This window comes from Myxocyprinus asiaticus, chromosome 9, assembly GCF_019703515.2.
Source record: "Myxocyprinus asiaticus isolate MX2 ecotype Aquarium Trade chromosome 9, UBuf_Myxa_2, whole genome shotgun sequence".
Classification (NCBI taxonomy): Eukaryota; Metazoa; Chordata; class Actinopteri; order Cypriniformes; family Catostomidae; genus Myxocyprinus; species Myxocyprinus asiaticus.
This window is the reverse complement of record NC_059352.1, coordinates 25,519,320-26,425,362: the sequence shown is the minus strand read 5'-3', so window position 1 is coordinate 26,425,362 and position 906,043 is coordinate 25,519,320. Positions and strand designations below refer to the sequence as shown.

The 906,043-nt window shown below is 38.7% G+C and overlaps 12 protein-coding genes, 1 long non-coding RNA gene and 1 other non-coding gene across 63 annotated transcripts; 11 read left to right on the top strand and 3 right to left on the bottom strand.

Annotated features, from left to right (window-relative positions):
- The first annotated feature begins 68,161 nt into the window (after window positions 1–68,161).
- On the top strand, window positions 68,162–84,990 carry LOC127445621 (retinal rod rhodopsin-sensitive cGMP 3',5'-cyclic phosphodiesterase subunit delta). Of its 5 annotated transcripts, none has more exons than XM_051705803.1 (5): window positions 68,162–68,394; window positions 76,623–76,711; window positions 76,922–77,047; window positions 84,277–84,382; window positions 84,460–84,990. In XM_051705803.1, the coding sequence occupies exons 1-5, from the start codon at window positions 68,345–68,347 to the stop codon at window positions 84,539–84,541; spliced, it is 453 nt and encodes a 150-aa protein (XP_051561763.1). In that variant the 5' UTR covers window positions 68,162–68,344; the 3' UTR covers window positions 84,542–84,990. The 5 variants fall into 5 exon arrangements, with proteins under 5 accessions (XP_051561763.1, XP_051561767.1, XP_051561764.1 ...); XM_051705807.1 differs by lacking the exon at window positions 68,162–68,394 and adding an exon at window positions 68,403–69,261; XM_051705804.1 differs by lacking the exon at window positions 68,162–68,394 and adding an exon at window positions 69,283–71,847.
- Window positions 84,991–87,711: 2,721 nt separating this feature from the next.
- On the top strand, window positions 87,712–95,701 carry LOC127445619 (prohibitin-2-like). Its single transcript, XM_051705800.1, has 10 exons — window positions 87,712–87,809; window positions 88,512–88,641; window positions 90,405–90,489; window positions 91,329–91,408; window positions 93,807–93,991; window positions 94,130–94,259; window positions 94,340–94,443; window positions 94,654–94,731; window positions 95,003–95,079; window positions 95,246–95,701. Exons 1-10 carry the CDS (start codon window positions 87,789–87,791, stop codon window positions 95,265–95,267), a joined length of 912 nt encoding a protein of 303 aa, XP_051561760.1. The 5' UTR covers window positions 87,712–87,788; the 3' UTR covers window positions 95,268–95,701.
- A 49,592-nt stretch (window positions 95,702–145,293) lies between these two features.
- LOC127445623 (prothymosin alpha-A) lies at window positions 145,294–149,544 on the top strand. Its single transcript, XM_051705810.1, has 5 exons — window positions 145,294–145,460; window positions 147,652–147,720; window positions 147,804–147,894; window positions 148,041–148,120; window positions 148,901–149,544. Exons 1-5 carry the CDS (start codon window positions 145,416–145,418, stop codon window positions 148,937–148,939), a joined length of 324 nt encoding a protein of 107 aa, XP_051561770.1. The 5' UTR covers window positions 145,294–145,415; the 3' UTR covers window positions 148,940–149,544.
- Window positions 149,545–191,727: 42,183 nt separating this feature from the next.
- On the top strand, window positions 191,728–195,799 carry LOC127445622 (prothymosin alpha-A-like). 2 transcript variants are annotated; one of them, XM_051705808.1, is made up of 5 exons: window positions 191,728–192,052; window positions 194,606–194,674; window positions 194,769–194,856; window positions 195,048–195,136; window positions 195,228–195,799. In XM_051705808.1, the coding sequence occupies exons 1-5, from the start codon at window positions 191,825–191,827 to the stop codon at window positions 195,264–195,266; spliced, it is 513 nt and encodes a 170-aa protein (XP_051561768.1). In that variant the 5' UTR covers window positions 191,728–191,824; the 3' UTR covers window positions 195,267–195,799. The 2 variants fall into 2 exon arrangements, with proteins under 2 accessions (XP_051561768.1, XP_051561769.1); XM_051705809.1 differs by lacking the exon at window positions 191,728–192,052 and adding an exon at window positions 192,074–192,354.
- A 16,422-nt stretch (window positions 195,800–212,221) lies between these two features.
- LOC127445611 (disks large homolog 1) lies at window positions 212,222–446,336 on the top strand. Of its 24 annotated transcripts, none has more exons than XM_051705766.1 (27): window positions 212,222–212,764; window positions 212,889–213,020; window positions 216,590–216,765; window positions 292,484–292,651; window positions 354,313–354,411; window positions 354,883–354,936; window positions 362,787–362,837; window positions 364,015–364,139; window positions 372,271–372,440; window positions 372,922–373,058; window positions 373,346–373,490; window positions 377,141–377,267; window positions 383,077–383,233; window positions 383,372–383,474; window positions 408,941–409,055; window positions 413,858–414,034; window positions 424,825–424,891; window positions 425,350–425,366; window positions 430,590–430,689; window positions 431,605–431,629; window positions 434,078–434,119; window positions 439,488–439,538; window positions 439,671–439,772; window positions 439,892–440,064; window positions 440,221–440,330; window positions 440,719–440,810; window positions 444,574–446,336. In XM_051705766.1, the coding sequence occupies exons 1-27, from the start codon at window positions 212,746–212,748 to the stop codon at window positions 444,678–444,680; spliced, it is 2,841 nt and encodes a 946-aa protein (XP_051561726.1). In that variant the 5' UTR covers window positions 212,222–212,745; the 3' UTR covers window positions 444,681–446,336. The 24 variants fall into 24 exon arrangements, with proteins under 24 accessions (XP_051561726.1, XP_051561725.1, XP_051561724.1 ...); XM_051705765.1 differs by lacking the exon at window positions 354,313–354,411 and adding an exon at window positions 303,021–303,131 and having other exon boundaries at window positions 430,593–430,689; XM_051705764.1 differs by lacking the exon at window positions 354,313–354,411 and adding an exon at window positions 303,021–303,131.
- On the bottom strand, window positions 248,432–257,705 carry LOC127445624 (uncharacterized). The gene is made up of 6 exons (XR_007898023.1): window positions 257,570–257,705; window positions 254,355–254,489; window positions 249,895–249,990; window positions 249,760–249,825; window positions 248,805–249,184; window positions 248,432–248,674 (listed from the first exon to the last, which is right to left on the bottom strand). It is a non-coding gene; the product is annotated as an uncharacterized LOC127445624 (long non-coding RNA).
- Window positions 446,337–447,920: 1,584 nt separating the features above from the next.
- On the top strand, window positions 447,921–465,042 carry LOC127445615 (melanotransferrin-like). The gene is made up of 16 exons (XM_051705791.1): window positions 447,921–449,408; window positions 449,612–449,766; window positions 451,248–451,347; window positions 451,685–451,870; window positions 451,970–452,114; window positions 453,950–454,017; window positions 454,206–454,390; window positions 455,731–455,896; window positions 456,019–456,170; window positions 456,889–456,985; window positions 457,973–458,167; window positions 459,325–459,478; window positions 461,521–461,588; window positions 461,733–461,920; window positions 462,014–462,206; window positions 463,705–465,042. Exons 1-16 carry the CDS (start codon window positions 449,360–449,362, stop codon window positions 463,770–463,772), a joined length of 2,169 nt encoding a protein of 722 aa, XP_051561751.1. The 5' UTR covers window positions 447,921–449,359; the 3' UTR covers window positions 463,773–465,042.
- Window positions 465,043–468,682: 3,640 nt separating this feature from the next.
- Window positions 468,683–479,755, top strand: lrrc40 (leucine rich repeat containing 40). 3 transcript variants are annotated; one of them, XM_051705796.1, is made up of 15 exons: window positions 468,683–468,995; window positions 469,250–469,431; window positions 470,374–470,447; window positions 470,551–470,680; window positions 470,931–471,054; window positions 471,132–471,274; window positions 471,361–471,533; window positions 475,238–475,328; window positions 475,463–475,508; window positions 477,739–477,847; window positions 477,951–478,058; window positions 478,144–478,254; window positions 478,595–478,672; window positions 478,887–479,072; window positions 479,230–479,755. In XM_051705796.1, exons 1-15 carry the CDS (start codon window positions 468,851–468,853, stop codon window positions 479,333–479,335), a joined length of 1,806 nt encoding a protein of 601 aa, XP_051561756.1. In that variant the 5' UTR covers window positions 468,683–468,850; the 3' UTR covers window positions 479,336–479,755. The 3 variants fall into 3 exon arrangements, with proteins under 3 accessions (XP_051561756.1, XP_051561759.1, XP_051561758.1); XM_051705799.1 differs by having other exon boundaries at window positions 468,847–468,995; window positions 470,624–470,680; XM_051705798.1 differs by having other exon boundaries at window positions 468,858–468,995; window positions 469,219–469,431.
- A 114-nt stretch (window positions 479,756–479,869) lies between these two features.
- LOC127445609 (leucine-rich repeat-containing protein 7-like) lies at window positions 479,870–698,044 on the bottom strand. 15 transcript variants are annotated; one of them, XM_051705753.1, is made up of 29 exons: window positions 697,836–698,044; window positions 630,791–631,064; window positions 558,751–558,953; window positions 556,620–556,737; window positions 556,386–556,464; window positions 550,482–550,571; window positions 549,960–550,016; window positions 547,132–547,195; window positions 538,706–538,780; window positions 536,638–536,782; window positions 534,839–534,911; window positions 534,030–534,047; window positions 531,006–531,135; window positions 528,681–528,796; window positions 528,061–528,130; window positions 526,938–527,037; window positions 526,715–526,839; window positions 517,195–517,383; window positions 516,899–517,021; window positions 503,376–503,462; window positions 500,478–500,589; window positions 499,965–500,145; window positions 496,110–497,835; window positions 494,154–494,303; window positions 490,982–491,107; window positions 488,246–488,482; window positions 486,118–486,210; window positions 483,114–483,188; window positions 479,870–482,120 (listed from the first exon to the last, which is right to left on the bottom strand). In XM_051705753.1, the coding sequence occupies exons 3-29, from the start codon at window positions 558,937–558,939 to the stop codon at window positions 482,013–482,015; spliced, it is 4,656 nt and encodes a 1,551-aa protein (XP_051561713.1). In that variant the 5' UTR covers window positions 558,940–558,953; window positions 630,791–631,064; window positions 697,836–698,044; the 3' UTR covers window positions 479,870–482,012. The 15 variants fall into 15 exon arrangements, with proteins under 15 accessions (XP_051561713.1, XP_051561714.1, XP_051561708.1 ...); XM_051705754.1 differs by lacking the exon at window positions 697,836–698,044 and adding an exon at window positions 648,794–648,888; XM_051705748.1 differs by lacking the exons at window positions 630,791–631,064; window positions 697,836–698,044 and adding an exon at window positions 595,086–595,588.
- A 33,290-nt stretch (window positions 698,045–731,334) lies between these two features.
- Window positions 731,335–807,277, top strand: LOC127446326 (protein Shroom2-like). Of its 4 annotated transcripts, XM_051707144.1 has the most exons (12): window positions 731,335–732,304; window positions 761,610–761,758; window positions 780,353–780,454; window positions 780,844–780,861; window positions 781,255–781,374; window positions 781,565–784,100; window positions 784,476–784,558; window positions 794,246–794,827; window positions 795,913–796,491; window positions 797,237–797,417; window positions 798,186–798,458; window positions 805,564–807,277. In XM_051707144.1, the coding sequence occupies exons 1-12, from the start codon at window positions 732,092–732,094 to the stop codon at window positions 805,834–805,836; spliced, it is 5,109 nt and encodes a 1,702-aa protein (XP_051563104.1). In that variant the 5' UTR covers window positions 731,335–732,091; the 3' UTR covers window positions 805,837–807,277. The 4 variants fall into 4 exon arrangements, with proteins under 4 accessions (XP_051563104.1, XP_051563105.1, XP_051563106.1 ...); XM_051707145.1 differs by lacking the exon at window positions 780,844–780,861; XM_051707147.1 differs by lacking the exons at window positions 731,335–732,304; window positions 761,610–761,758 and adding an exon at window positions 778,117–778,399.
- Window positions 732,675–732,746, top strand: trnag-ucc (transfer RNA glycine (anticodon UCC)). The gene has a single exon. It is a non-coding gene; the product is annotated as a tRNA-Gly (tRNA).
- Window positions 807,278–808,791: 1,514 nt separating the features above from the next.
- cldn34a (claudin 34a) lies at window positions 808,792–815,768 on the top strand. Of its 2 annotated transcripts, none has more exons than XM_051707202.1 (2): window positions 808,792–808,879; window positions 811,153–815,768. In XM_051707202.1, the coding sequence occupies exon 2, from the start codon at window positions 811,251–811,253 to the stop codon at window positions 811,992–811,994; it is 744 nt and encodes a 247-aa protein (XP_051563162.1). In that variant the 5' UTR covers window positions 808,792–808,879; window positions 811,153–811,250; the 3' UTR covers window positions 811,995–815,768. The 2 variants fall into 2 exon arrangements, with proteins under 2 accessions (XP_051563162.1, XP_051563161.1); XM_051707201.1 differs by having other exon boundaries at window positions 808,803–808,879; window positions 811,243–815,768.
- Window positions 815,769–824,243: 8,475 nt separating this feature from the next.
- On the bottom strand, window positions 824,244–826,954 carry cldn33b (claudin 33b). The gene is made up of 2 exons (XM_051707208.1): window positions 825,845–826,954; window positions 824,244–825,730 (listed from the first exon to the last, which is right to left on the bottom strand). The coding sequence occupies exon 2, from the start codon at window positions 825,416–825,418 to the stop codon at window positions 824,750–824,752; it is 669 nt and encodes a 222-aa protein (XP_051563168.1). The 5' UTR covers window positions 825,419–825,730; window positions 825,845–826,954; the 3' UTR covers window positions 824,244–824,749.
- A 2,532-nt stretch (window positions 826,955–829,486) lies between these two features.
- Window positions 829,487–905,746, top strand: LOC127446329 (protein WWC3-like). Of its 2 annotated transcripts, none has more exons than XM_051707153.1 (23): window positions 829,487–829,899; window positions 872,140–872,249; window positions 875,031–875,234; window positions 876,592–876,668; window positions 877,938–878,017; window positions 886,290–886,419; window positions 887,039–887,170; window positions 887,313–887,386; window positions 888,849–889,097; window positions 891,814–891,903; window positions 893,960–894,504; window positions 894,613–894,733; window positions 897,339–897,416; window positions 897,502–897,588; window positions 897,692–897,887; window positions 898,613–898,789; window positions 901,040–901,140; window positions 901,268–901,415; window positions 901,603–901,767; window positions 902,029–902,121; window positions 904,032–904,268; window positions 904,604–904,731; window positions 904,859–905,746. In XM_051707153.1, exons 1-23 carry the CDS (start codon window positions 829,754–829,756, stop codon window positions 904,923–904,925), a joined length of 3,435 nt encoding a protein of 1,144 aa, XP_051563113.1. In that variant the 5' UTR covers window positions 829,487–829,753; the 3' UTR covers window positions 904,926–905,746. The 2 variants fall into 2 exon arrangements, with proteins under 2 accessions (XP_051563113.1, XP_051563112.1); XM_051707152.1 differs by having other exon boundaries at window positions 897,336–897,416.
- The last annotated feature ends 297 nt before the right edge of the window (window positions 905,747–906,043 follow it).

Here is a 906,043-nt window from a genome sequence, read left to right as displayed (position 1 = left end):
TCGTTCTTCTTAAAGTATGAGGTGAAAATACCACAAGGGTCCGTTAAGAACGAAACCGTTCTTGGGCTTAAAAATCTAGACCCTGCAGAACGAATATAACAGAACGCTTTGCCACGAGAGAGAGAGAGAGAGAGAGAGAGAGAGAAAGAGAGAGAGAGAGAGAGAGAGAGAAACTGCGAAACGTGGCGTAACGGTCAAAGACTTGTCTAGCGCATTTACATAAAATAACAATTGAAAAACAGCACAGAGGATTCACATTTTCTTTTATATATGTTTAGAAAGTGAAACAAGAAACCCCATAGAAATGCATAATTTAACGTTTTCTCTTTTTATTTTCTCCCCTTTTTCTCTCCAATTTGGAATGCTCAATTCCCATTGCGCTCTAAATCCTCGTGGTGGCGTAGTGACTCGCCTCAATCCGGGTGGCGGAGGACGAATCACGGTTGCCTCTGTGTCTGAGACATCATGTGGCTTGTTGAGCACGTTACCGGGGAGACATAGTGCCTGTGGAGACTTCAGGCTATTCTCCGGGGCATCCACACACAGCTCACCACCCGCCCCACTGAGAGCGAACCACATTATAGCGACCACGAGGAGGTTACCCCATGTGACTCTAACCTCCCTAGCAACCGGGCCAATTTGGTTGCTTAAGAGACCTGGCTAGAGTCACTCAGCACACCCTGGATTTGAACTCGTGACTCCAGTGGTAGTAGTCAGCGTCTTTACACGCTGAGCTACCCAGGCCCCAGTTTAATGTTTTTACAATATATAAAATGTTAGAAATCGAAGATTTTTTTTAAAGAATATTTCAACTCTTTAGGCCCGTACAATGCAAGTAAATGGTGACTAGACTTTCACTTTCAAAAGTGAAAGTGAAACTGGAGATTTATAGTAGAAAATGACTTAAATATTGATATGTTTCTCACCCACACCCATCATATCACTTTTGAAGATGTGGATTTAATCTCTGGAGTCATATGGATTACTTTCATTCTGCCTTTATGTGATTTTTGGAGCTTGAAAGTTCTGGTCATCATTCACTTGCATTGTAAGTACCTGCAGAGCTGAAATATTCTATACAAATCTTCATTTGTGTTCTGCAGAAGAAAGAAAGTCATTGGATTTGTTACAGCTTCTACAGTTTATTATTATCTTCTTATGTACTATTTTGAGTTTTTAGAAAACAACTTAAAATGAACATGTTTCAAAGTTAAGATAGAGAGGCACAGATCCAGATTTCCAAAAGCACTCATATGAGAAAGCTATGGAGAGGACACATATTTTTCTAAGTGATTAATAAAGATTAACTCTTAAAAACTTATATCTGTTTATGTGGGAATCTCCTAGAGAAAGGAACAGTTCTAAAAATGTAATATTTATGATCAATGAGAAATATGCCCTCTATTCAGTTCATAAAGAATGGTGATTAGATTAATCAAATATTTATCAAAGAGAATAAGAATAGATGTCTTCATTTATTCAAATGATCTTCCCTCAGTGAGAGGGAACAATACTCTGAGTATGATAAATATGACTGTTAAAAGTTTTTATACTCTGCTCTATTTTTGTCTACCAAAGGTCAATACCTCATATGATTACATTCCAGTTAAAATATTTTCAACTGACATAGCCTACAGTGTTACATGCACTGTATATCATGGTATACTGTTGAAAGAGTACTATATATTTAGAGAAGCCTTATGGGTTGGGTTAGCATTCTACCTTTGAATACAGCCTGACAGCTGTCTAAAAGCTATTCATTGTTTTCTGTCAACACAAGAGCCTCATCATTTATCCTATGCTAATAGGTGCAAGAGACCTACCTGTGTTTGCTGTCTGTGTTTGAGTAACCTGCTGATTATGACGACATTTGATGTCAGTGACAGATATGGTGCATGGCTTAGAGGAGTTTAGGTCCAAAGGAAGGGTTTCTAGGCCCTGGATGGGAATACTAATGTCACTCAATGACACTCCAGGCTTGCAAACAAACCATTTGGAGTCCAGATGAATGGAAAAAGTGACTGTCATCTGGTGACATCACAGCAAATTAGGCCTGGGTGTGTTGTGGAAAACAAAACAAAATTATTAATTTAATGATAGTGTTCTTGGAAGATAAAAAGTGGCAAGTGTGCACGGATGTGACTTTTGATGATCATATCAATGATTGACAAGCTGGACTAATATGAATTTTACAGTGTATGGTTCAGTGACAACTGTAATCTCTAAACTGTTTATAACTGTATACTTCAATCTGCTGTAGTTCTGCATGAATCTGAGAACAATATGCTGCTTTCAACTGTGTTGCATTTTAAGAGCAGAAAAAAATGATATGTTAATGATAATAAGTTAACTGTGTAGCTGAATTAAATTTTCTAAGGAATGCACTGATGCTAAATTGCACCCTATAGAATGAAAACTTCTCCCTCCACTTCCTGTGTTCTGACACTAAAAATACTTTGAAAAATAGAAGATTTTTTTTTGGTTTTCTGGTTTACATTATTTTCCTAGAGGATGTAAAGCAGTTCACCTATTTACCACCATTATGCTGTCGATTGACACTAAAAGATTGCAAAAGAGGATTTTTTTTAAATGAAGTGGAAGAATACTTTGATTAATAATCATTCCCTTTACTTGAGTAGCATAATATAACAGATAAAAGTACACTATTCATAGTCAATGAGCATGTTTACATGCACAATCTTACACAGATTATGCTTAGTAAGCCAACAATGAGAAGGTTTACATGCACACCAATATGCTGTTTACTCCCAAAAATCAGCATATTTAAAAACAATCTGACAAAGCAAGAAAACAGTGTTTACATAAGATTTGAAATAATCGCATTATTCTCTGCTTTTGACGTCAAACCATGAAGAGACATGTGCTCAACGCACGCGCACATTGAATAAACTGGTGAGAACACCGGTAAAGGTGTTTACATCCCACGCGAAATCGACATATTGGGCAAAAATCTACCTGTGTCGACCGATTTATTCTTATGCGATTTATGACCGTACACAGATAAAGGAACACTGTTTATTGCATTTACATGAACACATGCATTTTCAGCTTATTAAGCATAATCGGTGTAAGAACGTGCATGTAAACGTGCTCATTGTGTGAAGCATAAACCGATTAAGCATAAACCCACTGACACAGATAGATTTTTGCCCATGGACTGTGATGATGCATTTTCGCTTTATTTAGCAGCATAAATCAAGTTCATCAACTTTTTTATATTTTCAGTTCTAAAACTATTTTATGTACATTCATAACATTGTGCTTTGTTTTATATTAGTATGGAATTAGTTTAGAAATACTAGTTACTGCACCTGCGATGTGTTTTCTAATATAGCTGCTGAGGTTGTGACAGTGAATTGGCTTCTTACTTCTGACAGTGGTAATTCAGCACTCTATTTTTTCTCTTGTGGAAAGTTGTGGAAACATAATAGTGTATTTTTTCTTTTGCTGTTGGAGCAATCAGGTCAGCAAAAATAATATTTGCTGTGGTCTCCCATTCACCGGCATAGAAGTTTACCCTGTTGACTTCACATTGCAAACCAGGAAATGTGAAAAGTGTCCATTAGCCGATTTCACTCTGCATGTAACTTTTCCTGTCTGTTTACATTTTGATGTCAAAAGCAGAGCATAATCTGATAATTTCAAATCTAATATAAACACAGTTTTCTGGCACTGTTGTATTAAAAAAAAACAAAAAGGTAATAAACTGATTTTAGGTAGTTCTCTGCATATTGGTGTGCATGTAAACCAACACGTTTCTCAGAAAATGTATTCTGATGCTAAAAAATAACATTGAACAATAACATGGAATAACATTAAATTCTTGTGTAAATGTTACTGACAGGTCAATGAAGATCATTTCAAAACAGTAACTATCTACTGATAAACAGATGAGGAGACTAGAGTTATTACCAGTCCAGATGTATTTCAGGCAATGTCCATACTAATACGTTTTAGTTTGAAAACATTTTGGCCTTCCGTCCACACTGAGATGGCGTTTTTGTCCAGTGAAAACTGAGCTTTTCGAAAACGGTCTCCGAAGTGGATAAATTTGAAAGGGCTGTCTTCGTGTTGTAGTGTGGACAGGGAAAATGGAAATATTTGAAAATGATGGTGTATTTGTTGTCATGTGATGCAGTCATGTGATCCATTCAACCCAAAACAATCAAGATGACGGCCTATGCTGCAGTGGTGTTGTTGTGCATGCTATACACTTTGATAGCATTGTTAAAGATAGATGTTACTTTGAACATCCTCCACATTGAACATCCTTGCATTGCTTCAAAGGCAACGGGAAGTTTACTTGGAAATGCTGTCCAGTGGCAGAACACAAGGACAATTGCTTTGCAGACTGTACATGGAAATGACACAGGGCCGCGCTTTTTTTTTTCCATATGCACGGTAAGGGGATTTTTCAGACGTTTCAGTGGGGATGAGCAACTATTGAAAAATATGTGAAAACGGCAGTGTGGACGCTGTTTTCAAATGTACAGTACACGGATTAATTTGGACATAGCCTCAGTATACTGCAAGGATTTCTTAGACATCCTGCACTCATTAAACTGGAGGGCATGATCTATTATTGTCTGTTGTTACAATACTAAATCACAATAGACTGAAGTGTATGTGAAAACTGTTTAGTGCTGTTACATGTTAACTCTGACTGATCTCTGTCCAGTATCAGTCATGTAGTCTGGTCTATGTAATGTAAGACTGATTAATGATAATGGTAATTTATCGATTGCAAAAACAAACAGAGAAAACATGAACTCAATACAAATTGTCCCTCAGTCAAAATTTACGTACAGTAACTAGGCGAAAAGAGAAAGAGAGGCTCAGACTATCTATCACAGTACTGAATCCTGTCTGTCTACCAGACCAAAGTTTGAAAGCTAATTTCATTCACCATTGATGCTTTAAATTAATAGTTATGACAAGTGCAACAGCAGGTCTGCTTTTAGAGCTTGTTACTGTTGAAATATGAATTCAAGGATTCCACAAGATCCCATGCTGCCAGTATTCAACAGTATTTAAACATTAACAAACAGCAGAAGTTGAAGCCATTAATAGCACTCTTGGATACTGAAGCTCTTTTTAAATCTTAAACTACTAGAGAAATTAAGACAGAAGAACTCCACGTATGTATGGAGCAGAGACTCTTTTCTATCACAGTGAGGATGACACAATGAGCTTCTTCTACTGTCAGTCAGAACTGGCCCCAGGACCTCCACACCAGCACACTGACAGAGCCATAATTAGCTGTCTACTCTTGATAATACCTCACACCTCAGCGCATTCTGATGTTGTGTATATGTAAAGACAGTGAATTCGATCCCCACTATCATTTGCTTAAAGCCTCCACTTACACTATATTGCCAAAAGTATTCGCTCATCTGCCTTTAGACGCATATGAACTTAAGTGACATCCCATTCTTAATCCATAGGGTTTAATATGACGTCGGCCCACCCTTTGCAGCTATAACAGCTTCAACTCTTCTGGGAAGGCTTTCCACAAGGTTTAGGAGTGTGTTTATGGGAATTTTTGACCATTCTTCCAGAAGCGCATTTGTGAGGTCAGACACTGATGTTGGACGAGAAGGCCTGGCTCGCAGTCTTCACTCTAATTCATCCCAAACGTGCTCTATCGGGTTGAGGTCAGGACTCTGTGCAGGCCAGTCAAGTTCTTCCACACCAAACTCGCTCATCCATGTCTTTATGGACCTTGCTTTGTGCACTGGTGCGCAGTCATGTTGGAACAGGAAGGGGCCATTACCAAAATGTTCCCACAAGGTTGGGAGCATGGAATTGTCCAAAATCTCTTGGTATGCTGAAGCATTCAGAGTTCCTTTCACTGGAACTAAGGGGCCAAGCCCAGCTCCTGAAAAACAACCCCACACCATAATCCCCCCTCCACCAAACTTCACAGTTGGCACAATGCAGTCAGACAAGTACCGTTCTCCTGGCAACCGCCAAACCCAGACTCGTCCATCAGATTGCCAGATGGAGAAGCGTGATTTGTCACTCCAGAGAACGCATCTCTACTGCTCTAGAGTCCAGTGGCGGCGTGCTTTACACCACTGCATCCGACGCTTTGCATTGCACTTGGTGATGTATGGCTTGGATGCAGCTGCTCGGCCATGGAAACCCATTCCATGAAGCTCTCTACGCACTGTTCTTGAGCTAATCTGAAGGCCACATGAACTTTGGAGGTCTCTGCGCTCTATGCGCCTCAGCATCCGCTGACCCCGCTCTGTCATTTTACGTGGCCTACCACTTCGTGGCTGAGTTGCTGTCATTCCCAATCGCTTCCACTTTGTTATAATACCACTGACAGTTGACTGTGGAATATTTAGTAGCGAGGAAATTTCACGACTGGACTTGTTGCACAGGTGGCATCCTATCACAGTACCACGCTGGAATTCACTGAGCTCCTGAGAGTGGCCCATTCTTTCACAAATGTTTGTAGAAGCAGTCTGCATGCCTAGGTGCTTCATTTTATACACCTGTGGCCATGGAAGTGATTGGAACACCTGAATTAAATTATTTGGATGGGTGAATACTTTTGGCAATATAGTGTATATTCATGCATTTGGCAAAAGCTTTTGTACGTGTGCTCCTTAGGAATCAAACCCATGACCTTGACATTGCTAGTGCAATGCTCTTCCAGAGCTATAGCAACTTTGCTGACATCCACTTTTAATAAAACAATGTTAACAACTCTCGCTGTCTCCCTGAAGTTTTTTTTTCTTCAAATTCTTTTAACATCTATCTGCTCCATTTAATATGTTAAGTATGTAAATTGTAAAGTGTTTTTTTGTAATTTTCTGTGGGTAAATGACTGCTTTGCTTATTCTGAAAGCACCGTTCGTAAGACCAAATTAAAGTTGGAAAGGGAACAGTGGCTCTTGAGGAATTTAGAGCCTATGATCTCATTTCCTAGTGTATTTTTAAAGCCCAGATGATCCATCTCGGGTCCATAAATCTCTCTTGCATTGGAAAGAACCATGAAGCACCTTGTGAAAGCCTGAAGATGAGTTGACATGAGGAGTGCAGCACTGCTAATGAACTTTGAAATGGAAGTGAGCGGCAAGAGCTATCAATTATAATAACAGCCTCCTCCTCCTCCAGACAGAGCAGCATCCATCCCCATTATGGTCCAACACTCCCACCATGTTTAGCCTCATTAAGCAACTCCCCTCAATAAAAACGTGGGCCAAAGGCCTCATCACATGATTGTGCTGAACTCTGTTTGAAGTCAATAGATTCACATTTTGGAAAAGTCACACATATACACTAGCATACATTAAAAAAATCGTTCACCCTAAAATGAAAATCAATCAACTTTTTCTCTTCCTCATGTTATTCCAAACCTGAATGACTTTCTTCCTTCCATGGGACACATGAAGATGTTAGACAGTATGCTGGTCTCAATCACTATTCAACTAAAAGCTGCTTTGATATGATGTGTTTTGTGATATAAATAAAAATAAAAATATATTTTATTATGTTTTTTCCATACAATGAAAATAAATAGTGACTGAGCCTAACATTCTGTTACATATTACTAAAATGAATTACTATAGTAATAACAATAACATTGTGTAATTTCAAGCATCTCCACAAAATAGTCATACAGCATGTGCACATAGTGCATTCGTGACAACTCCTGGAAAGATTTAGCATGTTAATGTGGGTATGATATATTGACAGGATATGGGTCTTGGTGGACTCAACGCTGCTGCTAGCTAGTATGAAGACTGGCTACTGCTAGAACATACACAGACATACTGAGTTAGGCATGGGGACATGTTGCTGCACAATTAGAAATATACAAAACATGCTGCATAATTACAATCCCCCAACAAAGCAGGGAAGCTGCACAAACGCATAACACAAAACACAAAATGCAAAACACAACCCCCCAACCAAATAGATCTACTGCCAAGACCTGTGTACTGCTGCTGCACCGAAGAACCATGTGTACCAAGTGTATGCTAGCTAGGTGTAGGCCTTGGCCTGCTTGGCTGAATGGCATAACACTAATGAACTAAATCACTATGTGTGGCTGGGCCTGCTTGGCGGAATAGATTAAAGGCTAGTGACCTGACTCATAATGTGTACCTGGACCTGGAAAGTCCAGAGCTTATTTAATTAGTGACATAGCCTAGATATGTGTGAATTTATTTAAACTAAAGAACTAAGATAGTGATGTGTTTCAGTGCCTGATTTGGCTATGGCTTACCTTGATAAAGGCGCATTTCTATGTGTCATGGCTGAAATCAGACCTTACCGTGAAAGCTTTACTTTCTGCTACGTGCCTCAAATGAAGCTCTGAATATTAAAGATTTGATGTCACTAACCTGGTAAACTTGGGCAATTTCTGTGATTATTTCATGCTCAAAAGTACTCATTTTATCATCACGGAACCTTGTGCACAACTCGGCTTCCAAGCGGACTAATAAAACGTTCTGTGTGCATCTCCTCACGGAAGTTCCATCGAACCAGCCAATCAGATTTGTGCTGACTGTTGGAGAAAGCCTTTTTTTAGTTTTGTGTGCTATAAACATCAGATGATTAGTACACAGACTGTGGGTAAGCCGTCTGATGCTGAGACTAGGTAAAGAGAGTAGTTGATTTACTACCCGATTACACATCAAAGGACCTATACGATTATACCATATGAGCTGATTGGCTTGACATATCACATGTCAGCGAGCTCACTGGCGAACAGATAACAAGTTCAAAGAACCTATCAACTTGCGCCAATCAGACTTTTATGAATAAACTTTGTCATTTAATTAGTGTTACTCAGTACTTAATCATGTAAATGCACAGTGACACAGACACTGTAAAATAAAGTGTGACCGAAAGGCCTTTAATGTAAAACACACATTTGAAGAAAACACACATCAAACTGCATATTCAACAATGGATCTTGCTTCTACAATATCAGCATATCAACAGTGGGGGCAGAAATGAGGATTCAAGCAAAGCAATAAAGTCGAAGGCTACTGAGGTACAGAAGCACGGTCAGTGCTCCAAACTGATAACCGAAGGCTTCTTCGCTGTCCCTGAAAACACACAAGCCTTTACATGTTACTGTGATAGAGAGACAAAATTGGATAGGCAATTAGTCATGATTAGTCCAGAGCAACCAACAGTAAATTATGGGGTGACACATTTCTTGGCCTGCTCTGAGAGGTAAGAACATTTTGCAAGTAAATAGCAAGCAATATGTAACACTGTATTGAGAGTATGAATGCACAAGATATTACAGTGGATGCATTACATAAATATATTACAAATAGAACTGAATAATGCAAGATGAAGTATGAGGCAAGTTTATAAAATTACAAGTAAAGGGTGTTGGTGTGTTGCCAATTGTGGGATTAATTTCAGAGAGTTTGCTTTAGACTGGCTCCAGAGTTGTGACTACAAAGCAATGGCTAGGCCACAGGGACAAAGCTTTCTGCTTAACTCATGGTTCAGCAAATTTGTTACCGGTTTGTTTCAAAGTTCTGTCAAAAGTTGCTTTCTGTAAAAACTGTTTGTGTGGTTTTGCCTCTGATGAGGTATTTGCTTGCAAAGATGAGGTAATGTCAACATAAGCAGAGCTGTTTTTAGGAGAGGCAGACGAACAGGCCCATGGGAAACTTTGAGGACACGGAGACAAAAAATAGCCATTCTCTGGGGCCACACTTAGACTGAAGTGGCAGGACATGATCTTCTGATTTTATAAACATGAAATTAGCTGCTTTCTTAATCCAAATCTTTATCTCCACCATCTTCCAGTGAGATAATCCAAAATAAATTACTAATTAGAAAAGATTCAATTCCCTCAAAGTAGAGCCATCCCTTGAGGTATTTAGTCTCATTTTTAATTGGGCTTGGGTTATTATTTTTTCCTGTGCTTATACAAATAAGGATCAATCTGTACAATAGTAATAGAATATGTGTCTGAACTAACAATGGCTGTATCCCATAGTATACAAGAATATAGTTGTGCAATGGTTCTTTAATCATAAATTGGACAGTATCCACAGTTCCCTATCTGTCACTCACTCGATGTTGTTTTGATGTAGTGACACTAGGGGTCACTCATGGTAACCCCAAACACCTCTGATTTTGAAAAAAATGCCAATGGGAAGATTTTCTCTTCGGAGCCGAGCGGTTGCGTTCAGTGCACTGAATTCAGTCCCTCCAATATTCACCTCAAACTGCAGGATCTACGGCGCATTTCAGCGGCTTCTCCCCCTCTGCACCCATGGAGTGCAGAGAACGCCCCTGGGCACTTCGGCAGAACAACAACAAAAAAAAGAGTATATTCTAAAAGAGTATATTTCCTAACTAAAAGAGTGGCACTCACGGAATGACTTTTTAAAGATGCCCTTCTGTTTGTGTATTATTCCTGGTTGCGGTCGTTATCTCTCCGCTTCTGACGGCCATGATCGCTGTCTTGCATGTCTGGGCACTGCCCACGTGGAGACATCGTTCGTGGATGGGTCATTTCCTCATTGCGAGAACATGACTATGGCAACATTGCGGTCGCGGCTTTCCTTCGTAAGAGGGCAAGCCACCCCAGCGGCTCCCTGCCTCGGTCCTTCTACCTACGGGGCCGCGTCGGTTAGCACTAGGGGCGATTTGGGGACTTCAATGGGAGCACCTCCACTGGGTAACCCCCCCCCACGGACCTCCCATTCCTCAGCACGCTCGCTTGCCCCGATCGGGCTCTCGGATGAGACTTCCGGCTCATCTCAAGGTGAGTTCGACCTCTTATTCGGAGCCCGGGAAGACGATGAGCTCTCGATCGCAGCATCGGAGAGTGGGCTCATCCAGTCTGACGTGGAGGCTTCGGCTGGGCTACCTCCTTCGGGTATGGTTGCCCAGTCTCAGGCCGATGTGGAGCTGATGGACATGCTTTCCCGGATGGCCATGAGCGTCGGGCTAGAGTGGAACCCTCCACTCTCCCCTGAACCCTCGCGGCTCGATGATTTGTTCCTGGGCCCAGAGCACCGCTCACGGCCGTGCCCCGCCCTGGTCCCTTTCTTCCCGGAGGTGCATGAGGAGCTGACGAGATCGTGGGGGGCACCTTTTACTACCTGATCCCGGTCTTTCAGCTCCCCCGCTCTGACTACCCTCAATGGTGGGTCGGCCAGCGGGTATTCGGTGATCCCCCAAGTGCATAAGGTGCTCGTGGTGCACTTGTACCCACAGAGCGCCGCCACCTAGCACGGGTGCCAGAAGCTCCCGTCCAGGGCCTGTAGGTTTACGTTGTCTCTGAAGGCTAAGGCGTTTGGTGCCGCTGGACAAGCCACATCCGCCCTGCACACCATGGCTCTCCTGCAGGTACACCAAGCCAAGGCACTAAAAGAGCTGCATGAGGGTAGTTCTGACCCAGGATTGATGCAGGAACTGCGCTCGGCGACCGACCTCGCTCTCCGGGCGACAAAGGTCGTGGTGCGTTCTCTCGGGCAGGCGATGTCCACCCTGGTGGTCCAGGAGCGCCACCTTTGTCTCAACCTGGTCGAGATGAGAGAGGCTGACAAGGCGCGGTTCCTTGACGCCCCCATTTCCCAGGTTGGCCTGTTCTGTGACACCGTCGAGGACTTTACCCAGCAATTCTCTGCGGTGAATCAGCAGATGGAGGCTATTCAACATCCTGCCCTGGCGCGGCTCAAGACCCCACACACTGTCTGCTCATTGCCAAGGGCGTCCTCCTGCAGCAACAACACCGGCTCCGCTGCAGCCCGCACCCGCAGCCCGGCCCCGTCATGGAGCCCACCGCAGGAAGCAGACGCCGCCCGTCTCACGGCCGGCCGTGTTTTCAGCAGGTTTCAGCAGGTTTGGTGCTCCAGCGGCAGGCCCCCCGCCCCTGCATGCCCAGCTGTGGCACAAACATGCCCACACCGGGTTGGTTCCGACGGACTGCGGGGACGATACTCCTCCTCCCCCCTCCCCAGCCAATCTTATGGTGGGTATCAGGAGCAAGTTAAGTGCTTCGATGTCCCTGGACTTAGCACGGCCACGGGGGTCAAGCCCCCTTGATGTGGCGTCTCAGTCTCCTCCCCGCCGCGAGGCCCCATCCACCAGTATGTCCGACATGATTGTCCCCTTGGTCCCCCTCGCCCGGAGTTTGGATGCGTGGCTTGCACTCTCCAACCCGTCGCGATGGCTAACCCGGACTGTCTGACTCGGCTACGTGATTCAGTTCACTAGGCGCCCGCCCAGGTTCAGCGGCGTCCGCTTCACTTCGGTGAAGGGCGAGAATGCCGCTACCTTGCGTGCGGAGATCACTACCCTTCTACGGAAGGGTGTGATAGAGCCTCTTCCTCCGGCCGAGATGAAGAAGGGGTTTTACAGCCCCTACTTTATTGTACCGAAGAAAGGCAGTGGGTTTCAGCCAATCTTGGACCTGCGAGTACTGAACCGGGCTTTGCACAGACTCCTGTTCAAGATGCTGATGCAAAAATGCATTCTAGCGAGCATCCGGCATCAAGATTGGTTTGCGGCAGTAGACCTAAAGGACGCGTACTTCCACGTCTCGGTTTTACCTCGACACAGACCTTTCCTACGATTTGCTTTCGAGGGCCGGGCGCACCATACAAGGTCCTCCCCTTCGGCCTGTCCTTGTCACCTCGCGTCTTCACGAAGGTTGCAGAGGCAGCCCTTGCCCCGCTAAGGGAAGTGGGCATCCGCATCCTCAACTATCTCGATGACTGGCTAATCCTAGCTCACTTTTGCGATGTGTTGTGTGCGCACAGGGACCTGGTGCTCACGCACCTCAGCCGGCTGGGGCTTTGGATCAACTGGGAAAAGAGCAAGCTCTCCCCGGTTCAGAGCATCTCTTTTCATGGCTTGGAATTGGACTTAATCTCGATGACGGCGTGCCTCACGAACGAGCGTGCACAGTCGGTGCTGAACTGTTTGAAGGCGTTCAGATGGAGGCCACACCGCTCAGGTTGATGCATATGAGACCGCTTCAGCACTGGCTTCAGACTCGAGTCCCGAGATGGGCATGGCGCCGTGGGACACATTGCTAGGTCGTCACGCCGATCTGTCACCACCTCTTCAGCCCTTGGACCGACCTAGCATTTCTACGGGCAGCGGTTCCCCTAGACCAGGTCTCCAGGCATGTCATGGTTATGACGGATGCCTCCAAGATGGGCTAGGGCGCCGTATGCAACAGGCACGCAGCCGCCGGCTCTTGTACTGGCCCACAGCTGTGTTGGCACATCAACTGCCTCGAGTTGTTGGCAGTACTGCTCGCCCTGCGGAGGTTCCGGCTGTTGATCCAGGGCAAGCATGTGTTGGTCCGGACGGACAACACGGCGATGGTAGCATACATCAACCGCCAAGGCGGCCTATACTCCCGTTGCATGTCACAACTCGCCCGCCATCTCATCCTCTGGAATCAGCAGCGCATCAAGTCGCTGCGAGCCACTCACATTCTGGGGACCTCAAAACCACAGTGGATGCACTGTCACGACAGGTTATGCTTAGGGGAAAGTGGAGACTCCACCCCCAGGTGATTTGGAGTCGATTCGGTCGAGCACAGGTAGACCTGTTTGCTTCCCGGGAATCCTCCCACTGCCTGCTTTGGTACGCCCTGACCGAGGCACCCCTCAGTATAGACGCACTGGCACACAGCTGGCCCCCAGGACTACGCAAATATGTGTTTCCCCCAGTGAGCCTACTTGCACAGACCCTGTGCAGGGTCAGGGAGTACGAGGAGCAGATCGTCCTAGTAGCACCCTACTGGGCCACCAAGACGTGGTTCTTGGACCTCACGCTCCTCGTGACAGCGAAGGACCTTCTTTCTCAGGGACGGGGCACCATCTGGCACCCGCGACCAGACCTCTGGAATCTCCACATCTGGCCCTTGGATGGGATGCGGAAGACCTAAGTTGCCTACCACCTGCAGTGGTAGACATGATCACTCAGGCTAGGGCTCCCTCTATGAGGCGCCTGTATGCCTTGAAGTGGCATCTGTTTGCTAAGTGGTGATCTTCCAGACGCAAAGACCCCCAGAGATGCGCAGTCAGATTGGTGCTTTCCTTCCTGCAGGAGAGGCTGGAGGGGCGGCTGTCCCCCTCCACCTTGAAGGTGTATGTAGCCATCCTTTCGGCACATCATGATGCAGTAGATGGCAAGTATTTGGGGAAGCACGACTTGATCATCAGGTTCCTGAGAGGCACTAGGAGGTTGAATCCCCCCAGACCACACCTCATCCCCTCGTGGGACCTCTCTGTAGTCCTTCGGGTATACGGGGAGCTCCCTTCGTGCCCCTGGAGTCAGTTGAGCTTAAGGCACTCTTTTTGAAGACTGCCCTCCTGACTGCGCTCACTTCCATCAAGAGGGTTGGGGACCTGCAGGCGTTCTCTGTCAGCAAAATGTGCCTGGATTTCAGTCCAGGCTACTCTCATGTGATCCTGAGACCCTGACCGGGCTATGTACACAAGGTTCCCACGACCCCGTTTAGGGATCAGGTGGTGAACCTGCAAGCGCTGCCCCGGGAGGAGGCAGACCCAGCCTTGGCTTTGCTGTGTCCGGTGCGTGCTTTACACATCTATTTGGATTGCACGCAGAGCTTTAGAAGTTCCGAGCAGCTCTTTGTCTGCTTTGGCGGACAGCGGAAAGGGAGTGCTGTCTCCAAACAGAGGATCGTCCATTGGGTCATTGACACCATCGTGATGGCATATCACGCTCAGGATGTGCCGCCCCCTGTGGGGCTACGAGCCCACTCTACTAGGAGTGTGGTGGCCACCTGGGCCCTGACCAATGGCGCCTCTTTGGCATACATCTGGGCTGGGCAACACCCAACACCTTTGCGAAGTTCTACAATCTCCTGGTTGAGCCGGTCTCGTCCCGTATATTGTCAGGTACGAGCAGGTGAGTTCCGGGACAGCTGGCCGGGTGTACCACTTGCGCATAGTGCCTTGCCCCTCCCCTGAGGTGAAGACATGCGCTTTTGACTCCCAGTCGTGTTCACAAGTTGTGATCCCTGGATGACTTTCCTCCTTAGCCCTGTGGCAGACAAGTTTGTGGAGAAACTGGCTGCCAACCCAGTACATGTGCTAACTAAGCCCTGTACTGAGGTAGGTGCTCCACATGTGCTGGTTCCCCATAAGTGACCCCATGTGATATATCTTCCGCTAAATCATTTCCCTGTCGGTAAACTGTGTCTTCCTTGGGCAGAGGTTCCTCTGCACCCAATCACTGTGTTTGTAGAGCTCCTCCCCCTTTGGGTAGGACCTACCATGGGACTTCTCCACATGACATACCTCCGACAAGACTCAGTAAGACCATGTGATGTATTTCCACTCGAAATGCCCCCCCCTCGGTTTCCGTGGTGTCTTCCCATTGGGAGTGACACCCCCCCCCCCGATGTAGACACTTATGGCCCCCATCCGGTAAACACAATTCCACTCTTTTTGGGGAGAAAAAAAGGAAAAGAGGCTACGGCTGGGCTAGCCTGTCCCTATTTGTTGGGCAAGTTGACTTGTTCCCAAAGGACTGTTCGATGCTCATAAGAGCGCTGGGGGAGGTAACGTGATGGCCTGGTGCGCTGGCTACTAGGCACAAAGCGGTCTGCCCGTCTCGCACCTCCAGTCCACGTAACATAATTCAGCTTATTGTTGTGTTTCGTATCGGGACCACTAGTGTCACTACATCGACACAATGTCGAGTGAGTGACAGATAGGGAACGTCCTGGTTACTTTCGTAACCTCCGTTCCCTGATGGAGAGAACGAGACATTGTGTCCCTCTTGCCACAATAATGAACTACTCGCTGAAATGGCCGGGACCTTGTCTCGGCTCCTCAGCACAAAACCTGAATGAGTGGTTGCGAGCCAGCTCCTTTTATACCCGTATGTTCGGGGGAGTGGCATGCAAATTCCACTTGCCAATTCCCATTGGCCTTTTTTTCAAAATCAGAGGTGTTTGGGGCTCCCAAGAGTGACCCCTAGTGTCACTACATCGACACAATGTCTCGTTCCCTCCATCAGGGAACGGAGGTTATGAAAGTAACCAGGACGTTTTCCTGACTTATCACTGGATGGCGCCATGATGATTCTAATTGCTGCTGGACTGTTTTCTGGTTCTGGTCTCCATAAGAGGCTACCAATATGAGCATTGGAGAACAACAACAATTTTAAGTGTTAGCTGGAATAAAAATGAGTTCGGCTCAACTTGTGCAGTTGCTGGTTGTCATAACAACTCGCAGTACTTAATGATATCAACATAACTAACCTTGGTTCATAGCTTCACATCATCCACCCACTCCTTAAACTTTGATGAGCGAGGCACTGTCAAAAAAACGGGCATCGCGACATTCTGAAGTATCATCAATATGGAGACACATGCTCCATTTCTTTCTTTTTTCTTTTTTTTTTTTTTTTACAAATATAATATACTAAACATCACATTATCTACAAAGAACAGACTGTTACAGAAAATGTTATGAATCATGGAACACTTCCACACTCAGGAAAAAGGTGGACAGTTAGGTGGAGAGCACCATTTCATACATGTGCACAGACATTGAAGTGTACAATATTGACATATGACAGCATCTGAAATGTAAACTCTGTTACAATTTTAGAGACATACAAATGTTTACAAATCATTTGAAGTTAAAAATTTCAGAAGTTTCAGAACAATTACAACAGTATACACACACTGTGATGAGGAGGAGGGCGGGGCCAGGCCATGAGGACACACGCTGACCCTGAATTGGGCTAATCAGCCGGGAGGGGGATAGACTAGCCGGAGGCACAGTTCGAGAGAGAGAGATGCACACAGCCACGTTGCATGTGTTTAAGAGTTTGTTTATGTTTGTTTTATGTTGAATTTTATCATTAAACTTTATGCTGACTGTTAAAAAAAAAGTGTTTGTTTATGTTTTATTTGTGTTTATTATTGCAAGTTGCCCGGCCCTGAAGCAGCAATGCATCCCCACACCAACACACTACCAACACCATGCTTGACCGTAGGTATGATGTTCTTTTTGTGGAATTCTGTGTTTGATTTACACCGGATGTAACGGGACCCCTTCCACTTTCGACTCATCAGTCCACAGAACATTCTCCCATATGGTTTGAGAATCATCAAGGCGTGTTTTGGCAAAATTCAGACAAGCCTTAATGTTCTTCTGGGCTAGCAGTGGTTTTCGCCTCACCACTCTTCCATGGATGGCACTTTTAGCCAGTGTCTTTCTGATAGTGGAGTCATGAACAGTGACCTTAATTGATGCGAGAGAGGCATGCAGTTCCTTGGATGTTGTCCTTTGCTTTTTTGTGACTTCCTGGATGAGTCGTCGCTGTGCTCTTGGAGAAATTTTGGAAGGCTGGCCACTTTGGAAGGTTCACTACTGTGCAAATTTTCTCCATTTGGAGATAATGGCTCTCACCGTGGTTCTTTGAAATCCCAGAGCCTTTGAAATAGCTTTGTAACCATTCCCAGACTGATGTATTTCAATCACCTTTGTCCGCATAATTTCTGGAATTTCTTTCAACTTTGGCATAGTGTGTTACAGGGTTAGACCTTTTAGCCAACTTCATTCTGCTGAAAAAGTTCTATTTAGATGTTGATTTGATTGAACAGGGCTGACAGTAATCAGGCCTGGGTGTGTCTAGTCCAGCTGAACCCCATTATGAATGCAGTTTCATAGATTTTTGGATTTAGTAACTAAGGGGGCAAATAATTTTTCAAACAGTCCCAGTTGGTATTGGATAACTTTTTTGCTTCAGTAAATAACACTATCATTTAAAAACTGTATTTTGTGTTTATGCAGATTGCCTTTGTTTTATGTTAGATTTTGTTTGAATTTTATTTTTAACAATTCAGTATGAGATATAAACAAAACAGAAGAAATCAGGATCAAATACTTTTTCACAGCACTGTAGGAGAACATTTAGCTTGCTTTTAGCTTCACGATGTGTGTAATGCAAACATTTTGCAAAAATGTTGCCACTGTCACGTCATTTTCATGAGGTCAGTGAATACTCTCATCTGTCATTCATTGGATCATTCTGTCTTAAATTACACTAAACTCATATCTCCTTTTTTTCCTGTCTCCATTTAAACTGAAATTAGAATAGTTTACTCATGATGTGCAAATGATGTGAATCAATTCCACAATGACCTCTCCTGTTAGGTGGATCAAGCCATGTAAAATGAACACACACAAAGCTGTTCTTGGACAGCCGTATGCTGTCCATGTAAATCAAGATAAGATATGCTTAAATCAAGTGTTAATCCATCAGTTTTAATTTTATAGTGCTTTGATACAGGCCCTTCAGATTACAGATGTATGTTACACAACCACACCATAGACTTGGGGCAGTAAATAATGAGGGAATGTTCTCATTAGAGCAGAGGTACAGGAGGTTAGAAGGCGGCTCAAATAAATTCCCTACAACTGACACAACAGTGAAAGACAATCTTTTTATGCACGTAAATGGTCTGACTGTTTCTGTGACAATGCCTTGCCCATCATTTTCAAGGTTTTGGCATTCCCAAGTGTATTGCATCCTTCTCTCTGTGATGCAGTGCAAAGGCATGTAATACCCTTAATGAGAAAACTGAGTCTGTTGTGTTGATCAGACCCTAAACACTTAACAATTGGAGTTACATTATTTTCTCCTGCAAGATTAACTGTCTGTGGTCTGCATTGACAAAGATGGCACAATGGGTGGCTAACTATAAAGCTTTTCACAAATCAATTATCAATATCTAAGTAAACAAATCAATAATATTGATTAAAAAAAATAAGGCAAATAAATCATTAGTGTTTAATAACTAATGTGATTTAGATGGACTTATGTGATAACATAGCAATGAATCTCTTCGGCTACATTCACACATTCCCTCACATTTGATAAAGATCTGTTTTTTGGATGTGTGCACTGGACATTTTCAGTTCCGTTCTAGGCCACTTTCTTATGTTGAAATACATTGGTTGTGTATCTGATTTTTTTTTCAATGTGATTTCAGTCAGGTAGGAATTCAGGCTGTCAGACTCAGAAGGGTTTTCTTCTTCTTTGCCCTCAAAAAGATCTTGCTTTCTTCAGTTGGAGGTATGACACACTTGCCCATTAAAAATGGTGTTAGGTGTGACACACATACCAACTCACCGCAACTCTCTCTCTCTAATTCCCTGTCATGTGGAGCTCGCTGAAATAACAACAAGAGTACCGCATTGACATAATCAATTGTAAAAGAGTGATTTAGGAAGCGATTCATGAAGTAACATGCCTTATGAATTTGTGATTGTGTATTTATCCCCTCAAGGCTTGCTGTAGAACATTTATGTTCATATGCAGCTTTCAGTGAGTAAAGAAATTACGTTAATAAAAACAGCCTGTGCAACAGCTTTCTGATTTTATTCGTCATTTTTGTAGGGAAATACGCAGGGGAAAAAACACTTGGTTAAAGAATTGCTATGGATTACAAGCAGCATTTGTGATAATATGCAGCTGCAATAGCAGATGAAAACATTTTGATCAGCTTGATGTCTTGTTAGTTCTTCAGTAAAAGAAGAAGTTCTTTGGTCAATTGAGGAGAACACAAGAGCCTGTCCCGGCAACAGAGCGATTTATTTATTTTTAATGTCATATTGGATCCTTTTTCCATTGCTTGAACCATTAACTCAGCAGGGAGTACATATGGTAAAGTGATTAACCACCACTAACAGACGCTAATGTGCAATTAATGTCTCCCTCCGCCTGGCCGGTGATTATATTAATGAAGCTCATACCTGAAAATCACTAGAAAAATCGGCTAGTGTGATGCCGGCTTTACCTGTGTTTTTTTTTTTTTTTTTTTTTCACTTTTTCCCTTTTTGGGCCTAGTTCCTTGGATTTTTGCCTGGAATGTTTTGTTTGTCTTAAGTTTTTGGATTTTGCTCTCTCTTTGAACTCTGATTTAAGGATTTGCCCTCTGGTCTTTGTTTTATGTGCCACTGTTTTTGTGACGTTTGGACTATTTCATTAAATAACCAATTATCTTGCATCTTGAGACTCTCTCTCTGCAAATGAGTTGACACTGCCTTGATAGCTCAGTGGTTAAATGCTGGGCCTCACACTGGAGACCACGATTCTATTCTCAGCCTAGCCTGAGCCTGAAAGTAAGACTAAATCCTAAAACTAAGAGTAAAATTATGGACCCAGCAGAGACCCCTACACCACTAGCTGAGACTTAATCCATTTCTGAACTTGACCACATCATGGCTTTGTCGGCATCTCCACGAACCCAGCAGTCCCATCTCTGGCAGAAGATAACTCTGTCTTCATACCCACCTTGCTTAATTCTGAGCCATGGCTGCCAGCTCCCCAGAAATATGCTGGGTACTCCTTACCCAGTGTATTTAACTTTTGAACTTCAGTCTTCCATGTCTCCATTGACCATTCAAAGGTTGCTTTTGTTATGACCCTACTAACAGGGAAGGCCCTTGTTTGGGCTACCTGAAATTTCAGAAAAAGGCCTGTCACGTTTTTCAGAAGTAAGAATTACATTAATTCCCAAGTCGCCAGATGCTGCTGTGTTCCTGCCCATTTCCATCTCATAGGGAGTTAATTCACACTTCTTGCAGGTATTCTAGGACTCAGCAGCAGCCGGCAACTTTATTGACAAATATTCACCTCAAGGTTCCCCTCGTTTCTCTTACTACACCCCTTACTATTACTGCTTTGGAGGGGCAACCATTGGGCAATGGCAACATTGAACAACTAACACTCTACGTCTTCACATCAGAGACCACCAGGAGGTGTCTTTTCTTCTTATAGAGGCTCCGGATTTCCCTGTGGTTCTGGGATCCCCCTGGTTAAACAAGCACAATCCCCACATTGTTTGGACCACTAGCTCCATACTAGAATGGGGTCCCACCTGTCAGATTTCTTGTTTCTTCTTGAGTCTCCAGAATTATCCCAAGTTTCTCCAGAGTACCTGGATCTAAAGGAAGTTTTCGGCAAGAGCCGTGAAACCACTTTGCCTCCTCACTGGCCATATGACTGCACTATATACTTGCAATACAATTGGACCAGCCCTCCTCAGGGAAGGATTGCCTTCTCCTTAACTGCTGTTATTAATGCTTACATCCAGGATGCCTTTGCCTCTGGGTTGATTTGACCATCCACTTCTCCAGCAGGGGCAGGGTTCTTTTTTGTTAGAAAGAAGGATGGTGATCTACATCCTTGCATTGACTACAGAAGTCTCAACAAAATTAAAGTCCAGAATTGTTACCCTCATTCTCTGATGGCGTCCACCTTCAAATTGTTAGAGGCTGTTACCATTTTCACCAAATTGGATTTGTGTAACACCTACCACTTGGTCAAGATCAGTGAGGGTGACAAATGGAAGGTCGCATTTATACCCCTATAAAAATACTTGTTCATGCCTTTTGGCCTCACAAATGCTCTGGCAGTGTTCCAAGCTCTCATCAATGATGTCCTCAGAGATGTGTTAAATCGGTTTGTCTACATCTACTTCGACAACATTCTTATTTTCTCCAAGTCTCTCCATAAACACATTCATCATGTGTCCCTAGTTCTCCAGTGGCTCCTTCAGAATCACTTGCTTACTAAACCAGAGAAGTGTGAGTTCCACTTGTCCCAGGTGACCTTCCTTAGGGGTTATTGCTGGGTTATTTGGGCCGGCCTGCTGCTGTGCAATTACCGGCCCATCCTACAGGCTATATAGGCAGCTGCCCTGAGCTCCAACATGGCCACGCAGAACCAGTAACAGAGCACCAATTCAATAAACATAGTAAGATCAAAACAACACAATGGCTTTTATTTTGAAATCGCTTATACAGTTGCACGTTTTCCATATACTTATGTTATCTCTGTAACTCACATGGACTTCATTATTTGACATACAAATCACAACAATGGTGACAACCAAAAACAACATATTAAGTATAAGATGAGCTCTGAATAATCACAAAATGACAAATAACTGCAAGTTACAGCAAATACAATAACAGAAGCATAAATAAAATCAAACATTAAAGCAATGAGCAGTACATAGTAATTTGCATAATCTATTCATACCACAAAGCATCACTGTGAGCTGAAGTGCGGCTTGATGAATAATGCTCAAACATGATAAAAATGCAGAACATAAGTCATAAAAAATATTACTTTGTGGCTATTTGGGTCTTTGAGGCTTACTTTGTTTAGAGGGTAGGAGAAACAGCACTTGTCAAAGCACAGGGCTTTTCACTTTTCTCAAGAATAATCTGGGGAAGGAATTAAAACATTATAGATATATAGATGCAACAAACTCACACAGAGTGAAAATATGAGCAATTAATCTGCAAAATATCTGCAAAGATCTACACTTTAAGAGGTGTGTGTATTATTATTATTATTATTTACATATATCTATATTTGTTTATATTTATATATGTACATGTTCTGACCAACTTTGTTTTCACAGATTTTTTTTTAAAATAAACATTTACACAGTTATGTAAAATTAAATGAAATTTTAAGCATTGTCATCGGTGTCCTGCTGTGTGACACTTTCATCATCTAACCATTTTAAACAACATTTTATGATCTAGTATAGCTACACTATATTGCCAAAAGTATTCGCTCACCCATCCAAATAACTGAATTCAGGTGTTCCAATCACTTCCATGGCCACAGGTGTATAAAATGAAGCACCTAGGCATGCAGACTGCTTCTACAAACATTTGTGAAAGAATGGGCCGCTCTCAGGAGCTCAGTGAATTCCAGCGTGGTACTGTGATAGGATGCCACCTGTGCAACAAGTCCAGTCGTGAAATTTCCTCGCTACTAAATATTCCACAGTCAACTGTCAGTGGTATTTTAACAAAGTGGAAGCGATTGGGAATGACAGCAACTCAGCCACGAAGTGGTAGGCCACGTAAAATGACAGAGCGGGGTCAGCGGATGCTGAGGCGCATAGTGCGCAGAGGTCGCCAACTTTCTGCAGAGTCAATCGCTACAGACCTCCAAAGTTCATGTGGCCTTCAGATTAGCTCAAGAACAGTGCGTAGAGAGCTTCATGGAATGGGTTTCCATGGCCGAGCAGCTGCATCCAAGCCATACATCACCAAGTGCAATGCAAAGCATCGGATGCAGTGGTGTAAAGCACGCCGCCACTGGACTCTAGAGCAGTGGAGACGCATTCTCTGGAGTGACGAATCACGCTTCTCCATCTGGCAATCTGATGGACGAGTCTTGGTTTGGCAGTTGCCAGGAGAGCGGTACTTGTCTGACTGCATTGTGCCAACTGTTAAGTTTGGTGGAGGGGGGATTATGGTGTGGGGTTGTTTTTCAGGAGCTGGGCTTGGCCCCTTAGTTCCAGTGAAAGGAACTCTGAATGCTTCAGCATACCAAGAGATTTTGGACAATTCCATGCTCCCAACTTTGTGGGAACAGTTTGGGGATGGCCCCTTCCTGTTCCAACATGACTGCGCACCAGTGCACAAAGCAAGGTCCATAAAGACATGGATGAGCGAGTTTGGTGTGGAAGAACTTGACTGGCCTGCACAGAGTCCTGACCTCAATCTGATAAAGCACCTTTGGGATGAATTAGAGTGAAGACTGCGAGCCAGGCCTTCTCATCCAACATCAGTGTCTGACCTCACAAATGCGCTTCTGGAAGAATGGTCAAAAATTCCCATAAACACATTCCTAAACCTTGTGGAAAGCCTTCCCAGAAGAGTTGAAGCTGTTATAGCTGCAAAGGGTGGGCCGACGTCATATTAAACCCTATGGATTAAGAATGGGATGTCACTTAAGTTCATATGCATCTAAAGGCAGATGAGCGAATGCTTTTGGCAATATAGTGTATATATACCTATACATGTATAATATATTATTATTATACTTATATTAACTAAGAAAATAATATATTTGCACTTCTAGAAAAAAGTTGAAAGGTAATTAAGATCTTTAAAAACTTTGAAGAAATGCTGACTTGTCAAAGCACCTAAAATACACACTTTCCCTTGTACTTTCATGTACATTTTAACCTAACATCTGTGTGTTGGGGAAAAACTTTTTCATACATGTTATTTGTCTGAGCTATAAAGTGCTTATTTTTAGTGCTTTCTCTCAAAAATTCACTCATCACATTTACAGTGGTTTTATATGTTTTAAAGTTTTGACCATTTCTGCACTGGTGGGGCCTGTTGTCTTGACTAGCAGTCAATAGAAATTTCACTTTTTCAACACAAAAATTTGAAATTGATCCAGAAGCGTGCTGAGTGACTCCAGCCAGGTCTCCTAAGCAACCAAATTGGCCCGGTTGCTAGGGAGGGTAGAGTCACATGGGGTAACCTCCTCGTGGTCGCTATAATGTGGTTCGTTCTCAGTGGGACGCGTGGTGAGTTGAGCGTGGATGCCGCGGTGGATGGCATGAAGCCTCCACACGCGCTATGTCTCCGTGGCAATGTGCTCAACAAGCCACTTGATAAGATGCGCGGGTTGACTGTCTCAGACGGAGGCAGCTGGGATTCGTCCTCCGCCACCCGGATTGAGGCGAATCACTACGCGACCTTGAGGACTTAATAGCGCATTGGGAATTGGGCATTCCAAATTGGGTGAAAAAGGGGGAAAAAAATACAAAAAATTAAAAAAAATAAATTGATCCAGAAAATGAAATCAATGAGGTGGTGTGTTATGGTGTGGTGTGTTTCGGGCCGGGTTTGGTGGGCCGCTCTGGCCAGAAAGTGCAGGGCCACTTTTTAGTCCCAGACCGCCCCTGACCTCTCTGAACCCTCCACTTGGACTGCTTTGAAGTATCAAATGGAGGGGCTTACATTGTGATGTAGAATAAGCATGGAGATTGAGCTAATTGCATTTTCATTGCCTTTACATTATTCCCTACTTAGATTGAGTGTGTTCATGTTGATTTAGAAGATCTATGGCCAAATATTGGGGACTGGATTTTGGAATCTGAACTTTGTATTTTGAACAGATTTTTTTTTTTTATGGTTTTGTTTTAAGTTTTTCCAAAATGAAAGTTTGGGTGGGACATGTTAATAGGCTAATTTCTGTTTTTTAAATAGCCAATAGCCTCTAGTTTACATCACAGCCATGAACATGAATTGCTACTTGCTATACCTAATCAGAATCAGGTGGTATTTTGAATTCATGGCATCTTTAAATTATATCACACTCCTAAAATCTAAAATCTGTAAGTCTGTTGAGGTTGTGTTGTGACATTTTACAGAAAATGAATAAAACTTGTTATGTTGCCTAAATGTATATTGTTAATTTTCTAACTAGTTCAATCCTATGGCATTATTTCAATGCACCCTCTACTGTATAGTTGTGCTCAAAATGAGAAGGCAACATCAATCATAAAGTAATCATAAAGTAATTTAGCTTCTCTGACCTCATTAGACTGATTCAGCTTTAGCTGTAGAACAGCTAAATGGTTCATACGAGAGATGTCAACTCACGTATCAATCTGACTCCATCAAGTCCGGGTTCAACCACTGATACACAATTCTGACCTCTCTAGTGCCACCAAGCAGTTAGAGCAGACAAATGCCCACTGGCATGGCACTGAAATGGAAAACTGAAATGACTGTGGCTATTGCTAATTCTCTTCATGGTGCACCAACATTAACTAAAAGAACAATGACCAGTCTGAAAGAAAGTACCTCTTAAGGTCCATTGATGAGACCATTTAACATCATGTCTCATTCACTGTTGTCTTAGCTATTATAGAAAAAGACATACAGTAAAATAAATGATATACACAGAGATATATGTTGTATATCCTTAAAGACCCAAATTAAATCAAAAGTTTTACAGATTTTAGTTTATGTATGTTTTCTTTAAGGTCATCTGTGACAGAGTGGACCGTCCCTGTTAGCTAATCAGCGCTGGCATTCATACACACACACACACCAAACACTCCATTCATTCCCCTATCTCTATCCGCTTTCAGAAATGCGGGTGCACATGCTGATCCTGAGCGCATGGACATTTTCCCTCACCCGAACATTTTCCCCTCTGTCTTCATACATCCCCAGTCATACACACACGATGTTGATTGTTTGTTTGTACTTACCTGTTTTGTGTTAGTGTTTGTTTGTACTTACCTGTTGCGTGTTAGTGTAGGTGGAGTCGGTCTTTTGGATGGCGGAGGCTGCATCGGCAGCTAGCCCGAGTGCTTGCCAGTGGCTGACATTTATGACATCAGACCCAAGTCACATCGACGCAATGCTACCGAAACCATGTTTGTGTTCTATAGGGGAGAACAGTGATACTTACCTGTTATATAAGAGGTAATTAACATTAATTATGTTAATTGTTATGTGTAATGTCTTTGAAATGGTTACATTTATGTCTTTTATGTTGGACTGTGTTGTATATATGTATATAGAATGTATTTGTGGTACATGGATATTATATATATCCTTACCGCTGAGTGGTAGACTCCAAAGGGGAGGAGACGTGGGCTATAAAAAGGAGCCCAGAACACCACTTTGAGGTATCATGGTAGGCCTGAGGAGTGAGCGTGCAGTAGTGGTGCCGTGAACAAATGTAATTTGGTTTCTTTGGATTTATATTATTATATACTTGCCACCTGTACATGCTTTGCACTTCACTGAATCTTTGTCAAGCAATGCACCAGTAAATAACAACACCTTGCACCAGAGTGCTTTTGCGAGTTGGGCCATAATTTTTTATACAAGAGCACATACATTTTTCACATCCAACAGTGGAATTTTATTCCTACTGCTTCACATTTATTGTCAGAAGTGGGATGGCCACTCGCAAAAAGGTGCAAAAAGCGCGGAGAACCAGATTGGGACTGCGTTCCCAAATGAAGTTAAGTGCCAAGGAGGACGTTATCTGTGGAGACGTCAACTTCAGAGGAGGAGGCGATGGCAGAGTTTCCTTCTTGTTAGCCCAGATCTCGCCAGCCCAGACCAGTCTCTTCTGCCGTGAATATAACACCTACAGAAGGACTGGCTGGCCTGATGCGTGAGTTCCTCGACGCACAACAGCAGAGGGAAGAGAGACATCTGCTGGAGCTCCAGGGACTCTGGGAGGCAATTTCTATTGCTAACAGGATGTATGGAAGCGTATCTGGCAATGGATGAGCAAAAAGTTGAGGTGTGAGTTGAGGACCTAAAAGAAACGCTCTTGGAGAAACTCAACATCTCACCAGAAACATATCGCCAGCGATTCCAGGCGTCTACAGTGCCGACTGAAAAATCACAGACGGAGATTTATCACCGACTGCGCAACCTCTGGAACAGTCGTCAAAGGAGGAAATCGAAGAGGCTATTATCCTGGAGCAGTTGCTATGTGTGCTACCCTACAACAGCCATGCATGGGTAAAGGAGCACAAGCCCACCATTGGACTGGCAGCAGCTAAGCTGGCACAGCAGTACGCTAACACACACCATGGTGGTCAACACTCTCAACCTTACCGAGATAAAGTACAATTCACACCACACAAACTAGCAGATGATGTAGCTGAACTTGACAAAAACCAAAGAACTGATTTGTTATCATTTTCAGCAGCCGGGGCACAAAGCAACAGTTTGTTCTGTGTGTAAATCTAAGCTGACGGGGTTCTGTTATGTACCCAGAGAGAAGGACAATTGTACTGATGTCGTAGCCGAACCCCAAACCATGATAAATGTGACTGTTGATGGACAATGTTTGAATGCTGTGTTGGACACTGGAAGTTCTATTTCACTGTTGAAATCATGCTTTGTGACAAATGTGTGTTACGGTGTCATCACTGCCATTCAGTGTGTGCATGGAGATGTGAGATGTTATCCCCAGAGATGTTAAGTGAATGTGTGTGTAAAAGAACAGACATATCTGTTAAGTGTTGCCGTTGTTGATAATTTGCCTGCCAACATGATTTTGGGAAAGGACTTGCCAGTACTCTATGAACTGATTCAATCCACCATGGACTCTCACACACATACCAACAATGTAAATGTTGTTCTGTCATGCCCTGTTGTCACACGGGCCCAAGCTAAGGCAGGTCTGCAGCCACTGCCAGACTTGCACTATAGTCTGTTGCAGGGCAGGACCAAAGGCCCAAGAAAAACATGCCGACAACGGTGAGCAGCAAAAGACCTGGGTGCACCAGTCCCTGAGGCTTCTACGGAAGGTCTCAAGGTTAGTGACTGGCGGGTCCCAGATGACACTGGTAAATTGCAAAAAGAAGATCCATCTTTAAAACCTTAGTTTGAGAAAGCTGAGAGTGGGAGTTTGTTGAATGTGAATGATGAATGTTATGTTGTTGAGAATGGTGCATTGTATTTTCAGACTAATGAGATGAACCATTGGAATGTCCCTACTTTGACACGTTGACGTGTTCTTGTTATGCAGCTTGTTCACACTGTTCCCTGGGCTGGTCACCTGGCCCAACACAAGATTTACACCCACATCAGTTCACGCTTTTACTGGCCCAACATGTACACTGACATTCACACAAACTGCACTACCTGTCCCATTTGTCAGAAGACCAGTGCTGTGTGCCAGCAGGGCACCCTTGCATCCACTGCCTGTCATTTCTGAACCCTTCCGGCGCATTGCCATGGACATTGTGGGGCCACTGGAGAGGAGCAATCCTTGTGATCTGTGACTATGCCACTAGATACCCTGAGGCATTCTGCCTATGAACCATCACAACATCCAAGGTCATCCATGCGCTCATCCAGATATTCTCCTGGGTAGGCATCCATGATGAAATACTCATCGACCAGGGAACATCAGCTGGGTATCACCGCCATCAAGACCAACCCCTATCACCCACAGACAGATGGCCTGCTATAGCGGTTTAACCAAACCCTCAAGAACATTGTCACGATCATGACATCATCGCCCCAGGTTCTGTCTTGTGTTTCGTGTCTTGTCTTTGAGTTGAGCGCATGGGTCCGGGTGTGAGTTACCACCATGCGCTCTTCGGTGATGTCAGAGTCCTGTCATTCTGTCAGGTTGGGTTTTTATCTGACTGGACCATGACATCATCATCCCATTTCTTGTGTTTAGTGTACGTTGTTTGTGTGAGCGTACGGGTCCGGTTGTGAGTTACAGCCGTGCTCTCTTCATTTGGTCTTGTGTCATGTCTGGAGTATGGTGTCGGGATCCTGACTTCCTGTATGGTTAGGTTTCGATCTGTGTTGGGATCTGGACACCCCTGCTCCATGTTCTGTTTGTTTTGGTCAAATCGTGTTTATGTTTCTCCCTCATGTGTTCCAGGGGCCACTGGCATGTGGAATCAGCACTTCCATGGGAACCCTGATTGTTTCCATGGGAAAGCTGATCATGTCAACTTTCAGCTGGCAAGGGGCACCTATCCCTTGTCTGTTCTTGCCTATTTTAATCCCCTTGTGTGTCATGTTCATTGCTGGATTGTTGAATGTGTTTTAGTGAATGTAATAGTGTTTAGTGTTGGTGTGTGTAAGCAACTAACCTCGCTCTCTCTGCCTAGTTGGTCCTGTCTCGTGTATCTATTTGGCTGAGTGTGGTTACCTTCCAGCTTGCTGTACACTTGTTCTCTGCACTCACAAATCTTCAACAGAGGATTCCTCATCTCTACCCGTGTGTCGGGAAAGTTACTGCCTTCATCGGAGGATTCCTCGTCTCTGCCCGCGTGTTGGGAAAGTGATTGCATTCCAATCTGCTGTACGCTTGTTCTCTGTGCTCACAAAGCTTCAACAGAGGATTCCTCATAACTGTAGTTGGTTCCGGGATCTCCAGTCTTCACCAGCACAGTTAACATTATCATTTATTGTAAATAAATCATTCTGAAATGTTCCTCTGCTCTTGGGTCTCTGTCTCGCTCTCGCACTGTGACAAACATGCTTCGGAAGTTCACTGCAGACACGGGATGAGATTTTGACAAGTGGCTACCATTCGTGTTCTACCGAGAAGTGCCACAAGCATCGACCAGGTTCTCTCCTTTCGAGCACCTTTATGGTTGGCAAGTATAAGGACCTCTAGATCTGCTGAGGAAAGGCTGGGAGGCTCCTGTGTCCAGACCAACAGAGAAGAGCATCATCAGGTATGTCCTGGAAATGAGAGACATACTCAAGTGGTACTGGGAAGAAGCCAAAGCCAACCTGTTACAAGCCCAGCAGACACAGTAAAGGTGGTACGAACAACACGCCAGACTATGACAGTATCAGCCAGGACAGAAGGTGTTGCTGCTACTACCCACGTCATCAAACAAGCTGTTGTAAAAGTGGCAGGGATCTTATACCATCACCTGCATGATGTGACCAGTAACTTTGGAAATTCACCACCCTGACAAAGGCAAAGATCGGCAAACATACCATGACAACCTGTTGAAAGATTGGATGGAGTCATCAGGTAAGGGAGCAGAAACATCTCTCCCGGTCAGGAAAGTGGAAGTGGAGGATGAGGAACCTGAGGAAAGAGTACAACGACAGCCATCTACGGTTTATCTAGACAGGCTAAAAGATCCCTAGAAGGCTGAGTTGCAACAGTTATTTGCCCATTTCCAAGCTCTGTTCCATCATAGGCCTGGACGGACAGACCTACTCCACCATACCATCCACCTCACCGACCCAACACCATCCCGTCAGCAACCTTAGCGGGTGCCTGAATGGCTGCTGGCTCCCCTGAAAGAGGAAACTGTGACTATGCTACAGCTGGGAGTGATTGAACCCTCGATGAGCAAGTAGAGCAGTCCCATCGCCAATGTGACAGAGGACAATGCAGCCGGGACAGCACCTACACTCCTGCTCCCTTATAGTTCTCTACGTGACATCTTCACACACTCTTACAGTTCTTTAGCTTTTTCCCTCAGGTGCACACTTGGGATTACGCTACCACTAACCTCATACACGCATACAATCTCATTGTACATCACTTATCTCCCTAATCACCCTCACAATAACCACATGTACACACCAGATAAGTTTAATTAATACATCTTTATTACTTATCTGTATATTTGTTGTTTGTGTTTGTGTTGTGGATTGTGCGCCATATCATGTCTTCCATCATTCTTGTGCAGAAAGCCTCTACCATCACCCCTCATCACAGTCATCGTCCCCAAGAAAGACAACACCTTACGTGTCTTCATTAACTTCCGAATGCTCAATGCCCAGTCGAAGTTTGATGCCTACCCGATGCCCAGGTTCGACGCCCTGCTGGAATAAACCTGTAAATAAACAGCACCTTGCACCAGAGTGCTATTGCGAGTTGGACCATAATTATTTTTTACAAGAGCACAAACATTTTTCATGTCTCACAGTGGATTTTAATTCCAACTGCTTCACATCATCTATTTGCAAGTTTATGCTTAAACGTTGACAAAATTACCTTTTAGCATATACAAATTGTCTCCATAATCTGTTTTGGTGTTGTATTTTCTGGATCATTGTCCATTTAAATGGAATCTAGGTTTAATAATTTATCATTGTCTCTATGCATTTTCTAGATTATTCACAAATAACATTCAGTCTGTTGTGCATGAGACATCTTTACATTTCTCAACAGCCAAAAAGTATATACTCTCTGCTGCTACAGAGCATCAGATTTGAGGCGCACATCATATGACTCTCCGTCAAATCTAATTGCATGCGTTCAGCTCTCACAGAAGGAGTCTAAAATGCCAGAATGCATTTATGCATCCAAGAAGAGTCTATTATGAATATCCAAATGAAATTTGAGAGGTTTTGAAACAATAAATCTTGAGGCAGCAAAGACAGGCTAATGCAAGCACAGAAGACTCTCTTCTCAACTTGTGCAAGCAGTCTTTTATCTCTGTCTCTTTTAAAGAGATCTTTTAGTTTTTATACTAATGTGTACACACAATGAGCAATACATAGTCAAGTATCCTGACTTAATACGAAGATGCTTGAATGAACCCTCTCACAAGTGTACATAAATAACTTAATGTGCTCTAAATGCCTCATGAATTTTTAATATAGAAATAATTGTATCATTAGAGGTTGTATCCAGATGTATTTTTGGTTGGTTCTGTTCTCCGAGACTGTACTGTATGTGAACTTTGAGTGTTGTAATTCATCAAAAAGCAATAAGCCGTAATATGAAAACAGAGAGAGTTAGTTATAAACCTACTGTCAATATAACCTTCTCTAAAGACTTAAAATTATATTGGGAGAAGCAGGCTCATGATCATTGTGCATAATAAAATCCAATTCAATTCAATTGGGAGATCAAATTACAGTATGTATACAAAACAATAATCACATCAAAATGTGCAACATTTAATTGCCGTAAAATGTCATAATAGAACCGATAAATCTGAAATAATCATATTGGCAACTATGTTGCGTGTTATTTATTTGCCCATGTAATGGGATTTAGTAATTGTTTTCCATCTTTACCGGTCTCTAAGTTGAAGTATCCCATTTACATTTATATTGCCTCTTATAGTAAAACTGCTTGGCAGGGTCAGTGATTGCTTTACTGGATTGTGGTGCTATTGCACTTCTCAACTCTCATCCATTCACACTGGTTAAAACTCATGGCCTATAGAAGAGGGAGAAACAGTTACCTAGGCTAAAATTGGACAAATGTACATATCTTGACTGAGGTATTTTGTTGTTTTGGTTGATACAACAGTATGTGACTGTGGAGAGCGGGGCAGGCCGTGCGGAGCGAGGCTGGGTTGGACACCTGCAGCGGATTATCTCGCCCAGCTGTGGGTGATTGCAGCCTTAATGAGCGAGAGATAAAGCCGCGACAGGAGCGGCAGTCGGGGAGAGACTCCAGGAAAGAGAGAGACCAATGAAGCTGTGTGTTCATGTGGAACTGAAAAGCACCCTATTAATGTGTGTTTATGTGGAGCTGAAAACCTCCCTGTTAGTGTGTTCATGCTGCGGAAAAGCAGTGGTATTGAATGTCTTTGTTACACTGAAATGTGCTGACAATAAAGTGTCTTATTTTGGATGTTTGAACGGCTCTATAAATTTTGCATGAATATCGATACCTCCCAGCTGACGAGCCAGGTTTTCTCTGAAATCTATCTGGGTTAAGTTCACCAGTCTACGCTCATCCCCTGGTGCCACATGAATGTGTTGCCATTCCTTAAACAATATGAAAATATTGACGACAAATGTCTATGAAGTGGAAAAAAAGAGTCTTGCACCACATCTGAGTTTTTTGTAGGATGTCGTAAGATTTTATCATTTGGTCTGACCTATCAAAACCGCCCATGTTTTTGTTATAATCGCTGATGACAGTGGGCTGGAGGGCTACTTCTTTTGTCCAGTCGCCATCATTTTTTACAAACCTAGTAATTTCGGTTGAGCCATTCAAATTGTGGAAACTGGAGAGGCATGTAACTGTGCATGTGTCCTTCCACTGAATTACAAGTATATTCCCCTCAATCCTACACCACCTCATATCCCCACAAGCTGTCTTGCGTTCCCATCTTTTGATGTCTGTTCTGCAGGAAACAGTTTACGATTCACCCTGCATGTCCCACAGGCATCAGTTCCCACTTCTAAAAACTTAACCATAAGAGCTGGGGACGTGTAAAAGTTGTCAAACCAAATATTGTGGCCCTGGTCTTTGAATGGCTGCAGTAATGATTCAACTACTTTGGTGGCCAAGTCAGTGACATGCCCATCATGACTACCTGTGTAAACATTACAGTTGAGAATATACCCCGAGTCTGATGTTGCAATTACCCATCATTTAAAACCCCACCGAGTAGGCTTGCCCTTCATGTATTGTTTAAATCCTGACCAAGCTTTAGACTTGACCATACGTTCATCTATTGCAAGATTTTGGTTAGGATGAAAGAGCTGCTGGCATTTTTGTTTGAGGTGGTCCATAAGATAACGCAACTTTAAGGCGATCCTGATTATCCTCTGTGGTAGGGTCTACAACATGTAGAGCTGCTAAAAGAGCCTTGTAGCGGTCACGTGACATAAATCCCCTCGCCTACGAGCCCTGAAGTGACTTGGTTCCCCAGTAATGATGGGAATCAGGGAGAATTGAAAACCCCATTGTGGCAGCGGGGGCATGGTCGAGCATCCATCCGGAGAGAGAGAAAGCGGTAAGGGCACTTGCACCTGAGCTAGATTATGTGTAACAGCTTTGGGCACAGCTAAAATGGTGAGGGTGAAGTGTGTCCATGGGGATATTCACAACTACCCTGTGGTGACCCTTGTTATTAAATTTCGGGGAAAAAACATAGAGTGGAGGCCGCGGTTAATTCCCACCTCACCCATCCGCTGATTTTGGGGACTAATCGGCTTGAATTTAGAAATGTATTAAAGGGAATATGTGCGGATGGATCCTGCACTAAAGCAATGAGATGTGAGATGTGCAATGCTCTGCCAGGGGAGGCAGAGCCAGGGCCATCTTCGTCTGCTCCACGTCAGGATGACATGAGGGGGGGAGAGGCTGCATTCCCCGAAGGGGATTTCCCTTTGGAGCAGTCATGAGACGAAACCCTCAAGCACACCTTTGACCAAGTGAGAGTGATCGATGGTCAATAACTCCAGCCGGATGTCACCCTTTCATATCCTTATTTTGCAATTATAAATGAGTGGTTGTATAGAGTGACGCAGGACGCTCAAACAAAGGAAGATACAACCCAGCTCTTAATACCACGGAGCCGTCGGGAAATGGTGTTCCAAGCGGGTCATCTAGGGGAAAGAAAAACACTGAATCGCTTAATAGCCTGTTTTTATTGGCAGGGCATTGGCAGCGATGTCCGCAGGTGGTGTGCGGCATGCTGCGAATGCCAGCTGGTGAATCCACTGGCCACCACAAAAGCGTCATTGCGCCCTCTTCCGCTGATCAAGGTCCCCTTCGAGAGAATTGGAATGGACCTCGTCGGGCCATTAGAGCAGTCAGCACGTGGACATCGCTTTGTATTGGTCCTAGTGGACTATGCAGCGCAATATCCGGAAGCAGTGCCTCTGCGCAACATCTCAGCACGCAGTGTTGCAGAGGCACTCTTCAAAATAGTCTCCCAGGTGGGAATTCCGAAAGAAATCCTCACTGATCAGGGCACAATCTTTATGTCACTAACACTACGTGAGCTTTACGAATTATTGGGAATTAAATAAATCCGCACCAGCTTTTACCATCCACAAACAGGTGGCCTGGTGGAGCGATTTAATAAAACCCTTAAAAATATGATTCGTAAGTTTGTGCACGAGGATGCTAGAAACTGGGACAAATGGCTCGATCCCCTGTTATTCGCAGTACGAGAGGTCCCGCAAGCCTCCACGGGATTTTCCCCATTTGAGCTGCTATATGGGCAGTGCCCGCGCTGCGTGCTTGATGTTATGCGCGAAGCTTGGGAGGAGGGACCTTCAAACAGTAAGAATGAAATTCAATACGTTCTTGATCTTAGAGCAAAACACATTTTGGGGCAACTAACACAGGAGAATTTGCTCCAAGCTCAAGAACGACAAAGCTGACTGTATGACAGGGGAACTCGGCTAAGGGAATTTACACTGGGAGATAAGGTACTCGTATTACTTCCCACATCGAGCTCCAAATTACTCGCCAAGTGGCAAGGACCCTTTGAGGTCACACGACGAGTGGGGAATCTCGATTATGAGGTAAAGCGAACTGATAGAGGGGTGCACGTCAAATACATCACCTCAACCTCCTAAAATTGTGGAGGGAGGCGGTCCCTGTGACACTGGCAATGGTAGTCCCGGAGAGGGCGGAGCTCGGGCCAGAGGTGAATACAAAACACAATCATTTCACCCCGGTCACTTGCGGAGACCACCTCTCACCGTATCAAATCGCAGAGGTTGCCAAGTTGCAAAAGGAGTTTGCAGACGTGTTTTCCCCTCTACCGGGTCGAACGAACCTCATACAGCACCACATCGAGACCGAGCCGGGGGTGGTGGTACATAGCCATCCCTACCGATTGCCCGAGTGCAAAAATAAAATTGTCCAGGAAGAATCAGATGCAATACTCAATATGGGGGTAATAGAGGAATCCCACTGCGATTGGTTCAGCCCGGTCGTTCTAGTTCCTAAGATTGACGGGTCAGTACGGTTCTGTGTGGATTATAGAAAAGTCAATGCGGTGTCTTAATTTGATGCATACCCAATGCCTCGCGTTGATGAGTTGCTCGATCGGTTGGGCAGTGCTCGATTTTATTAGACATTGGATTTGACAAAGGGTTATTGGCAGATCCCCTTGACACCAATTTCCCGTGAAAAAACAGCCTTCTCCACGCCATTTGGAATTCACCAATTTGTGATGCTTCCGTTCGGTTTGTTTGGAGCCCCGGCTATGTTTCAGCGTCTCATGGACCGAATCCTCAGACCACATTCGGCTTACACTGCTGCCTACTTAGATGACATCATCATTTATAGCAATGATTGGCAGCGGCACATGCAGCATCTGAGGGCGGTTCTGAGATCGCTGAGATGAGCGGGACTCACAGCAAACCCCAAGAAGTGCGTGATTGGGTGGGTGGAGGTACGGTATCTGGGGTTCCACTTGAGCCATGGGCAAGTGCGTCCCCAAATTGACAAGACTGTGGCGATTGTGACCCTACTGAGGCCCAAGACCAAAAAAGGGGGTGAGACAGTTCCTGGGGCTGGCTGGCTATTATAGGAGATTCGTGCCTAATTATTCAGATGTCACCAGCCCGCTGACTGATCTCACTAAAAAGGGATCTCCAGACCCAGTCCAATGGACGGAGCAGTGTCAACACGCGTTTACGCAAGTTAAAGCCGCACTTTGTGGGGGCCGCTTTTACATTCACCTGATTTCTCTCTCCCTTTTGTCTTGCAGACGGACGCTTCAGACAGAGGGCTGGGGACCGTACTCTTGCAGGTGGTGGAGGGGGAGGAGCGCCCAGTGCTGTACATTAGCCGCAAGCTCTCGCTGAGGGAGACTAAGTACAGCACCATAGAGAAGGAGTGTCTCGCCATCAAGTGGGCGGTCCTCACTCTCTGGTACTACCTGTTTGGTCGGGCCTTCACCCTCTGCTTGGATCACGCCCCACTCCAATGGCTCCACCGCATGAAGGATGCCAATGCGTGGATCACCCGTTGGTATCTGGCTCTTCAGCCATTTAAGCTCAAGGTTGTCCACAGACCGGGAGCGCAGATGGCTGTCGCCGACTTCCTTTCCAAAAATGGGAGGGGAGTGGTAGACAGGCCGGATATCTCCCCGGCCTGAGTCGGGCGGTGGGGATATGTGGCAACAGGGGCGTGGTCCAACGTCCGTCTGGAGAGAGAGAAAGCAGTAAGGGCGCTTGCACCTGAGCTAGATTATGTGTAACACCTGTCTCTAATTCCAGTGAGCATGGGGAGAGCGGCATATAAGCAGCCACACCACCAGCAGTGAGGGTGAGAGAGTCTGGTACAAAGAAGCCACAGTTTTAAGAAGCTGTTACGTTTAACCTGTTATGTTTATGAAGCTGATGTATTTAAGTAACTACGTATTTATGAAGCTGATATGTTAAATGTCTACGTGCCTGTGAAGCTGATGAGTTTGTGGAGTTGTAAAGCACTGAAGTGGCCTATTAAAAGTCCTACCTGAGCCAGGAAAAACTTGCTTCCCTGTGTTCTCCTTCCCGCCTGTTGTGAAGCTGTTTTACACCCATGTAAATGAGCAACCCAAGAAATCTGTAAAATTCATCGGGGGTCACCTCCATCCAAGCTCCTTGGTAGCTGGAATATGATGGATAGTTTAGGACGAGCTCCCACCCCTGACGGTTTGTAAAGTTGCATATCTCAGCAACTACAGCCTGAGTGAAAAACAGCATGAAAAAGTCAATTTCTCACAACATCATATTGGAGGTTGACCGCACAGCCTTACGCACGCTACCTAAGTCAATACCGAATGGATGGCTAGGCTTAAATGGGAGAGGTTGTGGTGCCTGTGAATTGATGTCAGAGTTCGAGGGATAAGAAACAGAGTCAGGGAAGCGTTTACGCTTTCTAGTTGACTTGGGACCTGTGCGAGAATGGCTAGCCATACCCAAAATAATAAGAGTAACAGTGTTAGTGTTACTGTGAGTATCAGTCACATGAGAAATAGAAACAAACATTACATACACATTCATATATACCCAGTTGATGGTCTTGGCTGGGGATCAGGTTCCATCTCATTCTCCATCTCCTTGTGGTCCGGGTCTTCCTGCAGTAATTCCTGGTCCAGCAGATCTTCCTCCTGTGTGCTCATGCCCTCATGAGCCATGTCCTCCTCTGCTATGAACCTAAGCTCATCAGCAGCCAGCTGCCTCCTCCTCTTGAGGGTGCTGAGCAGGGAGTCATAGTCTCTATCCATCTCTACAACAGAAAAAAAGTACACAATTGGTAGCCAGCAGTGTGTTCTTCACAAATCCATACATTGAATAGTCACCAAAGGCTTGCAGACTAACCAGAATGTCCAACTGCAGACAGCCCTCTCACACTTTCCTTGTGAACAGGAAGCTACACAAAATCTAAAATCATGTGTGTGTGATGGATGGGTAAGGCTATCTGCTAAATTACAGAAAGATATCTAACATTTTTTTATTACATGGGAAAATCAACAAGCTAGCTAACTTATCTAACTGGCAGGCCAGTTTCCAGGCAGGTCTGAACAGCATCTGCTCTCTGCCTCACATTACTTCAGGCGGATTTTTCACAAGCGAAAAAATTGGCAAAAAAAGTTATTGATGTTTAGTTAAAAATGTACATAGTATTGCTAGCTTATGTTTATTTAGCAAGTTTCACAAAACTGCCAAAAAAAAAAAAAAAAAATTACATAAAAAGAAGAGGCTCGCCGATGACAGTCATGTAAATTTTTCCAGAAAAAACTAGCTAGCGCAAATAAATGCTTCGTAACTAAAAAGGTTTGACTATCTTCCACAAGCGACAAAATTGGCCAAAAAAGTTATTGATATTTAGCTAAAAAAAGTACATAATATTGCTAGCTAATGTTTATTTAGCAAGTTTCACAGAAATTTGCTTAAAAATAGAGGCTAGCTGCCTGTCCGATGAACGCCGACGGTCATGTCATCTTTTTCCAGAAATAACTAGCGTTACTCCTACAAATAAATGCTTCATAACTAAAACATTTTGACTATCAATAGACAATATTGACAACACATGTTAAATAACTTGTCTTACCTCGAAAGATCGCCTCAGTTTTCAATTTAAAGCAGTAAGTCCAACACTGGAGGTAATCTCCCGGGATATACTCTCTGGCTCCGCCCAGGCAAATGGAGGATGACGATGTTGACGATACATTTATTATTCATGCCCAGTAACCCCTTAACCAATCATATGTGCTTTTAGCTTATATTGTCATGAGTATCTGGCAGTTTTCAGAAATAAAATCGGTGATTGGACGGCGAAAATTCTGAGACAGGAACCATGGGAATAATTGTTCCCAAATTTGAACGCTCCGGCTGATAAGGGTTAATTATGCAATAATTATAACAGATATATATTTTTGTGAATAAATGCAGTATAATATAAATGCATATTCTCTGGGAGCCGGGCTAAATGAATAATCACTGTTACTGCATTACTGGCATGGGCCAGACCCTCAGTCACCCCTCAGGTGGCATACATGTTACTTGCACCTTACTGTAAAAGGAAAATAGAACATTGATTAATATAATAAGAATAAATTAGGATGATAAAAGATTACATATAACTTGTAAGAGTAAAAGGGAATTGGATATTTACCCCTTCAGTACCTTTACTTACTCCTGACACTTGTGGTTTCCAGCATGTGAGCTTGATCATAACCCCTTCTCTTCTGTATTGCCAATCATGTCTGACATTGGTTTCATGATGCCCTGCATGTGCAAGACAGCCATAACACTGTGCTACATTCACATTATCACAACTGTGGGGAGATGGTCTTTTAAAACTCCTGTTAAACCATTCAAGAAATGAGGGTACATGAGCTGCAAAAAGTCTGCCATTGTGACTGAAGTGCTTTCAAATACAAGACAAGAAGGTTTTGTTAATTGAATTTAGTTTAAATCAGAAGGTAGTTTAAAATGTCACTGAAATGTTGAACGTGAGGGCAAAAATTTAGGTCAAAGTGAACAGTAGTTACAATAGACTGAATTAAGGACCATTTTGAAAGTAACCACCCACTGTTCTGAAATGTTAAGCAGATAAGGGACTTAATCTCCATTTGAATGTGGCCCTTTTGCTCTTTCATCACACCACCTAATAACTCACTATCATCTGCAAAATAATGCCATAAAACGTGTTCATGGAAAACCTGGCATGTCAGCGGAAAATTAAAGCGGGAGTAAAATAAATACACTTGCACAGGTGGGCTGTCAGAGCACTGTGTAGCTTTAGTGGTGTAAAATGAATGACCTCCTTCACCCTGCCCAGAATATTTCATCTCAAAGTGCAGCAAGGATGTTCATGGATTATTGTATCTGACAACAGTAGGCTCAAAATAGCACAGCATAAGACACAAGCAAACAAATGTGACCTTCATAGGAACTCATTTCATAGTTTGATTGAAAATTATGTTTCAATATTCACTTGTTTCATTTCTTTGTGAACACAGGGATTATGAATAAGAGTGTGTAGCCTATGTTCTACAAGAGTATGTATTAAATGTAAGCATAAAAAAAAGAAATATATAAAAAGTAGATCAATGAGACAAAAGGAGATGGTTAGCCTCAGTCACCATTCACTTTCATCATATGGAAAAATAGGTGCAATAAAAGAGAATGGTGACTGAGGCAAACAATTTTGCCTAACTTCTCCTTTTGTGTTTCACAGCAACATAATCCCATAAGAAATCGACATACTGCTACCGAATCCTTCATGTACCCTGAAATCAATCCCATTCTGCCAAATTACAGACAAGCACAATCCTCCATCAAACATTTTTTGTATCAATTCGGACATGATCACCTTTCCCTTTGGTGCTACTGGTTCCAGTGGAAACCAGGAAGTAATCACATTCACATAAACAATGGTGAGTGCGATTCGGAGGTTGCATTTTTGCAAAATTACAGTTTTACTTAACTGATTATTAGGTTTAGGTTTGGTGTGGAAGGGTTTAATAACATATGTATTCTTGTTGACTGTACATCATTAACAACTAAAAACACAACTTGCTTTTAGCACCACCATGTGGAAATTTCACCAGGAAAATAGTCGACAACACTTCCAGCTTCGGCCAGTGGGGCAGTGGTTTGAATTTCGGTAAGCGCAGACTGATTTCAGCTGTAAAACAATCGACCTCTGCTGTGATTAGGAAGAAATTTGGAAAGGTTTGGAATGACATGGGTTGTACTGGTTTGGAACGGATAAGTAAGTTATAACAGTGTTCATTTTTAAGCTAACTGTACCTTTAAATTAATATGTGTTGTTAGTATGTAAAAAGGGACATCAGCAGAACAGAGACTGGGAAGGTGGGCCAGGGGTTAGAGAGCTCCAGGGGGTCTTCTTTCCTCCTCTGTTAGTTCACTGTGACTTCAACGTTCTCATTATGACTTATTACGAATTATACTCATCATAGATGGATTGCAAACAAGGCACCTTGTCTACATTTCAGTGTTGATTGCTAAACTTGACATGACAGATAATGTCTCACCTTTGGTTTTGAACTATATTGATGAAAAAATGACAAATATGTGGTTAGCACCCTGGTAGTGAATACCTTTGGCCTGTCCTAACACATTACCTGCCATTACTGGCAGAGTTCTGGTATGTTGCATCATGACAAAGGTACAGCAATTAATAGATCTGCTGAGCCAAGAATGGACTGGTATGGTCATGCAGAACAGTACTATTGAAAGAGTGATGGGGATTTTAAAGAACTGCCTGAGGGATAGACAGGGTCACACTCTCCATTTTCTTTCGCCAAGGTGGATATGTGCGCAAAGATTATCTGTCTGTAATGCTGCCTTTTCTATTTAAGTGCCTTTGCTCATAAATGAAAAGGAGAAAATACAAAGTATGAAGGTGATAAGTTAATCTGCAAAACTGCTAAAGCTAAAAACAATATTACTAAATTAGTTTCAGTCTGATTAAAACATTCAGTGGTGTACAGTATGTTGCATGCAATTCTGTTAAACGTTTAAATTAACAAAAACGTTATTCTCGTCTATGGGGACCTTTGAATTCCATTCCAAAAGGAGGGTGAATATGTCTTTATGGTTAACTGTCACTCATGCTGACATATGGAAAAGAACAGAAGAGTCTGCATAGGTGAATTAATCATTTTTGGATGCTTCATCACCATCACAGGTGAGAGAATTGATCATTTTTAATATAAATTCATGTTCCTATACAAGCCAAGAAACATTTGTCAGGAGATGTCTCAGACTAGTCAAAAGAGGAAATGTAATGAAAGGCCTGTCTCCAACAGCTATGATTTCAACATCATAATGTTTTTTTAAAGACATGATGGTACATAAATAATATTTTAAACAATTCTTCATTAGTACATCTAGACTCTTTTTAAATTTTCTTGTGCATATTCATTTGAATTATCTTACAGTCTAAACTATCTATTGCTTTACAGCCTTATGAGTGAAAGAGGGAAGTCCCAGCAGCTCTGAGCGGCATAAGATTTGACCAGATGTTGACCTTGTGAAAATTCACCCTAAGTACAAAATTCATTTGGGATGAGACTTTTACCAAACTAGGCTATTTTTAATCTTGCATGAGTTCTGTACCTGATGGAGAGTGAAGATACAATGCAAACTGCATTGCATAAACTGTTGTGTAACGCCTTGAAAAATTTAACTCATTGTGATCCTTTTTAAGGGGCAAAGAGCTCTTCTCCTTCTGCTGGTTTATAACTGCCTTCTGAAAAATATATGTCACGTTAATCTCTCTTAAGTTCCCATTACATATAACCAGACTTTTGGCAAGCATGCTGAAAAACCTTACAAAGAAGATTAAAGTCTCTGATACACTCATGGAGTAGTTCTTCTTTGTTGTCCACACAGATCTAGAAAGTAGATTGAAACATCTGAGTAACGGTATACTTATTGTGAACATTTGGACTCCGGCCATGCCACTGATGCCAGCTAGGTGTTTAATGGACAATTTAAATATGAGACGCACACTGTCCTGTCAACTGACTACATTTAAAACATTAACCAGTGTGACATTAAAATGTGTTATCATTTACTACATGCCTCATTCTATGAATAGAATTCACATGAGATCAGTAAAAGAAGCTGTTTCATTGAGATGATTTAAAGTAATGTATATGCTGTAGACTAGAAAGTGTGTAATTTTACTTTCTAAATTCATGACACTAATGCTAACACTAACATGCTATACATGGCCATTATATGCACCAGTTACCATCTGTCATTGTTTTTTATAGACTTTTGTAGGCTTCATCTAAAAAATAAAATCACATTTCATGTTTTTAGAAAATGTCTTTATGCGAACGATCATACAGATATAGTTAAGTTTGCACCAGCTGAGCAACTCTGCAGTCCTGTAGGTTCATGTTGACTGATCTTGACTGAGTGAAGAAATCAACAAGAAAAAGATGTTGTCATCTACAATGTATAGGTGGAGCACTGGGTCACACCCACCAACAATGTGGACCAGTCACAGTAAGAAGGTGTTTAACAGCCAGAAAAAAAATTATTTTGAAAGTCTGCCCTGGCAAGTTGTTTTTCGAACCACCGCAACAAACTCAAAAACACCTTAGCTGCGTGACAGAGTATGTACTGTATTTGATGAAGGATACAAATATTCTTGTTCAAATAATGCCCATTCACTCGATTTTCAATATGCTGTTTCACTCATGTGCCGCCTGCAGCTGAAAGCCATTCACACATCTGCCCAAAGTGAGATATGCCTCTTATCATAATTTTTTTGTCTGTATTCTGCCCATTAACACTCTTGTATACACCCATCTTTGCAGTAGTATCAATGTCATCTTAAATTACAATAACTGAGTGTAACCAGTGCATATTAAGTCCACGTGTATAGTGTTAGCGCATTAGCACCATGAATGCAGAATGTTAACATGGCAAATCACACATTATGTACTGCATATACACTACTGGTCAAAAGTTTTGAAATACTTGACTGAAATGTTTCTCATGATCTTAAAAATCTTTTGATCTGAAGGCATATGCTTAAATGTTTGAAATTAGTTTTGTAGACAAAAAATATATAAGTGCCACCATATTAATTTATTTCATTATAAAACTAAAATGTAATAATAAAAAAAAAATAATAAAAAAAAAGTTTTTGAAATTGATGACTTGGACCAAATAATAAAGAAAAGCAGACAATAAGTGCTCAACATAGATGGGAACTCCTTCAATATTGTTTAAAAAGCATCCCAGGGTGATACGGAATGAGAAAATAAGAAAATGTCAAGAGTACATTTCTGCAAATTCTAGGCAAAGGGTGACTACTTTGAAGATGCTAAAATATAACACAGTTTTGATTTATTTTGGATCTTGTTTAGTCACAACATAATTCCCATAGTTCAGTTTATGTTATTCCATAGTTTTGATGACTTTACTATTATTCTAAAATGTGAAAAAAAATTATAATAAAGAATGAGTGTTTCAAAACTTTTGACCGGTAGTGTATATTACTTTAAATCATCTTTGAGTGGTTAAAACAGCTTCTTTTACTGATCTGGCAGTGAATTCTCATCATAGAATGAAACATATAGTCATTGATAACACATTTTAATGCTGTACGTTTTACATGTAGTCTTGTGTCCTCATATTGAAATGCTCCTCTAAATGCCTCCCCAGCAACATGGCTGGTGTCTAAATGTTCGCAAACAGTATACTACTGCTCAGCTTTTACAAACTTCTTATTGGCTATAAGCGAAGAACGAAAAAGAACCTCGCCATAAGTATACCGGGTCTTTAGGTATGCAGGTGAGTATTCTGAATAGATTTCAGACATTCTTCATCAGATAATGTGGGTATTGTCCTGACTCGAATATATGCAAAATAACAACAACTGTGAAAGTAATTTAATCTGGTTTTGTTAAACAAGCACCATTTTAGTACAAGGAACAAATTTCTTGGTGTATATAGCACATGTACCATTTTTTCTTTATCTATCTCCTTAGCTCCCATGGGTTTATGAGACAGAACAGTGTCCAGTGGATGCACACTTCAGAATCTTGCCGGAAATAGTAGGTCATCCGGGTATTTCTCGCTTACTGTTTTATGAATACTAAAGATTTGGACATACTACTCCATTGTTATTGTAGGGAAGTATGCATATTTGGTTGCAGCACTTCTTTTTGCCCATATTTGTTTGGAAATTATGTCACTCCTATTTTTTCTTCTATTTTGCTAGAAGTATAATAGTTGGACCACTGTAGCATACAATATTTCAATGCAAAAACCTTGGTCTTATTCAATAAGCACTTGTAATTTAGCTTAACCAGTCCCTAAACACGCTGAAATAGTCCTGGGCAGTATTTAAATTTAGTCAATGTCAATCTTTTCAGCTTAAATACAGCTTCTTTCCATGCAAACAAGTCTTATTTTAGAATGTGCCTTATTCACAAATTTCATCACTATTTGCCTGCTGCAATTAAGGTTATTACCACTCAAGAAAAGCAGGCTGTAAACACATTTTTATTTAAAAGAGATGTTTTTGTACATTTTCTAGAAATCATGGTAACAGTTATTCATCAAATGATGATCAAATGATGAAGAAGAGCGTGATAACCGTGCAAATACCCAGATGTGCAGTGTAGACAAATGCACTTCGTCATTTTAAGGAGCTGATTTAGGAGTCTGGATCAGTGGTGGAGCAATGCTACAGTCACAGTAAAGTATGCCAGTTTGCAATAGTCTGCTGCATCCTCCACAACCTTGCACTCAGAACCACCTTGTAAGATTTTGTGCCATGCAAATTGTATTCAGCACCGATTTCTTGAGTATGTTTGCGCCATTATCTGACTTGCAGTGAATCGGGTTTTACAACAACGCACAGGGTAAGACAAGGCCCCCTCTCCCCACACCTAATGAGTATGACAAACCAGAGAGGACCGGCCCCCCTTGTCACAGGGACTGAGATTTTTCAGCTCACACAAACAAGGGATTGGCACCTGTTGCAACTGTCTCCATGGATACATATAATGCACCCTCAAAAGTCACAGACAGAGAAAACACTAATGCTAGAAATTATTCACATCTGCACCTAATCATTTGCCTTTGCAGCTCCATGGAAACAAAGCACTGAAACTTATCAGATCTGTTATGACTGAGAATGGCTTAAGCTGTCAGATCAATCGCACAGTGAGTGAGATTATTTTGTCATTTAATACAAGATCAAGGCAAAATGCTTGTGTGTTACTTGATCAGCAGGCTTTTATCAAGCAGACAGGGGAAAGAGAAAAAAGGATGCAAAATGTTGTATCATCTGGCATCCAGGCAGGAGACTACTGCAGCTGCAAGGCATTTAGCTGGAAAACATCTCACAGGTATTGTAATGTGTATAGACACAGGAACATTTACACCACTATGCAGTGTAAAGTGTATTGCCTCAGTATTAAAACATTGCACAGCAGCCTCCATGTCTGGTTGCTGACTGAAAAGAACTAGTTGCTCTCCTTCCATGCTGCTCTACGTATAAAAAAGTTAATGTAGCTACAATGCATACAAGAGTAAAAAAAAAAGACTATCTATAAACTCAACAAGAAAGTAAATGTAAAAGCAAATCAGGGATAAATATTATGAACTATTTCATTTTAAATTCTGATAACACAGCAAACATAAATGTAGCAGGGTAATTGCGCAGTTCGGTAAACAGTAGTGTGAAAATTTTAAAAGTTTTAATAAATAGGCAATTTATTTTCTATCATGGTGTGTAATTCACATTAAACGAAATAGACCATTGGCTTTCTGATACACTCAATGCACTCTTTATCAAGTTCCCAAAATTAATTTTGTATATCAACAGCAAATTGAAAGTAATTTAATTATTGCATTTTTCACACAACAATATTGTGTTTAGGCCAAAGAAGCAAAAAATTAGTTTCATTTAATATTACGAGGTGTGGACAACTGATAAGGAAATTAAATTGTCCACCACATAGTTTCAGAATTTTTTTTTTTTTTTATCAGCTAGGATTAATTTACCTGGATGAAATAGACTGGTCCAAGACAGCACATACAAAAAAATCAAAAACGCAAAAATAAAAAAGTCACAAAAGAGCTACCAATCATAAGCATGGATGGATAACAGGGCTAATGGGCCCCTGGGTGGCATGGCACCTGGATACAAGCCACTGCAGATGTAAAACTGATATAAATAGACAGCTCTTGAATGTTAGCTAGTGATTATTGTGATAATGTGAAGTAGCTACATAAAGAAATAAGAAATGTTATCTGTTTCTGGCCACTATCAGTATCTGAGCACCTTATTGCAGCTTTGATGTTGTATAGAAGTCACAGAACAATGTTGAAGCAATGTATTCCACACATGGTGTGTTCATTTTTGCTATTCACACTTAATTCACATATTTTCAATGCAATTTCTTAATATCTGGATATTAGATCTCACAAACGAGACAAGAGAAGGCCACCAGAAGAGACTAGTGCCCCAGGAACTCATGGGACCATGAATCTGTCCTAGATTTGGTACCGTCCCTTTGTCTGATCTTTCCAATTGCACCTAGAAAACAAGTCCTGTTCATGGCAGACTCATTACACTGTGAACTCTGCAACAGCAGGTCGAAATTTCTGCTGCTGAAATCATTCTGTGCTTACCAAAATTCGAACAATTGCCTCCCAGTGGCCGAAGCTGGAAGTGTTCTTGAGATGAAATCTCCAGAATGTGGCATCAAAACCAAGTTGTATTTTAAGTTGTAATTGAAGTAATACAGTCAACAATGTTGGGTGTAATTGGATTACAAAGTAATTATTTACTGTATTCTAATTACTTTTAGGCACAAAAAGTAGTGTAATGAATTGCATTTAAAGTTTTTTAAATCAGATTACCGTTACTAACTTTCAACGGAGGTAATTACTTTTAAGTACATTATTTGGTTTACAAATATGGACCCACTTCATATTAGGTGGCCTTAATTACTATATACTTAACCATTTGATACAATGTACTTATTATGTACATACATGTTGTTGCATTGTAAATAAATGTAAGTACCTGCATTTAATTACATTTGTAGTTACTCTGTTAACTTTAGCCCTAACACAACCCTTCCCCCAAAACCTAACTCTAACCCCTAATCCTAACCCTAACCCTACCGTTATCCCTAAACCTACCCGTACTTCAACCTCAGTAGCTGCAAATGTGGATATTTTGCAGAACAACATGTAGTTACATAGAAAATACACAGTCTTGTATGTATTTAATGTTAGTACATAGTAGTTCAGGCCACCTAATATAAAGTGTGACCACAAATATTTCTAAAAATATATTATTTATGTGTAATACAATTAAAGTGTGAATTCATATGTTCATACTGTATATACGTCTGTTTGCTGTTTGTGTTTCTGTGACAGCTAAAGAGTGTGCGACAAATGAATAAGGAGAAAATAGACATTATTTTGAATTTGTTGAGTGGAATAAAAAAAAAAAAAAAAAATTAAGACAAGTGTTTTAGAAAGTAACTTAAAAGTAAAGTAATTAGTAATGTGGTTTCTTTTTCAATAAATTAATCAGTGAAGTAATCTGATTATAATTATTGAGAAGTAGTTAGTCATTTGTAGTGGGTTCCTTTTTTTTAGTAATTTACCCAACACTTACAGTCAAAATTAATGCATATTTTATTAAAGGAGTGGTTCACCCAAAAATTAAAATTCTCTTATTATTTACTCACCCTCATGCCATGCCAGATGTGTTTTAGAAAAATATTTCAGCTCTGTATGTACTTACAATGCAAGTGAATGGTGATCAGACCTTTGTAGCTCCAAAAATCACATAAAGGAAACATAAAAGTAATCCATGACTCCAGTGGTTAAATCCATATCTTCAGAAGTGATATGATAGCTGTAGGTGAGAAACAGATAAAAATTTAAATCCTTTTTTACTCTGAATCTCCACTTTCACCTTCACTTTTACATCTGAAAGCCACATCTGAAAGTGAAATTAAAAGTGGAGATTTAGAATACAAAAACGATTAAAATTTCTCACCCACAGCTATCATATCACTTCCGAAGATATGGATTTAATCACTAGAGTCATGTTGATTTCCTTTATGTGATTTTTGGAGCTGCAAAGGTCTGATCACCATTCACTTGCATTGCAAATCTTAATTTGTGTTCAGCAGAAGAAAGAAAGTCGTGCATATCTGGGATGGCATGAGGGTGAGTAAATGATGAGAGAATTTTCATTTTTGTGTGAACTCTCCCTTTAACCCTAGTCCCTGACCCAAACCCAAACAGTCAGTGAAGTTAAAATGTAATTTTAGAGTGAAAATGCTACATACGAATCGCCTTACAGAGTTTGCTTATGCAAACAATCAATAGCGCCATATGGCAAGGTGAACACTTTTGAATTGACTGAAAAATGTCTGATGGGAATGGCACTTGTCGGTAATATGGCAGAATGGGGTCGATTTCAGGGTACATGAATATTCTAAAGCAGCATGTCGATTTCCCATGTGATCATGTTTATATAGCTTGTCTTGTCTTTAATACTTGCTGATTCTTTCAATTGAACCTGCTCAATACACTTGCAATTCCCTCAGTTTTTAGTTAAGCAAGAGTGAGTCACTGCTCCCTGCTCTAATCTCTCCTAAGTCTGATAGAGATGGACTGATTTTACAGCATTAAAAACTTTACAGTCTCTCAGGGAACTTTTGGGTGATTATTCTAGACTAAAATTGATGCTTGTTCCACTACATGAGCAGAGGAGAATAAACATGATTGTTTTCTAAAATTACATTAGCATTTTTTTCTGCTTCCCATTTTGCCGCACTCACATTTTTGATGGAGATTACACAGGACTCGAGCTGTAGATCAGTGTAAGGAATGATGAAGTGATCCATTATATTCGGCATTCATTTATTTCATCTGGATCACAGCTTGTGCTCTTGATATTTAAAGACAGGTGGATGTACTTGAGGTTCAAGCAATTTTCCAAAGTGACTGATACGGACTGTAATTATTTTTCATCTCAGGACTGGATCACCACTCTAACAGATTACACAACAGAATAAACAGCACAACTTAAACAACAGTTTGTTTAAACAAAGGTCACTTTAATTTCATGCAATCTGTTCAGTAACAATAATTTGCCTCTGTTGCGGTAAAATAATAGTTTCTCGTAATTTGTTATTGTGAAAAAAATTATTTTTTTGTTATTTCCTTGTCTTTGTTGCTTTTTATCGACAGTCTCAAGAAAAAATCCCTTAGAGATGCGCTCTATGCATACAGATGCAGAGCAAAGACAAGTAAACCTGATAAACTTACAAACCTCCCATAATGTGTGTATGGTCTCATAATATCATGGGAGGTAATGATAACTGACTGTTTGAAGCGAATGAGCACTTCTTCCATTAATGTTCCATTATAGTAAATTACACATACTTCAAGTGGATTGCACCTCTATCAAACTAAGGGTGGCTGGCTTGGGCAAAGATGAATGAGAATGTAACATAATTTAATAAATGACTCCTAAAGCAAGCCACTGCAATGACAATGAGTGATGTACAAAGGCGTTCATGGTTAGGATTTGCTTCACATTAACAAGGCTTTTTAGTTTCTTTATGAAAACAGGCCAACAACAAAACTTTGGAAATAGCTATTTATTTCCTTTTATTTTTATTTATTTTGTGTATTTCACACCACAAAATGACGGCTCTTCCAATGGAAGTGTTTCTGGTATTTTCTGGTATTTGTTTAAACAGGATGTCATGAAAAAGTGATGGTTGAAGCCCTCATGTTTTGCATGTTTGATGGGTTTCCTCTTGAGAGAATGTTTCACTGAAAAAATGTGCACTGTGTCACAATCAAATAAATTCCATTTACCTCTGCATTAGAAATCTTGCTATGAAAATTGATCTCCATATATGGGTGATTCTTCATTTAGTGGCATTTTTTGCCTACTTGAAATCTTTTAAAATGAAACTTCATCATATGTTTGTTAAAACATTTGTCACATGTCCTGGAATGAGGATCACGGCCTGCATCAACCTTCAAGTGGATTTTGGTTATGGTGTGGATTTTTGATTTTGTTTGAGATGGTGCTATTTTTCAGTTTTTGGCAAAAAATGTGGATAAGCCTCGGTATTGCTAACACAACAAGTTAGCTAGCAGTCAGTTAGAATTTTGAAAAAATAAAAATAAACTGATAGCTTTTAATTAAAATTCTCAAATACCCATAGATAGATTTGGTAGAATGACACCTCCATAAGCATACTCAGATCATGAATTAAATTAAATTTTATGATCTTTAAACGGTCACTCTGCTGGTCTGGCAAAGATATGCCTGCCTATCTCTTCTTATCTCTCACTTTTTGGGAAAAACTCTGTTTTCTAAAATGCTTGGCATGATGGAAATTACAGCAGTATTAGAGACAGTGGTTCTTTGATATTAAATTACAAATTCCATGCATAAATACGAAATTTGTTTGATATATACCAGTGCGAGGCAGAATTTTCATGTTATATACATAATGTGAAAGAGTGGGAAATGAAAAGTCTGGGTGGGGGAGCAGTCCAAAATAAGGAATTGCTTGGAAATTTATTATTTTAACACTCTCAAAAATTAGAGAACAGTAAATAAAGAGACACTAAAAAGCTAAAAATAAATAGATAAAAATAAATTAATAATCTAGCTTTTAAAACTGTTGACCAGGTAAACATGGTACTTTTGCTGGGTAAATATTATGTTCACACATGTAATTGGTAATTTTTTTTATTTGTGATTGTGTGAAAACATTTCAGAGTTCCAAGTATTTTAAGAAAAAAAATGCAGTTTTGTGTCTTCATATGCAGAGGCGGATCTAGAAAATGTTTATGGGGTGACAAGGGTGTGGCATGCAGACTATGAGGGGTGGCAACATCAAAGCAAGTGCCCATGTGTAGTTCTATGGATTAAGGGACCAAGCTTCATTGCAACAAGTACTAGTTCATTAATTGGAGTCACTATCAAATTACAAATGTCCATGAATTTGTGATACAACTGTATTTCCACAGGAACCACATAGTAACCATTTTGCTACTGATTTGCCAACATAAAATTATATATATATATATATATATATACATTTATTTATTTATTTTTTTTCATTTTTTTTTTTTATTTTTTTTGCAGAATACAAAATAAGTAACAAAACGTATATCCCTCCAGAGCACCAAGGCATTGTCTATTAAACACATCAACAAATTCTAAATGTTCCTCAGCCTGACATTTAGAACCAGCAATCTGGACTAAATGTCATCAGCTTATGCAGGACACATTTTTTATTAATCATTTTAGTATGGCACTTCCAAAAATATTTATTGATTACAAGGACCAAACACTATGAAATGAGGAGTTCATATCATAGAGCATATTTATCCTTTCTTTTGAAAACTCTAGTATTAGTGTGACTGTGATGAATGAAAAATCATTAAAACATACTAACTTCCTCTTCATCCTCCTCCCATTACTGATGAGGAGGACATGGATAATAATTTTCATAGAGGCTACTCACTGACCTTTATCAAAGCTTCTGCTGAGTGTCTGAAGACCTACGTGAGATAAAACAGCTCTCTAAGCTATTGACTTTGCTGACCTTTTTAAATACAGCATGTATGAAAACTCTCTCGTACTCATTTTTAAATGGCCTATTCATCCATTTTTGACAATAGTTTCAACTAGGAAATGCTCTTGTTCTTGTGCATGATTAGGTCCTTAAAATAACCTCAAATTAACCCAGATGTGAGGTGTTCGAGCAGTCAGTGGTCTGTGTACCTAGGCTGTCAGATTAATGTTCAGAGCCATACCTCTCATTCACGGCTGATAAATTACCATGGCTGTGTTTGAAATATAAAGGCATCAAAAGCAATCTGGGCAATTAAATTGCTAGGCTTAGATGTGAAACCCACACAACACACACAAACAAAGATGTCTGAATGGTGATGATGTTATCCAGAGCAATATCTGTATTTCACAGTGGCACCATGCATCTGTTTCTGTTATTTCCCGCCTGGAGCGAATAGAGCACTGGCAGCTGGCAGGAATGTTAACGTACAGCAAGCATTAGGTGGATTTTGCCGATCAAGTATTTTGACAAGATTTTTTCCCAACCAGCCCTTCCACAGCAACTGTGGTAAGAACACACAGCCATAAAAATAACCTACTTTGAGGCTTTGCATTACTTTACAGATTTATATTTAAATGCAAGATGTTATTTTCAACACTGTATATATGACAATTTGCAATAATGGTTTCCTCATGTGAAAATTATATAATGTAATAATAAAATTATGAATGATGTGCGACAATCAAAATTCTATTTATATTAAACTCATATTCTCTTATACACAATTACTGATGCTGCATAAATGTGTATTTCTAATGTCTCGCAGGACTCTAGAGAATTTTCTATCAACTAACATCAACAGATGTGTATGTTTAATATGGATCACTGTGTTCTTTGTTTGTTATGGATCACTGTGTATTTTTTTTTATTATTTTATTTCTTTATTTTTTTTTGCAATCAACTTTGAAGAACAAAAAACAGTAATACTTCACAATAAAGTTGTATTCGTTAACGTCTCCGGTTACACATGTAACCTCGGTTCCGTGAGATGAAGGGAACGAGACATTGCGGTAAATGCTTTGGGGAATTCCTTCTCCTACAACCAAATTAAAGCCCTTGTATAATAACGGCAATCTAATGCTTGGCAATGGTGTTAGAGCCCCTTCCCTTTAGGCGCGCAGTTGGCCTATATAAGCGGGTGCTCAATCACCATTTCCTCAGAATTTTCTGTCTGAAGGACAAGAGTGCATCGCTCATAGCTCGAAACTCTGGAGTAGTAGTGCAGCCAGCTTTCGCAATGCCTCGTTCCCTTCATCTCAAGGAACCGAGGTTACATGTGTAACCGCAGACCTTCCCTTTCGATTACGGTTCACTCGACATTGCGGTAAACGCTTTGGGGAACGGAGTCCCATCACGCCGCACTACATGACATCACTCATACCCCAAGAGATGCACCAGGACATAAACACTTGTAAAAGAATATGTATATCAGGTCACGGGCCCGCCGAGCAGTGACTTATTATAACATATTTCAAGTGTATAGAATAATGAATAACCCACATGGTGAACACCAGATGGGAAGTTAATCTTAGGCTGCTATATATATATATATATGTCATATAATACACACAGTATAAATGTAACTCCTTCATAACCAGAGCTTGGGAAGTAAGTAATTTGGTTAACAGCCTACACAGGTGGTTGTATTAAAATTATAACAGGTAACCTGCCCATAATAAAGGAGCTTGGACTTAGAATAGTATGCTCTCTAGACAGAGAGGACCAACGAAGAGATGGATGCCACATCTAGAGTATAAAACCTCATGAACGTGTTTTGCGAAGACCATCTTGTGTGTTTTGTGAAGACGGCAAATCAATGCCAGTAATCTACGGCCATTATTGAAGCTCAAACACGTGATAGATTAAAGCCATGCGAGGAAAAATGAAGAACTCTTGCACATTATTTACACTCATGCGCGGTAGTTCATTGCAGCGCCAGGAAACGGGAAGAACCGTTTTAAACCCTTGCATGCACAAAATCTCCTGCGCATGCAATACAAGCTCTCGCACGCGAAGAAACCCCTTCCGCACGAGCCAGCTCGTTGTTCTAACTTTGCTCGCGCATACACCTTTTAATTTGTCAGTCATGGGGCGGGCTCTTGCTGTTTTGTGTGTAACCTCAAATATAATTGGTTATTCCCTTTTCCCGGAAGTCAGTTGTGATTGGCTCCCGTTTATTACGGAGAACCATAACAAACTCACACGTTCTTCAATAGAGACATTGCTTCATCAAGGGACCCTCTGCATGTGAGTCATTATTACTTTATTTGTTTGCTTATTGATCATATAATAACAGGGCTGATTTAATGTTATATAAAGTATGTAAGTACTGTGTCTTTGCCAGACACTTTAAAAACAGGAAGTTTACTAGCTATTTGTTGCATTCTTTAATGTTACTATAGAACTTTAAAAACTGCTATTTATATATATATAATATAATGTACAGTCTGACTTTTGTCATTGCAGTTGTAAGACACTTTATAATTAATTGAAAGGTTGTGACACCTGAAAAATAAATCATAGCCTTTGTAACAGGAGGTTGCACCATGTCTGCATCTACACTGGTGACTTTAACCACTGATTTCAAAGTTGCTGTAAGGGGACCATCTTTAATTTGCATAATATATGTCAATTTAGATTAAAAAATAATTAAATAAAAAATAAAGTAAATTACCTGTACAAATAAATAAGCATGCAATATAAGAGAAAGCATGTTTTGTTATCAGCCTAGATATTGCAGTCTTGTCAATATGAGTTGTTGAATGTGTTTTATTATGCTTTCTATCCCCTATAAAAGTGTTCCTACCAACACATCACCCACAACTATGCTTTTAGGCCTACATTGTGCCTAAACTGTAATTAATAGCTGTAGTTTAATGCACTAGGGACAAATTAGCCTTCTTCACATGATACTTTTCAGAGATTACTCTTTTTAGATCATTGATGTCAAACAAATGTAGATATATGATTTAGCTCTAAATGTGAGGGAACATAAACCACCCCAGAAAATGAATTTGTTGTTTTTTAACACATTTCCCAAGACCCAAAATATTCAATTCAATATTCACATTATTTCAAATATTGTTTTTATTTTTAATCTTACAGTTTCTCCCATGAAAATAACATGTAAAAGATATGAACATTTATTTCAAGGTCAGTGGCCTTCTCACAGTATGCCATGATGCTAGAAAAATGGTGAACTAATGCGAGAGCTTTTATTCATAGTCACTTAACCTGAGTAACTGCAGATCTCTCTCGAATATTTTTGCAAGATATTTGGTCCACTTACAGTCCCTCCTTCAGCCTCTCAAATATCTGTTGCCCCCATAGGAAACAAAAAACATTTAAGGGTTAAGATCACTATGTGATCACTTATTACTTTGTAATGTGTGTTGCTTGTTTTAGTTATATTTTGTTCTTTATTCTGCTACGCATTCTGAAGCGTCATCTTTTGGAGCAACTTCGCTATGAGAGAGCACTTTTGAGAACTCCACTTGACCTGGATTAAATGGATTTTGGGTCGCCAGCAGTTGTATCTCTTGACCAGCTCTCACTGAACCTGCCCTTCATCTGTAGAAACAACTCAAAACTGTTTAAAAATCTGAAGCCCTTGTGACCTTATACTACACATAAAGCAATAAAGCAATATTATTGTGGTAAATGATAATTATGACCAGTGTTGGGTAACGTTACTTATAAAAGTAACTCGTTAGAATATTGCGTTACTTTTTTTATAAAAAGTAACTTAATTAATTACAAAATTATTTTTTATGGAAAGTAAAGCGTTACTTTACGTTTGCGTTATTTTTTTCTCACAGCCATTTTCACTTCTGCTATGCTATGCATTCCATACAATTAAGCCATGCATTCCATACAAGAGACATTACAGGTCATGCTAGCTACAGTACAACACTCATGTCAAAACAACATAGTAAACAAACAGATATTTAGAAAGTAGGACTTCACATCATATTTATAATAAAGAATCAGTAACATGAATATGCATGATTAGTTTTTCCTTCAACATGGCAGCCAGTATGAATTATGAGGAATAACCACTGTCTTACCTAAAGCAGCAAAGTCCAACACTTGTACCTGCATCATATATGTCATCATGTGTGGTGCCCATCGACAATGCCAGAGTCAACTTAAGATGTTTTTCAAAAGTCAGTATAAAATTCTGTGGGGAATGGCAGTCTAACATGTTCAAGGAATAAGTCTGATGAATAAATGAATATTTTTCACTTAAGTCTTCTCAGTGCACGCTTGTTTTGAGTTGATCCACGGTGCTTACAGACGCCACAACTTCAAAGGCGCATGTTGATACAACCTGAATGGAATTGTTTTTAATGCTACGAAAATGTCATAAAAATGGTTTGTTTCATGAATCAAACTACTTGTTTATTATAAAACAAAAATGTAGAATGTTTTTAGAAACTAAGACATTTTCTCTGCATACACAATCGGTGTAGAACGTTGCTTGGAGTAACTGATCCAGACTCAGCTTTTCTCATCCCATTCTCCAAGTTACAGGGAGCTCTAACACGGAGCAGTTCGGCTGCATAAGTCAGTGAATTGAGTGATTATATCACCCTGTGTATCATGTTGTGGCCAGTGGGAGACTAGTCTTATAATCCCCCTGCCTAAACGCGTTTTCTGATTTTTTTAATGCAGTGTGTATTAACACATGATTCAACTGCGTTTCACCCAACCGAATGTTGACCTTATATTATTCTAAAACACGAAATGCGCATGCACGTTAGCGAGTTGATTGATAGGCGATGTCTGTAACTAAGAGGTGATTGGCTCTTTTACCTGCAAGGTGGGACTTCCTTTCTACATCCATTGGCTGTTGGGTGCTAGAGCTTCTTGGTTGGGCATTCCAATTTCTCCCATTCATTTAAATAGAAGTGACACATCTCCTCATCTGCTAAATAGTAACAACATCTCCTCCCCAAAGTTTGCACACTTTTACTCTAAATTTCTCACAATACAGGGACAGTAGAGGTGTACAAAAGCAACGTGTTACTTTATTTAAAAAGTAACTCAGATATTATGGTCTAAAATAAAAAAATATTGCATTACTTTACTCATTACACAAAAAAGTAATCTGATTACGTAACGCACGTTACTTTTATCGCGTTACCCCAACACTGATTATGACATTCCAATGTGATACAGAAGTGCAGTGTTTAATTCAATGACATGCCACTTACACGATATACTTATCAATCTGAGATATTGAACTAGAGTCATTAGCTAGAACACTGTGTAAAAGGGAAACAACATGCCTAGCAGGATCCCACAACTTGGCCTAACATGCATGAAAAGAGAAACCATTATTAGGCCCAACATAGAAAACTAAGTGGCAAGTACACAGCATGTACAGTATATGGTATAAAATGGTGAGAGAAATTAATAGTTGGCTAATTGAAATACAGTATATGCCTAAGACAAACATGAGCCAAGATACAGTACATGTAACAAGGTTATTTATGACAGGATCAAGCAGATGACCATACAAAACTAATAATATTAAACTAAAATATTGAATAAACAGCAGCCTATGTTCTCTGCACATACCTCCCCTGTTGATCAGCCATCTTGCTGAATTGACTGTCTCAATTTGCCACTTATTACTGGAGTCTTATTACTGGAGTAATACAGTTTATAGAAGATAAATTGTTCTATGTAGTTCTATCTAATATCACAAGAATGCAACAGCTAGCAAGTGAACTGTAGTAAACTTACTGTTTTAAAAGTGTTTGGCAAAGATAAAAATTATACTGTATGAAATCAGTCCTGTTAAATTAAATATATGGTAAATATACATACAGTATATAACATATAAAGTAATAATGACTTGCAAGCGGATGGTCCCTTGATGAAGCTATGTCTCTCACGAAGAACAGGTGAATTTGTTATTGTTCTTCATAATAAAAGGGAGCCAATCACAACTGACTTCTGGGAAAAGGGAATAACCAATGATATTTGAGGTTGCACAAAAAACTGCAAGAGCCTTCCCCACAACTGACAAAACTAAAAGGTGTTTGCGCGAGCAAAGTTAGAAGAATGTATTGCATGTGCAGGAGATTTCGTGCACACAAGGGTTTAAAATGAGCGTGTGGGTTCTTCCCGTTTCCTTGCGATTCAATGAACTACCGCACATGAGTGTCAATAATGCACGTGAGGGTTTAAAATGTGCATGCGAGTTCTTCATTTTTCCTTGTGTGTCTTTAATCTATCGCGCGTGCGAGCGTCAATAATATGCGCGGATTATTGGCATTGATTTGCCGTCATATTTATTACCGACTGAGCCAATTCTGTCTCGTTTGCTGTGCTCCGTTCAGGGGCCACAGGTGTAGGTTCGAAATCTCTGGCTGGGGATGCCAAATCGTGCCCTGCGCTTGAAAGAGGAGGTCCCTCCTCAGCGGTATTTCCCATGGAGGGCCGTCCAATATCTCCATCATTTCCGGAAACCAGGACTGGTTGGGCCACTTCGGCGTGACCAACATAACCATTTCCTTGTCCTCTTAGACTTTGCAGATGTCAGAGTGAAGGAGATTTACTGGGGGAAACGAGTATTTACGCTTTGCTGGCCACTTGTGGGTCAAGGCGTCCACCTCCAGTGAGTACCATGGAGTACCAAAGAGGGCAGTAGCAGTCTTCGCAGAGGCAAATAGGTCGACTTCCGCTTTGCCGAATACTTCCCAAATCCTCAGAACTGTCTGAGGATGAAGTCTCTATTCCCCCGCCATCGGCCCCTGGCACAACAGTATGTCCACTCTGTAGTTCAAGCGGCCTGGGACATATGCTGCTATCAGTGAAAGGAGATGGCACTCGCTCCACATGAGGAGGTGTTGCACCAGGCTCATCAATGGTAGAGATTGAGTTCCGCCCCGCCACTACTGACATATTGTCCGACCAGATCAGAAAGTGATTATTCGCTATGTTGGAATAAAAAGCCTTCACGGCTAAGAAGACAGCCAGAAGTTCCAGGCAGTTGATGTGCCATGCCGTTTCGCACTTGTCCTGATGCCGAAAGCCGGGCGTCCGTCAAACAGCGCACCCAAACCAGTGTTGGACACATCTGTGGTCATCACTTTTCTCCTGAAAACCTGACCCAGCATAATACCCTTCTGATATCCATGGTGCTAGAGCAGCCAGATAGCGGCGAGTCACAGTGATGCACATGTGCCATTGGCGCCAGGTGTGCCATGGTATGTGATGTTTCAGCCAGCACTGTAGAGGTCTCATGTGTAAAAGACCTAACAGTATGATGGCGGATGCTGCCATCATAAAACCCAGCATTCTCTGAAATGACTTCAGTCACTTTCCCCAGTTTGAACTGAGACAGACACTGATGAATGGTCCGATGCGCTCGCTCGTGAGGTGAGCGCGCATGCTCACGGAGTCAAGTCGAATCCCCAAAAAAGAGATTTGTTGGCTGGGAGAAAGTGTGCAGTTGACATTGAGATCTAGGCTGTTCAAATAGTGAAGTATCAAGTCTCTGTGCTCGCATAGTAGAGCCTCTGATCGGGCTAGTAATAGCCAATCATCAAGGTAATTCAGAATGCGCACGCCGCTCATCTTCAATTTGGCGAGCCCGCATTGACACGTGCTGCCGCAATGAGCGCTTTTTTCTTTTGTTTTTGAAAGCATTATTTATTGTTACACAACACACAGAAGCAACATTTGTCTGGGGAGGGGGTTTCCTTCGGCGTGGGGTTCGTGCTGAGGCGTGCGACGATGGTGGCTTTTTCCGTGCCACACATCTCCGTGAGCGTTAACCAGATGTGCCAGTCCAGAACCACCAAATTACTCATCGCTTTCCCGATGGCCTGCATGGTCATTTTTGTAGCTTGCAGCACCAAGTCTGTGGTGGTGCGGAGCTCCTTAAACACTTCAGGATTCATGCCTTTCTCATCTATATCCTTGAGAAGCTTGGCCTGGAATACTTGAAGCACTGCCATGCTATGGATTGCTGAGCCAGCCTGGCCCGCCGCCGTATAAGCTCTTCCAGCCAGTGCGAACACCAGTCGACACAGCTTGGAAGGGTGGGCGGGGCGGGGCTTCCATCCCATAGCAGTGGTCGGACAGAGATGGGCTGCAACTGCCTCTTCAATAGGGGGAAGCTTCAGATATCCCTTTTCCTCTGCATGGTCCACCTTCGTGAGCACTGCAGCTCCTCCGACTGGATGCAAAATGAATAGGGCATGCGCCATGTCTTTGTGAGTTCTGCATGGACTTCCGGAAAGAATGGTGCAGTTTTCCAGGCCTCAGTCTACTGGCGACGGCCAGCCTGGAGGAACCACTCGTCCAGGCGAGACTTAACTGGCCTCCTCTGGAGGGGACCACTCGAGACTAAGCTCCTCAACTGCCCATGTGGGGACACGAAAGAAGCTCCCTGTCATTGGCCTGTGCACGTTCATCACCCTCGCTAGGGCAAGGGGTGGCAACATCCTCCATGGACCACTCGCCCACGTCTGATGCTGCGATGTACATGGCATCATCTCCGCCGTCAGAACCGCTGAATGTGACAAGGCCGTGTTCTCCAACAGAAGGCCGTAGTTCGTCACGTGCATACTGGTTCATAAAGTTCATATAGTACAAGACTACCACTTTGTATACATTGCTAGCAAGTTTTAGTAATCTTTTCTTTCTTTTCTGTCAAAGAAAAGACAAATATAATTTCAATTTCTTTTCATCACTGATGTATCTGTAAAATGACATGACTGTGTCAGCTGACTATCAAAAAGAAAACACACAAAATTATTTACTGCCATCAAGTTGTCCCTCATTGTGTTTTTTACCCAGTAGAATCTTAACACAATCTTTTCTTCAAGAATCCAAACGCTGCTCTTTTCCATACAAAAACAGTTCATTTTGAGCACTACTGTCAAGGTCCAAAGAAAAATATTAATATAACATAAATGTAATCCATATAACACAAAGCTGTTGCATGGCACCAGAAAGCTTTGAATAAAGTGCACAGGTCATATGAACTACTGTTATGATGTCTTTATACTGAACCTTTAATAGTGTTTTATAGTATTTATCCTTTATGAAGTTTGACAGCTCCTGCTCACTATAAACTGTTATTCTATGCAATAGAGCTGCTTAAAATATCTATTTTTATGTTACAGTAACAGCATGTAGGTTTTGAACAACGTAAGGGTGAGTATATGAGTGAGTAAAAGTAAATTTTCCATTTTTAGGTGAATTACTCCTTTAACTGGTGGCTCATCCTCAAAATAAAATGGTCTCTTATAAAAGAAGACTCTTAAGAGACAAAATTCAGAACGAATGAAAGACATAAAGAAATTATTTAGAAAATCTTAAATTGATTTTAAATTATTACCTAATAATATTTGCATTAAAAATATATGACACTGTCCTTGCCACAACCTAAAAACTAAACTGAAGCCTCAAGGAACAGGTCTTAACCATGTTCTATTTCTAATCTGAGGGTGGTAACGCTCTACTTGGTGTTATAGATCATTTTTTAAGACAATGTTGAGTGAATTTTCTAAAAAGCTACTTTAGAAACTTGCCAGATAACCACATTCATTCAATTCCTTTACAATATACACACATTCGCTCTTTGTCTTAAACCTGGTATTCTGAAAACGGCTCCGTTAATGTTTTCACATTCACAATTATGAATGACATACGAATCACATACTGTACGTGATATATTTTTAATACAAAATGGCAAATTTTGCCAAATGGTGAATAGATTGCGCCCTTGGAAATTACTGTTGGTCTGTGCAACATTTCAATCATAAAATAGTGGGCAAATATTGCATGTCTGGCCATATCTGATTATTATGTAGGCTATATTGTGGTTACGGCGCTGGTCAGACGAATGCTTTTGGGCCCCCTCGGTTGCGTCACGTCATAAATGTAGGCTACCGTTTTTAGGTTGCTGTGTCAAGTTAAATTAAGTTTGAAACTTAGAAAAACATGTCTTGAGATCCCTGCGTTCGGATTTGTGCTCCATCGATCTGTGTTTGAATGCAAGAATGTGTTCTCATCTTGTGTTGTCTGCCCATGCTTGAATTGCTTAGATATAAGGAATAGTCTTTATTACGTTCCGGGGACATAATTAATTGAGATAATTTTTTTCAACACGTTATTTTTGGTATTAATCGCACCGAATCAATGTGTTGAATCGACAGCCCTAGTTAAAAGACAATAATTAGAAGCTTATAATTTTAGAAAAGCACTTACAATAATTAGTTTGTTAAAACTTGTGTATTATTATAAAATTGCTTAAATCGTCGTTTTTATGGTCATTTTAGTGTTTTAGGGTTTATGGCGTTATGTTATCAGGACAACAAAGTTGTAAAATTGGATATAACTTTACACAGAAAAGGTCAGTAAGTGATTTTATCACACTAAAATCATGTAAACAAGCATATTGTTTACGTCTTGTGGCTATACTTTTGAAACAGTATTGTAAGGGATTGGCCCCATTCACTTCCATTGTAAATTGCTCACTGTAACCCAGATTTTTGCTTTTTTTGAAGAAAAGGAGGGACGAGTCAAAATGTTTTGTTCTTGTAATCAACATTATGCCACAAATGCTGTCAATTGAGCTTAACTTGTTAACCCAGAATATTCCTTTAATCTTGGTTAAAGTTTATTTTAACATATACAATAGATTGTAAGCATGAAAAGTTTTATATTTTAACATTTAGTTAATACAGTAAAAAAAACATTTGTTCACTGTAACAGGGTTCACACGGTCATGCAAAACTTGGATATTAAGGAATTTTTATAAAAATAAACCTTTTAAAACTAGAATTATTATACGGTCATGGAAAACCCGGATATATCAGGGAATTTTAAAATAAGGACTTCCAGGCCTGGAAATTAGGTAAATCTTAATTATTGTTTTTTTTGGAAAAGTCATAATTTCTATAGTGAATATACATTTTTCAAAGTTATGCTATGCTTGAAACATTTCATTGTCTAGAAATTGCAGTCTATTTTTTATTTTTTTTTAATCCTTATTCAGTAAAACATAAGACTGGAAAAATCATGGAAAAGTCATGGAAAAACCATGGAAATTCATTGGTCAAAAGATGTCGGAACCCTCTTGTTAGTTTATGATACCTAATGCATTTACTAATGTTAATAAATATTGTAAAGTATTATCCATTAAACATAGCCTAATTACTGCTCATATACCAAGTGCACTGAAACATCTCTAATTTCTGACATTTAGTACTTAAAAAGTTTGAGAATCTACAGTATGACCAGATTTATGACACCAGTCTGGTTGAGAACTTAATGAAAGTGTAATGCTTACTGAACAGAGAATTAAGAATTTCTTTCCACGGGCAGAATCAGAACTAATATACCAGCTAATGGAATCTGATGAGCTGCTGAAAACAAGAAAATAATTATAACTGTAACTCAGGATGGGATTTGAACAGGGAAAGGGGATAGAAATAGTTCTGTTGAAAAATGGATGTGCCTGATTTGATGAAGAAGACTTCCGTTCTGATTATTAACTGTTAACTGTCTGACAAAAGGTGGTTTTATTGATGTTATTAGAATCACAATGGACACATTCAAGTGTAAATTGGTAAATAGCATTTAGAAGTTTTTAAGTCAGATGCATATGCTGTATGTCTGAAGCAATATTATATAAAGATATAGCAAACTTGCCTTGCAAGCATTTCTTGATGAAGTAGAGTTGCACATCACCATTAATACTGTATAATAAAAGGTCAAATTTAGTATTATTCTAAATTTTGAGGGCAGTGTCTTAACCCACTGATCCTAACAATGCACTTAGTCTAATATGCTGATTGTCTCTTTGCTGCTTGAAGTTGCCAGGCTATCAGCATTCAGATTAGAAACTGAAATATTCTATAGGGAGATGTCCAGAAGCTTTAAAAGGTTCTCGGTTTCAAAATCTATTTGGACATCAATCTGTCTTCTCTTTTAGACTATACATGCAATGCCATATGATTGGTCTTTTACTGCTTGATAACTCCAGGTAACGAGCTGTCTAAAAGAAAAGTCACAGTCTGCTAATCTTCCAGCTGCAACACTCTGTTTTAATGAGCTTTACCTAATTTCTTGCTTTTTTATGTGCTCGCCTATTTAGCCACTGTGAGCCCTTTTCACACACTCTATTTCCTGTTCAGCTCCATTTCCAGACAACATTAGAGCTAAATCTGGTATCATTTCTTCTTGGAAGAGAGAGGTTTAATGATAAAGGATAATTTGGTGATAAGTGGCCTAAATTGATGTAATAAGTTGTGTGGTGAAAATACATGTGAGAGAAACTTAGAATTGTTAGTTTGCCTTAGACCTGACACCTGGACCTTTTGTTCATAGTTTTGCTTCTAACAGTCACAATAATGGACTCACACTGGCCATGAGCTGAAGAGAGAGCTGGGAGCTTTTATTCATTTGATTCCGCTGTAGAAGTCCCATTTACAGCATGAATAGTCTTTATATTCCATTCACTCCATTGGGGTGAGGAGCAAAAAGGCACACATGTAGCCAAGAGTGCTAAGTGCAAACAACTGGATGATTTGTTCTTAAAACGTCCATATTTGAGATTATTTTTAATTCTGAAAGCTAGTCATATTAGTCAACGTTTAGTGTTTTAACAGTTGTATGTTACATTTAATAATAATTTATGTATAATTCCTCCAGATAATTGCTAGATCTCGAATCAGTGCAAAATGAAATATTCCTAATGTAAAATTGTCTTCAACCTTGCCTGCTATTTTAAAATACCAGAAAGCAATTATATTTTTTATTTGATATATTAAAGAGATTATCACATTGTACTATGAGGTGCAAAATATTGCTGTTCATCAGGAAATGGTAATGCGATTTTTGTCTGCTTTTATGTTCTTTTTCTTAGAAATGATTTAAACAGCTGCAGCCCTGACATAATAAAACAGCATTACATGCGGAAGGCTGGCTACAGTGCTGTCTTTTATGTAATGGCCTGACCGCTCTGAGCTGCAACTGTAACAACCACAGAGACAACTGTCAGTTCAAAGAATTAGAACGTACAACTTTAAAGCAAAACATGTTGTATTCATGTACAAAAGCATATTCACCAGAGAGCATTGTTTAAAAATAGATCAGTTATTCAGCGTAAATTAATAATTAAAAAAATGGCCTGCAAATTTTTTTATAAGGATATGAATAGTTAGTGAGAGAGCTCAGCTGATGGGGTGAGAAGAGGCTTATGTGCCCCTCCAATGCCTTTTCACATGGGCCACTGCTAAAAAACAGTGAATGTAAACTCAGGGAATGAAATCCATGAAACTATATTTCAAGTTGCCAGGTGGAAAGGTGATAGCAATTTATGAAATATATTGTATGGTGCTTTGCAGACCACTGCAGAGACATAAGATTTACTGTTAATATAAGGGCTCTCTCCTACCAGTTTCTCATCCCTTCACTCTTGTTTGTGATATCTCTGAAATAGCAGAGCTGTATTTGTTGAAGAATGATAAAACATTTCTGTTGTCTGTGTAATTTAGGTTGTAGAATCATGCCACACTGCCAGTGTTGAGAGTTTTTGAGGTAATGGTGTGTAAAAATGAAAGAGGTGATGAAGTGTCCGTGAAAGATTTATGCTTCCAATTTCTTTGCTTCCAAATTTCTGCTACTTAATTACTTCATTTCTGATTAAATGTTAAGCATAAACTATTATTATGTATGAGTATATGGGCAAAATCATTTATTTCTGAGGTAGAAATGCATGCAATGGGAGGAAAGGGGAGGAGCAATTACAATAATACAAGCCTTGATTAGCTCTGAAAGAAGAGGATATTATTTCTTCTGCTTGTAGCATAGCACCGCTCCATGGTAATAGTGTGCCATTACAGGTCGTCTTTGCATAAAAGACAAGTACAGTACATTTCAAAAGTCAATTATGTCTGTTTAATAATAAAACGTAAAAAAAATAATTAACTCAATTATAAATTGAATGTATGAAATAACAGAAAATCGTACAGATTACTCTTAAAGGGATAGTTCACCCAAAATGAAAATTCTCTCATCATTTACTCACCCTCATGCCGTCCCAGATGTGTATGACTGTCTTTTGTTGAACACAAACAGTGGCCTGAACTTTGAAGCTCAAAAAAGCATATAAAGGCAGAATGAATGGACTCAAGTGGTTAAATTAATGTCTTCAGTAGCGATATGATGGGTGTGTGAGAGAAACAGATATATTTTTGAGCACTTTTTTGGTAAAAATTCTTCTCCTTGCCCAGTAAGTAGCGATATACACAAAGAATACGAATCGCTAAAAAAATAAAAAATAAAAAAATAAAAAATAAAGAAGAAGAAGAATGTGAAAGTGAAAGTGGAGATTTGTAGTAAAAAAAAAGGACTTAAATATTATAAAATCTGTTTCTCACCCACATCTGTCACATTGTTTCTGAAGATGGGTTTATGGATTTTACCTTTATGCTGTCTTTATGCGCTTTTTTGGAGCTTTAAAGTTTTGGTTACTATTCACTTGCCTACATGGACCTACAGGGCTGAAATATTTTTCTAAAAATCTTTGTGTTCTGCAGAAGAAAGAAAGTCAAACATGTCTGGGATGGCATGAGGGTGAGTAAATGATTAGAGAATTTTCATTTTTGGTTGAAATATCCCTTTAATGAAAATGACGTGCTTGTATTGTGGAGCAGAGCAGAGTATAGTAGCCAGCTTCATTTTTTTTTTTTTTTTTTTTTTCTCATTTTAAAGAAGAGCATTTTGAGATGTGTTTATAAATTGCACAAATGTAGCCATCATTTTTCCTTGTGCTGGTTTCTGCTTAGCCAGAGGACATCTTTTAGATATATAATTTGCAGGCACTGAGCTTTCATAACAATAAACTGCTTTTACAGATCAACTGTGTCATGTGAACGGAAAAGTGTAAAAGGGATTTGCAAATCTGAAGACTCTTTCAAATGCTGCTGGTATGGCACAGCTTGGCTCTGGTTGACATAATGACCATGAGTTACAAAAAGGTTTAGATTATTTGGTGAAAAGAGAATTCATGTGAAATCTATCCTCAGATATAGATCACATACAATCACCAATATTATAGGCTATGTTTCACTCATAGCCTAATTTACATGTTGGTTAACTTTGGTAAAAGCCTATTAAAATAAAACATTTTTATGTCCCTATGCAGGCTCTGTGAAGAAGACATAACTGTTTCGTGGTTTACATAATTTGAACATGATGAGAGCCTTATTTTTCCACAAGAAAAAAAAACTATGTAGAAACAACTTTTTGTCTCTCCTGCGCTTCCGTTCTGTTGCCTACGAAGGACGTTTGAGGGGTTGCCATCGGTGACGCGTCCCTACGCAACTGCATCACCGCCCTGGTCCTCGTTTCTCTACAGTGATTGGTGCATTTAATCCAGGCCTTCGGAGACTCGCAAAATGATTGGGTGAATCAACTTTCAATCTCCCACAAAAATCTATTTACAGTAGGTTGTGAGCGGATCAAGTGTGTCCCTTCAGATTAAAGCTGGATCTCTAACTAAAAGCTTTATTGGGCTGGATTTTGTGTAATTAACGCACTATTTTGTCCGATATTTTTAATTATTCGTTGCCCAAACGATTTAAGTAGTCTTTTTCATCTGCTGAAGCTGAAGATTCGGGGGGAAAGATGTCTTCGGACGAAGACAGAGCGAAGGAGATTCTGAAGGGGTTTAAACTGTATCCTTAAGTGATGCTGGGACAGATTAGCCTGCTAGCTCAAAACTCAAACTCATACAACTTTATATCCTAACTAGCTTTTACATTTATATTCTGGTCTATATTAGGCAATGGATTTAACCGTTATGAAGCCTGGATGCTAATACTAAAGACATTGGTTACAGAGTTAACAGGACAGAGGGAGGTGAAACTGTTACATTTTTCTCTGTGATATTATATTATGCTTTCTTAGTTATGATTTTGTAATACTTGCCTGATATCAGTTTCAACCAATCATCTATGAACCCAAATGGCTTTTATTGTATTTTAACGGCTATGCACAGTATTTGCATCATTGGTGTCAGGCTGTCAGCTAATAGCAAATTTCGGATGTATCTTGTTTTAACACTTAAACATCCACAGAAGTGTTAAAACTGTTTGTGAGCAATGTATTTGATATGAAATGTTTGAATAGGTGTATTTGTGTAATGTGTTATACTGCCCTAATCCAGATTACTTACTCTGTTATTCCATAATTTATAGATATACAGTAGATATGCTTTTTTTACTCGTGTGCATACGTTTTTGTATGTTTTTTTGGAGTAACTGGCATATGAATAGTAATTACTGGCACAGTTACATATAAAGCAGTTAAACAGTGAAAGTAATTTCAAAGCAATCTGATGGTGCTTATTTAATAATGGATGATTTCTGTAAAAATTTCCTAGTCAAGTTTTACTTATAATTGAGCATGTCAATATAAGTAACTATCTGTAGGGTGCCGTAGTTTGTTTTAAAGCTGAAAGTTCTGTTCATTTTCACATGGGCCTCAGAAAACCTCGACACTGTGACAGGCACCTGATTCTTGGGATCAGGTGCATTAGCCAGGTGAAATCTCCTCACACAGTTTGTGTCTGTCATCAAGATTACATAACATTGGCTTGTGTTTCTATAATAGGCTCTGTAAATCTGACGAGAATAATCGCAATAGCACCGGAGTGTTTCATATGGGGTGAAAGTGGTTTGAGAAACGGACCGTTCTGAAACATTGGGCCTGACCTGTCAATCTTGGTGTACCCTGTTCTAATATTTCTTTAAGAAGACATAGGTTTACCCTCTGTGACCTGTTCTGGAAAAGCAAGCGTGCGACTTACTGGCTGGTAATTCTTAAATCCTTGATTTGAAAGGACAGGGATTTGCTGCCTTATGCTCCTCACATCCCAAACTGTATGGGGCAAAGCTTTGGAAAATAATAAGTAAGGGATAATGTACAGCCATCCGGTTATTATCGCAAAATAAACCCTGACAGGGTGATATTTTTGCAATAACCAGCTGACTGTACATTATCCTGCTTATTACACAGCTACTAACCAATTAAATAAATGGACATAAAATTCTGACTTGCATTGAAATTAGACGTCTACCGAGAGTGGATTTTGCCGATACCGATAACTTAGGTGGTGGAAAAGGCAGATAACCGATTAATCGGCCGATATTTTTTAAAATAGATTAATAGAATGTTACATTATTTTCTTAGTTGGCACAGACATAGAGGCCAGAGTCCAAGATGAATAAAATCCCAGATGTAGTTTATTTTTCAACCAAAACCAACGAATAATAATCAGAAAAAAAAAAAAAAGAAGAAGACTGGATGCATAACATGGGCTTTTATCACTAAACAAGCCTGAAACACACCAGGGACTGTTATTTTGAAATGACGTAGACTTGGCTCTGTTACAGTGCTCTATATTTAATATTTAACATATTAAGCTTTTTTATAGCCTATATATTATTATTATTATTATTCACAATATGAAGTTAGAGACACAATGTATGTGCTGATGAGGGACTTTCTATATAGTCGCATTTTTCTTTGCATGCCCTTGCTTCAATTAAAAAATACATATTTTCAGAGGAACACTGAGGAATAAAAAAACTATTGGCACCTATTAATCAGTAAAGCTGATATATCGGTCTACCTGTAGTTGAAATTGTAATTATGTGAGAAAGAAATAGCCGAACAACTGAATTACACCTCCGGTTTGCATCAGAGTTCTGCTGGTGTTTATTCTGTAAAAAAAAATGACCGTCTAACTGCTCATTATCCAGCTTATTACATGTCTACTTGCCAAATAAATGAATAAATGGACATTAAACATTGATTTGAGTTGAAGTAATTTTGTTTGCTTACTTGTAGAGATCACATAGTGATCCGAGAAGTAGGAAATATGACACGTAATACTCAGATGATCATCTGATATGGCTTAGGGTGCTTTCACACTTGGTTCAATTGCTTGGACCGAACCCAAGTTCGTTTCCTCCCCCTCCGCTGCCCGCGGTCCGATTATGCCATCAATGCGCGTACAAGCGGCAGCTGTTTACCACTGTAACTAGGTAACAACTCGAGAAGACGTCACTGTGTTAAGTGAAGTATTAAAGTTTGTCTCCCGCACATGCATTGAATGTGCAATGATGTGATGAATATTAGCGTTTGTCTGCCGTGAGCCCGTGGATGCATTAGGTGAAGAATGTGAGCTGCTCTCTGAAGGCAGTGTATTTGGACACAAGCAGGTATTAGAAATGCATTATGCCATAATAATTGCGATCGCGAGCCTGGAAAGATGCGAATTATACGTTATCACAAGCGGTTCAATTCTGCGATTTGGTACAATTGCGTTTATATTAGCAGTGAACCATACCAGAGTTTATATGAACCGTACCCCAGACAACCTTTTCAAGCAGACCCAGGTGCAGTTCCCGAGTTCGGAAAACAGCGCTCACGTTATCCAAACAAACCGAACTTTGACGTCATTTGACCCCGGGTGCACACCAAAAGTGCTAGTGTGAAAGCACCCTTAATCCCCGGATGTGCGGTTGTTTATTCAGAAATATCAGACCACTAGATAATAAGAATGGAGTATTCCAGAGACCCGTGTAACAATGGACAAAAACTAATGTCAAATCTATAAGGGAAAGACTTGGCTTTGAGTTTATGGATAAGAAATTAAGACATTCTTTATGCAGATTGCTGAAAATTGTAAACTAAGTAGAACTTGGTAAATATTGCTGTTGTTCCCAGTTGGACATGGGCTGATATGCCATAGGAATCACTATCTATTTACCTTCAATTTAGAATAATTAACCTTTTTTTTTTTTCAAACATTTGTCATTAGTGCATGCAGTTCATGCTCACGATACCTAGTTTTTTAAATAGACACAACATTTAAAAAATGTTATAATTTTTTACCATCAGCTTGCTGTGAAATTACATGAACAGGCTGTATTGCAGCAGAGTATAGTTACGTAACATAGACTGATTTTCAAAGACTGTCCCAAAGTTTCCTGCTATTTTATCTCTAGGCCTCATCATATCTGCCTTGTGTGGTTTGTACCCAAGTGTGCTCCAGGTGTGACTAAGGTGTGCAAAGCACCATCCCCTTGAGTGGCTACAAAATACAATGACATGAAACATAAGTAAACACAGATCTCATAGTGTTTGCCGGATTCTGTGTTAGAAGTTCTAAAGCAAAATATTTTACTGGTTCATTTACTGTTTGACTTATTATGTTGCAGTGAAAGCTATCCATGCAGTGGCAGTTTTAAAAAAGGAATAAACAGTGCACATAGAATTCTGAGGGAGTGTGGATTTTGTCTATTGCTTTTATGTTCCTGTCCCAGGAACATGGTCCTGCGCCCTAGTTTTTTTTTTTTTTTTTTTTTTTTTTTTGGTAAAGAGTCAGCATGAAGACTAATCCTATTTTAAGGGAGATTCACAGCTACAATTTTATAATAAAGCAGCAAAAATTGATTTGTTTTAATGCACTGATCCCTAATGCTTTTGACACCTTCACCATAGCTTTTTTGAACCAATAACAACAGACTGTAAATGGCAACAATGTGCAACAATGGATGACTTTTTCATAATGATTTTGGCTTCCATGAAAGCAGTGGCACTGCAGGGACTAATTACCTCGACTGTGACAGTGTTTGTGATTAAAAGTGTCTCTCCCCTGCAACTCTCTCGGATTTTCACTGATGTGTTCAGCAGGTGTGATCCTACAGACATCTGTCACCACTAATCTTAAATGCAGTCGCCTGGTCTGTCAGTTGCTGAGCCTAGCACTTAAATCAATAGTTACTCTTTTAAAGCATCCTCATTTGTCTAAAATTCAGTTGTTTGTGTGTAAAATTCAGAGTGAAATATATTGTGACAAATAAAATAAAAATAAAAAACAGGGCAGAAAATTAGTGGAATTGCTGGAATACAAGTCGGAATATTCCTCTTGCCAGGATGAACTGATTATTTCATGTATGCACTAGGTCCAGGAGCTTTCATAAGCCTTCAGTTTGCCTTTAGATAATTGTGATTGTGAAAGTGCTCAATTTATAGATAATTAGTTGTTTTTGTAGTGGACACATCCTTCATTAAGAGGTGGTATTAATTCAGTCAAATTACAACCTCTTGGTTGAATTGAGTTTAGTTCAGCTCTTCTGCAAAAAGGCTAATTTACAGTATACTTAATGTGTGAAAAGAGTTTTTGTTCTGCTAAGGTGTTAGTCTTGTGATATGTCTCCTGTTCGCACACATCCCTGAAATTCTTGACCAAGGAGAACTCGGCTAGTCAAAGAGCATTGATGATTGGTAGTTTTTGGGCCTTATGATCTTTATTTACACTGACGGCAAAAAGTTTGGAATAATGTACAGATTTTGCTCTTATGGAAAGAAATTGGTACTTTTATTCACCAAAGTGGCATTCAGCTGATTACAATGAATAGTCGGGACATTAATAACATGAAAAATTACTATTACAATTTGAAAAAAATGTCCAGAACTTCTTAAATTACTTCAAAAAATCCTTCACGTGCAGCAATGACAGCTTTGCAGATCCTTGGCATACTAGCTGTCAGTTTGTCCAGATACTCAGGTGACATTTCACCCCACACTTCCTGTAGCACTTGCCATAGATATGGTTTTGTCGTGCACTTCTCATGCACCTTACAGAGCTGATCCCACAAATGCTCAATGGGGTTAAGATCCATAACACTCTTTTCCAATTATCTGTTGTCCAATAACTGTTTCTTTGCCCACTCTAACCTTTTCTTTTTGTTTTTCTGTTTCAAAAGTGGCTTTTTCTTTGCAATTCTTCCCATAAGGCCTGCACCCCTGAGTCTTCTCTTTACTGTTGTACATGAAACTGGTGTTGAGTGGGTAGAATTCAATGAAGCTGTCAGCTGAGGACATGTGAGGCGTCTATTTCAAAAACTAGAGACTCGGATGTACTTATCCTCTTGTTTAGTTGTACATCTGGCCTTCCTCATCTCTTTCTGTCCTTGTTAGAGCCAGTTGTCCTTTGTCTTTGAAGACTGTAGTGTACACATTTGTATGAAGTCTTCAGTTTTTTGGTAATTTCAAGCAATGTATAGCCTTCATTCCTCAAAACAATGATTGACTGATGAGTTTCTAGAGAAAGCTGTTTCTTTTTTGCCATTTTTGACCTAATATTGACCTTAAGACATGCCAGTCTATTGCATACTGTGGCAACTCAAAAACAAACACAAAGACAATGCTGAGCTTCATTTAACGAACCAAATAGCTTTCAGCTGTGTTTAATATAATGGCAAGTGATTTTCTAGTACCAAATTAGCAATTTATGATTACTCAAGGATAAGGTGTTGGAGTGATGGCTGCTGAAAATGGGGCCTGTCTAGATTTGATCAAAAATGACTTTTTTCAAATAGTGATGGTGCTGTATTTTACATCAGTAATGTCTTGACTATACTTTGTGATCAGCTGAATGCCACTTTGGTGAATTAAAGTACCAATTTCCTTCCGAAACTGCAAAATCTGTACATTATTCCAAACTTTTGGCTGGCAGTGTATGTAACCTCAACAAACTAATTTAAAAACAACATCGCATGTAGCATAAATGGAGGCTTCTGTCGCTTAGGAGAAAAAAGTTTGGCATCCTCCACTGTATAATTTTACTTCAAGGAAAATACAGTGCTGTGAAAAAGTATTTGATTTATCCTGTTTTTGTATATATCTCATACTAAATTGTTTTTAAAAATGTAAACAAAATCTAACATAAAAGAAAGGCAATATGAGTAAACACAAAATACAGTTTTTAAATGATAATGTTATTTATTGAAGCAAAAAGTTATCCAATACCAACTGGGCCTGTGTGAAAAAGTATTTGACCCCTTTGTTACTAAATCTATGAAACTGCATTCATAATGGGGTTCAGCTGGACTAGACACACCCAGGCCTGATTACTGCCAGACCTGTTCAATCAAATCAACACCTAAATAGAACATTTTCAGCAGCATGAAGTTGGCTAAAAGGTCTCACCCAGTAGCACACTATGCCAAGGTCGAAAGAAATTCCAGAAATGATGAGGAAAAAGGTGATTGAAATACATCAGTCTGGGAAGGGTTACAAAGCTATTTCAAAGGCTCTGGGACTCGAAAAGAACCACAGTGAGAGCCATTATCCCCAAATGGAGAAAACTTGGCACAGTAGTGAACCTTCCCAGAAGTGGTCGACCTTCCAAAATTCCTCCAAGAGCACAGCGACGACTCATCCAGGAAGTCACAAAAAAGCCAAGGAAAACATCCAAGGAACTGCAGGCCTCTCACATCAATAAAGGTCACTGTTCATGTCTGCACTATCAGAAAGACAGTGGACAAAAATGCCATCCATGAATAACTTTTTTGCTTCAATAAAAAATACATATATATTTGAAAACTGTATTTTGTGTTTACTCAGGTTGCCTTTGTTTTATGTTTTATCTCGTTTGAAGATCTAAAACAATTTAGTATGAAAAATACACAAAAATAGAAGAAAACAGCACTGTATATTAGCTCAGGTTTAGCTCTGGGCTGGACTGAGGATTAATACCTTTCGTGATTCGTTTCAAGTATTTTTATGCCACAAAATAGGTCTACTGTATATAAAATCTAGTCACCATATAAACTAGATTTAAACTGTAATTATTATATAATACAAATATAATGTGTTACCAAGATTATACACATATTTGAATGAATTATTTTTATGGTGAGCCCATCCATTCCAACAGGTAGAACTAAAGGATTTGCAAGTGGTAAGGAGCATTTAAGTGTTGCTATTAATGCTTGAGAGATAGATTAGGATTAGTGATACATGTAACACACTTGTGCGGTCTTTACTGAGGTCTCAGGGGGTTGGTAACTAGGGCCTGTGCTGTGCACTTGTAATGACACATGTAGCCTCATGTGAGTGTGCTCTAGCAGCCTGAAAGGCTCATACAGGTGGTCTGAAGATGAAGAGGTCAGTTGTCAGAGTACAGTGCATTGTCACAAACCATTGCCCAGCTGACAAATCAGGCTGTTTTTCACACCTCAAGTGTGGCCTTTTTCAGTTAGCTCTCAACATACTTGATTCCAATTTTATTGTATTTACCTGACTTTTTTTCTGGAAAATGCATTATTGCTCCTGAATATAGAGGACATTAAGCCTAATGAGCCTAATACTAAACTCTAATCCTATTGATCTAATTGATTTTTAGGTATGGACCTTTAAAGGAATATTCTAGGTTCAATACAAGTTAAGCTCAATTGACAGCATTTGTGGCATAATATTGATTACCACTTACAATGGAAGTGAATGAGGGCCAATCTGTAATCATTAAAATACTCACTATTTCAAAAGAATAGCCACAAGATGTAAACAGTATGTGTGTTAGTATGATTTTAGTTTGATAAAATCACTTACTAACCTTTTCTGTGTCAAGTTATAGCCAATATTACAACTTCATTGCCATGATGATCTAATTTCAACAAACCCTAAAACGACTGTAAAAATGATGATTTAAACAACTTTACAGCTCAAACAATACATGCATTTTAACAGAAAAATAATATGTGCTTTTATGAAATTATAAGCTTCACATTTCTGCCTTTTAACCCTTACAAAAATTGGCACCATTCACTTCCATTGTAAGTGCCTCACTGTAAACTCGATTTTTGCTTTCTAAAAAAAAAAAAAAAAAATCTAAATAATTTTTTGTGGTAATCTACATTATGCTACACATGCTGTCGATTGATGCTTAACTTGTATTAAACCCGGAATTTTCCTTTAAGTCATATGCCCCATTGAGATATATGTGAGATGCACCCCATTACCTTTTCCTGTTTTCTACAACAATAGCCCTGAAGTCAGTAAAGTTTTTTGTTGTCATTCTGTTCAGTATATCTTAACTTGTCTTTAGAAACTGGATGAACCTTCGAGATGCAGAGACAGGGAAGGTTCTCTGGCAGGGAACTGAAGACCTCTCCCTTCCTGGAGTAGAACATGAAGGTTTGTTTCTCAGCATTACCTTGCATCAAAGATTTAAAACATTGACTGGATGAGCTAATACAGTTCTTCTCTAATGTCCAATACTTAACTGCCCTTTGCAGTGATGTCAGTGTGATGTCAGTGAGGTCAAGACTGGATCGCTTTCACATATGTTTGTGCAATGTGCTATGTCTGGTAACTAACAGATTCATGTTTTTTGTGAATTTTCAGCACGGGTTCCTAAGAAGATCCTGAAAAGTAAAGCTGTCTCCAGAGAGCTGAATTTCTCTTCAGTAGAAAAACTGGAAAAATTCCGACTGGAGCAAAAAGTTTACTTTAAAGGCCAGTGCCTAGAAGGTTGTTCTGATTCTTTTTTACACATTACTGAAAAAATAAGAGGTCCCATTTTAAAGACTTTTTTTTATTGAAATATCTACAAAAAAGACAAGCTTGTTCTTTAGCAAGGAACTACAAAAATGCCATTATTCCAGAAATACTGTTTACATTATTCCAGGATATCCATTATTTAATTTATATCATGTTAAAATGAAGGGGGTGACATTGTTCCCCTCAATACAAAAAACGTTCATTACACCATCATTAGGCTGCCTGTATTGCATTTAGTACAACCCCAATTCCGAAAAAGTTGGGACAATATGAAAAATGCTAACAAAAACTAAAAGGAGTGATTTGTAAATTATATTCACCCTTTGCTATATTGAAAGCACTACAACTACACGTTATATTATGTTTTTCCTTGTGAATTTCCTTGTTTTTTGAAAATGTACATTTTGATGAAATCAACACTTAAAGGAATAGTTCACCCAAAAATGAAAATTCTTTCATCATTTACACTCATGCTGTCCCAGATATTTATGACTGTCTTTCTTCAGCAGAACACAAATGAAGATTTTTAGAAGAATATCTCAGCTCCGTAGGTCCATAAAATTCAAGTGAATGGTGGCCAAATATTTGAAGCTTCAAAAAGCATATATGGCCATCATAAAAGTAATCCATATGACTCCAGTGGATTAATTAATGTCTTCTGAATTGAAAAACTAGGTGTGTGTAAGAAATAGATCAATATTTAAAACTTTTTTTTATTGAAAAGATATGCTTCCTTGTCGACAAGGGTTCAAACTGCCACTCGTGCGATGTAAGCACGTAAGCCTCCTTGCATAGCTATTCATACATACACTATATTGCCAAAAGTATTCGCTCACCTATCCAAATAATTGAATTCAGGTGTTCCAATCACTTCCATGGCCACAGGTGTATAAAATGAAGCACCTAGGCATGCAGACTGCTTCTACAAACATTTGTGAAAGAATGGGCCGCTCTCAGGAGCTCAGTGAATTCCAGCGTGGTGCTGTGATAGGATGCCACCTGTGCAATAAGTCCAGTCGTGAAATTTCCTCGCTACTAAATATTCCACAGTCAACTGTCAGTGGTATTATAACAAAGTGGAAGCGATTGGGAATGACAGCAACTCAGCCACGAAGTGGTAGGCCACGTAAAATGACAGAGCGGGGTCAGCGGATGCTGAGGCGCATAGTGCGCAGAGGTCGCCAACTTTCTGCAGAGTCAATCGCTACAGACCTCCAAAGTTCATGTGGCCTTCAGATTAGCTCAAGAACAGTGCATAGAGAGCTTCATGGAATGGGTTTCCATGGCCGAGCAGCTGCATCCAAGCCATACATCACCAAGTGCAATGCAAAGCATCGGATGCAGTGGTGTAAAGCACGCCGCCACTGGACTCTAGAGCAGTGGAGACGCGTTCTCTGGAGTGACAAATCACGCTTCTCCATCTGGCAATCTGATGGACGAGTCTTGGTTTGGCGGTTGCCAGGAGAACGGTACTTGTCTGACTGCATTGTGCCAACTGTGAAGTTTGGTGGAGGGGGGATTATGGTGTGGGGTTGTTTTTCAGGAGCTGGGCTTGGCCCCTTAGTTCCAGTGAAAGGAACTCTGAATTCTTCAGCATACCAAGAGATTTTGGACAATTCCATGCTCCCAACTTTGTGGGAACAGTTTGGGGATGGCCCCTTCCTGTTCCAACATGACTGCGCACCAGTGCACAAAGCAAGGTCCATAAAGACATGGATGAGCGAGTTTGGTCTGGAAGAACTTGACTGGCCTGCACAGAGTCCTGACCTCAACCCGATAGAGCACCTTTGGGATGAATTAGAGTGAAGACTGTGAGCCAGGCCTTCTCGTCCAACATCAGTGTCTGACCTCACAAATGCGCTTCTGGAAGAATGGTCAAAAATTCCCATAAACACACTCCTAAACCTTGTGGAAAGCCTTCCCAGAAGAGTTGAAGCTGTTATAGCTGCAAAGGGTGGGCCAACGTCATATTAAACCCTATGGATTAAGAATGGGATGTCACTTATGTTCATATGCGTCTAAAGGCAGATGAGTGAATACTTTTGGCAATATAGTGTAGATACCTTATTAGCAGCTGTTCCTATAGACCACAATACTGTTTTCACACAAAAGCAGTTTATGCACAGGTCTGAGCAAGGAGCTCAGTCTGAGGGATCTTCTCCATTCACTGGCATTCACCCTCACTCGAACTGCTCTCCATTTTGACCATTCCAAAATGGCAACACAGTTGACGTATCCAAACCAGTTGAATGAGGCATCTATGTACCGTATGAATGTCTATGCTCCTCTGTTGTAAATAACACTGCACTTCAGTATTTTTTCGTATTTCACACATCAGTTCTCGTGTGAACTTGCCAAATGCGTAACCTCGACCCTTGAGAATGTTTAGTAAAAAAAAGTTTTAAGTATTCCTAATTTCTAAAGAAAAATTAGAAATTTTAAAACTTTTTAAAAAAATTAGAAACTTTTTTGCCATTTTTTACCTAATATTGACCGTTAAGACCTTAATCTATTCCTTACTCACACCTAGCATTTCACTTCAGAAGATATTTATTAATACACTGGAGCCGTATGGAATATTTTCATGATGGCTATATATGCTTTTTGGAGCTTCAAAATTTGGCGCCCATTCACTTACATTTTATAGACCTACAGAGCTGAAATATTCTTCCCAAAAATCTCTGTTTGTGTTCAGCAGAAGAAAGACAGTCATTCACATCTGTGATGGCATTAGGGGGAGAAAATGATGAGAGAATTTGGGGGCCTGGGTAGCTCAGCAAGTAAAGTCGCTGACTACAACACCTGGAGTCGCAAGTTCGAATCCAGGGTGTGCTGAGTGACTCCAGTCATGCTTCCTAAGCAACCAATTGGCCCAGTTGCTAGGGTGGGTAGAGTCACGTTGGGTTAACCTCCTCGAGGTCACCATAGTGTGGTTCTCGCTCTCAGTGGGGCGCATGGTGAGTTGTGCCTTGATGCCGCATAGAATAGCGTGAAGCCTCCACACACGCTAGGTCTCCGTGGTAATGCACTCAACAAGTCACGTGATAAGATGTGTGAACTGACGGTCTCAGATGTGGAGGCAACCTAGATTCGTCCTCTGCCACCCAGATTGAGGCAAGTCACTATGCCACCACAAGGACTTAGAGTGCATTGGGAATTGGGCATTCCAAATTGGAGAGAAAGGGGGAGAAATTAAAAAAATAATAATGATGAGAGAATTTTCATTTTTGGGTGAACTATCCCTTTAATATTAACATTACATGCTAATTTTACCTATTGAGGCTTGACATGAAAACATACCTAAACTGTTACCTACATACCTACTGTTCTAAAATTTTTATTATTATTATAAACACTGCTAAAATATGAATAAAGGCCAAAACATGATTAAAAATAAAAGGCATTGCTTAATATTTCCCTAAATGTACTGCTCGGCATCTTGTAGAGAAAGAGTTCTTTTAGAGTTCAATTAGTCACAATATTTCATTCAAAATAGTCTTTGTGACATTGTATGACATTTTTGAGTAGTGATATTCTTTCCTAAGGATCCTGAATAATTATGTACTTTAGCATATTCTAAACCTAAACAGTTGTCATTTAATATCATTCCAGAGCAGTGTTTCTCACCACCATTATGATAACAGCTGTTAAAATTGCTTACATTTCCTTATGCTAGCCTTTACTTGTCAGTAAATTAATTTACATTTTCCAATAAATAGAAATGTGAAAATATTTTTCCTTATGCATTTTGACTAATAAGAATGTGTACACTAGGGCTGCACAATTAATCGAAAAACTAATCGCGATTACGATTGCCACGATTATGTAATCATGAAAATTGACGATTACAGCGTTCAATTTAAATCTGCTCCTGTTGCATCAATGGTTTTTATTTACAACGTGTTTTTGCAGCGGTTGAGTATTCTAACCAATAACTAACATGTCCGTTGAGCAATAAAATGGCAATGGCCAATCAGAGCCGCTTAGATTAGTCCTCCGTCCTATCTGTAATGACAACTGATCCTAATGCGCATGTTTTAAACCGTCTGAATGCCCAGATGCTTGCTTTATGTTCTAGCTCTGTTCGTGTGGCACATGAAAATTAATACTGAAGAAACATCTCCTAACACTTGAAAAGAAGCTGTAGAACAAGAGCGAAAAGCACTTTAGAATTATTTTGGATTCATTGCATATTGCACAGCTCGCTTTGAACGTAGATGTTAAATACACTGCAATTGAGCAACATGACAAAACTAAAACGATCACGTTCTAATCAAGGCACAGACGCAGTGTAAATAATTGATTTATTATGCTGATTAGACAGCTTTGTTTTTAATGAGCGCATTCGTGAGAGTGCGGAACATTGTGCGGAGCATCACTGAGCTCGAGTCGAAGTGCAGGTCTCAAACAGTGTAAACCTGCAGTGAGTGACAGCAGTCATTTTAATGTAAGAGTTTGTCGCGTTGCTCGATTTCTGTGTACAGTTTATTAAAAATGTAATAACAGTTTTGTTTTGTCATGTTAATGAGTAGGCCAATGTGAATTTGATTTGTACAAAATAGCAGTGAAGTAATTCAGCTTAACTGTTCTAAGCTTGTTTTGGATGCGTAGCCAACATAAAGAATATGGCATGAATAGCATATTTCAGGAATCACCGTCATTGTTATCGCGTCTGCTCTAAGACCCATTTGCCACGCAGCTGGTATTGGTAGATTTAACATTTTCACGAATCGCACAAACTCTGATCGTAAATTACTGTTTTTAATTTCCAAAGTACAACCACTGAGACCAAAAATGATCTAACAATGATCTTACATGAACAAGATCACCATTGATGATCTAACGGGTGTTACGGCTTGTGGTAGTGATGAAAGGAGAGGCGATGGATCTATTTGCAAGCTTTTTAATGAAGACGATATAAGACAATACAGAGTGCCATAAACCAAAACAACAAACTAACACAAGCATAACATGGACGAGAACTGACAAACATTGAACAAAACTGGAGGGTATATATACACACACACAAGAACTAATGAGGGGATTGAAGACAGAGGATGATGTGGAACAGATGGAGGTGATGAGGGCAGTGCACTGTGGGAAATGGAGTCCAGGGTAAACATGAGTGAGACAGAATGTGACATATATCCCCCCCCCCCCCTTACAAGGCGACTCCTGGCTCCTTAAGATGGAGGGGCAGGAGGAAACAGGTGACCAAAAGACAGGGGTGGAGTCTGGAGGTTTGGGGGGTGGCCTCAGGGCTGGGACAGAGTCAGGAGGCCTGGGGGGAGCCACGGAGCAGGGACAGGAGGCCTGGGAGAATGAGTCATAAGAGACGGAGCCAAGGAAGGTGGAGCCATGGAAAGCTCGAGGAACAGAGTCAAAGGAGGCGGAGCCTTAGAAGGCAGAGCCATGGAAGACTCTGGGGGTGGAGCCGTGGAAGGCGGAGCTGTGGAGGGCGGAGCTGTGAGAGGCTCGGGGGCGGAACTGGGGATCCTAGTGCCCGGAGCATAGCCGAAGGCTCGAAGGACCAGGGCGGAGCTGGGGGATCGGAGGACTGAGGCAGGGCTGGAGGGAAGGAGGTCCCTGGTGAAGCCGAAGGCGGAGCCAGGTGACCGACTGACCAAGGCGGAGCTGAAGGTACGAGGGACCCCGGTGATGCAGATAGGCTGACGGCCCACAGTGGAGACAAGGAGACGCAGAGCAGAGGTGATGAAGAGGGATCGGAGGGCCAAGGCGGAGTCAAAGGGTAGACAGATCCCCTAGTCTGTGGGATCACCGGGGCTGATGGTAGAGCCGGTGACTTGAGGGGAACCGGCTGATCAGAGGAGGGAGGAGTAGCCAAGGAAGGTGTCGAGGGAGGAGCCATGGGAGGCATCGAGGGGTTGAAAGGAGCCTGCGGAGGCAGGGCCGAGGAATTTGATGGCCTTGGCAGAAGAGGAGGGAGTGGGAGGATGGGCAGGAACAGCAGAGACAAGGAGACTTGGAAACTGGATGGGATCAGTGGCGACTGGAGACTCAGCTCACCCACAGTGGCGGGAGTATGGGCTGGGCTCCACTCAATGCCCTCAATCTCAACTAATATGCCCTCTGGGACGGACGTTGGTGCCAGCTCTCGCACCTGGTCAGACTCCGCGATGGGCTCGGTCTCTGAGTCTGCAGTGGGTTCTGGCTTTTGGTCCGTTGGGGGCAAGGCTGATGGTTGGGTGGGCTCTAGGTCTGGAGTGGGGCTGGTGTTGTCCTCAGCAGGGCAGACGGTGAAAGGTGAGTCACAGCTTACCAGCACCCACTCCACATATTCTGCGAAGTTCCCTCGAGGACCCTCCCAGACAACTTGGCCTTAGTCACGAAGTTGAGTCTGACATAGTAGAAAGTGCATAGGCAATCGTCTGGGTAGTGGGTTAGGTGGGTTAATGAGGGGATTGAAGACAGGTGAGGATGATGTGGAACAGATGGAGGTGATGAGGGCAGTGCACTGTGGGAAATGGAGCCCAGAGGGAAACTTCAAAATAAGAGTCCAGGGTAAACATGCGGGAGACAGAACGTGACAACGGGATGAATGGTCCCCTGTCTCGCCACCAAAGGGCTTACTGCACACAGTAACTTGGTCGATTTAAATCGGCTGTTAATAAGTTTGAATATTGAATATGTCATATTATTTACTGTACGTGGACTAATAATTTAAGCAGTAATTTAGCAATAATTTAATTTATTCTATACCATAGATATCAATTTAAAATAATTTGTATTTGCCTTACCTCAACAAACATTATTACAATTTAAAATACAATACAATATAATGCTTAAAAGATGCTTAAATGAAACTGGAGCGCAGCTCATATCCACCATTGAAATCTGCTACTCTGAAGAACCACACGGTTGCTTAATTTGTGACGTCACGGTAATTTAATATTTTAATCAACATTAATAATCACGATTACAATATCAAGGGCAATAATCGACAATTATGATTTTTGCTATAATCTTGCAGCCCTAGTGTACACAACCACTACTGTTTTGAGACAGGGTAAACAAAATATCTTGGGGAAAATAAATTGAAGAGATTTTGTCAAAGCTTGTTTGTGAAAGAGTTTTCCTCTTGTTAGATTACTGCGTTTGAAGTGCGTAAGGCCCTTTCACAACAAGAAGTGACTATTCACAGCAACTGTGCTTACACACGCACTTTTGTCTTTTTTCAGAGTGGTTCTTTGAGTTTGGCTTTGTGATTCCAAATTCTACAAATACATGGCAGTCTTTGATAGAAGCAGCACCAGAGTCACAGATGATGCCTGCAAATGTCTTAACGTAAGAAGTTAACCAATTTCCTCTTTTAATACATTTTATGAATTATACAATGTTTGACGAAATTTACTCTCTTGCAGTGGTAATGTTGTTATAGAGACTAAGTTTTTTGATGATGACCTTCATGTCAGCACATCCCGGGTACGACTCTTCTATGTCTGAGGCATGGAATCCTTAATTGTTTTTTACTGTCACTCCGGAGAATGCCCCAGTCACTACAGGTTTTACTTGCCACAGGAGACACTCAACATACTGTGTATTTCTGAGGCACTGTGACAACAGCATTAAAAGGAACATTTCAATGAAACCTCGAGAAAATTTCAAGACAAGCGATCACACCAGTTTTATTGCAGATAAAGACTTGTCCATAAGAACTATGATGCTCATGACAACCTGGTTGTGTAAATTTCTGTTATATATTTTTCTTTTCTCCTTTTAATCATGCAATGTACACTGCTTCTTTATCTGCTGTTTTTAAAAGGTTTCTCCCAGTCTGTGAGGTTAATCATGGTCTCATTTTATTTTATTTTTTATTTTTTTTAGCCATAACTGTAAGATAGGCTGTGTTTAAAATACATGATGTATTTACAGATTAAAATATTGGTATTAATGAGTGCTTTACCTTTCATTTGAGTCTAGTATGTACTATGTGGTTGTTAGTAGAAGGCGTTATATGGCATCTTTGACTTGACACTTAAAATAAGTGGAATATAAAACCACTTCAGATCAAAAAGTCAGATAAGAAAATCTCTGTTTAGCTCTAAATATTTAAGTAGATGCAAGGTTCTTAAAGTCATGTGATCAGTCCCTTAAAGACCCTGTGAAATCAAAATTCATAATTAAAAAGGTTTTGCTGCTTTTAGTCCATATCTATTAGTTTTAAGTTCATCTATAAGCTAATGTACTCTTGAACATTGACAAATGTATTTTTTAGAAGATGTAAGCATTTAAAATCTGCAATCTCACTTTTCCGGCTAAAAAGACTTCCATGGAACATCCACGACATCAAATAGAGGTTGAGAAACCTTGTCCAATCAAATGCTTTCTAGAACAAGAATGCACCCTCCCCCTAAAACTGTTCAGCTCTTCTGGCTGTATTCTAACTGGCGCTGATCATGCCTTCACAGGGCACTTCGAAGGAAGCACAATCTATGCTGGAGGGTCGTTCCAAACAGAATTTTCAATAAGAATCGCTTAAAAAAAGAGTTCTGATTGACCGTTATCACCTTTCAGCCATCTGAAGTTCTCACAGTGGAGGGTAATTGTCTTCAAAAGGAATAGGGCATATGGATTATCACTTCTGAATGGAATAAATAAAGCTGGAGCAGGACGTGAATGATGAAAGTTTGGTTTCTGCCTGCTGCTGCCTGTCCGTCAGAAAGCTGGTAATCCACTGACAGATAGACGTGGGAATAGAGAGTTGGTGTAATTTAGTCTGGAGTATAGCTGGGATGATGGTGTTGAAAGCCGAACTGAAGTCCACAAAAAGGATCCTTGCATATGTCCCTGGTCTGTCCAGATGAAGGTCAGAGTGTGGGGTGTGAGATTGGGCTTTTCAAATCTACAGTAGAACACATTCAGGTTGTCAGCCAGTTGTTGGTCCACCACAGGGTTGGGGGTAGGAGTCCTGTAATTCGTAAGTTGTTTCATGCCACTCCACACTAATGCAGGGTCGTTAGCTGAAAACTTGACCAGCATGCCTGCTCGTCTCCCTCGCCTGTGTCTCTTGAACAGCAAATCTGCATCTCCGACTAAAATGTCCAACAAAGCATCCGAATATTCAAAAACCGGGAAAAGATTGTCTGGAATATGCTGCCGAATGTTCAGCAGTTCGTCCCTGGTAAAACTGACTGGAAAAAGATTACTAAACATAGGACAAACAAACAAAAACAACAAAAGAATAGGAGTGCTCCACACCGAGGCGGCCAACCGTGGAGCCATCATGATGAATAATCATGATGTATAATATAAGCTCGACCACGATCACGTTCCCACTTAGCCAGATGGGATTCAGTAGAAGGCTTTCGGGAGCGCACATAAACGTCACATCCTTTGGATTTTCCTGGCAAAACCGACCCACTCCCTTCGCATGAAAATCAGTCTACAGGCTTTAATAGACAACCTAGGAAGTCTGGGAAGGGCTCATTTTTTAAGTTGCATTTCAAGCCGTTCACACATTGGCAAAAAAATAAAATAAAAAAAGGTGAATATTACAAGAAAATTGTTTCATTCTGCACCTTTAAAATGAAGACTCCTGTCATATCAGTAACCTTATAAAAGCTGTTTTATTCTACATGGAGAGGATCCACACATGGGGGCTGCCATTTTAGAATCACATGACCAGCCGAATACTACTTGCTTAATCTCAGTAACCGTCCTGTTACTTGACACTTTCACTCATTGATTAAAGTAATCATGGCTGACTGTGAATACTACATTTCTGCAATGGCATCTGAAACTGAAAACTATTGATCTTAAATTATGCTGCATCTAAGCCGCTAGGTGTCAGTGTAAGTCCAAGATGACACAAAGACAAACGTTACTAAGAGCACCTTTATTGCACCCTATTCAGAGACTTGTTATGATGCGTTTCCGCCTTCTTTAACAATGTAAATGTAGCAAACTTTTTTATATTTCCAATTTAACAAATATTTAGTGTTGATTTATAACATTGTACTTTGTATTATATTACCCCGTTTAAAAAAAACTGTTACCACAGGCTTCTAACACACTGCTGAGTGCGTGACAGAAAATTTGGCCTGCTTCTCTCTTCTTACTGCAAAGCTGTGAAAGCATAATCATTGATTTTTTATTTTTCTGTTGGAGCAAAGGGGTAAGCAAAAATTACATTTGCTGTGATCCCCCATTAACAACATTTAGGTTTAACCAACTATGACGATGTCCGCTTCGCGGCACGCGTACGTGTGAAAAGAGTCCATTGGCTATTTTTTTAAATGAGAGGAGACGTTCGACATGTCCCGTCCCCTCTTCATGTTTCAGTAGGAATGTCTAAACACCAAATTGAACTGGGCTCGTCAAGGCACTTCACATGACTTGAAAGTTATGCAAATCTTAAACCATCAACAGCTCATTTTAGAATAGCTATGTTTAAAAAGACCACATATCATTATCCAGTTAAAATATCTTAGTAGGTGATCTTTATGGTTGTCATATGGTTGAAGTTAGGAATATTGTTAAACAATTCATTATTATTGTGAAACAATTCGATTTTATTGCCTTTATCAATGTACAATCATTTAAAATTATTTATTTTAACTGTTATTTTATAAAATATGTCGTTTAGTATGTAATAGCTAATAACGTCCAAAAATGGCAATACTACAGTACCCACAATTCCTTTCTGCCGGAACGGAAGTTGTCCTGTCGACCTTGGGTAGCTCCTGCAAGCATGGCGAATAAAGAGCCTAACGTGAGTACATTTTGTAATGTCACTTAGAAATTAATAGTGATATTCACTTTTTGTAAATGATCACAGTATTTAATATAAAGGGCAACTGTGCACACATTGTTTAGCTTGGGAATGGTCACTTGATAAGTGTTACATGTCCATGACTACTGTAAGCCTGTTCTCCACACATAAATTAAAGCACGTCTTGAAAATTAAACTGTGCTATCTGGACACTAAAATGTACGCAGTCTGATTAAGTAGGAAGTTTATACATTAACAGACTAATTAAAAATAGAATGATCTATTTAATTGACTAACTACACTGAAATGCCGACTGATCTTAAAATGTTGGACCTTTGACGTTTAATCTCACCTGTAACAAATTGTTGTAGGGCTGAAGTCATTTTTAGTCGATTCACAATTGACCAAGTATGCGTGGTTGTCTAATTTTTAAGCCAAAGTAGCTCTCTTCCACAGTGTTGCAACAGAATAAACTCATTTATAAATTCATTTCCCTAAATTAAAAATACTAGACAATTCAGTTGGACAATTCTAGGCATATGATGAATTATACCCTTAAATTGTCAAAGAATGGCGCTAACGTCTAATTTAACCCTTAGACCTTGCTTGTGATAACTTCTTCCTTCTTAATGTACAGTGATATTGTAACATTTTCATAAGCAATTTACACTAAAGGGATGAATATATTATGTGCCCTCGCAGAGGTTCCTGCAGCACCTGAGAGATCTCGCCGGACGCATGTCCTCTGGCTCAAGGGGTGCTGGAATCGGACTGAAGTTATTAATTGGAGCTGGTGCTCTCTCTTATGGAGTCAAAGAAGCCACATACACGGGTACATCCAGTCTCAGAAGCATTTTCTTACCTTATCAGAAAATCATTGTCTGCTTAGTTGTTTAACTGTCAAAATGTGACAGATTACTATAGTCTCACTCATGGTGGGGGCAATATTATTTAGGTTATAAGCTTATTTATAGTCCATAAGCCAACTACAAAAATATATATATATTTTTAAGAATACTATAAGAGCATTTAAGTGTATTAGATGTCAAAGAATTACAGTATTCATGAAACTACGATTCAAGAGGCAAGGGCAACACTTAATTGAGCATAGAAATCTGTACTTTTGTGACATTGTTAACATCCTGCCTTTTCAGCACCAACCAAAGGTGCTGTAACCCTATTGTATTTGTACTGATTTTCTTATTATTATTCTTATTTTTTTTCTTTCCTAAAAGTATCTGGGCATCAGAAACCGTAAGGCCCAGTGATCTCAAACTTGGTGGGATGGTCCCAAATCCCAGCCACTTCTCAGGCAAGCGAAATAACACAGTATTCTAGTTGGCGATATAAGAAGCATATTTACGTTTTTGCTCAACTCTGTAACCGTAAGTGCTAGAATCAAAACTCTTCTTTCCTCTGAATCCTTTGGTCGAGCCAAACAAAACGTATATCTCCGGTTTCATTTATGCCATTTAAAATTTTCTGGAAAACCTATATTTTCGAAATCCTCAGAGGCCTTTTGTCCGATTCGTACAAAATTTGGCATGGATCATCTAGAAACCTTTTCCGTTTTCGATTTTTGATTCGTCATTTAATTTTGTTCACAGATAAAAGACGCATTTTAGAGTGTGGCCTTTTTTGACTAAAAGGCCTATACCTCCTCAACGTGAAGTCCAGTTTGCTTGAAACTTGGTACGCGTTAACAACAGGGCATTCTGAGCATTTACACACAATTTTGCTGAATTCTGACAATAGCTGGCCCTATAACTAAAAAAATAACGAAATAAAACACATGGAGCTCTGCAACCGTTTGATCGAGGAAGTTGAAATTTGGTGTGGTGCTTCTTTGGTACAAGTGCTTCTTTGGTACAAGTGCTAAAATATTAAGTGAACAAATCAACAACATGGTGGCAAACAGTCAATCAAATTTCAGCTGTCAATAATTTAAATTGAAAATGGCCGATCATCATGAAGTGTAATACACATTTTCAGGATGTCATAAGGAGTCAGTGCATCAAATGTTTTGAAAATTGGCCTCAAGATGGCACTATAATGACCGAATATATGTTTTAACTTTCGCTTGGGTGGCTGCCGAAAAGTTTTCAGTGCAGGTAAAATCCTGGCAATGTCCAAACCTCACAAAACTTGGGACATATAGGCACCAGGACAGTCTGATAACACATGCCAAATTTCATCAATTTACAGTGCTAGGGGATGCTATAACATAAGACAATCCTTCAAACTGTTTCAACAAATCTATTCAAATCAATTGAAAGCATTCAAAGGATCTGTTGTTTTCAAACTTGGCAATTTAGACCAAGTTTAGCCCATTTTTTTCAATCCTGTTTGGACGGCGATAATTGTCGGCAGAGTGCAGATTTAGGGCTGCTCAAGAAATTCTGATCATTATTCCCTTTATGTCTGCATACATTATAACAGGATTAATTAGCCAGATTTCCACTTTTTAAATTACGAAAATTACCAGATTAAGTTTTAATCTGTCCATTGTGTATCAAAATCCAAACATTTGCTTAAAGTTAAGATTAAAATAAAAGCATTGGTAATGTCATCAGTCTTGTCTGGTCTTGTCTTTAGTGGAGGGTGGTCAGCGAGCAATTATCTTTAACAGAATCGGAGGAATGCAGATGGACACCGTCCTTTCTGAGGGTCTCCACTTCAGGTAATGACTTTTTGAAAAGCTAATTTGTGCTGTATATAACCAAACCCCATGTGTTATCTTACTGTAACTAAAGCCCTGTTCACACCACCAGCGACATTATCGCTGGATGTTGCTAGTTTCTGTACTGTGAAGTTGCTAGTGGGCATTCTGCTGTCGCCCTAATGTTATTGATGGACTGCACAACTGGCCATCGCTTTAGAAAATCGGATCACAGATGAGATGTACTGCTGGTGAAACTAACATATCATTCTGATTTGTCAAGGAATCAGTTCTCTTGCCTCTAAAAATGAACATTCTACAGAAGAGAGTGTTTTATATATTCTGAAGCATGTTGCTTCATATTATTAACAAGATGAACAATCTATCAATGTATGAATTAAACTCACTCAAAATGCCAGCAGTTTCTGACATGGTTTCCACACATCATTGTTTTATTTTATCCATGTGTGTGGTTACAGACAAATGATACTGAACAGTGAAATCCTTCACAACATTATATCTTTTTCTGTCTTGCCTGCACTCGACACCACTATGTCATAGGAGACAGATGACATGAGCTCCACTGTCTTCTCTCACATAGGTAGTTGCTCGTCATTTGCACTTTTCTCAACTTTGTCGTTTCGCTCACCACGCCCACATCTTGTCATCAGCTGTTACTGTCGCGCATGTTACCGGAATTTGCTCTGCTTTCATTGAAAATTTATGACATCATGTTTCTTTATTGTGTTGTGTCATTGGCGTTGTGAACGGGGCTTAAGAAGGAAAGTTTTAACCAACTGTATAATATGCTGTGTATCTGCAAAATCAGTTATTAATAGTAAGCTCATTTGCTTTCATAGGATACCATGGTTTCAGTATCCAATCATATATGATATCAGAGCCAAACCAAGGAAAATAGCATCTTTAACAGGAAGTAAAGGTACATTTTGTACTTGTTTAAATTGTTCATACTTGTTATTTTGATGTTCATTCTTTGTTAATACAGCTAGGTATGCACCGATATGAAAATTTTTGGCCGATACTGATATTTTGCCACTTAAATTATTTTCTCATCAGACCACTGTTTTGCTCAGAAATTATGTTTGAAAAATGTTCAAAGAGGTACAAAAGGTTTTTATTGTTCTAAAAATAAACTATTTTCATTGAACATGGATTGGATCTGTTGAACACATGACAGGGCAAATTTGTAAAGAGAACCAGCCACAATGAAAGCTAAATAGAAGATAAAAAAGATGATATATACACTGGTGGCAAAAAGTTTGAAATAATGTACAGATTTTGCAGTTTCGGAAGGAAATTGGTACTTCAATTCACCAAAGTGGCATTCAACCGATCACAAAGTATAGTAAGGACATTACTAATGTAAAAAAACAACACATCACTATTTGAAAAAAGTCATTTTTGATTAAATCTAGACAGGCCCCATTTCCAGCAGCCATCACTCCACCTTATCCTTGAGTAATCAAGCTAAATTGCTAATTTGGTACTAGAAAATCACTTGCCATTATATCAAACACAGTTGAAAGCTATTTGGTTTGTTAAATGAAGCTTAACATTGTCTTTGTGTTTGTTTTTGAGTTGTCACAGTATGCAATAGACTGGCATGTCTTAAGGTCAATATTAGGTCAAAAATGGCAAAAAATAAACAGCTTTCTCTAGAAACTTGTCAGTCAATCATTGTTTTGAGGAATGAAGGCTATACAATGCTTGAAATTACCAAAAAACTGAAGATTTCATACAAAGGTGTGCACTACAGTCTTCAAAGACAAAGGACAACTGGCTCTAACAAGGACAGAAAGAGATGTGGAAGGCCCAGATGTACAACTAAACAAGAGGATAAGTACATCAGAGTCTCTAGTTTGAGAAATAGATGCCTCGCATGTCCTCAGCTGACAGCTTCATTGAATTATACCCGCTCAACACCAGTTTCATGTACAACAGTAAAGAGAAGACTCAGGGGTGCAGGCCTTATGGGAAGAATTGCAAAGAAAAAGACACCTTTTGAAACAGAAAAACAAAACAAAAAAGGTTAGAGTGGGCAAAGAAACACAGACATTGGACAACAGATAATTGGAAAAGAGTGTTATGGATCTTAACCCCATTGAGCATTTGTGGGATCAGCTTGACTTTAAGGTGCGTGAGAAGTGCCCAACAAGACAGCCACATCTATGGCAAGTGCTACAGGAAGTTTGGGGTGAAATGTCACCTGAGTATCTGGACAAACTGACAACTAGAATGCCAAGGATCTGCAAAGCTGTCATTGCTGCATGTGGAGGATTTTTTGATGAGAACTCTTTGAAGTAGTTTAAAAATGTTTTCAAATTGTAATAGTAATTTTTCACGCTATTAATGTCCTGACTATACATTGTTATCAGTTGAATGCCACTTTGGTGAATAAAAGTACCAATTTCTTTCCATAAGAGCAAAATCTGTACATTATTCCAAACTTTTGGCTGCCAGTGTGTCTGTGTGTGTGTGTGTGTGTGTGTGTGTGTGTGTGTGTGTGTGTGTGTGTGTGTGTGTGTGTGTGTGTGTGTGTGCGTGTATGTGTGTGTGTATATATATATATATATATATATATATATCATAGCATGATGATTTATGTGAAAAAATATTTTTTGTACTTCTAAAACATTTTTCACTTCTGTTTTCAAAGTAACAGAACTCACATCTGACATGTTTGTATTGTATATAATAGGCTAGGTAATGCAAGATTATTTATAAAGCACATTTCATACACAATGGCAATTCAAAGTGCTTTACATAAAAATAATATAAGCAATTAAAAACAATCAAATAAATGTTAAAAATTATTAAAATGAATAAAACAGAAAAGGAACACAAAGGAACAAATAAAGTGATGCAGTGCAATCATTAAGTACAGCACGGTGTTCAGTCAGTAAATGCACAGCTAACACTCCTCTTCTGGAAGATGGTTCCAGCTGCGGGTGGCATAATAGCTAAACGCAGTCTCGCCTTGTTTTGAGTGGACCCTTGGTATTTCTAACTGACTTGATCCTAATGATCTGAGAGGTCTGTTAGGTTTATATTCAACAAGCATATCTGCAATGTATTTAGGTCCTAGGCCATTGAGTGATTTATAAACGAGAAATAGTACTTTAAAATCAATTCTAAATGTAACTGGAAGCCAGTGTAAAGACATGAGGACTGAAGTAATATGCTCAGATTTATTGGTTTGGATAAGAATCCTGGCAGCAGCATTCTGAATGAGCTGCAGGTGTCTAATGGTCTTTTTTGGAAGGTCGTTTAGAAGTCCATTGCAGTAATCCTTTTGATTCTTGTTATGGTGTGATCAGACCTGCAGATGGTGAACATCGGTTTGCGTGTGCTGTCACGACCTGTGGCCTCCAACCTTCCCAACTTATACCAGCAACTGGGGAAGGACTATGATGAGCGTGTGCTGCCATCCATTGTAAATGAAGTTCTGAAGAGTGTGGTAGCCAAGTTCAATGCCTCTCAACTAATTACACAAAGAGCACAGGTTAGTGTTCTCTAGGTTCTAGTTTATGAACCTAATTGATGTGATGTGTTTTGTGAGTATGTTTTGTGAATATGTAGATCTTTGTACAGTCTACATTTTGATTGTTCCTAATCTTTCTTCACTACTAATTGAGTGTAGGTGTCATTACTGATCCGGCGAGAGCTTTATGAGCGTGCTAAGGACTTCAACATTATTCTTGACGATGTGGCTATCACAGAGCTGAGCTTCAGCAAGGAGTACACAGCAGCTGTGGAAGCCAAACAAGTTGGTAAGTCAAATTCAGTTATTGTGAGCTGTTCCACAATGTGTGCACAGTTACTGTAATGAAGAGTGTGCGTGGTCTTCCAGCCCAGCAGGAGGCGCAAAGAGCTCAGTTCTTTGTGGAGAAAGCAAAACAAGAACAAAGGCAGAAGATTATTCAAGCTGAAGGTGAAGCCCAGGCAGCCAAAATGGTATGAGAAGCTTCTCCTAAATGTATTAATTTGCCAACCACTGATCCAAATATCATGTGCATATGAATAATAAATGTATCTGTTGAGAAAATTATTTTTTATACGGTAGCTGCCCACAATAACCTACATATCTCAAAAAAGCACTCATTACCCTGTATCTCTGTTTAAGTTATAGATGTATTTTGATATGTGGTCTGATCTGATTCACAGTTAGGGGAGGCCGTCACGAAGAACCCTGGATATCTTAAACTCAGAAGAATCAGAGCAGCGCAAAACATTGCCAAAACGGTATGAAGTTATTATTCACCTCTGCTCCATTCCAGTTCTTTGCATTTTTTGTGGCAGTTTATTCATGGTTTTTAATGGGTTTTCCTGCTGTAGACAGTACCCTTTGGAAAAAAAAGATGTGTATTTCAACAGTGTAAATATTTGATGTTCACTAGTAGTTCTGCCAAGGTTCAGATGGTCTTTGATTGCTTTTGGCGTAACTTTTGTGCAAGTGGATTTATGGAAAAGCAGAATGTTTGGATGCCCTGACCAGATGAAGGTTGTTTTTCAGGTGGCAGCTTCACAGAATAAAGTGTACCTGAGTGCAGATAGTTTGGTCCTGAATCTACAGGATGATGCTTTTAACAAGTAAGAGCTCAGTTTTTCAGTTTGGTTATATGCCATCCACATACAGTCTTCCTGGGGAAAAAACAAATCTTTCTTACAAACACATTTTCTACTTGTTTAAAAAAATTGTATTAGGAAACAAAATGATTGATGTTCTTAATAAAATTCTAAACTGTTTGCATTACAGATTGTCACTCGGAAAGAAGTAACCCACTCAGAATGCACTTTCATTCCAAATGTCAGGTTGTATTGCCAGTAACCGTATGTTTCCTAAAGATGGCTGTTTGTGTCACATGATTTTCTGATTGGGTCACAAATGGATTTGTCTGTCCAGCGAACACTCGTTAAATATCTAATGGTGTAGTCCTTGTGATTCAGATAATTTTGACTCCACAAATGACTGATTATCAAGACAATGCAGTTAAATGAAGGCAACTATGTACTGTACCAGATTATTTTCATACATTTTGTGTGTAACAGGAGACCTTTATCTTTGACTCATACATTAAATGAGCTCAAGATTAGCTGAAACAATAAATCCATCCATTCTTTGGGAAATTATTAATATTTTTCTTGAAATATAATGACTCATGAAGTTGTATATGTGACAAATAACAGCTAAATAAAAAACTTGGTCAAAACATTTGAAATTCATGTTGTTGTTTTGTTTAGGAAGAGTTCCATTATTAGTCCCATTATAAGTTATTAGGTTAGCTAATTATATAGACTTTGTAATCTTATATTATAATCTTAAAGTTTGCAGTGAAATATTTCTCTATAAAATGTTTTGCAAACATTTATCTACTGCCTTTATTTCACAGCAGTTTAGCCCCAAGTGTAGGTCTTTACTGCCTAAAATAGCAGTTAATTTTTTAGTTATGATGTATTTTGATACCTGAATTGGACTGCACTATAAAAGTATCACCCCGTAACTTGGTTCTGTTTACTCTAGCATTCTAATAATCCAGCTTCTCGTACCTTTCTGAGTACAGCCCTCTACTTGCCCTCTGAACTCTCTTCCCTCCCCCAAAACTCAAGCGAGAAAGAGTGTAGCATGTCTGGCTCTCCTATTGGCTCCTTTATGTTTGCATTCTTTGAAAAGCACCAGTGAGTGAAAACGCTGAGCATTCTGTCAGACTGCCTAGCCAAACACATTTGTAAAAAAAAATTTGAGAATAAGGAATTAATTTGTGTTTTATCTTCCTTTTAAAAAATTGTATACTGTGTATATACTTTATGTATGTCCCTTTCTCTTGCTCTTTGTCTCACTGACAGTTTGTATATTCTAATGAAATTTGATTATGAAATGTAATATGTTGATATATATATACACACAAATATATATACACATACACAAATATATATACACAGATATACACTACCGGTCAAAAGTTTTGAAACACTTGACTGAAATGTTTCCCATGATCTTTGGATCTGAAGGCATATGCTTAAATGTTTGAAATAAGTTTTGTAGACAAAAATATAATTGTGCCACCATAGTAATTTATTTCATTATAAAACTTTGAAATTGATGACTTGGACCAAATAATAAAGAAAAGCAGCCAATAAGTGCCCAACATAGATGGGAACTCCTTCAATATTGTTTAAAAAGCAACCCAGGGTGATACTTCAAGAAGTTGGTTGAGAAAATGTCAAGAGTACATGTCTGCAAATTCTAAGCAAAGGGTGACTACACTGAAGATGCTAAAATATAACAGAGTTTTTATTTGTTTTGGATTTTGTTTAGTCACAACATAATTCCCTTAGTTCCATTTATGTTATTCCATATTTTTGATGACTTTACTATTATTCTAAACAAATTATAATAAAGAATGAGTAAGTGTTTCAAAACTTTTGACCGGTAGAGTGAGTGTGTGTGTTTAAAAGCTCACCCAAAAAAAAAAAAAAAAATATCTGTGATCATTTCCCACTGTCATGTTGTTCCAAATCCATATTACTTCCTTTCTACAATGGAACAGAAAATACATGTTTGGCAGTATGTTAGTCTTAGTCACCATTCACTTTCATTTAATATGTTTTCCATAGAATGAAAGTGTATGGTGAAATTTCCCTACCATCTCCTTTTGTGTTCCAAGGAAGAAATAAAGTTAAATGGGTTTGAAGCAACATTAGGGTGAGTAAATTATGCCAGAATTGTCATTCTGAGTGAAGTATTGCTTTAACCTGGCCTCAGTGTAAGATTTTAGCATGTAAATATGATAAGCAGATAAAAGCTGAAAAGTCGCTGACTATGTGCATGTTTCCATGGATCATCAGAGGTTGTGATAAAGCTCTTATATGACTCTGTGCTGTCTCAGTAATTAGATCAAAATAAGCCCTTTGTGCACATCTGGGGATGGAGCTGTGCTCTGGTGTTTACAGATAAACCCTACAAAAATTGTGTTTACATTATTATTTAGCATTGCTGAATGCTGTTTTACTTTCTACACTGTTGTGGGATGATTTCATCTTTTGATGCTTAACACTGGAGGGTTTTCATGTCAGAACAACACAAGGGTGCATAAATGATGGCATAATTGTAATTTTGGGGGGAGCTATTCCTTTAATAAAATTCAATCAAAATCAGAAGAATCAAACTCTCATTAGTATCACACTTTCAAAAGAGCCCCACTAGGTGGAACTCAATACCCAATAGCGCCTTACATGGCCTCTGAGAGCTAGTGTCTAGAAATAGTACTACAAATGTTTGAGCTTTGGTTCAAGTCAAGTCTGCTCCTATATTTGTTTGCTTACACAAAGTCATAGCACACATCTGGGTTAATAGTGGGGCACGTGTGTTGCCTCGGGTTTTAAAGCAGCCATTCATCCTTAATGGGCCCCCATACAACGTCTCTCTGTAGTGAAAAGCTGCATTGAAAGAGAAGGGGTTTACACAACATGCTTATTCATGAAGGTGGGCGGTAGGTTGGCCGTCTGTGAGCGTACGCTTGAGAAAGAATCACACGGCTCTCCCTAAAGCTCCGTTCATAGAAGTCTTAAAACACCCATGTGTATAAACAGAATACTTTTGAATCCTCAAACTGTTTTTTTGGGGTGATAACAATTGCTGTTAACCAGTTTTGGTTAAAATACTCAAAGTAATCCATTCCAAATTCCAAATTACTTTAACATTCTAATGAGAATACTGATTACTTCTTTGGGAAAGTAATCACTATAATAGTTACTTCCGCTCAACAAATTCAAAATAATGTCTGTTTCCTCCTTGTTCATTGTTGCACACAAGTCAAATATTTTGCACTTAGAGTTAGGAAGGATGCAATGTTTTTGGAATTTGTCATTTTATTTGTTTATTTATTGAGCTTTGTTGGCTATGTTACACTCCATTGGGCAAGAACAGTGAAACACCTGCCTGGACAAGCTGAATGTTAATTGGGGGAATGTGCTGGCTGCTGTGGTGCATTTTTTAACACTGCTTGCTGGCACCCTCCCTTTTCCTACCAACACACTGCAAAAAAAAGAAAAAAAAAGAAGGCAAGCCCATTGCTCAGTTGGTGTGTCTCCATGGCAACATTGACCTCATGCTGTGACAGGCAATCTGGGACGGTTGCTATGGTATTTCTCCGTGACATCAAACCTGAGCTTCAGTTGCCATGGCACCACACCTACTGGCTCAGCAGCTATTACTGTGTGGTATCTAGAGCCAACAGGCACAGAGTTACAATGTCCCATTTTCATTTTTGATACCCATTCCTTTGTTCCAGAGCTGTTTTATGCCCTGCTTATGGAATACGTAATTTTCATAAGGTTCCAACTGATAGAGCAGGCTTATCTGTCATCTTTTTATTGTAAAACATGGTAGTCTTTAAACAATTTTTCTTAAATATTCCTATTGTGTGAGGAAAGCTATTTTTCTCCTTAAGAAAAATCATTGTAATGATTAGATCTATTATATGAGCTCAATGTCTTAAGGCATGGTTTTCTAGGACAAATTAAAATTATGAACCATAAATTTAATCTAGAGATGGCACTCTGCATCAGCTGATCCCCATATCCTGCAGAGAATTTCAATGAAGACAAATCAAAACAGTTATTTCATTCTGAAAAAAAAAAAAAAAAAAAAAGATTTTCAGTATATGAACACAATGTATATATACATATATACAGTTGTGGCCAAAAATATTGGCACCTTTGGTAAATATGAGCATAGAAGGCTGTGAAAAAAATCTACATTGTTTCTCCTTTTGATCTTTTATTTAAAAAAAATAAAAATAATAATAATCACAAAAATCTAATCTTAAATTGAAGTAAAACAATTGAAACAGGAAATATCTCATAATTAAATAAAAAAGATTTCTCCAAAGCTTATTGGCCATAATTATTGGCACCCTTTCATTCAATACTTTTTGCAACCTCCCTTTGCCAAGATAACAGCTCTGGGTCTTCTTTTATAATGCCTAATGAGGTTGGAGAACACCTGGCAAGGGATCTGAGACCATTCCTCCACACAGAATCTCTACAGATCCTTCAAATTCCGAGGTCTATGTTGGTGGACTCTCCTCTTCAGTTCACCCCACAAATTTTCTATGGGGTTCAGGTCAGGGGACTGGGATGGCCACGGCAGAACCTTCATTTTGTGGTCAGTGAACCATTTTTTTGTTGGTTTTGATGTTTGTTTTGGATTATTGTTTTGCTGGAAGATCCAACCAGGGCCCATTGTAAGCTTTCTGGCAGAGGCAGCCAGGTTTAGATTTTTTATTTGATAGAGTCCGTGATGCCATTTTTCCGAACAAGATGTCCAGGACCTCTGGCAGAAATACAGCCCCACAACATTAAAGATCCAGCACCACATTTAACTGTGGGCATTGGGTGGTACTTCATCTCTGTGTTCACCAAACCCATCTCTGGTGTTTGCTGCCAAAAAGCTTCTTTTTTGTTTCATCTGACCATAGAAACCGGCCGCATTTGAAGTTACAGTAGTGTCTGGCAAACTGAAAATGCTTGTGTTTGTTGTTGGATGAGAGCAGAGGCTTTTTTTCTTGAAACCCACCCAAACAAATTGTGGTGATGTAGGTGATGTCTGATTTTTTATTTATTTTTTTGCTTTCTGACCCCAAGACCCTACTAATTTCTGCAATTGTCCAGCTGTGATCCTTGGAGATTCTTTGGCCACTTGAACCACCTCCTCACTGTGCGTGGAGACAATATAGATACACTTCCTTTTCCAGGCCGATTCTTAACATCTCCAGTTGATTGGAACTTGTTAATTAGTGCCCTGATGTTGGAAATGGGTATTTTCATAGCCACTTCCCATTTTGTGAAGCTCAACAACCTTTTGCCGCACATCAGAACTACAGGTGCATCTCAATAAATTAGAATGTCGTGGAAAAGTTCATTTATTTCAGTAATTCAACTCAAATTGTGAAACTCGTGTATTAAATAAATTCAATGCACACAGACTGAAGTAGTTTAAGTCTTTGGTTCTTTTAATTGTGATGATTTTGGCTCACATTTAACAAAAACCCACCAATTCACTATCTCAAAAAATTAGAATATGGTGACATGCCAATCAGCTAATCAACTCAAAACACCTGCAAAGGTTTCCTGAGCCTTCAAAATGGTCTCTCAGTTTGGTTCACTAGGCTACACAATCATGGGGAAGACTGCTGATCTGACAGTTGTCCAGAAGACAATCATTGACACCCTTCACAAGGAGGGTAAGCCACAAACATTCATTGCCAAAGAAGCTGGCTGTGCACAGAGTGCTGTATCCAAGCATGTAAACAGAAAGTTGAGTGGAAGGAAAAAGTGTGGAAGAAAAAGATGCACAACCAACCGAGAGAACCGCAGCCTTATGAGGATTGTCAAGCAAAATCTATTCAAGAATTTGGGTGAACTTCACAAGGAATGGACTGAGGCTGGGGTCAAGGCATCAACCACACACAGACATGTCAAGGAATTTGGCTACAGTTGTCGTATTCCTCTTGTTAAGCCACTCCTGAACCACAGACAACGTCAGAGGCGTCTTACCTGGGCTAAGGAGAAGAAAAACTGGACTGTTGCCCAGTGGTCCAAAGTCCTCTTTTCAGATGAGAGCAAGTTTTGTATTTCATTTGGAAACCAAGGTCCTAGAGTCTGGAGGAAGGGTGGAGAAGCTCATAGCCCAAGTTGCTTGAAGTCCAGTGTTAAGTTTCCACAGTCTGTGATGATTTGGGGTGCAGTGTCATCTGCTGGTGTTGGTCCATTGTGTTTTTTGAAAACCAAAGTCACTGCACCTGTTTACCAAGAAATTTTGGAGCACTTCATGCTTCCTTCTGCTGACCAGCTTTTTAAAGATGCTGATTTCATTTTCCAGCAGGATTTGGCACCTGCCCACACTGCCAAAAGCACCAAAAGTTGGTTAAATGACCATGGTGTTGGTGTGCTTGACTGGCCAGCAAACTCACCAGACCTGAACCCCATAGAGAATCTATGGGGTATTGTCAAGAGGAAAATGAGAAACAAGAGACCAAAAAATGCAGATGAGCTGAAGGCCACTGTCAAAGAAACCTGGGCTTCCATACCACCTCGGCAGTGCCACAAACTGATCACCTCCATGCCACGCCGAATTGAGGCAGTAATTAAAGCAAAAGGAGCCCCTACCAAGTATTGAGTACATATACAGTAAATTAACATAGTTTCCAGAAGGCCAACAATTCACTAAAAATGTTTTTTTTATTGGTCTTATGATGTATTCTAATTTTTTGAGATAGTGAATTGGTGGGTTTTTGTTAAATGTGAGCCAAAATCATCACAATTAAAAGAACCAAAGACTTAAACTACTTCAGTCTGTGTGCATTGAATTTATTTAATACACGAGTTTCACAATTTGAGTTGATTTACTGAAATAAATGAACTTTTCCACGACATTCTAATTTATTGAGATGCACCTGTATATTCTTTAGTGTAACCCACTGTGATTGATGATTAAGGGAATTTTGCCTGTGTGTTACCTCATATTTATACCCGTGTGAAACAGGAAGCCATGGTTGAACAATTTCATGTTCCTAGTCACCCAGGTGCACTAAAAAATTTAAAATATGAATGGGAATATACTTCAGATATATTTTACTCATAAGAATTTCTAGGGGTGCCAAAAATTGAAAAATATTTATTTAATAATGAGGTATTTCCCCTATTTCAATTGTTTTATTTCAAAATTCAAAAGATTAGATTTTTGTGAATTTTTTTGAATGAAAGATCAAAAGGATAAACAGTGCAGATTTTTTTTCACAGACGTTTTTGCTCATATTTACCAAGTGTGCCAATATTTTTGGCCACCACTGTATGTACTGTATGTATGTGTGTGTATATATATATATATATATATATATATATATATATATATATATATATATATATATATAATATATTGGATTGTATTGTGTGCATACATGATTGTGCTTTCTTTTGTACTGACTGCAGTTGCACCTTGCCTCAAATTAAATTATGAGAAGCTTGTAAATTTGTAAATCAGAATTGGAATTTAATGACTGCTGAATTTGAAGTGCACATATATATGCTTCCTGTTTCTCTGGGGCAGATCAAGGGTGCCGCCCATGCTTGTTCTGTGTCTTGTGGCTCATTAAAGGTGTGTGAGGGTCCCTCATGGCAGAGGTGTTGGGCCCTGCAGAGGCCCCTCACCCATCTTCATTATGGGTGATAAATGTAAACAAGGGCCCCATAACAGCTCCGCCCAGCCCCTTTCTCCCCTCTCTTTCTCTTTTCTTTCCCTCTTTCTACCCTTCCCCCCTTCACTCTCATTTTTGTTCCTCCTGTGTTCCTCGCTGTGTTTATTCACCACTTAACCCCATTCTCTAATACAGTTGAGATTTACTTGTATTTATTGTTTCAGAGGTACTCTAGGCCTGCTCTGTCTGTCACAGCCGTCATTTTTAAGCCAGAATTCAGAGATTCAATGGAAAGCATGTCTGTAAAGTGAGCCATGGAGCCATGGGGTGTGTGAGAGTGCATCAAAAGTCAGCCAGGAGTGCTACGCAACAAAATTGAACCAAGCAAATCCTGAATTAACCTTCCCTCTCTCCTTCTTTGTAGTGACATTGGGAAGTTGTGTACTAGTTTAACATACAGTATATCATGTTTAAGACAGGACTCTGAAACTTTGCCCTTCAGTGAAGTTAATAATGAACACTGTTGGTGGGGTGACCAGATGACAATAAAAAATAAAAATCACGTGAGACATATTGCTATTTGATTAACTTCACCTTTAATGTGTGATGCTATTAACATAAAACCATCCTCTATTTTGGCTTCAAGCAGGTGAGGACACTTTTTTTCGTGGTGGGAGGGGGCAGGCGTGAGAGTAGTTGCAGTGAGTTGCACTGAGAAAATTACACTATTTAAATCAAATTGCGTGAATGAGCGATTCTTGTTACTCTACTGTTTTCTCATGACAGAAAAAGCACGAAGCGCAGCCATGTCAATTTAAAATGCTTATTTATATCAATCAAACTAAGACTTATTATCGGGACAAAAGGATCCCGATTGTAGCTATGTCGGGACGTGGCTTGAAAAACCGGGACTGTGCTGGTGTAGTGCCAAAATTTGACTCATTGCCAGATTCATACTCCCCGCTACCTGATTGGTCCTTATCCCTAAAGCCCATCCCTAACCCTAACCATAGTAGGGAGCAGGGCCGTTTCTAGGCATAGGCTGGGGGGGCGCCAAAGAGGAGGCTGCCGCAACGCACCCCAAACGGCCCCCCCCACCCCCACCCCCCCTACACACAGGGGCAGCAATAGGGATCTTGCCTAGGGCACCAGAATGGTCTGAAATGACCCTGGTAGGGAGTCATTAGTCCCAATCCCTAAAGCCCACCCCTACACCCACCCCAAAACATTAGGATACTAGGGAGTCAAATTGGCATGACACCGGTTTTATGGGGCCATCATCCTAACTGTTGGGCCCAAACTGGTCCAGAACTAAAGGAAAGAAAACACAACTTGAAGAGGAGAGAAAAAAGAAACCAAGCTTCCGATTTTTTTCATATTCAATGTAATTTTGTTGACCATGGCTCTGTTCCAATACTTAGTATTGGAACATCCTACATAGAAAGGTGTCCTAACTGACATGGAACATCATAAGTGACATGGACATGTCTTTACTCACAAAGCAGACGGGAGACTAAACTCACACTTGATTTAAGTACAGTTTGACTAAGTCTCTTTTAAGGCAAGTCAGGTTACTCAGAGGCCATGTTCGAAACGCATCCAGCCAGCTATTTTCTGTCTCTCTTTTGTGTTCAAGTGGGATACAAGTACAGTTCCTAACTACTTCAGTGGGGAAAGACTGAAATCTACAAAATGGTTGGTCAAGATTACAATGAAATAACATTTCAATGAGGCAATAAAATCTGACAACAGTGGTGTCATGAATTGTGCTGTTTTATCATTTCAAAAAATGATCGTTTATCATGCATTTTTTAAAAAAATTTTACATTTTTTTTTAGACCACATTAGCTAATGTGTGTTTTGGAGTAAACTAACAGGCGATGTCGCAATCAAATAGGTAAAGCAGGACTTCCAGTCCATTACAAACGCTACATTCAGTGTTACGATTTCTCCCATTCGTAACAGTTACCTTCTCATCCTGTACTGTCTCTGGTTTGCTTTTAGCATGTTGCTAATCTAACGATACAAAAGTGGCCTACTACTAAGCTAAAGTTAAGCAAACTAAGCTTAGAATGCAATTCCCTAATAAGCCCTAAAAATACATAGAACACTCAAATATTCAGAGAAATAATTTTTAATTAGATTATACCTCATTTTGTATTTTATATTTATAATACACATTTCTCTTCACTTCCTCTGCCATCGTGGATTTATTTTTATTTATTTATTTCAGAACAGAGCCCAGTTTCATTGCTAGTTCCTAGACAGTGCTCTTTCTGACACTCTTGTGGGGAAATATTAAATGGTAGAGACTAGGTTTCCCATTTTGCCACAAGTTTGTTTACCCCTCCTAGTAGCAAGTGAGAAATGATTGCAGGATGATTTGCAGGAAGCTAAATAAAGACTTATTAAGACATGTATAGTACTAAATCCCCATTCATTCTCTGCATACTATAAACATGACTTGCACATTTAATTTGGCTCAAAACACCACCCCTTGTACACAAAAACTCCTCCATCTGTCTTGAGTTTGGCTGCTATTTCAAAGTGGCTTCACCTATACATGGTAGCTTTTTGATGTATTAGTTCAGGAGAGTTTCCTGTTTTCATGTGGTCTGTCTTCCTGTGGTGAGGGTGAGGAAGTATGCCTCAGGTGACCTGCTGTACGAGCCAGGCCTTGTCGCTCCCCCCACCCCCCATTTCACCCTGATGGTCTCCTTCATTGTTACCAAAGCAGGATTTTTTTTTTTTTTTTTCCAAAAGGAGGATTTTTAGAAGCATTGTTGGACCACCAAAATAAAAGACCATAAGCTTTGCAACTGGCACTTATTGACAGCTCTCCCTGACAGTGATCCATTTTAGGACACTATATGGCCCTGCAGTGGCAAAGCACAGTATTTTATATTAAAAAAAATAATAATACATACATACATACATATATATATATATATATATATATATATATATATATATATATATATATATATATATATATATATATATGCATTATGAAGCATTAATATGCAGTTATAAAAAGAGTCAAATAGTGAGTAATTTTATCCCATAACACTTATTGAACATAGTTACCTACAGTATGAAAATGTACCTTATTGTAAAGTGGACACATCTGAAGCATTTATTAAGGAGTTTTTGCTTTAGGTAACTAAGACTAGGTAAAACCATTCTTTTGACATCAACCTGACAATGAGAGTGACAATGTATGTGAAGACATTATAGTAATTAATATAAACACAAAACGGACTGTAGGAAAATGACATAATCCCTCCATTTAATCTCATTATAATAGTCTATTTTTGCTACATTGTGACAAAAAGAATGAATTTGGGAAATTTTATGTTTTTGATTAAAATAAGTATGAATATTACTTATAAACATCCCTTTAATATTTATTAAGCATTTATACCATGCAAATGCTAGATATTTGGCAAGTATGAATGATGATTGCCATTTTTATGCATGCTGCTATAACTGTATATACAGTAAAGGGTTTATTATGCTATTTTAATTACTTATTACTCATTAATGAACCCCTTTATAAACCCTTACATGGAGGACATAATTGTGAAGAGTTATAATCAAAATCAGGTCTCTTTGACTCTGATCTGTCCTGTAACAGACGAGTTTGGCTTAACTATGCTCAGATTCAGAGCATTTTATAATGCACTTTTTTCTCAGTTTCATTGCTGACGTATTGCGTTTTGCCTTTGTTGGGCACTATACGTAGGCACCAGATATTTCTCCCTCTTAGACTTTTATGTAAGGTATTGTGAATAAAGCTCTGATATATCGCCATTTTTAAATATGTGGTTATTGTATGAATCATTGTCCATTCTGATCAAGCAGACATGCTTTAAATAAATGTTCACCAACATGTGAGTTGGGTGGAGTGCTTTCATTGTTTCATTTGTTCTTTGTTGTTCAGTTACTATATAAATATTCTCCAGTGTTTAGAAACTTGAGTTGTGGTCAGGACATGTCTGTTTTGCTGGGTACTGGTCTGTGTGGATTTTCCCATGAGTATTGATTCAGTTTAGACACACAGCAGTGTGGTCATTAATCATGCTGTCTGTAGGAGGTGCCACTCTCCCTTAGCACTGGCCCTACAGTTATCAGCAGAGCTTACTCACTCAGCCTCTCACTCTATCTCACCACTGGCATTTCTCTATCACACTTTTGATCCTTATTCCCAGTTTCAGCACTCTAATGGATGAAATATGCCTATTATAGTTCAAGATGTCAGAATACAAAAAAAGCAACAGTATTTATCTATTATACAGACATTTCAATGATGTCAGTCTTTTTAATAACATGCAAGAAGTAAAAATGGAGCAGCATAATTATATTAATATTAATTAAAAAGAAAATGAAAATGGCAAGAGATCATATGAATTCTTTTTATAGAAGATTTGGTGCTGTTATTGATACTTTGTCATATGAGCAAACTAATTCAGACTGCATCTGTGGGAAGTTCTGTAGATGTTTGTATATTTGACGAAGCTCTTGACTGAAGAGTGAGACAATTCACAGCAGAACATGATCAAGTGTAGCGCTTTTCCACCACCAGGCCAAACGGTTCTAGTTGCGGGATCGTGCCATGGCACTGTCATGGTTACTTTTCCAACTGTTTTGCTGCTAAATCAGGTATAGAATGGAATAGTTTTTATTGTACCGTATCGAATCATGTTCACGTGGAAATGCTTATGGAACCATTACTCATCGTGCTCAGAACCATTCGGCTCAATGGTGGAAACAGAGAGTTGACTCTCTCTGGAAAATGCCACAAGATCATTGAGTAATTTCTGAATTTCTAAAAGACTTGTTAGCACTTCAGGCAGAGTTTAGATGGTCTAACATCTCTCCTTCTTTGGAGCCAAATTTCTTTCTTTGTCTTCAGTGCTCATCTATTCCCTGTTATATGTCTCCAAAATGCTTAGTAGTAGCATTTTCCCCATTAAAGCAAAACCAATGATACATTCATTGGCTGAATATTATGCAGATCAGAGTGTAATCTGCCACTGTATGTTTCTTCTAAAGCCTTAATACCTAGAAATATGTCAGTGCATCAAAAAACTCCATGTATCTATCAAAGAGTGAAACTCACAGGAAAAAACACTCATTATTCAAGAGTTGCCTCTTTGTGACACGTTTGAACAAACAATAACAGACTGTTTCATTTTGCGAGTAAATTTTTTTCTGTGGTACCCCAGCTATCAGTGAAATCATTCTTTGGGCTTTGGGTAAATATTCTCATTCCTCCCCCTCTCTGTTCTGCATTGGTATCTCCCACTCACATTGCAAAAGACTTGAAATTTTGCACACTGCAACCTTTCTGACAGAGAACATGAATATTTATTCATTGTTTGCATTCGTCCTCTCTACCGCCTCCTCTCTTGCTCCTTCCTCACTCTCCCCCTCTGTCAAACTTCCCATTTTCTGTGATTTCTCTTTCATCTTCCTCTCCATTGTTGTCTTGCCTTCTCATTTTTCTGGGTTTATATCTGTATCAACACATATGGAACAGGCAAGTATGATATCAGTCCCTCCATCAATATGGAAATTTGATTTCACCATACTGCCTGCAAAAGCAAAACACAGTAGCTACATATTTTGTCAAAATTGAGCTATGACCGAAATCAGGTCTATTAGGCTTTGATCTGTCTAGCCTGGTCTCATAGAATCATTACTAACATTTTTGCAAAATGATTTTTAATTGGCTCCTTGTAAGTATTGTGGCACTTTCTTAGTGAAATGAACACTAAATGCACTACAACAACAATTACTTTTATTCCCTTTCACACAAATCATGAGTAAAATGGAAGATTATCAGTTCATATACACTTACTTTTTGTCCTGTTCCTTGCTGTGATGGAGAGCCTGTGAGTTGGTCTCCATCACAGGATTTTAATGTGTCCAAGGACTTCTTTATTATTTTACTCACCATTTTTCAGTATTTATTGAGGTTTTATTGTGCAAATGTTTTATCCTACTATTTATTGTTTTTTTTTTTACTCTCATTTACGGTATCTCTGGTTCTTATGTGTTTATTCAATGATATTGTATTTAAGAATGGGGAGGTGAAGGTTAATTTGATTTAAAATAATGGTATGGTCAAATTAGTAAAGGCGGGAAAATTCTCTATTTCAGCCAGCCGCCACTAGGGGGAAGAGATGGACAACGAGTGTTTGGAGCACATGGACAAGGAGCACATGGACAAGGTTGCTAGCCCTGCTTTAGTGCAATATACTGTGGCCTACACTGTTGAGGGAGGGGAGTTGGTACTGCTTATTACCTAAAATAGGTGTAGTTTTTTGTAACCTTGGTTTATGTTTGCCTTTAAATACTATTTATTTGCTAATTTTGCACTCCTACAAAATAAACATCTTTTTGGAACGCCATTCCTTCTCGCTGGTGTGATTCTCCTTGTGACTGGGGGGAATACAGTTACTTCATTTTTGTATTCTGAATATGTAAAGTTCTTACATGTATTCCGTTACAGCCGTTACATGGTTACACAAGTCCAGAAGAGCACACGAGTTAAAGGTGGCATAGAAGCACCACAAAATGACTTGGTTGCTTCAGCAATTGAGTTTTTCATGTCACATCTGCTTTTTATGACAATACCAGGTGGGTTTATGTTTAGGGTACACTGCAAAAAATGATTTTCAAGACAAGTATTTTTGTCTTGTTTTCCTGTAAAATTATCTAAACATTCTTAAAACGTGATTTATTTACTTGTCAACAAAATGGGATAAGATATTAAGTCTTGTTTTAAGATAAATCTGACCAAATTTGTGAACTTCAGACTTAAAACAAGAAAAAAATCTGCCAATGGGGTAAGCAAAATAAACTTGTTTTCCCTTTGAATTAAGTTTATTTTGCTTACCCCATTGGTAGATTTTTTTCTTGTTTTAAGTCTAAAGTTCACACATTGTTTCAGATTTATCTTAAAACAAGACTTAATATCTTGTCCCATTTTGCTTGACAAGTAAATTAATCACATTTTAAGAATGTTTAGATAATTTTACAGGAAAACAAGACAAAAATACTTGTCTTGAAAATCATTTTTTGCAGTGTATACCTATAGTTTTGAAGGAAGGCACAGATTTGTCTTTAAAGGGGGCATTCCTTCAGTTTTAAGTTTTGCATACCTGTCAATGAATTCCTGCAGGGGAATTTCCACATGCTCTGTGCTTCACCTCTGTTAACTGAGAAAGTGGGGCATGGCAGACAGGCGTCTGTAGCCATAACAAAGTCTTAGTCAGAACAAAAGAATTTTAATGGGGCAATATGAGTTTGGATAGGCCTGGGTTATATATTGGAAGAGATTCCTCAGTGGAAGGAATAGTGCCCCTTGCACAACAAACCCCATGTTTATAAGGGCCTGCTTATCACAAGCTATTGTGCAAAAGGGAAACCTAATCATTTTTTGGCCCAGTACATTCTCTCAGCCATGAAATCAGACATCAGAAGACTACAAAGGACAGTTAGGACTGCTGAGAGGATTATTGGTTGCCCCCATCCCCCCCACCCCCTTCAAGAACTATACACTTCCAGAGTGAGGAATAAGGCTGGAAAAATCACTCTGGTCCCTACTCACCCTGCCCATTACCTTTTTGAACTGTTGCCTTCTGGCTGACGCTTCAGAGCTCTGAGCACCAGAACCGTCAGGCACAGGAACAGTTTTTTCCCTCAGGCTATCCATCTCATGAACATTTAAATTGCCCCATTAAGCAATAACTATCTGCAATACACAGTTTAGTCTTTTTTATATATATCCAACACATCCAACCTCTTCTGCCATTTCATTCCTCTGAGAAAAAAACAAAAACAAAAAAAAACTATTTGCACTGTACATAACAGATTTGTATTTGAACTGTACATAACCGATAACAGATTGTATTAGATGCACTACTACAGATTGCACTACCTATGTGTATGTATGTATATATGTGTGTGTCTGTATGTATGTGAATAATTATTTATTTTTTATTATTATCTATGTCTTGTTGCTGTTTTTGTATTGTTTTTGTATTGTTGTACACTGGAAGCTCCTGTCACCAAGACAAATTCCTTGTATGTGTAAGCATACTTGGCAATAAAGCTGATAATGATTCTGATTCTGATTCTGATCATTACGTTAAGGCCAAAATATACTTCATATGAAAATACATACAGATTCATACAAAATCTGGTCAAAAAGAGAGAAGGGTATAGCTGCAGACATTGCTCCAAAAAGGGGCATGAGCTCCAAATCGCTATTGAAAATATAAGGAGCCCCTAACCTACCCCTTTCCCTAACCTTAACCGTGAGTGAAAGTGACGCCCCCTTTTGGAGTTGGCGCAACCCACTTTTGGAGTAACCCCACCTTCTTTTGTAGATTCCACCCCCATTTGGAGGTCTCTGGCCTGCAGCTATACCTACTTGGAAAAATACGGTGTTTTTGCATTCGTTTCGGTGGTTCGTAACAGCTCGCCTGGGTGAACTTTTAGGAAAACTTCTAACTGACTGCTCAACACCTTACTGCCATTGGTCCGTGTCATCGGCAGGTGTGACCTGGAGCTCCCACCTACTTTGATGCCGACAGCTCACTCTGTTTATGTAATTCAGTCAGTCAAAATCAGTCAACAAGAACACACCGGCATGTAGAGTTATTAGCGAGCTGGTGCACATTTACCTACGTACATCTGTACAATCGCTCATGTAGAGACATTTTCTGAGACCATGTCATAAATTTGTTTTGTTTTGTTTAATTAGTCCACAAAAGGAATCAAATCTACTCAAATACTCATTCACTCATGTCCCATCTGCAGTGAAAGCCATTTACACATCTGCCCAAATGTGTTCTTTTGTCTTTATTCTGCACATTAACACATACAGTACACTGATCTTTGCAGCAGTATCAGTGTCATCATAAATTACAATAACAGACTGTAATCAGTACATATTATGGCCGTGTATAGCATGTTCAAAATGTAAACAAGACAAATTAACATTTTCTACTGGATATACAGGATATTACTTTAAATCATCATTGAGTGGTTAAATCAGCTTCTTTTACTCATAGAATGAGGCATAAAGTCATTGATAACACATTTTAATGTCACATTAGTTATGGTTTTACTGAGCCTCCTCATATTTAAATGCTCCACTAAATGCCTCCCACAGCGGTGTGGCTGGTGTCTGAATGTTCGGGAACAGTCTACCATTGCTCGGCTGTTTAGAATGTCTTTGTACACCTGAACGAAGAACAAATAAGAACTTCTCCGGTAGTATATTTAGGAATTTAGTAGCCTGCTGGTGCCCTCAGGCAAACTGTATGCTTGAAATAAAGGCTTCCTGCTAATGTAGCTTATGTTGATGTATTGCTGTTCTAATGAATGGAGAGTGTAGGTTTCAGTGGCAAGGGTTTCTATGCTGTTTTAGGGGGAACATTTCAAGCTTTTCATTGTAATTTCAATAGACTTGACAACTTAAATATATTGTCATTCATTTATTTCATGATGTATGTTATTTTGACATTTCAAGTCAAGATCCTATAGAGGTAATTATTAGGGTGGAAATTGGATTTTAGGTTAAGAATGAATGTTGATCACATTTCTGCACTCTTTAGTAACTCTCTTTCTGCTCTACGGTATTATCTGTCATTTTTTCACCAGCTGTATAAAATATCTTCCTGCATTCAAGGGCCCCTATCATTCAGGTTTGTAATGATCTCGTGATTAGATTATTGCAACTCATTCCTCACCGGTCTGTTGTCATTACATCCAAAATTGTGTTGCCCAATTTTAGTTAAACTGGCTTCTCATAGATCCCAACAAATAAGATTCAGAACACTTTTGTACTTTGTGGCCCACAGTTATATCGATGGTCTGGGTACCTGCTACAAACAAGACATGATCCAACCATACACCAGAAAATCTGCATTCAGCAGCTACTCAAGTCGTGAACTTCTCCCCTCTATCCTCCAAAACTTCTCTATCCTTGCCTCCCGAATGATGTAGTAACTTTCCAAACAGTAAGACTGCATACTTAAGACACACCTTTTTAAATTAATTCTTGATTTAATGACAAAATTTGACAAAGCTAAGAAAAGGACTAATATTCAAATCTGACCACACCTACTAACCAAACCTAGCATTTATCCTATCCTTTTAAAAACTTCTTATATACTATGTTCCCACTGACACTTCATGATTTTGACTCAGTAATTGAGTAAATTTTACTATCTGGTGGCATTGCTGTCATCATATAATATGCATAACATAACCTTGGTATACATCCTTTTTGTAGTTAAGCATCCAATACAAGGAATGTTAATGTTATTATTATCCTAGAAAATCATATAATCATGACTAATTTTTCTAAGCTTAAATATAGAAAAGGATAGGGCAGGTGAATGTTTTCAAACAAGGCTTCAGACTGGTCAGACAGTACTGAAAGTCATGGTGGTGTCATCTTAAAAAAAAAAAAAAAATAAAATAAAATAAAAAAATCACATAACTTAAACTGCTCTTTTGAATTATTATTTTCTTTTAGAACGTACCTAATATAATTATAGAAACACCGAGGGGCAGATTCACTAAACAGTTGCGGCAATTTTGCACGTGGAATTTCAGCGCAAAAACCTGCATCTTCACTAACCACCCGCAATCTATTTTAGCAGGCGCAATCAGCACTGAAATTGTGCTGCGTCTTGAGTATTTAAATTAAGTCATTGTCATTCCTTTCTGCGCAAACTCGCCTCCTTTCTGTGTAAATTAGGCTCATTGTAGATTGCACTTCATTCCCAAAAATTGTGGTAAAGCAAATTTAGTTTAAAAGAGAATAAGAGATGTTTGTGTATATTTAATTTCGATAATATCAGTAGTAATTCATCAAATAATGATCAAATGATGGAGAAGAGCATTATAACCTGTCATAAATCCAGATGTGCAATGTAGTCAAGTGCACTTTCGGCATGATAAATAGATGATACAGGTGTCTGGATCACAGTAGTGCAAGTGATGCTATACAGTCCTGGTGTAGTTCCGAATTTTGACTCCCTAGTATCCTTATGTTTAGGGGTAGGTGTAGAGTTGGGCTTTAGGGATAAGAGCCAATCAGGTAGCGGGGAGTCAGAATCTGGCAGGCAGTCAGATTTAGGCACAACGCCCGGCAGGGTGTGTCAAATGACAGCAGTCTGTGGCATCCTTTTTCCAACATTCTGTGATGCTTAGCATGTAATGTGGCCTTCACTACCGTTATCAAGTTAAAACAGTTGTTGTTGCGGCATATGTCCATTAATTATTTCGTTGCGCTGTTGGAATTTCTAGGAGAGGGTGTCTGATTTCATGATGACATACATCAGTCACTGGGTCAGTGTGTTACTGAATGATAATAAACTGCAAAAACGTCATACAGACAAAGAAAGTGTAAACTAAACTGATGCAGGCAAAAAATTTAATCAAAGCACAAATGCAACATTTTGAGCAAAATTATCCATTATTATGTTCAGCTTCAGATGTGTGTGTTTGTCATCTTGTCACTCTGCATGTTGATATCAGACAGACACACTGAGGAAGAGCCGTGAAGTTCTCGTGCTTGGGTATGTAAACGCTTTTTCAAATTGTCCGATCGGATGGTTATTTCCTTTTAAATCCGCGCGTAAGTTTAAACTTTTGTTTGGTGCAGTGGTATATTGAGAAGTGGCACTTCGCTGCCATACAGGACGCATCATTCAGGACGGCGTTTACACTTCAAATTCGATGTGGTTTTTGACTACCTCTGTATGTAATTTTTTTGTGATCCAATCACAAAACATTTTTGCACCCCGTTTACAGCTATATTTAGTACTGACCATATGTGACTGGATCATTGTGAATGGTATAGAACAACTTCCGGCAGAAGTCGCACCCACATCTGTTTTCCCAGTAAGACCCCCAGGAAAAAGGTGGATAGTGCTCAGAATCAGCCCGCAAGATCAGAATTGCACGTGCAAATTGCATTCAGTAGCGATCTTGTGGCGTGTTTGTGCCATTGCCTGATCTGCATACTTCCTGTAGTGAATCGAGCGCTAAACGAGCACAGACAGCGCTGCCAAAAAATGACGCGTTTGCCGGCCACAATTAATTCTTAGTAAATTCCCCCCTGAGTGTGTGCCCACCCATTCATACCCACCCCTATCAGTGTGCCAAATTTCATAATTTTCCTATGGATAGTTTAAAAGGCTGCCTGAGACTCCCTCTGAAGAGGAAGAAGAAAACTAAGGAATAAAATAAGTGCTGTATTTAAATAACTGAAAGTTATGAAAGGTTTTATTCTAACTGTGCAGTAGTGCTTAGATTTTCAGGCATGCATGACACAAAGGCCAATAAAGTGATGATTGTGGTTACTAACAAAATATCTTACTATGTCATAGACAGATAAATAAATAAATAAATAAATATAGTGATCTTTATGGACAAGATAACCCACGTGTACTGTTTTCTCAGGAACAAAAGATGATTTGATGTATTCAGATGTTTGGTGTCAGTCAGATCCATTATCTATAAGCTATTGAATACATGAAGTGTTACTGTCACAGCTTTTTCTTGTATAAACTATTCTTTTCCTCTTTTTGAACTGGTGCTTATCTTTCAGCTCTTCTGTGCTTATGCAGCCAAAAGAACTCAGCAAACAGACAAGCATTCCAGGAGAATGTGTTAATGTTTTTCAGAGCATGAGAGAGTCAAGAATGAGTAGGCCTTCTGTCTCTGGGCAGTTTTACTTCTATTGTAGATTAAAATCTGAGCATAAACTGGAGTAATAATAAAACCCTCAGCCTTCTCTACTCTTCCATATGTCTGCATTTTGCACATCATTAATAATACTTAGCAGATGGAGAAAATGGGTGTGCTGTGATGATGGGGATCTGTAATATGAACCCTATTAAATCCTCAGGTGTATGGGAGAGAGTAAATAAATGGAAAAACGAGGCAAAAATAAAGTGCAGCTAGAGACAGCAAAGCAGGAGGAGGGTCAATAAGCATGATTTTATCATTAGTAGTTTTTATCGTTGTTTTGTTGTGGTTATTCATGGGTTGATCATCTATCAGTTTCCATTATTTTTAAGGCAATGAGGTGTAAAGTTCCATTGTGCCATCTGTCATGTTATATTCTGTTAGGGTGAAATTGGGGTATGTTAAACTTGAGGCTGCTTGTTAAAGCTTAGATTGAGATGAAAAGATGGAGGCAAACAGCAAAACTTAGGTTAGGGATGACTGGAATGGAAATAACTACCATACCTTTTATATTCAAAATGTATCAGTACAACAGCTTCACAACTAGATAAGCATTCTGTCCATGTTGTGTTCAATACAAGATAAGCTCAATTGACAGCATTTGTGGCATAATATTGATTACCACACACACACACACACACACAAAAATGTCAACCCATCCCTAGGTTACAGTGAGGCAATTAGAATGGGGCCAATTTTGGACAGTTTAAGGTCAGAAATGTGAAACTTGTTTTTTGTTGTTGTTGTTGTTGTTTTAAAAAAAAGCACTTACATGTACTGTATTACTTTAGCTGTTACAGTGTGCTGTTTAAATCATAGTTTTTGTGGCGGACTACTAAATTACTAGGATTACAGGGTTTACAGTGTTACGTTGCCATGGCAACAAAGTTGTAAAATTGAATATAACTTTACACAGAGAAGGTTAATAAGCAATTTAATCCCACTAAAATTATGTTAACATGCATATTCTTAATGTCTTGTGGCTATTTCCTTTGAAACAGTGAGTATTTTAATGTTTATGGACTGGCCCCATTTACTTTCATTGTAAGTGCCTTTAACCCCTGAAAATGGTATCAGTATGTTAAACAACTGTAATCATTTGGCAGGAGAGGGTATGACCATTCAGTAACTAATATCCTCAGGTAATCTTTAGATATTTATGATCACTGTGTTTGTATACTCTATTTGATGGCTTATCTGTAAATCATAATCTGTCACCTTATTAAGGAGTCCTGTGTCTGTCAGTATTACAGAAACAAAATTACACTCTTACACCCGCTTTACCTCTCAATATCGATATTAAAGTTGCACTCAGTAACTTTTCTCTTTGTGTCATCTTTGACTTACACTGATACCTAGCGGCTTGGATGCAGCATTATCTAAAATCAATAGTTTTCAGTTTCAGGCTGGTTTCAGATGCCATTGTAGAAATTTAGTATTCACAGTCAGCCATGATTCATTTAATCCATGAGTGAAAGTGTCAAATAACAGGACGGTTACTGAGATAAAGCATATGATTCTAACATGGCAGCCCCAATGTTCGGACCCTCTCCATATTGAATAAAGCAGCTTTTATAAGGTTACCGATATGACTGAAGTCTTCATCTCATGTGAGTGGTCATGATTTCCTACATATACTGCAAAATTACAATCATATCTTTAGGAGTTAAACGTTTTTATTGAAGAAAAATTCCTGCGTGCACCATAAAAACCCCATTAGTTCTTTGAGGGTTTCTCATAATTTTAGCCATTAATAGGTTTCGGAAGAGTACTTTCGACAGTCCTTTATAGCTAATAACTTGCTTTTTGTAGTGGGTATATAACATGAATTTAGAATTCATTGTGAAATTTTACTTAACCATGAAAGAGCAAAACTTACACTTGGGATCTCACAGACCTCAAACTTCCTATTTTGTACTTTGTGGGCAATATGAATGTGAAAGCAGAAATATCTTCCTTTGTGAAACAAGTGACACACCATATAACCTCTAAAATGATCAAGGGTCTATGATAGGGAGACAGAAATGAAAGTAAAGAGAGTAAACAGAGAAGGGCTTAGAATGGATAGGATTTCATGAGATCACCTAACAAAGCAGTGAAGAGTCAGGAGTGATAAATTCCATGTAAAGTGTCATACTTTTTTCTGTGTCTCCCACTTAATAAGGATAGCATAGCAGGATTTATGTCATCATATTTCCCCCACTACAAACTTAAATGTCATAAAAAAAAAACTTACTTCATGAATCAGACACAGAGATCTATCAATTGCAATGGATACTTACAGCCAGAGTTTTTCATGTTTAAAGAAAATCCCTGCATCTGCAGACATAATCAGTAATAATAACAGCAAGTTTTGATAAATAGTTTGTGCAATATTTGAGTTTAATTATGTGTGTGCAAGTAATTTGGCACAACGTAAGAGTAAAATACTGCTGATCCAGTAAATTTCAGTGTATGAATATTCTAGCCTCAACAAAGGCATGTCAATTAAGCCAAATTAAAAGGGCATTATACAAGAGAACACATCTTCTTCAATGCATTTCTCTACAGTAAACATCACATAGTCATCAACTTTGAACTTAAAAGATGTCTAATGCATGTACAAATGTTTTGGCCTCAACTCAAGGAGCACCACTTTGAAGTACACTGTAAAAAGTGAAGCTATCCAGTTTTTAATAGCCCTTTGAATAGTTTGGGGTCTCAAGGCCAAACTCCATAGTGCCACCATCAGCCCAAAAATGCAGTTTACTGTTGCATATAACTTTTGAACTGTTTTGCATTCAAAGAAATTTCTTGCTTTCTCTGATTACTTTCCTATGGTGATTGTATTGTTCCTCTTACATAAACTGTGGCCGTAATATTGGATAGTGAGGTTAACTGTTTTTTTAGCTACTCATCCTACAAAATAAAATTCTCAGATGATCTTCAGACCGAGCCGCACATAAATGACTGAACAGAATTTTTATATGAAGTTGACTGTAGCGACCACTGTGCTTGGCTCTGCTGAATCTTAGCTTGGTATGTCCCTTTGGTAGCTGGTAACCTTTTGGCAGTGTGGTGAAGTGGATAGTGCGCAAAATGTGGAACAGAAAGGTACAGGTTTGATCCTGCCCTGGGGTGACTTGTGAAGTAGTGTGGCCTTGATTTGCATATCATATTCAGTCTATGTGTTCTTTGTGTTGTGCTTAGTGTGGTGCAATGGATGCCGTTTTGGTGCTTGGTCCCATAGTTGCTGCTTGCAGCTAAATGTTTTACTTGAATTTAAATGTTAAGATGTGTAGCATATTTTTTAGATTACCAAACAGAAACTGTTTTTCACAGTGTACTCTGAAAGACATGACATGAGTCACTGACACCTGTAACAAAAACAATATCTGACACCCACACCCAGAAACACCTATTTGTGGCTTTTACAATGAAAATAATTTCAAGTCTTTACAAGTAAGGAGGACTGAATTAAACATACAGTACAGCTGAAGTTTCTGTTTCACAGCAGTTAGTTCCTCACTCATTCTGGGCTTTATGCTTTATTACAGTGTAATTTTTTTTTTGTGGTGGAGGAGCTACTGGTAATGCAACAGAGCCTGTGTTGGTCCTCCCTTTCACACAAAGGCCTGTTGGAGTGGCAGATCACTTCTTCCTACAGCTCTCTTAGCTTGCCATTTTCCTCAAACAAGACCATGTATGGTCAGGGACCTAATCGAGTGGATAGGAGGAGGGACAGCTGGAAGCAGTCAAGGACCCAGTGGTAAAATTATCTTGAGAACAAGTATTTATTTTCAGTACCAGCATAATCAGAGCTGAAAAAGAATGAAAAACAGTGAGAGTAACAGAGAGTAGACTTTCAAAAAGAACTAGTGGGTCAATGACACTACAAACACCACCAGACTGTTTTTCTGTAATGGCCACTTTATGAGGATGAGAGACTGAAAATTGTGATTTGGCTTAGTCGTTAACATCTATTCAGCAAAGGACAGTGGACGGAATTTAGAAGAATTTTGTACCACAGATGAATTGAACAAACTTATGCTATTTGTTCTTTGATTTTTATTTTTATTATTATTATTATTTTAAATGGAAACGGGTAGCCAGACTTTCAATATACAATCACTCATTTCAAGACAATGAACATTTTTTTTTTCTTAGAGAAAAACCCCCACACACAAACAAAGTACATTTCTTCTCAAATTACTTGCAAGGACATGTATAACAGTGACTCAAATTCCTTTTTTTAAATCGCTTGTCCAGAAGAGCTATTTGGTTTTAACTGTTAATTTCTCCTGAGGTCCTGCTCTCTGTAGTATGTGGCTAGTTATTATTAATCGAGTATGAATACGCTAAAAATAAACACAGAAATGACTAGATATGATTTATAATGTGTTTTAGTGACATAGCCTATATCAATGTAGCAACATCATTTCCTTTAGTTATTTTAAGAAGTACTGGGCCCAGTTGAAAGAAATCCCTTAAGTTAAAAATAAACCCCTAGTTACAATTGTAAGGCTATTATTGTTAGCCCTTTTTTCAGGTAGTAATATGGTTATTATTGTCCTGAACCCTGGGTACACTGCATCCAGGATTACCAAGAAAACGCCATTCACAATTTGGCACCTACACCGCAAGCGACGCGACGCGACACGACAAAGAAGGCTCTCATAATCAATGCAACTGCTACACTAGGAGTGTACAAGGTGATTGGCACGCGCGCTTAACTTGAGCCCACAGTTCAGTTGTGTTCTGGACCCGCGTGATGTGTTGCGCGTTTGCAACGTTGACAACACAAAACATCGTGCGGTAGATTTTATTTGGAGCGTTGTGTTTTGTCGCTTCGCGTAGCGCGTTTGCAGTGGAGATGATACCGATTCATGTCTGAAGTCCGTTCCGCGTTTTCTCTTTCACTCGTTGACTCATTGCAGTGGCGCAGTACTGTATCATGTTTCCGTCCTCGCCTCCTCATCTTGCCGCCATTTCACATTATCGAGACTCATAATACTTTCACTTACCGTGTCATGGTGGAACAGTCTAGCTGCAATAATGTGTGTTTATGCGCTGCCATAGGTTACCTCATGCATATGTCGATTTTGCCTTTACATTGCCTTCAGATTACCCTCTTTACAGTTGGTACTCTTTAGTAATTTTTATTTATTTGTATTTTTTATTAGGAATAATCTCAGTGTATGGATCATAAAGAAAACACAAAGGTCACAGAAGCAAGCCATTTACATTTTTGCTGCAGTTGTTGTACAGAAATGAATCTTTCCCATCTTTTACATGATTTAACATATTTCCACCAAAACATCACAGTTGGGCTACAGTAGCCTATAAATTACTGTACTATGATATTTTGGTGGAAACAGTATGGTTACCATAGTGACCGTTTTTGTAAGGGATTAACTGGTGTTGCCAGTGATCTTAGCTTTAGATAATTGTCTAGGCATGTCTGCACAATTTCATAGTTTTCATAAAATAAATAATTTTGATATAATCTCTTGTATCTTTCTATATATGTTACCATCATTTAGAATTTTTGCACACTTCGCTCGGAATTTTAGTTCCAAAAATCTACAGTAATGTAGCCTAGGCTACAATGCATAACTCTGCAAAACATTTCAGTAACTAATTTCACTCACAAAAGTTTCAGTAATTTTGATCAAGCATCGGAAAGCATATACATTTAAAGGAATGTTCTGGGTTCAATACAAGTTAAGTTCAACCGACAGTATTTGTGGCATAATGTTGATTGCCATAAAAATAAGTTTCAACTCGTCCCTCCTTTTCTTAAAAAAAAAAAGCAAAAATCGAGGTTCCAGGGAGTAATAACGGAAGTGAATGGGGAGGGTTTAAACAGAGAAATGTGAAGCTTATAATTTTATATAATCACTTATATTAATTCTTCTGTTAAAACTCATGTATTATTTGAGCTGTAAAGTTGTTTAAATCATATTTTTTACAGTGGTTTTAGGGTTTGTTGACATTGCATCGTCATGGTAATGCAGTTGTAAAAGTGGTTATAATTTTACACAGAAAAGGACAGTGAGTGATTTTATCACACTAAAATCATGTTTACACACATATTGTTTACGTCTTGTGGCTATACTTTTAAAACTGAGTATTTTAATGTTCAAAAATTGGCCCCATTCACTTCCATTTTAAGTGCCTTACTGGAACCCAGATTTTTGCTTTAAAGAAAAGGAGGGACAAGTTTAGTTTTTTTGTCAACAGGGTTCATAATGAAGTTTTGCTGACTCATTTGACATGTTTACAAAAATACAATACTAAAGAAATTCATGAGTTGATGAAAAGTTCACAATTTATGTACTATACGTAATATAATTGGAGCTTTCTTTAGTCCCTCTAGAGGTCATGAAGGCATACTGGAGTCAACTCTACTGCAAGTACCATAGAAATTTGTATTTTCTAAGAATACATCTTCATGGAATATATTTGGCATATTGATACACTATAAATAATATCTGGACGTCTTTTGGTGCTTCTTTAAGTTTTTGGAGCATTGCATTGTTTGTAGTTGTTGGTATATTGTGGTAAAAAATGTTCTAGAGCCTACATGGTGTTTAACCTGAGGTCTGCTGACCCCAGGGGGTCCATAACAGTACTGCAAGGGGGGTCATTTTCTTTTTCATTAAATAACAATCTGTTAAAGAATTCTATAATATAAAACTTTTAATGTTAACAATCAAAGTTGAAGTGTTTCTAAGAAAGTCTAGCTTTATTTATATTTGAGACATATGAACTTTAATTGTGCTTTTATGTTTTATTTATTTATTTATTTATTTTTCACACAATCACAATCACAAATGCACTTTACTAAATTTTTGGGATATAATTGGATTTTTTTAGGCCATCAAGAAAACCCGAAAACAGTTTAGAAAAGTGTCCACAAGATGGCAGCAAGTAACTTTGGTTTGATTAAAGTCCTCTTGGAGATGCAGTCTAGGAAAGGGAATGTTTATAAAAATTTTAAAAAATATGTAGAGAAGTTATTGATATAGCTGTGATATAGAATTTAGCCTTTAATTTTACACTTAAATGGAGCTTGCCTAATAATGTACACTGTTTATCTGCACCAAAATTATTGCATAATTACACATACCTATTATTTCTGCAGGAAACTATTTAGACAAATCAGACGGGTCCAGCCATTGCTTTCCCATCTGTATGTTTGGCTATTTGCTCACTGGCACATGTCCACAAGATTTTGTTGATTAGCTGAAAGTGTTATTGAATACTGAATCTCTGTGAAACACTTCTCTGTGTGTTAAGCAAAGGTATTCTCCATGTTATGAACAATGTTGTTTTACAAGTTTCAGTTATATAGAGCCTAAATGTTACATGACATTTTATAGGACTGAATGAATAAGTAAACCTTTCAGTATTTATGAAAGTGAATATGGCACTGCTGTGAACACCATGTGGTCTATGAATTATTAATAGAGTTTTGATGTTCCGTGCATGTTGGTGTGGCTATCCTTATGAGGACTTTCCATAGACATAATGATTTTTATACTGTACAAATTATAGATTATATCCCTTAACCCTACCCCTAAACCTAACCCTCACAAAAAACTTTCTGCATTTTTACATTTTCAATAAAACATCGTTTAGTATGTTTTTTAAGCGATTTGATTTATGGGGACACTAGAAATGTCCTCATAAACCACATTTATAGCATAATACACTTGTAATTACCAGTTTGTAACCTAAAAAAAAGTTACACACGCACACACACACACACTTAATCTATGAACACAAATATGGTATTGAATCTGAGAATGACATGGTTCTTAAGTTTCAGAGAGAATATTAATGCTTTAATGTACATTAATTCATATTAAAGCACACTTCATTAAAAAATAATAAACACTGCCAGTGTTACACATTGTAAATTAACTCTCAGAAGTTGGCTGAACTCCATTAGTGTTAACCACATCAACAGAGCTGAAAACCACTGTGGATGTCCTTAGAGGGGAGACTTCCTCCTCTAGCTCAATCACAACCCTATAAATGGAGTGGGTGGGGTGGAGGAGGTTAATGGATCTTGAAATTGCCAACACACATTGCCATTTCCACATCCTCTGTATGAACACATTACTCCATCTTGTATCAGATTTTATGGCAACACAGAACATAAAGCAGAATGGAGGCCATTACTGGTCTCACCACTAGATGATGTCAGTACACTTAAAATAGGTGGCTGCTATGGTTTCTGTGTGCCACTATCCTAGTGTCTCCCTCTACCTTTGTTGTCTGTGTTTCTGCAAGTAGCCAGAAAGTCTCACCACAGACAGGTCACCCTACCCTATTCCTATACATAACTCAGGCAAACATGAAATACTGGAGCACCTCAAGCACAGAGTGTCTGGCTTTAGTTTTTTTTTTTTTTAGTTTTTTTTTTTTTTTGGTTCAAGTAAAGGTCACTAAGTAATGAAAGCTTTTGATACTTCAGTGGATGTAATTTCTGGTGTAGATTCTAAAAATAAAAATGTGCTCAATCATTGGGCAGGACAGCATCTGGCCCAATCACTGTAGCAACAATTCACAGACTTTATTCTCCATGAGAGCTTTCTAACTGGGACAAGGAAAATCAATTATCTAATCCTACATGGTAGTATGTTTGGGAACTGGAAATTCAAAAAGAAATACCCCAAAAACATAATTTCACTACAACTATCCTTAAGAAACGGATTATTTCATTCCACTCCCACCACATACTTTTTGTGTTTTTCTGAGAATAGAGGTACTACAGCTGTGCGAGTGTTACCTGGTGAGCACAATCTACCAACTTTAACTGGGATTTACTGGTTAAAATAGAGTGTAATGCTGCTGCTGGGTCAACATGCTTCTGCTCCACTTGTGTTTGTCTTTGAGGAAGTGAGTTGTTTTTGTAAGTCCTCTCTGGGACTGGGTTACCTTTAGAGGCTGTGATCAACAGTTGATTATGTAAACCATGAAAGTAACAGGCATCCAGAAAAATCAACAGATTTGGTCTAGGTCAGTGCAACACCAATAAAACTTTCAAAGGAATAGATCACCCAAACATGAAAAATCTGCCATAATTTACTCACCCTTATGTAGTTCCCAGATGGCTTTCTTTTGTTTAATATGGAACACAAAAGGAGATGTTTTAATGGATATCGTGGTCCGTCTTTTTAATAAAATGGCAGTTGATAGTGCCTCACTTTAAAGCTTAAAAACATCACAAGTTCTCTCGCGAACATGGGATCCATTGTGAACAAACTTCTCTCATAGTGCTTATGAACGTGCAACAGATGTGTTTCACTGATTTTCAGTGAAAAATTAAAGTTGTTTTCTAACTAAAACTGTACAATTGTACACTGAAAAAAACACATTTTGTGGTAAAGTAAATATAGCAGAAAAGATTAAGTACTTTCTACACTGCATACGTAAGTTTAAGCACAAACTTGAAAATATTAAAGGAATAGTTCACCCAAAAATGAAAATTTGCCGCTAATTTACTCACCCTCAGGCCATCCAAGATGTATCTGAGTTTCTTTCTTCATCAAAACAGAATTTAAGATGTTAGGATTTCATTTCATGTCTCCTCCTCTAAACAATGCAAGTGAATGTCCTCCATTTTTTGACGGTCCAAAATGCATATTTTTAGGGTGCATCAAAAGGGAGGATGAGTAAGGAAGCACATCATTGTTTACATGGTTTTTTTATTTTTATTATATTGTTTTGAAATTGTTTTGGACTGTTTTGGTTTGTGAATGGCACAAGTTTCTCTTGTAAACAATGACGCGCTTCCTGACTCCTCCTCCACGTGACACGTGACCTTACCAACGAGCTTACATCATCCTTCTCATGAGCGCAGTCACAGAGATGTACGGAAGCGAAAATTTGTAGTTAAAAAGTATGTAAGTATTGTTTTGTTTCTAAAAATAATCAATCGTTTGCATTCAGAAGAACTTTATTTGTCAACTTTAGTCGTGTGGATTATTTTGATGCACCCTAAATATGAATTTTGGACCGTCAAAAAATGGAGGACATTCACTTGCATTGTTTAGAGGAGGAGGCCTGAAATGAAATCCTTAAAGTCTTAAATTCTGTTTTGATGAAGAAAGAAACTCAGATACATCTTGGATGGCCTGAGGGTGAGTAAATTAGCAGCAAATGTTCATTTTTGGGTGAACTATTCCTTTAAATAAATTCTACATTTGTACTTCAAGTATGTAAAAATGAATGCTTTACCTTATAAGTAAATATTATGATGGTTTATCTTTACAATGCGTCATAATGTATCAATGCTAAAGTAGAAAACCATGTCATATTTATTAACTATTTGAGTAAATTTCACTGGTAAATTAAATAAGTACATTTTACTTCACTTTTCTAAGCTGGTGTTTCCAGCATGCACTGGATTTGAATAATTAATGAGCTTGCATGGTTTTACTGTTAACAAGTTTATTTACACCATTTTTTATTGGATTTTTATTGATTTTGTTGCTTTGTTTGTTAACTTCTTGTTTTGTGAAGTCTGAAGTAAATTTTCTACTCAAAATTAACCGTTTATTTAAAAAAAAAAATTTATCTGTTGATTGTTACCATCACTGTGTTTTGTGCACCAAGTGTTGAGGTTTGCTTACACAGCTGTATTTTTTTATTTCTATTGTCAGTAATGCAAGGTGAAGTTGTCTAAAAGCATCAGCATGACATCATAAAATTTTACTACATAGCATACAATTAGCTTCTCTGTGGAAGGCTTCCATAAGTCATGTGGTACATGATTAAGCAAATGTTTATAAGGGAAGTTTAGATTGTGGAATTTCATGTAAAATGTTATTCAAAAACTATATATAAATACAATGTACATCAGATCTGTAAGTAAAAGATATCATATTACCTGAAATGTTTAAGTTAAATTTACTTACTTTAATCAATATTATGTCATGAAATTAAGTAGATTTTACAACATTTTCTACCATTAAAATGTACTTAGAAAAACTGTGTGCAAAAACTTACAAAATAAAAATGGAGTAAATCTTACTAGTCATTTTTGTTCAGGATATGCATTCAGGAGACTCGTAATATGATGCACGATCCACATGGGCTACTTACGTTTGGTTCCTTTTTTAAGCTTTAAAGTAGGCACTATCCACTTCCATTGTATTGATAAGACAGAACGAGATATTCATTGAAACATTTCCTTTTGTGTTCAACATTAGACAGAAAATAACATATAACATTAATAAAATAACAATAAAATATCATTAACACTGTAAAAAGAGGCTACATGCAGTTGTTAAGGTGCAATTTCTACTTGATTTGACTTTATTACATTTGTTGGTTTATCCTAATTTATTTAGATTGATATATTTAGTCTTTAGTCTTATAACAGTATAGTTTTAACTTAACCCTTTCATACGTACTGTCACATATGTGATGGTTAATAACTGGGCCCCGCTGAGTAGCGTCACATATATGTGTTTCTGCAACAGCCAGTTACGTTACAAGCAGCCAGATTCAAATCGGCTTTCGTGCCGACACAGGCTGCACTGGTCAAGCATCTGTAATTTATATTCGCTCAAATAGTTACTCATACAGTCTTTTAAACTATAGAATAAGTTTATTTTATGTACATATATCCAACTCGTCACTAAAGTACCACGATAAAAAGTTTCTTCCTCCAATGCGGGCTGCCATTTTTTTACATTAGTAGTGGTTGTCATTCGTCAGACAAACAGCTACTCAAAAACTTTTCAACCACATTCTATGTTTATTTTATGTAACAAACAGCCTAATTGTCATCAAAGTACCACGATAACAGTTCACAGTTTATATATGCACAGTCATCACATCTAAACGTGCAATCTTCCCATGCACGCAGCTACGTCTACTTATTAGGATCACTGTCCACAACTGAATCAAGTTCAGCCAAAGAGCTATTTTTTTGAGTGCACAGTGCAAGCATTCTCTGAGCATCCCAAGAATTAACACAGCCAAATGCACACCCTTTACCATCTTTGCTCTCATAATTGAACACATTCTCAAATAAATTATCATTATACATATGTAATAATTCTCATAATTCCTTAATTATTTTCAATTGGGATGAAAAAGTTACAAGAGGTAACAGCTAAAACAAAAACAAAAATTAATAACCAAAACTAGAATATGTTAATCAGATTTTGAATGTTGTTTTTGAGGGAGTTGCTACAATATCTGTCAAATGAGAGTTTTTCAGTGTATCTGATTGTTTGACACTTGATTGACTTATCTTTGAGGTCCCACTTTATATTAGGTGTCTTTAACTACTATGTACTAACATTAAAACACATACAATACAATGCACATATTGTGTAACTGTTTTCTGCAAAATTCTCACAAGATTCACATTTGCTGCTTCTGAGGTTGAGGTATGGGTAGGATTAGGGTTAGGGTAAGGGTTGGTGTAGGGTTAGGTTTGGGATTGGGGGTAAGGTTAACAGTGTAACTACAGATGTGATTAAATGCAGGTACTTTGTATGTACAATGCAACAACATGTATTTACAGTACATTATTTAAGTACATTATATCAAAGCTTATGTACATAGTAGTTAAAGACACCTAATATAAAGTGAGTCCATATTTTACATTACCATTGATTTTATAGAAGTGTTTTAGTAGAAGTGTATTTTGTATTTGTAAAGTTTGTTTATTTTGATGGAAGTTTGTCCATGGTTCTTAGAAAATATACTTTTTCCTCTCTCAAATGTGGCTGGTAGGTCAGATCCACAAAGGGCAACTCGGTTTCCCTTCAAATGGGCAAATACTATAACACAGGAACAATGTTCTAGTCATGTACCAGAGAGGAGGAAGTGAAGCAAACAAAGCACCTTTATCTGTTCCAAATGAGCAGCCCTCCCACTGAAACTTGCTCTAAGCTCACTGTGGTGCCTTACATCATCTGTGTGTGATGATGTCATATTAGATGCATGACCTCAGGCTAAAATGAATGGCCTTTAAATCCACAGACACTTATTCAGTCACATATTAATTGAAAAATTGTCACAATAATTTGGGAAGACTGCAGACATTTTTTATTGTTAAATCTTATCAAGTCACAATTTAAAGGAACAGATCTTGATTTTACATGCAAAATGTTCTTTAGAAGTAGTCAACCATAAATAAAAAATAAATCTGTCATAATTTAGTCACCTTTATTTTGTTCCAAACCTGTATAGCTTTCTGTCGTATGAATTTCACAAAAGTAGTTGCTTTAATCAATATCTCAGTCGATCTTTTCAATAAAATGGCAGTTGAAAATGGTTCACTTTAAAGCGTCAAAAAGGACCCAAAAGAACCTTTAACACAAAATCATAAAAGTAGACCATATTACTTATATGCATTATATTTCATGTCTTCTGAATGCAGGTTTTGGTGAGAAAAACTGAAATAAGTACTCTCTTTTTTGGGGGTTGTTTCCCAGCAAAATCTGCCATATGTCTTCAGAAGACTTGTAATGACACATGAATTGCATGGGCAAATTTAATGATACTTGTGGTTCCTTTTTGAAGCTTGAAAGTAAATCACTTTCCACTACCATTTTATCGAAAAGATGGACCAGAATGATATTCAATAAAATACCTACTTTTGTGTTACGCAGAGGAAAAAGTCATATGGGATTGTAACGCCCATATGAGGTAATCTGAAAATAACAATAACAGTTATAGTAGCCTGTGCAGTAAGGTAAATACTAGTGAAACATTTATTATGTTTATTATTTATTATTTAATAATATGTTCTATCTGTTGTAGTGTGACAGCTCTGACCTCAAGTGCCCTCATTTGCTGCACTAAGAATAAAAGCATGTAGTGGGGTCTAAGCCTAGTTGGTGTGTGATTTAAGGACACTGCATGAGTTTGACACAACCTTGTCAGTGTGGCTGCGAATGTACTGATTTAGAGGCTCCGTTGTCAGGCTGGAAATAAACTCTGACCCTCTTGTTGTGTGGCTGACAGCCGCTATAGTGTTTCTACATAGAGATCTCCAGCATTTTTACCTCTTATGCTTCTGTAGGTAGGGTTAGTCAGTTGATATGCTGGAGCATCAGGCAATGTGTTGTAGAGGAAGAGGATAATTTGCACTAGATATTTCTCTGTCATTCCACTTTTCTTGTCAGAAGTGTCCTTGGCGAATTCTGTCTTGCTTGAAATATGCCCAGGGGCCCGCAGGCTTTGTTAGGAAGCTACAGCTGCTGATTTTGATAAGCTGTAATCCAATCCACAGGCCTTAGCACTCCTACAAGGCCAGGTGGAAACCCCAACACCGCAGATATTCCTAGGCAGAGAACTGCCCTGTTATAATAGCACTGATGAGATAATGGAGGATACATTTAGAGCTGGATGAATTGGTGGGTGTGAGCGGAAGTGGGAGACAAAAAAATAAAAGGAGATTTTTAGGAACATTTAAAGAAGACGTGTCTTTTGCCATGCCAGAGGTGGTATGATAACCTAAATACCACCTTATACTGCATAGTGTTTTTTACATGAGTAATAACCAAGCTCAAAATAGATGGTTTCACTTAGTTATCTTTAGATACTACTTACACAGCCTAGTGGCCTTTAATAACAAAATATCAACTGATCACTATGGTCAATTACAGCTGGGAGAGTTTGCTGTTCTACACTGACACTATTGTGATGCAACTGTTTGCACTGGTTAATTTGGCAGCAGTCAGCATCATTTCCCCAATGACCAATGACAGTGCCCAAGTACTGTCATTCTCCTAGGTTTTATTACACCATGATTAGTGCTAAAAAAATGGAAGAGTATCATGTAATATGCCCTAGTGTCTCAGAAAATCCAATGTATTACGTTTATATTAATGGTTGGTGTGTACAGGCAGATGAGGGATTAACTGGATTTAAATTCATATTAAATACAGAGTGACTACGTATTTGCACTACTGCTTTTTGTTGACATCTTCATCTATGTGCAAATAGCCACTGCCAATTAAATAATGATGAAAACATTTAAAAATGTTATTTCCAGACCTGGAAAAGTCTATAAATTAATAAAATCTTGATTTCATCGATGCTGCTCTAAAACTTGCTTGCAAGCTACACTGAAAAAAATGTAAACCTAAAAAATGTGCTTCATGTGGTAACATTTAAATTAATTGGTTTTTATTCAAAATATTGGTTTTTATTCAAAATATTAAGTCAAAAATAGTAATTTAACATCACTAAATCAACCATAATACATTAGGTTAAACCAACAAAACTAATTTTAAAGGTAAGGTCAGGTAGAAATAGCTCCTTAAGACAATTGTAGGTTTTTTTTCTGGCTGACTAGCCACATGCCGTGCAGTCTGCTATTTGCTCACACTCCTCTCAGGGTCAGAAGAGCACAGCCCTGTTAGTATTACTTCACATAACTGCTGGCTTGACTGCTTGGACACACTGTGACACATGTAGTCTAGTGTAAACATGTGGTTTATCCCCACTAGGGAATGCTTGCTCGCCAAGCAAGTGCGTGCAAGTGATGGAGCTAAAGATAAAATGCACAGAAGTGAGTTACCAAATCTTAAATGCATTTAAGAAAACTTACTTAATGTTAATGTTAAATTATGAGAATTTAAATGATTTTTTGTGCATGTTTTACTCGCTATTTGTTTGTTACTGAGTGAAATAAAAAGGCACTTAACGGGTGATGAAACACAAAAAACACATTTTATCTGAAATGTATGTTTTATCCAAGATGGTAGAAAAACATGGTATGAATTATTCTTATTTAGAAAACAAAAACTATTGACTTCCAGGTTTAAATTTTTACAGACTTCCAGAATCAATAATTAGTCAAGGTTCCTGGATATGTAGACATTTCTGTATTTTACAACTATATACAGTATCAGCAGTGATTAGTAACTTGCATAATTATTTGTCATGAGGCATGGTCTAATCATTTGAGAGCTGCTTTTGTCCACAAATTTAGAAGCATGGATTACAACTGAATTTGCATAGTTTACAAATACGAAGGGAGTTGCAAGTTTTTTCCAATGGGTGTAGAATATGCGAGGAACGTGTACCCCTCACTTTTAATTAAACCGAAGTTCATTCCCCTCACTTTTTCATGGGGCAAATTTGTTTATGTTGTGTGCTTCGCACAGCAAATGTATATACACAGGGGCGCAGATTCCAGGGGGGATGGGGGGGATAATAAAAACAAGCAAGTACAACCCCCCCAATATTTATACCATGATCAATGGAAACATGTAAATTCTTCTTACTGTAAGCCCCCCCCCCCCCCATGTTCCAGCCAAATCTACGCCCTTGTGTATACAGTATGTGTAAATGCAAACATTAGTCACTATTAGTCATAACTCACTAGTCAATATTTTAAGAGACGATAGCTGCTCTACCATGTACTACATGAGCTCCTCATCTAGCATCATTTCCATGGCGACCATGTCACACACCCGAGCTGAATCTCAGCATGGTAAAATACTCTCCATTCATGTTATTACTGTTTTTACAAGCAATGTACAATAAGTTGCCATTTGGCATCTGTTGATGTTTTTGATGATCTGTGATCTTATTATGGCATTATTGCTCTGAATGCGAAAGAAGCTTTCTTTTACGAGCGCATTCGGCACTTGCGTTTACATTAATTAATTTGTGCTTTTCATCCAACACTGGATCATAGTGGACGACACAGCTGTGCCAGAGCATACCAGTTAATTTGCCCACTTTGACAAATGTGTGAGTCGCTCACGGCAATAATGTCAGGTACAAGGAAAAAGGCATGAAAAATGTAATTTCTTTTTAAAAAAATTTTTTATCCTCTTTTCTCCCAATTTGAAATGCCCGATTCCCACTACTTAATAGGTCCTCGTGGTGGCGTAGTTACTCACCTCAATCCGGGTGGTGGAGGACAAGTCTCAGTTGCTTCCGAGACAGTCAATCTGCGCATCTTGTCACGTGGCTCGCTGTGCATGACACCGCGGAGACTCCCAGCATGTGGACGCGCCCCACTGAGAGCGAGAACCACTAATCGCGACCACGAGGAGGTTACCCCATGTGACTCTACCCTCCCTAGCAACCAGGCCAATTTGGTTGCTTAGGAGACCTGGCTTGAGTCACTCAGCACACCCTGGATTCGAACTCGCAACTCCAGGGGTGGCAGTCAGCGTCAATACTCGCTAAGCTACCCAGGCCCCAAAAATTTAATTTCTTAATGCTTTCAAGTCTCCAATAAATGATCATTACATTAGTACTGATTCTTGGGCTGCAACCTGGTCTCATAGTGAAAACGTTTTTGCAAAACTTGTTATACTGTATATGTCTCCAGGTACAATTCCTTGCAGTTTCCAGGTGAAATGAACACTAGAGGCGTGTGTTTTATTCACTTCCACTCAAATCATGACTTCAGTGGCTGATTATGACTTTATAAACACTTATTTTGCTCTCTATTACTCAGACCCTGCTATGTTATAATATCAAGACACTTTTACTCTAACGCATCTTTTGAAAAATTATAAATTTTAACACTTGTATTACAGACCCACCTACAGTTCATATATATACTTATTCCAATATGATTAGCTTGCGCGGTAGTGCACCTCATAGAGTGTTGGATTTTGGATTCGCAGGACTGCGGTTCAAAACCAGACAAAGCTGACACGTGACGCCATATAAGAGACACAGAAGTGACACGAATTGATGTGATTGCTTCAGAAAATGTGCTTTTCATTTCGCTTCTGCATTTTAAAACACTTTTGGTTAAGGTTAAGTGTTGGTTAAGGGTAAGGATGTCTGTTTTGTTAAACTCTCATTTCTCTGACACTACTGGTTAAGTTTAGGATAAAGATTTAGGTTAGAGAGGTAAGTTTTATTAAAACCTCAGTCTAAAATTCACCTTGAAAACCTCATCCGATTACAACCTCATTTCGCTCGATTTTGGCGCCCACTGCTGGACATTTCATTTGAAAAGTGCAGCCAAAAGTTATGAAGCACGTAATTTCAGTTTTACAAAAACGTTGCAATGCTCACGTAAATGTCATGAGATCAGGCTGGATTCTTTGCTGTTGGAGTTTGACTGAGAAGTACTGTAAATTAAAATTTGCCATATAATGCCAAATGAATAAATGAAAATTTAATTTATGTATTATTGCTTGGTTTGAGATGGCTTAAATAATCTAAAGTTATCCAGCCAAAGAGCGATTTATTTTCTCTAGCTATCTGCTGTCAGCCTGACAGAGGCAAAATGTAGTAACTATGCCAACACTGAAAAATGGCTTCAAAAGACATTCAAAATTTTCACTATCAAATTGTCACACTTCATTTTCTCTGAATCTTTGGATAGTAAAAATCACTGTGAAAAGTGATAACCTTCAGTTGTTACCTTAAGGAGACATTTCTACTTGATCTAACCCCTAAAGCTGGCTTTTTGTGGTGTAACCCAATGTAGTTAAATTAATTCAGTTATGTTAAATAATATATACTTTTTACTTCAATCAAACCAGTTACTAGTCATTTAGATGTTGCCACATGCAGAACATTTTAGGTTAACCTTTGTTTTCTTTCTAAAAATCCTAAAGAGACCCAATTGCAGTCATAACTTAATTTTAACAAAATGTGTTGTACTGTGTTTTGCCTTTGAAGGACAGTATACTTGTTTAACAATATTTTTGTTTTATTTATTAATATATTACTGTATATAACAATGTTATATAATATAATAATATCCACAGTTAATGTGATCAACTACACCTGTTGTTACTCTGCTAATACACCTGTGTGAACTTGATCAAAGTGGCCCTAATTAATACTGGAACCCAGTGATTTTTTTGAGGAGCACTACTATGAATAAAAAACATTTCATATCCCCAAGGAGGATATAAATTTGATGGAGTGCCATATTTTCATTCTGTTTCACGTCCACAGTGTGGAGCTCGAGGCAATGTAATGATGGAAGGATAAAGCTGCCTGTGTCACAGGAGTTACAGGAAAGTCTGGAGAGTCATTTGTGTGGGCTGGTTTGTGGGTTTGAGTGAGGATAACTCTGGCTTGTTGCTGGCTCTCTCAGAGAGCCTGACTGTTGTGAGAAGAGTGAAAGGTATGGAAGTAAATAAAGAGGTTTTTGGGAATCATGGATCTGTATAGCCTTGAAGGCAGATGGGTCTCTTAATATTTGTGCTTATGAATATTGGGATTTGATGACAGAGGAAAAGAAAATCTAATTTACAAAATCTTGGTTTACAAAGACTTCCAGTGATTGTGACAGGTGATTATTTTCTGAGTTGCCATACATTCGTTTCCTAATATACTTTATATTCCAAAGGAAGATTGTGGCTCAAGAAGAATGTGCCATTCTAATTGTTACACAGTTTCTTAAATCAAGTGATATTAGTGTGAACAAACACTTCCACATATTTTATATTGAGAATATGAATACCATAAGTAAACTTAGATGTAGACAATGATACTACAGCTATGTCTAATCTTGAATGAGCACATCATTTATACACGAATTTTCAGACCTATAGGTTAAACTACTTATGCTTCACCCTGCAAGGAGAACCAGAACTTGTTCTATAAAATAATATTTTGCTAAATTATCATTTTTGGAAATGGAGGGGTAAAGACATTTTTGAGTAACTGTTCATTTAGTATTTATTAGTATCTGAGTCGTAAGTTATAACTTCGCACAGAATAAGGTTAAAGTTGTTTCAGTAAATTATATCAAATCAGATTCCATTCTGTTGTTAATTTCAGTCTTCACCATTAACAGTTCACAAACATTTATCATAGTAATTAAAATAAAGTTGAAATAGTATTTACAAAATGGTTTTACAACAATAGTTTTCTTCGGATTAAAGTGCCATAAATGCTACAAATACATTTATTGTCTTTAAAACCACAGATATGCTATACATTACACCAGGTACAAATAATTTAATTGGTTGCAGTCATATGAATATAATATCTCCTGTGATATTTTTTCAATGCCAGTGAATTAGTCATTAAAAGTCAATTGAAATAATACAATAATGAACAATAATACATGTTTTGCACAGTTATGTTTAGATAAAATGACTGCAGTGAAAGTCTTCACTTACCTTTGAGAACAGTCTAAAATTGTTGCAGTGGGATTCCAGTTCTTGACTTGTACACTGACAACTCTTCTTGTAAAGCCAGAATGTGAGATTTCATCAGTGAGGTCTGCAGCTTTATAGGTCTTGACTGCACATCAGTGCCACCTAGGCTTTAACACAAGTAGATCTGGTTGGTCCTTGCTGTGTAGGAGGGGCTTGGTATGTGATGGACCAAGTGAAAATTAATTCTTTCAGCTGCGCACAGATTCATGTTTTTACATGCTCATATTAAATCATTTAAAAGCTTGTAGTGCTTAATCTAGATTAATGACATTGTTTGATTTATGATGTGTCTAATCTTTTGAGAAACAGTTTTCATGTACATAAGCAGTAACAATGTATTAAAGATGTGGGTGTCTGTGTTGTTGGAACTGTAACACAAGCACTAAAGCTGCAGAAAGCCCAGCAAGTCAAGTATGAATGGCTTCAAACAATCACAGAACCATTTTTCATGTTGAAGTACAACAGTCAGATGACAGGCTGTAATATAACAGACCATATGCTTCGAGTGAAATCAGTGTAGAAGATACAAGCTATTCTCCAATCAGATTGCCAGTCTGCAGTACTTAGGTAAGGAAAGTCTGCCAGCAAATGACATGCTTACTGTTGCTATTTTGCAGTCATGCAAAGCGTCATAAAGGAAGGAAGGCTGACAACATTGACAACATCTCCCAAAAACACAGCGATTTAACTTTCATCTTTTTTACTGCTCTCAGATTGTAACCCATAACCTGCCGAGTTGAGATAATAATGCTTTAACCTTTTGCCTTGAAAAGCAAGTTAAGAATAAAAGTTAAAATATATCCATTTCTTTTACATTCACATCAAAGATTATTTTAAGAACACATCATTAGTTTAAGAATAATTCAAATTGTCAACATACAAAAGGAAGGTATTACCATGAATAAACTGTTGGAATAAGCTTTTAACACATTAAACACACAGACACACTGCAGCGTTGGTGGTCAAAGGGTCGCATGCTTCATGCATCAGTAGCGTTGATTGCTCCTCATCGACTGCCGTTTCCAGGACAGTATGCCTAATTTGTGCCTTCTTGGGGCGGAGTTGCCAGAAGACTGGGAGCAGAATTGTGTCATTTCTTTCTTTTTCTCAGTTGAAACTGCTTCTTGTCACCTTCTCATTAACAGCCACTCTCCACTACCACTAGCTTCAGAAAAGAAATGTTTAAATTTACACAGGGAAATATATGTTTTTTTTTTTTTTTTTTTTTTTATAAAATGCTGTGGCTAACATTGGATCTGCATGTTTTGGTTCCCAAAAGTAATAGGTCCACAAGGTCTTGTTTTGTGTGTGTGTGTGTGTGTGTGTGTGTGTGAGAGAGAGAGAGAGAGAGAGAGAGAGAGAGAGAGAGAGAGAGAGACACCTAGAGTGTGGGCTGCTCTGAATTAAGGCGCTGGCCCCACGGTTTATCCCAGCTGTGGGAAAACTGTGGGACCAGCTGCTGCAGGAGGAGTGAAGGCTATATTTAAATAAAAATGAAAAATGAGCAAGTCTCTGCAGTCCTGCCCTGCAGGAATGTGGAGGACAAGAAACAAGGAATAAAAAAAAAAGAAGTGTAACACTTAACAATAAGGTTCCTTTTGTTAAAATGATCTAACATTGAACTGTACTTTTACAGCATTTATTAATTTTGGTTAATATTAATTTCAACATATACTAATACATTTTTAAAATCAAAAGTAGTATATGTTAACATTAGTTAATGCACAGTGAACTAACATTAACTAACAATGAACAATTGTATTTTTATTAACTAGCATTAACAAAGATTTCAAAAATGCTGTAAACTGTAAAAAATATTGTTCATTGTTAGTTAACGATATCTAATGCATTAACTAATGTTAACAAATGAAACCTTATTGTAAAGTGTTAAAAAAATAAAATAAATCCTAGATGAAAGCTCTTTGCAGTCCGCAAGGGTTTGGTGAAGCACTTTTTGCCACATTTTACTAAACTTGAATATTTCAACATGTATGGAAATATTTTTTGCAGTACGGTAACTCTTGCAAACAAACCACACATTGTGAATGCACTATATTCTTGACCACAGTGTAATGTTAAACCTGACCAACACCTTTTTGCGGATGTCTTTCTTTTTTTTCCTTTTGTGTCTCTGAACAACAACGTTGAAATGTATAGATGGACAGTATTTTTTAAGCACAGTTGAGTTAGATTCATTAGACAGGTGACTTTCAGTTCAAAGGAATGTTTCGGGTTCAGCACCAGTGAAGCGCAATCGAAAGCATGTGGCATAATGTAAATTATCACATTAAAAAATTATTTTGACTTGTTTCTCATTTAATCGAAAATAAATAAATAAATCACAGTTACAGTGAGTCACTTAAAATGGAAGTGAATGGGGCCAGTCCATAAATATTTAAATAAACACTTTCAAATGTAAAGCCACAAGACATAAACTTTAACCATGTTAATATGATTTCAGTGTGATAAAATTGCTCACCTATCACTCACCTACAGTTGTCTCTCAATATTACAAATTTGTTGTCAAGATGACAATTTAACGCCAGTAAACCCTGTAATCCTATTAAGAGATTTCATTTAATCACACTAAAATAATGTTAACATGTATAACATTTAACTCTTGTGGCTAAAAAAACATTGAACACTGAAACGTGTATTTTAACATTTATTGACTGGCCCCATTCACTTCCATTGCAAGTGCTTTACAGTAACCACGATTTTTTATTTTATTTTATTTTATAAACCAGTAACAAATCTAAATTATTTCTGTGGTAATCAACATTATGCCACAAATGCTGTCAGTTGAGCCAGAGATTATTTAGCAGAGATGGGCCACTTCTATTAAAATGAATGGGAGAAACTGGAACGCTCAGCCAAGGAGCTCTGAGCGTCAACGGTCAACGAATGTAGATAGGAAGTCCCGACTTACAGTTAAAGGAGCCAATCACCTTTTAGATGCAGACATCATCTGTCAATCAACTCGCTAACACGCATGCGCATTAGCTATACAAGCCGGGAAAATTGTGTTTTTTTATGTAATATGAGGTCACAATTTAATCACAATTTATGATTCCATTATCCACCTTTTTCCTGACTTCTCCATGGGTGGCGTCATTACAGTGAGACTTCCTCTGAGATGCTCCACACTTCTGCTTAGTTGTTGTTATCAGCTAGACTAAGTGGTGACTATGAGCAGTGGAGGCTCTGGATGAATATGCGCTGTAATAGGGTGTTATAACAACTACAGTTGGCTTAAAAACTACTGTAAAATGAATGTCACAACAATAAGCCCCCACAAAAGCTGCCAATGCTGAAACATTTCGAGTCAAACCAGATGTGATAAGCAGAGGTTGCATTAAACTAATTCTCTGTTACTTGCCTATTTTTTAAAACATTGACAGATAATTCCAAATGATGTCCATCATTTTGGAAGATAACAAACATGAAAAACATTTAAACCAATCTCCTTGTTGTTTTTTTTTTTGTTTTTTTATTAATCATTTTTACGAGGTTCATATCTCATGTCGCGCTGTGAGTGTAAGTGAATGAGGTAGAGACAGAATTGTTGTTGGCAGAGTGCGTGAGAAGGCGGCACTTGTTAATGCAGAAATAATGCCATAAATCAGAAGATTTTTAAATGGAACCAATGATGACCATACACCCTCTTTTCACGGACACTTTTTCAAACATTAATAAAGCATCTGGTCGGATTTCTAGATTCCCTAAATGTTCAGATTTGGCTGTTTTCATATTGAAGTGCACAACATGAAACGCAATGAAATCTAGCACATCATATTCGTGGATTCTCTCTCTCTCTCTCTTGACCAACCATTTTTGAGATTTTGGTCTTTCTCCATTCAAGCAGATCGGAGCTGCACTGGCATGACTGGAAATAGCCTCCCGAGAGCATTCCAAAAATGGTTGACAGTGGACTGACTTGCTAGAGAGACTTTGATTGAGCTTAACTTGAACTGAACTTGGAACATTCCCAACACTGGTTTTTTAATATTGAATTATTGAATACAGTAATTAAAAGATTACTAGATATACAGTTGTACTCAAAAGTTTTCATACCCTTGGAGAATTGGTAATATATGTACCATTTTTAAAGAAAAAAACAGGCAAAACACATTTCTTTTATTTCTTATGGGATTCATATTCAGCTGTAGGTTATAACAGAATGGCACAATCATAAAACAAAACATGGCAACAAAGAAAAAAATGAAATTTTTGCATAAAAACGTCTGCATACCCTTAGTTCTTAATACTGTGTATTGCCCCCTTTAGCATCAATGACAGCGTGCAGTCTTTTGTAATAGTTGTTTATGAGGCCCCAAATTCTTGCAGGTGGTATAGCTGCCCATTCGTCTTAGCAAAATGCCTCCAGGTCATGCAAAGTCTTTGGCCGTCTTGCATGAACCGCATGTTTGAGATCTCCCCAGAGTGGCTCGATGATATTAAGGTCAGGAGACTGTGATGGCCACTCTAGAACCTTCACCTTTTTCTGCTGTAACCACTGGAGGGTGAACTTGGCCTTGTGCTTAGGGTCATTGTCATGCTGGAAAGTCCAAGAGCGTCCCATGCGCAGCTTTCGTGCAGAAGAATGCAAATTGTCTGCCAGTATTTTCTGATAACATGCTGCATTCACCTTGCCATCAATTTTCACAAGATTCCCCATGCCTTTAGAGCTCACACACCCCCAAAACATCAGTGAGCCACCACCATGCTTCACAGTGGGGATGATATTCTTTTCACTATAGGCCATGTTGTATGGTTGTGACCATAAAGCTCTATTTTGATCTCGTCACTCCAAATTACAGTGTGCCGGAAGCTGTGAGGCGTGTCAAGGTGTTGTCGGGCATATTGTAACCGGGTTTTTTTGTGGCATTGGCACAGTAAAGGCTTCTTTCTGGCAACTCAACCATGCAGCTCATTTTTGTTCAAATATCGTCGTATTGTGCTCCTTGAAACAACCACACCGTCTTTTTCCAGAGCAGCCTGTATTTCTCCTGAGGTTACCTGTGGGTTTTTCTTTGTTTCCCGAACAATTCTTCTGGCAGTTGTGGCTGAAATCTTTCTTGGTCTACCTGACCTTGGCTTGGTATCAAGAGATCCCCGAATTTTCCACTTTTTAATAAGTGATTGAACAGTACTGTCTGGCATTTTCAAGGCTTTGGATATCTTTTTATATCCTTTTCCATCTTTATAAAGTTCCATTACCTTGTTACGCAGGTCTTTTGATAGTTCTTTTCTGCTCCCCATGGCTCAGTATCTAGCCTGCTCAGTGCATCCACATGAGAGCTAACAAACTCATTGACTATTTATACACAGACACTAATTGCAATTTAAAAAGCCACAGGTGTGGGAAATTAACCTTTAATTGCCATTTAAACCTGTGTGTGTCACCTTGTGTGTCTGTAACAAGGCCAAACATTCAAGGGTATGTAAACTTTGATCAGGGCCATTTGGGTGATTTCTGTTATCATTATGATTTAAAAAGGAGCCAACAACTATGTGATAATAAATGGCTTCATATGATCACTATCCTTAAATAAAAGACAGTTTTTTTGCATGATCAGTCATATTTTCAAAATCAATGCCAAAATTTCACAATTTCTGCCAGGGTATGCAAACTTTTGAGCACAACTGTAACCTTTTATATATAACTTTAGTTTCAAATATTTTATCAATTAGCTGTACTTCAGGGCAAGTAAGAAAATATGATCTAGTCCATGGCAGGAAGATATAGAACTAACAGAGTTACTCTCCCACATAGTCTGTGCTGCCAGATGACCTAAACAGCCGGGTTTAATAATCGGAGGTTGTCTATGATTTAGTCAGAGGGCCATTGTAGACTCTTAATAGCAATAAGATTTTGTAAGTAATCAGGGCCATCTAAGACCAGAGCAAGTAGGGCTCTGGGCCCCTGGGACTGTGCAAGATCATGTGACTCACCATACCAGACGGCAGCAAAGCAGGGGGATTTCCAGATTGGTTATTATTGTTGCAGACAGGAAAAGACTCCATTTAGATGCCAGAGATCACTGCGAAAGCCCTCTCACAGTTTGTCTTATGAGTTTTAAAGCAGAGGTAAAGGAGAATGATCTCAGAGCTGCTTGAGAGAAATGGGGGGTCCACTGCTCTAAGCATTTTTTGACAGATACAAATGCAACAAAATGCACTGTATTTCAACAGTAGTAAATACATTGTAAATAGTGGTAATCTGCAATTGTTACAATAGGAGCAATTTCTACATGATCTAACCCTTAAAATTTGTTTTGTTGGTGCAATCTAATGGATTCAGGTGAATTCAGTGATTTTAAATAATATTTTTGACTTGAACCAAACCAGTTCATTTATATGTTTCCATATGAAGATCATTTTTCTATGTTAGATGGGACATTTTTAACCTAACCAAAGAATTACAACTTATTCTAATCTTTAATGATTGATTTCTTTTATTATGTCTGCAGAAAAAGTAAATTAAAGCATTTACTGGTTGGTGGATTTCCTTATTGTTTTCCCACTGTTTTTCCTAAATACTGCAGGAAATAAAACTTGCTTGAGTGCGTAGCCAAAGAAGTTTAAATATGTACCATAAACAGTGTTGGGTTTAATTCAATTACAAAGTATTTAGTTACTTTAATTAATATTTAGTCCAAAAGTTGTGTAATGCATTACATTTAAAATTCTTGTAATCAGATTACTGTTTCTGACTTTCAATTAATTTAATTACTTTTAAGTACATTATAAGGTTATGCTTATTTCTAATATTTATGTAAAATATATTAATTATGGCCCCATAATGATTTATTGTGAAGGAGAAATGTGAGGTGCTGTGTGTATGACTTGTGTGTTACAATGGACAAGGAGGAAATATAGACATTAGTTTGAATTTGTTGAGCGGGAAAGTGTTTTAGAAAGTAAGTCGCAAGTAATGTAATTAGTCATTTGATTACTTTTTCAATGAAATATTTAGAAAAGTAATCTTATTACAATTTAGAGAATTAATTAGTCATTTGCAGTAGATTACTATTTTAAAGTAATTTACCCAACACTGACCAGGGGGAAGAGCTTACACACTAAAATCTTTCTCACACTAAAATACTAAGTTGTACTGTAAAGTTCAAGAACTATGACTTTGAAAAAGACAGCAAGGACAAATAAACTGGTTGAACAAGAGTATTTTTACTATGTCCTTCAATATGAAAAATATGCAATTTAATGAGTTGTACTGCACAGTAAAAGAACTACACATTATAAACAGACAGCAAGGACAAATAAACACTAGGCTGAACAAGTGTTTTTCTACTATGATCTTTAACATGAAAACATGCCATTAAAAAAAAAAGTAGCTTTTACATTTCTTTCTAATGAGTAGTAAATTAAACACTGATCATAGCATCACAGGCAAGCCTGTAATATGTTTATCTATTACTGTGTTCCTAAAAACACAAGTAATTACACTTTCAAAAAATTCTAGCAACTGAAATTGAAGTCGGACCTGGGCTAATATTTGACTCTAAAACCTTATTTATTTTTAAACGCTTTTTGAATAGTCATCAATTGCTAATTTTGCATATAACTCTCTCTCTCTCTCTCTCTCTCTCTCTCTCTCTATATACTGTATATATGCATACAACAAAATTAAATAAATACAGTAAGTTGATCTGGGAGATAATTTGTTTGTATAATATGAGTATGATAGTACAAACATTACACTGGTAAATATATTTTTGGCCATTATTTGTACATTTGTGCAAAAGACATTAAAGTGCATGTGTCTCAGTGCATTAAGTGTGGAAGAGACATCCCAGCATCTCAGATTACCTAGAACTGATCGACTGATGTTATTTGACACCATAAAACAATCATTCCTTTGATAATTTATGTGGCACTCTGAATATCTAACATTTGTGTTTGCTGTATGCTAATGCATGAGACAAGTGATGGTGGCACAAGTATAAGCAGCAATTATTATAAAGGTTGAAAGTTTAATTCTAAGCAGCAATGACCCAGGAACTGGAGAGTCTGAGATCACAATCCAGCTCCATCACCATTTTGCCCTTGAGCAAAGCACTTAACTCCAGTTTGCTCCAGGGGCCGTATATGCAATTAGTGTAGCTACTGTAAATGGCTTTGGATGAAAAGTGTCTGCTAAAATAACAGATGTTCAGGATCCAGGGTACTGATAAGAATAGAATGACAGTTAAATTATATCATACAGCAAGAATTGTGACCTAAAGTCCTGTTACATTGCCAAAATGTTGATTAAATTATCATTAAAATAAAATTATTAATTAAGAAAAAGACTAAAGAAATAATTAGTAATTTACAGTGGATTACTATTTTAAAGTAATTTACCCAACACTGACCATAACATAAGACAAGGGGGAGAGCTACTATATAAATACTACTATCCATAAAACCCAATCCTGAACATGTATTTGCTTACTCCTTTAATCTGTCCTTGTTGTGGGAGGGGAGAAATGAAAGAGAAAAGATAATCCAGTTCCATGTTTTCTACAGCACCTTTAAGGCGGTACCTCGGTTGATTGACACTTACAGCATCCAACCAGCGTTCGCAAAGCGTCAATTCTGTGTTTGTTCGGCCCAATCAACCAATGAGGAGACTTTAAGACGCCATACGGTATTTCAGTCGGCCATGTTGGTGAGGTACGGAAATTTCCATTATTACTTTTTCCCCCCGACGCTGCGTGCTTTTTTTAAATGCATGAAATATGAAAAATAAAAAAAAACATCCTAATAAGGGTCATAAAAACGCTTCGTTGTATGGTTAAGTGCTTTGCTCGGTATTCATCACTAGCTCCCCAAATCATCCGTGTCTGTCATAATTGTTACTGTAATGAGAAAACAAGATCTCGGGTAGGCATCCTAAGAAACCACGATTGTGATTTAGTTTTGCTAGAAAATACTAGACCTGACTGCATAGTATATTGTGTCATTCTCTCGAAGAATACGTCTAAATCGCTGATCGAATAAATCACTCTTGATGCTGTGTTTTACCTACCCTGTCGAAATATCGGTGAAGGGGAGGGGTTTAAGAACTGTCAATCAAATGTTGAGCAGGTTTCTCCAGTGGGGCGTCCACTAACTGCCGCAATATTATATTCATTGAACATGTGACTTTTCGTTTATCAGATAGAGCAAAAGTTGACTTCATCAGTTTGCTGCCTGGATAGTTTACAAAATAGGACAAACCTTTAAAAAAAAATGCCATATAAAATTGTTATACATTTGTTTGATAATGTAAGCTACACGTGTAATAACGTAGTCATTGCATATGTAATAACATGTAAATGTCTCCATATGAAGAAACAAAATAATTAGAACAGAATACATTAATATGCATTGAAATATGCATTAAAGCTGCTTTCTTAGTCGGTCGGCCCTCTGTGAGTAGGCTACAATGAAACGTTTGAGACTATATGGGCAATTACAGCTTTTTTCATAGTGAGGATCCCATATAGGACATCCATCAAAGTAAGGTTGGCCAGTAAAGTATGGATCGACAGTTATTCCACACATAAATGACTCAAGAGGTTGGTTTGGAGGCGGGGTTTGACTTTGTAGAAATACTGTCTATTGTTTAATATGGGCAAATCAAAGGAACGGGGTATTTTCCACACTGACCAATCATGAAAAAGCGCCCGCCTCTGAGCTCCGCCCAGTGCTCTATATTACAGCGCTGCCGCCGTGAGAGCGCGCTACAGAGGCTTAATAGTCTTTTTTTATTATTCACATCTCGGTTTCCTCTTTATATAATTTTGTTCCGAGACCCCATTATATTCTTAACACTTAGACAGAAATGGCTGACACAAAAGTCGATACCAGCTCGGAAGTCTCCGCCAAGGTAATGCAACTACTCATTTATACACTTACAGCTGCGGGATTTCTATTCATTTGAATAAATAAGCTTGATATTTGAGTTCTGGTAAGGAAATCAGGTTAGCCTACTGCATTAATCGCCGCTGTTGGAATACTGTTTGCAAATGTTGTCGGTGTTTTGACCGCTCGCTGTCACTTTGAAGACTTCTTGTGGATGAGAAAATGTTAGGTGCTCTGAAGTTAAGGTTTGTTACTGATACATTTGCAACTGCTTTTTTTTTTTTTTTTTTTTTTTTTTTTTTTTCTGATTCTGCGCGGGTTCTTTGTTTATACAGGCGGTTTTCGGTTCCTCTTTGAAAGTATGGTGAGAGAGATGGACGCGGAGATAATCATAAGCATTATGATCTTCCGTCTGCTTATATGGTTTGTTGCGTGAGTTTCGTTATTACTCCGTAAGCTCAATTATTCAAGCTGCCTCGTAGAGTCCGCCAGACGCGGTGATTCGTCAGCCCGCAGCCCGATCTGTCACACAAGTAACTGCAGCACTCACGATAAATAAATATAATAAACCACGTTTCCCCCGATGTTTGAAAGGTTATGGCTACTTTGTGTTTGCTCAGTGTTTTCTGTTGGCTAATTTGTCTAGTGTGAAAATACACAGAATTTAATCTTGCTAATACCTTGTGGTCACCCTGCCTCAGATTTACGGTCTAGTTAACGGGAGTGCACGGAGGCAAAGGACGCACTGCCTTTGAAGTTCTGTCAAGTGCGCGGTACAGTTCACTTTTTAGTAGTGAAATTGAAAGGTCATTTTACATTATCGATTAAACTACTTAAGCCATTTGCGTTTTAGGGCTATAGTCTACCTGGCCGACACTTTATAAGCTACTGAGGAGGCGACAGGACGGTGATACGTTTTCGTTTAGAGTCCATAGAAAGTATTTTGTGCTACACGCAGAGACTATTTGGGGAATGTAGTAGAGGGAATCGATATATGGATGTGTATCATGTACTGATGCCAATTTGTGCGCAAACTAAACCCGCGAAACCTTGATACCCTCCTGCGGATACACCTCGCGCCGCTCTTCGCAGTCTGACGGAATGAGTTCTCATTGTAGCGCGCGGCCAGCGCAGGATGTGAGCGCGAGACCTAAGTTACAGTGTGTCAATATCGGCGAACATTTCCCAGCAGATTTATTAAACGCGTGGTTTCAATCTGCGAAATCGCTTGAATCGCATATTAGTTGTGGGCAAACTACATCTTTGACCGGTTTGTCCTTTGTTAGGCTTTATTGCAGCACTCTGTTCAAAAGACTGTCTTTACAAGCTCGCGTCTCTGATTAAGTTTGCCTATGAAATAACGGAGATGGATTCAGCTTCAGGCTAAAATGTTACTGCCAATGCTATTTAATTGATCAATATATAGGTCATTTTTATCCTGTAGACGGTGGGATCTCTCTCCCGACAGAGCAAATGTTCATTATTCTTGCATGGCTCACTGACGCTCAGTGTTGGTACAAAGCTTTGGCATGTAATAGTGACGGGGTGATAAGGCGTTGCTGGCGTGATGTAGACGATAACCTGCTTAAAGCCTATGGATAAGGGAAGCGTATCGGTTGATACTTTGAGCGAGAGCAAATCTGCATTTTAAACGCCTTAATGTGAAATGACTCGATAGTTAAAATGTTATATGGGTTTCTCTTAAAAATAATGATGATTCTCGAGGGAACAATGTAGCGCTCGATAAACCAAATTCTTAAAACAGTGCATAAATGCTTAGCGCTATTGTTCCCCCTCTCTCGCTCTCTAGGGTTTATCTCGGCTGCCTCTCTTTGGTTGAATTCGTCTGAGTGCTCTTATTAAACTGTTAAACTGAGTTAAACTGTTCTCTATTTGTGACCTGGGAGTTGTAGTTTTTAAGCGGGCGTGTCTTTACCAAACGCAGTGATGTGGATGAAATACTGAACTACACAGCTCATTGGCGGTAACGCTGTCGTATCAAATTACAACACCTCAATATGGTCTGTAAACCAGGCGGGGATGGAAGAGACAGACATCCAATGAATATAGAGCATGGAAGTGTCGTGTTTCAAATATGAAATGAAATCACGTTCCACGAATAAGAGAGTATGTGAATTCAGCATTGGTCTACTTGTTTAATTTTCCTGTCAGATAAGTAACTAAAGCAATTACAGAGACATTTTTTCCTTCATTAGGACCTTAAAGAAAAGAAACAGGTTGAGGAGGCAGAAAATGGAAAAGATGCCCCAGCTAATGGAAATACGGTGAGTTTCCACAACTTTGTTTGTTTTGTTGCTCTCAGTTGGTTCGAAATGATCTTGAACCATAACCTATAACTTTTGTTTAGGAAAATGAGGAAAATGGTGATCAAGAAAATGAAGTAGATGAGGAAGAAGAGGATGTGGGTGAGGAAGAGGATGAGGAAGATGATGGAGAAGGTAAGGCCTTCAGTATGTGCTGGAAGAAGTTGTGTAGGTTTACAAATTAGATCAGAGATCCAGTGGTCAGGATGGTGGAAAAAGTCCTGCCACAGCTCCACCTATGTCCACAAAGATGTGTGACTATAGAGTTAACTATATTACAGGTGATGATGATGATGAAGATGATGAGGCTGAAGGAGGCACAGGCAAAAGAGCGGCTGAGGATGATGATGATGATGATGAGGTAAGTTTATACGTTATGTCACTGAAGTCCTCAGATAAAAATCAGAAAAATGTCTTAAAGGGATAGTTCACCCAGATAGGAAAATTCTCTCATAATTTCATCACCCTCATGCCATCCCAGATATGTATGACTTTCTTTTTTCTGCAAAACACAAACGAAGATTTTTAGATAAAAATCTCTGTAAAGCTCTGTTGGTTCTTACAATGCAAGTGAATGGTGACCAGACGTTTGAAGCTCCAAAAATCACATTAAGACTGCATAAAAGTAATCCATATGACTCCAGTGTTTAAATCCATATCTTCAGAAGTGTTATGATAAGTGTGGGTAAGAAACAAATCAGTATTTAATATTTTTACCATAAATCTCCACTTTCACTTTCAAAATGTGAAATAATGTGAAAGTGGAGATTTATGGTAAAAAAGGACTTAAATATTGATTTGTTTCTTACCCACACTTATCAAATCGCTTCTGAAGATATGGATTTAAACACTGGAGTCATATGGATTACTTTTATGCAGTCTTAATGTGATTTTTGGAGCTTCAAAGGTCTGGTCACCATTTACTTGCATTGTAAGGACCAACAAAGCTTTACAGAGATTTTCATCTAAAAACCTTCGTTTGAGTTCAGCAGAAGCAAAAAAGTCATACATTTCTGGGATGGCATGAGGGTGAGGAAATGATTAGAGAATTTACCTTTTTGGGTGAACTATCCTTTTAAGCAGTTTACAAGTCTGACCTTGTAATCACCCTGTGTTTTAACTCCGTTGGCTGCATTTTCAGGATGATGTTGAAACTAAGAAACAGAAGACTGATGTGTAAGAAGCTACTCTGCTGGAAATCTTCTCATCCCTCCTTTCCTCAGCTTGTCCACTGGGGGAGGAAAAAACATGGTCATTATCAAGTAGTCCAGCATCCGTGTACACACACCTAACTGCAGATTTTGTAGAAACAACCAAGACTTCAAAGCTCTACCTTCTTACAAAATACTTTGAAAGGAAAAATTTGTTTGTATTTTTATTTACATTTTATATTTTTGTACATATTGTTAGGAGGTCAGCCATTTTTGACCGTGATCTCTGGTTACCAAACGGTGCTTTGAAGTTGATGCTTCTCTATGAAATAGATTTTACTTGTGGTTTGACCATGTCATGTTATCTCAAAAGAAACTTGTAAAAAAAGAAAAAAAAAAAAAAAAAAGAAAAGAAAAAATTACGGAAAACCATACAAAAAAACTCTAATTCAAAGCATTCCAGTAACTTTGTGTATGTAAATCAGTTGTATCATACGTAGTTGGATTGTATGAGAGGGCAAGGCCAAAAGAAAAGAATTTTCTTTCTTGTCTATTAAATTGTTATCTATTTGTGGCCTGTTTGATGTATGTGTGAAATTTGTTGTGTGCCAATAAACCGAAATTTATTATGTGAGTTCTAAACATTTTTTTTTTCATATATATATATATATATATATATATATATATATATATATATATATATATATATTATTTTTTAATTATTATTATTTTATTTGTTTTTCATTTCATGAGTTTTTAATGTTGGAGCTGTATGGTAATAATAATGATTGAACCAGCATTACTTTTAGATGCAGTTCATGTTTTCATCAGCCTGTCAAAAGTAAATGTACATCAATGTAAATTATTCAGGCCTTTAAGACTCCAAGATCTGGTATAAATTATATTGTGTTAAATTAAATTGAGTGTGTCTTTCTTCCATTTATATTCATATTTCTTTAGGACAAAAGGCTCTCATCAGTTGGTCTTGTGGATTTTTTACTGTATATTCAAGTTGTATAAATTCTTAGACTGAACCATGACAATTGATGACTTGGTGGCAGTGGAGGTCAAAATGCCACTACCACCTTTTCAACATATTTCATGAAGAAGGCAAATTTGAAAGACAAATTGTAAGTTAGTGCCCAGTATGTACCATTTATGATGAATGTTTTGTAGTAGAGATCAATGTTGCACTCACAAAACAATCCAGCCAGAAATAAAATGATGAGCTTGAGAGATACTGACCTTTTAAGTTTAAATACTGGATGCTACTGACTAATCAAAACAAGCAAGTACAACCCCCTATTGTCATTAGAGACATATTTTTGTAGATTACAAAAGTTATTTGTATTTGATATATTGCATTTATTTAGCTGTTATAAGCCTGACAAAAATACACATATCATATATTGGAAAAGATGCCCAAAAGCTATGATGGAGCTAGAAATGGAAATGGAAATGGAAACAGTAAAAGTGTTTCCATTTTGGAGGTTTGCCTCTTTCAACTATCAGAAAGAGGCACTAAACTGACAGTTGATATTGCACATATGCTGCCAGGTCTTTGAGGCAGAGGTAGAACAGACAAGTATGAGCAAAGGAGAATACTATAAATGCAGAATTTAAATGTGTACTGCTTCATAGACATACTTATAAACAAAAGAATGGCCATTCAGCCCCTGGTCTAATCTAAGGCTGAAAAACTTGCTTCCCAAACTACTTGAAAACAAATCAGATTCAAGGAACAGACAATATATCAAAATCAGAGAGGAAGCAGTAAGTGGAAGTGTCAGTGGCAGGGGGACACAGATTGGGACATGTTTTAGGGATGCCAGGGGGTTCCATGCATGCATGATAGCATGCCAGGGGATTCAGTTGCAGACAGACAGGGCCCGGGCTCACCAAGCTTTCAGCTATGAGATCACATATAAAAAAAGAAGATGATCAGAGCTGAGGTGAGGTGAGTAAGTTGAAGAGGTGACTGTCTAAAGGGGTGGAATTAGTGTATCAGGGAACATGTGAAATGAAATCCTCTAGGGAGATGGAGAAAATTGTCAGAGCTCTAAAAATGTCCAGATTATTGTTTTTCTACTAAACTATATGATACATTTCCAACAAACATTAACCTGCATAGGTGGGCAATATAGGTCAATATTTAATGATTCTATGTTGCAAGAAAGACATCATGATGCAATTTAGCAGGATAAAAGATGATGCTTGCCAAGTGAAAATACAAAAGGTACAAATGACAAATAGAAAATAAAATGTGTGTATATATATATATATATATATATATATATATATATATATATATATATATATATATATATATACTATCTGGGATCTTTGAGAAAAATAAGAGGAGAAAATAGACAAACTGAGGAATACACCTAGTTAAACCAAATAATCATGAATTGAATTATTCAAACAATAATGAAATGGGAGTCTAGAAGGCAGTATCATGGGATAAATGGGTGGACTTTTTTAAAGTGGCAGCAGTTACCCAAGTAATCCAGACAATGCTGTTTTCCTAATTGTAAATGATGTAGTGACTTCCTTCTACCTTATGTCTGCAAATGTCAGCAATTTGTATTTTTAAAATGTTGTTTGATTTTGTCTGTTACTTTTTATGTTTATAAGGATCCTAACAAATGTCTTCCCTGCTGGAAAAAGAAAGTTTAAACCAGCCTAAACTGATCTGCTGGTTTTAGCTGGTTGCCCAGCCAAGGAAGGCTGGTCATTTGGCTGGTTTTAGAGGGGGTTTGAACACTTTTTAGCTGGTCAGGCTGGGAGGCCAGCTGGCCTCCCAGCTTAAACCAGCTTGGCCAGCCTGGGAGGCCAGTATGACCAGCCTGACCAACTAAGGCCAGTTAAGACCAGCCTGACCAGCTAAAAAAAAAAGTGTTCAAAACCAGCCGGACCAGACCAGCCTGACCAGCTAAAACATTTTCAGCAAGGCTGTTCAAGCATATTACCAGTACATAACTTTTAAATGATCTAGGGTTATTTATTTTTTAATAAGAAACAAGCCCTTAAAGATGAATGGCCTATTTAATAAAACACAAGCAAACATATTTCAATGTAATTGTTTGTTAAACCATTCTTAAAGGAATAGTTCACCCAAAACTGAAAATTCTATCATCATTTACTCACCCTCATGCCATCCCAGATGTGTATAACCTTTTTTCTCATGCTAAACACACACACACACAAAGATTTTTAGAAGAATATCTGTAGGTTCATACAATGCAAATGAATGTTTACCAAAACTCCAAAGGCCCCAAAAAGGAGATAAATGCAGCATAAAAATAATCCATATGACTCCAGTGGTTTAATCAATGTCTTCTGAAATGATCCAGTTGGTTTTGGATGAGAACAGACCAAAATAAAACTCCTTTTTCACTGTACATCTTGACAGCAGTCTTCTTCATGTTTTCAAGCTCGATTACACTTCCTAAAGTACCATCTAGCATCCTGCGCATGCTTCAAGCGCTAGGAAGTGTAATCGAGCTTGAAATCATGATTGTGCCTAGAGATTGCAATGGCAAGATTTACAGTGAAAAAGGAGTTATTCGTCACCATTCACTTGCATTGTATGGACCTACAGAAGAAAGTCATACACATCTGGGCTTAAACACCAAACCCCATTCTCTGAACCAAATGCTCAGTGGCCTAAACCCATTTTTCGAATCAATCACTCTTTTTGCCAAAATTCTAAACACATTCTCACTCACTAAAACACATTTCGCACTGTGATCCACTTGTGTTGCAAAACGGTAAACACAACTACAACACAGTTGTCATCGTTTACACACAATGACTCAAAATTGTTCTCACTTGTTTCTAATGATGTGAAAACATGATGCTGAGGCAGAATGAATCTCTCATTGACTTTGATTTTGCAGTTGCACAACATTTTTGAGTCTACTCTAATGTGTTTTTCATTTAGAGTGTTCTTTGTTCTTTGGGGTTTTGCAGTTGGACTACTGTATTTTTACAGTATGCAAGTGCTGAATATACAGACAATTACTTGCAGTACTTACAGTATACAATATATTCACTGTACTACTAAGTTATGATTACTATACTTTTTTTGACAGTAATTGCAAAATGTGCTTACAGTTTTTCTGAATTGCTAAAACACTAAAACCCCATTCTCTGAGCCAAACGGTCAATTGCCTGAACCCATTTGTCGAATCAAACACTCTTTTGGGAAAACCTTAAACCATATTGGCCTACTTAGACACAATTTGCAGAACTCATAAACACTTTTTCTTAAACTCTAAGAACATTCTCATACTTTAAAGCTAATTTTGCATGGAGATGCATTTGTGATGCAAAATGATAAACACAGGCTGTAAAAGTTAAACACAATTTCAACACAGTTGTCATCATTTTAACACAATGACTCAAAATTGTTAGCACTTGTTTCTAATGATGAAACCAACTAGTGAATGGCATTTACTGTAAGCCAGTGCAAGTGACAAGGGCCAGTTGAATGTTGATACCAACAACGGATGGCAACTATCAACGAGGCAGAGGTGAAAGTGTTTGCGTCAGAGGTGACGGACGGGGAGGAAGGGTACATGTAAGAGGTGGTGGACGAGGTGGAAGAGGACAAGGAGTTCCAAGAGCACCAATTTCTGATGAAATTCGTGCCAAATTCATTGATCATGTCATTGTTCATGGGATGACGACGAGAGAAGCTGGACAACAGGTTCAACCAAACCTGAGCAGGTTCTCCATGTCCACCATAGTGAGGACTTTCAGACAACATAACAGGTACAATACAGTAACTGGGTTCTTGGTCCTTGAATATTTACTGTATGCAAACATTTCAGTACAGTACATCACTTTTACAATAGTAAAGCGACTGGAGAACAACCCGTATCATCTATGTATTGAAGCCAATTCCATTACTGTACTATCTTCACAGTACTGTATGTGTATGTAATTGAAGTAATTGCTTTTTGTAGAACTGCAAGACTGCCTCGAGGAGGTGGCAGACGTTCCATGTTTATGTTACAGCAGGAGGCTCACATTGTTGAAATGGTCATTCAAAATAATGCCATCCGCCTTAGAGAAATACGAGACCAAGTAATCGAAGATGATACCAATTTTGAAGGTATCAACAGTGTGAGCCTCTCCACTACTGATCGTATCTTGCAGAGGAACAGGGTACACATGAAATAAGTGTACCAGGTACCCTTTGAGCGCAACTCTGAAAGATGGAAAGAGCTACACTTTCTGTATGTGCAAGTAAGTGTACATTCCAACTGAGTTTTGGTCCTTAAAGTACCTTACTTCATACAGTATTGTAAAACTGTCAAATGTCTGCACTATACTGTAGTATTGTAAAGCAGGGCTGCATAAAGATACAAAGAACAGAAGAGGTCTGTCATTCTGTAGCACTCATACTGTTACTGTAAACCTATAAAACCTTTTGTATATATTTTACCTACAGAGCATATTTGACCTGGATTCAATGGAAAGTCCCCATGAGTATATTTATATTGATGAGGCTGGATTCAATCTGAGGAAAAGGAGAAGGCGCGGAAGGAACATAATTGTCCAGCGGGCCATTGTGGAAGTCCCTGGTCAGCGTGGAGGCAATGTGACCACCGCCATGCCACCTTGGGGCTTTATAACACTCAACACCTCCTCACATTCCTGGGTGGTCTTCAGGATCTCCTGTTTGACCGTAAGCTCCAGGATCATGGCCAGGCAGAACATCCAGTGTATGTGGTTGTTTAGGACAATGTGAGCGTTCACCGTGGTGCCAATTGAAATTCAATCGAAGAGTTCTTCTCAAAATGGAGATGGAATGTCTATGACCGGAACCCCTACACCAGGGAAAATATTCAGCAGGCCATGGAAATGGCCTGTGGTGATATAGGTGTGGAGTCCTGTCATGGTTGGATTCGGCACACCAGAGGATTCTTCCCCCATTGCCTGGGATGGGAGAATGTGGCAAGTGACGTTGACAAAGTCTTCTGGCCAGACCCAGCACAGAGGCGAGATGTTGAGGCACAGAAAATCCCAAATTTTGTTACACAGTATGTGTACTGCAATGCACTGCACTGCATTGTAGTTTGCTTTTCATTTTTCTTTTTCCTTAGGCCTTTTGCAGTACTGAAGTTTTTTTTTATGCGTACTATATTCTGAATGTGTACTACTGTAGTTGCCACTTGCTGTACACAATGCTGTAAATATTTATTGTGAAAACAATAAAATGTGTCTTTGTTGCAATTGGTCTCTCATATTTGTTTTTTTGCACTTGGCAATGGGGAATGCAAAACACAAAAGACCTTATGCACAATAAATCATTATTTCTGTACCTATATGTCCTGAACAGAGTTTTAAATTTTTTTGGTGTAGTGTCTAATGGTTGCTCAGTAGTGTTAACATTTTGACTGGCTGTGTTTATGATCCGAGAGCATTTTTTGGTTTTGGCTGAAGTTAAAATGGTTATGAGGCGACTGTTTGATTTAGCCAGAAGTGTCAGGGGTTTTGTGAATGTAGTTTGAAGATTTGGTTTTGTGTTTACAGTTGTGAGAAAATGGGTAAACGTTTCAAGTAATGTGTCTTAGCAATAGTGAAAAACTGTAATATATACAAAAAAAAAAAAAAAAATGTCTGTAACTACATGCCCTGGACCATTTTTTGATGTAGTGTCTAATAAATGCTCTGTAGTGTTTATATATTGACTTGCTGTGTGTATGATCTGAAAGGATTTTTGATTTTGAGCACAGACGAAATGGTTTTGAGGTGATTGTTTGATTTTGGCAGAAGAGTCAGGGGTTTTGTGAATGTAGTTTGAAGATTTGGTTTTGTGTTTAAAGTTGTGAGAAAATGGGTGAAGGTTTCAAGAAACATGTTTTAGCAATTCAGAAAACTGTAAGTAAACTGTCACATTTAATGGAATATGACAGCTTATGTAAGAATGGGTTTATTAATTATTTACACAAATTCGTTCTTGTGTTTCATGGTTAAGGTGCAAAGTAGGGAAGATTTTGTTTTTTCATGTATTAGTTATGCTGCTATACTGAAATATTTCATCTACTGTATGTAATCCCCACTGGATGCCTTGATGTACATGGTTGCAAACTTTCTTGTTTTACTTTTTGCAAATCTTTGTTTTTAAGTGTCCACTGAGATACATTTCTTTGCATATATTGTACTATGTGTGCATGTATGCACCCAGGGCACTTAAACTAACTCTTTTGAAGTGCTAGTCCAGTGCAATAAGTGCCAGTATGCATTTTACAAATAAGCTTGGAATGACCAGGTAAAGGTATAACCATCAAACAGCCATTGCACAAACATCTAAACCATGAATAGCAAACGTGTTTATGTAAATGTGTGTGTGATGTTCGTGTGTGTGTGTTTGTGTGTAGGCACACATTAGGAGCACATTGATTTTGCATGCAGGTCATCGTTGAGTGTGTTCAGTAGGGTACTGAGATCAATAGCGTTCAAAAAGGCTAAATAAATTTGACAATTTTCATACTGTTTGCAATACACAAGCAGATACCAAGGGGTTTAAACAAGGTAACAAAATTATTATGTATAGCATAAAAGCATCTGACTGGTAATAAAATTAATAATATTTGCATTGTAGCAATGCATTGTTGTGTGTTTAAGTGAATGAAAGAAATCAATCTAGGTTTGCTTTCCAAAGGTCATTGTGGTGCTAGGTCTTGGCTTAACATCATAATTCATTTGAATTTTCTGGTTTCAGTTTGATTCACTGAAGTGAGTACATGTTCTGCCATTAATCACAGTTATCAGAGGTTTGCTTATATCCAAAAAGGGTTCAGGTTACAATGAACTGACATTTAAAAAATACTGTGACCACTTTGGACTTCTAATCCAATCCAGTAAATTTGTTCTGCAAAAAGTAAATGGTGTCAATTTTAGGACAATTAAGATTTTTTGCATTGTGACATTATTTTTATCACAATGAAGAACATTTCCCCCAAACTCTCATTACTGTAATATTCATTACAGTAATTGTCTGGACATTTAATTGTAATTTCCATTATTCTCAATGGTGATGCAACTGAAATGCAGCTATTCTTTAATGTAGGCTATTACAAATACAAAATAAAAAATGTTTTCAGGGAGATTGTCATGTGCTTAACTTGCATGAATACAATGAAAACAAATCTTAATGGTTCTTAAAGTAGGCTTTCTTTTCTTTTAAGCAAAATATAATTTATTTCTCAATTTTGGAGTGAAATATGACCTGGACATGTTCTTGACAAATTTCATAAGACTCACCCTTACACATAAATGTCTTGGTACAGTAATTTGCTTTAATTCCAGCCATGTTTACAGTAACAAACATGCATTTACAACTAAACCTTTTCCCTTGTTCATGTCAGACTATTTACATATTTAAATGCAATATTCTAACACAACTTGCATATCTTCTCAATAAAGAGATATTGATAGTCCTTCTGATACTTGGTGATCTGAAAATCCAGAATCCTTTATTCCAGTAGAGCTCATGACGAGGACACAGCTACCTCAATTCAGGTGCTGCTCTAAATCTCCTTATGTCTCATTATACTCCGGTTCATAGAATGCATCATCACAAGCCAAGCATAGGCATCCAGGGAATTCATAATATTGGCATGGTAATCCATGGTAGAAGAATAGTATAATGAATGTGAAACACCACTGCTGTAGTGTGTTATATCCAGCTCTGAGTCTTTCTCTCTGTGTGCATTTCTCCATCCAGTTAGTGAACTGGCTGCTCATGGATGAACAGAGCATGAATCACAATAGTCTGAGGATGGTGGTGGGAACTAGTCTGTAGTCTCTCATGCCACCTTGTGGTGTTTTCAACAACCTGATTCTATTAGCCAGTTTTGCAAATGCATGTATGCAGACCAATATAAATGTAATTGAGTTTTCATATAGCAATTAATGTAACAATTATAAATGCATGCCGTTGTAAGCCTTGATCACTTCGTTTTGAAATCACTGTCTAGACTTGATTAAAAGCACAATTTAAACTTCCATCACACATAATCTGAGCATTAAATCATTCTTGAGAATGTTAAATTGCATAGTTCTTCACTAACATGACTCCTTATAATTGTTTTATCAGACACTTAACAGAAACGTACACCTGTTGTGTGGGTTTAAGATACTTTACGCAATTAAATATAATTACATTTCCTTCCTTTATCGTAACAAGGCAGCTGGTAGTAATAATGAGCCTGTTGTAAAAAAAAAACATTAGCTAGGCAGAAAAAGGCAAAAGACAAGTTGCCATTAATTTCATTAAAATATGTAATTTCTTTGGAAGCACTTATCTAGTCACTCTGAGTATGATATATAAGTTAAATATATACAAACAAACTGTCTGGTTGCCTCACATTCTACTCCAGTGACTATTATTCTCAGGGTGGAATTATTTTTCAATTGAAAGCCAATTGAAGTCTTGACTGTAAAAAGCTATTGAACATTTTCACTGTTGTTGCAGGAAAACAATACAGTGCATTGATCATACATTGATATTTTAATGTCATTTACACACTAAGATCCATTTAACATACTATATGGGTAAGTTACCACAATGGGAACCTCATTTTTATGGATACAGGTTTGAGAAGAATACATTTGTTTGAAGATTGAAATCATTTCTAAAGTAAAAAATACATCTTCCACAACATCACAATATCGATGTGGAAAAATACCAAACCATTGTTTTGGCCAACAGAAACTGTAATTAATGAATTGTATAAAATTACAACAAATAAAAGACAACTTGCCCCAACATCAATATGACAACTTGCTGCAAACTGACATTCCATAGGCTGAGAACACAATTTTATTCCTTCACATTTGATGCTTACAGTTTTTCCCAATTGTTTACACACTAAAATTGGAACTTGAAATGCAATCACCGAAACCTGAAACCCATGTACCAAATCCCTAAACCAAGTCTGCCAAACTGCAAGCACAATTCCTGCTATACACTCAATTCTATATCGAACTTTTTGCAAAACACTACTCACAGTTCTCTACATTAGGCACAACATTCAAAATTAAAATCTCTTTAGTCCCTTTGGAAAGCAACACCAATCACAATGCCAAGCTCTATACACCAATTGGCAACACCCACTCCTCACAGGTGTAAACACTAGTTGCTGGATTGTTCACTTAGAAATCAGAGCTTTAGCATTATAAAAGGCCACAGATGAGCTCTCCTGTTTTGAAGGAAAATGGAAGTCAATGGTGAAGCAAGAGCTAGAGGTGAAGGAGTGAGAGGAGGAAGAGAAGGATGAGGAAGGATAGTTGTCTCAGATGAAATCAGGGCCACATTGGTTGGCCATATGCTCAACCATTGATTGAGAATGAGGGAGGCTGGGCAGAGAGTTCAGCCCAACCTGAGCCACTACATGGTTGCCTCTATCATCTGTACATTCAGAAATTAGAAAGTGTAGATGGTAGGTAACTTACCCAATGCTCTATGTATGTATACTGCAGTCTGACATATCAGTAGGCCTATTTTACTCCGTGATTGTTGGCCAATGTTACAGTAATGTCAATTTGTATTGAAAGAAAAGAGATTTTATTTTAGCTTGCTGTAACAAATCATATCATATTTGTGGATCTTCTGCAGAACTGAGAGATGGCCAGACGATGGTGGAAGACACTGGCTGTTCACACCAGAACAGGAGCTCGCTACTGTGAACATGGTGGTGGCAAACGATACCATTAGACTAAGAGAAATCCAGAAATGAATTATTGCAGACAACACAATATTCAATAACATTCACCAGGTGGGCTTGTCTACATTGGACCGTTTATTACAGTGCAACCGAATCCAGATGAAACCGGTCTACAGGGTGCCATTTGAGCGAAGTCGGGGAGGGTTAAAGAACAGTGCTATGAATGTGCAAGTGATCAGCACTGTATAGACCCATTACAGTACTGTAATCCAGTGTATTGTGCCTCACCATATTGACTGCTCTAGGCCTATTTCATATTGTCTTGTCTGTTTCAGAGAGTCTTGAAGCTAGATACTGCTGAAATTCATCATGTTTATATTTACATTGAGTCTGGCTTCAACCTAGCCAAAAGAAGGGGACGGTGACGGAACATTATTGGCCACCGTGCCATTGTGAAATTTCCTCCATGCTGTCCAGGGACAATCGCCATGTGCACAGCCGCTAGCCAGCAAGGCCCTCACCATGCCAACACTGGTCCCTACAACACCGCCCTTCTCGTCACATTCCTGGACACACTACATGGCATCCTCATTCCAGCTGAGCAGAGGGGTGGACCACAGCAGCCCAGGTATGTTGTCATCTGGGACAACTTGAGTTTCAACCAGGCTGAGTTTTTCGGCATGGCGATGGAAGGTGTGTGACTGCCATCCCCTTGCACGCATGCCTCTTCTTCAGGCAATGGAAGATGCGTGTGAGGATGATATGGGGGCTTTCGGTGGCTGGATCCTTCATACCAGAAGATGCAATTACTGTTTCGCCAGGGAAATTGGGAGATACTTTATTATTAAAGTGTTTACAGGAAAAAAATAAATTATTGAACCGACATGAGTTTCTCACAATTAGAGCCTATCATCTCCATCTAGAGGTCTTTCCATACTACTACACAACTGAAATCAATGTGACTGATTTTGAGACTGCAAAAATTGCTGAATTTATCTTGAGGGTAATCTAAAAGCTACGAGTGTAGTCTTAAAAAAAAAAAAAAAAAGTGGATTTTCTTTTTTTTCTCTATATTTCATCCTAGTCCCAAATGTTGCCACAGCACAATTTGGCATTTCAGAGTAAAACCTCTACAAAGAAACATTTTTCATGTAGACATAACTTCTTGGCACTAAAATAAGAGAATGGCAGCTAGTAAACTGGAAGTTACCTCAATATGAGGGCATAATTACAGATAATGGATATGGTGTAATTTTTATTTGACAAGGACAGTACTCATAATCAACAGAAATTACTGTAAATGAGCCAGAGTTAGCCGTATAGGCTAATTTTTATCTGTTGTCCTTTGGCCAGTTCTTAAAGGCAACCTAAAATAATTATCACAGATAATACATACAAACTAATACCCAAACTAGTCAATGCACACCCACCAATTAAACAATGCAACACTGTCATGAATAAGTAGCAACACTACATGCATTAAAAAAAAAAAAAATGACAAAGATCAATGATGAGCAGACAGAACAAACAACAGGAAGGTAGCAGAAAAGGTCAGTAGGCAGCTAGCATTCTAATGTTCACATATTTGATTAACAAGCCACAGCTTCAGCTGTTCAGTGAAAGAGCGGTTAGTATTCTTTTCTCTAATATGCATTGGTATTAACAACATCTAAAGAATGGAATTTCTGATCTAAAACTTTGAGTATGTTTATACAAAATTTCAAGTGGCTTCATTGTCGATTTGTTGGCCTGTGCCCAGATTGTCAGACAATATGTGGAATGACCATGGTGTTCATATATCATAGATGATTGCTCGGGGATTTTCTGATAAATCTAAAATTACTTCAATTAAACCTAACTCATTGGCATATATATATGCAAAAAAAAAAAAAAGAGTTTTAAAGGAAAGATTAGAATCAATCCAGACACCCAGATACTTAAACTCAGTCACAACCTGCAACTTTTGCCCAGATATCATATCTGGCTCTGGAGTAGTGCATGGCCATTTTGAAAACAAAAAAAAACAAAACAAAAACATACCAACCATTTTGGTTAGATTTAGCTTGAGACATGATTGATTTAGCCATGTTGTAATATGGCTCATTGCACTAATAAGTTTAGAAGCAACTTGCTCCTTGCACAACTTGCAGCCGTGTGCATAGATTACTGTATCATCTGCATTTAACTGGATCTCTTCATCAGGACAAACAGAAGGCAGATCAATAATGTAAAAACTAAATAAAAGTGGTCAGAGTATAGATCCTTGTGGGACCTAGGGGTTTTAAGAACAGTGGATTTATGATTATGAACCTTCACATATTGTGTTCTTCCATTTAAATATGATTCTATCCATTTAAGTGAATTGGCTGAAAAATTAAAGGAAAATAGTTTATTAATAAGTATTCTATGGTTTACTGTGTTGAAAGAATTTCTGAGGTCAAGAAAAACGGCCTTTACAGTAACATCCTTATCCATCATTGATTTAATCTTATCCAAAAAACAAAAACAAAAACAAACAAAAACAAACAGGTAGCAGTCTCTGTGGAGTGGTGAGCTCTAAATCCAAACTGCATGGGATGCAAGGTAAAATAACTGTTATTAAATAAGAAACTATTCACTATGACACCCACTGCCTGATACAACAGGCAGAATACTAATAGGCTGATAGTTACTGATAAGCTGGGGGTCACCTGCCTTATAGACTGGCGATACAATAGCAGTTTTCCATGTATTTGGAAAAACCCCTAGAGAGATTGAGAGGTTAATGATATTTGTGATGGGTGAAGCCAAGGACTCTTTCAAAGTCTTAAGCACTATGGAGTCCATACCATAGCAATCTTTGGCTTTGGAGGTATTAAGGGAGTTAAATATCCTTATTACATAAAGCTCAGAGATATTACTTAGTACTAGTGGATGCCTCCAAACCCCTGTTCATTCTCTGTCATTTATAGCCGTAAAACTCTGCAATCTCAGCAACTGAGTCAATAAAGTATCTGTTATAGGCTTCAGCAATTTCTGCTGGATCTTGCGATGTGCTATCATTCAGTTTGAACTGTAACTGTTGATGATCCATTATAATTGACACCAATTAGCTTCTTAATATGCTCCCAAATTTGTTTAGTGTTACCTCTAGCCTTTGCTTTGGCCTTTCTCTGTGTTCAACCAATGGTAGAGAGTTCCTTTGATGTTTTTTTCCTGGGAAATTCTTTATAAAATTTTGGGCTATCCTCTGAATTTTGCTCATAAATATATTGCTGTCTTCCTCTACATCCATCCCAAATATTAATTCATTCCAATTTGATTGGTTTATTGCTGTTTGGAAATTCCCAAGTTTACTTATAGGAATTTTAAGGTACTCAGAGGGTTTATTAATTATCTTAAATCATTTATTTGAGAGCTTTCTGGTTAATAATATCAAATTATGGTCAGATAATCCAGTGAAAAGGTTGTATGTTTTCTCAACTCTTTCTGGCCTATTGCTAAAAATTAAATCAATCTGTGTTTGAGAGGATGCTGTTCCCTATCTGTCACTCACTAGATGTTGTGTCGATGTAGTGACACTAGGGGTCACTCTTGGGAGCCAGAGACACCTCTGGTCTTTGATAAAAGGCCAATGAAAATTGGCGAGTGGTATTTGCATGCCACTCCCCCGGACATACGGGTATAAAAGGAGCTGGTATGCAACCACTCATTCAGATTTTCTCTTCGGAGCCGAACGGTCATGCTCACTGAGCTGAATTCCCACGACTGTTCATTCACCTCTGCTGGATCTGACAGTGCATTGCAGCGGCTTCTCCCTCCTCTGCACTGGTGCAGTGCAGAGAATGCCCCTGGGTGCTTCGGCAGAAATAAGAGTATATTTCTCTAAAAGAGTATATTTCTCTAAAAGAGCGGCACACACGGAACGTCTTTTTAAAGACGCATTTTTTTAAAGATGCTTTTCCAATTGTGTGTTATTCCTGGTTGCGCTCTTTATCTCTCGCCTTCTGAAGGTCACGATCACTGTCTTTCGTGTCTGGGCACTGCTCACACGGAGATAGCGTTCGTGGATGGTCATGTTCTCATTGCGAGGACATGTCCATGGCAACGATGCGGCCGCGGATCGCCTTCGTAAGAAAGCAAGCCACCCCAGAGGCTCCCCGCTTCAGTCCTTTTACCCACGGGTATGAGGCCAGCGCGGCTATCACTGGGGGCGGTTTGGGGACCCCAGTGGGACCGCCTCTGCCGGGTATCCCCCTGCGGACCTCCCATTCCCCAACACACTCGTCTGCCCTGATCGGGCTTCCGGATGAGTCCGGCCGGCTCGTCTCACGGCGAGTTCGACCTCGTATTTGGAGTCCACTAAAGTGATGAGCTCTCGAGTGCAGCATCGGAGAGCGGGCTCATCCAGTCGGACGCGGAAGCCTCAGCTGGGCTCCTCCCTTCGGGGACGATTGCCCAGTCACAGGCTGACGTGGAGATGACGACATGCTTTCCCGGGCAGCTGTGAGCGGCGGCTAGAGTGGAACCCACTGCTCTTCCCTGAACCCTCACGGCTCGATGATTGGTTCCTGAAAAGCCACGCCCCTCCCCCGTTCCTTTCTTCCCAGAAGTGCATGAAGAGCTGACAAGGTCGTGGGAGGCATTTTTTACTGCCCGGTCTCGATCTTTTCAGCTTCCCTGCCCTCACAAACCCCCGGTGGATAAAGGCACTTGCGGTGCACCTATGCCCACAGAGCGCCGCCACCTGGCACGAGTGCCCAAAGCCCCTGTCCAAGGCCTGTTGGTTTACGTCGTCCCTGACGGCCAAGGCCTACGGTGCCGCTGGACAAGCCGCCTCCTCCCTGCACGCCATGGCTCTTCTGCAAGTCCGCCAAGGCACTAAAGGAACTGCACGAGGGTAGTTCTGACCCGGAATTGATGCAGGAACTGCGCTCGGCGATCGACCTCGCTCTCCGAGCAATGGAGGTCACGGCGCTGTCTCTCGAGTGGACGATGTCCATATTAGTGGTCCAGGAGCACCACCTTTGGCTCAACCTGGTCGAGATGGGTGAGGCCGACAGGACACGATTCCTTGCTGCCCCCATCTCCCAGGCTGACCTATTCGGCGACACCCTCAAGGACTTTGCCCAGCAGTTCTCGATGGTGGAGCAGTAGAAGGAGTCTATCCGGCATATCCTGCCCCGACACGGCTCAAGATCCCGCACCCCATCTACTCGTCGCCAAGGGCGTCCCCTTGCGGTGACTGCACTGGCTCCGCCGCAGCCCGCCCTTTCGGCCCGGCCCCGGCGTGGAGCCCACCGCAGGAAGCAGACGCCACCCATTGGTGCATTGGCACATCAACTGCCTTGAGTTGTTGGCAATTCTGCTCACCCTGCGGAGGTTTCGGCCGTTGATTCAGGGCAAGCACATGTTAGTTCAGACAGACAACATGGCAACGGTAGCATATGTCAACGGTCTGCGCTCTCGTTGTATGTCACAATTCGCCCGCCGTCTCCTCCTCTGGAGTCAGCAGCACTTCAAGTCGCTGCGAGCCACTCACATCCCGGGCAACCTCAACACTACAGCGGACGTGCTGTCACGACAGGATACCCTCAGGGGAGAGTGGAGACTCCACCCTCAGGTGGTCCAGCTGATTTGGAGTCGATTCGGACAGGCACAGGTGCACCTGTTTGCCTCCCAAGAATCCTCCCCACTGCCCGCTCTGGTACGCCCTGACCGAGGCCCCCCTTGGCATAAATGCGCTGGCACACAGCTGGCTCCCTGGCATGTGCAAATATGTGTTTCCCCCAGTGAGCCTACTTGCACAGACCCTGTGCAAGGTCAGGGATGATGAGGAGCAGGTCATCCTGGTAGCACCCTACTGGCCCACCCAGACGTGGTTCTCGGACCTCACTCTTCTCATGACTGCCCCAGTCTCCATGTTTGTAGTAACACCTCCCCCATTGGGTAGGATCTACCTTGAAGACTCTCCACATGGTTGGAAAGACCATGTGATGTATTTTTCCACTTAACCCCCCCCTTTGGGCGAGGTGTCTTTCCCTTGGGAGGGACACCCCCCGACTAGACCTGGCGGCCCAGTCGGATAATCCCCCTTCTTTTTTAGGGAGTGGAAAAAAAGAAGGGGAAAAGAGGCCATGACTGGGTTAGCCTGTCTCTATCTTTTGGGTAGTCGACTTGTCCCCAAAGGGCCATTCAACACTCATAACTATGTTGAGGGAGGTTACGTGTCGACCTGGTGTGCTGGCTATGAGGCACACAGTAGTCTGCCGACCACACACCGCCAGTTCTCGTAACACAGTTCAGCCAATTGTGGCATTTCGTATAGGGACCCCTAGTGTCACTACATCGACACAATGTCGAGTGAGTGACAAATAGGGAACGTCATGGTTACTTGTGTAACCTCTGTTCCCTGATGGAGGGAACGAGATGTTGTGTCCATCCTGCCACAACGCTGAACTACCCACTGAAATGGCCGGACCTTATATGGGCTCCTCAGCATAAAACCTGAAAGAGTGGTTGCATACCAGCTCCTTTTATACCCGTATGTCCGGGGGAGTGGCATGCAAATACCACTCGCCAATTTTCATTGGCCTTTTATCAAAGACCAGAGGTGTCTTGGGCTCCCAAGAGTGACCCCTAGTGTCACTACATTGACGTCTCATTCTCTCCATCAGGGAATGGAGGTTACACAAGTAACCATGACGTTATACTAGCAGGTCATTTAATTAGTTGTGTTATATCCACATTATCTGTAATTTATTATTTGTAATATAAAATTTATTTGTCTTGTCTTCCCAATTTATGGTGAGGTCTCCCAAAAGTATAATTTCTTTTGTAAAAATCACATTCTTTATGTAGCTTTTTAAATTCATCATAAAAACTATTGTTAGAAGAAGGCAGGCTGTATAGCACAACAAGAACAAATGACATGTGAGATGAGAGTGTAGTGCGTAGTCCAATACACTCCAAGTCAACAGTAGACAATTGAATCTGGCTGCATTGAATATGATCTTTCATGTAGACCATTACTCCACCACCTCTTCCCTCAGATCTGTCCCGTCTAAATAAGTTATATCCAGGTACATCTAATGCCGCAGATTGTGAGTTTTTATGTAACCATGATTCTGAAAGACACAAAAAATCTAAATTGGAGTCAAATTAGAGATTGTTAACTTGTTCAGTTTTAGAAATTATACTTTTAATATTCCAATGCCCCCCTAAGAGTCCCATGGGTTTTGCTTGGGGATCCCAGATAACTCTAGAATGATTTACAGTTTTAAAAAACTTCAGTCTGCGATGTTTTTTAAAGACCGGGTTTACGGGTACAACCACACAGTCAGGAGTGTCTCCACTGACCCTTAGTATGTTTGCTGAATATATTTTTTATTACAGGTGTGAGCTCTGTGTTATAGATGAACAGTTATTAGTTTCATGTTCTGTGTTTATTAAAGAGTACTCTCTCTTTGCCGGGTTTAACACAGTTGATGGCAGAGATTTACTTAGCCGGGGCAATGCCGTAGGCATGATGATCCTCTGTGCACCTGGCATCATTGGTAAACCAGCACTTCAAGGACAGATATCCAAATCCTAAGGCACTGCCATGTGCGCTGAGTTCCACAGCAGACACCCATGGCTCTTCCCGTTCACTGTAACCGTAATAATCATATGAGCTGTATTAAAGTATTGGAATGTCCCAGTTTCAGCATACATTGCCATGAATATCCATATAGCCATCCGACCATCAAATTTCAACAGTGAGGTGGTTCACAGTGAAATCTGAAAACTATCCAGGAACAAAGTCCTATGCTGTCTGATAAATTACAGCAGGTAAAGAGATTTCCTGTGCAGAACAGATGAAGTTGTGCTATATGCACTAACACGTGAATTCCAATCCTACACTTTTAGGGATGATGTGCAGAAAGCAATAGAGTTAAAGTAGATTTACAATGGCAGTAAATTGAATGGTGAAAAAGAAATGTTAAATGTACACTCACTGAGCAGTTTCTTAGGAATACTATGGTCTTAATAAAGTGCCCAACAAGGTCTTCTGCTGTTGTAGCCCATCCGCCTAAAGTTTCGACGTGTTGTGCATTCTGAGATGCTATTCTGCTCACTACAATTGTACAGAGCAGTTATCTGAGTTACCGTAGCCTTTCTGTCAGCTCGAGCCAGTCTGGCCATTCTCCGTCTTACAATGTAAGGTAGTGTAGACTTATTGTTTGACCTATTGTTTCACCTTAAACAAACAAAGAATTAAAGCTGAAACCAAATGATCTGTCCTCATTCAGTTTTTGACAATAATGAAAAACACATAACAGGTGCAGACATGATACCTGCTTTTATGTGACAGTTTGTCAGTGGTGCTGATCTGGAGCTAAACGGTTGCATCCCAGCTTTCTCACTAATGAGATCTGCTCTGAGCAATGCACTGCCTGTAGATGGGACTACTGCTTAAGAAAATGAAACAGTTTCTTAACATGCACTGAAGTTACAGGGTTAGACATTCTTGGGTCACCAGTGAAGCGTTCACATATTCCCAACATCAGACATGCCATAATAAATACAAATAATAAATAATAAATAAATCATTTTGAAATGGCCATTCTGTCCTCAAAAACAAGTCTGTGTTTGTTCATAAAATGAACAGACAAAAACAACTAAATTAATTAATTAATTATGACAAGGAACAAAAATTCTACTGATGATATTGCCGATTATTGCTTGAAAGAGAAAAATTTTACACATTTTCAAGTGAAAATGACAACATATGACAATTTATGCAGGACATGAAGAGTCAATAACATACTGTAAAGCAATTGTTTGTAGAAGCCACAGTAGATAGGAAGCTGAAGTTTCATGTAATGGTAATTAATTGCAGGACACTTTGACTGGGCACAGACTTGACACTATTGTAGTTGTTAACAATTTGCCAGTGCAAAGTGATGAGAAATGAGATGACAATAATCTCTTGGCAGTCTTTGACTGGGGTCATTAGTGCTATGTGATTAATTGCTTCTCGGATGCCAAGAATCATTTGAGGCTGTCTGCAATTCAATGATGCAGTCACAGTTTTTCTTAAATATTGTAATTGCTTACTATTCTTAATAACACAGCTCCACTCCACTTGGTTATCTGGTTGTTACATGAAAAAAAGTGCAGTTTTCTTTAACAATAAAGGTATGAGGCATCCACCTGCAATTGGTTATTGAATCCATAATAAGAACACTAACACAGCATAATATTTCGTCTGTAAGGGCTGGTTTTACAGTTAGGATATAATCTGGCAATGATCGTAGCAGGGAGGAGTCTTCCTCTTTGATCAAGCATAACTTTGAGGCTGCATACATAAAACTTGCCATGGCAAACAAGCAAATAACTGCACAGGTAAGTGCAGTGACTTAACATGACTCTTTGTGGGGATCGAACCAGCAACATTCTGATTACATGTCAGGATTGTATGTGTTTTTGTTCATGTCTTTCAATTTAAATTAGTTCCATGCCATGTTTGTTCCTGTTTCCTAGTCATGTGATCTTGTCATGTGTTTCCCATGTTCTTGTGTCTTGTCCCCATTGGTTCATTGTTTCATTAGGTTGTTAGCAGTCTTGTTATCTTGTATAGAGTCCTAAGTGTTCATTGGTTATCATTGTCATGTGTTCTCCCAAGTCCTAGTATTTAACCCTCATGTTTGCCATTGTTGAGTATTGGATTGGTCAAGTCAAGTCATTATGGTTTTTAGATTTCACTTATGTTAATAAACTGCACTTGGGATCATCGCACTTCGTCATCATCTCTGTGTCCAAACCTGTGCTTTAAGCAAAGCAAACCATTATTAGACAATGCATGAAATGTGTGAATTGTGTATGACTCTGTTTTCAGGAAGGGCTGTATGTGTTCAGTGCAGGCTTCACTATGAAGTATTAAAAGTATTCAGTTCAGGTTACAGGCATGCATTGTGTGTCAAGGCTCTTCAATTGTATGCATTCAAAGAAAGCTGAGGGTATGCACAACTGTAATTATACATGGTAAAATACATACCAAAATGGTAGGTGGATGGCTGGGTGTATTCATTTAGGGAAAGGCTAAATCAAAAAAAAATAATTTCTTTAAACCATTAAGGAATTGTAAGGGAATTCTACATGCATATTATGCTAGGTGAACTTGGTTTTTGAAGTACTAATTATTTGCCTTGTATGTATAATAGCATGATAATTATAAAGTCTGCTTCATTTGGCATATAGGCTGTGGGAATCCGACTCTGGGATACAATCAGAATTTACATAGTACGAATACATTTATAAGGCATAGCCTGACACTACAACAAGACCAGGCTTGTCTGGGTGGGTGATGTGTCTGTCAAAATTGTGGAAATGCTCCTCAGACATTGTATTCAGTTGGTTTTCCATACACATGTACATATGTTTGGTAATGAATCTGTGAAGATTGTCTGATCGTACTGTAATTTATGACATACTTAATTATTTTTGTTTCTGAAACATTTGCTCTGAGAAAAAAATTTATTCCGACTATTATGGGTGTTTAAAAATAAAATAAAAAAAATCATTGTTTTCTGTGTATGGTAAAATAATTATATTTTGCTGTTTAAGTATATACTAATATATATATATATATATATATATATATATATATATATATATATATATATATATACTTACTGAGCACTTTATTAGGAACACATGTACTTATTCATGCGAGTATCTAATCAGCCAATCGTGTGGCAGCAGTGCAATGCATAAAATCACGCAAATACAGGTCAGGAGCTTCAATTAATGTTTACATCAACCATCAGAATGCAAGCAGGTATAGCTGCAGATTGGAGACCTCCAAATGGGGGCGGGATCTCAAAAAGAGGGTGGGGTTACTCCAATGTTGAACGTGCCACAAATCTCGTCATCAGCAGAGTGACGAGTGAAAATCAGCAAAGCCTGATTTTTCTAACCACACATTATAGAACACACAGAATGCGCATGCGCCTGGAATTATTTGCACTAATTAGTGGGTCCACAAGGTTACATTTTGAGCTGTTGCTGTCACAGAGAAGCACTAGAAGATGTTATTGCCGCTAAACATCAGGAGATGAAGGTAAAGACAACCACAGTGTATGTGCAAGTCAAGAGCACCTGTGTGAGGAAGTCTGGATATATCTTCATTTGTATAACTTGAGTCTGAAGGAATATAAAGACATCTTTATGGATCTAAACTCCTGAAGAGAAAGTCCAGTGTCTCATAGCCAGCCAACCAACTGCCTGTGTATGTGCGCAGAGTTACAAGGAGTATACTGTACTTTGACATGCTTGCGTTCGACTGTATGCAAACGCTGAGCGATCGTCTTCAAAATGGAAGTATACCTAGGGCTTTAGGTTAGGGATTCGCTAGTCTCGCGTAGCCAGACCTATGACTTTATGTGCCAGAGAAACAAGGGCACAGCCATCTTGATAATGTTGTCCTTGAATTTTCAGTCTAATGTTTTCTATATATTTTCTATATAGATATCTATGGTGCTAGCGGAAGTGGATTTTCAGGTTAGAGTTGCCAAAAGTTATCATGAGTATTTTGAAGTGATCAGGGGATGTCATGACAACTGGAAGCAGAGGGGGGAGATTTTAAAACAAGAGTACACAAGATCTTACCTCCATGCTGTGGATGTACAAATATTTCTCTGTGCTCATGAAAATCCAAGAGACAACACAAAGTCATTAAAAATATCCCTGTTCGACACCTCTGACCATCTTCTGACGTCATTCACCCATCGTTATAGCAGTTTTTTTTTTTTTTTGAGTGTTAAACCAGGATGGGGGAAGGGTGCCACTATATTTATACACACACACACATGCACACATACAAACACATATACATGTGAAAGTGTACATTTTATATTATATTTCCATTTACAACCATTTTAATCACATTTAAGCTTTTGAAAAATGTGGGGTGAGACATACATTTTAAAAAGTACAAATGTAATTTCCTTTAATGTTAAGAACTAGTATGTAAAATAATACGAGCTGTCACTGTTTGAAATTAGACAGGAAAAGCCATCTATCTGACATGTCAAGTATCAAATCACAATCAGTTCTGTCATTGTGGGGTGTTTAGGGTTAGGGTTATCAGAGATGTGTCATACCATAATAAAAGACCGACATGGGGGAAAAAATCAGCAGACTGACTGCCCACACCAAGGACCAAATGAGCCAATGACGCCTCTGTAACATCCAGTCAATAAAATCGGACAAATGTGTGAAGCGGCGCCCAACTCGCAGCTGCACAAATGTCCTGGACTGAAATGCCCCTAAACAGCACCCACGAGGTAGTCATGCCTCTGGTAGAATGAGCTCTCAAGCCCTTCGGGGATTGCAACCTCAGACTATAATAACTTAATATAATAGCCTCCACTACCCAGTGAGACAGGCGTTGTTGTGATATGGGTCTGCCCTTATGAGAATCAGCCCACAAAATAAAAAGCGTATTACTCCTCCTTAACCCTTTCGCATGTACGATCAAACTGGTGTGATCACGCTATACTGGGCTCAGATGCGTACGATCAAACCAGTGTGATCTGCATTCGTGCTGCTGTTTACCAGCAAAAGAGGGACTTAAGTGGTTGTCATAATGAATCAGCTGCTCAAAAAGCCTTTTCAACATCACAATATCTTTATTTTTACATGTTACAAACATTCAAGCAATCACTAAATAAAAGTTTAAAGGCGTTACCATCGGAGCACACTGTTTTGATGCACCCATATTTTCTGCTCAAACAGCATTTTCAACATCACAATATCTTTATTTTTATATGTTACAAACATTCAAACAATCACTAAATAAAAGTTTAAAGCCGTTACCATCGGAGCACACTGTTTTGATGCACCCATGTTTTCTGACGTCAAACAAAGAATATACAAACTAGTCACTCCACTCGAACTTTCTCCCATTCTGTCCATCACTCATTCTAACCACTTCCGGTGCTGGGAAAGTGGAAGGGCTATGTTTTTAGAACCTTCTATTCTTCTATCGCAAACTCATAGTCCCATGTTTCATTGCATGTAAACAATTTCAGTGCATGTAAACAGCAAGCACATTCGAGATCGCATCTTATCTATCATAATCATTATAAACATCTAAACAGCACGCATTAAAGAACTTCTGCTGAGGGGGTCTGTCAGTACGGGAGAAACTCACGTGCAAAAAGGTTAATGCCTTCTTGCCACGTACAAATGTAGAGTAAGAACTGGACATGGACAATTAAGTCGCTCGTCCTCTGATGAGGAAAAGGTGGCGGGTGAAAAGCCAGCAAGTCACCGGCTTAAAGCTAAGTGTGGAGTCGCTCACCTTAGGCACAAAGGCTGGATTCTTCTTAAGAGTCACTCTTGACAAATCCACAGCTAACAGCATACAAGACTGATGAACGGACAAAGCATGGATTTCACTAACTTGTTGTCAGAGCCAATAACAAAGCTGCCTTTAGCAAAAGGAGCTTCAATTCTATACTTTCAACTGGCTCAAAGGGAGGCTAAGAAAGTGCATTCAGGACCACAGACAGATCCTGTGATGGAACTAGCAGTTTTGACACCCTGTTCAAACACTGAGTGCCCCTCATAAACCTGCACACAAGCAGGTGTTGACCCATTTTATTCAAGTCATTTTCCACATGACAGGCTGATATGGCAGCGAGATAAACCTTGACAGTAGAAAAGGCTCTGCCTATATCCAAAAGTTCCAAAAGAAAACATAAAACGTCAGCCACCGAAAATAAAAGTGGAACAATGTGTCTGTGCACAAACCACTGCTCAAGCACACTTCATTTCCAAATGTACGTGGAGCAGGTTGAAGCAGCCCTCGCACTCTGAATCATTTCAGTCATCATCGGGGGTTAACCTGTGACACTTAAATTTAGCCTCTCATGATCCAAGCCCAAAGAGCTACTTGCTACTTGTGACAGCAAGTCCCTGCCCAGCAGGAGGGGCCATGGCTGGCTGCACAAGAGTTGTATTATCTCAGTCAGCCACAGTTTCTCTGACCAGTTCGGGGTGATCAGTTTCCTATTCTCTATTCTCTTACTCTTCTTAGAGTTGGAATGATTAAATTTAGTAGGGAAATGCATAAAGTAGCTCATTTGGCCAAGGATATGCTAGAGCATACACACCCATAGGAGCACCATCTCTCGCCAAAGAGAAAAACAGAGGGCAATGAGTGTTTTGGTGCGATTCAAAGAGATCTACAGCAGCTTGTCCATATCTCTCCCACAGCTGACACCACCTAAGGGTGAAGTCTCCACTCTTCGTAAAGAGGATTCCCCCTGGACAGGAGATCCGTCCCTGTATTCATCGCTCCCGGAACGTCCGTCGCCTGTAATGAGAGAAAGCACACACCGCTCCAATCACACAACATTTGTGACAAGCTGTGAAGCCGATGTGAATGCGTGCTCCCTTGTCTGTTCATGTATATCACTGAAGTCATGGTATCCTTGAAGGTACTGTACAAATCGCTTCAATGCTAGAAACACTGTCAGTAACTCCAGAAAGTTTATGTGCGCATTTTGTAGTGACGTGGGCCAAACCCCATTCACTATGCTGCCTTTGCATACTACGCCCCAACCTGTGAGTGACGCGTCTGTTGTCACCACTTTCCTCAGAGAGACTGCCCCCAAAGTGGCTCCCCCATGGAGGAAAGTGGGGATTCTCCAGTGATGGAGAGCGTGCATCACTCTCACTCTGCGGTTCACATGAAGCCAGTGAAACAAGCAATGCACTGTTATCCAGTGCTGAAACTCTCTCATTCGCAATAGTTCCAATGGAATGACTGACACCATCGAGGCCATTCGACCCAATAGGCGTAGACACTTTTTAAAATGACTTTTTAAGACAAACAACTGCAAATCAATCCGATGCGTTCTTCTGACAGAAACGCTCGATACAGATCGGAGTTCAATATGAGACCCAGATATACTATTTCCCATGAAGGCCCCAGACAGCTCTTTGTCTCATTTATTTTGAAGCCTAAGCTCTCCAAATGAAAAACCAGTGCTCTCATATCTATCTCAGTTTGCTGCATTGACGCAGCATAGAGGAGTAGATAACCCAGATAATCAGACACTGAGACCCATTAATCTCAGCGGCGTTAGCGCTGCTTCCACCCACATGCTGAAAACTCTCGGTTCTAATGAAAGTCCGAACGGACCATCAAATCATGGTAATCCTCCTCCTCCTCTTCCCTGTCCCTCGCCAAAGGGGCAGAGTCAAAGAGGGAAGAAAGATCGTGGGAGATTTCATCCATTAGATCGCCCCAGCTGTGCTGTTCCTGCAGCTGGGGCGGGGTGTGTTTCTCCGTTTGCAATGGAGAAAAAGAGGGATCTCCATTATTCAATGCTGCTCCTTCCCTTCACTCCACCACTCGGTGAGTTTACAGTTGCCATGACAGAAACTTGAGCTTAAGAACACAGAGCCAGTTCAACAATTGCCATTCGATTCTATATTAATCCCCGGATCTCTCCTTAATATGACAAGACCAGCCGATCTGCCACACTACCACAATATGCAGGAGAGTACAGAAAAATATAAACCCAGCTTGACCCACTGGTATATGCCACCTGGAGAAACAATATCAACACACCAGAAAAGTATATTCACTTTGACAAAAAAGAACCACGCTCTGTGACGTACCTGAATGGCTTGTCTAATGAACTGTTTAGCAACCACTTCTTGTGAGTCATACTGAGGATGGCTGCCAATATAATCATAATGGGGAAGAGAACGAAAATGAAGAAGGAACCTGTGGCAGTGTCTTATATAGGAAAGTGGGGCTCCCTTATCACTGCTGTGATTGGTCTGTCAGCTGAATCCCGTTCGGAGTGGGTCCAGCAGGGCTGGTTACAGTGGTGCCGTGACCCGGATGGGAGTGAGGTTTAGGGGGGTGAGTGAACAGTAGACAACTGGTAAGTAGCTGTGCAGAGTGTAAACTTCACTCACCTGGCCTCAAGTGGCGCACTAGCTATTGACGCTAGAGGCTGTAGCCTTTAGCCTCCTCGTTAGCGCGTGTGCCTCCGAATCCCGTTCAGAGCGGGTCGAGCAGGACTGCTTACATTTACTTTCTGTTTTGTTTTGGATTTATTGTTTCTCATTTTGGACTTACAATAAAACTGCACTTGGGTTCATCACATCATCATTGTCTTGTCCTGCTTCTATGAAACCTGAGCTGTGACTGGAGCGGTGATGACAGGAAGTGTCGTTGGTTCAGGAAGTGAGATGGAAGATGGTGGAGAGGGAACTTTAAATGATGTAGGATGAAAGATAGTAGGAAAGGAAAAAGGAAGAAATCTCATGGACATAGTTGCAGCATGAATAGAGGCAGGAAAAGAGCAAATTGGCAAGTAATAAAATGGAGGGGGAATTTGAATTGCCAGGCTCCCGCAATCCTTTGAAACTTACTGATGCATTGAAGGCTAAGCTGGGCACTACTGATCATGCAAAACTATTATGCGATGGAAGTCTGTAAGTTATTTATTAGGCTTATGTGGACCTGAAGAAGACCATCCTGCAGCGGTTTGGCCGCAGTCCGGAGCAGCATCGCCAGCTCTTCCGGTTGATGAAGTTGGAGACGAACGGCCACCCGTTTGCCTTCACCCAACGGCTCCGAGACGCCTGCCGGAGATGGCTGCTGGCGGGGGATCGCGACATCGAGGGAATAATCAACCAGGTGGTATTGGAGCAGCTCGTCCATCGGATACCATGAGGAACGGCAGAATGGGTCCAGTGTCGCTCTCTCCCCAGAGCCCGTTCCTGCCCTGCGGAGGTGAAAAGTCCCACCACCGAAGCCAGTTCCCCGCGCGTGGGGTGTTGCATCACCCACAGCAGCGGCAGTGCCACACCGCTCTCCCACTCAGGTGGAAGTGTCCGCCGATGCAGGTATGTTCGTGGCGCCTGGGCCGGTCTGCTGGAGTTGCGGGGATCCGGGACACTTCCGGGATCAATGCCCTGTGATGGAGCTGGGAACGGTGGTCTGGAAATGGCTGGATCCCCGACACTCCGCAGGCTGCTCCCGATCGGGCTGGAGTGTACCGGATACCGGTAAGTGTCAAGGGGGGTACTCACCAAGCATTGGTGGACACGGGTTGTAATCAAACCACTATCCACCAACGCTTGGTTCAACGCGAGGCTTTGGGCACAGCTAAAACGGTGAGGGTGAAGTGTATGCATGGGGATATTCACAACTACCCTGTGGTGACCCTTGTTATTAAATTTTGGGGAATAAAACATAGAGTGGAGGCCACGGTTAGTTCCTGCCTCACCCATCCGCTGATTTTGGGGACTAATTGGCCTGAATTTAGAAATGTATTAAAGGGAATATGCGCGAATGGGTCCTGCACTAAAGCAATGAGATGTGAGATGTGAGATGTGCAATGCTTTGGCAGGGGAGGCGGAGCCAGGGCCATCTTCATCTGCTCCACATCAGGATGACGTGAGTGGGGAGAGCCTGCAGCCCCTCCCATCCTCGGGGGATTTCCTGAAGGAGATTTCCCTTTGGAGCAGTCGCGAGACTAAACCCTCAAACACGCCTCTGACCAAGTGAGAATGATCAATGGTTAACAACTCCAGCCGGGTGTTGCCCTTTCATATCCTTATTTTGCAATTATAAACAAGCGGTTGTATAGAGTGACACAGGATGCTCAAACAAAGGAAGATACAACACAGCTCTTAATACCACAGAGCCGTCAGGAAATGGTGTTCCAGGCGGCTCATTATAATCCCATGGCGGGTCATCTAGGGGAAAGAAAAACACTGAACCGCCTAATAGCCCGTTTTTATTGGCCGGGCATTGGCGGCGATATCCACAGGTGGTGTGCGGCATGCCACGAATGCCAGCTGGTGAATCCACCGGCCACCCCAAAAGCACCATTGCGCTCTCTTCCGCTGATCAAGGTCCCCTTTGAGAGATTTGGAATGGACCTCGTCAGGCCATTAGAGCGGTCAGCACATGGACATCGCTTTGTATTGGTCCTAGTGGATTCTGCAACGCGATATCCAGAAGCAGTGCCTCTGCGCAACATCTCAGCATGCAGTGTTGTGGAGGCATTCTTCAAAATAATCTCCCGGGTGGGGATTCCGAAAGAAATCCTCACCAATCAGGGCATAACCTTCATGTCACGAATACTATGCAAGCTTTACAAATTATTGGGCATTAAATCAATCTGCACCAGCGTTTGCCATCCACAAACAGATGGCCTGGTGGAGCGATTTAATAAAACCCTTAAAAATATGATTTGTAAGTTTGTGCATTAGGATGCTAGAAATTGGGACAAATGGCTCGATCCCCTGTTAATTGCAGTACGAGAGGTCCCGCAAGCCTCCATGGGATTTTCCCCATTCGAGCTACTATATGGGCAGTGCCCGTGTGGCGTGCTTGATGTTATGCACGAAGCTTGGGAGGAGGGACCTTCAAACAGTAAGAATTAAATTCAATACGTTCTTGATCTTCAAGCAAAACTCCACACTTTGGGGCAACTAACACAGGAGAATTTGCTCCAAGCTCAAGAACAACAGAGCCGACTGTACGACAGGGGAACTCAGCTGCGGGAATTTGCACCGGGAGATAAGGTACTCGTATTACTTCCCACATCAAGCTCCAAATTTCTCGCTAGGTGGCAAGGACCCTTTGAGGTTACATGACGAGTGGGGGATCTCGATTATGAGGTAAAGCGAACCGATAGAGGGGGCGCACGTCAAATATATCACCTCAACCTCCTGAAATTGTGGAGGGAGGCGGTCCCTGTGATGCTGGCTATGGTAGTCCCGGAGAGAGCGGAGCTCGGGCCAGAGGTGAATACAAAACCCAATCATTTCACCCCAGTCACTTGCGGAGACCACCTCTCACCGTATCAACTCGCAGAAGTTGCCAAGTTGCAAAAGGAGTTTGCAGATGTGTTTTCCCCTCTACCAGGTCGTACGAACCTCATACAGCACCACATCGAGACCAAGCTGGGGGTGGTGGTATGTAGCCATCCCTACCGATTGCCCGAGCACAAAAAGCACAAAAAAATTGTCCGGGAAGAATTGGATGCAATGCTTGATATGGGGTTAATAGAGGAATCCCACAGCGATTGGTCCAGCCCTGTTGTTCTAGTTCCTAAGAGCGATGGGTCTGTACGGTTCTGTGTGGATTATAGAAAAGTCAACGTGGTGTCTAAATTTGATGTATACCCATGCCTCGCATTAATGAGTTGCTCGATCGGTTGGGCACTGCTTGATTTTATTCGACACTGGATTTGACAAAGGGTTATTGGCATATCCTCTTGACACCAATTTCCTGTGAAAAAACAACCTTCTCCACGCCGTTTGGATTACACCAATTTGTGACGCTTCTGTTCGGTTTGTTTGGAGCCCCAGCTATGTTTCAGCGTCTCATGGACCAAATTCTCAGACCGCATTTGGCTGATGCCGCTGCCTACTTAGATGACATCATCATTTACAGCAATGATTGGCAGCGGCACATGTAGCATCTGAGGGCGGTTCTGAGATCGATGAGACGAGCGTTACTCACAGAAAACCCCAAGAAGTGCACGATTGGGTGGGTGGAGGTATGGTATCTGGGGTTCCACTTGGGGCACAGGCAAGTGCGTCTCCAATTTGACAAGACTGCAGCGATTGCGACCTGCCCGAGGCCCAAGACCGAAAAGGGGGTGAGACAGTTCCTGGGGCTGGCTGGCTATTATAGGAGTTTTGTGCCTAATTATTCGGATGTCACCAGCCCGCTGACTGATCTCACTAAAAAGGGAGTTCCAGACCCGGTCCAGTGGACAGAGCTGTGTCAACAGGCGTTCATGCAGGTTAAAGCCCCACTTTGCAGGGGGCCGCTTTTACATTCACCCAATTTCTCTCTCCCTTTTAACTTGCAGACGGACGCTTCAGACAGAGGGCTGGGAGCCGCACTCCCGCAGGTGGTGGAGGGGGAGGAGCGCCCGGTGCTGTACATTAGCCGCAAGCTCTCGCTGAGGGAGACTAAGTACAGCACTGTAGAGAAGGATTGTCTCGCCATCAAGTGGGCAGTCCTCACTCTCCGGTACTACCTGTTGGGGCGGGCCTTCACCCTCTGCTCAGATCACACCCCACTCCAATGGCTCCACCGCATGAAGGATACCAATGCGCGGATCACCCATTGGTATCTGGCTCTTCAGCCATGTAATTTCAAGGTGGTCCACAGACCGGGAGTGCAGATGGCTGTCGCCGACTTCCTTTCCAGAAATTGGGGGGGAGTGGTAGACAGGCCGGATGTCTCCCCGGCCTGAGTTGGGTGGTGGGGATATGTGGCAGCAGGGGCGTGGTCGAGCGTCCGTCCGGAGAGAAAGCGGAAAGAGCCTGGCGCTTGCACCTGAGCTAGATTATGTGTAACACCTGTCTCTAATTCCAGTGAGCATGGGGAGAGTGGCATATAAGCAGTCACACCACCAGCAGAGAGTGAGAAAGTCTGGCACAAGGAAGGCCACGGTGCTCCTGAAGCTGCTACATTTAATCTGTTATGTTTGTGAAGCTAATGTGTTTAAGTTACTAGTGCCTGTGAAGCTAATGAGTTTAAGTCTACGTGCCTGTGAAGCTGACGAGTTTGTGAAGTTGTAAAGCATTGAAGTGGCCAATTAAAAGTCCTACCTGAGCCTGGAAAAACCTGCTTCCCTGTGTTCTCCTTCCCTTCTGTTTGTGAGCTGTTAAACTATAAATTATCAAGCTTATCTAGAAAGTATTCATTGTATTTCAAACAATTTGTGTGTATATATAAATAATGCAGGTGCGAAAAACATCATATAAATAAAATAGCCTGCTCCTCTCTCGCTGCTAGTGTGCTAGTGATTGCCCCTCTGCGTGATTTTGAAAATTGTATGACGTAGTATAAGAAATATATAAGATTCCACATAATTTCATGATCAGTAATAAAATAAGCAAATTTGAGACATTAATGTTCACACAGCCATTGACCAGGAAAATATAAAATGACACTCCATGTCAAAAAGGTTGCTGACCCCTGATTTAGAGTGATGGATGGATTTATGAGTCACAGTATATGGTCAAAGAATATGAACCACCATCATTTAGGTGTTATCAATGTGAAACGCATGGGTATGTAGTAGCAATTTGCACAGGCAAACAACGATGTGGAAAATGTGGAGAGGAACATCAGTATGGAGCATGCAAACAGGGGGCTAAAATAAAATATTGCAATATGGGTGACCATAGTGCTGCTTACTGAGGATGTGCTACAGGAAAAGAGCAAAAAAAAAAAGTTAAGAATATTAAAATCTATTTGTATAACCCATGTAATAAACTCAGAAGAGAGACACTAGGATATATTGGGAGTCCAAATGGTAATAAAATACTATAATAGTGATTTTAACGCCCTTAATAACCTATTGGGGATTCACTGATATTAATGGTAATATAATTGAGGACTTGATGAATGAACTTGGATTAGTATTTCTTAATAATGGCAGCAGTACTACAGTAGATGTAATATGAGGAAAAGAATCTGTGTTTGACCTTACTTTATCATCTGAAGATTTGACAAGATAGAGTACATGGAGTGTCATGAATCAATTCAACTTAGGTAGTGATCATTATCCTATTTAATGCACAATTGGTTGAAGAAGAGTACATACCTAGGTGGAAGTTGAGAAATGCAGATTGGGATAAATTTAACATAATGTGCAGTAGATTAATTGAATTATCTGGATTAGATGGTGAAGTAGAGGAATGAAACTCAAGTATAGGTAATATAATACATAATACGGTGGTTATTGGGAAAGTGACAAAAGTTAGTAAATTAAAAGCAGTTCCAGAAGTTACAGTCAGGAAAACTATAAGAATTGCCAAGCAAAATTACTGGAGATAATTTTGCAATAATATTGGATGAAAACTCAGATTTCAGATATACTGCATGGGGTATGATAAGGGTGATAAGAGGAATTAGAAAGTAATATGCCTGTTCTTAATAATGGAGAGGAGGTGGGAGTTTCAAATAAAGAAAAAGCAGATATGTTGGATAAAGTTTTTGTTAAGATGCATAGTAATAACCTAATAACCAATGGTTAAGGACAAAAAATTGTTATTTCAGGAAACACAGTGCAAGCACTGTTTTAGTGTCCCAAAGGGGCAGCTGCATCCATGCATGACACCATCTTCCAGACAGAAATAAAGCAAGTTGAGGAGTGGTGTATGAGATGGGAATTCCGGCTATCAAAAGTCCCAAGTAATATGCTTCTCAAAAATTGAAACATATTCCAGTCAAATAAATCTAAAACTTTATGACCATCCACTTGAGCAGGTTTCTGTGATCAAGTTCTTGGGAGTGTGGCTGGATGAAAAATTTACATTTGGTATTCATAAAGGGAAATTCTGACTAAATGTAAGAACGCCCTGAATGTCATGAGATGCCTGGCAGCATGTGATTGGGGTGCTAGCCGCAACTCACTTAGAAACATTTATTGTGCCCTTACTAGTTCTGCAATAGATTATGGTTGCATGGTGTAAAGAGGAGGCGAGAAGCAGTTTTCCTGGTTCAGGTAAGGGTTTATTTTCTCTCTCTCTGCAGCACAAATTACAGTCTCCCAGTCTTTGCGTTACGCACAAAGTTAATCATCAATCACACACCGCTTCACAAAAATAAACTCTCATCATTTGTAATAAAAAACTCTTTGCTTCTTGCTCGGGTCTGTCGTGCCCAGGCTCTCTCTCTGTCTCCTATTTGCGGTGTGTCTCCATTTATGCCGCTCTCCCCGTGCTCACTGAAATTAGAGACAGGTGTTATACATAATTTAGCTCAGGTGTAAGTGCCCTTACCGCTTTTTCTCTCTCCGGAGAGATGCTTGACCACGCCCCCGCTGCCACACATGGCTTACGGTTCAGCATGTGAGTCACTTCTTAAGAAAATTTAGGTAGACACAGGCACTCAGAATATTTTGTAGACCTTTCAAAACATCCCCACTAACAGTTTTGTAAGTGGAGATGGATGAATTGCAGCTAAAAGGGAGATATCAACAGCTGTCCATGGTGTATTGGGTATCATTAAAAGGACACAATAATTTACACCCTACCAAGTCTGTACTCGCTGAGTGATGGGAGCATACTCAAGGCAACTGCTGAAGTTATATGGGACTGGACCATTGGAACTATAGTTAAACTGTTCCATTGCCAACTGTTACACCATGGATGTTTCTAATAGATACAGTCGGCAACCAGTCATTCTCTGGGGCATGGTTTATTGTGGGGGAAAGCAGAGTCCTGTTACCATAGTTACTCATTCATTCCTATGAGAAAAACAGGGAGAAATATCCAATAGTTTTGGCTATTTTAACAACGAAAAACATGATGAAAAGCTGTTGTGTGGTTTGTTAAACTATAGACAAAGCCCCCCAAAAAATGGAACTGATTTTTTTATGCATTCCAACCGACACAAATAGAAGCCAAAAGCTTGATACGTGGTTCCCTATCAATTCAGTTCACTCGACATTGCATTTGAATGCTATGGGGAAAATCCCTTTTCCATGACCTAGTCGAAGCCCTTGTATCATTACGCCAATCTTGTGATTGGCAATGATGTTTGAGTTCCGCCCTTTAGGCGCGCATTTGCCCTATATAAGCAGGCGCTCAAACATAATTTCTTCAGAATTTCTTCCTTCAAGACTGACATCGTCTCATCTTGACTACGACGGATCATCTCATCTTGATCAGCCCGCTCTTTGCCGTCAATGTACACCCTTTAGCAGACGAGATTCCCTGCAGACGCATCAGGATGTTCTTTGCCTGAGTCCAGTGCATGCAGTGAAGATTCACCTGCTCTCTCTAGAGTTCCGGCGAAGAGGTCTCTCCGCCTCGCCACCGAATCAGGTTCTTCACTCAGCGCTTCCCGCTTCCCGCAGCATCCAGGCAGGAGTTGTATCCTTTCAAGATACATAATATAATTCCGCCCAAGTGAAACACACATAAAAGAGCTGCTTGTGTGTACGTGTCTTTTTAAATATGTCATATTGCAAGTGTTCCTGTGAGCAACACATCGCTCCGTCAGATCAACATGAGAGCTGCGTTCGCTGCCTGGGCTGCACCCACGCCGAATCAGCTCTCATGGGGACAGACTGCCCTCACTGTGAGGACATGAGTCTCAAGACACTCCACTCTAGGGTCGCCCTCATTTTGAGGGACGATTCTGCCTCTCGTGCCCTCCCGACCACCTCCTCTGTGTTAAGTTTTGAGGGACCAAATGAGGAAACACAGCGGGGCCATGAGATAGAGATGGAAGAACCCAAGGAGGATCTCGTGTCAGCGCAAGCCCCACAAGCCCCTCGATCTTCCCACGCAGTGTCTTCATCAGTGCAGTACACATGTGACGATTTCCGGCCCTCTAAGAATGAGCATGGTGTTGTCGTATTCAGCGGGTCTGACGATGATAATGATGCTGTGTCCCTCACAGCATCGGAGAATGGTCCATGGAGGATGTTGCAGCCCCTCCCCCCAGCAAGGGTGAGGAGTGCGCACTGGCAATTGATAGGAGTTACTCCACGTCATTGCATGGGAGGTCGAGGAGCTCTGCCTTGAGTGGTCACCTCCTGTCGAGCCGGAAAATTCTCATCTGAATGAATGATTCCTGCACACTTTCTGCCGTCAAAAGACTATGGTCCAGAAAGCAGTGGCATTCTTCCCTGAGGTTCACATGGCACCTACTGAGACCTGGCGTGCACCCTACTCTGCCAGATCGGAGGGGCTGCCGTCCTTAGGCATATTTTAGCATCTTTGTACTGTGACACAAATAGTGCTGTCATTCCCCAGCAGGAAGAATCCCCCTGGAAGTATAGCGTTTATAGAAATCTAGAGCTTCTGTCTTTTTCTATTATGTTTCGACTCGCACTTCCCTGCTATTCTCGCCGGGAATGATTCAGTTTTTATTGCAACACTTCCTTGCATTGCATGAATAGCGTACATACCTCATAGCAGCTGTTGAACACACACTGAAGGCTGAAAAAGCTCTTTCTTCCTCCCCAACCAAACTCACTCACCATGATAACCGCAGGTAATTGGTGTCTATTGTTAGCTCGCTTGAGCCTTTACACTATTAGCGCTGTGCACGGATGCGTGATGCACTCTGTGCCCATTATTCGCGTGTTTCGCTATTGTGTGGTGTGCTTCCGGGCATCTCAGCGAAAAATCAACCCACACTCCACACAAAATGCTCCCGTCTTATAAACGGCAGTTCCCCTCAACACTTGTGAAACTCGGCGCCCACCCGTGCATTACGCAGTTGCGTGGCACGTTACAGAGCATTCCTCAGTGTGTTAAAAAAACGGTAGTGTGCGGTTATACATTCCGGTTCACGATGCGGCCGCCTTGCCTCAACAGCGTTCTATCCTCCCCATTACAGTGCAGGACACGCCCATTCTGTGCTAGAGGTAGTAAATATCCTTGTGAGAGACACAATAGGGGTTGTTGCCCATACGGTGCACAGAGAGAATGTCACAGCTGCTATTTTCTCATCAAAACACAGAAAGAAGGTGGCCTCCGGCCTATCTGCATCTGTGACATTTGAATTGAGCCCAGTTTGGGTTCTGTTCATAATGATCACATACAAACAATTCTCTCTCTTATGTTTGCACGCTCATGAACCATACCTTAGTGTACTTATTAACTAGGGCTAAGGCCATTCTTGAGAATTTGCCTTGCTTCCCCATTTCACACACTGTGCACAACCGCTTCCCAATGGTGAGCGGCACGCTAACACAATTAGTGTCAAATATAAAGTGCCCACTATCCCATTACGTGAATGTGTGGCAGGTGCTTACGGGCATGTCAGATTGGGTGCTAAAAATGATCGAACCTGGGTATTCGATCCAATTCACACACAGACAGCCTCGCTTCAACAGCATTTTGTCCGTGACGGTTCCGTCATGGGACATGCCTGTATTACGTGCAGAAATTCACAATCTGGCAAAAGATGTGGCAGAGATCGTTCTGAGCTGCCACGCCCGCAAAGGGTTTTACAGCTGCTACCTTTTCTTTCTGAATAAAGGCTGTGGGCTTCGGCCAATTTTAGATCTGAGACACTTGAACAGCGTGCTTACAAAACGGCCATTAAATGTTCACTCAGAAACAGATCTTATCGCACATCTGCCCACAGGACTGGTTTGTGTCAATAGATCTAAAGGACGCATACTTTTATATCCGAATTGAACTGCATCACAGGCTGTTCTTGAGATTCGCATTCAAAGGGATGACATAGGTATCAATTCAAAGTCCTTCCCTTCGGATTGTCTCGCATGTTCACGAAAAGTGTTGATGTGGCGCTCGCCCATTTGAAGATGAACGGTGTGCTCATTCTGAATTACCTGGATGATTGGCTATTACTGGCCCGATCAGAGGCTCTGCTATGCGAGCACAGGGACTAGATACTTCACCATTTGAACAGCCTGGGTCTCAAAGTCAACTGGGCAAAAAGCACACTTTCTCCCAGCCAACACATCTCCTTTTTTGGGGTTCAACTTGACTACATGAGCATGCTTGTGCACCTCATGAGCAAGCGCATCCAGACCATTCACTGTCTGTCTTAGTTCAAACTGGGGAAAGCATTTCCACTGAAGTCTTTTCAGAAAATTCTGGGTTTTATGGCGGCAGCATCCGCCGTCATACCATTAGGTCTTTTACACAATGAGACCTCTCCAGTGCTGGCTCACCCCTGGCGTCGGGGGTGCATGCACGTCACCATGACTCGCCGCTGCCTGGCTGCTCTAGCACCATAGACAGCTCCAAACCTTTATCAGCAGCGTGTGATGCTGGGTCAGGTCTTCAGATGAAAAGTGGTGGCCACGGATGCGTCCAACACGGGACGGGGCGCGCTGTGCGATAGACGCCCGGCTTTTGGCACTTGGACAGGTGCGAAACGGCCGTGGCACATCAACTGCTTGGAAATGCTAGCCGTCTTCTTTGCGGTGAAAGGTTTCCATTCTGACATAGTGAATCATCATGTTCTGATTCGGTCAGACTATATGTCAGCGGTAGCGTACATAAATTGCCAGGGCAGCACACGATCGCTACCAATAACGAGCCTGGTGCAACGCCTCCTCATGTGGAGTGTGCGCCATCTCCTCTCCCTGCGTGCAACATATGTTCCGGGCCGTCTGATCTGCGGAGCGGATATGCTATTGCACCAGGGATCAATGGCAGAGGAATGGAGACTTCATCCTCAGACGGTTCAAAGGATTTGGGAAATGTTTGGCAAAGCGGAAGTTGACCTATGTGCCTCTGCAGAGACAGCCCACTGCCCTCTTTGGTACTCCATGTCCCAAGCCCTGCTGGGAGTGGACGCCTTGGCCCACAAGTGGCCGACAAAATGCAAATGGCCGCTGGTCGTTGCCCCCGGTATGTCTCCCCCACTCTGTCATCAGCAAAGTCTGAGAGGACAAGGAAATGGTTCTGTTGGTTGTGCCAAAATGGCCCAACCAGCCATGGTTTCAGGAAATGATGGAGATTAGGCAGCTCTCCATGGGAAATACCACTGAGGAGGGATCTATTCTCTCAAGTGCAGGGCACGATTTGGCATCCCCAGCCGGAGCTGAGGAACCTACATGTATGTCCCCAGAATGGAGCACAGTGCAGGAGCTGGAACTGGCTCAGTCTATAAGGAACACCAGTTTGCAAGCTAGAGTGGTGTCTACGAGACTCCTCTATGCACTAAAATGGCATGCGTTTGCGGGCTGGTGCTCTTCATGCAACAAAGACCCAGTGAATTGCTCCATAAAGGAGATTGTAACAAGGTTAAAATGGGAAAGGAGGAGGCGGGAACCAGCTGAACAGTCAAAGTAATATTTAATAAAACAAAAAGACACAAAACACAAACACACACATGGCAGCAGCATGTGGCTCTCTCTCGAACTGACGCATCCCGCTGCACTCATCCCTCTCCTCGGCTAATTAGCCCGATTGGGGGCCAGGCGCGTGTAGTCACGGCCCGGCCCCGCCCTCCTCCTTGTCACACTCTTCCCTTCTTTGCCTCAGGCCATGATGTGCACCCCCCTTTCCAGGGGTGGTGGGGGGACTGCCCTTCCGGCACCAAAGTAATATTTAATAAAACATAAAGCCACAAAACACAAACGCACACACGGCAGCAGCATGTGGCTCTCTCTCTTTCTCTAGCTGCCTCATCCTGCTGCACTTATCCCTCTCCTCGGCTGATTAGCCAGATTGGGGGCCGGGTGTGCGTAGTCATGGCCTGGCCCCGCTCTCCTCCTCATCACAGAGATCCTTACATTCCTTCAAGTGCGGTTGGATGCAGGTCTTACTCCGTCAATGCTTAAGGTCTATGTAGTGATCATATCGGCATTTCACGCCCCAGAGGCTGGTTTCTCTATAGGCAGATATAATCTGATCATAAAGTTCCTTAGGGGAGTGTGGCACTTGAACCCCCCTCGCCCTGCTATGGTTCCAACATGGGACTTAAATCTGGTGCTGAAGGCACTCATGAGCCCCCCGTTCAAACCATTAGAATCTGTTGAGTTGTGTGTGCTCTCTTTAAAGACTGCACTGCTGTTGGCTCTGGCCTCAGTAAAATGGGTTGGTGATATACAGATGCTGTTGGTTAACAGTTCATGTCTGGAATTTGGTCTGGGGCTTTCAAAAGCCACCATCAAACCCAAAAAAGGCTATGTGCCTAAGGTGTTTTCCACACCCCTCAGGGCTCAGATAGTGCACCTACAAGCTTTCTCTTCTCCACCGTTGAATTCGGATGAGGAGCAGTTAGCGCATTTATTATGCCCTGTGTGGGCACTGCACACGTATGTGGAGTGCAATCGCCAGTTTAGACTGTCAGATCAGCTCTTTGTTTGATTTGGAGGATGCACAAAAGGCATATCTGTCTCCAAACAAAGGCTTTCTCACTGGATCGTTGATGCAATCGCCCTTGCTAATGAGTCACAGGGCATTAGATGCCCTATTGGCATAAAGACGCATTCAGCTAGAGGCATGGCTTCCTCATGGGCATGGACAAATTTGTATATCCCTACAGGATATATGCTTTGCAGCAGGATGGTCTTCGCAGAACACGTTCGTGAGGTTTTATAACCTAGACGTGGAGTCCATCGCTTCACGAGTCCTCTCTGTCTAGAGAGCTACTATTCCTTCACCCAGCGGGTGAGCCCGAGCTCCTTCTTCGGGTGGGCTGCCTGTTATAATTTTAATACAGCCACCTGGGTAGGCCGCTATCCAGTTTATGCCCACTAGAAGTCACAAGCACTTTCAATAGAATAAAACCTCCTTCCCTGCCTCTGGTTATGAAGGGGTTAAATATTCTGTGTGTATTATATGACTCATTTAGGTCCTCAGATTAAGCTTAACTTTCCATCTTGTTTTCACCATGTGAGGTTATTCATTTTCATACACACTTGAAGACATATAAATCACCGCCCGAAGAGCCGTGACTCTCATATACACATTCTTATAAGTGTTTCTACCCTGGTACATCTAGGGTATGATGCTACGTAGTGCGCTGTGATGGGACTCCATTCCCCATAGCGTTCAAATGCAATGTCGAGTGAACTGAATCGATAAGGAACATCTCTGGTTACTCACATAATCTCGGGTCCCTGAAATGAAGGGAACGAGACATTGCAAAACTTGGACGCACCAATACATCAGAGTTTTAAGAAACGAGCAATGCGTTCTTGTCCCTGAGTCAGAAATTCTGAAGAAATGATGTTTGAGCGCCTGCTCATATAGGGAAAATGCGCACCTAAAGGGGCAGAGCTCAAACATCATTGCCAATCACAAGATTGGCATTATGATACAAGGGCTTCAGCTGTCATGGTGCTAGGGAAACAGGACCCAAATGCAGAGGAAAAACAGTCAGTGAGTCTTTATTAAATCAAAACACAAAAGGCGCTCCAGTGCCTGCTCAGTCAAGCTCAATAAGGAAAACCGCTAAGCGGGCAAGGGATGAGAGTTCGTGAGATGGGTGTGTGTGTTTCAAGCCCACGCGAGTGATTCTCCCAACATACAGACAGGTGCAACACTGGCAAAGGCGACGGCGATCTGCAAGGTGAGCAACACGCAGTGCATCCACATTGATAAATAACAGAAACACTGTTAATACGCACACGACAGCAAGCACGAACAGTAACAGTCACAATGACAGTAGACAATGATCCGACATCGGACATGACACATGCAGGGATTTAAATAAGAGAAACAAATTTACAAAGAAACAAAGGTGATGCTCGCAGCTGAAGGTTGTAATAATCTGCGTTCCCATGGAAACAATCAGAGTTCCAATGGAAACACTGATTCAGCATGCCAGCGACCCCTGAAATGCATAAGGGCAAGGTACCATGACCGTGACATCACCGGAGGGCACACGACGGCAATAACCCACCACCAGACCCGTGCGCCCACACAAAACACGAACACGAAACACAAGACAGACAGGGGACGATGATGTCATGGTCCTCGTCAGACAAAACCCAACCTGACCGGTTGACAGAACCATGACATCACCAGAGAGTGCACGGCGGTGACACGCGCACGGTGGTCCAAACAACCTAAACCTGACAAGGTGACCAGACCGTGACATTCAACTAGATCATGGAAAAGGGATTTTCCCCATAATGTTCAAATGCAATGTCTCGTTCCCTTCATCTCAGGGAACCGAGGTTACATGAGTTACCGAGACATTTTGTGTGTTTGAGAAACATCAGAGCGGATTCAAGACTAAATCAATCATTAAATCATCATAACAGCATTTCTAAAATTATGGAAAATTAACTATTATCAGAAGAGTATAGTGTTCATCAGTACATAAAATAAAAATATAGCCACATGATAGACATCTTCACATATGGATCAAAGGATTCAGATTCAGGGAAAAAAGAAGCAACCGTGTTTGTACCTAAATATCAGGTATTCATCAAAAAGATGACATCAGACAATTTATCTGTATTCATGGTGGAACTAGCTGCAATTCTTCTCGCTCTCCAGTGGATGGAGGAAATAAATGTTGAGAAAGAAGTCATTGGTACAGATTCTCTGGCAGCCCTGAAAAGCTTGCAATCTGGGCATTCTGACAGTGGACAAGATTTGAAATCTTGCAAGTTTTGAACAGGCTACATAACAAAGGAATTTTCATCACCTTTCTTTGGGTTCCACTTCCAGCACACATAGGAGTGGAAGGTAATGAGCCGTGTTGGGTAAGGTACATAAAAATAGTAATCCACTGCAAATGACTAATTATTTCTGTAAAATTGTAATCATATCTTCACTAATTACTTAATTGAAAAAGTAATCCCATTACTAATTACTTTACTTTTAAGTTGCTTTCTAAAACATTTTTCTGCTCAACAATTTCAAAAGAATGACTCGTTACGGTACCATAATTCATGTATTCTACATATATAACATTTTAAAAATAAGCATAACTCTATAATATTCTTAAAAGTAATAAATTCATTGAAAGTCAGTAACTGTAATCTGATTACAAGAATTTAAAATGGAATGCATTACACTACTTTCTTTACCAAAAAGAAACTGGATTACAGTAACTAATTACTTTGTAATTGCATTACACCCAACACTGGTAATGAGATGATGAAATGCATTAATGTAGAGCTCACCATTCACATAAGTAAATCAGAAGCCAAGACTTATTATCCTAAAGCTGCAAATATTGTCTGGCAGAAGCTTTGGGAGAGGCATCTCTACAAGATACAGATAAATGTAGGCAGAGGAGGAGGAGGAATGATATAATTATTGAGAAGAAGGGAAGAATCAATGATAACTAAAATATGTATAGTTCATCCAAGGCTGAATGCAAACGTACAAAAAATAATGAGCATCCTACAGGGCTATGCAGTAATTATAATGTATTAGAAACAGCTGAACACATCATTCTACGTTGCAAAGCATACACCAATGAAAGACAAGTATTGGAGTCTATGTTACAAAAAAAAGGAATCAATACAACGATACAAAAATCTTCTAGATAATAAAAGCAATAGAGAATACCAATGAGAGAAGCTGTTTTTTTTTTTTTTTTTTAACAAAAACAATATTGTCTTCTCCCATCGCTATTCCACACTCCAGTTCAGGTGGTGGCGGTAATGCACCAAAATCTGGTTTGCCAACCGCCAATGAGCACAAAAGAAGAAGTAGTTGCTCTTGTCCCTTTTGGAACACTGACTGCAGTGGTGTTTTAGAGCTCCTTGGTAACTATACCCTTCTCTCAGAATGGGGAAAAAGTGTGATCTCAGTGATTTCGAACGTGGCATGATTGTTGGTGCAAGACGGGCTGGTTTGAGTATTTCTGTAACTGCTGATCTCCTGGGATTTTCACGCACAACAGTCTCAAGAGTTTACTCAACATCCAGTGAGCCGCAGTTCTGCGGACGTAAACGCCTTGATGAGAGAGGTCAACAGAGAATGGCCAGACTGGTTCGAGCAGACAGAAAGGCTACGGTAACTCCGAATACCCACTCTGTACAACTGCAGTGAGCAGAACAGCATCTCATAATGCACAGCAGTTGTGGGCAAACAACCGATTTGCCCTTTGTTAAGCTTTATTGCAGCGCTCCATTCAAAGGTCGGTCTTAACAAGCTCGCGTCTCTGATGAAGTTTGCATATGAAATAACGGAGATGGATTCAGGCTACAGGGGTGTCCAGACTTTTTCTACTGGGGGTCAGATGCAAAAATAAATATTGTGTCGTGGGCCGCACCATTGTAAAAGTCTAAATGCCCCTTTTGCAGCATCTTTATATGGTACGCTTAATATTATGTAAGTTTTAATCACATTGTGTTAATAAATGATATTTCTCTCACCAAGAACGCTTGTAATGGAACAGTGATGCAGGGTCACAAATTAAGGGGGCTCGGGACAAAAATGCCCCCAAATGTGACAACAAAAAAAAAAAAAAAAAATGCCCTAAAAATCTAAATGTGGGGCAAACAATGCCCTTTCTGTTTTTTTATTTTATTATTATTTATTTATTTTATACAATCTGATAGTTCTTAAAATTCTACTTTAAGAGTAGCATTACACTATCACATAAAATATGTTTTGAATGAATGAATCACAGTACATTTTTAAATGTTTAGAAAAAGTGCCCTCATAAACATAAAAACTCCTGAATGTTATATCCATAGGGCAATTATTGGCCCCTTTATGGAAAATTAAATTTTTGACCATGTAGTAATGTAACAAATGTTATACTGTGTAACAGCTTGTTACTTTCAATGCCCTTGAATTTTGCATTTTTATTTTTTGAAATCCATTGAGGATCACTGCAAAGCACAAGTAGTTTTGAGTGTGAAGCATAACAATAATCAGAATATGTTACATTTTACTCTCAAATGGTGCTGAGAAGTCAGTGAATAATCTTTCTTGCTCAGTGTTAATACAAAGCATTGGCATGTAAAGCCCTGGGTATACTTCCAGTCTGACGCTAACACTCAGTGTCTGCCTACAGTCGAACGCAAGCTTGTCAAAGTATACTCCATATAACTGTGCACGCATACACAGGCGGTTGGTACATGCGCTACGACTGCTATGAGACACCAGGCTTTCACTTCAGGAGTTTAGACCCATAAAGATGTCTTTATATTCCTTCAGACTTAAGTTATACAAATGCAGATGTTTCCAGACGTCACACATGCTCTCTTGACTTGCACATCCACTGTTGATGTTTTAACCTTCATCTCCTGATATTTAGCAGCGATTAAATCTTTTAGCACTTCTTCGTGATAGCAACGGCTAAAATGTGAGTGTTGCCACCTTGTGGACCCACTAATTAGTACAAATAACTCCAGGCGCATGCACATTCAAAGATGCGTGGTTAGAAATATTGGGCTGCGCGTGTTCATTGCTCACGCACTATGCTGATGACGAGATTTGCGTTGCGCATCCTGTCTGAGCAAAGCATACTTTGGGTTTAATGGTGACAGTGTGAGAGGGCATTGCAGGCATGATGTAGATGCTAACCCACTTAAAGGCTATGGATTATGACCTACATTTATTAATACAAGCAAGCTGCTGAATGGAAGCATATCGGTTGATATTTTGGGCGAGGACAGATATGCATATTAAACACCATCGTATTAGATGACTAGATAGTTAAAATGTTATATGGGTTTCTCTTATAAAAAATGATGATTCTTGAGGGATCAGTATAGCACTCATTAAAGGTAATTTTTTCATCATTAAAAAAGTTTTATTCCTAAAGAAATTAATAGTCATTTAAAAATATATGTATAAAATCATGAGCAATCACATGAGATGAAGACTCATCATATCAATAACCTTATAAAAGCTGTTTTATTCTACATGGAGAGGGTCTCCTCATGGGGGCTGCCATGTTAGAATCACATGAGTAGCCAAATACTACTGGCTTAATCTCAGTAACCACCTTTATATTGGACACTTTCACTCTTGGATTAAATTAATCATGGCTGACTGTGTATAGTGATTTCTACAATGGCATCTGTAACTTAAAACTATTGATTTTGAAGAATAATGCTGCATCCACATCACTAGGTGTCACTGTTGGTCCAAGATGACATAAACGCAAAAGTTACTGAGTGCACCTTTAAACCAAATTCTTAAAAATGGGCATACATGCTTAGCGCTATAGTTCCCCCTCGCTTTCTCCCTATGGTTTATCTGGGTTGCCTCTCTTTGGTTTATATAGTCTGAGCTGAGTTAAAATATACTGTAATTGTGATCTGGAAGTTGTAGTTTTGATGTGGATGATATACTGAACTACACAGCTCATTGGTGTTAATGCTGTCGTATCAAATTACAACACCTCAATATGGTCTGTAAACCAGGCGGGGATGGAAGAGACAGACATCCAATGAATATAGAGCATGGAAGTGTCGTGTTTCAAATATGAAATGAAGTCACGTTGCACAAATAAGAGAGTATGTGAATTCAGCATTGGTCTACTTGTTTAATTTTCCTGTCAGATAAGTAACTAAAGCAATTACAGAGACATATTTTTTTTAACTTCATTAGGACCTTAAAGAAAAGAAACAGGTTGAGGAGACCGAAAATGGAAAGGATGCGACAGCTAATGGAAATGCAGTGAGTTTCCACAACTTTGTTTCTTTTGTTGCTCTCAATGGTTTCGGAATGATCTTGAACTATATAACCCATAATTTGTATAACTTTTGTTTAGGAAAATGAAGAAAATGGTGATCAAGAAAATGAAGTAGATGAGAAAGAAGAGGATGTCGGTGAGGAAGAGGTTGAGGAAGATGATGAAGGTAAGGCCTTCAGTATGTGCTGGAAGAAGTGTGCAGGTTAACAAATTGGATCAGAGATCCAGTTGTCAGGATGCTGGATTTAAAACAGTACTCTAGCTGAAATGGTGGAAAAAGTCCTGCTGCAGCTCCACCTATGTGTTGACAGCTGAAGCACATAAAGATGTGTGACTATAGATTTAGCTATGTTACAGGTGGTGATGATGATGTTGAAGATGATGAGGCTGAGGGTGGCACAGGCAAAAGAGCGGCTGAGGAGGAGGATGATAATGATGATGATAAAGTAAGTTTATACAATGTTACCAAAGTCCTCGGATAAAAATCTGAAAAATGTAATCGCCCTGTGTTTTTAACTCCGTTGGCTGCATTTTCAGGATGATGTTGAAACTAAGAAGCAGAAGACCGAAGTGTAAGATGCTACTCTGCTGGAAATCCTCTCATCCCTCCTTTCCTCAGCTTGTCCTCTGGGGGAGGAAAAATGTAGTAATTATCAAGTCCAGCATCCGTGTACACACACCTAACTGCAGATTTTGTAGAAACAACCAAGACTTCAAAGCTCTACCTTCTTACAAAATACTTTGAAAGGAAAACATTTTTGTATTTTTATTTACATTTTTGTACATATTTTTAGGAGGTCAGCCATTTTTGTCCGTGATCTCTGGTTACCAAATGGTGCTTTGAGTTGTTGCTTCCCTATGAAATAGATTTTACTTGTGGTTTGAACATGTCATGTAATCTATAAAAAAACTTGTAAAAAAAAGAAGAAAAAAATGTGAAAAGAAAAATTACGGAAAACCATACAAAAAGAAAATAATTCAAAGCATTCCAGTAACTTTGTGTATGTACATCAGTTATATCAAATGTAGTAAATTGCTATCTATTTGTGGCCTGTTTGATGTATATGTGAAATTTGTTGTGCGACAATAAACAAGAATTTATTTTGTGAGTTCTTAATATTTATTTCCTTATTTTATTACTTAAATTCATGAGTTTTTAACATTGGAACTGTATGAGTAATAAGATTGATTGAACCAGCATTACATTTAGTTACAGTTCATGTTTTCATCAGCCTGTCAAAAGTAAATTATTCAGGCCTTTAAGACTCCAAGATCCTGGTATAAATTAGACTGTGTTAAATTAAATTGAGTGTGTCTTCCATTTATATAATTTCTTTAGGACAGACTGCTCTCATTAGCTGGTCTTGTGGATTTTTTTTTTAATTTAATTTTTTTTTTTTTTTTTACAGTATGTACTGTATTTACAAGTTGTATAAATTCTTAGATTCAGCCATGACAACTGATGACTTGGCGGTAGTGGTGATCAAAATGCCACTACAACCTTTTCAGCATATTTCATAAAGATGGCAAATTTTAAGACAAAATGTAAGCTATTGCTAATATTTTGTAGCAGAGATCAATGTTGCTACCACAAAACATCCAGTCGGAAATAAAATGATGAGCTTGAGAGATACTGACCTTTTAAGTTTAAATACTGGATGCTATTTTTAGCTTCTGGCTGAATATAGTCACTTTATTTGTACTATTTCAAGTGGTGATCTTATTGCATAATAATCAATGTAGTCCAAAGATGAACTGAATCTATTTGTGATTTAAGTTCAGATACCTTTTGTCTATATAGACATTTTCATAGATTACAAAGGTTATTTGTATTTGATATAGTGCATTTATTTAGCTGTTATAAGCCTGACAAAAATACACATATCACATATTGGAAAAGATGCCCAAAACCAAAAGCTATGACGGAGCTAGAAATGGAAACAGTAAAACATTTTTCCATTTTGGAGGTTTGCCTCTTTCAACTATCAGAAAGAGGCACTAAACTGACAGTTGATATTGCACATTTGCTGTCAGGTCTTTGAGGCAGAGGTAGAACAGACAAGTATGAGCAAAGGAGAATACTATAAATGCAGAATTTAAATGTGTACTGCTTCATAGTCATAGACATACTTATAAACAAGGGAATGGCCATTCAGCCCCTGATGTGGTCTAAGGCAGAAAAACTTGCTTCCCAACCTACCTGAAAACAAATCAGATTCAAGGGCCAGGCAGTATATCAAAATCAGAGCTCTAAAATTTGGAACCATTCCAGATTATTGTTTTTCTACTAATCTATATGATACATTTCCTACAAGCATCAACCTGCATAGGTGGGCAATATAGGTGGACACTCGATACTATGTGGTGAGAAAAACATCATGATGCAATTTAGCAGGATAAAAGATGATGCTTGCCACGTGAAAATACAAAAAGCACAAATGACAGATTGCTCAGAAAAAAAAAAGATTTTGGCATCTTTGAGAAAAGAAAGAGGAGAAAATAGACAAATTGATGAATACGCCTATTTAAAGGTGCACTCAGTTATTTCTTCCTCATTAAAAAGTTGTACTCCTTAAGAAATAAATTGTAATTTTGAAACATACATATATAAAATCATTTCCACTCATGCAGGATGAGGACTTCAGACATATCAATAACCTTATAAAAGCTGTTTCATTCTACATGGAGAGAGTCCCCTCATGGGGGCTGCCATGATAGGATCACATGACCAGCCAAATACTACTCACTTAATCTTAGTAACCACTCCGTTAATGGGCACTTTCACTCATGGATTAAACTAATCAAGGCTGACTGTGAATATTTAATTTCTAAAAAGGCATCAGTAACTAAAAATTATGAATGATGCTGCATTCCACACTGCTAGGTGTCAGTGTAAGTCCAAGATGGCATGCATAAAAATAATTACTTAGTGTACCTTTAAACCAAATAATTATGTTTATTCAAGCTAGAGCAAACTTCTACATGTAAATGAAATGACAGTCTAGAAGGCAGTATTATGGGATAAATGGCAACAGTTATCCAAGTTATACAGACCATCCTGATTTCCTAATTTTAAATGATGTAGTGACTTCCTTCTACCTTATGTCTAAATAAAACTGTAGGCAGTTTGTATTTTCTAAATGTTCTTTGATTTTTTTTTTTTTTTTTTTATTTTATTTTTTTTTTTACTTTTTCTGTTTGTAAGGATCCCAGTAAGTGTCCTGTTCAAGAATAATATTCTATACATAACTTTTGATCTTGGGTAAAAAAAAAAAAAAAAAATTCTAAGAAACAAGCCCTTAGGGCCTTTTTAACCCTTTAATGCATATCTTGGGCTTTTAGTGACCCAGGACCTCATTCCACCACTTGATCCTCATTCCACCCCCTCATCCTTTTTTCTAAAGAGCACCTATTATGGTTTTTAAACATGGCTAATTTTTGTTTTAAAGGTCTCATACAATAGATTTACATGCATCCAAGGTAAAAAATAAATAAATAAATAAATAAAAAAAACCGCTTTAATTTGCTCATAATTTAAATTGCAGCATTACCTTTTTTTTTTCCCCAGTGTCAAAAACGACTCGTTCAGTGATCCGTTCTAAAGGATTCATTCTAAACTCCTCCTTTCAGAGAGCCTACTCTGCTCTGATTGGTCAGATGTCCCAGTCTTTTGTGATTGGTCTACCGCTTAGTGTCATGTTTGAGGGCGGGTCAATGCTGTTCGCAAGCAGCCAGTGAAGACCAGAGGTGGTTTTTTTGTTACCAAATTAGTAGGTTAGTACAGGAAGTAAGTCTGGAATTACTAAGGACTCATTTCAGGTGTTCAGAATTGGTTCTTTCTTTTGGGAGTCAATAACTCCATTTGTCGTGCACTTTGAATTTTGAAACTTTGCAGACTTTTTACATTTACAAACAGCTATATAACACACTACATGAAAGGTAATATTTGAAAAACCATAATAGGTGCTCTTTAAAGTTAGGCCCACACCTCTTTCATATTCCTCAACCATTCTCTTCTGAATAGTGTATCAAAATAAATTGCAAAAAATACCTGTTTGTTTATTAAAGATCCCTATATATATATATATATATATATATATATATATATATATATATATATATACGCTTCAAAAATCATATTTTTTTATTCTTTTATATCTATATAAGTTTACTACCACAGGATTTATATTTCTTTGTTTATTACAAGACAAATGAGTACAAAATTCATACAAATGACTACTATATCACATTGATTTTCTGTGTGAAAATGGTGAATTATCAGTATTGCATGTGTGTGTACACATTTACATTTGTGTATTTGGCAGACACTTTTATCCAAAGTGACTTACAGTGCATTCAAGGTATACATTTATCAATTTGTGTTTCCTCAGAATCGAATCCATGATCTTGGCGTTTCTAACATCTTGCTGTACCAGCTGAGATGCAGGTACTGTAGTATGTACGCACACATACATGTTACTTGCTATTTCTTAATCAAGTTGCATTGATGTTTCAGTGATTGATTTGATTTACATTTGGCATTGCTATTTGATGAAGAAACAATGTGGAAGTAAACTATAGCAAGTGTAACACATGAACAGTATGATTTGGCTATTGTCATTTACTACTGAAATTATGTACAAGTTGTTCGTATATTTAGATTCAAAAATAGCCTAAAAATACACAGTATGTGTAGCTTTTGTGTTGCTTATATGTTATGTGTACTGGCTGGCTGTTATGGGTTTGACAGCCAGTTGCATCTCATGAAATTTCATTGTGGAAGTAATGAATACTGTTCTATATTTGTTGCATTATCTCACTGATATATGAAAATATTGTTGGAATTTTATTCTGTTTTTTTTTCTAATTGTCTTGAAAAGTTTTGAAAATTGTATACTCTCTGGGCATTTTGTAGATCCATTTATGATAGATATACGTGCCGGGTCGCTAAAGACCCGAGTATGCAATAATATTTGGTGAAACACCCATGCATTTAAGGGTTAATCCTGTAAAACACAAGCAAACACATTTCTGTGTAAATTGTTTGTTAAACCATTCTTAAGTAAACAGCCACATTTAATTGAATGCAACAACTTATGTAAGAATGGTTTTATGTATTATTTACACAGAAATTCATTGTGCTCGTGTTTCATGATTGAGGCACAAAGTGGTTATGGAAGATTTTGTGTTTTTTTGTGTATTAGTTATGCTGCTATACTGAAATATTACTCCTAGGTAATCATGTAAACATGGATGCAAACTTTCTTGTTTCCTTTTTTCAGTTCTTTGTTTTTGAGAGTCCATTATTAGGATACATTTCTTTGCATATACTGTACTACTGTACTATGTGTGTTGCAAGTATGCACCCAGAGTACTTAAACTGATCAGCTAGTCCAGTGCAATAAGTGCCAGAAGGTATTTCACAAATAAGCTTGGAATTACCAGGTAACGCTGTAACCATCAAACAGCCATTAAACAAACATCTAAACCATGAATAGCAAATGCATTTATGTATGTGTGTGTGTGTGTGTGTGTGTGTGTGTGTGTGTGTGTGTGTGTTTGTGTAGGCACACATTTGGAGCACATTGATTTTGCATGCAGGTCATCATCGAGTGTGTTCAGATCAATAGCATTCAAAAAGGCTAAATAAATTTTACCAATTTGCACACTGTATGCAATATGTATACACAAACAGATATTAAGGGTTTTTTAACAAGGAAACAAAATTATTATGTGTAGCATAAAAACATCTGACTGGTAATAAAATTAATAATATTTGCATTGTAGAATTACATTTTTGTGTGTTTAAGTTAATGAAAGTAAAAAACTATGTCTTGGCTTAACATCAAGTGAGAACATACAACTGCTATTAATCACAGTTATCAGAGGTTTAAGCCAAAGAGCCAAAAAGGGTTCAGGTTACAATGAACATTTAAAAAATATATATTGTGACCACTTTGGAAAGCAATGGACTTCTTTAATCCAGTCCAGTGATTTTGTTCCACAAAAAGTAAATGGTGTAAGTTTTAGGACAATTAAGATTTCTTTGCATTGTGACATTATTTTCATCACAATGAAGCACATTTCCCCCAAACTCTCATTACTGTAATTTTCATTACAGGAATCATCTGGATGTTTAATTGTAATTTCCATTATTCTCAATGGTTATACTCATTAGATAAGCATTACTGAAATGCAGTTATTCTTTATTGTGGGCTAGGCTATTACAAAATAAATAAATAAATAAAAATACTGTAATACAAATCTTTGGGAGATTGTCATATGCTTAACTGGCATGAATATAATGAAAACAAATCTTAATGGTTATAAAAGTAGACTTCATTTTCTTTTAAGCAAAATATAATTTATTTCTTTTGATTTTGGGGTGAAATATGACCTGGACATGTTCTTGACAAATTTCATAAGACTCACCCTTACACATAAATGTCTTGGTACAGTAATTTGCTTTAATTCCAGCCATGTTAACAGCAATGAACAAGTATTTACAACTAAACCTTTTCCCTTGTTCATGTCAGACTATTTACACATTTAAATGCAATATTCTAACACTACTCACATATCTTCTCAATAAAGAGATACTGAAAGTCCTTCTGATACTTGGTGATCTGAAAATCCAGTAGAGCTCATGACGAGGACACAGCTACCTCAATTCAGGTGCTGCTCTAAATCTCCTTATGTCTCATTATAGTCCGATTCATAGAATGCATCATCCCAAGGCCAAGCATAGGCATCCATGGAATTCATAATATTGGCAAGGTGCAAACTTGTATTAGTCAGTCATTTTCGCCTTGGCTTTCAGTAATCCATGGTAGAAGAATTGTATAATGAGTGTGAAACACCACTGCTGTAGTGTGTTTTATCCAGCTCTGAGTCTTTCTCTCTGTCTGAATTTCTCAGACCAGTTAGTGATCTGGCTGCTCGTGGATGAACAGAGCATGAATCACAATAGTCTGAGGATGGTGGTGGGAACTTGTCCATAGTCTCTTATGCCACCATGTAGTGTTTTATAACAACCTAGTTCTATATATTAGCCAGTTTTGCAACTACATGTATGCAGACCAAGTGTCATTGAGTTTTCATATAGCAATTAATGTATCAGTTATAAATGCATGCTGTTGTAATCCTTCATCACTTCATTTTGAAATCACTGTCTAGTCTTGATTAAAAGCACAAATTAAACTTCCATCACAAATGGTCTGAACATCAAATCATTCTTGAGAAGGTTCAATTACATAGCTATTCACTAACATGACTCCTTATAATTGTTTTATTAGAAACTTAACTGAAACTTACACCTATTGTTTACTTTAAAAAAGCTATTGAACATTTCCATTGTTGTTGCAGGAAAACAACACAGTTCGTTGATCACGTATTTAAATTGTATGACAATGTTTTTCACACACTATAAGACACATTTAACATACTATATGGGTAGGTTATCACAATGGGAACCTCCTGACCTCCTTTCTAAAGTTAAAAAAAATGCCATCTTCCACAACCTCACAATATCTTATATTAGATGTGGAAAAATATCAAACCATTGTTTTGGCCAATAGAATTTGTAATTAATGAATTGTATACAATTCTATAAGCTGAGAACAGAATTATATTATTTCACTTCTCAGGGAAGCATTTGATGCTTCATATAAAGGGTTTAAATTTTTCTTTAACCTACACACAAGCGTCTCACAATTAGAGCCTATCATCTCCATCTAGTGGTGTTTCCATATTGCTACACAACTGAAATCAATGTGAATGATTTTGAGTTTGCAATAATTGCTGATCAATTTATCATAAAAGTAATCTAAAAGCTATGAGTATGATAAAAATAATAATAATAATAATAAAATAAAAAGTGGATTTTTTTTATTATTCTTTAATTTATTTAATCCTAGCCCGAAAAGTTGCCGGCAAGGACAGCTTGGCATTTCAGAGTAAAACCTCTCTCTCTCTCTCTCTCTCTCTCTCTCTCTCTCTCTGTCTCTCTCTCTCTCTCTCTCTCTCTCTATATATATATATATATATATATATATATATTCACTTATACATATAACTTCTTGGCACTGAAATAAGAGAATGTGTGATAAACGTATGTGCTGTATTTAAGTATTCAGCAATAATAGACAAGAATATTCAATATATAGTCATCCAAACATTTCAACAGTGAAACTGAGTGGTGTTTTAATTCTTTCTGTCTGGTCTGAAGTGCATCATGAAAAAAAAATTATTACGAAAATCTGACCTGCTCATAATTCATAATAATTTGACTCCTATGACAGCACAGTTCTGACAACCTCTGAAGGTCAGGCACAGCAATAGCCTGGGCCCAGTTGTTCAGGAGTAATCTGATCGGATTTCGGCTATCGGATTGGATCAATTCTTGAAAATGGGTTGTTCAAAAGAAAAAAGGATTCTGAAATCAGATTAGATCACGTAATTCAGTCTTGGTTTTGATCTGGATCAAACCTTTAGTATGTGTTGTTTAAAAGTTTTTAGTAGGATTGGGATACCTTTGATCTAAAAAATATGGATTATCCTGATCCCAGCAGGAGGGTGGATTCAGGGTGGATTTTAGGAACAAAATGTAATAAGACTTTAAAATTGGTCAAATAATACAACATTTGTATAATTTAGTATATATACATTTATTTTTATTTTTCACTTGATTTGTTGAACCTTTACAGTGATAAAGTAAACATTAGGCTACCTATTAAGCCTTTCAGTACAGTAAAGCTAAAAAAAAAAAATTAAAAAAAAGATTTTGTCCCCATAAAATTATCCCCCAAACAGCTGTCAATATCAAGCAAAAATAATATATTTAATTTTAATTGTCATTTATCACTGTATATTAATTACAATGACACAATCATCAGAGATGAACAAGTCAAAAGTAGTTTCTAACAATTGCATCCCTTATTGCATGTCCTGTCAGTCCCTCATTCTGAGAGAACGTCAGAGGTTGTTCTGGGTCTTCAACTGGCTCAGGTGCATCATAAACGTCAACACAGAGAGGGACATTGCACCTGGTAGTGATGTTGTGCAGAACAATAGGGGCAATACTCTAACCCACAGCAAACCAAAGCCAGACTTGAAATCCACCTCCTAAAAGCAGGGCTTCAAAAAGCTGGTCTCTCCACAAATGATGAACTCTGAACGTTTTTATTTTGTTAACTATTGGACATTTAGCCTTTTTATGATTTAAAATGCATGTTCAAAATATCCACAGTGTATTTGTGAATAATGTATATTTGTTTGTTTTTATTTATTTGTTGTGGGTCAGATGAGGGGTCTGACTGTTTAAAAGAAATTGAAAATGGAAGGGGATGTTTGTATTGTTTTATTGTGCTGTTTTCTGTCTCTTCAAATAAAAACACTTAAAGTGACCCCACGCTGGCTATTATACCTGTTGTTGTTTACATAGCTAATAGCCTACATTGTGATATGTAGTCCCATTTATAGCACTGGTAATCCAGATTTGGTCATTTTGAAAAGTTTGTATCTGGATCAGGGTGATCCAATCCAATGTTGCTTTGAAAAAACAGCACAAAAGTAAGGTAATCCATCTGATCCTGGATAGCAAAACATGGGATTTCCAAATCCAGATCATTCTGATCCAGATTAAACTTTTTGAACAACTGGGCCCTGGTGAATCTGTTTGAGTTATTACACATTTTAAGCATTTAACACTGTAAAATGAAACAAAAACTTGGAATGTTTTGGAATAAACCTTACGTAAAGCTGTGATTTTCATTTTGGTCATTACCTAACACCGTAAGAGCGGGTTAATGTTTTGCTAACATTTTGACACTGGATATACACTTACTGAGCACTTTATTAGGAAGACCTGTACACCTACTTATTCATGTGATTATCTAATCAGTCAATTGTGTTGGCAGCAGTGCAATGCATAAAATCATGCAGATATGGATCAGGAGCTTCTGTTAATGTTCATATCAACCATCAGTATGGGGGAAAAAATGTGATCTCAGTGATTTCAACCATGGCATGATTGTTGGTGCCAGATGGGCTGGTTTGAATATTTCTGAAACTGCTGATCTCCTGGGATTTTCAAGCACAACAGTCTCTAGGAGTTTACTCAGCATGGTACCAAAAATAAAAACATTTAAAAATCCAGTGAGCGACTGTTCTGTGGATGGAAATGCCTTGTTGATGAGAGAGGTCAACAGAGAATGGCCAGACTAGTTCGAGCTGACAGAAAGGCTACAGTAACTCAGATAACCCTTCTGTACAATTGTAGCGAGCAGAATAGCATCTCAGAATGCACAACAAGTCAAACTTTGAGGACTACAACAGAAGACTACCATGTTGGGCACTTTATTAGGACCATAATGTTCCTAATAAAGTGCTCAGTGAGTGTATAGCTAAAGCCACTGGGTGTCAGTATATACACAGTTAACAAAATAAAGCCTAATTATTACATTTTCCTGTGTCATTCAGTGTCACAGAAGATTGACATGGTATTTAGCCCTATGAAGTCCAATTTAACAACAAAATGCTCAACAAGTTAAAACTGAAAGTAATTAATTTCTGAATGTCTGGACACATAACTCCTTCTTTAGCCTTACATATTCAGTTTCTCTTTTCTGAGAAAAAAAAAAAAAAGAAGCCTGACATGACAAATGACAGAAACTGTTCCAGTTGGACCTTTTCTGAAATTTCAATGATAGGTAGATATACAGTTCTACATCATCATAATACATCCCTTATTATTCAAGGAGAAAATTTAGAACCACATAGTGTCATGGAGATAGTCCGGTGAGTGAAGGTTTTTAGAACCCAGTTGCAGACTTCTTTTATTGAAAATAATCCAGAGCAAGAGGAACCACAAAAGAAAAGACTTAAACTCAACTCAGTACAATTAACAATGCAAGACAAAAGACAGGGAGAACACAAGGCCCTATATATGAATGAATGAATGAATGAATGAGAGAGAGAGAGAAAGAGACAGACACACACCCCCACACTAAATTACACAAAACAGAAACACCTGTAAACAACTGAACTGGAACATGACCCAAGACAATAACAGGTATATAAAATTTCAAAATAGAAGTCTTGCCCTCGAGCGACCCCTACTGGCCACTAGGGGAAGTTATACATGACAGAGTCCCACTTTCAATGGCCGGCTCCTGACACCCAACACAAAAATAAAACAAGAATGGGTCTAGCAGTTTGGGTGGTGGCTCTAGAAAGGGGGCAGTGTCTGGAGGCCAGGGAGGTGACTCCAGGAAAGGAGCGGGGTCCGGAGGCCTTGGAGGAGGCCTGGGCTGTGGAACAGGGCCTGAGGATGCAGAGGGGTGTGTTGGAATCTCAGGGGGCGGGGCTGCTGGCATCTCAGGAGGTGGAGCCACAGGAGGAGCAGTATGCGGCTCAGGAGGTGGGGACTCTGGGGGTGGAGCTGCAGGAGGCACAGGGAATGGAGTCGCAGGAGGCAGAGCCACAGGAGGCTCAGGGGGAGGAGCAGGCAGAGCCACAGTAGGCTAAGGGGGAGGAGCAGGCAGAGCCACAGTAGGCTAAGGGGGAGGAGCAGGCAGAGTTGCAGCATTGCCAGGAGACCGAGTGAGTTGGGGATGCAGGGGTCTCAGTGGTCAAGGTAGCTGGAGACATTGAGGGCTCAGTGGTCAAGGCCACAGGGCAGCCAAGGACTCAGGCAGTAAGGTAAGGACCACTGAAGCTGGGACCACCGATGAAGGGGGCTTTTTCCTCAGTCTCTTAGAGACTGCTGCCTCTGGTAAGAGAGAACAGGGTGTCTCTGGGGAAGTTGCTCCACCTCCCTGCTGGTCTGCCTGCAAGATGCTGGTAATAAACTCCCTCAGTGGCAGGGAATCACAATCCAGTGGCACCAACTCCCACCAAAGTGCCCTTTCCTGCATAATAGTCTGAGATGCCAACCTCCAAAATTCCAAGTTGTATTCCACTACCGACCTGGATCCCTGGCAGATTTGTTCTGCTGGGTTCATGGTAGGGTCTTGCATTCTGTCACGGAGATAGTCCGGCAAGTGAAGGTTTTTAGAACCCAGTTGCAGAGACTTCTTTATTGAAAATAATCCAGAGCAAGAGGAACCACAAAAGAAACAAGACTAAAACTCACCAAACTCAATACAATTAACAATGCAAGACAAAAGACAGGGAGAACACAAGGGATATATGTACACAGAACTAAATGACACAAAATAGAAACACCTGTAAACAATTAGGAAGGGTCAAAAATCAAAAGTTGCTAACCACACAATGAACTGCAAAACAGACTGAAAAGGGCCTAGCAAAAAGATATAACACTGAATTGCAAGACCCTTTTCAGTCTGTTTTGCAATTCAGTGAGTGGTTAGCAACTTTTGATTTTTGACTCACTCTTTTTGGCTCTACGCACCTGAAGCCAAATTATTTTGATTTGTCTGAGCGCAACAACTCCAAGTCCAAACAATTAGGAAGGGTAAATGAACTTAGACAAGGCAATAACAGGGAAATACAATTTCAAAATAGAGGTCCAGCCCTCTAGCGACCCCTACTGGCCACTAGGGGAAGTTATACGTGACACATAGCCTATCACACAGCTTTAACATCCGATGAAAATATCCCCCTGAGCTTCTGTTTCATGTACAGTTTGACCTCTTGTTTCACCTTTAACAAACCAATAACTAAAGCTGAAACCAAATGATCTGTCCTCATTCAGTTTTTGATAATAATAAAAACACATAACAGGTGCAGACATGATACCTGCTTTTATGGGACAGTTTGTCAGTGGTGCTGATCTGGAGCTTAACTGTTGCATCCCGGCTTTCTCACTAATGAGATCTGCTCTGAGCAATGCATTGTTTGTAGAGTGGGACTACTGCTTAAGAAAATGAAACAGTTTCTAAACATGCACTGAGGTTACTGGCCGATTATTCCTGGGTCACCATACGGTAAAGTACTCAAACTTTCCCAACTTCAGTAGGTATAAATGACCAATAAAAATAGCTAGCACATTCTGTCCTCAAAAAACTGTCCCAGTGTTTGCCTATAATATGAACACACAAAAATAACAAACTAACTAAATAAATAATGACAAGGGAAAAAGTGATAATATTGCTTGAAAAATACAAATTGTACACATTTTCAAGAAAGATATTACAACAAAGGGTAAGATGGGGCTAAAGGCCACCTGGGGTAAAAAGCTGTTTTGATTCTATTTTCTTTAAAAACACTAAACAGCAACAAAATGTGTTGCAGGATCTAAAAGCCCCATAGACACATTGTGTTTAAGTAGGGCGAATAGATTTGTTATGAAAAATGTTCAAAGTGGGCTCACATTGAATGATCAAATCACAATGAAGATTAATTTGTTTAGAGAATACTTGAGATGTTCTGAAATGCTAAATGTGATTGAAATTAATATGGTTAAACTTTTTCTGAAGTGGTTATTTTGAATAAGCATTATCTTAATTAGTTATTCCAAAAAAGCATCTTGCTGTTTCAAATGTATTTGCCTAAGTTGACAAATTTTATCCTATAGCTATTGTCCCTTTATTTACTCCTCAGACATTGTTTTCAGTTTGATTTCCATACACATACAGTATGTTGGATGAATTAATCTGTGAATATTGTCTGACATACAGTAGTTCTTTTGTGTCTGAAACATCTGCTCTTAAAAAATATATATTCAGACTATTATAGGCAATTAAAAAAAGACATAACTGTTTTCTGTGCATGGCAGGCTTCAACCCACCCATACTGTGGCAATGTAACAGAACCCTGTGACTTGACATCCAACCCCTCACAAGATTCAAATAACAAAAGGCATTTCAGAGATCAAAACAATGAACAAAAGCTTAGCCAGACTTTGTCTTTGCAAGTAACAGTGTGACTTTGATAGTACGCAACAACACAGAATACTATATGACAAGTTGCCTCAGATCTAAAAGATTAAAACCTATGTGGTAATCATTTGCACTATACTGAATAAATAAATAAATATCCATCCAGATTGTTAATCAGGGTTTTCAACCTAAGCAGACACAGGAACCCCCCTCTCAGGCAACCCAAGGACCCCCAAAATATATGGATATCCCTGAGAACATTTGATAATAAATTTAATTAAAAACATTAACTTATATTATAACATTATGTAATGCTCACTAGATCGTTTGTTAATGTTCATTTAAATAGTTATAAATATCATGAAAGTTTTTATAGAAGATTCTTTTTAATAAGCCCCTCTATCTTCTCCACAGACCATCTGCGCCTTCAAGGACCCCTGGTTGAAAAACCTCCTGAATGTGTGAGTGCATATGGGTCATTCCTGGTATTTGGTGCCTTTTGTGTCCCTAGTAAAGATCATGATCTTATTACCTCAAAATGTTGAACAATATCACTTTTAAAGCTCTCTTTGACACAAATAACACCATTTAAACTTTAAGCATATTAAGGTTGATTAAAAAACAATTTTAAACATTTTACAGCATTTCAAACTACCAAATATCACAATTTTTCCTACGTCCCCAGGTGTGTGTATTCCATTTTTATGATGAATACAAGACTTACTACGAGTGATTTTTTCCAAATTTTTCAAGTTGTTGGGTATATCAGTAACTCTTCTCTCTAATGTATAGATTTTTTTTTAATTATTAAATTTATTTTAACAATTATAATAAAGGTTTTTAGTGTGTCCCTGAAGTTATTGTCCACTCTGTTATTTTCGACTACTTTCTGTAGAAAGCTGGCAAAATGAAATGACATCATATCATAAAGCTGACAACTTCCTTGTATGAAAAACAACTTGGGAAGGTGAGTGAGATTCTCCATTTTTTTAATTGTGTATTTTTAATTATTTTATCTCTCCAATCTGATGTGGTCAACCTTACATCCACTCTGTTGAGTGAAATATGAAAAAAGTCAGTAGTAGTTTATATTTTTAAAATTAACATTTTAAAATCCATTAAATTCTTTAATTGATAAACTTCTATCTTAGCTTCTTTTTGCTCAGACATGGTGCAAATGCCGACTTTAGGTCAGAATGTCCACTCTGTTAGTGCCCACCCTGTTAAGTCAGAAGACCTAACAGAGTGGACAGTTAGAGTGTACATAGTGACAGTGAAAGTAATTTATGTTTAAAGTGGAAAAATAGTGTTCATGTTAACTTCATTAGTAATGTTTTACATATTGTCATGTCACCAAATCATTTTTTGGTTTCAGGTTTTGTCCACCATGTTATCATTGTGTCCACCCTGTTAAGCATTAGCTTATTTTTTTTATTTTTTTTTACAATAATGCATCGCAGACAAAGAAAGTACAATTCATACATAATATCAATTTTTTTATTTTTTTATAATTTATTAACTGATAAGCTTTTAAGAGGACAAAGGGACATGGTTTTCTAATATAATGTACACAATGCCCATACATCTAAATCATAAGTCTTTCAAATTATTGTTAATTTGCCTCTGGAGATTTTTAGTCCTTCGTTTCATTTATTTTGTTTAATAATGCTTAAATGTATTTACCTGAGCTTGACCAAAATCATTTTTCAAATGTTTTACATCTCCCTATCATGATTACACAAAAAGTGATTTCAAAAACTGTTTGATTTTGTAAATGTAATTATGTCCAAAAGGCACCGAATACAAGGAATGACCCATATAAGACATTTGTGACTCACTCAAAAAATAAAGCCATTACCCTTAATTTAATTTGATAAAGTTTTTACAAGCAATTTAATTTCTTTCATTCAAATTAAGTCACTTAATTTACCGACATAATTTAGTTGGATTAGATCAAATCAATGATCTATAGTAGTTTTAACTCAACTTTAGGTTCCTCAAACTATATTTATTAATGTTTAATTAATTTTATTATGTTGTTCCAACTTATTTTATTATATCATTGGTATATGCCAGGTGAGCAAGTGTAAGGACATTGATGCTGTTGCACTGTCATTTTGATATCAACTGCTTATAAAACTAAGTAGCATTTGAATCAAACATTACCTGAAAGTTATCGTCCATCCTCAACCTAAGGACAAGCACCAATCTTCACCGCAATGGTAACCCCCAAACTCTCACTCAGACACTCTTTTTTAATACCAATATAACAGAACGTTTAACGTTAAGAAATCTCCTCCTATTCTCATCTCATCTTGCTCAAAGATAACACTTAATTTTAACATTTGTTCACCCCATCCAGTCCCCTGCAAAGCAAGTTGGGAAATGGAAATCCCTTGCCCAGTTTCATCAATGCTACAAAAAGTATTCAGTAGTTCATATGTTAATGTAACCTTGTGTTGAAGTGGTAAGCGTCTCTGGCTTGCTGTCTGTATATTGGAGGGCTCGGAGCTCGAGACTTGACTCCCCCTCCAGACTTTACTTATTTAGATAAATAATGAATCTTGAGAATAGGTGCAGATGGGGTGGAGGTGGGATGTCAGGAGAGTTGTCACGGGAAGCAGGTAAGCAGCGGCTTATATACTCCTACTCATGGGCTGTGATTTGTCAGATTAAAATTAACATGCTCCTCCCGAACCTCTGTTAATTAACTCCATTTCATGTAGTCCAAACTACTACTTCTATTGAAGCATTTCTGTAAGTACATGTATATCATTCAAATATATATTTTTTATGAGTCCCTGAGTTATAATAGGTCAGTTGAAATGAGAAAGAAGCATTTCATGCTACATTTTTCCTGGGTGATATGATAGCAGCCTACTGGTAATCAGAAACAAAGCAGGATTTTGGTAATTCCATCTGGCCATTCAAGAGACGATAAGCCTAAATCACAGCCATTTCATCAGCAAAAAACAGGGTAATGGATTATGAGGATTGACCTGATGTTATAGACAAAAACTGTACCCTTCTTAACCAAAGCATCAGACAAATAGGGAATGTTTGTGTAGGCTACATGTATCAACAGAGAGAGAGAGAGAGAGAGAGAGAGAGAGAGAGAGAGAGAGGCTAACATAAATGTCTGTCTAAAAATAGCATGTTTTATTTAAAATAGGAATCCACAACAGAGCCTAGACAGTAGGCTACAGTAAATACTTCACAAAAGACAGATGTCCTTGTGTGAGCTACTGAAGTTATTCGTATTTTCCCTCCCAGCGTATCCCTAATTATTGCTTACAGTTAGTTTACTATTGAAACTCCTAAAACTGATATCAGAAAACAATTTTCTAAAGTCTCTATAGCTAAAACATGAACACTGCAGTTTGCAGTTTATCGCATTTCAGTGTTGATTCATAATTCAACATAACATCTGAATGCAAAGAAAAACAAAAGGCTTCTTTGTATACGTATATAACTTTATGCACATTAAGATCCCTTGGCATATAGAGTAAATCTAGTAATAAAGTTGTTTTTGACCGGCGGCTTTGATTTTCTCACAACAGCTGAGTGAAGAAACTTGAGCGCAGAGGGAAGGCAGCAGTAGATCAGTAGTTCATGTGATGTCTTTGCATCGTAAGGTCGCCATTTTGCAGGAAAGTTTGGGAATTTCGGAAACACTACAAGAAAGAGGAAGTGTTGCACTGAAGAAGTTTCGATTACGGACATGTACGGATCCAGGACGCCTGGAAGGAGTGACCTGGAGTATAGACTGAAACACCTCCGAGAGTGCACGAAGCGAACTTTAGATTGGACTTTCACGAGGATTATTATTGTTATTTCTACCACTTCCAGTGCGACAGTTCGAGAGCTTTCAGCATTTGTTATGCACACCGAGACTTGTTTTGGAATTACAAGATGTACTTCATTCATTCCTCTTCAGAAAGTTTATCAAAGTCTAAGGCTATATGAAAGAGGATACATCGAGTCCTGAGCATCTGACAGGATATGAGTGGTAACAGCAAGTGATTGTTTATAGTTTTGATTAAATTGGTTGATTCATTGACATCTCATTCACACAGATCAATCATTTGAGATCGTTTTGCGGCACATAAATTAAACTGAGCGGTTGAAAGAGAAATTAATCATTCATTCCAATGCTTTACACCAGTTGCCCCTTTAACCAGCGTGGAACTTTTTAAAATCTTTGAGTCTTGATCATGCCAGTGAGAAAGAAAGGTGAGATTATTATAATAATATTTAGCTGTTTAAGTGTGTGCGTGTATATATATGAATGACTGATGGTAAATTTGTATTGTTTTGTTTTGCCTGTGTTTCACTACAGTGTTTTTGTACTTTTCAGATGCGCACAGAGTGCTGCAACTTCTGGAAGAATACAGAGCTAAACTCAGTCAAACTGAGGACCGTCATCTCAGGCTCTCCATTGAGAGAGTCATCAACATATTTGAGAGTACACTCTTCCAGGCTCTAATAGGTAAGTTTAACCTGCACCATATAACAACAACAACCAATGTGTTCCAAAAGTACATTTCTAAATGTTTGTCGAACACTTGCTTTGTTGTTGGAGATGCTGGAACAGGTTTGACTTCACCATAACACGTTTTACAAGTTCAGCAGTGTATGACTAGTGTTGGCTTTTTTTATAATTACTATTTAACTCCGAATAAAGGTGTTTGCGTATGGAGTTAGAATTGTTTCTAATTCAGAGACAAATGGAAAGAGATTCACAAATAGAAACTTGGTTCACAAATAAATTGAATGAGATCCACAAATAAATGTAAGGAGTTTCACAAAAATGAAATTAATTCACAAATAAAAAGAATGAGATTTAAAAATGTGTGTTACGAGTTTCATAAAAATAAAGTGAATTCGCAAATAAATAAAATGAGATTTGCAAATAAAACAAATATTCACAAATATATTTTTTTACTCACAAACACAACTCTGTCCAGCATTTATTTGTGCATCGCTTGCTGTGCATTTGTGGATGGCAGCTAACATTTGTGAATTCTGAAACATTTCTTGCTTGAGAGCTGCGGCCCCCAATCCACAAATAGATGGACTCCACCCATCCTCTACTCAAGCCAATCAGATAACGGCCACATTACTCGCACTAATCGTAGCACGTTCTATCTTCAAACAGTCACGCTTCGTTTTACTGTCAGGTCGGGACCAGAGTCACTGAGGCACCATTTATAGTGCTTCAGTACATTTACCATGCTACGCTCAGAAGTTAAGTCCTCAACGCTTCCCTACCATTATTTTCATGATTTGGCGAACTCTCATCAGTTTGCTTGACCTGAACTATCAATATGATTACATGGGAAGTTGGTATGTTGTTTTCTGAGAGTTACAGTACCCTAGGATCAGACACATTATGCTGACTCACTGACCAGTGCCATCCAGTGTGTATACCCTTTTTTTGTTGCGCGCCCGGAAGCGTGTTACGTCAGAAACATGGGAGACCCGAGTACATATCCTGCATTGAAACCAGGAAGTAATAGCTTTCGCATAATCGGTGACGAACGCAATTTGGAGGTTTCTTTTTACCCTCTAACATTACATTTTTACTCCACTGATGTTTTATCAGTGGGATATGATGGGATATCAGTTTATTAAATATGCATTCCTCTTCACTGTATTACATCCTGTACGGCTGAAAACAACTCTCATCACAACTCGCTTTTGGTGCCCCTCCATGGACATTTTACATGGATTATGTAGCTCATATGTGCCCATATGCCCAACAACACTTACCGCTTTGGCCACTGGGGGCAGTGTTTCGAATTTCGGTAAGCGCAGACCGATTTTAGCTAAAGAAATATCAACCTACCGTTTTCGATTTCACTTTGAGATCAGTCTAGAACTCTCCAACAGGGAAGTGCTGTTTACAAGCATAAATCCATCTGAATGTATCACACTAAAAACATGTACAAGAGCTCCAAAATCTCCATGCAAGATGTAATTGTAACATTTTTTTACATGACTTTATCAGAATCTCAGCATCTCACCTCACTGAACACAAATCCTTTGTGTGTTTGCATTCATGCCAGTGTGTGGGTAGACATGGCGTGCAGTGCAACATACTGTATTTTTACAAAAATGTCAAGATAAATGCAAATAATTTGCATTTTCAAATGCAGTCTGTCTGTACTGCTGTGGTGAAGGACACATAATGATTGATTGATTAAATGACAGCACATAGAGGAGACAACATCTGTAGTGATCGCAAGACATCAAAATCAATAATCAACTTTGTTAGCATAATTTTGCTGCCTCTCTCCTATAGATGGACTCATAATTTTTGGTGGTAAGGCTTACAATATTGACTGGATCTGGTGAGGAACTTCACTGGCTGTCACTTACCATACAGTATGAGCTTTACACAACACTCAACATTGTTTGTTTTAAGATTTACTCTTTTCAATTTCATAACACTTCATCAAATTTAATTGAGTAATCTTTAATAAAATAAAATGAAAAAGCTAAACATTTTAAGTTTTATTAATTTAATATATTAAACATTAATTCGGTCTGATGGAATTTTGTTATGAAATTGAAATGCGTAAATCTAAACAACAGGCTGAAATAATTTAATATTTCTTAATTATAGATATCTTAATTAAAATATTGTACTCTTAGTTGATATTCAGGGATGCAAACTACTCACCTTTTGGCCTAAGTCTTATTTTTTAAGCTAATTTGCCCAATTGTTTGTTATAGTTTTCTGCATTTTACTTAAAGTACCAATTTCATGTCATTTTATAAGTATTAACTTCTTTAAACAAACAAACAAACTGAAAATATATCCCTCGAATACTTGGTATGACTTACCTTTTTCACCTCTCATGAGTTTGCATCCCAAGATATTTTATTTTATTATTGAAAAGCACAATTGGGGTGATTTATTTAGGAATGATTCTTGCAGATGATGTGCTTGTACAGTTGTACTTTATTTCAAGTGAAAATATCTTTAAAAACAAATACAAGTAGCTTTTATTATCTTTTGTTTTGCCTATTAATTAGACTTTTGTTGTTTATTATGATCTCAGGACAGTTATATCATGGTTCAGTGTTGCCCACAGGATTTTGTGAGACTGTGGTGGACGGACCTCTGACCCTCTAGGGGGGTCCGGGGGCATGCTCCGCCATAAGAAAATGTTGTACATTTTAAAGTTAAATGCATCAATCTGGTGCACTTTGAGAGCAAAATTAAGAGGCTAGGTCTATGAAAAACTTTGTGCTCTGGTAAACAATTTTGTGCTCAATTTTGTAGTAATTTAATTATAAACACATTGGTTGTGTAGGTGAATGGTGATGACATGGCAAGTAAACGAGACGGAGTTTATCGCAGTTCACAAATGGTCAAAACACAAAATCGACAAGCCATCAAAGAAATGAAGCAAAAGTGGTTACCTGTGTTGAACTTGCTCCTCAGATGCTGACTGGGAGTGAGAGATGCTTTGCCAAAGCAGCGGTACAAAACACAATGCTATGGATCTTTTATGTTATTATGAGAAGTGTACAAATATTTTCGGTTAATTATGAAACTGTGGCGGGCCGCCACAGTCTAGATAATTAATAGGAAACACTGCCTGACTTATTATGTGACTTGCCTCAGGCTACAAGACATATACAATTTTTTTTTTTTTTTTTTTTTGGGTGACAATTATTTGCCTTTGAACAGATCTTCAAATCATATATTAGACTGTAATTTTCTTAGGTTAAATATACATGATTAACACTTTTCGTTGGAAACATCTTTGAAACTCTTAACAGATTTTGGATCAGCTCTGCTTTCAAGTTTTAGGTAATATTATGCTTCTGCTTCTCAAAAGTCCAACTCAAAAATGTAATCACCCAATAAAATCCATCCTTCAGCACTTCATACTGGATTCCTCACATAATGTGGCTGGCATAACGTGGCAAAGCAAAACCTGTATTTTCAGAAAACTCTCTAGTTGTGTGTATTCGTTGGGGTTATAGCTGTATTTGTGGCTTGATAATCCTGTTTTTGATAATGCAACCAGATTATTCTTTCAGATATCCAGGAATTTTATGAAGTGAGCCTGCAGGATAATGAGGATAAGCCCAAAGAGCCTTCAAACCTCAAAACAGGACAACCCTTTCCTCCTGTTAATGAATGGAATCTCTCTGGCCCTCCAAGCACCACTGTACCATCAGAAACTGTGCTTAGCAGCCATTCTCCTGTTGAAGAGGTAAGTAGAATGTTGTTAATTTGATGTACAGTACATGTTGCTCAAAATAAAATTTGCTGTACCTAGTTCTTGATTTTTGTGGCCGATTTTCTGCATTCAGAGTAATTGTTTGCTTTTATAATATCATTGTTGATACAGCATCAAACTTAGTAAAAGGCATCCATACCATATTTTATAATATTGAAAAGAATATTTCTTAGAATGTACAGTTAATGAGCACTAGCTTGATGGTATGCATTATCACTGGATTACCCTGTAATTACACTGGAATACCCTGTATACTTGTGGAAGCAGTAGTGTTCCTTAAAAGACTTGGCTTATTATAGGACTTGGGTTGTGGTTGGTATCGGTTTTGTACAGTGCCGCTATATAAGGTAACATGCTTTTGAGTCATGTCTTAACGTCCATTTCAAATGTAAAAGTTTGGTGATGATTCAAAATGAGCTCTTGGGAAGTCTGTGTCTTCAGTCTGGCCTCATGAACATTATGTGACTGTGACAACATTTTTGCTAAATGATAATGCGTGTTTCATTACACGTTTTACTGCAGTTTCCTAGGGAAATGTCTAGCAGGGGGCGCAAGAAGCGAGTGAAATGGGGTCGTAATCAGACGAGGTTTTTCAGGTGAATATTATTCGGGGGTTTTAATGAGTAAAACGAGAGAGTTGAAAAAGAGTTGTTTGTAAAGTCATAATTAGCCATTGTAGTTGTAATTTGTGATACATTAAATAAAACGTACAGTTGTTGTAGCGCCTCTAGTGTTAATTTCACCAGGAAAAATTAACAGCAAAATTAGCAGCCAAACGTAGAATTTGGCACATAAATGTCAGTTTGCAAAAATGTTGTTATAAAAATGTTCATTCTATGAGACTAGTTTGGCTACTTCCCATTTTTACCACCTAAATTAAACATGCAATAAATTTTAATGCCCCAAAATGTGTTTTTGACATCTTATCCTTTTTGATCTCTGGCTAGAAAGATGCTACATTTGCAAAGAAGTAAGTGAAAGAATGCTATTTTGGCCTCAGTACTGTTAGGGTCTGGTTTAGGGTTTGGATTATGGTTAGTAGTATATTACTGTAATTACAACTCATTTTTATAATGTTTATGCATATATTGCACAGTGCGCATGCATTTAACTGTAGTTTGTAAATTCAAAAAGCAGAGTGATTTTAGCAGACGACAAAAAATTCAACCTCCTATCGCCTATTTGCCACAAAATCTGTCTGGATGATTCAGATCTGGTGAAACAACTCCAAAAAGGACTACTACTTTATTAAACTTGTTCTAAAAATTAAGAAAGACATGTGATGTACCTAAATTTAAGTGTGGAAAGTGGAGAGTGTAAGTGTTTAAATCATTGTCTGGACTGATTGCAGTTTAAATTCAGGAATCTGAAATGGTTAATGGGTGTTCTGTGACTAAGTGCTAAATGAATAAATGTAAGTGCTAGAGCATTTGGAGTTATCTTGTTATTCAATTATGTTAATTTCTCCTTTAAATTGGATATGGTTTGGTCATAAATTTTTTTAATCTAAATTGTTGCTCACATTCTAGAGAGTAAGTAGATTTTCTCTATTTTGGGAATGAAAGTATTCTACCACACTGTTGTGTTTTAACAATGCATGCATGGCAGTTTCTTTCCTGTGAGGTCCCAAATAGTTCAAATCATTTTATGTTTTACTGACATACATTCTGATATAGGCTACTCAGCATTGATATGCTCATTCAACTTCTTTTTCCAATAAATTCTGTCCCACAAATGTTAAGCCTTTTTGAACCTTCCAACTGATTCAGAGTGCATTTAAAGTAGTGGAAATGCCTAACATTCCTAGAAAAGTTTTGTTTGTTAATATTGTTTGTAATTACATGTAATAATCTACTCTCGTAACTGAGATTTGAAAACCATTTCTCCAAACAAAATTATTTAGGGTTGAGCGGCGCACAAACAAACTAATGCGGGGCTAGCTGTAACACACATGGTTTAATAATTTCCACACACACTGGTAAAACGAGACTTAATTTGTTTACTTTTTGCCATATCAACACGGTGTAGAGAAAAAAATATGGCAAAATAATAAAATAAAAAACTTTGGAAGATATGGCCAAAAGTTCATTTTAGCAGCAAAAGTAAAAAATCACACCACAGTTCATTTTCATCTATGTTTTTAGTGTTTATTTAAAAGGAGGCAAATTTGGTATAATTTTAATCTCCAATCTGTTAGCTAGCATCTTGCATAGTCTTTTAATTCTTAGCTAGCCAGCAGAAGTGACTAGCCAGGTTTAAATACCTGTTGTGCTGATGGGGCACGTTATAACGTGTTACAGTGTGCCCCAATTAGAAAAAACTATATGCAATTTCATGCAGTCAGATATGTTATTTACATTAAGTGTGTGTGTTGTGTCATCAATCCATGCATTATTTCGGCCAATGCTGTGGCTTTGTTGTGTATTCATTTTCGAGTGTCTAAATTATTGCTATATTATACAGTCTATAACTTTGTCATCAAAGTTAATAAATGGTTTTTATTGACAACATTTTAGTTTCTTCTAGTTATTTTAATAATCAGATACAGTTCTTAGAGGGGGATTTTAAGATGTCATTTGGTCATGTTACAATGTACCCCACCTATGGGCACGTTGTAACATTTCACTTTCCTTCTGTCCAGGTAGATGGCAAAAAAAGTATACACTGAAATTTTTTTTTGTGGGTTTAACTTAATTCAATTATGGACATTTGTTTCACACCATGAAAATTAGTTTCTTTGAAATGAAATTAAAATATAGGCTCTACTCAAATAGTTTGTGTAGCAAAAACCTAAATGAATTGAGTTAACTCAATGTAATTTGATCTGTTCAAATAAATAATCAAATAATACACACTGATTTTTCAGTAGTAACATACCCAACCTCGACCTAACCATTTGCTCCACTCTTCTCCATAATGATAATCCCCAAAAAAGTTCAACATGACAGAAATTCCTCTATATCCCAACATAATAGAACATTAAACACTAACAAGTCTCCTACTTGTTTCATTTTGCAAAGAAATGCATCAAAATTACACTTATTTACTCTCCCAATCCAGTCCCACGCAAAGCATGCTGGGAACAGGAAGTATCTTACCCAGATTCAGCAATACATTGATGCAACAAAAGTTATTCACATAGTCCCAACACAATTTGATTAAGTGAACATAGATGGAGTGTACACAATGAAATTAAGTTGAGACCAAATGCTAAATAATTGTGTTGCATTAGCTCATTTAAAATAAGTTAATTGAGCAAGCAGTAAAAATCATGCTGAGTGAACACCATCCATTAGAAGTCACTTTCCACTCTTAATTAATCTACAAACAAATAGAGAAAAACGAAAAGTTTATCCTATCACAATTTATTCCTCAATTCTTACAAGCAAAGTGTGACAACTGTTTCACAAATCGCATGCCCAAATCCGAAGCAGCGCGTGAGTCTGAGCTCCACCCTGTCAGGCCTTCAGAATTTCTTCAGAATCCCTCAACAGTACAAATGAATAGGCAACTAAAGTCAGATTGTCAGCTTCATCAGCCAATCAGATTGATTTATTTGTTCTTGGTGGGTGTGATCTTTAGGATATGTCCCGGTGGAGGCCTTCTAGCTTGCCTTGAGTGACGCAATTACGCTCTAAGTGATGTACGTAATTCAAGAGCGAAAAGCGTAAGATCAAGCTGTCTGACGAGTCGGCTGTCATCACTGCTGGTATTGCCGTTGAGAAAGAGATCCTTATGGATTTAAAAACACAAGATGTTCTGCATGATCATGCGATTGATTAATTAAACAGGAAAAGAGGACTGATTTTCACTTTACCAGTAAATTGGTAAGTGCTTTTTGTATTGTTATAGCAACATCAGGAGTTTTCTAAGTGTAAATTAGGCTGCTTGAGAATTCAACTTGGAAAGTTGGATTTTCCAACTTCCTACTAGGAAAAGTGCAATGGAATGCATCTTGAAGTCAGAATTACAACTTGTAGGCTCGTGCAGAAATTCTCAACTCCGATTTTGCCGAGATGCAGGGGCATGATGTCACACAAACATGTCGATAAAGATATACAAAGTAAGTGATAAACATTCACTTTATTAAAGGTGCAATATGTAACAATTTTCATGTAATATTTGCCTTTTTTTTTTTTTTTTGCCAATGTGTGAATGGCTTGTAACGCAACTTAAAAAATGAGCCCATCCCGGACTTGCCTATTAAAGCCTGTAGACTAATTTTCATGCGAAGAGAGCGGGTCGGTTTTGCCTGGAAAATCCAAAGGATGTGCGCACTCCCAAGAGCCTTGCCTCAGACAGTAATAGCTGCTCTTCTGCTATTCTACAGCGACAACAAACTGCAACACTAGGTAATGTTATCTTAGAGATGGAATCCAGCAAACGGCCGGCTCCCAGCACTACACCGACTCCTACACAAACTCAGAGTAAGCCAAAAAAAAAAAAAAAAAAAAAAATGTATTTACTGAATCCCGTCTGGATAAGCGGGAACGTGATCGTGGTCGAGCGAAAACTAGAGTGAACATCGGCAGGGCATTTGATTCCTGGAGGGACCTTCGTTCGGTTTTGGGAATCAAAACCGACCCTGAATTGGCATTCTTCTTATTGGACAGGTAAGCTTACATAACTGCAAAGTATGTGAAATATAGTGCCATAAGGATTGATCCGTGTAATTTTAGCTAAACTACAATAACACATTAAATAAATGCTAGACAGTGTTCAAGATAATGCAAAAAGACCCATTCATTAGTGTAACGTAACTTGGTTATACAGAAAATATATACATTCTATTATTATAAAACAATAGCGCATCGATATATCAAAATGACAGTTGTGATAAAATCACATCAATATGAATTGTGTCAACATATTTATAATGTACAGTCTATTTTATAAAAAGCTACTGTCGTCATCCACCAAATTTAGCTAACAGCTCTTGATAAAGCTGGCTAGCTAGCTATCGCCGACATAGGCTATCGTATAAATGCAGTCAATATATCATGCAAAGATAAGTGATTACTTCAACTGCAGTCTTGCATAGTCAGACCTGTATCCACACTTTGTTTTAGCCCTGTTCCAGCACTGGAGAATCAAATATAATATACAGTCTTAAAGTTTGTAATAAAACAATCATTACTGTGTCATTTTAATTATGCTACCTCATCTGTCAGCATGATGCCGGTGGATCATGTTCAGTCTCTTTGTACCTTACGTCATTGTTTTGGCTGATGCTCACTCGCTCGTGTCCCTATGGAGTGTGGAGCAACAGGTAGCTGGCTGCAGTTCACTTAATGGCCACAGGTGTCATTAATAACAAGGGTTTCTGAATCTTACATACTGCACCTTTAAGTAATATCGATAAATGAGCTCATTTCCACATTACATGATATTAAAGCTTGTTTAACAAACGCCTGCAGAAACAGGTGTATAAAACATTATAATCTCTTTTGATAATCGTACACCTGAAGCACAAATGCTAGCGCTGCAGCATTATTTATCAGTTGGGTTGCTAGGAGACATCTCTAATGAGAGTCAAACCCCTGCTAAGCAAACGGGAATGTTGCAGTTTTGTTTTCTTAAACGTCATCTTCTGAATATCGGGGAATGGAATGCATTTATGGTCGGAGATATCAAATAGGAATATCCCACATCCAACTTGAATGGAATGCAGCATAATCGTGTACCCTGACGAAACAAAATTTATTGCAAGCAATATTTAAATTGCAAATATTATTAGATAGATTTTTCTAGGTATTATAGACCTCCTTGGTAGATTCATATGAAAAATTATGATTTTTGAATGTCTGTTCGGGAGATGTTCATTTCACAAAACAGTCATGCTGCAGTTAAAATTAGGCTTGCTTGAGCATTAAGTGTCATTTCAAGTTCTGGCTTTCATGTGTCGACGTGTTTTTAAAATGGCAATTGGTATTATTAGTTAACTGCGACATGATGTATGATGCCCAGAAGCATAGGGTGTCTTATTCATTGTGAAACTGTGTTTTCTTAATGGTATTAATCACACTGAAGGCCTAAACTGTAAATGCACGGCCCGCCACTGTAATAGGACATATAACAGAATGGCGTATATAACAGAAAGGCGTATGTAACAGAATGGCCTATAACTATGTTCTCATCTCAAACATAAATGTATTAAGTTTATTTCAAGTCTACTGTTTAGTATTTTCAGTAGCTGCTTTCCCTTTTTTCAGCTGTATTCATGAAACAAGACCACTTATTTGTACCAGACATATGTAAAATTAATGTGAAAAAAATAAATAAAAATAAAATATTTTGAACCCCAAGTGCATTTACACAAACCTAAAAAAAAAAAAAAAAAAAAAAAAAAAAATGCTATTGTGCCCTGCTCTCCCCTATACTAAGTAATGGACTAAAATCCATGTTGTTTAAACCTTTTAAAATGTCAGCAATAGATTTGTTATATAAAGACATTGTCAGAGGAAAATATTTTATTTGTCTAGAATTTACCAATATTGTTAAGGAATTTAACAATTTTAAGGAATGCAATAGCCTTTGAATAAAACTGCTCAGGAAAACCTGTCATTCCTGTCATTGTACTGTTAAATAAACTTTTGCGCAATAGGCTATACGTATTCGCATAAGCCCCTTTGATAGGAATGATTTATTGTCTGTCAATTCTGCATGAAGTTATAGAGACAAGTGAAAGGATTAGATAGAGGATTTCACGGTGATACTTTATGATTATGTCTATTTCATTGTAGAAAATTCCACCAGTTTTACTGATATAATTGGTGTAGATCCAAGATATAAGAGGGCAGAGGCGTCAGAGCTCACGCTGTTGACTCTTCCGTTACCCACACATTGACGCGCGGCAGAGCACGCGCGTCCAGAGGTGATTGGGGGCACGAGGAGCACATTATATTGGTCAGTCTCCCCGCGGTGCTTCTATAAGCTCTTTACACGCGTCAATAGCAGTGCGGGCGCCCTCTTCCTCCTCAGCAAACCCCAACATACTGGTTCTTAACGAGGAGCACATTATATTGGTCAGTCTCCCCGCGGTGCTTCTATCAGCTCTTTACGCGCGTCAGAAGCAGTGCGGGCGTCTTCTTCCTCCTCAATATCCCCAACATACTGCTTCTTAACGGAAACCTTAGATGATGCTGCTGACTTCACTTCTTCGATGAGTATGTGGATGCGTACATTGTTTGCTCAACTGAGAGTAAGTTTATGTAGCGCGCTTAATGCTTGCACGCGCACATTTTAGTGACAGGATTACAGCAGCTGGAATGACATGCTGAAGTCGCGCGCTGGAGAATGGACTGTTTATGCATCGTTAGCACTAAGGTAAGAGAACATTTATATGCGTAAACGCTTTCAGTTGTGTTCGTTTTGAGTGTGTGTGTATGTGTATATATATATATATTAGTTCATTAGAATTATACGTTGTCTTTATATTAAAATGGACAGGTGTGCAACTCAGCCAGTCATCATTGGCATTACGCACCATACACTTATCTCATAAAGACTTTTACATGCAGTGTCTAATTGCTACAAATGAGCATTAAGCATTTACAAAGTTTGAGGTTTAGTCACGCATGATGAATATATGTTAAGCATAATTTTAGAACACATTGCTGAATGTTTTGTTCAAGTTAAGTAAAGATAATATGTGTTCTCGGCATATTAAAAAATAGCAAGAAACACCAGATGACTACTAACCCACTAACACATTAATGTTCACTTTAAAACCCTTGATAAGAAAAATGGTGCCCAATAATATGATATGAGCTGGAGTAAATGGTGATTACACTTTGCATTGCCTTGTGCTGTACTCACTGATTAGGCTGTTTTAGGCAGAATTTGTGAGAGAGGGAGTGAGAAATCAGCTTCATATTTTGTGTTTATAGTGTTTTTGGATTTTTGTTTTCGAGCATTATTTATAATTCAGGAGGTGCTTATTGGTTTCTTACAGTGTGGACTTTACTAAATGTGGATTGCTGTTATATTTCTCTCTGTTTCTGAAAACAAACAATATTGAAGGATAAGGGCTCCAGTCAAAGACAAATGTGCCTCACGTTATTGTAATATACTGTAAATAAATATATAACAGGGATGTTCTTAACTGAAAGTGATCAGGTAGTGTCTTTGAATTAGCGTAAAAGGTGTTTTAAGACATAGACATCTGAAAGGCCTAAAATACATTTGCATAATGAGATCATGATTTACTGGGTGTACAGCCACTTCAGTTTGTTTGAATGGTTACAGGTGTGTGTTTTAAGCACACACTTGCACCAAAAAGCCCTCTAGAATTCAACAGTTATCACAGGTAGTTTGCAAGTGAAAGCCATCTGTGACTTAAAGAGGACATTCTGTGAGCACAATGTCTGTACACCTACAGGCATGCACTTTAAATATGTAAAATTTACTTTGTGGTTATATAATATATGCTGTTTCAGAAATACTTTTTCTTCTTGAAGTGAGTTATATTTGTCTGGAGTAGCAAAAGCACAGCCATGGCCAGCTTTCCTCCCCTGAGGGCAAATCACCCAGGGTCTCTTTTAAAGTCTAGCGTGCTTGACCTTCCTCATACAGGAAAATGACCAGTAACAGATTTCCAGCACTTGTTCCAGACAAAATTATCTTTACCATGGGAATCCTGAAGAAGTATTAAAATTTGCCATTTGATAATTTTGCATCCTCTTGATCAAAGCCAGAGTTCATTTCTAGATAAATCATGACATTTAAAATCCAATGTTAAGTCTTGCACATGCATATTTTTGTGTTGTCAGTATGATTCCCGCATTCACTGGTTTGCCTTTACTGAGTGGTTTGCCCTTTTCAAGAGGCTCTTTTTGAAGAACATAATAAGCATTGTTTGCAGAGAGTGGCACACTGTCAGTTTTTGCAGATATGGGTCAGGAGCTTCAGTTAATGTTCACATCAACCATCAGAATGGGGAAAAATTAGATCTCACTGATTTCAACCGTGACATGATTGTTGGTGCCAGATGGGCTGGTTTGAGTATTTCTGTAACTGCTAATGTCCTGGGATTGTCACGCACAATAGTCTCAAGAGTTAACTCAGAATGGTGCTGAAAATAAAAAACATCCAGTGAGTGGCAGTTCTATGGACAGAAACGCCTTGTTGATGAGAGAGGTCAACAGAGATAAGCCAGACTGAGTGGGCTACAACAGCAGATGACCATGTTGGGTTTCACTTCTGTCAGCCAAGAACAGAAAGCTGAGGCTGCAGTGGGCACAGGCTCACCAAAACTGGAAAGTTGAAGACTGAAAAATGTAGCCTGGTCTGATGAATTTTGATTTCTGCTGAGGCACACAGATGGTACGGTCAGAATTTTGGTGCCAACAGCATAAATCCATGGACCCAACCTGCCTTGTGTCAACAGTCCAGTCTGGTGGTGGTGGTTTAATGGTGTGGGGAATGTTTTCTTGGCACACTTTGGGCCTGTTAATATACCAATCAATCATTGCTTGAATGCCACAGCCTATTTGAGTATTGTTGCTGACCATGTGCATCCCTTCATGGCCACAATTTCCCCATCTTCCAATGGCTACTTCCAGCATGAAAAATGCACCATGTCACTAAGCAAAAGTCATCTCAAACTGGTTTCATGAACATGACAACGAGTTCACTGTTCTTCAGTGGCCTTTCCGGTCACCAGATATGAATCCAATAGAACACCTTTGGGATGTGGTAGAATAGGAGATTACCAGCATGAATGTGCAGCTGACAAATCTACAGAAATTGCATGATGCAATCATGTCTACATGGACCAAAATCTCAAAGGAATGTTTCCAACATCTTGCGGAATCCATGCCACGAAGAATAGAGGTGTTTTGAGAGCAAAGGGAGGCCCTACCCAGTATTAGTATAGTGCTCCTAATAAAGTGCCCAGTGAGTGTATTTACATTTATGTATTTCTGTATAAATATGCTATTGCACATTTCGGCATAACACATCACATCAAACTTGCTAACTAAGTGCGTGCGCCCATGTTCTTTGGTAGTGTAGAATTTGTGTTCAAGACTTGTAAACAAAGACTGTAATGCAGTGACTCTTGTGCTGAGGTTATTTAGTAAAACAGTCGTCATTCAACGTGTACCGGTTCTGAGGTTCATATGTTTCCTGGTCCAACACTGGCTCAAGCACCTCTTTTATTTCAAAAGAGCAAGGAATAACATGTTGTCCATGATATGACCCCTTTATTGCATAGCTGAGTAATTCAGCCTGTTTTGACAAACTACTGCTTCTATTTTTAGCTAATGTGTTCACTGAACAAATTCCTGCACCACTTGTGGACCTGCACAAGTGTAATCATTATGAATAATTATCAGAGCTCACATTGCCCTTGGATTGAAAGCCTGTCTTGTAGATTTTGAGAGGTTCACTTTCAGTGGTCTGACTGGGCTTATTTGTGTTCTTTTGCTTGGCAGGTTCAGGATTTGCCAATGTAATCTAAATTTTCTGTGTGTTTTGCCACTACCATTAGAGCAAACACTTTTTTCTGCCTCTTAAGCACAAAGTTTAACTTTCTTATTTCATGATTTGATAAAGTAAGCAATATCACACATGCACGAGGGGCTGTTGTACTGAATATCAGCACAATGGCCTATGGCTGAATTACAGCTGTGCTAAAATGCAGCACAACTGCGAGCATAATATTTCTTTTATACAACAGCTGTAAAAACAAGACGTTATTAATATCACGTAACTTGCATTTCAGACAAATTTTGGCCAGTTACTTGTTTATTTTTGCTCCTTAAAATAGCTCCAAAGGAAGCAGGATCAATTGTTGGGTGTCAGCAAGCAACACAAAGACGGACAGCCTGTCTGAAGCGCCACGGAACACAGACAACTGGAGTGATATAAACATTTAAAGGTTTCAGTGCTGTTATAAGAATATCAGCACTCATCGAATGCCATCATTTAATTAGAAGACCAGAATGAACTGTTGTGTTATTATCTTTAGTATATGTTCATGATCTTTGTAGTCTTCTATTTACTGGGCAGTCCTTACAGTCACTCCAGGAAGAGAGCAGTTGTTCATAGCTTTTCTTAAATATATATTTTTATATGACACTTATTTAGAATAATTCAGTAGGACTTTTTGATGGATTCATATTAATGGATTTCTTGTACAAATGTATTTTAGATTTGTTAGATTTTATTCTTGTGCCTATAAGTTTTTTGAAGAGAGTATAGGTTTCAGCCGTAGCTTACCTTTTAAGCACTAAGTAGCTTACCATTTATCCCTTAATTGTCTTTGGAAAGACCTATTTTTGACTGTAAGGGAATTTGAGCTTTGTCTTGGTCAGTTAAAATACGCTTGAGTAGCGACAAGTTGTGGAAGTGTTAATGAGCAGTTGCTTTACTCAAGGTGATTGCGCAGTGTCATTTTGTGAAAACTGGAGTGGACAACCTGACTAAATGGAGGAATCAGATGAGGGACTCAATGTAAAGTATCTTGCTTTTTTAACTAATTGCTCATGAGGCATGCCATTTGTATTTGTTTGAACACATTTTCTTACTTTGAGTGCTATATATTCATGGCTAAAAACTGCATACAATTGTCTTAATTGTCATATGTCATAGAACACATTCTGATTTATAAATGGCGTATAAATATAATTTATATATGTACACACACACACACACACACACACACACACACACACACACACACACTATATATATATATTATAATGTGGTCTGTTAGGTAGCTCTTAATTTGCTAAGAATTGGGCTGAGTGACGTGAGGAAGAAGTGATATCGTTGCCTGTTCCAGTTTGGAGCTGTGTATGTCTTTGCCTTCTGAATGTAGGTCTCTTTAGAAGTATGATCAGATGTGCTCCATGAGTACTGCCTATCACAGCCTGTTTCTTTCAACATGAAAGACTTCCAGCTGAAAATATAGCACAGCTGTTCTTTTTACGTTATGCATTTCCGTTTTCATGGATTTGAGTCCTCAAACCAACAAGCCTTTTCTGAAGTGGGTTAATTGTTGAAGGTTATTATCATGGCTTAAGTGTTACTGGATTCTGTTTCACCAAGATGCGTGTGGGTGCTGTAATAGAATTATTGTTCATTAGTCAAGCCTATTTTTGTGTGTTCTGTCCTGAAGTATGATAATTTGTCAACATAACTGGTAATAATTATTTTGAGTAGTCAAATATTTTCCTCAACAAGTCTGACTTTTGTAAAACGTTGTTTCTGACTTAATTGATTGTATACTTCTCTGCCTTGTTGGGGCAAAGAAGTGTGGTTGAACTAACGTGCCACTATCCTGCAATATTATCCAGTGTGGCTGTTTCCACTGCTGTAGTGATGTCAGCATGGGTCACAGAGGTCAGGTTAGGTACGTGTGTCGGCATCTGGAGTTGCGTTGAGTGAAAGCACGTGGGAACCGGTGGGAGTTCAGCGATCACACTTCCACTGCTTAGTGAGTCATTGATTTCCCATTCACTTACACACATGCAGAATTACTTACTGTCCACATTCTAGTAAAACAACAGCTCACAAGAGAGTTAACGATGAATGGAGAGAACAGCAATTTCTCCATATTAATGAGAGGCCTATATATCGCCCTGGCTGATTAATCAGACAAGATTTGGCCAATAGATTATTGGCATCGGCCGATAACAGAAATGTCAGTTCCAGAATTTACCTACAACTTTATCAATGGATAATAAAAATGTTTTGTTAAAACTTTTATTGAATATTGAGTAAATATTGTGTAAAATACGTGTTTACTGCATGTCAGCATTTTTAGCACATTTTATTTTCTTCATTAAATAGTATATGAGCATTATATTGGCAGGTTTCCATATCGGTGTCTGCATTGGCTGTTGAAAAACCCAGAACAGTTAACCTCTAATCCATTTAGATTAACTGCTTTGAACACACACTATATTCTGTGTCCCCCTCTATTTTTCTCTCTCCATCTCTCTTTCTCTCTCTCTGTCTCTCTTTCGCATATATGCAGTGGAAAGCTTTCCAAGTAGGTGATGCGTATGGGGAGATCCAGTCTGGTGCAGTAAGATCCCCAGCTGTGATGTCTTGACTATCATGCTGTTGGTTGTCTGTTTGAATTTGGACAGTGGAAAGACTTGAATTTATTTGTTACTCTTTTTTTTTTTTTTGGAAGACTCTTTTAAAAGGCTCCACGTCCCTTCCACAAAAATAGTAGGTCTACAGTAGGGCTAACATGAACACTCATGTTTACTAGTCTACAGGAAAAGTAGTCAACAAGATGGTGTTTTTTTACCTTATGTAAATTACTCTGCATATGCTGTGCAGCATCAGCGGTGTTTGCTGTTCAACACTGTGTTGAGAGAGATTGGAGAGAATATTTTCACAGCTAAGATGATGCAGGTGAAAAACAGAAGTGTTCATATTTAGATTCATGCTGCTTGGGTTGTCAGAAACCCCCAAAAAGTCCCATTCGCTTCAGACTGATGTCACTGTTAATTTTGCTACAGTCATTTGAAAGTTCTTCTGCTGAAATTTGCCTTTGCTCACCGAAATTCAAACCACTGCCCCAAGTGACTGAAGCTGGAAGTGTAGTTGAATGTATGGGCACATGCAAGCTCTAGTTTCCTAGTGAAATACCCACAGAGTGGCACCAAAAGTGATTTTGTTTTTAGTTGTAAATGATAAAATATGGTCAACAGGAATGCATATTGTGTTAAACATACACCCAAACCCCAACCCTAAACCTAACTGTCAGTGGAGTAAAAATAAAACTTTAGTTTCCATGGGATCGGAACTCTGAGACTCAGTGTCTCTGAGACTGCTCGCAAAACGCAAATCGGTAGCACATTAAGGAAATTTAAACACATTTGATTTGATGTAAAGACGTTTGATGGGGAAGGCACTTGTTAGTAATTCGGCAGAATGCGGTCGCTGCCAGGGTAATGGAACATTCTGTAGCAACATGTCTAGTTCCCGTGTGATCATGTTGTTCTCTTACAGTTTCTGTCAGACTTTGGGTGATACTTGGTTAGTTTCATGGAAGTTTGCAAGAATTTTGGCTTGAATATGAATAATCTGAATTAACAGAGACGATCACAGCTGTCTGTGGCGCATGCAGCACGGGTCGCTTATACTGTGTATTATACTTATACTGTTATAACATGCCTTGTTTCGCAGACCACTCCGGTTCACTGTATTTTGACTGTTGAGTAATTCCAGATATATTTAGCTCTTACAGGTAATAATACAAAACAGATGTCTCGCAGCTACACTGGGACACAATTTGTAGACAGAGGACTTGTCCTCCTGCTGTCGCCATATTCAAAACAAGCTCAACTGCTGTCATGTGATCCAAAACTAGTCCACACATACCCAGCGCATTGACTTCTGGCAGAACTAGTCGTCTAGATGACTAATTTGTGCAACTCATAGATACAGATGATGAAACCTAACCCTCTGTCCATCACATTGATTGATTTTTTAAATTAAACTGGGCATTGAGGCAGCCGTGATTCTTCCTAAAGTACATCCAGGTGAAACTCATGATGGTTGGAGTACAGACTAGAAAAAGACTCCGAACTCTGCAGTCTTTGTTGTGCTGTATAGCCGAACTGTTACGTACAGGAGAGTCGAACTAGTAGAGTTGACGGGGCAGTACAAGCAATCTAATGAGACACCTGTGGTGGAGCTGGAGGCTGCCACCCACCCCTGAGTGTGACCCTTCTGGTCTGAGAGGAATAAATTACCTGTCAGTGTGTGAGTGTGTTGAGTAAGAATGTCAGCTTGTTTTATGCTGCTGGCCATTGTGCACTGCTTATTTTAAGCATCACCACAGTCCTTGAAGTCACTCTCAGCCAGGGGAACAAAATATCTTGAAATGCAGCTGGAAAGGTGTGCTGTACTGTGTCAACAATGAGTTGCATTACTGAATAGATGGGAATACATTACACAGTATGGCAAGTATAGATCATAGAAAATAGGGCTTTAGTTTTAGATGCATCTACTGAAGATCCTTTTTGCTCAACCAGGTCAGGCTAAACACATCCCTGTGGTGGTCACTAGTCCAGATGCTCAGGTTTCCTTTGAGTCAGTGAGTAAAGCACTCAGCCAAGTGAATCTGGCAGGAGGAGCATTATGTGCACTCCACACACTCCAACATTTAGAATAATCCAGATTCATCAACAGTAGAATGAGGACAATATCTAATTTATGTGTATATGCATCTTTTGCGAATCCGGCAAAAAGTTTGCATGAAAACATATTGCATGCAAATAAGTAAGAACACATGTACGCAGTTATTAATGAAGAAGAACCATTTTCTGTTTAAATGTAGTGTTGTAGTTTTACAATTGTGTAACAGTATAAGAATGGGCAAGGAGGAGGCAGGAACTGGCTGAACAGTAAACGAATGTTTAATGTAAAACTCAACTTAAAACAACAGAAAACATAGACAAACAGACACATATATGCAACGCGGCCGCGTGTGTCTCTCTCTCTCGAACCAGTGTCTCCGGCCACCCCTTATCTCACTCTCCCGCTGATCAGCTGATTCAGCACCGGCCGTGCTCCATCACGGCCTGGCCATGTCCTCCTCCTCGTCACAAACTGCTAAAGAGGTCACATGCCTAGACACATTCAAATCCCTCACCTGCCTGATGTTACGTTAAAGATGAGGAATTTGTTTATAATCAGCAAGGCTCATACACAGACCTAAATTAAGCAGACTGCTAATATTGCTTTGAGATTCAGAGTAGATTTAACTAAGTGACTGTTCTTATCAAATATGTATTAACGACAGTCAGACAGTCAGAGAAATCCTGCATTCAGGGAAAAGTGTGTACTAACTTTAACCTAAACAGCTAACTGCTTCTGCTGTGGCAAGTTTGAAAGTATGAGTGACTTAATCCAGATGTAACTAGAGCAGACAGAATAGTCTGAGCTCAAACATTTTCAGGACATCAGTACTATGGAACATTTTTAGAAATGCCTGGGAGGTCTGCCTCAAACCTCAAAATCTTGTATCAAAAGCCTACTGCTAAGCAAATAGAAATGTTAAGAGTAGCTTGTTTTGACTTATTGATTTGGTTTTATTTATTCTCCTCAAAAGGAGGTGCTTTTGGGACTCTAACTTTTAAAAATTCTTGTTTCCTTACTATTTGAGGTCATCTCCACACCACATTAAAAGGGGATTCCGTATTTATTTTAGTCAACTGAGGGAGGTTTATTTTAAAGAGTTTCCTGTGTCAGTTCTTTTGTAAGCTGTGATTATATGGCCATTACATTGTGGCTTCAGTGAAACTATGAATAATGTTCAACTGCATTTGTAACAGCTTTTTAGAATTCATGAATATGATCTTCTATATAATCTCAGTAATATGTAAGGGATAATGTACAGTCAACCTGTAGTTATCTCAGAAGAAACCCAGACAGAGTGATCAGGTCTTGTACTGTATTATCCTGAGGTAGCAATAATAACTGGCTGACTGAATATCATTCAACTTATTACATGGCTACTTGCTATCGCAAGCCGAATTGACTTTTATCCTGTGCAGGATATGAATCATCACTTGTTAAAATAGTCATTCTTGATATCAGGAATGGAATTACCACTAGTTAATGTGCTATTTTTTTATTTCAGTAATTACTTTTACACTTGTAAAAATTTTCATTCTTTATATAAAAAATGACATCACTCACATAAATAAATATTCTTGATATCAAAAATTTAATTTCAACTAATAAAAACTTGAATTCTTGATATCTGTAACTGCATTTTCACTAGTAGAATTTCAAAATGACCTGTCATCCACTTCTTCTCAAAATGCAATTACGGATATCTAAAATTAATTTCTTACTAATTGAAATTCTAATTTCACATATCAGTAATGCACTTCTTACTTGAAAAAAAGTATAATTTTTATATCAATAATTACATTGTTACAGTGTCAAAGGTCAAAGTGCAAATGTCCATTCCTGATATCAAGAACTGAATTGCAACTAGTAAAAATGCTCATTTTTGTTATCTATAAGTAATTTGTTTGTTTAATGTTAATATCTGATATCTGTAATGTGATTGTAGCTACTAAAAAAAACCTTTTTAGATATATTTAATTACTCTTCAATTTATTGATATCCAAAATTCATTTTAAGATATCTGAAATACCAAATCTAACATTTTTAAATACACTTACAGTGATCAAAAATTAGCATTTCACTAGTTATAAGAATGGACATTTGAACTAGTAACCATGCAATTATTGATATATAAAATTGACATTTTTACAGGCAAAGAAGTGATGTGCTGATATGTGAAATTTGAATTTCATCTAGTAAGAAATAAATTTTAGATATCTGTAATTGCGTTTTGAATAGGAGTGGATAACTGATCATTTTGAAATTCTACTAGTGAAAATGCAGTTACAGATATCAAGAATTAATAGTTAAAATAAAAATTTTGATATCAAGGATGTGTATTTCTGCGAATGATGACGCATTTTTTTATATCAAGAGTTTTTACTAATGCAAATATAATTACTGATATAAAAAATAGCTCTTTCACTAGTAGTAATTACATTCCTAATGTCAAGACATTTGCATTTAATTGAATTGTTGATATCAACAGTTCATATCCTGCGAATGATTAAAAGTCAGTTCGGCTTGCCACATGTGCCAAATAAATATTGACATGAAATATTGATTTGACATAAAAAAAAGTTTTATTTTTTATTTGTTTTTGGATTTTTTTTTATGCAGTGATCCGAGAGATGTGAAACTTACACATCTAAGTAAGAAATTGGTTGCCTGGGTCAGTGGTCAATTATACAGTAAAGTGGACACTATACAAATATTATGTGACTGCAGAATGCCACAATTGACCAAACAGAATCAAGTATTCCAGAGAAATGTTGATTTAACTTATCACTTAACTTTATTTAGTGCGAATAATTATATAAAAAATAACGCATTAAAAAATGTATACAATGAGGCTAATCATGCCTCCTGACCCATACGTACAGTAAATTCCATAATAAAAGTATACATTTTCCTACTATCAGACATGCTTTGAAATACATTTTAATTAAAGACACATCGGGCCCCATTTTAAGAGCGCTACATCTTAGGAGCAGCGCTATGTGATATGTCATGCGCAAAATCAGTGGGCATGGCCATATAGTTTGATATTGATATGCACTAAATCTAGGTGCGAGTGGGTTGGCAAAATCGGGCACGCAAAGCGCTAATTGGCTTGGTCGAGTGAGGCTCTTCCCCGGTTATTATATATCCTATTATATATTCCATTCCCTGTCAAGCAATGTCGATATAAACGAAGACAAACTATTCATATGAATTTGGTAGTGTAATAGGCTATATGCATTGCATTAGAAGAATTAATATATGGACAATTTTTGTCTGCCATCGTTCAGTGCTATGATGTTTAGGGGTGAAATACTACAGAGGATGTTTGTGTTACCTCCTGCCTCTAGGAATCTCCTGCTCTGTTACTGTATTGTCGGCTGCGCTGCTTTGGACAGCGATGCATGTGTTGTATGTGTTATACATTGGCCTCTCTGGGACTGTTTGCTCTCGTCCTGCTCGTCCATGTCTCACCTGCGGTCTTGACATTGTTATGGCCAGCTTGAAACCTGCTTTGCTGCTTTTCCATTGTTCATTATTTAATAGTGCAGATTTGTTATATGCTTCTCTGTTGAATGTTTTATGTTTAATTTCTTTACAGCATCCTTGAACTTTGTAAAGGTGCTATACAAAATAAACTTATTATTAATCATATTGATCTACAGACACAGGTTTAGTACATGGCTAGTAGTAAAAGTGATCAATATCTCTTTGATATGATGTGCTGGTGGAATCCCCAAACTGCAAATGCAGGAACTGAGTTTAGACTTTGCTGCGAGAATAGATGTGGTTTTCAGACATCTTCGTGCAATTACCTATTTCTCAGGAAAATAGCAAATTGCTCGTTGCGGCACTTCATTAACATATAATACAACCACAGTTTGTGTGCATTTGCCCACAGATAGCACGAGCACTCCCACCCATGCACACTTGCGTTTTGCTCTGGCACGAAAATTGTGCTTAGAATTAGTGCACTCACGAAAATTGGATAAGACACAGTGCATGGTCATAGCGCATAGCACTGTGCCTAGCGTGGTCATGAAAATAGAGCCCAAAGTATTTGAGGCAAAAGTTGTATTTGCTATCTTAACAGCTATAAAAATGAATTATGCCAGACATGTTTTCTATTTAACATAACAATTAAAAAATAGGGTGTAGAAGATGGATACATATGAGACAGTAATGCTGTGCACTTTTCAGAATACTTCAGATGTTCTGCCCTTTGAAGTGAGTAGGGCATAGTGATTCTAAATTTTCAATGGAATTAACCCCATGTGAACCTTTTCCAGGTTCTCTGTGAAATGAGTAGGAACACATATTTGGAGCAGATGTAGAGATTCTGAAGCACACATTCAATTCAGAATACTTTCAAAGTCATGAAACTTCACCCTTATAAACTCTTCATAACTGTGTGTGGAGTGAGTGTGTTTGCCAGGCTGTGAGGTGGCTCTCACTGCTGAGAGCTCAGTGCTGTGGGCCAGACTGCTGGAGCGGTGTCAGTGTGATTTTGCTCTGTGTGGGTGGCAGGAAGGGCTGGAGGTGATGTGAAGGAGCCATGAGTCAGCCTGAGCTCTCATAGGTCACCACCTGCAAGCTACACAATCCCTTCATATTTAGACAGATAGGGCTACACAAGATATTTAAGAGGAAATGGATGGATAATGGCTGTGGTATTATAGATTAAGAACAAAATCAATCCGTTCGATCCAGAATGTTGATGTTTGGCTCTTTCAGGTTACACTGAAGTGTGTTAGGCACCTTCTTTAGATATTCAATATTACTGACCTACCCCAAATCTTCCAGTTCATTTGCTCTAAGTTATTCTCATCTTTGATTGTCTGAATGTAATTTAACACTGCCCTCTACTGTTTTAATGGAACTTTAAAATATTTTGTGAGGAGGCAGAAACAAAGTGAACAAAATGTACAGCCATAAAACCTAAATCTACCTGATGTCACTGAGGGTGCTTTCACACTACAGCCTTTGCCGTGGACTCAAGTCAGTTTGACTGATTGGTTCATTTTGTTCATGTGAAAGGGGTTCCCTTTCGTAGGAACTCGAGCTGCGTGATTTGCATTGGGACATCCCTGAGTGTCACGTGATCTGAAACCCTTGTACAATCACGCCAATTTATTGGCTGGTGGTGCTAAAGTGACTCCCCTAAGGAGCTACATCATGGGCTTCATAAAAACACTCACTTTGGCACCATCGAGTCAGATTTTCTGTTTTTCAGTGCACAATTTTTTCTAAGCCTGTGTTTGTTCCAACAACTCACGTCGAAGCGAGGACTATTAATCCTCCCTTTTGAGTGGCAAACACATAAGGACGTCATTTATACAGCGTAGATTTCAGAGCAATTTTAATGTGTTTTTTTCTAAACATTACAAGGGTCCAACAAGGACAACTGCACTTTTCGAGGCTCATAATTTCTCACCACGAGGCGTAATCCCCACTTGTTCCAGTACCATGGCCTCCAGATTTTGAGCTCCATGTGCGGGAGCCATTTGGGATTTCGGCTTTGTGTCTGAGAAGTTTGGAATGCGAAAGTATGAGTCTCATCGGACATGCTCTGAGGCCTAGCTCGGCGGCCATTTTCTGACGTACGAAGCGTGCAAAAGAGTTACCATGCGCGTCTTGAGCCGTCGCCATTAAAAGATGCTGTATGAGAGATTTCGTCGTTGGAAGGTAAGGAACAAGTTTGCCCCTTTTACTCTATTGTCTATTTCTGTGTCGTTCTCTGAGAATGCACATGAATAAGGCAATGGAGGAGCGGCCTCGGCCTTTCTCTCTCTCCCCTCTCCGTTCAAAATGAACTGCTCGCGGTGGAGGGGATCATGCATGGGCCGGTGAGCCCGGCCACAAACAAGGGGGCTGGAATAAGAGAATATTCCCCAACGGAGTGATGGCGAACCAATGCATTGAGTGCTTCGTCTGTGCCATTATTCTTTCGGAATTCTATCAGGAGATGCAAGGTATTTTAACTCGTTTCTTTTATCTTTCACCCATTCGTGGACCACACGGGCGGTTTGGCAAGACTGCTAACTCTGCTCGATTTTTCGGTGGCGGCATGGATGTCGCTCTTTTCAATCAGCTGTTGGATCTACACACAATGGTTTTGCCATCCAACCAAGCGCATCGCGTTAAAGAATGATTTTGAGCTAATATCAGCTCCGTTTGGAATTTCCCTCGTGTTTCCCCCCGTGGCTTACGCTGGGGAACGAGTTGATCAAGGTGATGCTTTTGATCGCGAGGGTGTTTCGCACTATCCGGGTACTACATGTTGTTCCCCCATTATATGCTGAGATCGGTTTAGTCTAACCCATTTTTCAGTACACCAATTTAGCTCAGTTTCCCCCGTAATTTATGCTGGCGAATGAGCATTGAATATTTCCATCTTGAATTTGGCCTGTGCCTCAATGACCAAGAGTCTTGGGGCACACGAAATATAACACAATGTACAATATAAATAGGTCTAAACACGAGCCTATGGGCTTGCGGTGTAACGTAGGATGAGCCCCCATTCAGTGAATGAAATTGGACCAGATGAACGTATCCATTTCTCTCCTGTTTTGCCCTTCGGTCAGAATCGGAATTTGTACATGCCTCTAACGTCCGACAACCAGAATATGGTTCAGTTTTCCCCTGCAGCTTGCTGGGGAGCGATTTTTTTAAATGCTTCCCAAATTCAGCCTCTGTCTCCATGACCAAGGGTCTCGAGATGCATAACAGAGTTCAATGTTCATCGAGCACAAGTGTACACAAAACACACAGTTAACATAAACACCACACGTTGTCCCCCCATAAGAATGCCATTGTGGTGAGCCTGTTTGCTTTCAATTTCCCTCCATGTTCGCACATTCTTCCCCTTTCTATGCTAGGGAAGATGGTTTATCTGGCGTCCTCTGCTGTAAATACATTTAGAGTGACCGTTTTTTATAATTGCTGATCGAATTCAACCTCTGTCTCCATGACCGAATGTTTCGAGACATGCAAATCAGAATTCGATGTTCATCGGGGACAAGTGTACAAAAAAACACACAGTGAACATAAGCACCACACGTTGTCCCCCCATAAAGAATGCTGGGGCCATTGTGGTGAACCAGTTTTCTCAAATAAACATTCCCCCACAATCTTCATACACTTTTCCCTGTTCAAATACAAAGGAAAAGGTTTATTCTGTCAGCTTCCCTGCTGTAGATACATTTCAGGGTGCCCATCATTTATGCCTAAATACAATAAAGGCCAAAACATTATCAAGCCACAGTATTGGATGAGCGAAGGCTTCCCTCCGCTGTGCCTGTTGTTCTGGGGCATTCGCCAAAACCAACCGCACCATCTAGTGGTTTAAGGTCATGCTGCAGGCAAGAGCCATGCATTAATCCCTCTGTCTGCCTGTCTGTCTGCTTGGCAGCAGCTGTTGTGCATTTTGAACTGGGTACTTCGAACAATAAAGCATGGTTATGTAATTGAATTCAGGCGGGCTCTGCCGGTGTTCAATGAGGTTTTTTTCCGACAGACATTTCTGTTCGAGAAGCCCCGTTTTTGATTCGGGAATTTCACTCTCTCTTAGTAAAAGGGGGAATAGAGGAGATTCCCCCTTCTCAGAGAGAATGCGGCTTTTACAGCCATTATTTTCTGGTCCTGAAAAAAGATGGTGGCTTGCGTCCCATTCTGGATTTTGAGACGTTTGAATTTCGCTCTAATGAAATGTAAATTCAGAATGCTGACGCAGAAACAAATAATGTCACAAGTGCAGCCGGGGGACTGGTTTGTTAAAATAGATTTGAAGGACGTTTATTTCCATATTCAGATTACGCCGAAGCACAGGCGCTTTCTCAGATTCACTTTCGGGGGTAAGCGTATAAATTTTACGTTTACGTTCCATTCGGACTTGCACTGGCACCACGCAGTTTCACAAAATGCATGGATGCAGCTTTGACGCTCTTGAGGCTTCAAGGCATCCGCGTTTTGAATTATCTCAACAATTGGTTGGTGTTTGCCCACTCTAAGACTTTGGCTGCCCAACATCAAGATGTCATTCTCAGCCATTTGATTGCCAGGGCAACAGACTCTGTTTCTTGGGGTGGAGCTGGATTCGTGAGCGATGCAGGCGCGTCTGTCTCCAGTTCGCGTTCTGTCAGTTCGCCAGTGTCTAGCGATGTTCAGAGTGGGATGCGTTCTCCCTGCGAGAACATTTCACAGGCTTTTGGGGCTCATGATCACGGCTTCCACTGTCATTCAAGGGACTTCAACCACTGATGCATGTGTTCCGTCTCTTCAAAGTCACGCTTGGGTGCTACCAAACTCTGTTAACATGGAAACGGACCAGCCTTTTGATGTCGGGCGTTCCGTTGGGACAGGTGTGTCACCGCGAAGTTATAACGACAAACGTCTCCTCCACGGGTTGGGGTGCTGTATACGTGGGTCGTCCAGCCTATGGGGTTTGGATGGGCCAGCGGCAATATTGGCACCTAAACTGTCTGGAGAATTTCACAGTGCTGCTGGCGTTAAAGATTTTCCTCCCGGTGATTCAGAGCAGCCATGTCCTTATCCGGTCAGACAACAGGATGGTGGTGTCCTACATCAATCGCCAAGTAGGAGTGCATACTCATGCCATACTGAGACTGGCACATTGCATTCTTCTGTGGGCACGGGACAATGTGCTGTCTCTACGAGCCATGCATGTCCCAGGCCGGTTGAATTTGGGGGCGGATCTCCTGTCCAGACAGGGCATGATGCCCGGAGAGTGGACAGTACATCCTCAGATTATGGAACAAATCTGGAGAAGGTTCAGCAGAGTGAAAGTGAGACACATGTTGTCTCAGGCTCAGGGCAGCATTTGGCACCCCCGGTCAGACTTGTGGAAGTTATGGGTGTGGCACCTCAACGGGGCACTCTTTTGAATGATGGGTTATCATTTGAATGATTTTTTTGCAAGAGTGTTTTGGGGCCGGGGTTGCCCCGGCAATGCTCAAAGTCTATGTTGCCGCTATAGCGGTTGAGCATGCACTTATCAATGGAGTCTCTGTCGGTAGACATTCTCTCGTCTTTCGTTTTATCTGCGGGGTAGGCAGGCTTAGACCTTTTCGTCCTGTCCGCGTTCTCTTATGGGATTTATCTGTTGTTTTAGAGGTGCTCTCGGGCGCTCCTTTTGAGCCCTTGGCAGCAGTCGCTGATACGTTTCTGACTTTTAAAATGGCCCTGCTAGTAGCATTAGCATTGTTTAAAAGGGTGGGTGATTTGCATGCCCTGTTGATCAATCCCTTATGGATGGATTTTTTGCTAGGGTTTTTAAGAGTGGTGTTAAGACCGCGTTTGGGCCATTTGTCCAAGGTCGTTTCTACATTATTTTGCTCGCAGACTATTCATTTTCAGGCTTTCTATCTTCCCCCATTTGAGTCAGAGGAGCATGAAAGATTGCATATGCTTTGCCCAGTTCGGGTGCTGCGAGTTTATGTTGACCGTACTAGCAAGTGGTGTAAGTCAGAGCAGCTGTTTGTGTGCTCTGGTGGCCGCAACAGAGGTGTTTCGGTGTCCAGGCAAAGACTGTCTCATGTTTCTTGTGAATTGGTATGCAAGCAGTCCGGCCTAACTTATGGAAGGGAATTTTCTGCTCTGTGCATTTATTGCATTGACAAATATTTTTATAACACAGTGAAACTGGCATAGATAATTCAACTATAGAGGGAATTCATTAAGAATAAATTGCACCCGGTAAAAGCGCTGTGCTTTTGTGCTGGAATTTGCTTGTGCTGGCTGTGCTGGTTTAGCGACCGATTCACTAAAAAAAATATGCTTATCAGGCAACAGCACAAAGAAGGCCACAAAATCTGTGCTGAATGCAATTTGCACGCGCAGTTCAATTCTAAGTGCTACATAGCAGAGGATGCAGCAGACAACATCGATCTGGCTCACTCTTCCGGGACTGTACAGCATCAGTACTGTGAAAGACCTGCTGGCGGGTCCAGAGGGCAGTGCTATAACATGAAGTTTACGCTTAAGACCCTAAAGAGCCCAGATGCATAAATCAGGCATATGTGGTATCATTTGAAAGCTTAGAATCTGAAATTTTAATAGAACACAATCACTTTTGCAATTATGTTACATAAAATAACAAAATAAGGCCTGAAAACATCCGTGTTGCAAATAAGTGCCACCTAGAGGTTATGTGGTAGAAATATTATTATGAAAATGAAAGTATTTCACTTAGCAATAGATTCTCAGGAATTCGACTATAAATGGTAATACCATACCAGTTTATCGTTTTGCCCTTAAACCAAATACAAACGTATCTTATGTGCCGATCACTGCTGCTGTAAGCCCCAAGTAGCCACAAACTTTATATCTGCTCTTACCATAGGCAGTTTTCTGCTAAATTAGCCATTTATAACTTGTCTCTGTGCTGCACTTTGGGTGAATAATACAATGTAATTAGATGTCTCGAAAAAAGTATGCAGTCCAGCAGGAAAAAGCATGCTAAACAATTTTATAGGAAAAATATATTATCGACTATTGATGACAAAATGCTATATATAATCGCAAAGGTGAGAATCTCTGCTTAATGACACCTAGATTAAGCTTCTAGTCCATTCAGAGGCTGAGATATTCGATGAAATCACTATTGTTATTTTATTATTAAAATACATGATTTAAATACAGTACATGATTTAGAATTAAATACATGATTTATTAATGCACAATTGTATTGTTAAATACAATTACATTTTAAAATGTGAATTAAATAAACACATTTAAATGTGTCTATTTATTTTTCCATTTATAAATTGGTTTATTTATCCATGTTTTAATTTTTAAATTTTGGGGGGGATTTTCTCCCCTTTTCTCCCCAATTTGGCATGCCCAATTCCCAATGCGCTCTAAGTCCTCATGGTGGCATAGTGACTCGCCTCAATCCGGGTGGCGGAGGACAAATCTCAGTTGCTTCCGCGTCTGAGACAGTCAATCCACACATTTTATCACGTGGCTTGTTGAGCGCGTTACCGCGGAGACCTAGCGCATGTGGAGGCTTCACACTATTCTGCGGCATCCACGCACAACTCACCACGTGCCCCACCGAGAGCGAGAACGACATTATAGCGACCACGAGGAGGTTAACCCAACTCTACCCACCCTAGCAACCGGGCCAATTGGTTGCTATAGAAGCCTGACTGGAGTCACTCAGCATGCCCTGTATTGGAAATTGCGACTCCAGGTGTGGTAGTCAAAGTCTTTACTTGCTGAGCTGCCCAGGCCCCTACCAATGTTTTTTATTTTCAAAGAAATAGATTAATAATTTATTTCTTCATTGTTTTTTAATTGGCACTCTGTGGCTTCCATACTATTTCAGCACTGCTTGCGATTTCTTAAACTACGTTGTCATGATTAGTGAATAAGACATAGGTTTTAAAAAAAATAAATAAAAAAATACCACATGCAAAAGTGGCACAAGTGTTTAGTGAATTCTCTTCTTAGTGTTGGTTGGAAATTAGGCAGACAAGTTGCATTTTGTTCACTAAAGTTATCACATATCAAGCATATGTGAATTGTTTTCAAGTTATCAACTATCAACAGCTGAAGTAAGGTCAATACTCTTTTAGTAATTTGGCTTTTGTTTACTGTTCATTTAATTGTCAGCAGACATGCAGAAATGTGATTCAATCTAACTTTATAGGCATTGAAATACAGACCACAAATAAATTAGACCAAAAAATTACAAATCATTTTGTTTGATTTCAAACACTCTTTTCAGAAATTTACAATCACAATATCACATAAAAAGGATCCAACATTAACATAATATTGGTTGCAAACTACTTAATTATTACAGTTTGTCACCATGTATTTCTCTGTTGTTGAATAAACAATACACTGCAAAAATATGAATTTGCTCAGCATTGGGTATCCTGACATTTACAACATTGATCCTTGAGGCTATTAAAAATTGTGTCATGGGTTAATTGTTAAGTGATAATATTCCACATTGCATTTGTATGTGAGAGACACACTCCATGCCTTCAAAATGATTGTGCGCTTCACATTTTGGCCACCGAGAGGAGTCCCTTATCATCTTTCAGAAGTGCTGGAATTGAATCTCTCTGTGCATCGCAGGAAAGAGGGAGGCCTTTATGTCACTGATGCCTCCAGAGCTGTCACCATAGGTTACCAGGGCTATCCCAGAGAGCTCCTACATATCTGTGCAAGAGCAACTGTGACAGATTGCAGAGAGACGGCTGGACCATCCGTATGGAAGAGTCAGTCATGCAGTCAGTGCTATAATAAACACTATACCTTGCTGTGGGGTGGAAATCAAATAATAAAGAATTTGGACACCGAAAGTAGTAATAGTTGTAATAACCTTTATAATTTAGCCAAATACTCGCTGCACTGAATAATCTATGAGTTCTTGCTGTCAAAAATGGATCACTACTTTTCTTGCACTACGTGCATGTTGACCTAGAAATGCAAATTTTTGAGTGCTGTACCTAAATGACATGCGTTTCCAGTAATAGCTCTCTAGTAGGCCGTAAATGAACCTGTGGGGTATTTTTACTGTGAGGTATTGCCCGTACTGGATTGTTAGCAGGCTTTCATGTGCACTGTAAAATATTTCACGTAATATGTGCACGTAATTTTAACGGTAAAAGACTGTAAAAATGCTACAGTAAAAAAAAGTTCATTGGTAAATGGGCAGTTATACGGTAAAAAAATTATAATATATGTAAAAAGACAATACTTGTAATTTTACGGTAAATTATTGTTAAAATTACTGTTAAATAAACAATAATCGGGCGTTCCCAGAATTCCCCATCACATTTCATTATATTTTATGGGAATAGTTGTTTCTTCTTATTTTTAATATCTACATTGGGGTTTTCTGTGTTATATTAGATGTAGTTTAGTTAATGTTTACTGCATTATTTTATTTCACATGTGTTACCCTGATGGTGTTTAGTGTTTGTGTGAGTGACACTGAGCACTGTCTCAATATGTTTATTGGTCATCGCTCTTGGAAAGGCCACTACTGATGAACTTCATGTCATCATGTGCCTTTCTGTAAATACTAAGGTAACAATACATTATAAAGTAAAAAGCAGATTTTTACAGTTTCAGAAGGTTAAAGTATTAAGTTTACATCATTTAATAATATAAACGGTAACGCACTGTAAAATATACAGGCATTGAAATTAAATCCCGTAAAGCCTGAAGCGTGGTTACCGTATTTTCTTACAGTAAATTTCTGGCAACCACAGCTGCCAGTTTTTTACCTTAAATTTAACAGGATTTTTTTGTACAGTGTGGCTCAATAATCCTAAACAGCCTGATGAGCTGTCTGTCTCAATGATGTCCTGGTAAGAATGCATCCCTGCAGTCAGAGTGTCCAGTATCGCTGTGCTAGTGTCATCAGAGTACCTATTTTTAACAGACTCAACATTACATATTTTCCGGAATGTAAGTCATGTTTTTTTGTTGTCCTGAAAGGTCTTTTGATAGTCAAAAGCGACTTATGTTATTTATACATAAATGATTTCGGCGGTCAAACAAACAGCACACCAAAACACATATGCTTACAATCAGATGAATAACATTTGTCAGATAGAGATGGTAGCAGTGTTTTTAAGTAGACTATTCAGAGTATTTTGCCTGTTCAAAGTATTTTATGCAACCAGTTTAAATATTCTGTCCACCACAACATTATTGTGCTAGCAAACAGGACTACCAGTACTTTATAGATAGACCGCTATCACACACAATTACTCACATCCCCACAAACTGACGTTTCATCGCACCCCTAGTAAAAACATTCAGTTAGTGAACTGGACAATTAGTGTATAGCAAATTTCAGAAATATTCTTGATACACAGTTGTTAATGTTTACAAATGGTATACATCATACATATTGTTTCACTCACATAAATAAAACATAAACAAAATATGAAAAATTATTACTTAAAGAAGATGCTCTCAATTTAAACCAGCCCAAGTATGTGATAGATCTTAAAGTCTTTTGACATGTTGAGTGGCACAAGCGAAGTCAGTGGTGACTTGGTCCAAATGCCAGACACAGGTTTTTTTTTTTTTTTTTTACGGAAAGTGGTCCAATTTATTTAATTTTTTCTGACTGCAATGGAAACTGACTGACCAATGAGACACTAGCTTTTTGTAATCTTTCCAGAGTCGCTGCAGCTGCTCAGTCCAGCTCATTGGTGGCGCTCGTCAACTGGCAAACACCAGCATTGGACGTGCTGCTGATACACATCCCGAAAATTATATACAGTATATTTTTATACTTAAAAATAAATAGTTGCATTTCATGGACCCTTTGTACTGCAAACATAAACCCGGTCTGTAGATATGTGCATGTATTATGTTCATAAACATAAAGACTCTGGAGTGTATTCCTGCTTTACTCGTGCACAAAAACAGTAAATTCAATGCAAATATGCAGTAAATAAAAAATATAGAAGCTGTACACATTCTTTTTAGAATATTTGATAAAATATATGGTGTTTTGTCTTAATGTACATTATTTAATATGGATATCACTGTGCCTGTTATATGGCATTAAAAATAGCAGCGAGGTTCGACAATTCATTTGCTCTAAGCTCGTAGTAAAATATCTCATAAAAAGACTCTTTGCATGCAATATTTTTCTGTAGACAAACGAACTGCAGAACCACAATGCTATTTTTATTAAGTATAATAAGTATAATATAACTTAAGTATAAGTTAAGTATAATTAAGTATAATATAACAAAGTATTCCTGTGGTCTTTTCTAACCACAAGAAACCCTGAATTCAATACAATTATGCAATTATTCAAATAAAGAAAAGACCAGCCAGTGTTTTCTTTTATATTATTTGTAATATAATGCATCATATTTTATACTATGCCTGTTATTCTTAATGTACATTATTATTATCATTATTCTTCTGTATTTATATACGGGTATATTTCAAACGGACTCCTGAACCCAACTTTTATATTTAGAATGCATGGATTAATGCCTGGATAATATAACACAAGATACAGCGATATAAATACACATGCAAATATAAATAGGATGTAGATTTATGCAACAGAGCTCTTTACTCAGCATCTCACTCACAAAAAACAAACAAACCAAAAAAAAACAGATTATGTACTCGAAAATGCATCAACACCATAGAAAGAACAAAATGAAACTATTTAAAATTAGGTAAATAAATGCTTTAATAGCGTTCAATATATTAATCTCAGCTGAATGCTAGAAACTAGTATAAATATGTTTGTAGAACAGCAACAACGCTGCCTACTGTATAGGGGTAAGGTAATTTTTTTTTAAATTTTTTACAGTCTCGGTGTGAAAAGACGTTTCGTCGTAAGTTTGAATCGCAAAATCGTAATGGATTTTGTGTGAATAGGTCTTTATACATGGGTGTGTGTGTACAAGGTATGCTTGACCACACCCCGGCTGCCACAGTGTGACTTATCGTACTCTGTATCCATACAGGGATGTAACCCTCAACAACATGATTCTTGAGGTTTTAAAGGAAAAGTTCACTCAAAAATGAAAATTCAGTAATTATTTACTAAACCTCATGTTGTTCCAAACCCATATGGTGTTATTTTTTCAGTGGAACACAAAAGTAGATTCTATAAAATGACAGTTTATAGTGACCACAGCTGTCAAGTTCCAAAAAATGGCATAAAACCACTAATCTATATATATAACTGGATAGCTCATAGAGTTCTAAACTGCCAGCAGTAGTTGAAGCACCGGAAGTGCTCTGGTGGCCATCTTACTATTCCCTACCGACAGAGGGCATCGACCGCCAACGGACGAAACTCTCAAGATGACCCGATGTGCTGCATTTAACTGTGAAACAACGTTCACTAAAGGATGTGGCAAAAGTGCCCACAGGTTGTAATTTATACAGACTATGTACCTATTAAGCACAAATGAGTCATTATCCCCATTTAGAGTGGGCATAACGATCATAATCTTTAATAATCAACAGTAAAAATACAACATCAAAGTATATAAATTAACCCTTTTTTAAAGCAAATGTATCCAATAGCGATATCTGCAGATTGTTACAGGATGCAACATTTCTCTGCCTTCATAAAGTTTTAAAAAAGTTATAATCACTGAGATCAGTGATTGTTAATAAAAACGACTAGCTTTGTGTTAATATTGTAACTAGACAGTACCTCTTTAGAATAAACCAGAAGAACCAAATAAAAAAATGTAGTATAGTGTATATATACACACAAGTTCATATGCAGTATATAGTATATACATGAATTTACCTTTATTTAATGGAATTATCCCATGCATTTGCATTCATTTCTGGAATATGTACTTACTAGCTAGTGAGCATTTAATCATTGGCCAATCAATAAATCAATATTTCCACAATCCCCATATCTATTAAATCATAATCAGACAGAGGTGTATTGACATTTATGCACACTCAAGGAAATCATATATTATATATATATATATATATATATATATATATATATATATTTTCAATAACAAAAACTTCTAAGTACACACAAAAATGGACTATTAAACTGAACAATACAATAACAATTCGAAGATATGTGGGGACAAATCTGCTAATGGATTTAACAACAATGCCACAGCAAGGCAATTTATGTCAGCTTTCAAAAGAATGGTAGCTAGACATGCCATCGGAGCTAGTGGCAACTGTTCTCCACTGGTTAGCACAGTGGTACTGGAGGCAATATATTCTGATATGCTGGCATTCTGGCAAAATGACATTCAACCTGAAACAGAAGACACAGAGAAAAACATCACTATAAGTCTTCCCAGCTTGTCCATGTTCAAAGAGGCTGTGGTGGGGTACATAGCAGGCTTTGTAGTTAAAACAACTATGAAGAAGTTTCAGTGCACTACCTTATCAGCACTCAGTGTCGACAGCTCTTCCCAAGATGAACTTGGACACACACTGCTCGACATGAAGTCCCGAGGTGGACTTATCAGACTGTCAGACAGCGTCCTGAAAGTCTGCAAGACAGCTGAGAGATTTATTCAACAGCACACACTCACAAGGCCAATCTCCAGGGTCTCCACAAAGGTTCTGGAACTCCATGGTGGTTCTGCATTCAAGGAACTTGAGACACACATGTTCAACCTAGAACCATACAACAATCACATCTTCATACTCAAAATGCATTGCAGAAAGCTGCACTAACATCAGGCTCCACTTCATTGCCAAGGAAACATGTGCTGCATCACACTCCAGATGGCTTAGGAAAACTCTGGGCAAGCTTGTACTGCAAAACAATCAGTAAAATATAAAGATCAGTTCCTACTGCCAGTAACCCTCTCTGCAAGAGCCAAGCCCATCCCCTGAAATTAAATTTTGAAAATAATCAACTTTTTTTTTTTTATAACAATATGTAGCAAAGATAAAAAACAGATGAGAAGTGTATTATACATACATTAAAAGGGATAGTTCACCCAAAATGTAAATTCTGTCATCATTTACTCAACCTCATGTCCTTCCAAACCTGTATGGCTTTTTATGTGGCACACAAAAGATGATTTTAAAAATGTTTTTGTCCATATAATGAAAGTCGATGGTGACCAAAACAAGCTATTTTGCTCACCATTTACTTTCCTTGTATGGAATACAAAATACCTTCTTTTGGGTTCTGTAAAAGAAAATCACATGGATTTGGAAGGACATGAGGTTAAGTAAATGATGACAGAATTTACATTTTTGGGTCAACTTTTCTTATTAATAGTTAAAGTTGTCAGAAACACAGCAATTTTGTAAGACTATTGTTATACTGCATGTTGCAAAAGTATATACATTGCAAATAAAAGCAGATGTCTATTCTCTTACCTGTTAAAACAGCCCTTCAGTGAAGCCAGGCTGACAATTGTCTCCTCATACAGCTTTTTCCTCCTGCTGCAAACCAATTCCGGTTTTATCTAACATTCAATGGGATGATTATTGAAATCCAAGCTGCAAACTTACCTTGTTTAACTTCTACAATATCCATGTGCTCCTTGTGAATTCCAGTTGACCACTTTAGAAATTATGCCCGCGAGTTGGGCCGTGTTCAGGCCTGCACTGCAAAAAGTACAAATCACACACAGAGAATTAATGCAAGCCCACATTATATTAATCAGTTGTATCACCGGTGTTGATCTGCAAGTAGATATCCAACTTGACCAAAAAAGCTAACTGGGTGAGCTATGCTGTTATTCACTGTGGTTATTTTCCTAAGCTAATGTTAGCTACATAGCTAATATTCATTTAGCCTACTCATTTAACCACAATGAATGTTGAACATAAACAAAAGTTACAAAGTATAATTATGTATTCAGAATAAACACTTTAAAGCCTGCAAAACATATGTTTGAAAATGTCTACTGATATCTTGCCTCAGTTTCTTAAACTTATTTCTATTGAGGTAACACGTGCGCTGCTGAAGGTAATGCTGCTGCAATAAAGAGTAACATAACACGCTCACACTTAGAATAAGCAGGGGAAAAAAATGAGAGTCCAAATAAATAACTCATTACATGTATAGGAAGATTGCATTGTGATGCTGTATATGCAAAAAAAAAAAAAAAACATTTAAAAAAAAAGTGACTGGATGGGAAAAAATTACTCGCCAAAATCAGATGATTTCCCATTAAGACCCATGGGGAGTACAGCATGTTAGGGAATACAAAGATGGCGGCGCAGTAGCTTCACTGTTGTTACGTCATGAGCAATCCAGTTACATATATACAGTGGTGTGAAAAAGTGTTTGCCCCCTTCCTGATTTCTTATTTTTTTGCATGTTTGTCACACTTAAATGTTTCAGATCATCAAACAAGTTTAAATATTAGTCAAAGATAACACAAGTAAACACAAAATGCAGTTTTTAAATGAAGGTTGTTATTATTAAGGGAAAACAAAATCCAAACCTACATGGCCCTGTGTGAAAAAGTGTTTGCCCCACCTGTTAAAACATAACTTAACTGTGGTTCATCACACCCGAGTTCAATTTCTCTAGCCACACCCCGGCCTGATTACTGCCACACCTGTTCTCAAACAAGAAATCACTTAAATAGGACCTGCCTGACAAAGTGAAGTAGACCAAAAGATCTTCAAAAGCTAGACATCATGCCGAGATCCAAAGAAATTCAGGAACAAATGAGAAAGAAAGTAATTGAGATCTATCAATCTGGAAAAGGTTATAAAGCCATTTCTAAAGCTTTGGGACTCCAGAGAACCACAGTGAGAGCTATTATCCACAAATGGCGAAAACATGGAACAGTGGTAAACCTTCCCAGGAGTGGCCGGCCGACCAAAATTACCCCAAGAGCGCAGCGACGACTCATCCAAGAGGTTACAAAAGACCCCACAACAACATCCAAAGAACTGCAGGCCTCACTTGCCTCAGTTAAGGTCAGTGTTCATGACTCCACCATAAGAAAGAGACTGGGCAAAAATGGCCTGCATGGCAGAGTTCCAAGATGAAAACCACTGCTGAGCAAAAAGAACATTAAAGCTCGTCTCATTTTTGCCAGAAAACATCTTGATGATCCCCAAGACTTTTGGGAAAATACTCTGTGGACTGACGAGACAAAAGTTGAACTTTTTGGAAGGTGTGTGTTCCATACATCTGGCGTAAAAGTAACACCACATTTCAGAAAAAGAACATCATACCAACAGTAAAATATGGTGGTGGTAGTGTGATGGTCTGGGGCTGTTTTACTGCTTCAGGACCTGGAAGACTTGCTGTGATAAATGGAACCATGAATTCTGCTGTCTACCAAAAAATCCTGAAGGAGAATGTCCGGCCATCTGTTCGTGACCTCAAGCTGAAGCGAACTTGGGTTCTGCAGCAGGACAATGATCCAAAACACACCAGCAAGTCCACCTCTGAATGGCTGAAGAAAAACAAAATGGAGACTTTGGAGTGGCCTAGTCAAAGTCCTGACCTGAATCCTATTGAGATGCTGTGGCATGACCTTAAAAAGGCAGTTCATGCTCGAATACCCTCCAATGTGGCTGAATTACAACAATTCTGCAAAGATGAGTCGGCCAAAATTCCTCCACAGCGCTGTTAAAGACTCATTGCAAGTTATCGCAAACGCTTGATTGCAGTTGTTGCTGCTAAGGGTGGCCCAACCAGTTATTAGGTTTAGGGGGCAATCACTTTTTCACACAGGGCCATGTAGGTTTGGATTTTGTTTTCCCTTAATAATAACAACCTTCATTTAAAAACTGCATTTTGTGTTTACTTGTGTTATCTTTGACTAATATTTAAACTTGTTTGATGATCTGAAACATTTAAGTGTGACAAACATGCAAACAAATAAGAAATCAGGAAGGGGGCAAACACTTTTTCACACCACTGTAGATTAGTGCATAAAACACTAATAAAGCTCCATAAAAGTATCATAAATGTAGTTCATGCAACATTTGCATTATATTCTGAATCTTCTGAAGCCATACACATGAACATACTGCAAATTAAGGTGTTGTTCACTGATAATCTTCCCTTGCCATTAATGAGCGCATTTACATGAACACCAATACTCTGATAACTACCAAAAATCAGCTTATTCAAAAAATACGACAACACAAGAAAACATGAGAGTTAAGATCATCAGATTATTCTCTGCTTTTGATGTTAAAACGTTAACGGGTATGCGTACAACACTTGCATTAATTATAAATTATATATTTCAGAATAAAGACCATGTTTGTCAGTGTTCTAAAGTTTGAGGTCAGCTTTCTGCCCTTGAAAGTAATTTGTTGTTTTGAAGAGTTGTTTCATACACATCTAGCTGCTTGCCGAGCTGCATTTTTTTAATGTATTGACAGATGGTCCTTGAGGTTAATAATTTTGATATATACCATGGTACTGTATAGTTACCATATTCATGTACCATGGTTTTTTTCTGGCACTCTAAGGTACATAACTTCATGGTAGTGTCCAAATTACCATGACTTTACAGTGGTACTTTTTTTATCAACTATATTCATGTTCTTCCTCAGAGCTCTGCTTTGGTCAATGCTTTCTCTTAGTATTCACTCACTGACACAAACGTCTGACCACTGTGTGTCATCATAACACTTTAGTCCAGTTAGTGCACCATATTTCAGAGCAGACAAACCTTTCCAGAATATACGAGTACAAAGTTAACACAAAAAAGTTAATATTTAATTTGCAAGTGTGACTGTGACCACATCCATAAACTAAACCTAATGACATACATGATTAAAGGAATAATCCAGGTTAAAAAGCAGAAATGTGAAGATTATAATTTTATAAAAGCACTTGCATTAATTCTTCTGTTAAAATGTATGTATTATTTGAGCTGTAAAGTTGTTTAAATCGTAATTTTTACAGTTGTGTTAGGGTTTTTGGGTTTGTTGACGTTACATCGTCATGGAAAGGAAGCTGTAAAAGTGGCTATAACTTTACACAGAAAAGGTTAGTAAGCGATTTGATAACACTAAAATCATGTTAATACATATTGTTTACGTCTTGTGGCTATACTTTTGAAACGGTGAGTATTTTAACATTTACGGATTGGCCCCATTCACTTCCATTGTAAGTGCCTCACTGCAACCCAGATTTGTACTTCTTTTTTTTTTTTTTGGTAATCAACATTATACCACAAATGCTATTGATTGAGCTTAACTAGTACTGAACACGGAATATTCCTTTAAGTAATAACTCTCACCATACTAACTAATCATAATCTACTGTTACATCTAAACCCTGTTTTTCTAACAATGTACTCTTATTGGTTGTACAGTCTTATCGACACTTTTTGATGCAATAGTTGTGTCCATGTCTACTTGATTCATTATTGTCACATTACAGAATATAAACTGTCACTCTAGCATTTGTCAGCAAAAAAAATAAAAAATCTAAGAATTTTGAATTTAAATGTAAAATATTGCACATATATATATATATAAACGTTTTGGAACGTATCTCTACCACATTGCAACTATCAGAAATCAGCCCTGAAAAACCTAAAATATATTTAGTCTGTGATTGTATTAACATTCATCTTGGTTTCATTGCTTCATTTGTATAATTCCATTAGGGATTCCCGAAGGTCATGCAGAGTGGTTAAACAGAACAGTTGTGGTCATAGACTTATTAGAGACACTGTTAATAATGACATTGATTCTATGTTCAGGCTTGTAAGCTGTCAACATTAACTTCACCTTTAGATCATCTTTTTTAATATCCTGATGTATGGGACAATGTACTGTACTATATGGGATATTACCACACGTGTCATAACCTTGATAACTTTTGTGCAGTTTTATAACTTTTTCTCATAATGTCATCATTATGTACCTGCATTTTCTTTTTACGATAAAAATAAAAATAAAAAAGATTTTCTGCAATCCAAGAAGATGGCATAAAGTTCTCTAAAGACAAAAACAACAGAAATGAATGTAAATCTCACCTGGCCAATTAGAGATGATTTTCTCCCCGCTTGGATGTGGTTCTCTGCATACACCGTTTCAGTCTTCCATGTATCTGATTCTTTGATGGTATCATGGGAATTCAGCAGTCTGCGATCTAGATAGATTATCTACTTCTGCAAGGCAATAGTATGATTAGCATCAGCCTGCGTATGCAGTTTATTAGAGGAGAAGTCCTTATTGTTCTCATAGAATCTGCTGAGTGCACAGCAATACACAAACTTTGCTTGAAACATAGAGCCAAGTTTATGGATGGCATCTCTGGAAGATTCGTCCCTTTCTCCTTGAAACTTTCAGGCGGAGGGATTGATTTAGACATTAATAATCTGCTTCAGCTGTGGATGAATAATGTTTTGGGATCGAAACTCATCCAAAAGTCATCGTAAATATCACCAATGTCACTGTGGCAGGGTGGAGGGCAGGGCCGGGATGTGATTCTACACACCCGGCCCCTAATTGGGCTGATTAGCGCGAAAGGGATAAGGGCCGACTGGAGACGGCAGTGCAACAGAGAGGGAGTGTTGGACAGCTGTCCGTAACTCACTCTCTCTGTCGCACTGCCGTCTCCTGTGTAGAATCATGACCCGGCCCCACCCTCTGCCCTGCCACAGTCATGGTGTCAGATTAAATCATGTAGTTGAAAAAAGGATTGGATGATGGATGGGATTCTGTTCTTAATGTATACAAACCACGGAAATGTTTTTACCAAAGGCTATGTTACTTATCTTTCCAAGTTTTGACTGATACTAAGAAAGTGACCATCCTTTCTTCATGTGGGCTTTAATTTTGAGCAGTTCATCATTGCAATCATTGCAATATTAAGGTCTTTTGTGTGCTTCTCTGCACTAGTTTGTCAGTAAATTCTCAAGTATTGGATAGATATATTTCTAACCGAGTGTAAAACATCATTAAACAAGCATACGCTGTATATCTCTCAGTCATACAAAACAGTAGTGTAATCAATCCAGTATATGGTAAATGGCATAGAGGTGTAAAGCCATTATACCACAAAGTGATGTGGTTGCTTCAGCTATTGCGTTTTTCATCTCACATTTGCTTTTATGACACGATCGGTTTGGTGCAGGATTTTGGGTAGGGGCGTTGTTTTTTTTAAATGTAAAATTCCATTTAATGTACCACAGAGCATTAAATCTGATGTAACTTTTTCAGTGTTAAAATACTTTCTTTTATCCCAATATGCAGAGACAACTATAAGTAAGCCATTCATATATTCATTTTCTCGAAAACTGTAAACACTGTATCTCTGTGGTGCTATAAAAATTCCTGTTCGTTTTGAGCGACCCGCCCCAACGGAGTTATTCAACCAGTGGCATGAGTTGGGGGTCGGACTATCTGACTGTTTGAACACTGCAGATGAGAGGCGTATTCAGAAAGCTGTTTTGAAAACATTGTTTATTTTTGCAATTGCGTTTGGTGGTGCTAGTGTTGCAGAAATTACATACTTCAGCTTTAACCTTAAAAACACTTTTTGGGAAAACATTATCTTTTAAGCTTTTAGCACCCCTTAGTGGACATTTCAACTCAACTGCATCAATACGTGTAATTTCACGTAATTTCACTTTGCAAAAATGTTGCCGCAGTCAAGTCTTTTTCATGCGATCAGGCTAATTTCAACATTTCCAGTTTTCATATAAGGAATTCTGATGAATTACAAGTAGTGCTAAAAATAAGGAGGTTACAGTAATAATTGGACAAATGGAGCTGGTGAGTTGTGGGTATTGCTTAAAAACATATACAATATTAAAAAACAGAGCTGTAAGCTAGAACTGTATGTTTTTATACTAGTCATCCCTCTAAAAATGTGATTGTTCCATATTGTTATATAGAAAAAAGTATCATGCTGCTTTATGACAAAGATGGGTTGTTTGCCTCCAATAACCAAATAATGCAGCACAGTCTTGCTGCAGATGCAGATATTATTTTTTTTTACATTTATTATAGTGTGAATGTGAGTGTGTGTTTATGCTGTAGTACTCTGGGATGTGCATGCCTCCCTGCACACTGATGATATAACAGCTCAAATTATTTAGTGTGGCAGGGGTGCAGGAGAAAGGAGGGGCAGAGGAGAAATGATCATACTCTGATTTATTACAGCCCACTAATAAGCCTGTGCTTCATAATTTAGGAGGATCTCTAAAATGTTGCCGGAAATACCAAATTTTAGCTCTAAAAGAAAAGCATTGCTGTCAGATCACCAGGAATTCCTCTTTACCATTACTATTTGAATTTGTTGTTTTGTTGGAGAAGTAAGAAATCCCTTTGCGTCCAACCCTTGATTCACTTTAGTACAACCCTTGGATTTTTTGCAATAATTGTTTGCATTTCAAAAAAATAATTATTTATATTGTTGTTCATTAAAAATATCTAAACATTTTTAAAACTAACAAAATGTAGGTTTATGCTTAAAGCAAGAAAAAAATATATACTAATGGTGTGAGAAAAATGATTGGAGTTCAGGCATGAAACTACATGACGCAAGCTGATAGGTTCTTTGATCTTGTTTGTTAGCCAATCGGCTCACTAGGTGTAAGCTGATAGTTCTTTTGACATGTAATCAGGTATCCATTAAACTTGCGTACTCTCCTTGTCTAAAATATAAATTGCTCAGTTTTGTAAGTAAGCCGGTTTCACTGCAGCACACTGCAAGAGGTTTTTTCTAAAATCCTCCTCATTCCTAGCTCCACTTATCTAGATCTGCTACATGGGGATTGTATGTATGTCTAATTGTGCAGCAGCATGTCCACATGCTTAACACTGTATGTCTGTGTATGTTCTAGCAGTAGAAAGCCTTCGTACTTGCTCTGCAGCAGCAACAGAAAAATATACTGATTAAGAGATGTATTTTTTGAAAAGTTTGAAGTTTTTAACTTCATTGAGGTATTAATCAATTGGGATCAGATTTCATGACTGCATGTCAGAGGTCACTCTCAAATCAGCCATTTAATGCAATATTCTCCCTCCTCTGTTGTCCTTGTATTTTAAAATCTGTTTAAAAAGAATGCAGTCTTTGCATCCTTCTGAATGTTTCACCTCCAAACTGTCCCCTTTTGTTTTCACCCTTCTCTCCTGGTCCACGTGCTGCAACCTTCAGCTCAGAAACTCTTCAGTTTCTCTCTAGTGAACTACGTAATAAGCTCAACGCTGCTGCTCGCCCCTCCCCCTTCAGTCTGCTTACCTCTCCTCTCTCTCTGCACTGCTCTTCGTGTCTTGTTTGGATAGTTCCTGAGCGGGAGAGCATCCAAGCCTTTCCCTCTTTCCTCCGAGTAGAAGTAGCAGGGCAGTGGCTCCTCTGCAGCAGGTGGAAGTGCAGCAGTGCTGATGGATCGCATGTGGCGGCGGAGTAGAGAGTCCCTCGCATTGTGACACAAAACCCCGCTGCCCTCTAAACCTCCTCTTCCTCCTCCTGTTCCTCTTCTTCCCATTGCCTCACCTCCCGATCACAGCAGGCAGCATGGCTCCTCCAGAGCTCCTTGAAGTGCAGCTCTCTTTGGGAGCGCTTTAATTTGTCAGAGCGATTGAGTCAAGTCAAGCAAGAGAGAGGACGGAAAAACAGGGCAGTGAACTCGCTGGATGAAGGCATCAAGTCGCCGCTTCTGCTCCCCCATCATGGACTCAGCTGAGAAATGAGGGTGCATATCAAGAGCAGGCTGTGGGCATCGCTCGTGGAAGTGATTGGCCGGCACCTCAATCGCTGATGGTGCCCAGGGACAGAGAGAATGTCTCCCAGCATCAAAAACTTGGATTGCTTTTCCCCAATGTTGTGCCACTGTAAAGTAGCATGCACCAACAGCACCATCTCACTTATGTTTGGATGCAAGGTAGGGGATGCATTGTTTTTAATTAATATCAGGAAGGCTCTGATGCATGACTGAAATTCAGCAGTGTACTCTATAAACTCCACAAACTTAATTTGCTTAATAGGATAGTTGACCTACAAATGATAATTCTGTTATTTACTCACTCATATGTTGTTTGACTTTCTGAACTCAAAGGAGAGTTTTAGGTGGATGTTTAGCCTCCGTCACCATTTACTTTCATTGTAGGGAAAAAAGATGTGACATTCACAGATTAAAGATCCAATGGCAATATTCTTCATCCAGGAGCTCAGCCTGATGCTCTTCACATTTCTGACTGCCTATAATACACGAAACCTGCATGTGTGCCATCCTGCCATTAATTCCACAACTGTAGAACAAGACTCATATGCCTCTGAGGGAAATAAATCCCCATTCCTGCGGGACTTCTGGGCTTTTGTTCACAGTTTTGCTGAAAGGTTACAGACTGATATTAGCTTGAAGCAATATAAATGCAGCCCAATCGAATGTCTCCATCTGACAGAAGAAAGCTCCAGCGCTGGGCCAAGGATTCCTTTTTGTCCATTTTCAGCTTGTCTAGTTCTTTTAGTTACGTAACTGCCGGTCCTCTGGGTATCTTGCCCTGCATCCCAATTATATCTACTATGTGCGATTAGAATGTGGGGAAAAAGCTCGTGTTTTTCGTTATTTCATGACTGAATGGTTAGTTGTTTGCTCTATACATTTACTGAGCCTTGCAACTTGCTAAGAGCACAGAGGATTATGCCTTGTTGTTTTGTGCTTACGCTGACTGATTAGACCTTAAATGCTTCCTGTCATTATAGCTGAACTTTCTTCTGAGCTCCAAGGTCTCGGGGAAGCCCTCGTTATCTCTATATGACTGGCAATCCCCAGCAGTACAGAGGAAGCATAGGAATGGCCCCATGCCATTTATTTATAGCATAAACACAGCCACGAGCATGTTTAAATATGTTTGTCCATATATGCAAATTATCAAAATGACTTTTTTAAAATTGAATTTAATCATTGATTTGACTAGGAATGGGTATCGATGTAAATTTCATGATTTAATTCCGATTCACAAGCTCTTGATTAAATTCCAATACGATTTGATTTAATCTGATTAATTTGTATATATTTCAGTTGTAATGTCCATTTTGCTTGCATATGAAAGAAATTCTCCATCAGCTAATGCTGTTCATTTTACAGGTAACCTTCAAACTTGGTTGCCTACATTACGAAAATATGCATTTTAAAAATTAACAACAGGGCCCTAACTATGCAGCTCAGTTGCTATTTATGTAACAGATATAAAAATCAAAACAACAAAAACTGACCAACAGGACCAAAAGTAAACGTACTGAAACGGATTTCGGAATTGTTAAAAAAAGATAACGATTAATCGTAAAATCAGTATTTTTATGCTTTAGGGAGCCTTCACACTAGCACTTTTGTTGGGCACCAGGGTTCAAATGACGTCAATGAAGTTTGGTTTGTTTGGATGATGTGAACGCTGTTTTTTGAAAAGGTGATCTGGGGTACTCGTATCAAATTGTGGTAATCGCACCAAATTGCGGAAGTGAACCGCTAATAATTACATGTAATTTGCTTCTTTGCAGGCTCCCGATTGCAATTATAATGGCACGTATAATGCATGTCTCATACCTACTTGTGTCCGAATAAATCCCCTTCAGAGTGCAGCTCACATTCTTCACACCTCTTGCAACGCATCCGCGGGCTCGCAGCAGACAAACGCTAACATTCATCACATCATTGCACTTTCAATGCATCTTTGGCAGACAAACAGTGTCATTCTGAGCCTGTAAAGTTTTGGTGGTAAATCCAAAGAGATGGATACTTTAATAATACAGTGAAGCTGATGTCTTCTTGAGTTGTTACCTAGTTACAGTGGTAAACAGCTGCTGCTTGTATTCATGTTGATGACACAATCGGACCACTGTTCGGACCCAGGAGAGGTGGGAGGAAACTAACTAGGGTTCGGTCCAAGCAATCTAACCAAGTGTGAAATCACCCTAAAAAACTAAAGAATTTTGCAAAGTACCTCAAATGCAACCTTTTTTATAGGTAGTGCTTCTTTGTTTTACAAGAGAGTGAATTGCACGATAATAAGTAAACTAAGAGAGCTTGTAGTTGAGATGAAACATTTCAAGATTGAACAATTCTGCTGTTCACCTTTTGGGTAATTAATGCATAATATGTCCATGGACTTTTTAAGAACATCAAGATTTTTGGTAAAATGCATATGAATGTACAGTATAAGGGCAAGTGTGTGTACTTTAGCTGCTGTGACTGGTCTTTAATGTTTTTTTAAATATGTTTTGCTCTATTTTTAATAAACCTTTTGCCTTCAGTAATATTATAGTAATAGTATATTTTAAATTTTTGTCTGACAATTAAATTTTTAAATGGGCAAATTTTCCATGTATGGAGGATGAGTTTTTAAAAGCTGCATGTATAATAACGAAAGAATTGGCAAAATGCAGTTTAAAATAGTTGTCGATGGAGTATGGCATATCACAGCTAAGTACATGTCTACTTTCCTTATGTATTTGATGTCAGCTACCTCTAAAACCAATTCCATTACTCATTAATGTAGCAGAGTAAATTTCATTACAGGAGTAAATTGGTTTAGATGTGGTTTTTAGAATAAAGATTGACAGAACAAATCAATATCCTGCTGTGTTCAGTGATCTAGTTACACCATAAGAATTTCTGATCAGAATTAGCATAATATTGTAAACACAGGTCTTAGATTGGCTGAATAACTTTGCCAGCATAGTTTTTATCAACCCATATTGTTGAGCTGTGTTATGAAAACTGCACTGGATTACTGTACTGAAAACCAGTGAGTGATATCTGCTAAAGAGATTAAATTTACAGCAGGTCTGTGGGAAGGGGACTTAAATAATACAGCATCTCTTTCCAGGCTGTCACCCAGGTTTTTAAATGCTTTCTTAAAGTCAAGCATGTGAGTGAAGCCTGTTGAATACTCAAGATTCCAAACTGGTAATTATAGCTCACTGCACATACATCCTTCCTTAGATACTCCTTTGCTTTGTGGACCCTGTGCATTTGTCTTTGTCAGAAGGAAGCACCACCAGCATCTCTGATCCTGAGCTAAGCTCTACTCTGCATAGCATTGATTAAATCCTGCTGGGATGTGCCTGTCACTTTTTTTTTTTTGTCTGTGAAATGTTCCCTTTTTTCATGTGAAAGTATTTTATGTGAAAGTTTCAGTGTTATGTGTCCTTATTGGCCACTTTGTCCCCACAAGTGGCTCTGTAATTATTTTCTGGCAAGGGCTTTTTATACTCGGAGTCTTTATTGGCTTGATCTAAATTGGTTTGAATTGTAACGTAATGTTTTTTTTGTTTTTGTTTTATGGTATGTTCTTCACTAGGGCATAGTTTCTGCAGATTTATGTAGAAGTAAATAAAGATGACTTTATTTTCCCCAAACATACAGTGTAGCCAAAAAAACAGCAGTTCCTAAAATGAACATGTAACACGTTGTGTCTGTGTAGTAGAAAGGGCAGGTGAAGATCAGAACAGCCACTGGAGGGTTATTAGAATCAATAGACTGCAGCTTTCACCAATAAACCCAGATTGCTGTAGAAATACTGCATAAAGCCAATCCCATGCCTCACATGATGAGGGCTCCAATTTTCCTTAATGTTTTGAAATAAAAGAGTTCATTGTACTATGACAACATACTATAACTTTCAGAACTCAAAACTTTCAAAAACACAATCTATTGTAACTAAAGTATGTATTACAATAGTATGACATTGACACCGATTTTAGCACCAATTTTACTTTGGGCCTCGTCGGCGCTAGTCGGCACTAACTGGCACTAGCTGACGCTATTTGACACAAGTCTATAGATTTTGGGCCATTCGGAGTTGACAGATTTCACAGAAAATCACATAGTATATAATGGGTACTGACTCCAATTACTCTCCCTCCGTCTATGATTCCATCTTGTTGGAGGATATCAAACATGCTTGATATTTTCGAAGCATGTATGAAATCTCGTAGTGTATGATGCTCCACAAATCAAATCTGAAGTCCTATGGTGAATAACCAATGGAAATCGAGCGCTTGGGGCCATGAAGCTGAAGAAATGGAGATGGTGAACAAGCACTCAATGTGGAGCTTAACTTTTAATGCCACTTACTTCCAACTCGTGTTGCGGTCTCTGTCTTTCCACCCAAGAATGCAACAAAATGCTTTTGGCATTTGGATTTGGTGACTCGGAACAGCAGCAACCATAAAAGCAACGATCCTGTACATGTTTCTTTACATTGATCATGCTGTGCCTAGGACAGGAGGGCATGTCCCTGAGCCATGTGACTTTGTGATCAGATTGGATGGACTTGACAAGTTCCTCATTCGTACGGTGTGAAGGCCTGTTTTTAGTAGCCATATGAAAAGTTGGTAAGTGTATAATACCTAGTATTTTTAGATTCTGTTTTCTTATTTTAAAAGTAGCATAATGCAATTAAGCCTTTAAATGCAAAATCGTCTGGAATTTAGGAAATAATTCCTAAACAGTAAAAGTAAAAACAGTAGGAGTAAAATATGGGAAAGTCCACCAAACCCTTCGTTGTTCCTGGGTGCATGCAGCACCTGCTACCCTACATATCCTTCAGAAGAATCCCAATGTTAGAAAAGAGCGACTTAAGTTAATTAAGTTATTTATTTATATTTTCCTGAAAACAAACCAGCAGCCTTTGTGTGAGTGCATCAAAGCATAGGCATAAATTATGGCTGTTTATGGCAAAAAAAAAAAAAAAAGAAAAAAAAAAAAAAAATATATATATATATATATATATATATATATATATATATATATATATATATATATATATATATATATATAAAAATCAACATTACAAGTGGAAAAAATTTTATACAAAAAAGAATGAAATAGCTCCTTTCAATTTAACCTTTCTTACTTCAATTACTTATATTATCTGTTTTCTCTAAATTGAAAAACATGTTTGGTTAGTTGGCTGATGTTAGTTCTCGGTCTATGTGAAGTCTTCCTGACATTTAATTAGTCTTTAGTGTTTCATTGCTTGGAGTGAGATCAATGAAATGTAGCCCACCACTCATTCAGTCATTGCCTCTTAGTCTCGATCTGTTCAAGTTGTTCTTCTCATTTCAGTCCCCCTTTAATAAGCTTTGGAGCAGCTGCAGGTCTTTAGAGACACTGTAGGGTTCATTTCCATGCTTCTTATCACCATGATGGCAGCTACAGAGGTCAGCAGACGTGATGTAAGTTCAGCATGGATGTGTTATCTCATAGCAGTCACTTCTGTTTCAGGTCTAAGATTGTGAAGGAGGTGTGGCTGGTATGCTGTCAACAGCTTGTTTACCGCTGGCCTGCGGAGCTGTTTATTAGGGTTCTAATCTCAACCCCTTTCTCCTCACTTTCCCCACCTGTCGTGTTTGTCATCAACTGCTAGTGTGTGATTAAGTAAAAACTGCTGTGAAGACCAAAATGGAAAACATTGTGAAACTATGCTGTTCTGGACCGCTGTCATATACTAATAAACTACACATGTGTGACTATGATATAATAATGGATCTCCTAAAGATGGAGTGGCAGAAAGTAGGACTGGGTAAAAGTTTTTATTTTCCTAAGCATTGTGATCTTAATTTGAACGATCTCAATATTGATTCTTAAATCCCAAAGTTGATCTTTTACTTAATGTACAACCCTCTACAAAGTGAGTAAATACTTGCATATGCAACTAAAATGTATGTGATTAGTCACTAGCTGGTAAATGTTCAGATTTTACTCACCAATAGTTAAGTAGAACATTGGCAAAGAACACTGAGATCCTTTCACTGCCTGTTGAGAGTAATTTGTGTCCAAAGATGAGATCCATGCAATCCATTTGTTATAGAATAATGTCTCTTTTAATACTCTTTCTGTTCTTTACAGCCAGTTGTTGATCAAAAACGAAAAAATAAATATTTAATTCTAATCACACAAAGCACAAATAGGGTAAAGAAGCCATTTGATGACTCTCTTGATGTGCGCTCAACCAAAACACAGCAACTCACTGAACTACCGGTTTTCTTAAAGAGACATTAACAGTTTTTAGCACGTTTTCTGAGGGCTGAGTATTGATACAGATTTCCAGATTCGGTTCCTATTCTGATTCACAAGCTCTTGATTTGATTCCAATTTATATTTTATTCTATATCGATTCATATGGGTATATTTTAGTTATAATGACCTTTTTGTTTACATATGAAAGAAATTCTCTCTTTTACTCTTTTACATGCTAAAAACTGGTACTGTCTCTTAAAGAAAACCGACATTTCTATAAGGAGCATCTGTAAATAAGCGCATGTTAACAAGAGAGACTCGGATGGCTTTATCTCATCTGTGCTACGTGTGATTAGATTAAATGTTTATTTTTGTTTTGTTTTTGATCAACTGACTGTAAAGAACAGAAAAGGTATTAAAAGAGACATTATTCAATGACAAATGGGTTTTGTGGATCTCATCTTTGGATACACATTACACAGAACAACGCAGTGAAAGGATCTCACTGCTGAATACTCCACCACTATACTACACAGTTACTGGTGAGTGAAATGTAAAAAATTGTAGTCACATAGTGCGAAATTTGGTTGCAAATGCAAGTGATTCCTCTCATCATATAGGGCTGCGAGTAAATGATCGATTTTGGGATTTAAGAATCAAGATTGTTCAAATGAAGAACGCAATGCATCTGAAAATCAGTATTTTACCCACCCCTACGTTTTCTACAAATCAAAGTAAATAGTACAAATTATGCATGTACAAATATTGTTCTATAGATACATACACTGCGTGCCCAGTTATTATGAAAATTGTATTCCTCGGGATTAATTTTATTGTTGAACAAACACAATGCACTCAGTCAATCCAAAATGTTATTGAACCTCAAACCTGAATGTTCAGCAAAGGAAAAGTGAGTTTTGTCTTTCTCAGGGGAATATATTAGTGTGCACAATTATTAGGCAACTATTAGTGTGCACAATTATTAGGCAACTAAATTACATAAAGAATTTCTCCAAACTCAATTGTTTATTCTCAATTTTTAGAGTAGGTGCAACAAATAAGTAAAACAAAATGACTATTAAATAACATATTTGGCCTTTCAAAAATATTCAGTGACCAGTAGAGCCACCCTTCTTTTCAATAACTGCCATGAGCCTTCCATCCATGGAGTCTGTCAGTTTCTTGATCTGTTCACAATCAACTTTCACTGAAGCAGCAACCACAGCCTCCCAAATGTTGTTCAAAGAGGTGTATTGTCTTCCCTCACTGTAAATCTCACATTTGAGAAGGGCCCACAAGTTCTCAGTAAGATTTGAGTCAGGTGAGGAAGGGGGCCATGTCATTATTTGTGCATCTTTGAGGCCCTTGCTGGCTAGCCAACCAGTGGAGTACTTGGATGTATGTGATGGAGCATTGTCCTGCATAAAGATCATGGCCTTCCTGAATGCTGAGGATTTCTTCCTGTACCACTGCTTGAAGAAAATACTTTCCAGAAACTGGCAATAGGTTTGAGAGTTGTATGAGATTTTATTGGAGTTTTTAGATTTTTTCTTCCAGAATAGAAAGGACAGTAATAATTCCCCATTAAGATGATGGCACACAAGTGTGAACATTAGCCCATATTGTACTGTTAAAGACCATTCAGTTATCATACCTAGGAATACCACTCTTGATTCCAGCTACTGACTGTTGATTCTGCAGTAAAAGGGGACATACTGTGGTGTCAGCATTGCTCTACAGGGCGAATTACAAGATAAGGCTGGTCATGGTTTAAGTCTTTTGCAGTTAATTTACACCTTTTCTTCTCCATGCATTTTTTGCACCCCAGTTGACTATTCGCAACAAAATGTTTGATTGTCTGGTGGTCACGCCTCAAAAGTTTAGCTATTTCAAGAGTGTTGCATCCGTCTGAAAGGCATTTTACAATATTTGACTTTTCAGTGTCAGTAAAATGTCTTTTTTGGCCCATTTTACCTGAGGTAATGAAGCTGCCTAATAATTATGCACACCTTGATATAAGGTGTTAGTCACTTTCGCCACACCCTCCCTCATTACACAAATACATACCACCTGAAAATTATTGAATCCAATAAGCATTCAAGTTTATATGGTTTGAAGTTGGAAAATGTGCATGGAAATAATGATAAGATCAGAATACTCACTTGCCTAATAATTGGGCACGCAGTGTGTATGTGTGTGTATATATATATATATATATATATATATATATATATATATATATACACACACACACACACATACACACTACCGGTCAAATCTTTGAAACACTTGACTGAAATATTTCTCATGATCTTAAAATTCTTTTGATCTGAAGGCGTATGCTTAAATGTTTGAAATTATTTTTGTAGACAAAAATATAATTGTGCCACCATATTAATTTATTTCATTATAAAACTAAAATTAATAATAAAATAAAAAACCTGGACCAAATAATAAAGAAAAGCAGCCAATAAGTGCCCAACATAGATGGGAACTCCTTCAATACTGTTTTAAAAGCATCCCAGGGTGATACCTCAAGAAGTTGGTTGAGAAAATGTCAAGAGTACATGTTTGCAAATTCTAGGCAAAGGGTGATTACTTTGAAGATGCTAAAATATAACACATTTTTGATTTATTTTGGATTTTGTTTAGTCACAACATAATTCCCTTAGTTCCATTTATGTTATTCCATAGTTCTGATGACTTTACTATTATTCTAAAATTTGAAGAAAAATGTATATATATATATATATATATATATATATATATATATATATATATATATATATATAATAAAGAATAAGTGTTTCAAAATTTTTGACCGGTAGTGTGTGTGTGTGTGTATGTGTGTGTATATATATATATATATATATATATATATATATATATATATATATATATATATACTCACACACACTACCGGTCAAAAGTTTTGAAACACTTATTCTTTATTATATATATATATATATATATATATATATATATATATATATATATATATATACACACTGGCAGCCAAAAGTTTGGAATAATGAATGTTTCGGAAGGAAATTGGTACTTTAATTCACCAAAGTGGCATTCAACTGATCACAAAGTATAGTCAGGACATTACTGATATAAACTGCACCATCACTATTTGAAAAAAGCAATTTTTTTTTATCAAATCTAGACAGGCCCCATTTCCAGCAGACATCACTCCAACACCTTATCCTTGAGTAATGCTAAATTGCTAATTTGGCACTAGAAAATCACTTGCCCTTATATCAAACACAGCTGAAAGCTATTTGGTCCGTTAAGTGAAGCTTAACATTGTCTTTGTGTTTGTTTTTGAGTTGCCACAGTATGCAATAGACTGGCATGTCTTAAGGTCAATATTAAGTCAAAAATGGCAAAAAAGAAACAGTTTTCTCTAGAAACTCACCAGTCAATCATTGATTTGAGGAATGAAGGCTATACAATGCTTGAAATTGCATTGAGATTTCATACAAAGGTGTACACTACAGTCTTCAAAGACAAAGGACAACTGGCTCTAACAAGGACAGAAAATGATGTGGAAGGCCAGATGTACAACTAAACAAGATGATAAGTACACCAGAGTCTCTAGTCTGAGAAACAGACATCTCACATGTCCTCAGCTGACAGCTTCACTGAATTCATGTACAACAGTAAAGAGAAGACTCAGGGGTACAGGCCTTATGGGAAGAATTACAAAGATAAAGCCACTTTTGAAACAGAAAAACAAAAAGAAAAGGTTAGAGTGGGCAAAGAAACACAGACATTGGACAACAAATAATTGGAAAAGAGTGTTATGGATCTTAACCTCATTGAGCTTTGGTGGGATCAGCTAGACTGTAAGGTGCGTGAGAATTGCCCAACAAGACAGCCACATCTATGGCAAGTGCTACAGGAAGTGTGGGGTGAAATCTCACCTGAGTATCTGGACAAACTGACAGCTGGAATGCCAAGGATCTGCAAAGCTGTCATTGCTGCATGTCGAGGATTTTTTTGATGAAAATGTTTTGAAGTAGCTTAAGAAGTTCTGAAATTCTTTTTCAAATTGTAATAGTAATTTTTCATGTTATTAATGTCCTGACTATACACTGTGATCAGTTGAATGCCACTTTGGTGAATAAAAGTACCAATTTCTTTCCATAAGAGCAAAGTCTATACATTATTCCAAACGTTTGGCTGCCAGTGTATATATACACAGATAAGCCACAACATTAAAACCACCTGCCTAATATCGTGTAGGTCACCCTCGTGTCATCAAAACAGTTCTGACCCGTCGAGGCATGGACTCCATAAGACCTCTGAAGGTGTCCTGTGGTATCTGGCACCAAGACATCAGCAGCAGATCCTTTAAGATCTGTAAATTGCGAGGTGGGGCCTCCATGGATCGGACTTGTTGGTCCAGCACATCCCATAGATGCTCAATCGAACTGAGATCTAAGGAATTTGGAGGCCAAGTCAACACCTTGAACCCTTTGTCATGTTCCTCAAATCATTCCTGAATAATTTTTGTGGTGTGGCAGGGCGCATTATCCTGCTGAAAGAGGCCACTGCCATCAGGGAATACCGTTGCCATGAAGGAGTGTACGTAGTCTGCAACAATCTTTAGGAAGGTGGTATGTGTCAAAGTAACATCCACATGAATACCAGGACCCAAGATTTCCCAGCAGAACATTGCCCAGAGCATTATACTGCCTCCGCCGGCCTGCCTTCTTCCCATGGTGCATCCTGCTGCCATCTCTTCCCCAGGTAAACAATGCACACGCACCTGGTCGTCCACATGATCTAAAAGAAAATGTGATTCATCAGACCAGGCCACCTTCTTCCATTGCTCCATGGTCCAGTTCTGACGCTCACGTGCTCACCGCTTTTGGTGGTGGACAGGGGTCAGCATGGGCACTCTGACCGGTCTGCGGCTGCGCAGCCCCATACACATCAAGCTCCAATGCACTGTGTGTTCTGACACCTTTCTATGATGGCCAGCATCAAGTTTTTCAGCAATTTGTGCTACAGTAGCTCTTCTGTGGGATCGGACCAGATGGGCTTGCCTTCGCTCCCCACGCGCATCAATGTGCCTTGGGTGCCCATGACCCTGTTGCCGGATCACCGGTTGTCCTTTCTTGGACTTCTTTTGGTAGGTACTAACCACTGCATACCAGGAACACCCAGCAAGACCTGCCGTTTTGGAGATGCTCTGACCCAGACATCTAGCCATCACAATTTGGCCCTTGTCAAAGTCGCTCAGATCCTTACGCTTGCCCATTTTTCCTGCTTCTAAAACATGATATTCAAGAACTGACTGTTCACTTGCTGCCTAATATATTCCAGCCCTTGACAGGTGCCATTGTAATGAGATAATAAATGTTATTCACTTCACCTGTCAGTTGTTTTAATATTGTAGCTGATCTGTGTATGTATATACACTTACTGAGCACTTTTTTAGGAACACTATGGTTCTAATAAAGTGCCAGACGTGGTCTTCTGCTGTTGTAGCCCATCTGCCTCAAGGTTCGACGTGTTATACATTCTGAGATGCTATTCTGCTCACTACAATTGTACAGAGTAGGGTTGCGTGGTACACCGGTACTAAAGAAATATCGCGATACCAAAACATTTTAAATGGTACAATATTATCATTTTGTTAATTTCGGTACCATATTAAAGTATGCTGCCATTAGCAAAATGTAATGTAATGTGAGAGTTTTGAGATGAAATCAAAGACCATTTAATAATAAAAAAAAGCTTCTATATCGCCAAGTTTGATCATTAAACAGCAGAAGGATGTCATTTAAAGAAATAATATACAGTCACATGCACTGCGCACCAGAGTATGAATAAGAGGCACCTCTCTGCTGTGTCATCTCCTTCACACACACACACAGGCATGCACACGAACACACACACAAACGCAACACACACTATGAATGCTTGATTTCATGCAGTGTGTCCAATACTCTCCATCTGCAGAGCCACAGATCAGTGTGTTGAGTGTATAAATGGCTGTGAACTCTCAGATGAACTCTTTCCCCATTGTAGCTTGGAGCTTTCAGCTCGTGAGTCGCGGGAAGCTTGATGTAACAAACTCTTCACAAACAGGAAGAACTTCAAAGATCTTTCAATATAATGGTCCCGCTGAAATTAGAGCTCTATTCAACTGATTGCGTGAAATTGAAGACATTACGACAGAAAAATATTACTACTGTATAAAAGTGTCATATTCAAAGCAGTCGCAATAATATTCATAGCAACAATAATATAATATTAAATGGTTATGTTATTAGTATTATAATCTGTAAGCAGTATCACATAAGCAAGTGTACTGAATATCAGCATGTTGTGATTCAGACATGGCAGCCTTTTGCCTCAGGTAATCAGATTGTTTTCATTTAATGTTTTCATTAATACTGTAAAGCTCTGTTGTGAATCTTTTTTTGTTTTATTTTTTACCAAAACATAACCCCAGGAGATCAGCAGTTACAGAAATACTCAAACCAGCCCATCTGGTACCAACAATCATGCCACGGTTGAAATTACTGAGATCAAATATTTCCCCATTCTGATGGTTGATGTGAACATTAACTAAGGCTCCTGACTCGTATCTGCATGATTTTATGCATTGCACTGCTGCCACACGATTGGCTGATTAGATAATCGAATTAATAAGTAGGTGTACAGGTGTTCCTAATAAATTGCTCAGTGATTGTATATTAGGGATGTGAAAAAAAAAAAAGGAAGAAAAAATCATTACTCACGCAGTTTTCTGTGATTAATCGCGATTGATCATGGTACATCGTACATTAAAACAAACATTAAAATATAATCATAAATATTTACTTAATACATTGTCTCAAAGAACTTGCAAGAAATTGGTTAGTCATCATTTATTTTAGTTAAAGATTTAGTTTAGAGTTAAATTAGACAAATTTTTACAGGTCTAAATCTTTGATACAACTAAATGCCAAAAAACATGCCATTAAATCAGTGGACATGCTGTAACTAAAAGTTTGGAAAAATCTTCTGGTGTTTTCCAGTGGACTTTTTAAATAATCTGAATGTATTTATTTATTCGCATAGTATATAAAATATACAAGGAATTTACCATGGTGGAGATGGTGACAGTACAGACAGCAACAACAAGCATTCAAACACACAATCAGGGGATGTGGAGAAAACAAAGTCTGTAGAAAATATTTTTAAACAAACACAAAATAAATACTGGCTGATTGGCCAATATTAAAGTGAGCAGTGCTGTTATAATGTTCATATTTGTTTATTTAGAAAGTCATGAAGATTGAGGAAAAATGTCCAAAAAGTTAAATAAGAATACCAGTACTGTCTCTGTTAATGATAGATAAAGCCTGAAGGAAGAAACTGTGTTGGTGACGGTTAAACCTACTTTTCAGTGATCACATAAGAGCAATAAGGATCAAATGGGCATATTAAATTCATATCAAGATAAACTTACAGTAAGTGTACATTGCCAGTGCATTAATAGACACAATACATGCAGATACAAACCAAATTGAATGCTGAAGTTTAATTTAATTTAAATATCAAAACTATTATTATCTCTGGCTGCCGTTCAGCCTCTATCGTGCACAGGCCTCTCTTGCGCGGTTTTGATTTTGACACTGGTTTAAATGACAGTGAGCGTTTTCGGGTGATGTGAAGAGATATGGCAGCTTGCCCGTGTCTCTCCCACACTGGGCTCACTGCTTTCGGGTGAAGTCTTCATTCTCCTTACAGTAAATCCACTCCCGTGCTTATTATGCCTGAGGACATGTTTTGCGCATAATTAACAAGCACGCACCGCTCCACACAGTCAGTTTCTGTGCTAGGATCAGTAGTCGTAGAGTCGATCGTGTACCTCCTGGAAATGTATATATGCCAATTTCAGCCACAGGAAGTTGGGATAAACATTAGTATTTTTCAGGATGTGGGGAAAAAAATTATAAAAACACCCTGATACTGCATTATTGCGTAAAAATTCTACATTTAAAACAGTCAGCTATTAATCATAGAAATTATCATGTTCAATTTCCCAGCCCTAATCAAATCGAGAGCTTGTTAATCCGAATTGAATCAGGAAATCTGTATCAATACCCAGCTCTAGCAGAAAGTGAAATGAGACTTGAGATTTTATTGGAGTTTTTAGATTTTTTCTTCCAGAATAGAAAGGACAGTAATAATTCCCCATTAAGATGATGGCACACAAGTGTGAACATTAGCCCATATTGTACTGTTAAAGACCATTCAGTTATCATACCTAGGAATACCACTCTTGATTCCAGCTACTGACTGTTGATTCTACAGTAAAAGAGGACATACTGTGGTGTCAGCATTGCTCTACAGGGCAAATTACAAGATATGGCTGGTCATGTTACCTCAGCATGGTGACCACCATGAGGGTGGGGCAACCCTTATGTTCTAGACCCTTATGTAGAGGAAGTCTGATATTTCTAGGTCACTGATATGACTGTAATCAATCTTATGTGAGTGTACATCATTTTAAACCAATGATGTCAAAAGTACTTTGTAAATGTAAAAAATTGGTCAATAGTAGTATTTATTTCTCTAGTTGTAAAACTTGCTTAAAAATGATGTTTGAAGCTGCAGTGTCATTTCTGCACCACTAGCGGCTCCAAACAGAATTGCACCAAAAAGGATACCTTCTGCCTTCCTTGTTTGGACAAACAGGGAGTCCAGCCCCAAACTCACACCATTGGTTGAGCCACAATTTCTGTGTTGGGCAACTCAAACACAGCATGGTTAAAAGTGCCACAGAGCAATAGTGTTTATTCTTTTCGGGGGAAATCAACCTAAAGATGGCTTACTTAGTTGTTTCTGCACTCTGCACATTAAGCTGGGATAGGTGAAAGTATTTTGACATAAAAAAATTATGCAGCTTTAATTTGGACGAAACAGCTACCAAATGTTAATTCCCATATAAAACAGAGAGAGTACTGCCATTTATCTCAAATATTTGCTGTGTTCAGTGCAGTCAGATTTTTTTATTCAGATGTCCAGTCTGGATTAAGCAAGGTGATCCTTTTACATATTGAATTATATAACTGAGCACTTTACATTTAGTCAGTTAACCGTTAAGCTTCTTTTGTGCCTGACAGTTCCACATGCTCTCACATGAGAACTATTCATTAATTACACAGCTATTTATTACGTAAGGCATGTTAGAATTGATCACTCTACATCTTTGTTGATAAGCCATTAGAGCAGCAGAGGGAATCCTGCTCAAGTGTGTAAGACTTCTCTGTGGTTGCCCCGAGTGTGTATGATGTAACATAGCCACATGTGAGGAAAGAATAAGCAAAGAAGATGAGAGAGAGAAAAAGCTCTGCTTCATTTGTAAGAAATGTTTCTGACTATTTAAGGGGCCTTCACCTGGATTTTACTAAATATTAAGCATGCAAAATTACCTTGGAATAAATTTGGGCAACAGGATATGATGTCACGCTCCAGGGATTCTGTTATGAATAAATCATAAATAATATATTCAGAATGTTAAAATACACAAGTTTCCCACAGGTTCATGGAATTTTTAAAATTGTGTTTTCTAGACCTGAAAAAATAAATAAATATATAAAATAATGGACATTTCTGTAATGCATATACAGTTTTCTAGTTATGCTCTGCTTTAAAAAAAAATATTTGCCTAGATATTTCTCATGTGTAGAGCTTGTATAGAGAAAAAACTTATAGTGATATCCAATTTGTGAGCAAATTATTCTTTTGAGTCGTTTCTTTTCAAAGAATCAGTCAAACCATGTTCACATATCATTCTGAATGATTCATAAGCGAATCGGGCTGATTACCTAAAAGGCTTATTCAGTTATAACAAATTACTTTAATGGTCATGGAAATTAATTGGTCAAAAAGTAGGGGATGTGAATGTGCATTTGCATGCATGAATATAAGTGAATGTAATATTAATTCCTTACATTTATATAGCGCTTTTCCAGGCACTCAAATTGTTTTACATAGTATAGGGGGGCTCTCCTCAACCACCACCAGTGTTCAGCATCCACCTGGATGATGCGACAGCAGCCATAGTGCACCAAAACGCTCACCACACACCAGCTATTGATGGAGAGTAGAGTGATGTAGCCAATTCAGGGATGGGGTTTATTAGGAGGCCATGATAGATATGAGCCAATGGGTGGAATTTGGCCAGGACACCCCTACTCTTTACGAGAAGTGCCATTTTTAATGACCACAGAGAGTCAGGACCTCAGTTTAACGTCTCATCCGAAGGACGGTGTCTTTTTACAGTATAGTGTCCCTGTCACTATACTAGGGCATTAGGACCCACACAGACCACAGGGTGAGCACCCTCTGCTGGCCTCCCTAATGCCTCTTCCAGCAGCAACGTCCTGGTTACTTCTGTAACCTCCGTTCCCTGATGGAGGGAACAAGACGTTGTGTCGATGTAGTGACACTAGGGGTCACTCTTGGGAGCCCCAAACACCTCTGCTTTTTGAAAAAGGCCAATGGGAATTGGCGAGTGGAATTTGCATGCCACTCCCCCGGCCATACGGGTATAAAAGGAGCTGGCTTGCAACCACTCATTCAGGTTTTGTGCTGAGGAGCCAAGACAAGGTCCCGGCCATTTCAGCGGGTAGTTTAGTATTGTGGCAAGAGGAACTCTAAACTCATTCCCTCCATCAGGGAACGGAGGTTACAAAAGTAACCAGGACGTTCCCTATCTGTCACTTACTAGACGTTGTGTCGATGTAATGACACTAGGGGTCCCTATACAAAATGCCACAACTAGCTGAACTGTGTTTTGTGGACTGGCGGTGCGAGACGGGCAGACCATTGTGTGCCTCGTTGCCAGCGCACCAGGCCATCACGTAACCTCCCCCAACGCTCTTATGAGCATCGAATGGTCCTTCGGGAGCAAGTCGACTGCCCAACAAATAGGGACAGGCTAGCCCAACCGTGGCCTCGTTTCCTCTTTTTCTCTGCCCAAAAAAGAGTGGAATTTGTTAACCGACTGGGGGCCATAAGTTTCTACATCGGGGGGTGTCACTCCCAAGGGGAAGACACCACAGAGACCACACCCCTCCCAGAGAAGGGGGGTATTTGAGTGGAAATACGTCACATGGTCTTACCGCGTCTTGTCGGAAGTATGTCATGTGGAGTCCCATGGTAGGTCCTACCTGAGGGGGGAGGAGTTTCTAAAAACATGGTGACCGGGGGTAGAGGGGCCTCTGCCCAAGGAAGATGCAGTTTACCGACAGGGAAACGATTTAGCGGAAGATATCTCATGGGGTCACCTACGGGGAACGGGGGAGCACATGTGGAGCACCTACCCCAGTACAGGGCCTAATCAGCACATGTACTGGGACGGCAGCGAGTTTCTCCGCAAAGTGGTCTGCCACAGGGTAAAGGGGGGAAAGTCATCTAGGGACCACAGCTTGTTTACTTGACTGGGAGTCAAAAGCGCATGTCTTCACCTCAAGGGAGGGGAAAGGTGCTATGCGCAAGCGGTACACCCGGCCAGCTGTCCCGGAACTTACCTGCTCGTACCTGACAATACATGGGACGAGACCGGCTCAACCCAGAGATTGTAGAACCTCACAAATGTGTTGGGTGTTGCCCAGCCTGCTGTTCTGCAGATGTCTGCCAAAGAGGCGCCACTGGTCAGGGCCCAGGAGGCTGCCACACTCCTAGTAGAGTGGGCTCGTAACCCCATGGGGGGTGGCTTGTCCTGAGCGTGATATGCCATCATGATGGCGTCAACGACCCAGTGGGCGATCCTCTGTTTGGAGACAGTGCTTCCTTTCCGCTGTCCACCAAAGCAGACAAAGAGCTGCTCGGAGCTTCTAAAGCTCTGCGTGCGATCCAAATAGATGCGTAAAGCACGCACCAGACACAGCAATGCCAAGGCTGGGTCTGCCTCCTCCTGGGGCAGCGCATGCAGGTTCACCACCTGATCCCTAAAAGGGGTCGTGGGAACCTTGGGCACATAGCCCGGTCGGGATCTCAGGATCACGTGAGAGTAACCCGGACCGAACTCCAGGCATGATTCACTGACACAAAACACCTGCAGTTCCCCTACCCTCTTGATGGAAGTGAGCGCAGTCGGGAGGGCAGTCTTCAAAGAGAGTGCCTTAAGCTCAACTGACTCCAGGGGCTCAAAGGGAGCTCCCCGTAGACCCCAAAGGACTACAGGGGATGAGGCGAGGTCTTGGGGGATTCAACCACCTAGCACCTCTCAGGAACCTGATGATCAAGTTGTGCTTCCCCAAATACTTACCATCCACTGCATTGTGATGTGCCAAAATGGTGGCTACATACACCTTCAAGGTGGAGGGAGACAGCCGCCACTCCAACCTCTCCTGCAGCAAGGAAAGCACCGATCTGACTGCACATCTCTGGGGGTCTTTGCGTCGGGAAGAACACCACTTAGCGTACAGACTCCACTTCAAGGCATACAGGCGCCTTGTAGAGGGAGCCCTATCCTGAGTGATCATGTCTACCACCGCGGGTGGTAGGCCATTTAGATCTTCTGCATCCTGTCCAAGGGCCAGACATGGAGATTCCAGAGGTCTGATCCTGGGTGCCAGTTGGTGCCCCGTCCCTGAGAAAGAAGGTCCTTCCTCGGGGGAATTCGCCGGGGGGGGGCTGTTGCGAGGAGCGTGAGGTCCGAGAACCACGTCTGGGTGGGCCAGTAGGGTGCTACTAGGATGACCTGCTCCTCGTCCTCCCTGACCTTGCACAGGGTCTGTGCAAGTAGGCTCAGTGGGGGAAACGCATATTTGCGTAGTCCCGGGGCCAGCTGTGTACCAGTGCATCTATTCTGAGGGGTGCCTCGGTCAGGGCGTACCAAAGTGGGCAGAGGGCGGATTCCCGGGAAGCAAACAGGTCAACCTGTTCTCAACCGAATCAACTCCAAATCAGCTGGACCACCTGGGGGTGGAGTCTCCATTCTCCCCTGAGCATAACCTGTCATGACAGCGCATCCGCCGCAGTGTTGAGATCGCCCGGAATGTGAGTGGCTCGCAGAGACTTGAGGCGACAGCGGGCAAGTTGTGACATGCAACGGGAGCGTAGACCACCTTGACGGTTGATGTATGCTACCGTCGCCATGTTGTCCATCTGGACCAACACGTGCTTGTCCTGGATCAATGGCCGGAAACTCTGCAGGGCGAGCAGTACTGCCAACAACTCGAGGCAGTTGATGTGCCAATGCAGCCGCGAGCCAGTCCAGGAGTCCAGTCGGTCCCAAGGGCTAAAGAGGCAGCGACAGATCAGCGTGACGACCATGCAATGTGTCCTGCGGTGCCATGCCCATCTCGGGACTCGAGTCTGAAGCCAGTGCTGAAGCGGTCTCATATGCATCAATCTGAGCAGTGTGGCCACTGCTGAGGATGCCATATGCCCCAGGAGCCTCTGAAAAAGTTTCAGTGGAACTGCTGTCCTCCATCTGAAAGGCTTCAGACAGTTCAGCACCGACTGTGCACGCTCGTTCGTGAGGCGCGCCGTCATCGAGACTGAGTCCAACTCCAGGCTGAGAAAAGAGATGCTCTGAGCCGGGGCGAGCTTGCTCTTTTCACAGTTGACCCGAAAACCCCAGTCGGCTGAGGTGCATGAGCACCAGGTCCCTGTGCACACACAATACATCCCGAGAGTGAGTTAGGATTAGCCAGTCATTGAGATAGTTGAGGATGCGGATGCCCACTTCCCTTAGCGGGGCAAGGGCTGCCTCTGCGACCTTTGTGAAGACGTGAGGGGACAAGGACAGGCCGAAGGGCAGGACATTGTACTGGTACGCCTGGCCTTCGAAAGCAATCCGCAGGAAGTGTCTGCGTCGAGGTAAGACCAAGACGCTCGCTAGAATGCGTTTTTGCGTCAGCATCTTAAACGGGAGTCTGTGCAAAACCTGGTTCAGTACTCACAGGTCCAGGATTGGTCGCAACCCACCGCCTTTCTTCGATACGATGAAGTAGGGGCTGTAAAACCCCCTCTTCATCTCGGCCGGAGGGACAGGCTCTATCGCACCCTTCCGTAGAAGGGTAGCATTCTCCGCACGCAAGGTAGCGGTGTTCTCGCCCTTCACCAAGGTGAAGCGGATGCTGCTGAACCTGGGCGGGCACCTGACGAACTGAATCACTTAGCCGAGTCAGATGGTCCGGGTCAGCCATTGCGACGGGTTGGAAAGCGTGTGCCACGTGTCCAAACTCCGGGCGAGGGGGACCATGGGGACAATCACGTCGGACGTACCGGTGGGTGGGGCCTCGCGGCGGAGCCTGAGGCGCAACGTCGAGGGGGCTCAAGCCCCGTGGCCATGCTGAGTCCAGGGACATCGAAGCACTCACCTGGCTCCTGCCGTCCACCATAAGATTGGCTGAGTAGGAATACCGTCCCTGTAGTCCGTCGGAACCAACCCGGTGTGGGCATGTTTGTGCCACAACTGGGCACACAGGGGCAGGGGGTCCGCCGCTGGAGCACCAAACCTGCCGAAATGGGACGGTGGACAGCGGTCGTGACGATGGCTGTGCACACCGGATATGTGACCCAGGAAACAAGAAAACTGCTCTTTTGTCGAACTTTTGGGTATCGCAGCCTCTTGGGCATGCGGCAAAAAACTAAACAAAAGGCCCTCCACCGGGGGATGGAGTGGGCTGTCCACCAGCTCCAGAGAAGCTGGTCTTCTCGTCCCTGGGTTCTTGGTGGCCGGCCGTGAGACGGGTGGCGTCTGCTTCCTGCGGTGGGCTCCACGCCGGGGCCGGGCCATGGGGGCGGGCTGCGGCAGAGCCGGTGTTGTTGCTGCAGGAGGACGCCCTTGGTGACGAGCAGACGGGGTGCTGGGTCTTGAGCTGCGCCGGGGCAGGATGTGTTGTATAGCCTCCATCTGCTTCTTCACTGCTGAGAACTGCTGGGAAAAGTCCTCGACGGTGTCACCAAACAGGCCAACCTGGGAAATGAGGGCGTCAAGGAACGTGCCTTGTCAGCCTCTCTCATCTCGATCAGGTTGAGCCAAAGGTGGTGCTCCTGGGCAGCCAGGGTGGACATCGCCTGCCCGAGAGACCGCGCCGTGACCTTCGTCACCCGGAGAGCGAGGTCGGTCACCGAGCGCAGTTCCTGCATCAATCCTGGGTCAGAACTACCCTCGTGCAGCTCTTTTAGCGCCTTGGCTTGGTGTACCTGCAGGAGAGCCATGGCGTGCAGGGCGGAGGTGGCTTGTCAAGCGGCACCGTAGGACTTAGCCATCAGGGACGACGTAAACATACAGGCCCTGGATGGGAGCTTTGGGCGCCTGCGCCAGGTGGCAGCGCTCTGCGGGCACAAGTGCACCGTGAGCGCATTATCCGCCTGGGGGATCACCGCAATACCCCCTGGCTGCCCCACCATCGAGGATAGTGAGAGCAGGGGAGCTGAAAGACTGGGAACGGGTAGTAAAAGGTGCCCCCCACGATCTTGACAGCTCCACGTACACCTCCGGGAAGAAAGGGACCGGGGTGGGGTGTGGTCGTGAGTGGCACTCTGGGCCCAGGAACAATCATCGAGCCACGATGGTTCAGGGGAGAGTGGAGGGTTCCACTCTAGTCCGACGCTCGTGGTCGCCCGGGAAAGCATGTCCGTCAGCTCCACGTTGGCCTGAGACTGGGCCACCATACCCGAAGGAGGAAACCCAGCCGAAGCCTCCGCATCAGACTGGACGAGCCTGCTCTCCGATGCTGTGCTCAATAACTCATCGCCTCAGTGCTAACCGACATGGCCTCATACCCGTGGGTAGAAGGGCCGAGGCGGGGAGCCACTGGGGTGGCTTGCTTTCTTACGAAGGCAAGCCGCGACTGCAGCGTTGCCATGGTCATGTTCTCGCAATGAGGACAATACCCATCCATGAACGATGTCTCCGCGTAGGCAGCGCCCAGACACGTAAGACCGTCAGAAGCGGAGAGATAATGACCGCAACCAGGAATAACACACAAACGGAAAGGCATCTTTAAAAAGACGTTCCGTGTGTGCCGCTCTTTTAGAGTTGAAAATATATTCTTTTAGAATATAATCTTTTCTTTTGTTCTGCCTAAGCGCCCAGGGGCATTCTCTGCACTCCAGTGGTGCAGAGGGGGAGAAGCCGCTGAGGTGAACGGTAGAGAGTTTCAGTGCACTGAATGCAACCACTCGGCTCCGAAGAGAAAGTCTGAATAAGTGGTTGCAAGCCAGCTCCTTTTATACCCGTATGTCCGGGGGATTGGCATGCAAATTCCACTCGCCAATTCCCATTGGCCTTTTTTCAAAAAGCAGAGGTGTTTGGGACTCCCAAGAGTGACCCCTAGTGTCACTACATCGACACAACGTTGAGTGAGTGACAGATAGGGAACCATAGTATTCCTCAAGAGGTCTCCCATTCAGGTACTGGCCAGGCACCCTGCTTAGCTTTAGTGGGCAACTAGGCAAGAGCTGCAGGGTGATATGTCTGGGTGATATGATTGTAAAACAAAATCTAGTTTGACTGCATCTTTAGGCTTATTAACTCAGAAACAATCTTCATTATAATAATACATATTTTTGTCCTTCTCTCCTTTCATTTTGCTTTTTCATTACTCTGATTTTCTTTGTTGTGTGTAAACCACTGTCTTCATACAGCACAAACACTCTTTTGCTTTTCCTCTTGGCTTTTATTCCCATTTCGCCCAGTTTGAATAGTCATGGTGAAACAGAGCTTTCTGATGAAGGAACAGCTGCCTTCCTGCTAGTTAATTATAGTCATCTCAAGGGAGAGATGCCAAAAAACAGACAGCCATCTTCTTTTTGATGTGTAAAGAAAACAAAATTTGTGCTTTGTTTTTTTATGATTTGTGCATGTGCACTGATACCTTTCAACACTTTGTTTTGTCTCTTTTTGTTTTTAACCAGTGCTTAATCATGGAAGACTTAATATAATGTGTCATATAATTTAAAAGAAGCAAAATTAAAGGTGATATGTTTATGTGAAATACATTCTCCTATGCCAGTTTAATGTGCATTGATAACCACGTGGCTATTTAAAGCTTGCGTTTTGTTGATTGATTGGATTGCTGTCCGATTAAGTATACACATTGCATTTAAACTTGGCCACTAGATGTGTCACCACAAAACTGATATAAATCCAATCGCCATTCCTTCACAATGCAAATTTAATGAAGTTCACTTCAGTGATGATGCTAATGAAGAGCAGTGAAATTATAGTGCACTGTATGTGACACACAAAATAAAAAAATAAAAAAACAGTTTGGGAAGAGTAAAGCCCAAAGTATACCTCGGTCAGACCTGAACATTGGACATCTGCAGACAGAATGCGTACAGACACAAATTTCGTCATCAGCAGAGTTCTCAAGCGCTGAATACATGCATCCCGCTTTTCCTAACCATGCGTCTTTAAATGTGCAGTATGCACATGCGCCTGGAATTATGTTCACTAATTAGTGGGTCTACAAGGTGACAACACTCACATTTGAGCCATTGCTGTCATGAAGAAGCGCTAGAAGATGTAATCGGCACTAAACTACAGGAGATGAATGTGGAAAAAACAACAGTGGATGATGTGCACGTCAAGAACGCATGTGTGAGGAGGTCTGGAGATACCTGCATTTGTATTACTCGAGTCTGAAGGAATATAAAGACATCTTTATGTGCCTAAACTTCTGAGGAGAAATAGTCCAGTATCTCACAGCAGTCGTAGCACATGTCGTAGACCTTAGCTGTTCGTCCAACTAATGGAAGATGGGGTAGTGTCTGGTGACCTGTTTTTTTTTAAAGTAGCTTACTAAACTTTTCTGTGAGAAGTTATATCCAGCTTTACAACTTTGCCATGATGATGTAATGTCAACAAACCCTAAAATGACTGTAAAATGACAATTTAAACAACTTTACAGCTCAAATAATACATACGTTGTAACAGAAAAATATATGTAAGTGCTTTTGTAAAATTATATGTGTAACAATGACTCAGGTTGAGTGGGATCCATGTGCGGTTTATTTAATACAGCAGGTAAAGAGTACAGACAAGCATGGGTCGAATAACCAGGGCAATCAACAATATCAGAGGCAGAGCAGTAACATGGTGAAACAGGCAGCAAACATCAATAGAAATAGTCCAGGCAAATACAATGGTAGGCAGGCAGCAAACATACGTAAAGAGGTAATCCAAGGCAGAGTCATACATAGGTAGAATAACACAGGAAATAATAACGCTCAGAAATGTAGCCGAGGCAAACAAGACTTCGCAACGAGTGAACAAACACACAGGGCTTATATGGTCTGAGTGATGTGGAACAGGTATGCAGTAATCAGTCCAGGTATGCGGGTACTTGGGAAATGTAGTCCAATGTTAATACTCAGGTGAGGGAGACCTCCGGTGGCCGAGTAAGGAATCTTCACTGGCGTTCATGACAGAGCCCTCCCCCTGTGAGCGGCTCCTGACGCGTGAGCACATCCGATGTCGGGGTCTTCCTCGAGGTCGAGGGGCCGGTTTCTCCGGGTGAGTGCTATGAAATTTTGCGATGAGATTGGGGTCGAGGATATCATCCGCCTTGACCCAGGACCTCTCCTCTGGACCGTACCCCTCCCAATTTACCAGATATTGGATCTGGCTTCCCTGACGTCTGGAATCTAGCAGATCTCGCACAAGAAATGTTTGCGGTGGGGGGCCTGAGTCACCGCCTTCCTCTTCCACCCTCGGACCACCGGCAGGTTTCAGCACAGAGACATGGAAAGTGGGAGAAATACGATAATTAGCAGGTAACTGGAGGCGATATGATACAGGATTAATTTGTCTCAAAATTTTGAAGGGACCCACATACCTGGGACTGAGTTTCTTGCAAGTTAAGTATAGACGAAGGTCCTGGGTTGAAAGCCACACACACTGTCCTGGAGTGTAGTTGGGACTGGGATGATGATGGCAGTCAGCTTGCTCTTTTCCCCCGTTTATGGCAGGTTGTAGATGGACATGTGTTTGGTCCCAAACAGCCTCACTTCATCGAAACCAGTCGTTCTCAGCAGGCACTTCGGACGGTTCGCCAGACCATGGAAATAGAGGAGGTTGGAACCGCAAAACACACTGAAAGGGCATTCATTTAGTGCAGGGTTTGAGGATCGAGTTCTTCGCATACTCTGCCCAGGGAAGAAAGTCTCCTGGAGCGAATGAGATTGTTAATATGAATAGCGAGGTCAGTGAATTGGTCCAGGGTTCTGCCTTCATTACGGCAGGCCAGCTCTGATTGCACATCTGTGTTTAATCCTTGACGAAACAGCAGTTTTAATGTGTCTTCCACCCAAAAAGTTTGTGCAGCGAGAGTGCGAAAAGCCAGAGCGAATTCAGCTGCGGTATTACTTCCCTGACGAAGCGCAAGCTGCTTTTAAACCCTCCAAAAATTGGCCCCATTTACTTCCATTGTAAGTGCCTCACTGTAACCTCAATTGTTGCTTTTTTCAAAGAAAAGGAGGGAGGAGTCGAAATAATTTTTAGTGGTACTCAACATTATGCCACAAATGCTGTCAATTGAGCTTAACTTGTTAACTTTTTTTTTTTTTTTTTTTTTTTGCATGTTAATCACTTCTAGAAATTCCTTTTGGGTTGTTCAGACCATTTTATTTCGAGGAACTTGTAGAGACCCATTGTGCTTATTGTTCCTTTATTTTCTATATGCTTTTATATTTATTTATTCAGTGGCTGAATTGTGTCATGTGTGTTTGTGTTATCCGGGCAACAGAATTCAGGCTAACTCAGTTCTGGATTATCAGTAGCAAATCACTTTGAATGTTTAATTTTAGGTATTGCAGTGGGGACAGCTGTTGGGGGGGTTGTTAGAGAGACAAGAGGCAGAAATCATTTTAATTCTGCTCACGGCACACTGTCTGTTTAGATGTCAGCTCTTTATTTATCTCCCAGGTTGAGGTACGAGCCAAATTGGATCTGATGATCTCATGTCTTGTTCCTTTCTATCCTGTGAAGCACTGCAGGAAAAGGGCAGACTGGGAGAGGAAGTACAGTACACTGGGTGGCTTTTTAGGATGGCATAAGGGCTGGGCTGTAAATCAAAGACGAATCATCATTTCAATCAAGCGATTCAAAATCTTTCATGCAAGAATTTTAAATACAGTAAAAATCCAGTTTAAAATAAGGCATGTTTTCAGAATGTTTTTACTAAATGGACACAGGAAATAATGCATCATAATTAATATATGCATCAATATAACAATACATGGTAAAAAATTGCAATATTAACCCACATACATTTTTTTGTTAAACATTTTAATGCATAAAAATTGTCACATGGGGTTTCCGTGAACATATTGGAGCAATGATGTGATGAATCATTGAATCTGAATTTTTAATGAGTTTGAACTGATTTACAGAAATGAATGAAACTTACCAACTCTAATGCCATTTTTGCTACTAAGGTGTTGATCAGAGATGCTAATAAAACGTGAGACAAGGAAAGTGTTTAAAACTAGTCTGACACATTTTGATATCAGCACTCATTTTGTTTTCTTTTTTTTTTTTTTTAAATAGACCACTGAAATGAATCAGAATATTTTATTATATTTGACAAAGAAGCTCCTCCAGATAGAAATGTTGATAACTACAATGTAAACATCACTAGTAGGATAATTACAGTATATACAGTATAACTGGCTCAGTTAATAAAATCTTAGGATTCATTTTATTATTGTTCAGAGTTTATTGTCCAACAGAATGCTAAAGAAATGCTTACCTTTTGTCTGAATTGCCACACATCTGGGTTTACAGTAACACCTGCTCTCTGTGGTTCAGATGAGGTGAACGTGTCAGACTTCATTATCCCTCATCCCAAATTATGCTGAATATGCATTTATGATGCAAATGATGCTTAACTCTAAGTAATTCTCTACAATGTGATTACATAATTGCCAGATTATAATTACTTGATCTAATTTTAAATAACCTCAATCATTGTATACTTCAAAGAAATAGTCCACCCAAAAATTATTGTTCTGTCATTGTTTACTCATCCTTTATGGTGTCTCAAACTCATATGAATTTCTTCTGTGATCCCACGCGCACACACACACACACACACACACACACACACACACACAAATAGATGTATGATGCAAGTTAATGGGGTCCAAAACTTCCAAGCTCAATATTTATAGTGAAAAAGTAGTTACATTTTGGATCCCAATGACTTGCATTGTATGGACAAACAGACATAATATATCTTAGTTTGTGTTTTGTAAAAAAAAAAAAAGTCTTATTAGTTTGAAATGGCATACAGCATACAGCTATTCCTTTAAATTCCAGTCACATTTTACCCTCAAAATAAGGCAAGTTTAAGTGAAATACAGAAATGCTGTTCACATAACGGTTCAGTTGGTTTTTTTGAGGAACGACCCAAGATGCAGGATGGCAATGAAAAGGGGTTTTATTGAAACAAAAAACACAACTAAATATAAACAAAAACTCTCACGAGGGAGAAAATAATAACAGCAAGACAAAAATAGAACTGAAAACAAACCAACTGGGAAAGACAGGAACAACACGACTGGACTGGAAACAAAGACAACGTTATAGCAAGGAAGACAAAACATATATAAGTGAAAGGAAGATTGGATACAGGTGCTGCCAATAATCACGGGCAGCGGGAATCAGCGCTGCCAAGGCAACTGATCATCATCATCATTAATATTATATTTAGTGATGCACCGATGTATCAGCTGCCAATATTTATTGGCCAATTATTTACCATATTAAAATCCATCGGCATATCGGTTATAAGCATGAAAACGGCAATATGAAAAACCTGTGGTTTATTTATAATAAATTAGTAACAATTTGTAAGAACTGTGAATTCAAATGCACAATTCAGAAATAATAATATCCACAATATGTAGAAGGGTTGGCACTCCTGTTGTATTGTTTAATTTGTATTCCTTCTCATTCTCACATTAACGTGGAAAAAAATGCCATAAACGGACGTGACCATTGTGAAAGTGGCATTTAGGCCTACCTATAGGCTACATGATGAGAGAAACCATCCAAACTGCTTTGAAGCCAGCAGACTTTGACTTCTGAAACACTGGTATAACATCCATTAATGCTGCATGATTGATTGAATTAAGATCGAAATCACAATATGGCCTTGCACAATTACTAAACCTTAAAATGTTGCATTTTAAAATATAGTCTGCATTCAGCGCTTCAGTCTGTGCTGTGTGAGCAAGTGGCACCCTCTAGTGGTCTGAACAGCATTATCCATTATACCACTAAAATACAGAATATAAAAGGGAGTTTTGTTCCTTAGGTTAAAACTTTTTAGTTTTCCATGATGTGGTTGATGTTTCTGTGAAATTGTCCAACATATGCATAGGATGAATTTGTAATGTTCTATCTTATACAGTACATACATGTAAAATGTGAGTTCTGTTGTTTTGAACTGCAAAAACAGGAGTTTTTTCATATCAATTGTAATGTTATAATGTTTTGTATCTCTATCTTTTCATCTTTCATCATGGCTCTCTTTATATTTTTGGCCTGTCACATGTTCAACAGATCCAATACATGTTCAATGAAAATTATTTACTGTTAGAATAGTAAAAAAGCTTGTGTACATCTTTGTACATTTTTAAAGTATAACTCCTAAGTAAAATATTGAACTGATGACAAAATAAAGTAAGTGGAAAAATATCGGAATCAGTATCTGTATTGACCTATAGTTTTTTTTGTTAAAATCGGTATTTGTATCAGCCAAAAGTATTAATATTGGTGCATCCCTAATTATATAACAATAATATAATAGCTTGGTTGACTGGGCTCCAGTGGAGCAAAGTGGAGCAAAAAGAGAATTATTTAAATTTTTGTAAATATTTTAACATTTAGAATATTTAATGTCAATCCACCCCTGTGCAGTATTTGTTTACAAAGGGAAAAATAATTCAGTTCAAATAGTTACATGAGAATACAGTAAATTACTTCCTAATGTGTATGTGTATTGTATAAATGTATAAAATAGACAATTAAATTGTTAATCACAATTGTTTGACAATAAAAATGACACTTGAGTGAGTTTGTGGATTGTTTCGGCAGTGGTTGGCTAGGGCCAAGTTACAGAGCTCTCCAGAAGATATTCAAGGTGAAGCATGAATAATAAAGTACTGTGTTCGCTGAGCTCTAGGCCTGGGTATGTTTTCTGCCAGATAAACAGACAAGAGCTGACAGCTTAACAGCAGCATGGCTGGACTTGAGACAGAAAGGGCGTGAGGAGCAGAGGCTGGACCCTTCCACTCCTTGAAGAGTCCATACAGCATACATAACTCTGAATTTCTATCAACCGAGAACTTCTCAAGGTTCATTCTGCTCTAGGGCAGTGACATTGTATTTAGAGATGACATTGTCTGTGTAAAGGCTGCCTAAAATCAGTTTTTTACTGCTGTCAAGTTTTTCGAAACCTGTCCTCCTTGCATGAATAGCTGCGTGAGTGATCTCTCTGTATTTATTAGGTTTCACTGACGTTAGCCCAACATGGACGGACCAGCACAGAGTAAGATTGTTGAGCCAGCCGAGTAGCTCATTATCCTGGCAAGCTGGCCCCACAGTGGCAGCAGCTGTGAGCCTGGAGCAGAGGCATTGAAGCAGTCAGCAGTGTAATAACATATCCAGCACTTCTCCCCATTTGTCCCTTATTCTCCCAGCAGTGGCTTTGGGTTCACACTCACCTTTCAATTTGACTGGCTTGTGGCCCACTGAGAATCATTTGGAACTTTTAAGTGGTTCGGAACAAGGCAGTGGAATATCTGCATGGCATGTTGCCGTATTTCAGCTAAAAACTCATCTAAGCTTCCGGTATTGTGTGAACCTATTCCAAAGTATAAGTCAGGAGTAGTAGTAGCAAACTTCTTTTAATTGAAATGATTGATCACAATCATCAGTGGCCTGGCAATGTGATATATTGATATGTGGGTTTTGTTACAAAACTATTGTGACTGTTTGTTTTGTGTATTGCATTTTAAAAATGTGATTTAATAGTGTGACATAATGTAGCTTTGTGTGAGGAGCTGACAGAAATACGTTCATAGAAAATATTGCCTTCTATCATAGCTATCCTTGCATGATCACCATAAATTCCTGACTCAAATGTACTTTACGTGTCAGAGCCATGGCACAGAAGTAGAACGCTTGATCACAACATATAAAAGCTGTTGTGCTCATGTGGACCCAGTTTCGAATCTGGTCTTGGACATGTTCTGATCCCGTCTCCCCTCTCTCAGCTCCACATCTGCTTGTACTGTCCTGTAAATATAGGCTAAATAAATGGCATAAAAATCACTTTTCACTTTTAACTCATGTAGGGGTACTGGGATTCTGCATTGAAGCTTTCCAGATGAACAAATAAAGTAATCGCCCTTCAGTGTTCCCCCGGTGTTACTCAGAAGCAGAGATGTCACACTAAACAACACAAGACCCCAAATTAGAAGTTGTCCCACTCCCACTTTTTGATCATCTGCCTTCAATAAAGAGCCTGTTCCCTTTTTCTTCCCTCAAGACTTGCATTTGCTTACCCATGTTCTTGGAATGCCTTAGAGGCAGGCATGCGTATTGTGGTCAACAAGGCACTTGGACAAGATGGATATGTGTGGATAAAAGACACTGCTGAATAATTTGTGCTTCCTATTCTGAAAGAATAGAGTGTGTTTACATGCACAACAGTAAGCTGATAACTATTAAAAATCAGCTAAAGGTGCTAACGGCACCTTTCTAACAGACATCTGTAGAGCAGCAGGCTGGACAACACCCAATACCTTCGAGATTTTATAATCTCCGGGTTGAGCCAGTTTCGTCCCGTGTGTTGGTAGGTACAAACAGGTAAGGATGCGGGCAGCTGGCTGGGTGTACCGCTGGCACACAATCGCCTTTCCCCTTCCCCAGAGGAAGACATGCGCTCTTTCATCCACATGAGTTCTCGGGATCGGTGAACCCTGGATTCCTCCCTCAGCACCTGCGGCAAGCAAACTCGGCAGAGGAATTCGATGCCAGGCCCAGTACTTGTGTCAATATGCCCTGTTCAGGTCAGCCCCTGTACTGGGATAGGTACTCCATATGCATTGGTTCCCTGTCAGTAACCCCATATGACATAATCTTCCATGGTACGGTTTCCATGATGGTAGACCCATGTCTCCCCTTGGGCAGAGTCCTCTCTGCCATCGTTTGCCGTGTTTGTCAAGCTCCGTCCCCTCCGGGTAGGACCTACCATGGGGACATCCTCCACATGCCCATGTGATGCATTTCCACACAATTACCTCCCCTTCGGGCAGGGTGTGGTCTCCGCAGTGTCTTTTACCAAGGACACCTACCCCGACGCGAATATGTTTGGCCCCAGCTGGAATCAAGCAAATTCTTTCTCCGGGAGAAGAAAGAAGAGAAAAGGCCGAACCAGTTGGTGCGGCCTGTTCCCATTGTGGGCACATCTGCCCCCCCCCCCCTTTATGCTTTCGTGGGGTGAGGGTCCATACGATGTGCACGGGGTGTTGGGAAGGTTACGATGGGGCCGGTGCACTTGTTACTTGGCATACAGTGGCCTGTCTGCACCTGCACCGCCGAGCCACGTAACACAGTTCAGCTGGTTGTGGCGTTTCGTATAGGGACCCCTAGTGTCACTACATCGACACAACGTCGAGTGAGTGACAGATAGGGAATTTCTAGGTTACTGTTGTAACCCCCGTTCCCTGATGGAGGGAACGAGACATTGTGTCCCTCTTGCCACAACACTGAACTACCCGCTGTGATCGCCGGGACTCTGTCTCAGCTCCTCAGCATAAACCTGAATGAATGGTTGCACACCAGCTCCTTTTATACCCGTATGTCCGGGGGAGTGGCATACAAATTCCACTCACCAATTTTCATTGGCCTTTTCTCAAACATCATAGGTGTTTGGGGCTCCCAAGAGTGACCCCTAGTGTCACTACATCGACACAACGTCTCGTTCCCTCCATCAGGGAATGGGGGTTACAACAGTAACCTAGACGTTTTTTTCAGTGAAGTTACTGTTACAATCTTACTAATTTTCATGACTTCTGAGTATTTTATAACATTGCTGCAGTTTCGAGATTCCTAAATTGTGTCTCTAAATGTTTTTGCACAAGTTGTTGTCACTTTACATTGTCCTCTTAGCAGAAAAATGCCTGACGAAGGCCTAATGATATAAACGTTGCAAGTAAGTGTAAGCCAATAAAGTATTTTTGGAGCAATAAATCCATGCACGGACACTTGCCATTTTATCCTTTTAGCAGATTGTGATGAGGAGGAGGGCGTGGACGGGCCGTGATGGAGCACAGCCGGTGCTGAATCAGCTGATCAGCGGGAGAGCGAAATAAGAGCCAGTTCCCGTCTCCTCCGCCCTCGGATTTCGGCACCACTGTAACAGTCTAAGGATGGGCAAGGAGTAGGCGGGAACCGGCTGAACAGTAAACATAAACTTTAATGATATAAATTAACTTAAAACAACATAAAACAAAAGGACACAGACACACATGCAACGTGATCGTGTGCGTCTCTCTCTCTCCCGAATCAGTGTCTCTGGCCACCCCTTATCTCGCTCTCCCACTGATCAGCTGATTCAGTGCCGGCCGTGCTCCATCACGTGGCCATACCCTCGTCCTCGTCACACAGATGTTTAAACAGATCTAAAAAGCCACTATAGGTACAAGGTGGTTCCCCATTAATTTATGCTCATCTTAAGTTGTCTATAATGTACCAATTTCATAGCACAGTAATGTTTATTAATTTGTTTAGTGTGTAACCATCTCTCTGTTGTAACTTTACTTCCAAATAAACAATAAAACATTTATTATTGTAGTTGTTATATTGCATATTTCTGCGTATTATTTTCATTATTTTCAATAAAGTATTTCATCATTATTCAGTCCTTGTTTTGCATTTTTATATTATAGTCTTTTATTGTTTGCAGTGCATAGACATACTATTGTAGTATTACAGTTCACTAGCATTGTCCATTGAGGCTGTAGATTGTAATTTAAAAAAAGAGTGCCTTCAATAGGACTCATATCAGCCATTTCACAAGTTTCACCTCTTAACATGGTGTAATACAATACAAACATTAATGCCTAGTTTTGTTGTGAATAAAATGCTTTAATAATCATCAAACTTCTTCAAAGTAATATATCGGTTATATATTTTTTTTAAGTGAATTACATAATATCAACATGAAAATAGCTAGTCATGACTCCGCTCTGCAGGTGATCTCCCGAGTCCTCAAAAGCTCAAAACCATGAGATTCATTCGCCACAACTGACCTAAAGTATTCCTCTGCAATTAACTTGCAGTTTTATGTTTCAACCGCTAGAGGGCCAAAAGTTACATAGTGTAGCTTTAACCACTGGCATCATATGGATTACCTTTACTACGATTGTCTGTGCTTTTTGGAGCTTTAAAGTGCTGATCACCATCCACTTTCATTGTATCAACCTACAGAGCTGAGATATTCTTCCAAACATCTTTGTTTGTGTTCTGCTGAAGAAATAAAGTCATACACATCTGGGATGGCATGAGGGTAAATGGTGAGAAAATTTTTGGGTGAACTATCCCTTTAAGTCTGAATTTTTAACATCCAACACTCAAATTTAACTAGCATTAATTAAGCAAATAAAATTTTTAGATTCCTTTTTATACTATAGATAGAAAAAGCAATTATATTTTGTATGTTTGGTGTTTATTGAATTATATGCATTTCTCCCATCCTTGGTATTAGCCAAATTTACCTATAGTGCTGTGCTGATACAATGATTAATCATTGAATTGCGATTCTATTTCTCGCGGTATGCATCAATATTATTTTTAATGTGTATATTCATATGCTTTTTTACAGTTCAATTAACGAAGAAGTGTTTTGGTCTTTCAGCTTTCAGCATTTTGTGCCATGCTAAACCGAAGTGTAAAGATGGACTCTCTGAAAATAGGAGGTCTAGTGTGACCGGTTGTGTTTCTAGTTTTACAGTGACCACAGGTTGTCATTTATCTGTGGTTTTATGATTAATTTCTACCGCTCACTGACCATACAACCTCCAATCGCTTATGAAAAGTCCATGTGCAAATGTTTGACTCAGTGTAACTACGAGCAATATGTGTAATGTCTTGTCTTAGGAATAACTGTACACTCTCTCTTTCTCCTTCTTTTTAGAAATACAGATATCAGGATGAGGATACCACATCGCCTCCAGAACACAACTCTCCTCACATGCCCGGGGATATGCGTCCTCCTGAGCTGGTGCAGGTGTCAGAGAAGAACATCTCACAGATTGAGAATGTACATGGCTATGTCTCCCATTCACACATCTCTCCTATGAAGGTAAAATTTCTGGCTGTCTGATACATTTCTGTGCTGCATGGCATCTATTTTGTGCAACTGTGTACTCCGTAACCATGCATAAATGTTGTGTGTGAAAGAATCTCCATCAGTGTCCTGTTTACATGCACAAACATATTTACACACCCTACATTTCATTGACACACACTAAATTAGGGACACTTTAGTGGAAAAGACCAGATACGGCTAACTAAATGTAGAGCATCAAATCTACCATAATTATTTCAGTTCAGTGTTTTAGGTTGAAAGTTGTGTAGTTGGTGAAGATTGAAGTCTGTGCCACTTGAATATTTTCTTGGTCATAAATCTGCCCTATGCCACAGTAGGGATGTGCCAGGGTGTCGACTAATTGACTAGTCGTCCAACAACCAACTAGTCGATTAGTGGGTCGACTACAAACATTAATATTTTGAGTGGTGGTGGTTTTAAAGGGAGACGCATTTCTCAAATTAATTAAGAGACAACTTCTTGGAGAGTATTTTTTTGCATAATGATAACTGAATGGTAACAGTCAGCAAAACTCTCTGCAAGATTTCTTTATTGCTTTAGTGTTTAGTCTTTTTATGCACTGTTGTTACAGTAAAGCGCCTCATCAACAATACATTTCAATCAGAGCATGTGAGCGGAGCGATGATAATTCCACCTGAGCAGAGAGTGCCTTTTTGAAGATTCTACTCTGCTCGCTCAGGCTGCTCAGTGCCGCTCGCTCAACCCAGAATTCGCTTTGTGAAATACTGGTTTGGGAACCTGCGAAATAAGCAATAGGCCTGAGGGAGTTCAAACATTGTTTAGTGAAGTTGCAAACCTTATAGCCTACATAAATGCAAAGTATAAATCAAAGTTAAGAATAAGGAAATCAAAAGGGAGTGTGGAGAGACCGTAAGAATTACCAAATATTCCTTTTGGAATGCGTCACATTTCCAGAAAGCACAAGGTTGTGCTACACGAACATGGTAGTGCAGCAAAAAGGTGAGCTTGTAGGCTACACTACCATTCGATCTTAAATGAGTAGTTCCCTATCTGTCACTCACTCGACGTTGTGTCGATGTTGTGACACTAGGGGTCGCCCTTGGGAGCCCCAAACATCTCTGATCTTTGAGAAAAGGCCAATGGGAATTGGCGAGTGGAATTTGCATGCCACTCCCCCGGACATACGGGTGTAAAAGGAGCTGGCTCGCAGCCACTCATTCAGATTTTCTCTTCGGAGCCGAGCGGTTGTATTCAGTGAGCTGAATTACTCTGCCGATCCATTCACCTTGAAAGCTGTTGGATTTACAGCGCATTACAGTGGTTTCTCCCCCTCGTGAACCGGTGGTGTGTAGAGAACGCCCCTGGACGCTTCAGCAGTTAAAAGAATATATTCTTCTACTAAAAGAGTATATTTTTCCTTCTAAAAGAGTGACACTCACAGAGAGCGTCTTTTTAAAAATGCCTCTCTATTTGTGTTTAATTCCTGGTTGCGGTCGTTACCTCTCCGCTTCCAGCGGCCACGAACGCTGTCTTACGTGCTTGGGCACTGCACACGCGGAGACAGCGTTCGTGGATGGGTCATGTCCTCACTGCGAGAACATGACCATGGCAACATTGCGGTCGCGGCTTTCTTTCGTCAGAGGGAAAGCCACCCCAGCGGCTCCCCGCCTCGGTCCTTCTACCTACGGGTATGAGGCCTTGTCAGTTAGCACTGGGGGCAATTTGGGGATCCCAATGGGAGCCACTCTGCCGGGTAACCCCCCACGGACCTCCCATTCCCCTCAGGGCGAGTTTGCGGTCTCATGCGGGGCTTGAGAAAAGGATGAGCTGTCGATCGCAGCATCGGAGAGCAGGCTCGTCCAGTCTGATGCTGAGGACTCGGCTGGGCTCCCACCTTCGGGTGCCAAGTCGCAGGCCGACGCGGAGCTGGCCAGACCCGGTTCTCAGCTCTTCCGCTCTCACTACCCTCGATGGTGGGGCTGCCAGGGGGTACTCGGCAATTCCCCAGGTGGATAAGGCGGTTGCGGTGCACCTGTGCCCGCAAAATGCCGCCATCTGGCGGAACCACCCAAGACTCCCGTCCAGGGCCTGTAGGTTTACGTCATCTCTGGCAGCTAAGGCGTATGGTGCCACTGGACAGGCAGCCTCTGCCCTGCACGCCATGGCTCTCCTGCAAGTGCACCAAGCCAGGGCTTTGTGATGGCCACTCCAAAACCTTGACTTTGTTGTCCTAAAGCCATTTTGCCACAACTTTGGAGGTATACTTGGGGTCATTGTCCATTTGGAAGACCCATTTGCGACCGAGCTTTAACTTCCTGGCTAATGTCTTGAGATGTTGCTTCAATATATCCACATAATTTTCCTTCCTCCTAATGCCATCTATTTTGTGAAGTGCACCAGTCTCTCCTGCATGATCCTGCCACCCCCATGCTTCACGGGTGGGATGGTGTTCTTCGGCTTGCAAGCCTCACCCTTTTTCCTCCAAACATAACAATGGTCATTTTGGCCAAACAGTTAAATGTTTGTTTCATCAGACCAGAGGACATTTCTCCAAAAAATAAGATCTTTGTCCCCATGTGCACTTGCAAACTGTAGTGTGGCTTTTTTTGGCAGTTTTGGAGCAGTGGCTTCTTCCTTGCTGAGCAACGTTTCTGGTTATGTTGATATAGGACTAATTTTACTCACTTGTTTTACTCACTCATTTGCACTTTTCGCACCAAACTACGTTCATCACTAGGAGACAAAATGCGTCTCTTCCTGATAAGAATGATGGCTGCATGGTCCCATGGTGTTTATACTTGCATACTATTGTTTGTACAGATGAACATGGTACCTTCAGGTGTTTAGAAATTGCTCTTAAGGATGAAACAGACTTCTTTTGATTTCTTTTGATTTTCCTATGATGTCAAGCAAAGAGGCACTGAGTTTGAAGGTATTCCTTAAAATACATCCACAAGTACACCTCCAATTCAGTACACCTCCTATCAGAAACTAATTGGCTAATTGCCTAAAGGCTTGACATAATTTTCTGCAATTTTCCAAGCTGCTTAAAGGCACAGTTAACTTAGTGTATGTAAAAATTTGACCCACTGGAATTGTGATATAGTCAATTAAAAATGAAACAATCTGTCTGTAAACAATTGTTGGAAAAATTACTCATGTCATGCACAAAGTAGATGTCCTAAACGACTTGCCAAAACTATAGTTTGATAATATTAAATCTGTGGAGTGGTTAAAAATGAGTTTTAATGACTTCAACTTAAGTGTATGTAAACTTGAACTGACTTCAACTGTATAAAATTGTAGGGAATATTAATCAAGCAACAATACTGAAAAAGAGTAAAAAACATTCACTGCTCTTTTCTGGATAACTTAATAGCCCTTTAAAACTAAACACAAAATTAGAATGAGTAATTGCTCAGTTTACAGACCTAAAGTGTGGTAGCATTACAACAGTAACCTATTAATGTATCAAATCTACAGTAGGATAATAATCATTCCATGGTGACAACTGAAGAACAATTATGAATTTCACTTTTACCTGTATATCCTGGTACCAGTCCATGTTTTCATTATTGCCATAAATGAGTCGTACCAACTTTGAAGTTGAAAAGATTGTGTTTTTTTGGGTCGGTTGTGTCACTCAGGTCCAGTTTAATCTGAAAAGCGTGAATTTGCGCATATGCGAGTTTCTGCGCCACCGCACATATGTTTTATCACTTGTAGAGGCATGTTTGATGACTTGTTTAAAGTAAATAAAGGTAATTTAGAACTGAAAAAAAAATGTAAGGCATTATTTGAAGATGTTCAATGGCATGTTTGCTAACAGAAAAATATTTGACTGATTACAAATGATAACGAAGATCTGGTTGACCCGATTATCTAACAGACATTGCAAACCATTACAAAATAAACAATGAGATTTTATATAATAAAACACGACAATACAATCACATAATTTCAGATGTGTACATTACTAAGCATTTGATAATTTAATAAATGCCAGCCTATAGCCTAGCCTATATTTCACCCAGAGGGGCACCTCAGCCCATGTGGGCAAAGGGGCAGTTGCTCGGGCCAATGTAGCCACCCCCCTGTGTATGTGCCCAGAAACAAGTATACTACAGAGACCTTTAATGTCGGAGCAGGATTTGAGCTAACTTTATTTACCGGTGAGTGGTACTTGAGTGGAGCGTTTGCTTGGGCCGTGAGCGGTTTGGTGGAGTGCACGTGCATGGAGCAGGTAACTGAGCAGAGTGTCACACTGCTCCGCTTCGTTCACATGCTTTGATTTCAATCAACTGCTCTGAGTAATACTCATATTTGTGAGGTGCTGTGGAGACATCAAAATATTTTGCTGATTCTGTCTGACACTGCTCAAATAAATAGTTGCTGTAAAAAAGGTTTAAACTGCTTAATGTCGTGAAATATATGTGTACCCGCAATATTATCTAGCATTTCTGTGCTTTTGAATGTGCAGCAAGGATCACCCTGAAGCACTCTGGTTACGTTGAAGCGTGTCATTCTGCGTTCATGATGCGCATAAGCAATTTCATGCTGATATGTATTGGAGCCTTTCTTATTTCTTACTTTTCTTACTTTGATAGTTTTGTACAGTATGATGTTGTAATTATTTAGCCTATTTATTTGTTGAAAATCCATTTGTTACCATTTTAAAGTGCTGCGCTTAGCGCCCCTATATCCCTCTGAATGTGTGTGATCAGGGTCACGTGAACATAACGGAGCCTAATTATACATTATCCTTAACACTGACTTGTTGACTATTAATTTAAACAACCAATCGACTAGTTTATTATGAAAACTGGTAGATTTGCACATCCTTAATTGAGCAGACTTTACCTGCAATGCTGTTTGGAGCTATACATTTGAACTTGTGACAAAGTAATGTAACCTAGCTGCTTTGTTGTGTTAGTAAAGTTCAGCATGGTGTGCAATATATTATGTCCATTGCAGAGAAAATGGGTCACAAACAGCTCTTTAAAAATAATAGCTCTTTTCCAGACCCTACTTAGCTGCCTTAATTTCTATTGCTTACATTGGCAGCTGCCGTCTTTTGCATCCATTTGCGCTGTTTTTAAATAGTTTTTCCATGTAAACACGCATTTTTTAGATGGAAGTTGTCAAACGTTGCGCCACATCTCACTGTTTTTTCCAATTTTCGTGCAGGAATGCAGGATTTTTAAGACAGCATATAAAATTAAAAGAACTTTTAAAAGCATTCTAACAGAAATAGAGCCACAAAATGGCCTGATTTGCATGAAGTGCAAGGAAGACTCAACTTTTGACAATGGATTCCCTTACAAAAAATGTATTTAGCTGCAAACTTGCAGAAAATGTGCCGCTCATTATTTTCACATGCAAATGAGCTTTTGATTCGCAGCAGATGTTTTTCAGATGTTTGCAGCTCTTTGCTGGTAGTGGTGAACCTCCGGCAAACCTTTGGCAACAATGGACAATTTGCGGCAAATTTGCCATGAACTTTTGATTTTCAATTTGATGTTAGCATGTTGCTAAGCTAATGATGCAGTACTCTAATATTCACAAAAAGTACAAAGCAAAGTATACACAAATATTGGTTAAAATAGTCAGTTTCTGCATATACTACATATTCATGTAATGGCCTGTATTATGGCTGACAGCTCACTGTAGAAGGTCAGTATCAGTCAAGTGTGCAAAGATACCAAGCCCCAACATGGGCAACCAAGAATAAACAGCATTACTTATTAAAAAATGGACTTCTGCACTGTTAGCTTTGTTTACTTGCTCATCATTAAAGCATTAAAGTCAGTCCACAGAGGCCGTTCTGCTGTACACTCTGTTCTCTGCGGGAGTCAGACAGCGCTCTTTAAATATGGATGTAGAGTGAACCCGTTTGCAAGAGAAAGATTTGCTTGATTACGTATTCAGTATCTTACGTTAGTGGTCACACTAATTATTTCAGCTGTGAATGATTCTGTTTACTCGCCAAATGAGATACCTTTCAGGGTCAGTGAATATTTAGCATTTTTAAAAGGAGATTTATAATGAATAGGCCCACACAGCATCTTCAAATTTTTTCGCATTTTCTTTGCTGATTGTTGTAGAAAGTCTGTCGAACTTTGCCCTTTTGTGAAATAGATTTAAGTATGGTAAATGTGTTAAACAGAGCTGAAAGTACTACACCCTTATTGGATGAATCTCACGAAAACATGTGCAGGTCACATTTAAAAAGAAAATAAGGAATTATATTTTGATGAAAGAAAATGTAGCCTATTTTTCAGATTTTTATTTTTATTTTTTTATTTTGACAGTTGTGTTTTTATGACAATTAAGCAGAATCCCCGCATACACAAACATAGTTTATTTGTAATTCCTATTATTCTCAACGGTTATTTTCACTAAATTACGGTCATTACTTAGGGTCCCCAGCTCAAGTTTTTTAAATATAACTTTTATTTTAAATATTAGATGCAATAGATTAATAGGAATAATCCATTATTTTGTAAAGGAGGATCAAAATGACCATTTTTGCAAATGAATTAGAGCAAAGCCACAATAAAAAAAAAAAAAAAAAAGAAAGAAATATATTAATATCCTTAGTGAGGTGTTCGTTGACCTGTAATTTTGCTCCAAATCATAAGTGAAAATTTTCATTTGAACCCCCCTCTACAAAATAATGGAAAATATTGATTCATGGGATTTAAAATTTTGACTTTTATCCTCACTTATGTTTATCTTTCTTCAGTAAAAAAAATGATAACAAAATCTAAATTTCACCCAGGTAAGTTGCTGAAATGTGGTTGATTTTTACATGGAAAAACCCATTATTTATTCCTGGTCATAACCATTTACAGGTAAAGCATTACTATGATTACAATTTTTTTTTTTAAATCAGCGAGAATGAAACATTACAACAAAATTCTACCATGATGTATAAATACTTTACAATTCAAATAACATATATTTTTTTTTTTTTTTTTTTTTTTTTTTTTTGCATTACAGTAATGAAAAATTGATTGTTTTTAAAGGGGTGGTGTGCTTTATTGTTATGAAAATAATGTCACAATGCACAAAATCTTAATGGTCCTAAAAATAGGCTTCAAATAAAAATCCAAAATATTTATATGTAAAATATGTAAAGGTTTGTGCATAATGCGTGTTCCAGTTCTGCTGGAATCTCGTGAGGTTTTTTTTTTTTTTTTTTGCAATTTCTATGGGTGGAAATTCTGTCCAGGCCAAATCATAAATTAGCATTCTCATTTACTTTTCTTATACCCCCAAACTTTGAATATTCCTTATTATTTATAAAAATCAAATAATTTAAAATGAATGCCCTACAAACTGTGTGGCAGTTTTAACAGGCCATAATTCCAAGTGCAGAGAGAGAGAGCAGTGCTAATGTTGTGATGTGCTGTGCTGTGGTGGGCTGAGATCAGTGCAGCCCCATGCATCCCGACAGAACAACGCCTGACAAGCACTGCCTGTCATCTCCTATCAGCCTCAGCCGTGCAGAGCACGAGCTAGTGCGCTCTTTCCCTGCACACGCACACACACACACACACACACACACACACACACACACACACACACACACACACACACACACACACACGCACGCTCTGTCATCACTATGAGCCTGCATTCCTCCTAAATCAGTCCATGTGCTTTAGGCTGATGGTGCTCTCTGGCTGCTCGCTGCTCTCTCTCTCTCTCTCGCTTTCTGTCTGTCTCTCTCTGTCTCTCCCTCTCTCTCTCTCTCTCTCTCTCTCTCACACACACACACACACACACACACACACTCTCAGAGTCAAATTCAACAAAGCTTTATTTTATATGATTGGCAGCATTTACATTATTGCCAACATGTATACATTATGTACAGTACCAAAATAGACAACACAAAATAAATAGGTTGAAGTAATAAAAGAAATAAATGGAATGAAAGGTACAATAATCCTCCCTCACTCTCCAACTCTCCCTCACAATAATGTGAGCTAAAAGAAAGTGTGCTATGTAGTACTATATATATATATATATATAAAATTCAAATTAGGCTGACCATGTGATGATCTGTCATTTTCGTGACTGCAGCTGTCTTACTCCACCTTGTGGCTATTATTTGCAATGTAAATATTATTTCCAGTTCAAGTTAAATTTGGAGATTGGGTTTTTGATCCCTTTAAAAACAGTGCTGTCATGTTCCTAGCTGTGCTAGTGACACTGTGGGACCTATAAATGTAAATTATGTGATTATAGATCCAGGGGGGTGAATTTTTCCAAGACTCTCAGCCTTAATGCAGCACATTAAATAATTTTGTTCAGATTGATTCATTTTCCCCTGAATCAGATCTCGCTTTACACACTCTCTGCCCCAAACGATGATGACGTGCCTGCACTCTTTCTTCAGCACACGACACATGAACCACATGCCCCTGGTCAGGTTTCTATTTACAGAACGCTCTACTGGCAGTCAAGACACAGGGATGCTCTCATCCAGTGTAACGGGATTGTTTAACCTTTCGGTTCAGTGGCACACTGCCTGACATCTCCTCCTAAAGCAGATGCACTTTGTTTAATTTGATATTGATTCATAGTCATAGATGTTTTATTTCATGTTTAAGAATGTCACTCTTGTTTAAAGTTCTTTTCCTGATTATGGGATTGTGGAATGATTCCCTACATGCTTGGCTGGAATTTTCAGCACAGATGAAGATGACATCTTGAGCCTCCCCATGTCCCACAGTTGTAGCGTCCTCTGACTGGCCTGCATACCTGCAAAGTCCCACAACGATATTGATACTGAAGCACTGCAGTACTCCTTTGTGGTGTTTTTATTGGGATGAATAAATAGTCTGTTTGTCACCGCAGGTTCTACACTAAGAAAAAAGGTTTACATGATATTACATACTGTGCGACAGAAATACAGAGAGATAATATAATAATTAAGGCTGTTAGTTGACTCGAATAATCAAACACGATTAATAATTTGTTCCAGCAGTCCTCTAGTCTTTTAATTTAAGGGATAGTTCACCCAAAAATAAAAATTCTTTCATCAGTTACTTACCCTCATGCCATCCCAGAAGTGAGACTTTCTTTCTTCTGTGGAACACAAACTAAGAGTTTTAGAAAAATATCTCAGCTCTGTAGGTCCATTCAATGCAAGTGAAGGGTGGACAGAACTTTGAAGCTCCACAAACCACATAAAGGCAGCATAAAAGTAATCCATATGTCTCCAGTGGTTAAATCCATAACTTCAGAAATTATATGATTGGTGTGGGTGAGAAACAAATAAATATTTAAATACTTTTTTACTATAAATTCTCCTCCCTGCCCAGTACATGGCGATGTGCACAAAGAATGCAAATTGCCAAAAACAATGGAAGAAGAACTCTTCGGAGAGAAGAGCGCATAGGGCTGTTTGGAAATGGAGATTTCTAGTAAAAAAAGGGCTTAAATATTGATCTGTTTCTCACAAAAAGAAGTCATGAAAAGTTGTGGAAATTTTTATAATGAATAATGAATATCAGCTATGCTCAGCTCTAAACTATTTATATTCTATATTAAAAATATCAGCTAGAAATTGTTCTTTGTGAGTGCAATCCCTATAAAATGATTTATAAAAATCCTTATCCAGTAAAAACTGCAAAATCTTGGAAAGTTCATGGAAATTCATTGGTCAAAAATTGTGGGAATCGTTTAACTGTGTTAAATAAATGTAATCGCATTACAAATAAGTTGACATGTTAACTTTGGCAGCCCAAATAATAATAATTGTAATTATTTATCCACATAATTGTTATATATCAGCTAGGTGTTTTCACTGATCCCCACTGACTCTTTTAGAAATCAAACATTTAGGAATCAATAATGTCATGTTTTACCACCAAATATGATACATAGCTGATACATGTGAGCACATTGTGACCCATCTGTCTCTGAATGGCTCCATGCTCTAGCAATGATGCCATTGTATTGTTGTCTTACGCCACACAAATTATAAAGTGTGTGCTTTTGAGTGTCTGCAGTTTGATCATCATGATGATCTGTGGTTTTGAAAGAAGAAAGCTTTGTATGTGTTTTGCACATAATGAACGATCATCATTATGACAATATGAGTGATAAGAGTTCAGTCATTATGCTGAAGTCACCTCATGCTGCCCATTACTCTCACTCGTCTGTGGCTTTGCCAGCTGTTTGTTGCTGTGGTTTGTCAGTAGCTGCATGGGATTCAGTGAAGGCTACCATGCATTCCATCAAGATAAACACACTTCACTCTCACTCAAAAGCTGCTTGTGGGCAGAATGTTTGATATGTGTGTGTGTTTCTGTAAGTTTTTGTTTGGTACTCTTATTTATGACCTAAGCTGCGTGCCCTTCTTCAGGTAGAGTCTCTGGAGTGTGTTTTTGATGGGCCATCGACATTAGGAAATGAGGAGGTCCCAGCCCCTGCCTTCAGCACACTTTACTTGCACACTTGTGACGCAATGATGCAGGTAAACCTGTGCAATGCTCTGGTTTCCATTCACACATTTGTCATTATTATTTGCAAGCCAAACTGCATAGAGCTCTCCATGTGATTATTTAGAGAATCGTTTAGAACAGGGGTTTTCAAACTTTTTAAATCCAAGGACACCCAAATATGATGTTACCTTTGCAAGGGACCCCTTATGTAATTGGATTATATATTGTTTTTGTATAACAATAAATACATATGTGAAAATATTTACTTTGTATTACGTTGACCACATGTCTTTTTTCTACCCACTATTAGAGTAATGTCACATGGATAAAAAAAACCCTGAAGAAAATCATTTTCAATTCAATTTGTATTTGTAGTCTATTTGTAGTCCTTAGACAACAGAATGAAAGTAATAATGTCTACTTTGGTAAATGTTTACTTTTTTATTATTCTTTTTTTCTCTGAAACTTTCCACTGACCCTCTTAGCAACCACCCCCCCCCCCCCTGCGGACCACTGGGGGTCTCCAGACCCCAGTTTGAAAACCCCTGAATTAGAGAAAGCTGTGTTGTAGTTTGCTTTGTAAGCACTAGGAGGCAGAGATGTCACAGTGCAAAAAATGGCTTGTGGGTATAGTTTAGTTGTTTGAAAGATTTGACTACAGTATATGGTTAATTTTTTTCAAATTGTGCATTATGATTATGTCCATATGATTTAGTGTGCTGAAAAGTGATTTTTCATGTTTTCTTTTTTTTTTTCTTTTCAGTTTAAGATTTACTGTTTTCTGTGCTGTACAGTGTGTTGAAAGATTGAAGCTTAAAAAAAACAAACATTTTGGGTGAATTACACATATAAAGACTAAATAATTTGACATATTTGGCTCATGTGGGACAAATAAACCTTAACAGCAAAATAAAACCTTTCTTTTTTCTTTTTTCTTTTTTCTTTTTTTTTTCAGTGATTCTGTTTTTCTCACTGTTAAATTTATGTTGTCCATGTAAATCTTGCTATTCCAGTAGAAGTAACCATAATTGTTTGGGGGTTGTTTTGGAAATTTAATGCTCTCTGAAAACAATGAGCTTTCTCCAGTGTATTGGTTATGGAGGATAACATATGATCATTTAATTTGTCTGAAGTTTTTCCACAGTTACTCAAATAAACTGTGTACGGCAGTGAATAATTCAGTTTATATGCATTTGTTATATTAACAGAAAGTGTATTATATTAACAGAAGCTGTGCTACTCTTGCCTCTCTCTGTTCACACATTCAAAGAGCTGGTTTGTGTCCACTAAACAGAATGCCATATCGACTTTTAAAAGTGGGCATTTGGTGTTTACAAGGTTAGCAGGAACAAAAAATTTTCGGAGGTAGGTTGTAAAACAGACTCCCGTATTGTCCTTGTATAAAAGCCTGCAGAAAGATGGTACAGTTTGTACCTATAACTACTTATTTTTGAAGTTATGCTTTATTGAAATGACTTTCCTAAAAGACGACAATGTTATTCAACCTCGAATTACAACAAAGCTTGGACAGAACTAGACTTTGGAACAGATAAGGATTCTTTTTAATTTGACTTCTGAGACCGCCAATCCATGCATCTTATCACGTGGCTCGTTGTGCATGACACCGCAGAGACTCTCAGCAAGTGGAGGCTCATGCTACTCTCCTCAATCCACACACAACTTACCATGTACCCCACTGAGAGCGAGAACCACTAATCGCGACCACGAGGAGGTTACCCCATGTGACTCTACCCTCCCTAGCAACCGGGCCAATTTGGTTGCTTAGGAGACCTGGAGTCGCTGTAGTCACTTAGCACGCCCTGGATTTGAACTCGTGACTCCAGGGTCGGTAGTCAGCGTCAATCCTCGCTGAGCTACCCAGGCCCCCAGGATCCTTTTTAACGAAATATTTTTTTTTCAATACATGGCAAAACAATGGCATTTGATAGTGTTTCACTTTAAAGCTTAAAAAAGGACCCAAAAGTATCATTAAAGAAGTCCATATGGATTGTGTGTCATACAACAGGTCTTCTAAAGGACAATAGGTTTTTGATGAGAAACAACCCACAATTTAAGTCAATGTTCAGTGAAATCTTGATGTCCGCCAAAATCATATGCCTTCAGAAAACCAGAAATAGAATGCACAAGCTGCATTTGAGTGAACTTTTCCTTTAATATCCACTGTCCTATTCATTTGACAGTAGGTTTTGGTACATGTACATGTACTGCTAACTCAAGATGGCGCCGAGTATGGCTGCTGCGTTGCGAGCTCCAACACAACATAGTAATGTTTTGTTTGTTTTGTTCACAATTCTTATGTTTTTTGTCTTGGATGTTGTCTGCCTTATTGTCTACGACAGACAAACACTTTTGGACATTGGTTCAGCAATTTCACACCGTAAACCGGACTTCAAATTCCTCAATGCCGACCCGCTGTTTACAAACACGCAAGCGGAGCCCTTTGTCTGGGCTGCCCGTCCGCGGAAACGCAAAAGGAAAAGGGGAAACAGCCGGCGTTCTCATCAGAGTAAGACGCTGCGCAAATCGACCCCTGCTACCCACTATTCTACTGGCAAATGTTCAGTCTCTGGACAACAAGCTCTGCGAGCTGAAAGTGCGGATCTCTTTCCAACGAGAGACGAGGGACTGCTGCATTATCTGCCTTACGGAAACTTGGATGTCTGCGGAGATTCCAGACTCAGCCATTGAACACGCGGGGTTCTCCGTGCACCGAGCGGACAGAGCGAAAGACCTCTCAGGTAAAAGCAGAGGTGGTGGAGTATGTTTTATGATCAACAAATCCTGGTGTGATCAGAGGAACGTACATTCTGTCAGGTCTTTCTGCTCTCCTGATCTGGAATTTCTCATGCTTCTGTGTTGACCATTCTGGCTACCGAGGGAATTCACAGCGGTCATTATCACTGCTGTGTACATCCAGCCACAAGCCGACACAGACTGGGCACTCAAGGAACTGTATGGGAGTATAAGTGAGCAGGAAACCGCGCACCCTGAGGCCGCGTTCATTGTGATCGGGGACTTTAATAAAGCCAGTTTAAAATCAGTCGCACCAAAATACCACCAGCACATTAGTTTCAACACACGAGGGGACCGGGTTTTGGACCATTGCTACTCTCCGTTCCGGGATGGCTACAAATCCCTCCCCCGCCCACCATTTGGCAAATCGGACCACTCTTCCATTCTGCTTCTGCCCGCTTACAGGCAGAAACTGAAACAGGAAGCACCCACCCTCAGAACGATCCAGTGCTGGTCGGACCAATCAGACTCTACGCTACAAGAATGTTTTGATCATGTTCCGGTCCGCCTCTGATGACGACATCGAGCTTTACGCTGATAGCGTAATGTGTTTCATCAAAAAGTGCGTAGAGGACATGGTTCCGACCAGAACAATACGGATCTATCCGAATCAGAAACCATGGATAAATAGCGATGTTCGCGAGGCACTTAATGTGCGGACCTCCGCTTTTAATTCCGGGAACGTGGAGGAGCATAAACAAGCCAGTTATGCCCTCCGAAAAACGATCAGAACCGCAAAACGCCAGTACAGGAGCAAGATTGAAGGACAGTTTAACACGACCAACTCTAGAAGCATGTGGCAGGGAATTAACATCATCATGGACTTTAAAGGGAATAAAAACTCCACCATGAACACCGCTGCCTCTCTCCCGGATGAGCTAAATACTTTTTATGCTCGTTTTGAGGAAAATAACACTGCCCTCGCGGAAAGAGCTCTCGTGGCCGAAGCTACAGAGGTTAGTTCACTCTCCGTCTCTGTAGCGGATGTAACCCGATCCTTCTGACGGGTGAATATCCGCAAAGCCGTGGGCCCAGACGGCATTCCGGGCCGCGTCATCAGAGCGTGCGCGAACCAGCTGGCTGGTGTTTTTACGGACATTTTCAACCTTTCCCTCTCTTTGTCTGTAGTCCCCACATGCTTTAAAACATCCACCATTGTGCCTGTTCCAAAGCAATCAAAAATAACTTGCTTAAATGACTGGCATCCTGTTGCTCTGACCCCCATCATCAGCAAATGCTTTGAGAGACTAATCAGAGATTACATCTGATCTGTGCTGCCTCTCTCTCTTGACCCGTTGCAGTTTGCTTACCGCAACAACCGCTCCACTGATGATGCCATTGCATCTACAATACACACTGCTCTCTCCCACCTGGAAAAAAAGAACACTTATGTGAGAATGCTGTTTGTAGACTACAGCTCAGCATTCAACACCATAGTGCCCTCCAAGCTAGATGAGAAACTCCGGGCTCTGGGCTTAAACAGCTCGCTGTGCAGCTGGATCCTGGACTTCCTGTCAAGCAGACGCCAGGTGGTTAGAATAGGCAGCAACATCTCCTCATCACTAACCCTCAACACTGGAGCCGAGCCCCACAGGGCTGTGTTCTCAGCCCACTACTGTATTCCTTTTACACACATGACTGTGTGGCAATACATAGCTCCAATGCCATCATTAAGTTTGCTGATGAGACGACGGTGGTAGGTCTGATCACTGACAATGATGAAACAGCCTACAGAGAAGAGGTGCACACTCTGACACACTGGTGTCAGGAGCACAACCTCTCCCTCAACGCCAGTAAGACAAAGGAGCTTGTGGTGGACTTCAGAAGAAAAGACAGAGAACACGGTCCCATCACCATCAATGGAGCACCAGTGGAGAGAGTCAGCAGCTTCAAGTTCCTGGGTGTCCACATCACTGAGGAACTCACATGGTCCATCCACACTGAAGAAGTTGTGAAGAAGGCTCATCAGCACCTCTTCTTCCTGAGACGGCTGAGGAAGTTTGGAATGAACCGCCACATCCTCACACGGTTCTACACCTGCACTGTAGAGAGCATCCTGACTGGCTGCATCTCCGCCTGGTACGGCAATAGCACCGCCCACAACCGCAAAGCACTGCAAAGGGTGGTGCGAACTGCCAGACACATCATCGGAGGTGAGCTTCCCTCCCTCCAAGAAATATATACAAGGCGGTGTGTGAAAAAAGCTCGGAGGATCATCAGAGACTCCAGCCACCCGAGCCATGGGCTGTTCTCACTGCTACCATCAGGCAGGCGGTATCCTGCACCAGCCGATTCCATGACAGCTTCTTCCCCCAAGCAATCAGACTTCTGAACTCTTGATCTCCCACGATCAAAATACATCAGCACTGCACTTTATTACCCTTACTCTTATATCTCACACCGGACTGTCATAAATTATATTATTATTATATTATATTCTCTCTTAACAACTGACTATCAACCGACAGCCTGAATGTCAATACAGTACAATACTGTACATTCTATATTTACTACTATATATACTTTTTTATATATTTTTATTTTTCATTTTTATTGAATAATATGTATCTATATAGTGCGTGTTGTATACTGTACAGTGTATGTTATTATTTGTATATTGTTGAGTGTAATTATGTGTATATCAGACGTTTAAATTGTGCTGTGTTAATTTGATGTTATTGTAAATTGGTACTGTCTCATCACTGTCACAACTGCTATGTTGATCGGAACTGCACCCAAGAATTTCACACACCATTGCACTTGTGTATATGGCTGTGTGACAATAAAGTGATTTGATTTGATTTGATTTGATGTATTGGCTTTTTCAGTCCTTGTATAGACTATTTCAAAATTTCTTGACAAAAATCATTTGGAATAAGGCAGTTTGTCATCGAATTATTAAAATTGGTTAAAATGTATTTAGAAGTTTATTTTACAGCTATGCTGTTTTTACTTCTTGAGGTATTTTAATATTTTTAAAACTGTATGTTTATTTTTGGTGAAATGGTTGTTTTCACCCTCAAACTGGAATTGTTCTGGCCAGCTGTCTTCAAATAATATATTTCTAATGTATATACTAGTCAATAGAACAGTATTGTCCTCTGGAAATGTTTCCTTCTCCCTCTCATCAGAGAAAGAGACACACATGAGTGACTGTGACCTAGAAAATGTGGCAATTCTTTTGTTTTTCTTTTGATTATTTGATTTAGTTCATAATCTTTGCATCTTATCTGGTCTCTGGCGTTTCCATCTTTTTATATTGTTCATGTCTTCAGTGCCTGTCATCAGCAGTGGAGAGTAATGCGGTTGGAGCTAATGTGGCTGGAGCTGCAGGCCAGTAAGTGCATTAGATTTGTCCAGACGTATACAGTAATGGGAGCTGGTGGTGGAGGCATTTCTGCCTTACACTGCCTTGAATTCTAATAAGGTGCTTTTCTGACTCGGGTACAATCAGTAATTTGTCTTAGCCAGTAGTGTCTGTGGGGACAAGAGGATCTGTGGTGGGGGCACTAAGTGTACTGTGAGTGTAAAGACTTAAAATCCCATGTGTTAACATTTCCAAATAAAGGGACACATAACAACTGTTGACAAGGATACTTAATGGCTGAACTAAACTCTGATTTCCCTTGGTGTTCCTTAAAGGGTTAATATAATATTTCTCTCATCATTTTCTCCCCAAGGTTGACTTATTATTATTTTTCATAATTAATTTTTTCTTAACTGTTTTCCACTCTTTCCCTCTCTCTCTTTGACCCTTAAAATTTAGCAGGCTGTCTTTTGATACTGTACCTTAAGGCCTTTATGTAAATAGCCTCTTTCATGATTGGCTAACCTCTCACCATGTGAAATCAGTTACGTTATTATGTTTCGTGGGTTTCCATCTGGTCTAACGTAGCTGGTGAAGTCCCATCATTCAATAGCAACCCCTTCTGGAAAGTCAGCATTACATTGTGATGTCACAACTTTATTAATTTCAGAAAGAGACATTTGAGCTTCAATACATTTGAGCTGGGGATAGAGTTTTGAGTTCTGAAAGTAAGCGATTGTCTAATTGGCCAACATCAAACTTTTATTTCTAAGAATTAAGGGAAAATATAGCTGCAAGCAGCAGTTTTGGGGCAAAGCACACTAATGGCAAACATTTTGATTGAATACAGAATTCCAGTGATGATTTTAAGCAGATCGGTGTAAAATAAGAAATTTGTTTTATTACTTAGAATGTTATACAAATGCTTATAACTTTTGACCAATAGGTGGCGTTGTCATCAAATTGATGTGGTATTGTAAGGGCTTTGTCACGATGCCATACATGAAGTTTAATGTCAATTCACTAAAGCGTTTAAGAGATACATCCTCATCTTGCCATTAAATTCGTTGATGCGTTACACATTAATGGTTTGTTCTATCAAAAAAGCTTTTTCATAACTTTTTGTCATGAGTGTCTATAGATGATTCATGCTAAATTTCATGCAAATCAAAAAAGTAGTTTTTCAAGGAAATTCAAAATGGTGGACAAGAAGTATAAGCTTTATAAGTTCTAAGCATTTCTTTGTATCTTTTGACCAGTAGGCGGTGCTGTCCCCAAACATTCTGAGTGCCTACAGGACATGGCCCCAATGACACATACCAAATTTCATAATGTGTTTGTAAAACACAGTAATTTAAGACAAAATTCAAAATGGCCGATGTCCAATATGGCTGACATAGGAAAATTGGGTGTCATTCGATGGTATGCCCCAAGGAATCTAAAGAGACCAGTCTCTGTAGGCCAAACTATTCAGAAGTTATTCGCAAAAATAGCAATTTTTCATAGCATTTCACTGTGCAGGTACCCTCAGGTCATACTTGTGATTACATATGCCAAGTTTCGTGTCAATACGATAAAGCACTGCAAAGATAGAGCCTCACGCTCATTTTGACATGCTTGTGGTCAGATTCGTTGAAGCGTTATATGAGAATGGTATAGTCTATCATAATAAATCTCATAACATTTTCTCATGAGTGAAAATTCAAAATGGCAGAAAATCTAGTGGGCAGAACTGAAAAATGCAATATTTCGATGTGGGGGCATGAGGCAGGACCCAATGAATCAGAGGAAAAAGTATTTTATTTCTAGGACTTATGGTGCAAAGGTTACAGGTTGAAACATAAGTGAAATTTTGAACTCTTGGTGGCACTTGCGGGTTTGAGTGTGAGAACCCAAATTTGGGTCAGTTATATTTAAGAATGTCCTCTATCAGTGTGACAAATTCCATAACTTTTCTATGTACAGTTCTATGAGCTGTCATAGACTTTTGGCGTAATAATAATAATAACAAGAACACTTGACAGATACAAGATACCTTCTGTGCTTGGCCCCTAAAAAAATCATATGAAATTTCCCGTAGGGAAATTTTCGTAGGTACTGGTACAATATAGAATCTAATATGTATTGTTACATGAACCATATAATCTGATGGCATGTGACTGTACACAAAAACAGCAAATAAAAAATACGAACATAATGTTGATTTTATTAAACTTACCAGCAGACCCTTGAACCTATGCTGTCCTTTATCATCATTTTAGTTTTTAATTTTTGCTTCATTAACATGCGACATAGTACTTTTTGTTTACTGCTGCAGAATTAACCAAGGTATCTTACTAACCTCTTTAGTCCAAGTCATTGAAACCTCATCAGAGCTTTTGCAATTTGCCTTAGGGGTGAAGGAGGTGACCTCAGGAAGCCAAAGTGAATATTTGGAGTGTCTACCTGTCTTTACTCTAATGTAATCTGCCATTAGCATGCTAAAGCTGCCAAATCTTCAGCTGATATTTTGGGCTTGTAAAGGTGATATAAACTGATGAACCAATATATCTATGACAGTACACTGTCAATACCTGGAAGTTAGAGTTTACAGTTACAATTCTTACTAATTTGATTTGATAGGGGGCGTTTCAAGTGTGCTCGTATTTAGTATAACAGCACTGGGACATTTCACTACTTGTATTATTCATCTTGATTGTATTTGCATTGTACCAGACAGCCTGTCAGTCTGTGCGTTGCTTGGTGATACCAGAGGCTATTTAGCAGAGATGGGCAAAGTCTATTAAAATGAATGGTAGAAATTGGATTGCCCAACGGTCAACAGATATAGAAAGGAAGTCGCATGTTACAGGTAAAAAAGCAAAGCACCATTTAGTTACAGATATCACCTGTCAATCAACTCGAGAATGCGCATGCGTGTTAGCTATTCAAGCAAGGAAACTTTAAATTTTTTGGCATAATCTGAGGTAAAGAGGCACAATTTATGATTCCAGTATTGTCAGATTTTACTGCTGATTAGAAATATGTTTTTTGATCATAATCTTGACCAACCGTTTTGGAGATTTCTGTCTTTTCCCATTCAAGTATATAGGAGCTGCTCTTGTATGCCGCTTGTTTACATGGCCGAGAGCATTCCAAAGATGGCCGCCAATGGACTGACTGGCTAGAAAGACTTTGGTGATACGCAACAATTAATCTTGCTTTGAATGCTTTTGGAACTGTTTTTCATGGAGTTATATAACAGTTGTATAATTTCAAGCTATTTTATATATATATATATATATATATATATATATATATATATATATATATATATATATATATATATATAACAAAAAAAATTCTAAAGAATTTGTTACTAAAGTTAATTGTATCATTTATTTATTTATTTATTTATTTTTTTTAATTTTTTTTTTTTGTGGTGGGGCCAGTGAAAAATGTTGGCAGGGTAAGTAAAAATCTGAACTTCTGTACTACTGGTCCCACTGGGCCAGCAGAAAAAAAAAAAAAATCATGTTGTATAAAAGCAATATCACATGAGCAGTCATGTTGTACTAAACATCAGCATAGGCTGTGATTACCAGTAGACTCATACCTACAGCCGAACCATGCTGATATTTAGTTCAACAACACTCTTGCTATATTGTGATTTTGCTTAATTATAAATACAAAGTGCATACAAGATGTCACTAATTCTCACTTTACTGCATTCTAGCACTAAATAAACATCAGTCTTCCTCTTTGTAATGCATACAGAGACCTAAACATTTAGAAATCATAGTTATGCCTCCTGTAACACGTTGTTACATCCAATAAAGGATGTAGCTAGACTGATTCATTAAATGTATAACAGGATGACTGGATGTGGCTACATGGATCATAGCATGACACTCTTTTAAGCCACTCTGTCTCTAATGTGATGTGCTCTCAGCATTCCAGACCACCTCCCTGTCTCTGCTTGTACCGTGCCATGTTCCAGTCATTGGTCTACCTCAGTAGCGGTTCTTGCTTGTATGGCGCCCTGGGTGAAACCTATTTCAACACGCCCCCAAAGTTGTTGACTGGGGGGGGGGGGGGGTCTGTGTGGGTGCCTCGTGCAATCACCCCCCCCCAACAAGATGATGCCCTGGGCAACTGCCCATGTTGCCCATGCCTAAATCCGCCACTGGTCTGCCTTGAACCGTGTCCTCCCTGCCTGTGTGAAAGCCTCAGTTAGTCTGTCTGAGAGCAAAGAGAAGAGGACCACAGGGGAAGAAGAGGGGGGAGAGAGAGAGACAGCATTAGTGAAAAATGAGCTGTATCATTCCTGGAGAATCTAACAGATCACAGTTTAGAGTCATGTAGCTCTTTCCGTCCCCCTGTCCTAGCAGCCGGCATGCAGGTCCACATGTTCTCCCGTGAAACTCGAGTGGGGGCGAGCTCATAGACCCCTAATCTCACTATCCTATCCTGTGTGCACCGCATCATAGGATCACCTTGACGCAGCATCTAGGGGTGGGTGGGGAGTTTGGGTCAGAGCAGAGGAGTACTCTGCTGTATCTGGTGGTCTTTCAGACATTGAACATCACATTGTGCAGGGTAACACCTCGGGACTCTAAGGTGACATGCTGACCTCCATTTGGTATGCCAAAAAGATGGGACGGCGTCTGATTTGGAGCCTCAGGAGGACCAGGAGAATGCAGCTGCAGTTGCTGGTGGGTAATAGTTACTATTATTATATTCGTGAAGCAGGATTGTGGAATGCATGCCGAAAGGATATATGTGCTCCAGACAGAGTGACTTTGAGCGCTGCATGTAAATCACAGGACAGACCAGATGGACAAGAGGAGAGTAATAGCGCCTCCGCTGTAACAGCTTCCTTCCTTTTTGATATGCAGAAATACGTTTTATCTCCACTGGTTTTAAAGTGTGTACATTTATTGCGTTGTTAGTAGCAGTGGTTACTCTTTACAATGTAGTTTTAGTGTCAAATGCGAGTACACATGAATGTTTGGAATGAGCCCATTTTTTGCAGAGTAGCTACAGTGAGTGTCAAGTTGTTGCATGTATAATTTAAAACTTTCTTAAAAATTAAATTACATATTTTTATTTCCTTATTTTTGCCCCTCTTTTCCTAGAATCATTTTTGCTGTTATGGTAGCGAAGTTTATGAAATGTACTGATTGTTTGGTTTGCCTTGCAGTTATTGTTGGTTGCATTTGTGAGACTGAATGAACAAATTGCTCTTGTGTTAAAAAGAAAACAAAACATGATTTATGCAGTGATAGAACCACTATTTACTTTATAAGTATGGCAATTATATCTTGTGTTTTCTCTCACTATAGGTTTGGTCAGGATGTATAAGAATGTAGAATAAAAGTAGGAATGCATGTTTTGCTGTCAGTGGTTGAGGTGTGGATGTATTCCCATCCTGTTCTTGATAGAGACTAGAGGTTGACCGGGTTTTTTAATGGCCGATGCCAATATCCAGAGAGCAGGGTGGCCCATAGGCCAATATAATGCAGAAATATCACATATTTTAATATAATAGTATATTACATGTACATAAATTGGCCTATTTAAATAAAAAACATTTTTTTAAATTACTTGAATTTGGCATTATATTTGCTCAAACTTTCACATCAAACTTTTCCTTTGTAAAAATAAAAATCTTTCAGAATTAGATTGTGTTTTTGATGATAGATATAAGTTTTTCCTGTTTTCTGTTTATTCCCATTTTAGTAGTTGTTTGCACATAAAGAAATGGTAATACATTAGGAAGAAGGAAATAACAACAGTGCATGCAATAATCCAGCAACCATGGACAGTATGTGCACATTTGTAATCGCATTTCCTCACAAAAACAAAAAACAAAAACAAATTAAATGAATTGTACATAAAGTGCACAGTGAATATGACATTTACTTATAGTGCACAGTAAAAATAACATTTACTTGTAGCACACATGAAGTGCTTTTACTTTAAAAGTTGCTTTCGTGCAGATCAAGTGAAAGCAGCAATCCACTGACTGTGTCCAGTTTATACGGCCCGGATCACCTGCTTGGAGAGTCACTGACAGACCATTGTGCAACATTTGTAAGTCAAAGGGACACGGTTTTAATCCAGGCTATTGTGAAATGCGCTCCACAGGAAGAAATGTATTTGTGCAAATTTCAGGAGGTTTGTGAATTAATTCTGTTTAGACGAGCCATCGCGTCTTGAGAAACTAATCGGCCAATCAGGAATTAAAAAATTCAGAAAACTGGAGAATACATGGACGCCATGCGAGGTTCGGATGTGTAAATGGCGAGCTCTGAGCACTTTGCTAGTTTTAACACTATTATTGTCATAAACCAATGAGATTCGATACACTCTGTTCCTTAACTGTTCTAGGAAGACAATATGTCAAAGAATTAAAAATATTGGGCATTAAATCATTTGGCAATTTCCCAATGCACTCTAAGTCCTCGTGGTGGCGTAGTGACTCGCCTCAATCCTGGTGGTGGAGGACGAATCACAGTTGCCTCTGCATCTGAGACTGTCAATCCACGCATCTTATCATGTGGCTTGTTGAGCATGTTACTGCGGAGACCTAGCTCATATGGAGGCTCACGCTGTTCTCTGCAGCATCCATGCTCACCACACTCCCCACCGAGATTGAGAACCACATTATAATGGCCACAAGGAGGTTAACCCAACGTGACTACCCACCCTAGCAACCGGGCCAATTGGTTGCTTAGGAAGCCTGACTGGAGTCACTCAGCATGCCCTGGATTCGAACTTGCGACTCCAGGTGTGGTAGTCAGCATCTTTACTTGCTGAGCTACCCAGGCCCCCTTTCTAGCTTGTTTCTGAACAGCAATCTAAATTGAGCAATTCTGTGATTTGGCGACCAAATACAGCAATTTGGCTCCTTAATGTTTCAGTTTAGGAACCAATGGCTCTTAAGTCATTTTTTTGTCTGGAGCCCTGATTAGGCGTTTCATCAATATCATGTGGTCAGTGGCGAATGATCAGACTCTGATCGCTGCCATCTCACTTGATGCCGAAAATGCTTTTAATATGGTAGAATGGGATTATCTTTTTAAGATTTTGGAAATATACAGGTTCGGAAATACTTTTATTGGATGGATTAAGTTACTTTATAGACACCTGGTAGCGGAGGTACAAGCAAATGGATTAATTTCAGATTATTTTACTCTGGATAGTGGCACCCGGCAGGGTTGCCCTCTTTCCCAATTATTGTTCTGTCTTGCCCTGGAACCATTAACAGCTGCGATAAGAAAGGAAGATGATTTTCCAGGGGTGGTAGCGGGAGGTAGGGCGCATAAGCTTTTGCTTTACGCAGATGATATTTTATTATTTGTCTCTGACCCTACTAGATTTATGCCTTGTCTCCACAGAATTATTCATTCCTTTTCTAAGTTCTCGGGATACAGAGTTAACTGGTATAAATCCGAAGCTTTGGCTCTGACAGTGTACTGACTGGTAACGGCTTTTCAGTGGCCAAAACAGGGCACTGGGCAAATGTCAAGTCTGCATCTAGAGATGCAAGGGTGCGCCTTATGCAATTCAAGATTCACATCAATTTTATTAGACCCCCTCTAGATTCTATAGGTTTGGTCTTAAAGACACACCCACCTGCTGGCGATGTCAATCAGAAGATGGAGACACAACCCATGTCTTTTGGTGGTGTGTTAAGATCCAAGAACTTTGGTTGAAGGTCCAGAGTTTTATGTGTGATGTATTGGGCACTCAAATTTCATTTTGCCCCAAACTCTGTATTTAAGGCGATGGGGCGGTCATCAATATAGAGAATAAGCACATAAAAAACTGGGTCCTAACCAGCGTCATGATCACCAGACAAATAGATTTAAGGGGATGGAAGTTGGCTGGAGCGCCCCCATTTCAGGAGTGGTGCTTGGAGATGGGGAGTGTGGCTTTTGAAGAAGGGTTATCTAGAAGACTGGGGAATTTGGACATGTTTGTTGGGAAATGGGGCAAATATCTGCTGTTTTTGGATGGCTCTCAGGGAGGGGCAGTGGAGAGAGAGGTGTAGTGGTTAATGTGTGTGATTATTATATTTCTTTGTTTTGTTTTGTTTTTGTTTATTGTTTTTTTGTGTGTCTATAATCATGTGTGACCACTGGGGTGTTGTTGGGGTGGGGTGGGGGGTAATAGTGGGGGTTGAGTATTGATTCTGTTTGTATGTTTTGCTTTTCTTTGTTTAATATATGAATCAATAAAAAAAATGTTAATCACACACACACACACACACAAAAACTTTTCAAGGGTGTCAGCAGAATAAAACATTTTTCTTTAGATTAAATGAAATGGGTTTTGGAATAGATTTCCTTGTTTTAAAGAAATCTTTTTACCTTGTATTGTGCTGAGAATGAAACTGCTCTCATCAGGGAAGTTACAAACCATTTGTAAGAAAAAATATATCAAATATAAATTCAGAATACCAGCCGATTTATCAGTCCACTGATCAGTTTATTTTGACAAGCTTGTTTTAAACAATTAAACAAGAGTTAAAATTTAACTGTTTCATGAACATCTGGTCTGAAAGTGTGAGGATGTTTCTGTTTTGCATTGTTATAATTATTTTTTTTTTCATTACAGATGTTATGTAATTGGAAATTGTACATTTAATTTGAGATTTTGTTTTTTACAGTCTTCTCTCTGTAAATCCCCAAGCCCCTTGACAACAGTATACTCATGTTTTTTTCTTATCATTAGATGCTGTAATGCATTTTAGAAGTCTTTTAATGCTCCTACATTTTTATACCTTCATAGCATTTTCTCTTTTTGAGCATTCAAGGAAAAATTTACTGTGAAGATGATAATTGGACAATCATGCGGTGCCTGCTGACAGAAGATACGTCTGTTCAAATGTAGAGTGGCACCACATACCATTTTTATTGTTACCCCAAGTGCTTGACACTCCATCTCTGAAATAACTGCTCATCTCTTGCTGTGTTTACTGCCAGAATTCATCTGGCCTTGAGACTGGGAGCTTGAGGAAGTGGCAGGGGATGCTCTGAAGGCTTTTGTCCTTATATTGTGCTATCGATTGATTGCCCATAATGCTGTTGGTTGGGGAAAAAGATGAGGGAACGGCTCAAAGAGTGTGAGGTAGTAAACAAAAGAGACAGCTGCTTATTATAGTGGAGAGGCCCCTTTAAAATGAGTCTGAGTATTTCAACAAGCATGTCTGTGTTTGTGAGAGCAGGCGTTTGTGTGAGTGTGTGTAAGAGTGTATCTTTGTAGTAGAAATGGGTTTATGTTGACCTGAGTTTAAGAAATCCTTCCCTACACTAATTAAATGAATTAAATTTTACTTTTGGTAGGTTGTAGTAGGTTAATTGATTTATTTACCAAACCACACTAGCTTCCATATTACAGAACTACAGAAAAATGTGTAGTTGCTTTTTTATTACATCATCCATGTAACAACAATTTCATATGAGTTGTTTTCAGTAACTTTTGCACATACTTAAACAAACCTCTAGCCATAAATATTAAACAATGGCATTTGTGTTTCATAAATGATACGTCAAATTGTGCGACTTGTTGACAAGAGGTGTGCTGTTACTTTTGTAAGTGATCAATGTACTGTAGGATTTTTGCCTGGTGGACAATAAAACAGGCAAAAAATCTGATAGACTTGCATTGAAATGGAGACCCACGCAATATCTAGGGACAAGAATATTACAACCACCTAGCAACCACACAAAACACTTTAGCAACCACTGTACAACTCCCTAGTAAACACCTAGAATGTCCTGGCAACCACAAAGCTATGCATTAACAACCACTAACACCACTTAGCAACCACTTAGCAACTGCAAAGCAGCAACTTGGCAACAACTTAGCATAAATGTGGCTATGAAAATGGGGGGGAAAAAATCTAGTTAAAAATGACCATTTCTGTGAAGATGTGTATATAATGCTGTTGTCATTAATACAGTAAGAATATAAATTACACGTAGCCTAAAGAAGTTGTTAGTGGCAACAAAATGTTGATTGAGATCAAAAGTTGCAAGACATATCGGGCTCTATTTTCGTGAGTGCGCTACATCTTATCCAATTTTAGTGAGGGCGCTAATACTAAGTGCAATTTTTGTGCCAGCACAAAGCGCACATAGGTGTGGGTGGGTGTGTTTGCGCTATCTGTGGGTGTATGCGCGCAAACAGTGGGTGTATTGTATGTTCATGAAGTGGCCCAAAGCACAATTTGCTAAAATCAGTTCCTTTATTTGCAGTTTGGAGATTCCACAAGCAGGTGATAATAAAGTATATGTCCAAACTCTGAAAATATAGTGGAACATCAAATTATGTCCCTGTTGTTGCCATTTATGAAACAAACATTTATGCGGTTTGTGTTAGACTATCTATTGGTCATGGTTTATTTTTCAGTTATTATTATTTTGTTTATAGATAGAATAGATTTGTATAGCCAGGTAATACTCTTACAAGGAATTTGACTTGACAGTTGCAGACAAAGGACATACATTAAGACAAACTTGCTTATAAGTACAGACATGTAATACAATACAGTAAATACAAATATGTGCGAATAGATAAAGAGAGAAAAGCAGAGGTGTACAACAGTGAAGAACTTATATATAATATGTACTGTATGTATGTATGGACAGAGAGTGCAAATACAAATGTACAGATATACACTAAAAATGTCTCATGATATTAGGGAGAGCAGCACCACCTATGTTCTTATGTGTTCAGCAAAGATACAGCTCTAGGAAAAAACTGTTCTTGTGTCTTGTTGTTTTTGCTCTAATGGACCTGAATCTCCTTCCTGATGGAAGATGCTGGAAAATACAGTGGGTAGGATGTGAAGAGTCCTCTGTTAGTATTTTAATTGCTCGCATTCTGCATCGTGTATCATACAGATCTTGCATAGAAGGCAAACTACAGCCAAAGTTTTTTTCAGCTGTCCTGATGATGCACTGGAGATTCATCCTCTCACATGTGGTAATTGATCCAAACCACACAGAAATGGATGACGTGAGGACAGACTCTATGATGGCTGTATAGAATTGTGTCATCAGTGCTTGTGGGAGGTTGAACTTTCTTAGCTGCCGCAAGAAGTACATCCTTTGCTGTGCCTTCTTAGTAATGGAGGCAGTGTTATTGTCCCATTTTAGGTCATGGGAGATTATTGTCCTAAGAATTTAAAAGATTTTTTGACTACAACAGGTGATTTGTTGATGACTAGGTGGAATGAGGGTGGAGGTGATCTTCTAAAGTCTACAGTCATCTCCACTGTCTTTACAGTGTACAGCTCTAGGTTGTTAGCGCTGCTGAGAGTCAGTGAGTCAGAGGTATGTTTACCTAGTTTCACACACTGCTTCCTATTTGTCAGGAAGTCAGTGATCCAGAGACAGATGGAGTCTGGCACAGCCTGCTGGACCAACTTGGTTTGTAAAAGCTTGGGAATGACTGTATTAAAAGCAGAAATGAAGTCCACAAACAAAATCCTAACGTACAATCCAGTATTATCCTGATGCTGTAAGATGTAGCGCAGGCCCATGTTCACAGCATCCTCTGCGGATCTGTTGGCTCTGTAAGCAAACTGCAAGGGGTCTGTGATTATTTTAAGATATGTAAGCACAAGTCTCTCAATGGTCTTCATGACTACTGATGTCAAAGAAATTGGTCTATAGTCATTTGGGCATGAGATCCTTTGCTTTTTGGGTACTGGGACAGCTATTGAGTTTTTAAAACAGGGTGGAACTGAGCACAGGGCCAGAGACCGATTAAAGATGTCAGTGAAGAGAGGAGCTAGTTGGTTTGCACAGTGTAAGGGAGGCAGTAGAGACTGAATCAGGTCCAGGTGCCTTTTTAGTTTTTAGTTATATTTACAATTGTATTTATGATCTAATTTGTATTGGTATTTTTCCACCTGATGTCGTAGAGTGATTTTTAAGTCACTGCAGTAATGGCCGGTGCAAGATGTTGGAGAGAGTGAAAGGTTTGGATTTGGTATGATTTTCTTTTCCACTTTGTTATTTTGATTATATGCCCCTGTCAGGGTTGGGAGGGTTACTTTTGAAATGTATTCCACTACAGATTACAGAATACATGCTGTAAAATATCATTTGTAACGTATACCGTTAGATTACCCAAGATCAGTAACGTATTCTAAATACTTTGCACTGGTAGATTTTTTCACTTGTTTTGACTATAAAAACTCTGCTAGTACAGTAAGACAAAATACACATGTTATAAAATGCATTCTCTGAAAAACCTAAATATCTTATGCAGTGTTGTTTCTAAAACAAGATAAATAAAATGTATCTTGTTTTAATGATTTTTAGAAATTTTTACAGGAAAACAATAAAAAAATTATTATCAAGAATACATCTTACTAGAAATTAGGATCCAGCGTGAATTTTCTTGATAAAAAAATATGATTGTGCCTGGTAACATGTGCATGTAAAATGTCTAGAAATAGCATTTTAGCTTAGCGTAAAGCTGACAATTTACACAAGGTTTATTTCTATTTCTTCTGCTCCAAACTTACTTCATACTTAATTCTCTGTCAGCTCGTATGACTGTATCACATCATAAGAAAGTGTTTCACCACTGTTCAAATGCACTTTGGATCGCATCATTTATATGTATAAATGTTTTCCATCTGAAAGGAATAAATATTAAATGAAACATATGACAATAAAATGTAAAGTAATCTCTTCAGTAATCAAAATTATTTTTGAATGTAACTATTCTAAATACCAATGATTTAAATTGTAACTGTAGTGGAATACAGTTACTTATATTTTGTATTTTAAATACGTAATCCCGTTACATGTATTTCATTACTCCCCAACCCTGGCCCCTGTGTCAATAGGCCTGCCCCCCCAGTAGCCCCCTAAATTGGTGTAGAAGTATGTTAAGAGTGGTATTCTCATTTTCCAGTTCAGTTGCCCCACATCATAATAAATAGGCCAAACAAATTATATTTAAACAAAATATCAATGCATTATGAATACATAATAATATTTAGCAGGGTAAAGTTTAATTTAATTTAAATGTTTATTAAATATTCACTTATGGTTTGTAACAAGGTTCAATGAATGAGGAAGCGGGAGACGGCGATTCCAACTCGGGTATGTCACTCTTTATTCTCATCAACATAAATACGTTTACATCAGACATAACAGTGAAGCTTCAAAGGATAAAACAAATACGGCATTGGCCAACACACAAATAGCTTCAGGTGTCTCTCCCATTCACACGTGCACACACACAGCTTTGCGGCATCTTTTTCTCTCTCAAGCATTCTATGGACTGGGCACCTTTTTATTTCCACTATCTCTCAATGCGAACATAGAAACAGCAATTACCAGCAATTCATCTCAGGTGAAAAACTTTACCGCTTCCTCTCTCCCCAGACGAGCCCTCGGCCACACATAACTTTAATTGAATGAATGAATGAATGAATACTTGGACACCTCAGAAGTTTTAGTGCTGTGGGTTGAATTTTCAGACGGTCCCTTACAAGCACTAGTCAATGAAAGCCCATCAGAGCATTTTTAGACATAATTCTCCAGCTACAACAAGTGTTGATTGTTTGAGTTCAGTGTTTTATGCCTGTATGATATAGTCATATATTCTTTAACCTAATTGTGCTAATGATACCGTTGTAAAATTGTAAGCTCCAGAGAGTGCGGGTAGGTGAAACCGAATAAATGAATAATGAGCCAACAGCTTCTGGAGATAAGGTAGAAGTTCAGTGTTAGTTTAATATCTTTGGATGTAGAGATCACTCTTATTTGCCAAGCATTCATTATATATATATTAAAAAAAAACATTGTGTATCTGTCAGGTTTTCATTTCTGGAACATACAGTACATACTTATGTTATTTATAATGAAGTATTTTGTCCCACTGTCTTTAAATTTATGTTTTGCACTGAACAATGCAGAAACTAAGATAAATGTAGTGCAACAAATTTGGCAAAACAAACAATGAAATGACTCTAATGAAACAGCATGCTGGAACAGATGTGAAGAAACTGGTATGAAGAAACAGCAGCTAGCGTTATTCAGGGCCACACCGCACCTGCAATGGAAAATGTATTATAAATATGCTTAAAAACAAATTAGAACCCTTATAAACCACCCCACTAAAGTCCAAATAAATACCTTACCTTCAGTGAGAAAGGCTCCTACCATACACTAAGCTCACCACATCAATGCACTTCAACCTAATAATATATACAAATTAATATTGGTACTGTTGGGTACAGGCGCAAGAATAAAAAGCAAACATGCAACTCACCGGGAGAGAGAGAACAAAGTTGCACGGTTGTTTGCAAACAAAATGCAAGAGCAGCACTAAATAGTTTACAGGGAAGATAATACAACATCCTCTTTATAAACACCATTTATCAATCAAATACTAAAAAACCACAAGGGAGAGGCACATGTGTGCTCAATAATGGAGAATTGAGATTAATATTAGCAACAGTATTCTCTAATATGAGGCGCACACCAAGCGCGCTCAAAAAGGAATGCGCATAGACACAATCAGACATAATAATGATTAAAAAAAACACATTAAAGCCATCTTATTGGTCACGTATAATTACGATGCATGTAACTTTTTTAAACTCCTAGTAATTGAGATAGATACATACATTTAAAAACTTCTTACACTGGACCATTTAAAGTGAACTAGTGAATTTAAAATTGTGTTTAAAAATTCTTAAAAGAATCTTAAAGGAAATGGTGACCATTTACAAGACCTGTACATGCTGATTATAGCCTACCGCTTAAATTCTAATCTAAAATCTGTATGATGTAGCCTATTATTCATTTTACCCAAGAATTTTACTGCATTAGTCATTCTAAAGAACAGCATGGCAAAATGGCTTAAAGTTTGAAGATAAAACCAGAATGGTAGGGTTTATTGACTTAATGAAACATTTGTCATGAGCTTGTTTGTTTATATATTTTAAAATTAAAAATGTTAAATTTTTACTCAAAATCTTTGGTTGTCTTTTAAAGATTGTATGTCCACAAATACTAAAACAGCAAATTGTGTTTCATATGTGTACAGGGGACATTTAAGGTATAATACAGTTGCCCCCCCCCCACCCAAGCACATCCAGCTTGTGCTGGAAATTCCAAAATTTGCTTGGGGAAAAGCCCAGCAACCATTCAGTAAACAGAATTCAAAAATCTCCAATGTGGCAAGCATTACACCATGGTAAGCACAACACATTGCATGAATACAACATACAAAGCAACCACACACTACTGCACAAGTCACCAAAAAGTGACAGAAACAGAAAAGTTCCACAGGTGCTAAAGAGACTTACCAAGCTGAGAGACAGCATGTTTGAAAAAAAAAAGGTTCAAAATGGTGGAGAGCCGATATGGCTGATATCAAATACAACAGAAAGAAAGAACAGACCGGGGTAACACTTTATAATAATGGTCCGTCATTAATAGGTAACTATGCAGAAATTAATGCAGGACAAATGAGTAGTACTACATTAACACTTTAGTTACTACAATAAACTAATATGGAAACACAATTAAATAATCAGTAAGTAATAGCGAACAGATGACTGAGGTAGTTCACTGTTAGGTAATCAATAATTACTGAATTTGATTTTCCTCACTGAGAACTATGCGCCTCATGTATGTTCTTTGCTGGAATTAATTTATGAACATAACAGCTCTCTAAATCATGGCTACAGTTTCTGGTAGAATATCATAGTCATCTTACCTTACAGAAATATAGGGATGTATGTGCCCAACCTGTGTGTTCCTTAGGATATCACTTCTGTTCATTACAAATTATTAACTTCGGCAGGTTTGATATTGCTGGAGGTCTTTTTAAAATAATTTTGGTAACCCATAAGTAATGAGTCAAGTGTTACCACATAAACATTGTCATGTGTATTTTGTTGATTCATGTCTTTTATTTTGAAAAGTTTTGGTCCTGTTCCCTTGTCATTTGATTTCATGTTTTCCCTCCATGTTCATGTGTCATGTTTTCATTGGTTTATTGTTTAATTATCTCGTTACAGTTCTGTTTGTTCATTGGTTTATGTTCTCCCATGTCTTGTATTTAAGCCCTCATGTTCACCATTGTCTTTTGTCAAGTATTGAATATGATTGTAGATGTTTAAGTCATGCCACATTTATGTCAAGCCATGTTTAAGTCTAGTCAAGTCATGTTCATGTTTATGTTTAGTTTAGTTCACATGTAGTTAGGGTTTTGGATTTCACGTTTATTTAATAAATTGCACTTGGGTTCTCACGGCATCGTCATTGCCAGCACTGCCAGCATCGTTATAGAATACTTGACCGAAATATGAACCCAGCAGTTCGACTCATACGGCTACGTCAGGGGAATCGTCCCCGTAACTTTTAAACAAAAGCTAAAATCTAAATTCTGAACAGGCATTTCTGTGTGGCTCGGTCTGGAGATTATTTTGAGCCATTGTTTGGGAAAATCAGACCAGAAGTCTGAAGGGTGTGAAAACTTTAAACTGTAAACACCATAATCCAAGATAGTGGCCACTGTAATGGGCGGAGTTTTAATGTAAGGGGTCCATTTGAATCATCAGGAGGACAGTAATCAGACAAAAAATAATTATGTCTCTAGGACAAATGGTTCAAAAGATACGCCCAAAGAAAATTAAATTTTTGACATGGTGGTGGCGCTATAGAATATGTCCCAGAGACCTCAAATTTGGTGTGGGGGCTATTCATTCCCACCCCTATCAATGTGCCAGTGTTCATCATTTTCCAATGTAGTGTTCATAGGGCTGCCATAGACTCCCACTGGGGAATAATAATAAAAAATATAGTTGCAAACAACAATTACAGGGACAAGCACCAGCATAGAAACCACTGCACAACCCAAAGATCTCACAGAGCAAGCACAGATTCCATTGTCCCTGGATGGATTTGAACCCATGACTTTCGATTCCACAGTTCAGTGTGCAAGCCACTGCAGTACACAGCCACGAGATGAATCACAGCCGAGCACAGCTGTTGCCATGGTCAACTTTATATTCATGTAACTTTTCAACAAAGATGCAAATCAATATTTGATTTAGGAAAAGTCCAGCCTCCATTGAGTAAGCACAATACAAAAATCTCCAATACTACACACATTTCTAATGCAATGACTTGCTGAGGTAGGGATCAAACAGGGTACTTTCTATTTGACATTTCATGGCTCTAACCACTGCTCCACTCAGTTGCTAGGCTAACAGTCACCAAAAGGAACGTACTATGCTAAGATTTTTTTTTTACAGCCAAACACAACAGTCAGTATGATCGACTGTATTCATGTAACTTCTCAACAGAGATCAAATTCAGAATTTGATTGTGGAACAGCCCAGCAACCATTCATTAAGCTGATATAAAAATCACCAGAACTGTTTACAGAATGACTTGTAGAAGTGAAGATTCAAACCCACAACCTTCTGAACTATAAACCAATGCTTTAACACACTGAACTACACAGTTGACATGTCTACTTATTGGAAAAGAGTCTTCCTTAGGTTAAAGTCAGCAAAAAAGGGTAGGTTATCTTTTGAACTATAGGTGGTGCTGTCTCGAAACTTCTCAGTTATCCTCAGGACATTATCTTGATGATGCATACCAATTTTCGTAAAGATTTATCACTTTTTTATATATAAAATTCAATGTAGCGGAGAGACTATATGGCTGATATGGAAAATGCTAACTGATTAGCATGCTAGTTGATTAGCATGTTAAGCTAATGTTGCCTATGGATAGCATTGTGATCAAATAGCCTAACAAATGCGCTGGTTAGAATGCTAACTGATTAGCATGCAAGCTGATTAGCATGCTAATCTAATGTTGTCTACAGATAGCATTTTAATCAAATAGCCTTACAAATGCGTTGGCTAGCATGCTAACTAATTAAGTGCTTGGCCCCTAATAATAATAAGAAAACCAACAAAAACTATAGGTGCCACAGCATTGGCCCCTAATAAGCTAACAACAATATGTTCCATATATCAGAAAATAAATATATATGGTTAGTCAAAATTAATCATAGAATTATTATGTGTGACAAAACTTGTTTTGGAATAATTATTCCTCAATTGTGTTGAGATTACAATTCAGTAAAGTGAACTTTCTGTCATTCCATTTCAAATTCAAATTAAGCATCCTGTAGGGTGTGGCTAATTCAATTTAAGTCCTAAAACGTATTCATTGAAAGGGAGCCAATAATGGTGATGAAAAGTTTCCAAAATATGATTTGCCTTACTGCAGTGCAAACAAGTCAAGAGTGAGCAGTGTTAAAGTAAGTTTTGGATAAACTCATTCACTCAATAGTTTAATTGTCAGGCTCGGTCCAATTCTGTAATTTTGATAAAGGGGACTAATTGGATGGGTGAATAATCTGGTGTCATTAGTGCTAAACTTTGTAGAAATGGAACAGCACCCACAGCACTTTTGTGAAACTCCTCATGACAGTGACTTGTCAAGAGTTATTTAGCTCTGCACGAGTATAAACGGTGGTTTTAAGCTGACATGACATTGGGGTCTGGATTTTCAAGATGTCCATTGAATTGGTAAACCATGGTGAGGGATCCACAGCAACACTCCAAAATAAACACACAGTGTTTTTATGTAATTGCTGATGAATTATTGATACACCAACATTTAGAAGGTCAGATTTAAATGAGAATGCTGGGAAGCATGTCCTGAGGCATTGTCTCAAGGCAGTGATCTGTTCCAATGTAACGTGTAGTCTTTGGGATGCATGGACTTACAAGTTGAGCTGTTGTTTACATCTGCTGAATGCAAAGAAATTAGTATTTTAGTATTATTTTTTATTTTTTTACAATTTTTATAAATATATAAATATATTTTATTTATACATTTTTAGAAATAATTTTAGATGCAGATTTAGTGCCATTATTTTCTGTTACTAATGTCATGGTTTTGTTTGCATGGACTTAAAATAGAGCTGTTGTTGTGATCATAGATCTGCAGAATAAATGAATAATAATTTAAAATTTAGAATATAAAAGCATTTTTAAATATTTTTTTTTTTTATTATTTAAGTAACTGTTCAAAAAAATAATGCCCTGTGGTTTCATAAATTGTAATTTCTCCATTTTTGGTCGCCTGTTTAGTGCAGTTTTTTCCCATTGCCAAATAAAGCTGTCATGCTTTTGTTTGTTTTTCTCTTCCTCCTTGAAAATTGCCAGTAGCTCTGAAGCCTGTTGCCAGTATCTTCGATCAGATGCTGTGCAGTAATGTGCCCATCATATGTGGTTCTTTAATTTCTATTAAAGCACTGTGAATATAAGCTATTTAGGTGGAGGAGAAGGCAGGGCTCAGGCTCTGTGGGGTGGCTTGCTTTATTTGATGCGGATGCTGTTGCCATGGTTTTGGTCCTGGGGGAATAGAGGCACAAGCTGTGACAATGTCTGTTACCTCATTTGACACCTGTGGCACACCTTGGATAGTTTTTACCAGCACAGAGCTGCCGTCAATAGCTTTGACTGCAGAGCATTGCTGTGGTGGAGATCTGCAGGAATTCTAGTCTTTTTAACAAAGACGTGGTTATTTTTGAATTTGCTTTCTCTTTTTTTCTGCTTGTGAAGGCACAGCCTTTTGTCTCCCCCTCACTGAATCATATGTGTGTGGAAAGCGACCGCAGTGTGTGCAAACCGATCTGTGTCAGAAGGAGCATCCAGACAGCATGGAATCGGCTTCCTATGAATGTGTACTGCACGCTCTCTTCTTGGAATTTCCTTTACATCTGGATCTCACTGGATCTTGTACTCTCTCTCTCTCATGTTCAGAGCCGTGAGTATGTTTGCTAGCACAAAGTTTTATAATAATTAGGTAATCATATCTTTTCAAACAATGAAGCTTTTAGCCTAAAGTGCAAGAGGAGGAAAAATCAATAGCGTTGCTGAAATAGTTTTGTGGCGTGACTTGGCTGGCTCTAATAATCAGCCATAGAACTGGCGTCCTCTCGGCATGGCCATGCCTTGGAGGAAAAGGACCACAACAACATCAATCGTTTCTTTTTCGTCAGGGTACCACCCTGAATGCCGGCATCTATATTTAATCTGCAGTGGAAGGCTTTCTTTTGCTTTTAAGGAAGTGATGTGATTGATACCTGCTTGTGGATGATCTTGTAGCCCCAGTCCATTTAGATTAAGAATCCCTTGAGAACTGTGGGCTTTCGACTGCAACACTTGCCAGTTAATTGAACCCATTTCCTGCCTCTCCAGGCTCTTAGGTTCTCCCCCATGCACAGAGAGCTACCCACTCCTTCATTGATCCTCTCTCCAGTCTCTGCTCGTCTGGAGCCCAAGTCAGAGCCCAGAGAAGTGTGCTTTGCTCATAGGCAGCTCGATCACCTCCTCCCTTCTTACTGCCCACTCCACCTTCAAGCATGAGACTACTGCACACATGATCTTCAAGTTGGTGAGGACAGGAAGGTTGCGAGTCGGCCAATGGATGGATTTTGGGCTGTCGGCTTTAAATTTACACTTGCATTGTTCTGTCGTTACATTTGGGAGAGGATGCTGTAACCTTATCCAGGTGCTCCCTCACACAACTGCCACACTTCCACTTTTTCCGAACTGCCTCGGCACTGTTGCCACTCTCTCCTGGCCCCAAGGGCTGTGATGAACTACATCTTCGGTAACAACACACTGTACCCACGAGGTGGTCGGGCCAATGCCGGATCCGGCCATGCCGCACCAGGGTCCAAACAGAGGCAGTGGGCCAAGCATAGCTCCAGTGAAGAACTGCCTTCGTCTTCCTCTCGCTGGCAGCAGCTGGTGGCCTTTTTCACGCGACGCGGTGCCTTCAGCGACTGCATCACAGTAGGAGCGAGCCAGGTAACTCTTAGTCACAGTATACCTGCTGCATGGGATCAATTTACACTTCAGCAAAATGTGGGAAGTCCCCATTGTAAGCTAGCATGAACACATTTTACTGCATGTTTTAGTCATTCAGTAGAAAAGGTTTGATTTGGTTGGGTCTTCTAGACTGGAATGAAAAATGATGTGAGTGGTGTTTATGTGCTTAGATTGTTCTTTCGTGTTTGCATATTGTTGTTGGACAATTACATATTTTACATCAATTACATGAATCGATATTCAGATTTGGTGCATCCATCTTTCGGCATGACTTTGCTTTGTATAAACAAGTGCCAGTAAAAAGCCACTTATGGGAATTATGAATTACATTTGCTTCAAGTTACGGAATTGGCAGCATTTTTTCAAGCGTTCTGAGGTCCATTTAATTGAGAGTTACAATACATAATCGTACTGGACATTTTAAGTATCTGCTTCCCATTGGAAGAGGAAAGCACTCAGTAGGTGAATGATAGCCCTCTTGTATCTAGTCATATGAAGTGATCTGCCCCTCCTCTCTGGCCGTGAATGACCAGAGGAAGCATATCAAAAAGCATTTGGTCAGGTAGGCTGGTTCTGAACCCAAGGACAAACGGTCACTCATTGTGTTGGATGTCTAATGTCCCGAAATGAAAGCTGGACTAATAGACGCTCCAACAAAGGGCTTTATGGTCTGTTCTTTTATTCCTGCCATTGACTTTGTTACCACTTTGTGATAACTTCATTTATTTTTCATGAATGCTTTTAAAAGGCCAAACCAATAATTCTTGCCAAGGACACCTATACAATATAACACAACATGTGCTTTTATAAAGATACAGTGGGAGTAGAGGTGGAAACATTAAATGGATAATCCACTCCAAAATTAAATTTACTGATTTACCTGATGTGATTTAGCTCATGTTTTTCCAAATCTTTCTTCTATGAAACATGTGGGCAGAAAACATTTCTGTAGTTATGTGTTTGGTAAACTTTTCAGCTCCTGATTAGGGATTTGTGGATTGAATAACTGTGCAACAGTCCTTAACAGTAGTCCATGAACAGTACTGAACTGCTAACAAATGGATGCTACCAACATGGTTAGTTAATATATGCAAGTTATTGCAAATTTATAACAGTTTGACAAATTTGGGATTTTACATTGGGTATCAGTAAAACCACTTTAATCATCAGTAGACAAACAAATAATTTTATTTGAAACTAAATGACATTAATTCTTGCCACACTGATTCTGTTATACCTCCCTTACATACTTTACCATATGAAAAGCAACAAGCCACCATGCATTGAAGAGGTCAAAGGTTTTAAATGTTTAAAACGAGGTCAATGCAACTCTTAAATTTAAAGGCATTTTGATGATCACTGAAAGCCTTACAGAAACGTGCCCTTGCAGATACAGCTTGCTTTCTTAAAAGATGTTAAACACAGCCACAAGTTTGCAGTCAGTGATCCATCTGATATTTTTGATGCTGTTAGCATAATGTAATCATCAATATATATTCACTTCACTTAACATTGCATTTTAAGATTGTCACGTTAGAGGTGTAGCCTTTCGGTCTGTCTGGAAGTCTAGAACGTATCAATCTTTCTTAGTGTAAAAAAAATATAGCTTGTCATTTGCATGATGTGCGGTACCTTCAATCAATGTTAACCATATTTATAGGTTACAGCTGTATGTATCAAATGACAAGTACCTCATAAGATAAAAACAGACTTTTGGCTTAGCCTTGATCTCACAAAGGGAGGAGTATTATTGTTAAGACTCCAAGGTAATATGAAGCCATTGTCTGTAAGATTTACAGCCTATTTAAAGCCATGTATCACCTAATGAAAAAGTGCATACATGTAATTCTGTGGTTTGAATAAAAAATAATTCATGAGTATGAAACTCATCTTAAACTTGAGGAGGGAAATGTTTAAACGGGTAGACAGCTAAATAATTGAATAATTTTTTAGTCCTACTTTATATTATTTGTCTTAATTACTTTGTACTTTTTATAAATGAAGCATTTGATATGATGTACTTATTACGTAGATAAGTGATGTTCTGCTGCTACAAAGGTTAGGGGTTAAGAGTAAGGGTTATTGTTAGGGGGCCCTAAATAAACCGTGTAAGAGTATTGAGTATGCGAATATCACAAGACTTTTTGCAGTATATGTACACAAAAAATGCATTGAATGAAATACTTAATGAAAGTACATAGTAGTTAAAACAATGATTCACATCAAATTGAAAATTCTGTCATAATTTACTCACTCTCATGTCGTTTCAACCCATATGGCATTTCTTCATTATTTGGTACACAAAAACAGATGCTTTAATGAATTTCAAACAATGGCAGTGGATAGTGCCTCACTATAAAGCTTAAGAAAGGACCCAAAAGTATCATAAAAGTGGTCCATGTGCATCATATTCCAAGGCAAATGATAAGTTTTGGTGATAAACCACACAACATGTTTGTCATTTCTCAGCAGAAATCTTGACAATGGTTGCTCAGCTTAAGTTCTCACATAAACACAGAGTTTTCAGTTTTGGGTAAACTATTGCTTTTAAGACACCTAATAATAAGTGGGACCTTTTTTTTTTGTTTTGTTTTGTTTTTTTTTTGTTTGTTTCCACTCTAAAAAGCTTTCAGAGACAGGAAGAGTATGGTATCTGGTGGAAAATACTTTCCCTTATTTCCTGTGAAGCATGTGTTTTTGTTGCAATGCATCCAATTCTGGGCTGCCTAGTTATCATTAAATTCAAGTAAGGAAAGGATTTGAAGTACCATGGAAAATAAATTGTGATTGAGTAATGCCTCTGGCTCTTTAGCCTTTTTGTATCTAGTTTACAGGATGTCATCATGCTCTTTGTCTTGTGCATGTGTGTTTATGTGTACCATGTGCAGCACATCTGTAAGATTTGTCCCTGTTCTACAATACCAGTTTCTGTTGATCTATTTCTGGTAAAGGCATCGCTGCAATGATATGCCGTGCTCCATACATCCACCTACCAAGATGTCAGACAGTTCTCCCAAAGCATTTACTACTGCACCTCAGTGTGTGTGTGGCACAGGTGGAATTAGCTAGTGAATTAATTAATAATCACATTAGCAGTTAGATAGCCAGTCATGGGAACTCTTATTGTTGGCATGTTTATGAGTGATACTACCCTAATCAAAGACAAGTATAGTTGTATACCTCAAAAATACAGCTAAAATCCCAGCATAGTTTGTGAAATTGCTATTGTTAATTCAAGAAAGAACCAGTTTAAGATCTGTAGAGCTGCAGTCATCCTAAGAGTATGCATAGCCTTGCATCCTGCAAAAGGCAGGTTTCGCTGCAGCTTCCACTGTTGCCATGGCATTGCCATAGCAATTGTAAAGCAAGGACATTTCATCATGTGGCACCACTTGTTTATACATTTCTCATATCTGTTAAGCATAGAGCTTTCTATGACAGCGTCTCTTTCAACAGGGATGGTGTGTAGGTGGAACTTTAGCTCTTGGGTAAACAGCAGATGAACTAGTTATAGCTTCATCAGTCACCATTGTAATTGCCACCCAATCGCCCTCCGTGACCCTGCCCATTAACCCTATTACTTGAGCTGAGACAACAGAGAGGGACCCTCCTTCCTGGTGTAGTTTATAGCTTTAGCAATGTTGTAGATTAAAATTTCTTCTAAGGCTGACGAGTATCTTTAAACTGAAGAGATTGAGCACTCCTGTGTTCGTGATGGCCGGGGGAGGTGGAGGAGAGAGAGAGATCTGTGGGCTGTGTGTGTGTAGGAGACATTCTCCATAATGAATCATGGCAACAGGAATGAACATTTTGCTTCCTCATTTAAGACAATACAGATCCTGTTTCAGCACATCCTCTTGCTGTTGTTTGTATGGGAGAACACATTAGAGGTGTGTTTGCTGAGGGAAAAGTGAATTGAGTGCTCATTAATTGATAATTTGCCATTAATCTGATGCTTTAATCCACAAAAATGTGTTGTAGATCGTTTGCAGTGACAGATCCTCTCGACTGGATTGAGGTGAAGTGTGTTGTACAAGTGCATAAATGTGACTCTGGTTACTGGAACTTAAATACTGGGTCAGCACTACTCATATAGAAACCAGTGGAATGTAAGATTCAGAAACCCTTGTTATTAATGGCACCTGTGGCCGTTAAGTGAACTGCAACCAGCTACATGTTGCTCGTGCTCGTGCATCGTACACACACTCCATTGGGACGTGAGCGAGTGAGCATCGGCCAAAACAATGACTTAACGTACAAAGAGACTGAACGTGATTCACTGGCATCATGCTGACAGATGAGGTAGCATAATTAAAATTACACAGTTATGATTGTTTTACTTCAAACATTGAGACTAAACTAAAACTACTTATCAGCTAACATAGCATACTGATACACACATACAGCTACATACTACCGAACTATACCAGACAGTTTACTGTTGCACTGTACTGTTATGTTGCACTATTGAATGTTGTGTATGTCATATGTTGTACTACAATCAAGAAACCAGCGTATTTGCTTAAATTTATCCTGTATACCTGACATTTAGTATAAAGAGAAGATCGTGGAAATTATTTGAAAGTTACGAAGCAAGGTAGCTTGCAATTCGTCAATATAAGCAGGCAAGATCAAGTTAGCTAAAATTACACAGATCAATCCTTATGGCACTATATTTCACATGCTTTGCAGTTATGTAAGCTTACCTGTCCAATAAGAAGAATGCCAATTCAGGGTCGGCTTTGATCCCCAAAACCGAACGCAGGTCCCTCCAGGAATCAAATGCCCTGCCGATGTTCACTCTAGTTTTCGCTCGATCACGTTCCCGCTTAGCCAGATGGGATTCAGTAGATACTTTTTTTTTTTTTTTTTTTGGCTTACTCAGAGTTTGTTAAGGAGTCGGAGTTGTGCTGGGAGCCGGCCGTTTGCTGGATTCCATCTTTAAGATAACATTACCTAGTGTTGCAGTTTGTTGTAGCTGTTGAATAGTGGAAGAGAAGCACTGAGGCAAGGCTCACATCCTTTGGATTTTCCAGGCAAAACCGACCCACTCCCTTCACATGAAAATCAGGCTACAGGCTTTAAAAGGCAACCTAGGAAGTCCGGGAAAGTCTAATTTTTGAAGTTGCGTTACAAGCCGTTCACGCATTGGCAAAAAAAGGTGAATATTACATGAAAATTTTTACATGCTGCACCTTTAAGGAAAAAGTGTGAATTCCTGTGCCACTTGTGTCACCAAATGGAATTGCAAAGTGATGATTGTCACCAAATGGAATTGCATTTTTTCCAAACATGATTGTTGTTTGGAAAAAATTGTTTCCAAAACATATGGAATGATTGTTTCCAAACATATGGAAGTTTCCATATGATTGTTTCCAAAATGATTGATTCCAAACATATGGAAGCCCACAGAGACCATGCATTATTATACATTTTCTATCTTGTTTGTCTGACATCCTGACTTTTTTATGGCCTTTGTGGGCTTCTGTAAGTTTGGAAACTATAATAATTTTTTCTCTCCTTTCTTCTCCTTTTGGTGCCCCTAGTGATACAGAAACGACACACTTCATCTTTAACTTCATACGTACTATCACAAATTTGTGACTGTTAATATCTAGTCCCCCCCACCCCCACCCCCGCAGAGAAGTGTCACACATTTGGGTTTCTGCAACAGTCAGTTATGTTACAAGCTGCCAGATTAAAAATAGGCTTTCGTGCTGACACAGCTGCTCTGGACAAGCGCCTGTAATTCATATACGCACAAATATTGAATAATACAGCCTTTTCAAGCACAAGTTTATTTTATACACATACATCCAAAAGGTCACCAAAGTACTGTGATAAAAAGTTTACAGCTCATATATGCACAGTCATCACATCAAACGCGATCATCCAGGAAGCTGTTACTGCTTATTCTGTTTTTATTTTTTATATTTATTTTTTATTTTTTATACAAACAGCTACTCAAACAGTCTTTTCAAGCACAAATTACCACCAGTTTACCACGATAACAGTTTACAGCTTATAAAAGCATAGCCATCACATCTAAAAATGCGATCATCCCTGGCATGCTGACCTGTCTGTTTATTAGGTGGAATTGCTTGTCATTCACACAAACAGCTACTCTAACAGTCTTTTCAAGCACAAAAGTTTATTTTCTAAGCGAAGAGCAGGAGATCTTGCTGACGAGTCGACTGTCATTACTGCCGCTATTGCCATTGAGAAAGAGATCCTTATGGATTTAAAAACCAGAGATGTTCTGCATGACCGTGTGATTGCTAAATTTATTAAACAGGAAAAGAGGACTGATTTTCACTTCAAGCAATTTGGTAAGTGCTTTTTGTATTGTTATAGCAACATCAGGAGTTTTCTAAGTGTAAATTAGGCTGCTTGAGCATTTAGTGTCGTATCAAGTTTTGAAAATTAGTGCTGCGTTCCATTTAACTCGGAAAGTCGGATTTTACAACTTCCTACTAGGAAAAGTGCAATGGAATGCAAGTCAGAATTACAACTTGTAGGCTCATGCAGAAATTCTCAACTCCGATTTTGCCGAGATGCAGGGGCATGATGTCACACAAACATGTCGACTCTCAGGGAGACATACAAAGTAAGTGATAAACATTCATTTTATTAAGTAATATCGATAAATGAGTTAGTTTCCACATTACATGATATTAAAGCTTGTTTAACAAATGCCTGCAGAAACAGGTGTATAAAACATTATAATCTCTTTTGATAACCGTACACCAGGGTAGGGTTGCACCAGCTGTGTGTAAGGTCTCACGTAAGTTGGGACGTGAAGTTTACACTAAGAGCTTAGTAACTACTAGTTAGTTTGTAACCAGGTCAGTGCATAATTTGGTTGCACCACCTGTTCTTAAGGCAGGACTTAACTAGTAGGTCGTAAGCTCTCCATGAAGTAATGCATAGTCACATAATATGACGTTTACCTGTATTGATCCAATAAACAGCCTTCAAATTTGTACACAGAAGTGTTAAAAAGCCATGAATTTCAATTTGATTTTATTACAGTTGATGTTCAAACCTTGTTTGCTCACGTAACTGTCAGCTGTAATAAATTATATCCCCACTGAAATACGATACATAATAAAACAAGGTTTAATTAATGGTATATTTAGCCTATGTAAATAACAATATTTAATAACTGTATCTAAAACAAATAAGGAGCAATAAATAAATAAGTACTAATACAACAACAGACATTTATTCATTTTAATATCTATTTCGTATGTTGAAACTTTACACCGGGAGGCGTACACAGGAAAGTGCACCGTTAGATTGGGTTCATGCTGAAGAAGTACGTTTTTAACATAATGTTTTCTCCCATAAATTTAAACGCATGTTATGCAACATCATCATATATGTCAAAAAGACTAAAGCCTGTCAACCAAAACATGAGCTCATTGATGTCATTATATGAGTCCGCTTTTTAATTCCAACCATTACTCCTGGTCGGAGGCTTCCGTAAATATTTAGTTTATACGTAGGTTTAAGTCCTTCCTAAGTTTAATGGTGCAACGCTCAAATATTTAGTAGTGTGTAAATTGTGACTTAGTGCCCATTTACGCCACAACTAGGCTGAGTTGTAACTTATGTATAGCTGGTGCAACCGGCCCCAGAAGTGCTGCAGCATTGTTTATCATTTGGGTTGCTAGGAGACATCTCTAATGAGAGTCAAACCCCTGCTAAGCTAACGGGAGCGTTGCAGTTTTGTTTCCTTAAACGTCATCTTCCGAAAATCAGGGAATGGAATGCATTTATGGTCGGAGATATCAAGTACGAATATCCCTCATCCAACTTGAATGGAATGCAGCATAACCGTGTACCCTGACGAAACAAAATGTATTGCAAGCAATATTTAAATCGCAAATATTATTAGATAGATTTTTCCAGGTATTAAAAAATCTAACTAATTTTTTTAATGAGAAAGTCATGCAAAGTAACGTAACGCTTTACTTTCCATTTAATGTACCTTTTTAAATAACTTAGTTATGTTTTTAAGGGAGTAATGCAGTATTCAAATGAGTTACTTTTAAAAGTAACATTACACAACACTGCCCTTGAATGAGTCTGTGCCTCACATTGGCAACCCCAGTCAAAAAAGTCTGGACACACCACTGATCATAAATACCCAAAGGTTATCAAATACCCTCTCTTTCTTTCTGTCTTCTACTGTGTAAGCATTCAGTGCCCAGTGGTTTTTTAACATGTTAATTAGATTCAGAGAAGACAGAAGCAGGGCAGAGGGGAATGTGATGTCTATCAAGTTCTTGTATCAGTGAAAGAGCACACTAGCAATCTCTATAAACAGCAGTCTTCATTGATTAGCCTGTTCAGGGAGTAATGCAAGCTTGTAACATAAGCTGTTGGCCTAAGTCAAGCCTTTGGCTAAACCTGAACACTAGTAGTGCTGAATTGGATTTTACAACACAAGGATGCGCATTAGGCTTGTTATGGGTGCTACAGATCAGGGATATAAGGTTCTTGTCTACAATTTATATTAACGTCCAATCCCTGTGATCACTAGTGATTTAGATATGTAGCATGTATGCCCTTTTCAATGCAGTCATTGTTTCCAGTTGTGCATTTGGATTTCCTACAGAATTTAGCTAATCTTTAAAGCTAATGTGTGTCATATTTGTTGTTAAAATACTTTATCATATCCCGGTTTAAAAGAATAGTTCACCCAAAATTGAAAATTCTGTCCTATTTTACTCAACCTCAAACTAGTTCCAATGGCACACATTTTCATGTTTCATGTTTTTTTGAAAGAGGAGTGGAGTGTGGGAAACCTGTTTGGAAACAGTCATTATTTTTGCCATTTCACTAAACACTCTGGAACTGCAGGAAAAATTACACCCTGGCATGCTGATAACGCTGATTGGCTGATGGCACAACAAGAACGGGCACAGTCTAAGCCCTTCACTAGTGACTACAAGGGGTGTAACAGCTCACTCATCTCACGATTCAGGTCGGTTCATTTCACAATTCTTTAAACTAAGCCTGAATCAAGAAAAGTTAGATTGAAGTTTTATTATTATTACCTTATAGACATATGCAAAACAATTTGTTTCCTTAAAAATGTAGCTAAAAGTACTGTTCTTAAAAGTGCTACATGATCCATCAGGGATGTACTGGGACTGAAAACAGCCCAGAACAGGGCAATGGTGACACCAAATGGAAATATTAGCAAATAATTATTTTTACTGCAAATACAGAATTATGTTAGATACATATGCTGCTTACACACTGTCACTGATTACAAACATTTAAAATATTTTAAATTAAAATGGTATTTTTCTAAAATAGTATTTTCTCTGATTACATCTAAATATTCTTTTCAAAAATACATATTTAATGGAACTGCATGCTTATCCAGTTAAATAATAATAATTTACTGATGAAATCAAATTAGACTTGACATTTGACATTAGGATTATATTCCCCCATAGCATTATTATATATATAATATTCAGCAATATATATAGTAGATTAATATGGCACTATCATTAAACCAGTGGTGTAGTGTCTGAAGAGGTGGGCATACTGTGAATTCATTAAGAAGTTATTAAGAAATCTTCCTTTCATTAGGCTACTATGAAAATTGTTAATACTTTATAATTACTCTAATTAATAAAGTAATACATACTTAATAGGCAATAAACTGTTAAGCATTGTATAGCTAATGTGTAGCGAAGACACCGGGGCAGTTGTGTTAAGATCCATGTGCAGTATAATAAACTTATGAACAGTACAAAGTAGCAAATAAAAGGATAAATGACAAAAAAGGCAAGGGTCCGGTACACAGGAGACAGTCCAAGAAATGCAAACAAAGTAAATCCGAGAGACAGAGGGGTAATCCAATAAACAGGCAAAAAGTCAAAAAACTCACAAGCAGGCAGGGAAATACGATAAACAGGCAGGAGTCAAAAATACAGGAAGAACCGGAATGGTAATAACTCTCAGAATTGCAGACTAGGCAGAACAAGACTTCACACTGAATGCAGGTAAACAGAGAACTTAAATAGTCTAATATGAAACAGGTCAGTGAGTAATCGGTTTGAGTGGGGGATTATGGGAAATGTAGTTTGTGAAGGGAAAGCCAGAATTCCAGAGATGGAGACCTCTGGCGGCATTCTGGAGAGATAGCAGATGCTGCAGGTGTAACAATATGAGTGTAGTAATGTTCACGTTAACACGTTATCTAGAATTGCATAAGTTACATTTAAATGTATATATTTACGTTTAGCAGGGAAATCAATTTACAGCGCAAATTATGGATACTCCAGGGTGGTGCATTAGCATTAGATGCTGGAAATGTCCCACCCCGTATTGAAACAGAAAATATGATTGGTTAGCAAATATCCAATCACGTGTGAAATGAACGTTCTGACTGTCTGTCTTGCCAGTGATATCAGTTGCGCTCCCGCCTCCCGCTGCTCTTTGCACATTTAGAGAGAAGTTCTGTACACTGTTTAAAATAAAATAAAAAACACAATTCGCTCACCGGTGCTGTGGCATCACATTAGTAGATTAAAAGTTCCAAGTCAAAAGCCTACTCGTTGTTCTGGCGGGCATCCGTATCATCACTTAATTTAGGTGGGCATACGCAAAATCCTAAGAAAGTTAGGTGGGCATACGGCATATGCCAGCGTATGCCCTAGACTACACTACTGCATTAAACCTCTGTAAACTTAAATGATCTCTCGTGCTGTCAGAGCAGATAACTTTCGCGCTTCAGACGGACATTCGATCCCTCGCGCTGAAAATGCGTGTCTCTCTCCCGCTCCTGGTTTCACTTTTAGCCGAACTCATCGTACAACACTTGAGGCTGCTAGTGTGCAATCGTATTTTAGAGCACCTTGTGCCAATGAAACAATTTCCATTTGTTTGCCTGCCTAACGTAGGCGTAGGACGTTGCATGTATTGGATAGAAAAACGCTTAAATAATAATAAACAAAATGTGTTAAAAACCTCCACAATGCGCATAAGTCACATTTATGTACCATGATGCTCTGTGCTATGATAAGCCGTTACACATCTAAGGACTATCCTTAACTGTGATGTCACTGTCAAAGGCATGGCAACTTTTGAATGGCCTTCAATAGATAGACTTTTTGCCCTAACAATGGTGTAGTTATGGCATGTACCAGCAGGGGCTAACTGGCTCTGGTTAGCATGGCTCTTTGTTAGGACAAATAGGCATTCCTGCCCCAAACTTACGCCATTGGTTGAGCTAGGAGTTTATTTATCAGACTGCTTAATAGGGATGAGAATCATAAGGAATTGACATATTCTGGTTCCTTAAAAAGATTGTTCACCCAAAACCCCTCATCCCCTCATGCCATTCCAGATGTTTATGACTTTCTTTCTTAAGGAAACCCTGACAAGAGTATTTTAGTGCGGTGCTCTGTCAACATAGGTGGAAGAATGCTCGTTCAAGAACTGTTGACGGAACCGAAAGTTATGTAAATAATTTGGTTCTGTTTTTTGTTTTGTTTTTATTCATTTTTCTGGTTCTGAATAAGATTCTTGGTTCTCAAATCCCAACCCTACTATTCAAACAAACAAAGCAATTGAAAGCACCACTGTGTTTACACCCTTACGGATGTCAATCTAAATAGCTTATTTATAGTTGTCTCTGCACGTTAAGCGGAAAAGTAGTAAGAGAAAAAGTCCTTTAACGTGGAAAAAAAATCACACACTTCACCTTTAACTTGTTTAAATTGCCTTATGTATTAGTAGACCTTAGATAAATCACTTATGCCAGACTACATGGCACCAAACGTGAGGGGTGAATATATATCGATATGGATGGTTGATGTGTGAAATGTGCATTAGTGTGTGTATGGAGCCATCTGCTGTACAACAGGAGGTGTGTCTGTCTATTTTAAATGTGCATGAAACAATGAAAAACAGCAAAGTTAGTTCATTATCAGATGTATTGTCTACATTCTGTAAAAGATCAGATTACAGCTGTCTGGGGTAAGTTTACCTTGGGAGGCTTCATGCACAAGGTACTGTACAGCGTCTTCTTACCACAATAGTGGGACAATATAGCCCCTACCTGTTTTTTTTATTTTTGTATTTTTTATTTTGTGCTTTAGCAACTTAAGAAATGTTTCATTGTTTAATATGTTTCCCCTAATGATATACTGGAAATCAAATCTCCATATCTAAATATGTTACAGTTTAGGGTGTCTTAGCCCATCTTCTCCTATTGATTTTTTTTTTTTTTTTTTTTGAAAAAAATAATATATATGTAGTGTCCATTTTTTGGCTGTATAGATGTTTGAAATGCCTCAAGTACAAGCTTTCTCTCTCTCTCTCTCTCTCTCTTCCATCTTTTCTCCCTTTGTCCTTCTCTCACCCCCCCCCCCCCCCCCAGGCCCTTAAGAAACAGGACAGAGTACATTTAAGGGTGCAGTGAACAGGAAACAGTACATTCACAACTGGCCAATCCTAATGCAGAACTAGATTGTTTCTCATTCCTATTCACACACAGTTCAGCCCCTGAAGCATCTCTTTTATTTAACTGGACAAAATGGGAACACAAAATGTAGGATCACTGTATTAATGATAGTAGGATTAAATGTATAGTTAACCCAAAAATGAAAATTCTGTCATCATATACTCACCCTCATGTTGTTTTAAACCTATATGAATTTCTTTCTTCATGAAATACAAAAGGAGAAATTTTGAAAAATGTACTGGTCAAGCTCCTGTACTCATTTTTTAAAATTGCATTGGAAAACAAACAAGCAGTACATTCTTCAAAGTTTATCCTTTTGTGTTCCATGGAAAAAAGAAAGTAATATGGGTTTGGAACAACATGAGGGTGGGAAATAATCTAAGCGTAGAGTTTCTCTCTGGGTTTCATGCGTATCTTTAAATATTCTATAAGAAACAGGTTCATTAAACTATGACTGATAGTCTGTAATCAAACATATGCATATACATATGGTTGGCTGCACATTTGATTACTCGAGCAATTGAAAGATTACCCTTTTCTATTAACCACATATAACATACAGCATGTTTAAAAGGAAGTTTTGTTGAACACTTTGGGCTTAAATGAACGACCAGTGTCCAGCTGTCAGCACAGAGGGCCGGACACGTGCACGGTACCCTGATCCGCATGGTGCACCCCACCGGAGGCAGCTGCCCAGGCATTTTGCCGGTGGCGGCACGGGGCACCCACACAGACAAGTGGGCGCCATGAACTCCACCATCCATCTCATTTACAACCACCCCCCCCACCAACAACTTTTGTTAGCGGGATTCGCCCAGGGCACCATACACGCTAGAACTGCTACAGCACTGGACTGTGTGTAAAGGATCTTATGGTGCAGGTTCAAGTGGAGATTAGTTGTGTATAGTAGTTGTAAATTAATGTCAACACAAGGATCTGCTGCTAACCCGCATGTCCTCCACCATCATTTGCTCTGATATACAGTACAGGCCCATTCGCCTGCCCGTCTGCTAAGTATGTAATAGAGATTGAGTTTATCCGCTGTGATCCATCACTTTGTGACCCTTGTTAATGCTTTGAAAAATGACTCAGACTACAAAAAGCCCTGTGAATCATAAATGTAGAGTGCAAATCTGGTGTTGTCCGAGGAGTGAAGCACAGACTGTCCTGAGCAAGGATTGGATGCCAATGTTGAAATCAAGAATAGAGCGTTGATTATTCATGCCTGCAGAAGAGACTATGTGCTGTCATGTGCAGTGCCCAGTGGAGCTCATTAATTGGCGAGTGCTGGGGGATGAGTGCGAGTGAGGCAGAAAGAGAGAGAGAGAGAAAAAGTAAGAGAGATAGACAGTGAGAGGATTTTGGCAGAAGAGGGGAGCCAGGGGAAAATGACTGGATTTACGACCACGGCGTGTACTTTCTCCTTCCAGATTGCTCAGCAAAGTAAGTGCTAATCACTTCAAGCTGCATTCTCCAACTTTTCAGGCATCAGCCTGCTTGGAAAAGTAATGACCACCTACTGCTACAACCATGAATACTGCTGTGGTGCTTATGTGGACTGTCAAAATGGGGTTCCTGCGGTGGTCAACTGCAACCATTCCAAAATACACCAGAGGGTCGGACACGTGAATGATACCTTGACCCTCACGGCAAAGCAACTGCAACAACAACCACAATTCCATCACCATTTCCACCATCATTTGCAGCAGCAGCATCCGCACCAGCTGCACCAGCCTCACCTGTCTTCACCAACCTTGCTTAACCTCCAGCGGATTCCTCTGGGGTCCCACAGGCAGTACAGTTCCTGCACTCTCCCTGCCATCACCAAGAGCAGAGGCAAGTTCATCAACCTGAGGGACAGTGTCAAAAAGAGCCCCACCAAAAGCACAGCTAAAGTCAGAACCTCTTCCAGTGGCTTGGGGCTTGGCAATCCTTGGGACACGTTTTCATTGGATAAGGTATGTGTCCCGAGACCAAGTGTCATTGAGAGATGGCGGGGTAGTGCTCTGTGGTCGGTAGTTGGGGCTGGTCTTTGGAGGTATATGGCCCTCTGATTTTGTGATCATTTGAATTTGAGTGAACATTCCATGATGTTCATTAGAAGCAAGTATTATATTGTGTTGATGTGGTTGTTGCCATTATGTTTGCAATGACCTTGTGGACATGATATTATTGGAGTTGTAAGCAGAGGTGTAGTAGTGACTGAAGAGGTGGGCATATGTGATTTTATCGAGGATCCCTAAAAAACAGTATATCTCAAAAAATAATATATTTACACTTAAAATGTGTAAGAAAATGGTATTTTTCAATACATAAATAAATAATAATAACAAGTTATGGTCTGTTGTAATCAGTCTCATTTGAACTTACAAAATGTATGTCAGGGTAAGTGTACAGTACACTACTAAAGCTTGATATATAATATCTATTTAAATTCATAGGTTTTATTAACTGTTCTTTAAATTAACAGTAAAACAGGCTTTATAACCTTATAAAATAAAACAAAATAAACTGTACTGAGTGTAGTAATGTTCACGTTAACACATCTTATATTACTTATTATGTTATTAGGCTATTTGTTTTATTTGTGTACAAAAATGTTCTTGTCCTATTAAGAAATATAAATTAAGATGATTTGATATCACAAGGAAAAAACGGCACCACTGACAGCAGTAAAAGACAGAAAAAATGACATTTGATACAATTATGGGACAACTTGTCATCTGCAAAGAGCATAAAAAACTAGAACGGGTGCAGTGACACCCGAAGTTTAATAGCAAAAGTTTTTATTTAAATGCATTAATATTTTCACGTTTAGCAGCTAAGTAAATATACAACACAAAGTAATTAACGGAGACTACTGCACTGCAGGCACATCAGCATTTCACTGTAGATGCTAGAAATGTCCCGCCCCTTATTGAAACAGAAAATATGATTGGTTAAAAAATATCCAATCGTGTCTAAAATGAACGTTCTGATTGGTAGATCAGCTAAGCCGAAATGTCTTATTACGCCTGTGCCTTCAGTTGCGGTCCCGTCTCCCGCTGCTCCATGCAGAGAATCTCTGTACGCTTATTAAAATAATAATAACAATAATAATCACAATTCACTCAACGGTGCTGCGGCATCACCTCAGTATAATTAAAAGTTATGGGTCAAAGACTGTTCTGGCGGCCATACATATCATAACTATTTTAAGGTGGGTATACGCAAAATCCTTTGAAAGATAGGTGGGCATACAGTGTATGCCTGCATATGACCTAGACTACACTACTGTTTGTTAGTGATATCATGTAAATCAGATTCATTTGGTGTCAATATTCTTTGCAGTGAATTGACAGACATGGGTTAGTTGGTATTTTTCTTATCTTGAAAGTTTTTCTCGCAGTTTTAATAGTTGGATCAGGATCAGCATGAGCTGACTAAAATGTATTTCCAAAGTCATGATGACTAGAAATTTTAATAAGCTGAAAAACTTATGTCATTAAAAGGGAAGGTGATTTTGGTCAACTTATTGAAACATAGTAATGAACATATAATTATGGTTTTCTTTGTACACTTGCATGTGAAAGTGATGAAATCAGGACAGAAATATATTATTATTGTATAAGATTCCAATATTTAATATAGAAATAATAAGGGGGCCTGGGTAGCTTTGTGAGTATTGACGCTGACTACCACCCCTGGAGTCGCGAGTTCAAATCCAGGGCATGCTGAGGGACTCTAGCCAGGTCTCCTAAGCAACCAAATTGGCCCAGTTGCTAGGGAGGGTAGAGTCACATGGGGTAACCTCCTCGTGGTCACGATTAGGGGTTCTCGCTCTCAATGGGGCGCATAGTAAGTTGTGCGTGGATCGCGGAGAGTAGCATGAGTCTCCACATGCTGTGAGTCTCCACGGTGTCATGCACAGCGAGCCACGTGATAAGATGCATGGATTGACTGTCTCAGAAGTGGAGGCAACTGAGACTTGTCCTCCGCCACCCGGACTGAGATGAGTAACCACACCACCACGAGGACCTAGTAAGCAGTGGGAATTGGGCATTCCAAGTTGGGAGAAAAGGGGATTAAAAAATATAGAAATAATAATACTACATAGGATAATAGACCTTATTCACAGCCTCGTTTTCATTCCCTTCAAAAATCAAAGATGGCGCTGCTGTGAATAAAGTCTATAAATACAATAGTAATTGTAGTCAGTAGTGATATTTGCACCATGATGATTCTGATTGCCACTGGACTGTTTTCTGAATCCGGTCTCCATAATAAGTAATGTAAATATGACTTAAATGAGTGATCCAGACAGAGAACAACAACCATGTTAAGTGTTATGCTTTGCACACCACATGCCGAAGCAGAGCAGAAGCAGCGCATCGTTTTTTCGGCACCCATGTTAAATTTTTTTGGCAAATTTTCACATTGGAAGCAGAAACAGCATGGCGGTAACACCAGCATCATGTAAATACGATTTAACAACTTATCAATAGCTTATTCCTGATAACCATTTTATATATGTAAATCTGTATAGAGTGCAGAAGTTTCAGCAGCAGAAACGCTGCCGTTGTAAAAGCACAAGTGTTGCTTGCTGCTAAAGTTGTCCTGATGTTCTTCTTCAGTGATACTCACACGCTGCTTCAACGGGCTGTGTGCAACAGGCGTTAGTTGGAGTTACAATGAGTACAGACTCAACTTGTGCAGTTGTTGGCTGTCATAAGTCAAAATAGTTAATATCAACTTAACTAACCTTGGGCCATCGCTTCATGTCATCGACCCACTAGGGTGGGGCACTTTCAAATGACAGTCATCGTGACTCTGTAAAATATCAGCACTATGGAGCTACATGTTTTTTTTTTTTTTTTTTTTCTCATTCAGGATAAAAGTGGATAAGGTCATATAGTTTGAATCATGTATAATTTCTGGATCACTAAAAGGTTGACTTTATATTCCTGATGTCTCAAGTTGCTAATCATTTTCATGTATTGAATAAAAATTACTTTTGGACACATACATTTAGAAGCTTTCGAACAATTAAAGCATCAGTTTTTTTATTTTTTATTTGAAAGACAAGTACCTGGGAAAGATTAATGTCGAGCCCTGGCATGATTTAATTTGTTTAAGAAATAGAGCCTCTGTCTTTATTACGTTGTGTTAAAAGTTATACGTGTGGGTTGTTTTGGGTTGTTGTTCATTTGAGACACTGGTGGAAGCCTCTGGCTGAACTCTAAGCCAGTTGCTCTGATCAATGCTAATGATTGATTCTAATTTTAACTCGGATATCACAGGCCATGACTACTGTACCCCCGCCATAATAGCATTTAGTGTGAACAGATTCTTACATAAGTTACACTGGTCAGTTTAGCCAGGACAACATCCTTTCATGTGAAATGTTGTGGTTGAATGAGTGTTGTCTTTTGTGAATGTGGTGGTGTCACTCTAATATATATATAACCAACAGTATATCGTCTCAAGTCTCTGCCACAACCCTGTGTCTGTGGGTTAGTGAAACGGAAACTCTTTCTAATTAGTAGTTGCAGTGATGTGTCTGTTGACTGGGTGAACTGGACTGTTGTAACCTAATACCCATCTCCTCTGGCTGTGTTGTGGGGACTTAGACAAGCGGCTGTGGCCTTTGTTTGGGAATGCTGATACAGACTGCCTGTGCAGAGGGCCAGGTTCAGCGGATGTGTCCTCACTGACAGCATGGCAAGACTGAATCTAGCTCCTGTAGAGCTGTAATCTGCTGAGCTCCCAGAGATACTGCTTGCGTCATATCCTCTATCACAACAGTGTACATCATGAACACAGTATTTCAACTTCATTAAAAAATGCAACAACAACAACAACAAAAAAAACATGTAGGCTAATGAACTCTCATGTCATTCCAAACCTGTATGATTTTATGCGGAACACAAAAGGAGATGTTTTAAAGAATTTCCAGGTTCGTCCTTTCAATATAATGGTAATGGATGGTGCCTCACAATAAAGCTTAAAAAGTAATCTATAAAGGCAATCCATGTGACTTGTGCATCATATCCTATGCATATTCCAGTCTTCTGAAGGCATATGATACACTGAAAAAAAAAAAGAATTGTTGAGGAAACTTAAAAAATCAAGGCAACGTGATGCAGTAAGATTTTTTAGCTCTCTCAACAACTGTTTAATAATTATCCTCAGTAACATTGCTTTGTTTAGTCAATGTGAATTTGTTTGTTCACTAAATGCAAAGATTCTTGTTGAGAGAACTGCTAATTTCTTGTTCAGCCAACTATCAATTCGCAATATGAGGTCTTTCATTTTGTCACCATTTCAAATATTTTATATGAAGTTAATTGCAATCTTTGCCTCTGAAGAGTGGTATGTCTTGCAAGGCAAGAGAGTACGTACAGTTGTTGGACATGGACACACAATAGACATCAACCCTTAAGACACAAACCTCAATAACAGTGACAACCAAAATACCTTATTAAGTTAAAAGATGAGCTCCTAACATCAACACACAACAGTTAACAAACAGTGGCAACAAAAAACAACAATAACAGGAAAAGTTAATAAAAAGCAAATAATAAGCAGTATAACACTAATCGCATAATTTATTCATATTGCAATGCATGCTGGGAACTTGCAAATCAACAAAATTGCTTAACATGAAATTGTCAACTCTGTTAGGCTAGTTGCGACAACATTTGGGGGAACATTGTTTTAATTATGTTTCTATGTAGAAAAATGTAATTCACAATTTAGTAATTCACATTTAGTTGTAAGGCTTGCCGTATTTATCGATATTTATTGGGGGGAAAAAAATCGATATCGATGATAAACTTATGAGGAACGTTTGATATTTAGCCTGTTTCTTGTGATGTTTATTGCAGATTAGCAATCCAGTTTATGGTGCATTACTGCCACCTACTTAGCTGGAGTGTGGAGTGTCACAAAGTCTTTTAGTGGAGTCAAACGTCAGCTGAACATGATGAAATTGGCGAAATGTAATAAAAAATACTCATACACCTTATGTTGGATTAAATCCTAAACTGAGTATACTTTAAAAGGTAGTTTACCCTCTGGAGTTTACTTGTAAACAAACAAGTTATGTTTAATTCCTTCTTAAAGTGTAACAAACATGTGGAGTGCAATTCTTCCCCCATTGATGGTATGAAATGTACACTCACCAAGTACTTTATTAGGAACACTATGGTCCTAATAAAGTGCCCAACGTGGTCTTCTGCTGTTGTAGCCAATCCACCTTAAGGTTTGACGTGTTGTGCATTCTGAGATGCTATTCTGCTCACCACAATTGTACAAAGGAGTTATCTGAGTTACCGTAGCCTTTCTGTCAGCTCCAACCCGTCTGGCCAATCTCCGTTGACCTCTTTCATCAACAAGGCGTTTTCGTTCACAGAACTGCCGCTCACTGGATGTTTTTTGTTTTTGGCACCATTCTGAGTAAACTCTAGAGACCGTTGTGCATGAAAATCTCAGGAGATCAGCAGTTACAGAAATACTCAAACCAGCCTGCCTGGCACCAACTAGGGCTGCTCAGTTATGGCAAAAATCATAATCACGATTATTTTGGTCAATATTGAGATCACGATTATTTAACACAATTACTCATTGACTTTGGAAACATCATGTATTTATTGAACTTTTTTTTTAAACTTGTCTTTTTAACAATGGATTTCCTTGAAATATAAACTGCACTGAGTAGGGGAGGAGGCTATTGTCATTATTATTATTATTATTATTATTATTATTATTATTTTATTTTACGTATGGTAGTCAAATAAAGAAAAGCCTCCATCACCATCATTTACAGCAGGGGAGCTCACACTTCTATGGAATGAGATCTACTTTTTCATCATGTTATTGCAGCAAGATCTACCATGTACAATAAAGGCTATACATTATCACAATACCAAAATTTCAGTAGTCGGTAGTGAAATTTGACCATTCTCAATACCAGCTTCAGATCCTCAACAAATAATAACACTAAATAATTTTTTAATTATGAAAGAATGGTTTGAGGTTCTTAAGTAATTATTCAAGACTAGTAAACAGTCAGTAACAAAATAATAATAATAAAAAAACAGCAATGAATAGAAATAGATTAAAAATTATTGAACAAATTAAGAAAAGTCTGTGCTTTTTTTAACAGCTTTAAAAAGTTTTTAACAGCAGTATGCTATCAAGCATTCGAGTAAACATTCCGAATGAAATGCAACATAAAACTACTACCATTATTTACTGTATGATTATAATACATTAATACTAAAGTTACTCAGTCAAGAGCAGTGATTGGTTTTCTCATTTTCTTGTTATGGTTGTTTGATTGTTATCACACTAGACAGCAGCAGGTCTATTAGCTTACATATACATTTACAAGTCTGACATTTTAATACAAATCCGCTTTTCTCTGCTGTTTACATTCACTTTAGACATCACTCTCTGTGTTTACATGAATACCTCACCAAGATGGGCATTTTGGCGTAAGTTTGAAATGTGTTTGACTGTTCAGGTGCGCATTAGCGCGAGCATTCTCGGAACACATGCATTTTGCATTAGATATTATTTTGTAAAACAAGTAAAAAAAGACTAATCAAAAACGTATTTTGTTCCAGTGTATAATGGGCTAAGACTACACTCTCTCACCTTTATTTTCACTTTGATCCATCTTTAACTCACAAAAAACAAACTTTCTCTTCTTTTTTTTTTGTTTTTTTTTTGGGGGGGGGGGATTTTTCCCCTTTTTCTCCCAATTTGGCGTAGTGATTCGCCTCAGTCCGGGTGGCGGAGGACGAATCCCAGTTGCCTCCGCGTCTGAGACAGTCAACCCGCGCATCTTATCACGTGGCTTGTTGAGCGCGTTGCCACGGAGACATAGCGCGTGTGGAGGCTTCACGCCATCCACTGCGGCAACCACGCTCAATTCACCATGCGCCCCACCGAGAACAAACCGCATTATAGCGACCACGAGGAGGTTACCCCATGTGACTCTACCCTCCCTAGCAACCGGGCCAATTTGGTTGCTTAGGAGACCTGGCTGGAGTCACTCAGCACGCCCTGGGATTCGAACTAGCGAACAACAGGGGTGATAGCCAGCATATTTTACCACTGAGCTACCCAGGCCCCAAACTTTCTCTTCTTAACAGAGCTGCGTATCACCAATTTTCTGAACATGACACATATATTATGATTCACTACATCGCGAGCCATCACGTTATAATCTAGCTGCAGCAAATGCGTGCGAGTGATGAGCATCCCCGCGCCAGAGTGTGCATCACCCGGAGAAGATTCAATCTCTCCCTGGTCACTTCACGCTACTCATAGACGCAGCTCTGACCGCACCGAGAAATGCCAGTTTCTGTGTTTATTTTCATAACCCGCTTCCTTATTATTTGAACTTTAATAAAGGATGCTTTAAAGATATAATGCCAGGGTGTTTCACTGTGAAACAAAATGCGGCACAATAATCGTTTTATCTCGTTGTTTTCATAATCGTTGGAAGCCAAAATCATAATTGAAAATTAAATTCGATTAATCACCCAGCCCTAGCACCAACAATCATGCCACGGTCAAAATCACTGAGATCAAATTTTTTCCCCATTCTGATGGTTGATGTGAATATTTACTGAAGCTCCTGATCCATGATTGGCTGATTAGATAATCACATTAATAAGTAGGTGTACAGGTCTTCCTTATAAAGTGCTTGTATTGTGAGTGTATTGCGATAAATATCAATTTCGAATTAAAATATCGCAATATTGCCAGCCCTATTTAGTAGTATCTTTTACTCAAAAACATACACTGTAAAAAATGCAATTGCATCTATTATCCAGCTATTGGTAGCTGTGTATGTTTTAGTGAATTACAACCCGAAACATATGTAATGTTGTTGAATGCATGAAAGAAGCTTGTTCACATTGGCACACGAGAACTTGCATTGTTTTTAGTGCAAATTTCTCTCATAGCTTCAGAAAGAAAGTAATATGCGTTAAAGACAATGTGAAAGAATTTTCATTTTGGGGGAACTATTCCTTTAATTTCTGAATTCCTTATGAAGTCATACTGGCCACAATCCTAAAGCTAGTTCCGCCAATCTCAGAAGTTCCTGTTAGCATGTAAATGGGATATAAGCTTTTTGCTAGCTTGGTAATGTTAGCTAGATATCTAGCTAGCTACCAACCTAATGTAGTTAATACAGGAAGTTGTAGTGGTGTGGAGCATAAAACTAAGTAGTATTTTTTTATTTTTTTTCAATGTATTTTTTTATTTTTTAATGCTTCTGAGAACTGTTAGCAGCCCTACATACGTACTTCAGTTTGCTTAGCCATTGTTATAATGCAGGCTCGGTGTTCAGTTGGCATATGTACTCTTGGCTGGCACACATCTTCAGCCTGCAATGAAAATGACAAACTCACTGAACCTTAAAGAGCACTGATCGACATCTTGGCAGCTAATTTCATATTCAGAAGAAGAGCTAATCCTGCATGACCTCGCACCACAGGATGCTGATTACTGGACTGTTGTTTATAGTTTTAGCTCTGTCGAATCTTGAAATGCTGAGTGCAGTTTTTTCATGTTAACTTAAAGCCTTATGTCCTAAGAAAGATTGCATCCTTGTTCGTCCTTAAAGTGAGTCCAAATTAGCTTGCCTTGCAAACATCCTAACATTTACACTGATGGGGATTCTATCACACAGTTTCTCATTTATTTTTATAGTGAATGGTGTATTTTAAAACTTCTTTGCTAATACTTCATGCACTCAATATTCTTTGCGTATTTTGTTGTGATGTGTCTATTTTGACCCATCTGTTAATCTTTGAACTATTTTCCTATCACATGAAGAACTTGTTTATCATTTGGGTCCTTTCGTTATTGACTTTATTTTCTTTTTTAGTCACACCTTTTGTGGTCTAACTTTTATGCTGTAAAACATTATATTACTGTAGATCTGTTCCAAAACCTAGTCAAGTGCCTTGCTGCCTACTGCCTACATACTGTAGGCAGCTGCCTTATAAGGCAGTATGCTAAATGTAATAGAACATTATAAGTGAATGATTTGGACAGGAGACTTGACTAGACTCACAATTTTAAAGGTTTAACGCTGCATAAATACAAATGTATTTCAATTTGAATTTATACTAAGCCATTTTAATCAATACTTTATAGTATTGAATAATATATGTTTATTTATAATCCACATTTCTCTCGCTGCTTCTGCCATCTTGAATTTGTTTTCACTTAGATCGTCACAAGGCATTGTGGGATTGCCTTTGGCATGAAGCATACATGCAATGATGCCTTAAAATTCTGCCAAAACAAGGTTTCTTAGGAGAAAGCATACTAAAGTTACCTACCCTTTAAAACAACTTGGGGGGCATGCATGATGCCTTAAAATGCTACCTCTGTAGGCAGCTCACTATGTTTAAGAACAGCAATTAAGTGTTTGTAATTACCATTGCTAATAGCAAGTCTAAGAAATGGCATTAATTTAATGACATGAAGATTACAAAAGAGTTTTAGTTTACTCTTAATTTCAGTCATGTTATGATTTTTGTTTATTTTGTGTTATCATGACCACATCTTTCCTGTTATCCTAGTTTCCTTCCTCTCTATCTCTCTCTCTCTCTCTCTCTCTCTCTCTCTCTCTCTCAATTCAGTACTGCTGTGTTCCATCAGCTCTGACCTTTGACCTCCACTGTCATTGTTTAGCAGGCAGATGTCATTCCTTCCTCTGCTCCCATAATCCCTGTGATCCCTATCTCACCCATCCCAGCTGAGACCACTGCCATTCCTGCACCCACGTCACAGGTCCTTCTTTTTTTTATTTTTTTTATCTTCATGTTTTTACTCCACCCACCTCAGCAATGGTCCTCTTGAGTTAGAGAGATTGCCCAGAGAATACCATGTTACATCGCTGATGCGCACTTGTACCTCAAAAGCAATTGGGCAAGTGAAACGTGTGATTCATTTTTGCAGAAGGATTATGTCTATGCGGGTTTGTTATCCCTCTGTATTGCATATTCTGCAGTATGTCATGCTGTGTATGGACACAGTCTGTGCTGTTAATCTCTTGCAAATGCCAGTGTAATACTATATCAGCATGCCAAGAGTAAGTGATGCTTTTTATGGTATCTTTTCTGATTTTATTTTATTTTATTGGTAACTGTTCATTTTTGTATTTTAAACTACAATAGGTTAGGAACAAAAATTAATGTAGTCAGTTACTGTTTGCATCTTGATTCATATCAGCTGAAAGATTAATGCATGTTTCTTTTGCAGGCAAGCCCAGCACCGGTGGTGGTGAACACAGAAAGCCTTGACAGCTCACCATATGTAAGTCCATATTTAAGTGATATGTTTCTTTATGTACTGCACTTTCTGAAGAGTTTGATTATTACAGAATATTATTCATATAATATACAATATTAGGCGAGTTTTAAAGAAGATAATCTTAACATATAATGACTAGGACTAGGTGATATAGAAAAAATTTATTATAAATTATAATTAAATATTCAGTATACAGTATAACTTGAAAATGATGTATTTGCTATGAAATAGCTTAAAAGGGTATTTTAGTCAGAGGATCCATCACTTCAACCAAACAGCCATAAACAAAAATATCCAAAATAAAATACTGTAAAACACATTACAAATAAATTTAAAAATAATCAATGCATGCATGTTTTACTAAATGAACACAAGGGAGATTTATATTGAATAATTTTCATTGATATACTCCAATATAACCATACATAGTGAAACTGAATAAACAGCAATTTGTACCTACACATATTTTTTACTAAACATTTTAAATATTAATTTTTAGTGGACATTTTTGAGTGGACACAAACAAATTTTCAAATTCTATTCATAAAAACTAAGTTTGAACTGATTCACGGAATGAATCAAGCTTAACCTAAAACAGCATCTGTTTTAATGCTCTCATACTTGCGAGACAAGGGTCCTGGAATTACTCTAATGACTTTTTTGAGTTTTTAGGAAACTTAATGGCCAAATAAAAGTGCATTAAAATCATTGCAGTTTTCATGAAAACAATGTGAATATTCAAAATATTGCCCAGTCCTAATAATGTCACAAAGGCAGTTGTTTCCCTGCCAAACTGAAAACATAATCTTTGTTTTATTGAACTTGAAATGAGTATTGAGTTTTCTCAATACAGCATGCATTTGGATTTGTAATATACAGTACATTATACAATATGCATTTGTCAACATTGAGAAATATAGTTTGTATAGTCTTTACTCAGTGTTGTGAAGTTCATGGAGGTCTGGCCATTTTTGGATTTTGTGTCTTACATTTTGAAGCTCCTCAAGTTCCCCAGCAATGGTGACTTTAGGTGTTAAGGAGTTTCCGCATTCTGAAAGCTTTGAACTGTAGTTGACATTTATCAAGGTCCCATGATACTTTTTCAACCCATTCTTCTCTCAATCTTAGCAGCGTCTGGTAATCCTATACATCCAGTACCAGAAAGCAAGCTGAGCTCACTCCTGTCATCCTTTATCAAAGACTCGCTCCATCACTCTGAACACTAGCATTATCTGAACCAAATACAGTCATAGTCTTTAACAAAATTACCTTGAGGAACTCACTTTTCTTCTGAGTGACCTCATTAGCAATTCCACATAATCAGTGCTGAAGATTCTCTCATAATACATTTTTAGACACAGTTCTATTAAGATGCATGCTAACTACTGTACAGCAGAGACTTAATTAGACTAGCTGCCATACCAAGACCAAGTGCATTACCATACCAAGACCATTTTGCAGCTGTAGAACAATGATATTGGATGAATGACATTTTTCCTTTTATGAATTAAAAGCTGTTGTGTGCAGGGACTGAAAACATTCCAAGGAACATAAACAAAAAGTGAAAAGGAATGACATTTTTTGCAGATTGTTACCAAAGTCCCTTTAAATTGTTCCAGAGTGAAAATGTTGCTTTTAAATGTTGGTAACCGGTTAATAAATGGTTAATTTTGTTCCGAGAAGTCTAAATGGTATATTAAAGTAAATTTTCAGAATTATGCCACTTCCTGTTGCCCAAAAAATAAGGCTTCTCTCTTTTAAGTTGAACATGATAAGTGTGCACTTTGACTCTGAAGGAAATTGCTGTATCACACATTTCTTTGCCTTAAAGTGATAGTTCACCCAAAATTTTAAATTCTCTCATTATTTACTTAACCTCATGCCATTCCAGATGTGTGACTTTCTTTCTTCTGTTGAACACAAATTAAGAGTTTTAGAAGAATATCTCAGCTCTGTAGGTCCTCACAATGCAAGTGAATGGGTATTAAAATTTTGAAGCTCCAAAAGCACATAAAGGCAGCATAAAAGTAATCCATACGACTCTAGTGGTTAAATCCATATCTTCAGAAGCGATATGATAAGTGTTGGTGAGAAACAGATCAATATTTAACTCCTTTTTATACCATAAATCTGCATTTTCACTTTCAAAATGTGAAAGAATGTGAAAGCGAAAGTGGAAATTTATTGTAAAAAAGACTAAAATATTGATCTGTTTCTCACCCACACCTATATCGCTGCTGAAGATATGGATTTAATCACTGGAGTCTTATGGATTACTTTTACGTGGCTTTTATGTGATTTTTGGAGCTTCAACGGTCTGGTTACCATTTACTTGCATTGTAAGGACCAACAGAGCTGAAATATTCTTCTAAAAATCTTCGTTTGTGTTCTGCAGAAGAAAGAAAGTCATACAAATCTTGGACAGCATTAGGGTGAGTAAATGATGAGAGAATTTTCATTTGTAGATGTAGCCTTCTGTTACATGCTGAAGACTTTTTAGACAACTATATATAATTACTACGTATACATGCATGGTTAATCCAGATACAAGGAAATATTGAGGTAATAAGTACATTTCTTAGTTGTTTCCAAGTCATCAATTAATTATTGTTAGAAATGATGCATTGATACAGATTGGATTTTGCCGGGTTCTGACTGAGAAGCAGATCTGTAAATAAAACAGATAATTAAAATAAAATAAGAAATTATGATTAAGAGAAGGATAATTTGCAGTGTATTACCATAGGATCAAAAGTGTTTGATGTTGTTAGTGGTGGGCATTGAGTCTGCTAGCAATATGACTCCAAACAGAAAGTGTATTTATAGTGGTCTCCCCAGTACTATGCAAAGTCTAAATGGTATTTCTTTTTTTCGGTTGTCAAATGCTTTAGTTAGGGCTTTTGTTTGGGGGTTTTCTCTTAAGCAACATGCAATGTTAATGTTACTTTTTATGGACTGCTCAATGTCTATGTACCACTAGTCCTGCTTTGATTGTTCATTTATTTTAAATCTTATCTCTTGCATATAGTAGTAGCCTGATATTGATTGCTGTAAATGCCTGTATTGGCTCTGATCCCTATGGCCTGTTGTTTGTGGCCATACAGGTAGTGCATGAATAATTCAGCACAGGTTTCACAGCCCTGACTGTACATGCATCCCAAAAACAGAGAACTATACCTGATTTATTTATAGGCTTTTGTCAGTGTAATTACAACTTCTGAATTTTGATGATCTAGTCGATTTACTTCACTATGTAACATTGAAAGGCTTTTTGGGAAATGTTATACTTGTCAAAACTATACAAAATGAGGAAGGCATTTAAATGGCATTAGACTGTTGTGGTAGTATCGTGCTGGGAGCTGGTGACATACTTGGAGTATAATGCTGTACAGGGCAGTGTCAGTATTGACGTGGCTCTCTCACCCCCCTTTAAGCTCCACCATTTCTTTGTCACACAACACCACTGATGTCACAGACAGATGTTTTCTGTAACAGTTACAGAAATGAGAGTAGTGGTCTGGATTTTTATTTATCCCAGTGACTTGAGTCTTTTGCATCTGTTCACCATTTGTTCAGATTCGTTCATTGATTCGTTCATTGACCATCTCTGCAAATTACTCCTTTGCACCAGTAGATATTAAAAAAATTCCAGTGTTTACGTTTTTAATGAGTTATATCATTGAACCAAAAGCTCAGAGTCATTCACAACTGGAAGAAGTCTTTTATTAAAATTTGCTTGTCTACAATTCTTCTAATAGACTTCAGAGTGTTTAAGCATCTTAAGCATTTACCCACAAATGACAACAATGCATTTCTATCATATTGTGAACTGCTGAGCAAAATTTGATCAAGCTTTACAAAAAAGAGAACAATACTAGCCTAAAAAATAGTGAGTTTCAATAAAGTCAATGTGTAATTCTAATATGTATTCATCACTCACTTTTATTCTAAATTCATTCAGCCCCTTTTCTTATTGAACTGGATAAATGAACTAAACGACTGACATGCCTCCACTCGTTCAGCCAGTCAGCAGATCCTCGCTCATGCATGAGATGCCTGATTCACTCATTTTGTTCATGAATGAGATGTCTCGTCTCATTCAGACTCAAATGACTAGTGAAAGGGTGTATTCGTTCAGTGGGGCAAACCAATGATATGCTCCTTCACAGCCTGCACTGTAGTGCTATTGGCTCGTGCTATAGTCAATCTTTAAAATCAGGACAAAGCAACAAAAATTCAATTTGTATGTCTACAAATGTACTAAGACACTTTAAAAATAGTTTAAACATCATAACTGTTTTAGCCACAAATTTAATTTTTCTATATTTTGTCAAGTGCTGGGCTTCACTTTTACCAAGACATGGTAGTGAAGTGGCGTATTCATTCAGTGGTTCAAACCAATGAAATGCTCCTTTACAGCCCACACTTGAATGCTATTCGCTCATGCGATAGTCAGTCTTTACAGGAAAGAAAAGCCATCAAAGCAGTCTCACGCTTCAAACTAGAGCTCAATAGTTGCTTTCACACATACAGCCTTTTCCAGAAAATTAAATGCAATTTTCAGTTTAGAGGTCATGTGTGAACACGACCCATTCGAAAATACCAGTTAATTTAGTACTGGCTATTTCCCTGAATGAGAAGTTATAACATTACCTGAAAAGTTCCGTTTTGACGCTAAAAAAAAAGTCATAAAATTAACGGTTTGAGCATGTACAAGGTCAGGACGTGCTGATGTGAGACGAAGATGATTCAGTTACTCTGGAGTCAAATAATGTCATCAAATTGGACAGATAGTGAAATTTTTCCTTTTAGTTGGAGGATATACAAATATTTGAGATTTTAGAGCCACCTATAGAGCCACCTCAATGGCAGTGCTCCCATATATCCATGTTTGTTTACATCTGTCATGTGTCTCATAGAACGGGAACAGGTGTTTCCACTTGAGTTTCTGATCAGATCGACTTGACAGCAGGAGTGATCCTCAATCGCTTAGTGTGTGATGCCCAGTTTTTGTCTATAGACCATAGTCTGTAAGTGTGTGATACCTAGTATTTCTCGATTCTGTTCATATTTTCAAATTGGTGTAGTGCAATCCAGCCTAAAAGCATTTCTCTTCATCTGAGTGGTTGAAGAAATTTGTCGACTGATAAAAAAATAACTACATCTGAGAGTTTAATGGCATTCTGGAGCTGATGTGTGAATGGTCACAAAACAGGGAAAAGACTGAAACCATTGCATGTGAGAATAGCAGATGTAGTACATTTACCAGTAAAAGTAATCCAACAGTTTTACTGCAAATTACCAGGTTGCATGTGTGAAAGGGGCTATTGGCTTCGGAAAAAATAGACGTCAGTGAACGAGAAATATGAGTCAGTGTATGGAGGTGAACAAGAACGATTTTCTCACTTAAAAGATTAGTTCAAAAAGACTGATTCGTTCACGAATGAAACATCACTAAAAAAGAGAGAGAGAGAACATTTAATGATTAAGGTCTTTAAATGTGCCATTGAGAAGCTTAAAACAGAGCCCCTGAAATGACACAAACAAGTAAAGGCAAGCTGTTGCTGTGTTGATGCAGATTATTTTGGCCTCACTATGCAGGCCTGTTTTCAGTTTTCTCTGCTTATACATGAATAGGATGTCCTCTTATCAATGTGACATTATTTTCCTGGTGTCTTTTTTTTATTTTTTTATTTTAAAATTATTATAAAAAACTGGAGTGACAATAGTCATTAACTCATACATGGACCTCAGGTTGTTGATGTGATGATAAACTGACTACTGTAACTTTCTCCTGGCTGGTTTACCAACATCTACGTCTGTATGTAAATGACATAGCTTGACTTGCCTGAAACCTCAACATGTTACACATGTCCTATCTCTTCACTACCTGTCTGTACAGTTTGTAGTGTAGAATGTAGAATTAATTTAATGTGTCCTCAGTTTACCCTGCTGTGGATGGCCTTACCCCACCCCCGCATTACATTTAATCTAGTAAAGCTGCTACAATCAGCCACTTCTGGCTGCATAAAGGCTTTGTTTTTCCATGTGTCGTTATGTTGACCAAGAGTCTGTATGGATTAGGGATAGGCACAAGTACTCGAGTTCTCGGAAGTGATAGCAATGATCGATCATGAAAATGATAATTGATAATGTTTATGTGTGATGTGACTTTTTAATAAATTCAAAATTCAGTAACAACTATACACAAATGTGGCAAAGATTCATTTTAATTTTGAGATTGATTATGTCATGATTTTGGGCAGTACCTTGGGGTCTGAATCATCACTGCAACAAGCTCCAACACAGCGCACATGACAAAACTTAACTGTTATTCAATTTTTAATAAATTGTACACAGAAATCGAGCAACGAGATGAACTCTCCCATTACAATTACTGAAGCTGTCACTCATGCGCTGCAGGTTTATACTTTTTGAGCCCTGCATGTAAGTGCGAGCTCACTAAAGCTCCAAACAGAGTTCTGCACTCTCATGAATGCTCTCATTAAAAACGAATCTGTCTAATCAGCATAATAAATCAATTATTTACACCACATCCATGCCTTGATAGAATGGGAGCTCTTTAGTTTTGTTGCTTTGCTCATTTGCAGTGCATTTACCAGCTGCGTTGCAAGCAAGCGATGCAACATGCAGTGAATCCAAAATAGCTTCTTTTCGAGTGTCAGGTGATGTTTCTTCAGTATAAATTTTCGTGTGCCACCGCGAACAGAGGTGAAACATAAGACAAGCATCTGGTCATCAGTCTGTTTCAAACTTGCACATTAGGATCAGTTATTATTACTGATAGGACAGAGGACTAATTAAGCATCTCTGATTGGCAATTGCCGTTTCATTGCTCAACCAACATGTCTGTGATTGGTTAGAATACTCAACCGCTGCAAAAACAGGTTGTAAATAAAAACCACTGTAGAAGACTTAAATTAAAGGTTGTAATCGTCAGTTTTCATGATTACATTATCATGACAGCCGAAATTGTAATCGCGATTAGTTTTTCAATTAATTGTGCAGCCCTAGTGCATACTTGATCTATGTGCCCCCCCCCCCCCCCCGGCCCCGAGTGCTCGACGAGTACTTGATAATACTCTTCGAGTACTCGAGTAGACAAAATGACCAAAATGCCCATTCCTCGTATGGATGCATTCGATGCATGTACACTAGGATTTGTGATACTCTTTAGTACGGTCAACTCCAGGGGCATGCACAGACAACGTGCAGAGACTCATACAGGTAGGCAAGGCTGCTAAAACTGGGCTGCACATGGACAGTGCTAATAAAGTTTACATGTGTACTGTGCACAAGATGAAGAGGGATGCGTAAAACCAAATTATACTTCAGCTTTTAGGATATTTTATTTTATTTATTTATTTATTTATTACTTTTCTAGTCCTTTATTTGCATTGTAATTGATTTGAACAGGTCATTAAGGAGTGTTCTGGGTTCAGTAAAAGTTAAGCGCTGTTGACACCACTTGTTGCATAATGTTGATTGACACTAAAAATTATTTATACTTGTCCCTAAGTTTTAAAAATTGTGCTTACAATAATGATGGAAGTTTTTTGAGCCAGTGTTCTGTTTAAAAGTTTAAAAGGGAAAATATGAAGCTTGTATTTTTGTCATTTACATGAATTATTCAGTAAAAACCTGTTTGCTCCATGTAAACAATCGCTTAAAGAATATTGTGGTCTAAAAGAACAATATATTTAGCTTGTTTTGAGGAAAAACTAATGTGCATTATGTACATATTTTATGCCATGTACTGTATTATGTGTTCATGGCTATATATTTTGACGTTGTGCATATTATTTACATTAATTTTTGGTTAAATCTTTCAGGTGAATGGAACAGGAGCTGATTATGAATATGAAGAAATTACACTTGAACGGGTAAGATCAGTTTTAACAATGCAAAGAAATTTACAGGCTCTTAAAATGTCAGTATGGGTTTACAATATATTACACCAAGCATAGAAGTATGCATGTCATAAAATTTAAGGAAGGTGTCATTTTGATGGATTAAAACTGCATTATGAATTGTACAAGCACCGTGAAAAGAGATGTAAAATATTCAAGATGCAACTTAAGAGATGGGGATGTGTAATAGGCTGAAAAAGCTTTAAACTCTGTGGAACACCCAGGTCCTGTACTGCTTTTTATTAGGACTCTTAAAGCTTCTTGTCATGTGCTTGACTTTTAGCATTTAGTCACTACTCAATGTGCAAATAAAATTCCAAACAAAAACAGCTAAAAACACTTTTGGGTTGGGCCCATTATGTGTGGGACAGCAGAGATTCTTTAGCAGGTTTCCTGACACAGTGCTCAAAGTATCTAAGCTAGTTTTCTCAGTTTGTGCCTGTGGGTCTATTCCCTTATCAGACTCGACCTTATTCAGCTGTGCTCCAATGCATCCTCTGATCTGCATCAGTGAACACTAAACCATATGCTAGAACATTTTACATCTGAGTCTAAGATCTTTTCATGATGCAAACCCTAGTCTGACATGCATTAACATGCTGTTTATAATAATCAGTTTATAAGGTTTATGACTGATCGATATTGTTGCTCACATTTTCACTCATAAACATTTCTCTGTAACACTTTGCAATAAGGTTCTATACTTTAACATTAGTTAATGCATGAGGTATCATGAACTAACTATGATCAAGAATATTATTAATAATATTATTTACTGTAATATAATATAATATATATTTTATTATTAATCTTGGTTAATGGTCATTTATAAGTGTTCTGTTCTTCATTCATTGTTCGTTCATATTAGTTCATAAAGTATTAGCTAATGTACTAAAACTTGTACAACTTTTAATGTAAGAAAATATATTTATATTGGTATATGCCGATATTAAAATTAACCAAGATTATTAAATGCTGTAAAAGTATTATTCAGTGTTAGTTCATGTTAATTCACTAATTATTGTAAAGTGTAACACATTTTTCCTTTGATTTTGTTTTGGATTTAATAATGTCATTTTTCTTAAAAGTCTGTTGTTTCTTCAGCCTTTCCATTTTTCTTTTCTGACATGTTTTCCTTTTTCCTATTCAGGGGAACTCGGGCCTGGGTTTCAGTATTGCAGGCGGTACAGATAACCCCCACATCGGCGAGGACCCAAGCATTTTTATCACCAAGATTATTCCTGGAGGAGCTGCTGCACAGGACGGCAGACTCGGGTCAGTGAATATGTTGGCTCAGACGGAATCTGTGGACTTCTTCCACATTTTCTGCACTGATTTTAGAGGGAAATATGCTGAATTCTGTGGAATAGATTTACATTTGGTAAAATGTCTTAGATGGAGCTGAGAGTACAAGTAGTAGTAGCTGAAAGCATATTCACATCAGTGTCAGAAATTTACTTGTAAGGGGAAATATTTGCCCCTTGGTGTTGATTTTCAGTGGCTTTTTTACCCTAATGTGGACATATTTTTTGAAACACATCACCCTTACTAAAATTTATAAAGTTTTTCACTGCAGTAACTCTAGCTGGTATTATGACAGAGATTTTATAGATTCATATGTCTAACAGTTCACTTTAAGTTAAATGTAAATTATTGAACTATTGAATAGTAAGAATAAAATATAGCTGCAAGCAGTGATGAGGGACCCAAACACCATGGGTCCATTTCCACCTGGTGACTTTATGAAAACAATGCAAGGTGGACACATGCATTTGCCATTTGACATTATTCTAAACAATTTTTAAGTGATTTGGGTAAATATAAGAGGACTATTTTAAAGTCTGTTGTAAGAGCCACACTTCCTACTGCCAGGTGGTGGCACTATGACCGTGACCCAGTTTAGTCACATCCATATGATTAACCCCCAAGACTAAACATACACCTAAATTTTGATCTAAGTCACATTGCACACAGAAGAAATTCCCATTTTTCGCCATTAATGCCTCACCATAACAAAACCGTTCGATATATAAAAAATCTGTTCACAATTTAGCATCTTCAATATCTTGGCATAATGTTGTCTAAATGTGGTGACAATCTCATGAATCCCATGGGAGGAGTATTTAAAAGTTCAGAGACTGCAATTAAAAAAAAATCCAAAATGGCAGACTGTTGGGCAGAGCTAATAACTATAATTATGAAAGTTGTCTGGCTTGAAGAGAACTATATAGATACCAATTTTGGTGACTGTAGGTGAAAATGGGGGTGCTACAGAGGCCGTCTTACAGACCCATTTTAAAGGGGCCATTACAGAGCCCCCCCTACACACACACATGCCAATGCGTGAACTTTTGCCCAGCCCTAATGGTCAACGACTCTGATGTGTGTGCAAAATTTCATTTTAAGCATGCCAAGTGCCTCCAATAATCCAAATATAGGAAGAAATGAATAATCACAATTAATGCATTGCCATGACAACAGTATTTAAGATATCAAATATCCCATGACAATTTTAAATCAGCAGTGTCTTGACATTATTCTAAGGAATTCTGAAACAATTCATGTAAACATAAGAGGGCTATTTCAAAGTCTGTTAAAAGTGCCATACTTCCTGCTGCCAGTTGGTGGCACTATGACCGTGATACATAATAGCAGCATCCATGTGATCAACACCCATTAACAAACATACAGCTGAATTTTCATCAAAATCATACAATGCAAACAGAAGATATAATTCACTTCCTGTTTCCAATTTTTCACCATAAATGTATTGCTTTGCTATGGCGACACCATTCAAAATATCAAAAATCCGTTCACAATTTAGCATCTGCAGTGTCTTGGCATGAGGTTGCACAAATTTGGTGCCAGTCACATGAATCCCCTAGGAGGAGTATTTAAAAGTTCAGAGCCTGCGATTTTCAGAAAATCCAAAATGGCTGACTTTCTGTTGGGCGGAGCTAATGACTGTATGAAAGTTGTTTGGCTTGATGAGAACTATATATGCGATGACGGGCCCAAGCATTTGATATATAAAAAATCTGTTTGCAATTTAGCATCTTCAATGTCCTGGCATAATGTTGCCTAAATTTGTTGACAGTCACATGATTCCCCTAGGAGGATTATTCAAAAATTCAGGGCCTGCAATTTAACAAAAATGCACATTCAATCCATAATGGTTGGGCGGAGCTAATGACTGTAATTTTTAAAGTTGTCTGGCTTGATGAGAACAATATATGTAGCAAGTTTAGTGACTGTAGAAGAAACTGACCCCACCACTTTTGTCAAAAGGTGGCACTACAGAGCTCCCCAGCCACGCCCATGTGGAAACTTTTGCCCAGGCCTAATGGCAGACAACACTGATGTGTGTGCAAAATCTCATGAAAATTCAAGTATGCCATGTTCCTCAAAAACATGTTAATATACATAAAAAGGAAAAATGACATTTAATGCATTGCCAAATTATTTAACCCTCTGGGGTCTGAGGGTGTTTTGGGCCCTGGAGAAGTTTTGACATGTCTTGACATTTGTACTTTTTTCAGTTGCTTAAAACATATTAATGGCTAAAGTCTGATAACACTGTATTCAGCACAAACTGGGCTACAATAATATGTGAACAACATGTATGTACACGTTTGTATTTTTGAGAAAATAACGTTTATGCATGGTTTTTGATAAAACAAACATTTTAAGTCACTGAAATAAGGCCATATAACACATACTAAACATTCGTTCACAAGACTTTTGAGAACTGGATCTTGTAGCCTAGAGTTTTTGCTACAAAAATGATGTGAAAACCATCCTGATCACTCATTCATACAAAACAATAAAGTCATTTAACTTTTGTAAGACACTTTGAGTGTTAGAAAGGCCATATGTGAGGAGGTGTGGATGATTGATGTGATTCACACCTGAGGAGACAAAGACCCCTCCCCTGAGAGAGAATGAATGTGAGGAGACTTATTGATTGAATATATTGTTTGTTTATTCACAAAATCAAGTTTAAGTTAAAAGTAATCTGACTATACATTTTCTTTACATAAAGACTTTACTTAAAAACTTTAGACCTACACTACCATTTAAAAGTTTTAGATCTGTAAGATTTTTTAATGTTTTTAAAAGAAGTCTCTTCTACTCACCAAGGCTGCATTTATTTGATCCAAAATACAGCAAAAACAGTGATATTGTGAAATATTTATACAATTAAAAATAACTTTTCTATTTGAATATATTGTAAAATGCAATTTATTCCTGTGATCAAAGCTGAATTTTCAGCATCATTACTGCAGTCTTCAGTGTCACATGATCCTTCAGAAATGATTCTAATATGCTGATTTTCTAATATGGGCATATTTACAGCACATTTTACACATTTACACCCGAACAGATATTTGCAAGCACGAGCTTCGTTATGATAATGAGGCAGCATAAACACTAGTTAAAATATAATCTAAACATTCATATTATTTTTATATCATATTACATATCATATTTATATCATACAGCATACAATTTAAATATCTGCTTTAGCCAAAACAACATTTAAATGTAACTAAAACTTGCCTAATAGGATATATTTCAAATTTCAATACTCTGAATCCTGGCTGGCATGTCTGGAAATAGTCCAACTAGTAAAATATGTACATGCAAATATAAAATAGCATGTCAGCTAATGTAAGTAAAGACTTACTCATCCGAAATTGTATCCTCGGCTGGATCAAGTCGCTCTTCAAAATGCAAATGTTCCTCGTCGGATTCCCGCTGTTCTTCTGAGGAAAATGTGAACTCTTCGTCACTATCTTCCATCTTCCAAATGCACAGAAAAGTGAATGAACTTGATGTTTTTTTAAGGCATTGTTGGGGGCGTTTACAATTTTCTTTGATCGCCTCAGCACATTACCATATGAATAGCGCGCTCTGCTCGTGGGTGGGATCACATTAGGTATAATTAGCTGAGCCAGGATAAACTGTACATCGCTTTGTTTCATACAGATTACATTGCAGGAGAATATTTTTTTTTAATTTGAATTGTTTTATTTATAAGTAGACATTTTAAGCTTTCTTTAGACATATGTTTCATGTTTGTATGATAAATATTCATGGAGTTTCAGTTCATTTTTGTGACGTGTTTCAGAAAGATGTTCGCGGAAACAGAGACGGCTGAAAGCGCACCCTGTTTATTTTCTTTATTTTACAAAAGCACAAGGTTTTGTTGTTATTGTGAGTGTACGCAAATAATTTAGCATCGTCAATGTCTTGGCATGATGTCGCTGTAACATGAAATCCCTAGGAGGAGTATTTCAAATTCCAGAACATGCATTTTTCAAAAATCTTATGACTGTCACACGAAAGTTGTCCAGCTTGATCAGATCTATATGTGTACAAAGTTTGGTGATGGTAGCTCAAAAGGTATGTGCTACAGAGCCCCCTGAACATGTCCATCTTCTAGGTGGCACTACAGACTTTCAGTGCTTGGGCCCTAATAATAATTATCCTTAGAAGATCAATAGGGCCTCCACACTTTCAGTGCTTGGGCCCTAATAATAATCCTTAGGCCTTAGAATAGAATTTTGTCACATACATTAGGTAATCACTACAAACCAAAAAAGAGGAATTTATAACGGTGACATTTTTTTCCTCCACATTTTTGAATTTCAGTGTCATTTTTGTTATTTTTTTTTTGTGGCATTTCTGGTTAATTTTTTTTGGTGAATGACAGGTGTGCCAGTTCTGCAGAAATCTGCACAATTTTGTGAGTTCAGATCTTTTGTGGGCCTGCTAATACAGTTGTGCTCAAAAGTTTGCATACCCTTGGAGAATTGGTAATATATGTACCATTTTTAAAGAAAACATGAGTGAGCAGGCAAAACACATTTCTTTTATTTCTTATGGGATTCATATTCAACTGTAGGTTATAACAGAATGGCACAATCATAAAACAAAACATGGAAACAAAGAAAAAAATGAAATGGCCCCTGTTCAAAAGTCTGCATACCCTTAGTTCTTAATACTGTATATTGCCCCCTTTAGCATCAATGACAGCGTGCAGTCTTTTGTAATAGTTGTCTATGAGGCCCCAAATTCTTGCAGGTGGTATAGCTACCCATTCGTCTTGGCAAAATGCCTCCAGGTCATGCAAAGTCTTTGGTCATCTTGCATGAACCGCACATTTGAGATCTTCTCAGAGTGGCTCGATGATATTAAGGTCAGGAGACTGTGATGGCCACTCCAGAACCTTCACCTTTTTCTGCTGTAACCACTGGAGGGTCAACTTGGCCTTGTGCTTAGGGTCATTGTCGTGCTGGAAAGTCCAAGAGCGTCCCATGCGCAGCTTTCGTGCAGAAGAATGCAAATTGTCTGCCAGTATTTTCTGATAACATGCTACATTCATCTTGCTATCAATTTTCACAAGATTGCCCGTGCCTTTAGAGCTCACACATCCCCAGAACATTAGTGAGCCACCACCATGCTTCACAGTGGGGATGGTATTCTTTACACTATAGGCCTTGTTGACCCCTCTCCAAACATAGCACTTATGGTTGTGACCATAAAGCTCTATTTTGGTCTCGTCACTCCAAATTACAGTGTGCCAGAAGCTGTGAGGCGTGTCAAGGTGTTGTCGGGCATATTGTAACCAGGCTTATTTGTGGCATTGGCGCAGTAAAGGCTTCTTTCTGGCAACTCGACCATGCAGCTCATTTTTGTTCAAGTATCGTCGTATTGTGCTCCTTGAAACAACCACACCATCTTTTTCCAGAGCAGCCTGGATTTCTCCTGAGGTTACCTGTGGGTTTTTTTTTTTTTATCCCGAACAATTCTTCTGGCAGTTGTGGCTGAAATCTTTCTTGGTCTATCTGACCTTGGCTTGGTATCAAGAGATCCCCGAATTTTCCACTTCTTAATAAGTGATTGAACAGTACTAATTGGCATTTTCAAGGCTTTGGATATCTTTTTAAATCCTTTTCCATCTTTATAAAGTTCCATTACCTTGTTATGGAGGTCTTTTGACAGTTCTTTTCTGCTCCCCATGGCTCAGTATCTAGCCTGATCAGTGCATCCACGTGAGAGCTAACAAACTCATTGACTATTTATACACAGACACTAATTGCAATTTAAAAAGCCACAGGTGTGGGAAATTAACCTTTAATTGCCATTTAAACCTGTGTGTGTCACCTTGTGTGTCTGTAACAAGGCCAAACATTCAAGGGTATGTAAACTTTTGATCAGGGCCACTTGGGTGATTTCTGTTATCATTATGATTTAAAAAGGAGCCAAACAACTATGTGGTAATAAATGGCTTCATATGATCACTATCCTTAAATAAAAGACAGTTTTTTTGCATGATCAGTCATATTTTCAAAATCAATGCCAAAATTTCACAGTTTCTGCCAGGGTATGCAAACTTTTGAGCACAACTGTACACAATTAACACCAGCAGGGTCAGTTCAGTTTAATGTCTGTCTGAACTTTGAAACTTTCTTTTAAACAGTGCATTAATAGATGGCATCCCTGGCCAAGTGCTCAGGGCCTGCGCAGAACAACTGGCAGATGTCTTCACCAACATTTTCAACCTCTCCTTGGCCCAGGCCATTGTCCTCACCTGCTTCAAAACAGCCACCATTGTACCAGTACCAAAACATGCTGCTGCAGTGGCCCTCAATGACTTCCACCCCGTTGCTCTTACTCCTATCATCGCTAAGTGTTTTGAGAGGCTGGTCCTCTCCCACCTGAAAACATGCCTGCCCCCAACACTGGACCCATATCAGTTCGCCTACAAACCCAACAGGTCAACTGAGGATGCTATCGCCTCAGCTCTTCACTCCGCCCTGACTCACTTGGTCAAAAACAACACATGTCAGGATGCTATTCATTGATTTCAGTTCTGCCTTCAATATTGTGATCCCATCCAAGCTGATCTCCAAGTGCACTGATCTTGGCATCAGCCCCTCCCTCTGCAACTGGACCTTGGACTTTCTCACTAACAGACCACAGTCTGTTAGGATCAGCAACCACAACTCCTCCACCCTCACTTTGAACACTGGTGCACCACAGGGCTGTGTGCTGAGTCCAATCATCTACTCCCTCTTCACCCACGACTGCAAACCTGAGCATGGCTCCAACTCCATAATCAAGTTTGCAGATGACACCACGGTGGTAGGCCTGATCAGCGGCGATGATGAGACGGCCTACAGGGAAGAGGTACAGCACCTGGCAGTGTGGTGTGCCAACAACAATCTCACACTCAACACCCAGAAGATCAAGGAGCTGATTGTGGACTACCGGCGGACTAGGAAGGGCCACACATACACTCCCATATACACTGATGGGGACAAAGTGGAGCGTGTGACTAGCTTCATGTTCCTGGGTGTCCACATCTCTGAAGATCTTTCCTGGACCTACAACACCTCCACTCTGATCAAAAAGGCGCAACAGCGCCTTTCTTAGGAAGCTAAGGAAAGCTCACCTGTCCCCCCACATCCTGCTGAACTTTTACCACTGCCCTATTGAAAGTATACTAACAAACTGCATCACAGTGTGGTATGGCAACTGCACCGTCTCAGACCAGAAGGGCCTCCAGCGGGTGGTGAAAACTGCCCAATACATCACTGGTGTGTAGCTTCCCTCCATCAAAGATATTCACCCCAAACGCTGCCTAAGGAGGGTGAGAAGCATTATCAAAGACACCTCTCACCCCAACCATAGTCTGTTTACTCCACTCCCATCTGGGAGATGCTATAGGAGTCTTTGCTGTCGCACCAGCAGTCCCAGGAACAGTTTCTTTCCCTCAGTTGTTAGCCTACTGAACTCTAAACTCAGGCGCTGAACACTACATCCCACTCGGACTACATATTTTTTTGCACATTCCCTTGCACATTTCTTTGCACATAATTTCTACCTCTTGATGCCACTTGCACTGTTATGGTCACCGGCCATATATATATATATATATATTTACAAATTTATACTTCATTCTGCGCAATGCATCTTCAGTGTTAATATTTCTTCATTTGCACCTTGTACTGTATTCATAGACATTTGCATTGAGCTGGTCTCTGCTTCTCTACCTCATATCTTTGCACTCCATAAAAATCTTTATTGTATACACTATATATATATATATATATATATATATATAGCTATTTGCACTTCTAGTTAGATGCTAACTGCATTTCAGTGGCTCTGTACCTGTACTGTGCACAATGACAATAAAGTTGAATCTAATCTAAAAAATAAAATTTAAAAAAATGTAAATAAAAAAAAATAGATCATTTGTTTATGAATGAATTCAGTGTAGTTTTTGTACATTGTTGCAAATGGCTGTAAAGTACTATAGTCAGCAGTTTATCTTTCCTGTGATTTGCTCTGCTTTCTTTTGACTGTTTACTTTTCTCTTTGTCTCTCTGTACAGAGTTAATGACTGTATACTGCGGGTAAATGATGTAGACGTGAGAGACGTAACTCACAGTAATGCTGTAGAGGCACTGAAGGAGGCAGGCTGCATTGTCAGACTGTATGTCAGAAGAAGAAAAGCCGTCACAGAAAAAATAGTGGATGTTAAACTGGTAAAAGGTGCTAAAGGTAAAGCCACCTTTCATCTTATGACAGATAATGAAATAAAATAATTATTATATAGAGTATGTAATTATTATAATTCACATTAGGTAATGAACACTATTTAGCAAATTAACTTTGACAAAGTTGGAAGTTTGTTGACAGAATAAAGATTCAAAGTGCATTTAAAGGGGTCAGAATTGTCCTCCATTGGTTATTATAAGAGTTCGATATACTGTGAAAACATAGTGTAACTTTCAGATCTCATAGATTCTTCTCAAGTCCAAAAAGGCCATCTATCGAAACTAATCGGCAAAATGTTTGCTTGGCTTAATCTTTAAAAGCATTATAAGTGGACCTTAGGGAATAAAATTAAATAATAAAAAACACATTTTTATAAATGTTTAAGTTGTTCCAAGTACACCCTGAACTTAAAGAAACTGTTCTAGCGTTTGTCAGAGATGTTTGTGCTTATTCTGACCCCCCACCTCTGTTCCTGGTGTCTCAGGTCTAGGTTTCAGTATAGCCGGAGGTGTTGGAAACCAACATATTCCTGGGGACAACAGTATTTATATTACCAAAATCATTGAGGGAGGAACGGCCCATAAAGATGGAAGGCTACAGATTGGGGATAAACTTCTTGCTGTAAGTAATAATACTCTTTTTGTTTACTGAATTTACTAAATAACATTTAGTTATTTACATTTACCATTTATATTTGTAACAAGGAAGATGAATTACTACTGAGAGAGCACACCTTTATAATGGAGGTGCAACACTCATCTGTGTAACCATTTTAAATGCAGTTACTTCATTTGGTTTTTAGCTGTAAATATTCCCCTACGTAGTCTCGCCAGGATATATTATATGTCATTGTATTCATATTTTATATCTTATATATAGCATATTTCATTGTGGTTTCTTATGTCCAGGTGAATGCTGTTTGCCTTGAAGAGGTGACTCATGAAGATGCCGTGACTGCCTTGAAAAACACCCCTGATGTCGTCTATTTAAAAGTGGCGAAACCCACCAGTGTCTTTATGAATGATAGTTACGCTCCTCCCGATGTCACCAGCTGTAAGTGAGCTTATCCTGAAATATATTCTTGTAGCCTATACCATTTAACTCAGTTTATTTCTGTTAATTGCTCTCTACAATATTGTTTAACAAATAGCTCCAATAGGCCCTCATTAGTGACATGGAGATAGCACATAGCCAAATAGCACATTTACTCTATATACGTATGTATGCCTATTAAATTTAAATCAGTAAGGTGCCACTGGGAGTTTGAATGCTCCTTCTTTGAAAGTACATTTAAGGAGAAGACCTGCACAGGAAGCACTGAATTTTCTTACCTTAGAGATCTGAGATCTGAGAACAATTCACTCTTGCAGTATGTACTCTTCAGAACCCATCAATAATTTGAGTCTTTTTATAGACACTGATTCAAAGTAATGATGAGCAGGGCTTCACATTAACTTTTTGGCTCACCGGCCACTGTGGCTAGTGATGTTGCAAAGTCATTTTCAATAGTCAAAATCCCCCGCCCTGCAAAAAGTGGTGAAATTAACTGGAGACTGTAACTGCATGCATTTTTTTTATTTTATTTTTTTTTTTGACATTTTACTTGAACGCGAATGTTACGAGTTTAGCAGGACACAACAGGACATTGTCCTCTTAATTCTAAACTGTACCTGCCCTTATGAACATTTACCATTTTTCCTCTGCAGTAGCAATTGTAAAAATAAGGCCATAATCACAAGTAAGACCACGATTTGCTCTTTATTACTATAGCTAGGATAATGTAGATAGTCTTTTCAAAAAGAATAAACTATAGTATTTGCTATGAAAAAACTAATAGCCTAATTATATTTACAACTTTCACAGTTGTTATAAAAATGATGCCCTAATAGATTTGATATGAATCCATACTATTTCTGTCATAATACCATCTAGTGTTACTGCATTAAAAAACTTGATATATTTTAGTAAGGGGGATGATTTGTGTTCTAAAAAGCCTTGTGATTTATTTTAATGCATGGTGTTGTCTCCTCTTTACCTCATCAGTCCTGTTCATAATGTCGGGGCTGTCTATCAGTTTGAGAGGTTTGACTTCTTCCACAGCGCTTTGAAGTAGAACATTCTCTATAGAATTCAAATGAGTCACAATTTGTGGTCTCTGTCACGATATCGAGGGAAGCTCGGTTGATTCATGCAAGTTCTGCGCTGTGCTATACCAATACTCTGGCTCTATCTCTGGAGCACGCTGGTATGTGTACTGCTGTGGTTCATGTGGGAACACGCTTTATTCTTCCTATGCAGATGCGCATGTCAGATATGAGAAGCATAATTAGTACTTATAAAACGCTGAACACGAGACGAATAAAATGCAATTTTTATTCGGTGGTGGCCCAAGATTCATAGAATTTCCAATGCAGGAAAAACCCTGAAAACGTCACCTGCCAAAGTGGCTAGTATGAGTGATGGAGTAACTCACCACTGCCTTGTTTTGCCCGCATTTTGCGGATGGACGGGTGTTAATTTCAAGCCCTGGTAATGAGTTTAAAATTAAAAAAAATAAGCAGGACATGTTATTGATTCTTCCTGTTTGTTATAACCATAATTAAAGCATATTCCCTTGATTGGTGGTAGACCTTTTTTCCCTGACACCAAGTTAGAATAATCCCATTTTAGTCCTACATGGAGATGTAGATCTAATTACAGCTTGGATGAACAACTAACAGGATATTGTTTTAAGAAACTTTATTGTAATACTGACAATTTGACCTTTTTTCAAAGTTTGGGGGACATGTCCCTTCCATCCCCCCTGGGATCTATGCCACTGTTCTTACTTAAGCTGAAGTGAAATGCCAGAGTTAAAGTGAAAATTAGTTTGAAATGAAAATTATATCACTATTTAATCACCCTAATGTTGTTCCAAACCTGTATGACTTCCATGGAACACAAAAGGAGATCTTTAGAAGTCATATGGAACAACATTAGGGGGAGTAAATAATGACATTCAGGTTAACTAACCATTTAAGCTCAAAGCTGTACTGTAGTCCTGGTGTTCCATGCTCACTTATGGCTTAAAACCCACCTCAAAACAGCTATACACAGCACTTAGTACTGATGGGGGCAGAAAACCCTAAGGATCGGCACTAAAATTGTCTCTGCAAAGTGCAGAGTGATGACAGTCAATAATGTAGCACCTTGGTGATATTCCAGAGAACAGGCCAGATCCCCTTCAGCATTACCATATATCCTGAGAAAGTATGCTGTCATAAGAGCTTAAAGGCATGAAGGACAAAAGCACATTTAATCATGAAGTGCATCACGTGATCAGCCCCTCCATCCAGCAAATCCGACATCAGTATATGTAAAAACTAGTGTGTGTGTGTGCGTGCAGTGTTGCATAGGGAATTTTAAAGCCACGTACAGTAATAATACCTACACATGTACGCAACACAGTCACGGTCGCCCATGTGAGTACGCATGATGTGATATTTCTTGGAAGATGAAAACAGAACAATTAGTGATCCCATTTCATTATACCTGTTGGGCAGTCTGGCTTTGCATAGTGATTTGACACGTGAAGGAGTTTTTAATGAAAATTAAATAAACGGGGTTGTCGATGTCTGCAGTTATTAATTGCCCTGAGCGTACCCTTGACATTATTACAAATAACATCTGACACAGTGAAATAAGGACACATCATTTATAGTATGACATCAATGATAGACCTTTAAAGGAATAGTTAACTCAAAAATAAAAATTCTGTCATTATTTACTCACCCTCATGTAATTGTATATGCTAAAGAATCTTCCCACTCCTCTTTTCCATAAAATGACAGTTCATTGTGACCAGAGGTGTGAACAAGGCAGCTCCAACAAGGCCAACAAAAAAACATAGATGTAGTTTATGCGATGAATGTGCTATATTCCCTAAAGCCATACGATACCTTTGTGTGAGGAACAGACCAAAATGTCAAAATTCATTATTCAATATAAATCTTCACCTAATGTCTTCACCTTGCCGACTGTCTGAATTCTCACTGGCGTTAAGGTTATAGCAAAAAACATTTTGTGACATAATTACATTTTTATTTTTGAATAATTATGCCTATTTATTCCCTAATTGGCTGAATATATAAACTTTTTTCTGTATAACTTACTAAACATGAACATGAACTCTACCTATGCCCATTACATAGTTATCAGATAATTTCATTAAAGTAAATATTAACATGACAATTTGAATCTATTGTTTATATAAAATATAGACTACATTAGAACATTTAGGGAAATGATGTGTTCTTACACCATGGCACATGCTTTATAATGTCAAATGTATTCATTAAATATAGTGAAATAATTTTAATACAGATAATTTAATGTTTCTAGAAATGCCCAATATGATGTATGTTTAAAATGTTGTATGAAAAATGAAGTAATATATTATTAAAAACTAAAACCTAAAACTTATTTATTAATTTCTTTGAATTGGCATTCTTAATTTAGTTCTGAATGGAGTACAACCCTTTTGTGCATTTCCTGTTTACTTCCTACAGTAAGTTTTTTTTCAGCAAATTTGGTCTTTGTCATATTGACTTTGAATGTAATTCTTCACATTATTACATATGACTTGTGAAGTCATTTCTAAATTCTGGGTTGTGACATTTGCCAGATGAGTTTTCTGTGCTAAGCTTTGTGTGTTTCCCTTTCAGCTTATTCCCAGCACATGGAAAACCATATAAGCACCCAAAGTTATCTGAGTCAGCCATTAACCCCCACCACCCCATCACGCTACTCTCCTATCGCAAAAGGCATGCTGGGAGAGGATGAGATCACAAGGTGAGCCTCCCCATTTCTCTATCTTCACAGTGATGAAATCCTTTTGCAATGATTTCAGATGCCTTCTTGGTTCAGAGGCCGTCTGCAAGGTTCCCATTGTGCATTATGATTGGCCTTTACGTGGCACTTATGAAGTGATCCAAGTTGATATAGCTCATGACATTTCCTCTTGAACTGTTTCTATAGTGATTGTGGCCTCAATGACACAGTCTTATCAGAAGCTGTCCATTGCCCTCACTCACTCTTATTTCCTACACTCTTATCACTTGCTCAAATTGCACCCGTCATTTTCCACTCCTCTTCTCTGAGAACTGCTTTTCCTTTTCTGAGAGTTCTTTCTTCAGTATCACCCTACTGAAATTGGTAGATAAAGCTATTAAAGTTCCATTACATGTAGCCTAGTGTGAAGATAGCTTCATAATTTTGGTGTTGATACCTAGCACCTACAGTATGAGGTTCAAAAATTACAGTATATCTCTACCCAAGAGATAAGCTTCCCAAGGTTAACGCTTTTCCTAGTGCATATTTTATCTGTGCATAATGGTTCTGTCTGTTTCCTTCTGTCTATACTACAAAAACAGGAAACAGGTTTTCCTACTCAGCCAATGTCATGTTAAGTCTATGCAGATCATGGTTATATTACTGATATTCAATGTTTAATTTTAAGAACAGTTTGGTTTACTTTGGTATGAGAAGCAAAGTTGGGACAGTGTTGGGTTGCCACTTGATGTCCAATGTAAAATCTGGGACCTTAAGCAAAATCAGTTGAGAACCACTGGTTTAGGGCATTCACACACATGCAACATATGTAAGGTCACTAGCAGTATTTATCTGAGTTGTGTCTGATTCCTCCAGAGAGCCGTTTAAGATGCGGTTCATTTAAGGTAATGCCTCTGTTCTGTGGCCTGTTGATTCCTCATTCACCTGATTTGTTTGCTTATTTCATAAGAGCTGCCTAGCGAGCGGTATTATGAGAGTCGGACAGTGTAGATGGCCTTGGCCGGACCGACATACTGGGGACAAACACATACTGACTGCTGTGCTTTACCATATTTAATCCTCTTTAATCGGGGGTATTTATCTCCTATTGGAAAGGACACAAAATACGTCACGTTGATGCTAAAAACAAACAGCCTCTTTCATAACAAGCTAGCATAATGATATGACCAGCCAGTCTGTAAGGCCAACTTAAGCTGCACTCTCACTACAAGGCTGTCAAACTACCCGAACTGCTATACTGTTCACATTACACAACAAGGTTTCTTGTCATCTGTCCTCTTCTTGTCTTAGCAGCGCACATACTACACAACAGATCCCAGACGAGGTGCATAAATTACAAGATCTTTGACCAAGAGGCATCCTTGATGAACAGCGAAAAAAAAAGAATTTCTCACTTAATTTCACACGAGAAATTACAGTGATCACTGGATTTTTCCAGAGAGTTAGAGTTTTTTGTCTGAAAAACAAAAGAAGAGATGAAAAAAGAAAACATGTCAGACATAATGATTGGGAAGCTGTCTGTGTCTGTTTTTAAAAAAATAAAATAAAATAAAAAAATAGTTGGCGGTAAATAAAACAGCACAGTGTCAAAATAAAAGCCTCAGGTAAAGGTGTAGTATTGTATATGACAGAAATATATTACTTTTGTATAAAAAAAATGTTATCCTCAAAATAATAATGATAATTATGTATTTTATTATAATAATAAACTTGACCGTGTCTCATAGTAATAATTTAGTAATATGCAATATTCAACTGGGTTCCAAAAAATTATACTCAGTGAAGTAGTTTTTACACACCTTGTTCATTCACATAAATGTTTTAGTGAAGATATATGAAGGTACATAATGTTTTTTATTAAGCTACTATGTACATATAAAATATAAATATAAAAGTACATATTAATGAAAATTATTAAATTTCATTCTCCCTTGTGTTCATTATTTAGTGAAAAACTATTTAGTGAATGCCTTCATTATTTATATTCCTTCAAAATATTGCATTTACTTTGCTCTGATAAAAATAAATAAATAAATAAATAAATAAAATTGAGCCATTTCAGAGCTAAAACATAATTATCGAAAGATGTATCGAATGTCGTGAATAGGCTGAAAAATATCCTAGTAGTGAGTATTGAGGTGCGAGTGCTATGCCCCTTTTAATAAACACTGTACGCTGCAATTTAAAAATGTAGCATACATACTGTAATTAACATTCCCTTTTATGGCTTTGTCAGAAAGAATGAAAAATATAGGTATCCTCCTACAGTTTTATTTTTGACTGCCAAACAAATGCCCTTTTTTGCACCTCTGTACTTTAGAGCTATTTTGTTTTTCAACATGCATCCATTAAACTGATTTTGTTTGGATGGCAGTTTTCTCTGTAAAAAAAAAAAGAAAAGAAAAGAAAAAAAAAAGATTTCAAGTAACTCTCAAATCACTTATCTATGATAAACACTACATGTATTTGCTTGCTAAAAACAATTTAAAATAATAACAGGGAGACATAATTAGATGTCAATACAATCATCACCATTTTAAATCACAATGTAGGAAAATAATTAAAATCAGTTCATGTGTTGGGTCTAAATTACCTCTAATGCCAACAAAGCAAGTTATTGTTGCACATAAAACATGTTAATAACAATGCAAATTATCTAAAAACTCTTTAAAAAAGCAGAAAAAGACTGTCACATGGCATATAATGACCCCCCGCACACTAGAGGGGGTATAGAGAGTAGTTTAGAATTCAAAACAGTCAGCATGAAAACCGGATTGAATTTAGCAATCAGGAAGTAGTCACTGGTCCAAATCCAAGAGTGGACTGTCTAGTATACATGCATAATATCTTTGTTTGAAGTGAGTCGAATGCTTGATGAGAGTGCCAATATTTCTCATTCGCCATTGAATTTGTAAAGATAAACACAGATAGTGTGTGTGTGTGTGTGTGTGTGTGTGTGTGTGTGTGTGTGTGTGCACTATTATACCCACAATTCCCCCATTGGCCCTTATCAATCATGGCCTCCTAATAATCCCCAACCATGAATTGGCTCTGTCACTTTACTCCCTCCTCTTCACCAATAGCTAGTGTGTGGTGAGCATACTGGCACACTATGGCTGCCATCGCATCATCCAGGTGGATACTGCACACTGGTGGTGGTTGAGTAGAGACCACTGCTCCCTGTGTAAAGCCCTTTGTGTGTAGTGTCAGAAAAGCGCTATATAAATGTAAAATTAATTCATTAATTAATTCATTCATTTATTCAGATTATCATTATATTTCTGTAATGTATGTAATGTAAAATAAACATGTCATGTGGTTAAAAAGGATACTTGAGTAGTTGTTTCTGTAAAAAGTATAGCGAGTCTGTCTCCGTGTTGGCAGCTTGGCATGAAAGCAGATTTAAAATCTGGAAGCTTGTGATTTCGCTGTCAATTCCAAAGACACAAATACCTGACACTGCTGCCGGGCACTTAATTAACTGTCACAAATGAATATGTGATGCTACGTATGAAGCGGTTAACCCACCTAATGCACTGATATAGAGATAGCAAGCTAACGCTAAATACGTACATTCCATAATATAGATCGCTAACATTGCCTGTCTCACACAGCAGCCAAATATTATCAGTGATAGCTAATTTACAGGCTACATTATAGATACAAATAATCTAGAAAGTTGAAATCTGAAATTTAAAAATATGTTTCTTCAAATTAGAGATAGAACTCTTGAATGCCAATGTGATTTGTTTTGACAGAAGTCGCAAGACTATTCTCTCCCTAGCCAATCACACTGACACGGATGTAGCAAACACAGACAGAGGGAAAACAGTGCAGTAAAAGTACAATTACAGCACTTTAAATGTACTCAAATAAAAGTACAAATATACAATTACAATTTTAAGCTACTTAATAAAGTACAATTCGTTACTTTACACCCCTAAAAAGATGCAATGAAAGTGAATGGTGACTAAGACATACTGCATAACTTTTTTGTTCCATGGAAGAAAGAAAACCATACTGTACGGTATGGAAACATGAGGTTGAGTAGCTATAACATGACAGAATTGTCATTTTTAGGTGAACTATCCCTTTAAAATTTTAATTCTACTGGACAGTTATAAAAAATTACTTTCTTAATGAAATATGTTTGTAAATCTACTCTGTTGCTCTACTGAACCTTAAAAGTGTGTTAAGAGTTTAATGATGCATGCATCTTTAACAACAGTGTTGAGTGAAGGTTTGTTTTGAAAACTCTCAAATGCAACAGAGACAATACAGTACGTGGCTGTGCTGCCATCTACAGACCTCTAGACATGCTCTCACTTTTAATTCTGTTCTGCTTCACAAATCTGCTATTAGAGCCAAACATTTATTTAAATATAATTGGAACTAAAGCTGAAGAAGAAGAAAAAAAAACAATGAGGTGTTAGTTAAAATCTGATGCATCCGAGAAAATAAATTTAGTACGCTCCAAACAGATTTTTTTCTTTTATTAAATCTATATGTTTCTATCTGGCTGTATCTCTCCGTGTATGTGTCTGTCTGCCTATCTATCTAGCTATCATTTTATTTATTTTTATTTTTAAGTTTAAGTTAAGCCTGTGCTTACTTAATATTTAATTTTTTTCGTCCCCCACTTATGCCATTTGGAAGTTCAGAAGCAATACAAATTTAATTTCACCCTGTGCATCTTACCTTTTTTGCTTTTTTATTAAACACTAAAGTAGTGTATCCCCTCAGTGTAAGTCACTTCCTTAAAAAAAATAAAATAATTGGTAACACTTTACAATAAGGTTCCATTTGTTTACATTAGTTAACATGAACTATCAATGAACAATACTTTTACAGCATTTATGTTCATTTCAACATATACTAATACATTTTTCAAACATGAACTAACAATAAACAAATTTATTTTTATTAAAGGGATAGTTCACCTAAAAATCTTAATTCTCTCATAATTTACTCACCCTCATGTCATCACATTAATTTCTTCTGCGGAACGCAAAAGAGGATTTTTAGAAGAATATCTCAGCTCTGTAGGTCCAAGTGAATGTTGACCAGACATTTTAAGCTCCAAAAAGCACATGAAGTCATCATAAAAGTAATCCATACAACTCCATTGGTTAAATCCATATCTTCAGAAGCAATATGATAGGTGTGGGTGAGAAACAGATCAATATTTAAGTCCTTTTTAAACATATATTCTCCTCCCTGCCCAATAGGGGGCGATATGCACAAAGAACGTGAATCACCAAAAACAAAAGAAGAAGAACTCGTAGGGGAGAAGAGTGCTTAGGAAAATGAATGTGAAAGTGGAGATTTATTGTAAAAAAGGACTTAAATATTCTCACCCACACCTATCATATCACTTCTGAAGATATGTATTTAACCAGTGGAGTTGTATGGATTACTTTTATGATGACTTCATGTGCTTTTTGGAGCTTCAAATGTCTGGTCACCATTCACTTGCATTATATGGACCAATAGAGCTGAGATATTCTTCTAAAAACCTTTGTTTGTGTTCTGCAGAAGACAGAAAGTAATACACCTCTGTGATGGCATGAGGGTGAGTAAATGAGACTTTTCATTTCTGGGTGAACTATCCCTTTAACTAACATTAACAAAGATTAATAAATGCTGTAAACAATGTGTTGTTAATTGTTTGTTCATGATACCTTATGCATTAACTAATGTTAAAGAATGGGACCTTATTGTAAAATGTTACCAAATAATAAAATAAAATTACATGCTTTCCTGACTTGGTCATTCTGATAAATTGTTAAATGCTGGTTTTGGTTTTCAGAGAGCCTAGGAAGATTGTCTTGCATCGGGGCTCCACAGGATTGGGTTTCAACATTGTAGGAGGAGAGGATGGAGAGGGAATCTTCATCTCCTTCATCCTAGCTGGAGGGCCTGCAGATCTGTGTGGAGAACTGAGGAAAGGAGACCGTATCACTTCTGTAAGCACTTTTTGAACGTAACTATATACCATTTGATTCGTTAACCACTGTTTAATACTTTGGTCCATTGGCTCACGTGTGTTTTGCACATGTCAGTGTTTGTTCATGATTGATACTGATATTGTGTGTGTGTTGTAGGTAAATGGGGTGGACCTCCGCAGTGCGACTCATGAACAGGCGGCTGCTGCACTGAAGAATGCTGGGCAGACAGTCACCATTGTGGCTCAGTACAGACCTGAAGGTGGGTGCACAATTTCACTCTCAGAATTTTAAACAAATGACATCTTCAGCCCCATTCGCATAGTTTCTTAATCAGTATTTCCAGTAAAATTATGCAAGCATCCTTAAAACAAGATACTGTACATTTACTTGAGAAGCTAATTGTGTAAGATATTAATACTTTTGTAAGGTTTATGCTTAAAATAAGAAAAAACTATTTGCCAATTGGGTAAGAAAATGAAACTTGTTTTCCTTTAATATACTCCATTAGTAAATAAATTGTTCTTATTTTAAACATAAACATCCTCAAAATGTTGGTAGATTTCTCATTTTGTATCTTGTATGTCTCTTGTTTTAAGAATGTTTTCATATTTTTTACTGGCAAACAAGACACGAAATTGCTGTGTGTGGTGTTTGCTTTCATTCAGAACTGGACTTCTGGGTCTTCCTTTTCCCCTTTTTATTTCACTTGATTATACTGTATATGGATCTGTAGTTTATCATTATACTGTCAAGAAGACATATGCTATGTGTATCATAAATTGTAGACTTGTTTTAAGCCAAAACTTGTAATAACTTACTTTTATTCTAATTAATTTTCTCACTCTGCCTTTTATGAGTCTTCCTATCGTACATCTTACAGATTATTCATCAGATTGCTGTTTCTCTTGCCTGTTGAGGGACTCCCCTTTTGGAGCACATACCATGAAAATGGCATACCCTAACTAAAATGGTTGCAGTTTCAGCATCGTTTTGGCTACAGGCAAAATATAAGTAATAAAAGCAAGTTAGAAAACTCTATGTATATTGGAACTAAAGTGTTTAGTGCAGAATTTATTTTTATTATGTAAAAATACTAGGGCTGTCAGTCGATTAACATTTTTAATTGTGATTAATCATATTTTTTGTAGTAAATCGCAATTGATCTCAGATTTTGAAAATGATGAAATTTGACACCATATATGCTTATTTTCCTGTCAAAATGCATTTATTTCCATCTTAAGAAAGAAAACAACACAGTATGTAACAATATAATGCTTTATTAACATTTTCCAAACAAAGCCTTCCACAATATAAAGATAGAAATTCACTAAAATATCACCTATTCAAGTAACATTAAACATTTCCCAAATCTAATTGGGAGGTTGACTTATTGAAAGAATTAGTCCCCATAGATAGAGTAGTCATTAATATTTTCATTCATTTCAAACTTTAATTACATAAATTAACTTAAGCAAATGTAAACACACACACACAGCGGCCGCGTGTCTCTCTCTCTCTCTCTCTCTCTCTCTCCTGAACTGTCACCCCTGGCTCGTCTTTATCCCCTTCCCGGCTGAATAGGTGACTCAGTGCCGGCCTTGCACCCTCACGGCCCGGCCGCACCCTCCTCCTCTTCACACATAATTTGACATTTAAAATATGAATCTCATTATTATTTATGTGTTTGCAGCTGCTGTGTAAATGCATTTATTCCTGCTTTGTGAAAATACACCTAATTACGACTTCAGATGCAGCTTCTGTGCCACCTTTGCTGTGTAAAGATGGCCTTAGTCCCCATAGGTTTAGTATTCATTGCAATGGGCATTATCCTCCACAATATTAATCTGCCGACAGACTGTGACTATCCACTTTGTTACAGCTACTGTGAAGCTGCGTTCATGATTTGCATCAGAGCGTCAATGCCAGAGTCCAGCGCCGCTTTGAACACCACGAAAAAAGCAGAGTGATTGTTTAGACTTGCCGTGCTTCAGTGGTAGCTAAAATGCCTGAAAATACATGATTTCTGTCACAAGTCCCATCTGGGCTTGTTTTGTACATCAAATAATTGCGCTAAGAGGTGCTTTCTTCATCATTTTATCACTGACAGGGAAGCACTGTTGTGGTGTGTCACTGTAATGACTCTTGGCAGACACATTACAAAGGTTCCGCCCTCCCAACTAGTGTTTATGCTGGTTTATGCTTTATTAACGGTAAATGCGTTAATCGCGATTAAGAAAAATTAAGGCATTAAACTTTTTTAATTAACTGCATGGGATTAACACGTTAGTTCCGACTGCTCTAAAAAATACATATTAAAAATGTGCCTGAGCAACCCAGAAAAGCAATGGTCTCAAATCCACACGTCTTAATAAGTTTTGAGAATGATGGCACAAGACATGAGGCTCCTTCAAGCTTTTTTTTTTATGTTTAGGCATATTTCCAAAAATGATCACTTGGGGACTCCAAAAGGCCACTTGGTTAGCTATATTGAATAAAATACCTTCTTTTCTAAAATTCTGTAAAATTTGGAAGAGGCTCATTTTGTTCGTAGGTCTCTATGGTAATAGATCTTATACAGTTTTACAACAGAAGCACTGCTTGTGGTGTGTTATGTGTTGGAGAATGTTTATTCATGACTATACCATGGGGCTGTTGAATGCTTGATTCTGATTCGTTGACAAACTTTCTAGAGTGGGCCATTTTTTTTTCAGTAAACGCAAGGCAGTGATATAGTTTCAGGTTTTTGACCGCATTACGGTTCCATTTCACTTTGCCAAATTATTTCAGTTATTTCAAAGAGTTGTACAGGCTACCACAGTAAAATAACCAAATAAAACAAATACATTGGATAAGTAAACCAGACAAGAATGACAAACAATTTCTATAATGTTCTAAATGTATTTTAATATCTATGGAAAGCACCCTCGTGCTTTCTCTCTCTCTCTCTCTCTCTCTTTCTTTCACTCTCAACCCCACACATTCACACACATACATCCGCACACACACAGACACTCGCAGGCAACACACAGAGCCGTGATGTCAACGCAACCCCAAGATTTAATAACGCAGTTTAGTAACTTGCCCTTAATAGCGTAGAATGCTCTTCTAGATTTCTTTTTTAGTGCATTCACTGCCAGACCAAATCTCCAGAAGCTCTGATTTTTAAACCAAGATAGTCATAGTGTAGGGTGTGTTCTACCTTCCTGAGTGAAGGTATCTGGTTTCCTGGAAAATCATTATTTATTTATTTATTTTTTTTCCAAATTGACTGTCAGGGCCCAGTTCTGACAGTAGTTCTCCAGTAGGTCATTGTGCAGGCCATCTACATAGAGAAGAAATTTCACTTCCGAATAATTTAGAGTAAGACTGGGTGTTGCAGATTGTTCCAGTAGCAATGGAAACTCATTAATGTATAAGTTGAACAAAGTTTAACTTAAACTGCAGCCCTGTCTCACTCCACTCGCTTGAGTGAAGAATTCTGTTATTTTATTGCCAATCTTAACTATATTTCTGTTGTCCGTATACATAGATTTAATTGCGTCATACATTTTACCCCCTATGCTGAATTGTAGAATTTTATAATATAAAACCATTGTGCCAAATTGAATCAAATGCTTTTTTTAAATTTGACAAAACATGAATACATTTTGGCTTCGCTTTTTTGGTGAGCGTGCCGGATGACTAAATTGTGTAGTGTGTGAATGTGGTTGGTGGTGTGGTGATTTGGTGAATCCAGTCGGAATCTTACTCGAGACATTCTGAGTAATCAGGGTGTCGAGTATACAACAGAAAATCTCCTAATCGTTTGCCATGAAAAGTTTACTCCTTTGACGGATTGGTTTTTATAAGTGGCCCAATATTTCATAATGAAAGTGTGAATTTCCGCATTGCTAATGCATGTTTTTATTTGTACTTCTGTCACAAATTATCATATAACTGTCGCTGGAACATTCCAATCATAAAAAAGTGATCAAATATTGAAGCTGAACACTTAGACCTTTCAAATGATATATAGTTTGTCAACATTAAAAACATTTTGGATGGTACAGTAAATGTAAATGTCTCCCTGTTGCATTTCAACAGGTTTGATCTCCCCTTCCTTGGTTTCCCTATTTGCATACAGCTCTTTTAGCAGAGAGAAGCAAACTGTACTGTAAATCGCTAAGCTTTTAGCTGAAGAACTTGATTAGATGCAGCATGTTTTGAATACTTAGAATGTTTATTTGTTCATAACTGGGCACAGCAGAGAATTATTTTATGCTTGGCAGACTGTAATAATGAATAAAGTCAGTGATAGTGTAACTTTGGATTCGATAGAAAGCATGCCATTTGTGTTTGGTAGTCGATAAAGAAAACCAGGATAAAACCACTGTCATGAAGTAGACTTACATCTTCTTTGTGAATACTGGTAAAATGTGTCCTGTGATTAATCTTAGTCCTTAAAATTCAGCTATGCCATTCACTTGGTTTGGTGAAGCACTGTTCGAAACCCATTTCACTTTTATAATTTGACATACTTCCAATAAAGCAGGGTATTCAGTGAGGAAAAAATATAGCACTCGACTGGAATTAATCCATCGGTAATTCATCGGAATGTAAAATGTGGCCTCTGTATGACAGGTGGTTGGAGGGGAGAGGTTGAAAAATATGGGAGATTTGTGAATTCAGCCAAAAATACACGTCGTTTCAGCGGCTGAGTGACTTATTACTGTACGTTTTGATTTAAACATTCCAAAGACCATTTTATTTTTTTGGAATAACGTGCTCCGATGAATTGTGGAAATTAAGGGAATTTTAAAATCATGATTACTGGGTCTTGAGAAGTCAAGTCAAATCATAAAATCGTCTGTACTCCACATAATTTGTCAAGTTTCTAGTTAAAATATTTTATTAGCTAGGAATTGCTCTTTATGAGGACATATTTTAAAAATCTTTTTCCACTAATTATAAATAAGAAAAAGTGATTACTTGAGATGTGGAAAAGTCATGAAAATTCATTGGTCAAAAGGTGTGGGAACCTTGATAATAGCACCGCGAGCATAAAGAAAGTAAATAGGGTCAATTTTGATTTCTTGTCGGCTTTAAAAAGGTGGCATAATGTACATGAAAGTAATAATATGCCCAGTTTGCTGTGTGGTTGTGTGGTCGTGACTCAGAACAACTCAGCCTCTCCACCCCAGGGTTGCAAAATCCCTCCTGGCCAACCTTTCCTTCAGCTCAGTGGGCCTGGCTATGGTGTTTATTAGAATACCAATAGGGTAGGATGACCCTCATAGAGCTCTGGCTGAAGATAGTCAGAGCAGGTCTAAATTAAGCCTCTGAACAGCATGGTATGTGTGTGATCTGAGCTCCTCTCACACCCCTAACGAGCATATGCGTGTTTATGTAGCTTGCACTCTGTTTGGTGAAAGCTGTCGTCCTAGCATGGCTCCTGTGCCTGACTTCCTATACCTGTCACACGCCCCCATTCACGGCCAGCACAGAGCATTGACTTCAGAGGTGGGCAGAGATAGAAGAGAGCACTTCTACATCTGAGCTCTTTGTGTACACCAAAACTCTTTTACATCTTGCTCTATTTCCCTTTGATTATTATGGAATTTTTAATCATCATGTTTACTGTATGTAAATGGTTGAATTTCACGAAAATCTAGTCCACATCATAAATCACCCCAAATTCAAGAAAGAAAAATAAGAAACTAGATATGTAAAATTTGTCTCTACAAGGGTTCTCAACAGTGGTGGTACCGCCCACCAGGGGGTGTTCAAATGATGCTAGGGGGCGCTGAGAGCAAATTAGTAGAGGTGTTTATCCGTCATAATAATCAAATATATCGTCAAGGTCCTCTTTGCATTTATCTAGACTTGAAGTATATCAGTTGGTTCTCAATTATACGGGTTGGTACGCATTTGTACCGCGGGTTTAAGTAGGCAGAGAATCAACAGAGAATAGGTGCTGTCAGCACGTTAATTAGTGGCATGATCAGCATTCCCATGGAAACAATCAGTGTTCCCATGGAAACGCCGATCATGCATGCCGGCAGCACCTGAGACACATGAGGGAGAGAAAAACAAAAAAAAACAGAACAAACCGACGAATTCACCGGGACACCCTCCCCCCTCAGGTCCATAACCCTCCCAGTCAACCAGGTACTGGAACCCTCTGCCCCTCCGCCTGAAGTCAATAAACCTTTTGACCGTATACGCCGGAGAGCCCTCAACTAGACACGGTGGAGGCGGGACGGGTGCGGTGGGATGCAAATTGGAACAAAAACCGGTTTCATTTTAGAAACATTTAAAACAGGATGCATGCGTTTGAGGTAGGGAGGTAACTTTAGATAGACCGCCACCAGACTAATGACCTTAATGATGGGATTTGGCCCAATAAACTTGGGACCCAGCTTACATGAGGGGAGTCAGAGCAGAACCACACGTAAGCTGGGGGCTTAGACCGGTGCTGGTCCGCCAACCTCTTAAAACGAGCGCCAGTCCATATGAGGGCTTCTCTGGCGGCTTTCCAAGTGCGACAGCACCTTTGAATAAAGGCGATAGCGGATGGGACCTAAACATCGAGCTCTTGGGTGGGGAACAAAGGGGGCTGGTAACCGAGGCTACACTTGAAGGGTGATAACCCAATATCGACGACGACTGCAAAGAGTTGTGGGCATACTCAACCCAGACTAAATGATAGCTCCAAGAAGACAGATTACAGGAGGCCATACAGCGCAGGGTCTTCTCAAGTTCCTGATTAGCCCGCTCCACATGCCCATTTGTCTGGGGATGGAATCCAGGACCAACTCACAGTAGCCCCCAGCTGTCAGCAGAATTCTGCCCAAAAACATTACACAAATTGGAGGCCTCTGCCAGAAACCACATTGACTGGGAGACCATGAATGCGGAAGACATGGTTAATGACTGCCACCGTTGTCTCCCTCGCTGTGGGTAATTTGGGGAGGGGAATGAAGTGAGCCGCCTTCAAGAAATTGTCCACAACAGTCAAAACGACAGTGTTGCTATGGGAGGGGGGGGGAGACCGGTAACAAAATCCATGGCTATGTGAGACCAGGGTATCGAAGGGACTGACAGCGGTTGGAGGACCCAGGCCAGGGGTTGACTGGAGGATTTATTTGAAGCATAAATGAAGCAAGCGGCTATGAACCGGCGTACGTCCTGTGCTAGCGATGGCCACCATCTCTGTCTAATGAGCACCTAGGTGTGAGCCACCCCTGGATGACAAGCGACATTGGATGAATGGCCCCACTGTAGGACGTCCGTCCGAATTGTTTGTGGAACAAATAATAGACTTGCTGGGAATGTAGCAGGAGGAGCGGTGTTACGTAGCACAGCACAGACTTTGGCTTCCACATCCCAGGATACCATGCCCACTACCCGAGTGGCAGGTAGAATGGTATCCAGTGGGATGGTAGAGGTCTCGACTTCGAAACATCGAGATAACGAATCGGGTTTAATGTTCTTAGAGCCCGGACGATGCGAGAGAACAAAGTCGAACCTGGTGAAAAACAGTGCCCAGCGAGCCTGTCTAGAATTAAGGTGCTTAGCGCTACAGATGTACTCTAGGTTATTATGATCAGTCCAGACCATGAAGGGTACTCTCGAACCCTCTAACCAGTGACGCCACTTGCCCAAAACCAGCCGGACTGCCAGCAATTCTCTGTTACCAATGTCATAATTCCATTCAGCTGGAGTTAAGCAGTGTGAGAAAAAAAGTGCACAGATGCACCTTTCTGTCTGAGGAAGAACGCTGCAACAGAACCGCTCTGACCCCAACCTCAAACGCATCCACCTCCACCACAAACTGACATGAAGGGCCCGGAGTACTAAGAATAGGGGCAGTCTCCCGCAGAGACCAACAAAAGTCAGTACGGGTGGAGGTGAGATCCGTAAGAGGTGCAGCTGTAGTTACAAATAAACCTATGATAAAAATTTGCGAACCCCAGAAACCTCTGCATGACCTTGCGGGAATCTGAAGTTGGCCAATCGGAGATGGCTCTGGCCTTGGCAGGGTCCATGTGCACTCCCTCCGATGAAACGAAGAACCCCAGGAATGGAACTGACTGTGCATAAAAAGTGCTCTTTTCTGCTTTAATGTACAGCCGATTCTCTAGCAGTCACTAAAGCACCTTCCTGTCATGCTGGATATGGTCCTGGATATTCTGTGAGAAGATCAGAATACCATCTAGATAGACAAGCACAAAACGGTTGACCATGTCTCTGAGCATGTCATTCACAAGCCCTTGGAAGACGGCTGGGGCGTTGACCAATCCAAAGGCATAACCAAATATTCAAATTAAAAGCCGTCTTCCACTCATCCCCCTCCCTGATCCAGACAAGATGATAAGCATTGTGTAAGTTCAACTTTGTAAAGACTGATGCTCCCTACAAGAGTTTGAAAGCTGAAGACATCAACAGCAGAGGATAATGATTCTTCACCGTGATGTCGTTCAGCCCCCAATAATCTATGCAAGGTCTAAGTGAGCCGTCCTTCTCCATGAAGTAGAACCCCACCCCTGCCGGAGAAGTGGAATGGCGGATGAGACCGGCTGGCAGAGAATCATTGATGTACCTGTTCATGGCCTCCCTCTCAGGAGCAGAGAGCGATTCATCCTGAAACGAAACACAGAACTGGACAGGGGAGACAGCAGAGTTAAGACAGTGAGACAAACAGTACGAACTCTAAGCAAGAACAGTATTGGTTGACCAGTCTATGTGTGGGTTGTGCGTGACCAACCAAGGACGCCCCAACACTACCGGCACCAATGGAGATTGGATCAAGTAGAAGGATAACTGTTCCGAATGATTGCCGGAGACTAAAGTAACTGGCTTGGTGGAATGGGTGACGATGTCAGGAGCGTGCCGCTGATAGTATGGGCTGTGATAGGTTCGTCCAACTGGACCACCGGAACTTGCCACTTGGAAGCCAAGTTGATGTCCAGAAAGTTCCCTTTGGCTCCGGAATCCACCAATGCGGAAACAACATGACTGGTTGATCCATACTGCAGTTGGGCTGGGAGAAGAGTATGTAGTCCAGGGGTTTTGCTGAGGGGTGTTGCCCTCACCAGTAACCCCCTGCCTACTGACAAGCGGTGGCTTTTACTGGACAGGAGGAGACATGGCCAGGACGGGCAAAATATAAACAGAGTCCTTGTGTTAGGCGTCACTGCTTCTCTTCTGGAGAAAGCCAAGTCCTCCCGATCTGCATGGGCTCTGCCTCGGTCTGTGACACTTCCTGGGTGGGACCGGTATCAGGAGGCTGGCACAGTTGTTGGACGACAGAGGTGAACTCAGCGAGTTGCGACGCCATCATCTCCAGAGCCCGGTTAGAAGCGGAGATCCGATCCTGCTGACATCCCAGTAAAGCCCCCTGCTGAGAAAGGGTAGAGCGAAGAGTGGATTTCTCCACTGGGTCCATCCTGGCTAGATTGTTCTGTCAGCAAGCAAGAGACCCAAAAGCAGAGGAACAGTTCACAGGATTTATTGACAATAAATTAAAACACAACAGGGCTGGTGAAGTGAGGGGAACCCAGCACCGACTGCAGCAGGTAGGCAGTGTGTTTGTAGATGTGTGTGCGTCGTGGTCGTGTAGAGAGCAGATCCATGAGGAATCCTCTGTGAAGAGTGTGTTCATTAGCGTGTATGCATCGTGGCAATGTAAACAGCTGGTCCGTGAGGAATCCTCCATAAAGAGTGTGTTCATAGGCGTGTAAGTGTTGTGGTAGTAGGGAGCAGATCCGTGAGGAAACCTCCGTTGAAGAATGTGTCGGCAGAAGGACAAGCACAGCAGCAAACTGGAAGGTAACCGCACTCCAGACACACAGACAGAGATGGGCAACCAATACAGATACATGAGACAGGACCAACTGAGGGAGAGAGAGAGAGAGAGGTGAGTTACTTAAACTCACAACAACAATCTAGCAAAGATCATGACACAACGAAGGGTTTAAGTAAACAGAGAATCAATGGAGATCAGGTGCTGTCAGCACACTAATTAGTGGCATGATCAGCGTTCCCATGGAAACAATCGTTGTTCCCCTGGAAATGCCAATCATGCATGCCGGCAGCACCGGAGACACATGAGGGAGAGAAAAACAGAAGAAACCGGCGAATTCACCGGGACTGTGACAGCATGCTCTTAACAAAATAGCACTCCTGTCATCATCATCTTGTTACAGGTGTCAGTTTGCAAGACTCTGGGTAACAGTGGTGTTTTCAGATCAAATATAGATGTGAAGGGTTTTTATTATTTTATTTGAAGTATTTCAAAGCTGTTTATTTCCATACACTGAAAACCCATGTTGAACAATGGCTGTCACCTTCAGATGCAGTTGTGGTTGCTTTTAAAAAAATAAATTAGGTCGGTATTTTAACTCAAAGAACTCAGAGCAAAGAGAAAACAAATACTTAATTCGTACCTAGGGCACCAACTGAGCCAGGCCTGCCACTTTTGTTTCTTCAAAAAAATTAGGTGCATGATGTCCTGATCATCTCTGATCCTAGTCAGACACCTGATCAACATGCTCATCTGCTCAGTATTCAGTCAGCAAGCTGGAGATGAACCATAAGGTGTGCCCAGAAAGATGTGACCAGGGTTCTGGCTGCTCCCTATGGGGACAGTGTGCTAAGATTCGCTCGATCTCCCTCTGCTCTCCATAATTCATCCTTTGACCATGTGTAATAAAACATCAAATAGCAGATGCAGCACTCATTTTGACCAATGACTGTTGAAGAACTACTAAAGGGGGCCCTTGTCAACTCTCCAGGGCTTCTCCTACTGAACATGTCTGTGTTGCATGGATGGATGCACAATTGTCTACCTTTTTTGTCTTTGTTTTGATATTTTCTGTGGCTGTGCTTTAAATTGACAGTTTGTAAAACCCTCTCGCAAAGTTGCCTCTTTAAATTTATTTATGTTCCATTCTGTTGCACTTCATATAGCTGTTTTTGAATGCAAGGACGCATCTTAACCCTTGTGCGATCTTCCGGAAAAAAAATTATTTTGTCGTTTTTTCGAATTTGTTTTTTCACAAAATGTATGCCAACAGCATACATTTTGCCAAAGGTGTGTATTTTTTTGGGAATTTTAATATTTCAACCTCAGTTCCTATAATACACTGTGTATACAAAATAGATACACTCAGGACCTTAAGGACAAAAATGTTCCCATTGAAACCCATTAAAACTGCAATATTTGATCCCAGTGACATTAAAGCATAAAATCATGAATTCTATGATATTATACTTTCATTCCGAAGCCCTGGCTTCAAAATTAAACATTTTAATATTTTCCACCAGATGGCACCATTTTTCTCATGTTTAGCCTATGGAGCAAACACATGCTTTTTTCCTATTTTTTGTTTGCTGTATTATATAGCACTGCAGGCCAATTGAATAAATGATGCAGCTACAATTGTGTGGGTGTGTTGGTATTGATACCAGAGTGTGTTTTGTATGTGTGTATTGAAAAATTTGTGTGTGCGTGTGTAAAAATCAACAGTGGCATTATGTAAACAAACTGGCATTTAAAGGGTTAAAATCTTGAAAATGAATGAATATTTGGTAGTTATGATCAGGACTGATGTTGGTTGAAAAAATCTAAGTCAGTGAAAGTGGAAAATAATATTAATATATAATATTTTTATGGCAGTTTTTTGACGCAGACATTTTTGTCCTCTAAGGTACCGAGTGTGTTTTTTTTTTTTTTAATCTGACACTGCACAAAAAATAATAATGCATCAAAATCAGTGTTGTTGCTAACCATTGACATATCCCAGACTGTGATAATAAAAAAAAAAAAAAAAAAATCCCCTTAGCATTTAATATGGAAAATATATATATATATATATATTTTTAATAAAAAACAACAGTGGGATTATATAAACAAACTGGCATTTAAAGGGTTAAAGTCCTGAAATGAATGAATATTTGGTAGTTATGATCAGGATTGATGTTGGTTAAAAAATTAACTAATTGAAAGTGGAAAATATATAATAATATATATTATATAAAATTATTATGGCAGTTTTTTGACGCAGACATTTTTGTCTTCTAAGGACCCCTGAGTAACTTTTTTAAATTGACACACAAGGGTTAAGTAAATAGCCCTTAAAAACATGTCCAATTGGGGACAGGCGATCCCTGAAACCACCCTAATTATACAGAGCTATTTCAAGACCGATTAGTCCAGTCATTCCCAACCAGGGGAATATACAGTATGTGTACCACAGGGAGTATGTAAGAAGGTTCCAGGTTACTTGGAAAGATATTATATTTTTTATTTATTTATTTATTTATTTATTTTTTGTTAAAACCTATGAAACAGAAAAAAGAAATAAAGATTAAAAATATAGCTGCAAGTAACAATGATCGAGGCCAAGCCCTAAACACAATGCAAAGAGCTCCAGCACAACGGAGTCACATTTGTACCAGCTGAAGTGGGTATCAAACCAGGGTGCTCCTTGAAACAACCACACCGTCTTTTTCCAGAGCAGCCTGTATTTCTCCTGAGGTTACCTGTGGGTTTTTCCTTGTATCCCAAACAATTCTTCTGGCAGTTGTGGCTGAAATCTTTTTTGGTCTTCCTGACCTTGGCTTGGTATCAAGTGATTGAACAGTACTGACTGGCATTTTCAAGGCTTTGGATATCTTTTTATATCCTTCTCCATCTTTATAAAGTTCCATTACCTTGTTACGCAGGTCTTTTGACAATTCTTTTCTGCTCCCCATGGCTCAGTATATAGCCTGCTCAGTGCATCCACGTGAGAGCTAACAAACTCATTGACTATTTGTACACAGACACTAATTGCAATTTAAAAAGCCACAGGTGTGGGTAATTAACCTTTAATTGCCATTTAAACGTGTGTGTCACCTTGTGTGTCTGTAACAAGGCCAAACATTCAAGGGTATGTAAACTTTTGATCAGGGCCATTTGGGTGATTTCTGTTATCATTATGATATAAAAAGGAGCCAAACAACTATGTGATAATAAATGGCTTCATATGATCTCTATCCTTAAATAAAAGATGATCAGTCATATTTTCAAAATCAATGCCAAAATTTCACAATTTCTGCCAGGGTATGCAAACTTTTGAGCACAACTGTATTCTTGGTTGAGAGTATACAACTATTTCTAAGAAAATAGTTTTTTTAATTGTTTTTTATTTTATTGAAGCAAGAATTATGCAATAAAGTACAGTCTGTATTGTAGTAAGCTCAATATGAAGACTCAGAGATCAACTGAAGTACAAATTTTAAAAATGGACAAACTTTCCTGGATTCAAACTCACAACCTTTTGGACTGAATGTCAATGCATTAACCACTGGGCCATTATGTTGACACAGCTCAAAAGAGATATTCCAAGCTGAGAGCAGTGGGTTTTAAATAACAAATATATAATAAATACATTTAGAAATTAATCTCTGCCAATTTCAGAAGAAGTAGAATAAGGAAGCAAATTCAAAATTGCGGAGAGGTTACAGTATATGGCTGATGTTGGAAAAATTTATACTGTGTTGTTGAGCCTTATTGATGTGGCCGTGGGGGTACATAAGACAAAAAAGACTGGATAGCACTGAATTAGACAACTAGTTGTTCAGGCAGCCCACAAGCAAGTCGATTTTGCACATTTTTAAACTGGAGGTCATTTTAGGTATTTAACAGATGTTGTGGTGCAGTAATTTAACTGGGATGCAGTCACTCTTGAATCTCCATCTTGCAGCATGAGAAACAAATGCCACTAAATGTACTCTGATGGAGCTGTTTGGATTGGAAGTGAAGCCCCCCAGGGCCAGACTGCTTTGATCAGAGGGATTGAATGGCTCTAAGGATCTGTGCTGGAGCTTAAAGACATCAGTATCACACGCACACACACACACACACACACACACACACACACACATATACATACACACACACACACACACACACACACACACACACAAACAAAACAGCTGGGCTAAGCACAGTCCTGCTTCTGTGACGTGTCCTCTAGGTATTTACACCATTATAGAGAAATACACTAATTTCAATTACAAAGAAAATGCTTTTTTTCTTTTAATGGGACCAAACAGTCAATGAAGACCATGTTTCACTAGGATAGTTCCAATAATATATGTAATAGTGTGTGATCAAGCAATGCTTAGATTGCATGTATATACACCCAGCAGTACTGAGGTTTTTGCAGTGTCTGTGTCAAAATGAGTTAAGCTTTCTTTAATGCCTTAAGGAGATGACTAAAGTATTAGTCAATATTATGTATGAATTGAGAGTGCTTTAGCCGCATACATTTGAACCGCACGATGACTACAACTAACTGAGGCAGATTAACAAAGACTAAATCCCCTCTTGCACTTCATTAAAATTCATTTATTCAGTAGATAATGCCTGTCTGACTTTGATTTGATGACACATTTTTTTTTCTCCAATTTTTGTTTGTTTTGTTTGTGTTTCTTTTTCTTTTTCCATTTACAAAGCACTATTAAAAGAAATGTATCTGTGACAAAAACATATAGCAGTCATTTTGTCATATGTATTCATGCAGTGACAGTCAGAACACTGATATTTGGTGCTTTGGTGAATCGATGCCAGAGTTGTCAGTTCTTTTCTGATACCCTTAATTAGTGTTTCTTGCTAAGGGATACATCACTATTACCTTTGCTCATACTGACAGCTAGGGATTAAAATGAACCCTTAAAGCTTTCTGCGATAGTAGCGTCACCAAACAGAATAGCAAATAAAAAGAACTGCTTTTAAACAGATTCCATAAAAACCCCCCTCTCTTTCATTGGTTGTACAAACAGATAGTTCTGCCCCAATATATAATAATACATGGTTGCATTTGTATTGTAGGAACATTATTTTAATGCTCGCTGACAGTGTAAGAGACCAGCAGATCAAATGACATATAAACTGTCAACTAAAAACATCTGTTGCGACTCATCTTATGATTTTCACCTCAATGGAAAACCTAGCTGCACAAGTTTATATCGGACACATTTAGGATTTTCCAGAACTCATGTGGCAGCACATATGTAGAAAAACCTAAAATATGTGGAACACAATCATTCAGCATGATATCAGGTCGATGTGTCTTCATGTGTTTGTGGAAAAATGCAAAATACGGATTCATATTATTAATAGAAATATTTATAGTGGTTAGTCATGCACCAGTGAATGGCACATTGCCAAAGTGGCCAGAATGTACTTCTGTTTTTATTGAAATTGTTTTGTGATGTTATTTACATTATCTTATTTATTATTTACTTGGCTATTGTATAGGCCTATATACAACATTATTGTATGTATAGAAATCAGGAATGGGGGGGGGGGGGGGGTACTGTTTAATCCTCAGTGGAGTAAACATGTAATTTTAGAGCAAAACCTGACAACTATATAGAACATGCTATAAACCACTTAGCAACAAGCTAAAACCCATTTTAAACACCTTAGCAATAGTATAGCAATGCCCTGTAAACTACCCTCAACACCCTAGCATTGTGGTGGTGACTTTTACATAGGAAAGCACCACTTCTTCAGATAATATACAAAATGTAGTTTCTTCATGATGCTAAACTGTTAATATTTTTATTTGCTACCAACATTTTCCACTTCTCTACTTTCAGAGCAGAGTTTGAATTGAATAAGTTTAATGTTATTGCAACCTGACCCCATCTTACCCCAGCAGTGATTTGTAGTGCATATACACCATTGCTCTTTGTTGATTTAGCTCTGACCATTGTGCCATAATGCCATTTCTAAATATAACTGCTTCTGTTGATTATTCATCCAGCATTCATTCTTTGAAAACGTGACTCAAAACTTATTATTTCCTTCTGCCTCTTTCCTTTTCAAGCTTCTGAAAGACACTTAATTGTTTTCCTCTATTTGGCACCGAATTGATGACAAAAACGTTTGGAATGCGTGATAACGTGAAAAACTGGCAATGTTCTACAGCAGCGTATGCATCAATACTCACAATAAACTATTCCGAATTAAAAACCTACATAATCCTAGATACTAGAATTGTGTATTGTTACTAGTCGTTTCCTCTGCGTGGTCTACTTTTAGCAGCGAGGAGTCTTTAATCTTCATACGAATGTTCTTCAGCCTTCATTATGAATGACTTCATGTTTCTATCTAATTATAGTTTTTGCTGTTCATCACCAGAGGCCTGCACATCTATCAAGTGAAGATGAGAATGCAGAGAGAATGCATAACAGTGAGATAATTTGTTGTAGTTAATGTTTTACTTCATATACAGTATATAGATATACAGTATATATACCGGTGAGCCAAAATTTTATGACCACTCACAGGTGAAGCAAATACCGCTGATCATCTCCTAACAAGGCCACATGTTGTGACACATTCAGTGCATCGCACCCTGCTGCATATGGGGCTGCGTAGCCGCAGACCAGTCAGAGTGCCCATGATGACCCCATCCACCTTCGAAAGTGCCAACAATGGGCATGCAGTGTCGGAACTGGACCTTGGAGCAGTGGAAGAAGGTCGTCTGGTCCAATGAGTCCTGTTTTCTTTTTCATCACGTGGACGTCCATGTACATGTGCGCCATTAACCTGGGGAAGTGATGGCACCAGGATGCACTGTGTAAAGACGGCAAGCCGGTGGAGGGAGTGTGATGCTCTGGGCAATTTTCTGCTGGGAAACCCTGGGTCCGGCCATTCATGTGGATGTCAATTTGACACATCTAAATATCATTGCAGACCAGGTTCACCCTTTCATGGCAATGGTATTCCCTGATGGCATTGGCCTCTTTCAGCAGGATAATGCACCCTGCCACACTGCACACATTGTTTGGGAATGGTTTGAGAAACATGATGAAGAGTTCAAGGTGTTGCCCTGGCCTCCAAATTACCCAGATCTCAATCCGATTGAGCATCTGTGAGATGTGCTGGACCAACAAGTCCTGTCCACGGCGGCTTCACCTCGCAACTTACACGGCTTGAAGTATTTGCTGCTAATGTCTTGGTGCCAGATACCACAGGACACCTGCAGGGGTCTTATAGAGTCTGTGCCTTGGCGAGTTAAAATAATGCATTATTTGTTTACGTGCATTATTTGTACTATTCACAAGTATTTATATTAGTTTGTAGAACACCAGCTTAAACGGTAATGTCTCTTTAAGAATACCGTCAGTTTTGCGAGCGTCACAGTTTTCAGTTGAGTGCACATTAATGGGTGCACATTTTGTTGTTTTTGATCAACAAATGACTGTAATCAACATAAAGGATATTAAAAGAGACATTATTCAGTGACAAATGGATTGCGCGGATCTCGTCTTTGGCCACTGTACTACTCAATCACTGGTGAATCTGAACATTTACCTAATCACAGACATTTTTAGTCGCACAGCACAAAATTTGGTTGCATATGGTAGTGATTTACGCGCATTGTAGAGGGTTGCTGCTTAGAAGATCGGCCTTGGGGTTTAAGAATCAATATCGAGATTGTTCAAATAAAGATTGCGATGCATCAGAAAATCAATATTTTTTACACAGCCCTATTAGGCAGATTGTAAGTAACTAACAGCCCTCAGTCCCCATTCACTTCCATTGTGAGAAAGAGCAGGGTCAGCATTGTTCAAAAGTCCTCCTCCGGTGTTCCATGGAATAAAGTCATTCATAACAGGTTTGGAATAACATGAGAGTGAGTAAATTATGACAGAATTTTCTTTTTTGGCTGAGCTAACCCTTTAATAATGCATAGGCAGTGTATCTCCCACAATACAGTAACATCACTAGCTGAGCCAGAGTTTAGCATTGTACAGACTTTGACTTCAGTGTGTGTGTGTGTGTGTGTGTGTGTGTGTGTGTGTGTGTGTGAGTATTTTTGTTGCTTCTTTGACCTACTTAAATCCTTTCCCTAAATGAATTCTCTGGATTACAGACATATTCAGCCACCTGTGCATGTATTCGGGCTAAATCTGCTGTACCCCAGCAGAGCATGCATATAGAGCTCTCCTCAGAACCTGCATGATTTCATTGCACCTCAGTTGCTTATAACTATTATCACACACCCCAGTACTCTTCTGTTGTTGTTGCATTCTATTCATATTTACTTCATTTGCTTGGTAAAATGAAGGCTATGGCTTTGTTCAGAATAGCGTAGTACTCTTACTACTACTGCAGAATTTAGTAGATATACTTTGCGCAGTATGCACATGCATAGACTACCTGGATGACCTTTGACAAAATGAGTAGTACTGTTTACTGCATGGAATACTATATTTTTCTTTCTTGACACATTATTTGATCAGACTGCTAAATGTCAATTATTTGTTACATTGAATTGGATGCAAAATACCAAATTGGACTGGTTACAAAATGCCAATTAACCATTCGATTTCCAAGATGATAACTGGATACCACTCACTGAATTAAACATGCGACGTGATAAATAATGTATACTGTTAAACTTACTATTTTAATAAAATGTTCAGGCAGTATACAGTATACTGTGCAGTAAGTAGCAAGCTATTATTCCATTCCAAACATAGTCTTTTTTGTGCTGCAGAAGACAACATGGGTTAGGGCTGTGACTTAAACAGGGAGGAGAGAGAGAGAGTGAGAAAGGGGAGTGAGTGATGTAAGCACTCTTTAGTCCATTAGCATCTGTTGTGCTGTAGGTGCTCAGAGAGGCTTTGCGTGGAAGCATCCTACTGAGGCAACTCACACACACACACACACACACACACTGGTGCACAAGGAGAGCAGCTGTGTGTGATTTGGGAGCTGTCCTTCAGCACCACAACATAATTGAACTCCCACATGGAGAAGTAGAGACAGAGAAGGAGAAAGCCGCTCAGCAAACACTCATCCTCACTCTAGACTCCTGCACGACTCTGAGGAAAGAGTCTGTAAGTATGCAGATTCACTTACAGGTTATTTGAACGCTAATTTGTTGAAAGTGGTGTTAGTTTTGCTAGAGAATGGTGTTAAATTGCTCAATGGAAGGAGAATTAAAGTGTTGTTGTTGTGGTGCTTTTGAATGGTTTGTTTAGAGTGCATTTTTTGTATTATAATGTATTGGTTGTATTTTTCATGAGGACATTTTATATTGTTTTTAACTGAAGCTACCTGATCCTTTTCCTACAAAGTTTACTGTTGCTCGTGCTAATTTATGCACATATGTCAGGATCTGTCTATCCACACTCTGTTTTGTGCTTGTCAGGCTATAATGTGCATGTACGGCTTGTATCCTAACATGAATCTCTTATTTGCATGCTCTGAGGTCAAACAGAGGGAATAAGCAGGAGCATGAAATGGGTTAAATTACTGAATAATTCAGGAACATTTTCACTGTTTCTGTCTAGTGAGAGCAAAACCTCCTCATGCAGATTGAGTCCTGGGAATGGATGATGAGCAAGCCAAATCTATCTTATTAAATAAGATTTCTAAAACATGTCAGACTATATCTGTCCTCTTTACCACTTTACAGCTGGCACAGCTGTGCATATGTTGATACATCTGTCTACTCTTTAATGTGCGCTTGTGTGTATGCAGGTGTAACGCACACGTTAGACAGACCACGGTGAGTTAGGGGGCTCTTAGGTTCTCCTTATTATCTAGACCAGCGCTACTCAACACCATCTTTTGCGGCCTGCGTTCCTTCTGCCTCTTTCCTTTTCAAGCTTATGAAAGACACTTAATTGTTTTCCTCTATCTGGCACAGAATTGATGACGAAAACATTCGGAACGCCCGGGGGGGAGGTTCTTCTAACCCTAACCACTAATAGTTCTAAACATAAATAACTAATATTGGCATTATATTCATTCATTTTCTGTTATAGCATAATTTCATGTACAGCTGCTTTGAAACAATGCCTGTTTTGAAAAGCGCTATACATAAATAAATTTGACATGACAAAAATGTGCAAGAACATTATATCATTAAAAAAACTTCTCTCTCCACTTGGAAAAAAACAGGTGAACTTCTTCCACCACTGTCATCTGCAAATTTAACAAAGAAATGAAAAAGGCAAAGTAAGTTACATGGACATTAGATTAAACAATTAGATGAACAATTAAATAAATAATATTCTACTGTATAAAGGCCTTTAAATATCATGATGTGAGCGCGCGGCCGTGTCATGTGATGTTAAGTGCAACAGCAAAAATGCAAATAATTCCTTTTCAGTACATATAAATCTTCTTAAAAAATATGAAGTTACATGAGAAGCAAACATGCATTAGATTTTAAGACTTGTTTTGTATATTTTGTCATAAATCTTGTCAATGGAAGATAAAATAGCCTACACTTAATCCTCAGCAGTTTGGTTCTCAGATTAATGTATTTATTTTTACGGATGTTTAGGCTATATGCAAGATGATATGGAGTGATGGATAAATAATGGATAAATTCATTTCCATCTATTTGTTTTTTTACCCACTTATGTGAGGTCACGGGTACCTCGGGCCGAATTAAGGCAGGGAAACACTAACAGGTGGATTTAATTAACATGTAAGATGTAATTTTTCCATTAATATGTAAGATTTGCTGAAATGTTTTTTTTTTTTTTTTTATCTAACATTGTTCAGTACTGAAAACTGAGCCTTGATCTTTGCGTTTCTTCAGCACCAGACATTATGCAGATATTAAAGTAATTTATTCCAAATAATCAATGATTTCAACACATTCGAGGGTTTTTGAAGTCAGAAATGTATTGACAAAGATTACAAATTAAATAAAAATTCAAATAATTTTATAGGCTAACATTAGATTAATTTCATACCTCTGAAGTGTGCGGTTTATTTGAGACATCTGGGCGTCTCGTCATTAGTGGCCAATAAACAACAAAAACAGCAAAACTGTTTCAACAATCATGTTCTTTTCGATTATATGAGTAAAATATTTTTCTAATCAATACCATATTTATTTAATCTCACATCTAGGAGCAATTATTTATTGATGAAATCGACAAATGAATGTCAGTCAGCGAGTTACTCCACGGAAATATTTTAATTCAGCAGCGCTTGATTTATATAGAGCAAGGGTGATTTCCAATCTATGCCCTATTCACTCAGCTCTTGATCTGGGCACTCTGAAGGCAGCATGGCATTACTGTATGAATGTACTCTTTGCTAGCAATCTTGTGGAAAGGCCCTTTGTGAAAAAAATAATAAAAAAAATAATAATAATTAAAAAAAAAAAATATATATATATATATATATATATATACAGTTAATATATACAGTACTGTGCAAAAGTTTTAGGCACTTTCACAAAAACATTTGTCTTAAGATGGTTATTTATATCTTCAGCTTTAGTGTGTCAATAGGTAAAATACATTTTAGACTCCCAAACATTACTTTTGCAAATAGAAAATATTAGAGTAGAAGAACAGGGTGCCCTGCAAGAGATGGCATTGCCCCCACAGAGCCCCCCACTGAACATCGAGTCAGTCTGGGATTACATGAAGAGACAGAAGCAATTGAGACAGCCTAAATAGATAGAAGAACTGTGGAGAAATCTCCAAGAAGCTTGGTACATCCTTTCTGCCAACAACCAAGAAAAACTGTGTCCAGGTGACCTAGGAGAATTGGTGCTGTTTTAAAGGCAAAGGTGGTCACAACGAATATTGATTTAGCTTTTTTATGTTTACTGGACTTTGTATGATGTTAATTGATAAATGAAAACTATTTATGGCATTAGTTTTGAAGACATCCTCACTATGCAGCATTTTTCACAAGTGCCTAAAACATTTTGCACAGTACTGTGTGTGTGTGTATATATATATATATATATATATATATATATATATACAGGGTTGGGGAGTAACAGAATACATGTCACGGGATTACGGGTATTTAAAATACAAAATATAAGTAACTGTATTCCACTACAGTTACAATTTAAATCATTGGTAATTAGAATACAGTTACATTCAAAAAGAATTTTGATTACTGAAGAGATTACTTTGCATTTTATTGTCATTTGTTTCAATTAATATTTAGTCCTTTCAGATGGAAAAATGTATACATATAAATGATGTGATCCAAAGTGCATTTGAACAGCAGTGAAACACTTTCTTAAGATGTGTTACATTCATACGAGCAGACAGAGAAGTAAGTTTGAAGTAAGTTTGGAGCAGAAGAAATAGAAATAAACCTTGTGTAAATTGTCAGCTTTACGCTAAGCTAAAATGTTATTTCTAGACATTTTACATGCACGTGTTACCAGGCACGGTCATATTTTTTTATCAAGAAAATTCACATTGGATCATAATTTCTTTTTTTCTACTAAGACCTTTGATATTAGGGCAAAAATCGTATTCTTGATAATAATTTTTGTATTGTTTTCCTGTAAAAAAATATCTAAAAATCCATAAAACAAGATCAGTTAGATTTATCTTGTTTTAGAAACAACGCTGCATAAGATATTTAGGTTTTTCAGAGAATGTATTTTTAACATGTGTATTCTGTCTTACTGTACTGGCAGAGTTTTTAAAGTCAAAACAAGTGAAAAAATCTACCAGTGCTGAAGAAGTAATCCAAAGTATTTAGAATACGTTACTGACCTTGAGTAAAATAACGGAATATGTTACAAATTACATTTTACAGCATGTATTCTGTAATCTGTAGTGGAATACATTTCAAAAGTAACCCTCCCAACCCTGTATGTATATATATATATATATATATATATATATATATATTCTTTAATTGTGAATGAACCTTCGAGTTGCATCCTCTCCTCGCAGTGCGCAAAAAAGCATGTGGAAGACACCTGAATAAAGCGTGTGCGAACCAAATGTATGTATTAGACGCAGATATTACATATATATTATATGCTTTCCACATCTGTTCATTTTAATGTGTTCAATTCCAATATTCTGTGATACTTTTACTTTACACATGGCTGTACTGCACTAATGTCAGTCTTTGTTGTCTATCAACCTCTCTTAAAAATAATCAAATATTATGAAAAATAATAAAAAATGTGAACGAAACCACCCTGCAACGTTCTGGGAACGTTAGTTTATGATTAAAAAATAAAACCTAAAAATAACCATTAGAGAACGTTCTGTATAATTATTTTTAGGTTATCCCACAAAACCACCCTGCAACGTTCTGGGAACGGTAGTTTATGGTTATAAAATCAAGAACCTAAAAATAACATTTTTAGAATGTTAGGTATTGGTTCCCAAAAAAATAATCAAACGGGAACCATATGCTAATGTTAGGGTAACGTTTTTTGTTTGCAGGAGCATTGACACCTCGACTCAACTCATGTAAAATGCGCTTTACAATGACAAAAGGACATTATTGAAACTCAAATTTATTATTATTAGCTATTATTGTTGTCTTTTCTGATAAGTCATGCTCAGTTTAAATGCTGTAGAAAAATGATACAGTAGATCTGCTTTGTTCATATAATGCTTAAACATTCTGCTGAAGTCAGTAGATTTGACATGCAAATTTTAATAAAGGAGAAAGTAAAGACGAAATTTATACTCATGAATATTATTAGACTATTATTGTTGCCTTTTTGTATGAAGAGTCATGCTCGGCAGTTCACAAACTGAATGGAAATTATAGATCTGCTTTGTTCTTATAGTGCTTAAGTACTATAAAGTCTCTTGGCAGATTTCGGTCATGAATATTTCAAAATGATTCAATGACTCGCTCATGCCACATAAGGTGCTCATTTGTCGCCAACTGTGGCATCTCCAGAAGTGGTCACTAAACTAGTCAATTAATTAACTGAACAAATTTGTGAAACAGAAGCAAGCCACACCAAAATATCCTTTATTTTTGCAGCTAATTTTGCACAATTGTGCAGATAATTTGCTATACTTGAATCATTAAAATAGCTTAAGTTGGTGCTTTTAGCTTATTCTTTAAAAAAATAACCCCGGAAAACATACTCATGGATCAGTGATTTTCTCACCTTTTTTGCCCCTCATGAGTTTGCATCCCTGTGAGTTATAAACTTTATACAATGATGACAGTTATTCACACTGGGTTGGTAGCGTGGTGATTTGGCCTTAATACCTCGGGATGTGAATTAATTTTCAATAGTTTAACGATTGGAGTCAGCTTATACCGCGGTTACCACATGTAGTATGCAGAAAACAAGGAATCTAGTTGTAAAAATGGCATTAGCAATAAAATGCAGAATGTTGTGGAATATGACATATTTGTACAAAAATGAATGTTTGAATGAACAATTAATCAAATTAAAATTGTAATATGTCCTAGTGTGATAATTAAACAAAAAAAAATAAAATATCTGGTTTAATTGAATAAATAAATAATCTGCAAGTGATGCACGCTTCAAAATGAATGTGTAGAGCCGGCCACTCTTTTCATACACTGAAAACACCTCATCATCACCATCATTTAATAATTGTGTGTAAACTGACTGAGACCGAGAAAACTCTGTAGTGCACAGTACATACAGACTATGTATTTATTCAATTGAATTACAGCTTTACGGGGATTAATAATCACAATGTGCCATGCAGCAAACTGCTTATCTGGAGGTGAGAAACTAACGTCAAAAACAAACAGAAATGCCAAAATAAAAGCTTGATTTAAATGGACACGTGTTTTTGCTTAAATATTACACTTGTTGGGTGCATAAAATGTCCTGGAAATGTCCTGGAAAATTGTGCCTTGAAAAGAGTGGGAACTCTGTACGATACTTGACTTACAAAGAACCAATAGAAACACAGCATCTGATGACGCAGTCAATGCGCTAACTACGATGCAGTGGAAGAGAAGGAGCACAACTTGGAGTCTGTGTGTGAGTTGGTTTTTGTGGTTTACAAGGACATTTACAAGAGATAGATAGAGAAACTTTTAGCTAAAAATGTCTATACTAGTTTGTCTATGTGATATGCCAACACAAATATTGTGTTGTCTAGCGTTATCTTCAGATTATGATCATACTATCAAAATTACCTCGAGTTCAGGTTGTAGAATGGGCATTCCATGGCATCCTTATACCCAGCCATGACTTACTCAGTAAAAAAATATAGCTACAGCTTGTGTGGCACAGTTTTAATTTTGGCTTCTATACGGATGAGACGGCGTGTCGCAGACTGATAGCTATATCCCTTTCAATTCTGTCAATTATTGAATAAAGTCCTAAAAGATGTATATCGTACAGTCTGACATAGAAGACAGTTGATGTTGCATAGTCTCTCGTGGCATCTTTACTGGGGTCATATTGTACAGTCTGACATGCAGCAATTGTTAAGGACAGAACAATTTTTACTGTGTGAACCAGGCTTTACTTCACTGCAAAACGCTCTTTCTGTCTTCCTTTCTTAAAATCAAAGTCAATAAATCTTTATTGATGTGATTGATAACATTTACAAAATTGTATAAGCATGACTTAGAGTTCCTAAATAAACAGTAAAGAAAATATGCAATATAAAAAAAAATTAGAGGGCAAATAAAACAATGACACAAGGTTAAAAAAAGAGTTAAATTAAATGAATAAAAAGAGGATTTGAAATAAAATAAAATATTATTATAGTGAAGAATTTTCCAATAAAATATGGTATATACTGTATACACAAAATAAAGTCTCTCTCTGTTTCTCGCTTTCTCTTTCTCCTTCCCCATCTCCATCAGTGCTCCAAATCCATCCTGAGGCTGTATGTGTTTGAGGGTCATTTTCCTTTTAAGTTGTTTATCTCTTCTCAGCAGGCGAGCATGTGTGATGTTCTCTGTGTTTCCAACAGAGTACAGTCGATTTGAAGCCAAAATCCATGATCTACGGGAACAGATGATGAACAGCAGCATTAGTTCAAGTTCCGGCTCTTTGCGGACTAGTCAGAAGAGGACCCTGTATGTCAGGTAAGCCCCCCTTCTAACCACTGTTAGTTATATTTGATCTCCCACATGCTTATAGCCTTAACCCTCAGAGCTCAGCGCAGGACTGTGGCACTTGACACAGCATGCAGTTTTATGTTTTTATATTTCTAAGGCAATGAGTATTTTTAGAATCTTTGTTGCTATACAGTATTTAGAAACCCCTTGTGTAGAAAATGAGACTCTTTCTTTAGAAATACTTTTTTTGTCATCTCTAAATACAATTTTGTGTATGTACATACTTTATATTGTGTTCAAAAGTCTGAGACCACATTGAAAGCCTTTTTATTCATATATACCTTGAAATAAACTGAATATTTTAGGACTTTTATGGTGTAAAATGAAGAACATATATTTTATATTCATATATTCACTATGCACTATTTCTAGGGCACTAACCAAATGTAAACAAATTTGCACCATCCACCATGTTAACTACTTTGTATGAAAAATCATCAGATTTCCTTGCTTCCATTAAAGCATTCAAGATGCAGATCATGAAACTTTTGCAGATCATGTTATGATAACATAGATCATCAGGTTTTGTCCAGACTTTTCTCAAATTGTTATGCCAACAATTTGTAATGAAATAATGTTAACACTTTACAGTAAGGTTATATTTGTTAATATTAGTTAACTACATTAGTTAACATGAACTAACAATTAACAATAATTTTACAGCACTTATTAATCTTGGTTAATGCATGGTAACTTCAACATATAATGAAAAAGGAAGAAAAAAAGGTATGCACATCCAATCAGAGTTGGGCACAGGTGCAAGACACAATGCAATCAACAAAAACAACAACAACAACAAAAGGCAATTGTCCACGCACTGATTTATAATAAATCATTGTGTGAGGACACTTACCATTTTTTCTTTGTTAACTTCAACATATACTAATACATTTTTAAAAGTAAAGGAAGTGTAAGTTAATTAACATTAGTAAATGCATTATTAATTGACATGAACTAACAATGAACAATGGTATATTTATAAATAACATTAGTAAAGATCAATAAATGCTGTAATTGCTAATGTATATGTTTATTATTTGTTCATGATACCTAATGCATATATTAATGTTAACAAATGGAACCTTATTTTAAAGTGTTACCGAAATGATTTGTGTAAAATTAGAAAAATGTAAAATAGAAGCATTTTCACTTGTGGTAACTAATTTTAACTAATACAACTTTTTATTTTAAAAATGCATTAGTATATGTTGAAATGAACATTAACTAAGATTAATTAATTCAATAAAAGTATTGGTCATTGGTAGTTCATGTTAACTAATGTCGTTAGCCACTGTTAACAAATGAAACCTTATTGAAAAGTGGTACTGTATAATACCAGAGATATTATAGGATGAGATAGGTCACTCGTATACATTTAGATAAGAACTGAGCTGTGTTTTATTTATTCAGTGCTTCAATGATCAAAAAGGGATTTTGATCATTCTCAACATTTCTACATATTTTACAATCCAGCTCTGAACACATTCATTCTAAAGAGTGATCTTGTCATGACCTTCATTTATATTTGACCAGCCTTCTCCCTGTTTTTATTTATTTATGTCCATTGTTTTGCTGCCACTGATTGTATTACAGGCGGCCCCTCATATGAACATGTCATTCTCTGAAGTGTTTCTGTTGCTCTCAGAATATTCAGGCCAATGGTTACACAGTACATTGAACCACATTATCTCAGTCAGTAACACTCAGGGGAGACATGAAGGGCTCTTTATTGGTGTTTGCCATGTTTCAGAGCCATTGTCAATCTTTTCACCATGCTGTTTTCCAGTCGCCTCATTGCTCTGACAGTCTAGCATGTCGGTAAAGAGATAGATGTTTAGAATTGTTACATGAAACTACTGCTGAAACGTAGCTCACGTGTGGCCTTTGTTTGGCTTTTGTTCTTTAGCTCTCAGGTTGTTTAAAACAAGCGTGTTGTGTTTTAACAGAAATGGCTTTGACATTTTGGGGATTGCAAAGCCTCTGGGCTCTGGATTCTCAGTACTCACTGATGTTCAAGCTGATCTGATTTTTCAGCTGTGTAAGCTACATTGAGCTCAACTCATAATATTCTGCTAGCTGTAGTTAAACTTTTCACTCAAATTATTAGGCTGGGGATATAATTTATAATGGAAAACACTATTAAATTAAAATAAAAATGCAAAATAGAATACATTTTCACAAGTGGAAGCAGACAAATGGCTCTGTGTGCATTTTTATAAATATTAGTAAATTTGCTGACCATATGAAAATATGATTTAGAGATTTGTAATTTAAAGTGTTTAAACTGAGTTGAAGAACATAGTGCCTGACATAGAGCAGAACATTTTACCATGGTATGTGGATTAATGAATGACAAGGTAGTGCCAAAGGGCTTGAGGGACTTCCATAAACATCCTGTCTGTAAAGTGCATGTTGGAGTGAGGCAGTTTACTCAGGTTTGATGATTCATTTCAAACTTTTGCATTACTGGGTAAAGTCAAGAGTTTGTGGTTGTTTCTAAAACATTTATGATAAGATGTGCTATTGGGTGCTGTGTCGCCATAACTTGAGATAGATGTTTAAAATCATAGTAGTTCAAATAAGTGCAGTCATCTTTAGCTCATATTCCCTGCAGCAGGTCTGCAACCCCCTGCAATTTTGTGATACAAAGTCAAGGCTGACTACACCAGCACTATTTTCTTTTTCACTTTCCTGTTTCCTGGATTTAAAAAAACAATGTTTTATTTTCTAAGAAAGTATTGGTATTTTTCAAAATGCGTGAACCATTAGTCAGTTGCGTTGCATAGTATATACAATTAAAAATGCGAAATTGTTTGTCTGGCTGTCATATCACAAATACACTGTAATTTTGACCTCTTTGAAAGGGACACTTGTTTTATGAAATTATACTACATCAAAACCTTATATTTACACAGGTTGATCTTTTAATCTGCTGGTGCAGGCCCTTTACTATAGTCATTTAGATCTCTGCTTCAACTTGCCTATTTGACCTCTAAGCAGATTGTGACTGCACAGAAATCATCTGCATTACATTGCTGAAGAGTTAAATGAGAGTTCTGTGTGTGCTTTTGAGGGTTAAAAAGGGCATTAGTTTTTGTATGTTCCCTTAAAGCCCACATAAGCTCCTCAGATGCCCTGTCCAACTCCGGAAGTGCTTTATTATTGATGAGGACACAGAGATAAGCTAGTCAAGAGCGTGAGAGGCTAGTTACTTCAGCTCCAGTTCTCTTAAATATACATGCACACATGCACAGAACATCAGTGGCCTACTTAACATCCCAGGAAATCTGTCTGTGGGCAAATTAGTCCTACCACACTGGCTTTGTAATATTAAAAAGAAAAGAACTTGATGGTACAGAATGGTTTCAACATCTTTATGCTTGCTTAAAATTAATAGAATTGCTATATCTGTCTTTGATTTAACTGGGAAATATTCTACACCTTTCTAGCATTTTTTTTCCCTGAAGTTCACTTTTGATATTTAGAAAAGGTTCAGTTCCCCCAAAACAGTCATAATGTAGTTTTACATGCCCCATTTTCTGCCATTTCTCTGACCTTAAAGGAATAGTTCACCAAAATGTTTTAATTTGATTTCAATTTAAATTACTCAACCTCATGTAATTCAAATCTGTAAGACTGTCTTTCTTATGCGGAACATAAAAAAGAAACAAAATGCAGAAATATTCCAGTCTGTCTTTTCAATACAATGGCAGTTGATAGGGACTCACTTTAAAGGGATAGTTCACCCAAACTTTTAAATTCTTTCATCATTTATTCACCCTCATGGCAATCCAGATGTGAATGACTTTCTTTTTTCTACAGAACACAAACAAATAATTTCAGAAGAACATTTCAGCTCTGTAGGGCCATACAGTGCAAGTGAATGGTGACCAGACTTTTCAAGCTCCAAAAAATCACATTAAGGCAGCATAAAAGTAATCCATATGACTCCGGTGGTTAAATCTGTCTTCAGAAGTGATATGGTAGGTGTAGGTGAGAAACAGATTCATATTTAAGTCTTTTTTTACTGTAAATATCCACTTTCACTTTTAAAATGTGAAAGTGAAAGTGGATATTTATAGTAAAAAAAAAAAGGATTGAAATATTGATCCGTTTCTCACCCAAAGTGATTGCATCACTTCAGATGACATATTAAACCACTGGAGTCATATAGATTAATTATATGCTGCCTTTATGTGATTTTTAGAGCTTGAAAGGTCTGGTCACTATTCACTTGGGTGTGTAAATGAGAAGAGAATTTTCATTTTTGGGTGAATTATTTTAAAAGCTTCAAAGGCTTCCTTTAAAGCTTCAAAAAGGACCCAGAAGTATCATAAAAGTAACCCATGCATCATATTCCAAGTCTTCTGAAGGCATAACATCGAGCTTCTCTCGTATTCCTTTAAGAAATAAGAAGGCTGTTTATGCTACTGTACTTTTAAGACTTCTACATGTTAAACGACCTGTTATGATTGGTTTATTTCGATGTACCAATGTAGTTCACACTGTTGCCCCATTTACACCTGTTTTATACTTGGTCTTGGGTGATTCAATCACAAGTGGGCAATGCTAAATACATGTGTGAATTGGGTCCGATTATTCTAGCCACATTCAGAGTTAATCAAAAACACATGTGCCCACACCACAGAAGCGGATTCATTTGGACTTTGGAGGCTCTGGTATATTTTCTCTGAAAAAAATAATTCTCATATCATCCTTACTTAATCAAGTCACTCATGAGTCTGTCATCGCTTTCTTTCGTCCTCCAGAGCCCTGTTTGATTATGACATTACGAAAGACTCAGGCCTGCCCAGTCAGGGGCTGAACTTCCGCTTTGGCGACATCCTACACGTCCTGAACGCCTCAGATGAGGAGTGGTGGCAGGCACGGCATGTGACTCCAGATGGCGACATGGAGGAGATGGGCGTCATTCCCAGCAAAAAGAGGTAGAATGTGTCCCTATGCATTCAAAATCAAATCAATCAAATCTTTTTTTTTGAGCCTTCTTCACAATGGCCTCAGTGTGGACGGACCATGTGAGTTCCTCAGTGATGTGGACACCGAGGAACTTGAAGCTGCTGACTCTCTCCACCAGTGCTCCATTGATGGTGATGGGACTGTGTCTCATTCCATAGCACACTGTATGAAAATATAGCTCAGTTGACCCATGTTTTATAGTGTACTCAGTAATATTTTGTGTACATTATGCTGACACGTAGCAGCATAGATGCTGCATCACCCAAAAAAAAAATCTCTTTTTCCGATGCAATAGCAGAAATAAACTATTTGCACTCCGCCATGATTAAATAATTCTGCAAGTGAAAGCGTCCAATCACAAGGGATTATCGAGATAAAATGGATTATATTCAGCTGGTCATGTGATTCAACATGGTGGTGTTCATGAGTGTGCGCCCACCACAATGACTGACAAGACAGATATGATCTTGAAATTAGGGATTTTTGACTTCTAGCAGCTGAGGATTTGTTTTAAAATATCTTCAAATACTAAAAACTGTTTCTGAAGTATGCTTAAAGCTGCTTTAATTAATTATGCCTCAGCATCATGCCTGTAATACAATGGAGTGATGAACTACAGCCATTGTTTTTTGATTATGTCCTTTTTAGGCTTGTTCTCAAAACAAGCATCTCTAAAAACATCTCTATTATTAATGTTCATACTTAGGTTATTATTTGTGGCCTGTTGAGGAGATGTGACTATTATCTAAGCAATTCAGTTAAAAAAAATCACATAGACTTACATTGAAGGATGGACCCGAGCCATGTCTAGGGACCTGGGGCCGGATTAACGAAACATTCTTAAAAAGAAAATTAATCTTAACTACCATTTTATTCTTAATTTCTTACTAAAAAATGTAGAATATTTTGTATTCCCTAAAAAACATTAAGAACGTTCTTATCTTTTTCTTAAGATTGTTCTTAAGAAAAAAAAACTTAAGAAGAATTCAATTTCTGTTCTTAAATGTTCTTAAAAATAGTCATATTTAACATCTTAATGTTAGGATAACCTCACAGTTGTCTTAAATCCCAAAAGGTAAGATGTTTAATGAATTTACTGGGTTGTTTCAAATGTGACGTGTTCTTTCATGTTGAGTCAAATTCGCAATGGGCTGTTTATGTAGAAATGTGATTTTAGACCGAAACACGTTTTTGACTGTGTTTGACTGCATTTATTATTTTCAGCTTTCAAATTATGTAAATGTTATCACAAAATTTAAACAATAAGTTTTGTTTTGAAGCTTCTTAATGTAGTGACCAATCATGCTAGTCAGTTCAAATGGATGCGCTGCATAGAGCTCTTTCTCCATGGAAATATAAAAACTATATAATTAGAAAGCTGAGACTGTCCTCCAACACCCTTTCCCATTTTGGCCTCTTATTTTCTGACGTGATATATCAATTATCAAGCTTCACAAGGAGAACTTTTTTCCTTGCAGTAATTTTCTTAGTGAGAACCTCCAGCTCTTGTCTACTCATGTTTTTGTTTCTTTTCTATTTCTCCATGTAAAATGTAAGGAATAGTTCACCCAAAAGTGAAAATTCTCTTTTGATTTATTTGCCCTCATGCCATCCCAGTTGTGTATGACTTTCTTCTGCAGAACACAAACAAATATTTTTAGAAGAATATCTGAGCTCTGTAGGTTCATATAATGCAAGTGAATGGTGACCAAAACTTTGAAGCTCCAAAAAGCACAAAGGTATCTTAAAAATAATCCACATGACTCCAGTGGTTTAATCCATGTCTTCTAAAGCGATCCATTCTATTAAATCTTGACATCAGCAGTCTCTTTGGCGATCATGATTTTAAGCTTGATTACACTTACTAGCACTATCTAGCACTCTGCACATTGGTCAAGCACTAGGAAGTGTAATCAAGCACTTACTACTGCACTTAACCTGCACTTAATGTACAGACAAAAAGAAAACAAAATCCTTGTCTGTCTCTTTCTTCTGTGCTAGCATCTTTATTACTCCAGCCACTGTGAGAACTTGGCAGTCATATACTGCAGATAAACTTTGTATGACAAATTGCTTGCTATGTGTCTCATTTGCAAGTCGCATTGGATAAAAGCTAAATGACTAAATGTAAATGTAAAATCATGATCGTGCCTAGAGACTGCAGTGGCAAGATGTACAGTGAAAGAGGAGTCATATTTTGGTCTGTTCTCACCCAAAATCAATTAGATCACTTAAGAAGACATGGATTAAATCTCTAGAGTCTTATGGATTACTTCTATGCCTTTATGTGTTTTTTAGCGCTTCAAAGCTTTGGTCACCATTGACCTGCATTATATGGCCCTAATGTAGAGAGCTGAGATATCGCAGAAGAAAGAATGTCAGACACATCTGGGATGGTATGAGGGTGAGTAAATGAGAACATTTTTGTTTTTGGGTGAACTATTCCTTTAAAAGCCGTCAAATGGTTATCGGCAAGTACGTTTTCTTATGACGGTTAAACTCGTTAAACTAACACATCTCACGCACTCTACATAAAAAAATAAAATAAAATAAAAAAGATTGCGAGATGCTTGCTACTTAAAAAAAAAAAAAAAGCCTAATAGATAGATACATTCATTGTTCAATTTACCAGTTTGAAGTAATGAATTTGTTGTATTAGACAAGGCAACCTCATGAGCAGGCTAGTATGATTAGACAATGTCAAAGCATGCATTTTTCTTTTTAAGATGTTCTTAAGAGAATATTTGAGAACTTCTTAAGTATAAAAAAAAAAAATGCACTTTTTTTTTTCTTAAGAACATTTTCGTGAATCCTGCCCCTGAATATCACGTAGCATTTAGCAACACCTTATCAACCCAGAACAAAAATGTAAAAATCTCATTTGAAAAGCCAATTAAATTTTAAATACACACAAACAGTGCATTCGGAAGAATTCTAAATAATAAACTGTCTGCTCTTTTGTCTTTAATTTTTCATTTCCACCAATGTTGTGTCTGGTCTGTCGTGCAAGAGAGAATGTTACTCAATATTTTAGAATGTACAGTACCACATCACCTTCAACATGCTTATGCTAACTCAAAGAAAATCAGAGCAACTGGGTCTAGTTTTCAACCCTAGACTCCCTTTTCAGTGGCTTAGCTCTGGAATGTGAACACTATTGGAGCACTTCAGATGTTTGCTCTACTTTTGTCAAGATCACGAATTTCGTATCACCTGATATTACAAACTTTAATTAGAGCCTTATGCCAGTGCAAATGCTGTGAGATTTCCTCTCTCTTTCTTTCTCTCTATCTCTCCATCTTCACCAGACTGTACGCTGATTGAAAGTTGATAATTGAGTTCTCACCTCGTTCAGAAAATTTGCCTCTTTATCTCTCTCATCTCACTCCTGACACTTGTGAACTCATTGGACTTGACAAGGGACACATTACAAAGCTCTGTATTCTAAGAAACAAGTTGGAATGTCTATACAAGTCTCTGGAAATAGTTCTAAACAGATTGAAGTTTTTATGATGGCACATGACTTTTAAAAACATGTTTTGAGAGACCTCTGCATTCTGTTCCATTCTGTTCCTCATCTACATCTCCCTAAGAAACACGTCTAGTCGGTGGGAATGACCCTGAAGCAGCCTGGTCATACAGGGCTTCCTTTAGATAGAGTTGAAAATATGAAAATATGTAGTTTTGTACATCCATTTAATACAAATTTGAAATTCATCACCTTATGATTTTCTTACATTTGTAGGCTATATTAAGCCACAGCTTAAGTTAAATAAGAACATAAGCGGGATACTAGTGAGAGAGAATTTATTACAGCATAAATGCATAGGAGTAATCCGTAAAAACATAAAAAAAAAAATTTAAAAAAATGATGAAATGGGCATAAAGTTTACAATTGCCACATTTACATTTCTTTTATTAGTTTTACATTGACTTCAAAGGATAATTTACCCAAATGTGAAAATTCTGTCATCATTTACTCACCCTATTTGTTGCTTCAAATCCATTTGACTTTCTGGGCCCTATTTTAAGAGTGCAAGCATTATGCACAAGGCAGTGCCTTAAGTCATAAACGCAAAGTCAGTAGTTATGGCCATAACATTTTGGTATTTTCGTACAAGTGTGCACTATGTCTAAGCGCAACTGGGTTTGGCGAAATTCGCCCACACAACGTGCAAAAGGCGTGACCAAGTGCTATTTAATTCTGAGGTTCTTCTCCGGTTATTCAACATCTGTGTCCTATTTTATAGTCCTTTCCCTCAAGCACCAATGATTTAAACAAAGACAGCACATTAATAAGAATTTGGTAGTGTAAATGGACTGTATGCAATAAATTAGAAGAATTTAAAATTTCGTTCTTCTGTGCATTAACTGCGTCCTTGATGAATGTCAGGCATATTTATATGACAGCGACATACTCCTTTTATACGCATGGAAAATGTGATTCTCATCAGAATTTGGATGTGTATGTCATTAAATTAAGTAATTATTATTAATAATTTTAATCTAACGACACAAAAATCATGGCTAGTATAAACGGTGATTGTATCGGCACGCACTTCACTTCTACCGGTCAATTTTGATTTTGAAATTTGAAATTTGGAATTAAATTAATTTATTGGAACACAAAAAAAATTCAACCAAAAATATCTCTGAATAAGTGGTAAAATATATATATATTTGGGTACCACTTATTCAGAGATATTTTTGGTTAAATTTTTTTTTTAATTTTTTTAAATTTTGATGTTCTGTACTTTCAAAATTTGGACATGAACTTTATTACCACCTGCTGGTGAAATCTCCAAACTGCAAATGTAGGAACTGAATTTGGACTTTGCGCTGAGTTAAGAGGTGGTATTGAAATGTCTTAGCTCAACGACCAAATTCTTATGAAAATAGCAAACCACTTACAATACTCCCACAGTTTGCGCGCCTACACCCACAGTAACACTCCCACCCACACCCAGTCGAGCTTCACGCAGGCACGAAAATTGCACTTTGAATTAGTGCTCTCACGATCATAGCATGTTGCGCTTTGCGCACTCACAAAAATAGAGCCCTCCATCTTCAATATAACACAAAATTGTAGATGTTAGGTAGACTGTTAGTCTCAGTCATCATTCACTTTAATTTTAAGGAAAAAACATTATATGAAAGTGAATAGTGACTGAGGCTCACATTCTGCCTAACATCTAATTTTCTGTTTCACAGAAGAGAGAAAGTCATACCAGTTTGGAACAACAAGAGTGTGAGTAATGTTTTTTTTTTTGTTGAACTATCCCTTTAAGATACCAGCATATGGCCAAAAGTATGTGGACACCCCCTTCTAATTAAATAGTTTGGTTACTCCATTAATTCCAGTGAAAACAAATCATAATGCTACTCCATAAAATGGTTTTCTAGGGCATTGTGTGCTTCAAATTTTGAGGCTATTCTAGCATGACAATGCCCCTGTGCACAAAGAGAGGTCCATAAAGAAATAGTTTACTGCGTCTCGTGTGGAAGAACTTGACTGGCCTGCACAAAGCAAAGAACCTTAATACCATTGAACATATTTGGAGTGCATTGGAAGGTTGTGGATGTGGTGGTGTGGTTGAGTACCGGCATGTGAATGGAGAGCGAGATCGGGAGATGAGAACAGTAAGGATCATCACCTGTCACTGATTATCTCTAACAGCTGCTTGTCATTGCAGAGAAAGTTGGAGAGGGATTTAAGAGTGTGCCAGATACCAGAGAGGGAGAGAGAGTTGCACACACGCACACACCCCGAGAGCATGTTTATTAAAGTCCTCTGAAAAGCGAGTTTTGAGTTGGAAAAATAAAATTACCTTTTGAGTTGGATTTCACCGTCTCCCACTTCCTCCTTTCCCCTCTTTGTGAACTTGTTACACTGGTGCCAAAACCCGTGGCTTAAGGAGGAAGAACGTCGCCATGGATGTCTCACCACTGGAAGAAGTCTTCAAGAGCCTCACCAGCATCCACCAGTCACAGCATCAGGCCCTCCTCGAGCTGCGCACAGAGCAGGAGTAGCGGTTTATCACGCTTATACAGGCCCAAGCAGAAGATCGGCAGGTGCTCTGGAGCTTTCTACTCCAGGAAGGGGCTGCCGCCATGACCCCGGACCCCCATGTTCCTTTTGTCAATATGGTGTCCCAAGACGAACTGGAGGCCTTCTTGGAGCTCTTTGAGCAGACGGCGGGGGCATGCGTTTGGCCAAGCACCCAGTGGGTGGTCCGCTCATTACCACTGCTGTCCGGGGAGGCCCAACTCATGGCTCAGCAGTTACCAGCAGAGAACCTTTAGGTGTACACAGATCTAAAGAAAGCCATCCTGCAGCGGGTCGGCCGGACACCGGAGCAACAGTGCCAACGATTCCGATCATTGACACTTGGTGAGCACGGCCGCCCACTTGCCTTTGCCCAGCAGCTCTGGGACGCCTGTCAGAGGTGGTTGCTGGCTGAGCAACGCAACGTTGGGACTGTGATCAATCTGGTGGTACTGGAGCAGTTTATCACTTGGCTTCCAATAGGGACGTCAGAGTGGGTCCAGTGCCATCACCCAGTGTCACTCCAAACGGCCATCCAGCTGGCAGAGGATCATATGGCGGCATATTCGTGATTAAGTGAGCCCAGAGATCATTCTCTCTCTCTCTCTCACTGTCTCCCCTGTCACCCCTCCTTCTCTTCCCTCCCCTTCTTCTCATCCTGTTCCTTCCCCCAAACTGGTTCCCCGGCCCCGTGGACCATTCATCCCTCTGGCTTTCCCCAACCCTCTCCACTCTCCCCCACAGGCTGGTGAATCTGCTGCCCCGGGTGTGGGCGTGAAGTCTGGGTCGGAATGCTGGAGCTGTGGGGGTCCTGGGCATTTCCAGGACCGATGCCCCACAATGGAGGTGGAGACAATAGTCTGGGTCTCTGATGCGCCACAGGCCGCACCCGATCGAGCAGGAGCATACTGGATTCCTATGTGTATTAAGGGGGGTACATATCAAGCCTTGGTGGATCCAGGCTTGGTTCAATCCGAGGCTTTCAATACAAGCCAATGGGTGAAGGTGAAGGTAAGGTGTGTGCATGGGAATATTCAAAATTACCCTGTAGTGACAGTCACTATTCAATTTCAGGGACAAAAACATAGTGTCAAGGCCGCGGTTTATTCCCGCCTCACCCATCCACTAATCTTGGGAACGAATTGTCCGGCATTTACTACCTTATTAATGGGAAAGTGCGTGGATGGGTCCTGCAACAAAGCATATTGGTGTGTGTTATGTGACTCACTGGCTGGGGAGCCAGGGCCGTCTACATCAGCTCCATGTCAAAATAACGTACGGGAGGGGGAAGTCTCGGCTTCCCCAGCCCTTAGAGGATTCCCTGCTGGGGATTTCCCTCTAGAGCAGACACGAGATGAGACCCTTAGGCATGCCTTTGATCAAGTGAAAGTGATTGATGGTCAATGCCTCCAGCCAGACGTTGCACTCGCATATCTGTATTTTTCAATTATTAAGGATCGGTTGTATCGCAGGATGCTCAGACAAAGGAGGATACAACCCATTTGTTAGTACCGAAGAGCTGTCGAGAAATGTTATTCCAGACGGCTCATTATAATCCGATGGCGGGTTACTTGGGGCAGGAAAAAACACATTATCATCTGATGGCCCATTTCTATTGGCCGGGCATTCGCAGGGATGTTTGCACGTGGTGTGCAGCATGTCGTGAATGTCAGCTGGTGAATACAGCAGCCACCCCAAAAGCACCACTGTGCCCCCTTCCATTGATCGACGTTCCCTTCAAAAGAATTGGCATGGACCTTGTCGGGCCATTAGAATGGATGGCACATGGGCATCGCTTTGTGTTGGTCCTGGTGGATTACACAACCCGATATCCAGAAGCAGTGACTCTGCGCAACATCTCAGCAGGCAGTGTTGCGGAGGCACTCTTCAGAATCATCTCCTGAGTGGGGATTCCGAAAGAAATCCTCACTGATCAGGGCACTACAGTTATGTCACATACACTACGTGAGCTGTACGAATTATTGGGTATTAAATCGATTCGGACAAGCGTGTACCACCCACAATTCTATGGCTTGGTCGAATGGTTTAATCAAACCCTGAAAAACATGATTCGTAAGTTTGTGCACAAAGATGCTCGGAATTGAGATAAGTGGCATAAGCCTCGTGGGGTCTTAGACGTCGTGAGGGAAAATTGGGAGGAAGGACCTTCAAACAGCAAAAATGAAATTCAATACGTTCTTGACCTGAGAGCAAAGCTCCACACATTGGGCCAGCTATCACAAGAGAATTTGCTGCAGGCTCAAAACCGTAAGTACCAGCTGTATAACAGGGGAGCACGGCTATGGGAATTTACAGAGAATTTAAGGAGATAAAGTCCTTGTATTACTACCTACATCAAGCTCTAAATTGCTCGCAAAGTGTCAAGAGCCCTTTGAGGTCACATGGCGAGTCGGGGAAGTCGATTATGAGGTTATACGAACGGATGGGGCAGAGCACTGCAAATTTACCACCTCAGCCTCTTAAAACCATGGAGAGAGATGGTCCCCGTGTATTTTGTGACGGTGGTTCAGGAGAGGGAAGAGCTCAGGCCGGAAATGAACTTAAAAGCCAATTGAGGCACCCCGATCACTTTCAGAGACCACCTCTCACCGTCGCAAGGCACAGACGTGGCCTGGTTGCAATGAGAATTCTCAGACATGTTCTCGCCTCTTCCCGGTTGTATGAACCTCATAGAGCACCATATCGAAACAACCCCAGGGGAAGTGGTACACAGTTGCCCCTACCAATTACCCAAGCACAAAAAAAAAATGGTATAATTAAAGTACATGCTCGATATGGGGGTAATAGAAGAATCCCACATTGTCTGGGCCAGCCCGGTGGTGCTGGTTCCGAAGAGCGACGATTGGGACTGGTTCTGTGTGGATTATAGGAAAGTCAATGCGGTGTCTAAATTTGACACATATCCAATGCCTCGTTATGATGAACTGCTCGATCGGTTGGGTGCGGCTCTATTTTACTCGACACTGGATTTAACGAAAGGTTATTGGCAGATCCCCTTAATGCCAATGTCCTGTGAGAAAACTGCTTTTTCCACACCGTTTGGCTTACACCAATTTGTGACCCTTCCATTCAGTTTGTTTGGGGCCCCAGCTAAGTTTCAGCACCTTATGGACAGAGTCCTCCAACTGCACTTCGCATACACCGCTGCCTATCTGGATGACATCATTATATACAGTAATGATTGGCAGCGGCATATGCAGTATTTGCGGGCTGTTCTGAGGTTGTTGCGATGGGCAGGACTCACAGCAAACCCTAAGGAGTGTGCAATTGGACGGGTGGAAGAACGGTATCTGGGGTTCCACTTGGGCTATGGGCAGGTGCGTCCCCAAATTGATAAGACCGCAGCGATTACAGCCTGCCCGAGAGCTAAGATCAAAAAGGAGGTGAGACAGTTCCTGGGTCTGGCTGGCTACTATAGAAGGTTTGTGCCTAATTAATCAGACGTCACCAGCCCGCTGACTGATCTCACTAGAAAGGGAGCCCCAGACTCGGTCTAGTGGTCGGAGCCATGCCAACAGGCTTTTATGCAGGTGGAAGTTGCACTTTGTGGCGGGTCATTGTTACATTCTCCTGATTTCTCTCTCCCTTTTGTGTTGCGGTCCGACGCGTCGGACAGTGGGTTGGGAGCTGTGTTGTCCCAGCTGGTTGAAGGGGAGGAGCACCCGGTGCTGTACATCAGTCGGAAGCTCTCGGCAGGAGAGGCGAGGTACAGCACCATTGCGAAGGAGTCATCAAGTGGGCGGTACTCATCCTTCGCTGCTACCTCCTGGGATGGTCTTTCACCCTCTGTTTGGACCACACCCCGCTCCAGTGACTCCATCGCTTGAAGGATACCAATGCGCTGATCACCCGTTGGTATCTGTTTCTTCAGCTGTTTAAGTTCAATGTGGTCCACAGACCAGGGATACAGATGGCTGTTATGGACTTCCTCTCCAGAAATGGGAGGGGGGTACTGGGCAGGCTGGATGGGTCCCTGGCATGAGTCGGGCAATGGGGGTATGTGGAGGTGGGGAGAGCGAGATCGGAGATGAGAATGGTAAGGATCATCACCTGTTATTGATTATCTCTAACAGCTGCTTGTCATTGCAGAGAGAGTTGGAGAGGGATTTAAGAGTGAGCCAGATGGCAGAGAGGGAGAGAGAGCTGCACACGCACACACACCCCGAGAGCGTGTTTATTAAAGTCCTCTGAAAATCGAGTTTTGAGTTGGAAAAATAAAATTACCTTTTGAGTTGGATTTCGCCGCTTCCTCCATTCCCCTCCTTGTGAACTTGTTACACAGGCCAAATTTGAAAGCCATGCCACATCGCCTAACGTCAGTGTCTGATCCTCACTGATGCTCTTGTGTCTTAATGGGAGCAAATCCCTGCAGCCATGTTACTACATACACGAGAAGAGTGTAAGCTGTTATGGCAGAAAAGGGGGACTTGATTGATGTTTTTGAAAGTAAATGTTCATCAAGCACATATGGTGTCCACAAACATTTGACCACATCATGTAGCATGTCCAAAAAGACCTTTCTTGAAACATATATATTTATCCATACCCAAACAAAGGTTTTCCCAAAGTTTTTGGCTTAATTTGTCTTTCAACATAATTATTTTAGTTCCTACTTTTTCCTTACTGCAATAACACGCAGTGTGTTAGTGCTCAAAATGCTGTCCTTACAGTCTCTGTCTCCTTCCTCTTTAGGGTGGAGAGAAAAGAGCGGGCCAGGTTAAAGACGGTCAAATTCAACTCTAAATCTCGAGACAAAGTGGTAAGTGTTTGCTGCTCAAATATTTACCAAGTCTGGTATGACACATATATACTTTTAATGCTTTAAAGCAGCATCAATATATAAACTAATAAATTATAAACAGGCCTTTTGTGTAAAAATCTCTTTGGCTGGCTTGTATTTTTGAGTCATGCCGAAGACGTAACTACTTTAATAATTTGAAAGAGATCAGAAAGCATTATGAATAAGCCTTGTAGCCTATTTGGAACATTATTTTTGTTATTTTTAGATGAAGAGTGCTAACAATATGCATTAGAAACATTTTATTGCACCTTTCTCTTGTGTGACAATTCAAAAGCCAAAACTAACAGCTGGCAAGTGTAAACTCTAGTGAAGTTTATTTCCAATATAAAGTGATAAATCATTCTTCTCAAACAAGGTGCCTGTTTGAAAGTATCTATTTGGATAAACAATTAATATCTCTTTTTTAATTAATGTAGTGTGCCAATCCGAAAATGTAAGTCTCCCATGAGAACTTTCTTATAAACCCCATGACATTGCTTGAAGAGCTGTTTTCATACTTGTATTAACATATTTCCTACTGAAACAGGAAGTTGGGGTGGGACATATTGAAGGGATTGTTCCTTTTTTAAATAGCCAATAGAGCGCAACAGTGCTCGCCCAATTTTCAGTCGTGTCGGTTCCGTAAGTATTTTTCCCATTTATTTTTCCCTTCAAAAAAGAGTTCTTAACCATGAACCAAGCTAACCAGCTCCGAGGTGAATCAAAACATTAAACACTTTGATTTGAAGCAAAAACATATTTGAAAATCAGATAAAAAGACAAAGGTACAACACTGTGTGCTTACCATCTTTCATGAGGGCATGAACTTCAATCCCGTGAACCACTGCGAATGACGTAATTACATAAAAAACGATGGAAAATTATAAAGCTTTTGACTTTAAGTTGTTGATTATTTAGAAACAATATATTTTAAATTTATTGCAAAATAGTCCGATATATACTGATTAGTAGTTTGAGGGTGTAGAAAGACCGAGTCTAATGTGTCACTCAGAGTGCTTCATGGTAGTGAGTGGTCACTTCCAGGCTTTTTTCACGGGCTTGCTTGGTCACAATTCTCTGATTGGTGGATCTTTCACTGCTGTACCACGAGTAGTGTAATTGTTCACCAGAAATTCCACTGATAAACATGGTTCTTAAAAATGAAGTTGAAATAACGCTGACTGATGGCTTCAACGGAAGCATATACCATGGATTAACAACCTCGGAGCGCACAGTAGGTCTGTCTTTAGAGGTTTACAAGTTATTGTTAAAAATCAGTTCATCTATGGAAAAATTAATGGGATTTTTACTTCCTGAATCTGACTGTTGTGCTAGTGTAAAATAAGTCATCAATATTCCTGGAAAAGAAAGACTATAAATTTGAAATGAGTTTATCTGCTAAAACTTAATTTTGTCTAGCACACTAGCATATAGATGGCCTCAAAGCCAATATGCATGAGCTAAAAGCCACAAAACTCCAAAATGTATTACATGGGGTCTTTAACAGCATGTGATGGTGACACTTTAGTTTTTGCAGAAAAGTTCTGTTTAGCAAACATCCCTTGAACTAGATCAACTAGTATTCCTCTCTTGACTATCCTTGCATTTTCAGCTGAATTTACTAATGCAGCATGAGTGCATGAACGGTTGAGAGAACAAAAGGATATATATACGCTTTCCATTGATGTCAAACTGCTTTTCACCTGCATAATGGCTTATTGTTTCTGTACATTGCTCAGTAGTATTACTGTCCTTTATGTTTATTGTGCCTTTGTTTCTGTTTAAACCCTACTACTAGCTTTGATGAATGCCAGTCAGCGGAGCCAAAAGCTTCGAAATCACTAACTTTCTTCAACTCATTTCGGGGTCTGGTCTAATAGTTACATATCCTTAAAGGCATAGTTCACAAAATGAAAATTCGGTCGTTATTTACTCCAGTTACCCTTTACTTTCATTATATGAAAAAAGGGGTCAGGAAAAATATATATATACATATATATATATATATATATACAGTGCATCCGGAAAGTATTCACAGCGCTTCACGTTTTCCACATTTTGTTATGTTACAGCCTTATTCCAAAATGGATTAAATTCATTATTTTCCTCAAAATTCTACAAACAATACCCCATAATGACAACGTGAAAGAAATTTGTTTGAAATCTTTGAAAATTTATTAAAAATAAAAAAAAATAAAAAAATCACATGTACATAAGTATACAGAGCCTTTGCCAAGACACTCAAAATTGAGCTCAGGTGCATCCTGTTTCCACTGATCATCCTTGAGATGTTTCTACAACTTGATTGGAGTCCACCTGTGGTAAATTCAGCTGATTGGACATGATTTGGGAAGGCACACACCTGTCTATATAAGGTCCCACAGTTAACAGTGCATGTCAGAGCACAAACCAAGCCATGAAGTTCAAGGAATTGTCTGTAGACCTCCGAGACAGGATTGTATCGAGGCACAGATCTGGGGAAGGGTACAGAAAAATTTCTGCAGCATTGAAGGTCCCAATGAGCACAGTGGCCTCCATCATCCGTAAATGGAAGAAGTTTGGAACCACCAGGACTCTTCCTAGAGATGGCCGCCTGGCCAAACTGAGCGATCGGGGGAGAAGGGCCTTAGTCAGGGAGGTGACCAAGAACCCGATGGTCACTCTGACAGAGCTCCAGCATTTCTTTGTGGAGAGAGGAGAACCTTCCAGAAGAACAACCATCTCTGCAGCACTCCACCAATCAGGCCTGTATGGTAGAGTGGCCAGACGGAAGCCACTCCTCAGTAAATGGCACATGACAGCCTGCCTGGAGTTTGCCAAAAGGCACCTGAAGGACTCTCAGATCATGAGAAACAAAGATTGAAATCTTTGGCCTGAATGGCAAGCGTCATGTCTGGAGGAAACCAGGCACCGCTCATCACCTGGCCAATACCATCCCTACAGTGAAGCATGGTGGTGGCAGCATCATGCTGTGGGGATGTTTTTCAGCGGCAGGAACTGGGAAACTAGTCAGGATCGAGGGAAAGATGAATACAGCAATGTACAGAGACATCCTTGATGAAAACCTGCTCCAGAGCGCTCTGGACCTCAGACTGGGGCGAAGGTTCATCTTCCAACAGGACAACGACCCTAAGCACACAGCCAAGATAACAAAGGAGTGGCTCCAGGACAACTCTGTGAATGTCCTTGAGTGGCCCAGCAAGAGCCCAGACTTGAACCCAATTGAACATCTCCGGAGAGATCTGAAAATGGGTGTGCACCGATGCTCCCCATCCAACCTGATGGAGCTTGAGAGGTCCTGCAAAGAAGAATGGGAGAAACTGCCCAAAAATAGGTGTGCCGAGCTTGTAGCATCATACTCAAAAAGACTTGAGGCTGTAATTGGTGCCAAAGGTGCTTCAAGAAAGTATTGAGCAAAGGCTGTGAATACTTATGTACATGTGATTTTTTTCGTTTTTATTTTTAATAAATTTGCAAAGATTTCAAGCAAACTTCTTTCATGTTGTCATCACGTATTGTTTGTAGAATTTTGAGGAAAATAATTAATTTAATCCATTTTGGAATAAGGCTGTAACATAACAAAATGTGGAAAAAGTGAAGCGCTGTGAATACTTTCCGGATGCGCTGTATATATATATGCATTCAGAAAGCATTCAGTGCATTCAGAAAGTATTCAGACCCCTTCATTTTTATTTTCCACATTTTATGTTGCAGCCTTATGCTAAAATGCTTACAATTATTTTTTTCACATCAATCTACACTCCATACCCCATTATGAAAAACAACATTGCAAATTTATTAAAAAGAAAAATCGGAAATATCACACTGACATAAGTATTCAGACCCTTAACTCAGTACTTAGTTGAAGCACCTTTGGCAGCGATTACAGCCTTATGGCATTTTGGGTATGATGTGGCAAGCTTTGCACACCTGGATTTGGGGATTTTCTGTCATTCTTCTCTGCAGATCCTCTCGTGCTCTGTCAGGTTGGAAGGGGACTGTCGGTGGACAGCCATTTTCAGATCTCTCCAGAGATGTTCGATTGGGTTCAAGTCCGGGCTCTAGCTGGGCCACTCAAGGACATTCACAGAGTTGTCCCTAAGCCACACTTGCACTGTCTTGGCTGTGTGCTTTGGGTCATTGTCCTGTTGGAATGTGAACCTTCAGCCCAGTCTGAGGTCCTGAGTGCTCTGGACCAGGTTTTCATTAAGAATATCTCTGTATTTTGCTGCATTCAGCTTTCCTTCAACCCTGACCAGTACCCCGGTCCCTGCTGCTGAAAAACACCCCCACAGCATGAAGCTACCACCACCATGCATCACTGTTGGTAATGTATTGCGCAGGTGATGAGCGGTGCCTGGTTTCCTTCAGACATGATGCTTGGAATTGAGGCCAAACAGTTAAATATTCATTTCATCTCAGTCTGAGAGTCCTTTAGGTGCTTTTCTGCTTTCTTGCACTGAGGAAAGGCTTCCGTCTGGCCACTCTGCCATAAAGCCCAGATCGGTAGAGTGTTGCAGTGATAGTTGTCCTTCTGCAAGTTTCTCCCATCTCCACACATGATCCCTGGAGCTCAACCAGAGTGACCATCGGGTTCTTGGTCACCTCCCTTACCAAAGCCCTTCTCCCCCGATTGCTCAGTTTGGCTGGGCAGCTAGCTCTAGGAAGAGTCCTGGTTGTTCCAAACTTCTTCCATTTAAGAATTATGGAGGCCACTGTGCTCTTGGGAACCTTCAGTGCAGCCCAAAAGTTTAGTAGCCTTCCCCAGATTTGTGCCTCGACACAATCCTGTTTCTGAGCTCTGCAGGCAGTTCCTTTGACCTCATGGTTTGGTTTTTGCTCTGTTATGCATTTTCAGCTGTGAGACCTTATATAGACAGGTGTGTGCCTTTCCAAATCATGTCTAATCAATTGAATTTGCCACCGGTGGACTCAAATCAAAGCGTAGAAACATCTCAAAGATGATCCAGAGAAATGGGATACACCTAAGCTAAATTTCAAGTACATAGCAAAGGGTCTGAATACTTATGTCAGTGTGATATTTCAGTTTTTTCTTTTTAATAATTTGCAGTTATCAAAAATCTGGTTTTTGCCTTGACATTATGGGGTATGGAGTGTAGAGTAATGTGAAAAAATTATTTAAAGCATTTTAGCATAAGGCTGCAACATAACAAAATGTGAAAAATGTCTGAATAATTTCTGAATGCACTGTATATGTCTTTTTTTTTTTCTTTTCTTTTTTTTGGGTTGGGGGGGTATTTGTGTTCCACAGGGGGTTGTAATAACACAAGGATGAGTAAATACTGAAATAATTTTCATTTTGTGTGAACTATCCCTTTAAGTTTGTCCAGAATGTGCTATAAACCCACTTTCTTGTACTTCTTGGCCTTGGTTGTGGGAACTTCCTTTTTAAGTTTATTTGATGTACAATAATCCCTCATAATCTCTACTGTGTCTGTTGCCATCTCCAAACCAAGACGCATTTATTTAGATGTTACGACACTGTTTTGGTCATTTCAGCCTCATTGTAATCATTGGAAGGTGATGGCCACAGAGTCAGTGGCATGGACATCTGTTAAGTTGGGCATTTGTCCATACTTGAAGTAGACAACAAACACCATTCCATCTGTTCTTCCTTTTTGTTGTCCCCCCTTCCAACCCTCCCTGTCCTTCTCAGCAGTCACTCAATGACAAGCGTAAAAAGAACCTCTTTTCACGAAAATTCCCTTTCTACAAGAACAAGGACCCAAGCGAGCTGGAAACAAGTGATTTGGACCGTAAGTACACAGTAAAGCACTGGGCAATGCAGGACAGGGTAGCGCTACACGCAGGTGCACCAGCACACCGGTTGACAAAACCCCTGCTCATGCATCAACCCTAAACGCATTTCATGAAACCAAATTTAAGCAATTTAAGCAATTCTGAAAAGACCAGTTTAGACCAGCAAAAATGTCCATGCTGTTCCTGGCTGATTTATGCTGGTTTGGTGCCAGTCTAGCTTGTAGACTATCATGACCATGCAGTTTACCAGCAAAAATGCTGTACAACCAGCATAGTCTTTTAAAAGTTGAGCAATAAAGTCATGTACTGTAAAAAAGTCATTTTCTTACCCAGTATTTTGTCAAGAGACAAGATACATTTACTTTAGAAGCAAAAAGACATTATTTGGTCACAAACTTTAGTGAGGTTTATTAAAAGCAAGAAAAAATGGGGAAAGAAAAATAAAAATAATTTCTACCCCATAGCAAATTTGTTTTAAGCATATATCTCACTAAATAAAAAATAAATAACTAAGTAAATAAGCTAAGAGAAAACTTAGATTTCATTTATATCTAGTGTCATTTTGCTTCTTGTGTATTTTGTTTTAAGAATATTTCAATATTTTTACTGGAAAAAGCAAGACAAAAATAGTAACTTAGAAAACCATTTTTGCACACCAGCATCCAAAACACAACATACTTTGCAATACAGACTTTTTGACAAATGCTGAATTGTGTCATATAATTTTTTGGCAATATCTAGTGTGTTCATTGAAAAGACACCATGTCTTTGAAGATGCAGAATCTTTTGGATCTGGGTTTGCTGCGGGGCAGGGGTAATGTTCATCGGTAAGACTAGATATGTTGTTCCAGTAATCATTGTTATTTTTGTGGTTTTCTCCTGTTTCTTGCTCTCTGCTGACTGCTCCACAGGACCTGAGTGATGACAAAGGCTTGAGTAAGTCTTCAAAGGCTACAGCAGACCTACCCAGCCCCACCCAATGTCCCATCATTCCCCATAAAACTGTTTTTACAACCCCTTGCACGTTTAGCATTGATGTTCAGTTAGAATCTTCAGTTATTTCTGTGTTGTGACTGAAACCTGTGTTAGATGACTATACAGTAAAGCAAAAAGGGAGCAGATTAGCACTGTGTTCCATTTGTTGTTCAATATTCCCTAAACACAGTTTAAGAAGGTGCAAACCCATGGTTTACAATCTGCTTATCTTAGCGACATTTGCATTATAAAAGACATCTCATATAAATTCAAGTGGAAATGCTAAGAAAAGCATAGTCTCCACCTCAGACCTCAGAGAGCACGCCCACAGTCGGTGCACTAACCGTCTGATGCATATTGCACTCAAAACTGGAAAACACAAACTCAAGTTAGAGTCATGTTCACAAGATTATGGGTTAATATAACAAGCAGTTTTGTGGTTGAATTTATCACTGGATTTCCAAATTTGCCGGGTAAACCCAGACCTTTTGCAGTCAAAAGTTTGGCTACACAAGACTAAGACAATCTTCGCTATTATGCATAACTTGTCCCACACTGTTTGTGCCATGGACAAAATGCTGTGAATCATACATAAAATTGTGTTGCTTGATTAAGAGAGCCATTACATTTGTAAGCAGTCAAAATTATGCCTGCTGCACAATAAAATGGGCAAAAAATCCCATTGACTTACAGTGAAGGAGGGACTTGAGCCATATCTAGGGATCAGGATATCATAGAGAATTGACAGGTGGTTCTTTTGACTTGGGCCAGTAACCAACTACACAGCAATACCCTACCAACCACCCAGGACACGTACCAACGCATAAAAAACACTCAGAACACCTTAAAAACCATATAGCAATGCCTTTGAAGCCATCCACAACAACCTAGCATTGTGGTGGCAAGTTTTGCACCGGCAAGCACTTCTTGTTGCTGTTGCAATCCTACATTGGTAGGCGATTTGTATGGGTTTTTTTTTTTTTTTTTTGAGGTTAAACAAATTGAAGAAGTCTCCCACCACAAACATAAATAACAGAACATATATAATAGTCAGCATACTTTGAATGTGAGAGAAAGATATTTAAAAACTTCCATGACTCTGCTCTGAATGTTTAGTATTTTGTGTCCTTTCTCAGGCTGTTGAAATGAAACACTTTTAGGTGGTGGAGTGGAGTCCCTTTGTCCATGAATGTTCAAAGCACCTTGACAGTGTTAAGACAATCTTGAGGACTTTTTAACATTCTGTCAGAGGCTAGTAGACAATTTGAAACATTTCATATGCCAAGACCTCCAAAATCCCTTTTTTGAATATCAGACAACTTAAAGAAAATACAAATTGTCTCATCATTTACTCCCCCTTATGCCATCCCAGATGTGTCTGTCTTTCTTCTGCAGAACACAAACAAAGATTTTTAGAAGAATATCCCAGCTCTGTAGGTCCATACAATGCAAGTGAATGGTGACCAAAACTTTGAAGCTTTCTTTAAGGCAGCATTAAAGTAACCCAAATTACTCCATGTCTTAAGCGATTTAATTGATTTTGGGTGAGAATGGACCAAAATATAACTCCTTTTTCACTGTACATCTTGCTATTACAGTCTATAGGCACTATCATGATTTCAAGCTCAATTACACTTCCTAGTGCTTGACTTGTGTGATGAGTGATAGATGGGGCTAGGAAGTGTAACTGAGCTTGAAATCATGATCAACAAAATGACTGCAGATGTCAAGATTTATAGTGAAAAAGGAGTTATATTTTGGTTTGTTCTCACCCAAACCGATTGGATCGCTTCAGAAGACATTGATTAAAACACTGGATTACTTTTATGCTGCCTTTATGTGCTTTTTGGAGCTTCAAAGTTTTGGTCCCCATTCACTTGCATTTTATGGATCTACAGAGCTGGGATATTTTTCTAAAAATCTTCATTTGTGTTCTGCAGAAGAAAGTGGTATGAGGGGTAGTAAATTATGAGAGAATTTTCATTTTTAGGGGAATTATCCCTTTAATAGAGATTCAAAATGTTTATCAAAGCCCTGTGTCCTGCACAGGTTCTTAACACTGCCATCTGTTGGTGACTGCTTTTTGTTGCATCTGTCGTATTGCTATAATGTACATCAGTCAGGGAGGTAGATGGTGTTTCTAATCTGTTACAAATGAAAATGTGGCTGTGAGGGATAGAAGTAATGCATTTTGTTTTATGTACTTTTGTATATCTTGGTGTAAATTGTTCAGCTGAATTTTCAACATTTGTCTGTCCAAATTCCCTGATGACAAAAAAAAACAAAACAAAAAAAATTGTTGAACAGACTACTTCTGTAGCTCAGCCTTGTTTTCATTCTACCCTGACTAAGGTCTGTATGCTTGTGTTTTTGTCGGTGGTGTTTATTTTCCCCTTTTATTGGTTTCAGAGCATATCACTTCTAATGCCAGCGATAGTGAAAGTAGTTACTGTAAGTGTGTGTTCCTTTTTTTCATCATCCCATTCTTATTTTGTTTCATGCATCATTTTAAAGGGATAGTTCACCCGAAAATTAAAATTCTCTCATCATTTACTCACCCTGATGCAATCCCAGATGTGTATGACTTTCTTTCTTCTAAACACAAACAAAGATTTTTTTAGAAAAATATCTCAGCTCTGTTGGTCCATACAATGCAAGGGAATAGTGGCCAGAACTTTGAAGCTCCAAAAGCACATAAAGGCAGCATAAAAGTAATCCATATGACTCCAGTGGTTAAATCCATATCTTCAAAAGCATTATGAAAGGTGTAAGTGAGAAACAGATCAATATTTAAAGGAATGTTCTTAGGGGGCCTGGGTTGCTCAGTGGTAAAGACGCTTGCTACCACCCCTGGAGTTCACTAGTTCGAATCCTAGGGCGTGCTGAGTGACTCCAGCCAGGTCTCCTAAGCAACCAAATTGGCCCGGTTGCTAGGGAGGGTAGAGTCACACAAGGTAACCTCCTCGTGGTCGCTATAATGTGGTTCATTCTCGGTGGGGCGCGTGGTGAGTTGAGCATGGATGCCGCGGTGGATGGCGTGAAGCCTCCACACTCGCTATGTCTCTGTGGCAACACGCTCAACAAGCCATGTGATAAGATGCATGGGTTGACGTTCCCAGATGCAAAGGCAGCTGGGATTCGTCCTCCACCACCTGGACTGAGGTGACCACAAGGACTTAAAAAGCACATTGGGAATTGGGCATTCCAAATTGGGTAAAAAAAAAAAAAAAAAAGGAATGTTCTGGGTTCAATACAAGTTAAGCTCAACTGACAGAATTTGTGGCATAATGTTGATTACCACAAAAATTAATTTAGACTCGTCCCTCCTTTTCTTTAAAAAAAGCAAAAATCGAGGTTCTGGTGAGGCATTTTTTTTTTTACATTAAAATACTCACTTTTTACATAAAAGTATAGACACAAGACATAAACAATATGTGAGTAAACATGATTTTAGTGTGATAAAATCACTAACGAACCTTTTCTGAGTAAAGTCATAGCCAATTTTACAACTTTGTTTTCATGACAATGTAATGTCAACAGGCCCTAAAATGACAATTTAAACAACTTTACAGCTCAAAAAATACACAAGTTTTAACAGAAGAATGAATAAAAGTGTTTTTATAAAATTATAGGCTTCACATTTCTGTGTTTAAGCCCTCCAGAAATTGGCCCCATTCACTTCCATTGTAAGTGCCTCAAAGTAACCTCAATTTTTGCTTTATTTAAAGAAAAGGAGGGACAAGTCGAAATAAATTTTTGTGGTAATCAGCATTATCCAACAAATACTGTTAATTGAGATTAACTTGTATTGAACCCGGAACAGTCATTTTTTATTGTCAATCTCCACTTTCACTTTCACATTCTTCTTCTTTGTTTTTGGCGATTCGCATTCTTTGTGCATATCGACACCTACTGGGCAGGGAGGAGAATTTGTAGTCAAAAAAGGACTTACATATTGATCTGTTTCTCACATTTTTGGGTAAATTATCCCCAGTGTTGGGGAGTAACGGAATACATGTAACGGGAATACATATTTAAAATACAAAATATAAGTAACTGTATTCCGCTACAGTTACATTTTAAATCATTGGTAATTAAAATACTGTTACATTCAAAAAGTATTTTGATTACTGAAGAGATTAATTTGCATTTTATTGTCATTTGTTTCATTTAAATATTTAGTCCTTTCAGATGGAAAAATTTATACATACAGTTGTGCTCAAAAGTTTGCATACCCTGGCAGAAATTGTGAAATTTTGGCATTGATTTTGAAAATATGACTGATCATATTTTATTTAAGGATAGTGATCATATGAAGCCATTTATTATCAAAGACCTGCGTAAGAAGGTAACGGAAATTTATAAAGATTGAAAAGGATATAAAAAGATATCAAAGCCTTGAAAATGCCAGACAGTACTGTTCAATCACTTATTAAGAAGTAGAAAATCCGGTGATCTCTTGATACCAAGCCAAGGTCAGGTAGACCAAGAAAGATTTCAGCCACAACTGCCAGAAGAATTGTTCGGGATACAAAGAAAAACCCACAGGTAACCTCAGGAGAAATACAGGCTGCTCTGGAAAAAGACGGTGTGGTTGTTTCAAGGAGCACAATACGACGATACTTGAACAAAAATGAGCTGCATGGTCGAGTTGCCAGAAAGAAGCCTTTACTGCACCAATGCCACAAAAAAGCCCGGTTACAATATGCCCGACAACACCTTGACATGCCTCACAGTTCTGGCACACTGTAATTTGGAGTGACGAGACCAAAATAGAGCTTTATGGTCACAACCATAAGCACTATGTTTGGAGAGGGGTCAGCAAGACCTATAGTGAAAAGAATACCATCCCCACTGTGAAGCATGGTGGTGGCTCACTGATGTTTTGGGGGGGGTGTGAGCTCTAAAGGCACGGAGAATCTTGTGAAAATGTATGGCAAAATGAATGCAGCATGTTATCAGAAAATACTGGCAGACAATTTGCATTCTTCTGCACGAAATCTGCACATGGGACACTCTTGGACTTTCCAGCACGACAATGACCCTAAGCACAAGGCCAAGTTGACCCTCCAGTGGTTACAGCTGTAAAAGGTGAAGGTTCTGGAGTGGCCATTACAGTCTCCTGACCTTAATATAATCGAGCCACTCAAACGTGCGGTTCATGCAAGATGACCAAAGACTTTGCATGACCTGGAGGCATTTTTCCAAGATGAATGGTCAGCTATACCACCTGCAAGAATTTGGGGCCTCATAGACAACTATTACAAAAGACTGCACGCTGTCATTGATGCTAAAGGGGGCAATACACAGTATTAATAACTAAGGGTGTGCAGACTTTTGAACAGGGGTCATTTCATTTTTTTCTTTGTTGCCATGTTTTGTTTTATGATTGTGCCATTCTGTTATAATCTACAGTTGAATATGAATCTCTTAAGAAATAAAAGAAATGTGTTTTGCCTGCTCACTCATGTTTTCTTTAAAAATGGTACATATATTACCAATTCTCCAAGGGTATGCAAACTTTTGAGCACAACTGTATAAATGATGCGATCCAAAGTGCATTTGACAGCAGTGAAACATTTTCTTATGATGTGTTACATTCATACGAGCAGACAGAGAAGTAAGTTTGAAGTAAGTTTGGAGCAGAAGAAATAGAAATAAACCTTGTGTAAATTGTCAGCTTTACGCTAAGCTAAAATGCTATTTCTCGCCATTTTACATGCACGTTACCAGGCACGATCATTTTTTTTTTTTTTATCAAGAAAATACATGTTGGATAATAATTTCTTTTTTTCTAGTAAGACCTTTGATTTTAGGGCAAAAATCTTATTCTTGATTATAATTTTTTTTTATTGTTTTCCTGTAAAAATATCTAAAAATGCTTAAAACAAGATCAGTTTGATTTATCTTGTTTTAGAAACAACACTGCATAAGATATTTAGGGTTTTTGGAGAATGTATTTTTAACATGTGTATTTTTTCTTACTGTACTAGCAGATTTTTTATAGTCAAAACAAGTGAAAAAATCTACCAGTGCTGAAGAAGTAATCCAAAGTATTTAGAATACGTTACTGACCTTGAGTAATCTAACGGAATACGTTACAAATGACATTTTACAGCATGTATTCTGTAATCTGTAGTGGAATACATTTCAAAAGTAACCCTCCCAACCCTGACTATCCCTTTAAACTTCATGAGTTTGAATGTTTAAAGCCTTGTATTTTGTGTGATATGCACACACATTCACTATTCAAGTCCTATGTCAGAGTCAGGATTTTAAAGGAAAATCTTTTTTTAATTCCATATTTATAAAAAAAAAAAAAAAAAAAAAAAAAAAAAAAGTTTGAACATTAAAGGAGGAAGCAAACCATAAAAATACAAATAAAAACACACTGATCTTTTGCATCCATGTAAAATGGCACTGGAGAGAGAACAAGATTGGAACAGCTTCTTAAACCACTCACCTTTTTATATCTATGCTTCATTGTTCAGTGCATGGTTTGCCTTGCATGGGAGTTTCACATGATAAAACAAGTGCTGACTGTGTTATCTGTGCACCTTGCTTAGTGATCAGGCCATGGACACAACACTTTATGGCCTAGAATATTACCTTCAAATAACATTATACATTAGAACAACCTTGTGTCTTTCAGCAGTTTCATACATTAAATCATGGCCTGTTATCCACATTAAGTGGTTTAAAAACCTCTTGAACTTTTATCTAATCCTGTGTGCCTCCCAAACTATTTCATCTGAACACTAGTGAGTGAATATAAAATTACAGACTGTTTTCAACAATAGCATACACATTCAGTGCAGTCAGCTGCTTTCATTGGGTGGCTAAGTAATATATTCATGGAAAATTGAAAAAGTTGTATTAAAAATAAAAGGAAAACATCCAATTAGATTATAGATTAATTTTCTGTTCACAAGGCCATATTGCTAGTGAATTGTAATAAATGTTCAATATCCAGAAGTGCACATTTAAAAGCACAATGGGTTGTAAACAACATTTAAAGGAATATTCTGGGTTCAAAACAAGTTAAGCTCAATCGACAGCATTTGTGGCATAATGTTGATTAACACAAAAAATTATTTTGACTTGTCCCTCATTTTCTAAAAAGAAAAATAGCAAAAATCTAAGTTGTAGTTAGGCACTTACAATGGAAGTCAATGGGGCCAATTTTTGGAGGGTTTGAAGGCAGAAATGTGATGCTTATAATTTTATAAAAGCACTTACTTTAGTTCTTTGTTAAAACTCATGTATTATTTGAGATAAAGTTGTTTAAATAATTTTTTTTTTTTTTTTTTTTTTTTTTTTTAAGGGTTTAAGGCATCACAGCATTACGTCATCATGGCAACTAAGTTGTAAAATTAGATATCATTTTACACAGCAAAATTTTATCACACTAAAATCATGTTAACGTGCATATTGTTTACGTTTTGTGGATGTACTTTTAAAACAGTGAGTATTTTAACATTTACTGATTGGCCCCATTCACTTCCATTGTACTGTAAGTGCTTCACTGAAACCCAGATTTTTGCTTTTTGTAAAGAAATGGAGGGACAAGTCTAAATACATTTTTGTGGTAATAAATATTATGCTCAAACGCTGTCGATTTAGCTTAACTTGTATTGAACCTGGAATAATCCTTAAAGGTTGACTTCAGACAATTTGTAACACTAATGTATTGGGAGGTTTTTTTGGACTAACTTTAGCAGAGGCTTTTCAAGCTAGTTAAACTAACCTCTCCTAACTGTCTTCAACTATATAGTACATAAGGATTTTTTACTCATTTCAGTGTTTCTGTTTGTACTAGGTGGGCAGGAAGAATTTGTTCTGTCTTATGAGAATGTCACGCAACAGGAAGGTGTGTATCTTGCAGTTTCAAGCTTGCCTACTTTGTGGTAGATTGGTATTACTCTGATTGGGTGTGTTTAAATGATTATGCATGATTGACTGAATGTAAAACTCATTGTACGGTTATTATTACGGTTTACAGTGTGTTACAGTCGTCCAGTGATTATTCTTGGACCCATGAAAGACCGGATCAACGATGATCTGATCTCAGAATTTCCCGACAAGTTTGGATCGTGCGTTCCCCGTGAGTACTTCATTCACAGTTTCTGTTCACTGTTACATAATACAGTAATTATGAAGCACCGTTTCAAATATCGTCCTCTTTATTCACATAGTCTGAGTTTATTACTGTTCTTTTATCAGACACGACTAGACCAAAGCGAGACTATGAGGTCGATGGCAGAGACTACCATTTTGTTACATCACGGGAGCAAATGGAAAAAGACATTCAAGAACACAAGTTCATTGAGGCCGGCCAGTATAACAACCACCTTTACGGGACAAGTGTACAGTCAGTACGAGAGGTTGCAGAGAAGGTAAACAAGCTCAACATTGTTAGGAAGTAATAAAAGAGTTTATGGCAGTAATAAAAAAGGTATTTTCTTTGTGTAAATTGTTTCATGACCTTTAGATTTGCATCATGCACTATTTTTCTATTTTTTTATGTGACAATCTCTTTTCTCTCCTTTTAGGGCAAACACTGCATTCTGGATGTCTCGGGCAATGCTATCAAACGACTCCAGTTAGCACAGCTCTACCCAATTGCTGTGTTTGTGAAACCAAAATCAGTGGAGAATATTTTGTATGTCATTTTTTTGGTATATGATTACATATGTATGTACTATTGCAGCGGTTAATAAATGATTTACCTATTATTTACAAATTCACTTTTTCAAACCTGTTCTCTTATCAAATATGTCTGTTATTTCTTATACTTGTTACAATTTAATGAACCTTTTTCACATGAAGTTACTATTTTAGTAATTGTTATACCTTATTTAATATAACATTGGCATTTCTGTCAGAACCGTATGAACAGCCTGCAGTTCCCAGTTGAACCTCGATATGGAAAACCCTGTACTATTGTATCAGAGGCTCTTCAGACACAACAGAGGCTAAAGCATGAATATTCTTGACTGATTAGCTTTAAAGTGAAGGCACTAGTAATATGTCCCCTGTATCCTTTTCAGAGAGATGAACAAGAGGTTGTTGGAGGAGCAAGGGAGAAAGACATATGAGAGAGCCATGAAACTGGAACAGGAGTTCCTTGAGCACTTCACGGGTGAGAACACTAGAGTAAACTCATCCACATCCCAATCATCCGTGGCACTTCTACTTAGAATTATTATGATATAAAGACATCAATTATTCCTTTTTTTAATAGTTGTATAAGTTGATCATTTTGCAGAAACCATAAAATGGTGCATTTAATACATAATGAGCTAATGAGCTGTTCACACAGGAAGCATTGTTGTGTTCAAAAACAGCTGGACTAGAATAAAATGCAGCGGTTTTGAGACGCATTTTTCAAACCGACACGGTGTCTTAAAAACACTCATGGAGTGAGATGTGACACAACAGCCAAAGATGTTTGTCTGACGCATATGTAAATAGACTGACAATAAAAAAATGTGTGCAGATATAATTTGAGAACATGTCTGTGTGAACAGCCCCACATAATGTCTTTCTTTTGAGTCATCCTGTAATTTACGTGTATGCAAAATTTACATTTCTCAAAATAACTCCTTAACAAAGCTTATTGATGAAAATTGTGTTAAAAAGCTATCATTATTTGCAAAATACCACTGACATTTAAAATGATCCCTTCAGAAGGTTTTAGGGTTGAGGTTTTTAGAGGGGTCCTGTCATGCATTTTTTATTTCGCTTTATTTCCTTGATGTTCACTTATAATGTTAGTAAAGGTTTTTGCACAAAAAAAATATAGTAGTCATATTTTATAGTCATAATATAATAGTAAATTACCTTTTTCAACCCTGTCTCTGGCCCTTTCTCTGAAACACTCGGTTTTCTGTGCTGTCCCCTTTAAGACTTCAATATACATCGACACTGTGGGACTGTTTTTTCCAAGAATAAAAGAATGAAAACACGCAAGCAATTTGCAAAATCCCCTGAAAGCACTCAGTCCGGGCAATCATTAATTATTAATATGTCCCAATTTAGGGACCTGGGTAGCTCAGCAAGTAAAGACGCTGACTACCACACCTGGAGTTGCGAGTTCGAATCCAGGGCGTGCTGAATGACTCCAGTCAGGCTTTCTAAGCAACCAATTGGCCCTGTTGCTAGGGTGGGTAGAGTTACATTGGGTTAACCTCCTTGTGGTCACCATGATGTGGTTCTCGCTCTCGGTGGGGCACGTGGTGAGTTGTGCGTATATCCCATGGAGATAGCGTGACACGCCTCCACACGGGCTAGGTCTCCGTGGTAACGCGCTCAACAAGCCATGTGATAAGATGCGCGGATTGACTGTCTCAGATGCGGAGGCAACTGAGATTCGTCCTCCGCCACCCAGATTGAGGCGAGTTTCTATGCCACCACGAGGACTTAGAGCGAATTAGGCATTCCAGATTGGGGAGAAAAAGGGAGAAAATCCCCCCCCCCCCAAAAAAAAAATATGTCCCAATTTATGTGAAGCACGCAATCAAACTATAGTTGTTCTGACTGATAACAACTGAAAACTGAACAAAGTCGGCATTCTGTTTCTTCTGAATTCTTATATTATTATGCATACAAGATATGGTGATACAGTAATGCTATATAAAGCTGAGAACAGTGAAAATAGTCCAGACTAACACAAGCTGTGTATGTGAAGGGTTAATAAATCTGTATCCAGCTGTAATGGACTATCGACCCGGGTGTTCGCTTCCCATGTAATGGGGAATACGGGATGTTCGCCGGGTGGGAAGTCGCACCATAGATCATTTCATCGGTTGATCACGGGAAGTGATTGCACATGACTATTTTGCTGCTTAAATACGGGATAATGCACATCCCAACGCGTTCATTTTACCCAAAATACGGGACGTCTTGGCTAATACGAGACCAATGAGATGGCAGCCACTCACGTATACTACAACATATACGTTCTAATAACATAATAAAGTGATTTAATCTCACATCGATTTCATGAGCAATTATGTATTTTCTTGGTAAGTAACTGTGTAATAAGCACGATCCACTCCACACTGAAGTCCTGATCATGGTATATTTTGCGATAAAAATGTCTGACTATAAAATTCCTTACATATTAAAGAAACAGACAGAAACAGTAGTATTAAATTTGATACTCACTGACATTACTGTCTGTCCAATATAGTTGGCACTACTCCATCTTTCAAAATAAGTTTCTTTGCAAACTCTGAATCATAATAGTTCTCAAAAGAATCTTTAGAGAAATGTGCCAAACAAAATATAAAATTCCACAATGATGTGATCAGGAACTTTGTTCAAATAAACTTCAGCCACTCTTTCCTAATGTTGTCATCCTTTGGAAGGCTATGCAGTGATGCTAAATTTCCACAGCCAGGAATGGCACAACATTTTCGAATCTTCCCTGACATCGCATCTTTTTGTTAGTTAAATAGCAACTACAGCAATGGTCTTCTGTGTGTATAACAAAGGCTGAACCTGTCCAGCTCTCATCATTCACTCTGACTGTGCAACAGTTGGCAGATCAAAGAGGCGATGATGTAAAAGGAGGCGTTGATCTCTTGCTGTGGAGGCGGTCATGCATTAATGAAGTCCCCCAAGTGATGTAGGGAAGTCAGGGAAGTAGAGAACGAGCTATTATAGCAGCTTGGAGTCAATAAATGCTCTTCTTGGACTAGGGAAGTTTTGAGTTCTGAAACTTACTGTATGTTTTTATAGTACAATAAATAAAGTATTCCTCATGGCATGACCCCATTAATTAACTGAGACAAAAAGAAAGACACTAACATAAAAAAGTGTTTTATTTTTACTTTTATATGTTTCCAAAAGAGTATTTATGTTTTACTAACATGTTTAGATTCCCTCTGTCCTCCCTCAGCAAAGGCTTTTCCATTGTGTGATATGGGCACACATTCATGTAGAATTCAAAACCAATATCAGGATTCAGGATTTCACACACACACACACACACACACACAAATCAATTTAGTTCAATATAGTTCAATCAATGAATAGTTCAATTAGTTCCATTTGTTAACATCTGTTAAATACATTAGTTAACATGAACAAACAAAGAACAGTACTGTTAATTTTAACATATTAAAATTAAAAGTTCTATACGTTAATTTTATGAACTAACAATGAGCAATTGTACTTTTATAAACTAATATTAGCCAAGATAAATAAATGCTGTAAAAATATATTGTTCATTGTTAGTTCATGATACCTAATGCATTAACTATTGTTAACAAATGGAACCTTATTGTAAAATGTTACCTTAATTCCATTTAAATCAAGCCAAGCCAAGATTATCAAAACGCACTAAACTTCTTTTGTAACCATGTAAAACAGTAGGACATATCTTCTAAAACAGACAGAAGCTCATTGCAAATAACCTTTAGCTTCAGTAAAGTTTTCCTTCGTGTTTGTCAAAAAAATGTTTTAAAAAATTGTGTTGCAGGAACACTACTGAAATTTTAAGTACTGGCAACTGTTTTTAACATTAATAATATTTTATGAATATAACACATTGTGAATATGTTGATTATACAGTTATGTATATAGAGTGTTTACAATAAAAGCTATTTTTGGAGGAGTAACATTCACATTTTCATGCTCTAAGACATTTACAAACAACAAAGTATTCAAAATGTTTATGGTACAGTGATTTAAAGTTACTTCTATCAAGTATATTTCATTGTGATTTATAGGATTTGTTCAAAGTAAGTCTTATTGCTTTACATAAGTGATTGTTAGCAGATTTATAATGACCCATTACAGTACAAATCTGTGTATCAGAACATTGAGTGAGGAGTTACAGAATCTGATTACTCATGGACACTCATCTTAAAACATAACTTTCCCTCTCTTTCCTTCAGCCATTGTTGAAGGGGACACATTGGAAGAGATCTACAACCAGGTCAAACAAGTCATCGAGGAGCAGTCAGGGCCGTACATTTGGGTACCAGCCAAAGAGAAATTGTGAGAAGGCTCAAGACAAATAAACCTTACTCTACTTTAAACATTTTTTGTATTCTTTTTTTCTTTCTGTCTTCTTTTTTATACCAACCTGGCCTGCTGCTTGCATTGGCTCTCTGACCCCCAGGCATAAGAAATACATGTTTTCTTTGGACGGGATTGGGGTCACGGTGGACTTACAGCCACCTCACACTCTTTGAGACTGCTGTCTAGAACTCGCATCCCAGTCTCCGCATTTCATCCTCCAATGGGAGGATATATGCCTGACCAGCGACTTACTGGACAGATTTTACGGTACAGATTCCTTAATGTTTAAGGGAGGTGACTTTCTCGAAGGAAAACAATAAGTTAATGCATTAAATACATTTTGGTTGCTGTCGGTTTGTTTCTCCCCCCCATTTGAACAGAAGTCAACGCTTCATGTGTCTGTACACTTGGAAAAGACATGAAGCAACACTTTGCACGTTTTAGCATTATGAGCATGTTTTTGGCTGTTATTTTTCAGTTAACATATGTTCTCAAGTTTTTGTCACAGATTTGAGCTACGTGAACTACAGCCACCATATTACTTTTGCTTTCTCTTTTATCTTGTAAGATCAAGCAGCCCATTCATTTACGCAGCTGATCTGTTTAACCACAGGTACACAAAGAGGACAAAAACAGTTGGCACAAAGATTATTCTTTTTCTATATTAAATGTCTATTTGTCTTAAAGATCTGTGTACATTTTAATCAAGGTGCATACGAGAGTAGCTTTTAGTTGAGGTGACAAAAGGAACGGCTTACAATTACCGCTAACGATTATGATTAAAATCCAGGTGATGACATATTCTAACTTCAAGAAACCAATGCAAATAAGAGAGTATAAATTGTAATGTATATTCTTCAACCCTCAGTATACTGCCTATTTTGTTATAATAAAAGTCTATATTGAGCTTTAATTAAACTACACCTATGGGAACTATTTTCTTTATAATGTCAAACATACATGCATGTGAAAATGTGTGTATGTACATAAAAATAAATATAAATAGATATATATATTTTCCTTTAATTTACCACCATCTATTTTATTGTTTATGGTTTGTTGTTTTGCAAAGCACACCGAAACACAGGACTTCTGGACTGAATGATTGCATTCCATTGCATCTGGTCAAACGATGTGAAATCTTAAATTGGCAGTTTGTATTCTGTAACCCTCTCTCCTAATGTAGTTATATTTACTTTTCAATGTGACATGCATGATTTCTAAAAGCAATAGTCTTTAACACATTAAATATGAGTATAAAGCTGAGGAGAGGGCTTCTCTTTTGGTTCTCACCTGGGATTGTGAAAATGAAAGTTAGCATGAAATGTAAATGTTAGAGGCTCATAGACTCTTGCCTCCATGTATGTGAATTTGTTGATTGCCCATAGCTGAAGAGAGATTTGCTTTGCCACTCTCTAACACAAGCCTTTAACTCTCCACCAGGGGGCGCACTGACAGCATTCCCATTTTCATTTTTAAGTTATCGGAGATGATTGTTTTCTTAAAGATTGCTTCTCTAACATGTTACTGTTGCTTTCTAACTCATTTTTTGACTGGATTATATGAATAATCTGCCAATTTGATTCATTCCATTTGTCAAAGAGGAGAACAGCTAATTAAAATACTTTTTCTCATACACAGTGTTTATGAATGTATTCTTTTTTGTTTACAGAGTTATGAAGCCAAGGCAATTAATTTATTTTAATATTTTGTCTGCAATAAAAATTTTATTGACTCAAAGGCAAGACGTTATATAAGGAACATACGAATCAAAACATGTACCTTTTGAGCAGGTATGGGTTACTATATATATTTATTCTCTCGTTTCCTCTTATGCAATACAGTAGAACAGTTGGAGAGCAGTCAGGCAACTGTGAAAACTGCCAGTTAACAGACAGTAGATTGTGCTTTATTGTAGCTCATGATGCTGAACGGATAGTCTTAAACATCCTTCCTGTTGGTGGTACTGAGAATCTTGTCTCTGGCCATTCTTTAGGAATGTGACATTTTGATGATGAGTTTTCTTCAAGGCATTACCACATGAATAGATCCCGGGTTTGTCTCCTAACTCAGCAGCAGCTGCTGCTGCTGCACTTTAATGAGTTCACCTATAAATAAAAAATAAAAAAATGCTGCCAGCCTGCAGGGCCATTTCTTGCTGTAAGCGGTATAAGTGGCCGCTTAGGGCCCCCGAGCCACCAAGGGTCACAACGACCTTACTCACAAAGTAAGGTCGTTTATATATATATATATATACACACACACACACACACACACACACAGTTTTCCTGAGCAACCACTGGGTGGCGCCATAATGATTCTAATTGCCTGTTTTCTGTTGCTGGTCTCGAGACACAATGTAAAAACTACCGAAACAATAGCGAATCAGACGTAGAACAACAACCATTTTTCTTGTAGTAAAAATGTCTTTCACATTCAACTTGTGCAACTAATAGTTGCCATAACAACTCAAAGTAGTTAATGATATCAGTGTAATAACCTCAAAAAATTGCTTCATTGCATCTACACACTCAGGTGAGGCACTGTAAAAATAAAAATACAAAAAAACCGGTCATCTCGACTTTTTAAAGTATCGACACTATAGAGCCACATGTTTATTTGACATTTTTTGACAAATGTAATACCTTAAAACATTACATTACCTGCTAAGAAAATATGCCAATGCGAGTAAAAACACTAGAGACTGGAAATTGAAAACAGTCGAATCGTGGAATACATCCACGTTCAGGAAAAATGTGGATACTAAAAGCTGTGCATAAAGGACAAGGTATAAAATATACTTTTCATGCTGTGTATCAGGGGCAGTGGTGGCTCAGCAGTTAAGGCTCTGGGTTACTGACCAGAAAGTAAGGGGTTCAAGCCCCAGTACTGCCAAGATGCCACTGTTGGGCCCTTGAGCAAGGCCCTTGACCCTATCTGCTCCAGGGGCACCATATCATGGTTGACCCTGCACTCTGACCCCAGCTTAGCTGGGATACGTGAAAAAAAAAGAATTTCACTGTATATGTGCAAATGTATAATGTGTGATAAATAAATACAATTAATTATAATTATTATTATTAATTATTATAGGTATACTTTGGGTGTCCACGTTGCGGATCGCACACATTATGTGTGACGCAAACTGCGTCATCAGCACAGCTGCGTGGCTTGACCACGCGCCGCCTAGATTTTCTTGACCCGCAGTCCTCGGCTGTGCACGTCGCTGACGCATGCGTCTGCTATTGACTGTACTAAAAGAGTATCACTAAGAAGTTGTAGTGGAAATGCGTCAACGTGTTTGTATTCACTCGCAGAAGAGTATACTCACAAAGGCAACATGGTCGACCAGGCGCAAGCCAATTCTGAAAGCACAAAAACAAAGTATACCTGGGCCTTAAGACTCAGGCAGCTGTTATGGCCCAATTAGACAGTTATAGGGGGCCCCCTTGTTGCCTGAGAGGGAAGGGATAATGCAACTGCAATTCACAGGTGGGCTCCCATATGCTCAGAAACGGCCCTGCCTGCCTGTGCATTTACTGTAAGTGATGGCCCTGTATCTCATCAGCATATTTTATACCTGAAAACTAAATTAATTTAGTTAAATTTAAAGTAACTCACCATGTCCTTGGCAGTTTTTACAGTAGATAATATTAATCTGACTGCTGAGGCTGACTGCATTGAAGTCTTATACAGTATAAGGCCTAATATGGAGCGGTGTTGTATGAAGTCTCTGAATATCAATACTATTTGCCTTGAACAAAGCACTTAGTCTAAAATATTGTAGGGACACCTGGACAACTTGGCACCACCATCACCACACATACTGTACACGCATGAGTGTAACTGTGAATCAGATCTGAATTTTACAATAAGGTTCCATTTGTTAACATTAGTTAATAACATAGTAATCATGAACTAACAGTGAACAATACTTATAAGGCATTTAATAATCTTGGTTAATGTTCATTTCAACATACAGTATAGGAATACATTTTTAAAATCAAAACTTGTATTTGTTAACATTAGTAAATGCACTGTGAACTAACATGAACTAGCAATGAAAATAGTATTTTTATTGACTAACATTAACAAAGATTAATAAATTATGTCAAACATATATTGTTAATTGTTTATGATACCTAATGATTTAACCAATGTTAACGAATGGAACCTTATTGTAAAGTGTTACCAAAAATATTTTGTTCTCCTTTCTAATAAATATTTATGTCTGACCTACTGTGTTGCCAGTCCCTCTTGAAAAAAAAAGAAGCTATTTTAAAAGGTAAGATGTTTTTATTTTACCTAATGAATCCTTGGTTACTATCCTGCGGTCAGACCATGTTTTTTTCATTCTCTTCTGGAAAAGGTGGAGTTTCCAATTGCAAGAATGAAAGACCCCTCTGTTTGCACCTTGGACATCCGCCCTTCTCTTGGACGTGTCATGTTAAGTGTAGGCAAAAACCTCACGCCTGGTCACATTTGAGTCTATAAATCCCAAAATCGACCGTTCATCGAGGTCTTTCAAACTCTTTTTCTGGTAAGGTGCCAAAGAGCCTCTAGTCCAGTTATGTCGAAGGGCTGACTTGTATTTTGGACTCTCAAATATAAACCTACAAGTCTTGGACTACCACACACCTACGCACTCAGGAGTCAGAGATGGACACTTGGGCTTTTTTAACCATTCTGTTTGCCGTTACGCATTATGGTAAGAAACTTATCAAGTTAATGTGAACAAACAACATGAGTTTTTCCTCTGTGTTTTTATATTATGCTATCTAAGTGATCTTCGAGTTTAATATAGCCTATAAGCAACATTCCTGAGCACTTAGGGGAAAAAACCTAGTTTGAACTCGATCCACTGTATGTTAAAAATAAAATGCATGATGTTGTAAATGTTATATGGTGCAGTTTCAGGACAGAGTGCCATAAGGTGGTGCACTATTTCCCCCTCGGAGGAGTCCAAATGTAAATCCATGACTCAGGCCTTTACAAACGCCGCAATTCGACCAACACTGCGCTGTGTTCTGGCCTCATCTAAAGCCGAATGTGCTCAAAAACTCACCGTAAGTGTTGCATTCACGTTTGTCATGACATCTCTCTCACTCTATTTAATGAACATCAGAAAAGCACTCTTTAGGAGTACAACATTTTTGTTGCTAATTATTTTATTTTATTAGAAAAATATGTTAATGTTATTATTATCTATTTATTTATTGGTAGGCTATCACTTTACAATAAGGTTATATTTGTTAACAGTAGGCTACTTAATGCATTAGGTATCATGAAAAATTATCAGTAGGCTTATTTGTTTTAACTTTTAATTATTTATTTTTTTATATATGTTGAAATGAACATTTCCCAAGATTAATAAGTGCTGTATGCAGTATTCATTGTTAGTTCGTGTTAATGGAGGCATAGTTAAACAATGTTAACGAATACAACCTTATTGTAAGAACTGTACCATTAAACAGTATTTTACAAAGTAATTACAAAATAATTAGTTACTGTAATCTAATTTGTTAAAAAATAATGTAATGCATTACATTTTAAATTCTTGTAATCAAATTACATTTAAGTACATTATTTGCGCTAAAGTAATATGTAAGTTATACTAATTATGTATAATACATTTAAAATATTAATTAATATCTGTTAGCATTTCTGTGACAGCTGAAGCGTGTTTGACAATGAATGAGGAGGAACTATAGACATTTTGAATTTGAACGGAAAAACAAAAACTTTTCTAGGAAACGTGATTTAGAAAGTAACTCAAAATTAGTATAAGTACTTTTTAGATTAAGTAATCACTAAAGTAACCTGATTACATTTTTGGAAAAGTAATTAATAATTTGTAGTGGATTACTTATTTTGAGTAACACTCATTTTGTTATAACCTATTTTTATTTTAAATAATTGGGAATGCCCAATTCCCAATGCGCTCTAAGTCCTTGTGTTGGTGTAGTGACTCACCTCAATCCAGGTGGCGGAGGACGAATCTCAGTTGCCTCCACGTCTGAGACGTCAATCCGCGCATCTTATCACGTGGCTTGTTGAGCGCATTACCGCGGAGACATAGCGTGTGTGGATGCTTCACGTTATTCTCCGCGGCATCCACGCACAACTCAACACGCGCCCCACCGAGAGCGAACCACATTATAGCGACCACGAGGAGGTTACCCCATGTGACTCTACCCTCCCTAGCAACTGGGCCAATTTGGTTGCTTAGGAGACCTGGCTGGAATCACTCAGCACGCCCTGGATTTGAACTTGCAACTCCAGGTGTGGTAGTCAGCGTCTTTACTTGCTGAGCTACCCAGGCCCCCCTATAACCTATTTATTTTATAATAATTATTACGAATTAATATATTATTTTAAAACAATTGTTCTTCCCCAGAGAACTTCTTGTTTTAATGCTTAATGTTTAAGTTTAATAATGGTAAATCTGCTTATTTTATTTTTCATTAGGGTCATAATCATTTATTAACAAGGCACAAGCTTGTTGAAACATAACATTTCTTAATGTGATCAATATTCCCTTTTTCAGAAAAATGAAGTTGATGCTTTTTCAGCCAATGTTAAAGACATATATAACATTGCCAAGCAAGCTAGCTTCAAAATCGCAGCTGGGGAGTCTGCAGCAGATGGTATGCTCTTCTTTTCATTGTCCTATTCAATCTGCTATTGTTACTGCAGACACCAGATTATGCAAGTTGTACCTCTGAACTCTGTGGGACTGGAAAGATGGTGATTAAGGGCATAATTAAATGTCAAGAGTTCCATAAGGTTGATTATTAACAGGAAATGCCTGTATCTGTATTTGATTGTGTTTAATTTATACTATTATATGGTAGCATACAGTATATAAAAAAATAAAAATGTTGTGGACTTTTCCTTTTTTTTTTATCTGTTACAATTCAGAGTAAATCACTGTTTATATCAACTATAATCAAAGTCATTGAATTGTTCTTTTAATGGTCACAGGGAAGGGCATAACCTACTATGCTGTTGCTGTGGTTAAAAGGGCAAATTCAGCCATCAACATCAACAATCTAAAAGGAAAGAAGTCTTGTCACACTGGCAAGCACCACACATTTGGCTGGACCGTCCCTGTTGGGTATTTGATTGACAGTGGAAGGATGTCTGCTATGGGGTGTGACATCGCTCAAGGTACTCCATCGCTCTTGGTGAATCACATCTAGGAATGTGCGCCTGCTTGTTGCCTTTATCAGATAGAAAAGTGTCTTGTGACTTGTGCTGGCTTTATAGGGGTTGCTGACTTCTTTAACGCCAGCTGTGTCCCGGGGGCTAAAGATGACCCTGCGTCTCTGTGTCAGCTGTGTGCAGGAGAAGGAAATTTTAAGTGTGATGAAAACACCAATGAGAAATACTACTCATATGATGGAGCATTTAGGTACTGTATTAAAGGCATAGTTCACTCAAAAATAGAAAATCTCTCATTATTTACTCACCCTCATGCCATCCCAGATGTGTACTGGATGACTTTCTTTCTTCAGCAGAACACAAACGAAGATTTTTTAATTAATATTTCAGCTCTGTAGGTCCTAACAATGCAAGTGAATGGTGATCAGACCTTTGTAGCTCCAAAAATCAGATAAAGGCCACATAAAAGTAATCCATATGACTCCAGTTGTTAAATTCATATATTCAGAAGTGATATAATAGGTGTGGGTGAGAAACAAATCAATATTTAAGTCCTTTTTTATTTTTATTTTTTTCAGATGTAAAAGTGAAAGTGGAGATTTAGAGTGAAAGAATTACATAAATATTGATCTGTTTCTCACCCACACCTATTATATCGCTTCTGAATACATGGATTTATAGGAGCAACGAAGGTTTGATCACCATTCACTTGCATTGTAAAGACCTACAGAGTGGAGATATTATTCTAAAAAAATCTTCATTTGTGTTCTGCTGAAGAAAGAAAGTCATACACATCTGGGACGGCATGAGGGTGAGTAATTGATGAAAGAATTATCCCTTTCATAAAAGACTTCATGCTACAACAAAACATAACTTGAAGGGATAGTTCACCTAAAAATGAAAATTCTGTCATCATTTACTCACACACATTTAGTTCCAAACCTGTATGACTTCCGTAGAACAAAAAAGGAGAAATTCGGGAGAATGTCTGGTCACTCTTTTCAATGCATTTACAGGGACTGGAGCTTTAAGTTTCAAAAAGCCATATGAAGAATTTAGGTTGTTATCTCCTCTACATTATCACATGGAAAATCGGCAAGTAGCATCCGAAAGTTCATGTACCCTAAAATCAACCCTGTACTGCCAAATTACTGACAAGTGCCATCCCCCATCAGACATTTTTGCATCATTTCAACCATGATCCCTCTAGTATTACTGATGTGTTCTGCGAGTTGAGACAGAGGTTTTGGTGCCATTGAGACCAAGAAGTGTTTGCGTTCACATAAGCAATGGTGAGCGCAGTTGCATTTTTGCACTAAAATGACATTTTTACTCCACTGATGGTTAGGTTTAGGGTTGGGCTTTGGGGTAGGGGGTAGACTTAATAAAATATGCATTCCTGTAGATTGTATTACATATTTTACAACTAAAAATACAACTCGCTTTTGGCGCCACTAAGTGGACATTTCACCCGGAAACTGAGCTCACGTGAGCCCATACGTTCAACAACACTTCCAGCTTTGGCCACTGGGAGGCATTGATTAAAAATTTGGTAAGCATGACTTCAGCAGCTAAACTTTCGACCTACTGTCACCTAATTCACAGCAATTGAACAGTCTGCTCTCCTTGTCATGTTCATGAGACAAGCATTGTTCTTTTGAGTCAGATCTTTTCATTAAATCTTTTGATCCAGTTCACAAAACCAATCTGAATGATTCGTTCACAAATCAGACTCAAGTTGAATTCACTGATTCAATGATCTGGTCACAGCAGTTAACGGCTCTCTGGAGGGGAAGTTCATCAGTGAATACAACTTAAATTTAGTTATGTTCCTCACAAAAGCTATTGTATGGATCTGGAATACTTGGAATATATTGAGTCCTATGCAGCACTACAGTAGTCCTAGTTCCCTTTCATTATATGGAAAAGAGTGGCATGGATACTCTTGAAAAATTCAACTTTTATGTTTTACAGATGAAAGAAAGCCTTACGGGCTTGGAATGACATAATTTTATGGTTTCATTAAGTGATGCTGTATCTTGACAGTACTAATAGTAAAAAAACATTTTGTTTTGGGCTCCACAGGTGCATGGTTGAGGGTGCAGGGGATGTTGCCTTTGTGAAGCACACCACTGTAGGCGAGAACACTGATGGTAAATTTACAGTCAATAAAAAGGGTACACAGTGATTATACTGTTTCTAGGAACTGTGGCTCTAGCAAAGTTAAAAGGTTCCTCTTTTTATAAGTGGGGTAAGAGAGAGATTATAATGTGTACATGAAGTTGTACAGATCAGAAAATGAAGCTGTACAAATCAGAAATCTTTTAACTGTGTGATTCAGGTAAGGGAGACTCATGGACTGAAGGCCTACACTTAGACGACTATCAGCTCCTGTGTAGGGACGGCACCCGCAGTCCGGTCAATGATTATGAGAGATGCCATCTGGCTCGTGTGCCATCAAGAGGCATTGTTGTCCACAATGACATCAGCAGTTCAGTGGTGTACAACATGTTGCGTGAGGGACTGGTATGATCCTTCAAAAATGTTCACTAGATGAAATATTTTTTTTTTAATAGGCTGAAAAATCAACAGATTTAATATGTATTTTATTTTATTTTTGTCTTGTTTTGCACAGTAAAAAACAAGACAAATGTGCTTGAGAAGAAAAGGTGCATATATTCAGACTTGTTTTCAAACTTGAATTAAGTTATTTGATTAAGTATTTTGCTTATACCACATTAAGTGATGTTTATGCTTGCTATAAGATGCCTTAAAGGAATATTTCAGGTTCAATACAAGTTAAGTAATGTTTATTACCACAAAATAAGTAAATAAATCCACTTGTCCCTCCTTTTCTTTTTTTTCTTTTCTTTTTTTGTGGTAATTAATATTATGCCACAAATGCTGTTGATTGAGCTTAACTTGTATTGAACCCCGAATATTCCTTTAATATCCTACACAATTTTGCTTCTCAAATGAATTTATCTTGTTTAATGGGAAAGTTCATCCAAAAATTTGATGTTCTCATCATTTACTCACCCTCATGCCATCCCAGATGTGTATGATTTTCTTTCTTCTGCTGAACACAAGCGAAGATTTTAGAAGAATATTTTAGCTCTGTTGGTCCATACAATACAAGTGAATGGTGAAAAGAACTTTGAAGCTCAAAAAAGCACATAAAGGCATCATAAACGTAATCCGTACTCCAGTGTTTAAATCCATATCTCCAGAAGCGATATGATAGGTGTGGGTGAGAAGCAAATTAATATTTAAGTCCTTTTTTACTATAAATTCTCCTCCCTGCCAAGTAAGTGGCAATATACACATAGAATGTGAATCATCAAAAACAAAAGAAGAATGTGAAAGTGAAAGTGGAGATTTATAGTAAAGAAAGGACTTAAATATTGATCCATTTCTCACCCACACTTATCATATCGCTTCTGAAGATATGGATTAAACCACTGGAGTCTTATGGATTACTTTTATGCTGCCTTTATATGCTTTTTGGAGCTTCAAATTTCTGGCCACCATTCACTTGCATTGTAAGGACCAACAGAGCTGAGATATTTTTCTAAAAATCTTCATTTGTGTTCAGCAGAAGGAAGAAAGGCATACACATCTGGGATGGCATGAGGGTGAATAAATGATGAATGAATAAATGGTGAATATTTTGTTGAATTTTTTTTTTTTACTGGAAAACCAAAAAATTATCAAGAAAATAATTGTTCTGCAATGTTGGATACATTTGTCTTTTCTTTAGAAATTGGAAATGTATTAGGATTTGTCAATACAAACTCAAAAGCTATTTTTTACATTTGCAACTTAATTTAAACACTTTGTGTGTGTGTTTGTGTGTTTCTCCTTAGCAAAAGTCTGGGTTCTCCCTGTTCTCCTCAGCAGTCTTTGGTGGGACCGACCTGTTGTTCAGTGATGCTTCAACAACATTTATTTCAGCAGGAAATGAAAACTATATTGAGTGGATGGGCCAAAGATATTATGACATATTACGAGCTATGGACTGCTCAGAGTCTGGTATTAATCTTTGCCTTTTCACCAAACTATCAAAAAATGTTTTGCTATTTATTTTTTTGTTTTGTTTCTTTATATTGTGTTTAACATGTGTCTCTCACTGCAATGTTTATGTGTGTCTGTAGATGTTCCCTCTCATTTTACCTGGTGTGTCATGTCTAATGGAGAGCAGCAAAAATGTGCAGACATGGCTGTGGCATTCAAAAGCAAAAAATTAATTCCTGAAATTAAGTGTCACTATGGTAAATCTGTGGAGGATTGTATGCAGAAAATTCAGGTATGCTAATCAAGTGTGTAATTTTTCAATATTAAAATATTCTGTCCAATCCCAGTTTAATATGCATCAACTACTGTTTAAAGGCTCGGGTATATTTAGTTTTTCCACAATCTGGATCGCCTCGCATGCAGTCGAGTGCTCCGCCTTTCAAAGTACACTCTTTTGACCACGAGCGAATAAAAACGCGTAGGACATATGCGCACAATGACTGCTTTGTAATACTCTTTAGCACAGTCAAAGGCAGGTGCATGCACTGATGATGCGCACAGATGAGAACTGTTCACTTGTCGAGAAAATCTGGTCTGCATTCAGACAGTCCGCACAGACTGTGCTGATGATGATATTTGAGTCACGCATACTGTGTGCATTCCAATCAGCAACGCGAACAACTGAAGTATACTTTGGCCTTTAATTAGCTATTCAGAGGTTGATTTACCTGGAAATACTGTGGCTCTACCAAAAGCTCTCTTTGTTTGAACATCCCTATCTGCCCAACACAGCAACATTAGCTCAACCAATGGAGTGAGTTTGGGGCTGGACTACATCTGTTTGGTTGAGTAATTGAAGATGGGGGAGTGTTCAGGAAACCTGTTTGAAAAGAAATTTACACACTTCATCTATAAGTTCTTACTAAAACCTGCAACAATTTACATAAAAATAATTTGACTGAGGGTCCTGGGGAGACATACTGCACTGTACAATGTTGTGTTTCCTCCAGAACAAGGAAGCTGATGCCATCACTCTTGATGGAGGCTACATCTACACAGCAGGGAAGAGTTTTGGGCTGATACCTGCTGTTGGAGAGAGCTACACAGGTTAGAGTCATGCACCATCAATTTATACTTCTTTGACTTAATGTGCTTCCGGCCATTTTTATATGTAGTAATATTGTTTGTGTATAGCACTGTGTGATTCCCAGCCAGGGGTATGCGTACTCCGGGGGTTTCAGGAGGCACTTGGATAACTCCAATAGTCTGGAGACAAACTGCCCCACTAGTGTTGCTGCAGTGGTGTATGGGGTAAAAAAAATGTTTTTTTTGTGCGGACGACCCGGTTTCTAATCCGACTTTTGACCCAATTTTCCCCACCCTGTCTCCACTCTTAAAATTTGCTTTAATACTACTTATAATAATAATAATAAATAAAAAATAATATAAAAGTTGATTTCCTTGCAGTGATTTGTTCACGGTGAAAGTCGGGGAATTGATCCAGGTAAAATTAACCATGGTTTTACTGTAATAATATCGTAGTAACCATTGTGTTACTACAGTAATAAGGTGTTAATATAGTAACATGTTTAATTTTGTGGCTTACTATGATTTTACTACAAAATAACATGGTGATACAATGGTTAATGTAGAAAAACCATGGTTAATTTTTGTAAGGGAAGGTTAGGGTTAGATTTAGGGTTAGGGGTTGGTGTAGGGTGTCTGTGGGACTCTAATTAAACACATTAAACATGCTGCAGTGATGCCCCTATAAATAGAATCTATCACTATTTGCACTTAGTACAAATAGCCGCTGCCTATTATTAATTATAAACAGAATACATTTCTGGTTTGGTCTCAATGAAAGTGTACTTGAGCCGTATTGATGGGCCTGTGGGGGTACATACAACAACAACAAAAAGGCTGGGAAAACTGGTATATATAGTGCAAACACTTAAACACGTGTTCATTGGGTAACTTGTGTTGGGGGCAGATTTTCAGAAGCACCCCGTGAAACATTAGCGGTTTTATTCATAACTGGTGATTCAGTGTGATGACTTTTCACAAGCTACTGTGATTCTCTCTCTGTCTCAGGAGGCACTGATGGCAGCATTTATTATGCTGTAGCTGTGCTGAGGAAAAGCAACAGAGACATCCAGAGACTCAGTGACCTCAAGGGTAAGCGCTCTTGTCACACAGGTTATGGCAGGACAGCAGGCTGGAACATTCCCATGGGTGTGCTCACAGAAAAAGACATCATCAGACCACAGAAATGCCAACTGGCCCAAGGTAGGATAAGTACAGTAGTTAACTTATATATCATGATCAAATGTTTGCTAAAACTTTGTTCTGTAACAATAGATAGGGACAATAAATGTAGGGTACATGCATTTATTTATTTATTTAGAAAATTCACACATAAAGAAATGACTAGTACTTTTTAAAAAATATGTTTAAAAATGATGTACACTCACATGAGTCTCCAGTCATATCAGTGGCCTCAAAAAAATTAATAAAAAATACATGGAACAGGTCACCTCATGGGGGCCACCATGTTTGGATGATATAACCAGCCAAATACTAACAAAAATCCCTTTAAAGATAAAGTCTAACTTTTTTGGTTTTGAAATACATTCTCATATCTCAGCTTAATATGTAGAGACAACTGCTGTATAAGTAAGACATTTGCAGGTTAATTTTCTTGAAAACTGTATACACTTTGTTTCTGTGTCTCTATACAAATGGCTCTGTTTGTTTGAACGGCCCGTCCAGCCCAACACAACAACATTGACTCAACCAATGGCAATGGCGAGTTGGAGGCGGGAATATCTGTTGATAAATAAATCAAATCATAGCTAACTAAAAAAGAACATATTTATAATGGCATCGGTAACAAAACTTTTGCTTATGTGTGATTAGCCACTGTCATATTACAAAACATAACAAAAAAGTGCACCTTTCATTTTTGTATCAGAATTAAGAAATCAACAGTCCATGTTTATTTAATAATTAATATGCAAATACATGAATGACAGTTTCATCACATTTCTGCCCATTATATTACAAATATAACCAGTTGATGTGCATGCCCAGAACTGATGTCACTTTGCTTAAATTAGTTCACATATACTATATAGTCTAGTCAATAGTCAAGTGTTAATAATGTTGACATATTATAAAGATGTATAATTTGTCAACATTATGAACAATTTTGAACAGCACACTATATGGTAAATGTGAACTAATTTAAGCAAAGTAAAGTCAAACTCATGGGTGGGGTCAATGTGCATAAACTAGTGATCTGTTAAGTAGTATATAATGTAATGTTTATTGATGCTGTTAATAAAAATGATTATGAAGCCATCATATACTGAGATGAATGGCACATGTAATTACTGTATTGGAAGTGTGATCATTTTGTGAATCTGCCCTACATTTTCCCATAGCTGCTGGAGAGTTCTTTAATTCAGCCTGTGTTCCTGGAGCCAATCAGGATGGTATCCCCAGTAACCTGTGTGAGCAGTGCATTGGAGACTCTAGTGGTCAGAACAAGTGTGACAAGGGCAAGGATCTGTATGACGGTTACAATGGAGCGTTTAGGTAATACTCTGTACAAATTCCTCTGAATAGCTCTAAATCATTTGGTGCAAATTTGCCTTTTACAGATTGTTTTGACACAGCATGCCATATCAATCAGTTATTCATGAAATAACATAACATACAGTACAATCAGTGTTGGGTGTAATATATTTACTTTTTAGTAAAAAAAAAAAAAAAAAAGTAGTGTAATGCATTACATTTTAAATTATTGTAATCAGGTTACAGTTACTGACTTTCAATTAATTTAATTACTTTTAAGTACATTATAGGATTATGCTTACTTATTATATATTATTTATGAAGAATACATGAATTATGGCCCTGTAACGAATTATTGTGAAGGAGAAATGATCACTTGTGTGCAACAATGAACAAGAACGAAATATAGACATTATTTTGAATTTGTTGAGTGTTTTAGAAAATAACTTAATGTAAAGGAATTAGTTATGTGGTTATTTTTTCAATGAAGTAATTAGTAAAGTAATCTGATAAAAATGTGAAAACTTTGTAGTGGATTACTATTTTTATCCTCTTGAGACCCCTGTGTGAATGCTGTGTGCTTTTTCCATTCCCCTTTTTGATTTGTAACTAGTAGCCCCTAAGAAACCTTTCCTAAAAAAATATGTCCTCATACGTGGACAGTGGGACTAAGTTGTGAAAATTTCAATAATATCAAACTATAGAAAGTCTTTTTTTTTATATCAAATTGTTTATGTTTCCAGGAGTGTTGGTTATTCATGTTTTTGAGACATTACAGACATTAAATCAGAAATAGGCATAAATAATTCTGATTTAAAGTATTGGCCAGCATCATCCAATCACTGCCAGCCATTATATTACATTATAAATTCTGAATCTATGTACTGATTACCATTGTATCGTGTGTGCCAAACATGTTGAGTGGTCCAAACATCATCTGCTGCCTGAAACTGAACTTTTGATTGGAGGTTTGGATTGAATGCACTTAGCTGCATAGAGAGCTATAGATGCTCCCTTGCTCCCTATTTAGTGAATGACTTAACCTCTGGTTAAGTGGTCTGTCTGCACTGGTCTTAGAACAGTTTGAAATGCAACTTATTTTCATCCTAACTCCATATACAGCCTCTGAAAGCAACATTTTCCAGTTTTTGGATGAACCCATTGATTCTCAATGTGATAATGCATAGTAAATATAGGATATTTTAACTGAAATTGAGCATTCAATCTACGAATGTGGTCACTGTGTTTAACAGCGTGTCGTTTCGCGATAAATCGCTCAAATTTTTAAAATGGCATATCGTATGAAACTAGAGACTCTAATTTTTGACTCAAACACTTTCAGTGTAAACACTTAATGAGGTTTCTTACCAGATGTAGTTTTGCTGGTGTTTCTCCCAAACACGAACTCCTCTGTGATCGACGCCATATTGTTTCATCACATGACTCCGTGCTTCAAAAGTTTAACCCTTTACTGACAGCCAAGAGTCTCCTGAGATCCAACTGAGATCAGTTGGTTTAAATTTAATTTAATTATGCATTGTGTATAGCAAAGCCAAAACATAATGTCCACGCAGGTGGACAATATATACATACACAATATATACATACAGTATTCAACATATACACAGAATATACTGTACAATATACAATATAATATGAATACTTAATATAGTACACATGAATAAATATAACTGATAGAAATTTGTGGTAATAACTTAAAGCTGCTGTGTATAATTTCAAATAAAACTAATGGCTATTTTCAAATCTGGTTTCCCATCTTCCATTGTGTGGACAAACAATTAGTCTCACCTCAAACTCAAGACAATGTTGCTACAGTATGTCGTTCTGTTCAAACAAACAGTGTCCACAGTGTTTACACATTTCGGGTAAATCAACCTACCAATGACTTACTTATAGTTGTCTCTGAACATTATGATGGGAAAGAAGCCAGTATTTTAACACAAAAAATTACACAGCAGCTGTAGAAGGAATAGCATAAGAAGAATTAAATTATCCAATGTGTAGTACCTGAAAATCTTTATGGTCTCTGTTTATATTCCTAGGTGCCTCGTTGCAGGTCATGGTGATGTGGCCTTTGTCAAACATTCCACTGTTTTCCAGAACACAGATGGTAACACTCATTAGTTCTCACCTGGGTTGCTTTAAGTCATTTACATAAAAAAGACTCAGTCTTGTTTATTATGTATATTATATATTGCAAGCTGACTTTGTGTATGTTGAGGTCTCCAGTTCATATCAGAATTGTTAATTCCAGGAAACAATACAGAGCCTTGGGCGGTACACTTGGAATCCCGTGAATTTCAGCTGCTTTGCTCTCAGGAATCTCGTGCTGAAGTCACTCAGTATAGTAAGTGCAACCTGGCCCGTGTCCCCTCCCACGCTGTTATGGTACGACCCGATATCAACCACCACATCGTCTTTGGTCTTTTGGATAAAGCTCAGGTGGCAAACAAAACACCATTTGACTTTCCTCATTTTTCAGTGCAATATAAAGATGTTTTTTAATAACCTGCACTTTTTTTGGTATCTTTTTAGAAATTCTTTGGAGTTAATACTGTCTCAGGATTCAAGTTGTTTGACTCCAAAGCATATGAGGGATCAGACCTGATTTTCAAGGACTCTACCATCTCTTTGATTGGCGTGGGTGAGAAGAAGACTTACGAAGAGTGGCTTGGCCAAAGCTACCTGGATGCGTTGATAGCCATGGAGTGCTCAGCATCTTCAACAGGTACTGTCAATTAATACACTCACAGAGCACATTACTAGAAACACTATTATCCTAATAAAGTGTCAGATGTGGTCTTCTGCTGTTGTAGCCCATTGTCCTCAAGGCGCAACCTGTTGTGCCTTCTGAGATGCTGTTCTGCTCACTACAATTGTACAGAGTGGTTACCTGAGTTACCATAGCCCTGTCAGCTCAAACCAGTCTGGCCATTCTCCACTGACCTCTCTCATCAACGAGGCATTTCTATCTGCAGAACTGCCAATTATTGGATGTTTTTGTTTTTGGCCCCAAGAGATCAGCAGTTGCAGAAATACTCAAACCAGCCCATCTGGCACCAAAAATCATGCCGCGGTCGAAATCACTGAGATCACATTTTTTACCCATTCTGATGGTTGATGTGGACATTAACGCTACTGCCACGTGATTGGCTGATTAGATAATCACATTAATAAGTAGGTGTACAGGTGTTCCTAATAATGTGCTCAGTAAGTGTATATTGTCAAGCCATGTAATATACTGTACTTATTTAACAGCAACATTGGAGAACTTCACTGTTGGTACTAAAACATATATTTTAAAAGATGTTTCAGGGTTTCTTTGGCTGTTTGCCAAACTGTTGTATAAAAGCAACAGAACACTCAAGGCTGTGTTATCACAAATAGCATGAAGGCTGTGTGATATGCTGCACTCCCTCTTGTGTACTATTGCTTAACTCTTCCATGCTGTTGTGGGTCATTTTGACCTGGTTTAGATTTTAACACTGATTTTCTGCAACTATGTCAACATTTTAGCCTGAAACTCCATGACAACCTTCACAAATGTGAGCTAAAAACGGCAATGTAAAATACTTTCACTATCCCCATGTCAGTGCGTAATAGACATTTAGGTTAAAATGCTATTTTTATGAATGAGACATTAAAAAATTTACATTTTCAATGATATTACCAGAACGGAAGTGTTATTGAATGAAGTCTTATGAAAGATTTTTGGGGGTCAGTTTTCCTCATACACTCCATTTACCTGTCATCTCTCATGAAAACAAACAACTTATTTTTCCACATTGGATTAAAAGTGTGTTTTGCTGGCATTTTGGCTGAAATTTTACTAGCTGGCTAAATCAGCTCACTGGAAATATTGTCTCATTTGATTAAAACTGGACCTCTGATCTCTGAGAAAATGCACGCAATATCATGCATCCTTAAAATTCTCTCACAGATAAAGATAGAATATAATGTCTTTTTCAGGCACTGTCATTTGCAATGTACCTGCATATACTTAATCCTCAATTTTGCTATGGCCACATCTTAGTCTTGGAAAATTGTTTGACTCTTAAGCAGTGATTTGCCATGTAGGGTCAATGTGACCTAGTAATAGCTACATAGGGTTTTTAGTGATGACCTCACGGAAGGGCTAAATATATATTATTAATCATAATGTGTATTGTTTTGATTCTTTTAGAACACTCTCATCTTTGTGTGCATTGTTTTCTCTTCTCCTACAGTATTTTCTTCATCTTCACTATTGCTGATGATCATTGCGAGCTCCCTGGTGTCTCTGTTGGCTTTGTAGCAGGTCTGCCAGCCATAAATGGGGCCCTCTGTGATGTCATCTTTTCCTAACTCTGAGCATTATACCCATTCCAATATCTTCAGCATTTCTGTGACTTAAGTTAAAATCAAGCTGCAAATCCAAATCTACAATATGCTTGTACCATCTTCAATTGTGGAAATGCACAAAGCAACAAGTGTGGGCTAAATTCTTTTTTTTTTAACAAAAATCATAACAGCTTGTTATTTTGACTATCTGTATTATTTCAACGACAGTCTGATTGCTGTGGGCAATAGCCATATCAGTGCATATGCTCTGCCTGTTACATATTTATTGCACAATGTTTATTGCAGCTTTTAAAGGCTACATTTCATAATTTTATGAGCTACTTGAAGGCACAGGCCATATCAGTGAATATACTGTGTCTAGCACTTTTCTCTTTGGCATTTGCCATGTCATAGCATACAGTATGCACTTAAGTTGTACTTCTGAGTGGATTGGATTTAATTGATTGTTTTCCTCTTGTATTCTCCCCAGACTGAAAGCAGAAGGAAATATAATTTGTTTATAAAGTTGTTTACTGTTAATTTCTTTATTATTAGTAGTATTTCCTTTGCTTTTGTATCCATAAAAATTAACCGCTTATTTTGCTCATACTTTTAAAATAAAAAATAACTGTTCCCCAATCTGCTAAACAGTCACTGAGATGGAACAAGACCATGAATTGTGATGCACTCAGTAAAGCATTGCATTCATACCTGGTGGATTATACTGTACATCTGTCCATTGCCCGCACAGTTTGTTCTGTTGCAACATTGTCTATTACAAACCCTTTGTTTCTGCATTCAGTTAGTATTGTTGCAATGAATCACAGTGACTAAACAGTGTTCTCAATGTCATACCAGGGTCTTAACAAGGGCCTTTTGTCCAAAACCCAGCGGAGTTCAATGGTGTTCCAGCAGAGGAATTATACCTTGTTTAATTTCTCACTGGACTACTGCTATAGATTATTGATTTTTCCTTCAGCTTGCTTTGTTTTCACCGCAGTGTGCACTTTTTGTGTCTGTTTTATTACAGTATGACTGTTTTCTTTATAATTGTATGTGTTTCTATGAGATATTTATTTTTATATGTCATACAGATACCATATCAGTGTATATGTTCTGACACATTAATGTCCTTTATTAATACTTGCTTTTTTCTATTTGTTGCAATTTCTTCAAATAAATTATGGAAATGTAACAAATATTTAGTTGCCAGGCCTTCTATGGACTTCTATTCTTTTAAATAAACAAACATCATTAAATATGTTTAGTTTTTCAGTACTACTCTTTGGTCAAATAGGCAAAGTATCACAAATGTTCACTATTCGCTATTCGCTATTGACTGATGAGGATTCTGTTTAAATTGACAATTGTAATACAGAGATGTCCAACATTTTTATTTTAGACCAAATCCGACATTCTCCAGTTACTTTTGTTACAGGACATTACACCAAAACAAAAACACTTGATAATACTTTTTTTAACCATTAAATGCATTTCAGTACACACACATTTTAATCATTTATTTATGTCCACACAAAGGTAAATAGTGAAGGACACAAATATTAGAGGTACAAAATAGAATAGTCTATATTGGCAACCAATGGACCAGTTACATCAGATTTCCAGACTACACATCACAGCATAGCAATTCAATACAAGTAACAACATCTCCGCCATATATGACGACTACCAATGATAGCGGAGACAGCACAGTATTTGGCAAGCTTCTAAGCCTCTTTTTTTTTTGACATCCCCAGTAGTTGGATCCCTCTTACGACCAACTTAAGTGTTTGTCCTAAGCTGCCAAATATGAATACCATTAGTCTGCACCTATAACCCAGTTCTGAAATGATGTCCAAGAGATGCAGCCGACCTTTAAAACAAACACCTGTTTGGACTCTTCATTAAGCACTACAACATCAGGTATATTGGCATTGGAGTTATTTTTGTAAAGACAAAACATGGAAGAATTAACTCGAGAGTGCTTATACATTCTTACAGAACGGTCAGAAATCTAGGGGTAACCATCGATAATAAACTAAATTTCACTGATCACATCTCAAAGACCACAAGATCATGTAGATTTACACTCTTCAATATCAGGAAGCTAAGACCCTTCCTCTCTGAACATGCCACACAACTTCTTGTTCAGTCACATGTCATAACTAGACTGGACTACTGTAACGCTCTCATTGCAGGCCTCCCTGCATGTGCAGCTAGACCCCTGCAAATAATCCAGAATGCAACAGCACGCCTGGTCTTTAATCAACCAAAGAGAGCGCATGTTACACCACTCCTTGTCTCTCTCCACTGGCTGCCGGTTAATGCACGTATCAAATTCAAGGCCCTGATGCTGGCATACAGAACAGTCACTGGGTCTGCTCCAGCATACCTAAAATCATTTCTGCAGAGCTACGCGCCCACTAGAAGCCTGTGGTCGGCTAAGGAACGTCGCATTGTCGTACCAACACAAAGAGGCACCAAAACACTTTCCCAGACTTTCGGCTTCATCATACCACGTTGGTGGAATGACCTTCCCAACTCCATCCGTGAAGCTGACTCACTTTCTGTCTTCAAAAAACAATTAAAAACACATAATTTCCATGAGCACTTAACCAGTCACTAATAAAATAATTTTAATTTAACACTTTCTGTTTTGAATACTATTATGATGCTAGTGAAACTTTGTAATATGGCACTTTTTTGTACCACTGTCTCCTTAAGATGATTCACTTATGTTTTCCTCTTTTGTAAGTCGCTTTGGATAAAAGCGTCTGCCAAATGAATAAATGTAAATGTACAGAGGGTGGAAAATGTTTTATGTCTTTTACTATAAGGTCAAGTATCCTGTCATGACGTGATATGTACACTACTTTTAAGCATAACAGCCGTTCAAGATATGTGACAATGATTCAATAACCTGTTGTTTAGTGTGATGCAAACAATAAGGGACATGAATAGTGGGAAACCAGATAGAAAGATTTTGTCTTGTAGAGGACCTGTAGCCTGGCTTTAACTGTTAATATGATAATGCCCTTACTGAGTCCAGTGTTCTTAAGAAATGAATGAGAAACAGAATGGTCTGCTGAGGGATGGCTGCAAGTATTCCCTGAAGTTTTAATCCAGTGCAGTATTGCTGTTGATGGTGTTTGTGTAAATCCATGAGAGGCACCCTTGGGTGTCAACAGTTGACTTTGTCCATCATAGACAAATGTTGCCCTCACATAAATGCTTGGGTTAGTTATAAAATCCTCAAAGACTCTCACAGTCTCGGAGTCAGACCATGTCCACCCCAGAGACACACCAGCTCATACACAAAGATATTTTAGATCAGGACAATCTGACCATACCCCAAAGCCAGAGGAGTGGGTATCCAATTTAGCACTGGGCTTCGTTCTGAATCCCAGGAAGTGTGGCTCTGACTTTTGCAAATGTGTTGTAACATTTATTCAATGCATTAAGCATAAGCACAATGCTCACCAGATTCAAATACATCTCTCAAATAGATTTGCTTTTTAAAGGTTCAAACGATGTCAAAGGGTTGTTGTCATTTCCCTTTCTGGACTCATTAAAAGTAGAAGCTACACACGCACATTAAACCAGCTGTTGGAAATGTAAGACAGAGTTAAATATGTGCTCAGATTCAGCATGTGCTGTTGTTTGTCACCACAAATTATTCCAAACTACCAAAATTTTTTTCTCAAAGAATTTCAACCTTTTAATTGGATTTTTTTTTTTACTGTCTCCAAATAGTTACACCACCTAAACATGTTTTACTTTAAGCCCCAGAAAGAATATCAAAATGATAAGGCAACCTGTGAGTAACACAAGGCAATCCAGGCAATTCAGGCAATTACTGCAATTCACGGCAATAATGACAACCAGGGCCGTAGCAAGGAATTCTGGGCCCCTTTCATATTAAAAAATACAGTTTAAAATTTGTTGAAGGCTCCCCTGGATATGTGGGCCCCTACAATTGTTACAGTCTTTCACAACATTAGCTCTGGCCCTGATGACAATATGGACATTCACAAGGAAAAATATAAAATAAGGTCAAAAAGTGCATTTCTCCTTTGTTTCCAAGTCTTCACTGAATAATTATAAGATATGATACATTAATGTAATTAGACATTAGATATGATGCATATGCAATTCAAATGATCCGAACAGTTTATTTTTCAGCTAATTTTTGCTTGTTTTGGTGAGGCAAGTAGCATATTTTGGGCTTGTTTTTCCAGACCAGTCTGCTTGCTTCTCTTGCCAGATCTCTAGTAAACACCTCATTAATCCACATATTAAAATAGGGTGTATTTTATGACATTTTTATTGACATATTATTATTCCATCCCATCATTAAAGGGTCAAAACTCACCAAAATTCATTTTAAGGCAAGTCAGTCCACTCGGCAGCCATCTTTACAACCAAGGAGCTCTAAAAATGCCATTTGCAACACTCCCGATCAGACTGGGCAGCTATTTTCAATGTAAAAAAGCGGCATGAAAGTGCAGCTCTTATCTGCTTGAATGGGGAAAGACCGAAATCTCCAAAACTGCTGATCAAGATTACGACCAAAGAACATATTTCAAATAAGCAGTAAAAGCTGAAAACAATGCTATCATAAATTGTGCTTCTTTAGCTTATATCATGCAAAAAAAAATAAAATAAAATAAATAAATAAATAAATAAATAAATAAATAAATATTAAAAAATATATATATATATATATATATATATATATATATATATATATATATATATATATTTCAGACAGGTTCAGCTAATGCGCATGCGCGTTCTCGAGTTGATTGACAGCCTACCTCTGTATCTGTAAGGTGATTGGCTCTTTTACATGTAAGGCAGGACTTCTTTTGCTACATCATTTGACTGTTCCAATTTAGTCCGTCTCTGCTAGACTGTATCTGAACTCACTTCCCACTGGACTTTTATTTTAAAAACTGGAGAATATTTGAAAGTAACTGTAGTTTACTTCACAGCACCTCCACCGCGTTCGCGTTTACATGTGCTATAAACACATACTGTTACATCACGTTCATGTCTCGTTTTAAAAGAGGAGCACATGTGGACTCTAGAGCAGGATTCAGACAGGAGAAAGAGGAGAGTCCTGTGCCATATGGATTACTGAAAGCTGCTAGAAAGAGTGGGCAGCTCAATCTATCCGGGCGGGGTCTAACTGAAGGTAACATTACTGGAAAAACATTTTCAAACTCCAGTGCACCAGTCTTACACAAAATAGGCGCCAAAATACCATACTGCTGTTATTCTTAGGCTACTACAATAAAATTGTGGTGACAAATAACGGAAATATACCATATATAATTTTTGATTTTACAACAACTCTGGTAACGATTGTAACTATGATTACCTTGATGAATTTTTGAACTTGTTGGCGTCCTTAACAGGTTGTACGTTTAATTATGAGTTTGGGTTCAGTTCCTCAGAATGTATGGAGACTGAACTTAGACACACCTCAGGAAGCCCAGCAGAACTTGTCATTTGGAGCTGCAGATCGGTGGTGGGAGCAGACAGATTTGACCAAACTTCTTCTGTCCTCTAACAAACTCCAATGCCTATCCGAAGACATCAAACTGCTTTCTGCCCTGCTTGTCCTGGATGTAGGTTTGAAAATGCTTTTTAAAATGATAGTTTTCAAAAACGAAAATTCTCATTATTTACTCACCCTGATGCCATTTCAGATGTGTATGACTTTCTTTATTCTGCTGAACACAAAGAGATTTTTTGAAAAATATCTCGGCTCTGTAGGTCCATACAATGCAAGCAAATAGTGGCCAGAACTTTGAAGGTCCAAAAAGCATATAAAGGCAGCATAAAATTAATCCATACAACTCCAGGGGTTAAAACCATATCTTCAGAAGCAATATGAAAGGTGTGGGAGAGAAACAGATAAATATATAAGTGCTTTATTTTTACTATAAATTTTCCCTGTCCAGTAGGTAGTGATATCCATGAAGAATGCGAAATACCAATAACAAAAGAAGAATGTGAAACTGGAGATTTAGATTAAAAAAGGACTTACATTTTGATCTGTTTCTTCTGAAGATCGCTATCGCTGAAGATCATAATGCTTCTGAAGATGTGAATTACTTTTATGCTGCCTTTATGTGCTTTTCAAAACTTCAAAGTTCTGTCCACCATTTACTTGCATTGTGAGGACCAACAGAGCTGAGATATTCTTCTGTAAATCTTTGTTTGTGTTCATCAGAAGAAAGTCATACACATCAGGGATGGCATGAGGGTGAGTAATTCTTTTGGGTGAACTATTCCTTTAAATTACATTTCTTATGAAAATGTACAGTAGTGCTAGCGTAGTAACCCTAGTTTAATATGGTATTTGTGGTAAGACCAGAGTAACTACAGTTAGAGACATGGATGGTACCTAATTACCATGTTTAGATCTGTATTATATTATATTCATCTAAAAAATACCATAGTTACTATAGTTATTTTTACCATGGTAATAAATAGAGTATAAGAGTCTAAATTTAGCCATCAAAGATAAGCAGTTAATTTTGTTTTCTGCTGCCACCTTCTTCCAGATCCACAACAATCAACTAAACTCACTCCCAGAATCTATCGGAGAATTAGAGCAACTGCAGAAGCTTATATTGAGGTATTGATGGAGGCTACACTACACAATAATATACAGCATATCTCAATATTTTCAGTATAGAAATGGATCCTTGTATCATAATATGTATCATGGTCCCCTGCAGTCACAATAAACTGACAGAATTGCCTTCGGGTCTTTGGAGACTTAAAAACCTGCGATGTCTCCATCTGCAACAGAACCAGATTGAACGTATTTCACAGGATTTGGGAGAGCTGGTTCATTTAGATGACCTTGTAAGTGATCGTGATCTTTGTGTTCTTGACAAGTAACAACAATATGGCATATCACTTTCCAACAGCAACATAAAATATCTGCTTCCAAACTCTTCAGTTAGTGATATGTCTCCATCTACATCTGTGTCAAATAAACCACAGCCGTCTGATCATCTTTTCAAATGTTACATTGAATGATGTCATGTGGAATATCTGTACTTCAATGTTCCCATTATTTAGTTCAGTTCTTTCCTCTTCTTTCCTCCAAAAGGATCTCTCCAACAATCAATTAATGGATATTCCAGGAAGCCTGTCAAATTTGACCAATCTGGTTAAATTGAATTTGTCCTGCAACAAGCTCAAGAGTCTCCCTCCTGCCATCAGTCAAATGAAAAGTAAGTTTTTACAGTAACAGATTAGATGTGAATCATATTTAGTGTTTAACCAGTGAACCTTTTGTTTCCTCTATCAGACCTTAGATTGCTGGACTGCTCTCGAAATCAGATAGAAAGCATTCCTCCCGTTCTGGCTCAGATGGAGTCTCTTGAGCAGCTTTACCTAAGACACAACAAGTTACGCTTTCTACCAGAACTGCCTTGCTGCAAAACACTCAAGGTAATAAAAGATCACTGATATAGTAGAAAAAATTTAAATTCTCTCAAAAGCGAAAAGCTAACACAAGACTGTTGATATCATTAAAGGAACTTAATTGTGGGAACAACCAGATTGAGGTATTGGAGGCAGACCATTTGAAGCACTTAAATGCTCTGAGTTTCTTGGAACTCAGAGATAACAAGGTGAAGAGCCTTCCTGAAGAAATAACTCTATTGCAAGGCCTGGAGCGTCTGGATCTTACTAACAATGATCTCAGCAGGTGCTGGACATAATTATGTTGTTGTATGTGTAGTTTATTGCTTATTGTCAGTAGCTTTGAACTGTCAAATAAGAAGGTTAATCAATAAGATGGACGCTTGAACAGAGGACTGAACAATTCTGCTCATAAGTTTACTGGTACATACCACTTGCAGAATCTGCTATATGTTTTATAATATTTATTTATTTATGTATTTTAATGAGAGAGATAGCATTTTGTTTTTTATTTAACACTGCCCTGATTAACCTATTATGGGACATAAGTTCTTACATATCCAGGGGCTAATACACAACTATCACAAAAGATTTAAAAAAGATTTTAAACAGAGTTTTGGAATATATGTAAATACCTGTTAGGCATGATTTTTGTGATCACCCTTCCTAATTATGATCTCTTATTGACTTGGGGATTCTGTGAAAGGTCTGTAAACTTATGAGCACAACTGTACAGTTGAAGTCAGAAGTTTACCTTTACCTTAGCCAAATACATTTAAACTCAGTTTTTCACAATTCCTGACATTTAATCATAGAAATCATTCCCTGTCTTAGGTCAGTTAGGACCACTACTTTATTTTAAGAATGTGAAATGTCAGAATAATAGTAGAGAGAATTATTTATTTCAGCTTTTATTACTTTCATCACATTCCCAGTGGGTCAGAAGTTTACATACACTTTGTTAGTATTTGGTAGCATTGCCGTTAAATTGTTTAACTTGGGTCAAACGTTTTGGGTAGCCTTCCACAAGCTTCTCACAATAAATTGCTGGAAATTTGGCCCATTCCTCCAGACAGAACTGGTGTAACTGAGTCAGCTTTGTAGGCCTCCTAGCTCGCACACGCTTCTTCAGTTCTGCCCACATATTTTCTATTGGATTGAGATCAGGGCTTTGTGTTGGCCACTCCAATACCTTGACTTTGTTGTCTTTAAGCCATTTTGCCACAACTTTGGAGGTATGTTTGGGGTCATTGTCCATTTGGAAGACCCATTTGCGACCGAGCTTTAACTTTATGGCTGATGTCTTGAGATGCTGCTTCAATATATCCACATAATTTTCCTTCCTCATGATGCCATGTATTTTGGGAAGTGCACCAGTCCCTTCTGCTGCAAAGCACCCCCACAACTTGATGCTGCCACCTCCATGCTTCACGGTTGGGATGGTGTTCTTCGGCTTGCAAGCCTCACCCTTTCTCCTCCAAACATAATGATGTTCATTATGGCCAAAAAGTTCCATTTTTGTTTCATCAGACCAGAGGAAATTTCTCCGAAAAGTTAGATCTTTATCCCCATGTGCTCTTGCAAATTGTAGTCTGGCTTTTTTATGGCTGTTTTGGAGCATTGGCTTCTTCCTTGCAGCCTTTCAGGTTATGTCGAGATAGGACACATTTTACTGTGGATATACAGGTGCATCTCAATAAATTAGAATGTCGTGGAAAAGTTCATTTATTTCAGTAATTCAACTCAAATTGTGAAACCCGTGTATTAAATAAATTCAATGCACACAGACTGAAGTAGTTTAAGTCTTTGGTTCTTTTAATTGTGATGATTTTGGCTCACATTTAACAAAAACCCACCAATTCACTATCTCAAAAAATTAGAATATGGTGACAAGCCAATCAGCTAATCAACTCAAAACACCTGCAAAGGTTTCCTGAGCCTTCAAAATGGTCTCTCAGTTTGATTCACTAGGCTACACAATCATGGGGAAGACTGCTGATCTGACAGTTGTCCAGAAGACAATCATTGACACCCTTCACAAGGAAGGTAAGCCACAAACATTCATTGCCAAAGAAGCTGGCTGTTCACAGAGTGCTGTATCCAAGCTTGTTAACAGAAAGTTGAGTGGAAGGAAAAAGTGTGGAAGAAAAAGATGCACAACCAACCGAGAGAACCGCAGCCTTATGATTGTCAAGCAAAATCGATTCAAGAATTTGGGTGAACTTCACAAGGAATGGACTGAGGCTGGGGTCAAGGCATCAAGAGCCACCACACACAGACATGTCAAGGAATTTGACTACAGTTGTCGTATTCCTCTTGTTAAGCCACTCCTGAACCACAGACAACGTCAGAGGCGTCTTACCTGGGCTAAGGAGAAGAAGAACTGGACTGTTGCCCAGTGGTCCAAAGTCCTCTTTTCAGATGAGAGCAAGTTTTGTATTTCATTTGGAAACCAAGGTCCTAGAGTCTGGAGGAAGGGTGGAGAAGCTCATAGCCCAAGTTGCTTGAAGTCCAGTGTTACGTTTCCACAGTTTGTGATGATTTGGGGTGCAATGTCATCTGCTGGTGTTGGTCCATTGTGTTTTTTGAAAACCAAAGTCACTGCACCCGTTTACCAAGAAATTTTGGAGCACTTCATGCTTCCTTCTGCTGACCAGCTTTTTAAAGATGCTGATTTCATTTTCCAGCAGGATTTGGCACCTGCCCACACTGCCAAAAGCACCAAAAGTTGGTTAAATGACCATGGTGTTGGTGTGCTTGACTGGCCAGCAAACTCACCAGACCTGAACCCCATAGAGAATCTATGGGGTATTGTCAAGAGGAAAATGAGAAACAAGAGACCAAAAAATGCAGATGAGCTGAAGGCCACTGTCAAAGAAACCTGGGCTTCCATACCACCTCAGCAGTGCCACAAACTGATCACCTCCATGCCACGCCGAATTGAGGCAGTAATTAAAGCAAAAGGAGCCCCTACCAAGTATTGAGTACATATACAGTAAATGAACATACTTTCCAGAAGGCCAACAATTCACTAAAAATGTTTTTTTTATTGGTCTTATGATGTATTCTAATTTTTTGAGATAGTGAATTGGTGGGTTTTTGTTAAATGTGAGCCAAAATCATCACAATTAAAAGAACCAAAGACTTAAACTACTTCAGTCTGTGTGCATTGAATTTATTTAATACACGAGTTTCACAATTTGAGTTGAATTACTGAAATAAATGAACTTTTCCACGACATTCTAATTTATTGAGATGCACCTGTAGATACTTTTCTACCTGTTTCCTCCAGCATCTTCACAAGGTCCTTTACTGTTGTTCTGGGATTTATTTGCACTTTTCGTACCAAACTACATTCATCTCTAGGAGACAGAATGCGTCTCCTTTCTGAGCGGTATGATGGCTGCGTGGTCCCATGGTGTTTATACTTGTGTACTATTGTTTGTACAGATGAACGTGGTATCTTCAGGCATTTGGAAATTGCTTCCAAGGATGAACCAGACTTGTGCAGGTCCACAATTTTTTTTTCTGAGGTCTTGCCTGATTTCTTTTGATTTTCCCATGATGCCATGCAAAGAGGCACTGAGTTTGAAGGTAGGCCTTAAAATACATCCACAGGTACACCTCCTATCAGAAGCTAATTGTCTAAAGGCTTGACATAATTTTCTGGAATTTTCCAAGCTGCTTAAAGGCACAGTTAACTTAGTGTATGTAAACTTCTGACTAACTGGAATTGTGATGTAGTCAGTTAAAAGTGAAACAATCTGTCTGTAAACAATTGTTGGAAAAATAACTTGTCATGCATTTAGTAGATGTCCTAAACGACTTGCCAAAACTATAGTTTGCTAATATTAAATCAGTGGAGTGGTTAAAAAAAAAAAGAGTTTTAATGACTTCAACCTAAGTGAATGTAAACTTCTGAATTCAACTGTATATTAGAGGAAACAAGGAATTATAAATAAATTTCTCTCTCTCTTGTATGTGAAACAGCCTGCCATGTGGACTTGGCACATTACCCAAGCTTAAATCTTTGGCTTTGGAGGGAAATCCACTGAGGACAATCCGCAGGGACCTTCTGACTGTGAGTGCTCAACATATCACAGATGTAAAAGGGCTTTTTCAGCCTTCCTTTAGTCTTAGTTTTCTCAGATAAATCACTGCATAAGTGTGGAATGAAAAGGTGTTGAATTGCATAAGAAAGTCTTGTCTTCACAGAAAGGAACTGGTGAACTCCTAAAATATCTTAGAAGTCGAGTACAAGGTACGTCTATAATGATCAAGTAAAGATTTCTACAATATAGAGTTCAAGGAATGGTTTATCCAAAAATGAAAATTCTCATGCTGTCCCAGATATGTATGACTTTCTTTTTTCTGCAGAACACAAAGATTTTTAGAAGAATATCTCCGGTCTGTAGGTCCTCACAATGTTAGTGAATGGGTACCAAAACTTTGAAGCTCCAAAAGGACATAAAGGCAGCATAAAAGTAATCCATACGACTCCAGTGGTTAAATCCATATCTTAAGCAATATGATAGGTGTGGGTGAGAAACAGATCAATTTAAGTCCTTTTTCACTATAAATCTTCCATTGTTGTTTTTTTATTTTTTTTGTTTTTTAAATGAGGGATCATAAAAATTGCATTTTGTTTTTATGTAGCACTACCCTAAAGAAGCTATTTGACATAACAGATCCTCATATATATATTCCACAAGACAAAATAGTAACTGAATTTACACACATGTTCCTGTTCAGAAGTTTACATTCCCTTGGTTTTTAAGATGGTGTGCTGTAAGTAATAATTGTACATGAGTCCCTGCTTTGTTCTGAGCAGTGAACTACTGTACAGTTATTTGGTTTCTCAGCATCTTCTGCACATTTGAGTTCTTTCCAACAATGGCTATATGATGAGATCCAGCTTTTGACACTTGGGACAACTGAGGGACTCATACACAACTATTACAAAAAGTGCAAACAATTATTGATGCACAAGAAGGCAACACAAGAACAACCAAGGGGTGCAAACTTTTGAACAAGATTATTTGTGTAAATAAGAGTATATTTTGTGTTATGTAGCTAGGGCCGTAGCTAGTGGGGTGATAGGTAATAATGATTCTAGGGGCCCAAAGGTCCAGGGGGCCCCACAACTAATTTTAAACTGCATTTTTTAATGGGAAAGGGGCCCAAAGCAATATACAGTATACAGTCAGGGGGCCCAGATTACCTTGCTATGGCCCTGTATGTAGCTTTTGAAGGGCAGTACTACATCAACAAATATAATATTTTATCTTTTATAGGCTATTTGTATACATTCTGAAAGGGGTATGGAAACTTATAGAAACAAAAGGGGCAAGCAAACTTATTTTCTTAACTGTTTAGGCTATATAGTTTGTGGAAATGTATATTTTATTTTAGATTTAGTTTTTTCATGATTTAACCACATTTTAGCTTTTTTTAATGTACAAATTCCGTGTAGCCTATTATATACATATGATGTCATATTGCATGTGTAATTATGAAATGACTTCATGTCAGGTACACATTTTAACACAAAATTTACAACACTGTAACCTAAAATTCAAAATACATTCCCCACATCTCAACATTTAAGTGCTTGTACTATGTAAAAAGTGCAGTGTGTCTGTCTGAATGTGACATTGTCTGATTTACCTCCGTGCTCGTTGGGAAATGAACATTTAACAGTGACAGAAAAACACTCGAAGAAATGGATTGGCTTCTTTCAGCTCATTGTTGAAAACTCATTTTTATTGGTGCATTTCTACTTGCACTGACAGACAGGACGATAAAGAGCGTGCACCAAGCGCATGACGACATTGCCATGGTAACCAGATACAATTCAGCTGATTTGCTGAAAGACTAGAATGAAAGTATCCTCCTCAATGTGCAACACATCGAAATTGCTTCTATTCTCTGCAAACGATACCTAAGACAATAGCGAGAAGGAAAATTAGTATATTAAACGTAATTAGAAAAAAAATCAGTGAGCTTACCAGCTGAAACCTGGACATAATTACATTGTTTAGAGAATTGTCGGGACACACCGCTTAAAAACGGGATGTCTGGTCACCCTACTTAAACGCAACGAGAAAACAATCCCTCATACAACATTTAATGCCATGACATTATGAATTTAAGACTTGTTCCGATTTAAGACCTTTTTAAGGCCTTAATTTGCAGAAGGATGAATCAAGACCTTTTTAAGACCCGTGTTTCCTGCTGCCTTTATGTGCTTTATAGAGCTTCAAAATTTTGGTACCCATTCACTTGCATTGTGAGGACCTACAGAGCTGAGATAATCTTCATCTGTGTTCAACAGAAGAAAGAAAGCCATACATACCTGGGATGGCATGATGGTGAGTGAATGATGAGAGAATTTTCATTTTTGAGTGAATTATTCCTTTCTTTGTAGAAAGGGCAAATTATGTTCTCTTTTGTAACAGATTATTCTGGGTTTTATCATATTTGAAATATAGAACAACCTGATGGGAACTTGAAAGAAGAGCCAAAGACAGCAATGACTCTCCCAAGCCAGGCTAAGATAAATGTGCATGCAATCAAAACTCTGAAAACCCTGGACTACAGGTACATGTAACAAAAAAACAAATCCTCATTTATTACATTGAGAGATTGATTTTTAGGATGTAACAGTACAAATATGAGAGTATACATTTCTCATTTTCCTTAGCGAGAAACAAGAGGCATCTATTCCTGATGATGTGTTTGATGCAGTTGATGATAGTCCTGTGGTCAACGTGAACTTCAGCAAAAACCAACTGACAGCAGTTCCACCCAGGTACCCCAATAGCCTTTCCACACCAAATTAGTGTTTCAGAGAACACTTGTGATTGTTAGTTAAAATATTCTCTCATTTCCTTTAGAATTGTAGAGTTGAAGGACACTCTTGCAGACATTAATCTTGGGTTTAACAAGATAACAACTCTTCCACTGGACTTTTCTAAACTGCAGCAGCTGGTACAAATTGATCTCAGGTACTCTTAAAGATGTTTTATGCATCTTTTAAAGCTCCAGTTTCAAGACTTTCATCAAAGAAACAAAGTTCCACAAACTAGCACCTAACTGACACTGCTGTAGAAAGAGTGCTATGTTTTTAAAGGTGACATGGAGGAACAAAACAACAATAATTATCTTGTGGTTGATGAGTTGTAAGTTGATTGCGGAAAGCAACTCTGGTTTTTTGGTGTTTTGATAAATCTGTGGCTGTATAGAAAATGGTTACTTAATGATTATGGCTTAACTGAAAGATATCTCACAGTTCTGAGGTCACTTAAACGTGACATCTTAACATAATTATGTATATCTTTTCTTTAGAAACAATCTATTGATGGCACTGCCAGTGGATTTGGAAGCCCTAACCAAGCTGCGGAGTATTATTTTGTCTTTTAATAGGCAAGTTCTATCTTTGCCCCCCTCACCACATGTATAGGATGACTAAATTGCTTTATTGCCACCCAACATAGACAGAGCAACATACTAAATGAATGGTTTTAGTATTTTAACAATGATAACCAATTATGTTTGGATACTACGACATCTTAAGATTACATTGGGATTTTTGATGTTTGGTGTGGTCTGAATCTTTATTTACGTTTGTCGTTTTAAGGTTTAGGTCATTCCCAGATGTACTGTACAACATCCCATCACTCGAGACCATTTTAATTAGTAACAATCAAGTTGGAAGCATTGATCCTGTCCGACTAAAGATCCTAAATAGGCTGTCTACTCTGGATCTGTCTAACAATGATATTATGCAAGTGCCACCAGAACTTGGCAACTGCACCAGTTTGAGGTGAGGATGGTGTTTCCTTATTATTTCATCATACTATAATGGAAATTGTTGCTACTTGGCTTTGTTTACATGACATATTAAATGCCAGCGCAGGCTTGGTTTTAGGCTATTAGTTTAACAGTCTAAATATCTAGGATTTGTTTTTTCATGTCTTCAGGGCTTTAATGCTTGATGGGAATCCTTTTCGTAATCCAAGAACAGCTATCCTAGCTAAAGGAACAGATGCTCTCCTTGAGTATCTCAGAAGTCGTATTCCAACATAGTCTTCACTTTTAATGTTATTTCTTAATTCAGTCATTACATCACACAACGATCAATTCTTGTGCCCTTACACTTTGTACCAAATCAAATATTTCTAAAGAAGTGTGCTAAATCTCAGAAATACTCTAATTACGATGTGCACTTCAAACATACTGAACATTTAAAAACTAAAGACACATCTCCTGCCATCTGCATACCTGCCAGTGTACACTTAAGCACAACATTATACAGAATTTTGTAATGGCATCTTTTATAGAAAATTCTGTCTGCGTGCTTTTTGAAGTTAAGACATGGGCATAATTTATGTTCCTCAAGTTTTAAATCTGCATTTCATAGTTTCATATTTTTAAACATTGGTCTGTGTAAATGTTTTATATTATCCAGTATTGAATGCACTACCAATAAATTATGAATAAATATTACGATTTCTGGTCACACATTAGTAGTTTTTCATCTATAAAGGACCACAGTATTAACAGTTGTAACAATAGTGACATTTTTTTATTATCTGTACAATAAAGACTTTGATACATTATTCAAAACACTTCTTGAATACTGAAAAATTCTGTATTTCAAAGCCGAAAATGGCTCCAATATTTGCTGAACAGCATTGGACTTTCTTCTCCTTTTTATACATGATTTAGTAATTTTAAATTTTTCTAACTAAAATTTATTTTAAATATGTACATATAGCATCTGCAAAATGCATTCTAGACACATAATATATGTCATCAATTACATATTTGCGGTAATACTGAAAAAAAAATGGAAGGAGTAAACTTGCATGTGCAAATAAATTATGATAAATTGTCACTAATCCTTTTTAACTAAATTGAATAATTTATTCTAGATATAATTACTTTTTGCACAAAAATGAAACAGCATTCAAGTTCAGTAAGTCTTAATACTGCAGAAAGCTTTAAGTACATTCACAATCTATTGGAATAAATTATTTAAATGTCTCCATTCATATTTATTTACATCAATACTGCAATTAGACTGAATAGTACCATATATTACCTTTAGATTCAATAGGTCTTTAAACACATACAAAAATGACCATTTGTATATTCATATACATTTATGTTTATAACACAAATTCACAATTACTTGAGAAAGAATTGTACATATTGATTTCCTGTGTTTCTTTCCCTCACAATCTTAGCTCTCTGTCCATAAATTGTTTTTGTATTCTTTATAAAATTTAACAATTTGAGCATAGCTAATTTTATCAATATAATAGAAACCATTATCTGAAAACATTTAGTAAAAATAATCATTATCAAATGTTCTTTCACAATAGTACTTGAACAATTAATTGCATCACCCATAATAATCTTTAATGATCAACATCCTCTTTCTCTGAAGCTAAATATTGTGGCTGTTGTGTTTGGGTCTATGAGAGCGCATTTCATTTCAAACTTCATCTAAATGCTAAATTTTTAGCAACGTTTTACACATGCCCAGGTTTTGTTTAGGGATATTATGGTACTGATCATCATGTTGATGACTAATTAAAGAAAATAATAATAAAAATGCCTTAAGAAAGTTAAAGGAATGAATATGTAAAATTGTTTTGTCCAAAACACAGAGACCCCTATAATAAGCATCCTAATAAAACACGTTTAAAAGTGAAAGCATGCTCTAATTAGTAAAGCCTTAAATGTGTATCTTATCTAGTCAGCTTGATTGTGACAGGATTTCCCTTTATTCCATAATAAAAAAAATGATTGAAAAACCTTAAAGCAGCATAACGACAACAAAGATGTAGGCAACTGGATTTAAATAAGTCATTTTAACTTTGTAACTTTGTGTAGTTATCTGGGTTGCCATTAAACTGCCATATGTCAGAATGCCTTTTCTGGTAGCAGTCTAAGGTATGTGGGAATTCAAATAACATGGAAATGTACATTTCACATTACCTAGCATATGAATAATACCAACCTTGATCTGAGCTAGGACAAATTCATGAATACTATATATGCATTAACCAATATAGGGTGCTGCAGGAAAGCCCACAAAAAGGAATCAATATTGCTTTGGGGAGTTTTTTTTTTTTTTCTGATTTGATTTGTGCAAATACAGAATATAGAAACTTATCATTAATCAAGATTAAAAGAGGAGATTTGTTTTGTTTCTCATAAATTGCCATTTTCATGAGAAGGATAAAAGCTCTTCTAAATGTTATAAAAACTAGGTTAACATTAGAAAAATCATCAGTTTCTTTCGTTCACATTGTACGCTCTAATCGCATTGTAGTTGTAAATGTATATATTTACACAAGGCATTTACAAAGTTGAGGCAGTGTTATGGTGGGTAAATGTCTTTAAAAGCAGATGTGCTTTCATGCTCCAAGATTAAACTGAAAAGCTGCTAGGAAAAAAAAATATAGGTACAAAATAGTATGCCATATAAATAAGCAGGAAAAAAACGCACCCACTTACAGCCACAGGCTGAAATAAAGAAGAATATCAACAACATCAATGAAAGATTTGAACCAATGGTATGTTTGTGTATAATGTATAAGCCATATGTAACGTTATTAGATATGTCCTCTATACATTTGGCACTGGAATTTGCCATTGGTCCAGCAATTGGCAAAATTGTTCCTAGATAAAAAGATGATTTACAAGTTCCTGTATTTCATCCGGGTGAGAAGTCTTTAAGCTATAAAAATATTTATATTGTGCTCTCCCTTAAGATTACCAAGTCCACAGTTTTGGGGAAATTCTTCAGAAGAGACACTGCAGTTTCATGCTCCATGTGTAAGAAACTATGTCCATTGGCCTGCAATGCAAGAATGAAGCACATGGTAAACAAAGTGAACTGGGGGAAGGAAGGAAGGGGCAGGGAACAGGCACGACAGCACAGGAGGGCTGGGAACGGGCCTAACTCAAGGAGGATAAAGAGATATACACTGTGAGGGAGAGAAAAGAGAGAGATGCACACAGGTAGAGGAGGACATGCTGTAAAAGAACGAAGGTGGAAAGAAGCTGGTCTTTAGAGAGACTTCCTTAGTAAACTCTGAATCTGTGGAAAGAGAATGGCCTGCTTTCTGCAGACTATGGCCAGGCAAGAGAGGATTCTAGTGGCGTGGCATACACTGACAGCAACAAAAAAAAACAGACAGCCCAATAACTATTGGGGGCTTCCACAACATGCAAGGCATTTTGCATGGCTCAATAGACAGATAGTCACTGTCTAAATGGAAAGTTCTGTTAGGCATCTCTATATGTGCCAACAAGGAATTCTTCTATTCATTGATTCATACATCAATTCCCTATTACTATCGTGAGCTGATCAACCACTTGGGAGGTGAGGGTTTGAAATGGAACTAAATTACAGCAGTTTCTTTCAACAAGCAATTTGGTTTCGACCAGATTCAATCTGTCTTACAAAGTTAAAACTATTGAAAGTTTAGGTAGAAAAGCATATTCATTCTTATCAGTAATATAATATGTAATTCAATGTAAAATCCTTACAGTATAATTTCATGCCATTTCATTAATTTGATTATAATAATTATTATATAGGACCAATTCAAAAAGACATGTGGCAGCTTAAAATGGTACAACAATCTGAACTTTGAAATCAGAGAGGATCAGAAATTTTACAATTATGCATGTCAAAGTTGGACAAACATAACAAGTCCATGCTTACTTGTTTGAGACACATACACAGACTGGACACTAAATGACACATGCAAAGCCCTCCACTGGCAGTGTGGCGGAGGATGCATTGTCACAACTCGTGGGACAACGTGATGGAGAACAGTGTTACCTTCAGAATTTTGTCCCCTGGTTGGAGGACGTTGGCGGCAGGTCCATCAGGCTGTACCCTAGTAACAAAGATACCCTATAAGTCAAAAGTGATATGAGGTTAGGAACCACATGGTAACTATGGTTTAGAATCTTTGCCGTTACCTCTGGATTTTTCTTTCTTTCTCAATTTCCAAAAGTTCAAAGATAATTATATGAAGTAGATACTGGGTCTCATTCACTAATCATGATTCATCAATAAGTTTGTACTACAATTTATTCAAAATGTACCCAAAAAATTCAGAACCAACTGAAACCACTCGCAAAAATCCCATACTCATGATGTCCTTATAAACAAGGAATGAACACAAAATGAATGAAATTATACACGGTCTATTATATATAGTATTATTCAAAGCAGAAAAAAAGTGCAGTACAGCTCGAGCTGGGTTCTGGATCAGCCTGTGCACGCTCAGTAATGAGAGTGTACTGTTGACGTAGGTACTCAAAGCCATTGGATGTGCTTAGATGTAGCTGGTGGAATACTCCAATACAGCTCGGAAAAGGTTAGTCAGGTGGTTTTAGTATGTTGTGTACTGCACAACATCACAATGGCAAGGGGAGTTGCTTTACATTATGTACTGGCAGCTCTTTAAAAGGTGCCGGTACGGTGTCCTGTTCCTGAAATGATCAGGCTTCACTTCGAGCACTGACTTATCCTGCCAATACCACATGTATGGACATAGTATTTTGTCTTCGCTATACGCAACATGTGTTTTTAATTAATTTAAACTGACTGATCTCAGTTAAAAAGACTCTGGGCTGCAGTAAAGTGTTAAACTTTCAACGTTGATCACAGCGACGTTTGTCTTTGGGTGAAATGTCAACAAAACTATATCTGGAAAAAAACCTAATTCAATTTTTACACTGAAACCTGTTTGAGTCAAAAGATTTGAGACTGAAGAGTCTGTAGTTTCATCTGATATGCCATTTTTTAAATTTGAGCAATTTATCGCGAAACCCACGCTGCTAAACACAATGTACACTAATGTGTACTTTAGCGCATTTGTTCCTTAGAAATACAATATTTACTATGCATTATCACACAGAAAATCAATGGATTCATACAAAAGCTGAAAAATGTTGCTTTCAGAGGCTTTATATGGAGTAAGAACAGTTCGAAATACACCTTATTTTTATCCTGAGACCAGTGCAGACAGACAGCACACTGGAGGTTAAGTCATTCACTAAATAGGGAGCAAGGGAGCATCCTTTTGTTCTCTCTGCAGCTAAGTGCATTCACTCCTAAAATCCAACCAAAAGTTAGGTTTCAGGCTGCAGATGATGTTTGGAACACTCAACATGTTTGGCACACATGATACAATGACAATCAGTACATAGATTCAGAATTTATAATGTATAATTTTATTTTAACATGGTTGGCAGTGATTGGATGATGCTGGCCGTTACTTTAAATCAGAATTATTTATGCTAATTTCTGATGTAATGTCTGTAACGTCTCAACATGAATAACCAACATTCCTGGAAACATAATAAACAAAAAAATCTGACTTTCTATTGCTTGGTTCTATTTAAAATTTCACAACTTCTCTCAAGCTCTACACATATGTTGCCATACATTTTTAGGAAAACTATTTGCTCTAGAATTGATTTTAAACTATTATTATTATTAGGTGCTACTAGTTACAAATCAAAAAGGGAAGTGGAAAATGCACACAGCAGTCACACTCGGGTCTCAGGAGGTTATGGACCACACGCACAGTCTGAACCTGTGGGCGACGAGGCACAAATAAATGCTCCTGCACAAGCAGCACTCCAAGCACACCTTTAGTTAGTCCAACCTCTACAGTTGTACATATAAAATCATTCTTGATGGTAATGCTGTACTGTGCTGTTTTATAGTGATGTTTTATTTTTTTGCCTTTGGCAGCAGCTTTCTCTATACATTTGCAACTGTACATGTGCAGTGGTACAGAATGCCCTTATATGGAGATGGTTTGGGCATGTTTTATGCAAATTACAAACTATGGGCACGTGCTCCTCTATTTAAAATGGTCCGGATTCATTAATATTAGAACGAGGGTAAGAACAAATTTATGTGCGTACACACGTGGTGTTAATCGGGCAGAAATTTTCCATGAGCACTTTTCCTGTGCGTATAAGTACGCAAACTTATGCAATTGTTAGTGAATGAGACCCATTGTTCGTTCTACATTGCTAGAAAATATATCAAAAAGCTGAGGTTACTGATAAGTACTTGCTACAATTATTCTGTCATCAAAGGTGATGAAAGGTATTATAGGTTTTTAAATATACAGTAAATGCAAATAAGTGTAAATAACTGCAAAAACACTTTAAATGTATTTTATTTGGTCATTTATTTTTGAGTTAAAATATCGATTAGTGATGGCGGTGTTTCTGTACTTGTATTAAGGCAGAGATTATAAAGCATATAGAAATTAATTACATGTGGGACCCATCAGTATACGCCATGTTGCACACATATGCAGTCTGATTATTGGCGCCACATATTGAGAGTCCACCAAACTTTACATCATTTCTTGAAGGCTCACAGGGATTTGGAACATAACACAATCACTATTTTATGCTGTTTGAAAAACGTATGAAAAAAGAACTGCACACAAGTTCTAATCTGAATAAAATATGGAATTAATACATTCATAACTTAAACCTATTAACACATGAAACAGAAACATGTATTTTTTGCATGTACTGGATGAATATCAACAACATTTGGACACAAAACACTGAAATGAGACTACATTTAGTTTTAAACTGTTATCAAATGTTACCAAGACATGAAAAGGTTAAAAGGTAATGCAGTCAGCTGGTGTGCAAGATTGTGCATTACAGTAGCGCATGTTTCCATGGATACACTACAGAGAGACACACTTTAGTAAATGAAGAGAGATATCTTTTAATTTGTTCTATTTAAAGCATTATTATACATTTACACATTATAAATGAGAGAGAAATGGTCTTACCATGTCCGAGGGCTTGAAGGGGTTCCCCTGTCCACTGATTCCCCCTGTGATGCTGAAACCAAGACCAGGGTTCTTCTCAATTCTCACACAGAGCTATCAACAACCAGAAAACATAAGATTTAGAACTCATAACACCCTGAATATTTGAAAGAATTAGTACTTCAGTTTTCTTAACAGGGTTAACAAGAACAAAGATAAAACAATTATTACAGTGCTTGCAAAGCATCACTGTGTTGATATTCTTTAAATATTCTGGTTAAGATTTATTTTAAAGCCCTAAAGACTTGTCACGACAGTACAGGTTGAAAGTTCTGCTGCTGAAAAGTATCTGTGCTTACCAAAATTCAAACCATAGCTCCCAGTGGCTGAAGCTGGAAGTATTTTTGAACGAATGATCAAGTTCTTGGTGAAATGTCCCCAGAGTGGTTCCAAAAATGAGTCTGGTAGTCAGTATTTTCGATATTTTTATTTGTAAATGATTTGATACCGTCACAACAGGAATGCATATTTTATTCACCCTAATCCCTTAAACCTAACCCCAACCCTACTGTCAGTGGAGAAATGTAATTTTAGATCGAAAATGCAACCTCTAAATTGCCCTCACCATCATTTCTATGAATTTGGCCAACCTAGTCTCATAGAATGAATGTTACTATTACGTTTTGCTGCAGTTTCCTGGTGAAATGAACACAAGAGGCGCTACAACAGCTGTGCTTTTTATACACTTTCACACAAGTCACAGGTACTATGGCTGTTTATGACTTTATAAACACTTTTTTTTTTTCAATCTATTACTTACACCCAGAAGCTTACTCTTGTAGCTCACCTGATAGAGTGTTGGACTTTGGACTGAAAGACCGAGCCTCGAGCCCAGTCAAGGATGCTCGAAACAAAAGTTAAGCGAAAGTGCCATGAAGCAACACAAAATAGCATGGTTGCTTCAGTAAATGTTCTTTTCATGTCGGATTTGCTTTTAAAACACTATCAGTTAGGTTTAGGCTAAAGTTTTAGGTTAGGGAGGTAAGTTTTTCTCCTTAAAACCTTGTCTGATTATAACGTCATTTCACTTACTTTTGGCGCCCCTCGCTGGACATTTCACTTGGAAACTGCAGCAAAACGTGTAATGAAGCACATAATTTTGGTTTGAAAAAATGTTGACAGTGTCATGTACATTTTATGAGATCATGCTTGTCGATTTCAGGGTATATGAAAATACTGAAACAACATGGATTTCCCATGTGACAATGTTAAAACCTAAGTATTAAACTTCTACAATTCATTAAGCTCAAACTACTAGACTCCCTTAAAAATTTGTTTTGTAGATAGTTTCAGCCTTAAGTTTAAGAAATTTAGAACAAAAAGTTTAAAAATCTTCCAGTGACACATTGATAGAATGCTCAGCATTCAAAATGTGACAACTACATCATTGCAATATTTTCATACTGAATTGCGATTGGCCTTCTTTCATTCATCTGTTTTCATACTGAATTTTCTTCCTTATATATTTCACCATTTATAGACACCTATATGCTACACAGTGACTGTGGTGATCCTTGTGTGCAGCCAACAGAAAGCAAGACCCACGCACATGCTCAGACAATGGTGAAGTGCCTCTGATGCAGCCTTTTTATTTACACAGAACCAAAGTATAAAACCTAAGCTTAACTAAAACTTCAAGGGGTGCTAGGACCAAACACGTTATGGCATTAAAAAAGCTATACACATCACAACGAATGTTCTTTTTGTTGTGTCTAGCTTTTTTAATGCCAATTTGTTCGGTTTACAACCGTGTCTCAAGATACCTGCATTCTTGAGACACATTTGTAAATGTTGCAGTGCTCCTGTGTGAGATGATAAATAATCAGCAAGACATGGTGCAACTGTCAAAGAAGTCTGTCTAAAAGTGCAGATGGACAAATACCCATTCTGTGTGAATGGCCCCTAACACTATTCTTTAGCAACCTTGCAAGTATTGATATTTTCTTGAGGAAATGCAAATGTATTTAATATATCCATTTACATTTTTTTTATATTTACAGCTTGTCTTTGCATATACATAATGTACAATATGCATAAATTCTAACAATGTTTTGTCCATTGGGGTTCTATATTACTAGATTAATTGTACCTGCTCTGGGAAGCCATCCATACTCTTCTGGCCTTTAGTCTGGATAAAGCAGCGGGCACTCTGTGGCCGGGGGCTGGTGGTGGTAATGGGCATAGGCAGAGGTGACTGGTACTGCTGAATAGATACCTTGTTGATGGCCCCCTCATACTGCTGGTCACGGGCCGTCCGGTGGGGTGGGTTGGCTGAGGTCATCATCATAGTCTGTTGTTGATGGGGATTGTGATTGTGAACGCCAGGCTGTAGGCAAACACCAGACTAATGTTTAATGATATTGTAAAGTAGAGTTCATATAATTTACATTCAGAGCCAAGTAAGATTCTAGAAAGTGCTTCTGGATCAGTACATGAAAAACAACACCAGATGTATTAGCTACACAGGACACGAATGGCATTTTGTGTTTACTAATTGATGTATTAATTTAATTCTCACTACATATTTTCATAAAACTGTCATATGTCATGCTCATACTTTCAACAAAAGCAATATAAACTGTATTGCTTGACAACCTTAAGACGTTCACTGACAGACTGAGGTTGCTAAGGAGACAGGAACACAGCGTTGTGAAAATGAATCACGACAGCAGGTAGTAATTAACCATGGCATTTGAAAAAATTTACTTTGCAATCACGATACAACAGAGATGTCTCTCTCACAGAGATTAGGTTAAGCCAAAGGAAACTAAAGAGTAGAACATGACAGGGTTAAATATTGTAGACAAGTGGGTGTCTTTCTAAAACAAAAATGATTGTGGAAATAATAAAAGTATAATGAGATCTAGACAAATGCACTGAATCATTTCAGTCTGGCATGGCTTAAAAAAGAAGGAAAGTTTTACCATAATTGCTGACAATTTACTTTATTTAACCATGACCAGTTAGTGTCTTTTTACATTGTATTATTCAGGGTTGCTGCACAGTTTTTAAAATCAAATTTAAGACTTTTTGAGACCTTTTTAAAGACCTGAACAAATAAAATGAATAGCTTTGATCTGATAAATTTGATTAATAGCATGGAACTTTTAACTTTAAAGGCACTTTAACTTTGAAATACACCAAGAACTCTTATTTTGAAATGTTTGCGCTTCACTGCTTCCAGCTGCTCATTCAAACAGATAAGGGAAATAAAATGTGCACTCCTACAATAATCTACAATGTATTACAATATAAACAAAAGTAAACATTGTCATATTTCATCAAAACTATATCATCATCAACAACAGTTGATCTTTAGTGATAGCTTGTCATAAATGTCCGATATGGCTTAATGATTGTGAACTGCTCTTCAAAAGCAGGAAACACTCACAAACCCCCATGTGCTTGGACAAAATACAGTGCAGCGTTTTCACTTTAAAGGATGCAGCGCATGCATTTATTTAATTAAATAGTATTCTTTTTAAGTTTGTTAATCACATTTGGTCATATTATGATTCCTGTCTTTCTGCCCCCAAATTTAAGACCTCTATAAATTATAATTAAGACTTTTTATGACCTTAAATTTGAGAAAAATGAATTCAAGACATTTTAAGACTTTTTAAAGATCCGCGGGAACCCTGTTATTACTTCAGTTTCTTGGACGGGATGTGCTGTAAATGTAACATTTCTTGTACCTCCACAGCTAAAAATAAAGCACCATTTAGAGTGCAACTGTAGTTCCGGAAATAAAAATCTTATACTCCACTGAGAAATACATTTTTAACAATAATGTATAAAACTTTCGAGATTGTTTTTTTGTTTTTTTCTCCCAATTTGGAATGCCCAATTCCCACTTCTTAGTAGGTCCTCGTAGTGGTGCGGTTACTCACCTCAATCCAGGTGGTGGAGGACAAGTCTCAGTTGCCTCCACTTCTGAGACTGTCAATCCACGCATCTTATCACGTGCATGACACCGCGGAGACTCCACGTGAAGGCTCATGCTATCCTCTGCGATCCACGCGCCCCATTGAGAGCGAGAACCACTAATTGTGACCACGAGGAGGTTACCCCATGTGACTTTACCCTCCCTAGCAATCAGGCCAATTTGGTTGCTTAGGAGACCTGGCTGGAGTCACGCAGCACACCCTGGATTCAAACTCACGACTCCAGGGGCGGTAGTCAGCGTCAATACTCACTGAGCTACCCAGGCCCCCGAGCTTCAAGATTGTTAAGAGATGATGATATATGCTTCTGTAAAAGCAACAAATTAGTTGATTTCTGCTTTATAAAAAAAAATTAAAAAAATGTTGAATTGATTGTTGAATTCCCAGTTAAGAACTACACTACCCATAATCTTGAGGAGAGATCCACATATCAGAAAAGCCCCTGTCCTCCTTGCCCAGTAGGTGGCAATATGCACAAATAATGCGAATCACCAAAAACAAAAGAAGAAGAATGTGAAAGTGAATGTGGGCATTGATAGTAGAAAAAGGACTTCAATATTGATCTGTTTCTCACCCACACCTATCATATTGCTTCTGACTATATGGATTTAAACATTGAAGACTTATGGATTACTCTTATGGTGCCTTTATGTGCTTTTTGGACCTTCAAAATATTGGTACCCATTCACTTGCAATGTGAGGACCTACAGAGCTGAGAATTTCTTCTAAATTCTCTCTCTACACTCTCTAATTACTTATATATTTGTATGCATTTAGAATTTTTATTTGATTAGGTTCGCTATAACCAATCAGTGACCAATCAGTGTCATTGGAAAAATAAAATAAAAATAATCGCCGTTGTCAAAAAATCTACACTTTACCTTTTTCATGATGTTCATGTTCTCTGGTGGCACATCTCTTCGACCCAGTGAATACGGGGCCCACTGGCTAGTTGGGGAAACCACCTCTTGTCCATTATCTAAAATATTGCTCTGTTGTGTAGGTGTCTGTGAAGAATATAATGCTGTCAGCAACTTATGATGCAAGGAGTTTTCAGAACAGTGGTCTGAAAGGATAATGCTATGTGCTTGTTTTTTAAGACACTTTCTTGAAATTGTAATTATAAGCTGAATTTTTTAAGAGTATCCTTGCCATTCTTTTCCCTACAATGAAAATGAACAAGGACTCGAGCTGTCAAGCTTCAAAACAACAACAAAAAAGCACCATAAAGGTATCGTAAAAGTGGTCCATATGAATCGTGTGCTATATTCCAAGTCTTCAGAAATTATATGCAAGGAACAGATGTAAAAAGTGAGATGTTATTCACTGATAATCTTCCCCTCCAGTGAGCTGATAAATTGGGAACCGCTGCGACCGGATCATTTAGTGGGTTGAACTCCAGAATTGGATCAGTCCGATTTGTGAATAAACATTTAGATTGTGAACAGGATCAATCGATTCAATAAAAAGATTAAAATGAGCAGTTCATTAACAAATCAGATATCTTCTCTCATGAACATGGAAATAGGGAGCAAGCTTAGATGTGAAGATTTTCTGTGATAACGGCTAAGATTTTGGTTTGTTCCTCACACAATCGATATGACTTTAGTACAATTAGAATATAGCACACAAATCATATGGACCACTTTAATGGTAATTTTATGGTGCTTTGTCATTTGGGGCCTGACAGCCCCATTCCTCATTCACTTTCATTGAAATGTGATCAAGATATTCTTCAGTAATTCATCTTTTGTATTCCACGGAATTAAAAACAGGTTTGGAATGACATGAGTGTGAGTTTGTAACTAGCACTGGTTTCACCATACCTTTATAAATGTTTGACTGTGTATTACAGTACTTAAGAGAGAGGGAGAGATGCAACAAGAAGTCATTTCCAACTTGGTCTCATAGAATCATGTTACTACACCTAGATTTTTGCTAAATGATCTTAACGTGGCTCGTGGTACATATCGCAGCAGTTTCCTAGTGAAATAAACACTAGAGACGCTACAACAACGACCTTTATTCACGTTTACACAAATAACATGTAAAACTGCAGATTGTCAGTTCATAAACACTTTTTGCTCTGTTCCTCACACAATGCTACAGTATCTTATGACATTAAAACACTTTTACTATAGCAAATGATATGTAAGGCGATATATTTTAATGTTTGCATTACCTAACCAACTACACTTACAAGCTTATTCAAGTGTGGTCAAGTTAAACGGTAGCTCAACTGGTATAACGCTGCACTTGCAATGTGAAGGACAAGTCCAGAAGAGCACAAGAGTCAACACGTGAGTCAAAAGTATCATAAAAACACCACAGAATGACGTGGTTGCTTCAGCAATTGTGTTTATCATCTCACATGTGCTTTTATTACATTATCGGTTAGGTTTAAGTTTAGGGTGGGGAGGTAGGTTTTATTGTTTAAAACTTGATAGAAACTTAAAGGGATAGTTCACCCAAAAATGAAAATTCCATCATCATTTAATCACTCTCATGCCATCCCAGATGTGTATTACTTTCTTTCTTCTGTTGAACATAAACAATAATTTTTAGAAGAATATCTGAGCTCTGTAGGTCCTCACAATGCAAGTGAATGGGTACCAACATTTTGAAGCTCCAAAAAGCACATACAGGAAGTGAAAAAGTTATCAATAAGACTCCAGTGGTTAAATCCATGTCTTCAGAAGTGATATGATAGATATGATAGGCATGGGTGAGAAACATCAATATTCAAGTCTTTTTTTTTTTTTTTTTACAATAAATTCTCCTCCCTGCCCAGTAGGTGGCGATATGCACAAAAATGTGAATCACCAAAAACAAAAGAAGAAGAATGTGAAATTGAAAGTGACTTAAATATTGATTTGTTTCTCACCCACACCTATCATATCACTTCTAAAGTTATGGATTTAACCACTTGAGTCTTATGGATTTTTTTTATGCAGCTTTTATATGCTTTTTTGACCTTCAAAATTTTTATACCCATTCACTTGCATTGTGAGGACCTACAGAGCTGAGATATTCTTCTAAAAATCTTAATTTGTGTTCAGCAGAAGAAAGAAAGTCATACACATCTGGGATGGCATGAGGGTGGGTACATGATGAGAGAATTTTCATTTTGAGGTGAACTGTCCTTTTAAAACCTGACATTTAACTAGCTTTTAGAGCAACATAGTGAACATTTCAACTCAGAATGGCCATGATACGTGTGATGAACCACATAATTTCATTTGGCAAAAATGTCGTCACATTCACGTAATTTTCATGAGATCAGGCTTGTCATTTCATAATTCGTCAGCATCTTTGTTGTCTGTCACAAATTGCCTTGTTCTGTGAGTTGAGGACAGAGGACAACTTTAGTGCATAGACTAAACACAAAGACTGAGCACATGCAACAGGAAACACCTAAATATGTTTTACATTACAGTGAAAGACAGTGTCTAGTCTGGAACTCAGAACAAGTGAATGGTTAAATTTGTGTTGAACTGTGAAATGTGTTAGATGTCCTGCCTTCATGTGTATTAGCTATGAAGCCATCTACATGCTTGTATACTTCAAAAAATTGACAAAATTAACATTTGCCAGATATACGCATTTACAATTTATAGTCTTTCTCTTCATGGAAAATTTACCAAAAATACTGATGACTCATCCTGCACTACAAAGATTCTTGTCCAATCAAATGCTCTCTCAAATGAGAATGTCTCTCCCCCTAATATCACCTGGTTCATGGCTGTGACATAAAAAAGCATATAACTTCCTGTTTCAATAGGAAATATGTCAACACAGGATAGTAAACTGTGCTCGTCAAGCCATTTCATGGGGTCTTTAATTGCCTTCAAAAAGACTATTAAAATGTATATAAGCTGGTACCTACAAAAATGTGCCAAAATAATTATATTACCATTGTTTTAGAAGTTAAAGCAGAAACTATTCAAATGAGAGATCTAAAAAGAAGGTCTTCGAGAAGAGATCTTTAAAAATATGTTCTATAAATGTTACTACTTCATGCTGAAACTGGGGCTGAATTTTCTTGATACTCACATTTGGTAGAGGTAGCCACTGAGTTGTTTGGTTTTCATGCTTTGTGTTATTGTAAAAGTTTATTGTCATGCTTCTGCTGGCATGCGGTGCAGCATAGCCTCCAGAGTACAGCATGCCGAAGTTTACTGTGTTGTGCTTAAGGACAGTGCTCTGATTGGAGGGAAACAATCACATGACATGAGTGAATGGGTGTGAGAGTGCCACACAGAAAGGTCAAAGGCTGTGGCTGGGGGGTACACTGGACTGCACCACACACACCGCTGTAACAGAGTGAGTAAGCTTGACAAACAGAACAACATTACTGCTGATGTGACACATTAGTGATACACAGAGGTTGCATTTACATATTAGCATAAACAGAAGTAAGCAAAACTGAATACATTTAGTGAACAATGAAGAATGCTGTAGTAGTGTATTCCACAAACACAGAAACAAAGCCTCACCACCAAACTGCACGACATTCAAAGTTGCATGTACTTAACTGGGTGAATCTCATGAAGAAATATCCTGGTCATATTTCACCCCAAAATCAAAAGAAAGAAAAAAATAAATTATATTTTGCATAATGAAACCTATGAAATCCATTTTTATGACCATTAAGATTTCTTGCATTGTGACAATTAATTTCATGACAAGTAAGCACGCTTTTTTCCCCAAAAATTCTCATCAAATTCTAATTACTGTAATACGAATAAAAACCTAATTCTTAATTCTGTAGTACAGCAAATAAAATGTACCTGATTTGATTCCTGTAAAGATTTTCACAACATAAATTAAACTACTTAGAAATACTACCATAATGTATACTTGTACATTTTATAAATTATTTTCACAATTTCAATAATATATATTTTTTGCATTACAGAAATGAAGAATGAGATTGTATGGGGGTGTGCCTTATTTTCAAGAAAATAATGTCACAAAGCAAATAAATAAATAAAATAAATTAAATTAAATGAAGATTCATTTTCTTTATGCAAAAGAGAATTTACTTTTTTAATTTTTTATTTTGGGTGTGAAGTATGACCGAGACATTTCCTGACAGTTTACATGAGATTCAGCCAACTGTTCATCTGGCTATACACTAATTAGTGGCCTTCAGTTAAGCTGTGTCCCTAATATGTAAAACAAACACAATGAGTTGTAGTTATTTAAATAATACAGTAATAAAGTCCTTGTTATTATAAAATCATATAAAGCACTTATTACATGGCGGCCTGGAATACTCGATTCTGATAGGTTAATGGTGCCATCTAGCGGTCTGTTATTGCTCTGCAACAACCGCAGCTCCATGTACCACACCGCTCATCTGGGGTCTGCCAGCCTCACTCCTGCTTCACTTAGCACTCTGCGATCTCTACAAGTCAGCTAATAAAATAATTTAACCTCAAATCAATGTTTCATTCATTTCAATTTCAATGCTGAATAATGAGGAGTCAGACGGTCATTTTCACAAAATAAATATCAACAGAACTCCAACGAAAACTGGAGGTGGATTTTAGCAGTTCAGCCATTTCTTTCTTCTCAAATTACATAATTTTAACGCAAATCATTATTTTATTTCCATGTATTTATTTATTTGTTTAGTAGCCATGTATTAAATGGGATAATGAAAAGTCAGCAGGTTGTTATCGCACAATAAACCCCGACAGGGTGATCAGGACCCCGATGCGAAGCAATGGAAGACTGTACATTATCCCTTACATTATACAGTATTGCACTGAGGTAGCAACTCGTTACTGAGATCTCCACAATTATTACCAGTGATAAACATGAGGGTCATACATTTTATTTAATCTTTCAGAAACCTGGACACATTTTATGTCTAAACTAACAAAAACTTTTGTAGAAGCTCTATATCAAGTACTGTACAGTATATTCTTGTTATCATGATTTGTTATCATAAAATTGTTTCACTAGAAATATAACAATGTACAACGAAGCTTGCTTACTCACCCGGTCTAGCCTCTTTGCTTCTATGTGTCTAAGCAGTTGTTGTCTCCAATCTACTGGCATTTTGGAGCTTGGGTCCTCTTGTTTTTGAGGAACTGGTCTCAGCTTCATGTCAGCTTCAGGGCTCTTTTCAGTGCATGTACTAAGATTGTAATCTGAAGGCATTTTCTCCAGCAGTGCAGCCATGGTGGGCCGGGCAGAGACTGGTCTTGCCTGAGATGACCCATATGTCTCTGTGCTGTAGCTTCGTGCAGACAGGGGGCGCCGCTGCGTCAGACTCTTGGTAGGGTAACCCATGATAGTCTTTTTGGGCTCTTGATAAGATGAGTAATCTTCTTCATACCTACCATTTCTCTTGTGGAACTGTGTGTCAGCAATGGTTGACAGGCTGTTCTGTTGTTCCAGCATGCTCTTGATCTGTTGCGGCCTGTTGTAGTGCTCTGCCAGCTGGAGCTCCTGGTTCTCAGCTACTCTGCGGAATAACGCCATCTCTGTTGAACTTACCAGAGAATCAGCTCGCCGCAGGAAGCCTGGCCTGGACCGCTGGGGTTGGGCAGATAGCTGTGGATTCAGAGCATCATCAGTGACCATGGACTGAGAAAATGAAAACATCTGTTCCATCGGTGGATAGCCCCGGTAGCCTCTTGGGCTTACAAGCTCCTTTGGTAATGTCTTTCCAGGTTGGTTGACATATTCAGGGGTGTTGGGGAATGGCGGAGGAACCCTCCTCTCTGCTTTCATAACATCCATGGCTCCTTGTGGGTTGAAGCTATGATCGAAATGGTAAACTTTCTTTGGGATGGCAGGCTTCTGCTGCTGAGAGCTTTTATTCGAACCATAGCAATCCAGATCATCGTCCAGCATGGGAGCTGATTGGCTCCGGGACATGCTTTGTTCCATAGGTATAGGGAGGTCTGCTCTATCAACACTTCCTTGATTTTCTATGCTAGAACTGTAGCAGTCCAAGGGGATGCTATAAACCTTGTAGGACCCAGTATCAATTTCATCTATGCTCTGTGATTTCCTAAATTTTGCTTTGACCTCCTTCATCATTGGCGAAAGTCTCTCAGAACTCTTGCTAACAACCATAGTGCTCCCTTTGCTTGGTTCACCTTTGTTTGGTCCACCCTGAACATGTGAAAAAAGGTTGGGATGACCTCGTCCCATCCCTGAGGCCGTAGAGTCAAGAAACCCCCAGGCTCCTGTTGAGGGGAAAGTGCCAGGCAGTTCTCCTATCTCCTGTTCGAAGTCCTTGCGGTCAGGGTTGGGACTGTTTGCTGGAGTAATTTCCAACTTGGAAGGGAAAGCTGTCCTGTCCTCAAAGGGACTGGGAGTCCTCGTCCAGTTCTGCCAGGGGTTAGAGGAAGGAGGCACTTCAGTTTCAGGGGTGGTGCGAACTGTGTGGAAAGTGTGTTGTGTTTGGTCAAGCTCTAAGGGAACTCCCACGATGCGCTCTTGTCTCATGAGAGGCCGTCGCCCGTGTGCTGTTGAGGCGCTTCGGGGCTTGGAGCCCAGCATGGGGTTGCCAGCACTGCTGCTTGGTGTGTCAAGAGGTGTCTCCTCTGCGACAAAACCTGTGTTATCGTAGTGGGGGGCATCGTTCCAGCTGTCAAAGGTATCGCTGAGTGGTCGCCTCTCACCTCGCTGCTGTAGCGTGCTGGAAGGTGGTGTTTCCCTCTGGCTCAGAAGTGGCTTGGTTTCAATGGGCTTTGGAAAAGACTGAGCCAGCCTGTGGAGATATTCAGATAAAATACATCTGAGATTTTATCTGGGCACTACATGGAAATAATCATGAACATAGACTTTGATGTACAGGTGATATTTAATAATACATAGTTCATAAGCTTAATTTAATACCACAAGTCAGTTAAAATTTGCTTATGTGCTTGTTGCTTGCTTTTGAGCAGATGCTTTTCATCCAAATTGATTTACAGTATAATAACTGCTGGCATAGTGCCCCATGAGTAACCTGAAATTAGTACTTTGCTCAAGGGCACAAAGGTGATATTGCAGGTTTGGAATCTCAGTAACTCTCGGGTTCCTTATTTGTTCCTACTTGGGACTGAATCTGCAACATTTGTGTAAACATTTCAGATTTATTCGGCAATCTAGAAAAAAACTTATTATACTATGTTAAGCAATAATTAAGTACATCTACAAAGACCACCTTTTGCTCTCTGTATTATGTTTTATTTTAACTGATGCAGAAGCACACAAGTTTTGACTAATACAATGTTGGGGACCAAATGTGAAAAAACTGTGCTTCCAACTCTCTAAATATATGTCTTTTAATTTGTGTTTGAATTACATAGTGCTGAGAAGTAAGACAAGTAATATCACAGTGGTTGACTGAAATGGCATGCTCATCAAACAGATTTTCTATATTTATCCAATTTTGCCCAAATAATACTTCTGAAAGGTTTTCAAAACAGAAATCTCTCAAAGAGCTCTTCTGAAGAACAGGAATTATTTGAAGTTCTTGAGGAGTACTAATATAACAACTTTTCCTTAGAGCAATGTATTTGCACTTTATAAAGATGCACTTTATTGAATATGATAGCAAGAGTCATACTACTGTCCATGACTTTTAGTGAGAGAACCATAAAGATGTGAGCTACACAGAGACACACTTTAGCAGAAATAAGAGGCCAAGTATTGAGCTCTGATTGCTATCAATAAGGCCACTTGGAAACAGAATTTGGTATCACTTTACAATAAGGTTCCATTCATTAACATTAGTTAATGTATTAGGTATCATGAACAAACAATGAACAATATTTTTTTTTTTAACTGCATTTATTAACCTTAGTTAATGTTAGTTCAAACTGGCAATTGTTAGTTCATGTTAGCTTAAAGTGCATTAACTAATGTTAACTAATACTTACAATAAGGTTCCATTCGTTAGCATTAGTTAATGCATTAGGCCTCATGAACAAACAATTAACAATACATGTTTTACATCATTTATTCATCTTTGTTAATGTTAGTTAAAAAAAAAACTATTGTTCATTGTTAGTTCATAGTGTATTAACTAATGTTAACAAATACAATGTTTGATTTTAAAAATGTATTACTACTGTGAAATAAACATAAACTAAGATTAATAAAAGATTAATAAGTATTGTTTATTGTTAGTTCATGTTAACTAATGTTGTTAACAAATGTTAACAAATGGAACCTTATTGTAAAGTGTTACCATATATGTTGAAACTAACATTAACCAAGATTAGTAAATGCTGTAAAAGTATTGTTCATTGTAAGTTCATGTTAACTTATGTTGTTAAGTAATGTTAACAAATGGAACCTTATTGTAAAGTGTTACCCAGAATTATTTTCATGTTAATGACTACTTCTAGAAATGTAAACAAGCACCTTCAGTATAATAAAAAAACAAATAACAACAACATCACTGTCATAATGAGACACTTCTGCATGCCCATTCAAGGGGTTATGAACCAATTAAACTCTGGTTAGATCTAGAGCAGTCTTTACACTGCAATGGAAGCCAAGCCGCATTTAAAACAGCATATATTACAGGGTCCAAAAGTCTGAGGCTACATTTCAAATATGTGATTACCTTTTTCATTTAAACCTAAAATTAAACAAAGTTTTGTGACAAAATACAACAGTAAACATGACTTGTTATAATAATGAATTTGGACTATTGCCAGATATGTTAGTCAGATTATAGCAAAAACAAGCTTAATGGAACTCTGACACAACATCAGTTTTGGGCCAACCAAAAGTCAGAAAGCTGGACAACTAAACTTAATGGATCGACTGTTGTGTCATATGAGTGGACAGATGATCCATTAGTTGATATAAATAAATAGTGGCAGTGATTCAATTTTTGCCAACCTGTTGGTCCAGTGCATCTGTGGTGGGCCCTCTTTCCCAGAGGTTTGCAGGTTACTGACATTTCCTGGTGGGTTTGAGGAACCAGATGATCCCTGGGAAGGTGAGTAGTCGGAATAAGTGGCAGATGATCCACTGTTGTTCATACAATGCATTTTCTCTGGCTCAGACTCATCAGTGGATTCTAAATGCATTTAAAAATCAAGGTTAGTGAGGATTCACTGTGTAAAATCAGGTTAAATGCATGAACAACAGCATAAACCCCAGTTATTGTGGATTTTATCTTTATTTAGAAGAGAGAACAGCAAGAGAGAAAAAGGGATTTCTTGAAAAATAGAAAAATCCTTGAGGCATCTAACAGTTAAATGATCCCTAATGTCAGTTAAAATTCTAAGCTGATAGAGCTGATTAACATAAGAACAAACTCAAGCAAGAGATGATTAGAAGATACACCTAGAAAGATGAACTCTTGAGTTTAGCTTCTACTGCCTTTTTAGCTTCTACTTTCTCACTAACCTTTTTTTTCCTTGCCCAGCAACACAACCTTTGGCTTGTACATAGGGGGCTCTACCAAAGTTGGCCTCATGTCAGAAATGCGGATATCATTAGGGGAGCCTCCCATGGAATCCTGTAAAAAACAAGGATCAAATTCTCAGTAAATTAAAAACTATACAACAAGATTGAAAAACCAGGAACAAGCACATTGGGGTATGTGTTTTCCTGCAATCAAATTAAAATATTTTCATTTAAAAACCTAGTTTCGCAGGTCAAATCGAACTACACAAATTGTTAGTATTAAAACCAAGTGACATTTTAATCCAATTTAAGGTTACACTGTCAAAAATAAAAATAAATGTAAATTAAAAAAAATATATTTTCTTTAAAATGTCAAAATTGACAGTTATTTTGATAAGTGTTGATAACAAGTGCATACACTGTAGATGGATTATAAATCATTATATGATGTGTACAGTAAAATGCCTGTACAAAACCTGTGAAATGTAGCTAATATTTAGGTTTTGAAAGTTAAAGACTTTAATTTTGGGATGAGTCAGTCATCAGCATTTATTTCTGTATTTTTCAATCCCTTATTACATTACAGTGACAGTTATGGTTATAAAACGCAAACATTCACCCCAAATGACCTCCAGGTTCAACAAAACTAAAGCTGAGAAATGTATTAGAAGAAACAGAGTGTGAACTCACACCTCAACATCAAGTTGAGAGTCATCATTAGTAATATATAGACTGTTATGATTCACATGCCTTGTCCTGGCTTGTCTGGTCAAATACCACAGGAGCAAATCAGCAGCTTCCATCTCCCTCGCAACTGTCTATGGCAAAACTCACACCTCTCAGACCTTACTATACATCAGCGGGCTGGCTCACACAACCGACAGCAGAGCAAGAGAGGACTCACACATCAGACATAGTTCCTTTCCCCTTCTCTGCCTTCATCTTTTCTCTTATCCAGTATTTTTTCTTCATTGCACTCTCACAACAGGTCATAGAAACATTGTACTGCTTTCCTGTGGCTGTGTAAATTGATGTGGAAAACTGACGCAAAAGCTGATGTACGTGCCGTTACGCTGGAAACTGACAGACTGGGAGTTTCACCTCTTGGTGTTTGCAAATCTTTAATATTTTACTTTATTATGGGAAACAAACCCATACATGTTTTTAACAAATTTTCCGTCCAAGAGCGTAGCATCCATTATAACTTTATGACAAATTTCTAAGTTCTTCCCCCTTCCACTTTTTGGGACAAAATCATAATATTTTAAGAGTTTCATTCTATGGGGCCTGGGTAGCTCAGTGGTAAAGATGCTGGCTACCACTCCTGGAGTTCGCTAGTTCAAATCCCAGGGTGTGCTGAGTGACTCCAGCCAGGTCTCCTAAGCAACCAAATTGGCCCGGTTGCTAGGGAGGGTCGAGTCACATGGGGTAACCTCCTCGTGATCGCCATAATGTGGTTCGTTCTCAGTGGGGCACGTGGTGAGTTGAGCATGGATGCCGCAGTGGATGGCGTGAAGCCTCCACATGCGCTATGTCTCCATGGCAACACGCTCAACAAGCCACGTGATAAGATGCACGGGTTGATCTCAGATGCGGAGGCACCTGGGATTCATCCTCTGCCACCCGGACTGAGGTGAATCACTACACGACCATGAGGACTTAAAAAAAAAAAAAAAAAGAGTTTCATTTTGCTTGGGCACGGTGTGAAGAAATAATGGGGACAGCCACTTAAAATGACAACTTTAAGACAAAGCAGAAGTCCTAGGCCTTTGCAAACTGGTAGTGTCACCAGTGGATGAATGTGTAAGCGGTAATCCTAATTATCAACATCTGGTTTTCAGTAAATCAGATAGGAATACTGTGCAAATGTGATATGTGATATAATTAATATTCATCACATGATCACATTCACAACATAGAGCTTTGATCAACAGTATAAAACTAAAAGAATAAAAACTGTTGATCAAAGCTCTATGTTGTGCCCCCTTCCACTTTTCAAGTCGTCCTACACACCTGTTCACCCACAATGGGGGTTTCTGAAAAAATCCATTGTATTTGCTTTGAAGGCAGTTGAAATGAGCCACCCCATATGTTAAAGGAATAGTTCATCCAAAAAACAAAAAAAATTCTCTCATTATTCACTTACCCTGATGCCATCCCAGATGTCTATCTTTTTTAGCAGAACACAAAAGAAGATTTTTAGAAGAAGATAGAGCTCTGTCAGTTCCTTATAATGGAAGTACACAGGTGCCAGCCCTTTATTGGTCCAAATGTCATATTTAGGCAGTAAAAGTAATCCACATGACTCCAGTCGATCAATGAATAGCTTCTGAAGCAAATCGGTACGTTTGTGTAAAAAATAAACTATCATTAAAATATTATTAATTTTTAAAAAGCGCTTCCTGCCAGCAGCTGATGCGAAGCGTGATGTAAACGCGTCGGCGAGTTCACATGAGAATTCGGAAGCGGTGCTTATTTACAACAGAAGAACAAACGTCATGCGAGAGTTCAGCCATTTCAAACTGCTTCAGAGTCCTGTATGGAAGCGCCAATTTAAAGTTAAAAACATTTTAATTATCGACTTGTTTCTTACATAAACCTATCGATTCGCTTTAGAAGACATTCACTGATCAACTGGAGTCGCATGGATTACTTTTATGCTGCCTAAATGTGAATTTTGGACCGTCAAAGTGCTGGCACCCGTGTATTTCCATTATAAGGACCTGACAGGACTCTATATTCTTCTAAACATCTTCATTTGTGTTCTGCTGAAGAAAGACAGTCATACACATCTGGGATGGCATCAGGGTAAGTGAATAATGAGAGAATTTTCATTTTTGGGTGCACTATTACTTTAAGCGAATTTTCTGCTGTCTGGTCACTGACTCGGCCACTTACTATGAGGCAGAAACAGGAAGAAGTAGTTACGGCCAGGCTCGTATTCTCTGGCTGTTGCGGCTTGGGAACGACGCGATGTAAAGAAATCTAAGCAAAACAAACATACATACATATATACAAACAAACAAACAAAAATGGATTCTCATGGTCTAGAAAGAAAAGAATGTGTAAGAAACATGAGTTTTATGGCACTGGTACTCCCAAGGTCCCGATAACCCTGATAATAATAGTGTTTGTAGCTCCACATTTTGGCCAGGGGGGTCTCTGAGACCATGGGGGGAGGCAGTGTGAGGCCAAGCTGCGATGGCACAATACATCATGCACTTGTGTGCTATTCTCAGAGGTGGGTAGTAACGCACTTCATTTACTCCGTACTATATTTACTCTGTTACATTTACTAGAGTAACATTTTGGAAAAAATGTATTTTAGAGTAGGTTTAAAAGTGGGTACTTTTAAGGGGATGGAAGTCGGCTGGAGCACCCTCATTCCAGGAGTGGTGCTCAGAGGTGGGGAGGGTGGCGGCCTTTGAACTGGGGAAATTGGACTTGTTTGTGGGGAAATGGGGCGGATATCTGCCGTTTCTGGAGGGCTCTCGGGGAGGGGCAGTGGAGAGAGAGGTGTAGTTGTCAACGTGTGTGATTATTATTATTATTTTTTTTTTGTGTGTGTGTGTGTGTCTACAATCATGAATGGCCACTGGGATGCTGTTTGGGGCCAGGGTGGGGTTGGGGATTGGGAGGGGGTGGGGTAATAGTGGGGGTTAATTGTTGATTCTGTGTATATATGTTTTGTTTTTCTGTGTTTAATATGTGAATCAATAAAAAATTGTTAATCAGAAAAAAGTGGGTACTTTTTACTCTCACTCAAGTAAATTTCTAATGAAATTTTTTTTACTTTTACTTTGTTACAATGGGTGGCGTTCCTGTCGTTACATTACTGGGTTTAATTTTAGTTAATGTGTAATTTATTGAGAGATTATTGAATGGGACTTTTTATTGATTCACATATTAAACACAGAAAAACAAAACATATATACACAGAATCAACTATTACCCCTCCCCCTCCCAATCCCCAAACCCACGTGCTTCCTCTTTTTTACGACAGCAGAAGTTCACAGCTGTGCGTGCTGTCACAGACTGTCACTCAAGCCGAGTCCATCACTGCTGCAGCATCATGCTCTTCTGACTAAGTGAAACACTTTCTTTGCTCCACACAGTGAAAAAAGAATAGTTTCATCATACAGTGCCTTCATTTAACACCAAGACAAGCAGATATTTCAAGATTAAAATTGCAGCTCCAACTTAAGGCAGCACGCTGAGGTAAGTTGTGGCTCTAATGCTAACACAGGCTTTTCTGTCAATGTGATTGTCATTTTCAGGGTGATTCTATTACTGGGCTCTTATGACATCAGTTTTTAAGTGTATATTTTTAAATCAGTGCACTTTGTCCCATATGTCATGAGCAATATTTACGCATTTACCCCACGCCTTCACACTGGCAACTATCAAAGCTACTTGTATAAATCCATGTAAACATCTAAGTTAAGTGTAAATGCCTTTTGCTCTGCCGTTCGCGTGATTGACAACTGGAGCATGAACAGACAGCATTTCTGTGCATGCACAGCGAGGGGTGCAAGGCGCACACGTGAGAGATGGGCGGGTGCGAGGCGATCATTTGGTGAATAATATATGTTAATATAAAGAATAAACACATTTTATCTAATATACAAAATTTTATTTATTTGTTATACTTTAGTATCTTTAAACTCCAATACAAGCTGGGTAGCGTTTCTGGGTGCATAGCGCCCTCATCCGATCAAATTATCATAACTGATATGTTTTAACAGAATATTTAAATCATCCACAGAATTATCATTTCCACTGTGTGCAGTCTCCTGAGTTAAAATAATATCACCTCAGTGAATTATTTAGTAAATAAATAATTCTTTAGTTTAAAGGCAAATTCTGTATAAATATAAATATAGAGTTCATTTTAAAATGTATCTGTATGTTTTGCCTCTCTATATGTTATTATGTTATTTTAATCAAGTAATGATTTGTCAAAAAGTAACTTAATACATTCAGCATGAAATAAAACATTGCAGGAGTGAAGGAAGCAGTAAACTCCCAGCTCGTACGTCTTCCTCGCGGTGGATTATGGGCAATTAACTGTCGTCGAGTGTACATCAAACTAAATGGCGGACACCCAAAGTAGTGCACTATATAGTGGATAGGGGGTGGTTTCAGATACAGCGAGTGTTCTGCGACCATGGTTGGTGCCCTACGCAGGCTGCATACTCGTTTAGAGAGCAGTGGTACTGCTGTACAGAACTAATGATCTAAATTCTTTCGACAATGAAAACTGTAACTACACTGAAATAAGAATCCACGCAGGACTTTAAAAGCTATGAAATAGCAAAAGTAGGCATTAATAAAGCATGATCTTGCTTTGGTTTATATTTCAGCATTATATATAATGTCCCTGTGGTACATTTTCACGTTTTCACCTTAATAATTACTAGAAACGTTTCCAAACCTCTCTTCTTATTGACAAATTCATCCAGATCTGACAAGAGCCCTTAAAGGAATAGTTCACCCAAAAATGAAAATTCTCTCATCATTTACTCACCCTCATGCCATCACAGATGTGCATGACTTTCTTTCATCTGCTGAACACAAATGAAGATTTTTAGACTTTTGGTTCATACAATGCAAGTGAATGGGCGCCAATATTTTAAAGCTAAAGAAAATCACATAAGTCAGCATAAAAGTAATCCATAAGTCTCCAGTGGTTAAATCAAAATCTTCAGAAGCGATGTGATAGTTGTAGATGAGAAACAGATCACTTTCACATTCTTCTTCTTGTGTTTTTGGTGATTCACATTCTTCTCTGCATATCACCCCCAGCTGGGCAGGGAGAAGAATGACTAGCAAAAAATGACAAATACTGACCTGTTTCTCACCCACACCTATTATATCACTTCTGAAGACATGGATTTAACTACTGGAGTCTTATGGATTACTTAAATGCTGCCTTTATGTACTTTTTGGAGCATCAAAATTTTGGCACCCATTCACTTGCATTGTACTGACCTACAGAGCTGAAATATTCTTCTAAAAATCGTAATTTGTGTTCTGCAGAAGAAAGGGAGTCATACATATCTGGGATGGCATGAGGGTGAGTAAATGATAAGAGAATTTTTTTTTAATTTTGGAGTGAACTATCCCTTTAAAGTGATAGCTCAACCATAATTTAATATTCTGTCATTATTTCCCAACCCTCATGTTGTTCCAAGCCCGGGTGACTTTCTGTATTCTGTGTAACACAAAGGATGTTAGACAGAATGTTACAGGCTGACAGTCTCGGTCACCATTCACTTTCAAAATATAGAGGGAAAAAACATTCACTGAAAGTAAATAGTGACTCAGGCAAACATTCTGTCTAATATCTCCTTATTGTGTTGCATGGAAGAAAGTAAGTCATATGGGTTTGGAAAAACATGATGATGAATAATGACAGAATTTCCATTAATATAATAATAATAATTCTGTAATACATGTTAAATGTGTATTATGTAATGGAATATAGGGGAGTTAATGTCCATTATGTCATTTGTGAAAGTAACGATTTACTACTTGAGTACTCTTTTAATTGGATACTTTCTTACTCTTACTCAAGTAATTATTTATGTTAGTACTTTTACTTCTACTTGATTAATTATTTTTTCAAAGTAATTGTACTTTTACTTGAGTAGTTTTTGGCTATCCTACCCACCTCTGGCTATTCTACACAAAGAGCTACTGCAAGCATAGAAAAGCCTGGCATCGATGAATGGGTATGATCGTAGCTGTGTTTGCATTAGTCCTTGAAATTTATTGCAGTTTACTGAAACCAATGGACTACTTGCACTGAGTCTCATGATGTGCTTCCTCTTTGAAATAATGTCTCGATAGTTTACAGTTATATGTGTATACAATGTGCTGTAGTTGCCTAGATCTTGAAACTCCACTTAAAATTAGTTCCCTATCGGTCACTCACTCGAAGTTGATGTCGATGTAGTGACACTATGGGTCACTCTTGGGAGCCCGAGACACCTCTGGTCTTTGATAAAAGGCCAATGAAAATTGGCGAGTGGTATATGCATGCCACTCCGTCAGACATACGGGTATAAAAGGAGCTGGTATGCAACCACTCATTCAGATTTTCTCTTCGGAGCCAAACGGTCATGCTCATTGAGCTGAATACTACTATTCATTCACCTCTGCTGGATCTGACGGCGCATTTCAGCGGCTTCTCCCCCCTCTGCACTGGTGCACTGCAGAGAACACCCCTGGGCGCTTCGGCAGAAAAACTAGAGAGTATATTTTCTGAAAGAGCATTTTTCCCCTCTAAAAGAGTATATATTTCTCTAAAAGAGCGCACACACGGAACGTCTTTTTAAAGATGCGTCTTTTTAAAGATGCTTTTCCGATTGTGTGTTATTTCTGGTTGTGCTCGTTATCTCTCGCCTTCTAACGGTCACGATCACTGTCTTTCGTGTCTGGGCACTGCTCACGCGGAGACAGTGTTCGTGGATTGTCATGTTCTCAATGCGAGAATATGTCCATGGCAACGTTGCGGTCGCGGCTCGCCTTTGTAAGAAAGCGAGCCACCCCAGAGGCTCCCGCCTTGGTCCTTTTACCCACGGGTATGAGGCCAGCACGGCTAGCACTGGGGGCGATTTGGGAACCCCATTGGGACCGCCTCTGCCGGGTATCCCCCCGCGGACCTCCCATTCCCCAGCACGCTCGTCTGCCCCGATCGGGCTTCCGGGTGAGTCCGCCGGCTCGTCTCACAGCGAGTTCGACCTCTTATTCGGAGCCCGCGAAAGCATCGGAGAGCGGGCTCGTCCAGTCGGAAGCCTCAGCTGGGCTCCTCCCTTCGGGGTCGATTGCCCAGTCACAGGCTGACGCGGAGATGACGACATGCTTTCCCGGGCAGCCGCGAGCGTCGGTTAGAGTGGATTTCACTGCTCTTCCCTGAACCCTTGCGGCTCAGTGACTGGTTCCTGGGCTCGCGGCGCCGCTCAAAGCCACGCCACACCCCGCCCCCATTCCTTTCTTCTCGGAAGTGCATGAAGAACTGACAAGGTCGCTGGAGGCACTTTTTACTGCCCGGTCACGATCTTTTCAGCTTCCCCGCCCTCACTACCCTCGATGGTGGTGCAGCCAAGGGCTATTCGGCAATCCCCTGGTGGATAAAGGCGCTCGCGGTGCACCTATGCCCGCAGAGCGCCACCACCTGGCGCGGGTGCCCTAAGTCCCCATCCAAGGTCTGTAGGTTTATGTCATCTCTGACAGCCAAGGCCTACGGTGCCGATGGACAAGCCGCCTCCGCCCTGCACACCATGGCTCTCCTGCAAGTCCGCCAAGGCGTTAAAGGAACTGCACGAGGGTAGTTCCGCCCCGGGATTGATGCAGGAACTGCGCTCGGCGACCGACCTCGCTCTCCGAGCGACGGAGGTCACGGCGCGGTCTCTTGGGCGGACGATGGCCACACTAGTGGTCCAGGAGCACCACCTTTGGCTCAACCTGGTCGAGACGGGTGAGGCCGACAAGACACGATTCCTTGCTGCCCCCATTTCCCAGGTGGGCCTATTCGGTGACACCGTCGAGGACTTTGCCCAGCAGTTTTCGATGGTAGAGCAGTAGATGGATGCTAGCCGGCATATCCTGCCCCGGCGCGGCTCAAGATCCCGCACCCCATCTACTCATCGCCAAGGGCGTCCCCCTGCGGTGACTGCACCTTCGGCCCAGCCCTGGCATGGAGCCCACCGCAGGAAGCAGACGCCACCCATCTCGCGGCTGCCCAGAACCCGTGAAAGGCTTCAAAGCGTCCTTGAGATGGGTGACCCAGGGACAACGAAACCCGCTGCTCTGGAGCTGGTAAGCAGATCTCCATCTTTTTGTTACCTTTTGCATTTAATTGCGCTGCATACCCAAGTGGCTGCAGTACTCAAGAGCTCAGCAAGAGCGGTTTCCTTGTTCCCTGGGTTACGTATCCGGTGTGTACGGCCGTCATCACGACCACCGTCCACCACTCTATTTGGCAGGTTTGGCACTCTAGCGGCGGTCTCCCGCCCCTGAGCGCCCAGCTGTGGCACAAATCTGCCCCTGATGTGACAGTCTCCACGGGTCACGAGGACAGGCCTCTTCCTCCCCCGTCCCAGGCTGTTCCGGGGGTGGTCACAAGGAGCCAGGTAAGTGCTTCGATGTCCTTAGACTCAGCATGGCCACGACGTGGTGTGGCACCTCAAGCTCCGCCCCGCCGCGAGGCCCCAGCTGCCGGTACATCCGATGACGGTCCCCCTTTGGTCCCCCTTGCACGGAACTTGGACGCATGGCTTGTGCTTTCCAATCCGTCACGAGGGCTGGTCCGGACCATCCGACTCGGCTGCGTGATTCACTTCGCCGGGCATCCGTCCAGGTGCAGCGGTGTCCACTTCACCTTGGTGAAAGACGAAAACGCTGCTACCTTGCGCGGAGATCGCTACTCTCTTACGGAAGGGCGCGATAGAACCTGTCCCTCCAGCCAAGATGAAGAAGGGGTTTTTCAGCCCCTACTTCATTGTACTGAGAAAAGGCGGTGGGTTGAGGCCAATCTCGGACCTATGAGTTCTGAACTAGGCTTTACACAGACTCCCGTTCAAGATGCTGATGCAAAAACGCATTCTGGTGAGCGTCCGGCATCAAGATTGGTTCGTGGCGGTAGACCTGAAGGATGCGTACTTCCACGCCTCGATCCTTCCTCGACATAGACCCTTCCTGCGGTTCGCGTTCAAGGGTCAGGCATATCAGTACAAAGTCCTCCCTTTCGGCCTGTCCCTGTCTCCTCGCGTCTTTACGAAGGTCGCAGAGGCTGCCCTTGCCCTGTTAAGGGAGGTGGGCATTCGCGTTCTCAACTATCTCGACGACTGGCTAATCCTAGCTCACTCTCAAGACGTGTTGTGCGCACACAGGGACCTGGTGCTCTCACACCTCAGCCGACTAGGGCTTCGGGTCAACTGGAAAAAGAGCAAGCTCCTCCCAGTTCAGAGCATCTCTTTTCTCAGTTTGGAGTTGGACTCAGTCTCTTTGACGCGCTCCTTATGAACGAGCGCGCCCAGTCGGTGCTGGCCTCTGGACGGGTCCGCGACTGCATTGGCACATCAGCTGCTTCGAGTTGTTGGCAATTCTGCTCGCCCTGCGGAGGTTTCGGCCGTTGATCCAGGGCAAGCACGTGTTAGTTCAGACAGACAACGTGACAACAGTAGCATATGTCAACCGCCAAGGTGGTTTGCGCTCTCGTTGTATGTCACAACTCGCCCGCCGTCTCCTCCTCTGGAAATGCAGCACTTCAAGTCGCTGCAAGCCACTCACATCCCGGGCAACCTCAATACTACAGCGGACGTGCTGTCACAACAGGTTACCCTCAGGGGAGAGTGGAGACTCCACCTTCAGGTGGTCCATCTGATTTGGAGTCGATTCGACAGGCACAGGTGCACCTGTTCGCCTCCCAAGAATCCTCCCCTCTGCCCGCTCTGGTACACCCTGACCAAGGCCCCCCTCGGCATAGACGCGCTGGCACACAGCTGGCCCCCTGGCATTCACAAATATGCATTTCCCCCAGTGAGCCTGCTTGCACAGACCCTGTGCAAGGTCAGGGAGGATGAGGAGCAGGTCGTCCTTGTAGCACCCTACTGGCCCGCCCAGACGTGGTGCTCGGACCTCACGCTCCTCGCAACAGCTCCCCCCTGGCAAATTCCCCTGAGGAAGGACCTTCTTTCTCAGGGAAGGGGCACCATCTGGCACCCGCGCTCAGACCTCTGGAATCTCCATGTCTGGCCTCTGGATGGGACGCGGAAGACCTAAGCTGTCTCCCACCTGCGGTGATAGACACGATCACTCAGGCTAGGGCTCCCTCTACGAGGCGCCTGTATGCCTTGAAGTGGCGTCTATTCGCTAAGTGGTGTTCTTCCCGTCGGGAAGACCCCCAGAGATGCGCAGTCGGATCAGTGCTTTCCTTCCTGCAAGAGAGGTTGGAAGGGAGGCTGTCCCCTTCCACCTTGAAGGTGTATGTTGCTGCCATAGCAGCACACCACAACGCAGTCGACGGTAAGTCCTTAGGGAAGTATGACCTGATCATCAGGTTCCTAAGAGGCGCCAGGAGGCTGAATCCCTCCAGGCCTCACCTCGTTCCCTCATCGGACCTCTGTAGTTCTTCAGGGTCTACAGAGAGCCCCCTTTGAGCCTTTGCAGTCAGCCGAGCTTAAGGCACTCTCCTTGAAGACTGCCCTCCTGACTGCGCTCACTTCCATCAAGAGGGTAGGTGACCTGCAAGCGTTCTCTGTCAGCGAAATGTGCCTGGAGTTCGGTCCAGGTTACTCTCACGTGATCCTGAGACCCTGACCGGGCTATGTGCCCAAGGTTCCCACCACCCCTTTAGGGACTAGGTGGTGAACCTGCAAGTGCTGCCCCAGGAGGAGGCAGACCCAGCCCTGTCGTCGCTGTGTCCGGTGCGCGCTTTACGCATCTATTTGGATCGCACGCAGAGCATTAGAATCTCTGAGCAGCTCTTTGTCTGCTTTTGGTGCACAGCGGAAAGGAAGCACTGTCTCCAAGCAGAGGATCGCCCACTGGCTCATTGACGCCATAACTATGGCATATGTCGCCTAGGGCATGCCGTCCCCGGTAGGGCTACCAGCCCATTCTACCAGGGGTGTAATGGCTCCATGGGCCCTGGCCAGGGGTGCCTCTCTAACAGACATTTGCAGAGCAGCGGGCTGGGCAACACCCAACACCTGTGCAAGGTTCTACAACCTCCGGGTGGAACCGGTTTTGTCCCAGGTAGTGGCACGCAACACAAGCGGATAAGCCCGGGATAGCTGGCCGGGTGTATTGCTTGCACATAGCGCCTTCCACCTCCCTTGGAGCTGAAGACGTGCGCCATTAATTCCCAGTAGTGTTCACAGACTTTGTTCCCTGGTTGACTTCCTCCGAGCCCTGTGGCAGTCGAGTGTTTGGAGAGACTCGCTGCCAGCCCAGTACACGCGCTAAGAGCCCTGTTCTGGGGTAGGTGCTCCGCATGTGGCGGTTCCCTGTAAGGCTAACCTCATGCGATCTATATCTTGCGCTAGTTCGTTTCCCTGCTGGCAAACTGCGTCTTCCTTGGGCAGAGCCCCTCTGCCCCAGTCTCCATGTTTGTAGTAACTCCTCCCCCATTGGGCAGGATCTACCTTGAAGGCTCTCCACGTGGTTGGAAAGACCATGTGACATATTCTTCCACTTAAATATCCCCCCCTCTCTTTGGGCAAGATGTGGTCTCCGTGGTGTCTTCCCCTTGGGAGGGACACCCCCCCGACTAGACCTGGCGGCCCAGTTGGATAATCCCCATTCTTTTTTAGGGAGTGGAAAAAGAGAAGGGGAAAAGAGGCCACGACTGGGTTAAGCCTGTCTCTATCTTTGGGTAGTCGACTTGTCCCAAAAAAGGGCCGTTCCACACTCATAACTGTGTCGGGGGAGGTTATGTGTCGACCTGGTGTGCTGGCTATGAGGCACACAGCAAGTCTGCCCACCACACACCGCCAGTTCATGTAACACAGTTCAGCCTTGTGGTGTTTTGTATAGGGACCCCTAGTGTCACTACATCGACACCAACGTCGAGTGAGTGACAGATAGGGAACATGTCATGGTTACTGGTTTAACCTCCGTTCCCTGATGGAGGGAACGAGACGTTGGTCCCTCCTGCCACAATGCTGAACTACCCGCTGAAATGGCCGGACCTTATATCGGCTCCTCAGCATAAAACCTGAATGAGTGGTTGCATACCAGCTCCTTTTATACCTGTATGTCCAGGGGAGTGGCATGCAAATACCACTCACCAATTTTCACTGGCCTTCTATCAAAGACCAGAGGTGTCTCGGGCTCCCAAGAGTGACCCCTAGTGTCACTACATCGACACCAACATCTCGTTCCCTGAGTTACACCAGTAACCATGACGTATTTGGAAGAAGATTTTATCACATTTTCATCTTAAAAATTAAGTTGAATATCATCCCAAGCCGATCTGAGAAAGCAATGGTTGATATACACTCCAAGCATGTTTCATCATTTCTCCTCACACGGATATGTCTGTAGCAGACATTTATACACAGATCAGTTTGAACCGCAAATGACAGAAGGTTGAGGGAGACTATTAAAGGGTGTCAGTACCAGCGCTCTTTGAATGAAACAACTGCAATGCTCCATGTGTGAGGGAGAAGAGCATGAATTTTGTAAAAACAAATTATTAAAGGGGTCATGACATGATGAATAACATTTTCCTTGATCTTTTGACATGTAAGAGTTCATTGTACTTTAAAAACATACTGTAAGTTTGAGAACTAAAAACGTCCTCTTCAGTACAAAAGAGCATTTATTTAAACCAAGCTGCAAAAACGACTCATTTGGATTTACTTTGCGACGTCACACAGATGAATACATCAGCACATGTCTGCCTCTACAGCAAGACATCAATGCATACTTTTACATCATCGCACCCTTGGCCACCTACTGGCTTGCAGTCAGAAAGGTGAAGATGAGAGAACAAGACAGACCAGCCTACTATTCATCTACACCACAGGGGACTTAAACAGTACACCTTATTGTGCCCATCTGGACTATTTTAAACGTTTTTTTTACATAAACATGAAATAGACAAACTACTTCAACCATTATTATGCACCTTGCACCACTTTTAAAAGACTCAATGTCAAGTTTTAACACTTGAAAGGAGACCCCCATTCTGCGTCTAGCTGATTTTAGTATAAACCCATCCTGGACGTATTTTTGCACTCATCTGCACTATTTTGAATTGTTGTTCTATCTAAGTATGCACTAGATGGACATCTTTCACCATTTTTATGCAGTTTTGGTGATGTGTGTCGCATTTTAAGTTCTGTTCCTTCCACTGCTGCCAATGGCTGGGGATACCGCATCTTGTCCAGAGTAAACAGACAAAGGAATATGTGAGATGTCGTGCCTGTGAAGACCAGTGTCGCTGCTTTGGCTTCTGTTGAAGAATGCCATCATCAGGAAATAGCGAGTGAAATTAACAAAGTTCCTGTGCACATCAGTGCAGGATGATATGTGTGTGTCATGTTTCACCATGAATTGTATTATGTGTGTTCAGCGCATTTCAGTGTGGACTGAATTTGTGTTCGGCTCATTTCAGCGTGGATTGCTTGTGATTCAGTCACAATATGATTAAAGCTTTGCAAAGGAACTGTTATTGAAAGATGGGGCAGTTAAAACACTACTGGACCCGACTTCAAAACCGTAAGCAAGCAATTCCATTCATGAATGTTTCATATGTCTTGACTGTTTGATATTTATAGTTTATGGTGCTGCTGTGCTTGAGTGAACAGTTTGATACATTCGGATGCAATGTTTTGGGTGTACGTCCCTGAAATTTTCTTCTGACTGAGTTTCAAATATATATGGCTGTATTTGAGGGGCTGCACAATGTTAGCCATAACAGTGGCCGTTTACATTGAAGTTTAAAGGAGATGCTGAGGCCAAAACCCAGCATTTCAGACAAAGAGCCAGAGACAGTGTGGAAAATGAACATATATTACTAAATTATGACTGTTTTAGTGTAAAAAAAAAAAAAAAAAACCTTTACTAACATTAGAAGTGGACCTCAGGTAAAAAAATAAAAATAAAAATAATAAAAAAGAGTATGTCATGGCCCTTTTAAATGTATATTTTAAATCTCTATTTTGTGTCATTGTTTCAATGATAAGTACAGTATATCACTATATGTTGAAATAAAAATGGATAAGTAGAATAGCTGCCAAAGCCAATGAGTTATAACTTTTGAAATTGATTAAATATGTGTAGTTCATGTATTACATTTGACATTAAAACTGCTTCATTCTGTTCTGAGTGGTTTTTAAATCCTGGTCAGAGTAAGAGAATCTTTAAAGTATTTCTAAGTCAATCTATCTGGGACATTTAACCATTTGCATGGTGTATCATTCTCAATAGTTGTATGGTGAAATTTAGCGCTGAAGCTCAACAGGTATGAAATATCATCAATTAATGAAACACGTTAATGAGACGGCCAGACTGCTGCAGGTTATAAATGTTTGATTTCTTATTCAGGAGCTTAGTGTAACTATATTTGGAATGGAAAAAATATATTTTTATGCAAGTTTCAGCAAATTATACATTTGAGATCAGTCACGCTAATGCCAAAAACATGATTTAGGCTACTGTTTTAAAAAACTGACAGCCCTAAAAAGTAGAAATAATCTGCCTTCCCATGAATAAATCTCAGTTTGTAGGTGCGCTGAACACTGTAACCGGAAACACCTGAGCCGCATTACGTAGAACACGGAAGTATTTGTGCAAGTAGTCCATTAATTTCACTCTATCTTACCATAATTCAATTAATATATTCATATAGGAACCTTTAATAGATCCTCAGAGTATACTTGACATTTCAGAATGACCTTTCCTTCTGTTTACTAAAAGGTTTCTTGCTGTATTCAGAATATAAGGCTGAAATTAGCCTAAGTGGGAAAGTCTACTAATACATGACAATTTTAATAATGCTATAAAGGAATAGTACACCCAAAAATTAAAATTCTCTCATTATATATTCACCCTAATTTTATTCCAAACATGTAATTTCAATAATGTATTGGTCACTCTTTTCCATGCAATTTAAATGAATGGGGAGTAGAGCTTTCTAGCTTTCCAAAGTCATTGTAACTGCATGAAAAAGAGTGACCAGTAGGCATACAGTGATCAAAATTTCTCCTTTTCTGTCTACGAAAGAAAGAAAGTCATACGGGTTTGGAACAACATGAGTAAATATTGACAGAATTTTCATTTGTGGGTGAACTATTACTTTAAGTCACCCTAATTGTAAGAGTCACTCATTTACATATAACATTAAAGATCATCTCTGTAAACCCAACCATTCCACCACACAACACTTATTTCAAGGGATAAACACTGGCTAAATAATTATTGGGTATTTTAATATTGAGTTACCATAGAGGTAAACATGCTGCAAGGTTACTGTGACATTCATTACTGATTGCACCAGCTCTGCTCTAATATTCATAGGCAAAGCTAATGATTTCATCATTATCCTGTCCTAAACAACCACATTGCAGTTCTGGCTGTTAAGGAGGGGGATCGCTGGCTGTGAGAGATGAAACATTTCCACTGATCTTGTTTATTTTATCTCCCCAGGTCCAGCTAACATTTAACAAACGCTCGCACCACTACACAATACTCTCCATACATTCTAGAAATGCAACCATATCTACCCAGACAACAAGGATGCAAATAACAGACATTTAAAAACAAAGAGTTTGCAGCCTACATTTCATTACACCCACTCATATTAGTGAAATTACTCACTTCCTTAAAAGGAAAAAGCTATGCTATTTTCCAATGTAAGGCATTCATGATTTAAAAGAGACAAAATTAAACGAGAAAACTTGTCATACTTCCGAACTCTCAGTCAGATCCTCTTTGTCTTTGCGTTTTGGGATGTCAATGGCTGAGTTGAGGATGGCACCTTGTTCAGACATTGGTGGTTTAGAGAAGTCTTTAACCTCTCGCTCTGTGACCTGGAAAGAACATAGACTAAACTACAAGCATGTTGTGGTTTAATGAGGAATAAACTGTGATTACCAGGTGATGGATATAATATTTAAATTGCACTTCACTCTGCACCCAAATTACTGAGACACTGACGTATGAAGCCATGTAGGCTCTTTGATGAAATTAGATGAAGCATTACCTCCTTTGAAGCAATGGGCCACTTGGCCTCATACTTGTCTTGGCTGTGTAGCTCCATATTGGTCCCAGAGGAACATTTTTCAGTGTTGAGGGGATGAGTGGATTTACCCACCAGGTTCTGCACTGACTTCACCATGTTCTTCAGGTCCTCTGGGTAAGGGGTAGGATACCGCTTCAGATTAATCTCAACCTGCAGAGAAAGAGGAGAGGATTTAGTCCCTTAGGGCAGAGGTCCCCAAAAAGTGCTGTTTTTGGGGTTGAAACACCCCGTTTTCCACAGATTATTGGAGATTAGGGCTTCTTTAAATTTCCACCAGATCGTTGCATCAGCAAAAAAGGATTTTACATAAATGATGTTAATTCACGTGTCACCATCATTGTTATCGTGTCTGCTCTACACAATTGACCCGCAGCAGCTCTTGGTGTATATTAACTTTTTTACGAAGAAATCACATAAATTCTGATCGCAAATGGCTGTTTTTAATTTCCAAAGTGCTGTCGCTGTGACAGATATGAGGTCAAATATGATCTAACGATTATATGATCAAGACCACCATATACAATATAACGGGAGGAACAGATCCCATCTCCACCACCGTAGAACATGAACTACTGTTTGTGAAAGGATAAGTGAATAAAAATAATGTCATACAGTGAAAATTACATCTTTGCATTTACTTTGAATGCAGTAAATAATATTGTTCATTCGAAACAGCTGTTATTAAGTTTTGATATGGAATATGATCATATTGAAGTAAGCTTTAGAAGCATGTTAAATGTGAGGATGTGTATTCATCAACCTGTTACATGTCTGACATTATTATACAGGCTTCATACATAATCATACATATTTCAGAAAAGAACCCGCATACTTTCTTCACTGTAAACCATAGATATTCCTTTATAATAACTTTTATTAACATTCAAATACAATTTTACATTCTATTAAGCTTAAAAGTTTATTTAAACTGCAGCGTTGCTTATTTCCCCCATTGAAATCTGCTGCTCAAAAGAACCCGGAAATGGAGTTTCCTGCGGTGTGACAAGAGTAATTTCATCTATAGCCAATGTTAACATGAGTGTGAAACTAACTAACATAACATCATGACATCAGGTGCCCCATCTCAACGTTTCTCAACTTTAGTTTGGCAGCACAACAAATGAACAGAGCTGTGTACACTGCATGCGTTCCGGGCCATAGATTACACTGATTTTTCAGCGCTTTTCAGCGCTATATCCTTTAATGTTTTTCTTTAGCACTGAACACGCTTCATTAAAGCCCTTTCGTGCTCCGCACGCGTTGCCTCTCTCCCCCAGTGCCGCATAGTAGAGCTGCACACATGATTATTTTAACGACAGTAGACCGTAGAGGAGAAATACAGAGAGCAGCAATAGAGATGGATACCGGCATCTTTCCCTAAAACACACTGCACACTTTTGCTTCAACAAAAATGAAGCAAAGTTAAACAATCTTTATGGGTCTGACATAACTCTAAGCAAGGTTTGTGACAGGACAATTTATCATGGTTCCAGAGCATCCTTAGACTAGAAAAGATTTTTTCCCGTCTAAAATTTGCTTTATTAATCAACTCTCTCTCTCTCTCTATATATATATATACTGTATATACGGTGTTATATATATAGAGTTGTGCTCAAAAGTTTGCCTACCCTGGCAGAAACTGTGAAATTTTGTTTAAGGATAGTGATCATATGAAGCCATTTATTATCACATAGTTGTTTGGCTCCTTTTTAAATCATAATTATAACAGAAATCACCCAAATGGCCCTGATTAAAAGTTTAAATACCCTTGAATGTTTGGCCTTGTTACAGACACACGAGGTGACACACACAAGTTTAAATGGCAATTAAAGGTTAATTTCCCACACCTGTGGCTTTTTAAATTGCAATTAGTGTCTGTGTATAAATAGTCAATGAGTTTGTTAGCTCTCACGTGGATGCACTGAGCAGGGTAGATACTGAGCCATGGGGAGCAGAAAAGAACTGTCAAAAGACCTGCGTAACAAGGTAATGGAACTTTATAAAGATGGAAAAGGATATAAAAAGATATCCAAAGCCTTGAAAATGCCAGACAGTACTGTTCAATCACTTATTAAGAAGTGGAAAATTCAGGGATCTCTTGATACCAAGCCAAGGTCAGGTAGACCAAGAAAGATTTCAGCCACAACTGCCAGAAGAATTGTTTGGGATACAAAGAAAAACCCACAGGTAACCTCAGGAGAAATACAGGCTGCTCTGGAAAAAGACAGTGTGGTTGTTTAAAGGAGCACAATACGACAATACTTGAACAAAAATCAGCTGCATGGTCGAGTTTCCAGAAAGAAGCCTTTACTGCACCAATGCCACAAAAAAGCCTGGTTACAATATGCCCGACTTAACACGCCTCACAGCTTCTGGCACACTGTAATTTGGAGTGACGAGACCAAAATAGAGCTTTATGGTCACATCCATAAGCGCTTTGTTTGGAGAGGGGTCAACAAGGCCTATAGTTAAAAGAATACCATCCCCACTGTGAAGCATGGTGGTGGCTCACTGATGTTTTGGGGGTGTGTGAGCTCTAAAGGCATGGGGAATCTTGTGAAAATTGATGGCAAGATGAATGCAGCATGTTATCAGAAAATACTGGCAGACAATTTGCATTCTTCTGCACAAAAGCTGCGCATGGGACGCTCTTGGACTTTCCAGCACGACAATGACCCTAAGCACAAGGCCAAGTTGAGCCTCCAGTGGTTACAGCAGAAAAAGGTGAAGGTTCTGGAGTGGCCATCACAGTCTCCTGACCTTAATATCATCGAGCCACTCTGGGGAGATCTCAAACGTGCGGTTCATGCAAGACAACCAAAGACTTTGCATGACCTGGAGGCATTTTGCCAGGACGAATGGGCAGCTATACCACCTGCAAGAATTTGGGGCCTCATAGACAACTATTACAAAAGACTGTACGCTGTCATTGATGCTAAAGGGGGCAATACACAGTATTAAGATCTAAGGGTATGCAGACTTTTGAACAGGGGTCATTTCATTTTTTTCTTTGTTTCTTTGTTGTTTTGTTTTATGATTGTGCCATTCTGTTATAACCTACAGTTGAATATGAATTCCCATAAGAAATAAAAGAAATGTGTTTTGCCTGCTCACTCATGTTTTCTTTAAAAATGGTACATATATTACCAATTCTCCAAGGGTATGCAAACATTTGAGCACAACTATATATATATATATATATATACACACACACCAATCAGCCACAACATTAAAACCACCTGCTTAATATTGTGTAGGTCCACCTCGTGCGCCAAAACAACGCCAACCCGCATCTCAGAATAGCGTTCTGAGATGCTATTCTTCTCACCACAATTATACAGAGCGGTTATCTGAGTTACCATAGACTTTGTCAGTTCGAACCAGTCTGGCCATTCTCTGTTGACCTCTCTCATCAACAAGGCATTTCCGTCCACAGAACTGCCACTCACTGGATGTTTTTTTTATTTTTGGCACCATTCGGAGTAAATTCTAGCGACTGTTGTGTGTGAAAATCCCAGGAGATCAGCAGTTACAGAAATACTCAAACCAGCCCGTCTGGCATGCCACGGTCCAAATCACTATTTTTCCCCATTCTGACGGTTGATGTGAACATTATGAAGCTGCTAACCCGTATCTGCATGATTTTATGCACTGCACTGCTGCCACATGATTGGCTGATTAGATAATCGCATGGATGTTTGCTGGTGCCAGACGGGCTGGTTTGAGTATTGGGCTGGTTTGCGGGTTGGCACTGTTTTGGTGGCATGAGGGGGACCTGCACAATATTAGGCAGGTGGATTTAATGTTGTGGCTGATATATATATATATATATATATATATATATATATATATATATATATATATATATACATATATATATATATACACAGTAGCATGCAAAAGTTTGGGCACCCCTGATCAAAATTTCTGTTGCTGTGAATAGCTAAGCGAGCAAAAGATGGCCTGATTTCCAAAAGGCTTAAAGTTAAAGATGACACATTTCTTTAATATTTTAAGCAATTTTACTTTTTTATATTAATCTTTTACAGTTTCAAAAATAACAAAAAAGGAAAAAGGCCCGAAGCAAAAGTTTGGGCACCCCGCATGGTCAGTACTTAGTAACACCCCCTGGCAAGTATCACAGCTTGTAAAAGCTTTTTGTAGCCAGCTAAGTGACTTTCAATGTTTGGGGGGATTTTTGCCCATTCTTCCTTGCAAAAGGCTTTTAGTTCTGTGAGATTCTTGGGCCGTCTTGCATGCACTGCTCTTTTGAGGTCTATCCACAGATTTTCGATGATGTTTAAGTCAGGGGACTGTGAGGGCCATGGCAAAACCTTCAGCTTGCGCCTTTTGAGGTAGTCCATTGTGGATTTTGAGGTGTGTATAGGATCATTACCCTGTTGTAGAAGCAATCCTCTTTTCATCTTCAGCTTTTTTCACAGATGGTGTGATGTTTGCTTCCAGAATTTGCTGGTATTTAATTTAATCCATTCTTTCCTCTACCAGTGAAATGTTCCCCTGTGCCACTTGCATCAACACAAGCCCAAAGCATGATCGATCCACCCCCGTGCTTAACAGTTGGAGAGGTGTTCTTTTCATGAAATTCTGCACCCTTTTTTCTCCAAACATACCTTTGCTCATTGCGGCCAAAAAGTTATATTTTAACTTCATCAGTCCACAGGACTTGTTTCCAAAATGCATCAGGCTTGTTTAGATGTTCATTTGCAAACTTCTGATGCTGAAATTTGTGGTGAGGATGCAGGAAAGGTTTTCTTCTCATGACGCTTCCATGAATGTAATATTTGTGCAGGTGTCGCTGCACAGTAGAACAGTGCACCACTACTCCTGAGTCTGCTAAATCTTCCTAAAGGTCTTTTGCATTCAAACAGGGGTTTTGATGTGCCTTTCTAGCAATCCTACGAAGAGTTTTCTCTGAAAGTTTTCTTGGTCTTCCAGACCTCAACTTGAATTCCACCGTTCCTGTTAACTGCCATTTCTTAATTACATTATGAACTGAGGAAATGGCTACATGGAAATGCTTTGCTATCTTCTTATAGCCTTCTCCTGCTTTGTGGGCATTAATTATTGTAATTTTCAGAGTGCTAGGCAGCTGCTTAGAGGAGCCCATGGCAGCTGATTGTTGGGACAAGATTTGAGGAGTCAGAGTATGTATAAAGCTTTGAAATTTGCATCACCTGGCCTTTCCAAATGATGATTGTGAACAAGCCATAGCCCTAACAAGCTAATTAAGGTCTGAGACCTTGGTAAAAGTTATCTGAGAGCTCAAATCTCTTGGGGTGCCCAAACTTTTGCATGGTGCTCCTTTCCCTTTTTTCACTCTAAAATTGTACAAAATAAAAATAATACACTAATATTGCTTAAAATGTTGAAAAGAATGTTTCATCTTTAACTTTATGCCTTTTATAGATCAGTTCATCTTCTACTCACTTAACTATTCACAGCAACAGAAATTTTGACCAGGGGTGCCCAAACCTTTTCATGCCACTGTATAAACTCTGCAAAAAAAGAAAAGTCCTCTCACTTTCAACTGCTTTTATTTTCAGCAAACTTAACATGTGTAAATATTTGTATGAACATAAAAAGATTCAACAACTAAGACATAAACTGAACAAGTTTCACAGACATGTGACTAACAGAAATGGAATAATGTGTCCCTGAACAAAGGGGGGCTCAAAATCAAAAGTAACAGTCAGTATCTGGTGTGGCCACCAGCTGCTTTAAGTACTGCAGTGCATCTCCTCCTCATGGACTGCACCAGATTTGCCAGTTCTTGCTGTGAGGTGTTACCCCACTCTTCCACCAAGGGACTTGCAAGTTCCTGGACATTTCTGGGGGGAATGGCCCTAGCCCTCACCCTCCAATCCAACAGGTCCCAGACGTGTTCAATGGGATTGAGATCCGGGCACTTCGCTGGCCATGGCAGAACACTGACATTCCTGTCTTGCAAGAAATCACACACAGAACGAGCAGTATGGCTGGTGGCATTGTCATGCTGGAGGGTCATGTCAGGATGAGCCTGCAGAAAGGGTACCACATGAGGGAGGAGGATGTCTGTAACGCACAGCATTGAGATTGCCTGCAATGACAACAACTCAGTCCGAGGATGCTGTGGCACACCGCCCCAGACCATGATGGACCCTCCACCTCCAAATCGATCCCACTCCAGAGTACAGGTCTCGGTGTAACGCTCATTCCTTCCACGATAAACGCGAGTCCGACCATCACCCCTGGTGAGACAAAACCACGAATCGTCAGTGAAGAGCACTTTTTGCCAGTCCTGTCTGGTCCAGCGAAGGTGGGTTTGTGCCCATAGGTGACATTGTTGCCGGTGATGTCTGGTAAGGACCTGCCTTACAACAGGCCTACAAGCCCTCAGTCCAGCCTCTCTTAGCCTATTGCGGACAGTCTGAGCACTGATGGAGGTATTGTGCATTCCTGGTGTAACTCGGGCAGATGTTGTTGCCATCCCGTACCTGTCCCACAGGTATGATATTCGGATGTACCGATCCTGTGCAGGTGTTGTTACACGTGGTCTGCCACTGCGAGGACGATCAGCTGTCCTTCCTGTCTCCCTGTAGCACTGTCTTAGGCGTCTCACAGTACGGACATTGCAATTTATTGCCCTGGCCACATCTGCAGTCCTCATGCCTCCATGCAGCATGCCTAAGGCACATTCACGCAGATGAGCAGGGACCCTGGGCATCTTTCTTTTGGTGTTTTTCAGAGTCAGTAGAACTCTTTAGTGTCCTCAGTTTTTATAACTGTGACCTTAATTGCCTACAGTCTGTAAGCTGTTAGTGTCTTAATGACCGTTCCACAGGTGCATGTTCATTAATTGTTTATGGTTCATTGAACAAGCATGGAAAACATTGTTTAAACCCTTTACAATAAAGATCTGTAAAGTTATTTGGATTTTTACAAAATTATCTTTAAAATACAGTGTCCTGAAAAAGGGACATTTCTTTTTTTGCTGAGTTTATATACACTGAAACTTATTCCAAAAGTTTGGAATAATGTACAGATTTTGCTCTTATGGAAAGAAATTAGTACTTTTATTCACCAAAGTGGCATTCAACTGATCACAATGTATAGTCAGGACATTAATAATGTGAAAAATGACTATTATAATAAAAAACATTTTTTTTTTAATTTAAACTACTTCAAAGAGTTCTCATCAAAAAATCCTCCCCGTGCAGCAATGACAGCTTTGCAGATCCTTGGCATTCTAGCTGTCAGTTTGTCCAGATACTCATATGACATTTCACCCCACACTTCCTGTAGCACTTGCCATAGATGTGGCTGTCTTGTTGGGCACTTCTCATGCACCTTACAGTCTAGCTGATCCCACAAAATCTCAATGTGGTTAAGATCCATAACACTCTTTTCCAATTATCTGTTGTCCAATGTCTGTGTTTTTTTGCCCCCTTTAACCATTTCTTTTTGTTTTTCTGTTTCAAAAGTGGCTTTTTCTTTGCAATTCTTCCCATAAGGCCTGCACCCCTGAGTCTTCTCTTTACTGTTGTACATGAATTCAATGAAGCTGTCAGCTGAGGACATGTGAGGCGTCTATTTCTCAAACTAGAGACTCTGATGTACTTATCCTCTTGTTTAGTTGTACATCTGGGCTTCCATATCTCTTTCTGTCCTTGTTAGGGCCAGTTGTCCTTTGCCTTTGAAGACTGTAATGCACACCTTTGTATGAAATCTTCAGTTTTTTGTCAATTTCAAGCATTGTACATCCTTCATTCCTCAAAACAATTATTGTCTGACGAGTTTCTAGAGAAAGCTGTTTCTTTTTTGCCATTTTTGACCAAATATTGACCTGAAGACATGCCAGTTTATTGCATACTGTGGCAACTCAAAAACAAACACAAAGACAATGTTAAGCTTCATTTAACGAACCAAATAGCTTTCAACTGTGTTTGATATAATGGCAAGTGATTTTCTAGTGCCAAATTAGCAATTTAGCATGATTACTCAAGGAAAAGGTGTTGGAGTTATGGCTTCTGGGAATAGGGCCTGTCTAGATTTGATCAAAAATGACTTTTTTCAAAGAGTGATGGTGCTGTTTTTTACATCAGTAATGTCCTTACTATACTCTGTGATCAGTTGAATGCCACTTTGGTGAATTAAAGTACCAATGTCCTTCCGAAACAGTAAAATCTGTACATAATTTCAAACTTTTGGCCGCCAGTGTGTGTGTATATATATATATATATATATATATATATATATATATATATATATATATATATATATATATAGTATAGATATATGTATAGATAGATAGATAGATAGATATATAGTTGCGATTTCTCAGGGCCAGCAAAGCCTTCTCTGCTGGCGTAACATGCCTAATAAATTTTTTTACCCTTTCATTCTCCTTTCATTCACATTGACCTTTTTGCCTAAGTATTTTCAATTGCTTTCCACTCTTAATTCATAGGAAACGGATAACAAAAAACTAAAAGTTTATCCAATCAGAATTTATTCCTCAATGCTTACAAGCAAAGTGTGACAACTGTTTCACAAATCGCATGCTCCTTAGCTGAAGCAGTATGTGAGTCTGAGCTCCACCCAGTTAGGCCTTCAGAATTTCTGCAGAATCCCTCAACACTGCAGTGAATAGGCATCTAAAGTCAGATTGTCATATTCATCAGCCAATCAGATTGATTTATTTGTTCTTGGTGGGTGTGGTCTTTAGGATATGTCCCAGTCCAGACCTTCTAGCTGGCCTTGAGTGACGCAATCACGCTTTAAGTGATGTACGTAATTTGAAAGCGAAGAGCGCGAGATCTTGCTGACGAGTCGGCTGTCACTGACACATCACCATTGAGAAAGAGATCCTTATGGATTTAAAAACCTGAGATGTTCTGCATGATCGTGCGATTGATTAATTAAAACAGGAAAGGAGGACTGATTTTCACCTCAAGCAAATTGGTGAGTGCTTTTTGCATTGTTATAGCAACATCAAGTGTAAATTAGGCTGCTTGAGCATTCAGTGTCGGATCAAGTTTTGAAAAGTAACCGTGTACCCTGACGAAACAAAATTTATTGCAAGCAAAATTTAAATCGCAAATATTATTAGAGAGCTTTTTCTTTGTATTAGACCTCCTTGGTTCTGGCTTTCGTGCATGGACGTGTTTTTAAAATGTCAATTGGTATTATTAGTTGACTGCCATGTAATGTATGATAGGCATCCGGTGTCTTTTTCAATGTGAATCTGTGTTTTCTTAATGGCATGAATCGCACTGAAGGCCTAGACTTAAAATGCACGGGCCGCTGTATGGATGGATGGATGGATGGATAGATAGATAGATAGATAGATAGATAGATTTTTTTGTGACATGGATTCCACAAGATGTGGAAAAAATCCTAATTAAGCAAATGGAGCTCAAGTGGGGATATTAGTGTAGGTGTATATGTGTTTATGTGTATGAGTGTTGCATGCCCTGGGGACCTTCACTTTTCCTGAGTTGTCTTCCTCCTCCTTCTTATCCTCAAACTCAAATGCCACAGTCATCCTCTGCTGTCTCTGCTCCTCCCAGAGGGTGGGATTAAAGCTGTCGGTGTCAGATTGGTAATCTGCAGAATGGAAAGCATGCATCCATCCAAAATTTTAATCCACTGTAATGTAAAAAAGCAATCAAAGAAGAAAAGAGAAATGGTTGGTTTATTCTCACCCTCGTCATGTCTGGGCTGCTGAGGAAACATGTAGTTGGTAAGAACTCTCTGTTTTGTCTCAGGATGAGCCTCGGTTTGCAGGGGGATCAGGGCCTTGGACTGAAACAATAAATGGACTGTTACCAAATTTATCAATTTGCTGGACATAAGCACTGCACAGCAAAAAATATTTTTGGTTCTAAACATCCATAAAATAAGATACAATTACTTCAGAAGCTACATTTCACAAGATATTAAAGGAATATTCTGGGTTCAATATAAGTTAAGATCTATTAACAGCATTTGTGGCATAAAATTGATTACTACATAAATTAATTCTGACTTGCCCTTTTCTTTAAAAAAAGCACAAATATGGGTTCCAGTGAGGCACTTACAATGGAAGTGAATGGGGCGAGTCAATAAATGTTAAAATACTCATTGTATCTAAAGTATAGCCACAAAGTATTGCTTACTACCCCTTTCTTAGTTATAGCCAATTTTACCCTATCAAAACCCTAAAATGACTGTAAAATGACCGTTTAAACAAATTTACAGTTCAAATAATACATGAGTTTTAATTAAAGAATTAATGTAAGTGCTTTTATAAAATTATAAGCTTCACATTCTGCCTTTAAACCCTCCAAATATTGGCCCCATTTACTTTCAGTATAAGTGCCTCACTGTAACTTAGATTTTAGTCGTCAAAATTATTTTTTTTGTGGTAATCAATATTATGCCACAAATGCTGTTGATTGAGCTTGTACTGAATACAGAATATTCCTTTAAGGTTGGTTTTGAGAAAATACATCTTGAATTAAAGTGGCAAATGGGGTAAGAAAGCTATTTTTTAAGGTTTATGCTTAAAATGAGAAGAAACTATTTGCCAATGGGGTAAGAAATATAAACTTAATTCAAGATATATTCTCTGAAAACAAGTCTTAAATCTTACACAGTTTTGTTCAAGTAAACTTATCTTGCTTTAAGTATATTTAGGTATTTTTACCTAAAAAGTACAAAAGTACTGGTTAAGAAAATGATTGTTTGCAGTGCATGTATTATGACCACTTCATCACCACATTTGATAAACAGTTAAATAAAGATTATGGGCAAGACTGTATTCAAAGAGGAGTTCCAGATAACAACCTGATTGTCAGATAACCAGAGTGCAGCAAGATCTTTCAATTTAGTGAAAGTGAAGGGAAGATTTTTTAACCTAAAGAAGAAAAGAAACAATTAGTTCATAAGAGTTCAAAACGTCAAAACATGGATGAGAAAAAGCTAAACGAGACTGTTGGGGAGAGTTAATTTGCTGTAGTTAAAATGTTGTGAAGACCTGAGGTGATTCTGTCCACTTAAGATAGCCCATTAACTCAGGTACTCTAATGGCTACTGCATTTAGTCTTGTTTAAGTTTAATTGCTCTGCTTCCATGTAATCATAGTCAGAGCATCCAAACTGTCCACATAGCTCAGAAAGAGCTTCCTTAATTAGCCTGTAGGCAGGCCAGGTACTTTCTAATACCATACCCCATTACTGTGTCATTATGGAAAATAATAAACATGGCTTTACATAAACTGACTAGAACTGTTCATCAACCATATAAGAGGTACTTTTTTTTACAGGTTTGAGGAGAATTTTTTTCGTGTCTCATATTTTATTCATTAAACAATATTGAAGAGATCATGTATTGGTGCAATGAATTCCTGTTGATACATGCGTGCAGAGGGTGTAAAATGAAAGAACTACAGGAACATCAGGTGTTACCTATTGTCACTCAGATTAAGAACACGTAGCTTTGTCATCTGTCCAATTTCATCAGGCAGAAACTCCAGTTTATTGGAGCGCAAGGACATGACCGTGACATTTCTGCAGTTTCCAATCTGCAGCACAGGACAGGATATGATAGCTCTTATAAGGTGAAATTTTGTCAGCTTTTTTGTTGGATATCAGCATTCTCTCTCTCAGGTAAAATGACTCTTGTAATTTTTCAGTCAGCATTTGGTTTTACAGATTTTGACTGTGCTGTACTCTCAAACTGTGGTACATGGAGTGCTCCCAGTTGGTATGCAACATGAATCAAAATATTTAATATTGAAATTACTGAAGGTGCACTCAGTAATATTTGTATATACACTCACTGAGCACTTTATTAGGAACTCCTGTACACCTACATAATCATGTGATTATCTAATCAGCCAATCATATGGCAGCAGTGCAATGCATAAAATCATGCAGATACAGGTCAGGAGCTACAGTTAATGTTCACATCCACCATAAGAATGGGGAAAAAATGTGATATCAGTGATTTAGACCATGGCATGATTACTGGTGCCAGATCTCCTGGGATCTTCATGCACAACAGTCTCTAGAATTTACTCAGAATGGTGCCAAAAACAAAAAAACACCCAGTCAGCGGCAGTTTTGTGGATGGAAACGCGTTGTTGATGAGAGAGGTCAATGGAGAATGCCCAGACTGGTTTAAACTGACAGAAAGGCTATGGTTGCTCAGATAACCACTCTGTACAATTGTAATGAGCAGAAAAGCATCTCAGAATGCACAACACGTCGAACCTTGAGGCGGATGGGCTACAACAGCAGAAGACCACATCGGATTCCACTTCTGTTAGCCAAGAACAGAAAGCTGAGGCTGAAGTGGGCACAGGCTCAACAAAACTTGAACAGTTGAAAACTGGAAAAACGTAGCCTGGTCTAATGAATCTCAATTTCTGCTGAGGTGCACAGACGGTAGGGTCAGAATTTGGCACCAACAGCATAAATCAATGGACCCAACCTGCCTTGTATCAACAGTCCAGGCTTGTGGCGGTGTTGTAATGGTGTGGGGAATATTTTCTTGGCACACATTGGGCCTGTTAATATACCAATCAATCATCTTTTGAATGCCACAGCATATCTGAGTATTGTTGCTGCTGACCATGTGCACCCCTTCATGGCTACAATTTACCCATCTTCTAATGGCTACTTCCAGCATGATAATGTACCATGTCGCAAAGAAAAATTAGTCTCAAACTGGTTTCATGAGCGTGACTATGAGTTCACTGTTCTTCAGTGGCCTTCCCAGTCACCGGATATGAATACAATAGAACACCCTTGGGATGTGGTAGAATGGGAGATAACCAGCATGAATGTGCAGCTGACAAATCTGCAGAAATTGTGTGTTGCAATCATGCCAACATGGACCAGAATCTCAAAGGAATATTTCCAACATCTTGTGGAATCCATGCCACAAAACATTTAGGCTGTTTGAGAGCAAATGGAGGCCCTACCCAGTATTAGTATAATGTTCCTAATAAAGTGCTCAGTCAGTGTATATTGTGCTGACACCAAGCAGTGTAGATGAAGCATAAAGGAAAAAAAGAAGTTCTCAGTTACTGTACTGTTGCCATTGTAAAAATACGCTACTAGGAGTCAGCCATGATTTCTTTATTTTGTGAAATTGTTCAAATACAGAGGTCAATTGAGACATGCAAGTAATCAGACGATCAGACTTGTTTAGTCTAATTTGATCAGAGGTGTTACTTGGCATGCAAAGTTTGAGAACCATTGCTCTACTTCAGTGCATAGCACTAGTATATTTCCAAATTATTGGGAAGATAGTGATGAAACCACAGAAACCAGGCTTAAAATCTGCAGAAGAGTAATGGACGCCACTGTGCAGGCTTTGATTGAGAAGCTAACAGGGCCCTACTTGAAGAGTATAGACACTAGACAGCCAGTGAAGAACTTCAGTAATATTTATAAACACAATAAAGACATCCACATACTGTATCCTCTCAAGTCTGATTCAGTATATCCATCCTCTACATGCATCAATGATTAAGGGTTGTTGGCAAAGATTATATTTCTGATCCTTCCTGAAAAAAGTAATATTGCACCAATTTTGGCTAAAGATGGGCAATGTTGGTCTATTACTGTTGCAGGTATATCAGCTCGGCCAGTGTAGCCATAGTGGGTGACCAGCCAAAACCAGCATAGAGCAGTTAAACCAGCCAAACATATAGAGGATGTGTCTTTGATTTTAATTATTAGTTCCTCTAAATGAAACCGAGAGAGTAGGGCACTAATGCTCACCTCCCTGGGCAGCTCAGCCAAGAAGTTCTCATCGGCCGCAAATGTCCGAAGATTGTGCAGGTAGCCAATGGTGGAAGGCAGCGATTCCAATTCATTACAGCTACAGTCAAACTCCTCTAAAAGTGATAAACTGGCAGATGTGAGAAAAAGCAGGTGAGGAGTATGCAAGTACGCACGATCCCTATTAAAATCCTATGTTGAAAACAATTCATAACATAATAAGATACTTCATGTGCCACCTTTTTAAAAGTCAGTGAATAGACATAATTCCTTGAATTATAGGGCATAACCTGAATGTGTATATATATATATATATATATATATATATATATATATATATATATATATATATATATATATATTATTTTTAAACATATATACGACTTAAAAACTTGTTTATGCCCCATGAGTGTGAAACCTCCTGCTTTGAAATAAGTCTTAAAGGGATAGTTCACCCAAAAATGAAAATTATTTTATCATTCACTCACCAATCCTGTATGACTTTCTATCTTCTGTGGACCACAAAAAGAAATGTTTGGCAGAATGTTAGCCTCAGTCACCATTCACTTCCACTGCATCTTTATTTTCTATACAATTAAAGTGCATGGTGACTAAATCTAACATCTCCTTTCGTGTTCAAAGAAATAAATAAGGTCATGTGGGTTTGAAACAACGTGAGGGTGAGTAAATAATGACAGAATTTTTCTTTTTGCTTGAACTATCCCTTTAATATTACTCTCACATTCAAAAATCCAATTCAAATGTTTTCAATGTGTATGAATATCCAAGACTGACTGCAGTCAATATGAGCAGTATCAGTGTCTGGGGCTCAAATTCTTTTAACACAGGAAATAAATGAGTTTTGTTAATGGATAATATGGGAAATGTAAGTTACGTTGAATCATTATCTCCACTTAACAAAGGTATGAATTGAAGGGATGGTTCATCCAAAAATTATTATTAGTCATATCAGATAAAATTAAATGGTGGACACTATTATAACTTAGCAAGCAGGCAAATAGACCAGGGTAGTAACTGGTTTAGAGATTAGCATTGTTACCAGAATAAAAGTTGATTTTTTTCCATTGTCCTTCCTTCCTCGAAAATGAAACTGAAAGTACTGCAGTATCACATTCCATAATAAAATGCCTCATTAGAGTGGCTAATGCTATCTAACGAACTACCGCAATAAGAGAGCTACCATGCTTACTATCAGTCCAATAACATATCTTACCTGTCCAGCAAGAAAAACTCCATCTCTGGGTTGGTTTTAAATCCTTTAATATCTTGGGGTTGTCACCACGTCTGAAAAGCCAATACGATGTTGTTTTGTGTTTTATTATGGGCTCTGTTACTTTCCCTTTTGCTTGCAGACTCTTCTCGGTTCAAAATGTCTTTATTTTGAAAACGTTTGTTTCCCCAGAGGGTTGCCTTTTTGAATGATAAATGGTCAATGTCGCTCATTTGTTGTGGCTACAACAAGCTTTCAGCTTCAAACTACTACCACACCTATCAGCGCACATACACATGCTGTAGTAGCTGGATCTTATTTTAATTTTATTTACGGACATGGCGTAAACACGCACGGACAAATGATGAAAGTATGCAATTTCCCACCAAATCCATCCCGATAGCTCTAAAATATAAATAGTTGTTATAGGCTTACCATAGTGAATCGGGGTAAGGCAAAAACATGGTTTGGAAGATGGAATGTTTGTGTACTTGCTCATTAATTACATTCTTCATTTCTTACAAAAAAACTTACATAGTATAGCTTTTAGTCCTTTTTTAATATCAGTCTCTACTTTCACTTTCACATTCTTACACATTTTGAAAGTAAAAGTGGAAATTTCTGGTAAAAAGGACTTAAATATTGGATATGGATTTTACCACTGGAGAATTTTGGATTACTTTATGTGGTCTTATGTGATTTTTGGAGCTTCAAATGTCTGGTCACCATTCACTTGCATTGTATGGGCCTACAGAGCTGAAATATTCTTCTATAAATCTTCGTTTATGTTCAGCAGAAGAAAGAAAGCCATACACATCTGGGATGGCATGAGGGTGAGTAAATGATGAGAGAATTTTCATTGTTGGGTGAACTGTCCCTTTAACATAGGACATTTTAAAGGGATACATGATGAATTTAATAATTAAACTGCATTGCAATACAGTTTTGGTATTTCTAAAAATTCTCTTTGCCTACAAAATACTGGGCTTTTCAAGCAAATCTTTAGTTTTTTTTTTCCTCCCCAATTTGGAATGCCCAATTCCCAATGCGCTCTAATTCCTCGTGGTGGCGTAGTGACTCACCTCAATCCGGGTGGTGGAGGATGAATCTCAGTTGCCTCCGCGTCTGAGACCATAAATCCACGCATCTTATCACGTGGCTTGTTGAGCGTGTTACTGCTGAGACGTAGGGGTGGTGTGGAGGCTTCACGCTATTCTTCGTGGCATCCACGCACAACTCACCACGTGCCCCACCAAGAGCGAGAACCACATTATAGCAACCACGAGGAGTTTACCCCATGTGACTCTATCCTCCCTAGCAACCGAGCCAATTTGGTTGCTTAGGAGACCTGGCTGGAATCACTCAGCACGCCATGGATTTGAACTCACAACTCCAGGGGTGGTAGTCAGCGTCTTTACTTGCTGAGCTGCCCAGACCCCCTAAATCTTTAGTTAGTTTTAAAACATTTACAATGGTCTGGAATATGCCACAATGTTTATTGAGTCAAATTTAAACAATAGATTTTTTTTTAACCTTACATTCAATCATAATGCATATTTTTTCCCTTTTTCAAATTTTTTTTTTTAATTTGGCTTCATTTTGAAGGGCCCAATGTATATTTGTTATGCTAAATAAGGTCATTAGTAGAACATTTGTACTAGCACAGCGGTCCAGCTGGCCTTTCATGTGTAGGTGTCTCTTTAAGCAAGATATGGATGTAAGGTATGCCCTTGTCTAAATAAACATGCTGTGGCAGATGTGTGGGGAATACAAACACTCGCTGGTCTACTTACCCGATTTTGCCACGTGCACTGAAGTGCCCATTTAAGATGCATGTTTGATTAACACAACACACAGAACCGAGCAATGACAAACCAAGAAGAGAGATGCATGGATAATTGTATCACAGGAATGAGGTAGTGGTGACAGCTATGACAAATGAAAAAGGCAGTCTGAAGTGAATGTGACCTCTGAAATAACACATTCCGTTGAGAATGGTGTATGTACACCTAGTCCCTACATTCCACATCTAATATGCTAACAAGCAATAAATTATAGGTGGTTTTGTATCTGTATTAGGTTTCCAAATCAATTGCAAATTTTAATCCCAGCTCTTCCTATTTTCCTATCAGTACTGCACAAAAGATTTCCCTTAATTACAGTTAATACAGACACAAAGACTGTTAACATTGCTGAAAGTCACAGTGAAGTTCACAGTCAGCATTTTATCATGCTAGGGTGTGAAAAACTGCCAGAAATGACAGCAGCGGAGCTGCAGAATTTTTATTGTTGAGCCCCAGATGGGAATTCAGCAAGAAATCCAATACAAAGACTACAAGCTACAGTTCAGTGTCATAGAATGTCATCATACAAATTTGTTTAATAATTACAAAGGGTCACTACATTAAAGACTGAGCTGACTAGCCTGAGCATCAGAGGTGTATGATATGGCAAAAACTATACCAATATTCTATAAATGTGGCAAACACAGTGCATTAGAGGGATGTTCAGGGATTTTGATCTAAGAAGTGTGTAAGGTATATTGTCTGCCTTTTTCATTTTAGCTTTATACAACTTGATGAGTTGTATGTGAGCTACTAACCTTCCAATGGTGTTAGGCAGTGAGGTGAGCTGGTTGTCATCAACTTTCAATGTCGTCATCTTTTTCAACTTTCCTGTAAAGATGGTTTAACATTGTAAAAATTAGGGTTACCAGGGTTTTAGTTGGTACAAGGGACAAGACCCTTGTAAATTTTATGCCGGGTAAAAGAGGGAAACATTATGAATGGAACTTCCAATATCAATTCCATAGCATAAAGAATACTATAGCCTTAAATAAAGAATAGTTGTCTAATGAAGAGTTTGCAGCCCATGATAAATGAACTTAAATAACGCATTGAAAGCCAGATGTTCTTTACTAACGTATCAAATTACACAGGCAGCAAAGTACGCGCACTAACAGAAGACGTTTAATTGCTGGTAGCGAATATAATGTGAATGGTGGGTAACTGTAAGATGTCTCGGATTTGGAATGACACAAGAAATGCTGTTAGACACACAGACACGCACTTGAAAAACACACTATATTATATTTTTAAGAACAGATGACAGAAAAGCCATCTATGCGCATGTTTGACGTGCTGTTTGTTCGGAGTTGTGCAGTCTCGTGGAACACGCGTATTTAAAGGGTTCTCACTCTTTCTTTGTTTCAGTCTTCTGAATTTTTTTTGCAAGAATAGTATCGTCTATGAGAATGCTGCAAATGACCTCAGACCATCTCAACTCAGGAGGTGTTCTGAGTTCAGTTCACTTTATTTCCACAGAGCAGGGTCACTTTATATATAGCCTATACATCTGTGATTAAATCATAAAATAAAACTAAAACACATTCACCTCGTACCATGATTTATATTTCAGTGATTATTATCATCATTATAATTATTATGTTTACATTCATATTTTTTAGATCTTAATTTGTATTAGTAATTTTCCGCCTGTTGTCAGACGGATTCTTGCGTGACGGTAAATGGAAAGGTGGTTATATATGATTTATTTTTTTTGGACCACTTCGTTATTTTAATTGCTTTTTGTTTCGTTTGATGTGCAATTTGAATTAAGAAATGTCTTTGGTTTAAGTTTTACATTTTTTAGATAAATTAATTTAATTTTCAATGTAAAATCACTAAAGCAAGAATATTCACCGATCCCTCAGCCAGGGGGTTGATGATATAATTGGATATTGGGATTTAAAAAAAAAAAAATTATAAAAATATCGTGAACATATTTTTTGCTTATTGCCTAGCCCTAGGAGGGAACAAAACAAATTTATTCACACACATTCAAAGTCATTACCCTTCCAAAGCAGCTAAACTGGGTCCTGGGATGAAAGGTATTAAAACACCAACACTAAACCCACAACAACCCACAATAAGTGATGTATTTGCCCAGACAACAAAATACCCGACTGGTAGCCCATGATGGAGAGAATTAATGGATGAAGTAGGTTTCTTGCCAAAGAGATGCTGCCCTTCACCATAGTTGAAAAGCCATCTTTCAAAAAGTTGAACAACACACATTTTAATTGTTCTTAATTTTTTTCAGTCTCATTAGAATTTTTAGTTAAAATAAATAAAAAATAAAGTTAAAAGTTTGAAATCAAGCTGCCTTGCGTTATTGTGTAGACTATTGCTTATCGAAAATCACCCCATAGTACCACTTAGAGTCCAACCAGCGGTAATACCGGTGTTAGTCAGTTTGAACGTGAACACCGACCAGTGTGAAAATTATTATATCATGGCAAGTCTAGTAAAGATGCACCATACTCAGGTTATCTTACATATTCCAATGAATAAATCCAAAATATAACCCAAATATAAGGCAAAACAATCAGACAAACTTTACCTATTGAATCAGGCAACTGTTGTAGCATGTTGGAGGAGAGGAGCAGGTCCTCTAAAGACTCACAGCCAGAGATATCTGCATCTAGACTTTCAATCCTGTTCTTGGCCAAGTCTAGATATCGCAGCTGCCTCAATTTACCAACAGACTACAGTAGACGACAACAGATATGATTGAAGCAAATGCTATGTTATGCCCTTTATACAGTGGACCCAATATGTATTTGGACATTTTGGACACATAAGCCACATTAAAAACAAAATATCAAACTAAGTAGCATCTCCAAACAAATGATCATAGAGCTTTTCTCAGAACTAACTTCAATTTTCTCTGCCATCTTTTGCAATTACTTTCAACCAACTGGTTCAGACTTATATTTTTACTGGATGTACTGTAGTACAAGTGTCCTACCAGAGTAACAACAGGTGTAGTTCTTCGTAGTAACTATGGACAGGTTCCATTGTTTTACATTTGAACCCTATAGCAAGAAGGAAGGTTTTACTTAAAAGTATGTTTGTGTTATATTTCTTTAAAATCAATGCCACTTGGTTTGCTATTTTGTTGTTTGATGTGAAAACAAGCATACATTTTTAAGTGTATTTTAAAGGGGTCATGTCATGAGGAATCACATTTTCCCTGATATTTTGACATATAAGAGATCATTCTATTATAAAACATACTGTAAATTTCAGAACTCAAAACTTAATCCCCAATGCAATAAAAGCATTTATTGAAACTAAGCTGCAAAAATGCCTCGTTCTCTTCTTCTGCACCTTCCCTACATCACAGGGGGCCCATTAATTCATACTTACAATACTTTATGTCATCGCATCCTTGGCCCCGCCCACTAGGGCTCAGTTCAGAAACAGATAGAGAGCAGGTGGGACAGGCCTGTTGTGGCCTATTAATTATTCCTAAAAACCAAAGGGGACCCATCTGGATTATTTTGAATTATTTTTTTGGACCTGTATAAACATGCACTAGACAGATGTCTTTGACCATTGTCATGTATCTCAAGCTGCTTTTAAAAGACGCAGTTGCAAGTTACAACTCTAAAAAGGAGACCACTCTGTTTCATTCAGCTGCTGCATCTTGTTGTTTTGAGCACAACACGTCCTGGACACGTTCTCATGCCCATCTGCCGTACTTTTACTTGTTGGTGTATGTAAACATGCTCTAGATGGATGTTTTTGACAGTTTTGATGCGTTTCCGGCAATGTGCGCCTTAGTGCATGATGATATTGTACAGTATGTGTGTGCGCATCTTGTTCATCCTGCTTTGGACTATGCAAGTGTGTTTTTTTGTTTTTTGTTTTTTTGGCTCATATCAGCGTAGATTGCTTGTGGACCAGTCATAATATGATTCAAGCTTTGCAAAGGAACTGTTAATGAAGAATGGGGCAGTTAAAAGCACTATTGGACCTGATTGCAAAACCATGAGTAAACAGTTTCATCCATGAATATTTCATATGTTAAGACTGTTTGATAGTTAATGGTGCTGCTGTGCTTAAAGTACAGCTTAATATATTCGGATGCGATGTGTTGGATATGCGTTATGTGTATATTACTAAATTATGTTTTGGTGCAAAAAAACATGACTAACATTATCAGTTGACCTCAGGGAAGATAATAAAATTGTATATATATATATATATATAAAGAGTATGGCATGACCCCTTTAAGTGTCCAAATACTTTTTCTGACAGTATATACATTATTATATTTCAGCATCACACAATGTAATAACTTTATGTGGGACATAAAAAGAAAATCTGTAAAATCTTGTTAACTCCAAAATGTATATTATATGTAAATATATATATATATATATATATATATATATATATATATATATATATATATATATATATATATATATATATATTGCTGATCGGTGTATACATACTGTATTTACTTTAAACTGGTATTAGCCTATATATATGACCTCTATAGCATGCTGATATTAAGTAATTTTGTAAACAACTTGCTCAGCAATACATGTAATAGATAATCTGGAAATCTAATAGGCCTATACTTTTGAAATTTGAGAGTGGATGTATCCTGTACTTACCCCTGGTATGGTTTGTAATGAATTGTTGTCCAGCCACAGCTCTTTTAAACTATGGATCTGCTCCAGCACTTCTGGCTGTAACATTAAAGATTTTCATAATCAACAAAGGAGTAAATACAGTTTTAAATCATAATAGAAAACCAATATATAAATGTTAATTTAATCATCATGGTTGCAGTTATATTGGATTTTTTATACACTCAAAATGTTTCCTTTCATGAGTCATGCAATATTTCGGAGTTCCCTAGGCAGTAAACTGGTTGCTCTGTGAATTGACAATGTCTTTCGTATTCAAAATAATCAAAAGCCTCCAAAAATGGAAACTCAGATGGCTGGTGGAGTGGAGCAAATTCTCTTGTTCTAAGTATTTTGCATACTCTTTTTTCAATATAATCAGTAATCTTTTTAGGCTGAAATGAATAAATAATAGAAGCCTCTGGGGCCTAAATCAAGTTAGCAAATAAATGTTGTTATAAATGTATGTACTGAAAAGCGTCCATCAAATCCTTGCCTTATTTGCTTGTCTACATTCCCCAAGATTTAAATAGCAAAATCAAATAAAAAAATAAAGATCATCATGTCAAAAAGAAAATATTAGAGATTTATTTTCATTCCAGAAAACACCTCACTTAGTCTCAAACAAACCACTTCACTGCACACCCTTTGAGCAGCTTTAATTCAGTAAAAACATAATAAGGCAATGCAACCAATGAGCATTCTTCTAAAAGCAAAGCATTTTAAAAGTAGCTGAGTTTAATAAGACCCAAATACTGCAAATGTATAGCAGAGTTATATGTCAGTGGTTAATGGCTGCTCTATGCTTCTCCCTCCCTTTAAGCCCCAGCATCTGTGCCTTCATGATGACATCTATTAAGAAACTATTAGCAGCTCAGAGCACTACACCATTAGCCAACATCTGCCAACATCACAGTGAGGTTCACATACCCTGACAAATGCCTCGTGCCATCAGTGCCCGTCTCTCAACACACACTGTGTGAGAATGTGTGCTGTTAGAGAGAAATATCAGCCTAAAAGAATATGACACCAACAGAGCTATAATAAATGAAACTAATGATTGTTTTCGGGCTGTGCAACTGCTAAGCCATGATTACCTAACATGATGCAATGCATCAAAAATGCTGCCAAAGTGGATGAAGATTATTGTTTGATATTGTGCTGTTGTTTTTCTTTCTAAAGATTTATTTTTCCTTACATTCAGGATATTAAAGACTCCATGAAATCGCTTCACGTGCACAGTTGTCTGTCTTGTGCTGACGCATTTCCTTTTCATATAGCCAACAGCCTTTATTTACATCACAGCTATGAACCTACTTTCTAGTCAGTTGCAGGTGGCATAAGGGGGAGGGACATTCCCTTTCAAGAGAACATTTTATTTGACATAAATCAGTATTTTTGGTCTGTTTTCCCAGAATAGAAAGACTGTAAATTTAAAATGTCCATTATCAGCTAAATGTTAATTCTGTCCACTTTTAGAAATACACTAGCATGTAGATAGCTTTGAAGCTAACATACAGTAGTACATGGACTAAAAGCCTCAAAACTCCAATTTTGATTTCATGGGGTCTCTACGTGTTGACGAAAGGCTTTCAGCAAAAGGAGCAGTTTAAAAAGGCCATTTTAAGGGGCTGATGTATGCCAGTAATCAAAAGTGCTACTCAAGATGTCGCCTGATTGGGAGGTGAGATCAAACTAAAAGAGCAGTTGGGGCTGCCAACAGGAAAGGTCAAAAGTTATTTGAAAAGCCATACTGAAGTGGGACACTCAGATTGAAAGTCCAGACAGTGGAACCAGAAAGTGTTGATGGGTGATCTCTTATTACTTGAGGGCTTTGAGCAATAAAGCATGCTTACTGCAATCCCAAACCATCTGTTCCCTTTGGAAGCATAGATGCTGTGGCGAATTCTCAGGTCCAGCAAAGCCTTCTCTGCTGGCCTAACATGCCAAATAAATACATATTTTTCATCCTTTCATTCTCAATCACCTTTTAACCTATGTATTTTTAATTGCTTTACACTCTTAATTAATCTACAAACAAAGAGAGAAAAATGAAAAGTTTATCCAGTCAGAATTTATTCCTCGATGCTTACAAGCAAAGTGTGACAACTGTTTCACAAATCTCATGCCCGAAGCCGAGCTCATTAGCCGAAGCAGCGCGTGAGTTTGAGCTCCACGCCCTCAGGCCTTCAGAATTTCCACAGAATCCCTCAACAGTATAAGTGAATAGGCATCAAAAGTCATATTGTCAGATTCATCAGCCAATAAGATTGATTTATTTGTTCTTGGTGGGTGTGATCTTTAGGATATGTCCCAGTCGAGGCCTTCTAGTTGGCCTTGAGTGACGCAATCACGCTTTAAGTGATGTACGTAATTTGAAAGTGAAGAGCGCAAGATCGTCATCACTGCCGCTAATGCCACTGAGAAAGAGATCCTTATGGATTTAAAAACCACGAGATGTTCTGCATGACTGTGTGATTGCTTCATTTATTAAACAGGAAAGGAGGACTGAATTTCACTTCAAATAAATTGGTGCTTTTTGCATTGTTATAGCAACATCAGGAGTTTTCTAAGTGTAAATAAGGCTGCTTGAGCATTCAGTGTCGGATCAAGTTTTGAAAAGAAGTGCTGTGTTCCATTCAACTCGGAAAGTCGGATTTTACATCTTCCTACTAGGAAAAGTGCAATGGAATGCATCTTGAAGTCAGAATTACAATTTGTAGGCTCATGCAGAAATTCTCAACTCTGATTTCACCGAGATGCAGGGGCATGATGTCACACAAACATGTCAACACTCAGGGAGATATACAAAGTAAGTGATAAACATTCACTATATTAAGTAATATCGATAAATGAGTTTGTTTCCACATTACATGATATTAAATATTGTTTAACAAACACCTGCAGAAACAGGTGTATAAAACATTATAATCTCTTTTGATAATCGTACACCTGAAGCACAAATGCTAGCAGCATTGTTTATCAGTTGGGTTGCCAGGAGACATCTCTAATGAGAGTCAAACCCCTGCTAAGCTAACAGGAGCGCTGCAGTTCCGAATATCGGGGAATGGAATGCATTTATGGTCGGAGATATCAAGTAGGAATATCCCACATCCAACTTGAATGGAATGCAGCATAACCATGTACCCTGACTAAATGAAATTTATTGCAAGCAACATTTAAATCGCAAATATTATTAGATAGATTTTTCCAGGTATTATAAACCTGGAAAAATTTAAAAGTAAACTATTAAAAAGTAACGACATGCCATTTCCCATATTCTGTTTATGTTTCATGAGGAAATAAACGAAAACGTGACAAAAACATGTACACCGATCACCCGCAACATTAAAACCACCTGCCTAATATCGTGTAGGTCCCCCTCGTGCCGCCAAAACAGCTCTGACCTGTCAAGGCATGGACTCCACAAGCCCTCTGAAGATGTCCTGTGGTATCTGGCACCAAGACATTAGCAGCAGAACCTTTAAGTCCTGTAAGTTGCGAGGTGGTTCCTTCATGGATCGGACTTGTTGGTCCAGCAAATCCCATAGATGCCCAATCGGATTGAGATCTGGGGAATTTGGAGGCCAAGTCAACACCTTGAACTCTTTGTCATGTTCCTCAAACCATTCCTGAACAATTTTTGCAGTGTGGCAGGGCGCATTATCCAGCTGAAAGAGGCTACTGCCATCAAGGAATACTGTTGCCATGAAGGGGTGTACGTGGTCTGCAACAATCTTTAAGTAGGTGGTACATGTCAAAGTAACATCCACATGAATGCCAGGACCCAAGGTTTCCCAGCAGAACATTGCCCAGAGCATCACACTGTCTCTGCTGATCTGCCTTCTTCCCATAGTGCATCCTGCTGCCATCTCTTCCCCAGGTAAACGACGCACTCGGCTGTCCACATGATCTAAAAGAAAACGTGATTTATCAGACCAGTTCACCTTCTTCCATTGCTCCATGGTCCAGTTCTGATGCTCACGTGCCCATTGTAGGCGCTTTTGGCGGTGGACAGGGGTCAGCATGGGCACTCTGACCGGTCTGTGGCTATGCAGCCCCATACGCAGCAAGCTGCAATGCACTGTGTGTTCTGACACCTTTCTATCATGGCCAGCATTAATTTTTTCAGCAATTTGTGCTACAGCGCTCTTCTGTGGGATCAGACCAGACGGGCTAGCCTTCGCTCCCCACGCAAAATCAATGAGCCTTGGGCGCCCATGACCCTGTCGCCAGCTCACCGGTTGTCCTTCCTTGGACCACTTTTGGTAGGTACTAACCACTGCATACGGGGACACCCCACAAGACCTGCCGTTTTGGAGATGCTCTGACCTAGTATTCTAGCCATCACAATTTGGCCTTAGTCAAAGTTGTTCAGATCCTTATGCTTGCCCATTTTTCCTGCTTCCAACACATGAAATTCAAGAACTGACAGTTCACTTGCTGCCTAATAAATTATATCCCACCGCTTGACAGATGCCATTGTAATGAGATAATAAATGTTATTAACTTCACCTGTCAGTGGTTTTAATGTTGTGGCTGATCAGTGTACTGTTTGTTACTTGGGAGCAATCAATTTCTCTTTTTACTTCATGAAACGTAAACGGAATGTTGGACATAGCACATCGTTACTTACAGCACAGCGTTGCGGTTAAAACAAGCTCACACTCAATCTAACATGGTGCATAGATCTTGAAATCATTCACACAGAGTAACTCGAGATGGCTAAAAGCACTTGTTTGTGAGTGAAACGAATGTGCTTGTTATATTTTACGAATTGAGACTTTTCTAACGTTATGACTCTTGACTATTTGATCTGTATAATGTTACCTATTCCCATAATGATTGTTGTGATCACATTTCACTAGTTATATAGTGGAACTGACACAGATGAGTGCTGTAACAAGCATCTGTAAATGAGACGGTCATAAGCACGATGTGTGTACATACATAACACACAAACCACCACTGCACACAAAATATTACACCATGTATACAGAGATTAGGGTTTGTATTGTGTTTTTTGTTGTTTAATGTTCTTTACATGCTGTTTATCGCTTCATTTTTTGTTTATTGTACTATTACAGATGTTAGAAGTTAATTATTCTCTCTCTGTGAGTGAGTCATCAGTATTACTGTAAACACTTATAAAAATGGGCACCATATAATTTATGCAAGTGTAATGTCATTTATTTGTCATTCAAATCAGCATACATCTGTAATATAGGCACATTTCTGGTTCATTCCACATCCGCCAAACCTTAAATAGCAGCAAGTCCAAATTCCAAACCTTTAAATGACACATACAGTACTTTTTCAAATGAGAATCTTTTAATGAATTAGCTAGCAATTCCAGGTTAAAGGATTAAAAATTAAAACTTTTTTTTTTTTATATTGGTTATCGTTTCGGCCACAAGGAGCTGTGAATTATCGGTATCTGACCAGAAATTCCATATCAGTGCATCCTTAATTTCTATTTACTTAGGATTGAACTATGAAAAATGAACTGCATGACACACAACAGTAGAGCGGTTGTTGTTACTTGCTTATCCCACTTTGAAAGTCAATGCTCACTAATTTCTGCTTATCTTTAACAATTCATAAATTCTTTACTATTTTCTTGACATACTTGTAGAAATGCTGTTCATCTTTTTCAGAATTTTTGCTGCTTTTTCTTGAGCTGCAGGTGCTGCTGTGTGAGATGTCGTCTTATATTGTGATTAAAAGAGACTATTATGAAATTGCCCACATAACGCATGCTGGGCGCTCCTTACTCTTTCTGATACTCACTGTTAAAAAATGGTCAATGCAAAACCGACACAAACAAATTAATCAAGGAATCTGCCATCTTTCTGTTTGAAAAGTGTACACAGTAATCGCGGTGTCATGAAAATGTCAAGCTTGAGTGACAGTGCTTCCGCCTCGCTTGATATTGCGTAAAGAGAGTGTGCCTAACAAATGATACTGAGGAATGATATCATCATAAGAAAAGAGCAGAAAGACAGTACCGGCCAGCGCAACAACACGAAAGATTGGATTGAAGAAAGTGAATTTGCTCTTAGCAATTTTTCATTTACTCTTACTCAGGAAATTATTGCACATTTATAAAAATAACTCGCGACCATCGTTACAGAATACTTGGTACCACAATAATGACTGAATAATGAACCCAGCAGTTCGGCTCATACGCCTACGTCAGGGGAATCGTCTCCTGGAGGATTACGTAGAGGACTTTTGCGCTCTGGCCAGCCAGGTGGATTTTAATGAGGTCGCACTCAAAGACATTTTTTGCTTTGGTCTGAGTAAGCCGATCTCCTCCTTGATGCCTGGCGGTCGCAGTTCCCTCAGCCTGGCTCAATATATCGACCTCGCCCTACAGATCATTGGTTCCACGTTCACTGTGGGGGAGGCGGATGCCGAGCCAGGGTTCCACGTCATGGCCGCCGCCGAGCCAGGGTTCCACGTCATGGCTGCCGCCGAGCCAGGGTTCCACGTCATGGCTGCCAAGCCAGGGTTTCACGTCATGGCCGCCAAGCCAGTGTTTCACGTCATGGCCGCCAAACCAGAGTTCCTAGTCATGGTCGCTGAGCTAGCGCCATTTTTTGCACCATGCCACGTCGCAGCAACGCCTCAGCCTGCTCCATGCCACGTCACAGCAACACCTCAGCCTGCTCCATGCCACGTCACAGCAACGCCTCAGCCTGCACCATGCCACGTCACAGCCACACCTGAGCAGTTGGACCTGGAGATGATTCCCGCCCTTATACCCACCCTTAGTTCTCCTGAACAGGTAAGCGGAACTTTCGGCCCTCCGACCCCACCTGGACCCTCCGAGCCCTGGAATTCGCCTTGGCCCTCGACACTGCCTCAGCTCTGCGTTCCCTCGGCTCCACTGCGGTCCTTCAGCCTGTCGGCTTTGCCGGGGTCCCTCGTCCCTCCTTGGTCTTTCGGTCACCTGGCTCCGCTTTGGCTCTCCGATCCTCTGGCTGCGCCTCGTCCCTCTGATCTGTCAGCTCCACTGGGGACCTCCATCCCTATGGCTCCACCTTGGTCCTCAGTCCCACCGGCTCCACCTCATTCTTCCGATCCCCCAGCTCTGCCTTGCTCCTCCGAGCCTCCAGCACCGCCTTGGTCCTCCCTGCCATCGGCTCCACCCTGGCCCTTCGAGTTTTCAGCTACTCACCGGGCACCAAGTTCCATGGCTCTGCCCCTCGAGTCTCTCACGGCTCCACCCCCCACAGACTTTGCCCTGGTCACACATCCCACGCCTCAAGACAACCCCCCCCCCCCAGCTCCCTACAGAACTTTGAATTTATGTCATGTTTTACGTGTTTTGTTTATGTGTTGGGGCGTTGGGAGCCGCCCCTTAGTGGGGGGGATATGTCATGTGTATTTTGTTGATTCATGTCTTTTATTTTGAAAAGTTTAGTTCCTGTTCCCTTGTCATGTGATTTCATGTTTTCCCTCCATGTTCATGTGTCATGTTTTCATTGGTTTATTGTTTAATTAGCTTGTTATCAGTTTTGTTTGTTCATTGGTATATGTTCTGCCATGTCATGTATTTAGGCCCTCATGTTTACCATTGTCTTTTGTCAAGTATTGAATGAATGTGAATGTGTATATGCATAGTAATGTTGTTTATAGTCAAGTCATGTTTATAGTCAAGTTCATGTTTATGTTTTATGTTTCACGTTTGTAGTTAGGGTTACTGGTTATCACGTTTGTAAATAAACTGCACTTGGGTTCTCTCTACACTTCGTCATCATCATCATCATTGCCAGCAGCCAGCATCATTACATTAGTAGCTAAGCTAGCTACATTTTTGAGTAGCTTGCCCAACTCTGAATATCAGTATGTTTTTCCAGCCATTTTTAAGAATTTTCCTAAGCAGGAAATTAGCAATAATATGTTTCAAAACAACCAACAGCTTCTTTCAAAAATCATTATTGGAAGAAATCTAATATTAATGCCTTATTTGGAGTTCAACTGGCACAGTTCATCTACTGTAGATCCAGTAACTTGCCAGCTCACGGACCTGCTCATTGATCAAGACCCAAATAAATTATTGCAACTTCACCAGCATCAAGCAGTGAGAAGAACTGCTATAGACTGAGTGGGAGTTGTTTGGATATACATGATAAATTCCCTGCCATTGTATACTCCAGCTTGGGTGAGCCAATTAAATGCAGCTCAGCAGTGAACATTCTGTCATGGCAAGCACTGCATGTTTAAACCAACTCATGAATAATGGAACAGTGAATGATGCAACCAACGCAGTGCAGCACAGGGGATCTGTAGAGACTCTGGCTAGTGAGGCAATAGCTTCCCCTACTCCTCAATCCCCACTAAATCCAAAATCCATGCTGGAAATGAGGTAACAGCTGTCCCATTGACGAAAATGTCTTTCTTACCAGTTCAGAGAATTCATTGCTTCCCAAGTCTAACCGTTCCAGCTGTGACAGCCTGTGAATTGACCTGCAACGTGACATAATAGGAAATCAATCCTTTAATATCAGCTGTATCAGAACAAAAAGAAAGACTCAAAACTCTATATTCATGTCATTACTTTCCTAAAGGCAAAGACATCATGGATAAAGATTAATGAACCTGCATTTTTAATGTTATGGACTGGAAGCTATGGATTGTTAAAATCCATAACTTATGGTGTAAATTTTGAAGATTACAGTTTCAAATATTATGTCTACTTTGTGAAGACACAGGGGTGAAGTCACTAAACAGATGTACCAATTTTGCATGTAGTATTTTAAGCTGATGAGCGTTTGAGCAGTAGTGGAGTGATGCTGTACCGTCCCTATAAAATATGCCAGATTGTGGTTTGCTGCATCCTCCTGTTTTTAAGGTACCTAATTAGCACAATTTATTTAGTAAATCGGTTGCGTGCAAACAGATGAAACTAACTAACTATTTCATTCTTTGTGAATTACTCCCACAGTTTATTTGATTTGAATATTCGTGAAAATATTGCGCAAACACCTCTCTTCTAGTATGGAACATTCCTCCATGCTCTCTGGTTTTGATGGAAGTATGGGTGATATTATTGCCAGCAGATAAAAATAGTCTTGAACCAGGACATCTGAACAAGTCAGCAAGCATAAACCACCGTGTGCAATATGTGTCCCTCTCTAGAGAGGTCCAGAGGCCTTCTCCACAGCGACAAATGACATTAAAGGCTCACTACACTAACTCTCTCCCTTACACTAACTTATTTCTAATTCACATATCGAGGGATGAACAAAATAAAACCTACATGCCATTCCTCTACAGCAGGGGTGTCCAAACTTTTCAGGCAGGGGCCAAATGCAGAAAAAATAAGGTGCCGTGGGCCGCATCGCTATAATAATTTAGAAAATGGCTAGAAGCAACTAGATTGCCAATATGCATAATCTTTATATTGTATGCTTAATATTATGCAAGTTTTAATCATAATTTGTGCTCTATGGTATGCTTGTGTAGGCCCTACATGTAAATAAAGGATAGGGTATTTCACTCACAAAGAACTCTTATAATAGAACAGTGATGCGTCCTATACAAAATATTATACTCATTAATTCACATTTTATCTTTTTGACGTCCATTCAGTGGCACTGCAAAGAACATATATATCTGTTACAGAGTGTTGTAATCAGATTACATTTTATCACTTTATGAAGTGATGCAACAAATTAGTCTTTATTTTTCAAGGAATAACTCTTTATAGCTATACAATTATAACTTCTGTTCTGTTGTTACTTGCGTTACAAATACGATTTTAATTTGATCAAAATTATCACGCTTCATTTTATTTTGTAGATGTGCATTGTGAGCTGAGCGTGCGCATCAGGCACAGATGTGCAAGTGTTTTAAGCGCTCTCTTCTACAGTATGTCCTCACTCAAATGTCGCTGAGTGAGGATTTTTCTTGTTTCAATGAAATATCAGAACGAACCAATTAATTATTCTTCCCAGTGCTAAATTGGACTGGATGTCTGGACGGGTATGCTCAGTTCGCGCATCTCTGTGCACGCTCAATCAACTCAGTACAGCCGCTCACACAACAGCACCTCTACTCAGTTGAATGATGTGAAGTATTGGGACATTTTTACAAGAACAACAACATGAGTAAAGTATCTAACCTGATGTCAATCCTTTAATAAATGCATCATTCTTTCTGCAGGGCGCTTCATCCTTGGAAATAAGAAGTATTCCAAACTCTTGTTGAACTCTGCCTGTGGATAAAGCTGGTGACGACACAGAACGCACTAGCAGAGACGATGCGCTGTGAATAGCGGCGGCATGTGATAGCGACATCCAGTGCCCAGAATATGAATTTCATATAATTTCTCCTTAGCGGGCCTAATTCTGTTCTATTTCTAAAGTCTCTCGCGGGCCGCATCGGAGCAGTCGGAGGGCCGCAGATGGCCCACGGGCCAGACTTTGGACACCCCTGCTCTACAGGGAAGAATATATATAACTTTAAAATATTACATAATTAAATTTTCATATCTACACACAAAAATAAATAAATGACCATTAAAATGACACAATATGACAAAGTAAATACACAAAATATTTTGTTAGGATGTGCTAACAAAAAATACTACAATTAAAAAAAAAAAAAACAATAGCATAAAATGTTTTAGAACATTAAAAATTACAAATATTATATAAAAATTATATATTATATTATACAGGGTTGCATAAAATGTATGTGTACATACTGTATATGTATGTATGTGTGTTTATATATATATATATATATATATATATATATATATATATATATATATATATATATATATATATATAATCATATCATTTATTTATTTAGAAAGAGAATCAATCTGGTCTAATAACATACTCTTTATATAAAAACATTTTATAGAAGATTTGTTTTTTGTTTTTTAGCCAGTATGTTGAAATAAAATACAAATAAATGTAAATATCAGTAATACAATTCAGTAAGTTTTTGCAGGAATTCATTGTTTATAAGATGTTTTATTTTTTTTTTTAAACTAATGCAATTATTTGAAGTAAAATCATATTTAAACAGCAATATTGGCATATTTTCTCAACTGCTATGGTAGATGTATTGAAAAAAGCAGTCTAGGTAAATAGGCTCAAATATAATTTAATCGGAATGCTTTGTGGGAAAAAATACATGGTCTGAGATAACTACTAATGTATGAATCAAAGGGTTCCCTAAAACATTTTTCATAAGGAATGAGCAGAAAGTTACTCACTTTGGCATAGTTTTTAGGTGATTTTCACGAAGCTCCAGGATCCGTAATTTGGACAATCTGAAATACAAGTTGTAAATCATTTAAAAAAAACTATATATATATATATATATATATATATATATATATATATATATATATATATATATATATATATATATGTTAAAAACTTAAATAAATGCAACTAAATAAATATAACTTGCATTTAAATTAAATGATATGCAACAGCCCTTGACCAATCTCACAGCTACTATAATGAATCCCCTTTTCCCTATCCAAATGCAATAACCATTCATTAAGCACAGCATGAGGTGCAAGAACTCTTTAGGCAAATCACTGCTAGAAACAGTTCTTGCCTCTGTAACTATTTACTAATAGGGATACAACATAAGATAAAAAAATTAAAAAATAAAAAATGCTATAATGGCAACTGAAAAAACAAACAAAAAAAACAATATGAATCAAGATGGGTACTAGTGAGCCATTTTAGAACAGGAACAGAGAAGACTGAGACTACACTCTTACCTCCCAAAATTGGCAGGTAGGTATTCAAGGAAGGCGTCATTTAAGAAGAGCTGTGTCAAGTTGAGGAGCTGGGTGAAGCCGTCTGGGAGTCTGAGGAAACAGAGAGGTGATCAGACCATCTTAAAGGCCAGTGCCCTTAAGATTTGATAAGCGTTAAGTACTTCAGGAGCGGTGAGAGCCATCTGTAATCCCTCTACTTCACCTTCTTATGCCTTTGTTAGCATTCCAGTGAATGGAGTCACTTGAGGTCTGATTTAATCATAATATGAAGAAGAGATGAGCCTCTGTGACCTAAAATATTATAAACTATTATAAAATTGATATTTTAAGTAATTTTTAACTTTAAAAATTTAATTAGATCTTTTCATGTAATCATGGATTTTTACTTCTATTTTTGTTATTTGTATTATATTTAAGTTTTTAAATATTTTTACTTTATTTACTCTGACATGTTCACAAGTCCCTGAGGCAGAGTCCAAGTAAAGTCTCTAGTCTTTCAAGGCCTAGTCTAAGTCAAGTCTCAAGTCTTTGTTCACAAGTCCAAGTCAAGTCTTTTTTTTTTTTGTGGGGGGGGGGGGGGGGATAGTTCTTTATCTGCAGCTGGTTAGTTTAATAAAACCTGTATAAGGCTAATTCAATTTTGAAATATTAAACTGACTATTAAAGGGATCACCTAGAAATGCATCCTTAATCTTCCCTTGAGCAGAGTTTCATTATTTTTTAATGCATGATGTGTGCTTACAGTATGCAGTATTAATGCACAAATCTGCTTCATAATTCAAAACTACTTTTAATGATGGACTTTTTAAAGGGGAAAAAAAATTGACTACATTAGGCTGTCTTTAGAAGCATTCTCTTTTTATGGTAGGTTCCACCATGCATAGACACTATTCTTAGAGCAATTATTTTCAGCTCTATATACAAGATATTGAGCTATAATATACTTTAAATGCCAATGGTCAAAGGAGGTGTGAGCTGTGTGTTGTTTTTTCCACCTATTTATTTTCAGATCACTGTTCAAATCAATGACTTCAGTCCTCGATTCACCCAAGAAGGGGGATATGTAGTGAACAACAGACAAGACAGCATTCCAGGTGCCCCAGTTTATGGCAGGGCCCCTCTCTAACTGTCACGGTGAAGACAAGTTGATAATTTATGATTGGATCATGGTGGACCAACATAAACAAATGCCAAGCAGCCATCAGATAACGCTGCTCAGACAACTACCAGACAACTCTTACGGGGCAGGAAGGAAGGCCCCTGATCCACCTCCATATTGGAAGGGACCTCTCATTGGTCCACGGGTGGTTTCTTAACACCACCATATTTTGGACATCCCACTTCTTGACTTACATCCTAAAGTTTAAGCTATGATGGCCATAAAAATTCCTTAAGACCTCCAGAACACAATAATTGACAGAAGTTGACCTACAGGTGCATCTCAATAAATTAGAATGTCGTGGAAAAGTTCATTTATTTCAGTAATTCAACTCAAATTGTGAAACTCGTGTATTAAATAAATTCAGTGCACACAGACTGAAGTAGTTTAAGTCTTTGGTTCTTTTAATTGTGATGATTTTGGCTCACATTTAACAAAAACCCACCAATTCACTATCTCAAAAAATTAGAATACATCATAAGACCAATAAAAAAAAACATTTTTAGTGAATTGTTGGCCTTCTGGAAAGTATGTTCATTTACTGTATATGTACCCAATACTTGGTAGGGGCTCCTTTTGCTTTAATTACTGCCTCAATTCGGCGTGGCATGGAGGTGATCAGTTTGTGGCACTGCTGAGGTGGTATGGAAGCCCAGGTTTCTTTGACAGTGGCCTTCAGCTCATCTGCATTTTTTGGTCTCTTGTTTCTCATTTTCCTCTTGCCAATACCCCATAGATTCTCTGTGGGGTTCAGGTCTGGTGAGTTTGCTGGCCAGTCAAGCACACCAACACCATGGTCATTTAACCAACTTTTGGTGCTTTTGGCAGTGTGGGCAAGTGCCAAATCCTGCTAGAAAATGAAATCAGCATCTTTAAAAATCTGGTCAGCAGAAGGAAGCATGAAGTGCTCCAATATTTCTTGGTAAATGGGTGCAGTGACTTTGGTTTTCAAAAAACACAATGGACCAACACCAGCAGATGACATTGCACCCCAAATCATCACAGACTGTGGAAACTTAACACTGGACTTCAAGCAACTTGGGCTATGAGCTTCTCCACCCTTCCTCCAGACTCTAGGACCTTGGTTTCCAGATGAAATACAAAACTTGCTCTCATCTGAAAAGAGGACTTTGGACCACTGGGCAACAGTCCAGTTCTTCTTCTCCTTAGCCCAGGTAAGACGCCTCTGACGATGTCTGTGGTTCAGGAGTGGCTTAACAAGAGGAATACGACAACTGTAGCCAAATTCCTTGACACGTCTGTGTGTGGTGGCTCTTGATGCCTTGACCCCAGCCTCAGTCCATTCCTTGTGAAGTTCACCCAAATTCTTGAATCGATTTTGCTTGACAATCCTCATAAGGTTGCGGTTCTCTCGGTTAGTTGTGCATCTTTTTCTTCCACACTTTTTCCTTCCACTCAACTTTCTGTTAACATGCTTGGATACAGCACTCTGTGAACAGCCAGCTTCTTTGGCACTGAATGTTTGTGGCTTACCCTCCTTGTGAAGGGTGTCAGTGATTGTCTTCTGGACAACTGTCAGATCAGCAGTCTTCCCCATGATTGTGTAGCCTAGTGAACCAAACTGAGAGACCATTTTGAAGGCTCAGGAAACCTTTGCAGGTGTTTTGAGTAGATTAGCTGATTGGCATGTCACCATATTCTAATTTTTTGAGAGAGTGAATTGGTGGGTTTTTGTTAAATGTGAGCCAAAATCATCACAATTAAAAGAACCAAAGACTTAAACTACTTCAGTCTGTGTGCATTGAATTTATTTAATACACGAGTTTCACAATTTGAGTTGAATTACTGAAATAAATGAACTTTTCCACGACATTCTAATTTATTGAGATGCACCTGTATTAACATATAAATGAGTGTATGGATGATAGTTCAACCATATTTCTTACAATATTTGGACTCTATGCGTTCTGCATATCGCCAAGAATATTTTGGAAGTTGTTTTGGAAAGTGAACAATGCAAAGGTTAAACCTTAAATACACTGTTCTAACTGTACACTACAGACTATTCAAATGAGTTCCACACTGAGAAGGAAGAGTAGGCCAAACCATGTGTGCCACCTGATATTTCAACAGCCAATCAAAACACTGGAACAGAAAGGCGCCAAACGGTAATCTCCTCACCATCAGAAATCGATAAAAGTACCCTTCCAATGGACAAAGTTCTGACAGTACAACACTCTACATTCTGAGTCCCCAGTCCTGCGAGGAAGGACAGTTACAGTGGCAATTACAGAAATATCCAAGTTCATTGTCTCCGGCCTGAGTGGTTGGAGACACCAACAGATCGCTCCATGTTCTGTGTCTCCTGCAAGAGAGACAATAACAGACACAACCAGCAACAAGGTTAAGCTCTCTTGAGCAAACCTTGGCTTTAAGTTTCCTGCATTTGCGTGTTCCAGATAAAGGAACTTCTGAGCCAATATCAGGGCTTCATCTGTGTGTTCCAGTGTATCCAAACTTCTTTCCAGAGAACTTGGCATTAGTGTATATTACCAGCTTATGATTATCTAATGTTCTTTAGATTACATAACCTGATTATTCAATGGCTAGAAAATAATCTTGAGTTATTTGTTTAGTTAGGAATAAGGTCTTCACCTAATTACTTAACAGAGAAACAACAGTTTATCTTTCTATAAAATAGTAGCCATTAGGGGTGTAACGGTACACAGAAGTCACGGTTCGGTATGTACCTCGGTTTTGGGGTCACGGTTCGATACGAGTTCGGTACAACTGGAAAAAGCAACAAATCCCAAATGCTAGGTTTCTTTTCATTTATTTTCAACAGACAATTACAGTTTGTTCCACCTAGTGGCATTTAGTACCCCCTGAGGTACAGTACAGCCTCCTTTATTTTTTTTATTTCAACTACAGACAAGTACAATGCAAAAAGTACAAGGCAAATATAAGGCACTGTGGTACAGTTCAGAGTATGTGAAACAGAGAATAACAACAACAACTAAAACATAAAGTGAACATATATGTATAAAATAATAATAATAATAATAATAAAAGTATACTGGGATAAAAAAGTGCTATATAATATTAGGGCAGTTACATGAATTTGAAAAGCTTTAACATTTTTATTGTTTTTATAAGCTTTTTGTTTTGTGATCTCATGTTTGAAAGGGTTTCAAAGTATATTATGAGGTCAGTATCACAAAAGGTAATATATGGGGGTTTCTTTTGAGTTATTTTTGTCTTATGAATATAAAACTTTGCCAAAATAATTAAAAGATTAATAATGTAATTTTGTTTTACAGAAAAATGTGGGTTTTGAAAACAAAGTAAAATAAGGTTCTAAATTAAGAGTTTTGCTTAATTTTTTTGTCATATCTATTTTAAAGTCAGTCCAAAAAGAAACAGAAAAAGGGCAATAAAAAATAAATGTTCAATATCTTCAAATGATGTGTTACAAAAAGTACATTTATCACAAACAGTATGAATATAGTATCTACTAATGGCTGCATTTACAGGATAACATCTATGAATAATTTTGTAAATTATTTATTATACTTTATTAGAAATAACATATTTATATGGTAATGTCCAAATGCTGTGCCAAGATATACAATGACAGCCTCCTTTAGTGTACTAAGCACTAAACAGTAAACAGAATGCACTCTTGCATAGGCCATATTTTTTTGTAGGGTTGATAAAAAACAAAAGGTATTTGGTCACAATCAGCTACAAAACTGAAAAAGCATCTCTTGTGTTATAAAAGTACAAAATAAATAAAATAATGAAAAATAAAACTTTTGCATTAGGAGAAGCCATTTTTGTTTTGGGTTGGTGCATAGATGGTCTCTTCTTCTTGTGCTCTTTTTTCCTGTTGTGGCAGTTAGCGAACAGCGTTGCATTACTACGCGCGCCCCCTTCTGGATTGGAGTGTGGATCGCCTGTGACTGACTCCGATGTATTTCCTCTGACTGCATTGCACCGAACCGTGACATCAGTACCGTGATGTTTCGGGATGAATACATGTACCGTTACACCCCTAGTAGCCATACTCTACCATAGCAACATACAACTCAACCACTTGCATCTTTCCATCCTATGCACTTCAATTTCTTCTCTATTAATTTACTTAGCATATTAGTACCATTTTGTAGTTGTTGTTAGTCATTCTTGTTTATTTTTTTGTAAACAGATTTAACTTAGAACAACTGTGTCTTCCTTGTGTTGATAATACAGCAGGAGGTTGTAAAGATTAGGGAGAATTTCACAAAACCCTTCAGATTAGTCATATGAACAACTCCTTACAATTTACATGTTTCTAATTTACTGAATGGTCCATTTGGATCATAATACTGTTAAAGTAAAATTCCTTAGCTGGTGCCCAGATGTAAACAGAGGGAGGGGCCATCTGACATTCATAAACACACACACACATACACCTGAAGTGACGTGTTATCAAAATTCACTTCATACTTATGTGTCTTGTGTGAGGTCCACTACATAATTGGGTGGTCGTGTGGTTATCACAACAGAGGAATCCAGATGACAAATAATTGCTTCACAAATGGAAACAAAACTTTTGTGGAACAAAGTACAAAGGGAATAAAAACAGCACATCCATGCATGTAAAATAAACAATTTCCTATTTTTTGAATCGTAGAAGGAAATGGCAAATGTTGGAAATACATTCATGAAAATAATTTCCTACAATAATAAACACACAAGTTCTCAATCTTTCTGATTAAAAAAATGGGGGCAGCTCTACTTACTTGGCTATAGGATTTACACTGGCCTCCACAACTGATAGACATTTACAACATTTGATGTTGTCTGGAAACTCTTGAATCCCTGAAAAAATAAAAGCCAATTATCCCACATTGATACATTTTGTGCATAAAATATACAATCACATAAAATCAATAGCAATATACTCAGAGAAAAGCTGAAAGTAACTTTTAACACAAATACAGAAAAAAGTAAAGGATATAAACTGCAGAATGTACCATTTTTACTAATATCTAACTCTTTCAGGTTTACAAGGCTGGCGATGGTGGTTGGCAGGTTGGAGAGGTCATTGTCAGGCATACTCAGCTTCTTGAGTGCTTGACAGTTGAAGAGTTGCTGAGAAAAGTGAGAGAGAGACATATAAAGAGATCTGGTTGGAGGGTGCATCACAGTGCGATCGGTTTGGAGGGTATTTAAATTGTAAGTGGAGGCTCTGACTATATATCATATGAACATAACTGAACATCTGGTGTTATTTCAAGGAACACTGCCGTTCAAAATTCGAATAAACTTAATAAAATGGTGTTAGCACTGCTTTAAACCCTTCATTTTGAAGCCCTGCTTTTGACAGCTAGAATGGATTTACATAGAGACACTTCCACAGATTGACAAGCAGTTTTTAAGACAAGTTAAGTGCTTTTCATGTGCTGTATTTGTTCATTCAATGTTATTAACCTCCATAAAAATGGAAATAAAAATGAGTGTGTGTGCGTGTGTGTGTCTGTGTGTGTGTGTGTGTGTGTACATGTTTAACCTCCATTGTGAGGACCAAATGTCCTCACAAGGATAGTAAAACCTGAGATCACCTACATTGTGGGGACCAGCCAGCGGTCCCCACGAGGGAAATGGCTTAGTGAACATACTAAATTATGTTTTCTTTTGAAAATGTAATAATACAAAAAGGTTTCTGTTAGGGTTAGGCTTAGGGGTAGGGTTAGGGGAAGGAAATTATCGTTAGATACATATAAAATCCATAGAAGTCTATGGAAAGTCCCCATGATGATATAAAACAAAACGTGTGTGTGTGTGTGTGGGTGGTTTGCGTGGTTAATGAGGACTTTTTTTTAGGTTACAAACTGGTAATTACAAGGGTATTATGCTATTAATGTGGTTTATGAGGACATTTCTATTGTCCCCATAAATCAAATTGCTTAAAAAACATACTAAATGATGGTTTTTTTGTTTGTTTTTTTTTTAAATGTAAAAATGCAGAAAGTTTTTTGTGAGGGTTAGGTTTAGGGGTAGGGTTAGGCTTAGGGGATAGACTCTATAGTTCGTACAGTATACAAATCATTATGTCTATGGAGAGTCCTCATAATGATAGCTGCACCAACAAGTGTGTGTGTGTGTAAAAACATGGCAATTTTGCCAACACCACATTTTCTGTCTGACTGTGGTGACAATTCAATCGATGAACAATCAGTTTGAAACTATGCTGTATTCTCAAATTATTCAGTTATTGAAGTGAATGCTAGATTTGTCAAATAAATAAATAAATAAATAAATAAATAAATTAAATTAAAAAGAAATTATAGGTAAGAAACAGAGTAAAAATTGAGAAATATAAGAGGTTTTACGATGTAGGAGAAATATTTAAACATTTAATGATTTTGAAAAAAAGTTCTGTAGCCTATTTTGTCAGAGTCCTCAAAAATCTAAAAAACCTGACCACCCAGGAATAATTTATATATCAGGTTCAAGTATGAACAATATGAAAAAGATGAAACAAAAAAACCCAGAATTACTTTAACACAGGGTTTAGAATAACACTGGGTTAAAAATGTGAAAAGCCTAATTTGATAACATACCACTTTGACAAGGAAAAAGGAATGCAACCAATTAACATTGTGTTATACAGCGTGATATGGAGGTGGAGTTACCTTGGTACACAAGGAATAGATAAATCAGTATAAATGCTTAAGTCAGAATTCAAACAAACAGCCTTCTGTCATATATTCATGGATTACACCAGCCTGAATATGCACAAACACTACATGGTATACTATTCCAAACTAAATCTAGCAAGATACTAAAGCAATATCAATGTGTAAACGAATCCACACTAACATAACACAATGCTGCTGCATTTAGCAGCATCTGTCATTACACTGCTTTGCACATGCAGGGGGAGCTGTTCACGGTCCTGAAAAAACTCTAACCAAATCCCAAAATGGAAATAATCATAATATTACTAAACTTTGTTTATATAGCACATTTAGTCACTCATAGTGCTTAAATAAACAATCATCCATTTCATGAAACATTTGTCTAAATGTCCTGCTTTAGAAAATGTGAGGTGATGTATGTAATGTTCGGTAGATATCATGCAGGCGTACATTGACAACTTACCTTAGGCAGCTCCTCAATCTGGTTGGCATCCAGGTAAAGCTCTTCTAGTGTGCGCTCGAAGCTGAAGATCTCCTTAGGGACTTGCTGCAGGCTACAGTGGGAGTAATCCAGCACTGAGATGACCTCCTCCTCCCCCCGGAAGCATCGACAGGGCACCAGGCGGCCGATGATCTTCCTCTTGGTAGTCATCTCCAGACACTGCACTTCAGGAGGAAAGAGTAAAAGATCATGTTAGTTTATGACAGATATGCTTATACAGGGCTTACAATACAGAAATTCGCTCTAAGTCTCTAGCTCAGTGTTCCCTAAACCTGTTCTTGGAGGGCCCCCAAAAGTACGCATTTTGGATGTCACCCTTATCTGAAATACCCACTTCAGGTCTTCGAGTACTTTATTAACAAGTTGATGAGTTGAATCAGGTGGGTTTGATTATCTAATTGTCTGATATAATAACTATAGACCTTTTTCACAGTAGCGCCATATTTGATTTTTGATGGGAATGAAAATGAGGCTGTGAGGGGTAGACTTATAGTCTCTTTATTAACATGCACTGTATAAAGCCATATACTGTTAAGGTCTTAGATTATATCTCGTTTTTCACAACTCACGTGTTCTGGAGTTTCGTCAGTGGAACAATCAAAAACACTTGAAACAACAGTACAACCTATTGAAGAGACTGTAAGTATAGGCTATCGCTAACAGCCTCACTGTCATTCCAAGGTGGCGTTCAAGATGGCGTTACTGTGAATAAGGTGAAGGTGGTATAGTATAACTGCTAAGCATGGTGCAAGAAAATTGCATAAGTACCTCTACGTATTTATAATTGGCACCAATAGAAAATTGTCTGGAGCTTTGTGTTTCACTTAAGTTATTTCATATCCACGAATCTTACTATAGGCTTACTATATTCCCTGATACTGACAGATTTTTGTTTCATAAAAGACATCATAGTATACTTCTGTTGGGTCATTTTTTTTGGGGCTCTTTCCTTTAATTTGGAGGAAAATAAAGAAAGAGAAATTCTGAAAAGTGGGGGCCAAACTCAAACCTGCAACCCCATAATTATGTGTTGCAAGCACATCCACTGAACCACAGCTTTGAAAAATTTATGAGAAATGTTATTTAAAGACCACAGTTAATGTTTTCCTGAATCAATGATTTCCCCCAATAAAACTACATTTATAACAGCCAGACTTCCATAACAACTTCTCAGGTACTTCATAATGGAAAATCACAAACATAGCTTGTATTGCTTATCCTGCAGGAGGGGCTGCTGTACAGTAATTACACAAGGCACGAAAAAGATGCCAGACCATACCAGATCCCTCATAAAAAATTCACAACACTAAATTTACCACCTTGCCTTAATTTGAACTGCAGGACGAGCATCATAACCTGAGTGATGACATAACCTGTGCTCCACAACACAAAGATGATATAACATGAAGAGTTAATGCTTTACTTTAATGGTGTTAGAGAGCAGCAACCTGTGTCATAAATCAAAGCAGTTTATCTGATTTTCTTTATCATGAAAGCTCATTTAACACCCATGAGAGAAATCCTTCCAGGAGCCAATCACAAATATCAGTCAGAGAAAAAGGAAACAGTATAACACAAAATTGCTTATATCAATCAACTGTGACGAGATATGTCTCTACTGCCTCTGCCCTGACAAGGAGCCAAAAAGCGATGTGGCGGGCATTGTAATCTTCTCCAGGGATGGAAATGTGTTGTTAAAACAATGTTTGAGAGGGCATTAGAGAATAATGTCTGAATTGAAAGCTTTGCTTTGCTAATACGGAGTGCTTCTGTCTCTTACAAATGCAAATGTATCACTGATAATTAAAACATTTTTCACTCAACAAAGAAAAGCAGCAGCTCTGTATGAATGAGTACACACAGAGGATTTTGGAGATTCAAATTTCAGGCAGAGTTGGTGCCAAAGAATGGGAATTTTAGGATGCTGTTCCTTTTATGGACCCAGCAACCAAATATTAGCCTGGTGCATGGTTCCGCCAAGCTTCTGATATGAGAAATAGAGACTTTCTTCTACATGAATTTGTGAACATGTCATTTCCTCTCACTAATGATGTCCTCTTGAGATGTGTTGCAAGATACAAAAAGAATAGGCAAGAATGATGCAAGAGGGAATCAAAGCTATAAAACAAAAATGGTGATTCAGGTGATACAATACTATATGAGAAAATCAATCTACAGTTAAAAACAGACAAAAGGGGGATTCATTAAGAATGAACTGCACCCGCTGATAGCGCCTTTTATTTGTACATGCTGCCTGTGCTGTTTTAGTGCTAAGTTTACCAAAGGAATTTTGCAAATGAGGTTAAGGTTGCGGGTCGGTTTTGAGTGCTAGGTTGAGAAACAGACTGCCACAATCTAGCACATTTTGCAGGGACTTTACTGTAAAGCATCACTTCACCACATCTCTTTTAAAAGAAATTCCATTTACTGCCTACCTTCTGTAGGTGGTTACAGCACAACGGTAAATGGTAAATGCGTCTGGCAAACTTTTTTGAACAAAGTGCAATCTATAATCAAGGGCTGCAACTAACAATTATTTCGATAATCGATTAATCTAACAATTATTAGAACGATTATTCGACTATTCGGTGATTATTGCAACGGTTAATCATTAGCTTTTAACTGATTATTCAGCTTGTGCCCCGACTTAAAATGTTGTATTGTATTAAATGTACCAGCTCCTTTTATACCCATATGTCTGGTGGAGTGGCATGCAAATACCACTCGCCAATTTTCATTGGCCTTTTATCAAAGACCAGAGGTGTCTCAGGTTCCCAAGAGTGACCCCTAGTGTCACTACATCGACACCAACGTCTCATTCCCTCCATCAGGGAATGGAGGTTACACCAGTAATCATGACGTTAGAGACATTTGAGATGGCATAAGAGTGAACCCATGATAATAGAATTATAATTTCTGGGTGAACTATTCCTTTAAGAATGGCTTAATTTAAAAACGGCACAGTAATATGAGTTAAGTTCAATTGCTAAATAACATTCAGGTTTTTGCGCTGAAATACCATACACAGAAGTGGATTTTTAGTATCATCTCAACCTGCTTTATCTGCTCTCTCTGGTTCTCCACTCAGGCTCAAAATGTACCATCCTTTCTTCTGAAAGACAGCCACATGCAGAGAACTGTCAGCAACCATCCAAAAGAAGAAACAAAAACATGTTTCCAAGGGGATTGTGAGATAGCAAAACAATGGCTGCAGATAAGAGGTTTTCTTATAGGAGATCTGCTAGGGGAGAGAAAGATTGCTTCTGATAAGATCTGATAAGAACACAAGTCATGTTCACTCACCAAAAAATAAAAATGTCCCAGATAAGATAGCAGATTTTTCTCATCTGATTCATTGTACATGAACTAACCGTTTTACTCCAAAAGGTCATTCTTCAGTGTCCACTTTTTGGATCCTGAGGAAAGATAATGTCAAGGTACCAGGGCTGCCCATCAATACACCACAATAAAAAAGAGTTTAAATACATAAAGTATGAATTGAATACAAAATGTACTACAATATAACAAACCTGAAAACATACATATTAACTTTAAAGTTCTGAAAATCTCTCTGATGATATTTGTTCTTCCTGATTGGAAAAAGACTGCTTCACAACAAAAATATACTGTATAGTTTGCTAATTTGAATAACTGGCTGTTCAAAACATACTCATTATTCATGAACTTCAGAATTTATTATGTCAATGTCTTTTAAGCTTAGAAATGAGCATTTATTTTCATTATTAAAGTGTAAACGGGGGGGCCTGATGCTGACTACCACCCCTGGAGTCGCGAGTTCGAATCCAGGGTGTGCTGAGTAACTCCAGCCAGGTCTCCTAAGCAACTAAAATGGCCCAGTTGCTAGGGAGGGTAGAGTCACATGGGGTAACCTCCTTGTGGTTACGATTAGTGGTTCTCCCTCTCAGTGGGGCACGTGGTAAGTTCTGCGTGGATCGCGGAAAGTAGCATGAGCCTCCACATGCTGGGAGTCTCTGCGGTGTTATGCACAGCGAGCCACTTGATAAGATGCGTGGATTGACCGAGGCAGCAGAGACTTGTCCTCCACCACCTGTATTGAGGTGAGTAACTGCGCTACCACGAGGACCTACTAAGTAGTGGGAATTGGGCATTCCAAATTGGGAAGAAAAGGGGATAAAAATAAATAAATTAAAATGTGTGAACAGAGAACAAATGCTCTCTGGTCACATCATATGAGCATTTTGATGTTTAGCTCAAAATTTATAAAAACGTTGACTTTTCAGAATAATCTTATATGGTTATAATAAATAACTATACAAACAGTTTGCTACTATGTAAAATAAATCTTTGTTCATTTAAGCAATAAAGTCTTTTAAAGTTAGTAATACTTTATCATGTGTTTATTTGATTGTTTCTGCTCTAGTTTATTACATTTATTTTTCTTCATTGATTGCATTTGAAGCACCTTCCTCTCATTATTGCGATTACTGTATTTTTCCTCAGGAGGAAATGTTTGGTTGATTGCTGCATTACACAAATTAATTACTGTATTCATCCACTGTTTCATGTGTTTGCTAGTTTGCTGTGGATGCACAAGCCAAAAGTCGGGTAATGAGTGAACCCTGCATTCTAGTTGAGGAGAGACATGGAGAGCAGGATCTGTTTGACAAGCTATAAGAGAAAACAGCAAAATGTACCTCCTTTCCTCCTTACCAAGTAAGTTACATATACTACAATATACAACTGCTGCTGTCAACAGGGCTAAGAAACTAAATTTAGGGATGCACAGAAATTTCATCCACCGAAAATGTTCTATTTAGTTATTTTCGGTTTTCAGCCAAAAGAGATAAAAAGGCAGAAACTCTAGGCTGATAATTTGAACAGAAACTGTTATTTTCAAATCCGGTAACAGAAACAATCACAGGGAGGAAAAGCATGGTTTATTTTGCACATGTATGTCCACATCCCCAGAAGTGAAGTGATCGCTGTCTTGGTCATTAGCGCATTAACTAAAGGTGTTTTCCAGTGCTCCGGTACTGTTTGTCATGGTCATTGGTGTCAAGTTCAATATATGACATTAAATGCAGAAAGGCACCATTAAAGAAGTCCATATGACTCGTGCATTACATTCAAAGTCTCTTGAATCCATACAATAGTTTTGTGAATCGCAAAGGATGCATTTAATAAGTAAATACATTGTCTGCATGCGCAGAGTTTGTTGACACAAACTCATAGCATGCGCAAGCACGGCTTCTGAAGCACTACTGTTTTTAGTGGTGCTCAAAGTTCTTCCTGGAATTTTCTATCAAAATTAAAGGCAGAGGGTTTTAAAATTGAGAAATTATGACTGAAATAATATTATTGTATATAACCTTTTTATTATTATTATTATTAAATTACAATAATATTTAAATTGGCTGAGTAATGTGATATCCTGTCACAACTCAAATGAACACAAAGAGATCCACTAAAGAATCCATTCCACATTCCAGATTCACATACAATATGGGAAACAAAATATGCCAATAGAACTGGCTTCATGTTCACTAAAGATTTTCACTGGAATTATAGTTATTTTTGCTGCTGCATTCTCCAAACACATCTATGTAAGCATGCGCTAGACTGACATATTTGACTATTGCACCGTGTCTCGCTGGCTTTTCAGTGTCTCATGAAGAGATGCATTTTTTTATATGCTGTTTCAATTAAAAAGGAATTTCAGCCTTTAAAACGTATCTTGAGACACCCACGTTTTGTTTTATACATTGCACTGTGTCTGTTTTAGCCCAAGAATGCGATAGGTTTGACGGCTGTTAGTGCTTGGCAGTAGACTTGCCACAATATCATAATTTTCACACCAGTGCGGTGTTCACGTTCAAACCGACTAACACTAGTATTACCGGTATTATGGGGTAATTTTTGTTAAGCAATAGCCTACACAATAATGCAAGGCAGCTTGATTTAAAACTTTTAACTTTATTTTTTATTTATTGTAACAAAAAATGAAACTGAAAAAAAATGAAGTGCAATTAAAATGTGTGTTGTTCCAACTTTTTGTAAGATGGATTTTCAACAGTTGTGAAGGGCAACATCTCTTTGGCAACGAACCTACTTCATCCATGAATTCTCTCCATCATGGGCTACCGGTCTGGTATATCGTTGTCTGGGCAAATACATCACTTATTGTGGGTTGTTGTGGGTTTAATGTTGGTGTTTTATTACCTTTCATCCCAGGACCCAGTTTTGCTGCTTCGGAAGTGTAATGACTTTGAATGTGTGTGAATAAATTTGTTTTGTTCCCTCCTAGGGCTGGGCGATATACAAGAAATATGTACATGATATTTTTATAAAATAAAAAAATAAAAAAAATCACAATATCCCATTATATCATCAACCCCCCAGCCGAGGGATCGGTGAATATTCTTGCTTTAGTGATTTTGCATTGAAAATTAAATTCACTGATTTAAAAAAATGAAAAACTTAAACCAAAGACATTTCTAAATTCAAATTGCACTCCAAACGAAATGAAAAAGAATTAAAATAATGAAGTGGTCCAAAAAAAATAAATCATATATAACCACCTTTCCATTTACCGTCACGCAAGAATCCGTCTGACAACAGGCGGAAAATTACTAATACAAATTAAGATCTAAAAAATATGAATGTAAACATAATAATTATAATGATGATAATAATCACTGAAATATAAATCATGGTTCGAGGTGAATGTGTTTTAGTTTTATTTTATGATTTAATCACAGATGTATAGGCTATATATAAAGTGATCCTGCAGAGTTGTACTCACAACAAACTGCTCTGTGGAAATAAAGTGAACTGAACTCAGAGCACCTCCTGAGCTGAGATGGTCTGAGGTCATTTGCAGCATTCTCATAGACGATACTATTCTTGCAAAAACAAATCCGAGACATCTTACAGTTACCCACCATTCACATTATATTCGCTACCAGCAATTAAACGTCTTCTGTCAGTGCGCGTACTTTGCTGCCTGTGTAATTTGATACATTGGTAAAGAACATCTGGCTTTCAGTGCGTTATTTAGGTTCATTTATCATGGGTTGCACACTCTTCATTAGGCAACTATTCTTTATTTAATTCTATTCTATTCGTTAGGCTATTGTGTTGATATTGGAAGTATCATCCATAATGTTTCCCACTTTTACCCAGTATAAAATTTCACACCGGTGTTGTCCCTTGTACCAAGTAAAATCGGTAACAACGTACACTGTGGTAACCCTACTTGGCAGACATCCAAAATTGTGTGCATTTTTATCTTAAATATGACAAATATCTGAATTTTAATTTGACAGCCGTAACAACTGTTAGTTCTAGTTCTCTTATCTGAATGGACAAGCGGCGTTCCAAGAGTGCTTATATTTAGCACAACAGCACTTGTACACTTCACTGTTTGTATTACTACACGGCATTCCAGACAGGGTGTCAGTCTGCGTTTCTCTGTGATGCGCAACAGTTGATTCTGCTTTGAAGCTTCGTTTGGAACTATTAACTGCCCATATTGTCTCTAAAATGTAAGTTACTCAATTTTAACCTGTGGCCTCATGCCTATGGCTGAATCCCAGCTGTGTTGATATGTGTGATACTGCTTAATTTATTCACAAGTCATTGTGTTTTCAGAACTGTATTGTCTCATTTTTATTTGCCCATGGTGGTCCATGTGACATTCTGAAATTCAGCACTGTTCTCATCTCAAAAGACAATCAATGAAAAAAAATAACAAAAGACAACAAATGACGAAAATGGATCCATAAATGGAAATTCTGACATCCTTTACTTAACCTTATGTTGTTCCATACCTCTATGACGTTCTTTCTTCCGTGGAACACAAAATGGAGATGTTAGGCAGAATGTTAGCTTCAGCCATCATTCGCTTTCATTGCATCTTTTTTCCATATAATTAACTTGACTGGTGACTAAGGCTGTGAGTCCCTAACATTTTGTCTAACATCTCCATTGGTTTCCATTGAAGAAAGTCATACAGGTTTGGAACATCATGTGGGTGAGTAAATGATGACAGAATTTTATTTTTGGGTAAACTATGACTTTAATGTTCACACAAGATTGTTAAATTTTTAAATCCATTACAATGCAAACATTTGCATCCAATAGGAAATCCAGCAGTAGAGTACAAGTGTTGAGTGATTACAAAGAGTAGCCAGATCTGCCCAGGGTGCTATGGAAACTGCATGACGCAAGAGCTGCTTCTGCAAAGGTGAGAGGACACATTCACAAGTTCGCAGCTCTGATCCAGCAAAATGGTTTAATTCTTTTCTTCTAAAGTCTTTCAGTCCGCTCACATAGAGACATCTCCAATAATTCCCTGCCGCTCCCATTGAGGATAACTCTAATGATTTTGGTGAACCAAGGCTGCATTATATGACATCTACAGAGAGCAGAGGTGCCACAAGATGAAATTCTATCAAATGTATCCTACCAAAAAGACTTCAGTGTTTCCACCATTTTATAAAGGTAATTCATTTGACCAAAGCAAGGAGCATAAAGTGCTCCCCAAAAAAATTAAAACAGAACATTGTATTAAAAATGCATGTATATCTAACAACAATTTCCTCAGGGCCGCATGCAGCCAGCCTGACACATATTGTTCGTAATAGCTCTATCTTCTAAATCTACAGAAGCTGAAATATATTTAGTTACAGATACAGTATTACTCACATTCCTTTGACAGTCAGTATGATACATATATAAAGGTAAAAGTTATTAAAGACCTAATATTACTTGCATGCATAAGACAAATGTAGACAACTTGTAATCGCATTAATATATAAACAGTAATTAACATATTAAAAATACAGGCAAAAAAAAAAAAAAGCGAGCCACTTCAAAGCTAGAGTCAAAGAGAGCAAGGTTAACATTGCCGGTTATTATCAAGACAAAGACTTTCAACAGGGCTGCAGCCTAAGGAACAGCCTCACAGAAAACCTCAGGCTATGAAAATCTGTCTAAATACTTTGTCATGTAATTTCATTAGTATTCATAGGTAATGATACGTAAAGTAGTTCTAGCACACAAATTTGTTTTTACGTTTAGATATACACTGATTCATACAATGACAACGAATGCTCAGTGTGGAGGTGGGGGCGTGGTGAAGCATTCGTTTGGAGAGAGACAAAGTGGTAAGGGTGCACACACCTGAGCACAATATGTCTAACACCTGTTTCTGATTGCAATGAGCAATGGGGAGAGCGATATGAGGAACCACGCCAGAGACTGGGAAAGAGAGAGTCGCACCAAGCTGTCTGTGTGTTAAATGCTGGAAAGCTATTTTGAGTTATTAAAGACTGACCTTTTTGAGTTGAAGCCATGTTTCCCATTTCCTCCTTTACCCCACAAATGAACCCTGTTACACTCAGCTTGTAAAACATTAACAATTTTACATACGGTATGTGCATGTTCTATTAAAGATATCCAAATGTTTACAAAATGTTTTTTCAATATTAAAGTTAATATTTGGATTTTTATTTTTTATTATTATTATTTTTATGTTTAACGCAATCACATTTATTTAACATTGTTAACGTATAAACCTAATTTGACTGTGGTAAGTAAATTAAGTAAATAAATACATTTGTCATGAAAAAGGTCTTTCTCTGACAAAGTTTCTGCATAATTTACTGATACATGACAGTCGTGCTATGGGACTGAACTTGGCCATCTGCAGCAGTACCTTTGCAAAGGCAACTTCAGTTCAGAGCAGTCTTCAGAAGATTTTAGGTCAAAGATTTTCATGTAGATGTTGACATTGTTAATATTTCCATATCAATCCAAATGTACAAAGTATGTGAAGGCAACACTGTGTGTAGAGTACAAATACAGTAGGGATGACCCAATACTACAATACTATTCGGGTCAGATACCGCGCTCATGTACTTGTACTTGTAAAAATGCTCCAATACCAAAAACTGATACCATCTGACACTGACACTATCTGAATGTCATTCCGTAAACATTCAGCACACAAATTAAAATCACGTTATATCGTAGTGTGATTATTAAATTGCAAAAGTTACAATTTAATGAGATAAATATATAGTTTGCATGTGCTGCGCGCTTCAAAGTGAATGTTTGGACCCAGTGTTTTGCCGACACCAGCTGCTCATACCTTTCAGAGCTCTTTGGCTCATACACGGAAAACAGCACCATGAGCATCGCGCACTCTGTTTGTAGCAGATGACAGTGCACTAATTCACTTTGTAGCACAAGGCACATACACTACATTTAAAAAAATAAAAAAATTACGACAAATTTATTTTTATTTCTCTTGTAATTTGTAGCATTTTTTAAAACAATTGTTTGTCAATATTTCGCATTACGTAACATATGTCTTTTTTTTTTTTTTCAGCTTTTGATCTATACCAGTGCTGCTGTAGGTTCAGTTATTGTGGGTGATTCTGAGATTGACCTCCTGGCAGTCTTGCCTCAGGTCAGTTAGGCTCAAGGGGAAACAGGATTACATGAGCACATGTGTACATCAGGACAGATGACAATTTTAAATGAATCATGCCATCTTCACTTATCACACAAGATGTCTGGGTATGTTTGATTGTTTGTCCCTAAAAATAAAGGAAACACTTTACAATAAGGTTGTATATGCTTACATTAGTCAATACTTTAGGTTCCATAAACTAAAAATGAACAATATTTTTAACAGCATTTATTAATATTGGTAAATTTTAATTTATATAATGACATTGTTCATTGTTAGTTTATCTTAGTTCTTAATGCATTAACTAATTTTAAAGTATACAATTTTAAAATTGTAAACATGTATTTGTATGTTGAAATTAACATTAACCAAGTGCTGCAAAAGTACTGTTCATTCTTAGTTCATGTTAACTAATGTAGTTAACTAATGTTAACCAATACAACTTTTTGTAAACTGTTACCAAAAAAAATAAAAAAATAAAGTGTCTTAAGAAAGGAATTCAACTCTTTGGGTCCTATTTTAAGAGCGTTAGCGTTAAGCGTAGCGCTATGCAATAAGTCATATGCGCAAAATCAATGGGCATAGCAGTGAAGCTTTGGTATTTTTTTCTAAGTCTAGGTGTAAGTGAGTTGGGCAAAATTGTGTGTGCAATGTGCTGATGGGCTAGGTCAATTTTAATTTAATTCTGAGGTTTTAGTCTGTTCCCAGTCAAGCAGCAGCGATATAAACAAAGACAGCACATTCATTAGAAGTTGGTAGTGTAAATGGGCTGTATGCAATTGATTAGAGTATAGAAATATGGATTTACGTTCTTTTGTGCATTAACTGCGTCTTTTTTGTATATCAGGCATATTTCTATGAGAGTGACATGCTCCTTTTATATGCATGGAAAATGTGGTTCTTGTCTGGATTTGGATGTAGGCTCCGTTAAATTATAGAGAATGTAAATATTATTGATCATATTGATCAAGTGAAACACAAATCATGGATAGTATTAACAGTTATTGTATCTGCCTTCCAGGTTAGGCTGTGATTTTTTGCACGAACTTCACTTCTACCGGTCGATTTTGCTTTAAAAAATTTAAATCATTTATTGAAAAAAAAAAAAAAAAAAAAATCAACAAAAATATTTCTACATTCAAATTACACTTCAAACAAAACAGAAATATAATCAAAATAACTAAGTGGTCAAAAAATCCTATTTTAACATCCAAACATTTTACCCTCTCCATCTTCCACCGGCCTCATTTGCAGTGACTTAAAAGTCACTCTACGACAATAGGTGGAAAAAATATTAATACAAATTAGATAATAAATACAACTGTAAATATAAACAATAATAATAATAATAATAATAATAATAATAATAAAAATAATTGAAAAATAAACCATGACCTCTAAAAAGTTTAACACAAATTTTTGTTTCATAAAACGGCTACAACAATGATTTCCAGGGACATAATTTGATGTTCCACTATATTTATTAGTGGAATCTTCGTTTCGTGGATTATCGTTAAAAATCTCCAAACTGCAAATGCAGGAAATTATTTTAGGCTTTGTGCTGAAAACAGATGTGGTCCTAAAACCTGTAAGCGCAATGACCTATTTTTAAGGAAATTAGCAAATTCGCCACTTCATTAACATACAATACAACCACAGTTAGCATGCATACACCCACAGACGGCGCAAACACTCCCGACCATACCCACTTGAAACGCAATTTTTGTGGACGCTCTCACGAAAATTGGATAAGACATTGCGCACAGTCGTTGCATGTTGCACTGCGCCTAGTGCGGTCATGAAAATAGAGCCCTTTGCCTTAATTGCTACATATATGACGAGATGCAGTTTCATTGTGAATAATTTGTTAACCAGACTTTTCTGTATCTGATTTAATATTTCTTCCGATGCCTTAATTGTATGTAACCCACAGATTTAAATCTAATTTAGATTCAGGCAGCATATCCAGACTACATTTTAGTTTATGCTTGGATGATACAGCATTTCTTTTATAATGATCAAATTGAGTCTTATCGCTCATATTGCTTATTTGTATTACCGACGCTGCTGCCTTATTTGATTTAAACCAGTGGTTCACATAGGCGGGAAGGCGCCGGAGTTCACAAGGGAGGCGCGGAACCCTATATGCTTTGATGCACTCAAAGATATAAAAATTTGCTATTCCAGTATGACAGCATGTCAGTGTCCTCATCTAAGTCACTGTGATATAAGCAAAATCTCAACATTAACATTAACAAACTGTCTGAACACCTCGACACCTTGGCAACTGTTGCAAAACTTAATTAAATGCTACTCTACCAACCAGAGCATCTTTGCACAACTGCAGAAGGATGAAGCACACCAAGTGTTTGTAAGATTATTTTCATTGGATCTTAAAAATGCATGGGATTTCTGCAACTTCATAACCATGCACTGCAAAACCTCTTAAAACGGCATACCTTGTTGACATGTTAATGCTATATAATGAGACAATCAAGCAGCTGAAGGTCTGTGTCGATAATCACCAAAATTAAATGCCAGTAGATATGTGTGAACCACTTACAATTTTGTAGTATCGTTAGCAAAAATACCACACCATGGCAGGGAACGCGTGTTCCAAAAATCAGTATATTATTATATTATAATCAAAAATCGATCAATTTATATATAATATATAATAATTAATAAATATATGGGAGGGGGGGAGGCCTCAAGGAAAAAAGGTATGGAACCACTGATTTGAATGATCCTCTACTGCAGGGGTTGGCAACCTTTTTGACATGGCGTGCCATTTTTTATTTTCCTGGTCAAGGGCTGTGCCCTTACATTATGTCATTGTAATCATGTAATCACTAGCACGCAAGCAACAGTGAGAGAGGAGCAGGCTATTTTATTTATATGACGTTTTTCGCACCTGCATTCCAATGTACATCTTGATGTAATCCTTCCTGATGATCACGCCTTCATGGGTGATGTCAATACATCAGATGAATGGGAGTGTGACGAGACTCACGCTGCACGTGCAAGCCATTGGCGCATCACAAGCCGATCAACTATTTAGCCCTTTTCGGTGTATTACACCTGCAAAATCCTTAAACTTTATTTCCAGGTTTAATTTATTTTTTGAATAGAAGTGAAAAGATTTTTGAACCCCACGATGTGGGTTTAGGTTTTCTCTTTTAATCGTTTAATGTAATTTTGAGTGTGACCATGGTTTAGCTGGTTAGCTCTGCTCTAAATACTCTACATATGCCAATTGCTCATATTCAAACTCAAGTTTAGCTACTTGGCTCCTTCCTGCAATGGTGTATGCTTTCCCATTCGGATTCAAGGTTATCATGGCTCTTTAGAAACATGCAAAAACAGCTGCCTTACTCCTTAGGTTGTAATGACAACATGCTTGTTATGTCTCTGGTGCTGGTGCATGGGGTGTATGCTTCCCCCCAGTAGGTTCTTCAGTGTTTGTAATAGGAACATGCCACTCGTTTTACTTTTCTATCCAGGTAATGGCAACATGCGTGTTGCTTTAAGATAGTTTATGTCTCTGGTTGCTGCTGCATTGGGTGTATGCTTCCCCCAGTAGGTTCTCCAGTGTTTGTAAAAGAAACATGCTTTATTCATATCCGGGTATGGCAAGCTTCTTGCTTTAAATTCTTATCCGGGTAATAGCAACATGCTTGTTGCTTTTAAGCTTAGTGTTTCTGCTTACGGTGGCATGGGGTGTATGCTTCCCCTAACAGGTTATCTTCAGCTTTTCTAGCTTAATTTTGCCTTTGTCAAACATTTTTGACATACAGTATTAGCAGTCATTACCATGTCAATTAAATAAAAACTGAATTGAGTGAGATGCAATTAAACTAGAAAACTAGAAGTGCAGGAGCAAATGAGCAAATGTTACAGTTGTACCACCTAGGCTGTATAACTGTAATGTGGTATGTCATAAATATAACAGTAAATGAAAAAGCTCTATAATTTGAAAAATTATATTTTACATTCCATATAGTATATTGTATACTATTGTTACAACATACTGTACATACTCACAGATACAACACAGATATTTTTGTAACATTTCTGCCAATTCCGACCCAAAATCATGCAACACAAATAACCATATGTTGCTTTTGAATTAGATATAACTGTTTAAAATTATCTGTGATTTTATTTATAATGCATTTATAATAAAGATTGATTGACTGATTGATAGAAATCAATTTTACATACTAATTTAACTTGCTCAAAACAGGGTTTTCTTTGGGGTATTTTAGTCATATACTATATCTACAGTATGAGCTTTTCTCATAGTGCTTATGAACACACAACGGATGTCAAGATGTTTACTTTAGGGTTGTTTCTAACCAAAACAAATCAAATGTCTTCAGAAGATGCATGGAATTTGATGCATAAGCTGCATGAATTACTTTTATGATACCTTTTTTTTAAGCTTTAAAGTGAAGCACTGTCCACTGCCATTAAATTGAAAGACTGGATGTGATATTCTTAAAACATCTCTTTTTGTGTTCCTCATAAGAAAGAAAGTTATACAGTTCTGAAATTACAAGAGTGTGCATAAATTATTACTTTAAGTTATAACAGACTTACTGAGCATTACATTTAAACCTGCTCTTCCCATATCAAAATAGCAGGAAAAAGCAAAAGAGCTCTCATAATTTTTCTCTCAAAAACAGTATCCTGTAGAGACCTCAAGCAATGTCACAAACAATCATGTGTGAATCAGTAGATGATTCTCATGAGCCTTCTGTGTATGTAATAACACTTTAAGGAAAAAGCACAGCTTTGATCACAATTGAACGGAAATTAGTCTAAACAAAGCAAACAGATGAATGTTTCTAACCTCTCTGTGCCCAGTCAGAGTCATTCTGCTGGGCTGACCTCACAATTGTTGAACTACTACAAAAAAGGAGATGACTGTGTTTGACATCAGTGCTGTGATGGCCAGGCAACCTGTTTTCCCTCCATTTGTTTTCCCTCCTGTTTCTCCTTCTCAATGACCATGACTGCTCAAGAGCTGCCTCACTGCTGCCTCAGCATGAGGTACGGCTATTTGGCAGACACTGCAGATTTCTCCAATAATCAGAGGCAGAAGACATGCAGAAAAACAAATATGCCCCAAGGATTCTCAAAGCTACCCTTCCCAGAACCGTGCACTTAGTGAGCCATGGCTTTAAATTCAGCATCAATTAATGATCCGCTGGCAAGACATAATTTTTTTAGATTTTTTTTCCTACAAGGTAAAATCAATAATGGTAAAGCAAACTCTTTTAATTTAAACATACTCTTACATAGTAGATAAGTGCCACTGGGGATTGTATAGTGAATGATCTGTTAGCACAGCTTTTGTATTTACCAATATACAGTATGTACGCTCATTTAGAGATCTTTCATGTAATGTATTTTTTTGAAGACTCAGTTGATGATCCATGGCCCAGTTTCCATTTCATTAATGTGCAATCATTGAATGAATAGTTTACCCAAAAATAGAAATCATGTCATTATTTGCTCTCACATCTTTTCAGCTCTAAAAGGGACATAACGCCATAAAAGTATCATAAAAGTAGTCTGCATGACTAACGGCATGTATTCCAAGTCTTCTGAAATAATTCAATACCTTTGTTTGAAGAACAGACCAATATTTAAGATATTATTTAAGTTTTAAATCGTCCCCTCCAGTGAGCTGCTAACTACAGGTTTGGAACAACATGTGGGTGACTAAATAATTACAGAATTTTCATTTTTAGGTGAACTATTCCTTTAAGAGAATGAGGACATTGGGAAGAAGCAGAAAATAAAATATAGCAAGAAGGCAAGTTGGTATGTAAGGAGTCTTATTCTAACAAGCCCTTAAAATGCTGTTTTAGACACAACATGTCTTTGCCCCATAAAGTTAATACATAACTAATTTAAGGATTGTGTAGATACAATGACAGTGATATAAGAGCCAATCTTGCTGCCAAACACCAAGAGAATATGCTGTTTTCAAAGTTTAGGCTAAGCATTGCAGACATGGGTATTTTAGGTCACCTTGATGCAAGGGAGTCCTAGCTGCCTATGTGGATCTTGGGGCCTGGGGACAGTTGCGCTAATGGAGACAGATCCAGGACACAAAGCAGAAGAGAGAGAGCTTTTTTTAGCCAAGACAGAAAGGAAATAGAACAGGTAGCTCACTCTTGGAATCCTGCAACTTCACACTTGCCCTCAGAGTCTGAGAATGATGTCTGAATTATGTTCACGGAAACACTCACCCCAAAATGAATTTAATTAATTGAATTTTTTATGTCTCACTCCAAACCCATATGACTTTTTCTTCTATGAAACACAAACGTTTTTTAATTCTTGATAGAGCTTTTTGCCATATAATGAAAGTAAATAGTGACTCTGGGCTGTTCTTTCCACACACACACACAAAAGAAGTAAAACCATAGTAAGAGTAGTTGATACGAGCTGTGCACAAGTCACACAAGTTGTATCGATTACTTTTACTGTGGTTTTATGCTGTAGTTTTGTCTATTTTGGAGCTTGACAGCCTGGAGTCACTATTCACTTTCATTATATTTTGAAAAGTTATGTAAATACGTTAGAAAATTTCTCCTTTTGTGTTCCACAAAAGAAAGAAAGTCATACAGGGTTCTACAGAGCGAGCATTTCACTCACATTTGAGAGTAAAAATTACTGCAAAAGACATCTGACAAATCAACTTAAGAACTTATATAGTGCCATCAGAATAAATACTCTAATTCATTACATTATAACATAACATTATATAAAAAATACTTCTACCCAACTGTTTTCTCGCTCTAATATATCTGAGAAAGCGCTCGTGCAGGCGCGCTCTTTCTTTCTCCCTTTCTTTCTCACACGCACGCAGAGACCGAAAGAGAGTGAAGCAGCACAGGCAGACATACCATGTAAAGGTTGTTTAAGCAGAGTTTCTTGCTTGTTTTTATCTGTCAAAATGACAGACAGCATTTGAATTATCCATAAATGTTTTTAAATTCAGTAAATGACGGATGTCTTAAAAACCTGGCACTCACATGAGAGATGCTGAAAAAATAGCGATTACCGGCGTAACGATCAAAGACGATCGTCTAGCACGTTTACATAGAAAAACAATTACAAAATAGCATACACGAACGTAAAACCAGGCATCTTCAATGAAGAATGTGAGATAATTTAACTTTAATGTATAACATTAACAAGCATTGTTGCATTATATATTGCTTAAAAGAAAATTCTAAGTTAAAACTACAGTACATTTAAGTTGATTAATATACTGTATTTTCATATACACTCACTGAGCACTTTATTAAGAACACCTTCTTATCCATGCAATTATTTTATCAGCCAATTGTGTGGCAGCAAGGCAATGCAAAACTCAGGCAGATACGGGTCAGGAGCTTCAATGGGGAAAACATTTGATCTCAGTGAATTTCGACCGTGGCATGATTGTTGGTGCTAGACGGGCTGGTTTGAGTATTTCTGTAACTGCTGATCTCCTGGGATTTTCACGCACAACAGTCTCTAGAGTTTACTCAGAATTGTGCCAAAAACAAAAAACATCCAGTGAGCAGCAGTTCTGCGGACGGAAAGCCCTGTTGATGAGAGAGGTCAGCAAAGAATGGCCAGACTGGTTTGAGCTGACAGAAAGGCTACAGTAACTCAGATAACCACTCTGTACAATTGTAGTGAGCAGAATAACACCTCAGAATGTACAAAATGTCGAACCTTGAGGCGGATGGGCTTCAACAGCAGAAGACCACATTGGGTACTTTATTAGGACCATAGTGTTCCTAATAAAGTGCCAAGTGAGAGTATATTTCAATGTTTATGAACCACTAATATGTTCATGAAGGTGATCAGTCAGGACTGATGTTGTTAGAAACAATTTACTTGAAAAAGGTTTATCAGAGGTGTCTAATGTCCTTTGTCCTGCTTGTGCATATGTATGTTGTGTTGTGGCACAAACAGTCAAAAAAGATCACAGAGGGGCACGAGTGCTCCTAAACAAAAATGTTAGCATAGAGCCCTGTCACAGGATTTTGGAGTGATATTAGATTGAGTAAATAATGATAGGATTTTAATTTTTGGGTGAGCTATTTTAGCCTTTAACACCTAACAACTGTCAGCATAAACACTACAGTATGTACTCTAGTTAAACTATAATCACAGTTCATAAGAAAAAATCCAAATTAATAAATGTAAATGTTAACTATCAAGACAGAATCTTGTCATTTTTAAGAGAAAGTGTATTTAAAAACTACAGCTTCTAATACAATGAGCAGAAAATGTAGTGTGACATGCCATTGTGTGAAAGCATAAACAGAATTGGCAAAGGAAGCAGAAATAGCATATAGTTTCATTCAGCCAGTAGTAGTCACATCCATGTTAAACTACAATGGTCTTGATACGGGGAAGAATCTGACTGCCAGAGGCTCAGGCCTGATAAGCAAACAACATCAGTGCTGGTGGCTTACAACCATACTGTATCATCAACTCAGCACAGTAAATCTGTTTACAAGTACAGTAATCTCACCAGCATAATACAATGCTGTTTCTGGGGCGACCAGAGATATGGAAGTCATTTGCAGGCAGATAGAGGGAAGATTCAAAACAAAAACAGGTTCATAAATACCCCAGTAAAAAACTAATTAAATGGTAAGTCTATTGCAATGACTTTCTTGTGCATAGTTAATGGACCATGTGCACAGTGTATTCAGAGATTCCATGAACCCTCACTGCAAGCATGAATCAGGCTAGAGATAATGGAAAGCAGTAAAAATGTAAAATGCTTCTGCTGAAAAACATCCAAAATGCAGCACCTCCCACCATTTGTAAAATCACTAGTGCTGTCAGTTGACATTTTTTTTTTATCACGATTAATCTGAAAAAATCCATAGTTAATTGCGATAAATCTGACTTTTTATACTTCTTTTTTTTTTTTTTTTTGTCAAAATGCATTTGTTTCCATTTTAGGAAATAAAGCAAAACAATATGTAACAAAGTAATGCTTTGTTAACATTTTCCAAACAAAGCCACAGTATAAAGTTAGAAATGCACTAAGGGTGCTTTCACATTAGCGCTTTTGATGTGCACCCGGGGTCGAATGATGTCAGAGTTCGGTTTGTTTGGATAATGTGAATGCTGTTTTCCGAACTCGGTGCACACCCAGGAACCCCACCTGGGTCCACTTGAAAAGGTGGTCTGGGGTACGGTTCATGTGAACTCTGGTACGGTTCCCTGCTGATATGAACGCAATCGTATTAATCACGGAAGTGAACCGCTTGTGATGACTTATAATTCGCATCTTTGCAGGCTCGTGATCGCAATTATTATGGTATAATGCATTTCTCGCAGAAAGTCTCATACCAATGAGAACTGATAACTAAGTAGTGATAGAATAATTTCCCTTGCCCCATCCCACTGTTCAGTGCTCAGATTTTTCACTCGAACCGTCAGAACCTGCCGGAAGGCGATGACGGCAAGGGAGAGGAGCTTATCCCCTGGCAGGACAGGACCCAAACTGTGATGATGGGGTGAAGGGGGGTGAAAACAAACAGCGACATAACGAGAGATGAACAACAGCTGGAGCTTATGAAGCAGAGGCTGGATTATGATTGGATGAGATACCTAAATTGACTGAATGACATGGAGCTACTAGGAGTCTCCCTGCGAGAACTACTAATGTCTTGGAAAAGTTCATTTATTTCAGTAATTCAACTCAAATTGTGAAACTCGTGTATTAAATAAATTCAATGCACACAGACTGAAGTAGTTTAAGTCTTTGGTTCTTTTAATTGTGATGATTTTGGCTCACATTTAACAAAAACCCACCAATTCACTATCTCAAAAAATTAGAATACATCATAAGACCAATAAAAAAAACATTTTTAGTGAATTGTTGGCCTTCTGGAAAGTATGTTCATTTACTGTATATGTACTCAATACTTGGTAGGGGCTCCTTTTGCTTTAATTACTGCCTCAGTTTGGCGTGGCATGGAGGTGATCAGTTTGTGGCACTGCTGAGGTGGTATGGAAGCCCAGGTTTCTTTGACAGTGGCCTTCAGCTCATCTGCATTTTTTGGTCTCTTGTTTCTCATTTTCCTCTTGACAATACCCCACAGATTCTCTATGGGGTTCAGGTCTGGTGAGTTTGCTGGCCAGTCAAGCACACCAACACTATGGTCATTTAACCAACTTTTGGTGCTTTTGGCAGTGTGGGCAGGTGCCAAATCCTGCTGGAAAATGAAATCAGCATCTTTAAAAAGCTGGTCAGCAGAAGGAGGCATGAAGTGCTCCAAAATTTCTTGGTAAACGGGTGCAGTGACTTTGGTTTTCAAAAAACACAATGGACCAACACCAGCAGATGACATTGCACCCCAAATCATCACAGACTGTGGAAACTTAACACTGGACTTCAAGCAACTTGGGCTATGAGCTTCTCCACCCTTCCTCCAGACTCTAGGACCTTGGTTTCCAAATGAAATACAAAACTTGCTCTCATCTGAAAAGAGGACTTTGGACCACTGGGCATCAGTCCAGTTCTTCTTCTCCTTAGCCCAGGTAAGACGCCTCTGACGTTGTCTGTGGTTCAGGAGTGGCTTAACAAGAGGAATACGACAACTGTAGCCAAATTCCTTGACACGTCTGTGTGTGGTGGCTCTTGATGCCTTGACCCCAGCCTCAGTCCATTCCTTGTGAAGTTCACCCAAATTCTTGAATCGATTTTGCTTGACAATCCTCATAAGGCTGCGGTTCTCTCGGTTGGTTGTGCATCTTTTTCTTCCACACTTTTTCCTTCCACTCAACTTTCTGTTAACATGCTTGGATACAGCACTCTGTGAACAGCCAGCTTCTTTGGCAATGAATGTTTGTGGCTTACCTTCCTTGTGAAGGGTGTCAGTGATTGTCTTCTGGACAACTGTCAGATCAGCAGTCTTCCCCATGATTGTGTAGCCTAGTGAACCAAACTGAGAGACCATTTTGAAGGCTCAGGAAACCTTTGCAGGTGTTTTGAGTTGATTAGCTGATTGGCATGTCACCATATTCTAATTTTTTGAGAGAGTGAATTGGTGGGTTTTTGTTAAATGTGAGCCAAAATCATCACAATTAAAAGAACCAAAGACTTAAACTACTTCAGTCTGTGTGCATTGAATTTATTTAATACACGAGTTTCACAATTTGAGTTGAATTACTGAAATAAATGAACTTTTCCACGACATTCTAATTTATTGAAATGCACCTGTACATCTGTTTAAATGAGATATCTGCATATTTGCAGATAGTATATGATATTAGTTTTATTGATATTTGCCTTTTTATCATTAGACAAGTCAGTTAAAAGTTACAAGTTCAACTGTTGAGGAGAGAGAGGGAGAATGAAACAGACAAGCGCTTTAACATTATGAGCTGAAACATGTCTGTCGCGGCTCTGAGATGCAGACTGTTTAAATGAGACTGTGTTGCACACCAGTCTATTATTGCAGTAACACGATGCACATAACAACAAAATGAACTGTGACTGGTCGTTTACATGTCTCAGTCACTTCACATGCAAGCATGTGATTCTTGACGCCCTCAAGAATCACATCGGCCAAACTGGAAAATGTATCGGCCTCTGCGATATATCAGTCGACCACTACTGACTACATTAGGTTACACCAACGAAAGTAATTTTTAAGGGTCAGATCAGGAAGAAATAACTCTTTTAAGGAATAGTTCACCCAAAAATGAAAATTCTATCGTATTTTACTCACACTAATGTTGCTCCAAACTTTTATGACTTTCTTTCAAGTCACTGTTAACTTTCATAATATGGCAAAAAGTGATGTGTGATTAAAAAAAAAAAAAAATCCTTTTGTGTTCCATGCATGGAAGAAAGAAAGTCATTTGGGTTTGAAGCGACATTAGGGTGAGTAATTAATAACAGAATTAAAATTTTTGAGTGAACTATTGTTTACAATTGCACATTTTCACTTTTTATAGTGTAGAGCCTAGATTGGATGAGGCAAGTAATTTCCAAAATCTCTTGTGTGTGGAACTAGATATTTGTTAGTTACGATTCAATAATAATTTTCTCATTCGTTTCCAACAGTATGTCACTGATCTTACATCACCCTCATTTATAATTAAAAACGCTGGTCCCACTTTACATTAGGTGTCTTTAACTACTATGTACTAACAATAAAATACAATGTTGTGTAACTATATGTTGTTCTGCAAACTTCTCACAAGATTCACATTTGCTGCTACTGAGGTTGAGGTATGGGAAGATTTAGGAGTAGGGTAAGGGTTTAGATTAGGGTTAGGGTTAAGGATTTAGGATAAGGGTTGGGGTAGGGTTAGGTTTAGGATTAGGGGTTAAGGTTAGATGTAATTAAAGGCAGGTACTTTAAATGTAAGTACAAAGATACAACAAGAATGTATATAATAAGTACATCACATGCTTAAGTGCATAGTAGTTTAAAGACACCTAATATAAAGTGGGTCCAAAACTTCTGTGCAATTCACTATCATACTTCACAAGATACAATGGTCTGCCATACGTTTAGTTGTAAAAGCTGTTCTGCTGTTGTCTTTTGTTATTTTGTCTCTTTTATCTAGTGAATGATCATAGTAGCAGTAGCAGTGCATAGAACATGGGCTTGAAGACACAAAACTAATTTTAGTACATAAACATTCTCGTCTTCACATAACAAATTCAAATATATTGGGCAAGATCTTCAAATTTGAGAGAGCAAAAATGTTTAATCAATTTTGGTTTTTATGGAATTTTATATAGTCTATAGTCTAAAAAAATGGAATGTACTTATAGCCATGTATGGTTTTATGCTGCTTGTCCAAACAGTACCAGACCGCATGGGGTGATCAACAGAGCTTAAGAGAACCATTAACTGGGGGGCCTGGGTAGCTCAGTGAGTAAAGACGCTGACTATCACCCCTGGAGTTTGCGAGTTCGAATCCCAGGGTGTGCTGAGTGACTCCAGCCAGGTCTCCTAATCAACCAAATTGGCCCAGTTGCTAGGGAGGGTAGAGTCACATGGGGTAACCTCCTCGTGGTCGCTATAATGTGGTTCGCTCTTGGTGGAGCACGTGGTGAGTTGTGCGTGGATGCCGCAGTGGATGGCGTGAAGCCTCCACAGGCGCTATGTCTCCACGGAAACGCCCTCAACAAGCCACGTGATAAGATGCGCGGGTTGACGGTCTCAAACGCGGAGGCAACTGAGATTTGGGCATTCCAAATTGGGGAGAAAACGGGGAGAAAAAAATAAAAAAAACATTAACTTCCAAATGCACAGACTTACATTATAAAAAGATCATTAAGAAAAGATAAATAAATGTTAGTTCTAAATGGTTCTAAATGGCTTGTTTTCCCTTCCATTGTAGTTACTTTGTCCCTTTCTCCAAAACTCATTAAGTATAAAGAAAATCTAAGCCAATCACAACTGTGCATCAAACCACAATGCGAGCAGAGCATTGGCCAGTATTCAAACGCAGTCTAATTAGGATTCCACATCTGACGCAGTTAGCCGTAAGACTCCGACCCAAGTCACGGATTAAAGAATGATGCACTGCATGTGAAATTTCCATTTGTTGGGTCTTATACAAGAAAAAGTCATCCCTTCTGACTCTTTGCAGTAAACTGACTTGGACAATGCAGAGTCATATGGTCAAATTTGTTAATCATGGGAAAATGGAAATATCTTGTTCCTTGAAATACAGGCACCACACATACAGTGAGACATTCTTTACATAAACTCACACAAATAAAATCATAAAAAGACAGAAAACATTTGGCATGCTCTTACAACAAGCATCTGCCAAGACAGAGGAACTCAATTTTGGAAAGTTTAAATGGTTTAAATAAAAAGGAGTATGAATTCTGTGCCCCCTTTATGCCATTGAAGTCAATGGGAAACAGCAGCCCATGCATGGATTTATCACATCATATATTATTTCTTAGCCACATTTAATTCTGACCTACTTATTTCTGATTGCTTTAGTATTAGAGAGGAGAAAAATGTACCAAAGGCTACTTCAAATGGAGGCTCACTTACAAGCTGCTGTGATGAGATAATATTGTGTCACTGAATTACAGGCACACAATATTTCATATTAGTGACATACACAGTTTCTGATGCTATAAAAATGAGGGTTAAAATAATAAGTAGGGATGGAAAATTTGCACATTTAGCACAAGAAATATGATCAGGAGAGGATCAGCATTTATAAAGGAACACATTCCATTGTAACAAACACACAGAATATATGTACACAAATACTGTACAAAATCTACAATATACTGTATATTATTGATAAAATAAGTTTTTAATTTTAATGGAACAATCAGTAACTTGATTGTTGAAATTATGATGGCGAACAAATGGACTGACTCAATGCAAAAGTATTTGATAGTGATAATGTTTGCGATTATCAGTAAACTTTAAAAGAGCTTTTGTCAGGTAACCTTAAAATGTGCTTCATATGGTTACATCTATTTAAACATTTACTTAATTTAACTGATTTTATTCAAGTAAAAAACACTATTTATGACTGAATCAAGCTGACTACATTAGGTTACACCAATGAATGTAATTTTAAAGACCACGTGAAATCAAAATTATAGTTTTGCTGCTTTAAGTCCATATCTATTAGCTTTAGTGTAATCTACTGTACATGCTAGTGTACTTCTAAACATTGACAAAATTCGTTTTCAGAAGACATAAGCATTTAAAATTTGCAGTCTCTCTCTTCCAGCTAAAAAGACTCAGGAACAACTAAGACATCATATTAAGGGTGGAGAAACCTTGTCCAATCAAATGCTTTTTAGAACGAAAATGCACCCTCCCCTACATCTGATCAGCGCACATGGCTGCGTTCTAACCCACGTTGATAATGCCTTCGCAGAGCACTTTAAGGGGAGTACAATCCATGCTGTAGGGTCGTTCCAAACAGAATTGCCAATAAGAATCATTTAAAAAGTGAGTTGAGAAACTGCAGGTTCAATAAATAAACTTAAATTGGTTCAAAATGCAGCAGCTAGAGTGCTAGTGACTAGAACTTAAAATTATGATTATATCAGCCCCATTTTACTGTCACTACATTGGCTAGCTGTTGAATTTCACATTCATTTAAAAATTCTGTTGATTACTTACAAAACTTTAAATGGTCTAGCCAGTCCCGGTTCCATATCAAAATCTCTAAAGGTGCTTCAGAATTTGCTAGTAGTTAAAGTGAAGACACAATAAAGCACAAACGTTATACAATTGAGGGTGCGTTGATGTCTGTTTAAGGGTGATTAGCACCCCGGTAGAACCGGGCCTGGGTCTAGCTCCACAGTATTTAAGTGACCTTCTATCACGCTATAATCCATCACATTCAGTACGATCGCAAAATTCCGACCTTTTAATAATACCTAGAATATCAATATCCACAAAAGTATGTAGACCCTTTTCCTATTTGGCTCCTAAACTATGGAATAGACTTCCTAGCATTGTTCGGGACTCTCTCAGTTTGTGTCTATACTAAAGACATCTCTTCAGCCAGGCATCCAACTAAATGATTCTTCAACCTATAGTTATGCTGCATTAGTCAGGTCCGCCGGATCCAGAAACAGTTCACATATTTCTATAAGGTTACCAGAGTCTGCCAGATCCAGCTTCGGCCCTGCCTGATGTCCAATTCCCACTGCTATGTGTTGCTGAGTGATGACGACTAACTGCAGCCTGTGCCAGCCAGACATCCCTTCAGTCTACTACTTCACAGAGAATAAACTGCTGCCAACTCCGACTGAATCTTGGACTCAGGATGGACTTCACCGAAAATGAACTACCACAAGCATCCAGTCAGATTGTGATGCACCTCAGTGACCTCTGCCTGCATCATCTTGGTCATAGAATGGACTACACTCTCTTAAAAAGTAGTACATAGACAATAAATAAATTGCAAGCTAAAGCCTTCTTCAGCCAAATAACAAAAGACAATGCATCTGTGTGCACTTCCACAGTTAATTCAGGATGGACTTCAAAGACTTTGTCATTAATCTTACAGTTCTTACAAAATAAGTATGTTTAAACATTGGCCACCAACATTTACTCAGTTTACTAGTTTCACCCATCAGTTAGATGATCTTTCAGTTCTCAAGTCAGTGGAAAAGGAAAGGGATGTTGATCTACAAAAGTCAGAACGAAATGAACTAGCCAATACAGGTCCTGTCATACAAATTAATTGAAAATGAGTGTTCTCAGCAAAATCCACACCTCTTACCAAAAAGTTAAAAAAGCCCTCAGGGCACAGCCTTAGCACAAAGTCTGCTCAACGTCAGCCATCCATACATAAATACTAAAAGAATACCATCTTTGAATGCTTCCTTTATGAGCTCACATTCATGTAGCCCTCTGTCAAGCTGCCAAGAGCTAATGCACTGATCATAGTAAAGAGAATCAATCATCTTTATAGAAGTCAAACCTAATAATTGCAATAAAGTGACAACATCCTGCCAGTCCAAAAAGGTTTTGGGCAAAGGTAATAAATTTACTAATTTTCTTAAGGTTTTACGCACTTACATAATGCCTCTGATCTTTAGGGTTTCTAAGTGTCTATCTGCTGACTGTTTAGCAAGTACCTAACATGACATTATGATTCTGATGAGGCTCTATGGGCTTTTATTTCTGCACGAAAGACTGCTTGGGTTTCTCTAATCTCATTGAATGTTACCCTGCAGAATTGTAAAAAAAATTAAAATAAAAATTATAATAGAATTGCAAGATCAGCACTCTCCATCTGGTAAAGACCAGCTTAAACTGCACATGAGAGGCCAGTGCTACCATATACAACAGCTGAAAAAATGCTTTGGTAAAACATGACATGAATTCTAACCTTGTAAGGAAAAAAACCTTAATGCACACTATGATATGGGGTGGGCGAAATGACCAAAATCTTATATCATGATATGAGTAATTTTATATCATGATAGCAATATATATCGCGATATAATTATTTATTTTCTGGAAAACCAATAAAAATCGGTTAACATAATAAATAACCATATTGTAATGCCTATTTTTGGAAATAGTCAGTGAAATAAATACTTTTTAAATGAAAACTACTTCCTCTTACATAATTTTCTCTTCATTTAGAACTTGACAAAGTTAAAAAATAATATAAACACTCAGCTTTATATCAACCTTACCATAATACTCAATTTCACATTATGCCACATTTTAGTCTGATATGTTGTTGACCAGTTTTACTATAAACTTACCTCAAGAAACTGAAGATCTTTTCAAAGCAAAGTAACAAAGAAAATATTACATAATTTTAGTAGAATATACACAACGAAAATAACATTTAACACTATAAACAAAAAAATGAAAATAACACTATAAACACACACAAAAAAAGATGGAATTAATGTGGAGCGCATCTATTGGCTTTCATAATATTCTTTAGCGTTCTTAATTTTAAGGTGTTAAAACAGATTGTTTGTATTACCACAACTGATTATTATTGCGTGACATTTTGCAGATACAATTTTTCTAATCTGTGTCATCTTTTGTGAACCAGATGTCGCACCTGTTTTAATAACAAGCTCCCGTCATTTTCTTTTGATCACATCAGTAAAAATTCATCAAATGATGGAGACGTACAGATGTGCGGTGTAGTCAAGCGCACCTCGGCATGTTAAAGAGATGATCCAGGTGTCTGGATCACAGTGACGCTGTCCTGGCAGAGTGTGTCAGTCAGATCACAGTGGACTTCTGCATCCTCCGCTGTAGAGCTCTCGGAACCAGCCCGCAAAATCAGAATTGCAAAGAATCAGCCATGAGTTTGTGGGCGCGTTAGTGCCATTGCCTGATCTGCATAATTCCTATGGTGAATCTGGTGTTAAACCAGCGTGCGCAAATAACCAGCGAATTCATTCCCCACTTAAGCCTGCAGTTTCACATGAAGCGTGCCCACTGATAGATACGGTCACCCTGCGCACATGGATATTTGCATATCGTGATATACACAATATAGCAAAATCTCTGTTGATTGACACTTTATATCTTCGCCATTATATATATTGTCATATCACCTAGCCCTACTATGTTATTTAACATAAATGGTGAAATCAAATTTCAAATAAGGCAAGAAAGCTTCTAATTGTATGAATTATTCTAAACAAACTAATGTAGAAACTGGCTAGCAGAAGTTCTGGGGAGGAACTTAATCTCTCTTTGTACTGGCCCTGTGCTCTTTTAAGTCAAATGCTCTAAATCATCTCTGGTTGATTCAAATGTGACATGTATCTTAACATCATGCACACATGCTATAGTATCATGGCCTTATTTATTCCTATGTAATAAAATTAGAAATGTAATATGTTGTTATATTTAGATTATAGTAAACAGCATTATACATAACTAAATATATAAAGGAAAATATAATGCAATTGCAACATATTATTTTACATAAATAATTTACAAAAAACTTTTAGATAATTTATGCTACACTTTGAATACCGTGCTCTGAAAATGTCCTATCTAAATACTTTTAAAGCATTTTAAATAAATATATTTTAAATTATATATATACACAAATACTTTTATTGTATGTGTGCATTAAACATAGTCTATGTTCTGCAAAGCTTTAATGCACACTTCAATTGATTTGTATAATTAATACATGAGAAAAAATTATTGTGTCTTGCCCTTAGACATACCACTAATGTGAACTTTCTTTCTTGTCACTACCTTGCCTATAGGCCTACAAATGGCTTTTTACATATTGTATAAAACCTCAAACAAAACATGACAGATACAGAGAACTCACACTACGTGTTCAAATATTAAGCCTATTTAGCTAATTATATCCATTATCATAAATATGTACTACTAGTGAAATCATAAAGCTGTGACAGGTTAATTTGGGGAATAGAGTAAAGGAAATTATGGTTTGGGTTTTCTTAAGACATCAGATGCCTGAGTATGTGGAAACTACTTTTTTTTTTTTAAATGGACCTGTAAGGACTGGACGCATCTTATAAAACTACTTCCAGAGTAATGGTAGCCTAAGGCACTGAAAAACAGTCTTTATTGTAATAAATCTTACAGAAAACCGAACAGGACACATCTGTTAGCCAATGTAATGTACCTTAAAACATATTGAATGCAGAGGGCTGCACACCAGAAAGAACTCTGGGCCACATGTGAAAAAGCATTACTTGTGTTATACAAATAGCATACTTCTAAGGATAAAATCATTGAGACATCACACATGAGTGGCACGACATGTCATTCAAAACATAAAGTGTGAAATTCAGATTTAAGGGATTCAAGCAGCTTAAGACAAGCACTGTTGAAGATCCCATCCTACATGTAAACTAAGGTTGGGAATCAGCAGGGACCTGGTGATACAATATTATATCAATATCTGGGTCACGAAGACTCACGATAAAATAATATTGCAATTCTTCATTTTTAGTGTATAGTTATTCAAAACTGTGGTATATTACGGTATTTACTCACTCATTTCTCTTTCATCTGGACTTCGGTGCTTTGTGCAATTACTGTATATTAGGGCTGAAACGATTAGTCGACGTTATCGACAAAGTCGACAATAAAAAATTGTAGACAAACATTTTCGTTGTCGAATAGTCATTTGATCTCATTTAACGTAACATGAGATCACATTAAACTCTAAGGATGACGTGCGAGAGCAGCACTGCAGTTCGTGCCTGACTGAGGAGAGGAAGAATTACACAGCTCACAGTCCAGATGCACTCTAAACTTTCCAAACAGCTTCAGGTGATGCAGATGCAAAGTATGAGGGAATTATAATGCAAAAAGACAAAATAAGTAAATACAGAAGCACTCAATAAGTGGAGCTGGAGCTGCCGCTCTGCTGAAGCAAAACTTGCATGTCGAGCATCTTTAAAGGAAACACCCCGGCGTTACATCTTTAATGCAGTTATATTTAATGCGTTATAGCTTTATTAAAGTTCAAATAATACAGAAGCAGATCAAGTAAATAGCTAAAAACTCCGAAACGGGCATTTCTCTGTGCGGTCAGCGCCTCCTCTATGAATTGCGTGAAGTGTCCCGATCTAAGGGGGAGAGATTGAAACTGCACCCAGCTGAGGCACACTCTGTCGCGGGGATGCTCATCCTTCGAGCGTGCGCTTGCTGCAGCTAGATTATAACATGATGGCTCGTGACTTATTGAATCATAATAAATGTGTCACTGTGCATTTCTCGTGAAGAAAATTGGCAATACGCAGCTATATTAATAAGAGAGAGCTTGTTTTTTTGGGAGTTAAAGATGGATTGAAGTGAACAGAAAGTTGACAGAGGGTAGTCTTCGCCCCATTATACACTGCAACAAAATATGTTTTTGATATGCTTGTTTTCCAATATAAATAACTAAAACTCCTTAAAAACAACGTACATTTCCTTTAGCAGCTATACTGTAGAAGAAACAATTGTTATCTGAAAATTTTGAATATAATATTAAAAATACAAATATTTTAAAATATCTAAAAACCTTTAAAAAAGATGCATTCACCTGAGAAGCAGCATATAAGATATTTAGACTTGCTTTTAGAGAATAGATCTTGAATACAAGTATATTTTGTCTTTACTGCACTTGCAGAAGTATAACCAAGTGAAAAAATACACATATACAAAATACACTTATATTTAAGATACATTATCTGAAAGCAAGTCTAAATATCTTATATGTTGCTTCTCAAAAATGTATCTTGTTTTAAAGAATTTTAGACAATTTTAAATGGAAAACAAGACAAAAACCCTTGATAACAATACGATGCAGTAAATTTCTTTACTGAATTAAACTTAAAAAGTATTTTTTTCCCTTTAATTCAGTGAGTCATTTAGAGGTATTTTTAAAAGATGATTTTGTCCTCTTTATTGTTAGTAAGCACATTTAATACAACCATTTAAGTCGGGGCAAAAGCTGAATAATCGGTTAAGAGCTAATGATTAATCATTGCAATAATCGCCGAATCGTCAAATAATCATTCTAATAATCTTTAGATTAATCAATTATCAAAATAATCGTTAGTTGCAGCCCTACTGTATATTCATAGTTTGTTCTGAGTTTGGATTTTCATTTATTAGAAATAATTGAGGTGAGTGCCCCGTGAGAATATTGATACATATAGGGAGATAAAATAGCACAATACTATGTCAATCTCCTTTTTCCCAAAAATATTCTCACGAAAATTTATCTGAAATATCAATTGTTGGCGTGAGAATATCGATACAGTATTGTGAGGTAAAATATTTCAATACTTTCCAATACGTTTCCATTTTAAACTTCATTTATTAACATGCAGAATGAGTGCAATTGTGGGCTTTTAGCAAATGTCAATCAAAATAGCAACTGATGAGCTATATTCATATGGACCATGCTCAGCAGGTACAGTGTAAGGCCAATAAAGACACATAAAACCATCTGCAGTACAGGCTGATCCTATATTCTGCTGATTTGACTTTAGAAGATGCACATCTGAAAGGATCTTGCTTGCCATGCATCTTGCGGCGATTTAAAAAAAAAAAAAAAAATTATGCGCAGACAGTTGTTGGCATTTGGCAGCTGGACAGTATGTATAAGTGCCCTTGTTGACAGCCTCCATAGTCCCTTGCTCTCTCCAAGCTCCTGGAACAAATCCAGCAGGCCTTCCAACTCCCTCCCCTGCTTGAAGAGGGCTATTTATCTCTTTATAGCCGCAAGGCCTATCATGCAAACATCTCTCCACTGGCCATGCCACTCAGCTTTTGTTCAGCAGTCACATCTGCTATGGTCCTATTTCTCGGGCAGAATTAAACACTGCCAACCCTAATCTGCTTACACCTGTCCACAAACTTATCTGCAGTATACACACCTTCTCAGAATATGGTTAGCATGTAAAGAGCACATAGTGCTGCCTCACTAAGCAGACTGGGAAACTGAATTCACAGCAGCTACGGAAAGATATATCTGCCTGAATGTTCCAGGAATTTCAGGAAGCTGGTCAGAATATCATCGCCAAGTCAATCTACACTCAAACAGATGAATAACTCTCTTGTTTTGTGATGTTTTTATGCTAAAAATGTCAGACAATTGTGCAAATACCTCAGTGTGACCTAAATTATGAAACGTTATTATAAAGTTTTTCATTCTTTTTGGCAAAACTTCCAGTAGGGCTATACCTCAATAAACTTTTTTTTTTTTTTTTTTTGCCTTAGGCCTTTTGAGATATTCATAGAAAGGTTTCAGACTAAAAATTTAATAAAATTGTTGCCATTTACAAAATATATATACTGTATATATGTATGTCCGGAGGTATAATTATGTCAGAGGTCAGAGTTTAACAATCTGTTACAGTGATTATATGAACAAGAGCAAAGCAGTTCACTAATAAGTGAGAATAGATCAGTTTGCAATGCTGGCACCAGCACATGCAACATCACATATTTTCTCCTAGGTTTAACCACTTCACTGTTGGTAAGTACAATATGCAAGTGACACATACATTTTGTAAATTATGGCATTATGGAATTTAAGAATCTGCATCCAGTTGCAACAAACTCCTTAAAGGAATATTCCGGGTTCAATACAAGTTACAGTCGCCCTGAAGTGCCTTGACAAGCGTGGTTGGAGTTACTGTTTTAACGTATTTCCTACTGAAATAGGAAGTGGGGGTGGGACATGTCAAACTACTCGCCCCATTTTTAAAACTAGCCAATAGGTTTTGGTTTGTAGCCACACACTGACACACACCCCTTTCCATCATGCTGATCAAGCTAGAGCACTCTTACAGGGGAAACTTGAGAGAGGTAATCTCAATATCGGCCAGCTTTTCCAAATATTTCAAAACCGAACGATGATCTGTGTCAACATTACTACATAACCTGCCCACAAACGCATACAGTAAATCGCAGTCTTTGTTTACGACGAGGCGGGAGCCGCTGTGCAATACAGATGAATGAGAAACAAAGGAATAAAAGATAATTATCCATGTTTTGAATCACAATACACCAAGCATAATAATTAGACAAAACTTACTAGAACTGTACATCCCAGGAAACCTCCGGCTGCACAAAAATATATATATAAACTCCAGCCACTTGTCCTCGCATCTAGCTCCAGCGTTGGTGCGTCCTGTTCAGAAATGATCACTCCAGACACCCCTATGAATTATTTCCTTTATTGACAAGTACCTTCCACTGTGAGAGCTTCAGAGGAGAAAGGTGATAACCGACAGTCAGAACTCACTTTTTAAGCTATTCTTATCGGAAAATCTGTTTGGAATGACCCTATTTCATTGAATTTTGCTCCCTTCAAATTGCCCTGTGAAGGCTTGATCAGCATCAGTTAGAACACAGCCAGACGTTGTAAGGGGAGGGTGCGTTTTCATTCAAAAAAGCATTTGATTGGACAGAAAGTTTGATGAAAGTCTGAAGTGTAGAATGAGTCTAAAATGTTTGATCAGTATTGGTGGAAGAGAGAGACAGCAGATTTTAAATGATTGTACCTTATGAAAATGAATTTTGTCAACGTTTAGAAGTACACTAGCAAATAGATGACCTTAAAGGTAATAGATATAGATGAAAAGCTGTAAAACTTTCATTTTGATTTCACAGGATCTTTAAGCTCAAGTGACAGCTCTTGTGGCATAATATTGATTAAACCACGAAAATTAATTTTGACTTGCCCCTCCTTTTATTTAAAATAAGCAAAAATCTGGGTTACAGTAAAGCACTTACAATGGAAGTGAATGGGGCCAATCTGCAAACATTAAAATACTCACTATTTTGGGCCTGGGTAGCTCAACGAGTATTGACGCTGACTACCACCCCTGGAGTCGCGAGTTCAAATCCAGGGTGTGCTGAGTGACTCTAGCCAGGTCTCCTATGCAACCAAATTGGCCCGGTTGCTAGGGAGGGTAGAGTCACATGGGGTAACCTCCTCGTGGTCGTGATTAGAGGTTCTCGCTCTCAATGGGGCGCGTGGTAAATTGTGCGTGGATCGCAGAGAATAGCATGAGCCTTCACATGCGGAGTCTCTGCGGCGTCATGCACAATGAGCCACGTGATAAGCTGCGTGGATTGACTGTCTCAGAAGTGGAGGCAACTGAGACTTGTCCTCCGCCACCCGGATTGAGGTGAGTAACCACGCCACCACGAGAACCTACTAAGTAGTGGGAATTGGGCATTCCAAATTGGGAGAAAAGGGGATTAAACAAAATAAAATAAATACTATTTCAAAAGTATAGCCACAAGACATAAACAATATGCGTGTTAACCTGATTTTAGTGTGGTAAAATCGATTACTTATCTTTTCTGTGTAAAATTATAGCCAATTTTACAACTTCGTTGCCATGACAATGTAATATCAACAAACCTTAAAATGACTAAAAATTACGATTTAAACAACTTTACAGCTCAAATAATACACAAGTTTTAACAGAAGAATTAGTATAAGTGCTTTTATAAAATTATAAGCTTCACATTTTTGCCTTTAAACCCACCAAAATTTGACCCAATCACTTCTATTGTAAGTGCCTCACTGTAACCCAGATTTTTGCTTTTTTTTAAAGGAGGGACGAGTCAAAATTATTTTTTGTTGTAATCAACATTATGCTACAAATGCTGTCAAATGAGCTTAAAGGAATTGTTCACCCAAAAATGAAAGTTCTCTCATTATTCACTTACCCTGATGCCATCCCAGATGTTTATGACTGTCTTTCTTTAGCAGAACACAAATGAAGATTTTTAGAAGATAGAGCTCTGTCAGGTCCTTATAATAGAAGTACTCGGGTGCCAGCACTTTGACGGTCCAAAAGTCATATTTAGGCAGCATAAAAGTAATCCATGTGACTCCAGTCGATCAATGAATGTCTTATGATGCGAATCGATAAGTTTATGTAAGAAACAATTCGATAATTAAAACGTTTTTAACTTTAAATTGGCGCTTCCATACAGGGATCTGATGTGGTTTGAAATGGCCGAGCTCTCACGTGACGTTCGGTCTTCTGTTGTAAATAAGCACCGCTTCCATGAACTTGCTGATGCGCTTACGTCACGCTTTGCGTCAGCTGCTGGCAGGTTAATAACTTTTTAATTAGTGATTTTTTCTTTTTTTTTTACACAAACGTATCAATTTGCTTCGGAAGCTATTCATTGATCAACTGGAGTCGCTTGGATTACTTTTATGCTGTCTAAATGTGACTTTTGGACCGTCAAAGTGCTGGCACCCGTGTATTTCCATTATAAGGACCTGAGAGAGCTCTATCTTCTTCTAAAAATCTTCATTTGTGTTCTGCTGAAGAAAGACAGCCATACACCATCAGGGTAAGTGTATAATGAGAGAATTTTCATTTTTGGGTGAACTATGCCCTCAACATGTCCCTTAAGTTACATTTAACACCTGTGCAACTGGGTTCTAAAGTCCAAAGTATCTTTCTTGCCATGTTAGAGGGTAACTGTCCTATTGGCACAATTTAGCATAACTTTATATGTGCTGAATAAAGACATCTGGTAGAATGTAAAAAAAATTAATAAATAAATAAAATGATAATAATAATAACTCGAATAAATGTCAAGCTTTAAAAATCATTAGACTAAATGCCAGGCTGCATGTGGAGGCCTGATGAAAGGTTACTGGGAAACATATTAACGAGACTAACTCCAAATGTTCAAGCAAAGCAAATCTGCAATGCATCTCTATAGCTTTTAAAAGGCGATTTGCTGTACAACGGGTAAGCGTTTGATCTCGCGAATTTAAATATCATCATGCAATATTGCCATAAAATCAATTTGGCGAGATTACTTACACTGAAGCGTTGAGTAATTGTCCATCAGACTGTTTCTACAGATTGTTTCGTACTCCAGCAGTAATCCCAGGACCGAGCCTCTGGTGCTAAAACAGGAGTCTGAAGTGAAGCATCAGACGACGGTGCGGTCTGTTCTCCGCGCGCTATGACTCGAGTCCTCCAGCGTTTCCCTCACATCAATGCAGTACTGAACGGACATAATGCGCTGTGCACTGACAAACTGTTCTACCGATGCCCTACTGAGAAGATGCGAAAATGAACGATGTTCTAAGGCATTCGGGAATTTGTGTATTGAGCCATGTCCTCCCCTTTTCTGTGGAGGAATGGAAATTCAAGTTCATTGCAAACGGCTGAATCGCATCTGCTTTTCTCATTACGCACAATCGGTGAAACAAACTGACGTCTCAGTCATGACAAGTAATATGTCGTAACATGATATAGTCAAAATAGCTACGGCCTGGGCCTTTCCCCTCGTTTTCTATCCATCTTGTCCAGCATCTCTTTTGTTCAGTAAATCAAATCCAGCACGGTGAGAACGCGTTTAAGCGCGAGACAGTTCCTCAGTATCGCACGAGCGCAGCGCGACACAATCTGTCTCCGGTACCAGAGACCCGCATCATCGGAGGGAAGGAGAGGAGTGGTCTCAGTGAGAAAGAGAGCAAGGTGCAGAGGAGAGAGAGGAAAACCTGTATGACGTGATAAAACGCCGGCGCTCGCAAACGCCACTAATCCGCCTATCTGTCCTCCACACGTCTTTGAGCTGGAGACAAAAAGTAAAGTAGTAGATGGAAGAATGTTTGTCTACACCACCATTACAAAACTTGCCATAGTTAATACCACAGCAACAACAATAAAACCGTGGTAGCCTATTTCAGCCAAAAAATGATCCCTCTGTTGTTTGAGGGACACAGCTACTTTATTAAGATTTTACAATAAAACAATAACTGTAGTAACTATAGTATTCTGGGCAGAAAATATGCAGCCATGGCAAATTTAATAAAGGCAAAAACGTTATAGTGCACTTTCTTTTCTTTTTTCAGCCACCACTGTCATCAAAAATGACAGAATTATCCCTATTATTACAATTTTACTGGATAACAACTGTAGGAAACGGTTAACTGTGCAAACTATATAGTTACCATGGTAAATTTAATGGCAATTTTTAATGCTACTTGATCTAACCCTTAAAATGAGTTTTGTTGGGCCAACCATGTGTTCAGGTTGATTCAGTTATGTTACAGTAAATACAAATTTTGACTTGAATAAAACCAGTTGATTTAGATGTTGCCACATACATTTTTTTAAATTTTTTTTTTTTTTTTTTTTTTTTTTTAGTTTAGTCAACTTTCTACCAAGAGCAGGAGAATGGAACTTGGGTTTTTATTATCCTTTCTCTTGCAGAAAGAAACAAGACATCTTTTAAAATAAACCTCTTTATATTTTATTTTTTTTAACTGGGAGCATTTGCTCTCATAATGCAATTAGTGCAGCAGTTCTTTTAAGTAGGTTAAGTTTTGGGTTTATATACTGGCATAAAAAAAAAAGTTAAAATGTACATTTTTTAATGGAGGGTACAAAGTGACAAGCAGTCACTTTTTACCCTCCCCCCAATGGGGAACAGACACTGGAACTGCTTGTCACTTTGTACCCTCCAATAAAAAATTTACATTCTCTTTTTATATGCATAACTTTTTTTTAAATTTTTTTTATGCCAGTATATAAACCCAAATCTATTAAAAATTAAAAAGAGATTTCTGACTTTTCTTTTGACCGAAGCACCTCACACAACCAACATGTTTAGCTTTGCAATACGTTTTGGATACGTACACTGTAAAAAATGTCTGTAATTTTAACGGTAAAAGACTGTAATAATGCTACAGAAAAAAAAAAAAATGTTAACTGATTAACGAGTATTAACTGTAAAATATACAGTAATAATTTGTATTATATTTTACAAGACAATACAGTAGTTTTTACAATAAAATGGGGTTTTTTTAGATGTAAAAAGTATGATTTTCCTGTATAATTAATGGTAAAAAATTACATTGTTTAACAAGAGAGTACATGCACTTTTTACAGTAAATTATTGTTAAAATTACAGTAAAAGACAATAATTGTGCATTCCCACAATTCCCTGCATGACCCACCATATTTCATAATATTTTATGGGAATAGTTGTTTCACCTTATTTTTAATATCACTTATCTACATTGGGGTTTTCTGTGTTATATTAGATGTAGTTTAGTTAATGTTTACTGCATTATTTTATTTCACATGTGTTACCCTGATGGTGTTTAGTGTTTGTGTGAGTGACACTGAGCACTGTCTCAACATGTTTATTGGTCATCGCTCTTGAAAAGGCGACTACTGATGAACTTCATGTCATCATGTGCTCTTCTGTCATTTTTATGGTGATTAACAATACCTTATAAAGTAAAAAGCAGATTTTTACAGTTTCAGGAGGTTAAAATCAAGTTTATGATGTTTTTTTTTTTTTTTTTTACTGTAAATTTAACTTAATTAAATTTTTTTACAGTGCCAGCGTGGTCATGTAAATTACAAAAGTTTTAAACTGTAAAATTGACAGGTTGTTCTGTAAAGTTGTTTACATTTTTACTGTATTTTTTTACATAATTATTATGGAAACCACAGCTGCCAGTTTTTTTTTTTTTTTTTTGTTGTTGTTTTTTTGTTTTTTTGTTTGTAAAAACAACAGGATTTTGTTTTACAGTGTAATTATCCAGATAATTTAGCCAACTTGGCTTTGTTTGTTCATTAAACACTAAATGTCTCCTTCAGACAATACATTTTAGTCACAGCAACTACAGATAACTTGATCAGCAAACTCTTGTTAACAACACAAGAGACTTTGATAATTTCATCTTCTTCATCGTGCACAGTTTTAAATTAGTTCTTGGCCCTAAAGAAAAGAGCATCTTGCAAAGAAGAGTATGCCTTGCAACAAAATCAAATAATTTATATTATTTCTTTTTAACAAGATACACAGAGACTCTCAACACATAACACATAAACCTCAGTAATAGTAACAATCAACAAATGCATCATTACATAAAAGATTTCTAAATATCACCACAGAAAATAAAACTAACAGTGAGGACAAAAACAACAATGACTGCATTAAATTAAAACAGCAAACAATAGACCTAAAACAGTAATTTTATAATTTATTCATTGTTGCAGTGCAGGGAAGTCAATTGTTCTAAACAAATCTCAACATAAATTGGCTTGTTTTGATGACATTGTAATATTTGTTAGTCTAAATAGATGTGTAAACTTGCTGGTTGGACTAGCAGTTGTAAGTCAAAGTACCTAAATGTTTGATAATGCATTGAGCAAACAATTATTTATTGGATTTTTAAAAAGTGTCATACACTGTAAAAAGTGGTAACCTGCAATTTTTGTCTTAAGGAGCTATTTCTACCTGACCTAACCTTTGTTGGTTTAACCTAATGTATTAGATTTAAATGATTTATGTTAAATACTATTTTTGACTTGAATAAAACCACTTAATGTAGATGTTACCACATGAAGCACATTTTTAGGTTTACACTTTTTCCAGTGTAGACCTTATTCATAGTAGCGGCATCTTTGGTTTTGACAGGAATGAAAACTAGTCTGTGAGCGATAGATTTACTGTCTCTTAATGTATAAAGCTATCAAAAAGCTCCTAGAACACATAATTAACTAATTTTCCACAACTCATTTTGTCAGGAGTTTTTTGTATACTCACATTTCTTGGATAGAGATTTGTTTTAATGTTTCGTCAGCACAATGATCCAAAAACATTTTAAACAACTGTGCAACCAATTGAAGGGACTGTATGTCTATACCTCACAACAAAGATGGCACTGCTGTGAATGAGGTCTATTGTCATGATTTGAGAGTTTGTTTAAAATCCATCTAAGCATATCAACTGAAAAAAGACATGTAGACAGACATCCAAAGTCCTCTGTTGGTGAACTTGGTGACTGACCACCGCCCCTCTCCCACCCACCCCCTCAAGATTAGTCAATCTGCTCCATTGCTGAGTTTTGTCCCATTGACTGGAGGCAAGATGATTGAGGTGGTGACACAGGAAGTTGTTGGTCAATGATGGTTTAAATCAAGAATGCTCCTCAGTACCATGACCTTTCCACCAGGTACTACTTCCGAATGGTTTAGCACTGGTCTCTTGAGAAGGTGTTAAGGGGGGTACTGGGTTAAATTAATTTTTTTTATTATTAATTTTTTTTTACTATTACCATAAAGTCTGGTCCACTCAATTTATTCTGGCCAACAACTGCCTACTTAAAAAGGAGGAGACCATCTAACTGACATGTAAAGCAACCAGGGTGCGTTTCCCAAAAGCATTGTTAGCCAACTATGGTCGCAAGTTCCATCGTTAACAACATAGTTCCTGAAAGTGTAGTTCCAACAAACATTTGCAAACAGCATCACAAAGTTGTGTTGTTGGAACTACAGCTCTCCATCTGTAGTTAGAGGCATAGTTCCCTGTTAGTTTGCTGTGTGGGCATCTTTTGACTTCAACGAAGCTTCTAATCTTTCACTTCATATATATCTTTACTCTGTCAAGACTTTGACCATTTTTACATGCACTTCAGAAAACTGCTCCGGGGTTTTACAGAAAGTGGCATTCTGAAACATCACATAAACGCGAATGTAGCAATTTAAGGGATTAAAGTCTGTTCAAGACAAAATGCTTTTAACACACACGGTTTCTGTTGCAGAATGCAGTTTATGTGTCCATGTTAACGCATAAGTGAAGTTCTTATTGGTTTTTGAAGAGTGAGCATGTGCGTATATGCTCAACTGCATTGGGGAACCCCAAAGTCTGATGTAGAGCGAAGCCCCACTATCTCTATCTGTCATTGCAAAGTATCTGTTGCATTATACAGTGTACACCACTTTCATGTCTTCAGCAGCTTTCGCACATTAAACAGCTTTCTGAAGTATGTGTAAATGAGCTGTTATTACTTGATATCCGCAGAAGTTATTACTCCACCCTCTGCCTAACGTCATTAATGACAGCTCAATATTGTTGAACCAACGTGGTTCGAACATAGTTTCTACGGTTTCGAGAAACAGTCATGACAAGCTAGTTAATTTCTTCAATGATGCATCGTACAATGGTGGTTAAGCAGTGAGTTACGTCATTGTGCGGGAAACGCACCCCAGGGTGCCACTCTGTGAACATTTCACCTCAACAACACTTCCAGTTTCAGCGACTGGGTGGAGTGGTTTGAATTTCGGTAAGCACGGACCAAATTCAGCAGCAGAACTTTCGACCTCCTGTCGCTGAATTCACAGTGTTATCAGTCTGATCATTATCAAATGGCATAATTTCTTTAATCATGACTTATAAATACAGATAGGTATCAGTAATCTAATTGTAGTTGGCTCTTAGTGAACTGATAACAGTACGTATATTGGACACACTCCATGGAGAGTAACTTGCAAGATTTCAATAGTAACAAAATAATTTTTTTCTTTTTCTAAAATGACTTTTCAGTTGGGTTGCTCTCTCTATGTATTCAAGACATACATTTGAGTTTCCTATTATTATAACTGACAAGTACTCATATGATTATATTCTAAAAAGCTCCCAAATGGATTACACGGTCAGCTTCTTCTAAGAAAGAGGTATTAGGGTATATGTAATGTTCTTAAAAGGAGAAAAGTTCTGTACTTGTGTACTTATTTTGAAAGCAAGGGCAATGTCCTTGATATTTTTCTACAGGCCATGGCATTACAAATAAAACAAAACATTAATAAAATAAATACTTTCTAAGAAATGTTCAAGCAAATGTACAAGAAAGTAAGGGTTAGGCATTTGAATGATTGAACCATTTGAAGATAACATGTTTGTTGGACTGTATATTAGTAAGATCATGTTTACAGTTGAAAAATCAACATTTAATTATTTTTTCTTGTGTTTACAATATTTATTAGGTACAGGTCACATTTATAGACCCAAGGTATCTTGCTGCAATGACATGAACTCACAAAGAACATTAGGTATGCTTTACTGCTGTGCACCCAAACTATCTCATGAAAATTAAAAACATCAAAAAATAAAGTTGTGTTCAAAATAAAACAGAAAGAAAACACCTCATTTAGCTCCTTATCCAGTCTATGAATATGCTTCATGTATCTAAAACAGTTAACACTGCTATGCAAATGAAATACCTAACATAAACTTTTCTGATGCTCAGATGTAAATACTTTATATGCCTCTAAGTCAGGCTTAGGTTGTACAATGCTGACAACCACTGCAGCAACACTGGACTAATTTGCATTTTTGGATTTCATAAAAATCCCCACAGGGATACTTTGTGACTGCTTCATTAAGGATCTGTACAGCCCATCTCTATGTGCCGGGACACTTTAGTGCTGAGATCAGGATCTTGGCACAGCACCTCACTGAGACGCTTAATGTGTTTCAAATATGCTGCTAGAAAAGACTTCTCAGTTTCATATTGTTGTCAAATCAGCTAATTGAAGTGAACACTCTGAAGTGACAGTGAAATGTACCTGCTAGGCTGTTACTGAAACACATTACATGCCCAGAGATTTGTTTCTTCTGTCACTAACCAGGGTCTGATTCAACGTAATGTACAAGGCAGAGAATCTTTTGAATGCAGTAGAACAGAACAGATCAGAAAAATGACAACACAAATGTCATCAAACACAAGAAAAAATCAGAGGGCTTAACAAGGAAAAATATTTTGCTTTTACTTGTAGTTTTTCTCTTTCCAATGATCTTTCATTTTAAGCAAGTAGATTATTCTAGGGGTTGAAAAGAATGTAAACGTTATGTCAGAAGAGGTATTGAAAGAATTCAGACCTATAATAATTCATTGACTGTAAGGGAGTTGGACATAATTAGTCCCAACATGGCTATTACCACTGCATTCTCCACTTTTGGTATAAACTGTGCTCAGTCTCCTGTTCTTCTCATAATGAAGCATTTAGTGGTCATTAAGAAATTGGAATAGACTGCGACATACACAAAGCTAATTGTTTTCTGTTACTTGAGTCTTATGGGAAAAAAATCGCATCAGAGGAAAAAATTGCTTTTACGTTAAACAACCACATTTATTAGAGTAAATATTAGATAAAACATTTAGCTCCATTCCTCTAATCTGATTGGACAAGTGGCACTCTAAGAGTGCTGATATTTAGTATAACAGCCCTGGGATGCTGTTTATGTCATTTTGCTTGCCTGTGTTTGTGACGTTACAGACTATCAGTCTGTGCGATGCTTGGTAACATGCATGATCCTGCTTTTGCTTTGTTTGGAGCTATTGTTGTTAGTGGAGCAAATAGACAAATTAACTGGCCTTTTAGCATCTTAAATGCAAGTTACTTGATATCAACTTCTTTTTTTGGAATTGTTCCATAAAAGCAATATTATATTCACTAACGTGCTGTTGTATTGAATATCGGCACTGCTTCGATTGCCTTCAGCCAAACAATAGCCATACTAATGCTCAGTACAACAGCACTCTTGCTAATGTATGTTTCTCTAGTAAACTAAAGATTTTTTGCTGTTAATGTAAATTGCACCTTTGGAAAACTCCTTTCTCTGTGACTTTCCTCTCTCCCAGCATATCTTTTACAACATTTTCTGGACGTGCAGGTGTGTCTGGACTCTTCTTCTTCAACACACTGGGATGAAAATATTTTTGTTTGGGAAAAAAAAAAAAAAGGCCCCCTGAGGCACTTTACTGCTGCTCCAACGTGGCTGTCTTCATATTCCATCACTTCCTTCTGAAAATATCAGATGAAATAGATTGCTTGTAAGGAGACATTAGCCATTACAACTCAATTTCACCTTTCTTTGCTGTCAAATAACATCATAATACACAGGAAGAAACAGAGGGTGGGAGCAATTGAATCTGCAACCCATGTGAAAATAATAATCCTCTTTTATACCAAAAAGCTTTAGCTCCATCAATAACACAGAAGAAGAATTACAGTTGTCCCCATAAGTTTACATACCCTTTAAGAAGACAACATGTGATATTAAGAACCAAGGGTATGTAAATATTTGAACAGGATAATTTGTGTAAATTCAGTTATTATTTTTTCTTGTTGAATATACACTCATTGAGCACTTTATTAGGAAAACCTGTACACCTACTTATATATGCGATTATATAAACAGCCAATCGTGTGGCAGCAGGTCAATGCATAAAATCATGCAGATATGGGTCAGGAGCTTCAGTTAATGTTCACATCAACCATCAGAATAGGGAAAAATGTGATCTCAGTGATTTCGACTGTGGCATGATTGCTGGCGCCAGACAGTAACTGCTGATCTCCTGGGATTTGTTTTATTTATTTTATTGTTTTGAACTTTCTTTATTCCATGGAACACAAAAGGTACATTTTTCATCGTGGTCACTTTTCTTCATGCAATGTAAGTGCAAGGGGACTGGGGTTATCAAGCTGTAAATAAAAAATGCCAAAATGTGACATAAAAGTATGCTGTAAAAAGTGATAACCTGCAATTGTCACCTTAAAGAGTCATTTCTACCTGTTGCTGTTTTTTCTTTTTCTTTGTGTTTGTGTGTGTGTGTGTGTGTGTGTGTGGGGGGGGGGGGGGGGGGGGTGTGTGTAAACTAGTGGATTCAGAGATGTTAAATAATATTTTGGACTTAAATCAAACCAGTTAATTTAGATGTTACCGCATGAAGCACATTTTATTAGGCTAAAATTATTTTTAGAGTAGTCCATATGACAAATGTGCTATTTAGAAGATTATGATAGCTTTCTCTGACGATAAGATGGTAAATTTAAGATGTTATTCACTGAATATCTTGCCCTTAGTTCTAAAATCAAATAGGGTCAGCCCGGTCTCATGAACATTACATGGCTGTGGCAACATTTTTGCAAAACGAAATTACATGCTTCATTACATGTTTAGCTGCAGTTTCCTAGTGAAATGTCCAGTGAGGGGCGCCAAAAGCAAATGAAATGGTGTCATAATCAGACAAGGTTTTTAAGGTGAATATTAGATGGAGGTTTTAATGAGTAAAACGTACCTAAAACTTTAACCTGAACCTAACCAATAGTGTTTTAAAAAAAAGCAAATGATAAGTGAATAAAACAGACATCCTTACCCTAAACCAACACCTAAACCTAACCGATAGTGTTTTAAAATTAAATACGACATGAAAAGCAAATTTTTTGAAGCAACCATGTCATCTCATGTAGCTTCTATGAAACTTCTCACGTGTCAGCTTGCGTGCTTGACTGGTCTCGGGCCGCGGTCTCTGAGTCTAAAGTCCAACACTCTATGAGATGAACTTCTGCGCAAGCTAATCACATTGGATTAAGTGTGTAAATGTAGGTGGGTCTGTAATACTAGCATTAAAATGGTGTTTTTCAAATTTTGCGTTATAGAAAAGGTGTTTCGATATCATTACACAGCAGTGTGTGAGTAATAGTGCAAAAAATAAGTGTTTATAAAGTCATAATCAGCTGCTGTAGTCGTGATTTGTGTGAAAGTAAATAAAATGCACCTCTACTGTTAATTCATATAATTCAGCAGGTAAAAGTCGGCAAGTAAAATTTTGTTATAGTAACATTCATAAATGGTGGCAATGACATTTGGTCAAAAGACACCTGTGAACCATTGACGTTTGATGTCATTGATGTCAACCTGGCACAATGTGTCTGAAGCAACCAAATGTGATTTGAGAGCTGGTTAATATAGACAATTTTTATTATACTTTTATGGTGCTTTTTATTTTATTTTTATTTTTTCAGTGTTATATTTCTGATCTAGACATTTGTTGTATTTCTGACTAAGAGGCCATGCTGCTTTGCCCTAGGTGCAATGCTTTATTTCTGCTTTAGGAAAAGAGCAATACTTTTGCTCTAGCTGCAACACAATGCTTCTGCAACAGAAACAGCACTGTGGTGTCTTTTGTTCAAGGGGTGTTTTGTCTTTGTGCCCTGGGTGTAATGCAGTTTGTCTGCTTGAGGAATAATGCTTTATTTCTGCATTTAGAGTGTCACTCTTATTTTGATACCTGTAGTTTTGCTGTGAAAGCAGTACTAACATACTAGCTAGATAGCTGGCACAAATAGCTAAGGGTACAAATATAAACAAACATCCAGTTTTCCTGTTTGCAAGCAATATTTTCTTTTTGCAAAATTTTCTGAGAGAATTCCTAATTTATGAAACAGACCTGTGGACATCTTTGCCCTAATAAAGAAATGTGTGTGTATGTGTACCCTAAAATAGATCCTACCTCAACACCTAATTATGACATGCCAATTTTTCCTTTATGCAGGTGTAATAGTGCAGACTCAGATAGTTTCCAAAATACGCTTACAACCTAACACTCCATTGCATTGACTACTGCATGGCATCATGCATGAAACAACTATATATGTTATTTAATAAAGATGCAAAATTGTAAAGAAAAATAATGTTTGTGTCGAAGCACACTTTTGAAGCACAATTCAGCTCTCCATCTAAAGAAGGAATTTCAACCCTGCAACACTATTTGTACTTAGCTTCCCTGTGGGCTCTCTGTTGCCATAGCAACCTCATCCTTCTCTGCATTCTTTCTGGGTGAGAGCTAAGGAGACGGATAAAGTGCCTGAAGAGGAAGTGTAGGACATCAGGATTAGGAAATAGTTCCAGATCCTTAAAGAGAGCAAAATAATGACAAAAAGAGATGGCAAGTTTGCATCTTTTTCCTGGTCAACAAAGTATGCTAATCTTGTTTCTGTAGCTGACTAAAAATGGCTGAATTACAGTATAGACATGCTATGGTAAAATTTCAGCAACATTACTGCCTCACATGCAGCCTTATGTATGTATATACAGTGTGTAAATATATGCGAGCAGTATGACATTTCTAGGTTTGTGGAAAAGTAATTTAGGCTGCATCATCATAGTCCAGCTTTTCAAAGGGTGTATAATCTCACAAATAAATAGAAACTTTCAAATCCACATTGTGATTTTCCCCTCCAGGTAGGGCTTGTTTCAGAGCTAATGTTAACATACTAGTTGAAAATCCTATATAATCCTGAGGCCCACAGCAAGAATTACACAATAATACAATTCACCTTTACGAAACTACATTGGAAAACCACATGGAGCCAAATGGATTTGAATGCATACAAATGTTTTGTGTGTACTAATCTTCACTGTCTGAGGCAGACTGGTTAATCACTTGTCTGCCTGGCAGGGCAATTCTTATTTGGCATAGTCATGCTTTAAGTATTCCAAGTGCTGTCTCTGGGGTGCTCTAAGTCACTGTCTCCCTTCTCTTATGTTATTGTTTAATTATTAGACAGGATTCATTCCATTCAGGAAACAGTATTAGCCTCTGAAGAAAAACTGTCTATACTGTATTAAACTAACTATCCAATCTGATCATTCAGAGAAGAGAGCTATCAAAGAATTAAAAGTCAACCATGCACATTAAAGGAAACCCTACAATGTAAAGGGTAAAGCAAAAGGTGAAAACAGCTGATGTACATTAACCAAATATTCCCTGGATAATTCATTATGGTTGTAGTGTATAATGGCAGTTACTTGCCATTTAGCAAAGACATTTTATCCGAGGGAGTTTATGGCACTTTCCATGAATTGGGTACAAAATAGGGCTTGAAGTTGAAACTCTTAATTTAAATTTTTTTATCTTTTCAACAAATGGTCAGGGAAAGGAGGTGAACAATCTTCAGCAAATGTTCAGTGTCAACCTCAGGAGGTCATACTAAATATTATATGAGCTGATATTCTTTCTGTTCCTTTCGTATTAGGTTTGCTATTTTTGCAACCCTGTTACCAAAATTTAGGACATGTTTAAATGCTGCTTAAAACCTTTCTTTGTGTGATTTAAATGTTTTAAGGAAATAACCATTTAAATCTAGCACAAATAAAATAAATAAATAATAATAATAATAAAAAAATAAAATATTTCTCTCCATCCTTTCTTGGTAGGAGCAGAAAATATGGATAAAGATGATAAATAAATAAATAAATACAATAAAACACAACAGCTGCCTGTAGCTCAAGGCTTCAGTGGTGCTCTGTAGTTTTTTAATCACTCACTGAACCCCCATGGAATCTGATATGTTTTTATAGTTGCTTGCTTTGGTTCAGATTAATGGCAGAGTGGCAGAATTTTTCCTTTCTTGTAAAATTTAAACCAATAATACAGTTGAAGTCAGAAGTTTACATACACCTTAGCCAAATACATTTAAACTCAGTTTTTCACAATTTCTGACATTTAATCGTAGAAAACCTTCACTGTCTTAGGTCAGTTAGGATCACTATTTTATTTTAAGAATGTGAAATGTCAGAATAATAGTAGAGAGAATTATTTATTTCAGCTTTTATTTCTTTCATCACATTCCCAGTGGTTCAGAAATTTACATACAATTTGTAAGTATTTGATAGCATTGCCTTTAAATTGTTTAATTTGGGTGAAACTTTTTGGGTAGCCTTCCACAAGCTTCTCACAATAAGTTGCTAGACTTTTGGAAAAATCATGTTTGTAGGTCTCCTTGCTCGCACATGCTTTTCAGTTCTTCCCACAAATGTTCTATCGGATTGAGGTCAGGGATTTGTGATGGCCACTCAAATACCTTGACTTTGTTGTCCTTAAGCCATTTTTCCACAACTTTGAAGGTATGCTTGGGGTCATTGTCCATTTGGAAGACCCATTTGCAACTGAGCTTTAACTTCCTGGCTGATGTCTTGAGATGTTGCTTCAATATATCCACATAATTTTCCTTTTGATGGCATCTATTTTGTGAAGTGCACCAGTCCCTCCTGCAGCAAAGCCCCCCTCAACATGCTAATGCCACCCCAATGCTTCACTGTTGGGATGGTGTTCTTTGGCTTGCAAGCCTCACCCTTTTTCCTCCAAACATAACAATGGTATTATGGCCAAAAAGTTCCATTTTTGTTTCATCGGACCAAAGGAAATTTCTCCAAAAAGTAAGATCTTTGTCCCCATGTGCACTTGCAAACTAATGTGGCTTTTTGTGGTGGTTTTGGAGCATTGGCTTCTTCCTTGCTGAGCAGCCTTTCAGGTTGTGTCGATATAGGTCTCGTTTTATCAGTGGCGGGCCGTGCATTTTAAGTCTAGGCCTTCAGTGTGATTCATGCCATTAAGAAAACACTGTTTCACAATGAATAAGACATCCTATGCCTTTGGGCATCATACATTATTTCGCAGCTAACTAGTAAAACCAATTGACATTTTAACCCTCGGGGTCGACGGACAAGCCGGCGCGTCCTGCTGGATTTTTTCCTCATAACAGCGGAAATAACTTAAAATACTCTGTCATTTTTGGGCATACAGATAAGTGTAAGACATCATTAGAGACTATAAAGGGTCTACTTTTATTTGTGTACACTCACAATAACAAAACCTTGTGATTTTGTAAAATAAAGAAAATAAACAGGGTGCACTTTCAGCCGTCTCTGTCTCCGCAAGCATCTTTCTGAAACACGTCACAAAAATGAACTGAAACTCCGCGAATACTTATCAGACAAACATGAAACATATGTCTAAAGAAAGCTTAAAATGTCTACTTTTAAATGAAACAATTCAAATTTAAAACTTATTTTAAATTGTAAAAATATTTCACAATATCACTGTTTATGCTGTATTTTGGATCAAATAAATGCAGCCTTGGTGAGCAGAAGAGACTTCTTTTAAAAACATAAAAAAATCTTACCGATCTAAAACTCTTAAACGGTAGTGTAGGTCTAAAGTTTTTTGTAATTAACATTTTATTGATTCATGTGCATATGACTCAACACATATATAATGAATCAACATTTTACATTTAAACCCTACTAATACAATCCCACCCTGACCCCTAACGAACACCCCTGTTGTTCCACATAACATACACACAATCCAAAAAAATAAAATAAATATATACAAACATACATATACACATACATACACATATACATATACAGTGCATCCGGAAAGTATTCACAACGCTTCACTTTTTCCACATTTTGTTATGTTACAGCCTTACTCCAAAATTGATTAAATTCATTATTTTCCTCAAAATTCTACAAACAATACCCCATAATGACAACGTGAAAGAAGTTTGTTTGAAATCTTTGCAAATTTATTAAAAATAAAAAAAAAAAAAAAAAAAAAACACATGTACATAAGTATTCACAGCCTTTGCTCAATACTTTGTTGAAGCACCTTTGGCACCAATTACAGCCTCAAGTTTTTTTGAGTATGATGTTACAAGCTTGGCACACCTATTTTTGGGCAGTTTCTCCCATTCTTCTTTGCAGGACCTCTCAAGCTCCATCAGGTTGGATGGGGAGCATCGGTGCACAGCCATTTTCAGATCTCTCCAGAGATGTTCAATCGGGTTCAAGTCTGGGCTCTGGCTGGGCCACTCAAGGACATTCACAGAGTTGTCCCATAGCCACTCCTTTGTTATCTTGGTTGTGTGCTTAGGGTCGTTGTCCTGTTGGAAGATGAACCTTCGCCCCAGTATGAGGTCCAGAGTGCTCTGGAGCAGGTTTTCATCAAGGATGTCTCTGTACATTGCTGCATTCATCTTTCCCTCGATCCTGACTAGTCTCCCAGTTCCTGCCGCTGAAAAACATCCACACAGCATGATGCTGCCACCACCATGCTTCACTGCAGGGATGGTATTGGCCAGGTGATGAGCTTTGCCTGGTTTCCTCCATACATGACGCTTGCCATTCAGGCCAAAGAGTTCAATCTTTGTTTCATCAGACCAGAGAATTTTGTTTCTCATGGTCTGAGAGTCCTTCAGGTGCCTTTTGGCAAACTCCAGGTTGGACTGTCATGTGCCTTTTACGGAGGAGTGGCTTCCATCTGGCCACTCTACCATACAGGCCTGATTGGTGGAGTGCTGCAGAGATGGTTGTTCTTCTGGAAGGTTCTCCTCTCTCCACTGGAGAAACGCTGGAGCTCTGTCAGAGTGACCATCGGGTTCTTGATCACCTCCCTGACTAAGGCCCTTCTCCCCCAATCGCTCAGTTTGGCCAGGCGGCCAGCTCTAGGAAGAGCCCTGGTGGTTCCAAACTTCTTCCATTTACGGATGATGGAGGCCACTGTGCTCATTGGGACCTTCAATGCTGCAGAATTTTTTTTTGTACCCTTCCCTAGATCTGTGCCTCGATACAATCCTGTCTCAGAGGTCTACAGACAATTCCTTGGACTTCATGGCTTGGTTTGTGCTCTAACATGCACTGTTAACTGTGGGACCTTATATAGACAGGTGTGTGCCTTTCCAAATCATGTCCAATCAACTGAATTTACCACAGGTGGACTCCAATCAAGTGTAGAAACACCTCAAGGATGATCAGTGGAAACAGGATGCACCTGAGCTTAATTTTGAGTGTCATGGCAAAGGCTGTGAATACTTATGTACATGTGATTTTTTTCAGTTTTTATTTTTAATAAATTTGCAAAGATTTCAAACAAACTTCTTTCACATTGTCATTATGTGGTATTGTTTGTAGAATTTTGAGGAAAATAATGAATTTAATCCATTTTGGAATAAGGCTGTAATATAACAAAATGTGGAAAAATTGAAGCGCTGTGAATACTTTCCGGATGCACTGTACATACACACATACACACATATACACACACATATATACATATACATACATACACAGATGCACATACATACACTTACATAAAATAAAATATATTATATATATATATATATATATATATATATATATATATATATATATATATATAAAATAAAATATATTATATATATATATATATATATATATATATATATATATATATATATATATATATACAAATAAATAAAATAATAAACATACATGATTAAACTACACTCTCCACATCCCCTCCCCAAGATTCCCCCAAAAAAACTAAATATTTGCCCCATTTTTTAGTAAATAAGTCCCTCAACCCCAGCCTTCTACTTACCGCCTCTTCAAATGCAGCTACCCTCCCCATTTCCACACACCACTCCAAAAAAGAGGGTACTCCATTTGACTTCCAACCCCTTAAAATTACTTGCCTGCCAATCATGAGACTGGTCATAACCCAGTTTTTTATATGATTGTCCCCTAAATGCATGACCGCCCCATCACCCAAAATACAGAGTCTGGGACAAAGCAAAACCTGAGTGTTCAAAACGTCGCACAAATACCTCTGAACCCTCAACCAAAACTCCTGGATCTTAACACACCCCCAAAAGATATGGGTAGTGTCTCCAACTTCTGACTGGCATCGCCAGCAAGTGGGTGTGTCTTTAAGACCAAGCCTATATAATCTAGAGGGGGTCCAATAAAATCTATGTAAAATCTTAAATTGCATAAGGCGAACCCTTGCATCTCTAGATACAGACTTGACATTTTTAAGAATCTTAGTCCACACTCCATCCTCCAATACCAAATTCATATCTTTTTCCCATACTCTCTTGAGAGAAGTCAAGGCTCCATCCCCCAGACTCTGAATTATTAGGGAGTAATACACTGATGCTTCATGGCCTTTTCCAAAAGCAGCAATCACCTCTCCCAAAGCACCTGCCGATTTAGGGGGGTGCGTGCCACTCACAAAAATAGTGCAGAGTAGGTGGCGAAGCTGTAAATACTTATAAAACTGAGATCTGGGAATGCCAAAATGTTGAACCAAATTTTCAAAAGATCTCAATACTCCACCCTCATATAGGTCACCAAGTGCATTAACCCCCCTCACAATCCAATCTGACCAACAAAAAGGGGACTTCTTAATACATAGTTTAGGGTTCTGCCATAAGCTCGAGGTAACATTAAATAAATATCAGAATTAAACACTCTGGACACTTTTGTCCATATTGAGTGCAAATGCAAAATAACGGGATGCGACTTAACCTCTCCGGCTAGTTTAATCGAAAGGCTATGCAGTGGCGAGATAGGGGCAAGAACTTCCTATTCAATACAAAACCAGGGAGGGGCTCTCTCAGGTGGAAGTGACCAATGAGCCAAATGTCTAAGACCGAACGCATAATAATAAAACAAAATCTTGGGTAGGCCTAGCCCTCCTTTGTCAATTGGCCTATGTAACTTATTGAAATTTAACCTGGGGCGCTTACCATTCCAAATAAAGGACTTCGCTATGCTATCAAATTGCTTGAAATAAGAGAGGGGGACATCTACAGGGAGAGACTGAAGCAGGTAGTTGAATTTTGGAATACAATTCATTTTAATAACATTAACCTTCCCAATCATCGATAAATGTAATGAAGCCCACCTGCTGACATCGCTCGAAAACCTTTTTATTAAAGGGTCAAAATTAACTCTAACTAAATCAGACAAATTTGCTGGGAATAAAATCCCCAAATACTTAATGCCCTGTTTGGGCCACTGGAAGGCGCCCGGCTGGAAAGCCGTTTCTGGGCAGTATGCTGTCAGCGCCAAAGCTTCGGATTTAGACCAATTGACTTTGTATCCTGAGAACTTGGAAAAGGAATTAATAATTATGTGGCGGCAAGGCATAGATCTAGTAGGTTCAGAGACAAATAATAAAATATCATCTGCGTAAAGCAGAAGCTTATGCGCCGTACCTCTCGCTGTCACCCCTGGAAAATCATCCTCCTTTCTTATCGCAGCTGCTAATGGTTCCAGGGCAAGACAGAACAAAAACAGGGAAAGTGGGCAACCCTGTCGAGTGCCCCTATCCAGAGTAATACAATCAGAAATTAATCCATTTGTTTGTACCCCTGCTACAGGGTGTCTATAAAGTAACTTAATCCAACCAATAAATGTACTCCCGAACCCATACATTTCCAAAATCTTAAAAAGATAATCCCATTCTACCATATCAAATGCCTTTTCGGCGTCAAGTGAGATGGCAGCGACCGGAGATTGTTCATTCGCCACTGACCACATGATATTGATGAGACGCCTAATGTTATCAGAAGAGCTGCGGCCCTGAATAAACCCCACCTGATCTATATGTATAAGAGATGTCATAACCTTACTTAATCGGTTAGCCAAAATTTTTGACAATATTTTTACATCTAGTTGGATCAGGGAGATTGGACGGTAACTTTTACACTCGCTTGGATCTTTGTCCTTGTTAAGAATCAGACTGATCCGGGCTTGTGTCATGGTTGGAGGAAGTTTTCCCTTCTTTAATGATTCAGTATAAACTTCTAACAAAAGTGGGGCCAGTTCTGTAGCATAGGATCTAAAAAATTCTGCAGCAAAAATATCTGGCCCCGGAGCCTTGCCAGTAGGTAGGGACTTAATTACCTCGTTAAGCTCCTCCAAGGTTATCTCAGAATCAAGAGAGTTTTTTTGCTCAGTCGTCAGTTTAGGAAGATCTAATGGTTCCACAAAGTTTCTAATATCTTCATCAGTAAATGAAGACGTGGAACTATAAAGATCAATATAGAATTCTTTAAAAGCATTATTAATATCAATGGCCGAGGTAAATATTTCACCACCAGCAGATTTCACTGAGGGAATGATAGAAAGAGGCTTTATATATCTAGCCAAAAGCTTCCCTGCTTTGTCACCCGACTCAAAGTATGACTGTCTTGCCCTGAATAACCAAAACTCCACTTTCCGCGACAGAATAGTATTATATCTATATTTCAATCGGGTCAATTCTCTGAGGCCATCAGATGACATACGGCGCTTCAGCTCTGCCTCTGCACTTTTAATATTTCCTTCCAACTCCACAAGTTCTCGTGCATTGGATTTTTTGATGAATGAGGCATACTGTATGATCCGGCCCCTAAGAACCGCTTTAAGTGCCTCCCAAGCCACGCTCACAGAGGATATTGAGGACCAGTTGGTCTCCATATAAACATTGATTTCAGTCTTTAACATTTGTTGGAAATCAGGATTTTGTAAAAGGGATACATTAAGGCGCCAACTATATGATTTCTTTTTCTCTATATGTGGCATCACCTCTAAACTCACCAGGGCATGATCCGAGACTAAAATGTTTCCAATTGAGCAATCAACAACAGATGAAATGAGGGATTTGGATATAAAAAAAAAAATCTATTCTAGAATAAATCTTATGGACTGATGAAAAAAATGTATAGTCCCTACCGGATGGGTTCAAAAGTCTCCAAATATCCAAAAGACCAAGATTTTTACACATCCTGTGAAGCGTCAATGTTGCTCTAGGGGGTTTACACACTTTAGCTTCACTATGATCAAGGACTGAATCCATCAAAAGATTAAAGTCTCCTCCCAATATTATATCATGAGGGGTGCCAGCGGTTTGCAACATCCCTTCAAGATCTATAAAACAGCCCTGATCATCAACGTTAGGTGTGTAAATATTAGCCAAAATCAGACTTTGCCCTTGAATTTCAGCTAAAACAATAATTACTCTTCCTAATTTATCTTTAATCTGTTAGAGAAATTTGAATTGTAAATGTTTATTAATCAATATAATGACTCCCTTGCTCTTACTTGAGCCAACACTAAAGAAAATATGTCCACCCCATATCTTCCCAAATTTTTCAGCTTCCTGCGGGAAGAGATGTGTTTCTTGAAGAAACACTATATCATATTTCTTACGTTTAAGAAAAGTAATAACCTTCCTTCTTTTTATGGGGTGCCCCAACCCATTCACATTCCATGTGGAGAGAGACAACTTATTCATATTAACATTTGACATTTTGATATAATAAAAATAAAGAATTGTGTGTGAAAAACAAAATTATGAAGACCACATGTTTCCATTAGTGAAACAATCAACCCCCGAACATCCCCCCAAACAAAACAAACAGAAAAAAGAAAAACGTGCGCACTAACCCCGCGCACGACAGCGCCAACCGGCGACAATCCCTTTAAACTCAAAAGGTCCATGAACGCACACGAGTCCCCACGACAACTTTGCCATCGGATTGCTCAAATTTGCCTCACAAACTTGTGAGGCAAAATTACATAACAGAAAATACTTTGTGAAATAAACCCAGTTAATAGGAAGAATGAACACAAAAAATGTGTAGATTCATTCACAGAACTGTCTCAAAGGTGTGATCTTCCACAAAACAAATTCCAGCTGATATAAAACCGTTCAGATTCCTTGGACAGACAAATGAATGTTCCGTGAGCCGGCTGTTATATAGGTTCAGCGGATGACGTAATCATTCCAATGTCCTGTAAAAAAAAAAAAAAAAAAAACTCAAAACAAACTACAGCCAGCAGGAGGAATAAGCATGAAGAACGAACAGATTAATCCACAGCTGTTCCAAAGGAGTGTTATTCAACAGAACAAGCTCCAGCTGCTAGGCAGAACCAATACAAAAAGAAACAAAACCGGATCCCCGGATGGTCGAGTTGATTCACTCGGAGGCTGCATAAAAGTAAATACCATGACTTACACAATCCGTCAGCTTTATAAAAGACATCCTTTGTGTGAGCATGTAAATATTTTGCGGTCATCCATAGTGTCCACTCTCAAACTGGCCGGGAACTTCAATGCAAATGTAATCTTCCATCAATGCAAAAGTTTCTTTAAGGAAAAGTGTTATTCACAAAACAAGCTCCAGCCGCACGGCGGAGCCAACGCTAAAAACCCAAAATTTCACCCAGCTTCCTCAAGAGTTAGGTACAGCGAGTCAGGCCCACTCACATAAGAAACATCCAATGGTTTACTCAGTCATTGATTCTATAAAAGACATTGCCAGATTTGGACATGTGAATACTTTGCGACCGTTTTTCGTTTCTATTCTCAGTTTGGCAGGAAACATCAGAGCAAACGAGATCTTTTTCTGATGTAAGAGTTTCTTACATTCCTTGAACCGATCGCGTTTCTCTCTTGTCGAACTCGCAAAGTCTGGGAACAAGAAAACATTATGGTTCTTCCAAGAAAGCTTCCCTTTGCTCCTCGCCTGGCACAATACAAGATCTTTATCGGATGATCTCAGAAATCTGGCCAGAATCGATCTGGGCCTATCTCCCTCAGCAGATCTGTGAGCTGGCACTCTGTGAGCTCGCTCAATTTCCAGCTTGTGGCCTGATATGTCGAGCAGACTTGGGAAGAGCTCGTCCAGGAATTTCACCATATCTCTGCCCTCCTCATGCTCAGGAATTCCAACAATTCGTATGTTATTCCTGCGGTTTCTACTTTCAAGATCTTCAAGCTTTTCAAGGAGATGTTCCAAATCAACTTTGGTTGCGGGCGGATTAGCGGATCATTCACTCTCCGAAGATTCCAGAAAATCGATTTGTTTTTCAACATCAGACACTCTTGTACCCAACTCAGAGAATTGTATTTCCATCACCGTGATCGATCGACGTATTACAGGGAGATCCTCCAAGTCAGCAAGATTCTTCGTCAACATCATCGACATATTGGACAACTGACGCTGGATCTCCGCTCCCGCCGTGCCATCCAAATCGAGTCCCCGGTCTGTAGGCCTGTCGGGGCTTTCATCCTGAACAAGTAAGTGTCTATTAATATCTTCATAGCCAATGGATTTTGACTTCTTTGCCATGTTTTGCAACAAAGGACAAATGTGTAACTGGGTGTATCAAATTTCACCAGATTATAACATGAGAATAATCGAAAATTCAGCAAAGTGCGCAGAGCTCGTCGCTCACACGTCTGCTCCTTGCATGGAGTCCATTTTCCCCTCCAAGATTAGCTTTTCTTATATCTTTCCAATAGGTTTAATTTTTCTGTCACTCAGGTTTTCCATTATCCTGTTCTGACATTTGTACCATAGGTTTTTTCCCTCAAAATAATCGTGTTTGATGTTATTTTTCTTTGTGTTTCTGCAGTTGCGGCAAATGCAGGAAGTACTACAGAGGATTCAAGAACAGATACGTCATGGACATTCAGGTCTAAAGTTTTTAAGTAAAGTCTTTATGTAAAGAAAATGTATAGTCAGATTACTTCTTTTAATTTAAACTTGATTTTGTGAATAAGCTACAAACAATACATTCAATCATTAAGTCTCCTCACATTCATTCTCTCTTAGGGGAGGGGTCTTTGTCTCCTCAGGTGTGAATCACATCAATATTCATGATCATCCACGCCTCCTCGCATATGGCCTTTCTAACACTAAAAGTGTCTTACAAAAGTTAAATGACTATATCATTTTGTATGAATGAGTGATAAGGATGGTTTTCACATCATTTTGTAGCAAAAAGTCTAGGCTACAAGATCCAGTTCTCAAAAGTCTTGTGAACAAATGTTTAGTATGTTTTATATGGCCTTATTTCAGTAACTTAAATTTTTTTTTTTCAAAAACCATGCATAAACATTATTTTCTCAGAAATACAAACATGTACTTTCATGTTGCTCACATATTATTTTAGCCCAGTTTGTGCTGAATACAGTGTTATCAGACTTTAGCCATTAATATGTTTTTAAGCAACTGAAAAAAGCACAAATGTCAAGGCATGTCAAAACTTCTCCAGGGTCCAAAACACCCTCAGACCCCAGAGGGTTAAAAACACCTCCACGCATGAAAGTCAGAACTTGAAATGACACTTAATGCTCAATCAAGCCTAATTTTAACTTCAGCATGACAGTTTTGTGAAATGAACATCTCCCGAACAGACATTCAAAAATCATAATTTTTCATATGAATCTACCAAGGAGGTCTATAATACCTGAAAAAACCTATCTAATTATATTTGCGATTTAAGTGTTGCTTGCAATAAATTTTGTTTCATCAGGGTACACGGTTATGCTGCGTTCCATTCAAGTTGGATGTGAGATATTCCTATTTGATATCTCCGACCATAAATGCATTCCATTCCCCTATATTTGGAAGATGACGTTTAAGGAAACAAAACTGCAATGCTCCCGTTAGCTTAGCAGGGGTTTGACTCTCATTAGAGATGTCTCCTAGCAACCCAACTGATAAACAATGCTGCAGCGCTAGCATTTGTGCTTCAGGTGTACGATTACCAAAAGAGATTATAATTTACCATGTTTTATACACCTGTTTCTGCAGGCGTTTGTTAAACAAGCTTTAATATCATGTAATGTGGAAACTAACTCATTTATCGATATTAATTAATAAAGTGAATGTTTACTTACTTTGTATATCTCCCTGAGAGTCGACATGTTTGTGTGACATCATGCCCCTGCATCTCGGTGAAATCGGAGTTGAGAATTTCTGCATGAACCTATAAGTTGTAATTCTGACTTAAAGATGCATTCCATTGCACTTTTCCTAGTAGGAAGTTGTAAAATCCGACTTCCAAGTTGAATGGAACACAGCACTACTTTTCAAAACTTGATCTGACACTGAATGCTCAAGCAGCCTTATTTACACTTAGAAAACTCCTGATATTGCTATAACAATGCAAAAAGCACTTACCAATTTACTTGAAGTGAAAATCAGTCCTCCTTTCCTGTTCAATAAATTAAGCAACCACATGGTCATGCAGAACATCTTGTGTTTTTAAATCCATAAGGATCTCTTTCTCAATGGCGATAGTGGCAGTGATGACAGCTGACTCGTCAGACAGCTTGATCTTACTCTTTTCGCTCTTGAATTACGTACATCACTTAAAGCGTGATTGTGTCACTCAAGGCCAGCTAGAAGGCCTCGACCGGGACATATCCTAAAGATCACACCCACCAAGAACAAATAAATCAATCTGATTGGCTGATGTATCTGACCATCAGACTTTAGTTGCTCATTCATTTGCACTGTTGAGGGATTCTGAAGTACTTCTGAAGACCTGACGGGGTGGAGCTCAAACTCACATGCTGCTTTGGGCATGTGATTTGTAAAACAGTTGTCACACTTTGCTTGTAAGCATCAAGGAATAAATTCTGACTGGATAAACTTCTTGCTTTTCTCTATTTGTTTGTAGATTAATTAAGAGTGGAAAGCAATTAAAAATACATAGGCAAAAAGGTGATTGAGACTGAAAGGATGAAAAATATTAATTTATTTGATATGTTAGGCCAGCAGAGAATGCTTTGCTGGCCCTGAGAATTCGCCACTGCATTTTACTATGGATATAGATATTTGTCTACCTGTTTCCTCCAGCATTTTCACAACGTCCTTTGCTGTTGTTCTGGGATTGATTTGCACTTTTCGCACCAAATTACATTCATCTCTAGGAGACAGAATGCATCTCTTTCCTGAGCGGTATGATGGCTGTGTGGTCCCATGGTGTTTATACTTGCATACTATTGTTTGAACAGATGAATGTGGTACCTTCAGACATTTGGAAATTGCTCCCAAGGATGAACCAGACTTGTGAAGGTCCACAATTTTTTTTCTGAGGTCTTGGCTGATTTATTTTGTTTTTCCCATGATGTCAAGCAAAGAGGCACTGAGTTTGAAGGTAGGCCTTAAAATACATCCACAGGTACACCTCCAATTCAGTACACCTCCTATCAGAAGCTAATTGTCTAAAGGCTTGACATCATTTTCTGGAATTTTCCAAGCTGCTTAAAGGCACAGTTAACTTAGTGTATTTAAACTTCTGACCCACTGGAATTGTGATATAGTCAATTAAAAGTGAAACAATCTGTCTGTAAACAAATGTTGGAAAAATGTCTCATGTCATGCACAAAGTAGATGTCCTAAATGACTTGCCAAAACTATAGTTTCCTAATATTAAATCTGTGGAGTGGTTAAAAAAAATTAGTTTTAATGACATCAACCTAAGTATGTAAACTTCTGACTTCAACTGTTGTCTTTGAAGTCGTTATTTACATACCTCACTAAATACTTGGCAGAGATGAATGAATAAATCAACACAAGTATCCTATAAACAATTAGCAGAGAAATATGTTTATCACATTTTCTGTTAGTTTGTTCAAAATGTCCCTATTAAGGAGCCAAAAACAATGTCTGACAAAGAACAATGTTTGTTAAAAGCAGTAAGTAGAAGTCTTACACATGCTGCATATGTATTTTCTGTCTTTTGAGGTATTTTACATGTATTTATATGTCAAATGTCATGTGTTCACTCACTGGTTAAACCACACAGCACTGTGTGGCTGCTTTAGTGTAATAAAGTAGTGTGCTGAAGTAATCAAACATCAATTTCTCTGCAAGACGGTATCTAGAGCTTTCAAAGAGACCATTGCTGTGCTGCAACGAGGTGCAATAAATCATTTAAGATATTCCTTTGGATCAGCTCTTGGGCCATATTCAACAGAACATGGAGTGTCATCAGAGCTTTATCTTTTCTGCTACCAAGTGACAGTCCTTTGTTGATAAAGTCTATTTCAAATTCATAAGTTTGAATAAGAAAAAATGAACGAGATATACGTATATAGGCCTATATTTAATTTCAGACACTCTTTCCATTTTTTCTCCAGAAACGTAAAGACTGTAAACCCAGCTACAGATATGTCAGTTTTCTCAGAAATGCAATTATACTGAACTATTACTGTACATGTATATTATAGTGTCCAATGAATGGCATGACATTTCTGAAGTTGACCAGCAAAGACTAGTCAACACATGAAGACAAAAACAATATCTTCATCAGAATAAGAATCAGATTGAGCTTTATTGCCAAGTCTGCTTTTACATCAAGGAATTTTTCTTGGTGACAGAAGCTTCCAGTGCACAAACAATATAACAACAAGACAGAGATAATAATAATAATCATTTTATTTTTAATAAAAATAAAGAGCGAATAGAAATATAAGTATACACTGGCGGCCAAAAGTTTGGAATAATGTACAAATTTTGCTCTTATGGAAAGAAATTGGTACTTTTATTCACCAAAGTTGCATTCAACTGACTACAATGTATAGTCAGGAAATTACTATAATTTTTTTTTTTTTTTCAGAACTTCTTAAACTACTTCAAAGAGTTCTCATCAAAAAATCTTCCACGTGCAGCAATGACAGCTTTGCAAATCCTTGGCATTTAACTGTCAGTTTGTCCAGATACTCAGGTGACCTTTCACCCCACACTTCCTGTAGCACTTGCCATAGATGTGGCTGTCTTGTCGGGCACTTCTCACACACCTTACAGTCTAGCTGATCCCACAAAATCTCAATGTGGTTAAGATCCATAACACTCTTTTCCAATTATCTGTTGTCCAATGTCTGTTTCTTTGCCCACTCTAACCTTTTCTTTTTTTTCTGTTTCAAAAGTGGCTTTTCCTTTGCAATTCTTCCAATAAGGCCTGCACCCCTGAGTCTTCTCTTTACTGTTGTACATGAAACTGGTGTTGAGCGGGTAGAATTCAATGAAGCTGTCAGCTGAGGACATTTGAGGCGTCTATTTCTCAAACTATAGACTCTGATGTGCTTATCCTCTTGTTTAGTTGTACATCTGGCCTTCCACATCTCTTTCTGTCCTTGTTAGAGCCAGTTGTCCTTTGTCTTTGAAGACTGTAGTGTACACCTTTGTATGACATCTTTTCAATTTCAAGCATTGTATAGCCTTCATTCCTCAAAACAATGACTGACTCATGAGTTTCTAGAGAAAGCTGTTTATTTTTTGCCATTTTTGACCTAATATTGACCTTAAGACATGCCAGTCTATTGCATTCTGTGGCAACTCAAAAACAAACACAAAGACAATGTTAAGCTTCTTTTAATGAACCAAATAGCTTTCAACTGTGTTTGATATAATGGCAAGTGGTTTTCTAGTACCAAATTAGTAATTTAGCATGATTACTCAAGGAAAAGGTGTTGGAGTGATGGCTGCTGGAAATGGGACCTGTCTAGATTTGATCAAAAATGACTTTTTTCAAAGAGTGATGGTGCTGTTTTTTACATCAGTAATGTCCTTACTATACTCTGTGATCAGTTGAATGCCACTTTGGTGAATTAAAGTACCAATTTCCTTCCGAAACAGCAAAATCTGTACATTATTCCAAATTTCTGGCTGCCAGTGTATATAGAAATACACAATAAGACAAAAATATACATATAGTATGTACAAATACAAATCTGTTACATACAGTGCAAGGGAATGTAATGCAGAAGAGGTAGGATATGTTAAATAATATAATTGGCTAGGCTGTGTATTGCACATAATTATAGTATAGTTTTAACTGTTCATGAGATGGATAGCCTGAGGGTAAAAAACTTGTGCCTGATGTTTCTGGTGCTCAGTGCTCTGTAGTGTCGGCCAGAAGGCAACAGTTCAAAAAGATAGTGGGCTGGGTGAGTGGGGTCCAGAGTGATTTTACCAGCCCTTCTCCTCAATCTGGAAGTGTACAGTTCTTGAAGGAAAGGCAAGGGGCAACTCAGCAGTCCGAACTGTCCTTTGTAGTCTTCTGATGTCCAATTTAGTAGCTGAACCAAATCAGACAGTTATTAAAGTGCAGAGGACAGACTCAATGACTGCCGAGCAGCGCCTGTGACAGATTGAACTTCCTCAACTGGCGAAGGAAGCACAACCTCTGCACAACCTCTGCTAGGCCTTTTTCACAGTGGAGTCAATGTGGGTCTCCCACTTCAGGTCCTGAGTTGGTAGTGCCCAGGAACCTGAATGACTCCATTGCTGCCACAATGCTGTTTAGAATGGTGAGCGGGGTCAATGTTGGGGTGTTCCACAAAGTCCACAATTATCTCCACCTTTTTGAGCTTGTTGAGCTCCAGGTTGTTATGAGTGCACCAACCTCCCGGCTTTATGCAGACTCATTGTCATCTTGGATGAGGCCGATGACAGTAGTGTCGTCTGCAAACTTCAGGAGCTTAGGGGCCTGGGTATCTCAGCGAGTATTGACACTGACTACCACACCTGGAGTCGTGAGTTTGAATCCAGGGTGTGCTGAGTGACTCCAGCCAGGTCTCCTAAGCAACCATATTGGCCCGGTTGCTAAGGAAGGGTAGAGTCACAGGGGGTAACCTCCTCGTGGTCGCGGTTAGTGGTTCTCGCTTTCAGTGGGGCTCGTGGTAAATTGTGCGTGGATCGCAGAGAGTAGCATGAGCGTCCATGGTGTCATGCACAATGAGCCACGTGATAAGATGCACGGATTGACTGTCTCAGAAGCGGAGGCAACTGAGACTTGTCCTCCGCCACCCAGAATGAGGTGAGTAACCGCATCACCACGAGGACCTACTAAGTAGTGGGAATTGGGCATTCCAAATTGTGGAGAAAAAGGGGATAAAAAAAAGGTGCTTAACCGAGGGGTCCTTGGCAGTGCAGTTGATGGTATACAGGGAGAAGAGTAGTGGGGAGAGCACACATCACTTGAGGGCACCAGTGCTGATCATACATGTGCTGGAAGTGAATTTCCCCTGTCTCACTAGCTGCTGCCTGTATGTAACACTGGTGATCCACTGACAGATAGATGTGGGTTCAGAGAGCTGGGTTAATTTATTCCACAGGAGAACTGGGATGATGGTGTTGAAAGCTGAACTGAAGTCCACAAAAAGGATCCTTGCATATGTCCCTGCTCTGTCCAGATGTTGCAGGATATGACAAACTTAGACAAACTTCTTAACAAGAATGGGGTGTACCTTTTCAGTTCCAACATGACTATGCCCTTGTGCACAAAACAAAGTCCATAAATAAATGTAAAGTGTTCTGTGTGAAATAACTTGATTGGCCTTCACAACACCCAGATCTGAACCCCACTGGACACCTTTGGGATGAACTGGAATGCCAATTTGGAAGCCAGGCCCCATCGCCCAACATCAGTGTCTGATCCTCACTGATGTTCATGTGTCTGAAAAAGGAGCAATTCCCCACAGCCATGTTATAACATCTATAGAAACCCTTCAGAGAATCATTATAGCAGCAAAGGGAAGACCACCTAGCTATTAATGTCAATGGTATTAAACAATTAAACGTTCAAGCACACCGACAAGGGCATATGGATGGGTGTTTGGGTGTCCACATACTTTTGGCCAGGTAATGTATACAGGTAAGCATATCTGTGAGAGATAGAGGACAGGATCATTGTGATAAAGGACCATCAGGTGGCACAGACTGGAAATGTGCTACCATGCTGTTATAGTGAAGCTTTAAAATACAGCTCCAAAATGCCAAAATTACCTGAGATTCTGCCAACTTCAGCATGAGATTTAGAAGTGTGAATCCTCAGCCAGGAGTGGTGATGATATGAAAAAACTCTCAATTATGTAGCACAATGCAAGAGAGGAGACAGTGAAACATAAGGAACTTTTGTTAAGGACAAATTTATGATCTTAAATCTGTACTTTTGGTATAATTTGGATATTTTTATTTGAAACATTTTATATATTTTATATCATATGTGCTGTGTATATAAAAAAAATAAAAAATAAAAAAAATTCTATGCAGGAAAACAAAAATCTGCTGTGATCTGAATTCTGGTTTACATATCTGAAGGATCTGAAAGATCTGTTTAGGTACTGTATGTGCGGTGCCATGGAAACATTGTGGGATGTCATGGAGACAATAAAAGGTAGAAGAGGTGTTACCATAAAAATCTTGTCTTTAAATAAAGCTGTAGATAAGAAATGCATTAAATATTGATAAAATGCATTTCTTTCTGAATGCCTATGCTTACACTGAAAAAAGTTGTGGCCTGCAATTGGTACCTCAAGTATCTATTTCTACTTGACCTACCCCATAAAAATTATGTTTGAAGCATAATTTGTCATGTAAATTTAAAAACATTTTTTAAATGAATAAAACCAGTGTAGATGTTACCCTGAGCAAATTTTTTTAGATTACCTGGCAATTTTTTTTTTACAGTGAATAATTGTATTATACTGAATAAAATGTGAACCTAAAATGTGCAATACTTTTTAATATACTTGAATTAACCTGACTACATTAGAGTACACCAACAAAACTAATCTTAGGGGTTAGATTAAGTAAAAATAGCACTTTAAGGTAACAACTGCAGGATAGAATATGGCATAAAGATTTTTTTATATGACATCTCTAAGTGTATTACGTGGTCCTCTGATCTCTTAATTGTATACCTGCCACAAACTTTAATAAGGATTTCCTTGAGGTATAGTGTGAACATATTAACAACTAGAGAAGCTCAATTCTTGTTAAACTTCATTGATTAATTGGGCCAAAAATGTGTAGTTCAATGGTATAATTGATAATAAAGGTATGGCACAAATACAATAAATATAATGTATCATTCAACAGACAATGTCAACACCATAAAAGTGATCATGAGACCTTATTCACAGGAAGAAACTGACACAGGGACTGTTGAGTCTTGAGAGTGGGTGTCTAAGAGGAAGAGGGGGGGCTGACTGCAGGAACTAGTGTTACACCACCAACCACATTCCCTCTTCAGGGACTCCAGGCTTTCTCTCCTATCCACACTGCTGAGGTGTAGCTATGCTCCATCTGCCGATGTTGCTATGGCAACTAGTCCCACTGATCTACATAAGAGCACGGAGGAAGATCTGCTCGACTGATCTATTAGCATGACTCAACGGCATCTTCATCTTTGCCAGCCCTGAAGCCAGTCATTTTGGAAATATGACTGACTGTAATTAGGATGACCTCTCTGTGAAATGACTCTCTTTACTTTTAACTCTTACTCGGATGTTAAACCAAAATTTCACTTTCCTACTTTGATATATTGTTCAAGTTTATTAGAAGTCCTGCACCAACAAATATTTTTTAATAAAGGAAATTTGATCAAAGGCAGATACAGTTGGACAACAAGTACACTGTAAAACAAACAACAAGGTCTTTGGTTAAGGGGACAGTTCACCCAAAAATTAACATTCTATCATTTACTCATCCTCATGCCATCCCAGATGTGTATAAATTTCTTTATTCTGCTGAATACAAACGAAGATTTTTAGAAGAATATCTCAGCTCTGTAGATCTTTACAATGCAATTGAAAGGTGGCCAGGAATATGAAACTCCAAATATTACATTAAGGCAGTATAAAAGTAATCCATACAACTCCAGTGGTTTAATAAATGTCTTTTGAAGCAATGCAATCACTTTGGGTGAGAAACAGATCAATATTTTTTACTATAAATCTCCACTTTCACTTTTACTTTCAGAATGGGAAAGAATGGGAAACTGAACGTCGACATTTATAGTAAAACAAAAAAGGACTCACCCATGTGGTTTCACCCACACCTATCATATCGCTTCTAAAGAGATAGATTTAACCACTGGAGTCATATGCATTACTTTTATACTGCCTTTATGTGATTTTTGGAGCTTGAACAGACTGGTCACCATTCACTTGCATTGTAAGGACCTACAGAGCTGAAAATATTCTTCTAAATATCTTAGTTTGTGTTCAGCAGAAGAAAGAAAGTCATACACATCTGGGATAGGATGAGGGTGAGTAAATAATGAGAGAATTTTCATTTTTGGGTGAGCATTACTTGAAGAGAGATGTTTTGTTCTATAACATAAATTACACACAGTCATAACCTTAATTGTGAATTTTGAAGCAACCATGCTTTTTAAAAATGTAAGTTGCTAATAAGATGCCTCATATGGACTCCAACAATTGTCCAATCCGTGAAGCATGTAAACTCACAACCTTGTAGTAATTGTAGTCCTTGTTTAGCAACTTGTAAACTGAATAGCTTTACATGTGCCAGCATATCTGGCATTAAAACCATGAGCAAATGTATGATGAGGTCCTAAAAAATTTATCAAATTTATAGCTAAAGTTAGTTGTTGCACCAGCCTGTAACTCTTGCCTCCCAGCAATTGCCCCATTAATCAAAAGAAAAAGGGGTAACCTGCAATGTAGTCAGGTTGATTCTGACATATTAAATAATTTTTTACTTGAATCAAAACAGTACATTTAAATGTTACCACATGAAGCACTTTTTGGGGGGGTTTAAAATACTATATTTTTCAGTGTAGATAGCAATAGGCTAAATGTTGGCAAGATGCTGCCATTCTCAGCATATAAAATAGCATATTGAGACATTAAAATTGCATAATCTGATTTATCTTCAAAGCACAGTGCAATACTCCAGGCAATAACATTTGGACCCACACAGTCAATCTAAAAATATAAGCCACATTAAGCCTCAGTCTGTGCTATTCATGCAGAAGTTGTTTTGGAAACAATAATCACACAGACAACTTTGAAATGCCATCCATCCATCCGTCCATCTGTCCATCCATCCATCCATCCATCCATCTACCCATCCATCCAGATCACAGCTAGCTATACTTTTCCCACCAAAGTATATTTCCAACTGATGTGATGGATTATATCCATGGTCAGGTTTTATAACTCGTGGTTGAAACCCTGTAGATAATCATGTTTTTCTATTATTATAAGAAACAGTAGAAAGTATAGTTATAGTACAAGCATTTTATGAGCTTCTGTAATGTTTTTATTGTTCTAAGATTCAGAGTGGGTGGGTGTTCGGCTGATTACATTACATTTTGGTTAAGATTTATATATCCAGAGAGCTGTTGCCTCTAATATCTCACAACTGGTTTCACCCAGTTACTCTGCCATTAATCTAGATATGGGATTTCCATAATGTAGTTTCCCATCAGTGCAATGGCAGAGGTAAAGATTCAGGACACCCTCATGCTGTAAAGCTAAACCTACTACCCTTCTGATCCATTGTGGAGTTTTTTCTGATAAATAGTCAAAATCTCAAATAACTAAAAGAATGGAGAGACACTGCACTCATGAGCATACAAAAAACACATGCCCTAGTCTTAGGAGACGCGTGACAGACATAAACAAACATGGATGTACGGGAGTACTAAAGTTGATGTTACTGATTCTCTGTTCCGAGTCTCAAAAGAAACGGGCCGAGCGCATTTGGGTGCAGTCTTGGGTGGAAAGATGGAAACTGCGACACGAGTTGGAGGTGAGTGGTGTTAAATGTTTTCTTCGCCATCCCCATTTCTTTGTGGTTCAGTGTCGTGGCCGTGCGCGGTCGATTTCCATTGGCTGCTCACCAAATGTCCAATTTTAATGACTTACGTCAGCACGTCCTGACCTAGTATGTTCTCAAACCGTACATTTTTTGACTATGTTCACACACAGCATCAAAACTGAACTTTTCAGGTAATGTTACAACTTCTCATTCAGGGAAATAGACGGAGCTAAATTTACTGGTATTACCGAATGGGTCATGTTTATACATGACCTCTAAACTTAAAATTGCAGTTAATTTTCTGGAAAAGGCTTTATGTGTGAAAGCGACTGAGTGATGCAACTGCAGTTCTATGAGTGAATAAAAGTTATGATCAGTGTTAGAAACAAGCAATCTAGACGGAGAACAAGAAACATTTTAAGTGTTAATTAGAGTTAAAATTAGTTCAGGCTCATTTTGTGCAGCTGTTGGCTGTCATGACAACTCGAAGTAATTAATGATATCGACGTAACTAGCCTCGGGCTATTTTTCAGTTCATCTACCCACTCCTTAAAATTTGAATGGTGAGGCATTGTCAAAAGATGGTCATCGCAACTCTGTAAAGTATTAGCACTATGAAGCAACATACTTTTTTGTTAGGCAATTTTTACAAATGTTATACTATAAACATCACACTATTCACTAAAAGCATACGTCAATGCGAGTGAAAACACTGCAGACCGGAAAACAAAAACAGGCTTTTGTTATGATTCATGGAACAATTCCACGTTCAGGAAAAAGGTGAATAAACATATTTTTAGGCTGCAATCACACGTGGTGTATAACCACTTACAGTATTCTGAGACACAAAATATTGATATCAGATGTCTGACGCCTTTCACCGATTTTATGCTACCTCCAATTCACCACCACAATGTCAACAAATTACCAATGGGAAACTCTTTGAGCATGTCATTTCAAGAATCAATGCAGAAGCAAATTGCTAGTTAGAAGAGATAGTTCAACCAAAAAAAAAACAAAAAAACAACAAAAAAAAACATAATTCTCTCACCCCCATTTTGTTCCAAATATATATTTTACTTACTTCAAAGAAATGCTTTTTTAAGAATGCTGACACAGCCTCAGTCACTGTTCACTTTTGTTGCATCTTTTTTCCACACAATGAAAGTCAATGGTGACTGAGAAAACTCCTTTTGTGTATCACAAGAAAGAATAGTGATATAAATAATGATGACAGAATTGAATTTTTATTTTTGGTGTAATATATTTCTTTAAAGAGATGTGTAATAATAGGTAATTGTGAAATCTGACTGTGCAGTTTGGTTGTACTGTTGATAAAGATAAGCAATAAGTTTGCCAGAAAATGCTACTTATGTAGCTGGTTTATAAGCTAACAGGCGGGCCTAAATTACAAAACTACATTTCCCATAAATAAAGCATCAGTTACAACAGTACCTACAGCATACCTGTCAACACTCCGGATTTTACTGTTTCTCCCTTTTTTTCCACCCCTTCTCCCGCTGTACTCCCAAATTTACAATTTCCCCCGATAAACTCACGATTTTCCACATCCACACTTTGCTCATGAGAATGTATTAGACCTGTAGGTAGGTTTGCCACCCATCCCGTAAAATACAGGATCGTCCCGTATTTAAATATGAAATGATGCCTCCCGAAACAAATCAATACAGGACATGATTTGTCTGCGAAAACTGCGAAATCATTCCAGATCGTTAATTTAACACTTAAAACCACACTACCAAACAACTGTATAATGTAGGTATATTTTGTTCCCAGGATATAGTTATTTATGCTGTAATCGGGGCAAGTTTTCACATTTTTATTGAGGCAAATTGTCATAAATGCTATACATTTATGCAATTTATTACATTAATTACAATATTTGACAGTGGTTTGATGTTTTTGTATGTTACCTTTTATCTTTTTTTTATTTTTTATTTTTTTTATTGTTTTGCTGTTAAAATGTAACTGAAAAGTCTATATAATAGGCTGTTTTAATGGCAGGATTCATTGTGATAACTTTGCCCATATCATGTAAAAACATGCCCCACTATTGGTCAACATGTCACTGGCTTACAAAAGGTCAACATTGGTTCAATTAACTTTTTCCTGGGCGATAACTGTGGAAATGTTCAATAGCTGTCTTTTAGCCAAGACTTATGTGCTTACACAGAAATTGAATAAATCCATGTCGAGAAATATTCAGTGAAGTAAAAAGTGTGAAAACATGCCCCAGTCTCCCCTGTAATATGAAACTATCAAAATGATGAAACAGGCAAGTGTGGCCCTAAACTCTATTACTTAACCACTCTCCTTGCTTTGAAGATGAACTCTCCTTGCTTTTTGGATGTTATTAGCTTCTTGCAATAAAAAATACCATGTAAGAGCACCTCAAAAAAAAGAAAAAGAGAAAAAAAGCAATTTTCAGAATTTTCCAGCCTAAGCTTTTCTACCATCATCCATCTTTTGTATTCAACGAAGTTCAGCTACAAAACTCAATAGTCTATAGCCCCCAAATCAAAATTGTTGGACAATTGTGCCCAGCTGTTACCAATATTTATTGAAGGAAAAGGCCAGAAGTTAAATGATGGCATTATTTGTCTCACATCCAGACTGCAATAAAACTCAGTGAGCCCATTACACAAGTTCACTCAACCTTTCAATAGACCTCTATGACCACAGGAAATTAAGGAGCCATTTGGATTGTCATGACACTAGCAATAACTTGTACAGGAAGGGCAACAATAATAGGCAAACATGCCACCTCTACCATAGTCCTTCTAACATACTGTTTTATTATAAAGAGAGATTTTTCTGACCATATTCTTTTTTAAAGCTGAAGAGTGTAATTTTTCTTTCAAACAGATTCCAGAAATGTTTTGCATCTATTAAGCAGCACAAATAGACAAAAGCATGTTTATTCTGCGGCTTTCTACACTTACCAAAGTAGAAATGGGACGACCTTTTGTAGATTTTATTGCCCACTCTCTGTAGAGAATCCCAGGGCAGACAGGACTTCTGTGGATTATCAGTGGTGGGTAAAGACAGCCACCCAGTTCATTTGTGTGCAAACACTCATGTTTTCCTCATCTTCGGCCTCCTGTCCAAATCCTGCCAGCCACTAGAATCTGATGGCATATCCTGTTATACTGCCCATGCTACACCTTAGTCCAGACACACTGACCGAAAGAGGCTTACTCTTGTTTCCAGATGCACCTGTAAAACAGAGAAAAGCTTTGTTATTCACACTGAAAAAAAAAAAAAAAAAGATTTGGTAACGCTTTAGATTACAGCACGCAATTTACAGTGTAAGTACACCGAATTTACAGCGTACCTTTTTTTGTATTAATAGTGTAACTACACAGTACGTACTTGTAGGTATAAGGGAACAATATGCAAAGTTTGGGGAATAAATATAATATATAAAATAATTTATACTGTAAGTATTTTATAACTAAGGGGTAACTATTCTAATATTACGTGGTATATAACCTTATACTATGCTAAACAACAATCTTACTTTGAGAGCAATTAAGCACATACACAGCGTACCTTTTTGTAATCATAGTGTACCTACACATATAGGCTACTGTAGGTATTTTTTAACTATGGGGTTCATACTCTATTATTACAGGACACATGAGTTTTTTTTTTTCTTCACTACTGTCATCTGATGGAGTTTTGGTTCCATGCCATTGTTGCCTTTAGCTTGCTCATTGGGGGCTTAAATGACTATTAATATTCAGAAAATATTATCAAACTAACTGTATTGACACTATCAGATGAGAACACAAAACTTGAACTGAATTGAGCTGAATAATTACATTACCGTCTTGAGCTGCTTTATAGCTGAAATTGAAGTATTTTTCATAATTGATGCATTTTGAAACATTATTGTTATTTTTCTGTTTATTACTGTGAAGCTGCTTTGAAACAATCTGTAGCCTATAGTATAAAGCGCTATATAAATAAATGTGATTTGACTGAACTTAACTTGACATGATGGAGATATTACGTGGTATATGACCTACTATGCTAAACAACAGTCGTTTGGGAGCAATTTAGAAAGAACATACACTGCATACCTTTTTGTAATAATACGTATTATATTATACATATAGGACCAGGTATTTTTTTTAACTACGGGGTACATATTCTATTATTACAGGATGCATGATGGAGGTTTTTGCTATATGATTTTATTTAGAAATTTAAATCAAGGCTACTTACCTGATGAAAGTGTGTTACATACACCAAATAACTTGTTCTGCTATTCTGTTTGAATGGCATTGCAATCCATCAAGGTGCAATGCAGTGGAAACAAGCTTACCTCTTTCCAGCTATTCCCAGGAAATAAAATACAAATATAACATGATACAACACAACACTTGCATCTTACTGCATATATACAGTAGCCTATATTTGATATGTTGTTTTGATAGCAAAGTGCATCTGACTTAGTTTGGTCTGCCATGTTTCAAGGCAAGTAAAACTAAATGAATTAATTAATTTAATTACTGGCAAATATACCCCTTTGTTTCACATAGTTACAGAGTAAGTACAACATCTGCAGGCTGTAATTTAAAGTGGTGCTTGTTACCCCTTTACTCCCCAAACTTTGCATATTGTTCCCTTATACCTACACATAAGTAATTTATAGGTACACTATTATTACAAAAAGGTACGCTGTACATTCGGCGTACTTACACTGTAAATTGCAGGCTGTAATCTAAAGCGTTACCAAAGATTTTGCGGTGAAGTAAATATTGCAGAAAAGATAAAGTGCTTTCTACATTTAATAATTTTTTTATCTAAAAATTAATGCTCAAGCTTGTAAGTAAATATTATTAATGATTGTTTGATATCTTTACAATGTGTCATCATGTTTCAGTTCTAAAGTAGAAAACCTTGTCATATTTATTTGCTAATTTGAGAAAATTTTACTCAGCTTTTCAAAGCTGGTGTTCCCAGCATGCACCATACTTGAATAATTAATGAGATTGCATGGTTTCACTGTTTTCAAGTTGATTTACACTGTTTTTATTGTTGATTTTGTTGTTACATTTGGTAACTTTCTGATTTGTGAAGTCTGAAGTTCATCTTCTCTAAAAAATTACCTGTTCATGATAAAAAAAAAAAAATGTTCTGTTGATTGTTACTGTCATCGTGTTTTGTGCACCAAGTGTTCAGGTCTGTGTGGACAGCTCTGGATCTTGTTTCTATTGCCATTAAAGCAAGGTGATGTTGTCTAATAGACTACATAGCATGCATTAAGCTTTCCTGTGGAAGGCTTTTGTGTGTCATGTGGTACATGACTAAGTATGTTAAAAAGCATTGATATGCTAGTACAATTTTTTAAGTAAGGCTTAATTCAGTGCAACACTGCTTGAGTAAAATATCCAAAAAAGTGTGAGTAAAATGGACTGAAAACAGAGTAATGTAAAGTAAACTTTACTTGAGAATTTCTAATTAAAGCCACAAAGAATTGTGTGTGGCCTTTACTATATGGTCTGTTAAATCTACTAGCAATTTCTGCATGGAAATTGTTTCCTAGGTTTTTTAAGTAAAACTCACTCCATAAAATTTTCATTGCATCTTAGCCCAACACTCCAAACTTTGCAGTCAAAAAAAGGAGTCAGGCAAGAAATATGTGTGTAACTGTGAACCTTTCCTTTTTTGCTTTCTCGCCATTTCTCTCAACATATACCGAGTTATCGCAACATTTACTAACACAGCAAGGAAACACTCCTAATTAACACATCCATTTAACGCAAGTCTGCCTCACTGCAGAACACTGAAAATCATTGCACTGTAGGGTAAAGAGTTTTAACATTTAGAGCTGGGAGGAGGTTAAAGCTATATTCAGAATTAGAGAAAGGTTTGTACTGCCATCGACCTGAATGTAAGTTTGCAGTCGATTGTGAAGGACAACTCCCCTCATGAATCACAGCCAGCTCCCAATATTGAGGAGGCTTTTTGACTGGGACATGGAGGCTGAAGGTCAAGTTAATATCCCAAAAATAATCTATCATTATTTGTAATCAATTCCATAACCTTTATTACATTAACATTAACCAACATTAAATTCTGAACTGATCACACTATGAATTTGAGAGGGTCTTTGCTGCAGACTGTAGCGCGATGACATGGATCTACAGTGGTGTGAAAAAGTGTTTGCCCCCTTCCTGATTTCTTATTTTTTTGCATGTTTGTCACACTTAAATGTTTCAGATCATCAAACAAGTTTAAATATTAGTCAAAGATAACACAAGTAAACACAAAATGCAGTTTTTAAATGAAGGTTGTTATTATTAAGGGAAAACAAAATCCAAACCTACATGGCCCTGTGTGAAAAAGTGATTGCCCCCTAAACCTAATAACTGGTTGGGCCACCCTGAGCAGCAACAACTGCAATCAAGCGTTTGCGATAACTTGCAATGAGTCTTTTACAGTGCTGTGGAGGAATTTTGGCCCGCTCATCTTTGCAGAATTGTTGTAATTCAGCCACATTGGAGGGTTTTCGAGCATGAACTGCCTTTTTAAGGTCATGCCACAGCATCTCAATAGGATTCAGGTCAGGACTTCGACTAGGCCACTCCAAAGTCTTCATTTTGTTTTTCTTCAGCCATTCAGAGGTCGACTTGTTGGTGTGTTTTGGATCATTGTCCTGCTGCAGAACCCAAATTCGCTTCAGCTTGAGGTCACAAACAGATGGCCGGACATTCTCCTTCAGGATTTTTTGGTAGACAGCAGAATTCATGGTTCCATTTATCACAGCAAGTATTCCAGGTCCTGAAGCAGCAAAACAGCCCCAGACCATCACACTACCACCACCATATTTTACTGTTGGTATGATGTTCTTTTTCTGAAATGCGGTGTTACTTTTACGCCAGATGTAATGGGACACACACCTTCCAAAAAGTTCAACTTTTGTCTCGTCAGTCCACAGAGTATTTTCCCAAAAGTCTTGGGGATCATCAAGATGTTTTCTGGCAAAAATGAGACGAGTCTTAATGTTCTTTTTGCTCAGCAGTGGTTTTCGTCTTGGAACTCTGCCATGCAGGTCATTTTTGCCCAGTCTCTTTCTTATGGTGGAGTCATGAACACTGACCTTAACTGAGGCAAGTGAGGCCTGCAGTTCTTTGGATGTTGTTGTGGGGTCTTTTGTGACCTCTTGGATGAGTCGTCGCTGCGCTCTTGGGGTAATTTTGGTCAGCCGGCCACTCCTGGGAAGGTTCACCACTGTTCCATGTTTTCGCCATTTGTGGATAATGGCTTTCACTGTGGTTCTCTGGAGTCCCAAAGCTTTAGAAATGGCTTTATAACCTTTTCCAGACTGATAGATCTCAATTACTTTCTTTCTCATTTGTTCCTGAATTTCTTTGGATCTCAGCATGATGTCTAGCTTTTGAAGATCTTTTGGTCTACTTCACTTTGTCAGGCAGGTCCTATTTAAGTGATTTCTTGATTGAGAACAGGTGTGGCAGTAATCAGGCCTGGGTGTGGCTAGAGAAACTGAACTCAGGTGTGATAAACCACAGATAAGTTATGTTTTAACAGGTGGGGCAAACACTTTTTCACACAGGGCCATGTAGGTTTTGATTTTGTTTTCCCTTAATAATAAAAACCTTCATTTAAAAACTGCATTTTGTGTTTACTTGTGTTATCTTTGACCAATATTTAAACTTGTTTGATGATCTGAAACATTTAAGTGTGACAAACATGCAAAAAAATAAGAAATCAGGAAGGGGCCAAACACTTTTTCACACCACTGTATGTGGATCTAATCCTCTGTGTAGTGGATTTTGGTGACATAGTGGATGTTTTGGTTTTTATGTGTTACACTGTGTACATTATTACTTAGTATTAAAGTATTACACTGAGACATTTGTTAAATATACACTGGCGGCCAAAAGTTTGGAATAATGTACAGATTTTTCTCTTATGGAAAGAAATTGGTACTTTTATTCACCAAAGTGGCATTCAACTGACAACAATGTATAGTTAGGACATTAATAATGTGAAAATTTACTATTACAATTTGAAAAAAACTACTTCAAAGAGTTCTCATCAAAAAATCCTCCACATGCAGCAATGACAGCTTTGCAGATCCTTGGCATTTTAGCTGTCAGTTTGTCCAGATACTCAGGTGACATTTCACCTCACGCTTCCTGTAGCTCTTACCATAGATGTGACTGTCTTGTTGGGCACTTCCGATGCACCTTACAGTCTAGCTGATCCCACAAAAGCTCAATGAGGTTAAGATCCATAACACTCTTTTCCAATTATCTGTTGTCCAATGTCTGTGTTTCTTTGCCCAGTCTAACCTTTTCTTTTTGTTTTCTGTTTCAAAAGTGGCTTTTTCTTTGCAATTCTTCCCATAAGGCCTGCACCCCTGAGTCTTCTCTTTACTGTTGTACATGAAACTGGTGTTGAGCAGGTAGAATTCAATGAAGCTGTCAGCTGAGAACATGCGAGGCGTCTATTTCTCAAACTAGAGACTCTGATGTACTTATCCTCTTGTTTAGTTGTACATCTGGCCTTCCACGTCTCTTTCTGTCCTTGTTAGAGCCAGTTGTCCTTTGTCTTTGAAGATTGTAGTGCACACCTTTGTATGAAATCTTCAGTTTTTTGTCAATTTCAAGCATTGTACAGCCTTTATTCCTCAAAGTAATGATTGACTGATGAGTTTCTAGAGAAAGCTTTTTCTTTTTTGCCATTTTTGACCTAATATTGACCTTAAGACATGCCAGTCTATTGCATATTGTGGCAACTCAAAAACAAACACAAAGACAATGTTAAGCTTCATTTAACAAACCAAATAGCTTTCAACTGTGTTTGATATAATGGCAAGTGATTTTCTAGTACTAAATTAGCAATTAAGCATGATTACTCAATGGTAAGGTGTTGGAGTGATGGCTGCTGGAAATGGGGCCTGTCTAGATTTGATCAAAAATGACTTTTTTCAAATAGTGATGGTGCTGTTTTTTACATCAGTAATGTTCTGACTATACTTTGTTATCAGTTGAATGCCACTTTGGTGAAATAAATTACCAATTTCCTTCGAAACTGCAAAATCTGTACATTATTCCAAACTTTTGGCCGCCAGTGTAGCTTAGCTTTTAAACATGGTCATAACCATGGATTTCATAAATTACTTTTCCTTGTTTTTGCTCCTCACCCACAGAAAACAAATATATAAATTAAGCAATATACCCCTCACTATAATGTGCTCATCATTTTAACATCTCCTCCACTTTACATTTATGCCATGGGGTGAATTATTTGTATTTGTATATTAACATGTAGTGGTCAAACATGCTTGGAAGTATGCAAAAGTGAAATTAAAGTGAATCTGGAGCATTATAAAAATGATGCGCTCAGCACACGGAACCAAATGGAGTACATCTGTTACTCTGAGCACGACATGGAGTTGTGGAGCACAAACCTGCTCTGAATACACTGTAATAATGCTTATACACAATACATACATGACAGAGCAGCGTGCATAGACTTTGAAGCGAACAGCTTGATTTATCAATTAATTTAATTTAATCGTTGTAGCCCTTTGCAGTTAAATAATCACTCGTCATACCGCGATTTCATTTTTAATTAATTGTGCAGACCTAATATATAAATGTGTGTGTGTGTGTTATATGAATATATACTGTATTAATGACCATTAAGTACGCTACATTAATAAAACAAAACATTAAAATGTGAATACGCATGCCCATTAAAACATCCACTACATCACTAAAATCCAATATGCATGGGATTAGATCCACTACACGTTACAGTCTGCAGCGAGGAGTACTTGATAAATTGTAAATTATGTAATACAGTATATAGGAATGCATATTTTATTAGCCCTATTGCCTAACCCAAACACAAACCTTAAACCTAACCGTCAGTGGAGTAAAAATTTAATTTTAGAGCGAAAATTCAACCTCCAAATCGCGCTCATCATTGTTTTTGAGATCACGACTACTTCATGGTTCCCATGGCACCAGAACCAGCATTTAGGAAAAACGTCTATTGGAGAATGGCGCTTGTCAGTAATTCGGCAGAACTGGATACATTTTCTGTGTGAACATGTAGTTCAATTGCTGAGTTAACTATTGACAAGATTTAAGAAAAGGAATTTGATCTGGTAGAATATGGGTCAAGGTCAATCCTTGCCTATTTATTTTTTGAAGTTTTCTGAAGGATAAATCACAGCATCTTGTATCATTTCCATGTGATTTAGCACTAGTGCAAACATACTTTTGGTGGCAAACAGCACAGCTTTAAATGAAGCATGTAAGTACGGCTCAATATTAAAGTAAACAGATTCATGCCTACAGGGCAAAACTGCTCTAAGAGAAACAAAATGATGAACAATAAATCATATCTAATGTAAGAACTGCATTTGATTGCACCTAAAGCATTTAATATCTGGAGCTTATAAAGAGAATACAGCTCTTTCTCTAAATGCTAACACTATGAATACAGAGAGTAGGAACATCGATATTTTTCACATTTACACTTCAGCTCTAGCTTCTGTACTACTCTGGTTTTCTCCTGAAATTCAGTATTGCTAATATTAGCAGTACTGCTAGTATGCCAATAATGATTTGCTTGTGTTGTTTTTTTTTTCATTTCTAACTCGCTTTTGATAAAAGCGTCTGCTAAAAGATTAAATGTAAATTAAATGCAAACCAAATGAACATAAAGTATTCAGTTCCATATTCATTCGAATAATGTTATTTGTCATTTTTGTGGCAGTGAGATGTTGTATTTTTCCTTAATACTTATGTATGTTTATATTCTGGTGTATTTATAATTACTGCATAAATGTTGATAATTTCTACAGTTGTGTTTGATGAATAAAATACAACCATATTACACAAAATATGTGCGTATTTGAATATTGCAATGCATCTACATCTCTTCAGTAGACTTGCAGTCAGTCAAACCACTGTCCATATTATCTTAAAGCTGCAATCAGAGGAGGTGTTGTGTTAAACAGATATGACTCATGGGTGCCAGAGAACAAACCGATCTGAATGTTTTTTTTTTTTAAATGTATTTATTTATTTTATTTTATGCAAAGTACATGCATTGTTAACACCAGTCAAATTTCACACAACTCCAGGATCAGGACTTCACGATTCCAGAATAACGTTTTCACCAGTCATGTGCCTTGGGTTCTTGGGTATATGCAGCTAAACAACAACTGTGGATACAACAGGAATGGAAGGCTTGAGTGTTTCACAATATAAACTAGTCAACGGATCCAAACACACCTTCAAATCGAGGGTACATGACTCATAGGCATTAGATGGAGTTGCAGGATATCGTTGCCAACCTCAGCACAAAGATAAAGGGGATTATATGAATGATGCCAGTAACGTCCTGCCATGATGGTGCAACTATTTATAAAGATGCCCTCAAAAATACAAACAAAACACCAATGGGAGTACTATTTTTGTTTGATTACTTTTTTTCAGGGAAAACATTTTGTAGGTGTGAAATTGAGAGTAATTTATTACAGTAGCAGAATGAATGTAACAATATTTGACCTGACCCAATTTTGACCCAAACATATCTTACCATATGTTTGGCAGAATGTTGGCCTCAATCACCATTCACTTTAATTGCATCTTTTTTTTTTCTCTCTCTCTCCATACAATGAAAGTGAATGGTGACTGAGGATAACATTCTGGCCAACATCTCCTTTTGTGTTCCAAGGAAGAAAGTCCAGCAAGTTTGGAACAACAATGTGAGTAAAAGCTGACCAAATTAAAATTTTGGGGTGAACTATCCCTTTAAAGACAAACTAAACAATTACAAAAATGTTGGTTGGAATAAATACATGGAAAAATGTAAGAACGCTCATCATGTTTTCATAATAACTGCAAAATCACAGTTCCAGGTGTAAGCTAGGTGCTGATTGCCAACTAGCTTTTGACACCTACGGTCCAGATCTGCTCAGCAGGAAGTGAAGCTAGTGACCTCATGCTTACAGATTCCCACGGCACGCAAACGCATTCTGATGAAATAGGCTTAACCAAGAGAGAGGATGGAGTGTAATTAAATCACATCTCCTGAGGGGAGCCCACAGCCAGCCATCAAAGGTGGGAAAAAGAATTGCAATTCACATAGTATGGCAAACAGCAGCCTTTAAACATGCCAATCTCAGGTTCAATCCCTCGATTTAATGGAAGCGAAACGTTTAAGGTCATTGTTCCTGTGAGGCAGAAGAGATGGGGCCCAGTCCCCATCCTACAATGATGATTTATAGCTTGACGGGGCACTCTAACTGAAGCAGAATATCAAGTAGAATCCAACCTCCATTTAATCATGAGGAGATTCTTCCTCTACATACCTCATTACAAACCTATAGATATGTGGACTGGAAACAGTCAATTCATTTCAACATAATTACTACATTATGGAAAACTTGGAAATGTCAAGGAATTTTAAAATGGTGATTTCCTGGCCTGGAAAAGTCATGGAAATTCAGAATATACAAAAAAATCATGGGAATGTCCATAGTGAATATACTTTTTTCAACACATTGTGAATTCGCCAACAGGAGGTTGAAAGTTCTGCTGCTGGAATTGGTCTGTGTTTATCGAAATTCAAACCACTGCCCCCAGTGGCCAAAGCTAGAATTGTTGTTCTGGTGAAATGTCCTCAGGGTGGTGCCAAAAGCGAGTTGCATGTTTAGCTTAAATGATGTAATATAGTACACAGGAATGCACATTTTATTAACCTTACTCCCTAGCCCAAACCCAAACCTTAACCAAACTGTCAGTGGAGTAAAAATGCAATTTTAGAGCAAAAATGCAACCTCCGAATCGCACTTTGTTTATGTGACTGAGACAACTTCCTAGTTTCCAGAGGACCAGAACCCATATTTTAGTGAACGTGATTATTTCCTGTTTTCCATAGGACAAGCGCCACAGAGAAAGGTAAAAATGTCTTTGGGGGATGGCTCTTGTCAGTAATTCAGCAGTTTGAGGTTGATTTCAGGATACATGAACATTCGGAAACAGCATGCCAATTTCCTGTGTGATCATGTTGCCAGTAATCATGAATGGCTAGAAAAGTAATGGAAATTCATTGGTAAAAAAGTGTGGGAAAACTGTTTAAACATTTGTTAAAGTGTTAAAAAAAGAAAAAGAATTTTTAAAGAATTTTGTCTTATGTATGTAAAATAATGAGTCTGTTACAAACATTTCCCAGGCTGGAAATAAGCTAATGACTTCCCGTTTTGGTGGGTGTTTCTCAGTCGCCAAAGGTTGGAAATGCCATTGTCTGACAAAAAAAAAAAAAAAAAAAATTATGCAAAATTGTCATCATGTTTCTGGCATGTTTTGAAGACAGTGACAGGTTTTGTTAGAGTTTGGAATCCTTTTTATGAAAATGAGTCCTTTAGATGCAATGTTCACCAAAGCACCTTTCACTCATTTAAAGACGGCTAAGCTGTCCTCAGGTCAGGCATGGCACAAATAAAACAGCTAAATTAATAAACAGAAGGAAGGGGAAAATGGAGCAAACGTCCCCAAGGTCCTCGGTTTCTGGGACATACCATCAACATTGCTTCACAATACTGAGGTAGTACAAATGCTAAAAGACATCATTAAAGTTTATTATGAAGCATAGCAAGGCACACACAATCATTCCTGCCTCTTATGTTGATGGTCTGCTTATGCTGATGGGGTTGCCACGTGAGTAGAAGAGATCACTGAGTCACTTGAACGAGTGCACCTCCAGGCACTAACATAGCCCATATGGCTTCTCACAGAGTAAGAGTTTCATTCACTGCACCTGCCTATAGCAGTTTTGTGTTTTAAGAAGAGATGTGTTTTAAATAGAACTGTAATTTGATGTGTTTCAGTAAACTTTATGACATTTAGCGCATGTATTTTATACAATGTATAATGTGTGGGCATGTGGTCTCGTGTGTGCATCCTCAGGCATTTACACTATTAATCACATGAGATTTTCACGTGTTTCCAATGGTATAAATAATGCCTACGAAGGGCAATTTGAAGGGAGAACAATCATAGTAGTATTCTGTACGGTCATTCCAAACAAAAGAATGATTTATAAAGTGACTTCCGAATTATTCCGACTGTTATTTTTGAGCCCCACACCTTTCAGCCAACTCTCACAGTGGAGGGGCAAGTCTTCGAAGGGAATTGTGCATGAATGAAATGCACTGATTGCCAGTCCCTAAATCTACTTAAGTATAATTCATAATTTGTGCAAGGTGTGTACATTTTGTAAATATAACTTCTGTTTAAATTCTCTCAAAGGAGCATGGATAACATGCCATTCCTACATCAATCACACACAAAAAAATAACAAATCTCTTTAATATCAAATTTTTTCTCCTAAACAGCAATGATATTTCAATAGAGGGCAATTTGAGATCTTTGCTGATGTCTCTTCTCAGATTTTTCTCCTGACAACCCCCCTGCAGATAAAACCTATAGTGAAAAAGTTGTTACATTTGGGTCATATCTCTTCAGAAGACGTGGATTAAACCACACGAGTCATATGGACAACTTTTATGTTGCCTTTGTGTCATTTTTGGAGTTTGAAAGTTCATTTTGGACCCCATTGACTTGCATTGTATGGATATAAACAAATCACATCTCCATCAAAATATCTTCATTTGTGTTCCTGTCATACTGTTGTTCGCCTTGTGTTTCTCCCCTGTCATCTATTCCTCCCGGACTACACTTCCCATAATTCCCTGCCCTCATCACTGCCAGCTGTCCTTGATTGTTTTCACCTGTCTTTCATTACTCGTTATCCATTGTGTATTTAATGCCCTGTTGTTTGCCTAGTCTTTGTCAGTTGTTATATATTTTGACCTCCTGTTCATTGGCCCATTCCTGTCGTAGTTGTTTTCTCTGTTCCAGTATTTTTCCCATTGTGGATGTTTCTTTTGTTCCTGTGTTTACCCTGTTAATCTGTACTTTGTTTACTTTATTAAATACTATTTCGCTGCACCTAGATCCAGCTCTCGTGACTTCCTTCCTTACGTAACAGAACAACTGACCGCAAAATGAATCTAGCGGCGTACTTCGTACAGCTGAGCCAGGCGGACTTATCAATAAAAGAGTTTTCCCATTTCTTCCGTCCACGCTGGTTTTGATAATGATACCCTGAAATCCATCTACCGAATCGGACTAACAACATGCCGGTGGAGGGAATTGCCGGAGACAGGAGATTGCACGTGGGAGTAACATGTGAGGCTAATCTTAGAGACACTCGCTGCAGAGGATCCTCCTCTCTCAACCCCGGTTCCGGTTTCCGAGTCTTCCACGCCTGAGTCCGCTCCACACCATGTCATAACCATGCCTCCATCTGCCCTCCGTCAGTCCATGCCCACGACCACAGAGGTCATACCCGAGTCTCTGTCTATGCCCACGACCACAGAGGTCGTTCCCGAGTCTCAGTACCTGCCCACGACCACAGAGGTCGTACCCGAGTCTCTGTCTACGCCCACGACCACAGAGGTCGTACCCGAGTCTCTGTCTACGCCCACGACCACAGAGGTCGCTCCTGAGACTCTGCTCATGTTCACGACCACTAAGGTAATTCCCCAGTCATCCTGGACTCTTAGCCACGAGCCTGCCATGGCTCCGCCTTCCACAGCTTTGCCCCTCGAGCCTGCCATGGCTCCGCCTTCCACGGCTTCGCCCCTCGAGCCTCCCACGGCTCTGCCTGCTATGGCTTCACCCGTCGAGACTCCCAGGGCTCCGCTTGCCATGGCTTTCCCCCTGAGCCTACTACAGCTCCGCCCTCAGAGTCCTCAACGGCTCCAGTCTCTAGTCTGTGGCCACCTCCCAGGCCTCCTTACCCTATCTCGACCCTGTGGTCGCCACCCAGGCCTCCTGATCCAGTCCCTACCCTGAGGTGGTCTCCTTGTTCTCCGGGCCGTCCGCCTGATATACTCTGGTCTCCTTGTTCTCTGGGCCGTCCACCTGATATACTCTGGTCTCCTGGTTCTCCTGACCGTTCACCTGATCTGCTCTGGTCTCCTTGGTCTCCGGGCCATCCGCCTGATATACTCTGGTCTCCTGGTTCTCCTGGCCATCTGCCTGATCTGCTCTGGTCTTCTGGGTCTCCTGACCGTTCACCTGATCTGCTCTGGTCTCCTTGGTCTCCTTGGTCTCCGGGCCGTCCGCCTGATATACTCTGGTCTCCTGGTTCTCCTGGCCGTCCGCCTGATCTGCTCTGGTCTTCTGGGTCTCCTGACCGTTCACCTGATCTGCTCTGGTCTCCTTGGTCTCCTGGTTCTCCTGGCCATCCGCCTGATCTGCTCTGGTCTTCTGGGTCTCCTGACCGTTCACCTGATCTGCTCTGGTCTCCTTGGTCTCCGGGCCGTCCGCCTGATATACTCTGGTCTCCTGGCCATCCGCCTGATCTGCTCTGGTCTTCTGGGTCTCCTGACCGTTCACCTGATCTGCTCTGGTCTCCTTGGTCTCCTGGCCGTCCGCCTGATCTGCTCGGGCCTTCTGGGTCTCCTGACCGTTCACCTGATCTGCTCTGGTCTCCTTGGTCTCCTGGCCGTCTGCCTGATCTGATCTGGCCTTCTGGGTCTCCTGACCATTCACCTGATCTGCTCTGGTCTCCTTGGTCTCCGGGCCATCTGCCTGATATACTCTGGTCTCCTGGTTTTCCTGGCCGTCTGCCTGATCTGCTCTGGTCTTCTGGGTCTCCTGACCGTTCACCTGATCTGCTCTGGTCTCCTTGGTCTCCTTGGTCTCCTGGCCGTCTGCCTGATCTGCTCTGGCCTTCTGGGTCTCCTGACCATTCACCTGATCTGCTCAGATCTCCTTGGTCTCTGGGCCGTCTGCCTGATACACTCTGGTCTTCTGGGTCTCCTGACCATTCATCTGATCTGCTCTGGTCTCTTTGGTTTCCTGGCCATCTGCCTGATCTGCTCTGGTCTCCTTGGTCTCTCGGCCGTCCACCCGATCTGCTCTGGTCTCCCGGTCTCATGGCTGTCCGCCTGATCTGCTCTGCTATCCTTGGTCTCCCGGCCTTCTGCCTGTTCTGCTCTGGTATCCTTGGTCTCCGGCTCCATCTTGGCTATGTCTCCCTGACCAGCCTTCCTTGGGCATCAGGAGCCGCCCATTGGGGGGGGGGTTCTGTCAAGATTCACCGTTGTTCGCCTTGTGTTTCTCCCCATCATCTATTCCTCCCAGACTACACTTCCCATAATTCCCTGCCCTCATCACTGCCAGCTGTCTTTGATTGTTTTCACCTGTCTTTCATTACTTGTTATCCATTGTGTATTTAATGCCCTGTTGTTTGCCTAGTCTTTGTCAGTTGTTATATGTTTTGACCTCCTGATCATTGACCCATTCCTGTCATAGTTGTTTTCTCTGTTCCAGTGTTTTTCCCCATCGTGGATGTTTCTTTTTTTTCTTGTGTTTACCCGTTAATCTGTACCTTGTTTCCTTTATTAAATACAGTTTTGCTGCACCTAGATCCAGTGACTTCCTTCCTTACGTTACAGTTCAGAAGAAGAAAGAAAGTCATATGAGTTTGAGATGGCATAAACTATCGTAAACTATGAAAGAGCAACCTTTAAGTAATACAATTTACTGCTGGGATTGTGTTGTCAAATTAGGTACACTACAGGCATATAAGCATATTTCTGAGTTCCTTATCCTAAATATTACACATTTAGGCAGATAATCACAAACAACTAATCCTAAAAGAAAAAGTCAGTCAGAAAGATGGAGATTTTTACCAGGAAGATTAAAAAATGTAAGATGCTATAAAAGCTCTATCACAAGACTCCTTGAAAAGCTAAACAATAGCAATGCAAGAGAGTAATATTAGATAAAAGTCTCTTAGTGGCACCCAATGTGTGTCTAGGCATCCCAGAATGCATTGCACTGGCCTACTTTGTTATTCCCTGCATTTTGTCAGCATATGGTGAAAAATTGTGCTCTCAGTTAAGGAAAGACCTGTTTAAACATTTAAGCTGTTGTAAAGCAGAACTACACAGTCCAGCAGAAACAGCAATAAAACCAGGTAATGAAAAACATAAAGCAATTTCTTTTACTGAGCTGGCATCTGTGTTTCTATCATTTACAGCATATAGATTTTTATTCACGTTTCTCCCTTAGGTCCAGATGTGCAAGAAAATATCAGTATCAGCCAAAATGAAACCCTATAACTATAGGCATCACAGCCTCCCTGTTGGGATGTGACTCAGATACTATGTAGTCATTCACACAAAATGCAGCAAACCCACTGAGCCAGACAATGCAATACTTGTCATAACAGTGTAAGCAAAGAAAGTAAACTTTTCCTTAAGAGTTTTACTTCAACTTGTTAAGCAATAAGTATTCTAAAAAGAGCACAATGATTGCTGTCATTTTTTTCTGAAAATTGTTTTCTAAACAAGGCATTAAATTGTACTGCAATATAAATTAAACTGTAAATAGCTCCTAAAGTGAAGAACATTCGATATCAGTATTTCAAGGCAACTTCCACAGTTGATTAGCAACTGTCACTCTGGAGTGACTCCACAAAAGAGGATAAAATGAGTGGACCGGTATGATTCCATTGTGAATCGATCAAGCTGGTACAGTCAGAAGGAAGTGCCTGGGTTTGTGGGATTGGTGAGATGAACAGAGAGAATGTTTTATTTGTGACTTCACACAGAGATGACTGCCTGAGTGGGCTGACAAGCGCTCATGCTACACAGAGTTGCCATGGAAACTGCAGGCAACGGAGGAGAAAGTGCAAGACAGAGGATATGAATTAAGTTCTGTCATTTTATCATCTACTGTTGATTACAGAGTGTGCATTGTAGAAATAGTTACAAGACACTAAAGCAAACATACTGACTGCTTAATATTCTAGTTAAGCATTGTAATATTGCCTATACTGCATAGCTACTCGCAGTAATGTCAATACACACAGTACTGTACAGTACAAGCCCATCTTTAATGTGGATTACTTCTGACTTTGAACAATCAATCGTTTTCTATTTTTAAGCTCAAAGATGATAAAATAAGCACTGGCCTAGATTTGAGTCACACAGAATATAACAGAAAATGTATAACTTGTATAAATGTATTCCATAACAAAGAAAGTAAACTTTTCCTTAAGAGTTTTACTTCAGCTTGTTAAGCAATAAGTATTCTAAAAAGAGCACAATGATTGCTGTCATTTTTTTCTGAAAATTGTTTTCTAAACAAGGCCTTAAATTGTACTGCAATATAAATTAAACTGTAAATAGCTCCTAAAGTGCAGAACATTCAATATCAATATTTCAAGGCAACAGTCAATATTTAAATCCTTTTTTTTTATTTTTTTACCATAAATCTCCACTTTCAGATGTGAAAGTGAAACTAAACAGGCGCCACATGTGACTTTAAGATGTGAAAGTGAAGATTTATAGTAGAAATGACTTAGATATTGATCTGTTTCTTACCCACACTTATCATATACTTTCTGAAGATATGGATTTAACAACTGGAGTCTTATGGATTACTTTTATGCTGCTTTTCTGTACTTTTTGGACCTTCACATTTCTTGCCACCATCCACTTGCACTGAAGGACCAACAGAGCTGAGAAATTCTTCTAAAAATCTTGGTTTGTGTTCTGCGGAAGAAAGAAAGTCATACACATCTGGGATGGTGTGAGGCTGAGTAAATGATGATAGAATTTTCATTTTTGGGTGAACTATCTCTTTAAGGACATTTTTGTTTTCTTTTGTTGGATTTTGGTCCCAAGTTGGGTCACCACTTGATATCCAAAGGAAAATTATAAGTCCTGAAGTAAAACCAATTGAGAATTGAACAGTCAGTGCTGGGTAGTAACAGATTACATGTAATCTGGATTATGTAATCAGATTACAAAACAAAGTCCTTGTAATAAAATTAGATTACATTTTATAATGGGTGAAATCAGATTATAGTTAAATTTTTATGGATTACATGATTACATTCTTGATTACATCACAAATCCGCCAAAGGCATTAACTAGTGTGTAATTTACTAATTAAGATCACGAATTTTTAAAGAGAGGTCCGAGCGGTCTATATTTTATGTATTTTATGTAACATCTGGCTATGTGTGCATGTATCTACCAAAATTGAAAGAGCTTAATACAATCCACAAATACAGTAATTAAAAAAAATAATAAATAAATAAAAAATACAGGACATTTGGTTACTGTTTAAATGTAGTTTCTAAATGAATGAACAAATAAATGCCAAACTGTTTGTATTTGCACCGTGCATCAAAAATAATTTAATTAAACAAGCCCTAGTCCACCTGTTCATAATTCTAGACCCTCTTCTGTAAAAACACATGTTGAAAACAAACATTTCAGAGGTGTCGGTCACATGCAACTTTACGCTTTTGCACCATGCAAATGCACCTCGGGCCATGCTTCATGTTGGCAGAAAAAGCATCTGTCTTAAGTAATGCCACACCCTCTCATGAAAAATCATGCGATTTGTAAATTTCTACATCATATCTATAGATATTTTCTCATTATTGATTTCAAAACTGGATATGAAAAGTCAAATCCCTATTCCTAATTTCCTAAATTACAACAATTATTTTAAAATTTTAAATACAATCATGTTCTCATTGTCTTTCATCATGAGTAACATAATTAGCAACTGACAAATAATGACAAGTTACGACAAGTCCGTTTGATTTAGTTTACTATTGTTTAATAAAAGTTGTGTTAATTGGTACAGAACTTAAAATAAATAATTATATTTTCATCAAAATGTGAAATAATCCTAAAATAATCAGATTACTCATATCCTCCTCACTCAGCAACTGTTATAAATGAGATGAAACCTTACTTTGCAAGTCATCCAAAACTTCAGCTGCTTTCAAGACATTTTTGGTACAAAGTAAACATAACATACATGATAGAAAGCTGTAACACCTACCATAGTGGACATTCTAACAGAGTTCCAGAGACTGATTATCAACTGTCACTCTGGAGTGACTCCACAAAAGAGGATAAAATGAGTGGACCGGTATGATTCCATTGTGAATCGATCAAGCTGGTACAGTCAGAAGGAAGTGCCTGGGTTTGTGGGATTGGTGAGATGAACAGAGAGAATGTTTTATTTGTGACTTCACACAGAGATGACTGCCTGAGTGGGCTGACAAGCACTCATGCTACACAGAGTTGCCATGGAAACTGCAGGCAACGGAGGAGAAAGTGCAAGACAGAGGATATGAATTAAGTTCTGTCATTTTATCATCTACTGTTGATTACAGAGTGTGTGTTGTAGAAATGGTAACAAGACACTAAAGCAAACAGACCCATGCTGAGCATGCTGGTAAATGGCCATCCCTCTGCCCAGTCTCATTAACACTACGCTACATTATATAAAGTGTTTCTAAATACTCTTTACATATTTTCAAATTGCAACTTAAGACTTTCTTGTTTTCCTTGGCCTTTGAGTGTTTGATATGTGAATTTTGTCTGCTCTTCTGTGTGTTTTTGTATTTTATGTTACCTTTTCTTATATATTGTTTTACTACTTGTACAGCACTTTGGCATACACTTGTTGTTTTAAATGTGCTCTAGAAATAAATTGACCTTGACCTAAATAGGCAGTATCACATGTCTAACTGATTGAAACGCTTCAAAATGTAGCCATGGCTCCATCTACTGCACAGAGACAGACTGAGTGAGGAGGCAACTCGTGACTGCAGTCCTCTCTCTCGCACTGTTTGTTAAAATCTAATCTAATAGACCAAGCAGAACTATGCTACGAAGAGGAAAATGTATGTTTCATTGGCAAATGATTCAAGTAAAGTGGTAAATTCTAGGGTGGGTACGCCAGTGGCATTAAATACCGCCTTCAAAGCTCACAGCTTTCATTTAGAATGGAGGTGGAATAGAGCTTCATTTATTAACATGGCATACTGGATTCATTTGTTCAGTTAATTTGGGTCATCCTTTGTCTCCATTTAAAAGACATTTATGATTAGCTAAATTATTATCAATGGCAATGGAGTAAAAATGAAAGTATGGATAAATAATAAAAGAATTCATTTTTCCCTTAATCTCACTTAAAAATATACCATGGTATTATCATAATATATACCATGGTACTCTTTGAAGTTAATCAGAGTAACATGTAAATATGGTATATGAATTTGGTAATCATTCATTACCATGGTACATATCAAAGTAACATTGGATAGTATGTTAAGTCATATCTTATTTAAGAGAAATGTGAATACCATGCCATAGCAAAATAAATTTCCTGCCATGTAATCCAGTGATTTGTGATTAAATACAAAGTATCTGCTCAGTGTGTGTGCTGACGCAGGACAACATTATCAATGGTATGAAAAAAAATTAATAACCACATGAGATCATTTAGAATAAGGGTCCAGTAAGCCCTGTTTTGTCCTATTTTCTCATTCTTATTTACTTGAACCATATGTAAAGATTTTAGGTTCAGCATAAATTCTTTATTTGCCCTGTAGCATGAGAGACAATCAAAAACATAATTTGAAGATCCTCCTAAAATTCTCATAAAAAATAAAGCTCTCAAGGAAATAATAAACTCAGCTCTTTGTTAAAAACAAAACACAAAATACCATCAGTAAAAAATTTTATATGCCTTCTTTTTTAGGGCATACTATACACCTGACCTTTAAAGGGACACTCTGTTTCTAAAGATAGTGTTTTTTACTAAACCAATGGTAAATGACAGCATTCATCATCTGGTGACATATACACCAATCAGCCACAAACTTTAAACCACCAGCCTAATATTGTGTAGGTCCCCCTCGTGCCGTCAAAACAGCTCCAACACATTCTTCTCACCACAATTGTTAGAATAGGATTCTGAGATGCTATTCTTATCACCACAAATGTACAGAGCAGCTATCTGAGTTACCGTAGACTTTGTCAGGTCGAACTAGTCTGGCCATTCTCCATTGACCTCTCTCATCAACAAGGCATTTCCATCCGCAGAACTGCTGCTCACTGGATGAGTTTTGTTTTTGGAACCATACGGAGTAAATTCCAGAGACTGTTGTGTGTGAAAATCCCAGGAGATCAGCAGTTACAGAAATACTCAAACCAGTCCGTGTGGCACCAACAATCATCCATGCGATTATCTAATCAGCCAATCGTGTGGCAGCAGTGCAGTGCATAAAATCATACAGATATGGGTCAGGAGTTTCAGTTAATGTTCACATCAACAATCAGAATGGGGATAAAATTTGATCTTAGTGATTTGGACCATGGCATGATTGTTGGTGCCAGATGGGCTGGTTTGAGTATTTCTGTAACTGCTGATCTCCTGGGTTTTTCACGCACAACAGTCTCTAGAATTTACTCCGAACGGTACCAAAAACAAAAAACATCCAGTGAGCGGCAGTTCTTTGGATGGAAATGCCTTGTTAATGAGAGGTCAACAGAGAATGGCCAGACTGGTTCGAACTGACAAAGTCTACGGTAACTCAGATAACTGCTCTGAACAATTGTGATGAGAAGAATGGGTTGGCACTGTTTTGGCGGCATGAGGGGGACCTACACAATATTAGGCAGGTGGTTTTAATGTTGTGGCTGATCGGTGTATTTCCAAACTACATTAAATCCCTTGTAACTTGAATCTGTAGTACAGATCTACCAAACCAACTGGATCCCAAACCCTTAAAATGTGTATTAAAGGTGTACTACTGCACGTACAGTATGCTTTCATTCAACCTGCACTATTTTAGACTCCAGTAAACCTTCACAGTGCAATCAGTGTAAAAAAAATTAAAATAAAAAAATAAAAAACACACAAAAAAGGAAAAAAGGAAAAAGCAAAACAACACAAGGACATGAGGCACACTGAATTCCTACATGCTCATCTAAGGACAGGATAATGTAATATTCATTCACAGGCCTCAGTCCTCATTCTGTGCAAATTCCCAGTCCTCATCATTTCAGTGAGCTCATTATCACCTGTAATACAGCAGACATTAACGCATACCATGGGTCTTTAATGACCCGGGACCTCATTCCACTCCCTATACCTCATCCAATTTTTGGAGTTGTGCCCACACCTCTTTAGTATTCCTCTCTCATATAAATAGTGTAGCACACACACACACAAAAAAAGCCCAAAATTGCAAAAAAAAACAAACAAAAAAAAACAAGAGTGTGTCATTTTTTATTTAATTTTTTGCACTTTCATAAATGTTATTTTTATGATTATTTTATATCTATATAAGTTCATAGAATATCTATTTCTTTGTTTATTACAAGTGGAATGAGTTCTATATTCATACAAATAAATACTACACGCTGATTTTCTGTGCAACAATGAATTATCAACAATAGTGATTTTTCAGTATACCATATGTGTGTACACATACATATAATACATGTTATTTCTTACTCAAGGTGGCGCTGTTGTTTCAGTGACTGACTTTACGTTTGACTTTGTTGTTTGATGAAGAAACAATATGGAAGTAAACTATAGCAAGTGTAACACATGAACAGTATGATTTGGCTATTGTCATTTTATTTGGGTGTACTACTAAAATTATGTAAGTTGTGCATCTATTTAGGTAATAAGTGCCTGACAAAATACTTATGTGTAACTTATGAGCGTATGTGTATAATATGTGTTCCCTATCTGTCACTCACTCGACGTTGTGTCGATGTAGTGACACTAGGGGTCACTCTTGGGAGCCCCAAACACCTCTGCTTTTTTTTAAAAAGGCCAATGAGAATTGGCAAGTGGAATTTGCATGCCACTCCCCCGGACATACGGGTATAAAAGGAGCTGGTATGCAACCACTCATTCAGATTTTCTCTTCGGAGCCGAGCGGTTGTATTCAGTGCACTGAATTCAATTCCCTCCAAAGACGCACCTCAAAACTGCTGGATTTACGGCGCATTTCAGCGGCTTCTCCCCCTCTGCACACGTGGAGTGCAGAGAACGCCCCTGGGCACTTTGGCAGAGCGAAAATAAGAGAGTATATTCTAAAAGAGTATATTTTCATTCACAAAAAGAGCGGCACACATGGAACGTCTTTTTAAAGATGCCTTTCCGTTTGTGTCAAATTCCTGGTTACGGTCGTTATCTCTCTGCTTCTGACGGCCACGATCACTGTCTTACGTGTCTGGGCACTGCCCACGCGGAGACATCGTTCGTGGATGAGTCATGTCCTCATTGCGAAAACATGACCATGGCAACATTACGAAAACCCCAGCGGCTCCCTTCCCATAGGTCCTTCTACCTACGGGTTTGAGGCTGCGTTGGTTAGCACTGGGGGCGATTTGGGGACATCGATGGGACCACCTCCGCCGGGTATCCCCCCACGGACCTCCCATTCCCCAGCACGCTCGCTTGCCCCGATCGGGCTCTCGCACGAGACCGCTGGCTCGTTTCAATGCGAGTTCGACTTCTCGTTTGGAGCTCGGGAAGATGATGAGTTATCGAGCGCAGCATCGGAGAGCGGGCTCGTACAGTCTGATGCAGAGGCTTCGGCTGGGCTTCCTCCATCGGGAATGGTCGCCAATCTCACGCCAACGCGGAAATAATGGACATGCTTTCCCGGGCGGCCGCGTGTGTTGGGCTAGAGTGGAACCCTCCACTCTCCCCTGAACCCTTACGGCTCGATGACTGGTCCCTAGGCTCAGGGCGCCGCCCTGCACCGGCTCCGCCGCAGCTCACCCTCATGGCCCGGCTCCGGTCTCCAGGCACGTTGTGATTACAACAGACGCCTCCAAGATGGGCTGGGGCACCGTATGCAACAGGCACACAACCGCCAGCTCCTGGATTGGCCCGCGGCTGCATTGTCACATCAACTGCCTAGAGTTGTTAGCAGTACTGCTCGCCTTGCGGATGTTTCCGGCCGTTGATCCAGGGCAAGCACATGTTGGTTCGGACGGACAACACAGTGACGGTAGTGCACATCAACCATCAAGGTGGTCTACGCTCCCGTTGCATGTCACAAATCGCCCGCCGTCTCCTCCTCTGGAGTCACCAGCGCCTCAAGTCGCTATGAGCCACTCATACACCTCAACACCACAGTGGACGTGCTGCCACATCAGGTTACCTTCAGGGGAGAGTGGAGACTCCACCCTCAGGTGGTCCAGCTGATTTGGAGTCGATTTGGTCGAGCACAGGTAGACCTGTTTGCTTCCCGGGAATCCTCCCACTGCCTGCTTTGGTACGCCCTGACCGAGGCACCCCTCAGTATAGACGCACTGGCACACAGCTGGCCCCCTGGACTACGCAAATATGCATTTCCCCCAGTGAGCCTACTTGCACAGACCTTGTGCAAGGTCAGGGAGGACGAGGAACAGGTCACCCTCGTGGTACCATACTGGCCCACTCAGACTTGGTTCTCGGATCTCACACTCCTTGTGACAGCTCCTCCCTGGCAGATTCCCCTGAGGAAGGACCTCCTCTCTCAGGGATGGGCACCATCTGGTACCCACGCCCAGACCTCTGGAACCTCCACGTCTGGCCCTTGGACGGGACCCGGAAGACTGAAGTGGCCTGCCACCAGCAGTGGTAGACACAATCACTCAGGCCAGGGCTCCCTCTACGAGGCAGCTTTATGCCCTGAAGTGCCATTTGTTCGTGTGTTGGTGTTCTTCCCGAGGTGAAGACTCCCAGAGATGCACAGTCGGGTCAGTGCTTTCCTTCCTGCAGGAGAGGCTGGAGGGGCGGCTGTCCCCCTCCACCCTGAAGGTGTATGTGGCTGCCATAGCGGCACACCACGATGCAGTGGATGGTAAGTCCTTAGGGAAGCATGACCTGATCATCAGGTTCCTGAGAGGCACCCGGAGGCTGAATCCTCCTAGGCCATGCCTCTTTCCCTCATGTGATCTCTCCGTGGTCCTCCTGGGCCTTCGAAGTGCCCCGTTTGAGCCGCAAGAGTCAGTTGAGCTGAAAGCCCTCTCTTTGAAGACGGCCCTCCTGATTGTGCTCACCTCCATCAAGAGGGTTGGGGACCTGCAGGCGTACTCTGTCAACGATACCTGCCTGGAGTTCAGTCCCGTAGACTATCATATGGTCCTGAGACCCCGGCCGGGCTATGTGCCCAAGGTTCCCACGACCCCTTTCAGGGATCAGGTGGTGAGCCTGCAAGCACTACCCCGGGAGGAGGCAGACCCAGCCCTGTTGTTGCTGTGTCCGGTGCATGCTTTGCGCATCTACTTGAATCGCACGCAGAGCTTTGGATGATCTGAGCAGCTCTTTGTCTGCTTCGGCGGACATCAGAAAGGGAACGCTGACTCCAAACAGAGGCTTGCCCACTGGATCGTGGATGCCATCGCTCTGGCATACCAGGCCCAGGCCGTGCCCGCCCCTTTGGGAATACGAGCACACTCTACTGGAAACCTTGTGGGCACTGGCCAATGGCACCTCTCTATCAGACATTTGCAGAGCAGCGGGCTGGGCAACACCCAATAACTTTGCGAGATTTTACAATCTCCAGGTTGAACCGGTTTTGTCCTGTGTTTTGTCAGGTACGAACAGGTAAGTTTGGTAATACGGAATAGCTAGCCGGGTGTATCACTTGCGTATAGCGCCTTTCCCCTCCATGAGGCGAAGACGTGTGCTTCTTCTCCCATGCGAGTTCATGAACCATGAACCCTGGATGTCCTTCCTTCCTAGCCCTGTGGCTCGTGAATTCGCCGGAGGAATTCACAGCCAGACCCACTACGGGTCTAATATGCCCTGTACTGGGATAGGTGCTCCACAGGTGCCAGTTACTCTGGTAACCCCCTGTGATGTATTTTACACGGCAGACCCGCTTCTCCCTTGGACAGAGCCCTCTCTGCCCCTGGCCGCTGTGTTTGTAGAGCTCCTCCCCTTCCAAGCAGGACCTACCACCGCGCCTCTTCTATGTGCGGCTGATGAGCCCACGTGACGTATTGCCACATGTTACCTCCCCCTCGGGCAAGATGTGGTCTCCGCGGGGTCTTTTCCCCCTGAAAGAATAGGAAAGGAAAGAAATAAAGCGTGTAATAGTGTTAGTTGGCCCCAGCCGAATCGAATACTCTGTGGAGAAAAAACATAGAGAGAAAAGGCCGTGGCTGGCGCGAACTGCTCCATTGCTAGTTACGTCGCTTCCCCCATCTAGGATGTGGGGAACTACATGACGTCTTGTGGGGCGTTGGGGGAGGTTACATGCAGACTGATGCACCTGCTATTATGCATGCAGCAGCTTGCTTGCACCTGCATCGGCAGTTCACGTAACACGGTCCAGCTGTTGTGGCATTTTTCTATAGGGACCCCTAGTGTCACTACATCGATACAACGTCAAGTGAGAGACAGAAGGGGTATGTCTCGGTTATTGTTGTAACTTCCGTTCCCTGATGGAGGGAACGAGAAGTTGTGTCGATGTAGTGACACTAGGGGTCACTCTTGAGAGCACCAAACACCTCTGCTTTTTGAAAAAGGCCAATGAGAATTGGCGAGTGGAATTTGCATGCCCATCCAAATAGATGCGTAAAGCTCGCACTGGACACAGCAACACCAAGGCTGGGTCTGCCTCCACCTGATCCCTAAAAGGGGTTGTGGGAAACTTGGGCACATAGCCCGGTCAGGGTCTCAGGATCACGTGAGAGTAAACCGGACTGAACTCCAGGCACGATTCGCTGACAAAGAACACCTGCAGGTACCCTACCCTTTTGATGGAAGTGAGCGCAGTCAGAGCAGTCTTTTTTTTGGGGGGGGGGGATTTTTCACCTTTTTTTTCCCAATTTGGAATGCCCAATTCCCAATGCGCTCTAAGTCCTCGTGGTCGCATAGTGATTTGCCTCAGTCCGGGTGGCGGTGGACGAATCCCAGTTGCCTCCGCGACTGAGACAGTCAACCCGTGCATCTTATCACGTGGCTTGTTGAGCGCGTTGCCACAGAGACATAGCGCGTGTGGAGGCTTCACGCCATCCACCGCGGCAACCACACTCAATTTACCATGCGCCCCATCGAGAACAAACCACATTATAGCGACCACGAGGAGGTTACCTTGTGTGACTCTACCCTCCCTAGCAACCGGGCCAATTTGGTTGCTTAGGAGACCTGGCTGGAGTCACTCAGCATGCCCTGGGATTCGAACTAGTGAACTAGCGAACTCCAGGGGTGGTAGCCAGCGTATTTTACCACTGAGCTACCCAGGCCCCTCAGGAGGGCAGTCTTCAAAAAGAGTGCCTTAAGCTCAGCTGACACCAAGGGCTCAAAGGGAGCTCCCTGTAGACCCCGAAGGACTACAGAGAGGTCCCACGAGGGGACGAGGCACGGTCTGGAGGGATTCAACCTCCTAGCGCCTCTCAGGAACCTGATGATCAAGTCATGCTTCCCCAAGTTCTTACCATCTACTGCATCATGATGAGCCGAAATAGCAGCTACATACACCTTCAAGGTGGAGGGGGACAGCCGCCCCTCCAGCCTCTCCTGCAGGAAGGAAAGCACCGATCCGACTGCGCATCTCTGGGGGTCTTCGCATCGGGAAGAACACCACTTAGTGAACAGACGTTACTTCATGGCATACAGGTGCCTCGTAGAGGGAGCCCTAGCCTGAGTGATCGTGTCTACCACCGTGGGTGGTAGGCCACTTAGGTCTTCCACGTCCCATCCAGGGGCCAGATGTGGAGATTCCAGAGGTCTGATCACGGGTGCCAGATGGTGCCCTGTCCCTGAAAAAGAAGATCCTTCCTCAGGGGAATTCGTCAGGGGGGGCTGTCATGAGGAGCGTGAGATCCAAGAACCACGTCTGGGTGGGCGAGTAGGGTGCTACTAGGACAACCTGCTCCTCGTCCTCCCTGACCTTGCATTGGGCCTGTGCAAGTTGGCTCACTGGGGGAACACATATTTGTGCAGACCCCGGGGCCAGTTGCGTGCCAGCGCATCTGTCCCGAGGGGGGCTCCCGTCAGGGAATACCAGAGCGGGCAGTGGGAGGATTCCCGGGAAGCGAACATGTCTACCTCTGCTTTGCCGAATTGATTCCAAATCAGCTGGACCACATGAGGGTGGAGTCTCCACTCTCCGCTGAGCATTGCCTGCCATGAATGTGTGTCTGCTGTGGTGTTGAGGCTGCCCAGGATACCTCAGCCGCTGCTGAATCCAGAGGAGGAGATGGTGGGTGAGTTGCGAAATGAGATGAGAACGTAGGCCACCTTGGTGATTTATAAATGCTACTGTCGCTGTGTTGTCTGACCGGACCAACATCTGCTTGCCCCGGATCAACGGCAATAGCCTCTGCAGGGTGAGCAGTACAGCCAGCAACTCGAGGCAGTTGATGTGCCAACACAGCCGTGGTCCTGTCCAGGAGCCAGCGGCTGCGTGCCCATTGCACACGCCGCCCCAGCCAAACTTGGAGGCATCTGTGGTGACCACGACACATCTGGACACTTGATGTAGGGGGACTCCTGCTCGCAGAAATGCAAGGTCTATCCAAGGGCTGAATAAGTGGCGGCAGAGTGACGTGATAGCCACGCGATGTGTGCCGCGGCGCCATGCCCATCTCAGGACTCAAGTCTGAAGCCAGTGCTGAAGCGGTCTCATATGCATCAACCCGTGACCACTGCCGAGGATGCCATATGCCCCAGGAGCCTCTGAAAGTGTTTCAGTGGAACCACTGTCCTCCACCTGAATGACTTCAGGCAGTTCAGCACAGACTGCACGTGCTCGCTTGTGAGGCGTGCTATCATCGAGACCAAGTCTAACTCCATGCCGAGAAAAGAGATGCTCTGAACCGGGGAGAGATTGCTCTTTTCCCAGTTGACCCGAAGCTCTAGACGGCTGAGGTGCCTGAGCACCAGGTCCCTGTGTGCGCACAGCAACTCTCGAGAGTGTGCAAGAATCAGCCTGTCATCAAGGTAGTTGAGTATGCGGACGCCCACTTCCCTTAACGGGGCAAGAGCTGCCTCTGCGACCTTCGTGAAGATGCGAGGAGACAGGGACAGGCCGAAGGGGAGGACCTTGTACTGATACGCCTGGCCGTCGAAAGCAATCCATAGGAAGGGTCTGTGACGAGCTAAAACCGAGACGTGAAAGAACACATCCTTCAGGTCTACCACTGCGGACCAATCTTGATGCCGGACGCACGCAAAAATGCACTTCTGTGTGAGCCTCTTGAACAGGAGTCTGTGTAAGGCCCGGTTTAAAACTCGCAGGTCCAAGATTGGCCGCAACCCACCGCCTTTCTTTGGCATGATGAAGTAAGGGCTGTAGAAACCTTTCCTCATCTCAGCTGGAGGGACAGGCTCTATCGCGCCCTTGCGCAGAAGGGTCGCGATCTCCGCAAGCAGGGTGGCAGCGTTCTCGCCCTGCAGCGAGGTGAATCGGACGCCGCTGAACCGGGGTGGACGCCTGGTGAACTGAATCGTGTAGCCAAGTCGGATGGTCCTGGCCAGCCATCGCGACGAGTTGGAAAGCGCTAACCACGCATCCAAGCTCCGGGCGAGGGGCACTAATGGCACAATCGCGTCTAATGTACCTGTTGGTGGGGCCTCGTAGTGGGGGGGGAGCAGGGGATGCCATGTCCATGCTCCATGTACCCAGCGTCGGGGGACTTTTTGACCATCCTCGTAGCTCGTCACAACCGCCTGGCCATGGGTGTGAGTGTGGTGCGGTCGGACGCGTGTGCAGGTGTCTCAGTGTCCAGTCGCCATGATAACGCCGGTCGTAAACACCGATTGTGTGACCCAAGGAGTGAGGAAACCGCTCTTTTTTGAAAATGTGGGAAAAAAGGGAACATAAGATTTATCTCCCTGCCCTCCACCGGGGGATGGAGTGGTCTGGATACCAGCTCCATTGTAGCAGCGGACATCTCCCTCCCTGGGTCGTCCATCTCAGGGGCGCTTAGGAGCCTTCCGGGTCCTTGCGCCAGTCCTGAGGCGGAGGGCATCAGCTTCTTGCAGGGGGCTCTAAGCAGGGGGCGAGAACTGGGCTCGGGCTGTGGCGGAGCTGCCTGGGCTTTCGCCGCCGCAGAGGGATGCAAGCAGACAGGGTACGGGATCTTGAGCCGCGCCGGGGCAAGATGTGCTGTATCGCCTCAGTCTGCTTCTTCACCGCCGAGAACTGCTGGGCAAAGTCCTCGACGGTGTCGCCTAATAGGCCGATCTGGGAGATGGGAGCGTTGAGAAAGCGAGCCTTGTCGGCGTCCCTCATCTCGACCAGATTCAGCCACAGATGGTGCTCCTGGAGTACATCGCCTGCCTGAGTGCTCGCGCCGTGACCTTCATCGCCCGGAGGGCGAGGTCGGTCACCGAGCGCAGCTCCTGCATCACATCGGGATCAGGACTACCCACGTGCAGCTCTTTCAGTGCCTTGGCCTGAAGGAGGGGAGCGCCGGACGATCTCACCAGGTGGCCACATTTTGTGGGCAGAGATGCACAGCAAATGCCTTATCCACCTGAGGGATCTCCGTGTACCCATGGGCCACACCGCCGTCAAGGGTAGTGAGAGTGGACGAGCTAGGAAGTTGGGTTCGGGCAGAAAAAGGTGCCCTCCACGACCTCGACCACGAACCTGCCCAGGAACCAGTCATCTAGCCACGAGGACTCAGGGGAGGGTGGAGGGTTCCAGTCCAACCCAACACTCGCTGCGGCCCAGGAAAGCATGGTGGTCAGCTCTGCGTTGGACTCAGACTGGGCGGGCAGACCCGAAGGTGGCAGCCCAGTCGAGTCCTCGGCGTCCGACATCGCCAGTGCGCTCTCTGACGCAACGATCGAGGACCATCCACGAACGCTGCCTCAGTGTAAGCGCGGCCCAGACACGTGAGGCAGCGCCCGTGGCCATCGGAGGCGGAGAGATAACGACCGCATCCAGGAATCACACAAAGACAGAAAGGCATCTTTAAAAAGACGCGTCTTTAAAAAGACGTTCACGTCAGTGTGTTGCTCTGATAGAGGAAAATATACTCTTTGCAGAAATATATACTCTCATAGTAGCGCTGTCGAAGCGCCCAGGGGCGTAGGTTGCACTAAGCGTGCAGAAGGAGAGAAAGCCGCTGAAAAGTGGCATGCAAATTCCACTCGCCAATTCTCATTGGCCTTTTCTCAAAGATTAGAGGTGTTTGGGGCTCCCAAGAGTGACCCTTAGTGTCACTACATCGACACAACGTCGAGTGAGTGACAGAAGGGGAACAAGAGCTACTTGATGGCCAGTGAACAAGGTGTTTGAACAGTCCAATGGAAGAATTACATATTCAGTACAGTACTTTTACCACTTGGGCTGGGCCTGAACACTGTTAGTTTGTGACACCGCCTGACCAGTGGGCTAAAATGATAAAGACTGTGGCCCAATTTTTTCAGGGGCCTTACAAACTGAGCCAATAGAGGATGTGTCAGATCAACCTAATTTCAGTATGGTCACAAAAAGAGTCTAATATACTGTGCTGTATATTCTGGGTATTAAAATATTCTCAATATTCTGACAGTCAAACATGGAATCTAGCACCTGAAAATATTTTCAGGTAAAACAAAACATAGACTGAATAGTTATTCAATAGTTATTCAATTACGTTTACAGAAGACACTATTCCTGAAGACAGTAATATAGATGAAGTTACTATTTACAAACAAACGCACCGCTCCACCACTTCCGGGTTCTTTTGGAAGCCCAGAAAGAGCTGCGTTCAAAGGGTGCTTTCTTACAAATTGAGCTGAAAGTGCCCAAAACAATGTGTTTGTGGGGTTGAAACACCCTGTTTCCTACAGATTATTGGAAATTTGGGCTTCTTTAAATTTCTTTCAGGATCGTTGGATCAGGAAAAACTAAGATTTGACATAAATCATGATATTTTACTGACATAAATCATGATATTTTGCAGATCACCATCATTGTTATACATCTGCTCTATTAGACCCAATTGACCCGCAGTTGCTGTTGGTGGATTGGAACTTTTCACTAAGAAATTGCACCAACTCCGATTGCAAACCACTGTTTTTATTTTCCAAAGTGCAACTGCTGTGATGGATATGAGGCCAAATATGATCCAACGATGATCTAATATGAAAAAAACCCATGGAAGGTCTAATGGAAAGAACAGGGGTCGGTTGCACCAGCTATACATAAGTTACAACTTAGCCCAGTTGTGGTGTAAATTGGCACTAAGTCACAATTTACGCACTACTAAATATTGAGCATTACACAGTTAAACTTAGGTAGGATTGAACTAAATATTTAAGGAAGACCCTGACCAGGAGTAACGGTTGGAATAAAAAAGCAGACTGATATTTTATGACATCAATGAGCTCATGTTTTGTGTGACAGGCATCGATCATTCTGACATACAGTATGATGTTGACATTTACACTCATTTACATTTACAAGAGAGAAATAAAACTTACTTTTAAACAGCTCTTCAGCATGAAACTGTTCAAATGGTGCAGTTTTCAGGGTGCATCGCCTAGTGTCAAGTTTCAACAAATTTAGTATTTATTTATTACCCCTTATTTATTTTAGATACAGTTCCTATATTGTTATTTACACAAGGCAAATATACTATTTATCAAATCTACTTTTATTACGTATCGTATTTTAATGGGGATATAATTTATTTCAGCTGACAGTTACATGAGCAAACAAGGTTTGAACATCAACCGTAACAAGATCAAATTAAAGTTCACAGCTTTTTAACACTTCTGTGTACAAACTTGAAGGCTGTTTATTGGATCAATACAGGTAAACGTCATATTATGCGACTACGCATTACTTTACGGAGAGCTTACGACCTACTAGTTAAGTCTTGCCTTAAGAATAGGTGGTGCAACCAAATTAAGCACTGACTTAGTTACAAACTAACCAGTAGTTTCTAAGCCCTTAGTGTGAACTTTACATATCAACTTACATGAGACCTTACGCACAACTGGTGCAACCCTACCCAGGATCCCATCTCCACCATCGCAGCATGGAGACTACTGTTTGTGAAAGGAAATAAAAAAATAAAAAAAATAGCATCATAATTCTAAAATGATGTCTTTGCATATATTTTGAATGCGGTACACTGAAAACGGCTGTTATTATGTTTAAATATGGAATATGATGGTATTGAAGTCAAATATTATTTACTGTATATGGTTTAATAATTTAAGCAGTAAAGATGCATATTTTATGTCTGATGGTACCTTTCGTTTGCAAATGCCACATTTCTCAGGCTTCAGAAGTGTGTTAAGCGTGAGGGGATGTGTACAGCAGGCCTATTGAATCAAGTTAAAACTTGTTAGAAATAATTCAGAAAGAACGTACAAAATTTCTTCATTGTACTACATAGATATCCCTTTAAAATATATTTTATTAACATCAAGAAACATTATTACATTATATAATGCTTAAAAGATCATTAAAAATAGAGTGTTGCCCCATATCCACCATTGAAAACTTCTACTCAAAAGAACCCGGAAGCGCGGTTGCCTGACGTCAGAGTAATTTAATCTATTACATATTAAAATCTATTCACAATAAAATGTATTTTACAAGTTCATGTTAATGTAATCCTTTAAAATGATAATATAGGTAAACCTATTTTATTTTTATTTATCGTATTTTTGCTGTCCAAAAATTAAAAACTCCAAGTTCCCCCTCACCATACACTATAAAATTAAATGTTCTCACAAGACTTTTTATACAATATACATTGCATGCTTTACACTCTAAGCCAAGACTATAAAGTTTTAGTTAGTTGTTGCAGTTTCCTATCAGAGCACAAAATGCACATGGTTGCTGTACATCCTTAAGGTAAGTTATGTTCTATCTACTGCATAAAGATTTGAAAAGGGGCATTTATCTTGAAAATGTTTCCTAAGCTTTGCATAATTTCAGCATGCATCATTGGGAGTATGAAGAGCAAAATGCAATTTTATTATTTATTATCAACTCCATTATGACAGGAGTGCCCAAATGGCGAACTTGATGTGGACTTGCGCTCTCATGGCCTTTTGTTTTCTTGAGTTTGTGTAACCCACAAGACAAAGGGGGTCACATTTGTCATTCTATGATTCGGTGGGGTGCTCACTGAAAAAAGTTAAGTCATTGAAAGAAAAGAGTTAAAATAGTAAATTCATTATTTAGACAGTATCTGACCAATAAGAGACAGTGCCCAGTGCCTAGTTGCAAGAAACCCATTAAGAAAACCATATATTTGTTATAAATGTAAGTGTATTGCAACTAAGGGTTTTATTAATTTAAGGCAACTAAGCCCCTGCTTCCATCTACCTGCTTATTCTGGGTAACGAGCTGCTTATATATCCTTGTGTTGTATTGTGTAACAGCCAGTGCTGGGTAGATTACTTCTGAATTGAAATTCAATACTGATTACAAAATACAAGAAGAAAATTATTAAATATTTTTTTGGGGTAACTTAATTTGATTACTTTTGGATTACCTCTGAACTAACTGTTGTTTATTTGACGTCACGTGGATTTAAATAGGATAATTTATAGCATTTTGTTCAAATGCAGTGCTCAAGTCTGGTGCATTTCTGTTTAAATTACAAATGTTCAGTAAAAATGTGATTTTTTTTTCGGCATATATAAAAAAAAGTAAATTATGAATCGTTCCAAAATAACTTAATTGAATTGGATTGTGACCAAATTTCAGATTTCATGATGCATCGTAATCGTTAGGTAAAGAATCGTAATGGAATTGATGTCAGAGCAAATCATCACACCCCTACATTTTGGGTACTTTAATAAGCGTTAATGTGAGTAAATGTCACAGTCTGTCTCTATCATGTTCTTCAAGGACTCTTATTTTGAAGTTTTCCCCTGCACTACATTTCCCAGAATTCACTGCCCTAATCACTTCCATCTGTTCATGGTCATCCTCATCTGCCTTCCATTCCCTCATTAGTTTACTGTGTATAAATACCCTCTAGTTTTGTTCAGTCATTTGTCAGTCCATGAAGTGTTGCATTGAGTTTATGAAGTGTATTGCTATATTGATAGTGTTTCCTTGTTTTTTTTATTTTGTGAAGTTAGCTCTATCATCTGTTACACTCCAGCATTTACAATTAAAGGATTTAAAGATTCTACTCCTGCATCTGTCTTCCACTCCTAGATACCAATGTTACAGTCAATGCAATGGCAGTACATATTTAATTCAGCCAATGGGACAGTCATTTAATTATTTTTCTTTTGTGTTCAGCATAATCACACAGGAAATCAATATGCCATTTCCGAATGTTCATGTACTCTGAAATCGATAACCATACTGCAGAATTATCCCCATCAGATATTTTTGCATCGATTTAAACGTGTTCACCTTTCTCTGTGCTACTTAAAGCACATTGAGCACAATCTCCATAACAAAGTTTCTGGTCCCAAAGAAACAAGGGGTGCGTAGTGACGTGATGGTCGACATCGAAGCTTGTTTTGAAAAACCAACAAATTTTACATTTCCATCCGAGTTTTTTTTTTTGCGACAAGTGTAGTGCATCAAAACGTTTACTGATAGCTGATGGAAACGCAAATTATCGCTAAAATTTCACAAGTGTCGACATTTTTAAACTGTCGATACTTCAAATGTCAAGACAAACTGGTTTGGAAACTTCGTCAAGAAAATGGTATTAACGCAAAAATTGTCACATGACCGAAATTACCCCAATCGTCAACCTGTGTTAATCATGACCACAAGGTGTATACATCCTTGAAAGCCAATTTATTGTACGTGAAGCTTTCCTAAAGCCCTTGCTTCCTTCTACCTGCTTATTCTGGGTAACGAGCTGCTTATATATCCTTATGTTGTATTGTGTAACAGCCAGTGCTGGGTAGATTACTTCTGAATTGAAATTCAATACTGATAACAAAATACATGAAGAAAATTGTAACAGTAAGGATATTTTTTTGGATAAGTTAATCTGATTACTTTTGGATTACCTCTGAACTAACTGTTGTTTATTTGATGTCACGTGGAATTAATTGGGATAATTTATAGCATTTTGACAATGTTAAAAACTTTATGAAACATAAAACTAACTTAATGAATCAATATGAAAATGTATATGATTTTGTGAGTGTTTTACTCACTATTTGTCTGTTACTGAGTGAAATAAAAAAGGCACTTAAAGAGTCATGAAACACAAAACACATTTTAACTGATATGTATGTTTTTTCCAAAATGGCAGACAAAATGTCTTCCATGTTTGAATTTTTTTGTCCAGACTTCCAGACATCACAGTTATACTTTAGCAGTGTTTAAAAACTTGCATAATTATTCGTCATGAGAAGGTATAGTAATGGTTTGAATGGTGCTTTTGTTCACAAATTTAGATGCATGGATCGCAAATGTATAAATATATGTGTAAAAATATAAAGGGAGTTGCATGTTTTGCTCCTGTGTGGCTGATAAAGCTCTAGGCCGAGGGCCTAGATGACAGACTAAAATATGTTTGAGTTTCACAGGCATTTCTTATGGGAGTGTTTCTAGGATTATGGACAGGTGCCCTGGGTCTCGTTAATCAAACATGGACTTAATCTGGCAATTTCGGCATTACAAACACCATCCATGTGTGGTAACAGATCAGACCAGTTAAATTTTTGATTCAAGATCTCAAAAACTGTCTCAAAAGTTATCACAAAAGCGCATTAATTTACGTATTTGAAGAACAAAAGCAATTTGCGAAACTCAAACGAATTATTCCACATCAATGCAATGTATTATATTTAATCCAGATTACATGTAATCCGTTACTAGCCAGCATTAGATGAACAAGCTCCTCCATGAATGAGATCTTTCGTTTAGAACTCCTTAAATATACATGCATCCTATCATGACACAAAATAGAACATATTTGTGAGCATTTCTGCTTTAATGTTGTAGTTAAACTGCAGAATCAAAGCCTGTTGAAAGGTTCTGAGGATATGCAAAGATCTTGTGAATTCTGAAAAGATCTATGAATATTTTAGTAACATGTGATCTGTCCTGTGGATGTGTGAATCTTCACAGGTCATGTTGTGTCAGCAATTGTGTGTGAGATGACATGGATTTCAGTCTGAATACAAATGAATAAGACAAAGCGACAGCGTAATATATAAAGTGGTTTGGCAGGGGGGTAATCAGGAATCACTATGTATTCTAGTCATATGTAGATAAAGTGGATGGATAGGTGGATGGATGGATAGATGGATGCTGCCGAGTTCAGCTTTCTGTGTCATTATTCAAAACTGTTAGCATCAATTTGACCAAAGTAAGTTTGTTGTTGCCTTCTTCCCCAATTATGATTATGTTAGCCTAATATTGCTTTTATATCTGCATAAAATGCGTTAGGCTTTATCTCCATAAAACAGTTTAAACACGAATAGAATTTAGCATAAATAAATGTGATTAGTAGGCAGACATGTGGCTGTGAACAAAAACACTCATTCATTCGTTCTCTTTATAGTGAATGCTACAGGGAATAGGGAGCATTACATACCACAACCACCTTTACACGCTACTAATAAACAGTTTTTTAATCGATGACCCTGCTCGATTTAAAAATGGATCTTATCTGCCTGCACATGACATTTCATCTTTAATAAGGCTTTTGGTGCAATATCTTAATGTTACATGATATGCAAATCTATTTAGCTTATTTAACAGTTTACCATCTGTTTGTGTGTGTTTGCTTCAAGTTATTATGTTGCATCAGACATTATATTATTCTTTATTCTTATCGGATATCTATTATGCATGTAACTATATCTACATGTAGGCTACCACATTATGTCTATATGTAACATATTCAGAATATCTGCATTTCATGTAATGCATTTTTTTACTATACTGTAAATGCATACTGCATGCAGCCACATATATAAGCCAAACCTCCTTGGTCCTAAATGCATCTGTGACTCTAGTGCTCAATTCTGGTGCATTTCTTTGCTGTCTAAATTACGAATGTTCAGTAAAAACATTGCATTTTTTTCGGCATATTAAAAAAAATAAATAAATAAATAAAAAGAAAAAATGAATTGTTCCAAAATAATTGAATCGACTTGGATCGTGACCAAATTTCATATTTCATGATGCATCGTAATCTTTAGGTAAAGAATCGTAATGGAATCGATGTCAGAGCAAATTGTCACACCCCTACATTTTGGGTACTTTATTAAGCATTAAAGTGAGTAAATATGTACTGCCATTGCATTGAATTCAGCCAATGGGACATTCATTGAATTATTTTTCTTTTGTGTTCAACATGATCACACAGGAAATCAATATGCTGTTTCCGAATGTTCATGTACCCTGAAATCGATACCCATACTGCCAAATTACCCCCATCATAAACTTGTTTACCTTTCTCTGTTGCGCTACTTAAAGCACATTGAGCACAAGCTCCATGACACAGGTTCTGGTCTCAAAGAAACCAGGGGTGCATAGTGATTTGACGGTCGACACCAAAGCTTCGAAGCTTGTCGAAAAACCAACAAAGTTTATATTTCCATCCAAGGTTTTTTTTTTTTTTTTTTGCAACAAAAAGTGTAGCGCATCAAAAAGTTTACAAATTGTGTCCACATAATATTTTTCCGTTTAACTCTTGCACATAAACTCTATGTCGATACTTCAGATGTCGTGAAAAACTGGTTTGGAAACACTTTTTGTCGAGAAAATTTGCATTAACGCAAACAAATATAGTGTCACGTGATAGAATTTACCCCCAGTCATTAGCCTGTATTAATCATGACGACAACATGTATACATCCTTGAAAGCCAATTTACTGGATCCATATCGCACTGTTATGGTTGGTCTTAACAGCATACCTGCACAGATCCGATGCTGCAAACACATTTGTGTCATGACACTTCCAGAAGTGCCAACACAAATATCTCTTATGCACCTGTCATTGACAAGTGCACGGAGAACAAATGAATGGCCACTCTTTGCGATTAATTTAATCGCGCTAGTCATCCGTTTATTTATTAAAGTTGCTTTTCCACACCATTCAAAATAATAGATGGCAGTCATGAAATTAGCCCACAATACAAAAAACATATAATTTCTGTGCACAAAGATGTTTTAAATTAAAAATAAATACACAATACTAGGAGAAAAGCTTCAGTGAGCTTTTTTGGAACACTGCCATATCCCAATTCTATAAAATTATTTTTTAGCTTACTTTTGAAAAAATGCCAGCAAAATTCCCTGTATTAAATTAAATAAATTACCAAATGAATAAAGCATTAAATTAATTTTTTTTAAAATTACCAAAAGAAAAAACAATATTGTTAGGCCTATATAATTGCGTTTTCTTTACACAAACTTAAATTTGCCTTACCCTGTTCTGTAGATGAAAAAAGTCAGCTGAATTACATTCTCAGAATGTTCAACACTTTTTTTCAAGACTATAAACTATCAGAACTGTTTGTCCACTGCTGGGTTCACTTTCAGAAAACAAGCTTTTGAACATTTTAAAACATTTAAATATTTTAAATCCAACCCTCTTTACCTCGGATGGCATTTGCTGAGCTTCTTCATAAAATGTAAATTGCATTATGATGCTAAAATTTATTTAGATGACAGTCAAGTTCAGATGGTCGTTAAAAGTTGCTGGACAAATATGCAGGACATAATACAGTTGTGATGGCAATGCTTTAGATTGGATGATTGTTTAAAATAGCTTACTGAATATCAGGAATGTATCATATGTAAATCCTTGATATTACACCGCATACATTTTTCTTTAATAGCTGTGCACACAGCATATACACATCAATGGATGGTCCTTATACTAAGACTGAAAGTTTCCCCCACTACTTGGTGCAGGATGCCAGCTTGAACAGGGCCATGACGAAACTTATGCGACAACGTGCTTTAAGCATGGCGTCACCACACAGACCATTTTTATCGCTAAAAGGCCACTTGAATGGAAACAGGTAGAAGACGGCAAATTTCGCATAATTTTTTTTACGCATTTTCACTTTGTTGATAACAAAACAGCATGAAAAGTGTATGGAAACTAGGTAATTGATGCTCTGTATCGGAGCTTGATTCGTGTTGGAAAATCACATGATCTGTGACGTCCAAAGCTCATTTGGTTAAAAACCATGTGACTGCTTCAGTATCTGTTTCAAAAGAAGTGCAAATCCCAGTGCAACTTTGAACTCAATAGGAAATTAGAACAGGTACATCCCCTGTTAATAACATTTTACTGTCCAGCCCACAAGCATATTTATTTCCCAATATACATGTTGATATTCAGTTATTAATTTACTCTCATACATTGTTTTTATTTTTATATAAAACAGTATCTTCATAACTCATGTAAGAAGCCGATAAGGCTTGAGCCTTCACTTGTTTATTTCTTATTTATTTACAGAACCTCATTTTCGTGAACAAAACACAAAAACTACACTATAGCATTCATAAATTTAATTTCTTCAGAAATGTTGTCAGTCACAGTGGGTTACTAGTTGCGCTTCATTTTTTAAATTAATTTTTCTGACCAGCAGATGGCAGTATTTTGAACCTTGAACTAAAGCTTTGAGTAATGAACCCATTTTCAAAACATTTGTATTGAAATCCTCATTGCTTTATAAAGCTTAATTTGCCCATCACTATGGGTGCGTTTCCCAAAAACTTTGTTAACGAACTATGGTCGCAAGTTTCATCGTTACCAACATAGTTCAACAATTTGGCATTTCCCGAAACCATAGTTCCAACGAACATTCGCAAACAGTGTCGCAAAGTTGTGCAGTTTGAACCAGGGGCTTATATTAACCCCCAATAATCAAAACAAGCAAGTACAATATTTATACCATGATCAATGGAAACATGTAAATGCTTCATCCCCAACCCCCAATGTTCAAGCCAAATCTACACCCTTGGTTTGAACTACTCTCCCTCCACCTGTGGTTAGAAGCATAGTCATTTATTTCAATAGTATCCATCTGCAGAGCCACAGAGCCATGCGTCACAGCAGTTTCAGGCATGGAGCTATAAAATACCTGGAGAGAGCTATCCGTTAGCATCCCCATTCATCTCTTTGACTGTGCTCAGCTAGTGCATGGTTCCCAGAAAGCTAGCGAAATGGAGGCTGCCATGTTTGCTCATGGGCACTCAGTTCCGGGATCGGGTGTCACGTGACTGATCACTCGTCAATGGGAATAGATAGGGAAAAATATAAATCAATTTCACGCTTTTAGGAGCCCTTCAAAAACAATCTGTCACAGGATTACAATGTGCTATAATGTAATGAAATAATTGTAATTGAAATGGTTCTTGGAAAAATATATATATTGTCATATAATACGGCTACTTTTCAATGGCTGTCTATAGAGAAACATGCGTTTTTTCCATCGGTGGTGTAGTTCCAGCATCTACCAGCAGGTGCTAACAGGGACCTGCTAACCAGCCAATTCCTGACCCCCTGGTTTCAGGCCAGCAGTCTCAGGCCAGAGGTTAGGGCGGAACTAATTACAACTCACAATCATGGCAGAGAACACAGTGAGTTGTTTTCTATATAATATCTTTTTAAATCTATCATTATTTGGTGAACAACGAATCTATATATTAATGCTTAGTTTTTATCTGCTGACTAGGCCTACTGAATCTGTAATTGTGTTTCTTGTTATTCTTACTGAAGCTTTAATTTTTTGTCACACTTCATTAAATCAAATATTGTTCTGGGGACATTTCGATTACCCTTCGGACTGTGTGTTTTGAAAAAGCATACCGATAAAGTCACTGAAGCTTTATATATATATTTCTGAATATAAATGGGTTGTTCCCTTTTGTTTTTTTAGGCCTATGGTTTGTGAGTTTATGGTAGCCTACTAATAGGCTACTCTTGAGCACTCTAAGTATTTTGTTGCATTGGTCAATGTTCCCGAAATTAAGCTATGCGTGTGGTGCATTTTTCCCTTGTAGAGACATATTACGATATGGAGAGGTCAAACATTTCCTCAGTTCCAGCAATGCAAAACCTTTTTGCATGGCAAGTGTGTTTAAGCCAACAAGACTGGACAAACTAAAATTGCATCTTCAAAGCGACTCCAACAAGGCAGTTGTCAATGGAGATATAAACATCATGAGTTGTTTGTCAGTATATGTAGCACAAATATTTATATTTACTTTATTTTTCACATATGTTGCTTGGGCTGTAGAGCATCACTCCATTACCACTTTCTGTACTGAGCAACCACAGTTTTAAGGAGAGACGATTCTGAAAATCATTTTATGTAAACATAAATAGCATCCCACTTCAGCCAAAATGCCATCAACCACCTGCTCAACAGTGCCCACGCCAGCGGTCAGAGACACACGATTAACCACAAGTGCAACAGTGACCGCACCAGCAGTCAGAGACACACCACCAACCAACAGTGCCCACGTCAGCGGTCAGACACACACAATCAAACACCAATGCAACAGTGCCCACGCCAGCGGTCAGAGACACACCATCAACCACCAGTGCAACAGTGCCCACGCCAGCGGTCAGAGATACAACACCAACCACCAGTGCAACAGTGACCGCACCAACAGTCAGACTGTGGGGATTTTATGTTGATGGTGAGGAATATAGAGAAATCATTTGACATAAATAAACCTATAATTGGTGTGCTTTATAAGTATTTGTTGAAAGAAAGAATAAGGACACATGCATTTACATTTATTTAATTGGCAGATGCTTTTATCGAAAACAACTTGCAGTGCATTCAATCTATTGATTTATAAATTTATGCATTTCCTGGGAACCCAAAATATTGCCTTTACTATCATCCTTGCTCTATCTCTACCGGTTGAAATGCAGGAGCTCTGTAGCTCAACTGGTAGAGCATGGATCATGCTTAACCTGGCATATACTATACTGTAAACACATATTTGCATAGTACTTTTTATGCAATTTGAACTGTTCTTGAAATTGGTTTTTATTGTTGTTTTTCAGTATGCTCTGACTGCACTTTGTCTAGGGTGCATCCTTTGATTTGACCTCTGTAATTTATTACCACTTCAAGTAATTAAATTGGACTTCATTCTGTTGTTGATATTTAATAATTCTAATACTTTTGGAGAACTTTGGAGTTATCTCTGAAAGGTATCTCCCTATTACCCTCCAGACAACACTAGCCACCCCCTGAATGACAATTCTAAATGAACCAAAAAATGTATGTTACAGGACTGAAGCCTTTATTCAGGAGTCACTTCCAAGAGGAGAACAAGGCACTCCCAACGGCAATGAGGTATGTGTCATATATAGACATATACATATTTATGTGTGTGTATATATATATATATATATATATATAATGTATGTATACAACAGTTAGTTCCGGTCCTCGAATCTGATTAGACGAGAGATGTTCCATGAGCACTGATGGTCTCACACCATCAGCACTTGGACGCTTCCCTGTGTGTATCACTCTGCTTGTGTTCGTGCCATTCTAAACTAAAGTGTAAGAGCAGTGAACATATGTTAAGAGCTACTGTAGGCTATGTGTCTCTTTTTACATCTATTTTGTTTTACATTACATATGTTAGCCAGCAGGTGGTGGCAAAAGATCATTTTTGTGTGTAATATGAGCCAGGTGGTGACGTGAAGTGAATCCGCGTCAGCCACTGTTTACATACAACAGCACTCTGTGATCGCTGCTACACTACTAAAGCTAGGAAATAGCTTTAAACGGCTTTAAACGAACAACTTCAGCATCACAGCTGAGAGACAACAGACTGATTGATTACAGAACTCTAAGGTGCTTACCTCTTACCGGAGTTTCCACATTGGAGAGAAAATACTGTTCAAAATGGCGGAGGAGATTGTGGTTTCTATAGTGAATGACCTTTGTGCACTGGCTACCGCAAAATAGAGAGGAATACCCAACTTGAACGGCTATTTTACCACTAAGAAAGCTGATCTTCAGAAGGCTGACAGCATCTCTGCTTGGGTGTGGCAGCAGGTGATCATACACGCTCTCTCTCTCTCTCTCTCTCTCGCTCTCTCTCTCTCTCTCTCTCTCTCTCTCTCTCTCTCTCTCTCTCTCTCTCTCTCTCTCTGTCTGTCACACACAAACACACACACACACACATCCATCCATCCTTATCAAGTTATCCAATAACTTGTTAGAAACAGCATAAGCCCTGATACTATTTCTGAAGTGAAATTTTTTACTAATTACTAACAAAGGCTTGGACACATCATTTGGTTGAACCAGCAACGGCAGATTCTGATCCGCCGCGTAAGAAAGTAGTTCCAAGCACAAATGAGTTTTTATGAACGTACTCAGTTTTTCCTAATTTTTAAAAATTAGTGCCTTCCGTAGAAGGGTAGCGATCTCCGCATGCAAGGTAGCGGAGGTGAAGTGGACGCCGCTGAACCTGGGTGGGCGCCTCGTGAACTGAATCGCTTAGCCAAGTCGGACGGTTCGGGTCAGCCATCGCGATGGGTTGGAAAATGCGAGCCACGCGTCCAAACACCACGCGAGGGGGACCAAGGGGATAATCATGTCATACATACCGGCAGGTGGGGCCTCATGGCAGGACAGGGCCTGAGGCACCACGTCGAGGGGGCTCGAACCCCGTGGCCGTGCTGAGTCCAGAGACATCGAAGCACTTACCTGGCTCCTGACGCCCACCATAAGATTGGTCAAGGAGGGGGGAGGAGGAACATCATCCCCGCAGTCCATTGGAACTAACCCGGTGTGGGCATGTTTGTGCCACAGCTGGGCGCACAGGGGCGGGGGGTCCGCCGCTGGAGTGCCAAACCTGCCAAAATGGGACGGTGGACGGTGGTCGTGACAACGGCCGTGCACACCTGACATGTGACCCAGAGAACAAGGTAACCACTCTTTTGTTGAAGTTTTGGGTACCGCAGCCTCTTGGGCATGCGGCGAAAGATGAAACAAAAGATTCTCCTCCCGGCCCTCCACCGGGGGACGGAGTGGTCTGTTTACCAGCTCCGTAGAAGCGGGTCTCCTCATCCCTGGGTTGCCCGTCTCAGGGGCACTTCGAAGCCTTCCTAGGGTTCTTGGCAGTCGGCTGTGAGACGGGTGGCGTCTGCTTCCTGCGGTGGGCTCCACGCCGGGGCCGGGCTGTGGGGGCAGGCTGCGGCGGAGCCGGAGCTGTTGCTGCAGGAGGACACACTTGCCAATGAGTAGACGGGGTGTGGGGTCTTGAGCCACGTCGGGGCAGGATGTGTTGAATGGCCTCCGTCTGCTGCTTCACCGCCGAGAACTGCTGGGCAAAGTCCTCGACGGTGTCGCCGAACAGGCGACACCACACACCGCCAGTTCACGTAACACAGTTCAGCCTTGTGGCGTTTTGTATAGGGACCCCTAGTGTCACTACATCGACACTAACGTCAAGTGAGTGATAGATAGGGAATGTCATGGTTACTGGTGTAACCTCCGTTCCCTGATGGAGGGAACGAGACGTTGGTCCCTCCTGCCACAATGCTGAGCTACCCGCTGAAATGGCCGGACCTTATATCGGCTCCTCAGCATAAAACCTGAATGAGTGGTTGCATACCAGCTCCTTTTATACCCGTATGTCCGGGGGGGTGGCATGCAAATACCACTCGCCAATTTTCATTGGCCTTTATCAAAGACCAGAGGTGTCTCGGGCTCCCAAGAGTGACCCCTAGTGTCACTACATCGACACCAATGTCTCATTCCCTCCATCAGGGAACGGGGAGGTTACACCAGTAACCATGACGTTTTTACTGATATAAAAAATAATTTGTACTGTACATATATGCAACATGTCTGAGTGTAGTGTCAGAAAAGTGCTGTTTAAGTGTAAAATTCATTCATTCACATAAATCAAAATATGAAAATCATATATGTAAAACATAATTTCCCAAATCACAGTGTAATTTTATATAGCCAATATGCCCAAATAAATGAACTAGAGTTGGGGTACTTGAGTTCGGACTCGAGTCAGAGTCACGAGTACAATTTTAATGGTCTTGGACTTGTCATGGACACATTTTTACTCTGACTCGAGCCTTTGGGACTCTGGATTTTTTTCAGAGTCCAGCCGAGTCCATGGCATTTGATTTGTGATGCAATGAACAAAATAAATAAATAAAAATAATGAAACAGAAATAAATGTACACTGTCTGCAAGCAGCTGTAGCACCCCCTGATGTCGTAGACGTAGCAAGAGTTTGTTTCACCGTGTTGAGCAAGCACACCTGCAGAGCGGCACACTCACTCAAGCAATACGCTTGAATGTTACTACAGAGACTGCTGTATAGCATCGATTACCAAGGTGGCTGGCACGACGAACACATAAAGACGGGTATGTAGCCAATGTACTAGAAACTACAAGGCAGTTTCGCACGGGATCTGACAACTGGTAAAATCGCACACGCTGTTTGTGCAGTCAAGACGGTTTCGTCGTGGTTAAGAACTTCATTAAGTCAAGTCACCCACATCATGTCTCTCACAGTTTACTAAAACAACATATAAAAATAAAAATTCTGAGAAATATTATTAATAATGGGCTATTAAGTCTTTTTAGGCATAATGTATCCACAAATGTAGGCATCTGTAGTCTCTTGTAGTCCACGCAGTGTTGTCAACTTAAACTGGTCCTTGATGAATTAACTGTAACTTTTTAAATAGTTGGGGAAAAAATGTTTTTATTGCTAAAGCAGACTGCAACTCTGAAAAACAGATAAATAGCACCTGTTTAATGTTTTTCTATTTTAAAAGCATTGACAAGCTGCTTAAAAAATGTTCTTTTACAGTTTTTTCCACAATAAAATGCACAATGAAATACGAAGTTATTTTGGGCAGCAAACTGTTTTGTTTATAATTTAATTTCAGATTGGGTGACCAGGAGTCCTGGTTTATTACACAGGACAGTCCTGGTTTTTGGTAGGGTCACTGATTATTTCTTCTTAAATTAAATATCCTCATTGTCCTCCTCGCTATTGTCTTAGGTATCGTTTGCAGAGAAGAAAATTAATTTTGTTGCATTGCACATTTATTTGACGATACATTCATACTAGTCTTTAGCAAATCAGCTAAAATGTATCTGGTTACCATGGCTATGATGTCATGCGCTCTTTGTCGTCCTGTCAGTCAGAGCAACTGCCCAAAATAATGCAAAAATGCATTTTCAACAACGAGCTAAAAGAAGCCGGTCCATGTCTTCGCGCAACACGTGAAAATGTAAGCGGGTTGTTTTCTGAATGTTCATTTTCCCCACGAGCACGGAGGTAAATTAGACAAGTTTTACATTCATACAGCTACACTGCACTTTTTACATAGTACAAGCACTTTAAGGAATATTTTGGGTTCAATACAAGTTCAGCTCAATTGACAGCATTTGTGGCATAATGTTGATTACCACAAAAATACATTTTGACTTGTCCCTCCTTTTCTTAAAAAAAAAATAAAAAAAACACAAATCGAGGTTACAGTGAGACACTTACAATGGAAGTGAATGGGGCCAATTTTTGAACGTTAAAATACTCAATTTTTCAAAAATATAGACACAAGACGTAAACAATATGTGTAAACATGATTTTAGTGTAATTCAATTGCTTACTATCCTTTTCTGTGTAAAGTTATATACAATTTTACAACTTCTTTGCCATGATGATATAATGTTAACAAACCCTAAAATGACAGTAAAAATGACTATTTAAACAACTGTACAGCTCAAATAATACATGAGTTTTAACAGAAGAATTAATGCAAGTGCTTTTATAAAATTATAATCTTCACATTTCTTTGTTTAAACCCTCCAAAATTGGCCACATTCACTTTCATTTTACCCATTCACTTCCACTGCCTCACTGTAACCTCAATTTTTGCTTTTTTTAAAGAAAAGGAGACACAAGTCAAAATTAATCTTATGCCACAAATGCTGTTGATTGAGCTTTATATGTTCCTTTAAATGTTGAAATGTGGGGATTGTATTTTGAATTTTAGGTTCCAGTGTTGTGAATTTTGTGTTAAAATGTGTACCTGATATGACAAGTGTACTCATAATTGCACATGCAATATGAATTTGTATAGATAGAATATGCTACATGGAAATTGTAAATTAAAAAAAGCAAAAATGTGGTTAAATAGTGAAAAACTAAATATAAAATAAAATATACATTTTCACAAACTATATATTGCAGAAGTTTGCATACTGCCCCCCCCCCAGCCCCCCCTTTTTTTTAAAGCCTATATGTTTTCACACTCCTTTCAGAATGTATGCAAATATAAGAGATAAAAGATTATATATATATTATGTAGTACTGCCTTTCAAAAGCTACATTACACAAAATGTACTGTAATTTACACAAATCATCCTGTTCAAAAGTTTGCATCCCCTTGGTTCTTCTTGTGTTGCCTTCTTGAGCATCAATGAATGTTTGTACCTTTTGTAATAGTTGTGTAAGTGTCCATCAATTTTCCTAAGTTTCAAAAGCATTTAGCCACTGTTGGGAATAACACAAATGTGCAGAATATGCTGGGAAACCAAAGAATGTACAGTATTTTTCTTAAGAAAAGTGGGCAGCTTCACAGCTCAGGACAAAGCAGGGACTCACGAACAATTATTACACAGACAGTCATTAATCATAGAGAAAGTGACACCATATTAAAGGGTTTGCTCTTTTGCCAGTAGCTCTAAAGCTTGCATGCAGTCTGTCTCATGAATACACACAGGAGACCAACGTTCAAGAGTTTCACTTAATAATACATCAGATTTCGGTTTGTTTCTCACCTAACCTTATTGTATTCCTTCAGAGCAAGACATGAGTCGCATACAATAATTTATTAGACTTCTGAATTATACTTTTGGGTTATTTTGAAGCTTGAAGAAATGGTCACCATAAACTGCCATTGTGTGACATCACTGAGCACAATTTTGTTTTTTCACAATTTCTCCCTTTGGGTTAAGAAAAAGAAAGAAAATCATATGGAGTTATAACAGCACAGGGGTGAGTAAACAATGACTGAATTTTCATTTTTGGGTGAACTAATCCTTTTAGAACCAAGGGAATGTAAACTTTTGAACCAGATCATTTGTTTAAATTCTGTTACCATTTTGTCTTGTGGAATATATGTGAGTATCTGTTGTCAGATGGCTTCTTCAAGGTAGTACTAAATACATTTTTATGATACCTCTTATTTTTTTTTAAACAATAACACATGAACGCATCAGGGTTTTAGGTGCACAAGCAGTGCGTAGAACTGCCCCACGTTTTCCGTGAATTAACAATCATGTCTGTGTTAAATGGCCCTAAAGCAGTGGGCTTTACCAGTGTTTTCAGATGTATTATTTGTAGTCAAGTCGTGAGATGTAACTTCTCAGCGAGTGCTAATTACTACTGTGTTGACTCATTATTTTCCCAAACCAGTCAGCCAATAGAGACAAAAAAGAAATGTTAGTATATATTATTTCTTTAGATAGGGATCATTTGCGATAAAACTAAACTAAATTGAAAGGACACGTTGAAAATGAAGTAGAAATAAAAAACTAAATCAAAATTAGAAACAATAATAACTCTGGTTGTAATGACTAACGCAGCTTTCACATTCTTTAGTATATGTTTGAGTGAAGGGGAAAAAGCAGCAAATAACTGAAATGTCAACAGAACGCAATAAGAAGTGTATTGAAGGACAGTTTTGTGTTCATACACCTAAAGCATATGCTTTCATTCTGAAACCACTTTGAAGTTTGTTCAGTGGGAAACTAATCATAAAATGTATAAATAAAGTTGTTTTTGTTACATTTGTATTTACAATTGTTTTTCTTAGTTGTGAAAGTTAAAATAAGCTTAAAATATTGATGTTGAGTTTATGGTTACAATTTAAATTCAGATTCATGAACAGATTCATTCGGACTCGACTCGGACCCTTTTGGACTCAGACTTTACTCGGACTCGATTTTTTTAAAGACTCGGACTTGACTCGGACTCCACTAAGGTGGACTCGAACCCAACACTAAAATGAACAATTATTGTAGAAATATACATGTATGGCCATATATTTCTGTATGGGATTACATGTCTGTGTAAGTGGTTTTGTGTTTATTGTGTCATGTTCACAGAAGTAGAATATAGTAGAATATGGAATATTCTCAATAGGCTTTGTTATAGAAAACAAATGTTTGCTTCTTGTTTGCAGTAGTCTTTCAATTAATGTTTGCAGGGGGAAAAAAACACCAAGGTAGGCAATTACACAAAATTCAGAGGACCAGCAGCAGTAGCATCTTCATCATCATCAGCACCAGCATGACTCAGGAAGTCAAACCCATTTTTGTGACTGCAATGTTGTGGAGAATTGCAGTAACCACTTAAACAGTACAGTTTTGGGAGGGGCTCAGCTTCAGGCCACCACTGGACTTGCTTATGCATCGAAAACATTGTTTCAACCTCTCCACTATAGAGTGTGTCCTTCCTTGGGCCTGATTGAACCTCTCCTCTGCAATGGTGGCTGGATGCTGCACAGGTGTCAAGAGGTATGGGCGAAGAGGATATGCACCCAGCAGCCAGCAGTCACCAAAGCCACCCTCTTCAGCCACCTGGAAAATTGCAGAATTGGCCCACACAAAAGAGGCATATGTGCTTCCAGGCCATTTTGCCACAATGTCATTGAAGATGCCCTGGTGATCACACACTACTTGAACATTAATGGCTGGATAGCCCTTCCTTCAAATGTACAAGGGCTCCTTCACCATGGGACTTGCCATTGGGATCATGGTACCATCGATTACGCCAGTCACTCTTGGGATGTTGGCAATATTATGGAATTGTTGATTGGCCAGCTGGATTTCTTGAGGAATTTTGGGGAAAGTCAGCATGGTGTTCATAAGCTGTAACAGCAAAGGTGTTACTGCTGTCACAGCCTTGCTGACCAAAGACTTGCTGAGCCACAGGCCATCACCAACCACCTCCATAAACCTTCTCACAGCATAATAATACAGTGCAGCTAAGAACTGGATTTAAGGCGTAGTTTCTTCTTGTGGCCCTCTGAAGGTGTTGATTCACAACCTGCAGCAATTCAAGGATCTTAGTCCTTGTAACCTGGAATTTTCTTATGATGTCATCATCAGATAGAGAGTCAAGTGGGGTAATATTTGTCCTTATGTAGGCATTTATATACACTGCCTGACTTCTGCATTGCCTTCTGTGCTCAAGCTGTGATTCTTTGTAAAGCCGCCATTGTTGAGCGTTTGAAACACACATAGATCCTGTATTTATTAAGAGAGTCATTAATACACCTGCTACTGATGCACTTGAGGAATGGATACAAACACTTTGGTGGCTAATAATCATCTAAAATTAACTAGCTAAATTTGAGTGATTCATCAATGATTTATGAAAGTAATAGGCACAGCTTAATTTGATTATCAAAGTATTGTATTCATCTGTTAATGAGTTTTTGTTTTAAAATAGGCTGTTTTTTCATAGTTTTCACGCTGTGGCTTGAGAAAAAATAGAAGTAAGGCCTCCCTTGAGATTTGTCTGAGGATTTAAATAAAGGATGTACTTTGTGTCATGTTTGGCTTACGTATATTATCATGGTGTTTATCTTGTTTGTTGAGAAAATCTTTACATAGCCAGCTTTAATTACTTGACTGTTGTTCTAGTGTATGTGATGGTGGGTCACCACTGCAAAACAATAAAGGTTTATATTTTATTCCATACATAAGATTTATAATCACACTTATTTAATTGACTGATGACATTATTCTGGTAGTTGATAATGAAGTAATGACGTTGCATGACATGATTCACACAATAATTGCTTACATTATGATCTGGCATTTCAATGCTACTGTGATGCATCAATTCACAAGTATCACCTAGCTATATTGTGCTCATTCCATATGTTAAACTACTGGATGACTTCCCAGTGTATTAGAAAAGCAATAAAAATACTAACTGTATTAGACAGTATTTTTGGTTACAAATGGGATATTATATTTTGTATTTAAATTTAGATGGTGAAGGGTTTTAACTTGAAAAGCAAGTTAAAAATCGTATATTTGTTGCCATGCACCACCACACAGCTTCACCAGAGCCCCATTTGCCAGACCCAGTCTGTATCTTTCACTCCATATCTATTTTATTATATATATTTCATTGTGTCAAGAATAAAAGTGGCATTCTTATTGGTTTTTAAAAAGTGCGCATATATATGTATTCAAGTGTGCCGGGGAACCCCGGGGTGAGATAAGAGGGAAACCCCACTATTGCAGCTCAATGCTGTGACAGGTTGCGATAAAAACAAACACACCAGCAACAGAAGGACATATGAAAATAAAGCAAAACAATGGAGAACAGAAAAAAGTGAATTAGTCCTCAGATGCCATGTTTGTTAAAGAGAAAGAAAGAAATTATTTTGGAATGTCATTTTGGCTGAACTATACCTTTAAAAAGAATAATATCCCTTTAAAGGGAATATTGTTTTTATCACACATGAATTAGTGGGTCTTTATACATAAAAACATATAGTTGCCTTTATATTTTAGGTAGGGGGTCCCTTGAAAAAATATAAAGTTACATGTTTAATATGGAATATTTGCTAAAGGCAGCTCTAAATGGACACGGGGAGTTCATTCACTCCATAAGAGAGCACACTGCAACCCGACACAAAACACTGTTCCGTACCATACAGCTACATAGCTAATGCCCTTGCTGCAGGTGGAAAAATGAGTGACTGATTAATTGGATTAGCATGCTGAATAACTTACTCAGCTGCTCAGAAATCTCCATTAGCCATCTTTAACCCTCCTCACACACAGCAGGGGCCGCTCTCAGCCTGCCATTGCAGTAGAGCACAACTGGAGGCCCCCATTCTCTCTCTCTGTTGCTCTCCTTCTTTCTCTCCGCAGAGTAAGCTCCTACACTGCAGACGCCCACACAGCATTGAAATGAAACCTTGTCTGTAGGCTGAAAAGCCGAAATGTTGCAGAACCATGAAGAGACAGACAGATAGAATGAAAAAGAGAATCAGATAGAGAGATAGGAAAAGATAGACTATATATTGCTTATTCATACAGGAGCCCTTGCATAATGATACTAGTAAGGCAAGCCTAAGCAGGGTGTAGACCACAAGTCATCGAGCAAAAGCATTTATAATGAAAAGGTGGACGATTATGCAGTACAGACACTCTTACCTACAGTGATGACTCAAGAGGTTAAAAGCTGTGGGTGGTTAGGTATTCTGTGTCTTTCCATGACTGGCAAAGCAAAGAACACCACAGATCTAATACACAACAGATGGGAAAGTAACACATCAACAAACACTTCAGCGAAGAACTGTTCATCAAGAAGAGAGCAGATGCATTGCTTTGCTCTTAGTTGTGAAGTCACATAGTGAGTAAGGGTGTTCCAGATCTTTAATAACAGGTGATAATTATAATAAAGTGCTAAACCTCCAGGTTTCTGCTGTGTATGTGCGTGTGTGAGTGTTTGTATGTAGGCAAATCTTTCACACAGAGATGATGCTGCACCATGGAAACCTGTGCAGATATCTGGAGCTAATTATGCAGCGAGCCGTTGACAGATATGAACAGGAAAAATCACCATGGAATTAAAGTGCCAGCTCTGGCTGCCTCCATTCTCCACACCACTAGAGAGTGAGAGAATGTGAGTAAGAGAGTGTAGGTTTAAGAGATCACCAAAAATGAAAATTCTCTCATCATTTACTCACCCTCATGCCATCCCAGATGTGCATGACTTTCTTCAGCAGAACACAAACAAAGATTTTTAGAAGAATATCTCAACTATGTACATCCATACAATGTAAGTGAATGGTGGCCAGAGCTTTGAAGGTTCAAAAAGCAGATAAAGGCAGCATAAAAGTAATCTATATGAATCCAGTGGTTAAATATCTTCAGAAGCGATATAATAGGTGTGGGTGAGAAACTTTTTAATATTTTTCCTTATCATAAGTCATTTTTTACTATAAATTCTACTCCTTGCCCAGTAGGTGGTGATATGCACGAAGAATACGAATCGCCAAAAACTAAATAAGAAGAATGTGAAAGTTAAAGTAGAGATTTACACTTAGTCTTAATCTAAAATTGTTGCTTGTTTAAAAGCTTTGCAACATTTGATCATGATCACTATTCTTCCCCCCTTTTTTTCCAATATGCTTGAAGAGTTGTACACTAACTTGACGAAACAGAGCTAAAATTTTGTAACTAAGTCAACAGAAATAAAGAACTGGAAGTGAAAGCTCCAAAGCTCCAGTAACAACTTCATTTCACAAAATGTGGATTAAACATGGATGGATATGATTTGTACTGGTAATCCACACCATTTAAATTATTTGGTATGTTTGCAATGTACATTTAATAAACCCCTCTGATATAGCTATGTTAAGATGATTTAAAAAGCTGAGTATTTTCTATGGGACAAGTGCATGTAGGTTGGGGTGTCCTAGTTGACAGAAGACCTACTTTAATCTGATTGGCTTTATTAAGGCAATCCAGTCCCTGTTATGTAGCTTCTCTCAAACCAATTTGTTTATGTATAATTAATCCTCAGATTAAACCATTACCTAGACTCGGAAACATACTGAAGCAACCACTTGCATTAACTTTTTTTTTTTTAAATGTGCATCAAAATGAATAATTATTCAAATACAATTTTATCAAACATTAAAAAGATGTTTTCATGATTCTAAAACAGTGAGGCAAAAACTGGCCAAGGCTGTTATTATCCATACTTTTTCTTCTGCACTTTCTAACATAAGAGACCCAGAAAATATAGCTGACTCTTGTTGGCCTGTTGTCCAGTCAAGATGGTTTCAGCTGGATTTGTGAAGGGAAACATTCCAAGGATTTTGTGACCTTGTGAGGGAACCAAGGCATTGATTTTTAGTTTTTGAAACCACCTTTTAGCCATTTCAAACTGTGTATGAAGGACAATATATTGCCATATAATGGACAGTTGAATAAATATAGTGTAAAGATGACGGTAAAAAAGGGAGCAAGTACATGTTAAATGTTAAAAAATCGAGCTCTTTAAAGCAAAATTACTAATTAATATGTTCAATGTAAAAATATTTATTTTTTTCCACCTATACTTACAACCAAACTTAGAAACAGTCCTAAGTCCTACGCTTCAGAAAGCTTTTGACTAGTGGTTGACTGAGATGTGTTTTTCAATGGCCAATGGCAATACTGATGTCTAGAGGTCAGGTTGGCTGATGGCCGATATAATGCCAAGGGCCAATATAGTACAAATGAGATATAGGCTAATACAAAATAATTATAGCAACTGAAATATATATTTATGCTAAAATTAAGCACATATTTGTTAAACAATATTTAATAGAAATTCCCTAAAATAATATGAAAACAGGAAATGTGCATTATCAATTAACAAGGTCTGGCCGATTTATATCGGTCTCTCACTATATGATAATACTTAATGATAGCATATTAGCAAATAATTGCTGATATTAAATTGTTATAATTTATATAGCATTTATGTTACACAATACTTTAAAATAATTTAAAAACAGAAAACCTGCTCTCTGTAATTAAGACTTCTGTTAAACAGCCAAGAAGTCACGGTTATCAGCCGATGCCAATAATCTCAAAATAGCAGATGTTTTGGTCTATCACTACTTTTAAAAGTTTGGCTATTTTTTATTCTTTATATTACAGAAAATAAATAGTATATATATATATATATATATATATATATATATATATATATATATATATATATATATATATATATATATATATATTTGTATTTTAATGTATCAGATTAAAGCTACATTACATTTGAAGCCATGGAATCCTCAATAAAAATCATTCTTGTCCATTAATCTGCAGACAATGAAGCAAGTGAGGTGTTCTTCCAGTATTAAAATTAAAATTTGTGATTACTATTATAACTGTATATCCGGTGTGACCATTCTCAGGATGTTTTTGGCTTTTTTAGTGAATTTGGTAAACAAATTTAATTACGTGCAAACCTAATCAACTTTGCTGTTATTTATTTTGCACACTAGGAGGGTTAAATTATCCCATTTAAACATAATAATATACACTCACTGAGCACTTTATTAGGAACACCTGTACACCTACTTATTCATGCGATTATTTAATCAGCCAATCGTGTGGCAGCAGTGCAATGCATAAAATCATGCAGATGCAGATCAGGAGCTTCAGTTAATGTTCACATCAACCATCAGAATGGGGAATTTTTTTTTTTTATCTCTCATTTCGACCATGGCATGATTGTTGGTTCCAGACAGGCTGGTTTGAGTATTTCTGTAACTGCTGATCTCCTGGGATTTTCACACACAACAGCTCTAGAGTTTACTCAGAATGGTGCCAAAAACAAAAAACATCCAGTGAGCAGCAGTTCTGTTGACGGAAACGCCTTTTTGATGAGAGAGGTCAACAGAGAATGGCCAGACTTGTTTGAGCTGACAGAAAGGGTGCAGTAACTCAGATAACCATTCTGTACAATTGTAGTGAGCAGAATAGCATCTCAGAATGCACAACACGTCGAACCTTGAGACGGATGGGCTACAACAGCAAAAAAGTGTAATTCCAGAATGGTTTCTTAACAAAATAAGGTTGCTGTTCATTCTGACAATGTGTAGACTATTTCTATCTCATGACTCCAAAACTGTACCTGCATGTCACCCACCCTGTGAATGTGTACAGTACTTGAATAGATTAATATTCACTCAATTTCTAATTATGGGCTCTTTCAGGCTTAAACATTCACTGATAAAAAATGACATTTACCACTCCTTTAGGTTTTATGGAAAATATAATTTTCTACCAAGTTGACAAATGTCTGGATAGAAGTACTCTTAAAGGAATATTCCAGGTTCAATACAAGTTAAGCTCAATTGACCGCATTTGTGGCTTAATTTTGGTAACCACAAAAACAAATTTCATCCCTTTTTTTACAAAAATAAAAATAAAAATCAAGGCTACAGTGAGGCACTTACTATGGAAGTGAATGGGGCCAATTTTTGTAGGGTTTAAAGGCCTACAAGTGAAGACAATAATTTTATAAAAGTGCTTACATTAATTCCTCTGTTAAAATTTGTTGAGCTGTGAATTTGTTTAAATTGCCAATTTCACAGTAGTTTTAGAGTTTTAGAGTTTACAGCATTACATCACCATGGCACTAAGTTGTAAAATTGGATATAACTTTACACAGAAAAGGTTAGTAAGCAATTTTATCAAACTAAAATCATGTTAAAGGAATAGTTACCCAAAATTGAAAATTCTCTCATCATTTACTCACCTTCATGCTATCCCAGATATGTATGACTTTCTTTCTTTTGCTGAACACATACAAAAAAATTTAGAAGAACATCTCAGCTCTGTAGGTCCGTACAATGCAAGTGGATGGCAATCAGGTATTTGAAGCTCCATAAAGGAGATAAAGTCAGCATAAAAGTAATCCATACGACTCCAGTGGTTTAATCCATGTCTTCTAAAGCAATCCATTTGGTTTTGGGTGAGAACAGACCAAACTATAACTCCTTTTTCACTGTACATCTTGTCATTGCAGTCTCTAGGCACAATCATGATTTCAAGCTTGATTACACTTCCTAGTGCTTGACGCATGCAGAGTGCTAGATAGCGCTATAGGAAGTGTAATCAAGCTTAAAATCATGATCGCCATAGGAGACTGCTGTCAAGAGCTGAAAAAAAAGAGTTATATTTTGGTCTGTTCTCACCCAAAACCAACAGGATCACTTCAGAATACATTGATTTAACCACTGGAGTCGTGTGTAGGCCTATTACTTTTATGCTGACTTTATCTGCTTTTTGGATCTTTTAAGGTCTGGTCACCATTCACTTGCATTATATGAACCTACAGTGCTGAGATATTCTTCTAAAAATCTTAGTTTGTGTTCAGCAGAAGAAAAGTCATACACATCTGGGATGTCATGAGGATGAGTAAATGATGAGAGAATTTTCTTTTTTGGGTGAACTTACCCTTCAAAACACGCACGTCTTGTGGCTATGCATTTACGGATTGCCCCATTCACTTCCATTGTGCCTCACTGTAACTGTAAAATTTTTGCTTATTAGGGCCTAAGCACTGAAAGTGCAGAGGACCTGTTGTTCTTCTAAGGATTATTATTATTACTAGGGCCCAAGCACTGAAAGTGTGGAGGCCCTATTGTTCTTCTAAGGATTATTATTATTAGGGCCCAAGCACTGAAAATGCAGAGACCCTATTGTTCTTCTAAGGATTATTATTAGTATTAGGATTATATTGTTCTTTTAAGTATTATTAGGGCCCAAGAACTGAAAGAGTGGAGGTTCTATTGTTCTTCTAAGTATTATTATTATTATTATTATTGTAACAGACCAGGTTCTTAATGTGGAAAGGAGGAAGCAGGGACCGGGTCAACAATCCACGTCAGACATTTATTGCTGCACTTTTCAGCATCACAAAATAAGACACTGCTTTTAAATAGTACTCAAAAGGTTTGATTTTCAGCACACACTACACTGACACGCAGACACACACAGACAGCTTCGTGCGTCTCTCTCTCTCTCTCTCTCTCGAACTGCGGCTCTGGCTCCACCTTCTCCCTCTCCCGGCACCCCGATACATCTGTTTTCCTTACACACAGGCTGAACAGGCCAACATCAAAACACAATTTGCAGCAATCGCCGGTTTTCCTAATTGATTGCACTCATGTTGGAATAAAGGCACCATCTGAGAATGAATTTGCTTTCGTTAACCGAAAACATTTCCACTCAGTGAACGTGCAGATCATATGTGATGCGCACTTGGAGCTGTGCAGGATGGATGGCTACTTCGTTAAACGGCAGTAATGTGTATGTAATTGTGTGTAATCACGTAACTTTTTCTTTTAACACACCTACTTGTAAATGTTGTACCTCTCAGGAGACAGTGGTTACCCACTCAGAACCTGGCTGCTCACTCCACTAACCAGATCCCAGACTCAGCAAGAAAGGTGTTACAATGATAAACATTGCCGGACATGTTCAGTGGTCAAACACACTATTGGGCTGTTGAAAGGACTGTGGAGGTGCTTGGACAGGTCTGGCAGCAAAGTACTGTACAACCCTACAAAAGTATGCCGTATTGTGGTGGCTTGTGCAGTGCTGCATAACATCGCACAAAAACATGAAGCTACCTGTATTAATGAACCCCGACACTGACTGCAATGTGGATCCAGACCCTGGCCCTCCACATCCAATCAACAATGCTAGGGCAATACAGCTGCGTTTAAAATGTAATAAGTGGAATGTAACAGGAAATGGTAAGTGAATGAATTATTTTATTTTTTTACAAGTTACATTTTCAATTCCCCACAGACAGCACTGACGGCATGGACCATGTGCTTCTGGGTCTGCATCAGTTCTTCTGTCAGTACGTGTCTTGACGAGCCAGCACTTGGTGGTGGTACGGAGGATGGGGGCATATTGGGTGGTGGGGGCGCACAGGATGGCGGTGGTGGAGCACAGGATGCACATTCTTCATCTTCCCCGCTTTGACCACATTCTGCTCTCCCAGGCATCCCAGAATTACCAGTTTGTGTAAATCCTTTACAATAAAAACATTAAACTAATAATTGTTGTATTATGCATTTATATGTTAGGTATTTTCATAATTTATTGTGATTAATTTGCACCTGCGAGTACATGACATTGGTGAAATTATATACTTGACGACAGAAAAAACACCAAATTCAGGTTAGTTTGGTAAATGTCTGGATCAAGGAGGTGGTTATCTATCTATCTAGCCTACATATTGTATATTTAACACTTCGTTGTTTTAAGTACCTTCTCGCTTTCTTTGGACTGTAATTTTATATTAAAAATATTTGCTTAACGTTTTTCAACGATCAATAAATGAATTTGTAAAATTATTATTTTTAAGTGTCGACTAGTCTAAGTCTCTCAATCTACTTTTGCTTTGTGTTTTTGTTCCTCCAATATCTAATCCAACAGATCTATTGAAAATGGTCAATAAATATACAATGAGATCATGAATATTCAAAAAAGGGTGTCTAAAACTCCATATATGGTTATTTCAGGGAGGAGACGGGGCGGAACTGAAAATGTGCACCTGCGCAAAATATTTTGATAATTGAGATTTATAAAGTGAACCTTGCACAGGGTCTGGTGAACAAATGATTTTATAAATCCGAAAACTTTTGTGCGTACGCAAAATCTGACTTTAGTGCTTACGCACACTTTTTGGAAGAAATCTAAGCAGAGTTTTATACATGAGGCCCCACATCTGAACAATTATCTGAGTAAACTCTGCAGGAATTGGCATAAAAACACAATATTAATTTGAGAACAATAATACAAAATGATCAGTAATATGTAAGCTTTTTCTAAGGACAGGACAAGGTTTTTTTTTATTTCTTTTTTTATAAAAAGCCATAAAGGTGGGACAGTAAGATATAAAGTTTGGGATCTAAACAAAACTAATGTTATAAACACCTCTCAAACAACATGTGAAGTGACAACATTTTATTGCACAACATTATATAAGATGTTTACATTTTATTTTGAATCTGATCGGCCATGCACACCAGGCAGCTTGGATGTTAGAGCCCCTCCTCTGGATCGTTCGAAATGATCATGTGGTTGATGTCACTTACTAAACTGAGAAAGGCAAGCCCGTTTAACAGTGGAAACCTCACACTATTGCCTTACATAGCCTGCCAGTCAAACCATTACTAAAGATCTATTGGCCGGATTGATCCAGGCAAATAACATATGTGCATTTGGTAATGCCATGGTGCAATTACTAGAGATCTACTGGCCATATTGATTCAGGCAAATAGCCAATGCGCACTTGGTAATGCCACAGTGCATCTGATCTGTGTTGAATGAGAGTTCTGGCTGTGAATCACAGATTAAGGTGTGGGTGGGCTCAAAATATGCGGAAAAGTCCACAGAATAGGGGAGACATCGATTTTGATAGCATAAAAATGAATTAGTATCAATATTTTATTGAAATTAGACATTTCTGATTACATGATAACATAAAAATAGAGGATCAGACAGGTTTTTTTCCCCATATACCCCCTATTTTCGATGTTTTTGATAAAATGGTTGAGTCCATTTTCATTAGTGGACCCTCACGTTAGGCTAGTTTGAGATGTCAAACGCCTCGCCGTGAAAGTAGACGAGAGCAGGCTGGTGCAGTCAGGGGAGGAGTGAAATAAAAGCTGTCAAGTCGGACAGTTCTCACTTCTCGTAGTGGACCGCTATGAGATCAACGGCAGATATCGCGTGATTCATGTTCAAGTGCTTTGTTGTTAATAAAGTGGATGAAATTTAAATTCTGTTGCTTTTAAATGAAAATAAATATGATGAACAAAACACTCAATGTATCTGTTATTTAATTCCCCCCATAAGACGTGTCTTTCCATAAATGTTTAATTTAATATAGACACGTATTTTAGATAATTCAGAAATATGATACCAATCACATATCCCATACAGAGATTGCACTGTCAGAATGTTGGGAATATTCACATATAATTTATACACAAAAACATGATATTAGTGATAAAAAATCAAACATTTTAAAAGAGAACAAAACATCACGGTTGTTTAAGCCAATGAGAATTAAGCTGTCATCAGCAAGTCATTTCCCATCTTGTTTGCAGTTCGCACGACTCGGAAAAAGCAACTGCGCCACCTGCCTTCTACAACTGGGGCCGCCTCGCTCTAATGGGAGATTTTGACATATGTGGTCATGATATCACAGCAAGTCGGACAGATTTCTAACCGGCATGCACCTGTTGGTGATCACCGGTGATCAGTTCTGCACAGAACTTGCTCATCTCAAACGAGCCTACTGAAATACATGCTGTTTTTTTTTTCAATCATTGGATCGGATCATAAGCAGAGAACAAGAAACATAAGTAGCCTAGTCTCGCTCATATATGTTTTAAAAATGCACTCTTTTACCATTTTAAAATATGTTTTTCAGTGTAATGTTCTAATTGCAAAATAGACTGCAGAAGATGAAAGTTGAGTTTTTAAGCTTTAATTTGATACCAAGTATGTGAACATTAATGAAGTTTTTGATATAAAACAAAGCGTTTGTTTTTTAGCCACACTCAAACGGCCCACCTGTTGGCCAGTGACAGTTAACAGGTTTAAAGTGCGCATGTAAGACGGCCTCTGTAGCACCCCCATTTCCACCTACAGACACCAAAATTGGTACATATATAGTTCTCATCAAGCCAGACAACTTTCATAATTAGAGTTACTACCTCCGCCAACGGGAAATCGTCCATTTTGGATTTTTTTGAATATTGCAGTCTCTGAACTTTTAAATACTCCTCCTAAGGGATTCGTGAGACTGTCACCACATTTAGACAACATTATGCCATTATGTAGTCACTGAAGATACTAAATTGTGAACAGATTTTTGATATATCAAGCAGTGTTGCCATGGTGAGGCATTAATGGTGAAAAATGGGACACAGGAAGTGTCTCATATCTTCTGTGTGCAATGTGTGATTTAGATCAAAATTGAGATGTATGTTAAGTCTTGGGGGCTAATCACATGGATGTGACTATTTTGGGTCACGGTCATAGCGCCACCACCTGGCAGCTGGAAGTGTAGCTCTTACAACAGACTTTAAAATAGTCATCTTGTATTTACCCAAATTACTTCAAAATTGTTTAGAATAATGTCAAGGCCCTGCTGATGTAAAATTGTAAAGGAATATTTGATATCTTAAATACTGTTTTCATGGCAACACATTAATTGTTATTATTCCTTTCTTCCTACATTTGGGTGTTTTTGAGGCACTTGGCATGCTTAAAATTTTGCGAAATTTTGCACACACTTCAGAGTAGTTGGCTATTAGGGCAGGGCATGTAGGCATGTATTTTATGCATGGGCATGTGGGGGGGCTCTGTAGCGCCCCCTTTAAAATGGGCTTGTAAAACGGCCTCTGTAGCACCCCCATTTTCACCTACAGTCACCAGAATTAGTACACATATAGTTCTCATAAAGCCGGACAACTTTTGTAATTATAGTTATTAGCTCCGCCCAACAGAAAGTTGGCCATTTTGGATTTTTTGAATATTGCAGTCTCTGAACTTTTAAATATTCCTCCTAGGGGTTTCATGAGACTGTCACCACATTTAGACAACATTATGCCTAGACATTGAAGATGCTAAATTGTGAACAGATTTTTGATATATCAAATGGTGTTGCCATGGCAAGGCTTTAAATTAATGGTGAAAAATGAGAAAAAGGAGGTGTCTCATATCTTCTGTGTGCATTGTGTGATTTAGATTAAAATTGAGATGTATGTTTAGTCTTGGGGGCTGATCACATGGATGTGACTATTTTGGGTCACGGTCATAGTGCCCTCACCTGGCAGCAGAAAGTGTGGCTCTTACAACAGACTTTAAAATAGTCCTCTTATATTTACCCAAAATGCTTCAGAATCGTTTAGAATAATGTCAAATACCAAATGCATGTGTCCACCTTGCATTAGTTTCTGAAAGCCACTGGGTGGAAATGGACCATTTGTGCTTGGGCCCGTCATCGCTGCTTGCAGCTATATTTTATTTTATTATTATTATTTTTTAAGAAAAAGAGGGACAACTCATTTTGTGGTAGCCTAATCAACGTTATACTACAAATGCTAATGATTGAGCTTAACTATTAAACCCAGAATAAAAAAATTGAAACAGTCACACAACAATGATTTTTGGGGAGTAACAAATATTATCTAAGCATGCAAATTCTAAGGGGGCAAATAATTCAACCAACTAAGCTTTCTGAGCAACTGTTCTATGATGCTGTTATTGACTAAGCTTTTTAATACAGAAAATCCATCATGATTTAAGCTGTGTCCCAAACGACACACTATACACTTTGCACTAACACAATGTACTATGCACTCAAACATGTAGTGTATGAATTTTCAAAGTGTAGTATCGTCTGAAATGGAACACTTTATGCTTTTTTACTGCACGGAAGCGTTCGCTGTTTACAGCTGACAGAAGTGATGTTTCAAACCCAAGTGTTGCCGCCAGCTTTAGCGCGCTATCCACTCTCAATACACCACTTTTATCTCAATAATATACTGTGCATCCGGAAAGTATTCACAGCGCTTCACTTTTTCCACATTTTGTTATGTTACAGCCTTATTCCAAAATGGATTAAATTCATTATTTTCCTCAAAATTCAACAAACAATACCCCATAATGACAACGTGAAAGAAGTTTGTTTGAAATCTTTGCAAATTTATAAAAAATAAAAAAAACAATCAGTATAAAAAGTATTCACAGCCTTTGCTCAATACTTTGTTGAAGCACCTTTGGCACCAATTACAGCCTCAAGTCTTTTTGAGTATGATGCTACAAGCTTGGCACACCTATTTTTGGGCAGTTTCTCCCATTCTTCTTTGCAGGATCTCTCAAGCTCCATCAGGTTGGATGGGGAGCATCGGTGCACAGCCATTTTCAGATCTCTCCAGAGATGTTCAATCGGGTTCAAGTCTGGGCTCTGGCTGGGCCACTCAAGGACATTCACAGAGTTGTCCCTTAGCCACTCCTTTGTTATCTTGGCTGTGTGCTTAGGGTCATTGTCCTGTTGGAAGATGAACCTTTGCCCCGGTCTGAGGTCCAGAGCGCTCTGGAGCAGGTTTTCATCAAGGATGTCTCTGTACATTGCTGCATTCATCTTTCCCTCGATCCTGACTAGTCTCCCAGTTCCTGCCGCTGAAAAACATCCCCACAGCATGATGCTGCCACCATCATGCTTCACTGTAGGGATGGTATTGGCCAGGTGATGAGCGGTGCCTGGTTTCCTCCAGACATGACGCTTGCCATTCAGGACAAAGAATTAAATCTTTGTTTCATCAGACCAGAGAATTTTGTTTCTCATGGTCTGAGAGTCCTCCAGGCGGGCTGTCATGTGCCTTTTACTGAGGAGTGACTTCCGTCTGGCCACTCTACCATACAGGCCTGATTGGTGGAGTGCTGCAGAGTTGGTGTTCTTCTGGAAGGTTCAACTCTCTCCACAGAGAAATGCTGGAGCTCTGTCAGAGTGACCATCGGGTTCTTGGTCACCTTCCTGACTAAGGCCCTTCTCCCCTGATCGCTCAGTTTGGCCGGGCAGCCAGCTCTAGGAAGAGTCCTGGTGGTTCCAAACTTCTTCCATTTACGGATGATGGAGGCCACTGTGCTCATTGGGACTTTCAATGCTGCAGAAATTTTTCTGTACCCTTCCCCAGATCTGTGCCTCGATACAATCCTGTCTCGGAGGTCTACAGACAATTCCTTGGACTTCATGGCTTGGTTTGTGCTCTGACATGCACTATTAACTGTGGGACCTTATATAGACAAGTGTGTGCCTTTCCAAATCATGTCCAATCAACTGAATCTATCACAGGTGGACTCCAATCAAGTTGTAGAAACATCTCAAGGATGATCAGTGGAAACAGGATGCAACTGAGCTCAATTTTGAGTGTCATGGCAAAGGCTGTGAATACTTATGTACATGTGATTTTTTTCATTTTTTATTTTTAATAAATTTGCAAAGATTTCAAACAAACTTCTTTCATATTGTCATTATGGAATTTTGAGGAAAATAATGAATTTAATCCATTTTGGTATAAGGCTGTAACATAACAAAATGTGGAAAAAGTGAAGCGCTGTGAATACTTTCCGGATGCACTGTACATATTCACATAGCATGGTATGATGGTAAAGCGTTTAACTCACTATTGTAAGGTGCTGTCTTCACACAAGTTTCGCTAGTTGTCATATTTTCCATTATTTAAATTTTTTTTTGCTGCCAGTAATTTTGCCCTTTCTGCTATGTACGGCAAGCTGCATGCGCTGGTGTAGTGTCCAGCATTCCACACTCCGTTTTGACGGTTGAAAAAGTGCATCATCTGGGTACTTGTAGTACACTTCTTTTTATTGCATTTTCAATGTAAACATACTACTCGCACTACTTAAACTTCAAAATTACATAAAATAGTGCAGAAGTGTGTGGTTTGGGACAAACCTTTAGTGTAAGAAATTACAGGTGGCATTGTGAACAACCATGTTGACTACTTTGCAAATGCTCTTTATGCACCCAAATTCCATGGGAGCATAACTCAATCAGAAGAGAATCTGAACATTTTAAGGTGCATCCTAAACCACACACTTCTGCACTATTCTATGCCATTTTGTAGTGTAAGTAGTGCGAGTAGTACGTTTACACTGAAAATGCAGCAAAAAGAAGTGTACTTTTAAGTACCTGGATGATGCACATTTTTCAACCATCAAAACAGAGTGTGGAATGTTGGGCTTGCCGTAGATAGCGGAAGGGGCGGGGTTACCTGGCTGTGCCGCTGGTCTGACAAAACAATTGTAAATAATGAAGAATGTAGCAGCTGGCGAAGCTTCAGTGGATACAGAACCTTACAAATGTGAGCTGAATGCTTTACCATCACCCCAAGCTGTGTTGAACATGTACGTTGTTTAAGATACAAGTGTTGAACTGATGTTGGCTAACCTGCTAAAGCTAGTGGCAACACATCACGTGCGTTTGAAACGTCACTTCCGTCAGCTGTTAAATGGCGAATGGTTCCGTGCTGTAAAAAAACGTTAAGTGTTCCGTTTGAGATGATACTACACTTTGACAGTTCATAAACTACATGGCTAAGTGCATAGTATATTTTAAAAGTGCATAGTGTACAGTGTGTCGTTTTGGACACAGCTTTAGACTATGATACCCACAGCCAGTGTTGCCAGATTCATTTGATATTTTCCAGCCTAATGATTGCTCAAAACCCACCCAAATGCATAAAAAAATAAACAGTGTATATGAAAATGAAATGCACATTAACCATAATACTAAAGCATTGCTTTTACAACCTTTACAACACAATTAAGTGATGCAAAGATAAAGTTTCCAAAACCTTTCCATTGACCCATTTTTCTTTATTCACACATAAACAAACACACACGCACAGAAAAGGAACAAATATGCTTAACTGGGGTTTCAAAAATTCAAATAATGAAAGTAAGCCTATGATTGCAGTTATGTTTTTTGCCATTCAATAGGACTATTTTTGAATTAATATGTCATATAAAGGTTTATATATATATATATATATATATATATATATATATATATATATATATATATATATATATATAATCTGTGCTACTTTTTACACTGTTGTGGCTCATTCCAAATTTCAAGAAAACTGCCAATCTTTGTAGTCATTTAAGTAAGGTGAATTTGCTAACACACAGAACAGTCAAAGTTCCTATACAGCTGTCATCGTGGACCTAATGCAGCTGATTTTCAATCATTCCGTGTTCCAGTGCGCACATCCATGAATCAAGGAAGAGCAGAAAATTCAAAAGTAACTTTCAAGTCGTGTTACTTTATGATACTACTATGATCACCATGAGTGCCAACTTCACGATATATCCCGCAGTGTTCTCAACTGTGGCCTGGTCATGGGAGAAACTCAAAGGTGCAATTTCTCCAAGAAAAGCTCCACAGATAAGTCCTGGCATTAACCACTGCTTGTGGACATAACGGTCATTTCCCCATTTTCGATATGTTCTTTGTCATTGTTAATATTTCTGTCACAAAAATCAATGAGCAACACGTGCAGATCGTGCACATTCAGAACTTACTGGTGGGTGTGACAACTCGTAGCTCCTCTGAACAAGATTAAACACATTTTCTGTCAATCAGTGTTCTGGCTATTTGATAGAATGATTGTGTGTGGAGACGTTTTTTATTTTAGTTGCATGGACAATGCAAAATCTTAATTTTGTCATTTTAAAAACCCGCCAAAATCATTCCAAAGCAGCCCAAATTTTGACCACCCGCCCAAGCACAGTGCCCCCGCACAAATTTAATTAAAGTAACCCAACTGGGCAGGAACCCGCCCAATCTGGCAACACTGCCCGCAGCATGCGCAAAGCTCTGCTGCCGACTTTGAATAGGCGTACTTTTATTTCATCCAGCTGTGACACTGGGTGCAGATGTATGACCATGATATGGAAGTGCTGGTACTGTCAAATACGTTCACTAAAAAGCACAAGAAACGTGTAAAACATGCACATTTAATTCGTACATACCGCGTGGAGCAGTTTGCTCATTTTGGAACCGAATGAATGAGGTTTGAAAAAGACGTTTTCCAATAACGATTTCGTCTCCCTTCCTTCCAAAATCCAGTGGAAATAAGAGCGGATCACGTTTTAAATAAAAAAACGACACAGTTGTCTATGTTATTAACCATCGTGCGTCGTTGTAGACCGTATCCATCCACTCTGCCTCATCGGTGCGGTTCAATGCAATGGCTGTGCGCCTGCATACGGTTGTCTGCGGACGGACTCCCACAACGTCAATCAAACAAGTTCACCGGCACTGAAGCCTACGCGTCACTCATGAGTGCGAGGATTGGTTATGAAGTTGCATTATGTCTTAAATGATAAATTATGCTCTCCGCCACATTATTCAAGCCATAGCACCTCCTGCATGTGCTTTGGAGTCTACGTGAGCATCTGTTGAGGAGACTCGCACACCTTTGCGACATGGATTTTAGTGATGATGTGAGTCGTATGGAATATTTTCTGTAGCAACTATCAATAAACTAGTGGGCCAAATATAGAACATATATACTATATATATATTATAGATGTTCTATTTTAAACATGATTAATTTTGAAGGTGATGATGGCTTACAGTGGTATTCAATGTATGATTTTAGGTCAGAGTCTTAAAATAAAATGCAACACTAATCAACCCTCCTCTTTTTCTGATTTAGGACAAAGAACTATATCCCTATGGCACTATATCTTTTGTACAATATATGCAGTCTTTGCCAGCTTCCCTCTCCTCAATGCAGAGCTTGCCTTTTTCTAAGATGGTTTTAATTCTGACCATTAAATATGTTTATATATCATCTCTTTTGAGCAGTTATTTCTTGGTCAGACATTTCTAGAAATTCTCCCATAACATTATGTTTGTTTTAGGTTGATTAGTCAATTGCTTGTCTCATTTGTGCATGAAAATATGAAATGTTGTGGTGTGAGAACCCTGCACTATAGCACTTATGATATTCATTATGCTGTACTCTGCCATCATTGCCATGGCAACTATAGATCTGCACAAAATACATCAGTGAGCTAAATTCACTTTAAAATCCCTTTCAGTTAGAGACAGTAATGTTGTACGTGCTTTCCCATCAAATGCAGTATGCAAAGATGATACTGTAAGTAGAACTATATATTATACGAATCACAGATTAGACTGAGCTATTGGATGCTTTGTATTTCTTAAAGTGATTGTGCACAGGATAAAATGTGAGAAAATGTATGGTTTTGCACATTACAGATTCTCTGTAACATCACAAACAGCATAGCCTGTGCTTTTTTGTGGCTGGGCACACATTTGTTTAAAAAACAAAAACAATGACGTTTTGGTTGGCTTTAAATGGAGCACTATCTACACTGCAACATGGCAGTTGCTCCATAGTCTATGAGATTTAAATAAGCCTTAATAGTTTTTTAATAGATTTTGCATGTGTGATGCTCCTGTTCTACCCACTCCGTACGGGACTTGAACTGGCATCTCCGGCATGGGAGGTGGGTGCATTAACAAGGAGGCCAAAGTCTATAGCCTCTAGTATCAGTCGCTAGTGCACCTCTTGAGGTCAGGAGAGTGAGGTTTATACACATTGCACAGCTATCTATCAGCTGACCACCATTACACTTACCCTCCTAAACCTCACTCCCATCCGGGTCATGGCACCATTGTGATGCTCCTGTTCTACCCGCTCTGTACGGGACTCGAACCTGCGTCTCCGGCATGGGAGGTGGGTGCATTAACAAGGAGGCTAAAGGCTACAGCCTCTAGCGTCAGTCGCTAGTGCACCTCTTGAGGTCAGGAGAGTGAGGTTTATACACATTGCACAGCTATCTAACAGCTGACCACCATTACACATGTCATAAACAACATGGGATATGGAAGTTGTGTGCACACATCCAAAGCAATTAGGCCAGATGCCAAGTCCAAAAAAAAAAAAAAAAAAATCATAAAAAGGCCAGGCCAGATGAAGACCTAACTGGTCGAAATGTTGTCCAACTTATTCATTTGTATGGAAGCATATTTTGCAGTGTGCCATTCTCTTCTTATATAATAAATTAATACATTTATTTAAGGGATGTGACAGCCCAGCATTCATCAATACACTGAAAACCATAATCATTTGACTTTACTCAATTAAATGAGTAAACTCATTTCGTCAATTTAATTGAGTAATGGCGTCTCCAAAACTTGTGTTAGTTCAATTAACTTGGTGATCATATACAGTTGTGCTCAAAAGTTTGCAAAAACCTTGGCACTGATTTTGAAAATATGACTGATCATGCAAAAAACTGTCTTTTATTTAAGGATAGTGATCATATGAAGCCATTTATTATCACATAATTGTTTGGCTCCTTTTTAAATCATAATGATAACTGAAATCACCCAAATGGCCTTGATCAAAAGTTTACATACCCTTGAATGTTTGGCCTTGTTACAGACACACAAGGTGACACACACAGGTTTAAATGGCAATTAAAGGTTAATTTCCCACACCTGTGGCTTTTTAAATTGCAATTAGTGTCTGTGTATAAATAGTCAATGAGTTTGTTAGCTCTCACGTGGATGCACTGAGCAGGGTAGATACTGAGCCACGGGGAGCAGAAAAGAACTGTCAAAAGACCTGCATAACAAGGTAATGGAACTTTATAAAGATGGAAAAGGATATAAAAAGATATCCAAAGCCTTGAAAATGCCAGTCAGTACTGTTCAATCACTTATTAAGAAGTGGAAAATTCAGGGATCTCTTGATACCAAGCCAAGGTCAGGTAGACCAAGAAAGATTTCAGCCACAACTGCCAGAAGAATTGTTCGGGATACAAAGAAAAACCCACAGGTAACCTCAGGAGAAATACAGGCTGCTCTGGAAAAAGACGGTGTGGTTGTTTCAAGGAGCACAATACGACGATACTTGAACAAAAATCAGCTGCATGGTCGAGTTGCCAGAAAGAAGCCTTTACTGCGCCAATGCCACAAAAAAGCCCAGTTACAATATTCCCGACAACACCTTGACACGCATCACAGCTTCTGGCACACTGTAATTTGGAGTGACGAGACCAAAATAGAGCTTTATGGTCACAATCATAAGTGCTATGTTTGGAGAGGGGTCAACAAGGCCTTTAGTGAAAAGAATACCATCCCCACTGTGAAGCATGGTGGTGGCTTACTGATGTTTTGGGGGGGGGGTGTGAGCTCTAAATACACGGGTAATCTTATGAAAATGTATGGCAAGATGAATGCAGCATGTTATCAGAAAATACTGGCAGACAATTTGCATTCTTCTGCATGAAATCTGCGCATGGGACACTCTTGGACTTTCCAGCATGACAATGACCCTAAGCACAAGGCCAAGTCGACCCTCCAGTGGTTACAGCAGAAAAAGGTGAAGGTTCTGGAGTGGCCATCACAGTCTCCTGACCTTAATATTATCGAGCCACTCTGGGGAGATCTCAAACGTGCGGTTCATGCAAGATGACCAAAGACTTTGCATGACCTGGAGGCATTTTGCCAAGACGAATGGGCAGCTATACCACCTGCAAGAATTTGGGGCCTCATAGACAACTATTACAAAAGACTGCACGCTGTCATTGATGCTAAAGGGGGCAATACATAGTATTAAAAATAAGGGTATGCAGACTTTTGAACAGGGGTCATTTCATTTTTTTCTTTGTTGCCATGTTTTGTTTTATGATTGTGCCTTTCTGTTATAACCTACAGTTGAATATGAATCCCATAAGAAATAAAAGAAATGTGTTTTGCCTGCTCACTCATGTTTTCTTTAAAAATGGTACATATATTACCAATTCTCCAAGGGTATGAAATCTTTTGAGCACAACTGTAGAATTAACTTAACTTTTTATGTTAAGGTAACTAGATGCAAGTAGACTTAACTCAGATTTTGTATTTAAATATTGTTGTTTTTACTTACTGTAATAATGTTTATTAAATGGACCACAATTTGGAACATAACACAGCTTAAATAAAGATTATAACTGATTCTGGGTCAATCACTAAATAAACGTATTTCTCCACAGAAATGCATAGACACCTGTACTTTGGTTGCACATGCACAAGGGGAAATTAGATAGTGTTAACAGGGTCAAACTTGACCAAAGGGAACACAGATCACCCTAATCGTGACATCACACAAAACAACTATTTGCAACAAAATATCATAATACCACAAAAGAGATAAAAACCTCTATGAATTCTTAATAACAACTATTTAAAAGCCCCCATATGTTCCCTCTGACCAAGGAAACATAATGAATGAATTCAAGTGCAAGGCATTATGGGTATTCCCCATTGTCTCAATTTTGTAGTCAGTAGTTTGAGTTATTTACACTTAAAATCTAAACTCTATGGATTAATAAGAAAAATAAGTTAAATGAACAAAGATGTTTAAGTTATAAGCCCAAAACTTGATATTTAAAGTCATGTTTAAGACAACTTGATTTTTCCAGTAATGACAACAGTAGAGTTTACAGTGTAGCACTTTCCTCAAATGTAGTCCACTTACACTTAATGATACAGTGATGATACTTAATGATCTTAGCACTGTACACCTTAGTTATGTAGTGTAGGGCTTTACTGGTTGTTTAGATCAGTGTTACTATCAGAAATAATTAATAATTATTTCTGTAGTTATTAATTAATATTTAAATTAATTAATTGGATCTAACTCATTAAAACCTCATATGGGGCTCCAGTAAATGTAGTGTGCTATGTTTAGGAGCAAGTTTGGTTATTAGCAATAATTAATAATTATCAAAGATAATTACTAATTATTAAAATCAATAGAACATTGATGAGAATCAATGTTAGCTTTTTTAATCCTTTAAAATCAACAATTATCAAAGATAATCGTTAATTGTTAACATTGATGAAACATTAATTAAAATTAACACTAGCTTATTGATCATTCAAATTCAATCAAAGATAATTATCAATTATCAAAAATCAATAGAATATTAATAAGGATTAACATTGACGGGGCACCACCCTGGAGTTAGGGACTAATAACCAAATAGTAAAACAGTCTCAATATTAGATTGTTTTCTTAGGAAAATCAACATCCGAAGAATATCGATTTTCGGGAAAAAAACAACGAATGAAGGTTTGAATCCGAGCACTGACATCCCGTCAGCATGACACAGGCGTATGCAAAACCAAAACAAACCAAATCACTTCTCTTTGTAATATAAACAAAGTTTATTTATGCAGTAATATCAATTAATAATTAATACAATGCAGTCAATAAACTTCCGACTTACAACTACAAACTAAACAGTGATATGATTAGATATGGAAATAAAAATAATCCTATAACACATAAGGTGTGTGTGTGTGACAGTGTGTGTGTGTTTGATTAGTAAGAGAGAGAGAGAGAGAGATGATTAAGTGACAGCCTTAAAGCTGATTTCGCGATAGCGGGAGAGAAAACAGCTGTGTTCATCACTCAGAGACGCGGTTTTACGAGCGGGGCACGTAAAAGTCCTGCGTTATTTGACTCTTTAATGGATGAACTCAGTTTCTGTCTCACCCGCGATGGCGAAATTGCACAATCCAATTTGGTTGGACCACAATACAGCAAAACAAATTTGTGATAATTAATACCCTGAGTATTAATAATGAGTGGACATGGTGGTCCGTAAACTGTACAAGCAAAAACCTTGAAACACAAGAATAACACGCTATAATATTCTATCTCTGCCCAGACGTAAACCTCTTACTTGTATCGCATGAGGACACAGGTAGAATGTGTTTTCCCCAGTCCTTTAACTTTGACCCGGTTCCTTGAGGCTCGTGTGATGACGGGAGGCCGTTTCCTCGCTCTGTCGGCGGGCGGTACGGCTGTTGATTGTCAGCGGGCGGTACGGCTGTTGATTCTCGGCGGGCTGGCGGAGAACTCAGAAATGTCGACTTGATTGAAGATGGAAGAGAAATCTTTAATCTCTTCACTTCTGTAGGCAAACGGATGAAGATGCGAATTGCTCGGCGGTCTCCTTCGGATCCGTTAGAGTGTTTGGTTGAACACAGAGTAATCTCAACTCGTCCAGAGAGATGGAGATTGTATGGCTACAGTTTCAAGTCGGAAATTACTTCCTTGTGCCACGAGGTTGCACCGGAGAGCAGCAAAATCTACGTCTATATTCGGTGAACGAAGTCGCTGGAAGCAACTCACGAAGCATTTCAGAATTATTTCAACTCCTGATGATGTCATGTTTGAGGGACGTTCTGTTGTGTGCCTCATCCAATAGGAGTTGAGAGCTTGATTCTTTAGCGAGCAAGGCTTCATGGATCTGTAGTCCATTTTGGACTCCCTTTGTTTGATTTTGGCGCGATTTTTATCAGTAAAATTTATGACTTAGAAGGTGGGGGCTTGAGTTATGTTTTTACGACTGTGTTAGGCCTGCCTTTGTCTTCTATCTGAATACATGAGGCCCAACAGTAGTAAGGACAATATCCAAAGAATTAACCATATAAGAATAATTTTGAAGTTGCCAGTTTTCACATCTCAGAACCAAACAGAGCGTTTCAAGCCAATGCTGGAGTTTATCCACATTTTAAAACTGTGCTAACAGAGTTGAGAGGTTGAATGCATTATATTGTAGTTTGAATTACTGTTGACTTTAATCATGTTTACTTTTCTGTTTTACAGTAACAGGCCATCAGATGAGAGAAATACACATGGAACATTGATGGGTAGAGTATGTAGTGTACAGCAATTGTTAGGAGGTTATCTGACTTAAGAGGATTCCGCTTTATTTTACAGTTGCATAGCAACAGCCTGGCCTCTGAGAAGTGCAGTGCGGAAGGCATGAATCTGAAAACTCTCAAAAAAATGTCATCCTTAGTCTGTATTTTGTCCTTGACTAACCAGCTTGAATTTTATATTTCATAGGCAATGGACTATGTTATTAATTTTGAACTGTAAAGGATGCAAGTAATATGCCATATATGGATCTTGTAGACTTCTTTGCTAATAATGTGTTTACCAAGATATAAATGTATCTGTTTTCTTAATGAATCAGCTTGTCTCATTAAAACGTATAAGAAAAAAAAACTCTTAGTTATGCATGTGAGGTAAACATTAATATGTATTGATGTATTCAGAGTGATTGTGACATTTCTGAAAACTGAACTGCTTTGAATGCATTGTTTCTAAATTACTTGTTGAAGAAATCACCAAAATATCTGGTTATGGTGTTTCCATGGCAGTACACCAAGGACAGCACTCAGTGCTCTCAGTCCTCTCAGCACTGCCCGTGTTGCAACATCTCATTTATTGGGCTTCTATTCTAGAATTTAAAGTAAACTGATATATTGATTTTACCGATTAATATACTGTACATACAGTATATACATTTCACTTAAAATGTTTTTTTATTTCATGCCTTTTTTTATTTCACTCAGTAACAGAAAAATATTGAGTAAACACAAAATATCACATGAATTCTAATATTTTGATTCATTGAATAAGTTTTCTTTCAAAATGGTATAATCCTACCCAAATGCATGTAAAATCAAATAAACAAGTGTTCGGTCAAATGTAATCCAAAAGTAATCAGATTAGATTTCCTAAAATATAATCCGAGACTGATTGCAATTTTTGTATTGTAATTTGTAATCAGTACCGGATTGCAAATCAAAAGTAATCTCAGACCTGGGGACAGAATATACAGTGCATCCGGAAAGTATTCACAGCGCTTCACTTTTTCCACATTTTGTTATGTTACAGCCTTATTCCAAAATGGATTAAATTCATTATTTTCCTCAAAATTCTACAAACAATACCCCATAATGACAACGTGAAGTTTGTTTGAAAACTTTGCAAATTTATTAAAAATAAAAAATGAAAAAAATCACATGTACATAAGTATTCACAGCCTTTGCCATGACACTCAAAATTGAGCTCAGTTGCATCCTGTTTCCACTGATCATCCTTGAGATGTTTCTACAACTTGATTGGAGTCCATCTGTGATAGATTCAGTTGATTGGACATGATTTGGAAAGACACACACCTGTCTATATAAGGTCCCACAGTTAACAGTGCATGTCAGAGCACAAACCAAGCCATGAAGTCCAAGGAATTGTCTGTAGACCTCCGAGACAGGATTGTATCGAGGCACAGATCTGGGGAAGGGTACAGAAAAATTTCTGCAGCATTGAAGGTCCCAATGAGCACAGTGGCCTCCATCATCCGTAAATGGAAGAAGTTTGAAACCACCAGGACTCTTCCTAGAGCTAGCCGCCCGGCCAAACTGAGCGATCGGGGGGAGAAGGGCCTTAGTCAGGGAGGTGACCAAGAACCCAATGGTCACTCTGACAGAGCTCCAGCATTTCTCTGTGGAGAGAGGAGAACCTTCCAGAAGAACAACCATCTCTGCAGCACTCCACCAATCAGGCCTGTATGGTAGAGTGGCCAGACAGAAGCCACTCCTCAGTAAAAGGCACATGACAGCCTGCCTGGAGTTTGCCAAAAGGCACCTGAAGGACTCTCAGACCATGAGAAACAAAGGTTGAACTCTTTGGCCTGAATGGCAAGCGTCATGTCTGGAGGAAACCAGGCACCGCTCATCACCTGGCCAATACCATCCCTACAGTGAAGCATGATGGTGGCAGCATCATGCTGTGGGGATGTTTTTCAGCGGCAGGAACTAGGACACTAGTCAGGATCGAGGGAAAGATGAATGCAGCAATGTACAGAGACATCCTTGATGAAAACCTGCTCCAGAGCACTCTGGACCTCAGACTGGGGCGAAGGTTCATCTTCTAACAGGACAACGACCCTAAGCACACAGCCAAGTTAACAAAGGAGTGGCTATGGGACAACTCTGTGAATGTCCTTGAGTGGCCCAGCCAGAGCCCAGACTTGAACCCAATTGAACATCTCTGGAGAGATCTGAAAATGGCTGTGCACCGACACTCCCCATCCAACCTGATGAGAGGTCCTGCAAAGAAGAATGGGAGAAACTGCCCAAAAATAGGTGTGCCAAGCTTGTAGCATCATACTCAAAAAGACTTGAGGCTGTAATTGGTGCCAAAGGTGCTTCAACAAAGTATTGAGCAAAGGCTGTGAATACTTATGTACATGTGATTTACATCGTTTTTTATTTTTAATAAATTTGCAAAGATTTCAAACAAACTTCTTTCACGTTGTCATTATGGGGTATTGTTTGTAGAATTTTGAGGAAAATAATGAATTTAATCCATTTTGGAATAAGGCTGTAACATAACAAAATGTGGAAAAAGTGAAGCGCTGTGAATACTTTCCGGATGCACTGTATCATTAGCTCAGCATAAAAACAATAGAAGTTAATGGAACGTCCCCATCATAATAGAAAATCTCTCTCTCTCTCTCTCTCTCTCTCTCTCTGTGTGTGTGTGTGTGTTTCCTTTCTGTATTCAGTGTGCCAGAGAACACCTTTACACTTTTGACACTGATAATCTAATTAGTGTGAACAGCATTTTACCCATGTAGTAAGGCTGTCTATTAGTGTAAATAAAAAGCAGTAGTCAAACCTCTCTATGTGGACATGCTGTGAGTATAATTAAAGTGTAAATGGTCAGAATTTGATTTTAACTCTGACCCATTCAACCAAACTTTACTTTCAGAATGCTTGGCTTCAGAATGTGACCTGGGTGGTGGGGTGTAATTTAAAGTATGACAGATGCTTTGTGGTGACTGGAGTCTAAAATGATTACAATTGTTCAATGGATGCTCTGCACCAAAGATTTTCCAGTCTGACAACCTTCTGGATGGATTTATGGCAAGTAGAAAGAACAAACTAAGGATCAGCTGTCAATGAGACTGAAACTACATGCACTGGCTGCCAGAAGTTTGGAATAATGTACAGATTTTGCTCTTATGGAAAGAAATTGGTACTTTTATTCACAAAAGTGGCATTCAACTGATCACAATGTATAGTCAGGACATTAATAACATGAAAATTACTATTACAATTTGATTTTTTTTTTTTTTTTAACTACTTCAAATCCTCCACATGTAGCAATGACAGCTTTGCAGATCCTTGGCATTCTAGCTGTCAGTTTGTCCAGATACTCATATGACATTTCACCCCATGCTTTCTGTAGCACTTGCCATAGATGTGGCTGTCTTGTCAGGCACTTCTCACGCACCTTACAGTCTAGCTGATCCCACAAAAGCTCAATGTGGTTAAGATCCATAACACTCTTTTCCAATTATCTGTTGTCCAATGTCTGTGTTTCTTTGCCCACTCTAACCTTTTCTTTTTGTTTTTCTGTTTCAAAAGTGCCTTTTTCTTTGCAATTCTTCCCATCTTCTTCTCTTTACTGTTGTACATGAAACTGGTGTTAAGCAAGTAGAATTCAATGAAGCTGTCAGCTGAGGACATTTGAGGCATCTATTTCTCAAACTAGAGACTCTGATGTACTTATCCTCTTGTTTAGTTGTACATCTGGCCTTCCACATCTCTTTCTGTCCTTTGATTTGAAGACTGTGGTGTACACCTTTGTATGAAATTTTCATTTTCTTTTCTTTTCTTTCTTTTTTTTTTGTGGAAATTTCAAGAATTGTATAGCCTTCATTCCTCAAAACAGTGACTGACTGGTGAGTTTCTAGAGAAAGCTGTTTCTTTTTTGCCATTTTTGACATAATATTGACCTTAAGACATGCTAGTCTATTGCATACTGTAGCACCTCAAAAACAAACACAAAGACAATGTTAAGCTTCATTTAACGAACCAAATATCTTTCAACAGTGTTTGATATAATGGCAAGTGATTTTCTAGTACCAAATTAGCAATTTAGCATGATTACTCAAGTATAAGATGTTGGAGTGATGGCTGCTGGAAATAAGGCCTGTCTAGATTTGATCAAAAATGACTTATTTCAAATAGTGATGGTGCTGTTTTTTACATCAGTAATGTCCTGACTATACTTTGTGATCGGCTGAATGCCACTTTGGTGAATTAAAGTACCAATTTCCTTCTAAAACAGAAAAATCTGTACTTTATTCCAAACTTTTGGTCACCAGTGTATATTCTCAGTGCCGGGTTGCAAGAAACCCCTTAAGTTAAGAAAACCTTATTGACAATAGCCTTATAATTATAACGAAGTGTTTTCTAAACTTAATGGGTGTTCTTGCAACTGAGCCTAATTGTTAATTGTGATTTTCCTTACTCGATGCTCCAAAAAGCAGAAGTGTTTCTGTACCATCCTCAGAATTTAACAGATTATCTGAAGTAGGTGATTGTTTCTTCAACAATGTTCACATGCTCATGTGGTCACTTAAATTCACAGGGGCCCAGAACAAAACATTTATGGGTTGGGCCCACTTAACTGAGGGCAATGTGTAGGCTATTCCATTGAGCACTTTATTGCGCAGCGATAAGTTGAGGTGAACATACGTATCTACTAATTCTAGATGGATATTACTTTCGTTGGCCACCGAAAATAATATCTCAAATATAGTGAAAACACTGTGTACTAGCAAAATAGCAAGGTTCAGGCAGTTTTAGTCACTACTAGTTATGATCATAGACAACTTCTCTTTAAACATAGATGAGACTTTATTACTATTCAACAACTACTGAACTGAAACTAATCTAACAAACATGGACACACATAAATATGGTTATTACATAAAGAAATGAGTTTTGAAGCAGAGAAAATTAATAAAACTGATCTTATGGCAATCTTTGGAATTTAGCAGAGAAAAATGAATATATATTGATCTGATATAGAATCTAGCAGACCATGCCTTGAATGGACCATCAATTACTTTGTTTAACATGCATTCATCTGAAATGGGGTTGCAAAATTATATCATACCTACTGCACCAGCTTAGCAATAGTCTGGAGGTCTTTACTTGCATTTCCATGTTTGTTTGGAAGGAAGTCTTTGGCTTTGGATTTTGTCAGTGGTCTGGAGTTTTGTTTGAAGATGCAGTTGACTTCGGATGACGCGATATTAAGGACAGAGGATTGGGTGATGGAGTAAATGGGTGGAGCCTCGAATGCTGTTGACAGAAGAAAAGCTCAGCACTTCCACAAACTCACGTGAACTCAGCTTAGTTAGTCAAGGCATGGTCTTTTATTAATTTCTGACTGATCCAACCCCAAAAGAGTTCTAGCCAATCTGAATTAGTCTTTGAGCCGGGAAGTAGCCAGCTTCCTCCTCCCCTCAAATTAATTAACATATCATTCTTGGTCACATGCTATCCTGTTTCCCACTCTTAAAAGATGATAATTTTGTCACAAACTTTATGTCTATTATATAAGTTAACAAGAATGGCTTCAAATCAACATTCTACACATAACCAGACAACTTCATACATAGTAAAACATTATTCTTGCCATAATGGTTAACTTGTTAGTTATAAGACTATAATAATAAATGATTAAAGGTCATAATGGTCATCTTGTTAGTTATAAGACATGAATAATAAATGATTACAAGTCATAATAACACCATTTCCAGTATTACAGCAAGACTACGCAATGTGTGGGGTGATTTGATACATTCTGGCATATAAAAATAGATTCGGTGCATTTTGGAGTGTGAGGTGGAAGAAAGGTATGAGTTCTGTGCTTAGCTCCTTGATGAATTATACTTTTGTCCTAAATCACGAGTTGAATGTGTATTCCACAGGACACTGCAGACCCCTGACCTGCCATTTAGTTTTTGTATTTTGCCTGAGTCAACAAAAATGTCCTTTGGTTCTGTGACAGTTGAAGCTATGCCCAAGTGGATTTGCCAGAGTTAGCTCAGACATGCAGACTCCAGGGTCTTTAGATTTATGGCCTAAATGGTACCGGTCTGTGGATCCAGGGCCTTTAGCGGCATCCTTGTTCATTATGAATTTTGATGTGTCTGTTTTCTAGAGCATTTACGGTAATTTTCACTACTGATAAATTGTTGTACTGTTACAGAGGGGAAATAATTAATTAAACAACAAAGACCTGAAAATAAATCTGATTATATAGCATGCTCTTAGTCTTACTTGAACATGGTCGCTCGGAAGCCCCATTCAAACATGCAGCGACATTATCGCTTGAAGTCGCTAGTCCCTGTACTATTGCCAGGGTTGGGAGGGTTACTTTTGAAATGTATTCCACTACAGATTACAGAATACATGCTGTAAAATGTAATTTGTAACGTATTCCGTTAGTTTACTCAAGGTCAGTAACGTATTCTAAATACTTTGGATTATTTCTTCAGCACTGGTAGATTTTTTTAACTTGTTTTGACTATAAAAACTCTGCCGGTACAGTAAGAAAAAATACACATGTTAAAAATACATTCACTGAAAAACCTAATTATCTTATGAAGTGCTGTTTCTAAAACAAGATAAATTAAATTGATCTTGTTTAAAGGATTTTTAGATTTTTTTACAGGAAAACAATACAAAAATTATTATCAAGAATACGATTTTTGCCCTAATATCAAAGGTCTTACTAGAAAAAAGAAATTATGATCCGACATGAATTTTCTTGATAAAAAAATATGATTGTGCCTGGTAACGTGCATGTAAAACGTCTAGAAATAGCATTTTAGCTTAGCGTAAAGCTGACAATTTACACAAGGTTTATTTCTATTTCTTCTGCTCCAAACTTACTTCAAACTTACATCTCTGTCTGCTCGTATGAATGTAACACATCTTAAGAAAGTGTTTCACCACTGTTTAAATGCACTTTGGATCGCATCATTTATATGTATAAATTTTTCCATCTGAAAGGACTAAATATTAAATGAAACAAATGACAATAAAATACAAAGTAATCTCTTCAGTAATCAAAATTCTTTTAGAATGTAACTGTATTCTAAATACCAATGATTTAAATCGTAACTGTAGTGGAATACAGTTACCTATATTTTGTATTTTAAATAATAATATTCCCATTACATGTATTTCATTACTCCCCAACCCTGACTATCGCTGCATTCAAATATCCATACTTCCCTAATATATAGTATGCCAAAAACAGTTTTCCAAAGGAGTAGTATGTACAAATCCTCAGTATTCATAAAACAGTAAGCAAGTAATACCCGGATGACCTACTATTTCCAGCGAGATTCTGAAGTGCAGATTGACTGAACACTTTACTATCCCATAATGTCTCAGGAGCTTAGGAGAACTCACATTCAAAATGCTGAATTTTAAAAAAAATGGCAGAGAGCTGTGAGTCGGACCGCTGTTCTCAAATGTAAGTTGTTCCTTATGTTTAAATGGTGCTGTTTAACAAAACCAGAGTAGATGATTTTTTAGGTTGTTGTTATTACACCATATATTCGGGTCACTGCACACTGCCCACGTTCTCGGATGAAGTTTGATCGGAATATATTCACACAACTCACATGTACACCTAAAGAACGTACTGTTTTACCGGCAGAGAAGTGTGTCCTTCATCAAATACAGTACATACTCTGACAATACATGATTCCAGATGCAGTTTATTTGTTGCGTGTGGGCGTTAGTACTCCTGTCGCTCTGTTGGTGGACTGCTCATCTGGCCATATCTTTTGAAAATCTGATCACAGATCAGACAAAACTAAGATATCATTCTAATTTGACAATGACTTTGTTTTCTTATCGCTAAAAATTAACATTCTGCTGGAGAGAGATCAAATATAGCAGTGCTCATTGCATCATATCATATCAAGATGAACGATCTATTAATGTACAAATTAAACTCAAATAAGCTGCAGTCAATTTCTTTTCCACACAACATTTTTTATTATATCCATTTATTATATCCATGTATGTGGTCTATAAATCATATAGAATAGTGAAATCGCTCACAGAAACGTTAACTTCTACTCCATTTTGCCTGCATTCGATGCCATTATCTCATAGGAGATGGATGATATGCTTCACTGACACCATTTAACTCCTATTGTTGCTGTCGAAAGTCTCTCCTCATTTGCATTAAGCTGAACTTTTCTCAACTCTCTAAAGTCGCTGGACATGACCACATCAAGTCACCGATGGTCACTGTCGCTCATGTCATCAGAAGTCCTCAGCTCTTATTGAAAATGAATGAGATCATGTCAGCAAGTGGTTGCCATTGTCAACAACTTTATCGCTGGATGTCGCTAGTCTCTGTACTCTGTGTCGCTACTGCCCATTCCTACTGCTGTCGCTCTAACGTCATTGGTCGGCTGTACAACTGGCCATAGCTTTAGAAATCTGATCACAGATGAGATACATTGCTGGTTAAACTATGATATCATTGTTATTTGACAAAAATAATTTGTTTTGCCTCTAAAAATGAACATTCAGCAATGGAGAATGTTTTTATATAAACTGCAGCAGTGCTCAATGCATCATATTTTGAACAGTATGAACGATCTATCAGTTTATGGATCAGACTTACTCAGAATGTCGTCAATTTCTGACACGGTTTTCCACGCATTGCTTTATTATATCCATGTATGTGGTTACAGACAAATTATATAGAACAGTGAAATCGATGACAACATTCTCCACTATCTTGCCTGCATTTGACTCCAGTCTCACAGGAGACGGATGATTTGAGCTTCACCATCTTCACTCCTACTGGTTGTCGCAGCGCGATATCGTTTCGCATTTGCATTAAGTTAAACATTTCTCAACCTGACACACCCATATCCTGTCGCCAACAGTCACTGTCACTCCTGTTGCCAGCTATCATTTAAAATGAATGGTTTCCTGTCACTTTGTGGCTGCGAGTGCTAACAATGCGAACGGGACTTGAGTCTCTCTTAGTCAGCCACATATCAAGTCAGTGTGTGTCGTTGACAAACCCATTTGAAGAGTTCAACAGAAATACACAGTATGCTAGTTGCAAATATTAATAATAGAAAAAAGTTTATCCTGAATAATGGCATTGAGATGTCTTCTCCTAAATACTTAATTATTAGTGATTTGCGTTAACCCTGAGGGTAGTAACCCTGATACATAGTAATGATTTCTCATTGAAGCATCTGTTTTTGATGGTATCTCGGGTGCAGTCTGTAAATGTGTGTGTGTTGTATCCTCTGCTAACCGGCTAAACTTACTGCATTGTTATTAGTAATTCATACTGGTTTGAGTATTTCTGTAACTGCTGATCTCCTGGGATTTTCACACACAACAGCAGAAGACCACGTCAGGTTCCACTTCTGTCAGCCAAGAACAGAAACCTGAGGCTGCAGTGGGCACAGACTCACCAAAACTGGACAGTTAAAGACTGGAAAAACATAGCCTGGTCTGATGAATCTCGATTTTTCTGCTGAGGTACACAGATGGTAGTTCCACTGCAGCCTCAGCTTTCCATTCTTGGCTGAGTAAACTCTAGAGACTGTTGTGCATGAAAATCTCAGCAGATCAGCAGTTACCATAGCCGATGGTTGATGTGAACATTAACTGAAGCTCCTGACCCGTATCTGAATGATTTTATGCATTGCACTGCTGCAACATGATTGGCTGATTAGATAATTGCATGAATAATTAGTTGTACACCCAGCAAATAGAGGATGTCTCCCGGACATTCGCCAACATCTGCTCAAACTCGTCTCCTTTGATGTTTTGAGTCGGTGACTGGTCTGCTACAAAAAGTCTCAGATCTCCTTGTCAATAGGTGTGCGCAAGGTCCCCACAAGCAAAAGACCGATAATGAGCCAAAGTAAATATAGAGAAAGCATGAGAGAAAAGAAGTAATTGAGAAGCAGGAGACAAAAAATTATTAGAAAATAAAATAAAACATCGCCCATATCTCCCTACCTGCTGTCTTTAATATTTTTAGCTGTTTTTCTTATTGTTTTTGCTTTGCAGATAAGTGCAAAAACAGGCGCGAGCTGTGTTTGTTGACATGTTATCACAAATAAACTGCACAAGTTTGTGAATGAAATTCATTATCATAATTTTAAGATGCATTTTGGTTGATCCGTTTGAAACAGGGTGACGCTAAAGACACCTATAGCGGGGTCCAAACAGTTTTGAGATTTGTCCACTTCAAACACATTCAGACATTGGGATCCTAGTGCCACAGCAGCGGAGTGCTGCCTGATAAAACAAAATGTTTAAAAAGAAAATACATGAACATGCACAAGAACTTCACAAAATTCTTCAGTGTGTCTAATATCTACATGCAGGGACACAGACATGAGAGGCATGCACATTAGAAGCTCAGTTGCAGGTACTGCTCTAAAATAACTCTAAATTCTGTTCTAAAGGTCATGTTTGCATATAATTAATTAAAACTGTGCAGTGTTTTCTGACTCGATCTTTTTCTTCTTTTACTTTTTTGTGTTTTATTATCATTTACCTATGTACTGATTGATGTATGTCCTCATGAAATTAGTATCTCTCCCCTCGAAATCCAAACACAAGTGGTCAAAAGAGACGACCAGATGTAATGGTGATGTGTCTCGCTTGTACACTTTGATTGGATCACCCAAAATGCATCTTAATATCTGGTGTACACATCCTTATTCGGTGACGAATGGTTGTGTAGTTGATACACCCAGTCTCCAATTAGTCGTGTAGTGTGCACTGCAAAACGACAGAAAACAAAAGACTGTTTGTTGCAGGGCGCTAACTGTAAGTCGTGTAGTGTGCACTTGGCTTTGCAGGACATCTTGGGGTATGTACCATCCCTCAAAGCTGTAGTTTTGGACTTAAACTCTTGTGCCGATTAGACTTAGACCAAACCATAGCAAATAAATCCTATCTCTTCCATTTAACTAGAAGTGTTTATCTTGTCAACTGTAACAGGTAAAGGATGGGTAAGGAGGAGGTGGGAACTGGCTGAACAGTCAACATAAAGTTTTAATGCAAAACTCAACATAAAACAAACATAAACAAACACACACATGCAGCGCATGTGTCTCTCTTTCTCCCAAACTGCCCTTTCTGGCCCCCCCTTTATCTCGCTCTCCCACTGATCATCTGATTCAGCTCCAGCTGTGCACCCTCACCGGACTGACCTACTTCTCCCATCTCTGAAGGGGAGATGCTGCCTTTCTGGCCGTTCTGTCAGCCGGTGGTCCACCCCGCCTCCTGGGAACCTGGGGGAGAGACAAGGGGAGGCATGGGGAGAGGGAAAGGGCGAGCGGGAGACACACACAGAGAGAGGAGAGACAGAGAAAATTTGCCCGCCAGTTCCCGGACATGCTGTCGCCCAATCCTCAACCGTTCCTCTGCCCTCTGACGGATGACAGCTCGCTCCTCCCCCACCGGATGGCAGCGAGCCACCTGACCCCTGGCGGACGTAACCGCTCCTCCCCTTCTTGGTGGATGGCAGGGGTTCCTCTGGCTCTAGGTGGCCGGCAGCGACCCCTCCGTCCGCAGGCAGATGGTCGCGGCTGCTCCCCTGGCAGATGGCAGCAGCAAGGACTCTGTGACAGTGCATCCCTTTTCCCTCCTGGGTTTCAGCACCACTGTAACAGTTAAAGGATGAACTGGCTGAACAGTCAGCATAAAGTTTTAATGCAACACTCAACTTAAAACAACATAAAACATAAGACAAACAGACAAATGCAGCGCATCTGCATGCGTCTCTCTCTCTCTCGAACTGGCATCTCCGGCTCCCCTTTATCTCACTCTCCCGCTGATCAGCTGATTCAGCACTGGCCGTGTACCTTCACGGCCCGGCCACGCCCTCCTCCTCATCACACTCCTTCCCTGCCCGATTCAGGCTGGAGCGCCACCGGACTGACCTACCCCCCTCCATCTCTGGATGGGAGACGCTGCCCTTCCAGTTGTTTTGTCAGCCGGTAGCCCACCCCGCCTCCTGGGATACCTGTGGGAGAGACGAGGGGAGGCATGGGGAGAGAGAAAGTGCGAGCGGGAGACACACAGAGAAAGAGAGAGAGAGGAGAGAGAGATAAAACTTGTCCGCCGGTCCCCAGACACGCTGTCACCCAGTCCTCAACCGCTCCTCCGCCCTCTGGTGGACGACAGCTCGCTCATCCCCTGGCCCTCCGACTCCTGATGAACGGAACCGCTCTTCCCCTTCTCGGCAGATGGCAGCGGATCCTCCAGCACTCTGCGGCCGGCAGCGATCCCTCCGTCCCCAGGCAGATGGCAACAGCTGCTCCCCTGGCACATGGCAGCAGCAAGGACTCTCCAACAGTGCATCCCTCCTCCCTCCTGGGTTTCAGCACCACCGTAACAGGTAAAGGATGGGCAAGGAGAGGGCTGGAACCAGCTGAAGAGTCAACATAAAGTTTTAATGCAAAACTCAACATAAAACAAACATTAACAAACACACACACATGCAGCACGGCCACGTGCATCTCTCTCTCTCCCAAACTGCTGTTTCTGGCCCCCCTTTATCTCGCTCTCCTGCTGATCATCTGATTCAGCGCCGGCCATGCACCCTCACGGCCCGGCTATGCCCTCCTCCTTGTCACATCAACAAAATTACTGACAAAAATATTTGTCAACGAAGGTTGTTTTTATTTTGTCAATGACAATGAAGACAAGACAAACAAGAAGCATCATGATGATAATGGAACTATTTTAATAAAACATACTGTTGATGAAAATATCACAAGAAACAAAGCACATAGCAAGATATTAACAATGCACTAACAATGTTTTTTAATGAAGAATAATCCAATCATAGAATGTTATTAGTAACAGTAATTATAAAATATGTACTGCATGATAATGGATACAGCAAATTTTCAGATGGGACAAAACCTCTTTCTTCCAGGTCCAGATGTGCCCCATGAGTTAATCAAGGACAGCAAGTGCCACGCCAAGCCAGCAACAGTGTGGTCTCTGGGAGTGCTCCTATTCACAATGGTGTGCAGACACATCCCAGTGAGCTACGACCTTACTCTGATCAATGTAAACCTCTGGTCAGAGACTGGCTTGTCAAAAGATGAGATTAATTCATTGTAATTTAATTCATAATTTAATTAATTGTAATTAATATTGTGACATGGGAATAAATTGCAAAGCAAATCTGTTCTAAGTGTAATGTGTTGAAACAGTAAACCTGATCTCTGCTTAGGTTTCAGGTCACAGGATAAGTTGTATAGATAGAAGAAAAGCACTTCCTGTGACGGCTGCCCTGGAAGTATTTTTTCCTTAGTCAGCCTTGCATCTGGTGGGCTGACATGAGTGGAGTCTTCTTCCTTCCAACCTTAGTGTCTTGCGAGGCTGGCAAGCCCTAGTAGCATCTAGCACCTTGACTTGAAGCAGAAATATTTGTGTCTGGTGACATTGCTTGCCAGGGGAACCACCTCTCCATCATTCCAGTTGTAGCATTTTACTAGGCTGGCAAGCCCTGATAGTGTATGGCGCCTTGGCTTAAGACAGCAATATTTGTGTATGGCTATATTGCTTGCTTGAGGGACTACCTCTCCATCCTTCCAGCTCTAGCGTCTTGTGAGGCTGGAAAGCCCTGGTAGCATCTGGCACCTTGGATTATGCAGCAATATTTGCATCTGCAGATATTGCTTTTCTAGGTATGTGTCCATATCAAGTCTGTCCCGGAGCTCCCTGTCATGGCCGCCCTGGTTCCGGAGCTCCCTTTCCATCGCCCCAGAGGAACTGTGGTCCAAACCCCTGTCATTGTCACCACAGAAGTTCCTGTCATGGCTTCCACAGAGGTTCGGGTCATGGCCACCTCAGAGCCCCAGAACCACTGTGGCCAGTGTTCCCCCTATGTACTACTCTGTTCCCCCCTCCCCCATGGCTTCTTGTTGCTCCAGGCCCAGAAACCACCTTATATCCAAGCTGCTTCCTGTCATGAATGCCACAAAAGTTCCTGTCAAGGCCACCACAGAAGTTCCTGTAACGGCAACCACAAATGTTCCTGTCATGGCCACCTCAGAGCCAACTGAAGCCCCAGATCCACTGTGGTCCAAAGAACGCCCCTTGTGTTGGCCCCTCCATAGTTTCTTTTTGCTTCAGGCTTAGAAACCAGCTGCCATCCAAACTGCTCCCTGTCATTAGCCATCATAGAAATTTCTGTAATGGCGACTACAAAGGTTCCTGTCATGGCCACCCCAGGGCTGACTGGAGCCACAGAACCACTGTGGTTCAAAGAACACCCCCTGTGTTAGGCCCCACAATTATCATCCAAACTACTCTCTGTCATAACCACCACAGAAGTTCCTGTAATGGCAAACAAAAAGGTTCTTGTTATGGCCACTCCAGGTCCGACTAAAGACCCAGAATCACTGTGGTTCAAAGAACGTCCACTGTGTTGGGCCCAACAAAAGGTCTTGTCACCCTAAGCCAAGAAACCAACTGCCGTCCAAACTGCTCTCTGTCATGGCCACCACAGAAGTTCCTTTCATGTCCTTCACAGAAGTTCCTGTAATGGAAACGAAAAAGGCTCCTGTTATGGCCACCCCAGAGCTGACTGGAGCCCCAGAAATGCAGCGGTCCAAAGATTTCCCCTGTGTTGGAACCCACAAAGGCTATTGTCACTCTAGGTCCAGAAACCAACTGCCTTCCAAAACTGCTCCCTGTCATGGCTGCCACAAAAGTTTTTGTCATGTCCGCCACAGAAGTTCCTGTCATGGCAAACACAAAGGTTCCTTTCACGGCCATCTCAGGGCTGACTGGACCTCAGAACAGCTGTGGTCCAACGAAAGCACCCTGTGTTGGCCACAGAAAAGTTTCTTGTTGTTTCAGGCCAAGAAGTAAACTGCCATCCAAACTGCTTCCTCTCATGGCCGCCACAGAAGTTCCTGTCATGGCCATGAGCTATTGTTAATTAAAAAGGAGTGTTCGGCTATTTTATTCAAACACTGATTACACAAGCACTAAAGCGAGGCAAAGCACTGTCGTGGAAGCGTCAGCCCTTGTGTGAAGCCCTCCTCATGTGTAGACCGAATTTGTGTAAAGATCTGTGAGTCTACCTGCATGAGTCCACCGATCAAGGTTACGACAAGGCATTTAAGTATCGCTCTTATTAATTTTATTCCTCTTGTTTTGTATTTCTTCCTCTTTCTCTTCTCACCTGCTCTACTTTGTGCTTTCAACACATTTCCAATTCAATCACACTCGTCACTCTCGCTTCAGAAACAGGAGACAGCACAATCCTAACAACTTGCGCTCTAATAATCCACTTTCTCTTTTAAACCTCTCCCTCTTTCTATCAGTCTTTAGAACTGTCAGTCAGCTGTAAACAATCTCTGACTTAATTCAGCCAATCAGGTCTCAACATCCTGGCCTTGACTGAGACTTGGATTTGACCAGAGGACACAGCCACACCCTGTGCCCTCTCTACCAACTTAATTTTCTTCCACGCCCCTGTCAGATTGGGAGGGGTGGGGGAACAGGTATGCTTATGTCCAATACATGGAAATATATGCCCCTGTCCTCTTTGTGTGACAATAACTCCTTTGAACTACATGCCATTACTATTACCTATCCTGTAAAAATACATTTTGTAGTTATATATCATCCCCCAGGTCAGCTAGGAAACTTTTTGAATGAGAATCTACTATCCTCCTTTCCTGAAAATAGCAGCCTACTTGTGGACCTCTGTGATTTCAACATTCACTTAGACAAATCCTCAGGTCACAGACTTCAATACTTTGCTTGCCTCATTTGACCTCATGTGCCTCACAACTGCAGCAGCTCACAAATCAGGTAACCAGCTGGACCTCATCTAACATGTAACTGTACCAGCTACACGAATCCCAGCCTGCCTGGTAGACATCTCATGCTGGACAGAATTTCTTGTTATTCCAGCGAGCCCAGCTAAACAACATAACTTCACCATTCACCTAGACTTGTCAGTGATTACACCATTCAAGGCAGCTAGAAATCTCGGATAGTGTTTGGTGATAAGTTGATTTTCATGGACCTCACTGCAAAGACAGCCTGATCATGCAGATTTGCAGAATATAACATTAGGAAGATCAGACCTTTCCTATCTGAAGATTGGTACACCACTTCTTGTTCAAGCTCTTGTCATATTTAGACTGGACCACTGTAATGCTCTACTGGCATAACTTTCTGCATGTACAGTCAAAGCTCTGCAATTAATCTAGAACATGGCAGCGCATTTGGTTTGCAATGAGCCCAAGATAGCACGTTACACCTCTCTTAATAGTACTGCACTGGCGCAAATTGATGCTTGCATACAGAATAGCCACTGGTTCAAAAAGGCAAACCAATCCAAATCACAAGACAAAAGAGCAAAAACGGGTAAAACGAGAACAATGGTGCACACAATGATGAATCTAAGACATTATTGTTATTACAGTTTAATTTTCTGTTAATGTATGATCTTCCGTAAAGCTGCTTTGAAACGATGTGTGTTGTGAAAGGCACTATACAAATAAAATTGATTTGACTTGACAATGGTCAATAATCAATGAAACAAAACTATGATAATCAGTGCTCAGAATTGCAGATGTGATGCTGGCAAGACTTCGCAAGGAACCTAACAAACATTTGCTCTATTTATATGACATGAACAGGAAGTTATGAAACATTCTCAATATTCAGGTGAGGGCTCCCACTGGCGATTCGAAGGAGCAATTACAGGTTCAGATGTTACAGTGTGACATGGATTATAAAACATAAATAGTGACTCATAGCATAGAAAACATGTTAAATATTTGTAATCATTATTGATTTGTTTTTATTAAAAGTCGATTAGGCAATTTTAAATTAAGTTGCATAATTCTCTTTCTAAATGATGTGCATATAGGGATTTTTACAGTTTCTTTTTTGGATTTTTCCCCTTTTTCACCCAGTTTGGAATGCCCAATTCCCAGTGCACTTTTAAGTCCTCATGGTTGCGTAGTGATTTACCTCAAGGGTAGTGAATCCCAGCTGCCTCTGCGTCTGAGACCATCAACCCACACATCTTATCACATGGCTTGTTGAGCACATCACCATGGAGACATAGCACATGTGGAGGCATCTGCGCTCAACTCACCACGTGCCCCACATTGAACCACATTATAGTGACCATGAGGAGGTTACCCCATGTGACTCTACCCTCCCTAGCAACCGGGCCAATTTGGTTGCTTAGGAGACCTGGCTGGAGTCACTCAGCACATCCTGGGATTCAAACTAGCGAACTAATGAACTCCAGGGGTGGTAGCCAGCGTCTTTTACCACTGAGCTACCCAGGCCCAGGATTTTTACAGTTTTATCCCAATTGCTTATTCACATGAAACATATAAAACATCTCAAAACTATAAACACAAAATCAAGACTACAAACTCAATGATAAAAATCTCAAACTTTTAAGAGAAAATCAATCACTCTCTTCAAAGCATCTCTGGTTACACATGTAACCTCGTTTCCCTGAGATGAAGGGAACGAGACATTGCTGTAAGTACTATGGGGAGTGTCCTTCTACAGACCTTGCTGAAACCCTTATACAATCATGCCAATCCTTTGACTGGCAATGGTGTCTGAGCACCACCCCTTCAGGCGCGCAGTTGGCCTATACAAGTGGGCGCTCAGTCACCATTTCTTCTGAATTTTCTGACTGAGGGACAAGAGTGAGTCACTCGTATTATGAAGTAGTAGTGCGTCCAGATTTCGCAATGCTTGCATCGCAAGGTCGATGACTTCTAAGTCATATCTAAGTGTATATGAATAGTCCCAAGTGGTGGATGCCAGATGGAAATGAATGTAGTCTGAGATTTATATGAACCCCAGATATATACACAGTATGGTTTATTAACCCTCTCAGGTTTTATTTCTTATGGGAGAGCTTATGTCTTTTAAAGGGGCAGTTCAACAGCATATAATTAGGTGGCTGTGTTGCTTGTAGTCATTAGCCCACCCATAATAAGGGCTTGGGCTTACCCGCTTGAATGTAAGCGCTCTATACAGAGAGGACTTGTGAGGAGATGGACGTCATGTCCAGGTTTTAAAATCTTGCGAAAGTGTTTTGTGAGGACCATCCTGCTGCCAAACATATGTCCTGTAAGGACACACCATTTGTCCAGGCCCATGACGAAGCCATGTCTCTGGTTGAATGTGCTTTGACACCAATAGGGTGATTCACGCCCTACGAAGTGGGGTGCTTGCAAATGAAACACCTGAGCCCTGAAGAGCATTGATAAAACATTAGGCACATAGCCTTTTCTAGGTTTAATGATGGCTTTTGACAGATCTGGACCAAACTCCAGGCATGATCTGTCAGTCAACAGTGCCTGCATGTCATCCACCCATTTAAATGAGGCCAAAGCCAATAATAGTGCGGTTTTTAAGGAAAGCACCCGCAGCTCAACAGATTCCAATGGCTCGAACGGGGAGTTTGTGAGTGCCTTCAGCACCAGATTTAAGTCCCAAGTCGGCACCATGGCAGGGTGAGAGGGTTTAAAATGCCTCGCTCCTCTAAGAAATTTTATGACTAGATTATGTTTGCCTATCAAAGAGCCAGCCTCCAGGGCGTGGTATGCTGAGATAGTCGCTACATAAACCTTGAGCATTGACAGGGTATGACCAGCATCCAGCTGCTCTTGAAGGAATGTCGAAATCTCAGTTATGGGGCAATTCACTGTGTCTTTACCACGTGAAGGGCACCAATTTGAAAACACGTGCCATTTAAGTGCATAGAGGCGTCTCGTGGATGGTGCTCTAGCCTGTAAACTAGTGTTCATCACTGACTGAACCAATTCTGGCTTGTGCGATGTGCTCCGTTCAGGGGCCACACATGTAGGTTCCAGAGCTCTGACGGGGGATGCAAAATCGTGCCTTGTGCTTGAGAGAGAAGGTCTTTCCTCAGCGGTATTTCTTATGGAGGGCCATCTAGTATTTCTGTCATCTGAAAATGATGAAGGAGGCGCACCGGGGGAAATGCATACTTGCGTTTCACCGGCCATTTGTGAGCCAGTGCATCCATGCACAGCAGGACTTGGGACATAGAGTACCAAAGGGGACAGTGGCCGTTCTCCACTGAGGCGAATCGGTCGACTTCCGCTTTGCCGAATATTTCCCAAATCTTCATCACTGTCTGAGGATGAAGTCTCCATTCCCCTGGTAATGTTCCTTGGCGTGACAACAGATCCGCTCTGAAATTCAGAAGGCTCGGGACATATGTCGCACGTAATGAGAGGAGATGACGCCTGCTCCATTGGAGGAGGCATTGTGTCATGCTCATTTATTGTGGCGATCGGAGTCCATCCTGTTGTGTTGTCCAAATGAATCAGAACGTGGTGATTCACCATGTCGGAATTAAAAGTTCTCAAAGCTTGAAAGACAGCCAGTAGTTCAAGGCAGTTGATGTGACACGCCCGTTTCACACCTGTCCAGGTGCCGAAAGTCAGGCGTCCATCGCACACCACGCCCCAACCTGTGTTGGATGCATCTGTGGTCACCAGTTTTCTTCTAAAAACTTTACCCAGCATTACACACTGTTGGTAGAAGGCCGGCACTGTCCATGGTGCTAGAGCAGCCCGTCAGCAGCGAGTTACCACCATGCGCATGTGCCCGTGTCTCCAGGTGCAATGTGGAAAATGTCGCCTGAGCCAGTACTGGAAAGGTCTCATGTGTAACAGACCTAACAGTATGACGGCGGATGCTGCTGCCATAAAACCCAGCATTCTCTGAAATAACTTCAGTGGCAATGTTTTCCCCAGTTTGAACTGAGACAGACACCGAAGAATGGTCTGTATGTGCTCGTTTGTGAGGTGTGTGCGCATGCTCACGGAGTCGAGATTAACTTCTTAAAAGGAGATTTGCTGGCTGGGGAAATCCGTGCTTTTCGCCCAGTTGACATTCATACCCAGATTTTTCAGATGGCAAAGCAGCAAGTCTCTGTGTTCGCTCAGTAGTGCCTCTGATTGGGCTAGTAATAACCAATCGTCGAGGTAATTCAAAACACGCACACTGTTCATTTTCAATGAGACGAGCACTGCATCGATACATTTCGTGAATGTGTGGGGAGCCAGGGACAGACCGAAAGGAAGGACTTTGAATTGATACGCAGTTCCCTCAAACGTGAATCTCAAAAACACTCTTAAAAGTGCTCTGAAAACCCTTCCACAGCTTTGCCAAAGAGACCATTGGGTGACACTGGGGTGTCGAGGAGGGCGGCTTTCTCTGCATCACGCATATCCATGAGAGTTAGCCAAATATGCCGGTCCAGAACCACCAGGTTGCTCATCGCTTTGCCGATGGCCTGAGCGGTAGCTTTCACGGCTCGCAGCACCAAATCTGTAGCGGTGTGGAGCATTTTGAACAGCTCTGGATTGGGGCCTTGCTCATCCATTTGTTTGAGGAGCTTAGCTTGAAAAACCTGGAGCACCGACATGCTCTTCCAGCCAGTAAGGTGGGCAGGGCGGGATTTCCATCCCATGGCAGTATTATGGCAGAGGTGAGCTGCGACCTCTGTTCCACAAGGTAAGCTTTGAGTAACCTTTTTCCTCAGCATAGTCCACTTAACTGAGGACAGCAGCACCTCCGACCTGAGTGTGCAAAGAGTATGCCAGGTCTTTGTGAGCTACGCGTGGACCTCAGGGAAGAATGGTGCACTCCGCTGGACCGCGGTCTGTTGACAACGGCCGGTTAGCAAAAACCATTCATCTAGGCAAGACTTTTTGGGCTCTTCTGAAGGGGACCACTCAAGACCGAGCTCTTCAACCATCCTCGCAAGGATGTGAAGAAGCTTCTTGTCCAAGGCATGGGCACGTTCTTCACCCTCGCTGGGGGAAGGGGCGGCAACATCCTCCGTGGACCACTCGCCTGAAGCTGCGAGTGAAACAGCATCATTCCCATCATCAGAGCCGCCAAATGTAATTAGGCCGTGCACTCCAATAGAGGGCCGAAGCTCATCACGTGCATATTGCACAGGTGAGGACATCAGATCGGAAGTTCAGGGGGCTCGCAGGGCTCGCGCCGGCATGAGATCCTCCTCTAATTCTTCCAGCTCAACCTCACTGCCCTGCCGTGCCTCCTCATGTGGTCCCTCGGGACTTAACACAGTAGAGGCAGTTGAGAGGACGCGAGAGGCTGGATCAGAGCGCAACGTTCGGAGATTCCTGCCCTTGCAGTGAGGGCAGTCTGTCTTCATGAGAGCTGCTACAGTGTGGGCGCGGCCCAGGCAGTGAACACAGCTCTCGTGCTCATCAGGCTGTGGGATGTGCCGTTCGCATAGGGAACACTTGCGGAACGACATCTTTAAAAAGACATGTATCACGCAAGTGGCTCTTTAGTTAATATTGTACATACTGTATATATATATATATATATATATATATATATATATATATATATATATATATATACAGTATGTACAAAGGATACAGTAACTCCAGCCGGAGCTTCGCTGAAGCACCACTTTGATCAACGAGTGTCAGGACCAATTCACTGAGATCGTCTTTGATGGCGATGTGGAGAACTCTTCACCGGAACACACAGGGGAGTGACGAGTCATCCTGTTTGTGTCTTGCCGAGAAGTTCCATCCACTGTAAGTGTATCTCGATGGTGAAGCAGAGAGGGTTCCAAGATGAAGATGAAGTTGGCAGTCTTGAAGGAATAAAATTCTGAAGAAATGGTGACTGAGCGCCCTCTTATATAGGCCATCTGCGCTCCTGAAGGGGCTCAGGCACCATTGCCAATCAGAGGATTGTATAAGGGTTTCAGCAAGGTCGAGCAGAAGGACACTCCCCATAGTGCTTACAGCAATGTCGAGTAGACTGAAACGAAAGGGAACTATTATCAGGCTAATCTAAATCAAACTTTGCCTTCAAATGGCTTACAAAGCCATCAATTTGTATGTGAGGACAAAGGACTCGGGCGCAGATGCAAAGTTCAGGTAAGAGAACAACCACCAAGATCAACCTAGCATGATCATTTGCATGAGCTTGCACATGTAAATGTAAAAATCTTGTATTTACAGTTATTTGTATATTTGCATTTGTATTGCATTAATGCATTGCAAAGCAATCTACTGTTTGTGTTTTATTTTATTCTTGCTGATTACATTTCTATGATGCATTTACTGTAAATAGCATTTTAAGCGTAATTTACTTGACTCATTAACATAAAAAAGAAATTAAAGTCTTGTTTAATTAAGCAAATTAAACAATAGAAAAGTGAGATGTCCCCCTCTCTTAGTTCAAGCAATTTGATAGCATAGAGAAGTCCTTCATTTGGAATGGTAAACATCCCAGATTGCATTTTAATAAGTTACATAGGCCGATTGACAAAGGAGAGCTAGGCCTACCCAAGATTTTGTTTTATTACTATGCGTTCAGTCTCAGACATTTAGCTCATTGGTCACTTCCACCTGAGAGAGCCCCTCCCTTGTTTGTTATTGAACAGGCAGTTCTTGCCCCTCTTTCGCTATTACAAAGCATCTCTATCAAACTAATCGGAAAAGTTAAGTTACACCCCGTTATTTCGCATTTACACTCGGTATGGACTAAAGTGTCCAGATTGTTTAAAATGGACACTTATTTAATGTTGCCTCGAGCATATGGCAGAACCCAAGATTATGTATTGGCAAGTCCCCTTTCTGCTGGCCAGAGTGGATCGTGAGGGGGGTTGCTACACTCGGTGACCTATATGAAAGTGGAGTGTTGAAATCGTTTGAAAACTTGGTCCAACATTTTGGGATCCTCAGACCTCAGTTTTATAGGTATTTACAATTGCGCCACCTGCTTTGTACTATTTTTGGGAGTAGCACACACCCCCCTAAGGAGGCAGATGCTTTGGGAGAGGTGACTGCGGCTTTTGGAAAAGGTCATGAGGCATCAGTGTACTACTTCCTGTTAATTCAGAGTCTTGGGGATGGAGCCTTAACTTCTCTCAAGAGAGTATGGGAGAAAGATTTCAACTTGGCATTGGAGGAAGGGGTGTGGGCTAAGAGTCTTAAAAACATTAAGTCTGTATCTAGAGATGCAAGGGTGCGTCTTATACAATTCAAAATTTTGCATAAATTTTATTGGACCCCCTCTAGACTGTTTAGGCTTGGTCTTAAAGACACACCCACCTGCTGGAGATGCCAGTCGGAGGATGGAGACATGGCCCATGTTTTTTGGTGGTGTGTCGAGATCCAGAAATTCTGGTCAAAGGTTCAGGTTAAATGTTGTGTGTGTGTGTGTGTGTGTGTGTGTGTGTGTGTGATATATATATATATATATATATATATATATATATGTTTCTTGTTATTCTAAGATTTAATAAAAAATGTTAGTTACAAAAAAAAAGAAAGACAGGAAGCTTAAGTTAAGTTTTACAAACTTTCCAAAGCAATTATAGTCATATGCAGATTACATTAAGGGTGTCATCGTACCACAATTTCTAGCACTCTGGTAGGTCAACTACTTCAAACATTTTAACATATTACAAATATGGACTGCTTCCATCTTCGTGCAAACAATAATTGTTAGCCACAACATGAATCGAGGTCCCATCCTTGGTTGAGACAAACTTATTATCAGATATCAGAGGTTAGATATCAGTTATGGCTACTCCTTATTTCTTTACGTCAAAGGGGTAACAAGGAGAGCAATTAAAATCCTTGGAAGTTGTTTTTGACTATGGCAAAGTATCCACCCCTTCATTATAATGTAGGCTAAACAGTAAGGCATACACATATAAAGTGGTACTATAAGTGGTTTCCTCTGTCAAGCATACAGGATCATCTTACCTTAGGATTGCTTGTCTTGCAAAAATGTTGATGATTTTTCTCTGTATCAATCCAAATTTAATCTCTGTCCCTTAGCAAGAACAAAGAAATCCACATAACATTTGTGAGAATACATTATTCTTCAATAAGTACATAATGTTGCATTTACAGTGAAAGTATGGTAAAAAGTTTCCAAGACTGTGTCCTTCATATGAAAGGAAAAAAGTTACAAATTTTGGACATAAAAATGCTGTTGTTAAAGAGATGTATGCTTGTTTGTTATTTTAGGAGAATTAATTGAATGTGACATAGACATCCATAAAAAAAATACAAAATAAAAAAACGGTCTCCTGTCTCCTCACCAGTGTGCACCCCATAGAATGTCTATGGGACCGCTGCATTATGCACTTTGTTGATAACCTTGTAGGCTCACCTTGGTAGAAGGGCTGTTGTGCCGAAATCTGCCCGCCAGATTCTGACTCCCCACTACCTGATTGGCCCTTATCCCTAAAACCCAACACTACACCCACCCCTAACACTAAGCTTATTGGTCCCTACCCCTATAGCCCATCCCTACACCTAACCCTAATCATAAGGATACTAGGGAGTCAAAATTAGGCACTACACTGGTGCTACGATTTCCGAGGCAAGAGGCAACCATCCAACTGTGCCAACCCTTTTCGCCATTCGTCTAGTTCAGTTAACACACATGCTATAGAGAAGGGCATGGTCAGTAGCATCAGAGACATCACAGCAAAGATAAAACATTCTTGATGGCCTTCCTCTCCTTTTCCTCATCTTCCTCATCCCTCACTTTCCAAATTTATCAAGTATTTTAAAGTAAATGTTGTTCTAATTTAAGAAAGAGACTGATAAAATAAAGAGGCATTGAAGATTTACAAATGGTGTAAAGCAACCTGTTTAATCTGAATTTTCTCAATGTCCTGATTATGTAAATCTCTAGTTCAAGCAAATAAAGCAGTGAGGCATTTACAAAAGAAGTAGTTGGGGCCAGTCCATAAACATTTAAATACTCACTGTTTCACAAGTATTGCCACAAGACGTAAACATTATGCATGTTAACATGATTCAGTGTGATACTATCACTTACGAACCTTTTCTGTGTACATTTATATCCAATTTTACAACTTTGTTGCCATGATGTAACACTTTAAACCCTGTAATCCCTGTAATTAAGTAGGCTGCCGAATAAACGATGATTTAAACAACTTTACAACTCAAATAAAGCACAAGTTTTAGCAGAAGAACTAATGTAAGTGCATTTATAAACTTATAAGCTTCACATTTCTGCGATACGCGTGTGTGTGTGTATATATACATATATATATGTATATATATACACACACACACACTGGCAGCCAAAAGTTTGGAATAATGTACAGATTTTAATCTTAAGGAAAGAAATTGGTACTTTTATTCACCAAAGTGGCATTCAACTGATCTCAATATATAGTCAGGACAAAAATAATGTGAAAAATTACTATTACAATTTTATTTATTTATTTTTTTTATTTTTTATTTTTTATAACTTCTTAAACTACTTCAAAGAGTTCTCACCAAAAAAATCCTCCACACAGCTTTGCAGATCTTTGGCATTCTAGCTGTCAGTTTGTCCAGATACTCAGGTGACATTTCACCTCACACTTCCTGTAGCACTTGCCATAGATGTGGCTGTCTTGTTGGGCACTTCTCACGCACCTTACAGTCTAGCTGATCCCACAAAAGCTCAATGAGGTTAAGATCCATAACACTCTTTTCCAATTATCTGTTGTCCAATGTCTGTGTTTCTTTGCCCACTCTAACCTTTTCTTTTTCAAAGGTGGCTTTTTCTTTGCAATTCTTCCCATAAGGCCTGCACCCCTGAGTCTTCTCTTTACTTTTGAACATGAAACTGGTGTTGAGCAGGTAGAATTCAATGAAGCTGTCAGCTGAGGACATGTGAGGCATCTATTTCTCAAACTAGAGACACTGATGTACTTATCCTCTTGTTTAGTTGTACATCTGGCCTTCAACATCTCTTTCTGTCCTTGTTAGAGCCAGTTGTCCTTTGTCTTTGAAGACTGTAGTGTACACCTTTGTATGAAATCTTCAGTTTTTTGGTAATTTCAAGCATTGTATAGCCTTCATTCCTCAAAACAATGATTGACTGACGAGTTTCTAGAGAAAGCTGTTTCTTTTTTACAGTTTTTGACCTAATATTGACCTTAAGACATGCCAGTTTATTGCATACTGTGGCAACTCAAAAACAAACACAAAGACAATGTTAAGCTTCATTTAACGAACCAAATAGTTTTCAACTGTGTTTGATATAATGGTGATTTTCTAGAACCAAATTAGTAATTTAGCATGATTACTCAAGGATAAGGTGTTGGAGTGATGGCTGCTGGAAATGGGGCCCGTCTGGATTTGATCAAAAATGACTTTTTTCAAATAGTGATGGTGCTGTTTTTTTTACATCAGTAATGTTCTGACTATACTTTGTGATCAGTTGAATGCCACTTTGTTGAATTAAAATACCAATATCCTTCCGTAACAGCAAAATCTGTACATTATTCCAAACTTATGCCACCAAAAGTTTTTTTTTTTTTTTTTAAATAAGAGGTTGACTTTACATTGATCATGATGACCAATAAAATATGTCATTTGTATACTTTGAAGATTTTTTTATGAAATTTTAGGGAGAAGAAATGATAGTTTTCCCTTATATTTGTAATTTAGTAAAAGTACAAATTCCCAAAATAATACTTAATGAAGTACATTGACGATGATTTTTTTTTTTTTTTTTTTTTTTTTTTTACAATTCCTTTTAAATGAGTGTGGCTACACATAGTGAACAGCAGAGGTCACTTCTGCTCCTCTCATGTGATTTGATGACCAGTAACGCACAGGTAGATGAGTCTCTCCCCCTCTTGTCAACCACAATAACCCAAAAGATCAGCCTTCTGCTATCCATCATTTCAGCCTTTGTGCCTAATCACATAGCTCTTTCTGCGTTAGGATAAAAATTATTAGGGATTTTTATTTTTGAGTTCGTACAGCATTCGGAAAACTTTTAATGTGGCTCGGGGAAGAGATGTAAAGTGCGGTGTTGATCCACTTGTTGATTGAATTAGACTCGCGGTTAGCTGACTAGCTCCACCGGCACACACATTTAAACCAGGACTGGACAAACGTAACCTTCAGCACGAACACAGCGAAACTTGAATGATTTATCTCTAATTGGGGTTTACGAGTTCTTCACTCATCGCAATTATGTTTTTAAATAATTATTATGAATTACTCGTTTCGGTGGCGAGAGAAACTTAAGCTGAATCCTCTAGTCTAGCTAATGCTAACTTAATAAAAGGGGTCAGGTAAAACAACCGTCAACAGACACAAGTAACATCTCTGACCATCGCGGACGTTTTTCAACAGTGCAAATCTAAATATATAAGTTCGGAAGTTTGTTTTAGAAATTTAAATTGCGTTTTATTTAATGCTGTTTTTAAATGATGGACAGAGCGTCGCCTGTAGACTTTAACCAGAGAAGATGATGAGCTGTGAACCCATTGCTTTTAATGTTCTTATGGAATAACACTAACAGAGTTATACTTTTTGGACAAGTTGAAGATTATGTAGGATTTTGACTAGGAATCTACCCAGGTTTTATTCGATTAAAACATAAGCCATATTCTGCTTTTTGAGACACAGTGTATGAAATGGACACAATCAACCAACATCCTTTAGACTCTGGGTTTGCTGAACGAGATCACAGGATCATTTACAGTTCAGAAAGATCTGGGAGCTTTGATGAACATCATGGTAATGGCGAGGCATGGAAACTGGTGGATGTGACCCTCTCTGGGGGAGCACCATGGGGTTTTACCCTCAGAGGTGGACTGGAGCATGGAGAACCTCTTCTTATAACCAAGGTAAATAATCAGCCTTTTCTACATGTTGGAAATAGTTTGCTTTATATGTCTAACTGAAGTTTTGAGACCGAATAATGGCCAGAGTTAGCCTATTTGTATAGTTCATGTTTTGAAATAGTATTGTACAATTCTCGTTAAAAAGTACACTATTTGCTATCATTCGAAGTCATATAAAGGGCTTATAGCTACTGTATATTTCCTAATATATATATTGTTGTACTAATAAATCAGTTGAAAAGTAACTTAACTACTTTGAAGTAATTCAGCTGTTAGATCCAGTGTCCAATGCTTTAACATTCTCGTTATACCTTTTTCCTTTCTCCCTCTCAGAAAGGGTGGTTTTCCTAACTCATTCTGTTTGACTCGTCGAGCGTTGGTGGTATAGTGGTTAGCATAGCTGCCTTCCAAGCAGTTGACCCGGGTTCGATTCCCGGCCAACGCAATAATGTTTTTCTTCAAAGTGTCTAAACTGAATTTCTCTCCTGAGATCAATCATGTCTCGTATTGTATATAGGGAACTTGATAATTGTTTAGCTGAAGGAACTGGTCAAAAAAATCATATTCAATCATGTCTTATATTGTATTTAGGGAACTTGATTATTGTTTAGCAGAAGGAACTGGTCTAAAAAAAATCCCACAGCCTTCTCACTGAGACTTTCAAAAGTAACCTTTTACTCATGCAAGTCAGCATCCTGAGCCGACTGAGTACTGCAAATCCATTCCACTGATAAAACACTTTTGTCGAGGATTTAGCTCAACAATCGGATGGCTAATCGGTATTGGCCAACTTAAATGTAGGCATGTGTCATGCCAAGAATGGACTTTCTCTAAAATAACTGCAGCTGCAACCGGTATCTGCCTCAGACTAGGTTTATAAAATATCATTTAAAACTTTTCATTTTCTCCCTTTCTTAGTTCAGCAGTTTAGTATGGCCTTGTCAGAAAAAGTTGCTTTAGTCACATAGCTTAGGGTACACAACAAATGTGGGTGATTCAAAGCACATGCTGATAAGCTAGCAAGTTAGATATACTACACAGAGGAGAGCTGCCAAAGACTTCAGTCTAATCTGAGCCATCAAATATCACTTGTTTAGTTGAGAGATGTAGATTTTTCAGCTGAATTTCACTTGGGGCATTAGAACATTTAGTGTTATTGGTAGTTTGTTTGTTTAGGGTATTTCAATCTGCTCTTGAGCTGTGTACCCTTAGGGTTAGTACTCCCAAATAGGCTATTAAGCTGTCATTGGTTTGTTGACAGTACAAAGAGTATATTATGTCACGGGACACATTATACAGCATTTTATAGTATATAAAGAACACTCTAAAATAAAAGAGAGCACACTTATTGGCATTGTCATTTAAAACCTATTTTGTAAGAATTTAAAAGGAAAACCGAAACTTGACTCAGCACATTGACCACAGTGACAGAAACTATGCAAATGGATGGAATGCTTAAGTTACACAGGTCTCTTGTGATTTGCTATTATTTAAAACATAAATCCTCTTAAGTGGTTTAATACAGTTGTTCTGAACCTTTTCAGACCAAGTAACATATCTGATCTAATCAGACCATCCAAGTACTCTAATAGAAAATCTTCATGACCAGTAGAGCCAGTATGGACTCTAAATTAAGTTTGTAATGTGGAGCCAAACACTTTTATAAAGACATTAGATGCTTTCACACACACACACACACACACACAGCCTTTTCCAGAAATTTTACAGAAATTTTAAGTTTAGAGGTTTGAAAATTCTGGTAAATTTAGCACTGGCTATTTCCCTGAATGAGAAGATTTAACATTACCTGAAAAGTTTAGTTTTGATGCTACGTGTAAACAAAGTTGTAAGATTAACGGTTTGAGCATGTACGAGATCAGAACGCGCTGATGCAAGACGGAGATGATTCAGTTTCTTTGAAGTCAAAAAAATATCATCAAATTGGAAAAATGTGAAATTATTCCATTTAGTCATAGGATTTAAAAATATTTGATATTTTAGAGCCGACTATAGAGTTATTCTCGTAGTGTATGATGCTCCATGACTCAAATCTGAAGTCATATAGTGAGCAGCCAAAGGAAATTGACCGCACGCAGCCACGACACAGGACCATGATGAAATAGACATGGTGAACAAGTGCTCAACGTGGAGAAAACATTTAATGCCACTCACGTCCAACTCGTATCGCAGTCTCTGTCTTTCCACTCAAGACCGCACACAAAAGCGCTCGGCCCATTTCTTTTGTGACTCGGAACAGATGAGCAGCATCATCAACAGCAGCAGTCTTATACATCCATGTTTGTTTACATCTGTCAAGTGTCTTCTATAACGGGGGAGTGTGTTTCCACTTAAGTTTGGGATCAGATCGAATTGACAGACGGAGTGATCCTCTGTCATTTAGTGTGTGATGCCCAGACATTTAGTTGGTAAGTGTGTGTTACCTAGTAGCCTATTTTTAGATTCTGTTCAGATTTTAGAAGAGCTGTAGTGTAATCCAGCCTAAAAACGCTTCTCTTCAACAGAGCGGATGTACACCAATCAGCCACAACATTAAAACCACCAGCCTAATATTGTGTAGGTCCCCCTCGTGCAGCCAAAACAGCGCCAACCCGCATCTCAGAATAGAATTCTGAGATTCTATTCTTCTCACCCCAATTGTACAGAGCGGTTATCTGAGTTCCCGAAGACTTTGTCAGTTCAAACCAGTCTGGACATTCTCTGTTGACCTCTCTCATTAGCAATGCACTTCCATCTACGGAACTGCCCCTCAGTGGATGTTTTTTTGTTTTTGGCACCATTCAGAGTAAATTCTAGACACTGTTGTGCGTGAAAATCCCAGGAGATCAGCAGTTACAGAAATGCTCAAACCAGCCCATCTGGCACCAACAATTGTGGTGAGAAGAATATCATCTCAGAATGCTATTCTGAGATGCTGGTTGGTGCTTTTTTGGTCGCACAAGGGAGACCTACACAATATTAGGCAGGTGGTTTTAATGTTGTGGCTGATCGGTGTAGAAATACAACAATCCCACCAATATCTGCCTCAGAACAGATGCCACTTATTGAGAAAGCAGTCCCAATGCAGACTTATAATGACAAGTTTTAAACATCAAAATTCTTTGGTAGATGCAAACTTCCATAATGGCCAATGTGGTATCTTTATGGTTGTGGAAATGGCAGTTTGGCCTCTTGCACTGTAGTTCTTTAGAAAGTCATTGGATGACCGAAACTTTTTGTGTGATTTCCTTGTTAATTATCAACTCTGAAGGACCTTGCAGATAAATTTGGTTGAGTTGCTCTTACTTTCAGTGGAGAATTTGCCTGATGTTGTCCATGAATTGCATGATTCTTAGCTATACTTTGCTCAGTCTAGCTATTCAGCATGATTAATAGGGCAGAACTTTACTGTGCCTAAAATTCTGGTAACCACCCTTACATACTCTGTGTGACTTTGAGAAGTGAAATTCCTGCCATCGCTGAGGTCTTTAAGGAGCTAAAACTTTAAGTTGGATCATTTCATGGAAGACTTGTTAGCACGCAGTCTTTCATAGGATGGTTTGGAGACTGCAAGTCTGAGTGGATCTGTGTTTTTTCACATCTTTGGAAGTTATTCATCAGGAAACATTTAGGTGTGCCCCGCAGACACTGTCACGCTTCAGGAGCTGGTGAGAGTGGTTACTAAAGCTTTTTACCCCCCTCGTTGAGTCATTTAAAGTCATTTGTTGTTTCTAATGGATCATATGATGGCAAAAATTACCGTAAATTAACCTTTGCGCCGGTTTTTAGTAGGCTTGGGATCTATGCCGTTTTTACGTATTGATAATCAAAATATTTTCCCATTGACTATCGATATCTGTCTGGATTTTTTCAGATATAAACAGTGCTGCTCATTGCACAATAGTCTTATCAAACATATTTCTCAACAAAACTTTGGTAAAGTGGGTTAATTAAAGTGGGTCGTGCACTGGATGGGTCTGGCGGACGACATGGCACGTTCTAAAATTGAAACAATTATTTTCTATGAAGGTACACACACACACACACACACCACTGGCTCGCAGTCTCCAGATGCTGTTCAGTGTTTCCCACAGGATTTTGTGAGGTTGGTGGGTGGACTTTGGACCCTCTAAAAATGTCACACCCCACAAAGCATAAATGAGACGGAGTTTAACGCAGTTCACAAATGGTCAAAACACAAAATCGACTAGAGCATACATTTGAGCCGGGGCTCGACATTAAGCATTGTCATGTGCTTGTCCTCTGGACAAGTAAATTAGTCATTCACTTGTCCGAGTAAAAAAAAGTACTTGTCCAGAGAGGAAAAAAAGGACATTTAAGTTACATGCTCAAGTAATATGTCAAAGTTTATGTTGTATATTTTACTAAAATTATGACCGATGCCCAACCTAATAGTGTACCTATGCAATCAACTCAATTCTCTGAGACAGAAATGGAAACTGCACTGGGTAGGAGAGGAGGCTATTATCATATGATAATTATTTTATGCTATGTATGGTAGTCAAATAAAGAAATCCATTGCCACCATTAACAGCAGGGATGCTCATAGTTTTAGAGATCTACTTTTTCATCATGTTATTGCAGCAAGATCTACCATGTACAATATAGGCTATACATTATCACAATACCAAAATTTCAGTAGTTTGTACTTTGTAGTGAAATTTGACTATTCTCAATACCAGATTCAAAACCACAACAAATAATAACACTTTTTTTTTACAGCTTTAAAAGTTTTTAATAGCAGTAGGCTATCAAGTATTCAAGGAAACATTCAGAATGAAATGCAACATAAAACTACAACTGGTCTTTACTGTATGACTATAATACCTTTTTAAAGCTACTAAAGTTACTCAGTCAAGAGCAGTGAGTGTTTTCTTGTTATGGTTGTTTGATTATTATACTGACACACTAGACAGCAGCAGGTCTATTAGCTTACATTTATACTTACAAGTCCGACATTTTAATACAAATCCACTTTTTTCCCCCACAGTTTATGTTCACTTTAGACATCAAATTCAAATCACTTTATTGTCACTCAACCATATACACAAGTGCAGCAGTGGGTGAAAGTCTTGGGTGCAGTTCCAAACAACATAGAAGTCATGACAGTGATGAGACATACTGTATACCAATTTACAATAAACATCAGATTTACACAACATAATTTACATATCTAATATACACATAATTACACACAACACAATATATAAATAATAATATACAATACACACAATATAGAATACACATACACACTATAGAATACACAGTATACAATAAAAAAAAAAAAATAGGATATATATATAATATACAGTAGGTTGTATTGTGCTGTATTGACATTCAGGCTGTCGGCTGATAGTCAGATGCCAGTGTGTTGTTAAGAGAGAATATAATTTATGACAGTCCAGTGTGAGATTAATAAAGTGCAGTGATGATGTATATTGATCGTGAGAGATCATGAGTTCAAAAGTCTGATTGCTTGGGGGAAGAAGCTGTCATGTAGTCTGCTGGTGTGGGTCCTGATGCTGTGATACCACCTGCCTGATGGTAGCAGTGAGAACAGCCCATGGCTCTGGTGGCTGGAGTCTCTGATGATCCTCTGAGCTTTTTTCACACTCCGCCTGGTATAGATGTCCTGGAGGGAGGGAAGCTCACCTCCCATGTTGTCTGGCAGTTTGCACCACCCTTTGCAGGGCTTTGCATTTGAGGGCAGTGCTGTTGCCGTACCAGGCGGTGATGCAGCCAGTCAGGAAGCTCTCTACAGTGCTGGTGTAGAACCGTGTGAGGATGTGGTGGTTCATTCCAAACTTCCTCAGCCGTCTCAGGAAGAAGAGGCGCTGGTGGGCCTTCTTCACAACGGCCTCAGTGTGGACGGACCACGTGAGTTCCTCAGTGATGTGGACACCAAGGAACTTGAAACTGCTGCCTCTTTCCACTGGTGCTCCATTGATAGTGATGGGGCTGTGTTCTCTGTCTTTTCTCCTGAAGTCCACCACAAGCTCCTTGGTCTTACTAATGTTGAGGGAGAGGTTGTGCTCCTGACACAAGCATGTCAGAGTGTGCACCTCCTCTCTGTTTCATCATTGTCAGTGATCAGACCTACCACCATCGTATCATCAGCAAACTTAATGAAGGCACTGGAGCTGTGTGTTGCCACACAGTCGTGTGTACAGGGAATACAGGAGTGGGCTGAGAACACAGCCCTGTAGGGCTCCAGTGTTGAGGGTTAGTGATGAGATGTTGCTGCCCATTCTAACCACCTGGTGTCCAGGATCCAGCTGCACAGCGAGCTGTTTAAGTCCAGAGCCCTGAGTTTCACATCAAGCTTTCTGAGCTGTAGTCTACAAACAGCATTCTCACATATGTGTTCCTTTTTTCCAGGTGGGAGAGATCAGTGTGTAGTGTAGATGCAATGGCATCATCAGTGGAGCGGTTGTTGTGGTAAGCAAACTGCAGTGAGTCCAGTGAGGCAGGCAGCACAGAGCAGATGTAATCTCTGATTAGTCTCTCAAAGCATTTGCTGATGATGGGGGTCAGAGCAACAGGACGCCAGTCATTTAAGCAAGTGATTTTGGATTGCTTTGATACAGGCACAATGGTGGACGTTTTAAAGCATGTGGGGACCACAGACAAGGAGAGGGAAAGGTTGAAAATGTCCGTAAAAACACCAGCCAGTTGGTTCATGCATGCTTTGATGACGCAGCCCGGAATGCCGTCTGGACCCGCGGCTTTACGGATATTCACCCGTCGGAAGGATCGTGTTACATCCGCTACAGAGACTGAGAGTGAACTAACCTATTTAGCTTCGGCCACGAGATCTCTCTGTGAGGGCGGTATTCTGTGGTTACATGAATACCTCACCAAGACGGGCATTTTGGTGGAGTTTTTAAATGTATTTGACCGTTCAGGTGCGCATTAGTGCGAGCGTTTTCAGAACACATGCGTATGTTCAACACACACACAAACACTGCCTGTCAATCAAACAGGGTGCAGCTGCTACTAGATCGCTAGCGAATTATAAAATTATGTGCTCTTGATTACTTTCAACAGAAGAATAAGAATATGAACTTTTTAATAAGTGACACAAGCCTAAGCTATCACAAATATAGCTGGTTATTTTTTTTTGTTATTAACATTTTAATCAGTCTGCTTGTCCGGTCGGGCAAGTAAAATTCTCTTTCACTTGCCTCTTCAAAAATTCACTTGTCCTGGACAAGCGTTAATGTCGAGTCCCTGTGAGCCATCAAAGAAATGAAGCAATAGTGGTTACCTCTGTTGAACTTGCTCCTTAGATGCTAAAAATAGTTATGTTGTCAGAGCCGCTGGTAATAACGTTAACGTTAGATAATTGGTTCCAGTGCGTGTGTGTGAGCATGCGCACGTACAGGGGGTGGGGGCTGACTAACTGACTGGGAGTGAGAGATGCTTTGTCGAAGCAACGGCACAAAACACAACGTTAGAGAACTTTTATGTTATTATGAGAAGTGTAAAAATATTTTTGGTTCATTATGAAACTGTGGCGGAACAAATTAGACTGTGGCGGCCGCCAGGTAAATAATCGGAAACACTGCTTCGAAAATTCTGCAGTGCCACAGAGCTCAACTTGCATAGTTTCCCATTAAATTCGACCCAAATCATTAACAAATGACAACGATTATTTGCTCTAGCCATCACTATGATATATTTTTTATATGTGCCTTTCATATAGCCAACACAATTTATTTTCAGTCTTTTTGTGGTTTTACCGCTTGAATGAAAGACCTATTCAGTGCTATATACAGGGAAATTGCATAGTAAACATCGCCATTTCTAATCATTCAGTTTGCACACTTACATTTATACACTAACCTGCAAACTCATCAAAGTCAGTTTGTTAATTCTTGAAGACGTACAAAAACCTTTGTCAATTTGGATTGCCATCAGCTTGTTGTGTGTGTGATATCTGCCTTGTCTATGCCACGACCGGCTTCAGTAAATGTTATGTCGACCCCTTGTGGTCTCCCAAAGCGATTACGTCAGACTACATTGAATGGAATGCAACTGGCAGTGAATTGAAAGCACACAAATTGGGCTTCTAATTTAAATGTTGGCTGATGTTAATATATCAGTGCCTCAAAAATGTATCAATAAAATAACATGCTGGTCAATAATCGATATATTGATATTTTATGACATCCCTATCCCTATTTTATTTAAGTGTAGTCGATTACGCTTTTATCAAGGTTTCTTGATGGAACAGGGACTTTGTTGAATAGGGACTAAAACGGTTAAATGTGGCTTTTCTCTTTTTAGTGGAACATAAGCATGTTCTTTGATCCTAAAGGAAACCCCAGCATTACACATTTCTTTGCCTAATTGCATGTTGTGGATGTAGCCTTTCATGACATGCTGAAGACCTTGTTAACAACTATACAGTATATCATTGTAAACATGCATGGTTAATCCAGATACAAATATTAGAGGTAAAAAGTTAATTTCTCAGTTGTTTCCAAGTGTACACTGAATTGTTTTTAGATATGATGCATTAATACAGATTTAATGCTGCCGGTTTCTGACTGAGAAGGAGATCTATAATTAAAATGTATTTATCCATTAAAGTTAATTTTTTTATTTAGGCCTTTGTGATAATGATGGGTAGGTTTTAGATGGCCTATTACAGCTAAAGAGCCAAGAGCAGTGAGTCTGTGCTCCATTTTGTTGTGCCCCAATGTTGGTTATTAAATCAGTATAAAGTTGATTCAGGACTTTATTCGCTCCAGAAGAACATGGTCTGTGCATGCACTCTCTGCGGGTACACCAAAGTAAAAAATTTAAATATTTCAGCCCACATAAGGTGACATTTTGTCCAAATGTGCATGTGTGTGTGCATGCAGATATTTATTAGATATTTTTGGGGATATAATTAATATTAAGAATTCATTTATAGAAAAGACATAATTTTATGTAAGCTACTGTGAACTATGCTTTTTATGATTTCTATGCAAAAAATTCTCCCACATGAGGAAAAAAATGTATTAGCTTATTTTTGCTTACTTTGATCAAATTGAATAGCTTAGTTGTACTTATTTTGGAACGTTATAAACGGTTGTTTTATTTCTTTCTAACCAGTTACCATTTGAAAAGTAGGCTGCGAAACGCCGGAACCTAAATGAGAAAAACAAATTCTGCTCAAAACAAACTTAAATGGAAACATTTCCATTTAGTCCCTGGTGTTGAATCTTTTTGCCAAGTTTGCTTGCTTGCTGCTATTATGGCATTCACTGGATAGCTAAACAAAGCTATCTTTTACCTCACCAACCTCAGAGAAATGGAAACCTTATAAAACACAAACCCCATCATGTCTTCACAATGGGTTTTCACAATGGTCATGTTCCCACCTTGTTTGCAAATATTTTACAAGGCCAGTGTGTCAATGGCACACAAACATTTTGAGAGAGGTCACTGCCATTCTGCATTTATTGATTATGGTTATCTCTTGTTTATTGGACATTTGTCACATACAAATGTCTGTTGACATCTCCACATGGCACTTAACAAGCTTGGAGTACGAAATAAGTACTATATATATATAGCATTTTAAAGGTGAATATATACATGTGCAGTTTAGGCCTATTTTCCCCTGGCCATCATATAGTCATCTTTTCCATTTTCTAGAACCTTTTGTTCTTTTGTTGATTAAGTTAATAATAATATTTGATAGGTACTGTACTGCATTCCCTTGCAGAAAGCCTCAGTAACATACTGTTCTCTTTTAAGTGTTTTATCTTCAACTGGATGTGTAAACAGATAGATATACTTTATCGATCCTCATGAGGAAATTCAGCACAGAATCCAATACCTCTGGATCAACCTAAGCTGAAGTTCCTTGTTCAAGGGTACAATGGTGGAATTGCTTTCTTGGGAACTCTGTTTCGGCTGAAGTTTTCGCTACCTTGGGATTGAACCTGCATTACCAGTCCAAGCCTTAACCAAAAGCCTAAACAATAATACCACATTATTAGAGGTGTAGTGCACTTCCTGTTATTGATATCAATTCTTTACTTTTCACATTTTGCTTATGCAGAAGACCTAGCATATGGAGATGTTGGGAATTGAACCCAGAACCTTATACATGGCTTTCTCAGCCACTGACCTGCATCCACTTTTATGTAGGTAAATTGTTACCACATCATACATACAGTGAATGTGATCAGACAATGACATAAGTGAGTTCCTGGTTATTCATGGAACATTGGTGTTTTTGTCCCAAACTTGCTGTTCTAGTAGATGTGCCATAGACAAAACAAACTAATGACCTTTATCAAGTATGACCTAAAGCTGTTTCCAAGTAAAGGCAAATAGAGTTTGGAGCACTAATCTTCAGTTGTTTTCCAAATATTAAGTAATCTATAAAACTACACAAATAAAGGCCAGTTATAAACATGGGCTGTGCCCTGCTTTGCATTGTTAAATTAAATGAACGAATTAAATAAAAATGTGTTATTACGTAACCTTAATGTTCATACTTATTAAAAACTTCAATTTGCATTAAACTTTTCTTCTATTTATCAAATCAAAAGTGAACCATTATGAACTCCTGTTGTGCAAGAGCATTAGCCAAAAAAACATGCACAGATGCACAAAAAATGAAAAATACCTTTTTGTAAAAGTATATAATCTGGATTAGGGTTCGACCCATATGTTTTTTTTCAGGGCCGATAACGATTATTAGTAGCCTAATCAAGGAGACCGGTAATCAATATTTGGGGCCGATATACATTTGCAGTAAAAATTAACATTTAAAATTATTAGTCAAAAAGTGTCTTAAGAACTGGGCAGGAATGAGGACATTGTGGCCCAAAGACAACTGAAGTAGTGGACTATGGGGGATATTCTACCGTTTATATATACATAGGAAAGATACTGTATTGGGGTTCAGGGGTAACCCCTGAGAGCGAATATATTTAAAAGTCTTAATGAACCATTTTTATATTTTCCTTAAAATGCAAATCTACTCAAAACAAACAAACAATGTACATCTTAATAGTGCAGTTTAAAAATACTGTTTGCTATAGTTAAGTATAAATGGACTGACTATCAAATAATGGAAATGTTTTTCATAAGCAGAGAACTCGTAATTTCAAAGTTTTGATTGTCTGTCTTGCCATTCATGCCAGAGATGATGTTATCTCTGATTAATTAATTCAAAATTTAAATGGATGTCTAGGTTTATTTTCAATAAGCTCAAAACATGTTGATTAATAAAGCTAATTTTAGATGGGGGAAAAAAATTGTCTCTAGTCTAAAGGCGCACCACCATAAATTGTCCTTTCACAAACCCTGCTTAGCTGAACCATCGGAGTCATTCGGACCGCGGTCCGCTAATTGGTGACTACTGGCATTGAGAGTTGTGATGTTTATTGTAACTTCAGTATCTGATTCTTACCTTTGAAAACAGCTTGTCCTCTTAGTATTGCATCTTTCTCTCGCTGCTTTCCCACCTCTCCTCCACAAATACGGAGTAAAGTGTTGATTGGCCATACTTGTGACATATAACCAATCAAATAATACTGTGGGTGGGACATTGAGCCAGACTACAAGCAGTAAGTAACCTTTCAGTGAGAGATGGTGGCATCACAGCCAGTGGAGTGCATTTTAAAAATGATCTGCAATCAGATTAGACAAAATAAACGATAATTAGAAAAATTATAAATAACAGCCGATAATTGGTCGACCCCTAATCTGGACGCATTTGGCTTACTGTACTAGGATTTGACATGCAAATTCTTATCCTGCATTTCGAATGGCTATTTGAATTGGGTCACAGTGCTAGTGAAGTTTTCTGTGATCAGATCATTTTAGAGATTTTGTTAAAACTGTTCAACAATTTTTCTGTTATTTCTTACAGAGATAAGGCTGATAGATGTTGTACTGGTCTTTGTGAAAGCACACATTTCATGCTCATGGGCTGGATTTTATCCAAACCTCTGGGCATGTAACAAGTGACGGACATCTGTTAATGATGTGACAATTATATGTTGACAAGTGTTAAACAAGAACTTCAAAAGATCTAGCTTATAAACTGTATGTTCCTTTACGTTTATATTAAGCCCATTTAGAATGTCACAGACACTTTACAAAAGCAATAAAAGATGAAAGCTGACTGAAAAATGCAACACAAAGGATCTAATGCACACAAGGTAGTACAATTGAGGGTTTAGACATTGCAGAAAAGACTTCACTGCTACAGAAATTAATGTGAAAGGTTGGAATTTAGTTATATTGTCAGTTAATAGACTGACTGTAGGGTGCTGTTTTTGAAACAAATTATTTATTATTTTATTAGCTCTTCCCTCATATTTAGCAGTGTTTGTAAGGTATTTATTTTTTGCCTTTTTGTATGTTTTATTGGATTGTCTCACTACATTCTCTGAGATTCCTGAGGCAAACTGGCAGTGCCAGGAACAGCACAGGAATGTTGGAGATTTGTTTGATTATCCAAATGTAGTAAATTATCTTTGACAGCCTGAAGCCCATTGGACTTGCATGATACAGCATCTGGGATACATTTATATTGAATTAGATGAACCTGGTCAAGTTAAAACTTTCACTCTGCCTTTGATTCTTTCTAGTGAAGAATGAGAACATTCTGTGGTCTCACATACTGTATTTCTTCATATCATTTCTGGTAAAAAGTGATGTCATTGTTACTTTTTTGGCAACAAGCTATCTGTATACTTTGAGAATCTGCCTTTCTAGGTTGCGTTTACCTTTGTGCTTAATTTCCCTGGAAGAAATGTGGCCATTTTGATTTGAACTACTTGTTCATATAGTTCCGATTCTGAAACTAATGAGCTGCCTCGCTGTCTACTGACTGCATAGGCATCTGTCTTTTAAAGTTGGTTGTAATCAAAAATTACATTCAAAGGTTTTTGCAAAATGACGTCAATGGGTTTGCAGGTTGGTGTATGAAAGAAACAGTGACGTTTATTATGCAATTTCTCTATATGTAGCCTAGGCTTTAGACAAGCTGTCAAACCACAAGAAGACAAAGTTGTTACAAAAATCATCTAGCCTAGGCTAAAGTCAGATATGTTTGTCCCTTGAAAAAGATTTGGGTCGAATTGAATAAACTATTTGAGTGATACTCGGTGGCACGGTAGATTTTCAAGCAACTCCTGAAGTTGTAGCTGGGTGCGGCTGACGGATGGCATCCGCCTGATGCGTCCATTGTGCAACTCTCTTAAGGCAACATCCTAACTGAAAATAAACCTCATAAGAATCAGCGCGCATAAATACCCAGAAAATGTCGCCGATCTGAAACACCATTCACAAATTTCCACACATTCTCCTCCCCTTGCTTGTTTGTTAAATATTTTAGCTAATTTGATAATTCTCTCAGCAGCCATTAAGACTGAAGTCTGAACTCGATTTAACATATTTTATGTGTTTAAATCCATTCTGCTGATTCCGTCTGGGCCTCTTCATAAGTTCATTAATATTCTTGTCACAACGTAATGCTTGCTAGCCCCAGTCATTTGCGCACTTTCTACACTGCATGCAGTAGCAATGTTTCGTTTGTAAACGGATCTGTCTTTTTTTTAACGAATCTTTTAAGTGAACAAATCGTTCACCTCCATACAATGACTCCTATTTCTCATTCACTGATGTCTCTCTCTGTTACGAAGCCAGTGAGCTCTAGTTTGAAGCACAAGACTTCTTTGGTGGCTTTTCATGCCCATAAAGACTGACTATAGCGCGAGCCAATAGCATTTGAGTGCGGGCTGTGAAGGAAAATTTCATTGGTTTGAGCCACTGAACAAATACGCCCCCTCACTGAACATGCAAGGATGAGGATCTGTTGACCGACTGAAGGAGAGGAGGTGGTACTGTATGTTGTTCGTTTACTTTGATAATCTGATTCAACAAAGAGGGAAAGTGGCTGGATGAATTATGAGTAAAAGTGACTGATAACATTACAATAAAATCAAGATGTTATTGAATCACTTATTAATTATTTTTAGGGTAATATTGTTGTCTATTACAAAATGATAGCTATGCTTTTTTCATTTGTGGGGAAAATGCTTAAGATGCTTGAACACTGTTGATTTGTTGAAGTATAATTAGACTTGTTTTGGTTGTCTGCTTAATCAGTGGTTTAATGACTCACACAAAACACATAAAAGATGTTTAACCAACAACTGGTTAAGGTGTGACTTTACAAAAATTGTCACTGAATAAATCAGTAGACATCTGAATGACAGTCAGAGAAACATAATTTACACTTAATTCACTCCACTAAATAAATGTGACATTTATTGTAGTAGGGTTTTATAGTGTTTGATATAATTTTAAACTGTAGAATTTGTGAAATTATTGATTCATGTTCTATAATTTTTGTTAATAAATGGAGAACAAAAAGGAAGTATTAGGACAGATAAATCGTACTGCCAATAAAGTGACAGTTACAATTAGGGTTGCAGCGGTATACTGGTTTCACGGTATACCACGGTATGAAAATTGACAGTTTTAATGCCATGTACATTTGCTTGTCTACGGTATTGGAAAAAAAAATGCAACCGGACGGAGAATCTCACCTGTGCGTGCGCATCTCCTTTCCTCCTCGAATGCCTGTCAGACTCGTCAACTTGTGCCACACACACACATGCAGCGGAGAATGTCAGAGAGAGGCGAGGTGGGGGGGTCTGACATAAGTGAGTGTGTGTGAGTTAAAGCAGTGTATCTCAACTGGTGGGTCGCAGGTCTATTCGGACTGGGTCGCGGACAGCAGGGAAAGAACAATGACATGGTTCTCCCATTGAAGGTATTTCGGCGGTCGCCCAAGTGATAGCCTATTTAGGACTGCCGAGGCAGATTTAATGATAATCTCGCAATCAGTTAAAGGCTTCTCATCAGCACTTTCGCACGAGTGTAACGGAACCAGCTCGCGATCATGATCTACTCTTCTCTCTGGCACACGCGTGCAACAACCAGGCTTCCCTCGATATTGCGGAATGCAGACCTCAAAACTGATGTGACCAATTTCAGTTCTAGTGAGACTTTTCTAGTTTAAAGCGTTACGGAGGAAGTCAAATTGAACCTCTCAAACAGGAGGCAGCCCTGACATGCCAAACAGCACTGAGGATGGAAAAGAGCAACACTGTGCTATGCCCTAATGTTTTTTTTTTTTTTTTCCATTATACATCATCACCTTTAAAAAATAGTTTCACGATTTTACATGAGTAAAAGTAACTATGTATGTGTGTGTGTAATATATATATATATATATATATATATATATATATATATATATATATATATATATATATTATTTATAGTTTCTTATGAAATAATCTAAAGGTAGAATCTATTAGACCTCATTTTATATCAACAGTGGCAGTTGTAGTTAAAGTTTCAAGATGTGTTTCAGCTAGTACTTATTTTTCCATAAATACTATAATTTGTTATTATTATTACTATATTTAAGACTAGCTACACTGACCTAACCATGGTAATGAGGAGCCTTTCCTCCTGTGTAATATGTTCTGTTTGAATTATGTTTGAAATTAGGCAACAAACGGGATAATAATGGGCTCATATAAGTAAATATGCTCTTCAATTTTTGAAAGGGGGAGAGAAAACTTCCTGTTGCTTTTGTTGTTGACATCAACAACAAAAATAATGTCACTTGATGCATGTCCTTGTACTTGAAAACCATGAACAAAACTATGCAACATAAAAGGAAATGCGACCCAGGATACATTAAAGACAGGTTATGTTTTTACTATGGTGGGTCGCCACTTGATTTCCAATGTAAAATCTGGTCCTGAAGCAAAACCAGTTGAGAACCACTGAGTTAAAGGTACAGACAGGAGCAGTCTGGCTGTGCTGTCGTGCACCTACAGTATATGTTAACTGTTAATAATCATAGTTATTACTGATAACAAGTTAAACCCACTGCATGGACCCTTTTCACACGTCCGCCGTGCCATGAAGCAGAAGTCGTTATAGTTGGTTAAACTTGAATGGCAGTGAATGGGGACCACAGCAAAATAAATTTTTGCTTATCCATTTACTTTATAAGCTCACACAGCTGATGTTATTTTTCATTTAGTAGTTAATTTAACATGCTATGCTAACATGTAAACTAACATGCTTTAGTTATATAACATGTTATAGTTACATGCAGTTTTATTTTATCATGTTTATAATTCGGTTTTTTTTATTATAATTCTGTTAGCTTTCTTATTTATTCTATGTATTTTATTTTTTTTCAAAAGAGAGACTTTTTTTTTACACATACATCCATTAAAAAAAAATGGTTTCAATTATAATAAAGCGTTTGTTCATCCAAAAAAAACCAAAAAAAAAAAAACCTCTGTTTTCACTCCTTTAAGGGTCATTGTAACTGATAATAATAATTGTGTAATACTGTATACCGTGATACCGTGAAACCGTGATATTTTCTGAGATGGTTAACGTACCGTGAAAATCTCATATCGTTGCAACCCTAGTTACTATAACTTTACAAATGTTTATTATAGAAAATGACAATATTCTGAATTAATATTAGCTGGTTAGCTTAAATTGTGTAAAAACACAGTTTCAAAATACCATCTAAGCAACAGAATGGAATACACTAAATATGCACATCTTGTAGTGTCATGGGGGGTTGAGCCCCCCTAACATTGAAATCCTAGAATCGCCCCAGGTTTATATTATCTGTTTGTATTTATGTTTTGTAAAAATAGTGCAAGTAATTTATTTGCGTTGAGGCATTTCATTATTTGACAATTAATATTACAGCTATCTGGGCTTCCAGAGCGCTTCAAGTGTCAAATGCTCCCAGTAAATGAACACACAGATAATAAGGCGAACATGAATAACCCATCTAAAAGGATTGTAATGTAATTTTAAGCTATTCCTCCACCGATGCATGTAATTACGGGTCCGGCGTTGTGGGCTCATGGGCATGCATAACAGCACCGCTGCTGAAAAAAATCCTAAGGGAAACACTGTAAAGGCTGATTTATACTTCTGTATCAAACCTATGCCGTAGGTTACGCATAGCTACTGCGGTTACAGCGTAGCCTGACGTGCACCTCTTCAAAACTAACTGCATGTCGCATAGACACAACAACAGCTGTGAATGGTCTGCTTTGTTACCAGGGACCTCCCTCAGCATGACAAGAAATTATCTTTGGTAGCGTCACATTTTCTTCAAGATTATTTTATCTATGCATCCATGTCCACTGATCAGTGATCGTGTCACATTGTATTTGGACCCGTTTCGTTTTTTGTGAGCATCTGCTGTTTTTATATTCTGTTTTATATGAACAAACGAAAACATGATAAAGACATCTATTTATGTCTAATAAACTGTTCTTTTTTTCTCGGGTCTTTTACTCTCTATACAGTATATCAGGTATATGAGTGAAACAATATTTGCCATATTCTACTCATGAACTTTCCGATCTGTATGATGTTTTGACCGTATGTTTGACTGTATGGTGTAAATAATTATATTTCACAAGTTAAGAAAACAGAGCACTTCTAATTTGTCAGCAGATAAAAAAAAATAAATAAAAAAAAACACCTGTTAAAGAGTTGGTTATTTTGTCTAAATGCATAGTAAAGAGGTTAAGCTTTAAAATTACACCCTTTGTGTGTTGGTCAAGCAAGCAGTTATTGATTCATTTGATTCATTTTTTTCAGCATGGAGTGTCAAAGTATGCCACATTATGTATTTATTATTATTTAGGCGAGTCAAAAGCAATCATACAGTATATTTATTTTTTTTAACTCGTTTTTAAAATGTCAATAATTTAATAAATACTTTTGAATACACAAATACCATTGCATTGCCTTGGTTTATTAAATGTACAGTTATTTCAGAAAATTTATGGCATTTTTGTCTTAATACAACAGCATTTTGGCTGTGTACTCACAAAACAAGGCAGACACACCAACGCAGAACTATAAATGCAAATCAACGCGTTGGCCACTACGTAGAGCATACGCCGTAGGTTCAAAGCAGAAGTATAAACCGGCCTTACATGACCAATTTGGAACACTCTACATGTGCATCAAGCAAGCAGTATTCACACAAACAGGTACAGGATACTTGACTCCTGTTGCAAAATATTACATTTTTATTGGGTTATTATTTTTCGGTATTGAATGAATTAGTATATTCTAATCTGCAATTCTGTTGCTTTGTTCGCCATCTTGGATGAATGTTTTCACTTAGCTCATCGCAATGCATTCTTTAACCATAATCCTACGTTAAGAGTTGTATTCAGGGTCCAAAATGAACTTTTTAGCCAAAAAGTAGATTAATAAATTTACCAGCCAGTCAGATTTCTTGCCGGCCAATATTTTTTATTTTATTGCATTTTTCAAGTGGATTTGACTGACATGAGAGACAAATAAACAATAATGTACACTTGTTTAAAAGTGAACTGCTTTTTTAAAGAATTATTTTTTCCTGTAAATCCAGATATTTTTTTAAATTATTGCCTACTTTTTACAATAAAACTAAATGTGTATTTTAAACTACATGTTGTCATACAAACAACCAGTAGGCAACTGAGTCTCATGAGCCTTAAGTAAACATAAGTAACAGTTCTTGGTTTATTTAGAAGTCAATTAATTCAGTCATCTCCGACTTATGCATAAGTCTTGTTGATTCACTAAAAAGAGCATGCTCAAGAGTTTTTCTTTAAGAAATCAGACAGCACTGGTAGCACTGTAGTTGTTGATTCTCTCAAAAGAACCAGCTCAAAAGAGTCATTTGTTTGAGAAAGTATTACACTGATCACGCATTATCTTTCGTGCTGTAAATTTAAAAGAACCAGTTCAAAGGAGTCATTTGTTTGGGAATCAGACTACACCGGTCGTGCTTTGTTTCACTGTCTGAATATTTTATTCTGTTTTCTGCCCACATTGCCAGAAGGCTGCAGGTTCAAGAACCGTTAACGGAACCGAATGTCAGAGATGTAATGCTATTATAAACTGAGAATTGATGTGTGTATGGTGGTGGATAATTAAAACCTACTTGCAAATCCACTCGAAATCCGAGAGTGGCCTTCCCTTCTTTACAATGGCATGAACGGTCATGAACATTGCCTTCATCTTGCTTCTAGATTTACTGCTAACTGAGGTTATTGATGTACAGCGAGAATCTATCTAAGGTTCTTTCTTTCTAAACACCTGTGACCTTGCTGACTGTAGGCCAAAAGAAGCCCCCTTGAGGACAAAACCGGAACATGTTACATTTCTGTGGCGGGTAACACTGCGTAATTCACCTGTAAAATAGAAAATGTACCCGTATTTGGCACTTGCCGGTTGTTAAATTCGGACCCTGGTTGTATTTGTGCATCCTTATGCAAATTGCTTGAGCCAACAAGGTTTTGGGGGTTTTATTAAGTCGATTTTTTTTTAGCATATGTGGTAGGGGTTGCACGACTACTGATGTTTAATAGTCGACTATTTGAGTCCATTAGTCTAGTCGAATTTGAGAGTGGGGCAGAAATTCCACTCCCCTACCCACTGAATTTTACAGTATACAATAGAAAGATCTACGTTCGCTACAATGGACCCTTTTCACAGACCTGTTATGATGCGTTTCCACCGCCTTTAAAAACTTAAATGTAGCACATTTTAAAAAATTTTTTTTTATATTTCCAATTTTAAAAATATTTAGTGTAAATGTATAACATTGTACTTTGTATTAAATTACCCTGGAATATGTTTTAAAAAACCACAGCTGCTGAGGGAGTGACAGAAAATTTGGCCTGCTTCTCTCTTCTTAATGCTGTTAACCAGCGCTGTATAGTTGTATCGTCTTTTGCAAAGCTGTGAAAGCATAATCGTTGATTTGTTTTCTTCTGCTGTTGGAGCAAATGGATAAGCAAAAATTTTATTTGCTGTGGTCCCCATTCACCGCCATTCAAGTTTAACCAACTATGACGACTTCCGCTTCATGGCACGGCGGACGTGTGAAAAGGGTCCATGTAGTGGGTTTAACTTGTTATCAGTAATTTAAAAGTTAGCAACATTAGATAACCAGCCAGGCTGTGTCTGGGGTACTATAGGTTGCCAAGGAAACGTGTGTTTGTAGTTTGACACCTGAGGGTAAAATTGAGCGATAGTCTTAGCATTGTTTTCTGTGTGAACGGAGCAAATGGAAAAAACTTTAATCGTTAGCCTGTGTTATCTTCTCGTAAGCACCTTTTCGTTATAAATGTGCAACAATAGGTTGGTATACATCGAGCTGTAACTTAGCTAAAAGTTAACATAAATGTCTGAACACATTTAGATTAACCTGGACTACCTGGCGGTTCCCCTTATTTTTGCAGCCACTTGTACAGATGATTACAAATGGACATGGGATCTAGAGCACAGGATGGGGATGTGTATTGTCATCGTCACCGAAACACGTTCTTGAAGGAGAGAACAGCAACCAGGTCAATGTCCAAACACACAAAGTTGTGATGATTATGTTGAGAATAACTAACTAGAGCTAGCAAGTATGTGTCAACTTTATCAAAGTTCATTTGAGCCACTTTGCTCTTTCAGTGCAGAATCATTGGCCTCCACACTCGCTGACAAGTTTTCAAAACGTAGGATGGAAGGGAAAGTCATTTATATTCATGAGTAAATCAATAAATGATTAAACGATTCCTTAATATTCATCAGGAAATTGCTACCTGATTGGTCAGAGAAACTATAATCCGACCCCCAAACCTAACCCTAACAAATCAGTTAGAGCTTTCTTCATTAATATGAACGTGTCTTCCTTTGCCATCCTGTGTTACAGAAATCCTTCCCCCGCTGCATTTCCTACAGACGTGTTTTGTAAATTACGTGGAAAGCGACTAGTTGACTTCAGACTGATAGGGTCGACTACATTAAAGTCCCCTAGTATGTGTGGGTGGGATGTTTCTAATGTGGGGTTCACACAACTCTGTTTGTTTTATTCCTTGTTTTTGATGGTACATGGCTGTAAATTCATTAAAACTGTTATAGAGTATACATGAAATAAGAAAGCTTATTTGTTTTTACCTTATTTAAACCGTACATTTATACCGAAAAATGGAACTAATTAAAATTCCTCTCATACTGTTCATTTGCCAAAGGTCTTCATAGCATTTATTTAAAATCCTCTGTTTCAATAAACCCAAATAATCCTGTTACACACCATGTGCACTCTCCATGTAGCCTTTCACATACCACTCTACTGTATTTGTTTTTCATTAGAGTGTTCTCTCATGGCACAAAGGGCAGCAATTTATCGAGCACTAGTAAACCTAATTGCAGACAACAGCGTTCATCAGTTGGCATGTCATGCCCCAACTCGTTTTGAGCAAACTGACTGTGAGGATCTCTTCACCTACATAATAAAAGACATCATTGCCAAAGTCAGTTAATGATAGTCTTTTTTTGAGGAGTGGCAAATAAAAGGGAGTAACAAGTAGACTAAACCAGCATTCATTAGTAAGTTTCAAAAGAGCTTATCTTATAACTGAACAATGCATGCCCATTCACGTTCAAGATAATGAATACCTGGTAAATGTATTTAACCTCACTTTTAAAGAAATAGTTCACCTAAAGTGAAGCCTTATGTTGCTCCAAACCAGTATAACTTATTTTCTTCCATGGAAAGCAAAAAAAGGTGTGCAAAATGCTAGCTTCAATCACCATTAACTTTGATTGTATGGAAAAATAAAGCAGTGAAAATGACTGAAGGTCATTCTGCCTAACATCACCTTTTGTGTTGCAAGGAAGAAAGTCATAAAAGTTTGGAACAACATGATGGCAATTATGGATGAATTATCCCTGTAATTTAAGGTATTTCAAGACCTTTGTGCCTATCTTTTCTGAGTGCGTGCTTGATGTATATACACACATTCGCACACCTTTATTGTTTAGGCACCTCCAAACAGCCAAAGGCTGGTGTGAAAATAATGGTGTTTGTGTAAAGAAACAGTCCGTTTGTGTAGGCTGTCTTTTGTGGAGTCATCCCATCTGTGGTCTGGAGGGTATTATGAAATGTCAAACAAATTATTGTCCATTACCTCTTGAATAATTCTACATGCTTCTCTGGATGCTTTGAACATACTAGGGTATCCTGCAAACTGTTAAAGGGATAGTTCACTCAAAAATTAAAATTCTGCCTTTGTTTACTCACCCTGTTGTTGTTCCAAACCCAAACATCTTTCCTTCGTTGAACCCAAAATCAAATGTTAGACAGAATGTTATCCTGAGTCACCATTCATTTTTATGGCATCTTTTTCCATATAATTTAAGTTTTTATTTTTGTACTACTGTATCCCTTTAACACTAGAGTATGGATGTTTTTAGAGGTCTTTCCCATGGTAGGTCTCTCGATATATAGAATTTGATAGTAGCAGCAACTTTTTGGAATTCACTCTTTATTTTATTGCCTGGAGGGGCAGGAATTCAAATGCATTCCTGATGCGAAGCCACAGGGAGTTTGATACAATGTTCATTCAATATAACTTAATCTACACAGTCAAGCGCTTTTGTTGGCTGGAGTTGACTCACATTCTTTGGTGTACGATCAAGTTTAGCTTAAACAAAAAAACCCTTAGTCATATTATTGTGCTGTACTGGCCGAGTCCTTTTAGAACACACTGTGTGTGTATATTGTACATACACTGGTCCTGTTGCGGAGAGGCGATGTCTCTTGCCTGAACACTTGTGCTTTGGGTACTCAGTGAATTCATGACAAGCACCCCAGTGTGCGTGAGTGGAGCGCAGTGGAATATGCAATAGCTATAAAGCTCATTGCACTGTCAGCGTAGAGTTTAGGACACCAGTCAGCAGAACTCACACATTCCTTTGTGCCACATCCTTCCCCCACCCCACCCTACGCTGAGATCCGCAGAACTGCAAGGTCATGGGGAGGTGGAAAACTGTCTCAGGCTTTTGGAAATTTCTTGCAAATTCACGGTGTGGTCTGAGCTGTGGTGCATGTGTGAGCACACATGTACTTCGGACATATTGAGCTGTGGTGCTCATGTGGGTTATTTACACATGTCACAGTGCAGGGCTCAACATTAACGCTTGTCCAGGACAAGTGGATTTTTGAAGGGGTGAGTGAAAGGTAATTTTATTGTTTAAAACATCAATAACGAAAAAATAACCGGCTATATTTGTGATAGGCTTGGCCTGTGTCACTTATTACATCAGAAGTAACTGTAATTAAATTATTAAAAATGAAGAGTAATCCCTTTTTTTTTTCAAGGAAAAATGTAATTACTTAGTAATGCATTACACCCAACGGTGAACATGCGCATGTGTTCCGAAAACACTCGTGCTAATGTGCGCCTGAACGGACAAATACATTTCAAAATTCTGCCGAAATGCCCTTCTTTGTGAGGTATTCATGTAAACACAGAGAGTGATGTCTAATGTGAACGTAAACAGCAGAGAAAAAAGTGGATTTGCATTAAAATGTCGGACTTGTAAGTATAAATGTAAGCTAATAGACCTGCTGCTGTCTAGTGTGTCATTATAATAATCAAACAACCATAACAAGAAAACACTCACTGCTCTTGACTGAGTAACTTTAGTAGCTTTAAAAAGTATTAATGTATTATAGTCATACAGTAAAGACCAGTTATAGTTTACTTGAATACTTTTTTTTTCCTCTCCGGACAAGTAACTTTTTTACTCAGACAAGTGAATGACCAATTTACTTGTCCGGAGGACAAGCACATGATCATGCTTAATGTCGAGCCTTGCAGTGACTTCCCCCGACAACTTGGATACATTGCAGTCGGTTAACATACGAGTAATGTTCGATTCATACAAGCATGACAAGCAATATAAGCTTCAACAACCCTACCAGACAACATATCCAAGCAATATAGCAGGTAAACAACTTCGCCAAACGGATAACAGATAAACATCCATCCAGATTGCTGTCCTGAACTGTGTGAGTGTGACTGACTGAACTGTAGTTTCTTCTTTTTAATGGCTACTCACAGACTAAAACAGTGCATTACCGCCATCTGTTGTTTACATTGGAACAAGACAGCCGGCTCTTCTTTCCTACGTTCACGGACATGACGTAATGACGCAAGGATGTTCATCATATGCCAGCGATTTCGTGCCAGCTCAAAATACAAATAATTTTTATAGGCTTACCATAGTGAATCGTGGTAAGGTAAGAACATTGTTTTAAACACTGGTTTATGTACTTAATCAATAATGGCAATTTGTTAATTTTTAACCAAAAAGTCTTACATAGTGCAGCTTTAAAGTCACTATTTTGAGTGATGCCTCTATTAAAATGGGATAGGATGGGAATCTTAAGAAATTTAATGATTCCTCTTAACAATTCTAGTTTCTTAACATTCCATTAATGATCATTTTAGTACTTTTGAGGAAGAAATATTTGGAAATAAGAAATGCAAGTATTTGGATTTACTGCCTTCAGCAGTCTTTTACCAAAATGTTAGATAAATTAATATTTTAACAGAACAGATTCTTAAAGTGTTTACACAGATTGTTTAATTGACATTTTATTTGTTTAACTGACATTTTATTACTTCATAATTATTTTATAAAATACCATTATTTACAACAAAACTTAATGTGTAGCCTATATTAAATGACACATTGACATAACAACCATTCAGTAATGACTCTAACTCTCACAAGCCTTAAAGGGAAAGTTCACCCAAAAATGAAAATTCATTCATTATTTACTCACCCTCGTGTTGTTTCAAACCAATATGACTTTCTTTTTCGTTACACAAAGGGAGAAAGTTTGAAAAAAATGTTTAGCTCAGTGATGTCATACAATGCCAGTGAATGGTGAACACCTATTCAAGCTTCAAAAGGACACAAAAGTTTATTTCAGAAGACTAATAAATTATTCAATGTGACTCATGCCTTGTTCTGAAGGCATACAGTAAAGTTTGGTGAGAAACAAACCGAAATCTAACTTATTTATTGAAAATCTTGACTGACCGCTGCTCTCCTGTTGACATAAATTAGAGTGCACGAGAGCAGCAGTTATGCTGCCTCCTCTCGTGATATTGCGTTCAAGCGAGAAGCCACTTTATCTAAAATCGAACCACTAGCTATATTAACAACAGAGAACACAACACAGCTGCACACAAACCAGAAAACCAAACTTACAAAGCATTTCTGAAGAGTTTGAAGTCTAAGAAGAGATTCATTTCTATGACCAGCCTTATTTGTATGACCGGAGTACTCGGAAATCAGATGCGATGGACTTCCGGTGGCAAATAATTTTCCCTTGTGGATTTCACATGGAGTTCAAGTTTGGTGTACTTGATAGGCGAAATCGCCATGTTGACCAATAGTGGAACCGTGGTATGGTAATGGTGTAAGATGGTAATAATATCAGAGTACTGATTGCCATTCATGTACCAGGTATTTACTAGGGGTGTAACGATCCATTGATCTGGATTGATACATCGATCAAATAACCAACGAAAAGATGTCATAGATGCAACACGTAAACATTTATGTATATATATATTTTTTTTTTCTCCCCTTTTTCTCCCCAATTTGGAATGCCCAGTTCCCAATGCGCTCTAAGTCCTCGTGGTGGCATAGTGACTCTCCTCAATCTGAGTGGCGGAGGACGAATCTCAGTTGCCTCCGCGTCTGAGACCGTCAACCCGCGCATCTTATCATGTGGCTTGTTGAGTGCATTACCACGGAGACATAACACGTGTGGAGGCTTCACGCCATCCACCGCGGCATCCACACACAACTCACCACGTGCCCCACCGAGAGCGAACCACATTATAGCGACCACGAGGAGGTTACTCCATGTGACTCTACACTTCCTAGCAACCGGGTTGCTTGGTTGCTTAGGAGACCTGGCTAGATTCACTCAGCACACCCTGGATTCGAACTCGCGAACTCCAGGGGTGGTAGTCAGCGTCTTTACTTGCTGAGCTACCCAGGCCCCTATGTATATTTTATTAAGATGTACATTTATTTTGACACTCTAATGCCAGCCACGGCCGTACACATTTCCGTCAGGCGATACAGCAATCTTTTGATATTCATCTTGCTTTGTTAGCACTAAATATGCTTCTCATGTGGGACACGGATGTGCACGGAGTGATTGAAACCTGGAGTTGCACTCTGCTCTGCCTCCATCGAAATGCGAGCTCCGGTGACAGGACAGCGCAGAGTGGCTCATCTCACTTGAATTCTTCATGAGAATTTTCTATTTTAAAGCGCTGTGGGGCAATTCGACCACGTCAAACAGCTAGACTGCTCCTGCAGTCTGAACAGAACTGACGAGGGATAGAGAAAACACCTGCCCTGCACCAACATTATTTGCTACACTTTTCACATCTTCACATCAAGACCCTTACTAACATTTATGAATTATTTATCAATAAAGTAACAGAATTTTTCAGTACAACTGTGGAAGTTGTAGCCAAGAAAAAACACGGTTAGCACATACTCTCTGTCGGAAACAATTTGTGGGTATAGAATTATTTTGGATTGAAAGACTTGCTTGACTGTTGTAGAGATGGCAAATTGTCACTGTAGTGTTTACCTCATTCCACAAGGCAATGAGCTGTCATCATACGATTGATGATCACATGTATGTGACTTTATTTTTTACATTATTGTTTTTATGTATTATTTTTGTCAACAAATGAAGTACCTTATTTTGATGTGGATGTCCCAATGTGGAAACTGGATTTGCACTTTTCAGAGAGCTCAATTAAATATTCAAATTATATTTTGGTTGCATTTGTGAGATTATTGATAGTGTAAAATAGGCACATAATATTGTGATATCAATCGCAGGCCCCCGAATCAAATCGAAATTACGTTGTGGCAGACTTTGAGGTATCGCAAACCTCAAATCTCTGACTAAGAGAATCGATATAAGATTATGTCATGATAAAACTTCCGATTTACACCTCTTGTATTTAGTATTCCAATAAAGTTTAAAGAATACCATGGTACATGGTCTAAAAAAATTTATAATACCACAGTGCTCTTAGATTTACTTTCTTTTCTTTTTTTCTTAGTTTTGTCATGAATGCCCATGATGCTTAAATGGCATTTCACTCCCACCTCCACATTTATCTCACCTTTCTGTTAAATAACACCCCCACCTCCATTCCTGATGCACTGGCAGTGTTTGCTATGCTTAGGCAGGTCTGATTCCTCGTCAGTGAACGTTTCCATTGTTCGAAGTCATTTTGTTCACTCCGTGTGGTGCGGAATGCCAGAGGGGGGCACCCACTGATATGCCTGTTTTAAATTAACGTTGTAAGTTATTTTAAGTGCTTCTTATTCCGGCATTCTGAAAGTTTTTCTTGTTTTATAAATTCAAAGGGGGGCTCTTGAGTCCGGATGTCACAGAGTCCTGCTGGTTTTAAAATAATAAATGCTGGGAAGACTGCATACAACAAAGGAATAGCTAAAATAGCACCATTTGTGCATTCTTCTCTGAGCACGTACATGCTGTAAGACTGTTTATAATAAGGTCGATCAGCTTTTGGATCTAACCACAGCTGGTGATAAAGCTTGCATACAAGAATGTTAGTGTAATCATTCAAGGTCTGTTGTCCTTTAAGCTTAAACTTCCTGAAGAAGAACACAAAAGGAGATGTTAGGCAGAATATTAGTCTTAGTCAACATTCACTTTTGTTGCGTCTTTTTTACCTTACATAGGCTATACTTGAGTGTTCCCTGGAAGGAAGAAATTCACACGGATTTGAACAACATGAGGGTTAGTAATCATGACAGAATTTTCATTTTTTGGTGAACTATTCCTTTACGTTCCTGATAGCACCATGTAATAATCATCTATAAACATAGTCTCAGAGGATTATGTTAAGATGAGTTATAGACATACCTGCAAAGTACTGTAAATAATGAACAGTCATGATCAACCTTGGGCCAAAAACTCAAATAGGGCAGCATTACATATCACGTCAGGAATTTACTTAAGGAATTTGGCCACAGGTTTCCTGAAATGTGCTCTTTGTTACAGAATATGTATGATTAACTTGGTTCTTGCTTGGCTCTGGAGGTAAATGTACTGATGTGGAAAGTTAAAGACTTGCCCCCCTGAGTGCTGATTTAGAAAGGTGAACATACCTTACTCATTTGGTCATTTAAGGGTAAAACTTCTTCAGCAATAACATTTGGCAATGAAGTTCAGTTGTTCAGGAAATGCTCTGACTGCTCTGCACTAACTGACAGAGACCAGAGTAATTTAGAAACGTGCTGAGATCAGGGTGACATTATGTGCTAGTGTAAATATGCTTTGTGACTGTTTTTATGCATTGTCACTGTTTGTTCAATATCAAAAACCCATGTGAACAAAAACGGTGAGAGATTTAGAAATCCCGATCTGTTTGTCGAGCTTTAAATGAATCCCCTTTAAAGCACCTCTCTTTCAGCACTAGAGCGCAACAGTGCCTGCCCACTTATTTTTCCCATTCATTTTTGCCTTGAACTTTTCATAAAATGCTTCATAAAAGAGTTGTCTTTTCATGAGGGCATGGACAACAATCCTATGTAGCACTGCGAATGATGACATTGAGTAAAAACAATGGGAACATTTAAAACTGTTTATTTTAGGTTGTTGATTAAGTATAAAAACAATATACACTCACTGAGAACTTTATTACGAACACTATGGTCCTAGTTATGTGCCAGATGTGGTCTTCTGCTATTGTAGATGATCCGCCTTAAGGTTCGACGTGTTGTGCATTCTGAGATGCTATTCTACGCACTACAATTGTACAGAGTGGTTATCCGAGTTATCTGGGGTGCTACACAAAAACGCGCTTCATGTAAACACCCCCTATGAATGCATCTGATCAGAGTCAGGTGAGCACGAAACCACACTAATTATACAGGGCTTCCTTAAAGGCATAATTCCCCCCAAAATTAAAATTGACCAGATAACTTGAGTTGTTCAGCACTGGAAATAATGCAAGTTCTCACGTGTGCCACAGTGAACTAGCTTCTCTAATAGCGCTTATGAACACCCAACAGATTTCAAGATTTTCACTGAAAAATAACTTGCATTTTGGGTTGTTTCTCACCAAAACTTACTGTATGCCTTCCGATGTATTGTAATATGACAAAAAGAAAATAATAGGGGTTTGGAACGACATGCGGGTGAGTAAATTATGTCAAAATTTTCATTTTTGGGGGAGCTATTCTTTTAAGACCTGTAAGTTGACCAGTTGTTCAAGCAACCCACCAAAAAGGGGACAGGTTGATTGAGCCAGAATGTATTGTGTCTGTGCCACAGGTGGAAGAGGGCAGTAAGGCCGCGGTTGCGAGGCTGCTGGCTGGAGATGAACTCATCAACATCAACAATATTTCTCTCACTGGCTACAGACAAGAAGCCATCTGCCTAGTCAAGGGCTCCCACAAGACACTCAGCCTGGTGGTGAAAAGGTAATTTATCACACACACACACACACACACACACACACACACACACACGCAAACAAACTCACGCCTTGTTTGGACCTTAGACATCTGCTCCTGTTGCTAGGAAGTAATCTCATGTCTGTGGCAGTATTCTCAGAGGCATGGGGTAGGAAAAAGGGCCTTCACTTCATTTGTGAAGAGATGCATGTTTTGAAATCAAATATTTGTCTACCCAACAATACTGTATTGCTCTGTTAGGTAGAAACATCAGTGCTCAAATGTGTTCAGTTGTTGGGTAGGTAGAGAGTGACTGCAGCCATTGGGAATTGGTGTTGATTGCATCACTGGCTCAGCTGACGCTGAGGGGGCCGTTGAATGCTTGACAGTCCAGTTCTACCAGATCGCTTCCTGATGTCATAGTACTTGGGAATAGAAAGCTAAAATGAAACAGAATAAGTTTCAATTTTATTTGTCATACCAATTTAAACATACATAGAATGGAACATAATACGTTAAATATTTAAATTCATACTAATGGCAAAAACATTCTTACCAAAGAATTCTGGTTGGAAAGAACTAGCAAAGAGAGGATTTGCAAGTATGATGCAATATGCAAATATCTGCAATTTTCTCGTGAAAATTGTTGTACTAATCCAGTACCACGGCAAAAGTGGCACTAAAGGGGTGTTCACACAAGAGTTTAAATCATTGGAGGTTTCCAAGCGTTACTGTCGTTACTACTCCAATACAGAATCCAATGGTATCCTGACTGCGTTTACATGCATGATCTTACACCAATTATGCTTAAGAAGCCAACAACGTGTAAGGTCATGTAAATGCCTTAAATAGTTTTCTGTATATTCTCAAGTATTCTTTAAGGTCAAAAACATTTTAAACACAAACCGTTTGGCACACTTAGATTTTTGCCCATTATCCCGATCTCGTGTTGCATGTACAGCTTATCCAATGTGTGCAAGTGTTGTGCAAATGACTGTTCATGTTTTGACATCAAAAGCAAGAATAATTTGATGATTTCAAGTCTCGTGTAAATGCGATTTTTCTTGCATTGTTTGATTTTAAGTTCTAAAGCCACAGAACTCTTAATTTTATTACTTACAGAACTTGGTACTATCTTTGGAAAGTGATTCTGTAAATGAACTTATTTTAGGTCTATGAACATAAGACATGCCATGTAGTGTTATTTGTGTATTATTTGTCTATCCTCCAGCTTTCTGCATTTAGATACGGGCTAACATTATAGCAAGCGACCGCTGTGTTTTCACTAACAACTACCTCCTGAAGTTTATATCTGGCGCAGTAGATTTGCATGCAGGCTGGAAGTGCTCAGCCAGTGGACAGTGGTAGAAAGCGTGTGTGGACTCTGTGATGCAAATGAATTATTTGGTCCTGATTCACATGGGCTGTTTTCAGCTTTTTAAGACTTCTTGCTCTTGTTTCCAACTTCAGTTAGAGGAGAACACAAAGGTTAGATTTTCTCACCTTGAAAGCAATGTATGCAAATATTTACAGCAACACTTTACAGAAAAATGAGCTCTCAACAAGAAAGATATACAAAAAAGCTGAAACTGGCGACACAGTGTAGCATACTTTTTTGTTCCAAGTCATCAAAAATCAGAGAAGCCAGGTCAAGTTTTTTCACTACACACAGATGTACATTGTGAAGGAATAATATTTTTCTGTTAAGCGATCATCACATTGGCCCATTGCAGTCGAAGAGGAACAGGCTGGTCAGTCCATTTCTTTGTGTGCCAAACACTGTCCTCTTTGTCTCAGCTTGGCTTGTCTGGGGCACACTAAGTGCGTTTGGTCGCATTACAGCATAACTCCTAAACAAACAATGTCATCCAGGGAGAAAAACTGCCTCTGTGGATGCATTGCACAAAGCCATTACTGTGGGTCTGTGTGCAATAGAATGTGACTCTGATTTTAACCAACAACAGTATTGACAGTACCTTTAACACGTGGAAATGGTACAAAGTTATCAATTTAAAGCTTAATTTAGATTAAAGCAGAAATTTAATCCACCAGCATCAATGACATTAACTTTGGCCTAGGGCAAATATGGGCAACTGGTGACGAGCGAGTTTTAAGGAGCACATTAAAAAATATTAAGCGTCTTTGGTAATATGTAATAATTCCAGATTCGCTAGATCATTATATTTGATGGGTGTCACTTACTCGCTATGTATAATTTACTAGAAATTTGAAAAAACAAAAATCATTTATTTTTAATTTTTTTGTGAAGATGACTGTGTAGGCACTATCAAAGTCTTTCTAGCAAGTCAGTCCACTGGTGGCCATCTTTGGAACACTCCTGGGAAGCTATTTCCAGTCATGAAAGTGCAACTCCTACGTATCTACTTTAATGGGGAAAGACCGAAATCTTCAAAATGGTTAGTCAAGATTACGATCAAAGAAAGATTTTCAAATCAGCCGTAAAATCTGACAACACTGGTATCATAAATTGTGCTTCTTTCCCTCAGATTACGCTAAAAACCCATATTTCCTGGCTTGTATAGCTAATACGCATATGCGTTCGGAGTTGATTGACAGGCGTTGTCTGTATCTAAAAGGTTATTGGCTCTTTTATCTGAAAGGCGAGACTTTCTACATCCGTTGACCGCTGGGCTTTCCAATTTCTCGCATTCATTTTAATAGAAGTGACCCGTCTCTACTAAATAGTCTTCGACACTATCGTGATTTACTAATGTATAAAACAGCAGCAACATTATTCAGGAACACAATTCTCTGCTTATTTTAAATGTGCACATAAAGAATATGACATGGAAACAAAGGATTTGGATGTAAATCGTACAGCCCTACTTTGTTCTGTGTTTGTTTAAGTAGTGTTTATTGTAGATGTGGTAGAACTGGTGGTTGTGTATGGTGACATCAAAACTGAGCATTGAGTCACTGTTTCATATCCCAGAATTGTAATGATTGTGGTCAGATTGGGCAATAACGGACACGTACGTAATTATTCACACCTGTGAGTCAGTTCAGTTTTTGCATTCCAATGTAGTGATCAAGAAAGAATTCAGTAATATGTTTCGTAACACTATACAAGAATGTTAGAACCTAATTCCTCCTGTGAAAAAAAAAAAAAAACATTTATCGTTTGGAGCTGTGATTTAATACTGTGGTCACATTTTCTGTCTTTATCTGATAATTATTGTAGGCTTCAAGACATGACAGACAGGGTTCCCACGCATCCTGGAAAACCTGGAATTTTGCAATGCAGTTTTCCAGTCATGGAAAATAAGAAAAATACTTAAATGTCCTGGAAAATATTGTAGTATGATTTAATTTTTAAATCAATTTAAAAATCGTATTCAATTTAATTGAATAAATAAATAATCTGCAAGTGATGCACGCTTCAAAATGAATGTGTAGAGCCAGCCACTCATACACTGAAAACACCTCATCATGATCATCACGTGCACTCTTGTGTATGTGAGATGACTGAGACCGAGAACACTCTGAAGTGCGCAGTACGTACAGACTATGTATTTATTCAATTGAATCACAGCTTTACAGTGATGAATAATCACACTGGGCCATGGAGCAAACTGCTGATCTGGAGGTGAGAAACTAACGTCAAAAACAAACAGAAATGCCAAAATAAAAGCTTGATTTAAATGGACGCATGTGTTTTTGCTTAAATATTACACTTGTTGGGTGCATGAAATGTCCTGGAACGAGTGGGAACCCTGGACAGAGTCTGGATTAGCACACAGAAAGAAGGTAACAGGTCATTACTGGACCGCAGTGGAGTTCGGGGTGTGCGTGAGCTAGGGTTGTCACGATACCATTATCGTATCTTATGATACTATACCAGCTAAAGTATCATGATTCTAAGTAGTATCATGATACCACACGATAATGTGTTAATTCTTAACACAGTTTGTCATAGTGGTTCTTAGAAACAAACCATTCCACTTGTTGCTCTGGAAGTGGTGAAAATAACTGATGGATGAACAGGGAGAAGTCTCGAACTAACTTGTTATCTAATACATTCTTTGTTAGATGTAAAAAAATAAAAATAATCTGCGCCGTATCAAAATGGCCAGTTCAAACCGCAACGGCTTTACATTTTGATTCCATTATTTCTGTGATTATTTGAATGTTGGTAACATAAAAATAAAGATATTGTAATGTTGAAAAGACTGTTTTGAGCAGCTGTTTCATTATTATTACCGCTTCAGACCCTATCTCCTGGTAAACAGCAGCGCGAATGCAGATTACACACACCGGTTTGATCGCACGCCTCAGGGACGTGATCAAATTGATCTGATCATAAATGCGAAGTTACCGCCACCATGCATTTGTAATTGGGAAAAAAACAAACGAGTGCAATGTCTGCTTTCTCAGAGAAATGGTAAATCTGTAAATGTTAAGATAAAGCGTTTAGGTTAAACTAAGTGGCACTAACCCAAGTTTATTCTGCAGAAGAAGTGGGATGTGTCCGAAGGTGTTTAATAAGGTTGCTGGTGTTTCCCCCTTTGGCTTGAAATCTTTGTAGACATTCACAGCAGATGGGTTTTCCCAGTCTCATAAGGCAAAACCCAAAATAATTCAAAATCTCGTTACATTAATTGTGTGTATGTGTTTTATTTTTATTTTTTTTAATTTCTCACTCTCCAAAGTTTTTTTTAAACGCATATTATCCATTAGGAGACACGACTGCCAAATTAACATGCTGGGATTCAGACATGTGTGTTTGAAGCATGGGAAAACCACACATTGAAAAATAAGCAATACCATATAAGGGGAAAATTCTAAACAGCATTTTGCGCTCTTAATGGGCACTGCGTGAATTGGACGGCACTCGAAAAGACTACATTATAGGTCTGATTACATTAAAGGTTTTGGCGAAAATAGTATTCACTACTGCACATACAATATAACTTGCGGTACTACCGTATTAATGGTACTACCGTTTAAAAAAATACTGTAGCACCGGCAGTATTTTGAAGCTTTAGCACCACGATACTACCGTAGCACCGGTATACCGTGCAACCCTAGCGTGAGCTGTCTGAAGAATGGTGTGTTTAACAAGAGGTGTGAGTACACTCTGGGCACTAACTTTTAGCAACAGTTAAATAAAATAAAAAAAGCTTCGAATGGATGTTGTTAGGCTTATTAGTCTGTTGTTTTGATAGTTTACCCAAAATGTTAAACTCCAACTTAATCTCACGACAAGTCGTAATAATAATACTAGATGGCAAAATCATAAGAAATCGGCTCTGCCTAATATTTTCTAAGATGAACCCCTAACCCAAACCCTAAACCTAACCATAATTTAAAACAGAAAAATAAGTTCTGTGTACCATGGAAGAAAGTAAACATCATTGTTTGGAACGAGACAATGGAATCAGATTATTGACAGACATCAGTATTTGTATTGCTTAAATAAATATGGACTGAGTAACAAATCTATCTTAAAATAAGTGTTGGATAGGAGGCAAAGTAAAATATAATGCCTATATGGCATCGATTTGAAATTCTGTTTGTTGATTGGTTGTCGTACGTTCGAATTCTAATTCTCATTCGAATTATTACGAGTTGTCGTGAGACTGTGTTAGAGAATGTTCAGGTCGTTTTTTCCATGCAATGGCAATGAACAGTGACTGGAGATATCAAGCCTCAGAAGGATGCCTAATCACTAAAAGTGTCATAAAAGTAGTCCACATGACTTGTTCTTTATATTCCAAGTCTTCTGAAGCCATACGTTAGGTTTATTCGAGGAACAGACCCAAATTTAAGTCATTATTCACTGAAATTCTTGATATCTGATCTAGAATTGACTAGAAGACAATAAAAAAATTAAATAAAAAAAATAAAAAAAAATTGGGGTGAACTATCCCTTTTAAGCTGCTGTTTAACCTGTATTAAAATATATTAGTTTAGAAATTACACATCACTCCACCCTCACCTTCATGTTGCCTTAAAAACCTGTCATGGCGGGTGTCATTGTCATGATCCTTTATAATTGCAAGACAGATACGTATGTCCACTGGGGAATATGACAAGATGGTCATTGCTTAGCCAAAGGCAGATCACTGGGTTGTGTAACCACAACAATCCTGGCTGTACGCTTCAGCGCATACCATATATGCCTTGATCTTAACCATAATGATAGAGCAAAGTCTGATGCGTGGCCTTTAATATCACACAAATTTAGGAATTGATTTTGCATCTGTAATAGGCCTAAATGTGGGTTTTGGATAACAAGGAAATAGAAAGTTGTTAAGATGTGGCCCTATGTGTGGGAGGTGCCTGTGTTAGCATGTGATGACTTCATTTGAAACTATGAGGTAATGGTATCAGCTGTAATAGGTTGTTTAGTTTGGCATGTCCTGGGTGCTGGACAAACAGAGAATGTGTTTTGTTTTTTGTTTTTTTGTGGAACAAGGCCATGCCTATCTACATGCTTGGATTATGCACTTAAGTTGTACTTACATTTTTTTTTTTTTATTAAAGTCATAATTTTGTGTTCATATAACTGTTAATTTACACAAGTAAATACTGAGTAATACTAATGAACTAACAACACCTGTTTTGTAATTATTTTGTTAAGCTGCTTGTAGTTATATGTAATACACATTGAGTTATTAATTATTGTAATTATAATTAATTACTAGTAGTGATGTCATGGACTCTGTAAAGTGTTGCAGATTAATTAGATTAGCTAAATTTAACATAATTACTGAGCTCTCAGCTAATGGATAATTAAGCCCATGACACGTCACATGTTATCGTTGATGTATAAAACCAAATTTTCATTGCGTTTGCATAATCAGTGACGAGCGCGATTCGGAGGTTGCATTACATTTTTACTCCACTGATGGTTGGGTTTGGGTTGTGTGGTACAGTTTATAAAATATGCATTCGTCTTCGCTGTATTATAGCCTGTAAGCTGAAAAGAACTCACTTCACAGCTTGCTTTTGGCGCCCCTCCATGGACGTTAAACCCAGAAAATGTAGATTACATGTGCACTTATGCCAAACAACACTTACCGCTTTGGCCACTGGGGGCAGTGTTTCGAATTTCGGTAAGCACAGATTTTGGCTAAAGGAAAGTCAACCTACTGTTTCCGATTTCATTGTGAGATCAGTCTGGTTATACAGTGTTTTTACTGATTTCAATGTGCCCAGATGCCCCACTGAGTTTGTAATCTAACTACACAGATTATGGTCGGTGTGATTAAAATGGGATTTGGAGTCTGCTGCTTTTGGATTAGGCAACTCATTCACACTTTTATGAACTGTCTTGTCTGATGCTGCAATATTCACAAATGTAGAACAGAGAACAGAGGACTTTTTGAACTAGAGTTAAAAAATTAGAATCGCTAAAGCTGTGTCTTAGATGACACACTATACACTTCTATAAGAAAACCCTGTGTTACCTTATTCTTAAGAAATCATTTCAAAATGCCATCCTGATACTAGGGAAAACATTATCTTAGCACAGTTAAAAAATTTCAGTTACTAATTCCATTTCTGAATTATTAGTATCCTTGCATGTCTGAAGTGACACTCCTGTGCGGGACGCTAAAAAAACAGTGAGTCACGGTGAAAGACATCCTTCTAGTGCATGTTTATATAGAACAACAGCACAGACGGATACAAAAACACGTTTGGTGTGAACGGGCCCTTATTGTGTGAGTAGCCCACCAGCATAGTGGATCTTTATAGTCAATATATTCAATGGCAATGGGAGTTTAGAAAAGGCCATGGAATGATATCTGATGCATGAAAATCTCCTCATCATTAGTCCTTTTTATAGATGCTTTTCAGTGCGTTTCAATATGTGATTAATAGCACTACACAAAATGGTTTTTAACAGTAAGTTAGCGCTTTGTACGCTTGACCTAGGAAAAGAAAAGTTGACCCCTGGATGTCTCATTTACAGTAGCCCCAGGCCCTAACAGACTTCACATACAATCCTGAGGCCTTTGATTTTGAGAGACACATTCAGTTAGGAGGCGGCACTCATGTGAAAAAGGCGTTTCCGAACTGATGTTTAGAGTTACTCAGTTGTGACTGATTCAGAGAATTCTTCTTGTAATCTGTTATTGTTTTAGGAACTTCTTGTAACTGGCTTGTCCTGCGGTGACCTTGAATTCCCTGGTGAAACTATCAAAGAAAATCTGGATCATGTAGAGATTTATTCTCATAAATGATTTCCACACACGCTTATTCTGTTATGAATTTTGATTGATTGTTTATTTACCATTCTCAGAAACTTTGATTGGAAAAAGACCTTGGGAGTCATGGCATTGCTGTTAAGCTCTAAAAGCTTTTGAAACCTTGTTGTTTCTGTACAATCTCATGTTTGAATGCCCGAATGGCAGCATTAACCCAAGGGACCTTATTAAATAAACAGCATCCACAGGCCAGTCTTCTCCTCCAGCCAGCTCCTCATACAGAACAGCTTCTGCCACCTAGTGGCCGAGAGAGCCAGTAAACAGTCATGAATTAGATCATGTATTCTCAGAGAGGACAAAATAAGGGCAGGCATGAAAAAAGAACATTGTGTCATCATCTACTCACTCATATAACATTTAAGTTTATGTCTTAATATTTAAATGGTCTTTATTCCACGGGGCCACTGATCAGTACAGATTAGTACAGATCTTCAACTAGTCTTGAGGCTAATGTTTAAGTAAGGCTAGACTAATTTTATTGAGCCAGCTACTAGGATATAACAATAGTATGCATGTTTTTTTTTCTGGAAAGCAAGCCAGTTGCTAATATATAGCTAGACACTAGCTACAAATTTAATAACCCCAAGTTCACTCACACTGTATGGCAATGTACGATTGCGTTGCGTTCCTGCTTGAATTTAATATTGAAATCATCATTGTGCCACATTGCCATCATTTATTACAGGACTTAGTATTATCTGGTTACAAGTGTATTTAAGTTGTTACTACAATGCGCAAACATTACTGTGTAGCGGAGTTTTAGAGAACTACTCTTCGGCCACTAAAAAGCAAACTACACATTATCTGCAGTTAGCGTCAACAGTTCACTTTCTTTGTCGTCTTAGTTGTCACTTAGCTAGTTGTCTCTGAGTGTTGTCTCTCGGTTTTCAAAAACTGTCACAACTTACCTATCCTGTAGATGAGCGAACATGAGGTGTTCCCTTGTTTCGCTGCCACTTTTCTGCCACATGTTTTACACAGGGAAGCCATCTTCATCCAACAAACCCTCTGCATTTTTATGAAACCCAAAACCCAAGGTGGATAAAGGGGCGGCTGCGTTCCTCCTTCAGCCATGCTTCACATGAGTGTGCATGTGTTCCCGAGAGTGTCTGTAGCTCAATTGGTAGAGCATGGCACTAGCAACGGCAAGATCATGGGTTCGATTCCCAGGGAACACATAACACTGATACAATGTGTACCTTGAATGCGCTTAAAGTCGTTTTGGATATAAGTGTTTGCCAAATGCGTAAGTGTAATGTCGCATACACGCAGTGAATCTTGATTCATTGATAGAAAAAAAACTACTGTGCGATCAGAAAAATCTAAACAATTTGGCTAAAAGGTTGTATAGAATTATTTACGGTATTTTGAAGTGGCTACAATAACAATATGGTGCATGGTAATTACCATGATATACCAAATTACCAAATACCGTCACATGCCTCACACGTGGCAAATAACAGCTTTGATTGGAAATGACGGCCACTGAAAATGTATTGCACACAAATTATATATACCTTGAATTTTCTTTGTTCTCTTCAAACATCAAAAAATCATACATGTTTTGAGTGCCATTAGGGTGAATAAATGAAGGCAGAATATTCATTTTTGGTCCCTATGTAAACTATCCTTTTAAATAAATACACAATCCGACTGAGAAAGGGAGTTGTTTTGATCCTGAATCCTGTGTTGACATTTGTGTCACACTTCCTCTAAAGCCCTCTGTTAAGGAAGATAAGATTGCTGCTCTGAACGAATCCATATGCCTCCTGTTTAGGTTTATTGTCTGAATGAATTAATGATTTTCTCAGGATACAGCTGGATTGAGTTTCATTCTTCCTTTTGGCTTTAATATTTCGTTGCAGCATTATTCTAAGAGGCTGCTTTAAATAGAAACTAAACATTTTATTTTCCTCTTTTAGACATAGTGATTACTTAAGTATTCGACTATTAAAACTTATTTAAAAGGCCTGTCATTTAGGAGTAAATATTTTAACTACAGGGTGTAGTTTAAATTAAATGCATTAGGTAACAGGCTCTCCTAGGGCTCCTTCCAATATTTTGTTGTGGCAAAATTTATGTTTGAGGGAAGATTCGTAAGAGCATCATTCGTGTCCATGCCTGCATGCAATAGTCAAGTAGCTGTGTGTCTATTGTGAACAGAGCTGTCACTCTGGGCTTCAGAATCCAATTATAACTGGCAAAGCTCATCTGTGGCTGAAAGAGGAACAGTTGGAGCTGATTATAGCAACGGTTGGAGCGCAGGTGTCTTCCTGTGATTTATGGAGGTGCTCAGTGATTCAGTAGAATGATATTCGTGATTTCATAATTTCACACTTTATAACTTTGAATTAACACCACCAGAAGTGCCACATTGGTTTTTAATTTGCACTTATGTGGTGGTAATCCTTGAACCACCCTTTTCAAAAATGATCTGTGGAACTGTCCGTCAGCAAGGTGAGTTGACACCCGTGGGTTAGACACGTTTCATTAGCATTTAAGGAAGAGCTGTTGTTTTCACAAGTACTTTGATAAGAGATATATGCAAACACGGATAACCACAGCAGTGTGAGCTGGCCTTTTAAGTCAAGCACACTATGACTGAATCAAGCCAGGGGCTCTAGTGGGCAAAACGTTACAGTTGAGGTGATTTTACCCATTTTGAAAGCTATAAATGTCCTGATTTCATTATTCAGAAGTAAAATATTTTTCCTGTTTTATCGCACTTCATTCAGGAATAAAACTGATACTCGTGAACACTGAAAGATTTGTTTTCAGTGTTTTTGAATTTGTTTTATTTTTTTATTTATTTTTTTCAATTCCTTTTATTTGTGGACATCATGTCATATTTTAACAGCAGGTGGGTTAGCTTTACAGGAAGCAGCATAAAACAATGGTTCAGACAAGCTCCAACAGTGCTATGGTGATGAGATCTCCCTGAAGCTGTGTTTCTTTCATCTAGTTGCCATGACACCTGTTACAGACCAGCTGGTGAAAGTAAAAGGTAAATGGGAAAGATGGTGCTGAGGGATTTGTCTGCTTGAGCCTGGCCCAGTCATGGTTTTAACACTTTGTTTAACTACAAATAATTTAGCAAGTTTTGGTCTTAGATCTCTTGAATTATTCCAACATCTGTCTTTTATAAATCAGCTGCTTGTCATTTATGTAGCATATTTCAAGAATTGATGTTGCATACTAGGAGTTCCATTGATAAACCCAAATTGCCTGTGAAGAATCGTGGGATAATTTTCAACAGTAAGTGATTTTGAGGATCAAAATTTTGGTTCACATTATGATTTGCATTGTAACATCTTTTAATGAACAAACATGACTTTTGATGTTTGAAATCTGAAATTTGTTATGGTGCTGATCGTTCTCTTGAGATGCAGTGCAAATATGTTCATACATATGTCATATGTCAAGGCATGCTGAAAAATCAAGGGGATAAAAGGTCTTTACTGGGGGATATTTTTATTACAGCTCTCCCCACTTCGTTATGTTTTTTTTATTGCTAGCTGCTGTAAAAAGGTGTTATGAAATTATCATGAGCAGAATGCATTAAAATTTGCTTTTACTTACCATAGGCTGCAAGTGATTGTTAAAATGTAAATATATCAAGCCTAATCAAAATGTAATTGTTTTGTAAATTTCACTTTTAAAATTTAGTTTTGGAACTAAACTGTGCAGTGTTGCTTACATAATGATTAAACTGCACATTTGACATCAGGAAGATTTAGGTATATACAGTGACAACATGGCTCTAGCCCAGCGGTCACCAATTAGCAGACTGGGACTGGACCCTGGCTTGGTTTCATCCGGACACTGGGGCATCACAACAGTGGTTTCCCCATCTTACCATTTAAGTGAGCAATGTGTCAAAACTACTGAGCTGTACACACCACACAAATTAATATTTTTCTCTACCGTCGAATACGCTTTATTCCCACTTCCCGCTCCGTGTGCGTTGCCTCTCTCTCCCTACTATAGACATAAGGTGCTGCATAAACCCTGATAATTACAGTTGCAGGCATGGCGAGCAGCAATATAGATGGATACTAGCATCTTTCACCTAAAAACATAGCAGAAAATAAGAATGAAGCAAAGTGAAACTATTTTCATCTGTCTGATATATGACTCAGATGGTTCATCTAAGGCAGGTTTGTGATAGTACAAGATAATGTGACACCTATAGCGTTTTTTCCCCCCTGTCTAAATTTAGCTTAAACAGCATGTTACGAGCCTTTCATAATAAACAAACTGATTTTTGTTCTAATTTTGTGAAAATTTATCAAAGATGTCATCATCTCTGGCATGGATGGCAAATAAAGACAACCACAACTTTGAAATGACAAGTTATCCTAGTAGAGTTCTCTTCTGTTGAGAACGTTTCCATTATTTCATAGTCAGCCTATTTATACCTACAGCCTATATATCTGTATATAGCAAACAGTACTTTTGTGCTGCACTGTTATGTAAAATGTTTGTTTGTGTTAGTAGATGGTCACTTTGAGGAATATATAAAAATGGTCCATTCAGACTTAAATTTTATACATTTTCTTTCAGGGGACACCCCTGAACACCCATACAGTATTTTTTGATCTATATAAAGGCCTCCTATGTCTCATACATAGGTATGTATTCTAAATGTATAAAATATATTCAAACACAAAAACTGGACTGCTGTCATTCAGCTTAAAAACGAACTGTTGATCTTTTAATATTCATATCCAGTTGCCCTCGACTGAACTCTATGAAATATTTTAATCTTGTAGAAAAGATCCTTCAGACCCCAACACTTTGGCTGGTCTGGGCCCCGCAATGTCCTCATCCCTGCACAGTTTTAAAGAGACTATTGTGAATGTTTAGGGTTTTTTATTTAGTACAATGTGAAGTTATAATAACTATTTTATATATATATATATATATATATATATATATATATATATATATATACATACACACTGTATGTATACAGCTCTGGAAAAAATTAAGTGATCACTACAAAATTATTAGTTTCTCTAGGTTTAGATGGCCATCCATCTATCTCTTGATCACATTCCAGAGGTTTTCAATGGGGTTCAGGTCTGGAGATTGGGCTGGCCATGACAGGGTCTTGATCCGGTGGTCCTCCATCCACACATTGATTAACCTGGCTGTGTGGCATGGAGCATTGTCTTGCTGGAAAAAACAGTCCTCAGAGTTGGGGAACATTGTCAGAGCAGAAGGAAGCGAGTTTGGATGGAGGTGTGGATGGAGGACCACCGGATCAAGACCCTGTCATGGGCAGCCCAATCTCCAGACCTGAACTCCACAGAAAACCTCTGGAATGTGATCAATAGGAAGATGGTCTGAAAACACTACGTTTTTTTTTTTATTATTTTGACCAGTTGTCATTTTCTGCAAATAAATGCACTAAATGAAAATATTTTTATTTGAAATTTCAGAGAAATGTTGTCAGTACCTTTATAGAATAAAACAAAAATGTCAATTGAATACCCCTGCTCTAGCCTGTCCTAACAACTACCCATGTTACAATCATTCCTGGACTCTTCCCTACATTCAAAAGAGAGAGCAGCTGGGATGTTCTGCATGGTAGAATATATCAAAACAGCCATTCAGGTAAGAATTTGATGATTTAAATCGAATCAGATTGACCATAAAAAAAAAAAAAAACACTTTATTTTTAGTATTGTAATGTGCTTTTTATGATGTTTGCTTGTAAGTGGGTAATGCGTAATAGCATTTGTAGACCTAGACCAGTTCATATGGTGTTACGCATTACCCACTTACAAGCAAACATCATTAGTATTGTAATGTGCTTTTTATGATGTTTGCTTGTAAGTGGGTAATGCGTAATAGCATTTGTAGACCTAGACCAGTTCATATGGTGTTAGGCCTTGTTTCCTAGTGCATATTGTATTCTAAACCAATATCAACTCACTGGCCTACTTTAGACCTGTTATAAAGACTAACAGTTCATTTTTGCCCTTTAGGGGGAAAAAAAGCAGGTAAAGATCTAGTAATATTATTATTTTCAGAATTTGCCAAATCTATGTATTTATTTTTGTGAAGGAATGGAATGTGCACTTTTTATTTAGTCTCCGTAAAATATCAGGTTAACTCATGCTAATCCTTTGGATTCTTGAGTATCTAATCTAGAGGTCACTTTAAATCTCTTGGAATGCAAAACTTCACATAGAGGGATTCAGTCTCCTCTGCTGACTGTTTCCAAAAAATATTGGCATGGAGAGGTGAATTTAGATTCTGAAAGAGTCCTTTGCTCACCTTGTAAGTCTGACTGTGCACCATCCTTGCTTCTTACAATGTTAACGGAGGGTAGATCAAGGGCATCCATGGCAAATTAATTGAAAGTGCTGGAGGAAGCAATCAATTTCTTGTTTTTTGTGACGTAATATGAAATAAAATAATGACTTTTTTGTTTTAACTGCAGAAAGTTGCCTAATTGCATTAAGAGAAGGCAAGGGGCAAAATTTGTGTTTCTAACTATGTTTTTACAATCCACATGAATGAACCTTTATTTGAGTTACAAATTTAGATTATGTGTGCTGCACTAAGCATTTTCAAATCCTGTAAAACTGTAGATGAAGAAACTCATAGTATGCATGAGTTTAAGGAATACCGTACACTTGATACATCTCTGTACTGTACACCCAAACAAAAGACGCAGCTGTAAACCCAGTAGAGGGCTTGAAAGCTATTACTTCTAAAAGCTGGTATGACATGCAGCTCAGGAATGTGCCTGTCATTACAGGCACCTCACGGTTGGCCTCTCCTGGCCCAGTATTAGTGGTCTGATTGAGATGCGTTCTAAAGAAGGCCTTTGTGCAGGCACTTGAGAACCAGACGAATAACTGACTACCATGCAGCCAAAACTCGATCTGTGTCCCTGTGTGTCCGATATTACATTGAACAAAACGCTGTTTCCATATGTAGATATTTTCATGGAACAAAGCCGATTGGTCAGATACTCTTATCAGATAAGATCTTGTTGGACGTAGTGCAGAACAGTTCTCCTTGATAACTTGTCCTTGAAGATCTCACTTTTGACAAACAAAGTATGATTATTTTAGATGGATTTTTCAACCAAAACCTAATGGCTGGTCTGTCTGAAATACGATCTTTTGCATGTGATCTTAAGAAGTTTGAAAATATTTGCCAGCTTTACATTTTTGAGGCATAATGAAAGAATGCAACATTTCTGTGAAGGTTAATGCCTGGGAAAGGGCTCCTGTCTGGAATGCACGGATGAGAAGTCATCTCACAATAGATCATTGTGAAAGATTTTGTTAAAGCCCACCCAACAGCCATAGGCCAAAACTATTTATCTGTAATCTTCTTGCCTGTCACCAGACCACTTTTTTGGATGCCAAGAAAAGTTTTAATCAAGCCTTAAACTTTTTAGGTCAAACTCAGATCGCAGTCAAGTCTCTCTCCTCATCACCTTCTCAGAAGATATCTGTATACAATTTTCTAAGCTAACAAGTTGATTTGAGATTTCAAACGTTTCTTTAACCAGATGGCCTTTGGAAGAGCTGGAGTGATCATCTACTTTTGCAGAGCCAGTCACATGATTTGTTTGGGGGGATGGCTGAAGTCAACGGTCATGCTTGGTGACGTCTAGTGCCACCAGTGAATGGGGCGCCTCTAGAATCAATAGGAAAATTCTGGTGTCATGCAGTCCAGAGTCACTAATAGATATTCATTGTCTTGACTGTTCCATTACTTTATGAAAGTAAATACTTTTCTGATCTGTTCAAAGGTCAATAAAATCCTTTTCCCTTAATTATTAACTGTTTTGTTGGTTTAGCTCCTCTTGAAAAACCAGTGCACTTAAGAATTCACAAAAATCAACCTGTTACCATAGTAATCAAAGAGACAGCAGACCGCTGCACAAGGGGTTTAACAAGAACATTTGGCCCTTTCGACTGCTCATTAGCATACCAGCCCACAGCCAATGGGGAGGCAGAAACTGCCAGATTACTTAAAGGAGACTGGCTATGTCAACAGCCCCCTCCTCATTTCCTCCCCCATTCTTTCTTGGGGTAAAATCACTATAATCCCTGTAGAGATCTCCCCAGACTGCAACAGTCACATGGGCATTGGATATGAGAAGTGTATGTGCTAAGGCTTGTATGATCAGATCTCTACATGGGGTTCCTCAAGGATACCTTTTTCTGTAGTCTTTCATATGGAAGAAGTGGATGGCTGAAAAGACTCACACTATGGTCAGGGACTGGCCATCTATGGAGGGCCCTTTGTCCTGGCCTGTCTTTGAAGTGAATGTGGAATGTGCTGCTTGGGGAGTCCACTAGAGTAAACCCCAACCCTCGGTACCATTTCATCCATCAAAGCATTTTAGGTCTGCTCTTTTAGTGACCTGTTTGGAAAACCTGTTTGCTTGAGGGAGTATTTGGTGAGTTTAGCAGTGTACACTTTGGTGTCTGTATTCTTCTGCTGTCTTTGTTTCACACCTGTTGTTGTTCATGTGTTTTTATCTTGACATCTATTTAGTCTTTTTATTTGATTGTTTGTAAAGTCTCAGGTTTGATGTAGATTGTACCTCAAAAGGTAAATGATCTTCAACTGAATTAGTCTATGTGAAAATAAGTAGACTATTAAAACATGTCCTCATGTGAAACCTGTTGCATTTATCTTGGACAAACAAAAATTGAACTTCTGTTTAGTTGTCAAATGCTGCATCAGATCCTGAACACTTTTTTTTTTACGTTGGTTTCTCTGTGAAAAAGATTTAGATTAACTCTTTTCCCGAGCGGAATGGTTTTCATTTCTGCACCGATTTTGTTTGTTTTTGAACATGCCTCGTTCTGAAAACATCGGTGGGGGACTTTCCCCTCCAAACCCCCCCCCCGGCCTCCATTCCGCCTGGGCGCCGCTGATTCAGACCACTGGCATATCTGCGCTAGACCAGCTGTAGCCCTGACAATACGTCTAATAAAGAGACTGCTATTAGCATCTGAATAGCCAGCACCATGTGTGGCGAGCACATACACACTTGAAGCTTTTATACAGGAAAAGAGGGCAGCATTGAAAGAGGGCAGGGGTGTCTTTTGGACCTCTCTGTTCATAATTTGCTGTTTAATCTGTTCCGTTATCTTTGAAAGCTTTGACGGGGAAGTGTATGGATATCTTGTTTGAGGCAGCATCAGCTTGTGTAGGCAAAGGGTGGATTAAGCAAATGTTTTGGAGTCAGGACAAGGATATTTGGCTTAACAGAGTAGTTTTTATTTTCCTCTGGTAGTATATCAAAGCATGTGTCTTTTTACTATTTACTGTCTAGGGGCTGACTGGCACTTGACTTTGTGGTTTCATTGAGTATTACTTCATATCTTTGACAGACTGTTGTTCTAACCTCCCCCCCTTAAGGGTAGCCTCAGTCTTAGGCATTAAAGTAAAAGCCAAAGTGTGGTGAAATTCTAAGAGACAGATTTTTGTTTTTACAATCCTGTCACCAAGTTGAATGTCCGAATTTCTGATACTTTAGGAATGTTTTAACTCTCAAAAAATGTAAAGGTCATAGGTCGAGTGTGGGTGGACTGTTTAGTTTTGGGAGCTGTTGGGCAACATGTTGAGGAATGCCTCAAGCCAAAGTCATTAATGCTTTGTAAGCCTGTAAATATCACAAGTACAGATCCCGAAAAGAGGTTGAAATTTTCATTAATGATTGTCTGACTTCTTACCCCTTTATTTTATGTTTGCGTACTAGGTTTGTCACTTGTATTGGAAAAGTAGTGTTCAGACCTAGCCACAAGATGTCTCCCTATGTCCATGATTTACACTAAGACATAAGATATAGATCTCTGGTCCTCAAGAAAAGGCTATCAATAGAAATTGGGTCTTTATAAGGGAGTTGACTGTATGGGTATTAGAGGAATGATTCTTTTTCGAAGAGGTTTTTGACCATCACCCTATGCTGGGAGTGGGACTGGTGTTTTCCAGAGAAACTGTATGGCAAAAGTCTTTGATTGCAGTGATTCGGCAACATTGGCTTTGGACATGGGAGTTTCAAACACAGGCTTGGTTTATGTGCATCGTCTGTGTTTCATCAATGTATGAAATATTTTTCTGTTGTTAAAAGCTTCAGTCTAACATTTTGGGGTTATGTTGTCTGAATTGATCATGGGTTTTTCTTTATACAGGGCTATATTGTGTTTGTGTTCATGTGTATAATGCTGAACTAATTACAGACAGTGTTGTGGCCCATGCTAGTGTGTCTTTATTTTCCCATCACAGAGGTAGCTTTTCATGTCTCCATTTGGATTATAGCACTAGAATCCCTGTCAAAGTTAACTGAAATCAGAGATTCAGACTTTGTGTCCCTCCCTCCTTCCTTTTTAACCCCCCTTAGGAAAATGAAAATGGTGGATATTGTAGCACAGAAAATGCCATCAGAGAGCGACGTGCATATGGCCCGGAGCTTTCTCACGAAGATTTTGCGAAGTTCCATGAGGTATGGTATCAATGTATCCACCAGTAAACCCACATCCATTCCTGTACCATCAAGTCTAGTCAGATCTTCAATCATATTCTCTCCATGGCCTTGAGATATCATCCATCAAATTTCCAACCATTATTTTTCCACCATACATGTGCTCTGCATTCTTCACTAGTTTGTTAAATGTTATTCTAGGAATGTTTCATCTGCATTTGTTCAAGATTGTGTTGCTTTTGCTTTTTAAGCATTTGCAAAAGTCTGGTAGTATCTTTTGAAAAAAATATGTACTTTACTGTTGATTGTAAGGACATTGCATTTGATTCAGTGACTCTTATAAAATCCTTTGTTAAATTCAATCACCAATAAATATTTTTTTGTCTATTTTACTTCTTCATGCACTGCAGAAAGAATCGCTTTAAAGGGTATGTTACTGTGGCATGAGTGTTTAAAGTGAAATTATGGGTTACTGCTAATTTAATTTGGTTTTTGTAGGTGTTTGTTAGGCTTTTCTTGTATTTGTGGATGACATTCAGTAAACATTGTGCTTGATGGTGAATGACTATAACACTGACTTGCTCACTGGCTACTTCTTTCTCTCTTGTCATGATAATTGCAGTGCAGTGTTGCCATAATCATCTATCATGTTTTTATATTCTTCTGTCCTTTAGAATAGTTGTGGTGTTTAGTGATCTGTGGATGCCATTAGTTGTGCAAATGGTCACAAGGTACAATTTTTCTTGAATTGTTTTCTAATTTTTCTTCTTCTGCTCTGCCTCTCTCTCTATCCTTCTCTCTTGCCCATTTGCTGCCCACAGGAGAAATGAACCCATGAGCAGACCTCACTCCTGGCACGCCACCAAGTTCAACGAGAGCCACTCTGAAGCCAAAACACAGTCCACACCCTCACCAGTCTGGCAAACAAGCTATGATGCAAGGTAATTGGAGTCACAGGACATATTTTGGTTGTCTTTTACTGTTCATTTTTAAATAAAGATGTAGGTTTGAAGGCCTACATTTCTTTGGATTATACATTAAAAAGGCATACACTTTACTTATGGCTTTCTGCAGTTACATTTGCTAGTTCATACTGTCTAAGCACTTATTATCCATGTTTGTTTTTCTTAGTTCATTTTCCTCTGACCTCTCTACTGGCTGGGAGCAAACAAATCTACAGAGAGTATCTGATCAGTTCAGTTCCTTGGGCAGTATGGACAGCCTAGAGCACAGCTCTCATCTCTGTCCACCTGGCTGCCTTTCCCCGAGCAAGTTCAACAATAATAGCATTGAACATTTGAGTGGTGGTAAACGAGACTCGGCATATAGCTCCTTTTCTACAAGCTCGGGAACGCCAGATTACACGCTGTCCAAAAGTAACACCGCATCCACTGAGAACATGTTGTACAAAATTAATCACTGGGACTCAAGTGTTAGGCATAGCAATGGCAGGCACAGCCGAAGCTTAAGTGAAGGGGTCCGTAACGATGAGAGGCCTGGATATGTGCATCATTCCTCAAGTCCAAGTAGCCATGAGAACCCAAGAACCGATAATCAGCCAGGGACTCTGCATCCAAGCTCTGGACGAGCTAGTATTGGACCTGTCTGGCATGTCCCAGATATGAAGAAAAACATGGCATCCCCTACCCCACCTCCCACTCCACCTACACGCAGCGATAGTTTTGCGGCTACCCAAGTTCATGAAAAGGGTTTGATCACAGGCACCTCTGAAGGCCTTGGAGTTCATGCTCAGGTAAAGCCTCAGGTGAAAGGACTACACAAAGTAGTAGAAACCCATGACAGAACTCTTAATCTGCCACCCAAAAATGTTTCCTTGAATTCCTACATTTCAGGAGATGCCCATCATCAGTATCCCAACCATATGTCCTCAGACAAGACATACTCCCTATCGACCACAGATGTCAGAGATAGACTTCCATCCTACACCCACATTCCATATCATCCACGGCAATACAGCGACGAGGGCACTTTCCATGCTCAAACTAGGACTGTGCCGGCAATTAAGCCTCCGTTTACTGGCTACTGTAGCAGTACGCAAGAGCTTCCCACAAATAACCAAACACAGCTCAACAGCCAGAATCAGGGTAGAAGACCAGCTGCATCACTGTCTGGTCTTGCTATTGATCCTGAAAGAAGCAGTCAAAGCCATTGTTATGGAGTCACCTCCCACCAGACCCCTCGTGGAATTCCTCAGGGTTCTTTAGTAAGAGTTGATGACTCTAAAGCTTCTTCCTTGTCAGAAATGTCACGCGGTGGAAGAGACAGGATGTCTATAGGTTCTCAAGGAGGAACTAAAGATAGATATTTTCCACCTCAGTCACATCACAATGACCCAGATCATAAGAACAATAATGCCTGCTCCAAACCAATTGACGACCACCATCGCATTTGCTCCAATCCCTTGAATATGACAGATGCAACAACCGCAAAACCTTCTGAGCTGAGGGGAAGCCAGAAGCAACACCATGCGTCCAGCTCAGATATGCATTCTGGTAGTTATCTCCCCAGTAATCAAACTGAGCACATAAGTGCAGGCCATCTCCATTCTAAAGAGTACTCTCAACAACCCATGTCATCTAAAAGCGAGTCAAAGATATGTCCCCAGAAAACACCTATGCTGTATTCTCTTGCCCAAACGAACAATGGAATGGATAACTATCAAGATGAGATGAACAGTGGAAGCGGACAACAGGAAGTCCTTGACAGTCTAAGTGCCAAACAGGCAAGGCAGAGTGACCGCTTTGCCACCACTTTGCGCAGTGAGATCCAGATGAGGAGGGCCCAGCTTCAGAAGAGTCGAAGTGCAGCCGCTCTAGGTAGACCAGTCGTAGCTGTAGAAGAGGCTACTATCTGTAAGTCTGCTGTGAATTCTTCTCCCTCCTCAGATGGCTCTTTTTCAAACTCTTATAAAGATCATCTGAAAGAAGCCCAGGCCAGAGTTCTCCAGGCTACGTCTTTTAGGAGGAAAGACCTTGAGCCAGTGCTGTTTGAGCATCCAGATGCTGAGGCCACTTCTTGGAGAGACACACCTCATTTTCCAAGCATCTCAGAGATCCAGCCTAGTAAACCCATCTCAGGTAGTAATCAGGTGCTTCGCATTGGTAGCCGAAAGAGGTTTTCTGCGGAAAAGAAAGTTCGGTCTTTTTCTGAGCCGAATAAAATTCATGAAGTTGGAGCTGATGAACACTCCTCTGTGTCTGACAGTGCTGCGCCCTTAGAAAATTGTCGTAAATTTTTTGAGGTAACAGGAAAACCAGCCTTCCCTAAACCCATACCAAAACAAAACCTGGAGATATCTGAAGACTCCAGACTGTCTAGGCCTGGAGGCATTCACAACCCTGAAAAGAGCAACACAGCTGAACAGAGTAACAATGGAAGCACAACCTCCAGAGAACCACACTTTAATGAAGGTCAGGTTGGTCCTCACTCAGTAAACCAAAAAGCCATGCTAGAACAACAGAGACTTGACACCTTTGCAGAGTATGAATCCAAATGGAGCTCTCCGAGGAAGACCACTGAACCAAGAGTATCTGGAAGATACCATTCTGCTGATAACATCCTTGATACAGGAATTGAGGAACGGAATAAGCCCACCTGTGTGCATGAAAGATCTAGGTCCTCCCCTTCTGCTGACTTCTATGGTCAGGTTGGTTATTTCTTCTTTATTAAGGTCCTTGAAAGACCTTAATCTAAAATGTTTACAATGCATTATTGTTGTCAGTGTTTTTATATAGCTGCTCTATCCTATATCAAAAGTAACTTTTTTCGGACGTATAGACTCTATGGGTGATAGCAATAGGCTGGAACTTCAAACGTCAAAAGTCAAACATTAAACTGTGCATAAAAAGACACACCCACAGACCAGGAAAGTTGCAAGAAGATCACACAATCATATCAACATTAAACCGACCAGGAGAATAATTTGGAATGGTAGCCTCAAATAGGGAAATTCTTAGAGTAGTTGAGAATTTCATTTCCTGAATAAGGAGATTAAGTTTTATATGCATTATATTCCTCTCAGAAAGTTCCAGTTCAAGAAAAGAAGTCAGCTGACTACTCAAAACCTGAGAGAAATCTCTTTGAACAGGTGAAGAATAAAACAAGGTGAGTGTTGTAATTTTTATTTTGTATTTTTATTTATTTTTTATTTATTTATTTGCATTGCATTGCAATGTATTGCAATCAATAGGGATTGAAGAAAAATCTATGCTTTGTTTTAAGGGGGAATATAGATAATACATTAGTTATAATGTACTGATTTCATTCAGTGTCAAATGTACTTTTAAAGTACCTTTTGTATTGTGATCCATGATGTTCAGGATCCTCCTGGGCATGTCAACCCAAACCAGACAGGTTTCCTTCTGTAATGGAAATGATACTAATTCTAACAGCCTTGACCGAGATTGTGTCAGTGTCTCGTAGCCCTTTTCCACCAACATGGTTCAGGTGCGGGTTACTGGGCCGGTGCGAATTCTTGAAATGTTCAGCGCATTACCACTTATTATGTCAGGGGATGGAGGGCGGGATAATGTTTTGTCACCATGGTAAAGTTTTCCCAAACAACAACAGTAGCTACCATCTGGAGCAAGGAGTACTTCTTCGCTCTATAACAACAATAAAAACCCACAAAATTATCAGACATCAAAAGTGTTCAGGTAACACGGCGAAACGAGTGCTCTACTTGCGATATGGTATTTACGAAGATCCGAGATAATGAAGATACAGCGCGAAATGATGCACGGCACCTTCAATTGTACAGTTGACCAAATCATAAACAAATTGAAAAACACTTAAGGGAGTACAGGGACCATAAGAAGGACATAAGCAAAAGCAACAGTGGACGGAGCAATGATGTTTTGGACTTGGACACCGACCAGCCTGCTATCTAACCGGGGCATTGAATTCAGTCAGTCACACTCAAGATAAACACTGATTCGCCGGTGTCCTCTGCAGCTGATCTCAGTAAGTTTTTATATTTGCCAACTTTGTTAGCTTTTGTACACTGTTGTCATCTTATTTTGTGCATTGTTTTGTTCTGTAAGGGGATTTTTGACCAGCTACTCACTAAGTTTGGAAGATCGTGGCTATCTGTTAAATAAAACAGTGGGATCCTCAATCAATAATATAATATGCTATGGCAAAAATTCAAATACAACCATCTGCTACACTAATGTTAATAAGTATTCCACTGTAACAGTTTACAGAACTTGACAAGTTAAGCCATAGTTCATACAATATAATGTAATTACATTACATTACCTGTCGTCTTTAGCGTAGATGTCATCTCTGATAATCTTGTTGAGTAATGTAATAACGATGGATTGCATTAATCTATATGTTTAAATATGTCCTCAGAAACAAGAGTAAAAGCTGTATACAAACACAATGTGATGCCTTATGTTTGTTACTGTTTGAGGTAGTCACGTGAAACTACCACGTAGACAGTAACCCATTACGTCACCGTTCGGTTCTCAGGTCAGTGGAAAAGCGTGACCGGTTTACGATAGGCTCCAGATTACCCCGGCCGTGAACCAGCGGAGCACGGGCTCGGCATGAGAACCATCGCAATTTCGGTGGAAAAGGCCTATCAGTGAAACTATACCAATGCTAATGGCTCTGATCTTGGCTTAGTTGCAGACAGAAATCCACAGTCGGGCCACTCAGTCAACCCTCACTGGGTCAAAGACAAACAGTAGACTCTTTATGGTCCTCACAAGCTTTGGATTTAGCCCAGCTGTGACAGAACAGCTATTCTCACTGACTGGGCTTTGTGTTTGGAGGACATGGTTTTAGGTGTAGGAATGCGAGTATGACATAGGAAGTGTCCAATATGCCCATTCATAAGGCCAAAGAGAAAAGATGAGAACTGTAATTACATTTTCCTCTTCTATTGCTTGTAAGAGCTCTTTTACAGATATATTTTGCCTATTACAATCTTTTAAACTTGAAGTGACCATACTGATTCAATTCAAGTTTTACTTTGCATTATTTAGTGCATTTTATACATGTAATGCTTTTAGTATGCATTGCATTTTTATCCCAAAAGATCTATGAATGGTAGCACTGTACCCTGAGAGGCATGTGCTTATCAAACAGTGCATTTATTTCAAGCCAATCTGGAGCAACTTGGTTATTTAATCCAATTTTAGGTTTGTAATGCACAACCAAAATTAGAATTTCAAAACCATCTGGATGACGAATAGAGGGCTTTTATGTATATTTTGTGCTTGAATAATCCGTCAAACTGGCAGAGATGTAGCATCTCAGCTTTATAGTTTCACTGCTGGAAAAGTCACAACCTGACAGTATGAAGCTGGGTATGAAATGACCTCCAGTTACCTTGACAACTTTTAAAATCACATGTTTTCCTGTGTAGCTTTTATTCATAAATGTTTGATTCTGCAATCACTGCACTTGCAGTACCTTGTAGACCAGTGGTTCTCAACTGGTTGGTTGCAGGTCTATTCTTATAGGGTCATGAACAGCAGGGAAAAACAATGCTAAATGCAAATACATGTTAGAGTAAAATACCATGACGTCACACAGCAGCAGAGAAATCACAAAATTAGTATTATGTCCTTTTCTAATTTTCTAATCAAAAGAAATCATGCTCGTTTGTATCTCATGGATCGGTCCAAACGCAACAGCCAGCATTAGATGAAGTTTTGAAGCACGTCTTACATTTTCTGGTGTCTTCTCAATGACCAACATCCACTTCAGACACTTGGTGAACTTTAGCAAAAGGAGTTAAAGTGTTCACCGGCTGCACAGTGCAGATTCACTGGCTTTTTGCCAACTTGTCAATTTGCACAGGATAAGAATAACGGGTTATTTATTACCGTGTGTTTGATAGGTAAAAGACACTATTATTTTTACCGTTGCGGGAACGCGTAACCCGCAAAAAATCATGAAAATTTCTAACATAAACGATTAGCACGGGATTAAAATAAAACCTATGTCCCCATATAAAATAACCACATCCAAATAGGGCAGAGAGAACAAGGCTATTTTTTTTTTATTTTTTTTTATTTTTTTAAGTAGCCTACATCAAGGCATTGTTTGTGCAGTTGTCTTAGGTTGTATGCCAATATGACAATTTTTGTACCTAATGCAAAACAAATAAATAAACAAGAATGCTGACAAAGACATTATGTCTAATTTCTTTCTCATTTCATGCCGCTCCACTCTAACATCAGAGCGATGACTTTTGAACTTGTGCGTTGGAGTTGAGCAGTCGCACATGAGCGAATATTTGAGCGGAGCGACAACTCGCTCTACTCCGCTCGCATGCTCTGCACAGCAGGCAATGGCGCAAACCGTTCGTTTGAGCTTAATGGTGGATTTGAGCAGTGCTGCAGTTTTAATAATAATTTAATCATTATATAATGTAATGTTTGTTAATATTAATAAAAGTTACAATAAATGGATATCTGTTGTTTACAGTGAAGAAATATATATGTATTCTTATAATGAAATATTCTAATAAATATTATAATTTATTTTGAGTTTTGAGTTTTTCCTGATTCAACGATCCTTATGGAAATTTAATGAAGCCCAAATCTCCAATAAACTGTTGGAAACAGTGTGTTTCAAACCCACAAACAGCACTTTTCGGGCTTTTTAGCAAAATTTGAACAGAGCACCCGTTGAACTCTGTGGGAAGTGCAGTAGCCAAGTGTTGTTTAAAACAGTAACTTTATTTATAAAATGCAACTAACCATATAATCATGCATAGCGAGGCTTGTAAAATAAATTGGCTTTCAGAAATAAATCAACCTTTAAAAGGGAAGAGAAAACGTTTCCCATATCAGAGGTTCTGCATCAAATTCAAAATGGGTAGATGCCATCATTCTCAAACCATGAACAAAACTATGCAAAGTGAAAGAAAATACAACCGAGACTTCATTAAACATGTGTTCAACAAGCTTAACATGGTTTGTGTGGTGAATTATTAGCTGCCAAGATGAATATTATATTAATTATTGAATTCTTAGTTTTATTTAATATTATATTAATACATTTCAATGTTTAATTTTAAGGAGATTTTTGTTTATTTTTGTATAAGCAGTTCTAGGACTGTTTTGGGTTACCGCTTTATGTCCAATGTCAAATCTGGGTCCTAAAACAAAACCAGATGAGAACCACTTGTGTAGAGAACCCAACATGAATGCAGATGATGTACAAGGATATTTTTTCATCCTTTAAAGTTGCAGTTTAATGCAGACCAGAGAGCAGGATCATCAAAATATTATTCCGTTTGCATGTAAAGTGCTCATTTACAGTACCTGCAGGTTTCACATTGCATTTAGATGCAAATTGTTCCTCCATATTAAAGTTTCATTTTGTTTCCATTTCCATTTATTTGACTCTTTCTAATAAAGTGCCATTTTCTTATGTCAAAGACAGCTTGTTTGTTCTTTTGATAAGTCCCTTTCCCACCTTCAGTCCCAGTACCTTTCCCTTAGTAACTTTCTAGATGAAAACTCTCACGAGAAACGGAACAACCGTGGAGACTTCCCCTTTTGCGTTCCGACTCACACCTTTGTAAAGAAGTACCCTCGTAGTGACTGCATCTATTGACCATTTCTCTTTTGACACTATTTGCACACGTGATTATATAGCAACAGAATCAACAACACAGACGGAGGACGCCTGGATCGGAGCTACACTTTTGTTAGGCTGTTTTATATGAGCTTTGGCTGCATCGGAAAATGCAGGCAGCTGCCTGCTGCCTAATCAGTTAATGTTTTAAACAACTGCATTTTTGGATGAATGGAACTTTCTGAACAGTTTAAAAAAGCACCTTCATTCATCCTACCTTCATCCATCCTCATACAGCCTACGAAGGCATTTTCCAGTTTTCTGACGCAGCCTGTGTCTTCAGGTTACAGTTTAAACTGGCTGCGTGCGGTGTCCCTGCAGCCAGAGTGAGAGATGAGACGAGATGGTGAAAGCACCCTTTAACCACGCAGCACATGCTAAACTCGGCTGACAACATGTTGAAAATGCACTATAAACCTATTTATCAAAAATATATTTTACAATAAAGGCTTTTATGACTCAACATAAAAAATTGTACTGAAATACTAATTTACTTAAAGACATTTTGATGCAAGTTAATCACAGTAACAGGCACGCAATGTTTCCCTCATGTAAACTAGATTTCATGACTGTTTAGTGTACAATAGAGTTCAATTACCCACTCTCAATAAACATCTGATTATTTATATTCGTCATCCCAGGAAAAATTTGATGTAGTAATCCAGAAATACATATGCGGTGAAAACCCAAAGCGTGTCTTCCAATGAATTAGCACACACACACACACACATAGAGTATGTGAAACAGGTGATCCCCTTTGGATACTTTATTTCTGTTAAAGGAATTGTAAAATTAGTGCAATAGTGAGTAGCAGGCTAGCAGCTAAAACTGGTGGCTGCAGACTCCTTACATTTCTCAAAGCTATTTGTGTGTCATAGGTTTTTGACCAATCACAGGCTGTAGCACCCCCCACAGTCCCTGTATGCCCCAGTATTAGTGACTGAAGAGGTTGGCATACTGTGAACTTATCAAGGACGCATATAGGAACTATAGTTCATCATGAGCGAAAGCGACAAAAAGTACTAGTCCCAGGGAAAAGTACCTAAAACAGGCTTTATTACCACCAGTAGGAAAGGGCCTATAATCATACCTCTTAAAAGGATAGTGGACTGAAATAATACCTGAACTTCAAATTTCTACTTCACACTCTACATTTAAATGCATTTCATTATTTATCCGACACTTACTTTAGAATGAAAAAAAATTCGTTTTTACTTTGCACAAACTCGAGAAATATTTTGCATATTCTTTTCAACATTCCCTTGATACAGTATTATCTCAGCTTTCAGGCATTTCGTCCAGTGGAAGTCCTGATCATTCTCTCTCTCTGACTACTATTTGTAGACGTAAGAAGTGGCAAACTTGAATAAGCATGTTGACGCCAAACATCCATCATCCAAAGCCTTGTAAATTGCACCTATGAAAGGTTTTGTTTTGATTCTTGCTTGTAATTAAGGTGTTGCGGAGAGCATAATTACTGTTGAGACTCTTCGTGGCCAGCTATGAATTATATTGTTGCCTTACATCTTTATTTCATCGCACAGGAATTTTCTTAGAAATTGTCATTTAAAGCTGCTTTGTATTTATTTATTTTTTTATGCTTAAAATAATTTCTTCTGTCCCAGTTAAATGTGTACAGATACTATAAGTCATTCATAGGTTGATTTTCCCAAAGTGTAAACTCATTGCGCTTTCAATATTACTGTTTGTTTGAGCACCCCAACACAGAAATATTGGCTCAACCAATGCTGTGAGTGTCAGGCAGGACTACCCGTTTGTCCAACAATGAGATGTTTACACATTGTAGCTTTTAAAGTCTTCCTTTCTCCTTCCCAATGATTTTACGTGTGCAAACACACTTGTATTTAAATAGTTATTAAATATCTAATCTGGGAGAACTGTTTTGCTGCTGTATACATTTATTAGTTTAGCGAGTGTTGAATAAATCAAATTGAAAAAAATGTCAGTTGAGCTATAAGAATTGTAGCCCCACCCAAGTGAGTTTACATATGTTCAGTGCTCCAGGAAGCACCTGTCGCTGAGATGAGACGCCCCAGTCAGCAGAGGTGAGCTCAGATTTTCATACAGTCAAGTATCATATTTTAAACACAGAAGACTATTTCATTTTAGAGCAACTTTAGAGCTCAAAGCTTTAATGATGGTGTGTTTTAGTTGTCCCTGTCTGAATTATGTACTTTTCCTCATTGGATTCCACTGCTATTGATTGATTTCAGAGTTGTGATGGTGTTTACTTGGTTTTGAGTTTAGTTTTAAGTCAGTGAGAATTCTCTGGTCCTCATTCTGTTTTTACTTAATATAGGAATACTGGTCCATGGCTGCAAGCACAGTTATCTTTGAAAACACATTGTTTTTTATCCACAAGGAGAGATGATTAGTATGTCTCCTGATTAGATGTTTCTTGAACAGCTATTCAAAACTGATCAAACAATGGAAGTCAGCAGGTTGACTCTTGACAGATGTAAGAATGATGTGTTTGATTAAAGGTAGGGTGTTCCTTGGTGTTGTGGACAAAGTGCTAACATAGCATTATGGGAAACACTCTGCATGCCAGTTCATGCTGAGGACAAATGCATGTATTTGATACTTGCTAAATAATATAAGTGCTTATGCATCGTATAACAAAATATCAAACCAAGTGTCATAATTTAGTAAGATGCACTCTCAGTTTAAATATAGATGTTTGTTAGGTTTCAGATTATAAAGCAATTGATATATTGTGACACGTTCTCATTGTCAAACATAAGAGGAACCTGTCCATAGTTAATGTGGTGAACTACACTTATGGTTACTCTGCTAGGACATCTGTGTGAACTTCAGCCGAACGGACTTCCTCTAAAACAGAGGTATTCAATTAAAGTTCCAAGAGGTCCAGTCTCTTAATTTCCTTCCCAGAAAAGGTCCGGATAATACATAGCTTACATGGTGTCAGTAGTCATATGGCTATGAAATGATATAATATATATTTTTGAATAGTTTTTATAACTTGCCACGTTGGCAGCAATGTAAGCCTACTTTGTAAAGAAATAAAAAATAAATCCTAAACAGTCAAAATTGTCTCTTCAAAACTGGGCAGGGATGAGGACATTGGGGGCCAAGAGACAGCCAAAGTAATGAGGTCTGAGGGATCTTCTACTAAAGGATTAAAATATTTAATCAAGTCTTCATCAGTCAAGGGCACTTGAATATGAATATTAAAAGATAAGATCAACAGTTTGAAGCTGAATGACAGCAGTCCAGTATTTGTGTTTAAATAGAGGCCTTTTGAAGGATAAAATTACTGTATGGGGGTTCAGGGGTGTCCCCGAGAGAAAATTTATAAAAATGTAAAAGTCTGAATTGACCATTTTTAAATTTTCCTTAAAGTGAGAATCTACAAACAATTTACATATCAACAGTGAAGCATTAAAATACTGTTTGCTTAAAGTATAAATAGGCTTTCCTTGCCATCCATGACATGATGACATCTATGATTAATTTTCACAAAATTAGAACAAAAATCCGTTTTTTATTATGAAAAAGGCTCCTAACATGCTGATTAATGAAGCTAAATTTAGACAGAAAAAACATCCTGACACAGACCTGGCTTAGCTGATCCATCTGATTCACATTTCAGACAGATGAAGATGTGTGTTTAAGCAAAAGATGGCAGTGTCTGTAACAGGGTCTCCGTTACTATTGTTAAAATAACCATGCCTGCAACTACATACAGTAAATCAGGCTTTATGCTGCGCCTCATGTTTATAGTGGGGAGAGAGGCAACGCGCGGAGAGCAGGAATGAGCGCATAGTGCTGGACGCGCTTTATTCTCGCTCTGCACTCGTATACTCATATGCTTACACAATCACTTAACCAGGTGTCAGATAACTAGCACAAAGATTTAGATCTCTGTCCGAATTAAAGTGTCCTTGGGTCCGGATCAGGACCGGAGTCCGCCTATTGATTACCCCTGCTCTAAAATTTACATCCTTTTTAAAATGACCTTGGGACCAGTTGGTTAAAAGTAATTGCCAAAATGGTTAGGAAAAGTGAAGTTAGTCATGAGCAAAGCAATATCATCATTTGTTTGCAAATGCCACTTGGCTTGATAATATGCTTCTAATGGAGTGACATTTCATACATGTTAGTGTGACCAAAGGTGTCTAATTACTTTTGGGGGCCACTATATGTCTGCATCTGCCATTTTTCTTGTTTTGTTTTTTGTTTTCTGCACTTTGTCTTTCCTTAAGTCTTTGTGTTTTCCTTTGTGTCTCCATTCTCAATCTTATCTACTTTTTTTTTTTTTTTTTTGGTCTCTTTTTGTTTTCCCCAGTCAAAATCTCTTTCTGTCTCTTTCTTTGGAGCACAGCCACTGGTTCTATACACCCAGCAGGTATATTGAATATAATGTATGTGTGAGTGGAAATTGTGAGTGTCTGTATTTCTGTGAAGTTCTAAAAATTTATTAAATCTGTATAATTAGTTTGCACATATAGACCAGAATCAGCAAATATGCCATAGTAAGTGACAAAAATGACTCAAATATAAAAATGTGAGGCAAAAAAATGTCCCAAAGTTTATTCCTCTTTTTTTTTATCTGTTATCTAACCTTTGTTATATTTCATTATATCCTATTCTAGGCCTATCACGTTTAAAATGGGTTTGAAGTATTTGACTTGAACTGTATAAATATGTTTTTGGTGATTTGGTAAGTCTTTAAAAAATTTACTTATGGAAGAATTTGGTCTTTAAGCACTGTATTTTAAATAAAATGATAATATAACAGCCTTTTTGTCCCTCCTTACCTCCCTGAGTTATAATATCTGAGTTCATAGACAGGGAGGAGAGTAAAAACATAAATGAAAACAATCAGGATTAAGATGGGGAAAAGCGTTCTCTCTACCAGTTGCTGCAGAGGAAAGATAATTCATTCTCCACAGTATGACAGGCTTGTGGGAACAGAAATATGCTGGGTATGACAGCCAGCCTAGGAGTAACCATGGAGAGGTGGTGAAATGTGGGAGAAATGTCTGCCTGCCTATCGATTTACGCTCAACACAGTGCAGCTTTGTGCACCAAGAAGGACAAATACATTCTGTCTGAAAGTCTGGGCCTTTGATAAATGCATCTTTGGTAGCATGCATTGGTGGATTGAGTACTTGACTTCAAAGCACTTCTCATTTGTTTTCGTAGGATAAATGAAAAAGGATACAGCGAACTCATTTGCAAGGGGAAACCAGAAGCACCTCCTTCAGCTTTGACTGAAGACCTGGAGAAAAAGCCATCAGATCCTCCAGCCTGTCATCATAAACCTGGACTAAATTTTTCTGACAATAGCACTCACAGTGTACTGCCAGCTCTCTCTAAAAACAAGAGCTCTGTTCTCCAGGCTCCTCTCTTGCCTCATCTGGAGAAGTACAAATGTCCTGAGGGCACACCTCTTCTTCTTGGCAAATTTCAGGAGGTCCAGGTTGGATCACAAGGAGGAGTCTTGGACTCACTCTCTCCTGTCAACAGTCAAAGCTGTGCCTCAGTTCCCTGGAAGGGCTTGGAGCATAGCAAAGGGCCAATTGGGGAGGAGGAGCAACAACAAGAGCTTGTTCCTCCTCCCTTTCCACCTCCTCCCCCTCTGGTTGCCCTGCCCACCCAACAAACCACTAGCCCTTCCCAGCCCACCATGGAGGGGCAGCGTTCACCCTCGCCCCAGTTCGCTCCCCAGAGGCTAACTGACAAGCCCCCTGTCTCTGTCTCCATACAGGATGAAGCTCCTGGAAGGTAAGACTCTCTGTATTTAAAACAAAGTTCTTCCGTTCAGGAATTCTTTCAGGTCTGTGCTCCAATTTAAGGAGGTTTCCACTGGCAGACCACAGCTGGTCTCCTTTCGGCTGCAATCTTAAAACCATCACTGGAAACTCTCCTTACAGCCCAGTAATTTAATGACAGTGCTGCTTTGGCTGTCTCTTTATTGTATTCATGCACATACAAGGGGCTTATTCATATGTTTCCTTACTGCAGATTGCCCATGTGTACTGCAATTTTTCAGATCAGGCATAAGTGGAATACCCCCAACCTCAATAATTTGCTATGCTGGGACTTCATTTTCGCAATTTTTGATTTTGCTCTATTTTTGACTTATTTTTACTAGAATGTGTCAACTTTTTCATAGTATTATAGTTTTTAGCCCTCAGATAGCTCTTTACAGGCATGAGTGCAGAGTTAGGAGAATATTGTTTTTCTGGTCGGAAGAAAAAATGTTTCAGTGACATTGTCACATGATTCTTAATCATATATATGGATCTGATCACAGGAACTCACAAGGTTATTTTTTCTGTGTACGAAGCCTTAAAATAGCTCATATTGGTGTGCTAACACATTAGACCCATGAAAATTGTTTTTCCTTCCCTTGCTGCGTAACCCATTGCAAGCCAGTAATTCTTGTAAAGACCCATTCAAAAATTGTAATTGTATTTTTCAGGCCTGAAAAAGTCATGGTTTTTAGTCATGGCAAAATTTGACTCGTCCCTCATTTATCTAAAAAAAAAAAAAAAAGCAAAAATCACAGTAACAGTAAGGCACTTACAATGAAAGTAAATGGGACCCAGCCCATAAACGCTCAAAGTACACATAGTTTTCAAAATTATAGCCACAAGATGTATACATTATACAAGGTTAGAAGCAAATTAGTAAATCAAAACCAAAATGATTTTTAAAAATCCTTATCCATTATTCTGGAAAGCTCAAGGAATTCCATTGGCCAAAAAGTGTGGAAACCCTGATATTTGCATTTCATGTATAGCAGAATATCACATAATTTCTGTTTTTGTATGTTTTTATTTTCTTTTCTTTTTTTCGTTTTCCAGAATGGATAGGGTTAAAGATGAGAACACATCAGTGAAAAAAGTACCCATTAAGATTGTCCACTCCGAGAGTGACACAGAAAAAGAAAGTCGACAATACCTTGACCTGCCCAATGAGACTCCTCTCAGCTCTAAAGTATCTGGAGTAACTCATCTTCAGAGCTTGGGGAACCCTGATCAGTCATACTCTCTGTTCTGTACTTACACAAGGCAACAGGACCAGGTGCCTGAACCAAGAGACACAATCATGGGACTTCTGAAAGACCAGGGGCCACAAACCAATGTGAACCCAGTAGCTTATGTGGTACATGGCCTGCAGACAGGCCCTTCATCGGATCAGAGCAGCAACGGAGTGTCTTTGCATTCCTCCCGGGAAAATGATGATGAAAAGAGACAGGATCTGGCTAGAGACATAATGGACAAGGACAAAACCCTGGTGGACATTTTAGACCAGAGCAAGAGGAAGACCACTATGGATCTGATGGAGGGGATTTTCCCTCAGGAAGAGCATCTACTGGAAGAGGCTCAACAACGCAGGAAAACTGCACCTAAACAGCTCTCCCCTCGCAATTCTGTCGAAAAGTCAGTACCTCTTACATACTTTTAACACCAACTGTTCTTCCAAACCCTTATTACTTTTTTCTTCCGTGGATCACAAAAGGAGATGTTAATAATTTCATTATTCATCCAGTAATTGACTCACTCCCTTAAATACACATTTATCTACATTTACATATATGCTTTTGGTAGACACCTTTATCCAAAGTTCATTCAGGACATACATTTCATCAGTTTTTGTGTTCCCTGTTAAATAAACCCATGACCTTGGCTTTTCTAACACCATGCTCTAGCAATTGAGCTACAGGAATAGAAATGGTCTACAGGAATCAAGAATGAATACATATTGAACTAGTGTGTCTAATACGGTTTATATGTATTTTTTTATTAGGAAGTCAGGGTTGTTATTGAGCCCCACCCATGTGGTTTTCATAAAACGCTAAGAATATTTAAAGTATAAACAGTCCTATTCTACTTCCTCAAAGTTATGATTCATAGACATGGTTTATTTTTCATGTTGAAAACTGGGGCACTAACTCATGTAGCAGTCTGGCACACTGTTGTTTAAGGTAAATATACTTTCTAAAGTGAATTTTGTGATGACTTTTTATGTTTAGTTTCGATTATGTTGCTCAGACACAACATTGTTTAATCATTGCATTGGACCCTAGAAAGTTATTATGAAGCATTAAAAAAGTTTAAATTGGTTCTGTGGTATTTGGATCAGTTGGGTTATGTTTTCTCATGACTCTCATCTGTGGATTCTCAGAAAAGAGGAAGACAGCCTGGTGGCGGCCACTGCATTAATGACCAATACTACTTACTACAGTACATCTGCACCTAAAGCAGAGCTGTTGATTAAGATGAAGGACATGCAGGATCAGAGTGTGGAGCACATCTCGGAAGAGGAGCTGGAGGAGGACAATGAAAGTGACCTCGCCAGCAAGAAGGTACTGCTTAGATCTCAACCTCCAACAACGTTCTACATTCATCAAAAACTTAGCAGTTAAATTGAATCTGATTACTTACATTGCATTTTGCAATCAAATGCTCTCTACCAATTTGCCTTGTAAAGTGTCTTCAAGTAAATTCACCAACAACAAAGTACCATTATATTATTGTTTTTTTTTTTATATGTACCATGGTTATACCATGATATTCTTTGAAAAGGCTTGTACCATGTAAATGTAGTGGTATATGTATATGGTAATTATTCAGTCCAATGGTATATGGGAAGTTGGTCAAAGTTGTGCATGTTAAGTGGTGCAACATGCAATACTCTATCTAGAACTATTGTTGACATCATTGCTAAGTGTTTTATACTTATTATACATGCAGTTTTTATTACCTCAAGATAATTAAAGAGACTACATTAATTATTTGTACCATGGGATTACCATCTGATACCATCACTGTATGTTCATACCACCATTGTACTTTTTGTGGTTTATAGTATCATATTTGGGTACCCATCTGGGGTGGGGTGGGGGGGGTGTTGTCGCTGTCCTTTTCTGCATATCGCTGCCCCCTTCGGCATATCGTGGCGCCGTTTTGTGGCATGTTCTGCATAACGCGGTGGCCCATTTCAGCTTATCGCGGCTGGCACACCAGGAAAAGTCCCGGTTCTCCCAATGGCCAGCCCGCCCCTGAGGCCAACTATGATTGCTGTTGGTTTTGGTGATGCTGAAAATTATGTTTGTCTTTCTGTCTCTCTGCAGCATGAGTTGATTGACAGCCTCAGCAAGAAGTTGCAGGTGTTACGGGAGGCACAGGAGAGTCTACAGGAGGACGTGCAGGACAACAACGCTCTTGGGGAGGAAGTGGAGGTCATCGTACAGCGTGTCTGCAAGCCCAATGAACTAGACAAGTTCCGTATGTTTGTGGGAGACCTTGATAAAGTGGTCAACCTTCTGCTGTCTCTGTCTGGACGCCTGGCCAGAGTAGAGAATGCCCTCAACAGCCTGGAGGAAGATACTTCAATGGAGGAAAGGGTGAGGAATGGAGAAAGACTATGGCTGAAAAAAAATTTCTTAATATTTGTCCACCATTTGATGATATTTGATACATACCTCAATATTTATGTCATGTTATTTATGATATTTATGCTCTGAACTGGCTTAAAAGGTTGATTTCTTTCCTCCTTTCTTAAATGTTTAGATGCAAGAAGTAAAATATAGTAAAATTTAATTATTTTCATTTATATGCAAGAATATAACTATATATATACGAGGGGGACCTACACAATATTAGGCAGGTGGTTTTAATGTTGTGGCTGATCGGTGTGTGTGTGTGTGTGTGTGTGTGTGTGTGTGTGTGTGTGTGTGTGTGTGTGTGTGTGTGTGTGTGTGTATATATATATATATATATATATATATATATATATATATATATATATAGATATAGATATAGATATATAGATTCATACAGTTAACAAAGAAAAGCAAAACATATATTCACAGAATCAACATTTAAGCCCCCACTATTTCCCCTCCCCCTCCCAATCCTCAACCCCACCCTGACCTTCAGCAAACATCCCTGTGGTCACACGAGTATACACACACACACAAGAAAAAAAAAAAAAAATCACACACATTTAAAACTATACTTCTCTCTCCACTGCCCCTCCCAAGAGCCCTCCAAGAACACCAAGTAGCTGCCCCTTTTCCCAACAAACGATTCCAAGCTCCCCAGCCTTCTAGATGACCCTTCCTCAAAAGCCGCCACTCTCCCCATCTCTGTGCACCACTCTTGAAATGAGGGTGCTCCAGCCAACTTCCATCCCCTTAAAACAAAGTCTGCCGATTATAACACTGGTTAGGACACAATTTTTTATGTGTTTATCCCCTATATTGATGACTGCCCCATCGTCTAAAATACAGAATCTGGGGCAAAATGAAATTTGAGTGCCCAATACGTCACACATAAAACTCTGAACCTTCAACCAAAATTCTTGGATCTTAACACACCACCAAAAAATATGGGTTGTGTCTACATCTACTGAATGGCATCACCATCAGGTGGGTGTGTCTTAAAGACCAAGCCTATACAATCTAGAGGGGGTCCAATAGAATTTATGAAAAATCTTGAATTGCATAAGGCACACCCTTGCATTTCTAGATGCAGACATGATGTTTTTTAGAGTCCTAGCCCACACTCCCTCCTCCAATACCAAGTTTAAATCTTTCTCCCATAATCTCTTGATAGAAGTTAAATCTCCATCCCCCAGACTCTGAATTAGCAGGGAGTAATACACTGGTGCCTCATTACCTTTTCCAAAAGCAGTAATCACCACTCCCAGAGTATCTGCCGCATTAGGGGGCTGCATGCTACTCCCAAAAATAGTACAGAGCAGGTGGCGCAGCTGTAAATACCTAAAGACTGAGATCTAGGAATCCCAAAATGTTGAACCAAATTTTCAAAGGATCTCAACACTCTCATATCTCACTCTCACCGAGTGTATTAACCTCCCTCACAATCCACTCTGACCAGCAGAAAGGGGACTTATTAATACATAATTTTGGGTTCAGCCATATGCTTGAGGCAACATTTAAATAAATGTCCGAATTAAACACACTAGACACTTTTGTCCATACCGAGTGCAAATGCGAGATAACGGGGTGTAACTTAACTTCTCCGATTAGTTTGATAGAAAGACTTTGCAATGGCGGAATAGGGGCAAGAACTTCCTGTTCAATACAAAACCAGGGAGGGGCTCTCTCAGGTGGAAGCGACCAATGAGCTAAATGTCTGAGACCGAATGCATAATAATAAAACAAAATCTTGGGTAGACTTAACCCACCTTTGTCAATCGGCCTATGCAGCTTAATGAAATGTAATCTGGGACGTTTACCATTCCAAATTAATCAAATGTTATCAGATTGCTTGAAATAAGAGAGGGGGACATCTATAGGGAGAGACTGTGACAGGTAGTTGAATTTTGGAATACAATTCATTTTAATAACATTAACCTTCCCAATCATAGGTAGATGTAATGAAGCCGACCTACCCACATCGCTCAAAAAACCTGATTTATTAAAGGGTCAAAATTAACTCTAACAAAATCATACAATTTTGCAGGGAATAAAATACCCAAATACTTAATGCCCTGTTTGGGCCACTGGAAGTCACCCGGCTGAAAAGCCGTTACCGGGCAGTACACTGTCAGAGCCAAACCTTCGGATTTAGACCATTTAACTCTGTATCCCGGGAACTTAGAAAAGGAATTAATAATTCTGTGGAGGCAAGGCATAGATCTAGTAGGGTCGGAGACGTATAATAAAATATCATCTGCATAAAGCAGAAGCTTATGCGCCACACCTCCAGCTACCACCCCTGGAAAATCATCCTCCTTTCTTATCGTGGCTACTAATGGTTCCAGAGCAAGACAGAACAATAATGGGGAAAGAGGGCAACCGTGTCGAGTGCCCCTATCCAGAGTAAAATAATCAATTCGTTTGTATCGCCGCTACTGGGTGTCTATAAAGTAACTTAATCCAACCAATAAAAGTATTCTTGAACCCGTGCATTTCCAAAATCTTAAAAAAATAATCCCATTCTACCATATCAAATGCCTTTTAGGCATCAAGTGAGATGGCAGCGACTGGAGTCTGATCATTCATCACTGACCACATGATATTGATGAAACGCCTAATGTTATCAGAAGAGCTACGGCCCCGTATAAACCCCACCTGATCTATATGTATAAGAGATGTCATAACTTTACTTAATCGGTTAGCCAAAATTTTTGACAATATTTTTACGTCTAGCTGGATCAGGGAAATTGGACGGTAACGCTTACTCGCTTGGATCTTTGTCCTTTTTTGTCCTTTGGAAGCTTTCCATTCTTTAATGATTCCATATAAACTTCTAGCAAATGTGGAGCCAATTCTGTAGCATAAGATCTAAAAAACTCAGCGGCAAAGCCATCTGGCCCCGGAGCCTTGCCTGTAGGCAAGGACTTAATTACCCCGCCAAGCTCCTCCAAGGTTATCTCAGAATCGAGAATTTTTTTGCTCAGCCATCAGTTTAGGAAGTTCTAATGGTTCCACAAAGTTGCTAAAATCATCATCAGTAGACAAAGACATGGAACTATAGAGATCAAGATAGAATTCTTTAAAAGCATTATTAATATCAATGGCTGAGGTAAATATTTCACCACCAGCAGATTTCACAGAGGAAATGGTAGAAAAAGACTCTCTCTGTTTTATATATCTAGCCAGAAGTTTTGCTGCCTTGTCCCCCGACTTAAAGTATGACTGTCTTGCCCTGAAAAGCCAAAACTCCACCTTCCACGACAAAATAGTATTATATCTGTATTTCAATCGGGTCAATTCTCTGAGGCAATCAGACGACATTCGGTGCTTCAGCTCTGCCTCGGCACTTTTAATATTCCCTTCCAGCTCCACAAGTTCTCATGCTTTGGATTTTTTGGTGAATGAGGCTGTATGATCCAGCCCCTAAGAACCGCCTTAAGTGCCTCCCAAGCCATGCCCACAGTGGATACTGAGAACCAGTTGGTCTCCATATAAACATTGATTTCAGCCTTTAATATTTGTTTGAATTCAGGATTTTGCAAAAGGGATACATTTAAAGCACCAACTATACGATTTCCTTTTCTCCATATGTGGCAACACCTCTAAAGCACCAGGGTGTGATCTGAGACTAAAATGTTTCCAATTGAGCAATCAACAACAGATGAAATAAGGGACTTAAATATAAAAATATATATTCTAGAATAAATCTTATGGACTGATGAAAAAAATGTATAGTCCCTACCAGATGGGTTCAAAAGTCTCCAAATATCTGTAAGACCAAGATTTTTACATATCCTGTGAAGCATCAGTGTTGCTCTAGGGGGCTTGCACACTTTTATACTCAAGGACTGAGTCCATCAAAAGATTAAAGTCTCCTCCCAATATTATATCATGAGGGGTGCCAGCAGCTTGCAACATCCCTTCAAAATCTAGAAAAAATCCCTGATCATCAATGTTAGATGTGTAAATATTAGCCAAAATAAGACTTTGCCCCTGAATTTCTGCTAAAACAATGACAACTCTTCCTAATTTATCTTTAATCTGTTTGAGACATTTGAATTATAGATGCTTACTTATCAGTGTAATGACTCCCCTGCTCTTACTTGAGCCAGCACTAAAGAAAACATGTCCACCCCTTATCTTCCTAAATGTTTCAGCTTCCTGCGGGGAAAGATGCGTTTCTTGAAGAAACACTATCATATTTCTTACGCTTAAGAAGAGAAATAACCTTCCTTCTTTTTATGGGGTGCCCCAACCCATTCACATTCCACGTGGAGAGAGACAATCCACTCATATTAACATTTGATATTTTGACATATGAGAAAAAATAGATTGTGTGTCAAAAACAAAATTATAAAAACCACATTCCAACATTAGTGCAACAATCAAACTCCGAACTTCCCCCAGAACTAAACAAATAGAAAAAAGAAAAACATGAGCATTAACCCCGCATACGACAGCGCCAACTGCCGTCCATCCCTCTAAACTCAAACAGTCCATGTATGCCTACGAGAGCCCCGTGACAACTTGGCCATCAGATTGCTCAAGTCCGGTGTTTCTATAAAAATGTTGTTAGACAGAATTATACAACAAAAGATAATCTATAGAACAAACACCAGCCAATAGTTGGAATAAACACAAAGAACATGTAGATTCATCCACATTACTGTCCCGAAGGTGTGTTACTCCACAAGTCAAACTCCAGCCGCTAGGCAGAACCAGCACAAAGAGAAATTAAAAAAGGCGCTCAGTTTCCTCGGGCAGTCAAACGAATGTTCAGCGAGCCGGCCAATTCGTCTGCTACATGAGTGCAACAAATGACCTAATCACTCCAATGTCTTGCAAGAAATACTCCACAAAACAAACTCCAGCCAATAGGAGGCATAAGCACAAAGCGCATGCAGATTCATCCACAAAACTGTCCCGAAGGAGTGTTACTCCACGAAACAAACTCCAGCCGCTAGGCAGAACCAGCACAAAAAGAAACAAAAAAAGGCACTCCGTTTCCTCAAACAGTCAAGTGAATGTTCAGTGAGTCGGTCCACTCGGCTGCAATGTGAGTACCACAAAATAACTTACTCCATTGACTTTATGAAGGACATCGCTTGCTGTGGGCATGTGAATGTTTTACGGCCATCCTTAGCATCTATTCTCAATTTGGCCGGGAACATCAGTGCAAAAGTAACCTTCGGTTATTGTAAGAGTTTCTTGCATTCTTTGAATCGATCACGTTTCTCTCTTGTCGAATTTGCAAAGTCTGGGAACAAGACAATGCTGTGGTTCTTCCAAAAAAGCCTTCCTTTACACCTCGCCTCTCGTAACACAAGATATTTATTGGATGATCTCAGAAATTTGGCCAGAATTGATCAGGGCCTGTCTCCCTCAGCGGATCGCCGAGCCGGAACCCTGTGAGCTCGCGCGATTTCCAGCTTATGGCCTGTTATGTCAAGCAGATTCAGAAAGAGCCAGTCCATACCCTCTTTCGCCTCAGGATTTCCGACGATTCGGATGTTATTCCTCCGGCTACAGTTCTCCATGTCCTCCAACTTCTCCCAGACATGCTCCAAGTCCGCCTTGGTCACTAGCAGATTAGCAGATAATTCCCTCTCCGATGACTCCAGATAATCGATCCGTTTCTCAGTATCCCCTACTCTTGTAACCACCTCAGTGAATTTCGTCTCCATGGCAGTGATTGATTGACGTATTACAGCAAGATCCTTCAAGTCAGCAACGACCTTCGTCAGCATTGCCGATATGTTCAGCATCTCTCGCCGAATTTCTCAGACCAAATCGGCTCCCTGGCTCGGGGCCTGTTCGGGGTGTCAGCATGAGCACGTAAGTGTCTTTTAATGTCTCCAGAGCCCGAGGATTTTGAAATCTTTGACATATTGTCCACCTAGAACAGTTATGGAACAGAGTGTATCGAATCTCACCGGTTTATGTCATTAATAGTGTTAAAACTAGCAAAGTGCGCAGAGCTCGCCATTCACACGTCCGAACCTCGCATGGCGTCACGTGACCCCCCATAAAGGAATTGTTGAACTGATTTTCTTCTAATGAACTAATTCAGGGAATTTTTGATAATGAGGAGCTATTAAAATATACCTCTTGTCTTGGCACTCTCATATGCAAAACATTATGACACAAGGAGCAGGGTGAAAAGGTCTGCCTTTAGGAAACATAACGGCAATTAAAAAGAGCATAAAAATCTGTGCAGTATTCATAATTGCCAACACAAATATAAAAAATATATGAATTATTCAAAATGTAATTATTCAGATGTATATACTGGTATGTTTAAATGGGCTACCAGATACTTAAAGGGATAGTTCACCCAAAAATAAAGATTCTCTCATCATTTACTCACTCTCATGCCATCCCAGATGTGTATGACTTTCTTTCCTCTGCAGAACACAAAGATTTTTAGAAGAATATTTAATGCAAGTGAATGCTGGCCAGACCTTTGAAGGTCCAAAAAGAACAGAGGTCACAAAAGTAATCCATTTGACTCCAGTAGTTAAAACTATGTCTTCAGAAGCGACATGATAGGTGTGGGTGAGAAACACATCAATATTAAAGTCCTTTTTTAGTATAATTCTCCACTTTCACTTCCACATTCTTCTTCTTATGTTTTTGACAATTCGCATTCTTCGTGCATATCACCACCTATTGGGCACAGAGGAGAATTTATAGTAAAAAAAGGACTTAAATATTGATCTGTTTCTCACTCATACCTATCATATCGCTTCTGAAGATATTAATTTAACCACTGGAGTCGTATGGATTACTTTTATGCTGCCTTTATATGCTTTTTGGACCACTATTCACTTGCATTGTATGGACCTACAGAGCTGAGATATTTTTCTAAATATCTTCATTTGTGTTCAGCGGAAGAAAGACAGTCACACATCTGGGATGGCAGGAGGGGGAGAAAATGATGAGAAAATTTTAATTTTTGGGTGAACTATCCCTTTAAAATGCATTTACGTAAACATATATTCATGTTTTAGTTCTTGTGTTAGGCAAAGATGCTCAAACGTTCATTCTCCTTTTCCTGCTGCAGCGCACATTGACAGAGAAGCGTAAACTGCTCATCTGTCAACATGAGGATGCGAAGGAGCTAAAAGAAAACCTCGATAGGAGAGAGCGTGTGGTTTACGAGATCCTGGCCAGCTACCTGCCAGAGGAGAGCATGGCTGACTATGAGCACTTTGTAAAGATGAAGTCGGCCCTCATTATTGAGCAACGGAAGCTTGAGGACAAGATCAAACTCGGCGAGGAACAGCTCAAGTGTCTGATGGACAGTCTCCCAGTGGATCAGCGTACAACCAACTGAGGACTTCAAACCTGGTCAATGCAATGGTTCAGGGCAAATATTCTGACGCACCCTGAATAACAGGCTTCTAAAGCAGTACTTAACTTGGTCTGTTTACTGCAAGTGGAATCCCTGTCTCCCCTAGAGTAGATACCATTTTGGAAATACTCAATATTTTTAAAACCTTGCTAGTGCTGGGCACTTTCAGATTGTGATTTGAGCAAACCTCATTATATAGAGAATACTGTGGTTGTTACCCTTTTTAGAGCAGTCTGAGATAACTGTTCTTAAGTTTTCATGACCTTTCAATGTTACACAACACATAAAATTATATGGTGAAATAATAATAATTTTGAAGAATCTTTTCCATTTTTTTCAGAACTATTTAAATACAGACCATAGCACTGTTTGCACAATGTACCTATCTGTACATGCTATGTGCACTCACTGTGCTGTAGCTTTTTAATCACTAGAGGGCAATGAAAGATGCATCTTTAAAGTGTCTAAGCCTGAACCCTTGTACATTCACATGTAGACACACTCAAACAGAGAATTGCAAAATCATTTCCATTCAGGTTGCATTCATTTTCCACCCATGCTTGTCACATGAATGCTGTGATGCCATATACATCAGAAGGTTGAAATGAACTTCCAAAAATGACTTTTAATGGTGCATTATTTCAAATGATAAGCCCAACTATTCTGGTCATGTTAAAAATAATTCAGTGTTATTTTTAGTAATTTATTTTAGCCTTTTGAATCATTGTATATAACTAGAATAGGCTAGTATTGTACCCTTTCACTTTATTGTAGCCAAGCAAACTACCACTTTAGTCATCACGCTTTTTATAGATGTATATCACCGTAAGATGCATTGTAACATCAGAATTAGGATTCACTGTAAGTATTCTTTTGTTTAAAGAATCTAAGACTTGCCTAAACTAAATAACATTGTCATTAAGGATTCAGTGCTTGTCTATAAAATACCAGTTGCCTTTTGCTCCGAGTCTCATGTCTGTGTTCTGTATAAAGTCTGTAAGATTTCTTGTTTAGATATTTTATGGAGTCAGAATGGTCTCAAAATGGACAAAAGGAAAGTCTCAGCCAACATTCAAATGATTACATTTCTGTAACCGTATCATTCCTTTCCTTTTTACATTTGTCCATGTGATTATGTATGTGGGTCAAAGTGACTCAAAATGATGCCGCAGGTCACATATACAGAAACAATTCAAATATGCATAATCTAATTCTAAAACTATATTTTCCCATACTTTGTGAAAAGATTAGAGACTTAAATAAGGAAAGAAGAAAAACAAAAAACAGTATTGATGGTAATTTTGTTTTACATTGTGGCATGATTTTTGCTAGTCACTAACAAAAAGCAATGTCATAAGTATAATGCATTTAAAGGGATAGTTCACCCAAAAAATTAAATTCTCTCATCATTTACTCACCCTAATGCCAGCCCAGATGTGTATGACTTTTTTTTTTTTTTGTGAATGGTGACCAGAACTTTGAAGGTCCAAAAAACATATAAATGAAGCATAAAAGTAATCCATACGACTCATTATCAAAATGTAGTAAATAGCTCCTCCTCTGAAACAACTTTTCGTTCGATGTCACCAATCCTACCTATTTTTTTCCAACTCTTCCAAGCTTTCATGTTGAGCCAACTTTTTATTATTCAATCAATCCTGATGGGCTTTTCTGTCATTTATATTACAATGTGGCAAAAGCTCTTTTCTATAAAAGACACATTGTGCAGAAAAGGTGCAGTGTGTACTACTGAAGTTAAATAATTGAACATAGCCAAACTATAATTGGCTGGATTGAAAAAGTCCCATCTGATTGGCTAAAGAGGTGGTTCTTTACAGTGTATTTGTGAGAATTTCTGTCAAAATCTAAAAAAGATCCTAGCACAAATCCAAGGCGATCCACAAATATGTGACGATTTACAATTGCACATTCAGCAATCAACCAATAAATGTAACATTCACAAATGTTTTGATGTATATTAATAAAATATTTTAATAGATGCATAGCCTATTTGTGACAATGTATTTAACTTTAATATTTATGAGTTTTGCATTTGTGAATGTCAAATTATATTTTGACATTATTCCGACTCCACTCCACATTAAAAATTAAATAGTGTTATTAATCCTGTGTAGTTTAAAACAAAGTGCAACGAATGTTTTTTTGTTTATGTATTGCTGGCAGTTATGACAGTAGTCTTGGACTTATATTGACACCTATTGGTGTGGATGCATAATCATACTAATGTTTTCAGTTATCTATGCCATTGTAGAAGCAATTTATTACTTTAATAATAATAATAATACTCTAATTTGATCGATCATTTTATTTTTGATTCCCGAATCAGTCATTCTTTAATCTTAGGCTCTGATCACCATTAAGGTTTCAGTAATATTTAACTCTAGACACAACACTGCTGCATTGGCCAATCAGGGAAGAGGCTTTGACATATGTAAGATACACCAGATAGCAGGTAAAGCAATTTAATATCATGGCTTACATAACTGCAATTGAATAAGTATATTGATCTGCTGGGATGCAAGGTCTATGCTTCCGAGGAGTTTGTTATGCAATATAACTAGTTATGCAATATTACACATGAATATATATAATATATATTCTATTCTGAAAACAAAAAGTATTACTATATAATACACTTTCTGTTTAGTATATTATGGTCAAAAGTATCAAAGCACACAAAAGGTCCTAACCAACACAAGTTGAATTGACTGCCTATGTAAAAACAACAACAATTACAAGAGTATGGCAATTGTAACGTGATTCAGTGATCCAGTACAGAGTAGCATTGCATTGATTGATCCTCCCCACCCACTCTCTTCCATTTATTGAATATGCTCCATTAATCATTAACCACAGCTGTGTTTGTCCTGTATGTGTCAGTTCAAATAGTTCTCATTTTCTACTTCTGTTTGACCAGTGGAGGTGACAAATCCTTTCTTTGGGCAGAACTATAATTTACAATTTATAGTTTCGAAAATGCTTCAGACCTTAAACTTCTTCAGAGGTAAGTGTTTTGTATGTACATATTAACATTGGAATGATTGTATAACATGTTTAGTAAAAAGTGGTTTTCACAACTTTGAGAAGTTACAACTGAGGATAACAAGTTGCGAATAGTAAACAGATACCACTAGTCTATGCATTTAATAGACTATTAGTAACAGATAAAAAGAAAACTATACTGTACATTTTTGGGCTGTATAATATTAAGCGGTTGCCAACTTATCATTGGGGAGTTTTTGGGATTTTAGAGTATGATAAGGAAACTAAAAGTTTTGGAGCAATTTCCCAATGCTATACTGAATGTGTAACTTAATTTCTTTTTTTCTTTTTTCCCCCAATCTCTGATTCTTGCGCATTAAGAACTGATTACTGTAAATGACCTTTCATCTTATCCTGGAAACATTCCACAACCCCAGGTGTGCAGGGAGCCAAGCAGGAAATATTAGCATTAGTTCCCTCCCTTTCTTTCTCTGTCTGAAGGCTTCCATGCTTGGCCTTGCATAGTCTTGTGCTTGGCCTTCAATGTTCAGTGTCCTTTTTCCTCCCTCTGGAAACATTGCTCTTCATTGCTTTTACTGTCAGAGATATAGCCCAGTAGGTGATGCATGTGTGCTTGCAACACATAAATAGCTATTGTACTCTTGGGGATGTAGGTTTGAATCCGACCTGCGTCATGACCTATTCTCTTTCCCTCTTCTTTCCTGTCTCCTCTCTACTGTACTATCATTTAAGACAAAAAGCCTATAAAAAAGTCTCTTTGAAGGAATTTCATTATAAACAGTAAGCTATTTCTCTGTTTGCATTTATATCCCTTTAACATGGTGGTGAGGGAGTTGGTGCCCACTAGGGGGCCTCAAGATGACTTAAAAAACTTTAAAAGTTAATAAGCTAAAATACTGAATAATAAAACTTGCTAGATTTAATAAATCTAAAAAAAAAAAAAAATGTAAAAATTCTAAAAATCAAGATGTACATGTAAACTGACATTTCTTATTTTCATTCAGCAACTCCCTTCAACAACTGTTAACTTGGAATATTGACTTGGAGTTGAATATTGATACAATATATACATTTTTCATGTCTAATTTTGTGGTAATGTTCAATTGTAAATGGCTAAAGTTATTGAGCCAAGAGTATTATTTCCTCTTTTCTTGTCAATATTAAATAAAAATTCCGGGTTAAATAAAGTAAAGCTCAGTTAACAGCATTTGTGGCATAATGCTGATTTCCACAAAAAATAATTTTGACTAATCACTTATTTATATATAAAAATAAAACAGTCCATTAAAATGCACTGTTTTTAGTGTGTTAAAACTGCATGCTAACCTTATCTGTGTAAAGTCATGTCCAATTTTAAAACTTAGTTGTCATGACAACAAAACCCTGTAATCCTGGTATTGGATATAACTTTACACAGATAAAGTAAGTGATTTTATCACACAAAAAATGATAACATGTATAATATTTGCACAGCTATACATTTGAACAGTGTGTATTTTAGATTTTATGGACTGGCCCCATTCACTTCAATTGTAAATCACTTACTGTAACTGTTTTATATATATATAAATATAAAAACAATTGAAGAGTCAAAATAATTGTTGTGGTGATCAACATTATGCCACAAATGCTGTTAATTGTGCTTCACTTGTATCAAACTCGGAATATTAATTTAATTACTAGTTTGGTATGCATGTAATCTAAAGGAATTCACTCATGGTGAATTAAACTAATACATTTCAGTTCCCTTTATTTTGCCTAATTAGTTATTAGAGTGGCATAAAGTTAATACGGGACTTTTTTAAGATCCAGAACAGCTCATGATGTGCATGCTCTCTTCATGAATTCACTAAGATTTTTAGTTGTTGTTTTTTTTTTTTTTTTTTTATAATGAAAAATGATGAATGATGAAATATGATTACTTTTTGTCTAATCCAGCCCTCGACCCAAATTGAACTTGACACTCCTGATTGATACAGTTCTTCCTGATTGATTACCACTTCCTGTTTTACATGCTAGACAGCCAAACATAACATCTGGATCAACATGATTAAATGACAGAAAAAATGTCCTTATTATTTGCTGTGTAGTGCACTGTATAAATTGCCCTTTTATCTGGTTCGGGCCACCGCCCCTCAAATGTTTGTGCACAGCCCTGTCTGGAATTGTTTTTGTATTTAATGGACAAATGTGATTACAAAATCTTTTAGTTCTCGCCACCAAAGACTTTGTAGATTAAAATAGCATTTTAACTTTCTGTATTCGATCTGACAGAAGTCTTGTGACTGAAATGCAACCATGGTCTAAAGGAGAGTGTGCATGCCTGAAGGTAATTATTCATCGCTGATGCTGGATTCTCTGCAGTTTTAGATATGGCTTACCTGGCCCAGTCAACCCATCACCATTTCTTGGGTCTGGTGCTTGGGTTTGTAGGCTGGATTCTGATAGCATCCATTTCTGGGGTGAACGACTGGAGGACATGGTACGTGGATGATCAGTCTGTCATTACCGGAGGACTGGCCTGGGTGGGCGTATGGAGGGTCTGTTTCAACACACACATTTTGGATTCGTCTGAGTTCTGCAAAAGCATCAGCTTTACAGATTCGTTTACACCTCCAGAGATAGCCGCCGCCCAGGTTCTTTGCATGACCGCCATTGGTGTGGGGGTGGCTGCAAACCTGGTGGCTGGATATGCTGTTAGAAATGCATTCTTTGGGGTTCACAGTGGGCATGTCAGACTGACCTTTGTGATGGCGGGTGCCTTGTACTGGCTAACTGCGGCATGCTCACTTGTCCCTGTGCTCTGGAATATGACATCTGTATTGTCAAATCTCACTATAGACTTCCCCCCAGACTTCTACATACCTCCTGCCCCATCAAGACAGGAAGTGGGTCCAGGGATTGGGATTGGGATTGGCTCATCTCTATTGCTTATAATAAGTGGACTACTCTTCCTGTGCTACACGCATCCCATCAAAACCAAAATGCCTAAAAGTGGGGCCATGGAACATTTGGGTAATGTAAATCTCAAGGCTGATGACTTTCTTGGTACAATTACAGAGAGTATGGATGAGGGAAGGATCAACCCAGCCTTTGAGGCAGTGGGGAACCTTTAATGATAAAGTATGATCATTCTCTGGAAGGACATCAAAGGTTCTAAACACAAATCTTCAGGAACTTTGACTAATTCCTGTAGTTTAGAGCTTTGACTCAGGCTAAATATCTAAACAATTTATACAACAGTTATTTCCGGTCCACTAATTTGATTGTACTAATGCCACGTCTCCAGCCAGGTCTCCTAAGCAACCAAATTGGCCCGGTTGCCAGGGAAGGGTAGAGTCACATGGGGTAACCACCTCGTGGTCGCTATAAAGTGGTTCTCGCTCTCGGTGGGGCGCGTGGTGAGTTGTGCGTGGATGCTGCGGAGAATAGCGTGAAGCCTCCACATGCGCTATGTCTCCATGGTAATGCGCTCAACAAGCCATGTGATAAGATGCGCGGATTGAAGGTCTCAGATGCAGAGGCAACTGAGATTTGTCCTTCGCCACCCAGATTGAGGCGAGTCAATACACCACCACGAGGATTTAGAGCGCATTGGGAATTCCAAATTGAGGAGAAAAAATAAATAAAAAAATAAATAAAATCCCAATATTGCTGCAATGGTGTTTCAAATACAGCTGCTGAGGGAGAGACATTAATTTTGGCCATCTTTCTCAATTCTAAATACCGTAATCTGTAAATTAGAAAGTCGTGGAGATGTAATAGTGGCCATTTTTCTTTTGCTGCAAAATGATAATATTTGCTTTGGTCTCCCACGTACCTTTGTAGAGTTTACCTTGATATTCTTTACGTCCACGTTCCAAACCTGAAAATGTGAAAAGAGGGCATTGATTGATTAAATGGAATTCCAAAATTATCAGTGTGACTGGCTGATAAACAGTAATGAACACCACACTGTGATTTTTTTTTTTTGTTGTTTTTTTTTTTGTTTGTTTGTTTTTTAGGCCATTTTTGTTGTATTAAATATATAATGTAAATTGTCTGAGAGATAATACTAGACTTTTAAACATTTTTTTTTTCTCTCAGTTGTTTTGTAACAATGTGCAGGACATGTACTGTTAAAAATTCTATCTGTTATCAAATACAGCCATTGCGCATGCTATTATTTTATAATGGCCATAACAAACACGTTTATCTATTTTCATAGCAAATCTCTGATTACATAGTTGTGTAATAGTTATAATGAAGAAGTGTGTATTTGTGTCTAAAAATATCTATTCATATCTATTCCTTTTTTCTGTTATTTTTATTTAGGAACAGTTTACCTACATAACACTCACTGAGCACTTTATTAGGAACACCTGTACACCTAATTATTCGTGCGATTATCTTATCAGCCAATTGTGTGGCAGCAGTGCAATGCACAAATTCATGCAGATATGGGTCAGGAGCTTCAGATAGTCAACCATCAGGACCATGAGATCAGAAAATGTGATCTCAGTGATTTCGACCATGGCATGATTGTTGGTGCCAGATGGGCTTGTTTTGAGTATTTCTGTAACTGCTGATCTCCTGGTATTTTCAAGCACAACAGTCTCTAGAGTTTACTCAGAATGGTGCTAAAAACAAAAAACATCCATTGATCGGCAGTTCTGTGGATGGAAACACCTCAGCGGATCAACGGAGAATGGCCAGACTGGTTTGAGCTGACAGAAAGGCTACGGTAACTCAGATAACCACTTATAACCACAGTAGAATTGCATTGAGCAGAACAGCATCTCACAATGCACAACATTGAGGTGGATGGGCTACAACAACAGAAGAACATGTAGGGCACTTTATTAGGAACATAGTGTTCCTAATAAAGTTTTCAGTGAGTGTATATACAGGGGACCTAAAAAGTATTTGCACACATAAGCCACACTTATAAATGTATAAATGCCAAAAAAAAAAAAAAACAAGTGCACTTGGTTTAAAGACAGATAGCACAAGCAAAACATTTAATAAAAATAAGTTTATGTTTTAAATTCCAAAACAATATGTAGGCTACTGTTCAAAATTAAGACAAATGTGACTAAATACTTTTTGGTTGTTAAACTTGGTTGTGAAACATCCAATGTGGTGAACTACACCTATTGTTACTCTGCTAGGACACCTGTATGAACCTGTATGCCTTGGGACAATTTGGTTAAACGTAATTGCAAAAATGGCTGAGTTAGCTTGGAAAAAGGTCTAACATCATTTGTTTGCAGATGCCATTTGGCTTGACATCTTGTTATCTAATGCAATGACATTCATACATTCTAAAGTGTGGTTTAAGTGACCACAGTATATTCACCTGCCACTAAATTGCTTAACACTAAATGACCCTGGATAAGTCTTGGCTTGCATGCCTCTAATTACAGTTATGATTTAGCTGACTAAGAGTGGATCTTGGAGCAGGGACAAGGTGCTTTGGCTTAAATAGGAAATAACCCCTGCAATGAGTGGAATGAACTTTACTTTTATTCCTCAGCTTGACACATGCCCTTATTACAATGTTTTTCAATACCACCCACAGTCCTCGAGTTTGTTACCTGCCAACATTTAATCTTGTTAAAATTGAACATTAATTTTGACAAATCCCACTGGATATTACATGATTTTCCTCTCTTATAAAACCACATAATCCCCCTGATTACGCCACAAAGGGAAATAATTTATTGCCAATTATAGCTGATTTTGTTTTCTGCATTGGTTCAATAGCTTGTCAAAGTCACTACACCATGTAAAACACTCAAAATTCTCTCAAACTCTCAAAGCAAACATGAGAATGAGTGTTAAGGTTCATAAGAATAGTGAGAATATTTGAGAAGAGCAGAGAATTTGTTTGCCAGGATGGACTCCCAGGGCCATTGCTGACTTGATGTGCATTGTTCTGAGGAAGAGGTGACAGAAACATCCTGACAGAGAAGAGCCAAGGCCCCATGCTGAGATAAATGCATTGTCTAGAAGAGCTAACACAAACACATTTTTCTCATGTGACTGAGAGTGGGGTGTTATGTTAGTGGAATTAAACAATCTTTCATGGATCTCAGTTTGAAACCTATTTACAACAGTGTGTTAGTATATTGGCAAATGACACACTCGGTCTGTGCCTCATCTGAAAATGTGGACCTGTTTTCTTAAAACCTGGCTCTTTTTGTGGAGTGTATGAGAGAGATCTGACACCAACACTTCTCGTACGATAATAAGTACTGTGATAAGATGAATGTAATGGCAAGGGTAAAGGCCAATAGCATTCGTTTAGCTCAGCAAACATAGTTAGATAAGACAATACAGATAAAACAATGCACTGGAGGCACAATGTCAGTATTTGAAAAAATAATTAAATATTCAAATGTTTACGTATGCAGCAGTTGCACATTAATTGCACATTCATATTTATCATTAGTCCTCAATTGGAATAACTAGGATGTTATGTGTAATTAAATCTTTGTGTCTATGTAATAAGTGTTCATGTGCAAACAAAAATGTTGGAATGGAATGCTAATGTTTTGCTTTGTTTTAGAGCAAGAAAAATATTTAAAGTTTAAAGGTTTTGCCATATTAATGTCAGTAAGATCACTTTTTTAATAATAATAAAAAACAGACTAGATCTCCTTCAGAATACTGTATTCTTAAACTGCTTACTACTGTCTGCTCTTCAACCTACTGTCTATATTTACAGTCCCTGTTGTTATCTCACGCCCTAACTAAACCTTAACTTATAGACTGATTACAGATCATGAGATTAGATCAGAACCAGAGATTAAGTAAAATATTGTCTTTGCACTGTAATGTAGCCTATGTGCATCAACTGTGTCTGTCTCAGTGGGCTGATACTGTAAATACTGAATAAACTATCTATGACCAACAAAAAATCTTTTAGACTGAGTTGTCTGTCTCAAGATAGCACCTTAATTATGTCTTTATTGGACACTTCAACATCGATTAGTAGATTAGCTAACTTGAAAGCTGGAAAATGGGCTATAAAATAATTAGTCTACTTATAAAAGTGATTTAAAAAAAAATTTTTTTTTATGATTTACTAGGGGAACTGAATAGATCTGCTGTGAGGTGTGGTGTGTATTGTGTATAGGTGAGGTATGTATTGTGGGTGTGCTCTAATGGGTGTGTTGTGTGATCAACACTGCTGAGTAAGTTTTTGGTGTCGGATGTTTACCCGTGAGAAAGCATTGGCATTTTTAGAATGTCTTTGCAGTATCTTCACTGGCCTTGGTTTGCATTCTGTATCACCTCTTACGTTCTTTTCTTTATGTGCATAACCTTTTTGTTCAACTTTGCACTATCATTTGAGTCCAGTTAAAGGGTTAGTTCACCCAAAAATGAAAATTCTATCATTATTTACTCACACTGTAAATACTAATCTGAAAACAAAACTCAACTAAAGCTTTATTTTCTACTATACTAGTTGTAATTAAGTTACCTTTACTCTAAAGCTTGAAGTTGTCATTAATAAAAGCAATCAAGTGGTCCTAATTAAAAAGTACTTGAAATGTCACATTTTGGAATAACTCAAATATACACATTCTTTAAACTTTGGCTTTGAGTATTACTAACTCAAATTTATCAAGCACAAAATTGAGGCTGTGGAATACCCATAAGTCCTTGTGCTTGAATAAATTGTTTAGTCAAGACAAGAGAACTTATGGAGAAGTATTGTAATTTTTATAAAATTAATATAGTTTAAATCTTATGACTATTGTTGTTGTAGCTGGTTGATAGTTGTGATTTGTGTGAAGTCACCATTAGCGTGATTAGTGTTACCTCTGGTGAACTTGGAGCCTATTAATTTAAGTAATTTGTCTCTACTCAATTTTACTCAAAAGTACAGATGTGTGCTAAGAAGTACAGAGTAGAATCCACTGTGCCATGTGGCTAAACTAGACTAGAGTTATAATTTCTGTTATACTTTACAAGATGTGATCTAACCAAGTTTAAATAAAAACAACAATACTTTAATAACAGATGAGTTAAGTTCTTGTAACTAGTTAACTGTACTTTTTTTTTATTATTATATTATTATTTACAGGTCCAATAATTGGATTATACAGCGTTCCCTCATATCTGTAGCGAGGACACCGGGGCAGTTGTGTTAAGATCCATGTACAGTACAACAAAGTAGCAAATAAAAGGATAAACAACAAAACAGGCAAGGGTCTGGTACACAGGAGACAATCCAAGAAATGCAAACCAAGTAAATCCGAGAGACAGAGGGGCAGGGAAATACGATAAACAGGCAGGAGTCAAAAACACAGGAAGAACAGGAATGGTAATAATGCTCAGAATTGCAGACTAGGCAGAACAAGACTTCGCACTGAATGCAGGTAAACAGAGAACTTAAATAGTCTGGAATAATATGAAACAGGTGAGTGAGTAATAACTGTCTGAGCGGGGGATTATGGGAAATTAAGCTTGTGAGGGGAAAGCTAGAATTCCGGAGATTGAGCCCTCTGGCGGCGTTCTGAAGAGATAGCAGATGCTGCAGGTGTCGCAGATGCTGCAGGTGTCACAGAGCCCCCCCCCGATGCGAGGAGGTTGTCTACGTCGTGGTCTACCACGACCTCTGGGAGCGGGACGATTAGGAAAATTGTTATGGAATTCAGAGATGAGAGTTTGGTCCAGAATGTCCTCAGAGTTTGTCCAGGAACACTCCTCAGGGCTGTAGCCCTCCCAGTCAACCAAGTATTGGGGAGTCCGACACCGGCATCAAGAGTCCAGGAGCTTGTGTACCCAAAAGGCCTCCTCTCCATCAATGAGGGGTCTCTGGGGGTTTTGAGAGCCCTCCTCTCTCAGAGGCGCCGCAGGTTTGAGCAAGGAGACAAGAAAGGTGTGGGGGGGAAACACGGTAATTAGCAGGGAGTTGTAACTAGAAGGACACAGGATTGATTTGATGAATGTTTTTGAAAGGACCAACATACCTGGGACTTAATTTCTTGCACAGCAGCCAAAGACGAAGATCTCGGGTTGACAGCCAAACCCACTGCCCTGGAGCATAGTTAGGGCCAGGCCACCGATGGAGATTGGCCTGCTCCCTCTGTCGGCGAATAGCATGTAAGTGGACGTGTGCTTGATCCCAGATAGCCTCACTGCGCTGCATCCAGTCGTCGACTGCAGGTACATCGGACGGTTCCCCAGACCAAGGAAAGAGTGGGAGTTGAAAACCTAGGATGCACTTGAAAGGAGTGGTTCTGGTGGCTGGTTTGAACAGACTTTTGAGCATATTCGGTCAAGGGAAGGAAGCGGCTCCAGTCATGCTGATTCATTTGACAGTATGCTCAGAGAAATTTAACTAGGTATTGATTAAGGCATTCAGCTTGTCCATTAGATTGAGGGTGATATCCAGAGGTTAGACTCACGTTGACGTTGAGCAATTTGAAGAATGCAGACCAGACTCAAAAGTTAATTGAGGACCACGGTCGGAGACAATGTCTTCTGGTAGGCCATAGAAGCGGAAGATATACTGGGACAGGTTCTCAGCACATTCCATAGACGTTGGGAGCTTGGGCAGAGGGCTGAATCTACAGGCCTTAGTAAAATGATCCACCACGGTAAAGATGGTAGTGAAACCCTGGGAGTTGGGTAAATCTGTGACAAAATCCACTGCGATATGAGACAAAGGACGACGAGGTGCAGGCAGGTGCTGAAGGAAACCAGACAGAAACTGTCGAACAGATTTAGAGGTGGCACAAACATTGCAATTTTTAACATAGTCAGCGACCTTTGTCACTAGGTTCTCCCACCAAAACCGGTTTTGCACTAACCTGCAAGTAGCTTGTGCGCCTGGATGCCCGGAGCAGGCCGAGTCATGAACCTACTGAAGAACTCTGTTGCGCAAGGATCTGGGAACAAAGACTTTATCAGGAGGGCAATCAGTGGGACTGGGTTCTTGATTCTGAGCTTGGGTGATTTCAGCCATAATGTCCCATTGTACGGGAGCGACGATGAGGTTTGGTGGGATTATCGGGGTCACAGGGTTGTTGCAGTAAGTAGACCCATAAATGCGGGACAGGGCATCTGCCTGGTGTTCTTGGTGCCGGGTCGAATGGTAATGGTGAAATCAAATCTGGAGAAAAACAGAGACCATCGAGCTTGACGGGGATTTAGTTGTTTAGCAGATTGAATGTATTCCAGGTTGCGATGATCCGTGATAACCAGGAAAGGATGATGAGCTCCCTCTAACCAATGCCTCCACTCCTCAAAAGCCACTTTCATGGCCAAAAGTTCACGGTTGCCAACATTGTAATTTCTCTCAGCAGCTGACAACTTGCGTGAGTAGCAGGCACAGGGATGGAGTTTGGCAGGAAATCCTTGTCGTTGAGAGAGCAGTGCACCTACTCCTGAATCAGAGGCTTCCACTTACAGTATGAAGGGTCGAGTGGGATCTGGATGATGGAGAATGGGTGCAGTCATAGTGTCGTTTAAGATCATCGAAGGCTTGATGAGCAGAAGGTGTCCAGATCAGATTCAGAGCTTTTCCACAGAGCAAAGAGGTGAGTGGAGCAGCAACCAAGCTGAAACATCGGTAGAAATTTCCAAAACCAAGGAAGTGCTGTAGTTCTTTGACAGACACGGGTAGTGGCCATTTCAGCACGGCTTGCACCTTAGAAGAGTCCATGGTGACTCCCTCTGGGGAGATGACATACCCCAGGAAAGAGATGGTTGATTTGTGAAACTCACATTTCTCCATCTTGACATACAGTTGGTGTTGAACAAGGCGGTTGAGCACCACTCCTACATGTTGAACATGTTCATCAAGGGAAGAAGGGTATATCAGAATATCATCAATGTAAACAATCACCCATTTGCCAATAAGATATCGAAAAATGTCATTTACATAGGCTTGAAAGACAGATGGACTGTTGGAAAGTCCAAAAGGCATCACCTGGTATTCGTAGTGGCCAGTGTGTGTAGAAAAAGCAGTCTTCCATTCATTCCCCTCCCGAATGCAGATTAAGTTGTAGGCATTATGAAGATCCAGTTTGGTGAAGATCTTGGCGCATCGTAGCTGTTCTAATGCTGCTGGTACCAGAGGGAGGGTATAGCGATACTTGATGGTGACTGTGTTCAGGCCTTGGTAGTCAATGCATGGATGAAGACCCCCGTCCTTCTTTCCTACAAAGAAACCAGCAGAAGCAGGAGAAGTGGATGGTCGAATGAACCCTCTTTCTAGGGACTCCGATATGTACTCCTCCATAGCTTTAGTTTCAGGTTCTGATAAGGGGTATATTCGTCCACGTGGAGGAGAGGTACCTGGCAAAAGGTCAATGGCACAGTCACAGGAATGGTGAGGAGGAAGTTGTGTAGCCTTTGATTTGCTGAATGCCTCCTGGAGATCCAAATAATAATAATGTGGCAGAATCGACGTCTCAGCGAGGATAGTCGTGGTGCTTACAGGAGGAAGAGAGATGGGTTCAGGATGGTTGAGGCAAGACTGGAAACAGGGAGCACTCCAATGAGTGATTTGTCCATCTCTCGGAGATCTCAGGGTTGTGATGTCTCAGCCATGGCAGGCCAAGAACAATCGGTTTCTTAGGAGAATGAGTGACCAGAAATTGAATCTCCTCATAATGAAGAAGTCCTACTTGAAGACAGATGGGTCGGGTGATTTGTTGAATCTTGTCAGACCCCAGAGGTCGTCCATCTAGTGCTGATACATGCAAAGGAGGGACACAGGGAACAAAAGACAGGTTTAGATTTGTGGCGAGACCCAGGTCAATAAAGTTACCTGCTGCCCCTGAATCTAAAATGGCAGATACATGTTCATTATCTAGAACATGTAAAGTAACTGAAACTTCAAACTGTTCGATTAGAATTAGGTTTGAAAGTTCCAAACTCACCGCCGCATCCCCCTTCCTAGGTCTGGACGACAGGCTTTAATCAGGTTATCCAGACAAATGGCTAATTTGATGAATTCATCAAGTGATCTCCCCTCATCACGACATGCTAGTTCAGCTTGAAGATCAGGATTTAACCCCTGACAGAACAGTAGTTTCAAAGTGTCCTCCACCCACAATGCTTGTGCTGCTAGTGTGCAAAAGGATAAGGAGAATTCAGCAGCAGACATCTTTCCTTGCTTTAAACATAATAGAAGTTCTCCCGGGTCCTTACCACCCTCAGAGTATTCAAAAAACCTCCCGTAAACAAGCTATGAAATGAGACAAAGACCGTTTTATAATGTTCTCACAACTCCATACCGCAGTAGCCCAGTCTAGTGCTTTTCCTGACAGCAGCAATACGATAAAGGAAACAAGCTTCATCATTGGGATACATTTGAGGTAGTTGAGATAAAGAGCTCACATTGCAAGAGAAATCCTCGACACTTACTGGGTGATCCGTCAAACTTCTCAGGAAGTGAGAGTCGAGAATTAACAGCAGCTGTAGAGTGCGTTGTGCTGCTGGCTGAGTTTCTTGTGGAAACTCTCATCAGAGATACCTGTGGTTTTGGCTGCACGGATTTAAAGATTTCTTCCGAGATAGGTGAGCTTGCACAGCTGCTGATGGTGACTGGTAAGCATTTCTGCTTGTACTGCAACAAGCTCATGTAACTGTTGGAAGGCTGCTGGATCTAAATTAGGCGAAGTCTTCTGTAGCGAGGAAGCCGGGGCAGTTGTGTTAAGATCCATGTGCATTTTAATAAACATATGAACAGTACAACAAAGTAGCAAATAAAATGATAAATGACAAAACAGGCAAGGGTCCAGTACACAGGAGACAGTCCATGAAATGCAAACCAAGTAAATCCGAGAGACAGAGGGGTAATCCAATAAATAGACAAAAGGTCCAAAAACTCACAAGCAGGCAGGAAAATATGATAAACAGGCAGGAGTCAAAAACACAGGAAGAACAGAAATGGTAATAATGCTCAGAATTGCAGACTAGGTATAACAAGACTTCACACTGAATGCAGGTAAACAGAGAACTTAAAAAGTCTGGGATAATATAAAACAGGTGAGTTAGTAATCAGTCTGAGCGGGGGATTATGGGAAATGTAGTTCGTGAGGGGAAAGCTAGAATTCCAGAGATGGAGACCTCTGGCGGAGTTCTGGAGAGATAGCAGACGTTGCAGGTGTAACAATATAGTTCTAAATATTGGAACTAAACTTAAAACCCCCAATTCTAAACTTCCTAAACTAACAACTCTGTCAGTGGAGTAAAAATGTCGTTTTAGAGTGAAAATGCATCCTTTGAATGGTGCGCATCATTGTTTATGTGAACGCAATTATTCCTGGTTTCCATGGGACCAGAACCCATGCCTCAGATATTGATTGTAGCACCACAGGGAAAGGTGAACACATTTGAATTGATTCAAAAATGGCTGAGAGGCGATAGCACTTGTTGTTAATAATTCAAGCAGTACGGGGTTGATTTTAGGGAATATGAACATTTGGAAGCAGCATGACGATTTCCCGTGTAATCATGTTAATTTACTGACATCAGCAGGTGGTAGACTTCTTTCAAGTTTATATTGCTCTATTTTTAATATCTCTAGACAATTTTCACCATCTGTTTTGTACCTCTATATTTTTCTGGACATTTATCGTGTATAAAATACATGGCAACCACACCACTGCAGGGATCAGAGATTAACATGGATGACCTTTCCGACGAAGCAGCAAAGCATATTTTTTTAAAGTAGTTTTATTTTTATTTTTTTGCTCCACATTGTTCTCTAAACAAAAAGATTTTGAAATTATATAACTAAAAAGATGATGTAATATGCATACATAATCAAATACAGTGTTTGTAAATGGTGTTTACCCAACAGTATTTCATGTTTACAATATAGCTTTATGTTTCTGTTTATCAGCTTCTTTCACTCTCGATTGTTTGCAGTGAGCTGTATTAGGACATTGTTCCCAATGAGTCGAAGACACACCATTTCCCCTCCCTTCGATTCGAGGGTAGATCCCCTTCCAGCCAAAAGCTGGAAATGAGCATTAACAGCTAAACATCTAAATCTAAACAAACCCCCTTTTTTCATTTTCACTATCAATTTCCATCACAGGAAGTTTGATCTGGGCACAATCTGTGTGGCGCCTTCACGCCTGAGAACTTTTCGTCCTTATATCATATCAATACCATATTTCTAAAGCAGTTAACCAATAAAATAACTATACTGTGCATTGTATTTAGCATTGTGACAGAAGAATAGAGTGTCATACACTGAATGACTAATTGTTTTTTGCAGAACATTTTACCTACTGTATGTCTATGCTTGGACTGTAGGGTGAATTCTGGTAAATTGGGCCACTTTTTGATATTGCCTGTCAAAAAGTGGCCCAATTTACCTGAATTCACCCTACTTACCCCAATTCACCCTACCACTGAATATTGTAAAGGGATAATTCACCCATAAATGAAAGCTCAATCATCTTTACTAACCCTCATTTTGTTCTAAACCTGTATGACTTTCTTTCCGCTGTGTAACACAAGAAAAATTAGTTAGGCAGAGCATTAGTCTCAGTTACCGTTAACTTTCACTGCATCTTTTTCTCATCCAATTAAAGTGGCTAACATTCAGCCTAAATCCTCCTGTTGTGCTCCATGGAAGATTTGTATTTTTTTTATTTTTAGTAAATATTGACAGAATTGCAATATTTGTCTTCACTTGTATCACAAAGTGTATAACATTATTAGGATAGAACTGCATCTGGAACCAGTAATCACCCATTTAGAGATGTGAATTAGTTCGGATGAGGCCTCTTTGTTGTGCCTCAGTCTGGCACGGGACGATACCTGTTGCAGTACTCTGGTGGAAAGTTACCCTCCTTTCTGCTCCTAGCCTGGTCAAATAAGAGTAATGATGCAAAGGAGGAGGCAGCACTGTTTGGCATTCCTCAGAGGACATGCTGCTCGTTAGGGCCTTCATTAAACACAGCTTAGTGTACATTCTGATAGAGAGAACATCAGAGACAATTACACTCAAATGGGCATTTCTCTGCCATTAGCTCACCTGACTGAACACACTAGAACACCAAAGGCTTTTATTTTGTCCTGTTCCAGTATGCTATTTGTACTCTTTTTGTCTTAAAGCTGACATCGGCAGGACTTCACATAATTCTGTAAATTAATACATAATGCTTTTTTTGCATTTACTCAAAAAACTAGAAATGCATAAACAACTACATAGCGTGTATAATATATGCCGATATATATAACAGATTAGCTCAGTTAGCTTGTAATGTAATTCCTAAATTCCTAAATAAAAGTAGAAAGTATTCAGTACTATCTCTGGCTGGTTTTCAAGTGCTGTTCACTTGCTCTCCAAACAATATGCGTTGCTTTTGCAGGTGACATTAAAGTACATGTCTACAAGATAAGCAGTGTGCTAAGGCATGCTGCAGAATACCCAATAAAGAAGTGTGACCAAAGTCTTACCTTTAAACATTTTAAACACTTTATGACAGCAAAGGAAAAAAAATAGGGAAAACACCTCAAATATATCCCAAAAGGTAAAAAAGAAAACAATATTTGTGATCAAAATTCCTTTATGAAAATCCACAAACTGTTTACTAAAAAAGTTATTACCTTTCATTCACTACAGTTCTTTGAAAGCAATTAAAAACATACTGACAAACTTTAAAGATTAATATGTTACCTATATGACAAATGAGGAGAATCAAATAGACTACTCAGATACTGAAAGATAAATGCATAATAATTCTTTACTTTTTCATGGGTTTGATTAAAGGATACATTGAGTGTAAGTATAAAAGAGGGAAAACAACCTTAATAAGATAAAGATAAGTCAGTTCATAAAGTATCTAAAATTAGTTGTTTTCTGTTCCATCAATAGTCTATACAAGCATTTGAAGACAATGTACACTCAAACATACTCAGTGTGTCGCCTTGAAGGTTCATCAACAGTTCTGATCACTTGTCTCTGATGGTGATAAACCAGATGCGGTTCACTGTCTCTTGAGCCAAAACAAGACGCAAATAACAATACGGCTGCAACGACGTCCAGAAATCCTGCAGCCCAGCCAACAAATAGTGCGTCCCCAAACTCTGAACGTGACACTACATTAGGTATCGTCTCATCAAAAAACTTCTGTACAGTGTCATGGGCGACATACGAGACGGCACCAAGTGCCAGTAATCCAGCAATGGATAAAAACACTGCAGCTGTGATCTTCAAACCCCGCTTGGTCCGCTGCCCCTCTTCGCCCTTACAGCAGTTGATCTGACTCATTGCAGGGATAGCCAGGAGAAGTCCAAGAAGAGATGTGGCATCCGACAGGCATATCAGAATCCGAGCCAGCGTGAGTATTTGCCTCAGGCCTAGGATAGTGTCATAGGGACGACACGCGGTGCCAGCTATCTCCTGCATCACACAGGACTCCCACAGCCCTTGCTCAAAGCTCTCTGTGGCCAAAAGTTCAGTGGACAGTGACAGCCACTGAGGCATGATAGTGGCAGCCAGTGTGCAGAACCAACCTCCTGTCCCAATCAGCATCCCCAGCAGTTCCAGAGCCAACGTGCAAGGGTTTGTCATGTTTACTGATAAATACCGTGTCCCACTCGGGGTCTGACAGCCTCCACGTCTGGCTCTGGTACCTCAAGAGCCTCCTCTGGATGAGAAAGAGAGAAATGCAGAGAGAGAAAACAGGTAGAACAGAAGAGTGATTACTTCTTAGTACAGTGCAACCTTGGATCCAGCACTAACCTATACTGTTCTGATAGCAGGTTCTTCACAGTCTGTCAATCTCCACTAAGGGAGGCACTCATCATCTGAGCATAAGAGGTACGGGAGGGGTACAGATGGAGAGAGAGGGCACTGAGATGTTAGGCCCTTCCCTCTAGGATCCTTTTGAGAGAAAGAGAGAGAGAGAGCCACAAGGGATGCCATTAAACTCTAGGCAGGATGCCATAAAAAGGCTGATTGTTGTCATTTTCATGGGACAAATAATTTTTATTTTACCAGCTCATTACTGTTCGTTTGCATCTTTTCATTTTCTCTCCATGCTATTGGTTACAACACTTGACGTAGGGCTGCCATGGGGAAAAGAAAAAGGTTTACAATGGCATCAAACAGGGAGGAATATTTTTGCTGTTTACAGAGCTTTTTTGAAGGAACAAGTGGGTGAGAGATAAGTTCCACTATGTGCCCGGCAGCCGATTCTGTAACCCAAAGGAGAGCATGCCAAATATTCAACGAGTACCTTACCTCCTTACATTTGATGTCTTTTCTGCTGACTATAATTCCTGAATAATGTTTTATAATGTTTTTATTTTTTAAATCAGTGGATTAGAAATGTAGGATGTATCTGGTGTAAACTGCTTTTCTATGACCTTTTCTAAGAGAAAAGTGGAGACTAGATTTTTCTTTTTCAAAGCCCATACAATATCATAATGAGCTTGTGAGACATATTAAACTATGAAAATACATGTTTTTGTTAAGAATGGTCAAAACTTCAGTTGTTGTATTGTAACTAGCAAAATGGTTTCCACATATTTTCCCATTGTCCTAATTAAAGTATTAAATATTGGTCCACCTTTATGCAAAAAAGCATTGCTATCAACATTCACTGGTCAGTATTCAAGTTACTGTATGTCATAAGGTTATTCTTCTTGCTAGTCAGGAATATGCTTCATTTGTTTAAGAGCCATGCAGGCCATTGCAGCATGTGAAATCTATGCACAGAAAGGATTGCCAATGCAATATGCCGCTTATTGAAGTGTGAAGCTAAAGAAGATCTATGACGTGACACAGTGGTTCTCAACAAACACATAATTAACACACATTGCACTTTATCTGAAAAGTATGTAGTTTACAGTAATTAAAAGGGCTAAAATTTCTCTGCAACAGGTTCATCTTTATTTATGACGATGGTTGTTGTTGTTGTTTTTTTTTTTGTTTGTTTGTTTGTTTTTGAGTAACCAATTAAGATATTGCTTACTCAAAATAATCACTTCAAAAAGGGTTAACCATTTCCTTTTAATTTCACATTTGGGATTTCATAACATCTAAAGTATTCTATAAACAAATGAGTCTCCATTGTGATTGGATCAGTCAATATAAGCACACTTTGAAAATGTTTCATGACAAATGTATTCGCCCTACCTAAGAAAAACAATGTGTTTTATTGGAGCCTTTTGCTTCTGCAACAGGGGTGATTTTTTACCCCAAATATCATCCTTTCACTTATTGGACAGTTATTAAAAAACTTTTTTATTTAATCACCTTGAGCAAAACTGAAAATAAAAAGTATTTTGTCTCAAAATAAATGTGATAATTTCAGGGATTCTCATTAGCTATATAAATTTGCAATATTTTAAAAATGATTAACTATTAGATCAAATTGCCTCAAAATCAACCTTTAGACATTACATGCAATGATCTTGTGGATCAAGAATATTATGCAGTGTATAGTGTCAAACAGGTGTTAAGGAAATTATTGTGGTAGATTTGTTGCTATTTAGTGTTTTTGGGAGAAAATAAAATCGAATGTGCTTTTTACCCCAGAGGGCCTTTAGCCCCGTTGTATCATACTTCTATTAATATATGTATTTTAAGTTATGTACAGTACTGCTATTCTGTTCCTGATGCATATTTTCTATATATTTGTATACTGTCCCATAGTATTCTATATTTACTTATTGATATTTTAATAAAACATGTAATACATCTTAAGTTTTCTTGGCAAAGGATAGGGTGGGTGAACTACAGCATACACAAGAAGGTGCATATTTTCTTCACTTCATGTTTTGAAGTTCAGGCCACCTGAGGGTAGCCAGCTGAATCTGTTTGTATAGAAAACAGAACAGAAATAGAAGAGGATGAGTAAGAACACAATACAAGTAAAATGGACTTTTACAGGAAAATAGTGTGACAAGGAACTGTGCGAGAACTCTATGTCTGATATAGAACAGAGTAGTGGTTCTCAACCAGGGGGGCCTCAGCAAACTTCCAACGGGGCCTTAAAATTACTCCAAAAACATTTATAAGATATATTATAATAATTTAAATTACCAAAATGGATTTAAAACCTTTAACAATAAATTTTTCAGCTTAGGCAAATACTTTTAAGACAGCAAGATGCTTTTTTTATTTTTTTTTTAATAAAAAGTTTGATAATTCTTATTTAAAATAACCACTTCAGAAAAGGATTAACCATTTTTTGTTCATTTCAATCACATTTGGCATTTCGTAATATTTCAAGTATTCTATAAACAAATGAATCGTCATTGTGATTGGATCAGTCAATGTGAGCCCACTTTGAAAAATGTTTATAGCAAAAATATTTGACCCACGTAAGAAAAACAATGTGTTTTATGGGGGTCTTTAGCTCCTGTAACAGGGGGAATTTTACCCCTAATTACTATCCAGTTATTAAAAAACTTTTGAATTAATCCCCTTGAATGAAACTGAAAATGATAAATAAGTATTTTGTCTAATAATTAATGTGATCATTTCAGGGATTCTCATTAGCTACATAAATTTGCAACATTTTAAAAATGATTAAATATTAGATCAAATTACCTCAGAATCAAACTTTAGACACTGAACGTAATTATATCATGGATCAGCAATATTTTGCAGTGTATACTGAAAAACAGGTGTTAAGGAAAGTACTGTGGTGGTTTTTGTTGCTGTTTAGTGTTTTGGGGAAAAATAAAATCAAAAGTGCCTTTTACCCCTGGGTGCCTTTAGCCCCGTTGTACGCTAATAGGCTAACCTGCAAAAATGCTACAATTTAGAGTTAAACACATTTTTACTGAGGTGATTTACTGTGATGGGTCAGTGTCTTAAAGACCATAGGAGTGATAAAACAAATAAACAAGAATCCTATCAACTTTACAGTGCAGACTATTCATAACATTTTAGAGTTGACAATTATTCACTAGATGGCGCTCTTATTCTACGGAAAATGGAAACCTATGATTCCCATAAATCTTTTTATTTTCTCTCTCTCTCTCTCTCTCTCTCTCTCTCTTTAATTTAAACATTTAACAGGGGAATACAAGATCATAATTCAAATCCATCCTCATATACATATTTATCAGCTATTATATTTCTATCATATTATAACAAAAATCAATCATACATTTATATCACATATATTTTTCAAATAATCCCACAAATCGTTGGAGGTTTAATCTGAGTTTGGGTGGGATATTTCTTTTACCAGAAAAATATTCAAACATAGATTATTACGATATCACTGAGGAAACAGATTTTTTAAAATAATAATAATTTATTTTGTACGTTTGTACGCGTATTCATGCCTATCCTTCATAGACCACAAGTGTAATGCTCTAATAATAATAATAATAATAATAAAAAATAAAAATAAAAAAAAAATCTAAGTGATTTAAAGTTGGTCCAATGAGATTAAGATCGCTTTGATTAATTATATTATCAATTCTTCACATTCACAAATTGAGTGGGTGTAAAATAAATAAATAAATAAATAAATAAATAAATAAATAATAATAATGCTCGCGTCCACTTCCATTAAAAAAAAAAAAAAATCCCAAAATCATTCGAGTGTCGCTATTTGCTCGCTTTACTCTACGTGTGCATCTGGGGGCGGGGCTTATGCAAATGTGCCTGCCTGAATATGGACACTGTGGAATGAAAGATGGTAGATAGAGTCAAACATGGAGGACCGACGCACAGAGTCATGAGATCGCCGCTAAAGTTTTTGGAAAAGGTGGATGCAGGACTGCCTATTTTGAGCCCCGTTCGATTCCTCGTCATGCTGTTTTGTTTTTTTCCGAGCGTCGATGGAAGTTCAACATTTGTAATGCAGTAGAAACTTGTGATATATTTGTTGTTGGAGTAAAGGCAGGGGGTTCGACCCCCACCTACCGTCCCAGCAGCGCTATGCCGTGGGTGAGCAGCTGTAAGCGGAGAGAGAGCTCGGAGCTGCCGCTGCCCCCGGGCTGGGAGGAAGCCAGGGATTATGATGGCAGAGTCTTTTACATTGACCACAACACTCGACAAACTTCATGGATAGACCCCAGAGACAGGTAAAAGTGACCGTGAGAGGAGCTGCATGCATTATTGGATAAGTTTGATGATTGTTTGGTTGTGGAGGGCGGGGCCTCAGATGGAAGTGATGATTGTGAGGCGAGGGAAGTTGTACAGTTTGGGATGAAAGTGTTTTCATTTCAGAGTCCAGAGTTGATACAGTGTAGCATTACAAAGTAACAGAGGAGGTTTATTAAATAGGATTTTAAATAGACTATATATCTCAATATAATCCTGTGGCTGGTTGTTTATTCTTTCTTTGTGCTTGTCATCTCAGTTTACTGTCACATTGTGTGCAAATCATATGGGCTATTTTGAGAAGCATTTCTATTCATCAGGGACTCTTTAGTGTAATGGCCATTTAAACTACTGACCATTTACTCAATCACAGTGGCTAATTGTTGTTTTTTAATCTCTCATTGGATGGGAGTAATATATTGTACTAGTGTTAAATTAAGCCATGTGTTTTGTTTACTACTGTTGGGTTGGGTTTTGTATGTTACAGGCATACAAATGTTATAATGGTATTGTTGTTGTTCCCCATTAAATGCTTTTTAATGGTGTAAAAAAGGTCCTGGAGTGACTGAATAACTGTGGAGTACCTGACAGAGCATGTCAGTCATATGTTGCCTTTAACTAATAATGGCACACAAAACTCAATGTGTTACAAATCTGGAAGTGAAAGAATGCATGTCTGTTGATACTGTATGTTTAATACTACCTTTTCAACTAGTTAAAGCAGGCTGAGTACAGAAAAATACAGTGATGGACAATGGAAAGCAATGTCACTTAACACCTGACAAGCAGCCAAAAAGCTTCTCTCAGACAGTGTTTGAGAATTCCCCATGAAATAATCATTTAAAAGATTGCATAGAATGTGAGGAAAAACAATTATGGTTATATTAAGTTTTGTTGGTGGACTGCATTGGCTTGGTCAATGTCAGTGTTATAGACCTGGGCTTTATGTGTGATATAGATTTAATTTCACTTAAATCCCCCTTTAACAATCCTGCACAATTGATTTTGTTTGTAAGTCAAACAGAAAAGTTGATACATATCAACAGTTGCTCCTGTGTCACCCGCTTGATTTCCTACATTAGCCAACTTCGCTAAATCTAAAAAGCATTTTACGAAGATCTGACTTGAGGTCAGAAAAGAACCACGTTTTTTGACTTTGATGAAATGTTAAAAATATCATTATAAAATGTTAGGTTGTATGCTGGCTATAGGTTTAGAACATTTCTTTAAACGTTCAGCATGCATCATTTTTGCAATATTCCGAAGAAATAGTCTGCTGTTTATTCTTTTCACTGAAAGTGGAGTTGGAAATCACATACTGTATTTTGTTTGTGTAATAGTTATTAAAAGCATGGCATTTTATTCCTTTTATTTATTTATTTTTAAAGTGCATAATGTAAACAGTGTCCAAATGAAAGAGAGAATTGAACTGTAGCTCCAAGAGTTCCATGTGCAAATATGTATGGAATGCCAGTTGGGCCGCTGGGAAAGTAGTGTGGATGTGCTTTGTGAGGTCTGTATTTTCACCAGCAGAGAAACCAGCCTTTCAGCCAGCTCATTTAAACACAAGTTCACTAGAAGCCTTGTGTATATTAAATAGAGGGGATTTGCTGTCACTGAGAAAGTTAGAACTCTTTTTCATCTTGAATTGTATGGTCGGCCATTCAGCCAAACAATGAGCAAGTAGCTCGCAACCTCAAAGGTAATTCTGTCATTGTGTGACACTGTTTCGTTGGATAGTGTCATTGTGCTGAGCACAGAGGATACATTCTCAGGGGAGCCGGTAACTATTTAAATTTCCACTCTAATCTCTAGAGTACCTTTGTTGTTTTTGTGCTGTTTTAAAGAGTAGTAAAAATAAAAATGTTCTGCATCAAAAATCACCTTAAACAATTCATTGAATAATAAAGATAATTGTGTAGTTGCATTTCATGTTTACACTGACTATCACTATACAAGTTATCTTTGATCATCAAAGTATCTGAAACCTTAAGATAGGCATTTGGGCTTAGGTTATACATTTTGTACATTTTGTACAACTATATTTCTACATAACTTTTTACTACGTAACTTTCTACTCAGCTTAACACCTTATTTCTATAGGACTAGTTATAATATACTGACTGTAGCCATGAGTAGACAACTTTACTGTGTTGGGATTGTGCTTCTAGTGAAAATAGCTTTTTTAGTCCATATAACAGATATTTCTTTCATCAGGCTCTTGGAATGCCTGAAGGCAAACATGCCGAGTATGTTTCCCAATATTAAACACCATTAGAACAGAACATAATATTATACATGATACATAATATTAAACTTGTGACCATAGTTTTTGGAGGTCCAGACTTTAATTCTACATTGTACTTGCCCTTATGTTTACCATAGTTCTTCCATTGTATAACTGAGGCGTTAATGGCGTAACCACAGGTAAGACCATGGATGGCTCCTCATTACTGTGGTTAGGTCAATGTAGTTAGTTTTTCTAAAATATAAACTATAGTATTTGTTCTAGAAAAATAATAATAATAAACTAAACAAATTTAGAAACCTTAACTTCAGCCGCCATGGTTGTAATAAAAATGAAGTCTAATGGTTTTTTCATGAGAGATTTATTTAATATGAAACTTGGTTATAGTTTACAGTGAATTTTAATAAGGGTGTTGATATGTAGTTCAGAAAGCCTCGTAATTTATGTTGGTGCATGACACAGTGTTATCTCCTCTTTTCCTTGTGCTGATTAGAATTTTGCTGTCTAGCAGTTTGAAATGTTTAAATTCCATTGAACTTAAAATGAGAAAATTCTCATTTTAATTGAAATGTTTTGAGGTCTGCGCCGCATTATTAAGGTAAGTCCATTTGAAGCGCTTTGTAAGCGCTAAATATGCTTTTAATCTGAAACACGCATCTGCACGGAATGAATGAAGCTTGGTTTCATGTGAGAAATGTTGCGTGAGTCATCACAGATCACGCAAGTGATCCGCTTGCACAAGTGATACTGCAATGGCTCGAGCGACACTCACGTGTAACATGGCTTCAACTGCCCTGCACGGATGAGAAGCGTATTTAGTGCTTATAAAACACCTAACGCCAGATAAAAATAGTAAAATTTGAAACATTTCCAATGCAGGAAAAACCCTGAAAAAGTAAACATGATTTTTACCTCTTAAGAAGTGAAAACTCTTTTGTTGTTATTAGTGAGTGTGCAATGCACAACAATACACTGATAACTACTAGGGTCACAAATGTTAAGAAATGTTCTTAATCGACAGATGTTAACAAATAAAAATGTATTAATCATTAACAGTAACAATAATAAACTGTAAGTGGTGAACAGCTTGAAAAATACAAGATGCATCTTTTTCTTCAACAAAAGCTTTATTTATACAAAGTCTATATAATGCGAACTTCAAAACGTCAAAATAGAAGGAAATGTGAAAACATGAAACAGCTACCGAAGAAAGCATGTATCCTAATATTTAAATAACTACATTTAAAGTCCTCATGAAATGCCTTGACAAGCTTATGGTGAAGCTGAATACTTTGTGCAAGTCCAGTGCAGATGAGTAGCCGCGTTTCCACTATCGGGCCAAATGAGGGAGTGCTAGTGCGCGCCAGGGCCAGTTGCGTTCACACTGTCACTTCCGGAGCTTCATCGTGCCTCCTCTGAGCTTCCTCGGCACCAACGGCCAAGCGCCTTTGGCCCGCCAATTACCCTTGGGCCAAAGAAGGCCAACTGGGGATTGAGGCGGGGTCAGTATCAAAGGCTGAGTTTTGATGAGTCAGGTCAGTGTCAGCACCAAGATACTCATTTCCCAATTTTTCTTATCTAGCTACCAGCTTACCTCAACAGATCAACAGAGAATGGAGAATTGTCAGTACTGGTCAGTAGATGAAATCAGGGCTCTTCTGAATATTTGTGCTGATGTAAATGTGCAACATCAGATCGACAGCGTCTGCTGAAAACAAAGATGTTAAGGATATTGTCACCGAACTTGCCAAGTTGTGTATCCAACACACAATGGTTCAGGTTTGGGAAAAATAAAAAATTTCAGGCACAGTATTTTGTTGTCAAAAGTACCAGGTTGATACTAAAATAAAAAAGATGTCACGTTACCAGTAGCGGTAGTACTGAGCACTGACTCAATCCGGTACCAGCACGTACTATAGCTGACACACGACTGCTTTAAAATGCTCATTTTGAGCACGTGCTCTGTTATTCCTTAAACTGAAATGGACAATTAAACTAATTAAAATCGTGACATGTCCTAGTGTGATCTAAAGGCTGCAATCTTAGCGTGGATGAGCTACGTACTTTGAATGAATGTATAAATCCGACCGTTTATACTCTGGAAACTCCACAGACATTGAGAATCATTCAAGTTGTATGAGATGACAAAACAGAGCACTAAACTACTGTGAACCACGCAGCACATGTAAACTATATATTTATATAATTAAATCACAGCATTTGCTCTTTAATCTCTTAACTTTATTTATATAGCATTTAAAACAACAGAGTTGACCAAAGTGCTTCACAGTAATACAATTTAAAACATAACATTTAAAAATGACCACATACACAAACACCAGTAATCTAAAACACAAAATACAAACTCTCCAGAACTATGTCCTACATTTCATTTGTCTGACTCAAAGGCCAGTGTAAAGAGATGAGATTTCAGACTTGACTTAAAAGTCTCCGTGTCGCAAACTGTTTGTCCGGAAAGTGAAGATTCAGGCAAAAAATACACGTCATAATAAAAGCACTTTTCAGAATATAAGCTAGAGCCCTGAAATTTAAGAAATTGTGACAGAAATATATTACAACTGTATAGTAAAATGTAAGATTCACTGTAATGATAATACATAATAATAATAATAATAATTAAGCAATATATCACAAGCAAGACTGCTGTTGAATAAAAGTTTGGGGAAAAAATGCATTGACATGTTGAGCAGTTCTATTTTTACTTGTTAAAAGTTTGAAAATGTAATTGATTAGACACCAGTTTGATGATTAAATTAAATTAAACTCTGTTCTGGAAAATAATAATAACAATAATATCAAAAAGGAAAACATGATTTGGTAAAGAATAAAACAGATTTCAGTAGGGTGCTACTTAAAAACACTTAAGCAATGCATCCTTGATTGAGAAACACTTGAAGGAAACATGGATTTCTTTTAATTTATTATTTACATTGAAAAGTAACTTGTGTGCCCTCTAGCGGCAGATGACTGTATAGTCAGAATTTTCTCTTCATGTATTTGCTGGCTTAATTAGTGAATGCATTTGGGCTGAAATGTATTAACAGATGATCGATAAGCTTAATCGATAAAATTATTAACTATGAATAATCAATTGTCGATTAATCATTAACATTCCTAATAACTGCCAAAAATCAGCTTATTAAAAAAAAAAAAAACTGACAATGCAAGAAAACCATGTTTACAAAAGATTTTGAATCATTCAATTCTCTGTTTTTGACATCAAATCATAAACAGGCATGCACACAAAACTTGTGCACATTGAACACGCCACCAGAATGCTGGTAAACGTGTTTATATTCAGAGCGAAATTGGGATAATGGGCAAAAATTGTGTGCCGATCATTTTTTGCTTAAACCATTTATGACCTTTCCCTGAAAAACATTTAAGGTGTTTACATGATCTTACAATGTCTGCTTGTTAAGCATAATCTGTGTATTCTGATTTCATCATATATATATATATATATATATATATATATATATATATATATATATATTACTAAAAACCTCACCCTTCCACTTTCCCAGCACCGGAAGTGATTAGAATGTTTGACAGACGGAATGGGAGAAGGCTCGTGTTGTCTGGCTAGTTTGTATATTCTTTGTTTGACATAAGAAAACATGGCCGCATCGCTGCATCTAAACAGTCAGCTCCGAAGGTAATGGTAACAACTTTTATTTAGTGATTGTTTGAACTATTTACACTAATTGTGCCACTGGTTCATTATGAAAACCGCTTCAGTCCCTATTTTGCTGGTAAATGCAGCACGAATGCAGATCGCACCGGTTTGATCATACGCCTCTGAGCCCAGCCTAGTGTAATCACACCAGTTTGATCGCACATGCGAAAGGGTTAAACCACACTTAAAAATTTATGAATGCCTTTTCATTATATAACAAAACATTAAAGTGGCATTCATTCAAAGAAATATAGCATAAAACACTTTTTGATTAACAGTTTTTTTTTATTTTTTATTATTGATTCTTATATATGATACAGAATAAAGCATAATGTTTGTGTACATAATCTTTTTTTTTTCTGTACTCTCTTCTTCCTCCCTCCCATTCCCCATCCCTACTCTTAACCACTAGCAGTCAAACAAAAATATAAAAACATAAAAAAGAGAAAAGAAGAAAAATTCCACATAAGAGGATAAAATTTACAATTTCGACCATAATTATGTTTTTCTGCATGTGGTCATTACCGAGAGCCCTCCAGAAAGGTCAAGTATTTGTCCCATTTCTTCTATACATGTCTAGTCTGCCAAGCTGGCATAAAGGGCATGTAAAGAAAATTGCACATTAAGAAATCCGTTAGGTGTCAAATGATAAAAGAATAGATAATAATATTGTTCAAAATTAAGACAAAAGTAATTGAAAACTTTCTGGTAATTGCAAAAATGCTAGCTCTGAGAAAAATCTAGCATTTGTTTGCAGATGCATTACGGATGAGGTTTGATATTTTGTTATCGAATGCAATGGAAGTCATACATTTGTAAGTGTTACTTACAGTGAATGTGTTTATCCAATGTGGACCTTTATTGTTGCCTGAAACAACAATATGTGATAATCTCTTAAATACTGCTCTCTCAAATAGGACAGGTTAGTCTAGTCTGGGGGTCAGTTTTGAAGACATTACATGTATTGTTAATTTGCTTCTGGGTAACCCCTATTTGTTATTGAACTTGTGCCATTAGTTGGCAGTGCAGAACCTTAATCGTTTGATGCTATAAACTATCACCATGATTAAAAATAATTAATGGAATTTTCATTCTTCAGAAATAACTTGCAGGAAATGGAATTGATAATGGCCATAATGTTTTACACCACCTCCTTATTTGAGCAACAGCAGTGTACCGGTGGACATGAGTTTTTGGGTTTTTAGGCAAAGTGACGACTTGTAGTGAAAATTGGAATGTGTGTGTGAATTCACTGCACAGTCACCTGGGAAACCACTGGAGTTCTTCTGTGAAACAGGACTATCTTCCAGCACCTGGCCCTCACTTTTCACTCTATATGCGCACACACACACACACACACACACACACACACAATCATACATGTAGAGTTACTCTGAATACTAGCCTACTCAAAGGGCTTGGTAGATGGTCCAATGACGCATGTTGTCATCGAGAGTCGTCCTTTTTATATTGAAGATTTAAAATCCTAAATATTTTCTTTCAATAGCGTTTTTTAACTACAACATTCTAAAGGTTGAAGCCAGTTTTAAAGAGGTGTGTTTCAGTGTTTCCTGCACCGCTTTTCAGCAGTGGCTCTCTGAAGCTACTGCATCAGAAAAAAAAAAGTATACCCAAGTTGTGAGCTAGCAGTCTGAATCGAAAGTGATGAGATAAAAAGAGCGTCTGCCACAAAATAACACAAAAACAACATGTCTTTCTATTGCATTGTGTAGGGCTGAACGATCCATTGAAATAAAATCAAAATCAAGATATGACCTTATATTAAACCGCAAAGGGCTGTGATTTAATCAAGCAGTCTACATGCGCTGCTCGTGTGCAGCTGTGTTCTGAGCACACTTGAGGTGGTTCTGTGCTTGCTCCACGTATTTCATCTTGTGCACAGAATAGCAGATGTATTGTGTCTTATCCAGATTGGTACGTACACTGATCATGTTATATTTACAGTGCTCTAAATTCACTTTAATTGCCCACTACAAGTTACTATACAAATCTAAAACAACCCTATATTACTATGTTTTTGTGGACAGAAGAGGGGATGAGAGCATCATCACCATATTCGGAAGGAGGCACTCAGTCAAAGGCTGTTGTTAATGCAACTTCACGCAAAGTTCCTGCAATTTTCATAAACGCATGTCACATAAAGACATACACTTTCAACATGGTGGAGGAGAGTGCGGTGTCTGTGTTGGTGTCAAAATAAGAGTTCCCCAAGAAATATACAAGAATTAACCTGGCATCCTTCATGTTTTCTATCTGACAACAAAACGCTTGAACATGACATACTCATTATTGCGAAGTGGGAAGTAGCATAATTTCGATGGCAGCATAACTCCATGATCGCTCGGAGCGGATTACTACCACACCACATCTGAGGAATAGAGTTAAACTAACAGTGTCAACATTACTGTTCATCACTGTGACAGACTCAGATAATCACACACTCAGAGTCTGTTCCAAACCTTGCCTCCAAAGCTGTCTCCTTGTCTCCTGCCTACATACGTAGGTAGCTGTCTTCTATGGTGGCATCCTAACTGAAATGGAGCCTCATAAGAGGGCGAATTGGAATGCTCTACAATGACAGCAACTCCATAACATAATTCAAATAGCGCTCCTCACGATCAACTCATTTCAATACAGGTGACGCGTGAGAAACGACTCAATACTCTAATAACTATAAATATACATAGCACACAGCAGGGTCAGAAATTAACTTTTCATTAGTGGGCATTATTTGCCCCTTGAATTGATTTCCAGGGATATTTTCTGTTTTTTTTTTATTTTATTTTTTTTATCTAACCTTATAAAATGACTCCATGTCATCCTTTTATGTCAAATACTTCAATTGAATCAATTAATTACATTTGAACAATGAGATACCGTGTAGTGTTATCAATAAAATCAACATCAACTAATATTTGTAGGGCTGGGTTTTGGCATTGATTTTCCAATTAATTTGATTCAGTTAGATTCCAAATGTGATTTAATTCATTATAGATTAATTTGGGAATATTTCAGTTACAGTGTCAAAAGGCATGTTTCAATACATTTATATGTTGTGAATTTTCCCACACTTTTGGCCTCTGGCAGCTGAGGAGGATTTTCAGACAGACAGATGGCAGCATAAGTGAGATGGGCTGATGGGCAGGGAAGTATAGCAAAGGGAGCGATAGTGTAACTCACTATGACAGATTATTTTGAATTAGAGGAGCAAACTGTCTTAGAATTTAGCGTTAGAGCACGACACCAAACTGATGCGGAGCGAGAGAAGCGGAGTGTCCATCTGTGCGTGTCGATGGTGCGATGATCCGCCACTAAACTTGGCAACATCTGCGCATTTAATGGTTGGTGCACTGCAAATAATATTCAGCGAAAATGTATGTGAAGATCGCAATTTATGTTCAGTGGCAAGAAAAAATATGTGAACCCTTTGGAATTAGCTGGTTTTCTGCATTAATTGGTCATAAAATGTGATCTCAACTTTATCAAAGTCACAAGTATAAACAAACACTATGTGTTTAAGCTAACAACACACAAACAATTATAATCTTCCATGTCTTTATTGAACATCCCATTAAACATTCACAGTGCTGTGGAAAAAGTAGTGAACCCATGAATTTAATAACTAGTCTTTCCTTCTTTGGCAGCAAAAACCTCAACCTAAGGTCTGGGCTCTGACTGGGCCGCTCCAAAAGGTGGATTTTCTTTTTTTGAAGCCATTCTGTAGTGGATTTACTTCAGTGTTTAGGGTCATTGTCCTGCTGCATCAACCAACTTCTACTGAGCTTCAGCTGGTGCACAGCCACCCTGACGTTATCCTGTTGGATATCTTGATAAACATAGGAATGAATTTTTCCCTCTATAATGGCAAGCGGTCCAGGCCCCGAACCAGCAAAGTAGCCCCAAATCATGCTGCTCCCTCCACCGTTGGGATGATGTTTTAAAGTTGGTATGCATTGCCGTTTTTATGGCATACGTAGTGCTGCTTGTTCTTCCCAAACAATTAATCCTTAGTTGAATTATTAGTCTGCAAAACATTTTCCCAGTAGCATTATGGAGTGTCAGGGTGGTCATTGGCAAACTTCAGGTGCACAGCAATGTTTTTATTGGAAAGAAGCAGCTTCCTTCGTGGTGTCCTGCCATGAACAACGTGTCTGTTTAATGTTTTCCATGTAGTAGACTCATGAACAGAGATGTTAACCAGTTCCAACGATTCCTTTAAGTCTTTAGCTGTCACACATTTTGCGGTGCACCCTTTGAGTCATCTTGGCTGGACAGCCACTTCTAGGGAGAGTAGCCACAGTACCAAATCGTCTCCATTTACAGAATATGAATTTCTAAGCTTTTTGAAATTTGTAACCATTTCTAGCATTATGCAAAGTAACAATTTTTGATCGCAGGTCTTCTGAGATGGTCCACGTCAGCAGATGCTTCTTGTGAATAGCAAACTCAAAATGTTTGAGTGCTTTGTATAAGTCAAAGTAGCTCTAACCCACACCTCCAATCTCGTTTTATTAATTGGATACCAGGTTTGCCAACTCCTGACTCTGATTAGCTTTCGTTAAAAATACAGTATATCATAAAGTGAAGGATGGGAACTGCTTACCTTTCATCTTAATTCATTGTTTTGAATAAAAAAAAAATATATATATATATATTACTTAAAAATTTGTGCCGATCCAAGGGTTTTTTGTTTTCGGCCGATTGAGGGACGTCCAGTTTGTTACAGTCGGGTTATAAACGAGCGATCCGAAGAGGTTTTGTTGCTAAGTAGATAAATAAGTTAATCATCAATTGAAAATCATAATTTCATGTTAATGCCAAACCTATGTGAAAATGCTGCCTGAGTTTTTGCTTTTGCTCTGCTGATCGCTTGCTTGAGAAGACAAACAGCGAGCACAGTACGTTGCGTGAATGCATGTGCACAGGAACAGCCCGTTTTCCATTTGATATTGTTTGACTATAAAGTTTTCCTAACTTTTCTCCGTTCTGACAAAATAAACTAGTAGTTTATTTATTTTTATGAACTAGGGTTGTCACGGTATGAAGCGTTCACAGTATGTTAACCTTCACAAAAAATACTGCAGTATTACGGGTATCACAGTAATAAGGTGCCTTGCTAAAATTATTACAGTTTATTATATATTTATGATATACTGTATTTTCCAGAAATAGTCACACCTGAATATAACTCGCACCTGCCGTTGTTCAGAGAAAAAAAACACACACAGATAATTCGCATCTTTGTATAAGTCGCACTGACAGAGGCTCAATTCAGCAGGCACTAGGGATCAGTCGCCCGAGTCCCGACTTCCCTTCATCCACTCAAAAGTCTGACACGTTCCTTTATGAAGATTAAATTACGTCAGGAAATACAGATCAGATACTTTGTAACTCGATGCTGTATTCAAATAAACAGCTTTTAGTCTGCAAGTAAAACATTATGGCTTTTGTATTCCATTCATTCATTAACGTTAGAGACTGTCTGTCTGTGAATATTTCTGATATTTGAACCATCAGTGCTGCCCATTAATTATCCGGTTCACTGACTGAATTTTTTAACTACGAATGTTATGAAAAATAGATATTAATATAGAAAAATAATATTAAGGTGGACAGAATATTTAAACTGGTTGCATAAAGTACTTTGTAAAGGCAAAATATTTTGATTTGGCCACTTTAAAACGCTTCTACCGTCTCTGTGACTGATGTTTTCATCTGTTTGAGTGTAAGCATATGTGCTTTGGTATGAGTGCGTTTGAATGGCCGTGCAGTTCACGCGTGTGGCTTTTAAAATGAAGTGACGGTTGAGTGAAACAGGAGGATGTCGCAAGTTAGAGATTTATTTGATCAAGTTTATATGATGCTGTGTAAATTGATATTTACAGTGTAAACTTTCATTCCTTCACTTGGATTTTAGAAAAAAAAAAAAAAAAAAATCAAGTAATACCGTGAATTGTAAATGTCAGTGGTTTGATAACCGACTCTTTTTAAAACCGTGGTATACCGTGACACCGTTACATCCCTATTATAAACATAGTTATGTGCGAAAGAAACATAAGAGCATGGTAAAATACTGTATATATATTTGAAATCTGAAATATAAATCTGATATTCATGAGAGGGCACATAAAATATACTGTACAATGTGTTCATGTGAGGACACATGGATATAAAATATACAATGCGATTCTAAAAATAAATTTTAAAAGATGACGAGTTGATTTCCTTTTTTCTCTCCGTTTCTTGTACATTTTTTATATATTTCATATAACGTTGAGTGGAAAGTTTTAATTTATACTATAGATTTTAAAAATCTATTGGCCGATTAATCAGCTGTTGGACTGTTTTTCCACCTTAGTTATCAATATCGGCAAAACCTACTATCAGTCGACCTCTAATTCATATAGTCCATGCATAATATTCAGACTCTTCAGAGTCTTACAATACATAGGTTTTGGTGAAAAATGGCCCAAATTCTACACCATTTGTGAGACGGTCGTTGTGCATTCACAGTGGCACGCTTGTCAAGATTTTCACTGTAAAATTACTAACTGAAAAATTACAAATTTTGGGTTATTTTTCACCAAAACCAATATATTATGTCTTCAAAAGACGCATGGGTTGCATGAATTGCTTTTATGATACTTTTGTGTTCTTATTTTTTTTAAGCTTTAAAGTAAGGCACAATCAACGACCATTGCTTTGAAAAGACAGACTGGGAAATTCATGGAAAATCTTCATCTGTGTTCAGCATAAGAAAGAAAGTCAGGTTTGAAAGTAATGACATGAATGTGATTAAATTATCACAGAATTTTCATTTTTGGTTGAAATATTCCTTTAATTCTATACAAGAAAGGCAGCTTTGTGACAGGAAGGGCGCTTCACCGCTGTAAGACAATAGTCGGGTAAACAGCGATTACAGTCTACGTCCGTTTGCTACAAAGACTGTCTGCTGGTTTCCTAAGGTGGCTCCCTAAGAGTCAACTCTCCATCCACTTGCTCCAGTGGAGGGTTTTGTGACTGTGGAATGAGTGCAATGTCAGGCATGCTTACACTAATGCCTAAGGGACTCTGGCCGTGATCTGCCCCAGACAAAGCTGCCCAATGGAGGCGTCAGTTCCCACGTGTCTTCCCTCCCTTCGTCCCCAGGCCCCAGCGGCTCCCCTTTATTCTTTATAGGCTCTGTTATGCAATGGCCACAGCCAGGCTTGCCGGTTGGCAAAGGGAAGCCTTTATATGTGGTCACAAAGCACACCAAATTCAATTATTCGGGGAAAGTGGAAGCCGTGTTGCCAGCGCCAAAATGTTATTCACATGAGCGCAAACCCCTCACCACTATTTTGCTTCCCTTGGTGTTTTCATTATGTCAGTTAGGGGAGGGCAAGTTTTTTTGTTGAAAGGGTATTGGTGAACATGGCCTTTTTTCATGCAAAGTGTGTTTGTTTGTTGAAGGGTGTCTTTACTGAATTGCAAACATTGTAATATTTGCATAGGTATTGTTGTGTTTGCTCCATTTATTGGCATGGGCTCTATATTACTGTATTACAATTGTTGTTTTATTTAAAATGTTGAATTGTTTGTTTAATTACTGCTTTAGTTCTTGCCTGTTCATAGGTGTCAAGGTTTAGAACAGTGTTTCCCAACCTTTTTTTAATTAGGGTTTGTTCGACCAATATGAAATATTTATTGGCAGATGCTGATACCAATATCTAGAGAGCAATGTGGCCAGTGGCCAATTTAATGCAGTAATATGTAACACAGTTAATGATATACATATAAACACAAAATTGCTGAAACATTTATTTACACACTATGTATTCTATATGTAGCCTATTAAGAAAAACATTATTTTTAAATAGTCTACTGGATAATGCAGCAGCAAAATTAACAGTAATTCCAATGAAAGTCTTCAGTAGAAAAGAAGCCATTTCTCATTGCACATTTTTTAACTTGTGAAAATTCTTTCATCATTAACTCACTTTCATGCCATCCCAGATGTATATGACTTTCTATCTTCTGCTGAACACAAACGAAGATTTTTAGAAGAATATCTCAGCTCTGCAGGTCCTCTCAATGCAAGTGAATGGTGACCAGACCTTTTGAAGTTCCAAAGATCACATAAAGGCAGCATAAAAGTAATCCATATTAGTCTAGTGGTTAAATTAATGTCTTCTGAAGCGTTGCAACCACATTGGGTGAGAAACAGATCAATATTTAAATTCTTTTTAACTAAAAATCTCCACTTTCACTTTCAGAATGTGAAAATGGAGATTTATAGTAAGAAAGTACTTTTACTGATCTGTTTCTCATCCATACCTATTATATCTTCTGAAGATAAGTTATTATTATTAGTAAGTTGACTCACCAAGTAGGTTTTTTTTATTTTTATTATTAGTATTATTATTTTAAAATTGAAGCCATTTTAGAAATTGGCCTATAGTTTCTGATATTTTATCACTGCATTTAGTTTGATATTTGTTTCATTTAAATTTGATGGGTTGAAAATAGGATGGAATGTTTTGTTGTTTTGCAGAAGTTTGAGTGAGATGAGTAAAGAGCACTTTTGCAGAAATTCCTGTTTTTATCCACTTGAGACCCCGTGTCCACATGCGTGGACATAACATTTTGGCTTCGCTGTAGGCTATGCATAATTTAAGTTAATTTAAACCAACTGTTCAGGAGAATCAAGGCTGTCATTAAAGGGTTAAACTTTCAATGCATCGGGTCATGTGATAAAACAACACGGCGCCGATTTCAGCTGAGTTTGCCTTTGGGAGAAACAGCAACAAAACTACATCTGGTAAGAAACCTCATTAAGTTTTTCAAACTGTTCTGAGACCAGTGCAGACAGACAGCATACTGGAGATTAAGTTATTCCCTAATTAGGGAGCAAGGGAGCATCCTATAATTTTCCTATGCAGTCAAGTGCATTCACTCCTAACATCTGGCCATAAGTTCACTTTCAGGCTTCAGATGATGTTTGGACCACTAAACATGTTTGGCCAACATAAGACAATGGTAATCAGTACATAGATTCAACATTTTTCATGCAAAATTTTATTTTAACATGGTTGGCAGTGATTGGATGATGCTGGCCATTACTTTGAATTATAATTATTTTTGCTAATTTCTCTGTAACATCTCAAAAACATAAATAACCAACACTCCTGGAAACATAAACAATTTGATTTATCTATAGATTGGTATCATTTCAAACTTAGTCCCGCGGTCTACATATGTGGACATAAATTTCTAGGAAAACTATTGTTTTTTTTTTTTTTTTTTGCATTTTTCTTAGGGGCTACTATATACAAATCAAAAAGGGGAGTGAAAAATGCACACAGCAGTCACTCTCGGGTCTCAGGAAGTTATAGATATGCACATATGCTCCGCCAGGGCTGAATGATTAGCCTAATCGAAATAAAATTGAAATCGCAATATGACGTAGTGTGATTATCAAACCACAAAGCATGCAGTTTAATTAGTCTGCACGTGGTACTTGCTGCGGTTGCTGTATGTGTGCGCAGCTCTGTTCTCTGTAGTGTTACACATACTCAAAGCACGAGTGAGGCTAATGAGCTGAGCGCGTTAAATTTACAGTGCTCTGAATTCACTAATTGGACATTTGTGTCATTCCAAATATGCTTTAATGCTAAAAGTTACTATCCAATTATAAAGTAACCGCATAACACTGGGTTTTTGTGGACAGAAAAATTTCTGAGCATTTCTCTGAATTTAAAGGCCATTGTCAACTTTACTTCTACCTTCAGTGTACCACCAAAACAAAAGTTTCTGCCAAAATAAAGGTCTGCATAGCTATGCCACATGCAGGGTAAGAAAATATTACATAAATATGGTAGTTTTATAATTAAAAAAAAATATATAATAGTTGGTGTTGTTAATATTATACAAAAATATATTTCCAGAATAATTTAACTTAATAATAACTTATTATTGGGTTCCTAAAAATAATTATGAAAAGTGGGCTGAGACCCTATCAACAAAAACAAGTACACAGTGAACATTAACAATGTGAAGATGATCAGTTTCATTGTATTTTTAATTTATTTAGTCTGGTTCTTTTTAAGTGGACTCAAGTGTAAACACCCTTTCTTGAACAGTATTTCTCTAGCAGTAGAGCTTGTTTGCCCATGACTTAATTTTGGTCAAAAGAAAAACAATTTGCAATTAGATTTTTTTTCACATTTTGTTTCCATTGTCCGAACTGCAGTGCTGCTTTAGGCGAATATAGGGGAAAAGTTCTAATGTGTCACAGACTGAAGAGTTTTTTTTTTTCTTTTTGGAATAAGAAGTGCCAAAACGCTGTTCCGGACCGTTCTGCCCCAATTTAACCACTGGTGCCAACCCTACTTCCTACATTCAATGATTATTAATGGACCTTAGTTAGGGTAGACTGCCTTATTATTTTAAACGAATGAAAATTAGGCAGTGAGGGATAAATATAAAGTCTGTTCAATGTTTTATGCTGTTCTGTACCGTAGTATTGGTCTTAAATATTTATGACCTGGGAACTTAAGACAGTAAAACCCATTGAATGTACATTTATTCCTCACTGCTTTGTTAATGTTAAACATGTTAAATTAAACATGGTGTCGACCCTGACTAAGACTAAGGCTTTACATCTGTATGGAGTCAGGACTTCATGGAGGGAAAATGATCCATTGCAGGGCTCAACGCTAAGGATTTTTTCTGCTTGCCCAGTTGGGTTAGTGGTTCAGGTTTTTACTGGCCCTCCCAAAATATTCATTGGCCCCAAAACAAAAATGAAAAATAGCTGTTTTTACCATCATGGCTTCAAAGAATGTGTCCGAAGCTAAATATTTTTTATATATATGAAGTTTTTAAAACAATTTCACCCAAAATTGTATCACATTTATAATTTGCAAGATACAATTTATGCCTTACGTAACCCCTTATAAGCGCTTTACATATATAAATTCATAAATATATCATATTAACCTCAAATGTCCTGCCATTTACACATGTGTTTTTAAGCGAAGAGTTCTGTTGGGTAAGTTATGGGTTTTCAGTCACCCGTTTAGTTATGCTGTCAACTTTTGGGCCATGTATAGTATTTTCACAACCAATCTAAGATTTAGTGACAGAGTTAAAGATTTGATTGTTTGCTTAATCTAATAAACATATGAATCCATGAGAGAGGAGACCATGCTACTTAATCGGTTGTACATGTAATATACAGTAGGTAGATATTAGTCCTAATCTATGAATTAAGAATGTGGATATAAACATGAAATTAGACAACCCAAACAAGACCAAAACTGACTGATACACAATATATATATATATATATATATATATATATATATATATATATATATATATATATATATATATATATATATATATACAATATATATATATATATATATTATATACAATATATATACACAACTCAACATATATATTCACATTTCAGAAGCTGTACAACACTATTGAAGGAATAACCTTGCTATAAAAATGGATACGAGAAGGGATGTTGTAATAATGCAACTCGAGTATTTTAATCATACGTGTAATCCCACATGAACACTCCAAGCACTTTAGTTATTGTTTCATGTCTGTCCGAATTAGCATTGAGTGCCTGCTTAAAAACGGAAGGGAGTGTGTGCAGTTTCGGCTCACCTGCGGCTATGTGCGGCGAGCGATTATATTTTCCTGGGTGATGTCGGCGTAAATGATTAATTATCAATGTATTACCATAATGGCATTTTAATGCCATTAATCAAAACACATTATTTATGCTTACACTCATGACAAATTGCCACATGAGGAAACAGGAAGATCACTCTCGCCTAGCAGGGGGCTTCTCTATCAGCGGCTCGTTTTCTCTCCTTGCCGTTTTCAACTACACACAACGTGTGCAGGACGTGTGACCCATGTGAAACACAGGCAGAGCGTGTCCATCTACAGAGCCATACAGGTGCATTAGCGGAGGTTGTAACTGTGCCTGTCTATTCGACGCTTTGTTTTCTTCGCCAAACCTTGCGCACCAGATGCGTCATTAAACTTGAGGTGAACCGCTGTGCCAGTGCTTACTGAACCGTGGGTGGCAAACCGAACGGTTTGTTTTTTTACCGAGAACCGTTACACCCCTATTATTCACAGGGCTGAGTAAAAGTATCTTCTCATTACTGTTGTCACACTCCTCACACATTTGTCAGCGCTGTAGTTTTTGGTCAAGCCACACGTCCTGTTTTTTTTTTTTTTTTTTTTTTTTTTTTTAACCATTTCCTCTGTCACAGTATTAGTGCAATTCAGATTCATTGCTGAAAAAATTAGTACACTTTTGTGACTTTAGTGTCACACAGTATATTCATCCCAGTGTCATTGTAAGACAGCAGTTAAGCATTTTTTCCTAAGGAAGGATTTTTCTACTTAAAAGCTTAAAACTCAAAACTAGGAAACCCAGGCCTCTGCTTTACTCTGATTTTCAAGCATGCCAGGTGCTCTCGGTCACACTCAGGTTATGCCGATCATGCCTGGAATGCTAGCTTAGCAGGATGAACCAAACTCGTCAGGGCCGTTTACGGAGGAATTTTTATGCTTGGCTGTTTGAAGAAATCCATCATGTTGGTAATCAAGTGCCAATGTTTGATACTAAACCTCAGAATGACATTACTTTCTGTGATTTTGTTTTTGCAGATGGATGTCTTCAATGAAATTCATTATTAATATTCACTCAGTATTTATTCATCATTATTATTAATACAGTTTTAATAGTTATTATAATGATAATTAACAACAACAACCATGATTCAGCAAATAGAAAGGAGAAATTCATAAATGTAGTTTTAAATATGTAGGTTTTGCGTGTGCAGAAATAAATAACACACACATATAATCACACATTTACTGTAATTGCAAAAAACCTTTTGTGATATATTTGCAACATAAATGATTGTTTCTGTCTTGTACATTAATAATCGTCCAATATACTGAAGTAGAAGGCGTAAGTATAGGATAAAATTCGTTTATAATTCTCACTTCACGCTCATAGTTTTGAACAAATATATCACATCAGTCATCAGGTCTGGTGGTCGCAAACGGTCTATTTGCATAAGTAGAAATATTTCAATGCAGCTGAAGCTCTAATCGGGTCCGAAAATGTTGGAACCCCATGCAGCCCCTGAGCGACTCTCCACTGAAAATGAATGACTTCTGGTCTATCGTCAGTCGTTTGTTGGATGTAGTGAAAAGGCTGCTTTATTATACAATAGTGTCGTAGTTCTGTAACAAATATGCTTGTGGCTTTGCTATATGGTCCGGTTAAACCCTCAAGCCTTTATTTATTTAAAAAAAAAAAAAAAAGATACCTTTAGATTTAGACAAATACTTTAGATTTGGATAGTAACTTTAGCGGTAAGTGAATGTAGAGCACTGTAAATATAATGCATTCAGTGCTTGTTAGCACATAGATTGAACTCAGAGCACATTTGTTGACTTTAACTATGAGCACGAGAGGTATCAAGCACTGAACCGCTCTGAAAACACTGTATCATGAGCCTCATGCATGCTCAGAGTATGTGTAATACACTACAGACAGACAGAACCACTCTGAAACCACAGTATTATGAACCTTATGTGTCCTTATAATTTGTGTAGTATGCTACAGAGAACAGAGCTGCGCACATACATAAAGCACATTGAGCAGTACGTGAAGAATATTTATTTATTTTAATTATTTATAGGGCTCCAGGTTGCGACTAAATTGGTCACAAATGCAAAATGATTGCAAATCCCGGATTGCCATTGCCATTGGTACGCTTTATAAAGAAGCTGAAGAGGAGGCTTAATAAAATATTGCTTAAATGTTGGTTTTAATGCACAATAATAGCCATTATAACAAGTATAACAATAGGGAATAAAGACAAGCAAAAATTTAGTCTAAAGTGCAAAGGCAGTGCTCTAGTACAACGTTAAAGTTAAATAAAAATATCAAGTTATGAACCTTAACTTTGCCCACAGCCAAACCGATTTGCCCGGGAACAAATAATAGATTTAGACTCTGAGACCAAAGATTGCCTGTTAGATATACCCAAAACGAATTATATCTCATGTTTAACCACTACAGAGACATCAGGGCCAGCGGCAAATTTCAACAGGACTTGCCGAGATAAGGCTGTTCTCGGCGGGGTACCATGAGCGCTGACCGCCCGGTCTTCTTGGTAGCTGGCAAGGCATGCTGGCTGTCCCACTGTCGGGACCTCACATCTCTGATAAATCGACCACAGATTTGAAGTTTAAACAACTAAATTCTTGACTAGAAAATCTTAAAACTACATTCCATATCACAAAAACAGAAGTGTTTAGAAAATTATGAATTACAGTTGTGCATTTTCTCCTCCGCCATTGCCACTTGTTGGTGTGAAATGCACCACAAGTCACCTCCCGATGCGTCCTCGATAAAACGGGCAGACATCCGAGCTTTTGGACTGTACTTGGCTAGGGCTGCGTTCCACTTCACTTTTAACATCCACTCGCTAACTCCCCTAAGCACTTCCCCTCGGGGGAATCCCCGCCGCCATTTTGGAAGTCTGTTCCACTTCGTTAAGTGAGCGAGGGAAGTTTCTGTTGACAGACCCTCAACCCCTCAGTTTTGATCAGTCTACTCTGATGTATGCTTCAGGCAGCTCCATATCCCACAATGCAACTCGATTGTGACGTGACAGCAGACTGCACTTCATAAACCCCACCCGCACACAACTCTAATGTATGATGGAAGTGAAGTTGGGTCACTTAACAGTTTAGAAAAGTTATATTAGGATTTAACAGCGTAATACTTGTAGCTACCTTAAACTGTTTATCACACAGTTATAGCCTATGTGTTCATTGGTATGTTAACATTTTCGTTTGTGTAAATCTTGATTAATCCTTTCTAACAATTCATTCTAATGAAAAAAAATTTAACATATAAGATTGATTTCAGAGGCTTATGTATAAATCTTCGAAAACATTGTTTTCTCGGGTGCAAAAATCACTAAATAATTCCACAAATTGACATCAGCCTTCAACATGCTCCAAGTGATCAAGGGTTAAGGGTGTTCCAGTTAAACCCTTTGCACGTCTTCCGCCAATAGTGGACACTCGCACGTTAGCAGTGAAGTACATCCGAGTCCTTGAGATGGAGTGAAGTTTGCAAGGGAAGGGGATAAAAATTTGAAATGGAATGCAGCCCAGATGTGGACTTTGAATTGGAACAGTACTTGGGCTGCGACTGATGACTTTTCACAAGTCCACAAGAACACAAGTACAGACAAGAACACATATTGAGAAACGCCTAGGGTTTGAACTCAGGAGCTCAGGTTAGCAGTTTGAATAAGATTAATTTTCTCAGCAGTTCATCCGTCAGTGAGCTCACAACTAGGAGCACAGACATTTAAAAATAAGAGTCCCATGTGTATTTTTGGCTTCTTTATAATTGAGTCTCGTATTGCATACCACTTTTTTTCTTCTTCTGGTAATTATTGATTGGGATTGGAGTAGCACAATAAACTGCATCTGGGATTTCATTCAATTTGCTCTGTTGTAGTCTCTGTGTCTGGGCCATCCGGTAACAGTAAAGAAAGAGGGGGGTAAAATATGACCACATGACCTGGATATGTTCTTGAGATTTTTTTTTATTTGTGAGATTCACCTAGTTAAAAATACACTTTACATGTTGTTTTCACTCCCTTTGAAACTTTTCATTTTCCCCATCTATTTCTCTTTAAATAATCTTCCATGTTTATCATTGTCTTGAAAGTGATAGCAGGAGTGATGGCAGTATCTAAATGTGTCTGGAGACAGAGGTTCTTCACCAGTGCTACTTATAGTCGACCTATTTCTATAAGATGCTGGATATAATGGTAGGTGGGGAAGTCTGTCTGATGCGCTCAGCTGCCTGGACATAAATGAACAACATAAATGAAATTCCTCACAAAGTTTTGATGTTTAAACTAAGAATGGAATTTTTGACACTTGTGGATCCTGGCATATACATAGCACAACCCTTATGTTGTTGTGGTTACAGGATTAGCTTGGCTATAAGAGTGTTTCCTTATAATTTATATATGCTGTCTGTGGACAGCATATGTCCTTGTACACTGTGCTTATTTATCCCATGCTAGTGACAGTCCCTTTAATGATTACATTTTTTATGAAACCAATTGGAATACCTGCTGAGGTTGTGCGAGACATAATTTACCAGTACGTAAGCTATTCCTTGCCTCTTAAAAACCTCTGGTTTGTAGAGTGGTGACTTGTTTCTTCAACAAAACAATATCTCTGGTGGAAAGCAAGCCATTAAACAATTAAACGGTAAACCACAAAGAAGAGGCCGTACTGTGGCATGGCGACAAGTTGTCTAAACTAAGGCTGTGAATTAATTAAGCCAATAAAAGTTCCTCATAAAGTTATACAGAGCCGATCAACCCACATGAAAGGTGACGTCTGTAACAGCAGCTTTCAAATGAAATTGCTTCTTAAAACATATGGTTGCCAAAACAAAAGTCCTGCCACTGGATTTTGCAGAACCAATAAAGTAGAAGTGATCGGAGCTCCAGAGGCATTAAAACTCTGCCTCCAGGCTACTATAATTAAGTTTATTTGGATATATTATTTTTGGAGAAACACATTCTTGATGAGGAATGCAGAGCCTGTTGTTTGGGAGAATCTTAATTTGCAGGCGGAATGCTGGTCCGGCCCTTTGTTTTCGAGAATGGCACAAGCCGAAGATGCGACAGGGTGGATGTCCAGACAAGGCCTGGACCTACGGCACAGACTCCAGTTACACATGCCTTTCCCACCAGGGAGAAGAGCGTCGTTCCAGATGGAAATATCTACTGGGAACATCAGGGAGACGGCGAAGTAGAGAGTAGATGATTATAGAATTAGCAAATGTCTGCCACTCGTGTGTCGTGTGCTAAATTGCTTGTTATTTTTAATTTTGGCCTGCACACTCAGCCTGAAATTCTTTTACACTCCCCGAAGAAAGATTCTGTTGTAAAATTATCCTTCTCTCCCGGAAGAGAAGAAAATTCCAATATGTTTATCCTGTAAAGTTTTTTTTATGAATTTCAAAGGGTTAAAAATATTTTGAGTTGTTCAAAGTTGCAGTCCATAAGAGGAGATCATTTGGCTTTTGAAGTGATCTTTTCTTGTTCCACTTTTATTATGTGATTTTAAGTGTGTTAATTTTTACAGTACTAGGTTCTGTATGACTTAAATGGCCACTTTCATTATTAGCTTTATGAAACCAAGTGGATTACCTGCTGAGGTCATGTAAGACATAATTTGCCATTGTGTAAATTATTCAGTGGCACTTTAAAACCTTTGGTTTGTAGAGTGGTCACATGCTTTAACAAGAATATAAAAGTATATACATAATATGTGTGCCGATACATACATACATACATACATACATACATACACATATATATATATATAAAACATATACTGTATATTAGTGCTGTCAGTCGATTAAAAAATATTTGATCGTGATTAATTGCATGATTTTTCATAGCTAATCACGATTAATAGCAGATTTTGAAAGTGTTGAAATTTGACCGTATCATTATTTTCCTTTTTAGGAAAAAGCAAAACAATGTTACAATCATTTTTATTAACATTTTCCAAACAAAGCCTTGCACAGTACAAAGATAGAAATGCACTAAAATAACACCAATTCAAGTAACATTAAACATTTCCCAAAGTCTAAATGGGAGTTTGACTTATTGAAAGAACTAGTCTCCATAGGTTGCGTTTTCATTGCAATGCAAATTAAATCTCTTAAACCCTCATCCTCCACAATATTAATTTTCTGGCAGGCTGTCTATCCACTCTGGATATGGAATACAGATAATTCAAATCAGGGTGTCAAGCACCGCTTTGAACTCCACATGAAACGCGTTGCAGACAGCATCTTGTTCTGCTTTTAGCGCTTGCGCTGCCCGTGTAATGATACTTCATCCGAATTGTCCGGTAATCATTAGCTGATGCTTCAAAAGGTCAGCGGAAACTGGTTCCAAGTTGAAATTATTTGAACTGGGAGAACTCCAACAAGCTACCACAGCATTCACTTTTAGGTGATAGTTAAGACTTGACGTGCTTCTATGGTAATTAAATTCAGTTTTAAAAAGACTGCAAAGTACTTGATTTTTGTCACAAGTCCCATCTGGGTTTGTTTTGTAAGACGTTCTTTTTCCATCGCTTGATCATTAACACAGAATGGTCGTTGTGTGTTTGTTTGTGGTGTGTGCACCAGTGTGAAGTCCCCAGACACATCGCAAAGGTTCCACCCTATTCCAACCAGTGTTCAGAACTCACACGGCATTGAATAAAATTTTATAAACTAATGTGAAAATTGGTAAAAGCTTTAAATGCGATTAAGAACAATTTATATTTAAATTAATTATATGCATTAATGCGTAAATTTTGACAGCTCTAATATGTACAGTGTATTAGTGTTGTCAAAAGTACCAGTACTTCGGTACCAAGTCGGTACTAAAATAAAAAAAGATGTAACGATACCAGTGTTCCGGCAATACCGGTAGTACCGAGCAGCAACTTTATCTGGTACCGGCGCGCAGTATGACTGACACACAACATGTTTAAAATGCTCACAGGCTTATTTTGAACGCGTGCTCTGTTGTACACTGAAATGGACAATTAATCCAATTAAAATCGTGACATGTCCATGTCCTGTGATTTATTAAACCGCTAAAGGCTGCAGTCTTACTGTGGATGAGCTGCATACTTTAAATCTGACCGCTCATCCACTAGAAACTTCACGGACATTGAGAATCATTGAGATGACAGAGCACTTATCCATTGTGAACCATGCAGCACATGTAAAATATATATTTATATAATGAAAATCACAGCATTTAAAGCAATTTAATCTCAGCTCAGCTTTATTTATATCTCATTTAAAACAATAGGGTTGACCAAAGTGCTTCACAGTAATAAAATTTCAAACATAACATTTCAAAATTACCACACACACACAAACACCAGTAATATAAAATATAAACACTCCAAAACTGTGTCCTACATTTTATTTGTCAGACTCAAAGGCCAGTGTAGAGTGTAATAGTGTAAAGAGATGAGCTTTCAGATGTGACATAAAAGTATTCAATGATCACACTGGGCCGTGTTGCGAACTGTTTATCCGGAAAGTGAAGCTTCCGGCAAAAAACACACATCATAATAAAAGCATGATTCAAAATAAAATCTAGATGCCTGAAATTGAAGTAATGGAATACAGATATACTACAACTCTATAGTAAAATGTAATATTCACTGTAATAAAAAAAAAAAAAAATGCAAATGTTGAAAAGTTCAATTTTCACTTTCAAAAAAGTTTTAAGAATTTATTCATTAGACACCATTTTGATGATGAAATTAAATTAAACTATAATTATTAAAATAATTAGTAAATAATTAAATATAAATAAACTGGTGTGTTCAATATCACATTATCATATAAGCATATTTGTGCTGTGGTATCAAAATTGGTATCGAGAACAGTGAAATTTCAGGGGTATTGGTACCGACTACTGAAATTTTGGTACCGTGACAACACTGCAGTATATATATTTATACACCGATCAGCCACAACATTAAAACCGCCTGCCTAATATTGTGTAAGTCCCCCTCATGCTGCCAAAACAGTGCCAACCCGCATCTCAGAATAGCATTCTGAGATGCTATTCTTCTCACCACAATTGTACAGAGCAGTTATCTGAGTTACCATAGACTTTGTCAGTTTGAACCAGTCTGGCCATTCTCTGTTGACATCTCTCATTAACAAGGCATTTCCGTCCACAGAACTGCCGCTAACTGGATATTTTTTGTTTTTGGCACCATTCTGAGTAAATTCTAGAGACTGTTGTGTGTGTGAAAATCCCAGGAGAGTTTCATGAGCCAAAACAACCCTTACATAATAGGCCATCAGTCAGACAGTCTAATCAATGCAGCTTCGTTCATTTCTATAAAGTTGCTTTTAACAATGCTCATTTATCCATGTTGTCATCGGCATTGAAACAGAAGGCTGAAACTGGCTCTCAACTATGCAGTTAATCTAAAAGCTAATGAAAGTAACCCAGTATATTCTTCAGTCTTTCATCCTCAACATTCTCACCTGAATGAAGCCAGACCTAGGTACATCAGTCCTTTCGGAATTCGCACAAAACCACACTTGGAGAACATGGACATTAATCTGGATATCCTAACATCAACACATCTGTGCCCTATACCGCCCTGGGATATTAAAAAACAAACTATCATGATGAACCTGGCTCAGTATTAAAAAAAAATAAATCATCCAAATGTCTATCAGGAGAAATTTCTGGACATAAGATGTAGCTTACCATCCCATGTACCAGTGTACACAGATGGATCAAAGTCAGACAGTCATGTATCTGCAGCAGTAGTGATTGGTCCAAAACGTTTTGGCAAGTGTATCCCTGGACAAAGTTCAATTTTCACAGCTGAAGCTTGTGCATTACTTCTAGCTCTAGAACAAATAGAAAAGGAACAACAACGTCACTTTTTAATTTGCACAGATTCTAAATCCTGTCTGCAAGCACTTGAGTCTCTGAAAACTAAACATCCTACAATTATTAGCATAATAGGAAAAGTGGACTCTTTAAAAAAAACAAGATTTCAGTATTGTTTTTTTGTTGGATACCGGGCCATATGGGATTAGTTGGCAATGAACAGGCAGATAAAGTGGCTAAGGAAGCACTTCAGTTTGAAATGGCAGAATGTAATATACCAGCATCTGACGTTAAACCCATATTGAATCTGTACATTCACAACAAATGGCAAATGGAATGGAATGAATGCATATATAACAAACTACATGAGGTGAACCCAGTACTAAATCAAGGAGTTTGTTATTATTTTGAAAATAGATATGACCAGGACATATATACGAGATGTCAAATCGGTCACTCAAGACTCACTCATTCATACTTACTGAAAGGGGAAGAGAAACCGGTTTGTGATTTATGTAAGAAGTTCTTGAGTGTAAAACATATTTTAATGGAATGTCCTTTTCTAAATGATATTAGACAACGTTTTTATTCAGAAAATATATTAATGGACATTTTTAAAAAGGTATCTCCTGGAAGAATTTTAGAATTTCTATCATATATTAAACTGAAAGATTCTCTATAATTGTTGTTATTATTGTTGTATATGTATATTTTGTTATATTGATTGTTTTTAAGACAAAATTGTTAAATGATTGTAAACAATGTTTAAATTGAAAGACTGTTGTTTTTGCCATGAATATAGCTGTTGCTGCTGATATGGCATCAAATTATAAATTAATAAATTTATCGGCATTGATGTTGATCTAAATTAATAATCTAGAGATGAGGAACACACAAGCGAGAGTTATTTATCGAGTGCTCCACAAGATTCCCCTTTATTTTTGCAGCTAATTTAGCTAAACTTTGCACTTCATTTGCAATACTTGAATCTTTAAAATACTACAAATACTACAAGTATATAATACTTATAAGTTAAAATAATACTTATACTTGTATATTACTATTTACTATAATATATAAATACTGCACTGTAAGTGTTGGATCTGTGCAAGCACCTACTGATAGCTATGTCGTCGGCCCCCCTCCCACACACATACATTAATCTGCACTGGCTCAACACTAGAAAGTATCCTTTCTTCCTTAAGAGAAGACAGTCCTAAGATAATTATCCATTTAAAGCTGAAGTGTGTAATTTCTGAGCCTTACTTATACTTAGGCTTACTTATACAGTAGATGACTCTGCAAATAAAGCTGAGATACAAGAAATAATTGTATCAGCGAAAACATTACACGCATCAGCATTAAGTTATTTTGATGGATTTCAAAAGCATTCAAAATATGGAGAAGTTATTCACTCCATCATTAGCTTTAGAAGTAGTTGCACTTTTAAAAATAGGATTTGATGTGCTTTAATTTTTATAGTACTACGCTCCATGCTACATAAATGGCCTTGACATTCATTCCCTGTTTGTTTAAAAGTTGGGACACATTTCATTGCTTCGAGTGTATTTAAGAAATTCCCAAGTCTTAAAATAACACATGGCCCTGTAACTCTTTCTTTCGGCCAATGACGGGTTTTGGGATTTAGCCCGCTAAACACTCCGAGACCTCTCCTTCTGGCAGAGATGCTTTCCTCTTTGGAAGAAAGGTGTGTGTAACAGGTAAAGGATGGGCAAGGAGGATGCGGGAACCGGCTGAGCATTAAACAAAGTTTAATGTAAAACCTAACTTAAAACAAACATAAACAAACACAGACACATATGCAGCGTGGCCACGTGCGTCTCTCTCCCTCGAACTGGCGCCTCCGGCTCCCCTTTATCTCGATCTCCCACTGATCAGCTGATTCTGCGCCGGCCATGCACAATCACTGCCCGGCCACGCCCTCCTCCTCGTCACAGCGTGGTATGGGAAGATTAGCTCTCTCAGAGCACAGAGCGTCTCTCAGGATCCGAAACAAAACGCTCGCTTGAAAAACTCACAAGTAACTTCAGTGCCGAATTGAGTCTGAAGGCAGAATGGGTTTGTAAATTAATGTTCTGCCAATCTACAAAGCATTTAGCATATGGACGTAGGATTGCTAAGATTGATAGGATGCAAGGGCGTAGATTTGGTTTGAACATGGGGGGTTGTATTATAAAGCGGGGCGTGGGGGAGTTGTACTTGCTAGTCATGATTATTGGGGGGTTACCTCCTCTTGTTGTGGAACACAATAGATGATGTTATGGAGGATTGTTAAGGACTCAGTCTCTATTAACTTTCATTCTATGGAAAAAGAGCAGCATCAACATTCTTCAGAATTTCTCTGCTTGTGTCTTTCATGGAAGACAAAGTCATGCGTGCTTGGAACGACATGAGGGTCAGTAAATTATATCAATTTACATTTTTGGGTGAACTAACCCTTTAAGCAATGGGCTCCCTTAACAAGTGAGAGGTTATATTTGTGATGTTAGTAAATCAGTTTATTTAGTAATTCATTAAGATACAGAATGAATCCCAATGTATGTGGAACATCATCGCTGCAGAGCTCGGCTTTTAGAATATACCGTTCTTTTGTTTTTGAAAGCACTGCAGAAAGAGGAAACTGACCCGAGGTTCCTGGTGAGAATGTAGGGTGGTCCCGTTTCCTGTCAGAGGTCCACATTTCGCATTATGACCAGTGTTACCATTTCTGTGAGAATCTCAACTACATGGGCAATGTTTTTCTTCTGTCTTTGGGAGAGTTCGATAAAGCTAGCAGGAGATCTGCTGTAAAGCTTTAGTTCAGGCTTAGGAAATGGACATTGTGATTGTGTATGTGGTGTTTCCAGCTGTGCTGTATTGTGGGAAGTGAGTCTTGGTGTATGTTTGCAGGCCTGTAAACCTGAAGACTGGTCACGTACAGCTGATGCTCTGAATTGTTTATGGTCCTTTTGAGTGAGAATATTAATCTTTTTCTTGTATTGCAATATTTTACCACACAATACTGTATCGACATTCTCACACCAAGAAACATTATTTTAGTTACATTTTCAATATTTTTTTTATTTTTTATTAGGTTGACCACCATTCATACCAAGTGTGTTAGAACGCATGTGTTGGCAAGTGCTGTAGAATTATGTCATTCAGATGAATGAGAAACAATTGAGTCCAAGATGGAATAGAATAGCAATACACTGAACTTAAATAATCGCAACATTATTGTATTGTGACCTACATATCAATATAATATAAATTTGCCAGGGTCCTACTGATTGCCACCTTAAATTGCTAGTTTCTAGTTTGAAAAAATAAGATTTGTTTATTTTAATTTGGTTTCTACAAGGCTCTGTGTATAGAGTAAGCTGAACTGAGGGCATATGAGTGGTAGTTACAGCTTTCTATGTCAGAAACTCTCCTGATTCTGATACATACTGAATGCTAACGTGACCTGGCGATTATCTTAACTCGGTTCTTTCGTTATCTATTTAACATATTTTCCTCATTTGTATATAATTCTTCGTTGACTTACTGTTTTGAAATGAGAGGAACTCCCAGTACTTCTGATAAGCCTGTGCAAGAGCAATTACCAGCAGGACACCAAAGCTCCTCTCAGCTGAAATGTGAGTTGGAACCTGCTTTCACCAGACTGATCTCACAAGGAAATTGGAAACAGTAGGTCTTTGCTTACCAAAATTCGAAACACTGCCCCCAGTGGTCAAAGCAGTAAGTGTTGTTGGGCATATGGGCAAATATGAGCTCCATTTTTCTGGTTGAAATGTCCACTGAGGGGGCACCAAATGTGATTTGTGAAGCGAGATGTTTTCAACTGTACAAGCTGTAATACAGTGAAAAAGAATGCATACTTTATAAACTGTACCCCCAAACCTTACCAACAGTGGAGTAAAAATGTAATGTTAGGGGTCAAATGCAACCTTTGAATCACAGTCGTCACAGGTTATACGAACACGATTTTTTCCTGGTTTCCACTCGGTGTCTGAACCCGGGTCTCCCACTGTGCTAATGCAACACACTTCCAGTCACTCCACAAAGGAAGTAAAACACACCTGAGCCGATGCAAAAATGTCTGATAGGAGATAGCACTTGTCAGTGAGTCAGCATAATGTTTCAGATCCGAGGGTACTACAACTTCTGGAAACAACGTGCCGACTTCCCATGTGGTCATGTTGCTTTCACACACATTGTGTCTATTTGCCTCTCACAGTCACAAGTGTAAATACCCATCTACAGTTGAAGTCAGTCTGTTAGGATCACTAATTTATTTTAACAATATGAAATGTCAGAATAATAGTAGAAAGAATGATTTATTTCAGCTTTTATTTCTTTCATCACATTCCCAATGGGTCAGAAGTTTACATACACTTTGTTAGTATTTGGTAGCATTACTTTTAAATTGTTTAACTTAGGTCAAATGTTTTGGGTAGCCTTCAACAGGCTTCTCACAATAAGTTGCTGGAATTTTGGCCCATTCCTCCAGACAGAACTGGTGTAACTGAGTCATGTTTGTAGGCCTCCTTGCTCGCACACGCTTTTTCAGTTCTTCAAATTTTCTAACAAAATGAGGTCAGGGCTTTGTGATGGCCACTTCGGTACCTGGACTTTGTTGTCCTTAAGCCATTTTGCCATAACTTTGGAGATATGCTTGGGGTCATTGTCCATTTGGAAGACCCACGTGCGACCGAGCTTTAACTTCCTGTCTGATGTCTTGAGATTTTGCTTCATTATATCCACGTAATTTTCCTTCCTCATGATGCCATGTATTTTGTGAAGTGCACCAGTCCCGCCTGCATCAAAGCACCCCCACAACATGATGCTGCCACCTCCATGCTTCACGGTTGGGATGGTGTTCTTCGGCTTGCAAGTCTCACCCTTTTTCCTCCAAAAATAACTATGGTCATTATGGCTAAACAGTTAAATTTTTGTTTCATTAGATCAGAGGACATTTCTTCAAAAAGTAAGATCTTTGTCCCCATGTGCACTTGCAAACTGTAGTCTGGCTTTTTTAAGGCAGTTTTGGAGCAGTGGCTTCTTCCTTGCTGAGTATCCTTTTAGGTTATGTCGATATAGGACTCGTTTTACTGTGGATATAGATACTTGTCTACCTGTTTCCTCCAGCATCTTAACAAGGTCTTTTTATTGTTCTGGGATTGATTTGCACTTTTCATACCAAACTACGTTCATCTCTAGGAGACAGAATGCGTCTCCTGCCTGAGTGGTACGATGGCTGCGTGGTCCCATGGTGTTTATACTTGCGTACTATTGTTTGTACAGATGAACGTGGTACCTTTTTGTAGGCATTTGAAAATTGCTCCCAAGGATGAACCAGACTTGTGGAGGTCCACAATTTTTTTTTTTATGATGTCTTGGCTGATTTCTTTTGATTTTCCCATGAGGTCAAGCAAAGAGGTGCTAAGTTTGAAGGTAGGCCTTAAAATAGATCCACAGGTAAACCTCCAATTCAGTACACCTCCTGTCAGAAGCTAATTGTCTAAAGGCTTGACATCATTTTCTGGAATTTTCCAAGCTGCTTAAAAGCACAATTAACTTAGTGTATGTAAACTTGTGACCCACTGGAGTTGTGTCAATTAAAAGTGAAACAATTTGTCTGTAAACAATTGTTGGAAAAATTACTCGTGTCATGCATGAAGTTTTAGCAAAACTTGCCAAAACTATAGTTTGCTGATATTAAATCTGTGGAGTGGTTAAAAAATTAGTTTTAATTACTTCAACCTAAGTGTATGTAAACTTCTGACTTCAAATCTAGATCTATTTTATTCTCATCATGTTTTAATTTGTCTGTGTATTTTTTAGTGTGGTTTAAATTTTGTGATTTGGTTTGCCTTTTTTGGGAGAACAATGACCGTTGATCATTCTGTAACTTTTAAATTTAACATAGAAGTAAGCCATTTGTAGGTTGACTGCCCAAAGGGTGTTAACACTATTACACTCTGGCACTTTCAAAAAAAAATATTTTCTTTTTTTTCAATTTCTTGCTTTCTTGGTAAGGCAAGGATAACTTGTTACATACTTTTGGGTTTCCATTCAAATGTTTAGCATTGTTTAAGCATATTTCTAAAAATGTTATCAAAGAAAATGACAGGCATTGCTCGTTTCTGCATTGCATTGCACTACATCATGCGCATTATCTTTAGAGAGCCCGCCTTGTCATGATGATGGAGCAGCTGAATGGCCTCCTTGATTCAGGGAGTGTTGTATTTGCAGTGTTGGAGCAATTGTACATCATTTTATTAAATGCTGCCTGGAGATGCCACAAAATATGTGTAATATCCCATATAATGAGGGCTGAAATGAATGCTATGCCCATATACCACCAGCCTAAAAACTGTTCTAGCGGATTTGAGTACCCACTTTAACAGCCATCTATGGGATAAACACTTCTGAATGTCAAGGGCTATGTTCAAAGAATTGTGTGCCAAGGTCGGACCTTTCGTTGTGCCAGTCACATCAAGCTATCGCACACCCATAGCACATGCACAACTTGTCAAAATCATAATTGTTTTGTGAATAAACTCCATCACCTTAAAGTGCATTTTGACTTATGCGAAACTTAAGAAAATCCACTTCTGCTTAGCACATACAGCTGGAAGTGTTGTTGAATGGATGGGCGTATGTGAGCTCCAGTTTCCATGTAGTATGTTCAAAGACTGGTGCCAAAAAGCGAGTTTTATTTTTAGATGTAAATTATGTAATACAGTCAACAGGAATGGATATTTGTTTAGCCCTGACCCGTACCCCAACCCTAAATCTATCAATGAAGTAAAAATGTAATCTTAGAGCGAAAATGCAACCTCCGAATCGTGCCCAACATTGTTTATGTGAACATGACTACTTCCTGGTTACCATGGGACCAGAACCATGTCTCTGCGGTTGCTCAGTATCAGTAGTGCCATAGGGAAAAGTTATCATGGTTCAATTGATGCAGAAATGTCTAATGGGGAATGCCGCTTGTCAGTAATTCGGCAAAATGCAACTTTAATCCAAGCACAGATTTTTCTCCTGATTTTTGGCTGGCAGATGATAAGACAGTGGAAAAAATAAACACAGACCAGAGACGAGATTATGAAATAGACTTAGGGGTAGGCTCTTTTGACCAGTTGGAGCATCCTAGCTGTGAGTTTTGCATGGGCAAGAACCACTCACATTTTCATAAAAACAAATCTCAATTTGCCTCTAGAATCATGTCAAATGATGACTTGAGACTTCAAACAAGCATAGGTTACGTTAAGGATCCCTTAATGAATAGATTTTGTAAGTTCAGTACAGCAGTACAAGTTTTATTTTATTTGAAGATATGATTGCCACAGTGTGTGTTTTCTTTTGTATCTTAGCAATATGTTTGTTTTGGCTTGTGCAGGAGACATTATGATCATCAAACAGCCCTTTGTCAATGTGTTAGTTTTAAGACACTGACAGATGTATCTCAGCTTCTGTAATGTCTTAGGTTTTTACTAGATTTTGAATTACAGGAAAAATCTATGATGTTCTTCATTTTCAAGAATTAGTTCACCCAAAAATGAAAATTCTTTGCTGGAATTAAAGAGTGGAAATTTTGAATAATGTAGGCGTACTGGTTGTACTCTAAGATAATGTACTCTTTTCCATACAATTACAATGAGTGGGTACTTTGAAGCTTCAAAAGTACACTAAAGCGCCATAAAAGTATCAAAATAGTGCACTGCCCCCAGCGGCCCAAAGCGGTAACTATTGTTGGGCATATGGGCACGAGTAAGCTCCATTTCCCTAGTGAAATGTCCATGGAGGGGTGCCAAATGCGAGTTGTGAAGCGGATTGTTTTCAGCTGTGCAGGCTGTAATACAGTAAAGGGGAATGCATATTTTAACCTGGAAACACCCAAAACCCCACCCCCAAACCTTAACGTAAAAATGCAACCTCCAAATTGCACTCGTCACTGATTATGCAAAAATGTATGATAGGAGGTTGTGCTTGTCGATGAGTAGGCATAAAGTGGTCGATCCTAGGGTACTGCAACTCACGGAAACAAAATACTGACTTCTCATGTGATCATGTTGAAATAATGACAGAATTGTCATTTTTGAGTGAACTGTCTATCGCTTTAACAAGAACATCCAAATGTTGTTATTTTCACCTGAACTCTGAAAGGAATTCAGAAAAAAAAAATGCTGGTTTTACAGACTCAATGTGGCTGAACGGAATGTATTGCATGATTGCCATGTGTAGAGGGGTCTAGAGGCCACTGGCAGACAGACCGATGTTCTAGATGGACACTCTAAGCTACGTTTCTATTATAAATGAGATTGTCGTATACATGCCTGACAACAAGGCTTTCTGTTGACAGAAATATCTTGACTTTTTTACATTGTGTTCAGAAAGGAACATAAAAGTTGCAAATAACAAATAAAATTGATGTCTTGACTATCTAAAAATTGCATTTAAATCACAGGGATTGCATCACCATGGTGATATCAGTGGGATTTTGAGGTCATTGCTAAGCAATTTTGACTCTCAGTGCTCAATAACATTTCTTGCATTACAAATAGTAATTCTTGTGTCAAGTGTTTCCTGAGTGCTGAATCACAGCTATTCATGTTTTTGTAGTCTTTTTTTTTTTTTTTTTTTTTGCATCAGAGAATCCAGCCAAACATATAGGTGATGGAAGCATCATATCATGTAATCTATTTGTTGGAATGCTTTTATCCAGTTTGTGAGACATAGCCATTGAGGGCCCATTTAGTCTACATCTTGCATTAACTTGCATCCCTCTATGGACACATTGAAGAAAGAATTGCCACTGGCTTGAGCATTGTATTTACACATTTATTACTAGGTTTACAAATTTTAAGAAAAATTCTGAACTGATGATCGTTAACATTAATGATTGAAAATCTATTCATCTTTAACAATAATATCTATAACTAAACAAAAGTGGTGAACAGCTTGAAACTCCAAAAATACAAGGCTCATATTTTTCAATTTATTTATTCGAAGATTGATTTTTGACTGACCAACTTTTCTAATGCAAACTTGAAAATGTCAGCATCGGAGAAAAAATCCTTACTGTAGAAGGAAAAATGTGAAAACATCAATGTGCATATAGCCTACTGTTTTAATATAATTTAAATAAATTTAAGAATGCAAGGAATTGTATTTTTTTATATACATTTCAGTTCAGTGTATTTTTAATACATTTTGGCTGTATTTTAATTAATTTACCTTCATTTACTGTTGATGTATCACTGTTAATAGTAACCTGTATAGAAGATACAGATTCTAGAAATTTCAGATCAAATTTTTAATAATAACATGCTATGTTAATACAGTTCATAGCATACCTCTACACTGGTAATGGTGAGATTTCAGGTGTCTTTCCCGCAACCTCATTCGCTCCTGGTGAAAACTGACGTGATTGTTGAGTGGATGATACAAGGGGTGCTTCTCATTTCCTAAATTGTGCATCCTCGTTTCCTCGCTCCTCCGTCCTCGAGCCCGTGACCCGGAAACCGATCAAAGTCCGCCATCATGAAGGATGTATCAATTCTCTAACTGCACCACGAGTAGGCAAGGACAGAGGAAGCTTACCAAGGACGCTTGAGTGAGGAAACACAGGAGCTTCCTATGCGGAAGACTTTTTGGTCGAAGCACCTGACGCATGTATTAATTCTTCTCCTCCTTCACATCTGACACAATAGTTTTAATTTGTGTATCACCTTTGCAGTTTAAATAAACCATAATTGACACACTTCAACAGTGCATCTTGAATTATTTGTATTTATTATGAATATATTAATAAATACATTTCAATGACATAACGGCAAGCGCGGTGAGGTACTGCAGCTGCGCAAAAACGCGCTCTGAAGTGACACGTGAGTAGGACATTTCATTTTACAAGTCCGTCTTGCTTTGATTCCTCAGTCCTTGTTTCCTTTCCTTGGATCCTTTCTTCATTTCCTAAGAGGGTGGAGCTAAGAAGCGAGGACAGGAAGCAAGGAAAGGAAATGAGGATGCACAAATTTAGAAATGAGAAGCACCCAGGGAGACCTGCGGCTCAACAATGCTTGTTGTCATGTTGGACCATAACACACTATCACTGTTTGTGCAGTAAACGTAATGTCCATCTATAGGGAAACGCCCCATGTTTACATTGACCCCCAGCTTTATCTTTATAAGCTGTGTTTTTTTATCCTGTTGCTGAAAGGACATGCAGCGCACAAGCAGTAGTGAGCCCTCTAGCAGCAGATGACTGTATTGGATGTCTTTTCTCTATCTACTGGCATGATTAGTGAATGCATTTGTGCTGAAACTGATTAATCGATAAGCTTAATCGATCATATTATTAACGACGAATAATCGATCATCAATTTTTCATTAACATCCCTTATTTGGACTATTTGTACAAGTATTTACATTGAGTTTACATTGATATGTAAAACTAGCTTTAAGATGGTACTGCCTCTTTAAGAATAGCGGCAGTTCTATCAGGAAGACTCGCAGACTTGAGTGAAATTTAAGATGACATTTATTTGATGAATATAAAACAGAAATGTAATGTCTCTCTTTGGCGTAAGCCCCGTCTGGTGGTCCGAAGAAGCTGTACTTGGAACAGTCATATCCTGCTGGAGATAGGAGGCAGGGACAAGGAGCCTACCCCCGTGTAGGACGGGACTCAACTGGGGGTGGTGGGGTGGTGGAGGTTGCTGTGTTAGCACACTGAAACAGCAATGTGATAGATTGTGAGCAGACTTATAAAGCAATGGGTTACATGTGATTGGCTAGGAGTTACCTAGCTAATGGTGCAATGATGTACAACTGCTAGTCTTCCTGCTAGAACTACGCTGCGCTTACAGTTCTGTAAGTGTCTCAGAAGTGTTTTTCTGTACTGCGTTCCTACTACGTGTGATCGGATTCAGTGTGTCTTTATAATTTTTTTTTTTTACTTAATTATTTTCCTTGAGGTTCAATTATAATGTTAGTAAAGGTTTTTGCACAAAAACAGTCATAATGTAGTATTAAATTACCTTTTCCACCTGCCTCTGGCCCTCTGGCTGAAACACACAGTTTTCTGTGCTGTCCCCTTTAAGACTTCAGTATAGACGCACACTGTGTTATGATTGGCTAACATCTTTGAAGTGCAAACACTCCCCGACAACACTCGTGGAACACATTTTTCCAAGAATAAAATAACGAAAATGTGCAAGCAATTTGCAAAATCCCCTGAAAGCACTCAGTCTAGGCAATTAGTAATAGTTATATGTACAAATTTATGTGAAGCACACAATCAAACTACAGTTGTTCCGAATGATAACAATCGAAAACTGAACAAAGTCGGCAGACTGTTGCTCCCGAAAACGTATATTACTAGGAATACAAGATATGGTGATATAATTATGCTGTATAAGGTTGGGAACAGTCCAGACTTACACAAGCTGCGAATGTGAAGAGTTAATAAATCTGTATCCAGCTGTAATGGACGGTCGACCCAGGTGTTCACCTCCCATGTAATGGGGAATACAGGATTTTCACCAGGTGGGAGTCGCACCCCTGATCATTTCACCGGTTGACCTCGACTGTTTCGTTGCTTGAATATGGGATAATACAAGTCCAGACAGGTTCATTTCAGTCGAAATACGGGACATCCTGGCTAAAACGAGACGGATGAGACGGCAGCACTGCTCAATCTTTCAATTTAAGTTTCTTTGCATATTCTGAATCATAATAGTTCTCAGAATTATATTTAGAGAAAAGAGTGATGCTGAATTACCACAGCCAGGAATGGCACAACGTTTTTGAATCTTCCCTGACATCTCATCTCTTTGTTAGTTAACAGCAATTGTCCCTCTGTGTGTATAGCAATGGCTGAACCTGTCTAGCTCTCATCATTCACTCTGACTGCGCACCAGTGGGCAGACCAAAAAGGCAATGATGTAGGAGGAGGCGTTGATCTCTTGCTGTGGAGGCAGTCATGCATTAATGAAGCCGCCCCCCCCCCCCCAAGTGACGTAGGGAAGTCGGGGAAGTAGAGAACGAGCCGTTTTTGCAGCTTGGTGTCAATAAATGCTCTTTTTGGACTAGGGAAGTTTTGAGGTCTGAAACTTTATGTTTTTATAGTACAATAAACTTTGTCAAAATATCAAGGACAGTTTATTCCTCATGACATGACCCCTTTAAAAGAGACATTGTTCAATGAAAATGGATTGCGTCAATCTAATTTTTTAACACATATTGCATGGAACGAGTCAAACCAAACTTTCACTCTCATAATGTGTATCCTCGACACCTCCTGACCCATTGCAGCCAAATAACATAAAGTTCCTATTGACCTGTTTCAGTAACGTAACTTTCCTCGAACGCCGATTTTGTTATGCCATATAAGGAATTGAGAGAAAGCAGTTTAAGACACCTGGGTTTCTCCTCAAGACTTAATGTGGCCATGTAAACACAAGCTGCGCTTTGATGGGTGTTTGAAGAGTGCACATGTACGTGAACAGACCGGATAACAAACGTCATAGGATGGAGCCCAACAACAAGTCAACACAGTGGGAAAAGCAAATACAATATAAACTATAACCTTTTGTACACACCAATGTAAAATGTGGACTGTCCCTCACGTTCGCATATATGCACTGGTACATTGGGGGAATCCCGGAGTTTTATGTAAGAGGGAAATCCCACTATTGCAGCACAAATCCGCTGCAGGTCGCGATGCAAGTTAAGCAAACAAAAACAGCAACAACTCTGAAATATCTGGAAATAAAGTGAAGCAACAGGGAATAAAATAGTGAAGTCTTCCTCGGATACCATGTTTTTTGTTTTTTACACAAGTGTCATGGGTAAATTACTTTGCTGTGGAGAAAGTTGCTTACTGACCAAGCCGCATGTAAACGGGAGTACAGAGAACGGGGCTTATACAGTGAATGTAAACCAGAACACTGCTTTCTCGCAATAGCCCGCTTTCTCGCAATAAGCCGCTTTCTGGTGTCCATGTAAACGTAGTGTCGCAATTACCCTAGCAAAATGAAAAACACTTCTTACATAATACATATAACTTGCGGAGTAGTATGCGAATAACGAAAATCTATAAAAATGTTGTCAAATGTGGTTAGAATCTGTCTCTGACCAATTAAGTATGTGGTTTGAATGATCCAGTCTGATCACAGTGCTTCTTCGGTGAATTTACATTTGGCTTTTAGTGTGGTCAAGTGCTATCCGATAGGGATCAGATCGCCAAAAAGCACTTTAATGTCGGGTGTAATGTCAGGGGGGATAAAGGTGTGTACTAAACCTGCTTTATGTACTTTAAAAATGGATAAAGAAGATTAACATCTCTAATTGTGGTGGTTTGTCAAAAATGTGTTAATGATGGTAATTCCAAAGGTCATGAAATCTCGACATTCCTCAACGATCCCCTCCTCTCATGTTCTGCACTGAGATTTGATTTAAATCCACACAGCCACCCTGTATATATCTTGCATTTGTGGAAGTGTTTTGAATGTGAAGCACGTTTACTTGATAATGTGCTTTGATTTTCATGAGTAATGGATGCCGTTTTCTTAAAACTCTTTTGTTGTCAGAACATTCAAAAAGAACGTCATACGCCATTCGCAAGATTTTTCCAGCTGAAATCCAATTGAAGTCTGAAAACAATTAATTTAGAGATTTTTGGTTTTGTTTTAAGACTTTTAGTATTAAGGGCATGTTGTACTAACTGTTTGCAGGTTCCACAGCTTCCCAGGAATTCTTTTCATAACGCTACTGTTAACTGCCACAGACAGAGACAAGGGTCAAAGCTCAGAGACAGTCATACAGCGCATCACAGGGCAAACAGGGGTTAAGTGTGTAGCTCAAGGGCACAGTGACAGGCATTTGAACCTGGAATCCTCTTGTGTATGTTTCAGAGCTCTTTCCAATATGCCACCACCACCAAAAAAACAAAGTAAAGTTCTGTTAATTCTTCGTCTGGCCTGATCCAGCCAGAAGTTCAGATTTTAACTTACCCTGCCAACATTTTTTACTGACTCTGCCGCATATGTGATAAATCTAAATCTATTTGTTGTGTCAGAAAAAAATATATTTATATCTCTCATTAACACTATTTTTTATTTACAAAAACCTTTAGTGTAACTCATAAGCAATTCATTTTTCTGTAAATCGATGGCACTGTGAAACATCTTCTCACGTGAACTTGCTTGAAACTAATGTTTATAATGTTCAACCCATTCTAACTGATGCTTCCAAAACATCACAAGTGATTCTTGCATTTTTTAACAAAACCTCATCTGCGTTTGGATGCTTGAAATCATTTGTGACATCTTAAAATTAGCACAATTCAACAACAATATTTAGACAAACATTATCAAGGCATACAAAAGGCATAAAAATACACGTACATGATTAACAAACGTAGAGGGCAAGTCAGTATGTTTACATGTGCAGTTATAATTGAGTTAAAGCAGGTTTTTGCATAGTCAAGCTATAGTCTTCATCTGTCTGTCCAAATGTACATGAAACAATGTGTAATTAAACATTTAAAAGAAGGACGTCAGCTGAGAAAGTGCGGGTAATATGCGTCTTTCGTAGCTTGCGCAGTCTCTTAGTCCGACTTTGCAAAAATTGGTCTGGTATGATTTCAGTCAGACTAAAGTGTTTACATGACATTTTAAAAAGACAAATTATTTTCCCTCAGAAATCGAACTTTTAAAGTGCATGTACTGTAAACGTACCAAGTGATGGTTCCATCAACTGGCCCCTAACTCTTCGCAATAGTCTCGGGCTTGGACTGTGCTTATAGAGCCCATCCTTGGTGTATCATGTAAATACCAAGGTGTATACCAAGTACCATGAGTATGTGCCAATATTTGCAACATTGAAAATACCCAGGTATACAGAGCTAGTTTTAAAGATATTTAAAGAACGTGTTTTTCTTTAGAGCTTTAGGTTGAAAGTGATATGTGCGGAGTGTCCCGTGTACTGGTTTAGATTGTGGGCTGTGCGAAAGGCCTGCTCTCTGCTGTGTGGAATGTGTTTATGGGCTGTCTCTTCCTGCAGTGCCTATATTACACACATTTTTGACCCAGGGTGAGGAGATCAGTAGCTGTTGACTGACTGAACACACATTCATTAAGGATCTCGGGGAATGTTCCAGATTCTTTCAATGTCCTCACAGTTTTCTTCTCCCAGTGTAACTCCTTCGCCAAAATAGTTTTGACAATGTTTGTAAACACTCAGATGACATCAGGCATACCACGTACTGTTTTGAAACATTAAGTGAAATCTGGTTTTCAAATATTCCCATGCTAATGCTGTTATGTCACATTTAAACGAATAGTTTCCCCAAAAATATCGTTACTCGCCCTTATGTCGTTCCAAACCCGTATGACTTACTTTCTTCCGTGGAACAAAAAAGGAGATGATGGGCAGAATGTTAGCCTCAGTCACCGTTCACTTTCATTTTATGAAAAAAGATGCAATTAAAGTGAATGATGATTGAGGCTAACCTTCTGTCTAACATCTTTCATGTTCCATGGAAGAAAGTCAAATGGGTTTGGAACAACTCATGGTAGGTAAAGAATGATTTTTTTGATTTTTTTTATATCTGTGTGCATTGCTCTTTGGACCAGTTGTCCAGGATATTCCTTTACAGCACAGTTTTGAGGTGTTTTCTACTATCATGTTTTTTTTGGCATTCTCTCTCTTCCTGTAGGATTACCAAGCCCCTGACCTTTGCCGACTGCGTGGGGGATGAGCTTCCTCTGGGCTGGGAGGTGGTGTATGACCAGCAGGTGGGCGTCTACTACATCGATCACATCAATAGTAAGTTCACCTCTTTAGTTCCATCTTTAAACTACATATTCTACACAGCTGCTCCAGCAGCAGCTCTGTTAAAACATGGTGAACAAGACCTTTTCTAAGTTGTGTATTGGCTTGATGTTAAATGTTTTTTGTAGGGCTGTCGATTTAACACGTTAATTCAATGCGATTAGTTATATAAAATGTAACAGGTTAAAAAAATGAACACAATTAATCATGTCCCCTGAACATAATAAGGAATATTTCTACCATTGGAGCAATTTAAGCTTGAAGTACAGCGCAATTCCAAATGCAGGGAACGCAAGACCAAGTTTCAAACTACGTTTTACTTGACACAGTGGCTTAAAAATGACACATCCTTAGAAAAGCCCTTATAATAAATCTGTTTCTAACAGATTGCCAAATTAAATTGCAAAATAGATTGCTGTGGACTGTAGGCCATCGACAGTTCAATAACGTTCAATAATATGGAAATTAACAATAAATTGCCTTCTAAAGCCACTTTTTGTATTGTCTTATCAATGCTTTACTCATCTGCCACAATAATGTAATGCATTTTAATTATCTGAATCATTATATTTATAAAATACAGTACTGTGCAAAAGTCTTAGTCACATAAGGTGTTTCACAAAAGCATTCTTAAGTCTTAAGATGGTTATTTATATCTTCAGCTTTAGTGTCAATGTTAGACTCTCAAACATTACTTTTGCAAATAGAAAAAATTAGAATAGAAGAACAGGGAGCCCTGCAACAGATGTTATGGCCCCCACAAAGCCCCCGACTGAACATCATGTCTGTCTGAGATTACATATAAAGACAGAGGCAACTGAGACAGCCTAAATAGATAGAAGAACTGTGGTGAATTCTCCAAGAAGCTTGGAACATCCTATCTGCCAACAACCAAGAAAAACTGTGTCCAGGTTTACCTAGGAGAATTGGGGCTGTTTTAAAGGCAAAGGTGGTCACATCAAATATTGATTTAGCTTTTTTATGTTTACTGGACTTTGTATGACATTTAAGTGATAAATGAAAACTATTTATGTCATTATTTTTGAAGACATTCTCACTATGCAACATTTTTCACAAGTGCCTAAAGCTTTTGCACAGTATTGTATATTATATTTAATTTTTTAAATATAACTTTTTGAAATTATTTAATCATTATGTATTTAATTAATGTTACTTGAGGGACTTTCTTAGCAAATATGTTTATATGCGATTTAATTGTGATTAATTTGATTGATTGGCATCTTGTGTAATTAATTCAATGAATTTGAACGACAGCCCTATTTTTATTTATTTTTTATATTCTGTTTTGTTTTTTATTTTGTTTTGTTTTGTCCAATCTTTAGACCTGACTGTCTGCACTGACATTTTGCAAGAGAAGTAATCAGATCAGTTTGTTCAGACAGTGTCGTCAATATCTGTTATATCTATTTCGGTTGCTATAGGAATGATGTAGGCTCAATTAATATCATTGTATTACCATGATACATGTCCATGATAATATCAAGGTACTTTTTGGTACAATGTGAAGTCAACTTTGCTGAGCTTTTTGATTCGAACTGTAGTTGTATGTGCCTTATGTGAATGTTTCTTTCATGTTGTATTATTTTGTCCCTTGCCTTTTTATATGTACTTTTGGCTACACCTAAGCAAAATATAATTACTTTTTATGGAATGATTTTCAAATTCTTGCTATGGTTTCAAGAGGTACAGGACAATAAAGTCATTTTACTCATGGGTGATGGCTTTAACTCTACAGTAGCTGCATTTACATGACGCCTAATAATCTGTCAATAATTCATCTGGTAGCTCAATCGACATGAAAAGCATTTATTTAAAAACCTTGATTGGAACAAAATGATCCAGTTGAGCTTGATCGAAAGAAAGATGTGGTGCAAAACCTTAACAATCTGTTAAATTGGGGGCCTGGGTAGCTCAGTGGTAAAGACGCTGGCTACCACCCCTGGAGTTCGCTAGTTTGAATCCCAGGGTGTGCTGAGTGACTCCAGCCAGGTCTCCTAAGCAACCAAATTGGCCCGGTTGCTAGGGAGGGTAGAGTCACATGGGGTAACCTCCTCATGGTTGCTATAATGTGGTTCGTTCTCAGTGGGGCGTGTGGTGAGTTGAGCGTGGGTGGCGTGAAGCCTCCACACGCGCTATGTCTCCGTGGCAACGCGCTCAACAAGCCACGTGATGAGCGGGTTGACGATCTTAGACACGGAGGCAACTGGGATTCGTCCTCCACCGCCCAGACTGAGGCGAATCAGTATGTGACCACAAGGACTTAAAAGCACATTGGGAATTGGGCATTCCAAATTGGGAGAAAAAGGGGAAAAATCCCCCCCCCCCCCCCCCCAAAAAAAAAAACAATTTGTTAAATCAAATAATTGACATATTAACTACTTTCACAGTCAGAGTCAAAAATACCTCTCTATGTACTTTCATCAAGAGGTGTCTAGTTATTGGAGGATGTTGTATGGTATGTTGCTATGTTGCTTTGGATAAAGACATTTGCTAAACGTGTAAATGTAATTTTGTGAAGCTGCTTCTATTATTCGTCTTTTATTAGATGATGTATTGAAGTAATCGTAATGAGAAGAAAACTTTCATGGCATATTTTAAATATGATAGAAAAGGCAAACACTGCAGTTAAACACTCCCATGCCGAGTAGCCACCTTCTAAGGGGGCGTTCCCACAGTACACGTTCTTGCATTTTGTCGATGCTGTTTTTTAATTGTCCACAATTGTCATTATGGATTGATGTTTCTCTCCTGCAGAGACAACTCAGATAGAGAACCCTCGCACACAATGGCGTCAGGAGCAGGAGCGCATGTTAAAGGAGTACCTGGTGGTAGCGCAGGAGGCTCTTAATGCTAAGAAAGAGATGTATCAGATCAAACAGCAAAGACTGGAGCTGGCACAGCAAGAGATGCAGCTCTTCAATCAGCTCACTCAAGATGACAACCGCTCCATCACAAGTTGTGAGACACCTTCACATTTCTCTCCCCCTTTTTGCTGCTGATTCAGCAGTCTACTGTTCCAATCCATTAGTCATATTTTATGAGGTTTCAATGAAGTCATTCTTACTGTTGGTCTGGTAATGTATCACTCATTGGCTGGAATCTGTCCCTTTCCTCACCCGTACTTCCATGTCCTCCTCCCTTCCTTTGTTTCTCTAACTCTCTTCGTTACTGTACCTCGTCACTCCCAGTTCAGCCCTCATTTTTCCCTCACTTTCTTCTCCCCTTCCTGCCTCCATTCAGCAGTTCTGCTATTTCTTCCTGTCTCTTACTGAAACATCTCTGCATTTATTCATACAGGTCACTTACAAAAAATGTGCCATGGTGTTACCACTGTTTTTGGACTTGGTGCCATGGTAGTACCATGTATTAGGATACTACCATGATGGTAATACCAGGATATTCTTTGAAGTATCATGTAAATACCATTGTATATGAATATGCTAGTACTTGTATACCATCATGGATTTACTAACATCACTGTACACACCAAGTTACCGGCGCAGCACTTTTTTGTAAGGGCTGATTATGTGAATAAAAATAACATATTATCAGACAACCATATAAACACCCCCACGTAATAAAATACAGTGGGGTTCAAAAGTCCACTTGTGAAAATGCATCTATTTTGCTTTTTTCTATTTTATTAATGTTCTTTTTATTACAAATTATATGGTAACACACTTTAAAATAAGGTACTATCTGTTAACATTAGTTAACTACAGTAACATGAACTAACAATAAATAATACTTTGGCAGCACTTATTAATGTTGCGTAATGCAAAACTAATCTAGTTAAAAAAATATTGAAATTAAATGTTGTTTGTTAACATTAGTCAATGTATTATGAACTAACCTGAACTAACAATGAACATTTATAATTTATAAATTAACTTTAGCCAAAATTAAGGAATAGTTCACCCAAAATGAAAATTCTCTCATCATATACTCACCCTCATGCCATCCCAGATGTGTATGACTTTCTTGCTTCTGCTGAACACAAATGAAAAATATCTCAGCTCTGTAGGTTCATACAATGCAAGTGCTTGGTGGCCAGAACTTAGAAGTTAACATGGTCAGTGTAATAAATTAGCTTATTTGATTAGTGCAGACTTTTTTACATCATCACGTTTCTTTGTTTTACATTTTCAAAATCCTTAAACTTTGTTTATTTCCAGATTTAATTTAGATTTCGAAACCCAGAATTTCGATGTGGCATTTTCCCCTTGTCTTGTTTGAATTGCTCACTTGGAGTTTTGGAGTTTCCTCAACTTTCTCCCATCACTTTTTCACTAATTTTTCTCTGTCTCTCTCATAGCTCACTCTGGTTCCTCTTCAAATGCAAAATATGACCCTGAGCAAATCAAAGCGGAAATCGCCTGTAGGCGTGAGCGGGTAAGTCATTATCCTCTGAGAACAATGCCTCATACGTCAGGCCCGAGAGGGGAGGCAGGGGCCCCTCATATTCTGTGTTGATTGTGTGTTTGTATATGTGTGTTGGGGGGTGGTGGGCACCTTTAGGAACAGGAGGCCTAGGTTTGGGTTAACTGCAGTGTTTCTCAGTGAGAGAGCCGCTGGGCCCCTCTGGATTAGTGCTGTGCTAGAGGAAGAGTCATTGTGTTAGGAAAGTCGGCCTCTGGATGATGAAGTCTTGTGTTTGGCTGGCATTTTATGTTGATAACTAAATCAGTCATATTAAAGGGGTAGTTCACCCAAAAGTGAAAACTCTGTCATTATGTTCTCAAGCTCATTTCATTGAACAACTCATGTGCTATTTTTTTTAATGCAATACAAAGAGACATTTTGAAGACATTTTTCATACAAGCTCCATACATCTCCTGTGCTGTATTCCAAGTCTTCTGAAGTCATTTGATAGCTTTGTGTGAGGAACAGACCAAAATTTATGTCAATATACACTGATAATCTTCCCCTCCACCTTAAAGCTCCTTAAAGCTCATTCAAGTTCACGTTCAGATCCAAAAACTGATATAATTGTTGCAAAATCACCACTGGTTTTCTTGTGTCATAACCAAACATGGTAGTATGAATATGTGGAGTGAAGAATGAAATCTGGATCTTCATGGACCTTTTATGGTGTTTTTATTTATTTATTTATTTATTTATTTTATCATTTAAAAAACAAAAGTTTATTTATGTGAGCTTGAACTTCATGATCACTATGAACTGTAATTGTATGGAAAAAGTTGCACAAAGATACTCCTTTGGAGTTCCATGGAAAAATAACAGCAAGTAACCCAAGTTTTTCAAAAAATAGCTCATTGCGACTTCTGATTCATTTTGATTGAGCACATCACATAATGTTATATTTTGTCTAATGGGCCCTATTATCAACTGTTAATGTTTGTGTGAGGATTACTGCAGTATGGGTGTTCATATCTGTTTTTTTTGTTTTTTTTTTTTGCTTTTATATTGAATGACCCTACATTCCTTAGTTGTGGTTTAGGGAGGGCAGTGTCTGTGTCTGTGTGTGTGTTCGAGGTCTTTTTAAGTTCCCGTCTGGGTGAGTGAGTGTGTTGGACGGATCGGGAAGCATTAGACTTGTCTCTCTGCTGATGACTCAACAGTTTTTTGCAGTGATTGCTCTGAGGGAATCCCACTGTGTATTTTTTATATGTGTTGACCAAGTGGCTCTTGTGTCCACAGCTCTCCAGACTCAAACAGGAGCTGGCTCAGATGAGACAGGAGCTGCAGTACAAGGAAATGGGAGTGGAGACCCTACAGGAGTGAGTCTTCCTCATACACATACGCATAGGGCTCGATCCTTATTTAGGTACCAGAATATCATAGAGGCTTGGGGGTGGGCTGTTTTGCAATAACCTGACAACCAACCAGAATAGCCTTGCAACTTCATAGCAATGCACTTAAAAAATCCCTCAGAACACCTTAGCAACTTCATAAAAGCGTTTCTTTAACCACCCACAACACCCTTGCATTGTGCTTATGAGTTTTGCACAGTCAAGTAGGGTACAACGGGGCTAAAGGCACACCTTAAAGGGGTCATGACATAAGGAATAAAATTTTCTTTGATCTTTTGACGTATAAGAGGTCAGTGAACTGTAAAAACATACTGTAAGTTTCAAAACTCAAAAGTTCCTCCTCACTGCAAAAAGAGCATTTGTTGCAAAACTCCTGGTTCTCTACATCCTCCACATTGTGATGTCACACTGAGGTAGACATTTGCATATGACCGCCTCAACAATAATACATAAACACATACTTTACCTTCAATCACTTCCTTAGCCCACCCAGTAGTGGTTAGCAGTGAGATGGCAAGAAGAGAACAGGTCAGTTTTTTTTTTCTGTTCACAAAGTGTATCAAGATTGAAAAAATACATTTCTTTTTATTGAATATTAATGGAGCAACATAATTAGCATGAACATTTTTTATAACGGAAGGTTGCTTTAATTTAAATTTTTTAATAAAAGGTGGCGAGCCCCACATTTGGGGTAAAATGCCTAATGGGGGTTATAGTGATATCATGGAAATATAGGGACAATAGTTATAAGGCAAACTTTGTCAACTTAGCCAAATACTTTTGAGACTGCAAGATGCTTTTTTGAGTAACAAATTAAGATATTGCTTATTCAAAATAACCACTTCAGAAAATTGTTAACCATTTTCTATTGATTTCAATAACATTTGGCTTTAGAGCCTGCAACATGGGGGCTGTTTACCCCAAACACTATCCTTTCACTTATTGGACAGTTAATAAAAAACTTTTGATTAAATCACCTTGAACAAAACTGAAAATGATAAATCATTATTTTGTCTCAAAATAAATGTGATAGTTTCAGGATTCTCATTAGCTATATAAATGTGCAATATTTAAAAAATAAATAAAAATTAGATCAAATTGCCTCAAAATCAAACTTTAAACATTGCAAGCAATTATATCATGGATCAGGAATGTTTTGCTGTGTATAGTGACAAACAAGTGTTGAGGAAACAGGTGTTAAGGAGAGTACTGTAGTTGCTGTTTAGTGTTTTGGGAGAAAATCAAATCAAATGTGCTTTTTGCCCCGGGGGGCCTTTAGCCCCATTGTACCCTACTCACATTTCCTTCAGAAAATGTAGAAATCCAGTGAAAAAAATCTCATTGACTCTTTATTTCTGTCTGCCCCCATTTCTTTTTTTGTGATTCATCACCACACCCCATCCTATCAAAAACCATCATTAGTTTATTTTCCTGCTTTGCCGTATGTTTCCTGTTTGTGCATGTTTCTGTTTGTCTCAATTTGTGTTTATCCCTGTTTATATGCATCTCTGATTTTGTAGGTTTTTCTCTGTCAATGCAAGCTGTCTTTTAACTGAAAAAAAGTCCAAGTATCCTCAAACTTTGCTTCTTGGATAGGGTCAGTGATTGCATATCAAATGAGACACAGCCTATGATGTCACTCTTTATTTGCTCAATTCAGTTATGACAAAAATTAGATCAGTCTCCCTTTGTTGTTAGTCAACAACATCCCAGATGTGTATGACTTTATTTCTTCTGCTGAACACAAAGATTTTTAGAAACAAAAATGGTTACCCAAGTAAATGGGTGCCAACATTTTTTAACTCCTAATGCATAAAGGCAGCATAAAAGTAATCCATAAGACTCCAGTGGTTAAATCCATATCTTCAGAAGTGATATTATATGTGTGGGTGAGAAATAGATCAATATTTAATTCCTTTTTTACTATCAGTCTCCGCTTTCACATTCTTTTTCTTTTGTTTTTGGCGATTTGCATTCATCATGCATTTCGCCACCTACTGGGCAGGGAGGAGAATTATAGTAAAAAAGGAGTTAAATAATGATCTGTTTCTCACCCACACCTATCATATCGCTTCTGAAGACATGGATTTAACCACTGGAGTCATGTGGATTACTTTTATGCTGCCTTTATTTGCTTTTTGGAGCTTCACAGTTTTGGTGCCCATTAACTTGAATTGTGAGGACCTACAGTGCTGAAATATTCTTCAAAAAATCTTAATTTGTGTTCAGCAGAAGAAAGGCATACACATCTGGAATCGCATGAGGGTGAGTAAATGATGAGAGAATTTTCATTTTCGGGTGAAATATCCCTTTAAATGGCTAAGTGGAATTTATTGCAAGGTTTAATATGTTAGGTTAGGGATTTAGAACAGCCCCTAACCAGAACATTTGAGGAATATCAAGACCTTGCAAGCATTGTGATATTTTTTTTTCAAAGGTAGAATAAGAGTTCTATGCTAAGATACAAAGTGGTCTTTATAGTTAGCACAGCTAGCTAGTGCATTCAGAGCTAATTTCAGCCCTAATTTCACTATTATTCAGTTCAGTGGAGCAGCAAACCGAACAGTTACCAGATACCAAACTCCAAAAATCCCAAATTAAAAACCTGCTTCCAAATTAAAGTCTGGCTAAACACTGAGGTCTTGTTTGCGTTGTTCTCATACTGTTTTCAATTCTAAACTATACTAAATGCTAGGCTAGACTAAAATACAGTAGAATGAATGGACATGAGCAGTTGGGATTGCTATATGTCGGCTTTTCTTTAGTGTTTGTGAAACATTTTTCATTGATTTCATCAGTTGTTTTTTTTAGAGTGATCTGGGTGTGGGTGCAGGGATTTTACACAAATTCCATCTTTGTGTGTGTGTCTGGGAAAGGAGACTCCACCTCAGGAAGAGGATGCACCAGTTGACTATGGGTTGCCAAGGCAGGAAGAGCTCAATAAGCAGAAAAGAGTGAGAGACTGGAGTATAGTGAGAGAGAGGGAAGGATGGGAAGAGACTAGGAGGGGGCAAAAAGTGCTTGAAAGCAGATATATCTGGCAGTAAATTCCTCCCTCTTCCTGCATCCCAGTGAGGGCCCTTATCTCTTAGATAGAACACAACTCTACGTGCTCCCAGAATAGCATGATTAACTCTTTACTCTTTACTCAGCGCTCTAAGAAAATGAAACATACTCTACACAAGTACGTGAATGCAGATACATCTTGTTACGCAAGCTCGATTTCATGTGTCGTTGCGTTCTGAAATGTGTCAGACCGCAATTCCTAACTCTGAATGTTGCCACAATGGGCAATATAGCGAGTTTATTGTGAACTGTCCACTTCTGTGGTGAGTTTTCTCTTTCAGCTCAACTACTGTCATGGCAGAGCAACAGATAATATTGCTGAGCACGTAAGTTAAAGTCAATATATTTATAGCAGTTTACCAGAATAATAACACATTCAGTTTAATGGCTTTTGAAGTTAACTCTAACACCTTCTTGAGTACTGAGATTTGTTCCCGCCACGATAATGCAAGAACACACTTTAAGCATGTTCAACTGGATGGTGCGTTGACAATGCGATGGCCAAGCGCTTGCATATATCTGCATTCATGTACTTGCACAGAGTATGTTTCAACCTATATGCTCAGCACCTCCCATAATAATGACTCGTTACGGGGCCATAATTCATGTATTCTACTTAATATATTAGAAATAAGCATAACCCTATAATGTACTTAAAAGTAATTAAATTAATTGAAAGTGAGTAACTGTAATCTAATTACAAGATATTTAAATGTAATGCATTACACTACTTTTTTTTACTTAAAAAGTTTTACAGTAACTAATTACTTTGTAAATGGATTACACCCAACATCGGATGGCACACACTCTGAAATGTACCAAACAATTTTTGTAGGAACACAGTGGTGAAATTTCGTAACCTTGAAACCCTATAGTTGTAATTGCGCAACATTGTTGCAAAATTCTCCCCAAAACAAAATATGAATTAACATCATGACCTTTATAACCAATGTCTTCCTAAAAACACTTTTAAGGGGGGGCCTGGTAGCTCAGCAAGTAAAGTCGCTGACTACCACACCTGGAGTCGCAAGTTCGAATCCAGGGCGTGCTGAGTGACTCCAGTCAGGCAGCATAAGCAACCAGTTGGCCCAGTTGCTAGGATGGGTAGAGTCACGTTGGGTTAACCTCATCGTGGTCACTATAATGTTGTTCTGGCTCTCGGTGAGGTGCGTGGTGAGTTGTACGTGGATGTCATGGAGAATAGCGCGAGCCTCCACACACGCTACGTCTCCGCAAGGCACATGATAAGATTCACGGATTGACTGTCTCAGACGATTAGGCAACTGAGATTCGTCCTCCACCACCTGGATTGAGGCAAGTCACTACGCCACCACAAGGATCTATTGGGGAAAAAAGGGGAGAAAATCCAAAAAAAAAAAAAAAAACTTTTAAGGAGGAAGAAAAAAAGTATATTATCAGTATTCATGCTTGGGCGAGGGTTGGTTAATCATATTGGAATACCACAAAGGTAATTTTTTTTCCCAGGTAATGAAGGCATATGGGTTGTAGGTTGAAATAGCAGTGAGTAAAAGGATCATGGGCTAAAGTCGTTATGCAGAGTTTGTAATCTCATTCTGAACATTGTACATTTAATTAACCTCAGTGTATGGTATTCCACTGTAAAACTGTCTTGACCGATCAGACTTTTAACTGCAGTATCTATGAGCTTCTCTCTCATACTTTCTCTCTCACTTATTCCCTCTCATTTTGGCTTTTTTCCTCTCTCTGCTAGTTTCTTGTTTTAAAAACCAGCAGCCACCATATCTGTTCAGTCTCACCAGCCAATCGTGCACTAAAGTACTGGGTGTTAGGTGGGGTGGGTAGACATCCGTAGTAGCCTGGCAGGCTCGGGTCTTGGTCAGGCTGGGCTATGAAAGGTTGAGGTTGGAGGTGTGAAGGGGGGGAAACAAAGCCCTGCTTGTGTGGAGAGGAGGAGAGGAAGAGGCAGGGTAGACAAGCTGACAGTACCTGCAGTTGGAGGAGGGTGGCGTGCAGGAAGTGGCCTATGGCGAGATCTCAGGCACCATGGTAGAGATATTCTAAAGTAAATAGGGCTGCAACTAACGATTATTTTGATAATCGATTAATCTAACGATTATTTTGACGATTATTCAACTGTTCGGCGATTATTCAGCTTGTCCCCGACTTAAATGGTTGTATTAAACATGCTTACTAACAATAAAGAGGACAAAATCATCTTTTAAAAATACCTCTAAATGACTCACTGAATCAAAGAGAAAAAAATACTTTTTAATTCAGTAAAGAAATTCACTGCAAAAAATCGTATTGTTATCGAGGGTTTTTGTCTTGTTTTCCATTTAAAATTGTCTAAAATTCTTTAAAACAAGATACATTTACTTGAAGCATCATATACGATATTAAGAATTGCTTTCAGATAATGTATCTTAAATATAAGTGTATTTTGTATATGTGTATTTTTTCACTTGGTTATACTTCTGCGAATGCAGTAAAGACAAAATATACTTGTATTCAAGATCTATTCTCTAAAAGCAAGTCTAAATATCTTATATGCTGCTTCTCTATCTTTATTTTTTATTGGATTTTTAGATATTTTAAAATATTTGTATTTTTAATATTATATTCAAAATTGTCAGATAACAATTTTTTCTTCTGCAGTATAGCTGCTAAAGAAAATGTACGCTGTTTTAAAGGAGTTTTAGTTATTTATATTGGAAAACAAGCCAAAACAAAAACAAATCATAAACGTATTTTGTTGCAGTGTATAATGGGGTGAAGACTACCCTCTCTCACCTTTCTGTTCACTTCAATCCATCTTTAACTCCCAAAAAAACAAGCTCTCTCTTATTAATGTAGCTGCGTATTGCCAATTTTCTTCACTATAAGAAATGCACAGTGACACATTTATTATGATTCAAAAAGTTAGATCGGGACACTTCACGCAACTCATAGAGGAGGCGCTGACCGCACAGAGAAATGCCAGTTTTGGAGTTTTTAGCTATTTACTTGATCTGCTTCTGTATTATTTGAACTTTAATAAAGCTATAACGCATTAAATATAACTGCATTAAAGATGTAACGCCGGGGTGTTTCCTTTAAAGATGCTCGACATGCAAGTTTTGCTTCAGCAGAGCGGCAGCTCCAGCTCCACTTATTGAGTGCTTCTGTATTTACTTATTTTGTCTTTTTGCATTATAATTCCCTCATACTTTGCATCTGCATCACCTGAAGCTGTTTGGAAAGTTTAGAGTGCATCTGGACTGTGAGCTGTGTAATTCTTCCTCTCCTCAGTCAGGCACGAACTGCAGTGCTGCTCTCGCACGTCATCCTTAGAGTTTAATGTGATCTCATGTTACGTTAAATGAGATCAAACAACTATTCAACAAAAAAAAATGTTGTAGACAATTTTTTATTGTCGACGTTGTCAACACCATCAACTAATCGTTTCAGCCCTAAATATAAATGACATGCATTGCATGGCCCCTCTCTCTATGTCTACAACTCAGTAATATATATTTCATGTGTTCTATTGTCATGACAATTATCATTTGTATAAAAGCTTAACATTATTACAGTTTTGCTATATTCAATGCAGTAGTATATTAATATACACCAGATTTTGATTTTACTTTGTTAAATGTATAATACATAAATTATGACTTAAATTATTAGGGCTGTCAAAAAGTTGAAGTAATAATCACAGTTCATCTCATTACCTTTTTTTATAGTGAATACCTGAAAGGGACAGGTTACCCAGAAATAAAAATTCCGTTATCATTTTTACACCCCCATATTTTTCCAAACACGTATTGCTTTTTTTTTTCATCCATGGAACACAAAAGGAGATGTTGGCAGAATGTTTCGGAATTCACTTACTTTGCTTTTTATATATATATATATATATATATATATATATATACACACACACACACACACACACACACACACACACACACACACACACACACATATATATATATATATATATATATATACATACATATATATGTATATATATATGTATGTGTATATATGTGTGTGTGTGTGTGTGTGTGTGTGTATATATATATATATATATATATATATATATATATATATATATATATATATATATATATATATATATATATATATATATGTACTGTCAATAGTATTGATAAAAGAGTCATTGTACATTGATTTGCTGTGCATATTGATGTAGGTTAGGCCAACCAGAGGCATTTAAAGACATTTTTACAGTTTTAAGTAGTAGGTCTGCATGTTTCTGTTTCTAGAATGGCATCCTGTGTCTATGCCTAACATTTCAGGCATTACACTCTGGAGGATATATATCCCACAGTCCTTTGGTGCTTTAGAAGGCAGACATTCCCCGACGGGAGGGTTTTAGTGTGGAGCTCTCCGGTTTCACTCGCCTAATTATTATGCCTTTGAGACCAGAAGCTGGTTTAAGTTAAAACGGCATTATTTCAACATGGCTAAATGGTTAACCAGTCTGAAAGCCAGGTCAGCAAGGCAAGTTTAAATTAATCTAAGCTCACATCTACAACTGCCATCTCTCACAGTTTCCCTTCAAATGCAATAGTGAGACTGAGGAATTGGAATATTTCCTTTTTTTAACGTTTTCAAACAATATAGTATGAATCAAATGGTGGTTTGTTAGCTGCTCTGCGTGGAGCGGTGATGTTGACATAGCTCTGGTGGAGTAACACCCTGTTTGGTATAAATAAGCCCTGATGTCATTGCTAGTGAAATTCATTATAATTAGTTAAGCGACATGGGTTGGGAAAGATTCTTTAAACTATATTTAGATGTTTGTAAACATACACATGCAGGAACTGTTGGTTCATGGCCATGACGAATGTTGAGTGGAACACAATTTCTTTGCAAAACTTGTTTTTTAGTCAATTCAGTCTACATTAAGGTTTATCTGTGGTGCATCTACAGCACCACATAATATTTAAGAGGGAGTCAAAGGGAAATATGACCTATTTTTAGTACATAATATGATGTACTAGACTTTCCCTAATATATTACGTCTCTCTGTTTGTGAGAAAGAAACCTGTATGTTTGTATTTTCTGTTCTGTTCTATTCCATTCTATTCTTGATACCCCAATAACAATCAGTGTCAGCAAAATAACACCAGTGTTCATGGCTGATGATTTATCCTTGTGTTGTGTGTGTTGTGTTGAGCAGAATTGACCGAAAGATGTCCAGCAGTCAGACCAACTATAAATTAGATGAAGCCCAGGCAATCTTCAGTGAGCTCCGCAGCATTAAGAAGGCCATCAGCACAGGCGAGAAGGAGAGGCAGGACCTCATCCAGGTCAGCTTTGCCCAGATCATCGTCTTTGTTGTTTTCATTTAAAAAAAAAAAAATTATTTAAAGAGACACTGTAGTTTTGTATTGGGTCGGTAACTTTACATATTAAATATTTAGTGCTTTTGCTCATTTCTTACCTGGGAATGTACTAAAAACGGTCATAATTTAGTTTTATATGACCATTTTACACCTCGCTTTGACCTTTAGAATTTAACAGGCTTTTTTTTTTTTTTTTTTGCTACTGTACCTACAAGACTTCTATATCTAAATACTGGTGTATTTCTGAATATGCCTATACATACTGAATAGGCACTGATATTTAAAATTGGGTGGTCATATTTTATGAATAGACAAATAGATTTGCATTGTGAACATTTATGTCTACACTGTAAATTAAACTCTTATTTTGAAAGAACAATGGTAATCCTTATTTCGATTGTGTGTGTCCCTTTATTATATTTGTCATTTCAACACCTTCAACTTCCCTTCAAATGTCTTTTACTTTGTGAGGTGCTGCCATCTTGTGGTAATAAGTAAACATAAAGGAGAACTGCTTTTGTTATGAAGATGACTTTGTTAATTTGTTGTTGTTTTTTTTTCTTATGTTGTGCATTGACCACAGAGTCTGGCCAAGTTGACGTTGAACTTCTGTAACTCCATTAATGAGGTGGCCAACAGTGCAGAAACCCTGGGTGACTCCTGTAGTGTGCAACAATACACAGATACTGGTTGTCAGACTGATTTGATGGGAGAGGTTTGCCAGCATTTTTCTGTGACCTATAAGCAAATTCTGTGTAATTCCACCACTGAAGTTTACATTATTTTCCTTCGTGTCATCACAGAGATAAATCTTCGTCTATGCTCAAAAATGTATGATGATAATTTCTCTTATACAGTTTGGCACCCAGGAGCCATCAATGTTAGCAGACAGAGTCAAACTCAGTTGGCAGTATGAAGAGGCTAAGAAAAAGTAAGTGCATTTACAAAAATTAAATTGCATCCTTACTAAAGGGATAGTTCACCCAAAAATTACAATTCTCTCATCATTTACTCACCCCCATGCCATCCCAGATGTGTATGACTTTCTTTTGCAAAACACAAAAGATTTTTAGAAGAATATCTCAGATCTGTAGGTCCTTACAATGCAAGTGAATGTTGGCCAGAACTTTGAAGATGCAAAAATAAGACAAAGGAAGCATAAAAGTAACCCATACTGCTCCAGTGGTAAAATCCATGTCTTTAGAAGTGATATGATAGGTGTGGGTGAGAAAAATGTTATTATTTAAAGCTATTTTTACCATCTGCAGAAGAAAGTCATTCACATCTGAGTAAATAATGAGAGAATTTTCATTTTTGGGTAAACTATCCCTGACTGTAATATAGCAATAGGAATGGAAGGAATGTTAAGTGTTGCTTGCTGGTACAAAACTTACCAGCACCATACTAGGGTGTTCTGGGTGGTTGTTAGGTGGTTGGGTACTGGCCCAAGTAAAAAAAAAAAAAAGACAACCCCAAGACTATTCTGTACTGGTTCACTATATATGTGTGAGGCTTCTTTTCAGTTCAGGTCAATGGGATTTTTTCCCCCCCACACATTTTCATCAATAGAACCTCTCTTCAATAAACATGCCATATTTTCAAGAAATATACAAATAAGTATAAGCAATAATAATAGTGATGCTTGCCTTAGCAAGTTTTTTCTAATAATGATTTTATTGATTACTTCTTATCATGAGAAAGCTAAGTATAATTTATTAAATCTACTGATATTTGAACTATGTGATTTCAAGGATATTTTGACAATGGAAGTTGACCATGTGAAATTTCCATTCAGCCCTGCTGTGCTTCCTAAAAGTTTGGTGGTCATGTGGCTTTAAGAGAATCTCACTCATGGCTGGATTTGCCATGTAATAATATCGCTACTATTTTACTGTAGATTTAATAACTTAGAAAAGTAGAGTGGTGGATTGATGTGGCCTACATTACATTTGGAAACTCCTCTGTATTTTATGAGCGATTGCTGTTGTAGCAGTTGACTCCTGCATTATAACAGTGGCTCCATGCAGACCTTTTACAAGATGCATGTTTCCATGGTGACAGAGCTAGCCACAAAGTGCAATGACATCAGAGTTAGAGAGAGAGAGAGGAAGAGAGAGAGGGAGGAGAAACCTGTGGAAACTTGCATGCTCTCTGACTGAGTCAAGATGTCTGGACTACAAAAACACATAAACACTAATATTTCACCTAAAACACAAAGCTGCTCTGTCTGTCTTTGCTTTCATGTTTTATGGCAAATGACTGCAAAGGTCATGAAAATTAATTGGTCAAAAAGTGTGGGAAACATGTTACTCACCAATGCCAAATTTAACGTACATTTTTTTGGACCCTGAATGTCTTTGTTAAGATAAGCCCTTCTTGTCTCTCTTTACCAGGATGTCCAGTATTCAACATCAGTTGGCTCAGTTGGACAGTGAGAGCTGGTCTGGGCGTGCAGAAGCTGACAGGGACTTGGACTTTCTGCAGCTCCTGCGGGAGAAGGAGGCACTGCTTCAGGAGATCACTCTGCTCAGCCAGCAGCAGCACTCCCCAGACACTCTGCTCCAGCTGCAGGAGGAGAAACATAGACTGGAGGAGGAGGTGCAGAAAGCCCAGAGCATCCAGAGTCAGGGAGCCAATCAGAGGTCTGCATTTACACTTAGAGCTGTATTACTTATTGCACAATCACATCTATAGACTAGAGTGATTATGTGGATGTTATAGGGTCATATCTTGGACACAATGCACCCTATCCCAGTTTATGTAAAATGGGTAATTTATAAATCGTCATTAACATATCACCACCCACATTTCCACCTCAAGACCTATTCAGTATTCTGAAAATTGTTGGGGGTGTTGTTACTTATTTCATGAGGTTAGCTTATCATAAGTTGTGATATAATTATGGTACATTAAAATGGACTTAAATGAAATGCTACAGTAGTGAAATTGGCCCCTTTGTGAAAAATGCCCCTTTGCCCCTTAATGTGATGTCAGTGAAAAGCATGTGTCAGTGTCCTTGCACAGAACCACATCTAATGCATTGTTGCACTTTTAATTGAAATCTAAGGGATTTTGAAGGGCTACATGGCAAGGCAACATACAATAGTATACCTGGTTACCACGATGCGAAAAATAAAAGTTGCATTATCATGGCAATAAAGAAAAGTCCTGAATACTTCTATCCAAAACATGGTGGTAGAATTATGTACTTTTAATCAGAAAATCTTGCAAACAAAATAGTTTTGTAAATGTTTTGTAGATGCCCGCAGAAGTAAATAAGGGTGCCCTCATTTCCCTATTGAACAAGGCAGATGTGCTTGTGCTAGTTCTGAGCTGCTCATTATGAGTGCCCTATATCTGAGACCTCAGCTGAGACATATAGGTCTCCTTTTTTCTTTTTTTTGTAATTATGTCAGTATACATATCAGCTTCCAAATCCCACCTGCATGTTTTTAATGTACAGTTGTGCTGAAAAGTTTGCATACCCTGGCAGAAATTGTGAATTTTTGGCATTGATTTTGAAAATAAGACTGATCATGCAAAAAATTCTTTTATTTAAGGATAGTGATCATATAAAGCCATTTATTATCACATAGTTGTTTGGCTCCTTTTTAAATCATAATGGTAACAGAAATCACCCAAATGGCCCTGATCAAAAGTTTACATACCCTTGAATGTTTGGCCTTGTTACAGACACACAAGGTGACACATACAGGTTTAAATGGCAATTAAAGTTTAATTTCCCACACCTGTGGCTTTTTAAATTGCAATTAGTGTCTGTTTATAAATAGACAATGAGTTTGTTAGCTCTCACATGAATGCACTAAGCAGGCTAGATACTGAGCCATGGGGAGCAGAAAAGAACTGTCAAAAGACCTGTGTAACAAGGTAATGGAACTTTATAAAGAAGGAAAAGGATATAAAAAGATATCCAAAGCCTTGAAAATGCCAGTCAGTACTGTTCAGTCACTTATTAAGAAGTGGAAAATTCAGGGATCTATTGATACCAAGCCAAGGTCAGGTAGACCAAGAAAGAATTCAGTCACAACTGCCAGAAAAATTGTTCAGGATACAAAGAAAAACCCACAGGTAACCTCAGGAGAAATACAGGCTGATCTGGAAAAAGATGGTGTGGTTGTTTCAAGGAGCACAATACTTGTTGACCCTTCTCCAAACATAGCGCTTATGGTTGTGACCATAAAGCTCTATTTTGGTCTCGTCACTCCAAATTCCAGTGTGCCAAAAGCTGTGAGGCGTGTCAAGGTGTTGTTGGGCATATTGTAACCGGGCTTTTTTGTGGCATTGGCTTCTTTCTGGCAACTCGACCATGCAGCTCATTTTTGTTCAGGTATCGTCATATTGTGCTCCTTGAAACAACCACACCGTCTTTTTCCAGAGCAGTCTGTATTTCTCCTGAGGTTACCTGTGGGTTTTTCTTTGTATCCCGAACAGTTCTTCTGGCAGTTGTGGCTGAAATCTTTCTTGGTCTACCTGACCTTGTCTTGGTATCAAGAGGTCCCCGAATTTTCCACTTCTTAATAAGTCATTTTCAAGGCTTTGGATATCTTTTTATATCCTTTTTCTTCTTTATAAAGTTCCATTACCTTGTTACGCAGGTTCTTTTCTGCTCCCCATGGCTCAGTATCTAGCCTGCTCAGTGCATCCACGTGAGAGCTAACAAACTCATTGACTATTTATACACAGACACTAATTGCAATTTAGAAAGCCACAGGTGTGGGAAATTAACCTTTAATTGCCATTTAAACCTGTGTGTGTCACCTTGTGTGTCTGCAACAAGGCCAAACATTCAAGGGTATGTAAACTTTTGATCAGGGCCATGTGGGTGATTTCTGTTACCATTATGTTTAAAAAAGGAGCCAAACAACTATGTGATAATAAATGGCTTCATATGATCACTATCCTTAAATCTTTTGCATGATCAGTCCTATTTTCAAAATCAATGCCAAAATTTCACAATTTCTGCCAGAGTATGCAAACGTTTGAGAACAACTGTATTTTTTGCCTTTAAGACTGGAGTCATTGAAATGTGTCATTAGGAGCCATAAAATGGTAGATAACCAGTTTTCACTTGATGCTAAAGATTCATTGACATAAAAGAGCATAAATTCCACAACGCATCTGCAGACATCAATTTGCTGGCATCAGCACCAAAAAATTTACAGTTGTGTGTGATAAACAGTTAAATAAATTGTAGAACAATTAGAATCACATTTGTGTTCTGACATCTAGGAAATTGTGTTATTGTGATTCTGTGAGATATAGTTAGACAAAATTGACTGAAATGTAATGTAGCAAATCTGTAACATTTGTAACATTATGTTTGAATTTGTTGTGTAGGATATTACAGCAGGAGAAGAGGAATGTACTTATGAGACAACTAGAGGAGGCCACCCGTATCACCACCTATCTACACTCACAGTTGAAGAGGTATACACACACACACACACACACACACACACACACACACACACACACACACACACACTGCTTGAACACTAAAAACTTATATTAAACACTAGGGATTCTCAAAACCAATTTCCATACTACAACAAAAAATATGTATGCTATTTAACACACTCCAGTTTTAAAGAGATAGTTCACCCAAAAATGAAAATTTTCTCATCATTTACACCCTCATGCCATTTTTAGAAAAATATCTCTACTCTGTAGGTCCATACAATACAAGTGAATAGTGGCCAGAACTCTGATGGTCCAAAAAGAATATAAAGGCAGCATAAAAGTAAACCATATGACTCCAGTGTTTAAATCCATATCTTCAAAAGCAATATGATAAATGTGGGTGTGAAACAGATAAATATTTAAGTGCTTTTTTACTATAAATCTCCACTTAAACTTTCACTTTCACATTCTTCTTCTTTTGTTTTTGACAATTCAGATTTTTTTTGCATATCACTGCCTACTTGGCAGGGAGTAGAATGTTTTGTAAAAATGTACAAAAATATATTTCTCATCTAGTCATATGGATTACTTTTATGCTACCTTTTATATGCTTTTTGGACCTTCAAAGTTCTGGCCACCATTCACTTGCATTGTATGGATCTACAGAGCTGAGATCTTCTATAAATCTTTGTTTGCGTTCAGCAGAAGAAAAAGTCTCACATGTTATTTTTAATATTTTAATTTTTTGTTAAATGTTATTTTTGTGTGAACTATCCCTTTTAATATGTTAAATATGAGTATAAATTTCAACAAATTAAATTTTAGATATAGACTCAAGTAATTCTCCTTTAAAGGTGCTGTAAGCTATTTTAGCCATTCTGGAGCTTCCACGAGACTGAGCCGCTGAATTAGACACGCCCCCTCTTTCCAAAACACCGCCCTCCAAAGATAGCATTGAGACCGTCATCTGAACAATAGAGGAGTGCATCTTCTCATGGTTGTCAAACACAACAGTAGCAAAATAGCGCCCTCAGCTGACAACTATTATGAATCTGAATATGATATTAAACCTGAATGATTAGCTTCAACAACTGTACTATGAGAATATGCAAAATGATTGATAGGCAGAAAGCACACCAAAGTCTTCTGATTGGCTGATCAAAAAATGTGTCCACGGGCGTATATCTGTAACTGCTGATCTCCTGGGTTTTTCACGCACAACAGTCTCTAGAATTTACTCAGAATGGTGCCAAAAACAAAAAAAACATCCAGTGAGCGGCAGTTCTGTGGACAGAAATGCCTTGTTGATGAGAGAGGTCAACAGAGAATGGCCAGACTGGTTCGAACTGACAAAGTCTACGGTAACTCAGAAAACTGCTCTGTACAATTGTAGCGAGAAGAATATCATCTCCGAATGCTCTTCTGAGATGCGGGTGAGCACTGTTTTGGCAGCACGAGGGGGACCTACACAATATAAGGCTGGTGGTTTTAATGTTGTGGCTGATCGATGTATCTCAGGACAAAATTTCTGTGATATCTTTCAGGGAGAAGGAACATTTTCTGCATGCCATTCCATAAAAAAAAAAATCACTTGCAGCACCTTTAATTAAACATCGCTTCAAGTTTTCAAGTAAACGGTCAGTAATAAAGAACAAAGAAATAAATTAAGTGCAGCGCATAGTTTTCTCTTTTTCTTGTCAATACTGTTGTTTGAATGATATTACCAACATAATACCAAATATGTACATATGCCAAAAATTGTTTAGTTGAATGAAATAAATTTTTCCAATATGTTAACAAGGCAATGTTTAAACAGTAAGGATAAAGAGTAAATTGTAAGGATAATGATGAGCATGCAAAAGAATTGTTGCATTTTATTTTTGTATAAACTTAACGGTACTAGTACAGAAGTACCATTACTTTTGACATCTAGAATATACAAGGTTTCACTGTATACTCGGAAATCAAAAATGTCTTGCTCCCACAAGATGATCTTACAATAAAAGCACAAACACTAAAAGAGGATGTCCAACCACATCATCCCAAACTGAAACTGAAAACTTCTCTTTTTCTCTTTGTGCAGCCTATCAGCCAGTAATTTGACAGTGTCGTCCAGTAGTAGCCGTGGGTCTTTAGCTTCCAGTCGTGGATCTTTAGCTTCCAGCCGTGGTTCTCTCAGCTCTGTCAGCTTCACCGACATCTACGGCCTACCCCAGTATGAGCGTCCAGAGGGCAGCTCTGATGTTCAAGATCCTTCTTTCCGATACCTTCTCCCCTTGGAGACCCCCTGTAGAGACGGTTCAGCCTTTGGCCCAAAACGCACCCACGACACACCACAGTCTCTCACCTCTCTCTCCTCTCGGTCCTCGCTGTCCTCTCTCTCGCCTCCCAGTTCCCCCATGGACACCCCCTACTACTCGGCCCCCCAAGACTGCCCTCTGGCCCAGATGACTGAGGAGTACATGGAGGTGGCCAGCAGGGGGTTGCTGATGGAAGGGCTGCGGTGTCAGACTCAAGCCCAACAACAGACGACTCTTCCTGGGGAAGTGGAAATGGTTGGCCCAGCCACTGCACTGGAGGGGAAGAGCCATCGAGATGGAGGGCTCCAGAGCACACACAGCTCCACAGGTGATGAATGTCTCATGGAGATTGCAATGGGAATTTTGACTGTTTCCATTGCAAAAGTACTTAATCTCAGTGTGTTGTATTGTGTTTGTATATGTGACTCAATAATAGGAGTGACTCTGCGCTGTAAGAGTGCGAGTAGAACCAGCAGAAGGGCAAGACGAGTGTCTGCAGGAGTCAATGAAGATGTTTTGGCAACAGACAGTGGGGTGTTTGAAGCCTGGAGCAGAAGGTTAGAAAATATTCTTTGCTAAAGATATACAACCAAACACAAAAGACAGCTCTGTTCCTAAACCTAGTAAGCTGCCTCTGGCATCATTTTAAGGCAACATAGGTGCGCACCTTATGCAAAACTTAGTAACGCTCCCCCTTAAGATACCTCATTTTGGCTAAATGCAAAGGCAGATCATATATCCTTCGCAGAGAAGGCAATTTTAGAATGCACTGTCATGTAATTCAATCAGTGCTGAAAAGTATCAATTAAAACTAAATATTAAAAGACGCTGGCTACCACCCCTGGAGTTCGCTTTTTCGAATCCCAGGGCGTGCTGAGTGACTCCAGCCAGGTCTCCTAAGCAGCCAAATTGGCCCGGTTGCTAGGGAGGGTAGAGTCACATGGGGTAACCTCCTTGTGGTCGCTATAATGTGGTGAGTTGAGCGCGGATGCCGCGGTGGATGGCATGAAGCCTCCACACGCACTATGTCTCCGTGGCAACGCGCTCAACAAGCCAAGTGATAAGATGTGCAGGTTGACGGTCTCAGACGTGGAGGCAGCTGAGATTCGTCCTCTGCCACCCGGATTGAGGCGAATCACTACACGACCACGAGGACTTAAAAAAAAGCGCACTGGGAATTGGGCATTCCAAATTGGGCGAAAAAGGGGAAAAATAAAAAAACATTTAAAAAAAATAAATATTAAAACTAAATATGACTATTTTACCCAAAATGTGTGTGTGCGCCTTGTATATTTATGCTCATTAGAGTATTTCAGCATTTCTCTCTCATCATCTGTATTGAAATCAATGGCGAGTCGAGTCTCCCGTTCGCTGCTTGTGCAGAGTGCTATTTGTGTGGCACGTAGAGTTGTTGCCTATGTAGAGTGTTTCAAATCAGTCACTTGTGAGATTCCATGCCAGCTATGATGCTGCCACAGAAGTCAGCAGGAGGCAGTGAGGAAGCTCATTATGTTTTGGATAGATCCAACATGTCAATTTTTTGCAAGGTAATCACAATGGTACCTTGTACACACAAAGTCATTGGGCATGGCCATGAAGTTTTTGTATTTTTGTATTAAGTCTTTGGCGTTAGGGGGTTGGCGAAATAACATGTGGATGGGTTTGGTTAAGTGCCATTTAATTCTGAGGTTCTTCTCCGGTTATTGCCCCATCTGCGTCCTATTATATATTCTATTCCCTGTCAAGAAATGTTAATATAAATGAAGACAGCCCATTCATAAGTATTTGTAAATGGGCTGTATGCAATGCATTAGAAGAATAAATATATGAACCATTTGTGTCTTACGTTCTTTTGCACAATAACTATGTCCTTGTTGAATGTCAGGCATATTTTTATAGTCTCAGCCGCAGAAGGCATGCCCACGGACCACCCACTGTCAGTTCTTTAACTGTCTGATGCACATAGCTTTTACAAGTTTTGTGTACTTTCTCGATCAACTCAAATCTGTGCAAATCTGATTGGCTGGTTTGATGGAACTTCCATGAGTAGACGCACACAGGTCGTTCCGCATTGATACAATGAGCGCTTTTGAGGACGAAATGATCACAGAATTTGCCCAAGTTTGCTAGTGACATCAAATCTTTTAAAAGTATTGCATTTTCTGCTATGCTTGCTTAGTTATGTCTGTAAACATTCTCTATAATGAGGTTTTCTGTTCTGTACTTGTGCTTTCTACACATTTTCTGCTATTTTACCATGTGTTTTCTGTGCAGTCTCTCGTGGAGACTCGCGTGCCATTTATATAAAAAATTCTTCCCCCATGTCATCTTTATTGTTGTATGTTACATCTCCGATAAACCTGCCCCTAAACACCCCATAGTAACAAAACTGACTGTGATTGGTTTAACATGTCAATTAGATGGCTTTTGCTGTCTAAATGGGCAGTTCTTGGCCAACTGAAGCTGCTATAGAGCTACGTGAGTCTAATATTTCTATGACGGTGACACGCTCCCAATAAACAAATGGAAAATATGGTGCTCTTCTTGACTTATTGGATGTAGGCTGTGTTAAATTATATAGAATTTTAGTATAATGAATCATATTGATTTACTGACATGCAAACAAATCTACCTGGCTAGTATTGAAAGTGATCGATAGCTCTTTCTGCTGGTTGAACCCCCAAACTGCAAGTGCAGGAACTGAGATTAGACTTTGCACAGAGAATAGACCTGGTTGTTGGATTTTTTAGCGCAATGACCTATTTCTCAGGAAAATAGCAAATTGTGATTTGCACCACTTTATTTAGCATACAATAAACCCACAGTGTGTGAGAACGGCCACAAGCAAGCACTACCACCCATGCCCACGAAAATTGGATAAGATGCAGTGTGAGGTTGTTGCGCGTAGCAGGGGCACTAAAATATAGAGCTTTATCTTTGATTACTGAACATTGCCAATGGTCACCTGTATATCACGGCACAAGCCGCTACTATACATTTACAATTTGGATGTGTTTTGAAGATTGTGTTGTTTATCTTTTTACCTAAATCCTGATCCACTTTCTGCAGAGTTTCTGTTGTGTGGCCACAATTACATAGAGTCTGTTATTATTTGCTGCAAATGTTGTAGTTACTGTATTTATAAATGTCTCTTTTCAGTAGGACAGAGGAATCGGAGGAAGTCAATTTTGCTCAAGACATCACAGCTTTAGAGCCAGTTCAGATTCAGCTTGGCCTACTGTAAGCACCACACTCACCATCCTAATTATGAATTATAAATTAACAGTATTGCTTCATTTATTTGTTTTGGACTACTCTTTTGCAGATTTGATTCAAATGGAATGTTTTTGCTGCTGCATGTCCTTCAGATGAGAAATTTAAGCAAGCCCATTGTAAGAGATGGATGCAAAGTGTAAGTTATCCCATCATACATTCATAAACACACTTATCCTCCTCTATAAGTGTAATGTGCCCTGCAGAAATGGCTGGAGCTTTGATTTGATTGTCTGTCTCAGATTTGTGAAGGTTCATGTTCTCCCAGTGGACTCCAGTCGGCCCTGCACTTACTACTGCTGCAAGGCCCAGGAGCCTCAATCCCTGCTCAGCTTTAATGAGGGCTTCCGGATCCCCCTGAGTGCTGGAGGCCCTGGGGCCCATGCCTTACAGCTAAACATCTGTGTCATAGGGCCCCTCAGTCAGGAGGAGCTGCTGGTAAGACGCTTTGGCACATCATATGCTTTATATCTTAGTGAGGTTAGAACAGAATCACATATTGTCAAGTCCAAAAGTCTTGACTTAGACCAAATAAAATAAGCGATTCCCATTTTTTAGAAACCTGAAAATAAAGTTGATTATTTTTTTTTTTTTTTTTTTTATAAAGCAAAGTAAAGTGAAGAAATGTTTAAGATTCTGTACTATTTCTTGGTCATTAATCAAATCTGCCACTGAACAAATTTGTGGCATTGACCATGTTACAGTAACTCCTTTGTACAAAAGGTCAGATTTGCTTACTTTCATTGAATCACACAAGATGTTTTTGGAACATTCTTAAATTATGCTGGAATAACATGAATCATCAAGTTTTGCACAACCTTGCGGAGTCACATACATGCTGTCATTAAAGAAAAATAGGGACATTAGTTCTACATAAATACCAAGAAATATTTTACATTTTGTAAATTGTTCAGTTACAGTAAACTTCAATAAAATGACTCATTCTGTTAATAATACAATTTGTAATAAAAAATTGGAATTAAATTAGAAAATAATGTATAATAGAAGCATTTTCAGTAGTTGTCTCGGACATTTGGACCTCACTGTTTATTACACATTGAAAACTTTTGTTAAAAAGTTTGTTTTCTGCCTTAGTTATAGTGTTCAGTCTTGTGTCTTTGAGATTATCTTTTTAAATTGACCAATGGCTGTTTGCCATTCAGGGCTATACTCAGGTCTCGCTGGCAGACTGTGCAGGCAGCACAGAAATGATCTTCCAGTGGCACAGAGTGCAGATCCACAGCACAGAGAACCACAGGCCCGAGCACAGCAGACTCAGTCATCCCAGCCGCATCATGGATGAAGATGAGGAGAAAGAGGAAGGGCAAGACAGGGTTGAGGTGAGAACACGACACTGAATGCTTTTCTTCTGGCTCGGGCATTGATGGAGATTACCTGTCAATAGATTTCTCTCTTTAATGACTAGTAATTACTTTCACTGCCCTTGCTAATACTTTGTTACCATTATTTGAGCTATTTGATCTAAAAAAGAAGCCTCATTACAAGCATTAAGGCCTATTCACACAAAGACTAAATTCGGTGCAAATGTTCGTTCTGAACAAACTTTTGAATAGGAATAATGGATTCCCATGGTGCTATTCACACCGGGACCGACAAATCCTCCGACGTAAATCTGAAGTGTTTTTTTTAGTTTTTTTTTTTTTACAGAGAGCAGTTTTTTGGATTGCGATGAAAACTGATTGACCAATGTGACTTTTTGTAATTTTGCCAAGCACGTTAGTGACACTAATCAACTGGCAAACTGGTGCTGTGCTCTTTTACTTGTCTCAAGTACAAAAACTCTCAAATATGCAATAAAAAAAATTATATAGAAACTGTAAACATTCTTTTTTAGAATATTTATGTAATGTGCTGATACCTCATTTTATAAAATATATCTGGGGTTTTGTCTTAATGTACATTATTTTATATATATATATATATATATAAATATTACTGTGCCTGTTATATTATCCAGGCATTAAAAAAATTCAGCAATTAGTTTGGACTAAGCTTGTATAAAATATCACAAAAAAAGACTTGTTACAATGCAAAACTTTACTACTAGTGTAGAAAAAGATTTTGCCGAACCTCACTGCTATTTTTATTGCAAGGATAAAAATCACACGAAGTATTGCTGTAACTGTGCTCATTTTCTTAGTATGCACAAGAAACCCTGAATTCAATACAAATATGCAATAACTAAATAAAGAAAAGACCATGAAGCTGTGTCTTCGTTTATATTATTTTTAATGTTGTGCATCAGTTTATGCTACATGTACCTGGCATACCTGTTTTACTCAGTGTACATTATGTGTATTTGTATCACTGTGCATCGTGTTATATTACCCAGGCACTAAAAAAATCAAAAAAGAAGCTGGGTTCGGGAGTTCGTTTGGAATATAAACTTGTAGCAAAATACATGCATAAATATAAAGGCAGAAGACACGGGAAAAAATGCAGCAGCGCTCTTTCCTCATCGCACAAAAAAAAACACAGATTCTATATTCCTCTAAATGCATCAAAAACATAGAAAGAACATAATGAAAGAGTTATGCCAAATTAGGTAAATAACTGCCTTGACTCCGTTAAATATATTAATCTCATGCATTGACAGCTGAATGCTTAAAGAACCATGCACCAAAAAAATTGTTTTAGAACAGCACTGTCTATTGTACAGGGATGAAATTGTTTTTCATTTTATTTGCTTCGGTCTGGCTGTGAATAGACCTTTTGTTGGCAGTTCGTCTCACAAATTCCTCACGAATTTGGTATGAATAGGCCTTCGTTGTGTTATTGTGGTTGTCAATATAACATGTTAATTAAGTACAATTCATGAAAAAAAAATTATGCAATAAAAAATTAATACATTTAATAATAATATAATAATAATGTACATTGACCTGTATGTCATTTCTGGAATAAGAATTTTTCCTGCTATCTAAGCAATTCAAGCTTGAGGTAGAACCTACATGCAAAACTACAACAGACAACATGCCTGGAAACAATCTTGCGTTTAAAATGCCAGACAAAGTGTAAAACAAAGTTTATACTAACTACTTTGTTCTTGACGCATTGTTAAAAATGCAGCACTCATGGAGCAAGGTGCTGAAAAAAACCCAGCACAAAGCAATAGCCAAACATGTTCTGTTCATTAGCATGTATACATTGTCAAACAATAAAAGTGTTAAGAGTGCAGACAGAATGTAAGAATGCTTGTGTGTGAATGGCCCCTACAGTAAGCCTACCTCGGACAGATTGGCTAACTCTGAACAATATGAATTTCAGTGGACTGTAGATCATTGATAGGCTTATGTTCATTGATATGGAAATAAATTGATTCAAAAGCATTTTTTATTGTATATTCAATGTTTTACTCATCTTCCAGAATAAAGTAACGTCTTAAAAGTATTGATATATCCGATTATTTGATATTTTAATTTGATTAACCAGCATATCATGTACTGTAATTAATTTAATAACAATTTTCAATCGATTGACCTAGTGTTTTTAATCGGCAGCCCTAATAATTATTGAAACAATGCATCAGACCATTAAAAAAGAATGTCTACTGCCCATTTTTTGTGTAGGTGTCAGTGGTGACTCATTTGGAGGTGATGAAGAAAGAGTTACAGAGGAGTGAAGAGGAGCTGAAAAGGAAGGAGGAGCAGGGAGAGGCCATTTCTGAGAGGTCCACACACTCACTTTCTATTTGTCTATAAACCAATAGGCTTCCAGCTTGTACTTTTGACTGCTAGAGTACATGCTCATATGATACTTTCAAAATGTTTCTCCGGTCTAACTGCTGTGTGATATAGGAGTTGGCAGGCTGAGTCAGTGGACAGTGGCTGCAGTAACAGTACAGCGTTTGTCACTCCCTGTCCTGAGGGTTTGTGGGCTGAAGGCATCTGCTTGGCCTCTGGGAGGCGCTGTCTGCAGCCCTCTGAAAGAAATCCAATTATAAAGGTATTGCAAAGGTTTTCAAGTTGTAATGACTGCAAAAAGTCTTCTTTTACATTTTATTATTATTAAAAAAATGTGTATACTCACTTAATTCTTTAAAAATATTGAAGTAAAAACATTTGCTCAACAGATATTCAACAGTGAGCTAAAGAATAGGTTCCTTACATTTATGGTTTGTGTGTTTTTTGAGGTGGACAAGGCGACCAACACAGAAGGTGTGTTTCCAGAGTCAATGAGGATGCGGCCGAAAGAGAGGGCGGGCCGCTGGGGTCACAGCTCGCCGTTTATGCGTAGCAGCACAATAGTGAGATCTCAGACCTTCTCACCTGGAGCTCGAAGTCAGTATGTCTGTAGGGTAAGCAGAAACACACAGTTTACACTCTGTAGTTTTTACACTTCTGGGTTTCCATTGGGGTGTGTCCCATTTAAATCCTGGGTAATCAGTAACATCCTACTTCTGATAAAGCCACTCAATTGAGTGTTGAAATTGTTCCTCAGCAAGCAGATAAACAAGTCCAAATGCTCCACAATGTATTGTTAAACCTGCAGTTATATTCTTTTCTCTCTCTCTTTTTTTTCTCTGTCTCTCTCGTCCTCCCTTTTTGGACTTTCACAGTTGTACCGAAGTGACAGTGATAGCTCTACTCTACCAAAGAAATCTCCCTTTATCAGAAACACTCTGGAGCGAAGAACTCTACGATATAAACAGGTTCGAATACCAATGCTGCCGTATTAGGGACCGTAGCAACTCATAATGTAATAAAGCATAATGTAATACTGTAAGTTAAATGTAATAAATGTTCATAATGTATTAATTTTCTCAAAACGTAATAATTATTGCATTATGTAAAAGCGCATAATGTAATAACGTTTTTTGCAAAAGGGTTATTACAATATAAGAAATGTAATACCAAAAAGATTTTCATTTGAAATGTAATCATTTTGTCATATTGTAATAATTTTCAAAACAATAGTATCATTTTGGTATTCCTTTACCATAGTAAATGATTTATCTAAATCTAGTCTTAAACTACCTACGAAATAAAAAGGATTGAAATATTCATGCCTTTTGTTATTATTATTATTATTATCACTGTACATTAATTCTAATATACAGTTGTGCTCAAAAGTTTGCATACCCTGGCAGAAATTGTGAAATTTTGGCATTGATTTTGAAAATATGACTGATCATGCAAAAAAACTGTCTTTTATTTAAGGATAGTGATCATATGAAGCCATTTATTATCACATAGTTGTTTGGCTCCTTTTTAAATCATAATGATAACAGAAATCACCCAAATGGCCCTGATCAAAAGTTTACATACCCTTGAATGTTTGGCCTTGTTACAGACACACAAGGTGACACACACAGGTTTAAATGGCAATTAAAGGTTAATTTCCCACACCTGTGGCTTTTTAAATTGCAATTAGTGTCTGTGTATAAATAGTCAATGAGTTTGTTAGCTCTCACGTGGATGCACTGAGCAGGCTAGATACTGAGCCATGGGGAGCAGAAAAGAACTGTCAAAAGACCTGCGTAACAAGGTAATGGAACTTTATAAAGATGGAAAAGAATATAAAAATATATCCAAAGCCTTAAAAATGCCAGTCAGTACTGTTCAATCACTTATTAAGAAGTGGAAAATTCGGGGATCTTCGGGGACCAAGCCAAGGTCAGGTAGACCAAGAAAGATTTCAGCCACAACTGCCAGAAGAATTGTTCGGGATACAAAGAAAAACCCACAGGTAACCTCAGGAGAAATACAGGCTGTTCTGGAAAAAGACGGTGTGGTTGTTTCAAGATTTCACAATTTCTGCCAGGGTATGCAATCTTTTGAGCACAACTGTATATACTAACATACAGTATACCACTACTAATTATAATAATAATAGTTTGTTATATATATACATTTGTATTTATACAGGATATTAAATGTTTTTCAGTTTGACAACTAAAGGTATACATACTGATAAATGACACATTGTGAGACAATAATATTATGTACAAAGTATAGCCTACATTGTCAAAGCAAAAAACACAGAGTATAGTATTCAGTACTGTATGCCTAACGAGCGTGAGTGGACTGATCATTTTCTGCACTTTTATACAAGTTAGAACACAAAATAAAACATGAATGAACATCGGAGGGCATGTTGAAAGATACAGAACAACTTAAATTGTCTCAAGTGTAATCACCTAATCTGTGTTTCAACCGCAAGAAGACGTCAATAAAACACCTTGTGAACAACCTGTCACCTAATGTTACGTTTACCTCAGGAAAGTACTCTATAGAGGAGCATATCGCTAAAATTATATATGCATATATATATATAATATATATATATATATATATATATGCATTATATTTTTACTTACCTGTGATTCATGTCTATAAATTATTTAATGTAGCCTATATTTGAATAAATCTAATTCCGTCAAATCTACAAAAATTGTTTGGAATCCTTTTATTAGAAATGTAATAATTATATAATCAGAAAGCTGAGACTTTCTTTTGTAATTTAGTGCATAAAGCTCAAAATGTGTTATTTTGAAAAATCGATGTCTTGTGCTCTGGAAGTGCACTTATGCATGTGTCTGTGTGCTGGTTGTGACTGCAGCAGTCTCACCGCTTATCTCTGGCTGAGCAGCCCACGCGTACCTCTCTGGACCTGGAGCTGGACCTCCAGGCCTGCCGTACACGACAGAGGCAGCTGAGCGAGGAGTTGGCGGCACTGCGGGAGCTCAAACTGCGGCTGGAGGAACCCATGCAGGGCCCCCGTGGCCCCGCAGACCTCCCCCATTGGGCCCTACGGGATGAACGTTTTCGAAATCTGCTCCGAGAGGCCCAGAGACAGGTACTGCCTGTTTACACTGACACACTGTGTACTAATCAGATGTGATAAAGCGACAACCAATTAAAGGTATCTCTTCCTTGTTAATGAGAACTTTTTTTCCTCACTCTCAACAGGACATTTGTTGATCATTTAAATTCTATTTTACACCAGATAGCCCCACCCTCTAGGATGTCACTTGACTTCAATTTAGTATACTTTGAAAATAATGACTGATCTGAAATTGTGGAGGCAGAGACGAGAGCACCATTCTAAGGCATTGTGCATTGAAAGGATTGTTTAGAATAAGATTAATAATTCATAATCAATTTCTCTCCCCTTATCTTTCTCTCTCTCAGGCAAAGCAGAGTAGACAGGAGCAGAGGCAAGAGGAGGCTGCCGAGAGGAGGTTGCGGAAAGCTTCAAAGGAGGTTCTGCAAATGAGGGGCCAGAGTCACAAAGAGCCCCTTCCTGTGCAGACGTTCAAGTGAGTGCACCATGAAATGCCTATCTTATATTCTAACTAAACACAAACTGTACGAATGACTCAGTCAACCCAAAAGCTGGTTGGATGTTATCATCAAAACTCTTTTTCTGGTCTGCACCTCATACAGAGAGAAGATGGCTTTCTTTACCAGACCAAGATTCAACATCCCGCCTCTGCCAGCTGACGACGTGTGAGCACCATTTAGGTCACACTATCAAATATGAAGAATCAGTCTGTTTTTTTGTTTGTTTGTTTGTTTGTTTGTATTCATGCCTATGAAGTAATTAGAACAGAAATGTAGTTATTTCAGCACAAAGATTCAAATATATTTGATATGCAACTTTTGAACAACAGAAAGCTGTACAAAAAAAGCGTGTGCGCGCGTGTGATTGTGAGTGCGTGTGTGCGTGTGGTAGTACTAATGATCACGTACAGCTATATTTTATATAATTATTGATATCTTGGCAATTTTCCTGCTTGTTTAAAGAGGGAAATAACTGTTTTATAAAAGAAAAACATCCTTTTTACTTCTCTACGATGTACTTCTGATATTTCTATGTCTACGCTTACTTAAGGCTGGAAGACGGGAACAAAGTCAGTTTAGACAAATTCACTGTACTGTAACTTATTTTATAGTACTTTTCCTTGAAGGAAATAAAAATGCACCCTTCTTTTTAATGTATTTTATAAAATCTTAAAACAAATAGCACTTACTGTAAGTGTTCTTTGACGTACAGTAGAATGGAAATTTTGGCTGATTTTGTTTCTGTTACCTGATTCTTTAAAGTTATTTACTTAAAATGTCACTTTTTTTATCCACTTTTATCGCAGTTGTCATTGTCCCTTGTGCTGTTATTCTATTAAAATTATTAATATGAATTATTACTTGTACTTTTCAATATATAGATAAATATATGAAACACTGTTTTCATTTTTTTTTTTATGCTGTTTGTAAAACATCTGCAGTGTTGTTACCTCTCTCATGAAGTTAAAAGCATTAAACAGTGAAAGTGCAGCTGTTTTTCCGAAATGATGTTTTTTACATCAGGCCAATACTTTATTGTTTTGTTTCTGATGGTTAGGCATGTTCAACATGAGTAGTTTTATCATTAGTTTAATCAGTGGAATGGTGCCAGGTTTTTGGTTTTATAAGACCAGTGGTCTGCAGTTTTTGGCATCACTCATTCTCAATCCCAATTGTGATCCAGTTAATCTGGGAATTGGTGTTTAGCCTAAAAACGCCACTGTTTTTCTCTAGATTTGTATTCTAAATTGTCCAGAAGGTGGCATCTCAAACTAAGTCATGTCTTCA

Bases quoted from the DNA above. Each gene is read 5' to 3' on its own strand.
- LOC127445621 (XM_051705802.1), top strand. From the start codon at position 72,279: ATGGATGACTTTTTCATAATGATTTTGGCTTCCATGAAAGCAGTGGCA. The intron at 77,048-84,276 runs GTTGTTCTGATT...GTCTTTTTTCAG, and splicing joins TAAAGGCCAGTGCCTAGAAG to AGTGGTTCTTTGAGTTTGGC. The intron at 84,383-84,459 runs GTAAGAAGTTAA...ACTCTCTTGCAG, and splicing joins ATGCCTGCAAATGTCTTAAC to TGGTAATGTTGTTATAGAGA.
- LOC127445619 (XM_051705800.1), top strand. From the start codon at position 87,789: ATGGCGAATAAAGAGCCTAAC. The intron at 91,409-93,806 runs GTACATTTTGTA...TGGTGTGATCAG, and splicing joins ATCTTTAACAGGAAGTAAAG to ACCTGCAGATGGTGAACATC. The intron at 94,444-94,653 runs GTATGAGAAGCT...TCTGATTCACAG, and splicing joins AAGCCCAGGCAGCCAAAATG to TTAGGGGAGGCCGTCACGAA.
- LOC127445623 (XM_051705810.1), top strand. From the start codon at position 145,416: ATGGCTGACACAAAAGTCGATACCAGCTCGGAAGTCTCCGCCAAG. The intron at 147,721-147,803 runs GTGAGTTTCCAC...ACTTTTGTTTAG, and splicing joins CCCCAGCTAATGGAAATACG to GAAAATGAGGAAAATGGTGA. The intron at 147,895-148,040 runs GTAAGGCCTTCA...ACTATATTACAG, and splicing joins TGAGGAAGATGATGGAGAAG to GTGATGATGATGATGAAGAT.
- LOC127445622 (XM_051705808.1), top strand. From the start codon at position 191,825: ATGGGGAAAAAGTGTGATCTCAGTGATTTCGAACGTGGCATGATTGTT. The intron at 194,675-194,768 runs GTGAGTTTCCAC...ACTTTTGTTTAG, and splicing joins CGACAGCTAATGGAAATGCA to GAAAATGAAGAAAATGGTGA. The intron at 194,857-195,047 runs GTAAGGCCTTCA...GCTATGTTACAG, and splicing joins GGTTGAGGAAGATGATGAAG to GTGGTGATGATGATGTTGAA.
- LOC127445611 (XM_051705764.1), top strand. The intron at 373,491-377,140 runs GTAAGTGAGCTT...TTTCCCTTTCAG, and splicing joins TCCTCCCGATGTCACCAGCT to CTTATTCCCAGCACATGGAA. The intron at 434,120-439,487 runs GTAAGTGTGTGT...TGTTTGTACTAG, and splicing joins CGATAGTGAAAGTAGTTACT to GTGGGCAGGAAGAATTTGTT.
- LOC127445615 (XM_051705791.1), top strand. From the start codon at position 449,360: ATGGACACTTGGGCTTTTTTAACCATTCTGTTTGCCGTTACGCATTAT. The intron at 451,348-451,684 runs GTATGCTCTTCT...TAATGGTCACAG, and splicing joins TGGGGAGTCTGCAGCAGATG to GGAAGGGCATAACCTACTAT. The intron at 458,168-459,324 runs GTAGGATAAGTA...ATTTTCCCATAG, and splicing joins GAAATGCCAACTGGCCCAAG to CTGCTGGAGAGTTCTTTAAT.
- lrrc40 (XM_051705796.1), top strand. From the start codon at position 468,851: ATGTCTCGTTTTAAAAGAGGAGCACATGTGGACTCTAGAGCAGGATTC. The intron at 470,681-470,930 runs GTAAGTGATCGT...TTCCTCCAAAAG, and splicing joins TGGTTCATTTAGATGACCTT to GATCTCTCCAACAATCAATT. The intron at 475,329-475,462 runs GTGAGTGCTCAA...TTGTCTTCACAG, and splicing joins TCCGCAGGGACCTTCTGACT to AAAGGAACTGGTGAACTCCT.
- LOC127445609 (XM_051705748.1), bottom strand. From the start codon at position 595,110: ATGGACAATTACTCAACGCTTCAGT. The intron at 538,781-547,131 runs GTAAGAAAGACA...TTAATGTTACAG, and splicing joins GCAATGAATTCTCTGAACTG to CCAGAAGTGCTGGAGCAGAT. The intron at 491,108-494,153 runs GTGAGTATCAAG...TATTCTTCACAG, and splicing joins AGTGGCTACCTCTACCAAAT to ACACCTACACAACAGAGCAA.
- LOC127446326 (XM_051707144.1), top strand. From the start codon at position 732,092: ATGGACACAATCAACCAACATCCTTTAGACTCTGGGTTTGCTGAACGA. The intron at 796,492-797,236 runs GTCAGTACCTCT...GTGGATTCTCAG, and splicing joins CCTCGCAATTCTGTCGAAAA to AAAAGAGGAAGACAGCCTGG. The intron at 797,418-798,185 runs GTACTGCTTAGA...GTCTCTCTGCAG, and splicing joins GTGACCTCGCCAGCAAGAAG to CATGAGTTGATTGACAGCCT.
- cldn34a (XM_051707201.1), top strand. From the start codon at position 808,852: ATGCTTCAGACCTTAAACTTCTTCAGAG. The intron at 808,880-811,242 runs GTAAGTGTTTTG...GATTCTCTGCAG, and splicing joins GACCTTAAACTTCTTCAGAG to TTTTAGATATGGCTTACCTG.
- cldn33b (XM_051707208.1), bottom strand. From the start codon at position 825,418: ATGACAAACCCTTGCACGTTGGCTCTGGAACTGCTGGGGATGCTGATT.
- LOC127446329 (XM_051707152.1), top strand. From the start codon at position 829,754: ATGCCGTGGGTGAGCAGCTGTAAGCGGAGAGAGAGCTCGGAGCTGCCG. The intron at 887,171-887,312 runs GTTTGCCAGCAT...TCTCTTATACAG, and splicing joins AGACTGATTTGATGGGAGAG to TTTGGCACCCAGGAGCCATC. The intron at 894,505-894,612 runs GTGATGAATGTC...ACTCAATAATAG, and splicing joins GAGCACACACAGCTCCACAG to GAGTGACTCTGCGCTGTAAG.